Genomic DNA, 1,133,728 nt, shown 5'->3' with positions numbered 1-1,133,728 from the left:
GCTGTTCAGGTTCTGTAAGATTTGTAGTTATTAGTAGGATAAACAAATTATTCATCTTTATATCGTGAGAGAGCATTACACAATTTTTATGTATGTACTCAACACTTAACGTTACAGCTTACATTCTTCAGTGGTCCAATTTTCATCTAAAATTATACTTTAGCATTCACTTAAAGCTAAATAATAGTGACCTGTGGTAAAAAAAACAATGAAAGATGTTTGTATTACTGCTCTTAATACTGACGCCACCATTGATGCTACCTACTACCACTATGTTGTCTGCCTCCACCATTATTTCTACCATTTTTATAAATGCTTAACACAAAGCCGCCTCCGTAACTGAGGCACCTCTGTTTTGTATAATGATGGTGGAAAAAAATAGCAACACAGAGGATTGGTGTGACATAAAGAAAAGTTGGTAGACTTGTTCTTACATATGAAAGATGATCTCTCTTCAGATTTTGTTCCAGTCACATAAGAGTGGCGCTAGTAGTGTCACTATCAGAATGCAAATTGTATTTGTTTTAAATACACACTAATGGTTGTGAGCGTCAGTTACCTTTGAGAATGGACATAATGAGTTGTTGTCAGTCAAGAATGCCTTTAAGGCAACAAAGAAGCATTATCAACACTGCTGAGTTTGAATGAGGTTGCATAATAGGGCTACGAGGATCTGTGTTCCTTCTGCGATGCTGCTGAAACACATGGCAGGAATGTAGCCACTGTACATGGTTGCTGGCAGGGATGGTCACAGGAATGTGTGGTCAAATCAAGACTGGGCTACAGATGGCCATGTGGCACTGCCGACAGGGAAGACCACTGTCTTTGGCGTACAGCTCTGGTGCATCATATTGCATCTACAGCAGCAATTTGTGCAGCAGTTGGCGCTATAGTGATACAACACAGTTAAAAATCAGTTACATCCAGAACAGCTCAAAGCCAGATGGCCTTTAGCATGCATTCCACTGACCACAAACAACCACCATTTGAGACTTCAGTGGCGTCAAGTGTGAGCTCATAAAGGGCAGGGTGGAAGTGTGGTGTCTTTTCCGAAGAAATCTTGTTCTGCCTCGGCGTGTTGGTTACAAAGAATCCAATTGAGAGCTTTCAACAAACCTGCCGTGTGCTACACACACTAGGCCAGCACTTGGAGTTGTGGGGTGCAATTTCTGTATGACAGCAGCAGCATCCTTAGGATTATCCCACGCACCCTAGCTGCAAATTTGCACATCAGTCTGGTGATTCGACCTGTTGTGCTGCCATTCACAAACAGCATCCCAGGGGGTATTTTGCGACACGATAATGCTCACACCCCCCCCCCCCCCCAATACCCCTCTTACAACCATATATTCTTTACAATGTGACGACATGTTGCCTTGGCCCACTTCATCAACAGATCTGTCTCCAATCGAGTGTGTATGGGACATCATCCACAAACAGCATTAACCCTGCAGCACGCGCGCTTAATATTGTTGCATCAAGGGGTGCGTGTGGCACTCGGTGCCGCCTACATTTAAATACATAAAAAGCAGGTTTTTAATTTTTTTGGTGGAATTAATTATTTATTGTTTATAACATCATTCTTAACAGCAACTTTTAATATGGTCTGTATACATATATCCAAGGTGCTTAAAAAAATTAAAATTGTTACAGAATATCAGACATATTTTTCCAGGATATTTCCTAAGTGTTACTTTAATAACTAATTCTAAATAAATTGTAACCACAGATATGATTGGATTGTTTACCATTGTTAAAGTGAGTTTTACAAAAATGTGTAATATGTATAAAAACTTTGTAGTAGTAATAAAGAATAAGGCAGTCAGTAAATACATATCAAGAATCGCACACTTTCTTCCTCCGGAGAAGCTCTGCAATCATTACTTGTGACAACATTGTGGCAAGGTTGCTTGCAAACGAATCTTTTGTAGCTATTGGAAGTGACAGTAGTTTTATTTATTTATTTGTTTTTACTACCATAAAGATGGCATCTCATACACCTTCTTACAGCCTCATCATAATTGGTGGGAATTGATTGATTGAGGTGACAGAAATCCTTGAATATCTCATGGTAGAGTAGAGCTGAACCCTTTCTTTCAAATGGCAGTCTTTCAGAGCCAAGGCCAGGTTTGTTAGGTAGGTTCTTCATCTGAATCTTTTCTCTGGATTGTTTGCAAAAAGAAAGACCTGGGAATTTATCCCATCAATATCCATATAATGAAAAAAAACAATGCCAAGGGCCATCTTCTTATGGTCCATGGTGTAGAGTAGGATGTACACATATAATCCACAGTATAGACTCCAACTTTTGTTGCATTGTAGTTCAAATTTACAACAGACTTGCCTGTAGCGGTGTCGATTTCAGCAGTTTCATGCATTGACGACAGGAAAAGCACAGCCTTGTTCCTTTTTGTTTGGCACGAAACAAGACAGAAGTCATCTTGAAATCCAAAAAGACAATTTCTCGCGATCTGTTGGGCAAAAATTCCGGAGGAATTTCCTTCTTGTTCTTTTTCAATGTTCCAATGAATGTTAGCCCATTTTCTAAAAGATGCTGGGCTACAGGGCAACTACTGTAGCAGTTGTCTGTAGTTACATTCCTGTGAGTTCCCTTGATTGGCTCAACCAATCTCTTCACAATATCCAGTGGCTGGTTAGATGCAACATATGGTCCAGGATTCTGTCTGCTGCAGTATACTTCAAAATTAAAAGTATAAAATGTCTTGCTATCGCACAATGCATACAACTTCAATCTATACTTAGCGGGCTTATTAGGCATGTACTGAACAAAACTACAATGTCTGCGAAATGAGACAAGCATTTCGTCTATGGTTGTGAACTCCCCTGGACTGTAGTTATTTCTTCAGTTCAGAAATGCTGAGTGGAGATAGCCGATGGCAGCAAGTTTCAGTTGCTAGTCGTTCTTTTCTTGTAGAAGAATTGTCCAGTTTGAGTGACCGGAGCAAGAACAGAAAGCACTTATAGCTAAATGCTGCCCTTAGACTAATCATTCCTGTTCCATTTGATGCCCAAAGTTCTAATACATTTGTGCGTACTCCTTTTTGTACAGCAATGAGAAACAGTGCTCCTGAAAGAGCCATTATTTCAGAAGCAGAAGTAGTTTTGCAATCTCTAGCCTCTGAGTAATTCACAGATGATCTCTTGTTATATATGTACTTGTTTGTGTTTGCAACGACATAAACAATTATCTCAGGATCAAACAATTTGGGAAAACTTTCAGTTTTAGCTTCTCTACCATTGTGTTTCGGGCCAGGTAGGACTTTGATTATATGCTTACATTTTGGTTTCCCCTTGTAGTGCTAACGGATTATTTATCAACCAAGTTTCTTGGTCCTTACCAATATAAAAATGGCCGTCGTCATGTGGCATTCCTTTCACTTCATTCCCGTCAATGCATCACTGCTCAGATTCGCTGGAATGATCTGCAGTTTTAATTATTTCTGCTTACCCATCGCTGTCAGAGAAATCTGCGTAATCTTCTTTGTCAGATGATTGCAGAAGAAGACACTAAATTTCTTCTGGTGTTAGTCCTTTCCTTTGTGCGGACCTGGGAGACAATAAAATAATTCTAATACCAAAGCAATGTTAATAAAATAATTCTAATACCAAAGCAATGTTAATAACTAAATCATCATTCACCCACAGAGTTGTAAAACAAAGCTTCTAATCATCAAAACATTCGACAGTGGTACGGCTACATGTACTTACATTACCGGGCATTTGCAGTACGCAGTGCCGTCTCGGTGCAGTCATGGCGGGTATAATGATGGCCAGTAATGCAGTTTGGTGAATGACTAAACAATCGAAGCATATCTAGCACCACTGTTGTGTACTCGGCGCGCTGACGTAATTATTGAACGAAAACAAAATTGGCGGCACTGTATGCCACCTTGCGCCCGCCCCAGTGTTAAACATCCTTGTACTGACTAAGTGCAACAAGCATGGAACTCCATCCCACAAACTAATGTTTGTGCACTGTCTTGTACAGGTGTTGGATGATTGGAGGCTTGTATTCAACATTCTGGCATTTACACCAGTTTTTTATGTGCCGAAATTTCTTGTTTTTCAGTGGCTTCCCCCTCACTTACATTAATCTGTGACCTTATGTTAATAGCTTAAATATGTTATCTAGACAAATGTATCCTCAAAATGTCATTACTCTGTTAATTATTCATTTGTAGTAAGATTTTTTCCTATCAGTGTACATGCTGTACTAGTTCAGAGGATACGTGATGGAATCTCTATTTCACTGCAGACTGTGTGCACAACTTTCTCCTGTCCTCCCTGGTCAAAGGGGACAGTGCCATGGTCTTGCAGCACATTTTGGTATCTAGCACAGAATGTAACCACAGGACGACCTTCTACCTTCATCTGACTCCTAGGATTGGCAGGCTAGTACTTCAGCAGCAGGGCGATGGCATTTATTTAAATAAAGTGCCTCCAAAGTCTTCTTGGACACTGCCTCACCAATATTGTTGAACATCACAAACTGACTAGGGGTGCAGAATCTCATCTGGTGTTTTGTGGAAAGTCACCCAGCACTAGCCACATCTGCATGCAGATGGAATTCCCACAGAATGCTTTCCCCACAAGCACATTTGTTTTGTTTTTGTTTCTTCCTAATTCACTGAAAGTATGTGGCATATTGGTGTGGTCCATCAGAAAGTGGATGAATCCCCTTCAGGGGAGTGAGGGATTGTAATTTAGCAATTGAGTATTTGGTAATAGTGTGTAGGTCTATTGTCCTAATTGGGCATCATCCCAGTGTTCCTATCAGAGGATGACCTGGTTGTACTAGTTTTTTGATCTGTGACTGGCACTCCTAGGGAAGCCATTCCCCTTCAACCAATACATAATGGCTTCTTCCTGTATTTGTAGGTCAAGTGGATATTTCTAAAATGTTACATCAATTACAATGCAAAAATGCGCATGACAATGTGAAGAGTAATACTCATCGTACTGTTCATTGCTTGAGCTGTTAGCTGTAGCAGTGTGAGGTCACATAAACATGTAGAGCAGCAGTTAAAATTATACCATGAGACTATAATATTATTCGTAGTTACAGTTTATAACTGCTTCTGGCCAAGCTTTTCCTTTTATTCGCCATTACTTTTATGCCTCTTACCTTCTTTGAAATTGAGTATCTCATTCAGAAAGATGCCAAAATTTCTGGATACAGTTTTCCTTTTTATGGCCAGTATCAAATTACATTAGCATGTCTTTAACAAATGGCCTTCTGAAAAAATGTAGGTAATTTTTTGGGGTGCTACTGATAACTTCTCTGTGCACCTATTGAATTGTTAAAACTTGTTTAAAGTTTTTCTCAAACTATCCTTCACAAAAATCACTTAACATATGCCACCAGATCTAGGCCTAATTTCCATAGAGTTTTCTGAAGCGTGAATTCAGCATAAAGTCCCAGTACACAGGACTGATGGATCCTTGTGGGCAGCCTTTGATTTTGTTGTCTGTGTAGAACTGGAGTTATGAATCTTGGTCCTCTGTCCTGACAAGTCTTAAAAAAGGCAGTAATATAGAGCTGCAGCACAGTTGCACTCCCTCAGGTTGTCAGAGTGCTGGCCAAAAACAGTTGTTAAATGTTGCAGTGATGTATAAGGGCTATTCAGAAAGTAAGTTCCGATTGACTGTGAAATGGAAACTACTGTGAAAATCCAATAAAATTTTGCACAGCTGTGTTGAGTAGTATGTCTAGTATGCCCATAGATTGCAGCATGTCACTCATTTCTGTTCTGAGCATACAGTGAGCATGTAAAGCTGCCTCGAAAGTAGTTTCACCAGCCAAGTATGAGGGCATGATGAGAGGTTTCGCCTGATGCCGTGCAGCCGATACAATGGAACTGCCATGTACTTCATTCTTCTTGACAGTTCTTGGCCACACACTGCAGGGTCAATGCGCTGGATGGGAAGTGTTTCATCACCCACAACACAGCCCGTAATTGGCTCGTCCCAAGTTTCATCCCTGTTCACATGAACTGATGGCTGTGAAGACAATGTGGTGGCGCAAATGAGCTGTAAAATATTCCCCCTTCTGGCTTCACAATGCATTGGCTGTGCTACTTATTCCTCCACCCTTGAGGTAAGTGGCCAAGTTTAATTAGCTAACAGCTGAATTCCCCAATATCAATTAAAATTAAGCACATCTTAAAACGTTATTCTCTCTGTAAGAATTTTTGTTTGTTACTGAACAAAAAACTACACTCTCTAGATGTTCTTAACATTAGTAGAAGTTTTCAAAACCGGCTGTTGGTTGCTAGATGTATATTGTAATAAAATATGGTTGAGGAGCGCAAGCCACATGAATAATTGATTTGGGCCACATGGGGCCCACAGTTCCCTGTAAGCTGCTTTATATACTTTCCTTTACTAAATCCAAATGGATGGCTGATTCTGTATAGCAGTCTGTTGTTGCAGTGTACTAATTAATTTTCCAGCATTTTTTTCTAAAGTCTGTAGCAGACAGATTGGACAGCAGTACTTGTAAACTGGAGAAACTTTGCCCTCGTAAAAAAAATCAATTTACCTTTGGCTATATAGGTCATGTTCTGCCTTGTAGGAAACATGCATGGGTCAGCTGGCTGGAGTGTTGACTGACCAGCAGATAGAGACAGTGGAACCTCTGCAGGAATACCATCTAGACTTGCTCTAACAGTCCATGGGTGTACTGCCAGTCCATAGTGTCCAATGGGCACAATATTTCAGTGATCATACATGTCACCATCATCAGGTGCGGTGACGAAATGAGCTCCTGAGGGCAGGTGGCTGTCTTAAATCACCTCCCTCTGTAAGGTGTTCTCTCTGTGGTCCCCGGCCACGCGTCAGCGGTTGCTGGCGTCGGTGTCTGTGGTGGTCTTGGTGTAATTGCCTCATCTGCCCTGGTCGCCTGTTCGTTTTCTTTGCTGAGTGTCTTTTTAATTAGCCTCAGTGCTGGTTCCCATGCCTTGCTGAGGTTATAGCCGCAATTTTGGTTGATGAGTCCATACCTGGTACGAATTTAGATAGCCTCTCTAACGACGCTGTTCCAGTATTTAGATGTCTGTGCCAAGACCCTGGTATGTTGCTGGTCCATTTCACGATTTTCAGACAAACAGTGCTCCGAGACCACCGACTTGTTTGTTACCTAAGTAGAATGTGCATCTGATGTTCTTGGCAATGACCTTTAATGGTGCGCACTGTCTGTCCAATATAAGTCGTCCCACATTGACACGGAATCTGGTATATGCCAACCTTCCACAAACAGAGCTCATCTTTGGCACTTCCCAATAATGCTCGTGTTTTATTGGGTGGCAAAAGACAGTTCCTACTCGATGTTTCCTCAATATTCATCCTATTTTCCCCAATAGTGCACCAGTATACAGTATATAGGCAGCGGCTATCTCTTCCCCCGTGACTTCTTCCATCTCCACATGCTGTACTGTAGAGGTGGGGTGGAGAGCGCGTCTGATCCACCATTCCAAGTACCCGTTTTTCCCTAATACAGTTTTTAGGTGTTCCAGCTCATGGGACAGACACTCTGCATTAGAGATGGTGCGCGCCCTGTGCACCAGTGGTTTTAGTAACCCATTCCTCTGCGAAGGGTTGTGGCAGCTATCTGCATACAAATACAGGTTGGTGTGCATTTCCTTCCCGTATATCAAGTGGCTCAGGGTGCCATCCACTCTTCTTCTGACCACAATGTCCAGGAATGGTAATATTCCTTCCGCTTCGGTCTCCATAGTGAATTTGATGTTCGGATGTATGGAGTTCAGGTGTGTAAGGAAGTCTAGGAGCTTGTCCCTTCCATGGAGCCAGATCAAGAACATGTCAGCCACATAATGGAGAAAACAAGTAGGTTTCCATTTGGATGATGCCAGAGCTTCCTCCTCGAAGTACTCCATATAGAAATTCATGACCACAGGTGAGAGTAGGCACCCCATTGTGACTGCTTCTGTTTATTCATAGTGTTCTGTATTAAAGAGAAAATACGTGGAGGTCAGAATGTGCCTGAAAAGGTCGTTCGTCTTCTCATCAGATTTCTGTGCAATAAGCTCAACTGACTCTGGAAGAAGCTCCCTGATGAACAATAAAACAATGTTAAAACTCACCAGGATACCTGAGTCTTTCAGCTTGGAGTTGCCAAGAAGTTTTACGAAATCCACAGAATTACGAACATGATGAGGGCATTTACCCATGTAAGGGCTTAGTAATTCTGCCAGGTATTGGGCCAGCAAATATATAGGTGCCCTAATGTTGCTGACTTGCTGACAATTGGGCGTAACAGCACTCCTTCTTTGTGGACTTTTGGGAGTCCATAAAGTCTTGGCGGTACAGGTCTTTGAGGTGTCGATCACACCATCTAGACCTGGTCATTTGTTTTTAGAGTAAATATGTCTTCTTGGACTGCCGCCTCTGCAAAATGACAGTACAACCACTTAGGTATGTTTCCCTACTTTTGGTTCTGAGTTCTATATATTTGTCTGCCCTTCAGTATCATTTACTGTGTCCCAAACAATAGCTGATTGTTGCATGTTTTTCATACTGTTGTTCTCTCCCATTAAAGTTAACCATGTAGTTGTGAATCTTACTCACTTGCAGACGGTTTTGTACGGCATACTCAAAGGATGAAGAGCCGTAAATTGCAAAAAGTAAGAATGGATAGCTGGAAGCAAACTTAATTGGAACTGCTACATTGGGTTACTCTATCATCCCACTCTTTCTTCCTCAGTGCAGCTTTTATCATAAAAGACCTTGCTCTTCTGATATTTGTCCTTAGTCTTTGGAGGTCCACATTACACAACTTGCCTGCTTGATAGAGCATGTCTGACTGCTGGTATAGCTAGCTGTATTGTTGATTCTGTTTTTCAGATTAGCTTTTTGCTTCTGTCTACATTTTCACCAATGTTGGAAGGTTCCAGACAGAAAGGCATTTCTCAAATGGTTCTACTTGGAATTCCTTATCCTGCTGTTTTTCCACTGTTGGTATCCTTCCCTCCCCTGCCCTCCCCAATCATGCCTGTGATAGTTCAGAGTAAAGAGTGCTAAGCTGTGGTCACTGGAAGCTTCTCTATACTGCCAGACTACTGGCTGGATTTCCTCCTTTATTGACAAAATTCATGCTAAGCTCCATTAAGACTTCCTGCAGTAATACCCTCATTAAATCCTGTGATATATTGTCACAGTGAGGAACTTTTCCATGTCTATTGCATAAATTAGTGGTATGTGACCAAATTGACTACCATCTGTAAATTTATGTAAACACTAATCTATGGCGTGGTTAAACTGAAAGTAGATTACTACAGCTATGTGTGTTGTTTAAAAGTTCAACATATGTATTGTGTTTACTACAATATTGTAAAATTTTTACAGTAGAGATATTTATATGGAAGATAAATCATTGGATTATGACCCTTTGTGATAACTGGACCAGTTTGTGTCATTCCAGGCCTCTTCATAGCTTTCATGTAAAACTACTAGACACATCCTCAGCTAGTCAACGGTTTTTAAAACTGAGCATGATACTTTTGCTTGCCATACTACAGATGAGAACTTCTCACTCAAGAGTCTTTAGGAACACAACTAAATGCTTGAGAATCTTGTAAAGCCTCATGAAATGTTTACCAAAGCTTCTTTCTTGACTGACTATGCATTTTAACATACTGTTAGCTGCAGTTCGAATGCTATCAGATTAAGGCATGTATTAAATTGCCATGGCTGTCATTGTCTCAGGCAACTCAGAACCCTGAAATAAAAGCAATACAATGAAGCCACACTCAGAAACATGATGGTAAAGTATTGATGGAACACATCGAAACTTTTAGAATGACGTAATAAATGTTTCCAAAGATGTATCTGGTGGGGCTTCGTATAATAACATATGCTGTATATTATGCAAGTTTTCTCAGTGAGTTTGTAACTGTCACAATTTTAAGTTTTTAACCTCTTCCTTAGCACAATACCGCCACAGTAATTCATGCTTACACAATCTTGAGTCAAGTGACCTGTGTGCCAGAATACTTTTGTTTCCAGATGCATTCAATCTGTGTAGTTCTGGAATTCGATTACAGGGACTACTGAAAGAAAAAAGAAAACCTCCAATGTCTGAATACTTGTTCCATTTCTAAAATGGGTAACTATTGGTAGTTTTTAATTATTTGTATTTCATTTAAATACTAAAAAATTGTTAACACACATTTGCCTCAAAAAAAAGTTGCAAAACCAAAATATGTGGGCGTCTGAATACATTCTACATTCATTAGTGAATTTGATGACTGAGTAGAGGTAGGTTAGGTGAGAAAGCAAGTAATTACCTAAGGTTACTACAACCAAATGCACACCATACTATTAAGGAACAAAATTTAAATATTTCACTCTTTGTGAGCTAGCAAACTAACTGAAGCTATTGTACTCCATTTCATATTACTATATTATCCTACTTAACCACACTTTCTGAAGACAGGACTTGACATTGAGTTAACATTGATATCAGTTTCTTTACTTTAACCAAGATTTTTTTATTATCCATATTCAAAGTGCACAAGTTCACACCATGAATTATTGGCACAAGCTATTAAGGTTCTGAAAAAACTTTCCTCAATATACGACACTGTGCTCAAACAACTCCCTCTATTGTCTTGAACTACAAAAAAACTGTCAACAATAGTTACATCTGAGGGTGTGCAAAAGCAAAAGGCAGTTTTGAAACTTATCAACTGCCAAGATACTTCAAAACACACATGTCCTACACAACCACCACAGGTAAAGATCTGTACTGGGAAAGCCCCATGCAATTTCTCACCTCCTTCCACTTTTACTTTGTACTGTTGCAAATAGGACAGTGTAAAAGTGAGTGCAAAGAAATATGTTTCATAATTATCATAGAACAATACTGGAAAGAAAGTAAAATTGGACATCTGCACAGTAACTATCGCACTAATGGAAAAAAACTTAAATAATATCACAAATCTCTACCAATACTGGACATTTCTCCTTTCTTGTGCTCTATACAATTAATGCACCCAGAAGCACCAAAAACAAATATTACTGCTTTCAGTAAACAATGTTACAATATTAAATTTAACAAGACATGACAAAAATGACTCACAGTTGGTTCTGGCTTTCTCCTCCCTTAATAGGTTGAAATGGTTCATCTGCACACACAAGTTCTGTCGATTTCACCATTCATTAGCATTTTGTTAGATACTTGCTCGCTATTGAGCCCTAGTCTTGTACTTCTTCCAACGCACCAAGAACATGGAATAGAATGGCATTAGCGTTTGATCTGCATATCAGTTTCCTAACACAGAATAATAGGCTCTCTTGCCCAAGCTAGACTTTCCAAATGTATTACTAATATAATGTGCACAATTTCTATTATACACTAAACATTTAACTGGATACCCAGGGCCACATCTACCATACACAAAATTAAGCAAATGAGAGGAAAAATTAAAACAATAAATTAATATCAGAAGCATATGGAACAGTAACGTAATAATTCTTTACTTAGTTTTATGAAAGTAAACACATTACCACTACGTCCATCAAAATTAAAGCAGCTCCTACTGATGAGGAGAGGTACCCAGTGATGATGAATTTTTCTATATCATCTATACAGTGATGTAGGTTAAGGCTCCAAGTTTCACACTCTGCAGCCATTCACCCTGGTAGGCCTTCATTTGTGAGTAACAGATGAAAATCATTTTTTTTTAAGAAGTTATGTAGCGTAACGATTAAGGTACAGGGTTCCCATGCAGTATGTTGTGGGTTCGTATCTTGTCTAGTGTACTGAAATTATTCATTTTTAAATCTTCATTGAAATGACTTTAATCATTATTTTTATTCAATTAATTGGGTTAAATGTATTTTTTATTTCTATACATTTGTCTTATTTTAATCAACGTATTAATTTTTGGAAATTGGTCTAATTTTTTTTTATATCATGCTTTTTCCACTTGGAATCCTGAGTTTATTTTTTTGTGTATTAACTTCAAATTTATTTTTTTTCAATTTTGTCATCCTATACTTTGTCCATGTTATCACATTCATTACTTCAGTTACTGATTTTGCTTGAATTCCATTTTAATTATAAGCCCTTCTTTTGTTGAAATCTTTACCTGCTGTACTTTGTCCATAGTGGAATAATTATTAATGTTTTAAATGTTTGTATGATGTAAACCATCCAAAAAAAGTCCATCTTGTAATGAAAAATACATTTTTGACAAAATTGCACAGTCAGTGTAAATAGATTATTTTGTCTTTTGTTGTTTAACTTATACACTGGCAGTTTCAAATGTTGCAGTTTTATGGCAGGTAAATAAAAATAATCAAATTCACATACACAAAGATCTGAGATGGAAAAAGCATGATAGGAAGAAAAAATGAGAGCAATTTTAAAAAAATATACATTGATTAAAATGGTGTGATGAAGGGGTAGAAATAAAAAATACAATAAGCCCAACTAACCAAATAAAAATAAGCCCATTGATGAATATTTAAAAAATAAAGTTTCAATGCAGCTGTTGCATATTGCACTCTGGTGACAGTAGTAACATACAAAAGGACGTTTTCTGTTTTAAAGTGTAGGGAGACTAGGCTTCGTGCACTGTCAGGACAAGAACTCGTAGAAACATTTGTGATCTCGAACACTGAAACAGATATCATTAATATCATTGATGTTGTTTCATGATAAAATTATAAATGAGTCTGCCACATCATCCAAAAGCTTGATGAAGTTGTTGATTGATTAATCAAAGTTCAATAAAATTCTCCAAGTGCAATAACATTGTGGAAATGAGTTTTGTATATTGTATAATTTAATTATTAAATTACAATTTACATTACGATTTTAATTTAACTATTCCGTGTGTTAAAATAAGAGTATTAGAATATGTAGGAATTCTTTCCTGTGTATTCCCCAAGCCCTAATTGCCTACCTTTTTTTTCAATGAACAATTATAATTTTAAAATGCAAGAAAACTATTGAATGTTTCAAATTGTATGCTTCGTACTTTTTGAGGGCCCCCTCGAATCAACACATCACACAAGCCATTGTATCGAGTGCAACTTTGATCGTTTTCATTAATGTCATTAGCTTCTTACATTACAGATGTAATATAATGTAATATACAAGAAAAGTAATATACAGAATTATTCTATACAATATTAAGAATTATTATTGTCCTGTATATCTTTAGGTAGAAAGCATAAAAAATGGCATACAAGAAAAAAATTCTCAGGTACATCTACATACATACTTTGCAATCCACCATACAGTGTGTGGCAGAGGGTACCTCATACCACAACTAGCATCTTCTCTCCCTGTTCCACTTCCAAACAGAACGAGGGAAAAATGACTGCCTCTATGCCTCTGTACAAGCCCTAACCTCTCTTTTCTTATCTTTGTGGTCTTTCTGCAAAATGTAAGTTGGCGGCAGTAAAATTGTACTGTAGTCAGCCTCAAATGCTGGTTCTCTAAATTTCCTCAATAGCGATTCACGAAAAGAATGCCTCCTTTCCTCTAGAGACTCCCATCCGAGTTCCTGAAACATTTCTGTAACACTTGTGTGATGATCAAACCTACCAGTAACAAATCTAGCAGCCCGCCTCTGAATTGCTTCTATGTCCTCCCTCAATCCGACCTGATAGGGGTCCCAAACACTTGAGCAATACTCAAGAATAGGTCGTATTAGTGTTTTATAAGCAGTCTCCTTTACAGATGAGCCACATCTTCCCAAAATTCTACCAATGAACCGAAGACGACTATCTGCCTTCCCCTCAACTGCCATTACATTCTTGTCCCACTTCATATCGCTCTGCAATGTTACGCCCAAATATTTAATCGACGTGACTGTGTCAAGTGCTGCACTACTAATGGAGTATTCAAGCATTACAGGATTCTTTTTCCTATTCATCTGCATTAATTTACATTTATCTATATTTAGAGTTAGCTGCCATTCTTTACACCAATCACAAATCCTGTCCAAGTCATCTTGTATCCTCCTACAGTCACTGAACGATGACACCTTCCCGTACACCACAGCATCATCAGCAAACAGCCGCACATTGCTATCCACCCTATCCAAAAGATCATTTATGTTGATAGAAAACAACAGCGGACCTACCACACTTTCCTGGGGCTCTCCTGATGATACCCTCACCTCTGATGAACACTCACCATCAAGGACAACGTACTGGGTTCTATTACTTAAGAAGTGTTCGAGCCACTCACATACTTGAGAACCAATCCCATATGCTCATACCATAGTTAGGAGTCTGGAGTGGGGCACCGAGTCAAACGCTTTCCAGAAGTCAAGGAATATGGCATCCATCTGATACCCTTCACCCATGGTTCGCAAGATATCATGTGAAAAAAGGGCGAGTTGCATTTTGCAGGAGCAATGCTTTCTAAAGCCATACTGATGCATGGACAGCAACTTCTCTGTCTCAAGGAAATTCATTATATTCGAACTGAGAATATGTTCGAGAATCCTGCAACAAACTGATGTTAAGGATATTGGTCTGTACTTTTGAGGATCCATCCTTCTACCCTTCTTATATACAGTCGTCACCTGTGCTTTTTTCCAGTCGCTCGGGACTTTACGTTGGGCAAGAGATCCGCGATAAATGCAAGCCAAGTAAGAAGCCAATGCAGTAGAGTACTCTCTGTAAAACCGAATTGGAATCCCATCAGGACCTGGCGATTTATTTATTTTCAACCCATTCAGCTGCTTCACAACCCCAGGGATGTCTATCACTATGTCCTCCATGCGGGAATCTGTACGAGACTCAAACGGCGGTATGTTTGTACGATCCTCCTGCGTGAAAGATTTCTCAAATGCTAAATTTAAAATTTCAGCTTTCGTTTTGCTGCCTTTCGTTGCCAGGCCAGACTGATCAGTGAGTGACTGGATGGAAGCCTTCGACCCGCTTACCAATTTTATGTAAGACCAGAATTTCCTTCGGTTTTCAGCAAGATATTTTGCTAAGGTATGATGGTGGTAGTGGCTGAATGCTTCGCGCATCGCTCTTTTTACAGCAGCATGAAGCTCTACTAGCTTTTGCCTCTCCTCATTCTCCCGGTCTTTCTTGTACCGCGAGTGCAACTGCCTTTGCTTCCTGAGCATTCTCCAAATTGCGTTGTTAAACTACAGTGGGTCTTTTCCGTCCATAACCCACTTTTTCGGCACATACTTGTCCAATGTGTGATTTACAATGTGTTTAAAATTTGCCCATAATTCTTCCACGTCCATCATACCGGAAGTAAATGAAGTCTATTCATTTACTAAGTGGGATGCTGACAACTGCTTATCTGCTCTTTCTAGTAAGAATACTCTTCTAGCCTTCTTGACCAACTTTTTAACTTTTGTAACCATAGTTGTAAAGACAACATCATGATCACTAATCCCTGTCTCAACACTGACACTGTCGATGAGTTCTGGTCTGTTCGTGGCTATCAGATCTGGAATATTTCCATTATGCGTTGGCTGTTAATTTAGCTGCTCAAGACAGTTTTTGAATAATGTGTTCAAAAGTAATTCACCCAATGGCTTGTCTGTACCACCTGTAATGAATCCATAGACATCCCAGTCTATACTAGGTAGGGTGAAGTTGCCTCCGATTAATATAGCATGATGCGGGTACTTCTGCAATACAGAATGTAGACTCCCTTGGAATGATTCTAGAACTGCCATGGTGGAACCTGGTGGCCGTTAATAACACCGCACAATTAACTTTATTTCCCCTAGCACTGTTAGACGTGTCCAGATAACTGCACAGTCACACTCTACTTCGACCTCAGTAGACACAATACTTTTGTCAACTGCAATGAAGACACCACCTCCTATGGTGTCTAATCTGTCTTTCCAATACACGCTCCAACCCTCACTAAATATTTCAGAACTTCCTATTTCAGGGTTCAGCCAGGTCTCAGTCCCGAGAATAATTTGCTCACCACACGCTTCCTGGAGGGCAGTAAATTCAGGAACTTTATTCCGAACACACTGTATATTTACTGCTAATATCTTGATAGCTGAAGTGTCTTTACACTGAGCGCATCCTGATTTCCCTGCCTGCACATCGACTGGTGAGTGTTCATCAGGACACCTCGCACTACTGTCCAGCCTAAAAAAAAAACCATGTGCACGCCACAAGTACTCTGCTACCCGAATAGCCACTTCCTTTGTGTAGTGCACCCCTGACCTATCTAGGGGCGTCCCACAATTCCCCACCCAATAGCGCAGGTCTAGAAATCTGCAGCCAAGACCGTCACAGAGTCGACGAAGCCTCTGGTTGAGACCCTCCACTCGGCACCAAACCAGAGGACCCCTACCCACTCTGGGAACAATGCTGCAAATAGAGAGCTCTGCTTGCACCCCACGTGCAAGGCCAGCGGTCTTCACCAAATCTGCCAGCTGCGTGTACTAACTGAGGATCACCTCAGAATCCAAGCAACAGGCATCATTGGTGCCGACGTGAGCAACTACTTGCAGACGACTGCACCCTGTACGCTTGATAGCCACAGGCAAGGCCGCCTCCACATCTTGGATGAGGCCCCCGGCAGACAAACCGAGTGCACGTTGGATTTCTTTCTAGCCCTCTATGCTATTTCCGTAAGCGTCTCCACCACCCGCCTAACGTTGGAGCTCCCAATATCCAGCAAGCCTTTGCCCCTGTGTGCCTGCTTGGGCCCTGCTGAAGGAGCAACCACCTGCCCATTGACAGGATTAATGGGCAAGACCAGCCGGCCAGCCTCCACATTGGCCCTCCACCTTGAGCGACGCGAACGTGTTGCAGTCCGCCACTCACCCTGAGGTGAGGGCGGCCCCAATGCGTCAGGTACTCTAGAAGGTGCCTCAGTGGCTGAGTCAGCGGACGCAGCAAGCGACACCTGGGGTGTCTCAAGTGACGTGCCAGACCCTTCACCGTCGCTGCACCTCGAGGCAGCAGCCTGAAGGCAGCTCACCGTGGCCAACGGCATGCTCAGCTGCTTGCGAACCACGGCCAGTTCCTCCTGTGCCCGCATGCAGCATGCACACACCCTATCCATCCTACTGCTAATATCTAATGACTCCGCGAATTTATACTCTACGGCTATCAATAAGCAATATTACTCTTCTAAATATGAGAATACACAAGGATTTTGTGTAATTAAATATGCAAGCGCACAAACACTCGGAAAGAAATTAAGAATCAAACTACAAAACAAATATGGAAGCTAAATATGCGACTCGCTACTGCACTGCTGCTGCACTGTTACTTCACCAGCGGCTGCTCAAGGCTCTCTGTATAGAAGGTACTCTGTATAGAAAAAGAAAAGTGCATAGAGAAACAGAACTTTTCAAACTGAAGGGGTCTTCTGAAAACTTTCTGTGTCCTACAGAGAGTTCTGGAACTTCTACAGCATCAACTACAACCTCACAAAAAGATGACATAGGCCTACCAGATACAGACACAGAAGTTAACAGCCAAGAGCAAGAACAACACACGATTTTATTTATTTATTTTTATTTATTTATTTATTTATTCATCCATAAACAAATTTCTTTCTACGGATGTCGTCATTATACATACATATGTACATTATTTTGTCATATAAGGTAATGAAATACAAGCTATATTTAATAAATTCATAACATATATATGTATATTACACACACAATTTATCATTGAATTGCATAATGCAGAAGAACCTGCTTCAATGAAAAGAAATATATCACAACACTCCTCTAATACCTCTATGGGTAAATTACAATCTAGAATGTCACTTCATAATTGATTAACCTGATTATTTATTTATGCCAATTTTATGCTGCATCAATTCTCTAATCAAGTAAAAACTATTTTTTAATAAATATTCTTTAAGGAATGCATCTAATTTACAGAGTTCCTTTATGCTTTTGATTTCTTTTGGCAATTTGTTGTATATCTTGACACCTTGGTAAAACATAGTGATTTGGGTTTTGGTTTTATTCATTCTGTCTAGGTACAAGCAATTACTGTTTCTGGTTTGGTGATCATGTATGCAGCTGTTTGCTAAGTATTGCTCAATATTTTTGTGAATAAAAACTGTAATTTGCAAGATATATTCACTTGGGACTGTCAGAATACCCCACTTTTTAAATAGCTCACTGCAGTGTGCTCTTTTGTGACTCTTGCTCATTATTCTGATAGCTTGTTTTTGCAATCTGAACACACATTTCACATTTTGGGCATTTGCACCCCAGAATGTTATGCCGTAACTTATTATATAATGTATGTGTGCAAAGTATGTCATTCTCTGACATGAACTATTGCATACAGTGACTAATATTCGTAAGGCATGGGATGCTGTGCTAATTTTTTTCCCAAGAATCCTAATATGTTCATCCCATTTTAATTGTTGATCAACATTCATACACAAAAATTTTGTGCTGGCTACATGCTCTACACTTTCATTTTGAACATTAAGTTTTGTCATATTCGGTTTTTTCTCTATATAGAAGTTCATGTTATTAGTCTTCTTCACATTAAGGGTTACTTTGTTGTTATTTGACCAGTTGTGAACTTCCATAAGTGCCTTTTCATCTTTTACATTTAACATTTCTGGTGTCCTGTCTGTAATTATTATATTGCTGTCATCAGCAAACAACACTGTTTCTCCTTGCGTTACCCACTGTGGTAAGTCATTAATATAAATATGAAATAGTATTGGGCATAACACACTTGCTTGTGGTACTCCAATGTTCAAATGTTCTTCATCTGAAAGATGTTTCACTAAATAATTTGAGCTACTTGAAATTTGAGATATATCCACCCTCTGCACTCTGTCTGCAAGGTAAGATCTAAACCATTTATTTACAACCCCCTGATTCCTAGTGCTTCAAGTTTACCTAGAAGTATTTCATGGTCAACTGCATCAAATGCTTTGCTGAGACCTAGGAAAATGTCTGTTACTTGTTCTCCTTTATCTAGGGCTTCTAGAACTACTCTTGTAAATTTTTCTATAGCCGCTTCTGTTCCCTTTCCAGTCCTGAAACCAAACTGATCTTTGCATAGGAGTTGGTATTTATTTAAGTAGTCGATAAGTCTATTTTTGATGATGGTTTCCATTATTTTTGAAAAAGAAGACAGCACTGAAACTGGTCTGTAATTCTCTATATTTTCTGTATCACCTTTTTCGTGTATGGAAAGAATTTCTGCATGCTTTAGATAATTAGAGAAGCAACCTGATGAGAACGACTCATTTATAATGTCTGCTAATGCAGTCTTTAATATACACATTGGAACTTCATCTAAACCTGTGGATGATTTACTCTTGAATTTATGTACAATGCTACTGATTTCATCTCCATTAGTGGGCAGTAGTAGCATTGTGTGAGATACATAGTTCTTTGCCATTGTGTGTTGTGTTTTAGGAAGCTTTTCTTGCAGTTTTATTGCTATATTACTAAAGTAGTTATTTATAAAGTTTGCCAGGCCCTTAGGATTATCTATTAAACTATCTTTATTTTTAATTTTATGTCCATCTGCTTTGATTTTGAGTTACCAGTTTCTTGTTTTACTATATTCCAAATGGCTCTGCTTTTATTGTTTGAGTTCTGTATGGTCTTTTCATTTTGGATTCTCTTTGCTTCCTGCAACAGTTTTCTGTATGTCCTCTTGTACCCGAGAAAAAACTGTAAGAAGGCTGGGTCACTCTTATCATTTTTGATAGATCTCAGATATTTGAGTGTTTCAGAGGATTTTCTGATACCTTTTGTTACCCAAGTCTTCTTGCTAGACCCCCCCAACAGAAAGTACTACTTTAGGAAATGTTTCCTCAAATTTTAACTTGAATATATTGATGAATTTGTTGAATTTTTCATTTACATGTGTTCCTGAATGTACTTCTGACCATATCTGGCCAGTCATCTGTGTTGCAAATTCACACTTTTTTGATTTAGAAAAAACCCTTCTGTAACTAAGCACTTTTGCTTGTAACTTTGTAGATATTTTAAGTTTTGCACTTTGACCAAAGTAGTCTGATATCCCAAGGTTTTTAACAGTTACTTCACAGCATTTATGGTTAATATCTGTTAGAATATGGTCAATTATTGAAGATGAGTGTTTGGTTACTCTTGTGGCACTTGTTACGCATTGTGAGATACCATAACTGTACAAGATATTCAAGAACCTGGTGCTGACTTCACCCATTTTCAGCATATTGATATTTAAATCTCCACAAATAATAACATGTACTTTAGGATTACATATTTTGTTCATCACTTGTATTAATTTAGTGAAAAAGGTTTCGACATCACCATTAGGAGACCTATATAAACACAGTATATAAAATTTTTAAGGGTATTTTGTTCTTTTAACTCTACTACTGAACGTTCAAAATGTTTTTCTTCACTCAAAGAAATCATATCACTCCTAACTATGAACTGTAGTCCTTTTTTCACATAAATACATGAGCCCCCACCCCTATTTAATGTTCTGCTATAATAACATGTTAATTCATAAGAAGGTAAAACTATGTATTCAATTTCAGATCCTTTGCACCAGTGTTCAGCAATGCAGACTATCAAGCTATCTATGGCTTCTAGTTCAATTTCTAACTGTTGCACTTTGTTCCTTATTGACTGAACATTCTGGTGAAATATTGTTAAGTAATTATATTTACTTATCTTGGGCGCATCTTCTTCCTTCCTTCCATTAAAAAATCCTTTAGATGGGAAGGAGGCACAGATCTTCTTTTGTTCACACTGCTACATGATAGATCTTCTACTGTTGCCACTGCTGTAGCTGTTGCTTCCTGACCTGTTTGTGGTAATGACACTGCTCCCATCACCACTGTTGTTCTTATGTTCACTTCACTGCATCCTGGATCTTCTGTTACTACTGGTTTTGCATTCCTTGTTGCTGCTGTTGTAGAAGCTTTTGATGCTGACACTGATTCCCCTTCTGGCATCATTATCAAAGCTGCTCCATTTGCAACTGTTTCTTCTGTGGCCTCTAAATCCTCAATATCTTCAATGGCCAGTTGCTGTCAGAATGTTTGAGTGGAATGTCTTCTGTATGGATGTTCTGCTGCCTCCAGTGAAATTGGATAATGTATTTCACTGTTTATGGAAATAGTTTTCATTAACTCCCCAAGCTTTTCACATAAATAGGACTTGCCTTTCTTGTTTAAGTACATTCCATGTTTTGTGATACTGTACATGATGTGTAGACAGTGATCAAAGTAAATGCCTGAAAATAACTGAAGAAAGCTTCAAAATAGATTATTCAGATCCTGCTTCCTGGGAAGACTTACCAATGAGTGGAGAAAAGTTAAGAACTCTTTTGGCTGAAAATGGGCCAAAACAAGGGAACAAAACATTTCCTTTAGGTGAGGAAAAATGTAAGTTTTCAGCTGTAAATTATAAAAGAAAGCTGCCAAATTGAGAAGTAGTTTCTGGTTTATACCTCCAATATTTTGTGCCAAACAATTAAGTTTTTTGTTTTTGTTGTAAGGTGTTTGGCATAAATTTGAGTTCAAGTACAAGTCTCACTCAGAATGGATGCAACAAATGACATAACATATCAGCGATTCTGTCTTCACATGAAAAGAGTGTTGAGCATATTATCAACTTCCATAATTGGAAGGGCCCATATAAAATCTAAAACAAGACATAAGTATAGATAGTGGTGGATTTTTTTTTAATTAAAAAAGAAAAAGAAAAAAAAAGGAGGCTTGAAGAAGAAGAAAAGTGCTGCCATCAGATGTTGCAGCATGTAATACCTGTTGTAAGAGTTTAATGTGCACGAAATATGGAGAAACTTCTTGTCTTGTTTGAACCTGTTAACAACGAACATCTCAGGAGGGTATAAAATAAGGATAGAAGACATGCTCACAGTTTAGGCAACATTATTCAAAATTAACTGACCCAAGTGCTATCAAACAATGTTGAAGACAAAATAAATTCATTTGTAAGAAATACAAAGTATTTCTCAATCATTCTTGACTGCACCACAGATATCAGCCACAGAGAACAAATGACTATGATCATAATATTTGTGGATATTGTGCAGTCTCCAAGAACAGTCATTTCAGTCTCGTGGTGAAGGACAGCTGGAAATCAGCCTCGAGCAAATAAAGGAACTCTTCTTGGGATTTGTACCACTAACCCAAATCACTGATAAATTGATGAGCCATGTTCTGATCAATCAGCTCCATATCACATGGTATCAGGTCAGCATTCTCCAAGAAAAGGAAACATAAAAATGTTGGACATTCATGTGATGAACCACTGATTGTATTCCTTCCTTTCTGTGGTGCTACATCCAGCAAAATAGGCAGATTCCTGGGAAGACGAGATATCAGATCTGTTTTCCATCCTTCTAAGAAGATAAAGCAGATACTACAACCTGTTAAGGACAGTCTCAGTCTCAGGATTCATGGGATTTACAACATCCCAAGTGAATATGGAAGCAATTACATAGGTCAGACCATCAACATCATTTCTGACCACCATGCAGAATGTCAACAGTATATTAAAAATCAAGAACTGAAGAAATCTGCAGTTTCTGAGCACAGCCTTACAAACAAACATAAAATACTGTTTGACAAAAAAAAGTTTGGTCCCAGTCTCCCAGTACTGTGACTCTAGAATAAAAGAGGCTGTAGAAATAAGAATGTGCAAGAAAACCTTCAACCACAATGGCAGATATATTCTTAGTGGTACATGGAAGTGAGCTCTTGATGCAGAGAAGAGCCAGAGGTATTCATCACAATGTTTAAGCTATGGCAGGAGTGGTGGCACCACCAGTGCAGATGTTGACACCATCGGCAACAGCATCACGTAACTCCTGACCAATCAGAAGATGTCTTTAGTCTGTATAAGGTCATCAGGGCAGCAATTTTCACAGTATCTTACTCCTTACAAAGATGATGATGGAAATCATTGAAAGCTCAAGGTTTTACCATGAATTGATGGGGCAAGAAGTCTGAGAATGTTTTGTACAACAGTACCATCATGAAAGACTTCATTCTCAATCAGCTCCAAATCTTGTCATTGTCAATTGAAGATCTACAAAGTCAGGGCTATGATAATGGGAGTGATGTGAAGGGCAAGGAAATTGGTCTGCAGGAGAAAATTCTGGATAGTGATCCATGTGTCTTGTATGTCCCTTGCAGCTCCAGCCTGAAACTCATGGTCAATTATGCTGCTTCATGTTGTAGAGAAGCAACAGGCTTTTTTGATGTCATGCAATGACTGTATGTATGCTTTGCTGCATTGCCATGTTGATGGGATGTTCTGCAACATTGCATTCCGTCATTGACTCTAAAACCTCTGAGTGATACTCGATGGCCAAGCATGACTGATGCCTTAACACCCATCAGTTATCGGTTACCACAAGTGTATGATGCATTATTTGACATTTCTGAAGATTTAACTCTCAAAGGCTCTTCTGGTACCATAACTGATGTAGAAGCTGAAGGTCTTCTAAACAGCATATCTGCATTTAAGTTTGTTATGGCTGTTGTAACATGGTACAGTATAGGCTTTCAATTCAGTTTGCTCAGTAAACTGCTCCAAAAGAAGCACTTTACTCTTGAGAAAATAGTAAACGAGCTTAAAATACAGAGAAGTACTTAAAAAAACATGATGAGTGACATGGAATTTGAGAGCTCGGGAGTTAAGTGAAGAAATTAATATTCAGCTAATTTTTCAGCCAGAAATAAAGAGGAGGAAAGGAAAACTGTTTGCTTGCAAATCAGAAGATGAACCCATTACTGACACCAAAGAACTTCAGAGTAAATTACCATTTTGTAGTATTGGACATGACAGTTAGTTCTGTAAAAGAATGTTTCACATAGTTGAGTGAAATTGCAAGATTATTCTGTTTTCTGTTCAATATAAGTGACCTCAATGTGAAAACATTCAAAGAATTCGTGGATTTTTGCATACAATTTGAAACAGCTCTAACCTGGTGTAGCCCTGGAGAAGCCCCAGCTTTCTTAAAGGGCTCTGACACAGCAGCTCTTTGCTCTGAAGTTTGAGAAATAAGTCATCAAATACAAAAAAAATGTGAAACCTGAATGTGTGTTGAACTATCTGTACCAGATCAGATCAAAAATGGGTTTCGTAATTTTGTTTTACCTCTTTGTATGCTTTTGACTTTAACAATATCAGTGGCAAGTTCAAGAGGAATGTCTCAAAACTCAAATTAATAATCTGCACGTCTATGAGCAAAGAGAGATTTGTGGGAATAGCCAGAATTTCAATCAAAAAAGACATGGCTTATCAGACTGACATTAGAGACATTCCAGAATGAAATTTTCACTCTGCAGTGGAGTGTGTGCTGATATGAAACTTCCTGGCAGATTAAAACTGTGTGCCGGGCCGAGACTCGAACTCAAGGACCTTTGCCTTTCGCGGGCAAGTGCTCTACCAGCTGAGCTACCCAAGCATGACTCACGCCCCGTCCTCACAGCTGTACTTCTGCCAGTACCTCGTCTCCTACCTTCCAAACTTTACAGAAGCTCTCCTGCGAACCTTGCAGAAGTAACACTCCTGAAAGAAACTTTGCCAAAATGAAGGCAAGGAAGTTACCATTGGATTAGGAGGAAGAACACAAAACACCATTGAACTCAGAGGAAAGAAGTTTAAAAAAATGACATAAAATGTCATGAATACAACTTATTTAGTTATTTAATGTTTTAGGTGCTCTCTAGATTCGAAAAAAAGTTTCTTCATATTTAATGCATTTAACTTTTGTAGCATCAGAGTGGATGATATACGAGGGTAACCCCAAAAGTAAGGTCTCCTATTTTTCTTATAAGTACAGAACTCTGTTTGTGTGGCAGTTGGTCACACTGTTATGAAGGGTGCTTCACATGCTTTGTGTCAACATGCGCATGCCGAGCTGAGGTGCTCAGTCTTGGCTTGGCAGCCATTGAGAACGGAGCTCCCATTGGATGTTACTGCCAAGTGCGAACTGCGCACAGTTATTCGGTTTTTGAACGCAAAGGGTACTGCACGAATAGAAATCCATTGCCAATTGATGGAAGTGTATGGTGAGTCATGCATGGATGTCAAAAATGTTTGTAAGTGGTGTAGAGAGTTTGCAGCTGGTCGGACCGAATTTCATGACGAACAAAGGAGTGGGAGACCGTCAATTTCTGTGGAGACAGTGTTGAAGGTTGAGCAAAACCACTTTATGCCCACTGGGACCACAATTAACACTGACAGGTACTGTGAGACTCTGAAAAAACTCAAATGGGCAATTCAGAACTGGAGAAGAGGAATGTTGAGCAATGGCGTACACATTCTCCATGACAACGCTCACCCACACATCGCTCGGCAAACCGTTGCACTCCTACAACAGTTTCAGTGGAACATAATCACTCACCCACCCTATAGTCCTGACTTGGCGCCCAGTGACTATCACATGTTCCCTAGGTTAAAAGAACATTTGGCCGGAAAGTGATTCAGCTCCGACAACAAGGTGAAAGAGGAGGCTCATAGCTTTCTGAACAGCATGGTGGTGAGCTGGTATGACATGAGCATACAGAAACTGCCACAGCGTCTACAAAAATGCATCTACAGAGATGGTGATTATGTCAAAAAATAGCTAAATGTTCAAGCTGGAAACTGATGTAAACCATTGTAGAAATAAACAGATCTATGTACTTATAAAAAAATAGGAGACCTTACTTTTGGGATTATGCTTGCAATTTATTTTGAAATATTACTTCTCTAATGCCTCATATTTCAAAAATATTAAATATTGAAACTAAACCATTATACCATGTAGCAATTATACTATTCCCAGTGCCATAATGTCAAAATGTTACTAATGTAGATATTAAAAATATAAATATAATTTATGAGGGTAAGGTATGGTGACTATATTTTTGAGTGCCAAATTGAACCCAAAATGACATTTGTCCTCAATTTTAATGCAAAACTGAGTACAATTAAGTTTCAAAATGAGGACATGGTTGAAGATATTTGGTGCATAATGGCAAAGCCAAAGATTAGCAAAGAATTTATGAAGTGTATCATTATTGTTGAGCTAACATACAACAAATCTGAGTGATACTTTTCACATGAAATAACTATAAAATAAGAATAAAGTACTGTCATTCAGAGTATTACTAAATTTTAAGTGTTTTTCATAGGGGACAGCACATAAAAATAAAGGTTCATTTTGGTTTTGTACTGAAATTTCATTATGATTCTGTACAAGAAAAATTCTTAAGCCAAAATCAAATTTCTTAGACTACTGCACCACTGGGACAGCTAATAAAATAATAGGATATGCAAACAAGGCATTATTTAAAACTTCCTGGCAGATTAAAACTGAGTGATACTTTTCACATGAAATAACTATAAAATAAGAATAAAGTACTGTCATTCAGAGTATTACTAAATTTTAAGTGTTTCTCATAGGGGACAGCACATACTCGAACTCAGGACCTTTGCCTTTCGTGGGCAAGTGCTCTACCATCTGAGCTACTGAAGCACGACTCACGCCCGGTCCTCACAGCTTTACTTCTGCCAGTATCTCATCTCCTACCTTCCAAACATTACAGAAGCTCTCCTGTTTTGTGTTCTTCCTCCTAATCCAATGGTAACTTCCTTGCCTTCATTTTGGCAAAGTTTCTTTCAGGAGTGCTAGTTCTGCAGGTTCACGGGAGAGCTTCTGTAAAGTTTGAAAGGTAGGAGATGAGATACTGGCAGAAGTAAAGCTGTGAGGACCGGGCGTGAGTCGTGCTTCGGTAGCTTAGATGGTAGAGCACCTGCCCGCAAAAGGCAAAGGTCCCGAGTTCGAGTCTCGGTCGGGCACACAGTTTTAATCTGCCAGGAAGTTTCATATCAGTGCACACTCCACTGCAGAGTGATAATCTCATTCTGGAAGGCATTATTTATTTATTTAATCACAAGAAAGTGGATGCTGAAAACGATTAGCTTTATTCCACATTCTAAAAGTATTACAATTAAAACAGAAAGGAAATAATACCATAGTTACCCAGACGACCTAGTTTGATGATTCAGCATGTTTCCCATCTGTATAGCATAACTTCTAAAGTCAAGGAAAAATTCATTCACACCAGAACATAGTACCTCATCTTTATTAGTCCATTCTCTTGCAGTTAAATAAAATAAGTAATTGATACCAAATTTGGTCGCGCTGGTATATACAGTTGAGTTGTAGATTAAAATGTTCACTGCATTATTCCTATTACATTTATTTAGGGAAGTTTCAAAAATTGAGGACAAAAAATAAGAAATTGATGACATATGTTATCCTCACTTGGTTGTAGAGGAACTGAGGACAAAGCATGAAAACTGAGGACTGTCCCCAGAAAATGAGGACATCTTTTCACCTTGGTTTAATGATTAAAAGTATAATATGAGATTTTCATTGTTGTGCCTCTGGATGTTGATGGTTGGTGGAGGGGGCTGGGGTGAGGATATCGGGGAGCCCAAGGGGGCATCATTTCTCAGTTCTCAGCTAAGGCAGAAAAACACATAGCAGTGGCCTGAACCTCAAAGAGTGTACATCCATCATGGTGAAACAGAAACCAAATGGAAATCTGGGACACATTGTGTACAGAAAGCCTATGCTACTGATATGTACACACAGGCTCAAGCAGTCATCACAACTCCTGCCATGAAGGCATTCTGCACACACATGTTCACAGGGCATGATACATCTGTGACCAAGACAGCCTTCCAGCTGAGCTGAAGCACTTGGAGACAACATTCTGAATTCTGAAGGACTGGGTACAGCAACAAACAGATAAGGAGTGTGTTTAGTCAGGTTGTACCTAGACAACAGCAGAAGAAAGAGGAGCACATATCACTGGTATGCATTCCATTTGTTAGCAATACCTCCAGAAAAGTCAGTAGCATCTTGGAGCAATACAACGTCAAATGTGTATTTCAACCACCCCCTGAGACCTTGACACCATTAGATTCAGTAAAAGGTTATCTAGACCTTTGCGAACCAGCAGTCTACTAAATCCCCTGCTATTGTGACAGGGCATACATTGGGAAAACTGTGTCTGGTAGAAGAGAGGAGCCACAAACATAGATAACACACTGAATTATGCTAGATCACCAAGTCAGCCATGGGTGGCCATAGTTTAGAACTAGTCATATTACACCCTATCAGTCAATGTTTCAAGACTGGATTATTAAAAAATAGAGGAACTGTAAGATGGTGTTCTAATGCTTCAGGTTCTCTACATAGTCTCCCCACATTTGAGTATAATAAATAGAACATCATACATCCACGTGAACTTGTCAGAAAAGTCCTTCTTTGGGATGTTGTTCAACTAGTATGTCACATTGGCCTGAATGTCAGTTACATCATCAAAGCATTCACCCTTCGTGTAACTTTCTGCCCTATTTTTATTTTGTGATATGTTTGTCGTAATAACCTCAAGACCTCGAGTCTCATCACCCATGACAGTTTTTTGCGGGAAAGATTGTTCATATATTGCATTTCAGTTAAGTCACACAATGCATTGTTTTTGTTTTGGAGTCAATATGTGTGGGAAAAACTTTGCACACGTCTTCAAAGCATTTTGGAGATTTCTTGAACATTTGATTTGGAGATGTTGCTCTGTAGCGATTTGTGACACCACTGCACTGACACACTATGGCTGCAGGTCCACTACTTAAAATGCTGCCTGCTCACAACTGACAGGTTGAATACATGTCTGATGTTTACAGTTGTCAGTTCAAGCTGCCACCATAGTTATTGTGCTGTGAAATTGCTTGTACATCCAGAATAAAATATCTCAGAACTTTTCGGACAGATGGTGTAGATTACAACAAAATCAAGATACGTAAGCAATCTTTCTCCTCCCATGATTAAAGAAGCCACTGAAATTAGGATCCAAGGTGGTGTAAATAAGACAGCTGGCAGCCATACTTAGTTGAATTTGGGGCCACGTAATGAGCTGAGAAAAAGCAAGGGATTCCAAAACAGTGAGTTACACCCTGATGGCAAAAATGCAGATACTGGGGACCACAGTTCACAACCAGATGTCACCACCACCACCACAGTGGCTGCACAGACAATAACATGACCAGAGTAATGGAAGTGGGTAACAGCCAACATATATAGCATGCCAGCCCAAGCAGAACTGCAGTCATCAGGAACCACTTGAAGGTGGATTCAGGCCCATCTGATATCAAGGAGAATATATGACTTGACTCAGGCAGACACCCTTGAATTCTACACATCATCTTCAGATTACTTTCATAAAACTTCTAGCCCATCTATCCATCTTACCATGATTTCAACTCCAATCCTTCATCCTCAGAGAAATTATCCCTCCTTTTGGAAGTGACTACACATTTATTTACATGGTTACTCCTGTTTCCTAATGACCCAGAATTCTTTTCCCCTTCTGCAACTAAAATAACTCTCCATTTTGTATCTACTCCATTTTTAATCTATATCCTAACTCTAGCCCCCAACCCCCTGCCTTATGGTCCTCCCAATACCTATTATCTACTCCCCAACCTGAACCTGTTCTCTGAAGATGAGGTTGTCCTCACTTTTGTCTGGGTGCCCAACATTCCCATTTATACTTTGTGTCCACACTATCAAGATTGTTACCTCGCCTGTTTTGCATCCTGTGCCTATCTTTTCTATGATTCACTCCCAATGGTTTATTCCTTATTGCCCCTTATCATCTAGTCTATTAAATCTACCATAGTTCCATCACTCTGCACCAGTGTAAACACTATTAATTCTTTCCAGGAAATTAATGAATGATTCAGTATTGTCTCTAGGTGCTGCAACTGCTGTTTGCTTTATCTAGATGGATAATTTATTCTCAGGACCCAGCAAAATTTTTTCAGCATTCAGTTTGTTGTCAAGGTACATAATCTTATTAACCCACTGTTGGCAAAAGGCTTTTAAGATACTCCCCTGAGTGTTGTATCTCCCCCAGAAGCCCCTCAATATGGATTAATGTTTATCCCTAAACCAAAATTCAGTCAGGAACTTGGATTCATATTCTGATATTGGCTCACAAAACTCCACCACTCTGGTTGCCCACTTGCATGCTCACCATCCAAATAGCCTTTTAAAAATTACATTTTTTCCCTACATGAAAAATACAGCCACAACACACAAAAATCTTTCAAAAGCACTACAGGGTGATTATTTTTCAAAGGATCAAATCTACAAGATTTTTTACAACTCACAAGCAACCTTTCAAAATTATGCACATTCATACAACAGCTGCTGCTTCTGCTGCTGCTGCTGCTGCTGCTACTACTACTTCTACTTCCCTAACTACATAGTTCTTTAACCCATTTTTTGATGCTCATGCATTCCTTCTACACCTCCTGGGGCCATTTGCTTACTTCTACCTTAACCAGGGCCAGTTTAAGGGCCATGTGATACAAGCCATCACTTGGGGTGCAAAGTTAAAAGTGGCTACAAAGGTCTCATGACTGGATGATTTCCATGCAGGACAATTTGCAATTAGTAACGGCTGCTTGTGACATCTAGCTGAGAGTGCCATAAGGGGTGTATAAATTCATGACTTATATAGAGTGCTTATTACTACACAGGTTATTTTAACAAAATTAAGAAACAAGAAATCAAATGACTGACTTTGCAGATCAAACAGAGCATTCACACACAGTAATGAAATGTAATCCAAAGGCATTGAGCTGAGCTCCAAATCACACAAACTAAATTAAATTCCTAAAATTCAGTGGTTCACTCAGTACTTTATATAATAACAAATTCACTATCAGAAATGTCACTGATAGCTATACTACCATTCAGAGTTCAAAAAATTTGTAAGGCCCGAATAGGTGTACAATGAACAACACTTAAGACCATGCACCTCATCAGCTGCGCAAATCTTACCAAATACCCTTACCGAACAATACATGAACATCAAAAGACCATGAACTCTGTTCTGCCCACCTGTTTAAAAACTGATCACGTGAGCCACTACTACAGTCAATGGGGCAACTTATATCTAGACCACCATTCTCAAAATTGTAAATATTAGAACTTTTACATATTTCAGGCATAAATTGCACATACTATTAATTAATTTACAGTCGGACAGTACACTATTAAATGTTAAAAATCTCTGAATAATCAACATTTATTTAAACTTCATACACCATAAATGGGATGGTGAAAAACTAGTCAAGTTCATAACTTTATTCAGCTTGCTACTCCAGTATTACATTGTTTATGTGGTCATCTTACAAACATTAACCTACTAAATTCTCAGTAAATAAACATAAACAAATTGGAATAATGTGATGAATCACTCATGCTGACACCAGTCTCCGGTGCACATGTGGGTAAATCTTGCCCCTGGAACTATTTCAGGAATTAATCAGTAAAATATTTAAAGTATTTACAACAATTTGTGTATTTGCTCAACAATAATAAAATCATGATCATTCTTTGTCTAACATCACTCGCTATCCAACTGCATGTCATAAGCATAGGTCATGTGTCTATACCATCGGTTATTAATTTTATAAACTATTTTCAGTATAAATGTTAATAACTTTGTTAATAACTACTTTATGAATGTGGGCATAATTTTAGTAGGGTTGACTCTCTAATTCGATTTCAACACTGTCTATAAATTTTCTGTAGCATGTGTGGATGTGGTTTTTGTGTGTCTAGTGAATATTCAAAGCTTTCTCCTCATGAACTATAAACCTTGCCGTTGATGGGGTGGCTAGCATGTTTCAGCGATACAGATAGCCATGCCATAGCTGAAACCACAATGGAGGGTTATCTGCTAAGAGGCCAGACAAACATGTGGTTCCTGAAGAGGGACAGCAGCCTTATCAGTAGTTGCAGTGGCAACAGTCTAGGTGATTAACTGATCTGGTCTTGTAACATCAGCCAAAATGTCCTTGCTGTGCTGGTTCTGCAAACAGCTGAAAACAAGAGGAAACTACAGCTATAATTTTTCCCAAGGGCATGCAGCTCTACTGTATGGTTAAATGATCATTGTGTCCTCTTGGGTAAAATATTCCGGAGGTAAAACAATCCCCCATTTGTATCTCTTAGGGGGATGTTGTCATCAGGAGAAACTAAACTGCCATTCTATAGATTGGAACATGGAATGTTAGACCTCTTAAACATAGATTAGAAAATTTAAAAAGGGTAATGAGTAGGTTGAAGTTATATATAATGAAGTTAAGTGAAAATCTCTGGTAGGAGGAGGAGGACATCTTACCAGCTGCATACAAAGTCAAATAGGGGTAATGCAACAATGGGTTTAATAATGAATAAGAAAATAGGTATGTGGGTAAGCTACTGTAAACAGCACTGTGAACACATTATCATAGCCAAGATAGACATGAAGTCCAAACTTACCACAGTAGTACAAATTTAAAAGTGAACTAGCTCTGTAGATGATGAAGATATTGAATAAATGTATAATGCAACAAAAGAATTATTCAGATGGTTAACAGAGATGAAAATTTAATTGTGATGGAGGACTGGGATAGGAGCATATGGACAGGGGTGTGGGGGGGGTGGGGGAGGAATGAAAGAGGGAGCCACCTGGTAGAATTTTGCACAGAGCATAGTTTAATCATCACTAACAGTTTGTTTAGCAATCATCAAAGATGGCTGTATACATGGAAGAGAGCTGGAGACACTGGACGTTTTCAGATTTATTATGTAATGATAAGTCAGAGATTTCAGAACCAGATTTTAAATTGTAAGACATTTCCAGGGACAGATGTGGACTCTGACCACAATGTAGTGTGTATGAACTGTAAATTAAAGTGGAATAAGTTACAAAAAGGTTGGAAATTAAAGAGATGGGATCTGGGAGATTTGAAAGGACAAGAGATTGATGACAGTTTTGGAGGGAGCATTAGGCAATGGTTGACTAGAACAAGAGAAAGGGCTACATCAGATGATGAATGTGTAGCTTTGAGAGTTGAAATAGTGAAGACAGCAGAGTATCAAATAGGTAAAAAAAATGAAAATAGACTAATAGAAATCCTTGGCTAATAAAGATATTGGAGAGATATTGGAGATATTAAATTTAATTAATGAAATGGCAAAATATAAAAATTCAACAAATGAAGCAGGCAAAAGGAAATACAAATATCTAAAAAATGAGACTGACAGAAAGTGCAAAATAGCTAAGCAGGAATGGATAGAGGACAAATGTAAGGAAAGATAGATACTGCCCACAGGAGAATTGAAGAGGTGTTTGGAGGAAAGAGAAGCAGCTGTATGAATATCAAGTGCTCAAATGGAAAACCAGATGTAAGCAAAGAAGGGAAAGCTGAAAAGTGGATGGAGTATAAGGAGGGTCTGTACAAGATAGATACAGTTGAAGGCTATAGAAATGGGAAAGGAAGTAGTTGAAGATAAGATGTTAGATATGATAGTACATGAAGGATTTAACAGAACACTGAAAGACCTATGTTGAAAAACAGCCCCAGGAGTATACGACATTCCATCAGAACTACTGATAGCCTTGGGAGAACCGGTCATGACAAAACTCTTCCATTCAGGACGTAAGATGTCTGAGACACATGAAACACCTTCAAACTTCAAGAAGAATCTAATAATTCAAATTCTAAAGAAAGCAGTGCCTGAAAGGTGTGAAAGTTCCCAAATTATCAGTTTACAAGTCATGATTGCAAAATACAAACACAAATTCTTTACAGAAGAATGAAAAAACTGGTAGAAGCCAACCTTGGGGGAGATCAGTTTGGATTCCAGACAAATGTAGGAATCTGTGAGACAATACTGACCCTACAATTTATCTTAGAAGATAGGCTGAGGAAAGTCAGTGAAAGGCTATTTAGATCTTGTACAAAAACCAGACGGCCATTATAAGGGTCAAGGGGCATGAAAGGCAAGCAGTGGTTGAGAAGGGAGTCTATCTCATACCATTTAACTGTGTTATTTTTATGTTCCCTCTGTCCACCAATGGATATAGCAGTAAGGACACAGTTGCTGATAATCAGCTATCTGACTATGTGTTGTAACAAATAGAATGTAACAGTGTGCTAAAATACATAAATATTCTAAGCAGAATACTTTCCAGGAGCTCTGTATCGGTCAAATTTTTTGTCACTAACTTAAAACTATTGAAAGCATCTGGTACAAGAGAAAGTTATATAAATTGTTCTTTAGGATGTTTATTTTGTGTTATAAGTCTGGGTTTTATTACTAGTTTACAGTGCTTTTTCCAATCTGGTGAGATTAATTACATACCATATTCATACTATGCAGATTTTCTGGGGATCTATGACTTGGCCTCTGTTTTACCATCTGAGAGTGTTTGCGTATAATTTAAATATGTTCTGTTTGGTTTCTGGTTCACCTGTACTGTGAACTCTTCATACTCTGATGCCTTCTTGCCCATGTTCTTCTGAATTCTTTGCATGCCATGAAATCAGTTTTTCTGGGATATGCAGTCTCTTTAATAAAAGTACTTGACCAGTCTTTCCCCACCTCATTATACAACTATCATTGCTAGACTACACTGATGTAGTATCAAGTTCCCTACTGTTGTGCTTGATATGATATTTTCTTGATTCTTGAAATCTTTATTTTTTACCTGTGATTGTGTTATCTGTGAGAAGTATAGTGTTATTCAAGTTTTGGTATTATGTTTGAAGTCCTAATCCTTTCCTGTCTTGACTGATCAGGATTGTTGTGTTAGAATGGAAGTGTGTCAAGGATAACTACTATTTTTAATTTTCTGCTAAAACTCACGTGCTCTCTCCAACAAGATATACAGCTTTTCTCATCAAACTGTGATGCCATAATGGTCAAAGGCTGCTTCTCTTAACCAGCAAAAATGATGATAAGCAAAATCTTGGTTTGTGGAGAGGCGTTTAATGTAAATAATCTTCAGCAAGGCAGCCTGTGACAGCTGGAAGACAGAGCTACATGTACTCCAGAAAAATCACAAAGACAATTCATCTGCTTTGTTAAATAAAATAAATTGACCTGTTGGCGGTAGAGTCAATTGAAATACACAGAAGAAAATTCAGTGAAAGGTTCTGGCTAGTTACTTCTACATTAAATTAACCCTCACCTTCATGATGGTCATAATTGTTTTTTCCATTCCATTCTGTTCCTTAATAGATTTTCTTCCCTGCCTCTCCTAGTAATTCCAAACATGAATATTTCCATTGCTTGTTGGCCATCACAACATAGATGCAGTGTTAAGGTTGTTCACTGCATCGCTGGCGGAATCCATAATATCATGGATCCTGTGACTGCTGCGGAAAATCGGCTTGAAACCTTGTCAGTGGAGGATATTTCCTAGCCATTTACTGATATCCTTCACATATGATAAGTGCACTAGCGGAAGCCTCTCTTCCTTGCATACTTCATTTGTTTTATTCTGGTTGGCCCTGGTCACCTTTCTTATGATGTTATTATCATAACTGTTGGTGCAAAACATGTGGTGTAGCACCTTCAGTACTTCTTTGCTGGTGTTAGTGTCACTAATCACCACCACCTAATGAGCAGGCCACAGTGTGCTTGGGTGACATCACACAGACTGAGCCATGGATTGTGAAGTACTGTACTGACAGAATCAAGGTGCACACGCTGAGATCATTCTCAACTGATTTTAAAGGATTTATTCAGCAAGAAAAATTATTTCTACATTACTTGTAGCTTTATCTGTCAGCCTAGCGGTGAAGTACACATTTATTTATTTATTTATTTGTTGTCCTCTGAATCAATACTGTACATGACATGCACATGGTGATGCCCATACATTTGATGTTGGACATTGTGATAATTTGCTGGCATGAAGTAATATGCCAAAAGTTTACACAAACATGAGCTTACATACATATTTTCTGAGAAGTTATGGACACACAAATTTATGGACACACAAATTACATACTCAGTTACACATTTGTATTTTAGTGCTATATTCCTCTAACACACATACACAACAGTACCTGGTTGGATATTCTTTCTGCACTTAATTTGCTTAGTAGCAGATGATACAGATGCAAGATTTTTGCACATACTTGCATTAATGTTTTACTCTTTACAAAATTCTTTGCTGCAATTTGTTTCCTGTTTCTTTCCACCCATGTGGAGCAGAAATTCACTTGTACTGTAGAAACAATGATCAAGTAGGAATGATTTTAATTTTTTATTAAATACAGTCAGAGACTTACTGTTTTTTATTTCTGATGGCAGGCTATTGTATATTTTAATGCCTTTGTTGAAGGGAGACTTTTTAAAGGCAGAGGTGCACATTTCTTTAACATAGAGTTCCATTTTCTGTCTACTACCATAGTCATGGACATTTACATTTTTATTAAATTTTGTAATGTTACTTTTTACAAATTTGCATAGTTCTAGTATATACAGGCTGCCAAGGGGTAGGATGAGCAGCTTTTGGAAGAGAGATCTGCAGCTATCAGTCAGCTTTGCCTTGTTCGTTATTCTTATAGCTCTCTTGTGGGTGAGGAGGATGTTTGGGCTGTGTGTAGACCCTCCCCAGAATATAATAGCGTACTGCGTTACACTGTGGAATTGCGCATAGTAGGCTGTGTGAACAGTTTCCGGGCTTGTGCACTATGCAAGGATTCGTAGGTTATAGCATACTTGGTTTAGCTTACTATTAGTTTTATTAATGTGTGTTTGCCATTTTAGATTATCCTGAATCCATAGGCCTAGAAATCTTGTTTCTGTATTTGGGGATATTTGGGAACCGTGTAATTTCATATCAGGCATAATTTTATTTGATCTTAGGTGGAAGTTTAGGTAAGTGGTTTTCTTTGTGTTAACTATGAGCTTGTTTTTCTCAAACCAATCACCGAGTTTGTCTGTATTTCCATATATGGCCTCTTGAACTTCATGTTCATTTTTGCTTGTTATGAGAATACTGGTATCATCTGCGAAGAGTGTACTGGTGCTGGCATTGATGTTTGACGGTAGGTCATTTGTGAACACAAGGAAGAGCACTGGTCCAAGTATTGAGCCTTGGGGCACACCTTGTGTAATATTGCAATAGTCAAGAGTAGTATGTTTCAATATGTCCTTGGTTGCTATGTTTTATTGACACTTTTTGTTTCCTATTTGTCAGGTATGAGCTGAACCAGTTTAGTGGGGTGCCTCTGATGCCATATGACTCCAGTTTGTTGAGAAGAATCTTGTGGTCTATGATATCAAATGCATTGGACAGATCTAGGAAGAGCCCAACAGCTTTTTGTTTTTTGTATAGAGCATCTAGGGTGCAGTGTAAATACTCATATATGGCAGTTGTCGTGGATTTGTTTTTTCTGAAACTGTGCTGGGCATCAGATAGTATTTAGTTCTTATCAAGAAAATTTATTAGTCTTTGGTGAACTAGTCTCTCCAAAAGTTTACTAAACACAGGTGTTGAGTTTTTCGCCTTTCTTAAAGACTGGGATGACTTTAGCCACTTTCATGCATTTTGGAAATGTACCTGCCCTGTACATCCCCCCCCCCCCACCATCCCCCACCCCATGAACCATGGACCTTGCCATTGGTGGGGAGGCTTGCGTGCCTCAGCGACACAGATGGCCGTACCATAGGTGAAACCACAACGGAGGGGTATCTGTTGAGAGGACAGACAAATGTGTGGTTCCTGAAAGGGGGCAGCAGCCTTTTCAGTAGTTGCAGGGGCAACAGTCTGGATGATTGACTGATCTGGCCTTGTAACACTAACCAAAATGGCCTTGCTGTGCTGGTACTGCGAATGGCTGAAAGCAAGGGGAAATTACAGCCGTAATCTTTCCCGAGGGCATGCAGCTTTACTGTATGGTTAAATGATGATGGCGTCCTCTTGGGTAAAATATTCCAGAGGTAAAATAGTCCCCCATTTGGATCTCCAGGCGGGGACTACTCAGGAGGATGTCATTATCAGGAGAAAGAAAACTGGCGTTCTACGGATAGGAGTTTGGAATGTCAGATCCCTTAATCGGGCAGCTAGGTTAGAAAATTTAAAAAGGGAAATGGATAGGTAAAAGTTATATATATTGGGAATTGGTGAAGTTCGGTGGCAGGTGGAACAAGACTTTTGGTCAGGTCAATACAGGGTTATAAATACAAAATAGGAGTGCGGGTTAGCTACTACAAACAACATAGTGAACGCATTATTGTGGCCAAGATAGACACGAAGCCCATGCCTACTGACCACAATCTATTGGTTATGAACTGTAGATTAAAACTGAAGAAACTGCAAAAAGGTGGGAATTTAAGGAGATGGGACCTTGATAAACTGACAAAACCAGAGGTTGTAGAGAGTTCCAGGGAGAGCATAAGGGAACAATTGACAGGAATGGGGGAAAGAAATACAGTAGAAGAAGAATGGGTAGCTCTGAGGGATGAAGTAGTGAAGGAAGCAGACGATCAAGTAGGTAAAAAGACGAGGGCTGGTAGAAATCCTTGGGTAACAGAAGAAATATTGAATTTAATTGATGAAAGGAGAAAATATAAAAATGCAGTAAATGAAGCAGGCAAAAAGGAATACAAACGTCTCAAAAACTAGATCGACAGGAAGTGCAAAACTGCTAAGCAGGGATGGCTAGAGGACAAATGTAAGGATGTAGAGGCTTGTCTCACTAGGGGTAAGATAGATACTGCCTACAGGAAAATTAAAGAGACCTTTAGAGAAAAGAGAACCACTTGTATGAATATCAAGAGCTCAGATGGAAACCCATTTCTAAGCAAAGAAGGGAAAGCAGAAAGGTGGAAGAAGTATATAGAGGGTCTGTACAAGGGCAGTGTACTTAAGTACAATATTATGGAAATGGAAGAGGATGTAGATGAAGATCAAATGGGAGATGCGATACTGCGTGAAGAGTTTGACAGAGCACTGAAAGACCTGAGTTGAAACAAGGCCCCGGGAGTAGACAACATTCCATTAGAACTACTGACGGCCTTGGGAGAGCCAGTCCTGACAAAACTCTACCATCTGCTGAGCAAGATGTATAAGCAGGTGAACTACCCTCATACTTCAAGAAGAACATAATAATTCCAATCCCAAAGAAAGCAGGTGTTGACAGATGTGAAAATTACCGAACTATCAGTTTAATAAGTCACAGCTGCAAAATACTAACGTGAATTCTTTACAGACGAATGGAGAAACTGGTAGAAGTCGACCTCAGGGAAGATCAGTTTGGATTCCATAGAAATGTTGGAACACATGAGGCAATACTGACCTTACACCTTATCTTAGAAGAAAGATTAAGGAAAGGCAAACCTACATTTCTAGCATTTGTAGACTTAGAGAAAGCTTTTGACAATGTTGACTGGAATACTCTCTTTCAAATTCTGAAGGTGGCAGGGGTAAAATACAGGGAGCGAAAGGCTATTTACAATTTGTACAGAAACCAGATGGCAGTTATAAAAGTCGAGGGGCACAAAAGGGAAGCAGTGGTTGGGAAGGAAGTGAGGCAGGGATGTAGCCTCTCCCCGATGTTATTCAATCTACATATTGAGCAAGCAGTAAAGGAAACAAAAGAAAAGCTCGGAGTAGGTATTAAAATCCATGGAGAAGAAATAAAAACTTTGAGGTTCACCAGTGACATTGTAATTCTGTCAGAGACAGCAAAGGACTTGGAAGAGCAGTTGAACGGAATGGACTGTGTCTTGAAAGGAGGATATAAGATGAACATCAACAAAAGCAAAACGAGGATCATGGAATGTAGTCGTATTAAGTCGGGTGATGCTGAGGGAATTAGATTAGGAAATGAAACACTGAAAGTAGTAAATGAGTTTTGCTATATGGGGAGCAAAATAACTGATAATGGTTGAAGTAGAGAGGATATAAAATGTAGACTGGCAATGGCAAGGAAAGCATTTCTGAAGAAGAGGAATTTGTTAACATCGAGTACAGATTTAAGTGTCAGGAAGTCGTTTCTGAAAGTATTTGTATGGAGTGTAGCCATGTATGGAAGTGAAACATGGACGATAAATAGTTTGGACAAGAAGAGAATAGAAGCTTTCAAAATGTGGTGCTACAGAAGAATGCTGAACATAAGATGGGTAGATCACGTAATTAATGAGGAGGTATTGAATAGAATAGGGGAGAAGAGGAGTTTGTGGCCCAACTTGACAAGAAGAAGGGACTGGTTGGTAGGACATGTTCTGAGGCATCAAGGGATCACAAATTTAGCATTGGAGGGCAGCGTGGAGGGTAAAAATTGTAGAGGGAGGCCAAAAGATGAATACACTAAGCAGATTCAGAAGGATGTTGGTTGCAGTAAATACTGGGAGATGAAGAAATTTGCACAGGATAGAGTAGCATGGAGAGCTGCATCAAACCAGTCTCAGGACTGAAGACCACAACAACAACAACAACAACAACAACAACAACAACAACAATCCGCCATCAACGATGAGTTGTACACATTTGAGAGTGGGAGAGCTACTTTGTTTATGCAGTTTTTGATGATAAAATCTGGGATGTCATCGATTCCAGATGAGAATTTATTCTTGAGGTACTTTGCGCTTAGTACAATTTCTTCAGGAGTAGTTTCCCAGAAGAATATAGAAACTACAGGAGTTGTTATTTTGTTTTGACTGTTGGGTGTGGGTTTGTTGAAGCATTAATGTCATAGTTAGTGTGGTATTTCGCATTTAAGCACAAAATTCATACATGTTGTGAAGAAAAATAGGGGTCCCTATGAATTTGCATTTGGTGCATATTAGACCATATATTGTTGTGTATGAAATGTAGCTAACATTTTGAATTTTTCTGAGGGAATCAAGATCTACCTCCAGTTTCAAGGAAATGGATTTTATGTAGCATGTTCACATTTAATTGCATGCACATTAGAACGTAATATTCATACCATCCCTCGTATCCTGTAAACTATTTCAGATATCGAAATGAGACTTTGGCGAATGATAGGACACAGAGAGGAGAGTATTGTGCCATAAGGTTAACATACAGAACATCCTTATCTACAGTGATGTGGCAGAAGCTATAGTTTTTAGTTTATTTCTTTCAAACCAGTACTGTAATTCTGTAAGAGTCATCAACAGCTGGTGAAAAGAGAATATGAAAAAAAACATGAAATTTCTTCTCTTACTTTACTGTAAACCAACACAATGAAACATAAAAAGTATTTTCTCTTTACATGTCAGTTACCCTTGACATATGAAAAAAATTACAGCAAATAGCACACAGTACAGTCTTTCCCTTCCTATTCCTGTACAGAGTGAAGGAGTGTTTATAAGTGGTTTTTAAGATTACAAAAACACAATATTCATTATTACATAAAGAACATGAGACTACTCAATAAGGTTAAAATAGATTATAAATATATATTCCCTATCTTTAACACACAAAAAAAATAATGAAGGTGACAATGTTCACCACTTCACATTTAATGTAGATAGGAACATAAAGATTGTAAACTATTTGCAGCAAATCATTTGCATATGTCTCACACAAAGAACAGAAACAAATTCCTTGGTAAGTTTCAGTCCCAGCGGTTCACTATTGAAACTATGATGAGTTATGAAGATTCCTCCAAAAGTGCAACAGAATTGTAGATTTATTTTTGGCTGAAATGTTAAGCTTTTCTCATTTGGAGGAGCATCATCAGTTATGAGTAATGACACATTTCTCTTATTGATAGGTTTAATTTTGCTTCTTTTCCAAAGTACAGTATAAGCTGCACATCTTTGCAGTAACTATTGCAAACTGATCCTGAAATGGAATGTCTTACTAAACAAGCAATTGGGGATCAGAGAGGTCAATACCTCTACTGAAAACCTCACTGTGTTGGTTTACAGTAACATAAGAGTAGAAATTTTATGTTTTACATACTAGAAAATTCATTTTTCATTAGCTGTCAATGACTGTTAAAAAGTTACAGTATTAGTTTGAAAAAAAAAAAAAAAAAAACTACAAACTATAGATTCTTCTATATCACTGTACTTAACAAAGTTCCATATATTAACCATGTGTAAAAATACTCTTCTTGTTGCATGCTACCATTTGCTAAAATCTCGTTTCAATATCTCAAACAATTTACAAGGTTTAAAGGATGTTTTGAATATTTGCACTACATAAAATCCATTTTCTCAAGACTGGGGCAGATATTGATTCCCTCCCAACTTTAAAGAAAACTTCTAAATGTTAGCTACATTTTATACTCAGCAATATGTGGTCCAATGTGAACCAAATGACAATTCAGAGTGACCCCAATTTTTCATTGCAACATTTATGAATTTCATGCTTAAATGTGAAATATCACAATAACTTTGACCATTAACCAAATGATGTGCACTTTACCATGAAGCTGACATATAAAACTACAAGTAAAAGATAGATATCAAATTTTTTACTGAATGGATTCTGTAAAATCATTTGAGAAAGACTGCAGAGTGTGTGCTTTGATTGTGTTAGCACAGCGGCTCACCACCCCTGGCCCACTGATGTCACACAGGCATTCTACGGCCTTCTCTTTACGTTGTGGTGCACTTGTCTACTAGGCATGGGCAGTCAGCATATGCAGAACAGAACACTTCTGAGGTGGGTGATGGTGGCTCTACATACATAAACTTCCAGCTTACTTGCTGCCGGCTGTCCCAGTCCAATGGGCCACTGGTGATCATGGGGTTGAAGCCTCACCGGGCACGGGTGCAACAGACTAAACAAACTGTGATAGAGGAACTGTAAGTTCATTTCTATTCACACCAACTACTAATAAAGTTCAATTTAAGAGGAACCAAAAGGATTTATTGGTGGTCAACTCCTCCAACATCACTGATGAATTTCTTAATAGAACTGTATGATGTGCATATATTATTAAAAATATGAAATAATCCGATTATTACATAAAATTTGACTTCTCCATATCTACAGTGCAGTAATATGATCAAAGTATACAGGAATTGTAAATTGATTTTCTATTTGATGATGCATGGCTACAGTAGCCTGACATTTGCGACATGCACCTCAGAGTATTGTACATTTACATCTTTTGTTAAAAGTTTTTTTATCATTTCTTAAATGAAAACATTTTCGAGATTTTCATGCTCATAAGGAGCATTTTACATAGGATCTGTGGAAGGGACATTAGTATATCTATTTTTGGTGTGTAAATATGTATTATTTGCCAATGGCCTAGCCGCAGTGGTAACACCAGTCCCCATTGAATCACCAAAGTTAAGCGCTGTTGGGCTGGGCTAGCAGTTGGATGGGTGACCATCCGATCTGCTGAGCATTGTTGGCAAGTGGGGTTCATTCAGCCCTTGTGAGGCAAACTGAGGAGCTACTTGACTGAGAAGTAGCGGCTCTGGTCTCATAAACTGACATACGGCTGGGAGAGCAGTGTTTTGATCACATGCTCCTCCATATCTGCATTCAGTGATGCCTGTGATCTGAGGATGACACGGTGGCCGGTTGGTGCCATTGGACCTTCATAGCCTATTCGGGTGGAGTTTAGTTTAGTTTAGTTTAGTTTTAAATATGTATTAGTTATTCTTGTTTTTATGACACATTATACATCCTTCAGGATTTCTCACTTGGATACATGGTACAAGAAGAGCATATAATCTAATTTTTGTTCTACAATGTGCTGTAAAACATGAACAGAGAAATAGAGAGAAGGATGAAAAGACAGACCAGGAGGCTGTAACTGACTGATCACTTACAAAATTGTTAAATGAACAACCACCCTGCCGAAACATTAATAATTACCAATTTAGGAAACAGATTAGAGAGTTCACCAAAGCTCGAGGCTTGCCATAAATGTTCAGTTCAGTTCAATGTATTATCATCCAATTTATCACATACATGACATAGGAATTGTGAAATACAAAGGAGAGAAAGAGCAATTTATATTTCTAACAGCTAAAGGAAAGAAAACATTGTTTTTTAAATTACACTGTACACATTTGCACAAATTTATTGTCTTCCTTATACATACAGGTTAAACAACAGTAGTTCATGGGAATAAATCAAATGATAAGACCTATCTGTTTTGATGACAAAAAAATTCATCAATACTATTGTAGCATTTACTTAACAATAGCTTCTTTAATTCTTTTTAAATTTATGAAAGTTTTGTAGTTTTTTGATTTCCTTAGGCAAGGCACTGAACATTGTTTTTGGAGGATACATCACACTATTTTGTTACAGGGCTTTCAAATGAATGTCTCTGTGAAAATCAAGCCTGTTTCTGGTTTCATAGGTATGTACTTCATTGTTTACAGTAGAGAATTCTCGATGTGACATAAGAAAACATATAGATTCATAAATGAATAATCCAGGGAGGGTCAAAATTTTTAATTCCTTAAGTAATTCTCTATATGGCTCACTGTGGGCAACAGCCTTGAGAATTCAAATGGCTCTCTTTTGGAGCTTAAAACAGTTTTTTTTTGTATTCCATATTCCCCCAGAATAAATAGCATACCTTATAAGGCTATATTAGTAGGCACATAATTCATTTCAAAATAGCAGTATTCTTTAAGTTTTAATATATATGTAACAGCATTTACAAAGTTTTTTATTCAATCATTCAAGATGTTTTTCCCATCTTAAATTGTTGTCCAACCATACACTGAAAAATTTTGTGAAAGATGTGTGTTCTTTTATACGGTTCCCTATCTCTACTCATATGTTATTTTTGACTTTGTTCCTTATGTGCCTAAAATTCATCCATGTATTTTTTTGTCATCTATAAGTAAACAGTTGTCCTTGAACCATTTGGCTGTCTCATTTGTTGTTGCAGTTATTTTTTCTTGTATGTCAGTTACACTCTGTTCTTTGATAAAGAGATTTGTATTGTGTGCAAAGAGTACTGATTCAGCTCTTGTTAGATGGTTTGGAAAGTAATTAATGAAAAACAAGAAGAGAAGGGGGCCTCAAACAGAACTTTGGGGTACACCACAGTTAGTGTTCTTCTATGTTGCTAATATTTTAACCATGATGAGTTACTTCAACACTTTTATACCTGCCACACAGGAATTATTTAAACCAATTGTATGCCTTTCCATGGGCTCTACAGCAGTATAGCTTTTGTAGCAATATGTCATGGTTAATGAGGTCAAATGCCTTGGATAGATCTTAAAATATTCCACAGGTTAATTTATTACACTGGGCAACAACCAAAAAAACGTCATGGGTTTCTCAGCTGATTTAGACTAATTTTGGTGTTCTGAGTCCGAATATCACATTGATTTTGCTCTATCAGGTCAACTTTTTGAGATACAGCCATAGGCCTACATGACCATTTTTCCCTGAAATGTAAGCCTTTTTATAGGCTTCAATATGCTAATATTAGGGGTTTTAAGGGGATTATTCAGGACATATGAAAACAAAAGAAGCCTTTAAGATTGCAACAGTTAATCATTCCAATAGATGCCTTTTTTTCTTACTATAGTATAAAATTTATTCTAATTTTTATTGTCTGACAGTCAACTGCATCTTTCTATTACTATTTCAGATTGATATGGCTTCTGCGCGACGTTCATGCATGAATAATCTAGACGTTTTCTGCTACATCTGCGGAGAATACATGCTTTCAGTGGACAGGAAGAACATCACGGGATTTTTGAAGAACGCCTACCAGGCTTACTTTCATGTCAAGCTGGGTGACCAAGATAAGCCCTGGGCACAGCACACGGTCTGCAAGAAGTGCGTGGAATACCTCCGGCGGTGGACGAAGGGCACGAAAACTTCACTGAAGTTTGGGATTCCGATGGTTTGAAGGGAGCCCTTTGACCATGCATCGGATTGTTACTTCTGCGCCATCAATACTACTGGCATCAACCGGAAGAATCGGCACAGCCTCCAGTACCCCGACCTTCCATCTGCCCGCCGTCCAGTTGCTCACTGCGAAGAAATTCCTGTACCAGCGTTCACAGAGCTTCCTAACATCGACGACGAGGCCACCACTGCAGACGAGGGAGGATATATAGCAGACGAGGAGTATGAAGCACAAGATGGTTGGCAGCTCTTTTCACAATGTGAGCTTAATGATCTTGTTCGGGATCTCAGCTTGTCTAAGACTTCATCCGAGCTGTTGGCCTCCAGACTCAAAGAGAAAAATCTACTTGGCAAGGACGCGTGTATCACTTTCTTTCGTAGAAGGCATGAGGACTACATGGCCTACTTCTGCCAGGAGGAAGTCCTACATACGATCCGAGAGATTGGCGACTCTTTATTGACAGCTGCAAGTGCTCTTTGAAGTGTGTGCTCCTCCACAACGGGAACGAGTTCGCCTCAATCCCTCTTGCTCACTCCACAACTCTCGTAGAGAAATATGAAGCAGTGAAGTACGTGGTCGACAAAATCCAATATGAGCAGCACCAATGGATCATCTGCATCGACTTCAAGATGGTGAACTTTCTACTTGGTCAGCAGTCCGGGTTCACGAAATACCCATGCTTTATATGTATGTGGGACAGTCAAGACAGAGCCCAGCACCATGTAAAGAAAGTGTGGCCGCCACGAGAGCAGTTAGTACCTGGTGCGAGAAACATCATAAACGAACCTCTTGTTGACCGGGAGAAGATATTGATCTCACCGCTACACATGAAGCTTGGGTTAATGAAACAGTTCACGCGTGCTCTGGACGAGGATGGGAGGTGCTTCCACTACCTGTGCCAAGCCTTTCCGCGACTGACCATTGAGAAGCTGAAGGCCGGCATTTTCGATGGGCCACAGATACGGCAGTTCATAAAGGACACAGAGTTCGAAAACTCCATGAACACGTTAGAGTGCGCCACGTGGAAATCGTTTGTGCAGGTGGTGAACAACTTCCTGGGGAACACGAAGGCAGCAAACCACGCCAGACTCATCAGCAGCATGATAGAGGCCTTTCAAAAGCTCGGGTGTTTGATGAGTATAAAGATGCACTTCCTGTACTCACACATGGAGATTCCTGAAAACCTTGGGGCGATGAGCGACGAGCAGGGAGAAAGGTTCCATCAGGACATGCGCCAAATGGAGGATAGGTACCAGGGGAGGTGGGACGCAGTCATGATGGCGGACTACTGCTGGATGCTGAAGAGAGACAACCCAGCAGCTGCTCACAAACGGGAATCGAAGAAACGCCGATTCATGCCGTGAACTCTGAACTTTTGTGTCACGTAACGCTCATTGTTATACTAATATTATGATAAATATGCTTATTTAATTTGATGGAGTAAATAAAAACTTAATGAATTTGCATACGTTGACTTTTATTTCTTGAGGAAAACGGAAAAAATCTTCCGGGGTTTCTCAGCAGATGATACAAAGAAATTTGTTTTTTTTACGAAAAATCGATTTTTAAAAATTTCTGTAGCAAAAAATCCTGACCTGATAGAACAAAACCAAGGTCATTTTCGGACTCAGGGCATCAAAATTAGTCTAATTCAGCGGGAAAACCCTAGACTTTAAAAAAAATTTTTTTTTTTTGTTGCCCAGTGTTATTATTTACTGCAATTAAAACCTGTTCTAGGAAAAGGTACACAGCTGTATCAGTAGACATGTTTTTCCTGAAACAACTCTGAGCATGAGTAAGAATTTTACATTTGTTCAGGAAACTCAACAGTGTCTTTTTTATTATTGCCCCAATAACGGAAACTCAACAGTGTCTCTTACATTATCCCACCAATAACTTTAGCAAAATGTGGTAGCTTGACAATGATCTGTAATTTTGTATGTTATATGTACAGTCTTTTTTATAAAGTGACTTTATTATTGATTTTTTAAGTGCAGATGGGAATTCACCAGTTTTAGGGATATATTAATATCAGTCAGTTCAGTTATTATTTTGTCTGAACTATGTTTTATGACCCTATTGAGAATACTATCACATCCACAAGACATTTTATTTTTCAGCTTATTAACTGCTTCATTGCGTGTTAAAATAAAGGGGCAGATTGTGCAGAGAAAAAGTCTCCGCTTTCCTCTCTGAATATAAGTTAATAAAGGCACATTTACATAAGCACTGCACACTGGAGTGAGAAGCCATGCATCACTGAACAGTGTCTTGCACACAGAGTGCTCAGGAGAAAGTAAAACAGAGCTGACTACTGATCTTTATAGCCGATCTTCCTACTGAGAAATGGCTAAGTGGCTTAACTGCTAAGTGATAGTGTGCAGGAAGGATAGCACAAAGAGTCACTGGATTTTCACTTGTTGCTGCATTCAGTATCACAGCTGCTAATACATTTCTGTTAATTCTTCTGTGCCTAGGTGCCATCAGAAGAACATTTCATTCCCTAAGCTTTTTAAGTTTAACTATATTTTCAGGGAACAAGCACTGCAGAGAGAGAAGGGCACTCAAAGACCGCTCCAGTGTCCTCTAGTTTATGTGTAACTAGGCATCAAACACAAAAAATTATTTTGAAAAAACAAACTGAACCTTCAGTATATTATCAGAAAACGACAGAGCAGTGAACAGAATCAGTCTCCATAAATACATCAATGAATATTGCAGTTACTTGTGGTGCTTATTAAAAATTTCATAAAATATTGAAATACAACCATATCCAGATGGAAAGTCTCCCCTCTACAATTTTTGTGGGCCTTTTCTGCAACAGAAATGACAGTCTCTACCAACACTGGATCAGTGTAATTTACCCAACACCAGGTGCCACTAAGTTATGCTTTACCTTATCCCAGATGATCTCATTGCTCATGAGAAATTTGTGAAAATTATTTTCACAGGAGTAGGTTTGGTATGACACTGATTGTGGAACAAAGAAAGACTTATACTACTGTTGTGGCATCAGGAGCTGCCACAGAATGGCAAATAGCAGCTTCAGCTTTGCAACCTTAATGCAGATGTCATGTATGAGATTGATATTACAACTTCCCATGGCCAGCCTAACCCCCTCATTAGTCCAGTCAATGAAGGAAAAGTAGGGAAAACCATTTATGTAGAATTTTTGTACTGTGGTGGGGGGGGAGTGCAATGAATAACATACTAAAAATCCTTTCCAGTGGAGTGCGAGCATGGGGATGGGTAGGTGGGTGATTTAAAGGCACTTGTGCATTTTTTCTTGACTATCTCAAAAACTGTCATTTCTAGCAAAAATGTTTCCCAATAAAAAATTGAATTACATTGAATTTCCCACAAAAAAGTCCTATTTATTTTTCTCTAAGACTAATAGTTTCAGCATTACAGTGGATGGAAAAACAGAATATTATTAAAAATTATGTTTTAATGCTACAAAATTAATGTATATTGTCAATTAAAATGTGTTCAGACCAAATATAGAATGTTTGTGCCACATATAAGTGAAATATAATGGTATTAAGGAATAAATTGTGTTTCAGAAGGGTGAGGGGGGGGTGTTGTAAAAGGATGGAAAATAAGGTGTGGAGATTGGAAGCATGGAAGATGGTAGGTCACCGGATTGTATTCATGCCAGATAGCATTGAGGGAACTGAATCTTGAGGAGCACACCCACCATCTCATGCACTGTCCTTGTTTACTCACCAACCTTGTTTCTTAGTGTGCTTAGTTAACATAGCAAACAATTATTGGACTGGTCTTTGCTCAGAACGAAGTTTCCAAAGAGCTTCAAACATTACTACTTCTTCATCACTCAGAAAAATCTATTTTATTCACATTTCAAAATTTCACTATGATTTCATGAATATACCATACTACATTTCAGGACAGCAGAGCCCTCACGATATCTTCATTCTCCTACTTCTCAATATTATATTCATGATTAGTATCATCACCATCATCATCATCATCATCATCATCATCATCATCACCCCCCTTATTCACAAATAACCCTAACACACCCTCATTGTCACTTCATTTCAGACAATTCTTCATTGTATCCCAATAATTCACTGTACCTCATCACAATTATTTATCACTTAATTGCTGTAGCATGAAAGCAGTATAAATGCCCATTGCATCATGACTTCACAAAAGATATCACAATTTCTTATTTTACCATCAATTTGACTAACCAAGTTTTATAGCTTAGCATTATATGTTCTTACTTTATGCAAAGCTTATTTAGTTACTTCATACACATTAATCCCTTCAGAGTAAAAGTGGAATAAGATGTAGGAGATGCTTCCAATTAAAACTGATGAAATTCTACTTTACCATATGTACAACTAATGCACTGATTTCACAGTTTAATAACTGATAGCAGAAACATTTTCCATTATCTTTGAGGCTCTGTTAATCATGTCAAATTAAATCTTTAGAGAATCACAACACAAAGCTATATTTATTATGGTTACCACTCATAAAATTTCCTTGTTAGACTGATAATGTTATAATCTAGTAAATGTAGGTATGTGCAACTATTTACAGAAACATATGGATACTTGGAATATTCACTATCTATTTGTATTTCAAGGCTTTTCTTAAACTTACTTTTACTAATTGTGAAGTCCTTTACAACAAATTAACCTAAACAACATTGTAGTGCATTGTATTTGGTGAGAACACAGTACAGCATATCACATAGTCACACTGTAAGAAAATAAAGTAATTATATAAATAGTATAAACCTTTACTAGCTTTTGGCTGATAACTCTGCAGACAACTATAATGCTCCTCATACAGTCATATTCATGTTAATAATTTATAATTGATGTAACATTTGCAACTTACTTCTTTATAAACTTTTCTTAGTTTCATATTGATGACAGATTGTGAAATAAAGAATATTATCAAAGAACTACAGTGCCCATCCATTTGGTTTGGTTATTAAAATTCACTCTCTCACATTCGTCACATGTTGCTAATTTATTTCTATCTTGGTAATGTTATACAAGGTTATGTATTCCTGAATTTTTAAATGCATTTTTGGACCTCACAATGGATGAATCTACATGCACGTATTTTATTAATGTTGCAATTAACTTCTCTGGCCAAAATATTTCTCAGTTGTCATTTTCAGCACTTTTTCTTCCCTTTTATTGCCCAGACAAGTCTTTGCTAGCCTCCAGTTTTTGTCATTGTAATTGTTTGTTGTTGTCATGATTTTGGTTTCTCCTTATCTCATAGAAAATGTTCATTATCTCCTTCTTCTCCTCCTTGATAACCATTTTAAATACATTATCATTCTTTCTTTTTCCATTCCCCACTGCTATCTTCAAATTCACTCTCTATTGGTAGTCTTGACAGAGCATTGGCAATTAAGTTTTCCTTCCCTTTGTGTATTTACTGGTACACTCAAATTGCTGAAGAAATAATGCCCATGTTGTTATTCTGCTGTGATACAGTTTACACTATTGTAAATGACTTAGAACTTTGTGATCAGAAGACACTACAATTCTGTGAATCAATAGTAATTCTTAAACTTATTGAGTTCTCAATGGATAGCTAGCAGTTCCTTTTCTGTAACTATATAAATTTTCTCATGGATTTGTCAAGTTCTCCTGACAAAAGCTATGACTTGTGCTCTATTTTTATGTCCACAATCTTTTCCTGGAATAGACACCCCCACCACTTCTATGTAACAGCTGTCTGTCACAAACCAAAACTAGTCAGTTGTATGTAAAACTTCACTTTCACAAATTTGCTTCTTCATCTCATCAATAGCCTCTTTGGAACTATCATCCCAATTCCATATGGTGTTTTTCTGTAAAAGGTTGTTCAGACAAAGTGCATTTAATGCTTGTGTCCCAACAAATGTCCAGTAAAAACAACATAGCCCAAACAATGATTTTTGCTGTTTCCTTACCTTTGAAATAGGAAATTTTGTGATGGCCTTGATTTTATCATTGTTAGACAAAATTCCACGCTCTGAATGCTGTTTACCAAAAATTTAAGTTGTCTCACAGCAAAATTTATGTACATTTTTTCCAGATTTTGCAAAGACATAGCCTCTCCCTTAAATTTTTCACATACTTTCCTAAATAATTCCAAATTTTCTTTCCAATTTCTCCCAGTAATGAAAATATTATCATCAATACAAATGGTGAATGTAGCAAGTAATTATTTTTCCAAAACAAAATCCAAAACACATGTAAGTTCATCAACCAAAACACTAAGTCCAAAAGGTGCAACAGAGTACTGAAAACATCTGCCCCCATAGAGGAAAGCAATTTCTTTTCTAGTTTTCAACTAAAGAGGAATTTGATGGCCTCCATGCTGGTCATGAATTTATTGGGTTCAAATGCATACAGTAAATTATCAATATTTTCAGGGTTATTGGTTCCCCTTTCCAAAAATTTGTTTAAAGTTTAGAATCAAGAATTAGTCCCATCCCCCACTTTTTCTTCAAAACAACTATAGGAGGGCTGTTGTATTCATTGCAACCCCTCTCAGTTGTACCAACTAATCATTTTCTGTAACTTGTTTTCTGCAGCCTCTCTTTTTGAAAACAATACACCATATGGTTTAATGAAAAATAGTTTGTGTGATTTAACAGCAATTTGTTCTCATACTTTTTGACTTTCAATGTTTTTTCATTGGAAATGTCATAATACTGCCCCAACAGTTCTCTTAATTTTTCTTTTTGTTCAGCATTTAAGTTTTCTGCCTTCTCCAATTCTGCATCTACCATACTGTGGTTCTGCTCATCAGTCAAATCCACTTCATTGTACTTGTGGCCATCCTCAAAACATCCTCTTTCATTTGCAAAAGTTACAGTGTAACCAATTTTGACTTTCATGAAATATTGCTTTGGGGGTCAGTAAATAGCAGTTATTTATTGGACCACTCAAACTTCACTCTCACATTCACAATCCAGTCCATATGTAGAATATTTTCCCTTAATTTCTGTATTAGAAGATATCCTTGTGTAAATTCTGTGTTCCCAACTTTGAATGACAGTAGCACCTGTTCCCTCACAACTTCATTGTGTCTCCCCATAACTCACCTTATTTTAATTTCCACTACAGGCATCTCAATGAAATCTGAACTATATTCCATTTTGTGTCTTAATTTATCAGAAATTCCAGACATGGGACTGCCAGTATCTATCAAGGAGCTATGCTTCCAGTTGTCAGTTGTAATGTAAATGTAAGGACTTCCATGCATCTCTCATTCATTTTTGTTATCCTTTTCATATAATAGATCATCTTCAGTTTCACTGGAACGTATTGTTTCTACTCAAACTTTTCCCATCAGTGCTTTGCTCTCTGTGTGTAATGCACTCATAGGCATAACAAATCCCACTTTGCTGTCGCTGCTCTTACTGACAGGGTAAATGATGATTACAGATTCCCCACCATTATCCATTATCCAAACTATTATTAATTTCTTCCCATCTTCTTGATGCATCTTTTCACAAACTTCTTTTAAATTAGCTCTCAATTCATTGTTTCTGTTATTGTCATTGCCAATATTTCAAGCTACCCTCAGAATTTCATGCAATATATTCTTCTTATACTCTTCCTTATCTTCACTCATGATCAATCTCTTATTAATATTGACTGGTAAAATCTGGTTATCATGAACCTTCCTATCAGTAACCTGACTTCCCCAACTATTTTCATCATCACTATTTTCTACCCATTCTTCTTTGACTTTAACATTCCTCCATCATCATCATGTCTTCATTAACAACTGCAGCATTACTCCCATGATAATTCAATGATATAATTTCTTCACTCTTCTTTGATCTTTTTCACATGTCTTTTTAGTTCAGTTAAAAGAAATTATTTAACATGCCAGGTCCAACAGTTACTGCACAAAATTACAATTAAATAATAACACAGCACTTATCATTTGTACCACTCATTAAAGTTTCTTTGGAGCTCTGTAATTATATTTTTGTTTTCAGGCAGCACATAGTCAGGTGCACTGAAGTATAAATATCCATTTCAGGGTTTGTTGCTTTGATTTCCATAAAAGGATTAATTTACAAAAATGTTGTTGGTATACCCATCAGCTGAAACAAACAATTTTCAATATCAATCTCACACTTTATTACCACAGCTCTTCCTCCATATTGTAACATTACTATTCACTATTTACTGTTCTGATTCATCGTTGCTCTTCTTTTGTGTAGCTATTTATGAATCCTTTAACACTATTTAAATTTAATGTAGTAGCAGTAAGTGAACAATATTAAATTATAGTACTTAATTTTCATCTTCTCCAGACATCAACAATGGAGTTGTATAACTCTTCAGTTGTAAAATAACATGTTCTTTGATTTTTGTATGTGGGATGTGTTTTGTGGCAGAGCAATGAAATGATAATATTTTAATTCTCACTTCCACCTTTAATGAAAACTGAGAGATTTCAATATTGCTAACTCTGACTCCGACATACAAATAGTGACTGATTTTGGCACAGGCACCCTATTTATAACATAATGACAACTGAAACTACTATATACATTGTCAAAATAACAATCATAACAATTTTACAATTATGAACATTCATTTTATTTGAATTTAAATGTTATGTGGCATACATAATGAAATAGGAATACAGATGTATTGCACAAAATAATAAAATATTTGAAGATTATACCTAAAATTTGTAAAATAGACAGTCATACCAATCTGTGGCCATAAAGTTTTAATCAATAAAAGTTAAGAAACAAATTTGCATTGCTGTCAGATGTATGTGACACATGAAAATTTGAGCCTGACTGGGTCTTAAAACAGGATTTCCCACTTATCATGTGTAGTTGCCTTAACAACTTTGGCTATCTCAGCATGCCTCCAGGGCCGATCCAAACTTCCACATGTCATGTAGTCCCAACCCTTATACTTGCATAAATCATGATTCCCACACAAGGAGACAAACATTATATCATCATTTTAGCCTGTTGAGGCATGGATACATCATTGATACATGCATATCTGAAAGATATTGTTTTGTCAAGATACAGACACTGACTGTACAGACACATACATTGTAACCATCAGTGATTAATTAATAAAGTAATTATGTTATGTTCAGATTTACTAACATTATCAGAGTGTGTCAACATTATGTAATTTCCAGTGCTGTATATGGCTTCATCACAAATAACATGTGAGCAGAGAAACTGGTAGTGTTTACATGACTAATAACTTAAACTCTTACACATTTTATGAATCAGTTATTCATACTGCAGACATTTGTAGTAAAATTACAAGTAAATTACATAAATAAATAAGGAAATACATGAATTTGAATATTTGCTTAGTAAGACAAAATGTGGATCATATTATTTAGTAGATGTGGTGTCAGTCACTCTTGGTCAGACACATTATAGTTGACATGCTCAATTGAATCAATGAGAAGAATTAACTGAATTTGCTGCCAACAGTGGCAGGTTCATGGTCTATCGAGACAGTGGTTTATCGTTCCATGTTATTGATGATCACATTGTTCGGAATCTGAAATTCATGCAAATATGGAATTGATGGGTTCAGGAGGGCCATCATCAATGCCATGCAGGATCTCAATGGTACCATACCACCAGTGCTTAAGAGGAAAGACATACTGTTCACTATGTGGGATTCATTGAATTAAGAAATGGGCTTGTTTCCAGCAACACAAGTATACACAGGGAAGGTGTGACAATGTCTGGAAACCCATGGACTGTCAACATGGGCACCATTGTGTGAGCTTTCTTCCCTTGATGTGGTGGCAGAGAGGGATGTGTCAGTAGTGGCAGACCCAATGACAATACTGTACACATGAGCGAAACCTCATCACAATGTCTGGAAACCCACAGACTGTCAGCATGAGCGCCCTTGTACGAGCTTCCTTCCCTTGATGTGGTGACAGAGAGGGATGTGCCAATAGTGGCAGATGCAATGACAATACTGTACACACAAGTGAAACCTCATTACTTTTCGGACAAGTTTCAGTTCTTCCAGGAGAACAAACATTACCAGGTTGCATTCGTCATCATCGTATGGGCACAGCACCCGACATGATGGTATAGGGTGCCATCAGTACACAACATTGTTTCCTATGGACCACAGAGATGTTAATTTGGCCAGTAACCATTGCATTTCTGTCATGTTAAGGCTGGAGAAGTACCCAATATTTGAGATCTCTATGATGTTATATTGTACATGAACATTAAGCACAATTTTGCTATTTGCCATCCTTCCTGCAATTTTAATGGTCAGCAGTGTATTTTTAGATGAATACTTAATCTTTTACATAAATATTTACTTAATAATATATCTGGCCATGGCGCATAACTAGATGTACTAAATAACTTTCATCATTGCAATGAATTGTTATCATCAAAACCAAGTAATTAATGAACAGACAGCATAAAGTGTCAAGGCATTATTGCATCAAACTGACTAGAGGGATGTGTATAATATGACAGGTGTAAGTTCCTAATTTAATTTATGTGATAACCACAGTGAGAAATAGCATGAATCAATTGCTCCAAGTACTTTTGAAATGAGGCTGGGACACTAGCAACACCAAACAGTTACACTGGTACAAGCTGTCCATGACACAGTGTTAGCACACAAGACATGAATGATAATGGTTCACATCTACATGCAACCATCTTGATTTATGTTTTCTGTGGTTTCCCTAAATTTCTCCATGGAAATTCCAGGACAGTTACTTTCAAAGAGCCCTGCCAGCTTCTGTCACTCTTCTTGAAAAAATCTGAGCTTCTGCTCTGTTGCTAATAACCTCATTGTCAATGGGATGTTAAACCCTAATCTTCCTTCCTCCTTTTTAGGTACAAACTGAATGGCATTTTAAAGACTAGAAATTGTTTTGATTCTTTATCTAATAGAAGTTGTAGATAAACATACTTTATATCAGTTTTAGAATAATTTTGGCCCTTGGTTAGTATTCTTAACAAATCCTCTGGACAAGACATAGGATAGAGATCGATGTTTGACCGGGCATTAGTAGTTGCTATAAAATTACCAAAAATGTTTAAAGACCCCTAAAGTTTAATGACAAACAATGGTGTCACTCATTGACTGGTTCAGACGGCTGAAATGGCACCTAGTTCCTGAATCCATATGAGCTTGACGTGAATGGAATCCTTAAGAGTAAATGATATTGAGCAAGTTTTACAAAATTTTGGTGCCACTGATGGTTTCATAGAGATATGAGCAATAAAATTATTTCTACAAGCTAGTGATGATTCAGACACCTCTCTGTATGTACTGCAAAGAGGATCTATATCATAAAATAACACTGTTTTGGACATATAACATACATGGTCCAATAATTTGAAACCAAAGGCTATAATGGCATCCAAGCCAAAAATGTGAACAGTGTTACACAACTTCACTACTGAGATTATTGGTATGCATTTCACACATTTTTATGTAGCTATAACTGACACACAAAGGATGGAGATGTCAAACATTTTAAGTGCCAAATCTCACATTTGTCAGCAGAATAAAAAAAAGTATTTCTTCTTGAACATAACTTAGTTGTATCCAAAACAACTGAGAAGATAATCTGACACTACAGAATCATGCTGCTCACCTCATCACTGCAAAAAGAGAGATATTAAGAAACAAAAAACATAATAAGAATGTTTAATTGAGATAACAGGGAACTGACTGGTTCTAAGTGCAAATAAGAAAGTTTAAGAAGAAAAGACTTTTGAGCCATCAGCTGTATGTACAGCTCGTGGCCTAAAATACTTTTCTTCAAATACATGACAGATATAAGTAGTTTGCTACAAAAAGCTTTAAAAAGAAAGTTTTACTTATATTTGCCATAAATACTGAGGCACAATATTTTATTTGTCATAACACTAGTACAGAAATGTAGCAGTAATGTTTTAAATAGTACAACTTTAGTCAACAATGGTCATTCCTCATATCTTTTAATTGTTTTGCAGCAGAAAATCAAAATTAAAGTCAAGAAAAATCTCTAAATAATGAATTCTGATTCTTTTACAACACTTTTTGGTACCTGATGCTGTAAAGCTTACTGTAGAACTCCCTGAGCTGTTGAGGACAAACTGACATCAACAGATCTTTCTGTTTTGCAACCAATAAAGAGGGCTTGGCTTTCAGATGGAGTATTGCATGACATACATCTTTACTCTTGTGTAAATTGACTTTTTTCCATTCTTAATTTTCAGAGTATGGATTTTTAATACACACTTTTATCACACCAGTAGTGCATTTGGAGTCCTTACACACCTTTGTTAACAACTCTGTCCCAGCAGAACCTTTAAAACAAAAAGAAGTCCTTTTTAGGCACTGGAATTATATGGAATATTCACAGCTTATAGCTTACTCAACAATGTTGTTTAAATCATGTGAAACAAAAACTATTCTTAGCTTTCTTGTTTTCTCTAGAATTGTAGTATCTCTGTTGCAACTCAAAAATCTGCAGCTACTCACCAAAAAACCCATTTCTTTTCACTATTTTAAAACCTAAATATCTCCTCCCACCACAAAGATGTTTCATTCATGCACACGAAAGTTTATATGCACTCTGAGTACCACACAAACTGTGCAGCAATACATGGAGTAAACCTTGACTCATGGCACTCAAGAGGGAAGCTATACATGGCACAAGGACCATGCACCATCTAGTATTAGATGTTTGAAACATTTTCTCCATGATTTGGCACTTGATACAAATCTAGGGACATGCATCAGAGTACCAAGAATGCAGAAGCACTGAAAACATATTTTGTGAAAAAATGATGCTTAGAACATTTGAACTTTCCACTCTTCAGTTCTCCTAAGGGGGTCTTTCGGCCATAAGACATGACCTGTCTCAGAGCCATTTGCGGAAGAGGTGAGTTGAGCCACTGATAGGTGTCTTCACTCATTAATGATACAGCTATCTGGTGTGGAATTGAAAATTTCTTTTGTTCCTATGAAGAATTGATACTTAACTTGTAATTTCTTGACATCTGAAAACTGGGGTGTGCATGTGAAAGAAAGTCTTAGGCTGCCCATAATGTCAGCACTGGCATGTCACATTAATATAATCTACTAAATTATATGGCCAGAACAAAAAGGTACTTAATAATTTGTTTATTTGCACCACAAAGATGACATAACATTGATATGAGACAATACTAGCCATTCCGGGTTTGCTGCCACTAGTCCTTATATACTTCACAATAATTGAAATATTAAGACATTCATTGTTTAAAACAGTAAATTTGAAGACTGAAATTAAAAGCTGAATGATTTTCCAAAAGAAGTTACAGAATTTGGGCATATAGTTTGTTATTATCTTTTCAGAATAATAAACAAGCCAAAATACATGAAATAGCTTTCCACAATAATGTTGCAAATCGGAACAACATTTAATCGCAATTTTACTGTATATCACTACCATTTAGATCCAGATAACTAAATTTCATTAATTAATTCAACTAGTATTGTAACATTGGACGAAGGTATAGATTACTACAATATGAAACTTCCTGACATATTAAATTCACATCAGCACACACTCTGCTGCAGACTGAAAGTTTCAATTACTACAATATGGACTGTATCACAGTCTTCATTATTTGTCATCCAATTCTGTTACCTTACATACTCCACTGACTGGTCTTAAACAGTAAGGGACAATGCCAGCTTCTGCAGTGCTGATGGAACTGCCTGGTCAGCTGCTGTGACTGAGTGGAATGATGTACTGTCACCAAGTTGTGTGGTTACGGGAGGCCGGTGAACAGCTTGTTGACATACAGCCACTATGCACCCGAGTTTGCCACATGCCAAACACTGTATGGCATGGTGGAGGCAACAACTTCTTGAATGACATCTGCCACAGTCAGAGCTCAACTGGAGTTTCATTGGCTTTCATGGTAAATGCTTCAGCATCAAGAGGGAAGGCATTTCTCAACTGCCCATTTAGTATTAAAGGGTTTACTTGAAGCTGAGGAGGGACCATTGAGATCAGTAGCGGGCAATGGCTGGTTTCAGAACAAAGACTCCCATTGCTTTCCTTAATTAACCTACCAGGCAGTTGGACTAGCCCATGTTTTGTTTATTCATGATGTAATTAACGGACATTTACTGTCATGATAATGGCATTTAATGCTCAATAACTGTCAAGATAATTACCGTAGCTTATGAGAAGGATGGGGCTGAGTGGGGGCTTTGGTTCATGTTTACCCTGGTGTCTGTATGCTCAAAGTGATAACTGTCATTTTAATTATGGTAATTTATGACCCAAAAAATGGCATCTCGCCCACTGTGGTTCTATTGACCTCCCATCCACCACCACCCCCATTGTGCTCCTGCAGGTTCTTCCCCCACAACTGCCCCCACTGTTCCTTAGCATCTTCTCAGGATCCTGAGACTCACATTCCTTATCTGTACCTCATTTGAGCAGCACCAGTACCACGAAATGTCAGGGATCATCCCCAACCTCTGAAGAGAATAAAAAGAAGATTCAGTTTCACTTGAATTTAAGTATTACTTCCTCCCCCTCTTCCTCATTACTACTACTACTACTAATACTACTACTACTACTACTACTACTATTATTATTATTATTATTATTATTATTATTATTATTATTATTATTATTATTATTATTATTATTATTCCAGTGGACTGGATAACACAACAAATAAAGAAAGAGCAAAAAAGTTACAATTTGCATATAAATTAACACAAAACTACTACGATAAGAAATCAATATCCATACAAGCGAAGATGAAACATTATAATTCAGTTATTAGGACACAAGCAACGTATGGATCAGAGTGCCTAACATTGAATAAGAAAGGTGAATTAAGAGAACTAGAAAAAAGAGAGCGAAAAATACTTAGAAAAATTCTAGGTCCTGACAAGGGAACCTCCCCATCGCACCCCCTCAGATTTAGTTATAAGTTGGCACAGTGGATAGGCCTTGAAAAACTGAACACAGATCTATCGAGAAAACAGGAAGAAGTTGTGTGGAACTATGAAATAAATAAGCAAATTATACAAACTGAGTAGTCCATGTGCAAGATAGGCAACATCAAGGAAAATATGATTTGAGGAATGCCGTGGTCCCGTGGTTAGCGTGAGCAGCTGTGGAACGAGAGGTCCTGGGTTCTAGTCTTCCCTTGAGTGAAGAGTTTAATTTTTTATTTTCAGACAATTATTATCTGTCACCAGTGTCTTATAAAATATATCTGACGTGTTTTCCTGTGAAGGAATCGGTTGACCTACGACTTTGTGATCAAATGTTTTCCGTTCCCATTGGAGAGGCACGTCCTTTCATCTACTAATCACACCGTTTTGTGATGCGGTCGCAAAACACAGACACTAAACTTACTACAGTGAACAGAGACGTCAATGAACGAACGGACAGATCATGTTGTTGTTGTTGTTGTTGTTGTTGTTGTGGTCTTCAGTCCTGAGACTGGTTTGATGCAGCTCTCCATGCTACTCTATCCTGTGCAAGCTCCTTCATCTCCCAGTACCTACTGCAACCTACATCCTTCTGAATCTGCTTAGTGTATTGATCTCTTGGTCTCCCTCTACGATTTTTACCCTCCACGCTGCCCTCCAATGCTAAATTTGTGATCCCTTGATGCCTCAAAACATGTCCTACCAACCGGTCCCTTCTTCTAGTCAAGTTGTGCCACAAACTTCTCTTCTCCCCAATCCTATTCAATACCTCCTCATTAGTTACGTGATCTACACACCTTATCTTCAGCATTCTTCTGTAGCACCACATTTTGAAAGCTTCTATTCTCTTCTTGTCCAAACTATTTATCGTCCATGTTTCACTTCCATACATGGCTACACTCCATACAAATACTTTCAGAAACGACTTCCTGACACTTAAATCTATACTCGATGTTAACAAATTTCTCTTCTTCAGAAACGATTTCCTTGCCATTGCCAGTCTACATTTAATATCGTCTCTACTTCGACCATCAGCAGTTATTTTGCTCCCCAAATAGCAAAACTCCTTTACTACTTTAAGTGTCTCATTTCCTAATCTAATTCCCTCAGCATCACCTGACTTAATTCGACTACATTCCATTATCCTCGTTTTGATTTTGTTGATGTTCATCTTATATCCTCCTTTCAAGACACTGTCCATTCCGTTCAACTGCTCTTCCAAGTCCTTTGCTGTCTCTGACAGAATTACAATGTCATCGGCGAACCTCAAAGTTTTTACTTCTTCTCCATGAATTTTAATACCTACTCCGAATTTTTCTTTTGTTTCCTTTACTGCTTGCTCAATATACAGATTGAATAACATCGGGGAGAGGCTACAACCCTGTCTCACTCCTTTCCAAACCACTGCTTCCCTTTCATGCCCCTCGACTCTTATAACTGCCATCTGGTTTCTGTACAAATTGTAAATAGCCTTTCGCTCCTTGTATTTTACCCCTGCCACCTTCAGAATTTGAAAGAGAGTATTCCAGTTAACGTTTTCAAAAGCTTTCTCTAAGTCTACAAATGCTAGAAACGTAGGTTTGCCTTTACTTAATCTTTCTTCTAAGATAAGTCGTAAGGTTAGTATTGCCTCACGTGTTCCAACATTTCTACGGAATCCAAACTGATCTTCCCCGAGGTCCGCTTCTTCCAGTTTTTCCATTCGTCTGTAAAGAATTCGCGTTAGTATTTTGCAGCTGTGACTTATTAAACTGATAGTTCGGTAATTTTCACATCTGTCAACACCTGCTTTCATTGGGATTGGAATTATTATATTCTTCTTGAAGTCTGTGGGTATTTCGCCTGTCTCATACATCTTGCTCAGCAGATGGTAGAGTTTTGTCATGACTGGCTCTCCCAAGGCCATCAGTAGTTCTAATGGAATGTTGTCTACTCCTGGGGCCTTGTTTCAACTCAGGTCTTTCAGTGCTCTGTCAAACTCTTCATGCAGTATCTTATCTCCCATTTCATCTTCATCTACATCCTCTTCCATTTCCATAATATTGTCCTCAAGTACATCGCCCTTGTATAAACCCTCTATATACTCCTTCCACCTTTCTGCCTTCCCTTCTTTGCTTAGAACTGGGTTGCCACCTGAGCTCTTGATATTCATACAAGTGGTTCTCTTTTCTCCAAAGGTCTCTTTAATTTTCCTGTAGGCAGTATGTATCTTACCCCTAGTGAGACAAGCCTCTACATCCTTACATTTGTCCTCTAGCCATCCCTGCTTAGCCATTTTGCACTTCCTGTCGATCTCATTTTTGAGACGTTTGTATACCTTTTTGCCTGCTTCATTTACTGCATTTTTATATTTTCTCCTTTCATCAATTAAATTCAATATTTCTTCTGTTACCCAAGGATTTCTATTAGCCCTCATCTTTTTACGTACTTGATCCTCTGCTGCCTTCACTACTTCATCCCTCAGAGCTACCCATTCTTCTTCTACTGTATTTCTTTCCCCCATTCCTGTCAATTGTTCCCTTATGCTTTCCCTGAAACTCTCTACAACCTCTGGTTCTTTCAGTTTATCCAGGTCCCATCTCCTTAAATTCCCACCTTTTTGAAGTTTCTTCAGTTTCAATCTGCAGTTCATAACCAATAGATTGTGGTCAGAATCCACATCTGCCCCTGGAAATGTCTTACACTTTAAAACCTGGTTCCTAAATCTCTGTCTTACCATTATATAATCTATCTGATACCTTTTAGTATCTCCAGGGTTCTTCCATGTATACAACCTTCTTTCATGATTCTTGAACCAAGTGTTAGCTATGATTAAGTTATGCTCTGTGCAAAATTCTACAAGGCGGCTTCCTCTTTCATTTCTTCCCCCCAATCCATATTCACCTACTATGTTTCCTTCTCTCCCTTTTCCTACTGACGAATTCCAGTCACCCATGACTATTAAATTTTCGTCTCCCTTCACTACCTGAATAATTTCTTTTATCTCGTCATACATTTCATCAATTTCTTCATCATCTGCAGAGCTAGTTGGCATATAAACTTGTACTACTGTAGTAGGCATGGGCTTTGTGTCTATCTTGGCCACAATAATGCGTTCACTATGCTGTTTGTAGTAGCTAACCCGCACTCCTATTTCTTTATTCATTATTAAACCTACTCCTGCATTACCCCTATTTGATTTTGTATTTATAACCCTGTAATCACCTGACCAAAAGTCTTGTTCCTCCTGCCACCAAACTTCACTAATTCCCACTATATCTAACTTTAACCTATCCATTTCCCTTTTTAAACTTTCTAACCTACCTGCCCGATTAAGGGATCTGACATTCCACGCTCCGATCCGTAGAATGCCAGTTTTCTTTCTCCTGATAACGACGTCCTCTTGAGTAGTCCCCGCCCGGAGATCCGAATGGGGGACTATTTTACCTCCGGAATATTTTACCCAAGACGACGCCATCATCATTTAATCATACAGTAAAGCTGCATGTCCTCGGGAAAAATTACGACTGTAGTTTCCCCTTGCTTTCAGCCGTTCGCAGTACCAGCACAGCAAGGCCGTTTTGGTTAATGTTACAAGGCCAGATCAGTCAATCATCCAGACTGTTGCCCCTGCAACTACTGAAAAGGCTGCTGCCTCTCTTCAGGAACCACATGTTTGTCTGGCCTCTCAACAGATACCCCTCCATTGTGGTTGCATCTACGGTACGGCCATCTGTATCGCTGAGGCACGCAAGCCTCCCCACCAACGGCAAGGTCCATGGTTCATGGGGGAAGGACAGATCATAACTGTGCGAAAATAAAGAAATTAAAATTTTCACTCGAGGGAAGATTTGAACCAAAGACTTCTCATTCCGCAGTTGCTCACGCTGACCACGGGACCATGGAGCTCCTAGTCTTACACTGTCCTTGATGTTGCCTATCTTGCACATGGATACTCAGTTTGTATATTTTGCTTATTTTTTTCGTAGTTCCATACAACTTCTTCCTGTTTTCTCGATGGATCTGTGTTCAGTTTTTCAAGGCCTATCCACTGTGCCAACTTATAACTAAATCTGAGGGGGGTGCGATGGGGAGGTTCCCTTGTGAGAAAATAAGTGGAGTAAAAGGAGAAATGAAGACATACAAAAATACAGAAAAGATCACAGATACAATGAGGAAGAGACGGCTAAAATTTTATGGACATTTAAAAAGAATGGAAGAAACACGGATTACAAAAAAAAAAATTTTAATTACGTTAGTAAGCTGAAAAAAACTGTAGGATGGATAGAAGCAGTAAAGAAAGACGCCAACAATATAGGTGTTACAGAAGGAATAATACGTGACAGGAATCACTTTAGGCTACTTATAGAAATCACAAACTATGAAGAAGATGAGCCAAAACCTCAACCCAAGAGAGTGTGGACAGATGAGCAGAGATGAGCAGTTGGCGAGAAAATGAAGAAGTACTGGGAAGAACGGAAGAAAAAGAAACACCATAAGTCTTAAGTTTTATGCGGTCCATAGCTAGCCAAATTCATAAATAAAAAGAAAATTATTATTATTATTATTATTATCTGTCATTCAGTAATTTTCTTTCTCTTACAGTGCAGCAGGTTCCTGATGATAATGCAGTTGGTCAGCCTGATTTATGGGAGCCATTGCATTTTCCACTGCACTTACCTGATTTTATGGAATTCTGGTTCCCACTGCCTGTTTTGTCCAACTTTGGGCCTCCAGCCTAGCAGTGACAGCAGCAGCAGCAGCAGCAGCAGTTGCAGCAGCAGCAGTTGCAGCTCACAGGTGACATTTTCCTGGACAATATAAAAGAACTGTTCTTTTATAATGATGAGTTATCACAATCACCTATGCCTGCACCCCCATCCATGCAGTTACAGTGGTATTACACATTCATTAAATGTTTCTAGTCAACAGTCATGTACAGTCTAAATGTAAGTGGTAGCAATCATATAGTTGTGTGCATGTCCCCTGCTCATAACTTCAGTCCTTAAGCAGTGTTTGAATACCCTCAGTTTAATGGGAAGAGTGTTATGCTTTCATCATATATGTGGTGGCAGGTACATGAGAATTTCTTCAAGGTGGTTTCTCTATTCAAAAATCAAACTGCACCCCTTTTGTTAGTTGTCACTCATTGTGTGTCAGTGACTATCTGAAATCTATTAAAATAACCAATGATGAGGACAGGTTAGAGTACATCCATTTGCAGGAATTTACATTCTAAACTTGGTGTGCACCAGTTCAGAAATTCAGTGGGCAGTCAGTGAATGTGTTTGTTGGTGGAATTACGTTTATGGATTTTTTGGCAATGTTTTGTATGCCCTTTCAAAGCTGACTAATGAGAGCATTTCAGAAGATATATTTACAAAAAGCCTTTGACATCAATTGTGAAGTTATGCAGAGCATGTATGGTGAGTCACTACTACCTGATGTAGGCAAAGAAATATGTGCATTCTTACATATGTCTATGTGTCCCACAATGCTATCCCAAACTAAAAAGAAAAATAAATGACATGTAAAAAAATTTCTTTGTAGTTTATTTCAAGTAAAGATACAAAGCCATCGTAGCTCAGTCAGTAGTGTGTATTTGCACTAAGAGAGGAAAAATGACTGCCTCCATTGCTAGCTGATTCTGAGCTATAAAATGGCTATGCATTTTTATATGTAGTGGTGCTACACAAAAAATAAGTGATAGATGTTTTTGTAAATTAAATGATGGCTATGAACAATGTCTCCCATGGCAATCATACATTTTTGGTACAATAGTAGATATAGTGAACAGCATGACTATGGGAGACTCTTGATGTAGTTGGTAACTTTCTCCTCCACATCACCATCTTCTTTGTGACAAACGTTAGTTCACAGCGTAGTACAGCGCTGCACTTATTATCAGAATAGCGCTGATCTCATAAGATTTTGGGAGCTCTCTTCCCTGTAGATGCCCCACATCTGAGTAGTCCATCCATGAGGGCCTGGGCTTAGTGACTGCAGCTACAAAGACCCCACATATGGTGGTGGTGGTGGTGGTGGTGCTGGTGGTGGCGCTGGGCACATTGACAATGGGTTAGGAAGCACTGTTGTTGTTAACTGAAGGCCACCTCCATTTTGTATGTGTAACAATTTCAGGAACAAAAACATCATGACAAAGAATTTGTGGTACTTACCCACACATTTATCTCTGTCATATATAGCCCCTATATTATTTTCTTTGGTTTGTGGGCCACCTCTTATCATACTAACCAGATCGTCCTCATCATCATCATCATCATCATCATCTAACATGCCTAGAAACAACTAAATATGACCCATTGTGCCCCCATGGCTTCATTGTTGTCGATAACACCTAGAAACAAAAAGAAGAACATTCCATAATCAATTTATACTATTGTGAATAATTGTAGAATTAGAATGAATTATGACTATAAATTTGAATTTGTTCATTGATTATTGCTGTCAGTCCCTAAAAGGCAAGGGATGAAAATGATGTCATGGCCTGGGATGGATTTTCATTCTGAGTATTGATAGCATCTAGAAAGGACAACTCATAAGCAATGCATGCTGATACAGTAGCAGCAGCAATGATAATTGCAGAAGAAGAATAATGTGTCACTACATACTTATTCATTCATTCACAAGCTGGGTGAATCCTTGGGAATAGGGTCACATACAGTTTTAGCCAGATTAATATTGAATTTTTCCATTTTATTCCAGTCATGGTGCAGGCCTTTAACTGTACACCAAATGTTCCTATTTTGACAACGAGGCAATATGACTTATATTTTTTAATCTTGCCGTATCAAATTTTATGATGCAGACTAAGTATTTCACACTAGGGCACGCATGTGATGGCAGCTGAGACAGAGAGTGAAATGGATGTGATGTCAGAAGCAGAACTGTGTTGTGTGCAGTCTATTAACAAAGAGATAAATGAGGCCTATGTAGTTCTGGCTTGAGAGAAGTCAGTCAACTTTGGCCTGCTCATGTTTTGTGTTGGTTGCTGTCAACCTCAACAATCCAACACAGAGCCTTGTGTTGTATCAATTGCAAAGTGATTGTTGTGGTGTGTTCTTTTGTATTACCAAGTATTACCAAAATTAAAGTTGTATTACAGGCTCTTTTCAGTTCTGAATTGTCATTGATACAGAATTAGGGCCAAAAAAGCATCATTATTCAATATGAAAGTATCAGTTCCGACTGGAGATTTGCTTGGGTATAAAGTGACATCGGTATGTAGGTGTGAGCATAGTGCTAGAACTGTGTGATGGAAGTGCAGCTTGTTCTCCCAACACTGCACCCCCTCAGAATATTTCCTCTTTTTGTGGACAAGCTGTACTACCACTCCAAGCAACAAGGCACATTATTTCATTCATTTCGGGAGTAGGGTCACACTTTATTGCGAGCCATCATGTATTTTACATTTTAGAGCTTATTTCTTTGTGGAAATAGTGTGTTCAAAATGGATGGGACTGTAACATATCCCAAGAAAAGAAAATTAAATATTGAAACCAGCATAAATTGGAATAGAAGAGTGCAATCGTTCAGTTTGGGAGAAAGAAATTGCAGAATTGCAGCCTGTTCCAGGAAATGTATATAAAGCAAGGTGTACCTTATGTTTTGGAAAAGCTGGAGAGGAATTTTTGATTTCACATGCCAATGTAACCAATGTTAACCATCATTTTAACAGTGTCAACCGCAAATGCAGACACTTAATAGCGGTATGAATGACACTAATGAAAAGTCTCTACAAGGTGGACTCTGTTGAAACAGGCAAGGTATATAGTAGGTGCAGGCCAATTTCAATATTTCCAATTTTCAAGGTAATAATACATCTATTAAGGGAATTATAAAAAGATGCTAATAATAAATATGGTATGAATCCTATGTCAATAGGTATTGAAATGTTAGTAATTAAAACTTTCAACTATTCCTTAAAATTCAGCTAAAAGAGTACATCAGTTGAAATATTTCTTTCAATTTGTTGATATAGAATACAATGCTTTCTTGAGACATATACCTACATGGTGGTTAAGCCTAAAGCCTGCCCTAGAAAGATTGTTGAAAAATCTTCCTGCAATTATCTCATACTTTTCTAGTATAGGCGATTGCCACAGCTTCATTAAAAACAATTTGATAGGTGTGTGTGGTTCAGGAAAACATCTTTTTTCAGTGGAATTACATCTAGAATTTTCCTTGCACTTGACTGATGTTTTCTGGAAGGGTGTACTCAACTAAGAAAAAAATGAACTGACAATTTGTGAATTATATCATGTGATGGAGAAAGTAAAAATAAAGTTAAAACTTAGGATAAATGGTCTGGTTTTTGTTTTTTTATAAGGTGCAACAGCAGCTAGATAAATTGGAGGATCTGTTGAAAACACATGAAAAACAAACAACTGGAAGAATGCAGACATATGTATGAAGTTTGTCTGAAATATTTAAATAAATGGTTTGATTACGATGAGAGTAACATTTTGTCCTTAATGGATTGCATATCACTAGAAAAATAAACTGAGTTTCAAAATATTTTGAAATTAGCCAAATCATTTTGTATTGTTGATTTCCTTAGTGTAGATAATATGTATTCAGAGGTCGCTATGGTTTCTGATTTGTTTTTGGGGGAAGGGAATGAGCATTTGAAAACAATGTTAGCTACTATAACACTACCACAGAGATGGGTCTACATTATAGTAGTGACTGGTGCATCACAATTGTGCAGTGTTTAGTTTTAGTTACATTTGTTTTGAGTATATTTCCTTCATATGCATTCACAGAGAGAGTTTTCTCCATTATGAACATTAAATGGAGGGATGAGTGAAATAGGTGTTCAGCTGATCTAATAAAAATTAATTGTATGCTTATTTCAATAATGATGAAAGTTGCAGTAATTTTTATAAAACAATGTTGTCTAATGAAAAAATGTTGAGAATTGCATGCTCAACTGAAAAGTGGTCCTCTTCATTGTGTTGAGTATATTATGAAGAAAATGTGCATTAATATAGCTATTTTAAAATCTATTTGTATCTATAAATGTGTTCCTATTTTCCCTCACTGAAATCTGGCAACCCTATTTGAGAACGTAGAGCCAAAAATAGTGTGATGGACACCACAACATAATGTACATCAGGTATTTCTACACAAAAAAAAGCGTATCTTATAAGTACTATGTGTAAGATAGAAAACTCAAATGCTCAGAAGCAAGATCATGTTAACACTCCAACACTCCCCATGTTGTGGAACCGCATCACTGACTACACCTCATACTTCAGCTTGTGGGTGATCAGGGAGGACGAGTGGGCTCAATCTGGGCCGCATTTGCCTCTCTCCCCCCCCCCCCCTCCCCCTTCATCACTGAAAAGATCTTCAGAGAAGAAGTACAAACACATTAGATAATCATAGTAGTATTCACACACAAAGATGTGCACTCAGTAAAAAATAGATGGTATTATATAAGTACCATGCATAAGAAAAAAATGCTCTGAGGAAAGCTTGCATTAGCATCACCATGTTGTTGTTTGACCAGCAGACTGCCTACACATGAAGTGTCACTTTGCGGGTTGAATATGCCCTAGAGGCACATAGTCTCAAAGACGTGAACTCACCTTCAAAAAAAATCTCCAGTTAATATTTCTGAAGCCACAGGTCTTAACAATCCCACTGCCCCCATATGACAATCAGTGTGCAAGAGGTCAAGCATGTCACTTCCCTTTAATGTTAACAGTACACTACTGTTGTCATCTGGAACAACAGAAAATCACACACACACAAAGTTAATGATGCATACCACCATGAATGTGAGCGGGCTTCACTGTCTCTCCATCAGAGGAGCACGAACACATTGACTGCTGTCGCTTCATCACTGCAAGTGGTTCTGGCAGCTTTCTGATTATGACTGCCATGCTGTCCTGCAGCATGGCCTATTGATAGTATGCTGGTGGAGGGGGATGGGGGGCAAAAATTGCCAGATCAGACCAATAGAGGCAATTGGTGTAACCTCAGTGTAGTTCTGGATGACGTAATGAATCTGTGTATCAGACAAATGTTGTCTGGAAGAGCTGATTCAACTGGCTATGCTTTAGTGAGCAGACACTGCTCCACAGTAAGGCTTTGTGCACTATATAATGAATTTTTATATCAGCTGGTACAGTAGAGTTCTATGTGATACATGATAAATGTTAATATCTGCCAAAGCGGACATTGATGAATGTAATAAACATCCACAGATGCAGAGTACTATAATAAATTTCTGTACCTTTGCTGAAGTGGACACTTTTGTAGTGTCAGCAGAGTAGACAATACACTGCAGTTCTACCTAGCAGACAGCATCAGTATTAAAGCAGACTGAGAAGGGTTCTTCAAGAAAAAGTACTCAGTGCATGGACCTGCTACACATTTATGCAAGTACGTATCTTCACAATAAGGTAAGTCCTTCACTGTTTATGTGATCTTAACCAATGCACTCAGTCTACTCACCTCTGCCTGTAGGCAAACAATGCCATAATACAGATACATTGTGTGAAACAGAGAGTTGTGGCCAGCGTATCACAAACACCCCTGCAGTCTGCATGCCTCCTGTAAGCACCTGGCCATCCTAAGAACACACGTTGGGCATAAACAGGCAGGGGACTACGATATGCGGACTGAGTACTGTAAACATACAGTTTGGTTGGCACATGGGACAGCTACAGTGGATGAGGAGAATACGAAGTGTGTTTACTTAGATGAATGTCATAATGCACTGTTTGACCTTATGCATACAAGGTGGCTCATGTAGGTGAGTGGGAGACGAAAGCAGACCAATAGCAAATTCAAAAATGTATTTGGGAATTGTCTATAATTCTGTCTCCAATTCGAGAACACAAACACAGGGAATTTATATGGCAGATTTTGCATACTCACCATTGGTAAGAGGAATAAGTCAAATGAATAATTTAGTTTTAAAAATTCATTTACTGATCACCTAACTTTAAAATAATTTCACATTATCTGAAGTAGTAATAAAAGCTTTGTTCATTCCCTCTTCATGATCTTCACCATACATTTTCTTGAGTTGATGGATAGCTGGACAATCGTATGATTCAAGATCATAAACTGAAGTGTTCTTGAATATTTTCATCATCAAGTGTGCTTTGTCACTGCCTTTGATGTAAACTATACTGTGGATGTGGTCAAAATCCCAAAAAAATCATCAGCACATGTTCCAGGGACAAGCCAGGTTCGTCCCAGCCTTTTGAAAGGCGATTTTGTGTCAGCCATAATATTCCCCTCCGAGTTTTCACACATTTAGCACTCCTGAGAGGTTTGGGAGACTGAACACTCATAGAGAATCTTGCTACCAGAAGCCCAGAGTTTGTAGACGGTAGAAATAACATATCTTCATACACAAACCGTTTGAGTTCAACAATAAACCCTTGAGTATTGCCAATAATACTCACACTCTGAGACTACATCGTGGAATGGTGAGGATGAGACGTACCGTTAATTAATATAAACCACTTGTTGCGGTATTCCTGTCAGCAGACAATAATTTACCATCCTATCAAGTATGCCAAAGAAGTTGTTCCCCTTCTAGCAGACATTTATCATAAATCGCCTGAGCAGTGAAGGGTACCTAGCAACTGGAAGAAAGTGCAGGTCGTTACCATTTTTAAGAAAAGCCATAGGATAGATGCACACAATTATATACCTATATTGTTGATGTCAGTATGTTGTAGAATTATAGAACATGTTTTATACTCAAGAATTATGACCTTCTTGGAGAAGGAAAGTCACCTCTATAAACATCAATATGCATTCCACAAACAGAGATCCTGCAAAACTCAGCTCACTCCGGATCCACAGTGTCATACACAGTGATGCTCAGGTTGATGCCATAATCCTTGACTTCAGGAACGCATTTGACACCATGTCCCACTGCCATTTAGTGAAAAAAGAAAAAAAAAAAAAAAAAAATCAAGGTTATCGAGTACTGGAGCAGATTTGCGACTTGATTCAGCACTTCCTTGCAGACAGAACTCAACACATCGTTCTTAAAGGAACAAAATTGACTACCCAAGACTGACATCCAGTGGTTGGAAGAGCTGGATATTCATACAGTTCCCATGAATGGAAAGATAATGGCAACACAGCAAAGGAATTCAGTACCTCTTCATCCGATACTGTAATGTGTTACATTTTCCAGGTTGTCTTCTCCAATACTATTTTATTTTCTTCAGGATTAGGCTCTCCCTGAACATAACATTGCTACTTGTCACACTTCTTACTAAAATTAGCTCTTGTTTCAAATGCATAATGACCCGTCTCACATCTTCAAATGATCCCATTAACATCTTGTGTGGTAAACATCCACTAAAAGCTGTCATATTCACATATCAATCCATCTATGAATCATCCTGCATTCTGCAGAGAATTCACATGTGATGTGAAAATATATGTCTTAAGGGTTGATGTGATACCCATGTTGTGAGGTCAGTCAATTTCAATTCCATTCAGTTCGTATATTATTCTTTTAAACAGAAAGGTGAATGCATTACACTGAGTCATGAAGTTGATGTAGCCTCTCTATCCTTCTTTAAAAACCGCCCTCCTAGGTAAAGGAAACTGTTGCTCAGAAGTGTCAACAGATGCTGATGTTGAATCAAAATTCGTATTTCACTTTTACTATTAAACATCACTGAAGCAAACGGTTTATGGGATATATATTCCTGATGGATGATTCATTCAACATATTGAAGTGGAGCTGTTATAACAAGTGATGTCATTGAGTGGTTTAAAACTTTTTTCTTCGGAAAACTTTACATTCTCCGATGTTATCGCACTGTTTCCTTGTGAAGTGTTGTACCTGTGACTGTGAGAGACAGATTTATACCTGATACTCACACTGCTTTAAGTTGATACATAATTATCTCCTCACAATGAAAGTTGACTAAATTTCCTTCATGATCTAGAATTTTAATCTTGAGATGGTCTAATGTCTGGACAGTCACTGGAAGATATATCGAGTTGTGTGGAACCTGTACAATCTTGCATCCTGGCACTATTGTAGGGTAGAACCAGTGGATACTACGTATTAGCCAGTCATTCAAGAATGAATTCATCACAATAATACACTCAACATGGACTGTGCTTACCGGTAATATATTCACAAGTTCTCTCGACTTGTAAAATTTGTCGGATTTCTTCTGTAAAACTTGGCCTCGTGAGAAATCAAGCAGTGGTCCTACTGAATGTTTCTGGGTGAAGAGTATTGTCTGCTCTGACATTTTTATCTCAGCTTTAAACGTGAAAACATTTGGACACAACTTGAACCCTTTTACAAATCATTTTATATACACATTGAGATAATCAGTATCATATGGGATGGGGTATTTCCAAAATTTTGACACTTCCTAGAACAAATTTGTTATTCACCTTGGCGATGTTCAGAATGCTATTGTATGATTCAAGAGTTTGAAGACCAATCAATGCAATACTCTTTTCTACTCTGCTTAGGTCAATTAGTGGAAAGCAATTTGCTTATAATACCAAGGATTGTTGTTTCAGAGTGAAGGTGTATAACATGACATCTGGATATCAACTAATGCACTGACATATATCCAGTTTGCTTTTATACATTCCTCAAGAGAAACATGAGACAGAAATTTCCACAGAGACATGTATCAAAATCGTATTAATTCCAGAAATTGTAGAACACATAGTTGTTGTCAGGAAAGCGATTCTTATGGCATACACAAATCACTGTATGAGTCAAAATATTACACACTATTACTGCTCTTTTTAACATATGTGACCCAGCAAGCCCCAGATCTTCGTGCAACATGTAGATTCACAATGCCACATTCTCCACATCATCTTCAGGAGAGCACCCGTCAAACACTCTACAGAATAAATGTATGTGGGGTTTTTGACAAGTTTAAGCAAATCAGTATTTGTAAGTGGTCTGATGGGTTGCACAATTATGAGGTTACTTTTTCCTTTCCTGATAGCAAAGTATTCCATAAACTTGTTATGTCTTTGTGACTCAAGAAGTTGCTCTTCCACATTCTGTGCATTCTTCACTGTCGTCACTATGATGGTAGCACCCCCCCAGCGAAACAGCTGATGGCTGATAAACTGACAAAGCCTGGAATTAAAAATGGAATAATTTCACCCAATGCTGTAGGTAGTGGTAGAATCCATGACGTCTGAATCCATCCTCTTCTTACTCCTTTTTGCTTCAGAACACTTATCTGCCAAAAGCAATGACTGAATGCAGGTTTTTAAACATCCCACAGGTTTCTTCATGTTCTTAAGCAGCCAACAAGCTGCTTTCATAACCTGTTTGAAATTTATTGCAAGAACCAAATTTAAGTTTGGCACACATTGATTAATCAACTGTAAATTCCGCAATGTGTTGACTTATGCCTATATCCTTTCTTCCACGTATTTGTTCAGATTTACTGGCTCACATTCAATGTGCAACATGATTTTCTGCTAAACCTTAATTTGCAGAGTAGGCTAAATCATGTTCCTTAGACACTTCATGAAGTAGATTAATCTACGTATCACTGTGTGCCAGACGCCTGCAATTTTGTTCCAGATCCACAGTACTTGTACCCTTAAGACCAGTATATGTAATTCAATTTGCAGACTATCAAGAATACTACCTTTACCATGAATGATGCACATTGTAAAACATGCATCATGATGCTGTACGCTTGGTAGGTTGGTGCGCATTATTATATACATCATCTTCAGCATCCACCCAGCTGTTGTACTTTGAAAGCATGCCAAGCCATTTTACGAATGCCTCGCTCCCTTGATGTTTTATAAACGTGTTGCATTTAGAGCTTCTCTGTAATTCCTCTATGTAGAAACTACCAGCTGTTTCTTCACCTTCACTGTCATTTAAGATGTAAGTCCTTGGGTTTGCACACCACAATTTGTGAGCTATAAATATCTCTGTTGACCAGTTTAGTAGCTATGATTTCTTAAATGCTGTCTCATTTTGAAATATACACCAAATTGCCTACATTAAATTTTAGCCTGCATGGCTCCAGCATTTTAATATGACTGTATACTATATTTAAACAGTGGAAAATCCAGGATGGAATGTAACAATATTACAAGAATGAAAATTGAAACTTCCTGGCAGATTAAAACTGTGTGCCGGACCAAGACTCAAACTCGGGACCTTTGCCTTTCGCGGGCAAGTGCTCTACCAACTGAGCTACCCAAGAATGACTCACGCCCCGTCCTCACAGTTGGTATAGCACTTGCCCATGAAAGGCAAAGGTCCCTAGTTTGAGTCTCGGTCCGGTACACAGTTTTAATTTGCCAGGAAGTTTCATATCAGGGCACACTCTGCTGTAGAGTAAAAATCTCATTCTAGAATGAAAATTGCTACTCACCATATAGCAGAGATGCTGAGTCACAGATAGGCACAACAAAAAGACTCTCACAATTAAAGCATTTGGCTATTAAGGTCTTCATCAACAACACACACACACACACACACACACACACACACACACACACACACACACACACAATGCAACTTATACACATGAGTGCAGTCTCAGGCAACTGAAACCACATTGTATGGTTTCAGTTGCCTGACATTGTCATCATGTATGTGAGGGGTGTGTGTGTGTGTGTGTGTGTGTGTGTGTGTGTGTGTGTGTGTGTGTGTGTGTGTGTGTGTGTGGGGGGGGGGGGGGGGGGGTGTAGTGTTGATGGAGGCCTTAATGGCTGAAAGTTTTAATTATGAGAGTCTTTTTGTTGTGCATATCTGCGATTCAGCATCTCCATTATATGGTGAGTAGCAACTTTCCTTCTCATAATATCGTACACTGTATTTAGAAGCTCAGTATCATGGACATGTAGGTTGGATTTTAATGGTAGTGTGGCAAGCGCAGTTATACTGTGCGATTATACGTGGGAAAGTATTGACCCATTGATATGATCATTGAAGATTAAACTGAACATACATACTGTTTTTTATTGTCCTGTTCAGATACTCCACAATACTCACTTTCATGTGAGTAAATGTTAAGTGGTGATGTATTCTGTACTGATCCATTACTACCCTGAAATAGCAGTTGTAGAATTCACCTCTTTGATCAATGTGAAGATTGTCAGAGCAGTGGTTCATCCCCGTCCACAGCAGTCACTCAAAGTTGTCTCCTACTTCCATATCAATCTTCACCTTCACTGGTAGAGCCCATGCAGATTTCTAATATGTTATCTACAACCATTCAAATATATTTGTAACCTGCATTTGAGTATTTATATTGACTAACTTCTATGAAGTCTGCTTGCCATATATTATCCAAACCATATATAACAACACATCTACATGCAAATATCTTTCGTGCTGGTTTCTGAAACTCTTGGACGACCATCTCCATAGTTATTTGATAATGAGTCTTTCTTGAAGCTCGGAAATTACTGGTGTAATTTCAATTGTGTGCGCTGTTGGGGGCAATGTTGAGAGCTGCCGTAACTGTTCTATGATTTTGTTACAGTTGCATAGCATATGTACTCCACAGGTCAATTGTTTGTTCTTTTATGCTGGATACTGATGCCTTTACTCACACCATGTACATCTTCTAATGCAAGTCTAATAACATTCATGCATTTCATGTTGTTGTTGTTTTTTTTTTTTTTTTATTCGCCCATCTGGCATTATGTTTAGCCTATGTGTGTTTGTCATACTTAATATTATAGTGAACTATCCTATCTTTTTGGTGAGATATGTGCTAGGATTCGAAGTTTTTAAGAATATCAGGTCCACTAAGTAGGTGTTCATTCAAACTCCTTCTGTCCAATATGTATTAAACACACTATGTGATCAAAAGTATCCGACACCCGGTTGAAAATGACTTACAAGTCCATGGCACTCTCCATCGGTAATGCTGGAACTCTGTATCAAGTTGGCCCATCCTTACCCTTGATGACAGCTTCCACTCTTGCTGTTCAGTCAGGTGCTGGAAGCTTTCTTGGGGAATGGTAGCCCATTCTTCACGGAGTGCTGCACTGAGGAGAGGTATCGATGTCGGTCAGTGAGATCTGGCACAAAGTTGGCATTCGAAAACATCCCAAAGGTGATCTATAGGATTCAGGTCAGTACTCTGTGCAGAATACTCCATTACGGGGATGTTATTGTTGTGTAACCACTCCACCACAAACCGTGCATTATGAACAGGTGCTTGATCACGTTGAAAGATGCAATTGCCATCCACGAACTGCTCTTCAACAGTGGAAAGCAAGAAGGTGCTTAACTACTTACAGTGGCTCCTGATGCAGTTTGGAATTCCTGTGTGATGGTCTAGATAGATATCTGCCTATTACACATTACAACCCTCTTCAACTGTTGGCGGTCTCTATCAGTCAACAGACAAGGTTGGCCTATACACTTTGGTGCTGTATGTGTCCCTACATGTTTCCACTTCACTATCACATGGGAAACAGCAGACCTAGGGATGTTTAGGAGTGTGGAAACATCACGTACAGATGTATGACACAAGTGACACCCAATCACCTGACCACATTTGAAGTTCATGAGTTCCGCAGAGCACCCCATTCTGCTCTCTCATGATGTCTAATGACTACTGAGGTCGCTGATATGAAGTACCTGGCAGTAGGCGGCAGCACAATGCACCTAATATGAAAAACGTACATTTTTGGTGGTGTCCGGATACTTTTGATCACACAGTGTACCTGATCAAGCATATAGGATGCTTTCCCAACATATACTGTTTATCCCTTATGACTCTGTATGTTGTATTTATTTTGATAGCACTGTGATGGTTGATATAATTGGTAATAGTATATCCTTTTTCTTTCTCCTCCCTGGCCTCCTCCTTCTGTCTCCAGTTCTTCATGTGTGAGACCCTTTTAAGACTTTTGGTTACTGGCCTAAACAATTCTGAAAGAATATTATCTCGCTACAAGTGCCCTAAGTTTACACAGTTATTCTGTCTGAGCAGGCCTTGGAAGGCCCAACAGTGCTGACCAAGTGCTGTGTGATCATCAGAAGATAGGCATCATTGCATGTGGATATGGAGGGGCATGTGGTACACACAACACTTTCCTGACTGTTGTCAGGTTTCATTACTGGAGCTGCTACTTCTCAGTCAAGTAGATCCTCAGTTGTTCTCGACAAGGGCTTAAAGCACCCCACTAGCCAACAGTGCTTGGAAGAGCAGTAGTACACAACTTAAACATCCATTAATTATTATGGGGTTCACCCTTTGTATGTATAACACTCATTCAGTCTCATCAGCCTTTGCATTTGCTGTACTGATTAACTGCAGAATAGTTCTAATGTTTTCCTCCTGTGCATTTTTCTCCTCAATATTTACAGGAGGAGTTTTTTTTTTTTTCGTTCTTCAGTTTCATGGGCCTTTACAGTTACCATTTTGAGGGTATCCTGCTACACATGTGTTTCAGTGATATTGTCAATAGAGCTATTGAGACATTAAATTTTGGTGGCAACATATAGATGGATGTTCAGTCTGTGCATACACCCTTGGACTGAGTGAATGACATCCTTGAGAATCTGTCCATAGCAAGCAACATACTGACACAGGTTCATATTGTTACATTAGCTCCTAAGCAGAACCTCCTGGAAATTTCATGTGTCTGATCCATAATTCAGTTTCCAAGTTTTATCAATAACCAGAAAACCATAATATCAATCATTCCAGCAATCACCTCATCTGATGATGAATTCATTGAATGAAATGCGGATCATGAGCTTGGTAAATATGCATTAAATCCAGATTGTCCTCTTTGAAAGCAATAATATGGTTCACATTATCCTGAATCATCTACTATGTGATCCTTGAATATGTCTGGTTCAAATAAAACACATTAACTTTCGTATGGTGACCAAAGTTGAAATGTTTTCAGATCTCATCCTGGTTCTTCATTGTAACGCTGTCAGATATGATTATGGAGTTTGGTTTTAATTTTTCAGGTGGGGGAACGTCACTGCTTTCACTGGATATCTGGTACATTACTACCATACTTCAATGTGATGCAGAATCTCCTGCAATAGCTGATACTTGTGATGAAATAATGATTTTGAAAATATATATACATGCTCAAAGCCCTCTCCCTTACAATAGGTTAGCAGTGATACAAAAAAATTAATCTCTCCACATTCTGATGAACCAACGATTAAAGCACATACGAATTTTAGGAAGGAGTGACTTTTCTTCTTGGCATCAGTATTGTTGCTGAACGAGTTAATTATGTACAGTCCTCGTTGTGAGTATGTTTCGTTCACTCAATCACGGTTATGACTACAGGTTTACATTAGCAAGCTGGCGATTTTATAGAGAGGAAAGACACTTTTATTCATGTTCTTCATGTTCATATTCTTACAATTGAAAGGGTAAATACACATTCTTAAATACCGGTATGCTTGTAGTTTGGTGCCCACATCAGGCATGGTTGATTCATACGTATTCCGAAATATCGATGCACAGAATGCATCACACAGTTGGGCAATGATTTCTTCTGATGGTTTGTGAGTCTGGCACGTCAACTACACCAAAAATTTGTCCACTTTTTCTCATAGAATCTGCATGCAATGAAAGCCAACACTGTGCAAAACTCATGATCTGATATCATTCTCACACTAACACATTTTCTGTTACTAATGTTCAGACTGTAGTTGACAGTATATAGCATAATTCTAAGATTCAATGGTTTCGCCTCAGCTGCAGGAAGATGAAGACATCTGTTATATACATATATCTATGGTCTCACACTTTTCTACCAGTTCCACCACGAGTAATATTTATTTGTCACTGCACGAAGGAGGTGAGCTACAATAAGCTTCCTTCAAGAGTTCTTACTCGATGTCATGATACTAGACACTAAATACTATAAGAATAGAGTAAGTTTATTACTCGCTAATTTAGAGCAGGAGACGGGCGTATGCAGCAAGTTCTCAACAACGAAGCATCTTTCAACACACTGTAGTCAACTATTTAGACGCTGTCAGTGGAGAATGACGACTGGAGAACATAATTGTTTTCAGGGAATCTGATAAGACTGGTCATTCTAAATGAGGGGTTGGGGCCTAAAACAAGGTTACTGACATTTTGGCCAAAAATGACTTACGCCACTTATACGATGTAGTATCACAGTCTAATATACACAGTCGCGACACTCACTGCTGTGAAAGTTGTTACCATTTGACAGTTCAAGTGACACTAGCGCCCCTAGCGGCCAGAAAGCTCGCCTTCCCCTGATGGTAGATGCGACGTAAAAATAATGTTTGTTTTTAATTTCTTTGGTATGTAATTTAAAAAATAGTTAGTGTATTTTTGCGTCAAAAGTGTTAGGAGAACAGCGAGAGACATAAATGATCGTGAAATATAAGTAAACAGAGCACGAACTATTGAATGAAGTGACATAAGCTGCAACATATTCTTGAAGAAATAATTAAGAAGTAGCATACAATCGCACTTATTCCACTGGAAGTAAGAGAATACACACTGTATATCCCATATATGAAGTATATAGATGCTCTTCCTTGTGTAAAAATGAAGTGACACATCACTTTTCATTACGTTCTGCTTTGCAGGAAGCCTGTTTCCAAAAATACAGTTTCCATCTTATTCTTTGTGGTATCAGGTTATCTCTATAAAAAGCATGACTGTCTTAAAACTTTATTATATCCCATTGATGCATTTAACGAAAATAAAATTAAATGAATGAGTCAGTCCTAACACTTTAGCAACCCAAATGAGCCAGCTTCATCACTTTTTTATTTCTTCTCTTGCTCCTACAGACTAAGTCTTGATTCCTGAATTTAATAATGTAAAAGAGCCTGACTTTCACAAACAGTCTCAATAACAGCAGTTTGGTTTCAGCACAGCACCCAGGTGGAAAATTGGGGATGCCCATCAACATGTTCACAAAGAAAGCACCACAATTACTTATGTGAGCATATTCATCAAAATTAGAAATCATCTTAGTCTCACAATGACTTAAAATTTTTTTGACATCTTCTGTACAAATAAATAGGCTTCCAAAGTTGCCTTCATAACTTTTAAAACGACAATAAACTTTGTCATTTGCATGTAAGTCTTGGCTGCCATATACAAGTACTGTCCTACATTTATAACAGTCATGAATTGTAAGCAGTTTCTTTAATAAATAACCAAACACGTATCTCATGCTGTTTGCCTCTCTGAGGTCTGTTTGGACTTCCACATTTGGTAGTCTGATCACTGAACTAGTGTCACTGATGTCCAACATTGGTGAAACAAGTAATTTGGGCGCTGCTTTCATATCCACTATTGTCTGACCCCAGTTGATCCCCTCACAATTGGAGGTAGCTACACTGTGTGTGTTCACTAATTTGTTTAAAGCACAATTATTGAATGCGGCACAAAACTGTGTTGGCGATGGGTTGCTACAAAAACCACCTTTATGCCTTATCACTGAGAAAACGTTTTCCAATGGATGTTGATTAATTTTGCATGTTAATAAATATAACTTGGTTCCATCCAAAACATCATCAACAAACTTGTTCAAAGCACATATGTTACCCAGAAGTCCTTTAACACACTTAATCCTAGACGAAAAATTTTTCCCATCAACATCTACTAACTTCCATGACTTTATCCATGGCCTCAGTGTCTTCAATACTTCCAAATATCGTGATGCACTTGTAATGCAGTTCCTTAAGGATACAGGCCCTTTAACACTATATGCATTAAATATGTCAAAAATATCGTTTACTTTTTTGCAAAAATCTGCAGTAGCAGTTGCAGATGATGATATGGTGCCAGAAGTAACAAGTGTCTCAATGCCTGCTGCTACTGTATGACTCAACACACGAACTGCAGTGCTTACCTTCATTTTTGAAAATGCTGGCAGTTAGACACCTCTTTTATTGAGCTTGGGGGCCAACTTGTACTTACTTTCACAATCACTTGAGTACAACTGACAAATGTCCTTCCATAAAGCAGTGCCAATCCATCTTTCATCTGTTGTGTGGACAATGTTATACCTGAATAAATTATTATGTATGCTTTTGATCAAGTGTGGGGTGTCATAAAAAAGTAGATCTTCGTGTACTAAGCATGGGTGATGGTGTGATACCCAGTCTGTGCCTCCACTCCACAAAATTCGAGCCTTGGTCAGTCACACATGTTTTCACAACCAAACTAATCTCTGTGACTTTTTTGACAAGTTCAAAAAATATGCGCATCAGATGGGTGGCTCCTACTGGTCCTTTGGAGAAATAATATACTAATGGCTGTTTAAAATTTGAGAAGATGCCGTTAATCATTATAACTAATGCAGTATTGGCAACCACAGATGTACGTATGAAACCCATGTCTTCAAATCCAATAACACAATCCTTAGAGCTGTCACATATCAAATTAGTGACATCAGATTCATAGACAAATTAACAGTTATATCAGTTTGTGGTAACTGCTGCACTTTCTGCTTTAAAAGATGAAATATGTTATTATTTATCCCACAATTTAATTGTATATCTTCCACATACCTTTGTAAGGTATGTACTGATGGAAGGCTAAAACAGTGTGATAAAAAACTGTATGCCTGAGTACTATAATGCAACAAATTAAGTCCAAATAATTTAGTTTCATCTTTCCATCTCGCACCACGTTTTCCATTCAATGGTATACTGATTTGGCTTATCAATAAATCGAGAGCATCTTTTTTCAAGTACTTGGAACCAATACTTTTTAAAATGAGCTTGTTCTTTTATATGTGTGTCCTGTGATGTCGTGGTTGCAGTTTATTTTTACGATGGGCACTTTCCTTGTCACGTAGTTCAAATGGCTCTGAGCGCTATGGGAGTGTGTCACATAGTAATTTTGTACGAAGTCTAATGATTTGCACGTTTTTACATTTCACATGATTTTCCAACACGCGAATAATTTCACGTAATCCAAGCATTTCATCTTCAAAAGATGTCTGTGTTGCAGATTCCGTTGTTAGTGATTATATATACAGGGTGTTTCAAAAATGACCGGTATATTTGAAACGGCAATAAAAACTAAACGAGCAGCGATAGAAATACACCGTTTGTTGCAATATGCTTGGAACAACAGTACATTTTCAGGCGGACAAACTTTCGAAATTACAGTAGTTACAATTTTCAACAACAGATGGCGCTGCAAGTGATGTGAAAGATATAGAAGACAACGCAGTCTGTGGGTGCGCCATTCTGTACGTCGTCTTTCTGCTGTAAGCGTGTGCTGTTCACAACGTGCAAGTGTGCTGTAGACAACATGGTTTATTCCTTAGAACAGAGGATTTTTCTGGTGTTGGAATTCCACCGTCTAGAACACAGTGTTGTTGCAACAAGACGAAGTTTTCAACGGAGGTTTAATGTAACCAAAGGACCGAAAAGCGATACAATAAAGGATCTGTTTGAAAAATTTCAACGGACTGGGAACGTGACGGATGAATGTGCTGGAAAGGTAGGGCGACCGCGTACGGCAACCACAGAGGGCAACGCGCAGCTAGTGCAGCAGGTGATCCAACAGCGGCCTCGGGTTTCCGTTCGCCGCGTTGCAGCTGCGGTCCAAATGACGCCAACGTCCACGTATCGTCTCATGTGCCAGAGTTTACACGTCTATCCATACAAAATTCAAGTGCGGCAACCCCTCAGCGCCGCTACCATTGCTGCACGAGAGACATTCGCTAACGATATAGTGCACAGGATTGATGACGGCGATATGCATGTGGGCAGCATTTGGTTTACTGACGAAGCTTATTTTTACCTGGACGGCTTCGTCAATAAACAGAACTGGCGCATATGGGGAACCGAAAAGCCCCATGTTGCAGTCCCATCGTCCCTGCATCCTCAAAAAGTACTGGTCTGGGCCGCCATTTCTTCCAAAGGAATCATTGGCCCATTTTTCAGATCCGAAACGATTACTGCATCACGCTATCTGGACATTCTTCGTGAATTTGTGGCGGTAAAAACTGCCTTAGACGACACTGCGAACACCTCGTGGTTTATGCAAGATGGTGCCCGGCCACATCGCATGGCCGACGTCTTTAATTTCCTGAATGAATATTTCGATGATCGTGTGATTGCTTTGGGCTATCCGAAACATACAGGAGGCGGCGTGGATTGGCCTCCCTATTCGCCAGACATGAACCCCTGTGACTTCTTTCTGTGGGGACACTTGAAAGACCAGGTGTACCGCCAGAATCCAGAAACAATTGAACAGCTGAAGCAGTACATCTCATCTGCATGTGAAGCCATTCCGCCAGACACGTTGTCAAAGGTTTCGGGTAATTTCATTCGGAGACTACGCCATATTATTGCTACGCATGGTGGATATGTGGAAAATATCGTACTATAGAGTTTCCCAGAATGCAGCGCCATCTGTTGTTGAAAATTGTAACTACTGTAATTTCGAAAGTTTGTCTGCCTGAAAATGTACTGTTGTCCCAAGCATATTGCAACAAACGGTGTATTTCTATCGCTGCTCGTTTAGTTTTTATTGCCGTTTCAAATATACTGGTCATTTTTGAAACACCCTATATGTACCTCGAGTAGGAATACTTGTGGTAACTGTTTCTTCTGTGTCAGGAGACAGTTTTATTGTTTTTGCAGTAAAACGTTCACTTTTGTATCGCAATTTTCTCATTATTGTCACTAGTTGTGGCTTATTCGGCACGTCAAATAACGTAGGAACTGCATTCCATACGAATGTCTTCTTTTCCGCGCTCATGAACTGGTTTGACTCGAAATGTAGGCCTAACGCACAAAACTTCACGTTATTGTGCAAATAAAGGACATCTTTTTGCAGCAGGCCCTGTCTTCTACTAGACTCCTGGAAATGGAAAAAAGAACACATTGACACCGGTGTGTCACACCCACTATACTTGCTCCGGACACTGCGAGAGGGCTGTACAAGCAATGATCACACGCACGGCACAGCGGACACACCAGGAACCGCGGTGTTGGCCGTCGAATGGCGCTAGCTGCGCAGCATTTGTGCACCGCTGCCGTCAGTGTCAGCCAGTTTGCCGTGGCATACGGAGCTCCATCGCAGTCTTTAACACTGGTAGCATGCCGCGACAGCGTGGACGTGAACCGTATGTGCAGTTGACGGACTTTGAGCGAGGGCGTATAGTGGGCATGCGGGAGGCAGGGTGGACGTACCGCCGAATTGCTCAACACGTGGGGCGTGAGGTCTCCACAGTACATCGATGTTGTCGCCAGTGGTCGGCGGAAGGTGCACGTGCCCGTCGACCTGGGACCGGACCGCAGCGACGCACGGATGCACGCCAAGACCGTAGGATCCTACGCAGTGCCGTAGGGGACCGCACCGCCACTTCCCAGCAAATTAGGGACACTGTTGCTCCTGGGGTATCGGCGAGGACCATTCGCAACCGTTTCCATGAAGCTGGGCTACGGTCCCGCACACCGTTAGGCCGTCTTCCGCTCACGCCCCAACATCGTGCAGCCCGCCTCCAGTGGTGTCGCGACAGGCGTGAATGGAGGGACGAATGGAGACGTGTCGTCTTCAGCGATGAGAGTCGCTTCTGCCTTGGTGCCAATGATGGTCGTATGCGTGTTTGGCGCCATGCAGGTGAGCGCCACAATCAGGACTGCATACAACCGAGGCACACAGGGCCAACACCCGGCATCATGGTGTGGGGAGCGATCTCCTACACTGGCCGTACACCACTGGTGATCGTCGAGGGGACACTGAATAGTGCACGGTACATCCAAACCGTCATCGAACCCATCGTTCTACCATTCCTAAACCGGCAAGGGAACTTGCTGTTCCAACAGGACAATGCACGTCCGCATGTATCCCGTGCCACCCAACGTGCTCTAGAAGGTGTAAGTCAACTACCCTGACCAGCAAGATCTCCGGATCTGTCCCCCATTGAGCATGTTTGGGACTGGATGAGGCGTCGTCTCATGCGGTCTGCACGTCCAGCACGAACGCTGTTCCAACTGAGGCGCCAGGTGGAAATGGCATGGCAAGCCGTTCCACAGGACTACATCCAGCATCTCTAAGATCGTCTCCATGGGAGAATAGCAGCCTGCATTGCTGCGAAAGGTGGATATACACTGTACTAGTGCCGACATTGTGCATGCTCTGTTGCCTGTGTCTATGTGCATGTGGTTCTGTCAGTGTGATCATGTGATGTATCTGACCCCAGGAATGTGTCAATAAAGTTTCCCCTTCCTGGGACAATGAATTCACGGTGTTCTTATTTCAATTTCCAGGAGTGTATTTATTAACCGTGTCTTGCTCCTAAAAAAGAAAAACAAATTCGCTAATCAATAAAGTTTAGAAAAAAATCGTAAATAAAGAGCTTTCTAATGTGATGTTTCATACCTCTCAGGGTCCTTAGGAAACCTGAAGAATGGCAGATGTGGTGTCTTCTTCCTACTATTACTGCAATTGATTTCGCTACATACACTGCCTTTCGTAAAAACCATGTTAAATATGAACATAAACGATACTGATTATATTTTCTGAATAACGTATTCAGCAGTGTAGCTTCTCCGCCGCTTGGGGCGCTGTTGTCACGGTGTGTAACATAAATTACCGAAGGTGTCGCGACTGTAGATATTAGACTGTGGTAGCATCTTGCATGCTGAGATAAATACATGAGTTTGTTCTCAAATATCTCCGCAGATGGCACCAGTATACACCTTTTTTTCCTGGTAAGTAATGACATCTGCATGTATAACACGTTACCTGCGATAAAATGGCTACCATGAGGAAGTTGGAGTTTCGAGGCACGATAAATCTGGACGATTTTGCAATGTTAGAAGTGTTATTAAACAATGATTTTGAATGTGATGACAGTGACAAAGATCTAGATTAACACGAGACAGACTACAATAGTAGTGTCAGCAGTAATAATGAAGAAAATAAGGTAAGTAGAGTCACTAACCTTATATTTGCCTTTCCATGTAAACAATGTTATCTGCTGTAGTTAACATGTTATACATGCTACAGAGAAATGCAGATGCTATTTGCTGTAGTTGCCATGTTATACATGCTATGGATTAATACAGAGAACTACAAATGATGGTTACTGTAACATTCTCCTGTGCAAAAGTTTGTGTGCATATTATGTTTTAAAGCATGTAGCTTGCTTGGTTTAGTAATGTAACGTATCTAAAAATTAATTTTCAATTTATTTTTGATTAAGGCTTGTTAATGAGAACTGCAGCAGAATTAAAACTGTAAACGAATTTTAGTGTGTATTTTTATAAGCAAATCTTTTCGTATTTAAATTTCATTACGCCAACTGATTTCTTTCTTTTTTGTTGTAGAATAATGCAGATCCTAAGAAAGGCGAACAGAGCCGGGGCAGAAAAAGGAAGAGGTGTATGAACCATCAACAGAAATGCGAAGAAGCTCGCAGTAGAGGTTTAGCTTCTATTTAGAAACGAAGGAAAGGGAATGAGAGTCACAGCCACGAACCTGGTCCTAATTGTAACTGGAGAAAGAGGTGTTTTCAATTATTCAGTGAGGGAGAGAGAGAGTGGGTACCTTTCAGAAGTTTTGGAGTTTGGGAAATTATGACTTGCAGTATGCCTACATTCATGGTTGCATAGAAGCAACCGAAATAAAGAGAAAAACAAAGAAAACTGACAGTCCCTCAAGACGAGGTACAACTATAAGGTATTCTGTGATCTCATCTAGTAGAAAGTGCACTGAAGTTTGTAAGACTGCTCTCTTGAATATTCATTCACTGCAAAGAAGCAGGGCTCGTTTAGAATACTTAACATCCAAAATAAAGGAAGGTTGTAAAATCCCCTCTGGAGAAGGAAGGGGGAAACACCAGCACCATCCTAAAATGTATCTGAGTGCGGTTATTGAATTTGTTAATAATTTCATAAATAGACTGCCAACTTATACCACTCATTACAAAAGATTTGATAGACCAAATAGGAAATTCATGAGCAAGGTGTACACAACAGAAAGCTGTTATGACTAATACAAAGAAGAATGTGAACAACTAGAAAAATTTCCTGTATCCAGTGGAGTTTTGTAGGACAAAACAACAAATCCTTTACAAACCCTAAATCAGACACTTGCTGCACATGTGATTGCCTACATATTAAAACAAAAAATGTAAAATAGGAGAAAGACCAAAATGTATGAAAATCTTTATCTGCTGAATTAGACTCACATCAGCGCAAAGCGAAAGCAAGACAGGATGTTATTATGTTAGCTCCAAAAGCGTCAGAGAAAGATTAAAAGTATTTATGTCATTAGGTCTGATTTGCAACCGGCCCTATCAACTCCCAAACTTTCAACAGGTCCTGCTTTCTACGAAAAGGAATTCTTCTGTAACAGTCTCTGTGTCCATTCTTGTTCAGAGAAATAAGAATATTTCTATGTGTGGAATGAAGGAACTGCTGGCATACGAGTAGATGAGATTGGCAGTAGTTTACTGAAGAAATTTGAGGGACATGACATTTGGGGAGAGAAGTTGACAGCCATATCTGACAACTGTGGAGGCCAAAACAAAAACTGGACTGTTGTTGCAATATGGTTGAAACTTATAGCAGAGGGTAGATTTCAAACTGTTCCATACACATTTCCACAAGTAGGGCATACAATGTTGCCTTCTGATCGTGATTTTGGCGTTGTTGAGATATACATATAGAATCATTGTTAGTATGTATTCTCGCCTAAGGAGTCGATAGAGATCTTGAAGAAGTGTCAGAAGAAGAAATCTATTATTGTGTACTGTATGACCACAGGTGATTTTGTAAAGATTTGAAACTTGCATGGCAACTTGAATCAGGCTTGTAAAACAGGTTCTGGCGAAAAGTTTGGAATTAGAAATGTTGTCAAGATGGAGTTGTCAAGGCAGGAACCCGAAAAAATGAGAGTATGTAATCTGTACCACGGTGAAATGGATAATGTATCACTAAGGCAAAGAGGTCGCTCAGTGCAGTTCCTCAAAGGCTTCAAATATCCTCTACCAATCCTGCACAGAGGTCCAATACCCATAGACGCAACCAAATTGAATGATATTCTATGTTGCTTACCATAGATACCAGAAGTACATCATGCTTATTACAAGACATTAAAAACAGCAAAGTGACCCAAGGCAAACGATGAGAGCAGTGACAGTGAAATTTGAATACCACTATTAGTGTTTTCAGTTATTAAACCTGTTAAATGTAATTACATTATATTGCATCATTAATATGTTGGCTTAAATTATTATCAACTAACTTCATGATGTAAAATTTTCCTGTGGCAAACGAACATTTTAAATGCAACGAATAACGTGATATCTACATTTTACGTTCACGAATTTACAATGTATCTACCATATAATTTGTGTCAATGTGTTATGTATTGTTTCTCTTTTCTAATAAAAAAATTTATTTCCATTTTGTAACCTTACCAATGCATTCCTTAACGTTCAAATAAATAGTCAAAACTTGAAGAAAAAGTATAACATAGTAAAATGTGTTGTTATATTTTTATGAACCTTCATATTGTAATATCTCCAAACCACTAAAATGTCGGTTACCGCGTTTTGCACCCAAGCCTCTCAAATAATATGGAACAAATCAGACCAGAATATATGACGACAGAGCAGCTAGAGGACTACGAATTCGAAAAGATGGAGAGTACTTACACATATTATATATTCAGATGGCTTAAATCTAAAAATGTATATAAGGTGATACTTGAAGTTTATAACTAACTTATGGAGAAGTGCTATAATTTGAATGCTGTAGATTACTAACTGTTTCCTAAAGGACTGATGCCTGCTTTGTGTAATATCACACGCAAATTCAACAATCTACTGTCATTGTTTCAGAGTGATGAGTTTATTTTCAAGTATGACTACTGTGCATGGAGATTGTGAGGCTGATGGTTCACCTCCTATTAAATTGTGATGTGAAAGTTGTAAAAGTGCGATTGAATAAAAAATAATTGGTTTTTTAAGTATATCTTCTTATTATTTTAATATGAAATGTATGACTAATTTAGTACAAACAGTTGGTAATGATGGGGGCTACTTCCTTTTCTCTATTTGCTAGTACCTTACCATAGTGCTAAACCAGTTACAGATCTGCACGCTCCTTAAATAAGGTGTAGATCCTACAGCGAGGGCTGAGTGTGTACACTATTGCCCAGTGTAGAAGATAAGGAGGAGGAGGAGGGAGAGGTAAGAGGTGACAACCAGCACTCTGCTCCCACCTGTGCAGCTGCTTTGTCCCCCAGAATGCCCCTGCCCGCTACTGTCTGTCACATGTGCTCACATGCACCAGCAGCTGCAGCTGCAGCTCACTCCTGGAGATGCCTGTGCACTGCAGCTGTCATCAACCTGCGTGCCACTAGTCGAGCACTGTCAGGGTTGTTGAAAAGAGTGAATGAAGTGCATAGCTAACCGATCCCAGTGTTACTGTACTATTAGAGCAGTAAGATGTTTTTTTGTGTAGCGTGACATTATACTTGGACGTTTTTAATGTGTGATTGCTGGTTATAGTTTGTGATGTTAGTTGCAGGAATCTTATATGAAAACAGCAAGAGCATATTTTTTAGTGCACAGTGTGTTGAGTTCCATACTTTGTACTGTATTTTTTTCAAAAACGAAAACTGGTAAATAGCACTGGGATGCATTATCATGCTGGAAATTGAAGACGCTTCATGGAGGTGGAGATGTTGCTCGAGCGACATACAGATAAAGAATGCCAGTCTTGGGACGCTGAGGTGACGCTAAGGAGTGATGTTGGTGATGGGAACTACCAATAGCTGTAAAGTGGAGGTAGTGATGGGGGAAGGACCCATATGACTACAGTGGGGGAGACGCCATTTTTTGGGTCATAAACTGCTATAATTAAAATGACAGTTATCAATTTAAGCTAAACACGTCCGGACACCTGGGTAAACAAATGGTTCAAATGGCTCTGAGCACTATGGGACTTAACTTCTGAGGTCATCAGTCCCCTAGAACTTAGAACTACTTAAACCTAACCAACCTAAGGACATCACACACATCCACGCCCAAGGCAGGATTCGAACCTGCAGCCGTAGCGGTCGCGTGGTTCCAGACTGTAGCGCCTAGAACCGCTCGGCCACATCGGCCGGCGGGTAAAGATAAACCCAAGTCCCCCACTCAGACACCATATTGTCTACAGATTACAGTAACTATCTTGACAGTTATTGACCATCCATTGTCATTATCTTGAGCGTAATTTACGATTAATTACATCATAAATAACAATATATGGGCTGGTTTATTTATTTAAGAAAAACAATGTGGTCTTTTTCTGAAACCAGCCCGCACCCTCTACTGAGATCAACATACTTAACACTCTTATGAGATGCTGACGATCCAGATGATTGTGAATTTGGGTGACACTTATGGGTGTAAAAAGAATATGCTGAATCAGAATCAATAGTTGGCTGCTGCTTGTAAAGGCGACTAACTACTTTCGATACTTGAAATTTGTTAATGAAATTATGTTGTGCATCAGAAGAAACCTCAAAAGATTTAGCTATCTTGAGAGCTTCATTAGAATTGGTGACAGCTATTGCTTTAATCTATCTCCCATTGGGGGCTAGGCACAGAGCTGTGCCACAGATCAATGATTCCGCATAGGAAACTGTAAGTATGACAAGTGAAACTGTACTGTCATGCAAGACCCAGCACGTCAGCAGCCATATTGTTTATGACACTGATTAAATTGTAGCCTAGCTGCGACAACGTCTGTCTGGTGACCATAGTATTCAGTAAACAGAGAACATACACCATTGAAAGATATCACTAAGGTTCAGGAGTGGTTGCAATTTTTGCACCTTTTTGTACAAACGACTGCCAGAAGACAAGAGTAAAGCACTTTGTTGCTTATTGGAAATTCTGTGCTGCAGTCGAAATCAGAAACGGAGTGGGTATGAGTCTAATGATTTTCACAAACCAAGGTGCTGCTGTTATATAAGTAATAACGGGCTTCTTTCGTTCTCGCTGTAGTTCTGCCACTAAGATGAGCCAGAGAGCTTTGGCACTGCGGTCACCTCATACTCGTCGACTTGTTCTTTCTTACTGGAGCATGCAGAAGTGTAACTTTGCATCGTAATCAGAATAACACAGGCGCTGCAATATCGTACTTATCTGCCGATACCGGGCAAGCGCCTTCGAAGTACAACGTCTGACCTGCACAGGAATATACACAATGAATTTACGAGTACAGGTCGTAGACGCATCGTTGACGACATATGGAGGTTTGGTTCTGGCCATGAGTCGTGCATAGATAGCCAAATGATAAGGCGACCACTCGCGATAAGTGGAAAATCTGGATTCGAGTCCTGGAATGGCACAAATTGTCGTTGTCGTCATTCCATTCTACACCTGATGGTAGTCCTTACTCGCAATTTCGAATTCGTTTGATGGAAATGGTTATGTTCGGCTACTTAGAGACTATTTGCAGCAATTCATGGACTTTTTGTTGCCAAATAACGATGGAATTTTTATGGACGACAATGTGCCATGTCACCAGTCCATAACCGTTTGCGTTTGGTTTGAATAACATTCTGTATAATTCGAGCGAATGATTTGGCCACTCAGGTCGCTCGACATGAATCCCATGGTACAGAATCGAGAGGTCAGTTCGTGCGCAAAACCCTGCACTGGCAACACTTCCGCAGTTAAGGACAGCTATATAGACAGCATTTCTGCAGGGGACTTCTAACGACTTCTTGCGTCAATGGCGGAAATTTATTTCAAAACGGTTGCATAATTAGTGGGAATGCCACGAGCCCCCAGTTATATTTATGAATTCGTGTCTTTGCTCTCCTTTCTGAATGAGTTGAGTCCAATTGTACTCGATAACAGACTCAAGTGGTGAATGGGCTATGGTGGAGGTAAGGTAGACAATGCAGGCATATCTCCCAGCGTTCTGAATCCTCGCCAAAGCAGGTAAATGATGGTGGGAGTGTAGATGTGACCACCAACTGATTATGATGCTGCTGAGACAAGAACTGTAAGATAGAAGCATGCTGTTCTTGCTGTTTTAGTTGCTCCTGGTATTGTTGCTGCAGTGACAGCTGCAGTTGCGAAAAGTTCAAGAAACTAGATCCGTAGTACCGGTGCTGGGTGTGAATGTGTCAGGCATTGCATCATAGGGTCTTTCTGTCCACTGCCGAGATGAAAGCGGAAACTGTAAATAGAACAAGAATCTGAAAGTTGGCTGTTAAATTGCAGCTTTCCGTATATAATTTTGCTGTTTTACAGTTCATCATTTCTTTTCACTAGTTACTGCAGTGTTACTGCAGAGATGCTAGTTTGTACTTAGTATTCACTACAAAGAACTGCATTATGTTTAGGGTTGGTCCGTGAAGCACTTGGAATTCTTTTGCGTTCAGTACCTGCTCACTGAGAATTGTGGGGCATGGGTTTGGATAGCTACTCTTGTGTTCTGTTGTGTGGATAAAAGACTTGCACTGTGTCGAATGCTGCGGGTTGCTGTTTTGCTGTACAGTGACATGGTAACATGTAATTTGGTTGCATGCAGGAAATGGACACGTTTAATATGATTTCGTTAATCGTCCAAGGCGTAAGAGTGTTTTGAAATCAAGCGATTCTACGATTTTGTCCCATTTATCTCGCCAAGCATCGTCTAAGCTGTGCAGCATGTCGTCTGAAATCTCAGAGTCTCCACTCTCAAGGAATCTTTGACTCTGGCTTTCAAACTTTTTGTCCCAGCCCGGTACATACTGTTTGTGGCACACCCTTGTGGCAGCGGGTTTTGCTGAACTTTTAACGGTACATATGAATGTGTCATTATCCGCATAGATATTCCACTTTGCTTTTCTGAAATTCTACCTTGGGCGTTGTATGGTTATTAGTGGTATATTAGTTCCAGTTTCGATCAAGACTGGACGGTATTGGCTGTGATGAAATCTTAATACACGTCTTGTAGAATTTAGTGGTGTTTGTTTTTCTCCAGTCACAAAGCAGAGGTGTGGCTTGTATTCTTTTTCCAAGCTCCTGACCTATATGTTCCTCGCTACTTTGGGTAGAAAACTAAGAACAGGTTGTTATTGTCTGCCCAGTCAATAAGAGCCTCGCTATTTCCATCAGCTGTTCTGTATTCCTACAGGGATAGTGGCTATTAAAATCCCCCACATGTACGACTGGAAGTGGTAGGTAGGGCAGGACGTCTTCAGGCCAGGTAGTGCTTGGTGGTTTGTATACATTACCCACTGACAGTTCTCCTATCTTGACCAGAACTTCATGTATTTCGTCGTGCACTGTTGAGGGGCACAGGTGGGCATCTCCAATCGCAGAATGAACGTACGTTGCCACGCCATAGGCACGATAATACGTTGCACCATCTAGTTTGTAAGCTGGGATCTTGCCTCTCCATTTAAGTCTTCAGCGTGAGTTTCCTGAACTGAAACCAGATCGAAGTTGTCATCATAAAAAATCTTACCTAATAATTGGCATTTAGCCCAACTTGTTCCTTCTATGTCAATCTGGCAAATCTTGATAGGTCCAAGGGGTCTCGTCCGCAAGCTCTGAGAAATGCCTGTTCTATCGACAGGCACGTTATGCCTCATATCAGTGACGGTCGATGTGTAACTAGCCAAGAGATCAACGATCACGATCGAGGATTGTTTAGCTGCCTCAATACCACCCAGGAGACACGTGTAGCTTAGGTATGCTACGGGCGCGAACAGTCGTTCATCCCCACGCATTATCAAGCCAGCAACACACAAAAAACGATGAGAAAGGTCTCTTGAAATCAGAACACATTAAACTACAAACTGTAGTTGTTATACCTTAAGTCCATAGGAAACGTCCCTATGGTATCTGAAATTCGTTTACAGTACGTTATCATTCACACGATTTTACAACTTCAGTCGAGTTAGTCATTGCTTTTTTCAGTCTGGTCGCGCTAAAATATTATGTATTGCCCCATTTTATAAAAAAAACTAACTTGAATCAACAATTATTAATGTTCCTGCCTACCACACGTGTGATGTTGTACTCCGCAGTCACGTGCGACTCACTCTGCAATCAATCTCAAGCCAGTTTTACATGAGTGACTTTCTGAAGAAATCGACTACTTGACGTGCATCTGCCTGTCGTGCCTGCGTATAAATCAGCAGCCAACTACGTCGCGAGTGTGTCTGTGACGTCAGTGACATGTAGATTGTACCAAGTTTGGAGCTCTAAATTTCCGAGGCTGCTGCAGATCTCAGATTATCAAATAATAAATGCAAGGCGTTAATTTCGATATGGAAACAGAACGACGATAGCGCTTCTAGTGGCTTGGAAGTGAACTCCTAACGTGGAAAAATGTAACACAAAAATCGGTATTCTTGCTTTGGGTACCAGTATTAGATAAAATTTTTCGTTTATACTTTATGGATGGGCCTCGTAGTGTGGTGGTAAAGCGTGTATTTGGAAACGTTTTTGTGAACTTACAGAGTAATATATTTGAGAAATCTCGATCAAAACCTAAGATTAACTTCTCGTAGTTCAGTCATGAATAATTTTGTAAGTGACATCGTGGTCACATCTGGCTGTATAATTATTTGTAAAACCCAACATCGTCATTTCGACTGTGTGGCAATTATCAAGCAAAAATAATTGCGCTTTAGCACTAGACAAAACCTAAAACTCATGTGACTGAAGCTTTTAGACAAAACGTAGAAATCACGTGGCAGAAGCTTATTTCATCGCATTCTGTGACTGATTACAACCTTCTTGTGTGTTGCACCATTTACATTGTATTGTAAATATGTTAATTTTTGCTCAGATGCGAAATGCAATATTAGGAGAGGTAAATGATTCCACATTAGTTTTTGTTTCATATAAAAGAAGCGCAGGTTTCGTTGCATCTTTGGACTCAAATCTATTTGTTACTGCTTATAAATCTCTGTGTGAACTGCTCAACTTAAATGCATTGTAAGTACGTGGGGTCTTTAGTAAGTAATGCAACACATTTTTTTTCTGAAAGCAGGTTGGTTCTATTCAGGATTCCAGAGCACCATACTATTCCCCGTTCTTGGCTACAAAACCCTATTTTCGGAGCCAATGCCTTGCTGTATCAGTAATATCTCCTTCATCCATCATGATCATTGATCACCTCAAATGAGCGTGTCCACAGTGACAGCTGTGTGAGCCTGGACAGCATACGGGAGACGGAACAAGTTTACGCGACCTTGGTGCGGTGGTGACAGTCGCCTCGCACAACCATTCACCGTGCTTTTGTTCACTGCCAGGTCTCCGTAGACATTCTGCAAACGCTTATGAATATCTGGGATGCTATGGTTTGCCATCAAAGGAAACTCAATGACAGGCCTATGCTTGGCACACACCTCTGTTACGGAGGCCATATAGCACCACCACATATAGGAGCTTCATGAAATATAAGGGCTGAAACGGGAATATTCAACAATTTCCTATAACAGATTCCGTACTTTTTCAACCGAAATTGGCCGAGAAAATAAGTCTGTTGTATTACGTACTGAAAACGCGTCTCGCATATTGCTTGTATTCTACAGTTTCTTTTTTCTTTTTTTGCACCTAATGAAGGCCTCCGAAATTTTAATGGAATCAGAGGATGATTATAGTACATTGATTTCTGCTATCATGCAATGTTTATGGTTCGTGTTAATAATGTGTGCACGCATTCGTATAACTACTGTTACATTTTTAGCATTTAGAAGGAAGTATGTGCTAGTCACTAAGACTAGAAAGTGCACCGATACTTACATAGATCTACAACCATAATCAGCAAATCACTGTGAAAACAAGGCACTCAGTAACAAGAACCAACATCATCCAAAGCAGAGTTACATACTCACTTCGTGACAAGTTGTAGTAAAGTTGAACACCAATTCTGTCAAAAACTGCCGACATGGAGATTTCCATTAAATGCGAGAAAGTACAGAAAACAGATGCAAACAAAATCGAAGTAGCATACAAGTATTAAACTTACACTACATTTAAATCGAGCAGTTCACACACGGATTCGGAAGCAGTAATAAATGCACTACACGCGCAAACCGGTGGCTGATGGGAGCGACTGTAAAGGCTCCCATCAGCCACCGCGCTGTCAACTTTGTTCGCGCGAATATCACAGAATACCACGTGACAAAACCAGCTTCTGTTTCATATGAAACAAAAACAAATATGGGATCGTTTACTCTGCCCAGGTGTGAGCAGAAACCAAGCAGAATACGAGCAAACATATTTACAATGAAATTCGAAGAGTGCAAAACACACAGGAATCCGTGATCAGAAAAACAATGCGATGAAGAAAATGAGATGATCAGGAATTGATAAATTTGCAGCTCTACAAGTGGCCTGGCACCAAACAAAGGCTGTGTTGCCAGAAATCTCAATCGCCACGTTCACACTGGGCTTCCAAACTAGATTTCATAAGTCGATTTGCCAATACCGCTTTTGGCTGGTCACGTAAACACTTCAAAATCGATTCTGGAAATCCGCTTGTGGTTGCCGGTTTTCAAATTTCGCAATAGATTTTCGCTGCCTTGTAAACGCAGTCGGTTTTGAAACGTGCTTGAGTTGTCAGGTTTGATACTACTTTTAAAAATTTTCGGCTAATATGGACGAAGTGGCTTTTCATACAGTGAAGGATAAGTAGAAATATTAGACTGAAGCTGTCTACATCTCGTCTAACTGTAGAGAAATAGCGATTGTGCTCACTAAATCATAAACTGTAACAGCTGTTTTCCGGGCGCCGTATTTAACTGGGCCAGTAAATCCAATTCAGACCTTAACATATAAACACGACAGCGAAAACCGGTTTCTGAAATGCGGTTTTTGCCTTTCGGAAGATGTGATCGCATGTAACCGTAGTGTGTATGAGTTCAACCCTCGTGCCGCACTCTGCACATGCACAGAAACAGAAGACTGAGCCAGAGGCTGCTAACACCGGAAATTAACCTATTCTGTTCATGCTTGCTTCTATTATGGAAATGGATTTTGTGCTTTCGTGTCTTCTAAATATTGTTTGTGTTGTTTTATTTGTGTTTGTAATACACTGAATAGGTTGCCCGAGTCCTGGTATTTTTCCTGCAAGAGAGGCCAAATATCTGAAAAAAAAGGTATTTTCGTTTTGTAGAAAAAACACAATGTTATGCATAAATAAAGAACGTAAATAGGTAAACGTGGTATTATGAAAATTATTTGAACACTGAAAAATTCTGAGTTATTTCATGAGGAAAATAAGTAGCGATGTTATTTGGCACGTAGTAAAAATCTAAGATACATAGGATGAAGTAAAGCAGCCTTATTTACTGCGCTCTAGATATTGTTTGATGTGTTTGCAAGTATAGGCCTATATCTTCTCGAGCATATACACTTATACGTTCTCAATAGTTTGGCCGATCTATTCTTTCACTTTCCAGGAGTGTGGAGAATTTATTAAACGACCTTTGGCAAGAACGTCCACTATGAACTTGACCCTGGTCATTAATAAATTATTATCATTGCTTGTTCGTGTATTTTGTTACTGTATTTTGATTTTTTCGTAAAAAACATAGTCTCTCAACCTCACTTTCACCCTGCAGGTACCAAGTTGCGCAGCAGACAGCCTTCAAAACAAATGCAATTTTGCCACTGATGTGTTAAAGGAGATGACCACTTGAGACAGAGGGGACTCAGTACAGCAATAGAACGCCCGGGTCGCCGTAGTAGACTCACTTATCTCGAGAGACAATTGAGACAATGAAGTCAATCGTATAAATGGGCTTAAGGGCAAGTTTCGATACGTAGGAACTTTATCGATATCTGGTCTCTTACAGCCCATAAGCTTCTATGTGGTGCGGAAAGCAAGAAAGTCAGTGGAGAAGTCTCTGCTCATAGCATATTTGCTCATGGTACCTACTGTTTATTCTAGTAACCATAGTTGTACCAGTCGCAGCCATGCAACACGACTTAAGAAAAATGATGGTAAAAAGATCCTAGCCAGCAGGGAATGGAGGCAGGTGCCATGTCATGTCGATAACAATCCATTTCAAACCTGACTGGAATTGCTGCTGCGGCCGGTGTGGCCGTGCGGCTCTAGGCGCTTCAGTCTGGAACCGCATGACCGCTACGGTCGCAGGTTCGAATCCTGCCTCGGGCATGGATGTGTGTGATGTCCTTAGGTTAGTTAGGGGTTTAAGTAGTTCTAAGTTCTAGGGGACTGATGGCCACAGATGTTAAGTTCCATACTGCTCAGAGCCATTTGAACCGTTTTTTTTTTCTGTTAGTGGAAGTTGGTCTATCTCAACCAGTTTCTGAGTGAACGTTGTGAGGGGTACTGTATGCCGTGAAACTTGACAAATGACCATTCCTCATAGCAGCATATGATATATCTCGCCCCCAATGCGCAAAACAGCACAGAAAATGGACAGTAGCTGAGGCACGTAGCATGGATCGAGAAGTGATCATTTTGCTTCTTTTCGAATGATGCAAAGCATCAAGTACACTGATGGCCCGCCGCGCGGGATTAGCCGTGCGGTCTGGGGCGCTGCAGTCATAGACTGTGCGGTTGGTCCTGACGGAGGTTCGAGTCCTCCCTCGGGCATGGGTGTGTGTGTTTGTCCTTAGGATAATTTAGGTTAAGTAGTGTATAAGCTTAGGGACTGATGACCTTAGCAGTTAAGTCCGAAATTATCACCGAACCCCCGCCATGGCTCACGGCTGGGACGTAAACTTGGCCAGAAGTTGGGTACTGTGTGAAACGAGACTAATCCGACCAAATGACTTTCTTCCATTGATTCGTAGTCCAGGTTTTATGGCTTTTATCCCGTTATTTTTCATCACAGTCCTCTTCATTGTCCGTCTGTCGTGATCACTCACCACACAATTTTGCCGACATTGTCACTTAGCATATAAGTTTGCCGCTCTCCCTATAAATCTTCGATACCGTGCCTTTTGAAACACCAAACACTTTGGCTCTCTCTGTTATGAAAGCTCTCATATTACGAACACCAACAATTTCCCTACGTTCGAATTCACTTCGCTACGACATAATGCATTCACAACTACACAGAACACTGTTCTGACCAACACTGACACTTGCAACGTGACGAGGACATTGCAGAGATTCCGCTCGTCATCGAAGCAGCGCAACCTACAGGCTTCGCTACCATCTGCATGTATGTTCAAGCATGCGTTTTTCGCAGCGGCTGAACGTCGTTTTTCATCACGAGCATTTCTGTTACAGTTGGGCTATCCGACCAGTTACGTTCCTAGTAACCCGTCTCTGAATTCATTCCATGTCTATTCTTCAAACGCTAGAAGTATACCCTAAGAGTTACGTTGGTATCTAAAAGAATAGAGTGGGAAAAGTCTGCGCGACTGTTAAAGTAGAATAAAACAGAATATTTATTCACCTTTTTGAACATGGTTGCATGCAATTGGTGTCGTCATATAAAGTTTGCGGTGTACGACACGTTTCCATGGTGTTAGGAAATTCCAGTTACAAACATGTAGGACTTGTAGAGGCGAGTGAGTACATAATATTTTGACTAGGAACCCATGTCTGGAAACGTACCGTTTCCATTCCACGACGGTTTCAATTTAGATGTGTAACGCGTCCGCGTCTGCTGAAGGAAAGAGAAAAGTCTCAGAATTGCTTGTCCTGGTATGCAGTAGGATAGACAGGATGACATATTGGACCCGTTCTTGGAAGCTGTGCCATTGAAGGTCCGGTATGGTTTCAGCATAATGGCGTACAATCTCATTTCTCATGTGCGGTTCAGAGACACCTCACCAGACGATATGGTGAAAGATGGATAGGTCGACGTGGCCCATCCGCATGGCCGCTGCGGTCGCCGGATTTAACTTTTATAGACTACTTCTTGTGTGGTCGTATGCAAATTTTAATTTACGAGCCTTCTGTAGAGACAGAGGAAGATCTGCTGGAACGAGTTCTGGCCGCTGCATTGGAAACTGAAGACACACCTGGTGAGATGGAGAGCGTGTACTGGCACATGCTTCGTAGGTATAATGTCTGTAAAAACGTTGGTGGTCGCCACGCCGATCCCTTGGTTTAATGCCTCAGTACTGTTCTGTACGTAAAGTATGCTGGTTTCTTTTTTCTTTTGGAATAATGTAAACACACAATGTTTAAGGATTAATACAAACAAATGAGCTTAAGTGATAAATGGATGTTTCGTTATGTTGCTTTTCGAACCGTTGCCTCATAATTGTACTGCGTCACGCCTCATTCAGTTCCTCAAGCGGAAGTGGATGTGTCAAATATCTGAACTGAAACCGTCGTAGAACGGAAACGGTACGCTTCCAGACATGGTTTCCTGTTGAAAATATTATGTACTTATATCCCTCCACAAGTCTTAGAAGTTTGTAACAGGAATTTCTGAACACCCTGTATAGTTACATCATTACAGTATTCTTACACGAATCCTTGTCAAATCAAGTTATAATTATGTTACAAGTAGGCATTTGGTTTATTATTAAGTTAATAATGCACATTATTGTAGAAGCTGGCCTTCGTTTGTAATTCTCATGCTGAATGCCACAATGAGCATGTCACATAAAATACTACAATTTACACTCCTGGAAATTGAAATAAGAACACCGTGAATTCATTGTCCCAGGAAGGGGAAACTTTATTGACACATTCCTGGGGTCAGATACATCACATGATCACACTGACAGAACCACAGGCACATAGACACAGGCAACAGAGCATGCACAATGTCGGCACTAGTACAGTGTATATCCACCTTTCGCAGCAATGCAGGCTGCTATTCTCCCATGGTGACGATCGTAGAGATGCTGGATGTAGTCCTGTGGAACGGCTTGCCATGCCATTTCCACCTGGCGCCTCAGTTGGACCAGCGTTCGTGCTGGACGTGCAGACCGCGTGAGACGACGCCTCATCCAGTCCCAAACATGCTCAATGGGGGACAGATCCGGAGATCTTGCTGGCCAGGGTAGTTGACTTACACCTTCTAGAGCACGTTGGGTGGCACGGGATACATGCGGACGTGCATTGTCCTGTTGGAACAGCAAGTTCCCTTGCCGGTCTAGGAATGATAGAACGATGGGTTCGATGACGGTTTGGATGTACCGTGCACTATTCAGTGTCCCCTCGACGATCACCAGTGGTGTACAGCCAGTGTAGGAGATCGCTTCCCACACCATGATGCCGGGTGTTGGCCCTGTGTGCCTCGGTCGTATGCAGTCCTGATTGTGGCGCTCACCTGCACGGCGCCAAACACGCATACGACCATCATTGGCACCAAGGCAGAAGCGACTCTCATCGCTGAAGACGACACGTCTCCATTCGTCCCTCCATTCACGCCTGTCGCGACACCACTGGAGTCGGGCTGCACGATGTTGGGGCGTGAGCGGAAGACGGCCTAACGGTGTGCGGGACCGTAGCCCAGCTTCATGGAGACGGTTGCGAATGGTCCTCGCCGATACCCCAGGAGCAACAGTGTCCCTAATTTGCTGGGAAGTGGCGGTGCGGTCACCTACGGCACTGCGTAGGATCCTACGGTCTTGGCGTGCATCCGTGCGTCGCTGCGGTCCGGTCCCAGGTCGACGGGCACGTGCACCTTCCGCCGACCACTGGCGACAACATCGATGTACTGTGGAGACCTCACGCCCCACGTGTTGAGCAATTCGGCGGTACGTCCACCTGGCCTCCCGCATGCCCACTATACGCCCTCGCTCAAAGTCCGTCAACTGCACATACGGTTCACGTCCACGCTGTCGCGGCATGCTACCAGTGTTAAAGACTGCGATGGAGCTCCGTATGCCATGGCAAACTGGCTGACACTGACGGCGGCGGTGCACAAATGCTGCGCAGCTAGCGCTATTCGACGGCCAACACCGCGGTTCCTGGTGTGTCCGCTGTGCCGTGCGTGTGATCATTGCTTGTACAGCCCTCTCGCAGTGTCCGGAGCAAGTATGGTGGGTCTGACACACCGGTGTCAATGTGTTCTTTTTTCCATTTCCAGGAGTGTATAATTTGACATAGGTACTTAAGAATCAAAATTTAAAGTCACGTGTTAGAGATTCTTCAAAGTCCTCAATGTGTAAAACGCTTTACCTAAACCTATTTTATTATCATGTTTTTGAATTTATTCAAAAGCAATGAGAGGGCAATTTTAGGTACTTTAGAATTGTGTAGTGCCAATATTTCAGTTTAAATAACCCAGCATTTGGCCGTTCTGCTGGATACGAAACAGCTTCTGTGGCTGACCCTTCGTTGTTGTTGTTTGGTTGTGGTCCTGGCGCTAACTGTTGCGTAATGCGAAAAACATTACGTTATTTTCGTATGGAATTTTTTGTTGCGGAAATAAGATGTAGCTCCGCCAATAACGAGCTTTCGAAGTTCGCTTTATACCATCATTTACTACGATGATATACTGGGTGATTAAAATCGTTCAAATGGCTCTGAGTACTATGGGACTTAACTTCTAAGGTCATCAGTCCCCCAGAACTTAGAACTACTTAAATCTAACTAACCTAAGGACATCACACACATCCATGCCCGAGGCAGGATTCGAACCTGCGGCCGTAGCGGTCGCGCGGTTCCAGGCTGTAGCGCCTCTAATCGCTCGGGCACCCCGGCCGGCTACTGGGTGGTTATAATTAAAGTGCACTACTCACAGAGGTCCAGCGTGGGCTGCAACTATCGTATGGCAGTGGAACTTAATAAATATGCTAATGCGTTAATGCGGAACAGATTTATGCTGAAAAAATATTAGTTCCAGTTTTGCCACCAGGGCAAATCAGCGCTGTACAGCAGCTCGTCGTCATCTCTGGTGCTCGTATTGAACAAATTGTGTAAGTGGCGGTTAATAATATAATCAGTATTATGTCCTTCCCACTTGTTTGACCATCTCTGCCCACATCCAGTCCTAATCCATCACATATGGAAACATTTCTGTATGTCTTTCTTGCATTCACAGTGTCGGATTTGCACATTGTGGCCAAAACTGAAACTAAGTCTTTTCCAGTGTAAATCGGTTTCACATTAACGCGTTAGAACATCTACTACGTTTCGCCGCCATAAGACACTTACATCCCAGATTAGACCTCTGTGCCGGCCGCGGTGGTCTAGCGGTTCTAGGCGCTCAGTCCGGAACCGCGCGACTGCTACGGTCGCAGGTTCGAATCCTGCCTCGGGCATGAATGTGTGTAATGTCCTTAGGTTAGTTAGGTTTAAGTAGTTCTAAGTTCTAAATTCTATGGGACTGATGACCACAGATGTTAAGTCCCATAGTGCTCAGAGCCATTTGAACCAATTTTTTTAGACCTCTGTGAGTAGCTGCACTTTAAATATAACTACCTGGTATTGTCATTCTTGTGCTACACATACACTAATACATCGACAGCATTTCCATATGTCGAGAGAATTTGTAGTCGTTTACTGCGGGGAAGTATAGGCATTGCGAGAGAGATGAAACTGCGTAGACTGTTATCCACAGTTGAAGCTGAATCTCTCTCAGGGATGCACAGATGCGGTCCGCCATTGATCTAATGGCTGTCCCCGCCTTTTTTTGTTTTGTTTTTTCACTCATCTTTCATTCTATCCCGAAATGGAGAGAGTGGGCCGTTGTAGAACGTAGTCTTTTGAGACCAGTCTAGTGGAATTATGGCAGAGGGATCGCAGTTCGGAATAATAATTTGTCTCACAGCATGATATTTTGGAATTTGAGGCCCTTACACATTCACAGCAAGGAGTTTGGCGGCCTGCGGTACTAGCAAGTCCGTACAACCCTGCGGTACTAGCAAGTCTGTAAGCCCCTGCTTCTGAGGCAAAGTCCTCATGCGTCTACGAATGGACCACAATTAGGAACAAGTACTCTCGTTTCCCCCCAAAAATAATGGCTTTTCTGAGAAGAAAACATCGCCAAAACCTATAAAAGATAGGATAGAAGTCAGAAACAGTATCTGGAAATCTTTTCAACAAGTAACTCGACCAGCAATTAAGAGTGCAAGTAAACAGAAACTGAAGAGGGAACTATATGAGACTGATCAAACAAACAAAAGCAAAGTGACTATACAAATATTCCCTGACCATCTTTAATAAAAAATACAATAATCCACTAAGAGAAGACTGGATTTAATGTCTAAGGTCTGAGGAGTGGTAGCATGAGGCCTGCACTTGTCATTTAGATTCTTAACACTACATCTCTAATCTATGTTAAATAGCATTTCCATTAATTGGAATATTTTCGCAACATTTTGCATTTTTTACTCTTTCTTGTTCACAGGCATCAAAATTGTCCTTTACATAATATTCATTGTTAATAGTACGAATTACCTGCTGGGAAACAAGTTGCATTATACAATTTTAACTCAAAATTAAACAAAAAACGAGAAATGAATGGCATGCATGCGGTTATGATTTTAATGATAATGCACTAGTTTATCCTATTACACTCCTGGAAATTGAAAGAAGAACACCGTGAATTCATTGTCCCAGGAAGGGGAAACTTTATTGACACATTCCTGGGGTCAGATACATCACATGATCACACTGACAGAACCACAGGCACATAGACACAGGCAACAGAGCATGCACAATGTCGGCACTAGTACAGTATATATCCACCTTTCGCAGCAATACAGGCTGCTATTCTCCCATGGAGACGATCGTAGAGATGCTGGATGTAGTCCTGTGGAACGGCTTGCCATGCCATTTCCACCTGGCGCCTCAGTTGGACCAGCGTTCGTGCTGGACGTGCAGACCGCGTGAGACGACGCCTCATCCAGTCCCAAACATGCTCAATGGGGGACAGATCCGGAGATCTTGCTGGCCAGGGTAGTTGACTTACACCTTCTAGAGCACGTTGGGTGGCACGGGATACATGCGGACGTGCATTGTCCTGTTGGAACAGCAAGTTCCCTTGCCGGTTTAGGAATGGTAGAACGATGGGTTCGATGACGGTTTGGATGTACCGTGCACTATTCAGTGTCCCCTCGACGATCACCAGTGGTGTACAGCCAGTGTAGGAGATCGCTCCCCACACCATGATGCCGGGTGTTGGCCCTGTGTGCCTCAGTCGTATGCAGTCCTGATTGTGGCGCTCACCTGCACGGCGCCAAACACGCATACGACCATCATTGGCACCAAGGCAGAAGCGACTCTCATTGCTGAAGACGACACGTCTCCATTCGTCCCTCCATTCACGCCTGTCGCGACACCACTGGAGGCGGGCTGCACGATGTTGGGGCGTGAGCGGAAGACGGCCTAACGGTGTGCGGGACCATAGCTCAGCTTCATGGAGACGGTTGCGAATGGTCCTCGCCGATACCCCAGGAGCAACAGTGTCCCTAATTTGCTGGGAAGTGGCGGTGCGGTCCCCTACGGCACTGCGTAGGATCCTACGGTCTTGGCGTGCATCCGTGCGTCGCTGCGGTCCGGTCCCAGGTCGACGGGCACGTGCACCTTCCGCCGACCACTGGCGACAACATCGATGTACTGTGGAGACCTCACGCCCCACGTGTTGAGCAATTCGGCGGTACGTCCACCTGGCCTCCCGCATGCCCACTATACGCCCTCGCTCAAAGTCCGTCAACTGCACATACGGTTCACGTCCACGCTGTCGCGGCATGCTACCAGTGTTAAAGACTGCGATGGAGCTCCGTATGCCACGGCAAACTGGCTGACACTGACGGCGGCGGTGCACAAATGCTGCGCAGCTAGCGCCATTCGACGGCCAACACCGCGGTTCCTGGTGTGTCCGCTGTGCCGTGCGTGTGATCATTGCTTGTACAGCCCTCTCGCAGTGTCCGGAGCAAGTATGGTGGGTCTGACACACCGGTGTCAATGTGTTCTTTTTTCCATTTCCAGGAGTGTAGAAAGACCGTCTTACTCAACAACCGGGTAATTCACATTTGCATTTTTTTTACAAAGTGCACATTACAATTTAATTTTACATATAATAATCTGACAGAGTAGCGTGAAGAGCTGCACCAAACCAATCTTTGGACTGAAGACCACAACAACAATAACAACAACAATATAATTACCAAAGGTCAGACGAAATGCCAGTTAAAATATTACTATAATTCGTCAAGTTTCCTTTAATATATCACTAGTTAACCATTAAGTGAAGTCTTCACCTCTTTACTCTATGCGATTTCCTTGACATATGTATTCCACTTTTGTAGAGCCCTTCGAACAAATCTAGGTCTTCCATTTTCCGTCCCTAATACTGATTTTACACACTCATTCGACTCGGGGCTGGATTGACCATGTCGGGGCCCCTAGGCAGTGCACGTCTCGGACCCCCTTTACCTTTTTCTAACTTAGGCTTTTCACACTTCCTAAAATTCATTTTGTCTATCACAACGCAATTTCATTCATAGCTACGCAACCGAGCGAGGTGGCGCAGTGGTTAGCACACTGGACTCGCATTCGGGAGGACGACGGTTCAATCCCGTCTCCGGCCATCCTGATTTAGGTTTTCCGTGATTTCCCTAAATCGCTTCAGGCAAATGCCGGGATGGTTCCTTTGAAAGGGCACGGCCGATTTCCTTCCCCATCCTTCCCTCACCCCGAGCTTGCGCTCCGTCTCTAATGACCTCGTTGTCGACGGGACGTTAAACAGTAATCTCCTCCTCCTCCTCATAGCTACGCTTCTTCGTAGTACAGGTATGCCATCATTCAATAAAAAACAAACAAATGGAAGGAAAACATGAGTATTTTTTATTGAATTGTTTTGTAAAATACAACTCTTCTAAGTTTTTTTAGATACAAAATGGTTTAAAACATCTTGAAAGTTAACCTTCTCTAATAAATCATTTTCAGTCACTATTATCGCCAATGAATGTAAATGGTTCCGAGACATTGATGAACGGAGACCGTTTCTGATTAGTTTTAATCTCGAATAGTTACCTTCACCCGTAGCGTTTGTAATCAGACTTATATATCTGACATGCCGTCATTACATCAGGGAAAGTTGATTGTGATATATTACCAAAAATCTGTATACGATTCCTCGGCAGGTACAGTTTTATTTTTTCCGGCATCCTCTAACTGTAAGATGAAGTACTTGAAAATATGGCTCTGAGCACTATGGGACTTAACTGCTAACGCCATTACTCCCCTAGAACATAGAACTACTTAAACCTAAGCAACCTAAGGACATCACACACATCCATGCCCGAGGCAGGATACGAACCTGCGACCGTAGCGGTCGCGCGGTGCCAGACTGTAGCGCCTAGAACGGCTCGGTCACCCCGGCCGGCTGAAGTACTTGAACTGCATCACCTGATATATAAACTCAGGCTCAATGTCCTTGGAATAATGTTCCCTAAACTTTGTACAAACATCTCCTAGTCGCCAGGACAAATCTGTGTGGTGTCACCGCCAGACACCACACTTGCTAGGTGGTAGTCTTTAAATCGGCCGCGGTCCGCTAGTATACGTCGGACCCGCGTGTCGCCACTATCAGTGATTGCAGACCGAGCGCCGCCACACGGCAGGTCTAGAGAGACGTCCTAGCACTCGCCCCAGTTGTAAAGCCGACTTTGCTAGCAATGGTTCACTGACAAATTACGCTCTCATTTGCCGAGACGATAGTTAACATATAGCCTTCAGCTACGTCATTTGCTACGACCTAGCAAGGCGCCATTATCAATTGCTATTTATCTTGTGATGCATGTACCGTCAGACCGATGTTCACCAATTATGGATTAAAGTTAAGTATTCCAACAGATACGTACTATTTTTGCTAGTCTCATATCCCTGACCTGTTCCAGACCTCACGCCATCCTGCGTGAGCTTAAACGCGTGCCTTTCGGCTACCCGTCATTGTGGATTGGCTGTCTTGCCAGTCCACAACAATCTGTAAGCAGCATGTCTTCTACAGGCATATAAATTTCAATTTTTAACTTCTCTTTTCCTTTGTGCACAACATCTTCTGCAGATACATCATCGTGATGTCTTTTCCTTCTTCGCACACGCTTATTTCCTTCACTGTATTGGGTATAAGTTTTCTCATTTGCCCCCGTCTCGTAATCGTCAAATAATTCTCGCTGTGAAAGCAAAAAAATTAAAAGGGGTTTTAAAAGATGGATTACCGTTCGAAGTTCAATAATTGTATTTTTGGAGAGAGATACTGACACCACTGATTCGATCTAGTATGACAGCCCAGAATACTGCCATTACAGCATTTTCTCTTTTTCCCCCCCAAGTCTTTTAATAGACTTCTGACCTCGGGGTTCACTTATTACGTCTGAGTCTCATCGTCAGCCTTCTGGAAACTGTCGTAACCTTTCGACAATGCCTTAATCGCATCTCCCCTTGTACACCACCTTGTGTCGGATACTCTTCTCAGAACTGTTGACTGGTATTGCTTACGTTCATTACCTTTTGCAAGATGTCTGAGCGCAACTGCCCAGAGAAAAGTTGACATCAGAAAAAAAGGCACTAATATTTTCATTAATGGTTTGTTACATACAAGTCTTCAAATTTAATTTTCACTGTAAGAAACATTTCAATTTTTTTTCCGTGGTGCAGGACCTGTAGCTGGCGTGCGACCTCTAGTCGACGTGGGGCCCCTAGCCAGTTGCCTACCCTGCCTAATGGAAAATCCGGCCCTCATCCCATTTCATATTGCTTTTTAGTATTAGTCTTAAATATTTACATGATATGATGTGATCAAGATGTTCACTACTCACCCTGTAATGGCATACCATTGAGTTCTTTCTGTTTGTTATAGGTGCAGTGCTACATTTGTACACATCTAAAGAGAGCTGCCATCATTATAACAAATGGAAATTCTGTTCAGTCTTTCTGGATTTCGATCTGATTGAGCAGCGCCAACATTTTTCCCAGGCGCGTGCATCGTGTTCTGCCAGCTGGGCTTGCCCGTACAGCGTGTGAAGGATCAGTGCCGCCCGTTCCCATTCTACCCGATGTGGCCCCGTGCCGAGCTCCAAGTGGCTCATGTAAGCAGGAGCTCATAGTATCGCTGACTTGGACAAAACGAAGAAGAAATGCAAGTTACTGGTCATCGAAAATCAAGTGTCTACTTTCGTTTTCTTATAACAAACTTATCACTCACTTTTTCGCAGTTCCTTACGAGAAAGAAGTTGTGTTGATGCTACAAGTACTTAATTTTATTTGTCGTCTCTAAGTGAAGAATTTTGCACTTAGCACAAGGTAAGTGTCTGGTAAACATAGTTGTTAAGGATATCCAAATGAATGCTTCGAAAAATATGCTAACAATTGTCATAAATATGCAAATAATTGTCATAAGTATATTTTGTATAGTGTAAGAGACAGCACGATTCTAAGCGGCAGAAACAGCACGGAGAACGTGTCGGACCTGTGAGGTGGAACAGCTGCATTGCTGTGGTGGATATTGGGTCTAAATTCTGGTGAGGCCAGGAAACATATTGGAAAATCCCCTTTCTCCCCCTTTTAATGTGTGCAGTCCAAAAGCATCAACTGCACACCGTCCAGCGCAGCGCTGCGAAACGGCATCAAGAAGGCACTTACCGGCGCTCCAATGGAAAGACTGGGCAGCGCCACACCTCCAGGAAGACAAGAGTTCAGCGCCCCCTGTAAACGGCTGATTTAACCAGCCGCCCATCGCTGGTCACCCCAGTTTGGTCGCAGACTTCGAGGTAATCAATCCTGAGTAACAAAAAGATGTTACTTAGCCTGCATTCTGCGAGTACTAATAGAGTGTCAATGTAATTGCTTGTAGGAGGCACAGGAATCAAGTTATGGTTTTCTTCTTTGTAGAAATAAAGTGTTATATTAATCAGCATGTGATATGTACAGATCATTTTGGATTCCTGCTACCGGCCATCGCAATTTCTCTCCTTCCTTGTTTGTGTCGGTACTGACTCCCACAGTAGCTGACACACATAATACACACATCAAAAAAAGTTTTGCATCACTTCGGTTCCGAGAGCTCCGAAACCTGTAGAGAAAATTGGAATAGAGATCAACATAAACATCATTTCCGCCCATTTTATTGCTCATTGCATGTTGTACCACCATACAGCGAGACCTTCAGAGGTGGCGGGCCAGATTGCTGCACACACCGGTACCTCTAATACCCAGTAGCACGTCCTCTCGCGTTAATGCATTCCTGTATTCGTCGTAGCACACTATCTATAAGTTCATCAAGGCACTGTTGGTCCAGATTGTCCCACTCCTCAACGGCGATTCGGCGTGGATCCCTCAGAGTGGTTGGTGGGTCACGTCGTCCATAAACAGCCCTTTCCAATCTATCCCAGGCACGTTCGATAGAGTTCATGGCTGGAGAACATGTTGGCCATTCTAGTCGAGTGATGTCGTTATCCTGAAGGAAGTAATTCACAAGATGTGCACGATGGGGACGCGAATTGCTGTCCATGAAGACGAATGCCTCGCCAATATGCAGCCGATATGGTTACACTAGCGGTCGGAGGATGGCATTCATGTATCGTACAGCCGTTATGGCGCCTTCCATGACCACCAGCGGCGTACATCGGCCCCACATAATGCCACCCCAAAACAGCAGACAACCTCCACCTTGCTGCACTCGCTGGACAGTGTGTCTAAGGCGTTCAGCCTGAACCGGTTTCCTCCAAACACGTCTCCGACGATTGTCTGGTAGAAGGCATATGCGACATTCATCGGTGAAGAGACCGTGATGCCAATCCTGAGCAGCCCATTTGGCATGTTGTTGGGTCCATCTGTACCGCTTTGCATGGTGTCGCGGTTACAAAGATGGACCTCACCATGGGCGTCGGGAATGAAGTTGCACATCATGCTGCCTGTTGCGCACAGTTTGAGTCATAACACGACGTCCTGTGGCTGCAGGAAAAGTATTATTCAACACGGTGGCGTTGCTGTCAGCGTTTCTCCGAGCCATAATCCGTAGGTAACGGTCATCCATTGCAGTAGTAGCCCTTGGGCGGCCTGAGCGAGGTATGTCATCGACAGTTCCTGTCTCCCTGTATCTCCTCCACGTCCGAACAACATCGCTTTGGTTCACTCCGAGACACTTGGACTCTTCTCCTGGTGAGAGCCCTTCCTGGCACAAAGTAACAATGCGGACGCGATCGAACAGCAGTATTGACCGTCAAGGTATGGTTGAACTACAGACGACACGAGACGTGTACCTCCTTCCTGCTGAAATGACTAGAACTGATCGGCTGTCGGTCTCCCTCCTTCTAATAGGAGCTGCTCATGCATGGTTGTTTACATCCTTGGGCGGGTTTAGTGACATCTCTGAACAGTCAAAGGAACTGTGTTTGTGATACGATATCCACAGTCAACGTCTTTCTTCAGAAGTTCTGGGAACCGTGGTGATGCAAAACTTGTTTTGATGTGTGTATATGCATAGCTAGCGTTCCATCACTATTACTACTACTTCTATTAGTAATAACTACACTCACTTTTATTTACAAACGAACTGGTAGAGTGTGCGTTAGACGGTTTTAAAACAAATTAACTCGACGATCCTTCTTCTTCCCGAATTATTTACCCTACGAAACATGGCCGACGCAGTGACCGAGCGGTTCTAGGCGCTACAGTCTGGAACCTCGAATCCTGCCTCGGGAATGGATGTGTGTGATGTCCTTAGGTTAGTTAGGTTTAAGTAGTTCTACGTTCTAGGGGACTGATGACCTCAGAAGTTAAGTCCCATAGTACTCAGAGCCATTTGAACCTACGAAACAAAATGACATCGTTATACCATGCGTTTTGGTTTTGCTATACTGTTCCTGAAATACGTTTTGGACAAGAAAAACTCCCTACAACTGAAGCATTTGTTGCAGGAATGGCAGCAATTAGAAAAAATAATTTGAAACTTCTGGAACAATTTAGTACGTTTCATTCTCAATCATTCTTTTAATAATATCTCCCAAGCTGACAGAGTGAAATGTTTTTTTTATACTGGAAAGAAAATAATACACTTTACAGTTCTACACGCAACTGCGAGCGACTGAAGGACGCACTATACGTTTGTAATAAGAAATCAACACCGTCTACGAGTAAATGTTGACCCTGACTAGCGAACTGAGTAGTATCGCCTAATTTAAGGAAGAGCAGTTCATCACAATGTCAAAATCTCGTTTCCAGTTGTGTTACAATATTATACCATACCTCGAAATACACCTGTTTGTATTCTGACATCAATAGATCCGTCGTTTCAGCTGTATTCGGGGAAGTTTCAGCTTGCGATTTAATCCAGCGTCTGTGTTCGACGGAATGCTTTACCAACAATACTGTCGAGAATAGCTGTGCGTCTGGAAGACCGGTGAAAGGAAGCAGGAATACCCTGAACCATGGAGAAAAAAATCCTTACTTGTTTTACACAAGAAGAGCTCTGCTGCAAAAATAAATCCAAACGATAAGCAAAACAGTGATAAAACGACCTTCGGGGCAATTTCATTGACCTTAGCTTGCAGGCCATTTAATTGTCCTGTTAAAACCAGTTTGTTCTTCATGTTATAATTCCGAAACACGCAACTCAGCCCAGTGAATAAAGGTGCAGCCATAACAGTTTCGCTAACACCATGAAAACCATCAACATGTTCTCGAAGGTCGCTGTTTGAGTCCACTAATCTCACAACAATAGTGCATTGTGACTTGTCTGAAATGTCTGTTGCTTCGTCCACAATGCAAGCACAGAATTAGGTTTTATCCAACCTTTAATGTATACATTCACAAATCTCCTGGTTTATACACTGAATCAGTTCATTCAGTGTAGTTTTTGAAAATTCTAAGAAGTAGCCAATTTTCTTCCCGTGGGGTTTCGAATCTTGGATTCTGTTTAAGCACAAGTTTAAAAATGGTACTGAAATTTCTGAGTTCAGGGAATCTTCTGACTCATCGTGACCACTGAAGGCTAGGTCATGCTTACATAAGACTTGTGACTTCAATTAGAACCTTTATGATTTCTCTGTAAGCTTTCAATTCTTTGCCGTGCTTATTTTCATACGAAATAAAACTGTTAGATGATCTTTAGAAGATGTGCTAAATCTCCAGACAGATTCTTCAGATCGTCAAAACCCTCAGCAGACCATACAGTTTTTCTTGTGCTTAAAAGCGACATGGTCGGCAGACTATTGTTCTTTTTGTAGGGCTAGCACACAGCTACTTGTACAGCTGATAACATGAACTTGGGAATTCACGTGTTCTGAACATTTTTTACTAGAAGGTGTAGCCCTGGTACTGGACGTCCTTTTTTCAAATTTTCGGGTCATTCAGTTTCACACCTCGTTGAAAACGACAGCTCCTGCAAGGAAGTAATGATGTCCTCACTCTAAAGTGTTACATCACCATTTGTAGAAGGATGGGCTTTATCCGTACTCACTGCGTGTGGGACAATTACTGCACATGAGACATAATGTAAGAGAAACCTAGAGAGGCAGCACCACAGCTACTGGCTTCCCATACCGCGGAAGTGTATGGCAACACAGCAACGACAGCCTGTTCCCCCTCTTCTGTTACTAGTAGTGACGTCATGGCTACCATGACAACCGAACGTTTACAGGCGGCCTGCACACCATATGCTTTGCGCTTGCGTCTGCCTTGGGTTATGGTTAAGTATTCGTATTTTGACTTGCTCTTTAATGCTTGCGGTTTAGAAGAAACTGTACAAGCTAACATCTTTCGAGCTCACTGACAGATGTACATAAAAGCTTATTGTAATATTAATTATTGATACTACTACTATCAGTTCTACCATAGAAAATTGAGGAGGCCCGGCCTCCCTTGCCTCCTCAAATCAGCTGCCACTGTTACTTGGTCCAGTATAGTAGTAGAATCCTCCAATTATCAGCCACGAAAGTTGGTGAAAATGGCGTGCTCTGAACTACAGAGAAACAGCATGTCCAGAGAGTTCTTATACACATCAGATGAGTAATGTAGTCGATAAACAAAAGGACAACTACTATTACAGTTGAACTATTTCCGAGAAGACGTATCATTAAACAGAGTTAGAGGCCACATACAGTGGGTTTGATAAGAGGGGACAGACTGCAGAAAACGGTCTGTAAGAGGATGAGCGACAAAATTGGTCATCTGGACATATGGCCAGAAAAGCGTTCCAAGGGAGGTACACCCACTGGAAGGTGGAGATAAAAGATACTTGGCAGTGCAAATTTCAATGATTGTAAGCATACATGAGAACACACCATGCAAGTGGGAACATGCACAGGCATCTCGATAACATCTCTCATATCCAATGGAACAGGAAAGGTGTTACAGCTGCATGGCCCACCTTTTTGCCGCACATCAGTGGTTTAGATTATGAACTGCCGAGACACCTGAGAGAAACCGTGTGCACAGCTAGTCCCGCCCATGCAGAAATTGGAACAACGCACTCATGCTGCCTGTGAGACCATTCGGTTGTGGGATGGCAGCACAAAATGGTTCAAATGGCTCTAAGCACTATGGAACTTAACATCTGAGGCCATCAGTCCCCTAGACTTGGAACTACTTAAACCTAACTAACCTAAGGACATCACACACATCCATACCCGAGGCAGGGTTCGAACCTGCGACCGTAACAGCAGCGCAGTTCCGGACTGAAGCGTCTAGAACCGCTCGGCCACAGAGTTCGACTGGGATGGCACATTTGAACATGTACGTCAGTCGCTGCTGCTTCATGTTTGCACATACTAAGAGGCTAGTGTGGGGCATTTTGAACACCTTTTCTAAAGGTGGTCTCGCACATCATGTCATGCACTGCATTGTACTATACAGGCATGATGTATTAATAAATACCCTGTAGTGCAGACATCACGCGTTTCCTGTCGTATGTCCATCTGACCTTTTTTGCTCCTTATACTCCTAGAGATAGTTTCCTTCAGTTTGTCTTCGAAAGCAAAATTGCCCTGTTGTCAGGCATAAAACATGGATCGACTCGGTATGATTTCCCACAACGAACTACAAGTGTTCAGAAAAACAGACGTCAGTCCCCATCTGGATTTAAATACAAATTCCTCTGTTTCTTGGTAGAACGTATCTTACCTATTACTGTGCCTGTACAATTAATCTGCCTGCCAACTGCTGTAGGGGGACCAGTATAAGAAGAGTCCATTCCGTGAAGACGCGGAAGCATTGTGCTTGATCCCCCTTACAGGCACGGAACATGCAGTGAATTGTCATTTTTAAAATCAAGTTTTGAGGGAACTGTATGGATATGTTAAATTTCCATTATCTGGGTGGCTCTAACGACCAACTACCTCCCAGCAGATGTATCCTTGCACTAATTGCGTCCTCTTTCATACGAAGGAAACTGCCTAGTGATCATCGCCCCCTTGAATAAAAAATTATAAACTTAGAAAAGTTGTATTAAAATTAATATCATACAAAAATACTTCCCCATTACCACCACCCCAAAAAAAAAATCTCTCTTGGAACACAAGAAATCGTCAAGCACATTTTCAATACATTACGTAATAAATTAGATGCTAAAGAAAGTGTCACTCTTGAATATAGTTGCGTGCCCTTGAATTTGAGCCATATAATTATAATGAAATCTCCATCCCTTTGGATGTCAACCTACATTACTTCCCCCTAAGCACGATTAATGAAATTTTGTGGCTAAAGTGGGACAGCCTATATGTTTTATTGATGTAGTATATTTCTGTGGAAAATGGGTCTTCTTCTTTGCAAAGCTGTAATTGCGGCCTTACTTTACTGCAATTACTGATATTACTGCTACAAACTACTGATTTTGTTCCTTAGGAAAAATAATTAATAAAAAAGTAAATAAAATTTGAAGTCTGAAGTCACAGCAGTACTCCACAGTTCTAAATTTGGATAGCGCATCACTATCATTTCTGGACGGTTTTCACTGCGGAAAATTTGTAACTGTATCAAATTTTTTTCTTAACAATTATTCCTCAGCATGCTCTACCTTTTAACACCATTATAAACTTTTCAGACTGTTTCTGACCGCCCTGTATTAGCAATCAGATAATTTAACGTTTCAAGGAAAAATGAATTTCCGATAATGAAATCTGAAATAGTCGGATGGGCAGTACTGTAACAGACTAACTACCTCCTGTCATTTCACAACAGTTATTTGCTTACTGAATACTTTTAATTTAGTGTCTGAGAGCAGAAAGAAGATGACAATTCATGTGATCCCATGAATAGAAAGTTACAGATGTTTCATGATAATCGGTTTTTCCAACACTGCTTAATAGAACAATTTTATATTTATCGATATAAAAAAGGACTGTGGATTTTTTATCTTATAAACTGGTATTTTATAATTCCATAATTTGTGTTTTTTCATCGATATATATATATACTCCTGGAAATGGAAAAAAGAACACATTGACACCGGTGTGTCAGATCCACCATACTTGCTCCGGACACTGCGAGAGGGCTGTACAAGCAATGATCACGCGCACGGCACAGCGGACACACCAGGAACCGCGGTGTTGGCCGTCGAATGGCGCTAGCTGCGCAGCATTTGTGCACCGCCGCCGTCAGTGTCAGCCAGTTTGCCGTGGCATACGGAGCTCCATCGCAGTCTTTAACACTGGTAGCATGCCGCGACAGCGTGGACGTGAACCGTATGTGCAGTTGACGGACTTTGAGCGAGGGCGTATAGTGGGCATGCGGGAGGCCGGGTGGACGTACCGCCGAATTGCTCAACACGTGGGGCGTGAGATCTCCACAGTACATCGATGTTGTCGCCAGTGGTCGGCGGAAGGTGCACGTGCCCGTCGACCTGGGACCGGACCGCAGCGACGCACGGATGCACGCCAAGACCGTAGGATCCTACGCAGTGCCGTAGGGGACCGCACCGCCACTTCCCAGCAAATTAGGGACACTGTTGCTCCTGGGGTATCGGCGAGGACCATTCGCAACCGTCTCCATGAAGCTGGGCTACGGTCCCGCACACCGTTAGGCCGTCTTCCGCTCACGCCCCAACATCGTGCAGCCCGACTCCAGTGGTGTCGCGACAGGCGTGAATGGAGGGACGAATGGAGACGTGTCGTCTTCAGCGATGAGAGTCGCTTCTGCCTTGGTGCCAATGATGGTCGTATGCGTGTTTGGCGCCGTGCAGGTGAGCGCCACAATCAGGACTGCATACGACCGAGGCACACAGGGCCAACACCCGGCATCATGGTGTGGGGAGCGATCTCCTACACTGACCGTACACCACTGGTGATCGTCGAGGGGACACTGAATAGTGCACGGTACATCCAAACCGTCATCGAACCCATCGTTCTATCATTCCTAGATCGGCAAGGGAACTTGCTGTTCCAACAGGACAATGCACGTCCGCATGTATCCCGTGCCACCCAACGTGCTCTAGAAGGTGTAAGTCAACTACCCTGGCCAGCAATTCTCCGGATCTGTCCCCCATTGAGCATGTTTGGGAGTGGATGAAGCGTCGTCTCACGCAGTCTGCACGTCCAGCACGAACGCTGGTCCAACTGAGGCGCCAGGTGGAAATGGCATGGCAAGCCGTTCCACAGGACTACATGCAGCATCTCTACGATCGTCTCCATGGGAGAATAGCAGCCTGCATTGCTGCGAAAGGTGGATATACACTGTACTAGTGCCGACATTGTGCATGCTCTGTTGCCTGTGTCTATGTGCCTGTGGTTCTGTCAGTGTGATCATGTGATGTATCTGACCCCAGGAATGTGCCAATAAAGTTTCCCCTTCCTGGGACAATGAATTCACGGTGTTCTTCTTTCAATTTCCAGGAGTGTATATATATATATATATATATATATATATATATATATATATATATATATATATGTATATATATATATATATAGGTTTCGTTACCATAGAGTACACATTGCACTTAGTCTCACTAATTACAGAAAAAGAAACAAAATGCAGCCAAACACTTATTATATTATGAAGTTTCACTGATTATTGTCCTAAACAGAAATTTAAAAGTACATGGTCCTGCTTATGCTATAGTAAAATAGCTCTTGCAGCCTTAGTTTATATTACACATATTGACCTTCAATATGTAGTCAGCGCCGATCCAGTCATCAGTGTGTGGGCGATGAGTTCGCAGTGGGCTCTGTGGTTTAGGTGCGTCCGTTTCACGAGGGAGCTCCTACCGAGCACTACCTGGCAGCTCACATGTAACGAAGCAAGCTGGGATCCTTTTACTTACTCTCTTGTTTTGCCATCTGCCTCCTTAAATTCATTTCAGTTTCCTTTTTGCCTAATTATCTTTGATATACATGAGTATAATCTGCATTTCCATAAAAGAGAAAGGTTGGTCCTCGGTCCTAAGAAATATAGCACCAGATCTAATTTTGTACGTACTTTTGTGTCTGTAATTAATTTACTAATTTATTTTGACTATTCCTAGGTAATATCTTATCAATATAGAGCGAAATCAGTAATTTTTTCGGACTTAGATTCTATTGTTGACTTATATACAAATACAAATTATGTAATAATTATTAACATTAGGAAGAAGAACTATCAGGTTTCTTAAAGTATTTATTTGGCTACATTCGAAAACATATTAGCAAAGCCAGCCCTTAATTGATTCCAAAATAATTACCAGGTTTGTCAAAAGTATTGTGTGCGCAACTATATCTGTTAATTTCATTATTTAAACAAATAATTTGGCCTAACCTTTGTGGTAGAAGAAACTGTTAAAGGAAAGGAATTTTTCGAGGTATTCAGTTAATTGGATGAGTTATGTTTTCATTGTAATTTCTGTAAATTGAACATCGAACAATGTATAGTATCAGTACCTATTATTGTGAGGATATATAAAGGCCCGATTTTTGGTCCTGAGACAGTCAGTCTATGGCCGATTTTCAGACCAGAAGTCTGTAATCAGTTAGAGTAACAACACTGGATTGAACAGTGGAATTAGTGTAACGCAAATAGGCCATGGGTTAAAACAATGACAGTGCCTGTTCAGTTTATTTGAGAAATAGTGTCACATGTACCTTATTATTCTGCAAGAACTGAGAACTGTGTGGTTAGGTATTTACTGCTCATAGATGTTCAACAGCAAACTATTGTGACAGTACGCTGAAGTTTGCCTGTAACTTATTAATGACGCTTAACACTTACCAATAGTGAACTGTCCATATAACTGTGTAATATTGAGGGGTTGTGAACAGTGAAAGTGAAGAACTGTAAAACGCAACTGTGCAACTGTCGGCTACATCATTTACAGTAGTCACTGTTGAACTTCCACCACCCATTTTTCAGCCAGTATAACAATGCAGTACGTCGACACCGAGGGCTATCAACGAAGAAATAAAGCAGGAAAACGTCACACACACAATGTCAGTACAGGCAGGTTATGGTCCGCCAGCTGCCTGCCGGTGTCTACAAACAGTAGAACGGGTCATAGCTACGGTTGGCAGTCAGACTGTGGATGGACATGGAGCCCAAACCGACTCTACCCTACCCGACCAAACCCAACCCAACTCTAACAGGAGGTGGCCACCGACAGGTGTACTGTCAGTGCTACCGCCGCCTCCTGGCCGGAAGAGACTCCATATTTTTGAGCAAGATCCTATACCACACACATGCACTGTCACTGCTACTGGAGAAGCTTTCAAGGTGAGAGATTTGCATGAAATGACGGCTTTTATATTGTGTGACAAATATTGGTTTATATTTATCGAGGAAAAATGCTTCTGGGTAAACAAATTTAATGAAGACAGAAGTTTTTAAATGAAATCATTCCGATTTAAGCTTTTAAAACATTATTGAGGTTGAAATTACGACAGGTGGACATTTTCGAGGATTCTGAAAGCAGTCAGTCATCAAATGTGATACACATAATTATGAAACTGACAAAGGTTCAAAGTTATCTGCTGTTCCATATGCCATACACATTAAAAAGCTGGTGAAATAATTATGTAAACACTTAAGCTTAAGTCTCGTGTAAATGGGTCACAGAATCGGCAAAGATGTAAAAGTATGAATATATGAGCCAGTGATCTTTATAGTAGTGGATGTCTGATCTCAGAGTACGAAACTTCGGCATGCTTGCAAATTCCTGTGATCTACATAGTCGGCCACGTCGTAGATACGCAAACAAATTTCTACCGGTTTGTAAGTGATAAATAATTCTTTACTTATTTCTGGCTTTGAACTTCATACAAATATGCGATGTAATAGGCTAATGTGGGAGCACAATCGAAAAGGATTTTCATTTTACGTTCTCGTGACATTTCATGGCAGCCATGTTGTAGTTAGGTAAGAACCGAAATGCGAGCCTTTCTGAGCAGCACGTTCAGACAGCTGGAGTTCGGCTTCCACATCTACATATATACTTCGCAAGCCATGGTACGGTGCATGGCAGAGAGTACCCTGTACCACTATTAGTAATTTCCTTTCCGGTTCCACTCGCAAATAGAGGGAGGGAAGAACGACTGTCTATATGCCTCAGTATGAGCCCTAATTTCTCGTATCTTATGTTCGTGGCCCTTACGCGCAGTGTACGTTGGCGGCAGTGGAATCGTTCGGCAATCAGATTCAGATGCCGGTTCTCTAAATTTCCTCAATAGTATTTCTGGAAAAGAACGTCACCATCCCTCCAGGGATCCCCATTTGAGTTCCTGAAGCGTCCCCATAACACTTCCGTGTTGTTCGAACCTACCAGTACAAAATCTAGCAACCCGCCCCTGAATTGCTTAGATGTCTTCCTTCAGTCCGACCTGGTACGGTTCCCAAACGCTTGAGCAGTACTCAAGAATAGGTCGCTCCAGCGTCCTAATATGCGGTCTGTTTTACAAGTGAACAACTCTTTCCTAAAAGTCTCCCAATAAACCGAAGTCGACCATTCGCCTTCCCTACCACAGTTCTCACGTGCTCGTTCCATCTCATATCGCTTTGAAACGTTACGCCCAGATATTTAAACGACTTGACTGTGTCAAGCAGGACGCTAGCAATACTGTATCCGAGCATTACAGGTTTGATCTTCCTACTAATCCGCATTGACTTACATTTTTTCACATTTAAGGCTATCTGTCGTTCATCACACCAACTGGAAATTTTGTCTAAGTCGTCTTCTATCATCCTAAAGTCACTCAACTTCTATACATTACCGTACAAAATGGCATAATCAGCAGACAACCCCAGATTGCTGCCCACCCTGTCCGCCAACTCATTTATGTGTATAGAGAACAACTGCGGTCCTACCACACTTCCCTGAGGCAATCCTGACGATACCCTTGTCTCTGATGAACACTCGCCGTCGATGACAACATACTGGGTTCTATTGTTTAAGAAGTCTTCGAGCCACTCACATATCTGTGAACTTATTCCATATGCTCGTACCTTCGTTAACAGTCTGCAATGGGGCACCGTGTTAAATGCTTTCCGGAAATCTAGAAATATGGAACCTGCCTGTTGCCTTTCATCCATAGTTCGCAGTATATCATGTGAGGAAACGGCAAGCTGAGTTTCGCACGATCGATGCTCTCTAAACCCATGCTGATTCGTGGACATAAGCTTCTCCGAATCCAGAAAATTTATTATACTCGAACTGAGAATATGTTCAAGGATTCTGCAGCAAACAGAAGTTAGGACTATTGGTCTGTAATTTTGCGGATCCGTTCTTTTACCCTTCTTATATACTGGAATCACCGGCGCCGTTTTCCAGTCTCTTGGGATTTTCGACTGGGCCAGAGATTCACGATAAATGCAAGCTAAGTAAGGGACCAATGCCGTCGAGTAGTTTTTGTAAAATCGAGTTGGTATTGCATCCGGACCTGATGCTTTATTTACTTTCAGATCTTTCACTTGTTTCTCTACGCTAGGGATGCTTATTACTGTGTCGTCCATACGGGAGTCTGTCCGATGGTCAAACGACGGTATGTTTGTACGACTCTCCAGTGTGAACGATTTCTTGAACGTGAAATTTAAAACTTCGGCTTTGGGTTTTGCTATCTTCAACTGTCACACCAGACTGGTGAATAAGGAACTGAATGGAAGTCTGTGACATGATTAGTGATTTTACATATGACCAGAATTTCCATAGGTTCTCAGCCAGATCTTTTCCTAAGGTGCGGCGGTGGTAGTTGTGTGCTTCACGCATAGGTCTTTTCACAGACGCAGATGTTCAGATGTGTGTGAATTCCTAAGAGACCAAACTGCTGAGGTCATCGGTCCCTAGACTTAAACACTACTTAAACTAACTTAACCTAACTTATGCTAAGAACAACACACCCATGCCCGAAGGAGGACTCGAACTTCCGGCGGGTGGGGCCGCGCAATCCGTGACATAGCACCTCAAACCACGCGGCTTACAGACGCACGAACCTCTAGTAACCTTCGCTTGTCGTCATTTATGCGTTCCCATTTGAACCGAGAGTGCAAGAGCCTTTGCTGCCTCAGCATCCTCCGAATTTCGTTATTAAACCATGGTGGGTCTTTTCCACCATTTATCCATTTACTAGGCACATAACTCTCCATACCACGACTTATAACCTGCTTAAACTTTGCCCATAATTCTTCTGCACCTATCTTACTGGAACCAAGTGACGCCAGTACACTGTCTAAGTGAGATATTAGTAACTGATTATCTGCTCTGTCTAGCAGAAACACTCTCCTAGCCTTCTTGACTTTTGACTTTCTTAACTTTTGTAAACGTAGTTGCTATAATGACATCATGATGGCTAATCCCCATTTCTATACCGACATTGTCGATAAGGTGTGGCCTATTTGTAGCTACAAGTTCTAAGATATTTCTACTGCATGTGGGCTGCTTAGCTACCTGCTCCACACAGTTTTCAGAAAATGTGTTCGAAAGTATTGCGCATGACTGTGTCTGTACCCCCCACAATGAATCCATAGATATCTCAGTCTATATTCCGTAGGTTGAAGAAGCCTTCAACTAGTATTGCATGATCTAGGTATTTACGTGCAATTGACCCTAGACTTTCTTTGAATGAGTATAAAACTGTCACAGCAGAATCGGATGACTCGTAAAAAGCTTCCAACAATTAATTTGGTTTCACCTACACCTGTTATACGCGACCAGAAAATTTCAATGTCACACTCAACTTCGACGTTACTAGAGGCAATATTTTTGTCAGCTGCAACGAACACTCTCCTTCTATGGTCTCTAATCTATCTTTCCAATAAACGTTCCAAGACTCGCTAAATATTTCAGAGCTTTTCACTTCGGGTTTCAGTCACCTCTCGGTCCCAAGAATAATTTGAACGCGAGAGCTTACCTGGAGGGCAGTAAATTCTGGAACTTTATTACGAATATTTCGACAGTTTACTGATAGTATTATGACAGTATAATTGCCTTTATTCTGAACGTCGTTTGACTTCCCTGGCGAGTCTTCATCAGAGCATCTCAAACTACTGCCTAGCTTAAAAAACCCTCATGAGCACTTCACAAGTACTCTGCTACCCGAGTAGCTGCTTCCTCTGTGTAGTGTACCCCTGACCTATCAAGGGGAATCCTACAAATCCCCACACGATAACGCACTAGAAATCAGCAGCCAAGACCGCCGACGAAGCCTTTGGTTGAGACCCTCCACTCGGCTGCAATCGCCGGCCGGAGTGGCCGAGCGGTTCTAGGGGCTTCAGTCTGGAACCGCGCGACCGCTACGGTCGCAGGTTCGAATCCTGCCTCGGGCATGGATGTGTGTGATGTCCTTAGGTTAGTTAGGTTTAAGTAGTTCTAAGTTCTAGGGGACTGATGACTCAGATGTTAAGTCCCATATTGCTCAGAGCCACTCGAAAAAAAAACAAAAATAACAATTGGCTCCAAACGAAAGAGCGCTGATCAACTCTGGGAACAATGCTGCAAATTGCGAGCTCTACTTGCACCCTTCGCGCGAGGCCAGCAGACTTAACCACCTCCGCTAGCCGCCTGTACGAACTGAGGATCGCCTGAGGACCCATGCGACCGGTGTCGTTGGTGCCGACGTGAGTCACAACTTGCAGACGACTGCATACTGCGAAGTCGATAGCCACAGGCAAGGCCACCTCCTAATCTCGGATGAGGCCCCCCGGCAGACGTACCGAGTGCACATTGGCTTTCTTTCCAGCCATGAATGCTATTTGCCTAATGGGCTCCATTACGCGCCTAACATTCAAGCTTCCAGTAACTAATAAGCCCTTTCCCCCGTGTGCCTGCTCTGACCCTGCTGAAGGAGCGGCCACCTGTCTATTAACAGTGTGAATGGACGAGACCAGGCGGCCAGTCTCCACATTGGCCCTCCGCCTCGAGCGAGGCTAACGCCTTACTACCCACCACTGACCCTGCTGTGAGGGCGGATCCACCGCGTCGGGTGCACTAGGAGGTGCCTCGGAAGCTGAGCCCGTGGGAAAAACAAATGACACCTGAGGTGTCCAATGTGACGCGCCACATTCTCAGCCACCGCGTCACCCCGAGGCAGCAGCCTGAAGGTGACTGACCGTAGCCAAAAGCGCATTCTGCTGTTCGTGAACTGCGGCCAGCTTCTCCTGCATCCGCACACAACATACACACAACTTAGTAGTCATCCTAGCAAGACTAACTGAAGAATATTCAGGCTTAATAAGGTATTTTCAAATACAACTTATTGGATGTATCACAATTACTGCACTAATTGCCTCCTAGTCAGTCTAGCAAGACTAACTGAAGACGTAAACTATAAACTATAGTTAGAGTTGCGCCAATTGACGCTGATGCGTTAATGAGCTATGTTGCTGGAAGTTCAGTAAGCAAATACTGCGCTACAGACTGAATGAATTTATACTTAACAAAAACACGAGTTAAACCTCTTAAGGAGAAGAAACACGCACGAAATGCAGATACAGATAGTACAGAGCTCACTAATGTGAGCTACAGAGAGTAAAGACTCTAATCTATGGAGTCGACATCGTATGCTTTGTTAACCGTGCGTGCAGAATGGAGGAAAGTGACAGAAATATGTGTTAAATAAAAGCAGAATCCACAAATGATACTGAGAATATAGATTAAAAGTATGTAAGGAGATGAAGTGACTATCACGTCACAATAAAACAATATCCACATAATACAAGTAGATTTGTAATGCTATTACTACACCTGCCAGAAAATATTCAAACTTAGTTGTTTAAATCATTTTTTCACCAGATTTCTAACGTGTATGGTATATGGAACATCATATAAATTCACACCACCACATACAATTGCATTTCCATAGCATGCCACAGCTTTATACTATTATATTACAACATCTGAAGTAAGTAGCTTTGAAAATTTCACTTTCAACGTTTGTCAGTATCATAATTACATATATTATATTTGACGACTGACTGCTTTCAGAATGCTTGAAAATGACCATTTGTTGGAATTTCAATCGCAGTAAATAACAGCCTAAAGCGGAATGATTTCATTTAAAAATTTCACGAAGTATGTGAACCCAGTCATAGTCAAACTTCTGAAAACAGAAGCGATGGAGAGTTTTTAAAAACATGACTTATCTGCATTTACAAGCCCTTGGCATAATTTCCACATATTGTATGTGGGGCTGCTAAGTTTTCAGGTCTTGTTTACTTTCCCAAAATTATTAATAACGAGAGAACACGAAATACATTTTTCTGGTAGGTCCTGCTGATATATTTGTGAAACCTTAGAGAACTTGTGAGACCTTAGAGAATTTCCCGTTAAATATTGGGAATAGCAAAGGCTTAAAAGTGAGACATCCGACTACATTTTAGATAAGATAAAGGAATTCAGAGAGTGCATTTCAAAGGAAGAGGAGCTGACTGTGACAATGAGGAAGGGTTATTTCTGTTTACTAAACGAAGAGTATGTATGCTACAATTACGCGTTACATTCTCGGAGTATCTTGCCGTAGTGCCAATGTATCCAGCGAACAATTTAAACATGGTAGGTAAACTTTTTGTTTTCCATTGGTTTCCTGCTACTTTTTCTGACTTATCTGCATTTACAAGCCCTTGGCATAATTTCCACATATTGTATGTGGGGCTGCTAAGTTTTCAGGTCTTGTTTACTTTCCCAAAATTATTAATAACGAGAGAACACGAAATACATATTTCTGGTAGGTCCTGCTGATATATTTGTGAAACCATGCTAGGCTATGCTGTGCCAGCCTCTGCATAACTACTCCAACTTACCTCCATTTCAACCTGATTACTGTAGCCAAACATTGTCCCCCATTTATAATTTTACACTCTATACCCTCCTCAATTATCAAATTAAATATTCGCTCATTTCTCGCGATTTGGCCTACTAACCTATCCCTTCATTTAGTAATGTTATGCCATACATTTCTTCTCTCTCCAATACGATTTAGTAACTCTCAAGTAGTCACTCGATCAAATGATCTAATTACCAGCATTCTTCTGTGGCACCACGTTTCAAAAGCTTCTATTCTCTTCATCTCTGTATCACTTATCGTCCATGTATCACTTCCATATAAGGCTACACTCCACACAATACGTCAGGAAAGACTTCCTAACACTTTAACTGAAAGATTCGCGCACCAAGGGATCCGTACAAAATTATCTGTATAGAGCATTCATCCATCCTGGGAATTGAGAATTTCGAAGATTTTTGTTTTTGCCTGTTATCGATATCGATACTGGCAAGGTATCAAAATATGTGACATAAATGGCCGCATATTTTGACTTCCTTGATGTAGAAGCTTAAATTTTTTACATCGCCAAGGGAACATAGACCTTCGTGCGGGGCAAATTTAAAGGCTGTACGTCTACGCATTCCTGATAAAAAGGCTTTCTAAAAGTGGGACAGAGGTAGATGTGACACATATTTACAGAAAAAAATACATGATTACAATTTCAGAAGAATGATGACAACCACAGGGGTCCTGCTATGAAAAAAAGTGGCACTCTGGAAAATCACTCCTGGTTGTTGGGCCAAATGGCGGGTGTCAGGCAGGTTGGTATCCCACCGCTCTGTGGGGCGTCTCCAGACATATCTTTGCTTGTCATCGGGGCTTTCATCCAAGCGGGACTCATTGCTGAAGATTGGTTCAATTGACTCTAAGCGTAACCAAAAGGTCGTTGTAGCGAGAATGAATACCAAACATCCAAATTCATACAGAGTAGCGCAAAATATATTTATTTAAAAAGCAGATAAAAATTCACTTGATACGTTTCTAAGACGGTCCCCATTCCCTCCACACTAACTATGTGAATATCGACCAACTATAGCTGAAATTGAAAGAAACGGTGTTGACAGCAATCGAGAGCTTTATACCAAACTAACTGATAAAAGACGTAACAGATCTCTCAACTCAGCGTGGACTTCAACGACAAATGCTTTTAATAATTGTAAGTGGTGTATTGTGCAAGAAAACAAACTACTACTATGAGGAATCTGGCAAAACCTCGAACTGTGAACTGTTAAGTTATGCTGTAATTTATTGATATTTAAGCCCCCTTCCGCCCCTAAAAAGATGAAGTGGAAAAGCAGTCTGGCCAAAAATGATAACGAAATACACACACAATTACTTAATGTAAGCGCAATGTAAAAGAATTTCGCATAGCTCACTATTTAAACGTCAACCAATAAGAAATTATTCCTCAAGAACTGGTCCAAAAATTATATAGTGCGTTTGTTTACAGCTTATAGTCAAAAGTAGTGTAAATGACGATCACTGAATTTAGATTTGAAGCAATAATTAAACAAATATTTTCTTGAACCACTAAGATCAGAATATAACATCAAAATAAAATCTGCTGTTACAGCTGAAATTCGAAAGCCCACTTTATCAAATATTCCACAAAATATTTCACTAAAATACCAGATCACTGTGCACTGTATTAAAAAATCAGAAATCGTCTGGGACATCAACAAACGCTCATCCGTTTCCATCTGAAACCTAAGTCCATGCAAGGAACTGAGTATTTATTACTAATGGTTTGCAGTGGTAGAATGCAGCTTAATAATCTGATCATGCCACACCTGAGCATTTGCATAGTAGGACTAGCAGCAACAAGTGTGCACAATATGGCTGCATGACAGCTAAGTTACATAATATAATAAATGAAATGACATGGATAGAACACAATAATTTAAAGAAAACGTTATGAATTTATGCGTATATTGTTCACAAGGTAATACCGATGACTCATAAAGCCCACATAGGTTCTCGAATTGGAAAATACAGTCGCAATGAATAACGAAATTATGTGCTCTCAGTATACGACTTCCAGCAAGATAATAACTCATTTGCAACGCAGGGGAGGATGATAAGTTTAATCCTACAACACGATGGACTGGAAAGAAAGTACTCAGTCATATAACAAGCAACCATTTAATGGAAACTGCGCAGACTACGATCTTTAGTTTCACTATGCTGAAGAATACCATCGCAAGTCTTTACATGGAGTAATCACACTGTACTTGCGTTAATATTTAGAATGCACTACTAAATTAAGCTACACCTTCACCTAATTATCATTGGAAAGATCTCATCCACATTCTTCATCGTTTTAGAAACTCGAAACCAACCAGCATCGAACCTGACAAGAAGCGGGATAGACCAGAAGACTTACGGAACAGAAAGCCAAGAACGTAATGGCAAAAACTCATTCGAACAGTGTTATTTCCTGCTTCCAAAACTGCGAAAGTCTTCCGCAGTCTGATGACCTAAATCAGCCTCCAAAGACACGAAATTCATCGTTGTAGACACAAAGAGATTGTTTAGACTAATCGAAGTTGATTACAATATAAACACGCAAAACATTGCAAAGATAAACTGGTACTTTATGAAAAGCGAAAATATTGTGAGCAAAACATAAAAAGAAAAATAGCAAATGAACAGGTAACTTTCGTTGTTTCCATAATGAAAATCTGTCTCGAAATCCGATAGAAAATCCAGAGACGTTCTAATCGTATGTAAAGAATATCAAGGATGTAACCAGTGTTGCCAATTGGAGAGTAATTACCCCATTTTCGGGTACAGCCTTAGTCCGTGGGTATTTTAGAGGGTAATATGAAATGGCGAGATTTTTCCGGGAAATTTGAAAATTTTCATGCCAAACATTTTCGTTTACGTTCAAATTGTTCTTTAACTTTTTAAAATGTAAGTGCAGACGCTGTATGAGAATATCAGAATCGCGAGATTTGTTATGTTGTACAATGAGCCTGGGAATTCCCAGGTTTCTCTGATCTTGCCTCCTCTGTTTGTCTGAATTGATATGTGTCGTAACTCGTAAGCCTACTAATCAGCTTGTTGTTATTATGGTAACAGTATCTCTAAGTTTTACCGGACTACTAGATTAAATGTTCTGGTACGGGTTATATTTGTCGTCAGTAACGGTACAGTTATAGTGCTTTTATTTCACTAAAATGGATAAGTGGTTGTATAAAGAAAGTGTTGATGCGAAATCTGTAGACAATCTGCATGCTCCTTTCTGTCTCAACTAATTTACTCGGAACTCCTAATTTACAAAATGAACTTACTGAAAAGACCGTAATGCTATCTCTACGTCAGCGTCGTGTTCTTCCAATGGGACGTCAAAGAAATCCAAAATAAATACATTTCTGATTCCTGGTTAAGCTTGCCTGAGTGCACTGGTTGGTTATAGAAGAGCAACAAACAGAGGGACGGACATGATTTGGTGTGCTGCAAGGTATGTGATAGTGTTTTAACAGCAACTAAATATGACATTTTGAGACACACAAAGTCTTCCAAACATATTAATCAAACGAAAACTGCTGCATCTACTTCTGATGTATCTTTAGTGCCAAACAGCAATGCCGACGACGTAAAAAGGGCAGAAATTAAATTAACAGCACTTGTCGCTGCCAAGAACTTACCATTCAGCACTTTGCATACATTGATTCCTCTTTGTAAGACTGTCTTTTCTGATTCAAAAACCGCTTTAAAGCATACTAAATCTTCAACTGTTACTAATAATGTATCAGGGAAGTAATTTTCAGAGTCATTATATGATAAACTGAGACTTCCAGGTTCGTTTTTTTACTGATTATGGATGAAACTACTGATCTCATTCTTACTAAACAATCTGGATTAACACTCATGTATTTTGATAGGGATTCAGGCCAGATTAAAAGTAGTTTCTTTGATATATTTGAAGTTTCATCGGGTACTGCTGATACCTTATACAAGGCAATGATAAATTCTTTAAAATAAAAGAGCATTAATCTTGGTAAGCCCATTGGTTTTAGCTGGTACACAGCAAATGTTACGGTTGGAGAGCATCATTCAGTTTTTTCGAGCTTAGAAATGGACTTCCTAATGCAGTATGTATTAAATTCTCATGTCATATGATTCATCTTTGTGCTTCAAAAGAATGCTTGCAACTTCCAAGAAGCATCGAGGATTTGCTGAGAAACTTAGGTTCTCATTTCAGTACAGGTTCTGGCGGGTGAGAAACATTCAAAGAATTTCAAGTGTTTTTTCGTACTGAAATACAAAATATTGCACATCCTGGAGCAGTTCGGTGGTTGTCTATCATGTGTTGATAGGATACTGGAACAGTATAATGCACTTAATGCCTATCTGAGAAATGTTGCCATGGAAGATCCATCTTCAACTACAGAACACGTGATATTAACTATGGATAACGCATTTACTTTCAGATATCTGGAATTCATGTCATATATTTTAGGTATACATACAGATTTCGATACCTTTTTTCAAAGTGAAGTTCCTCTCCTTCACAAACAGAAGTCAGAAGTGGAAAAATGTTGAAATGTCTGTGTTCTAATTTTATTAATTTTGATGTTATTAAGACACCTCCAATTTTCGTGTTAGATCATTCAATTGCAAGGCACTTCGACGGATTAGATAAGATATACTTGGGTGCCGCTGCACAGGGAACACTTGATGGACTCAAAGCCAACACTGAAGTACAACAACAGCACATAAATTGTTTTTACTAAAGTTCCTTGACTTTCTATGTAGAGCTTGTATCACAGATTAAAAGACGATCTGACTTCTCAGATTCCAGTTTGGAAATAACTGCTGTAGTGCAACCTAACATAACCCAACGATACACTGTTTAATCCTTACTCCCTGTCATAAAAAGGTTTCCTGTTCTTCAAAAATTAATTAACTGTCAGCAGCCGTGCCGGCCGCGGTGGTCTAGCGGTTCTAGGCGCTCAGTCCGGAACCGCGCGACTGCTGCGGTCGCAGGTTCGAATCCTGCCTCGGGCATGGATGTGTGTGATGTCCTTAGGTTAGTTAGGTTTAAGTAGTTCTAAGTTCTAGGAGACTGCTGACCACAGATGTTAAGTCCTATAGTGCTCAGAGCCATTTTGTCAGCAGCCGCATTCTGAGTGGAAAAATCATACTGGGCTGAATTATGAGAAACTTTAATCAGATGTACCTCAACCTACCACTATATATTTCAAGGAAGCTTTTTGTATGAAATCTGCAACCAAAATTTACAAAAAGTAAGATTCGTTCTCTGTCTCCCCATTCCCACTGCCTCAAGGGAACGAGTTTTTAGTACCCTTAAAAACTTGAAAACGGCAGTTAGCATCAGACAGAAAACAAACAATAGGAGCATTGTTGGCTGCAAAAGAGGGCGTAGAAGGCGAAGGATGATGTGTTTCTTTCGACCGACAAGAGAAATGATGAGAAACAGTGTGTGATACCGCTCAGCGCTAGGAAACTTTGATTAGACATGTAAAATGTTTATGTGTTAATTTTTCAGTAGTTTATGGTCATTTTCTTGTATGTAAGCATTTCTGCAACAATTTTTTTAAAATGAGGGTATGGGGTAGCGGGTGGAATAATAACATAAAACTTTGCCGTTTTTACAAGAGCCTGAAAACTACTTTTGCGATCAGCCAGAAAGCGAAGGAGAACATATTGACGATTATTTCCCGTCTGTAAGTCCACATTGTTCTTCTGCTCACTGAAAAAAAAATGTTTCCACCAGCTATTTGCTCAGCGGGATGATCAGGAATTATGATTATAAATAAAACTTTTGATTTCTAACAGATTAATATATCCAGTACAATTTCACACACACAAACGTAATAACATTCCTGAAAATAGTAACAATGTCCCTATCATAAACAGCACTATTGGCAGTTCAGAGGCGACCTCTGCGGTAAGTTCCTATTAAAATGGTCTATTGCCCTGACTTTTAATCATCAAGGTTAACTGCTCGCCACGCGATCTTGTCAACATTACGAGCAGCAGACCAATAGTTACTTCCGTGGAATCTAAGCAATCCAGGACGGTGTACAGTCCTCGTGAGTTCACTTCCTACTTTTCCCAAACACATTCGGCAGGTGCCTAGCTCTGACGTCATCTGAGGCAGCCCATAAGGTGGTGTTTGACTGACTCGGTCAGATTGATAGCTCAGCGTGCAAGTGTCTCTTTTTGTGAAATTTAAACGTTCCAGGACGGTGTACAGTCCTCGCGAGATCACTCCCTACCTATACCGAAAACATGCATTTTGTACGAGGGCTATCCACAAAGTACATTACGGTTTGGAATTAAAAATAAATAAAGTATTGGAAATTTTTTTTATTATATACAGATGAAGGCCACACTTAAATACTACTTTTCTACATAGTTGCCATTTAAATTAAGGCACTTATCGTAGCGATGGACGAGCTTGGAAATTCCTTCGTCGTAAAATTCGGCCACCTGCGCCTTCAACCACGTGGTTAATCAGTAACCCGGTAGAAATACGATTTTTGTGGATTTCCTGTAAAGAGGCACTACAATAAACTCTCAAAGGTATTGCCAAACTCTGCACAACCTCAGAAGAGCAATACAAAACAAGCGCAGGGGAAAGTTGGGCTCAAAGATCTTGCTGATTCACGACAACGCCCGGGCCCACACGGCAAATGCCACTCGTGAAGTTCTCGAATCTTTTAAGTGGGAGTTGTTTCCTCATCCGCCGTACAGTGCCGACCTGGCACCGAGCGACTTCCACTTATTCCCAGCAATGAAGAAGTGGTTGGCTATGCAGCGTTTTGATGACGACGCACAGCTTCAAGAAGAGGTAACCACGTGGTTGAAGGCGCAGGCGGCCGAATTTTACGACGAAGGAATTTCCAAGCTCGTCCATCGCTACGATAAGTGCCTTAATTTAAATGGCAACTATGTAGAGAAGTAGTATTTAATTGTGGCTTTCATCTGTATATAATAAAAAAAATTTCCAATACTTTATTTATTTTTAATTCCAAAACGTAATGTACTTTATGGATAGCCCTCGTAGCTGCCTGGCTGTGACATCATCCAAGGCACAGCGTATGCCGGTGTTGACTGAAGCGGACGGAGTTAATAGTTCGATGCGAAGTGCCTCCTCACTGCCTCTCTGGCTGTATTTATACAGTATATGCGTGCAGCGGACGGCCAAACGGAACCTCTGCTGTCAACCGCTCTAAGCAGAGTCAGCAGCAACTAAATCGCCGCTTTCTTGGAGACGTATTATTGTATAGCTCTGTCGTGAAACAATTTACAATCTTCGTAATTTTTATATAAATGGAGTTAAGTTGACTTTAGTTATTAAAAAAGTTTCAGCTCGACTGTATTTAAACTTTGCCGGCCAAAATTTTTAGAATGGAGCCGACAGTAGAACATGACCTCTGAACTTCTTCTTTAAGAGTCCTTGTATTGCTTGTTATTTACACTAAAGTCTTGAAATTCGGTACAGACATATAATTTATGTATGTAATCAAGTGCTGTAGTTAGAACTTTCTATCATTAAAACAAACGATACCTAATCTATTACGAATAAAGATATATTTGTTCCAAATTTAGATTTCAGTAAATACTTGAAACTATTAGAGGTAACTTAATGGAGTCACAGAGTTGATGTTTTTATATTGAACTGAAGGTTCATACGAAATTTCAACGTTCTGAGTCTAATATTTGGCGCTTTCAATTTTTCGTAAAAACACCGATTTTGAGCAAAATATTGGGTCAATGAAGTTGAGACCTGTAACAGTTGATTGTGGCATACATTTGCATATTCTGAACAATTTTTAGTTTTCTAGCTGTATTATTTATCGCCAGTTATTGTTTTCTTGAAACAATGTATTTAGCGAAACATGTTCATCTGATCTTTCTGCGATTTAAGAGTTTTAACGTTAATATACTGAAGCATATATTGACATAATTTGGAAAAATGATTTAAATTTTTAAATTTCATTCTTAGCTTATGGCGCAATACTTCGTATGCTACGCACAGGCGCGTTATCATGACGTGGCGCTAGTGGCAGTGAACTCGGATAAGTCCTGGCACACTCCGTCGCCTCTGTAGCTCTCAAATGACGCAGCACTTATTTCGCCATAAGGGTATTTTGAGGTAAAATCGGTTAATTTGACGATCCTGGGTGGATAATTTAATTGATAAGCATTGTCAACACTGGATGTAGCTCTGAGCACTATGGGACTTAACTTCTCAGGTCATCAGTCAAATGGCTCTGAGCACTATGGGACTTAACATCTGTGGTCATCAGTCCCATAGAACTTAGAACTACTGCCCGAGGCAGGATTCGAACCTGCGACCGTAGCAGTCGCGCAGTTCCGGACTGAGCGCCTAGAACCGCGAGACCACCGCGGCCGGCGGTCATCAGTCCCTTAGAACTACTTAAACCTAACTAACCTAAGAACGTCACACACATCCATGCCAGAGGCAGGATTCGAACCTGCGACCGTAGCGGTCGCGCGGTTCCGGACTGAGCGCCTAGAACCGCGAGACCACCGCGGCCGGCGGTCATCAGTCCCCTAGAACTACTTAAACCTAACTAACCTAAGAACGTCACACACATCCATGCCAGAGGCAGGATTCGAACCTGCGACCGTAGCGGTCGCGCGGTTCCAGACTGTAGCGCCTAGAACCGCTCGACCACTCCGGCCGGCTGGATGTAGCACAACAGATCTATTCACTGCATGATAACAGTAGTAATCTTACTGAGAACAATGCCACTGTAGAGAAGAAACTGAACACACTTTTCCGAAATTCTTCCACCAAAAAAGATGCAGTTAGTATTGCAGAATTCAAATCAAGAACTTCTGCCAACATGTGTAATTTGGAAGTAGATACGCTCTGTGTAGAGCAGCAACTTACACTACTTAATGCAGAGAAGTCATCCAGATTGTATGCTAATTAGGTTCCTTTCAGAATATGCTGATGAAATAGCTAAAATTTTAGCACTCATATACTACCCGCTTGACGAAAAATCTGTACCTAAAGACTGAAAAGTTACACAGGTCACACTAATACACAAGAAAGGAAATAGAAGTAATCTGTTGAAATGTAGACCCATATCAATCACACAGATTTGCAGTTTATGTAGGAACACATGATGTGTTCGAACATTACACAACTGACATTAATATACAAGAAAGGATGCAGCAGCAATCTGATGAAATATGACCAATATCAGTCACATAGATTTGCAATAGTCTTTAGGAACACATGCTGTGTTCGGACATTATGAAAAACCCAGAAGAAAACCAACTATTGACACATAACCAGCACGGATTCAGAAAATATCTATCTTGCGACACACAACTGGCTCATTCTTCGTAAGAAGTAATGGATGTCATCAATAGGACATCTTTAGTTGATTCCAAAAGGTTTTTGACACGGTTCCTCACCTTCCTATCAAAGTGCATGTCTATCGAGTATCGTCGTAATTGTGCGACTGGGTTCGTGATCTCCTCTCAGAAAGGTTGCAGTGGTGGCAATGGTCGCGAAGCCGTCTAGTGAAACCGAAGCTACAGCTGTGTTTCCCCAAGGATGTACTATAATCCCTCCACTGTTCTCTAATCTATATAAACGATTTAGGTGATAATCTTAACAGCCATCTTAAATGGTTTGCGGGTGAGGCTGTCGTTATCGTCTTGTAACGTCATCATAAGATCAAAACGAATTATAAAATGATTTACACGGGACAATTGCCTAGTGCGAAAAGTTACAGTGGACCTTGAACAATAAAAAGTGTGAGGTTCCTCCCATGGATACCAAAGAATTCTGTTAAATTTCTATTACACGATAAATTGCATAAACTGAAGAGTTGTATCTTTAACGAAAAATTTGTGGGGAGGGCGAACCGAAGACTGCGTTATATTTGCATAGCACTTAGAAGATGCAACAAATCTACTTGGCTGCCTACACTACGCTTGTCCGTCCTTTTCCTTTCTTTTTTAGTATTGCTGTGCTGTGTGGGTTTCTTACCAAATAGTATTGACAGAGGAGATCGGAAATGTTCAAAGAAGGGTAGCTCTTTTGTATTATCACGAAATACGGGAGAGAGTGTCACGGATATGATACGCGAGTCCGGGTGGCAATCACTGAAACAAATGAATTTCTCCTTGCGGCGAAATCTTTTCACGAAGTTACTGTCTCCATGATTGTTAAGGCTTTCGTGGCCACTCGCTACCTGCAAAGGTCGTTCTCTGCAGGACGGAAATCCAGAAGCCGTTTACTTTGGGGCTTTCTTCTCTCATGTCTGAGTATTTCCATGGCTTCCCTGAGCAAACGGGTGTAGCAGCTCTTCTCTACAGCAAGAATTTCCGTGTCGACAAATTTCACTGTCTCAACGGTCTCATACAGCGCATGCTCTGCCACGGCCAATTTCTCTACCTGCCCCAACCTGCAGTGCCACTTACGTTTCGGTGATCCTAGTGTTGACTGATCATCCAGTCATTCCAACATAGACCTTTCCACATTTACGTGGTGTTCTGTGTATTTTCGACATTTCAAGTAGGTTCTTTTTCTCTTTATCTGAGACACTCTTTTGTCTTCTTTGTCGATTTCTAAATAGTCGGATCGAGCGAGCTGGCGCAGTGGTTAGCACACTGGACTCGCATTCGGGGCCGGCCGGTGTGGCCGTGCGGTTAAAGGCGCTTCAGTCTGGAACCGCGAGACCGCTACGGTCGCAGGTTCGAATCCTGCCTCGGGCATGGATGTGTGTGATGTCCTTAGGTTAGTTAGGTTTAAGTAGTTCTAAGTTCTAGGGGACTGATGACCACAGATGTTAAGTCCCATAGTGCTCAGAGCCTCGCATTCGGGAGGACGACGGTTCAATCTCGTCTCCAGCCATCCTGATTTGGGTTTTCCGTGATTTCCCTAAATCGTTTCAGGCAAATGCCGGGATGGTTCCTTTGAAAGGGCACGGCCGATTTCCTTCCTCATCCTTCCCTAACCCGAGCTTGCGCTCCGTCTCTAATGACCTCGTTGTCGACGGGACGTTAAACAATAACTTCCTCCTCCTCCTCTAAATAGTCTTTACGCCATGTTTGCGCAGTGTACGGCCGATTCCGTCCGTCACTCTGGGACTGTATGGCAGAAGCGCCGTACCTGATATTTCTGTTTCCAATGTGTCACTTCGCCGAGTGTCTTATTTTGCAGCAATGGAGGGCGAAGCTTTGACAATGCCAGTCACTCGTGCTGGTAAAACGTCAGAAAATTTGTCAAACAAACGTCTGCTGAAGAACCCGAGACAGAAACCAACAGGCATTTTACTGTCACCAACTTTCTCTTCCAAATGCCAGAACATTTTTTGAAACCCCCGACATAGGGAGAATTGACCATCGTGATAAAATAAGGGACATTAGAGCCCGCACGGATAGATTTAGGTGTTCATTTTGCTCCGATGCTATTCAAGAGTGGGAAGGTACAAAAATAATCCGTAACTGATTCTAAGAGCCCTCTGCCAAACATTTAAGTGTAAATTTCAGAGTAATCATGTAGATTTCTTTCCAATACTGAGGCTGCTAATATCGACATCTATCATTTATGATTCTGCGCAGCGGTCAAACATTATTAGGGCAGTTATCTTCCTGTGATACTTTTTAAATGAGGAATTCGATATTTCTGCTTCTTCTGTACTGTATTCAGTTTCAAAATCAGACGGATCCACAAGAAACTGAATCGAAAGTTTGGAGATTCTTTCGCCAGGATGTTACTGTGAAACTTATTGTAGGTTTCATGCGTGGCTTTCCTTATAGATGCACGAATTATTATTCACTTTTCTCTGTCAAGAGCTCTGTTGCAGCAGGAGTGCAGCAGCCTCTGTTTCCGCAGCATTCGGGGTGTACTTATCTGGACTGCGGTTTATAACGTCTTTCACCTTTAACCATAATTTTTTCGCGTTTGCCAACTCTGAACTAAATGTTCTCAGTTTTTCTTATGAATAAGTTGATAGTGACTGTGTATCAGTTCGAGCAAATTCAAATTTTCTTAGCTTTCTTGACGATATTTTTGCCTTTGATGGTCATTGTTCCTGTAACAGCATCATGATCGCTAATCCCTCTCTCACTGGTGACACCGTCGAAAATATCGGGTCTGTTTGGAAATAGGAGGTCTGGAATACTTCCTTCACTTGTGGGTTGGTTGACTAGTTGTTCGAGGCACTTGTCAGTATATTAATTCTCAAGACACTTCGTACTTACAACTGATGTTGTTTGCACCTTTCTCCATTCATCATTATCTGAAGAGAGCCTTGTATGCGGAGAGAGTGACCAACTGACATGTAGAAACCATATTTTTAGCAGTGTGCGCTCATTATGTGTTATCAGTGTTCCAACGAAATGTAATTATCTACCGATTATATTGAAATATATGTATCATAAGTGACTCTAAAGCATTACTTCTAGGCCATCATTTCATAACGGGCTAAATAAATGACGTTGCTGTATGGCTGTACATTAAATATAGAACCAAATACAGCTTTCTGTCAATAAAGACTACCGGTATGTGTGTTCTAGAAATAACAGGAATAATGAAAGGTTACTCATATACTACGACATTCTAAGCGTTCTGGAAATAACAGTAAACGACTAGAAAAAAAGTTGCACTGTCTTTAGACACTTCTAACGAAAGGCACTGTTGTAGATTTAAAGAAAAGAAGAGAGAAGTATAAGTTAGGGATAGAAACCATAGAACAAGAACAAGTGAGAGCAGTCAGGTATTTGGGCAGTTAGATTGGGGAAGATATGCACTATGAACAGGACATCAAACTCAGTATGGCGCTGGCGTTAGAGGCATTTCGAAAACAGAGAAGACTCTTAGCTACTGGTTTCGCCATAAAATCAAGAAAGTGACAAGGGGAATGCTTGATACGGTGAGTGACCTTATACAGAGCAGGAACATGGACATTGAGATAGCAGGAAGAGAAGAGAATGAAGCTTTTGAAATGTGGATATGGTGCAGAGTGGAGAGGATGAACTGGACTGATAAAGCCAGGAATGAGGAGGTATTCAGAAGAGTTGGAGAAGATCGGAGCTTGTTGCTCACAGTGAAGAACAGGAAGCCAAACCGGGTAGGACATAGTCTGAGACGAGGTTGCCTTCTAGTAGAGGCAACTGAAGGTTTTATTCCGTGGAAGAGGGGGAAGGGCAAAAGAACGTACCACATGTTGGATGACGTCAGTAGACAGCAAGGTGGGTACCAATGTAAGAAGAGGAAAGCAGAGGGTAGAGGAGCATCGAGGGCTGTTAAGTCTAAACACGACGCAAGGCAGATAACTAAATGATGAAGAATAACCGGTTTAATTTTTACTCGCCAGGAAACGTGTCGCTGAAGTTATTAGATACCGGTACTTTGTTTCAAGATAATTTTCCCTTCTCTGTCAAATGTATTTTTGATTAATTATTCGCGATGTAAACAACCTTGCCTTATACTGAGGAAGTCCAGAAAACATTTTCCTGTACTGGCATTTATAACCGCTAACTCATTCAAAATATGAAAACCATTTGCGCATTCGCCGCATTCTGATATGAAAGATATCTATTATTTCAACACCGAAACAGTTGTAGGAATTCAGAACCAGTAAATAACTTCCCAAATTTTACAGACTAGAAGCACCGTTGTCGTATGACTTGCTCTCCATGTCCAATCAAAATTTGTTAACCATGCGAATGTCAGTAAACAGCAATGACATTCACGTGGTGAAAAATTTTGACCGAAACTGGAAACCAATTACTTCGACAACGGTCCTTCTAGTCTGCATAATTTGGACAGTTATTTACCTGTTCTGAATTGGAAAAGGCGTATGGAAATGGTTTAATCATTACTAACGACTGGATTATGTGCATGTTCTACAAGCAACTCATTGTAAATGAAACGCAGCGTTCCTCATAACAAACATGATATAAGTAGACGGTAGTTCCACTACACTTCATTTAACTCCTCCGAAGAGTAATAAACAACTGATGTATCTCTTCTCTGAACAACACTGGTGTCCGTCGAAAGTAGCTTACACTTCACGCACCTACCGGCGCGGTGGCGCGGTTCATCGGAGACTGGAGTAAACTCCGTGTGGCCGAGTGGTTCTAGGCGCTTCAGTCTGAAACCGCGTGACCGCTACCGTCACAGGTTCGAATCCTGCCTCGGGCGTGGATGTGTGTGACGTCCTTAGGTTAGTTAGGTTTATGTAGTTCTAAGTTCTAGGGGACTGATGACCTCAGATGTTAAGTCCCATAGTGCTCAGAGCCATTTGAACCATTTTTTTTAAAATAAACTTACGCGTGGCGGACCAGTCAACGTCCGAAATAACAGCATAAAAATCCCTATATTCAATACAATTTTGTTCCGTGGTTTCTTATTAGATTTACAAAACAATTAAAACATTTACAGCATTGAATGTCTCTCAATGAAATCAGCTATTCCGACGGAGAAAAAAGTCAGAATTCAGTTAAAAAAAAGGAAATATATTATTTAAGTTATTAACGAAGTTGCAAGAAGGAATTACTGTTTGTTTCAAGAGACCGTGGTACTTTTCTGTCTAGATGAAAACAGGGTACAAACTTCTGTAATGGGTCAAAAGTAATTTAAGCAAAAAATGTTAGGCCCATCACCCTGTATGCTAGCTGTCATGTAACACCCTTTTTATTTCGAGGATGATTAAAGATTCCCAAATGAGATTTTCGGCGGATGATCGTACGCAAAGGGAGTACGCAGATTTTTTCTACTCTTAATTCTCCTAACTCTTGATCCGTCGAGATGATAATACAAGTTCACTGCCTGCAGAAAAAGGAAAGCAGCCAGAAGGGAAGGAGGAAATGAAATGAAACGTCACGGTTTGAGAGCGAATGTGCTTTCATTTCAGTGATTACAACATTGAGACAATTTACAAAGACCTTGAAGGTATGAACCCACTTATCAGTACAACGCTGCACCCCTTCTGACCTGGATGCATGCACTGATTTGTTGGGAAAGGTTTCAAAAAGCCGTTGTGTACTCTCCTGGGAAAAGCTTGCGTTGTAATTGGACATTAATATCTTGAATGTTGGCACTGGGATGGAGCTGACACGTGCTTTATTGAGGACAGATCTGGAGATCTCGCTGGTCACAGAAATATTTCAACATCACGCAGACTATTCAGAGATAAACACGCCACGTTTTAACGAGCATTGTCGTGTTGAAAAATAGCACTGCGATACTGCCTCATTATCGATGACACATGAGGATGCAGGATGTCCGTGACGCACCGCTGTGTCGGTAATTGCTACTAGCCGTGACCTGAGCCAATACCCGATGGTTTCCCCACACGATGACGCCAGCAGTAACACCGTGGTGCCTCTCCAAAACATTGGAAGAATAGGGTATTTCACTGTTTCCTGGAAACTGTCTTAATGATTAATTACGTTATTTTATGCTCTTAATATGCTTTTTTTCCTCTTGAATTTTAGCATTCTTTTATAAAAACAGAAATGAAATTCAAATAATTTGAAAGTCAGCTGAAACCTTCCATTCGAGTTATGTGGTGTCTGTGACGTCACTAGCTAGCTCGCTGCTCCTGCTGCCACATCATGATAATTCACAGTGATGTCTTGTTTCGGAAATTACGTTTCGAAAATGTGTTACAAATGCTGTGTAGTACAATACTGTACAACTACATCTATAGATACTCCTTAAAAGTTGTTTTTTAGTGTCCAGAGAATGAAAAGGTGCGTAAAACGTGGTTGCACTGTATCGCCAAATTGCCACCACGTCGACGCACAAGTTCACTATCTTATTACAAATGTGTTGCACTGAGAAGTTAACATAAATTTACCTCTGAGATAAGCTATCGTATTATTACAAGAAAGAAAGCGTCATTCAACGAAATTAAACTCTTAGTGAAAATTGTCGTTTAGCCCAACTTCAGATAAATTACCCGGTAGCTCAGTTGTCAGAGCGGTAAACGATTGAATTGTATAAGATGATGTCTCTAGAACGCTGGTTCGAATCAAACCTAAAATAATATGTTAACTTATTTGTAAAACCACTCGACAGTCCTCTCATATGAAAACCAAATCATACTTACAAAATTTCACAACAACGATCAGAAATATAATATTATTGTGTTTCCCTTACTGTTTACATGCGCTGGCATTTGCAGTCGCTGTTCACACACGGTACGTTCAAAAAGATATTTTCTAGTTAATGTGACCACACACTTATTAGTTGACGTGAAATACTGTTTTTATAATCTTCGTGCTGTCCAGGTAGGATTCATTTTATTTAAATTTCTGAAGTTTCATCTTCTTACATAAAGATGAAGTAAGTCTGCTTCAGACACTGACATTAGCTTACCCTCACAAACATCACAGTCATTACCTTTGTATTACCTGTATGTTGTGCCGGCCGCGGTGGTCTAGTGGTTCTGGGCGCGCAGTTCGGAACCGCGGGGCTGCTACGGTCGCAGGTTCGAATCCTGCCTCGGGCATGGATGTGTGTGATGTCCTTAGGGTAGTTAGGTTTGAGTAGTTCTAAGTTCTAGGGGACTGATGACCACAGAAGTTAATTCCCATAGTGCTCAGAGCCATTTTTGAACCTGTATGTTGTACATACTTTGTATCTCTCCGTATAAAAAACTCGTTGTACTGTGGGCTTATAGTGATGTCTTCACTACTAGGAATGCTTTCCAAAAATGCGATTTGTTTGTTCGTAAATTAAATACGTTTATCCTCTGTTATCAATTTCTCATACTAAGATTAATGTGAAGCATCCCACCATCGAAATCCCACCATCGAAACAACTGCTACAATCAGTTCTTGATAACGCTATTTTCGTATTTCGTTAAAACTTTTAAAAAATTCATGACTCTTCCAGGAATCAAACACGTGACATCTACCCCCACAGACCAAAAACGCTATCCGTTGCGCCACCGGGCGACTGCTGGCACTTATATTTCCACTGAGTGTCTTTGATAGTGGAAATCAACACTAAGATTTGCCAAGAATAATTTTATTGTGCTGTCGATCGTAGCTCATGACTGATAGCTTAAAATCTAGTTATAATATACAGGCCTATTTGCAGAAGGTATGAAATTCCTTAGTTTTGATCGAGTTTAATAATCTTGCGGGAAGCAGGGTCCCTTGTTGCACATATCGCCGCTATAAATGATTGGAGCACAAAAATATCAAGTTTCGAAAGGTTTCCACTCTCAGCGTTCACAAAATTCCTTTCTATTTTTACTTAAAAGTCGGAAGTGTTTTACATCGCTAAATAGCTAAACTGTTTGCAGAAAAAGTACGTAGAACCTTGTAACTTGGGAAAAAACTTTTATAACACACCTGTAGCATTCTCTTATTCCTAATCTGTGACGTCACCAGAGCTTCAGACAGTAAAAGAGCGTTTTAGAACACGTGACCAAATCTTGATATTTAATGAGTTTTATTGCATAATTACATAAAAATAACAGATATTTTGTGAGCATATTGAGCGTAAATGCTGTTTGAGTGTTCTAATCAATCAGAATAACAACAATTCCAACGATATTTTTAACCTAGAAAAATAGCATATTGGACATCTCCCCAGGTAGCCGCCATATTGGCCGACAATCGTCATACGGGCTACTGCAGGACCGTGACTCACCGCTGAACAAAATGCGACGCGATTCATTAGCAGTCCATGCTTCCCGGTCAGGGCACCATTCCAAACGCAGCCGTTTGCGTTGCGTTAACGGCAGCTTATGCACGGAACCGTAATCCCCAAGTCTGGCTGCTGCTAGTCTCCGACCAATGGTGTAGGATAACAGTGTGTTGCAGGGAATCCATTAATTGTTCTCCGATGGCAAGTTCATATATGAAAGGGTTTCGCTGTGCTTTAACACGGCGATCGTTCGTTGTGGTGGTCAGTCGTGGTCGACCAGAACCTTGACGAGGAGTATTCTTACTCTCACGTTCCCATGTTCTTACCCTCACGTTCCCATGTTCTTACCCTCACGTTCCCGTGCAGTCCGACATCAAGCCATTGTCATACCCGAATTCCCCAAAAATCTGGATAACACATGATACGAAAAGCCAGCCAAACACAGACCCACTAAGAAACCTCTTTCAAACGCTTACAATTGCTGATAATACTGTCTCACACGTGTACGCGGCACGTCTGTGTGCTTCACAGTTACCGCTGAACATCTGACGCTATTGACGCTCTTTTTTGCCCTACCAGGATGACGTGTTCGTGTACGACGTTACGTCCTCTTCTCTCGTGCGGTAGCGTCCTCGCTTCCCGCGCCCGGGTTCCCGGGTTCGATTCCCGGCGGGGTCAGGGATTTTCTCTGCCTCGTGATGACTGGGTGTTGTCCTTAGGTTAGTTAGGTTTAAGTAGTTCTAAGTTCTAGGGGACTGATGACCATAGATGTTAAGTCCCATAGTGCTCAGAGCCATTTGAACCATTTTTGAACGTCCTCTTCTGGGAACTTCACTCTTTTTACCATGCAGTGTATATGATGACTTTCAGAGTATCAGAAGGCGCTACCAAAAGAACAATTTCAAATGTGTGCCCGTGTTCATCTTTAACTGAACAGCTTTTGTGAGAACGAGCACATAGTCGAAATGCTTGATACAACGACGGAGCGTGGCATGAGATCCTCACTTGTCGGTATTTACACCGCGACAGTCTAATCCATTGGCCTCGCCTTTCAGTCTTACCTCTTTCCGAGACATTTTTGTGAAAATGTGCAACGCCAGCATTACCAGGCGTTACATAACTGTGCTTGTATCTTCTAGAGCTATCGAATGGCTTTAAAAATATACAGCGCTCCATGAAAAAGAAACAAATTTCTTCAATATTTTTTGTGATACAAGACTTAAAAAGGTTAATCATGGAACAAAACTGCGTGCCCCTCTGAGTACTGTCATCTGCTGGAAACCTCGTTTTGATACCTTGAACCGTTCACGAAATAAAAGGGATGTTACGTATTGTGCGACTCACACAGTATATTGCCACCCACAGACCGTCAGACTCTTTACCTTGTAAACTGCTAAAGTCTTGATTCGAGGTGACAATGTGCTTAAAACGAGAGACAAGTTGGGAGGCTTGATGGCGACGTACCGCGAGTCTGGTTTTGCGTCAGAGCTGGCTCCCGGCGGCGTCTGCCAGAGATACCGTATCGCCGGCGAGGAGGACCTAATGAAGTCAGTCCCTCTATCACAGTTCACACCAAAAGCCACTGTTTTCCAGTCAAGCCCAGTTTAAATTAAACGAAAAACTAACTTTACTAGCTGGGCGTGGACCAGAAAGAGTTAAATGAATAAACTTTTACGCATCTTCTTACAGCATACAAAGATCTGCATCTACATCCATATTACACAAACCACTGAAAGTGCATGGCAAAGGGTGCTTCCCATTGTACCACATATTAGGGTTTCTACCCGTGTCAGCTTCGTATAGAACGCAAGATAGGATGTTTAAATGCCTCTATAGTTAGTGTAATCTTTTCTTCGTGATCCCTACTGGAGGGATACGTACGGGACTGTAGTACATTTCTAGAATCTTCAGTTAATACTGCCTCGTGAAACTATATACAGGGTGACAATTATTGAACTACATAAAAAAAACGTAAATTAGTTACAAACTACGGTGTGCACACACCTTATTCAACGTGTGAACGTCAGTACAGACATTCAGATTTAGATTATGATATATTCAATATGCTTGCCATCATTGTCGATGATGTGGCACAGACGAATAGCGAAATCAGGTTACCTTCCATTACGAAAGTGGGTGTTCTCAGCGACTGTGATATTATTCATAAATTATCGAGCGCAGCAATCAGTCGTCCTTTTTTTTCTTTTAGCAGGTTTTATGGCAAATCCAAATTTCGGCTAGCATCAATGCTAAAAAATACAAGAAGTGTGCATCAGGTGAAACAATAAAAAGTTACAACTCATGGCATTACTTATATGGCTTATACAATATATTACATACTACTATTTTCTAGTGTCGATGCATGTCAATTCCCGGTTGTTCGGGCATCAGTCACAGTTCTTTGAATACTACTGTATATAGATGGTAGGCTGTGTGGAGAACACATCGATTGGTTGTATGGCGCCCTCTATATGAACTACGTAATATATAACATTTAAAGGAAAGTAAAAAAACTTCAAATTGGCAAGGGAATTACATAAAATAAAACATAAGTAAAATTCTTTACATTGCTGTCTGACTTATTTCCACATTTGCCAGTAAACGTAGAAAATATAAGAAAATTTCCAGAGTCACTCCTTCTGAGTCAGTTGTTTTATTCTTTAAACACATATGTAACGTCAGATGGGTAAAACCGTTTTTTAAAATTTATTTACAAGGCACAGAAACCAGGTGGCAGTTATAAGAGTCGAGGGACATGAAAGGGAAGCAGTGGTTGGGAAGGGAGTAAGACAGGGTTGTAGCCTCTCCCCGATGTTATTCAATCTGTATATTGAGCAAGCAGTAAAGGAAACAAAAGAAAAATTCGGAGTAGGTATTAAAATCCATGGAGAAGAAATAAAAACTTTGAGGTTCGCCGATGACATTGTAATTCTGTCAGAGACAGCAAAGGACTTGGAAGAGCAGTTGAACGGAATGGATGGTGTCTTGAAGGGAGGATATAAGATGAACATCAACAAAGGCAAAACGAGGATAATGGAATGTAGTCGAATTAAGTCGGGTGATGTTGAGGGTATTAGATTAGGAAATGAGACACTTAAAGTAGTAAAGGAGTTTTGCTATTTGGGGAGCAAAATAACTGATGATGGTCGAAGTAGAGAGGATGTAAAATGTAGACTGGCAATGGCAAGGAAAGCGTTTCTGAAGAAGAGAAATTTGTTAACTTCGAGTATAGATTTAAGTGTGAGGAAGTCATTTCTGAAAGTATTTGTATGGAGTGTAGCCATGTATGGAAGTGAAACATGGACGGTAAATAGTTTAGACAAGAAGAGAATAGAAGCTTTCGAAATGTGGTGCTACAGAAGAATGCTGAAGATTAGATGGGTAGATCACATAACTAATGAGGAAGTATTGAATAGGATTGGGGAGAAGAGGAGTTTGTGGCACAACTTGACCAGAAGAAGGGATCGGTTGGTAGGACATGTTCTGAGGCATCAAGGGATCACCAATTTAGTATTGGAGGGCAGCGTGGAGGGTAAAAATCGTAGGGGGAGACCAAGAGATGAATACACTAAGCAGATTCAGAAGAATGTAGGTTGCAGTAACTACTGGGAGATGAAGAAGCTTGCACAGGATAGAATAGCATGGAGAGCTGCATCAAACCAGTCTCAGTACTGAAGACCACAACAACAACAAGACACAAGGAGGCACATGCTCTACATAACTATGAGAACTGATCTGATTTTAATGTTTTTATCTTTGTATTACTTTCTCTTCATTTAAAAAATAACACAAAGATAAAAACGGAATTGACACACATTTGAAAATTTTGAAATTTTTCTTATTTTGCGTATACAATGTAGTAAGAAGAATACGTGGTGCAATATCTGTGTGATTTGAGCGCGTACAGAGTGCGAAATACAAAGTGAATCAGCTGCTCCTACCGATGGGTTTCATGCAGACAGAAATGCCTTCAAAAACTGTGCGCTACATTTTTACATTCTCTCGCTTGCTACGTGCAAACTGTTAGCTCTACAGAAAAATGAACACGTCCTTTTTTGTAGGAAATTTAATGTAGTTAAAATTTTTACTAGGATATCTTTTTCTCTAGGAGGCATAGTTTTCGAATTATTGAAGAGAAACGTACGAAAATGACCTTCAGATGAGTTTTTCTTGAATAACTCGAAAACGTAGCCTCTAGCGGAAACATATCATCTAACTACATTAAATTTCCTACAACAGGTCCTGTTCATTTTTTCTGTAGGACTAATAGTTTGCGCGTAGAATGTGGAAATCTTGCACGTGGTAGTTGAAGATGTTGCGGATTGCATAAAGCCCATCGGCAAAGCATACAGAGCTGTCACTTCTAGCAGCAACAGTAGTTCTAGCCGGCGGACGTGGAGTCGAACCTAACTTGGCTGACAGATACGGGTATGTCATTCTATGCTGCTTCAACTCCACGACAGAGGCTTCATCAGTCGTATCAGCTGGCGAGTGGTGGTGTGCCCGTCTGTCTGCAACGAACGACGAGATGTTTTCGATGGCTGAGAGATCTGGATACTGTGTCGGCCAGTGCAACAGTAGAAAACCCTCTGTAGGTCGGTGTAGTACAGGCAACATACAGTCTTCTGTTCTCTTGTTCCAACTTAATGCCACGGAGACCTCAAACGTAGGGCACAGCCACTAGCCTTAATATGTCTGCAAAGTGAAATCTGCTACCCACGTTACCTGGGCAGGAGATGCTACTTTGCCCGCATCATGACGCTAGATGCTCGGTCCGTATTATGATAATGAACGCAGTCTGATCACATTCGTTGTCCTCGATACCTCCTCGCACGGATACGTCCGTCGTGATGTACTCAGAACCGGGACTCGTCTGGAAAAGTGATTTGGTTCCATTCTCTTGTCTAGTGTTGTCATTGGGCACAGGAGTGTTGACGCGGTTCACAAGGGAAGCCGCTACAATGGTCTGCATGTTGTCACTCAATGGTACTCCAGATATCGTCGCACTGCCCGCGCGGATACTTGTCCACCTGCGAACATGCCCATTTACTGACTCGCAAGTAAACATCACCAATTTGACCTAAGACTTTAAGGAGAGAGAACACACATATGGGATATCAGCGCCAGCAGTCGGTCCATCGCGAAAATTTGGGCTGTCATTCTGATAGTATGCAGTTATGACCTTCTGAAAGTACAGCTTTTAGCTTTCGCGCAGACTTCTTGTTTGTCACTCGCTCTACAATACTGCGGCCGCGTAATGTCCGAGCGCGAAGTATTGCACGTTGGAGTGACAAATAGAGCACGCGTGATGTTGAACGCTATGGAAGAGGAGGGGGATGGTGGACACACCTGCCCGACGTGTTTTAAAATATTGTTCTAGAACACATGTTATTTAATGCGAACAAACCTAAGTAATAAAAGAATTGTTATGAAATGAAGTTAAGGATTTCCGATTTATAATTTAATCATGTCAATCACGTTGAAGAATAGCGCATCTCCTGCAAATGTACATCTCTTTTCACTTTAACAGTGCTAGCTTTAAAATCCAAAGAATACCTACAACAGCGATGTTAATGATTAAATAGCGCTATGCTACTTATCTAATGACACACTCATTTGTGCATTCATTTACACTGCTTTGTGAATTACAGCATAAAAACTTTCTAAGAAAAGAAATCTATGGCACTAGCTACAGGTCAGAAGCCGCGCACTATGCCACAATCAACAAAATATGTTACCAATACTAAAGTCCCCCCATGAACCATGGACCTTGCCGTTGGTGGGGAGGCTTGCGTGCCTCAGCGATACAGATAGCCGTACCGTAGGTGCAACCACAACGGAGGGGTATCTGTTGAGAGGCCAGACAAACGTGTGGTTCCTGAAGAGGGGCAGCAGCCTTTTCAGTAGTTGCAAGGGCAACAGTCTGGATGATTGACTGATCTGGCCTTGTAACAATAACCGAAACGGCCTTGCCGTGCCGGTACTGCGAACGGCTGAAAGCAAGGGGAAACTACAGCCGTAATTTTTCCCGAGGGCATGCAGCTTTACTGTATGATTACATGATGATGGCGTCCTCTTGGGTAAAATATTCCGGAGGTAAAATAGTCCCCCATTCGGATCTCCGGGCGGGGACTACTCAAGAGGATGTCGTTATCAGGAGAAAGAAAACTGGCGTTCTACGGATCGGAGCGTGGAATGTCAGATCCCTTAATCGGGCAGGTAGGTTAGAAAATTTAAAAAGGGAAATGGATAGGTTGAAGTTAGATATTGTGGGAATTAGTGAAGTTCGGTGGCAGGAGGAACAAGACTTCTGGTCAGGTGACTACAGGGTTATAAACACAAAATCAAATAGGGGTAATGCAGGAGTAGGTTTAATAATGAATAGGAAAATAGGAATGCGGGTAAGCTACTACAAACAGCATAGTGAACGCATTATTGTGGCCAAGATAGATACGAAGCCCACACCTACTACAGTAGTACAAGTTTATATGCCAACTAGCTCTGCAGATGACGAAGACATTGAAGAAATGTATGATGAAATAAAAGAAATTATTCAGATTGTGAAGGGAGACGAAAATTTAATAGTCATGGGTGACTGGAATTCGAGTGTAGGAAAAGGGAGAGAAGGAAACATAGTAGGTGAATATGGATAGGGGGACAGAAATGAAAGAGGAAGCCGCCTGGTAGAATTTTGCACAGAGCACAACATAATCATAACTAACACTTGGTTTAAGAATCATGAAAGAAGGTTGTATACATGGAAGAACCCTGGAGATACTAAAAGGTATCAGATAGATTATATAATGGTAAGACAGAGATTTAGGAACCAGGTTTTAAATTGTAAGACATTTCCAGGGGCAGATGTGGACTCTGACCACAATCTATTGGTTATGACCTGTAGATTAAAACTGAAGAAACTGCAAAAAGGTGGGAATTTAAGGAGATGGGACCTGGATAAACTGAAAGAACCAGAGGTGGTACAGAGATTCAGGGAGAGCATAAGGGAGCAATTGACAGGAATGGGGGAAAGAAATGCAGTAGAAGAAGAATGGGTAGCTTTGAGGGATGAAGTAGTGAAGGCAGCAGAGGATCAAGTAGGTAAAAAGACGAGGGCTAGTAGAAATCCTTGGGTAACAGAAGAAATATTGAATTTAATTGATGAAAGGAGAAAATATAAAAATGCAGTAAGTGAAACAGGCAAAAAGGAATACAAACGTCTCAAAAATGAGATCGACAGGAAGTGCAAAATGGCTAAGCAGGGATGGCTAGAGGACAAATGTAAGGATGTAGAGGCCTATCTAACTAGGGGTAATATAGATACCGCCTACAGGAAAATTAAAGAGACCTTTGGAGATAAGAGAACGACTTGTATGAATATCAAGAGCTCAGATGGAAACCCAGTTCTAAGCAAAGAAGGGAAAGCAGAAAGGTGGAAGGAGTATATAGAGGGTCTATACAAGGGCGATGTACTTGAGGACAATATTATGGAAATGGAAGAGGATGTAGATGAAGATGAAATGGGAGATATGATACTGCGTGAAGAGTTTGACAGAGCACTGAAAGACCTGAGTCGAAACAAAGCCCCCGGAGTAGACAATATTCCATTGGAACTATTGACGGCCGTGGGAGAGCCAGTCCTGACAAAACTCTACCATCTGGTGAGGAAGATGTATGAGACAGGCGAAATACCCTCAGACTTCAAGAAGAATATAATAATTCCAATCCCAAAGAAAGCAGGTGTTGACAGATGTGAAAATTACCGAACTATCAGCTTAATAAGTCACAGCTGCAAAATACTAACACGAATTCTTTACAGACGAATGGAAAAACTAGTAGAAGCCAACCTCGGGGAAGATCAGTTTGGATTCCGTAGAAACACTGGAACACGTGAGGCAATACTGACCTTACGACTTATCTTAGAAGAAAGATTAAGGAAAGGCAAACCTACGTTTCTAGCATTTGTAGACTTAGAGAAAGCTTTTGACAATGTTGACTGGAATACTCTCTTTCAAATTCTAAAGGTGGCAGGGGTAAAATACAGGGAGCGAAAGGCTATTTACAATTTGTACAGAAACCAGATGGCAGTTATAAGAGTCGAGGGACATGAAAGGGAAGCAGTGGTTGGGAAGGGAGTAAGACAGGGTTGTAGCCTCTCCCCGATGTTGTTCAATCTGTATATTGAGCAAGCAGTAAAGGAAACAAAAGAAAAATTCGGAGTAGGTATTAAAATTCATGGAGAAGAAATAAAAACTTTGAGGTTCGCCGATGACATTGTAATTCTGTCCGAGACAGCAAAGGACTTGGAAGAGCAGTTGAATGGAATGGACAGTGTCTTGAAAGGAGGGTATAAGATGAACATCAACAAAAGCAAAACAAGGATAATGGAATGTAGCCTAATTAAGTCGGGTGATGCTGAGGGAATTAGATTAGGAAATGAGGCACTTAAAGTAGTAAAGGAGTTTTGCTATTTGGGGAGCAAAATAACTGATAATGGTCGAAGTAGAGAGGATATAAAATGTAGACTGGCAATGGCAAGGAAAGCGTTTCTGAAGAAGAGAAATTTGTTAACATCCAGTATTGATTTAAGTGTCAGGAAGTCATTTCTGAAAGTATTCGTATGGAGTGTAGCCATGTATGGAAGTGAAACATGGACGATAAATAGTTTGGACAAGAAGAGAATAGAAGCTTTCGAAATGTGGTGCTACAGAAGAATGCTGAAGATTAGATGGGTAGATCACATAACTAATGAGGAAGTATTGAATAGGATTGGGGAGAAGAGAAGTTTGTGGCACAACTTGACCAGAAGAAGGGATCGGTTGGTAGGACATGTTCTGAGGCATCAAGGGATCACCAATTTAGTATTGGAGGGCAGCGTGGAGGGTAAAAATCGTAGAGGGAGACCAAGAGATGAATACACTAAGCAGATTCAGAAGGATGTAGGTTGCAGTAGGTACTGGGAGATGAAAAAGCTTGCACAGGATAGAGTAGAATGGAGAGCTGCATCAAACCAGTCTCAGGACTGAAGACCACAACAACAACAATACTAAAGTAATGTTTCACAAAGCTCTTACACTCTCTACTGTTCAGCCCTTTGTGCTAGATCATTAAGCGGCTGCAGTAGGAAGAAGCAAGTGACAAACAAACGGTCTGCGCGAAGTTCAAAAGCTGTACTTTCAGAAGATCCATAACTGCAACCTGTCAGGACTGTGGCACAAATGTTCACGTGGGATCGATTGGTGGGGCTTATACCTTGCTACTGTGCTTTTTTCTCCTTAAAAAAAGAGGTCAAGTTGTCGATATTTCCTTGTCAGTGCAAGGGACGTGCCTGTATGATCGTTTGTGGCCGAACGAACAACGCGTGTTTTCTCCCAGGCGCTAGCGCATAGGGCCGTTGAGATCTTGCCTGGCGTTGAGTATCACCCTCTTGAACCTACCGATTCCATATTCATACAGCATTCATGGAATTCCGATCAACGAGAGCGTTAACATCGTGATATGTATTAAGTACTCTTCTTTGAAACTCGTAGCACAATTACTGACTGAATGGATGCTACACGTTTGGAGAGACTGTAAAAAATCAGCAGGCACGTCTGCGCCAAGCATGTTACAAGGAGCTCATAAATACCTTACCACCCCACCTCACCCACATCGAACACCTCCATGTCTCCTATACTGGCCGCAATCATTTCGTTTCCTCCTCCCCTTCTGGTTCAAAATGGCTCTGAGCACTATGGGACTTAACATCTGAGGTCATCAGTCCCCTAGAACTTAGAACTACTTAAACCTAACTAATCTAAGGACATCACACACATCTATGCCCGAGGCAGGATTCGAACCTACGACCGTAGCGGGCGCGCGGTTCCAAACTGAAGCGCCTAGAACCGCTCGGCCATCCCCTTCTTGGTCCTTCACTTTTCTGTCAGGTGGTATATGCTAATGTGTTAGTATATTATAACTAAGTTAAAATTACAATGTAAGCTAAATCAGCATTAATATTATAAATAGACTATGTTCTGGTATATATGTTTATGACATTGTAATACATCTTGTAACGCCTTACATACTATTATTACACGAAAATACTACACTGAGGTGTCTAAAGTCATGCGATTCCTCCTCATATCGTGTCGGTCCTCCTTTTGCCTGGTACAGTGCAGCAGCTCGACGTGGTGTGGACTCAACAAGCAGTTGAAAGTTCCCTACAGAGGTACTGAGCCGTGCTGCCCCTATACCCGCCCATAATTGCGAAAGAAATAGGGACTCATCTTACCAGGCCACGGTTGTCCACTTGCCTATGGTCCAACCCATTATGATCAGGAGCCCAGGAGAGGCGCTGCAGGCGACATCGTGCTGTTAGCAGTCGCGTCAGTTCTCTGCTGTCATAGCCCATTAACGTCAAACTTTGCCGTACTGTCCTAACTTATACGTTCGTCGTTCGTCCCACATTGATTTATGAGATCATTTCATACATGACGCCGTGGATCTCGTAATACTGAAGTCCCTAACGATTTGTGAAATGGAATGTCCCATGTGTCTAGCTCCAAGTACCACCCCACGTTCAAAGTCTATTAATTCTCGTTGTGCGTTCATAATCATTTCGGGAACCTCTTCACATGAGTCACTTGAGTACAAAGACAGCTCAGACAATACACTAATACACTGGTCTATTATACTTTATGTTCACGATACTAACGCCATCTGTATATATGCATATCACTATGCCATGACGTTTTCCACCTCTTTGTACATTTATACGAGCATATCTCCAGCAGGCGAGTGGTGTGATAATGTATGCAGATGTTACTGCATCTGTCACTCAGTTTCACCCCTCCCACAGCTGACACGCACTCAGTATCGAATCTTTGGAGCCACTGTTAGTTGTTGTACTGCTGCCTTTAAATATGATGGGGTCAGAAGATGAATCACAGCCAGAAATCTCTGTCCACGCCTCTCCTCACAGCGCTCGGCTGCATTGCCAGTTCGCCCCGAGGTACTTCCCTGTGTGGTCATGATCGTCGTCTCCCTCTCCATGGCCTACGCGAACATTAACTCCAGAATTATTCTTAGGCAGTCCTCCGCGGGGACAGACTGTTCAGAAAGAGCACATTTCGCTTCCGGTCTTATGTATCTATTTAAGGCGACGGCAGAAATGCGAAATTCAGCGATCACCGAGCGAGTGCCGGCCGAATTCCACATAAGCGAGATGCTCGCCATGGCATGGAGGAGTACTCACCAGATGGCGAGTGCCTTGAACCAGATATGCATTCACTGCAGTCCTTTGAATCATATTTTTAAGCAACGAATATTTGTCGTTCAGTAGCTATTCGAATCTCCTATTTACTGCAGCTGCAATTGTAACACTGTCGTGTGGCAGTATAGTAAGAAAAATGAAGCAACCGAGAGGAAAAGTGAGGACGTTTTCACAGCAGAAAAGCATGTGTGTCAATCACTTAACAGAAAATTACTGTTCATAGCCTACTTTTTACACTTACCTTTACTGGTTCATTTGCGTTTTGTGTGTATTTGAGAATATTGTTTAAATTATTTGTTGTTGCTGTTGTTATATGGATAGTGGCACAAGATAATTGACAGAACTATATGGAAAATTCGAAATTTTTTGCATATTGTGTAGTGGATATTTCAACTGCGTTAATAATGACTAAAAAGACAGGGATTGTGGAAGTACTATCTTTTTTACTTCACACCAATAGCTTAGCCAGAATAATTCTTGTTTAACTCATTAGGAAGTTGTTTAGATTAAGTAATCGCACGAAGGGATGTCGACAGCCCTTTTTCCTCGATCCTTTTCTGAGTGGAATGGAAGACGGGCACTCTCCGCCACACACCGTACATTGGATTGCGCAGTATAATTATGTTCATTTGGAAACATAAGCGATGAAAATGAATAATTCAGATGAGAAACTGGTGAATGATAACTTCAAATGGTTCAAATGGCTCTAAGCACTACGGGACTTGACGTCTGAGGTCATAAGCCCCCTAGAACTTAGAACTACGTAAACCTAACTAACCTAAGGACTTCACACACATCCATGTCCGAGGCAGGATTCGAACCTGCGACCGTATCGGTCGCGCGGTTACAGACTGAAGCGCCTAGAACCGCTCGGTCACACCGGCCGGCAAATTGGTATGTCATCCAAGCACAGTTCGACTCGATGACAAGCCTATTTACAGCCGTTGTTGCTGCCAGAGTTGGCAACTCTGGGTAGTAAATGTCACACCTTGTATACTGATAAATTACATAACAGTTTAACAATGTACTCTTCCTACTAGACTAAATTCTCAGAAGTAAAATTTTCTTACATACTTTCTTTCCTGGCAATTATAATGGCCAGAATTTTGAGTTTACGCAGTAACTAGTCCAGGCAAATCGTAGCGTGTGGACCGGCTTTGATTGACGTCATTGGTGACATGAGCCTTAGCCAATCAGCAGTGCAAAGCCTGTCTCTAGGAAGCCGAGCGAAGGCTAGCCCGGCTGCGGGGCGGGGACCCGCACCACAACGAATTCTAAATAAACTGGGAAAAAGTCCCAGCACTCAACCTTTGATTGAGACAGATAATAATGATTAAGAAGATCAACTAGGAAATTAAATGTGTCAGCTGAAGGCTTTTTACGCTGAGTCTGAAAAATGTAATGAGAATGTTATTAGCCAGGAGTGGTTGATGGTTAGAGTATACGTAAAAAAGTCAAAGATTGTTTTCATTATCTAGGTCCCTCTGAGAATGTATGTCACTTACCATTACAAACAGCAATGGAGAAAGGTGGCTTTCAAAACTGAAGTTGATCAAAAACAGTCTTTGAACTACTATGTTAGAAAACAAGACCAAAGTTTTGTCTTTGCTCAGTACTGAAAGTGATATTTTAAGGCAACTGAGACATGAAGGCATTATAAGTACCCTCATTAAAGTGAAATTTTGGCACAAACCAATTAACCAGTAAGAGTAAGTGAAACATTCGTTTGCTTGCTGATCGTTGGGAAGAGTACGGTATTTGAATTAAATAAACGTGAAATTTATTTGGGTGATACGTTTCTTTTACTATCTTCCATTTGACTAACAAATATGTTTACTTTAAGATACAATATGTTGTTTTATAAACTGAAATATTTGTATTCGCATGGACACGAATCTCAACATTTTTATCTTTTCTTTTTAAAAAATATAATTGTTCATAGCGATGTTAATAGATTGTCTTCAATACGTCAATGATTTCAATTCCTTTCACCTCATCAGTTTATAAAATGATAAATTGTATACTAAACTGCTATACGATTAAATAGCAAACCTTAAAACGGGGCTTCACAGCAAACGTGCTCAGTGAGCAGACGCTGGGCGCTGGTCTGCGAGCAGCAAGTACTGTACCCCTCCATAGTCACAGGGAACGGGTGTGGAGACATGTGTAAACGAGGAACTCGATCCTGAGGGAAATGCCTGAATAAATCTAGACTGTTTTTATATTTTCTGTCACACTGCAGATCAGTTACTTCAAGCTTTAGGTCGGCACGAATTGTGTACGGGAAGCTTTTTCATTTTCCCATTCAGTTGCGCTACGACTCCTGATTTGTTTCCGAAGATGACGTGCGCTCCATTTGTACACACATAAACTTATAAATTTAATGAAAAACCTACACTTTCTTCAAAGCTGCTAAGAATTTCACATCCCTGATACCTACTCTTTCATAAAGCACCAAGGAATATGCTGGGTCTGAACATCGTCTCCCATAACGCGTGTGGAACGCATGATTGTCCTGGTTGTAACGCCACCACGCGAAACTGTCCTATCCTGAAGCGGACAAAAATGCTCAGCAGCAACTACCACTTATTCTTTTATTAAATCAAAAAAATGGTTCCAATGGCTCTGAGCACTATGGAACTTAACTTCTGAGGTCGTCAGTCCCCTAGAACTTAGAACTATTTAAACCTAACTAACCTAAGGACATCACACACATCCATGCCCGAGGCAGGATTCGAACCTGCGACCGTAGCGGTCGCTCGGTTCCAGACTGAAGCGCCTAGAACTGCTCGGCCACCCCGGCCGGCTATTAAATCACCATCCGTGAAAGAACGCAGGATCTTTGCTAAAAGTAGTGCTATTCTGTAACTCATCCGAACGACACACTCACTTGAATTTTCTTCCTCTTAAGAAGAGAGCCTCTGCTGTTATTAGATGGCACCGCCGTCAAAACTGACTCTCCCGTATTTCATAGCTGGCACTTCCCCCGTGTTGTGGCGACCACATGAGGCGCGCGCATTTCTCTTTACTCTCTACTATGCCGCAGTTGGTCTGCTCGTGAGCAAGAGCGTGAGCAGCCCGAGCGCCCACGCTCAAAATCAGCGAGTTGTTAAGCCCTGCCTTAAATTCTGCGTTACAGGCTTTCAGTTAAAAAACAGCTGTAAAATGCTGTTTTTGCCGCTTACAAGAGGACGGCTCCTACATGTCACCGATTTCGTCCAAATTGATGGTATATGCAGAGCCTGGCCAGAAATGGAAGTGATTGAAGTGAAGCTCCACATGATGAAGCATTAAAAAAATTGCATTTTCGGAGTGGGTTGGGCGAGTCATCGGCCATTTATCTTAGTATAGTTTCCAGACAGACAGAGGCGCAGCAGAAAGAGGGTCCTGGGATCGAGTATGTGGAAACTTCTTTTTTATTTTAAATTTTCACATTACTTACTCTGCAAATAAACCGAAATAATGCTCAGTTTATGTATGTATTAATATGTTCATAAAAGATGTGAAAATGAGGGACAAGTGAAAAATAAGATTGCAATTAAAAATTCGAAGAAAGAATTGTACCTACAGCATCCACGCGGACTTTCCAAGAAGGGGCTATAATTAATGCGTACAGGACTTCATATTCCGTCAGTTTCACCTTGACTTCGGGCAGTCTCCGAGGGCTGAAGGCGACAATAGGTTCCCAGTGCAGGTATTAGCCCATCGGCCATTGGGGACGACGCTAGCTGCGGCTGCGGAGCTCATTAACTTGCAAACTCTCGACCGAGTAACGCGAATTTTTCTGGAATATTGTGAGAACAAAGTGATAATATTGCATTTTAATAGAAACAAAACAACAACATAATTGTAGAAAATGTTGCGTTTATAACGTGTGCAAGATGCCGAGACGATTGCCGTTTCCCCTAATAAAATATTCTCGGGTTTCAAGCCGCGTCAAGTGGTTTACTGCCCACGAGCTTTCGGCTGAGATCTCCTTTGCCTTTGTCAAGTGGATGACTGTCATGTGGTTGTCATTGCCGCGCTTGTATAGCTGCGCCACCGCTCGTGACGTCGTTCGTGACGTCACTGGTGCTCGGTCCCGCACCATATATGGTAATGTTTTGGCCGCACGACTGCCGGGCCCGCTTCAACTCCCTCAACACCGGATGCCACGGTGTACTCAGCTGCAATCCACCGTCTCTATTGAAGGTGTTGTCAGAAATTCTAATCTCTATGGCCTCGTTTATTACGCTATCCCAGAAGCCATTAGTCCGCGTAATAATAGAAGTCTCATCGAATGCAATTCGGTGTCCATTTTCCAGAGCATGTTCTGCTACAGCCGACTTTTCGGGATAGCGCAGACGGTAACAACTTTCGTGTTCTATGCGGCGCTGTTCAATAGTGCGAGCAGTCTGGCCGACATAAAACTGCCCACATCCACATGGTATCTTGTAAATTCCTGGCGTTCTGAGGCCTACACCGTCTTTCACAGATTTCATTAGTTGTTAGTTGGCGGATCTTCGCCGGAGGCCTGAAGATTGTGTCTATTTTATGCCTCTTCAGGAGCCGACTAATCTTCCCTGTTGTCGAACCACAAAACGGTAAGAACGCAACCTGCTTGGTGTCTTTTTCAGAGATCTTCTTCCTTTGAGGCTTGGATGACACTGCTTGTGAGATCTGTTAGTTGTTGTACCCGTTTTCCTTAAAAATGCCATTTCCCCTGTTTTTACCACGAATATCACACCAGGACCTGTAAATCATAAACTGTAAAATAACAAACGTATCTAATTTTATTCGCGTAGGTCTCCTGTACGCTTTACAATACCTTTCTGGAAATTTATTTACAACCCCAATTTATCCTTTGCCTTTCCTTTTCATTCCTTCTACGAACATATTAATAAATACAATTTGTTGAGCATTATGTCGGTTTATTTGCAGTTAAATGACCTAAACTCGGAAATATAAAAAGTTTCCACCTAGAGATTCGACACCACGACACTCAGACTGGTAGTAGTCTGTCCTCTTTCCGCTGTGACATCCGCCTTGAAACGAGTGTAACATTTTAAATGGCTCACACCTCGCCCGACCCGCGCTTAAAATGCTATATTTGTGATTCGGTATCTCAGTCGGTAAAAACTGAACCCATATAGGATCACTTTGTTATCCGTCTGTCTTTCCGTCCGTCTATTAAGACCTCTGTTGCTCAGGAACGGGTAGGCATATCAAGCTGAAATTTATGTCCCATACTAAGGCCTATGGCCCATCGCTGGTGTAACAAAGTTAAGCTTTTAAGACAATGCAATCTTAGATATGACTGTTGATGTCACATTTTTTAAGACTCGCAAATTCACCCATAAAAAACTGTGGGGTACTTCCGATTCACCGAGAATCATGAAAATTTGCAAGAAGTAAGGTTCCACAGTAAAAGTAGAGGAAAATCCGAGACAGTTAATTCGTAATTATATCACACAAAAATACTTCTTTTGTTGTTTGTTATTCGACTTCAAACTTATAATTAAAACGTTCTCGAAAGTCTTGGACTTCCCGGGATCGATATCTTGCCACTATCCATGTCGACAACAGGCAAACATCGTCGAGATCGATGAACTGTCTATATACATAATTAAGTTTGTGCGGAACCCTCAAGTGTGTACCGAATTTATCTTTCTAGACGTTCTGCCATCTAGAACTCCCGCTGCTGTCACATTCATTTCAGGCCATGTCCGGCTTAGACCATAAACCTTAACGAAATCAGCGATGACGAGTAGGCGCGGTCCCCTTGTTAGTTATGTCTAGAGATCCTAAAGAAGACCCTGCGTGCTGATACTGGCGGGCTCTTTGATGAGGAAAAACGGCTGCCACGTGCTTCTTGCGAAGCTGTATTGCCTCCAAGGCCGTCAGAGCAGGAATCTAGTGAGCACCAAAGGCTAAATATTTGCTGCTTCGAGGCAAAAAAGTTATCGTTACGCTGCAGCTCTTGATTGTTTTATCAAGTTCGTCCCGGGTTGTCTGCTCTCGTTGGTGGATGGCTTCCACAGAGGACGCCAAACATTTCAAAAGTGTTTGCTTATTTGCCTACGACTAAAAATGCGAAAAAATCATACCCTTCACTTGTCTGACGTAAATAAACGTAATCTATGACAAGGCGGCTTTTGCCTCTAATAATGTTAGTGCAACGATTCACTCCTTGGCATGTGGACGGAAAGTACAGAAATATAATAAAACTCGCATCGCCAATGTCGTCAACTGCAATCGGTTGCTTGGTTCAATGCTCGTCTCTTTGTAATCCTTTATCCCTAAAGCACTTGCTCGTAAAGGGCAAAGGTCGCAGGGCTGGCCTAAATTTGGATATGAGCTGCTGGTACGAGGATGAATCCGAATTGCCTATTTAAATTAATTAGATATATTTATTGATATTTTCCCTGCTTTGCATCAATAGTTTGAATTTTTTTCTTTTCTTTTCTCCGCAGACTCTCTGATTTGGGGCCGAACTGCACAATGACCCTGAAAGAGTGATTCGGTGTGGGGCGGCGGAGGGGTGAAGACGACTGCGATAGTCATCGTGGGGTTGTGGACCACTGCGGCTGCGGCGGGGACGGAGCCTCTCTGTCGTTTCTAGGCCTCCAGTTAACGTACGATACAATATCATGAATCGCACAGTAGTGCCCGGGTTCCCAAATTTTGGTTCACCCTCCATATTGCCGTCTCCCCGAGTTTTAGCGTGCCACAGATTTCTAGGACATTAATAATAATAATAATAATAATAATAACAAACCACAGAAAATGTCTTAGTATTAGAACAGTTTGTTTGTATCATTGCCGTAGAACACCACTCTAGCACAACTTCCACGAATCTGCACTACAGAGAAAAACTTTATTTGTAAATATACTGGCCGTGCGGTTGTAAGCGCTACAGTCTGGAACCGAGCGACCGCTACAGTCGCAGGTTCGAATCCTGCCTCGGGCATGGATCTGTGTGATGTCCTTAGGTTAGTTAGGTTTAATTAGTTCTAAGTTCTAGGCGACTGATGACCTCAGAAGTTAAGTCGCATAGGCTCAGAGCCATTTGAACCATTTTGTAAATATACGTGGTGTCTGTTCTCTCGGAGATGTCCAAAATAACAGACACAATTTGATCCCGCAGCCATTACGAATCAAGATGCAAAGGAATTAGTGACATTAGCTGCTAGTGGATACTGATTTAAATCACGAGGGATAGTTGAAAATTTGTGCTGGACCTGGATTCGAACCTGGTTCCCCTGCTTACGAGGCAGATGCGCTGATCACTGTTCGGCAACTGCACAAACTACCCTAGCACGCCTCTGGTCAGGCGTAAATTGTCAGATTATCAACACCCCACTAACGCAGTGTCTGGTCCGACACAAATTTTCAACTTTCCCCATAGATTTAAATCAATGACCAATAGCGGCTAAGGTCTTTAATTCCTTCGTGACCTTGATTCATAATGGCTGCAGGATCAAAATGCGTCTGTTGTTTCATGCAGATGCACATCACGCTCGAACACTTACGGATCGATGACCTCGCTGTTTGGCCCCCTCCCTCAAATCAACCAACCAACCAAAACTTACGGGAATCGGCGAAATGCCGCGAGTAATGAGGAAAATGGGCAAGGGGCATTACATCAGTAATGTGTGGATAAGTTGAGAAGTTGGATCTGACGGGAGGCGTGCTATTATAGTCCGTGCAGTTGTGATGGCCCCTGTGTCTGAACGGTGCAGTGGTCAGGTCGTCTGACTAGTAACCAGGAGGCCTGCGTTCGAATCCCGGTCCAGCACAAATTTTCAGCTTTCCCCATTGATTTGAAACAATGACCACTAGCAGCTAATCTCATTAATTCCTTTGAAAAGCATTTGTCCAAAACTTTGAGAAGTTTTACGCAACTGATTTAAGATTCAAATGGTTCAAATGGCACTATGGGACTTAACATCTATGGTCATCAGTCCCCTAGAACTTAGAACTACTTAAACCTAACTAACCTAAGGACATCACACAACACCCAGTCATCACGAGGCAGAGAAAGTCCCTGACCCCGCCGGGAATCGAACCTGATTTAAGAGCTAAAAAAGCAAAACACTCGAAAAATTTCGGCAACGTCGTAATTTTCACGATATAAATATGGAGTGCGCACTACACATTGTCAGTATTTCACTTAGGACTATGACTGATCACAGATCTGCAGACTGTGGATGTAAGCTCCGTCCACGGATCCTGTCTGGCCCATCGGTACCGACCGACCGACCGACAGACCTCTGCCAAATAGAGTTTATGCATGCGATATGTAGGGGCGTAATGTCAGCACACCGCTCCCCCGGACGTTGTCGGTTTTCGTAACCTGGACCCGCCACTACTCGCCAAATAGCTCATTAACTGCTATCACGAGGCTGAATGCAGTTCCAGTCCTGCCACCAAGGAAAAATCCCGGGCAGTCGCGGGAATAGAAACCAAATCCTTGGTATGGAAGTCAGAAACGCTGAACACTCGGCTACGGAAGCGGGCAGACTATATGGTTGTGGGAGCGTGTATACTGTTTCTTCCAGTTGTTTTCGCGCCTTGTAGTGTGCCGAACTGTTCGGCGCACTGCATCCTTGGAGAGCTGAGTGACGTTAGCCGAGTCTGTGTTATTTTTAAGTAATGCCAATTATGCATTATGGTCAAACTGATAAATTAAGTTACATAATTGTGTTTGTTTTGTCTGTTGCATGTCACCGAGTGAGAGCAGAGATGACTAGTATTGTACAGTTCCTTTGTGAAGGCTCTTTTCGCGTCAGTTGCCGAAAACCTACAAACCAACGGCCAGTCCGCAGAAGAAGATGTCGCTGGACTGTTCTACGTCGCTGATAATTAATTATTGTACAGTGTTACGGAAAAAAATTAATCTGTCATATTAGATGGATTACGTTTTTTTCCGATATTGTAGATCAATTAGTCTGTGTTCATATATGGGACTGTAAATTCTGTCTTTATCTGTCGATCTATTAACCGCATTGAAATTATGCATTTTATTGTGGGAGAAAGTGCGACGTCGCAAAAGGCCAATAATGTTTATAGCATTCGACGCACCACATATTGCCTATCGTGCAATCACAAAATTGGCTGCTAATGGCAATAGGGAGCGGGGCTGGTGGTATCCAATGGTGAGCATAGCATGAGGCCACAGAAAGTAGCTGAAATGCTTAGCTGACGAGTAACTCACAAGCGTGATACAGTACAGTGGTACTGATACAAAGCAGAACAATGGCAACGATAAACAAAACAAACATTGCATTATATCTACAACAACAGTTTCGTCAGAATGGAACCCAAGGAATTTCGCAGAGTGAGAAAGAAATGGCAAATGAAATGTAAGCGTTTCTGCAAGGTGAGTCAGTGAAATGCGTGGTGTCGTATACGCTCAACTGTGCGGCCGATGTACATGAGGAGTAAAATTATGACGATGCGTGCGTAACGAGTGAAAATGATACTGAAAAATGTGTCGAGCCTTGAAGTTCATCATCCTTGTCGAACAGGTAGCCACAAGATCCGTCTCCAACGAAACGTAGTAAAGGACAATCGTTGTCCAAGGAGCGGGTACTAAACATAATTATGTACATGTAAGATCATCCGCATCATAGTAAAAAAAAAAGTCCGCAGCAACATGATAGTGTAGTGCATAAGAAAAAGTACGAATATTCGAAGGAGGACAAGGTACACTTGTCACAAAAACTTATGTTTGGACATTTCAAGAATGCTCGATACAATTTGCAGGATGTGCGTGATAGTGACCTACTACGTTACGCACATCGAACTGCGGCGACATACTGTAACCAGCCAGAACATTATGACCATCGACCTACTATCGGTATGAACCCGTCCCCTGGCGAGGTATGACTGCTAGTCAAACACACGCACTGTGAATGTAGTATCAGTGAGCGTGCTGTCAGTGTGCAGAATGGGGAAGGCCCGCGATCTATCCGAATCTGAACGGGGGCAGATTGTGATGGCCCGGAGGGTCGACTCGAGCATTTCGGAAACTGCACAACTTATCGGGTGTGCGAAGAGTGCTGTGGTGAGTGTCTTAAACACGTGGTGAAACCAAGGTAAAACCACGTTTAGACGTCGCGGCCACCCCTCATTACAGATGTCGGACGCCGTAGGCTGGGCAGACTGGTAAAACAGGACATGCGGAAAACTCTTGCGGAACTAATATCAGACTTTAATGCTGGGCAGAGTACAAGAGTGTCTTAACACCCAGTGCACTGAACTATGCTAACGATGGGCCTCCGCAGCCGACGACCCATGCGCGTGCCAATGTAACACCACAACATTGGTAACTGGGACTGAAATGTGTACATGCCCATCAGCACTGGACATTGGCGCAATGGGAGAGCGTTGCATGGTTTGATGAATCCTGTACCTTCTTCATCATGCCGGTGGCAGGGCGCGAATCCGTCGTCTACCAGGGGAAGAGCTCGTTGTCACCTTGTAATGCGGGAGGGGGACAAGCTGGCGGCGGCTCCATTCTGCTCTGGGGAACATTCACACGGGCATCCATGGGTCCACTGGAGCTCGTGCAAGGCACCATGACGGTCAAGGAGTATCGTATACTGATTGCAGACAACGTACACCCGTTCATGACAATCATGTTTCCCGTCGGCAGTGGCATTTTTCAATAAGATAATGTGCCATGTACAAGGCCAGGAGTGTGATGGAGTGGTTCGAGGAACACAGTGGCCATTTCCAATTGATGTGCCGGCTCCCCAGCTCGCCAGGTCTGAACCCTATCGAACACATCTGGGATGTGACTGAACGTGCCCTCAGAGCTCATCGCCCCCCCCCCCCCCCCCTTTTCCCGAAATTTACGGGAATTAGGTGACGTGTGTGCAGATGTGGTGCCAGCTCCCTCCAGCAGCGACCTACCAAGACCTCATTGCTTCCATGCCACGATGTGTCGCCGCTATTAAAATGGTTCAAATGGCTCTGAGCACTGTGGGACTTAACAGCTGAGGCCATCAGTCCCCTAGACTTAGAACTACTTAAACCAAACTGACCTAAGGACATCACACACATCCATGCCCGAAGCAGGATTCGAACCTGCGACCGCAGCAGCAGTGCGGTTCCGGACTGAAGCTCCTAGAACCGCTCGGCCACAACGGCCGGCTTGTCACCGCTGTTATCAATCCCAAAATGGACATACCGGCTATAAGGTAGGGGGTCATAATGTTCTGGCTGATCATTATATGTTACAGTGATTTCAAGAGAAGGAGTGGATGGTTGCCTAGCTTCAAACAGTGTTACAGAATTGGAAGATGTAAGTCAAAGAAATTTCAAACAAAGTGTCAACTTGACGATGCACAGCAAACAGAGGAATCGGCTCGGAATTTGTAGATAAAATAACAAACTCAGCCCAGCGTTCTGCAAGGAATTTGTTTTCAACTCTGACCAGACAGGAAAGAACCCTGGAAATTAGAGGTACCAAGACAGTTGTAACGAGATCAACAAACATCAATACTTTAACGCATTCGTACACAATTACGCCGACTGTTAATTGGCTGGAAAGTTATTTATTGTGCTGCAAGAAGTCGGAGATGCTCTGCCCACTACGCTTCTCTCTCATGTGTGTGATCCTGCAAGGGCAGTAGGGAATATTTACGTCAAGGCAAGCAAGTTCCACGATAAGCTCCGCGACAGACTGTTTCGCCTTCGGTTGCATGCCGTCACATTCCATCATTCAAATCGTACCGTTACACCAATATGATTCTACATGCATTCTTTAAGTGCGGATACCTGAGTGTCCTGTACGGTTTGTAACTCCCAAGGAGTTCCCCTTCGAATTTGATGGTGTGAACCTTCGTAATCAGTGTGGCACGCCACTTTTCATTCTGTGTTCGTGGGACAAGTCAACGGTTTATTTTGAACATTTTTTGAATGACGACGATGTCCATTTTGTTTAGTGTTATACATCCATCCCGTAGAAGGTTGATCTCTGCACTTCCCGGAGCTTACTTTCTGTCGCCTTCCTGATGCATATGGTGAATTATTAGCAGCTAATATTTTTTCCTGCCATAATTGCCAACACAACAGTTTCAAATGAGTCTTACTACAGACTGAACTTGAGACCTCGCACTCAAGGGGTTCCTTGTAAGAACTTGTTTTCTGACTTGCAATGTGGCACATCGTGCTGCTGTCTACGAAACGTGTTTCTGGGAATTACTTTTAATATCTGTTGGAATGTTGTAAAAGATCTCAAAGTTATTGGACAAGAATCTTTGATCAAAATCCTTTGTTCAAATCTTCGACAGTGAAGTAGGCAGGCCTTTTTAAAGATGTCTTTCATCAAAGATCTTTGATAAAAATTAGGACGTGGGCCATGCATACACTAGGTCTAGCTATGACAGAAGTTCATCAAATCGCATACTTATTCGACTCGCCACGCTTGCTTCTAAACTGTAAAATGTCAAAGTTTACTTCGTATGTGGCTACCACCATAATGATTATTGCTAAGTATGAAAAATACGAAATTCTTCTTAACTCCAAACACATTGATCATAAAAATTGCAACCAGCGGTTACGGTGAAAGTTTGGAATAGGGCCTCTGGTGTACTTACGTGTTTCGTGCAGAAATGTTGTCAACACATGCCGTGATGTATGACGGGAACAAAAGGTGTGTCAGGTGTTTGTGTTACACAGCCAATGAGAGCAGCAGGCAGATGACGTGTTTAGAAGTAATACATTCGGAAGAAATAGTGAAACATTGCTGTAAACGAAGATTATACAATTAATTACTCCTTGTTTGAGTCGCAGCTATTTAAATTGTGCAAGTATCTGCAAATCAAGGACAGCGTCGCTACCCATGATATATTAGAAACTACAATGAAATATTTCTCAGCTATGTGTTGCTACGCAATCGATCTGCGATGACATACTAAGCGGATCATTGTTTTTCAGTTAAATCATGGGGGACGGTAGGTGTAATCAGGAGATCCCAGGTTCGAGTCCCGGTCGGGGCACACATTTTCAACTGTTCTCTTCTATATTTATCAACGCCTGTAAGCAGCTAAAGGTCAAAATTTCATTATTCAGTATTGCCAGAGGAAGGTATGCTGAAGCTGAACGAATTCTTATGTGATAGCATATTTCTTCGTTTTTCTTATAGACGGGAACAAAGCCGCAACACTGGACTTGTTTCCGCAAACATTGATTAAAATAATTCCAATCCATAATCTGTTTCTGGAAACAATATCTGATCTACTGACACCGGTCATCCTATGGAACATAGGGAGATTCTGGCATACACTTCTTTTTTCTTTTCACTATCGATAACTTCTGACATCGGTCACCTTGTGTGTGTGTGTTTTCTGGAGTTGTTCTGCAAACCGAGGTTTTAAATTCCCTTACACAGCACTTACTTTCTGCAGTTTTGCATCGAAAATGACAGTGTGTGCACCTGTCGAAATATCGGCGGTTGTCAACGTTACCCAGCTGCACCCCCATAAACTATCTGAACACTGTATACGCTGGAAGAAACTCTGGTCTCACAATATTTCAACTGATTGTACGATAACAGTTTCGAAGTCCATCAAGATAGACGCAGGGTTCCATCGAGATTCGTCGGTCTTAACAGATTTAAAAAACGATCTTTTGTCTCGCTTATTGTTGGGTACCAACGCATAGAGAGCTGGAATAGAGTTTATTTTCTCTCAAGACAATTTCATAAACTGCTTGTTCGTAGCGGTCTTCCCCAGTAGTACATCACAGGTAGCAGCGGATAGGCCGATGTATGCTACTTTCGAAACAGCCTGATCAGAGGTCCACTACCTGAAGTGTCTTGAGCCTCACAGAAATGTCAATCCATTCCACCTCCACACACCTGTCACTCCGCACAATTGCGACAAACTCCCAGCGTAGCGAACACGAGGATAAGGCACAAATAGATTAACTGATTAAAAGTGTCAGGACACCTATTAGCGGACATAGCCATTATGGTGGGTTGAATTCTGCTGGGGACACATTCAATAAGGTGTCTGAATGTCTGTGGAACAAAGGCAGCCCGTTCTTTCTCAAGAGAGAAACCAGCGAAGGTAGTGAAGTTGGACAGTGGGCTGTGGAGCGAATTCGACTTTCTAACTTGTCCCAATGGTGTTCCATTGGGTTCAGGGCGGGACAATGGGCAGGCCAGTCCATTTCAGGAATGTTGTTGTGCTGGAACTATTGCCTCACAGATGTTGCTTTATGACAGGGTGAACTGTCATGCTGATAGTCACATCAATCGTCTCCGAACTGTTCCCCGACAAAGACACCCATCGTCTCCGAACTGTTCCCCTACTGTACATTGTACTGAATTATGTGAAATATATCAATAGTTTTCCATACACAGCGTTTTCTTAAGGGGAGTTGGAACGCCCTATCCCGACAATGTTAAGTTTAGTGACTTGGCTTCGCTGTATTTCATGAACCACTGTAGCCATTGACATGAAACTTTTATAGGACATTAGGACTGTAGGTTCTGAGTCTGCTGAACTACAATACTTGCATTTCAGCCACTGCTTTCGGAAATACAGTTTTTTAATTACATGGTTAAATTTTTGTGTACTTTTTTTGTACGTTATTCTAAATAATTTTAATTATACATAACATAAAGTCGTTCCTTTAGTTCAATAGACTCAGGATATGTATGTTATTACTCCCTGAAATTTTGAACACTCTACTCGAAGCGGTTTCTGAGATTTAGGGAAAAAGGCAACAGAAAATGTAAATTTTCAGGAACGGTTTCTAAAGTTTCAAAAGACTGCAATTCACTTAATATATGCTTGTTTTTTTTTATTTTTAGTCACTCAGAAGCACCCTGCACCATACTGTATATCATCCTCTTGATCTTTTTCCAAGTTTTTTCTTCTTTTCTTCTTTCTGGACTCCTTAGTGGCCAACTGTTCTGCATACTCTGCTTTATCAATGCGAACCTTGTCCATCCGTTCAAGTTTTCTGATGCAGTTTGCTCCAGGATTAATTCCCATATGCTGTAGCACTTTCCCGCTACCAATGTTGCCATCATTAAAAACCATAACATTTTTTGGTAAGCGAGTCCATATAAGATTGTTGAACGACTCATTGGGATTTTGAGTCTGACCATGCAGACTCTTCTCCAGTAATTCAGGATTTGCCAGGTCTCTGTAAACAGGTTTTATGTTATCCATGACTGCTGCTGGAATGAAATGTTTATGATTGTATGAGCTGTTTGAGTCTGGGCATTACGGTAATTGTACCATGAATCAAGTCCAGGAGGGCAAAGGTAGTGTACTGGTTTTTCATCAATTAACAGTCTGTGGAAGACGGTATCCCATACTGCCTGCTTCATTTTCAACAAATCCTCAGTGTTATTTCCAATGGCCATCCCATAATACTGCTGTAGTTCATCACTCATTTTGTCTGTAAGCCTGCCTTTCATGGTTTTACCATAAGAAAATTTCTTGTCTCTCAAACTTCGCTTCAACTTCCTCAACCTGGTACCCACTCTCTTCTGGAATGGTTTTTTATAGCACAGCAATCCACAGCCTTCTATATAGAAAATTACCGATTTTATTAGATATTGGAATAATGCACGTAAAAATTTTAACATTTTCAACCAGTGTACATTATATTAAAAAAAAAATTCTTCCCACGTGCGTTTATAAGTGATATATATGTTACCGGCTAAAACCGATTTTAGGATGAACTAGTCTCGCCTAGGTCAAACTCGTTCATCATATTACCGATAGGATAAAACATTTGAGCCTAGTTCGAATCGGTTTATCCTAGTTACAATTTACATGCTTTAGGATAAACTAGTACGTCCTAGTCTGAACTACACTTCTGGCCAATAAAATTGTTACACCAAGAAAAAATGCAGATGATAAACGGGTATTCATTGGACAAATATGTTACACTAGAACTGACATGTGATTACATTTTCACGCAATTTGGGTGCATAGATCCTGAGAAATCAGTAACCAGAACAACCACCTCTGGCCGATATAACGGCCTTGATACGCCTGGGCATTGAGTCAAACAGGGCTTGGATGGCGTGTACAGGTACTGCTGCCCATGCAGCTTCAACACGATACCACAGTTCATCAACAGTAGTGACTGGCATATTGTGACGAGCCAGTTGCTCGGCCACCATTGCACCATTGACCAGACGTTTTCAATTGGTGAGAGATCTGAAGAATGTGCTGGGCAGGGCAGCAGTCGAACATTTTCTGTATCCAGAAAGGCCCGTACAGGAACTGCAACATGCGGTCGTGCATTATCATGCTGAAATGTAGGGTTTCGCAGGGATCGAATGATGGATATAGCCGCCGGTCGTAACACATCTGATATATAACGTCCACTGTTCAAAGTTCCGTCAATGAACAAGAGGTGTAACCAATGGCACCCCATACCGTCATGCCGGGTGATACGCCAGTATGGCGATGTCGAATACACGGTTCTAATGTGCGTTCACCACGGTGTCGCCTAACACGGATGCGACCATCATGATGCTGTAAACAGATCCTGGATTCTTCCGAAGAAATTACGTTTTGCCATTCGTGAACCCAGGTTCGTCGTTGAGTACACCATCGCAGGCGCTCCTGTCTGTGCTGCAGCCTCAAGGGTAACCGCAGCCATGGTCTCCGAGCTGATAGTCCATGCTGCCGCAAACGTCGTCGAACTGTTCGTGCAGATGGTTGTTGTCTTGCAAACGTCCCCATCTGTTGAATCAGGGATCGAGACGTTGCTGCACGATCCGTTACAGCCATGTGGATAAGATGCCTGTCATCTCGACTGCTAGTGATAACAGGCCGTTGGGATCCAGCACGGCGTTCCGTATTGCCCGCCTGAACCCACCGATTCCATATTCTGCTAAAAGTCATTGGATCTCGAGCAACGCGAGCAGCAATGTCACGATACGATAAACCGCAATCGCGATAGGCTACAATCCGACCTTTATCAAAGTCGGAAACGTGATGGTACGCATTTCTTCTCCTTACACGAGGCATCACACCAACGTTTCACCAGGCAACGCCGGTCAGCTGCTGTTTGTGTATGAGAAATCGGTTGGAAATTTTCCTCATGTCAACAGGCTGTAGGTGTCGGCAACGGCGCCAACCTTGTGGGAATGCTCTGAAAAGTTAATCATTTGCATATCACAGCATCTTCTTCCTGTCGGTTAATTTTCGTGTCTGTAGCACGTCATCTTCTTGGTGTAGTAATTTTAATGGCCAGTAGTGTAATTTTGCCTAGTCGAAACGCATGTCGCTGTCTGTACGAACCGGGAGTCCCCGAATCATCTCTGGCTCGCCCCTCGCGCTTCTCACCCGCTTATCGTTCGCACTGGTCTTTGTTTTGAACGGTATTTTGCATCGAAGAGTGCGCGTGTTAAGTTGCTGGTTGCATTTAAAAGATTTTGTTATAATTATAATATAATTATTGTGAGGAGTTTCATCATGGATGAGCCTTTGTGTAGTAGACAAGCGAATCAAAAGCTGTGGACAGAAAAGTTTCTGGAGTAAATTTTGCAGACTGAAAACAAAAAGTCTTCTCATTATAATGTGTTATCAGTAGACGAATATGCGGATTTGGTTAAACAAGTAGAAGACGCAGAAAAGGTGAAAAAAAGAACATCATTACAAAAAAGATGATTGAAACGATGTGCTGTTTTGAAAACTGGTGATGCGAAAACTCATTGCACTGTGTAAAGGGAATATAAAACGCTTTGTTCCAGTTGATGAACTTTATGTTGTCATTGACGCAGCTCATGTAGCTGTGGGTCATGGTGGCCGCGCTAGGATGTTAACCGAGACATAAAAAAAAAAAAAAAAACAAATGCCAATATTACAAAGGAAATGATATGCCTCTGTTTATCAGTATGTGATGTTTGTCAATAAAAGAAGACAAAGGAAAAAGAAAACAGGGCTACTTGCAAAGCCAATTCTCCATTCGGAAATGAGTAGCAGATGCCAAGTGGATTTGATTGATTTCGAAACACCACCAGGCGGGAATTTAAAATTCATTCTAGTTTACCAAGATCATCTCACAAAATTTGTTCTCCTTCGTGCGTTAACATCAAAGAGGGATGAAGAAGTGGCTTATCATTTGAATGACATATTCATAACTGTAGGGGTGGCATGCATTCTTCAATCTGATAATGGCAGAGAATTTGTCAATAAAGTTAGAAACGAACTCGCAAAGCTCTGGTCAGTACTGAAAATTGTGCATGGTAAACCAAGGCACAGCCAAAGTCAGGGTTCTGTTGAACGTGCCAACCAAGACATTGAAAATGATAAGTTCTTGCTTAAAGGACAATAATTCGACGAAGTGGTCGGAAAGATTAAGGTATGTCCAATTCATGAAAAATCGAGCTTACCAAAAAATGGTTCAAATGGCCCTAAGCACTGTGGGACTTAACATCTGAGGTCATCAGTCCCTGGACTTAGAACTACTTAAACCTAACGACATCACACACATCCATGCCCGACTCAGGATTCGAACCTGCGACCGTAGCAGCAGCGCGGTTCCGGACTGAAACGCCTAGAACAGCTCTGTAACAGCAACCGGCCGAGCTTACCACTCTGGCATAAAACAATCATCTTACGAAGCATTATTCGGAATCGAACATAGAGTAGGACTTTCCACTTCCTCGTTGCCTCAAGAAATCATAAATTGTTCAGGATGAACATGACCTAAAGAAGACAATCGAAGATGACAGCAGTACTGAACAGTACTGAACTGATGAGGGCCTCTGCAAAGTTCGCAACAAACATGGCGTACTTCAAAAACATTATTGCAGGTATAATTTTATTACAATTTTCCATAATTTTTTGCAATAAAATATCAGCAAATGTTTGTTTTAACTTGTTTTTTATTGTTTTAGAAATGATTTCGACGTCTACATTCAGAAGTTTTTAGATGTGGGAGATATTAACCAGGATATTGAAATATCTTTAAGGACTGCAGCCACAAAAAATTCTGTTGGATGTGGACAAGACTTCGTGAAATGCAGTTGCATGAAAAACTATTCAACAAACAAATGCAATTGGAAGAAAAAGTACTCTGCATTTCTAAGTGCCACCAGAGTAAACCTTGCAAAAATAAGTAAATAAGTAAATGGCAGATAAGGTGATTTCAGTGGATTGATATATGTAAGTTGATCTAGTAATAGATGTGAAATTACTGATTAGTTAATAAATAACTTTAATGAATTCATAGTGACTATTTTATTTCTATTCTTTGTTAAGTTCACTTTGAAAAGCTTATACAGGGTGTTACAAAAAGGTACGGACAAACTTTCAGGAAACATTCCTCACACACAAAGAAAGAAAATATGTTATGTGGACATGTGTCCGGAAACGCTTACTTTCCATGTTAGAGCTCATTTTATTACTTCTCTTCAAATCACATTAATCATGGAATGGAAACACACAGCAACAGAACGTACCAGAGTGACTTCAAACACTTTGTTACAGGAAATGTTCAAAATGTCCTCCGTTAGCGAGGATACATGCATCCACCCTCCGCCGCATGGAATCCCTGATGCGCTGATGCAGCCCTGGAGAATGGCGTATTGTATCACAGCCGTCCACAATACGAGCACGAAGAGTCTCTACATTTGGTACCGGGGTTGCGTAGACAAGAGCTCTCAAATGCCCCCATAAATGAAAGTCAAGAGGGTTGAGGTCAGGAGAGCGTGGAGGCCGTGGAATTGGTCTGCCTCTACCAATCCATCGGTCACCGAATCTGTTGTTGAGACGCGTACGAACACTTCGACTGAAATGTGCAGGAGCTCCATCGTGTATGAACCACATGTTGTGTCGTACTTGTAAAGGCACATGTTCTAGCAGCAGAGGTAGAGTATCCCGTATGATATCATGATAACGTGCTCCATTGAGCGTAGGTGGAAGAACATACTGGCGAAACTAAAATGAGCTCTAACATGGAAATTAAGCGTTTCCGGACACATGTCCACATATCTTTTCTTTATTTGTGTGTGAGGAATGTTTCCTGAAAGTTTGGCCGTACCTTTTTGTAACACCCTGTAGAAGAGACAAACTTGGTGAAAGTAGTTCAGACTAGAATGTACTAGTTTATCCTAAAGCACGTAAATTCTAACTGTGATAAATCGATTCGACCTAGGCTAAACTGTTTTATCCTATCGGTAACAGGATGAACGAGTTTGACCTAGGCGAAACTAGTTCATCCTAAAACCGGGTTTGGCCTGTAACATATATATCATTTTATCCCGAAAATTCCATCTTTTATAATGAGATAAAGATCCGAAATGTGAAAAAAACTTTTTTCCGTTCTAACTCTCCTTAAGCGCAATAATAGTACCGCACAATAACATGAAAAACACCCCTATACAATAACACTACCTTCTCCGTACTTCACTCTCGGTACTACACTTGACGACAAGTAACTTATAATTGCGTTCTAAAATTAATAATAATAAATAATAATAAATTCACAAACAATTAATTATAAATTAAGACTAGAAATATGGAGTACACTCTGTATAATTACGGAAAAAATTGTACAGAGTCGGAAAGGAGAGACTCTTCCGAATATTTAAAAAATATAAATGCCAGTATGGAAATATTCCGATATCAAAAACATGAACATATACATACTCGCATATACACATATACATACTAACATTGTGCAAAAAATGAAAATTCTTTTATTTCTTTTTCGTCCGAATTCTTCTACTTTCATACTTGTTGTACTATTTACATAAAAACGAAAGTAATATTGTAGCTACTGGAAGCTAATTAATGAATATGTTAACTAACCATCCAGAGTAATAAGCAGTTCTATATAGTGTATCTCAATGGACTATTTTGCGTAAAAATGTTTCATATTCCGAAACAGAACGAAACTAGACTTTTTCTTGACACTACAGATAATTCTATTGCTTCAAAGTTACGGAAAAGTACCAAATGTGAAAACGGAAATTCTGCATTAGAAAAACTATAATAAAATAAATAACGAATAAAACCTGGACTTACTCTGTTAATCCTATTACGTGCTGATTAGCTCTGAAACTGCAGATTTGACGATGATAGATAAATAAAAATTAACGAAAGCCACAGAGAACGAAACGTGTTGTATTCGCAAAACAAGTTGTTGCTTTGCTGCAATTACATACAATAATTATTAGACATAACAAAATGACGCAGACCAGGTGGAGAGCCGTGTGGTAATAAGTTTTCTGCATTTGAAGGGCAACAACGTTGTAACAATCTATGCTGCGTTGATGTAAGTTTCTGGCAGCAGTGTATCGTCACACAGAGAAGTAGTTAAGCGACCCAGACGCTTGCAGTATGATGAGACAAGTCTGATTGACGTGGAACGATGTGGCAGGCCACCTCTCTGTGAAAAACCGGCAATCTCATGAGAAGTGGAGGTCAACGTGCTTATGACAATCGAGGTGAAACTGAAAAAAAAAGGCAATCAGTCATGGATCAGTTTCCAAAATGTAGCACGTCAGATTGAACGTGACAAAAATTGCCGCCTGCTGGATTTCGCGACTGCTCACAGCCATTCAAAAATCCCACTGTACCGAGACAATGGTGGAAATGTTGCAGCTCGTCAGGCCTATGCAGGTGACTGTTTTAGTCGCCTAATCACGAGGAACGAGTTCTGTAAGTGTCACTATGACCAAAGGAGCAAATCAAGTGATAGAAACCTGCATCGAAAATGGCGAGGACACTATAATCATTAAAAAAGGTGATGCTGACTGTTTTTTGGGACTGTCACTGTGAGGTGGTAACAGATTACGGCCATAAAGGCCAAACCGTCGCAGAAATATACTACGGTAATCTCCTGATAACGTTATGGGAAGCTGTCAAGACGAAGCGTCTCGGGAAATTGTCGAATGGGGTGTTATTGCTCTACGATGACGCGCCAGCACATTCTACAAAGTCCACAGCCACACATGGTGCTTCTTTGGGCTATGAAATTTTGCGTCACCCCTCGTTCCCTCACCCCTCCTCTCTCGCCCCCTATTATCCTGACCTGACACCCAGTTACTTCTTCCTCTTTTCTCAGCTGAAGAAAGCATTGCACAGTAGGCATTTCCAGGATAAAGACTAGGCGACGTTTGAGGTGGAACGTTTACCAGATAGCCTAAATGCACACTTCTCCAACCGAGGTCACCGCCAATTCATCCAATGTTTAGCCAAATGTCACACGGAAGGGGGAATATGTAGAGAATGTCCAACACCATCACTAACTTTCACAGTAACAGCTTCATGTTTTAAGGGCATAACCGGAATTTTACGACTACCCCTGATATCCATACGTACACTACTGGCCATTAAAATTGCTACACCAAGAAGAAATGCAGATGATAAACGTGTATTCATTGGACTAATATATTATACTAGAATTGATATGTGATTACATTTTCACGCAGTTTGGGTGCATAGATCCTGAGAAATCAGTGTCCGGAACAATCACCTCTTGCAGAAATAACGGCCTTCATACGCCTGGGCATTGAGTCAAACAGGGCTTGGATGGCGTGTACAGGTACAGCTGCCCATGCAGCTTCAACACGATACCACAGTTCCTCAAGAGTAGTGACTGGCGAATTGTGACGAGCCAGTTGCTCGGCCACCATTGACCTGACGTTTTCAATTCGTGAGAGATCTGGAGAATGTACTGACCAGGGCAGCAGTCGAACATTTTCTGTATCCAGAAAGGCCCATACAGGACCTGCAACATGCGGTCGTGCATTATCATGCTGAAATGTAGGGTTTCGCAGAGATCGAAAGAAGGATAGAGCCACGGATCGTAACACATCTGAAATGTAACCGACAGGAAGAAGATGTTGTGATATGCAAATGATTAGCTTTTCAGAGCATTCACACAAGGTTGGCGCCGGTGGCGACACCTACAACGTGCTGACACGAGGAAAGTTTCCAAACGATTTCTCATACACAAACAGCAGTTGACCGGTGTTGCCTGGTGAAGCGTTGTTGTGATGCCATGTGTAAGGAGGAGAAATGCGTACCATCACGTTTCCGACTTTGATAAATGTCGGATTGTAGCCTATCGCGATTGCGGTTTATCCTATCGTGACATTGCTGTTCGCGTTGGTCGAGATCCAATGACTGTTAGCAAAATATGGAATCGGTGGGTTCAGGCGGGTAATACGGAACGCCGTGCTGGATCTCAACGGCCTCGTATCACTAGCAGTCGAGATGACAGGCATCTTATCCGCATGGCTGTAACGGATCGTGCAGCCACGTCTCGATCCCTGAGTCAACAGATGGGGACGTTTGCAAGACAACAACCATCTGCACGAACAGTTCGACGACGTTTGCAGCAGCATGGACTATCAGTTCGGAGACCATGGCTGCGGTTACCCTTGAGGCTGCATCACAGACAGGAGCGCCTGTGATGGTATACTCATCGACGAACCTGGGTGCACGAATGGCAAAACGTAATTTCTTCGGAAGAATCCAGGTTCTGTTTACAGCATCAAGATGGTCGCATCCGTGTTTGTCGACATCACGGTGAACGCACATTGGAACCGCCATAATGGCATATTACCCGGCGTGATGGTATGGGGTGCCACTGGTTACACGTCTCGGTCACCTCTTGTTCGCATTGACGGCACGTTGAGCAGTGGACGTTACATTTCAGATGTGTTACTATCCGTGGCTCTATCCTTCATTCGATCCCTGCGAAACCCTACATTTCAGCAGGATAACGCACGACCGCATGTTGCAGGTCCTGTATGGGCCTTTCTGGATACAGAAAATGTTCGACTGCTGCCCTGACCAGCACATTCTCCAGATCTCTCACCAGTTGAAAACGTCAGGTCAATGGTGGCCGAGCAACTGGCTCGTCACAATACACCAGTCACTACTCTTGAACTGTTGTATCGTGTTGAAGCTGCATGGGCAGCTGTACGTGTACACGCCATCCAAGCCCTGTTTGACTCAATGCCCAGGCCGTTATTACGGTCAGAGGTGGTTGTTCTGGGTACTGATTTCTCAGGATCTATGCACCCAAATTCCTTGAAAATGTAATCATATGTCAGTTCTAGTATAATATATATGTACAATGAATACCCGTTTATCATCTGCATTTCTTCTTGGTGTAGCAATTTCAATGATCAGTAGTGTAATACGTTTACTGTGTTGTTTATAGAAGTTCCTCCATATTCCTATCTAGTCGTTCATTATTAGATTTACTCCTGTATTAACCGTACCTGATTTTGTGTTGATAACCCTTTATTCGTCTGAGAGAAATCTTGTTCTTCCAGCCACTGCTCTCCACTAACTTCCACTGTGTCTAAATTCAACCTATCAGCTTCTCTTTTCAAGTTCTCCAACGTAATGACTCGATTAAGAGTTCTATCATTCCATACATCGACCCGTAGAACGACAGATATTGGTTTCCTTTTGCTGTCATCCTCGTCTGTTGTCCATGCCCAAAGACCCGAATAGGAGCTTAATTTACTTCAATAATACACTCCTGGAAATGGAAAAAAGAACACATTGACACCGGTGTGTCAGACCCACTGCGAGAGGGCTGTACAAGCAATGATCACACGCACGGCACAGCGGACACACCAGGAACCGCGGTATTGGCCGTCGAATGGCGCTAGCTGCGCAGCATTTGTGCACCGCCGCCGTCAGTGGCAGCCAGTTTGCCGTGGCATACGGAGCTCCATCGCAGTCTTTAACACTGGTAGCATGCCGCGACAGCGTGGACGTGAACCGTATGTGCAGTTGACGGACTTTGAGCGAGGGCGTATAGTGGGCATGCGGGAGGCCGGGTGGACGTACCGCCGAATTGCTCAACACGTGGGGCGTGAGGTCTCCACAGTACATCGATGTTGTCGCCAGTGGTCGGCGGAAGGTGCACGTGCCCGTCGACCTGGGACCGGACCGCAGCGACGCACGGATGCACGCCAAGACGGTAGGATCCTACGCAGTGCCGTAGGGGACCGCACCGCCACTTCCCAGCAAATTAGGGACACTGTTGCTCCTGGGGTATCGGCGAGGACCATTCGCAACCGTCTCCATGAAGCTGGGCTACGGTCCCGCACACCGTTAGGCCGTCTTCCGCTCACGCCCCAACATCGTGCAGCCCGCCTCCAGTGGTGTCGCGACAGGCGTGAATGGAGGGACGAATGGAGACGTGTCGTCTTCAGCGATGAGAGTCGCTTCTGCCTTGGTGCCAATGATGGTCGTATGCGTGTTTGGCGCCGTGCAGGTGAGCGCCACAATCAGGACTGCATACGACCGAGGCACACAGGGCCAACACCCGGCATCATGGTGTGGGGAGCGATCTCCTACACTGGCCGTACACCACTGGTGATCGTCGAGGGGACACTGAATAGTGCACGGTACATCCAAACCGTCATCGAACCCATCGTTCTACCATTCCTAGACCGGCAAGGGAACTTGCTGTTCCAACAGGACAGTGCACGTCCGCATGTATCCCGTGCCACCCAACGTGCTCTAGAAGGTGTAAGTCAACTACCCTGGCCAGCAAGATCTCCGGATCTGTCCCCCATTGAGCATGTTTGGGAGTGGATGAAGCGTCGTCTCACGCGGTCTGCACGCCCAGCACGAACGCTGGTCCAACTGAGGCGCCAGGTGGAAATGGCATGGCAAGCCGTTCCACAGGACTACATCCAGCATCTCTACGATCGTCTCCATGGGAGAATAGCAGCCTGCATTGCTGCGAAAGGTGGATATACACTGTACTATTGCCGACATTGTGCATGCTCTGTTGCCTGTGTCTATGTGCCTGTGGTTCTGTCAGTGTGATCATGTGATGTATCTGACCCCAGGAAGGTGTCAATAAAGTTTCCCCTTCCTTGGACAATGAATTCACGGTGTTCTTATTTCAATTTCCAGGAGTGTATTTTACCCAGGAAATCTACATCATCGTTAAACTGTGCAGTGAAGCTTCATGTTCTCGGGGCATATAATGACTGCAGATTTTCCTTGCTTCAGTCGTGCCATAGTACCAACGTAGTAATATCAAAATGGCACTAGCTGCATGGCCATATCAGTCAATCGTAGACACTATTGCTCTTGCAACTACTGAAAAGATTGGTGCCCCTCCGACAAGGCTGCACCTACAGCTTGACTATTTATACCTTGAAGCACACAAGCCACTCCACCACATCTCAATTCGTGGTTCGTGGAGGAGGGGGACGACATACCAACGCTAAAAACTAACTATTCTTACAATGGCAAATTCAGCGTGTAAACCATAAATGCACTACGCAGCTGATTCTGTGTATTAAATCACTCAAGAGCAGCCGTAGCACATGTCCAGAGAATTCGAGGTATTTCCGTCCGACCAATAATGCCGCACCGGTCTTCACAGGGAATTATTCATCAGGATAGCCTTGGGAAATGCAAAGGTGTGAATGACGATATGCCCTTGATCAGGTTGACGTGCTTAAGTTATTACAATAATACACCAGTCTCCATCGTCCTGCTGTTCATATTACTAGTACTTACGACACCTCCATAACGTAACACCACCTTCTTCGTACTTCACTGTTGGCCCTGCACATCATGGCAGGCAACGTTCTCAAGGCATTCGCCAACCGCGACCCCTTCCATTGGACTGTGACAGGGTATAGCGTAGTTCGTGACTCCACATCGTTCGTTTCCAGTTATACAACGTCCAGTGTCGTCGCTCTTTACCCCGCCTCAAGCGTTGCTTAGAATTGAGTACAGAAACGTGTGGCTTATGAGGAGCTGCACGATCATTGTACCCCATTCTTTTTAACTCCCGATGCAACTTTAGAAGGATCAAATGGTTCAAATGGCTCTGAGCACTGTGGGACTTAACATCTGAGGTCATCAGTCTCCTAGAACTTAGAATTACTTAAACCTAACTGACCTAAGGACATCACACACATCCATGCCCGAGGCAGGATTTGAACCTGCGACCATAGCGGTCGCGCGGTTCCAGACTGAAGCGCCTAGAACCGTTCGGCCACACCGGCCGGCCAACTTTAGAAGGGTTGAAATGTCATTGATGGATTTGTTACTCAGTGACATCCACTGATTAGTCCACGCTCGAAGTCACTGAGCTCTTCTGATTGACCCGTTCTGCTGTTACAGCTTTTCTACTGACAATCACATTGTTTTATGCTGGCGCGTCTGCCTCTCGTGACATCTAATGGTCAAATCCGTATTACGCAGGGGTGTCCGGATAGTTGGATTAGATAGTGTATAATGTATACGCACAACAAATAAAATTTCGTTACTTGCTGTACTTCGTGATTTAATTGTAATGGCAAGTAGTATACAGCCTTAATTACAATCGCAATAACTATCAATTTTCACACACATTCACCTAGACAATCAAAGTCTACCACACAGCATAAATTTGTCAACACTGTCAGAGTTAAAAGGAACTGTTAATATCCTAACTGAACTATAGAATAATAAATAAAATCATAGCTCAGCAAGGTGTGGCTGGGTGATTACGAAAACAAAAAGTCTTACTACATTCGTTTCACTGCCTACTAAGAAATGAGTCAGATTAGCTTGGAACTAGCTTTTTCTGCATCTACATCCACATACATATTCATAAGCTGCAAATCACAGTGAAGTGCATGGAAGAGGGTACTTCCCACTGTAATAATTAGAAGGGCTTCTTCCCATTCAGTTCACATATGAAGCATGGGAAGCATGATCGTTTATAAGCCTTTCTGAGCACTGTAATTAATCTAATCTGGTCCTCGGTATCGTTATGGGACTGATATGTAGGAAGTTGTAGTACATCCCTAGATTCCTTACTTCATGCTGGTTCGTGGTAGGTTTTATCGGGATAGCCATTCACTCCTCTACAGGTTGCGGCATATGTGTCTGTAGGCATATAGTCCGCATGTGTGGTGCAACTGTCATATGAGCTCTCAAGTAATTATACATCTTCCTCTATAAATAAAACGTTACTGACAAAGCCATAATTCACTGCAAATATTTCTTAACCAAACAATTTTTTCAGTTTATTTCAGTCCCTTCATTCTTTATCTTATTGTGATGGGGTTTGGGATTCAAGAAGTGGTTTATTTTCTTTGTGAATAAGAACAAGAATACAGAATAATTAAATTATATTGCTTATTCATTTAATAACAGATGCTATCAGTGCATATCATGCACTGCGCTAGCCTGCAAGCCAGGAGGTGTGCCAGACCTGGATCGATTCTTTGCAACAGATAAACATAGTGGCTGGTGCACCAGCCAGCCAGAGTGTGGTTGTTAGGCGGCTTCCCCACTTACCAGCTCAGAAAATACGATGCGCAGCTATTAAAATACGATCACACGGGGAACAACGTTTACAGAATTCATAGACAGGTAACTGAGGACTGCGGTATAAAGGCCATCTAGCTGCAAAGTTAAATAAAATATTTTGCCGAAACTTGAGTACAATGGAGCCCATTATTAGACGACGTACACGTTTATGAAGAGCAGAAGAAGAATAAGGGGATTCAATAAAAGGTACTAAACTAGCTTTATGCACAATCTGTATTACACTGTTCGGTCACAGTAATGTCACCACCTGTCAGAAGCCTGAGTAACCACCCTTTGCAGTGCAGACCGATGCGGAAACGTACAGGAAAAGGGTGAACTGTGGCCAGCTGTGTTAGGTTTCTCGGCCCGATTTAGGTAGTCCCACAGATTCTCGATTAGGCTTAAATACGGGGAGTTTGGTGCCCTGTGGAGTATAGTGAACTCACCCTCGTGTTCACTGAACCATGCACGTACACTGCGAGCTGTGTGACTATTTGCATTGTCCTGATGGTAGATGCCACTGTGACGAAGGGAAACAAACTGCGTGCAAGGGTGGACATGGTCCTCAAGGATAGACGTATACTCGTGTTGATCCATTGTACCTTCCAGAATGACGAGATCACCCAGGGAATGCCACGAAAACATTCCCCAGCCTCCCTCCTCTGCCTGGACCTTTCCGACGATTGTTGCAGGGTATTTGCTTTCAGACGTTTCACGCCGTTCATCTGAAAAGGCCACCTATCGAAACTCAGTGGACGACCAGTTGCGGTACTGGCGTGCGAATTCCAGCATTCATAGCCGATGAACAGCAGTCAGCATGGGTGCATGAACCAGGTGCCTGCTGTAGAGGCCCATATGCAGCAAAGTCCATGGAGTGATCATTGAGCTGATACTGTTGGTGACCCCTTGGTTCACTCGGGCTGTCAGTTGGTCAACATTTGCACATCTATTCGCCACTACACATCTGCACTGCCGTTATTCACTCCTGTCACTTACGGCCCGTGATGCACCACAGTCGCTTCAGTGCCGGTTTTGGGTAGTGCTATTTTGCCATGCACATTATTAGAGCAGTCTGGTTCCAAACTCCTACAGTCGTCAGGAGAGAGCAGGGCAGGATGTGGTGGTGAGACTCTAGTTATGCTCGAGAGTGACAAGAAAATATCATTGACAATAACACATTTTTAGGCAGTAATACAGGACTGTCTTAAAAAGTGCCACGACACAGCTGGGCCGGCGAAGGAGCGCCTTGTCAGTGTGTGTCTGTGTTGGGGGGGGGGGGGGGAAGCTGGCATGCGCTCGTCTTGCAGTACAGCCAGGCCAGCGAAGTGTCGGGTGGTGGGTGTTACATAATCGGGCAGCTGTAGACCCGTGGACTCCAGTGCCCTCCCACTATACATATCGATCTCCAAAGTGCACTCGCTGACGTGGAAGATTTGCTCTCAGGAGTCTGACCTTAACCTAGGGAAACTGTACAAGGACGTATGTTTCCGATTTTAAAGAAACCACAATGAAGTGTTTTTCCTTCACTAGATACCCCTCCTGAAAGGTAGGCTCTTAGATGAAACAAAAGCAGACATGGCCCGCGTTCAGGGTCCCTTTCTGAGATGTGGAAAGCTTCCAGGGCTCCCTTTACATTACATCAAAATACCAGCATCACCAAATGCAAGAGCTGCAATAATAGTAGTTAATAAGAACCTCATAGTAACACAGATCACCCAGTTTTGCGCTGAACACGTCACCACAGCAGAAATAACAGATGGACAGGATGTATGGCTCATGTCATCTATAAAAGCTCAATACTCGTATGATATAGAACCTTTCTTAGACAAAATAAAAGACATCGCACGACACTCAGAAAGAGAAAGACTGCTCATTGTAACCAATGTCAACGAAAAATCCCTCTTGGAATCTCAGATAGAACTCACTACTTGAAGTAGTAAATGAATGCAACCTCTTCCTACTGAATAGGGAGGGACAGCCACCTACCTACCGCGGAGACGCCGGTGGATAACATAGATCTAGAGAACGCAAAATTTCTTCCACTAGTCAACACATGGAGGGCATTAGATAGAGCCACATACAGCAACCACAAAGCAGTCATCATAACCAGGGACAAATATGTCAATACACATAACATGGACCATGAACAGCAGCACCTACTCATAGGAAGGGCCAACTGACAGAAAGTTCGAGACATTGTAGAGGCGTCGTCACTACACACTGTTCAAGGCACTATAGATTACAAAACATGTGTTCCGACAGAGCTCCTACAAAGAGCAAAGGAAGCAGCCATACCACGGGCAAAAACTGGGTGGGGCAGAAACAACCGTGGTCGACAGAACTGACAAGATTAAGGAAGGATTCACGCTACAAAACAAAGTGGTCCCAACAACCAAAGATAGGTCTTGAAAAACAGATAAGACTCGACCTGTATTGTGACGTTAAACAGAAATACCAAAAACAACTAAAGACAACAATACAAGACTACTGGACCAATTTCGCCAAAACCTAAATACAAAGCCGGCCGCGGTGGGCTAGCGGTTCTAGGCGCTCAGTCCGGAACCGCGCGACTGTTACGGTCGCAGGTTCGAATCCTGCCTCGGGCATGGATGTGTGTGATGTCCTTAGGTTAGTTAGGTTTAAGTAGTTCTAAGTTCTAGGGGACTGATGACCACAGGTGTTAAGTCCCATAGTGCTCAGAGCCATTTGAACCTAAATACAAAACGACATCTGGGGCCAACCATTCAAGATAGAAACAGAGCGAGTTAAGACACCGATAGTTCTGTCAACACTAAAACAAGCTGACGGCACAATGACCAAAGGATGGAGAAGCACAGCAAAATATCTCCTGAACAGGCTCCTCCCAGACAACTATCCCTAAACGAACAGTAACACAAATCACACCCTTGCTTACGAACATGCTTAACGAGGCACTACTAATAGGCAGAATTTCAAACCTCTGGAAAACTGCTTATGTGGTAATAATCAGGAAATCAAAAGACAACGATCCAATAGACCCCAAAACGTACCGACCGATCGGCCTCTTAATCACTCTCGCCTAGGTGAGAAAGAAAGAGGTGAGCCAGAAAGGCTCCTGTGGGGCCACCTACAATCGCACAAACGTGCGGCCTCAGGGAAGGTAGACTAATAGAAGACTCCGTCATCCAAGTACTGACAGTAACAAAAAGCATGAGCCACAAATACTTGACCGCCATACTAATCGACATAGCCGGGGCTTTTGACGACCTGTGCTGGCCGTCCCTCTTCGCCAGGTTAAGGGAAATGCGGCTATCAGCTTCCCTCTACAATAGCCTCCTCGACTACTGCACAGGCAAAGTGGCGGAGAGAAGGGTTGGTACACGCAAGGTTGTCAAGAGAATAACAAAGGGATGTCCACAGGTAAAGACCTGCTGACCAATATTTTGAGATATCGCGATCTAGCTCTTGCTGAACACCCTGGACGCTGACGACGAGGTAAGAGGTGTGGTGATGTACGCAGATGACCTGCTCGTAGTGGTGTCAGCCAACTCGAGAGCAGCACCAGAGACAAAAGGCACGCAACAGCTTCAGAAAATGAAAAAAATAGCACCCATCAAAACTGTATATTTACTACTCAGAGGGCCACTACAGAGGAACCCACTTCTAAAATTAGACAATACAGGGGAAGAGGCCGCACGCTATCTAGGACTGCATCTTGACGAAAAATAGGCTTTCAGTGAACATATCGAACTGACAATTGACAAAGCCTCCAAAGTAATGCACAAACTAACAAGACTCAACACAATGCAGTACAAATTACCTATTAAGACGGTAAGGACCTACCACATTGTGATATTTGAATCCATCGCACGCTTCGCCGCAAGTTCTAGGGCTCACGGACTGAACATACACACAAACAAGACAATTGCAAGACAAGGTCAACGTAATGTACTCCTGAGAATGAGCGGAGCTTTCAACACCATGTCACTAGAGGCACTTCGCGTTGTGATGTGGACTCGCCACAAAAACAAAACAATACTTGGCTTGTTTTGAAAATCAGCCTTATGGAAAGACAATTAATTTATTTTTCGTTTTCATATTTACCCAGACATGTTTCGACACCTACGTGTCATCTTCTGTGGGTCAAATTTTTATTTCTGTAATGTACAATATAAAATTTATAATAATTTATCTATTGTAGGCCTAAAAATTACACTATGTGCATTTGGTTTGTTTTGTTTACACACTCACCTTTAAATTACATCGCTAAATGAACTGCATTATTATACATCGGTTTTTGTGCCATTTTTCGTCGTTTTTTTGACAGTATGTCATCTGCAAACAAGCCATGAAGAAAATTATTGCGTATTTGTGAAGAAATGTAGAGGTTATGTGTGTTTCTGCATTTACTTTTTTGCTGTGTTTATAATCTTCAATAAGGTATTTTTAAGACTGAAGGGCCATACAAAATCACTTGGGCACCTACTCCATTCTTCGTACTAATAGCAATATTACCAATAGCTTTATATACTGTAAGGCGCGAACGCCTTCTCCTTCTATAATAACGGCGCATCACTAGTCTGTGTCAATGCTGCTGCAAGTGCGAAAAGCATTAAAAATAACTTTATTGAAAGTTATACACACAGCAAAAAAGGAAACGCACATAACCTCTACTCACGAAACAGTTTTTTACAAATACACAATAATTTTCTTCATGGCCAGTATGCAGATGACATGCTGTCAAAAAAAAAAAAAAAAAAAAAAAAAAAAACGAAAAAGGGCGCATTTTATCACGCGTTTCAGTGTTTATGAAGTAATATTTCTTGGATTGTGGGTAGTAAAGTGATATATTTGTATAGGAACAGTCAGCGTTATATGTGGATACTGTCTGCGAAATTTGTTGCGAATAGAAGTAGTAGCACAGAAGTAATACACTTAAAGTTCATACACGACGCGGCAGTTTCTCACCTGTGTCATTGTTTATGACGATATATCTGCTAAGTTGCAATAGGTAGGTGGGCATTACCCCCCTCCCCTCCCCCCCCCTCCCCCCCCCCAGGGATTGTTGCCTGACAGTAAAGGATGTGTGTACCAAATTTGGCTGACATCGGTTCAGTGGTTTAGGAGGAGGTATAGAGAAAACACACACACGCATTCACATACATATTTTTATAATATGTATGGATTCCTCCTGAAATACCTTGTAATACGATTCTCATTTAATATTTCATAAAAAAATACAATTAGAAACAATTTTAGGAATGCCGTTGCTCCTGTACCTCACTAAATCTAAAACTACTCTTGTCTCACTTCAGTAGCCAAAGACGGCCGTTGTGGCCGAGCGGTTCTGGGCGCTTCAGTCTGGAACCGCGCTGCTGCTACGGTCGCAGGTTCGAATCCTGCCCCGAGCATGGATGTATGTGATGTCCTTAGGTTAGTTAGGTTTAAGTAGTTTTAGTCTAGAGGACTGATGACTTCAGATGTTAAGTCCCATAGTGCTCAGAGCCATTTGAACCAGTAGCCAAGGTTTCATTCGGTCCAACTCTGGATTTGGTTTGATGGTACTCGGATTATAAAGCCTCCCGACGTAGTGCTTACTGTTTTGATTGCCCTCAAGATGTAAGAGTTGATATCGCACGCTATATGCACTTTTTTCCCTCGCTCTTTCTATCTGCTGGTTTCACCGTTTTTCTTCAGCAGTTCTGTGCGGATGTCACATGGTCTCTCTCAAACTCTATCGATAAAGGCTTGACTCAGTTCTTTTTTTTTTATTACAAGGAGTGGCCAGTCCGCTGACGGAAGACGCTGAACTACCGTACCAGCCGCTTGTACCCCAAACAAACACTTGCCGTTGTCTTCTGCACCGTTCTAAACTGTGCGTTGCTAGAATGCGGTCATCATGGTAGCGGATAACACGCATGTGTCTATCAATGCAGAATGTATTAAAACGGTCTCAGTAAATCATTTGCTTTGCAGTTCACTCCATGTTTCTTTTTGTTGCTTGAGGTTCATGTTGATGGTTTTCGCAACGTGTTAGTTATATTGTTGTTGATGTTGTTGTCGTTATCTTCTTCTGTCCGAAGTCTCGTTTAATGACATGCTATTCTATCCTTTGCAAGCCTCACCATCTCCGAATAACTACTGCAACCAACATCCTTTTGAAGCAGGTTACTGTATTCTTCGCTTGATCTCCCTCCACAGTTTTTATCCCCCACACTTCCCACCAGCCGGCCGGGGTGGCCGAGCGGTTCTAGGCGCTACAGTCTGGAACGGCGCGACCGCTACGGTCGCAGGTTCGAATCCTGCCTCGGGCATGGATGTGTGTGATGTCCTTAGGGTAGTTAGGTTGAAGTAGTTCTAAGTTCTAGGGGACTGATGACCGCAGAAGTTAAGTCCCATAGTGCTCAGAGCCATTTGAACCATTTGAACTTCCCACCAATACTAAATTAGTGCAGTTCAGCGGCAGTCAAAATTGCCAAATAGCGTAAAGTTTTGAGGAAGTCTTTTTTAGAAGCTTTCTAAATGTTTTCGAGGATGCTGAAGCCGTATTTTCGAAGTTATACCAATATTTAGGCCCGGAAATGGGTCAAAAATGGAAAAGACCAAAATTTTGGTGGAATTTCAAAAATTTTGATTCAACGTCCTCGAAACCATATAGAAAGCTTGTCAAAACAAAACTTCTACAAAACGTCCCACTAAAAACAACATTTGACTGGACTAAACTGGTGATTTCTTGATGTCTCAGAATGTGTCCTATCAAGCGACCTCTTCTTTTAGTAAAGTTCTGCCACAAATTTCTTTTCTCTCCGATTCTATTCAGTACCCCTCATGGGTTACATTATCTATCCATCTAATCATCAGCATTCTTGCGTAGTACCAAAATTCAAAACATCTATGCTCTTTCTTTCTGAACTGTTTATTACCCACATCTCACTTCTATACAAGGCTACTCTTCAGACAAATACCTTAGAAAAGACTTCCTGACAATTAAATCTATATTTGGTGTTCACAAATTGCTCTTCTTCACAAACGTTTTTCTTGCCATTGCCAGTCTATATTTTATATCTTCTCTGCTTCGGCCACCAGTTATTTTACTGCCCAAATAACAAAACTCATCTAAAACTCTCAGACTTTCGTATCCTAATATATTTCCGCCGGCAGTACCTGATTTAATTCGGCTACATCCCATTATCCTTGTTTTGCTTATGTTGATGTCCATTTTACATTCTCCTTTGAAGACACTGTCCTTTCCATTCAATTGTTCTTGCAAGTCTTTGCTGTCTCTGACAGAATTACAATCTCATCAGCAAATCTCAAAGTTTTTATTTCTTCTCCCTGAACTTCAATTGCTTCAAATAACTTTTTTTTGGTTTCGTTTAGTGTTTGCTGAATGTACAGATTGAATAACGTCGGGGGTAGACTACAACCCTGTCTCACTCACTTCTCAACGACTACTTTCCTTTCATGCCCCATGACCATTATAACTGCAGTCTGGTTTCTGTACATGCTCTAAGTAACCTTTTGCTCCCTGTATTTTACCCCTACTACCTTCGGAATTTCAAAGAATGCATTCCAGTTGACACAGTCAAAAGCTTTCCTCAAATCTACAAAAGCTATATACGCCAGTTTTCCTTTCCTTAACTTATCTTCTAAGATACGTCGTAGGGCTATTATTGCTTCGCACGGCCCTACTTTTCTCCGGAATTCGAATTGATCTTTCCTTTGTTTTACGTTTGCAGAAAACACTGCCAAAAAAACGTATTTTGGGAGTTACCCGAATGGGACGAAAAATTCAGCAGGGCTCTGTGGTACTGGAGAATACGTCAACAGATTCGCAGCCTCCTGCGGTACACGAATCATAGTCCGCGTCTATGCATTGCTGTATCGCGACCTCGCCCGACTGAATGAAGCCTTTCACATTTTGAGCCAGCAGCGCCGGCGTCAGCTGATTGTGGCTTCTTGCGAGCGTCGCGAGGGAATGCGAGCTGGGTGCCGGCAACATGAATGACATCTGCCGACCTCGGGCCGAGGCGTCAACAAGCCGGGCAACTTGACACCGGGGCCAACTGCCGCTCTGCGTCGTAAGCCGGCAAAGCATTCCAGTATCCCGACTGCCGAGGCGTTCGTAACAGGGAAACGTACACGGCCACAGATCTGCGTTAACTGAGTGGAAAACTAAATACACGATATCTCTAATGCCATCATATTCTGGGGTAGATTGCATTGCAAATAAAAGTATTTGTAAAGATACAAACTATAAAACGTGATTTTTATAATATTGTACATAAACATACGTATGCAGTATCATAAGACTTACTCTCAGAAACACGAGCGCGCAACATAGATAAGAAGTCTTTTCGGAGGGGACGAGGCTGGAGGTCACCCTTCCGAAGCCCCTCTCCCGCTTATGGCCGGGAAAATGGAGGAAGTAATTTTAGTAACAAATAGTACTGTTAAATCCCATACACAAACCTCGTAGAGTAAATCTCACGACATACATACATACAGTAGTAACCAAAGTGAAACAGAATATGCTGATTCTGGTGAGACAGGCCCGAAATGTTTACCGAAGCCCTCTCTCACTTCAAATAGCCAGGTAAAGGGACCTCTGTTATTATCTGAATCTTTCATTTTTCCTATTATTTCTTCTTAAGAAGTCCGCCTGCTTAGTTGGGTGGTAATGTGCTCGCCTCCCATGCAAGCGGGTCCGAGTTCGATTCCCGGCCGGGATTGGAGATTTTCTTCGCTCGAGGACGAGGTGTTGTGTTGTTGTCATCATCATTTCATCCTCATCACCGGCGAGCAAGTCACCCAAGGTGGTGTCGAATGAAATGGGACTTACACTTAGCGGCCGAACTTCCCCGAATAGGGACCTCTCGGCCAACAATGCCATTTCCATTTTTTGCTTCTCAAGAATATAGTAAATGTTTTTCATTTCTCAAAATGTACTTTATGTACCACATGTTTTTAATTCACAATGTAGTTACGTAAAAGACAAGAAAAATAACAGCACTGAGCGAAGCCGTAGAAAAGACGACGAGTCTCTCTTCAGGTACTAATTTTTAGTAGTAAACGACCCACCACAGTTACCAAGGCAGAGGATAACTCTGTAATGTTAATAAAAAGAATAAAAGTATTTGTAACACAGAAGCGCGTAATAAGGTTGATATATGGTGTTCTCTCTAGAACTTCTAGCAGACATTTATATAAACATTTGGACACACTAGCAACAGCTTCACGGTTCGTTTAATGATGTTCACTATTTAAAATTCTGAAGGCAGCAGGGAAAACAAACACAGGGGATATCTACAATGTGTACAGATTCCAGACTGCAGTTTTAAGAGTCGAAGGAGATGAAAGAGAGACAGTTGTCGAGAAAAGAGCGAGGCAGGGTTTTGGCCAATTCCTGATGTTAATCAGTCTGCACACTAAGCAAGCGGTTAAGGATACCAAGTAGAAATTTCGAAAACTGAAGTTAAGGAGAAGAAACTAAATCTTCGCGGTTTGCCGATTATTTTACACAGGGTGTACATAAAGTACATGAACACCTTCAATTATTTATTGCACAAGAACTAAACATTGTAAAGATGTCATACATATTGCATTTTGAAGAGAAACTCCGAAAGTTTTTTTACAAACATTCGATATGCGAACCATGAGTGACCCGGCTGACGTCAATACGGTAATCAAATTCTTGCCATACCCGTCCCAGCATGGCATCGTCGACTGTGGCAGTCGCTTCCCGTATTCTCTCCCGGAGCTCTGCTACATCACGTGGTACAGGCGGTACATACACCAAGTATTTAATGTGTCCCCACAGAAAAAAGTCACATGGAGTGAGATCTGGCGATCGGGGAAACAGCTGTCCCCTTCTGTAGCACGCCGATCCATCGATGCGGCAGGTACGTTCCAGGCACCCATGAACTTTACAATGAAAATGGGGCGGAGCGCCATCCTGCTGAAAGATGGAAAGATGAACGGAGAGTCCGATTGCATTTGAGGCATCAACCATTGCTGCAACATGTCCAAGTAGGAATATACAGAGACGGTGTTCTCGGCGACAAGGCATAAAAAACATGTACCTGTTGGGAATCACGCTCAAATTCAAAGCATTTGTGTGGATGCTTTGTATCCGAGATTCGAAAATTATGCATTTTAACTTTCCCATTAGTATGAAAAGTGGCTTCGTCGCAAAAAATTAATCGATCAACAATGCTATCCCCATCCTCATTCAAGTGTTGCAACTGCGAACAAAACTAAAAACGCTTGTCTTTGTTGTCTTCATTGGGCTTCTACACTAGCTCCAATTCGAATGGTTTCATAGACAGTTTCTGTCGCAGGACTTTCCACACTGTCATTGGAGCCATTTCGAGTTCACGGGATGCACGACGCACCGATTTCTTTGGACTCCTTATGAATGTTTCTCGTACGCGCTCCACATTCACTTCACTCACACTGGGACGTCCACTTCCCTTTGCCGGGCACAAGCAACCCGTCGTAACGAAATTGTTGTGTCGGTGGTAAATGGCCTTCCTTGTTGGTGGCTTCTTATCGTAATTGGTTCTAAACATCCGTTGAACAGCTGTAGCACACTTGTTTTTGTCGAACTCCAACACACAGAAAGCTCGCTCCGCACCTGGACTCGAGATGTTTGTGACTGGCGCTGACTACAGGGAAATTACCAAACTATGCTGTGGCGGTATACATGAAAAGAAAACTTTCAGGATTTCTCTTCAAAATGACATATTTATGATATCTGTACGCTGTTTGGCAATTAATAATTGAAAGTGTTCACGGACTTTATGTACACCCTGTACACATTGAGTGTCAGCTGGACCGTCCGTGACAGAGCACCTCGTGTTCCTGCTGCTATGAAGGCCAGTACGCCGTTCGTCTGTTGTACATTTTTACTAGCTTCCAGCAGGAGCGAGTTATTTATTTACAGATACCTGTGTAGTTACTAGATTATTTTTGTAATTTCTTGCGTATTCGAGTGTCTACTAGGCACAAGCTTTTAATAATAGTGTAGCGTACTGTACCGCCGCTGCTATCGACCCTTATATCGACCCTAGGATCGTACAGGCTTTTTTTGGTTTTGGTTAGTATAGCTCAGTGTCAGATAGTCTATCAGTGACAGAGCACCTCACGTTCCTGCTGCTAAGAAGGCGAGTATACCGTTCGTTTGTTGTATATTTATATGAGCTTCAAACAGGAGCGACTGCAGTAATGGATCGGAACTGTGATTGGTGTGTACAGATGCGAGCTGAGTTGGCGACCCTTCACTCACAGCTCCAGGCTGCATTGGCTTCCATCACACAACTTGAGGCTGCTGCCAAGAGGCATCACTGTGGGAGGTTGGACACGGATATGCAAAAGACGTCGAGCACGTCCCACGTGTCCCCCGTTCGGTCCACTGCTGTGGCTGCCCCGGGTACTGCCTGCACTGAAGTTGTCTCCTCACCTGTGGTCGAGTGGGAGATCATTCCAAAGTCTGGCAGACAGCAAAAAACTTTCCGAGGGGCCAACTGTAGGCCTCCCCGGTTCGTTTGACCAACAGGTTTCGGGCGTTATCTGTGGCTGACGATGTCTCTGAGCTGGATGCAATCATCCACCCTGTTCCAGAGGAAGCTTCTCGGCCCGCTAGGTCTGGGCGTTCACAGAGAGTGGGTTTGCTGGTAGTTGGGAGCTCCAACGTTAGGCGCGTATTGGGGATTAGGAACATGGCTGCCAAGGAGGGGAAGGAAGCCAGTGTGCACTCTGTGTTCATACCGAGGGGAGTCACTCTGGATGTGGAAGGCTGCTTCCGGATGCCATGAAGAGTACAGGGTGCAGCCAACTGCAGGTGGTGGCTCATGTCGGTACCAATGACGTGTGTCGCTTTGGATCGGAGGAGATTCTCTCTGGTTTTGGGCGGCTAGCGGAAATGGTAAAGACTGCCAGTCTTGCTTTCGATATTAAGTGGAGCTTACTGTCTGCAGCATCGTCGATAGAACTGACTGTGGTCCTTTGGTGCAGAGCCGAGTGGAGGGTCTGAATCAGCGGCTGAGGCGGTCCTATCACCGTGTAGGCTGCAGATTCCTTGACTTCCCCCATCTGGTAGTGGGCTTTCGTGTTATGCTTAATAGGTCAGGGGTCCACTACACACCGGATGCGGTTACACGGGTAGTGGGTGTGTGTGGAAAGGACTGCGCGTTGTTTTAGGTTAGAAGGCCTCAGGGAACCACAGAAAGGGTGTCCGTCTCAAAGGGGGCAGGTAAAACACAGTAAGTTAGTTGTAGAAATTATCGGTATTGTAGTTGTAAACTTTCGTAGCTATGGTGGGAAAGAACCAGAGCTCCAAGCCGTAATAGAAAGCACAGAAGCTCAAATAGTTATAGGTACAGAAAGCTGGCTAAAGCCGGAAATAAGCTCAGCAGAAATTTTTTCTAACGATCTAACAGTGTTCAGAAAGGATAGATTAAATACAATTGGTGGTGGAGTATTTATTGTTGTCAGAAGCAGTTTGCCTTTTAGTGAAATTGAAGTAGATAATTCCTGCGAAATAGTATTGGTAGAGCCTATACTTGACAATCGGACTGAACTATTAATTGGGTCGTTTTACCGACCCCCCGACTCAGAAAATATACTTGCTGAACAGTTCAAAGAAAACTTGAGTCTAATTTCAAATAGGTACCCCACTCATACAATTATAGTCGGTGGTAACTTTAATGTGCCCTCGATATACTGGAAAAATTATACGTTTAAAGCCAGCGGTAGGCATAAAACGTCATACGAAATTGTACAGAATGCTTTCTCAGATAATTATTTTGAACAATTAGTTCATGAGCCCACTCGAAGCGTAAATGGTTGCGAAAGCATACTTGGCCTCTTAGCAACAAATAATCTTCGACAAATAGTGAGTATCGTGACGAATACGGGGATAAGCGACCACAAGGCGGTAGCTGCTAGGCTGAAAACTGTAACTCCTACAACCATCAAAAAGAAACGCAAAGTATATCTATTTAAAAAAGCTGATAAAAATGCGTTTAACGCCTCTTTAAGAGACAGTCTTCACTCCTTCCGATCTGATCATGGAAGCGTAGAAAAGTTGTGGAATGATTTCAAAGAGATAGTATCGACAGCAATTGAAAGATATATACCGCATAAATTAATACGTGATGGTGCTGAACCCCCATGGTACACAAAACGGGTCAGATCGCTGTTGCAGAAGCAGCGAAAAAAGCATGCCAAATTTAAAAGAACGCAAAACCCACAAGACTGGCAAAGTTTTGCATTAGTTCGAAATATAGTGGGTACTTCAATGCGAGATGCTTTCAATAATTTACTCAACGAAACACTGTCTCGAAATCTGGAAGAAAAGTCTAAGAGATTCTGGTTATACATAGAGCACACCAGTGGCAAGACGCAATCAATACCTTCACTGCGCGATAACAACGGTGAAATCACTGATGACAGTGCCACTAAAGCAGAGTTATTAAACACGGTTTTCCGAAACTTCTTCGCCCAAGACATAGTAAATATTTGTGAATTCCAATCAAGAACAACTGCCAAGATGAGAAAGAATAGAAATCGATATCCTCGGTGTCGCAAAGCAGCTTAAATCACTTAATAAAAGCAAGGCTTCCGGCCCAGACTGTATACCAGTCAGGTTCCTCTCAGAGTATGCTGACACAATAGCTTCATATTTAGCAGTTACATACAACCACTCGCTCACAGAAAGATCCGTACCTAAACACTGGAAAATTGCTCAAGTCACACCAATACCCAAAAAGGGAAGTAGGAGTAATCCGTTGGATTACAGGCCCATGTCACTAACGTCGATTTGCAGTAGGGTTTTGGAACATATATTGTATTCGAACATTATAAAGTACCTTGAAGAAAACGATTTTTGACATGCAGTCAGCACGGATTCAGAAAATATCGTTCTTGCGAAACACAACTAGCTCTTTGTACTCGTGACAGGGGATGTCAAATTGATTCCATATTTTTAGATTTTCAGAAGGATTTCGACACCGTTCCTCACAAGTGTCTTCTAACCAAACTGAGTGCCTATGGAATATCGCCTCAGTCGTGCGACTGAATTCGTGATTTCCTATCAGAAAGGTCGCAGTTCGTAGTAATAGACGGAAAGTCAACGAGTAAACCAGAAGTAATATCCGGCGTTCCCAAAGGAAGTGTTATAGGCCCTCTATAGTTACTGATCTATATTAACGACTTAGGAGACAATCTCAGTAGCCACCTTAGATTGTTTGCAGATGATGCTAACATTTACCATCGTGCAATGTCATCAGATGACCAAAACGAATTGCAAAATTATTTAGATAAGATATCAGTGTGGTGCGATAGGTAGCAATTGACCCTGAATAAAGAAGAGTGTGAAGTTATTCACATGAGTACTAAAAGAAATCAGCTAAATTTCGATTACACGACAAATCACACAAATCTGAAGGCTGTACATTCAAATAAATACTTAGGGATTACAATTTTTAAAAAAATGCGGTGCAGGATTAGCCGCGCGGTCTAAGGCGCTGCAGTCATGGACTGTGCGGCTGGTCCCGACGGAGGTTCGAGTCCTCCCTCGGGCATGGGTGTGTGTGTTTGTCCTTAGGATAATTTAAGCTAAGTAGTGTGTAAGCTTAGGGACTGATGACCTTAGCAGTTGAGTCCCATAGGATTTCACACACATTTGAACATTTGAACAACTAAAAATACCCTAAATTGGAACGATCACATAGATAATGTTGTGGGTGTTGCCAACCAAAGACTGCGATTCATTGGCAGATCAATTAGAAGGTGCAACAGGTCTACTAAAGAGACTGCTTACACCACGCTTGTCCGCCCGATTCTGGAGTATTGCTGTGTGGTGTGGGATCCGCATCAGGTGGGACTGACGGATGACATCGAAAAAGTATAAAGAAGGGCAGTTCATTTTGTATTATCGTGTAGTAGGGGAGATTGTGCCACAGACATGATACGTGAATTGGAGTGGCAATCATTAAAACAAATGCTTTTTCGTTGCGACGGGATCTTCTCATGAAATTTCAATCACCAGTTTTCTCCTCCGATTGCGAAAACATTCTGTTGGCACTCACCTACATAGGGAGAAATGATCATCACGATAACATAAGAGAAATCAGGGTTCGCACAGAAAAATTTAAGTGCTCGTTTTTCCCGTGCGCCGTTCGAGAGTGGAACGGTAGAGAGACAGCTTGAAGGTGGTACATTGAACCCTCTGCCACGCACTTTATTGTGAATAGCAGGGTAATCACGTAGATGTAGACGTAGCTGTAGATGTAGAACCCTGCCAGACGGAAAGGATTTACAATGGCAGTTGAACGGAATGGATGGTGTCTTAAAAATAGGTTGTGTGATGAGCATCTACTATAGTAAAAAGTTAACAGAGAGAAGGCTGAAATATTCAATTTGATCTTCCGAAATTGTTTCACCTCGGAAGATCGTAACAGGGTTCCTCTTCTTAATCATAGTACGAAAGTTGAAATGGCAGATACTGAGATAATCGATTGCGGAATAGAAAGTGAACTACAATCGCTTAGTAGTGGAAAGACATCAGGACGAGATGAGATACCTATAGGAATCTACAAAGATTATGCGAAAGAACTCGCTCCTCTTCGAGCAGCAGTTTATCCTAGATCACTAGAGCAACAAAGATTACGAAGGTACTGGAAAAATAACGCAGGTAATTCGCGTTTCAAGAACTTCTAGCAGACATCTAGGCCTACATCTTTGACGTCAATCTGTTGTAGAATTATGGAATATGTTAACTATGACTTTCTTGGAGAACGTAAACCTCCTCTGGAAAAATCAACATAGATTCCGTAAGCAGAGATCTTGCGAAAATGGGCTTCGTCTGTTTCTCAATGACGTCTATAGCACTGTAGACAACGGCGCTGAGGTAGATGCCGTGTTGCTTGACTTCAGGAAGGCATTTGACACCGTCCCACACCGACGTTTAGTGAAAAAAATTTGTGCTTACCAAGTATTGGACCATATTTACGACTGGGTTCAAGACTATCTTGCAGACAGAACACAATACGTCGCTCTTAACGCAACGAAATCGACAGATGTAAAGGTATTTTCCGCAGTACCCCAGGTAAGTGTGATGCGACCGTCACTCATTACAGGGTACATAAATGATCTAGGTGAAAGCGTCTAAAGTTATTTAAGAGCATTCGCAGATTGTGCGGTAGTCAATATTAAAGTAGCAACGCCAGAAGACAGTATCGATTTGCAGAATGACCTGCAGAGGACTAATTAGTGGTGCACGTTCTGGCAGTTGACCCTGAACGTAAATAAATGTAACATATTACGCATACGTAGGAAAAGAAATGCACTACAGTACTTCTACACCACTGATGGCTAGCAGTCGGAAACACTATATACTGTAAACTATCTAGGAGTAACTATCCAGAGCGACCTTAAGTGGAATAACCACCTAGAACAAATAATACGAAAAACAGGCGCCGGACTGAGATTCATAGGAAGAAATCTTAACTAAATGTAACTCATCGACGAAGGAAATGGCTTACAAGGCGCTTGTTCGACCGATTCTTGACTGGGACCCTTACCGGACAGGACAGATAGAACACAGAGAGAGAGAAAGAGAGAGAGAGAGAGAGAGAGAGAGAGAGAGAGAGGGAGGGAGAGAGAGAGAGAGAGAGAGAGAGAGAGAGAAGATCCAACGAAGAGCGACACATTTCTTGACGGGTTTATTTAGTCGGCGTGACAGCATTGCAGAGATGCACAACAAACTCCAATGGCACATGTTAAAAGAGAGACATTGTACATTGCGGAGAAGCTTACTATTGAAATTTCGAGAGAGCACTTTCCCGGAAGAGTAGGAAAACATATTATTTCTTCCCATATATATCTCAGAAAATTCGAGAAATTACTGCTAATACAGAGGCTTACCGACAATCAGTTTCCACGCGCCATACGCGAGTGGAACAGGGTGATGGGGAGGGGAGGGGGGGGGGGGGAGGGAGGAATCAATTTGTGGTACCGGACTACCTCCGCCACACACCGTTAGGTAGCTGCGGAGTATGATGTAGCTGAATAAATCAAGTGACGCTGAAGGATTACATCTACCAACACACGAATTCACTGCAATTCACATTTAAGTGAAAACCACTCCCAGTCTATTTCTTGTTTGTTCCAATCTCGAATGGCACGTGGGAAAAATAAACATTTCCGCATTCAGACGAAAAGGTTAATGACTGAAATTTCGTGAAAATATCTCTTCGCAACTAAAAACGCCTTGATTTTGATTATTGCCGCCGCAACTCGTGTATTATATCTGTGACGCTCTCTCCTCTTCTTCGCGATAATACACGAGTTGCTCTTCTTTGAACTTTTTCAGCGTTTTCCGTCAATCCTATCTGGTAAGGATTCCTTATCATGTAGCAGTACACCAGAAGAGGATGGACAAGAGTAGCGAAAGCAGTATCTTTAGAGGATTTGTTGCATCTTCTATGTCTTCGGCCAATAAAATGTTATCTTTGGTTCACCTTACCCATTACATTTCAAATGCATTCATCCAATTTAAACTGTTCATAATTAGATTCTCGAGGTATTTGTTTAATTGAATCGACATCATGTAGAAGTCTTACCTAAATCATTTTACAATTCTTTTCTAACTACTGCTGAACTTATTAGACGGTCAACAACAGCATCATCTGCAAACAATCTAAGCGAGCTACTCAGAATGTCACCTAAATAGTTTACGTAGATAAGGAACAGCAAAAGGGTTATAACACTTCATTGGGGAACCCCAGATACCACTTCTGTTGTACTCAATGGCTTCCCATCAATTACTACGGACTGTGACCATTCTGACAGGAAAATACGAACCAGTGTTGCAACACAGACAATATTCCATAGGTACACAATTTGATTAGAAACCACTTGTGAGAATGGTGTCAAAAACCTTCTGGATATCTTGTAATCGAATGCTGCAGAAATGTAGACACAGAGATATGCAGACAGCAAGGTTTGTCAGAGATTTGTAGGCACCACCTTTGCCAGATAATTTTGGTAACGATCCCTCTGGACTATGGTAGACCTTTCTCCACTTTCAAGCTGTTGTGTTTACATCTTTCCCGACGACTCCAATATTCAAGGGCTATTCGGAAAATAAGGTCCGATCTGTCGTAAAATCGAAATCACAGCGAAAATCAAAACTTTTATTTGCAACAATTTGCTACACCTTCCAGCAGTAGTGGTTCAAATGGTTCAAATGGCTCTGAGCACTATGGGACTTAACTACTGAGGTCATCAGTCCCCTAGAACTTATAACTACTTAAACCTAACTAACCTAATGACATCACACACATCCATGCCCGAGGCAGGATTCGAACCTGCGACCGTAGCGGTCACGCGGTTCCAAACTGATGCGCTTAGAACCGCACGGCCACACCGGCCGGCAGCAGTAGTGGGACAAAGAGAGAGCGAGCACATTTTGTTAGTGTGGGTTACCTATATCAGGGACAGGTATGCACTCAGGCACAAACCTATTGTTCTCCTTGGATTGATAGGTCGTTAACCTGTTGTTCTCCTTTGATTGACAGGTCCTTAACCTATTGTTCTGTTAAAAGGATCTTTCCTTTTGATTGACAAGTACTTAACTTATTGTTCTGCTAAAAGGATCCTTCCTTTTGATTGACAGTTACTTAACCTATTGTTCCCACACCGCCCTCCCCCCAACCCTCAGGAAACCTCAAACTCACCTCCTCCCCCTCGCTGCTACAGGTACACTGTCAGGTTTGAGTTATTCGAATAGCCCCCTCTCACTCTTATCAATTTGACTGATTACTTAATTAAATTGATCAATTAATTAACCCCCTTCCTCTAGTAACTCCATCCCCCCCCATCACCTGCCCCATTCCCTCTCCCCCTCCCCTCCTCTACCTGGAAATTGGCGGCTCTGCAGTGGAGAGGAAGGTTCTCACTAAGGGAACTTTAAGGGTATGTTGTTAATTTATAAAAAATTCAGTTTGTAGGGGTTGGATTTCTCTTGCTCATCATTCTATGCTGTTTGGGAAGATGCACGTATTGTAAAAAGTATTTAAAGCGATCGCCCCTTTTTTTTTTTAATTCGATTCTGCAAGGAATAGCGTCATGAAACACACATCACACGTAATTACACAGTTAAAAATCTTTTGATCGTGAAGCACCTAACGCCCACCACTCCCATGTCCACTGGACAGCACAGAATGCCACCTCACATGCCTCCAGGAGTGGGGTGCATCGGCAGCCCCCATGAAGTGACGACACGGCCATAAGCTGCTGAGCGATGCACAGGTATCTGTTTGGGTCCTGCAAGCATGAGGCGGCAGCATCCCTTTCATACTTGACACTTGATAAGTTCATCTCGAAATATATGTTCACCTAGGCACAATTGCTGGCATGATGCATAGCAGAGAGAGATGTTTGCATAGTGGATCACCCTCAGCGAGATGTTTCCATAGCGGCTCACCCTGGCAGGCATGGCGAAAAGGTTGTCAGTGTTACACTGATGTCACATGTCTATGTAAATAAGAGCCAAGTCTCCCTGGCTCACCCTGGCAGGCATGGCTAAAAGGTTGTTAGTGTTATACTGATGTCACATGTGTATGTAAATAAGAGCTGAGTCTTCCTCTCAGAAATCTTAAAGTGTGGCAGAAACAGTTATTGGTCGTTTTATAGGAGCTTTCATGATGTCTCACCTTGTCTTCATAGAAATTCTGGTCCTAACAGAGCTTGTCCTTGAAAATAGCCCAGAATAGCACTGACTGCATTCTTCATCATGATCCTAATGGGACAGCCCATCCATTACTTATAAGTCCCTTTTCGGAATTGATCCCACATACTCACCATGCTGCTGTACAGCGCCGACGGAGGAAACTTCCACTGTAAACGCGGCCCTTGACTGCAGCTGCGGAAGCGCATGTCAGCCAGAGAGAAGCCAACTGGCTGTGGACGACCCCCACACCCCACGAGGACTTCAGTGGTAGTAGTTCGACCACTATCAATACACCGGCCCCTGCTGCAGTCTGACACCGAGCAATGTACTTGATATGTCTTCTCTTTACGGCTGTGGTTCTGGAACCAATCTCAGTATCTATAGCGCACATAATTTTCCACACCAAAAAAATCTTTCATTCTCCTTATGACTATCGATGTGTTGAATCTATACCTCCATCACGATAGGACACGCAGCAGCGACCACAAGACACACACATATACTGCAAAGACTGTTGCACAAAGGCTGGGTCGGTTCCCCTTGGCACAAAGGTGTCACTGTTTCTGGCCCCGAACTATTTGTTTGCTTGCTTTCTTTCTACACCCATCTCCAGACTCTGGGATTACAAAAACACATGTATATTCACATGGTTTGCCACAATATCTCAATATTAAACACACAGCAATATCGCTTGCATAGCAGTAGTATCTCTCATGCAACATAATTCTTAAGATATATACTATAAATTATTTCTCTAGAAACCCGAAACTTTAGCAAGGTGGAGTATGCTGTAAACCATTGAGTAACTAGAAAATTATCCCGTCTGTGAAAACCTTTATGTGAAAACTCGAAAAAATATTTCCACTCGCAAATACAGATGTCGCTGATGTAACAGATTCCAAATCATTCCTATAATTTACAAGGTCAACTAAGGTGTTTCTCATGTCTAGAGAACCTGTAATTGTGTCTTTCGCCTGTCTTTCATTTGCTAGATCCATACACCACAATCAATGTTCTCTCAAATAAATAAAGGCGCAAAATGTGTAGTAGCAGTCAACCGGATAATTCACATGGGAAGGAATAATGGTCCAGCGCAAACACACGTCCGTATTGAATCTTCTCAAATTTCCGTGCGATCACAAAACCTATCCAACACATACTAAGTGCTAATTGGCTATTCGGCCGTCTAGAGGACGACACGGTTAAGTCATCTACATCCCTGCATCCCAGCAGACCTCTCCATTTGGGCAGCTCCTACCATTAGCCAGAAAAGTGAATAATTCCCGCCACAGGCCACCGGCGCAGACAGAATCAACATAGGAAACTTGCCACATAAATGTTTTATCACTGTACTTACAATTAAATATTGCGATCGCAGTCTCAATTGGACGACATTCGACAATGAACAAAGTATCGGAAATAGTCCTGGCTGATGGCTGTGGCCCTGGAAATAGAAATATCTGTACCATTCTTATGACTTGACGTATTTTCCCATTTGCTATCAAAGTATTCCACGTCAGATCCATATCTTCCTTATGACTGGACATAGTCATTCCCTTTGCCTATGTTGGAACACACACACACACACACACACACACACACACACACTTTATAAGCCTGATGCTCAAGGCAATCATATCGCGCATCCCTTAATTCTAAGTATAATACTCTGCCAATAATTGACTGCTGGTGATACGAAACAATACTGACCGAAAATCAGCTATGGGTGGACATGCCTCATAAGCTTTTCTTGCGAGTGGTATCACTGTGTCTTAGAAAGAGAAACGTAATCATCTTACAAACCCCCAGATGTTAAAAAACACGACCATATTCCTATCACAAGCGGTCTTGGTTCTATAGATGCACACAAGTATCCATGTTAAAAGCTATACCGGCTTTATAAATCGAGATATGGCATTACCTCCGAATAAAGTGTTTTTTCCAGACAAATACTGCGACAATGAATACAGACGGTGATCGTCGGAGTGTATGTTATCAGACCAACAGTGCAGTTACAGGTCGCCGACGGTGCAACCTCGTGATAAAATTACAGATTTTAGAAAGTTATTCGGCTGAGGAACGTGGTATGAAACCGATATTTGCAAATCCCTAATGCCGCCGCTAGATATTTCTCCAGTATTTGTAATGCATTCTGTCTCAGTGCCACGTGAGAAGTTCAGTGATATATCGACTGGGTTATAAGTGATGGTTGATTGAGAAGGATCACAAACAATATACTGTGTGCTGATTGAGGTCGTTAGAAATGTACACTAGCTTTTCAGATCTCTAGTGTTATGATTTCGGTAGAAATGATTTCTATGATTTGGAATCAAGTCTTTCCATTCAACCACATACCTGGATTGTATCTGATGGAGAAGACCTATAAAGATTACAACCACTAGTGAATCACATTTCTGGCACACTCATACCTTGAAATGAGTCAAATTTTTCGAACCTATCTGCTACAGTAAAATTTCAGATAGTCCCTGGCCTCTTGCAACAGCTGCCATTTCTGCAGATTCGCACATGTAATCGTTCCAATTTATGTTGGAACTGGGCAGAAGTCTGAGAGAGCTGTATCGACCACCTTCTGCAACCTATGTAGAAACAGAGTGACCTGAGTTAGTGCGACAGGACAGTGTTTTGACCATTTGGTGGAAATGGGAATAGTTGTTGTAGCTCCACCAACACTGTACGATGTGTAAGGTCAGCGCCGAAAGATATAAATCTCTGAAAGCTGTATTGTGCATGTATCACACAGTTCCAGTGTTTAAAGGAAGTAATTTTTTGTTTTACAGTTTGTTACCCTAGCTTATCGTTGAGAAACCTGCAAGAAGGATGTATGTATGTGCTGGAAATATATTTCTTGCATAGAATATTGACAGCGCTGCATTCCACACGACTGATAGCTTGGAAGCTCAAGCAATCTAACATTATTGCCTGTGCAGAACCATGTGGCCTTAGGAGCGCATGTGCTTATGTTCTCTCTTACCAATACTCTCCTGGTACTGATCCCAGACAATAGAACAACACTTTAAAATTGATAGCGTAGTTGATTTACTCCATGCATCTGGAACTCCATCATGCATAAAAATTACCAATTCTTTGTTCTTCTTAAGCGTCTGCTATTACATAACAACACTTTCAGATCTGTTACTATACATCGATAAGGACTGCTAACCTCCTCGACATGGAGAAATCTTGTGCACTTGGATGGGCGAGGATTCAGCAAGCTACATTCATTCACGAGACACGAAATGTAGTGATCTACCTCTGGTCGGTTGCAGATTAAATCGCTAACAGTGCTTCGGGATGGGTTGGTCAAAGACAGACACAATCAGATCTTTTAGTGGTGAGAACATTTACCATTTCTGAGACGTATGTTCAAAGCAGGACATCATGGTTTCCACTAGGGGAACACATGATTTCTCGTTAGAACCATCAGGAATAATGCATTCGGTGTTATCCTGGGCTATTTTCGTAAACAGGTCCTGTTAGGGCAAGAATTTCCATGCAGACAAGCTGAGACATAACGAAAGCTCCTACAACAGCGAGGGTTAACTATTTCTATGACACTTCACCAATTCTGAAAAGGGCCTTGTAAGTAATAGACGGGCTGTCCCATTAGGATCATGAGGAAGAATGCAGTCAGTGCTATTCTGGGCTATTTTCATGGACAAGTCCTGGTGGGACCAGAATTTCCATGCAGACAAGGTGAGACATCATGAAAGTTCCTATAAAAGCGACCATTAACTATTTCTGCCACACATTAAGATTTCTGAGAGGAAGATTTGGGTCTTATTTACATAGACATGTGACATCAGTATAACACTGACAACCTTTCAGCCGTGACTGCCAGGGCGAGCTGCTATGCAAACATCTCGCTGTAGTGAGCCACTATGCAAACATCTCTCTCAACTATGCGTCATCACGCCAACAATGGTGCCTAGGTGAACACGTATTTCGAAAGGAATTTGTCAAGTGTCAAGCATGAAAGGGATGCTGTCACCACTATTATGTGAGTGTAGCCGTGCTTGGCAGTCCCATGGCGTCCGTGATAGCGTCGCCAGAGGCACTCGTGATCTTAGTACTGCTGCAAGCACCAAGCAGGTGCACCACGTGCCATGATTTCTTCCCTGTATGATGTTCGGTCGGTCAACGCTGCTCGCATAGTGCGTCGATCTTTATGTGCTTCTGTACTATGGGGACGCCTAGAACCAGATATAAGGGCGCGGGAATGTCCTACAGACTATACTGCTGAAGGCAGCGACACACCACAACTTCATTGTACCCAACATGTGAAGCAATCAGTCGATACATCCACCCAGTTTCCCACAGGCGCGCAATGCGACCCAGTTCAAATGGCTGAAATTGTTCAACAGGATTACTTACTCGTAGGTGGGGCATGGTTGTACCCTTGAATGAATGTAACAACACTGTCCGCCCCTGAACTCAGCGCAATTATTGCCTGCAGAATCAAAAACGAGGGGCCCAAAGACAGACCACATGAGCGCCATCTGATCGCCGGTGACTGTGACGATTGACCCATTAACACTACAGCCTCTCAGTACGCACATACAGGGATTGGACGAAAACATGGAGACACGACGAGAAATGCATGCTTGGGCATAAATGCAGATGCTAGCCAAGTCTGTTGTTCTTGCATTTGTTCTCTTGCATTTGAGCACGTACAGCATCTGTGCAATGCCCTCACAATGTTGCAAGTGTCATTCGTGATCAGAACAGTGCACTGTGTACTAGTGAATGCATTATGTCGGAGCTAGGTCAGTGTAGACGTGGGCAAGTTGTTGAAACCGGCATGATTGGTGCTTCCATAACCAAGGTAACCAAACCATTACGTGTTTCAAGAGGCAACGTATCAAAAGAGTTATGCAGCATACAGGGGAACCGAATAAGCATCACCCGCTACTAGTGTTACTCAAACATCGATAAACTATCGATTAATCGATAGTATTTGCACTATCGGCAGTCTGGTTTAGATATCGATAGTCCTATCGTTTATAATGTAATTCTTTTTGAATTGGCGCCTGAAAAATTGTCGGTTCCTTTACCACCATGGCGTTTGGAGTGCGCAGGGAAATAAGATTGTGTGGAGGTATTTAATCAATGACAAATATGGTCGTGCCTTAGACAGTCTAAGTTTTCTATAAAATATGTTAATATAATGGTGGCTGTGGGGGAGAGGTCGTGGAAGAGGGAATTTTCTTGTTTTTCTTCGAGTGATGACAACTCACTGTCGTGAGCATCTCGTGCCGATCAGATGCTTATGGTAAGAACTACACACGTAAATAACATGGATTCGTGAGTGTGCGTTATACTAGTTTTCACTTTCAAATGTGTGAGCTTGCTTACTTGTAGCAAGGAATACAAATGTAAATAAGGCTGTTGTAATACAACACAGTTAGTAGAGGGAAAAAATGATATTTTAAAGAATTAGTAAGTGTTTCTGTTACAGCTGTATAATGGATTTTAAAATAAATACAATTATTGTCGTTATTAATTAAACACACCTGCAATTGTCCTCTTCTGTTTCTGAGTCCTTGTTGTACTTACAAAAACACTTCTGCTTTTGCAGAAGCACAAATATCATTCATATGTTGGCTGCCCATGTTGTTGTTGTTGTTGTGGTCTTCAGTCCTGAGACTGGTTTGATGCAGCTCTCCATGCTACTCTATCCTGTGCAAGCTTCTTCATCTCCCAGTACCTACTGCAACCTACATCCTTCTGAATCTGCTTAGTGTATTCATCTCTTGGTCTCCCTCTACGATTTTTACCCACCACGCTGCCCTCCAATACTAAATTGGTGATCCCTTGATGCCTCAGAACATGTCCTACCAACTGATCCCTTCTTCTGGTCAAGTTGTGCCACAAACTTCTCTTCTCCCCAATCCTATTCAATACTTCCTCATTAACTATGTGATCTACCCATCTAATCTTCAGCATTCTTCTGTAGCACCACATTTCGAAAGCTTCTATTCTCTTCTTGTCCAAACTATTTATCGTCCATGTTTCACTTCCATACATGGCTACACTCCATACAAATACTTTCAGAAATGACTTCCTGACACTTAAATCTATACTCGATGTTAACAAATTTCTCTTCTTCAGAAACGCTTTCCTTGCCATTGCCAGTCTACATTTTATATCCTCTCTACTTCGACCATCATCAGTTATTTTGCTCCCCAAATAGCAAAACTCCTTTACAGTTGTGGTCGATTAGCGGAGCTTGTTTCTTCAAGGACACACCAGCTCCGGCAGAACTGAATATACTAAAAGCTCAAACCGTCGAGCGTCAAGTTTTTCTATTTGTGTGGTGGCTGGACATAATCATTAAAATATACAACTGTGTTTACATGCTCTCTGCTTTCACAGTATTGCAGTGCATATTTATAAGTAATTCAGGCGAAATGTGAATGTTTCAGTAGATGTGAGACCAAACTAATGTCTTCTTGCCAAGAGTTGACTATGAATGTCCAGGAATGTTTTTGCAAAACTTCAAATCCTGTAGCTATTTCTTAAGCTCTTGCCCGTTACTGCTGAAACCCCATCTTTGAAACTTGTGCAGCGGATTAATAAACTCATGATTTTTTTTTTTTCATTTCCTCTAAAGCTTCTAGCTCTACGGGGTATCGTAAGAGGTCATTTCAATGTGCCAACAATGGCTCCTTTGTCACTCATTTCGATTTTTAAACGCCACACAGCAACAGGATTATTATTCATCACGCAACTATAGTGCAACAATTGCTGAACGGTAGTGAGACAAAGAGCGCAGTAGCGAAGAAGTGTTCCGAATGGTGCCGACATGAAACGATCAGTGCTTTTCGCACGCCACCTATAATCTCTGTGACTGGGGAAATTCCGCACTTCTAATATTATTTTGTTTACGTAAGAGGTGCGTAAATATTTTTTTTAATTGTGTTGAAAATGAAACATAAAAATCAATCATCTGTGTGGATTTTTTTTTCAAGGAAGTTGAGGATAATATTTTGTAAAGTGTATCATCTGCGTTAAAGATTATAAACATGAGCAGGGAATAAGACTACTTTAAGAGACCACTAAAAATAAAGCATGGTCAAAAACTAGGGACCACGAATTAGTAATAGAACTGAAATGTGAGGGATCAACTTGTGAGCTAGGTCAAGTGCGAGAGGTGCTACCAAAAGAATGGAGACGCTCTATAAAAAATTATTTTAACGGAAGTCAGTTCTACGATGCCAGTTCAAAAGCAAACAAAGAACTTGATTCCCTTTCTGCAGAAACGATTGCTATCGATATGCTGCCGTACGGAACTTCCGACCATCAAGATTTGAAAAAAATTGTTTATGCCTTAGACAGCAGATATGAGTAGCCACATAAAACAACACTTAAATGTTTACTGATCTCAAAACTATAGAAAGAGATAGAAAATAAATTAGAGGAAGCCCTTGCAAAAAGTTATTTTTTTAGTGTTACAACGAACATGTGGAAAAGCAACGCGGATTGCTTTGCAACTTTATTACGGACGAAAAATTAGTTTCACCCATATTAAAAGTGACAAAAACTGCAGGTCATCACAACGCAGAATATATGCACATATATCTAACATTGTTCATAATTTTTATTTCTTTAGCTCGTCAGTGCCATGCTGAGTTTCCTTTCATTCTTGTGATCGGTACATGTCGGTGTAAGTCAAGTCGGCGTAACTACTTCTTGGCAGTTCCACCCCTCCCCTCCCCGACCCCACTCCTCCTCACCACTCTTTTCGATTGAAATTTGAAGGCGTCGTGTCATTTGTGTTCTGTTTACGGACACTACCTACCGTAACAAACCTCTGAATAACTGCGTTAGAACAAACTTAATATATTTTCTTATTCATTACTACAGATAAGCAACATATTTGAACATAGATGTCTCTATAATGCACTTTCTCAAAACATAGCTACTTCCGCGTCAAAAGTTTTTGCTTGAGAGTTTGTGCGACAGCAGACCAACAAGTGACAAACGAACGCGAACCCCAATACCGTCTGAACCAAAATTAATACAGCATAGCAAAAATCAGCTGCCAGTGCCATTGCAATTATTGCGTTCCTGTTTTCCGATTGGTGTGCGATTTATGCGGAAGTGCTTCCACTGTGTTAGCTAATCGGAACAGAATTAAAATTTTCGGTGCTTATAAAACAACGTCAATATTAATGCATATATTTACCAAAAAAGACTAATCATAGCAAGTTGTAAATATAGGCCTTACTAACCGAATCGGAACTTTCCAGTGGTAATGGAAAACTCTCAGCTATTGTGTAATGGAAGCTGTTGTGTCGCCACTACAGTGAAGCCGATGAAACGCAATCTATCAAAGTACAAACTTTGAGCGGCGCGGGTATATTATAGCAATACGTCGGTATGATGGGTGTAGGTGCGAGCACTGCTGTCTCTCGCCGCACCTTTCCTTGTCCTTCATTAATACCCTATTGTGCTCTTTATACCGCTCCGCGTGCTTCCCCCGACGGACCCAAGAGAACTTCTACAAGCTACGCGCTTAATGTCGACTGCCGACCTCAGCGATGTAGCAGCTGTAGCACTGCAGTAGAGTGATGGCCCTTTTGTTTTGTTTTGTAATGAGTGTCAACTCAACTGAGAAAAAACATAATGAGTGAAGAAGCCACCCTTGATCTCTTCAACGCAGTTTCAATCTTGTTATTCGCATGTGCAGTTTACACCGTATCCAGTGCAGTTCATCAGCAAGCATGCACACCTAAGGTAGCAGCATTGCGTGGCAGGCCAGTAAACGCTTCCCCTCCCGCATCCCTATTCATTATGGTGCCCGTCCTCTTCTTCTCTTTCTTCTTCTTCTTCTTCTTCTTCCTCTACCTACTTTTCCTGTCCTTGTAAGACGCTGAAGCTCAACTTAACTTCGACAAATAATATATTGGCCCGATTTTATGGAAATTATTTTTTTTATATATATGAAAGTAACTTTTCAGATAACAAGATGTTGAAAAAAAGAATTTTTTGACAATATTATGCAAAATTTGAGACATACTGTCATGTTACTTAAACATTACATTTTTTCAGGTCATCAGTCAAATCTTGTATTGTATTGTATTGTATCGTATGTTAACCGGGGACCTAGAAATGACGAAGAGGCTCCGTCCCCGCCGCAGCCGCAGCGGTTCACAACCCCATGACGACTGCCGCAGTCCACTTCACCCCTCCGCCGCCCCACACCGAACCCAGGGTTATTGTGCGGTTCCGCTCCCGGTGGACCCCCCCAGGGAAAGTCTCACAACAGACGAGTGTAACACTTATGTTTGCGAAGTACAGTAATAGTGGTGTACTCGTACGTGGAGAACTTGTTTGCGCAGCAATCGCCGACATAGTGTAACTGAGGCGGAATAAGGGGAACCAACCGGCATTCGCCGAGGCAGATGGAAAACCGCCTAAAAACCATCCACAGACTGGCCGGTTCACCGGACCTCGACACAAATCCGCCGGGCGTATTCGTGCCGGGGACCAGGTGGAAAGCCGTGCGTGAGACCGCACGGCCAACCGGGCGGGCAATCAAATCTTAATAGAATACAGTATCCGTGATAAGACCGTAGTAGTGGCTACAGACAACGCCGCAATTACGGAGATGCTGTCTGAATCCTAAGGATTCGACATTCACCCTGTTTTGCCCGCTGCATCAACAGTACAATACTGTTTCAAAGCAAAAACATTTTCCAAAATTTTATTGAAAACAAAGGCTATTGTGACTTTCTACCATAAGTCTACGCCAGCGAGATGGAACAGCCCATGCCACACGCTCAAAAGAATTTTGGAAGTACTAAGTGAGCTTGAGAATGCGATCAATGACAGTTCAAAAGCACTGCGTACCCTCTCAGCAGAAAATTGCTTGGCTATACAAGAGACAATAGATCATCTTGAACCTTTTGAAGCAGCAACAACAACGATCTCAAGGGAGTCGTACATCGCTGCTTCCTTAATTATACTTCTTATACGAGGTATTGCTGCAAAGTTTCCAGAATTGTAAAGCATCTTAACAACTAATGAAGGAAGAGGTGTTCTGGATTCCTTGATTAAATCAGTCAATAAACACATTGACTGTTAATACGCTTGTGACATTATTAGATCCTAGATTTAAAAAACTTCTTTCAGGACATTTCAAGAGGCAGAGAACGCTACACAAGTACTTCAGAAAGAGTATGCTGCTATCATAGTGTCAACTTCAAGAATAATACCTTAAACAGGAGCATCCATGAGCAGTGCTAATACGTCTACTGATACATCTAACAGTTTGAAATCGGATAATCGACTTTTTTGCCCAATTAGCAAGAGCGTAACGTCGATGTCGTTACACCTGTCAGTGATTTCATAATTGACCTATGTCAATATTTTGAAAAACCTTTAATACACAACTATGCTTGTGTGTTAGAATATTGTGCAGAATCTAATAGTTTGTTGCGTGTAATTGAAATTAAATTTTTGTGGTGTCCAGCGACTTCAGTTCCTGCAGAGAGGATTTTCTCCAAGGCAGGATAAATAATTACTTAAAAGTGCAACAGACTAAAGCAGAATAACTTAAACACATTACATGTATCTCTTCATGTTGTATTTCAAACAACATACTAAAGGACAAGAATTTGAATACTTTACATTTTATAAACGAAATTTGCATATCTTGTATTTTAAGCAATAAAAATTCTTAGAAATCTATTATTCATTTGAAATATCTGCTGGTACGAATTTAAGAACCTTCAACATCGCAGCGCGTCAGCAATCGTTGGTTAATATATTAAAAAACTAGAAACCCGCCTCGATTGCGAAAAAAGCACCTAGTGTTAACCTAGGTTTCGGCGTAGATAACTACACCTTCTTCAGAACAATAAAACCCAGAAGTGCCTAAGAAGACCTATGTCAATGATTAAAAGAACATCATAGCTATACATTTATACATTTATAGTCAACAGGTACATCGATAGTTTTCAAAAATACTATCGATAATATCGGATACGTCAACTATCGAAGCGGACGAAAGTGTGTTTTGAGTGCTCGTGACAGAGGGTCATTAAGGATGATTGTGACGATAAATAAGTAGACGGCAGCTAAAAAAGTCACTGCAGTACTGAAAGTCGTACTCGCGAACCCTGTCAGTACAAAAACAACACGAAAGGAACGCAGGGAATTGCAGGGCGAGCTAGAATTCGGAAACCACCTATCGATGATACAAATACCCGTAACAACCAAACTTGGTGCCGAAGCCTTAAAATCTAGGCTATGGAGCAATAGAAAAATGTCATTTAGTAGGATGAATCTTTTTTCACAGTTTTCAACTTCTAGCCGACTTTCGCCTCAAGAATGAAACATAACAGTGGTACGGTGGTGATTTGGGCAGCCATGTCGTGGTATTCCATAGACCTCTTGGTTGCTCTTGCACGATTGGATTACTGCCAAGGATTATGTGACCACTTTAGCTGGTCAGGTATTTCCCGTTGTACAATGTTTGTTCCCCAATGGTGATACTGTTTTCTAAGACGTAAGAGCCCCTATTCACGTAACTCGAATCGTTCAGGCCTAGTTTTGTGAGCTCAAGGATGAATTTTCGCCTCTACCTTGGCCACGAAAGTCACCAGACTTTAAGATTATCGAGTCGTTTGTGGTACATTTTGGAAGGTGTTTGATCACTATCCACCTCCATCATCGTTACCTGACCTTGCTACTGTTTTGCAGGAATTATGATATAATATTCCCTTTAAATCCATACATGACCTGTATTTATCCATTCCGAGAAAATTGAAAGCTGTTTTGAGCGCCAACGGGTTCCCTACACCGCATTAGGCATCGTAATGTTTTATGTTTTTGATGTTTCCCTATCTTGGTCCACCCCTCTGTATTATACTCTCGTGCTATGGAACACAGTCTTGAGGGCGTTGCATCTTTTTTCAACAGTGTAGATGTAGCTTGTGGTTAGAAGATAGATATTTCTTAGTCGATTTCTCAACAGTGGGAGAAAGAAAAAGGCTCATGATATGTACGAGGATTCGTGCGTCAGCACTGAAGACTTTTCTTTGCGAGCGAACAGGGACTGCCCTTGTGGAAACATGGCCGTAATCTGATACGCAAGCACAGCTGTCAGTAGCTGCTAATTCATTTGCCTAGTACAGAGCACTCACTAATAAGCCGACTGTGCAGATGTTTCCTGAAATGACGCTGCGACCTCGGCGCAATATCCATCAGACTGACAGTTATTATGAAAAACCGAGAATTTGTGAAATGAAGTTTAAGAATACGTTTTTAATGTTAGATGTTGCAGCATATAGTATTATTTTCAGAATATGACAGTGGTGACTAATACCCCACGGGGTGACTCACGCATTAACACGATAGGGTCGTGTTGGACACGTGTGGGTTTCAAAACCCCACTGAGCCATTTTCACCTAGATTTTCTATGAAGTTTCTCACATGCGAATGTCAAAATCGGTCCTCGAACGATGTCACAGATGATTTCCTACCCCATCCGAGCTACTGTTCCGTCGCTAATTACTCTGGTATTGACTAACTATAAACTCCTTCTTCCTTTTGAGAAATGATCTAGCTCTGTATCACTAAGTTACTTCGTTTTGTTTATACGTTATCGTATCTCTCTAACGAGGTAGACTGGGGCAATATGAACAACACTTTTCGTATGTGAAACCAGATCTGACAAGCAACATTTGCTATCGAAACACAGCCTTACGTAACACTATTCACACTTTTTTTTCCCAACCACACACGGTTCACCACATTATGTGGTAACAACAACGCGTCGTCAATTCTGGATTATTCCTGGAATTGTCAAAGGACAATACGTAGTTTCAGACTTTTCTATGGGATTAATATCGTGTGATTTACACTGAGGTGGCAGAAGTCATGGGATACCTCCTAATATCGTGTCGGACCTCCTTTTGCCCGGCGTAGTGCAACAACCCCACGTGGCATGTTCTCAACAAGTCGTTGTAAGTTCCCTGCAGAAATATTGAGCCATGCTGCCTCTATAGCCGTTCATAATTCTGAAAGTGTTGCCGGTGCAGGAGTTTGTGCACGAACTGACCTCTAGAATATGTGCCATAAAGTTTCTATGGGATTCATGTCGGGTGACATGGGCGACCAAAACATTCGCTTGAATTGTCCAAAATGTTCGTCAAACCAGTCGCGAACAATTGTGGCCCATTGACATGTTTGGGAACATGAAGCCGATGAGTGGCTGCAAATGGTCTCCAGGTAGCCTATCATAACCATTTCCAGTCAATGGTGGGTTCATTTTTACCAGAGGACCCACTCCATTCCATGTAAACACAGGCTTCACTGTAATGGAGTCACCAGCAGCTTGCACAGTGCCTTTTGACAACCTGGGTCTATGGTTTCGTGGACTCTGGGCAGCACCCGTCTACTATCATCAACTCTTACCAACAGAAATCGGGATTCATTTGACCAGGTCACGGTTTTTCAATCGTCTAGGGTCCAACCGATGCTGTACGAGCCCAGCAGAGGCGCTGCAGGCGATGTCGTGCTGTTAACAAAGGTACGAGTGTCGGTCGTCTGGTGCCATAGCCCATTATCGCCAAATTTCGCCGCCCTGTCCTAACGGATACGTTCGTCGTACGTCCCACTTTAATTCCTGAGATTATTTCAAGCATTGTTGCTTGTCTGTTAGCACTAACAAAACTACGCAAACTCTCCTGCTCTCGGTCGTTAAGTGAAGGCCGTCGGCGACAAAGTTGTCCGTGGTGAGAGGTAATGCCTGAAATTTTATATTCCCAGCACACTTTTGACGCTATGGATCTTTTCCGAAACGGAATATATCATATATCTAGCTCCAACTACCATTCCGCATTCAAACTCTGTTAATTTCCATCGAGTGGCTATAATCACGTCGAACACCTTTTCACATGAATCGCCTGAGTACAAATGACAGCTCTGCCAATGCACTGCTCTTTTATACTTTGTGTACGCGATACTACCGCCATCTACACGTGCATATAGCTATCCCATGTCTTTGGTCACCTGAGTGTAGAGGACCAGACGAGGAGCGATAGGGTGACTGTCAAGCCAATAACGTATGTGTGCAACCCTATAAACACGGCTGTTGTCTGCTTAGGGGACGCAGTGTCCATAACATAATCATTACAAAGCTACAGAAGAAAGTGCAACACTACGTCAGCGAGAATGTTGACAGAAACACCCTGTTTCATGTTGCATGTAAACTGAGTGACTAAGTCCAAGTGTGGAACGAGAAACATCTGCTGACAACACAGAACCTCTTCCGGCATGAAGTACACTCTCCACACACTGCGAATTAAACGCCTTATTGCGACGTTGATAAAATCTTGAATCTTCGGACCACACTACACCCCTCCTGTCAGCTACTGTCCAGTTTCCATGGAAGAAGTGTACATTTAAGTGCCGCAGTGGACTTTTGCGAGGCACAAGATTCCAAATGTCCACTGCATACAGTTCCCTTCGCAACATTCACTCTGAAACAGTTTGAGACGGACCTGCATTCACTGACAGTAGCAATTCCTGTAGGTTATGAAACGATTCTCACTGCCTAGACGTGGTTTTTGTCTCTGTCGGTTAGGATTTTTTTCCGACCACTGTTCTTACGCTGTGGTACACCATTTCATTTCTTGTGGACAAGCTGGACAGTCCACATTGATATACAAACAAAACGGTCAACTTTACTCACTGTGTATTCACGGACACGTCGAAACACGATAGTTCCTTTCTGTCACGTCTACGTGTCGACCCATCTTACTGCGTTAATTCTACACAACCAACCTGCACCACCAAACCACTTCACTGTTCACATCAGAAGTGGAGGGTCATATGTCAGCCTGGTTCCAGTCTTACACCACCTACAGCGCAGCAATGTCACCAGTGGGGCTAGTAGTATAAGGGGCGACAAAAAAGTTTCCGTTCGAAGGCCGTACGGCAGAGAGTCGATATGCCAATCAGGCAAAATTGCCTTGAACACTGACGCAATCATGCCAACGACGCACCAGGTTGAAGATACCCGTTTGGTAAAATACCGAGTCCTGTTGCGTGAAAAAGTCCAAAACTCCCTGTTGCATATCCTCGTCAACAGGGATCGTTGACCTTTCACGCCCTTTTTTGAGAGACAGAAGGCGTGATAACTGCATGGGGAGAGATCAGGACAGGCGGGTGGTGGAATGTCTCTCAACTGAGTTGGCGCAACTTCTGTTTTACGACATGTGCGTTATAGTCTCGTAGGGTTAAACCTAAAAATTAGACAAATCGGAAATAATTGCTATAAAAGATTTTATAGTTTTAATGGCTTCATTTGTGGCCCAATATGACTATCCTAGGTTTTCCCCCTCGGCAGTGTTGTGGAACAGTGGTGGGGGGCAAAATGTTTTCGGTTTTGTGATTATATCTCGTAAATAACTCACAATATCGAAAATATAGTAGAATTAAAAATTGTAGGGCATGAAATTCTGCATTGAATGAGACCATCTGCATGTTTTTTGGACCACCCGTTCCCATACTAGTAATCTTGAAAATTGGGCCAATTTTACATGTTCACAAAAAAATTTCGTTTTAACCTCTGTTTTTTGGTAATATCGTTGAAAGTAACCCATTTATCAATAAAGTGGTTCATACAAACGATATAGAGGAATAAATTCTGCATTTGATGAGACCAAAAGTAAAATGGACCACTTTCGTTGCTATGCATGTAAGGTACTTCACATTTACAAATGTAGGTCTCTAGATCAGTTTTATGCAGCGAACTCAAAAATAACATTATCATGAGTAAAGATTGAAAAAAATTAAAAAACTGTTCAAAGTCAGTAAATTCCCTGACAAGAAATTTAAGGTCAACTTTGGCAATCCCTTATTAAACGGCAAAGCCTTTTTGGACCTTGCTATTCTGCCTTTGTGTATATGTTCTGCATGGCAAGCCAGTGTAATAATGACAAAAGTGTATCATTTGTAATTCCTAAGGTAATCGTCCAGAAAGTTACCTTCAAAAATTCAGAACCCTACATTTGAACAAATTTGGAGGAAAATGTATTTATATAGGTCGGCTCTGATTTTAATTTAAAATGCACCATTTGGAAGAGCAGCTTTTGCTTTACTAGAATATTGTGCATAATGTGAGTGTGCAGTTTCCAGGCGGCAGCACCCTGCGTCTGCCCACTAGGCGACATAGTTTATTGCTCTCTAGTGGCGTCTGGCGCCACCCGCGGACAAAAGGACAGGTGCGGCCCAGGTAAAAGCTTTTTCTGGCGGGGTCTCGCCAGTTCCGACCTTTCTTTCGGGGTGGACGCACGCCAAACGACGCAGTTAAGTTATTTACCCATAGAGAACGACACGCCACGCGGCGATAAGTGCCGGTGTTTCGCGCGACCGCGACGTGCGACGTGCAGCGTGCCGCGACGCCAACGTGCCCCCGCGCCGCGACGCGTTTACGCATCACGCATCCCCTCGCCGCCCTTGTGCCATCGTCACTGCTACCGTAAGTGAGAGCACCATGTTTTTGCCTATCAATACATACATACATACAGTACCGGACGGCTCAGTCACGGTCGCGGCATTTCAGACATTACTCTGAGTATATGGATTCTGACAATGCCAACTGTTACTAAAGTGACCAAGCAGGTTAAAGAGTTTTATGGGGTATCACTCACTACCTCAGAGCAACATGTTGATGCGAAGGCTGCTAGAGTTCAGCGTGACAGTGCAGACCTTCAGAAACTTATTGAGTGGTTTCAATCCCATGATCCTTTTCCTGTTACTAAATTTGTTATATCCATCAGCACAGGAATCGTCAGAGATGACTCAATCAACTGTCACAGAGCCTTTGAAATGGGCAAATCCTCAATGCTCGCCCTAGTTGGTCAAACCTTTGACAACATTAAGTCTGTCCGAAACAAAACAGTGTTGAGTATACAGGGATTTAAATCTAAGGTGACCGTTCATGGGGCGGATGTACTAGTGAACCCTGAAACCATATTTCACCAGATATCACTTCTCAAGAAACCTGACGAACAGCTTAAATGCCGGACGCGGTGGTCTCGCGGTTCTAGGCACTCAGTCCGGAACCGTGCGACTGCTACGGTCGCAGGTTCGAATCCTGCCTCGGGCATGGATGTGTGTGATGTCTTTAGGTTCGTTAGGTTTAAGTAGTTCTAAGTTCTAGGGGACTGATGACCTAAGATGTTAAGTCCCATAGTGCTCAGAACCATTTGAACCATTTGAACAGCTTAAATAATTCTTCTGATATGAGCTGGCACCCTATCCTCTCTCTTTGTTCGATGCATCTGGAATGAGGAAGACTCCCAAGTCAGTGTTATATGATTTGTTCACACCTCTGAATGACGTAAACCTGGAAGAAGCAGCATTTTTCATTGATGGTGGATTTCTTCTTTACCGGGTTGTATGGAAGAATGGTGAAATATTCCAGTTAATGCTAACCAAATACGTTGAATATTTAAAAAGAAAACACTACAGCGGCAGTCCGACAAGTGTGGTGTTCGATGGATACCCAGAAGTCCTGCCCACCAAGAGCATCAAATATGCTGAGTGCCTCCGCCGAAGCAAATGGCACACTACTCCTGAGGTCACCTTTACCGAGTTAATGATGGTCACTATGACTCAGGAGCAATTCCTTTCCAATGACAGAAATAAAGCACGTCTCATTAGCTTGCTTATTTCGAGGCTTGAAGATGAAGGCTTCTCAGTAAAGCAAGCTGATGAAGACGCAGACCACCTAATTGTTGCGACAGCGCTTGAGGTATCACAGGAACATGAGAAAGCTGTGGTTGTTGGTGAGGATATGGACATTCTCATCATGCTCAATGCCCTAGCCACACCACCAGCAAATATATATTTCTTGAAACCTGGAAGAGGAAAGATCTCATCAAAAGTGTTTGGTTCCAGCAGTTTCAAACTGGCAAACAACATACGAAGGCCACTCATATTTCTCCACGCCATAAATGATGTGACACAACTTCATCACTCTTCGGTCAGGGCAAGAAGAAGGTGGTCAATCTACTGGTCAAAAATAAATGTCTTCTGGAAGATATCAAACCTTTCTTAGAGCATGACACTCAAGCTGAAGCTTTGTCGAAGCTGGCCTCCGATTTTTAACAACCCTCTATGGAGCTACGGTAGGAGACACTTTAGACAAATTGCGATTCGACCTGTTTTCTAAGGCGATTGTGAAATCCAGATTCACCCTAGCATCCCTACCACCCACTTTGGAAGCAGCTCGCCAGCACTGCTTGAGGACCTACTTACAAGTACAAATGTGGATAGGACACCAGATATGGATCCGCTCCTCTGGAGATGGCAGGCTTCAGAGTTTGGTCTTGGCCCATTCCTACCTCAAAAGAACCAGCTCCTCAGTCTCTTCTCTCAACAATTTCCTGCAAATGCAACAAGGGCTGTACAGGTAGTTGTGGGTATCAGAAGGCTGGTATTAAGTGCTCATTAATTTGTGTCAACTGCAAGGGGAACTCATGCACTAACTCAACCAGATGAAACTGACGAACCCGATGTTGACGAAGACCTGGACTGTATATTTGAGGTGACGAAAATTACTGACTTTTGAGGAGCCGAGTGATGGGGCGTCGGACTCGGAAATTACAGGCTTGACTGTCAACCGTCGACGTATGTGAAATTTGTGTACATACCTACTTTTACCCTTTTCGTCTCATATAGTTTTCTAAAATTTTGTAATTACTACTTAATTTCAAGGAGTGTCTCTCTTTTCCTGCCTCCTTCATATCAGTTGAATGGGTATCACTATGTTATATCGAGGGTGAAGAACGGAGACCACGTATCTGACAAAAGACAAATTTTACAGGGGAGCTAAAAATATAACTTTTTAATAAAAAATTTAATTGCTTTGATTGTTGTATTTAGAGCATAATCATTTATTACTCTCAAGTTGTACATTGTGTTTTTTGCATCATTTTGTTATAATATATGTTTTTCATTTACAAGTTTTTTTGAGCCAGGACTTTTTCTGACATCTGTCAGATACGAGGTCTCAGTTCTTAACCCTCAATATTAAAAAGTTTTTTATATATCATTTTTCAAACTGTACAAAATTTTAATATTTTATTCTATTACTATATTAAATAAGTACAAGACAATGGATGCTATAGTTGTGTATTTAAAAGAGTGTACATTAGAATTACTGAAGAACTACATTTGAAATTGTCTTCATTGATAATGAGAAAATGTCCAACTTTAATGAGGAACTGTACACAAATGAGTGGTCCAATAAATTCACTTTTGGTTTCATCGAATGCAGAATTTATCTCTCCATATCTTTTTTATGAACGACATTATTGATAGGTGGCTTAGTTTCAACGATATTACCAAAAAACAAGTTAAAACGAAAATTTTTCATGAGCACGACATTATTGATAGGTGGCTTAGTTTCAACGATATTACCAAAAAACAAGTTAAAACGAAAATTTTTCATGAGCATGTAAAATTGGCCCAATTTTGAAGAGCACTAGTATGGAAAGGGGTGGTCCAAAAAATATGCGGATGGTCTCATTCAATGCAGAATTTCACGCCCTACAATTTTTAATTGTGCTATGTTTTCGATATTGTGAGTCATTTACGAGATATAATCACAAAACCGAAAAAATACCCTTTTTCGAACATTTTTGCCCCCCACCACTTTTCCACAACTCCGCCGAGGGGGAAACCTGGGAACGTGGGTTATCGTGAAGCAGTTGTACCCGTTTCTGTGACCAGCACGGAACTTGGTTCACCATTCTACAATGATGGTTTTCTACACACACGCTCCCTATGCACATTCTTCGTTTTCCGATGCATGTCTACCGATGTTTGTCCTTCGGCAGCCAAGAAAAGACTAAGAACACGTTCGTCCTTTCTGGGCGCATTTGGTAATAACGTCGCCGTATTTCACGTTTACGCATTTACCGCACACATTTCGGAAAGACGCGAATGTCACACTAATCTCTAGTCAACACCTCGGTGCTTATGTACCCGCATAGGCGTCGCGCTACGTTGCATATACGCTATAACAACGCCCTGTAACGGGAACTTTTTAATCGCCCCATATATTTTGACGACGAGATTATTTGAGCGTGTGAATAAAGTTGTGACAAACTTGAGATGCTAAAATGCATAAGTTAACTGTCGTCTTTTGCAGCAGTTAACCTATACAACTTGTATATGTGCAGCTGCGGAAAAAAGAGACCGAAAAACAAAGAATACAACATGTACTGGGGCGCTATGTTTCGAAGTATTAAACGTTCGTTTCTAAGTCTCTCATGCAAATTAAGCGTAGGAGACTAGTTTTTAAACTTAATGGATTAGGTTATTATGTGTACCTCGGCCCGCTATTGAATAACAGAGGCGTATAAAATTAGGATGGAGGTTATCTGGAAGAATGTCTATGGATACTGATACGGTCAAAGTGTGGCAAAGACTGTCAGCTTGCTTAAAATGTCCAAAAATGTAAAACAGTCAACTTCGCAAAACGCAAGGAAGTAGTATCCTACGACTAAAAGATGACTGAGTCACAAATGGTATCATACTCAAATCATACAAATACCTGGGTGTAACAACTTGGGCCGATATGAAATATTATGATAACAGATGCTTAGTCGCAGGTAAAGCAGCAGGCAGATATCGGATCATGGCTGGATAGCAGAAAAATGCTTTCGGTCTACAAAGGAGACAGCTTGTGTGTCATATCTTAGAATACTACTCAAGTATGTGGACCCAAGCCAAACAGGATTAGCAGTAAAGTGTCACCGAAATGCTCCAACATATGACTTGGCTGACGTTTCAAAACAGACACTAACTATCCCGCAAAATCGCACTTATGAAGTTTCAGGAACCAGCATTAACTGAGGAATCTACCAATATACTTCAGCCACCTATGTATCTCACCCGTAAGGACCACAGCTACAATTATAGACTAATTATATTGCACAGAGAAGCCTTTAAGCAGTGTTTCTCTCCGCTCTAAATCTGCGATTGGAACGGAAAGAAATCCTGTCATGTACTTCAAAATGGTTCAAATGGCTCTGAGCACTATGGGACTTAACTCCTGAGATCATCAGTCCCCTAGAACTTAGAACTACCTAAACCTAACTAACCTAAGGACATCACACACATCCGTGCCCGAGGCAGGATTCGAACCTGCGACCGTAGCGGTCGCGCGGTTCCAGACTGAAGCGCCTAGAAGCGCTCGGCCACTCCGGCCGGCTGTCATGTACTCTTCAGCGCTTTGCAAACTATGTATTTACACTGGTGTGCAAAACTTAAGGACGAGGGTAACCTGCGCGTGATCTGTCACTGCCAATAAACGTATATCGATGAAACTTGGACCATACATAGAAAGAACTGCTACGGTATAGTACAGAGGAAACTGAAATAAGTACGCTATGAGACGAACAGAAATGACACTCTTATTCAAAGACAATAATTACATTGAAGGCACGGTGATTTATAATCGTCTCCTGGACAGTACAAAAGATTGGGCACGGTCCTTAATAGTATGCGTGATCACCATGGATGGCAATGTATGCTCTACGAAGTTCTCGCATTCTAGCCACGAGGTTGGTAAGGAGTTCCTGTGCCACGGCGTTCCATTCCTCCGCCGGCACGGTTGGCAACACCTGGATGGTCGTTTGCGTATGTGGACGTGCTCTATTACATCTCCCCAAAGCATTCCACACGTGCTAGATGCGATGTAAGTCGTGGACTGGACAGGCCAGTCAGTTCTCCCAATATCCTCTCGTTCCAAGGGTTCCTCACCTGCGGTGTTCGATGCGCTCGCGCATTGTCATCCATAAAAACGAAGACAGGGCCGAATGTTCCCCTGGAAAAACATACACTGGGGAGGAGTACAGTGCCACAACATAGTTGACTAGCGAGTTTACCGTGTTCAGAGATCTGAAAGCATGTACGCGCATGTAATATTGTGCCTCCCACACCATAACACCTGGATCGCCAAAACGACCATGTTCCACAATGAAGTTCCTGGCAGATTAAAACTGTGTGTCGGACCGAAACTCGAACTCGGGACCTTTGCCTTTCGCGGGCAAGTGCTCTACCAACTGAGCTACCCAAGCACGACTCACGACCCGTCCTCACAGCTTTCATTCTGCCAGTCTCTCGTCTCCTACCTTCCAAACTTCACGGAAGCTCTTCTGCATACCTTCCAGAACTAGCACTCCTGGAAGTAAGGATATTGTGGAGACATGGCTTAGCCACATCCTGGGGATGTTTCCAGAATGAACTGCACACTCCGCTGCAGAGTGAATATTTCATTCATGTTCCACAATGTTCCAGCGTGCATTACGTGTTCCCACTTATCACAATCAGACGGTATGTCGAGAATCAGAACCCACGCTGAATCCGCTCTCATGCCAGAAGAGCACACTATTCCACTCCCCGTTGGTCCAGCCCCTATGCTCGAGGCACCATCGCAGACGGTGCCGCCGATGTGTGAGTGTCAGCGGGATACAACGCTTTGTTCGTCAGGCAAAGAGACCACCCCTATGCAGTCACTGTGCCACTTTGAAGCGTGAGATTGTGTGCCTTGCAGTCTTGATAAATGTAGTTACAATTGCACCGGCTGTTTAACGCAGATTACTTGTTGCCTGCTGCACAATGTAGCGGCCATCGGCTGCTGTAGTCGACCGTGTCGACCACCTCCTCTCCTTGGGACAGCAGTGCCTGAAGTTCAGAAAGCTGCACATGCACAAGCATCATTGCTGTTAGCAATATCAAACTCCTGGTCTGTACTCGTCACACTTCGTCCTTCTTCCAGTTTCCCGATGATTCTTCTGCAAATGTTGCCTCCGAGCCATGTTATAATGAAGAACACAACCACAATGCTCCATAACTACTTGCTGGTGACACGCACTGTATTTCCTCGTTCCTTCAACTGCAATGTGTTGCTGGTCCAGCCTCATTGGGAGCTACAGTCACACTGATCTGACGTCCAGCTTTCTGAGCCCTACTGGAGACCTGTGACAACATGCTCCCGCACTTTCGTTCATTTCTACCGAGTTGTGTTGTTATGTTATGTTACTTTATGTAGCTCGTTCTTGAGTTCCGCAGAGCAGTGCATCTGTAGATGTAGACTGGAAAGATGTTTTTAACTCTTTTCCATTACTCGCAGAGTTTTGCTCATTTGTGCTTGGAAAAACTGGTAGAAACGGATCTCGAGGAAGATCAGTTTGGGTTCCTATGATATGTAGTTACAAGCGAGGCAAAACTGACACTACGAGAGATTGAAGAAAGGCTAAACCTACATTTACAGGGTTTGTAAATTTAGAGAAAACTTTACAATGTTGACTGGAATACTCTGAAATTGCTAAGGTAGCATGGGTAAAATACAGGAAGCGAAAGGTCATCTCCAACTCCTACAGAAACCAGACAGCAGTGATCGGAATTATACGAAAGGGGCACATCAGTTAAGATGGGAGAGAGGCAGGGTTATAGCTTATCCCCCATTGATTTTGTTGCTGGGCTATCCTTTGTAAGCATCTTCATCTCTACGTAACAACTCCAACCCACTTCAATTTAAACCTGATTTCCCTAGTCAGGTTTAGGTTTCGCTCTACAACTTTTACGTTATACACTTCCCTCCATTACCAAACTGACGACTCTTCGATGTCTCAGGATGTGTCCTATAAATCAGCCCCCAATCAAGCAGTGCTAAGAATTTCTGTTCTCTCCATCTCTATTCAGAACCTCTTCATTTGGTACTCGATCTACCCATCCAATCTTCAACATTCTTCTTTAGCGTCACATTTCAAAAGCTTCTATTCTCTTCTTATCTGAAGAGCGTGTTGTATGCCGTTTGACTTCGTACAAAGCAGTACTCCAACAAATACCTTCGGATAAGTTGAGAGGAAGGAAAATTTTGTGGGAATTTGTTCACTTCCCAGAGCAGGCATTGGTCGGCGCTGGGAAGCAACACATAATTAACGCGACTTGCGCTGCAATTGGCGTAAGTGATTTTTCTGGAGGGGAAACCGAGGCGAAGAGCGGAATGGAACGATTGAGCTTGGAGATAGGAAGTTTAGGTTCAGCTATGTACTGAGCAAGAGAGCTAGGAGTGAATAGACGAGCGCAGCCTTGCAGCACCACGAGGTCGGCCGACGTCCACACAACGACGCCGCTCCGCCACGCTGTATTCGGTGATATTGCGCCCGCTCCGGCCACTGATTAATTTGTTGGCTTGGTTCAAATGGCTCTGAGCACTATGCGGCTTAACTTCTGAGGTCATCAGTCGCATAGAACTTAGAACTAATTAAACCTAACTAACCTAAGGACATCACACACATCCATACCCGAGGCAGGATTCGAACCTGCGACCGTAACGGTCCCTCGGTTCCAGACTGGAGCGCCTAGAACCGCACGGCCACTCCGACCGGCTTAATTTGTAGGATCAAGTCGGCAAAGTTTCCACAAGGGTTTCATGGGCCGTGTATTGTAGAATTCTTCTCGCACTTTGCATTACGCCTGGGTCAGTCGATAGGAATTACTTTTGAGTCATCGCGCTTTACTCCACGCAAACGCAATTTATTACCACTTCCTGATAGGAGAGTCTTGTAATGTGATGATTGAAGGTCGGGAGTTAAAATAAATTTGTGCTAATCGACTGCATCTGTTTTCAGTCAAGTAGTTGAAATCCCAAGTCACTTTCTTAATTAATTTTATGTTCAACATTTGCATCTGGTGTTCAATAGCTGAATATCACATCAATGTGCACCCCTTTTTAATTAAAAGTGATCAATTCTGAATCAATTAATGTCAACACTGCCACCGCAGTTCAATCAGGAGTCACAGGGCCTTATTACTTTTTTTTGCGTTATCCGATATTGCGGCAGTTTTGCACACTCTGTTGATCTGTTAGTCAATTAGCTGGGGCGAACACACGCCAACACCAGGTAAGTGACGGGTGGGGTGTTACAGACTTTCCAACATTTAGATTTATATTCAGTATTTACAGATTTCATATGGACTCTACGTCTGTCATCGTCACTTATTTTGCTGCCCAAATAGGGAAACTCATTCACTGCATTTAGTGTTTCATTTTATAATCTAATTCCTTGGTCATCGAATGATCTAATTCGATTATGTTCCATTACCCTTGCTTCATTTTTGTCGGTATCCATCTTATTATCTCTTTTCAAGACACTAGCCATTTCGTTCCGCTGATTTCTTGTGCATTTGCCGACTCTGATAGAATTACAAGGTCTTGGGCAAACCTCAAAGTTTTTAATTTCTTCTCCCTCAGCACTTCGAATATGGTCTGGTGTCTACAGCATGCGATCAACTCGCAGCTAACTGCTATAGGGGGCAGTCAAATGAAAACTAGACACCCGCCACAACAGGACCATGGAATGGTTCCATTCAAAATTAATCACCGCAAGCTTCAAGACGTGTATCTCACTGGGAGACGAGACGATCAATTTCTGTTTCCTAGAACGCAGTCGGCAGCTGACGGATCCACAACTGTACCCACTCTTGCACTTCCTCGTCCGACTGAAACCGAGGTCGATGCATATCTTTCTTCAGGTTTCTAAAGTTGTGAAAATTACAATGTGACAAATCCTGTTTGGACCGAGGATGTTGCAGTTTCTCAACCAAATCGCTGTCCGACGGAATCATCCTGTTGTACGAGAACACCCACCCTCACACTGCCAACCGGACGAAGGCTACGCTCCAGCGACTACTGCTCTACGAGGTAGCTAAGAGAACCCTTAACCACGGAGTACAAATTTACAAGGATGGCTGCTACGAAAATATGATGATATCTGCACTCAACATTCGAAGAAATCCCGAAATTACTGATAGTGACAGGATAGTATTAAAGGTAATGAACCTTTAATAGCAAAAGCTCTGTCATGAAAGTAGATGCTGGACTTAATAGTTATGTAGAGATCATTGCGTCAAAGAAAATAAATTTCTCTAAAAGAATTAGCCAAGATTCTGTAAAAATCATTCATGTGAAAACTGTTCACTTTTACTTCATACGCGATATCTTGCTAACAGTAGATGTAGGTGAAGAGGTAGATTCTATCTTCAGAGATTTCAGAAAGTCGTTAGACCGTATGATATGTTGTCAGCTGCCACAAGATACAATTATAAGCACTATCTTCATTAATATGTGATGAGCTAAATGAAATTTTATCACGTAAAACCCAGTAGCTATAGTTGATGGCGAATGTTCGACAGAAAAAAAATAAACACAAAAATGTGATCTAAGAAATCATAGTAGGATCACTAATATTTTCAATATGTGCATGTAAACGGTTCGTCAGATAATGTCGCCAGAACCCTCTTCTGGGAAGTAAAATAGCAGTATGACCGTAAGGATATGACTTACACGAAGGATACTAATGAAGTTTTAATTTCACCTCGAAAGGCCGGCCTGAGTGGCCGAGCGGTTCTCGGCGCTACAGTCTGGAACCACGCGACCGCTACCCGTCGCAGGTTCGAATCCTACCTCGAGCATGGATGTGTGGGATGTCCTTAGGTTAGTTAGGTTTAAGTAGGTCTAAGTTCTAGGGGACTGATGACCTCAGAAGTTAAGTCCCATAGTGCTCAGAGCCATTCACCTCGAAAAAAGATGGCGTAATTATTTTGTTTGTTTGTGGGAGGTACATGTCTGCAATTATGATACACACTGAAATCATCACACTACAGAACCGCAGCGCGCCGCTACACGAGACAAAACAAAATTGTGCAGCCTGCTTACAACGTGGTGTCTCGTGCGATAGTTCATTTTTACATTTCAAGGGCGACAACGCTATAAAAAATCTATGCTGAATTGGTGGAAGTGTATAGCAACAACGTTAAATCATACAATGAGGTGACAAAATTCGTGGCATACATCCTAATATGGTATCGGACCTCATTTTGTCGGCGTAGTGCAGCAACTCTACATGGTATGGAACAGCAAGTCGTTGGAAGTCGTCTGCAGAAATGCTGAGCCATGCTGCCTGTCTAGCCGTCCATAACTGCGAAAGTGTTGCCGGTGCACGATTTGTGCACGAACTGTCCTCTAGATTATGTCCCATGAATGTTCGGTGAAATTCATTTCGAGCTATCGGCCAAATCATTCGCTCGAATTGTCCAGAATGTTCGTCAAATGAATGGCGAACAAATGAGGCCCAGTGACTTGTTTGGGAACATGGAAGTCCGTGAATGGCTGCAGCCACGCGGAGTGGCCGCGCGGTTTAAGGCGTCACGTCACGGACTGCTCGGCCCCTCCCGCCAGAGGTTCGAGACCTCCCTCGGGCATGGGTGTGGGTGTTGTTCTTAGCATAAGTTAGTTTATGTAGTGTGTTAGTCTAGGGACCGATGACCTCAGCAGTTTGGTCCCTTAGGAATTCACACCCATTCGAACATTTGAATGGCTGCAAATTGTCTCCGTAGCAGAGCATAGCCATTTCCAGTCAGTAATCGGTTCAGTTTGACCAGGGGATCCAGTCCAATCCTTGTAAACACAGCCCACACCACTATGAAGCCACTACCAGCTTGCACAGTGTTTTGTTGACAACTAGGGTCCATGGCTTCATGGGGTCAGCACCACACTCGAACCCTATCATCAGCTCTTACCATTGAAATTGGGACTCACCTGACCAGGCCATGGTTTTCCTGTAATCTGAAGCCCAATCGACATGGTCACGAGCCCAGGAGAGGCGCTGCAGGCGATGTCGTGCTGTTAGCAAACGCTCTCGCGCCGGTCGTCTCCTGCCATACCCCATTCACGCCAAATTTTGCCGCACTGTGCGAATGGATACGTTCGTCGTACATCCCAAACTGATTTCTGCGGTCATTTTACGCAGCCTGTTTGTCTGTTCCACTGACAGCTCTACGCAAACGCCGCTTTAGTGAAGGCCGTCGGCCACTGCGCTGTCCGTGATGAGAAGTAATGCTTGAAACTTTGTATTCTCGGCATACTCTTGACACTGTGCATCTCGGAGTACTGAATTTCCTAACGATTTCCGAAATGGAATGTCCCATCCGTCTAACTTATGCAAAGTCTGTTAACTCCCGTCGTGCGGCCACGATCATGTTCGTAAACTTTTCACATGAATCACCTGAGTACTACTGACAGCTCCGACAATGCACTGCCCTTTCATACCTTGTGTACGCAATACTACCGCCATCTGTATATGTGCATACCGCTATCCCATGACTTTCGTCACCTCAGTGTAAATGACGAAGAACGAAGTGGCAGACCACCTCTTTGTGAAGAACAGGGACTCTCAAAAGAAGTGGAGGTCACGATATTCGAAGACCGGCGCATCAAAATCTAGAAGGTACCGGTAAATGTGAAAATCAGTCACGGATTGGTTTTCAGCATCTTACAAGACATTTTGATCATATCAAATGTCACCGTCCGCTGGATTCAGCGACTGCTCATATTCATTCAAAAAACCCACCGAACCGAGACAACAGCGAAAATGTGCAACTGCGTCAAGACAATCTAGATGGCTTCATTCGCGGCCTAATCATCACGGACGTGTGACAAGTGTATTAGTATGACTAAGAAATAAAGGAGTAAAGCAAACAGTGGAAACATGTGGATTCATCGCCTAAATGAGGGAAGACCTAACTACTATTTGCTAAGTTGATGCTGAGTTGTTTCTGAGACTCCCACGGTGTGAACCTAACAGATTATGTTCGTTAGTGGCAACCCGTCACAGCAGCATACTGCCGAAATGTCTTGCCGATGTCTCGAGAGGCTGTCGAGAAGAAGCGTCGCGGGAAGCTGTCCAAGGGAGTGTTTTTGCTCCATGACGACGCCTCAGCTCATCCTGCACAAGACAGTTCCACATGCTGCTTCTTTGGGCTATCAAATTTTTTTCACCCTCCGTATTTCGCTGACATGGCACCCAGAGACTTCTTCCATTTTCCTGAATGACGAAGAAGTGATTTTCGAGGTGGAACGTTTCCTAAACAGACAAAATACAGACTTATACAATCAAGGTCCCCGTCAAGTTATCTTTTGTTGGGAAAATTGTGTCTCATTGAAGGGTGGATATGTAGGAAGAAGTAACACCGTCATAAAGTTTCCTGATCGCAGCTTGAATTTCTTGAGGTGATATTATAAGAATGCTGAATAGAAGGCTATATGGCAAGTTGGATAGATGGTTTGGGGAGGAACATTTCGGATTTAGAAGAGGAAAATGAACGAGAGATTCTATTGGCCTCTTAAGAATCATAGGGGAAAGATATAACGAAAAAGTACAGACATTTGTGCTGTATTCATTGATTTGGAAAAAAGCTTTCTACATAGTACCATGGGACAAGCTGATGGATATTTTGAAGACGAAATAAGTAGGTTGGAAGGAGAGACGATTGGTACAGTATCTGTGTTTACAATAGAATGTAAGACTATGGACTGGAAGTGAAACGTCTGAAGGAACTTACACCTGGAAGAGATTATTGCAGAAGGCTTAGATGGAAAAAGAGGAGTGTGTATTGGTGGAAAGCGAATAGAATGTATATGATTTGTTGATGACATGGTATTAGTGGCCGGAAGTGAACGAATTGTAAACCAACTACTAAAATATCTGCATGATGCTTGTGTGGAATATGGGATGAGAATCGATACATCAAAACAGTATGGTGGCGGGCAAAGGAAGGAAACTGGCACATATTAGAATAGGACAAGTTGTTATTAGCCAAGTAAGAGCATTTAAATATCTTGGAAGTACGATTACTGAAAACTTGGGAGATGCCATCGGGAGGTGAAAAATCGCGTTGCTATAGCAAAGGAGGTATTCTACAGAAATAGGAGATTATTGTGGCAAACTAGGTAACAGTCTAAGGAAAAGACATGGCGAGTGTTTTGTCTGGAGTGTGGCAGTCTATGGGGCATAAACACGGACACTAAGACGAGAGGGCAAGGAAAGGCTGGAGGCATTTGAGATGTGGATGTGGAGGAGAACGGAGAATAAGCTGGATGAAAAGGGCAAGTAACGAAAGAGTGTTGGACAGTGTTGGTGAGAGGAGAAGACTGCTGCAGGTTATAAGAGAAAGGAAGAACCGGATGACACACTCGATGAGACGGGAGTGCCTGCTAACAGAGCTTTTGAAGGTCTGGTCCGTGAGAGAAGATTGAGGGGAAGGAGGAGATACAATAGGATAGTCGACATAAAGGGAAGATTGCAGAGTATCTGAGTAAGCAGCAACAAATATTCAGTGCTGAGGACAATGATGTGGAGCACAAGTGAAAAAAATTCAAAAGCATCTTTCAGTACGCTCTGAACAAGTGCGTTCCGAGCAAGGTAATATTAGTGATTCTGCAAAATGAGTCAGTGGAATGTGTGGTGTCTTATACGCTCGGTTGTGCGGACAATGTACATACTTCTTTAGAGCAAACTATTGTAAGTAGGCTGTTTATGTTTTCTTATTGGCAACGTTACGTAGCGCTCTGTATGAAAATCACTGGCTGTGCTGTGTGCAGTCTGTGGCTAGTTTGCATTGTTGTCTGCCATTGTAGTGTTGGGCAAATGGTTCAAATGGCTCTGAGCACTATGGGACTCAACTGCTGTGGTCATCAGTCCCCTAGAACTTAGAACTACTTAAACCTAACTAAGGACATCACACACATCCATGCCCGAGGCAGGATTCGAACCTGCGACCGTAGCGGTCGTGCGGTTCCAGACTGTAGCGCCTTTAACCGCTCGGTCACTTCGGCCGGCAGTGTTGGGCAGCTGGATGTGAACAGCGCGTAGCGTTGCGCAGTTGGAGGTGAGCCGCCAGCAGTGGTGGGTCTGGGGAGAGAAATGGCGGAGTTTTGAAATTTGTAAGACTGGATGTCATGAACTGCTATGTATATTATGATTTTTCAACACTATTAAGGTAAATACATTGTATGTTCTCTATTAAAATCTTTCATTTGCTAACTATGCCTATCAGTAGTTAGTGCCTTCCGTAGTTTGAATCTTTTATTTAGCTGGCAGTAGTGGCGCTCGCTGTATTGCAGTAGTTCGAGTAACGAAGATTTTTGTGAGATAAGTGATTTGTGAAAGATATGGGTTAATGTTAGTCAGGGTCATTATTTTGTAGGGATTATTGAAAGTCAGATTGTGTTGCGCTAAAAATATTGTGTGTCAGTTTAAGGACAGTCATGTATAATTGTTCAAAGGGGACGTTTCATATGTCGACCCTTAGCCTAGGATACCTCACTGGAATCTTCTGATTTTTTTCTTGTAGTTTGTGCAGTAAGTGCAGCCTTTGTTTATTGCTAGCGCGTAATTGTAGAGAGAATTTCCTTTGTAGTTGTAGTTTTTCATTCTTGTACAGTAAAACAGTTGTGGCATGCATGTAGATTTGCACCAAGTATTTCGCAGCTGCGCTTGCAATTAACGAGATATTATTTTCAATGCTATGTTAATGTGTTTTCTTATTTTGCTCTTCAAATTGTGCTTTTCTGTGTTGTCATGGGAAATATTGTGACAATAATGGCGTGTGAAAAACGTAACACTAGGCTCCAAAGTAAACTGAGAAATAATAGTGACGACGAGCGTAGCTTACCAACACCACTGTGTAATGAATTAACAGACATTCTAAGTAGTAATTTGGTAACTGTGCATAGGGAACTGGAGCGGGCGTCAAATAGTGGTGTAGACAGTGAAACAGGTAGTGAACAGGGAAGCATTATCGATCGATCGGTCGGCAACAGCTCGCCTCAGGAATCGGGAATGACAGAACACAATATTGCAAATACTGTAGACTCAGGTTTTGGGTTCTCACCGATTTCTCAAATGAGTCAAGACACATTTTCCGCTTGTCCAAATGTGAATGTTGCCGGTGCAAATTCACTGCCGAAAAGCACTCAGGAACATGTTTCAGACACCAGTGCATTGTTATTACAATTAATGCAACAAATGGGACAAAAGCTTCAAAAGTTAGACACAATGCAACAAAATCTTCGGAAGTTAGACACCACGCTTGAACAAACACGTGAAGATTTAACTACTGAGTTACATAACATTGAATCGAAATGTCAAAAAGTCTGTAATGACGTAAAAACACTAATTTGTGAGCATTTCCAACCTATTTTTTCGCGGCATGAAAATGCATTACAGAATCACGAAGCAGCCATAAAAGAACTGCAAACTATTGTTCATGAAAATCATGAGACCTTGCAAGCTAAACTTGACTCAGTTGCATCTACCGATTCGGTTACGCAACTTGCAAAAACTCAGGAAAACTTAAAGGACACAGTAGATACTCTGAAAATAGGTTCAGAAAGACACATGGAGGAAATTAGTTCATTATCAGAGAAAGTAGTCGAACTTTCGGATCAGCTAAATAATTTATCTACAAAGGTAGATGATGAGCTGAATGACACAAGACCTGTAGCCTTCACTGACACTGAAGAGTATGAACAAATTAGAAAATTCAAACAAAATCAAAATCAAATCAATACACAGTACAAAAGAGAAATCCGGGAAGTACAAGATCAGTTAGCACAAGTAACACAAGAATTACATATTTCAGAGGACACTCGCGCTCCAACACGGGAAGAGGAACTTAGAAATACGGAACAGCCACAAAATAATAACACAGCACATTTCGGAAATTATGAAAGAAATTGGCAAGGTGCACCGAATTTTGAAATGGAACCGCCGAAACGACGTAACAATGACCGATATGCGACTCGCCGACATGATGATTTTGACTATAAGCTTTTCATTACTACACATAAATTTAAAACATGTAAGAATTCTGGCAACGACATTCATCCACAAGCGTGGCTCCATCAATTCTCTCATTGTTTTCCTCCCAACTGGTCATTAGAGCACAGATTAGAATTTATGTGTGGCTATTTAGAGAATGAACCAGCTGTAAGAATGAGATCGGTCATTCACGATTGTCACAGTGAAGGAGAATTTTACCATGCTTCCTCTCAGCATATTGGTCTCAAGCTACATAAGACCGAGTAAAACGTAGCATCATGATGATGAAACACTTTGAACAATCTGAATTTCCCAGTCTTGTCAAATATTTTGAAGACATGTTGCATAAGAATCAATATCTTTCAAACCCATACAGCCCTTCAGAACTCATCCGCATTTGCTTAATGAAATTGCCTGAACATTTAAGAAATATTATTTTGGCAGGGCGTTGCAAAGACGACATTGAAGCCTTTCAGGGACTCCTACAAGAATTAGAAATTGACACAGACAGTCGCGGGATGCGAAAACAGGAAAACAATCACTACAGGTCACATTCGTCACAACTCCGTGACGACAGAAACAATAACTGGACACGACAAGTCTATTCTTACAACGTAAATCGTGACCAAAACAGACACCACACGAATAACAACCACTGGCAGAGTAATAGTTACAGAGAAAGATCGCATTTCCGTAGTAATGAATATAACAGAGACAATCATAGAAACAGACAATATGGAAACCAGAACTATTATTATCACGGGAGACAGAATAACTCCAGACGCAACGGTCCACCGTGCAGTGACAATTCAGGGAGAAATTCTCCACCACTTAACCGACAAGAAAGAAACTACAGGAACTACTGACATGACGACAGACGATATAATCGTAACGACAGACTTGAATTGCGTCAGAACTGGCGAGATTCAAACAGAGCATGGCACTTTCGTCAAGGTGAATTTGTAGAAGTTAGATCTCCTAATCCCAATAACGACGCGCGCCAACAAGGAGACAGACAATGACTCGCACCGCAGGCGGCCACTTGCGCCGGCTGGCTCAGAGAAAAATTACATAGACGCTAACCTTGAGAAAAATTTTAGCATTCCTTACCGACGTATACAACATGATAATTGCTTTGAAGTTGAAACTCTGCGTACTAGGAAGAGTAAAGGTTTACACCACATTTCACATGTAAAACCGTTTATTGAAAGATAATCTGCTTTTTAACTTTGTCTTTGCCATAAAACTTTTCACTTCACATTTCTAGTATGCATTGTCAGACTTAGAAACTGTTACCATGCAACAATGTTTGAAGTTAAATGTCTAATCAAGAACCAAGAGAACTTACTTAAACAGAAATCTACGAGTGCATTGTTATAGTGAACAGACGACACAGTGTTATTGTGTGTGTAAATTGCTTGTTAGTTGCACGATTACGTAACGACTATAAGGCTGACATACTTAGAACATATACTGGTACTGCTAATGAGATTTTAATGCAACATTTTGGTTTACTTGAAAATACATTCTGGATTTAAAGTACTTTCAGTGAGATACCAGATGACACAGTGGTTAGTTTATGTGACAGCTACACGATTTTATCACGACGCTACTAATGAGTGACAATATACAATGTTGCTTTTGCAGTCTTTCTGTTTTATATCTGCAGTTTTTCTGTATTATTCTGGAAAGTAAAACATGTTTTAGTAGTAACTTTTGTGGTATAGCTACAAGGAGACAGCCTTTTCTGTAGCACAATACGTTACAGCACAGTACTTTCTTCATCACGGCAATAAGCGTACTGACTAAGATATCTATAAGCAAAGCATTTCACTTTTGTTTATGATGAGGTAAGTACATTGGCTTCTGCAGAACTTAGCTTTCGGAGGACGATAACTACGACACTTCCACAGAGATTATCTTACAACAAGACGCACAGTTTAGTGCTACAGTACACGTATTTGAGTGATTAATTTTGTACTTAAATCATTTATTTTTAAAGATATTTGAAGTACAACGATACAAAGGTTTTCCGTGATATATTTCATTCCATTGCTGTAACCTGTAACACCTGAGGGTATAATTACATTAATCCTCAGGGGGGTACACGCTTACTTTGTGTACCATGTGTTTGGCAAGCACAAGGAGCCCTAGCTAATATGGTATTTGCTTATACAGCTTTACACATCGGTACCATATTTCTCTAACACACAAATTACACAGCTATCTGATCATTTAACTGAGAGATAAACATTTTTTTACTACGTCAGTGACACATGTTTACGCAATTACAGAGTTGGATTACTTCACACTTACGAAATTGTATTTTGTCTGTACTTTGTGAACTGTTCATATTTTTTCGGAACCATTGTGATACTATGAGAGCGTTGAATGATGTATTTGGTAAGGGAGCATGATTTTAAAGTACGTTTGAGGTGGATGACACTATTGAAATGAGCAGAGAATTCATTTTAGGTTTTGACATTATTGCAGAAAGCTACAACGTTTTTGAGATTTGACTGAGGTGTTATGATGTTATTTTTATGACGACGATGTGTATTATGCTGTTAGGGTATGTTTATGATCAATAAGCTGATGTTATATGAGGAATCTGATTATGCTATGTGGTTATTATGATAAAATATTGAAGATGTGTTGATGAATATGTACATGTGTAATAAGGTAAGGATTATGGAGTAGTGGTTAGGGACTCTGATTTATGAAAAGGATGTTGGAAACCAAGAATCGTACTTTAAGAGTTATGAAATGTGTGTATATGCGTGAATGTATCACAATGCAGGCGAAAATTTTTTGGACACTGTTATATTCATAAGATTTTGTTTCTACACATTTGCAACGCAAATTCTCGACCTGTGAAATTTTTTATATGAGACTGTCACTGTAATACAAACTGGTGTCGTAAATATTTCAATAAGAAAGTTAAGTGACCACCTTCACGTAATGAGTCGTGGGCACCCAGCTGCGTGACAGTCGCCTGGAAAAAAGCCATTAGTGTGTGCCTTTCACAGGCACAGGTGGAGAAAAAAAAAGAGGCCATTATCCTCACTATTGACATTCCTTTGTAGAAAGCATCGCAAATACGACACGCTCAAACTTGAAAACATATGATTATACTGTGGAGCTCTTAATTTATGATATTTACTGAAATACCTCATGAAACGATGAGAAACATTTCACAGCAATTGTCTTGCTAGTTGAGAGAAATGCCATATGGCTTGCTTTATGTATTTATTTACTCATTTTGTTTAATATCTACTTTCTAACTGCACTGCAGCATTGGTTAAAATAAAATTTAATAGATGTACTAATATAGTTATTTTATGCCTACACATCCAGTCAATTATAAATTTATGACCTACTTCCAAGAAAACGAGGGCACATAAATAGACATTTCCCTTCACAGAAATTGCATAAATAATTTTTTTACGATTTGGTAACTTATCTGCTAGCGTAAGTTCTCGTGATGCATCACCCTAGTTTTAAGATGTGACATAGGTATTAAACATGGCCATTTTTACTGTAATATTTTTTCTGCTTGAGCTATGTCATGTTTAGATATAAGTTATTGCATTTGCTGCTGCTGTTTGCCAGGCATAGTGCTACTGAATTTATCTTTGTATTACTCTGTTAAGCCAGTTTTACCACTGATTTATTTTTCTTGTTTGCTGTTCATTGCCTTATATTAGTTGTAATATTGCTGCTTGCTTTGCCAATTAGAATTTTTTTGTCATTGCTGTTTGTGTTAATTTGTTATGTGCTGCTGCATTGCCTCATCACTTGGTATATATATCTGAGCTCAGTAGATTTAAGTTAGCTTAAGAGGGGGTAGACTATATAAGAAACTAACTATGATGAATTGGAAGAAATGCATTGAGAAGCTATAAGAAAATGGTTTGGCCAAAAAAAGAATTTTGAAAGAGGATATGAACCAAAAAAGTAGGGTTTAGGGACAACAGGTTTTGGTAGGATTTTCTCAGAAATAAATGATGAGGTAAGATAATGGAAAATAAATAATGAGGTAAGAAATGTGTGAACATATAAATACAGAAAGCATGCTTGGATAGAATTTTTTTGGTGGAAACAAATGTTGAAATAAGAGGAAAGATATATGGAATGAAGTTTTGGGGTGGACTGCAGTACCAAATGTCACACCGAAAACAAACCCTGTCCTGTGTTTTTGTGTTATCACACTATGTGAATTTGTGTTTTTCCTGTCTTAATGTGTGTAGCTAGTAAGAGTTATGTTGTAGAATTTTTCTGATAATATGTTATTTTCTTTGTAAAGATGTTTAGACATTATTTATTCTGTTTTGTTTTAATGCTCATGTGTGAAGTTGATGTTTCAAAAGTTATTCTGATCTTTTATGTATGTACTCATGTCATAATTCCTGTAACACTGATGTATATGTTATTTCGATTCTTTTGTAAAGCTTGTACTACAAATGTTATCTGTATTGTTATGTTCTTTAATGATGTATTTTGTACATTTGTAATTGTATTCTTATGTTATAAAATTGTAATTGACACCAGTTCATCATATTATTAACTTGTAAGTTCCATTTCACTGCACACGTTTCTGTTAGTCGTAGTATATGGACACTATGTGAGAAGTAGGGACTGTTAGCGTTTGCACGTGTGTTAATAATGCAGCAAGGGGCTGGATAACAGCATTGCTGGTTCTAAGGACAATTCCAAAAACTTTGTGAGTGCACAAATGGTGGTTATGGACTTGCTATATTATCCGCAAGACTCTTCAGTGGTGATTGTGCACCTGCACAGTCACAACTATGGCTGCTGGCCATCTCTACAAGGACTACAGTGGGTCTGCGTCTTTGAGGACCCACCAATACCATTATTTCTACAAGAACTACAGTGGGTCTACACCTTTGCTGACTCACCAGTACCATTATTTCTACAAGGACTGCAGTGGGTCTGCACCTCTGGTGGCCCACCAATACCACAATCTCTACCAGGACTTCAGTGGGTCTGCAACTCTGGTGGTCCACCAATACCATACTCTCTACCAAGACTCTAGTGGGTCTTCTCTGTGATGACCTACCTACCAATATTCTTCAAAACGTCGAATGACTCTGCTGTGGGTTTCCTCTGTTGTGACCCATTACCTGTCTGCATGTCGAGAGTCAGCACTGTCTTTCTATTGGAAGGACAAGACTATGTCTTCAAGACTGCATTGAATCCACTACTTCCATGTGCATTTTTACTGCTCAGACTTTGAGAAAAACACTGCAATTTTACTGTGATGAACGATCAGGACTGTCTTTATGGACTGTGAGAAAATTTTAGCTTTTGACCAACATTGTATCAATAAGTGTGTACATTTGATATCTTTGTTATTGTAATTATGAAAAATTTTATCAAATCATTATTGGCCACTGCCCAAAACAATTTGTAAATTTTTTTACGGGGAGCATGGGGGCTATGTAAGTAGGCTGTTTATGTTTTCTTATTGGCAACAGTACATAGCGCTCTGTATGAGAATCACTGGCTGTGCTGTGTGCAGTCTGTGGCTAGTTTGCATAGTTGTCTGCCATTGTAGTGTTGGGCAGCTGGATGTGAACAGCGCGTAGCGTTGCGCAGTTGGAGGTGAGCCGCCAGCAGTGGTGGGTCTGGGGAGAGAAATGGCGGAGTTTTGAAATTTGTAAGACTGGATGTCATGAACTGCTATGTATATTATGATTTTTCAACACTATTAAGGTAAATACATTGTTTGTTCTCTATTAAAATCTTTCATTTGCTAACTATGCCTATCAGTAGTTAGTGGCTTCCGTAGTTTGAATCTTTTATTTAGCTGGCAGTAGTGGTGCTCGCTGTATTGCAGTAGTTCGAGTAACGAAGATTTTTGTGAGGTATGGCTGTGAGCACTATGCGACTTAACTTCTGAGGTCATCAGTCGCCTAGAACTTAGAACTAATTAAACCTAACTAACCCAAGGACATCACGCACACCCATGCCCCAGGCAGGATTCGAAGCTGCGACCGTAGCGATCCCTCGGCTCCAGACTGTAGCGCCCAGAACCGCACGGCCACTCCGGCCGGCTTTGTGAGGTAAGTGATTTGTGAAAGGGATTATTGATAGATTGCGTTGCGCTAAAAATGTTGTGTGTCAGTTTAAGGACAGTCACGTATAATTGTTCAAAGGGGACGTTTCACGATCACTCCTGAAAAGTATGTGGCATTGCAGCTCATACCACCTGGAATCTCTGGACAAATTCCGCTTCTGGATGTTTCCTTTTTTCCCGTGCCTATAAAACATATTATCGCGCTATCTGTAGCTACGCCTTGAAGGATAGGCAGTTTCACGATATGCTTCACGACAGACTGTTTCGCATTCGATAGCATGCCATTACATTCCATCAGTTCAAATTTTCACGTTCCACCAATATGATTCTGCATGCATTCTTTAAGAGTGGACACCTAACTGAACGTCCTGTACGGTTTGTAGCTCCCGAAGAGTTCGCCTTCGAACTAAATGTTGCCAACTTTTGTGATCACTGTGGTGCGCCATTTTTTCATTCGGTGTTCATGGTTCAAGATAATGGTTTCTTTTCAACATTTCTTGATCGCCTGCTTTTTTGTGAAATGTAACACATAGATTCCATAGAAGGTTGATCTATGCACCTCCCAGTCACTTAATTTCTGTCGACCTCACACGGTGAGTCATTAGCAGCTAATATATTCCGTGCTGTAACTGTTAATACAACACTTTCAAATGACCCTTACTAAAGACTGATCATGCGATCTCGCACTCAAGGATTTCCTTGAAAGAGGTTTTGGTCTTACGTAAATTCAGTAAATGGTTCGAAATCCTCTTCATCCACCCAGTGACCATATTGGCACCAAAACGGAAGATAGCAGAAAGAAGGCCGAATTATTCAATTCGGTCTTCCGAAATTGTTTCACCTTGGAGGATCATAATATGGTCCCTCATTTTAATTGCCGGCCGCAGTGGCCGAGCGGTTCTAGGCCCTACAGGCTGGAACCGCGTGACTGCTACGGTCGCAGGTTCGAATCCTGCCTCGGGCATGGATGTGTGTGATCTCCTTAGGTTAGTTAGGATTAAGTAATTCTAAGTTCTAGGGGACTGATGACCTTAGAAGTTAAGTCCCATAGTGCTCAGAGCCATTTGAACCATTTTGACCACATAAAACAAATAGTAGGAAAAGTAGATGGCAGACTGAGCTTCATAAGAAGAATCTTGATTACATGTAACCCATCGACGAAAGAAGAGGCTTACAAGGCGTTTGTTCGACTGATTCTTGAGTATTGTTTATCAATCTGGAACCCTAACCAGGCAAGATTCATGCAAGAGATTGAGAAGATACGTTTAGTCACAGATTCATTCAGTCGGCACGAGGGCGTTACCAAAATGTTCAACAAACTACAGTGGCAGACCTTACAAGGGAGGACTGTGCATCACGGAGAGGTGTACTACTGAAATTTCGAGAGAGCGTCTTACGGGCAGAGTCGGACAACATGTTACTTCCTCCCACATACAGGGCTATTACAAATGATTGAAGCGATTTCATAAATTCACTGTAGCCCCATTCATTGACATATGGTCACGACACACTACAGATACGTAGAAAAACTCATAAAGTTTTGTTCGGCTGAAGCCGCACTTCAGGTTTCTGCCGCCAGAGCGCTCGAGAGCGCAGTGAGACAAAATGGCGACAGGAGCCGAGAAAGCGTATGTCGTGCTTGAAATGCACTCACATCAGTCAGTCATAACAGTGCAACGACACTTCAGGACGAAGTTCAACAAAGATCCACCAACTGCTAACTCCATTCGGCGATGGTATGCACAGTTTAAAGCTTCTGGATGCCTCTGTAAGGGGAAATCAACGGGTCGGCCTACAGTGAGCGAAGAAACGGTTGAACGCGTGTGGGCAAGTTTCACGCTTAGCCCGCCGAAGTCGACGAATAAAGCAAGCCGGGAGCTAAACGTACCACAGCCGACGGTTTGGAAAATCTTACGGAAAAAGCTAAAGCAGAAGCCTTACTGTTTACAATTGCTACAAGCCCTGACACCCGATGACAAAGTCAAACGCTTTGAATTTTCGGTGCGGTTGCAACAGCTCATGGAAGAGGATGCGTTCAGTGCGAAACTTGTTTTCAGTGATGAAGCAACATTTTTTCTTAATGGTGAACAGACACAATGTGCGAATCTGGGCGGTAGAGAATCCTCACGCATTCGTGCAGAAAATTCGCAATTCACCAAAAGTTAACGTGTTTTGTGCAATCTCACGGTTTAAAGTTTACGGCCCCTTTTTCTTCTGCGAAAAAAACGTTACAGGACACGTGTATCTGGACATGCTGGAAAATTGGCTCATGCCACAACTGGAGACCGACAGCGCCGACTTCATCTTTCAACAGGATGGTGCTCCACCGCATTTCCATCATGATGTTCGGCATTCCTTAAACAGGAGATTGGAAAACCGATGGATCGGTCATGGTGGAGATCATGATCAGCAATTCATGTCATGGCCACCACGCTCTCCCGACTCAACCCCATGCGATTTCTTTCTGTGGGGTTATGTGAAAGATTCAGTGTTTAAACCTCCTCTACCAAGAAACGTGCCAGAACTGCGAGCTCGCATCAACGATGCTTTCGAACTCATTGATGGGGACATGCTGCGCCGAGTGTGGGAGGAACTTGATTATCGGCTTGATGTCTGCCAAATCACTAAAGGGGCACATATCGAACATTTGTGAATGCCTAAAAAAACTTTTTGAGTTTTTGTATGTGTGTGGAAAGCATTGTGAAAATATCTCAAATAATAAAGTTATTGTAGAGCTGTGAAATCGCTTCAATCATTTGTAATAACCCTGTACATCTCACCAAATGGCAACGACGAGAAAATTCGAGAAATTAGAGCTGATACAAAGGCTTACCGACAATCATTGTTCTCAAGCGCCATTCGGGAGTGGAGCAGGGTAGGGGTGGGGAGTGGGGAGGGGGGAGGGGGGAGGGAGGGAGGGGCAAGGGGGCAGTTACCTGTACCCTCTTCTGCAGACCGTTAGTTAGCTTGTGGGGTACGATGTAGATGTAGATAAACAAAACTTTATAACCACTCCTCGTAAAGTACTTCCACTTCGTTTGCTGAATTACAGCTCTCTCTAAATATGAATAAATGCAATATAATGCCCAGAAAAATGAGCAATAACCCGTTATCATCCGATTATAAGTTCAGTTGTGTTGCAAACTGGCTCTTTCCTCCCCCAACATCTCTTACTAAAACTGACTAATCACCATGAAGGATTTATGTGCTTGGATCTTCAGAAGGATCCACTCTGTTTTGGAATTCTGTCCCATATGAGACAGGTGGGTGTTCACACTTATCCGTCCATCCGCTTTATAGATCATTTATAGTAAACATCGACCTATGTCTCACTTTTCATCTTCGGATGAGATATCTATATAGCCTGGCGTGGAATCTAGTGACGGCTACGTTTTCCTAAGCAACGAAACATCTGGATTCCACAGATATGAAGCACACATGTTTATCTCAACTTTCTTGAACAACAAATGTCACTCGCTAATGATTAATCTGCGAAATTAGAAAAATTTTGGTTATACTGAAGTGAGAGATATGGAGAGACTATTTGATTGCCGGGAAAGAACAAAGCTTTTGCTTTCTATGTGTGCGAATGCAAGGAAATTCGTAATTTCTTTGTGGTCAATTCTCGGCATTTCAGCCTTTAAGCACAAGGATACAAGGACGAAGGTCAAAGATAGTCGCATTTTTACCGAGTTTTATGCAAACAATGTGACCTTCAGAGCCCGCAAAACAGCAGAGCAAGGACAAGTTACAGTAGCTCTGCTTTACTGCCTTGCGAAACATGTAACGCCACATTAATAACATCTTTTTTCGGTCGCTGAAACTTGGATACATCGTCACATCTGCTGTAAACATCAAGTACAGTATGCACTGAAGGCCTTAGGATGCGCCTCTTGTCTTACCATTTGCCGAAGAGCAGTAGATATTATGAAAGTTACAGCGCCACTACTCTCGCTTGTGCAAATCTGTGCAGATAACACGACTTTGTTGTACTATTTTCGGTTTTTTCCCTGGTTCGCTGGAATGACCAGCTGATTTAGTCAGAAACTGTCAACAAACCAGTAGGCAACTAAAAGCATAAAAATATGTCAGGAATTCATATCGTCTTTATCAACAACTTTGCAATTACTGTACAGAGCACTTAGGTGTGACATCTGTTTAACTTCCATGAATAAGAATGGTGTGGTTCTTATCTGACATAGACGTTTTGTGTCATAAAAATCGTGTGTCATCCCATACATCAATACAACCTTACACCTGTGTGTAAAAAATATGGAAACACCAAGAGAAATGCATGCTTGAAGATACATGCAGATGATAGCCAAGGGTGCAGGTTGGGCTGTTGTATTAGTGTCAGTTACGATCAGAGCAGTGTTCCGCGCAGTTGTAAGTGCATTATGTGGCAGCTAAGTGAACTGGAACGTGAGAAAATTGTTGGCGCTCGGATGGTGGGTGATTGAATAACCAAGGTAGCCGAAGTGTTGTATGTTTCAAGAGGCACCGTATCGAAGGGAAAGCGGAAAAAAATCATTGGCTAAGTCACAACGTGGACAAAAGTGTCTGTTAAGTGATCGCGACAGACGGTCAATGAAGAGGACTGTAACGTAAAGTAAGTGGACGACAGCTGCAAAGGTCACGGCAGAACTAAATGCCGCTCTCACGAGCCGTGTCAACGAGAAACTGGCACCAAGGGAGCTTCATAAGCAGGGAACTGCATGACGAGTTGGAATTCAAAGCAAAAAGTGGTGACGAAGCCGTAAAACCTGGACTATGAAGCAATGGAAGAAAGTCATTTTGTCGGATGAGTTTTGTGTCACGCAGTTTCCAATTTCTAACATGGTTTACGTCCTAAATGTGAAACATTGCGGGGGTTCGGTGGTTGCTTGGGCAGCCATAGCTACCGTGGTATTCCATGGAGCCCACGGTTACTCTGCAAGGTCGCATTACCGCCAAGGATTATGTGATCATTTTGGCCGCTCAGATCTGTCTCGTGCTACAATGTTCGTTCCCCAATGATGATGCTGTGTTAAAAGTCAACAAGGTTCCTGTTCGCACATCTCGAATCACCCGGGACTGGTTTTGTAAGCACGAGGGTGAATTGTCGCAGCCCTCCTGGCCTCCAAAGTCACCTCTATGTTATTGAGCCTTTGTGGGCTGATTTTGAGAGAATAGTGCGTGACCGCTGTCCGCATCTATCATCGTTATATGAAGTTGCCACTATTTTGCAGTAAGAATGGGAGAAGATTTCCTTGAAAACCATACAGGGCCCTATTTATCCATTCTGTGACGATTGGAAGCTGTTTTTAAAGGCAACGGTTTCCCTGTACCGCATTAAGGTATAGCATTGTTTTATATTTTTGACATTTCCATATTTTTGTCCTCTCCAGTATATGAGATACGCCTAATCAGAAGCATGGAAAGACGATTAAGTTCTACTGACCCGTCGCTGAAGCTCGAATAGGGGAAGTAGGGATTGGACGCTTCCTTTTCAAAGAAGCAATCCAAGCGAAACCGCCGAAAACCGGTCTGGCGACTGGACGAAGATTCGGATTACTGTCCTCCTGCAAGCGATCCCAATGTCGTCAGATTGCGCCACCTCGATCAGATAGTTGCAAGAATGAAATGGGGGAAAAAAAAGAGGAGAAAAAAAGGAGCACCCAGATAAAACGATCTAGGACGTTGGGTAACGATGTTGACATCCCAACTTGTGGCGTATATGTGCATAGTGTGAATTTAAGGAGAGCTGCGTTATTTCAAGAAGTAGGCCAATAGGTAATAAGGAAATATGGTTCTGCTTTGAGTAAACATAATTTTTTTTGTTTTAATACCAAAACATATCTCAGAGAAGTTTCTCCATCTGGAAGGGGTTCACTTAGTTTGAAGAGCCAAAGCAATTGGTACACCTGCCTAGTATCATGTAGGGCAGGCAGAAGTGCCGCAACACGACGTGGCATGGACTTTAATGTCTGAAGTAGTGCTTGAGGGAATCGACACCATCAATCCTGCAGGTCTGTCCATTAATCCGCAAGAGTACGAGAGGGTGAAAATCTCTTCTGAACAGCACGCTGCAAGGCGTCCCAGATACGCTCAATAATGTTCATATCTGGAGAGTTTGGTAGCCAGTGGGAGTGTTTAAACTCAGAAGAGTGATCCTGGAGCAACTCTGTAGCCATTCTGGACGTGTGGGGTGTCGCATTGTACTGCTGGAATTTTCCAAGTCCGTCGGAATGCACAATGGACATGATGGATGCAGGTGATCATACAGGATGCTTACGTACGTGTCACCTGTCAGAGTCGCGTCTAGACGTATCAGGGGTCTCATATCACTCCAACTACACATGTCCCATACCATTACAGAGCCTCGACCAGCTTGAACAGTCCCCTGTTGACATGAAGGGTCCATGGAGTCTTGAGGATGCCTCCAAACCAGTACACGTCCATCCGTTCGGTACAGTTTGAAATGAGGCTCGTCCGACCAGACAACATGTTTCCAGTCATCAAGAGTCCAATGTCGGTGCTGACGGGCGCAGGCGAGGCGCAAAGCTTTGCTTCGTGCAGTCATCAAGGGTATACAAGTGGGCCTTCGGCTCGTAAAGCCTATATCGATGATGTTTCGTTGAATGGTTCGCATGCTGACACTTGTTGATGGCCCAGCATTGAAATCTGCAGCAGTTTGCGGAAGGGTTGCACTTCTGTCACGTTGAACGATTCTCGTCAGCCATCGGTGGTCCCGTTCTTGCAGGACCTTTTTCCGGCCGAAGAATGTCGGATATTTGATGTTTTACCAGATTCCTGATATTCACGGAACACTCTTGAAATTCGTACGGTAAAATCCCCACTTCATCCCTAACTAGGAAATGTTGTGTCCCATCGCTCATGCCGACTATAATACCACGTACAAACTCACTTAAATCTTGATAACCTGCCAATGTAGCAGCAGTAACCGATCTAACAACTGCGCCAGACATTTGTTGTCTTAGATATATTCGTTGCCGACCGCAGATCCGTATTCTATCTGTTTACATATCTGTGTATTTGAATACGGATGCCTATACCAGTTTCTTTGGCGCTTCAGTGTATTTTAAATGGGTTCATTTATTACGTATGGGTTCATTTATTTTAAATACTATATAAAGAATTTATGCATTATAATAATTTTGAGATTATAGTATTTACACCAATAAAAATAATGACATAAATATTAACAGGAAAAATAAATTTATACCTTAGTATTACAGATTAGCGTTCACATTGCTGTCTGGCATTTGCAGCACAGCTATAATTATTGTTCTCCAGTATGTCATCTGCAATTAATAAACATTAATCAATGTTCTGTTACGTAATTTGCCTAATTTTAGGCCTAATATAAAATTATCGAATTTTTCCTAATTTTCTTTTTTTTCCTTTTTACAGCACTACTGCCTTTATATTGTGTCGTATTCTAAACAAAGATTCCCTAATTTACACCTTGACTAGCGTTTTTTACTTTCCAGTATTGTTTTACGAAAAAAGCTATTTATGTGAATGTGAGTACTTACGTTTTGTCGATGTCACGTTTTCATGCTTCTTCAAGGAGGTTGAGTGGAGCTTCCTAACAAACACTGTTTCACTGTTTGTGTGATGTTCACTTGTTCCGCCATCTTGTTCTGTATGTCCTGGGCGTGAGGTTTACATTAACACTGGGCATTGTGTGTGTGTGAGTGTGTGTGCGTGTGTGTCTTGATCTTCTGATAGTTGTTTTAAAGCTGACGGTAGGGTACCATTGCATAGTGCTTTGTATTGGTTCATCACTTTTTTCCTTCACTATTACTCTTTGTATGTGGTGTATTACATGTTTCTGTGAAGGGCTATTGCTGCATTCAGGAATTTTTATATCCGTGTTTCACACACACACACACACACACACACACACAAGGCCCAGTGTTAATGAAAAGCTCCCGCCCAGAACAAGCTGGAGGAACAAGTGAACATTCAGAAGCATGAAAAGGCGTCATCTGTCAAAACTAAGTATTAAACGCACAAACAAAGTTGACAGTCGGCCCGCTGGCTGATGGCAACGGCTGTAAATGGGAAATGCCTTTGCAGTCTCTCCCATCAGGCACCAGGCAGCGCGTTGGATGTTAACTTTGTTTGCGCGTACAATACGCACTCACCATTCACGAAGCCTATTCACAGTCAGCACATACTTCAATACATTTTTCGAAATCTACTACTGTAACCTAAAAAACCCTAGTCAAAGAGCGTATTAGAGAATCTTTGTTTACAATACAACATAATATAAACGCAGAAGTGCTGTGAAAAGGGAAAAAACATTCGGAAAAAATCGATAATGTCGTATTAGGAGTAAAATTTGTCAAATTACCTAATAAAACTTGATAAATACTAAGTAATTGCAGATGACATTCTGGAAGGCAATAACTATAGCTGTGCTGCAAATATCAGACAGCCACGTGAAGAAGAAAACGCGGACAAGAAAAGACCTTCACCCTCAAAATGATTAGGAAGCCAATAGTCTAGTTTTTAAACTGGGGAACAGTGTAATTCCTGCGATGGAGTTTATTCCACAGTCGAGTATTTGCAACGCAGAGGGATTTCACGCCGACACCTGTGACACAAAAAGGGACTGGAAGTCTTTTAGAATGGCAGTATTGAGTGTCTCTTGAGTGTACGCGAGGACTGTGGTTATTGAGGAGTCGATAAACCAATGTATGAGCCTTTGGATTTTACACAACCAGAACGCTACTCATCTGGGGTGAATTATCTGATGTGTCTCATACAGGAATTCAATAAGCCGGCCGTTGCCGTTTTCATTGTGGAAACATACACTGCTGAACCAAAAATTTATTATGAATTCCCGCCAAAGAATCACATACAGGACGGTCAGAAACATTCTGAAAAGCTTGTAAGACCGTTGCAGGGTAGGTTTTGCTGAGATATAATTGCCGAGAAAAAAAAATCGGTACGTTGCGCTGTTTCTCAAATAACTGATATTGAAGGTAACCAATCAGACTGTTGAGCGCACATATTCAAGCGGCTCATCAGATACAATCAGTGTCAGTTGTTCTCAAAGCGTAGATCAGGAGTAGGCAACCAACCAAAAAGCCTTCATGATCTACTACTCCATACCAACATATCAAAGTGATTTAAAATAAAAGTTTTAAATCTTCACTATTTATTCGAAACATAATAATTTTATTTCATAATATTCTCAAGTATATTCTTACATTAATAACACAAGAATTATTTTACTTTTAATGTAAAATCTGAGTAGCTCTTTTGTCGACAATGTACTTGATATTTGGTGTATAACTTGTTACACTTGGTCGAATACACGAGTCCAGATGTTCATCAGTCAACCTTGTTCTGAGTTTATTTTTAATAAAGTTCATATTTGAAAACAGTGATTCACACAGGTAGGTAGAACGAAACAAGGCCTTTATTCTAAGAGCAGCGTTAACTAAGATAGGGTATTTCTCCTGAGGAATTAGAGGCTAACAGGTTTTGGGCTCTGCAACCCTTTTGAGAAACAAATCATTTTTAATGATATTATTTCAAGTTCAAGAGCTGCCCTATGTATGTCAAAAACTTTTACAATGGAAGAAGATATATTCAGTAGTTCAATGTTTGCCCATGGGAAAGATACAAACTGGGTTACCACTGAAATCTTTTTGAAGTCTAAAAACCGATCACTGAAATCATTCCTCAAATTGGAGATCATTATTGCATGACATTCGCTATTGTAAGGTGTCTCACTTTCTTCTATTTGTGTCTTCAGAGTTGGAAAATGTCTTAATTCACCCCTCTTAAGGCAGCACTTCCACAAAAACTATTTTTCAGTAAAAGAATTTACTTCAGATATCATATCAGCAATATCTTTGCCATTGAAATTTCAAATTCATCTCCTTAAGCTTTTCTGTTAGGTCAATTAAAAAAGCAAAATTCATAAGCCAGAGAGGATCTTCAATACAAGCTGACAGACTATTCTCATCTTGTTCTTACAAAATCAGTTTGATAGCCAGTAAAAGCTTGTGGAAACGTTGCAGCACTTTTCCCTTGCTGAGCGAACGCATTTCACTGTGGAGCAGTTCTAGTTCATTTGCCAAATCTTTGAAAAGCCTTTTTTGAAGAGAGTGAGACCTAATTTTGTTGACTATCTTTACAACAGTATTCATAGTTTCATTCAAATTTAAAAATTTTCCACACAGAGACTGCTGGTGTAAAATACAGTGATAAGTTAAAAACGGTGGCAAACTTTCATCTCTTTGGCACAGAGCAATAAAACCACTTTTAGAACCTCTCAAGGCTGGGGCTCCATCTGTGGTAATGCTTACAAGCTTGTGGATAGGTATTTTCTCCTATAGAATGAGTTGCTTCAGGGTAAAAAATATATCTTCGCCTCTTGTATGGTCTTTCAAAGAAATTACTTTCAAAAGTTCTTCCTTGACGATAATGTTATTAAAAACCATCCTTACAAAAACTGGCAACTGAGCAGTACCTGTTGCATCAATGGACTCATCTAATTGCATTGAAAAATAATTGTATTAATCCAAATCTGTTTTCAGTTGAGGGAAAACATCATTAGATATATTTTCAACTTTCCTTGTGACTGTTCTTGATAAAAATTGAAGGGATTCGATGGCAGCAACTATTTCATACTTGTTCTTGAAATTATGAAACAACTCGTCAGCAGCTTCTCGAAATGCTTCTTTTACGAATTCACCATCTTCGAAGGGTTTCTTCCTTTTCGCCAATACATTCGAAACATGAAAGAAGTAAGAGTGGAAGCAACACTTTTGTTTCGTGAATATGAAATGATGAACACTTAATTGATTTTTGAGTTTCTTGATTTTCTCTTTTCTCATTCGGAGTTTACAGGAAACTCGGTGTTAACATGTGGGTGCACAGTTTTGAAATGTCTCTCGACGTTTGTCTTTTTCACAAATGCAATCTTAGCGTCACACAATAATCAAATGCATGTGCCATTTTTTTCTGTTACGAAAAATTCGTGCTCCCATTCGGAATGAAAATTATAAGTTTTACGTTTTTTTGATACACAACTCATTATGCGTGAAGTCACTGCACTACTCGTACGTTCTCGAAAAGTGTCAACAAGGTATGCAACTACGCATGCTCAGTGCTGAGTACTGAGGCACAAAAAAGTTCTACCCATGTCCTTTCCACACTCTATTACATCGCAGATGTTGGTAGTACACGTCACGAAACTCACCGCCTTCTCCTGACGCGTATCGAACACATTTCACGAAGACGGGTGAAATAGTGCAGCAACGAATGGCGCGCAGGTGGCAGCTGATTTAATTAACGTGGCAAAAAAATTTAAAGGTTCAAGGTAGATGTTGGTACCAATTCTACGCTGCTATCAACAAACAAACACGCATTTTTACCGCTACGGAAAACAATTGACGATTTTATTCAACAATTTTTCTTTTGCACTCTCAGTACTCACACGATCTACCAAATAAACACTTGTGATCTACCAGTAGATCTCAATCGACGTGTTGCCGACCATTGGCGTAGATGATAGCACACGAGACTGCTCAGCCTTCGGCTTGGGTTCAATCCTAAGTACCGTGTTCTGTTCAATTTTTGTATCGCTTTCTTGTTCGGTTTTAGTAGACCACACGAAGGACACGTTGGGTGACACTCTCTGGAGGGCCGCTTGAAATTGCGCGCGCAACGGCCGAATCGGCTATCTTCAATGCTAATTAATTCTGAAACTGCGCAACGTATCGAACCTTTTCTAACAATTATTTCTCAACACAACCTATCCTGCAACACCCTTGCAAGCTTTTCAGACTCTGACCAGCAGAGGCGAATGGAGAATCATTCTAACGATGATACGGGCCGCAAATGAGGGAACCCACAGACATGAGGGACTCTGATAAAAGGGCAGATTCTTTTGGCCCGCCGCCTGGAAACGACCACCTCGGAAACCGCGAGGCTGGTCGACTGTACACGTGCTACTGTCATGAGCATCTATGGAAAATAGGTGAGGGATAGTGAAACCAGGAGTAGGAGATAAGGTGAGGAACGTCCACGCCTCGTCACAGAACGTGGAGGTCAGAGGCCTGCCCAGTCTGTAAAGCAAGGAAGGCGACGGTCTGTGGAAGATCTGACGCTACAGCAGAATGCTACTGCAGGCACAAATATTTCGGAGCACGTCATTATGCTCACATTGCTGAACACAGTGCTCCGTAGCAGACGAACAGTACGTGTTCACATGTTGACCAAGTACCATTATTAATTACGATTACAGTGGCCATAGGATCATCAAGAGTGGAGCGTGGATCAATGGAAAACTGTCAGCTGTTCGGATGAATCACGTTTCTTGCTGCACCAGATCGATAGTCGTGTCCGGATATGTCATCATCCGGGCGAACAGCAGCTTGAAACGTGGAGCGCGACACGGATGCAGGCCGGTGAATGGTATTATACTATGGGGAACATTCACCTGGGCTTGCATGGGACCCATCGTAATCGAAGGCACTGTGACACTCGTGGATTACGCGAACATTATTAGCATTATTGCGGACCACTTCCATCCGTAATTGTTTGATGTCTTTCCCGACAGTGATGATATCCTTCAGCAGGATCAGTGTCCGTGCCACAAGGCCAGAATCGTGCTACGGTGGTTTGAGGAGCATGACAGTGAGCTCAAGCTAATGTTTTGGTCACCAAATTTGCCTGATCTGAACCCGATTGGACACATCTTGGACGCTATTGGCCCCTAGCTACGCGCCCACAAATCAATGACCTGTAATTTACGCGAGTATCGTGACCTAAGAGTTAACATCTGGCCTCATATACTTCTGTAAACCGAACAAGGACTTCTAAAATCCACGTCACGAAGAATCTTGCTGTACTCAGGTTGTTGTTGCATGTTGTTGTATGTTAACCAGGGACCTAGAAACGACGGAGAGGCTGCGTCCCCGCCGCAGCCGCAGTGGTCCACAACCCCACGACGACTACTGCAGTCCACTTCACCCCTTCGCGGCCCCACACCGAACCCAGGGTTATTGTGCGGTTCGGTCCCCGGTGGACCCCCCCCCCCTCCCCCCAGGGAACGTCTCACACCAGACGAGTGTAACCCCTATTTTTGCGTGGTAGATTAATGGTGGTGTACGCGTACGTGGAGAACTTGTTTGCGCAGCAATCGCCGACGTAGTGTAGCTGAGGTGGAATTAGGGGAACCAGCCCGCATTCGCTGAGGCAGATGGAAAACCGCCTAAAAACCATCCACAGACTGGCCGTCTCACCGGACCTCGACACAAGTCCGCCGGGCGGATTCGTGCCGGGGACCAGGCGCTCCTTCCCGCTCCGGAAAGCCGTGCGTTAGACCGCTCGGCTAACTGGGTGGGCGCCCTGAGGTTGAAAGGTGGACCAACATGCCATTAAGAAGGTGGTCATTATGTTTCGACTCATCAATGTGTACTGGCCTTTACGAATCTCTGGCTGAAGGCGTGAAGTACCAGCAACACAGATTTACAGTGAAGTTGTGAGTGCCCATAGACAGCGACTGGAAACTAGGCCTGTATGTGCTTCCTGTCGGCTTTACTGCCCCATGTGCGCGGTGTTTCTGATAACAGTACTCCCCTCGTTATTGGAAGGTATTCCAACTTCGTCTTCAAGCACATACTTCGTTCCAACACTTAAGCTGAGTGTCTTACCACCGTACTTTCTTCCTCTGTCAGACACACGCACACACACACACACACACACACACACACACACACACACACATTTTCACAAATACACAACCTCACGCACATTAACAGACGCAAAATTGTACACTTGCCAAAATTAGACAGTACGAGGTGTACGCTTATTTTCATCTATCGTTCGATTTTTTATAATCCCGAAGTTACCGGTTTCGGGAAGTGCCGCCCATTTTGAGTTTCGCACTTCGACTTTTGTCCACTTTATACATGCGTAATACCGTGTTTATGCATTTTCTCGCTGCTGAGTGCAGCGCCCTCTAAAATATCTCACTAAGGTGTCCACACAACTCTTAGGGTTTCAGTCTTTCACTCATCCGTTCTGCAGCTGTGTCAAACCGTCTCATTGGGGTAATGTTTTTGGAAATCCCAGAGGCATATTACAATAGTGCTGAAGTTAATAAATGAAAATTATGTACCTACTTTTTTCCACATATTATCCTCCTCCACTCGGAGCCTGTGTCAACACTATACCACTCGCATTCATCAACCCATTTATCACATGGTTCCCGCGACGCGTTATCCTAGTAGCCTATGACACCGTATTATTACGTCGTGAAACAAGCATACATATTCGGAAAGAACAGCTTAACATGAACTGCTTACAGAAAGAAATCCGTGACAAAATAACTAAAATCGCATTTATGGTTATAATTTGCGGAGAACTATCGCTTAAACCGTAAATTTCACCTGTCATCCCTGAGAGACCAGTCTAGCGTATCGTGTGCTTCATGAGCTCTGCCATACTGCTGACATATTTATTTATCTACCCCCAGCCGCTCCATCAGTTACAGCTTATGTCCCTTAATTCAACTCTATAATATGGAGCGATCATACTTGTAATTAAACTTTCGTTAATTGATGGGGCCACCACGAAAAACGAGTGATCGTAGAACAATTAAGCTTTGTGGAAACATTTATTAAGACATTAGGAAGAGAAGCAACGAATAAACCACTGAAAGAAACACATTTTAATTTCCACATGAGATGGTAACATTTGTTAACTGCCTAACAAATTTACGTTCGAGGCTACAAATGTTGCTTAGTGTGACGACCCTCTGTATCCACGACAGCGTGAAACTGCACTGGAGATGTTATTTCACAACTGGTCGTTGCATTTTTCGAACGGTGGTCCATCGAATGTTCAGCTATCGTGACGCAGCTCGTGCACTGCTTGAAGATCGCACATTGCGTCCAGCAATCTCGGCCATGGAAACAGTAACGTCTTCAACAATTTGTGGCGCAATTGGCTCTCTGCCTCTCCCAAGAGCAATTCCAAAATCACTAGTTAATTCGAACTTCCGAGTCATGATCTTGAACCACAGTGCAGAAAAACGACCTCTCCGCATTCCTTTAACGCGTCGACACTCACGAAGAACCGCAACACTGTTGCTGTTGTTCCGATAAAATAGCTTCACGAGTAAAGCCCTGCTTACCTTGTCCAGACCTATCTTTTCTGTCTGCAACTGTAATGCACAGTGGTGCCTGTGCTTCAACCGTATGTCTGGCACCCACACGGTAAACAGTTTTCCGTCTGCACTAGCCCAAGTAGAGAAAGTTTAAGTATAGCCACCATGACTTCCTAATACCGTCTCTTCGCGATATTTCCTTAACACCCAAAATGTTTTCCTATTGTGCCTTACGGTGGTTCTACCAGTTATCTTAGACAGATTCTGTCTCTAACATATGGAGCAGGGTAGCGCAGTGGTTAGCACACTGGACTCACATTCGGGAGGACGACGTTTCAAACCCACGTCCGGCCATCCTGGTCCAGCTTTTCCTTGATTACCATAAATAGCTTAAGACAAATGCCTGTATGGTTCCTTTGAAAGGGCACCGCCGCTTTTCTTCACCATCCTTCCCTAATCCAACCTTGTGCTCCGTCACCAATGACCTCGTTGTCGACGGGACGTTAAACACTAATCTCCTCCTCCCTCCCTCCTCCTCTGTCTATCATGCTGACTCAACTACCAGCGACAAGAAGCATTATAACGATGACGTCACGACCAATGGGCTATCTCGCACCTTTGTATTTCAGCGCCTTGTTACGCTGTTTAAGTTAATGTCGCATGATGAAAAGACAGAAATCCCAATTCATAAGATAATCTTTACGACATTGATCTACGTTTTACTTCGTCAGCGCTGTAACACGATTTACAATAACTTCGCCTCTGAATAGAATCAACAGAAGGAGTGCAGGACAGAAACAGAAAGGAAGAGAAAAGCTGTGCACACTACTCTGGCACTCTGTGGAGGCCAAACCACATTTCTACTACCGAAGATCCCTGGAGGACTCCTAAATTCATAAGTGACATAACAACATTATTGACAAGCAAATATGCCTTCAGTCACCCACTATCTATTTTCGTCTAACCTTCCCTTATGTCCATACCTTCCATAACTCAACTAATCATTTATCCTTCACTGCCTGACGTAACGTCCTCTTTGCCATCATACCCAACATACCACATCATGTGATTAAGTGCATGGAGCAACATGACCTGGTAGGTTGCAGTGCGTACATGCAACCGGTTTCATTGGCTCAATCCTTAGGCCATTCTCAGGTACCACAACTGAATCTATATCTGGTAGAATGTAATAGAACAGTGGGGAGAAAACAAACGCAGGAACAAGAGATAGAAGGTCCCCGTGAGCGGTTACAGAATTCACATGCTGCTACTTCCTTGTAGTGCCGACGACTGTAATACTTCTGTCAATTCAGCTTCTGACACCAGCTGTAATGGTGAGCAGTACGCCAGTTTTATTATGAGGGATGTGTTCTGGTGAAGAATGTTAGTTCAGGATGAGTCAGAAGCCCTTTGAAAGTAGTATAATTCTTTTAAGAAAAGCTCAAGCCCACATCTGGCGGCGCTGGAGGGTGGGTTTCTACCCACGGAACAAGCATCAAACTGTTGTAGAAGCTCTCCCGACAGCTGCTACACTCAGCGCGACCCAGGCATGGCGCGACTTTGCGTAGTCAGAATGGCTGGCAGCCAGGTACGTCATGGCTGACGCAGCGTGTGACGCTTCCTACCGAGTAATGCATGAGATGTCTAGTTGGCAGCGACCTGTGCTGGAAGGCACGTCAATGGCTAGGTGATCCTCAGTCCGACTCTCGGCACAACACTGAATGGCTGGACCCACTGGGAGGTGGTCCTGTAAAGACGACGGGGAAACAGAGTGGCCTGACACCGGAAGCCAACACTAACGGACACCATCTCGATGACTCGCCAATTCCGTGAGCTGCCTCGCCGGATGGCCAGTTTTTATAGGTGATAAAGCATGTTTGTTGTAATTTGCTGCTGAAAATCTCACGAAAGTCGCATGCCCAAGTGTCCCTGTTTTCGGTAACTACCCAGGCACTGACCAACATGCAAGCAGCAGTACCTATGGATGCTCTGGTGCAATGTTGTGATTTACAGTGTTGAGCCCCTTTGCCTAGGCCAATACTGTTACAAATGAAAGATCATCAACATACAACATGACTGCCACACTGCTGGCAATACCAAGGATAGTAAGTACTGAAAAAACACCTACTGTACGTATACAGTTTAGCAGGAAGAATTCATAATTAAATTTGTAGGTCATTTGAGAGTACAAAGGATTTGAATTTAGTACGCACAGAGCTAACACCTCTGGCAGCAACAATGGCTATAGCATGGCCGGACATTGAGTTGACCTGAGTTTCGAAGACTGATGTGGGTGCCTCATACTGTCCTGCTTGAGCTACAAGCAAGAGTTCATCAATCATAGTGGCTGGCAAACAGTGATGTGCCGTTCTCTTGACAACCAATCACCAGTCTTAACACAGCAGGAATGTAGCTCCTTCCGTCCAGTTATTGACTATACGAACAAATGGCAAGATGGCTGCCGGATCGGTTGTATCTTGCGTCGGCTCTGTGGTTAAAAGGTATTTTCGTGTGGGAAGTGCCGCTTTTGGTAAGTTGTTTCTGTACTCACAAGTAGTGGAAGTGTCAGTTATTCATGTGCGCATTTTCTCGAAGAGACATTAAGTGTAAACAGGGCAGGGGGAGTGACTTAAAGTTGTAAGTGGGAAGGATCTTCGCTCACCGTTAGTGCAGAGTGCGCGACGGATGAGGAAAGGCAGGCGGACCACAGCACTGCGACAGGCGCCCGCTGCCGCTGCCAGCTGCTCTGCAGTCCCGACCAGCCGCGATCGTTGCGAGGTGAGCCGCACCCGACACCCAGACCCCGCAGCACGACGCTGCGTCTGCCGACTCAGCGGAAAGCGACGCAGCGTAACATAGAGAGACCGTGCGCGGCCTCGTGTTGGATATCAAATGGGCAAACAAATGTAGTCAGGATGGCTACCTGGAAAGGAACGGCGGCGACTGACACAGCTAATTTAAATGATAATGCCGAAGGGAAAACGGCAACAATTACTGAAGCAGTGAATATACAACAGCGGTATGAAGACTTGATGACATTCATTGAAAATTAATTGTCTGCACAAAAGATGACACAAACAGGAGCAATCGAATTAAAGTGGCGTTACAGGAGAAAATACCGCAATGAGCGATAGAGCATACAAAAAGAAAAATAAAGAGAAAATTCACAATAACTAGCGAAAACATATGCGATGCTGACGACGTCACCTAGTAGAGATGTAACCGAAACAGCTGCTGCAGCAAAAATCGCGGCAGCGCAAACAGTGCAATAAAATACTTTGTACATAAACTGAAGAGGTAAAGGTAGTGCAACAAAAACACGATCTTAACACCAAAAGTACCACGTGGGTCTTTTTTACCCACGAGTGTTTTCCCAGGGCCCTACGTCCCTCCATGATCATCGCAGGACCAAACGTTCCCGTGACCGTGATTTTTCATCATTTATGGAGCTGTACAACTCAGCAAAATTTAATCCCCCTAGGCCACGTAGAAGTATGAAAAATTTACCTATTTACCTGTTATCCCAGATTATAGGTCATTTTTGACCAATACGCATTTTAACGCAATTTGATATCAGTAACGCCCGTTTTCAAATACTAAATACACTCCTGGAAATTGAAATAAGAACACCGTGAATTCATTGTCCCAGGAAGGGGAAACTTTATTGACACATTCCTGGGGTCAGATACATCACATGATCACACTGACAGAACCACAGGCACATAGACACAGGCAACAGAGCATGCACAATGTCGGCACTAGTACAGTGTATATCCACCTTTCGCAGCAATGCAGGCTGCTATTCTCCCATGGAGACGATCGTAGAGATGCTGGGTGTAGTCCTGTGGAACGGCTTGCCATGCCATTTCCACATGGCGCCTCAGTTGGACCAGCGTTCGTGCTGGACGTGCAGACCGCGTGAGACGACGCTTCATCCAGTCCCAAACATGCTCAATGGGGGACAGATCCGGAGATCTTGCTGGCCAGGGTAGTTGACTTACACCTTCTAGAGCACGTTGGGTGGCACGGGATACATGCGGACGTGCATTGTCCTGTTGGAACAGCAAGTTCCCTTGCCGGTCTAGGAATGGTAGAATGATGGGTTCGATGACGGTTTGGATGTACCGTGCACTATTCAGTGTCCCCTCGACGATCACCAGTGGTGTACGGCCAGTGTAGGAGATCGCTCCCCACACCATGATGCCGGGTGTTGGCCCTGTGTGCCTCGGTCGTATGCAGTCCTGATTGTGGCGCTCACCTGCACGGCGCCAAACACGCATACGACCATCATTGGCACCAAGGCAGAAGCGACTCTCATCGCTGAAGACGACACGTCTCCATTCGTCCCTCCATTCACGCCTGTCGCGACACCACTGGAGGCGGGCTGCACGATGTTGGGGCGTGAGCGGAAGACGGCCTAACGGTGTGCGGGACCGTAGCCCAGCTTCATGGAGACGGTTGCGAATGGTCCTCGCCGATACCCCAGGAGCAACAGTGTCCGTAATTTGCTGGGAAGTGGCGGTGCGGTCCCCTACGGCACTGCGTAGGATCCTACGGTCTTGGCGTGCATCCGTGCGTCGCTGCGGTCCGGTCCCAGGTCGACGGGCACGTGCACCTTCCGCCGACCACTGGCGACAACATCGATGTACTGTGGAGACCTCACGCCCCACGTGTTGAGCAATTCGGCGGTACGTCCACCCGGCCTCCCGCATGCCCACTATACGCCCTCGCTCAAAGTCCGTCAACTGCACATACGGTTCACGTCCACGCTGTCGCGGCATGCTACCAGTGTTAAAGACTGCGATGGAGCTCCGTATGCCACGGCAAACTGGCTGACACTAACGGCGGCGGTGCACAAATGCTGCGCAGCTAGCGCCATTCGACGGCCAACACCGCGGTTCCTGGTGTGTCCGCTGTGCCGTGCGTGTGATCATTGCTTGTACAGCCCTCTCGCAGTGTCCGGAGCAAGTATGGTGGGTCTGACACACCGGTGTCAATGTGTTCTTTTTTCCATTTCCAGGAGTGTAGTTTCTGGGCGTGCCCCGACGTTATTCACGAGATGTTGGAGTATATGACGGTACTTTGGCCAAAAAGAACGTAAAATACAAAGAATTCGGAAGTCGGGCAATACTTTATATCAGCGCGGCTTTCCGTTTTCTAGGAACTGGCGGCTTGCAGACCTACGGAGTGACACTGGGAAGCCACAGAGTAACATATCAAACAGTGGGGCGGCCCTCCTCCCCTCTTGTACCGTTTCCTGGGGCTTGCTAATATTTCTCTTACACTACAGCAGATGTCAGGCTCGTCGCCCTTATGGAAGTTTCCTGTCTGTGTACCTTTGTCCATAGTCGAGCCGAGTGGCCTGAGGCAATCCCTACACCAGCGATGTGAGCTTGCAGTTTATTTTCGAGAGTTCGCATCATTGAAGCTACTATGGCAAGAGGACGTGGCCTTAAAGAGGCCGAGATTCTCTATCTGGAGAACGTTCCACGGACGCAGTCGAGTGATGAATCCGGTTGTGACACAAATGTGGAGGAAGACGATGATTTTGTTCCAGTGGAAACTACTGACTCAAGGGATTCAGACGCATCAAATGAACAGCAAGCAGTATCTGACCCACCTGACGATGACGTACCTCTTACACATCGTAATCATGAACCATTCTACCTAAATTTTTGAGCCAATGAGCACGCAGTCCACTAAATGGCTTTCTCTCTTCTGTCCTTTAAATGTCGGATTTGTGGATTCTACCTGGGGGCGTGGACGTACCTCCCAACGACGAGTCAAAAGTGTGTGCAATGCAGGACAGGGCCTTCAACAAGGACGAGGCCAGCGGAGCAGAGAAGTTATCGGTAAGCTACCCGATGGAGTCAGTAAGTCACTGATAAATAAATTTTTTGAAAGCATTTAGTTCTTCCAGGTTTAGAGGCCACTCAGTATTACCAACTGTGCTGTGAGCCTTTTTTTCAGTGTACTTTTTTATCAGTTTCAGGATCGGGTTGCTGACATATAGCCGCAACTCAGAGAGTGACGAAACGCCTACAAAATGTCATTTGGCGTGTCCGTCAGCCCGGGTATCTCCAACAACACATTCTGGACGCTGCACCTATCTGCTGTGTCGCCTGGCTCAATCCGTATCCACTTGGTGCCATTTGAAATCTCCACTTTCTCGCCAGGGAATGGATGGCACAGTTCGCTTCCTCTTCCTCGTCCACGATGAGCTGCTGCATCACGAGTAGCAGCACCCCATGTACCGAGACCATGTCCACCTCTCGCTGCTCCGTCAACTACACCGACCGCCCTGCCGTCACCGTCTCGTGACTCGTCCAAAACACCTGGATCATCGCCATTGTCAGAAGCAAATTGCATCGTATGTCAAAACCCTTTGTCTATGGTGAGAATTAGGGAAAGACGGCAAAAGACCGACCATGATGCAGTTCGACTTGTGCTTTTACATTAGATGATAAGTGATATTGCTTTCGAGTTTGGATTACTCTGCGCTTGTGGACCGTATGGCGCTTAAGGTATTTCATACAAAGAATTATGAAGCAAGAAGTGGGGACCTCCTTTCTTTCAAAGCACAATGTCGAGGAACAGATTTGCAGAAATATGCAGTCATCTTAGGTTTGAATTTATGTCATCAAGAAGACAACGTAAGCAAACTAATAAATTTTGCCCGCCTTCAGAAATTTAAAATCTATTTATTGACAACTGCATGGCTAGTACAAGCCAGACGAGAACATGACTGACGACAAGTAACTGTATCTTTGCAAGTGCAGGTGCCCATTCATGCAGTATATGCCGACTAAACCTGATAAGTATGGGATAAAATACTGACTTCTGCGTGATGCTGACAATCGCTACATTCTCAATGGATTTCCTTACCATAGCAAACATGAAACTTGTGATCCAAGAAATGTCCTTGGTCACTATGTCGTTATGGAGCTGGAACAGCCATTTAGCTGCGCTCATAACATCACAACTGACAGCTTCACCTCCGTGAAACTGGCGGATGAGCTGAAACAAAAAGGAACATGTTCAGTTGGCGCTCTTCGGAGATTATTCCAAGGGTCCCTCCTGCGGTGCGAAGTTGAGACGACGCATTATATGCAACACACTAGTATAAGTCAGGCAACAATCCTCTCACAGTATACCAAGAGAAAAATAAAAAAAAAATGTCCTTACTCCGAGTAACATACACGCTGGATGTCAGGTGAATGAGAATTCTGAGAAGAAACTTCCAGAAACTGTGAAGTTTTATAATGAAACTAAGGGTGAAGTCGATATAGTTTACCAAATGGCTTAACACTACAGTGTCCGAACTGGCACCAAACGATGACCTGTACATGATTTTTACAGTATTCTTCAGCTTACCATAATCAATGCTCAAACAATTTTTAAGTTACTTACCTCTAAGAAGATTTCAGGCTGAGACTTTATGTTCAGAGTAGCAGATGAGCTTGCTGCTCCCTACAAACGGCAAGGAGGAACCAATTTCCCTTGCAGGCACCCGATACCGGCGCTGGCCAGTATGGAAATAGAAGGCGTTGTCAAATTCAGGTTTCCTGCAAACAACAGTAGGGGAATAAAACATCAAACATATGCGTCAAGTGCAAGTATGTGTGCATAAGCTGCCAACAAAAACTCTAGTCGAATGTCGGAACTGTAAGCTCATCCCAGCTTCGAAAATTCTGTGAACACTTTGTTCCTAAATATTTCCAAATATTTGTAATTATAGACTCAAGCTGTTTGTTTTTGTGTTTTAGTTCCTTGATTGCAATATGCAAAAAGACACGCAGAGCATTTTAGTCACCGTCTCTGTTTTAGAATCTTTCACAAATACTTGGTACTTAGGTTATTGGTCTGTAAGAGTAAACACACTATTATTACGCACGTAAACAGTATGCTTTGACTCTGTTTCAATCTTTTAATAAAGCAAAGCGTTGTACTATTGTTTTACTTACTTGTTTTAACCATGATTGATGAGACACTGTGGAATTTCTTCTGTAAAATTTAAAATACAAAAAGAAAAGTTTATTTCTTAAAATTTATTTTTGACAGAGTACTATTCATTTTAGAGACCAAATTGTCCTGTTATCCTTTGGCTACACTTTAGAATCTGCCTGAACGTATTGTCAACATGGTGACACTCAAAACAGCTCCCAAATAAACGGTGGTTTCCTAGTGTAGGTCAAAAATGACCCACTTGGTAGTACTAGGGGTACGCCAAAGCCCGGTACTTCTAGTCTTAATAAACCTCACCAAAGACAAAATTTGTATAAGGAAGATCAAGCAAACCAATAATGTAGTCGTCGTGGAAACTGCTGCACAAAGTGACAAGGAAAAGATAATGAACAACAAAAAGGTGCAAGAGGCACTGATTTGTGAACAGCCTAAGAAAAATAGACCTTTAATGGTACTGTATGACATTTAAGAGGACACTGATGCGAAGACACAATATAAATGTAAAACGTTGAACGTGAACTGACTAAGGAAAGCTTCGAAATGGGTTTTACAATGCGATTCAGGATAACACCAAGGGGAAGAAAAGTGGTCCATCAAGCTATTGAAGTGTTCCCTGAGGTTAGAACAGCTCTAATGATACGACAAAAATTATTTCTTGGTTTTCGTTCGGTTTCAGTTAAAGACTGTCTAGTAGTGAGGCAGTGCGTTCAATGCCAAGACTTTGGTCATTTGGGATAACATTGTGATGTTGTTGTGGTCTTCAGCCCAGAGACTGGTTTGATGCAGCTCTCCATGCTACTCTATCCTGTGCAAGCTTCTTCATTTTCAAGTAACTACTGCACCCTGCATTCTTCTGAATCTGCTTAGTGTATTCATCTCTTGATTTCCCTCTACGACTTTCACCCTCCATGCTGCCCTCCAGTACTAAATTGGTGTTTCCTTGATGCATCAGAACATGTCCTACCAACCGATTCCTTCTTCTAGATAAATTGTGCCACAAATTCCTCTTCTCCCGAATTCTGTTCAGAACCTCCTCATTAGTTATATTATCTACCCATCTAATCTTCAACATTCTTCTGTAGGACCACATTTCGAAAGCTTCTATTCTCTTTTTGTCTAAACTATTTATCGTCCATGTTTCACTTCCACACATGGCTACCTTCTATACAAATACTTTGAGAAAAGACTTCCTGACACTTAAGTTTATACTATACGCTTTTCTTGGCATTGCCAGTCTACATTTTATATACTCCCTACTTCGACCATCATCAGTTATTTAGCTCCCCAAATAGGAAAACTCATATACTTCTTTAAGTGTCTCATTTCCTAATCTAATTCCCTTAGCATCACTTGGTTTAGTTAGACTACATTCCATTATCCTTGTTTTGCTTTTGTTGATGTTCATCTTATAGACTCCTTTCAAGGTACTGTCCATTCCATTCAACTGCTCTTCCAGGTCCTCTGCTATCTCTGACAGAATGACAATAACATCGGTAAACCTCAAAGTGTTTATTTCTTCTCCATGGATTTTAATTCCTACTCCAAATTTTTCTTTTGTTTCCTTTACTTCTTACTTAATGTATATGTCACAGTCATAACCCGTTTTTAGTTAGAACGCGTTCTTACTAGTTAAAACTGGTTTATACTGGGCCATTTCGTCAAAACGCGTTTTGCCTAGTTAAAACTAGTTTTAACTGACTTTCGCTTTTGACCAGCAGTAAATTCTAGTTGTAACTAAGGCTATCAGTATTATAGTTTTCACTAAATTTATTTAGGGGCAAATATTAAAATTAAGAACAACTACATGTTGATTGAAATAAAAAGCAGCATTATTGTACTGTGCAATGCAATATTTATTGAGAATGTTGATCATACATCTATGCCATTAATATTAATTGCAGCATTACAAAAATAACCATACACTGAAGAAACATTTTAAGGAACATTACGGAGCCATATTAACAGTATTAGCTACGAAACTGGACACAAAATAATCATACAGTAAAAGTATATTAACTAATCTTACATTTGACAAAAGTTGATTCAGTCTTAATAAAAAAGAAACGTACCAAAAAATTTAACAATTAAATTTTGATTATTTGTTATTGCAAGGCAAACTGTCGTGATATTTTGAGTTACAAAGGTTTCCTTATTTTCCTACAGAAGCTCCTTTTTGAAATACAAGCCTTCTTACACACACAGCGAACAAATCCTTGTCCTGGTCCTAAGGCTGCCATCTTGGCAGCAGTTCTTAATGATACCTTTGTCTCTGGCACGTCTTCCAGCAACAATAATTCCTCTTTGGACACGTCGAATTCGCATCTGGAAGAGAACTTTTAATTAGCTTGTTTGAAAAGCGATTAGGTACTTAATACATAATATAAAATATATTACTATGTAGGTATTAAAACTTAAAATATTAATTAATTACTTGAATAGTTAACAACATTTTCAGAGCATTAAATCAATGAAGTAATGAATATGTCTGACATTTGTCATTAATTATTGAAATCAATTCAAAAATACATACCTGCAATACAATTTGTCGAGTATCCCATATTTCGTTCCTATCTTGTGCAACCCCTGTTCATCTTTCTGAAGAAAAACCCCAATAATATTGGGGAGATCCGCTTTTGCTCTGTCGATAGCAGGAATTGGTATAATCATATTGTCACTGTTTTCTACTGTGGCGTGTATTGAATCTGAAGCCATCTTCATTCTTTTGACCTGTTTCGTCAGGTTTTCATGAGCGTTTTCTCTAGCTGTTCGTATTTGAGATTGTCGTTTCATAATAGCTTCAGCTTCTGGATCTTCTTGACAAGCTGGAGTTATTTGAGGCTCTGCACTCGTACTAGCTACAGGTTCTGGATCCTCTTGATTGGCTGCTGCTGTTGTTGGAGACTGTATACTTGTACTGGGCAAAGCTTCTGCATCTTCTTGTCTGGCTGCGGCTGTAATCTGTCCATTGCTACTAGCCATAATCTCTGTCTCCTCTGAGTCGTGTGATAGTTCCAGTCCATCAGGTGTCTCATTTACTGCGTCTACCACATTAATTTTATTTAAAGCCTCTTTAAGATCATCTTCATCTTGTATCTCCTTAATAACATCTAGAGACAAAGTCGAAGTCATAAGCCCTACTTGTGGTTCTGTGCCAAACATAGCTTTGTAATTGGCTTGATTCCAGAATGATATGCCCGATTTTTCATAAACTGTACAAAGCGAAGACCGTTTGACCAGTTGGTGGTAATGTCTTGCATCCATGAAGCCAATATTTTTTCGATGTCTTGGTTGGCGCGTTCAGCAGAACCTTGGCTTTGGCTGTGCCTCGGTTTTCCGTGAACCAGTGTACATTCAGGCCAAAATACAACCACCTCGTTTATGACAGAATTAACAAATTCTCTGCCATTGTCAGAGTGTAAAATACAGGGAGCACCAAATGTCAAAAATATATCTGCTAAATGATGTGCCACTTCCTCTGCCCTCTTGCTTTGCAGTGCACGTAACAAAACAAATTTTGTCAAGTGGTCCTGATACACCACTATATACTTACATCCACGACCTTCTTGAGTTTCCATGTCGATCAGATCAACTTGGCAACGACTGTTCATTTCTGAATGAAGTAAAGGTTTCGAAACATGCCCCCTTTTCTTAATGCTCCTTTTGCGCTGACAAGTTTCACACACAGACAGATAAATGTTTCTCATCTCCACTGTTATGTTTGCATATTTTCTTGAAGTTTCAACCTTTAATCTGTCTCGACACCCGTAACCAACGGCCTCATGAGCTGCTACAATAATGCCCAAAATTTCTTCGACACATAACTAGTACTTCACAGGCTCTTTTCTTGTCACTAACTTCCTGGTGCCACAAATATTAATAACCTTGAATCGATTTAATCTTCTGTACTCGTTCTGTGTCTTTTTCTCACATGATTGTGCTTCTTCAATTTCGTCCACTAATTTATCGTAATATTCTTTTGTCATAACATTGTAGTGGTTTTCTCTTATGTCGTGTTCTTCAATCTGTAACATTCTTCTCACAAATTCTTCTTTCCATCGCTTTCTTGATTTAGATCTGCCATGATAAATACGTACAAGCTGATCTGCACGTGCTTAACCCCTCGACCGTTGTAACATCCACGAGATAAATTTTTGGCTACAGTGCGACGAGAGGAAATTGTGCCTCTAACAGCTATAAACATTATCTATTCGATGTATGGAAAAACAGTGAAAACGATCATAAATATTAATTATTTATATAATATTCTATGATGCAATTGGACATATCGATGTGTATCATACAAAGACAATGATAATTGTAAATTCCTTTTATGATCTGCGTTTGTCTTCTTTTGTTTTTACCTTTTGTTGGTTGGCTTTTGTAGGTTTCGGACTCATATCAAACTGAGGTTTGTTAAGAAATTGTAATTATTTGTTAATTATTACTTGAGAATAGAGTTCATTATTATTATAAATATGAGTGAATAATTATTTGTAACTTTAATTCCTCTTTTATTTCTTTCCGCTGTAAGGAGCGCAGCCATTGATTATAACGATTTGTATCGCGTTTTTGTCTGTGTTTTCCTTAGAAACAAATCAAATGTTTGCTTGATGAAGTCTAAATAGTGCACAATACGGAAGTAGAGTTTATAGAGTTTAATAAGCATTTCAAATATTTACTTATTTGCTCTGACAATAGAAAGTCTCTATCAATTGTCTGCCGCAATCTTAACAATTATCTCAGCGGCAAATTCAAATTACGCAATTCTGCAGACATAAATGCCGAACGTAATACAAATGTGTAAAAATAAATGTGCACCGGTGGTCCCGAACTCATTTTAATGAAAATAATTCGAATCAGATTGGTTCTTTAAAAACAGTGCTCACAGCACGATCGTTATAACAAACTTTTCTAGCTGATGTATGGAGCCGAAATTAATTACGCGCGAGTTGCGAAGAATATTGTTTCAAGTAGCATACGTCAGTGTTGTGCGCGGCTGATATTCGGTGGTTTTAATGATCATTTTGCTGAAGATAACTGTTTCCATCATAATCCATAGTTGTATAGAATTTGTTGTATGAACTGTGATTTAGTGACACTTACACAACTTACAGACAACACTTTATCACGACGTTAAGTTGGAGTTCTTTAGCAACTTGACCAATTCTTTAGCCGGGAGAAAAATTATTTAGAAATTACTCAATGTAATAAAATAAGATTAACATTTTCATTTACAAATTAGTTAAATACCAAACCACTGAATAACACAGCGAACGCCACACCCTGCGCCCAACGTGGGGCAACCAATGCACATATATTCATTTTAATAATTGAAATTGTGATCTATTACAGGTACGGGGTACCAAAATAAACTATTAATCATTGTTTATTTACTTGTGTCATGAGCATTGACATCTTCCTACCGAACGGCTGTACGAATCTGTATCTGCGCCGGTACGACAGCAACTTCATATAAGCAGTGTAGTCCACCACTCTCAATCAATACAGGTAGGAACAGATGTTCATGTTCAGAAATTATATAGCAGCACACAAACAACATTCGCTGCGTGTGTAATTTTAAATTAAAATCAGTACCTCCAGCCATAAGTAGTAATAATTGAATATTCAGGCTGCGAGAATAATATGTTTAAGTGTTATTTGTGTATATGTGTTAGTTATAAGATTATTTTGTGTCAGTTGGTGCTTGTCAGTGATTTATATATTTGTTGTGCTATATTGTGATAGAATGGTTAAACAAAAAAAAACCGCCCAAATGAGCAAACTGATGCAGAGATAACATCAGAGTCTCAGGTAGAACAATCTACCCATATTTCTGTCGAATTGTTAGAAAATCTAATTATGAATGGTAATTTAGTAACTGATGTCCCGAGTGATAGTAAAACTGAGGAGCTGCCAAAACAAACTGATACTCCTGCATTCAACCAGTTAGGAATTAATGACAATATTTGTTCTGGGCAAGGGGCAGAAGTTAGCAATGCTCAAGCTATGTCAATACAGGATATGCTAACAGCATTTTTTGAAAAGTTTACTATTAAAGAGCAGGAGCGTGAAAGACGTCAGCAGGAAAAGGAAAAACGAAGACAGGAAAAGCTTATAGAAAAACAGCAACAGGAGCTCAGGGGCCAAGAAAAGGAAAAGAAATTTATGGAAAATATAAACAATATTTTTCTGGAAAGAGATAAAGAAATTGTCCGTAGGATAAATCAAGTGTTGGTCGATCGTGATAATGCTATTACTACCCATTTTAAGCAGGAGATCGATGCAGTAAAAACCACTATTGAACCGTTAACAAACATTCCAGTTCAGGTCAATAGTCTTCAAACTGAAGTAGATAGACTAGAGAACCAATTCAAAGCCTTGGCTACCGCTGTGGAAACAATGCAGGAGGACATCCCTCGGAAATCCGAAAGCAAGTCCGAACAGAAGTAGCCAGCGTGCTGAGCTCTGAAAATCAAAACTTTGAAAATCTGACAGTATGCAGTAATGACAACACTGGTACTGACAGGCAAAAGATCCCAGATAATCTAACGGCGAATTTTAATGCACCACAAGGAAGACCAAATTTTGGTAATCAACCTATATTACCAGAGAAATATGTGACACCAAGGAACAATAATATTGGAATAGACTGTACTTGTACTAAAGTAACCACACCACCTGCGAATGACAGCAATTCCATGCACTTAACTACTTTGATGCATGAAGAAAGCCTGATTAAGGGTAGATAGCTTCAAATATTTAACGGAGAAAGCAAGAAAAACATACATCCAGTAGTTTTCATTCGAAACTTCAAAAGTGTTCTTCCAAAATCATGGTCGGAAGAACAGAAAATACAGTTTGTGGTTTCACATATTTCTGGTGATGCGTCGCTCTGGGCATTAAATGCAGCAGAAACTTCCAAGACTTTCCACGACTTTGAGAAGGCGTTCCTTGATCAATTCTGGTCAGCGTCTACTCAAGAGCGACTCCGCAAAATTGTTTACAATGTAGAAATGTACAATCCGGAGTCAGGTTCCTTAAGAAAGTACTTTGAGAAATATATTAACATGACCCGGTACTGGGATGAGTCAGTAACCACCAGAGACTTATTGCGAGTGTTAAAAGCTAGATTACCCATACATATTAGAGAAAAATTATTTAATGTTACAGACACCGATCTGAAAGAATTTCTGTCTGTAATTGATTCTCTGGATCTAGTGCAAGAAGACGCCAAAAAAAAAATTCTGACGTGATCAGCAATAATAATAGTCCTAATAGAAAAAATTCATGGAATTGAAATAATGGAAATAGGGGCGAAGGTAGTCCAAAGAAAAAGAAAAATAAAGCTTATAGTAACGGAAAATACAATAATAATAATAGTAGTAGGAATCCATACAACCAATATTTTGGTTATCCTAATAATAATAATAACAGTAATTATCAAAAGGCCGAAGAACACCAACAACCAAATGGTAATCAGAGGCAGTACCACAATGAAAACCCAAACAATAACAATAGCACCCGAAAGAGACGAAATGACAACAAGTCAGACAGTCCATATAATGACAAGCCTAAAAATATGCGGGGTGACAGTGAATATTGGCGGCAACCAGGGCCAAGTCATTGGCAGCCGCAGCAAAATTCTATCAATTCAGGTCAGCCAATAAATTATGTAGAGGCTATACCTATACCAAGCAATCAATATCCACCGTGATGCGATCCAAGCAGACCTCCTCCGACTGAAAACTCACAAAATGTTAGAATAGTGGAGGTACCTTCGGAAGCAAAATAAAACACTCAGAAGCCAACAAACTAATTTCGGTCCCTGTAGGCCTTCGCAAGGTGACCGAGGCCAGCAATGAAGGCAATAGGTCGACGGAACAAAAAATACACATGGTACGGTATCAGGATGGCAACAGGATCGGAAATGAGCTATATCAGGAACCTGCTGTCTCTGATAAGCCACAAAGGGAAAATATCCAAGCAAGTATAACCGGGGCTGTAAATGGTGTAACAACTACTATTCTGCTTGACAATGTATCAGTTATGAACACGCAGTGTTTCAAGAAGGTATCGGAGATAATGAGACTGCCGATTTTGCCGGTTGCAAATTGTAAGGTTATAGGGGCATTGGGGAAAAATGCACAGAGTATAAAATACCAGATACAGGTGGAAGTTTTCTTGGGAAATGATCGCTTATTATGCACGTTCCTACTAATGGATAACTTGTCAGTACCGGTGCTACTGGGTCTTGAGTTCCTTCGGGTAAAGGAAGCTGTAATTGATCTCGCCCGTGGGACATGTGCACTTAAGTACCAACAGCGACCCATAACATTAATGCTGAATCGGGAGTTCGGTGCGAACCTCCCGCTGATGAGAAAAATGGATCTTTCTGTCAGCAAACAGAAGTTGTTAGTGTTGCATCATAAGCACCCGCAGGTGTGTCACAAAAAGCGAAATAATGATGCACACAGCAACATGAGTGACATCGTCACAACAATAGAAGAGAAAGTACAGGAGGCAACTTGCATTAATGCTTCAGAGGCTAGACAATTAACAGAATTATTATCCGGATACCTCGAAGTATTCAATGAACGCCCTGGAATAATAAAAGATTACCAGTATAATATGAAAGCAAATCCGCACAAGACCTATTGCAGAGCATCTTACTCGGTCCCCAAGACGAAGAAAAACGAAGTGAATATAAAATGGACCAATCAGAAGTGCAAGTGGACTACCCCATAACTGTAAATATAATGTTTATGGTAAACTAATTAGCAATAATAATGTGATAATATTACGTATGTATTAGTTTATAAGCTTTTGTGTCAAGTATTACACTGTAATGTTCTTGAATTATTTGAACAATGAGTAGAGAACCTCCATAAGAAATGTATTTTTACTCTATAAGGGATCAATAACTTGATAAAAGTCCACTTGAGTGTTGTTGCATTAAATGTGAGGAATTTTACCTTTCTATATGTAGGATAGAAATGATTAAATAATATAGCTGTTCGTGTGTAAGAATGGATATAACAAAAATATTTTCATAAGATTGAGTCCTGTAGTCCCACACACGTAGCGAGTGTTGGTGGTGTGTGAGGTGTGTGACTGAGAAAAAAAAAATAAACAAAAAATAAAATAAACTGCTTTCACCACTAGTGAAGCGAAATCTGAATGTGTACTGATTTACGTACACGGTTTCATTACGAAGTCATTTAAAATGCTCTTATGAGCAACATTCCGGTTAGATAAACCGAACATGGACATCTGTCCCAAAAACATGGTAAATGACAATCCGAATAAAAAAAATAAAAAATATAAATGTATAAATATATGTATCTGTAATAAAAATGGAAATGTATTGTTATCTGGACAGTTCAGTAATGATCTCATGGTCAAGATTATGTAGCAGATTCTGAAAGTTTTATATTGTCTCATGTTTATGTGACAGTGTAAAATTTTAAATTTTGTTATTCAGTCATGGTAATATGAACTTATGTGCAAGTGTACCAGACCTCATTACTTGAAAAGTGTCATTTGCATATAGATTGTCTGTTAACCCTTTGTTGCCTGACGGTACTTAAAAGTACCAGTAAGTTTTGACTCTCATTATTTTCTCGTGGTGCAGTTTCGTGATCTGAGAGCCTGTCGGTACGTAACAGTAACTCTGCTCTACTGTTTCATAGATGTTATTGTGCAATACATAGTCCTTTTGGGCGGTCAGAGCTTGAAATTGTTTTTCGCGCGCCGCTGTGAAAACAGAAGATTGTATGTGCTTGTTTTCATGGTGTTGCCTGAATTTGTGAGCAATTTATTGAAACTTCCGTTGAGTTTTCCATTGTACGTACTTACCTTCTTTGTTTTTTTTATAACAGTTTGAAGCATTACGTTACAAATGAATGAGATAAAGTGGAAAATATAAGGCGAACTTTTTAGTACCGTCAGGTTGTGCGAACACTTTATTGTAGCAGCAACGCGTTACCTCTCACTAGTTGTTCTGTCCACTTTTTCTCACACAGAAATCCGTAAATACATTTGCCTGTGGAACAATTAGAACAAACAGGACAGGTTTGCCAGGGAATTTACCTAAAGAAAAATGTCTAAACCGTGGGGAATCAAATCACAGAGAGTCATCTTTAGACCTAACAGTATTTCAAAGGAGGGAAAATAAAGTAGTGTATTTTGCGTCAAACTTCCATGGCACTGAACAGAGCGTAGTGACAAGAAAACAGAAAGATGGAACTAGTATGGCTATACCATGACCAGTTATTGCATGTGATTACAATAAAAACATGGGTGGTGTGGATCATGCAGACAGATTACGTTCAACTTATGGTCTTGACAAGTGATCAAAGAAATGGTGGCACCGTCTCTTCTGGGGAGCAATAGAAATTGCTTTTGTCAATGCTTACGTCATTTTCAGTGATCTACATGGGGCACTGCCACTGCTGGAATTCAGGCGTGCTGTGGCATTAGGGCTAATGAATGAACAGCAAGTGCCAAATCTCAAAAAGAGAAACTCTGGTAAAGATGAAATAACTCTCCCAAAGAGAAGGAAGCATAACTTTTCTGTTCTGAAGAATGTACGTCTTGGCAACCGAGGAAACCATTTTGTAGTGTTCAGTTGTAAAAGAGGACGATGCGAAATGTGTGCAAAAAATAAAATTCAGTCGAGACCACATTCACAATGTAGTACATGTAAAGTGTATTTGTGCTGCAATGAGAAAAAGAACTGTTTCCTACAATTTCATGAGGTATCACTAAATATGTGATATGTATATACTGTCAAAAATGTATAGCCAAGTTACTATGTATTGTGAAGTTGCTCTAGAATAAATTTATGCGAAATTTAAAAAAAAAATTCAGGAATATCATATTTCTGTTAATTTTCTAATGTAAAAATATTTAATATTTATGTGGAATAAAGTACAAGTTATAAAAATTGGAGCATTTTTCTGCGCATGTTGTGATTCTCTCCATGGAGTCTGACGGTACTTCTGAGTACCAGGAGAGAAAAAAGTTGCAAAAAATAAAATAAAATTTTACAAAAAATCCTACCGTCATTTGAGGCCACAATAGCATAAATTCTGCAAAGAAAATGTTAAAAAGTAAAAATTTTCTTATGTCAGGAAACAAAGGGTTAAGTACTGTGTAAAACTACTGACAGCAATCAGAACAGTGAAATGTGTTTCGCAGGAACTAGTGGACGCGTGAAGAACTGTGATTTATATTGTGAATAATGATGAACAGTGATAAAAACTGTGATCACGTAACCTTATGAACGCTCTTGAAGTGTCAAAGTTAGCAGCAACGCTATGAACGTTGAGTACTGTTGACTGTATTAACAATTAACTTGAACTGATGACCTTTAGTAGTTTGATACGAAGCGTCTTCGCGTGCCAAATTTAATGTGACAGACTGTACAGCCAGCCGCGCGGCAAAACAATAATGCAACATTGGCTACGCAGCGCGTCGCGAAAATATTTACATTCCGCTTAAGTAAACGAAGCACACTACGGACACTTGTATGATTAACGGTGCAGTGTTCAAAATGTGCATATTGTGATAAACTTACATGTGAATCACTACATTGTGTTGAACAGTGTCAAAATACAGAACATACTCCAAAAACAGTCTAATTCCATCCGTGTGAATGCGAGTGAAATGGACACTAATAAACATTTCAACAGGATGAGAATAGTAATTATCTTGTCACTGATGCTTATATTTTGACATTTCATGTACCAATCTTAAACTGAGGGACGTGGGAAAGGAGAATCAAGACCTGCTCCAGCGCGACTAGTAGCCAGCAGCAGATCCAAACCACGATGCAGCCGACGCCCCACCGATTCGGCCGGGGGCGGTCCAGCAGCAGCCACTACCTGTCTGCGTTCCAACGGCTCGACACGGGGGCGGTCTTACGACGTCAGCGGCGAATTCTTATGACATTCGATAAATGAGTCACTTTGGAAAGTGTTATGATATACCACCATGAAGAAACATTCATTATCTCAGATGCTTACAACGAAGTCATAAATTTGCATTTTACAGCATATTTTATTACATTCATGTCAAGCCAGATTGTTAAAAGTAGGTGTCTGTATTTTCTTGAAGCCCCTTGGACGGTTTTATTCCCGGTTTTCCGAGTCCAGTGAACCCAAATGGGGGTGGGATAAGTTAATCCGGGAAGTATCCGCAGCAATCTCCGAGATAATACAGTCACTGAAGTCATTTAAAGTACTCGATTCTACTATAATTTTATCAAGTCTAAAACAACATTGAAACTAAACATTTGCATCTTGAGAGTAGCAAATCTACGTGTATTACGTGGACTGATAAAAAAATGTACAATAGATAAACTAATTTTTTTTCTCAGCCCAAGGGGCATTGTAACATCCACGAGATAAATTTTTGGCTACAGTGCGACGAGAGGAAATTGTGCCTCTAACAGTTATAAACATTATCTCTTCGACGTATGGAAAAACAGTGAAAACGATCATAAATATTAATTATTTATATAATATTCTATGATGCAATTGGACATATCGATGTGTATCATACAAAGACAATGATAATTGTAAATTCCTTTTATGATCTGCGTTTGTCTTCTTTTGTTTTTACCTTTTGTTGGTTGGCTTTTGTAGGTTTCGGACTCATATCAAACTGAGGTTTGTTAAGAAATTGTAATTATTTGTTAATTATTACTTGAGAATAGCGTTCATTATTATTATAAATATGAGTGAATAATTATTTGTAACTTTAATTCCTCTTTTATTTCTTTCCGCTGTAAGGAGCGCAGCCATTGATTATAACGATTTGTATCGCGTTTTTGTCTGTGTTTTCCTTAGAAACAAATCAAATGTTTGCTTGATGAAGTCTAAATAGTGCACAAAGCGAAAGTAGAGTTTATAGAGTTTAATAAGCATTTCAAATATTTACTTATTTGCTCTAACAATAGAAAGTCTCTATCAATTGTCTGCCGCAATCTTAACAATTATCTCAGCGGCAAATTCAAATTACGCAATTCTGCAGACATAAATGCCGAACGTAATACAAATGTGTAAAAATAAATGTGCACCGGTGGTCCCGAACTCATTTTAATGAAAATAATTCGAATCAGATTGGTTCTTTAAAAACAGTGCTCACAGGACGATCGTTATAACAAACTTTTCTAGCTGATGTATGGAGCCGAAATTAATTACGCACGAGTTGCGAAGAATATTGTTTCAGGTAACATACGTCAGTGTTGTGCGCGGCTGATATTCGGTGGTTTTAATGATCATTTTGCTGAAGATAACTGTTTCCATCATAATCCATACTTGTGTAGAATGTGTTGTATGAACTGTGATTTAGCGACACTTACACAACTTACAGACAACACTTTAACACGACGTTAACTTGGAGTTCTTTAGCAACTTGACCAAATCTTTAGCCGGGAGAAAAATTATTTAGTAATTACTCAATGTAATAAAATAAGATTATCATTTTAATTTACAAATTAGTTAAATACCAAACCACTGAATAACACAGCGAACGCCACACCGTGTTGTTTGTTGTGGCGAAAAGCGCCCAGTAGCGGGCTATTGTCGGCCGCTGCAGCGCTGCTAAGGCGGGGGGAGTTTTGGCGCCTAGAACTGCTCCCGCGAGTGTAATTCTTTCCGCACCTCTTATTGTAGCGGCGCATATTTGACACTCTTATGTGCAATCGTTGTGGGGGAAGTGATTATCTAATAACTGAAGACCTAACAATTCGAAGGTTTTCACAGTAGTAAAGCCGTTGCACAATTAAAAATTGTTTATTATTAATTTTTATATAATGAGGAAGGGTTTTAGTGGTAGATCTAAAGGAAAACAGTTTCTTGAAGAATATTTATTAGAAATGTCCCGTTGTCACCTAGTTTGCAGCAACACTCGCCATTTTCGTGTCGGCGCCTTCTTGTTTTCACTATCTGGAATGTGTTTGGATGTATGATCAATATTCCAATAAATATTGCGTTCAACAATACAAAAATGCTGTTTTTTATTTCAATCAACTCGTAGTTGCTCTTAATTTTAATATTTGCCCCTCAATAAATTTAGTGAAAACTAGTTCTGTCTAGTTTATTTAGAACGCGTTCTTACTAGTTGAAACTAGTTGATACTGATAGCCTTAGTTACAAGTAGAATTTACTGCTGGTCAAAAGCGAAAGTCAGTTAAAACTGGTTTTAACTAGGCAAAACGCGTTTTGACGAAGTGGCTCAGTAAAAACTAGTTTCAACTAGTAAGAACGCGTTCTAACTGAAAACGTGTTTTGACTGGAGCATATAGATTCTATAACATCAGGGATAGGCTACAACCCTGTCTCACTCCCTTCCCAACCACTGCTCCCCTTTCATGCCCCTCGACTCTTGTAACTGCCATCTGATATCTGTACAAATTGTAAAGAGATTTCGCTCCCTGTATTTGACCTCTACCACCTTCAGAATTTGGAAGTGAGTATTCCAGTCAACAATGTCAAAAGCTTTTTCTAAGTCTACCAATGTTAGAAACGTAGGTTTGCCTTTCCTTAATCTATTTTCTAAGATAAGTCGTAGGGTCAGTATTGCCTCACGTGTTCCAACATTTCTATGGAATCCAAACTGATCTTACTCTAGGTCGGCTTCTACCAGTTCTTCTATTCGTCTGTAAGGCATCCGTGACAGTATTTTGCAGCCGTGACTTTTTAAACTGATAGGTAATATTCACACCTGTCAACACCTGCTTTCTATGAGATTCTTCTTCAAGTGTGAGGTTATTTCGCCTGTCTCATACATCTTGCTCACCAGACGGTAGAGCTTTGTCAGGTCTGGCTCTCCCAAGGCTATCAGTAGTTATAATGGAATGTTGTCCACTCCCTGGGCCTTGTTTCGACTTAGATCTTTCAGTGCTCTGTCAAATTCTTCACGCAGTATCATATTTCCCATTTCATCTTGACATACGTCCTCTTCCATTTCCATAATATTGCCCTCAAGTACATCGCCCATGTATAGACTCTCTATATACTCCTTTCACCTTTCTGGGTTGGGTTGGGTTGTTTGGGGGAGGAGACCAGACAGCGAGGTCATCGGTCTCATCAGAGTATGGAAGGACGGGGAAGGAAGTCGGCCATGCCCGTTCAAAGGAACCATCCCGGCATTTGCCTGGAGCGATTTAGGGAAATCACGGAAAACCTAAATCAGGAAGGCCGGACGCGCGATCCACCTTTCTGCTTTCCCTTCTTTGCTTAGAACTGGTTTTCCATCTGAGCTCTTGATATTCATACAAGTGGTTCTTTTTTTTTCATGGTCTCTTTAATTTTCCAGTAGGCAGTATCTATCTTACCCCTAGTGATATATGCCTCTACATCCTTGCATTTGTCTTCTAGCCATCCCTGCTTAGCCTTTTTTTCCTGTAGATCTCATTTTTGAGACGTTTGTATTCTTTTTTGCCTGCTTCATATTCAGCATTTTTACATTTTCTCCTTTCATCAATTAAATGCAATTTCTGTTCGGCTGCACAAAGATTTCTACTAGTCCTCGTCTTTTTACCTACTTGATCCTCCGCTGCCTTCACTACTTCATCCCTCAAATCTACCCATTCTTCTCTTACTGTATTTCTTTCCCCTGTTCTTGTCAGTCGTTCTCTAATGCTCTCTCTGAAACTCTCTACAACCTCTGGTTCTTTCAGTTTATCCAGGTCCCACCTCCTTAAATTCTCACCTTTCTGCAATTTCTTCAATTTTAATCTACAGTTCATAGCCAATAGACTGTGGTCAGAATCCACATCTGCCCCTGGATATGTTTTACAATTTAAAACATGGTTCCTAAATCTCCGTCTTACCATTATATAATATATCTGAAACCTTCCAGTGTCTCCAGGCCTCTTCCACATATGCAACCTTCTTTCATGATTCTTAAACCAAGTGTTAGCTATGATTAAGTTATGCTCTGTGCAAAATTCTACCACGCGGTTTCCTCTGTCATTCCTTAACCCCATTCCATATTTACCTACTACTTTTCCTTCTCTTCCTTTTCTTACAATCGAATTCCAGCCCCCATAACTATTAAATTTTCGTGTCCCTTCACTATCTGAATAATTTCTTTTATCTCATCACACATTTCTTCCATCTCTTTGCCGGCCGCGGTGGTCTCGCGGTTCTTGGCGCTCAGTCCGGAACCGCGCGACTGCTACGGTCGCAGGTTCGAATCCTGCCTCGGGCATGGATGTGTGTGATGTCCTTAGGTTAGTTAGGTTTAAGTAGTTCTACGTTCTAGGGGACTGATGACCACAGATGTTAAGTCCCATAGTGCTCAGAGCCATTTGAACCATTTTTTCCATCTCATCGTCGTCTGCGGAGCTAGTTGGCATATAAACTTGAACTACTGTGGTAGGCGTGGGCTTCGTGTCTATCTTTGCTAGAATAATGCGCTCCCTATGCTGTTCATAGTAGCTTACCCGTGCTCCTATTTTTTTATTCATTATTAAACCTACTCCTGCATTACCCATACGTGATTTTATATTTATAACCCTGTATTGACCTGACCAGAAGTCTTGTTCCTCCTGCCACCGAACTTCACTAATTCCCACTATACCTAACTTTAACCTTTCCATTTCCCTTTTTAAATTTTTTAACCTACCTACCCGATTAAGGGAGTTGACATCCCATGCTCCGATCCGTAGAACGCCAGTTTTGTTTCTCCTGATAACGACGTCCTCCTGAGTAGTCCCCGCACGGAGATCCGAATGGGGGACTATTTTACCTCCGGAATATTTTACCCAAGAGGACGCCATCATCATTTAACCATACAGTAAAGCTGCATGCCCTCGGGAAAAATTACGGCTGTAGTTTCTCCTTGCTTTCAGCCGTTCGCAGTACCAGCACAGCAAGGCCGTTTTGGTTAATGTTACAAGGCCAGATCAGTCAATCATCCAGACTGTTGCCCCTGCAATTACTGAAAAGGCTGCTGCCCCTCTTCAGGAACCACACGTTTGCCATTGTGGTAAATAAGTTGTAATCTGTGGACATGTGGCGAAGAAGGCCATATCAAGAAAGTTTGCAATAAAATCAAACAAGCGGCAATGTGTATGCCATGTAGGGGTAAAAAATGCTCAGGGAACAGAGATGAATGTTACATGTATCAAACCTTCCTTCTAAGAAGGCTCATTTTAGGAACGGGTTATGGGTAAGCGTCTCATAACACTAGAAAGCAATGAGGACCCTAATGACATCATCAAGTGCAGTCTTTGTAAGAACATAAATCACCATCGAGGAGAATGATAAGAACGTAAATCACCATCGAGGAGGATGAGGAGGAATGCCGAAAGAGCGAGGAATTTCTGGCAGAAAGTAAGCAGTAAGTACCAAAGAAAAGAGGGTGCGCCGCAGACCGAAGTAGAGATTCAAAAATGTTCAAATGTGTGTGAAATCTTATGGGACTTAACTGCTAAGGTCATCAGTCCCTAAGCTTACACACTACTTAACCTAAATTATCCTAAGGACAAACAAACACACCGATGCCTGAGGGAGGACTCGAACCGGCGCCGGGACCAGCCACACAGTCCATGACGGTAGCGCCTAAGACCGCTCGGCTAATCCCGCGCGGCCCGAATTAGAGCGTCATGCACCTATGAAAAAGCAGGAAAGAAGTTTTTGGCGAAAATTCAGAACTATGTGGTATAACAGAGAAGCAAGATGAGTGTAGGAGTGACGTATTATATAGACGATAAGAATTTAGTGACACAAACTGGGTAGTTGCACTTAGAGTGCTGCAGCACACATCCTGAGGAGTACATTTATTATTAAACCTACTCCTGCATTACCCCTACGTGATTTTGTATTTATAACCCTGTACTGACCTGCCTACAGAAGTAAAAGGATATTCGCCAATGCAGGTCGTAAATCTGCAACAAAAATAGTACGAGACTCAGAGTCAGTTCGTACAGGAAACAAACAGCTACTACAAAGAAGTAAACAATAAACCACAGACCAGCACAGATCGGCAACAGATTTATGAAAGCATAACAGAAAGTTACGCAACTCACTACACTGGAAGATCCGATGACCCTTACTACAGCGTTAAGACATCTAGCAAGGTACAAGCAACCAGAAGGGGAGTATATTACTTTTCCTGTACCTGATTTCGTAGATAGAATCCATCTCAGAATGAACACTCTGCCAACACGAGTGGAAAAGCTGGAGAAGTTACTGAAGCAGCCTTCTGCCAGAAGAAATGAATCATTCTCCGTAGACACTTTGTACAAGCACTTTGTGATGACGCATGGTCATATAGCAAGGGATTACAGGCGAACAGGGCAAGGCTGTCGAATATATACCCATTATCGCTAATGGAGGTAAAGTTAGGACAGCTTAATCCCCCCCTACGTGGTACTGGTCCCACACACTTTGCGAAACCCCGCTTGTGTGAGTTGGTATGGTTAATTGAATCGGACTAGGTCCTAATCAGTTGTTAACTAGTTGGGTTTTTACCGCAAAAAAACTTGTAGGATATTGACCAATCACAAAATACGTAACTTTAAAAAATGTTACTTTACAATACTGCACACAAAGTTTCTTCAGAAGCTAAAGTATGGAAAAGTTACAAGAGAAAGATTGATCTAACACAATAACGAGTGGTTGTGTACCCTGTTACTTGCTTACAATGTCTGATCGTCTGTTACATGAAGTTATAAAAGGTAGCCATGGATCTGGCGGTCTGCTGATGGAGTGCAAATACATTTTCTAGCCACTGATAAGATTCTAATATCCGAACTTCCCTAAAACACCGATACTGCGTTCCTGCTCACTATAATATTTGTCGCCATGTGAAATGTCTAGGTGACAGGATGTGCACCAGTACAGTACTAACGATGATCTGGTACTCAGATATGCCGGTGGAGTTGACCCAGTGCTTCACAGAACGAACTCATGTACGATCTGTTTTGTTGTACTCCTCGTGAAGATCTTCCCTCTCTGGTGCCCCAGCATCTTATGTTCTTTCTCCCTTAGACTAAAACTGCCTTTCCGTTACTTTCTCTCCAAGATTTACGCGTTGTGTGCCCCCAGTAGACAAGCTATACTAAGGGCGCGATAAGTTGACCTGACATCAAAGTACAGATTGTTATTGTCGGTATCATTCGAAACACTTCGTGTTGACTGTTCTCTGTTTCAGATTGCTGCGACAATCAGCGACTCCAAAGTTGTGACACTGTAATTGCCTGATGAAACGTTGTGTTGTCTGTGTGAGCGGATGCTTAATTGATTAATAGTTGTAATTGTACTTATATTTAAATGCATGATGCAGTATGAGACACGACCATAAATGTTCACTAAGTGTTTTGAATGTCATTTTTCCTCTACTCATTGTGTTGTACGTATTACAATAGCCTTAATTTAATTTCATATTCCTTGCTTCAGATATCACTGCGTTTCAAGATGACCGTCTCTGTAATGCGCATCCACGAATCCATGTTACTTCCAGTTGATATGTATACCATAGCAATTGATCGGTACGACGCACTCAGGTCCATGACTTGGCAGCAATGGAAGACAAACAAGAAAGCATCCCTTCTATCACGTTCGCTCCCTCTACAACGACATATCGCCCAGCTTCGCCTTGACGTGACCGCTCAACGTTTCGCGTGCTTACTATAATCCCTCCACTATATATTTAATTCGACGAAGGAGTCAGGTACAGCCAACTGCTGGTTATAAATCATTACTGGTTATAAATTATGCTTTTTCACGAGCTATTAAACATTAGCACCTGTTAGACATTGAAATGTATATTCAATATCGGTAAACAACAATTACTTACCATTCGCAAGTGTTGGCCTTACTTGATTCCTTCGTCGAATAAGATTAGCGTGTAGTTGGTGACAGTGGTCAGCCATGTTTATCATGTTATCATCGACCAACGTATAGAGTAAGATTTTTAAATTACTGAGTGCCAGTTTGACAACTACTCGATTTCGAGGGATGTAGTCACAGGAGTCGAGTGTTGACGGGCGCCTTTTTGACAACTAGATTTTTAGTCGTGTGTAGATTCTAAACTCTTTTCCGAAGTAAATGTGAAAATAATATTACTATCCCTCTAGCTATTTTTCTTTATTACTGAGCAGGAAAAGTACATTCGTAAGAAGCTCTTAACGTTATTTGACGTATTTGGATTTGGCTGTTAGTTTCAAGATTTATATTACGAATAAATATGTCTGAGAACAGAGGGCCGCAAGAATACTTAATTCGAGCGTCATGCGTCTCGCGAACCGCAGATTGACGACCACTGCTCTAGGGGGACGCTTCCACCAAGCTGCCCTGACCAGTACCCTTAGCCGTCACCAGCGCCCATAATTCAGAAGTTACCAACACGAAGTAATTTGGAGTGTTAATTAGAAAATGAAAATCTGTTTGATCAACGACTGTAATGCAACTAAGTCTTTCTAATAGTTAATCTCATAACCGTACATATTTAATCTACTACTTTCTAATCTCATTAGGCAAATGAATAATTTTAAAAGGTCAAGAATTATGAAAATAGACAGACCAAATGGCTTACCACCTTTTCAACTTCAGCAAATTTCTACGACAGGTCTCATGAGTGATGTGAAAGCAGTCTCCTTTGTAGACTGATCACATTTTCCCAGTATTCCACCAATAAACCGAAGCCTACCACCTGCTCTATCCACGCCTTACAAGGGAGTGGTACAATTCGACATGTTGAAGGCTACCCTGAAAACTGAAATAAATATACTGTCAAAATTTTAGCTGCTAAGGCGCACCGCAAGTATTTTTAAATCTGCTGAAGTTACTCATTTTTGCCGCACAAAGAACCGCTTGTAACAGCAGTTTGTACAGCCCTTCCTGCCCAGCGCGCCAACCGGCGAATAAGCAGTAGCAGCCGTGACAAGAGGACGTAGCTCTACCTTCTATTGGCGAATACAAACTTGTAAGCAAGCACTATGCTTCGCCTATACCGAGCAATGGTGCTCCCGGAATACTCTACGGGTGCTCAACGTGGGGTCAACCAGTATCTCAAATCTCAAGCCCATTCAAACGCTACAAAACCGCTGCTTCCACCTAATCCTAGGGGCACCTAGATGGGCGATGGTTCGCTACCTGCACGACGAACTAAACCAACTAATCCCGGACTCCATCGCTCGCTCCACGCAGAGATTTATCAATAAAACGAGGCCTTACGTCTCGTACCTCGTCGTTTGGTATACACACACTCTGTCCACACCGAACACTGGCACCGGCTTCGGTTCCTCGTGCTATCATAGAGGTTCCGCAATGATATAAGGCCTATAGAAGAACCAACATAAAATAAGCGCTCAAGGACAAACAGCTCACAGTTCGTATTATGAGTAAATATACGATACTACCCATCTACCTCACACACAGAAGTCCAGCCACAAAGTCGGTAGCAAGTCCAAAGTGCACACACTATAATGCTAAGCACTTAAACCACACCAAAAGTCTATAACCATTAATTTTTTGAATAACTTGCCGTTCATATCTATAGCTAAACTGTTGCAGAGACATAATTGTTACACAAGTGACTAACAGGAGAAAGCAAATCAATGCAGCGTATGATGTTCCATTACAGACAACTTCCATCAGTCGGGACTTTAATTTGTTCACGTTGCAAATTTTATAAAAATTCCTGTAGCACTGTTCTTATGAAAATTTTTGAATAGTGTATATTTTGCTAACAATGTAACAGTTCCTTGTTTCTTCTCTGCAGTTGTCACAAAAAAGATTCGAAGTGTCTATTGTATGAAGAAAACAAACATTTCCCTTACACCAGTCACACCTGACAAAAGAAAAATTAATGCATTCAGGCACGTCACAGTAATTACTGGTTTCATTTAACCAGAACTGGAATGGAGTAAGACATGATCGTGGCAGTTTATCTGCATATTGTGCTGCGTACCCGGCATACTTGACCAAATTCGTAGTATATGCAGATGCGGACTGACAATGCAGAAATGACTGAAGTTTAACAATACTGTTCTGCAGATGAACCTGAAAAGACAAAGACCAGACTATTGAATTTTTTTTTGTAGAGAGGCCGAATCACACTATTAGTCTGGGATGGGATCTGAATTATACACTCCTGGAAATTGAAATAAGAACACCGTGAATTCATTGTCCCAGGAAGGGGAAACTTTATTGACACATTCCTGGGGTCAGATACATCACATGATCACACTGACAGAACCACAGGCACATAGACACAGGCAACAGAGCATGCACAATGTCGGCAGTAGTACAGTGTATATCCACCTTTCACAGCAATGTAGGCTGCTATTCTCCCATGGAGACGATCGTAGAGATGCTGGATGTAGTCCTGTGGAACGGCTTGCCATGCCATTTCCACCTGGCGCCTCAGTTGGACCAGCGTTCGTGCTGGACGTGCAGACCGCGTGAGACGACGCTTCATCCAGTCCCAAACATGCTCAATGGGGGACAGATCCGGAGATCTTGCTGGCCAGGGTAGTTGACTTACACCTTCTAGAGCACGTTGGGTGGCACGGGATACATGCGGACGTGCATTGTCCTGTTGGAACAGCAAGTTCCCTTGCCGGTCTAGGATTGGTAGAACGATGGGTTCAATGACGGTTTGGATGTACCGTGCACTATTCAGTGTCCCCTCGACGATCACCAGTGGTGTACGGCCAGTGTAGGAGATCGCTCCCCCCACCACGATGCCGGGTGTTGGCCCTGCGTGCCTCGGTCGTATGCAGTCTTGATTGTGGCGCTCACCTGCACGGCGCCAAACACGCATACGAACATCATTGGCACCAAGGCAGAAGCGACTCTCATCGCTGAAGACGACACGTCTCCATTCGTCCCTCCATTCACGCCTGTCGCGACACCACTGGAGGCGGGCTGCACGATGTTGGGGCGTGAGCGGAAGACGGCCTAACGGTGTGCGGGACCGTAGCCCAGCTTCATGGAGACGGTTGCGAATGGTCCTCGCCGATACCCCAGGAGCAACAGTGTCCCTAATTTGCTGGGAAGTGGCGGTGCGGTCCCCTACGGCACTGCGTAGGATCCTACGGTCTTGGCGTGCATCCGTGCGTCACTGCGGTCCGGTCCCAGGTCGACGGGCACGTGCACCTTCCGCCGACCACTGGCGACAACATCGATGTACTGTGGAGACCTCACGCCCCACGTGTTGAGCAATTCGGCGGTACGTCCACCTGGCCTCCCGCATGCCCACTATACGCCCTCGCTCAAAGTCCGTCAACTGCACATACGGTTCACGTCCACGCTGTCGCGGCATGCTACCAGTGTTAAAGACTGCGATGGAGCTCCGTATGCCACGGCAAACTGGCTGACACTGACGGCGGCGGTGCACAAATGCTGCGCAGCTAGCGCCATTCGACGGCCAACACCGCGGTTCCTGGTGTGTCCGCTGTGCCGTGCGTGTGATCATTGCTTGTACAGCCCTCTCGCAGTGTCCGGAGCAAGTATGGTGGGTCTGACACACCGGTGTCAATGTGTTCTTTTTTCCATTTCCAGGAGTGTATATACTTCGTTGTCCTCTTAGTGACATGGATGTCGTTATGTCCAGGCCAAGAGTCAAACGAAAGCAATGCATTATTTTCTGCAGATGGTAAGAAGCCGTTTCCGATGTAACATTGAAAATTACTCTCTCCCATTTTTCTATATTTTGCTACTTTGATTACAAGACTTTTGCAGTCTTTTTTTATAATTGTAGGTCCTAATTTGCCTTGTTGTTCCTGAAGACAGAGATAAAGCTATGGAAACAGTCTACTGGCATTGTTGAATAAGAATGTGTCATAGCATTCGACTGCACAAGCGACTCTGTCTTTTTTTTTAACAACACTTTAAAAGACAAGACGCTTCGTTTTACGCCAGCTACGAATATTAATGACGTCTCCTTTACATGTTTACTTGAGATAAACTTCGTAACTGTGCGACTTGCTTTTCTGCACAATTTCCTGAATCTGTTTATCGAGGACGAAGAAGCCTGGCAAACATTAATGTTCATCTCACTTGCAATTCTGAGAGCCCAACGTCGTAGACCTCGGTAACGGTGCATTTACTCTCACGAGCAGTTCTAAATCTTTCGAGTAGCTCTTCTTTCACACCTTTTCGAGTTACATTTCGTTGCATATTTCGTACTTCATGTAAATCTTTCTTCCATATATACAACTCATGTTCAGATATTACGAAACAAAACCGGCTTTGCACACTGCTTGAGTTAAAGAGTTTTCTCGCTCCTTCGTTGGACCAAAAAACTCACAGCCTTTCCTTTCTCACAGAAAGCTACTACTGCACATGTTCTCTTTGGGCTTAGAAGGTAGTCTGTTTTTGTTCTGGACTTTAATTAGCACAACAGTAATCGTTCGAACAACAATTCACGAATTCGTCTCAGTTATTTCCTGTTTCTATAATGTTTTCACAATTTCTAACCAAATGTGGACATCATTCGAATAAACGTCCAAGAAATTAACTGATAAATAACACAATGTAGGTCTTCGGAAGACGTAGGTGATTTCGATTTAATAGCACGTTCTTCATATTTCATCTCTGCAAAGTTGAAAACATTAATCGAGTCCACATTACCGTGAAACTCTGGAAACTGTACAATGGCAAATGCTATTAGCACCATATGACAAGAAATCACAAAGAAAATTAATTCAGTTTTATCACCATTGTTGACACTAGCGATACCGCAAAGGCAACTGCTAATTATTACGAAAATTAAATCAGATGGAAATTCGAATGAATAGTATCTGTACAGTTGTGTCAGTGAAAGTGTCAACGGAAACTTAACTTCGCTTTACAAATTACGGTCGCGCTATGCCGTATTATCTGTTTACCAATGTGCCGTCGATCAAGTATATGTGCCAGCAGTGTTGCACTTACACGTCTGCTTCAGCTACGGCAGCGGTATATGTTTTCCCAGCCGGCTGGTAGTCTACGAAATTGGCAAATTTCAACATTTTTTAAAAATACTCGCAGCTAAAATTCTGATATTCTGTTTGTTTCGGTGCTTTCTTCCTGTAAAAGATTTCATGAAAGATTTCGACGTGTCAGACTGGAGTTCCCTGGTGAGTCTATGTGAACATTCCATTTCATATCCCTACACATTGTCACATCCAGATAATTATATGAGTTGAATGAGTTGACTGCTTCTAACTGAGACTCACTGATACTATAGTCAGTATCTCGTTATAGATAACTGCATCATTTGCAAAAAGTCTGAGACTACTATGAATATTGACCGCAAGGTCATTAATATACAACATGAACAGCAAGGATCCCAACACAGTTCCCTCGTTCTTGCTCAAAGTTACATCTACATCTGTCTACGACTCTCCAGCCAAGGCAAGTTTCTGAATTCCACCTACTAAAAAAAAATCCTCAATCCAGTTACTAATTTTGCTTGATACCCAATATGATCGTACTTTTGGTAATAAGCGTAAATGTGGTACTGAGTCAAACGATCTTCTGAAATCAAGAAATACTGCATCTACCTGCCTTGATCCATAGCTTCCAGGAAGTCATGTGACAAAAGTGCAGGTGGAGTTTCATAAGATCGATGTTCTCGGAATCCCTGCTGGGTGGAATGGTGGAGGTCATTATGTTCTAGACATCTTATTATGTTTGAGCTCAGAATATGTTCTGAGATTCTACAACAATTAGATGTTAAGGATATTGGATGGTATGGTAGTTTTGTGGATCACTTCTGCTACTCTTCTTGTAGACAAGTGTAACCTGTGCTTTCTTCCTCCCACTAGGCATGTTCTTTGTTCGAAGGATCAGCATTTCTGATTTTGCTTTGTTATTCACGATTTCAGTTCCTGTGTCATTCATGAGTGACAAGACACTACGTTTGGTGCCACTAACACTAACTAAAGAAGAAGAACAAGAAGAAACCATAGAAAACACGTAACACATACAAAAACACAAGTAGCGAAACACACGAAAACAAATGTAGGAATAGTATAGAATAGAGGCAAATTAACCCTTTCAGACCTGAATTTTTTCTGGAAGAAAGAAATTTTTATTTCTATAGTAATGCTCTTAGGTGATCTTTCACGATTTTAGATACAAGATTTATACAAAAATATGCACCCGTTTTCAAAACATACTTTGTCCATTTGGCTTCATTTTACGAACTAAAGTAAATAATACGAAATATTCTCCATTGTAATAAATAGTAAAATGATCATTCAATAATTATCATGCAAAATAACAATAACAATATTCAATTATACAGTCGAATAAAATGAACCAACCACATTTGTGTATGCTGGTGGTCATGAGGTGCTGCACATTGCTACATTGACTTACTGATATTTTCATAGTGATGCCCAGCATCTGGCACAACTTGCGCATGATGAAAATGTTGAACATTCACAAATATGTATCTCAGTTTTCCATTGCGAAAAAGTACTTCTGTTGCAGCTAAGACACATTAAAGCTAATGTACACAATTGTAGGCAGAGGGTCTGAAAGGGTTTAGTTCAAAATGTTCAAATGTGTGTGAAATCTTATGGGACTTAACTGCGAAGGTCATCAGTCCCTAAGCTTACACACTACTTAACCTAAATTATCCTAAGGACAAACAGACACACCCATGCCCGAGGGAGCACTCGAACATCCGCCGGGACCAGCCGCAAAAGGGTTTACTAGTGATGAGTTGTACCACAGCCAGAAACATGTAAAACTCGCACATGGTTAAGATATAATAAATTGTGATGAAATGTATCCTGAGATTGCCACATGAAACATGTAAAATAATATTAAACGACATATATATCACGATAACACAGGATAATAAAAGAATGTGTAGCCCAAAACAACTGGAGATGCACTCTACCTGTTAACAACATTAATTTAAATTAAGCACGGTTGCTAGTCATGGATGCTAGGCTCCAAGTCCTACCAAAGTTTCCATACCTGGCCAGGATAGGTGCAGAGACCTTTAATTGCTCTCACTACCTTCTTTCCCATCATCTTCTAGTTTCCTCTTGAAGAAAAAATTTTAACTATAGAGTACATACAAAATAACTTGGACTGTATCTATGCAGATAGCATGGCATGGCATGGGAGGGGATGACGATAGTGGTGGGCACTCCGCTGTGAACGGCCACCGCGTGGTAGGGGAGGTGCAGTTTAAAAGCTGAAGCCATGCACAAATGTGTATCATGCATAACTTGTATGCTGGAGCTAGTGAGTCTGAAAACGATCATATTAACAGAATATGTCAGCACGACTAATAATGCGACAAATTTAGATGTCCAAAGATGATAGTGTCTCACTAGAGTACCGAAAAAGAAACGAAGGATCAACCAAAGAAAAACAAGTCAGACTAAGTGCTACCAGGACGAAATCTCACAAAACAAAAAAATTGTTAAAATGCAGCAAAGAGAACAGTTATTTAATTAGTTAGTTACATCTTACACAGATCATTTGAACGATTATTTTATGGAAATCATGTGGAACAAGTCACTTTGCAGGATACATATACACAACTGCACTTAAAATTAATGAACTATTTTTTGTAGTCCTAGTCATGCACCTCACCTTAAAAACTATTTTTTAACGGGCTATCAGGTTTTAAATCAAAATTCGTCCATGAAATAGGAAGAGTTGTCCAGGAGAAATGATTTTAGGTTATATTTAAAACATACTGTGCTACCTATCAGAAATGTTATGTTATTGGGCAAATGATCAAAAACTTTTGTTGTTGCATATTGAATTCCTTTCTAAGCTACAGAAATTATCAATTACTATAAAACTGACAACGTAAAATAAAGATATGTGTAATGTAGAAGATCTGTGTCATTCCCTGACCACCTGTTCATCAGTATTACTTGAACACAAAACTGTCTTCTCCTTCTCCTGCGTCTTTCCTGAAGTTATAAAGCCTTGTGAAGTACTTGTAGCTATGGTACTCCCGTCCTTCTTCAATGTCTTTACTGCGTGATTAAAATAGCTATTGGTTCCTCCAAATAGCTCTGTAACCCGACTCAATGAGCTTCTGTTTCCTTGTTCATCTCTTCTGACATAAATTTCATAAATTTAATGCCATCGCATACATCGCCCATGCAAAACGATCCGAGTCTGATTTTATATCTGGAGTATACCCGACGTCAGGGCAGTAACTACGGTGGCAGCTTGAACTAACCACCGATAGATGTGCATTCCAGCATTCAGTTCCGAGCCCGCAGTGTTAACTAGTGTACATGTGGCTATAGTGTGTCGACGTTGTTGTGCCTTAAATCACAACGGAACAACATCTCTAAATCAGCGTTCAATACATTCGCCAGAATGTTTTGAAGAAGAGAGAATTGAAGAGAGAATTGGTTGTTCCACCACACCCTGAGCTCCGAACAAGAACAACGAAGCACAGACACCTGCTGTGACTTGAGTGAAGACGCCTGCTGTCACTTGAGCAAAATGAAAAATGTGGATAGTTCTTTCTTGGAAAAAAAACCAATCACGATTGACAGGACATCGTGTAATCAATATAAACCTGCCACAAAACGACAAAGTACGTACGGGATGTTTCCCCAAGATCCAAGAAGGTGCGAATATAATGCACGAGTTGAAAAACTTCCCAAAGAAGGACTTTTCTGACAGATCCACATGGTTATATGAACGTACTGTGTATTTTACTCAACTGAGGGAAGACTGCGTACAACACCTGAAGCCTTAAAAGCGCCATTTTAACTTTTCTATATTTTTTATGAATCTAATCACCAAAGTTTCTGGACTGATGGAGTACAATCACAGGGGTCTGATTACGGAGAACCTACCCTGCGCTTACGCTGTTAGAAGACTGCAGTGCCGTGCTGTGTAGGAAAGAGCAACAAATGCTCGAAGCGCGCACTCGGCAAGGCGATGGTCAGTTGAGGCGGCTGCCTTTTCTGAACAATGTGATGGCAGCCCCCAGCGCTCAGGACGAGAATACGTTTCTGTGACACGGCCAAGTTATTTTGATCAACCTCTACTTCTCTTCTTTCACTTGTATTTTGTTTATTTAATACGTTTTCTGTAATGTTCCAGTTTATTTCATGTGTGTCAGTACGTACAAAATATCAAACTGATGTTAATAAATTCTGATATACAGCCTGTTAAAAAACTGAGACAACAGGTTCTAAGCAGCATGAAAACAAATAAATAAAGTCAATAAATGTAAAGTTGGAACAATATTAGGAGAGCAACACTGGAACCATCAGTTGGTGCACTGACAATCTGACCTCCTAGCTGCTGACTAACATAAGCGGAAATGCTGAACTTCCAGGTGTGGAGGGAGGTTCAAGCTCGTCTCGCTACTTTTCCAGTCGTAACTAGGACTGTGAAACATTATTCATAACAGTTGTGGTACGAATTAATTGTAAGTCGTTGGTGTTGTCATTTGTGCCGCGGAGGTAGATTAGTAACGCTCTACGTGCGCAGCACGTTGGGCTGTTCCGCTGTCTCATTCGGGTGGACCTTGGGGTGCAGTGCATTAAATTTTCATTGCTGCTGTTGACAGGTTTTTCGTAGAACTGTCGCCCTGAGTTCTTGAAGCCCTCGTGGAGGAGCTGCATCTTAGCCATTTCTTGAATCGTTTCAGTGGGATATCAAGAAGATGCAGGGTGACCCAAAAGTTCGTTAACATTTGAAAATGCGCTAATTCACGGATTAATGTATGTAGAAAAGTAAAAATTGACGCACATACCTGAAGTGCAAAAACTAGCCAACAGATGCCGCTAGACAGCAACACAACGACGTCACCGCATGAGAATCGTACATAAAATTGGGGTACCGAAAATTCTACAGCTATCGTGGTAACCCCATTGTATGACGAGAAAGTCAATGTGTGGTGTGGATTTACGCATGTCAGTCGAGATCCGACCCTTTTTCTTCGAGGAAATGCGGGATTCTCCTTTTCAAACTCTCAGCGGGACGAGTGTGAGGTACGCCGGTATGTCAGAGAATCGTATCATCCTTAGCCTGGCTGATAAACTCCTGCTGGGAGGTACGACGTTTATGCAGTATGGCGCTGCACTTCATATTGCTACACCTGTGAAAGATCTCTCGCACTCATCGTATGGTGAGAATCGTGTGCTGAGCCGCCACGTCCGTCATGCTTGGCTCCCACATCCCCAGACCTGTCTGTATGATTAAAGTCGCGAGTCTACAGCAGTTGTTCGACCGCATGAAGGATGCTAAAAGACAGCATTCGACGGAAATTTCTCACCATACCTGCTGATATTCTGGACAGTCCTGTTCACAGCATTGTCCCATGACTACAGGTATTGTTGATGAATGAAGGCCGACATGTTGAGCATTTGTTACAAAGAACATCGTCTTAGCTAAAAATCAATTGCTACGCTAATTATTGATTTTACATCATATGAAGCGCCATCTGTTGGTCATTTTGTGCATTTTTTGTTTCAGTAAAACCCCATGTCATTTCAATCATGTGTGTCAATTTTTACATCCTTACCTGCATTATTCCATGAAGTATTGAATTTTCAAATGTTAACGGACTTTTGGCTGACCCTGTACTTTCAGTGCGTGACTTTATACCGTCTGCAACATCCGTAGGATCCATTCTGCTGTGTTGCCCCATCAACAGCAGCATATCCCAGTAATAGAAACACTGTAATTTTATATAGGGTGAACCCGAGATAACAAGGAGGAGAAGACATGGGGTTTAATAGGGCGTGAAATTCCCTCAGTCTTCCGAAAACTTGTTCTCACCTGGAGACATTATGCCACCAAGACAGTTTCCTGTCACACGTGACGCCGCTATACTTTGCCGTAGGGGACCATTTGATGGCTTCGCCACACACCATTACTTTTTGTACTCTGACTTTGGAAATGTCATGGTATAGGCACCTAATATCGCGTAGGGCCTTCTCAGGACCTGCGGATTGCAGTTGGACGCCGTGGAAGTGAGTCTACAGGTCCCCAGTACTCCTCTGGAAGCAGCTGACACATAAACGTTTGCAGAGCAACAGCCAATTCTCGTCATGGGTGCCAGATGCACAGAGGGTGCATTCCATGAAATACCAGATATGCTCGATGGGGCTCAAATCTGAGCTCCAGGGTGGCCATGTCAGTCATTGGACCTCTCCTGCATGTTCCTGGAACCATTCCTGGGCGACATTGGAGCGATGTGGCGGCGCGTTATCATTTTGAAACACCGTAGAACCGTCAGGATTTTGGAAGAACAAAAATGGGTGAAGATGGTCCCCAAGCAGCTCAACATACCGCGGACCATTCAAAGTCCTTTCCAGAACAACTAGGGGGCCCACTCAAGACCAGAAAAATGCACTCAAGACCATAACAGAGAAACCATCGCCTTGAACTGCACCTTCTTGGCAAGCGGGATCGATCGATTCATGTGGTCTTCGCCATACACGATGCCTCCCCTTGGCATGGTGCGTTTGAAATTACGTTTCGTTCGACCATATCACGTTACGCCATTTTTCTGGTGTCCATCCCTGGTGATTGGCGACGAAAGCAAGTCTTTGAGTCTGATGACACTGGGTAAACAGTGGTTCCTGTGTGCGGCACCGGCTCCTAACCCCATGGAACCCCTGTCCCTACGGATTGTCCGCTGGGAGATGTGACTATCACATGCTGTGTTGAATTGAGCCGTGATTTTTTGCACTGTTGCCCTTCTGACACTATTGACGGTCCGTCTCAATGTCGCCTGTCACAGTCATTGAGGGTGGCTGGATGGCTGGTAGTTCCTCTGTTGTGGACTGTGACACCCTCATTCAACGATTCACAATACACCTTGGACAGAGTTGAACGTGTAAAGCCGAATTTCTGCTCCACTGAAGAAATTGGAATTCTCATCTGTCGTGCACCGACCACCATACCCCGTTCGAACGGGTCAGCTCACGATGACGTTGCGTATACACTAATCACTTGTACACCCACTTCTCAGAACGTTCCCTATACAACTGCAGCTGGCACAGGGGGCCTGTGGTGCGCACACAAGGCACCTGTGCCATCCGTGCCCCATTATCCCATGACACTTGCTAAATCAATGTAAGAACCCGGACACTACCCTCTGGGAAGTTACGATACTCTGGGTTTTCGAGGCGTTGTCGGAGAGTTGCTATTTCCTTGTCCACAGGGAGAGGTTGTCGGTTGCTTCCTGCAGACGTCAGAGCATCATGTCGCCGTCCATTCTGCGTGTGGTCACAGAGGCAGAGGTGTATAAGCATGTAAGGCCTGTTTTACCAGCTCGGTCTGAAGCAGGTCTGCCGTGTAGAGTGTGTACATCATCGTGCCGAGTTCAGACCTCTGAGGAACACGTGGGCGGGTAAGACGACGAGTACAGACGTTGTCGTGGGTTCTTACATCGAATCTCCTTCCTTGGAGGTAGCTCTGTAGCAGCTTCACATGTCATGTAAGGTATCGGCGACATAGCTCTTGGTGCTCCACCCTCCTCTGCAGTCATCTTAGTTTGTTTCCTGAGTACTTCATGCTTCTCTTTAATGGTAATGAGGTCCGGTTCCCAGATCTTGTTTAGAATGTAGCCGCAGTCAGGGATTTTCAGTTGGTCGTCGGTTCGTAGTAAACATAATACGAGCCTACTGTGTGTCGCGCCAGCTTTTGTAAAATGATTTAGACAAGATATCTGTTCGGTGGGAAGAGTGGCAATAGACCCTAAATAATGAAAAGTGTGATGTTATCCACGCGCCGGCCGCGGTGGCCGTGCTGTTCTGACGCTGCAGTCCGGAACCGCGGGACTGCTACGGTCGCAGGTTCGAAACCTGCCTCGGGCATGGTATGTGATGTTCAAATGGCTCTGAGCACTATGGGACTCAACTGCTGAGGTCATTAGTCCCCTAGAACTTAGAACTAGTTAAACCTAACTAACCTAAGGACATCACAATCATCCATGCCCGAGGCAGGATGCGAACCTGCGACCGTAGCGGTCTTGCGGTTCCAGACTGCAGCGCCTTTAACCGCACGGCCACTTCGGCCGGCTGTATGTGATGTCTTTAGGGTAGTTAGGGTTAAGTAGTTCTAAGTTCTAGGGGACTTATGACCTAAGATGTTGAGTCCCATAGTGCTCAGAGCCATTTGAACCATTTTTGTTATCCACGCGAGTTCAAATGGTTCAAATGGCTCTGAGCACTATGCGACTTAACTTCTGAGGTCTAATTAAACCTAACTAACCTAAGGACATCACACACATCCATGCCCGAGGCAGGATTCGAACCTGCGACCGTAGCGGTCACGCGGTTCCAGACTGAAGCGCCTTTAACCGCACGGCCACACCGGCCGGCCTATCCACGCGAGTACTGAAAGGAATCCGTTAAATTTCGGTTACACGATAAATCGCTCAAAACAACACCTACGGATTGTCCTTAAAACAAAAAATATGGTATGTACACATAGACAATGTTGTAGGAATGCAAACCAACAACTGCGTTTTATTAGCAGAATACTTAGAAGATGCAACAAATCCATTACAGAGACTTACTACATTACGCTTTTCAGCCCTCGGCTAGAGTATTTCTGTGCGGTATGGGATCCTTGTTGACGGAGAACATTGTAAAGGTTCAAAGAGGGCAGCTCGTTTTATACTATCCCCAAATATGAAAGTGTCTCGGATATGATACGCGACTTGGGGCGGCAATCATTCGTTGCGGCGAGCCCTGTTCACGAAATTTCAGTCACCAAATTTCTCTTCCGAATACGAAAACATTTTGTTGACTCAACATACGGAAAAATGATCAACGTAATAAAATACGATAAATATGAGCTTCTGTACGCTGCTCGTGAACGGGACTGTAGAGAAATAGTGTAAAAGTGGCTCGATGAAGTCTCTGTCAGTCACTAAAGTGTGAACTGCAGAGTGGTCATGGAGCTGCAGTTGTCATTTTGCGACTGGATTCAGGACTTCCTTGCAGATAAAACTCAACACGTTGCTCTTAAGAGAGCAAAGGTGACAAATGTTACAGTAATTTCAGGAGTACCCCACAAAGTGTGGTCAGACCTATAGTAGAATGAAATCCTACCTACCTACCTACCTACCCCCTTACTAGCCGTGAGTCGCACTTGGATACCTCAGTGATAGAACACTAGCTCGTGATTGGTGAAGGTCCCCTGGTTCGAGTCCCCACCTGACACACAGTTGTAATCTCCCAGGAAGTTTCAAATCAGCGCACATTCCGTTGCAGAATGAGAATTCATTCTGTTAAATAATCCCCTAGGCTATGGTTAAGCCATGTCTCTTCGGTATCCATAATTCGGGAAGTGCTCTGATGTTTGTTACAGTATATGTAAATGATCTAGTGGATAATTTCGAAAGCTCCATTAGGTTGTTCGCAGATGGAGTGGTTGTTTACATGAAATTATCAACGCCATCAGACGGCAGTGAATTGCAGGAAGGCTTGCAGTTATTGGTGCAGTGACTGGCAGCTGGTCTTTGCTGTAAATAAATGACGTACCGCAAATAAACAGGCAGAAATCCACTGCTGTACGATTACAGCATTGGTGACAAATCACTAGAAACAGGAACTACAGTCTAAATACCTAGAAATAATCATGCGGAGCGACCTACAGTGAAATGAGCACATATAGCAAATTGCAAGATAAGCAGACGCCAGACTCAGAATCGCAGGAAGAATCTTTACGGAAAGTAATTCATCCACGAAAGAAGTGGCGTACAAAAACTTGTTCGGCCGGTTCTTCAATATTGCTCATCAGTCTGGGATCTTTACCAGACTGAATTACTAGAACAGATAGGGAAGATACAACTAATAGCGACACGCTTCGCCAAGGGATCATTTTGTCGGCGCAAGAGCGTTAAAGAGATGCACAGCAAACCCCAGCGGCAGGTGTTACAAGAAAGGCGTTGAGCATCACGGAGAAATTTACTATTGATATCCCGAGAGAGTACGTCCCGGAAAGTGTCGATCAACGCATTACTTCCTCCCACACTTCTCGGCAAAATACTACAATGAGAAGATCCGAGAAATTGTTGCTAATGCGAGGTCATTCTTCCCATGCACCAATCGGGAATGAGATGGGGAAGGGGCAAAAGATAAAGGTACGTGTAGTAACCTGGACCACACACCCCCTAAGGTGGCTTGCGGAGTATAGATGGAGATGTTGGTATAAGTGTATTTGGATAGCTTCCTCTATGACACAGTCACAATGTTTGGATGTTTGTGCCAAAGTCATGGTGTTATCGAATTCCAAAGCGTGTAGTTCAAACAGAGCTCTGCAACTGCCAACTTGTTTGGTTTTAGTAACCAGGTGTGCTTGTGCCAAAGTTACCTAACGAACTGAGACGAAAACTGATAACGGTTTCACGACCAGATAGAGATGCAATCCCCGTGACGTTAGGCCAGTTTGACTCATTAAACTTCATGAATCGTTGTAATAGAGAATCACATTCGGAGTTCAGGAACGCTTAGGGGGAAAACAGCAAAACTGGAAGGACGGAAATCAAAAATTAAATACCGTTTGATATTGTTAGTTGGATTCGTCCAAACACCACATACAGTAACTGTACAGTCAATACGCATGTTATCTTACAAGAGTGTAGTTAGATTATATAGGCTACTTGGAGTTACACAGATGGACATGCGGTCAAATTCATATAGCGGTTATTGTTCTTAGATACATTGTGAGGTGAACTTGAACTTACATAGTCAGGCAGCGTTACCTTTTCTTGTTTGACAAATAGACCCCGGCTTCCAGAACTCCTGAAGATAAACATTGACTGTGAATATTCTGTCACAGACACAGTCCCTTTGACTGTTCAGAGACGTCACTAAACCCGCCCAAAGATGTAAACAACCATACATAGCAGCATCTATTAGACGGAGGGGGTCCGACAGCTGATCAGTTCGAGTTATTCCACCGGGAAGGAGGTACACAGTTCGTGTTGTCTGTAGTTCAACCATGCCTAGACAGTTAATACCATGGTTCGATCATGTCCGCATTGTTACTTTGTGCCAAGAAGGACTCTCAACAAGGGAAGTGTCCAGGTATCTCGGAGTGAACCAAAGCGATGTTGTTCAGACATGGAGGAGACACAGAGAGACAGGAACTGTAGATGACATGCCTCGCTCAGGCCGCCCAAGGGCTCCTACTGCAGTGGATGACCGCTAAATTATTTCACGTTTATTTCTAACTTTTGTTGTAGCATTTGTTGGTGTGTTTAATTATTCATGCTAAGTTCGTCCTGTTGGTGCAAATGAGGATAGTTTTCATTGAATAAACAGACATATATTTACAACCCTCACTATCAGTTTTTCTTTGAGTATGAGAAGATAGTTTTTCTTCTTTTCTTTGTGGTCACTAGTATTTTAACAGTGAACAGAAACTGCGAAGGGTTTTGGAATTTTTTGTGATATTCCCTTATGAGTTAACAAGTTCACCCCGGCTCCCCCCTCCCCTCTTCACCATATGATAAAGTGAGTCAATATGAGTCACTAAGAGTTGAATCTTGTCTGAAGTGTCTTTCTGATCTTTCATGTGTTAGTGATGTAAGTTTTTGAAGCATATGATTGCTTTGCAACAGAAAGGGTAAGGTTCTTTGTTTAGAGATGCTACTAAAGGTTTTCTAGAAGGCGGATTTTATTCGTTTTCGGAGATTAACATGTTTTCATCAGTGTATTTCTAATGATATTGTATAGTGCGTTTCGGTGTGTATACTTTATTGTCTTTGTAATTTGGTGTGGAACTTTGAATTTTGATTATCAACCGCTGACTCGTCCCCCCTCCCCCACTCTCTTCACTCATGTATGATTGTATGGTGCAGTGAAGTGAAGTGAATATTCTCTTTCGTATCAAATGTATTTGGTAAATATTTTGCGATTGATGGAATATAATGATTCTGAGCTATTTAGTGCATATTTTTGCAAATTTGTGGATTTTGAGTAAGTTGGAGACTGACGCTATAGGTGACACGTTTTGTCCTGAGAGGTGATGAGAAGGGGTTGCTTCCTGTTGCTACAGTGCAACACGCTCTATTCATGGTACTGTTGAGAAGAATGGGATATTTGTTTTGGTCTCTGAGTCGGACTCGTAAAATGATTCCAGTGATTTAGATTTTTTAGAGTTTGTTTTGTGGATAGTGAGAGTGCCCTATTCTGTTGTAGCTCAAGCTTCATGACTACACATGCTTCCTCTGTACATACTTATTTTTTTCTCTTTGAAATCAATATGCTGAGATCATAGTTGATGTTTATATTATTGTTAGAATTTAAGTGGCACATGAGCTCAAGCGCATAGATAACCACAAAGACCATACCTGAATTACGTGTTTGCTTACATTTGCTATAATAGGGCAGAACCCCTTCTCCTGACGGCGTGAGAGCGGTTTGTGGCACTATTATCTTGATACTATTTGATCAGTTTCAAATGGCTATGGGACTCAACTGCTGAGGTCATTAGTCCCCTAGAACTTAGAAGTAGTTAAACCTAACTAACCTAAGGACATCACAAACATTCATGCCCGAGGCAGGATTCGAACCTGCGACCGTAGCGGTCTTGCGGTTCCAGACTGTAGCGCCTTTAACCGCACGGCCACTTCGGCCGGCTATTTGATCAGGTCCCATACGTTTTATGTCGTTGAAGTTCTCTTACAAGCTTGTTTCAAATGCCACAGGACATAGCGTACACTTAATTTCGTTCATCATATTGGATGTTTCAGTTCCATTAGAAAAAAACAAAGTCGGTGTTGTTATTCGGTGTGTGTAAACTATAAAAATTACCTGCATACATCAGGAAATTCGCCATACTGTCCTCCAAAACTTGGCGAAAACCGCACCTCGATATATTTATTCATTCTGCATATACACTGAAGATCCAAAGAAACTAGTACACCTTTCTAATATCGTATAGGGCCGCCGCGAGCAGGCAGAAGTGCCGCAACACGACGTGGCATGGACAAGACTAATGTCTGAAGCAGTGCTGGAGGGAACTGACACCATGAATCCTGCAGGGTTGTCCATAAATCCGTAAGAGTACGGTGGTGTGGAGATCTCTTCTGTATAGGACGTTGCAAGGCATCCTAGTTATGCTCAATAATGTTCATATCTGAGGAGTTTGGTGACCAACGGAAGTGTTTCAGCTCAAAAGAGTGTCCCTCGAGCCACACTGTGGCAATTCTGGAGGTGTAGGCTGTCGCATTTGTCCTGCTGGAATTGCCGAAGTCTGTCGGAATGCACAATGGACATGAATGGATGCAGGTGATCAGACAGGATGCTCACGTACGTGTCACCTGTCGGAGTCGTATCTAGACGTATCAGGGGTCCCATATCACTCCAACTGCACACTTCCCACAGCATTACAGAACCTCCACCAGCTTGAACAGTCCCCTGTTGACATGCGGGGTCCATGGATTCATGAGTTTGTCTCCGTACCCGTACACGTCCATCTGCTAGATACAATTTGAAACGAAACTCGTCCGACCAGACAACATGTTTCCAGTCATCAACAGTCCAATGTCGGTGTTGATGGGCCCAGGCGAGGCGTAAAGCTTTGTGTCGTGCAGTCATCAACGGTACACGACTGGGCCTTCGGTTCCGAAAACCCATATCGATGATGTTTCGTTGAATGGTTCTCACGCTGACACCTGCTGATGGCCCAGCATTGAAATCTGTAGCAATTTGCGGAAGGGTTGCATTTCTGTCACGCTGGACGATTCTCTTTTGTCGTCGTCGGTCTCACTCTCACTGGGTCTTTTTCTGGCCTTAGCGATGTCGTAGATTTGATGTTTTACTGGATTCCTGATATTCACTGTACACTCGTGACATGGTCGTACTGGAAAATCCCCACTTCATTGCTACCTCGGAGATGCTGCGTCCCATCGCTCGTGCGCCGACTATAACACCACGTTCAAACTCACTTAAATCTTGATAACGTAATAGCAGCAGTAACCAACCCAACAACTGCGCCAGATACTTGTCGTCTTATATAGGCGTTGCCGACCGCAGCGCCATATTCTGCTTGTTCACCTTTGTTTCTGCGCGTATGCCTTCACGAAAGAGAAAAATCCTGTAATAGGCAATCATTCTAACACAGAAGGATCCGACTTCTCGTAGACGCTTATGTACAGAAGCAAAAATACTGTCGCTGCGAGAACAGCTCAGCTTGGCGTCGCTGTACAATTCTTCCCCCGCATTTAGTGAACCTGTACATGAGGGTCATATCGGCTACCTCTTTGACACTGAACTTACCCATGTAAGCTTGAGGGGTAAGTACAAAGTGGGCATCGGTGTTGTCAACAGCATGAACCGGTAGTGAATGGAACAAGCTTGTTTCCAAACTAGGCATTCTGAGCATACCGTCGACATGGGAACACAGATAAATGAGGAAAGAAATCAGATAAAATGCAAGTATTGGTTAACGAGCTGCTGGAAATGAAGGGTCACTTATACCAAAATACTCATAAAATAAGCCTGAACAGCTTCCGAAATTGTGTCGGTGGATTTCGGGTTCACTCTGTACATAATACTGTATGCTCGTAAAATTTGTGAGTGTTATGTTTGTATGACATATCATGGACCTATCCACTATAGTTCAAGTACTTCATGACAAACTCGTTACGCAGGCTAATGAATGAAATTATGTATGTGACGTGAATATATGATACAATGATTGTGTAAGTAAATAAAAGTGTCATACGTCGTCGTTGAAGATATAATACATCGTAAACGAATTTTCCAATATTCCCGTTTTCGTTCAGTTGGCATAATTGGCTCAGCGCACTTGCTGATATCGTGGTAATCACAAATTTTCAATTATTTACCATGAAAATGAAGTTGAAAGAATACCACATAATTCTAGGCTTGCACAGGATAGAGTAGTGTGGAGAGCCGCACCAAACCATCAGACCAAAACAACAGCAACAAGTGTAGTAACAAAGACCAACGCGAGATTATATTTGGAGCTCATTTTCTATGTAGTGGGCCGGCCGATGTGGCCTAGCGGTTCTAGGCGTTTCAGTCTGGAACCGCGCGACCGCTACAGTCGCAGGTTCGAATCCTCCATCGGGCATAGATGTGTGTGATGTCCTTAGGTTAGTTAGGTTTAAGTAGTTTAAGTCTAGGGGACTGATGACCTCAGATGTTAAGTCCCATAGTGCTCAGAGCCATTTGAACCATTTTTTTTCTACGTAGTGATGCCGGACTGCAGTATTTGTAGCAGGCCTGTTTTACCAGCTCGATCTGAGGCAGGTCTGCCGTGTAGAGTGTGTGATGTTCCCGTTTCTTCTCCTCCCTCGTTCTAACAAGGTGTGTATTCCACATAACAAGAAAATAACGAAATCCCTCGTATCTGGAGCGTCGGAAATCTTTGAGGCTGTTGCTCTCGGACGATGTTTTTGTCTGTAGGAAAGTTGCAACGCCAGACGACTGTCACAAAGTGCAAGAAACCTGCAGAGTACCGACGATTGGTGCAATGGATGGCAGCTGTCAATCACTCTCCAAAACAAACCTTCAAAGGCGTTTTTCATGAGTAACTTGGAAACCGTGGCCTCCAACGAAAATGTAGCCTCTACCAAACTTAAATAGATTGAATTTCCTACAGAAACGTCCTGTTCATTTTTTCTATAGGACTAATAGTTTGTGCGTAGCGAGTGAGAGAATATGACAGCTACGGATCTACGATGTTTCCGAACCGGGCAAAAACATGATATTAAACATATGTTCATTTTTTTGGGCGCATCTATCTGAAGAGTTTGATATATAAAACACACGTTCTAGGAAATGTAAGACATGGTATTTGGTCTTAAGTATGCCAAAGGGCATGTGTATTTCCCTCTGTGGAATTCAAATGCGTATATTTTGTAATGGAAGCCATCAAACCTACATTCAGGACAGTGGACAGTAAAATGACCTGTGGTGCCTCTTTTACTCCCAGTCGGCCGGTTTAACATCCTACCCCCTTTAGAAAAAAAAAGCAGTTAATACTTTGGGGGGGGGAGGGGATTATTTGTGACTGGGAGAAAGGGAACTCTTCAGAAAACTTGCACTCTTTGTTACCTATTAGCTGAGAACTTCCTCTTTTGTGCGACATAAAATTAAATATAAGAAACATAAAACCAGTGAAGACAAGAGACAAGCAAGACAGTACGGTATACATTTCTTCAGTCCTCAGATCCCAGCATTTTTTCCTCCCTAATCTTGCTACAGCCTTACATGACGTGCTTTCCTTTCTGCGAAAGAACCTATCACCCTTCAAAGTTCGTCAAACGTTTTGCTACATGAAAAATAAAAATGTCGCTGTCTAATACTGAAAAAGCTGTTAATGCGCATAGTACCAAAGACTGGTGTGGCTTCTGGATTTGATTACATCTATTTTGTCACTGTCTGCTAGATAAAACGAGATAGGCCTTTCTAATATTGCAGCAATTGTAACGCGCACCAAAGAGACTTTTGGCACAAACTGTCGTTTTTATGTACGTCATTCACATAAATAACACGAAAAAATATACTCTGTAAGTACCAGTATAAAAATTCCTATTAGACCTACTACAGTCAAAAAGCTCTTTGTTCGGAAATAATTTCACATTTCATTCATATGCTCCAGTTTCTCAAGCATGAGATCGAAAAGTAGTAGTACGAAATTTGTATATTAATTTGTAATCGTCATATTCTTCCATATAATTTGTGTGATGTCCTCGTTTCTTCTCCTTCCTCGTTCTAATAAACAATCTTGTAATCACTAATTCTATAATTATTCCTGCCATAGTCAAAGCTTATTCTCCGGCTAACTTCACTAACCCTACCAGAATCATCGGTTTAGTTATCCCGTGTTTAGTCTCCGATTAGATGTTCCGCGCTATTCCGAGAACAGAACTTAAACGGCTGCTAACGGCTGTACAACTAGCACTCAATAGTGTAGCGATCTGCCAAAAATTTTGTCAAAATTTCATTTTCTTGGATACACCGAGACGATAATATGTATTCTTGTCTGTTATTCCTGTTAGTAGTTTATTTACACTCTGGTGGCCTGGATCCATGGATTTCGCTAATAATTATAACAACGCTAATCATTCACCCACCTAATCAACCACATAAACAAACAGCGATTTGCGTTCACCCGTTCGTATTTATTCGGCTCGGCTCGTGTAGCCCTATGCGGTTTTGTCTGCGGGAAATTTATTTTTTAGTTTTTTATCTCTGGATGCAACAGGGATTCCCCTAGCAGAGACATCACGTACGCTACGCACGCATTCAAAAATCAACTTATGATTCGTTCAGAAATCAACTTATAATGTGTTCAAAAATGTTCAAAAACCAACAGGGATGCGTTTCAAAATCATATGAATAATCGATACACCAACGTGCGCTGGATGCTAGGTGCTTTGTCAAACAAGGATTTTTCTTCAAGAATATGAATTTGACGCCCCCCTGGAACTGCCACCCGGGGCAGATTCCCTGATTTGCCCCTCTCCCCCCCCACCCCCCCCCCCCCCCTTAGTTCGGGTCTGGAATATGAAAATCTGAAAATCCCACGCATGGTTTTTGAAGGCGTTGCGGGTTGCTTAAAAACCCATAGGTAGGGACAGCTGAATCACCCTGTATGGTTCTAAAGATGGACCAACACGGTATTAATCAGGCCTGTCTGTATCAATGTCTATGGAAGACCACTTCTATCTTCCCTGTCCTGATTTTCTGAGCCTCCCCGCCACGGGCGTTAGACATATTCAAATTTATTGACCGTACATTTTTTGTTGGTACTTGGAAAAGGGCCGTGGGAAAATTGGCTAGGCGCGCTGTGCCGCTTTGTTGTGCTTGGCGCGTTTTGCAGTGCACGGCGCGACGTTTTTTTACGGCGCCGTGGTGACCCCGTGGTGGGGGCAATGCTGCCGGCGCGCCTGCTTTCGCGGCTGGAGCCCGTCAGTGCACGCAGACATGTCGCCGCGGGCGCTACTGCTGCTGCCGCTGCTGTGCCTCGCGTTGGGGCTCGCGCAAGAGCCGCAACCGCCCGAAGAGGGCTTCCTACCCGCCACAGAGCCGCCCGGCTGCGACGCCAGCGTAGGCTGCCTCGGCACCGATGACGAACAGGGCTACACGACGGAGACCGACCAGGAAGCTGCCACAACCGTTGTGGAACACCCACACAACGACTCGTCACTGCCAGGGTGGACCGACACAGCCGCTCCACAGATCGACAGCGGGGACCACGACTGCTCCGAAAACCCAAATGGCACCGAATCGTCCCACTGTGGCCCTCTGGTACCACAACAGCTTCAGCTGACGGAAACAACAGGCCAGACACTTGAGCCCACAGTTACCGCCTCTGTACTAGAAACTACTACTCAGCACACAGTCAGCTCTCGCGGAAATGAATCCACCGAGCGAAACGCTAGCACAGAGGAAATCTATAGCGAAACCACGACGACCGAACTAAACGTTGCTGCCGTAATTCCTGAGGAAGGGCCGTGGGAGTTGGGAGATGGTGTGGACGGTGGCACCCAAGTGATGAGCGACGACGCCAACTACGGGAAAGAAGGCTTGCCCCTGCCACCCTACTTCGCTGGGGGTGATGCCGCGTCTGGAGACCACGACCGAGATCCTACCAGGTAATCTCCTCGTTCAACTAATGGCTCTGACATGGCCTGCTTCGTAGCTTTAGTTCCGCTTTGGGTATGGGTGTTATGTTTCCAGTATACCATTACTGAGAGCCAGTGTGTACCAATACAGACACATTCACTGAAAAAGGAGACCAAAATATTTGCTCGTGTTATAACAGTTTCCTGTTAAATGGTACACGCGAAAACAGCTTTTTTTATCTCGAAGAATTACGTTGTAGTAATTCCATTTCCTCCTAAAATTTACTATCCGTACCAGTAGGTACACCTCTCACTTAAGTTCTTCCATTTTTTTCATGACCAGTTTCATCACAAATACTGCATCAACTGTCGATCTTCCTCAACGGAAACCCATTTGTTCTTCACTTACTTAATAAAATCTAGTATATTACTTTTAGGATCCTGAAATGCGGATTGAAAATAATAACAGTGTGTTTATTAAGTAAAGAACAAATGGGTGAAAATTTCTTCTAAACAAAATAGTCTGAGACTACAATATGGACTACATCTACAAAGGAAACTAAAATATCGGCTTTTGTAGTAAGGAACCACGTAAGGACGAAAACAGTTGTGGACAGTACAGTTGTAGAACAGGTCACTCATTTCAGTTATCTGGGATGTGGAACCAAAAGATATGTGGAACAAGAAACGGGTTAAACAAGACACAAAAAATAACGCGAATAAAGTTTTATAAGTAATCGACGTTCTCACACTGTTCTAACCAAGTAAGTCGTCGGTTACTCACAAGTGACGAGAAAGTAACAACCAGGCAACTGAAATGCGACTTCTTAGGGCTGTGAAGGCCAGTACCAGAGTAGACAGATTAAGAAACGTATTTAACGTAAGAAACAAAGTACAAGACAAGAGAAGAAATTGGAGAAAACATCTCGACAGGCAGAATACTTTACCCCATAAGAAATTACTATCTGGTAGGCCAAAGAAAATTTCGAAGGTCAAAGAAGTCTAGAAAGGCTAAGGAAGCAATGGACACTGTAAAAGACAAAGACGTGCAGAAAAAGAAGACGCAGTACATACTGTACATTAAAAGTTTATATACAGTAAATTAATGTTTCTTCGTGGAGAAAATCTAATACTAATTTTTTTAATATCTTTTTCAGCATCAAATATTTGACAAATGTTTTTCTTGTAGCCCATTGGTTTTCCATTTAGTCATTCGAATCACTATCTAAATACGTATCTGCGCATACCTATCACGACGTTCCCAATTTCTGATGTTGTGGTTACAGGACCTGTAATGTTGATTTTACTGACAATTTCGTCGTCATCATCTACATCGCTGCGATGTTTTGATCTCTGAACGATCGCCAAAATGTCTCCGATTATCATAATTGGAGCTATATACAGATCTTCATCTACTGCAACAAATTCATCTGGAGATACTACAGGACAGTAAAATACTGTGGAGTCTTCCATGACTTTGATACAAAATTTTCTGGTTTCAGTAAACCTATCACTGAATCCGAAAAATGATGGCAGTGCTCTGACAATGGCAGCACACAAAGAAAAGTAGCAATCATTGTCTTTCTTCGTTCAACAAAAAATATAAATCAATAAATTTGGGTTACGTTGCAAATGCAGAAAGAACGTATGTATGATCGTCCGAGACCTATGCGTCTTAAACTATTTTTATTTCTTGTTACAGAACAAAAATGTATGATATCGCATAGCGTTTCGTTAGGAACGCAGAATTATTTCGTGTTAGCCGATTTTTCGTTTTGAGCGTTTTCATGTTACACGTGCTTCACTGTAACTAGAAATAACAGAAAAAAGTATATATGCAGGGTGTTTCTGGAGGACTCGTAAATATTTTTGTAGGTGATACGTGGTGGTAGAGACTAATTCGAATAAAACATTTCATATAAAACAAGTGTCCAGTTTTTATTGGTTATAGAGATACGGTTATTAGGATGTAATCCAAACAAATACTCTCAGAAGGTGCTAAGCAAAAGCAGATGATTAAGTTCAGAGTTGATTTTCATAAACTCCAACTCATACTTTCATGTACTTTCGGAGTTTCTTGACGACACCGAGTGTAGCTTTTAAGAGTTCATCTTTGTGTCCTTTTATTTGGGCAGCATTATTCAAGATCCGAACGCTCAGTTCATCTTTTGTGTTTAACTTTTAATATTTTTCATATTGCAACTCAACAATGTTTTACAGAATAATTTTCTGGGATAACTCATCACTTAGAAAGAATGTATTGATTGAACAAAAGCGAGCAGTTCACAAATGGATGTCATGTAGGTAGCTTTTCAAGGAGCTGGGGATTTTAACAGCACTATCAAATACATACATTTGCTAATGAAATTCGTGATAAATAATCGTTCCCAATATGAGAAGAACAGTGATACTCATACCTACAACCCTAGAGGGAAAGATGACCTTTACTACCCATTGCTAAACCTGTCAGGGACTCAGAAAGAAGTGTAATATTCAGCAGCAAAAATGTTGCTCATTTGCCCAAAAACATCAAATGTCTGACAGGCAATTAAGCAAAATTGTCCTGGGCGATTCCTGCTATTCCATGCACGAATTTCTATTGAAAAACTGGTGCCCTGTAAACAAAACTATTTCTTAGATGTTGTTGCGTGAGTAGGACTAAAAACAATGTGTTCATTAACACTAAATTTGTATACATATCCTGTAAATTGACTCTATCCATATCATTTCGATAAACGAATTTATCAGATGATCTAGGGAACATGTACTTAATTAACTGCCATGGTTCTATTAGACATAGTACGCATTTGTCTTCTTCCAACCATTAAAGGAAAATTATGGTACACGGTCAAGATTCCGCAACATGCTACAGATTGGCATTTCTCACATAAACAAATTATTGCCAGAGGAGAAATGACAGAATAGTGGCGGATAAAATCCTTGGTCCGACTGAGAACTGAATTTAAGACGTTAGATATTGTTGTTCGTAATTTACCCTTATATCCACTGGCGGGGAAAACTTAAGGACGAAAGTAATATTCGCATGATATTTCACTGCCAAGTAACATAGCTCGATGAAACTTGAACCATACATAGAAATAACTGTTACAGCGTAATAGAAAATGTAACTGAAGGAAATACGCAATGAGACAAAGAGAAGTGTCACTTTTATTCGAAGACAGGAATTACACTGAAGTCACCGCGATTTCTCATGCTACCCTGGAATCACAAAAGATGGGACATAGTTTTAATAGGGTGTGTATCACCACGGACAGCAGTGCATGCTCTGTAACGTGCTCCCATACTGGTCAGAAGGTTGGTGATAAGTTCTTGTGCTAGGAGTTTCCATTCCTCCACCAACGCGGTTGACAACATCTGGATGGGGCGTGTGCACGTGCTGTAATACGCCCCCACAAAGCGTCCCATGCGTGCTCGGTAGCATTTGAGTCGAGGGAATGGGCAGGCCAGTCCATCCACCGATTATCCTCTCGTTCAAAGAGCTACTCCACCCGTGCAGTTCGATGCGGTCGTGCACTGCCATCCACAAAAATAAATTCAGGGCCGAATGCAAACCCGTAAAGTTGCTGGGCGCTTTACATAGCCCCATATGGCGAGGGGTGTGTACACGTAATGCACGAAGGATCATTATGGAGCGTGATCGTTTTGGTGGTCCCGGTATTATGATGTGGCTAGCCATAATGTCGCATGAACATAATGGCCTCCAAATCTTTGAACACGGTATAATCACCGATCAACGTTATTGTGACACTGTACTTCTTCCCCATGAGAGTCTTTTCAGGGTTGCATTCGACCTCGACTTCATTTTTATCGATGACAATGCGCGACCGCTTTGAACTATGCGGGTGTAGGACCTCTTGGAACAAGGGGATATTCGGCTAATATACTTGCAGACCCGTTCCCCCGATTTAAATCTCATCAGGCACTTGTGGAATGCTTGAACAGACTTACTATAGTACGTCCACACACTCACCGACCATCCTGCAGTTGTCAGTCGCTCTAGTGGAGGAATCAGGGCCTTATTTTATAACTTTCGGTACTCACATAATCCTTCAAAATTTTCCACACAGTTTCGAAGGGATGTTGCTCCGCAGTGTTTTACGACGGGAGGTTTCCTCTGCTGATCCCTGCCGATTGTCAGCCAAGTTATCACATATGACAGTGGGTCGAATTCCGAAAAAGGAGGTCCAGGCAATTAATGAACATTATATCAGACACATGATCCACCAAATAAGGCATTTCTTAAAGGTGTTACAATCTGATTCATGGAGCTAAATGAGCGGTTACACTCAGCTGTTGATATAACAATGATGTGTGAAGCAGAAAGCAATGGTAGTAGATCACGAGGCTTCCTTCCAATATTTCTATATTTTTTGTACTCCTTGAAAGCGTTTGAAGTTTTCCTGTTATCTGAGATTCTAAATTGTTTTTCCATGCATTGTCTCTACCTTCTCGGGCCATTCAGGTGGATTTAATACTGTTAGATAACAGAGAAGATCATTATAGCTACTACTACAGAATGTTTCAAGATGAATACAAAGGTTTTAAAGATTTGTAGAATTTATTACATTCAGCTTATAGTTATAAACAGCACATCAAATGAAAGAGCTGTTCAGACCTGTGGGCAAAGGGAAGAGTATGGAACACCCAAGAGTGAATGAAGAACGTGATCACACGTAGTCCCAAGAAATCATTTCGGAAGGCTAGCCATGAAATAGCAAATCCAATGTCGTCTGTGTGGAGACTTTTAAAGACGCGCTTACAACTTTGTCCTTATAGTTTGCAGTTGTTAAAACTCTAAAGCCTTCAGATTACGGTTTATGCACCGACTGCCGCAAACGAAATGACGGTGAACATTTGCTGGATCGCGTCGCCTTCAATGATGACTCGACATTTCACCTACGTGGAAATGTGAACACACATAATGTGCACATCTGGTGGTCAGCAAATCCCCACGAGATAGTGCAACTGCGACGAGACTCCCCTAAACTGATTTTTTTGAGCCGTATCCCGGAGGAAAGTTTATGAGCCTTTCTTTTTCGGGGAAGCAACTGTAATCGGTGCTTCTTTTCATGATGCGTTATAACTATGGTTCTTTCCTCAGTTGGAAGGAGCTGAACCACAGAACTTCTGGCAGTAAGATGGGCGCCGCCTCACTGGCATAACTCAGTACGCAAGTAGTTAAACGATGTGCCCAGTCGCTGGATTGGCTGCAAGGCGGCGGATGACATTGCTTGTTTTGTATGGCCTCCACGTTTACACCCAACTTGATGCCATACGATTTTTACGTTTGGGGTTTCATAAAGCATCATGTCTATGAGTCTCTGCAACCAGCTGATTTATACCCGACTTATGAACAGGATTTTTGCAACAATAACACCAGACACTCAAATCAAGGTTTGGGGAGAACTCCCCTATCGACTCGATATGTGGCGAATGGTGCTCACATTGAACACTTGTAAGAAATACTGTTTGAGTTGCTCTTTCATTTGATGTTTTATTTGTAATTTCAGGTTGACTGTAATAAATGCTACAAAGCCTGAAAATCAGTATACTGAATTTGAAACACCCTGTATTATACAAATTTTGGAATCATTCCAATGTAAGAAAACTAAGTAATTAACAATCTTCATTCTAAATTGGCAACAGGACTTCCGTAAAACTGTCCTACATGAATCATTCTTATTTTATTGGATCCTGACAGAGACACGGATTTGAATTTACTTAATTTAGTCATACCGTTAGCTACTTTGTCATAATGGCCAGGTTTTGCAGCAATGGCTGTAATACTCTAGCAGTTCTTTTTATCAGTTTATGTGCTGCTGGCAGCGTCATTTTCTTCTTTTGAAGAGCACAAAGCACATCCTAAATATTTCCGTAAGCTAGAATATCTGATTTATCTCTTCTAGCATCTTTCTCAGCCATGCCCAAATGGGAATATAAATTCTCAAAGTTTTCTCGTATAACTTGCAGAGTTCTTTTAATCGATGAAACCCACCGAACTGTGAAAGCGTTACCAATATAGAACATTCGTTTCCCCAAAGCTTTGGCACAGGTTTTTGAGTCTCTTGGTTCTTGGGAGACTGATTGTATAGACCATACAGTTTTTCTACAAATGTCTGAGAGTAATTTAATCCACGGATTTCTATGATGGAATCGTTAACAGCTAACTCTAGTCTATGGTTGCTGCAGTGTCAGATTATGATAGAGGGCAATAAATTTTTAGGTTGTGCCCCTATACCACTATTTCTGCCTATCACTGTTGAGGCATCTTAACATGAAAAACATACAAGTTTTTTTCAGAAGAACAACAGTAATACTACAAGCTAGTTCAGTCACATCTAAAAACATAGTTTGCTAACTGTCAGTGTCCTCCATAGGAAATTTAAAACACACAACTTGTATCTGCTTTTTGCTTAGTGTGATAGATTCATCTATAAATATACCCATTATCTGTTTGTTTTCTACAGTATATTTCACGAGCCTTTCACGGATACTTTTATGGATATGAGATGTGATCACTGAAACAGAAATTCTCGTCAAGGATTCTTCCCACTGTTAGGAGCTTGGAGATGTATATCAACTGGCGTATAAGTATATAAGGTCTCTGGTATTTTGAAATTTTGCAAGCTGTTCTAAAAATACGAGCAGGCATTTCAACTTCTTTTTATTGCACTGTTATAAATCCTTGTCCTAAGTATTGCTTTTCACCTAATTCCACTTCTTCTGACCCAGATATGTTTGATTTACTTAATTTATGTTCATGAATTTTTTCCCTCCAACTCTGTTTTGAGCTCTTTTATCACTCCCATAGAAATTTATTTTTCCATGCACCCATTCCTCTGAAATGTGAAGTCCCTGGGGCTTTTTAGGAATAAAACTTGCTTGTGAACATATCTTAAATCCTAAGTTAACTTTATTAATAATTATCGATGCATTCTCATCTCTAAAATAATTCCACTGAGCTGAGGTCCAGCAGCAAGGCAGAAGAGTGGTATCATTGACTGAATCCGTTACACAGTGTATTGTAGAGCCTTCTCTACTGCGACGGGTCTGTCCACTTGCACTTTCGGCACTATCACTAACTTCACTCGAAATTTTTGCAATATTACTTTCACCTTCACCGGTTTCGCCACAATTATTTTGTCATTACCGCATTAGTAAACTCATTTTGCATAATGATCAGATACATAACATCTGATTCCCAACAAGTCACAGTACCTACTGCTACTGCAATCGAGATCGTGCTCCAAATGCAATCAAACTCTAGATGCAACGAGTCTTGTTAACATAAAATACAGTATAACGTCAGACAAACTAACTCATTGCTGAAGGACGTTTTTCTTTGTAATCCTTCGTATCGTGCAGCAATATTATCATCTCACCCATTATTAGGTATATCGTATGAGATTATTTTCTATTGCCTGACCAATTCAATAAATTTATAGAATTTATAAACAACTACAGGATTGGTATTTTACGAGCCGGTCAACACCGCTATAAATCTGCCGGTTTTAGGACTTCCGGTACTCCATTCGGGCAATTCTGTAACTATCGGTACTGAATGATGGTGACTATCCAACTAAAGCCCTGGGAGGAATAGTACGCCCTACCATGAGAACAACTTACCAACCTTGTAGCGACCATGGGAACACCTTGCATAGCATGCATTCCCGTCTGTGGTGATCTCTCTTCCTATAAAGGGTCATGTCCTGCTTTTTCTAATATGCGGGGGACCATCATAAATGGCGGTGACTTCAGTGTAATTATCGTCTCTTTGTGTATTTCTTTTAGTTATTTCCTGTACTGTACTGTAGCAGTTCTTTCTATGTATTGTCCAAGTTTCAGTGAGTTACGTTATTTGGCAGTGACACATCATGTGAAAGTTACTTTCGTCCTTAAGTATTGCACACTTATATATAGTGTTCAAAACCGCTATGTAATTTGGAACTGGCCACTAAATGTCACGAGAGGCGGACCAACCATCAAAAAAGGAGGCGAGGAGTATTGTATAATCATAGAGAAGAGGTAACTGCAGAATGGGTCGGACAGGAGAGCTCAGAGTCTCCGAACGTGGAATAGTCATTGGATGTCACGTGAGTAACAGATCTGTCGGGGACATTTCAGTCCATCTAAAGCTACCCAAGTCGACAGATTGTGAAGTGAGAGTGACAAGAATAGTGTGCAATGATCGAGCACCTACTTTGAGGAACTCTTGAATTGTGAACCCATCCTTGAAAAGTTTGAATCCATCCCACAAAACCGTGACAATCCGGATTCAGAACCACCAACGACGGAAGAACTACAGAAGGTCATTTCAGAGCTTAAAAACAACAAAGCGCCCGGAGAAAACCAAACAGTGGCCGAACTATGGAAAAAAGCTGACAAAAATGCAATTACATCTCTTCATTGTATTTTCGATAAAATCTGGAAAGAAGAAGAGATCCCCACAGCATGGAGAACAGCTCTCATCCACCCTATCCACAAGAAAGGTTTGAAGACAGACCCCTACAATTACAGAGGAATATTACTGCTGAGTATAACATACAAGATTCTTTCTAAAGTCCTTTTGAACAGGGCAGAGCCGCAATTGGGCCCGCAGACTGGGGAATACCAGGCAGGTTTTAGAAAGGGTATATCATGTTCGGAACAAATACTAAACCTCAGAAACATTATGGCATACCAAGAATCAAGGGCAATGGCATACGTAATCTCCTTCATTGATTTCAAAAAAGCATACCATACGATTGGTAGAGAGTCTCTGTTATCAGTCCTGATAGAAATAGGTTTGGATAAGAAAACAACTAATATTATAAAAGCGACCCTTACAAATACATTTTCGAAAGTTAAATTTATGGGCGAATTATCGGAACCCTTTGAAATAAAAACGGGAGTGCGACAGGGGGATGGGCTGTCACTTTTGCTGTTCAATTGCGCGGCTGAGAAAGTAGTCAGAGTGGTATAAGACTGGTTTGCAAAAAGAAGAACCTTAAAGTAAATTTCACTGCTTTTGCAGATGTTATGGCCCTGTTTGCTGAAACAATGGAAGAAGAACGGGAGCAAATCCTTGAACTAAAAAACAACCAGCTAAAATAGGTCTTCACATCTCCTTTGAAAAACTAAGATATTGACAAACATCGAGCACTCATGGAAATACCTCAAAGTTCAAGAACAAAAGATTGAAATAGTAAAAGAATTCAAATATCTCGGAGAATGGATTAGGTGGAATGCTGGGGAAAACAAAGCAATGGAATCCATAAAAAATAAACTTGAATTGGCCTTCCAACTAACAAAAAATAGATACAACAAAAAATCCCTTTCACAGGGGTCCAAAATCACACATTACAAGAAATTGATTAAGCCAGAAGCACTGTATGCAGCAGAAACACTAAATATGAATTTCAAAGGCCAAATGGAGAAACTTGAGCTAAAGGAAAGAGAAATTTTAAGAAAAATCATAGGACCAAAATTTCAAGACTGTAAGACTATATAAAAAATGAAACTCTCTATAAGAAAACTGAAAAACTTTCAGATACTCTGCGAAAAAGGAGAATAAATTTTTATGGTCATCTTCTCAGAATGAATTCCAAGAGATTAACCAAAGAAATCTTTGACTTTTTCCGTAACGCAAAATGAAACCCAACTGGTTTAACGAAACTGAGAAAGACCTAGTAGAATTAAAGATTTCAGAAAATTCACTTATCGATCGAGCAGCTAAATTAATCACTAAAGATGAAAGCATAAGGTTCCAAGACAAATCTACACGAAAGTTCAAACCCTTCATCTCGGAAGAAGAGAGGAAAAGAGGATCAGAAAGAATGAAGAAATGCTGGGACTTAAGAAAAGAACAACGCACAAAGAAATGATTGATCCAGCGTACCCCAAAGAGAATGAAACGAAAGAAGAAGAAGATCGAGCACCTTCTCATAAGTCAGGCATTTCTGTAGACTATGCCAAGTGATGCTTGAAGTGGTGTAAAGAACGACACCACTGGACTATAGGTGACTGGAAACGAATGATTTTGAGTGAAGAAGCACACTCTATCATGTAGCACTCGGATGGACAGGTTTCAGTTTTGGGGATGCCTTGAGAACCTTACTCGCCATCACATGTGGTGGCAACAGTGAAGTCAATTCAGAATGATGATTCTATCGGCATCACAATGCACCCTGTCATAATGCAGCATCTGTGACATAATGGTTTGTGGACAATCACATTCCTGAAATGGACTGGCGTGCTCGGAATACCGACCTGAACTCAATGGAACAGCTTTGAGATGAGTTAAAACGTCGATTTGGCTCCAGACTTCAGCGCCCATCACCATCTTCTCTGTTTCGGCTCTTGAGGAAGAATGGACGGACATTCGCACATCTCATTGGAAGTGTCCGCAGAAGAGTTCAAGCTGCCATAAAGGCTAAGGGTGGACAAACCCTATATTTATGTCCACTAATATGTGTTCGGATACTTTTTATCAGGTAGTGTTCGTAGGGTGAGCAAAATTTAACTGGCCTGGAAAATACTTACAATAACACTGACGTGGGAGTGACCCTTGTTATCAAACATAACCGTTCTTATTCGTCAAACAGCCCCTTTTGCGACAATTTGCCACTGAGATTTGCTCTGCAGACTTTACTGGATGTTTCGTTAGGACACTCCAAGTCTTAAACTCTTGCACAAACAGTCCGCACGCGTTTTCCACGAATCGTGCTTCACTTGACACTCGACAATGAACACGCCCTGGTTTTTCGTGAGCACTATTTTGTGTTGAATTTAACTGGTTACGCAACATGTTTGCTCTTTTCACTCACTCAGACGTAATGAAACAGCAAAATACTCAGGACAGAGCATGCGGAAGATGAGCATGTACAGAAATGTGACAGCAGCCAACTGATACATCGAAATCACAGTTTCCAGAGTTTTCTGTGATGGACCGTTCTCCTGTTCGTTGACAAAAGTCAGTTCGCGTCAGTCATATACAGAGTGTTTCACAATTCGTGTTGCACAGTTCTAGAGATTGAGGAGGGGACTTAGTAGGTCAAGTTTTCACGGAGCGTCAAAGTTGTAGACGCTGGCGCCTGTAGATGTATGTATATACAGCAGGATTCCATGATGATGTTTGCAACTGTCAAGGATGATGAGGCTAAATGTATCCACCTGAGGTAAGGGTCCCTGTACCACAAGTGAACGAATCGAAAGTTATAAGCGAAAGCCATTCTGATACCTCTGACACTGATGGTGATGTTTGGTTTGTGGGGCGCTCAACTGCGCGGTCATTAGCGCCCGTACAAAGTCCCAATTTTTACACAGTCCAATTTTTTACACAGCCCAGTCTAGCCACTGTCACGAATGACGATGATGATGACGATGAAATGATGAGGACAACACAAACACCCTGTCCCCGGCCAGAAAAACATCCCCAACCCGGTTGGGAATCGAACCCTGGACCCCGTGACCCAGAGACCTCTGACAGTGGAATATATGTACTGGTACTGTTGTTGCTAATGTTGCAGGGTAGGCAACTTCCAAAGGTGGTAATGTAGATCAAAACAAGAAGAAATGTCTAGTAAACATCGGCTGTAAGAACAGCTATGAGCACTTATTCGATAGAGGAGATGTGTTTCGCACTAGCGAAGATGAAGAAGTGCTCATAGCTCCTCAGATATGCATTTTAGAACCCATGTTTACTGGACGGTTTTTCCTTTTTTTTGGTTCATACTAACACCTCTTAAAGTTGCCTACCCTACAATCTCAGCAATAACAGTACCAGTAGATGTATTCCACCGACAGAGGTATCAGAACGGTTTCCACTTATAACTTCGGACTCTCTCTTTTCCGTTACAGGGATCGTCACCTCAAATTGATACCTTTATCCTTCTCCAACATCTTAGAAAGTTTGTTACAGAATCAAGGAATACATACTTTTTAGAGGCTCCTGTGCCTTAACTTTGAAGCTCTGTAGCGTCGTTGTATGATGTCTCCGAACAAGGTTTCCTATGTAAAACTTGATCTACTAACTCCGCTCTACAATCTCTAGAAGGGTGTAATATGAATTGTGAAACACCCTGCATAAAAGAAACACGGCTGTTGTGGAATATCGGGAACGCGTGCTTTCCGACATGCTACGACCATAATTTATGACTCAAAACAAGCAATTTTGAAATCACGTTCGTTTATTGTAGCGAAAACTAACATTTATATGCTAAATAAAGTTGCTGGAGAGCAAAAAATGTGAAATACGACAAAACTGGATAAAAAGTTCGTGCAATGTAATTTGTGGCCGAGCGGTTGTAGGCATTTCAGTCCGGAACCGCGCTGCTGCTACGGTCGCAGGTTCGAATCCTGCCTCGGGCACGGATGCGTGTGACATTCTAAGGTTAGTTAGGTTTAAGTAGTTCTAAGTCTAGGGGACTTATGATCTCAGATGTTAAGTCCCATAGTACTTAGAGCCATTTGAACCATTTTGCAATGTGATTTGGTTGCTTTAGCTCCAAAATAAGGTTTGTCAGGTCCTTCCGTGTTGTCGAATTTTTTATATCTAATCATAATAGCTTCAACACTGAAGAAAAAAGGGAAAGGAGAAAAGCTTAAAAGAAGTGCCAGAAAAAGAAGAAAAAATTAATTTAGAGGATCATGACGAGAAGAAGAGCAACGTAAATGGTATCAACGGCAGATCCAAAGGAGAGGGACTGGTGAGGGAAGGATGCCATACATACTCGTATTTGCAAGTGTTACCACCCTCAATCACAACGTCTGGAATCAAAAGACAATGACTTGTAACGGGCAGTGCATATTTTATTTGTTATTCTTCTATTGGTTACAAAGTGTTTTATTCAACGATAATCCTATAGGTATTGAGGGAATTGTTGGGCAATCATATGCTGATAATTATCTTTATTTCTTTATTATCGAGTTTTTCGCTTGTGTAGGGGCTTTCAAGCTGACGTAGGTACATTTCAAGTGTAGTGTAGGCGTATGATAGACATAGAGTTGCCACCACTGCCAGTAGAAATCTTTGCTGTATTGAAAGAAGCAATCAAGATGACCGTCTCCAAGCTTCCTTTGTCGTGGACAGTTTCCAGTAAGACACTAGATGTTATGAATTATTTGTATTTCCTACCTATTGCCATGCTTCTTCATTTATGCAAATCTTTTACTGTCCTGTTTAATTCTTCCTTATGGAACCATATTGAAATTTACGATTTTGCCGCCCCCAAAATCCTACCGTGCTGGGCTGTCGCACGGTTCGCACCGGCTCGCCCCCGTGCCCCCTTCTACCATCTGCCCTAGAACCGGCGCTATGCAGACGATGGATAATGACACTAGATGTCGTCAAAATGTTTATGTGTTTTATATTTACAGAGACAGGGAAATGAGGAGTCAAGATGCACGATTTATAGCCTTCTGAGTTTAAAACAGAGTGGATGATAACTTTCATACATGGCAAGCTGTCACAGGCAACTGCAATCAGAGGCTCGTCACACGCACCTGCGTTCCAACGTTTAAATTTCTCCCGTAGCCTTTCGCTTTTACTTCTTCTTTAATGTGGAAATCTGTATTTACTTCCGTGTTTTCTGGTTTATCCTTCTCTGAGTGCGGCAGTTGTAGCACTGTCGCTATTTCTAGTAGTGGAAGTATCACACTCTGGCGTGGGTAAAGAGATAGATTCACATTCAGGTGGAGTAGGGGTCGCCTTTCCGCACAGCCACCCAGATTTCGGATTTCCGTGGGTTCTGAAAACGCTCGGAGTGAATCCTCTGAGAAGGGTATGCTCGATTTCCTGCCGAACCTGAGCTCGTACTTCATCTCTAATGACCTCGCTAGTTATGGGAGACTGGACCCTAAGACTCCTTTTGTTTCCTTTCAAACTGTAAAGACCTCCAAGTTCACAGTTATGCATTCGTTCCCTGGTTGTATCTTCCGCAACTGAGAATTCCTCAATGGTCAGTGGTACTGACCACCTGAAAATGTTGCCTTACTAGAAGACTTCACTGTTGAACTTGCTGTGTCATGTTTCGTTATTCGCCGCTTATACCCTCAGTTTTTATGTTATAAGCGCGTTATGTTTTCCAGTTATTTATACTTGGGTTGTTTTGCTGTTATATTTTATTGTTTTTAATTAGCAAAGAACTTTCGCTAATTAAGGAGGTAGTGAATCAGTAGTCGCCGAGATTATTTCTTCCGTCTCTGCATTGTCTTCAGATCACAAGAATGGACTGACGAGTCATTGACGATACGGAAATACGAACGAACATCAGCAAACAGATAGTAAAATGCAACAATTCACGGTGTTTTATCTGGATAATACGAAGCGCTTATCATGTCGAATAAACACATTTCAATAGCTGCATACTCAGTGCCATTATTAATGGGAACCGCAACGGCAGTAAGGTGGGTCATCGCGTTGGAGAATGTGGCCATGGGTCAGCCAAGTGTGGCCAATGCGTAGCCGACGAAGTATAACCAGAGAAAGAAAGAATTTTATTGACATAATTCCAGTGGGATCAATACAATGAAAAGGTGCGTCGTTTCAATATACCTGCATAGCCAGAGTTTAATCGAGTCAGTCAAAATGTCGGCGTAATTGCTTTCATACAAATGATTGTAGAAAGACACGTACCATTTTGCTATAGAATATGTCAAACGGAACATCCGATTCGCTACCGCATTTCTGTCACACGCATCCTCTCAGCAGCGGACTATAGGTTCGGCACTCACGTTGGGGATCACACATACATGCACACACGACCGTATACGAGTGTAGCCATTTAGTTTTAATTACCAATTCAAAACGATCAAGCTGTGACCATGAATCATTGTGATGCTGTTAGTCCCAGTCTACATATTTACCCTCCAATGCGACACATGCTTCCCAACGATGGATAGCTTGATGGAGACCTTAAATGTAGAAGTTTCTATTTTGGCTATTCAGGGAATGTTCCAGCTCCGAAATCGCCTCGTCGATATTCACGAAATGCGTACCATACGATGGTTTCTTCATCCGTGGAATGTGTAATAAATCTCTGGAGGCCATATCGGGAGAACACGCAGGATGAGGTAAAATATGATGGCCCATTGTAGCACCGTGTCTGACTGTGTCCCGAGCAGAATGAGATGGGGCGTTATCGTAGAGCAAAAACAGCCCCTTGGACAGCTTCCTGCAACGCATCGCCTTGACAGCCTGAACAATCCTTTTCGGGAGATTTCGTTTGTCCCTTACGAGGATAAACTGTTAACAGTACACCGTAGTAGTGCCTAAAATCACTCATTATCGCACTGTCCGATGAAAACTGGGATCTCGCCTTTTTCGCCGTTGGTGAATCTACGTTTCCACTGTTTGCTTTACTCATTTGTCTCGAGGTTATAATACGACGTGCAGCACTCGACCACAGTGGTTAGGCCGCTAAAGTACTCATCTGGAATGGCCTGACACAGATGCAACATTTCCGCCGTAGCTCCAGTTCGGTGGGCTTTTTGAATGGCAGTGATCAATCGCTGAATCTAGCAGCCGAAGATCTTCGTTATGTTCAAAATGTCGTGCAAAATGTTGAAAACTAATCCATGACAGACTTTCACTTATTCCATTTGAGAGGTGTTTCCTTCCTTATTGCGGTGAAAAGATATAGTTACTCGTTTGCAATTATTGGTTTTATATACGTGAATGGTCAGTTCACTTGTATCATTTCGTACCGGAGCATATGGTCTCCCACTAGATAGGAGATATGGACAGTGAATGCTATTTAGGTCCGCTCAGTGATGCTCTCCCATCTAAATGCTGACTTTTATGCGGAAAAACACTGACCCTATCTGATTACACAATCCCACTTGCTTATGGTGAGCATTAATTTAGCTGTGCAATGGATATCGCTAAAAAGGAAAATAAATGAAGCAACGATGGTAACGGACAGTGAGCCACTCAATAAATATGACCTACGCGTCGTCCACATCCTACTTAAGTATTCAAAAATCTTACGTACTGCCAGCTGAATTATGGTACTGTGAGCAATGTCGGAATGGCGAGACAAAATGGCGGGAAAGATTCTATTTTGACCTTCGGACGGACTATATGGACGCCATTCTCATTTTTGTTCTGAACAACTTGACGATCTATTCAGCTTGAAAACTTCCTACATTTTGCATGAAAAGAATGTGTCAGAGTAATAATCTAACTCACATGGAGAGGTCCTTACTGGTGGGATCGGATTTCTGAAACCATCTATACGGTGATGTAGGTTAAGGTCCTAGATACTAGATCTGGCAGCCATTCACCTTGTGGACTCTCGTTTAAGACTAATCGACGAAAAAAAATCGTATTTTCGCCCAGTGTTTTAGTGGCTGATTGTGTAGCGTAATGGTTAAAGTACAGTCCTCACATGCACTAGGTTCTGTGTTACAATCTCGTCTGGTGCTGTAACATTTTTATTTTTAAGTCTTTATCGAAATCACTTTGATCATCATTTTTATTCAATTAATTGGTATAAATGTAGTGGTTTTATTTATGTTCCTTTGTCACATTTTAATAATCATATTAACTTTACCATATGCTCTCATCGTTCTTCCTGTAATTATTTCTCTACCTGGAATCTTCGTCCATGTAATTTTCATTATTTTCGTCCATCTTATAGCATTCATTATTTGTATTCGTCATTTTGCTTCAATTTAGTTTTACTTACTATCCCTTCCTTCGTTTAAATCTTCCTCTGCGTTATTTTGTCCATAGTACAATAAGAATCTATGTTTTAAATGCTTTTATGAGGATAAATGTCTGTATGACTATTACCATCCAAAAAAGTACATCTTCTAACGAAAAATTTTTGAGACCATTGCACAGCCAACATCAATAGATTATTTCGTCTTTTATTTTCTAACGCATAGACTGGCATTTTGAAATGCTTAAACATTATGACGGATACATAAAAATAATTAAATGCACATGCACTAAAATTCCAAGTGTAAAAAAAATGGAAAGAAAAAGTGAGAGCAAGTGAAGAAGTTAATACAGTGATTAAAATGATGTGAGGAAACAATAGAAATAAAAATTATTTATTAAACCAATTACCTGAACAAAAATAATGATTAAAGCAATTTCGATCAAGATTAAAAAACACAAAAATTTTAAGCACCCGACAACATTCGAACACAACATTTTGGTTGTGAGCACTGTATCTCAACCATTACGGTACGCAGTCAATGTAATATTGTTTTTTGAAGCTAAAGAGTAGCACGCAAAAATCCCAAATTTTTTCATCGATTATTCGCAAACGAGGACGCCCAGAGTGAATGACTGCAGGATGTGACACCTCGGACCTTAGCTTACATCACCATACGTGTGATTTCAAAATATCGATCCGGCCGCTAGGGACCTCTCCTTGTCAGTACGATCTGATGCCGAGCCCGATTGGAGCTGCTGTTGGTGCCAGGGGAGACAGCTCTGTGAACTAAATTTCGCATCTTCTGTACCCCCAAATCACCTACAGATTTAATCGTGCACTCTTCCCATTGTATACGCACATAGGTAAAATTTTTGTTATTTGCTATCCTTCCTGACGTTGGAATTTTAACACGCCATAGAGTAGTATAGAGCTTGTGAGGGGTTTGACATCATTCAGTTTTCGAGTATAGGATCATCAGATGGAGAAGACTTAGTGGCAGACGTAATGTATTAGGTCAATTTATTGGCTTACGCTCTGAATCAGTTCGATGTCTACTGCCTTGCCTACCTGATAAGATCTAGGAACGTTGCAACAGCAGTCTACAATTGGTGGCATTAACGTATTATTTGCGCTATCATTAAACGATTTATGTAAATTCTATATAAACACTGTATTTTTCTAGCCTCTTTAAAAAAATCTAACTCTTCCATTCGACTTCTCTAATACCGATATTACGTGTTCGTCCGATTTCATATCACTTCTTATCACCACTAATAACTCATAGAATGCGAAGTGCCCCAGGTGTCAAAGACTAATATTGTCATGAGATATTATCGAGTTCTACCTGTCGTTTGTGTGGGTCGGTGCCTCAGTGCGTAATGGCCACATTAGAAATCCAGATGACCAGGGTTCGATCTATATTCGGTCAAGAAATTTATCTGCAACTTATCGCATCACCTCCGGCATATTTTTTTCAACGTTGAAAATGCTAAGTTACACGTCCACGTTAAACTGTAGTTCTCCTTGTAACTGGCCTAGTAGACCAGTTCAAAGGTCGGAGTAGGGCAAGGGCATACCATCTAATGTAGGACCATGTCCAGCAAATCACCGTGGTATTCAAACCAACTGCTTTATTTTTCCCTGTGTTATGTGCATTGTCTTGCATTCACCCACACATACAGAGTGTTTCTCAATTCATGTTACACACTTCTAAATGTTGTAGAGGGGACTTAGTAGATCAAGTTTTACATAGGAACCCATGTACAGATACGCCGTCCAACGGCGCGACAGAGAGTCAAAGCTATTGGCGCCGGCGCCTGTAAATGTATGTTTATAAACGCTGATTCCGTGATGATGTTACAAACTTTCAAGGATGATGGAGACGAATAATTGTATAAATTTGAGGTAAGGATCCCTTTTTCTGAAACGAACGAGTCGAATGTTACAAGCGAAAATCATTCTGATACCTCTGACAATGGAATACATGTCCCAGTACTGTTGTTAAGAAAGTACGGTATGCAACTTTCAGAGGTGCATTCCTGAAGGCCAGGGCATAGTCAGCGAACAAAGGGATAGTACTGCTGACCATATCTGACAAATCGTTTGTGTATACTGAGGACGTTAAGGGGCCTATTATGCTTCCCCTTAGCACACTCAATGTCACTTTCGTTTCTGTTGAATAACCGCCGGCCAGTATAACTTACTGCATTTCTGTAAAAACACTTCGTACGATCATATCTTCGTCATTAGTCGACTATATGGTCCATTGTCAGAAGCCTCGCAGAAATCTGGATATCAGACCCCCACCTGTTCAGCTGCATGTATGATTAACAGGAATACGTGTAATGGCTTATAGTGGGCCCCTCCATACTGTTCTCCGGCTCGTCGAAGCAACCGGCAGTCTCAGTGGAAGGCTGGCGGCGCGATAACCTCTCAACCCCCGGCGCGTTCTTGAACTTTGACATACAGCGCCAGACAGCCGTATCTCTAAGTGAAACATGCTCTCGGATTCTTTTTGTTACGCAGACTTGAGGTGACGTAGCGTATCGTCTGTATTATGCAGGATATAAGAATAAGCCAAATTATATACAGGAGTTACTAAGCATCGAGTGGAGATGACCAAATGTGGCGACATAAAGAGACCTCCAGTTCATGAGGCATGAAACGTTTCTGTAACTTTTGCAATCTTTGCAACGCCGCTATAGTGCCGACCTCTATGCTCTCCGGTTAGCGTCGAGGAACATGCTTGTGGATTAGTGATTTGCTGTTTCTATATCTGTTCCCTAACCGCGTCACAATGTAATCCATAGAACAAGGTGGACTCTGCCTCTAAATATACTGGAATGTAATTAGCAGAATAAAGTGGATTCTAAGTCTGGTTCTTGAGGGATATCTGAGTGAACAACCTTTTTAGGCAAAAAACTCTAGTAGCTGTTGCGTACTCTCCTCATTATACTACTTCGGTTCCATGTATACACAGCAATTCAAAACGCCGAAAGTAAGTTGTGTCTGACATTTACTTTATCTATTTATTTGTTAAAGAGTTAGAATGTGAAACGCAAAAGGGTCATTCCAAGACAGTCTTGTTGTAAACCAAGTAATTAGTTTCATTGTGCATGTGTATATACGTACTAAAAGCGTCCGTTTATTACTGTGTAATGTGGCAGTAGGCATTACTACATTCTTGATACTTCTAAACCATGATGTTACGTAAGTGAAACAGGTAGGCGGCTGAGCAGAGAGCGTCGTACCAGTCTCGTGGGTGACATCTTTCCTGTGACTTTTTCACGATTCATTACACTAAAATAAACCCTGAGACTAAAAAATGAGTCTTGAAAAGCTACATTTGAATCGTAACTCTGTATGCATGAGAAACGTAGAAATTAGGGAAGACGAAAACGGAACGATCGAAAGCCTTTGAAATGTAGTGTTACTGGGTTTTGGGGTTTGTTGATGATCAAATGGATCGACGGAGTCAAACAGCAAAATGCTTAATACAGAATATAGTGAAACGTCGAGGAAGATTGGTTGGACATCTTTTACGACATGAGACGATCCACATATACATCTACACCTACACTCCGCAAGCCAGCTTATGCTGTGTGACGCAGGGAACTTTGTGTAGCATTGTCACTTCTCCCCTTTCTTGTTCCAGTCGCGAAGTGTAAGCGCGATACGCGCTTATTACACTACTGGCCATTAAAATTGCTACACCACGAAGATGACGTGCTACAGAGGCGAAATTTAACCGACAGGGAGAAGATGCCGTAATATGCAAATGATTAGCTTTTCAGAGCATTCACACAAGGTTGGCGCCGGTGGCGACACCTACAACGTGCTGACATGAGGAAAGTTTCCAACCGATTTCTCATACACAAACAGCAGTTGACCGGCGTTGCCTGGTGAAACGTTGTTGTGATGCCTCGTGTAAGGAGGAGAAATGCGTACCATCACGTTTCCGACTTTGATAGAGGTCGGATTGTAACCTATCGCGATTGCGGTTTATCGTATCGCGACATTGCTGCTCGTGTTGGTCGAGATCCAATGACTGTTAGCAGAATATGGAATCGCTGGGTTCAGGAGGGTAATACGGAAAGCCGTGCTGGATCTCAACGGCCTCGTATCACTAGCAGTCGAGATGACAGGCATCTTATCCTCATGGATGTAATGGATCGTGCAGCCACGTCTCTATCCCTGAGTCAACAGATGGGGACGTTTGCAAGACAACAACCATCTGCACGAACAGTTCGACGACGTTTGCAGCAGCAGGGCCTATCAGCTCGAAGACCATGGCTGCGGTTACCCTTGACGCTGCATCACAGACAGGAGCTCCTGCGATGGTGTACTCTACGACGAACCTGGGTGCACGAATGGCAAAACGTCATTTTTTTCGGATGAATCCAGGTTCTGTTTACAGCATCATGATGGTCGCATCCGTGTTTGGCGATATCGCGGTGAACGCACATTGGAAGCGTGTTTTCGTCATTGCCATACTGGCGTATCAGCCGACGTGATGGTATGGGGTGCCATTGGTTACACGTCTCGGTCATCTCTTGTTCGCACTGACGGTACTTTGAACAGTGGACGTTACATTTCATATGTGTTACGTCCTGTGGCTCTGCCCTTCATTAGATCCCTGCGAAACCCTACATTTCAGCAGGATAATGCACGACCGCATGTTACAGGTCCTGTACGGGCCTTTCTGGATACAGACAATGTTCGACTGCTGACCTGGCCAGCACATTCTCCAGATCTCTCACCAATTGAAAACGTCTGGTCAATGGTGGCCGAGCAACTGGCTCGCCCCAATACGCCAGTCACTACTCTTGATGAACTGTGGTATCGTGCTGAAGCTGCATAGGCAGCTGTACCTGTACACGCCATCCAAGCTCTGTTTGACTCAGTGCACAGGCGTATCAAGGCCGTTATTACGGCCAGAGGTGGTTGTTCTGGGTACTGATTTCTCAGGGTCTATGCACCCAAATTGCGCGAAAATGTAATCAGCGACCTCGAGTCTTTCTAGAATAAGCTTCGCGAGACTGCGAAGGGGGAAGCAATGTTTCGGTTGACTCTTGTAAGAACGTACGCTCACGGAATTTTAACAGTAAGCTATACCGTGATGTACGACGCCCGTCTTGTAGTGTCTTGCACAGGAACCTGTGAGACGCTTTCGCGGTTGCTAAACGAACCTGTGACGCAAAGTGCTGGCCTTCCTTGGAGCTTCTCTATTGACTCTATCAATCGTACCTGGTAAGGGCCCCAGATTGACGAGCAATCAGGTAACGATTGAAAGAAGATTCAATTAGATACACCAGTAATAGGTGTCTGCCTCGGTAACTGAGTGGTCGCCGGCCCATAGTGCTCAGAGCCATTTGAACCATTTGAACTGAGTGGTCAGCGCAGCCCTTCACCATGCAGGGGACGCTGGTTAGATTCCCAGTACTGCCAAGGATTTTTCCTTCGTGGGAGTACTGAAACCTGGTCCACTAAGTCTCGCGGTGCCGATCGAGGAGCTGCATGAAGTAGCGGCGCCAAGTCCGCTAACCCGACAATGACCGGTAGAGTGGTGGGTTGAGACCACGGTCCTCCATACCGCATCCAATGACGCCATTGGCTTGGAATGGCACAGCGATCGGTCGGGCTCAACTGGCTCGTCTCTGGAAAGAAGGGCGGTGTTTTATACTTTTCGGTAGTGGGTGCACTACACTTCATGAGGGTTCTTCTAATTAATCTAGAGGCAAGTGCACAATTAGTTATACGTAGTCGTTTCATTTTGAATCTTTCTGTGCGTATATTATCCGATATTTAATGGATGTGATTGTGCAGATATAGTGTAATCATACAGTAACGGATCTTTCCGTTTATTTACGCAATACGTTACATTTGTTTACATTGAGGGTCAGCTACCAATCTATGCACCATTCGTCGATCCTCTGCAGGTATTCCTGCGTTTCGACATAATTTTCTAAGGTTACCACTTTTCTATATACAGCATCATCAGCCACGAACAGACCCATAGAGCTTCCAGGGTTACCCGCTAGGTTGGTCGTTTCTGAAAATTGCACTTAAAGGGATAGCCGAAGGCATATTCAAACATCAGTCTTACAAATGAGTATGCCTACATAAGGCAGTTAGTCGGTAATTGGGAAGCAGCTGCTATGTTAAAATGAATAGATCATCCCAAACAACAGAAATGGAGAACCGTTTCTAACCTAGCCTGTGGCTGACGTAACAGAAGTTAGTTGATGAACTGTCTGCACTGACGAGACAAAACATGATGACCGATGCCCACTGCGAGACTGATGCCGCCTGGTGGCATTGCGAGCATTTGGCGTGTTAAGAACGGTGCACTGCTGTGCAAAACTTAACAACCAAAGTAACTTTCGCATGATGTGTCACTGCCAAGTAACATAGCCCAATGAAACTTGGAACAAACGTAGAAAAAATGCTGTAATATACCACAGAAGGTAACTGGAAGAAATACACAACGAGGCCAACAGAAGTGTCACCTTTATTCGAAGACGATAATTGTACTCAAGTGACCGCAGTTTATGATGGTCCACTGGACAGTAAAAAAGGCGGTATATGGTTCTTAACAGGGTCTGTGATCACCGCGAAACGAACTGCGTGCTCTGCAACGCTCTTCCATGGTGGCCATAAGGTTGGTTAGAAGTTTTTGTGGAGGGGCGTGCCATTCGTCCACCATCAGGGCTGACAATTGCTGAATGGTCGTTACTGCATGTGTACGTGCTATAATACGTCACTCCACGCATTCCACAGGTGCTCGATGAGATTCAAGTCGGGGGGACCCCATTCGCCGAATATCCTCTCGTTCCAAAGGCCCCTCCACGTGCGCCGTTCGATACGGTCGCGCACTGTCATCCATAAAGATGAAGGGAGGGCCGAGTGTACTTCTCAAAAAACGCAAATGGGGAAGGAGGGCAGGGTCACAATAGCATTGACCAGTGAATGAACCGTGTTCAAAGATTTGGATGTCAATACGCCCATGCGATGTTACGCCTTCATACTCCGTAACACCTAGACCACCAAAACGATCGTGTTCTACAATTTTCCTGCATACATTACGTGTTTGCACCTTTTGCCACATGGAAGTGTGTCCAAAATAACTACGCAGAATGAATCTGCTCTTCTCCGAGAAAAGCAAGCGACTGTGTGTCACTGTCGTGAGCATCTATGGAGTGTGGTTGAAGGTCGGTGAAACCACGAGTAAGCGAGAGAGTGTAGGTTGTTCTCGCCTCATAACAGAACATGGAGGTATGAGGCTTGCCGCTTCTGTAAAGCAGGATAGGCGGCGATTTGTGGCACATCTGACAACAAAGTACAATGCTGGAGCAGGCACATATATTGAGGAGAACATAGTTCAGTGCATATTGTTGAGCATGGGGCTCTACAGCACACGGCCCGTTCTTGTTGTCAAGTTAATCCAATTACTATTAAGGTTGTATGGGATCATTGAGATAGGATGGTCGATCAATTGAAACATGTCGCCTGGTGTGACGAATCAGGTTCTGAGAGAAGTGTGAAAGGCAAGAGAGCACATCGCTGTGTTTCTTGGTGAGTTGGGAGGAAGCATGCTACGAAGTTTACTATGACCGTGTGATGTCTCTCGACGAGATCAGTCAAAAGCCTGTTTCAAAAGTAATATAACTGATCACGCTCGACTTCTGAAATCGAAGGTTCTGCGTGGTGATATTAAGCTCACCGAACAAAATGTCAGTCACTCCTTTAAAAGAGCACACTGGTCGCTTTGGAGCACTGTAGATGGTGTAGAGCTGTTATCATGGGTCATATAACCATCCACCACTGATGTCAGTAATGGCAGTGAAGTGGTGTATGTGTGCCAGTCTGTTGTATGGAATCAGTGCCGCAAGATTGGTCGACGTCGAGACATGACACGTTTAGATGTACCCATGACGACATCGTGAATGAAGTTGCCCAATTTGTTAGTGTATCAACAGGAATTGTCCAACATGTCTGCAAGGAATGGTGTACTACTCACAGCCATGTAACATGGCATAAAAACATTGGTCAAAAGGAGATACTTACTGACAGGAATAGGAGACTCGCGGTACACCTTATCAATGACACTTGGTTTCAAACCTGACATGAACCGCTACTTTCAGTAAATGCAGGTAAATATCAAGCAAGCATTGTCAAGGAAACTGCATGCAATGGGCATTTGAAATCTTGTGTCTCGCAAAAGGATAATGCTCACTGCTACATTTAAAGCTGTACGTTTTCAATGGTCGAAACAACATAGAAACTGGACAGCAGTTGGCTGGAGTCGTTTAGTGTGGTCCGACATATAAAAATGTTGCCTATTTTCAAGCGATGCAAGAACGGCCAAGTGCAAATGCCGGGGTGGTTCCTTTGAAAGGGCACGGCCAACTTCCTTCCCCACCCTTCCCTAATCCGATGGGACCGATGACCTCGCTGTTTGTCCTTTCCCCCAGATCAACCAACCAACCAACCGTTCTATCTCAAGTTTAAAACACTAAATCTCAAATCTACTTCTAAATACCTATCTCCACATTATCAGATATGAACAAAATTACAGGTTGAACGTTTCGATGGATGTCACTTTACAGCTTAATTTGAACAGCGAACACTTACTCAGCTCTATTATCGTCAAATTCCACGAACTATCAGACAGCAAGATTTACATGCTACCAGTGTCATTTGGAATGTCTTATGTTAAAATCTAAGTATCACTGTCGCTGTGCTCACAATTATATGTCTTCACATCTACTAAGCCGATATGAATCAACAGAGTTAATGTAGAACATGTAATGGTAAGCACTGTAGCACTGATAGACACCCAAGGTGGCGTCAAGCTCATTGCGCGTAACATTGCCTCCAAACTTGTTTCCGAGTGAGGTGGCACACTGGTTAGCAGATTGGACTCTCATTCGGGAGAATGGCAGTTCAGTTCTGCGTATGGCAATAGAGTTTTGAGTTTTCCGTAATTTCCCGAAATCTTTCCAGAGCAAATGCCGGTATTGTTCATTTGAAAGGGCACAGCCGATTTCCTTCCCCATCCTTGAAAATTTACGAACGTGTGCTCCGTCTCTAATAACCTTGATGTCGACAGAATATGAAATCATGACCTTCCTTGCTTCCTCCCTCCCTCCCTCCCTTCCTTCCTTCCTTCTAACCTCGATTATTCCCTCGTTTCGGAAAGGACAGTTTCTTCACGTACTTCATATCCAGCAGAACCCAATCAGTGACGATGAGATTCCGTAGAGCAACCAAATTTCGGGGATGATGATTACTATGTTTCATTCATATTCCAAATAACACCAGACGTTATCTACGGGATTAAGAATGGCTTATTTAATGGATCAGACGAGATGCGACAGGGTGCCTTAGAAAGGAAGGAAAGAAAAATTCAGTTTAACGTCCCGTCGGCCTTAGCGTTCGTCAGAGAAGGAATGTACAGGGGGTTGGGGATATAGGTACAGATATTGTGATCACTGGTACTCTAATATGTACCCACTTCAGTGTGTTCGTTTGCTTTTCTCTGTGTGTAACAGTCTACCCGCAAAGAAATAACGTTATTTACTAGCTGATGTTTACTGCACGGTCGTAACTGCGCTCGAAGTGGACTTTACTTGTCAGTATAGACTATCAGTTTTGCATGCATGTGCCCATACTCAGTACCTGTCGTGCGGTGTAGCCGCGCAGTCTATGGCGCCTTGCCACAGTTTGCGCGGCTCCCCCCATTAGAGGTTCGAGTCCCCCCTGGGGCATTGGTGTGTTTGTGTTGTCCTTAGCGTAATTTAGTTTAAGTTAGATTAAGTAGTGTGTAAGCCTACGGACCGATGGCCTCAGCAGTTTGGTCCCATAGGAACTTAACACCACCACTTCAGTACCTTACCGGCTCCCCAGAGGAAAACAAACATTAATGGCTTAGTTGTACCATGCGCACTTGGAAGTACTAATCGTCCCAAAAACATACTACTCGTAATAGCTATAATTATTAGTCCGCAAATGAAGTAAATACTGGTGAAATGGTGTTCAGTACATTGAACTCAATGATCAATAGAAACATCTACACTTATACCCCTAACAAGCTGTATGTGTGCAGCAGTGTGATCGCGGTTGATCGCATCTTGGCGGAATGTCCGCAGCATACTCATCATGAAGACGTAAAGAAAACCTGGTCATCGAAAATGTTGAAACAAATACCCTGATTTAACCAGAATGAGATTTTCACTCTGCAGCGGAGTGTGCGCTGAAATGAAACTTCCTGGCAGATTAAAACTGTGTGCCGGTCAGGCACACAGTTTTAATCTGCCAGGAAGTTTCATACCCTGATTTAAGTACATGGTAACGTGAATCAGTGGGCTCAAGTTATGTTACGATGAACACCATCAAAAACACAAAACAACCTCCAACTGGAACCACATCCTCCACACATTGTGGGTTATACACCTCACTGGGCCGTCGGTGCACTCGACGCCTTTCGTCATTTGAAAAGAGTTACATTAGCTACTCTTCAGTTTCTGTGTTGTTTTTGCCCAATGAGGACGTGTAGCTTTATATGACCCTGTGAACATAGGCCTTCTGCGAGATGCCCATTGCTTGCAGTCCCTTCGCAATCTTCGCTCGGAAACTGTTGGTATTTAGCACTTACTAACAACTGCAAATTCTGTCTGATTTGAAACTGATTGTGTTGAAAAGGCATGACTCTTGTCTCAGGTTCCAGTCGGTTAGTATCTACTTTCAAAAAGTGTTCCTACGCCATGTTACATGGCCGCGAGTGGTACATTGTTCGTGGTAGGCGTTTTGGACTGTCCAAGCTGATACATCAATCAACTGGTGTGACGTGCAAACACGATAACTTCTTCCTGGCATACTATCAAGTCTCCATGTCGCTTCGCTGACTCCATACAACCGACTAGAACATACGCACCACTTCCCTGCCACGACTTACGTCATCAGAGGGTCTCTGATGCCAGGGCTACATTATATACAACCTTCCACTGCGTGCAGTGTGTCCTTTTAAGAAGGTGACTTGTAAACCATCTGATCAGAAGCAACCAGACACCGCTATGTAATGAGTAATTGACTCTGGATCACTATATCACGAGAAACGGACCCGCTAGTACAAAAGGAGGCAGAGGGTATTGTATTGTCAGTAGAGAATCAGTAACAGCAGAATGAATCGGTTAGAAGATCTCAGTGACTTCGAACGTGGGCTACTCATTTGATATCACCTAGATAACAAATATATGAGGGACATTTCAATCCTCCTAAAGTTGCCCTAGTCGACAGTTGGTCATACGACTGTGGAGTGGAAAGGCGAAGAAACAACCACAGCTAAACCGGTACCAGGCACACCTCATGTACTGACGGACAGGGATCGTCGAGTATTGCGTAGGGTGACCGTAAAAAAATCGCATGTGCTACGTACAGATAACTAACCATTCGGAGTCGATGATTGTATCAGCATGACAGAGCATCCTGTCATAAGGCAGCATCTGTGAGGCAAAGGTTTGTCGACAGTAACATTCCTGGAATGGGGCTGCCAGAGTTCCGACCTGAGTCCACTGCAGTATCTTTGGAATCATTTAGATCGTCGATTTCGCCCCAGACCCCCACGTCCAACTTCACTATCTTATCTCGTTTCGGCAGTTCAGGAAGAATCGGCTGTTTTCAAAAATGGTCAAATGTGTATGAAATCTTATGGGACTTAACTGCTAAGGTCATCAGTCCCTAAGCTTACACACTACTTAACCTCAATTATCCTAAGGACAAACACACACATCCATGCCCGAGGGAGGACTCGAACCTCCGCCGGGACCGGCCGGGCTGTTTTCCTCCACAGACATTCAGACGCCTCATTGAAAGTGTCCCCAGCAGAGTTCAAGCGGACATAACGGCAAAGGGTGCACACATCGCATATTGATGTCCACTAACAAGTGTCCAACGAGCTTATTAACAATGGCGTTAGATTTGCTCGAATTTCTTACACATGCACAGATCATCCGTGACCACTATGTTGAGACAAAGAGGTCTGAGGGAGAGAGAGGGGGCACCACGCTCTGCTGAACACCAGAAATCTATTGGCCGCCGTGGGAGCTGACCTGTGCCTGGACCTAGCGTTGTCATCCGTCCGGATTGAGCCGGACAGGGCTGGCATTTTAACGTATCTGTTTACGTCCTCAGTATCATTGCAGTCAGAGGAAAACAAAGGAGAGTTCCTGGGAGAATGTCAGCGGCTTTCAAGAATCAAGAAGACATTGGCCATAACAGGAAGGAATATACAGCAGAAAAGCCAACTGAGAAGATTGCGAGTGGATACGTAACAGAGGGAATGGGACAACAGCGATAAGTTGCCTGTGTATACTGAGTCTTCCCCGACTTCAGAGAGCGGCTGTAGATGGGACACGCGGACTCCAGCAGTGGAATCGTTTCTTATCCTATTCTTTTAATGCTTAAATCTCAGCAAAAGGCAAGAATGCACTTGAGGGGGAGAAGATTCCCTGAGCACACAGTACTATACTGCAGACTACTTCTATCCATGAGACATCGTGGAAAAAAGCAAGAGAATTTACGTTAAGTAGAGTGGGATTAGTTAAATAATCTAACACCATTTCTAACGAGTATAGCAGAGTTCGTCCCCACAGACAACGAAACATAATGGTGCGAACGAATCATGCAGACGCTAAAACTTGTGTTATCACGGACACTGACACGGATGCGGACGATACTGGCAATATAAACCTCGTATAAACAGACTAGATCGTCACCAGCATTTAGTCAACGTTAGTCACGAAAAACCTGTAATCAGAATAAAAACTGATGTGCAACTGATCATAAATTTTTAGATTATTGCATTAGATTGTTAGTAACAGACAGATAATATCAGGTTATGAACATTAGACATACACGTGTACAAGAAAAACAGCAGGAGTGGAGCGCTTGAAGGTTTTCGAAGGCCTTCTCCCTCATAGACTTTGGTGGCAGCCACTTATTATCTATTATCTCTTCTACCGTCGTTATTTTTATACTTAAAGAATCTATGTTCTTTGTTTTTATTTTTAACAAATTACTTAAGATAACGTAGATTAAGGTTAACTACAATGTGTTAAATAATGTCAATGGTGCAAAGCATAAAAACTACAATTTTCACATGATTCACTGATGCAGTTGGTGAATTACTTACATTGTATTATCCACTACTAATGTTCAGTTGCAAGTAAAGACAAATTCGACCTGTTTTTTTCCCCTAAAGGGTCATATCTAAATATTAATGAATAAATAAATAAATTATAATAACGGAATTTAAGCCCTGTTCACGTGCTTGCAGAATTGTAACATTCGTAATCGTCAAAAGAGGTACGGTACTCACCATCTTTCTCGCCTGTGGTTATATTCTGGGCAGAAAATTCACTACAGACGTAGCCTTAACATCTCTGTGTTGCATATGATATGCTGCATTAATATAGATCCGTGGCAGACTACCTTTCGTTACATTTTGTGTGCCCTGTGGCTACCAAATGGAAAGTCCAGCTGAAATGTAATCTAAACAACACATGAAACTCTGATGTCGACAGGTCCACATTCCTAATACACATAAAAATTTTGTATGTATATCTTTCAGAAACAATAACAGCAAAACCTATGGAAGAGGCCTTAGCTATGGTGAAACATGTTTGGAAATAAAACAAAGTATTATTCTTACAAGAAGGTAGACCCTTTCAATTCATTAAAATTATAAATTATTTACACGCAGCCGGTCATGTGCTTTTTTGAAGAAATATCCGGTATTTCCTCACTGTCATTATTTCGAAAGCCACTTGCAAAAATGCTGCTTCGAAAAATGCGATTCGATATCAAAACCTCCAAGGTTAAATGACGAAGCAATACTTACGCAGTGATAATAAATATAATTTTAATGTTTTCCAGAACGGTAGTCCTGTATAGATAAATGACGATTGTCAGAGCTGAAGAACATCCTACGTGACGTAAACTATGATCAACATTCTTTCAAAGCTGCAACAACATTGACACTTATTCTGTACTGCTTGGGTTTTGCCAATTTTTCCGTCACTCCTAGACACAAATTCAACCACTGAAAGAACGTATTTTGTCATTGACAAATGCTCAGCGCAATTAAGAAAGTTATTTGCTGTCTACGAAATCAGTTTAAAAATGACATGCGATGAATTACATAAATACGTGGGCAAAGATGACTGCCCACTGCTTCTTTCAGTGATTGTTTCCAATGCGAAATAAAAGAACTGTGTAATGCTGTTAAGTAACTGGGTAAGTATACCTTTTAGTAACTATCACTTATGATTTGAATTAAAATGACCTGAATTTTGAGACTATTGTTATTTCAAATTGTATTTCGTTTGGGCAGATTTATTTTAATTAATTTGGGACCATGGTTTTCGCGAATTAATAAAATGTCAGGCGCTGTCCTCTAAAACCAGACAATCTTTAAAAGGATTTTCGTGCATTATGACACTGCAAGGTGGCACCCCTACCTGTGTGCACTGTGATCGTTACAACAATGGTTACATTTCGTACCTCACAACTGAATAGGCTTACGTATTGGGAAGGGTATGTGCTGTAATTTCAGTGCAGTAATCCGTGTATAAGCTTTCCCTTAAATCGCTCCAAGTGATGATTTGTTACACGCGACTAAGGCTCGTTCACCGCTCCTCCTTCCAAATATAAATCTGTCTGTATTTTACCATTTTACCGCTGAGCCACTCTTTCTTTTTTCTTGTATTTCACAAAAAATCAATTGTTATAATACGCTGCATGAAATGCTCAGTAGTAAGATTTTACACCAAGAACTCTGCATATTAGAAGCGAGATGTAGGTTATCAACGGAAGAACGAAGTTTCAAGAAGCACTTCTTTGCTTCGCAATCCTTGTTGTTTCAGTATCAATCGCCCAGCAATAAATACACAATCAGAGTGAGCCACAGTATCTGATGTTTGTAAAAAGTTTGATTCCATGCCTAGGTTTAACAACGATGACTTTTGAGATGAGATAAATTTAATATGGCCTTATCTTAGAGTGTCGACTGAACTTGTCGCCTTTTTGAACGTGTGAAACCAGGATACGCGAAGATGATTTGGGCCTGGTTCACCGAATGTTTATGACTGCACAATCAGTAGTTATTCTGCTTCCAATTAAACATACACGAATTGATTCATCCATAGTGATATTGCATTAGAGTCGTTGAAACTGTCGGCTCACGATATATGGACGTATTACTGGACGAGCTTAAAATATTAGGCGGTAATTAGTTTAGAAACCAATAGTGTGCGTTCCCCGTCAGACTCATCGGTCTACAATTTGTACAAATGTAGCTGTAGTTAGTTGTAACTAAAATGCTTTTCAAGAAGGGAAGATGGGCTGGGACAATTTTTTAGTTGCGTGCTACGGTACTCTGAGGCGGGGATCCCAATATACACTAGAACTGCAGACATGTAACTGCAAGCAAACGAAAAATTAATGGCGAACTTTTTCCGAGCTATAATAATAACATTATAGCTGTCCCTTGAAATTGCAGAGGGGTTTGCAGTTATCTCCACAAATTCATCCTTTTTTACTCTGGAAAGTGGTAGCACACTTGATGCTTGGCTTCGAGAGCTGGATGACAGCTAACATGCACAAAAGCTTCTGCAATACGTGGAAAGACTTCCATAGAGGGAGCACATTTATTACAGAAAATAAATACTGTATAGTTCGTCTCTATTAGTCGCAATTATGTTGCTAGAAAGAGAATTACCTGCCACCTTGGATTGAAAATAGGGACTGGCTGTTGTTATTTTGACGATATAAACGAGTACTGTACTCTTCCCTCCCTGCCCTCCCCCCCCCCCCCCGCCATATTCACCCCCCCATTGCTCAGTGTTGACACCTCACCCCTTATACGAACGAATAACTTTAAATTGTGATAAGACGAAACTGTAATAAAAAATTAAAAAATTGGTTTAGCAGTGAAATTTGTTTATATGAGAGTAACAGAACAACAATAGCAAATTAACAAAATGTTAGTGTTGTGAGAAGTCAAGAAACAGTAATAATAGTGCTAACTGTCCCTCGACGACTGCATGAAAATACAGTACTCGATTACCGACTGTCTTCAGTTTTGCGTCTACGCACTTACACCAATTTGGAAGCGAAATTCGAGGACTGATTTTCGCTGGAAATTCACTACAGATAGCCTCAGTATCCATTCGAGGACTAACTTTCGCCGGGACTACACTACAGGTAGTCTAAGTATCACTTTGTGGTTGTATGCTTATTCTACGTGGTGTGTGCTGGAATCTGAGTTTTTTATTACCACATTTTACACTGTTATCTATAATCTGAAACAGCCTGTATTCATCCTAATTTAGTTTCTACCTACATATACATCTACAATCAACAGTTAATATTATTTTCCTACCTATGTCCGAAAAAGAAAACACCTCATTTGTGTTTGAACTCGAGAAAATGTGTTCGAAGGCTGATGGGTAATCGAAGCCAGCATAAAAAATTGTGATTATAGTGTTGAACGCAAATTAATCATTTTAAGATGATAAACATAAAAAGTACTGTTGATTTGTATACAATACTTTCAACACACGCAAGGTTTTTAACATCTATTGGAAACAGTCTTCTACACGGCTAGGAACGCTGATAATAAAATCAAATGCGCTTTTCTTCTTATCAATCAAAGCCTCTGTTTCCCAACTTAATTCGAACAAAGCCTATAGTAATATCTTTGGCATGTAGATATAATCTATACTATGTCAATCTGAACTGAAACTGCTAAAAATTCAACCAATTTCAGAGCTAATGCTCAATGAATTTTACTTTGGAAAAGATATCCTTTGCACTTTCAGCTGTTACAGATACTGTTTAGATAATGAACAGAATGTAATACACTTGGAAAGTGTATTTTTTGTTCAAACGTACAATTTTTTAAATGGAACAATTCCTATTGACATAAAACTAAAAGAAGGGAAAATTAGAATTTCAGTGGTGTTTGTTGCAGGGTTCTAATGCGATTCATTTACGACACATCGTATTTTGAAACGTTTCCACACCGACAATTGTTTGTGCCAGTCGACCTGCGTGGCTGATAGGTACGACGTTGTTACGTTTGTTTACAGAGCACTTGTGTGTTCCTTGAGTGCACTGCGATTTGTGAGTCAGTTAGTATGTGACAGTCCAAGCGGTAGGTCGTCAGTGGACGATGGGATTTACCAATGCAGAAAAAGCAGACATGCTCATGTTGTATGGAGAGTGTAGGAAGAATGCAGTTCTTTCTTGTAAGTTGTACGCTGCAGGATATGCCAATAGACGTCAGCCATCTCGGCAGTTATTTATTAACGTTTGCAGCCAATTACGTGAAAGTGATAGCGCATTCTCCATCGACATAGGTTCAATCCCCATCACATCTCTCTCCATCAAGAGATAAATGGAAACTATTATAAGAATCGCGTTAACTTCTGTACGTAGGCGTTACTACTGGATACTTCAGATGTATTCATGTATCTTGTGTAGTCATCAAGCGACATTTACCAGTCATGGCCAGGTAAACCGGCGAAACATGCACTATTGGTCTGTTGACAACCGCCGTTGACTTCATCAGATGGAAAGGCAGCGTCCATGGAGTGTAAACGTGTGTGTGGGATAGTGAAGCATCAGCTTATAGGCCCGTTCCTCATACGCGAAACACTGAACGCGCCTCCTAACAGACCATCTTCCACGGATGCTAGAAGATGTTCCTCTGCCGACTGGGTAGAACCTGTGGTACCAACATGATAGCTGTCCAGTACATAGCGCATGACTGTGATGGTGTTATCCTAACACATTATGTTCCTCCACGGCAGACCATCAATGCACGGTATTATTGTTCATTTTTGGAGCATCACTTGCGACCAGCTTTGCGAAAGCAGCAGCAACACTTTCTGCACGACAATGCGCGGGCCCATACAGCGCAAGCTGTCACTGCTCTGTTTGGTCAATGGGACTGGGAAGTACTGTACCATCCATCATACTCCCCAGATTTAAGTCCGTGTGACTTTGATTTATTTCTGAAGATAAAGGAACCACTTTGTGGCATTCGCTTCAGAACTGTTCCAGAGATTCGATAGGCAGTAGACCACTCTATTCGCACCTTCAAGAGAATAGGCTCTGCTAATGGTGTACTACGCCTTCCACATCACTGGCAATGGGTTCTGCACAACGCTGGTGACTGCTTTGAAGGGCAGTGACAGATGCAAACATGTAAGTCTTTTGTATCGGTTGTGAATAAATAGTCGCCACTATTTAAGTTCCAACCCTCGTAAGTATCCTTAAATACTATTGTCAGTCGCGTTTATTTCATATAGTTCGACTGTCTTGTAAAATGGGTGTTTGAGTAACCAATCATAAATCTCAATTTTGAAAATACTATAGGGTATTGCCCAAGTAGGTATTGGAAGTTTATTAAAAAAGTTTTAAGTGTGTTATTTTGTGTGAGTTTGCAGTCTTTGTGACTCTGGTCTCAGTATATCGAGGTCCATGTTGCCTCTGTTAGTGGGAAGGTGTATAGTCTCTCTCATTTAACTTGCTTTTGACATAAAGCAATGCTGTGTAGATATATAGATTAACATCAGTTAATAACTGGAGCTTGATAAAGAGGGGACAGCAGGGTTCCCTGCTCTTAATTTTTATATACTTTTCACTGACGTGACAAGTGTGTTGCAAGTGTGTTCCCAAAGCAGTATACTGTAGGAAAAGTGTGATTGAAATAGGCCAAAATAGGCCACATTCAGATACTTTTCAGTGACCGCATCTGTCACTTTCCACATGAGACAGCATACTCTCGCTTTTCTCTTGCAGATGTGGCTAATATGTTCCTCACAGTTTAATTTGGAATCTATGTAAAAGCCTAACAATTTTATTGATTTGCTTTCCGCGGTTGTACCTAAACCCAGAATTAGTTGCTGTAAGATTACATAGAAGCCCAATGAAAGAAAACCAATTCATTGTTAGTTCTAATGTTTCCTGTGCTGCCTGATACAGGTTTATCATGCCATGGTGCATACTGAGCAGTGTTATGTCATGTGCATAAGAAACTATTGAATCTGCTCCTACAACGTAAGTCAGATAGTTAATGGCAAAGATGAATGGAAAGGGGCCTAGGGCCAAGCCCTGTGGCACTCCACACCAGACTTCATTCTATGAGGAGCGTCTATTTTTAACTGATACAAACTGCCTCTTGTTGCTTAGGTATAATTTGATTTTTGCTAAAGACGGGCTGTTTATGCCATTATATGCCAGTTTTGCAAGTAGGACATTAAATAGTATACAGTTGAAAGCTTTGCTGAGTTCACACAACACAGCTGATACTAGTTCCTTACTTTTAAGTGCAGTTAACATCTGGTTAACAACTTCAGTGACAGCAGTAGCGGTGTTTTTGCCTTGTTGGAATCCATACTGTCTGTTGGGGAGAAGTTCATGCTTTCCGAAATCATCAAGTTGTTCACGTGATATTGATTGGACTGTTGCCTGTAAACACATGGCCAGCCACTGTGGCCGAGCGGTTCTAGGCGCTTCTGTCCGGAACCACACTGCTGCTATGGTCGCAGGTTCCAATCCTGCCTCGGGCATGGATGTGTGTGATGTACTTAGGTTAGTTAGGTTTAAGTAGTTCTAAGTCTAGGGGACTGATGACCTAAGATGTTAAGTCCTGTAGTGCTTAGAGCCATTTGAATCATTTGTAAACACATGACACATCAGTGCCCTTGGAAGAGAGCTGTGGCTGTGATGTGGCTCTGTTGTTGTTCCTGCACAGTGATTTGCAAAGATGGAAAAAATTGAGATTCAAGCAGTGATTAAGTACTTCATAAAGAGATATGTGAAATCAAAGGACATTCATGCCAACTTCCAGAATACACTGGAGGACTCTGCTTCTTCATATTCAACTGTTGCCAAGTGGACAAATGAATTTAAATTTGGTCGGGAGAGCTTAGATGATGATCCGCACAGTGGTCAGCCAATAAGTGTCACTACTCCAGAAATCATTGCAAAAGTGCACAAAATGGTCATGGAGGATCACTAATTCAAAGTGCGTGAAATTGCTCATGCTTGCCAGATGTTATCTGAAAGGGTATATCACATTTAAACTAAAGAATTAAAAATTAAAAAATTATCTACAAGATGGGTGCCGCGACTCTTGACGCTGGATCAAAAACGCATGAGAATGGACATATCGCAGCAATGTTTGGCTGGTTTTAGGAGGAACGAACAAGATTTTTTGCACCGATTTGTGACCACAGATGAAACTTGGGTTCACTACTATACCCTAGACACAAAACAGTCAAAGCAGTGGAAATATGCTGATTCTCCACCACCAAAGAAAGCAAAGACAGTTTCTTCAGTGGGATGGGTCATGGCATCAGTGTTCTGGGATTTGAAGGGGCATCTTATTTGTAAATTATCTCTCCACTGGGCAAACAATTACTGGAGAATACTATGCATGTCTTCACGAATTGTTTCGCAGAGGACCTGTGGTTTGGCCGGCCAGTTCTCAGGATTTGATGGCTGCAGAATTTTTTTCTGTGGGTAAAGCTGAAAGACGCTGTCTACAAGGACATACTAACTACGCCCAATGATATCCAACGGCATATTATTGCAGCCTGCTCGGGCATCTCCGCTGGAATGCTAGCACGTGTGCAGCAGTCGTTCCATACCAGACTGGAAGCGTGTATTGCCGCTACTGCTGGTCATTTTGAACCTGTAATCATCAACTGTCTCGTCACTGCTCAAAATACACATAACTAGTATATGCACTTGTGTAGTTCTTCAGTATGTGCTACCACAGGTATTGTACAAGTGTTGGTGTGGGAACTTTTCAAAATGCGGTACTCGCACTAGGGTCCTGCAGCAAACACCACTGACATTCTAATTGACCCTAATTTTAGTTTCTTAATATCAATAGACATTGTTCCATTTAAAAAGGAGTATACTTGAACAAAAGATACACTTTCTAAGTGTTATTACAATCTTTTGATTGGCGAACAATACGAGTCCCTGAGTACCAATCCATTCTGAGAAAACTGCACATCAATAGCACTTTCCATTTCCGCAATATTTGCGTTGCAAGTTTCAGATAATTCACCCTGTATGAAGACGGCAGAAACAATCATGTGACAAATAGCACTTGACAATGGCTGAGGAGAACTCGGCAGAAACCTCGTGTGTTTTTAACCACCGAACCATAGCTGGTAGCTCGAGAAATTTTTATCAGTAGCCTATGTCCTGTGAGTCCAAAACGTGAATTAATAAAAAAGGGAGAAAAGTGAATAAGTTTGTTTTAATGCCTCAGATGCCCCAATTGAGTACAATGGACAAAGTTCATACAACCATGTGAAATTGACAGAAAACTCTTTCTTGGGATGCTGTTCAACTCGTGCGTCACAATGGCTCGAATGTCGAATATGTCGTGAAGCGTTAACGCTTCATGTGAATTTCTGCCCTTTGTCGTTTTATGTAGGTTAGCACTGATCACACAAAGTCTCGTCAAAAAGGAATTTCCCGCGTTTTGCATTTCAGTCAAGTCGCAGCAGGCATCGAAGCGTCGTTTATGTTCGGGAGTTAAGGTATGCGGGACAAAGTTTATACAAACTTTCCTCTTCCTCGAAATATACTGGAGAATGTCTTGAACACTTGATTCAGAGGTGTTGCACCATTGCGACCTGTGACACAACAACTTTGGCACACTATGGCCGCACGTCCACTACTTAACACTACCTGCTCACAACTGATTTGTCTAATGCGCATCTGCTGTTTACAATTGTTAGTTCAAGTTACCACCATAGTTATTGCAATGACGTCGATTATACACCAGGAATACAATCAGTCTCGGAATTATATGTACGGACACCATATATCGCAGCGAAACCATGCATTCGGACAAAAACTGTGAAGTTTTCACGGAGTTGGCATGCATTATTATTGTTTATAAAATCATAATTATTGTTGCTTAGTAACACATTTATGCATGTGACATATACATTGTGAGCACTTTGCTTCCTTTTCTTTGAAGCAGGTACTTGTCCACGTCCCTCCTGCCGTTATTTGTACACCATCGACTTACTCATCTTTAAAATTTTGCTTCCACATTTCGTCACCTTTTCCGTCAAAAATGGTTCAAATGGCTCTGAGCACTATGGGACTTAACTTCGGAGGTCATCAGTCCCCCAAAACTTAGAACTAATTAAACCTAACTAACCTAAGGACATCACACACATCCATGACCGAGGCAGGATTCGATCCTGCGACCGTAGCGGTCTGCGGTTCCAGACTGTAGCGCCTAGAACCGCTCGGCCACCCCGGCCGGCTTTTCCATCAACACTATAAGTACAATCTCTTACTTTTCTTCAATTAAGACAATCATGTTAGTAGCAAATCGTGATGCCTGCCCTCGAAGATATTTTCCGCGATCGCTTTTCATACGCGATGGCAAGCATACTACCTTGAAATGAAAGGTGATCAAGTTAATTTTCGCTATGGTCGGGTCTAAGGTTCACTTTGTAATCAAATATACCTAACGTATTTGGCGTAAATAGGTGAAGAAAAGAATTCTTGTTCGATTACGCTATTGTTGCGAAACAGTAACAACAGCTAAATATATAGGAGTATCCGTCCGGAGCGACCAGAAGTGGAATGACAGCTTAAAAGATATCATAGAGAAAGAAGATTCCAGGCTGAGATTCAGTGGACGAAACTTGAGGCCGGCCGCGGTGGCCAAGCGGTTCTAGGCGTTTCAGTCCGGAACCGCGCGACTGCTACGGTCGCAGGTTCGAATCCTGCCTCGGGCATGGATGTGTGTGATGTCCTTAGGTTAGTTAGGTTTAAGTAGTTCTAAGTTCTGGGGGACTGATGACCTCAGATGCTAAGTCCCATAGTGCTCAGAGCCATTTGAAGCATTTTTGAAACTTGAGGAAATGTAATTCATCCGTTATAGAGGTGGCTTAAAAAACACCTGTTAGAAAGATTCTGAAATATTTTTGGCTACAACCCTTTCCAAGAAGGATTAACAGAAGAAATAGTGAAGGTAGAATGTCATGCATTGATGCTTTATTGTGTTATACATTGTTAAGTATGAGGCTGTTGGAAGCCAGCGAAGGCATTCAAAGACAGAAAACCAGAGGCAAAATGCAGAAGGCAGGCACAAGTGGTAGCGTTTATGTCACATGAGGTAAACAGTAATGGAGGGCACACGCCAACTGCAGACCCTTCAGGCAGCTGTCCCAGTGTTGAAGTTTCAATTCAGAGAATTACCTGGAAATTCCATACACCGTCTAGACGCTGTTACAAGGTGTCACTGTCGATGGTGGTCGGAAACAGACACGTCCTACCATATACAGCAAGCTTGGTACTTACTCCTGGGAGGCTGGCCGGTGTGGCCGAGCGGTTCTAGGCGCGTCAGTCTGGAACCGCGAGACCGCTACGGTCGCAGGTTCGAATCCTGCCTCGGGCATGGATGTGTGTGATGTCCTAAGGTTAGTTAGGGGACTGATGACCTCAGATGTTAAGTCCCATAGTGCTCAGAGCCATTTGAACCATTACTCCTGGGAAAAGCAACGTCAGTGGATTCATACAGGTTGAAGTGAGATGGGAAATGAGACCAACTACTGGAACAGCGGCCTTCACTCCCGAAAGAGAAGTCTCCACCTTTAGGGAGGAGCAAACTGACGTAAAAAACTGTTGCTAGCCATACCAGGAAGGGAACTGATGTTTAGCTTTCACCTGAACACTGTTCCTACCAAACATGGTGTTTGTTGGTGTCAAAGCCAGGAACATTCCCAAGTACAGAGTAGCAGAGGAGAAATGACCTAAATGTGGTTACAAGCTCCAGATCTGTCAGATAATGCCGGCGTCCCCTGGAAACGTTGCAATAAAAGACAACGGCCAATCCTTCCAACACCGGAAAAAAATCTCCGGACACGAAAAAGTAAAGTAAGTGTGGTTGGCAAGAGGCACCAGGATTGTGCAGAGCCGCACGTCAGATTGGCCAATGCCTGTAACGTGCCGGTGCAATAGTGGGCCGACTATAGATAGCAGAAATCATGCGCCACCACAACCCTTTAAAAACCCAAGAGTTTCGTGTTCAGAAGAGTTCTCAGTCGAGTGCTGCTCAAGCATTTTTATTTTCGATGCTGCTAGTGATTGCTGCTTCTGTTAGCTCTCGCCTCCTAATGCTTAGAAACAGCCTTCAGTGTGGTAGTTAGCCTCACTGCAGTGAACAAGAGCCTTGAGTTCCCTCCTATTATCCTTATTGAATCCCAAAATCCGCACTTATCTTAGGTTCCCTGTGACAGTGTTGGGCACTGATCCAAGTAAGCACCTGCCGTCACCGTAGGGCTGTTTTTCTACATCTGTTCGTTATCGCTCAGAAATTGCAGACTGACCTGGACCACAATTTAAGGTCTACCACGATTCCTTTTCCTTGTACCAGGAGCGGCACGTTTCGTCAGGTGTTTAATGTGGATTCCGAGTCATGGTGCAATCTGACGTTCTTGACTTGGCTTACCAGAGGTGAAGGAGGTCTGTTTGCATGTTTGAAAAATTGATACTTGAATTTGGGCTCTGCTCCTTACCTGGCGCATACCAAACTACGCCGTGCAATACAGTTAAAGGGTCACTGCTTATTTTCTCCTCTTCACATATCCCACTCCATTTCCTCCCTAAATTTATAACATCATATATGCCACATAAAATAACTATCAAATTATAGATACTAGAGGAAAAATACTAAGAGCTACTTACTCGCTATGCACTCAAGAAATACACTACGCAACAAAATTAAAGTATCACTTTTTTGAAACGCTCTAAATGTCTCCTACTGTGACACAGAAGTTTGAAATATGGCTCAAAGGTGTTTAAAACCTTCCTCTGTAATGGTGAAAAAGCGCTGCGCCCTGCGACGTAGCCCTCGCACTCGGCAACGCTTCAAACAGCAAGGTGTTGACGCATGCGAACAAATGCCAGAGCTCTGCAGTTCATGTGAGGTGTAAGATTGGTTAATCATGTCACATTGGCATCAAATTCCACCACAATTCTGCCCAACGCCACTGTGGACGTGTCACACGATAGTAAGATCTAAGATCATTACTGCTGACACCACCCCTGCCGGCCGGAGTGGCCGTGTGGTACTAGGCGCTGCAGTCGCAGGTTCGAATCCTGCCTTGCGCATGGATGTGTGTGATGTCCTTAGGTTAGTTAGGTTTAAGTAGTTCTAAGTTCTAGGGACTGATGACCACAGATGTTGAGTCCCATAGTGCTCAGAGCCATTTGAACCATTTTTTTTGACACCCCCACCCCCCCTCCTACAGACGATTCAGCCCTTCTCACTGTGGGGCTGCAACACCCTACGAACGTAACCTGACACATATGGAGTGTAGTGTGACCGAAAGTTTTGCTCTGTTATAGAGGTTGGAACCATTAGGGACCATTTAAAACCATTCGAAGAAATTTTAATGTGATATGAAGCTGTATCATTCCTCCTGTTTCTCACCCTGCTGTGACGTGATCACAGAGAGGTGCAAAATCGACACATACGTTAATAAAACGGCAAATGGTCGCTCTAAGTCCCCGCCTCGTTCGGCAACACACTTAGTGCCACCTGATCACCTTTGTTGAGCACTTTAAAAATGTACCTATACAGGTACTTTGAGACCCATTCATATGAGTGGCGGTCCACTGCTGCTCAAGCGCCTGAGGGCAGGCAACCCTTGAAGATCCGTTAGATTGTGAATGCTCGCAAGCAAGTGCTAGAACAGCGCAGAGCACCACTCAGCTGAACGGGTGTCGGAGTCCCTGTACAGGTACATTTTTCAAGTGCTCAACAAAGGTGCATGGATGGCACATGCTATCATGAGTACGTTCAAATTACTGGTAATGTGCTGCTGATGTTGAGGTTTCCATAGAACACTAATCACTGTTTAATTCATTATGCAATTTATGCAGAAACACTAGCCACACTAATGTTGGTCAATAGGTGGTTGGAGAACCGTTTAAAGAGTAAAAGTACTTTGAATTGTGATAAAACTTTCGGACTTCAGATATTCTTTCAAAATATTTATTCATAAAAATATTTAGTTTTTACTAAGAGTTACTGAATGATTTATGTGGTCTCAGATACTAATAAGTGTAGTAATATTTTTCAAATGTCACTCATCGTAATAAAGTTGAATTTACAAGTTTTAAGGTCTACCTCGTCTCTAACAACGTATTTCCTAATACTTGCAGTATCGAGGTAGTGATTTATATGTCGATCGATTCCCATAAAGATCGGTGTTCACTATTGGTGTCTTTTGGTGACCGTTTTGTATAGTCAAAGGATTGTACCACAAAGAAATTAGAGGACTTACAAGACAGCTACGTTATTCGGGCTACGTGCAAGTCAGGTGGAACGCAGTTCATGTCGTTCGGATACTTCTGAACATGATAGTACATACAGGGTACAACGGATATAATTACAGATATTTCTATTGGTGACTGAGGATGGTGTATTGAACAACATTGCATCAGTATTTTCGTCTTGTTGTATTTCTCTCAGACAAGTATAGAGGAAAAATGCCTTTCCATGCGATTATGCAATCTAAACAAATTCCTGAAAAAGGTGAAAAAGAAACTGTTCTGACCAAAGTATTTATCGGATGTAAAAAAGAACTGCATTTCCATGACTCTTGTACTGTCAGATATTACACAGTCGAGTCACATTAATATGCGCACCCCCTACGTTTGACGTCAGCGTGCAATGAGCACTCACAGACGACAGGTGGCAGCACTAGCAGTGAAGGGTATATAAATCAAGTCGGTGGGACGCGGAAATCAGTGCAGTCGTTGTAATGCTGAAATGGATCGATTTATATGACTTCCAAACGGGCATGATCATTGGCTTTCGAGCAATGATGGACGTATATCAGAAACGGCTAAGTTTATAAACTATACTCATGCCGCCATGTTTAAAGAATACCGTGCATTGCAAAATGGCCGTACCCAAAACCGACGCCGAGGAAACTGTGGTGCACCACAGGTCATAGATGACAGGGGTGAACGACGGCTGCGGCGATGTGTACCGACGAATAGATGTGCAACTGTTGACCAGCCGAGCGCCGAGATGAACCACGGAGCTACCAACAGTGTCTCTTCAATGATTGTTCAACGAAAGTTGCTGTGTTTGGACCTCTGCAGCAGAAGCGTAGTTCATGCACCCACACTGATTGCTGTTTATAGGCGACGAAGGCTTAAATCTGTATGCCAGTACCGCAACTGGACGTCCACTGAGTGGCGACATATTTCCTCTTCGGCTGAATTACGTTTCATGTTCTATCGGAGAGATGGGTGTTAGCGTGCACCGCATAAAACGTCGGGAAGCAAACAACGACGGCGCTGTGGAATGTTTTCGTGGTGCTTCTGGGTGATCTTGTCATTCTGGAAGGCACAAAGAACCAACGCAAATATCCCTATATCCTTGGGGACCATTCCCACTGCTATATGCAATACGTTTTTCCTCATCACGATAGCATCTATCAGTGGGAGAATGTAACGTGTCACGCAGCTCGCAGTGACCGTGCGTTTTTCGAAGAGCACCAGGATGAGTTTATCGTACTTCTCTGGCCACGAAAGTCCCTAGACTTAAAACCAATCGATAATCTGTGGGACCACGTCGATCGGGCTTTTCACGCCATGTATCCTCATCCGAGAAACCTAACGCAGCTGGCCAATGCACTGGAGTTCGCATGGCTCCGCACGTCCCTGTTAGTACGAGGGTGAGTCAAATGGAAACCTTAAATATTTTTTAAAAATATTATTTATTGTGCAGAAGTGGTACAAAGCTGTATCACTTTCCAACATAATCACCCCCACGCTCAATGCAAGTCCTCCAGCGCTTACAAAGTGTTAGAAAAAATTTCTTTTGGTAGTCCGCGCAACCACTCATGCACCGCGTGGCGTACCTCTTCATTAGAACGAAACTTCTTTCCTCCCATTACGTCTTTGAGTAGTCCAGACATATGGAAATCACTTGGGGCAAGGTCTGGTGAGCATGGTGGATGAGGAAGACACTCAAAATACAGGTCTGTGAATGTTGCAACTGTTGTACGGGCAGTGTAGGGCCTTGCATTGTCATGTTGCAAAAGGACACCTGCCGACAGCAATCCACGTAGCTTTGATCTGATTGCAGGCCGCAGATGATTTTTTAGGAGATCTGTGTATGATGCATTGGTGACAGTGGTCCCTCTAGGCATGTAATGCTCCAAAATGACGCCTTTTTCCTCCCAGAAGAGAGTTAGCATAACCTTCTCTGCCGATGGTTCTGTTCGAAATTTCTTTGGTTTTGGTGATGAGGAATGGCGCTATTCCTTGCTCGCTCTCTTCGTTTCCGGTTGGTGGAAGTGAATCCAGGTTTCGTCCCTAGAAACGATTCCTGCAAGGAAGCCATCACCTTCTCGCTCAAAGCGCTGAAGAAGTTCTTCACAACCATCAACACGTCGTTCTCTCATTTCAGAGGTCAGCTGCCGTGGCATCCATCTTGCAGACACTTTGTGAAACTGGAGCACATCATGCACAATGTGGTGTGCTGACCCATGACTAATCTGTAAAGATGCTGAAATGTCATTCAGTGTCAATCGGCGGTTTTCCTTCCCTATGGTTTCAACTGCTGCAATGTTCTGTAGAGTCACAACTCGTTGTGCCTGACCTGGACGAGGAGCATCTTCCAATGAAGTCACACCATTTGCGAACTTCCTACCCCATTCGTAGACTTGCTGCTGTAACAAACATGCATCATCGTACTGAACCTTCATTCGTCGATGTATTTCAATAGGCTTCACACCTCCACTACGCAAAAACCGAATAACAGAACGCTGGTGCAAGTCGCAAGTGGGGCAGCCATCTTTATACTGATACTGCGACGGTATGTGTGCATCTGCACTATGCTGTCACCTACAGGCCATTCTGCACGCTGTTTGTAGCACGCTTACCAACTTACAGTATAACGGCGCGAAATTTCGATTTGTTATTACAAATTTAAGGTTTTCATTTGACTCACCCTCGTATCTTCCAAAACCCCATTGACTCTCTTCCCGCACGTCTCGCAGCGGTTCTGCAAAAGGTGGTTTTTCAGGCTATTGACAGGTGGTTACATTAATGTGATTAGACAGTGTATTCACATATTTAAAATCTACATTAGGCATTCTGCAGGAATTTTCTAATTTTCCAATGGTTCTGTCATCAAGTCTGCCATTAAGTTTGTGCCGCTATACCTACAACAAAAACAACAAATTTCAACAGAATTTTCAAATAAATATAAAAAGCAAATGAAACGATAATGTTAAGTTTAAGACAAGGATTATGAAGAGAAACTTACTTTCAACTGATTAATACATGTATTTCTTTTCTTGACATTTTACCAAGCGACAGCACTACAAAAGTAGGTGCACTAATCAGGAGATCCGAATCGCTTTCCATACCGTAGAGCTACGAATATTCGTAGACGTAACTCAATGCACGACAGAGCCCACATATCTGGTTCAAGGTGCTCACCAAGTGGCAAGTACTTTTCGACACTTCATCGAGCATTCGCTCGGTGCACGCCGAATGCCGCGTGCTTGGCGTCGCCAAAGAAAGCCATTCGCATTACCGGGGCACTGGTCACACAACGATTCGTGTGGCTTAGTGTGTAGGAGACTGTCAGCCCGATAACTGTTTCTCGCAACGTCCACCACTGTCTGACAGCGACGGACCAAGTACCGAGGTGGCCGCAAGTATCAGTAACGCAAAATCAGACGGCGGAGAGTGGAACCTACACTTCCACCCATGTTCAACCGGGTGAAACAGGTGACAGGTCACTAACGTCACCGGTGGGAGGCAGAGGTATTCTGTACCGTGGCACACAGGCACAGGTCCAAGAGGAAGGTTATGGAGTTCATGACCAACCCCTCCCCGCCAAGAATAATTTAATGTATCCATTTACACTGATTTCATTCATACCTGTTATTTTCTCAGCAACTGTAGTATGGTATATATTTCAGAATAAAATTCGGTCTTCAGTTGCTCAGATATTTTTATTTTGCTCCACCGGTTTCGACAGATTAACCTGTCGTCTTCTGAAGCTTAATATTGATCTAGCAGATGTCAGTATCTTCTTCACAGAAGCATAATGCCATGACATGTTCCTTCCTGCTACCACAACAGCTACGTGGATTGCTGTCGGCAGGTGTCCTTTTGCAACATGACAATGCAAGGCCCTACACTGCCCGTACAACAGTTGCAACATTCACAGACCTGTATTTTGAGTGTCTTCCTCATCCACCATGCTCACCAGACCTTGCCCCAAGTGAGCGAAGAGTATATTGACAGCTGATAAGTCAATATTACACTTGGGAAGCTGATAGTTTAACCTGTCAAAACCGGTAATGCACAATAATAATAACTATGCAATTGTCGACTGAATTTTATTCTGAAATATATACCATTTATACTACCTGACAAGAAAATGAAGCATCCAGAAGACACGATCGGATGTCAACGCAACTTCCTCCACGTACACAAAGTCGGTTGTTATGTAAATGATTAGAGTTGCATTTCGCTGTGACAAGTAGAACAGCCACTGGAGTCCATCAGTTCTGTTCGTATTTAGTGTTGTTACCAGACCTTGTAGGGTGTATAAGGGACGAGAACAGCGTCAGATGTTGAGTGATCACTGTGAAGGACACGGAGATGCTGCATACTCGTATGAGACAGCCTTATCAGCACCTGGCAGTCTTTGAAAGGGGCTGCATTGTACGTTTGGCTTGTCGAGTATTGCAGTATCCAGATTAACAGGGCATCCAAATGCGACACTGGCCCCATGTTGGACTGCATGGGAACGTTAGGGCAGGCATATTCATCTTCAAGGTTCTGGTCGACCCCATCTGACCACTACAAGGAAGGATCACCGAATTGTGCAACAGGTAAATCGTAACCGCTACACATCCGTGACGGGCACCCGAGAACGAGTTATGGGTCCCCTTGCAATATTCTGTCATTCCGCACCATTGGTCGGAGACTAACAGCAGCCGGACCAGAGAATTAATATTGTTTTATACACTTTATATATTGTTATTATTATTTTCAAAATCCTAGGCGTTTGTGGCACGTGTAAACTGGCAGTTTTAGGTTTTAGGGGGAGGGGTGAGAAAGACAGTATCATCCCTCGCTTCTCACAACAAAGCTGCCAAATATAAAAGATATTTTGACAATCATCCTAAATCACAAACTAAATCCTGCATCCTTGCCTGAAGACATGGCTGTACGGCATTTATATCATAAGAGCGGCGCTGTATCAGGTAGTATCTGATAGGAAGGCCGGCCGCGGTGGTCTCGCGGTTCTAGGCGCGCAGTCCGGAACCGCGCGACTGCTACGGTCGCAGGTTAGAATCCTGCCTCGGGCATGGATGTTTGTGATGTCCTTAGGTTAGTTAGGTTTAAGTAGTTCTAAGTTCTAGGGGACTGATGACCACAGCAGTTAAGTCCCATAGTGCTCAGAGCCATTTGAACCATTTTTGATAGGAAGGGTTGAGCGCCTTCTCCGTTCGTTCTCATGTGACCCGTGCTGGTCAGGGTGCTATTTCAGTAGGGTCTCTTTCCTGAACATATTTTTCCCTTCTACGTTCTGAGGAACAGTCAGCATAGCTGTATTGACATTGATGTAACAGCTGAAGCTGCAAGAGTTGTACTCGTTGTCTTATGGAGATAATTCTTAAATGAATTTCCATGCCACTGCTTCACGTAGCCACTATAGACAGACACGTTAGTTCTGCCCGAATCGTTCACAGACTGCATGCAGGAAAAGAAAACATGGTGAGTCGTATAAATGTATTCGGTACTCCGTGTCAGTAACAACTTTCCCCACCGAGAATAAGAAATAGGGGACGTACGAAAAGTACTTGCTGGGTCGAGTTACATACGAACTACGTGTGAGGAACGAAACATACGAGTAACGAGACACTGCAGGCAAGTAGTCGGAAATTCGTGGAATATTCGTTACCCAACTACTAACACCACTGCAGAGTTCATGTACACTGAGGTGACAAAATCGTGGGACAGCCATACGCACATATACACACGGTGGTAGTATCGCTTACACGAGATATAAAAGGGCATTGCATTGGTGGAACTGTCATTTGTACTCAGGTGACTCATGTGGAAAGATTTCCGACGTGATTATGGCCGCACGAAAGGAATTAACAGGCTTTGACCGCGAAATGGAAGTTGGAGGTAGACGTATGGGACATTCCATTTCGGAAATCGTTAGCCAATTCAATATCCCGAGATCTACAGTGCCAAGATTGTGCCGAGAAAACCATATTTCAGGCATTACCGCTTACCACGGACAACGCAGTGCCCGAGAGCCTTCACTTAATGACAGAGAGCAGCGGAGTTTGCGTAGAATTATCAGTACTGATAGGCAAGCAACATTGTGTGAAATAACAGCAGAAATCAATGTGCGACGTACGAAGAACGTATCCGTTTGGGCCATACGGCGAATTTGGCGTTAATGGGCTACGGCAGTAGACCATCGATGCGAGTGCCTTTGCTAGCAGCACGACATCGCCAGCAGCGCATTTCCTGGGCTCTTGACCATATCGGTTAGACCTTGGACAACTGGAAAACAGTGGTCTGGCCAGATGAGCCCCGATTTCAGTTGGTAAGACTCGATGGTAGGGTTCGAGTGTGGCGCAGACCCCACGAAACCATGAACCCAAGTTGTCAACAAGGCACTCTGCAAGATGGTGGTGGCTCTATAATGGTACGGGCTGTGTTTACATGGAATGGACTGGGTCCTCTGGTGGAAATGGTTATGTTCGCCTACTTGGAGATCATTTGCAGCCATCCAAGGACTTTATGTTCGCAAACCACGATGGAACCTTTATGGATGACTATGCGCCATGTCACTGGGCCACAATTGTCCGCGATTGGTTTGAAGAACCTTCTGGACAGTTCGAGCGAATCATCTGGCCACCAAGATCGTCCGACATGAATCCTATCGAACATTTATGGGACATAATCGAGAGGTCAGTTGGTGCAAAACATCCGGCATCGGCAACGCTTTCGCTATTATGGACGGCTATAGTGGCAGCATAGGTCAGCATTTGTGCAGGGGCTTCCAACGACTTGCTGAGTCCATGCTACGTCGAGTTACTGCACTACACCTGATAAAAGGTGGTCCTACACGATATTAGGAGGTATCCCATGACTTTTGTCACCTCAGTACAAGGTGAGGGTTTGTGGTTCGCGGGTGAATTCTATATCCGTTCTGCCATGCCTACCTCTCCAATACCGGAATTCGGAAAGAACCCCCGGAAGAAATGCGACAGTGGGCACACGCGCCTCGTTTGTTTTCACAGACGTGGTCGTGATTAAACTATCTCCTTGCACAAGACCCGTTACATAAGACCTCGGAGCCCCCTTATCGAGGCTCCAGGACGCTGACCCTCCCGATAAAAGGGGAAAACAGTCGTACCCATCGAGCGGTGCAAACCAACATACCTCTAGGCGCCACTTGTGCGAGATAAGCGGTAAATTCTTCTATGAATGTTTAGTCCTCTGGGCTACTTCCTCAGACGTTCTCGTTGTTCCAGTTCTAGTGGCTTTCTTTCTCCGTTGTCGTATCTGGTGCCCATCTGAAACGCACGGAGAAAGTTACGTTACCACACTACCTGATCAAAAGTATCTGGACACCTATTAATGGATATGAATATGAGGTGTGTCCACGCTTCGCCTTTATGACGACTTGAACTCTGCTGGGGAAACTTTCAGTGAGGTCTATGAATGTCTCTGGAGGAATGGCAGCCCATTCTTCCCCGAGAGCCAGAACCAAAGAAGGTAGTGATGTTGGACGCTGGGATCTGGAGCGAAGTTCTAACTCATACCAAAGATATTCCATTACGTTCAGGTGGGGAATCTGGGCACGCCACTCCATTTCAGGGAGTTCTTAAGAAAATCCCATTGTCTCATAGAAGCTGCTTTATGATAGGGTATATTGTCATGCTGATACAATCACCGTCTCCGAACTGCTCCTCTACTGTACACCATGACTGCTATACTCCTCGATACTCAATACTTCGCTGCTGAAACTACACATGATAACCGGTAACGTTCTCCAGGCATTCGCCAAACAGAAACCCTCCATCGGACTGGCACAGAGTATAGCGTGATTCATCACTTCAGATCACTCGTTTCCAGTTCTTCACTGTCGTGTGGCGTCGCTCTTAACTCCAACTCAAGTGTAGCTTAGCACCGACTACAAAATTTTTTGCCTTAAGATGAGTTTCTCGACCATAGGATCCCATTATTTTTAACTTCTTGCGCACAATAATTGAGCTAACTGGACTACTGGTTGCACTTTGGTACTCACGATGAATTCTTTACGCTAGTTTCATACGATAAGCATCCTTCACAATGTTCGATAGTCCCTGTCCTTCAGTTCATGAGATCTGCCTGGTCTTGGTTTGTTGTGTCGGTAGTTGAGATGGCGAATAAATACAATCGGACGTCTACAACACATTAATAAGTTTATTTACACTACCCACTCGTAACAACTGAGTCATACATAACTATGAATGCTTTACGCTCTTCTGTTGTGCTGATGGCCGAGCGGTTCTAGGCGTTTCAGTCTGGAACCGCGCGACTGCTGCGGTGGCAGGTTCGAATCCCGCCTCGGACATGGATGTGTATGATGTCCTTAGGTTAGTTAGGTTTAAGTAGTTCTAAGTTCTAGGGCGACTGATGACCTCAGATGTTAAGTCCCATAGTGCTCAGAGCCATTTGAACCATTTTTGTGATGCTGAGATGTATGCAAAGAGAGTAAAGTTCTTGATTGTAACAAATAATCTTGAAAGATACTTACATAAGTCACCGAATAATTGTAATGTTTATTAGCGTCGAGGTACGTTCGTGAACTGTACTCATTGCAATCTTCTATGCTAAAATTGGTAAGACTATCGATGCACTGAATCTTGGGACGAAGCTCTGAGTGCGGCTGCTTAAAAAGATACGCCGGCCAATCAGAGTCGCATGCAGTGAGGTCGCCACAGTCCCGCGTCCTCTGGTAGCGTGTCTACGTGACGCCATATCTCCATCTACGTCTACGCCTACATCTACACGATTACTCTGCAATTCACAATTAAGTGCCCAGCCGAGGGGTTTTCGAACCACCTTCAAGCTATTTCTTTACCGTTTCACTCTCGGACAGCGCGCTGCGAAAACGAACATTTAAATCTTACCGTTATTTTATTGAGATTATCATTTCTCCCTATGTCGGTGGCCGCCAACAAAATATTTTCACACGTTGAGGAGAAATTAGGTGATTGAAATTTCATGAGTAGATCCTGGCACAACGGGAAACGCCTGTGTTTCAATGATCGTCACCTCAATACTCGTATCATATCCGTGGCACTCTCTCACCTATTTCGAGATAATACAGAAAAAGCTGCTGTTCTTTGAACTTTATTGATGTCCTCCGTCAGTCCTATCTGATGAGATCCCAAACCGCACAGAAATACTCCAGAAGAGGATGGATAAGCGTAGTGTAAGGAGTCTCTTTAGTAGACATGTTGTATTTTCTAAGTGTTGTGCTAATAAACCGCAGTCTTTGGATTGCTTTTTCCACTACATTATCTATGTGTTCATTCAAATTTTAAGTTATTTGCAATAGGTAATCCGTAAGTGTTTAGTTGAATTTACAGCCTTTAGATTTGTGTGATTTATCGTGTATCCGAAATTTTGTGGATTCCTTTTAGTACTCACGTGTCTGTCTTCACATTTTTCATTATTTAGAGTTAGTTGCCACTTTTCGCACGATACAGATGTCTTGCCTAAATCATTTTTCAATTGGTTTTGATCGTCTGTTGACTTCACAAGACGGTGTCCTCTACAAAGAATCTAAAAGGGCTGCTCCGATTGTCACATAAATCGTTTATGTAGATCAGGAACAGCTGAGGGCCTATAACACTTTCTTGGAGAACACCAGATATTATTTGCTGCAGGACTTTCCGTCAGTTACTACGAACTGTGGCCTTTCTGACAGGAAATCACGAATCCAGTCACACAACTGACACGATACTCTATAGGCACGCAGTTTGATTAGAAGTCGCTTGTGAGAAACGGTGTCAAAAGTCTGGAAATGTGAAAATATAGAATCAGTTTGACATCCACCATTGATAGCACTCAGTACTTCGTGTGAATAAAGAGCTGGTTGTGTTTCAAAAGAACGATATTTTCTGATTGCGTGTAGGCTATTTGTTAATAACTCGTTTTCTTCGAGGTAATTCATAATGTTCGAACACAGTATATGTTCCAAAATTCTAATGCAAATCGACATTAGCGATATGGGATCACGTCTGTTTCCTTTCTTGGGTACTGTTGTCTTGTGTTACTTTCCGGTCTTTAGGTACGGATCTGTCGACGAGTAGTATGGAGTTATTGTATCAGCATGCTGTGGAAGGAATTGAATTGGTATATAATCCGGGCCGGAAGCCTTGCCTTCATTAAGTAATTCAAACTGATTCACTACACTAGGGATATCTGCTTCGGAGACCGGAGAGCGGCGCGCTGGCGGGAGATTTAAAAAGTAACGTATCTCGCGTGGCTGTGGCTTGTCGGGGCGATCCACGAAGTTGCCGTGGATGCTGCAGACATAGCTGTAGTTGTTCCTTCGCGATTCCACTTCACAACCACTTCTCCGTGTTGATCGTTTTAAGTAATCGCGGAGAGAGCGCTGAAAAACTTGTTTTCATCTATTTTATTTGCTTACCAGCACGCATTCGAAGGGAGATGACACGATTTTAGTGCGATTCTGGCTCGCATTCGAAAAGAAATGGAATAATTTTAGTGCGATCTTTACAGTGTGCTGTAGCATATTAGCACATGATAACCAGTCGCCACTGCTGTAAAGACACTATAATCACCAGTTTCTTCTGCTGTTGTGAACAGCGAGGCATTCCCTGATCAATAAGGAACTTTTATTTCTTCTAAGTACCATGTGGTGCTGTCACATACATCTTTCAGCCCACTCTCTAATCTTTTGTCATTTATTTTCTTCAGTTCTCTGCAGAAATTCTTTCGTGGCAAATTGAATTTCTCCCGGTTTCGGCGGGAACTGACGTTTATAGAGCAATACCATCCTTACACGGTACAATACAATGAACGAGTGTCGATATTTTTAAAACTCTGTTGTCTTCTTCAGTGTATTGCGCAAACCATCAATAGCAACCTTGGTCGATTAGTTTTATTGCGCAACATTACTGTGCAATAAATATGAGCATGTGAGGGTCCCTTAGGCCGGTATTACACTATCAGATTTCTTTGACGTGACACAGAAGGGGTATGAGACTGTCATCAAATACTTCGTCATACTTCCAACAGTAACATGTAGTAACAGAGGGATCGCACGATATCAACTGGGAAACTGCTATTTTTAATGCTGGTAGTTGCATAATCGTACTGTGTCTATCCTCAGTTCCGTAATACAACGACAAAAAGTTAAGTCTCATAGCGGCTTTTCACAGCCCAGCTCTTCTTCCAGCACAATCTTAGAAGTGTCTAGAATCACTCCACTGATCTCTTCACCCGAAAAGTCCCAGTCCCCAATTGACTCCCATAGTATTCAGCTAGTGTCTGCTTGACAATTGCCTAAAGGCCGTCCCAACCAAAAATACAACGTTCTCAAGTTCTACAGACATGATCTGACTCAACATGACCACTTCCTGGACTAACCTAGTACATTACAACAATATTTAAGTAAAGAGATGCTATAAAATTTTGTCACACTCAAAATATTCACAATAATTGTAAATAAAGGTTTGTCTATAAACAAATAAGCCAGTATCCTTTTGAAAGTGCCCTCACGTTAAGTGACAATGACGCGTCTTTTGGTTCTCTTTTCAGTTGTGGTGTCCGTCTGACCACTTTTAAAAAAAACAGTTTGTTTAATAGCACTTGCAATCAAAATTTAAATAAAGCCACTGGCAAAATAGTTAACTGTTCATTAAATACATGTATGACAATATGTGAGGTGTTCATGCTGTGTTTATTTGCTCGCTAAATGTGGGTAATACGACGTTCTGACAAATATCTGCTTAATAAAAAAGATGTAAAAGACGTAATAAATCAAGAAATAAAATAGATAGAGACGTAGCTTTCAGAGATGATAGCTATAATGCAATGCTGTCATCTGAGATATCGTATGCTGGAACTGCATGAAGCGTTTATAAGTAAATTCAGAGGTTCGTTGTGAAATTGATTATTCGCTGTGAAATATTAACTTCTGTAGTTTTAAAAATATTGTAACATTGTTGCGCCATTGGATGTGCGTATTTTTCTGAGATCGCAAATGTATTCAGATTTGCTTTAATACTTGACTGGATTATTATAGAGTCAAAAAGCTGTAACTTAGCCGTCTTGGAGATTCTCTGACACTCGCCATTTTTAGAGCATCTCCTGAACGAAGGCCATGTGTGCAACAGCCATCCAAATTCCCAGCTTTGGGATTTACCCATTTCCGGCGACGCTGCTTGTCTTTAGCCTGGAGCGACCGCGTGACAACCTCGTCACGGTGACTCGCACCCGGCCAAGCAATCAAACTCAGCTGTCCCCAGTGGCAGCCGAATAACTCGCCCACATATTCGTAACGTTACAGCACGACATATGAATCGTGATCTAGCTTAAGTTCAGAACAGACTGAATATGAATGTATCCGCGTGCTTGACAAGTACTTTTTGATGCTTTACGCCGATTGTAATTCGCTTTGCGAATTCCTTTACCGATTTCAAACTCATTTTAATACGTTCAAAACTAGGCATGATCTTTACATTCTTGGTCATTAAAAAAAAAAAAAAACCTCCGTCTACAGGTTACAAGTGGCCCATCGAGACCATCCGACCGCCGCGTCATCCGCTGTGGAGTACCCGGATAGGAGGGGCGTGGGGTCAGCACACCTCACTCCCGCCCGTTATGATGGTATTCTTGACCGGAGCCGCTACTATTCGGTCGAGTAGCTCCTCAGTTGGCATCTTTAGGCCGAGTGCACCCCGAAAAATGGCAACAGCACACAGCGGCCTGGATGGTGACCCATCCAAGTGGGCCGTGCGGTTAAAGGCGCTGCAGTCTGGAACCGCAGGACCGCTACGGTCGCAGGTTCGAATCCTGCCTCGGGCATGGATGTTTGTGATGTCCTTAGGTTAGTTAGGTTTAACTAGTTCTAAGTTCTAGGGGACTAATGACCTCAGCAGTTGAGTCCCATAGTGCTCAGAGCCATTTGAACCATTTTGAACCATCCAAGTGGCGGCCACGCCCGATAGCGCTTAACTGCGGTGTTCTCACGGGAACCGGTGTATCCACTGCGGCAAGACCTTTGCCATTCATGACCACTAGCTGCTGTTTATTCTTGTGAAAGCCATTTTGGCCTTGTCCTTGCTTCTACGCCTTGCGTGTACGTATCAAGTTTCTCTTACCCGACTGCAGTATTTACTCCTCCTCTAGCATGTCTGCATATGACACTTTCTTCTTTGCGTGCACATCTTAACCTAGAGCTTGCAAATGTTCCACTACATTTAGTACAAAACTCAATTCCTATTCGCTTTCAGCTACCACTGCTGCATCATTAATGAAACGTACGTGCTTATCTTCTCTCCTTGACAAACAACAACAGTTCTTTAATCCCTTTTCAATGAAAATGAACATCAGTGATGACAATAAACTTGCATTACATCTTTCCTGGATACGACGTTTTACACAAATACGTCAGGGCGAACTATTTCCATTCGTTTTGAAGAAAGAGTGGGTTTCCATCTCCCTGCCTAAAAAAAAAAAAATATTTTATTTCAGCGCAGATTATAAAACGCCTTCCCATATTTACAGCACAACGATAAGCTCTGAAATACCATACCAGTTGCATTTTAAACGAACTTCTCCACTACATATACACAACACACGATCGTTTCGCAGTGGGTTTGTACATGCGAGCCGCTTACACTAAACAGAAGACGATCGCTTTCTTCCATCATATCTATGGCGAGGCGCTAGATTTGATAAAAAAAAAGAAAAACTGACTAAAGGCAGCACTTGACAAAAGTTCCCTATTACAGTGCGACAAATATGTTTGTCAAACTAACTTCATAAAAGAAATTTGAAAGTGTAATACCGGCCTTACACTTGTCCAGAGCCGCAGACAATACCGAATCACTACTCTCACCTGACTGGTCAGGGTGATCCCCACCCTGTCCCAAGCATATTGCTAAGCTCCGCCTCAGACTTCAACAGATAACGAAGCTGTGGCGACTAGTGACCGCGATGTAGTGGAACTAGCAACAGTATTGCGGTAATTTATCGGCAACACAGAGAAAGATTACCTGCGGAGGATTAACAGTGTGCAACTTGCCTTCGACCCAACCGAATATTAATACGTTGTTGTTGTGATCTCCAGTCCAGAGACGGGTTTGATGCAGCTCTCCATGCTACTCTATACTGTGCAACCTTCTTCATCTCCCAGTACCTACTGCAACCTACATCCTTCTGAATCTGCCTAGTGTATTCATCTCTTGGTCTCCCTCTACGATTTTTATCCTCCACGCTGCCCTCCAATACTAAATTGGTGATCCCTTGATGCCTCAGAACATGTACTACCAAACGAACCCTTCTTCTAGTCAAGTTGTGCCACAAATTTCTCTTCTACGCAGTTCTATTCAATACCTCCTCATTAGTTATGTGATCTACCCATCTAATCTTCATCATTGTTCTGTAGCACCACATTTCGAAAGCTTCTATTCTCTTCTTCTCTAAACTATTTATCGTCCACGTTTCTCTTCCATAAATGGCTACGCTCCATACAAATACGTTCAGAAACAACTTCCTGACTCTTAAATCTATACTCGATGTTAACAAATTTCTCTTCTTCAGAAACGATTTCCTTGCCATTGCCAGTCTACATTTTATATCGTCTCTACTTCGATCATCATCAGTTATTTTGCTACCCAAATAGCAAAACTCATTTACTACTTTAAGTGTCTAATTTCCTAGTCTAATTCCCTCAGAATTACCCGATTTAATTCGACTGCATTCCATTATCCTCGTTTTGCTTTTATTGATGGTCATCTTGTAACCTCCTTTCAAGACACTTTCCATTCCGTTCAACTGCTCTGCCAGGTACTTTGCTGTCTCTGACAGAATTATAATGTTATCGGCAAACCCAAACTTTTTCTTTCTTCTCCATGGATTTTAATACCTACTCCGAATTTTTCTTTTGTTTCCTTTACTGCTTACTCAGTATACAGATTGAATAACATCGGGCATAGGCTCCAACCGTCTCACTCCCTTCCCAACCACTGCTTCCCTTCTATGCCCCTTGACTCTTATAACTGCCGTCTGGTTTCTGTACAAATTGTAAATAGCCTTTCGCTCCCTGTATGTTACCCCTACCACCTTCAGAATTTGAAAGAGGGTATTCCAGTCAACAATGTCAAAAGCTTTCTCTAAGTCTACAAATGCGAGAAACATAGGTTTGCCTTTCCTAAATCTATCTTCTAAGGTAAGTCGTAGGGTCAGTATTGCCTCACGTGTTCCAACATTTCTACGGAATCCAAACTGATCTTCCCCGAGGTCAGCATCTGCCAGTTTTTCCATTCGGGTGTAAAGAAAACATGTTAGTATTTTGCAGCCGTGACTTATTAAACTGATAGTTCGGTAATTTTCACATCTGTCAACACCTGCTTTCTTTGGGATTGGAATAATTATATTCTTCTTGAAGTTGAGGGTATTTCGCCTGTCTCACACATCTTGCTCACCAGATGGTAGAGTTTTGTCAGGGCTGGCTCTCCCAAAGCTATCAGTAGTTCTAATGGAATATTGTCAACTCCCGTGGCCTTGCTTCGACTTAGGTCTTTCAGTGCTCTGTCAAACTCTTCACGCAGTATCATGTCTCCCATTTCATCTTTATCTACAACCTCTTTGATTTCCATAATATTCTCCTCAAGTACATCGCCCTATAGACCCTCTATATACTCCTTTCACCTTTCTGCTATCCCTTCTTTGCTTAAATCTGGGTTTCCATCTGAGCTCTTGATATTCATACAAGTGGTTCTCTTTTCTCCAAAGGTCTCTTTAATTTTCCTGTAGCCAGTATCTATCTTACCCCTAGTGGGATAAGCCTCTACAACCTTACATTTGTCCTCTAGTCATCTCTGCTTAGCCAAGCCATTTTGCACTTCCTATCGATCCATTTTTTGAGACGTTTGTATTCATTTTAGCGTCTTTCATAAAGTGCATTTCTGTATTTTCTCCTCTCATCGATTAAATTCAATATATCTTCTGTTACCCAAGGATTTCTACTAGCCTTCGTGTTTTTACCAACTTGATCCTCTGCTGCCTGCAGTATTTCATCTCTCAAAGCTACCCATTCTTCCTCTACTGTATTTCTTTCCCCCCATTCTTGTCAATCGTTCCCTAATGCTCTCCCTGAAGCTCTCTACAACCTCTGGTTCTTTCAATTTATCTAGGTCCCATCTCCTCAAATTTCCACCTTTTTGCAGTTTCTTCACTTTTAATCTACATTTCATAACCAATAGATTGTGGTCAGAGTCCACATCTGCCCCTGGAAATGTCATACAGTTTAAAACCTGGTTCCTAAATCTCTGTCTTACCATTATATAATATATCTGAAACCTTCCAGTATCTCCAGGCCTCTTGCACGTATACAACCTTCTTTCGTGATTCTTGAGCCAAGTGTTAGCTATGATTAAGTTGTGCTCTGTGCAAAATTCTACCAGGCGGCTTCTTCTTTCATCCCTTACCCCCATTCCATATTCACCTAATACTTTTCCTTCTCTTCCTTTTCACACTGTCAAATTCCAGTCGCCGGCTGGAGTGGCCGAGCGGTTCAGGGCGCTACAATCTGGAGCTGCGCGACCGCTACAGTCGCAGGTTCGAATCCTGCTTCGGGCATGGATGTGTGTGATGTCCTTAGGTTAGTTAGGTTTAAGTAGTTCTAAGTTCTAGCGGACTGATGACCTCAGATGTTAAGTCCCATAGTGCTCAGAGCCATTTGAATTGCAGTCCACCATGACTACTAAATTTTCGTCCCCCCTTCACTATCTGAATAATTTCTTTTATCTCATCATACATTTCTTCAATCTCTTCGTCGTCTGCAGAGCTCGTTGGCATATAAACTTGAACTAATGTGGTAGGTGTGGGCTTCTTATCTATCTTGGCCACAAAAATACGTTCACTATGCTGTTTGTAGTAACTTACCCGCATTCATATTTTTTATTGATTATTAAACCTAGCCCTGCATTACCCTTATTTGATTTTGTATTTATAACCCTGTATTCACCTGACCAGAAGTGTTGTTCCTCCTGCCACCGAACTTCACTAATTCCCACTATATCTAACTTTAACCTGTCCATTTCCCTTTTTAAATTTTCTAACCTACCTGGCCGATTAAGGGATCTGACATTCCACGCTCCGATCCGTAGAACGCCAGTTTTGTTTCTCCTGATAACGAAGTCCTCCTTAGTGGTCCCCGTCCGGAGATCCAAACGAGGGACTATTTCACGTCCGGAATATTTTACTCAAGAGGACGCCATCATCATTTAACCATACACTAAAGTTGCATGCCCTCGGCAAACATTACGGCTGTAGTTTCCCCTTTCTTTCAGCCGTTCGGAGTACCAGCACAGCAAAGCCGTTTTGGTTAGTGCTACAAGGCCAGATGAGTCAATCATCCAGACTGTTGCCCCTGCAACTACTGAAAAGGCTACTGCCCCTCGTCAGGAACCACACGTTTGTCTGGCCTCTCAACAGATATCCCTCCGTTGTGGTTGCACCTACGGTACGGCTATCTGTATCGCTTAGGCACGCAAGCCTCCCGACCAACGGCAAGGTCCACGGTTCATGGGGGAGGAACATTAATATAGAACATTAATATAGGAAGATTAATATATAGGAACATTAATAAAGACCATTAATATAGAGGTGCGTTTGCCGAGGTGCAGCTTCGACTGGAGCTACCTCGCTGCTGACAGGAGGGACCGCTGTATATCGTATTGTACGTTACTGAGCAACGAGTATTCCACGAGACTCCAAGTATCGTTTCATTAGTGTCTGAAACGTTCCGTTACTCACATGTTTTTTTTTCCCCGCAGACATTTCGTGTCCGAATTGGACCAACTCGGTAGTTGCGGTATTCCTACAATTCGTAACTTTTACCGGGCTCAAAAGTAACCCAAACGTTTCGTTATTCGCCTGTCTTCTTCTGTGCACGTTCCTGTCGACTCGTTAGTTTCCTTATTCCTCAAATTTATGATCCTGAGAGGAAAAAGTCATAAATGACACGCAGTACCGAATATATTTTGTCACTCGCCACGTTTTCTTTCCTGCATACAATTCGTGTCCGACTGCGGCGGAGGCGACAGTATTCTTAATCCTCAACTTCGATCTTTTAACACTCTACTGTTTCCGCCGTGCAGCCCGCAGTGTTAAGCTTTTTTTCTTCACACTACACAGCAAGTGCCAGCAACACGATTACTGCCGTCCGACGACTGTGCTGCCCTGTCTCTTCTGCAGAGGCCATCCGTCGTATTGCAGAACTTGCGTGTATACGTGTAGTCTTTTTCATATAATGAGCTCAACTCTTGCAGCTTCAGCTGTTACCATAAATGCCAGTATAGCCATACTGACTGATCATCAGTATAAGAAGAGATAAATCTTTTCAGAAAAGATGTCCCACTCAAATAACGCATTCATAAGCACGGTTTCCCCCACAACTTGTTAGGTCAGTAGAAAAGTACGTCATCATAATAGGGTTTCAATAACGGAGGTATTAGGTAACACGTACTTCGTACCGGGTACATGTCTTGCAATACCAAATATGTACACTATACAATTTAGTCGTTACTTCTGTTACTCTCACAAGGGAACCTCCCCATCGCACCCCCCTCAGATTTAGTTATAAGTTGGCACAGTGGATAGGCCTTGGAACACTGAACACAGATCAGTCGAGAAAACAGGAAGAAGTTGTATGGAACTATGAAAAAAATAAGCAAAATATACAAACTGACAATTCCATCCGCATGATAAGCAATATCAAGAGTAGTGTGACCTCAGGATCGCCGTGGTCCCGTGGTTAGCGTGCGCAGCTGCGGAACAAAAGGTCCTTGGTTCAAGTCTTCCCCCGAGTGAAAATCTTACTTTCTTTATTTTCGCAAAGTTATGATCTGTCCGTTCGTTCATTGACGTCTCTGTTCACTATGATAAGTTTAGTGTCTGTGTTTTGCGACCGCACCGCAAAACCGTGCGATTAGTAGACGAAAGGATGTGCCTCTCCAATGGGAACCAAAAACATTTGATCGCAAGGCCATAGGTCAACCGATTCCTCCACAGGGAAACACGTCTGATATATTCTATAGGACACTGGTGACGGCATGTGCGTCACATGACAGGAATATGTTGTCGACCCACCTAACTTGTACACTTGGCGAATGGGTAAAAAGATTCTTCTACCTTGCCCTATTTAGGTTTTTTTATGGATGTGATAATCACTCCCAAAAAAGTGATGAAAACATAAGAGTTTGTCACATAAACTGCAACAAATGAATGCAACAGTTTCACAGTCGCTCAGTTTTTCCTGTGCTCTGTCAAAACATATGTTTTTAATGTTTTCAAATTTTTCCGTGTGTAGACCGTCAAATCCTGCATATGTCCAAGCAAATCTGAACATGTCCTGGAATTTTGGAGAGCGAAGTTGATTTTGTGTGAGTGCCTGAACTTTGATAATTGTCTGAAAATAAAAAGTTAAAATTTTTACTCGAGGGAAGACTTCAAACCAAGGACCTTTCGTTCCGCAGGTGCTCACGCTAGCCACAGGACCACGGCGCTCCTGAGCTCACTCTAACCTTGATGTTGCCTATTTTGCACATGGACTACTCAGTTTGTATATTATGCTTATTTTTTTCATAGTTCCACACAACTTCTTCCTGTTTTCTCGATTGATCTGTGTTCAGTTTTTCAAGGCCTATCCACTGTGCCAACTTAAAACTAAATCTGAGGGGGGTGCGATGGGGAGGTTCCCTTGTCAGAAGTTCTGTGACGCGAGCCCCACTCGACGGCGGCCGGCGGTGTTCCCTAGTCACAGCGGTTGGCGGTAGACACGCTCACTATATAGGGGTCGGCTAAACCGTGACTTTCAGATATCAGTGATTTCAGTGAATACTACTTTTCGGTAACTGGTATTTTTAGTTGCAATTTGTCACAATCGAAAATCACATTTCACGACTTCACAACTTACATACCTCTGCACTTCACCAACGTCAAAAATGTTCTTCTGTTTATTTATCACAGTAGCTGTTACACTTTGATTATTCACAAGCAACAACTGAGACGCACTGGCAAGTGTATCTGCTAAATGATGTATCCGGTCAGGTGAACTGTGACAGTGCTACGAAAGTGATGTATTCTCACCTGTAAAGTGTGCAAACTGAGTATTCCAACAGTGTATCATTAAAGTCATTATGCAATTTGAAAAGAATGATAACTAAATATGATAAACACCGTGACTAATGAAAATTCCGTTCTCACGTTGTTAAAGCCCTCCCATACCCCAAAATTTTCTTTTGTGTAGTTACTGATAAAGACTATGTCTTGGTGCTGTGTTTTAAGATTGACGAGACGCAGCTAAAACCTGACATCGAAAATATTATCAGTGCAGTACTGCAGATACACACAAAAATTTTAGATGTGTTCTGTAGTGTTGAAGAAACGCCCGTCTTGTCAATAGACCACTATTAAATATTTGCTTAAGGTCACGTAGCGGACTCCCCAACATCTTTCGTAGTTTATGTACGACATATGTGCATAATGCCCACCTCCGTAGTTGTGTGGTGAGCGTGGCTGACTACCATGCGCAGGATCTGGGTTCGATTCTTGAAACTGCCAGGGATTTTTCCTTGATGGGAGGATTGGAACGGATGCCTCCTAAGGCTACTTGGTTGAGAAGCAGGGGTTTCCAAGTCACGGAAAGTGACAACGCCCTGTAGAGCCCCTTCATACTGCACGACGCTATTAGCAGAGGACGACATAGTAGTCCGTCAGTCCCAATGAGCCCGGCAGGGCGTGCGGACGGAGTTTGCGTAGGCTATTTGTGTACAGTGCGCATCAAAATACTCGTCGGAACCTTCTCCATAATCTAATGCATGTCATATGAATTTACGTTCCAATTTCAGTTTTCTTCATGAAAAGTGCGTGAAGTGTGTTTAAATATGGTGCGAAGGAAAACGATCACAACCTTTATTTGGCGTTCACATTCGTTGACTTCCCCAACTCACAATCACATCTCGCCTTTCAACGTGAACTATACTTCAGGCTACGCTACAGATCAGTCAGTCACCACAACCAATATTTCAGGGCGGAGGGGGTCAATGATGTGGCAAGCATGGTGTATGACATCAAGTCACGGCTGGTATGATTGAAATAAATCTGATAGCGTAATGGTACGTCACGGACATCCTGCGTCCTCATGTGTTACCTCTCATGCTCGTCCACGCATTACACGCGTGTCTATGTGCTCTCTGTATGATGCAGTAGTACTCCCGTGGCGAGCAGATCCACAGATCTTGGCTCTGAGCACTATGCGACTTAACTTCTGAGGTCATCAGTCGCCTAGAACTTAGAACTAATTAAACCTAACTAACCTAAGGACATCACACACATCCATGCCCGAGGCAGGATTCGAACCTGCGACCGTAGCGGTCACGCGGTTCCAGACTGAAACGCCTTTAACCGCACGGCCACACCGGCCGGCCTCCACAGATCTTGTGTGCGACTATCTCGGACGTCAACTCCATCCCCGTAGCAGTATCGAAGATATGAAGGACCATTTACAACAGATGTGAGCCAACTTACGTCAGGAGAGGATACAATACTTTCATGGCACGCTTCCCAACCGAGTCAAGGCATGCATTCAGGCGAGAGAGGATGCTGCGTCCTACTGAGGAGTGAGTTCCTACCACCAAGTTCTTTGTAAATTTTTTGACTCGATTTTGTAATCGCTGCTATAGTATTACATACCCTCACAACTCGTCAAATTTCATTTCGTTTCCTCCTACCTCTCTTTTTTTTTTTTTTTTTTTTTTTTTTTTTTAGTGGGGGAGTGCCGTGGGAGAGCCAGCCTGACAAAACTCTACCATCTGGTGAGCAAGATATATGAGACAGGCGAAATACCCTCAGACTTCAAGAAGAATATAATAATTCCAATCCCAAAGAAAGCAGGTGTTGACAGATGTGAAAATTACCGAACTATCAGTTTAATAAGTCACGGCTGCAAAATACTAACGTGAATTCTTTACAGACGAATGGTAAAACTAGTAGAAGCCGACCTCGGGGAAGATCAGTTTGGATTCCGTAGAAATATTGGAACACATGAGGCAATACTGACCCTACGACTTATCTTAGAAGATAGATTAAGGAAAGGCAAACCTACGTTTCTAGCATTTGTAGACTTAGAGAAAGCTTTTGACAATGTTGACTGGAATACTCTCTTTCAAATTCTGAAGGTGGCAGAGAAAAATACAGGGAGCGAATGGCCATTTACAATTTGTACAAAAACCAGATGGCAGTTATAAGAGTCGAGGGACACGAAAGGGAAGCAGTGGTTGGGAAGGGAGTGAGACAGGGTTGTAGCCTCTCCCCGATGTTATTCAATCTGTATATTGAGCAAGCAGTGAAGGAAACAAAAGAAAAATTCGGAGTAGGAACTAAAATCCATGGAGAAGAAATAAAAACTTTGAGGTTTGCCGATGACTTGTAATTCTGTCAGAGACTGCAAAGGACTTGGAAGAGCAGTTGAACGGAATGGATAGTGTCTTGAAAGGAGGATATAAGATGAACATCAACAAAATCAAAACGAGGATAATGGAATGTAGTCGAATTAAGTCAGGTGATGCTGAGGGAATTAGATTAGGAAATGAGACACTTAAAGTAGTAAAGGAGTTTTGCTATTTGGGGAGCAAAATAACTGCTGATGGTCAAAGTAGAGACGATATTAAATGTAGACTGGCAATGGCAAGGAAATCGTTTCTGAAGAAGAGAAATTTGTTAACATCGAGTATAGATTTAAGTGTCAGGAAGTCGTTTCTGAAAGTATTTGTATGGAGTGTAGCCATGTATGGAAGTGAAACATGGACGATAAATAGTTTGGACAAGAAGAGAATAGAAGCTTTCGAAATGTGGTGCTACAGAAGAATGCTGAAGATTAGATGGGTAGATCACATAACTAATGAGGAGGTACTGAATAGAACTGCGGAGAAGAGAAATTTGTGGCACAACTTAACTAGAAGAAGGGATCGGTTGGTCGGACATGTTCTGAGGCATCAAGGGATCACCAATTTAGTTGGTTGGTTGGTTGGTTTGGGGAAGGAGACCAGACAGCGTGGTCATCGGTCTCATCGGAATAGGGAAGGATGGGGAAGGAAGTCGGCCGTGCCCTTTCAGAGGAACCATCCCGGCATTTGCCTGGAGTGATTTAGGGAAATCACGGAAAACCTAAATCAGGATGGCCGGACGCGGGATTGAACCGTCGTCCTTCCGAATGCGAGTCCAGTGTCTAACCACTGCGCCACCTCGCTCGGTACCAATTTAGTATTGGAGGGCAGCGTGGAGGGTAAAAATCGTAGAGGGAGACCAAGAGATGAATACACTAAGCAGATTCAGAAGGATGTAGGTTGCAGTAGTTACTGGGAGATGAAGAAGCTTGCACAGGATAGAGTAGCATGGAGAGCTGCATCAAACCAGTCTCAGGACTGAAGACCATAACAACAACAACAACAATAGTGGGGTTGGGGGGGGGGGGGGGGTCGGGTTGATCCTGGTGCTCGGTTCTTATTTGAGCCAGGAACATCGGAGAAAAAGTTTATGGTTTGGCTCGGACCAGTGGCCATTTGTATAGCCATTCGAGCGTCGGTCTTCCTGTAGCACTGTTATAGTATATTCATCATCATCATCAGTGTTCTGTCCTAGGGCTGGTCTTCACATGTAGCTCTCCATGCAATCCTGTCATTTGCTACCCTCTTCGTTTCCTCATAATTATTTCCTCTCCTTATACTATCTTCTGCGTATTCCTCCTCCTCCTCCTCTTCTTCTTTTTCTTCTTTTTCTTCCATTCGCTGTTCCTTCCATAGCATTCATCAGCAAACAATCTCTTCTCATCCAGATCCAAGCGAATTGTATTTCTTCTTCCTGATTACCTTTCAAATCTCTCTCTCTTCGCCCACTCTTCTCAACACCTCCTCATTTATCACTTTGTCTACCCATCCTCCTCCAAATCCGTATCTCAAATGCTTCTATTCTTCTTTCTTCCTCTTTCCTCAATGTCCATGTCTCAGCTCTGTATAATTCCAGGCTCCTTATGAAGCACCTCGCCAGGCTCTTCCTCAGGTCCCTGTCCATGTTCCCACATAGATGCCTCCTCATCTTATTAAATACCTCCTGGGCAATTGCTATACGTGTTTTCATCTCCTTATTGCATCTCATGTCGTCAGTAATAATGCTTCCCAGATATTTCAAAGCACTAACTTGTTCTATATCTTCCTGTCCCAGCTTTATAGTTCTTCTTACTTTTCTACATCTACATCTACATCCATACTCCGCAAGCCACCTGACGGTGTGTGGCGGAGGGTACCTTGAGTACCTCTATCGGTTCTCCCTTCTATTCCAGTCTCGTATTGTTCGCGGAAAGGAGGATTGTCGGTATGCTTCTGTGTGGGCTCTAATCTCTCTGATTTTATCCTCATGGTCTCTTCGCGAGATATACGTAGGAGGGAGCAATATACTGCTTGACTCTTCGGTGAAGGTATGTTCTCGAAACTTTAACAAAAGCCCGTACCGAGCTACTAAGCGTCTCTCCTGCAGAGTCTTCCACTGGAGTTTATCTGTCATCTCCGTAACGCTTTCGCGATTACTAAATGATCCTGTAACGAAGCGCGCTGCTCTCCGTTGGATCTTCTCTATCTCTTCTATCAACCCTATCTGGTACGGATCCCACACTGCTGAGCAGTATTCAAGCAGCGGGCGAACAAGCGTACTGTAACCTACTTCCTTTGTTTTCGGATTGCATTTCCTTAGGATTCTTCCAATGAATCTCAGTCTGGCATCTGCTTTACCGACGATCAACTTTATATGATCATTCCATTTTAAATCACTCCTAATGCGTACTCGCAGATAATTTATGGAATTAACTGCTTCCAGTTGCTGACCTACTATTTTGTAGCTAAATGATAAGGGATCTATTTTTCTATGTATTCGCAGCACATTACACTTGTCGACATTGAGATTGAATTGCCATTTCCTTCACCATGCGTCAATTCGCTGCAGATCCTCCTGCATTTCAGTACAATTTTCCATTGTTACAACCTCTCGATACACCACAGCATCATCTGCAAAAAGCCTCAGTGAACTTCCGATGTCATCCACAAGGTCATTTATGTATACTGTGAATAGCAACGGTCCTATGACACTCCCCTGCGGCACACCTGAAATCACTCTTACTTCGGAAGACTTCTCTCCATTGAGAATGACATGCTGCGTTCTGTTATCTAGGAACTCTTCAATCCAATCACAGAATTGGTCTGATAGTCCATATGCTCTTACTTTGTTTATTAAACGACTGTGGGGAACTGTATCGAACGCCTTGCGGAAGTCAAGAAACACGGCATCTACCTGTGAACCCGTTTCTATGGCCCTCTGAGTCTCGTGGACGAATAGCGCCAGCTGGGTTTCACACGACCGTCTTTTTCGAAACCCATGCTGATTCCTACAGAGTAGATTTCTAGTCTCCAGAAAAGCCATTATACTCGAACATAATTCGTCTTCCAAAATTCTACAACTGATCGACGTTAGAGATATAGGTCTATAGTTCTGCACATCTGTTCGGCGTCCCTTCTTGAAAACGGGGATGACCTGTGCCCTTTTCCAATCCTTTGGAACGCTACGCTCTTCTAGAGACCTACGGTACACCGCTTCAAGAAGGGGGGCAAGTTTCTTCGCGTACTCTGTGTAAAATCGAACTGGTATCCCATCAGATCTAGCGGCCTTTCCTCTTTCGAGGGATTTTAATTGTTTCTCTATCCCTCTGTCGTATATTCCGATATCTACCATTTTGTCATCTGTGCGACAATCTAGAGAAGGAACAAAAGGCAGTCTTCCTCTGTGAAACAGCTTTGGAAAAAGACATTTAGTATTTCGGCCTTTAGTCTGTCATCCTCTGTTTCAGTACCATTTTGGTCACAGAGTGTCTGGACATTTCGTTTTGATCCACCTATCGCTTTGACATAAGACCAAAATTTCGTAGGATTTTCTGCCAAGTCAGTACATAGAACTTTACTTTCGAATTCATTGAACGCCTCTCGCATAGCCCTCCTCACACTACATTTCGCTTCGCGTAATTTTTGTTTGTCTGCAAGGCTTTGGCTATGTCTATGTTTTTGCTGTGAAGTTCCCTTTGCCTCCGCAGCAGTTTTCTAACTCGGTTGTTGTACCACGGTGGCTCTTTTCAAACTCTTACGATCTTGCTTGGCACATACTCATCTAACGCATCTTGTACGATGGTTTTGAACTTTGTCCACTGATCCTCAACACTATCTGTACTTGAGACAAAACTTTTGTGCGGAGCCGTCAAGTACTCTGAAATCTGCTTTTTGTCACTTTTGCTGAACAGAGAAATCTTCCTATCTTTATTAATATTTCTATTTACGGCTGAAATCATCGATGCAGTAACCGCTTTATGATCGCTGATTCCCTGTTCTGCGTTAACTGTTTCAAATAGTTCGGGTCTGTTTGACACCAGAAGGTCTAATATGTTATCGCCACGAGTCGGTTCTCTGTTTAACTGCTCACGGTAGTTTTCAGATAAAGCACTTAAAAAAATTTCACTGGATTCTTTGTCCCTGCCACCCGTTATGAACGTTTGAGTCTCCCAGTCTATATGCGGCAAATTAAAATCTCCACCCATAACTATAACATGGTGGGGAAATCTACTCGAAATATTTTCCAAATTATCCTTCAGGTGCTCAGCCACAACAGCTGCTGAGCCAGGGGGCCTATAGAGACATCTAATTACCATGTCTGAGCCTGCTTTAACCGTGACCTTCACCCAAATTATTTCACATTTCGAATCTCCGTCAATTTCCGTCGATACTATTGCACTTCTTATCGCTATAAACACGCCTCCCCCTTCACTGTCTAGCCTGTCTCTGTGGTATACATTCCAATCTGAGTTTAGGATTTCGTTGCTGTTTACGTCTGGTTTCAGCCAACTTTCTGTCCCTAGTACTATGTGGGCCCTGTGACCGTTTCTTAATGAGAGCAGTTCTGGGACCTTTCTATAGACGCTCCTGCAGTTTACTATTAGCTCATTAATATTGTTATTCCCTGTTGGATTTTGCCTACTCTTACCTTGCCGCCTCTCAGGAGGCGTCTTGTCGGGCCTAGGGAGGGAATTCTCTAACCTAAAAAACCCACATGTGCACTCCACATGTACTCCGCTACCCTTGTAGCCGCTTCCGGCGTGCAGTGCACGCCTGACCTATTCAGGGGGACCCTACATGTCTCCACCCGATAGCGGAGGTCGAGAAATTTGCACCCCAGGTCTCCGCAGAATCGTCTGAGCCTCTGGTTTAAGCCTTCTACTCGGCTCCAAACCAGAGGACCGCGATCGGTTCTGGGAACGATACTACAAATAGTTAGCTCAGATTCCACCCCGCGAGCGAGGCTTTCCGCCTTCACCAATTCCGCCAACCGCCTGTACGAACTGAGGATGACCTCTGAACCCAGATGGCAGGAGTCATTGGTACCGACATGAGCAACAATTTGCAGTCGGGTGCACCCAGTGCTCTCTATCGCCGCCGGCAGGGCCTCCTCCACATCTCAGATGAGACCCCCCGGCAAGCAGACAGAGTGAACACTGGCCTTATTCTTCGATCTTACCGCTATTTCCCTAAGGGGCTCCACCACCAGCCTAACGATGGAGCTCCCAATAACTAATAAACCCCTCCCCTCGTGTGCCTGCTCGGACCTTGCTGAAGGAGTGGCCACATGTCCACTCACAGGCAGAGCGGGCGATGCCATACGGCCAGCCTCCACATAGACCCTCCGCCTCGTGCGCCGCGAACGCAGCTGAACCCGCCACTCCCCTTGGGGAAAGGGTGGCCCAACCGCGCCCGGTACCCGCGAAGATGTCTCGACAGCAGGGGCAGTGGGTGAAGCATGTAACACCTGGGGTGTACCATGCGACGCACCAGACTCCCCACTGCCGCTACACTCCGAGGCAGCAGCCTGAAGACGGCTGACCGCGGCCATCAACACGTTCAGCTGTTCGCGAACAGTGACCAGCTCCTCCTGCGTCCGTACACAGCAATCATACATCCTATCCATCCTAAGAAATCAATTTACTGTAGAGAGTTAATCCACTTTTAACTAGACTGATAATTCACTAAAGGCGGCTGATTGTTTTCAATACAGTCCAGAGACAGGTAGTGCTATTTTCATTGTTTTCTGCAAGAGGTGTCTAGCAACCACAGTTTAGTCAACAAACACTAGCACTACTGGCACTATGGCTGACTAAAGGGACTCTCTCTGACTGTATTCAAAACATACACGAAATCTATGGAACACTATTACTAGCACTCGACAATTAAAGCTTCCTAAAAACAAAAACACACGGAAGAAGAAGTGACAAGTAATAAAAATTCAGTTAATACTTAAATTAACGTAGCTCGCTGCACAGCAGACGTGAAGCAGACGGTAGTTATACGACACTTACACTTATCACCATACATTTTGTCTTTTTCTTATTACACCTCATTCCGAATTCCTCACAGGTCTTATTTAAACGTTCCAGTCATAGTTCTTTCGCTCTCTGCCAATAACACCATATCATCCACAAATCGAATACATTCTATCCTCCTACCAGCAACCCACACTCCTCTACTGTGTTTTAAACATTTCTGAATGATATGCTCCAAATACATGTTAAACAGTGTGGAGGAGAGACAACAGGCTTGCCTCACCCCCCTCCCCCCTTCCAATTTTACTTTCCCCTGTCATCTCATTCCCAATCTGTATGCGTATTTTCTACTGTAGGTAAAGGTTTTCTTATCAGCCTTCCATACCCCCAGTCAACACCATTCCATTCCATGTCCATTAATTTATTCCACTGTACTCTATATCAAAGGTTTTCTCCATGTCAATGAAAACAGTATAAAATTTTCTCCATCTTTCAGCGTATCTCTCACCTACAATTCCCAGCAGTCCGACTGCATCTCTTGTATATTTCCTCTTCTGAATCCTTTCTGTTACTCTGCAATACTTTTTTACAGTCTTCCGTGAAGTCTCCTGTTTATCACTGTTAATAAAACTTTTGGTGCATGAGAAATTATTTTATTTCTAAAATCCTCACATTTTTTGGCGTTATTTTTCTTCTCAGTCGGTATTACTACTGCCGCAAGAAAGTCATCTGGCCATTCACCTTTTTCGTATGTCTTATTCCACAGCTATATTAACTCTTTCACACCACTACTTCCAAGGCTCTTAAACAACTCTCCTGACAATCAATCAGTTCCATTTGCTTCATGATTCTTCATCTCTCTTAAAGACCTTCCTCCTTCTCCTTCCAAGATGCAGCATCCTTTGTCCTCTTCTGTAACTCTCGTCTCCTGTTCAGATTCAATAACTTTTCGTTTTTGATTAGCCTCATATAGGCACTCTTCATATCTTTCCACCTTCCCAACACTTCATTCGGTTTATGAACCATACTGCCATCAATTCTTCCTATTCCCATACTTGTTCTGCTTTTCTTTGCTTCAAAGACTAGATCAACAGCTAATCTATACATCATTTCTTATTTTCCTTCCTTCTCTAGTTTCTTTATTTCTTTAATCTCTCTTTCATCCATGTCTTCCTTACCTTTTCTGTTGCTCTCCTTAATTCATTATTCAGCTTTCTGTACATTCTTCTGCCTTCCTTTCTTTCTACTATCTTCAGTTTACTTTTTTCTTCCATCTTACCCAGCATTGTTTTTGCTACCGATTCTTTTCTTATTCTCTTGAACTTTCTCACCCCTACAACTTCTTCTGCGGGGTCCTTAAGGCTTTGTCTCAAACTCTTGCTTTTATCGTTTCCCACTCTTCATTGGGCACTCTATCTCATTTTACATAAACGTGATTTTCAAGTCACCATCGTTACCTTTTTCCTTTAGTCTCTCTAGGTTAAATTTCTCTCTGCCTTTTCCTCCTCTCACTCTTCAACCTTATTTGCAAGTCTGCCAACACCAAGTTGTGGTCCACATCTATGTCTGCTGCAGGGTATGCTCTGACATTCTTTAGGCAGTTTTTGTACCTATTCCGAATTATGATATAATCAGTTTGATATCTGTCATCATTCAAGTTGGATATCCATGTAAATCTTCTTCTTCTGTAGTGTTCAAACAATATGTTTCCAGTCAAAAGAGAATTTTCTCTGCAAAAATTAAGCAGTCTTTCACCCCTTTCGTTCCTATTTCCCAGTCCAAATCTTACGAACACTACGTCTTCTTTTTCCCTCTGTTACCACTGCATTCAAATCCCCCATTACGATGATGCAGGCCTCTCTTTTCCTTTATCCATAATTACTTCCATCTTCTCATAATATTCCTCTACTTCCTCATCAGTATGTTGATTTGTTTGCATATATGTTTGTGTTGAAACTACATCCTTCTTCTCACCTCTTAATATCCTCATCATCAGTCTTTCAAGTATGTACTCCACTTTTAATATGTTTTTCATCAGCTGCTTTTCTGTCACAATTGCCACATCATAGCTGCCGCTTTTCTCCCTGCCTGAGTGAAACAATTTGTGCTCTCTACTATCGAACTCTCCCTTACTCCCCCATCTCAGTCCACACATACCTAATACATCCAGTCTGTTCTTCATCATTTCCTGTTTAGCTTTTTCCAGCTAGCCAACCTGCAATAGTGAGAACTCATTCCATGTTGTAATCCTTAATTTCCCTTCTCTCTTCCTACACTGTTTCCTCTTTCCTTCCTCATCCTCCTCCAGCGCTTCTGTATTTTATTTTGATGTAATACACTTCCGGAGATACGACTGAGGGGAAGTTTTGCTTCCGGATTCTTTTACAAAGAGAGCCATACTATGTGTTTCCTGCGGAAAAAATAATGTGGTTGTGTTCCGTTCCTTTCCACATAGTCAGATTGTTGCCCAGCCGAATTCAGGTGTTCAATATGAGTCAGACGTTGTTTGTAGCCTCTCTCCCAGAACAGATGCTACAGTTTCCCTCTTCCGTCATCGACGCCGTAATAAAATCCATCTTCTCCGCCGCCCCCAATGTTAGAGACAGAAATGGAAAATTAAAGACACACTGAGGCCTTGAAACCTAATACCTTTGGGGTCGAAGAAACAAGAGTTGTGAAACGCCAGCTAAACCCGCTGTTCAGAACAGGTAATAGGATTGTGGAAAGGGCCAAAGGTTGAGGTCAATTTCTCCTTCTAATTGTCATTTATTGTAACTTAATAACCTTTACAACCAAAGCGGCGCATAGCCGGACCTTTACCGAATGCAACCCTTTCACGGCTGAAGCCCTCCAAACAAGAAATCTTAACAAATCAACAAGATAAAAATCCAATTAAGATAGCAACAAAAAATTTAAAAAACAGCAAACATATGCAAAGTGCAATACAAATGGCTGAGGGCCACAATTAAATTTCAAAATTTTAGAATATATTACCATAGACTTTTAAAGGCAGAAGGCCAGAATGTTTAACAACAAGAAATCTTAAAAATCAAGAAGATTAAAATTCAATTAAAGGGGCAAGTCAAATAAATTTAAAAAAACGTATCACGGCTACGTGGAAAGCCCTAAGGCTAAGCAGATAGAACATACAAATGCAAGGTGCAATACCAATGGCTGAAGGCCAAAATTATGTTTCAAAATTTTAAAATGTATTACCATAATCTTTTAAAGGCAGTAGGCCGCAATGTTTAAGCTTGAAAGATAAATTTAAAAATTAATTTTAAAATTTTTAAGAAAATAAAAAAATAACCATAAGCCTAAATTTAAAGTAGCTGACAACAGATAATTAAACACCGGACTATACCGCGTGGAGATAACTTCCCTCCTCCGCAACAGCCGACCGACCCACTGCAGAATGCCGACAACATCAAAAATCGTCGTCAGTGGAAACAACGGCAACTACACACACAACCTGACAAACACCTGCAGGAGGACCTGAACGATGCCCAACAGTAACTGAGCACACACGAAGACAATCGGGAGTCGATGCACACACACAGCTGACTCATGAACGATCGGCGATCCAAAACGCGTCGTTCGGTAGGACGACCGACGATGATACACGAAGGCCTTGGCCCGGCTCAAGCGATGCGTGGCGGCAATGGTCGTGCGAGCCATGTCGGCGCAGGCCTGACAGTTCCAACGCGACTGCACTACTGCCGCATGCAACTCCCTGACAGGCAGGTCCAGACAGCGCTCCAGACACGTTCCAACTGTCTGGCAGACCACATATTCGCAACCCGAACTCCCGACGCGAACTGCCTCACGACAGACAAGACCAGGAAGTAATAGCAGTCGAGCAAAGATACTACGAGGGGGATGTATCGATACGCGCTGCTGACGCCGCTCACGGTCAGGCAAAGCAGCAACTCAGTGACAGTAGTAATTTAAATTAACGTAGTGAGGTGGAAGTACGTTAAAAGCAGGGTGTAAAATAGATGATGGCGGAAACACGAGCCACGCACGGCTCAAGCTGGTCAATGAATGCCTATACAAAAGAAAATTTAAGGAGCGTAACACAAGTAAGTGGAAGTAATGTTAGGCTTAGCTAAGGACCCATCTGGTTGTCACTCACATGTTCCCAAGAAGGGTGCCTGCAAGGGGGACCACTGTTTGTCCAGGCTCTCACCTACTGAGCAGTCTGGCATCGGGTGACCATACCGGGAGCATAGCTTCCGCCAGCGGAGCTCGGTGGATCGTTGAGGCACACAAACCTAAGGCTGTACTCCATGCAGAAGACAATATCTGCAAGGTTTAAAAGACGAACCGGAGCTCGCGCCCAGACAGATTGTGCGAATCGATTAATTACTTTTGCAGGAGACTTTAACGGAGGTGAAATTAATACTCGGCTAATATATTTGCACCGTTCGGATTTTACATGCAAAAACAGTAAGCCTTAAGTAATTCCGGACTCGAGTGAGACTGATGGTTCATATTTGGTCCGTCGGCGTATCGGTCCTCGGTCTAAGATAACTTTCAACTGTTTCAAAAAATGTTGCTTCGTTTGGATTTTACATGCAAAAACATGTTTTTCTGGAAGGTTTTGAAGCGCAGCACTTCTGTCCTTTGAACTTGTACGAATAGGTTCAAATTTTGCACGAAGGTAGATAAATGGTTTAAGTCAAAAGGAATTTTTTATCTAATAATCTTTATCCGTTGTCGAGATAGGGTGGTTTCAAGTGGAACTAAATGTAACGCGTAAAATTCGTTCTTACGTGAATTGAATGCGCGGAAACGGTTTAAAGTGAATCACGTTAATAAAAATTGCATTTTTACGATAAAATTGAAAACTCGCATTCAAAAATCTAGCTTCATTCAGATTTTACTTGCAAAAACCGCTTTCCGTGAGTTTTTTTACGTGCGCTACTTCTATATTTCAAACTTGTGTGAATCGGTTCAGATTTTGTAAGCAGGTTGACAGATATATGTTATTAATGGCCATCCTGTTGTTTTATGAAAGCTTTATCCGTTGCCACGATATAGCGGTGTAAAGTTGGCCATAAAAGGCACGTAAAATCCTGTTTTATGCGAATCGCACGTGCCGAGATGGTTTAAAGTGACACAGATGAGCCGGCCGTTGTGGCCGAGCGGTTCTAGGCGCTTCAGTCTGGAACCGCGCGACCGCTACGGTCGCAGGTTCGAATTCTGCGTCAGGCATGGATGTGTGTGATGTCCTTAGGTTAGTTAGGTTTAAGTAGTTCTAAGTTCTAGGGGACTGATGACCTCAGTAGTTAAGTCCCATAGTGCTCAGAGTAATTTGAACCATTTTTTACACAGATGACAACAACAGCAAAAATATTCTTACGGTAATTATCAGAAGCGTTTGCAAAAATCTTTCATCGTTCAGGTTTTACGTGCGACAAATCACTCGTTTGCACAAGAAACTGTGTTTCGCAGAAATTCGTTGCATTTTAAGTGCTGTATTTTAATCTAATTAAAAACTGATTATTACAGTTGTTTATCGTTTTGTTGTTTATACGTAATAAATTTTATTCACCATTAGCTTAAAATCATCGAAAAAATTTTTGACGTGCAAAGCAGACAAGAATTATGTCCAACCCTGTACAAAATGATACACCGTTTGATTGAACATTTAAAGATTTATCGATGACCACGAAGAAAATTAAAGTAACCAAAAACTGCTATAAAAATGATTGTCAGAAAAACGGTCACCTTACTTCTAAACAATAGAAATTTTTTTCTGCGTTTTCTTCAAAAACTATTGTGCTAGCTTGTAGAAAATTTATTGTCGGACAAAACAAGCTTTACTTCGTCAATTTTCGTACAAGACTGAAAAGTTGACAGTATTTTGTCGTGCACACATAGTTTCGCAGTTGTTCTGCTTATTTCATCTAATCATACACATACTTAATTGAGATTGGTTGTTGCAACATTTCGCGCCAAAATTATTCACGTGTGTTTTCTTTACGGCGGTTTCTTAATTTTCAGTTTTCATTATTGTGTACTTTAAGTAAACAGTACAATAGTTTTAAGATAAGAGATAACAACAAAATGGATGCTTTTCGCTAGTTTATTATATGTTAAGCGAATCGTTGAGCTTGCGCTATAGTAAACTCTTAAGAAAGTTGAACTATGTAATATGATCGTATCTTAAATCTATCTATGTATTATAAACTATTTACATACATTATTATCATAAAATTCGCACAGTATTTAATACACTTCGACATAGTATTAATGTTTGCTGCTATTATGTGCAATATATTAAGTGTTTACAGTTAAATCTCATATGTCTGCTTATACAGTCTCAAGCGTATATGAGTACAATGTGTGTAACTGTGAAACCAAAAATTAAAAAAGAACAGAAATTTAAACAAAATTAAAAATATAAAATATGAAATAAAACAAAAAAAACCTCCCGTCGGCATGTGACCTTGACGTGATGATGAGGCTTGCGTGCTCTGAGCACACAGTAGGCTATACTGGTGAGGTTCAACTACACCGAGCAGGTAACCGCAGAGGGGCCCAACTCAAACAACATGGTTCGAAAGACAATAAGAAAAACATTAACCGTATCAGTCATCGCCAGAGTCAACAAAAATCTACATCGGTTGCCAAGCTATGGTGGTATAACGACAAAATTATGGTAGAGTAAATGTTGGGACCCAGAATGAAAGATGCTCCTATCATAGCACAAAAAATAGCGAATATGTCCTGGACAGAGTTAGGGATGTAAAAGAAGGCAACTAGCTTTTCGACTTATCTGGCAGGTTCAAAGACATTTAAATCAAAACGTCTTGACATATTCGCCCTTTTTTAAGAGCTAAATTCTGCTTCCAGCGCAGTGAGCTCTCTCAACTATAAGGCGTTTTTGGCACATCTGCATCTTACAATTTATAAACTAAAGTCCCTTATCCTGCGCCCAAAATTCAGAAGTTCGCCAGCCATAGCAAACAATATACAGGTTGAATCACCTAAAAGCTGCACCGCGTATGTTGCGGAAATGGAAAGTGCTATTGATGTGTGGTCTTCACAGAATGGATTAGCAGTTAGGGGCTCGAATTGTTAGGCAAGCAACAGATTGTAATAATACTTATTAGGTGTTTTTTGTGCATACACTTTTTAAATGGAACAATATCTATCGTCTTTAACAAACTAAAAGTAGCGTAAATTAAGATGTCAGTGGTCTTTGTTGTAGGAGTCTAGTGGAGTCGTTTACGAGATATCGTATTGTGCAAAGTTACCACACCGACACTTGTTTGTGCCATTCAACCTGCGTAGTTACTAGGCACGATGTTTTTATGTTTGCTTACAATATGCTTGTGTGTACCTTGAGTGTACTGAGACTGGCTAATCAGTTAGTATGTTACAATCCAAGCAGTAGGTTGTGGATGGACGATGGGTTTTTGCCAATGCAGAAAAAGCCGACAGGTTTATGGAGTATGGAGAGTGTAGGAAGAACGTAGTTCGTCCTTCTACAGTGTATGCGGCAAGATATGAACCATTTCGGGAATTATTTACCAACATCTTCAACTAGTTACGTGAAAGTTGTAGACAACGCAATAGGAGCAAACAGGTGACGACAGAAGAGGGCGAAATTAACGTTCTTGCTGCTGTTGCAGTTGATCCGCACGTCAGCTACCGTGCAATCGCACGAGGAAGTGGCACGAGTCAGGCAAGTGTTCTACGCATTCTCCGTCGAGATAGGTTCCATCCCTATTACATCTCTCTCCATCAAGACGTGCATGAAAACGATTATGAGAATTGTCATAACTTTTATACATGGACATTAAGACAGGATACTACGGATGTATTATATAGCTTGTGTTGTCATGCAGCCACATTAACCAATAATGGCCAGATAAACTGCCGAAACATGCACAATTAATTTGTTGACAATCCCCGTTGGCTTCATCAGGTGAAACCTCAGCGTCCATGAGTGTAAGCGTGTAGTATGGGGATAGTGAACCATCAGCTCATAAGTCCGTTTTTCACAGACACAACACTGAACGTGCACAAATATCGCAGACTCGTAACAGTCCATTTACCACTGATGCTAGGAAGGACACACCAACTACACGCGATATGTAGCGACGTATTACAGCAGCATGCTCAGGCATCTCCGCTGAAATGCTAGCGCGTGTGCAGCAGTCGTGCCTTACCAGACTGGAAGCGTGTATTGCCGCTGCCGGCGTTCATTTTGAACAAAACCTCTGATGGTCAATTGTCTCGTTACTGTGTTGTATCCACACAACTAGTGTACGCTCTTGTGTTGTTCTTTAGTGTGTGTTACCACAGGTGTAGGAACTTTTCAAAATACGATATCTCATAAACGACTCGCACTAGGATCCTACAACAATCACCGATGACATTCTAAATTATGCTGCTTTTTGTTTGTTAATGTCAATAGGCATTGTTTCATTTAAAAAGTGTGTGTATGCACAAAACATACACATTCTAAGTGAAACATCCCCTTTGAAAAATTAATGAATTACTGTGCTGATAAGCCTCTACGTTATTTGATTTTCAAACAGCTGAGCAAAACTGAACGTACTCTGACATTACTCTCCTTACTTATTCTGGTCATCAATAAACTGACACAATATTTTTAGAACAACACAATCTGACTTTCAATAATCCCTACAAAAGAATGGCCCTGACTAACAATAACCTTACCTCACAAAAATCTTCGTTACGCGAACTACTGCAACACAGCGAGCGCCACTACTGCCAGCTAAACAAAAGATGCTAACTACGGAAGGCACTAACTATTGATAGGCATAGTCATCAAATGAAAGATTTTGATAGATAACAAACAATATATTTACCTTAATAATGTTCAAAGTCATTATATATATATGAGTTCATGATATCCAGTATTACAAATTTACTCTTTCTGGCGGACACACGTCCAGATCGTCCGCTCTTAAAATTCTGCCATCTCTCTCCCCACATCAACCACTGCTGGCGGCTCACCTCCAACTGCGCAACGCTACGCGCTGTTCACATCCAACTGCCCAACACTACAATAGCAAATATGTCAGCAATGCAAACCAGCCACAGAGTGCACACAGCACAGTCAGTGTTTTTCATATAGAGCGCTCCGTGGCGTTACCAGCATAAAAACCCAAACACACTACTTACATAAGTAATATTACGATTTGTTGATTGGCTAAAAATACGAGCCTGGGACTACCAATCCATTCTGTGAAAACCGCACATCAATAGCAGTTAACATTTCCGCAATATTTGCGGTCCACGTTTTAGGTGATTCACCCCGTTTAATATCATACGGCTGGAAAGCAGACATGTAATAGCTAAAAATGTTCTTCTTGGGTGAAAACATTTTTGGGAGTGAATGTGTTCCTGAGGCTACGCTAAAACAATTGTTTTATTTCTTGGTGGGGGGCTTAATACGTAGACACAAATTTATGAGCTTCTGGAGAGTGGGATGCATCTACAATAGGAATAATCCCGAGGGTGGAGGTGCAACTGTAATAGAAAGAATCCGAGAGTGGGCATACATGCGTCCCAAACTTTAATGACGTGTCATATTGCACGACTTGACAAATGCCATGTTGGATGACATGACGGTATGCGTCCTCTTATACGACGTGACATAATGTATTATGGTATTTTACTTGATACGATGCAGTATATTACATGACATGGCTATTAATACTAAGTAAAAAAAGGTCGAATATGTCAAGATGTTTTGATTCAAATGTCTTTGAAGATGCCAGATAAGTCGAGAAGCTAGTTCCTTTCTTTTACATCCCTAAGTGTTCCCAGTACATATTCGTCTTTTTTGTGCTGTGATAGGAGGATTTTTTATTATACTATATGTATAGCTAGGTTCACGTACGCCGCAAGCGTAGTGACCGACGTTGCGCGGGAAGCGGTACTGGAGACGCAAGCTCCAATCGCAGCACACACAGCGGCCCGTTCTGTAGACTGTGGCATCTGACTACTGGCAGCATCTATTTGCAGACGACTTTTGGAATACTGTCCAATTTACTTTTATCTTAATCATAGTATTTTTAATGCAGGTTTCTTTATTACAGTAATGAAGTGCAGCGTTTCATTGCAACGAAAGATATGTTACAGTAAGAAATATTTCGTTCCACAGATAAAGTTGTTTTAAAAAAATACAAAAAATTTCGGACATAGTTTTAGAGGGTAAGTCAGTGAATTTTACAGCTTGTAGCTATTGTAGCCAACCATATGCAAATAATCTATCTCAGGGTGTTTATCTATGTCAAAATGTTATGACCTGAATGATAAGGATTGTTATATGTCTGTCTCGTAAAAATACACTACTGGCCATTAAAATTGCTACACCACGAAGATGACATGCTACAGATGCGAAATTTATCCGACAGGAAGACGATGCTGTGATATGAAAATGATTAGCTTTTCAGAGCATTCACACAAGTTTGGCGCCGGTGGCGACACCTACAACGTGCTGACATGAGGAAAGTTTCCAACCGATTTCTCATACATAAACAGCAGTTGACAGGCGTTGCCTGGTCAAACGTTGTTGTTATGCCTCGTGTAAGGAGGAGAAATGCGTACCATCACGTTTCCGACTTTGATAAAAGTCTGATTGTAGCCTACCACGATTGCGGTTTATCGTATCGCGACATTGCTGCTCGCGTTGGTCGAGATCCAATGACTGTTAGCAGAATATGGAATCGGTGGGTTCAGGAGGGTAATTACGGAACGCCGTGCTGGATCCCAACGGCCTCGTATCACTAGCAGTCGAGATGACAGGCATCTTATCCGCATGGCTGTAACGGATCGTGCAGCCACGTCTCGATCCCTGAGTCAACAAATGGGGACGTTCGCAAGACAACAACCATCTGCACGAACAGTTCGGCGACGTTTGCAACAGCATGGACTATCGACCCGGAGGCCGTGGCTGCGGTTACATTTGACGGTGCATTACGAACAGGAACGCCTGCGATGGTGTACTCAACGACGAACATGGGTGTACGAATGGCAAAACGTCATTTTTTCGGATGAATCCAGGTTCTGTTTTCAGCATCATGATAGTCGCATCCGTATTTGGCGACATCGCGGTGAACGCACATTGGAAACGTGTATTCGTCATGACCATACTGGCGTATCACCCGGCGTGATGGTTTGCGGTGCCATTGGTTACACTTCTCGGTCACCTCCTGTTCGCATTGACGGCACTTTGAACAGTGGACGTTACATTTCAGATGTGTTACGACCCGTGGCTCTACCCTTCATTGGATCCCTGCGAAACCCTACATTTCAGCAGGTTAATGCACGACCGCTGTTGCAAGTCCTGTACGGGCCTTTCAGGATACGGAAAACTTTCAACAGCTTCCCTGGCCAGCACATTCTCCAGATCTCTCATGAACTGAAAACGTCTGGTCAATGGTGGCCGAGCAACTGGCTCGTCACAATACGCCAGTCACTACTCTTGATGAACTGTGGTATCGTGTTGAAGCTGCATGGGCAGCATCCAAGCTCTGTTTGACTTAATGCCCAGGCGTATCAAGGCCGTTATTACGTCCAGAGGTGATTGTTCTGGATACTGATTTCTCAGGATCTGTGCACCCAAGTTGCGTGAAAATGTAATCACACGTCAGTTCTAGTATAATATATTTGTGCAATGAATACCCGTTTATCATCTGCATTTCTTCTTGGTGTAGCAATTTTAATGGCCAGTAGTGTATAAGGGGCGCTCAAAAAGTTTCGATTCGAAGGCCGTACGGTCCGTAATTTGTATGCCAATTAGGCACAATCGCAGTGAGCATTGAGGCAGTCATCTCCCGGACGCACCAGGTTGAAGATACCCGTTTGGTAAAACATCGTGTCCTGTTGCTTGAAGAATTCTGTAACTGCGTGCTGCGCACCCTCGTTGGACAGGAATCGTTTACCCCTCAAGAGCTTTCTTAAGGGACCGAAGACGTGATGATCGAACTATCAGGACTATATGGTGCGTGCTCGGGTGTCTCCAACTTGAGTTGGCGTAACTTCTGCATTACGACATTTGCGATATGGGGACGTGCGTTATCATGAAGCAGCAGCGCCGGCCGCTGTGGCCGAGCGGTTCTAGGCCCTTCAGTCTGGAACCGCGCGACCGCTACGGTCGCACGTTCGAATCCTGCCTCGGGCATGAGTGTGTGTGTTGTCCTTAGGTTGGTTAGGTTTAAGTAGTTCTAAGTTCTAGGGGACTGATGACCTCAGATGTTAAGTCCCAGTTGAAGCAGCAGCACCCCTTGGTGCACTATTCCGCAACGGTGATTTTCGACAGATGTGCTGCGCCATACACATACTTCATGAGAGTGGATGTCTACCGGTGTTTTTCCTTCGAAGTTCAAGAAAAGAATAACAGCACGCACATTGGCACATCTGACAAACGTGTATGACTCAAAGTATCTCATCTTGAAAGGGAAAATCGTTCTGTCGTGAAGTGCGACATTTACTCAATGTGCAGTGAGTTTGTTAGACAGTTTTGCATCCACTCTTTTTATTTAGGCTGTGACGACAAACGAAAGTGCTCCGCCGTTGCCGGCCGCTGTGATCGAGCGGTTCTAGGCGCTACAGTCTGGAACCGTGCGACCGCTACGGTCACAGGTTCGAATCCTGCCTCCGGCATGGATGTGTGTGATGTCCTTAGGTTAGTTAGGTTTAAGTAGTTCAAGTTCTAGGGGACTGATGACCTCACAAGTTAAGTCCCATAGTGCTCAGAGCCATTTGAACCATTTGCTCCGCCGTTAAGAATTGTATAAAATCTAGCAAAGAAACATCTGCTTTTGATATCATGTAATAAACATACTGTCTCAGCAGGCAAGTCATGCTGTTAGTTTTTGCATTAGGATATCAGCACCAGTCAGTCAGGCCACCTGCGATTCGGCGGTTCTGGTGATAGCTGCCTGCCACTTTCTTCCGTATCCATTTCCAGACTTATTTCTGATCTCTACACACAAACCTATGTGGGAGGGAGTCAACGATTTAGCAATGTGGACGTATCGGACTTTGGGTGAGGTTGATTTTATGCAGTTTTTCCCTTGTGAGAATTGTGTTGTTAACAACAGCATACCACGTGGCCTTGATTTAGGACTGCAGGATAGGATTGTTGATATTCTTCCATATCAAATGGTTCAAATGGCTCTGAGCACTATGGGACTTAACAGCTGAGGTCATCAGTCCCCTAGAACGTAGAACTACTTAAACCTAAGGACATCACACACATCCATACCCGAAGCAGGATTCGAACCTGCTACCGTAGCGGTTGCGCCGTTCCAGACTGAAGCGCCTAGAACTGCTCGGCCACTCCGGCCGGCTCTCCTCCATATCTTCTGGCAATTTGCAGTAGGGTGTTTTTGTTTTATCTGATTCAGTTCAAAGAGTTTCGTTAATTTAACACACACGAATTTCGTGGTGGGTCAGAGTGATACGTCTTGCAAATAACTAAGTTCCAAGAAATATCGCAGTACATCATCTAGTTACGGATTATTGGACCTACTTTGATTGAGGATACCCTGGTCGCTGGGTCTAGTTGCGTAGATAAGCATTATGTTATTGCATTCTAGTTGTTATGAAGGATTTTACGGATTCCCTTAATAAAACGAGCTCTAGTTTGTGCTACAACGTTCTTGATCCTTAAGCCTCCGTCTGTCCGACTTAAGGTGGCCGTATTAAAGGAAGTTTTAAAAATGTTGCCTCGCCAGACGTACCAACACGACAGATTGTGGATTCTTTGAGCAGTTGCCGTCGGTATGGGTAAGACAGCTGCTAGGTAATGTATTTTTCTGCACACATAGATGCTAACAAAACCGCCCTTTGTTATTTGTCTGACGTTCTTGTTTTATATTCCTTAATTGTAGCTCGAAGCACATTAAGCTAATGCGCTTAGTTATCGGTGCTATTGTCCTTGGGTTCGGCTGATATTTTCAGTCCCAGTTGAATTCTGTTTTCTATTGTAGCCAACTAGTTTTGGGCAAATGTGTTAGTTCCTTGACCTAGTTCCAGTAGTTGCGATTTCTGAAAATTAACCTTTGCTCCTGCCACGTTACAATAGTACTCGAGAATGCATTTGAATGTCTGTTTTTGCTTATTACCGTTCATTATGAAGCTAATGTCGTCCGCATACGCTAGACAGACTGTCTTGGTGTTAAAAAATTGGAGTAATTTTAATGTAAGGTGTAACGTTCTGAGTAGCGGTTCATCACACAACGCGTATAAGGTTGTTGACAGAGGGCAGCCTTGGCAGATTGAACTTTCAATGGGAATTTGTCCTATAAGCTGTCCGTTGATTTTAATTCTTGAAAAGGATTTCGTTGAAATTTTTTGAATAATTTTCGTAAAATTATCACTAAAGCCCATCTTCTTCAAACTAATTAGTTAAAAGGTGTGGTTTATCGTGCCAAAAGCTTTGTCAAAATTAAGAAATACGATGGCTCATTTCGTCTGGCATATTGACGTGAGGTGTACTCTGTTTCTATATTTCGACAGTATATTTTACATAGAGCGACAAGTTGGAACGCTGGCTTGATATGGACACAAAAGTTTGGTAAGTGCCGGTTTCAATCTGTCGCTTAAAAGACGCATAATAATTTTAAAATCGGCGTTTAATAAAGTTGTCTGTTTGTAATAATTTACTTTTTAGCATCTCACACCTTGGATACCAGGACCATCAGTCTTGCAGTGAACTTGTCAGGAAAGCAAACATCCGTAAGTATCTTATTGAACATTTCTCTAATTTCATCGCTGATAACATCCCCCATCAGAGCATAAAATTCTAGAGGAAACCCATCAATTCCAGGGGCCTTGTTTTTAAGTGCTGTGCTGATTGTTAAAAGAATTTCTCGCGAGGTAAAACGTTGTAATACGCCCTCATTGTCGGCTGCGGTTACCTCTCTGTGCACTGAAGTTAAATGTTGTTCTTCTGATTAGAACATGTTATCGGTGCCACATAAAGCTTAGTAAAATGATCTGCTACATGCTGCCTGATTGTCGTTTGAGTATCGTAAAGTACACCTTGTGCATCAGTTAGACGGTTAATTAATTTCTGCTTCTCTCGTTTTTCTTCTAATATTACACGGAAAATAGAGGTGCGTTTCTTGTGAACATCGTAATCTTTTCAGGCACGGATGAGTGTTATGATATTGCTGGCTGTGGCCGCCAGTATTTCATTTTGCTAAAAGCTCGCATTGATGCAGCTTGATACACGTGAAGTAGCATATGGTACAGAAGTGGGGTGAGGTACAAGCGACAGATGGTACAGTATGTACCATTCCCGTGGGAGAGTCCGCCAATTGTACTGAACTTGCTTCTGATTCGTCGGCACATTCGGGTGCTAGCGCCAAAACACCTAATTTGTGTTATTAATTATTTATATACTCATCATTGTATTTAACCCAGTTTTCAGTATGACAATCTCTCATGCTTACCCTACGAGTCTACCGGTTTTGTTTACTAAATTTCACTAATTTTGTGAAACATAAGAGTAACGATATTGCAACAGAAGGGCTTCGGACACCTTCGGGTCGCTTTCGCGCGCCTTGGAGACGAAGTACTTCGGCTGCACTAGTGTGACTGTTTCGGGCGTTCTGAAGGTCCGGTCACGCAACTCCGTTTCAGTCGTTCCGCAGGGCCGGACGCGTTCTTCAGAGCCGGACATGTATTTCTGTTTCGGGGCGGAGATGACGTACTCTGTATAGGAAGTTGTCAGAAAAGCTACGAGTGTTGTAAAAGACAGTGCAAAAAGAGTGATCATATAAAATATAACAAAACTGGATGCAGTAATGAGAAGTATCGCATATCGTCATTGTCAGTACTACAGATCGTGCTCTCTGTAGATACGGAGACTAACCGGGGCAAGTGGCATCCCATAAAAAAAGCACAATCACAGGTTCCAGATGACGTCATAGCAGCCTCCGCCGAAAAAGATCCCATGACCGACGAGCTGTCTTCTGCGCTGGGGACACAACTTTAGAAGACGACAGGTTGGTGGGAAGAACGTTTAGGGACTCTTATTCAATCTCTCCAGCTTCCAGATTTAACTTCCAATGGACGCCCATAATTTATAGTGTGCCATGCAAGGACTGTCGAGTTAAGTACAGGATTTTCGCTTTTGTCCGCTTAATTTTAACACAATTTCGTTGCAATGCGCTGTATTGCGCATATAAATCACAAAGACGCATAAAGTAATATTCTGTACTTGATTTAGTCAATTTTGCTTTTACCTTTGTGTACTGCATAATTAGTATGCTATATATGGGTTTTGACATATCCCATCCAGCAATATGCACTGTTCCTTTAACGTATTTGCCTGGGGAAACATTGATTCCAAAGTTCTAAAATAGCCTGTTCCAGCGCTGGCTCATACAAATGCGAGATGTTCAAGTCCCAGTTTCCACGACCTCAAAAGATTGTTTTTCGAGAAAATTTGACCCAAATATGGTAGGCACATCTCCGTACCGGTGACACTGGGACATAAGAAGTCTGATACATATATTCTGTCTAATCTACTCGCACTGTTGTTCGCTGCGAAAGTCTAGGTTTGACTCGCACTGTTGTTCGCTGCGAAAGTCTAGGTTTGACGTTTGGCCGAAATGTCCTCCAAGTGTCTACCAACTCCAATCCACTTGTTAAAGTTTTGCAGTTCTTCACAGTAATCAAGTTTGGAACTTGGTCCTACTGTCGTAATGCACAGCTGAACCACCTACCAAGTAGCACTGTGCAGTACGAGCCTGCTAAAAGTGTTACCATGTCTTCGGTAAAAAAAAGAAATTGGATTTTGCGCGCCCTGTTATTTGTTCCCGATGGCGCGTAAACATTGACGATTAACATATCCTACAGCTGGACAACTACGCCCCTTCCATTGTCCAAGACCGCCTTTTTCGTACACTGAATATCTTCCTTCAATGAAATTGAATTGCCACAGGAGCCGTTACGTATTTGATTTTTTTTACAGTTATGATGTCTGTAGCAAAAATATAATGTTCCAAAGCCTGAAAAGTGTGGCTCGACTGGATGCTATCTGTATTGAGAGTGCCAACTTTATATTCTTGCATGGATTGTGGTTTGGTAGGAGGCTAACAAATCTCGCAAAGAACTTAATGCATCTAAGTACAAAATTTTATTATGGTTAAAGTTACAATGTTGTAGGATGGCAAAGTCGTCCTAGTCAATAATACGGAGTCATCTTCGATGGACGATAACTCAGAGGCATGAGAGAAAAGAAGTCTAGTTAAATGAATGTCAGATGTCTCTATATCCAGTGATGCGTTTCCCATTACTGATGATGCACATTAAATTAACCGGTGTATGTAGTGATTGTAACATGGATTGTCCCCACATGAGAACGCGCCAGCTGTTTATGGGGCCTGAGATACCGAACGTTCGGCCGTCAATCATCTGCTGGGGTTACATTTTCGCGCCCTTCAGCTGACCAATCTTGCCATCAAGGTGGATTCATTTGGGTTTCGGGGGAAACCGAGTTAGTTTCCAGATGGTCATCATTGGGATCGAACACTGGCGGCTGCACGTCATCTGCCCCCTCCTTAAGTTTCTTTTCCACTCTTCTACTTTGGATTTCAGTTTATGAGATGAATCGGCTGCTCTGGGATGTGCGGTACGCTATTTTTTATTTTCAGTTGACAGTGGCCCCATATCGATACTCCATTTGTCATTTGTGGTTGTTTTTGACGTGCTCGGAGTTTTACGTGTGAATCCCTCTGATTCAGTTTCAGTGGAAGGACGTTGAGTTGTAATGTCCCTTTCTGTACAAGTTTCATCCGACATATTTTTTTAAATTCTCTGCTCATAATGAGGGATGTCGCTGTAACAGGACATATACCTCTTGAGCAGAATGTATGCTATTACCACCTTAGGTGGTTAAAGTAGTCTTATATCCATCCGTTACGACAGACACCGGTTCTATTGATGACTCAGTAGCGGTAACATTAAAGATAACGGGTTTTTAGCCACAGCTGTACTGCTTGCCACATGAGCATAGGATAGTGGAAGCGATAGTAATGTGCCTGGAGCCGGCTGCTGTGGCTGAGCGGTTCTAGGCGCTTCAGTCCGGAACCGCGAAGCTGCTACGGTCGCAGGTTCGAATCCTGCCTCGGGCATGGATATGTGTGATGTCCTTAGGTTAGTTAGGTTTAAGTAGTTCTAAGTCTAGGGGACTGATGACCTCAGATGTTACGTCCCATAGTGCTCACAAGGGAACCTCTCCATCGCACCCCCCTCAGATTTAGTTACAAGTTGGCACAGTGGATAGGCCTTGAAAAACTGAACACAGATCAATCGAGAAAACAGGAAGAAGTTGTGTGGAACCATGAAAAAAATAAGCAAAATATACAAACTGAGTAGTCCATGCGCAAGATAGGCAACATCAAGGAGAATGTGAGCTCAGGAGCGCCTTGGTTAGTGTGAGCAGCCGCGGAACGAGAGGTCCTCGGTTAAAAAGTCTTCCCTCGAGTGAAAAGTTTACTTTCTTTATTTTCGCCAAGTTATGATCTGTCTGTTCGTTCATTGACGTCTCTGTTCAATGTAATAAGTTTAGTGTCTGTGTTTTGCGACCGCACCGCAAAACCGTGCGATTAGTAGACGAAAGGACGTGCGTCTCCAATGGGAACCGAAAACATTTGATCGCAAGGTCATAGGTCAACCGATTCCTCCACAGGAAAACACGTCCGATATATTCTATTCGACCTTGCCCGATTTAGGTTTTCTTGTGGATGTGATAATCACTCCCAAAAAAGTGATGAAAACATAAGAGTTTGTCACATAAACTGCAACAAATGAATGCAACAGTTTCACAGTCGCACAGTTTCCCCTGTGCTGTTGGTTAGACACTGGACTCGCATTCGGAAGGACGACGGTTCAATCCCGCGTCCGGCCATCCTGATTTAGGTTTTCCGTGATTTCCCTAAATCACTCCAGGCAAATGCCGGGATGGTTCCTCTGAAAGGGCACGGCCGACTTCCTTCCCCATCCTTCCCTAATCCGATGAGACCGATGACCACGCTGCCTGGTCTTCCCCAAAACCAACCAACCCCTGTGCTGTGTCAAAACATATGTTTTTAACGTTTTCAAATTTTTCCGTGTGTAGACCGTCAAATCCTGTATATGTCCAAGCAAATCTGAACATGTCCTGGAATTCTGGAGAGCGAAGTTGATTATGTGTGAGTGCCTGAACTTTGATAATTGTCTGAAAATAAAAAAAAAAATTTTTCACACGAGGGGATACTCGAACCAAGGACCTTTCATTCCGCAGCTGTTCACGCTAACCACGGGACCACGGCGGTCGTAAGCTCCATTTTCCATGATGTTACATATCTTACACATGGACTAATCAGTTTGTATATTTTGCATATTTTTTTCATAGTTCGACACAACTTCTTCCTGTTTTCTCGATTGATCTGCGTTCAGTTTTTCAAGGCCTATCCAATGTGCCAATTTATAAGTAAATCTGAGGGGGATGCGACTGGGAGGTTCCCTTGTCAGAGCCATTTGAACCATTTGAATGCGCCTGGCGTGTCAACAACACAAGAGGGGAGTTGTACCGGCCGCCTGCATCTACAATATATCTGACGTAATAAGGGGAATTACAAACTGATCACATTCTGGGTTGTCCTTTGTACACTAGAGAGCTTTAAAACCCCTGACAGTAATAAATACGGGGATATGAGATCTCAGGTCAATTCGGGAGACGTGAACACCAATTTCCACTTTATAATCCGTATTTCCTGGTCAGAGTTCTGAGGTAATTGGAGAGTACATGCGTAATACTATTGTAACTGATCTCAAAAGGGAGGTTGAAACATTTTACGGAGCGAATTCTTAAACGAGCGTATGTAACTGTGACGTTACGCACCTCACCAGAATTGTGGTGATATTCTTGTGAGTGTCATATCCTGTTGCAGGCTTCAACCTTCAGTAGCTTGACATGAAAAGTGTTGCTAATCAAGTCGTACTGCAGGCCAAGGACGTCATTTACTGGTACCGTAAACTTTCCGAAAAATCTCATGTCGAATTCCAGGATCTGAGGACGGCTGACACCAAAGGTGAAACTGAACTTCATCTGCTCGCTACGGCCGCAAAGCAAATGCTATACCGAGCGAGGTGGCGCAGTGGTTAGCACACTGGACTCGCATTCGGGAGGACGACGGTTCAATCCCGTCTCTGGCCATCCTGATTTAGGTTTTCCGTGATTTCCCTAAATCCTTTCAGGCAAATGCCGGCATGGTTCCTTTGAAAGGGCACGGCCGATTTCCTTCCCCGTCCTTCCCTCACCCGAGCTTGCGCTCCGTCTCTAATGACCTCGTTGTCGACGGGACGTTAAACAATAATCTCCTCCTCCTCCAAATGCTATATGAGGAACAGAATTCGAAAGCTCAAGCAAAACATTGATCAATAAAGGTGTCGAGCACTTTATTCACTAATACAATGATCTTCGACATTACAAGCTGCAGGATATTTCTCATACAGACATAGAAAACATGAATTAAAACAGCATCTACTACATCGAATGAATGCACTTTCCCCGCATGCACAAAGGATTTTCAGAGTTTTTGAGGAAAAACAAAACTCGTTGACTTTTGAAAAATTTGTCGTTCTTCCAATAATTCGGATGCATACCATGTAGAAACCAACAGTTTAGTAAATATCGGTGCCGAAATTTGCCAGTGTATGATTTAATGTATTTTAATAGCACCAACACTAGAAGCAACTTCTCCTTCGTTGACAGTCAAATATGAAGAAGTCTGAAGTCACTTGACAAAGCTTTTAACTTGCCTACAGAAATAAAATCGCATAAGATTTCTTGTAGTAATAAAAAATTGTAAAGAGCCAAATAACATTGTAAATTCAAGAAAAATTAATGTAAATACACGTATCTTTTCATCATACTATCTTTCAAATGTAATACGTGTGAAATGATACGACTAGTGCTGAAAAAATATAACTAAAAAAAAGGAATGAGCAGGACTCGATCCAGAGATCACGGAGCATAAACGCTAATTGTTTGATTGCCGCCATCTCGTACTCAGGGGTGCAACACGTCGGTACCTCGTTTGCACGTAAAACTTTCTTGCAGTTTTCTCGAAATCGCCTGACGAGGAGAACAAAAACCAGCATCATAACCTAATTTCCCAGGAACTTCGCTCAGTTGAAGAGGAGTCATAATAACCGAACACTAGTCTCGACTTATCCGTAGATATTCGGCCGTTTCTGAGAAAATACGTTCAAAGTTTTCAAGCTACTTAATATGCCTTTTAGCATATAAAGTTTTCAGGCGAAGTGGTGGCGCAGTGGCTTCATACTTTTCGCCCCGTGTTCGAAACTCAATTATTACTTTTGTTTTTCACTTGTCTACCCATGTCCATAGAAGAATAGTACACGAATGTTTTTCAGTGAATGTTGAAATAACGTTGTCCTTCTTCGTCTACTAATTGTATGTCTGCGGAATGAAGTTTTTTAAGCAAAACCATAAGTGAATGAAAAAACCATTTGAAGCTGTTTTCGGTGAAATTGTTGTAGTATATCTTGATTTATAATCAACTGAAACTGCCACTTTTCGGTAAAGTGATCCCTTATGTGTGATTTGCCGCGAAATTATTGGCAACGCGTGAAATCTTCAACAATTTTAACGACGTTTATTTCTCGAGTGAGAGACTTTCGAAGAAATGTAACTGTGGCATACGTGCCATTGCCCGATGGTTGTGGCGTTCGGGATTTCCATGTTTCGAGTGTTTCTACGATTGGTATCATCGAAGAGAATGCATCAAATATTCCTGAAGAATAAACATACGAATAAAATATAAGAATTAATATAAGAATTGATATAATAATGAAATATAAGAGTATGAGAATTTAAAAAGATTGTAACACCTGAAAATACCACACATACGTATATTTATAGTAACGGCATGACACTCATTGTCAAACCTAGTTCTAATTTTACAATTAATTTAACGTCCTTGTAGCCCTTAATTTGATAAGAAACAATTTTAGTAACCTTTTACGGACATGGGTACGTAAATGGAAACAAAATAAAAGATAATAAAAAAATCGGGTTTCGAACATGGGGTACAAAAGCGAGACGGCAGGACGCTAGCCACTATGCCCCTAGTTCGGTTTAAATTAGCGCGTCCTAAAACACACCCAAAATACATCGCAAACTTTGATCTTCGTTTTCTCAGAAACGGGCGAGTATCTATGGATAAAACGAGACACGTGTGCGCTTATTTTGACCCCACTTCCACTGAGCGAAGTCCGTGGAAATCGGGGTATGCCACTTGCCGTGTCCTCCTTGTAAGTAGTGCACCTTATCACTTGCACAATACGTTGTCCTATGGGACTACTAAAAGTGTACAAGGTCTGAAGCAAATCCGTCATACGAACGTCAGGGCCTCCCCTTGTAAGTACAGCTGATACCAACTATTCAGAACATTCTTGAAGAAAAAATTTCTTTACATTTGGGAATAGGTAGGCTGATAATGACGGATGTCCCACCAATTAGTGTTTTAAATCCCCCTAGTTTCCCATCTTTCTGGAGAAGTGGACTATTCTCAATACTTTTTTTTTTCTTTTATAGTTCCGACATGTACTCACGGTCTTATTGTGGCGGTCGACTCACGGTAGCGAGTTTGAATCCTGAATGAAATTTCCACTCTGCAGTGGAGTGTGCATTGATATGAGACTTTGGCAGATTAACAGTGTGTGCTGGACTGAGACCCGAACTCAGGACTCTTGCCTTTCGCAGCAAGTACTCTATCGAATTTTTTTTTTTTCTTTGGCATCCTGTTGCCATGTAATGTTTTGTATGTTTTTCATGAGACGGCGTATTTTCTATTGTTCTTATTGTAGCCCTCAAATCAGGATGTTAAAAACGAGTGTAAGAGACACATACATGGTAACTGGAAACTATACACATAATACAAATAAATGTCCTCCACTTGACTGAAAAATTTGTGAGAATGAAGTGCGTATTGTTCAATCCTGGCTAGTTGTCGAATATGGAGTGTCTAGGAAGCCTGCTATCTCAGATCACTGGACAACAATTCAAATCGTATTAATGAGTTTTATTACGAAAAGTACATGACAATACTTAACTTTGAGAAATACATAGATGTGTCACAAGCAAAGGGCGACAGACAATTAAGAAGTCTCTTCAGTAAAACAATTCCAAATTCGAGCTACATAGAATGTACGAGCAAAGCAATCAGCTTTGACGCTTCTATTCAGGTCGCTGGTCTTTAAGCTTTTGTAGAACTGGCCGTGGCCAGACGGGCGCGGTGCTTATGTTCTCTTCGCATAGAGGCCGCTGCCGTCGCATTGTCGTCCTGGAGAGGGGTCGGTCAGTGTGCGATTGACTGAGATCTTGTCACAGCCCTCTCCGCTAAATCGTTCCCGACTGGCGTGCCAGTGCCTGACTCAACGCCACAACACATGTTATAAATGTATTAGGACTGCATTTTCTTCCCTTATGCTGTCTACATTTTTTGTATGATGTAATACCAAACTCTATTACTCCATTGGATTATTATTAACTTCTCTATGTTGTTTCTGAACATTATAATGATCCAAATTAAGGAGGAAAAATAAATAATAAATAAACGAAAAACATACTGTTCCTTAATGCAACGCAAATGCTGATTCAACCTTACACAACTGTATATTTCCAAAAAATTGCGTAAGCTTCCTTCAATTTTTTTTCCACAGAAATTTTTTTGATGCTGTGTGGTAGGACATAGCCCAAAGTCTTCCTTGAAATCGTTTGCCAGATGTCTTGTACTTCTGTACACACTAATATGTACTCCTCAGTATCCATAAAGCTACAAGGAGCACACAGAGGGGACTCTGTTAGGTGGATGACGTCAAGTTTGGAGCTGATGGGTATTTTTCTGTACACGCTTTGTACCACGTCGCTGTCACATCCGAAGGCAAGTTCCGGTGGCTGATGTTTCTCCAAATCTCCTTCTGTTCGTAATATGGGTATTTCCGTTCTACCATACTTCTATTATAATCTTCTCTCAATTTCTGATATATATCTTTCACTTTTTCCATACTTTTAGCGGCGAGTTTCATTTGGATGTAGCTAAATTCTATTAAAAATTGCTTAAAATGATAAAATTCGTATGGAATGTGCTGCACATTACGTCAAGTGAATGCGAGAAAGAGAAATGGCGAGGGAGATTTACGTTTGTATGATAAAACCCTTCCCTCGAAAATTTCCTCCTTTGTACTTCCTCTGGGTCACCAAAGACGACGTGTCACTGACCTCATTTGTAGTAAGACTGCAGTACACTGGAGGTGCCTAGCAGCTTCCACCACCCAGAGTGGGATGCGCCAAGTTCTGGGTAATGTTCACCAAACGTCTTCTATAGTAGTTGTCCCCTGCGCAAAAAATAGAACATAAGTCGTGAGTCCGTTATCTTGAAGCTATAATAAAGTCTTCGCTAGGAACTAGTATTGTATAAACAATTCACTTTTGAATTGATTTGTTTAAACGGCATACCTCTAGCTTTTTATTAGCAGAATACAAGAAACTGCCCAATTATAGTCCATTTTGCGAATCGCAAATAATTTCCATTCTTCACACTTTCACAGAGAATAAACAAAATACTGAACTTCGTGTTTGTGTAATTACTGTCAGACTAGTCCCAAATTACACGGACAAAAAAAAAGTGGAGACCGCTAATTATGTTCTTAAAGACGATACCGACCGTGGTAGACAACATGTCTGTTTGCCGAGACTGCCGAACCACATCGCCCGCCACCCAAGTAAGGCGCGATCCGAAGATCTCCTAAGTGCTTCGTCTACCTTTTCGTTTAGCTGTTGTTTGTTATTCTGCTGGTAATTAACACTTTTCAAATAATGTAATGACAGTCTACTCTTGAGAGATGCTTTTATACGCAAGGCAAGTAAAATCACTGTTTAGTTTTCGTAACGTTAATAACAGAAGTTTATCATTACATTAATAACAGAAGTTTATAATTTTGGCGCGCTACTTCGGAACACAGCAGCAAGTCGCCGAGGGCTACAATTTAGGCGGTCTTTCTCACGATACCTGTACCGAATAGACCATCTGTCACCGGTACCTCGCACCAAACAACTTCTTCCCACCGCTGCCTTCTCAAGTGCTCTAAGAAGAGCTTCTTTTAGCTGAATACGACGGCTGTCAAGCCAGAAATGTTACATCGTCTATGGGCGAGTTCACATTATCAGAGTAGTGTCATTCAGTTAATGTGCACTTTAACTATTGGTCGACTTTGCCCACAGTTTGAAGGTGTTACGTACATAGAAATCTTGCGATTTAAAACTGACATCAGTGAGATTTATTCCTCCATTTTCTGCCGAAATAGAGAGACTGTCAATTTCACTTTGCAGATATTGCCGCGGCCATCTACTGTCCTAATGCCGACGCTATTCTCGTGGCTACGTTCTTAGATGGTGGCAACATGTGGGCCACATTGTTCGGTTTGGATATTATGTGTGTATTTGCAAGTGCTACTCTAGGGAAGAAGTTCAGTTTCCTCATGCTGTGCTTTGACTACAGCACGTATGCTCGGTAAGATTTTTCTTGTAGCTGGCAGCGATGGTGTGCTTCATCCAACGTTCATTATATTTGATTTTGCCTTGTTCAGTTTTACACTTGACGCCAGTTCGTATCTGCGTATAATTTGTAATGCCACATGTATGTCATCTTCGTTTGCTACCACAAGACCTAAATCGTCGGCGTATGCCTTGCAATGTTTTGGCCACGTATGGATAATCCGCGAAGTCTTTTCTGCAGAGTGACGAGCAGAAGTTCAATAACAATAGAAAACAAGGCCATCGACATTGGGCAGCCGTGCCTCACTGAACTACTGAAATCAAAACTCATCTATAACTGTCCATAGATCATAATTCTCGATGACTCGTTCTTTAGCATTCTGTCTATCATGTTGAGAAACAGAAGTGGAAAGCCCATTGTGCTCATTGTCTATAGAAACTGCTGATGGTTGACCATATCAAAAGCCTTTTCATCATTCATTTTAACTTCTGTAAAAACTTACTCTTGCCCTCTCTTCTATTCACGTTCAACATGAAAAACTGATGTTTCTTCGAGGAAAACGGTGTCGTGCACTCTCGGGCGAACTTTCTGTCCTGATTGTTTGCACTTCAGAACCAAAATTTTTGATTTTACTTTATTGATCTGGACATGGTTCCCAATTACTGATGTATCTAGTTTATGGAGATTCCTCATCACTGGTAATAAAATTCGACTGTTTTCTTATACCAAAAATTTTTTCGCACAAATAATCCATTAACACTTTTCGTAGCTTCAGTTTGGCATATTGAAGCCACCATATCAGAGCAGAATTATAAGAAGTAAACTTCCTCTCACATTCCTCCCATATGCTACTCAAACGCTCGAGACATGCGGCATCTTGCAGACGCGCGACATTTAATTTCCAATATCTGCCGTCTTGGTGGGTTTCCTGTCGTTCCATAGTCAATGTGGTTAGGTAAGCAGCGTGGTCGGAAAACTTTGTAGGCCACACTTCGGTCTGTACTCTGTCGTTCAAATTGCTATTGACGTAGATTCCATCAAACAGTTTGTTAAAGTGTTCGTAGTAAAGCCAAGCGCATCGCCGTTTTTAAGCTCTCACGTGCCAGATAATCTAAACTCTTTCACTATGCATGCTAACTCTATGGACTTGTTAAAATTGGGGATTTGATCTTTGAGACTTAAAACAGAGTTACAGTTTCTCGCAATTATGATGTCATGGTGCGCACCGAATAGGGAATAAATTTCGTGTTTGAAAAAACTGCTCTATTGCGTCGACTGCTACTTCCACACGCTGCGTATGTATTGATGATCCTCGTGTTATAGAATGTGCAAGCAACGCTTCTGCCATTAGGAAGAGTTCCAGCGGCGTTAATGACGATTTCTTCTTTTCGTTAGCATTACTGTCCCTAATCCACTTCCATGTCCAGAGTTAAAAATAGAATTATACCCACTTATGTCTTTTATTCAGTGTCTTTTACTTCTTGAAGTAAAACAAGGTCGTTATCGGTGGCACGTAACAAACCTTTCAGGATATTCAACTTCAGTGAACTTCGAATACTGTTTATAGTCAAGGTTGCAATTAATTCAGTATACTTGAAGGAGGTCACAATTTTGTGAACATTATTCATTTAAGAGCTCTCTTCACTGCCAGCCATGCTTTGGTGGTTTTAATGTGTATCTCACTCATAGCCGCAGCCCACTGTCTGATTCGTTAGAGTTACACTTTCACTGCGTAATAGATACTTCGTAGAGTTAGTCTTTGCCTCATCAGTAGGTGCCAGTATTTCATTCATTTCTGCATCCTCGATTGGTTCGTCTGCCCAGTTCTCTTGCGTAGAAGGATTATTTGCATTTTGTCCAAAGTTGCGAGGGATTTGTTCTGTGACGTGGTTATTGGTTGCACCTGCAATGTGGCTCAGTTTAGCAGGAGTGGAGGCACTTCTAAAGGATGGTAATGGTAGGTTTTTGACAGAGGTTCGCACACATCCTTCATTGATGTTATTAGCTACTTCTTTAGCCTTTGCACACACTAGCGGAACAACTTGCTCGGCCTCTTTACGCGCAAGCCTTCGATTTTTGTGTTTTCTAGGGGAACGGCTTTTTGGTGGAATCCCTGGTTCTGGTCAGAAATAATATCGCAGCAGGTGCTACTTCAGAAACTTTCGAGTTATTTGGGATCTTGGTGATGGGGCTTTCGTCAAAGGTTCAGTCAGTTGTCGTTTGGTCAAGGATTCCCCCGCAGTTTCGGTGGTCGCCATTGAAATATCACGTGCACCAACATTGTCATTCGCGAGTGTTGCCGAAATCCGCGTGGGTGGTTCCTGTCCAGTGACAGCCGCTACCTTAGTGTTTTCCGGGACGTTAGCGATTGGAGCATTCGTCACAGTTTGAGTCAGTTGCGGTGTGGTGAGAGACACCTTCGCAGTATCTGTCGTCTCCAGCGGAAAGACTTTCGCTAACACTGTCATTCGGGATCGATTTCTGTTCAGTAGCAGCCACCGCTTAAGATAGCGGTATAGTGGTCGTAGCCGCGGGTCCTACTGCTTTACCGGCTGGCAGCTGGGCCATACGCCGTTGTGTATACACAGGGAGCGGACAGGACCGTTCCACCGCATCCAGCTCAAGTTGGGTTGCCCATCATGGATAACTATAGCTCTATATCCGCACACATCAATGTAGGACGGAATATGTCGTTGCAGATCAGCTTTTAGTTGTCTCACGCCGTTCAATACAGGGAACCTATGGGCATTGGAATATTTCTCATAGCTTGACACTACTGCATTAATATGTTCAGCAGGCACTTAAAACGGCAACTCAAGAATTCTGACGGCTCTGATGCCGAATCCGACATTTGAAACACTAACAGCACGAATATTGCTATAACAATGATTAAATTTTAAATTACCTCCACACGATTCTACTGCTTTGTCACAAACTTCTGTGTTGTTCAGACTGACAATAGACATATAGATTCGAAAAACTTCGTCGAAACTTAAAGGAAGTCGATCTAATATAATTTTCATCGAAAGTGAACTTCAGAGCGTCTTTCCTACGTGGCTGAGACATCACGGCGTTTTCTGCTATTCAAAGGGTTTCTAACACTGACATCTGTTAAGCCGCAAAGCGCACAAAATCAAGAAGCCGTGAGCGAGGTCGCCCGCAGCACACCACAGACAATCACGCACCATCGCTGCCGTTGGCGAACTGACTGAGTTACCCAAGCAGGACTCACAACTGTTCCTCACAGCTATAGTTCCGCCAGTACACCATCTCCTACCTTTCAAACTTCACAGAAGTTCTTCTGCGAAACATTATCCCCCACGCTGCGACTAAGCTACGTCTCCGCAATCTCCTTTCTTATGTTTGGAAGGTAGGAGCTGAGGAACTGGAGGATGTAAAGCTGTGAGGAGGCGTCGTGAGTCCTGGTGGGTAGCTCAGTCGGTAGAGTACATGTCCGTAAAAGGCAAAGATCCCAAGTTCGAGTCCCGGTTGTTGTAATTGTTTAATAACTGATGCCACATTAAAAATTTATGTTTAATAACTTTTTTTACGTTTATTGAAGCTCTGTCTCTATCTTCCAGCTGGTTTTCACCCATCACCGATACTTCTATTTCGGTAAATATTGAAATGACGTGAGCAGAAAGCACATAAGATACATTTTTTTAAATTTTTTGGTGACTTAACCATCCTTGGCATGCTGGAAAGTAGTACCTTCGAATTTTTTCATGTGAAAACTCTTGCAGCTCTTTAAACAAAACAAATTTTATTAAGAATTTGTACCCTCATTCTTCATGTCTGCATATCTACAGTCCTCTCACGCTAGAGGATTCATATTGTAGCGTGTAACATGACTGTGTGTAACGTATGTATGTTGTTACATGACAGACAGAGTGCTGTAATCGAGTTTTGAATTCACACAAGGAGCAGCCTCTCCTTCAGCATGACAATGCCAGACCACACACACACAAGAGATTTGCGACATCTGCAACAATCCGGCACCTTGAGCTCACTGACGTCGATCATCCTCCATACAATTCCGACTTGGCCCCAACCTATTTTCATCTGTTTACAAAACTTAAAGAACACCTTCGAGGACTTCATTTTGATAGTGATGAAGCGGTGCAAGCAGAAGCGAGGTTGTTGCACCGTCAACAAAGTCAAATGTTTTACAGTGACGGTATCAACAAACTGGTCTCTCGTTGTGAGAGACGTGTTCGTCGCCAGCTCGATTACGTTGACAAATAAATATGTAGATATGAATAATAAAGATGCAGAATTTAATAACGTTTGTTTTACTTAAAAAGCTGTAAGAATCTTCACATAAAAAATTCGTAGACATTACTTTTAAGCCTATCCTCGTACGTATTGCATTACATTTATCTTGAGGATCACTTTTATGTAAAGTTGTATGATTTCTTCCATTCCCATGCCACTAAGCGTTTCGGCACTCTGATCCAGACACGAAGTTCACTGCCATATTACCAAAACACCTGTTGATGAATATGGACGAAAAACTGGCATTCAATAAAAAGAAAATATCGGCATGGCAGTAACAGTGACGACAGTGTTGTCAGAAGTAATGATTTAATAATGGCAAAACGAATTTACCCTCAGAACTGAATGCACAGGATTGCGTCGACTGTTTTCATTCGGTTGCTCCAACAAATTGATTACACTCGAAAGAAATCAATGAATAATACACGGTCCAGTCACATCAATGTGACCACCGCCTGTGATCAACGCCAACGTGCAATAACTACTCACATACAGCAGGTGACGGTAGTAACAGTGGAGGGATGTAAAGCGTATCAGGGGACGTGGATAACAGTGCAGCCGTTGTCGTAATGTGGAAACGGAGCGATTTATCTGACGTCCAGTGAATGGCGATAGGTGGCATTTTCAATTGAATCACGTTTTATGCTCCACCGGACAGTTGGCACGTACGGCCCTGCAACAATCGTCGGAAGGAAGAGGGAGCGTTATGGTCTGGGAATGGTTTTGCGGTTCTCGCTGGATGATTTCGCCATTCTGGAAGGCACAATGGATCAACAGAAGTATGTATCCATCCTTGAGAACCATGTCCACCCCCTACAAGCAACTTGTTGTTCCTCAGCACGATGGCACCTAACAGCAGGACAATGCAACTTGCGACACAGCTCGCACTGTACGGGCGTGTTTCGAAGAGCACCAGGATGAGTTACCCTACTCCCCTGGACACCAAACTCCCCGGATTTAAACCCAATCGAGAATCTGTGGGACCACTGCAATCGGGATGTTCGCGCCCTGCGTCCTCAACTGAGAAACCTAGCGCAGCTAGTCCACAGCACTGGAGTCACCATGGCTCCACATCCCTGCTGGTACTTTCCAGAACCTCATTGACTCTCTTCTTACACGTCTTGCTGAGGTCAGTGCTGCAAAAGGTGGTTATTCAGGCATTTGACAGGTGGTCAGATTAATGTGTCTGGACTGTGTATCTTGGTAATTCAGGGATGTCCCAGGATTTCCTGCTCTCTACAATTTACAACTTCGAATCACAAAATTATTGTTAATATTAGAAAACAGCGAAAGCTACTTATTGCTGGTTTCACAATGGTCTGCCACGTAATTCGCTCTTGGAATATAAGTTCCCAGCACGTCACACATTGGATATTCATTTCTTCTTTGTAACAAGGCTGGAAAGCGAAGATGATGTAGCTTATCCTTATTTGACTGCGGAAGCAACAAACAACATATTTAGCAGACTGTTTTGTATCTTGATTTTCAATCTAGAGTTTTCGATGGACATTTTTAAACACACAATGAATATTTTTGGGATTCTAAATTCTTTTATTGTCACCCATTGATAATTTCTGTTAATACTAACGAATTCTTTCCTAACGTCTATAAAAAGACGTGCACATACTGAGTATATTACTCTCCTGGCCATTAAAATTGCTACACCAAGAAGAAATGCAGATCATAAACGGGTATTCATTGGACAAATATATTATACTAGAACTGATATGTGATTACATTTTCACGCAATTTGGGTGCATAGATCCTGAGAAATCAGCACCCAGAACAACCACCTGGCCGTAATAACGGCCTTGATACGCCTGGGCATTGAATCAAACAGAGCTTGGATGGCGTGTGTAGGTACAGCTGCCCATGCAGATTCAACACGATACCACAATTCATCAAGAGTAGTGACTGGCGTATTGTGACGAGCCAGTTGCTCGGCCACCATTGACCAGATGTTTTCAATTGGTGAGAGAGCTGGAGAATGTGCTGGCCAGGGCAGCAGTCGAACATTTTCTGTATACAGAAAGGCCCGTACAGGACCTGCAACATGCGGTCGTGCATTATCCAGCTGAAATGTAGGGTTTCGCAGGGATCGAATGAAGGGTAGAGCCACGGGTCGTAACACATCTGAAATGTAACGTCCACTGTTCAAAGTGCCGTCAGTGCGAACAACAAGTGACCGAGGCGCGTAACCAATGGCACCGCATACCATCACGCAGGGTGATACGCCAGTATGGCCATGACGAATACACGCTTCCAATGTGTGTTCACCGCGATGTCGCCATACACGGATGCGACCATGATGGTGCTGTAAACAGAACCTGGATTCATCAGAAAAAATGACGTTTTGCCATTCGTGCACCCAGGTTCGTCGTTGAGTACACCATCGCCGGCGCTCCTGTCTGTGATGCAGCGTCAAGGGTAACCGCAGTCATGGTCTCCGAGCTGATAGTCCATGCTGCTGTAAACGTCGTCGAACTGTTCGTGCAGATGGTTGTTGTCTTGCAAACGTCCCCATCTGTTGACTCAGGGATAGAGACGTGGCTGCACGATCCGCTACAGCCATGCTGATGGGCCTGTCATCTCGACTGCTAGTGATACGAAGTCGTTGGGATCCAGCACGGCGTTCTGTTTTACCCTCCTGAACCCACCGATTTCATATTCTGCTAACTGTCATTGGATCTCGACCAACTCGAGCAGCACTGTCGCGATACGATAAACCGCAATCGCTATCGGCTACAATCCGACGTTTATCAAAGTCGGAATCGTGATGGTACGCATTTCTCCTCCTTACACGAGGCATAACAACAACGTTTGACCAGACAACGCCGGTCAACTGCTGTTTGTGTATGAGAAATCGGTTGGTAACTTTCCTCATGTCAGCACGTTGTAGGTGTCGCCACCGGCTCCAATCTTGTGAGAATGCTCTGAAAAGCTAATAATTTGCATATCACAGCATCTTCTTCCTGTCGCTTAAATTTCGCGTCTGTAGCACGTCATCTTCGTGGTGTAGCAATTTTAATGGCCAGTAGTGTAATTTTTTTTCAAGTAAGATATTTAAAGTGCAAATCTTACCTACCGTGGGTCTGTTTCCTCTAAAACCATCTTGTGCATCATAGAAGAGAATGGTCTCACTTATTTGTACTAGTTCTTCCTTGGATCTACATGTCTCCAACTTGAAGTCCACAAAGGTTCTTGTAGAACATTTCTTTAATTATTTTTTCTTGTTCAAGGATGAACATTGCTGATGATAAAGTGTCTCTTAGTCTCACTCATATAATTGTAACACTCTATTATTTTGTTTCTGATTTTCACTTTTTTCCTTGCGTATAACATAGGGATAAGAGGCAGGCTAAAGTATCAATGATCCACATCAGATATCAAACTTTGTGGACATACATTTTACAAATATTTCAGAGAAATTACAACAAATATTCCCCAAAACAGATGTAACACCTGTAAATAAAAATTCACTAAGTAGTTGCAGAGCACAAAATCATTTAAATGTACAAATATAAAAAAAATGAACAGTCAACAGGCCTGGAGGAAGTATCATCATGTGCGCTGAAATAATTCATGGAAGACATGCAAGTTCACATAACAAACATAATTAATCGGTAATTTACATCAACTTTCTAGAGTACTGAAAACAGGCGGCAGCTGCGCTTTTGCCAAGGAAATGTAATGCAGATGACAGAAAATTACAGGCCCGTTATCCTTATGTCATCATTCTAGAAAATTATGGAATCAGTTTTGAAAGACAGAGCAATGAATTAGCTTTCTAAGTGCATCATAGTTTGCATTCCAAAGTGGTTTACATTCCAAATGTGCTATATGGTGCTCTTGACAAGAATGATGGTGTCACAAGCATATTCTTAGATCTGCCCCAGGCTTTTGCTAATGCTGGCGATAACTTTCTACAATAAGTTGGAATTATTGGGAATATGAGTTGTAGTTAATGACTAATTTTAGTTATATCTAGCAGCTAGGGTACAAAACGTTGAGATAATACAAAACTTCCTGCGAAACTTTTATCAGAATCAAAATACATTATTGTAGGGTAGGATACTGGGCCGATACCGTTTCTGATACACATCAATGACTCTCCAGATAACCACAGCACGAAAACCTGGTATGAAATGATGTCATCCGGATTCTTCCCACTAACACCAGCCAGCTTTACTGAACTGCGCAAGTGACGGTTCTCCCTGTAACATATACTTCGTTCCCAACGCCCCCCTCCACCCCCACCGCCCCGGGCTCCACCTTCGCTACTCCCTCCTCCCACCCACTTCGACCTCACACACATCTTCCGTCTAGGAAAGGGAAAAACGGACCAGTTAGAACCGATACCGGTATTTTCGTTCTGAATAACGGTTATTTTTCGGTATTTGTTTGGTCACAGTTATAATAGGTGTTTTTCTAAATTTTCTGCCAGTGACGGGCTAAAAAGCCGAAAAATCGATTATCCATAACAACAGTGCAAAATTTTTTGATTTTTAAATAAGCCGTTTTTGAAAAACGACTGATTTTTATTCGTAAAAATTTCATTGCTTTGAAGTATTGCGTTATTCTAGAAAATGGAAAACGCGATCAGTGCTGTTTCAATAATAATGGCGACAGAAACGAACAACAAACACATGGCATAAGAATTGCTACAGCATTGCTGAGACAGTAACGTACCTGTTACAATCCGGCGTGGCTTATTGGGTGATACGCGAGTACATGCAGTGTGCCAGACTACCTCCATCTGGTGTATACGGTAGTTTCACGCTGTCGTCGTCGGACATTAGTCGTACCGTATGGCACCATACCTCATCTGCAAGTCTTTTACGAAGCGCGGTACCAATGAAGTAGGCCTACAGTGCTCCATTTCCTTTAATAGATTAAGAGCGGGAGGAGCCACAGCAAACTTGCGATATTATATGAGGAGACAACTTATAACTTAACAATTCATTCATAGTTTACAATGAAAACTGAAAGTAGCTGATCCGTTACCTCTAACCACGTAATATGCCTCAGTCTGCTTGTATCCTTTGAAAACGGTCAGATTAACCTTTCACCCCTTTCACTCTTTAGCACTGACTATTCGTAACACACAAATGCTGGTGTGAGCCTCGATTACAACATGATTTTTGAGCAGAATTTCAAAAAATTAAACTCAATAGGAAAATACTAGTGATTCGAGAAAAGCAGCGAACGGACTACGTTTTCTTTTATTTGCCTATTTAATTTAGTACCGTGTTATGATTCTATGTATCTTGAAACTGAGAGAGTCAAAATTTTTCAACCATTTTTCGAGTTCTACGTTTATTACAGGAAATAGTAGGGATAAAAAAGTGAAAATCGGTTATTTCAGAAACCGATCATTTTGACGTAGGCTAACAGAGAGTGCTCTACGACACTGGCCCCTCACTTAGCTTGAATTTACAGCGAATCTCTCGCTTAGCGTGAAGTTGCAACAGACAAGAAAAAAACGTAGGTAGCTCCCATACATTTAGAAGAATGGACCCGCATAATTAGACCAATATTCTTAACAACGGTTTGCTGCTGAATTCTTAAACATATTCTGAGTTTCAGTATAACAGATTTCCTTCAGACAGAAAAGTGTCTGTCCATAAGATTAAGAAATCATCGCTCCTGCGAAACTGAACTTGCACTTTTCTCATATGATATTCTGCAGGCCATGCATGGAGGGCACCAAGTAGATCCGATATTCCTAGATTTCCGGAAAGCGTTTGACACTTTGCTCAACTCCCGAATGTCACGAAGATCCAAGCACAGGTATAAGGTTCCCAGAGTAGCTCGAAGACTTATTAAGTAATACAACCCAGTATGTTGCCCTCGACGGAGAGTGTTCATCAGAACCAAGGGTATGGTCAGAAGTGCCGAGGAGAAGTTTGGTAGGGCCGCCCTAATACTTTATACACATAAATGATCTGATGGACAGGGTGAGCACTAATTTGTGACTGTTTGCTGATGACGCTGTGGTCTACGGGAGGGTGTCGTGGTTAGGTGACTGTAGGAGGATGTAAGATGGCTTGCACAGAATTCTAGATGATGTGACGAATGGCAGCTTGCTCTAAACATAGAAAAGCTTAAGTTAAAATCAAATCAGTAGGAAAAACAATCCTGTAACATTCAACTACAGCCGGCAGTTGTGGCCGTGCGGTTAAAGGCGCTTCAGTCTGGAACCGCGTGACCGCTACGGTCGCAGGTTCGAATCCTGCCTCGGGCATGGATGTGTGTGATGTCCTTAGGTTAGTTAGGTTTAAGTAGTTCTAAGTTCTAGGGGACTGATGACCACAGATGTTAAGTCCCATAGTGCTCAGAGCCATTTGAACCATTCAACTACAGATTTAGTAGTTTGCGCCTTGACACAGTCACGCCGATTACATATCTAGACTCAAAGTTGCCATACGATAAGAAATGGAACGAGCACGTAAGGTCGGTAGTAGGGAACGCGAGTAGTCGACTTCGATTTATTGGGAGAATTTTAGGAAAGCGTAGCTCATCTATAAAGGGAAGCCCATAAAGAAGAGCGCGATCCATTCTTGAGTACCACTCGAGTGTGTGGCATCCTCATCAGGTCGGATTAAAGGAAGACATCAAAGCAATTCAGAGGCCTGCTTCTAGGTATGTTACTGGTAGGTTTGATAGCTACGTGGTTACTGAAATAGATTCACAAAAATTGCTGCTTATAATAACTAATCTTTATTCACGACAGACTGTTTCGGCATTTGTCGCTACTGTCAAGTTCGTCTAGACTGACGTGACGTCTATATTACGTCGTTAGTGGACTGTCTTATAACTTTCACTCTTTTAATGAGATGGTAAAGGGCGAAAATATATTCAAAATAAATGTTATTACGGTGTGACTGTAAACACCATTTACCGTCATATTAAAACAGTGACAGTTCCAGGACAGTCCACTAACGATGTAATATGGATGTCACATTAGTCTAAACATACTTAGCATTGGCGATAAATGCCGAAACAGTCTGTCGTGCATAAATATTAGTTATTATAAGCAGCTATTTTGGTTCATATATTCTAATAATCATGTCTTTGTCAGATATATATTATGCTGCTGGCCCTAAAGAGGAAAAAACGATAGGTTTGATCAGCACGCAATTATACCACGAAGGTGTTGTGCGACATAGACGAAGGTTGGTAGGCGTTTTTCTGCATCTGGAAGACGAAAAAACGATAGTTTTGATCAGCACGTAATTATACCAAGAAGGAGTTGTGCGACATAGACGAAGGTTGGTAGGCGTTTTTCTACATCTGGAAGACGATGTCTATTCGAATTTCAGACCAGTCGCGTTAGAGTGGCGCTAGTAGCGTGTCTGCCGGCCGCGGTGGTCTCGCGGTTCTAGGCGCGCAGTCCGGAACCGTGCGACTGCTACGGTCGCAGCTTCGAATCCTGCCTCGGGCATGGATGTGTGTGATGTCCTTAGGTTAGTTAGGTTTAAGTAGTTCTAAGTTCTAGGGGACTAATGACCACAACAGTTGAGTCCCATAGTGCTCCGAGCCATTTGAACCATTTTTTAGTAGCGTGTCTATGAAGATGCATATCAGTTTTGCTTTAAATACACGCTGTGACCGTTATGGGTGTTAGTTATTTTTGAGGTTGTACGTGGTGAGTTGATGTTAGGCAAGAATGCATTAAATATGACAAAAGACGCTGTTACCAACACTTGATTAAGTTTGAACGAGGTTGTGTAGTAGGGCTACGTGAAGCTGGATGTTCCTTCTGCGATGTTTCAGAAAGACTTGGCAGGAATGTAGACACTGTACATGACTGCTGGCGGTCACGAGATTGTACAGTTGCAAGAAGACCGGACTACGGACGGTCACTCGGCACTAACGAGAGGGAAGACCGTCGTGTTCGGAGTATGGCTCTGGCGCACCGTACTGTGTATGGAGCAGCAATTTGAACAGTAGTTGGCACCATAGTGACACACGAACTGTAACAAACAGTTTACTTCAAGAACAGCTCCGAGCCAGACGCCCTGTAGCGTGCGTTCGACCGATCCCAAACCACCGCCATTTGCGACTTCAGTAGTGTCAAGCGAAAGCTCATTGGAAGGAAGGATGGAGATCTGTGTTTTTTTCTGATGAAAGGTGGTTCTCCGTTAGTGCCAGTAATCGCCGTGTGTTGGTTAGAAACAGGCTAGTTGAGGACCTGCAACAAACCTGTCTGCGTGCTAGACACATTGGACCTACACTTGGAGTTATGGTCTGGGGTGCGAGTTCTTATGACAGCAGGAGCAGGTCGTGGTTATCCCACGCAACCTGACTGCAAAATTGTACGTCAGTCTGGCGATTCGATCTGTCGTGCTGCCATTCATGAAGGGCATTCCAAGGGGTATTATCCAACGTAATAACGCTCGCTCATTTGCCGCTGTTGTAACACAACATGCTGTAGGGTCGAGAGAGAATAGTCATGTTGCCTCGGCCTGTACAATCACCAGACCTGTCTCTAATTGAGCACATACGGGACATCATCGGACGAGAACCCCAGCGTCATGCACAAACAGCAGAAATGTGCAGAAATTGAAACCTAAGAACCAACAACCTAGTCGGCTGTGTAGACTGGTTGAAACTGATTCTGCGAAAGTGATTTGTTTAGGTTAAATTTCCGTAATTCAAAAGGTATCTATTAATTGAGATAACGATTTCAAGACCCATTTTTATACCTTATAATATTTCTATAATATTTAAGAATTGTGTTATGGCAAAGCCGGCCGGAGTGGCCGTGCGGTTATAGGCGCTACAGTCTGGAACCGCGTGACCGCTACGGTCGCAGGTTCGAATCCTGCCTCGGGCATGGATGTGTGTGATGTCCTTAGGTTAGTTAGGTTTAAAGTAGTTCTAAGTTCTAGGGGACTGATGACCACAGCAGTTTAGTCCCATAGTGCTCAGAGCCATTTGAACCATTTTTTTGTTATGGCAATATTGAAGCCTGAAATTTTAAGAACTCGGTGACGTCCCTAGATTTCCCACACTTTGATTTTTAAAGGACATGTTCAAAGTTTAAAATTTTGCTAAATAAATTATAAATGGCGGTTGTCTTAGAAACCGGAGAAGCTCTGATGAACATGAAGTTATTACTATATCCAAAAGTAGTGCCTTGTGTTTCTCTAAAACACAAGAATACAAATCATTTGGTACAAGAAGTAAATGGTCCTAAAAATCGAGGCGGGTTACTTTCATAATTTGTCTCTTCTGTATGATTGCTTAATGCAGAATTCTCTTCTAATTGATTAGAAATCATGAAGTTCTGCATTGTCGCTGAAGGCTGAGACTGTAAATAGCCGGACATGAACCGGAAACAGGGTGCAGGACTGTGGTCTCACGAGAGCGGGGACTATGTTAACAGTAATGGTGAACGCCTGTGCGAACGTTGTAAAGCGTGCTGCGCAGGGATACTATCAAAATTGTTGATAACTTTGTTTATGTAATGACAATGGCGACCGAGCAGTTTTAAGTACTGACCCTTCAAATGTGCGCTCGAATTCAACCGAACAGTGTACAGTTGTTATGGTGTACGTATTTTGAGACTGTATAAGTGATTCTGTCATCATCGAGATTATATACACTATGTGATGAAAAGCATCTGGACACCCCCAAAAGCCGGCCGCGGTGGTGTAGCGGTTCAGGCGCTCGGTCCGGAACCGCGCGACTCCTACGGTCGCAGGTTCGAGTCCTGCCTCGGGCATGGATGTGTGTGATGTCCTCAGGTTAGTTAGGTTTAAGTAGTTCTAAGTTCTAGGGGACTGATGACCACAGATGTTAAGTCCCATAGTGCTCAGAGCCACACCCCCAAAAACATACGTTTTTTATATTAGATGCATTCTGCTGCCACCTACTGCCAGGTACTCCATATCAGCGACCTCAGGAGTCATTACACATCGTGAGAGAGCAGAATGGGGCGCTCCGCGGAACTCACGGACTTCGAACATGGTCAGGTGATTGGGTGTCACTTGGGTCATACAGCTGTACGCGAGATTTCCAGACTCCTAAAGATCCCTAGGTCTACTGTTCCCGATGTGATAGTGAAGTAGAAACGTGAAGGGACACGTACAGCACAAAAGCGTACAGGCCGATCTCGTCTATTGACTGACAGAGACCGCCGACAGTTGAAGAGGGTCGTAATGTGTAATAGACAGACATCTATCCAGACCATCACACAGGAATTCCAAACTGCATCAAGATTCACTGCAAGTACTATGACAGCTAGGCGGAACGCGAGAAAACTTTGATTTCATGGTCCAGCGGCTGCTCATAAGCCACACATCACGGCGGTAAATGCCAAACGACGCCTCGTTTCGTGTAAGGAGCGTAAACATTGGACGATTGATCAGTGGAAAAACGTTGTGTGGATTGACGAATCACGGTACACAATGTGGCGACCTGGTGGCAGGGTGCGGGTATGGCGAATGCCTGCTGAACATCATCTGCCAGCGTGTGTAGTGCCAACAGTAAAATTCAGAGGCGGTGGTGTTATGGTGTCGTGTTTTTCATGGACGGGGCTTGCACCCTTTGCTGTTTTGCGTGGCACTATCACAGCACAGGCCTACATTAATGTTTTAAGCACATTCTTGGTTCCCATTGTTGAAGACCAATTCGGTGTTGTCGATTGAGTCTTTCAACACGATCGAACACCTATTCATAATGCACGCCCTGTGGCGGCGTTATTGTCATGTAACAACATCCCTGTAATGGACTGTCCTGCACAGAGTCCTGATCCTATAGTTCACCTGTGGGATGTTTTGGAACGCCGACTCCGTGATAGGCTTCACTGACCGTAATCGATACTTCTCCTCAGTGCAGCATTCCGTGAATAATGGGTTCCCATTCCCCAAGAAACCTTCCAGCACCTGATTGAACGTATGGGTGCGAGAGTCGAAGCTGTAATCAAGGCTAAGGGTGGGCCAACGCCATATTGAATTCCAGCATTACCAATGGAGGGCGCCACTATCTTGTAAGTCATTTTCAGCCAGGTGTCCGGATACTTTTGATCACATAGTTTATGTTGTGGGAATAAACTGCCCATAAAATCCAGTATCGTGCGTTCGTGTCTTTTTAATTAATTAATATATCTACAACTTGAAATTCCTGTGCATTTCCCCTGTTAAGACACTAGATGCGCATTTTGCTGTGACAGATAGAAGTCTGAAGCGGTAAGGAATACACAATGAAAACTCTTGACACTCATACAAACACTTGAGTGAATCCCTCTGTAGTGGTATCCAATGGAATAATCACATAGGCTCAGACATAGGTAAAGCAGCTGGCATTGTTTATTTATTTTGCTTCATTTACACCTCAAGTTCCGTAGGACCAAATTGCGGAGCAAATCTCCAAGGTCATGGAACGTGTCAATACATGAAATTACAACATAAAAGTAGTAACAGATAAAAATTAAATGTTTATGAACCCGAAAAAGGTAAAGCCATAAGTTTAAGTAAGCGGAATCACCAATGCAACAAGAATCAGCTTAATTTTTCAAGGAACTCCTCGACAGAATAGGAGGAGTGACCCATGAGGAAACTCTTCAGTTTCGATTTGAAAGTGCGTGGATTACTGCTAAGATTTTTGAATTCTAGTGGTAGATTACTGAAAATGGATGCAGCAGTATACTGCACACCTTTCTGCATAAGAGTTAAGGAAGCCCGATCCAAATGCAGGTTTGATTTCTGCTGAGTATTAACTGAGTGAAAGCTGCTTATTCTTGGGAATAAGCTGACACTGTTAACAAGAAATGACAGTAAGGAATATATATATATTGAGATGCCAGTGTCAAAATACCCAGACTCGTGAACAGTGGTCGACAAGAGGTTCGTGAAATTACACCACTTATTCCCCAAATCGGCCGTTTCTGAGCCAAAAATATATTTTTACGACGTGCATTCAAGTTCTAAGGCCTCCGATTTCTTTTCTAATTAACTACTCACCCGAAATCGATGAAACTGGCGTTACTTCTCGACGTAATCGCCCTGCAGACGTACACATTTTTCACAACGCTGACGCCATGATTCCATGGCAGCGGCGAAGGCTTCTTTAGGAGTCTGTTTTGACCACTGGAAAATCGCTGAGGCAATAGCAGCACGGCTGGTGAATGTGCGGCCACGGAGAGTGCCTTTCATTGTTGGAAAAAGCCAAAAGTCACTAGGAGCCAGGTCAGGTGAGTAGGGAGCATGAGGAATCACTTCAAAGTTGTTATCACAAAGAAACTGTTGCGTAACGTTAGCTCGATGTGCGGGTGCGTTGCCTTGGTGAAACAGCACACGCGCAGCCCTTCCCGGACGTTTTTGTTGCAGTCCAGGAAGGAATTTGTTCTTCAAAACATTTTCGTAGGATGCACCTGTTACTGTAGTGTCCTTTGGAACGCAATAGGTAAGGATTACGCCCTCGCTGTCCCAGAACATGGACACCATCATTTTTTCAGCACTGGCGGTTACCCGAATTTTTTTTGGTGGCGGTGAATCTGTGTGCTTCCATTGAGCTGACTGGCGCTTTGTTTCTGGATTGAAAAATGGCATCCACGTCTCATCCATTGTCACAACCGACGAAAAGAAAGTCCCATTCATGCTGTTGTTGCGCGTCAACATTGCTTGCCAACATGCCACACGGGCAGCCATGTGGTCATCCATCAGCATTCGTGGCACCCACCTGGATGACACTGTTCGCATTTTCAGGTCGTCATGCAGGATTGTGTGCACAGAACCCACAGAAATGACAACTCTGGAGGCGATCTGTTCAACAGTCATTCGGCGATTCCCCAAAACAATTCTCTCAACTTTCTCGATCATGTCGTCAGACCGGCTTGTGTGACCCCGAGGTTGTTTCGGTTTGTTGTCACACGATGTTCTGCCTTCATTAAACTGTTGCACCCATGAATGCACTTTCGACACATCCATAACTCCATCACCACATGTCTCCTTCAACTGTCGATAAATTTCGATTGGTTTCACACCACTCAAATTCAGAAAACGAATGATTGCACGCTGTTCAAGTAAGGAAAACGTCGCCATTTTAAGTATTTAAAACAGTTCTCATTATCGCCGCTGGCGGTAAAATTCCATCTGCCGTACAGTGCTGCCATCTCTGGGACATATTGACAATGAACGCGGCCTCATTCTAAAACAATGCACATGTTTCTATCTCTTTCCGGTCCGGAGAAAAAAAAATCAGAGGCCTTAGAACTTGATTGCACCTCGTAGAATGGGAAGAGTTACCCCAAAATACAATACTATACTACATAGACGAATGAAAATAAGCAAAGTAGACTAATTTTCGTCTCGAACAATCACTCACTTCGTATACTGTTCGAATTGTAGTCTTTGAACAAGATTGTGAACGTGGGCTTTCCGCGACAGTTTACTATCTGAATACCTAGAAATTTGGACTGTTCAGTTTCATTAATCATATTTCCATTCTGTGAAATTAAAACGTCAGGTTTTGTTGAATTGTGTGTTAGAAACTGTAAAAACTGATCGTACTGTGATTTAGCGTTAGTTTATTATATACAAGCCATGAACTTAAGTAATGAACTGCTCTGTTTGAAACCGAGCCAATGTTGCACACAACATCCTTTACTATCAAGCTAGTGTCATCAGCAAACAGAAATATTTTATAGTTACCTGTAATACTAGAGGGCATATCATTTATATAAATAGGGAACAGGAGTGGCCCCAACACTGATCCGTGGGGCACCCCCCAGTTCAGTTGACTGTATGGGGACTCAGAACCCACATCTCAGCCATTCTCAACATTCTGAATAAAGACCTTTCACTGTCTGTTGCTAAAGTAAGAGGTGAACCAATTGTGAGCTACTCCACATATTCCGTAACGGTCCTGCTTCTGGAGCAATATTTTGTGATCAACGCAATCAAACATCTTAGTTAAATAAGAAATATGCCTAGCCTTCGAAACCTTTTGTTTAATCCATCCAGTACCTCACAGAGAAAAGAGAATATAGCATTTTCAGTTGTTAAACGACTTCTAAAGCCGAACTGTACATTTGATATCAAATTGTGTGCCATAAAATGATCAATTATCCTTATTTACATAGCCTTTTCAATAACTTCAGTAAACACTGATGGCATAGAAATAGGTCTAAAATTATCTACATTATCCCTTTCTCCCTTTTTATAAAGCAGCTCTACTACTGACTACTTTAATCGTTCAGGAAACTGACCATTCCTAAAGGAAAAATTACAAATAAGGCTATATACAGGGCTAACATGTACAACACAGTACTTTATTATTCTGCTAGGCTCTCCATCATATCCATGAGAGTCCTTAGTCTTCAGTGATTTAATTATTGACTCAATCTCCCTCTTGTCTGTATCATAGAGGAGTATTTCTGACATCAGTCTCGGAAAGGCATTTGCCAAGAGAGTTATATGATTCCGAAATGATTTTTAAATACTGTACATATATCTGATTTATAAGTAACTGAAACATTTTTACTACGAACTGACTTTACATCGTCGACCTTGTGCTGCTCACTAGACACTTCCTTTACAACTGACCAAATGATTTTAATTTTATCCTGTGCATTAGCTATTGTATTTGCATACAACATACTCTTTTCCTTCCTAATAACATTTTAAGCACCTTACAGTACTGTTTGTAATGGGCTACTGTAGCCTGATTGTGACTACTTGCAACATTTTAATATAATTCCCGCTTTGTTCTGCATGATATGCTTATCCCACTAGTCAGTCACCCAGGCTGCCTTTTACTGCTAATACCACGTTAAGAACGTTCTAATGGAAAGAAACTCTCAAAGAGCATGAGAAATGTGTTAAGGAAAGCATTATATTTGTCATCAATGTTATCGCCACTATAAACGTCTTGCCACTCTTGTTCTTTGACGAGGTTTAAAAAACTCTCTGTTGCTGTTGAATTAACTTTCCTACATAGTTTGTAGTTATATGTGACATTTGTTTGTGTACAAAAGCCGTTTAATGTTAAAATTTGGTCATCATGGACTGAAAGGCCATTCACACTTTTACTAACAGAATGCCCATCTAGTAATGAGGAATGAATAAAAATATTGTCTATGACAGTGCTACTGTTCCCCTGCAAACTAGTTGGAGAAAACAGTCTTCATCAGATCATATGAATTTAGGAGATCTCCCAACATCCTTTTTCTTGCACCATCATATACAAAATTTATATTGAAGCCACCACACGTAACTAATTTCCTGTACTTCTTATAAAGTGAATCAAGAAACCTCTCTAGCTTGAGCATAAATGCTCTGAAGTCAGAATTAGGGGACCTATAATCAACAACAATTAGAAGTTTCGTTTCACTAAATTCAACTGCCCCTGCACAACATTCAAATATCTGTTGAGTGCAGTGCCGTGATATTTCTATGGACTCAAATTGAATAGTTTTTTACGTACGTGGCCACTCTCCCACCCCGCAAGGAACTCCTTGAAAAACAACCAGCTAATCTGTATACTGGTAAAGGAAGCCTCTGAATTGTAAAATTATTTAAGTGGTGCTCCGATATACCAATAATTTCAGAGTCAACATTTATAAGCAGTTCACTAACTTTATCCGTAATACCTCGTATATTTCGATGAAATATGCTAATTCCTTCTCTACATGGAAACATGACGTCCTCTGAAGGTGAGCCCTTAGAGGGACTTCCTTTAAGCAGATATGCCTATCAGCTGACTTCAATCCCAAAAAGGTGCAGGTCTAACACCATCTACTACAGGAATTTTTCCATGAGTGATCCCACCACCACCCACTATACTGTCACGATAAGCTTTGCCAGCCTCCCCTTCCTGTACCTATCGTTGTTAGTGAGTTTGACAGAGAAAGGTTGTTCCGTTACTTTTAATGAAAACTATTTCGATTTTCATGTGTCTAATGTAAGATACATCACTTATATTATTCTTCTCGTCTCACTCATACGTTGATCAATACTTTTTACAGTACAAATATTTAAAAAACATTTTTAGGCTTAGAGATGTGTTCTTTGTTATTTCTTTCGGTTTAATAATTACTTGCCGGCCTCTGTGGCCGAGCGGTTCTAGGCGCTTCAGTCTGGAACCGCGCGACCGCTACGGTCGCAAGTTCGAATCCTGCCTCGGGCATGGATGTGTGTGATGTCATTAGGTTGGTTAGGTTTAAGTAGTTCTAAGTTCTAGGGGACTGATGACATCAGAAGTTAAGTCCCATAGTGCTCAGAGCCATTTGAACCATTTTTTGAATAATTAATTCCGTGGACCACTAATGGCGTCCGACCGGTGGTCATAATAGTCGTTGGGAAAAGTGGTCAACGTGTTTACCCCAATAAGAGTTACTTCTGCATATCACTCATAATGCTACACGTCATACTGGCTTCTAAACCTTACTATATATAGCTGTGTTCCGTCATTCTACCCCTTTGTAACGATTTTGAGCTAATTAATTTATACTATTTTTAACCGTCTTCGTTCTGTTACATTTGGCCAGATATAAAAATCCGATTGAAAACGATCTGGTGCGACCTTTTAGGAAATACATCCGGCAGTCAGGAAAACAGACATGGGACGCTGCTGCGATGACTGTGACCACATTGTCTCTTTAGGTACCGTAGGGAAAAGTGGTCGCTGTGTAAGCCTGCAGGAAAGTGCATATAGTTCCTATATATTATTTTCATTTTCACTTAAAACTACTTGGTGTATGTACCCGGACAGCCGTGCATGTCAAAGCGCCGCTTTTGGGACGGCAAGGTTCACCAGCCCCAGATTTTTTTAAAAATCTCATTTTGTTCGTCTTCGTTCGTTTCATCTGCTCGGTGCGGACGTCGCAAGACACCCGTTTCGGTTCGTCGTTGATCCATTAACTCAGTTTTTTTTTATTACAGAGGGCAGCTAACCTTCTGACCGAACACGCTGAGTTACCGCGACGGCGTGGATCGAATCCACCCGGCAGATTAGCGACGAGGGTCAGTGTGCTGGCCAGCCTGGTTGTGGTTTCTAGGCGGTTATGCACATCCTAATAGGTGAATACCGCCTTATTATATCCCGGGGTGGCGACAGCAATATCTCCACCATGCCTCAAATTAATCGTGGCAAATGTGTTAATAACCGTGCCATCACTGTGCTGATCCGGTACGAAGTAACAAGGAAGGAAGGAGAAGACTTTAAAATATTTGGTGTAAGTCGCAAGCTACTATTAATAACTACGGTTTGGAGAAAATTCAGTTTCCCTTAAAGTGGCCACTCTACCCGATAGAGTTGCGCCGGCTGGCCGAAAAAGCCACACTGTGATACCAAATGAAATGTCGCACTGTATCAGGTACTTGCTCTAACGAGCAAATCCAAGACAGGCCGAGATTTGGCCGACACATGTTCCACACATCTGGCTCGAGTGCAGTTTGGCACGCTGTGGCCTGTCATACGTTGTAGGATTACTTTGTTGTCCGTTTGTTAAGACCCTTTTTTCTTAGGAACAGGTGGAGGAATCAAGTTGAATTTTATGTCAAGTCAACGCAATCGAGAGATACGGCCATTTATGTCATATATTTTGATACTCGCAAAATCACTCATCTATATTTACGGATAAACTGTTTTTGTTTACGAGCTCCTCGTTCAGGCCGTGAAGGCCCACGGCCTCCGTGTCATCTTCTGTCTTGCGGCGTCACACGGGTACGGTATGGAGGGGCATGCGGTCGGCGCACCACTCTCCCGGCTGCACTGCAGACTTTCCAGACCATGGAGCTGCTACTATTCGCTCAAGTAGCTCCTTAATCGGCAATAGATGAGCTATCTATATACACAATTAAGTTTGTACAGGACCGTCAGAGTGTGAGTTTTTTAAAATAAGTACTACTTAGACAGTCTTCTAAAATAGAAAATTTTCAGCCTATTTTTTAGTTTAATAATGGAGCTTTTTAACTGCATAATTTACACATTATTTCATGTCCATGGGGAAAAGTGGGAGAGAAATACAAAAAATATCACATAATTTTACATCGATATGTTAAAATAAGACACTGTTTAACTGGGTAAGTTGTACTTTATATGTGAAGAAAACTTCCAAGTATACAGTGAAAGTATAGAAAATTTCCAGAATGAGATTTTCACTCTGCAGCGGAGTGTGCGCTGATATGAAACTTCCTGGCAGATTAAAACTTTGTGCCCGACCGAGACTCGAACTCGGGACCTTTGCCTTTCGCGGGCAAGTGCTCTGCCTTTTTTTTTGTCCGTTACTGTTCGTGGCGGACGTCCCCTGACGCCCATTGAAGTTCGTTATTGATCCATTCACTCAGTTTTTTATTACAGAGGGGGGCTAACCCTCTGACTGAACACGCTGAACTACCGTGCCGGCTGACATCTGAGCTACCGAAGCACGACTCACGCCCGGTACTCACAGCTTTACTTCTGCCAGTTTTATAGAAAATTTGCCACGAAAATAGTTGAAAAATGCTAAACATGGTCAAAATATTTATGTATGCCTCTGATACGAAAAACACAAATTTTAGTGTGATACGAAAGAGAAATAGTCTAGTAAATAGGCCATCTGACGACGACCACATGGAACACAAACTGTAACATGTAATGTGCTGAAGTAGTGTAGTATTTCTTGTTAATGTAGACTTTCTGAGCCAAGTCAGAAGGGGACTTAATCTAAAAGTTACGATTCAAACACATTTAACACTGAAGAGCCAAAGAAACTGGTATACCTGCCTAATATCGTGTAGGGCCCCTGCGAGCAAGCCGCAGTGCCGCAACACGACGTGGCATGGACTTGACTAATGTCTGAAGTTCTGCTGGAGGGAAGTGACGCCATGAAATCCTGCAGGGCTGTCCATAAATCCGTAAGAGTACGAGAGGGAGGAGATCTTTTCTGAACAGCACGTTGCAAGGCATCTCAGATATGCTCAATAATGTTCATGTCTGGAGAGTTTGGTGGCCAACGGAAGTGTTTAAACTCAGAAGAGTATTCCTGGAGCCACTCTGTAAAATTCTGGACGTGCGGGGTGTCGCAGTGTCCTGCTGGAATTCCCCAAGTCCGTCGGAATGCACAGTGGACATGAATGAATGCAGGGGATCAGACAGGATGCTTACATACGTGTCACCTGTCAAGAATCGTATCTAGACATATCAGGGGTCCTATATCACTCCAACTGCACACTCCCCACACCATTACAGAGCCTCCACCAGCTTGGACAATCCACTTCTGAAATACAGGGTCCATGGATTCATGAAGTTGTCTCCATACCAGTACACGTCCATCCGCTCGATACAACTTACCTCGTCCGACCAGGCAACATGTTTCTAGTCATCAACAGTCCAATGTCGGTGTAGACGGGCCCAGGCAAGGCGTAAAGCTTTGTGTCGTGCAGTCATCAAGGGTACATGAATGGACCTTCGGCTCCGAAAGCCCATATCGATGATGTTTCATTGAGTGGTTCGCACGCTGACACTTGTTGATGGCCCAGCATTGAATTCTGCAGCAATTTCCGGAAGGGTTGCACTTCTGTCACGTTGAACGATTCTCTTCAGTCGTCGTTGGTCCCGTTCTTGCCGCATATTTTTCCGGCCGCAGCGAACATGGAGATCTGATGTTTTACCTGATATTCACGGTACACTCGTGAAATGGTCGTACGAGAAAATCTCCTCTTTATCGCTACCTCGGAGATGCTGTGTCCCATCGCTTGTGCACCAGCTATAACACCACGTTCAAACTCAGGTGAATCTTAATAACCTGCCATTGTAGCAGCAGTAATCGATGTAGCAACTGCGCGAACCTCTTGTTGTGTTACATAGGCGTTGCCGACCGCAGCGTCGTCTTCTGCCTGTTTACATATCTCTCTATTTGAATACGCATGCCTATACCAGTTTCTTTGGCGCTTCAATGTAATAACTCGGACAGTATCGATTGTGGTGCGTCGTAACCACACATTTGCAATTATCTCACAAACAGATGGTTTGCAGATTCATGTTTATTGAAATTTTTTGGCTTCTGTTATCGTATACTTTCACCCATGTTAGCTTCCGCTACTAATTGTGACATGCCCTGCACCTGTCTCTGGCACCCCTCTCAACTTTGTAGCCCAAAAGGCCGCTTGTACCGTTTGGGTCTGAAAACGGTCTTGTCTGTAGGTCTTGCCGCATACAACAGTGTCATCCTCGAAAAGCTGCGTGAAACGTCCGACGTTACGCAACAGGTTACTTATATATAATGAGAAAAATAACAGTCCTGTAACACTTACTTGGGGTACCCTCAAAGTTACTATTACGTCTGAAGATTTCTTTCTGTTATGTATGACAGACTGTGTACTGTTTGCTAGAAACTTTTCACTCCAGTCACACAGCTGGTCTAATGTTGCGTACGCTCGTATTTTGTTTATTAGGCAGCAATGCGAAACTGCATCGAATGCCTTAAAGAAAACAGAGTGAGCTGGGTTTCACGCAATCGTTGTTTTCAGAACACGTATTGGTTCCTGCAGAGGGGATTTTCGGTCTCCAGAAATGTCATAATACGCGAGCGTAAAACACGTTACAAAATTCTACAACAGACTCAGAAATGTGGTTTCGTGCATCAGTTTCTTACCGAGCGTGGTGGCGCAGTGGTTAGCACACTGGACTCGCATTCGGGAGGACGACGGTTCAATCCCGTCTCCGGCCGTCCTGATTTAGGTTTTCCGTGATTTCCCTAAATCGCTTCAGGCAAATGCCGGGATGGTTCCTTTGAAAGGGCACGGCCGATTTCCTTCCCCATCCTTCCCTCACCCGAGCTTGCGCTCCGTCTCTAATGACCTCGTTGTCGACGGGACGTTAAACACTAAGCTCCTCCTCCTCCACAACCTTTCTTGCAAATGGAAAGGACCTGCGCCTTTTTCCAATCGCTATAAACGTTCGCAGCAACCTACGGTAGACTGCTTCTAATAGAGGCGATAGTAGTTCCACATACTTAACATATTGGTAACCCGTCAGGTCCAGTGGCCTTTCCTGAAATGAGCGATTTGAACCGCTTTTCCATCCCGTGGCCACTTATACTAATTTTGACGTTCGTACGATAATTTCAAGGAGAAACCACAGTACCATCTTCTTCAGCGAAACAATTTTGGAAGAAAAAACGGGTTAGTGCGAGTAGAACTCCCACTCTGTGGGTTCCGTATAAACTTAATTATGTATATAGATAATTCATATATAGGTTTTAATGAGTGAGTTTGCGAGTATCAAAATATGTGACATAAATGGCCGCATCGTGCATTGAGTTAGAAGCTTACATTTTGTACACCGCTAATGATTCGTAGATCTTAGTATTTGACATAAATTTCAGCATGGTACCTCAATAATTCCTGATGATAAGAGGTCTTAACGGACGAGCGGATAGGAAGACAGACAACAAATGGCAAAAAAATTATGTGATATAAATGCAAATTAACAGTTTCCGGATTTTTTTCCTTTACTTGTACTGTGGGATCTTGCTTCTTGCCAAATTACATTAGTCTAGGTCAACGGTAAGTGCTCTGTAGGTTTTGATGAGTCAGTTTGCAAGTATTAAAATATATGACCATAAATGGCCATCTTTTTATCGCATTGACTCAAAAGCTTACTTTGCTTTTTTACATCACCAAGGGACTATAGACCTTAGAATTTGACCGAGCGAGGTGGCGCAGTGGTTAGCACACTGGACTCGCATTCGGGAGGACGACGGTTCAACCCCGCCTCCGGCCGTCCTGATTTAGGTTTTCCGTGATTTCCCTAAATCGCTTCAGGCAAATGCCGGGATGGTTCCTTTGAAAGGGCACGGCCGATTTCCTTCCCCATCCTTCCCTCACCCGAGCTTGCGCTCCGTCTAATGACCTCGTTGTCGACGGGACGTTAAACACTAATCTCCTCCTCCTTAGAATTTGACAAATTCCCACTTGATACCTATACTTGTTTCTGAGACAAGGGAATCTTAACAGACGGACAACGAAGTGGTCCTATAAAGCTTCTGTTTTCACCAGTTGAGATAAGGAACCCTAAAAATACGTTTAGTACTTCGATCCTCTTTCTGTCATCCTCCCTTTCGATGTCACTATGGTCACGGAGTGTTTGGACATGTGAGTTAGATTCCTTTAGTGATTTAACACAAGACCAAAACTTTGTAGGATTTTCTACCAAGTCAGTAAGTAGAATTTTAATTTTCAGTTCGTTGAACGATTCATGCATGGCTCTTTTTATGCTAATTTTGATTTCATTCAGTTCTTATTTGCCAGTTGAATACGTTTAAATTTGGAGTGAACCTCTCTTTGCTTACGTAACATCTTTCTAACATGGCTATCGAACCACAGCTGGTTTTTCCCATCTGTTACAACTCTACTCGGCACATACCTGTCAAAGAGACGTTATAAACTAATATGATAAAAGCATTGGGATAGCGATATGCCCATATACAGATGGCGGTAGTATCGCGTACACAAGGTATAAAACGGTGGAGGTGCCATTTGTACTCAGGTTATCCACACTAAAATGTTTCAGACGTGATTATGGCCGCACGACAGGAATTAAAAGACTTTGAACGTGGAATAGTAGTTGGAGCTAGACGCGTGGGAAATTACATTTCGGAAATGGATAGGAAATTCAATATCCCGAGATCTTCAGTGTGAAGAGAGTGCCGAGAATACCAAATTTCAGGTATTACCTGTCCACGGACAACAGCATCACTTAACGACCGAGAGCAGTGACAATTGCGTAGAGTTGTCACTGCTAAAAGATAAGCAACACTGCGTGAAACAAGCGTAGAAATCAATGTGGGACGTACGACGAACGTATTCATTTGGACAATGCGGCGAAATTTGACGTTAATGGGCCATGCCAGCAGACGAACGGCACTAGTACCTCGGCTAACAGCACGACATCGCCAGCAGCGCCTCTTATGGGCTCGTGGCCATGTCGGTTGTACCCTAGACGGCTGGAAGACCGTGGTCTGGTCATATAAGTCCCGATTTCAGCGGGTAAGAGCTGGGTTCGAGTGTGGCGCAAAACCCACGAAGCCATGGACCCAAGCTGTCAACAAGGCGCTGTGCAAGCTGGTGGTGGCTCCACAGTGCTTTGGGCTATGTTTAAATGGAATGGACTGGGTCCTCTGGTCCACCGAATGTTCAGCTATTTGGAGACCATTTGCAGCCATTCGTGTACTTTGTATTTCCAAACAACAATGGCATTTTTATCGATGAAAATGCGCCATGTCACCGGACCAAAACTGTTCGCGACTGATTTGAAGAACTTTCTGCACAATGCGAGTGAATTATATGGCCACTCATATAGCACGACGTGAATCCCATCGAATCCGACAAGATATTATGAGGTATCCCATGCCTTTTGTCACCTCAGTGTTCAATACTTTGTCTATTGATGCTCAACATTTTTGGTCCTACAGATGAATTTTTCATGTTCATCACTCAAATAACCTCTAGTCTTTTTTAGGGTTCCGTACCCCAATTGATGAAAACGGGACTCTTATAACATCACTTTGCAGTCCGTCTGCCTATCTGTCTGTCTGTCCAATTATTAAGAACCCTTTTTCACAGGAACGCGTAGACGTATCAAGTTGAAATTTATGTCACCTATTAAGGTCTGTGGTCCCATGGCCGTGTGAAACATTTAAGCTTCTACGTCAATGCATTCAAAAGATACTGCCATTTATGTCGCATATTTTAGTATCTTGCCAGTGTCGATATCTATAACAGGCAAAAATCGTCGAAATGCGGAACGATCGGCATGCATTATTAAGTTTTTACTGAACCCCCTGTGAGCGATTCCTACTCGCACTTATCCAGACTATTTTTTCCTCTTTTTCCCCTCTTCCTAAATAGAAATATCTTTCTGCCCTTCTTTACATTCCTTTTTGCAACCATATTCAGTGATGCTGTAATGGTCTTATGTTAACAGATTCCCTGTTGTAGGGTGACTCGAATAGTTCAGGTCTGCTTGTGACCATATTTTATACTCTGCACACGAGGCTATCTGTCTTCACCAAAGCACCATTCTGAACGCAGGCTTCACCCATACCATCATGAGCCTCAATTTGTAGCCAGTAGAGCGTCCTCTACATCTGGGACGTGACCCCCCACAAGCAGAGGGCACACTGGAGTCACTTCACAACCTGCCCAATATTTCCTACAGGCAGGCTGTTTCACTTCACATGACAGTCTGGGGGCAGCCAGGTGTGAACAGGCACAGGGGGGCAGCGGTGGACAAATGGCTGACTTGCGGGTAATCTTATAGTCGTGTTGCAGCATACGCAATCATATGCCACTGGCCAAGCGCACGCTGACTGTAGTGCCATGGGGTGTGTAGCCTAATCTACGTACACCTATCAGCGAGCATGCTGATGGTCGGACAAGGCACTATTGCACCATATGGCAATGCTGGAACAACCTACCATAAGAGGCTCCGTCATCTGCCTGCCATTGAATAACTTCCATTTACATTCCCACCCTGCACAGTTGTCTGGACCTTTGAGGAAGATGGACCCCAGTCACAACAGACAAGGTATCCTGTTCTGCCTCAGATCTCAGCATACCTGTTTTTAGAGTGCAGGGGGACAGATATGCAACCAGGTCCCACTTATGCCTTCCATCAAGAGATTTGCAACTATGCTACTCTTTGCCATTCACCATCAGGCAAATGTTGAGTGGTCAGGATGAGTGAATCAGAAGGTGCTGCATCAGTGGGGATCCCAGGTACCACTATGGGCACCAGAGTTCCTATGCCACAGCAGCCACTGGTGTAGAAAGGGGGGAGGGCAAGGGGGTCATTATGCCCTGGGCACCACTTGCAGGGGGGTGCCAAATGGTCTCCAAGACAAACAAATTTTTTATTTTGGAAAATATGTTATTATTGGAGTGAAGTCTATATATTACTACAGGTATTCCTGGAGGTGGCGGGGGCCACCAATAAAGTGTAGTGTCATACCCCAAGGACCGAGGAGGGAGAGGGGGGTGCCAGTAAAGTGTTGTGCCCCAGTTACTAGTTATGTTCGCTACCCCACTGACTGAAACTCAGGGCAGAGCCCGTTAATCGTAGCCAAGACAGCTTCCAGCTGTTTCCAGACAGTGGCCAATTCCCTCACCATCTGTACACAACAGGTTCAATCCCTATCTATCTTTAATCAGTGTTCATCTATACCACAAGGAATATAACACCAACCCAACAAGTCGCTGGACGCAATCTAAGGACTGCTGCTAAGATACTTCTGATTTTTATTACACTCCAAATTCAGCTCCCTCAATGCAAATAAAATATTTAGGCAAATGCTTAGAAAAAGTTAGTATACACCAGTCAACACTGTAAAATACACAAATACAATTCAATTCTTCCCAGAAGCACCTGAGAACAAAAATTAAACTAAATCCTGTGTATATGTAGGAACTGCTGCTGCCTCTGTCGCATGTGTTCAGCTCTGCTGCAGCAGTGAAAGTTCTTACAGTCTATTTACCCAGTGGCATGCGTTCAGGGGAAGCAACTGCAACACTAATTTGATCACAGTAATGGTAGCAATACATTATGGAATCATTTTAATTGAATCAATTGTGGGTTTTTGGTGAAACTTTGCAAATTAACTAAACAAACACTATTTTGCCATGCTCCACAAATTTTGTTATGGTTACTGCATTATCTAGGTTTCGGGTTATGAGCCCATTTTCAAGTACATTACTGATTCTCAAAGATGATAAAGCAAAGAAAAACATGATGATAAGGCAAAGATAAACATCTCAACTCTTAATTTATCAATCCTTGGCATAATGTAAAATTACTTCAATGACAAGTCTTTTGACGAATTGCATATGAAATTACACAATTCAGCAATTACACTAACATGACTAAACATACCTAGGAATAAAGCTATGGCTCAGCCTAGAACTTTTTATCTAATCAAGAAATGAGGTCCAAATTTTTACTTCTATTTAGGAGTTGTGAGAACACCTGAAAGAGGTAAATAATTGAACTGATTTTGCTCATTTAATAATAGTGTGGGGATATAAATATCTATTTTTTTCCATTTTTGGAATTTCTAACTGCCTGAGTTTTGCCCCCTTTTCCTCTATGTGTAAGACTTCTACATCTATTATGTGTTTGTGATTTTTGTCGTAACAATGTTCCGCCAAGGCTGAATCAGGCTTCTTCAGTCTCTAGCTTCTATATGTTCGTTAAGCCTGGTGCAGATTGATCTATCATTCTGTCCAGTGTAGCAAGATAGACACTGGCATGTGATCTTATAAAAACCCACTTTTTGTGATGGCTAGTTGTTTGCCTTTTGCATTGAACAACTGATTACCAATTGCTGTGGGACATAGAAAAGCACAGAGAAATGCTCTGCCTTCAAAATGTTACTTATCCTGTTCAATGATTTCCCTATAAAAGGTAATCTGCACCATTTCTTTTCCAGTTTGTCTGTGTTGTTCATTGTGGACAGTAGGCACCTGACTTGCTTCTTTATCTTTTTACTTAGAATTTTGTCAATGATGTGGGGCAAATTCATTATTTGTAGTTTTTATTGTATCAAGTTCTTCATCAAAGTCTTCATGGGATATTGGGACAGAAAAGATAGGTGAATCATTTGGTGAACTCCTGCATATTTGTAGGTTATAGGATGTTAGGAGGAAGCCAGGATGAATGTGTCAGTGAAGGAGTCTTTTCGATAAATTTAAATTTGTGGTTGCTGCCTTCTATCTTTAATCCAGAAGAACAGCTGAGTGTTGTTAGTACAGTGGAATGTTGTTTAAATCAAAATAATTTCTGTTTTTGAGGGAGCTATTATAAGCAAGCAGATGGTCTGGCAATGGGCTAATCTTTACCAACCTTAATAGCAAAAATGTTCATGGCCAAGTGGGAGACTGATTTTCTTAAGAGGGAACCATTAGCAAAACATGTTGTGTATTGGTACAGATATGTTGATGACATTCTATGTATGTGGAAAAGTTTCAATACACAATTCCAAAAATTTGTGGAAAATATGAACCAGTGGCACACCAATATAAAGGTCAGCATGGAGTTAGAGGGCCCAGCATAAATTTCTTGGACACTAACTTAGATGCAGAACACAGAAACCATAGATTTAAAAGTCATTTGAAAGACTTCTTCCCTGACACACTCATTCTGCCTTCCTCCCAACATCCAACAGCCCATAAATGTGCAGCATTCCACCACATGATCCACCATCTCCCTTCTATCTCCATGTCCCAAGAAGACTTTGACCAGGACCTTGATACAATAAAAACAAAAAATAATGAATTTTACCCCAACATCATTGATGAAACTCTAAGTAAAAAGATAAAGAAGCAAGTCAAGTGCCTACTGTCTGCAATGAAGAACACAGACAAACTGGAAAAGAAATGCTGCGGATTACTGTTTATAGGGGAAACGTTAAACAGGTTAAGTAACATTTTGAATGCAGTACATTTCTCTGCACTTATCTATGTCCCTCAGCAATTGGTAAATAGTTGTTAAATGCAAAAGACAAACAACCAGCCATCACAAAAAGTGGGGTTTATAAGATCACATGCCAGTGTCTGTCTTGCTACACTGGACAGACTGGGAGGTCAATCTGCACCAGGCTTTAAGAACATATAGAAGCTGGAGACAGAAGAAGCTTGATTCAGGCTTTGTGGAACATTACCTTGACAAAAACCACAAATAGATATTAAATGTAGAAATCTTACACATAGAGGAAAAGGGACAAAACTGAGGCAGTTAGAAATTCTACAAATTAAAAAAAAAAAAACATGTTTATATCCCCACACCTGTTTTTAAATGAGGGAACCCACTTCAATTATTCACCTCTTTTTAGCTGTTCTAACAACACCTAGATAGAAGTAAAATTTGGGCCTCAGACCATGAGTAGATAAAAAGTTCTAGGTTGATCCATAGCTTTATTCCTAGGTATGTTTAGTCATATTAGTGTAATTGCTGAACTGTGTTATTCCATATGTAAAATTGTCAAAAAATCATGATTGAAGTAATTTTGCATTATGCTAGTGATCGATACATTAAGGTGTTGAGATGTTTATCTTTGCTTTATCATCATGATTAGATTTGCTTTATCATCTTTGAGACTCAGTAATGTATTTTAAAATAGGCTCATAACCCAAAACTTACTTTGTGCAGTAACCCATAATAAAATCTATGAACAAAAAGAACAGTGTTTAGTTAATATTATGAAATTATAATCAGACTGTTATTAAGCTACATCTAAATATCTAGATGAAACCTTTACATTTTTTCAAGAACTACATAGAACTAATATATTCATTATGTTGCGATATTAGTATGGCATTGTTGATCCGAGCTGAAGCAATGTCCGTGTAACTTAGTTGAGCAGCGGTAGACCTGCACACATCTCTGTTGGTCACGGGCCCTGTGTATGATTTTCTGCTATAAGCTATGCTGCCTTCAGACAGGCATTTACTACAGACACTATTTTTCTACGGACCTTTCAGAGACAGTGTAACAGACTGTAGCAATGTTAGTATGGTATTGGTTTGCTCAGTTTACAGGTTTGCTGAATGTGTTTGAAAGTGTGTGAATGTGCCAGGTAGTATCTAATAATATAACATAATTTTGTGTATATGTATTATAAAGAAGCTTTTGTCCAAGCTGTTTTCTGCACATACTTTCCCAGAAAGAAAGAGGTAATTAAAAATGAATGACCAACAGAAGAATTACCAAACTTGGTTCAAAAGACCAGTGAATTCACTATACATTTTCAGTGTAATATCTAATGTATACCAAATAAGACCAATTAGCTGGTAGTGGTGACCTAAATGCAGTGTTTTGCTGGTATTGTATGTTGTTTGGAAGGGCTAGAAACATAGCTGGACCAAAACTGGGTACACGCTTTTAAGAAATTTAATGGAGTTGATAACTGAGCACGGACTGTCTGTTAACCGTCAACAATTGTTTGTAGCTATAGCTGCTTTCCGGGAAAATAGAATAGAATGTGCGCTTGATGACCAGCTTAAAAATGAAATATATCTAACGATCTTAAGGTAAGGCTGAACAGGGACATCCTTCAAAGGCTTACTAATGCAATGTCTTTTCTTGGGAAATAACAGTTGGTCTTTCAGGGACACGATGAAGCAGTAAATTCTATTAATAATAGAAACTGTGTGGAACTGTTGAAGTACTGTAGGGGAGAGTGTTGTACCTTGGGCCATGTCCACTTCGGTTGATTCTGAGTAGTTCTGCCATCTGGTGTGAAGTAAATCAACTACTGCCATGGAGTTAACTATTATGTATACCCTTTGCTCAGCAGTTCATTTGTAATCTTTGAAAAACAAACTACACATGTTTATCTCGATTGTAATCTTTTGTGGTGCGAAAGTATTTTTCTGCTTTGTCATATTTAGTGTACTGAGGGAACTGAGAAAGACCTTTTGAGAAGATTATTATCAAGGTAAATAGTGAATATTATCATATTTACATTGAACTGTGCGACATTCCTGTAAGCTATAACCTCAAAGTATGGGCTGTTGTATATTGATGCACTGCTGGTTGTTGTATCTTGGGCCACACCACCTGTTGTACCTTGGTCCATGGCCCAAGTTACATGATGTTTTAAATATTTTTGTTTCAATCTGTTGGTTTACTTTATTTGTAAGAAAATGCCATGAAGTAAAACTGGAAAAACCAGGGGAAAGGTGGACAGTGATGCACTCTCTGAAGGTTTAAAGTAGGTTTTATCCTATAAAACTAAGGTTGGATCTGCAGCAAAGAAGTATGGACTTCCAAGAACTACCTTGACAAGACATTTATTAACTATGCAGGGTAATGAAGAAGACAAATTTGTATATGTATCCATGAACGATGTAAAAAGAGTGTTTTCAGAACAACAAGAAATGGAGCTAGTGGAATATTTCAAGCAAGCAGCAAGACTGAATTAAAGACTGACAAAATGGAAAGCATTGGAACTTGCTTATGAATATGCTGTAGCCAATGATGCAAGAATTCCAGATGCACGGGATAAAAATAAATCAGCAGGTTTAATGTGGTTTAGAGGTTTGCAAAAGCACTTTCCTTCCCTATTGTTAAGAAAACCAGAAGCAACAAGCTTGTGTCAAGCTATGGCCTTCAATTTTGCAAATGTTTCTGAATTTTATAAGAATTTGAAAACTGTTATGTCCAGGACTCATTTTCCACCAGGCAAAATTTATAATCTTGATGAAACTGGAAATTCAACTGTCAATATTCCACCAAAAGTTATTTGTGAGAAAGGCACCATGCAGATTGGTAGCATGACTTGTAGAGAGAGGGGAGTAAATATTACAATAATAGTTGCTGCCAATTCCATAGGAAATCATGTTCCACTGATGCTAATACTCCCGCGCATGCGCTTTAAAGACCACATGTTATTCAGAGCCCTGGCTGGAATGAGAAAATCCATCACAGTGGTCAAATGAAGAACCCTTTCTAGATTTTTTAAACCATTTTATATCATGTAAGAAGCCAACTGTCATAGAACCAATTTTACTGGTCCTGGACAACCACGAGTCTCACACTTCTTTGTAGGCTATTGATCTATGCAGGGCTGGTGGTGTAGTTTTATTAACTTTGCCTCCACATACGTCACACAAACTGCAACCACTTGACCACACAGTGTTTGGACCATATAAAGCTTTCTATAACACTGCCATGAATGAGTGGATGTTGACTAATCCTGGGAAACCAGCATCAATTTATGATATCTCAAGCACTGTAGGTAAGGCATTTAGAAAAGCATTCACCAAGGAAAATATTGGAAAGGGCTTTAAGGTTACTGGAATTTATCCAGTCGATGAGAATATTTTTGGTGACTTTTAATTCCTGCCTGCAAATGTTACCGATAGACCGTATGAGTCTGATGAACCTAAGGAAATCGAAGAATTTGTCCACACTGCTGTCTCTCAACAGGGATCACAGTTGACAGAAGATAATCATATATCACCAGAAATGTTGCGTCCATATCCCAAAGCAGGACCATGGAAGATAACTTGTGGACGAAGAGGTGGGAAGACTAGAATCCTAACGGATACACCAGAAAGAAATGAAATTGAAAACAAGAAAAAAGACAAGAAGAAGAATAAATTCCCAGTTACATGTCACCTGGAATTTCCAGACCCTTCCTCAGAAGACAAAAATTGTGAAATAAATTTGAACAATACAAGTGATGATGATCTGGAAATCTTAAGATCATTTGGCCTGAGGTACAACACATTCTGCAGAGTATGATCCTCTTTTAGCGAAACACATAGAAACCTCTGTTGTGTTTGAATGAATTTCTAATAGAATTCAAAATTATGTAATATAAGTTGTGGGCTCAACTGTTTCATCAGCTATAAAATGGGAAATTGTGGAAGTTCCTTTTGTAGCTATCATGCTTGATGAATCTTCAGATGTGTTGAATAAAGTACAGTTTTCTGTATTCCTGACTTGTGTTTGTGAAGGAAAGATTCTTGGAATTCAGTGATATAAGTGGTGACACACATGTCTATGCTACTGTAGATCTCATCCAGCACATCTTATCAGAACTGGGATGTAATGAAAAATTGATTGCATAAACGTTTGATGGTGTGACGATTATGGCAGGAAATCTGAATAGGGTTCAGTGATTAACCAAAGTCACACATCGTAAAGCCATATTTTTTCACTTTTGTGTTCATGTATTTAACATGGTTTTGTCTCAGTGCACCAACCAAATACTGAAGTGTAAAATAATTTTAGTTTGCATAATGACTTTCTGCTTTTTTTTTTTTTCAAAATCTCCTCAACATGTTAAATTTTTGGATAAATTTTTGCCACATTGTCTTCTACACATCTGTCCAGCACAATGGAATTACTCATCAAGACATAATCACTGGGTGCAGAGGTAAGCTTTGTGATGTGTTTAGTTCTATGCTACAACATCCTCAATAAATTGACTCAGATATTTTAGCACAAATTACCGGCTTTCACACACTTTAAGGACATTTCAAGTTTGTTTTTCTCTTGAACCATTCGACAAAATATATACCTTCACAGATGTGCACAACAGCCTTCAGAGCCAAGGAAGTGATATTTTCTACTGTGAACAGAAAATGCAAGATACTAGCCACTCCATAGCCCCACAGGTGAACCTTCGAAGAGGAAAAATATCAACTATAGACGTATCTATTGCAAAGTGTTTGATAACAGTGATAGCCACTTGAATTAAAGATTTCTAGATTATTCTAAACATTTGTTTTTAAATTTTCTTTCACATGAAAACTATGCATAATATTCTAACCATTTCCTCAAAAGCAGCTTCTAAGTTTTCTTAGATGCATATTGAAAGTTCTTTGATGCTATTTGATGAAAAAGAGCTGAATATAGTGTACAGTACTGAAGAGTTCAGAAATAAAACTATGAGTGAACTTCCAAAACTACTGAGCAATTATTCCATGCTAAACAAAAGTTTTCAGCGTTTTCATATGTTAGTGTCATCACTGTATGCAAAGCTCAATGTACAGGGTGGTTATAATTAAACTTTTGTGAGTTTAGAGGACCCCCCCCCCCCCCCTCCCCAGGAACAAGTGGTTATAGGACAATTGGAAACATTTGTAAGAACATGTGGAAGAGAAAGAACAAATAAATCAATGAAAGAAACACATTTTTCACATGAGAGGGTAGCATTTATTAATATATACCATGTTTATGTTTCAGATTACAAACAATGCTCAATTTGATAACTGTCTGCAACCATGACAGCACAGTACCACACTTGAGATTGCTCTACTGTTGTCTGAAACAGCTGTCATGATGCAGGTCATGCTTGAAGATTGCACAGTCTTGTCCATGACATCAGTAACTTCTTCAACAGTTTGTAATGGAATTGGCCATCTGCCTCTCCCAGGATCAGTTCCCAAATCACCAGTTAATTCAAACTTCTGAATCATGTTCTTCATCCCTGGTGCAGAAAGAGGACCTCTCCATATCCCATTAATGCATTGATACTCACAAAGAGCAGCAGGTCTATTGCTGTTGTTTTGATAAAATAGCTTTATGAGCAAAGCCTTGCTCACCTTGTCCAGTCCCATGTTGACTGACTGCAACTGTAATGCACACTGCTTGTGTTTCAACCCTATGTGGCCATACCGGTACTGGCTCCTAACAGCAAGTCATGACACTATCACTACTAACAGTGGCAATCCAGCAGTGCTAAAGTTGGGTACCCATATGGTGAATAGTCTTCCATCTACACTGGCTCAGGTAGTGAAAATTTAATTATAACCATGCTAAGTGTTCAGTACACTTGATGGTTGTAGAAGTTTTGAGACTCATTCTTGTTTATTGTTTAGCTGTGGTTGACTGGGGTGTCAGTTCAATGAGCTCTGTGATGTGTCTCTCATTCTGTACATACGATTTTACTCATGCATAGAATACACCCGTGATGTCTGTACTTTCCTGTTTGATAACTATAATGTTGTTGTTAATTACATCGGATGGCATCAAGAGGTCTAAAAGTGTTGCTTAAATGTGATCTTGGTTATCTGTTGTGCTTCAAGCTCTGTATTTTCATGCACTTGGCAGTTTCCTGTAACTGGCCTTCCACAGAAATTGGTAATAATTTTTCACTAATTTTTGTATGGTTTTCTATAGAGAAATGACTTCAAAATCTCATTTTTCTTTTTCACAGTGAATATGATCATGGCAATACTGAAGATGGTACACTGCTTTTCCGCATGCCTCCTACGTCATTGGCCTTTGTGTTTGATACCACAGGCTCCATGCACGATGACCTGGCACAAGCACGTCGGGGCACAGATGGCATTATGGAAATACTTAAACGACATCAGGATGTGGTTGACAACTATATCTTGGTACCCTTCAATGATCCTGGTAAGATGATCTGGTCAAGGCAAACAATAATTAAAACTTCTATGAAATAATGAAATGAAGACTAATTGTAATTATTTTTTCATTAAAGTATCATAATTAAACTCTAAAATAGAAAATAGTTATTTTTGTACTGTGAAAATCCATTTTTTAAAATACCCAGCTACTTGTGATCTTTAAATGCTACACTGTATTAGATGGAAATTCTGGGATGAGCAGTAAATACCTCTTGAAGATAGATCACTGTACATTGAATAGAAAATGTACTTGGAAACAGCCACACACATAGAATGGGATGATTATGAGCTTTTGGACAGTCATTCGTGCAGCTCCCATAATCTCTCTCTCTCTCTCTCTCTCTCTCTCTCTCTCTCTCTCTCTCTCTCTCTCTCTCTCTCAATCTGTCAGTTGGTCTCTCACTCTCTCTCTCTCTCGAATACAGAAACTGATGTGTTGGAGAGAGAGTACTCTCACTGCCGTGAAAAATATAACAGTTTAGTATGTCACAAGTCCGGGATGTCAGCACTCATAAGCCTGGTTCTACATGTGAGAGCCAGATGCAGGATGGGCAAGATGTGATATCAGCACATTTGATCATGTGTACCTAGAATATGTAACACACTGTCTCTTAAGTTGTGCAGCCACTGGGCTTTTCTTCTTTCTGGGATGTACTGTTAGTACCTTGATTTAGGGAAATGTGCACTGTGAGTCAGCTCATGTGGGAAACTGCATATGGGTGATAGGGATTGACATAGACTGCTGTGGTTTGCAACAGCAGATAGATGTGCAACAGTACAGCAGATGACTCTGAAATTTTGTAATGGACAATGACAACCATGGAGAAGCCATATCCTCCACAAGTTCTTCCTCGCCCTGAGGAATGGAAGAAAATGTTCCCTACAGCTTCACTTACTGCTTATCATAAGGCACAGAGTTAGCATGGTCACAGGAGTATTAAAAGCACACTATGTCAAAGTACAAGTACAGCAGATATCACATGAGACTTTGTTGCCTATAATGTACCATTCAGGCAAGTGAGGTAGATGTTCTCATGTGGGGTTGTGAAAATTCACAGAAAATGGACCCTATTGTGTCCACCATGTGCTGACTGGTGAAGGATAGAGGAAGATAAAAAAAAAAACCACTGTCGGATCACTTTCATATGTTTTTTCACCAGTTTTAGCTGAAAATCAACCTGTACCCTCAGGAAGATCATTTCTCAGTTGTGTTAAAATAGCCATTCAAATGTTATTGTTGTAAATTATACGTAGACATATGTACCCTTCTAAGCTGGTCATTTTGAGGCCTCCACTGATCATTGTACATCTATTACTCCTCATTAAAACAATAAAAAACAGGTTACAAAAATATGTGCAGAATGTCTAAGACAATAAAAATGAGTTTCGATTGTACTACCTACAAACGTGGCATACGCATTTAATAGAGTTTTTTATACTCTACATGGTGGTACTCTCAGAACCCAATAGCTTGTACCACTTTTGAATGCCATAAGTCTTTATTTACTTTGGTTTTGTAAAAGTGTATATATTATGTTTTATATCTGAATTTTCATTAAGTAGGGTAATAAAGATCGTGTGCACTGGTTTAAATTGCATATTATGCACTATTAATTGTCAACATCACAGCCAAACTACTTCTTTGATCACCATAAGAAATCTATATGACATAGTGTGTAAGATTATCTCTCCTTTGGCACCTTACATGATATCTTAGTACATGCATTTGTGTGTTTGAATGAATTAATGTGCTTTTTTTCAAAATTACGCGTTATTAAAACATTATTTGCGATATATGTCATTTTTATCATAACATCTTTGTGAGAAGTTCATGCTTTTCATGTCACAATACACTTACTTTGGTGTATGTAGATTTTATATAGCTCTTATAGAACATGCTTTATATTTTTTCCAATTAAAAAAAGTTTATGCTTTTCCATTGTGTTGGTGGAAAGAACCATTTCCCATTGGATTGTAGCATCACCTAGGGAAACCAGCTCTCATATGTAACTCTCATCATCTCCCTAGCAATGCTCATTCTAACTCATTTACTGCTTGAGTGTAGACTATAAAATGTGAAATTATCAATTTCTTGAAGTCTACATAGTATCCTCAAAATAGCTTTATGGAGTTACATCTTCTATGGATGACGGTAGTATCTGTTCCCGAAAGAACAGTTACCGTTGGCGACCATGCAGCTTTGCTAGAATGAAATGATAATTAAATGGACACCCTAGCTGCAAAGAGGCGTTGATGTACTTCATTGGGGACATGTTGAAAATGTGTGCCCCGACCGGGACTCGAACCCGGGATCTCCCGCTTACATGGCAGACGCTCTATCCATCTGAGCCACCGAGAGCACAGAGGACAGTGCCCTGCAGGGACTTATCCCTTGCACGCTCCCCGTGAGGCCCACATTCCCAACATGTCCACACCACTACGTTCGTAGTGAGCCTAATAGATGTTTGCCCATCATACTCATTACTCGTGGCAGATTAATCTACCAAATCCCGTACGAGTTCAGGCATAGCGTGTGCTTTCGCACAAGAAGGCCAGTGGCCGGGAAACCATATTTTAACTATATATTATGGTAGTATCTCTTCTTGAAAGAACAGTTACCGTTGGTGTCCTCTGCGCTCTCGGTGGCTCAGATGGATAGAGCGTCTGCCATGTAAGCAGGAGATCCCGGGTTCGAGCCCCGCTCGGGGCACACATTTTCAACATGTCCCCAATGAAGTATATCAACGCCCCTTTGCAGCTAGGGTGTCCATTTAATTATCATTTAGCTACATCTTCTTTTAAAATGATGAACTCATGTGTTTTATCGAAATGTTGTAGCACATGAGAACTGTGAAAAATGTTGTCTGAAGTGGACAGGCAATAGGAATAAAAAGCTCTACAGCACTGTAATCCCACTTTGTGAACATCTACATCATTGTTTGCTGCCATGGCGGGCACCACATATAATAAAAAAAATGGGGATTTTTATTCTCTGTGGTACATGTAACATAATAAACATGAGGCAGTGTTGTGCATAATTTGTACTATATCATCAATTACAAACTAAATTTGGTATTCCTAGAAATTTTTGGCAATGGAATCCTCATTCAAAAAGAATCATTATGGAATTTTGTTGTGTATTTACATGATAAAAGGTATAATTTTGTGAATTTTCAGGTGCTTATGAATATTATGCATAATGTAGTTCATAGTAAATTATGGACCACAGCTATGTATTCTGTAAACTTTGCCAGAAATATCTTTCCAGAAAATCATTTTCCTTTAATTGCAGTGTAACTAGTACTATATTTTCACGTTTTTCTGTTCTATGGCATGTTTCTTCTAAGTTAGTGTTTGAAATGCTATGATTGTGATGTAAACTAATTCCTTACAAATTCAACTTCAGTGCTTTAATATTGTGACTTGCACATATAAAGGAGTCATATTGTAGTAGTTTAGTTTATTGCTTCACCAGTAGTGTACCAGGTGTCCCACCTAAGAGTCATCAGGCACACTTTCTCTTGTGTTTCAGCAGATATTTGCAGTTATGTTTTTGCAATGTATAGCTGGAGTCATCCCAGACAAATACTACTCATCATTTCTTTCATGCCCAGTGTTGACAGAAAGATTTGGAGTGTTTCCTGTTACAAACAAAATTATTTTAAAGCAGAATTTTATGTGCCCATTTGATAGAGCAATCTCAGATTGATCTAGTGCATTGTTTTTTTACTGATATGTATTAACAGGGACAGTAAAACATGAAGAATAACCAGTACTGCATTAGGAACTGAGCAGCACTGCCATATGGCAGTAGCAGGAAGAATAGAACCTATCACCACTGTCCACTTGACTCTGAGTGGCTTGTCAGTGTTAGGTCTAATGATCCTGCACAATGGAGGCAGGAATGGTGGAGAACTCAGGGTATTACATACGTACCCCAAACAAAATTTGAAGTGCTGTCATCTATGGAAACTGACCATGTTATAGACACTTCACCAGCTGCAAAGTGAGCTGTGACCAGTGTCAAGTGAAAGCAAAGACAGGAGGATAGCAGTCTGTTAACTGACTGCAGTTCAACATACAGTGAATCATGATACCCTAAAAAGCTGTTAGCTAGGTGGCAACTTCCTGGACATGTGCCGAAAGGTTAAGAATTGTAAGGTACCCCTATGTAGATTATAGATGCACTACAGAGCAGAGACTGTGTGTGGGGTGCTCACAATTTTTTTTAGCTTTGTCAACTCTCTATCCAGTCAAAGTAATGATAGCTCTAGGAGACCCCAAACTATTACTGTAAGAACCAAAAAAATGTCCCTGTACCCTATCAGTCCAAAAAGTTTCAAGACTGCATTAAAAAAAATAGAGGAAAGTTAAGATGGTGGTTTCAGTGCTTCAGGTGTTCCAGAAAGTAAACCTCCACTTTAGTACAATCCATGGAACATACATACAGCCATGTGAAACTCTCAGAAAAGTCCTTCTTTGGGATGGGGTTCAACTCGTGCAGCACATTTGGTTGACTGTTGGTTATGTCATCAAAGCAGTGAAGCCTTAAAGTAAATTTCTGCACTTTTGCCATTTTGTGGTAGTTTCATGCTGATAACACAAAGTCCTGCCGCCCATTTTGATTTTTTTTTTGAAAAAGAATTGTCCATGTTTTTCATTTCAGTCAAGTCATGACAGGTGTCCACATGTCGTTTTAGTTCAGGAGTCAAGGCATGCAGGCTAAACTTTACACACACTTCCTCTTCTTCATAACATTCTGGGGGATGTCTTGAACATTTTATTTAGAGATGTTGCTTCATTGTGATTTGTGACACAACATCATTCACACATTATGGCCACACATCTACTACTTAACACTGTCAGCTCATGGGTGACTGGTTGAATGCACATCTGTTGTTCACAGTTGTTAGTTCAATCTGCCATCTTAGTTACTGTGATTATGTCACTTATATGCCAGGAATAAAATCAGTCTTGGAACGTTTTGGAGATGTGGTGTAGATGAGACTATTAAAATCTTAGTGATCAGCTTCATAAGTATTCACAGAAAGTTCCAATGTTTCAAGTGCTCTTGAAAAGCAGCACAGCTAACATAATACTAGGTTCAGGCTTGACGTAAATCTAAGTGTTTGTCCAAAGGATAGGCTAATGGAAAATGTAGGAAGGTATTTGTCACAGCAGACAAGACGTTCTAATCCAAAAAGACAAAAATTGACTCGACATACGAGATTGTTTGGGCAAGACACTATCAAGTGTTGGCATAACTTTTAATTGAATTTTCCTGTTGAGGACCAGACTCAACCCCAGATTAAACAAAAAACTTTAGAGAAAACCTCAGTTTGCTGGTACACATGTTTCTCAGTCATACTGTCATCATTTGAGAAGTCTTTAATGTTCCAGCAACCTGTTGAGAAACTTACAGTTTTGTAGGTAGTGGGCATGATAAGACATTCTGTAAAACATCACTAAATGCCACGTCTGAAAGTTACCTAGAACAGATAGTGCAGAAGCCCACTCATGATGGAAATATATTAGACCTAATGGCCTCAAATAGACCTGACCCTCATAACATATCCATATTGAAACTGGTACCAGTGACCATGAGGTAGTTGTAGCAACTATGATTACTAGAGTAAAAGGGGAGCTAAAACAATTAGGAAGATTTACATATTCAATAAGCTAGATTGAGAGGCAACCATGCCATATCTCAGAGGTGAACTTAAAACATTTATCTTTGAGCAGGAGTAGAAGACATGTGGCGCAAGTTTCAAAAATAGTTACCTGTCCATTGGTTAGGTAAATATCTTGTAGAACAGTTCATGATGGAAGGGGCATCCATGGTATACAGTCACTGTAAACAAACATCTAAAGGAACAGTGATTACAGCTTAATAAGTATAAAACAAAGAATAGGACTGTAGAAAGAAAAATGGTGACAAACATATTTTGGTTATCAAGAGGACAAAGCATGAAGTCTTCAGTTTCTACCATAGCAGAATATGATTAAAAGATATTCTGCAAAAGCCAAAGAAATTCTGGTCATACATAAAGGTTATCAGTGGCACCAAAATTAGTGTCCTGGCATACGGGGATGACTGAAAATGAAACTGGGGTAGTAAAGCATAAGCATAAACTATGAATTCCGTGTTCTGATTTTCCTTTACTAAGGAAAATACAGAAGTACTGTCCCAGTTTACTTCTCTCAGTATTTCAAAGATAAGCGTGCAGGTATTAGTGAGAGCAGCATTGCGAAATTACTGAAATTTCCAAAATTAAACAAGTCTTCAGGGTCCAATGGGATTTGTGGCATATTGTATACAGTAATGCTTTTCCAACTCTGCCCCATGTGGCATGAGCATTGAGGAGCATCTGTTAGATTGCTTGTGGGCAAGCACAGCTAGTGTAGGCTACTTGTGAGGTAAATTGCACACGTTCTCCACATGCTCGAACTTCTTGGTCACTCCTGCCTACAGGCACAGGGCCATTGCAGTACAGTTGCATATGCAACAGCTCAGCTACCTGATTGTCCTGTTTGCTTGTCCTCTCCCCCCCCCCCCCCCCCCCCCCCCCACATCTCCCTGTCACCCAACTACCTGAAGGAGCCTAGCTGCCCATGGGTGGACAATAAAGATGGATGAACCTACTTTACAGAATTTGCAGCTGAGTTACCTACCACTTAATAGTGATCACCCGCAGATACCATCAACAAAAAACTATGGCCAGTGGCTGGAAGAAAGCACAGGTCACACCCATCCACAAAAAGGGCAGCAGAAATGATCCACAAAAGTACTGTCTATTCTCATTGACATCCATCTGAAAATCCTAAAAATCTTCTGAGTTCAGAATGTAATGAGGTACCTCGAACAAAGTGACCTCCCCTGTGCAAACCAGCATGGGCTCCATAAACATCATATGCAAAACCCCACTTTCACTGTTCTCACATGTCGTCGTGAAAGTCGTGGATCTAGGTAATTGGGATTATGCAGTATTTCTTTACTTCTGAAAAGCATTTGACTCAATACCATACTTACAGTTATGAACAAAAGTATGATTATATGGGGCATCAAACAAAATTTGTGACTGGGTTGAGGATTTCTTGGTAGGGAGGATGCAGCATGTTATCTTGGATGGAGAATCATCAACAGAAACAGAAGTAATTCCAAGGATCCTTGTTGTTTTCTTGGATGGAGAATCATCAACAGAAACAGAAGTAATTCCAAGGACCTTGTTGTTCATATTTTGTGATCTGGCTCACAATATTAATCATAAGCTTAAACCTTTTTGCAGATGTTACTATTATTTACAACAAAGTACTGTCTGAAAAAGCTGCAAAAATATTCAGTCAGATATTGGTAATATTTTATTGTGGTAGAAAGATTGGTGCATAAAAGTAGTATACTATGGCGACAACATCAGTGGATCAAAGTGAGAATCAACTGACATGAACAAATACCTGAATGTAACAATCTGCAGGCATATGAAATGCAATGATCACATAGTCTCTTTTGATGAGGTTGGTGGCAGACTTTGGTTAATTGGCAAGATACTGGGAAAATGCAGTTATCCTACAAAGGAGACTGCTTACGAATTACTTGTGCCTTCCACCTAAGTGTATTGCTTGCATATGTGGGACCTGTACCAGACATGAATAACAGTGGACATTTAATGTACACAAAGAAGGGCAGCACAAATGGTCTCAGGCTGCATTGTGGAAACACTGCAAAACCTGAATTGGCAGATGCTTTTAGACAGATACCAACTACCCCAAGAAACTGTACTTACAAAGTTTCAAGAATCAATAATAAGTGAAGAATCTGGAGATGTTCTTCATCCCATATGTATCCCTTCCATATAAACTGTGAAGACAAGATTTGACTAGTTATGGCATGCACAGAGGCATTTAAGTGGCAGGAGCTCTATATTGGCAGGGTCTGTGGTTAATGATATGACATGCGGTCACCTGGAGCACCTGACAGATTGCAGAAGAAACTCGCCTAACTGTGTCAACTGTATTTGGCAGACAGGAGACTTCTTTGAGTCTTGGAGGAATGCAATCCTAATGTGCTTCCAGAAACCAGGGAAGCATCATACTTGGCTGGCTGGTTATCACAGTGTTGCCCTCACAAGCAATGAGGAAACGCCTTGGAGGCTTTGGTGAACAGTTGCACTATCAAGGTTACCGACTCCGGTCTGTTTCTGAATCACATCAAGTGCATATTCAGATGATATCTTTCTAGTATTGACAACTTGACTCTACCAGAGGAAGCTGTACAGCAGACTTTACTGCATAACTAGTTTTTTTTTTAACTTGAGAAGGCATGCGAAACACATACAGGCATAAAATAATCAGACAGCTCCATCAATGGGGCTTCTGGGGATGACTAGCCATCTTTGTATGGCCCTTCTCATCTATGTGCTATTTCAGATACTGAGTCAGAGAAACCCAATAGCAGTTTGAGCAGGAGAACTGTGTCCCATTGGACATCATATTGAACATCACCCTTTTTTTACGACAAGCTCTTTCGATTGCCACTGCTGTGGGATCTCAAAGTTCAGTTGCTCAAACCATGTGATATTTTAAAGTGTGTCAGCCACATGTGTTGAGGAGCCAATGATGTGTTCCTACTCCAATTATAGAAGGTTCTCATGTGATCCAGGTTGTATTATAGGTGCTAGTTGTGTGGATCAGATATATGTACAAGTCTAAAGATGTTAGATCCCATCCACCACGAAGGAATAAGTCTGACCACAGGGCCATGTAGTACCAACTCTATCTGCAGCCTTTGTGCTGAGTCTGATGATCTACCCATTAACCATCTAATGACAGCTTTTCACTATGTCTTAGGTGTATAAGTTCTTGGTTGATCTGCAGTGAGTGATCAGTATTCAAACTTGTTGAGAAACTACCATGGAAATTACATTTGTGAATTACACCAAACTAAAAAGCTATTTTGAATCCATATCAAAACATAACTAGTGGTTATTCATATAATACAAATATCAGTTCACTGAAAAGGTCCAAAACTGTGTCAAACTGTTCAGGGTGCAAGAGAAACTTTCCTTGTATGTGGTATAAATCTCCGATACAGTGCCTCTTGAAATACGCAACACTTCAGCTATCTTGGTTATGGAAGCACCCAGCATGCAAGCACCAACAATTTATCCATGTTTGAATTCACTTATCTCCAACATAATGCACTCACAACTACACAGAACACTTGCAACATACTGAAGACATTGCACAGGTGCCATTCATGGTCAAATACAACAGCGCAACCTGCAGGATGGTTAGCATCTGCATTTCTGTTCAAGTGTGCATCTCTCATGGCATTTCCATAATTTTGTCCATCCCCCATACTTGTGCTGTATGGTAGTTCAAATACTTTCATCTCTTCCATTTCCCTCCAGATTTTGTGTGCCTGTGCATCTGATATGGAGAACTCATTTGCTAAGCATACCTTGAGAATGCTGATGGCAAAAACGATAGAAGCAGTTAACATTGCCCACTGCTTAGACCGATAAGTGCAGACAGGCACAGATCTCATGGACACATGCATTCTGGCATGAGCTGCCGGAGCTGGCAGTCATGTGTGCATGAAGTGTGCTTGCTTGTGTGAATAAATGGTGTGCTTCTCTTTTCCTATAAAGGCTGTGGCTGAAAGCTAATGTGTAAGTAGTAGTGCCTTTCTGTAACTTAGCATGTCATCTTTACAGTAAGCAGCAGTCTATCTTTTCCTACTTTCTCTTATTGATTCATAGGGTGGGGAAAGTTGACTCAGCACTTAAGTTTCAGCATTTGCTTTAAAAAACCCTTTCAATTAATTTTTTGTTTTTGACTTATAAAAAGTATAAATGGTATTTGTGCTGTGTCATGCTAATTTTAGCACACAGAAAGACAAAGAGTTTTTGGCAAATGTTCATCCAGATAAAACAAACTGAAATCACTTTTTTTGTTAAACAGATGTAGGACCTGTAACCGTGACATCAGATGCTGAAGAATTCAAACATGCTCTTCGGATGCTTCAAATAACTTCAGGTGGTGACTGCCCAGAAATGAGTTTGAAGGCAATTCAATTGGCAATCTCACATGCAAAACTAGGAGCACATATATATGTCTTCACCGATGCCAGTTCAAAGGACTACTACCTGTCGCCTCAAGTACTGGCACTCATCCAGCGTAAACAGAGCAAGGTTGGTCATTTGGTCATTATTGCCAGTGTATCTCACCTTCTACATGTTCTTTCTCCCTTTGGATTATATCTGCTTTGGGCAAAGCACAAAACAGAATTACTTTGTATTGTTGCTGAAACAACAGTCAGAATTATTTTAATAATATGTGGCAAAACCTGACTTACTCAACAATCACTGAAGGGATGAAAACTCGAATCTTGCTTTTTCCTTCAACAATCACTGTTCAAGCAAGAGATTCATTGGCTATTTGCAGCATGTCATCAAACTTCAAAGTACCGGTTTGTTTGTCTGATATTCACTGTCGAGTGTTTTAAAAATCAGTGACAGCATGTAATTACTTTTATTGTATCAATTCTACTACTGCCCCCCACCCCCGCATGAACCACGGACCTTGCCATTGGTGGGGAGGCTTGCGTGCCTCAGCGATACAGATAGCCGTACCATACGTGCAACCACAACGGAGGGGTATCTGTTGAGAGGCCAGACAGACGTGTGGTTCCTGAAGAGGGGCAGCAGCCTTTTCAGTAGTTGCAGGGGCAACAGTCTGGATGATTGACTGATCTGGCCTTGTAACACTAACCAAAACGGCCTTGCTATGCTGGTACTGCAAACAGCTGAAAGCAAGGTGAAACTACAGCCGTAATTTTTCCCGAGGGCATGCAGCTTTACTGTATGGTTAAATGATGATGGCATCCTCTTGGGTAAACTATTCCGGAGGTAAAATAGTCCCCCATTCATATCTCTGGGAGGCTGGTCAGATGAATACAGGGTTATAAATACAAAATCAAATAGGGGTAATGCAGGAGTAGGTTTAATAATGGATAGGAAAATAGGAATGTGGGTAAGCTATTACAAACAGCATAGTGAGCGCATTATTGTGGCCAAGATAGATACGAAGCCCATGCCTACCCCAGTAATACAAGTTTATATGCCAACTTGTTCTGCAGATGATGAAGAGATTGATGAAATGTATGATGAGATAAAAGAAATTATTCAGATAGTGAAGGGAGAGAAAAATTTAATAGTCATGGGTGACTGGAACTCGATAATAGGGAAAGGAAGAGCAGGAAACGTAGTAGGTGAATATGGATTCGGGGGAAGAAATGAAAGAGGAAGCCGCCTGGTATAATTTTGTACAGAGCATAACTTAATCATAGCTAACACTTGGTTCAAGAATCATAAAAGAAGGTTGTATACATGTAAGAAGCCTGGAGATACTTCAGATAGATTATATAATGGTAAGACAGAGATTCAGGAACCAGGTTTTAAATTGTAAGACATTTCCAGGGGCAGATGTGGACTCTGACCGCAATCTATTGGTTATGAACTGTAGATTAAAACTGAAGAAACTGCAAAAAGGTGGGAATTTGAGGAGATGGGCCCTAGATAAACTGAAAGAACCAGAGGTTGCAGAGAGCTTCAGGGAGAGCATTAGGGAATGATTGACAAGGATGGGGGAAAAAAATACAGTAGAAGAAGAATGGGTAGCTTTGAGAGATGAAATGGTGAAGGTAGCAGATGATCAAGTAGGTAAAAAGATGAGGCCTAATAGAAATCCTTGAGTAACAGAAGAGATATTGAATTTAATTGATGAAAGGAGAAAATACAAAAATGCCGCAAATGAATCAGGCAAAATGGAATACAAAAATGCAGCAAATGAAGCAGGCAAAATGGAATACAAACGTCTCAAAAATGAGATCGACAGAAAGTGCAAAATGGCTAAGCAGGGATGGCTAGAGGACAATTGTAAGGATGTAGAGGTGCATATCACTAGGGGTAAGATAGATACTGCCTACAGGAAAATTAAAGAGACCTTTGGAGAAAAGAGGACCACTTGTATGAATATCAAGAGCTCTGATGGAAACCCAGTTCTAAGCAAAGAACGGAAAGTAGAAAGGTGGAAGGAGTATACAGAGTGTCTGAACAAGGGCGATGTTCTTGAGGACAATATTATAGAAATGGAAGAAAATGTAGATGAAGATGAAATAGGAGATATGACATTGCATGAAGAGTTTCACAGAACACTGAAAGACCTAAGTCGAAACAAGGCCCCAGGAGTAGACAACATTCCATTAGAACTACTGACAGCCTTGGGAGAGCCAGGCGTAACAAAACTCTACCATCTAGTGAGCAAGATGTATGAGACAGGCAAAATACCCTCATACCCTTAGACTTCAAGAAGAATATAATTATTCCAATCCCAAAGAAAGCAGGTATTGACAGATGTGAAAATTACCGAACTATCAGTTTATTAAGCCACGGCTGCAAAATACTAACACGAATTCTTAACAGATGAATGAAAAAACTGGTAGAAGCTGAGCTCGGGGAAGATCAGTTTGGATTCCGCAGAAATGTTGGAACATGTGAGGTATACTGACCCTACGACTTATCTTAGAACATTAATTAAGAAAAGGTAAACCTACATGTCTAGCATTTGTAGACTTAGAGAAAGCTTTTGACAATGTTGACTGGAATACTCTCTTTCAAATTCTTAAGGTGACAGGGGTAAAATACAGGGAGCTAAAGGCAATTTACAATTTGTACAGAAACCAAATGGCAGTTATAAGAGTCGAGGGGCATGAAAGGGAAGCAGTGGTTGGGAAGGGAGTGAGACAGGTTTGTAGCCTATCCCCGTTGTTATTCAATCTGTATATTGCAGCTTGGAATCGAGTGCAAAGTAAGCAGAAGTTCTGAAAAAATGTTGATAGGTGCCTCCACAACTAACTTCTGCGCCAGTAGCGCGCACAAAAGCAAGCCATACCGCGATCGGTGACAGGCCGTAAACACTGATTATCAGAATGCGACAAACAATGCTTGACACAGTACAGTACTGCATTTTCAGCTTAGAGTGACATAAACACCTATAACACAGAGAATGGCTCTTAATCAGATTAAAGAAAAATAAGCAATAAATTCAAACCAGATGAAGCACATGAAAAAGGAAGGGTACCCGTATAAATACGGACGGAGCGCCTGACGCATAGCAATGGCTACCTGGTAAAGCTTAACTGCTAAGCTTACGACTCGAACCAAACTACTGTAGCTGTATCGTCATTCATTTGACCTAAATTGTGTCTCATGTTACAATGGACATCTTTTTTTCGATTTGGAGGTGCGGCCTAAAACTTTTCTCTCCATTTGAATTTCGAGTCGCATATTTCAGGTGTGGCTTAGATTTGGGAATTTTTTTTTTCCTTGATTTCGAGTCTCATTTTTCAGGTGTGGCTTAGATTCGAGTACGGCATAGATTCGAGTAAATACGATAGATTTAAATGTCAGGAAGTTGTTTCTGAAAGTATTTGTATGGAGTGTAGCCATGTATGGAAGTGAAATGTGGACGATAGTTTAGATAAGAAGAGAATAGAAGCTTTCGAAATGTGTGCTACAGAAGAATGTTGAAGATTAGGTGGGTGGATCACATAACTAATGAAGAGGTATTGAATAGAATTGGAGAGGAGAGAAATTTATGGCACAACTTGACTAGAAGAAGGGATCGGTTGGTAGGGCATATTCTGAGGCATCAAGGGATCACCAATTTAGTATTGGAGGGCAATGTGGAGGGTAAAAATCATAGAGGGAGACCAAGAGATGAATACACTAAACAGATTCAGAAGGATGGAGGTTGCAGTAGGTACTGGGAGATGAAGAAGCTTGCACAGGACAGAGTAGCACGGAGAGCTGCATTAAACACAACAACAACTACTACTACTGCTACTACTACTACTGCTGCTACTACTACTACTACTACTACTACTACTGCTGCTACTACTACTACTACTACTACTACTACTACTACTTACTCTTATTATTATTATTATTATTATTATATAGGGTATCTTTCTGATTACACAATTGACTGTTTAAAAAAGTGTGTTTCAGTACAATGGGTGAATTGAATGCTCCCACAGCAGGAAATTGTTCCAATAACACTGTGGCAAGGCTGCAACCTGTTGTGGCTCATGTGTCATAGAACTTACTAATCTCTCCAGTTTCCAATGTCTTTAATGGAAAATCACAAAATGACTCTATAGTCATGTGTAGGTTGATGGCAGAACATGACTTAACAGAAAGCGTTTCTGTAAAGAACTTTGGTCACACCTAACAGGTTTTCACACTCCACTGACAGTGAAACTGGGCCATTGGGATTTGCCTCTTGTAGTAGAGGGCAGTTTTTTCTGTAAAGAGTGAGTTAAACATTCCATTGATGACAGTACCATTAGACACAAAGCAAAAGCTCAAATTGGACAAGGATGTGGAAGGTAATAGGCTGTGTCCTTTTCAAAGGGACCAGTGCAGTATTTACAGAAAATCCAGACCTGAACAGCCAGATGAGGATTTCTACCCTGCATTTCCTAAATGTAAGCCCAGAAACTTAATGCTTGTACTGATTCATTTGTTCTCTCCTTTTTCAAACTATGGGTAGTCACAGAGGGAAAGAAAGGTCTCTGCTGGAAGACATTACCAAAGTAAGACATGGCTCCTTCCAAGGAATATATGTCAAAGGAGGGAAATGAATCCAGTGTGCATTTAGTGTGTATCTAAGGAGGCAGTGTCCACCAGGTAGAAATGGCCATCCCAGAAGCAAGAAGAACATGGACTGCAGTCAGCTTCTGGTTATGTCCCATATTGGTATGTGTGGTGTCTGATTGAGAGCTTAATGTTTGGAATCAAACAGAAGCACTAAACAAGAGACTTCTTCAGAGTTGTGATGAGCTTCATTGATGGCTTTCCAACCTGCACTGTATAATAGAGGGCAGTAATGTTGCCCTGGACAGATCAGGAGTGCACTGGAGATACGGGAAGTAGAGTATGTATTGAGTGTTCTTTTTTAGGCTAGGTGAAGCTCTGAGATTGAATTCTCTCATGACAAAATTTTTGTGTAAAACAGTCCCATTTTGTCATGTCAGATCTGGGTAAAATCTTGAGCTATTGACAAAATCCTCCACTGTCCTTGTCAGGAACTACTGACTATCGTGGTTTCTATTGTGATGACCATTTATAGCCCATAGATGGCTCTTGATTGGTCAACATACATCATCGTTACATCATGCAGAACATCTGGTTCACAATCAAGACAAAGAGAGAAGGCAAATGCCATTTTAGATGTTTTTATTGAACAGAAATCAGATGTAAACAAAAACCAATGGGCAGCCTCACCAATCTGGATGCTGCAAGCAGACACACACTGATTTATATGTGGTATACACAGTTTTCACAACCTTGTGCTGAAGAAAGCTGTTTTAAATACATTAATATGTAGAACTACTTCTGTTTGTGTTAAGGATCACCAGGAGTCTGAGGTTAATCATCTGAATTAAGTGTTCCAAAAGAATGGCTGTGGGGTTTGAGGTATAAAGTAATCACTATCCAAGAAATGAGAATCCAAAACTGTTTAAAAATCAAGTGATGATCTACCTGCTGTACTTCTACCTTTTTGCAGTGCTACATGTGCATCTACTTGGCTACTCTGCAGTGGCTGGCAGAGGGTTCATAGAAACTCTTTCAGACTACTTCTTGACCATTAAACTCTCAATTAACACATGGGAAGAATGAACATCTGAATCTTTTCATGCAAACTCTGATTTATGTTACTTTATTATGATGGTGGTTTCTCTCTATGTAGGTGGGAATCAACAAAATTTTTTCGCATTCAGAGGAGACAACTGTTGATAGAAATTTCATTAAAAGCTTCTACTGCAACAACAACCAACTTTGTTTTAATGATTGCTGCCCTAACTCAGAAAAATGAAGTAAGATTATAGTTTAACATCCTATTGAATTTTAGGTCATTAGAGATAGAGTACAATCTTTCAATGATTCAAGGAGGGGAAAGAAACTGGCTGAGCCCTTTAAAGGAACTATCCCAGAATTCACATAGAGAAATTTAGGGAAATAATGGATAACCTAAATCCGAATGGCTGGATGTGGATTTAAACTGTATTCCTCTCAAATGCAAGTCCTATGTGCTAACCACTGAACCATGTTGCTTGGTACCCCACTCTCTCCTTATTCTGCAATATTATAAAACAAGCTGCCCTTCCCTGAAGCTTTTTGATGTCCTCTGTCATGACTATCTGCCAAGGATCCCATATCACACAGCACTACTCCAGAAGAGGATTGACAAGTGTAGTGTAGCTGGTCTCTTTAGTAGATTTACTGCAATTCCTAAGCATTGTGTCAATAAAACACAGTCGGTGGTTCACCTTCCGTGCAACATTTTCTTTGACATTGTTCCAATTTAAGTAGTTTGTAATTGTAATCCCCAGGTATTTAGCTGAATTGACAGTGTTCAAATTTGTGTGATTTACCATGGAATCAACAGTGAACACGTTTTATTCAGTACTATTTATGTCAGTCCTAAAACGTCTAAGCAAAAATACAAGTTAACTGGAGAAATTCATTTTACACTATTTACAATGTAATTAAGAAATGTATGTGTTCACTTGGTTAGTGTTAATTCAATACCAACAGTTTTATTCTGTAACCTTCATTGTGTATACAGTCCAAAAAACCAATGACTCTGATAAATGTAAATGGCACCTAAAATAAATTTTAAAGTAAAAATATAAATGAGCACTAAATTTCCCTCATAGTTTTACATTTATATATCTATGATTATGAATGTTAAATCATTATTGTTACAACTGTTGGGCCTTCATAATAATTGTAATGGGAATATGAATTCCATCACAAACAAATAATGTTTTCAGTAAAAGGTTCTCATTGAAACAGTAAAAAAAAGTCTTAGTTGGAACACAAATTCCTGTGAAAAAGTATTCATCACAGAACATCTACAAAACAACTACAGTACAGTAATAATGTACTGTAGTCTGTTGTCTTTGTTAGACAGCACCAGAACTGAACCTCTTCTATGACCTCCAGTACTCTGGCTCGGGACAGCTTCAATCTTCTGGCCATACATATGAGCTCAAATTAGCATCCAGTCTACTGCTCACTCATCACATTCACTCTAACATTAAACTAAAAACAAGTTACCAATTTCAAATGAACTATTGTAAAAATAAATAAATAAATAAATACATTGATAACTACATCTAGATCTACATATATACTCTGCAAACCACTGTATGGTGCATGGTACCCTGTACCACAACTAGTTATTTCCTTTCCTGTTCCACTTACAAATAGAGCAAGAGAAAAATGACTGTCTGTATGCCTTTGTATAAGCCTGGATTTCTTTTTTCTTGTCTTTGTGGTCTTTACAAGTGATGTACTTTAGTGGCTGTAGAATAGTTCTGCAGTCAGCTTCAAATTTTCTCAATAGTGTTCCTCAAAAAGAACACCACCTTCCCTCGAGGGATTCCCATTTGTTTTCTCAAAGCATGTCCATGATACTTACATGCTGTTCAATCTTAATGGTAACATCTGTACCAGCCTGCCTCAAATCTGCTTCAATGTCTTCCTTTAATCTGTCCGGGGAGGATCCCAAACACTCGAGCAGTACTCAAAAACAGGTTGCACTAGTGTACTTCTTGTGGTCTCCATTACAAATGAACCACACTTTCCTAAAATTCTCCCAATAAACCAAAGTCGACCATTCGGCTACCCTGCTACACTGCTGACATGGTTATTTCATTTCATATCACTTTTCAGTTTTACCCCTAGCTGTTTAATAGATGTGACTGTGTCAAGCAACACACTACTAATGCTGTATTCAAACATGGGTTTCTTTTTCCTAATCATCTGCATTAACTTAAACTTTCAATGTTTAGAGGTAGCTGCCATTCATCACACCAACAATAAATTTTGTCTAAGTCGTCTTGTATCCTGTTACAGTTACTTAATGTCAGCACCTTCCGATACACCATAGCATCATCAACAAAAAGCTACAGATTGCTGCACATTTGGTCCACAAGGTTATTTATGTATATAGAAAATGACAGTGATTTCAATACACTTCTCTGGGTCATTTTTGAAAATACCTTTGTCTCTGGCAAACATTTGCCATTGAGTGCAATGTAATGGTTTCTGTTAGTTAAGAAGTATTCAATAGAGATATTACAAAAGAAACTAAATTCATAAAGCTGTACACTGAGTTCAGTGCCTTAGATCAGAGTTTGATCTCCATAATGATGCAAGTGGTGATATATATATATATATATATATATATATATATATATATATATATATATATATATATATATATATATATATATATATATCCTGACCAATATAAATGAATATATTGTAATACAAAAAAACACTCCCAAATAAATGCACTGTAGCCATTAATGTAGCCAGAACTATTCGGGTGATAAAATGCTACCACTGTATTACTGTTAACATTACCCATTCTACATGGCAGCCAACAAATTTTACATCCATGAATAGTAATCCTGCTCCCTATATCTCATGAGTAAAAAATGTCAATGTTGTATGCCATTGTTGGCTGGGATATCCCATGGGATGGGTTCAGCTGCCTGTAAGAGGTGTTCTTTCTCCACACGCATTGGCCCCTATCATTATGTGGCCCCTATCATTATGAATATATATTGTGTCATATGTGTATTTGTAGATTGCAGGTGAGTGTATATAGTGTAGTGCTATTTTTCTGTTGGATGATGACAAAAAGAGGAGGGAGAGTGATAAACCTGGTGCCAGTACATATCCTACTCCTCTTGAATAGTATCAAGAAGGCCACCAGGCTTAATGTCCCCTTCCAATGCATGGATCACCAACAGTGTCACATGCTGTCACTTCATGAGACACTGTAGAGAAGTTTGCCATGAGACACTGTAGAGAAATTTGGAACTGAACCCAACATACTCGTGAAAGACAGGTGATAAGGAACTTTCAGCCACCACCTCTTCTCCCCTTGCTGGCCAAATACTGGTAGTGAGAATTTTAACCATTGTCAGGATTCAAACCATCTTGCCTCCATGTCAAGTGCCACCACACTGACATTCGTTAGCAACCTTGGGTATGGAGGTGAGTATCTCATCAGTCATCACGTAGGAACCTTATATTTTACTCTCCCTTCCCATTAATCAGCACATCTTTAATATTACTACTAAATAAACAAATAATTGCCATCTTTAAAATTAAGAAAACAGTAAATACTTCCCCCCATAATTCTTCAGTGAACATTCACAAATGCAGCAAAACAATATCAATTAATACAAATAAATATTATACAAACAGCATAAACAGTAAAACATTGTTAATCATAATTAATTCTTACACCATCAACACTCAGTCACTGAATCACACGCTCAGCACATTGTGCAGGCTTCTTAAACTTTAAGATACACATGAGTTTCTTTAATTTTAGCTAAAACTCGGTCTCACTGTCAAATATGGACTATTTTACACTCTTATAATGCTTTCTGTTCCTTTTTACAGCCCCTTTCTTTCCTTTAATAATTCATAGTGAATTTCCTAAAATATATACACTGATGGGAAAAAAAGACAACACCAGAAAATACTTAATGTAGAGTAATGAAACTTCAGAAATACATTTTTGTAGGTAACACATTGAAGTGATTAACTTTGCAAGATCACAGGTTAATTTTAGGGCGAGATAAGCCATTGCAAATGTGAAATGGTGGTACATTAATAACCAGTGTAGCCACCAAAATGCAAAATGCAGGTATGTAGACGTGCATGCATTTTGTTATACAGATGCCAGATGTCAGTTTGTGGGGTGAAATTCCATGCCTGTTGCACTTGGTCTGTCAATACAGGGACTGATAATACTATTTGTGGATGACACTGTAGTTTTCATCCAATGGTGGGCCATATGCGCTCAATTGGAGTCAGATCTGGTGAGCGAGCAGGCCAAGGCAGCATGTCGACACCCTGTACAGCGTGTTTGGTTACAACAGTGGTGTGTGGGTGAGCTTTATGTATTGGAAATACTCCCTGGAATGCTGTTCATGAATGGTAGGACAACAGACCAAATCCCCAGAATGATATACAGATCTGCAGTCAGGGTGCATGGGATAACCATGAGAGTGCTCCTGCTGTCATACAAAATTGCATCCTAGACCATAACTACAGGTGTAGGTCCATTGTGTCTAGCATGCAGACTGGTTGATTGCAGACTCTCAGCTGATCTTCTAAGTAACACATAGCCATCACTAGCACCACAGACCTCCACCCTTCCCTCTAATGAGCTCTTGTTTGACACCACTGAAGTCACTAATGGTGGTAGTTTGGTGTCAGTGAAATGCATGCTACCGGGTATCTGGCTTGGATGCAGTTCCACAAAACTGGAGCACTGTTGTAATTGGAGTATTTTGCAAAAAAAAAAAGGGTCACAGGCAAGACATAAAAATACTTGTTTTGTAAATATAACCGCCTTTTCCTGCTGCCACTTAATTTATTTTTCCCTGACGTGTTTCACCTTTTTCTTGCTCTAAGGCATCATAGGTGGGATCTATAATGATACAGTTTTGCTATTTTTAGATTATCAAACAGCTCACGTCTCAATTTTTATGTTCAAAAGCGACTTTTCTTTTGTGTGTGTGTGTGTGTGTGTGTGTGTGTGTGCGTGTGTGTGTGTGTGTGTGTGTGTGTGTGTGTGTGTGTGTGTGTGTGTTGGGGGGTGGGGGGTTGAGCTATAGGGTGTTGAATATGAATGTACTAGCTGTTAGCTAGTGGTTGAAAGCTTTGCTGACAGCTGATCTGACTTTTTGTTTCAAATTTCTGAGGAGGGGTTCATGGATAAGTGAGTGTAAGGATGTTGAGTGGTGTTATTATTATATTGGATGGTATTATTATGTTAAACCTCTTTGGGAACATTATTCTGTTATTTTATCTATTATCGTAAACAATGTGTACTTGATAGTTCAACAGGGTTTTCCTTTCAGCTTTGGTTTTCTGTATGTGGTAATTTTCTTGCAGGGTTAGGAGGTGTTTTTTGTTGTTGATTCTAGTTATTTTCATGTCTTTTCTCTAGTGGTTGGTCTGTGGTCATGTTCTCTTACGTGTTCTGCAAATGTTTCCTGGCTCTCATGTGTTCTTTCTATCTGACATAAAATGTTGTACCTTTTTTTTGTATGTATCTGCCTTCGCAAGTGTTACACTGTAGTTGATACCAGCTTTCTGATATAGGTCTCTGTGTTTTGCCCATTGTAACCTTTATTTTGTGCTATCTGTATTATTATGTCCAGTTCCTTTTGGTAGTTTTCTTTGGCGAGAGGCACTGTGTTGAGCCTATGGAGCATGTGTTGAATTGCTGGTTGCTTTTGTGAGTGTGGGTGGTTTGAGGATTGGGGAATGGTAATGTCCATTGCTGTGGGTTTATGGTAAATTTCAAACATATGCTTATTGTTTTGTTTTTTGATTGTTACAGCCAGAAAGTTAATTTGGTTGTTCTGTTCTCTTTCAATTGTGTATTTTATATTTTACGTATCTTGTTGATGTCAGTATGTAGTTTTTCAATTTTTGTTTGTGGTTCATGTATTAAGCAGAGGATGTCAACCATACACCTGAACCAATATAATATGTTATATTCTTTTGCTACTATTTTTGTGAAAATGATCAGTTCAATATGGTTTACAAAAATATTTGCTAAGGCTCCTGAAACTGGGGACACCATTGGTAATCCATCTTCTTGTAATTACTTCCAGTTCAATAATGAATTGTATTTACAAACAGATGAACCACAAACAAAAATTGAAAAACTATGTACGGACATAAATAAGATACATGACACTATAAAATTCACTTGACTTGGCTAATAAAGTGCTAGTGCAACCTCCAGATCAGATGAGAGGAAATGCAGATCACAGCTAATCCTAAGTAATTAATTTTTTTCATAAAAAATAGTGACATGAACTGTTTGGTAATATAAAAAACAGAACTGCATTGCTGTAGATCCCACTGATGATGCCTTAAAGCAAGAAAAAGGTGAAACACGTCTGGGAAAAATAAATTAAGTGGCAGCTGGAAAAGGCAGCTTCCTTTACAAAACAAGTATTTTTGTGCTTGCTGCGGAGGATGGCCACACAAACAAACTTGTTAAGACATAAAAAAACTGTACCTCTATCAGTTTGATCTCTGTAATGTACAAAATGTTCACTAAAGTTATCAGCAACCTTGTAGGGAAAGACAATGAATTTTAATATGACAAAGGAACCAACATGCTTTAAAAGTGAATACAGCACAACTGACCTTTTGAAAGTTGTGAACAAAATTATAAAACAAAGCAGTGAGTATTACATACCAGCTTGCTTCAGTTCGTAGGGTTTGAGAAAATTTTTGTCACTGTATTAACAGCCCTTCGAAACCAAGGCACTGATACAACCTAGGTTAATATAGTGAAGAATAGGCATGCTAATGCTACAGCTTCCATTAGACTTCATCAGGATAGTGGATTTTTTTAGGAAATTCGAGAAATTGGGCAGAAAGATTCCATGTCAACAAAATAATTCATAGAAGCCCAAAGGAAGTTTTTCTATGTCCATGTCTACATCTACATCTACATGATTGCTCTGCTGTACACATTTAATTGTTTGGCAGTGGGTGCACAGAACCACTTTAAGAATATTTCTCTGCTGTTCCACTCTTAAATAGTTCCACTCTTAAATAGTACTTGGGGGAGCTCTGATTTCTATTATTTTATTGTAATAGTAATTTCTCTTTATGTAAGTGGGAGTGAACAAAATATATTAGCATTCAGAGGAGAAAGTTCGTGATCTAAAATTTTTCAAAAGATAAAGGCACAACAAAAGACACCTTGACTGCCACGCCAACTCGCTTTGCATGTCTGTGACACTCTGTCCCCTTAATTCACAATAATACAAAATGAGCTGCCCTCCTTTGATATTTTTCAAAATCCTCCATAAATCCTATCTGGTAATGTTCCCATACCATGAAGCAGTACCCCAGAGGAGGATGGACAAGTGTGGTGCAGGCTGTCTATATATTTAATTTTTGCACCTTTTAAACATTTTCTATGTTATGATTCTAATTGAAGTTGATCCTTTAAATTTTGGTACACAACTGCAGCAACAATGCTTAGAGTTACTGGAAGGGACAGGAAAACGAACAGATGGACCACAGAACAGAATGGACTGGACGTTGGAGCTATGACTGTTATCAGAATGAAATGGAGGTTGGTGGGACACATAACCAGGCAAATGAACAGTATTAGCACCAAGCAAGTTATCTGCTGAATTTCAAGATGTAAGAAGAGACTGAGATAGAAACCTGACATATGATGGGTTAATGACGAAAAATATTCAAGAGCAACATGAATTTATATAGGTGAAGTCCATATTACATTAAAAAGTCTAAAGATGATTGTTATCCATTGGTAAACATTGAGTGGTTCATAATGAGAGTGATGATGTTGGTGACCAGGCCATGTGTTTGACTGTGGCATTTTCTTGTTGTTTGTACTCATTATGTTGAACTCATTCCATATTCCAAAGTTCCCCCTCCAATTTGCTTCCATTGTGTTGTGGTTTGTGTGTGTGTGTGTGTGTGTGTGTGTGTGTGTGCGTGTGTGTGTGTGTGTGTGTGTGTGTGTGTGTGTGTGGGAGCGCGCGCGCGCGCGGAGGGGGAGGGGGGTCATGTTAAAGGTATAGGTATGCCTGTGTATGTGTGAGAGAGAGAGCTAGTAGACAAGTTGATGGAATTGTAGCCAAACACTTTAGCATAAACTTCTTCAACTTCTGTACTTTTCTTGCCAACTGTGCATTTTTTATTGTGCAATGTGCAAATTTAAGCTGAAATATATCATTCCTTAAATATTTCAGGTTGTGTTTATATTAACTGGTGACTGTAATGATGCAGATAAACTCAATTACCAGGTTTATGAAGATATTGCAGCCACAAGCTTAGGACAAGTTTTCCATCTCAATAAAACTGATGTGAAAGAGGTTTGTAAATTTTTTTTCATATAATGTAATTATGTTTTGCTTTGGTTGTATGTTACTGCAGACATAATAAATAATTTCAGCAGAATTTTTGCAAATTATCTAACAGTTTTAATGTAGTGATTCTTGAGTTTCTCCCGGCATATTTGATAATCAAAATATCCACGGGTGTACTGCCGGTCAAGAGAATCTACCCCAGGAATTGGAACATCTGAGAACTGTATTTCGAAAAAATGAGTACTCAGAGTGGCAGATTCAACATGCTCTCCGCCCAACCACTACAGCACAACCTGTGGAGATGGATGAAATCACGAGGGAGGAGATAGGCACTGCGTTTATTCCATATACAGGCGCACTCTTGGGGAAAATCACCCGCATTTTGAATAAACACTGGGTCGGAACTGTGTTTTGTCCTCCGAATAAAACTCATGCACTGGTGGGGAGCACTGAAGATGACCTCGGTTTGAGGAAGGCCGGCGTGTACCAGATTCCGTGTCAATGTGGCAATTCGTATATTGGTCAGACGATGCGTACCGTCAAGGATCGATGCTGTGAACACCAGAGGCACTCTCGACTAATGTATCTGAGCAAGTCGGCGGTCACTGAACATTGTTTGTCAGAAAATCATGCTATGAAGTATGAACGCACAAGGATTCTGGTACAGGCGTCGAGATATTGGGACAGCGTTGTTAGAGAGGCCATCAAAATTTGCACCAATGACGACCTCATAAACCATGACTGTGGCTATAATCTTAGCAAGGCTTGGGAGCCAGCGATTGGGTTAATCAAGAGTAAATCGAGCAAACGTATAGTTGTGATGACCACGGCGGACAGAGCCATCACACCAACATCATCTCAGACACCGTCCCAATCTGTTCCACCTCGCGACCGTGGCACGGGGCGCGGACAGCGGAGGGAGCATGCCACGGGCGGAGGGTATTTAAATCAGCCGCCACTGCGACCGAAACCAGTTCCCTCTGAGCAGCCATAGCGTATGGATCTCCGTGCCGGTACATTCACAGGAGCTCAGTCCGTCAGTTCACCTGATGATGGCGACATGTATGATCGCCTAAATATTGTTCCTGTTTGACACTGTAGACCGGCAGTACACCCGTGGATATTTTGATTAGTTTTAATGTATCCTTTCACTAGAACAGTTTTTTTGTTACAAGAGATTTAACTTACACCCAATGCCAGGTGGAGTTATATAATATACATATTTACTGTTCATTTATGCTATAAACAGTTTGTAATGAACAAAACTGATAAGTTGGAAAATAGTTTGTAGACTTAAGTAGTACCTAGCTACACGAGTGAGATAATGTGTCCCATGCTGGTGGATGATGAACAGTTCAAGGACTGCTCCATAGTGTCTCATGAGTTTAATCATTGAGTTCATATTACTGTAATAAGAGGTCAGAGAGTTTCAACAGTTGGGAAAACTACTTGAGCTGAGAGAGGCATGCTTTTGCACCTACTTGGGGACAATTACGGGAGATGAATTCAGAACTTTAGATGGAAGTAATGTACAAGGATACGTGGCCAGAGTGAATGTTAGTGTGAAAGATTGAATTAACTTCCATAAAATTTTGGGATTGCTGAAGAACGACTTGAAAAGAGCAGGTGATTTGGTAAAGAGAAGATAAAGTGGCCCAGCAAAGATGGAGGACTACCAGAACAGAGAGAGATCAGTCTTGAAGGATACCCGTCAGTACCTGGACATTTATAAGCTGATCATGAGGCTACTCATATTTATGGGGTTGGCTATGTGAAGGTAGCTAAACAGTGCATTCTGCAAGAACTGGCAATTGCATTGGAAGAAAATGAGGGAGCCCGACAGAGATGGGGGACATTGAGGACACAAAGAGAGCTGTCTTGTGGGATGCCCATCAGTACCTCGGCTGATCATGAGGCTACCCATAACTATGGCATCTGCTAGGTGGAGGCAGCTAGATAATGTATTTTGCAATGTAGGAGGTGATGCATGAGCCTATAGCGTCCATATGCAGAATCTGCTTTCTACAGCTCTTCCATAGCTGTGACAGAGTGAAATATATTGCAATATTTCAGTATGAAATCAATGTCAACTAAATCCATTTTAGATACAAGACTTGAAACAGAATGTTAATTAAGGATAGTATAAGTGACTTAAATAACATTTCAATAATCTTCTGAACTGTGTGACTAACTCTTACGAGTCCAAGGCAAAGGTTTCAGACACTAAAAAAATGGTATTGATATCAAAGAACTTAACGCTATTTTGTCGAAAGTCGACATGTTGAGAAACGTGGCTGTTGTACTTAAGGTTTATAATTTATATAAATCAAAGAACTTTATTTTTCCTGTATTAATTTAGTTTGTGCAGTCATGTGTCTGACTCAAATGTATAAACAACAATATGGTGCTGTCATAAAACTATTTGCTTTAGACAGTTCATTGATAATGAAAATAGATCATGAAGTTGGTATGGACTTATAAGGAGGCTGCTGCTTTATATCAGATTATCAAGAAATGGGATGTTGATCTCAAATGTGGCTGTGCATCTCACAAAGGTGATTCACATGAAGGATGTCATAAAACTGTAATAATAGGCAACAACATCAAGAAAGAATGTGTCTCACTATTCCATGATCGATGATTAAAAATAGCTGGTGCCATAGGCATATCAAAGAAAGGAATGTGGCACATTTTACACCGAATAATTGATGAGCTTGCTTTGTGAAAGATAAGTGCTGCATTTGTTGAACACTGAGCAAAATAAAGGATAGATTGAAAACATAAACAGTGTCTGAACTGTTATAAAAAGTAGACGTCTTATTTTGTATCAGATTTGTTACTTTGGATGAGACATAGGTCCACCATGACTAATGTTCTCTGGGGTGTTAGAGGGATCCTTCTTATTGATTACCTCACAAGGTACAAAACAATGACTGATGAATGCTACACAAGTCTTCTGAATGAGTTGAATGAAGTAACACATGAGGATACACCTTGATTAGAAAAGAAAAAAAAATCATTTTACACGAAGAAAATGCACTTGCCTATTAATGAGCATTGGCAATGGATAGCTGGGAGAGTTGAAGTATGAACTATTGTCCCACCACTGTTTACCAGATATGGCACCTTTTGATTTCTGCCAGTTGACACATTTTAAGTAATTTGTGGTTGGAAAGCATTTTGATGCCAATGAGAAAGTTATTGCAGCTATAGATTGTTATTATTTTGCAGATGTTAAAAATCACAAGGGATGGAAACTACTCACTAGAAAAATATTTGGGAAATTGCTTCAATCTAAAAGGGTACTACATCAATAAGTAAGTGCATTTTTTTTATAGAAAAACACAGTTACTCATCTCTGGGTTGACAACTTTTCATCTTACTCTCATGAGACAATCATGTACAAGAACTCACAAATTAAGTGTTTGTTCAATTCATGGCCATAACTACACTTTAATATTATCACAGAATGACCAGAATTTTGATAGCATGCTTACAAATTAAATGGACCCTTTAAACTTGTGTATTCCATGCATGCAACACGAAGCACAAGTGGAGCTTGACAGCCTCTGGAATGGAGAATAGTGGTCTTGATACATTACACAGAATTTTATATAATGAAACAAATATTATGTCAAAAAGAATATCCCAAACCTCTGTAACATTAATTCACAATAACTGGCAAGAAACAAACAATGTGATTTAGAGACCACACAACAATACAATCGTTTCATTATGCTGCATGATACCTGTAGCAATGTGATAGCAAAATTTTGATCAGAAAATGTGACAAAAAAAGTGTACAGCAGAAATTTTTATGGGAATTACAAGATCTGAGAAATGATTCAACATTTAGATTACCATAGTCAATGAAATTGAATACAGCAACTGTGTGCATCAACATGTTTCATATTTGTGAAATGAATGACAACCAGATCTACATCTGCAGATATAACTCTCAAGTTACCAGCAAAGTGAAAAAATAAAGGTACAAAGCAAACACATTTGAAAAATATGAAGAAGTTTATTATAACAGGTAAAACTTCCAAATCTGTGATATTTATAGTGGTAGTGGCAGTCAAAATGAGGATACAGCGTAAGTTATGTGGCACACAATTAAGTTCTTTGCAAGAACTAGAGAAAGCTTTTGACTGGGTCCTGGATTCTTATAGAATCACTGAATTGTACATAATGCATTTCATAATACTTAATGATAGTTATATGATACTGTATGTTACCAGTGAAGAAGTAGAGTGCTGAATTATTCTACGAAATCTGCTATGAACTGTGTTATACTCCTAATGATCATGAAGGCAGTGCACTGAGAGAGGCTTAACCATAGGTCTCTTCCAGTTATTAACCTGTTTCACATTTATGAGATAATTGGTGATAAGATGTAGCTGTCAGTTTGCTAAGAGGAAAATAATAATGTGAGGCATACATTAAAAAAAAAAAAATGAAATAATTAAATTCCCATCCCAAACATGCACCACTAACTTGTCCTCCATTCAGCAGTGGCAAGTAAAGAAGTTTCTTTTGGCAGCCAAAATGTGGGGATCATAGCAACATGCTGACTGTTCAGTGCATAACAGCTCTTTTAAGAAACATACTATGCTAAACTGTTCTGTCTTTCTGCTCTCTGACACTTTATTTTTAAGGTGGACTGATTTGCTAACAGCAGAAATTCATCAGGGAGATCAATAAGCCAGAGCTGGTGCACTTCTTCTGATAATCGGAGATAGGACCATACGTGCTACTGCTCTATTTCTGTGGTCATGGAATGTTTTATATAGAGAAATTATCCAATGTTAGAAACACACACGTAAACAAAGAAGGTTTGCACATTAAACTTTCACTAGATCTTTCTGCCATGTGAGCTTTGGCTTAATTTACCCATACATAACTCGGAATATATGCATATGACTCTACTTACTGTATGTAATATGTTACAGAATGCTGGATAGTTGGAAGAACATAGAGTAAGTTCTGTAATGCCAATTACTTTGGCTGCCAAGAAAGTAGAGAACCTGGCAAAATGCTGGCTGTCCAGTGCTTCACAAATATTTAAGGGGACCTTCCTTATTCAAGGAGTATATAACTTTATATACAAAGAGAATAGTTTTACTCATGAAGCTGTAAACAGACAGTCAGTCAACTGTTCCACTTTTATAGTGTGTCATGTGAATTATTATGCATTGCTTCTATTTTCTGTTGCTTTATTTTTGACAGAGTTACTTATTCTGTGTAACATTGTTTCAGGTTTTAAATTATGTGAGGGAATCTTTTGGACTGGACAATTATGATGACAATGAACAGAAGGTTGATCTGTTGTCAGTTAACAAACCCAATGCAACAAAGGATGAGCAACACAATCTTTATATAGATGAATCAGTAAAAGAGTTTACAGTTTCTGTGTCAGGCAAGAACTCAGAACTTGCACTTGTGAATCCTGATGGTGAAGATATCAAGGGTCCACCGAAAGCAAATCCATTGCTTAATTTAAAAAATGTTAAAGTAATTAATGTCGAGCAACCCGAACCAGGAGAATGGAAAGTCAAAGTCAGTAGTGAATCAGGACATACTGTCCGTTCTAAAGGTGTTAGTGATATAAACTTTGCACATGGGTTCTCAAGGGTAGCAACAGATAAGTTCAAGGAAACCTCTCACAGGCCACTCAAAGGTATGATTGTTTCTGTAATTATGGAGAGCATGTTGTTTGTGTATTACGAGGATTGAGAGAGAGAATGAAATACTCTTTCCTTCACTTCACTTCTCATGTACTTGAATATGGTGCTAACTTTTTGTTCTTGGTTTTCTCTGTGGTATGGAATTACCAACTGACAACCTCTGTATATGTAATACTACTAAGCACTGATAGTGCTGAACTACTTCACAAGTGCATTAAAAAATTAACCCTTTTGCAAATCAGATGATTCATCTTATCTGTGGTTCATATACATCTATATACAGGGTGTACCACTCAAACCTCCCTGGTTTCAAGGACCCAGTAGATACGACAATGAAAAATGCACCACATTGTAGAGCATCTCAAAGAATTTATATTCTCATGTCAGAAGTGCCAAGTATTGTCACCAGAGTGCAGTATGGTTACATGAAGTGAAAATGGCAACACTACAGTAGTTTCTTCATGTGGGGATTCATGAAGGACCACATGTATGCAACCAAAGCGGACGATATTCCTACGTTGTGACATCATATCACTAGTGCGATTTCAACAATAACAGAGAAAATGTTACAAACTACTTGGCAAGAAATTGAATACAGACTTGATATTCTTTGTGCTACAAATGGTTCACATGTAGAGGCATATAGGTGATAAATAAATAAATTCCTTGAGATGCTCTACAATGTGGTGGATTTTTCACTGTCATATCTACTGTGGTTTTTTCCTCTTGGTCTTTGAAATCAGGGAGGTTTGAGTGGGACACACTGTATTGTGCAACATTTTTGAAGGACATTTTGCAGGTGATAAGGGACCTTAAATGATTATCTACTCGTATCTTATGATAAGACCATTACTCTTGAAGATTTTACTGTTAATAAGAGCCAATTCATGTCACTTGCTGTTAGAAAGTTTGGAAGCTTGTATTAAGCATGAGTATTAATGCACATACTTTGGAATCTTGCTTGTATTTTATGCTGGCAGTAACTACTACTTATGTTGTTTAATGATGGACTCAGCTTCATTTCTATGATACACTTGCACAACATATAAAGAAACATAGTTAAGTTATACATACACAGTGAGTATATTGTGAAATATTTTTACTAACAAAAGTTTCATCCAAAATTACCCTATCCAAGTCCATGACAGGCTTAAATACACCAACCACAATATTATAGTAAGATTTTTATCAGCTACACTCAGTGCACAAAAACCCATAACTATAATTCAAATTAAATAATCTGATAGTTGACTAGTTAACTGTGAAGCATTTTTAACAATTTACTAATGATATATAAACCATGAATAATTTTTTTTTTGTGGCCAGATGTGCTGTGCTTTCTCCATTAAATATTTTCATCCAAGCATACTCTCAGAAATTTACAGTTATCATCATCTACTGCTAAAATTGTACACACATCAAAAAAAGTTTTGCATCAACCCAGTTCCCAGAATTGCTGAAGATAAACGTTGACTGTGGATATTGTATCACAGACACAGTCCCTTTGACTGTTCAGAGATGTCACTAAACCCGCCCAAAGATGTAAACAACCATGCATGAGCAGTGCCTATTAGACAGAGGGAGTCTGACGGCCAAACATTTCCAATCATTGCACCAGGAAGGAGGTACACGGCTTGTGTTGCCTGTAGTTCAACCATGCCTAGATGGTCAAAATCATGATTCTATTGCATCCACATTATTACTTTATGGCAGGAAGGGCTGTCAACAAGGGAAGTGTCCAGGCGTTTCGGAGTGAACTAAAGCAATGTTGTTCAGATATGGGGGAGACACAGAGAAACTGGAAGTGTCAATGACATGCCTCACTCAGGCCACCCAAGGGCTACTACTGCAGTAGATGACTGCTACCTACAGATTAAGTCTCGGAGGAATCCTGATGGCAACACCACCATGTTGAATAATGTTTTTCGTGCAGCCGCAGGACATCGTGTTATGACTCAATCTGTGCGCAATAGACAGCATGGTGCGCAGCTTCACTCCCGACGTCCATCGCAAGGTCAATCTCTGTAACCACTACATCATGCAGCATGGTACAGATGGGCCCAACAACATGCCAAATGGACTGCTCAGGATTGGCATCACATTCTCTTCACCAATGAGTGTCGCAAATGCCTTTAACCAGACAGTTGTTGGAGACATGTTTGGAGGCAAGCCGGTCAGGCTGAACACCTTAGACACACTGACCAGCGAGAGCAGCAATGTGGAGGTTTCCTGTTGTTTTGGGGTGGCATTATGTGGGGCTGATGTACACCACTGGTGGTCATGGAAGGTGCCATAATGGCTGTATGATGCGTGAATGCCATCCTCCGACCCACAGTGCAACCATATTGGCAGCTCACTGGTGAGGCTTTCGTTTTCATGGATGACAATTCATGCCTCCATTGTTCACATCTTGTGAATGACTTCCTTCAGGATAATGACATCGCTTGACTAGAGTGCCCAGCATGTTCTCCAGACATGAACTGTATCGAACATATCTGGGATAGATTGAAAAGGGCTGTTTATGGGCGATGTGACCCACCAACGACTCCAAGGGATATACGCCAAATCACCACTGAGGAGTGGGACGATCTGGACCAACAGTGCCTTATGAACTTGTGGATAGTATGCGATGACAAATACAGGCATGCATCAATGCAAGAGAACATGCTACTGGGTATCAGAGGTACCGGTGTGTACAGCAATCTGGAACACCACCTTTGAAGGTCTTGCTGTATGGTGGTTTAACATGCAATGTGTGGTTTTCATGAGCAATAAGAAGAGCGAAAATGATGTTTATGTTGATCTCTATTCCAATTTTTTGTACAGTTACCTGAACTCACGGAACCAAGGTTATACAAAACCTTTTTTTTTTATGTGTGTACATTTATAATTTACACGCAGTTTAAAACTGGGACACACTTCAGTTATATTGAGTGTGAAGAAGTCAACATTTTCTTACTGTCTTTGCCAAGAATAAGAGTGAGGTGTTATCTGCAAACATACAGTGCAGTGAGAGTTTTGTGCTTCATCATTAATATAAATGAGAAGCAGTACAGAACTATAAGTTTGAGTTGTGGGGAATGACCTGCTGTGTTTTTTTCTGGTTTCAAAATTAATAATTTTATCATAAATGTTAAGCCATCTGCAGGAATCTTCCCCAGTCACCCGATATTGTAAGCCACGTATATGTTGCAGGTTCATTGATGATATCTTCATGCTCTGAATCCAGGGTGTAGACACCATACTGTCATCCCTGTTCGATCTTAACACATTTCCCCCAGTCTGTTTCAACTGGTGGCCTTTGTCTCAGGGTATACCATCTACCTGGACATTTAGCTCCAACTCTCAAATGACAACATTTAACCCTCTGTTCATATAAAAGCTACCAACTAACAACAGTGCCTTCACTTTGATAGCTGCCATTCATTCCTAAACAAAACTTTCTCTCATACAAACTATCTACTTGCAGATAGTGCATCTGCAGTGACAATCAATCCATTGCTCTGTATTCAAAATGTCTTACTAAGGCTGCATAGATGGGTGCTATCTTCTGTAACATTTCTACTAACATTTCTTGTATACATTAAACTATTAGGTCACACATTGCATTGCACTCTAAATATTAAAGCATTATCTGTAAGCGAAAGGAAAATAGTTTTTTGAGAATGAAATAATACCCTATTTTTTAAATACTTATCTTGATGTCTTGAGGGTGTCTGTGATTGTTGCTCAAGGTATTTTATCATTATCATTCACTGGAGAAGTCTAAGGGTCATATCTTTTTGAATTTCACTGGATTATAAAGCAAATCATGTGTCTTTGTTCTTTGAAATCTGATCTGGTGGTGATTGTCCCAAATACTCGAGCAGTACTCAATAAATCGTTGCACGAGTGTTCTGCATGCCATCTCCTTAATAGATGAGCCTCACTTTACTAGAATTCCAATAAACCAAAGTCTATCATTTAGCCTCTACCCCCCCCCCCCCCCCCCCCACCCTTCCACTGACCTGACATGCTCATTCCATTTCATATTGCTTTGCAATGACACCTAAAAACTTAATCAACAATGCTGTGTCAAACAACACACCACTAATACTGGAAAAAAATTACAGGATGGTTTTTCCTACTCCTCCACATTAACTTATATTTAGAGCAAGCTGCCATTTGTCACACCAAAGAGAAATTCTGTGTAAATCATCTGGTATCCTTCTATAGTCACTCAATGGCAACACTTTCCTGTACACTACAGCATCATCAGCAAGCAGTCGCAGATTCCTTCTTACAAACAGTAGTCACCTCAACTTTTTTCCAGTCACTTGAGGCTTTGCACTGGTGCAAGATTCATGATAAATATGATATAGGTAAGGGGCAATTGCTGAAGAGTAATGTCTGGAAAACCAAACTAAGGTTCCATCCAGACCTGGCAACTTATTTATTTTCAACTTTCTCAGTTGCTTGTCAATGCCATGGATGCCTAATTCTATTGCCTCCACATGGGAGTCTGTGTGATGGTCAAATGATGGTATGTTTGTATGATCCTCCTGTATGAGTGACTTTTTAAATGCAAAATTTAAAACTTAAGGGCTCCTTTCACTGTCTTCTATTGCCACACCAGATTGCTCAAATTGCTCAATGAGTGACTGAATAGAAACCTTCAACCAACTTAGTGATTTTACATAGGACCAGGACTTTCTCAGGTTCTCAGCAGGGCATTTTGCTAAGATTTGACACTAGATGTTGTATGCTTTGTGCAACGATCTTTTTTGTAGATGCATGAATTTCTAATAACTTTTGCCTTTCAGCATTTCCACATTCTTTTTTAACTGAGAGTGCAACAATATCTGCTTCTGCAACATTTTCTTAATTTTGTTGTTAAACCAATGTGATTTTTTACCACCCAAAATCCACTTATTCTACACATACTTCTGCAGAGTGTGATTTACAATCAGTTTAAACTTTTCCCATAATTCCCCTACGTTCATCATATAAGAACTAGATAGTCTCCATTCATTTCTTTAAGTAGGAGGCTGCTTATTTGCTCTTTCTGGGTACATAAATGTTTACATGATGAATTATTATACATCGTGATCTATTTTTTTTTTCTGTGTATCACATTGTCCAATAGTCGAATCTTGGTCTGCTAAATTGCACCCCTCAATTTAGCACACAGTCAGATCTACCATGCCATATTCACACTTAATCCCAGTTTCCAACCTTGCCCACTATCCAGGTGGAGGGAACACCCCCCCCCCCCCCCCCCTCCCTTACATATGAAATACCACCCGACCTGGAACAGCTTAACAGCTTAACCACATCCTCAACCAGGACTACTTTTCATCATGTCCCAATGTGAGGCACTTCCTTCCCAAAATCCTTTCACCACCCACACAATCTACTAAATAAGTATCCTGGTACATTATAATGCCACACCTGCCTTGGACCCTTCTCACATGGATTATATTCTTATGAGAGGCACTTGTATGACCTGTAGTGTTTAGAAAAACATCCTCAACTTCAATAGCTGCTTCACAATCTGTGTAATTTGAATTCTATTTCCAGTTGTATCTTCTGTAAATGGCACTGATGAAAGTAATCCTTATAATACATCCTTGAATCCTGCAATCCACCTGACCTCAATTTCAGCTAGAAACCTCTCCCTCTCCCCCCCCCCCCCCCCCCCCACACACACTTACACCCCACCTCCCATTTCACTTCCTACTCCATTCCTCCCCCCTACCACCCCTTCCTCCTTCTCTCTAGTTCAGTATACTCTCTGTAGTCTCTCCTTCATTCTGTGTTCCATCCCACTCCCCCCTTACCTCTCCATCCTCAACCCATACCTCTTATTTCATCATGTACCACATATTTAATTTATTCCTGATTTTCATAGCCATGTTATAGAGTCTAGGCATAGAGCTGCATGTGTTAACAGGAAACATGAAATTTGGTTTTTTTCTGCTCTTACAAGCATTTTAGACATGGTTTTGTGTAAATAATTTGAGGTTTCCAGAAACATACAGAGTGAGGTGGCACTACAGGTGAAACACAATGGACTTAGGATCAGGAAAACTGTAATTCAAATACCTATCTCATCATTGTGCTATAAGTTTTCTCTGGTTTCCCTGAATCATTTAAGGTGCATGCTAAAATTGTTCCTTCAGCATGATAAAGATCAATTCTCTCCCTTTTATTGTCCTGCTAAGTAGTCCTCAGGGATGGTAAAATCTACCCTTCACTTCCTGCTCTCTATATACAGGACAAAATGAGTCACTTGATTTTGAATTACACATGCAGTATATTTCAGACATAAATTAGTAGATCACTACATACAGGGTTATTACAAATGATTGAAGCGATTTCACAGCTCTATAGTAACTTTATTATTTGAGATATTTTCACAATGCTTTGCACACACATACAAAAACTCAAAAAGTTTTTTTAGGCATTCACAAATGTTCGATATGTGCCCCTTTAGTGATTCGGCAGACATCAAGCCGATACTCAAGTTCCTCCCACACTCGGCGCAGCATGTCCCCATCAATGAGTTCGAAAGCATCGTTGATGCGAGCTCGCAGTTCTGGCACGTTTCTTGGTAGAGGAGGTTTAAACACTGAATCTTTCACATAACCCCACAGAAAGAAATTGCATGGGGTTAAGTCGGGAGAGCGTGGAGGCCATGACATGAATTGCTGATCATGATCTCCACCATGACCGATCCATCGGTTTTCCAATCTCCTGTTTGAGAAATGCCGAACATCATGATGGAAGTGCGGTGGAGCACCATCCTGTTGAAAGATGAAGTCGTCGCTGTCGGTCTCCAGTTGTGGCATGAGCCAATTTTCCAGCATGTTCAGATACACGTGTCCTGTAACGTTTTTTTCGCAGAAGAAAAAGGGGCCGTAAACTTTAAACCGTGAGATTGCACAAAACACGTTAACTTTTGGTGAATTGCGAATTTGCTGCACGAATGCGTGAGGATTCTCTACCGCCCAGATTCGCACATTGTGTCTGTTCACGTCACCATTAAGAAAAAATGTTGCTTCATCACTGAAAACAAGTTTCGCACTGAATGCATCCTCTTCCATGAGCTGTTGCAACCGCAACGAAAATTCAAAGCATTTGACTTTGTCATCGGGTGTCAGGGCTTGTAGCAATTGTAAACGGTAAGGCTTCTGCTTTAGCCTTTTCCGTAAGATTTTCCAAACCGTCGGCTGTGGTACGTTTAGCTCCCTGCTTGCTTTATTCGTCGACTTCCGCGGGCTACGTGTGAAACTTGCCGCACGCGTTCAACCGTTTCTTCCCTCACTGCAGGCTGACCCGTTGATTTCCCCTTACAGAGGCACCCAGAAGCTTTAAACTGCGCATACCATCGCCGAATGGAGTTAGCAGTTGGTGGATCTTTGTTGCACTTCATCCTGAAGTGTCGTTGCACTGTTATGACTGCCTGATGTGAGAGCATTTCAAGCATGACGTACGCTTTCTCAGCTCCTGCCGCCATTTTGTCTCACTGCACTCTCGAGCGCTCTGGCGGCAGAAACCTGAAGTGTGGCTTCAGCCGAACAAAACTTTATGAGTTTTTCTACGTATCTGTAGTGTGTCGTGACCATATGTCAATGAATGGAGCTACAGTGAATTTATGAAATCGCTTCAATCATTTGTAATAGCCCTGTATGTATACTGAAGCATTGAATTTAATTGGTGGTAGAGGAAATCATTAAAATGCATCAAATGAAGCAGGCAAAAGGGAATAACAGACATCTAAAACATGAGATTGAGAGAGAGTATAAAATGGCTAAGCAGTAATAGCTAGAAATGAAAGGCTTTAGAAGCATGCATGACTAGGGGATGGATGGAATATGGCTATATGAAAATTAAAGGGGCTCTTGGTGAAATGAGAAGCAGCTTTATTAATATCAAGAGCGCATATAGCAAGCCAGTACTAAGCAAAGAAGAGAAATCTGGAAGGTGGAAGGAATGTATAGAAGGATCATATATGGGAAATTAATTTTAAGACAATATTGTAGAAAATGAAGAGAAAGTACATGAAAATTAAATGGGGGATGTGATACTGTGAGAGGTATTCACCAGAGCACTAACAGATATAAATCAAAACTAGTCCCCTAGAGTAGATGACATTCCCTCAGAATTATAGACACCTGTGGGAGAGCTAGCCAAGACAAAACTATTCCATCTGGCTTGCAAAATACAGAGTGTATCAAAAAGAATCATCTGATTTGGCACAACTATTTTTTTTTTTTCCGTAGTTGTTCAATATGCCCCCCTTGAGATGCATGGCATATGTCAATGCAGTATTCGAATTGAAGTGTGTCTTTTATAAACCCCCACAAGAAATAATCACATACAATCAGGTCCAGTGATCTTGGAGGCCAGTATGTAAAGCTGAATCATTTGGTCCAGTATGACTAATCCATCGTTCAGTAATCTTTTGATTTAAAAATTCCTCCACTTCAGATGCCAGTGTGGTGGTGCCCCATCCTGTCGATCAATGAAGTTATTTGAATCAATTTCCAACTGTGGGAAAAGAAAGTTCTCAAGCATTTCCAGATAGGTGCTTACTGTAACATTGTTCTCGGCAAACAAAGTTGGACCATACACATTTTCCCATGTAACTGCACAAAACACATTTAATTTTGGGAGTCCCTCTCACATTGTACAACTTCATGTGGTTGTTCCATACCCCATATTCTCACATTATGATGGTTCACCTTCCCATTTAAATCGAATGTTACCTCATCACTAAATACTAAACTTGGAAGAAAACTGTCATCCTCCATCTTGCCAAGAACAAAATTACAGAAGTCCACATGTTCTTGTTTGTCACTTTCAAGAAGAGCTTGCAGTAGCTGAATTTTGTGTGGTTTCATGTGTAAATGTCAATGCAACACACGCCAGATGCTCATCGGGAGCATGTTGAGCTGTCGAGCTGCATGGCGAATAGATTTCTGTGGATTCCTTGTTAAACTTCGGTGGATGCATTTGATGTCTGTGTCAGACACTCAGGGGAAAGCCTGGCAATTTGCCTCTACACAAACAACCTGTTCCTTGGAATTGTTCATGCCATTGTCTAATGCTCTGTGCTGTAGGAGCTAATATGATAGTCATGCTGAGCAGTTCTTACAGACCATCACAGCACAAAACATAGAACACAACACGCTTTCTGTCATCCTGACACCATTTTTACTAGAATTGAAGTGGGCACACACTGCCGCTACCTAGTGGGAGCTATGTAAAACTTGAGAGTTTGCTCTTTCCAACAGTGCATTGTTCACTCACAGATCTCAAATAACATAATAGTTACGATTTTTTTTCAAATCAGAGGATTCTTTTTGATACACCCTATATATGAGGCAGATGAAATGTCCTCAGATATTTTGCAAAATGTAATAACTCAAATTCCAAAGAAGGCAGGTGCTGAGAGGTGTGACTATTACAGAACTATCAGTCATGGTTGCAAAATAATGACCCAAATTATTTACAGAAGAATGAAAATCTGGTGTTAGCTGACCTAGGGCAAGGTAAGTTTGGACTCAAGGGAATTGTATGTGCACATGACACTACAGACCCTTTGATTTATCTTCAAATGTACACTGAAAAAAGGCAAGCCTACATGTATAGCATTTCTTAATTTGAAGAAAGATTTTGACAATGTTCTCTGGAATAAACTCTTTGACATTCTGAAGGTGACAAGGATAAAGTACAGGGAGTGGGAGATTATCTAAAACTTGTACAGAAAAGAGACTGCAGTTCTAAGATTTGAAGGACTTGAAACAGAAGCTGTAATTGAGAAGGGAATGAGACAGGGTTGAAGCCTCTCCCTGATGTTATTCAATCTGTATGTTAAGCAAGGAGTAAGTAAAGCAAAGGAGAAATTTGGAAAGGGAATTAAAGTTCAGGAAGATGAAATAAAAAGTTTTAGTTTGCCAATGACACTGTCATTCTCTGAGAGTGTGAGAACACAAATGAAGCTGGTCGTCTGCACGCAGACTTCATTTTTAGCCTGACACAATTATATGTGCCTAATGGTGCACACAGAGGATGCTGTTTAACTTTTAAGTTGCTGCATTAGTACCTGCATGAGTAAACTGTCTCATACCTGCTGGCTACTCTGCAATCTTTCTCCGACCATTTTATAGAAACCATTCAGTAAAAAAATTTGATGCTTCCACATCCTATAGTCTCAGTTGTCAGCTTAATGGTAAACTCCCTGTATCTTTGTTAACAGTCATAGTTATTGTAATATGTCAAAAATAAGTAACTCACTACATGAAATTTCAATAGTTTACTAAGAAAATATTACTTTCATCAGTTTATGTTTAGTTCATGTTGGGTCTTATTTTGCTGTATATGATATTTATGTAACACACTCAATTTTTCTTTAAACTTAGGGAAGATCTATATCTGTCTCCAATCTTGAGAAATTAGTTTGTGTGTAGTACTCTTAGTTCTGTGTGTGTGCACAAGCAATTCAGTGAGAGTAACTATTCATAAGATCCAACATATTTTCTGTCAAATGAGATAGGTTTTTTTTTTTTTTAGCACTGAATATGTTTTTTCTCTTCATCTTTCATCTCTTCATCTTTCATATCTGTGATCACTTATGTTTTGAAAGTGCTCAGGACAGACACAAACTGTGCAACAATTTCCTCCAGAGATGCATAGATATTCCTTAATGGTGACTAATTCTGAACAAGTCCGTCAATTTTCAAACAACTGCCTATGCCAAAAAGTACATCATTAGTGAAAATGTTAAAATATGTTAAAATATATAAAAATTCTCAATCATCCTGTAGGTACAGCTCACAATCATTATAATAACTGTGTCATACCTGCATATTTATAAAGACATTAGAAAATAATTGCAATAAAATATAAAAGACTTTGTCCTGTTCTTGTAGTATACATTTGAACTGTCTGCCCATGACTGAATTTACTTCCATCACTAGTCAACTTAGCAAATGTAGTTGAGTGGTTGTGACAGACACCATCAGTGTTCAATATGTGTTCAAGTGTGCTGATCGTGCCACAGCTCTGGAGCATCTCCACTTATTTCAAATAGTACCTTCAGTGTGTGCCTCTCAGTTTCACATATACACTCACATGCAAATATTACAAATTTTCCTTTTTTAAAAACTTGTGAAATTCTTCCAATGTTTATAAAAAGTAGTTGTAACATTACACCACCATGCGATGACTCCAAGTGCATGAGTGTATTTGACCCCATTTATTGGACCCATCGGTACTCCTTGTCTCGATGAGATAAATGTTGAGCTCTGTCTTTCTGTTGATGTTTAACTTTGTAGTTCCTGTTCTACTTTTTGCGTTAAAGTTGCCTCATAATTTGCAGCTTTTGTTAATCTACTTTCTTTGAGTTCTGTGTAAATCACTTCACCATTTTTCTTGTGCAGTATTTTGTATTTTTTACTTTAGCTTAATGGTGGCCTGTCATTTTTAATCCAATAATTTGTAACATCATTTTAATATAAAAATCCCAAATTTTACAGGTGCTTATAATTCAGTACTGATTAAACCCACACATCAGAAGAAAATATCAAAATTAACACAACTGAAGTTAATTGATATGAAAGGAAATGTGATACAGGAGATCAATCTTGAGCCTGTATCTAAAAAGAAACATCTGTACCGTGGGTTTTTCATGCCACCGAATGAATTATTTTATCTTGAGGTAAATTCTGATGTGTGTGTGTGTGTGTGTGTGTGTGTGTGTGTGTGTGTGTGTGTGTGTGTGTGTGTGTGTGTGTGTGTGTTTGTTTGCTTTAAAATGTCTACATTTGTCTGTGTGAATTGCCTTATAATATATACAATCATGAGTAATTGGATTTGAAGGAACTGCTCCGTCTTGAGAGTGTGTCATGTCACCTTGATGAATGGAGCAGTTCAACACAGCATATGACTGAGATGTAATCACCCATTTCAATGGCAGTATGGATACAATGCACAATATCTGCCTATTTGATTGTCCACTGAACATGGATGCATGATACATGGGACACCATCTTCCAACCTGTACCACTATCATACACAAAACTAGTTCAAAACACACACGATCTAAAACTGTCACCTTAAAGTATTCACATTATACCAGCTTTTGTTCTTTAGCTAGCAGGCAAATAAATGTTTCTTTGTTGTAAGATACTAGGTTCCACTGCCTGGTCCTATGTTGCTAAATGCAGCACGTATCTTATGGAGACCATTTAATTGCTCACTGTTTATATTGCACCAGAGCATAACTTATGAGTGCAATAATACTGATAAATTGTTGCTTTAATGCCCAGGCGAGGTTTTCCTTTCGCAAATGAATTCTTACATACATTTTCTTTTCAAACTGATCTTCACCAGATATTTTGAAATACCAGTAACTGAAAACTCATTACATTTTCATTATTTATTTGCAGAAAAAAGCTTTTTCAAACTGTCTCTGATAAAATACTTCATCTGGATACAAATAACATCTGTTAGGTAATTCTGAGTTTTCACACATTGAGGCAGAGTTCACACCTGTATTCACATTTATTACAAATATGAATTTCTCATGTATCTCCATCTAAGTGCACTGTCTGATCAAAAAAGTGAAACACAACGAAGATGTTGTTGGATGTCAATATAACTTCGTACACATACACTGTTGGTGAGTATGTAAATGATTAATGTTGCAGTGCTCTGTGTCAGACAGAATGCCAACCAGATTGTATTAGTTTAGTGTCGTAACCAAGGCCTTGTAAGGTTAATGAGAGGGTACCCCCACCCCCACCCCGCCCCCCAGTCTGGGGGCGGGGGGAATATCATATATATTAAAAGCTATATATTTTCAAATTGTTTACAAAACAACCATATCCCCTTCAAAATACTCTCCATTAGAGCTAATACAATTGTACTCCAGTGAGACAGTGTTAGCAGCACCACTGGTTGAAGACTAGCAGTATCCGGGCCACAGAATTACCACCCCAGTGTAGGTTTCCATTAACAACACAATACAAATGGCTGTGTTTTGAGTGATGCTGTGACTAGAAAGCACGGACTGCTGATGAATGTCATCACATTGTATTCAATGATGAATCATGGTCCTTAACCAGCCTAGATGACCATTATTGGCTGGTATGGCAGCAGTGATGTTATTCCTAGTGTCGTGGTGTAAGGATCATTGGATGCGAGTTCAGTTCGTGGCTGATAGTGATTGAGGGAACTTTGACAGCACAACTTCACATACAACATTATTGTGGTGCCATTTTTCAAGAGGATAATGCTTGTCCATACATATGACATGTGTCTATGAACTATGTGAAATTGAGGTACTCCCATGGCCAGCAAGATTGCCAGACCCATCCCTCATAGAACGTGTTGAGACCAGCTCAGACATCTACTCCACCCCGGGTACAGTACTGAATATATCAAGGATCTGTTTGGTGCCACAATGGGTTTATGAAAACCTACTCAAATGAATCACTGGGTGCATCCAGGACAGAGGGGTGCAACATCATGCTGATAAGTGAGCTTATTCTGCCAAATTCTTTGTAAATTTGACTTGATTGTGTAATCACTGAAATAACTTCACATACTCCACCTTTCTGGGAGCTTCACATTTTTAGCCAGTCATAATAGTTTGAATTGGGAAAACTGCTGCCGCTTTAGGCACTGGCATGGCCAGCAATGCATGGGCGATGATAATTGTGGATTGTAACAGTGGGTAAAGGGAGCATGGTGCAACAAATCCCTTGCCATTTCAATACTGGGCCACAAAAAGTGATGAGCAGTCATTTCATCTAGCACCATTTGTTTCATACTGGGTACAGAAGCCACTACATATGCCTCTGCTCATGATGTATCACAGGGCACAGAGATAAGCAAAACACCACCGTTGGATTCTTAAATTGTGATGGAAGATCACTGGGCTGATTCTTAATCATACATAATGGTACACATTAATATCAGATGTACCTAACACCACATGATGTGCTACTTTCTGCATGCCAATAAGGCCTTTTTCAGGCAAGTGCTGAAGGTATTTTGGTGTCAGAGGTGTTTACAAAGGATATGTCTGCACTATCGTCTCTTACCAATGCAACAATCTGCTGTCTGATTCTGTTCATCTGTTAGCCAACAGAACCCTGCAGAAAACCTATACCTTCATCAATTTCATGGGTATGAGAGTACTTGTATGACCTGGTTACCTGGTCCCAGTGCTATGCAGCACAATATGTACACAAAACCTGCCAACCTCAATCAATTATAAGTGATAGTTGAGCAGGATTTTAGTGTCTTGAGGAGCCCATCCCATGAAGTGTTGCCACCATCTTCAGTGGTAAAGAGGGTGCCTCATACTACTAGGGTGGTGCATGTGATTCAGTTGTTCATGATTGGTTGTAATGTGTGGAGTGAATTAAAGAATAAAATTTTACAAAACAATTTTATTATTGATATAGGAATCTTGATCTCTACATAAATCATTTATGTTGTAAGTGTATTTTATTTTCAGATAAATGGTATCGATAAAGATGGATTCCCCATAAAGCGAATAACACCAACAGCAATAGAGGGGCAAGAGCCAGGTATGCAGCTCATAAGTGTCATAAACTCTCTTAATATTATTTCTTCCCTTATAACAACAGACACCATTTTTACTGTTGTAATTCAACTACAGATTTCCAATATTAGTCTGCTCTGGCAGTTGGTTTCATTTTCCAATTGATTACCTGTTTTCTTGCCATTGATTGGACTTTTTTCATGAGGTACAGTTCCACAGGTTTCATGATAAATTATCCAGTTGGCTAAAATGGTTGTGAAGAACAAAATAATTGTAATTTGTTTGTTTAAACATGCGTGTTTAGTTTCAATCTACAGTAAGGCCATTTTCAAGATGTAACATTACCTGAAAAATGAGTGGATATCGGCATTGTGAAATCAATGATCAACATACTGAAAATTTTTTCAATGATTTTATACTTTTGGTTTATGCATGTTATTAATATTCTACTGATTGTTATTTTAAATAGCATATTTGAAGGGCGCAGACAGTGAAATAAGGTAAAACAGACCATTTAGAACGAGAGCAGTTTTGTTCACCATTTTTATCCTGTAGTTACGGAGTAACTCACTTTCTAATTATGGATAAACTGATACATAGTAGCATATCTTGTGTGTGTGTGTGTGTGTGTGTGTGTGTGTGTGTGTGTGTGTGTGTGTGTGTGTGTGTGTTTGGGAAGCACTCCTCCTTATATATTACCTGACTAAAAAATAATGAACAAAGTACAAGATTCTTAAGATTATGAAGAATGAATATTGGATGAACATTGAAGTCATTTCAGTTAAGCAAACATTGACCACAAGAGTTTTAACTTTTTTCTTCTGCATCGTTTGATTATGTACATGACACTACTTCGTGGCACATTATATATGTATGTGAAATCACCATGAGAGTATGCACATTCAATTCAAAGATATTCTATGTAACTCTTTGACAGCTGCTGATATTGTAGGTTACGCTTTTTATGTACACTGTGAATAGCAACAGGCCATTCACCCTTCTAGATGTCTCATACTCAAATACTTTATCTATAAAATATCAACAGATATTAGTGCCTAACGTTCCTTGGAGGCAACAAATTCATCATCTAACTTTCAATACGCTGTTTACATTTTCCTGCATACTTTAGTTGGAGAGAACAAAAAATATTTCACCTGATTATATATGTGTTTATTTTTACAATAAGATGGTGAGAATTGGAAAAAAAACATTATAGGCAGAAGGTTAGGTCACAAAAGAAACACTAAGTGTATGGCAGTAGCTTGAAGTAGTAAAGGTAAATCAATATTGCAGTTCTAATTCCAGGTATTGAACTGAAGGCAGTTGGCTCTTGAAAGAAAAATCACAAGAACCAGGACAGTGACAAAACAGTGAAGTCTCATTAGTGGTTAGAGTTGGTGGTGAAATTAATACTTGTCCAAGGCCTTTAATTGTGTATGTCAAGACACTCTTTCAGAAAAGCTTAAGTTGTATATAGAATATGGAATAAAACACCAGTTTTAAGAACAGGATCTTCAACAAGAGCCAATTCTCCCTGGAAGCACATATGTTGAGCACACACAAATGTAGACATTGAGTTGAATGACCTGTCTCAGATGAGACTGCTTCTGTTTGTGCATACATAGCATGTTTTACCAAGTTCAAATATTTCATAAATAAATGAGTTACAGGACCTTCCAAAAATTACAAATATTAAATGATGAGTAATTATAGGAGACAGGTATCAAACCAGAGACACACACCTCATCAGACACTGACAACTTCCCATACACAATGATGGATGATACACAACATACAACATTGCACTCCATCCATGAAAACAGTTGCCCACTGTTTCAGAGTTTACTATAACTTCTTGAATCCAGATCTAGTCAGTGGTCCTTCATGTGGTGGTGCTGTTACATCCTAGTGTTCTTCATGTTTTCATGCCCGTATGATCCCAGCAACATTCAGATGAAGTTACTTCCATCAATTGCAATCATTGGGTAGGTCTTGGTATACCTTGTACCATTGTGCCAGTGCGCTTTTATTTAACCTTCAATTAGCCTCATTAATAGTTTGCAGGCAAAACTCTATGTACTGCTGTAATAGTTTGCTGTTGAACATCTACGAGCAGTAAAAACATAACCACAAAGTTCACAGTTCTTGAAGAATAATCACGTACATATGGAGCAGATACTGTCATCATTTTCACACACGCCCTAATTGTTTGACAGTTATTCCACAGTTAATTTCAAGCATTTTTGTTGTTATAACCAGTACAGGTTACTCGTCAGAAACTCATGGGCTGACTGTTTTGTGACCAAAAATCTAACCCTTATCTATATCATCACTGAAACTACACACTGTTCGAAGTTAAATTTACAGAAATTACATTTAGGACTTAACTCATTAAATTAACTGAATAAATCGAAAAATTGGTTCTTTTTAGCAGTTTCTTCTACTATGAGATTTAGGCCAAATTATTTGTTTAAATCGTGAAATTAACAAATATAGTTATGCAAACAATACTTTTGACAAAATTGTTAACTGCTTTGGAATCAATAAACGGCTGGTTTTGCCAACATGTTTTTGAATAGAGCCAATAGATCCTTTAAAATTACTATTAGTTGTTCCTCCAAATGTTTATACTTAGTGCAGAATTTACATTTGTTTTTATGTCAACAATAGAATTTAAGTTATGAAACAATTACTGATTTTGCCCTATAATGAAAGATATTAACTAGTAATAGACAAAATAAATTAGAAAACCAATTACATACATAAAACTAAGCACAAAATTAGATCTGGTGTTATATTCTTTAAATCTGAGGGCCAACCTTTCTCTTTTATGAAAATACAGTTTATATTCATTTATGTCAATGGTAAATTGTAAAAAGTGAAAAAAACGAATTTAAGGAGGCAGGTGGCAAAACAAGAAGGGAATTAAAATTATCCCAGCTTGCTTCGTCACAAGGTCACCTCAGTTGTTTTTTGACATCCCTTTTAGTAGCAGCTTCTCAGCTGTGGATGAGGGAAATATCAAGCAACTTACAGTGTCTTTTCTTCTGTGTTGCATGTGAATTTCATGATAGGCAGTATCGTGTCCTGGTGTGTCTGTTCATCACTATGCATCAAAAATATATTTGCCAATATGTTATTAAAATGTTGCATGAGGCCACTCGTGTGTGGGTGGTAGGCAATTGTAGGGTGTATACACTCTGGGACAATCAGGAAAAACCTGGGTATTTTCTAACCTTTGAGAAAACTGGGAAAACATGGGAATTTTTTTAGAATTCCAGGAATTTTTCATCATTTTAGTTTTCAGTTTATTTTTTGTAATTTTGAGTGGTAAGAACTGATGATCTAACAATGAATTTTAATTTAGCTCACTACTGCAGAATAATATTCAACAATAAAACATAAATGAGAGAAAAATGCCAAAATAAAACTTAAGTTGCAAAGAAAATGCTCCATTTACAACAATAAAACACAATGCATACACAAACGTCTACTGACAGCAACATGTGTCAAATGGTTTAAGACAAAGACTATGCAATACTTCATAAAAGCAAACTGCTTTCGATAAGTGTGGCTTCACAACTGTTTACATTTCTAACAGGTTGCAGGGAAATATTGCGAATGGAGGTATGAGGAGCATTACTTTCAAAATAAATTTCCTTTTACACTAGGTTGAATTATGTTAGATGTTAGAATGTGTGATGTATTTCTTAAATCGTGGAGTGTTCTACTCTCATTCAAAGATTAATGGTTTGAGGAGCATTCACTTAGAAAAATTTTGGACCAAAAAGACCTGACATTTATGTCCTTATTTAAAATTTTACTGCCCATTTGTGTTTTATATATCTTAAATGATAACACATGCATAAAGAGATCTCTGCTATATTTGAAGCTTAGCTTTTCTTGCAGCTAGACTCTATGTATATTAATTTAAACCATTACCTTTTCCTATTTTTGCATTTGCACAGCTTAACAGTGATGTTGCTGTGGGCTGACTACATCATATGTCCTATCCTCCAAATATCAGCTGTCATTGGCTGGTGAGATCATGTGATGTGAGCTGTCATTGGCTGAAAGAACACATTGCTATCTCAATTTCAGTGCTTCAGAAGCTAAGGTGCTGTTATTTTTGTATTTATACTTTTTTAATATGAAAATGCAATGTACATGTTACAGCACATCAAAGGTCTTTTTTCTAAGGTGCCTGGATGTTCTGCACTAGTCTATAAAACAATTACCATTCAAAGGACTGAGAAGTATCCCAGTTCTGAGGGAAAGTATACTGTCACTTGACACAAAAAAAGTATATTTTCACCTTGTAAAAAGTGTCCTATTAACTGGGATATCAGGAAAAAAATCTGGGAATTTTTTTTCCTTGTCCATGTGTACACCCTGAAATGTCATCCTCCCATTTTTATGATCTACAGTTGATAGGCTACAGCTATTTAGTTTGTTCAATATTGATTGACCTTCTCAGGGGACACCACCTTATCGAAGGCACTTTCAGTGCCAGATGGAAAGGTTCACGTGCCCTGACAAAGTCAAGGACTGTGCTGATGGTTGCATAGCTGCTGGTAGGGTCACCTAAGCTGGAATTATCTTGACATAGGAACCAAAAAATGTGTGTCCCATAATGTAGTGCAGGCAGTGCTCTAGATGCGTGATGAAGCCAGGTTCCCTAAAGGAGTGAACCTGATACAAGTCCTGTCCTCCAGGCTGGGTTTGGGCTTGGGGCTGATAACCCCATACTAACTAAATTCAGTAAAAGAAAGGGTATTTTTAAAACTAAACAGAAGCCTCAAATACTGGATGGGAAATACATATCATGATCCTGGCAAAGGAAATGGAGGAAGGATTTGACAGTAGTAATATGGAATGTGAGAATGGTGCTTCAGCCTGGAAAAATTAAAGACATAGCCAATGAAATCTTAATATTTCAGCATGATGTTGTAGGATTACAGGAAACTGGCCAATTTGAAACATGGCTTATAATAACCAGGAAAGCTAGAGAAAGCTTATTAGAATTTGAAACCACTCATGAAAGAATGTGCAGATTTAGAATAGAAGGAAAATTTAGGAACGTACCAGTTGTAAGTGCACATGTGCCAACAGAGGAAAAGGCAAATATAATAAAAGAACAGCTCTATGAAGATCTGGGAAAAGTATGTTTTGCAGTATGTAGGTATGACTGGATGTTATTTATGAGATTTGAATGCAAAAATTCAGAGGAGTGAGCATCAACACCAAGTCTCTGGACAACAGTGCATGAAGAAAACAATGAGGATGGAGATCTTGCTGTGACAGTTCGCAGTGAGGAATAATATGATAATTTAGAGCAACTGCTTCCCACACAGAAGGATTCACTGAGTGCATGGCAGTTGGCAGTCAACGGAATAGTCAACCAGATTGACTATATTTTAATGAATGCCCACCAATCCAGCTCAGTTGTAGACCTACAAAGCTGTAGAGGACCAAATTGTGACTCAGATCACTATGTGGTAAAATGAACATTGAGAGAGAAACTGTTGTTAGGGAATTGCAATAGAACTTAAAAGAGGATGAATTGGAATTTAGAAAAACCTAAAATTTTTGATGGAATACTTATGCCATTAAATTTGTATATATTGTTACTCATTATCAGTGATGTAAAAATGTAAGCTAAAGGTGTAGAAAAATAATTGATAAAGAATTTTAATACTTTGACATGTCCTATATTACGTGTACATTTACTGTACACGATGTAATCTTACAGGATCAAATAAAATTCAATTCAATTCAATTCAATTCAACCAACTAATGCCAAGTGGGAAATTGAGTACTGAAGAGCCATGGGCAGGAGTAGGCAAAAGATGGAGGAGTATTGAATAAGCCATTATGCTGCAAAAGAAATAGCAGGCATGAGAAGAAACAGAAGAACCCTGGAATGGTTTCATGAAGAATTCAGGTTAGCAATAGAGGAAAAGAATAGGGCAAGAATGAGATTGCTATAAAGAGAAACCAGAAGTAATGTGGCATAATATAGAGACTTAAGGAGAAGAGCTAACAGATTGTGCAAGAGAAAGAAAAGAGAGTGGACTAAGAAGAAATTTGAAGAACTAAAGAAATTCAAAGAACTAATGGAGCTGAGGAAATAGAGTGAAATAAGGAAGTTCTATCATGCTATAGGCAAAATAAAGAGTAGTAAAGCTAAAAATAAAGCCATGGTCAAGTAAAGATGGGAAAATAATAAGGGAGGAAGAACAGATAGTGGGCAGATGGGCAGAATACTTCAAAGACACAGTAAATAAAAGCATAGAAAAGGAACAGACAGTGCCATAGAAAGAAATAGGGGAACTAAAGGCAGGCAATGATATGAAACAGCCAGTGCTGCAACATGTTCTTGTGGTTGCCCACAAGATGAAAAACAATTGCGCTCCCGTTGAAGATGGTATAATCTCTGCATAAATAATAATTGGTGGAGGTGCTGTAATAAAGGACACTATAGTGTCAGACATATGGGAAATTGAAACTATGCCAGATAACTGGAAAACTGGAGTAATTATCCCCATTTATAAGAAAGAAGATAGAACAGCATATGAAAAGTACAGACATATAACATTACTAAGCTGACCTATAAGATCTTCACAAGTATACTAAACAAAAACAAAAGTTTGCAGAAGGCATACTTGGGGAATATCAGTGTGGCTTTTGATCAGATGAACTGCAGCTGATAAAATACTTGTGATCAGACACACAGGACAAAATTCTGTGAACATGATATATATCTGCACTTCCTATTCATTGATTTCAAACAAGTCTTTGGCAGCATAAATGGGCAAGAACTCTGAAATTGGTATATGTGTTAAACTAATGAATCTTATCAAATGATAATGATAAAGACAAGAGCTAAAGTAAAAATATTTACCAAATTATGTGAAAGGAGTGAAGCAATGTGACAGTCTCTCCACTGCCTTATTCAATGCAGCCCTGCACAGCATAATAAATAAGGTCGATAAAACATGGACTATTTTTATGAAGATAGATATGTGCATATGCTGATGACTTCACAATAGCTGGAAGAAATATCAACACAATTAAAGGAACATACCTGGCAATAGGAATAGAAGTATTAGAAATCAGCATAATAGTAAATGAAAATAAAATATATATTAATGCCACACTCTGAGGCCAGAAGAACACCTAAAGATCTAAATAAAAATGGGAAGCATTTCAAAGGAGTGTCCTCCTGAACAGAGCTTATTTTACGAATTTACAAATCTTCAAAAAACCTTGTTACAAGGACAAAAGAACTCCTATTACATAACTCCCTAGTTCTCCCAGTTGTCATATATGGGTTAGAGATACAGACGCTGACAGATGATGATGAAAATGCCTTAATCACCTTTGAGTGAAAAGTGCCATGTAAAATTTATGGCCAAATAAGGGAAGAAGAAAGCTGGAGGATATGCAATAACAACAAGATACAGGCATTAACACAAGGAAGAGATATAGAATGTTGAAAGAACAGATAAATTGCAGAGCAGGAGGCAAAAATTTGTGCCCTTAGGGCTGAATTAGAAAACACGAACTTGGAATTACGTAGGTTAAGGGAGGGAAAAGAGACTGGTAACTGGGAAAAGGTAGCAAGCAATGGCCAAAAAAGGGAAACAGTTGAAAAATCCCCAGAAATTCAATTAGTATATAAGTTTGGCTTGCTATCTGAAGTGAAGGAAGGGTCTCATCCAGATGTAGCTGAAAGTAGGTTGAAGCAGAATGTTAGCTTAAAGAAAAAAAGACAGGTCGGGATCAAACCAGAATAGGAAAAGAAGAATTCTGCTTATAGGCAGCAGTCATGGGAGGGGTGTGGGCCAGCAGCTTCAGGAGAAATTAGGTGCAGGGTAACAGGTCACAAGTTTTGTGAAACCAAGTGCTAGCCCTAGCCAGGTGACAGAAAACTTAGGTCAGCTATGCAGTGACTTTGAGAAGGAAGATCAGGCAATTATAGTTGGGCGAGCAAGAAACAGCCTGGCTATGAATCCAAGATACAGTATTATGAGTGACCTGGATAAAATAGGAGCAGAAACTGAGAACACAAATGTGGGGTTTGTGGAGGTCTTTCAGCACCATGATCAGCCCTTGGTAAACACTGCTGTAAGGCATGTTAACACTGAGCTGAACAGGATGCTCCAGACAGCAGCAAAATCTCACATAAGTGTTGTTCCAGTAAATGCTATTGGTAGGTGGGGATTCACTACACATGACCTGCACCTAAATAGGATGGGGAAAAGTAAGTTAGCTTCTCTATTAGCAGAAATTGTAACGGGGCCCACAGTCACAGAAGGGGTGATCCCTGTGGTTAATGGGTCCAGGCAGACAGGTTTTTTAGGTTAAATCCAAAGTCCAGACAGATGACAATCATGATAAATAGAATAAAAGAAACTTCACGTACAGTTGATAGGGGTAAAGCTAAGGGCAATATCAACATACTTCATCAAAATATCAGGGGAATAAAAAATTAAGTAGATGAGCTATTAGTGTGTTTAGATGATCTCAAAAATAAGAATGAGATTGATATACTCTGTCTGTCTTAACACCATGTAACTGTGGGCATGGATAGTGTTAGTATAAGTGGGTATAATTTAGCATCTTAGACTTGTAGATCTAGGATGGATAAAGGAGGAGTTGCCATTTTCATAAAACAAGGGTATAAATGCAAAACTGTAGAAGTAAGCAAATTTTATGTTGATCAGCACTTTGAGGTTTGTGCATGTGAACTTCAGCTAGATAATGTAGTACTGATATTAGCAACAGTGTACAGGTCCCCCATTAGGAGACTGGGAGCTGTTCATAAAAAAGTTTGACTCCCTATTATGCTATCTGTCAGACAAAAAGAAGAAGTTATTAATCTGTGGTGATTTCAATGTAAACTTTCTAAGTAATTCTGATAGGAAAAGTGAGCTAGAAGTGTTATTAACAACATATAACTTAGAATCAGTGATCAATTTCCCTATATGTATAGCTCAGGACAGTAGCACACTAATAGATAATGTATTTGTACAGAAAGAGGATGTAATACAAACATGTGCTTTCCCTGTGGTAAATGGATTGTCAAACCATGATGCACAACTGATCAACTTACAATACCTAACATGGTGTACAGTTCAGAAACCATTAAGTAAAAGTGTGAGGTCGCTCAACCCGGTATCTAAAAAGCTCTTCAGAGAAAGCTTAAGAAATGTTAATTGGGGAGATGTATATAATGAGCCAAATGCTAATGATAATTGCAGCATATTTCTTGATAAATTTATATCCCTCTTTCAACATTGTTTACCAAAGAAAATTATGAAGTGTAATATCACAGACTTTTCAAAGAAACCTTGGATTACTACAGGTATTAAAGTGTCTTCAGAAAGAAAAAGAAAACTGTATGAGACAGCAAGAACTAGTAAAGATCCAGAAGTAGTTTTACCCTATAAAAATTATTGTAACATACTGAGAAAAGTTGTAAGAAAATCAAGAAACATGTATGTTAGAGAAGAAATTAACAACTCTGGCAATAAAATCAAATCAATATGGAATGTTGTTAGAAGGGAGACTGGAAAAATAACCACTGGGGTAGGTTGTATTACTGTTAAAGAGAACGAGACATTAAACAGAAAGTCCCTATCCTCAGAAGGGTTGCTTGGGTATGTTAGGGACACACAAGCTACTGAACTGGCATTGAATTGAAAGACTTCCACCAGGCGATTGAGGCCCATGGAATTGGATCATTCTTAGTGAAATAGTAATTCTTCTCAAACTTGAAGAGTACTCTGGAAGCATGAGCAATGACATGCCTTCTTGGATTTGCACTAGAACTGCACCTATCCTTTAAAACCTAGCATCATTTCAGTATTCACATCAGAAAGTGCTTGGACTGGTGAAGATATCAGCACATTCGTAAGAACACAGAAAGAGTTTTCTTGCTCCTGGCTTCAAAAAAGTTTGGTGTCTCTCTACAGCAGTTCTTGTTGTGACTGAGCCTTGCAATTGAAATCCTTTATAAAGCATCTGTTGTAGGATCACATTCTGAGGATGAGTCTCATACCACAAATGTGTCAAAGATTAATACTTCCACAATAGCTCTAATTTTTCTGTATTGGCTTGGACTCAGTTTCTGTTTACTAGGTGACCCAATATTTTTATTTTTTTGGTTGGGAAAGACACTTCTTTTCAGATTCAGGCAGAGGCCTTTGTAATGGACACATTACAGCAGAGTTTTCATTTTGTTTAGATGTATTCTAAATGTTCTTGAGAAAACAACAATGCCATTCTAGTAGCAAAAAGATGTCATCCATTTGAGATGTCAAAGCAGTTTGTCCATCATGCTTTAAAAGCCAGCTGCAGCATTGCAGAGCCGAAACAACATAACTTTGAGCTCATAGAGGCAAACAGCTGTTACAAAAGCAGTCCACTCCCAGTAGGTAGTCTGCATATCCGTAGAGGAAAAATACTTCACTCCTCTCAGACAGCCTAAGGTCTCATCGGTTTCTGGCACTCGGTATAGAACCTTTTTGGTGTTTTGGCAGACACTTATTGATGACATTTAGGCTGGTAATAAAAGTTGTTTGCACACAAACTGAGCTATACTTAACTGACAGCATGTTCTTCAAATGATTCCTGATGTTGTGGTATGAGTAACAAACAATGAGTTGTCTAGCCAGGTTCCTGACTACTTTCTAAACACAACATTTTGATGTCTGTAAGTAGTTTTCTTCCATTTTGTCAATATAGATTCTGCATAAAATATTCTTCACACACATCTTTCATATTTTACTGATACTAATAGTTAATTATCACCACAGCTGGTAAGGTGTTACACTACTATTGATAAAGTATAATCAGTGCCTGTCCTTGTTTATGAGCAGTGTTATATCCCAATGTACAAAATTATATTCTATTCTGGATGTCACATTGTTTATCAGTACACTTCTGTACCTGTTATGTATGATTGATAGATACTGAAAAATATTAGAGATAAAATTTGCTACTCTTTGGCAAAATATTCATTGTGTTGTATGTTTATGCCAAACAGAATCTTTGAGCCAGAGTATTTGTGAGTATTTGATCTCAGCCACCTACTCTTCCACTTGAACATATCTGACAGACAGACTCTAATCTTCTGTTTTTCCAGCTTCTTTCCATTTAACCATACCCAAAAAGCAGATTTTTTTTTCGAAATAGTGGCTTTTCTGCTAATTATGATGAGCCTTTATAAGTACACTGCCTGACAAAAAACAGTGATTCACCCAGAATGCATGGTCAGATGTCACTGTTACTTCGTACACATACTCATCGGCGGTGGGTATCTAAATGATTACAACTGCAATTCTCTGTGAAAGATAGAATGGCCACTAAAGCACATTAATATTGCCTGTGTTCAGTGTTGTTAACAGGCCTGATAGAGTATATAAAAAGTATGAACAATGTTAGATGTTGAGTGATAACTGTGAAGGCCACAGAAATGCCACATCCTTGTGTGAGGCAGTACCTCACAGAGTTTGAAGGGCCTCATTGTGGATCTTCATTCAGCTGGCTAGTTGAATCATACAATATCGAGATTTGTGGGGCATTCTGATATTAAGGTGGCCCAATGACGGACTGCATGGGAACATGAGGTCAGGCATACTCATTGTCAAGGTTCGGTTGACCAAGTCTAACCACTACAAGGGAGAATTGCCATATTGTACACCAAGCACATCATAACCACTTCATGTCTGTGCCTGCCAGCTCTGGACATGTAATGGGCTCTCTACAACATTCTATGTCATACCAAACCATTTCTTTATGAGTATCAGCAGCTTTACTGGAGAATTACCATCCCATGCATAACCTGCTGTTAACACAATAACACAAGTGGCTGTGTTTGGAGTGGTCCTGTGACTGAAAAGCACAGTTCTGCGCTAACCTTGATAACAAATGTCGGCGAGTATGGTGGCGACCTTAGGAGAGGTCCCATACTTCCAGTGTTTTGGAGAGGCACAGCAGTGTTGCTCCTGGTATCATGGTGTGGGGAGCCATTGGACATGACTTCAGATTTTGGCTGGTAGTAAATGAAAGAAATTTGTTGGCACAGTGTTATATCATGGATATCCTATGACCTCATGTGTTATCTGTCATGTGGTAGTATCATGGTGCCATTTCTCAACTCATAATTCTCATCTATAAGTGGCACTTGCCTCTATGAAGTGCCCACAAGATGCTTAGGTATTCCGGTGGCCATCAAGATCCCCAAATTTGTCTGTGTTAGAACAAGTGTGGCAACAGTTCCGACATCAACTTGTGGTATCAAGGATCAGTTGCAACAGTTGTGGACCAATTTGCTACAGGAGAGGGTACAACAGCTTTATGACACCCTTCCCAACTGTATCAGTACATACATCTAGGTCAGAGAGAGTGAAGTGTGGTACTGATAAGTGGGTCCATACTCCCAAGGTCTTTTAATTGGTGAAATAACATCATATATCATCTCAACCTGTGAAGTTTCAATTTTTTTCCTCTTCCCCATGTGGGCGCTTAACATTTTTTGGCAGGCAATGTATTTAAGCAGCATTACATTACAGTTAATGAATCTTGTTAATACCATAAGTAGGCTAAGTGTTTTAATAACAAGCTGTAACTAGCTCTAGGATCAGTTTAAAATACTGTCCTCTCTACTACTGTACTCATTAACTTGTTCATAACCCCTTAAGTTTGTCCTTCATCATGGTATCAATGGAACATGAGTTAGTAATACACTAAAGAAACATCTCTGACAGTGTTTAGTGTATATCGTTATTGGACATTAATCTGGGCTGCCAGTGCAAGCACTTTTTTCAACTTTTTCTCTACCTGAAGCTTGAAAGGCTCTAAACATTCATCGGAATGACGTAGGGTCACTTCAGTTACAAACATTATATGCCCAATGTCACTGTGAGAGCATAATTAAAAAGAGAATATACTTAATTCTGTTGATAAATTGGAGTATGGTAACTACTGCCTTACATGTGATGATGATTTAGAACTGTAGAAAAATAAAGGAAAATGACATTTCTTCCTAGTTGTGTGTACCTTAGCAGAAGTGCTAACAAATGACTGTTTTAGAGATGATGGTGTATTACAAGTATTTTGAAGAGGTTCAAAACAGTGTTATATTGTTGTTCTTTGGGCATACATGTGAGAAATTTTGCAATTCTCACATTTACCACTTCTAGGAAAGCAAGTCAACATATTGAATTGCAATTTTGTTTGAACATTTTCCACAATAAGTATAAAGTATTCATTTTATAACATCAAAACTACTTTTACTTGCTGCATAATAATACTTATTTATGTTCCAGATGCATTTCACATTTTATTTTCAAGGCATCTTCAGTTAATTTATTATTTCTTCATCTGTCTTACAGAATGTGATGGGAGGAAATGCAGATTTTTGAAAGAGAGATGAATAACTAATAAATCCACTGAAGAAGCCTTTAAAATTAAAGAAGGAGCATGCCCGGAATGTAAATAAACATTATATTGCAGCAATAAAAAGGCATTTTGAACTTATAAAAGTATGTTGAATTATATCTCAGTAATATCTTGTAGCACTATACTCTGGTATAACGTCCCACAGAGAGAGAAAAAATCCTGTTCAGAAAATAGTTATTTAAATAATTATTTGCATTCTCTGTACATCATCTCTCATTGTGAGGTGGATTGAGTCAGTTTCTGTAATACACTTTTTCAATGAAAAATGTGACAACTTCCATGATGACAACTTATATGATTTCCTAGGTTACTGTTTTTTCTTATATTCATGTGCATACATCAATTTGTAATTAACTATGTTCAATGTCTCTTACCCTCTTTTAAAGAAACACACGCACTTTACTACTACACATTGACAAATTCTTCTACAGTGTAGAAGAATTTCTCCAGCTGATGTGATTTCAGTATGTGGTTAGAATTTATTATATTACTATGGTTAGAGTTTTATACCTGAACACTGCACTGATTTCTGTGGCACAGTTAGGTTGAATGACAGTGTAAATAATTTTTCCCTCTATTATTATATTTATGAATGTTACCGTAGTTTTCAAGCTGTGATTAAGCCATCAACTGTACACTGTCTGATGGAGAAAATAAATGAGGGTTACGAAATGGCAGGAGTGTTTTTAGATCTTTCCAAAGCGTTTGACAGAGTCCATCATGGCGCTCTTTTAAGTAAACTTGCTTATTATGGTGTCAGTGGGAAACTGTTGCTTTTAATAGAATCTTACCAATAAAGATAGACAACAATGCACAGAAGTTGTGTATGATAATGGAGAGGTAATTGAAAAAAGAAGATCAAAGATAAGGAATATAAATTTTGGTGTGCCGCAAGGCTCTATCTTGGGCCCCTTCTTGTTTATTTGCTACGTGAATGATTTCCCAAAAGTATTAGACACCAGTCATTATATTACTATGTATGCTGATGACACCTCTGGGGTTTGCTGGGCACGTAGTAATGATGACCTAAATTCAGTGGTACAGAATTTTGTTGAAAAAGCCCAAACACATTTTGAAAAAGAAAACCTGAGGGTCAATATTGACAAAACTAATTTAATTTATTTTAAGACAAGAAGTTCAAATAAAAATACTGTTGTAAATGAGGACATTCAGGAAAATACCTGTTCAGAATGTAAATTTCTGGGGATATATATAGATGACAGACTTTCGTGGAATCAGCAAATAGATCATGTCTGTGGTAAAATAACATCTAGTCTGTATTTACTAAGGAGATTAGTTCAATATTTAGATATTGAAGCAATAAAAATAGCGTATTTTGGGTTGGTGTATCCCCATCTATCTTATGGAATTGTATTGTGGGGTGGGTGTAGCCAATACAATATAAAAAGGGTATTTGTATTGCAGAAAAGAGTAATAAGAACTATGGCAAAAGTAAGACCCAGAACTTCATGTAAAAACCTGTTTATTAAGTTTAATATTATGACTATCTATGCAGTATATATGTTTCAATCAATATTATTAGTGAAAAAAGACAAAAAAGTGACTAACAGGAATATGGAAATCCATGATTACAATACAAGACAAAAATCAGACTTTCATATGGTGAGCAGACGATTGAATCTAACAACAAATACCCCATTCATTAAGGGAGCAATATTTTATAATTCTCTGGCAAACAACCTGAAACAGCTTTCTGGTAGAATTTTTAAAAATGAGTTAAAAAAATGGCTTATATTGAAGTGCCCATACAGTATGGTGGTGACATGATTTGACCTCAGGAATGCTATGTTAAATATACTTAAATGATATTTTACTTAGTAGCATTTAATCTATTTATATTGTGTATCAATAATCTAAATGTAATTATTATAACATTGCCCATGCATGTTAAATACATGTTTCGAGCTGTAAGATAAATAAACTTTGGCTACATACCATTCTTGTTGACCATTCAGATTTCTTTGCAGAATTCTTCTCCATGTAGTTCCTCTGAAATCATTACCTATAAATTAATGCATAATAATACACTAAAGAATTAAAGTAAAAATCAAGATTAATTTCTACATCTACATCTACATTTACATGATTACTCTGCAATTCACATTTAAGTGCTTGGCAGAGGGTTCATCGAACCACAATCATACTATCTCCCTACCATTCCACTCCTGAACAGCGCGTGGGAAAAACGGACACCTAAACCTTTCTGTTCAAGCTCTGATTTCTCTTATTTTATTTTGATGATCATTCCTACCTATGTAGGTTGGGCTCAACAAAATGTTTTTGCATTAGGGAGAGAAAGTTGGTGACTGAAATTTCGTAAATAGATCTCGCCGCGACGAAAAATGTCTTTGCTTTAATGACTTCCATCCAAACACGCGTATCATATCTACCACACTCTCTCCCCTGTTACGTGATAATACAAAACGAGCTGCCCTTTATTGCACCCTTTCGATGTCCTCGGTCAATCCCACCTGGTAAGGATCCCACACCGCGCAGCAATATTCTAACAGAGGACGAATGAGTGTAGTGTAAGCTGTCTCTTTAGTGGACTTGTTGCATCTTCTAAGTGTCCTGCCAATGAAACGCAACCTTTGGCTCGCCTTCCCCACAATATTATCTATGTGGTCTTTCCAACTGAAGTTGTTTGTAATTTCTACACCCAGGTACTTAGTTGAGTTGACAGCCTTGAGAATTGTACTATTTATCGAGTAATCGAATTCCAACGGATTTCTTTTGGAACTCATGTGGATAACCTCACACTTATCGTTATTTAGCGTCAACTGCCACCTGCCACACCATGCAGCAATCTTTTCTAAATCGCTTTGCAACTGATACTGGTCTTCGGATGACCTTACTAGATGGTAAATTACAGCATCATCTGCGAACAACCTAAGAGAACTGCTCAGATTGTCACCCAGGTCATTTATATAGATCAGGTACAGCAGAGGTCCCAGGATGATTCCCTGGGGAACACCTGATATCACTTCAGTTTTATTTGATGATTTACCGTCTATTACTATGAACAGCGACCTTCCTGACAGGAAATCACAAATCCAGTCGCACAACTGAGACGATACCCCATAGGCCCGCAGCTTGATTAGAAGTCGCTTGTGAGGAACGGTGTCAAAAGCTTTACTCTACATCATATCACAGCGAAGACACAGTCAGTGGAAAAGTGTTCAACAAATACATTTTAAGTGTGCAGAAATTGATCTCCAAGGTCTTCAGTACAGATTTTCACAGAGTCAATCCATCACAAATTCACAGATAATACTTGGAAAAATTAAAGTTTATGTCAGTAGAGTACTTTACTCAAAGTGAAAACTTTAATGAAAATTATTCATCAAATATTGACTAATTCACTAAGAAAAATAGTTCAGTTGTGGCAAGTAATCTTACATATAGTGTACAATAACAGCAAACATGTTTTTAAAATAAAACAATTCACTTGTGAAACTTGAAAGACATTTCTGTTGTATGGCTCTATACAAATTCATCCAAAGAAGAGGAAGAAATTTTTTCAGTGTGACTGCATTATGATGTACTTGCTGACCTAGCACTTCTTTGTCAGTTTTTACTGCAGATTGTGACATGTGTTATATAGATCACATACACATTTGTGTTCTGCAGGAATTGCTAATCTTGGCATCCATTTTGGAGTCTGCTCTGGAATTTCTGTTTCTAATTGTGGTCAGTTCACCATAGCACACAGGATAAATCTTTCATCTCCATAGGCATTTCTGTTGAATGGCTATATACCCATTGATCAAAGGCCAGCAAGGAGGTTTTTTGGCATGGGTGCATTATACTGCACATGCTGGTTGAATGTTGGGGTATTGTTTATGACCAGAATTATTTTTCATCCAAGAATCAGTCACTGAACTGTAGAATTTTTGTGAAAGGGCTATCCAGTAGTTGAAGAATATGGTGTCAGATGGGAAGGATATTAGCACTATATGATCGTCATGCCATTAGTTTATCCCTTAATTTTGTATATGGGAAGCATGATTCTTGAGGACAATTAGTACTGGATAATCCTGTTAACTCGCTACATGGCTTATAAAGTATGTCTAGAACATTAGAAACTCAGTGACCCATCCAATTGGTTAGCACTGGTATTCCACACAGAGGGAGAGGGGATTGTTAAAATGCTGCTTAAAATATTTATTTGGAGATAGCAGCAAAGATGGGAAACTAATTACACTAGCATTAACACTGAAAACAGCTGTTACTAAGATTCCTCACTTAGTCTCTCTGCCGAAGTGGCATATCCCACTTACCTGATGTCCTTCATGGTTTTACTGGGTTGCTCTACAATTGTGATGATGTTCTTTCTGTGATGTCATCTGAAGATATACTTTTGTGAGATAAGACGAGTTAGTGAAACATGCACCAATATCTTACCTATTAAAGCTTGTCATACTTATCAAGTTGGATGGATCTAGGATCCATATGGATATGAAAGATTGTTTTTTATAATATGTTTCAACCATTTCTTTGAATCTTTCTGATCTCATGCCATTTTGTGGCATAATAATATTTAAATTTATAGGCAAGAGATTTTGATTTTATTGTTCTAAGACTGAAAAGTATTCCTAAAAACTGTTTTAAATAATTTGTGAATTGCTTGTTTTGCTCATCATGCAGCAGTTAGATGTATCGTATTCACTGTGTAATTTAGTGACAACTGCCACTTTTATTCTTAGCAGTTTTTAAATTTCTTAATTTCCCAATGCAGTCTCATGAAATTTCCATTCAATGTGTCTGCTGCTTTGCTCAGTGACAGTGCTCAAAGCATTACACTTCCTGTGGCTGTATCTAGGTCACTTTTTGTTGCATTGCCTTAGACAATATGCACCTGTATGTTTGCATGTCTCCTAAACAAGTAAATTATTTATTTGCTACTGCACCATGCAGAAGTGAACTGTGGGGAGAATTGTTATAGTGTTACAGTGTGTTCCCACACTCATATAACAACAAGCTGCAGTGCACATCATGATAACAAAGAGTCTACAGAAATATTTAGGGACTTCAGAAAGTAAGTTACACATGGTACCATATGCTAAGACAATTCCACAACAATAGTGGCACATTGGCAGAAGAGTACATATTCCTGGTTTCCTGGAGACACAATTCTGCTGCGGTATGGATAACATGTCCATCACAATATGTGATAGAAATGATGTGGCAACTGGAAATGTGCTCCAAAGTTTATGAACACAAGACAGTATGATTTGTCTGTGCAAAATGTCTAAATTACAGACAGATTCACCATAAAGTTCTAATAATGTCTAGATCAAATGCAATCTCATGTCCAGCTGTAGTGAAATTCAACTAACAAATTGATGAAGGATGTGCATATGTGGGTGATGCTGATCAGGTAGTCCTGATCTTGCACCACGTGATTTCCATCTTTTCGGCAAGCAGAAACAGCATCTGAGGGAGGAGATTTTCCAACAATGGTGACATTTATATAGCTGTTCTTGAATAACTCTGTCATTAAGGAGCAGATTTCCGTCATTGAAGAAACGAATAATTGGCTGAACATTGTGACTGTTGTTAGAGAGACTCAATTGCTGTGTTGAAACACAGCGTCATGTGTCTGTGTTACTTTGAGGTCTGGTGCAACATCCAATAAAAGTTACTTGACATACCATAATAATGTGTGACTTATTTTCTGACATCTCCTCAATAATACATCACATTGTAGCATTTTTATTATTACAAAAACACTCCCAGCACACAATTTCACTCTACACTGCTCACCTGTAACAGTTGTGGTGCTACAGGATTCTCTGCAAAATAAAATATCTAACTCCAATATCACAATTTGTAACATTGCTGTATAGGAATTGGACACACAGTCATAGCAGAGTGGGAACTGGGGAGGTTGGTGACAATGACAATCACATGAGTCTATCTTGTTGCAAAAGTGCTACTCTCAGCAGCCTTTATTTGGAGCAGTGTCTCTAAGGTAAGGAGCAGACATATTCAATGGAAATTTCTTGAGGCTGTATTGAGGGTTTAACAAATTAAAAGTGCTTGAAAAGGAACTGAAATATATCACTAAATTTTCATATAAAAGTATTGTCTTGAATTAACAGCTATCTGCAAAATTTCACATCCCTAACAATGAAACTGAGTATGTGGAAAGATTGCAAAACTGTTTATTTTGATCAACTGCTTGTCCTTCTGTACTTTACTATTGAATGTTTTAAGCAACGTAATGTAGTCTGTATCTTAATTATAGTGTGGGTTGCTGCACAAATTTTTAACAGACCATGTACAAGTGACACACATGCACTCTCTATGGAGATTGTGGGGAACCCACACTTGCAATGCCTCACCATGTTTCAACAGAATTAGAGGGTTTATGACACTATGGATGTAAAAAAATGTAAATGGAAGGAGCATAGTTATATTATGTAGATTTCAGTAATGTATACATTATGTTGTATTATGGGAACAATGTTTACACATAATTTTTGGAACAAAGAAAAAACAATGCACTCAAACAGCCATATTCCAAGTGAAGATAGTGAAAAGAACTTTCTTTTTGCTGCTGTAAATTGTGTTAAAATTTGCAATTCTTTTCTTGTTTTACATTTACATACGTCACAAAACATGAAATACAATAACTGTGATATAATGAGTACATGGGAAGAAATAATTTTAAGTTATTGAATTCAATCATTAAATCAAAGGATAGTAAAATAAAAACTAGTATGAAAGTATAAAAGTAGTTCTCATTAATATTGTTGATTGGATACAGTTATTCTTTATTCAAGCAATGGTGTAAAATCATACTACATGAGACTATCAATATTTGCATGCCATAACATCAGCATGAGAAAAAAAAAAGTAGAAATAAAGAACAAAAGAAATATAAGAGTATCTGCATTAAATATGCTCTGTATTTCAGATGGACCCGTTGTTACTGCTGAAAAGGAGATAACAGCTGTTATTAACAAGCCTATCACTTTGCGATGCCAAGTTGAATCCCTTGTACCATTTAGCATCAAATGGATCAAGGATGGACAGCTAATCAAAAAGACGGAGAAATATGAGTATGTGTCAATGTTCAAGCCAATTAACTGTCTGAAAGGTATTTTAGAATGACTATAACAATTTGTTGACATGTTTTTTATTGTTTTTATTATTGCTGGGCGTTATAATTTGCACAATCAATGCAGAAGATAGGAATCAGTTTGCTTTAGAACTATTTCAATTTTTTAAGAACTGTAATATGACTTGTGTAAATTATTATGGTTGTGCTGCAGGTGTTATGCTTCACAATTCACAAATTAAACAGTATTAAACATCAGTCACACTTTTGTTAGAAGTAGTATGTGTTTAAGTGGTCAGACCATCATCATCATCGTCATCATCATCAAGTTTATTTTCTTGCTTTTTATAACTCACAAATATGTAGCCAGTGATATGTCAAAGGTATAAGATGGAAAAATCCTGTGTGCGGTTGAATTTGAACTCCACTGACAAAATTTTGGTGACCGTTCTGGTGTATTGTCAGAGTATTTTTGGTATAAGTGTCCTGTGTTCTCCAGTGGCTCATTACAGAGTTATTGTTCTTCGTTTGATTTCTTTCTCCCATTTATATTTGTGTTGGTAATGAAGGGAAAATATCTGTGCAACAGAGTGTGTGTTAGTGCTTGAAGTTGAAAACCTACTTAAACCCCTTCCCTCTCCCAAACTTTCATTCTGTTTACTGATGAAAAGTTGGCCAATATACATCTCAGATATGCATTCACTGAAAGCAATGCAAGCACAGCACAATGGCACAATGCTGAGTTGTTGTTGCAGTGATGGCAATCACATCATTTTTACATACATACACATCCTTCAATGTTATAATAGAAGATACTGGACATGTGAGGTATGCCAGAACAGCTGATCTGGAAGAGAATGTGTTACACTCAATTTGTGACAATTTTGCCACCAGAAGTGAGAACATCGCATGAGCTCTAGACTCAAGTCAAACAACTGGTTTGCGAATTCTTCAACAATAGCACTTGTAAGATCCACAGAAGGTACAGTTGTTACAACCTGCTGAATGGAGTTTGAAAAGCGATTGCTAAAGTAATGTGCTGAAAACTACAACTTTCCTGCTTTCAAATTGTTTGCAGATGAGGCCATATGGCTTGGAGCACCATGTTCAACAGTATACTTAGCTATACATGGGGTGACAAAAATCCACACATATGCGGTTGTCAGTCCTATTGACACAAGTTCAATGTGAATGTATGGGTGGTATTGTTGATTATTTGGTGACTGTACTTTATGTACTTCATAATAGTCTGCCACCAGTAGATGAGTGATCAGCGCAACAGAATGTCAGTCCTAAGGGCCTGGGTTCGATTCCCAGCTGGATCGGAGATTTTCTCCGATCAGGGTCTGGGTGTTGTGTTGTCCTATTCATCATCATTTCATCCCCATGGATGCGCAAGTTGCCGAAGTGGCGTCAAATTGAAAGACTTGCACCCGGCGAACAGTCTACCTGATGGGAGGCCCTAGTCACATGACTTCCTGACAAACTGATTGGAGTCACATACAAGATATTCTTTCAGCCTGTCATCCCACAGTTGCTAGAAGATGTGCTGCAAATAGTTTGTCAGATTGTGCAGTTTCAGTATGACTGGACAACAGTACATTCTGCACTTGATATTAGGAACCACCCTGACATGCAGTTTGTACAACAGTAGACTAGTTGAGGTGGCCCTGTTCCCTGTCAGCTTTCTCACCACACAGAGCACAATGGATTTCTTCTTCTGGGAGTATGTGACGAACCCAGTTTATGCAACTTCTGGTGATACTCAAGAAGCCATAGATTTTAGGACTGTTGCAGTTGTGGATATAGTATGACAAACTCTTTGGATTCTTAAACATGTTAGACAGTTGATGGTGCATCATTGTTCAAACTACCATGATCATGCTGGTTGCTATTTAGAACAATATCTGTAAGGAAACAGTTCTGCATTTGTTACATATGTACTGTATACTGACAGAACAGATTACACATACTGAGAAAAAATTTGTGTGTGTCGTGTAAGGGTTTTTGTGTTACTCTTTGTTTTTTTATGTACAGCTTGGTGATTGTAAATTTCAAGTCACTACATATTTTCGTAGATCAAAGATAATTATGGTAGCAAATCAAATAAATCGTATGTACTTTGTTAGTCTGTAAGGAGCTACTGCAGAACATGAGTTCCTTATACCAAAACTCTCTGAAAATATTCCTGAACAACATTTGAAACTTTGGTGGTGGAGTTAGGATTCACCCTGTACACAAGGACTGACATTTCTGGAGAGTAACACCTCATTAGCAGCACAGTGCTTTAAATTTCAGAAAAATAAATAAATGTAGCTTTCTTTTCATTTACAAATCGGTTACTGTATGGATTCAATGAAGATACAGTGTTTACTGGCTTTTTAGAGACTTCATAAGGGCTTTCAATCTTTTAATTCATTCTGTGCTATACTATGTGATCAAAAGTATCTGGATACCCCCCAAAAACATATGTTTCCCATATTAACTGCATTGTCCTGCCATCTGCTGCCAGGTACTACATATCAGTGACCTCAGTATTCATTAGACATCACAGAATGGTGTGCTGCAGAGCTCACGGACTTTGAACATAGTCAGATGATTGGGTGTCACTTGTGTCATACATCTGTATGTGAGATTTACACACTCTTAAACATCCCTAGGTCCAGTGTTTCCATTGCGATAGTGAAGTGGGTACATGAAGGGACACGTACAGCACAAAAGCATACAGGCCGACCTCGTCTGTTGACTGACAGAAACTGCTGACAGTTGAAGAGGGTTGTAATGTATAATAGGCAGATATCTATCCAGACCATCACACAGGAATTCCAAACTGCATCAGGATTCACTATAAGTACTATGGCAGGTAGGCAGGAGGTGAGAAAACTTTGATTTCATGGTCGAGCAGCTGCTCATAAATCACGCATCATGCCAGTAAATGCCAAACGCCTCCTTGCTTGGCGTAAGAAGTGTAAACATTGGATGACTGAACAGTGGAAAAATGTTGCGTGGAGTGACAAATCATGGTACACAATGTGGTGATCCAATGGCAGGGTGTGGGTATGGCAAATGCCCGGTGAACGTCATCTGCCAACAGTACAATCATATAGAACACATTTGGGATGTTTTGGAATGCCGACTTCATGCCAGGCTTCACCGACCAACATCGATACCTCTCCTCAGTGCAGCACTCCTTGAAGAATGGGCTGCCATTCCCCAAAAAACCTTCTAGCATGACTGAATGTATGCTTGTGAGAGCGGAAGCTGTTATCAAGGATAAAGGGGGGCCAACACCATACTGAATTCCAGCATTACCGATGGAGGGCACCACAAACTTATAAGTAATTTTCAGGCAGGTATCGGGATACTTTTGATCGCATAGTGTAGTACACAAATTTGATACTTATGACAGAAGAGTTAACTGGAAGGAGTGGTTACATTCCTATCCCGGGCCAGTATGAGAACATTTTTTCCACAAGCAACTTATCATTTGGTGTGCACCCCTCCACTTTTTCCTCATACACTTTCACCCGTGTGATTTTTCACTGCTAACTGGGATACACTCTGTATGCAAGCCTTGCGTTTGGGTTGCCCCTTGCACTGCTACTAATTTCAATACACCCTGCATAGAAATCTTACAGATGTGGCACATTTGGCTCCCCTCTCAGCTTGATGACCCAAGTGGCAGCTTGTGTTGCTTGTGCCTTAAACCAGCCCTGGTCCTATCTACCAAACAAAAACAGCTCATAGACATAGCATGAGAAAACAGCTCATTTGGATAAGATATCATATATACACTTCTTTTAATTCTGTTTGTTAAGGATCTTCCTAAGAACCTGTCATCATCTGTAATTATGATATTAACTGATAATGGAAACCTAGTTAACTTCTCCTAACATTTCTCTGCACGACATGAGTGTTGACCTAGCCAACAACAGTAAAGGGCAATGAGCCTGACCCTTGTGTGACAGGAATAAAACAGCTCATATGAGCATCATACCATCAAAGAACCATTCAACATATCTAGAATCAAGAGTTATTGAAAATAAAGCTATTTAATGTGTCAGTGAAATAAATTCCTTGGCCGCTCTGTAACTAATGCTCTACAGTGGAATACACACAGCAATATAAAGCTGAGCAGTTTGAGTAGCCCTTGATATGCATTTGATGACTCAGGCAGACATGTGATCTGATTACCATTAAAACAGTCTACCTTGTTCTTGTCAACTCAGTAACTTCACATAGCCTTCATTTTTAGGCCTCAGAATGTAGGCGACTATTGGTATAAAAAATATGTATCCAATGACTGTGATGTGATTATGATGTGATTAACACTGCATACAGTTACAAAGCCAATTCATTAAAGAAAATCCTCTCTTATGCATTCATGTTTCTGAGATAGTTTCATTTGTAAGTAAGAATATACAGTGGCTTGAACAATATAATAATGTGCATGCTCACCGTAGTCTTAATAGTGGTATGTTCATCTCACAACTCAGTAAATGCCATAACAGTGTGAGAAATGTATGCAGCATGTAATAATAGCCATATCTGGTAAAAGCAAAATAAGAACTCATTTAGCTGAGTTCACAGTATCCTGGTTGAGCATTTTTCCATCCAGTTGATGAATTTTTTCAGACAAAATTATTCTCAATATCTCTTTAACACAGAGTACTGCACTGCCATTTTTTGTCATATGGAACTTAGGTATGACTCTCAATTTTAAATTCTCAATAACATTCTGCTGCATTCTGGATTCACATATTACATAAAAAAATTGATAAGTGGAGTGGAAAAACATAAATTTTGTCATAATTTTTTGTCTCTATTGTTATGGTCAGTTAAGAAAAATTAAGAAAAAGTTACAAGAAGCCATGATTTTATAATTATAAAAAGACAGCTCTTTGGTAAGTGGATGAAAATGTGATCAACACAAGCATAGTGGTGTGAAAGTTCCAAAAATCAGTGGCCTCATGAAGTCAATCCACATAAAAAACAATAGATAATTGGTTGCAGGAACACACATTCACTCTCATTGCTGCTTTTGCTTCTCACATTTATCCCACCACCTTTGTTCATCGACATATTTTCCATACAATCTCAAGTGGCAGAATTACAAAGGAGTACATCATTAATTACATATACTGTAATGGGCTGCAATGAATCTTTGAACATATCTATGAGGATTAGGAGTTTCTAAATTTGTGTGCTGGGTAAATCTCAACAAAATCAGTACACTCTTGTACAATCCAGGGTAGCTTTCCATTACTTATTTTTATTAATTTCCATGTCATTTTGGTTATAGTCTGTTGGACTTACTCAGTATCTACTACACCCACACAAGTTGTTTTGTGATCTCCAGGTTTGTATATGAACTTATTGGCCTCACAGCACTTCATTGTACACTATTGGCCATTAAAATTGCTACACCACAAAGATGACGTGCTACAGATGCGAAAGTTAACCAACAGGAAGGAGATGCTGTGATATGCAAATGATTAGCTTTTTCAGAGAATTCACACAAGGTTGGCGACACCTACAATGTGCTGACATGAGGAAAGTTTCCAACCAATTTCTCATACACATACAGTATTTGACCGGTGTTGCCTGGTGAAACCTAGTTGTGATGCCTCGTGTAAGGAGAAATGCATACCATCACATTTCCGACTTTGATAAAGGTCGGATTGTAGCCTATCGCAATTGCGGTTTATCGTACCACGACACTGCTGCTCATGTTGGTCAAGATCCAATGACTGTTAGCAGAATATGGAATCGGTGGGTTCAGGAGGGTAATACGGATTGCCGTGCTGGATTCCAATGGCCTTGTATCACTAGCAGTCGAGATGACAGGCATCTTATCTGCATGGCTGTAACAGATCGTGCAGCCACGTCTTGATCCCTGAGTCAACAGATGGGGCCATTTGCAGGACAACAAACATCTGCATGAACAGTTCGGAGACGTTTGCAGCAGCATGGACTATCAGCTCGGAGACCATGGCTGCGGTTACCCTTGATGCAGACAGGAGCACCTGCAATGATGTACTCAACGACAAACCTGGGTGCATGAATGGCAAAACGTCATTTTTTTGGATGAATCCAGGCTCTGTTTACAGCATCATGATGGTCGCATCCGTGTTTGGCAACATCGCGGTGAACGCACATTGGAAGCATGTATTCGTCATTGCCATACTGGCGCATCACCCAGTATAATGGTATGGGGTGCCATTGATTACACGTCTCAGTCACCTCTTGTTTGCACTGACAGCACTTTAAACAGTGAATGTTACATTTCAGATGTGTTACAACGCGTGGCTCTACCCTTCATTCAATCCCTGCGAAACCCTACATTTCAGCAGGATAATGCACGACTGCATGTTGCAGGTCCTGTACAGGCCTTTCTGGGTACAGAAAATGTTTGACTGCTGCCCTAGCCAGCACATTCTCCAGATCTCTCACCAATTGAAAACGTCTGGTTGATGGTGGCTCATAACAATACGCCAGTCACTACTCTTGATGAACTGTGGTATCGTGTTGAAGCTGCATGGGCAGCTGTAACTGTACACGCCATCCAAGCTCTGTTTGACTCAGTGCCCAGGCGTATCGAGGCCGTTATTATGGCCAGAGGTGGTTGTTCTGGGTATTGATTTCTCAGGATCTATGCACCCAAACTGAGTGAAAATGTAATCACATGTCAGTTCTAGTATAATATATTTGTCCAATGAATACCCGCTTATGACCTGCATTTCTTCTTGGCGTAGCAATTTTAATGGCCAGTAGTGTATATAATGTGAGATAGTATTCAGTTCACTCACATTAGTCAGCTACTTTCTCGATTAAAACTTTTTGAGTTGCAAATGAGAATACATTTATGTACAATACATTCACATATGTTATACTATGCCAAAATTTTCATCCATATGTTATAATGGGACAAAAACATGTGCAACTGATGTTATTGATTTAATGTAATCTGGTGGTACTATGAGGTACTGTCTATTGCATCCTTTGTATACACTGTTGTCCATGAGTATTTATGTGATAGTTTTCTTTCAGAAGTGATGTATGTCTCTCTCCACCTGAAGCAATGGTGACAACAAGACATATACCTATTTTAGTGGCCAGCATGTGCAGTGCACTACTATAAGTAATCTTGCAGCATGCAAAGTTTTTGTTTTTGAATCAACAGCTTCTGTATCAATTTCTTTGCTTCAGGCACAAACCAAAATAAAAATTCTGATTTACTGTACAGTAATTTTATTGCACAGAATTACTAGTACTCTTTACAAATGAAGAACACAGTTTAAATATGTTTTTAAATTTATCAAAAATTTATAAGTATTACCTAATAATTGAGGGACTGAGAAAAGTGGTTCAGTTGTTAAGGTACTATAAGGTTCAAATATGCATCCTGCAGTCCAGATCTAGGTTTCTCATGGGTCCCATAAATCATTTTAGACAAATCCTATGATAGTTGTGTGAAAAATGCCTTGAATGTTTTTCTACACATACCTAGTCCAGGCAGAGTTGAACTCCATCTGTAATGGTCTCATAACCAGTGGACTATGTAACTTTAACCTCACACCCCATATATCATGGGATATTTAATGAACTGTTAAATGTGTAGTAAATGTTTAGATGCTGATGCCCCCTCTACTCATTCTCAGCCTTATTAACAACCATCCTTTCAGTGAGGTGAGACAGAGCCCTTCTTCAGCATTTCTATTTTTGTACAGCACAGTCTGCCACTCTCTACTTGTAATATGAAAATTAAAAAAATAGCATCACTCTTCCTCTAAAAGTTGTTATCTTTTGAATACACTTCTTTTTTATGTAATACATTACTTACATCTTGTTGTGTACGTTTTACTCACATGGTATTCTACATGTCCTTGAACACAGAGAGTTTTTTCTCGCTAGAGAAGATAACATCCAGCTGAACTTTTATATGCAGCAATTTACAAATCCAACAGATGGGAAGCAAACATTAAATTTCAGTGTGCATTGGAAATAATGAAACTGCTATACTTGCTAGAGTGACATGTGAAAATATGACAAGCAGCAAAGGCTCATGAATGGAATCTTCCAGTTTCTTTGTCAACTAAGAAAAACTGCATAGTAAGGGAAAATCAGAAATGTAACAAAATGAAACAGAAGTCACTTAAGGCCTGATATTGTAGATTTTTCAACCCATATCTTCTGCATAATCCTCAATGTTTTTGAAAATTCCAGTTTCTGTTCTTTTCTGTAATTTTTTTCAAATTTAATGAAAGATGCAGGTAGTTGCAGAAGCTTGAGATTGTGTACTTCTTTTTGTGATGTTGCCTTCTCCAATGAGCATCTGCTACCTGTAATCCAGCTTGTACAAAATGGAAGGTACATAATTCTTATGTAATCAATATTGTCTGTTGTGGAGGCAGTGGTCTGCAGAGAAATATGAAATATTCTGTGTCCTTTTTTAATGGAAAGTCTTTGGTATACTTATGCACTGTCACTTAGTAAGAAAAACACTTGGTTATGGAATATCAGGCCAGGTATGTGGCTGGATTGACAGTAATCACTGAAAGAGCCAAAAGTGTCATTGGGCATACTGCAAGAAAATGTTAGAGGACAATTACTATTCACTGTACATACAAACTGTGTGATAAATGACAACAGTAGATATCTAATAAGTGATGCAGTTGTGTACATGGATGTCACATTGTAGCAAAACTGCTTTATAAATAGTTCCTAGTGTAAGAACTTGAAGCTGATTCTAAACATAAGAAAGTGTGCATGTAAATAGGTGAAAGTATCCAATATGTGCATGTAAATAGGTGAAAGTATCCAATATGCCTTAATTGCTCCAACCTGAGGAGTCAGAACAGCCATTAAATATCTATGCGGAGGTACCAGGAGTGATTTAAGGTGGAATAGACATCAAAATTCACTTGGGGGAGGAGGGACTAAAACCACGTTGAGAGTATTAAATAAGACTAACTGATACAAAAAGTGGTATCCTACAAAAAGATTCATTTGACCTGTTATAGGGTACTGTTTATCAATATGGCACATTAAGTTCAGGCAGTGGAACAGTTAAAATGTAGCAAAAATATGATGCAGTTTGTCATCAGTTTGTTTAGTCAGTACAAAAATATATTACAGGAAAATCTTGTATCACATAAAATTTATTTCTTAAATTCTGAGAGCATAATTTCCAAGTTGACTGGAGAAATATATTATTACTTCTTCCTTCTCTCTCTCTCTCTCTCTCTCTCTCTCTCTCTCTCTCTCTCTATATATATATATATATATATATATATATATATATATATATATATATAATTGGATGTGGATATGGAGGGGCATGTGGTCAGCACATCATTCTCCCATCCTTTGCCAGATTTTGGGGCTGGAACTTTCTCCCACTTTGTGCTTACATTGATCTGTTTGTGTACCTTCTGCAAATGAAATAGGAAGGAGTCAAAAGATAATCATACACTTCATAGTGTCCTCCATACACTGTTGTGGCTTTCAGAGAACTGAAGTAGCTGTGGAACATAATTTTTAAGGCTGCTGTAAAATAATAATGTATATTAATGTTTTATTGGAATTGGACATTATTTATAAAAAATATTATAATTTTTTATGTTCTAGATCCATAATAACAATAATTCTTAATGTCATTTTGCATATATCTTTGTATATATGGTATTGCACTTGCATAAAATATGGAAATTTTCAAAACCATTTAACAGATAAAGAACCTTGCTAGATTCTAGAGAATATTTTTGGGCATTGCATTCTTCCAATTTATATTTTTACAGGCAAAGTGGGGTATCAGTTCTGCATATTGATAGTGTTACCATCCAGTCACAAGGAGATTACAAATGCTTTGCAATTAATACTGCTGGACGAGCCTCACAAATTACAACTCTGAAAGTAACTGGTAAGTTTGTATTAATAATGCATGCATTATCATGTAACTTGTTTTCTGTATCGCAGGCTGATGTCCTTGATCTAATTATTTTGCACTAGGACCTCCACCACAGGTGACAACTCTGGATTCAGTTATCTCTCCACTACACACAGACACTATACTAAATTGTGTGATTCAGAGTGAGCTACCTTATAACTGGAGCTGGGTGCGTGGAGATGAAGGTACTGATAATTTTTTAGAAGGTAAGATTATTTACTTATAAGCATGCATTGCTTTTGCTGTTTGTTTTATAAAATGGGTTGTGTGCAATAATAAGTAAAAATAATTCGTGCCACAGTATCAGTTGTAAACTGTACTTTCAACAAATTTTGGCAATAGTGTTCCCATTCAGACAATCATTTCTCCTAACTTTATTCCATATCTGATTTATAAATTGTATGTCTTTTAAGTAATGGAAACTCAAGGCTACAATATCAGAATTTTAAGGAAAAGATAGATTAATACTTACCTTAAAGACTGCATGTTAATTTGCAGACAGGGACAGTTAAAAGACACTTACACATTAGCTTTTGGCCAGTCTTCATCAGAAAAAGAAAGAAACACACACACATTAATTCACACAAGCAAGCACACCTCACTCACATCACCATTTCTGGCAGCTCGGATAAGAATGCAGCTGTCATGTGGAAGGGAATCAGCAATCTGAAGGGGGCAGGGAAGGGGAAGGATAGCAGTGTACAGATGGGGGGACAGAGGAACACTGTTTAGCATAGTGCACAGGACTGGACTGTCAACAGACACAGCATCAGGAGGCTGTGGGGCAGGGAGAGGGGGAGGGGGAATGATAAAGGAGAGGTGAGGGGAAAGATGGGCAGGTGAGTTGGCACACAGAGAGGATTGGAGGTGAGAATAGGGAGGAGGTGATAGGACAGAGGGGGTAGAAATGATGGGTGGAGGGTATGGGGACAGTATGTTATCGTAGGTTTGGGCCAGGATAATTTTGGGAGCAGAGAATGTGTTGTAAGGATAACTCCCATCTGCACAGCTCAGAAAAGCTGGTAGTGGAGGGGAGAATCCTGCTTCACTACCCAAGCCATCTGGATGCCCCCCTTCACCCTCTTTTGCTTACATTGATGTGTATCTTTTAAGAATTTTCTAAAGCTGATCAGTCTAGTGCATAATATATTTTGTAGTAAATTGATAGTTCTTACCTATAGTTGCTATTTACAGAATTTTTGGAGCATTATTTGGTTGTGAAAATTGTTTTCCCTTAATAGAAGTGTAGGTTGTTACTAACAAAGTATTAAAAAATTAACAGTAATAATGTAAATATAGCTCTTATAAAGTAGTATGATGTGGCATAATATTTTGTTCCATACATATTATAACTGTATAACAGTAATGAAAATTCCTGGATGCAGATAATGTAAAATAAGGGAAAGACAACCACTCACCTATACCAGACTGATGCATAGAGCTCAAAATACACTTGAGAAAACAGCATTCACTCTATCTTTCAAGAACTAGCTCTTTTTTTATAGCAAAAGTACACTAATTCATGCACACACACAAACACACACACACACACACACACACACACACACACACACACACACACACACGTGTGTATGTGTGGAACACAGGTAACTGCTTTCGAGTATCAGCAGTGACCATGGGAGTGTGCATTTGGGTGTCTGGTTTTGTGTGTTACTGTGTTTTCTTCTGCTATAAAACGAGCTAGTGCTCATATTATAACTGTGATATATTGTCAGCATTTATTGTACATCTTCACAATTTTTTTAAAGTTTGTTATTGAGTATAACCTCAACAAAACAAAAGTTGAGACACAAAGTTTCAAGCAGTTCCAGGGAAGCAGTTAATTTTATTCCACATTATTCTTTTCTTGTAATGTAAAATCACTTTCTGTCTAATAGGTTACTGCTTATTCTATGTTGGAACATTTACTGTTGTGCTATAGAAGCTCCATTATGGCGAGTTTATAGTTAACATGTGGTTTCCCATGTCAGTATTTGTAATGACATGAGAGTAATATTAAACTTCCCTCATATTGCAAGCATGGTATTTTTCTAAAACCTGTAGTAACAGTACACATTAATACAGCTTTGTGTCATGAATCTTCTCAAGCATAAACTTATAACTGATTTCTTTAGTCAAGCACCAGACCTGCCTGCATATGTGATCAAAAACTTAAGGGAATCCTTCACCTTCATAGTACATATGTTCTTCAGTCATATTTTCAGTAATGTAGGAGATTTCAATCATTCAACAATTAGTTGGGGTAGTTAAGCAAGTGGTGGGTGTAACAAGACATCCTGAAAAACAGTACTAAATGCCTTCTCTGAAAACTGCTTAGAATGGTGAGTCAGGAGCCCAGTCTTGGTGGACAGCAACATGAGGTGGTTTACCAACAATGACAATGAGAAAATAAAACAAAAAGAATGATTCTCATGTTAAGTGCATTAAGTAAATTCAACAGTAGTGTCATATATCAAAGAGGGACTTGAATTATTTATATCCAAGCATGAATTTATAAAAGAAATGTTGCTCAAGTTTAGAAGAATAGTTGACCAAGTACTGGGTAGATATGTACCAACTAAAACAGTTGATTGGAGGAACTTTATTTGGTATCCAGTGTCTTTAAAGAAACTTCTAAGGAAACAAAAGCAACTGCACGATAAGTTTGAAATGAAGCTTACAGCCAAAGATCAACATTTGCTAAATTAAACATATTTGGTTTATGAAGCACAATATGTGAAGACTTTAACAAATGGCAGAATTTTATCAAAAGCGCTTTCACAAAACCCCCATCAATTTTGATCATGTGTAATGATACCAAAATTAGTGCCCATGCACTTATGGGTGCCACAGAAAAAAAAATTGATGGTGGCAAAGTAAAAACAGAAATGCTGATCCCTGCTTTCAGAAGTGCCTTTACAAAGAAAAATCCAGGAGAACTTCCCCAGTTTAAACCTCACACCACTCTCTAGACGAGTGATAGTGTTAACAGATTTGAGAAACAGTAGAAATTATTAAAATTGATTAAAGTTCCCATGCCCAATGGAATCTGTATCAAATTCCATACAGAATTTGTGGCTGACATAACCCTTTTTATAACTACAATATGCTTTAGGTCTCTCAAACAAAGAAATGTGTCCTGTAGTTGAAAGAAAGCTCATCACACATGTCTACAGGAAGAGGAGCAGATGTGATCCACAAAATTAATGTCCAATATCATTGATATCAGTTGTAGGATCTTAGAAATGCTGTATCCTTCTACTTGTACGTGTGAGCATGAGTGTGCCTAGTGTAGTGCTGTCATGAGTGTACTAAAACCAGCCACCAAATGTATGAGCACACAGGCCAGCCACTAGAGGCTGTGTGCACTCCGTGTGCATACCGGGTGGAGTCATTCCAGTTGTCTAAAGGGTCCTCCCGGATGCCATGAAGTGCACAGGGTGCAGCCAACTGCAGGTGGTTGCTCATGTTGCTACCAAAGATGTGTGTGTCACTTACGATCAGAAGAGATTCTCTCTGGTTTCGAGCGGCTAACAGAAGTGGTAAATGCTGTCAGTCTTGCTGACCATTTGCAGCATAGTCGACAGGACCAACTGCAGACCTCTGGTACAGAGCCAAGTGGAGGGTCTGAATCAGAGGCTCAGATGGTTCTGTGATCGTGTAGGCTGCAGATTCCTCGACTTCCGCCAAAGGGTGGTTGGATTTCGGGTTCCGCTGAATTGGTCAGGTGTCCACTATACGCTGGAGGTGGCTACATGAGTAGCAGGGGCTGTGTGGCGTGGACTGGGCGGTTTTATAGGTTAGAGGGTCTCGGGAAAACACAAGATGGGCTTCAGTCACAAAGGGTGCGGGCTGAACACAGGAAGAACATAGATATAGGAACCATTGGTATAGCAGTTGTAAATTGTCACAGCTGTGTTGGGAAAGTACCAGAGCTCCAAACGCTAATAGAAAGCAGTGATGCTCAAATCATTATAGGCACAGAAAGCTTGCCATGAAATTGAAGTAGATACTTCCTGTGAGTTAGTATGGGCAGAGGTCATTGTTGGCAACCCCAATAAAATAGTAATTTGATCCTTTTACCGACCTCCCAGTTCAAATGATACAGTTGCTGAAAGGTTCAAAGAAAACTTGAGTTTGATTTCAAACACGTACCAGACTCATACAATAATAGTTGGTGGTGACTGTAATTTACCCTTGATATGTTGGCGAAAATACACGTTTAATTCCAGAGGTATGCATAAAATATCATCCGAAATTATGCTAAATGCATTCTCTGAAAATTATTTTGAGCAGTTAGTTCATGAGCCCACACGAATAGTAAACGGTTGTGAAAACACACTTGACCCCTTAGCAACAAATAATCCTCAATTAATAACTAGCATCAAAACCGATATAGGGATTAGTGAACACAGGGTTGTTGTAGCGAGATTGAATATTGTAATCCCCAAATCCTTGAAAAATAAGGAAAAAGTATACTTATTCAAAAAAGCAGATAAAAAATCACTTGGCGCCTTCCTGAGAGACAATCTCCACTCATTCCAAATTAATAATATAAGTGTAGACCAGATGTGGCTTCAATTCAAAGAAATAGTAATGGCAGCAATTGAGAAGTTTATACCAAATAAACTAACAAACGATGGAGCTGATCCTCCTTGTTACTCAAAATGAATTAGAACGCTGTTGCAGAAACAATGAAACAAACATGCCAAATTTAAACAGATGCAAAATCCCCAAGATTGGTGATCCTTTACAGAAGCTCAAAACTTAGCGTGGACTTCAATGCGAGATGCCGATAACAGTTTCCACAATGAAACTTTGTCTCGAAACCTGGTAGAAAATCCAGAGAGATTCTGGTCATATGTAAAGTATGTTAGCGGCAAGAAACAATCAATGCCTTCTGTGCATGATAACAATGGAGATACTATCAAAGACAGTGCTGCCAAAAACAGATTTACTAAACACAGGATTCTGAAATGCCTTCACAAAAGAAGACGAAGTAAATATTCCAGAATTCAAATCGAGAACAGCTGCCAACATGAGTAACGTAGAAGTAAATATCCTTGGAGTAGTGAAGCAACTTAATCACTTAATAAAAGCAAGTCTTCTGGTCCAGACTGTATACCAATTAGGTTCCTTTCAGAGTATGCTGATGCATTAGCTCCATACTTAACAATCATATACAACCGTTCGCTCGACAAAAGATCCGTACCCAAAGACTGGAAAGTTGCACAGGTCACACCAATATTCAAGAAAGGTAGTAGGACCGAGTGGGGTGGCGCAGTGGTTAGACACTGGACTCGCATTCGGGAGGACGACAGTTCAATCCCGCGTCCGGCCATCCTGATTTCCCTAAATCACTCCAGGCAAATGCCGGGATGGTTCCTCTGAAAGGGCACGGCCGACTTCCTTCCCAATCCTTCCCTAATCCGATGAGACTGATGACCACGCTGTCTGGTCTCCTTCCCCAAACCAACCAACCAAAGGTAGTAGGAGTAATCCACTAAATTACAGGCCCATATCATTAACGTTGATATGCAGCAGGATTTTAGAGTATATACTGTGTTTGAACATTATGAATTACCTTGAACGAAATGGTCTATTGACACACAGTCGCCATTGGTTTAGAAAACATCATTCCAGCGAAACACAACTAGCTCTTTATTCACATGAAGTGCTGAGTGCTATTGACAAGGGATTTCAGATCAATTCCGTATTCCTGGATTTCCGGAACGCTTTTGACACTGTACCACACAAGTGGCTCATAGTAAAATTGCGTGCTTATGGAATATCATCTCAGTTATGTGACTGGATCTGTGATTTCCTGTCAGAGAGGTCACAGTTCGTAGTAATTGATGGAAAGTCATCGAGTAAAACAGAAGTGATTTCACGCGTTCCCCACGGTAGTGTTATAGGCCCTTTGCTGTTCCTTATCTATATAAACGATTCGGCAGACAATCTGAGCAGCCGTCTTTGGATGTTTTCAGATGATGCTGTCATTTATCGACTAATAGAGTCATCATAAGGTCAAAACAAACTGCGAAACGATTTATAAAAAATATCTGAATGGTGCGAAAAGTGGCAGTTGACCCTAAATAACGAAAAGTGTGAGGTCATTCACATGAGTGCTAAAAGGAACTCATTAAACTTCGGCTACACGATAAATCAGTGTAATCTAAAAGCCGAAAATCAACTAAATACCTAGGTATTACAATTGTGATTTTTTTGCTTTTCGAAATTTTGGTTAAAATGGACGAAATGATTTTACGTGCAGTGTAGGAAGGAAATAGGATTTAACTGACCACGAAGTTATTTCTTTTATTTAATTGTTGAGAAGCATACTTATCTTTACTAGATGGAATTAGTTACATAAATATTGATATATTTGCTGAATTAGAAAAAAAAGACGACTTATTGGCCACAACCGAATCTTCTGCATTCTACTCGTAAACTGCATTTTTTAGTGACAAAAGCTCTCGCATACAAAACATTCACTAATTATGTGCACAGTATCTTTACTTATTTGGAAGTTGTATAGCCATTCCAAACCTCCAAGATGTTGTAGTACAACAACATCCTAACTGTGGTCATCTCGCACTGTGTTCTATAACCACCTGTGGTTTAGGTGGATTCATTGCAGGTGGTACAGACAGACAGTCTTGCGACGAAGTTTTGGACGCTTTCTCCATAAGCTGTTCTGAGCAACTGGCGTGACAACCCACAAGCAATGGAAGTATCTTAGACCTCGTAGCTACAAACTGGCCTGTCCTTCTTGACAGTGTTAGTATAGAGACATGGATTAGCAATCATGTTGTCATCACAGCCACGATGGGTAACAAATCTTAATAAATCCATCAAGCTTGCTTGGAGAGTAGATAAACAGTTGCTAGCATCCTGCTTGGACAATGGATGGACATCATTTAGTTAGAATATGGTGGATGTTGAGGAATTAGGGCAGAAGTCTAAACTGATTGTAAATCATGATCTGGAGAAGTATGTGCCAATTAAGCTGATTAAGGATGGAAAAGACCCACCATGGTTTAATAGCGAATTTGGAAAAATGCTGAGAAATCAAAGACTTTTGTTGTACTCTCAATTCAAAAAAGAGTGCAGAAACGTCAAGGGGCAAAAGTTAGTAGAGATTTGCACGTCCATAAAAAGGTCGATACATGAAGCGTACAACTTTCGCAGTTGTATGTGATCTTGCTGAGAATTCCAAGAAAATTCTTGTCCTATGTAAAATCGCTAAGTGATCTGAAGGCTTCTATTTAGTCACTCATAGACCAACCTGGTATGACAATAGAAGGCAGCACTAGGAATGCTAAAATTTTGATTTTGCGTTTAAAAAATGATTCATGTTGGAGGATCATACACACATACCATCGTTGGGCCTCTACACAAATGTCCGTATGCACGGTATAGATATACTCATCCCTGGAGCTGAATAGCAGCTGAAAAAGTTGAAAACAAATAAGTCACCTGGTCTAGATGTAATCCCAAATGGTTCAAATGGCTCTGAGCACTATGGGACTTAACTTCTGAGGTCATCAGTCCCCTAGAACTCAGAACTACTTAAACCTAACCAACCTAAGGACATCACAAACATCCATGCCCGAGGCAGGATTCAAACCTGTGACCGTGATGTAATCCCAATTCAGTTTTACAGAGAGTACTCTTCAGCTTTGGTCCCATGATCAGCCTGCATTTGTCACGAATCTTTCACCCAGCAGGAAGTTCCATGTGTAACGTTACGAGTTTGTGAGCAAGTTATTTGTCCACCTAGGCCTGATTTGAGGGGAGATTAATTTGTTGCACAGGTGAACGCTAGCAGGCCCAGGGCACAGGGCATGCTGTGGCCAACCTGGTTAGTTGTCCGTTCCTGCCCAGGCAAGCTCAGGTGCAGAGACAATGAGCACGCCACCGGAAATGGATAAACAGCAGAGCTGGGAATTTGGATGGCTAATGCTCGCATTGCCTTTGTGCAGAATATGCTCCAGGGAATTGTGGAGTGTCAGACACTCTTAAAGCTGACCAAGATACAGCTCTTTGGGATTCGATAATAGCTCACATCAAATATTAATGCAAATCTGAATACATCTGCAATCTCTGAAAAATGAGGCACATCCAGTGACGCAGTAATATCTCAGCATCTTTAAAACTACATAAGTTAACATCTCACAGCGAATAAACATTTTCACAATGGCCCTCTGAATTAACAACTTTTAGTCTCTTCATGCGATTTCAACAAACGTTATCTCAGATGACAGCATTTCAGTATAACTGTCATCCCAGTATCTATTTTATTTATGTATACGACGTCTTATACATCTTTTTCATTATGTGATCACAGCTAGAGGTTATTTATTTGCAGTGAATTAGCTGCGGGGCATGAAAACAGACGTGTTTGACTCGACCCTATGACAGCGTTGAGCTATTCTTTTTTAAAAGAGCCGTGCATAGCTGCAGTACCTAAAGTTCGAGCAGTATCAGGCAAATTCACCAGTAGTTTGCTCGTATGGACTGCTGTTTAGAAGAGCAACTACTCAACAGCAGTAAGTGTTAGGTACTGTCACACAGGAGAATGGAAAAATAAGAAGGTGACTCCTGTATATAAGAATGTGAGAGAATTGATCCGCAAAGTTAGTCTTACAACTTTAATGTCACTTTGGAGCAGAAACCTCGATCATGGTCTCAGTTCGAATATAACACATTTCCTTAAACCAAGAAACATATCCTAGCTGGCCATGGCACTGGAGTTGGCATGGCTTCACATCTCTGTTGGTACCTTCCAGAACCTCATTGACTCTCGTAGTGCACCTGTTGCAGTAGTCCACACTACAAAGTGTGGTTATTCAGCCTTTTGACATATGGTCACATTAGTGTGACTGGACAGTGTAATAAGAGACTGTGATCTGATAAATTATTTCTCTAGATCAAAACATAAAGTTGGAGTGTTGCTATATACAAGGAGGAAATGGGTAGTCTACAAGATACTGAATACTCTAAATGTATAAATCTTCCATCATACATTGAAAAAATTTAAAAATTTCTGGCATAGTGACTGAAGACGTAAGAATTTATTTGTGTATATAGGTCCCTAAGCAGTAATATTTCAACATTTATGAAATAACTAGAGAAATTATTACTGAAGTTTAAAATGAAGGCTGTTGTAATATTTGAAGACTACAGTATAATCATGGGTAAAGAATCAAATCCAAAATAAGAATTAAAAGAAATATTATTATGGTGTAATATGAAAATAATAATAAACATACATATGAGAAAGATTCATCAAAGCCAGACCATCATTTAAGACAATATCCCTAATATTGAAAATAGTGAATGTAAAGCAAACTTTTTGCAACCAACAACCTCTGATCATCATGGGCTAATGTTTTGAATTACAAAACTTGGGAGTTCAAAAACAGAAGTAAAGCAAGACAAGAGAGAAGTCAGGATTATCAATCTACAAAAAATGGACAGTTATCAAATAACACTGAGGAAAATAAGATTGGACTGAAACAATGCAGGCAAAAAACACAAATGAGGAGTATGATCCATTTCTTAACACATGCGTCAACGCATTGTCAATGCATGTGCGAAAGACGAACTACTCACTGTTGAGAGGACTGTCGTTACACGTATTGCCCAATGAATTGAGGTGGTATTTACAGGTAATCACACTGTAACAGCATGTGTTCTCAGAAATGATAAGTTCACAGAGGTACATGTATCACATTGGAACAACCGAAATAAAATGTTCAAATGAACCTAAGTTCTGTATTTTAATTTAAAAAACCTACCTGTTACCAACTGTTCATCTAAAATTGTGAGCCATATGTTTGTGAGTATTACAGCACCATCTATCACAAAGCGAAAAAAAAACGCAGTTGATATCTGTTTGACCTACGGCAGCGCCATCTAGCGGGCCAACCATAGCGCCATCTGGTTTCCCCCTTCAAGCTAGATGAGTTTCTTTCTTTATAGTTTTTTCATTTGATGCTTATTTCATGAGATATTTGGCCCGGTCACTATCAATGGACCACCCTGTATAATCAATACCCAAAAATGTAGACAAAGATGTGTAGATAACATAACTTTTACTAAGTAAATGAGAACTGAGAACACTGTAATTACAGATGAAACAAAAATTGGAAATATACCCAACAACAATTTTATAGTTGTTGTATAAAATTTGTAAGGGAAATGAACCATCAGGGTCGAAGCATCCTAGAACACTGAGACAACCATGTCATTCAATGTTCCCTGGATCAGTGGCAAAAACAGATCTCACTTGCCCGCGAAAGGCAAAGGTCCCGAGTTCGAGTCTCGGTTGGGCACACAGTTTTAATCTGCCAGGAAGTTTCATATCAGCGTACACTCCGCTGAAGAGTGATAATCTCATTCTGGAAACATCCCCCAGGCTGTGGCTAAGCCATGTCTCTGCAATATCCTTTCTTTCAGGAGTGCTAGTTCTGCAAGGTTCGCAGGAGAGATTCTGTAAAGTTTGGAAGGTAGGAGACGAGGTACTGGCAGAAGTAAAGCTGTGAGTACCGGGCGTGAGTCGTGCTTTGGTAGCTCAGTTGGTAGAGCACTTGCTCACGAAAGGCAAAGGTCCCAAGTTCGAGTCTCGGTTGGGCACACAGTTTTAATCTGCCAGGAAGTTTCATATCAGCGCACACTCCGCTGCAGAGTGAAAATCTGATTCTGGAAACATTCCCCAGGCTGTGGCTAAGCCATGTCTCCGCAATATCCTTTCTTTCAGGAGTGCTAGTTCTGCAAGGTTCGCAGGAGAGATTCTGTAAAGTTTGGAAGGTAGGAGACGAGGTACTGGCAGAAGTAAAGCTGTGAGTACCGGGCGTGAGTCGTGCTTCGGTAGCTCAGTTGGTAGAGCACTTGCCCGCGAAAGGCAAAGGTCTCGAGTTCGAGTCTCGGTCGGGCACACAGTTTTAATCTGCCAGGAAGTTTCAGATCTCATAAAAATAATTTACAAATTAAAATCCAAGGAGTCTGCAGAAATGATGAAATATCATATTATCTAATAAAGTATGTGAATGGAGACACAACTGAATCTTTTTTGGATATAGCAGATTGCTCATTCAGAGAAGTAATATGTCCATAAAAATTGAAAATAAGCAAAGTAGCTGTAATATATAAGAAAAGTGACAAATATGAGCCAAATAACTAAAGGAACAGTATGTTTACTCTCTGATTTCTCAAAAATACTAGAGATGCTCCTGCATAGTAGGATGACAACATTCCTAATGAAACATAGCATTCTGATTTTGGCACAACCTGGTTTCCAAAAAGGGAAATCTACAGAGATTGCCATCTGGAGCCTGACAAAATATGTTATAGATGTAGCAGACAAAAGAAACTCTGTATCTGCTATGTATCTGGAAGAGAGAGAAAGATGTACACTGTGTTTGAATAGAGAAGTGGAGGGTCAAGTAGATATAATCATAAATGAAACTAGACTGGAGGATGTTACCTCTACAAAATTTTTGCTAATTGCAGTTGACAATAAGCTCCAATGAAGACAGCAAAAGACAAGTGTGCTGTAAATTAAGCACCACACTATCTGTTGTGAAACAGCTTGCACAGTATGCTAACAGCCAACTTCTATGTACAATGTACCATGCTTTATTTGAACCATGCTTACAATATGGAATTACTGTTTAAGGAAACTCCAGTAGTAATATTACAAAAACAATATTTGTAGTGCAAAAAAAAAAAAAAAAAAAAAAAAAAAAGCCATTAGAACTATCTTGAGTCAAAAACAAACGGTCTCATGCAGAACAGGCTTCCATAATATAAAAATCTTGACATTTTCATCCATGTATGTATATACAAATATAATTTCATTAATCAAAAGCAATTAATTACTAGAAAAATTCAATTGTTCACTCATATGACCCAAGAAATCAAAGGTCAGCTGAAATGGATACCACACAGACTGAAAGCTGCTTAAAAAAGGTCCTTACTACTCAGACGTACAACCGGTAAAGCATCTTCCTAAGAGTTTACACGACAGTTGAGTGAAAAGATCACTCCACATGGTTATAGTTAAATATGGAATTAAACATTGTTAGATTGAGCTGAACATTATTTAGTTACTTGCATATACAAATTCATATATATATAAGACATGAAAAAGATTTCTCCACTTGATAGATAATTAAATATGTGACTAGACATTGTTAAGTTACTAAATTTCACACAATAAAAGAATAGAGAGCTTACACAGAAACAGCATTTTCAACAGTTTTAACTGTTCATAACTTAGATCTGAAACCATGCTAAGGCTTAATCAGTATTTTGTTTGTGAGAAATGAATCCAAATTTGCTTTTATATATAATATTCAATTATTTTTTAGAAATTAGGTACCAGAAAAGCTGGACAATAATTGTGTGCGATTTATCACTGTTCTGTGTAATTGAAAGACTACAGTCTGTTTTTTTAGACATTCTGGAAAAATACCACTAACAAACATCCAGTTTATAAGTGTACAGAGAGGAACTGATATTAAGTCCATTATTTTTTTAATCATTGCATCTGAATTATGGTATCAGTCAGTGTTCCTCAGGAATAGGTTAATGAAAATGAAAGAAAGCTAATTTGAAGTAACTTTCTTTTAGGTAAAATTCATCAAATTGAAGAAAATGAAAGAGTTCACACACTGTCCAATGGGAGTCTTCTTATAAAACAAGTAAAGGAAGGTGACAGAGGCTCATATTTTTGTGTTGCAGAAAACAAAGGTATGATGTTTATATTTTATTCAAAGGTACTGTTTGTAATAGTTTCTTTATATACGAATATGATGTTAATTTAGCAGTGGCTAATTTGGTACCTAAATACATGTCTTAATTCAAAAGTGCAGGCTTAATGCATTACATGTAGTCTCACATTAGTATAATCTTTTACATACTGTGTCAGAGTTTATTGTAATTTTGTATCCAGTATTTTTCTCTAAGTCGGTATAAATTATTGGAAAATTGAGGATGAAATATTGTTATTTGTATTAGGAGCTGTAGAAGTGCTGAGCCAAAGAACTGCTTGTAATTAATACATCTTACCTGCCAATATCAATCGATAAAGAGAAAAAAATCATAAGTGATAAATTCTGTATACATGCCATCTTCTTAATGTAGGAACAGTGACTGATGAACTGCATAACATACATTGAGATAAGATGGTTATTTGCCTTGGAATGAGAGAGTGGGATGACTGTATTCCCATAATTTGCTTGTGCAATTTTTTATCTTCCTTATGATTTCATTTGAGTGTAAGATTGTAAATTATTTTCATCGTATCAGTACAGTACAGTTCAAACACACACACACACACACACACACACACACACACACACACACACACACAACACACACACACACACACACACACACACACACACATGTGCGCAAAACTCTATTTGTACGCACTTCCTAAGATAATATCTGAGAAACTTTGAAAGGAAAATAAGTAACTTTGTGTAATTAGGTAGAATTCCAGCAAGCACTAAGGTGTAATTTGTTTTGCAGCTGCCATCATATGTATCTGTGCATGCACTAACAAATTTTTGAGAAATTTTAACTCTTTATTCAACACAGTTGTGTGTATGTAACTAACAAAAAATAAACCATTGTAGCTAATCAACATGTACAATAGGAGGAAAGCAGTGTCAGTCATAGATTTTTAATGTGTTTACTGAAGACTGATTTCAGCTACTGAGTAGCTATCTTCAGTGCATTATGTCGAAGTCATAATAACTTATGAAAAATATAATATCACATGGTACCACTTAACATTATGTTACCAGTTAAACATCAGTTGAGCTGATATTCATTATCTGTTATGTCAAGTGGTACCGTGTGTTATTATATTTACAATAAGTCATCCTGACATGGATATAATCTGCTGAAGATAGCTGCTCTGTAGTTGAATCGATCGGCAGTAAACAGATTAAAAATTTATGATCGATGATGCCAAACCTTCTGGATCAGATTAATATAACTGTGGAACATACTGTTCCTGATGTAAAAACACTTGAAGAATTTAACTAACATCTGCTACAAGAGGCTTATGTTCAGCAACATTTTCTTTGAGCAAGAAGTACTCCTCACAATTTGTAATTCATTAGTCTGCAGAGAGACATCACGATCTTACATACCTGTGTTACGCATATACCTCTTCTGACTTGCAGACAGTATAGATGATAGTGGCTTGAGTGACTGTAGAACTGGTCCAAGAAATTGCAGAAGATCATGTGAAAGCTGGAGAGAACATAAAAATTCATGGATTTGCTTTAAGTGCAGTATAATGCTATTCATAATGTTATTACCCATGTAGTCTTTAATCTAGAATGTGCCGGTATGTGATAGTGAATGATTTCAATATGAAACAAATTGAGATAAATAATTTCCTGTGGCTCTTTAATGATTAAAGGTCATTGATTTTATTCTTTATTAAGTATGTTGTTGCATTCATTATTTACAATAATAACCAAATTCATTTTTATTCTGAACATCTTTAGATCTGTTAAAACAAATAAATACATGATAAACCTGATGTTATATAGGTAGTGTGAAAGACTCATATGATAAATATGTGCAGCAGAGCTGATTGCATGATGTATCTGTGCTTAATCCACAAGAAATGATGACCTGTGTTGGAATACTCACAGAAAGAAGTACAAGAAAGTTGCAACACTGAAGAAAATGTGTTCAGAATGTGAACTGCGGGATTCTGTTGTATTCTACTCTGAAGCACCAAAGAAACTGGTCTAGGCATGGGTATTCAAATACAGAGATATATAAACAGGCAGAATACGGCACTGCTGTTAGCAATGCCTACATAAGACAGCAAGTGTCTGGCACAGTTTCTAGTTCGGTTACTGCTACTACAATGGCAGGTTATCAAGATATAAGTGAGTTTGAATGTGACGTTATAGTCAGTGCATGAGCGATGGGACAGAGCATCTCTGAGTTAGCAATGAAATGGGGATTTTCCCATATGACCATTTCAGGAGTGTACTGTAACTATCAGAAATACAGTATAACATCAGATCTCCGACATCACTGCAGACAGAAAAAGATCCTGCAAGAACGGGAGCAACAACAATTGAAGAAAATCATTCTACATGACAGAAGTACAACCCTTCTGCAAATTGTTGCAGATTTCAATGCTGGGGCACCAAAAGTGTCACCATTCAATGAAACATCATTGATATGGGCTTTCAGAGCCGAAGGCCCACTGTGTACCCTTAATGACTACACAACACAAAGCTTTACACATTGCCTGGGCCTGTTAACACTGACATTGGACTGCTGATGACTGGAAACATGTTGCCTGGTCAGATGAGTCTCATTTCAAATTGTATTGAGCAGATGGACATACACAGTTATGGAGACAAGCTCATGAATCCAGCACCCTGCATGTCTGCTGGGGACTGATCAAGCTGGTGGAGGCACTGTAATGGTGTGGGGCAAGTGCCATGGGACTGATATGTGACTGCTGATATATCTAGATATGACTCTGACAGGTGACACGTACGTAAGCATTCTGTCTGATCACCTGCATCCATTCATGTCCATTGTGCATTCTGACAGACTTGGGCAATTCCCACAGGACAATGTGAGAACCCACACATCCAGAATTGCTACAGAGTGGCTCCAGGAACACTCTTCTGAGTTTAAACACTTCTGCTGACCACCAGACTCCCCAGACATGAACAATATTGAGCATATCTGGGATGCCTTACAACGTGCTGTTCAGAAGAGATCTTCACCCCCTCTCACTCTTATGGATTTATGGACTGCCCTGCAGGATTCATGGTGTCAGTTCCCTCTAGCACTACTTCAGACATTAGTCGAGTCCATGCCACATCATGTTGCAGCACGTCTTTGTGCTTTAGAGTGTCCTACACAATATTAGGCGGGGGGTACCAGTTTCTTCGGCTCTTCAATGTAGTTTGAACTTTGTATACTGGTTTGTTTTAACACAAATACTTTATAGAGAATGGCACCTTCCAATTTATGTGTGTTGTTGGCTTATGGAGCCTGTGCACTGCATGTAAAAGTGATGGGTGTGTCTGCAACTATGATAGGTATTGTATACACTGTAATATATGTCATATGTATGTTTCAAACTACTTGTGTAAGATCCAACTTAGCATGTCTTATTTGTTTTAACAGATCAGAAAATATTATTGTAATGATAAATATGACCACAAGTATGGATATAGATAAAAAAATTTTGACTTATACTTGAACTCTCACAGATTTATTTCCAGTCGATGTTACATCGAGCTTTCATACAGGGTGTTACAAAAAGGTACGGCCAAACTTTCAGGAAACATTCCTCTCACACAAATAAAGAAAAGGTGTTATGTGGACATGTGTCCGGAAACACTTAATTTCCATGTTAGAGCTCATTTTAGTTTCGTCAGTATGTACTGTGCTTCCTCGATTCACCGCCAGTTGGCCCAATTGAAGGAAGGTAATGTTGACTTCGGTGCTTGTGTTGACATGTGACTCATTGCTCTACAGTACTAGCATCAAGCACATCAGTACGTAGCATCAACATGTTAGTGTTCATCACGAACGTGGTTTTGCAGTCAGTGCAATGTTTACAAATGCGGAGTTGGCAAATGCCCGTTTGAGGTATGGATTAGCACGGGGCAATAGCCGTGGCGCGGGACGATTGTATCGAGACAGATTTCCAGAACGAAGGTGTCCCAACAGGAAGACGTTCGAAGCAATTGATCGGTGTCTTAGGGAGCACGGAACATTCCAGCCTATGACTCTCGACTGGGGAACGCTTAGAACGATGAGGACACCTGCAATAGCTGAGGCAATTCTTTGTGCAGTTGACGATAACCCTGATGTCAGCGTCAGAGAAGTTGCTGCTGTACAAGGTAACGTTGACCACGTCACTGTATGGAGATTGCTACGGGAGAACCAGTTGTTTCTGTACCATGTACAGCATGTGCAGGCACTATCAGCAGCTGATTGGCCTCCACGGGTACACTTCTGCAAATGGTTCATCCAACAATGTGTCAATCCTCATTTCAGTGCAAATGTTCTCTTTACGGATGAGGCTTCATTCCAATGTGATCAAATTGTAAATTTTCACAATCAACATGTGTGGGCTGATGAGAATCTGCACGCAATTGTGCAATCACGTCATCAACACAGATTTTCTGTGAACGTTTGGGCAGGCATTGTCGGTGATGTCTTGATTGGGCCCCATGTTCTTCCACCTACACTCAATGGAGCACGTTATCATGATTTCATACGGGATACTCTACCTGTGCTGCTAGCACATGTGCCTTTACAAGTACGACACAACATGTGGTTCATGCACGATGGAGCTCCTGCACATTTCAGTCGAAGTGTTTGTACGCTTCTCAACAACAGATTTGGTGACCGATGGATTGGTAGAGGCAGACCAATTCCATGGCCTCCACGCTCTCCTGACCTCAACCCTCTTGACTTTCATTTATGGGGGCATTTGAAAGCTCTTGTCTACACAACCCTGGTACTCTTCGTGCTCGTATTGTAGACGGCTGTGATACAATACACCATTCTCCAGGGCTGCATCAGCGCATCAGAGATTCCATGCAATGGAGGGTGGATGCATGTATCCTCACTAACAGAGGACATTTTGAACATTTCCTGTAACAAAGTGTTTGAAGTCACGCTGGTACGTTCTGTTGCTGTGTGTTTCCATTCCATGATTAATGTGATTTGAAGCAAAGTAATAAAATGAGCTCTAACATGGAAAGTAAGTGTTTCCGGACACATGTCCACATAACATATTTTCCTGCTTTGTGTGTGAGGAATGTTTCCTGAAAGTTTGGGCATACCTTTTTGTAACAAAGATGATGTGACTTACCAAAAGAAAGCGCTGGCAGGTCGATAGACACACAAACAAACACAAACATACCCACAAAATTCAAGCTTTCGCAACCAACAGTTGCTTCATCAGGAAAGAGAGAAGGAGAGGGAAAGACAAAAGGATGTGGGTTTTAAGGGAGAGGGTAACGAGTCATTCCAATCCCGGGAGCAGAAAGACTCACCTTAGGGGGAAAAAAAGGATGGGTATACACTCGCACACACACACATATCCATCCACACATATACAGACACAAGCAGACATATTCAAAGGCCTTTGTCGGTTGACTGTCAACATAAACAGATGTAACATATTGTATATAAATGGTCCAAAAGACCCATTATTGTTTGGTTACTTTTGAGTTGTTGCTGAAGTATACATCTCTTATGATTGTTGTAACACTGTCAACATCTTGTGTTAGAAGGTTTCTGCCAATTATAAGAAACCTGAATCTGCCTTTAAGCTATTATTCATCTGACAAGTAGAAAAAGTTAATGGTTTATTGAAATTCCAGTGTAACTTTCTTAAAAGATTCTAGCAGAGAAATTAGCTGGAAATGGAACTTTAATTTGCAAAAATAATAAGAAATGTCTACATGAAACTTCCCAGCAGATTAAAACTGTGTTCAAGACAGGGAGTCATCGAACCAGTCCAGAGCACAGTTTTAATTTGCCAAGAAGTTATATATAAGTGCACACTCCACTGCAGTGTGAAAAGTTAGTTCTGGAAATGTCTGTATGTTCTGTAAGACCCACCACATGTTTTAGTAAATCACTTCTGGTATTTTGGAGAGGTGCACTGGCTCTGGATTGAATACACCTGGTGGATTAATGATGAGGGCCAGTATGCCAGCCAGCTTGGATATGCTTTTCAGGCTGTTTCCCATATCCAACTAGATGAATACTGGGCTGATACATCCTACCTTAATTACACAACTCAAACATCTAGAAAATATTCCCACACCTTTACCTGGGATAACACTAGATGTAGACACATGGGGTACACAGACTTCATCGGGGTAGGGGTGGAGGGGTGGGGGGGGGGGGGGGGGGGGAGGTGGGAAGGGGACCGGGTTTATGGTGACAGGAAGGGTATCTGGCCACCCTGTACGAATCCAATAAGTACCTTGCTGATCCCATGAAGATATGGGATATAAAGGCCATGAGAAGGTAGAAGGTCTACATGTTCTGTAAAACTGATGAGTAGGTGATCTCTTTTCTGAGACAGTGGCTGGACACATATTGCCAGGACAGACACTGGAATTGATAATACCAAAACAGAGAAACCAAATTTTGAGATCTCTTTCTTCAAATTGTACTCCACAAAATAAAACTATTGGTGAAGCTTGCTGAAAGCTAATGCCTTCAGTTTTTTATGTGAAAGCTCTTAAACCATTTTAAATAAAACAAACCTTATTAACATTCTACACCTTTATCCTTCATGTATATACATTTGCAGTTCTCTGCCACTAGAGGGCTCCAAATTGTAGCATGTGTCATGCTGGTGTATAACATAAATATGTCAGAGCATGAGAAACAGAGTACTGTAATTGAGTTATGAATCCAAAGAGTTCATCAACACATGGAGCACCCTCTCCTTCAGCATGACAGTGCTAGACGTCATATGAGTGATGTGAGATCTGCAACAATCTGTCGCCTTGAGTTCACTGCCATTGATCATCCTCCACACACATGGGTGATGTGACATCTGCAACAATCTGTCACCTTGAGTTCACTGTCATTGATCATCCTCCATACACTCCTGATTTTGCCCCATCCATTTTTCATTTGTTTCCAATACGTAAAGAGTGCCTTCGAAAACTTCTCTTTGATATTGATGAAGTGGTGCAAGCAGAGGTGAGGTTGTGTCTCTCTCAACAAAGTGACAGTATCAATGAATTGGTATCTCATTGTGAGAAATATGTTAGTTGCCAGGGTGACTATATTGCGAAATCAATAAAGAATAGTATTTGTTTTATTGCCTCTACATTCTCGAGACTCCAATGTTTTTCAGAAACCACATAGTGCCAACTGACCCCAGAGTCATAAAAAATAATGAAATACATGAACACAACACCAGGAAAAACGCAAATCTGCATGTTATATGTACAAACACTCAACTGTGTAAAAAGGGAGCTTTCCACTTGGGCCTCCAACTGTTCAACAATCCTCCCACTAGTATTAAGTCCATCGAAGACAACATAAAATTTAGCAAAGCCGTGAAGTCATATTTGTTATGTCACTGTTTTTACTCTCTAAATGAATACTTCGAACAGTAATCTTGTTATTTGTGTTAAATTGAAAACATTGAGCAATATAATACATTAGGATACTATAGGCCTATGTTAATATATGTTAACAATGTTAACTGATATTTTCCGACGTCTGCAACACACTGTGTACCATCAGATCACATGGAATAAATAAATAAATAAATAAATAAAAATCATTAAGAGTTTTCACATCAAAAATCCTGAGGCATTACGTTCCAGCACACCCAAAGAATTTTCCCGTGCTACAAAGATGTGTGACAAAATGAGTAGTTCTTCTAGTGCTGAAAGAGATTTGCAATCACTAGAACTCAGCAAATATCCTAGGCTCGATGAAATCCTTGGCAGATTCTATGCAGTATTTGCAACTGAATTAGTGCCGCTCTCATTTATAATTTACTAAAGTTCCCTCAAACAAGGAACATTTCCTTGTGATTTGTAATGAAATCAATAAATTGAAAATGGCACATGTCATACCCATGTACAAAAAGCCAGCATAGCTAATCCAAAAAACTGCCATCAGTATCAGTCATTGCATTTGCAAAAAAATTGTATAACATATTATGAACTCAAACCAAATAGCAACCAACAACAAGGAGAGATGGTCTGGGGTGCCATTTCATTTTACAGCAGAACCCATTTGGTTGTCATCCGTGGTACTCTCACAGAACAGTAGTACTCCAACAGTATTCTACAGCCCATTTTGTTGCTCTTCATGGCAAACCATCCTAGGCTTATATTTCAGCAAGATAATACCTGCCTAAACATGGCAGGAGTTTCTAATACTTGTTTTTGTGCTTGTCAAACCCTACCTTGCCCAGCAAGGTCACCAAATCCCTCCTCAATTGAGAACATTATGTGCAGAGCCCTCCAACCAGCTTAGGACCTTGATGATATAACATGCCAATTGGATAGAATTTTGCATGATATCCATCATGACGACATCTACAACTCTACCAATCATTGCCAAGCCAAATAACTGTTTGCATAATGGCCAGAGGTCAACCAGCACATTATCGATTTGCTCAATTTGTGAAGCTATTTCTCTTGAATAAATCATCCAATTTTTTTGAGATTGTAATCATTTGTTTGTTTGTACATATACATCATATCTACAAATTTCTGTCCCATTCGGATAACTCCTTTGTTGTGCAACATTTTTTTATCTTAACGTGTAAATTTCCAACTACGTAAAATTATATAAATTTAGGAAAAACATGTGTTAACCAAAGCAATTATACTAACTAATAAAATAAAAGCAAACAATAGCAAGTAATCAAACTGCAGCTTGTGATGATGCAGGCAGCAAAATTTACATCACTAAAATTATGATAGAGACAAAATGTAGTCAAGAGAAATAAAAAAAATAGCCCTGGAGTCTCTCAGATAGTGCTGAAGTTGGTACTATTAAAAAAAAGTCACAGAAATTGAAATTACAAAGTGATCAAAAGCACTAATCACTGCAAACAACCACAGAGCATTTAGGAAGACCGAAATAAATTCACTGACTGTGAATAACTTGGCATCATCTGTATTAACTTCAGATGTTCTGCCTGTGGGTGATATGTGAAAATTTGTGCCAGACTGGCACTCAGACCCAGATTTCTCACTTATCGTGAGCAATCACCTTACCATTAGCCTATCTGTGCATGCCTCTCAGACCATCCATGGGTCTGGCAAAAATTTTCATACGTCACCAACAGTTAGAACATCTGCACCTACCTATAATACAGCTGACACCAATTACTAATATTCAGTAAGTTTATTTGGATATAATTTTGAATGGCTCTCAATAATCATCAGTGAAATTATTCCATGTAGAGGCTGGCACTAGGTGATAATTCCCATATGTCTCAATTCCTCGCCTTAGTCTCACTGATGTGGGAATACAGGATTAAGCTGCAAACATTCAGTGATGAATGTAGGAGATTGTGGTACATGGATGTAGACAGTGTGACAAACAGAAGTTTGGATCAGTTCGGGAGGCATGCGTAGATAGCTTCATGATAGTGCAACCTCATGATGAACAGAAACAGGTAGAACATCTACAGCTAATATAGCTCACACCAAGTTTTTCGCATTCAGCAAGTTTATTTCAATCTGCACACATCAATAAAAGTTTTGCATCACCCCAGTTCCCAGAACTCCTGAAGATAGACGTTTACTGTGGATGTTGTATCACAGGCAAAGTCCCTTTGACAGTTCAGAGACGTCACTAAACCCACCCAAAGATGTAAAGAACCATGCATGAGCAGCACCTATTAAATGGAGGGGATGCGACAGCCAATCAGTTCCAGTCTTCCACCAACATGCTTCTTGGTATTAGAGGTACCGGTGTGTACAGCAATCCGGACCACCACCCCTGAAGGTCTAGCTGTAGGTGGTACAACATGCAGTGTGTGATTTTCATGAGCAATGAACAGGGCAGAAATGATGTTTATGTTGATCTCTACTCCTATTTTCTGTACAGGTTCCGGAACTCTCCAAACCAAGGTGATGCAAAACTTTTTTTGACGTGTGTAGTTTCAAACAGCGGTCAATCATCATCAATGCTAAATGGTTTTGATCGCGTTGAGTCATAGTTGTGCAATACTTTCTAAATGACACATAACTTAAAAAGGGTCTAACAAGTTTTAGTGTTGTATTTGACAATGGCTTAAAAGCCAAAATTTGGATGATACAAAAGGTTAAATATAATAATAAACAGTCAAAACATCAGTGTAAAATTTAGGAAGACAATGAAATGTAAATACTGACTGGCTGTTTTGCAGTATTCAGATTACCTGATTGCATTGATGCAGAAAGTTTATATCAACATTTGCGTTAAGAACTCTACTGGAAAATTTTTAAGTTTTTCTTAGCCAACCACATTTGCCCATGCATTTTAGTAATGGTGCTAAATATGCCTGTGTCAAGCACACTAGAGCCTATCATCATCATTATTTTTTTCTCTTCTTCTTCTTCTTCTTTTTCTTCTATTCTGCATTAATTTGCAGCACAAATTTCTTCAGTCAGTTGGTGATAAATCTCAACAAAGTTCTCATTAGTGTATGGAGTAGCTGCTTGCATGTGATGTGTAAGTCCTTTCCTCCATGTCATGTAACCATCCAAGGTCTAACAAGCATTTATACCATTGGAACCCTTTGTATTACATTTTTTTAAGTTTCTGCACACTCTAATGCAAATTTTGGGAACACTGAAAAAATTGTTTTCCGGTAATGAAAGAGAGCAGTAAAAGTGTTTTGTAGGCAAAGAAGAATAAATATGCCTGAAAATGTACAACATTGGAATGTTTAATAATACAATTTGTCTTTTTTTTTCCAAGTGCATATAGTTAGTTACGTCAGTGTATATATGAATTCTTGCCACCCCCTTTAATAGTTTTACAGGAATTGGAGATTTGTATAGGTCTGTTTTGGCAGGATGTTAGGCACTGTAAAAGTCTTTCGCTGTGCTCATTCTTGTTCTATTGCATGGTCACTCATTTGATGCATTTATAAGACATACCTGTGCTATTTAGTTTACTTTGAATTACATTAACTGCTTTCTCTTTGATGCTTACATATACATGTATATTTCAATTTTTTTCTAGGTGGCATGGGCTATGGAAAAACACACCTTGGTATAGTAAATCCTATCAAAGTTTACATTAGTCCAAGTTTATTTGAGTTCACCAGATCACAAACAGTTAGACTTCTCTGCAATACAGATGACAATTCCACAGCAGAGTTCCTTTGGATGAAAGATGGAGATGTTTTAACTGTAAGTGTTCCTGTTGTTTTAGATTAAGAAGATACCTTTTAAAGCATAATTCAAGTAACTATGACTATTGTTTAGTTCCTTATTCCTCAGTTGCTTTAAGCTAGAAAGTTTTCTCATCAGGCAGCAAACAGCCCTCTGTCCGAGTTTGGTCTTTATCAGCTTAGGAGCATTCTGTATCAGCACAGCAGTGTGCTAAGTGTTGAGGGTATATCTTTTCATTATCAGGCAAGGTAGCACAGCAATTAAGGTGCTGGACTCACATTTGAGAAGACAGTTGTTCTAAATCCTGCCTGGCCATCCACATTTACACTTTTTGTGATTTCCCTAAATCACTTAAGGCAAAATCTGGAATGGTTCCTTAGAAAAGGAAGAGGCCAGTTTCTTTCCCACTTTGTCCCAAATCCTCAGCCTGACGTTTTATGTACCCTCTCTCGCATGACTGCATTGCTGATGGGATGTTAAACTCTAGGGCCTAATTGTTCTTACTTTTCTTGTTCTACAAACATTGGAAGGAGAAAATATAGCCATGCACTGTATAGTTGAGAAATTGGTTGGTAGATGGGCATATAAATAATTCTGAACTACAGCTATTTCTTGGGTTAACAAAAACACACACAGCACATCACTGCATTGTGTAAGTACTGCAGCCTGACTCTTCACTTTGTACAGTTCTCCAGGTCTGAGTCAACATTATGGACGAAACTATCCTGTCTTTCCTGTTATGTATCTGTTGGTTCCATTACAAACTTATTTTCTGGAAACCTGTCACCATGCCCCATTAAAACTCATTCATGTGATAGCATTATGCCCCTTGAATTGATGATGTTCTTCCAATTACATTTGTGTTTCCAATTTCATTGACAAGAGGGGGGGGGGGGGGGGGGGTAATCCTCACTGCACTCATAGCATCTGGCATTTGATAAGCTACACGTGTATCCTGGGTTGTGATAAAAGGTGAGTGCATCATGGTAATCAGTCAAATCAGTCAATCTTGGCTGGGTATGGTTTTTGTAAACCACGAAATCCTGAGTTTCTGGCTAGCAAGTGCTGTCAATCCTCTATAACTGTAAGCTCTGGCCATCCTTTGCTGACCACTGTGTGAGACAACAGTGGAACATTATGTCTTGAATGTCATGGATTTTGACTAAACAGTTTGCATACTGAGTATGGTTCAAACTGTATATATGACAAACTTCAACCTAAAGGTAAGCTGTATACAAATAAGATTGAGGACTGTTGTGGTAAACAGTTATTAGTGTGCAACATGTAGGGTACCTGTTATTTACCAGTGGTATTAAGCTCACTTAGGTATGCTCGGCTCTGCCTGAATAACTTTCAATTAGACAGCAGTTCTTGAAAATTGTATGGACTCTACATTTTCTAACACATTCATCCTCCAGTACTCAATCTCGCAATTCAGAAGTTGATTAAAATGATATGTTATAATAAAATTTTGGATGAACTGTTCAGTTGCAGTATTAATTAAAATGTAAGCAATTTTCACATAATGACAATGCATTCATTGTTAACTAAGACTAGCAAAACTGTGAAAAAATCTAATCAGTTAAACAAAACTAGCAATTAAGCACTGAAAACTTACAGTCTGTGGTGTACATGATGTGTGATTATATTTTTCAACACATACTGCAATGCTGCTTGTGTACATCACACTTGAATGCTGGTGAAACAGCCAGGAGCACCTGGGCCACCTTCGATGTCTTTCCAGTCTGTCATGTCACAATATGCCACACTGAAATGCTATGCTTGCTTTGAACTGGTATATTTATAGGCAATTATACACTAGTGGATGTGCCTATGTCACACGGTACGTGTGCTCCCTGGAGTGCTGTTGGACAACGGTATTAGTATAGCTCTTGAGTGTGTCCATTACTGGATCTGTATTGATAATCAAGCCATCTGGAGATGTGGACATGTGTACAAAACAACTCGTCCCTTTAATAAGAACATAGGGCTGAAAATGGCCATGTCTGTGGCTGGCTTGATGAAGTAGTGGAGAGAGTGGTATTGGGATCTCCATCAATGGGTCCAGTGGCAAATCTTAATCAGAGCTGGACAGTCCAGTGCTACCAGTGCAGTTGGTATCAACTGTTGCTCCAGCAGCTGAAATGTACAGCTCAAGCATACCTGTGGGAGAGTTGGTTTTATAAGCAGCTGGAAATTGGGGAGGGTTTCTGCCTCCACAGGATCCTCACTCTGTTGCCTTGTGACCTATAGCACAGCGTCTGGAAGAGGAAGTGTAGGCACTCGTCAAGTTTCTGCAAGCCTTCACTTAGCACTGGCGAAGAACGTTGCAATATATGTGCTAGTCATTTCTCACACAATTTTAAAACACTGTATTTTATAAAATTAAAACAACATAAGTGGACTGTGCCATCTGCACTGAAAATGTAAGATGCTGACGTCCTTTAAGGCAATAATGAAGCACTGGGTCACAAGCAAATAAAATATACTGACGAGGATCAAAATACAGCTTAAAATGAAAAAAAAAAAAAAAATCTATAGGGGCTCATACCAATCAGTAATACAGACTAAAACATAGGAGATAAAAGATAATATAAACTCTTCAATGTAATTTATAGCTGTTAGATGTCGGTAATTTTGGGAAGCTTGTGTGATGACTTTGCTGATTTCTTTCATTTGAAATAAAAAACAGCACTTCATGAAATGGAAAACTAATTTACTGGCAAGGTCAAAATTACACTCAACACAACATCCTAAATCACCTATTCCTAAAACAATTTTGTCAGTGGTGTCTAAACACTCATAAAATATATCAGACCATAGATTTGAGATGAAAGACAGTTTCTTGTCAAGAACTACTTCAACCTGTAAACAAAGGTTTAAAATGCTTTCAGATGGGTAAGTCTAATAAGAAAGACCTTTATTGAGCTGAAGTCTTTTATGGCGGTGACGGTTGCAGCTGTTGTGTCAGATGGCATTTCACTCACAAGGGCTGGAGCCCACGTCACACAGCTTTTCTGTTTATTAAGCTTTTGGATGATGCAACCTGCTGTGTGATGAACTAAACATTGTTTTGGAATGTAATCTATGTACGGAATATGAAGACCTTTTTCCCTATCTGCTTTCACCATTTTGTCCTTAATTTTGTCCTCAGCATATAAGTTAATGCATTTGTTTCATACATCAATTTCTTTATCACATAAAGACATCTGATTAACAAATGATGTAAGAGATGTTTCTGAATTTGATTCACAGTTCCCAGATGCACTTATAGCCATCTTAATGGGGGCATACACACACTGTAATATATGTAATAGCAAAAAATCTACAGTTGATGGATCGTCGTCTCAACTTATAGACCTCAAAATTCCAAAATGATATTCCAGAGGATCTTGGTTGAATTTTCCTGTCATTATGTACTTAAAACCTTTGGATCGTAAATACTGATAAACTTCCAATGTACTCTTTAACATGACTATGTCTGAGGAAAATGTGTTGTTTTCTCAGAAAATGTTTTCATAAAAGTCAGTTAATATTTTGTGTAAAGGGGAACCTTTGTAGAGTGAATTATTTGGCATTGTAGAGTTCTGTGCATCTGATACATTATTCCTATCCCTCGTGAATAGTTCCATGTTTTCACTGCCACTAAAATTAATTTGATTAGTTTTGCGGAAAATTTTAATTGCATTTGCTACTGAATTGCTGAATAATTAAAAAACCAGCTTCAGATTCATTCTTTGGAAAGACTTAGGGTCCATATGGGAAGACGTCAATTTTGGACAAGCTCTGAGGTCTGAAAATTCATGGGAGTTGAGACCATACACCTGTCTATAGAAATTAAAATCTGTTTCTTGGTTTTTGTACAGCAACCTACCTTTGTCATGAAAATAGTTCCTTATACAGTTTAATATGTGTACATACTCTGAAATGGCCTTACATTTTCTGTCCTGGTTAACTGGATTTTGGATATGACATTTAACATTTCCTGGTTTGCAGGTAGTTCTTAGATTGATGGAAGTCTTTTTATGTTTGACTTCCATCACTTGTGAAATCTATCACTCTTGCTCCAGCTTGTTCGAACTGTATGATTATTTGTATCAATGTTTTAGTGAGGATTTACCAAAAATGGCATTTTTGCTCACAGAAATGGCAACCAGTTAGATCCAGCTATAAAGGAGAAGATTAAACATGAATACCAAAGTATGGTTCTCCAAAGTATTCTTTTTTTCTCTGGAGTCAAATCACCAAGTCTACAAAACCATTCATTTTGGGTGAGGAGGAATTAAACCAAATGTCTTCCCTTAATTTAACTTCATTGAAAATTACAATGCCTAAATGTTTATTTTTGGCCTGTTAGTTTTTAAATACTTCTCTGGTAGCATTTGTGGCATGCATGTTGACACCATATGAGCATTTAAATCCCTTGCAGAGCTTTCTCAAATGATCTTCAAAAGGAATAGGAAGTAAGTCGTGCTTTCAACAGTGCCTATAGGCTTTAGTTGATTTAATTTTGAGAAACAAGCTTTTCAGAATAAACTCATCACTATATCGAATACCATTTGGGATTGTTTTTCCTTTCTTAAGCATATTGTATGTGAATAACTTCTGTATTTTTACTCAGGAAATTCAACATACTACATACACAGGACATGGATTGTATAATATTAGACACTGTCTTTTCTAACAAAAGTGCTCTCTCCCTCTCTTTCAATAGCTGATTCTGTATTCTCACTAGCATTCTTTTAAGATTTTTGACTTTCCATTTCAGACAGTTGGTAATATTTCTGGCATCATCTTCATTATCTGCTACATTGGAAGCACTAGGTACTGCAAAAAATTGTTGAAGTTATTGGTGCATAATCGGACTGCTTTTTCTACTATTCTCTGTGGAGGAGATAAGCCTACTTTCAAGTGAGTTGATAAATAGCTTGGCAAGTTTGTAAAAATATGAGGCACTGACCATGGCTTTAAATTCATCTTGTTCTCAGTACTTCAGTCCTTTTTCCTTCTGTAAGAAATGAGTCCATTTTAACAATCAAATCATCAGTGAAATGTTTGTCATATATGTATGATTTACTTGTTAATTGAATATCCTTCCTCAGAATAGTTTTAGCCCATTTAGCAAAATCACTAGTGGTCTTTGGGGGTCTAAAAATGTGCCTACCTGTTGCAGTTGACTTGTATCTTGATTGGCACCCAGGAACAGAACAACATGGCGTATTCACTAATTCAGTTTGCTGTGTTGGATAGCAATAATTCAATATGCCACACAAATTATCAGTAAATGCATGAAAAAAATCTACAAACGCACACATAAATATTAATCCATTGTTACCTTTTGATTAAAAAAATTCTTTGATATCACGAAACACAAGTGAACACAACAACAATTCTACATGTATCTTATGAGCCGCACTGTTAGAAATCTACTTCAGACAATTACAAGTAACTGCTGTTGGAGAGTGCAGCAACTACTGTTGTAAAAGATGTGACGAAAACAGAAATAACAAATCTTCTCCTTCCAAACACTATGCCTGTAGTGTGGTCAGAGGATTCGTGAGAGGCCAGGCTGTAAGTGATGCAGAAGGATACAAAGACTCCACCTCCATAGGCTTCCATTTCTGTTTATCAACAACCTTCCCCACTGGGAATGAATCTTTGTGGCAGCAGTGATCATGGTGGTAATGCTGTGGAGGGCAGGGTGGCCTATGGTGCAGAAATCCTAAGCTGGCAGGCAGTCTGAAAGAGGAGTTCATTTTCCTCATGGCTTGTGCAAATTTGCACAACCTTCAAAGTATTTCTTTCTTTCTGCAATGCTGTATCATCAGCAAACAGTCTTAAGTTTTAAACAGTCTTATGTTTTTACTTCATTCTCAGTATCATTGAAATAAATCAGGAATAACAATGTCTTTAATTTATTGTCATGTGAATAAACCTCTCTCTTATCATCACTACCTTTGATGTGGACTCTTCAACCCTTGATGTGGAGTCTCCATCACTTTCTGTGGTCTACATACACTAACAGCCATCTCACTACCCTTCTACAGCCTGATTAGTTTTGTTAGAAGTACCATGTGATCTAACCTATCAAAAGCTTTGTACACATCAGTAACACTATTGTCAAGTTACCCTCTCATGTCAATTACTTCTTGTCTCCATAATGAAACTTTTGCTTTGCAGTGGGCTGTGTGCTGTTTTGAAACTTCCAAGCAGGTTAAAACTGTGGCAGACTGAGAGTCAAACCCAAAGTTTTGCCTTTTGTTGGTAATGCTCTTACCAACTCCAGCATGACTCACAACCTACTCTCAAACTTCTGCCAGTACCACAATCCTACTTTTCTACCCTGCTTTGAATCCATTCAGGCACCTATACCACCACCCATTTTCTGCAAACATATTTTTGTATATCTCCCAATGAGCTCTTCATATAGCATATCTAAAATAAAAGTAGGACTACAGTCTGTCAGTAAACTGAAGAGCAAGCAGTGCTTGTGGAGGATGAAATGGCCAGAAGAATGTTACAACTGCTGTACAGGAAACCTAAGAATCAGTTTTCTGTCCGGTAGGACACTGTAGTGTGTATTGATATGTGTAGATTCTGTTGAAGTGCATTTCATGTATTGGTTATGCTAGTTACTACTGTCTGTGTTCTGTATCTTGTTAACACATTCAGTGGAAAATACACACTCCCAGACCTGTCTGAGTACCATGTGGCCACGCTTTTGACAGGCACTTTGTGAAAGTGCCAATGTAAAATTGGAAAACAGCCTGTAGGTGCTGCCACTTGCTCACTCTTCAGTTTACAGAGTATAATTGGTCCGACAACAACATTTTGACGAGTTTTGATGTAATTTCATTGTTCACTCAAGTTCCTACCCAAGAAAGTCTGACGTTTTGAAACAATTCGTTGTTGAACTTCAGCATACATTCATCTTGATAATTATGGCTCTGGGGATGTAAATAGAGATCTAATAGATCCTTTACTACTAGCTGTAGTTATGAACTTCTACATGTAGGATACTGAAGGTATCACACTAAGGATTGCACCACATCCACAGAAACATGTTTAGAGAAATTTTTGTTATGTAATAATATGGTAGGACTTTCAAGATGAATGATTCAACTATCAAAACAAGATGTCTTAAAGTATCAAATTTATTACAGAATTTGAACTGAACATCTACCTTCTGTTTCTCTTTTTCAAAGTGGAGAGGACCTGATAATATTCTGAGACATGAACCAGAAAGAAAACCTACTCACACAGACATGTATCTTCCACAAAATAATTGTCATCATGTGAGACAGTAATATTCTGTTTTGACAGCACTTGTACACAGAGTAAAAACTACCTCTCACAATCACAAATTGCCAATTAAGCGGTTTTATCCAAAGGATGCTATAGCCTCCAATGAGTACACAGAAGACCATACCCAGATGTACAAAGATTCCTGTCACAAAAGTGTAGAAGACTGTTTTTTCTATTTTATTCTGATCTGACATTGAGAAGGATCAGCTGCCCTTAGGATACTAAGTCCATCTTCCAATCAGGCTGCAAAAAGTAAACAGCTTCTCTGTGGTGCGAAAGAAAACTATTATTGAATTTCTTGCAGATGTGCCAGATCTTACATTGACCAGCCACTGTGTTCCCTTATGTTGCATAGAACATGTAAGCAGCATCAGACATGGCAGAAAGAAAAATATGTTCCTGCAAAGTATAGCTTAACAAAGAACTGCATTTGCCATTAAAGATGTTTAAAGTGTTGGTTATCCATTTAGCTGTGGGTTTTGGGATTACTAAACCAAGGAGGCAATAGAAATGTGGGAGCAGTCAAACTTCATTCATATGGATGAAGTGCCGTGCAGACTGGCAGCCTGCTTTGCAGATTACAGTTTGGGTAGAAATTTACACTGCACCTGAAGCAGCAGCAGCAGCAGACAAATGCATAAATGGGGTTGAACTGCCAGCTGAACTGTTTCTGGGTGGCAGCTACCAGCCACCCCACCACTAACTCCTGTAAAAGGCTTTTTGGAAAATTGCTCTATAGAGAAATAAATTTTTGTTAGGAGAGGCATTGACCATTAAAGAATAAATGAGTTAAAAAATAACATTAATTTTGTTCAAAGATTCATAGAATCTTTTGTAACAATCAGAAGTACAAAGAAAGTCTAGGTGACTCTTCTCCATACCAAAATACTGCCACCACCAACCATCATGTAGAATTTCTTTATTAACCTGTTCAAAAGATTTTAACAAGTCAAAAATAGTCTCAGTCTTTGTTTAAACTGATTTTATCTCACTTAACGTATGATAGTTTGTGATGATTTCATACTTCTAAACAACCCAATATGTGGGTTTGCTAGCATGAAACATTTAAAGTTCCTACTAAAATAAATGAACAGATTTTCTTAAAATTTGTGATTCTCCCCTGCCCCCTTTCCTTCTCTCTCTCTCTCTCTCTCTCTCTCTCTCTCACACACACACACACACACACACACACACACACACACACACACACACGGACTATGATAGACAGTTGTGGATAATTCACAATATTTCAAAATTCGTACAACTCTCATCCCACCATCAACCTGAACAGACGTTAGTTCTCCCTTAAATCTTGTGCTACTCTCTTGTAACTACATAAAACACTCACTATTCAAATATAGTATGCAGAAAAGTGTATGCCACATGCACCACAAACATTTCTCACTGGACTAGAAAGTCACACATCAGAAGGTCAGTAGATAATGCCCTGCATGAAAATGGTCAGTACAACTTTGCCCTGTGCCTTTTACCACACAGAAGAATATTTGTGGCTTCACAGCAAGATTTCCCTGATCACAGATTACTGTCTGTTACAATTGACCAGTCTTCCCCCAAATCCTTCCTAACCTTCTGACTCAACAGTGTCATAGTATTTTGCAGGGAGCAGCACATTGCAATGTAGTGCATCCCAGACAAAGTTCCTTGATAACATTGTCTAACTGCTCATCTTCCGGGATCTCACCATACCTTAGTATCCAGCAAACTGCTACAACCTTTACACTACTGAGAAAATTTAGAGAACCAGCATTTGAACCTGAGTTCTGTAACAATTCTACTGCTGCCAAATACATTGTGCATAAGGATCACAATGATAAGAGACAAGAAATTAGGCCTCATACAAAGGGATATAGGCAGTCATTTTTCCCTCACTCTATTTGTGAGTGGAATAGGAAAGGAAACGACTAGTAGTGGTCCACGGTACCCTTCATCATCCAACGTACAATGGCTTGCAGGGTATTGATGTAGAAGTAGAACCTTCCACCATGTCTGTATCAAGAGAATGAGGTCTTCTATCCTCTAAATCGGTAGTTCCCAAACTTATTTGTAACGTGGCCCACTATTTTTCTGGAAACATTTTTGCGACCCCATATATGTATCCTCTACTAGTAAAGTCACTACACAGTAGTTAATGGTATTATAAAAATTGTGTCTAATATGAAACTGAACTCAGTATTGTATGAAAATATGCTTTTCTGAGTAATAATTTTGAGAATGGTGAAGGGCCCATAATTCAAAAAAAGGAACAATATTTTGGTCTTTAAGAATTTTATTTCATGCAGATTAAATGGTGAACTTAATAAGATTTGCAGGATTGAAGCTTGTTAGTTTTAGTCATAAACCATTTTCCGAGCAAAGTTATATATATATATATATATATTTTTTTTTTTTTTTTTTTTTTTTTTTTAAGGGAGAGGGTAAGGAGTCATTCCAATCCCGGGAGCGGAAAGACTTACCTTAGGGAGAAAAATGGACAGGTATACACTCGCACACACACACATATCCATCCGTACATACACAGACACATGTCTACTTGGTGCACGAGCAATGGGACATAGCATCTCCAAGGTACAGGTGGAGTTGGGATTTTCCATTACAACCATTTCATGAGCCTACCCTGAATATCAGGAATCTGGTAAAACATCAAATCTCTGACATTGCTGTAGTCAGAAAAAGATTCTGCAAGAACAGTACCAATGACAACTGAAGAGAATCGGTCAACGTGACAGAAGGCAACATTTCCGCAAATTGCTGCAGATTTCAATGCTGGGCCATCAACAAGTGTCAGCGTGTGAACCGTTCAATGAAACATCTTCAAAATGGGCTTTCGGAGCTGATGACAGTACGGCACAAAGCTTTACACCTCACCTGGGCCTGTCAACACCAACACTGAAATGTTGATGACTGGAAACATGTTGCCTGGTCAGATGAGTCTTGTTTCAAATTGTATCAAGTGGACAGATGTGTATGGGTATGGAGACAACCTCATGGATCCATGGACACATCATGTCAGCAGGGGACTGTTCAAGCTGATGGAGGCTCTGTAATAGTGTAGGGCATGTGCATTTAGAGTGATATGGGATGCCTGATACTTCTAGATATGACTCTGTCAGGTGACACATATGTAAGCATGCTGTCTGATCACCTGCATCCATTCACATCCATTGTGCATTCTGACAGACTTGGGCAATTTCAGCAGGACAATGCAACACCCCACACATCCAGAATTGCTACAGAGTAGCTTGAGGAACACTGTTCTGAGTTTAAACTCTTGCGCTGGTTGCCAAACTCCCCAGACATGAACATTATTGAGCATATCTGGGATGCCTTGCAATGTGCTGTAAAGAAGAGATCTCCACCCCATCATACTGTTAGGGATTTATGGACAGTCCTGCAGGATTCATGGCATCAGTTCCCTCCAGCACTACTTCAGGCATTAGTTGAGTCCATGCCACGTCGTGTTGCTGCACTTCTGCATGCTTGCAAGGGTCCTAAGTGATTTTTAGGCAGGTGTACCAGTTTCTTTGGCTTTTCAGTGTATTATGCAGCTGATTTCTGAAGAATAATTTATCTGTGTAAATAAAGAGTAAGCCTGCATTCGCTTATCTATAAACCTGATCAGATTAGTTGGGCCTGTAGCCTGTGTCCTGTAACTGAGGTGCTTGAAAATGTCAAGTATCTCATTAAAGGGATTGACCAAAAGATAGCAAAGTTTTCATTCTTTTATGTGTGCCTGTCAACAACCCAATGCTTCTTCTATTTGGTGAGTGGTCTCCTTTACTCTTAAATTATTTACATTCTGTTGGATAGTTATTGAAAATATGTATGTATACTAATACTAGAGATGTGATGCAAGAATGTCGTATTTACCACCAACCATACTTATGAATGAAAAAATTACCTTTATTTTCACACTGCTGTGTGGTTCTTATGATGTCTGCAAAATGTGTTAATTTTCAAACATGACAGTTACAGTGATCTACAAAGACATCTAACAAATAGATGAGATATTTAGTGAACACTTACAAATGTGAGCCTGGCATGTCTTCATCATGTGTATACCTTTCGGGAAACTGTGTATTTAGATGAAATGGTGCCAGAGATCATAATTTAAACCAATTTTTGAGGTCTTGTGGTATCACAGAGGAACTTAGAAGTTTAGTCACCTCCTTTAAATTGTATGTTTTATCCCTGTCATTTAACTTGTAAACTGAAGACAGCAGACACTTTCTACATGCATTCAGTTTTGTGAAGTAGCATCCCCTTCTCGGGAAAGAGAATGATCTATTCTTGTTCTGTTACAAATATTCTTTGGCCTGCCCTCTCAGATATGAAGATGATAGGCTTTGGGTGGATCTGAACTGGTGCACCAGTTGGAAACTCTCTGGTTGCTGAGGACTTCAGTCTGAAGCCGCCAAGGAAACCCATGGAATGGTGGATAGTGATGTTCAGTTTTAATAAAATTGTCCACATACGCATATTGAGAACTGAGTGATGGTAGAAATCTACTGGTAGTACTCAATTATCCAAAGAACACTCTCACTTCCAACAGTTATAGAATAGATCATATTAAGAAGGTACTGAAAGCTTCCAAATGCAGTGAGAAGACCAAAGCAAGAAAACAGAAGAATGTTATTCTACTTTATGCTGCCACAAGAAGTGACTGAGCTTCATTTAAGCAAGCAAATCTTCCAACCACTTGCAAAACTGTAATATCTTCTGGGATTGTTGCCAAAATTTTCCCAGGCAGCATCAATGTAGAACTGTTGTGACTCGCCGATCTTTCAAAGTGCTGCCGCACAGTTACACGCGTCCTCTACATGCGACGCTGTCTGCCAGCCATGCAGCAGCAGCGCCACCTAAGCAGCCAGCCAGCCAGCGGCCGATAGACTTGGACTCAGTTATGATTTGACTGTTAAAGTGTACACACGTCTTACTCTGTTTACTTGATCTGTGACTTTCATGTATTGCGTCTTCCTTGAAATATATTTGTTCAACTTGAAGTTATTACAATTGGCGACGAGGATGGGATTTTTCTTTTCCATCATTGACCCACATGTTTCCATGGCAACTATTGCAACATCTCATAGAACAGCAAACGCTTCTCACAAATACGATTCGTGATTTCATTGCGGCATCAAATGTGGGGTGTCTCTCGTCGTTGTCTGTACCTACTTTTCCTCCTTATGACGAGACGGTGGAAGACTGGCCTGATTACGAAAAATGTCTTCGACAGCACTTCTTGGCATTTCATGTCACGGACAAACAAACATGTAAGTCTCTGTTCCTTTCATGGATTTCACCTCAAATGTATTGGTTGTTGTCGCAATTGGCTCCTTTGCAGATCCTGCAACTTTGTCCTTTGCTGAAATGTGCTCACTTCTGTCCATCTATTTTCAAAAGCAAACGCATGTGGTAGCCTCTCTTTTTGCCTTTTATCATTGTCAAAAACAACCGAATCAAACCTATCATGCTTGGGCTGCTGAACTTCACGGCCTCAGTAGAAAGTGTCAATTTGTTACTGAAGTTCACAAAGAATCCTATGCCGATTCCATGGTACGGGATGCTATTATCCGATCAGCACCCGACAAAGAAGTTAGGCAATGTGTCCTTCAGTTGGCAAATCTGACTCTAGATGAAGTCCTATCCATCGCTCAGTCTTTTGAAATTTCTTGCACCGCTGGAGTGGAAATAGAGGCATGGGGCGACATCGGGGAAATACAACTTCTGTGCGATGTTAACGAAGCGTGTGGCATGTCCCCGCCGGCCGACGTGGCCACAGTATGCTCCCAAGTGCAGCCTCGGCCTAACCGTAAACAAACCTCTAAGAAACTGCAGCAAAACCCATGGCAACTTCCTTCATGTCCATGGTGTTTTATGAAACATTCACAAGAAGATTGTTGACAACATTGGGCCATGTATCACAAATGCAAAAAAAAGGGGTCATGTGTCATCCATTTGCAAATCCGACCGCATACATGATGTTTGTGAACATGACGCTGATTCTGATTCTGTGTTGTCTGTCAATTGTACTTCTTCCCTTTCAGGGAAGTTATTCCTCACTGTCCCAATACTTGGTCGAGATGTTCCCATGCAGGTGGATACTGGTTCTGCTGCCACTATCATCAGTTCTCAGACGTATCTTCAGTTGGGTTCTCCAATCCTGTCACCTGTCACTAGGCAATTATGGACTTATAATAAACAGAAGATTTCTCTCTTGGGACAATTTGATGCTGAGGTATCTTACAAATCTGTCATTCGCACTGTTCCCATATTTGTGGTCAACCATAGTAACGCGGCGAATCCTTTTGGTTTCAATGCCTTTCACGTTTTTGGGTTCTCCATAGATGACACTGTCGATTGGATTCCTTGTCGACAACAATATCGTCCCCCTTTTCCTCCTGGGTTAGGCCGTGCAAACGACTTTGAAGCTCATATCATGCTCAAACCCACTGCTCGGCCTAAGATTTTTGGGCTCGGCCCGTTCCTGTGGCACTTCATGATCAGGTCAAACAGGAGCTGGATAGTCCCATTGCTTCAGGGGTCTTGCTGCATGTCACTTCCAATGAGTGGTCCTCTCCTGTTGTCATTGCTAAGCCAAATGGTGATATTCATCTCTGTGGCAATTTCAAAACCACTGTAAATGCTCAATGCCTTATCGACACTTACCCTATGCCTCGACCTGAAGAATTATTCTCTGAACTTGCTGGAGGCCAGTATTTTTCTAAACTTGACCTGTCAGAAGCTTATCATCAACGTCCTCACTACACTGCTTCCCGGCAGTTTCTGGCCCTTAACATGCCTTTCGGTCTCTATCAATACCAACGATCGCCATTCAGGGTTGCCAGCGCCCCTGCTCTCTTTCAGCGATTCCTAGAAAAATTATTGCTCACTGTCCCTGGGTGTATAAATTACCAGGATGACATTGTTGTCACTGGCTCCACCACTGACAAACATCTTCAAAATCTCCGCACACTTTTTCATGTCTTACAGACTGCCGGTGATAAGTGTAAACTTCAGAAATCAAAATTTTTTCAGGCACCTATCACGTACTTGGGGTTTCAACTCTCTCGGGATGGTATTCGTCCACTTCAGCAAACTGTCGCTGCAATTGGTGCTCTTCCTCGCCCTACATCTGTTAAGGAACTGCAGGCCTTCTTGGGGAAAATAGCATACTGTCACATGTTTTTTCCATCTGCTGCTTCGGTAGCTCAGCCATTGCATTGCCTGTTGCATAAAAACGTGCCTTTTCACTGGTCCGCGTCATGCAATGCGGCTTTCCAGAAATTGAAGACTATGCTGAAACAGGCCCCATGCCTGGCTACTTACCAACCAACGCCTTGTTCTTGTCACAGACACTTCTCAATATGGGGTAGGTGCAGTCCTTGAGCACCGTTTTTCTGACAGTTCTGAACAACCCATTGCTTATGCCTCCAAAATGCTCACGGATGCCCAACAAAGGTATTCTCAAATTGAAAAAGAAGCTTTGGCCATTATTTATGCTCTTCATAAGTTTTGTGTTTTTCTCTATGGATCCAAATTTCATCTTGTTACGGATCACAAATCACTTGTTTCCTTGTTTCATCCATCAACGTCACTTCCTGACAAGGCTGCACACCGTCTCCAGCGTTGGGCTCTTTACTTGTCTCATATCGATTATGAGATTCATTTCCGGCTGACGGTTCAACATGCAAATGCTGATGCACTGTCTCGCCTTCCCATGGGTCCTGATCTGGCATTCGATAGGGACGAACTTTTGTGTTTCCACCTGGATAGTGCCAAGCAGCAGGTTGTGGAGGGGTTCCCCATCACCGGGGACCGGCTGGCGGCTGCTACGGGTTCTGCCCCTATGCTCTCCCGGGTTTTACACTGTATTCAGAAGGGCTGGCCAGATCGTCCGTCTGCTAAGACTTCTGATCCATTGCGGAACTACTACGCTTTGCATTACCGCCTCACAGCTAGGGATGGTGTTGTCCTCCTTTCCACCGAAAACGCTTCGCCACGTGTTGTGGTACCTGTGTCTTTGCGTGCTTCGGTCTTGTGCCTCCTTCACCAAGGGCACTGGGGTGTCTCTCGCACAAAATCTCTGGTGCACTGTCATGTGTACTGGCCTGGTACCAACTCTGAAATCGCACACATGTTCCCTGCCTGCGGCTCTTGTGCGTCACAGGCCGCCGCCCTGTAGTCATCTTTGTCACCGTGGCATTCGCCTGAGAAGCCCTGGGAGCGTATTCATGCTGACCTCATGGGACCTTTTTTAGGTACTTATTGGCTTCTTGTGATTGACGCCTACTCCTAACTTTCCTTTCATTGTCCGTTGCACGTCGCCTCCTACCGCAGCAACCACCAATGCTCTAGCTCACATTTTCTCTTTGGAAGGCCTTCCCTCTACTCTTGTTGCTGATAATGGTCCGCAATTTGCCTCTTCCGATTTTGCAGATTTTTGTGCCCGTCATGGTGTCATGCATATCACAGCTCCTCCGTTCCATCCACAGTCAAACGGTGAGGCTGAACGACTGGTCCACACATTTAAGGCTCAGATGAGGAAACTCTTGACTTCTTCTGCTGCTCATGATGTGCTTCTCCAATTTCTGGCTTCTTACCATTTCACCCCCATGGACTTCCACAGCCCGGCTGAGCTCTTACATGACCAACAGCCCCGCACACTACTTCATCTTCTGCGGCCTTCCACCACATGGCCGCGGGTGCCTTCGCTTGGCGGGTTCATCGACGACGACCTTGTATGGGTACGAGGATATGGCAGGTGGCCAAAATGGAGTCCTGGCCGCATCTTATGACACCGTGGCCGACGCCTGTATGAAATCCAGATGGACACGGGTGTTGCAGTGCATCATTTGGACCAGCTTCAGCCTCGTGTGCCGGCAACGCCTGTTCCAGATGCCACTACACCACCTTTGGCTCTACCAGGCTCTCAGGATACTGGAATCTCTTATTACTCACAATGCAGTCCTCTCACCATCATATCGGTGCCAGCACAAGAACTGATGCCACCAGGAGATGTGTCCATGCAGGAACCAGATGATCATCATCTGTCGGAGCAACTCTACTCGCCTCCTTCTCCTACGGATGCGGACACATCGCCCATGTCTCCTGTTATAACAACCAGACTTGCCACAATGGGCAGATTGGTGCATTGGGCCCCAGCAGATTCGACCCCCATGTCTGCTGTCATCTTGACCCATTATCATCATGGACATTCCGTCCATACGGGAAGCCACCTCCTCGAGACTTTACGGCCCATCAAACAACACCTATGGATGTTAGCAATCTACAGGCCACCTCCATCAAGGCCTGTGCAAAAAATTCAAAGGGGGGAAAAGTGTTGTGACTCGTCAATCTTTCAAAGTGCTTCCACGCAGTTACACGCGTCCTCTACATGTAGCGCTGTCTGCCAGCCATGCATCAGCAGCGCCACTTAAGTGGCCAGCCAGCCAGCGGCCACTAGACTTGGACTCAGTTATGATTTAACTGTTAAAGTGTACACACGTCTTACTCTGTTTACATGATCTGTGACTTTCATGTATTGCGTCTTCCTTGAAATATGTTTGTTCAACTTGAAGTTATTACAAGAACATTCATTGTTTAAGCCACATTACACCTGAGGAAAACTTCAGCTTCTACAGGTCACCAGCAGATGGCTAACTGCCTGTGATATAGTGATGGTATGACTTATTACAGATGGACTGACATCTACTGGATGGGGGATTTAAAAAAAAAAAAAAAAAAAAAAACCATACCATTCCCTGTCTGGGCCAAAATTAGGGAGCAGAAGGTGAATGCAGGACAGCCCTTTAAATACATCTCCCATCTGACATTAAGTATTTTAATTTTTGCTGTTTGTGAATGTTCCATCTCTAGTATCTATCCCCAGGATCTATTTACATTACACTAACTGTCTCTATTAAATTATGGTTGCTGTATATATTAAATATATTTGTTGACATGCCAATTTCTGCTGCTTATTTCACCTTAGGACCCCAATAAGGTGATGTATGAAATATTTATAAAGTATCTTCAAAGCCAATTATGTGCCTTTTCATGAAGCTATATGCTGGTATTGCTGACTTTTCAGTTTTTGAACTTAATGTGCTATTTATATAAGGTGTGGTGCCCAGAATCCATGCAGGTTGTCTGCCATGTGCATAGCATACATTTGGTACTCTCAAACCATGGCTGTCATTCATTTAGTGCTGGTTTATAATTTCTCAGAGAGATTGGAACATTTGTCCAATGCTATATTTACTGAGAAAATGTCCAGTTTTGCTTGATGTGGCACCTCATTAATTCTGTGAGACCAGATCAAAATTGAGAACCCCACACATTGATAAAACAATTTGGATGGAGGGCATTCAACATATTCCATGAAGGAGCTACCAATGGCTTGTTAGAATGTCTGTGACTCTGTTGGCTTTTTCAGCTCAGCTTCACTGGGACTGGGTAAATATGACAAACATCGCCCAAATGTACACCAGTCTAATCAAAATAATGACAAGTACACAAGTTTGAATTACTCACTCAAAGACACGGAATTGCTACAAAAACAGATTCTGAGTGTCAGTAATCAATCTTTCTGACCAACTTTAACATGACAGTGCCATTTTGTCTCTGAATAAAAGTGGGAACATCACTTTGAGTCCACAACAGCTACCAGTCATGAAAATTACCAGTGGAACAAGATGTTAAATAATTGAATGGTTGTGGGCATTGCATCGGATGATGTTATGTAAACCTTCACAATGTCCATGAGATATCTGCTAAGCATCTATCGGTATTACTGATACATTGCCAATGTGGCTCACCAATTTATGCACTTTTCTAGCAAGCAAGTGCATAAATTACCAAGTAACAACAGCAGTGCATCAGTAGCATCTCAGCTGACAAGCAACAAACTCATGGAAGTATTGTGCAGTTTGAACACCACCATTGAATGCAACCCTTGTGAAGAGATCAAGCCTTTATTACACTGAGGAAGCCTCAAACAGCACCATATGTCAGATACCTCCAGCAAGACACTGCAGGTGAGACAATGCAAGCAAAGAACTTTATTTTCAGAATGTTTTCAATACCGAAGTCCATTATTAGACTAGCCAAGATGCAAAGGATCCAATTTTTCCACAATAATGACAGACTAGTTATTTTACTGACCTTACGACTTATCTTAGAAGAAAGATTAAGGAAAGGCAAACCTACGTTTCTAGCATTTGTAGACTTAGAGAAAGCTTTTGACAATGTTGACTGGAATACTCTCTTTCAAATTCTAAAGGTGGCAGGGGTAAAATAGAGGGAGCGAAAGGCTATTTACAATTTGTACAGAAACCAGATAGCAGTTATAAGAGTCGAGGGACATGAAAGGGAAACAGTGGTTGGGAAGGGAGTAAGACAGGGTTGTAGCCTCTCCCCGATGTTGTTCAATCTGTGTATTGAGCAAGCAGTAAAGGAAACAAAAGAAAAATTCGGAGTAGGTATTAAAATTCATGGAGAAGAAATAAAAACTTTGAGGTTCACCGATGACATTGTAATTCTGTCAGAGACAGCAAAGGACTTGGAAGAGCAGTTGAATGGAATGGACAGTGTCTTGAAAGGAGGATATAAGATGAACATCAACAAAAGCAAAACAAGGATAATGGAATGTAGTCGAATTAAATCGGGTGATGTTGAGGGTATTAGATTAGGAAATGAGACACTTAAAGTAGTAAAGGAGTTTTGCTATTTGGGGAGCAAAATAACTGATGATGGTCGAAGTAGAGAGGATATAAAATGTAGGCTGGCAATGGCAAGGAAAGCGTTTCTGAAGAAGAGGAATTTGTTAACATCCAGTATTGATTTAAGTGTCAGGAAGTCATTTCTGAAAGTATTTGTAAGGAGTGTAGCCATATATGGAAGTGAAACATGGACGATAAATAGTTTGGACAAGAAGAGAATAGAAGCTTTCAAAATGTGGTGCTACAGAAGAATGCTGAAGATTAGATGGGTAGATCACATAACTAATGAGGAAGTATTGAATAGGATTGGGGAGAAGAGAAGTTTGTGGCACAACTTGACCAGAAGAAGGGATCGGTTGGTAGGACATGTTCTGAGGCATCAAGGGGTCACCAATTTAGTATTGGAGGGCAGCGTGGAGGGTAAAAATCGTAGAGGGAGACCAAGAGATGAATACACTAAGCAGATTCAGAAGGATGTAGGTTGCAGTAGGTACTGGGAGATGAAAAAGCTTGCACAGGATAGAGTAGCATGGAGAGCTGCATCAAACCAGTCTCAGGACTGAAGACCACAACAACAATAACAAACAGTTATTTTTATCAGCAGATAAAGATAATGTCACTATTTTCCTTGACTCTGCAGATGAACATTGATAAGCATCCATTTCATTGTCATTCTTTACACAGTAATTACACAAGAGGGACCTGATGTGGGCATTACTAAGCTATTGTTGCCTAAGCTTGGTCTCTATAGAGTATTTAAAAATTTCCACCACAAGCTTCTAGAGACTGTAGAAGGGACAAAGTAGATGAAGTTTTGATGAGGAACCCAAGTCTGGACATGTACTGTTTGGGTGCCAAGTTTGAATATTGTATCACTTTCAAATCTTCCACTTCACGGTATGCATACAGCAGAAGCAATGAACTCTGAACTGTGTGGTCTACAGCAGCCCATGGGATGGGCTATGGTTTGAGTACTCATGATTGGGTTCTTTTCTAAATGACAAAGATGAGAATGCAACCCATCCATGGAGCATCACAGTCAACCCTCCTACCTTTGAAGGTACCAGTCTTTCACAGTTGTTGTAATCAGAGAAAAATGGTCTGTAATATCATAATTACAACAGGGACTGATAACAGTGCCCTCTGCTCAATTTGTGTACATCAGCACCTACATCTATATACATACTCCACAAGCCACCATACGGTATGCGGTGGAGGGTACCCTGTACCACCACTAGTCATTTCCTTTGTTGTTCCACTCACAGATAGAGCACAGGAAAAATGGCTGTCTGTAAGTCACCTTATGAGCCCTAATTTCTTGTATCTTACCTTCATGGCCCTTACATGAAATGAGTGTTGGCAGCAGTAGACTTTTTCTGCTGTCAGTTTCAAATGCCAGTTTTCTGAATTTTCTCAATAGTATGCCTCAAAATCGATGCTACCTTCCTTCCAGGGATTCTCATTTGAAATCCCAAAGCATCTCCATAACACTTGCATATTTCTTGAACATAATGGTAGCAAATCTAGTAGCCTGCCCCACAGTTGCTTTGATATCTTCCCATAAACAGCAACATTGGTGGCAAACAACTATGGATTACTGCCTGCCATGTCTGCCAGATGATGTGTGTATACAGAGCAAGAAATTTGAAACAGAGCTGATCTTCAAACTTATTTTGTATGCAAACAGTACAGTTCTGGATGTGTGTTTCTTTTCAAAACTTTACTGACTAAGTCCGCTCTACTACCCCAACACCTCTGTAATATGAATTGTGTAACCATCGTAGCTGAAACTCTAAGGTACTCCCTAGTAAAATCAAAGGAATGCAGTTAGCTGTAAATTACATTTTGGATTATCTAGATACATTATTTTTATTTACAAAGATGTTGACAGCAAATGCAGTGGTTTTTTTAGTTGACCACTTTACACATAGCACCGAGTGAGGTGACACATTGGTTAACACTGGACTCGCATTCAGGAGCATGATGGTTCAAACGCACATCTGGCCATCCTGATTTAGGTTTTCTGTGATTTCCCTGAATTGCTTCAGGCAAACTCCAGGACAGTTCCCTTGAAAGGTCATGGCCAGTTTCCTTCCCCATCCTTTCCTAATCCAAGCTTGTGTTCTGTCTCTAATGACCTTGTCGATGTGATGTTGAACACTAACCTAATCTCCTCTTTAGATGTGGCATTACCAAACTTTTCCCACATGTTTGAATGTCCACTTACTTTCTGTAAAGTGGACACAAAAAGACCAATGTCACAGACATGGGCTCTCCATTTTCACCAAGTATTTCTAAGTTCTTATTGAAATTGTTGAAGAACAAGTTTTAAACTCTACTCCTCTCATCCACTCTTTTGCTGCCTGTATGGGGATAACGTATATATTTTTTAAATTTTGGCTCAATGACTGGATGAATTGTATCAGTTCTTCCTCCACATGATTCCAGACAAGCAAACTTCATGTGTACAAAGGAAGTAGCATGGGAAAGCAAATTACCATTTATCAACATGTTGGTTCAACTGAAATTGAGTGGTCAGCTGCGGTGTTCTGTGGATAAACAGGTATCACATACAGATCTTCATCTAAATGAATATGTTGGTGAGTCCATGGTGTTCATGGAGAAGAGTGCTGCACTGAGAAATCGCTCAAACTATCAGTGTCACATGTGTCATAAAACTTTTATCCTCATCAGCAATTTTATGTCTGTGAGCACAAGGGGAGAGCACATAATTGATGTGCCACCAATAATTATTAAGACAGTAATAAAGAACATGAGTTTTAGGAAAAAAAGATTTGCTGCATGATGACAAGAATGTAATTAAGAGTCACTTCTAAACAGCAAGAAATAAGATCACCCTGTGTAACAAGGTTCAGTCAGAGTCTAGGTTTGGTCACTGAAGTAGGATTGTCACACAGCATTCACAACTGTTGATCTGATGAGGCAGGGGCCTGTAGTGAGCAATGGCAGCATGTGGTGACAGCTGAGCAGATCAAGGACACAAGGCAGGTGGTGTCCAGCAAGCACTGGACTCACGAGGCAGTGGTCAATGACAGCTCATGGTGAGAGTGAGATGACTCGGGAGTGTGCTGCAGCCAATGTCCTTCTGGTTGCAAATGGCTGTGCTGCTGGTTTGGCTACTTGCAGAGACAGCCAGTGCTGGAACTTGCAGAAAAACTCTTGTTGGAACTCGCATAACTGCTGGCTGTGGCCCCCGCATGGCTGCTTAAGTACACACCTAGCAGAAGCATACTTGAGCTGTCTCCAGTGTAGGAAATAAGTTTGTAATTGTGGCACTGCCTGGAGTGATACTGACACTGTGGTGTTGTGCCGTACTTTTTGTAAGTCTGCCAGTAAATACCCTTATATTTACTGGCTACAGATGTGAAATCTTGTGTTTATTTTCCAGCAGCCGAGTTGTGACAAGGCAGCCGCCAGAAGGCTGAATGAGATGCAGTAGAGCTGAATTGTGGTGGGGTACCACACCAGGATACTGTAGGAACCATAACCTATATGTCTCAGAATAATTAAAATAACCCAGGAAATATTACAGAAATAAACATTTAATTACAAGAAAAGAGCAAAAATGAAAGGAAGGAAGTGATGCCCCATGACACAGAGACCACTACAGAAAGAAATAGTAAAAGCAAATGATGCAAGACCAGAATAGTTACAGTCAAAAAGTAAATGGCAGTGTTCCTGGCCATTAAAAATAAAATCTAATATCTTTGATAGAAAAGAAAGCATACAGATAGATAGATTACTTAGAGCTGATGTAGATAAATTATGGTGGAAGAGTATAGGTTGGAGGCTGGGAGAGATGGGTTCACAAGAAACAGCAAACATTAATCCCAGCAGACTTAAACACAAACCAGATGTTATCTTTAAAAATACCAGTTTATATATGACATATATGAAAATGGGATAAGCAGGAGTATTTAGGGATTAAGTGGGTAAATTATTCAGGACCATACTTCAAGGGAAGCACAACAGGACATGATGGAAAGTAAGTCATCAGTGAAATGCTAAGAATAGGCAACATCAGCTTTATATTTGATTTTAGTTTTGTTCTGTGATTTTTTTCTTAATAAAGACACCCCTATGTGTGAATAAATGTTTTAGATGTGAAAACAAAGTATCACCCACAAAGTACAGAAAAAATATTGTTTGAAGCAAAATTAAGACAGCATATTAACATGTAACATATGATGAAATCTTGAACGTTCTAACATGTGACATACTCAGCTAGCAGAATGGCTTTAATCAATGAAGAGTGTGTTCGTACAGAATTTAAAATGTTTTACTTTTCCATTGGCCATTCTGATTTAGCTTTACTGTAGTTTCCCTAAGTCACTTATGATTTATGGGGGGATGGTTTCTTCTGGTATGCCATGGCCAATTTTTCATGCGTTATCATTGTCCACCTGAGTTACCCAATAGTGTTGTATCTCTAATGATTATAATGCCATCAATACATTAAAATCTTACCTTCCTTATTTCATTTTTTGCCCTCTTTCACTCCTTCCAGTCCCAAGTCCTGGATGCTTTGTCCTATCTTCTGTTTAGGTTTTTCTGTTGATTTCTTTACTCACCTCTATTTAAATTTTAATGTAGTTCAAAATGCTTCCAAATTTTTCCTCTTTCTTTTTTACTTAGTTCACATCTCACATCCATACAAGTATCCAATATACACATAGAGTCTTCTGTAGTCCTATTATGATGTCTGACATACTATATACGTTTTGCTGATGGAAGATTTCTTTGTTTGCGCCAGTATGTTTCTGATGCATTCCTGTATATCATGACAAAAATAGAGTAAGTGACTGTTCTAATATCATAATGCTTAATATGCATGGTAACATAATAACAAAAAACTGAGCAGTTTCTTCAGACACTTCTGAAATTTTGGTGCTGAGAGTGGTACCAAATTTTGTTGCTGACTGTGGTAACTACATTTCCACATATTTGGCTGTTGGTTTCCACTTACTATCAACATACATTTATCTTTCCAGACTGTGTTCTTAAAGTGAAGGTTGTTTCTTCCTTGCTAACTGTAAGAGCTTAAGATATTTTTTGTACACAACATTGCTCTTTTGTTAACCAGATAAATACACTCCTGGAAATTGAAATGAGAACACCGTGAATTCATTGTCCCAGGAAGGGGAAACTTTATTGACACATTCCTGGGGTCAGATACATCACATGATCACACTGACAGAACCACAGACACATAGACACAGGCAACAGAGCATGCACAATGTCGGCACTAGTACAGTGTATATCCACCTTTCGCAGCAATGCAGGCTGCTATTCTCCCATGGAGACGATCGTAGAGATACTGGATGTAGTCCTGTGGAACGGCTTGCCATGCCATTTCCACCTGGCGCCTCAGTTGGACCAGCGTTCGTGCTGGACGTGCAGACCGCGTGAGACGACGCTTCATCCAGTCCCAAGCATGCTCAATGGGGGACAGATCCGGAGATCTTGCTGGCCAGGGTAGTTGACTTACACCTTCTAGAGCACGTTGGGTGGCACGGGATACATGCGGACGTGCATTGTCCTGTTGGAACAGCAAGTTCCCTTGCCGGTCTAGGAATGGTAGAATGATGGGTTCGATGACGGTTTGGATGTACCGTGCACTATTCAGTGTCCCCTCGACGATCACCAGTGGTGTACGGCCAGTGTAGGAGATCGCTCCCCACACCATGATGCCGGGTGTTGGCCCTGTGTGCCTCGGTCGTATGCAGTCCTGATTGTGGCGCTCACCTGCACGGCGCCAAACACGCATACGACCATCATTGGCACCAAGGCAGAAGCGACTCTCATCGCTGAAGACGACACGTCTCCATTCGTCCCTCCATTCACGCCTGTCGCGACACCACTGGAGGCGGGCTGCACGATGTTGGGGCGTGAGCGGAAGACGGCCTAACGGTGTGCGGGACCGTAGCCCAGCTTCATGGAGACGGTTGCGAATGGTCCTCGCCGATACCCCAGGAGCAACAGTGTCCCTAATTTGCTGGGAAGTGGCGGTGTGGTCCCCTACGGCACTGCGTAGGATCCTACGGTCTTGGCGTGCATCCGTGCGTCGCTGCGGTCCGGTCCCAGGTCGACGGGCACGTGCACCTTCCGCCAACCACTGGCGACAACATCGATGTACTGTGGAGACCTCACGCCCCACGTGTTGAGCAATTCGGCGGTACGTCCACCCGGCCTCCTGCATGCCCACTATACGCCTCGCTCAAAGTCCGTCAACTGCACATACGGTTCACGTCCACGCTGTCGCGGCATGCTACCAGTGTTAAAGACTGCGATGGAGCTCCGTATGCCACGGCAAACTGGCTGACACTGACGGCGGCGGTGCACAAATGCTGCGCAGCTAGCGCCATTCGACGGCCAACACCGCGGTTCCTGGTGTGTCCGCTGTGCCGTGCGTGTGATCATTGCTTGTACAGCCCTCTCGCAGTGTCCGGAGCAAGTATGATGGGTCTGACACACCGGTGTCAATGTGTTCTTTTTTCCATTTCCAGGAGTGTATGTGCCCCTGTATGACTTCTAGATTTAATTTTGGGATCATGATACACAAAAGTTATTTTTAAATATTTCATGAGTTTTCTCTGAAATGTTTCATTGCTGAGTGATTACTTTAGCAGTACAGTCATTGTATTGTGCAAACCATGTGGGGGATATAACAGAAGGCAATTGACATTTTAATCTCAGAAATGTAATGCATTGGGAAAATATTAAGTAGAAAGTCATGAGTTTGTGTGAGAACTAACAATAACTGAAAACTTTAAATGTTCCTCTGAAAAATCATAAAACAACACACACACAAATGCCATACTAACAAATGTAAATATACCTGATGATGAAGGTTTAAACCTTTGAAATCATGGAGATATATAAACAGTGACTGGTAACAGTAAACTTGTTGTTTCATTTAATAACTGAAAAGCAAAACAAAAACAAACCAAATTCTCTTTATCTCTTTTCAATTACTGTTCTACATTTCTAAGGATGGTGTTGTGGTTTTCTTTTCTTTTCTTTTCTTTTTTTACTTTCAGTGAATGACCTGTTATTAGCTATATCACCTCAATTTTGTTTGTAGTTGTGCTGTTGTCATTGTGTTCTCTACTGGTGGTGCTATCTGCCAACTAAATTTTTAAATATTACTGTCTATGAAATTATCCTAAGAATATTTGGAATCACAGTGATGACTACCCTCTGAATAATTGTCTTAAAGTATGCCTTCTTGGTTACCTTAACTTTGTAAATTTTACACACCATATGATCCATGTAATAGACATAACTTTCAAAAAATTTTGACAGTGGAACTTGCCATTCTAAGATAATCCTTAGGAACTATTGATAGTCCTGAGAATAAGTAAGAGTGTTATATCATTAGAAATGTTTATAGAGAGATTGGAAGAGTCAGACTGGACAATTTAGAGGCATTAAATCTCAGTTCCTACAGTCAGTGCTGAACTTATGTTGAACATTTCCGTAACCATGTTTGAACAAAACTGTGATTATATTTAATTCATCCACAGCTGTTTTGATCCTACTTCATTTTTACAATAACATGGTGCTTAAAGACATATGGTCAATAAAAATTTTTAATAAGACAAATCTAACAAGTAACTGTATTTCCAGAATTTCACTGCAATAAGCAGAAAACCAGTAACTATTCATAAGGACATGGATGTATAAATGAATGTATTTCTTTTCATTATTACATTTAGAACCACAGTAATAGATCATATGGTATAAGATGTAAGTTGTAGCAGTGTGAATGTTGTCCCAGTATTTTTTTTTTTTTTTCTGGGAGTATTTCATGCATGTAAACGTTATATAAAGAATGTGTACTGTAATATTCTAGGAAGGTGAGTTAAACTGTATTAGACCTCAAAACAGTGTAACTTAAACCTTATGACAATGGACATTGATAAATAACTAATTTTGGATTTATATTTTAGGGTCACAACACAAAAACAAATATGACAAATCATTACAGTCACTCAGTCTTGCATATTGACAATACAACACATTCTGATGAAGGCATCTACAAGTGTGAAGGCACAAGAGGAGAACAGAAAGGTAGTATTTTCATCACGACACTTGTTTCATGGCAATTAAAAGAGAATACTATTTCATTTAAGGGATGTATTTGACCAAACCATCCACTTCCAGTTCATAAATTCCCTTTATTTTTACAGATGTAGCTCAATCTGTTGTAAAATATGTTGAAGCTCCCACTGTAACACCACTTGAAAGAGAACTGTTCATAGAAAAAGGTAATGCAGTCACACTGAAGTGCTTAATTACAGGAATTCCTACTCCAACAGTACATTGGTACCACAATGGAAAAGAATTGATTTATTCTGAATCTGAGGTAAGTCTGTAATGTGTAGTTTTGTCATCTGTGATTGGCTTAACAAAAGAAATACTACTGAAGTTCATTAGTTTAATCACTGTAGACTTCCATTAGTTTGGCATCCAACAGTCTGGAATGCCTGATGGTCTGTCACCATCCCAGGTTTGGAACCACTTAGAAGTGTGCACTATGCCTCTGCTACTGTTCTAGCCTGCATCACATAGGAAGGTGCTTCCACACATAGAGATGGAGTGATAGGGTAGTGTACATTGTATGAGTTCTGCACATGTATAGTGTCAGAGGAAGGGCAAACAAAGTCCCCATTGCCAAATTGTGTTCCTGCAGACAACAATCGGGTTCATTTGCCTATGGTGCAACATATTATACTGTCAAATCTATGAGGGGAAAAATAAATTTTAAAACTGATTTTGAGCAACTGTCTACATGAGAGAAATTTTACTTCATACTTTGTCATTGCATCCAGTGCTCCATAGCAATAGTCCACATGATGTCAAGAAGCTTGAACAGCTGACACAGCTTTATGAAGATATTAGATACATTTTCCTCAAAATAGCTATTGTCTAATGACTGGTTGAAATAATTGTCATTTACTGTGATTTGGACTGTATTATAAGTAAGTAACTAATGCACACCAACATTAAATTCAAACTGACAACTGCTTCTGCTCCATATAATTTTTTAAAAATGTGTATGATGCATGTATGTAGTTGTGTTTGACTATAGTTAAATGTAAATCACTGTGCGTAAAAATGAATTACTGGTAGCAAAGACTAGTGCAAAAGGCTATTGTAAAAATTATCAGTATGTATCATATTTTTCACTGTCAATGAGCATTATGAGTGCAAACTAACTTGGTCAACGTTACAATGAGGGACAGCATTTGTGATGCATTGAACAAGGAAACAATTAACTGTTTTCTGTGAATAACTAGAGGTAACGCTGACTGATAAAGTAAAAAATCAGTGATATCTTGACAGTTAACCCTCTCTGTCATTTTAAGGCATTTTCCAATTTGTGGCTTGAAAATGACAGGGAAAAAATTGTCAAAATATTGGAGTTTTTGACTATTTTATCCAGCTGCATTCTCATAAGTAATTAGAGCATCCAACATGCAAGGAAAAGCTTAATTTCTTCTTGGGCAACATGTAGAATCCTAAGTCTGCAAAAGTCATAGGATACAGATTCATAACCAATGAAGGCAATTTATGTGTTGACAAACACATTTCTTAAATCATGAGTCTTTAAAACCAAGAAGTATTATTACTATACTTTTTTCCAAAGTCTACGTCACTGCTATCTGGGTCGATGTTCAAACCATCTGCTAGTAAATTTAGGATGAGAGGTTCAAGCTTATATTCATCTTCATCTCCCTATCAAAGTCTTGTTTCTGAAGATTTTCAGTGTGCTGCACAGTGTGCCCATGCTGAAAGAAGATGTTATCTATTGCTTCATGAACTAGCCTTTCAGTGTTATGAGGAGTGATTTTGTTTTTCACCTACATAGCCTTTAACTTGTGCCCAATTTAATTGTGTCAGAGTATACTGACAGTGGTACATGGGTAAACACAAAACTGTGTAACCATATTCACATGCAAGAAAGTCAGATTTGTGTGTTCTTTTGTGTGACTTGTGTAAATTAACGAACTGCAGGAGTTTAACATGAGGCCGACATTTACAGTGCTGACTGTTTTTAATTTTGAACCAGAGCACAATATCTGTGTTCCTGGTGTTTTATTTTCTCTGTAACAGCTGAATGATAACTGGCATGGTATATAAAATGACTGACTTCGAAGCAAGATATGGCAAGAACTGTTCAGTGAACCACTTCTTGAAACTGACAATGTTCATTCTGAATGGTAGTCACTGCTGCTTTTCTCACACCTAAATACAAGTTTACTTTCAGTAACAAAACCAGAATAAGAGCCAGCATGTAGAATAATTTTCCCAGAATCTTTTCCTAAGACAAACATTAAAAAACCAATATTGCAACAATTAGATAGCGTATTGTAAAAATGTTTAGTGGAGCATGCTCAAAAGGAAAGCTCCTAATGTGGCCAGTGATTAATTAAAAGGGAAAGAAATTTAGACAAGATTCAACTGTTGCAGAAAGTGATGCAATTCTTGTGATGGTTTGTTCAGAAACTTTTAAGTTTTGGCATAGAGTTAAAATACTGGTGTAACTAGAGAAACACTTTCAGCAAACCAAGACTCCGCAGAAAAATACAAATACAAATTTGAAGAAATAATCACAGATAATAACCTAGCAACTGATCAGCTTAATAATGCTGATGAAACAGGACCACTATGGCAGTGTGATTACCAACATCTACTCTAACTGGTGGAGGTGAAAAGATGGCTAAAGGGTTTAAAAAGAAAACGAAAGACCGAGTGACAGTTTTGCTATGTACTAGTGCACCTGGAAGTGACTGAATGATTCCTTTTGTAATTGGTAAATCTGAAAAACGTGTCAGACATTTAAGAATGTTACAAACTTGCCTGTTCATTATGATGCTCAGTCAAATGTGTGGATGGCTACCATCCTTTTCAAAAACTGGTTTTTTATTATTTTGTGCCATGGCGCAAGAAAGCTTCAAAATAGTTTACCAGTAGACAGCAAAGCCAACCTTCTTTTGGACAATTGTAAAGCACATCTGCCAGTAGCTGAGTTAGTTTCTGGAAACTTATTTGCTATACTTCTCCCACATAATGTTACAGTACTGATTCAACCAATGGATCAATGGGTAATCCAGAACTTTTAACATTTTCATAGAACCTCTTTCATTCATGGCCTGTTAAATACTGAATGTGATGTAACTGAGTTTCAAAAAATGTTTAGTGTACAAGATGCCATCTATGCTGTTGCACTGTCCTGGCCTCAAGTACAAAAAGTTACTTTACAATCAGTGATTGTATAGATACCAGCATTTTGGAATATTCAACATTTGTATAAAAAGCTGCACTCTCTATCCAAGAGGTCATTTCTGTTGTGCCTCTGTGTTGGTGTCAGCAATAAATGTGCTTTCAGTTCTAACAATAGGATCATCAGAGCTTCTAATCATGGATTTTGATGACACTTAAATATGTTGTAGAGGGACCTGTCCTGAGTACCTGGTTAGGAGTAGATTGTCAGATGGTCCCTAGCTCCCAAGAGAATTGATGTTGAAGTTTTATGTGTATCTCACATGGGTCGACCAACCAAGTATAGACAGTGCCTAAAATAGTCATTTTTGCCATTGACTTTTTACTAATAAATCAAGCATACAGCAAACTTCCTTCAAATGTCTTCCATTTGTTACACAATAGATTACAAAATCATCTTACCTGCTATCACTTTCTGTGTTAGAACAGAATTTCAGGTCATAGTTATTGTAGAAGCAACCGAAATACAAATTTTATAACACCATGCACATTTACAAAAGCTACTCCCTTGCAGGCAGCTGGATGTTTCAGAAGAGGTACCGGAAAAAACACAGTTCATTTGAAATGAAAAAGATTTTCTTTCTTTGATCAACTTCAGTGCAAACCATGCATATTTGATCATCCCTGTGAAAGCATATGCACTAAATTGATGCAAAATATTGCCTCAAAGTGATTTCTCTGTTAGTCTAGCAAGTTGGAAAAATTTTGAACTTTTCCATGAAAATTTTAACCTGAGTGTAAAAGTAAATATCAGAGGGTGGGATAATTGGCACTGATGTGAGTCCATACTGCAAGCTTTTTAGCCATGAACCTTAGCCACTACACTGGCTTTGCCAGAATGCAACTAAAATTACAGGCATGAGAGGTGTGCAAAAAACTTCATCATCAATTTTTTTTAGAAAGTATTGGCTGTTGTGTGAAAAACTGCTGGCCAGGAACGCATAACATGTCCTTCTACACCATACCTTAAACTCATCAAAATCCGTGATTAACAAGTCAAATGGTCCCCTTGTAAGTATTGTACTTCATTGACAAAACTGTGTATGGATTTGGACATGATTGTAATTTTGACATGATATTGTTTGGTGTAGATGCCAAGTACTTCAAAACATCATAATGGCTCCAATCAGGCAATATAAAAGCTGTTGGCTACATGGACATAAACTGGAATACAAGCAGCACATAATTCGTAAGATTCCTTTATTCAGGAGACAGATAGATTCCAAAACAGCAATAAGTCAGCTGCACATCAGGCACTCATCAGTGTTTCCCAGATACTCCAGTCAGGAGCTGACAAAATGCCTGATTGACTGAGTGATTGAGTGACCAAATACAACAGTTGGGATGACATGATGTGTGTGGCAAATGTGTACTTTTACTTGGATGGCACAGCCGAGCAATGGTTTGATAACAATAAACAGAACCTCAATAACTAGGAAAAATCCAGACTGAACTGCAGGAAATATTCAATGACAATAAGTAACAAGTCCACTTAGTGGAAAAACAATTGAAGGACAGAGCATAATGTTGGAGGGAATGACACAGTCGTACATAATGTTTTGGCTTTACGGTAGGCAACATCATAATTCTGGATGTGACAGAAGCCAACAAAATCTCACAATTGATGTTGCAGAAGACATGTACCAAGCAATTTTGGTAAAGCCTGTCACAATAATGGAGGAATTCATCAAAGGATGCAACTGAATGAAGGAAATGCAACAGAAAGTAGTATAACAGAAAGATGAAAGAGATATAACCAAATGTGGTCCCTATGGCAACTATGGAAGACCAACATAAGCTCACCTCTCCCATATTCTGGATAATAATGGAAGAGATACAGCTGTATATGGCAGCCAGAAATGTCATGGGTACACAAAAAACAGCGGTCATGAATGTTGAACCATATTTTTGGAGATAACTTTGAATTTTTAAGAAGAGGTGTTTCAATATTGGGGACCAAGTCCACCACCAATTGGACAAACCATGAAGAACAGGCTTGGCCAACTCACATTTATGCCATAACTATCAGATGACAACCCAGCCTCTGACCAGTGCTGGTAAAACCAACTCCTCCACCAACTTCAGCATACCGTAGAAAAATGGACATTTGGGGGTTGGAGAACAACATGCTGGGATGTTTCCACTGTGGGAACCTTGGACACATATACTACTGTGGAGATAGAGAAGACAAGTGTTTGACACCAATTACATCAAAAGGTGTCAACCATTACAACAGTCTTATTCATGCCGGTTGACAGCAGACAATTATAGCTGACCTGTGGGATGAAGTCCATTGATGTACTATGGATGTGATAACTCCTCAACATGCTGTAGCTGTTCCTTGACATCACACAGAGATACCAGCCACTCAGCCAGTCTTGGCATTCAGGAAAATTAGGTGAGGCAACCATCTATGGAGGTGAGGCTGTGATGGATGAAAATTCTCCATGGATGACTGACACCAGAATTTCAGGAAAGCTCATTGGGACATCATTGACGGCCATCCTGTCTGAGCACTAGTCAATTCATGGGCTTCTTTTTCTGTATTATCAGAAGCTTATCATCAGCATCTATGGAAGACAGATGTTTCACCACACATAAAAAATTGTGCTGAAGGTTGCAAAAGGTAAATATGTCCAGCCAACAGGAACATATATTGCAAGAATAACTATCAACGTCAGAACACTGCCTTTCAAATTTGTCGTTTCAGCAGGAATGTAGTCATGATGTTATTCTAGTATGCAACTTCCTACAGTTATTAGTAACACAAATTACAGTCATCAGTAGAGTCTCAGTTAAACTATGACGCTTTTGTTGATTGCAGAAAAACTGTTCAGGCTCACAAAAAATGTACATTCCAGCAATGACTGTAAGAATTGTAGGTGGTCAAGGAGAACTTCGGATCACTAATTTTCTCAGGAAGCCACAACTCATTCCTAAATGTCTTTGCATCAGGACAGCTTACCCAGTGTAGGAAAGGACAGTGCCATACACAAAGGATTGTGCTCCATTACCACAACAAACAAAGCAGGGGAGGAAGTTACTGTCAAACTGTCAATAAGATCTGGCCTGACTGAGTAACAACATCGGTGAATGATAGCCATTCTATGTGAATTTTTGGAAGCTTTTTTTAAGGCAGGGGTGGAGAAAAGACAGACCAAGCACTCCATAGTAGAACACAGTATCAACACTAGCGATCATTCAACAATTAGCCAGCACTTGTATAGGTTGTCACCAGCTGAATAATGGATAATCCAGAAGAAAGTGGAGAAGATACTGCAAGAAGACATCACTGAACCTTCAGAGAATTCTTGGTCCTCTCCTGTGGTCCTTGTGAAGAAGAATGATGACACTGACTACCAATGACTGAATAAAATCATGAAGAAAGGTGTCTATCCACTGTTGCATATTGACGACACCCAAGACTGCTTGAAAGGAGGAAAGGATTTCTCAACTATGGACATGCAGACAGGGCACTGGCATGTCAAGGTTGATGAAGCTGACCAAGAAAAGACAGCCTTCGTAACTCCTAATGACCTCTATGAGTTTACAGTTATGCTATTTGGACTGTGCAATGGTCCAGCTGGCTTTGAACACATGATGGACAGCCTTAATTACTGCAGGAAGACGGCAAATTTTTCTGGAACAAGATGCAAGGAAGATCTTTGCTTGTCCTTAAGGAGGCACTGATACTTTCTCTATTTCTAGCACTGTATGATGAAAATGCTGAGATGGAAGAAATGCTTTGGATTTTGAGCAAGAGCAGTTCTGCTCAAACAGTCCAAGGGTATACTGCCAGTTCATTGTGTCCAACGGGCACAATATTTCAGCAATCAGACATGTCGCCATCATCAGGTGCACTGATGAACTGTTTGAGCAACAAATACGCCAGGAGAAACTGAAGAATCACAAGAGCAGTTCTAATACAAACTCAGGAAGGTGCTGAAATGCTGATGGCTTATGGTTCCATAATACTCTCCACGTCTGAGAGAAACCACCCTACAACCAAGAAAAAATCCCTTCTTTGGGCCATCAACAAGTTCCAGGCATATTTATGTAGCAAACCATTCACTATTGTGACAGATAATCATTCTCTCTCCTGGCTGAGTAACCCAATGCATCCATGAAGTCAACTGGCACAATGGTTACTGAGGGATCGGGAGTGTGACATCACAGTGGTATACAAAAGCGGATGAAAACACAAACACCAAATTTCAAGGAATCATTTGACACAATACAGCAATGTGCATGAAATCTCAATCATCACTGCATTAAATGACATTGCTACTGTTCAGAGGGAAGATCCAGCACTTTTGAAAACTTTGCCCTCCACCACACACCGTTGGGTGGCTTGCGGAGTATAAATGTAGATGTAGAAGCTATGAAGAAGGAGGAACTGACCAAAGGAGAATTCTGATTATTTAACAAAACAGTTTACAAGAGGAACTATGATCCAGTGGGCAGAAATGGTTCCTTATCATCCTAGCAAACTTATGCTGAGCCTCCCTGAAGTTTTTCTATGGCACTCCAACACCTACTCACCTGGGATTTGTGAAGCACATACCCCAATTACCTTCAGGGCATGTACTGTCAATCCTGCCTGCATTAGCACTGTTCCATCAAATTGAAGTTGGCCTCGTCTGGAGTTTCTCAAAACCAACAAATGGGAATTAATCTATACTAGTCTGCACTGCATACTTTATCTGCTACACTCTGACTAAAGTTGTGCTGAGTGCTGAAGATCAGTATTAGAGGTAGTTTCATGTTGCGACATCCACCACAGAATGACAACTACCCACCATCCACACACAAATGGCCTAACAGAATGTTTTAATATGAGGGCATGTTGAATAATAATGCCTCCAAATTTTTTATCTGATAACTCATAAAGCTTTTTTAAATGAAAGAAAATTTATAAATATCCTACATCATTATTCTCTGTGTCTACATATTTATTTCTCAACATAGTAACCTGATGATTTAACACATTTCTCCCATGGAGAGAGGCCAGTTTGTTGATACTACCACTGTAGAATGTTTGACTTTTTTGATCACAGTCTCACCTCTGCTTCTACTGCTTCATCAATACCAAAGTGAAATCCTCAAAGCCATTCTTTGAGTTTTCAAATTGACTGGGGCCAAGTGGGGACTGTATGGAGGCTGATTGATAACAGTGAACCTGAAGTGTCAAAATGTTGCTGATGTCATAACACTCATGAGTGATCTAGCATTGTCATGCTGAAGCAGAGAGTGTTCCATGTGTGGACAAAATTTGTGAGTTCATAACTCTATTATAGCAAGCTGTTTCTCACACATTAACATCAATACATTACACACTGCCATGTTACACACTATAGTTCGGACCTCTGTAGTGGCAGAGGGTTGCAATTTGTGTCAGCAGAGCAAGAAAGTAAGCTGAGTAATATGTATAACATGTAATACCTCTACTGATTTTGATAACAGAATGAAAAATTTGGAGACATTACTTTCAGCACACCCTTTTAAGACACTGGCAGATATACTCTTGATGTATGTTGATGTTGGAACAGAGAGAATGGGATACAATACTGCCCATCATGATTTTCACATACAAAACAGTGAAGCAATGCACTACAGGCTTCACACCAATCTTGCTGCTTCATCATTTCTTTTGAACTGGATGATACTCACAACAACTATGTGAAACACCTAATCACCAGGATCAAAGAAGCAAGACAGCTGGCTCACATACGAACTGTGGATGCCCAGGAGAATTAATGAAAGTGCTACAATGCTAAGCACCAATCAGTGATATATAGCTTGGGAGACATGGTTTGAATTTGTACTCCTGTGTGGAAACTAGAACTATTAGAAATGTTACTCAAGTGCTACTTTGGTTCTTACCTTCTTTGTTGCTTGTTGGACATCATATATAAAATTGAGGATTATGACCCTTCATGAAGGAGACAAGAGCACAGAGACGTTGTGCGTGTCTTTTGTATGAAGCTCCACTCCAGTCCAGAGGCACAGGATGATAATGGGGGTTTCAAGGAAACTAAAAACCACTTGGCTGTCATGAAGCATTGAGAGTAGGGGCTGTCTTCAATTCTCATCATGCTGAAGAGGATTTAACAACATAACCAGAACATGAAGATCTGACAGCTCCACCATACAGAAGGCCATTGACAAGAACTAGATGCTGAGTGCTATAGCTGGGGCTCCAATGAGAATTTTTGAAACAATGGGACACTGTTGCTCCAGGAGAGGGACCAGTGCCCCAAGATATGGTCTATGCAGTGTGGTGTTGTGGTTAGACTTACTAGTCAGTATGCTTTGGGTTGGCAGTTCTTACCTGAGCATCAACAACTTTTTGTTATTCAGTATTTATCATATTTGGAACATTTTTTTACTGTCTTGTGTTTGTAATTTTAGTTAATTTGGAATACTCAATGTTTGTGTAAATACCAGCATTCTGGATTATTTGATGTTTGTATGAATAGCTGAACTCCCCATCCAGGAAGTTAGTTCTATTATGTCTGTTCATTGGTGTCAGTAATAAATGTGCTTTCAGTTCTGAGTTTTGTAGTTCATTGATGATCCTGCCTTCAGATTTGGTCTTGACTATGGTTTTGACATGACAATATCTACCCGGTGTTCATATTTATGGCATGTGACAAAATACATTTTGCAAATGCTATGCTATTTCATTTATTTGCTAATCAGCTGATGTGCACCTTCAAATTTAATTTTTTTTCAAGATTTGGGTCTAAACATTGTTTGCCTCTGTGATCTATTCATTGCAAGTTGTTTTCTATTTCCCCATTTTGATAATTGTCCAGATTGCATCACCTGGGTTTTAGAGACATTAAGTTTTAGTTGATTTTGATGGAGCCAACATTCAGGTTCTTCTAAATTATTTCTGACATTTTCTGTAATTTTTGGGGATTTCATTTTCATTTGCAAATAAGACTTAATTAACATTAATAGTTACATATAACAGGGACAATGTTGAACCATGTACAACTCCTTATGAATTTTTTTCTGATAGACTAATAATTTGCATAAGGTGTCTTCACAACAAGCTTCTTGTAAGATCTCTGATTTCTCTTGTGAAACGTTATCAGAGTACATGATTCCTTTACGCACAGCATTGGACACTAAAAGTGTGAGAGAATTCCTCTTCAAAACACTACCCACCACTCCAGTGGGGAAGATTTTCTCTTCCCCTCCCCCCCTCCCCCCCCTCCCCCCCTCCCCCCATTTTTCCATTTCATCCTGTATGGTACATGTGTGTTGACTAAGAGATATGACTGCATAATTATAAACTCCATGTTCTACCAAAGTCATCATCAGCTCTCCAAGCTGTTGTCAGCTTTTGAGATCTTTGAGCTGATACTTCTAATTCAGCAACTTCACAGTGATCTGGAAACAGTATGCACCCGGTTCCAGTCCTCACTCCAAAGGAAAATCTCTGGTGATTTGAGAAACTGGTACCAGGCTCTGCACATGGCAGTCAGACCATCTGACTTCTCAATTGCAAAGGCACACAAGAAACAATACAGCTGTTTTTATACTTTAAAAAAAATGCTGCTTCAACTACTTTGTATTTCATGACAAAGAAGCAGTTTGTGATTTGTCCAAGGCATTTGATTTTGTGGAGCATGATATTCTCTTAGAAAACATTAAATTTTATGAAACTGATAGTTTTACATAGATTTGAGTTATGTTTAACAAAAATAATCCAATTTGTGCTTAATAATTTCGTTAATGCTGTAATTTTAGTTACTCAGAGGAAATCATGAACCATCAAACAAAACTAATTTCAAATCCAGTTCTGACCTGGTGCAGCTAGTTTCCTTGCTCACTTGCAAGCTCATTATTTACCCATTTTGTGTCAAGTGGAGATGGAATTAGCACAGCAGCAAAAGGCATTCTGTGTTCTACATTTCATGTTTTGCAGCAACATTTGTTTTTCAAACCATGCAAGATTCCATTGGTACAAGCCCTTCATGCATCTATGCAGTACTCTGTGCTACGCCTACCTCCACCCGTGCCCTAGAATTTTAATTTCCCTCATCCTGCACCTACACCCTCTTCTCTGCAGTCTCCCCTACCTCTGCTGTACAAATTTGTGGTGAAGCAAATAAAGTTGATGAAGAAAGTATGAACAGCTGGTTGTATGAATTCAACCGAGTGAGGGAAAAGTATGCCTCATGTGATGTGTTTAACATGGATGAAACTGGATTTTTCTACAATCATTTTCCAAATCACACCCTGGGGATCAAAGGTGATAAGTGTCACGTGTGACTGTTGCACTGTGCTGTAATGCTGATGGCAGTGAGAAGTTTCACCCCTGGGTTATTGGTAAATCCGAGAAACCACATTATTTTAAAAACATAAATATGGACACTTTACCTTGCATCTACTCTCACCACAAGAAAGCTTGGATCGATGGCACATCATTTCGCATGTGACTTCTTCGTTTCAACATCGAATGGTTGCTCAAAATAGACACGCTCTTCTTACATTGGACAGATGTACTGCCCATAACATTCATGATATGAACCTATCCAACATAAAGGTTCAGTTTTTTCCACCCAACACCACAAGCCGCTTTCAGCCTTTGGACCAAGGCATAATCTCTTTCATAAAGAGAGCTTATCATAAGTGACTTGTAAGAGCTGCAATTTGTGCTGCTGAAAACAATAGTACAACCCCAAATTGGAATCTGCTTGACGCAATAAAAAACATCGCAGCAGCCTGGAACTCAGTATCGTCACATCATATAGGGAAGTGCTTTAACAGAGCTTGGAGACATAGCAACACTGAAGATGTCCATGAGTTAGAAGATGCCACTTCACCTGATGAATGGACAGTTCTGCAGGATGTTGCGAACCCTAGGATTAGTTTTGAAGAATTCATTAGTGTAGACGATGATGTTGCCATATGTGCTTCTGTGGAATCGGGTGTGCCAAGAGCTGTGAACGAGGTGCAAGAAGGGTCATTAGAAGAAAGTGAAGAGGAAGAGAATACAGATACCATTCCACTTACCCATCAGGAGATGTTTATAGCCCTGGACTGTTTAGAACAGTTTGCTTCAACATCTGAAGTCACTGCTGGGTGTAGGGATGCTATCATTACAAATGGTCGTGAAATTACAAAATATTATCGTTCCCATGAACGTCAGTGAACCATGACCAAATTTTTTCCAAAAAAGTAACGTACATAATTTGTGAGTACTTGTAATTTTACAATCACTTTATAGTGTTATAAGTCTACAATAACGAGATTGACAGCGTAGTGTATTACACATTAGTGTACTGCTGTACATGTATACTTATTAAAATCTGTGTTTTTCACTTAACATGCATTTTTTTAACATGAACTCCTGATTTTTCGTGTTAATGAGGTTTTACTGTGTATGATGTGATCAGTTCATGCTGCAATCAGTTATGACACCCAAGAACTTTTTCTATTGCCTGCGTTTCACATTGAATGGTTAGTGCTCATCTACACTAATACATCTCACTAAATCCATGAGAAATTTGTTAATTAATCCTTGAAGATTTTTCCTGGGTATGACCATCAATCAGAATGTTGGCATCATTTGCAGAAATGGTAAAATTTCAGTGTATGTTTCTGCATTGTGGTATGTCATTTATAAATATCAGGAACAGTAAAGGACCAGGAACTAATCCTCAAAGCACTGCACAGTTGATGATTTTCAACTCTGATGAAGTGAAGCTACTACAAAAATTGTCTACACTATCTAATAACACTTTCTGCTTCCTATTTTTGAAGTGTGGCTGAAGCTATCTGTTTGATGTATCACTTATTTCTAAAAGGTTAGTTTTCTGTGATAGTATTTGATGATCTACAGTGTCAAAGGCTTTTGACAAGACACAAATCAATTCTGTTGTCACCATTTTGCCATTTGGGGATACCAAGACTTTATTTATAAAAGCATAGAGTGATTGTTCAGTTGACAGGCCTTTTCTGAAATGAAATTGGCATTTCCTGAGAATATTAAATCTCTCTAGATGTTACAAAATCACTTCTCACATCAGCTTTGTCCAATATATTTGAAAAATCTGTCAGAGGGGATTTTGGTTGTTAATTTGAAACATCAATTTTGGTCACATTTCTTCGTGAAGGGTTTCACAAGAGTAATTTAAGTCTGTCAGGGATAGTTCCTTGTTGTAAGGATGCACTGAAAGTATGATTCAACACATCAGCTATAGAATTAATTTCAAGAGATTGTTAGAAATGTAATCTACTTCAGTGGAATTTTTATTTTTCAGAGAAATGATTGTTCTTTCAATTTAAAATATTGTGACAGTGCTAATATGCATTTCACAGATATTTACTGATTTATTTATTTATTATCTGCTCATAACAAGTAATTTTACATGTATGTCATAATTAACTATGTATAATTTTTTATAGTTACAAATGACAAATATTTTACAATATACTACAATTACTATACTCGTTTCTAGCACAGGACTGTCTCCTACATTATTATTCATGTTAGATCTAAGTTATAGGGACATTTTTTTGACAAGCCAACAAATTATTAAAAACAGCTCCTTTGACAGAGGGACTTTTTGTTGTTAAAGTTAATCTTCCATTAAACAGGTAAAAGGTTTTTTTGTACCTTGTATCTTGGTTGTGAATTCCCATGCTTGTGTTTATGAACTTAGTAGCTTCTTTCACTAGGATAATGTTTTCCAGTGTAAGACTCAAATTTTCATTAACAGAGCGCTATTGGTTCTGACACTGACGAAAAGTGTTTGCTGAAAAATGAATGTATCATTCTTCCACTTAAGCTGTTATTTACTTAATTTCTTTTAGGTTAGGTTAGGTTAGTTTTTTTCATTTCACAAATAGTTTTGGCATTATAAGCCATTATCCAGAGTTTGAGTCAGAAAAAGATACCTTATGTATGGCAGTGTATTTACCTGTAAACTACTTGTGAGACGAAGGAAAAATTAAAATAAATAACAGCTCAAGTGGAAAAATGATGCATTCATCTAATAATTGAAGAAGATGGTTGTTAAAATATTGGCTTTTTTTCATGCCTGCATACAAGATTACCTTCATGTTTGCTTTTGAAGTCTTCTGAAGTTCTTTTATTCTTGCTTGTCTTCCTTCTAACTACATGCTAAATTTAATGATTAAGAAAAACCATCACAGGTGTTTTGTTTCTAAAAATTTTTATAGAAAAACTTCTTCAAAGAGGGAAGAGAATTCATTTACAAATGTATTACATTCACCATGTAGACCAGCTCCAATCCATTTACAACAGTTTATGTGTAAGGATTTCCAGTGAGTCTCCATTCATTAGATACATACTGTCACGCAGGGTGAGGAGTTACTCATCATGATCAGATAGCTCACTGAAAACTGAGGTGACACTAAAGCTATGGCACATACTTACACTTCTAAACATGCTGTCTGTCAATGTCTGACTCTCAGAATTGATACCAGTGGCAAGTCAACTACTGATATAAGATTATACCAATTCGTTGTATATTGAAACTCTACTTTGTTGTCACTCAAAAAGATTACATTAAAATCCCTATGGAAATAAAGCAAATAATAGTAATTCTATTTGAGTCAGAAAGACTCTTAAAGTTAGCCCCAGATTCCCTGTAAATTGTCACCACTATTACTGTGGCAGTCCATGTTGTCTCTACTGCACAAAATTAAAACTGTTGCTCTAAACAGTTATTCTTCACATTTATATATCTAAATATTACATTGTTTTTAAGAAATATAATTACATTGCCTCTTTCCTTGCTGTCCTGAAAGTAATGGCTAGGAATGTTATAATTCTCTAAATGGAACAATTCATTTCCATGTGTAATATCGTGTTTTGAAAAGCCTTATATGTAAGCATTACTTATACAGGTTTTTTTTCATTTAAGTAACTCCTAACCAATCCACATTAATCCTAAGTCTCCTTATATCCTAATGAAAGGTAGGCATGTTGTGCTGGCTGATTATCATGTTACTCATCTTGTGGGCTTTTACTTCTTCCTGCCAGTGATTAAAAAATTCTTAAGATCAAACTTTCCATGTTACTGCCATTCCATGTGCTTTCTATATGATTGCTGCATTTTCTTCTGCTTTTGCTTCTTCTGTTAGAGATGATGTAGTTATTGAGCTTCCAGTAGTTGGTGGACAAACTGGCTACTGTGGGTTCAGCTGATGACACAGTAGCTTTTTCTGTTGTTGCTGCTACTGTCACTTTCACCATTGCAGAGGTAGCTATTACACTCTGATTGTTTGATGTAGTTGTTGAGTTCTGTATCGCAGCTTGAAAAACTTGATTCTAATGTGAGATCAGAAGATAATGCTCTTACCCTTTCTGCTGTTGCTGTAACTGTCACTTCCACTTGTCCAGATATAGCTATTATGTCCTCATTATTCGATGGTACAAGTGATTTTTCTGTGCACCCAGTAGATGACATTTGGAAATGCTCAGGTTTCTTTCTATTCTGTTTCTAGCTTTGCTGACAGTGGAACTGTTGCACGGTCCTCCACTGAGATAAGGTTCATAGAATCTAATACTAATTTGCACATAGCTGCATTTCCTTGGGTATTCCCATGTTTTCCATGCCTTGTAAAATATACTCTGAGTGTGCTGTTTGTCTCAATGAATGTAGCCTATGGAAAGTTTCAACAGATTTTTCTTAATTTCCTGTTCATTGGATTTATTTATAACTTAACACGTGAGTGTTTCTAAGATAATCCCTACAAGGAATACTCAGGACATTTACTGTGTTGAATTCGCCTTTTATAGCATTAAATTGATTAGTACATAGATGTGCTGAAAAGTAATGCCCCAAATTTTTTATATTAAAATTCTTAAATGTTTTTAAATAAAACAAATGTCATTAACATTATACATCTTTATTCTTCATGCTTACATATTTATTTTGCAACATAGTCACCCTGGTGATGAATACATTTCTCCCAACATGAGACCAGTTTTTTGATGTCGTCACTGTAGAATGTTTGACTTCGTTGATGGAGATACAACCTCCCCTCAGCGTTTACTGCTTCATTACTATCAAAGTGAACTCCTTAAAAGCAGCAATCTGAGTTGTCTCTTTCATATTACTTCTAAGCTGAAGTCCTTGATTCATGTCCAATTTCATATCCCATTTATGTGATGTCACATTTCCTTTTTCTAGTGTTGTTGACATATTATAGCATGACATACACAATTTGCTGCAATAAACACGCAAAAATACTCCATTTTTACACTTTGCCTTGATTGTAAGTCTTTTTGGGGAACTATCTTACTTATAATCTTCACTTCGCATTATCTTAAATACCATTCTACTCTCTCGTCTGAAAATATTGTACTATTTCAAACAAAATGTGTATAATATTTTAATTAACTAATAATCCAATAAATGAAACAATTTATAAAAAAATATTGATGTCCAAGAATTAAAAAAACAGTAATGGAATGCATATATTAGTAGGCTAATCTGTAACTTTAATTTGGTATTACAAATATTTAGATGTTCTTGTGTTATCCTGCAGACAAATGTACTAGTGCACATTGTGTGATTCACTTCTTGTTGCCTTGTAAATATCTTTCGTGTTAATACAGCAGTGACCAGTGAACTATTTTTTCAGAAACACAAATACTAAGACTGTTGTGTAAAGTGAGTAACTGACCATCATAGAGAGATGTAGTCCAGTATCTTAGAGTTTTGTACTCAGATGATAGTCTAGATTCAGTATGGAGTTCTGTATTTAGAGTAAAAAATGTTGACAGTTTTCTTACAGAACTTCAAGAATCAAATAACAGCAGTATAAATTATCTCTATAACAGGATCACAAATCCCTATTAGTACTGAAAATAATAAAATAGTGTTATATTTCTGGAGTGCCTATGTAGCTGCCTTTCTCAGTGATTATCAGTGTACTTGCATAAAAGAAGTGGAAAACTGTTGATGAGTACTGAACAGTAATTTCCTTCAAAGTAGCAGTTTCTCCACAAATTAGGATTCTCTATCTATTTTTACAACTATGTAGGCATCACAGAGTAAAAGTAATTCCCTCTTTTGAACAACACAGGCATCACTGCAAGTGTTTAGTTGTCTTTGTGGCATATATAGACAGTGAATAGCTATATCTGTTTGCTAATGTAGTTCTTGACTTGATATACATCATTGAAACTTCCCCTTTCTGTTAGAATTTTTCAAATTTCTAAGTGTGAGTTGGAAATGTGATGGTCAGATTAATAAACTGTACATATCATTTTTGTTTGCTGTAGATAGTTATGCTAAGTGTACACTTTTCCAATAAATTATTTATTAAGTGAGCTTGGTGTGTGTTGGTTAGTTGACTGTTTAGTAATGAATACATTAGTGATTTAATTTATAATTGGAGGTTATACCTGTCAGTTTGACTCCAGTTATTATTTTGTATGTGTAAAATTTCCAAGCATACATTACTTTTGTTTCAATGATAAATTATAACTGATGGAGCTAACTAATTCCCTGGTCAGATGATAACTGAGAAATACTGCATCCTATGGTGCCATGCCAAGTAGCATTACATAATGGCAGTTTTGTTTAAATGAAAAGTTTCATGACAATTTCAGCAATTCTGTGGTGTTATTAATATGAATAAGATGTATTTCTGTATCACTCAGAAAATTTTGAAACAGAAAGTTAGAGATAAATGTGGGTGCATTTTTTATTTGTGTAGAATGTTGAGTCTTATTGTTAATGACAAGCATGCAGAGATTATCTGATTAAACAGCTTTGCACAAAATGCATGAAAAAAGACTTGTTTATTTACTTATTTATGTTTAATATAGTGATAATCAATTCTATAACTGAGTCATAAGGATCATAAAATGCTTTTCAAAAACCTGTTACAATTCATAGCTGAGGTGGCCCAAAATTTATTTCTCTTTTTTAGATTTATGAATTTTTTTACTACTCATGGGTTGAATAGTTTATGATAAAGTAATTTTGATGTTACAGGAGAAAAATTTTGGAATGTTAAAAATTTTGAGTGTTGACATTGCTGATTCTGGGAAGTACATTTGCAGTGCTGAGAATCATTTGGCGTCAGCTGAAGGATCTCTATGGCTGAATGTTGGAGTTCCACCACAAGTATTACAGCCATCGGAAGGTAATCTTAGAGCAATTCTCTGTCCAGATAGTGTTTAATGCTGATTGTAATTTCATGATTATTTTGTAAATATGCTTTACAACCATTTATTTAGTTTTATAAAAATTCTGAGTTTATGTTATGAGATAGAAACATCTTACTAACAAACAAAGAACCAATTGTTTCAAATGACTGAGATGATAATAAGTAGAAAGGGGAAGAAAATAACATTCTCCCCTTCATTCTGAAATATCAGTTTGTTTGGAGAGACACTGTATGAGCACTGGTTGTTGGGGAATGAACCCCCACAGTTGATATATGCTTCATATTAGGTTGTATCATCTGCATAATCTCCTCTGGATTTGAATACTCTTGAAAATTGGAACAGTATGGTCAACACTCACTGAAGTTGATTGTTTGTCAAAAAGAGATGGGTTGACTGGTAGACAGAAGATTCATCCATTGGTTAGTAATGGTTGGGTAACTTGATTCATTATTGATTTTACAGAGGTGAAAACCAAAATGAAGATTCTAAAAAAGAGAATGTTAAATTAATGCAAATAAAACAGTCCTGTGTGTGTGAACACCAGAAAAGAATTCCATAGCTAAGAATTCAGTATATCAATAGTGTGTAACTAAAAGAACTAGATGTTACACACTGAAGGGAGGACTCAAAGGGCATAACAAACTGATGACACTCTGTTTGCAAGTATCTGTGTGTTCACACCAGTTTAGCTGAGAATCAGCATTCATTCCTACAAATTTCATGTCTATTATGGAGTCACACAGTGTCACCTCAAAAAAGCTCTCCAACCTGTTCACTTCCTACTCCCATGTTGGACTACCACTGTCCACCACCTCTCCGACAACCTCCAAACATCCCCCACATCCCCTCATAGCTGACTAACCCTACTGTATTTACTCCACCCTCAAAACTCCCTCCCACCAGCATAGAGAATACAGAACCTAAACAGACTCAAAACACAGCCATGAACCTTTCCCCCAAAAGCCTTAGCCCCACAGAAATATCAGTCCTTTCCAAAGGCCTGACATTTTGCCCCACTTCCAAATTAAATCACGCAGGACTTATTAAAGGCTGTCTCTCTCCTTCTTCCAGTCCCTACAGTGGAAACACTTTCTTTCCACTAACCCTACCAACCGGACTCAACAAAAGACCAATGTTGAACCCAGCCTGACTCTGTTCACTCCTCCATCCAACTGTGATCCACCCCCACTGCCCCTAGTCACTCCCTGTTAACTCTCCAGAGTTTCTTAACCTCGAACCTGATCTCACCATTCCCAAAATCCCTCAACATGCAAGCTAACCTTACAACCGCAGAAAGAACCACAATCATCTAGAGGAATCCTTCCTAACCATCCAGAATACCAAACCCCTCACCTGGTTCAGATTCATTGATGACATCTTCGTGATCTGGATCCACATTCATCCAGAACCTCAACACCTTCTTCCCATCTGCTTCACCAGGTCCTCCTCAAACCAATAAGCCACCTTCCTCAATGTTAACCTCCACTTCAAAGATGACTGCATCAGTACCTCTCTCTATATCAAACCTACCGACCACCAGCAATACCTCAACATTGACAACTACCACCCATTCACCCATTCCATTCCAAGAATTCCTAGCCTAGCCACCCATGCCTGTCACATCAGTAGTTGTGAGCAGTCCCTCTCAAAATAAACCAAGGGTCTCAATGAGGCCTTCACAGGTTGTAATTACCCTCCCAACCTAGTATAGAAACATAACTCCTATGCCTTACCTCTATAGTCACCCCCATCTCTCAAAGTTCCACCATCTGGCCACAGAGGAGCACTAGCAACTGAATAACATTCTCTGCCAGGTTTTTGACTACCTCACATCATGCCCTCAAACAAGGAATGTCATACCCACTGTCCTTCCCACCCCTCCCACTTAATCTACACAATATCCTTGTCCATCCCTACACAACCCCCACTTCCAACCCCTTGCCTTGTGGATCATATCCCTGTAATAGACCTAGATGCAAGAGCTGTCCCATACATCTTTCCGGGACCACCCAGTTGCTGAGCACACTGTCCAACACATTCTTCTTCATTTTAATAGCTGCTTTACAGCCAGCGCCATCTACATCCTTCCTACCAACACCAGCTTTTCTGGATTACGCAGGTGGGAACTCTCCCCACAGTATATTCTATGTTCCCGTAACCTTCCTGGTGTCAAACTTTGTCAGTCATTGTCCTATATCCACCTATGCCCTTTCCTGTTCCAACTCCAGCATTACACAACCCTCTGTTCCATCTCCTCCCCTTTGCTCTCCGTCTAACCTCCTGACTGCACCTAGGTGCCCTACCCTCTCTCCACCTTGTGCTGTATATGCCCACAAGCAGCACTTTATCATCTCCCACCCCTACCCCACTATCCCTCCCCATCCCTGCTCCAGTCTCCTCCTTACCCCCACCACCCAGATTGCTTCTCCCATCATGCACTGCTGCTCGCAGTCTGACTTTGGCAACAAGAGACTTGGTCATGTGTATGTGAGTTGTGTTTGCATAAGTGAGTTAGTGTATGTTGTCTAATTCTGATTAAAGTCCTTTCGGCAGAAAGATCACTTGTTTGACAGTCTTTTCATTGGGCTTGTCTGCGACTCAGCATCTCCACAATATAGTGAGTAGCAATCTACCCATTTCATAATATTGTATTCAATTTAAGTGTTATTTTATCTCTTCATGTGGAAATTTAAGGCATTTTTTTGCTTTATGTTCATTGTCACTTTATTGCACATTGACTGATTTTTAACTTCCTTGAGCATTTCATTTTCTTTCTTTGCAAGGAGCTCTATCGTATTTTTGACGCTATAATATTGTTGTCACCAGCAAACAGAATTTAGTCCCTAAGACTAAAGCTATCATGAAAGTGGTTGGTGTATATTAGGAATAGTATTGACATTAACATACTACCTGTCAGCACATCTCAACAAAGTGTACATTGGTGCCACGAGTCAGGGAAGCTTATCATGTCCAGGGCATCTCCTATCTCATACACCCAATTCCTATCCAAACTATTTCTGGCCCCACCCACTGTCTCTACGTGGTTGTCATTTGAAAAATCCTTACAAAATTATCCTATCTCTTCACTTACTCTTGCATTTGGTTTGAAAAAGCTGGTGAACTGGTACCTCGCCCCAAAGTTTTCCTGCAATTGAGGGCCTACACCTCATCCATGTCTGCTAGCTAGCAGCCACACTTCCTTCTTCCTAACAGTTAGCACATTCTTAGGCTTCTTTATTTTGGTAGAAGTGTGCTGCATATCCTGCTCTGAATGCTGTTTCAGATTGTGTATGGCTGTCATTCCTTCTGCCAAAAGGTTAATGCTCTGAGGATGGGACTTGGGGAAGGATAGTAGGTCCAAGTTTGAGGTAAGGAATTCCTGGAATCTGACTGGAGGTTGGGCAGGAGGTAGGGGGGTGGAGGATCATGGCTGTATGGTGGTATGAACTGGGAGAGCCAAGGTTCAATGTTGGGATGAGGATGGCTTTGGTTGGAAGGATTGGTGACAAAGAAGTGTTTCCAGTGTAGGCATTGGGAGAAAGAGAGTACATCTTTGACAAGTCCAACATAGTTAAATTTGGAGTAGGTCGGAAGGATGGACCTTTGAATAGGACTGAAAATTCTATAGGACTGAGGTTTTCAGTAGGGATGTTAATAACAGTCTTTTGGGTTTGCTTGGTTTTTGGGTTTTGTGGAGTGTTGGAAGGGAGCTTTTGAGGACTTGGTAATTTGAACGGGTCAGCTTGGCTGGGCTGGAATGCTTGTCCAGGTGTTGGAGTGCAAGGGTTTCTTTTTCAGAGATGTTTGGCATTTAGTGAGGATTGCACAGTAACAGTATGTTCCAGAGGGAATACAGGTGGTTCTGGGACATCTGTCCTATGGAGATGAGTTCTTTCAGTAATTGGTTTGTGCAGTCCTTTCCATGTTACAGACATCTCCGATTACCTGTATTCCTTTTGCAACATACTGCTACTGTGCATTCCTCACTACATACACAACATCTCTAAAACAGAAACACTTGCACTCCAATACCTAAAGGGGCATTCCAGACACCACCTACATAAATTGTCCAACCTGTCAACATCCTAGTTCCGCCTTGGGGCACCACCAATCCCTCCAACAAAAGTCTACTTAATCCCAAAATTGAATCTTGTCTCTCTCAGTTCATACCTCCATCCAACAATTAGCCACCCCCCCCCCCACCCCCCCCCCCCGCCCTCCTCCCAGCTAACTACTCAATAGTCAGCTTTCAGGAATTCCTTACTTCCAACTTGGCCCCTGTATTCTTCCTCAAGTCCCTTCCTCAGAGCACTAACCTTTTGACAGAAGGAAAGACAACCATACACAGTCTGAAAACAGATCCAGACCTAATCATTCTCCCTGCAGACAAAGACTCCACCACTGTTGTGATGAGTAGCAATGAATACCTGATGGAAGGCCTCCACGAGCTGGCTGACTCCTTCACCTACAAGCTCTGCCAGAGGGATCCCATCCCAGAAGTCCCACATAACCTCCAATCCTTACTGAAATCCATAAGCTGTACCCAGACCCTCTCACCTGAGGCCATCTCCCACCTCACGCTAACAACACCCCATGCACCCACTTTCTACATGCTCCCCAAAATCCACAAGCCTAAAAATCCTGGATGCCCCATTGTAGCTGGCTATTATGCTCCCACTGAAAGAATTTCTTTTCTTGCTGAACAAAACCTCCATCAAATTGCCTGAAACCTAGCCTCCCACACTGAAGATACTAACCATGTCCTTCACCGACTTTCTACCATTCCCATCTGTTTACCTCCTGAGTCCCTACACAACACTGTGGACAGCATCTCCCTGTAAACCAGCATCCCTCATGCCCATGGCCTTGCTGTTATCAAATAGTACCTCTCCCAATGTCCTTCAAACTCCAAACCCACCACCTAATTGCTTATACACCTTACCAACTATATCCTGACCCACAACTACTTTTTCTTTGTGAAGGGAAGGTTTACAAACAAATTTGCAGCATAACCATGGGCACCCACATGCAAGCGCATCCATACCCGGGGGCAATGGGGTGGCATTCTTTAGCTCTCAGGGAATCGAAAAAGATATAGTATAGTCAGGTGTTTCTCTTCTGAGAAAATGATTGAAAAGTAGCTATTATACAGATTTTTAACAGTGCTGGAAATGGAAATTTTTTATGACTACTTACAAGTCACCATTTCTCTTCAAAAATATTAAGAATACTCCACACCCCCAGGTCTAGCCCCCACTGCTGCCCTCCCCCCCACCCCCTCCCTGTCAAACTATCATATGGGTGCCCTTGCTTGAGTTCTAGGTTGAGTTGGAAGGTGATATTTTGGTTGTGAGTTACTGAAGACAAGAATGTGAATGCTACATAAAGATTCTGGTAATTGACTGACCTGTGTAGCATAACCTAGTGTTTATGTTTGAGCTATATTCTACACATTTTATTATATTTGAGGAACGTTTCATTATTAAAACTAAAACTACAAACGAAATTCAGGGAACCTACATTAGGTGATGGACAAGTCTATGGCGAGTGTTTTGATGCATATTACATACAAATACACACTTGAAAATCACAACATACTCAGAAATAAACAGCCACTATTTGTCACAAGGAAGACTATAAATTATCACTGCTGTTTGTCACTTGTAACAATGTAATCTTTTGTTTTTTTTTTAAATTGGGATGATGTCACAAAGTCCAACACAGTTACTCCTGAGAGAGAGCTATCTTATATGGAAACAACATCTAATATTGCAGAACTTACTTTTATCAAATCAATATAAAGGTCCAAGAATCTTTTACAACTGGAAAAAAAAAATTAGCACATAGATTAGACACTACATCCTTCTGCTTCTGAACTGCATCACTCATAGGATTATGTTATGCTGTAGTTTAACCAAATTAGTCATTAACATTCATTCATCTTACTATGAGGTGACAGAAGTCATGGATACCCCCTAATATTGTGTCGGACCTTTTCTTGCCCTGCATAGTACAGTAACTTGACATGGAATGGACTCAAAAAGTCATTGGAAGTCTCTTGCCGAAATACTGAGCCTTGCTGCCTCTCTAGCCAACCATGATTACTAAAGTGTTGCTGATGCAGGATGTTGTGCATGAACTGACCTCTCAATTATGCCCCATAAATGTTCAATGGGATTCATGTCAGGTGATCCGCATGGCCAAATCATTTGCTTGAACTGTCCAGAATGTTCTTCAAATTCGTCACGAATGATCATGGCCTGGTGACATGACATTGTTGTTTGGGAGCATGAAGTTCATGAATGGCTGCAAATGTTCTTCAGTAGCCAAACATAACCAATTGCAGCCAATTATTGGTTTAGTTAGACCAGAGGGCACAATCCATTCCATGAAAGCACAGCCCACACTATTATGTAGCCACCACCACCTTCCACAATGCCTTGTTGACAACTTGGGTCCATGGCTTGGTGAGGTCTGCGGCACACTCAAATCTTACCTTCACTTGCTTTCAACTGAAATTGGGACTCAGCCAATCAGGCCACAGTCCTCCATTTACCTTGGGTCGAACCAAAATGGTCACAAGCTCAGGAGAGGTGCTGTGGGTGATGACCTGCTGGTAGCAAAGCCATTTGCATTGGTTGCCTGCTGCCACAGCCCATTAATGCCAAAATTTGATGCACTGGCCTAGCAGGTACATTGATTTCTGTGGTTATTTTGCACAGTGTTGCTTGTCTGTTAGCATTGACAACTCTACAAATGCCGCTGCTCTTGATAGTTGAGTGAAGGCTTTGGCCACTTCGTTCTTTGTTATGAAATTTAATGCCAGACATATGGTATTCTCAGCTCAATCTTGACACTGTGTATCTCAGAAAACTGAATTCTCTAAAGATTTCTGAAATGAAATGTCCCCTGCATCTATCCCCAACCTCCATTCCACGATCAAAGCCTGTTGTTTCCCATTGTGCAGCCATAACCATGTCGGAAACCTATTCGCATGAATCACCTGAATACAAATGACAGCTCCAACAATGCACTGTCAATCTGGATATTGTGTATGCAATATGACCTGTTGTGTCTGGCTTCTTGGACGCTGTTGTGGCTAGTGGTAACACAGTTAATTAGAAGACATTGAATAAATAATACTTTTGTGGCGCCAATGAGGTTGATACCAATATCGATCTGAGTATCGTCTTTGAACTAAGCTAAACATTATCTTTGTGCAGTTCCACCGTCCAGTTCTTTGTAAGCCTTGCTTGTGTAAAGAGGTGAATAAATGAACTACTGCAAAATGGGAGTATTGTTTGGTGTAACCGACCCGAACTTCCCCCTCACTTTATTAACTACAGCAAAACTTATCTTTGTTTACCAGGCACAGTAGTGGCTATGAAACTGCACACATGAACTTGCAGTTCAGAACACACTTTCAGAACACACTAAATGAGCCATGACTACTGAGTGGCTAATTGATATAAGTTCAGAAAGGCTGTACTGTGGTTTCACTACAGTCACTAGAAAACACAAGTTTGTAGACATTTGTTGATACAATTCTGATAGCATTGGCATGTAGGCGCAGTACACAGAGCACGGAAGTCTTCACTCCTATGTGGTTGACACTGGCTGTGTCACAGTGAATAGAGAGCACAAGGATGTTACTCTGAAAGGAACTTCCTGGCAGTGGGCGGGATCCGACCTCAAACAGAACTTCCCTCCTGGCATCTGGCAATGCTATTTAAGGATAGAGGCGCAGCGGTGTGCCTCAGGACTATGGGAGGCATGGCTTCTTCCTAGTATCTCACTGGCACCTCATGATATTGCTTTGCTATGCAGTATCTTTGCAGTAGTGGATACTTCTTGTACCGAACTTGATACTCAACAACACTACACTACGACCATATTTATATGTGCATATCACTATCCCATACCTTCTGTCACCTCACTGTAAAATTAATGTGAAAGCATTTAATGCTGCTATGACATTTAATTTTAACAAACTGTAAAAAAGAGTGAAATGTTTGTGAGTCATCAATGTGCCATTGTCTTGAATTGGCTTCTCCTGAGCTAAACAGCAGAATTGGGCTCCACAGAAGAGCAAACATTAAATCCTGTGTGGCTCTCTTCACTAATCACCTGCTAGTATTCTCCAAGCCTAGTACTGCAAGCATGCAGTGGTCTACCCAGGTGGCACTGCACACACTTAATCACATCTGCTCCAACTGGATTACTTTTCTGTTGATCAGCTTGTTATTTAAATATTTCACCCTTTCAAAATTTTCAGTCATTTTGTCTCCAATTCTTTTTTACATGACTCATATAACAGTTTTTCAGATCACTTGGCCTAATTTCTCAGCATGATCTGAAATCTCACTTCATTTGCATTGTAAAACCTTTGAAGTGCACAAAATATTGATAACTGACTTGGCTAAAATTGTGCAAACTTGGGTACTGACAAATTTGGCACTTCACTCATGAAATCATATACAGTGTTTATTAGCCACACCAGTAATTCTAAAGGGTAAAAGAAAGCATTACACTGATCTTATTTAAAAATAATGTCCATTGAGGAATAACCACATTTTTCATTTTGAATTAGACTATGACATGATTTGCAAGTAACGTCTTTTGTAATTTCCTTCACAGTCAAACCAGAGAGGAAAGCAACCAATTGTAATTTAATTCATACCCTATCTCCAGGTCTGTAACAATATAAAGACATTAGATTTACTTTTTAATGAAAATATCATTATTATTTATAACACTATCATCAAACAACTATCAATAAAGAAATTTTTGAGGAGACTATACACACCTTGGGACCCATTAAGTTTCTGCAGGGCTTTAGTCACTGTTTCTGAGATGTTACATATCTCTTACAATGAAACTGGCTCAGGTGACTTGTCACAGACAATAACATTCATGTTGTGAGCATTAAGATTTTGTTGTTGCTAAGAAATACCTGTTTTTGATATTCTGTTAAGGGCAAGTACTACAGCTCTTGAATCCAGCATGTCAGCACTGCCTTTATCTAAACAGCTGTATTGCATCCATCTGCCCAATATTGCTGAAATTCAGATTCAGATTCTTTATTGGCCATTGAACACATGTAGTGGAATGGGATTTATATTAATATACAATAGCAATCACTATATTAATTGCTGTTCACATTGAATGTACAAATATTGAGTTAACGCAGAACAGTGAATCAGCGATCATAAAGCGGTTACTGCATCGATGATTTCAGCCATAAATAGAAATATTAAAAAAGGTAGGAAGATTTTTCTGTTTAGCAAAAGTGAAAAAAAGCAGATTTCAGAGTACCTGACAGCTCAACACAAAAGTTTTATTTTAAGTACAGATAGTGTTGAGGATCAGTGGACAGAGTTCAAAACCATCGTACAATATGCGTTACATGAATATGTGCCAAGCAAGATCATAAGAGAGGGGAAAGAGCCACTTTGGTACAACAGCTGAGTTAGAAAACTTCTGCGGAAGCAAAGGCAACTTCACAGCAAACATAAACATAGCCAACGCCTTGCAGACAAACAAAAATTACGTGAAGCGAAATGTAATGTGAGGAGGGCCATGCGAGAGGCATTCAATGAATTCGAAAGTAAAGTTCTATGTAATGACTTGGCAGAAAATCCTAAGAAATTTTGGTCTTATGTCAGAGGATGACAGACTAAAGGCTGAAATACTAAATGTCTTTTTCCAAAGCTGTTTCACAGAGGAAGACTGCACTGTAGTTCCTTCTCTAGATTGTCACACAGATGACGAAATGGTACATATTGAAATAGACGACAGATGGATAGAGAAACAATTAAAATCACTCAAAAGAGGAAAGGCCGCTGGACCTGATGGTATACCAGTTCGATTTTACACAGAGTACGCGAAGGAACTTGCCCCCCTTCTTGCAGCAGTGTACCGTAGGTCTCTAGAAGAGCGTAGCATTCCAAAGGATTGGAAAAGGGCACAGGTCATCCCCGTTTTCAAGAAGGGATGTCGAACAGATGTGCAGAGCTATAGACATATATCTCTAACGTCGATCAGTTGTAGAATTTTGGAACACATATTATGTTCGAGTATAATGACTTTTCTCGAAACTAGAAATCTTCTCTGTAGGAATCAGCATGGGTTTCGAAAAAGACGATCGTGTGAAACCCAGCTCGCGCTATTCGTCCACGAGACTCAGAGGGCCATGGACACGGGTTCCCAGGTAGATGCCATGTTTTTTGACTTCCGCAAGGCGTTCGATACAGTTCCCCACAGTCGTTTAATGAACAAAGTAAGAGCATATGGACTATCAGACCAATTGTGTGATTGGATTGAAGAGTTCCTAGATAACAGAATGCAGCATGTCATTCTCAATGGAGAGAAGCCTTCCGAAGTAAGAGTGAATTCAGGTGTGCCGCAGGGGAGTGTCGTAGGACCGTTACTATTCACAATATACATAAATGACCTTGTGGATGACTTGGGAAGTTCACTGAGGCTTTTTTTGGATGATGCTGTGGTATATCAAGAGGTTGTAACAATGGAAAATTGTACTGAAATGCAGGAGGATCTGCAGTGAATTGATGCATGGTGCAGGGAATGTAATTGAATCTCAATGTAGACAAGTGGAATGTGCTGCAAATACATAAAAAGATAGATCCCATATCATTAAGCTACAAAATAGCAGGTCAGCAACTGGAAGCAGTCAATTCCATAAATTATCTGGGAGTAGGCATTAGGAGTGATTTAAAATGGAATGATCATATAAAGTTGATCGTCGGTAAAGCAGATGCCTGACTGAGATTCATTGGAAGAATCCTAAGGAAATGCAATCCGAAAACAAAGAAAGTAGGTTACAGTACGCTTGTTCTCCCACCGCTTGAATACTGCTCAGCAGTGTGGGATCCGTACCAGAAAGGGTTGATAGAAGAGATAGAGAAGATCCAACGGAGAGCAGCGCGCTTTGTTACAGGATCATTTAGTAATCGTGAAAGCATTACGGAGATGAGTCCAGTGGAAGACTCTACAGGAGAGACGCTCAGTAGCTCGGTACGGGCTTTTGTTGAAGTTTCGAGAACATACCTTCACCGAGGAGTCAAGCAGTATATTGCTCCCTCCTAGTTATATCTCGCGAAGAGACTATGAGGATAAAATCAGAGAGATTAGAGCCCACACAGAGGCATACTGACAATCCTTCTTTCCATGAACAATACGAGACTGGAATAGAAGGGAGAACCGATAGAGGTACTCAAGGTACCCTCTGCCACACCCCGTCAGGGGGCTTGTGGAGTATGGATGTAAATGTAGATGCAGATCCATATATGACTAAATAGGATAAGCCTGTGAGAGGACTGGAGTAGGATGTGCTCACTGGGTGAAATGGGCAGGTCTTGTAGTTGGTTTCCACAGGGGGTTTGGAGTGGGAGTGGCATAGAGATGGGCTAGGATGTTGTGTAGGTTGGGTGAGTGACACAACACCACTTTAGGAGTGATGGAAACAATCGGGGTAGGATGTCCCTCATTTCAGTGCAGGATGAGGGATAATCAATGCCCTGGTGAAGATATGGTTCAGTTACAGTCCAGGGTGATATTATGGGACGAGGTGGACATTCCTTTGTAGCTGAGTCTTGAGGGTGGTGGGAGGGTGGGGGATGTGTGAGGATATGGCATGGGAAATCCATTTTTGGTCTAGATTGAGAGGTATTGCCTGTCTGCGAAGGCTTTTGTGAGGGTCTTGGCATACTAGGCAAGGGAGTTCTCATCACTGCAGATACATCAACCACAGGTGGCCAGCCTGTACGATACGGATTTTTTGGTGCGGAAGGGGCAGCAGATGTCAAAATGCAGGTGCTGTTGGTGGTTAGTGGGTTTAATGTGGGCAGAGGTGTGGATGTAGCCATCAGAGGGGTGTTGGTCAGTGTCCAAAAAGGGGCACGTTGGGTACAGGAGGACCAGGTAAAGCAGATGGGACAAAATGTGTTGATGTTGTGAAGGCATGTCAGTAGGGTGTCTTGGCCCGAGTGCAGATCATGGTGATATCATCTGTGAACCTGAACCATGCTAGGTTTTGGGAGCTTTGGAAGGCTAGGAAGGTTTCTTCTAGATAGCCCATAAACAGGTGAGCATACAAGGGTGTCATGTGGACAAGCGCACCCATACCATATTTTGTGGGAGGGGGGCGTGGCAGGGAGGGGGGGGGGGGGGCAAACCTGAGCATATGAAGTATTTTTAATATTCTGGAAGACAAATGGAGACTTATAAGTAGCGATAAAAAATTCTACTTCTACCCTCATAAAAACCAATGTAATACCAACTTTTTCTTGGATTACACTATATTTTTTCCTTTCACCAAGAGCTGGATGAGGGAATGGGGGGGGGGGGGGGGAGGGGGGCTTCTGCGGCCCCCTCTTGCCCTGGCATATGGGAATCCTTGGCAGAAAATAAAATTCATTGGTTGAAAAATAAAAGGCTGGTTTGTTGCTTGTTTAACATATCTATGCAAAGAGAAATGAAGGGATGAGTTTATGTAGACGGACAGGTTTTTGGGTGATGTGTAGTATGGGTGTTATGAGGGTGGATATTTGCTTTCACTGTGATAAGTTGCAATTATATGCAATTAAAAAAAAAATTCTTCCTTCCACACCCTGTATGGGTGTAGTATTGGGGGTGGGGAGGGGGGGAGTGGAGGGGCTGCCAGTAGTACTGTCAACGTGCACTTTAGCCAAATGACAACAAAAATTAACAGTGAAGAGAAACAAGAAACAGAAAGGTGAGATATTTACAGTGAATTTAAATTTCTTATAGGTGAAAATAAAACAGACGTTTTTATCTATACAAAAGATTTGACTTCTTGCACTTGTAAGTTAAAAATGGTAATAATAAAAGGTAAAATGAAACACAATTAGTGGACATTTAAAAGATGATCCCATAACACTGATGTTGAAAAGAAGCACTTTCCTGGCACTAAGACTGGAAGGACCTGCCCTGAGATCGAGTCTGGTGTTGAAGGGGAGCCGGCCGGTGTGGCCGTGCGGTTCTAGGCACTTCAGTCTGGAACCGTGTGACCGCTGCAGTCGCAGGTTCAAATCCTGCCTCGGGCATGGCTGTGTGTGACGTCCTTAGGTTGGTTAGGTTCAAGTAGTTCTGAGTTCTAGGGGACTGATGACCACAGATGTTAAGTCCCATAGTGCTCAGAGCCATTTGAACCTTATTTTTGTTGATGGGGAAAACATTGGACAGTGAGGAAGGTAGGAATGTGTAATATAAGGATGGAGGACTAGTGCATAGAAGTGATGGGGTAGGAGTGTTGTTATGTTGGTAAAATGGCTCCTTATTTCTTCTTTGTCCTTGATGTCTATGAGGTATGGATTATCTTTGAGAATTAGTTTCTGTTTCTGTGTATACCATGTAATATGTTCTCTGTGAATACAAGTATTATCAAAAGAGTAATTATTTATCTTTGTCACCACAAACCTCACTGTGCTAACCAGTTCTGGGATCAGAATGGTAAATCTGTGCATTGAACTACGTATGTTGTGCGGGTAGGAAGATTAATAACTGAACAAGCATTTTGGCTTATGTGACGACTTTGTCAGTGATACTTGTTTTGATTTGTGTTTTGTCAAAGTCTTTGTTGTCTGAACCGTAGGTGGTTCTAAAAAAAAAAATCAGTTACGTGATTTAGTGCCAGCGAATTTGGGTTTCCAGAAATGTCTTCAAATGAAAGTTTGACCAAAACCACTACTCCAGTGACAGAAAAACTTAGAAACAAGGATGATTACAACACAGGAAGATTGGAATGAAACTCATTCTAATGCCTGAAAAATTGTGGGATTATGCAAAAGGTGCAAGTACTGCTGGGAATGCAGAGAAGGACAGGTATGTTTTGTATGTAGATAAATCTCTGTATGCACATGTGGAAAATACAACAAAGGCAAAGGAAGCTTGAGGTAACCTGGAAAACCAGCTTGCCGGTAAGAATAAAACTAGATGGATGGATCTCTGGGGTGCTCTGTTCAATACTGCATTACCCAAATTTGAAGGAAATATTTAGAGTTATGTCACTCATGTACTGGATGTAGCCAAGAGACTTCAGAGCATGGAGAACTTAGGTGATGATAGACTAATAGCACTCATTACACTTAGATGTCTACAAAAAGCTTATCAGCCTTACTACTTGGGTATAGAGTCCAGCACAATGATGAAAATTTCACATCATAAAATATCAAAGCAAAGTTGCTAATTGGAAGTATGGAAAAATACCTCAAGTTGTACAAAGATAGAGGTGGTAGTGCCTTATTTACAAAGCACTGTAAGAAATCACAGCAGGGTTTCTCCAAAGACAAGTGAGAAAAGAAGAAAATAAAATGTTTCAATTGTTGGAAGTATGGTCAATTCAAGTCTGACTATCCTTAGAAGCAAGAATCATCAAAGGAGGGTTCCAAGGGAGCAGACAAGACATTGCTTTGTTTACTTGGTATGTCAGATTTCAACCAGAATGAGTGGATCATTGATTCTGGAGCATCATCACATACGACTTCAAGAACGAAATGGCTTCAGGATTATGCACCAGGAAACGGCAAACAAAAAATTGTGAAACATGCAGATAATGTTCAATGTTGATAGTAGAGTGTATATAAGCAATGTAAACAGTCCCTCATGTTTCATTGTAAAAGACCGTGGAGATCAGTCATGTAGTGAAGATAGCAGCATTCAGTTCCTGCATAAAGATCTTGCACATGATACTTCTACATAAGCATTCCAACTACCCTCAGTTCTAAGGATTTAAATTGGTTAGCATCAAAGACTGTTTGACAGACTTAGGACAGTGAGATTGTGCTTCACAAGAGTTTCATGCCAGAAAGAGTATATATTTCATTTTGTTGCTGTTAAATGTTGATCCATTCTCTGAAAGCCACAAACTGATGTTAATGACCACCCCGCTAATCACATCACACAAATTACATTCCACCTCTTTCACAATAGCACTTGTCTCAACTGCAAAGAAAAATTTTTCTAGTGCTCTTTCATGATTAGTGGAAGTATAAATTCCATGTTCAGTGGATACTGGGAACTGAAATGTGCCACATTGCTTTCTCAAAAACATTTGAAAACATTGTCAAGTAATCTATACAATTTCTTTCACACTTTTTATAAAGAAAGCTTCCTTATCATCACAGATTAAAGCTAAATTTGACCTCTTTCTTTTAATAATTACACTGAAACTATTGTCTCATACTTTCAGATGTCGAAGTGGGGTTTGGAAGTGATGCAACTATTCCCTGTGTGACTGCCGGAATACCACATCCAAAAGTCATATGGCAGAGAAAGGATGGAAAACAACTAGATTCCAAAAGATTCATCCAAACAGAGACTGGATTACTAAAAATAATGAGTATGTATAACATGGTATGACACTTTCCTGTTGCATTTGAACCATCTCAGCTTTTAAATATCTATGCATTGCTTTCCAGATTCTACTTTGGATGATGAAGCTGTTTATATATGCACAGCTGAAAATCGATATGGATCAGTAAAGAAAGATTTTCCCATAAAAATAACTGGAATTGGTAAGTATTTCTAGTGCTACTGTATTATCAGATTAATAGTAGCACAATAATGGAAAATTCTGGCTGGAACACACAGGATAGTATGAGGAAAGATGGCCATTCACAGAACAGTATGTATGTTGATCCACAGATGGCCAGATAAACAAACTAATGATGGCTACCTGACAGCTGAGCTGCAGTCTAAAAAGTGACAGTCTGTTCCCCAACACTGCTTCTGATCAATGATTGTCATCTATCATACCATTTTGTAAAGTAACATTTCATTTGGTGTTCTGCTATCAGAATGATGTTTCATATTTTCAGTCATTCCGTTTTCGGAATGAATGAGACATTGCCGTGATAACAACATTTTCACTTTTTGCAATTGCTGTTAACAGTTAAAGTAGAGTAATGAGCAATGTTAACTCTCATTGACATGAATACTTAATGTGCCATGTTTAGGTTATGGAATTGCATTTTGCTATTACAAGTTTTTTGAACAGTCATCAAGTGTTGGATGTACGAATTTCTTTTAATTGATGATAAATAGATCACATTTGCTGGACACTGTTTCAGGTGTGGTGCACATTTTACAGCATACAGGTTGTAGACTAGTATAAGATTGCTATGCAGATCACAAATATCACAATAAATTGAAGAGAAACAAACTTATAACTAATGCAGTTAGTGTATGTTGCAGACTGTGTGTGTTTTGAAATGGTGCACGGGTCTCTGCCAAGACTCAGTTGTTTGATACAGTGTGAAATAATCATTTTAGTTCAGCACCAGTGCTCAGATCTGTCATTCATGATGGTGAAGTTAAATAATAAATGGGGAAGAATGCAACAAATTTGCATACCTGCCCACACAATGCCTGACCTTCAGTGCTAAAAATCCCAAATAAGCTACAACTGTGCAAATTATTCTGGGCTTTTGCAGCTCAACTTAGTGTTTCTTATGAGGAAATCTGCATACAACAGTGCATTTCACAACTGCAGTGAGTTACATTGATTGTTACATCTGTGAACCTTGCATGTGAACTTGTGTAAATGTGGATGTACTAAAGCTGTGCTTGCCAACTAACCATGGCCATGAAAATATGACTATTTTTAACTTGTGCAGCTTGAAAATTGTACTTATTGCCTTGGATCTTGGAACTGTATTCAGTGGCTGCTGAAGGAACCTAGTGTATCCTACAGGAGAGCCTTCTCAAAGGGATTTCTTTCCCTTGATTATAAAATACACGATAATGATTATGCCATCTCTGGTGAAGACCAGACTAGAGACATGCAATCTTCAGTGACAACTAGACATTTTACATGCTGAGAGCTAAATTAGTATGTCAGTATAGATGTCAAGGAGCAAAATTCTACCCATGTTGCATTGCCACCTGAACATTAAGCAATTGTATTGCTCTGTTACACTGCAGATGGTTAATGATGCTGATGTGCATCATTGTTTTTCTGACCAAAGAACACTGTAATTTCTTGCTTGAGAAGTACACACACATGGAAGAGAATGTACAACACAATTAGCAATACAGAAGTGGTTGGCAGAGTCTAGTGCTCTGGCCTATATAGACATTATATCCAACAGGGGCACAGCCAGCGGGCTGCACATGCAACTGCTGTTGTACTAGCAGGCTGTTGGCCTCTACTGGCTGAATCAAGCACAAACTTCATGCATGTAGTGTGAAGCAGCACACACATAAAATTGCAAGTTACAGCACTCCTCTTCCTTTACGAAGAAGTGAGCACTGTGCACACATCCATTTCCTCTGTGGTCAATGTAGCTTGTTGAGTCATGTGACATGCTGCCACCACAGCGAAGCATCAGAAGTGGCACCAGCATGGACGTGTGCATCACCTGCTCCCCCTGTGAGAGGCCATATGGTAAGAGAGGCAATGCTGTCACAGTTTTCATTTCCATGTCTGGATCCAACCCTGGAGAAGGAGGTGAAGGCGGTGGAATAGGCGACACTGGCTGTCATAGCGGCAGCAGTGGTGGCAGAGAAGATGAGTGCACCAGCCACGGTTTAGGTGATGGCTGGGCAGATGGAGGACGTGAGGGCAGTAGAGATGCACTGGTGCACAACTGCCCACGTAAGATCATAGCTGGTCGAAGTGTCATGATGCCCTCCCCTCAGTCATGTGGACAATGCAGAGACTGTGCATGGGTTCTTTCTATAACCGCCAGGACCCCTTTTGGCCTGGGGCTTAACTCATGATCCCTAACAGCTGTGCCAGGCTGGAAGTGTTGCAGCACTGGTGCCGTCAGAAGGTGTGGCATCAACCAAAGCAGATGGAGCAGAGTCTGGGGCTGATGACCCTGCAACAATTCCATCAACCTCCTATCACCAACGGTGGTGAACCTATAAGAAATGTGGAACTGCTGAAGAGTGGTTGTGCCACAATAGCAACATCCAGTATGAATTTGTGGTAGTATGCAATGTTGCCTAAAAATGACTGTAATTTTTTGATGGACATGGGGTGTGGCAATGTGGCAATAGCATCAATATGCTGGCACAATGGGTTAATGCTAGCAAATGACATTTCAAAACCCAAATAAATAATGGGTGGTTGAAAAAACTGTATCTTGACCAAATTGCAGATTAACCCTGCAGACTGTAAAACAGAAAACAGAGGACAAAGATTGAGCAAATGTTTCTCTGCAGAGGCACCAGATACTACTATGTCATCCAAATAGTTGATGCACCCTGTAATTGATGCAGTAAGTTGTTCTAAGAAGCATTGAAAAATAGCTGCTACACTTGCCACACCAAAAGGCAAAGCTGGTACTGATAAAGCCCAAATGGGGTATTCACAAGTAGAAGGCATTTAGATTCCTTGTCAAGCAACAGCTGTAACTATGCCTCTGCAAATTCAGTCTTTGTAAAATAATGCCCCCCCCCACTAATTTTGCTAACAACTTGTCAGGATATGGCAAAGGGTAGGTATTAATGATTGACAGTGCATTAATCTATTATTTAAAATCACCACAGAGTCATAACTTACTGGTAGGTTTTTGAAAATCATGTTGCTGACCACTTACTGGTAGAAAGAGGTTGAATAATGCCAAGGGATTAAAGACGATCTGATTCTGCTTCTACTTGATCCTGTAAGGTTACCTGTGCCACGTGGACCTGGAAAAAATGGGGGTAGCAAGACTGTTTCATCATAATATGAGCCTCAAATTCAGTTGCACAACCCAGTCCTAGAAAAATTGAAAGGTAAATCTGGCACAGAGAGCATCTAACTGTTGCTATGGAACTTGATCAGAAACGAAAAGCACTTCATCATCGATGGAGAATACAAACAGTTTAAAAGCATCCAAACCAAACAGATTTTCAGCATAAACATTGTCCACAACTATGAATGTCAATGAATGAACCACAGCCTTGTAAGTCAAAGGTGCAGAAAACTGTCCAAGAATGGGAATCCATTGTTTGTTATCACTCGTCAGCCTCTGTCACACTTAAGTCAGCATGGAAGAAACCAATTCCACATAAGTCTGAGCATTCACCAATGTTGCTGCTTTATCTGTGTCCACCTGTATTCTCAATAGTTTGTTAAACACACACTCTTCACTGTATAACTTGCATTGAGACACTGTCATTGCTGACACACTGTTCACACCCATGTTCATTTCATCCTCACTCAGGTTTGGAAAGGAGTTACAAACAGAAGCAATGTGTCCCAATGTTTGGGACATGCAGTCTGTTCATGATGAATGAAACAGTATGGGCATGAAGGCAGCAGAGCATGAGGCTGTCACTGTTGTGGTACAGACTGTTATTGTCACGAATGACAATTACCTGTATGCTTACAATCTGACTGAAAGCTGGGAGCAGTGAGAGAAACTGATTTCTGAAACTTTGGATCAGGCTTCTGTCTGACTACCTGTAGCCTGTAGAACTTTAAAATGACTGAGCTACATTCAATACTTCTAAGCATAGGATTTTCACACTGCAGAGCTCACTCTTGAACTTTCCTATCAGGAGCAAAACATATCATTTCATCACAAACCATTTGATCTGCATAGGATTCCTTATGAACATTTGTCACAGAAATACAAATATAGCTGAGTCCATGTAGTTCTGCTTTCCATGCCCTGTATCACTGTTTTGGCTGCTTTTAGCAGTGGTAAAACTCCACACAAGCAGCAATAATGGAGTATGTTTATATTGAAAGGTAGAAAATAACTCACACTTCTGACTGAAAGATAGACTTGAGGGTTTTTTTAGGGGGCAAGTTGACACAGCGACTGATGCACACAAGGTGAAACCAAAGAAAAGAACAGAGCCGTGCACAAGTTTACGTCTTTTACTCCAAATGCTTGGAAATGTTGCCACAGGCACTTTCTTTAAGTGTCCCAGTCTTCTGCAGCATCGCCGTACGCAAGGAACAGCAACAGATACATTGTTGGTGGGGCCACAGGTTGTTCCAGTGTAGTCGTTAAACTGGAAATAACAACTGTCAGCATCTGCTGTTGCTCGAGAAGAGATTTAAACACTACCTCCATGGAAATTAAACTCAAAAGACTAATGACAGAAGTTTAACACATGGAGTCAAATACCGTAGTCATCAGCAAAAAGTGTTCTTACCCAAGGACACTGTAATTTATCGCTTGAACAGTACACACACATGCAAGACAAGAGCAATACACAAGCAGCTGGTGGAGCCTAGCACTCTGGCGTGTAGAGACACTAGTTCCATCAGGGGGATCAACCAGCAGGCTGTCCATGCAACTGCTGCCATATTAGCAGGCCGGGTGGCCTCTAGTGGCTGAATCAAGCACAAACTTCATGTGTGAACTATGAAGTGATGCACACACAAAATTACTAGTTACAGCAATTGCATGAATGGAACTCTTAAGTACTGATTAGTGCTTTTATATGTATTATGTAGCATGGATCCAAAGGGGATTACTGCAATGTCCACTAATGTGTAACATAATTTTTTCTGTTTCACCAGCCCATCTATATCAGTATGTGAATTATGACTTGGTTTTCTAAACAATCCAAAATTGAGGCACTCAAGTGGCCCACAAATACATCAGACTTAAACTCTGTTGGTGACTTGTGACATACAGTTGGCCATTAGATTTCTAAAGGAGAGAAGATGCATTCCAGAAATGTGTCTGCTATGCTTGTGCAACTTAGCATTGAATATTATCTACAATGTATCCATAATTAAAGTTCCAATTTTAAAACACTGTAGAAATAGAACCACTGTCCAGAATTATGTCAAATTTTAACAGTATATTATTGACACAGGGGGAAATGTCATGGGGAAAAATTAATGGAAATTTTGCCAATAGATGATGCTGTAAGTGTCTTAACATAAATGGGGTCATCTACAAATGACAGATGAATTGTAATTTGATGGCTATTATTTGAGTTGCACATTAAAGCATCCATACTGTTCAATGGGCATGACTTCACAACTTCAGCAGTCAACAGTTGTGGCACTGTTGGTTAGGTAAGCCCTTCCAACATGGCAAGGCCATACCAGCCTGGATGAGAAAAATTGGTTTTTAATTGTCCTGGGGTCAAAAACTGCATAAAATTAACAATGATGCTTGTTTTTAATTTTCCTTGGATCAGAAACCACATAAAGATCAAAATGACAACAGTCTCTACTTCTCGTGAGACTTGCACAAGACATGTTCAATATGCTGTCCACTGCTTTCTGCCACAAGTTGAAATCAAGAAACAGCATGTTCCACAGCAGAGTAGAATGTCTCTGATCACATCTTTCCATTAACCTCACAGCTGGTAGTCACGTGGATTAAGATCAGGTGATCTGGACAGCTGAGTTGTAAGAAAATGATGCCTGATAGTTCTAGCATTTCTGAAATGGCTCTGCAGTTGCTGCTTCACTGGCTGTGAAATGTGCGGAGGAGCCCCATCTTGCATAACAATGATCTTACAAACACACTTACTGTTGAAACGTTGGAATGATCTTGGTGTTCATAAGACTCTCATGGTGTTTACCAATGATGTAGATAAGGGGATGTGCAATACTCATCTCTTTGAAAAGATACTGGCCTATGATAAACAATGCTATCATTCTGCACCACACAGTCACCTTTGCAAAATGAAGTGGTGGTACTGATTGATGTGCATGTGAATTTTCCCTTGTCCATATTCAGCAGTTCTGCCTGTTGATGTCATTGCAGATGAAAATGCTCCTCATCTGCCCACAGAATCTTCCACGGCCATTAACTGACCACTTCCATGTGAGCAAGAAATTCCAGAGGAAATGCCTGTTTTGCTAGCAGTCAGGAGGAAGCAACTCCAGAACATGGATGATTTTGTATGGATAGCAATGTAGGATGCAGAATGTTTCATAGGATTTTATCTACTGTGCTTGCTGGCATATCCAGTGTTCAGGCAATTCACTGTCACTGCACGTTTGCACAGTACCACTCGACCCCTCCTGCAATGCTTTGCCCACATCTTTGACAGGCGTCAGTCAACTGCCTTCCTCCCTCTGCCACACTGCATTTCAAAGGAATGCTTATGTTTTTGAATTTTGTAATCATGTTCTCCAGATTCTTGGCAGACATCAGACCAATGCCTTTTTTTTCATATCCTTAAGTGTCCAGAACTTCTGCAGGGGTACTGGTGCCCAGTCACCTTTCTTGTAAAAGAGCTTTACCAGCAGCGCATGAGCCTTCTTGGTGACAGTCATGTTAGGTGTCTCATATGTAAACAGAGCAATGACTGCGTGCTGCATTTCTGTTGACTTGCATATTCTGACACTTACAGTGCCATCTATTGTTCAAATTTTCATTTTTTTTCTCTTTTTTCATTTATTTATTTTATCCCCATGATGTTTCCCCCTGCATCAAAAATACAGGGTGATTCAAAAAGAATACCACAACTTTAAAAATGTGTATTTAATGAAAGAAACATAATATAACCTTCTGTTATACATCATTACAAAGAGTATTTAAAAAAGTTTTTTTTCACTCAAAAGCAAGTTCAGAGATGTTCAATATGGCCCCCTCCAGACACTCGAGCAATATCAACTCGATACTCCGACTCGTTCCACACTCTCTGTAGCATATCAGGCGTAACAGTTTGGATAGCTGCTGTTATTTCTCGTTTCAAATCATCAATGGTGGCTGGGAGAGGTGGCCGAAACACCATATCCTTAACATACCCCCATAAGAAAAAATCGCAGGGGGTAAGATCAGGGCTTCTTGGAGGCCAGTGATGAAGTGCTCTGTCACGGGCTGCCTGGCGGCCGATCCATCGCCTCGGGTAGTTGACGTTCAGGTAGTTACGGACAGATAAGTGCCAATGTGGACACTCCATTGTGGAATTTGCAGCTCTCGTCTAGCTCTGTGAGTCGATTTTCTTGGGCTGCAAACAAATGCTTGCTGGATGCGTGCTACATTTTCATCACTCGTTCTCAGCCGTCCAGAACTTTTCCCTTTGCACAAACACCCATTATCTGTAAACTGTTTATACCAATGTTTAATACACCACCTATCAGGAGGTTTAACACCATACTTTGTTCGAAATGCATGCTGAACAACTGTCGTCGATTCACTTCTGCCGTACTCAATAACACAAAAAGCTTTCTGTTGAGTGGTCGCCATCTTAGCATCAACTGACGCTGACGCCTAGTCAACAGCGCCTCAAGCGAACAAATGTACAACTAAATGAAACTTTATAGCTCCCTTAATTCGCCGACAGATAGTGCATAGCTCTGCCTTTTGTCGTTGCAGAGTTTTAAATTCCTAAAGTTGTGGTATTCTTTTTGAATCACCCTGTATACTGTTCAGATTTGATATTCTGAGCAATGGTTCTCTTTCTATACCATTTTGAAACTGGAACTTTAACTATGGACACTCTGTAATTTGTTAGACTACATTCGAATCTACATACATACTCCTCGAGCCACTGTGCAGTGCATGGCAGATGGCACTTCATATCAGTATTACTTATTTTCTGTTCAGTTCCATTCTACTCTAACTCTATATGTTACCCTTCAATACATGCCATAGCGTCAGGCCACCAGTGTGCTACACTTCAAATATTCCTCCGACAGCATTTGTATGGGCCAGCCCACAGAGGCAGCCTGCAGTGAGCCACATGATTTGTGCATGTGGTACAGCAGCTAATGCACCATATGCCAGAGCCTTCCTGTTCATAAGCCCAATGCAGCTGGCCGTGCTCTCATATTGTGTTGATACTTACTATCAGCAGCTGCTTGTATCAGCACCTGGATTGTTTCTATGTTGTCAACTGTTGTTTACTTGTGTGTGGAAGAAGATTAAACTTTGGTTCATTGTGGTCATACTGTTGTTTGGGTCTTACAGTACAATACAATTGGCGATGAGTGTAGTGTTCGCTTCCATGTGCTCAGTTTATTTGGTTGTTCCTTCAGTTCTTCTGTCCTTGGAGGCAGCACTCCAATCTCTCTGTGAGCAGCAGCAGGCTCTTATGGTTGCTATCATGAACTTGTCACCCACATTGGCTGTGCAGGTTTCCACATGATCAGTATACCTGCCATCCTTTCCCCCTTACAATGATGTGACCAAAGACTGGAAGACTTCTGAGGAATGTCTTGCAAAACTTCTTGCTTTTGGTGTCACTGATACAAACATGTGTAAGGCTTTGTTCTTTTCATGGATTTCTCCTTAGATCTACCAGCTGTGCCAGTTAGCCCCACTCCAGGGACCTGCATCCCTTTCATTCAACATAATGAGTAAGTTGTTGCCAAGTTATCACTGTAAATGCTTGCATGTCATTGCAGTGTGTATAGAGTTCTATTGTTCTCATTAACAGCTCCACAGGTCCTGTGGGCCTTGGGCAGCCAGACCCCATAGCCTCAGTCATAAATGTCCATTTGTTACTAATATTTGTGATGATTCATAGACTGTCTGTGGTGTCATCGTTCAGCTGAATCCTGAGAGGGAGGCATGACAACATGCACTACAGCATGAGGATCCAACATTGGCTGAAGTGTTAAATATTGCTCAATCTCACAAGGTTATGTGTGCTACTGGTGATCACATTAAGGCTTTATGTGACATCACTGGGGTGACTCCTGTTCCTGGTCACTGGGCATCAGTCAGTTCTCTGGGGAGGACAACATGGCAGCTGTACAAATGTGGTCCCTACACCACACTGTACCGTGACATGCCAAACAACAACAACCACCACAGCAACGGCAGTCACACTCCCCTCTTGCCCATACTGTTTTGTGCAACATAACAGGGCCAAATGCCCTGAGTGCTGGGGGACTTGCAACAACTGTAGGATAAAAGGATGTATATTGTCTGTGTGTTGTTCCAGCTCCCTCCTACGGACATGGATGTGGATGTTAATTGTGTGTCTCTAGTGCTTAAGAATCATAACAAGCTATTTATTGAAGTGTGGCTGATGGACAAAGTGCTTAAACTACAAGTGGATATAGGTGCAGTCATAAAATTACTGAACTCATAAACTTAAGTGGATTTGGGAACTCTGGCATTATCTCTTTTACAGCTCCTGCTATACATAAATCTGTGGCTTGTTCCTTGAATTTTCTGGTAGTAGATGATGTGGGCACCAGAAATCTGTTCTGTCTGGATACTTTCAATGCTTTTGGTTTTTACATTTTGGATATGGTGCACCTAGTTCCCAACCAGGTCCCTTACCAGCAGTGAGATTCTCTGTGGTCTGAGTTCTTCTCTCTTTTCTTGGGTGAATTAGGTTGTGCCTCTAATTTTGTGGCCCACATTACCCCAAAACCTATGACAAAGCTGCACTTTTTCCATGCACACCCTATCCAGTAGCTTTGCACGATAAAATGAAACCAGAATTGGTCATTGCATGTCATACAACCTATTATATTGAGTGGTGTATGTCCATTGTGAATGTTAGAAAACTGTCTGGTCAGCTTCACCTCAATGGCAACTGAAAGTTTCAGTTAACACTCAATCTATCACTGACACCTACACTATATGGATGGGTTATTGGCTAAACTCACTGGGGGCCAGTTTTTCCCCAAAACTGATTTATCTGAAGCCTATTTACAAGATCCATTGGATGAGGATTCTAAACAGTTCCACATGATTAACATGCTTTTTGGATTATACTAATATCAACACTCCTGTTCTGCTGTTTTGTGTGGCTAGCACCCAGGCATTTTTCAGCATTGATTGGAACAACTGGGTGCATCCACAGAAGAGCATTTATGTAACTTATGCACCTTGTACACAGTCTTACATACTGCAGGATTGAAATTCAACTTGCCAAGTCACACTTTTTTCAGTCATCCAATGTGTATTTGGATTCAAGGTTTCTTGGGATGGTGTTAAGCCTTTACATCATCATATTGCTGCAATCACAGCTCTACCTCTCCTTAAAATGTTAAAGAACTCCAAGCATTTTTAGGTAAAATTGCTTACTATCACGAATTTATTCCAGGTGCAGCTGTATTGGCCTATCCTCTCTATGCGTTGCTCCACGAGAACATTCCTTTTCAGTAGATGCTGGCCTGTGAGTGTTCATTCACAGTTTTGAAATGTAAATTGCATTATGCTCCTTGTTTGGCTACTTTTCATCCTGGCCACCACCTGGTTTTGGCTACAGACACCTCTCATTATGGACTAGAGGCTATTCTCGCACATCGATGTGAGAATGGTTCTGAGTGTCCACCAGCTGACATGTCAAAATGCTCACCTCTAGTTAGCAGTGGTAGTCTTAAGTTGAAAAGGAAGTGCTTGCTATTGTCTTCACCATCAAAAAGTTTCATGTGTTCTTTTATGAGTCTAAGTTTCATGTCATTACTGACCATAAGCCCTTGGTTTTGTCATTGAATTATTCTGCTTCACTACCAGACACAGCAGCACATTGTCTCCTGCACTCAGCCTTGTTTCTGCCTCACTACAACTATGAAATACATTTTAAGCCCACCGCACAGCATGCCAACACCAATGCAGTGTCCCAGCTTCTAATGGGGCTGGATCCTACTTTAGATCAGGATGAACTCCACTGTTTTCACTTAGATGTTGAGGAGCAATGCACAGTGGACGGGTTCCCTATTATGGACTCCCAGATTGCAGTGGTTGTCACTACCAATCTGGTTTAGCGTCAAGTTGTTCACCTCGTTCAGCCTGGCTGGCCAGACTGCCCTCTGGGTAGGGCTTCTGATCCTTTGCATAACTGTTTTGCCCTCTCTGACCACCTTTTGGTATTTGATGATGTTGTTATTTTAGCTACAGGCACATTGTCATCTAGGGTTGTGATTTTGACTGCCCAGTGGTGTGACGTGCTTCAGATCCTACATCAACAATGACATTGTACATCTTGTTGTGGCCTGCTCTCAGTGTGCTACCCAACAGGTGCCACAGTCAGCACTCTCTGTGGCCACTGCAGAGCATCTATGGGTCTATGGGCACATGTCCATGTTTATTTTGTGGAACCCTTCCTGAATTAATAATGGTTGTTGGTTGATTATTCTTTCTCTTAGTTTCTGTATGTTATCTGCTGTCATTTGACATAAGCTGCAGCTATGATTTTTTTTCTATTGAGGGATTGCCTTTGATGTACTGGGTGACACAGAAAAACAGGAACATTTCCACAATAGAGTGAATAGAAGCAAACAAAACTGAATCCACAATACTAGAACAAACATCAACCATGATTGCGTTATTGGTTTTAAGCACCAGGATTTTGGTTAGAGCCAGGATACAAAGATCATGATTTTCAGAAATAATTATTTTGTGGGGTGAGTGCACAGTTTTCAATGAAGTAAGCAAAATGACAAAGGAAAGAAAGAATTTAGATTTCTCACATTCTACATAAATGTGTAATGTGTAGAGGTAGTGCACTTAACCATCAGTTGCATACCCTGCTTTCCTTAGGGTTAGTTAAAAACTATGCACATATATTTGTTGACACTTTTTGCTGGCTACTCACTAGACTTGAAGAAATTTAAAAGCAGAACGCTTTTACTGACATTGTGCATATAACCAAATAAGAAAGGATAACACATACACTCTGCTTTTTAGTAGCCAGAGAAATGCACTAGTTTTGGTTCTCTATGCTGCTATATATTTGATAACTTGCCTGCTGTGAAATACAAAGCATTCAGAGGATTTTATTAATCTATGTATAGGGAAGATGTCAAAATACAGTTACTGAAATGTGAAATACAGGGTGTTACAAAAAGGTACGGCCAAACTTTCAGGAAACATTACTCACACACAAATAAAGAAAAGATTTTATGTGGACATGTGTCCGGAAATGCTTAATTTCCATGTTAGAACTCATTTTAGTTTTGTCAGTATGTACTGTACTTCCTCAATTCACCGCCAGTTGGCACAATTGAAGGAAGGTAATGTTGACTTCGGTGCTTGTGTTGACATGCGACTCATTGCTCTACAGTACTAGCATCAAGCACATCAGTACGTAGCATCAACAGGTTAGTGTTCATCACGAACGTGGTTTTGCAGTCCGTGCAATGTTTACAAATGCGGAGTTGGCAGATGCCCATTTGATGTATGGATTAGCATGGGGCAATAGCCGTGGTGCGGTATGTTTGTATCGAGACATATTTCCAGAACGAAGTTGTCCCAACAGGAAGACGTTCGAAGCAATTGATCGGCATCTTAGGGAGCACAGAACATTCTAGCCTATGACTCGCGACTGGGGAAGACCTAGAACGACGAGGACACCTGCAATGGATGAAGCAATTCTTCGTGCAGTTGACGATAACCCTGATGTCAGCGTCAGAGAAGTTGCTGCTGTACAAGGTAATGTTGACCACGTCACTGTATGGAGAGTGCTACGGGAGAAACAGTTGTTTCCGTACCATGTACAGCGTGTGCAGGCACTATCAACAGCTGATTGGCCTCCACGGGTACACTTCTGCGAATGGTTCATCCAACAGTGTGTCAATCCTCATTTCAGTGCAAATGTTCTCTTTACGGATGAGGCTTCATTTCAACGTGATCAAATTGTAAATTTTCACAATCAACATGTGTGGGCTGACGAGAATCCGCACGCAATTGTGCAATCACATCATCAACACAGATTTTCTGTGAATGTTTGGGCAGGCATTGTTGGTGATGTCTTGATTGGGCCCCATGTTCTTCCACCTACGCTCAATGGAGCACGTTATCATGATTTCATACGGGACATTCTACCTGTGCTGCTAGAACATGCGCGTTTACTAGTACGACACAACATGTGGTTCATGCACGATGGAGCTCCTGCACATTTCAGTCGAAGTGTTTGTACGCTTCTCAACAACAGATTTGGTGACTGATGGATTGGTAGAGGTGGACCAATTCCATGGCCTCCACGCTCTCCTTACCTCAACCCTCTTGACTTTCATTTATGGGGACATTTGAAAGCTCTTGTCTACACAACCCCGGTACCAAATGTAGAGACCCTTCGTGCTCATATTGTGGATGGCTGTGATACAATACGCCGTTCTCCAGGGCTGCATCAGCGCATCAGGGATTCCATGTGATGGAGGGTGGATGCATGTATCCTCGCTAACGGAGGACATTTTGAACTTTTCCTGTAACAAAGTGTTTGAAGCCACGCTGGTACGTTCTGTTGCTGTGTCTTTCCATTCCATGATTAATGTGATTTGAATAGAAGTAGTAAAATGAGCTCTAACATGGAAAGTAAGCGTTTCCAGACACATGTCCTTATAACATATTTTCTTTCTTTGTGTGTGAGGAATGTTTCCTGAAAGTTTGGCCGTACCTTTTTGTAACACCCTGTAGATGTATGTCACACAATCTGTTTGACAAAATCTGGTATAGTATATAGAAAACAGCATTATTGCAGTTAAACCATTCTTATCAAAAAATGCTACAGAAAAGTGTTACATCAACCATCTATGTAAGCCAAGAGAATGAGGCCTTGTATATTTAATTTTAAAAAGCATAAGAAATTTGTACATATTCCCACTTGTTACTTTTAAGCAAATTGTATGCTTATTCATTCTGTTCATCTGATGGAAACATCTGATGAATTTTTCTCGTGTACACAGTAGGGCCTTTTTGAGTGTTTCTACAGTTTTCTATCAATCATATTTTGTTTTCATGAGAATTTTTGCTGTGGATATGTGTTCTGAGAAGCAGTTATATGTATTATGATGAACTCTTCTTGGATGATCAGCAGAGTGCTGGTGCCTTGTCATAGTTACTGAAACCTTATGACTTTGCCATTTATGAAATATTGATGGCATTTATCATTTTTTTAAAAATTATGTCGTTAGATGGCATCCTCCACAAACGGAAAAATCTGGTGATCTAGGGAGCCAGGGAATGTTGCCGAATCATGAGATCACATGGTTGCCAAACAATTCTCACACATATGCCATTGATTGCCATGTAGTGCATGATGCTCTGTTCTGTTGAAACCAGGCTTTTTGAACGTTTGGAAAGTTGTTCAATACAGGTGTAACAAAAGTTTGTATCATCTCCACATAACAATCAGCATTGACATTTACTGTATTTCCCTGTTCATTTGCGAAAAAAATATGGTCTCATAATTCCATGTGATGAAACATCACACCATACTGTCACTTTAGCAGAGTGTAAAGGGTGCTCATGAACGTCATTGAAGATTTGTGTTTGCCCAGTAACGGTAGTTCTGTTTATTCACATAACCTGTGAGATCAAGATGTGCCTCATCTGACATCCACAACTTGTTTAGATATTCATCGTCATTATTTTTGTTATCATTTGTTGACAGAATCCTAATCGTAATCAGTAATTGTCCTTAAATTGTTGCCCCATCTGTAGTTTGTACGGATGAAATTTTAAATCAAGATGAAGAATTCTGCAAACACTCTCCCGGGACATTCCAATCACTGCTGCTTGCTTAAATTGAATGCTGCGAGCTGCATAAGATGAACTTGCTTACAATGTCAATGTTTGCCGGAGAATGCACACTTCTTGGTCATCCTGTTGGTTTCTCCTTGAGGGTAGATCCAGTCTCTTCAAAGTTATTAATCCAATATTTTGTTGCGTGTATCGATGGAATGGCATCATGACGTCCTAAATTACAAAAATGTCGAAACTCCCTCTGTGCCACTACCAAACTATCATTGTTTTTATAAAACATTTTTAAGGCTGACATATGCTGTTGTCTATTACACTGATCCATGATAACTGAAATGGCGGACTATTTACTTGCTGTCACGGACCTGCAGTGCTGCCACCTGCCCATGGCTACCACTACTCATTTCAAACACTCCCGTTATTCTGTTTCACCCTGTTTAACAGTCCACAGTTTATGTCTCAGGCCTTCCACAATTTCTGTGCCCATCAAGGCATTGACCGTGTGACTGCTTCTCTTTTCACTCCGAATGTAATGGTGAGGCGGAATGCCTCGTCTGCACATCCAAGGTTCAAATGAAGAAGTACAACATGGACTCCTCCACGGACGTCACATTGACATGTTTCTGGAGTTCCCAAAGGTTTACACTGCTGGGGCTCAGAGTCTGGCTGAAATGCTCCATGGTCACCACCCATGCACCCTCCCGCATCAGCTCATGTTGCCCCACTACTGCCCGTCAGTGTGACTCTTGTCATGGTTTCATGGTATGGGCTCAGGGGATTGGCTGCTGCCTAAAGTACCTTCCAGGCACAATCCACAGCTGCCAAGGCCAACACCTCTGTACAGTGCACACCAGTGAATTCCTGGTGGCACGCCAACATGACCAGCTGCATCCTCGTGCCATGACAAGGGCCACGGGTCTGCTGTTGCCATCTCTGCCTCCCATGTCAGTACCTGTCCTGGCCTCAAGGGGCATTCCTGCTGCAGGGGCAGACTCACATACCTTGGGAATGTTGTTTCAACTGCCTCTCCACTTGGGTTTGACCTCCAGCACCTACTACTGGACCTTCCATCATGCTTCGTTGCCACCAACAGTTCTGCCATCAGCACTTTCAGATCCTTCAATACTGACACACCCAACCAAGCGATCAGTGCCCTCACTGCCAGCACAGTTCCACATCATGGAACTGAATGCTGAGATGCAACCACTGCCCTTATCACCTGTCTTCTCTTCTGATCCTGCGTGGGGGAGCAGACGTCACGCATGTGAATGTCCATGCCACTTCCACCCAAATTCACTGGTTCCAGGCTGGAATATTCTTCTGTCACCACTGCCACCTTTTGTTGGATCTGCTGCTGAAGCCATGGATGTTTCAACTATCATCTGACACCTGCATTGGTGGCGCACCCTTTCCCCAAGAAGGGAGGCATGCTATAACCCTGTATGTAATACTTGTTAATGCACTGTGGCCCATGCCACTGGCATGCTACACTTTGAATATTCTGCCACTGGCATCTGTGTGAGCCGGCCACCAGAGGCCACCTTTGTTAGGCCACATGACTTGTGCACATGGCACAGCACCTGCCACACTGTCTACCAGAAGCCTCCTCTTCACAAATGCAGTACAGGTGGCACTCATTTTCATATTGTGTTCCTAGTCATTGTCAGCAGCTGCTTGTATCAGTAACTGGATTGTTTCTATGTTTGTGTCTATGTCCTTAACTGTTGTTAGATTGAATGTGGAAGAAGGGTAAACTTTTGTTAACTGTGGCCATGCTGTTGTTTGTGTCTTACTGTACGATACACATTCACATATGGAACAAGGGACAAATTAGTCTACATATGTTTCAAAATACACCTTAACCTCTCTTAACTTATTCTCATGATCATCCAGGGTTACTGTGTCAACACTGATGCCACATTGGATGCTGGACACAGCTTGCACTGGTAGCACCAACCAGTAACCCATACCGAAATACAGTATTAGGACTAACTACTAACCTATAGAAAAATCCAGTTCTGTTTTGGACTAATAGCACTAACTAAATCAGTAGGAGTAAATTTAGAACCGTTGTAGTACCTAGTGTTATTGAAATGTATGAGGATGCTGTAATGAATTAAAGTTCTGTCCTCCAGACAACTGGAAGAAGGCATAAGCCTCCTCTCTTCTGAAGGCATCACTTCTGGCCCTGTCTTTGGAACTGGAGTAGTGTCCTATGTCTGTTTGGGCCATCTTAAGATGCATTTTTTCCATTCATAAGCCAGATCCCTCATGTGGGTTAGACTAGTTAAAGATAATTTTTTCATGATGTGAGCCCATGATGAGGACACCCTAGAACATCAAGAAATAAGTTAATCACACTTTGGGTTGATAACCTCCTTCTCACTTACAGCTTCTTACCACTAATCACAATCAATACCTTCACCTTGACAGCTGTTACCCATTTGATGCCAATAAATGACTACCCAAAAATGCATCATTTGCAGTGAGAACTAGTCCCCCTCACAGTATGCTGATGGTTTTTTGGGGCATTCTGAGACTGTAACTTTCCTCCTAATAGGGCATTTGTTTATTTATGTATAAGTAGTATAGTACTAATTAGTATTCAATAATATGCTATAAATATTATAGTATGGTATTTATTTAGGTAGAAATGAATAAATAAATAAAACAAATAAATAAATACTTTCATAGTCATTTGAAAAAATGAATGTACCATGCAATATCTCCAGCCAAATTGTATATTCATTTCAAACATGTTATCCTATCACTTATTACCATCCAGAGCTGGAACAATCAAATCACATTTACTGTCAGGACTTTCACTACCTCTCATCTTGTTTTGAAATGACAAATATCCTCCCAAAAATCCTTCACAACACTCCCAAATTGGTATTCTATCTCCCATTCAACTGTGACAGTATCCCTGTCGGTCCTTAAATGCCTTCTTGTACCCAGCCCCTGTCTGCTTTGTCAGATTCCTGTGTATGACACACTTGAAAGACCTGTACAATACATCCACCCACTGCCACCTGTACCATCCGTCCCATGTTATTTATTATCACGCCAAAGGCAGAGCCACATGTGAAACCAGTCACATAATATATCAGTTTTACTGCAACCACTGCAAACACCTTGTTAGGTTGGTGCATAAGTTTATAATATTTTTGTTTTGTTTGTCAGTATTCCAGTTGCTATGGGTTTATTTATTGATTCTCAATTTTTTATTTGTAGCTCACTTTTGCTCTCTGGTTTATATAATATCATTTTGTCATTTGGAGATAGTGAGTGGAACTGTGGATGCTAGAAAATCGAGTGATATTTAGAGAAATCAGAACATTTCCAACATATTCTTCTGTATAAGTTCAGTGTAAGGGTGATAGCAGAGGAGGCAACCAGAAACATTTGCGTCATGTATGGGGATAATGTCAATGAACTCAGAATGGCAAGAAAATGCTCATTTTAAGGAGGATTGTTTTCACATTAGTGATTTTCCACATTCAGGAAGACCTACGGAGTTTGATGAAGATCATTTAAACACATTAATCCACAATTATCCTCATCAGTGTATTTTAGATCTGGTAAATGTGATGAACTGTGATCATTTCACCATCATGTGGCATTTTCATGCAATGAGGTAGTTTCAAATTTGGGTGTATGGATACTGTGTGCCCATACAAAGACCTGTGTGCATTCAGAAAAGATAATGTTATGCACCTGGAGGAACAGCGACACTGTGGGGTACTACAAATTGCTTTCCCAAGTTGTAACTGTCACTGCTGTTCTTTATTGTCAACAACTGAGACATCTTGCAGATGCAATCCAAGAACAATGATGAGAAAGACTGTGTAAAGTTATGCTGCTCCATGATAATGCCCTCCCTCATTCTACTAGACTGACAAAAATACTACACAGGAATTGGATTTGGAAGTCATCCCACACAAACCTTATTCACTTGATCTTGCACTCTCAGATTTTCACCTTTTACACTCTCTATCAAACAGCCTTCGAGGAACTTCCTTTTCAGATAAAAATGCACTCTGAATATGGCTTGACAAGTTCTTCGCCTCAAACCATGTGATTTCTACAGTCACAGAGTCAAAAACTTAGCATTGGCAGACTGTTGTAAACAGTGAAGGAGAATATATTATTAACAACTAAAGTCTCTGTTATGTGTATCTGTTGTGTTTGTTAAACTTATGGAAAAATGCTATGAATTTATGCACGAACCCAATACATGGGTGATACCACTAAGACATTTTAATCCACATGAATGCTTACCACAAAACAGAGAGCAAAGGCCAATGACATTGTCCTGTTTTGCAAACCCAAACCATTTGATCCCAACTTTCCTAAATTGTACAGGTAGGAGTCTTACCTGCAAAGTATCCTTTGTTTCCATAAACCTGTGTTCAATATCCTTTAGGCACTCTCCTCTTCTCACACATTCCCACTTTACCTGCTCCTCTATTCATATGGGATTTCACCCTGTTGTCCCCACCTCAGTCTTGACTCTTCCTCTTCCTGTTCCTTATACCTTTTACTCCATTCCAGCTCCCACCATGAAACCTTTCCTATCTCTTTCTCCTACTCTGTTTTTTCTCCTATCCTTTGCCCTCATTTTTTCATGCTATATATCTTCCAGCACATTTGTCCTCTAACTTGCTGCTGCATGCAGTTATACATTCCACCCCAGTGTGACTCTTCCTAACACCAAGGTAGTTGTCCCATTTGTCCCACTTCCAAATCCATGCTGTCCTTCCATTTCCTCACCTGCAATACCTTTATAGATACGGACTTTTCCCAGTCAGGACCATTTAGAAGTAACAGTGTGTGTGTGTGTGTGTGTGTGTGTGTGTGTGTGTTTGTGTGTGTGTGTGTGTGTGTGTGTGTGTGTGTGTGTGTGTGTGTGTGTGTATGAGCCATGAATAAGGATGGTATCTAAAACCTAAGCGTTTTCTGCCTCTTTTTTTATCTGCCTATGTACTTTTTAGTGCCTCCTATAATAAGTAACAATTTATCCTCTATCCATGCGGTCTTCACCCAGGAATTTATAATTTTAAAATTATACAGCTGTAAAATAAACCTTGCAAATAATACTGGTTTATTTCTTAAGAAAAATTCAGTTTGTGAGATACAGACACAGAATAATCTTTTCTGTCAGTAGAGTGGTTAAATGTTTGTGATGAAGCTACATTTGGCAAAAAATAAACATTGTCATCTGTCTTTAGTTAAAACCTCTGAGTTAGAGGCAGTGTTCAATGCATGAACTGTTCCCTGATTTTTGTCTCTGACTGCAGGAGACATCTTTGAAGATAAAATGGCAACTCAAAGGCTCTACAGACCCCCAAATTTATAAAGCTCCATAGAGGACATCTCAGTTTGTCACATGATACTGAATATTTGATTATCTCTGGTGGGCAATATTATTATTGCTTAAAAGCAATTGATTATCACACACACTTGTGTAGAGATGTCATAGAGATTTATGAACACCATGACAATTTTAACAGAAAAGAAGGGAAAGTTATGTTCGATAAACTATGGATGCTGATTTTAAGCCATCAGAATGATGATCAATTGCTTTTAATTGAGAATGATGAAGCCAGCCAGAGATAATCACACATTCAGGATTATGTAAGAATTGTAGTGCTGTCTATACAGCTCTATAAATTTTGGGGACCCCTCATGTCTTTGGTGCAGTTGCCATTTTATTTCCAAAAAGTCTTCTGCAGTTGAAGAAGAAACATCAAGGGATAGTTTTATGTATTGACCATCATCTCTCAGCCCAGAAATTTTAACTGAAGTAAACACTGGCATGAAATCCTGTATTGTATGATTCCCAACTGATTTTTCATTAGTTATTATGAAGCAGACTCTAACACCACTATAGCACAGGATTTACCTTGTAAGAAATTTTACATTTTACCAACTTCAGTCATAGTCCATTATACACCATGAACACATGAGAATACTCAAAATAGCTACATTGTTAAGTTAAAACCATGCATATGTTTTAGTGGAGCCTACCATAGAAGATGCTGGTGAGCATCCAATTGTAATTACATTTGGACAACCTATTGAATTTAAATGTGAAGCACATAGAGGAATACCTGCACCAACTATTAAATGGTACAAGGATGGTAAAATTTTGGATGATAAACAGGCACATCGGGAAAATGTGTCATTACATTCAAATGGCTCTCTGATAATACCAAATGTCAGCCATGAACATGAGGGAACCTATGAATGCAAAGCACAAAATGCTGTAGGAACTGCAGCTAAAAGTTTTCTAGTCACAGTGAATGGTAAGACAATATAAGGCTCTTCTGTCTTTATATTTGTATAGATTAAGCAGTAGAATTCATGTAAAACTGAGAAACAAAAAGAAATTTTTATAGCTGAAGATGTTTAATTATAATTTCATTGTTTTGAAATACACTGAAAATACTGTAATGCAGCCCTGGCTGGAATAGTTCAAAATATATTTTCTGGTGATTTTCAGAACCACCCAGTTTCAAATCAGGTGATCATCTAGAACAAAATGTTAATTTGGGTGAAGAGCTTATTCTCCATTGTGAACCTGAAGGTGATCCAAAGCCTGTGATATCATGGAAGAAAGAAAGAATGCCTCTACAAGAAAGTAAAGACGTGTAAGTTTGAGAATGGAAAGTTCTTGGTGGAATGTAAATAATGGAAGCAATAAAGTTAACTTTTTACTTTGCAGTTGACATGTTGGGAGGATGGTAGGCACGTAACCCAAGCTATACACTCAAGCTATGGCTTCAGATGATACCTTTCTTCAGACTAGTACAGAATACACCCATAAACACACACACACACGCAGACTTGCATGGCTACATTGTCCCAGCTGACTACATTACACTGGAAGTGCAGCTCGGTCAAATTGTTACCTTATGTCCTTTCCTTACAAATGTGTAACTTTGATTTATGTGGCAAGTGACAATGATGACCAAAGGCAAATATTTATGCCATATTTACCTGAATGTAAGATACCCTGAACATAAGATGACCCCCCATTTTTAAAAGGCTCCTTCAGAAAAATATATTTTTAACATATTGTGACTAATCAAAAATACAAACTGTTTTTTTGACAAAGTATCTACTAAAAAGTTTACATTGTATAGATTCTAAATTTATGGTATTTATTGATTTTGAACATTTTGCTAATAGTAGGAGAAACAACATAAACACAAAGAAATGGTTTATATTAATTTTCCGACCAGTTTCTTTTCTACCTCCTTTGCTTACTAGCCCTCTACTCTGCAGGATCACTATTTTTAATCATAATCATCATCATCATCATAATAGCACAGCTATGAAATATGTATCTTGGTTGTCACAAATATTTATATTTACATTGAATTTAGAACTTTTTTAAAGGTGAAAAATAGAACGGAAGTTTTTGATATACAGCAGATATAACCTCTTGCACTGGTAGTTAAAACCAGTAATAACAAAAGGTAAAACATGTTGCAATAAATAAACATTTGAAACTTGATGCTGAAATGCTGATATTTGAAAGAAGCATTCTCCTGTCACTAAGAACTGGAAGGACTTACAATGTGATAGAGAGTCTCTTGTTGAATGTAAAAGGATGGCTGGTGAGGAAGATAGGAATGTGGTGGTATAAAGATAGAGGACTGTTGCATAACAGTGGTGGGGTAGGAGTGGCTGTTGGGACAGAAGAAGAGGTGAAGTAGAGGGGGAAATTGTTGACACTATTAGTTTTTGACAAAAGGGGGATGAGGAAAGAAAGGCTGATGGCGAAAAAAGGGAGGGGAAAGAAATGTGGGGAGGGGAAAGAGAGGAAGCCCTGATGAGATGGAATGAGTGGGGTAGACTTATAGCTGGCCAGATGGGTAAATGTCAGGGCAGAGTTCACAACATGAGAGGGTAAGATGATTGAAGTTTATTTGGGAGAGTATGTGGAGGATGTGTAGGTGTAGAGTTGGTGGAATGTGTTGGTAAAGGTGGGGCAGCATGTGAGGATTGGACAGTAGAGGGGAAACAATGGTGCTATTGGAGTTGAGTTTGCAAATGGTGTAAATTCTACATCTACATTTACATAGATGTACTACTACTAATCATTTCCTTTCCTGTTCCACACACAAATAGAGCAAGGGAAAAATAGCTGTCTATATGTCTCTGTATATGCCCTAATTTCTTGTATCTTATCTTCATGGTCCTTACGCATAATGTATGTTGGCTACAGTAGAATCATTCAGCAGTCAGCTTCAAATGCCAGTCCTCTACATTTTCTCAATAGTGTTCTCAAAAAAAAAAAAAAAAAAAAAAAAAAAAAAAAAAAAAAAAAAAAAAAAAAAAAAAAAAAAAAAAATTGCCTTCCCTCCAGGATTTCCATTTGAGTTCCCAAAGCATTTTCATAACACTTACACATTGTTCGAACCTACCGGTAACAAATCTAGCAACCTGCCTCTGACTTGCTTCAATGTCTTCCTTTAGTGTGACCTGGTATGGATCCTAAACATTGAAGCAGTACTCAAGAATAGGTCACACCAGCAGGTGAACCATTCTTTCCTAAAATTCTCCCATTAAAGCAGTCAACAATTTGTCTTCCCTGCCATAGTTCTCACATGCTGGTTCCATCTCATATTGCTTTGCAACCTTACACCCAGATATTTAAACTACTTGACAGAGTCAAGCAGGACACTAGCAATACTGTATCTGAACATTACAGGTTTGATCTTCCTACTCATCCACATTAACTTACATTTTTCCACATTTAAGGCTAGCTGCCATTCATCACCCCAACTGGAAATTTGGTCTAAGTCCCCTTGTATCTTCCTACAAGCACTCAGTTTCAACACATTACCATACAGTATATATAGAAAACAACAGCAGTTCTGTCACACTTCCCTAGGGCACTTCTGCTGATAGCTTTGTCTCTGGTGAACACTTGCTGGCAAGGACAACATACTGGGTTCTATTATTTAAGAAGTCTTTGAGCCACTTGCATGTCTGTGAACTTATTCCATATGCACGTATTTTTGTTAACAGCCTGCAATGGGGCACTGTGTAAAATGCTTTCCGGAAATCTAGAAATATACAACCTGCCTGTTGCCCTTCATATGGTTCCCAGTATGTCATGTTGTCATGTCCTGACACAGGTTAGAGGAAAGACAGGGGGTTTAAGGTCTGTCTGCAATTCCCAAGCAGTAAGGAGCAAATGCAGAAAGACAAATTCCCGGTGAAGGAAGGATGATGACTTGGATCAGTGCCAAACACTGTCACAGGACACCTACAAGAGATGCAGATTCTGGGACTCAATGGGATGCTTGTAGCAGGAGACTCATGGACTTCAGGGGTCTGGTTAGCACTATTTATTTGTGACCAGACTAACTACTACACTGAAGGCTAATTTTAAACATTAGAAAAAGCAAAAAACACAACTGCTTGCACAACAGAAGTCAGTGTCTGAAGCCACGGGGGAGGTGCTAACAGAAGTAGCAAACTCTAGCAGCATGATAAGTACAAACTTGGGAGTAGCACTCCAAGTGAGGAAAACAGACATGTCGGATCTTACCAAGGCTGGCAATGAGTGGCATGGAGTCAGCGCCCTAGGGAACTGACTGAGAATCCCTTCTGAATACAAAACCACAGTTCTTTGAAGAATTGTGGAGGCACACCATTTTTCCCTTCCTATAGTTGACCCACCAATCCACTGACACTTAACAAGCTCTGGCCTATCTGGTGAGTTGTTCTGCACCTCCAGGGTGCCTCTGGCCTACCACATTTAGATTCCTCCCCTACTCCTACTTGGTAGGTAGGAATGCTTCTGGATTCTACATTAACAAACTCCAAGTTTGGTATCAACAGCATTCAGCTGAAAGCTAAACGTCACTGTCACTCCTATCACGACCAGCAAAAACAGTGTTTTACATCACTTGGCTCCACCCTCCACCCTTGTGTGGGTGGGGGTCTGCTGTAAAAGCACTCTAACCTGTGTAAACCCACAGTTCTTAGGAGCAGGTATCAAGCTTGCTGCCTTTTCTAAGACATGTCTTTTTGTGGCCACCTTCTACAGTGACACCTTATGACAGTGTCTAGATGGTGGATAGAGTTAACAGTTAATTCTCTGAAGTGAAACTTCTCCCCTGGGACAGCTGAACAGAGCTTATGCAATTTACCCAGCTCTAGTGTTACTATTTATCTCCGGTAACCTAAATGCTACCACTTTTGGCTGCTCTCTGCATTGTGTCTCTGATTTCCTAGCTTGGAGTGTCCTTAATGGCTCCAAATAGCCTAACATGTAACAACATACAAGTCATTATGTCATCAATATATGGAAATCTGAGAAAAGGGAAAGCTGAGTTTTGCACAAATGATGCTTTCTAGAACCATACTGGTTCATCCACATAAGCTTCTCAGTCTCAACAAAGTTTGTTATATTAGAACTGAGAATATGTTCAAGGATTCTGCAGCAAACCAGAGTTCGGAAGATTGCTCTGTACTTTTGCGGATCTGTTCTTTTGCCCTTCTTATATACTGGGGTCATCTGTGCCTTTTTCCAATTGCTTGGTACTTTGTGCTGTGCGAGATATTCACAATAAGTGCAAGCTAGCTAAGGAGCCAGCGCCTTAAAGTATTCTTTGTAAAATCAAACTGGAATTCCATCTGGATCTGGTGATTTATTTATTTTCAAATATTTCAGTTGTTTCTCTATGCTAGGGATGCTTATTACTATGTCATCCATGCAGGAGTCTGTACGAAGGCCAAATGACAGTATGTTTGTAAGATTCTCTTGTGCGAACAATTTCTTGAATAAGAAATTTTAAACTTCAGCTTTCATTTTGCTATCTTCAACTGCTACACCATACTGTTCTGGTGACTGAATGGAAGTCTGAGACCTGCTTAGTGATTTTACATAAGACCAGAATTTCCTTAGGTTCTCAGCCAGATCTTTTGCTAAGGTGAGACGGTGATAGTTTTTGTATGCTTCACACTTAGATCTTTTTTCAGATGCCCAAATCTCTACTAATCTTTGTTTGTCACTATTTGTGAATTCCCTTTGAAAGCGAGAGTGCAACAGCCTCTGCTTCATCAGTATCCCCTGAATTTAATTATTAAACTGCGGTGGATCTCTTCCATCCTTTATCCACTTACTAGGCACATAACAACACAGACCTCAATTTACAATCTGTTTGTACTTTGCCCATAATTCCTCTAAATACATCTTAATGGAACTAAGTGATGCCAGTTCACTGTATAAGTGAGATGCTAATAACTGGTCATCTGCTCTATCTATCAGAAACAGTCTCCTAACCTTCTTGACTGATTTATTAACTTTTGTAATCATCGTTTCTATAATGACATCATGATCACTTATCTCATTTTGTATACTGACGTTGTTGATAAGGTCCAGTCTATTTATAGCTACAAGCTCTAAGATATTTCCATTGAGTGTGGGCTGCCAAGCTAGCTTCGAAAGACAGTTTTCAGAAAACATGTTAAAAACTATTTCACATGACTGTCTGTCTGTATCCCCTGCAATGAACCATAGAAATCCCAGTCTATACTTGGTAGGTAAAAGTCGCCTCCAACTAGTATTACATGATATGGGTATTTATGCTCTGTTGACTCTAGGCTTTCTTTGAATGACACTGAAACTGTCATAGCAGAATTGGGTGGCTGGTAAAAACACCCAACAATTAACTCGGTTTCACCTACACTTGTTATGTGCAACCAGATAACTTCGCTGTCAACCCAACTTCGATCTCACTAGAGACAATATTTCTGTCAACTGCAGTGAAAATTCCCTCTCCTATGGCATGTAAGCTCTGTTTCCGATAAACTTTCCAAGACTCAGATCTTTCCACTTTGGGTTTCAGCCAGCTCTTAGTCCCAAGAATAATTTGACCATGGAACTTTCCTGGAGGGCAGTAAATTAAGAAACTTTATTACAAATATTTCGACAGTTAACTGATTAAATTATTACAGTCAAAGGGTCTTCATTCTGAACGCCATTTTACTTGCCTTGCTGTCTACGGACTGGCAAGCGTTCATCAGAGCACCTTAAACTACTGCCTAGCTTAAAAAACCCTCATGCCCACTCCACAAGTACTATGCTACCTGAGTAGCCACTTCCTTTGTGTGGTGCACCCTGACCTACCAAGGGGAATCCTACAAATCCCCACACAATAACACAAGCCTAGAAATCTGCAGCCAAGACCATCACAGATTTGATGAAGCCTTTGGTTGAGACCCTCCACTCGGCTCCAATCCAAATGATCCTGATCAAGTCTGGGAACAGTGCTGAACATTGTGAGCTCTGCTTGCACCCCACACACAAGGTCAGCGCTTTTCACTACCTCCACCAGCTGCCTGTATGAACTGAGGATCGCCTCAGAACCCAAGCGACAGGTGTCATTGTTGCCGTCATGACCCACAACATGCAGACGACTCCACCCTGCAAGCTAAATAGCCACAGGCAAGGACCCCTTCACATTTCAGATGATTCCCTCTGGCAGACATACCAAGTGCACATTGGCTTTCTTTCTGGCCCTGAATGCTATTTGCAATAAACACCTGCCCCCTTGCTCCTGTTCGGACACTCCTGAAGGAGCAGTCACCCATCCACTCAAAGCGTGAATGGGCAAGGCCAGGTGTCCAAATGAGCAACTACTGAACTACTGACTGATGAATTTACAATTACAAAAATGTGAGATTATACCTCTTAAACAGAAAACCATACATGAAATTTAATAAACATACTATGACAAAAATCACAAAAAAATGTAAATGTCATGTGACTAGGGCCTCCTGTCGGGTAGACCATTCACCGGGTGCAAGTCTTTCAATTTGACACCAATTCAGAGACTTGTGCTTTGATGGGGTTGAAATGATAATGATTAGGACAACACAACACCCAGTCCCTGAGCGGAGAAAATCTCTGGCCCAGCCGGGAATTGAACGTGGGCCCTTAGGACTGACATTCTGTCGCGCTGACCACTCAGCTACTGAGGGCGGACACAAAAAACACAGAAAAGGATGAACACTTACATTGCCTCCCTGTAGTTGTGCATCAGCTGAGAGCTGGAGGTGTTAAATGTGAGTGAGGAGAGGTGGTAATTTTATGAGTTGGTAAAGGATCTTTGTGGGAGAAGTGGAGTGCTTGGTGTTCCAGGATCTGTTGGGACTGATAGAACCTGTGAGGGGCAGAGATCCATGCAACATTCACATAGCAAAGAACTGGTCTGATCAATGTTTTGTAGGTGTGGAGGACTATGAAGGGGTGCAATCCTCAAGTCCAGCCAGTTTGTAGTTTTATTTTATTGTGTGCTTCCCGTTGGATGGGTTAGTAGGTGAGATTTCCACATTAGTTGCCTGTTGAAGGTTAGTCCAAGGTATTTTAGGGCATTAGCTGGATAGGACAGTCATAAATGGTGAGGTTGAAGTCATGGAGATGGAGGGTGTGGGTGATGCTTCCTATAATTATTGCCTCGGAAGGGTTAATTTTAAGAAGCCATGGGTTACACCAGGAAGTAAACTGATTGAGGTGGATTGGGAGGGATCATTGGGATTTCTGGAGCATACATAGAGGGCAAGGAAAGTGGTGTCATCAGCGTATTGAAGGAGGTGGGCTGGAGGAGGTGGTTTGGAAATACTGGTGGGTAAAGAGATAAAGGAGAGGGAAAGAACAGAACCTTGGGGCACTTCTGCAGTGGGGTGGAAGGTACAGTTACTGATGTTGTTAATGACATATGATGTCTGAGTAGAGAGAAAGGATGAAATAAGGCACACATACTTGATTGGAAGTGCATAATTCTGAAGTTTAAAAAGAATACCGGAATGCCGTATGCAGTTGTATGCTTTCTCTAGGTCAAGGGAGACAAAATTGGCAGATTTATGAATGTTGAGCTGTTGGGATAGGAGATGGGTGAGGTTCAGGAGTTGATCATCAGCAGATACGGAGGGATGGAAGCCACACTGGGTAATAGGAACCAGATGTTGTTGGTGCAGATGTTGGTGGATGCATTAGGAGTAGATGGGTGCAAAAACCTTGCTAAACACAGAGAAGGGGTGGCACAAGGAAGTGTCAGTGGGGGGTTTGTTCAGTTTGAGGAAAATTAAGATTTTGGAGGTTTTCCACAGGTTGGGATAGCAGCCTGTGGGGATGATAGTGGTATACAGTGTTGCAAGAATGATGAGAAAGGAGAGAGAGCATTGTTTGAAGTGTCAATATGTAATACAGTCATGACCAGGGGATTTGTTGTTTCCTGTGAAGTATTTGTTTTATGTCCTGTGCTGTGACAGGGGTGCTTCATTCTGTTTCTGGTATGTTGTTCTAGTACCAGAATTGGGAGCCAGTGGTGGGACTGAGTAGTCTGTGCATTCGTTGACAATAGGGAATTGGGAATAGTCAATGTGGGGATCATCACGGATGGAGACAATGTTCTACATCTACATCTACATCTACATCCATACTCCGCAAGCCACCTGACGGTGTGTGGCGGAGGGTACCTTGAGTACCTCTATCGGTTCTCCCTTCTATTCTAGTCTCATATTGTTCGTGGAAAGAAGGATTGTCGGTATGCCTCTGTGTGGGCTCTAATCTCTCTGATTTTATCCTCATGGTGTCTTCGCGAGATATACGTAGGAGGGAGCAATATACTGCTTGACTCTTCGGTGAAGGTATGTTCTTGAAACTTTAACAAAAGCCCGTACCGAGCTACTGAGCATCTCTCCTGCAGAGTCTTCCACTCGAGTTTATCTATCATCTCCGTAATGCTTTCGTGGTTACTAAATGATCCTGTAACAAAGCGCGCTGCTGTCCGTTGGATCTTCCCTATCTCTTCTATCAACCCTATCTGGTACGGATCCCACACTGCTGAGCAGTATTCAAGCAGTGGGCGAACAAGCGTACTGTAACCTACTTCCTTTGTTTTCAGATTGCATTTCCTTAGGATTCTTCCAATGAATCTCAGTCTGGCATCTGCTTTACCGACGATCAACTTTATATGATCATTCCATTTTAAATCACTCCTAATGCGTACTCCCAGATAATTTATGGAATTAACTGCTTCCAGTTGCTGACCTGCTATTTTGTAGCTAAATGATAAGGGATCTATCTTTCTATGTATTTGCAGCACATTACACTTGTTGACATTGAGATTCAATTGCCATTCCCTGCACCATGCATCAATTCACTGCAGATCCTCCTACATTTCAGTACAATTTTCCATTGTTACAACCTCACGATACACCACAACATCATCTGCAAAAAGCCTCAGTGAACTTCCGATGTCATCCACAAGGTCATTTATGTATATTGTGAATAGCAACGGTCCTATGACACTCCCCTGCGGCACACCTGAAATCACTCCTACTTCGGAAAACTTCTCTCCATTGAGAATGACGTGCTGCGTCCTGTTATCTAGGAACTCCTCAATCCAATCACACAATTGGTCTGATAGTCCATATGCTCTTACTTTGTTCATTAAACGACTGTGGGGAACTGTGTCGAACACCTTGCGGAAGTAAAAAAACACGGCATCTACCTGTGAACCCGTGTCTATGGCCCTCTGAGTCTCGTGGACGAATAGCGTGAGCTGGGTTTCACATGACCGTCTTTTTCGAAACCCATGCTGATTCCTACAGAGTAGATTTCTAGTCTCCAGAAAAGACATTACACTCGAACATAATATGTGTTCCAAAATTCTACAACTGATCGATGTTAGAGATATAGGTCTATAGTTCTGCACATCTGTTCGACGTCCCTTCTTGAAAACGGGGATGACCTGTGCCCTTTTCCAATCCTTTGGAACGCTACGCTCTTCTAGAGACCTACGGTAGACTGCTGCAAGAAGGGGGGCAAGTTCCTTTGCGTACTCTGTGTAAAATCGAACTGGTATCCCATCAGGTCTAGAGGCCTTTCCTCTTTTGAGCGATTTTAATTGTTTCTCTATCCCTCTGTCGTCTATTTCGATATCTACCATTTTGTCATCTGTGCGACACTCTAGAGAAGGAACTACAGTGCAGTCTTCCCCTGTGAAACAACTTTGGAAAAAGACATTTAGTATTTTGGCCTTTGGTCTGTCATCCTCTGTTTCAGTACCATTTTGGTCACCGAGTGTCTGGACATTTTGTTTTGATCCACCTACCACTTTGACATAAGACCAAAATTTCTTAGGATTTTCTGCCAAGTCAGTACATAGAACTTTACTTTCAAAATCATTGAACGCCTCTTGCATAGCCCTCTTCACACTACATTTCGCTTCCTGTAATTTTTGTTTGTCTGCAAGGCTTTGGCTATGTTTATGTTTGTTGTGAAGTTCCCTTTGTTTCTGCAGCAGTTTTCTAACTCGGTTGTTGTACCACAGTGGCTCTTTTCCATCTCTTACGATCTTGCTTGGCACATACTCATCTAACGCATAATGTACGATGGTTTTGAACTTTGTCCACTGATCCTCAACACTATCTGTACTTGACACAAAACTTTTGTGTTGAGCCATCAGGTACTCTGAAATCTGCATTTTGTCACTTTTGCTAAACAGAAAACTCTTCCTACCATTTTTAATATTTCTATTTACAGCTTAAATCATCGATGCCGTAACCGCTTTATGATTACTGATTCCCTGTTCTGCGTTAACTGTTTCAAATAGTTTGGGTCTGTTTGTCACCAGAAGATCTAATATGTTATCGCCACGAGTCGGTTCTCTGTTTAACTGCTCAAGGTAGTTTTCAGATAAAGCACTTAAAAAAATTTCACTGGATTCTTTGTCCCTGCCACCCGTTATGAACGTTTGAGTCTCCCAGTCTATATCCGGCAAATTAAAATCTCCACCCAGAACTATAACATGGTGGGGAAATCTACTCTAAATATTTTCCAAATTATCCTTCAGGTGCTCAACCACAACAGCTCCTGAGCCAGGGGGCCTATAGAGACATCCAGTTACCATGTCTGAGCCTGCTTTAACCGTGACCTTCACCCAAATCATTTCACATTTCGGATCTCCATCAATTTCCTTCGATACTATTGCACTTCTTATCGCTATAAACACGCCTCCCCCTTCACTGTCCAGCCTGTCTCTGTGGTATACATTCCAATCTGAGTTTATTATTTCATTACTGTTTACGTCTGGTTTCGGCCAACTTTCTGTCCCTATTACTACATGGGCGTTGTGACCATTTATTAATGAGAGCAGTTCTGGGACCTTTCTATAGATGCTCCTGCAGTTTACTATTAGCACATTAATATTGTTATTCCCTGTTGCATTTTGCCTACTCCTACCTTGCCGCGTCTCATGAGGCGTCTTATCGGGCCTAGGGAGGGAATTCTCTAACCTAAAAAACCCCCATGTGCACTCCACACATACTCCGCTACCCTTGTAGCCGCTTCCGGTGTGTAGTGCACGCCTGACCTATTCAGGGGGACCCTACATTTCTCCACCCGATAGTGGAGGTCGAGAAATTTGCACTGTATATCTCCGCAGAATCGTCTCAGCCTCTAGTTGAAGCCTTCCACTTGGCTCCAAACCAGAGGACCGCGATCGGTTCTGGGAACGATACTACAAATAGTTAGCTCTGATTCCACCCCGTGAGCGAGGCTTTCCGCCTTCACCAATTCCGCCAACTGCCTGTATGAACTGAGGATGACCTTTGAACCCAGACGGCAGGAGTCATTGGTGCCGGCAACAATTTGCAGTCGGGTGCACCCAGTGCTCTTTATCGCTGCCGGTAGGGCCTCCTCCACATCTCGGATGAGACCCCCCGGCAAGCAGACAGAGTGAACACTGGCCTTCTTCCCCGACCTTTCCGCTATTTCCCTAAGGGGCTCCATCACCCGCCTAACGTTGGAGCTCCCAATAATTAATAAACCCCTCCTCCCGTGTGTCTGCTCGGACCTTGCTGAAAGAGCAGCCACATGTCCACTCTCAGGCAGAGTGGGCGATGCCACACGCCAGCCTCCACATTTACCCTCCACCTTGTGCGCCACGAACGCCGCTGAACCCGCCACTCCCCTTGGGGAGAAGGTGGCCCAACCGTGCCCGGTACCCGCGAAGATGTCTCGACAGCAGGGACAGTGGGTGAAGCATGTAACACCTGGGGTGTACCTTGCGATGCACCAGACTCCCCACTGCCGCTACACTCTGAGGCAGCAGCCTGAAGACGGCTGCCCGCGGCCATCAACAAGCTCAGCTGTACGCGAACAGTGGCCAGCTCCTCCTGCATCCATACACAGCAGTCACACATCATATCCATCCTAAGGAATCAATTTACTGAAGAGAGTTAATCAACTTTTAACTAGACTGCTAATTCACTAAAGGCGGCTGTTTATTGACTAAACTGTGGTTGCTAGCCACTTCTTGTAGAAAACAATGAAAATAGCACTACCTGTCTCTGGACTGTATTGAAAACAAACACTAGCACTACTGGCACTATGGTTGACTAAAGGGACTCTCTCTGACTGTATTCAAAACGAACACGAAATCTATGGAACACTATTAATAGCACTCGACAATTAAAGCTTCCTAAAAGCAAAAACACACGGAAGAAGAGGTGACAAGTAAGAAGAATACAGTTAATACTTAAATTAAGGTAGCTTGCTGCACAGCAGACGTGCAGCAGACGGCGGTTAGGATGACACTGACACTACTGGCACTATGGCTGACTAAAGGGACTCTCTCTGATTGTATTCAAAACAAACACGAAAACTATGGAACACTAGTAATAGCACTCGACAATTAAAGCTTCCTAAAAGCAAAAACACACGGAAGAAGAAGTGACAAGTAAGAAAAATACAGTTAATACTTAAATTAAGGTAGCTCGCTGCACAGCAGACGTGAAGCGGACGGAGGCTAGGAGATAGAATGCGAAGTGGTTGGTTTTGTGCAGGTCATCAGAAAAGGGAAAGTTGTTGGGAAGAATCTGGTAGTGTGGGATGGGGTGGGTGCCACTAAGTAAGTGGAATACTTTCCAGTACTTGGAGGAGTTAACTGGAACTGTAGCTTTGAGTCTGGTGCATGTCTGATGCCAGTCCTGGCATTTTTTGCATAGAGTAAATTTCTAACATGTCACTGTATTTGCGGCTGGCTTGTGAATGTATCCTGGTCATGAGTCCATAGGAAACAGCAATATAGACTACAGGATTCATGGAGAAGGAGTATGGCTTGTGGTGGAAGAGTGGGGCAGTGAGGATATATGGCTTTAGTAAAGGTGTGGGCAGAGATAGCATTTGACAAAGTCTGCTGCAGGAAGATTGTGGCATAGGGGATATCTTCTGGTGGTGGAAGGTTTGGGGTGTGGCTCTCTATATGGACATCTATGGATTCCTGGTAGGCATTCCAGTTGACACGAGAGTAATCGTGGTCAACTTTTGGATGGAGATTGAGATGGGGTGTGTGGGATCTGGTGAGGAGGACAGGTAGGTGCTCACTTTCCACTGGGTTGAGCATTTCTACACTGAGGTGGCAAAGGGTGTTGGAAGATTCTAGGATGACATCTGAAGTGGTGTTCCTTTCAGGACAGGCATGCTGTGGGATGGGATCAGTGTCAGCTTGGAGGGAGTCTGTAAATTGACTCCACTGCTGAAGTTCTGCAGCGGATCTACTGTGGGTGCTGAGGTCAGTGGCAATAATATAGGTGGAAAAGTATGGTCGATGTGGGTGAGGAAATTGTATGAGATCAAATTATTAGGTTGGATGTAGATAGTAGCACAGGTAACAGTTAGGGTTTTGAAGAAGAGGCTAAGGATAAGGTGTTTGGTGGGATTATTGAGTAAGGATTGAGATTGAGTAGGGACATTTTTGTGATAGCAGATTGCAACTCCACTTCTGGCCAGTGGAAGGGTTTATCTGTATGGTGGAAGATATACAGATAAATTCAGATGGTATGATATGATTGGAGGTATGTTTCATTAAGGATGAAGGTATCGCCATTGTGCTGGGGCTTAGTATGAATGAAAAGGGGCTTGTTCATGAGTAGGGAGCGGATTTTGTGGAATAGGATGCTGTATTGCTGTTGCACCATTATGGGGGCCTAGGGAGTGGATTTTGAGCATGAGTGGTCAAGAAGTTTAAACGGGGGAGCTGCTACAGATGAAAGTGAAGTGGACTTGGTTTTTGGAGTAGACAGCCTGGGTATTGAGGTAGAAAACAGAGCAGGCAGTAAGAGAAATTTTTTATAGGGTATGAGGCCATTGGAAGGGGTGAATATTTTGGAGGACAATGGTGAGGACTCTGATGATGTCTTTAGTAGTCTGAGTTTAGCTTAGTGAGTTATTGGGATGGATCGGATGATCAATACGGTGGATGGCTACTGTTAATTCTGGTCTTACTAGTGAGGGTTTAGTCTTGCACTTGGAAGAATAGGTAGGGTGGTCATCATTGTAGATGGGAGGGGAGATGAGATTGGGACATCATTTGAGGAAGTGGAAGTCTTTATAGTGAGGACAGGTGGGGGAATTTTTACAAATAGGAGTGAGGGGGTCATTATAAACAAGGCATTTTTGGCAACATTAGGATTGGGGGGGGGGGGGGGTGATTTGGAGCATTTGCCTGTATAACAGCAGTTGCAAATTAGGGCTCCCTGTCTGAGCCGGTGATCAATGGAGGGACAGACTCTGGGAAGACTCACATGAGGTAGGCAGAACCTGAATCATTGTAGATACAGCAAGCTGTACGGATTTCTGAAGCAGGATTGGAATTCAGTTCAGAAGCCACTTCCTCTGCCATGATCTCTTGGTCAGTCTTCATTATCTCAACAGTGAAGGTGGGGGATGGTGAGGAAGCTGGAGCTGTTTGGCTGTGGGAGTGGTGCTGAAGGAAATGAGGGAGGCATGAGGCCCAAAGGTAACTTATGGGATTTTGAGGAGGAAATTGGAGTGGAAGTTTGGATTCATGGATTTGATGAAGACAGAATCTTTGCAGTGATGATTTGAGTGATGAGAATGTGAGGAATGCATTTTATTATTTCTAGAGTGAGGGTTTTGCCATTTAGGAATTCTGGGTCAGGATTGGAGAGAAGGAAAGTGGAAACAGCCGAGTGAAAAGGTGCATGAGGAGGGAGTGGCACCTATGTGTTCAGTAGGATTGGGTATTGCTTGTGATTCTTTGGCTTGGTCCTAGGTGTGGGTTCGTATGTGGCTTTTTGGTAATGTTGAGAAGGGGGGGGGGGGGGGGGAATTGTAGGAGGTGGGATGTGGTGTGTTGCAAGTCATTTCAAAAGGCAGGAATTTGTTCAATCACATGTTGATTGTAGTTTGGCTTCAGGCATTGTGATGATAGCTCGAGAAGCTGTTATTTTGGCTGGAGTTGGAGACAAAGTGGTTGGTGAAGGAAAAGTTGGAAGTGGCTTATAGAAAGACTGTTTGAAGGGGAGCGTGGATGTATTGTGGTGGGCCAGAGGAATCTCTCCACATAGTGATAATTGGTGTAGAGAAGGGTGTGGTGTAAATGGGGGAGGTGACTGGAGTGTCCATTGTGAGTCAAAGGAAAACAGTAGGACAGAAGGTTGATGATAATTACCAGCAACAGAGCACCACCAAGGTTACTGCTGCTGCGGTAGCAGCTGATACGTTGGGAAGGTGGCTGAAAACGATGGTGATGGCTACAATAAAACAATGACACACAAGCAGATGATGATGAACACACACAGATGAAAGTACCAACAACACAAACAAACTATGTAGATGAACAAATAAAGATGCAAAACATTAAGGATTGGCCCTACTAGTATATGCACAACAGTAGTAGCAACAAACCAAACTAGAGTCAGAGACTTATAGTCAGTTGGTGTTGATGCTGTTTCTTTTGATTATGTTGCTGTTTATGACGTGGTCATTATGGTGGGACCTGAGAACACAGCTGTTTTTTTTTTGTATACATACCGCATGTCACTTCTGTACTGATGTTAGAATAGTACAGTCTCCCTTGCTTCGGAATTCTAACTCTGAGCCAAGCTGGTATCACTATATGCAATATCTTCTAGTGTGCAGGTAGTGTGCAAAAACTCCAAGTAATACATAAATATGAGATCACAATTATGATTCAATCACATTTTAGAACTTCTGCTCAATCTGCGATCGAGTGATGTCTGTTGGTACTATCTCCACGGCAGGTCTTGCTGCTGTAATTTATTCTTGCAATAACAATTACAATCAGTTAAATATGATTTATTTTTTCCTTTGGTAGACACTTCATTTTGGATTAATTTTCATTCATGTTTCAACTGAATGTCACCATTATGTTCTAAAGCTGATTTAGAGCTGGTAACATTTTCATCCATTATACTAATTCATGAACAGCAACCAAATTTCTCATTTGCAATCCACTTAGTAAATCATTTCAGTCCCTCATAACCAAATAAAATATTAGTCTGGGTTCTAAATCATATAATGGTTTTTTTGGAGGACAACATTTCCTGTTGTTAATTACCTATACTTTTAGAAAAGGCATTATGGTATCTGTACATGAATGAGAAAGTTTATTGCAAACTTGTTCAAATAAAACAAAAGTTTGTAAGATTTTAAAATTTGACCATATTTCCTGTGATGTTTCACAAAATTGTCAAATTTTAATCAGACCAACAGACCGTTACAGTGGCTAATTCATTGTTTCTTATGTATCTTATGCATTAGTGCCATGTAAGTCAGTGTAACATGATCATTTGAGCAATGTCAATACTGTATGAATCGCTTCAATGTATCAGAAAATCTTGAGCCTATTGGAATGCAAGTATCATTTGCCATGCCCTGCCCTTTGGAATTCTTCAAAATAAATCTGCATGTGACATGAACGGTAAAAGATTCATCTCTGAATGTAAGACAACCCCTATAAATGTAAGATGACCCCTACATACTGCACTAAACAATGTAAAAATGTTGATCTCAGCAGCAATAGTTTCATCTGTGAATATAAGATGACCCCATATTTTTCAAATGACTCTCCACCAACTTTTCTCTCTCTAAATCATGGCACAATAGCAGTATAATGAATGAAACCTTTCTCCAACCTCATAATACTATTTCCATTTTGCCATACATCCCTCACTGAACAGATAACATGCTCCCCTTTGCGGAGTTGCTATTAGCCACCACAAGAAACTCCCTGTCTGGCCACAACTCTTCTACAACAGTCCTAATGAACAATTTATTCTCATTCTCTTCCTCAAAACCCTAACTGTTATCTGTGCCGCTATCTGTAGCCAACCACATCATCCCATTCCATACAACTTCCTCACCCACATAGACCATACCTTTTCAACCTATATTATTGCCACTGACAGTAACATCCATATCCTGTCATGTGCTGGACTCCAGTGATGGCATTGGTTTACTGACTCCCTCCATAGTGATACAGTCCCTTTCCTACTGCAAACTCACCTTGAAAGTAATTCCACTCCTGATGTTATCTTTACCTCTCCTAATCTACTCGGGCGCATTACTGCAACAGTACTTGACCCCATCAGAAGCTACCATCTCCCTGTCCTACACACTGTCCTCTACATTTCAAACATTGCCTGTGCACCCACTCCTCCTGCATCTCCCAAACACATCTGGGACTAGTCCTGTACCACCTAAACACAACCTTCTGAAATTCCTTCACCGAAGAAGATGAAGTAAATATTCCAGAATTCAAATCAAGAACAGCTGCCAGCATGAGTAATGTAGAAGTAGATATCCTCAGAGTAGTGAAATAACTTAAATCACTCAATAAAAGCGAGTCTTCTGGTCCAGACTATATACTAGTTAGGTTCCTATCAGAATATGCTGATGCAATAGCTCCAAACTTAACAATCATATTCATATACAACCATTTGCTCAACAAAAGATCCTCACCCAAAGACTGGAAAGTTGCACAGGTCACACCAATATTTCAGAAAGGTAATAGGAGCAATCCATTAAATTACAGGCCCATATCATTAATGTTGATATGCAGCAGGATTTTGGAACATATATTGTGTTCAAAAATATGAATTACCTCAAAGAAAATGGTCTATTGACACACAGTCAACATGGATTTTGAAAATATCGTTCTCGTTCAACACAGTATGCTGATGACTGTGCCTTCCTCACCCTCTACCCTACCCTCCAAAAATCTCGTAGATCCCTCTTGCCCATCTCATTCAGTTCATCTCCTGGTGCAACCAATGGCTCTTCAAAATCAAACCTACCAAAACCCAGGCAATAATTACACAGGCAAATGGACAAAATTTTTTTGAAAAACTTTATTTACTTTGATAGCTGATCTTTATGGATTTTTATGAGTTGAATCCAAATCTAGCCTTAGTTTTTTTTTGTATCATCCATAGTTTTCGAGCAGTATGCTTTTTATTATATGGTATAAAAATCCTATGCTACACGGTAAACGGGGAAATTAATGAAATGATTTGTTACAACATAGGCATGGTTTGTATTTACAGTAAGCTACTTAAAACAATGATATGTGTTAATAGAGGTTTCACTTGTCAGCTGGAATTGGTTTGTATTTTCTTTCTATTTTTTCTTTGAAGCTTCTTGTGTAGCTTTTTATACGATGAGTTGCTTGCTGAACTTCTCGTTGAAGTGACCAACAGTAGTCCCCCATCATGTTGGTGTTCCAGTGGCCTTGGTAGCATTTTTCCATCACTAGTTTTGGATGAATTCCCCATTGACACGCAAGTTGCCAAAGTGGCATCAAATCGAAAGACTTGCATCAGGCAAACGGTCTGCCTGATGGGAGGCCCTAGTCGCACAACATATTTTTTTTATATATTTTTTATTTATTTATTTATTTTTTTGGATGAATCAATAAACAGCCTCCACATACTTTTTGTATTCAATACCAAACTCATTCATCAGACTGGGAACGTCTGAGCAGTACACTAAATCACCTTCTTGTTGGAAAAACTTGGAAAATTGCTTCTCTCACTTTCTATTCATGTATATGCTGTTTCCAACTGCCAATAAGTTCCTTACTCTTAATCAAGAGCCAAGCAATTCAGCTTTTTCTTTCGTTAAGCCCAGATCCCTAACCAAATTGTTAAGCTCGATCTGAGTGAACAGTTTAGGCTCTAGACTTTCTGTATTACAATGAAATTCATCATCATCTGGTTCATCTAAATCACATTGTACATCAGAAAATACTTATGTTGGAATAGAATTTAAATTATCTGGTGGTTCAGGAACCGGCAAATCTACACCATGCCCTACTTGTTAGATGGCGGACAGAAGGTTAGGGTAGCTTATTATCTTCTTGTTTTTCGAAGTATGACTGCAAAAGTAGCAGCCATTGGAATGATTTCTTGGCTCCCTCCATATCATAGGAACAGCAAACCTAAAGGCTTTTTTTCTCCTTTTTGGACAATTTTCTCATTCAACATGCACATAATGTGGCATCCAAGATTTATCTTGATCACCAAGTTTAGATCCAAAGTATGATAGATAAACCTTTTTCACAAAGTCTGTAATGTTTCTTTGGTGTTTTTTAATCACAACTTCACTACAAATATAAAAAAACTGTCATCAGAGTTTTTACAACCACAGTTAGACATTGTACTGAGCACATGTACAGGAAATGGTAAAGTGTGGTCAGGTTGACAGTAAACAAAACACCATCTGTTAACACAAATTATAGAATTGACCTTTTTTGCCAGCAAATGTTTTTCAGCAGTGCTACCAATGTCATCTACATTCATTACACCTCCTTTTTAAATTATTTTAGCTATATAAAAGCTGTTAAATTCTTTAAAAAATCACTTAATTTAATAAATTTAACTGTAAAATGTGAAGAAATGGTGGGTGATACAGTTTTTTAAGTATCATATTTGGATTTTCCACCCTAAAAATCTTAAAAATAAGGTATTTTCAGAAAAATGTTTTTTCCATCATTGGCCTGTGTTACAGGCTGAACTACCCACAGCTTCTCCACTCATGACTTTCACTTTATCAGTCATGACCACCCTATCCAAACACTGAAATACTTTGGATTAACACTTGATCACCAATTAACATGGAAGCCTCATCTACTAACCATTCAACAGAAAGTCCTCTATAGACTAAAACATACAAAAAATTACTAACCGGCCGAACATGGGGATTGCACCCTTCCACAATCCTCCACACCTTTAAAGCTCTAATCTGACCTATTCTCTGCTATGCCCATGTGGCATGGATTTCCACTCCTCCCTCCTTTTATCATGCCAAAGAGATCCTCGAATGCCACATATTCTGCATAGTCTTTCGGATCCTTACCTTCCCCCACCTACATCCTCTAACAACGTACAAAATTCCCCACCCTACTCTTCCATCTTGAACACCTGTGAATATCCTACTTTACCCATAAACTCAGCACTACCCACCCTCTAGTTTCCCCCAGAGCTGCTCACTGATTCTTGTACTCTGCTCTGCCTCTACCACAACATTCCACCAATACTACACCTCCACACCCTCTACATCCCCTTCCACTGAAATTTTAATCACCTTCTCCTACACAACCATGAAGTACACCTTGGTATATACCCATCCTACCAGGTCTGGGACCCTACCACCTTCCCCTTGTCAGGACACCCTTCCCCTCCAGCCTTCTGTCTGTTTTTATGTATTCATGTATGACACTCATTTTCTGTTGATCCGTGTTTATATTTTAATTACTTACCAAATTATCCATTTGTATCTTAACTTATGCAGTCGACACTCTGCTCTTTTACTGTACTAAATGCTTATTTTTGTCCACCATGATGTCCAGCTTTTATATTATGTTTTTAAAATTTTACTTTCATGTGGCTGAAGAACAGCAAATTGTATTTGCTGATAGCCCACCCACTGCCCATATGGGGTGGGGGTGGAGGGTGGTGGGCATGATATAACAATAAAGAAAAAAAATTCAAGTGACCTAACATGGAAACCTCACCTACTAACCATCCAACATAAAGCCCACCACAGACTAGAACTACTGACTGGCCAGACTTGGGGATTGCACCCCTCCACTGTCTTTCATATGTATAAAACCTTGATCAGACCCATCCTTTGCAATGTGAATTTTGTGTGGATCTATACCCCCCACACAAGTTCTTTAAGTCCTGTCAGATCCTCGAACGCCATGCACTCTGCCTCACTTTCAACATCTTTTTCCTTTCCTCACAAGGATCCTTTACCAACTCATCAAATTGCCACCTCTCCTTACTCACATTGAACACCTCTGAACACTCTACAGCATCCGCAAACTCAACTCCAATAATCCTGTTGTTTCCACCCTACTGTCCAATCCCCGTATGCTGTCATGCCTTTACCAACACATTTCATGAACCCTACACCTACACACCCTCCACATACTCTTCCAAAGAAACTTCAATGATCTTCCCCTTCCAGGTCATGAACCCTGCCTTACATTTATCCATCTTGCCAACTGAAAGTCCTCTCCACCCATTGCACCTCATCAGGGCTTCCCACTCCACACATTTTCCTCCCCCCCTTTTCCCCATCTGTCCTTCTTCTGAGACCCCTTTTCCCAAAAACTATTAGTGTCACCTATTGCCCCTTCTACTGCAACCTCTCTTCTGTCTCAACTGCCACTCCTGCCCCATCACTGCTATACATCAATTGTCCATCCTTATACCACCACATTCCTTCCTTCCTCACCAGCCAACCTTCCCCCTTCAACAACAGACTCCTATCCCAGGACTGGTCCTTCTAGTTCTTAGTGACAGGAAGGTGGTTCTTTTAAATATCAATGTTTCGGCATCAAGTTTTAAATGTGCACTTCTTGTGTTTTGTTTTATCATTTATTATTTCTGTTTTTATGTACCAGTCCCAGAGGTCATATCCCTCATATACAAACATAGACAGACGTTGACTGTGGATATTGTATCACTGACACAGTCCCTTTGACTGTTCAAAGATGTCACTAAACCCACCCAATCATGCATGAGCAGCACCTATTAGATGGAGGGGGTACGACAGCCGATCAGTTCCTGTCATTCCACCAGAAAGGAGGTACACAGCTTGTGTTGTTTGTTGTTCAACCACGGCTAGATGGTCAATACTGCGGTGGATCGCATCCACATTATTACTTTGTGCCAGCAAACGCTCTCAACAAGGGAAGTGTCCAGGCATCTCAGAGTGAACCAAAACAATGTTGTTCGGATATGGAGGAGATACAGAGAGACGAGAACTGTCGATGATATGCCTCGCTCAGGATGCCCAAGGGCTACTACTGCAGTGGATGACCGCTAGCTATGGATTATGGCTTGGAGGAAGCCTGACAGCAACGCCACCTTGTTGAATAATGCTTTTCGTGCAGCCACAGGACATCATGTTACAACTCAAACTGAATGCAATAGGCTGCATGATGCACAACTTTACTCCTGACGTCAATGGTGAGGTCCATCTTTGCAACCACAAAACCATGCATTGCAGCCAGCCGCGGTGGCCATGCAGTTCTAGGCGCTTCAGTCTGGAACCACGTGTTTACTATGGTCGCAGGTTCAAATCCTGCCTCGGGCATGGATGTGTGTGATGTCCTTAGGTTAGTTACGTTTAAGTAGTTCTAAGGTTAGGGGACTGATGACCTCAGGTGTTAAGTCCCATAGTGCTTAGAGCCATCTGAACCATGCAGCACAGTACAGATGGGCCCAACAACATGCCAAATGGACCGCTCAGGATTGGCATCACATTCTCTTCACTGATGAGTGTTGCACATGCCTTCAATCAGACAATCATCGGAGATGTGTTTGGAGGCAATCTGGTCAGGCTGAATGCCTTCAACACACTGTCCAGCGAGTGCAGTAAGGTGGAGGTTTCCTGCTGTTTTGGGGTGGCATTATATGGGGCCGACGTATGCCACTGGCGGTCATGGAAGGCACCGTAATGGCTGTACGACATGTACATGCCATCGTCCGACTATAGGGCAACCATATCAGCAGCATATTGGCAAGGGATTCGTGTTCATGGATGACAATTCGCACCCCAATCTTGCACATCTTGTGAATGACTTCCTTCAGGACAACATCACTCGAGTAGAGTGGCCAACATGTTCTCCTGACAAGAACCCTATCAAACATGCCTGGGATAGATTGAAAAGGGCTATTTATGGACATGTTCCACGAACCACTCTGAGGGATGTATGCCAAATCGCCATTGAGGAGAGGAACAATCTGGGCCAACAGTGCCCTGATGAACTTGTGGATAGTATGCCATGATGAATACAGCCTTGCAGCAATGTAAGAGGACGTGCTACAGGGTATTAGAGGTGCCGGTGTGTACAGCAGTCTGGACCACCACCTCTGAAGGTCTCGATGTATGGTGGCACAACATGGGAATGTGTGGTTTTCATGAGCAATAAAAAGGGCAGAAATGATGTTTATGTTGATCTCTATTCCAGTTTTCTATATAGCTTCCAGAACTCTTGGAAACGAGATGATGCAAAACTTTTTTATGATGTGTGTATTTAAAAATCTCCATTCAGCTCTAAAAAGTTTTAAATTCATTCTAAATATCTCCCCTATTTGTTTCTTGTTTCTTTTAAATCTCTTTAATTTTTATTGCTAATCTGCTGAAGAGTGGTTTGCCTGTACTGCTGATGGCTTCCCCTCTCCCCCTCCAACGAACCCTTCACCCAAATGAGGTGCAGTGGGGTGAAATAACAATAAAGAAAAAAAGAAGGGAAAAAAGAACTGAATGACAAATTTGGGAAAAAATGTCATCTTATAACTGGGTAAATATTCCCAGAATGAGATTTTCACTCTGCAGCGGAGTGTGTGCTGATATGAAACTTTCTGGCAGACTGAGACCGTGTGTGCCAGACTGAAACTTGAAATCGGGACCTTTGCCTTTCACGGACAAGTGCTGTACCAAAGGTCCCAACTTCAAGTCTCAGTCTGGCACACAGTTTTAATCTGCCAGAAAGTTTCATGATAAATATTAAAGAAGAATTTGTTGTGTTGTGGTCTTCTCTGCAGACTGGCTTTACATGGGTCTCCTCATTATCTTTTGCTGTGCAAGCCTCACCATATCCACCTAAGAACTGCAATTTACATCCATTTGAACCTGGTCTCTCTCTACAATTTTTAACCCTCCGTCCCTCCCCCAACCTTTCCCCATTCTTCTCTCCATTACCTAATTGACTATTCCTTGAGTCCTTGATACCTCATGCTGTGTTCTATTGACCAACCCCTTCATTCTGTCAAATTGTGCCATAAATTTAGTTCCTCTCCAATTCAGATCAGTACCTTTTCAATAGTTATGACATCTACCCATCTAATCTTCAGATGAAGTTTTTGGCCTTAGTTTACTAAGTGAAGGACATGGGACTTTGGCTGGTAGCTGTGGCCCTTGTTCAGTACATACTCATCACATGTGGAGTCAGAAATCTGCAACATCAAGTTGCTATCATGTTGCAGAATTCTGAAACCACATTTGCTGTGCATGTACCGAGTGGGGGCCACAACTGCCATCCAGAGTCCCATGTCCACTTAGCATACAAAGGCCAAAAACTTCATTACTTCTCACACTGTCTGTTCCTTCATATTCCTACATTTCCCTTCTTCATTGAGTTCTTTTATTTTGTTGCAACTTGCTGTGTAATCAATATAGTCTGTAGCTACAGTTGTTAAGCCTTTCTTTTAACTGGTGCATTTTATTATTTTCCATGTTTAATACCTTTTGAAGTTGTCTCATCAAGTATGCTTTTTATTTTACTTGATTCATTTATTTAACGCAAGCTGTTACATAGGCACAGTTTAGAGTATAGTGTTCATGTTTTCCCTGTTTGCCCCTTTTATGTTTGTATACTGTTCAATTTTCTACTTTTTAAAATGCAGTACTACCACACGCTCAAAGACAGCATTTACTGTATGTTCCCTCACTCCCCAGTTTTCCTGAATTAATTCATTTCTGCTTATCTTATTGATACTGCTTAAGTTCTTCACATATTCTGTGGTTACATTGATAATTCCTTGTTTTAATTTGTTTGTGTATCACTCTCCATGTTCTCTACCTCCTGAAGTAGTCTTGTCTAGTACTAATTTTATTGGTTTTGTTTATTAACATAAACTATTGTAGGTTTGCTGTTTCAGTTTTCTGTTAAAGCTTTTTCCTGTTTACTCCCTTTATATTTAGTTACTGTTCAAGTTTTCACTTTTTACTTTGCATTCCTACCACACTGTCAAGGATGTTATTTATTGTACATTTCTGCTTCAGTCTAGATGTGTAACTTCTTTTTGCAGTGTCGTTTACAAATATTGTAATTACTTTGGCAAAAATAGTCAGTAAATGTCTCAAGATGGCCGTGTAAGGCAAAAACCAGTTAATACAACAAAGTAATACTATAGAACAAAAGTAAAATAATGCCTTTCATTTATTATAATGTTGTTTTACTGACAAAAGATTCAGTTTGGATGATAAATATATTCTATTCACATTCACAAATTTTCTGTTGTGTATTCCTCACATAAAAGCCTCAGAATCTGGTAGGCTATAGTGTAGTACTTTGATGTATATGTAGTTAATTGCCATCAGCTATCTACTCTTGTTCAAAGATTTTTACATGCTCACTTGATTAAACTGCTGACAAAGAAATTTTGCTGTTTGTATTACATTATCTCAATTTTTGTGGTACTGTTGTATCTTGAGAAGATTATATTATTTTTACAGGTTTATTAGAGCAGATGATAATGCACTTATTATTAGACAAGCGAACCTTGATGATTCTGGAACATATACCTGCACAGCCATCAATTCTGTAGGTTCAGCTGATAGACATATGGTAGTGAATGTGCAAGGTATGTTCTCAGCATGATATAGTACCCAGACAGAACATTTCCATGAGTTGTATATTCATATGTGTATTAGTGTTGGTTTAGCTAGGAATGTCAAAGAAAAGTATTTATGTAATTGCATTGTGAAGATGAAGCACCCACATTTATTTAGACATTAATGTCTTTTTGTGATTCATTTTTTTTAAGTTATTGTAAATAGTGTATATAGTGTGCTTTGTTTAGACATGATCAGTCTGTTCACATTCTAGATACCCCTAAACTTTTTCATTATAGCTAATTGCATTCTATTTACTTATGAGTAGTTAGAAACATTGATTTAGCTCCTTCTTTCAGTTCTCCACAACTCCTTAACTAACCAACTGCTGGGAATTGCTTATTGATTTTCTCAACTGTTTTGGTTTGCTGTAGAAACTATTTAGACCACTCATGTTCTTTGTTTGTATTCCAGTTTTATTAGAGGGTATTATTGTGTTTGACTATGTGATATGCAGCAGCAGTCAATACATTGGAGTTGTGTATATTAGGAAAAGATTTTAAATCAATAATTTTTACAAGGTTTTGACTTTTTGCATATAACCCTCTTCCTCATTCACTCTTGCATCTTTCCAGAATATCTTCTCATTTTCTATTGTACTCCATTCACCTGTTTTTGCCAGTCATTGCCTAATGCTCCCTCCAAAACTCTCTCTACAAACACTGGTTCTTACATGTGTGCTACCAATCAAAGTGTTAGTTAGTTTAATTTCCATGGCTCATTTTGCACTATGAATCATAATGATGTGGATGGAAATATTTTACACTCAAACACAAATTAATTTGTAGATATGGGTACATACTGAACATTTATAACTTGATTTAAAATTTGTTATGTATTTCTTTAAACATACAGATGTGAGTTAGTAATTACTACCCATCACCCTTTATAATAATAGACACTCTTCTATGGAATAGAAGAGCTGTCGGTGTGAAACTTTGTTGTCTGTCAGACATTTTACGTTGGTGGGTAAGTGATCAAAAATTTTAGTTGCACCATTTTTGTGCTAAAGAGACCTTCTGGTATTGTAGTTATGTTCATCATTGTTTCTTTGGAAGTACAGTGGATTATTTACAACAAACTTAATGGGGAAATAAATATAGTTTAAAGCAGTGGTCAGAATGTACAACTCCTTAAATAGATGTCTGCAAATTGATCATGGGTGAGCACAACATATTATTCTTGCAGCTTGTTTTTGATCTATGAAGACTTTCTATGACATTATTAAATGAAAATGTGCAGACTATGCCATCTTACATGTTTGTCTCTCCCCAAGATTTGTGATAATTGTAAGTGCATATGTAACCAAGCTAAGTTGTTAAGCTCCCACCTTATTTGTTATTTCCTTATTTCCTCACCATGTGTTACACATATCATTGATGATATGTATAAAAAAACTGATAGTGAGACCATTCACAGAAAACTAGTCAGTCATACTTTTAAGCACATCGTTTCCCATTCCTTCTGCATCTGTACATGTGCTTGGATTGATTGCAATCTACATCTACATCTACAGCCATACTCCGCAAGCCACCTGACGGTGTGTGGCGGAGGGTACCTTGAGTACCTCTATCGGTTCTCCCTTCTGTTCCAGTCTCGTATTGTTCGTGGAAAGAAGGATTGTCGGTATGCCTCTGTGTGGGCTCTAATCTCTCTGATTTTATCCTCATGGTCTCTTCGCGAGATATACATTGGAGGGAGCAATATACTGCTTGACTCCTCGGTGAAGGTAATTCTCGAAACTTCAACAAAAGCCCGTACCGAGCTACTGAGCATCTCTCCTGCAGAGTCTTCCACTCGAGTTTATCTATCATCTCTGTAACGCTTTTGCGATTACTAAATGATCCTGTAATGAAGCGCGCTGCTCTCCGTTGGATCTTCTCTATCTCTTCCATCAGCCCTATTTGGTATGGATCCCACACTGCTGAGCAGTATTCAAGCAGTGGGCGAACAAGCGTACTGTAACCTACTTCCTTTGTTTTCGGATTGCATTTCCTTAGGATTCTTCCAATGAATCTCAGTCTGGCATCTGCTTTACCAACGATCAACTTTATATGATCATTCCATTTTAAATCACTCCTAATCCGTACTCCCAGATAATTTATGGAATTAACTGCTTCCAGTTGCTGACCTGATATATTGTAGCTAAATGATAAAGGATCTTTCTTTCTATGTATTTGCAGCACATTCCACTTGTCTACATTGAGATTCAATTGCCATTCCCTGCACCATGCATCAATTCACTGCAGATCCTCCTGCATTTCAGTACAATTTTCCATCATTACAACCGCTTGATATACCACAGCATCATCTGCAAAAAGCCTCAGTGAACTTCCGATGCCATCCACAAGGTCATTTATGTATATATGTCATCTGCAAAAAGAAGCAGATCTACTTGCTGTATATTAGACAGAATACCATTTAAATATACACTGATCTGCCAGGACAGTATGTCCACCAACCTACTATTGATGTAAACCTGTCCAGGTGACAGCAGCATTTTAGTTTGATTTTCTTTGATCATTATATAGCAGTGATCTACACAAGTACTCAGTATGTGTGTTTTGTATGTGTTTCAGAGTCAATTATTTTTACAAAATTTCACAGTCTGTAGGAGTGAGATGTCACTAATACAATTGTATATTTTCAGGAGAAATCCCTGTCTTCAAATATCATGACTAAATGCAAACTTTTTTCAGTGAAGCCTGTTATAGATGATGCAGGAGAACATCAAGCAGTTGTTTCACTTGGACAAGTCACAGAGTTGCCTTGTAAAATAAGAATGGGGATACCATCACCAAACATGACTTGGTATAAAGATGGTGAAATACTGGATGAGGAACAGATGTTACAGGAAGGTATCACACTGCATTCAAATGGTTCTCTTATAATACCATATGTCAGCCATGAACATGAAGGAGCATATGAATGCGAAGCACAAAATCCAGCAGGATTTTCAACAAAAAGCATTTTGGTTACAATTATCGGTGAGTATATATTTCACATCTCCATATTAAATTTAACTTGCATCGTCAACATAAATTTATGTGGTGAAAAGTGAGAACCCTTAGTAGTATAGGCATATTAATAAAGGTAACTGATTTTTTTCTTTATATTTTCAATAAAATTATTGTCAGCTTGTTCAAGTGAAATATGTATCAATTTTTTTTGTTGGTTTATAGAACCTCCCAGATTCAAGTCTGTTGCTCCAGTAGAACTAAAGGTGGCCTTGGGAGAAGAGGTTGCTATTCCATGTGAACCTACAGGTGATCCAAAACCATTGATATCATGGAAGAAAGACCGAATGCCTTTGCAGCAGAGTGAAGATGTGTGAGTGTGCTTTATATGATAATTGAGAATGAGCTCATCCATCACTAAGATTAGTACATCTTCAAATGGAAATGATATATTTATATGCCAGGCTGAATAAGTGCAATTACACAAGCACTCTCCCATCTAAAAATTACAGATATTTTCTTTGCAAAGTTTATGAAGACTCATGAGTTTCATGCTTGAATTTAATAATTTTGACAACAGAACTTGATTTGAATGGTGTATAGTGAATAAAGAGATGGAACAGCCATTCACACTTAGCATCTTTAAAAGATTGCTAATTATTATTTATAGGCTGTTAAAATTTTTAATAGCCAGTTCATAATTACAAACTAAACCATGCATATTGAAAGACCAAACAAAGCCCTGCTGAGTACCGATACCAAAGATGTACTACACAGATTTCAACTTTCTCCTCTCAAATTATCAAACTAAAGAGTCTCCTAAATGAAGTAATATGTTAATATATAGAATAGACCAATTGAAATTTATTCCTGCTTGAAGAATAATATCAATCCTAACATGTGTATTGTATTGTTAATTCATAAATTTTGAGCTACTGTTTAAATATGTTCATATTAAGCCACTTTATTGAGAAAATAACATGTCTGGTGTGAGTAATTACTGTCAAGTTTTGTGATTAATATTGTTTCTCAAAATATTTGGAGAAGAAAACAGCTCAGATAATTATACAACTTATTCTTTATTTTCTAATACCAACAAAACCACTGTATGCACAGTGAAGATATCTGGCTACCTATGTCGCAAACAAATGGCCAGAAAACAGATTTCTCTTCATGTCAGTGACAAGAGAAAATCAGTATAGTGTGAATGATGCAATATTGTTTCTGAAAATAACAGTAATAAGGAATATTATCTCCCGATTATTATACATTTCATATCAAAGATTTTTTAATGAGAAAAAATGGCAACCATAGTGTCAAGAAACTTTGATTGTTCAAAGTATCAGCCACTCTTTCCAGAGATTGTACTTACATCACTTTATTTGATAGGTACTTCCCATAAAAATATTGTAAGCAGAAAGACAGTATTAATAAGCCTTCTGGATAACTCATGACATGAGAATATAATGTAGGAGGAAAATGCAGCTTTATCATAACATGAAACACAGTCATAACTCAGTTGGAACTTTAGCTACAGACAGTATGGCAAAGTTTTGAACACTGCCAACATATGGGCTAAAAATATTTATTGCATGAACAGAGTGAGGATGTCTCAGAACAAAATTGGAACGATATATCGTGTTTTGGAAGAAACATCAAGGCATAAAGACAGCACTCAAGATACTGCATGTCTGTAGTGAGAAAATGAAAGTGTTAGTGGTGACCAGCAATATACCAAATATTCAATAACAATTTTCGTTCAGTAGATAGCAGTCTGTATGAAAAACACCATCATCATCAGTAACATCAGTGAATTCATTTGGTGATGTGACCTCTTTAAGTTCCTGTGCCTATCTTGAGCTTCCAGTTGCCAATTCAATCCAGCTGTCATTCCCAAGTCTCTGTCCCATATGTCTAGTGATCTTCTCCTTGATCTTTTTTGGTAAATTGGTTTTCAATCTAGTACTTTTTATCACTACCTGTCATTTTTTCTTTGAGTGACATGGTTAGCCCACTGCCATTTCAAGGAATATTGGAACTGATATATTTATAGAACTTTCACCATTTGTCATGCAGTATCAGTTACTGAGTAAAAGTACAGAGGGCAATAAGCCACTGAGTTCTTCACAAATTTTAAGTGGAACATGTTGAGTTCAGTTAGTCTGCAAACTAAATCAAATCCAGTTTTTTTATGGATTGTCATGAACAAGTGAAATAACAGGACACTTTGCATACTAATTTCCAAAAAAAAAAAAAAAAAAAAAAAAAAAAAAAAAAGAAAAAAAAAGAGTCAGAGAAAAGTCATTATCATTAGTGTTAACAGTGAATTACTAGAGATATCATGAAAAACAGGCTGTAGCTTGCTATGTGAAGTGGTCCTCAAGGATGTAGAATATATCACAAAAATCAAAACACATTATGTTTATTTATAAAAGAAGAGCTATGCTAATAATCCTTCCACTAATCCTAAAAATATGGTTCTAAAGAATGTGGATCATTTGGATCATATTTCCACTGTCTTTTGTCACTTTTTTTTTTTTTAATGAGAATCCAACAGTACTGCCCAGTATTGTTCTGGCACCAAGATGAATAACATAGAAAAATAGATATTAGAGTCGGTGACATGGGAAATAACTGAAATCACTAAAATTGCACAAGGCCCTAGGGACTGATGGAATCCCTACCAGACTCTATACAGAATCTACATCTGAGCTATCCCCTCCTTTGATAATAATATACCATAGAACACTCAAAGTAACAAGGAACTCTGCCCGGTTGTTGGAAAAAAGTAGAAAGGTAACAGAAATGATCCACAAAACTATCATCCAGTATTGTTGACATACAACTGTTGTAGAATCTTAGATTATATTCTGATGTAAAACATAAAGAGTTGTTGAAATCAAACAATGGAGAACTCATCTCCTCCACTAATCCTAAAAATATGGTTCTAAAGAATGTGGATCATTTGGATCATATTCCCACTGTCTTTTGTCACTTTTTTTTTTTTTATGAGAATCCAACAGTACTGCCCCAATATTGTTCTGGCACCAAGATGAATAACATAGAAAAATAGATATTAGAGTCGGTGACATGGGAAATAACTGAAATCACTAAAATGGATTCCAAAAACAGTGATCATGTGAAACCCAGATCTCACTTTTCTCACATGACATCCTGAAGGCCGTGAATCAGGACAGTTAAGTGGATGCAGTATTGCTTGACTTCCAAAATGCATTTGAATAAGTTCCATGTGAAATTTGTGATTACATTTTGGATTTTTTTCATGTGGAGAATGCATGTTGTTATCTTGGATAGAGAGTCATTGGTAGATGTAGAAGTTACTTCAGATGCATCTCATGGAAATTTGTCGGATCCTCACTGTTCATGTTGCATACTAGTTATCTCAGATTTTTTTTTTGCACTTGATGCAGTTCTCTATAGTGAAGTTCTGTCTGAAAAAATCTGTGCAAACATTCTGTCAGATCTTGATAAGATTTCAAAGTGGTGCAAGGATTGGCAGCTTGATTTATGTGTTCAGAAATGTAAAACTTTGTTTAGACAAACTGAGAAACAATGCATGCAATGACAACAGTTCCCATGTGGCACAATTGGAATCAGTCAACTACTGCGTATAACAATCTTTTTAGTGAAAAAGTCATTGATAGACCCAGTCATAGATAAAGCAGATGGCAGACTTGATTCTGGAAAAATACAATCAATCTATAAAGGAAACTGCTTAGAAGAATAAAGCTGACCCATCCTCACTCAGTTTCTAGATCGTTCACTGCTTCCAGTTCGAATGAGAATCTAGTAAGACACTGATCATATACAAAAACAAAGTGATTGAAATGAGGTAACACCCAATAGGAATGTAACACACTTAAAGTACAGGTGATGCAGTTATGATCTTAACTGACCAATGCTACTAGGAAATCTACCACAGTCCATGCTCACTTGCAGTAGTCTATAGTAGCCTACAGTAGTTTTAAACTCTGGCTTTGCTTCATTAATCTAATTTCCTGTATCTACCACTAACAACATTTACCTATAACAGGATTTCTTTGGGTTTGAGAGAGGTATTTAATAACATTCTGCTGCAGTTGTCATTAAAAGCTACTTGCACTGCTCTCTTGATAGCTAAAGATGATTCATTAAGCATCTCTCTCTCTCAAACACACACACGCACACACACACACACACACACACACACACACACACACACACACACACACACACACACATGGAGAAAGGAGTTTCAAGCAGATATGATTTCACTTTTTGTTTGGAGGTTAATTTCATAGTCCATTAGATTCTTTACAGTACTGAGTAAATACTCAAAGATCTTTTGGCTGAGTATCTTTCCTTTCAGTCCCACACTAAGTGCAAGGAAGTGTAAATCACTTCTTCTTTTAGTGTTATATTCATGATTATTACTGAGAGGTTTTTTAAGATTTGTAAGATGTGGGATCCACTTCATGTTATTCATTTTGTTATGTCTGTGTTAGAATTTACACTTATTTATGGAGTTCAAACCACTTTGAAAAGTAAAGTTGAAGCTGTAGTTGCCACTTATGTCAAGAATGAATGTAAATATAAAAACATTTAAACACTCTCAGATTTTACATTTTTAAGTGTGTGCTGTAAGTACATGGAACTAGAAATTCATGGAAGTTCCTAGTTGTAATCACAATATAGGCCTCTATCTGGTGATTTTATTTAATTTATGAAACAACTAGACACATTATTAAAGTTTTAAATTTATGAATAGAAAGAGGTAATATGAAGTGGACATTTCAATTTAAATGCTCAGGCATTCATATGCTACAACTATGTTTAAGTCTCTTGTTATTTCATATAATCTAACCCTCCCTAATGTAAGTAACAATAAGAGCTATGTAAACCAGCAATTCTGTATTTTATAACAGTTCTGTACACACATCAAACTTGCAGTTAAACCAAGAAATTAATAAATGAAAAAGAAACTGCTGACTTCATAAAGCATTTGCAAAATACGGGCAGGACAGATGTACATATCGCACTAGGTCTCAACAAAAAATGTATGTATTGTGTATCATGGCCTACAGCCCCCAATAAAAGCATTTCAAAATGAGTTTAATGAGTTACAAGTTAATTAATGTGTTGGCTAGTGTTAGTGGACAAATGGAGATCAACTGCCACTGCTGCTGAACATAGCAGTTCATTTTTCACAGCAGACATTCACAAGAGTGGCATTTGAAATACTGGATGAAATTGCTTGGTAAATTGCTCATGTGTGGCAGGCATGGAACAAGTGACCAATTAAAAATGATATCCCTAGCAATCCATTACTCATTTGTGGCACTCTAAACTCCTTGTTTGTTTACACACTTGACTGACAGGCACGTTATAGTGTCTGTACTCTAGAGACGATAAAACAGAACTGCTCAACATATTCTGATCATTCTGAAACTCCTACTCTGTTGTCTGAATAGAGTTTTTTTTAGTTCTACTTCTAGTCTAAATACCTTGTTCATTCTATCTGCAGCATTGTCAAGTATAGGTCACATGGCTATGAATGCTGATGAAAGGGCTCTGAAATATACTAAGCAGGGCCTGTATCCTACATGTTAAAAATCAAATTCCTACAGCTACTGTAATTATCAAACTGGGTGTGAAAACAAAAACAATGTCAGGCGATACCTTAAATCAGAGAAGCTCTATGTTCACCAGCAGAAAAGTGCTGTTGTTTTTCAATAGAAACAGTCATTTGCTGAAAGCTTAAATAGAGCAAAAAGAGAATAATGAGCAGATACCATTTCAGAAAAAAACTGTTATAGTTTTTGGAAAAGCAAACATTCCAGCCAAAAAGCTCTTATTATGAACAATAAAAGCTATTTGTTCCCTTTTATTATTTTTATCTCCAATCACCATTTTTTTTTTTTACAATTATTTTCAAAGTGCTAAAACTTTGTCTTCAGATGTTTAGTGTGGCAACCTTTTAAATCTGTATGCCTAATAATTAACCAATGTAGATGCTAATTTGGCCAAAAATATATGTTACATTTTTAGGTCCTGAATTACACTATGTGATCAAAGGTATCCGGACACCTGGCTGAAAATGACTTAAAAGTTCATGGTGCCGTCCATCGGTAATGCTGGAATTCAATATGGTGTTGGCCCACCCTTACCCTTGATGGTAGCTTCCGCCCTCAGAGGCATTCATTTAATCAGGAGCTGGAAGGTTTCTTGGGGAATTGCAGCCCATTCTTCATGAAGTGCTGCACTGAGGAGAGATATTGATGTCCGTCAGTGTGGCCTGGCGTGAAGCTGGTGTTCCAAGACTTCCCAAAGGTGTTTTGTAGGATTCAGGTCAGAATTCTATGCAGGCCAGTCTATTACAGGGATGTTATTTTTTGTGTAACCTTTCCGTTACAGACTGTGCATAATGAACAGGTGCTTGATCACGTTGAAAGATGCAATCACCATCCCCGAATTGCTCTTCAACAGGGAGAAGCAAGAAGGTGCTTAAAACATCAATGTAGGCCTGTGCTGTTATAGTACCATGCAAAACAACGAGGGGTGCAAGCCCCCTACATGAAAAACACGAGCACACCATAACACCACCGACTCCGAATTTTACTGTTGGCACTACACATGCTGGCAGATGATGTTAACTGGGCATTTGTCATGTCCACACCCTACCATCGGATCGCCACATTGTTTACTGTGATTCATCACTCCACACAACTTTTTTCCACTGTTCAATTGTTCAATGTTTATGCTCCTCAAACCAAGCGAGGCATCGTTTGACATTTACCGGGATGATGTGTGGCTTATGAGCAGCTGTTTGATCATGTAGTACAAGTTTTCTCACCACCCGCCTAACTGTCATAGGACTTGCAGTAGATCCCGATGCAGTTTAGAATTCCTGTGCGATGGTGTGGAGAGATGTCTGTCTATTACACATTATGACCCTCTTCAACTGTCGGCGCTCTCTGTCATTCAACAGACAAGGTCACCTGTATGCTTTTGTGCTGTATGTGTCCCTTTATGTTTCCACTATACTATCACATTGGACACAGTGGACATAGGAATGTTTAGGAGTGTGGAAATCTCACGTAAAGACGTATGACACAAGTGACACCCAATCACCTGACCAAGTTCAAAGTCTGTGAGTTCCACGGAGTGCCCCATTCTGCTCTCTCACAATGTCTAATGACTACTGAGGTCACTGATATTGAGTGCCTGGCAGCAAGTGGCAGCACGATGCACCTAATATGAAAAACATACGTTTTTGGGGGTGTCCAGATACTTTTGATCACATAGTGTATTTTTAATGACATGGTCAAACCCTTTGCCGTACTGAATGCATGCATTTTGTTTTATCTAAGTTTACTGGTAGTACATTTGTAGAGAACCAGTCTTTAATGTTCAAGAAAATAGTAATTACATTTCCAGGCGTTGAAGTTTCTCTCTTGGAGTTGATTATAACACTTGCACTGTCTGTAAAGAGGCCTGATTGTGCTTCTTGGATATATGATCACATGATGTTGATCTTTGTGGTACATCTCTAATGATTATTTTCCCACCTGTAATTGTCATTTCATTATGTAAACTCACGGAGTTTCTTCATGTGACACTGCATCCTTAGACATGATGAAAACCAATTGTCAGCAAGATATGTAATACTATAATGTCTGAGCCTATCTATGGGAATAACCATGAACTGCAGACTGAGATGCATTTTGTGAGTGAGAAATATTAACAGTTGGTAATATTTTATCATTTAAAAATTGTATTTCTGTTTAGAAATAATTTTGAAATCTGTATTGGGATTGACCAAGAATTTTATTTTGTGATGGATGTGTCACTGGTTTTGTGTATACAATGTTTCCCAGTACCTTTGAGAAGGGTATAAGCAATAAGACTGGGCAGTAATTATTAATATTTTTTACTGCTTTTCTTGTAAAGGGTATGAGAATAGCATAAACTCTTTTGTTAGTTGACAGTTCAGATCAAATGCCATATCAATGTTATGTTAAAAACTTTGAAATGCTGTAGTTTGGCATTTGGGATACACTCTCTTTTCCATTACTGTCCACAGTAAAAACCTTTTGAAAGTCTGCAGTGCATATTCATGTTAAACACTCTGTTTTTCTATTTTCCTGTTCCAAAATGAGTACTTGATCTTTATTACCGATACTCAATCAACCCATTTCTTTTTCCATGGGAAGCTCTCTGTTATAGTTTTGAGTCTGTTGTTCGAAACTGTAACAGTGTTTAATCATGGATCACAACTAATTATCTACCATTTTATTTCGGTCATGATGCAAGAGTATTTTTACAAATATTACTACTATTGTTGACAACCATAGCAAAAAAAATTAGCAAATAAAGCAGAAAATGATGTTTCTGTGAAAGTTATGTGATGGTTTTACACAATTGAGTTAAAAAATCACAGTAAATCTATTTTTGTACTGTTAAAAATCACTTTACCTCCAGTAGATGTACTGTATCAACAGTAAAAAAGTTGATAATTTAAATGCCTGGATGTATTTCTAAATGAAACTTGAACTGGAGGAAAATGTGTAGTAGACCTGCTAAAATACTGAGGCTCAGCTAACATTTGCCCAATTAATAATTTGCCAATTTTTGTTAATTACTTTAAAGTAATGCAGATATTCACATACACAATAGTAAACACTGTGACAATCTAGCCAAAAAATAAAATGGCTGACAGAAATTAATTGTGCTCTCAAATGCAAATTTGCAAATCTTTCTATTCTTTAGAGCAATTGCAAAGTTGAAATAAGTATCCAGTTATAAAACTGACTATTTTTTTCTATAAAATGCTTTGTTGGTTCAAAGCCCATTATGTGGCAATCTTTTTGTTGTGTCTATGTGTGACTCAGCATTTAAAAATACAATGAGTGCATCAGCAGATTTGCTTATATCAGTATTACCAATCATTTATGCAACAGTTGTTACCTGAAACCATGTTGAACATAAACTTTCATTAATAATACTAAAATAAAAAAATGGATGTGTACTTATATGCACTTTTGTTTCTTTATCTGATTTGAAGAATCTGCCCAAAAGTTTTGTGAAAGTATTTCTTATACCCCTTCATATTACTAGAACCTTGTCTCCTAACTTAAGTTCTTGGAAAACTGATATGAGCAATAATGGTCATTCACGCATACACCATTATGTAATGAATATGCAGAGACAATTGAAAATCTGCCAGACTGTACTCAAACACAGATATGATGTTTATCATAAGTAGTTAGCTTAACCATTAGGCAATTGAGCACACCTGAATGCCTGACTCAAACTTTCATCACTGATGTTTCCACATATTATTTCTGAACACAACTACTGCAGATTCTACCAAATACTCCATGAGTACTGTTGCAAACTATGTGCTGGGAACTAGAGTGGGTGAAGGTGAGAAGTAATGCCACATAATTTATCAAATGTTTGATAACATTTTAAAGTAATTTTCAAGTTGTTAGCACTCAACCATACAGTTGAACACAAAGTGCAGTTTTATAATTTAATTTAATGGAATTATTATTTATTTATTTAGATCCCATAGATCTAATACAGTGAGACATTCATATGGATACAGGACGTATCAGATTATTACAAATTATACAAAAGGAACACATAAAAAACCCTCTTGCAAGAGGAGATACAAGATGCGACAATAAAGTAATGAGACTGATGTGTGGGGAGGGGGGGGGGGGGGGGGAAGGTTGCCTACCGTTTCAGTCAAGTTTAGTGTTGTCTCGTTAACATCTTCTGTAATACTGTAATATCCTCCAAGACCCTCATCACAGACTTTCTGTCATCTTGTGTTGTATGAAAATGGTGCCCTTTGACCGCCATTTTGACTCCTGTAGATGGAAAAAATTCGCATGGAGTGATATCTGGTGAATAAGGTGGCTGTGGTAGTACTGAAATTTGTTTTGAGGTTAAAAATTGCTCTACTGACAGAGCAGTATTGAAAGGCACATTATCATGATGCAGAATCCAATTATCAGCATTGTTGACACAGACACGAAGGACTCTTCTACGAAGTCTTTCTAAAATTTCTTTGTAGTATTATTGATTAACTGTTTGTCCAGGAGGCACCCACTCATTATGAACAATTCCTTGCGAACTTTGGTGTTTTGTCTCTTGATCGTACTGAAAAAACCAACTTCCATCACCAGTGATAACATGCCTCAACAATTCTGGATTGATTTCCATTTGCTCTAACAGGTTGGCTGCCACATTTATCCATGTTTCCCGCTGTTGTGGTGTGAGATTTTGTGGGACCATTTTTGCACAAATCATCCTCATACCATGATCTTCAGTTATTATTAGACAAACCATTTTTAAATTGATGTTCAGTTCTTCTGCAATCATTTTCATGGACAATCTTCGATCAGATCGTACGAGTTCATGCAGCCTGGCCAAGTCGACATCCGTCTGTGAGATTGATGGTCATCCACTGCGGTCTTCATCTTCAACATTCTTCTGCCTTCACTAAACATTTTATGACAACGAAAAACTTGAGCTCTTGACATAACCTCTGCTCCAAAAGCCTTCTGAAGTTGTCCTGTTTTCACCCAATTTGAAGCAAAAAGAAATGGCACACTGTTGCGCAATATTATGCAGTTCAATTTCCACGATGAGACACACAAACACGTGTTAACTTATTACAGCACAACTCATGACTGAGCAGTTGCATCAATGTGCTGTTTGGACTAGAAGCAGCTTATAGACCAAGATCAAAGACATTGTTCCTACGCAAGCCTGCAGGATTGCCGCATCTTGCAAAGAAAATCAGTCTCATTACTTTATTGTCGCGCCTCGTATAAGACAAAATACACATTAATGGGTATAGACAAAATTACACTTAAAAAAGTTAAAATAAAGGTATATCTTAATAGCTACATAAAAGACATATTAATGTTAACAATGATTCCAACTACTGTAGTGCATAAGAGTACATTGTATTTAATTAAAAGAAAAATCAATTAGGGTTAACACAATTGAAGTAGTCTTCTACTGGTTGAAAGGAATTATCTGTTATGAGGGTTGTTTCAAAAATAAGGTTCCCACATTTTTTTTAGACACAAGGAATATTTTATTTGAATAAAACAATTACACCATTGGAAACGTTGATCCTTAAGCTATTTTTCCACATAGTCCCCATTTTTTCTATGCATTTTTTTCTGTCGAGTAATCCACTTTTGCATTCCCACCTCAAAGAAGTCTGCCACCAACCCGTTGAGAAACTTGGAAACTTTTTCTTGCAACTCCTCATCCGTCTGGAATCATAGATCGCCTAGGTGCTCCTTCAATTTCAAAAACAGATGGAAATCGCTGGATGCCAAGTCGGGGCTGTAAGGGGGGTGGTCAATGACATCCCAGCCAAATTTGTCAATTAACTCCTTCATTTGTTGTGACACATGTGGACGGGCATTCTCGTGGTGCAGCCTTACGCCTTTGCTGAGTTTTCCCCTACGACGATTTTGGATTGCCTGTCCAAGCTTCTTCATGGTCTCGCAATAATCACCTGCCAAGTTTATGGTGGTCCCTCTAGGCATAAAATCAATGAGCAGTACACCACTCTGGTCCCAAAACACCAATGCCATGATTTTTCCTGCTGACAGCTGCTGCTTAAACTTCTTTGGTGGTGGTGATCCGGCATGGTTCCATTGGCGCGATTGTTGTTTTGTTTCTGGAGTAACATAATGCACCATGATTCATCCCCCATAACAATGGAATCAAGGAAGTTTTCCTTATTCTCATTGCATTCACTCCAGAACTTGTAGGCACAGTCGATGCGCTGCTCTTTGTAGACTTGTGAAAGTATGTGCGGCACCGAGCCCACGCACACCTTGTAGGAACCTAGCTTTTCATTCAATACCCTGTCAATTGAAGCTTCAGAAGCCTCAGGAATTTGAGCAGCCAGTGGCCAGATAGTGATTCGCCAATCTTAGAGCAGAATGTACTCAACTTTCACCACAACTTCGTCAGAGATTGACGGCCTCCCACTTCGTTGTTCATTATAGACGTCTGTACGGCTGTTGGCAAAATGTATTTCTACAGGTGGTAACTTTCTTGCATGCAAAAATCGAATGACCACACATATTTAACACCTGGCGGTGATGGCGATAATGGGCTCAATCTATTATGGTTGTCAGGCCGGTACTGAGTGTTGCAGAGCCATGGTGGTTGTTGGAATTGGTGGTGGGGAATCTGGCGAACACAGTGGTGTTGCCAGATTTTGCATTGCGCCATGCACGATGAGGGTACAGAGTTGGGAACCTTACTTTTGAAACAACCCTCGTAGATAGTGTTGAGCTGTTGTTTAAATTTGAGGAGCTCATGGACAAGTGATTTTGGTGATGGTGGGAGAGCATTGAACACCTTGCAGCTCATATAATGGCCTCGTTTTTGTGCAGTACTAAGTTTTTTTAATTCATAATAGATGTCCATCATCCTCCTGTTATTATGGGTATGTTATTAATCATTGGTTTTGTGTAGTTTGACATTTTTACCAATGAAACGTAAGAGGGGGTAGATGTATTGACATGCAGTTGTAAGTATCCCCAATTTTCTAAAAAGGTTTCTACAAGGATGTCTAGGCTGGACTCTGCTCATTATCCTAATAACCCTCTTTCGGGCAATGAACATTTTTTGGAAAGTGGCTGATTACCCAGGAAACTATGTTCACGGAAGTAAGTAAAATAAGCAGTTTTTGTGGTGTCTCATTCAGAGACAGCGGAAATAATATGAATAGCAAATGATGCTCAGCTGAGTTTTTTGAGAAGTTGTAAAATAGGTTCAGACCACTTTAGATTGCTGTCAGTGTGTATGCCCAGGAACTTGGATGACACAAATTGTAGTAACTCATTACCATTACATTTAATACTTAATTGATCCTCCACTTTTTTACTTACTTGGAAATGAACAAACTGGGTCTTGTTAACATTTAGTGATTATTTTCAAACCAATTGAGTACTTCATTAAAGACTATATTGGCCAATTCCTCGAGATTGTGGTTGGTAGTTTTGTTGATGAGGCTGGAGGTGTCATCTGCAAAAAGAGTAAAATGAGTTTTAAAGCCAGTACACAAGGTCATTGATGATGATGTGGAAGAGCAGGTGGCCAAATACAGAGCCCTTAGGAACACCACAGCCAATAGAGTCCCAGCTAGATAATGCAGAGTGCCCCTCAGAGTTGTTCAAGATGACCTTCCACTTTCTTCCAGGTAGGTAGGATTTAATCCATGACCCAGCTGATCCACTTATACCATAACATACAGCCTTTGCTGAGAGTATTTCATGGTTAACACTATCAAAGGCCTTAGAAATGCCACAGAAGATACTAACAGGAGATAATTTATTATTAAAAGACTCTAAGATTTGATGGGTGTAGGAGAAAATAGCTTTTTCTGTTGATACACTATCTTGAAATCCAGACTGGCTACTCTTTAATACCCTATAATGAATGAGGTGGTCAATAAGTCTTCTGTGAACCAATTTCTCAAGAATTTTAGATAATTTTGTTAAAAGGGAGATAAGCCAATAGTTGGTAATGTCTGTTTTATCACCTTTTTCAAAGAGGGCTGTGACAATAACATACATTAGTCTCTCAGGAATGATCCCACGCTGGGTGGATTCATTGGATATATGGCACAGTACTTTGCTTATTGGCTTATAGTATTTTTCCAGTAATCTTGAAGAGATACCATCAATTCCAGCAGAATTCTTGCTATTCATCTCTCAAATTATATTCTCAATTTCATGTACTTTGACAGGAGACATTTTAATCTGCTTGGTTTTTTTATTAATAGCTTTTTGAAGGGACAGCATGGCTTCATTAACAGAACATGTTTCTTTTTCCAGTTTGGGCCACTGATGACCAAAGAGGCCAGTAATTATTTCAGCCTTTTCGTGAATGGTATCATTTGTTTTAATTTCTATGGTGTTTTCTGCAGCAGGGATTTTATCTGTTTCCCTTTTTATTGTGTCCCAATGGTTTTAATTTTATTATTAGAGACATCAATTTCTGATTTTATAGGAATACTCTTTGCCCTTCTTAGAACCTGTTTTGAGGATAGAGCAGTACACATTTGTAATGTTTTTCCTTTTCTAGACTATAACTGGATTTGAGTAAGGCATACAGATTCCTTTTCCTCCTGCAGGAAGTTTTAATGCCTAAGGTTAACTAGTTTTTATTAGAATAGGTTTCACATTTGGATTTGGCAGTCCTTTTAGGAAAGGCCACTTTGAATAGGCAGATAAATTCATTTAGAAAAGCATTATACTTGTCATTAACATTGTCAAAGAGCTCAGACAGGTGCCAATCAAAGGGAATTACAGAAGGTATTGATAAATGCATGTTAAATACTCTGAAAGTTTTACTGCAGGAATAGTTCTTATTAAGAGCGCTAATACCTTCAAGTAAGTAACCAACCATCAAGGTCTTAGAGCCCATTTAATATATGTTGTACAGTTGTGTTTATATTTCTGCTTCTGTCTAATAAGGTGTTATCAATTTGACTCACATGACTCCAGTGGGAAATTCCACAGTGCTGTTAAATTGAAAGAGTTCATTAAATGTGATCCCCTGATCTTTTTCTGAAGTTGTTTGTAGATCTATTCTGGATACTGAAGTAATTTCTTGAATGACCATTGCAGCAGCATCAGTTGTTGATGCTTGTACTACTGTTGCAGCTGGTTCTGAGGAGAGTGATTTTCCTTCAGTTGATTCAGGTTTTGCTACCCTTGGTGAAGGCTCTGTTGTATTAGCAATTAATTGCTACATTGCTGCCACAGGTGTTGGCTCTGTTGGATCCCATGATAGTGGTGAATTTACTAATACTAGTAATATTGGGTCCACTGTTGGGCGTTGAGTTGTAGTAATTTTGGAAAGTTGAGCTGCTGCATATGGTGGTGGTTGCTGAGGTACTGAAGGTTGGAATGGTCTTGGTGATTTACTTCTGTTTTTGGTAATTACAGAAAGAATTTGCACAATTTTGCTGCAGAGAAGTTACTGTGTAGGTCTTTAGCGGAATTATGTGAGGACAAGATATTGTTATACTTGGAACTGCAGAAATGGCAATACACTGCAAGGTAGTTTTTAATGTGTGAGCAAACCTTGGAAGGGGTAAGATGATCTTTTGATAAGAATGTTGTAAGTTGAGTTCTGGAAGGAAGAGGTGAATCTAATAACACTTTATTACTTAGTTCCTAATAAATATTTAAATGATGAAAAAATTCATGAAGAGCATGCTATATGGCAGTTTGCAAAAACAGATGAGGAGATAACATAACATAAAAAAATATCGCTTGTGGGAGAGAAAACCAATGAAAAGCATACATGTTATGGCAAGGCATACCAAAAATGTAAAGGTAACTGCAATATTTGAACAAGGGGTATCTGAAACGGCAGGCAATGAAAGTTCTACATTGAAACTTTGTTTTTCATTAATGAAAATATAAAACTCATAAAGGTAACAAAAAAAAAAAAAAAAAAAAAAAAGTTTCTACAGACTTCATCCATTTCATTGCCATTTAAGACTGTAGTTTAGATAAACCTAAACAACTCATGTATTACACATAAATAAATGATATTAATAGTCTTGAAATAGAAAATAACAAATTTTGTAATAGCAAATATGGGAATTAAGTGACAGTTTGACAAAAAATGAAATATTCTGTATATTTTACCTGCAGAAATAGAAATTAACTTACACATCATTTTTATGAAATTCTTTTAGTTTTGGGTGTCTATTTACTGTATAATGTAACCTATATTGGAGATAAATGACAGACACTTATTTTTAAAAGTGTGTCATCTCAAATAACTTCTGTGTTACCATTCTCATATTGACTGAAACATATCTGGTGTCTGCCCCTTAATCATATACACAGGCAAGTTTGTACTTATGTCATTCAGTTTCATATCTTTTGTTTGAAACCACAGTTAAATGTACACTGCCCGATAAAAGAAAGTAAAACACCCAGAAGACGGGCAGATGTCAATGTAACTTTGTACTCATACACACCATCAACACGTGTGTAAACAATTGGAGTTGTCATTCCCTCTGACATATAGAATGGCCGTCATACTGTGTTAATGTTATTTGTGTTAAGTGTTGCTTCCAGCTTCAGTATGGTATATAAGGGGTGTGAACAGTGTCAGATATTGAGTGAACACTGTGAAGGGCATGGACGTGGTCCAACTACTCATGTCAGACAGCATTACCAACTTGTGACAAGAGTTTGAAAGGGTACCCATTGCAGGTCTCCATTTGACCAGCTGGTCGAATTGTGCAATATCCAGATTTTTGGGGCATTCTTATGCAAGAGTGACACAATATTGGACTACATGGAGATGTAGAATGGGACATATTCATTATTAAGGTTCCAGCCAGAAGGGGCTACCACCGTATTGTGCACCAAGCACATTGTAACCTCTTCACATCTATGTGTGCCATCTGAGATTAAGTAAAGGACTGTTATTACATTCTGTGTCGTCCCGCACCATTTGTCGAAGACTAGCAGCAACTGAATTAGGGGATTACTGCCCCATGCGTAGGCTACTGTTCACATCACTACACCAACCACTGTGTCTGAAATGGGCTGTTACTGGGAAGCCAGGATTACAGAGGAAAAAAGTCACATTGTGTTGAGTGGTGATCAGGGTTATGCACTACCCCATATGATCCAAGTTAGCAACTGTGGCAGCAGCCTCAGGAGAGGTCCCATTCTTCCTGTTTTGAAGAGGCAGACCAGTGTTACTCATGGCATCATGGCGTGGATAGCCCCTCAATGTGACTTCAGGTCATGACCAGTAGCTACAGAGGGATCTCTGAAGACACATAAGTATCTCATGGACATACTGCATTCTCATGTGTTGCTTCTCATGTGACATTATATGGTCCCATTTTTCAACAGGACAGTGCTCATCCACACATGCTGAATGTCTCTGTGCACTGTCTGTGCAATGTTGAGGTACTCCCATGGTCATCAAGATACTCAGATCTGTCCCAAATATAACATATCTGGAACTATGTCAGACGCCTACTCTGTCACAGTGCCAATATCCAAGATATCAAGGAAAAGTCACAAAATTTGTGGGACAGCTTGCCTTAAGGTTGGGTACAATGGCTTTATGTCACCCTCACTAACTGTATCAGTGCATGCACATAGGCCAAAGTGGAAGTTGGTTCATACTGCGAAGTTCTTTGTAAATTTGACTAGATTTTCTAATAACTGAATTGACGTCGCATACCTTTTCAACCCATGAAGCTTCATTTTGTTTCCATCTCTCCTTCTCAGCACTTCACTTTTATGTTGGGCAGTATGTATTCTTTCTTGTTGAACAGATTGACAGATTGAACTATGTCAGATGACAACTCTGTCCCAGTGCCAATATCCAAGATATCAAGGAAAAGTTGCAAAATTTGTGGGACAGCTTGCCCTAAGATTGGGTACAATGGCTATGACACACTCCCTAACTGAATCAGTGCATGCACATAGGCCAAAGTGGAAGTCGGTTCATACTTCCAAGTTCTTTGTAAATTTGACTAGATTTTCTAATAACTGAATTGACGTCGCATACCTTCTCAACCCATGAAGCTTCATTTCGTTTCTATCTCTCCTCCTCAGCACTTCGCTTTTTTGTTGGGCAGTATGTATTCTTTCTTTTTTAACAGATTGACACATTTGCTAATGATGATCAGCTATTTACTATATGTGTGATATTCTAAAAATCAGTTGAATATGTCAAGTATGTATAATAAACAACTAAGTAAATTAAAGAGGAAACAGTACTGTGGATGATGATTAGATATCATAACTGGAGTGAATAGCTATTGTGTCTATCAGGAATGTCAGTTGTTAATTAAAATTAATCTGCACAAGTCTGCAGACTACTGTCAGTAATACTCTTGATATAGAATACTTTTTTCCTCTTATTTTTGTAATGAAAGTTAGTGTTGTGAAGAAACTTTTTTTTCCTTTCTTTCAGATTTATTAGATCAGAAGATAATGCCATCATTATTAAAAAAGCCACTCCTGAGAGTTCTGGAACATATGTCTGCACAGCTGTCAATTCTGCAGGCTCAGCAGAAAAACAGATGGATGTATTTGTACAAGGTAGGTTCTTGATGTTATATATGTAATTTTGGTGATTTATTTGTTAATGTGAATTTCATAAATCTGAAACAGACTAGGACTCAGACCAATATCATTTAAAGCCCACTGTTTTCTCATGCAGTTCTTTATAAATAATTGTTATTGGTAAATAGATAATGTATCTTTCTAGATCTTTTAACAGTGTTTAACATGGTCATTAATCAGCCGCATGGTATCATGACACAATCAGAGTATCTTCTTAAATAAGTCATTGGCTCAAAGAATTTTTGGCTAATAGAAGATTGTACATTATGGAAGAGAGAAAATACTGAATAGAAATGGAAGTCTTGTTGGATGTGCACAAAGGAAGCATAACAGGACTGAAATAGTTTCTCAGTACACATATGGGTTAATCGTATAATGCTTTTAATCTTAGATTAGTGCAGAAAATCATCTTGGATCAAGATGAAACTGAATGCATTGACTACACACCAGACTCAGAGTATAGCACTATTCACTAGGGCCATCCTTGAGTAGCCAAATTTTGCAGATCAATTCAAGATCAAATGCAAATGTCAGTTCACAAACTAGTGACATTAGAAAAAAAAAAAAAAAAAAAAAACACACAAGTTGAAAAGGAGCTTATAATAATGGAGTTGCTATCAACACTAAAATGGCAAGTAAATATTTGTATATGCTGCTCCTACACAACTCACACTCAAAATATTTTTGTTGACCTGTAAGGTTAGGTTAAGGAGATTATCAAGTTTGTAAGTAATGAGTGCAGATAATAATTGATCTCAAAATAATTCTTGAAGTAGACTCACAATTAGTATGATAAGTTTGAAGGCAGTTTATGGACTATTAGTGGCAGATTAATAAAGGGAAATTCAAAATATTTTCAGTGAACTGTTAAGTACATAGAGCTCAAAAGCAGCCAGTAATAACTGGACAGCTCTTACATAAATGCTGTGTACTCTTGAGTAGCAATATCTAAATAATTTGTATTGAATTTTTTACTACCACTACTGAACATGTGCTTAAGCTGCTATCACCGCTGCACACACATTGATGAACAGAGTTATTAGAGAGAATATGTAGGCCTCGGTCAATTAGGTAACTGATATATATCAGCCAGTGAACAATGGAAAATCGTTTCATTGGCTGTATCCATGAGTACAGTCATGTTTGATCACTTGTCAGCTCTCGGGATTTTTTTCTGCTTGCCACTTCTTTCTCCTTTGGTATTCTATGTTATTGTTCAAAATGCCAATTGCTTAATTTAGGATTCAGAATAAAACTAAATCCCACAGTTACAGTTGCAGCATGTTTCCTCCACAATAAACAGTTAGTGCAGCAGATGAGGAGCCTGAAACTGATGACACTGTATTTATTTGGAATGTAGAATTAATTTTATTTGTCTCATAACATACAGTAACAAATCAAAGATTTTCGTACTGGAGACACATCAAATTATTTTAAAAAAAGTAAGGTTATAATAATTAACATATTTAAGCAGGCATTTCTGAATTTTTAGACATGAATAATTTAACAAGAACATATATAACACTTATGGTCATTTTGCAGCTTGCAATACAATTTATACAATATATTAACAATTTATTAAACAATACACAATCTTTATTGTTTCTTTTATTTTCAAATTGCCAAACTGTGCTGCACGAATTCTTCACTTGAATAAAAACATTTTTCCAGTAGTGTATGAAATAAAAATCTTTTTAATGGGTCAGACTCCACATTTAACAGATCTGTGTTATTTAATTTACTGTAAATTTTTAATCCTGTATACAATGGTGTCTGAGTGTAAAGTTTTAAATTATGAGAGGGAAGTTTGAAACTGTGTTTGTGATGAGTACTGTAATTGTGGTTGAAATGAAAATTGTCAAGTGAGTTTTGATTTTTGTATATGAAAAGAAAAATTTCGTAGATGTTCAGAGAGGGAATGGTTAGTATTTTTAATTTTTTAAATAATGAGCGACATGATGTTCTTTTTTGGACTAAACACATGTTTCTTATGATTCTCTTTTGAAGTGTAAGTAGTCTCGGGCTGTCTGTGAAGCTATGGTCTGTGAAGCAGTTCCAGTACCTACAGAAAATGAAGTGATCAGTAATCAAAGTACAAAAAGTGTGGTATATATTAACAATGTATTGACATAAAAAACAGTTAAAATTGGAGTAATCTTATGAAATGTCAATTACCAAACTTGATTTTCTTCAGACATTGCAAGCAATTTCATCTGTAAGCAATAAATGGCAAACAGAGTAGTATATATGAATATTTTCTTGTTTTTGACACTGCCACAATGTGCAGAACATAACCTTGGAAGAAGTTTAATATCAATAATGTCTTTTAGTCATCGATAACATCTATAACTTGATGTGACCTATGAAAGATAATCAGATCTGTGCATGCTTTCTGTCTTCAAAATTTATTACAAAAGCATAAAGAGCTGTAACAGATAAACGACTGGATTGGAGTGTTTTTCTTTTGGGCCAATGCTTGTCTTTGGCTTGGCTGTCCCACTCACCAATAAAATACAACGTTTTTGTGTAGCCAGATTTTTAGCCAAGTAACATGGCAGCTACTTTCAAATCTCCACATGTTGTCCAAGAATGCTTTTCATAGTTCATGTATTTCAACATAGCTTTGAGATTTTCATGCATCTCTTTATGGTGTACTGAATTGACAGAACAAATTTCCATTATGTAAAAGTACACCTTTTAGACTATGTTTTGGTGAATCAATAAACAACCAACACTGGCTTGGATCATAAGTAATGTTAAGACAAATCAATAAACCCTTGATATCACAACAAAAAATTATATGACCTTCTTCTTTAAAGAATTGTGCTAATTCATTTTCTCTCTTTCTGTACCAAGAGAATGACACTTCAAGTAGGAGAAGACTTTTTGCTTTCAGTTGTGACCCAAGCTGTTTGGCGGCATCTTTTGTCAGATTGAATTTATGAGTTAAATCATTTAGTCCATTTTGTCTAAATAGTTCTGGTGCAGAACCTTCTTCTGGCTTGTTAACGTCATCATTGTTGCATTCATTTTCTGAGCTGCTCTCCTGTAGCAAATCATCAAGAATGGTAGGCAGAATTGGAATATGGAGTGATTCATCATAATTAATGTTAAGACATTTTATATCCTTCTTACTTCTTGTGTTATGACTTTCATAAATAACAATCATATTCATGATTTTGCGACTCCCTCCAAACCGTGGGAGCTGCAGAGGTCATTGATTTTCTCTTCCCATTTTTCCGTAGTCTCAGTGCCTCAATACATGTGCACCAAAGTATGCATAGCAGACATTTTACACAAAACTATTAATGTCCTTAGAAATTATGTAGCTTCCACAAATGTAACACAATATGTTTTGGTTATTCAAACAATTGTGGGAGCTCATTTCTAAGAAACTGCAAAACTACATTTAACAGTGCAAATATAACCTCAGGACACTATAGCATGTCAACAATGAACTAGTTTCCCACCTAACAGTGAGTACAGCCAACTACTCCATCTTACTAAAATAAAATTTTCTTTACTTGTAATAAAATTTCTCAGTTTGGAACTTAGGTTTAAATGAAAAATGAGTTTATTTGATTTGTGAAAAACTGTACATGATAGGAAAAAAACTAGTAACAGATCTGAAATAAGTAAAAAACAAAAAAAAGTACTTCCAGAATGGTGAAATTTGTGTAAACATCAAAAATTATGTTGCGTAGCTGTAATATATCTCTTTTTAAAGTCAGTGTCTCAGTTCCTGGAATCAATACAACAAATAAGAACAGTCCTCACAAAGATTTAAAGAGACTATTTGGTCCAGAAGGTTTCTATTATTCAGGAACATATGTTTTCAATAAGTTGCAGCCATAAAAAGTTTAACTATGTATAAAGACCAGTGCAAGATGTGCTTAAAGGATTAATTGGTAGCCATCTCCTTCTGTTTCACTGATGAATTTCTAAGTAAAACTGGCTGATGTGTATATATTATTTATAATGCCAAGTAATGTACTACTGTCCATCTTAAGTGCAGTAATTTGATCAAGCTAAATAAGTTTTGCAGCTGGTTTTCCCTTTGATGATTCATGTCTACAATAGCCTACAATTATCATACACACCTCAGTGGATAGTAAATATAAATGTTTTGCAGCCAATTTCCTATTTACATTTTAAATGGAAAATGTGCTTAAGATTTTTTACTTATTCCACATCCATGAGGACCATTTCATTAGCAATCTGGGGAAGATACAGCAGCAAAGACTTTTTTCTTTGTAAATATATTTTATGTATCCTTTCTTCTATGACATGTTCTACAACCTTGAGGACCTCCTCACTCTGGATCTTTGGAACAAAAAGTACATCTAATCTAATCTTGCCCTTGTAAATACTGTGATTTTTACACTTCCGTAATTTAATGAAATTGACTCTGATTGACTGTATGAAGTAATTTCTATAATCTACCAGGGGTGTGGTATGACACTACTGCTCTCGTCAAGATTTCTTCTTCTTCTGTTATTTGATACTGCTGATTATGTACATTACTCATCTCTGAATGTGTTCACCTATTTTTGCCATGCTATTTCATTTCATGCATAATCTTTTCAGCATCTGTCTTGGTACACTTAAACAATGCTGCAGTTATTGTCAATCTGTGTTATTTTGGATTTTACCTTTTTTCTGGTCAGTAGGCCCAAAATATAAACATTGGAAGCAATTACATCACATTTTAATAATTTATCTCCATCCACTTTCCTCCTAAAAAATAGAGGACATTCTATGAGGGAACTAAAGGCTAAGTGAGACAGTCGTACAGTACCATATTTGTGAGTATGAACAGCAGAACAGGAGTCGCCTATAGGAAAATCAGCACTGAGACTGTAGCAAAAGTTCAGATGTCAGTTTTCAAACTTTCTAAGTGTTTGAGGCCTTCCTGCTTAGCCCTTGACTGATCTACTTTCCATAAGTTCATTCCTCTACATGCCAGAAAAATGCAATTCTGTTCATAAAAGGTACCATATATCTGGCACCACATAAGTTTTTCTTATTTGCTTGTAATTCTTTCTGGGATCATTTTCTCCTCAAAACATGATATGTGTTGTCTTATATAAGATTTTGTGTGTGATCTCAAGCTGACATTTCATTTTAGGGTGAAAATGAAATGAATGACAAGATAAGTAGCCAAAGCACACCTGCTCTTACATAGTGGTTTTGCATAGTCAAATTTTTACATGAATATGTGTCATTATAGCAGTTTCCTCAGATCTGAGAAGTTCTATATACTGATCAACTCATAAACCTGCAGCTTACTGATTTCATATATCCACTGGTCAAAGTGCTTTTTGATTTAATGTTTAGTTAATCCCAGAATTAATTCCAAAACAGTTTTACTCAATTTAATTTACAGTTGCACCTGTGATCAGCAATACGCCAACAAAAATTAGTGCAGTTGATGGCCAAATAGTAACATTAAATTGCAAGGCAGAGGGTATACCAAGCCCAGTAATTACATGGCTTAAGAATGAACAACCTATTACCCTCTACAAGAAAGATATAATTTTCCTTGATAATAACTCAACAGTGAGGTAAGCTTTCAGGTAAACAAATATATGTGTGGACTTCCATTTCTTTGTTAACGCATTACAGCCCTCTTGATGCCAAATCGAGTATTTTAGTAGTAGTAGTAGTAGTAGTAGGAGTAGGAGTAGCTTTATTCACCTGTAGATCTCTTTTTACAAGTATACAATACTTTTTTTACAAATAACTTACTAAATAATGTAATGCCACACTGTTCACTCATATCTCACTGTCAGTCACTGCACACACTATACACACATTGTTTCATAACTCTTCACACACACACACACACACACACACACACACACACACTGGTGATCTCTGGGCCATTTTCTGTACCACGACTTCCCATTTGCTATCCTGAAAAACTGAGTCAGCATCCATCATCCATCCATAATGAGTGAGATGTTGAGCTCAGAAAGAGGAAAAGGTGTTAGTATTGTGCTATGCATAGCTTGAGGGGAAGTATTTCTTGAAAGGAAAAAATGGAAGAAAAACATAAAGTGAAGGTGTTACGTGGAATTTTTTATGTTTTATAATCATCATTATTACTATTATTTATTTGTATAACATTTTTTATCAAACCTCTACTCTTTTTTATCTAAGTAATCCTTCAATTTATGAAATGTATTGCATAACAGGTACTTCTTAGCTGCCTTTTTAAATAAGTGTATTTTTGTAATTTTAACAATACACCACTCTTTATGATGTCTTTGTAGGTGAAGAAACCTTGGGTTTTCAAAGTTGGTGTCTTTGCCAAGTTCATAACTTTATCTGCAGCTGTCTGGTGCTAAAAAATTGGAAACTTGAGGCAAGAATGAGGTCATTTAGACTACAGAACAAGATTATTAGACTAATGGAGTGGGTGAACCAATGATCATCATGCAGGCAGCTATTTAGGGCAAATAAAATACTACCTCTTCCATGTTTTTATTTATTATAAAATACAATTATTTTGAAAGAAAAATTAAACAGTAACAAACCATTCATCACCTATAATGAATCTGTACACAGTTACCACACAAGACAAATAAATGCCGTACATCTACAACAAAGAAATACAGCATTATTACAGAAAGGAAAACTCCATCCTAGCTTCAAACTTTATAATGCATCGCCCAAATCCACAAAAATAATAATGGATGGAAATAATTACAAATCAGCATTTAAGGGTTATTGGGTCAAGAGTAACAGTGCACTAAGAGTATTTATAAGAACAAAACTGTAGCATCAATTAAGATTGTGTTTGTAAAGTGTATAGTTAATAACTAATCATATAGTCTGTGATATTACTTGTGCATGCTAAAAAAAAGTTTCAAGAAACATGTGTAGTAATTAAGGAACAATTCAATTTCTTTTGTACACTGTGCATTCCTAGGTTCAAAGGGCCAATAAGTAAAGCAAGTTTTATCGATATTTATTTGATTGTAATTTCATTTAGAGACCATCAGCTACTCAGAAATTTCCGAAAGCTTCCTTTGGTGACTACTCTATGTTCTTTATCTTTTCCAGGTTCCTTGCTAACAATTTTGATTCTGGTTCATACAAATGTGTCGCTAGAAATATAGCTGGCCTGAGTTCTAAAGAAATTAAGCTATCAGTATTTGGTAAGTTACATATTTCATTTTACAATATGCTGAGAGACTTTGTAATGAAGTCAGTAAATGGTAGAAAGCATAGTTACTCTTACCTGATAGCATAGAAATCTTACTCAGGTGTATTAACAGAGGCCTTCTCTAGTGATAGGAAAAGGTGCCTACACACAGAATGTAAGTAAATTAGATATATTACTTTTATTGAATGTGTAGGGCATTATAAAATCATGTTTAATAATGTTATAAATGTATCAAAAGAAATGTCAAATAGTGACTCAGCATAAAAATAAATCTAAGGTAGTACGCAGCAGGGTTAAATCTGAATTGGATGTTTCTGTCTGTAACCATAACATTTCTAATATTAAGCCTGAAAGTAACAACACCAGATCCAGCAAAAATATTTCAGTGCTTCAATTACTTTTTTATAAATGTTGTGAAATCTGATTTCAGTGTAGCAGATTACCAGAAGAAAAAGAAATCTGTGTTGGTTTGGTACAAATTTCAGTTGCCTTCAAAAGTTTAGAAATGTTTTTCAGTGGCATAGAAAATATTATATTATATATACCAAGAAAGGTAATTAAATCTGTGCATAAAAGAATAGATCATCCACTGGCTGCATCATTTCCGCAATATACACCTTTTAGGCACATTAGAGTGAGAACCTGTCGAAAGTCTCAATAATCATCTTTTGGAGCATGGACCACTGTGAGAATTGCAAGAAGAGAGCCAATGAGACTCTGGCAGGTACCAAAGGGAATGTGAAGCAATGCTGACTTCAGTGCCATGGCTGGCTGTGCTAGGTATCTCAGTTGAGGATCTTTGGCACGAACATACCAATCTAGGTGGTCCCATAGATTCTTAATTGGGTTTAAATGTGGGAAGGTTGGTGGCCTGTGGCATACAGTAAACTAATGCTGGTTCTCTTTGAACCATGCACTTACTCTGTGAGCTGTGTGTTATGTTGTATTGTCCTGCTGGTAGATGTCATTGTGCCAAGGAAAAACATGTAGTGATGGACAAGGTCTCCAAAGATAGATGCATACTTCTATTGATCCACTGTGCCTTCCAGAATGATGAGATCACCCAGGGAAGCCACAAAAAAATTTCCCATACCATAACGCTCTGTCCTCCAGTCTGGAACCTTCCGACGATTGTTGCAGGATGATTGGTTTCTGACATTTCACACTGTACACTCCAAAAGTCATCATTCATGTGAAAAGGCCACCTGTTGCCACTCAGTTGATGACCAGTTGTAGTATTGGTCTGAAAATCCCAGTCTTTATCACCAGTGAACAGCAGTCAGCATGCGTGCATGAAGCAGGTGCCTGCTGTGGAGGTGCATATGTTCTCTGAATGGTTATTGAGGAGATGCTGTAGTTAGCCCCTTGGTTTATCTGGTTGGCCAGTTGCTCAACAGTTGCACATTTATTCAACTATACACATCTCCACAGCCATTGCAAAGTATGAGGTTATTTTGCACAACCAGTTTGGCTTCTTCCAAGAAAAATTCACTATAGGGACTGTAAGTGACATTGTTAACATGATATATGCTTCTCAAGACAAAAATATTAAAGTGAGGGGTCATATGATCTCACCAAGACATTCAGCTCAGTAAACAACTTGTTACCAATCCATGAAATAAAATAAACAATAAGGACATTGCTCTGCAGCATATTGCTTCATATCTATCTCACAGAAGACAGAGTGTAATTATCTCCTCATAGGCAGCAAATTATTCTTCAGAACAGAAAACAGCAACACAGAATGTCTGTCATGTCTCTGTATTCAGTCCTATTTTCTTTTGTTCTCTGTTAATGACTTTTTCATTGGTGTTTATGTGCCTTCAGTTCTTATCCCTGATGATACATCTGTTTTAATTGAGAACAGACTGACTCTGAACATCTCAAAAATCCTTGTGGTACAATGTACCTTTAAACTCCAGAAGATAACTGTAAACATTAAAAATGGGATTGGTCAAAAAGGGACCATGTAGGGAAATTTTTGAAGAGTTGAAAATTGTTAGCTTTTGCAGCCATTTAGATTTTTGAGTGCATATGCTACTTGAAGTCTCAGCATTATTAAACAAAGTCTTCATAAGTATGAAACAAGAAACAAAGATAGAAAGTTTACTATATGAACATTAACTTTTATCCAAAGCTTTGCCTCAAAAGCGCAAGAGGATTTCACAACTATGTTGGTAAAAAAAAGATCTTACAATCAACAGTATCTGTAGCATTGATGAATTTTATGAAATGTTAGCCTTAATTAAATATAAGCCTAGAAATTGTTTGCAGTTATTTCCCAGTGATAGATGATATAATGGTATTAGTGATAGTGCAGTGTCATGACTGAGAGTGACACACATTTATTTTCCGAATGCTCTGTATAGAGATGGTAAATAAACACAATGCAGTAAGAACAAGAGACAGTTTACAACATTTGCAATGGCATAAATATATATACTGTGCAAACATTTAATAAAGAAAATAATGAAAACTGCCTGTAGATATTTGTGTTTAGCTAGACTATGTGTATGGTTCTTATGTGTATTTAAACTTTATGCATTTGTGTATATTTAATTAGTGAACACAGTCAAATGACATCCATTCATTTCATATTGTGTACAAGTGGAGAAATAAATAAATAAATCAGTATCTCCTTGATATATAGGTCAGGCAATTCTTGAACTCTAATACATACCAGTGATTTAGAACATCCTACTTTATGATATGATTGATTACTTGCAGCACAGAGTCGAATGAAATTGCAATGTTGACTAATGCCTTGGAACTCAGTAGCACATTATAAATAGCAATGCATACGATTAGTTTGATTGAAGAGCTGAAACCAGTGAGAAACATCTTGCACCTGACATTTGTAATAGTGGACCAGCAGGTCTGCCAGTTTGTCAGTACTGGGTAAAGAGGGATCATGCTGCACAGAAAGATTTTACAATAGTCAAGAACTTTGCAGCCACACAATGCAAAAATGTGATTACAGCATTTATTGACACTCCAGGTTTGAACTGTCACAAAACAATGTTTCAAATGTGGGATAAAATACAGAATGAATCATGCACTCTGCAGAGGAGTGTGAACTTTCTTCCAGGTCTGCTAGTGCCAAAAGTTATGCACATCTTCCAGAAGTTTGGAAGGTAGGAGAGAGGTACTGACAGAAATAAACTGTGAGGGTTGATCATGAGTCATGGCTGAATAGCTCACACGGCAAGAGCATTGCCCATGGAAAGCAAAGTTTCAAGTTTGAGTCATGGACTGCTTATAACTTTAATCTACCAGGAAGTTACATAGACTGTAGTTTTCCTATATTCACAGATGCTGTTGAATTGTGGTGATAGGAAAGACTCAATCAGACATAAGTATGAGGACAACAGTGAGAGGTGCTGTGTTATTCTATGAGTTATTGGTGTTATTGTTGTTGTTGTTGTTGTTGGTGGTGGTGGTGGTGTTAATGTTGGTGGTTGGTTTGGTGGTGGTGGTGGCAGTGGCGGTGGCGTTGAAAGAATTGTTGTGAAGCTTTCAAGAGTTCTATTTACAATCAAGTTCATAGTTTGAAAAAGAATCTGCAGTCTTCACATTACTGGATTCTAAATAATACAACTAATTAATGAAAGAAGAAAATATCTGAACCCCACTGCCTAAGAACAACCTCAGTACTTCAACTTCAACAAATTAAGAAGTCTGATCATGCAGAACACAATTTATAACAATGACCACAATAAACACATATGGAGACACTGTGTGTGTGAGAAAGAGAGAGAGAGAGAGAGAGAGAGAGAGAGAGAGAGAGAGAGATACGGTTAAAGAGGCTGATCATGCAGAACACAATTTATAACAATAAACACATATGGAGACTCTGTGTGTGTGAGAGTGTGAGAAAAAGAGAGAGAGAGACAGACAGACAGACAGACAGACAGTAGGCACATAGCAGCTTTGACATGGGCTGAATAATGAATTAGTGTAACACATGTTGTTGTGGCTGACAACATGACATCATCTTGCAGACTGTGAGGAAACTCACTGATTGCCAAAAGTGATAATCCTATGCATTGTTCTTTTGGCTGCAAAGGAGCTATTGTAGATGTTAAGCAAACTAATTATTACTAATTTCTACTGTTACGAACTGCTGGAGTTTTATTTTAACGGATAGTGAACATAACTGTTTTTATACAACTGTCTAGAGCACTCATTTAATTGCAGGGAGCCAGCGGTGTGTGATGATTTGATACTTCTGGGGATGAAAACAGTCTGTCAGACTGGGATTCAGATTTGGAAACTTTTCCCTTTTGTAGGCAAATGGTCTGCCCACTGAGCTACCCAAGCACATCTCAAAACTGGTTCCCACAGCTTCACTTCTAGCATAATCTCTCTGCAGTTGCAAGGTATGCTGGTGCACTTCACTTACGTTTTGAAGGTAGGAGAGAGATACTAGTGGGTATGAAGCTGTGAGGGAGGCTCATGAGTCATGCCTAGATAGCTCCGTCACCAGAAGATTTTCCCATGAGTCCTGATCCAGCACTTATAATCTGCCAAGAAGATTCAAACCTGGTTTTGCTTAGTTTTTTCTATATCATGTGCACTGGTAACTTGAAAGATTTAGATTACAGTAAAGTTTATATCTTTTGCAAAATAAGTAAGGTAAATTGTGCATTGCAGTTATTTGTGTCACTATGTCTAAGATTAACATTCCATTAGTATATGCTTGTTTTGTGGAAATAATCTTGAAACTGTGTTTTATATTTGCAGTTTTAAAATTGAAGCAGGAAATTAGAAGAGTTAACAAGACACTAGCTGAGAATATTTTTCATTCATTGTGTCTCTATATCATTTTACTTATCTCAGTGCTTATTTGATTTCAGTGCCTCCAAAGATCCATCCACCTTCTGAAGAACTCATTCATTCATCCCTGGGCCAAGTAATAATTCTAAACTGCCATGTAACAGGATCACCAGAGCCAACCGTTATTTGGAGAAAAAATGAGGATCTCATTTACAACACCACAAATCTAAGGTAATACTCTCCAGTCATTTCTCCATTTTTGAAACTCTTTCAGTTAAATATGTTATTCAGTATAGCATCATACTTGCAGACTGATATTTTATTATGCTTCTCATTTATTACTATGAATTAAAGTTGAATGCAGGGCAATGTTTTCTTCTGAGCACAATATGTGACATTTATCTTGATGCATTTCCAATAGTAGTTGCTTGGATTGATTCCGCAACTATATAAGCCACTTTTTAGGGGAAGAAGATTGACTGAACAGCTATAGTATTCCCTTGAGCTTTATTCACTTACCAGTTTTGGAAACTTGTTTCTGTGTCAGTACTGTATGATATGCCCCATTGACTTAATATGATCTATATAAGAACAACCACTGTGAACTTCATGGGGGGAGGGGAGCAACAAATGCAGAGACAGAGAGAGAGAAAGAGGTACTTAGCTATGATGTGACTGTAACTACATCATGGTTGAGCACTGACCACAGCATGGAGTGTTTCTTTCTTTTCTTCTTCGTCCTTTTTTTCCCAGAAATTTATACCAGTGGTCTTGTGATACAAAATTAATCTGATATGCAGCACTGAGAATGGAGATATGGAGATATAAGTGCCCAAAACCAGTCAACAATTGAAATTTGAAGAAAAATTGTAGTAGTCTTTCATTCATACCATGAAAAATTAAAATAAACTCATGAGCAATTGAATGAGAAACAAGGGTTGTGTTACTACAAAGGATGAAATAATTTAGTGTGTAATGTTCATTCCTACTTTCACACTTGTGAGATACTCATACCATCAGAATTTCCACTAGCTGTCAGCAGCCACAATCTATTTCAGAATGGTAAAATGTGCCGTGCCACTGCATTTGATTGCAGCCACATCATAAGTGACTGGCCTTCGGAAATCAATTTCCAAGGTCATGCTTGCACTGGTCATTTCTCATGCTATCATGTCAAAAGTGTGCTGTGAACACTTGATTTGAGGATAACTGCCATATCCAGAACTTCCATGGACAATCACATCTAGACAATATAAATACTATGAGGGCCAAAATTTATGGTGAACAAAATAAAGTTACATATAACAAATGGAGCAGTTTTTCATTAATTAATCTAGATGAATGGTGTTGTTAGTCTGTCACAGATTTTTACAATTGAAAGATGGACCACAGTGCAATAAGCCTCTTGTCTATTACATATTAGAATACAATAACTGGTTGGCAGCCATAGCATCCAGTATTATCTCTTTGCTATGGGGCATAAAAACTACAGCCCACTCTTGTACCTATACTCACCAGTCTTCTCATGACAAACAGATTAGCATAGGGACCAGGAAGCTGTCTCTGGACAGTCAAAGTGTGGGAAAAGGATGCCTTGATATATGTTGGTACAAGCAAGTGACTGGGTATGAGGGTATTGAAAACCACTTGAGGTGTTGTACCCCATTTACCATCAGAGCACTATTAATGGTGCGCTCTTGTGTGGAATGTTTACATAGGGTGAAAGGGGTCCCTGGTATTGCTGTAATTGTGTCGCTATGGCAAATGGTACAGGAACGTACTGTCTGATCATATGCCTCTGTTTATCTGTCTGCAGCTCTCACTACCCCATTACTTTTGAATAGTGTCATATTGGTAAAGGAACATTCCTTTAACATACAGTCATTCCACAGTAACCTTAAACTCAATTATAATTAGCACATCTGCAGATCACAATCAGGAGGTATGTATATGGCTTGAATCCAGCTGCAAGTTTTGTCTACAACTTCTGTGTGGCAGTTGTATAGTCAGGGATCTACATCTACACTCCACAAACCACCATAGGGTATGCAGTAGAGGGTACTTCTTGTGCCACTACCTTTTCCTCCCTTTCTGTTCCACATACAAATGGTGTGTGGGAAGAGTGATTGTCAGTGAACCTCTGTATTAGCTCTATTTTTTCCATTGTGGGCATTTTCAAAGAACTATATGGGAGGAAGTAATATGTTGCCTGTATCGTCTTGGGATGTACTCTCATAACACTCTTGTACTGACTAAATGATCCTGTGGCAAAATTTGTCAGTCTTCATTGGATCTTTTCTGTCTCTTGTTTAATCCAACTGGGTATGGGTCCCATTATTTGTAAGCCACTTCTTTCATGGATGAATTACAATTATTTATTCTTTGGACTACCACTAGGATGAGTAACCATACAGTCTGCTGAACACTGTTGGCAAGCAGGTTGTACTCAGCCATTGTGGAGCGAACTAAGGAGCTACTCAATTGAGAAGTAGTGGTTCCAGTCTCGTAAACTGACATATGGCCAGGAGAGCAGTGTGCTGACCACATGCCCCTCCATATTCAAATACAGTGATGCCTTGGGCTAAGGATGACATGGTGGCTGATCAGTTCCAGTGGGCCTTCATGATCTGTTCAGGCAGAGTTACGGTCTCTTTTTTTTTTTTTTTTTTTTTTTTTTTTTTTTTTTTTTTTTTTTTTTTTTTAGACATATGCAACATTCCTTTTGAATTGATGACATATTTTAAACTTCCTGTCATAACTTTCTGACAACAATTAAAAACAATAAAAATCCACTCTCTTTATTACTGGTACTTATAAATGATAGAATAATATTGGTACAAATGAAAGTATTCTACTCCTGTGAAAGTATTTATTAATACTATAAAGGCATTTATTGGTAAGAAACTCCTTCAAGGCTGTTTCAAAGTAGCTTCCACTTTAATTCATTTTTAAGTGTTATAAAATCTGACCCCCTTGTAATAGAGGCTGTTGTCTGCAGTCTTTGTTCTATGACTTTCTAGTTGATAATCACAGTTACCCTAGTGTTATGAATGTGAATCTTGATTTAGACTAATGTACTGCTTGTATATTAAAATTAATTGAACATATTTATAAAAGCATATTAATAGCAGTGTTAGTTATTTTTGAGCATATCTTTGCAAGACTTATTGTAACTAAGCTTGCGCAGAATCTTTTACTGCCATTTTTTTTTTTTAAAAAAAAAAGGATGAATGCCATAATTATATGCATATTACATGCTCATACTTCGATTCCATATGTGAGCTGAGGATACACTAAAGCATAGTAGAGCATAGTTATTTCCTCGTAATTCAGAATTTGTGACATTGTCTTCATTGTGTAAATTGATTTCCATAATTTTTTGGCATAAAGATCAATGTGATATTCACAGGAGAGTTGTCTGTCTAACATTATGTCAAAAAAGGCAGTTGTATCATCCAGTTTTATTTCTATGCCATCATCAGACACTATGTTCCACTGGACTGCATCAAGTCCGTAATGTGTATGAAAGTCAATTGGAATTGTTTCACTAAGGTTTAACCTTAAACAATAATCATGGAAGTAGTTCTCCAGCCAAATAAGACACCAGAACAATTCAGGGCCAGATCATTCTCACTGAGTCTCTAGTTAATAACTGTCATGTCATCTGCTTAATTAAATATCTTGATATTATGCACTGTGTGTAGACAGTTAATATATAATATGAGCAATAAAGGCCCCAAAACTGACCCTTGCAGCACAATACATGTTGCTATAACTGGACTTGAGCTTCTTAATAATATTATCCACTTTGTGTGTGACTTGTTTAACCTAATGTCTGTCTTGTAGACATGATTGTAAGAGACTTTTAGCTATTCCTCTGATACCATAAGTGTCCAGTTCATCAAGTAGCAGCCCACAAGATACTGTGCCAGATGGTTGTGACAGATCTAGGAATAAAATAGGTAACCTTTCTTTCTCATCTAATTTCATTAATATTGTATACACTAGATTTCATATGGCAGTTGATGTTGTTTAGCCCTTTGTAAAACCATGTTGGGTTGCTTGTAGCACTTTTCCCATGTCAGGAAATAGACCATCATCCATATGAGAATTGATAACAGTTGATAAAGGTGATGCAATTTTATGTATGCATTTCTTAAGAGTGTCCAGACTAAGACCATCATATCCTGCTGCATGGGAATTCTTTAAGCTACTCACAATTTTAATTATTTCTTCTTTACTTGTTGGCCTCAAAAATATACTTCCTGACACTGGTGTTCCTCTGAATTTGTATTTATGATTTTTAAGCTGATTGTTGATGCTGGAGCCAACAGAAGCAAAGTAATTGTTAAATAGAGCTGCTATCTTATTCTGATCAGTTTCTATTGTGCCATTTATCAGCAAGTGATTTTCAGTTGTATGGTTCCCAGATTTACCTATTTCTCTATTTACTATTGACCATGATGTTTTGGAGATATTATTTGAGTTCTGAATGACACTTTCAAAATGTTTCTCTTTTTCTGAATATTGATAAATTTTGTGAGTGACTTGTATGCACCTTTGAAGTTTGTGGTGTCTTGATGACTATCAACATTATTTCATGACAGTTAATATTAGGTATGTCTTCAGATTTTTGCGTATGTGTAGTTAAAAGTAGTTGTTCTGCTGGATAGCCATATCTGTAATGTTGCTACATCCTCACCCCAGAGTATATCATTGCCACACCACTGAATTACACACAGTCTAGCTTTTGTACCGAGTTAATGTTGATGAAGAGTAGCAGCTGGTACAGCCAAAACTCTCATGAGCCAGCAATAATCTTTCTATTGCTAAATTATCAGCAGTGATGAATGCTTCATGTGCAATCAGGATTGAGTATTGCCTTAAATTTGTGAGACTGACTCTGGAAACAACCATATGCATTACAGTATGTTGTAAGAGCTACAGTACAAACAGGAAGAATGCCTCCTGCCTTGTTTGAATAAAATCTGTCTTACTGGAGACTTTCCCAACTCAGGAAGGGAAATAATCTTGGCTAGCCTTTACAACACAGAAAATGTCCATAAATTTATGAGTAGTTGTTATACTGGTTGTCTTACAAGCTTGTAAGGAAGACCCTAAAGTACATGATCATCAAACAGCACCTGACCACTGTCTTCAAATTCAGAAAGTTCTCAGTCACTTCCAGTGTCAGTTTTGTGTGGTATCCCTGTAAGCAGCAATACCAGAGAATGTCTCACACAGGCATCTTATGGGTATTCCATTCAGTTGTGAGCAGGCATTTGGATACTGATGGAGTCTACACTCTAAAAACTGAGCTTGCAGTGGAATCTTCCTACATTCATATTGTACTTCTTTTCTAGAACTTTTTCAAATCATGCCCATTGTCCATCCAGTATAATACCCAGACATGACGCTAAACTGTAATTCTTCAAGTTCAGGAGTACAGCAACAGCTAACATTTTTTATTAGACTTCTCATGGTTTTTGTTACAACAGTGACTACAAGCCCAACGGTTGACTGCTGTCTTTGTGCATGTGTTTTGGTATGTCATGTTAGATCAAAGGCAGATGTTATGCTGTGCCTTAAGTATCATTAGTATTAGTGTCAAATCCTACACAGCACAGCAGATAATGTTTATATTTTGACTTGCCAGTTGGACTAGAACATTACCAACTCAAAACATGGTGACAACGTATTGTTGTCTTTATTGAGTAGTGATTCTTTGAATAGCCATTTGTCATTTAGAAAACTAGTCAGTGTTCACAGACAAGAAGGGGAATATGGCATGGAACACATGATGTAGTTTAGTGGTAGGAACCATAAAATTCACAATAGCAACGTAATCACAATGATTTCTGTTGTGGACCTTATTCATACTGGGACTATTTTAACTTCAAAAGATTGGGTCACTTTCCTAATTTTGGTAAAACTTATGGTGTTATTTTCATTTATTATGTGATATGTGATTTATTCATCTCATTACGTACAATTTTCAAATCATTCGATTTGATGTACTGGAGACATGTCAAGGTTTACAAAAAGAAACTTTTTTTCTCTTTTTTAAGAGAAGTACAAAAGTTTACATTATATTTTACATTTCTGAGTTACAGCTACACAAGTACATACAACAATACATGTAATAAAATCCCTGTGTTCAGTCTGTGAAGCTGTCCTCAATGAATTCTTCGACAGAATAATAACACTTTTCCACCAGAAGAGTAAAGAGCAATATTTTCAGTGAACCAAGCTCCATCCCAAATATATTACTGCCTTTTATTTTATTGAAAATTTTAACCCCATATACTCTGGCAATTGGGCATAAAGTTGAAAACAATCTGTTGGAAGTTTGAAATTATCTCTGTGGTGGGTGCTGTAATTGTTGTCAAAATGGAAAGTGTCCAGTGTATGTTGATTTTTATATAAGAACACCACCACCTCATATATGTAAAATGAGGGGGTAGACAGTATTTTTAAATTTTTTAACAGTGGTCAACAGGATTCCTATTTTTTTTGCAACACACATGTTTCTAATTACTTTCTTTTGTAATACTAGGAGCCTAGTGACATTTGTTGAATTTCCTTATAAGATTATGCCATAACAAATAACTGACTCAAAGTAGCAGTGATAAACTATCTTTCTGGTATCCATGTTTGTGGCACCTGACAAAATGCACATTGCAAATGCCAAGCTGTTCAGTTTATTTGATAAGTAGTCTTTGTGTACCTTCCAATTTAAATTTTTATGATTTAGGCCTAAAAACTTCACATGATTTGCTTCTGTGATATCCCTATCATTGCAAGTTATCTTTATTTCAGACCTTTCTACTGATTTAGTTTCTAATTGCATCATTTTGGTTTTAGTTACTTTTAGTTTTAGTCCATTTTGACGGAATGAAGATTCAAATTTTTCTAAAGTATTTTTAGCTTTTTCTGGAATACTTTCATATACCTCATTTTCAATTAGGACTGATGTATCATCAGCAAATAAGACTGAATGAACATCAATAGCAAGTGATAGGTCATTTACATGAAAAAGAAACAGATAGGAGCCCAATATCGAACCTTGAGGGACTCCTTGGTGAACTGCTTTCCATTCTGAGGAATAATTGGTTCCATTTCAAGTTAAAATTTCTCTTTGTTTCCTTTCTGACAGGTAAGAGCTAAACCATTTTAAAGCAGTGTCCCCGATTCCATACATCTGTTATTTGTGGAGTAGTAATGCATGGTCCACTGAATGGAAAGCTTTAGTTAGATCACAGAATATTCCTGTGACCTCTCTACGATTATCTAAGGTGGAGCAAAAAATTATTATTATTATTATTATTTTTTTTTTAACTCATTTATAGCATTCACAGTACTTTTACCCTGTTGGAGTCCAAAATGGTTTTTAAAAATTATATCATTTACTGTAAGAAATTTACTAATTTGTTTTGCTGCAATCTTTTCAAACACTTGTTGAGAAGACCAGCAAAAGAGAGATATGGTGGATATTCCCCATATCTTCTGTCAATCCTTTTTTGAATAGAGGTTTGATCTCAGCATATTTCAATAAATTTTGGAAGCATCCCTGTTCAAAAGATTGATTTATAATAATTGACAGTGGTTGAGAAATAATATCGCACACACACTTGATTACAGATGTGGTTATTTCATCCTACCCATGTGAGGTTTTGTTTTTTAGAGACAATATTTCCTTTTCCACATCCCTTTGGGTGATTTTTCCAAATTGTTTAAAAGATGGGTTCTGGCTGTTTTCCAAATTTGTGATGCCTTGATAGAATGTCATATCCACATCTGATCTTACTACATTTAAGAAGAATTCATTGAAACAACTTGACATCTGAACAAGGTTTACTGTAATTTCATTTTCACGTTTAATTTTCAAAATTACATGAATCTTATCTTTGGCTCCTAATTCAGACTGAACAACTGACCAAACTGTTTTTGTCTTATTTCTGTGTTCTCGTATGAATTTATTATTTGCCATTTTTTTACCTGCCACTACAACTTTCCTAAATACAGCTTTATACTGTTTAACATAAGTAAGAAAATACAGATTTCTGTTTGATTTTAACTCATTGTGGAGCTCTATCTTCCTGGCACTAGAAATTTTTATTCCTGTTGTAATCTATTTGAGTTTACCATTTACTTTCTTTTGCTTAGAGTTGCAAGGAAATGCTTCATTAAATGCCTCTAAGAAACGATTTAAGAATTTGTCATAGTTTATTGAACTTGAACTATTGTGGTCTACAGGCCAGCTCATTATACTTAGTTTACTGCAGAATAAATACATTTTACTTTTACTGTGATCCCTTTTTATATACACTTCTTGGGGCTTTAGGCTATTTGCTTTTGGGAGCTCAATAAACAGAGCTGAGTGATCTGAAATACCCAAGTCTAAGCAGTATTTGTGCTTATTTCCATTGTCAAATTTGTCGTTGGTAATAATATTATCAATGCAGGTCACTGATCTGCTGTTTTCCTTAGAGCCTTCAGAAAAGTTTAGCTCGAAACTAGATTTCTGAATTAAGTCATGAAATTTTGCGGAATCATTGCTTGCAATTAAGACAGTTAAGTTGATGTATGCTGCTATAACAACTTTTTTCTTACTTTCTTTCTGGAGATTTTCTAGGAGGCATTGGAATTTGGCTAAGAACACTTTTGTTACCACACATCCAGGAATTCTGTAGATTGCTATAACCAGTGTGTTCAGATCACTTAGTTCTACAGAGCAACTTTCCAACATGCTCTCTTCATTTAAATAATTAAAACTGTCTCTTATTTTATAACTTACAGAAGAATTGACAAGAATGAAGGAGCCTCCATGAGATTTGCTTATTCTACAAAAGCTAGAAGCTACCTTAAAAATAATAATGTTTAATACTTTTATACAGTCTTCTGTTAACCAGTGTTCATTTAGGCAGGTTATTTTAATATATACAGATTCTGAAAGCAGAATTTTTAGTTCATTGATTTTTGAGCATTTACAATTTGGTAATTCTGCCCCTAAGCCATTTATATTCCAGTGCATCAATAGATCACTTTTGTTTTTGGTTATTTCACGTGCATCCTTTGTTGGGTATGTAAACTCTTTATTTTCAGTTTGAGTCTTTTCTTTTATCACCCCTTTCAGAATGAATTAGTTTCCCTTGCTCATTGGGATTTTACACACATCTATGAATATTTTACTAAGGTTCACAGAGCCTAATCTATTCAAGTGCAGGCCATCTTTTCCCAGACACTTAACATTTAAGAACTTGTTTGGGTCAATGAATACTGCACCAAGTCTGTTGCACTGTTCCATAATGCCGGTATTTATCCTGTTGATGTCAGGATCACTTACCGATCTTCAGTGAATAATTTCACTAATTACCAGCCTGGATGTTGGGTATACAGTTTTTGCTGATCTAATCAGATTTCGTGTTTCATTCATGATTTCTTCCTTACTGTTACTGCAGATGGAGTTTGTTCCAACATGGATTAAGACACCTCTGTAGTCGTCACTACTTAAAGTAGTGTTACCAGTTTCGCTGTGTTTGTTTTCATGCACAATACATTCTTAAAATGTTTGTTGAGTTGATGCGATCGAATTCCAGGTTGAACATCAATCTTACAGACCGGGACAATAACATTTTAATATAGCATCACCTATAAACAGAAAATCATTTTTGTCATCTTCTTTGTTCATTGCACTTTTACATTTGTCCTTCTTATTATAGTAAACCGTTTTCCATTTATACTTATCACTTGTTTCTCTGACGGAGTTCTCTGTGGTATTATGCACCATATTACACGTAACGGATTTTTGCCACATTGTTCAGTAATGGGTTGGCTTCTACACACACAGGATTTTCTTTCAGTAACTAGTCCAGAATTTTCTTGTTTAAGTGCTAAAATTTCTGCCTTCCGCACTTCAATGTCACTTTGGAGCAGTTTAATAATTTCTTCTTTTAAGTTCACAGTACTTAGATGTTCAGCCATCTCAGTTCATAAACAATGTGGACATGACCATGGAAAATAGTCTTTTATGAGTTTTAAATTCACTTTCGCACATTTTTCGTGAAGCCATTAGTTACATTTCACACAAAAGATGCCTTTGATGATGTGTTTCGAACATTCGTTACACGATGAACTATTTTATTTAACCTTTTTTGGGGACTGAGATGTGTCACAGCACTTCAGATAAGCTGATAAGATTATTTTGACATTATTTTTTCCTTTTCAAGGTACAAATAGAAATGTGCATCTTAGTGACACTGTGACGGACTTGCAACCACATTTTTTGGACACCAGGTGTCTATTTATTTTATTTATTTATTTATTGTTCCATGGGACCAAATTAAGAAGAAGTCTCCATGGTCATGGAACGAGTCAATACATGAAATTATAACACAACAGTAGAAACAGATAAAATGAAATACAAGAAACATATTCAGGCGACAATTTGTAAGTTTAAATAAAGAAAATCAACAATGTAACACTGGAATTTGCTTAATTTTTCAGCTCTTCCAGGAGCTCCTCAACAGAATAGAAGGAGTGAGCCAAGAGGAAACTCTTCAGTTTAGACTTAAAAGCATTGGGCTACTGCCAAGATTTCTTCTTCTTATGGTAGCTTATTGAAAATGGATGCAGCAGAATAGTGCACTCCTTTCTGCACAAGAGTCAAGGAAGTGCATTCCACATGCAGATTTGCTTTCTGCTAGTATTAACTGAGTGAAAGCTGCTAACTCTTGGGAATAAGCTAATATTGCTAACAACAAATGGCATTAAAGAAAACATATACTGTGAGGGCAATGTCAAAATTCCCAGACTATTGAATAGGGGCCGACAAGAGGTTCTCGAACTTACACCACATATAGCTCGAACAGCCCGTTTTTGAGCCAAAAATACCCTTTTTTAATCAGAAGAATTACCCCAGAAAATTATACCATATGACATAAGCGTATGAAAATATGCAAAGTAGACTACTTTTTGTGTTGAACTGTTACTTATTTCAGATACTGTTCTAATGGTAAATAAATCAACATTTAGTTTCTGAACAAGATCCTGAACATCGGCTTTCCACAACAGCTTACTATCTATCCAAACGCCTAGGAACTTGAACTGTTCCGTCTCACTTATAATATGCCCATTCTGTCTGATCAAAATATCAGTTCTTGTTGAATTGTGAGTCAGAAACTGTAAAAACTGAGTCTTACTGTGATTTAGCATCAAATTATTTTCCACAAGCCACGAACTAATTTAATGAACTACATTATTGTATAATGTTTCAGTATAACACACAAGATCCTTCACTACCAAGCTGGTGTCATCAGCAAACAGAAATATTTTTGAATCACCTGTAATACTAGAAGGCATATCATTTATATAAATAAGAAACAGCAGTGGCTCCAGCACAGACCCTTGGGGAACGCCCCACTTAACAGTGCCCCATTGGGACTGATCATGACTACCACTCTCAATATTGCAGAGAATGACCTTCTGCTTTCTGTTCTTAAAGTAAGAGCCGAACCAATTTTAAGCTACTCCCCTTGCTCCATAATGGTCCAACTTCTGCAGTAATATTTTGTGGTCAACACAGTCAAAAGCCTTCGTTAAATCAAAGAAAACACCTAGCATTCACAACCTTTTATTTAATCTGTCCAAAACCTCACAGAGGAAAGAGAATATAGCATTTTCAGTTGTTAAACCACTTCTAAAACCAAACTGTACATTTGACAGCAAATTATGTGAATTTAAATGCTCCAGTAACCTTGTATATACAAACTTCTCGATAGCTTTAACAAACACCGATGGCATAGAAATAGGTCTATAATTGTCAACATTATCCCTGTCTCCCTTTTCATGAAGTGGCTTCACTACTGAGTACTTTAATTGGTCAGGAAACCGACCACTCCTAAAGGAAAAGTTACAGATATGGCTAAGTACTGGGCTAACGTACATAGAACAATACTTCAGTATTTTGCTAGAATCTCCGTCATATCCATGAGAGTTCTTGGGCTTTAGTGATTTAATTATTAACTCAATCTCCCTCTTGTCAGTATCATGGAGGAGCATTTCAGGTCACAGTCTCAGAACACTTTTTTCTACGAGCGCTATATGATTCCCTGTTGGGACTAGGTTTCTGCTTAGTTCCCCTGTTATATTCAGAAAGTGATTATTAAATACTGTACATATATGTAACTTATCAGTAACACGGACATTACCACTATGCACTGATTCTATATCCTCGACCTGTCTTTGCGGACCAGTAACAGATTAATAGATGGCAGCTGCGACTTTTAAAAATCCCATTGAAGCAAAACAAGGTTATGAGTCTTTGGACAGCGGTATCTTAATGATCACAAAGGCCTTCATGAGTGATATGAAATAATGATCAAGACATTTAAGACATGTTTTCAGAGATGTGTGTTTCAAACTGCCATTAAGCAATCATGATTAGCGTTTGTCATAGCTTACACAAACTACTGCATATACTAAGATGGTTCCTACAGCAGTAAGGCCATGGCTGAATTAATTGTCCAACTTAGCTAGTCCTCCTTTTCTAATTACAAGAATATCAACAGAATTTTAAAGTCCAATGTTTCTCATGAACAAAAAAAATGGCTCTAAGCACTATGGGACTTAACAGATGAGGTCATCAGTCCCCTAGACTTAGAACAATTTAAACCTAACTAATGTAAGTAAATCACACACTGCCCGATGCAGGGTTCGAACCTGTGACCATAGAAGCAGCATGGTTCTGGACTGAAGTGCCTAGAACCGCTGGGCCATAGTGGCTGGCTTCTCATGAATAACCTTCAAGTTGACACATAGTTAATACAGTACTCTTCCATACAACTTCCACTTATTGTGAGTCATTCTATATTGTGTAGGCCTTTTTCTTATGAGACCTTGGACACTAATATATTCATTTATGTGTATGACATAATGTTTCTAGAAAAGTAATTAACTTTTTTTCTTATTCACTACAGTATATCTCGTGATGGTAACTTGCACATACATCAAGCTGATTTAGACTCTGCTGGAATTTATGCATGTGATGCAGAGAATGATGCTGGTATTACAGAAAAACTCTTTTATGTTATAGTGCATGGTAAGTCAAATCAAATCAAATCAAATTTTTATCACATAGCATGCCTCATACAATCAAAGATTGTGACATAGGTCACTTGGCAATTTTGAGACTAACATACAGACTAATAAACTAATCTAAGGTGACAATGCATATCTACTACTTTACATAGTAATCATTTTTTTTAAATCTATGGTTATAATCTATATGGTGTTACATTTTAGAGAGATACTATATTACATGATTATCATTCAAGAAATCTTCCACACAATAGTAGCATTTCCTTTTAAATATTTTCCCATGTCTCCTTCAGATCTGGGTCACTTTTCCCCTTATGGATTTTATTTACAAGTTTCATGCCCATTTAGTGTGGAGGTTTTTCATATAATTTGAGTCTGTGGCTAGGTAGTGCATAACTTGCACTATGTGTAGTGTCATACTGATGCAGGAAGCAATTGTCCTCAAAAAGTTGTGGGTTTCTCTTTGTGAAAATGAGAATCTCATGTACATACCAGCTCGGAATGGACATTAGATCTAGTTTTTCAAATAAAAGTTTGCAGTCTTCATTCTTTGTAACTCCCACCATTGCTCAGATGATCTTTTTTTGTAGTCTAAAGGTTTTGAACACATGAGTTTTCTCAGACCCCCAAAAAATGACACCACACTTAACTATTGAAACAAAATATGCATAATATACATTTTTTTTAACTGCCATATCAGTAATTCTATGTTAGACATTCACAAAATACACAAGATTCAGTTGGCTAAGGATGCTGTATACATGACTGCTCCACAACATATTTTTATTTATTAATACACCAAGGAATTTGACGTAGTGTGCAGTGTCCAATTTTTTTTGTCAATATAGCTAATTTCATATATACGTCTTGTTGACTGTTTCATGGTGAAATGAACAGTTTCTGTTTTAGCAACATTTAATTTCAAATTATTGTATTTTACCCTTGCCTCAACTTCCCCAAGTGTCAGCTCAGTATGATTGCTGTTGAATCAACTGCAGAAGAATGGTATTTGACTCAGCCTGGCATGGCATATCATTGATGTAATACAAAAATAGTAGTGGCCCTGATACTGAGCCTTAGGTGACACATAATTGTATGTGTTTACTGTCAGAAAGGTATTTCTTGTCACTGTTGTTAACAGGTATTCTCTGTTTTCTGTTTGCCAAGTATGATGACATCCAGCTAAGAGATGTTCTTTGAAAACCATAGCTAGTCACTTTTTGAAGAAGCCCTCATGGTTTGCAGTGTTGAAGGGTTTGGTAAGGTTGCAAAAGATGCCAGATACACACATTCTACACACATCAAAAAACGTTTTGCATCACCTCACTTCCGAGAGTTCTGGAACCTGTACAGAAAATTGGAATAGAGATCAATGTAAATATCATTTCTGCCCTTTTTATTGCTCATGAAAATCACACATTGCATGTTGTACCATCATACAGTGAGATCTTCAGAGGTGTTGGTCCAGATTGCTGTACACACTGGTACCTCTAATAGCCAGTAGCATGTCATATTGAATTAGTGCATGCCTGTATTCATTGTGGCATACTATCCACAAGTTCATCATGGCACTGTCCCAATCCTCAATGGCGATTCAGTGTAGATCCCTCAGAGTGGCTGGTGGGTCATGTCCTCCATAAACAGCCTTTTTCAATCTATCTCAGGCATGTCGATAGGGTTCATGTCTGGAGAACATGCTGGCCACTCTAGGCTAGCGACGTCGTTATCCTGAAGGAAGTCATTCACAAGATGTGCGTGATGGGGGCATCAATTGTCATCCATGAAGTTGAATGCCTTGCCAATATGGTTGCACTATCAGTCAAACGATGGCATTTACGTATCGTACGGTCGATACATCTACATCTACATCTACATCTATATCCATACTCCGCAAGCCACCTGACAGTGTGTGGCGGAGGGTACCCTGAGTACCTCTATCGGTTCTCCCTTCTATTCCAGTCTCATATTGTTCATGGAAAGAAGGATTGTCGGTATGCTTCTGTGTGGGCTCTAATCTCTCTGATTTTATCCTCATGGTCTCTTTGCGAGATATACGTAGGAGGGAGCAATATACTGCTTGACTCTTCGGTGAAGGTATGTTCTCGAAACTTTAACAAAAGCCCATACCGAGCTACTGAGCGTCTCTCCTGCACAGTCTTCCACTGGAGTTTATCTATCATCTCCGTAACGCTTTTGCGATTACTAAATGATCCTGTAACGAAGCGCGCTGCTCTCCGTTGGATCTTCTCTATCTCTTCTATCAACCCTATCTGGTACGGATCCCACACTGCTGAGCAGTATTCAAGCAGTGGGCAAACAAGCATACTGGAACCTACTTCCTTTGTTTTCGGATTGCATTTCCTTAGGATTCTTCCAATGAATCTCAGTCTGGCATCTGCTTTACCGATGATCAACTTTATATGATCATTCCATTTAAATCACTCCTAATGCATACTCCCAGATAATTTATGGAATTAACTGCTTCCAGTTACTGACCTGCTATTTTGTAGCTAAATGATAAGGGATCTATCTTTCTATGTATTTGCAGCACATTACACTTCTCTACATTAAGAATCAATTGCCATTCCCTGCACCATGCGTCAATTCGCTGCAGATCCTCCTGCATTTCAGTACAATTTTCCATTGTTACAACCTCTCAATACACCACAGCATCATCTGCAAAAAGCCTCAGTGAACTTCCGATGTCATCCACAAGGTCATTTATGTATATTGTGAATAGCAATGGTCCTATGACACTCCCCTGTGGCACACCTGAAATCACTCTTACTTCGGAAGACTTCTCTCAATTGAGAATGACATGCTGCGTTCTGTTATCTAGGAACTCCTCAATCCAATCACACAATTGGTGTGATAATCCATGTGCTCTTACTTTGTTCATTAAACGACTGTGGGGAACTGTATCGAATGCCTTGCGGAAGTCAAGAAACACGGCATCTACCTGTGAACCCGTGTCTATGGCCCTCTGAGTCTTGTGGATGAATAGCGCGAGCTGGGCTTCACATGACCGTCTTTTTCGAAACCCATGCTGATTCCTACAGAGTAGATTTCTAGTCTCCAGAAAAGTCATTATACTCTAACATAATACGTGTTCCAAAATTCTACAACTGATCGATGTTAGAGATATAGGTCTATAGTTCTGCACATCTGTTCGACGTCCCTTCTTGAAAATGGGGATCAACTGTGCCCTTTTCCAATCCTTTGGAATGCTACGCACTTCTAGAGACCTACGGTACACCGCTGCAACAAGGGGGGCAAGTTCCTTCGTGTACTCTGTGTAAAATCGAACTGGTATCCCATTAGGTCCAGCGGCCTTTTCCCTTTTGAGCGATTTTAATTGTTTCTGTGTCATCTACACTCCTGGAAATGGAAAAAAGAACACATTGACACCGGTGTGTCAGACCCACCATACTTGCTCCGGACACTGCGAGAGGGCTGTACAAGCAATGATCACACGCACGGCACAGTGGACACACCAGGAACCGCGGTGTTGGCCGTCGAATGGCGCTAGCTGCGCAGAATTTGTGCACCGCCGCCGTCAGTGTCAGCCAGTTTGCCGTGGCATACGGAGCTCCATCCCAGTCTTTAACACTGGTAGCATGCCGCGACAGCGTGGACGTGAACCGTATGTGCAGTTGACGGACTTTGAGCGAGGGCGTATAGTGGGCATGCGGGAGGCCGGGTGGACGTACCGCCGAATTGCTCAACACGTGGGGTGTGAGGTCTCCACAGTACATCGATGTTGTCGCCAGTGGTGGGTGGAAGGTGCACGTGCCCGTCGACCTGGGACCGGACCGCAGCGACGCACGGATGCACGCCAAGACCGTAGGATCCTACGCAGTGCCGTAGGGGACTGCACCGCCACTTCCCAGCAAATTAGGGACACTGTTGCTCCTGGGGTATCGGCGAGGACCATTCGCAACCATCTCCATGAAGCTGGGCTACGGTCCCGCACACCGTTAGGCCGTCTTCCGCTCACGCCCCAACATCGTGCAGCCCGCCTCCAGTGGTGTCGCGACAGGCGTGAATGGAGGGACGAATGGAGACGTGTCGTCTTCAGTGATGAGAGTCGCTTCTGCCTTGGTGCCAATGATGGTCGTATGCGTGTTTGGCGCCGTGCAGGTGAGCGCCACAATCAGGACTGCATACGACCGAGGCACACAGGGCCAACACCCGGCATCATGGTGTGGGGAGCGATCTCCTACACTGGCCGTACACCACTGGTGATCGTCGAGGGGACACTGAATAGTGCACGGTACATCCAAACCGTCATCGAACCCATCGTTCTACCATTCCTAGACGGGCAAGGGAACTTGCTGTTCCAACAGGACAATGCACGTCCGCATGTATCCCGTGCCACCCAACGTGCTCTAGAAGGTGTAAGTCAACTACCCTGGCCAGCAAGATCTCCGGATCTGTCCCCCATTGAGCATGTTTGGGACTGGATGAAGCGTCGTCTCACGCGGTCTGCACGTCCAGCACGAACGCTGGTCCAACTGAGGCGCCAGGTGGAAATGGCATGGCAAGCCGTTCCACAGGACTACATCCAGCATCTCTACGATCGTCTCCATGAGAGAATAGCAGCCTGCATTGCTGCGAAAGGTCGATATACACTGTACTAGTGCCGACATTGTGCATGCTCTGTTGCCTGTGTCTATGTGCCTGTGGTTCTGTCGGTGTGATCATGTGATGTATCTGACCCCAGGAATGTGTCAATAAAGTTTCCCCTTCCTGGGACAATGAATTCACGGTGTTCTTATTTCAATTTCCAGGAGTGTATTTCGATATCTACCATTTTGTCATCTGTGCGACAATCTAAAGAAGGAACTACAGTGCAGTCTTCCTCTGTGAAACAGCTTTGGAGAAAGACATTTAGTATTTCGGCCTTTAGTCTGTCATCCTCTGTTTCAGTACCATTTTGGTCACAGAGTGTCTGGACATTTTGTTTTGATACACCTACCACTTTGACATAAGACCAAAATTTCTTAGATTTTCTGCCAAGTCAGTACATAGAACTTTACTTTCGAATTCATTGAACGCCTCTCGCATAGCCCTCCTCACACGACATTTCGCTTCGCGTAATTTTTATTTGTCTGCAAGGCTTTGGCTATGTTTATGTTTGCTGTGAAGTTCCCTTTGCTTCCACAGCAGTTTTCTAACTCGGTTGTTGTACCACAGTGGCTCTTTTCCATCTCTTACGATCTTGCTTGGCACATACTCATGTAACTCATATTGTACGATGGTTTTGAAGTTTGTCCACTGATCCTCAACACCATCTGCACTTGAGAAAAACTTTTGTGTTGAGCCGTCAGGTACTCTGTAATCTGCTTTTTCTCACTTTTGCTAAACAGAAAAATCTTCCTACCTTTTTCAATATTTCTATTTACGGCTGAAATCATCGATGCCGTAACCGCTTTATGATCGCTGATTCCCTGTTCTGCGTTAACTGTTTCAAATAGTTCGGGTCTGTTTGTCACCAGAAGGTCTAATATGTTATCGCCACGAGTCGGTTCTCTGTTTAACTGCTCAAGGTAGTTTTCAGATAAAGCACTTTAAAAAAATTTCACTGGATTCTTTGTCCTTGCCACCCGTTATGAACGTTTGAGTCTCCCAGTCTATATCTGGCAAATTAAAATCTCCACCCAGAACTATAACATGGTGGGGAAATCTACTCTAAATATTTTCCAAATTATCCTTCAGGTGCTCAGCCACAACAGCTGCTGAGCCCGCGGGCCTATAGAGACATCCAATTACCATGTCTGATACTGCTTTAACTGTGACCTTCACCCAAATCATTTCACATTTCGGAACTCCATCAATTTCCTTCGATACTATTGCACTTCTTATCGCTATAAACACGCCTCCCCATTCACTGTCCAGCCTGTCTCTGTGGTATACATTCCAATCTGAATTTAGGATTTCATTACTGTTTGCGTCTGGTTTCAGCCAACTTTCTGTCCCTAGTACTATATGGGCATTGTGACCATTTATTAATGAGAGCAGTTCTGGGACCTTGCTATAGACGCTCCTGCAATTTACTATTAGCACATTAATACTGTTATTCCCGTTGCATTTTGCCTACTCCTACCTTGCCGCGTCTCAGGAGATGTCTTGTCGGGCCTAGGGAGGGAATTCTCTAACCTAGAAAACCCCCATGTGCACTCCACACATACTCCACTACCCTTTTAGCCACTTCTGGTGTGTAGTGCACGCTTGACCTATTCAGGGGACCCTACATTTCTCCACCCGATAGCGGAGGTCGAGAAATTTGCACCCCATATCTTCGCAGAATCGTCTGAGCCTCTGGTTTAAGCCTTCCACTCGGCTCCAAACCAGAGGACCGCGATCGGTTCTGGGAACGATACTACAAATTGTTAGCTCTGATTCCACCCCGCGAGCAAGGCTTTCCACCTTCACCAATTCCGCCAACCACCTGTACGAACTGAGGATGACCTCTGAACCCAGACGGCAGGAGTCATTGGTGCCGACATGAGCAACAATTTGCAGTCAGGTGCACCCAGTGCTCTCTATCGCCGCCGGTAGGGCCTTCTCCACATTTCGAATGAGACCCCCCAGCTAGCAGACAGAGTGAACGCTGGCCTTCTTCCCCGACCTTTCCGCTATTTCCCTAAGGGGCTCCATCACCTGCCTAATGTTGGAGCTCCCAATAACTAATAAAGCCCTCCCCCCCATGTGCCTGCTCGGGCCTTGCTGAAGGAGCAGCCACATGTCCACTCACAGACAGAGCAGGCGATGCCACACGGCCAGCCTCCACATTTACCCTCCGCCTCGTTCGCCGTGAACGCCGCTAAACCCGCCACTCCCCTTGGGGAGAGGATGGCCCAGCCGCGCCCGGTACCTGCGAAGATGTCTCGACAGCAGGGACAGTGGGTGAAGCATGTAACACTTGGGGTGTACCTTGCGACACACCAGACTCCCCACTGCCGCTACACTCCGAGGCAGCAGTCTGAAGACGGCTGACCGCGGCCATCAACACGTTCAGTTGTTCGCGAACACACTGCATCCGTACACAGCAGTCACACATCCTATCCATCCTAAGGATTCAGTTTACTGAAGAGAGTTAATCAACTTTTAACTAGACTGCTAATTCACTAAGGCGGCTGATTATTGACTAAACTGTGATTGCTAGCCACTTCTTGTAGAAAACAATGAAAATAACACTACCCGTCTTTGGACTGAATTGAAAACAAACACTAGCACTACTGGCACTATGGTTGACTAAAGGGACTCTCTCTGACTGTATTCAAAACGAACACGAAATCTATGGAACACTATTAATAGCACTCGACAATTAAAGCTTCCTAGAACAAAAACACACGGAAGAAGTAGCCTTCCATGACCACCAGCTGCATACGTTGGCCCCACATAAGGCCACCCACAACTTTAGGGAACCTCCACCTTGCTGCACTCACTGGACAGTGTGTCTAAGGCGTTTAAAGTGACTGGGCTGCCTCCAATCACATCTCCAATGATTGTCTGGTTGAAGGCATATGCGACACTCGTGTGAAGAGAATGTGATGGCAATTCTGAGCATTTCATTCAGCATGTTGTTGGGCCCATCTGTACCACACTGCATGGTGTCATGGTTGCATAGATGGACCTTGGCATAGAAGTTTGGAGTGAAGGTGCGTGTCATGCAGCCTGTTGCACACAATTTCAGTCGTAACATGACATCGTGTGGCTGCACGAAAAGCATTATTCAACATGGTGGTGCTGCTGGCAGGGTTCCTCCAAGCCATAACCCATAGATAGCAGTCATCCACTGCAGTAGTATCCCCTGGGCAACCTGAGCGAGGCATGTCATTAGCAGTTCCTGTCTCTCTGTATCTCCTCCATGTCCAAAGAACATTGCTTTTTGTTCACTCTGAGATGCCTGGACACTTCCCTTGTTGAGAGCCCTTCCTGGCACAAAGTAACAATAGGGATGTGATCTGACTTTGGTATTGAATGTCTAGGCATGGTTGAACTACAGACAACATGAGCCATGTACCTCCTTCCTGGTGGAATGACTGGAACTGACTGGCTGTCAGACCCCTTCGTCTAATAGGCACTGCTCGTGCATGGTTATTTACACCTTTGGGTGGGTTTAGTGACATCTCTGAACAGTCAGCGGGACTGTGTCTGTGATACAATATCCGCAGTCAATGCCTGTCTTCAGGAGTTCTGGGAACCGGGGTGTTGCAAAACTTTTTTGGATGTGTGTATTATCAAGATAATTGGTAACTTTTGTGACCAGTTGATTTATTGCATTGGTCGTGCTGTGGCCTTTCCTGAAACCATGCTGATTGTATAAAATAATATTCAGGGATGAGTTATAATTTTCTGTTTGGTCACATGCAGCTCTTTCAAATAACATTGAGATAGCACTATAGTTTCCCATTACATCTTGTTTGCTCTTTTTATGAATTGGCAGAACTTCAGCATATTTTAACTGATCTGGAAAACACCTCTCTTTGAAAGACTGGTTGATTAGGAGAGAGAGTGGATGTGCAATGCTGTACATACTGATTTTATTATTCTAGTGGGAACCTCATCCCAACCCACTGAGTTTAAATTTTTTATGGACATTATAATTTTAATCACACCAGAGATTCAAACAAATGAAAATTTAAATCCCGTGCAATTTCTCTCTACCATACTGGGAATTATTACAATTAATGCAGAAATTATTGGAGGATTCACATATGGCACTGGGATCTGTAAGTGTCCTACCATTAATCATTAGTTTAGAGGGACACTTTCTCTCCATTTAACTGCCGAATTCACTTCTTATAACAGACCAAAGACCTTTTTTTTTTTTTTAAATGAATGTATTGTTTGCAGTACACTTTGCTAGTTTAACTACTTTGTCAAATGTTTTCTTGAATGTGCTTACATATTTAAAAAATATGCACTGATAGTGCAACCATATCAGCAGCATATTGGCAAGGCATTCATCTTCATGGACAACAATTCATGCCCCCATCATGTACATCTTGTGAATGACTTCCTTCAGGATAATGACATCGCTAGCCTAGAGTGGCCAGCATGTTCTTAATGCTAGTCACTCTATTTCCTTTTGTTACCCATGACCTACTTTTGTGAGACTCAATCCATACTCTAGGAGAAGGAAAGCATTCATTGAATATGCTCACGAATTTGGTTGAAAAGTTATTGTAGTTGTCACTTGTTGGAGTGTCTTTGCTGATTGACCAAATGGTGAGGCTCAGATTTTTAATAAATACTTCCACATTTTCTTGGCTGAATTTCTTACATCTGTTTGTTGTGCAACCTAAATTTAATTGTGGTAATGATGCAAATAGTGCTGCATGGTTTGATATTCTTAGATCAAAACTGCATTTTTCTTTGACACAGTAATTGTAACTATGTAAAATATTATGAATACATATGAAGTAGGTGCTGTAGCTCTTGTGCATTGATCAAAATTTAGATTTAGTTCATTCGTGACTATCAGATTCTTTAAATGTGAAACAAATTTGTCATCAATTCTTACATATATGTTGATGTCAGCACATATAACTAGCTTGTTATGCAGTTTTTCAGTTTTTAATTTGTGTAACAGAGTTTCAAATTTATATAAGAACACAGAGTTTGTATGGTACCCAGGGATGTGTTATAAACTGATGATTAATATGATAATAATTATTGTAGATAATTAATAAAAAGAGACTTAAATGTTTCAGGGAAACAATTAAGTATAAGATGATGATTAATATGTTTCACTCTTTATGTTCTATACAACAACTTTCAAAAATATGCTCTTCATTTAAATGACTAAAATTCTGTCTGATTTCATAGATTACTAAGGAATAAACTGCTATGCAAGAGCCTCCATGCCCATCAATTCTACAAAAACCTGGTGGGCATTTGTAGCCTGGAAGTTTATTGAGAAGACTGATATTTTCAGTCTTATTTATTGATATATTTAATTTATACAGATATAGAACAAGTCAATGTTTATTTGGACATATTACCTTTACTGATTGTTTCATACTTTCTAACAGAACTTGCACTTCATTATGCTCGCTGATTATTCCTTCAGACAAACCTCCAATGTTCTGATGCATAATGAAATTACTACTGCATACTGGTACATTATCAGGTAAAGCATCTTTTAAAAACTAGTTTGTTTACAAGGTAAAGGAATTTCCTCTGTGTATTGACTATTTCTTCTGCCTTGTCAGAGTTGGGCCAGATCCGATTGGAATTAGCCCCTTTCACTAGTTTCCATGCTTGTAGGTACTTTAGGTGTGGCTTGTTCACTTTTGCAGCTGTTTTTGTGCATTATTTTGTCATTGCAGGAAACACCATTTGATCCTGCTGTCAGAACAACACAATCACTTTTAGTAGAAATGGCATTTTCTTGTTCTACACAGCTAATCACATTTTCAAACTTAACTCCAGGCTTTACAAAAGCTGAGGCACTCATATTTTCTTTGGCAGCATCTGATACAAAGTTGGAAACATTGCATTCATAGCTATCTTCATATATTTTGACTATCATTCCATGATGCATTTCTTTTTGTGTTGCTGCAGAACTGTCCTCCACTTTTGCATGTGATTTTAAGCACATCAGTGGTATCTTCTACATTTTCAGATGCAAGCTTCTTATTGGTTGCATATTGAGTATGTGTAGAACTTTGTTCCTCATCTACTTTTGTTACACAGTATTTTTCTGAGTTTTCCTTTCTTATCATTTTAGACATAGCACGTGTCTTGGTTAGAATGGAGCTAAATGTTTCGAAACACTAATTTTCGTCCACTTTTAAACTATTGCTCTTCCCCAGATTTTTGCATCTGTGCTCTAAACCAGCACATTTCATCTGTAATGCCTCAATATCACTTTGCAGAACTTGAATTATTGAATCCTTGTCTCTGATAATGTTATATGCTCCTTCCACATGTTTCCGTTACACAGACATCACATGACCATAAGTAGTCCACAGTCACCAATTTTATGTTTATTTTGCAACAGTTTTTGTGAAAACATCATTTACAACATTTGCACTGAATACCTTTCCTGACTTTCCCATCACACAGATTACAAATACTACCACTTTTTAATTCAGTTTTATCAGAGCAATTTGCACCTACTAGTCCGATTGGTTCCATCTTTGTTTTTTCATGTTTCATTAATTTGCCTAGCAAGTAAGCAATGGTAAATTAATTTTAAAGATTTTTTAAAAAATATTTCCTCTTTCTGATGATATACTCATAAAAATTTACTTAAGCAAACAGTTCCTTTAAATTAATCTTCAAAAGTAAACTGAAATTAGAAAATGTCATAGTGCTACTTGTTACAGCAGAAATGTCTGTTCACTCTCCCCCTTCCCATACTATTCTTCACCAATAGCTCATCATGGAATAATCTCATGTTGGTATGTTAGATGTGTGTCTGATAAAGTTATGGAGTGATTTAATTATGCATGGAAACACATAAGAATAACCTGTGAATCAAAAAGCATGCATAATACAAAAATCCTCAGCAAAATATGTCCACTTTTTCTATAGTACTGTACGGCATCTTTTCTGTTATGTTGGTGACTGCTCCCTTAGAAGTGTGGTTGCTAAACCATTCAACATTATGACAGACAGGTGGCAGTGGATCATGGACTGATACATGTGATGAAGCATTGCAGTGGAGTACCATAAAACTTCAGTGGTTGTAACAGTTGTTGCAACCACATCCCTATAAGTTTAGAGTGAAGTTTGATAAACTTTGTTGTTCACATGGGTTTATAAGAAATCTGTTAGTGTCATGTTTAGTCAGTGCCCAAGACTGTGCATTGAAGTAGTCCTTAGAAATGCATGGAAAAGGTATTGGTGTCTTATTATATTGAATCAAGCTTGCTAATTATCAGCAGCACATCTTACAGATAGGGGGAGAAAATGTTAAAGGAAAGTTTTGTAGAAATCTTCATTCAAACTTCAAAGAAAATGAAAGGAAGAATGGACACTGAACTTTGATACACTTTTTTCAAAGATAAAACACATTCTGGATTAACAACACAAGCATAAAGCATATAGTTAAAAGTAAGCACTAGTATACATGGGCCCCACATCAACTCACTCACCAGATAGAAGTAATAGTGGGGAAACTTTTGGCTTACATAACCATCACCATTATCATTATCATCATCATCATCCATCATCATCATCATCATCATCATCAGCTTTATGCATCCAAGTATGTCCTGTCACTTTCCTTGTGTGCATGTATTTTCCATTATGTTCTTTTATCATAAAGTATCAAGCAACAAATTTCATTTGCTCAAAAACTAAAACCAAATTAGGTTGCTCTTAGCCCTCCACGTGGAAAGTTTAGTAGTTCAGAAATGTACAGAATGGCACACTTTGACTTAATCAACTACTTAGACCTTTTGTATACATAGTTACAATGATTTATTTATTTAGCATATAGTAATAAAAAGAAGTGAAATATATGTAAATTACATAATTTACAAACTAAATATAACTAAAACACTAAATCTACAAATTATATCTAAAGTTTTACAATTGGTGCATCTGTAACTGGAAAGTCATGTATCATGCTCTAGTGTCATAGAGACAATGGCAAGAGGAGCAGTGGGAGAATGTTTTTGATGTAATTGCCATGAAAAACAATTCTGATTATTATAGTCTCTGCAAAAGTGCTTAAGACAAATGACAGTGAACTGAAATGAAAAGAAAACAAAAACTGTGTAATGTAACTGATATGATCATTGCTTGCTAAGAAGTCAGTGTGATGTATACAAACAAGAAATAAAATAACATTCCTGAAATATTAAAAATCTTAACCTGTGTTACCAAAAAACTAGTCAAGAACAAAGTAGATACATTTGCTCTCGTAACACATAATGAGTAATTCAGAATATTATTGAATGCAAGAAATATAAGAGTATAGTTGTAGTTTAAAAAGACATTTCACTCAAGATTACTGCAGTTACGATTTAAATGTAGCATTTCGTATCTGTGAAGCCTTTTGAATTTCAAACCAAAATTATTTGTCCGTACCATAAAATAAGAAGATAAATTAAATTTGTTACACATTTCATATTTTATCCTGCAAGTTATGGCTTTGATTTATTCCTTGTCAGTCTTTATTTTTTAATATACCTTGAATGGTGATAACTGCATAATAAAAGATATCTTAAAGTATTTCCTATAACAGTCGCATACCTGTGCGCCACATAAGAGGAAAACATTTAATCTGTTTATTGGTCCTAATGTGATTATATGTTTTCTTTTTATTTTAATAGCACCTCCTCAAATTGTTGATGCCATACCATCGAAGATTGAACTAATGGCTGGTGAAAGCCTTTCTGTGGCATGTAGTGCTTATGGAAGTCCAATGCCACACTTAAGTTGGAGGAGGAATGGCTATACAATCCTAAGAGGGGAAGGTATGTTGTTCTGTAAACCACCCTGTGTGTCTAACTTTGCTGCAATATGGTCAGTTCTGTTGTATAAATTACATTCGTTGTACTAGAGTAAGTGTACATATTTGTTATTAGTATACTATGACACCTCATTGTGCCTCATATGGTGTTTGTATCATCTTCTGCTCATGGTGAGGGGGGGGGGGGGGGGGGCATAGCACACACATGATCACTCAATTTACTGCTTCCTACCACATAAACAATAGGGAAACATTTCTGGATAAACTTAGAGCATATTGAATTTAAATTTTCTGGTAATGTTATAGTATTAGTCAGAGATTACAAATATAGACTGAGAGACTCGTGGTTAAGGGTAGATAACAGGAACAGTGAAATTGTTCCAAATATCTTATCTGAAAATTAAGCTGAGCAATTGATCAGAGAGTGGACTCATGAGTGTAACACTGTAGTTCTCCTGGATACAAATGACTCCTGACTTTCCTACTCAGTTAATTTAGAGCACCTGAATCTGCAATCATAATGCTGTAATAGCATTGTTGACTACATTTGTAAGTAAGAATACAAAGAACGATAGAAAGATATGGTAGAACAGTCCACAGGTGCACTGCCAGGTCATAGCATCCGGTGGGACACTATGAACCAGCAGTACACCTGTGGACTATTCTCTCAGCTAATACACTGGAAGAAACTGAAGAATCACAAGGTAGGAAGATTCTTTCTTTGTTAATATTCTGTAGGGAGTACCCTATGTATTGTTACATGTTGACTTTGAACACATTGCTTCCAATGCCTTTTCTTGGTGGTATGTATGAGAGCTTTGTATTCAGTTTTCAGTGTTCTATACAACAGTAGCCTAGCCTGATCCTAAAGCTCTTTGATAAAATGTGTGCTTCTGTAGTAAACATGTTTTCAAATTAGTAAGCTCTGCACACCAAGGTGTATTGAAATGTCTGGCAATTTTCTGTGTTGGAATGGCCACACTTTGAGTGTCTTGTAAGACAGTTGCTGGTGTCTGTGCCATGTAGTCTATGCTGTGGTTAGCATCTCCTCATATTTAAAGTGCAATTTCTGCACTTAACTTCTCCCCTTTAGCCTTTCTGAAATGAATGTCAAATAAAAACATCTTTCAGCTGACTAACTTTCCAATTGTTATTTTATTGAATAACTAGTTTTGGTAATATATTACGCCATCTTCTGGCTCTCTGACCCCTGACTGAAGTGTAGCAAGATTCCTGCCTCTGGTCCAGTCAAAGTAGGAGCCACCATTGAATGACTGCCATCCATAGATTATTGACAAAGTGATCCTTTTGATCATCACTTGCCAACTCCTTTGATCATCACTTGCTGATTTGACAGTCTTTACCGAATGGCTGGAGTCCCACAACCATCTGTATACAAATGGACGTACAGAGACTTGATTTGATGTACCTGATAATGGGACATTGCTAATGAAATCAACTTAAGGAAGGTAACAGTAGTGATTGATTTCAATAGGTGTTTTGATTCAACGTTCTGTACTGAACAGCCAAGGCCTCATAACCATCTGTATAGAGATGGACATACAGAGAGTTTTTGAAATAGTATCAAAGATGATTGCGTTCCCATTCCATATTCCTTCATTGTAAACTAGGATCCAACAAATCTATCATAACCACTTTGTGGTCACCTCCAGTATTGTGCTGAAAGACTCTCAAGAGTTCATTTTGCTGCAGCACCAGCATAGTTTTCATATGTGGCTGGCTGTGTGGCACTTGGAAGTTTAATTAATTAATTACTTCCCGCATTTGTATTTGAGGATTTTGTGTCAGTGTCCGTTACTATTATATGTGCTGAACCCTGAGCATAATGAACTGCATCTCTCAGCCCATCGATGCACAATTCACTGTAGTGTGAATATTGTATCTAAATCCTCATTAGTGTTAGTTTACCAAGTGAGGACTTGAAAGTTACTATTGCAGTGTGTGTGTCACAAAGTTGGGGTATTTTTGGTACTTGAACTAATTTTTGGAAAAGTGCTATTGTAGCTCTCCCATTTGGATAACCTACAATTTTCATTATGTTAACTGCAAACTGAAGAATCTTATTGTGTTTTATGTATGGCTCTTGAATATATACATCATAGATGTCACCATCTTCAACTAATTTATGTAGTTCAGTTATTACTATCACACAGGACATCACATTTGTTTGTAACATGTGCATTGTCAAGGATGTTTAGTAAACCATAATGTTTCAGGAAACATTAGAAGAAATCAAACTAGATCCATCCATACATTTTGGCAAAGTCTTTGCAAGTTTGTACCAGGTCAGGAAGCTCTTGCATCATTTTGAACACTTGCCTCGGGAGGTTGCAGAGCTGTACATATGTTGGTAGGTTGTTCACTTTGAACTGAATTTGGTCAGTTGCTTCAGCAGTCAGAAAGACCACTGAGCCACCTCTTGTATATGCCATGTTTGTAATGTGGCACAAGGATATTTGAAATGTGTTGATGTCCTCCAGTCTATTTACCCATAAATTGTGTTAGAGATTTTTATGCATGTCTTTCAGTTTTTGTTGCATGCCTGCAGCTGATGTAATGCCCATTGAGGGCAGTTTCATATTCTGGACAGATTGTGGCTTATCAGGTGTAACAGCTTCTGCTGATTCTGCAGAATCACTGTCAGTCCCACTAGATGAGACTCAAGGGAATGTTAAGAGTCTCCAAAAGGGTAGCACTATCCGTACGACCACATCTAGTATCAAACTATATGGTTAAAACCGTCCTTCTAGTTGATGTCCTGTTACTTATGTAATGAGTCTCTTATCCAGACAGACATAGTCAGATGTAAATTGTCTGTTGTAAAGTCACTTCATAAAAGGAGATAAAATTTCTCTACCACAAGGACAACAACTAACAAGATGTCTGCCCTTGTATGTCTATACTCTGCAAGTGGAGGGCACTTTTGGTATGACTAGCATTTCCCTCTTCCGTGTTCTGTTTGCAATTGACGCAAGAGAAGAATGACTTTGTATGAACCTCCATATGAGGTCTAATTTCTGCGAGCTTCTCATTGTTGTTATATCATAAGACAAATGAGGGAGGAAGTAATACATTTCCCAACTCTTCTTCAAATGTATGCTGTCAGAATTTCAATGGTAAACAACTCTGAGATACACAATGCCTCTCTTGAAATTTCGGCCAGTGGAGATTGTTTAGCATCTTCATAATGCTCTTGCACTTCCTAAATGATCCCATGACAGAACGGTCTCTTTCTCATTGTATATTCTTTATGTTTTTTATTAATTTGAACTCTTAAGTTTCCAAAATTTTTGTGTAATGCTGAAGAATGGTTGTACATGTGTTTGTAAGTCACTTCTTTGATGTGTGAAATACATTACATTAAGATGATGAATCTTAGCCTGACATTTGCTTCTCCTGCAAGTAATGTTATGTCATTATTCCACTTTAGGTCACTCTGGAGCATTAATCCTAGGTATTTGATGATTTTTGCTACTTGCGACTTATTGTCAACAGTAATATTGAACAGTTATAGATCTCTTCATCTATTTATGCACAATATGTTACATTTATTTACATTAAATTTCTGATGTCAGTTAGTTTTTTAGATTTTCATATCCAAAATTGTAATAATGTTTGAGCATAAAACATATTCCAGTATTTTATAACAGTCCAACATCAGCAATATAGGCCTACAATTTTAATACATTTAGCAGCTGTGAGTAAAAATATGATACACTACTGGCCATTAAAATTGCTACACCAAGAAGAAATGCAGATGATAAATGGGTATTCAGTGGACAAATATATTATACTAGAACTGACATGGGATTACATTATCACACAATTGGGGTGCATAGCTCCTGAGAAATCAGTACCCAGAACAACCACCTCTGGCCGTAATAATGGCCTTTATATGCCTGGGCATTGAATCAGACAGAGCTTGGATGGCGTGTACAGGTACAGCTGCTCATGAAGCTTCAACACGGTACCACAGTTCATCAAGACTGGCGTATTCTGACGATCCAGTTGCTCGGCCACCATTGACCAGATGTTTTCAATTGGCGAGAGATCTGGAGAATGTGCTGGCCAGGGCAGCAGTTGAATATTTTCTGTATCCAGAAAGGCCCATACAGGACTTGCAATATGTGGCCATGCATTATCCTGCTGAAATGTAGGGTTTTGCAGGGATCGGATGAAGGGTGGAGCCACAGGTCATAACACATCTGAAATGTAACATACACTGTTCAAAGTGCCGTCAATTCGAACAAGAGGTGACTGAGACGTGTAACCAATGGTACCCCATACCATCACGCCGGGTGATATGCCAGTATGGCGATGACGAATACACGCTTTCAATGTGACCATCATGATGCTGTAAACAGAACCTGAATTCATCAAAAAAAAAAAATGATGTTTTGCAATTTGTGCACCCAGGTTCATCACTGAGTACATCATCGCAGGTGCTCCTTTCTGTGCTGCAGCGTCAAGGGTAACCACAGCCATGGTCTCTGAGCTGATAGTCCATGCTGCTGCAAATGTCATCGAACTGTTCATGCAGATGGTTGTTGTCCTGCAAACGTTCCCATCTGTTGACTCAGGGATCGAGACATGGCTGCAAGATGTGTTACAGCCATGTGGATAAGATGCCTGTCATCTCAACTGCTAGTGATACGAGGCTGTTGGGATCCAGCACAGCATTCTGTATTACCCTCCTGAACCCACTGATTACATATTCTGCTAACAGTCATTGGATCTCGACCAACGCGAGCAGCAATGTCGCGATACGATAAACCGCAATCACCTTTATCAAAGTCAGAAACGTGATGGTATGCATTTCTCCACCTTACATGAGGCATCACAACAACTTTTCACCAGGCAATGCCGGTCAACTTTTAACACTTCTACTTAATTATTATCTACCCGTCAGTAAGGAAATCCTCAAAACTTCGAAGACAGATGAACTGACTTATCAAAAGTGCATGTCATCTGATGTTATCTAGAATCATAAGTAGAAGATTAAAACGAAATTTTTCTCAACATAACTGAAATATTCATAGATTGCCTGGATCTTCATGAAGTGTGTGATTTACAGTGAAAGTGATCAGTTCCAGTTTTAAAACATTTATTCTTCCATTCGTAACAGCTGATCAAATTCATCATGACTCATTGCAAAGAGGCCAAGTTGTACAGTATGTCTTCGTAAAACAACTGACTGGTTCACAAGTCAATAAAAATACTTTTTCACATTTTAAAATCTTAGTGAAATAATACTCAAGTAACTAACACAGGTTACACTTCGAGATATCAGGTCAAAACTGCCCGTCCCAGCAGCCTCGCTGCTTCCCTATTTATATATTCTAAATAATGGATGGTCACTTGGACCATTATTACTTAATAATGACAACATATTTTTAATTATATTTACAATTGAAAGTTCCAAAGCTAAGATGTTCTGATTACACAGAATAATACGTCTAAAATTACAGAATTGAATAATATGTGAGATTTATAATGTCAAAATGTTTTTAAATGTGAAAATTCCATCTAAATATGAGTACAATAATGAACTTCACAAAATTAATTAATACATGCTAATTACACAACGACTCACATTCCTGACAATAATTGAAGCTAAGAGGGTAAAACGAAACAGGTTTTGATTGACAGAATTTGTAACAGATGTCTAGAATTTTATAACTAGGCATATATCTGGTTACAACAAAACGAGTTTAATTAATAAAGTCATTAAGATGGAATGTTCTTTACAGCTTTCATCCTAAATTTACATTTTACAATATGTGCCTTCATTTGCAAGCAATAGAATAACTTCTTGAATGAGTAAACTACATTCGTAAAAGTCCAATTATTTGAATAATTCAGTTTGTGATTAATACCATAGATTTTATTCCTACCATTTTCACTAATTCATGTCTTTCCCATTACTACAATGAATGCCACAGTTTGTTAAAATACATTGTTGTTTGTTTTATTTTGTAATAGTGTCTGCTAATTAGTCTCCAATTTAGTGTCATTTTTATGAAATACACGAATCACCACAATACCAATCATTTTAAAGTGAGGTATTGTACTACATGATGTCAGGGAATTCAAGTTTTCATTAAGTCTTTGTGTATTAGGTATATTACAAACTGCTGTTTGTGTATGAAAAATCAGTTGGAAACTTTCCTCATATCAGCACATTGTAGATGTTGCCAGCAGTGCCAACCTTGTGTGAATGCTCTGAAAAGCTAATCATTTGCATATCACAGCATCTTCTTCCTGTCGATTAAATTTTGCGTCGCACGTCATCTTCGTGGTGTAGCAATTTTAATTGCCAGTAGTTTGCTTTTACATAATTATCAAGGTTGTGACTCCAAAATATAAGAAGAACTATATAACTCTGTTGAGAAATTTTAGCTGTTTTTTAAAATCCATAGTCATGTATCTCAAATCTGCCATTTCAGCGTCCATACAATGATTGAAAGTAGGAACCATATTACAGTCTTCCCCAGGCAACTTTTACTTTTGAGTTGTTTGCCTGTATACAAGGATCCTTGAGTGGAAGACACTGAACTATTAGATTTTTGAAACTTTATTATAACAACTAAAAAAAAGACATCACAGGTATATTGTATCCTGATTAATTCATAATAAACTTGTTTTTACCAAAAAAAGAAAATTCTTGTAACACATACAGGGTTGTACACATGAACAGTTTGTGTCTATATAACAACCATTTTAAATAACAATAATAGTTTCAGGAACAGAAACTACTATACTTCTTAGATCGGCGAACTTTAAATAACCCGTAGGATAGCCATTAACACTGCAGTGGTATACTGCATTCAGTAACTTAAATTTGACTGCAGAAAGTTTTACACTTATACATAACATTGAATGCTACCTCAAACTGGCAAGCTGGAGGTACCAACACACATAATTTAGCAACCAATAGAAGTTTTTAAACATTAACCATTAGTCAATGAAATGGAGAACATGGTTCACAGCAATTAATCAGACTGACTAGTCAGTTAACTTTTCGGTATGTTGTGCTAGGAAGATACAAATGGGTTCTTGAGCTAAGAAGACTAGCCCATTAAAGTTAGCAATTGAAAGTCAGTTAAGAGTGCTTAATCACATGAATTAACAAATATAAAAAGCAATTTATAAAGCAGTAAATTTTCATCAATAAAATCACAGATCTAGTCTTCCACAAGTAATTAGGGTGGTTTAATAAGAAACAGCAACCATATTTAGTGCTACTAAAAGAAAGTATTAAGTATTCAAGGTAAGGGCCCTAGCCTACTAAAATTGGCAAATGGAAAAATGACCATTAGAAGCACAGTAAGCTCAGTTCTATGGAATAGTGTATGAAGTCCTTAGCAACTAATTGGGGCACTCTGGTGGATAACAGTAGCCCAATTTAGTGGTAGGAAAATGTTGAAAAAGCTACTCAAGCTAAGAGCGATGGCTTACCTACATTAACACATGAAAATAACTCCTTTTTAAAAGAAACAGTAACCTTAAATCCATAGTAGGAACAACTTAACCAATTCAGAAGTCAATTTTTAGAAAGTAAAATCTAACCCAAATAATAGTGGATGTTGCCCTTAACAATTAGTTAGGGCAATCTGACAGGTAACTCTAGCCTATTTTATTGTAGCAAGATTTTTAAACAGTTGCCCAGATCAAGAATGCAATCCCACTAAAATTAACTGATTGAAATAACAATTTTTTCTGTTTAAACAGTTATAATAAATTAGTTAGTGATGGACTTTGTACTGAACAACTAGTTAGACAATCTTGGCAACAAATACCTTAACCAGAAAAAATATGACAAAATCTCTCTGGCTGAACCAATAGTTTCCAGCAAACAAACATTTCAATAAACATATTCTTCATGTGCCAAGGATTCTTAGACAAGATGCATCATCTTATTACAACAAGTACACACAACCTACAGTTTACTGCACCATCAGCCGTGACAAGCATTGACAATAATGAACAGTCGTTAGATAAAGATTCTACCATCAGCAGAGTAATGAGCGGCATGAGTGTGAGTTCAAATCAAATGGCTCTGAGCGCTATGGGACTTAACATCTGAGGTCCTCAGTCCCGTAGAACTTATAACTACTTAAGCCTAACTAACCTAAGGACATCACACACATCCAGGCACCAAACATTCATGATTTCAGCACTGCCTTTTCCTATAACTCAGCTTCAGTTGGTTAAGACGGTCACAGATCCTATGGTGGGTCTGAAGGTCCTGAACTAGGAAATTGACCAGAGATAGGACTTGCATGACAGTAAAAGGTCCATCACACTGCAGTAGCAGTTCTTGGTCACTCCCTGCACTGTCTTACCTGCAGCCACTGATACCACATGCCTGCCCCAGTTGTAAAGACAAGCTTCCCTCTGGTTGTTGAGAATGAAATTATTTCTTGCAGCCTTCAATTTGGACTTTAGGTCATCTGTGTCTACACACTCTGACAAAAGGTCATTGAGGGACTGAAAATTGTTCAGCAGGTGTATTGAATTGATAGGAAAACAAAGCTTGGCAGACATCATTTTATGGGTCTCATGGCAAACGGTATTGAATGCCAAGGACAACCAATAAAGCAAGTGATACCATCTCCTGTGAGCCCCCATATGATATATAATGAGAGCAGACATGCTTTATCCCATGGCTAAAGAGAAACCCATGAAACTGACATGATGGGAAGACTGGAGTGTTGTCACTGACTATTGTCCGAGGTGGACCAAAACTCGTGAACTTGGTAGACTGAAGCCTAATACTTGTTTCTGAAGTAGTTTGCTTACTTGGGCTCAGTTGAATGAAATGCATAAAGATGTCTGTGATCACCAGGACAAAGCCTACAGCAGCGGGCCAAGGAATTTGATGAAAAGCTTATACAGATGCTGGTGGTCTGTAAAAAGCCCTTTACCCTGCTTGTACTGGGTTTGCCCCACATGCACTCTTGACAGTTACTGGGTCCTTAATTTCAGTGACTATCACCTTCCATGTGATGTGTTTGCCAATTTTCATATGTGCCTTGTGCACACCCAGATGGCCTCCACATAGTAACTGATGAAAATAGTGAAAGCTTAAACAATAAGTATCTGAGCTGGACAGTACGAAGATAAAACAACGTTGTTTTTCATAAAGTAAAAAGTGTGTGGTCACATTGACTAGAAAATATCTTTTTGGATGTGATATGTTTGAACAGCTATTGCAAATGTAAGTGCATGTAAATGCCAAGGAAAACAACAACAATACACTGTTTCTAATCGGTGTGGTAAAGTTTTGTAGTTGTGATTTGGTTTTCAAATGGACGGACTGTCGATTTGTTTTACATATTAGTTGAAATATTGTTGCAGGCTAGATTCAAAGCAGAAACCTGTGGATACCATCTTATAATGATACCATCTTATGATATTAAACATTCCACCTCTCTACCAACCAAGCTACCGAATGCTGTGTAAGGAAGTGGGTATAACGATAATTTTTACTAAGAGTTTAATTTCATTGACTGACACTATCCTCACTACAACAGTGGAAAAGCATATCTAGGAGGTAAATTAATGTTAACTCCAGAGTGCAAGACATTTTTAATTAAGTAAGTTAACTTGGGCATCAACCAGGTGGCATTTTGCCAATGTAACTACTTTTTACAAACCTTCTCATTCTTTGAATCATTCAAAGAATTGGATTGATATTACAAGAAATACCCAGCTGTGTTAATGAAAGAAAATTAAAAGTAATCAGAATATTTCTATATAATATTTGATTTTTAATTTTTCAGATTATAAAATTAAATCTGTATAGGTAAAGGTGGAACTATTAGACTAGAGAAGAAATCCAAAGCTGTAGACCCCCGAATGACTTCAGCAAACTGTTATGAAAACTAAAGAAACATCTGAATAGAAGGAAAACAGCTCTATGAACATTAAGAGCTCAGAGGGCAAAGAAGAGATGGCTTAAACATGGAAGGAATATGTAAAAGAGCTATTTCAAGAAAAAAAACTTGAAGCCATAATTATGGGAAGGGATGAGGAAATGTGTGAAGGTAATATGAGTGAAGCATTTGACAGACCACTGAAGAGAAAAGTGTGAAAATGTAAAACTATCAACAAAGAGGGTCGTTTGATCATCACAGTGCTTCACCTGGCATGTTCTTCTGGGAGGTGGTTTACCAGCCCCTTCCACTGTCTTTTTAAGTAACTTATACCAGCAGCTATAGGGGGACCTACAGTTTAACATTGACTCGGAACCAAGGTGCAACTCAGCATTTTTAATTTTAGTAAACATTATCAGACGCAAAAAAATGATTCAAATGGCTCTGAGCATTATAGGACTTAACATCTGAGGTCATCAGTCCCATAGAACTTAGAACTACTTAACTAACTTAAGGACATCACACACATCCATGCCCGAGGCAGGATTCAAACCTGTGACCGTAGTGGTCGCACAGTTCCAGACTGAAGTGCCTAGAACCGCTCGGCCACACCCGCCAGCAATCAGACGCAAAATAAGTGATAAGTGACATATAAAAATCATAGGACAAGATGAAAATCAAACCTGAGAGTTTGTATTTATAGTCTGATAGTTGGTCACTGAGTTTTCAACCTACAATAAAGAAAAATGTGATAGTCTCAATACCAAGAAAGTTAGGTATTGACATATGTGATTAGTACCAAACCATCTTTTCAATAAGTAATGGTTGTAAAGTATGTAAATAATCTACAGAAATATGGAACGACTGGTAGAAACAGATCTGGGAGAGGACAGTTTGGTTTCAGGAGAAATTTAAGAACCTTTGAGGCAATATTGACCCAGAAAGTAGTTTGAAGAAAGATAAACCAACATGAATAGAATTTGTAGCTTTAGAAAATGCTTCTAAAATAGTAGGAATGAAGAGTTATCCACACCTTGTATAGAAGCCAGACTGCAACTACACTAAAAAGTAGTATACACTTACTTGTATAGAAGCCAGACTGCAACTACACTAAAAAGTAGTATACACTTTCAGAAGTTTCCAATTCATTCTAGATTTATTTTTGCGAAAGTGAACATGGAGTACATGAAGTGATTACATTTACAGGTTAGTAGCGTAAGCCGTTCTGTGGTAGCAGGTATTGACCCATGCTGAAACACCCATATTAGTACATGGTGTGGCATGCATGGACAGCACTGCAGACACTGACTCTGGCATCCAGTCAATCATACATTTGGTGAAACTGTCCTAGGATACATTATTCCATGCCTACTCAACCTGTTCATGTAATTCTGCAAGAGTTGTTACTTGAAAAGTCACATGAGTCACTTCTCTTCCCATCATATCCCATATGTGCTCAACTGGAGCCAAGTCCAGAGATTGTTATGGCCATGGAAATTGCTGCACATCTTGCAGGGCACATCATGTTTCACGGTCAGTGTAAGGAAGAGCATTATCCTCTTTGAACAACACATAACCTTCCCCTTGCAAGAATGGCAAAAGAACGTCTCTAACAACATTCTGTATGCACTGGATACCATTCCCTCCAGAAACACCAAAGTTGAATGAGAGTTGTAGCTTATCACATCCCAGACCATAAGGCCTGCAGAGGGGCCAATGCAATTTGGGCTAATGCACTCTATGAGGGAGCACTCACTGGGTCTACATTGTACATGCAAATGACCATCACTTGCATGCAAGCAGATTCTGCTTTCATCACTGAAGACCACACAGCATGCCACTCCACCTTCCAAGTGACCCTCTGATGGCACCAGTCGAGCTGTGCACATCAATGCTATAGCATGAGCGGAAGACAAGCTAGAGATGTGCGGGCAGTAATTCCACTTCTAATAACTGGTTTGCAATAGTTTGTATTGACACATCTGGGCTCACAAGCCCTCTTATCTGTGCTGTGGTTGCTATATGATCTGCCACTGCTGTCCTTACAATATGAAAGTCCTGGTGGGCATCTGTTAGGCTTGGATGTTCAGAACCTCATCTGTGGGTGTGACAATGTTCACACAACCATTGATAGGACCATCATTACACAATTTACACAGTGTACTGAATTTGTATGGTAATTTTTCAAAAAGGATCATCCCACCACTCAGAAAGCGACAATTTGACACCTTTCAAGCTCACTGAGTTGGCTAAAGGAAGCACAAGTGTACCTATGTGGCACTGTTGCCTGCTTGATTCACACATTTACACCACACTGAGCCTTCTGGCTGTGACCATTCCCTATTAAAGGGTAGACTTAAGTGGCTGTCTGGTAACTATGCCACTACTCTATCTGTTTGCAGACAACATTGAAACCATCTCAGTGCATCTACTGTCCCTCAGGTGATATATGCCATCACTGGATCAAAATTGGTGTCATCTTTCCAGGTATACTATTTTTTTATGGTAGTGTATAAAAACTGAAGGACATGAAAGGGAAGCACTAATGGAGAAGGGAGTGGGAGCTGCGGCCTATGCCCTATATTGGGAATCTGTATGGAGAGCAGTCAGTAAAGTGAAGTCAGGAGAAATTTGGTAATGGAATTCCAGATCTGGGAGAAGAAATAGAACTTTAAGTTTTGCTGATGACATTGTAATTCTGTGAGAGATGGCAAAGGATGTCGAAGACTGTACTGGCTATTGTACATGTGAAACTTTAAAAAAATGATAATTCATTCTGACCACACTTCAAGATGACATTGATTTAAAGCCAAACATTGCAAAACACGGTAAAAAGATGTGTGTATTTTGAATTGCTAATCACAAATCTTTCACAATATTGCATGATCTTTTAAAAAATAAATAATTATTTTTTTCTTTAAATGTTTATATACTTATTGTATGGTGTTAATAAAGAGAATTCTGTGGAGTTGTGGGAGTGTCAGTTGAAGACAACATAAAGTAATATGTTTATATCATACATTTCCTGTTTCAGATGATGTTACAGTATCTGATGATAACAGTTTGACAATAATTGCTGCCTCACATCAGAATTCTGGTCTTTACTCATGTGTTGCAGAAAATTCAGAAGGATCTGATCAGAAAAATGTGGTAATTGATGTTCTGGGTAAGTGAATGTATAATTTATTTCCATAGCAGTTCATACATTGAGTATTAGTAAGGTTGCCACGTGAAACATGAACATTTGGGCATAATGATATCATGTATATTAGCAAGCTGATGTGTCATAATGCAGAAGCAAAATGTGAGTACCTTACTCACGTACCTGAAGGCAGACAAGGACCTGTAAACAGCCATGGAAAAACTAATATTACAAACTTTATAAAGTTTCTTTCTTGAGAGTAGGGTAAGTTTTAGTATTACTGAAGTGAATGAATTAACAAAACAACTGTGAAAAATAGCATTTCAAATATTATGTAGAAGAGTGGTGATATGAGAACAGAGTTACAGTGGACATTTGAACTGATACAATATTCAAGGCGCTTTCATGTTAGCCATTATTCTCAGTCCAGTAGACTCAACTGAATTTATAAATCCTGTTAATCCACTGAGCAGTAAGTATTAAGGTGGTATTAATGAAATTCTGTATTATGTTTGTAGTTCCACTGTTTGGATTTGGTAAATGGAACATAAATTACACTGGGTGCTAAGTGTACATGATAGTTTATTGCTCATTAATGCACATGGTACAAAGAAAATCTGACATGTTGACAAGCTAGAAGCCAACTGCCACAACCAAAGAGTTCAACTCACTGCTTGCTGCCTCCAGGTGTTATTAAAATATCAGCAAGGCATGTACTTCCTCCTTTGTTAGATATTTGTAATTCTTCATTATCAGGTTGTATCTTCCCACAGCAGATATAAGCAATGGAAGTATTACCTCTATATAAAAAGATGATCAACAATGTCTGAGGAACTATAGGCTTGTGTCACTGGTATCTGGTTTTTCAAAAATTATTGAAAAGTATTCACACAATAGCTGACTACATTATTCAATAAAAATAATATTGTTCCTGGATATTAACATGGTTGAGGCTAAAGCGCTTTATCATAACAGCTACTTTCACCTTGATAAACTATATCGTGAAAGCAGTTGACAACCACACAGAAATATCTGGGTTACTCTTAGATGTAACGAAACATTTGATGTAGTTGATCATTCTCCTGAGTAAGCTTGGACAATATGATTTAAGAGGCATGCTGAATGGTTGGATGAAATTATATTTGGATTATCATTCTCAGGTGTTTGGTGGTAGGAAAAAAACTCCAAGTTCACCTTTCAGCACCATGTGTATAAATAAAGTCATGGTATTGTGTAGGGAACAATTTTAGACTGATTTCTTTTTTTGTTATACAGAAATGATTCGCCATAGCATGTGAAGGATTCAGAGCCAGTGCTATAAGTGGAAAACATCATTCTATTGATCTAAGGGAACAACAAATAGGAATGGAAAAGTTACGGCCAAGGATATTATGTAGGTTGGGTGGGCAGTGGAATCCTACTGCCATGGGCAAGGGGGGGGGGGGGAGGAGGAGGGAGGGGGGTGAAGAGGATAGTAGGGACCCTGTTTTTCATTTCATCAGCGCAAAAGAGGGAGCCAAAACTGTGGCATAGAATGTGAATCAGTTGCTACAGTTCTGGGTGGTACTGAATCAAAAGAGGGGTTCCACTTTGTGGCTGGAAAGGTGTGTGTGTGTGTGTGTGTGTGTGTGTGTGTGTGTGTGTGTGTGTGTGTGATGGAAGGTGACTGGGGAGACAAGGCACATGGTATCTGTTTCTGGACAAGGTGGAGAGGGTAATTTCAGTCTGTGAGAACCTTATTATATTTGGAGTGGGAATCAGAATCAGAATTTTACTGTCTCATGACATAGATGTTAAATCATTGCACTGGATAAGGTTTGAAAACCTGAGAGCTAAAAGATGGGAGACAGGGTAATATGCAAGACTGAGGTTACTGCTAAAACATCATGCATGAGTTAATAAGGGCAAAAAGCTAAGTGCATTGTGTGTAACAGAGGTGGGAGGAGGAAGGCAAAAAATAGACAATTCAGAAAATGAAAGATGTAGGAAACTAAAATGGGTGAAGAAATGGTGACACAGAAGAAAGTAATGGAAATTAAGGCCAGGTGGGTGGTGAGAACCAAGGACATCTTGTAGCGCTAGTTCTCACCTGCAGAGTTCTGAGAAACTGGTTCTGCTGGAAGAATCCAGATGGCACATGTGGTGAAACTGGCACTGAGGTCATGTCTACCACATTGTAGAGCATGCTCTGCAAAAGGATATTTTGTGTTGCCAGTATACACCTTCTGCCTATGTCCGTTCATCCTAAATTATAATTTGGTGGTAGTGTTGCCAATGTAAAAGGCTGAACAGTGTTTACAGGACAGCTGGTAAACAACATGTATCATTTAACATATAATTGTATGTGTTTTTCCAGTTACAGGGCTGGTAAAGATGGTGGTAGGAGAGTGCATAGGGCAAGTCTTGCAGTGTGGTTGATCACAGGGGTAGGGGAGCCATAGGATATGGAGATGGGTGCAGAAAGAGCATAGGACTAAGAGGCATATTATGGAGATTGGGAGGGGAACAAAAAGCTGTTCTTGGTTGTTATACAGGTGCGCACACACACACACACACACACACACACACACACACACACACACACACTTTGGGTGTCCATAATTAAAGTTCAAGTTTGAAAATGCTGTAGAAGCAGAACCACTGCTCAAAATGATGTTATATTTGAACATCATATTATTAATGCAGGGGGAAATGCCATGGAACAAAAAAAAAGTTAATGAAAATTTGACCAATAGATGACGTTTACAGCATAAGCATCAGAATATACAAAGCAACAGATGCATGGCCCATGGCATGGCAATTCAAGATGCCCAACATGACTGTCCCTTGAAATGTAGTGTACTGCTGCTAAAGCTCTCTAACAAGAACAGTGACTGTGTGCCAGTAGCCCTGCAGAAGTCCTACTCAAGGGTATGAAACAAGGTGTTGGTCTCCTGTCTGCTAATGGTCTGGAGAAAATGATTCAAAATTGGAAAAGCCAGTTTCCTGTGAAGTGCAATGTGCCAGAAAGACAAACATTCACTCTGGAATTTCTTGCTCACATGGAAGAGAACAATGAATGGCCACAGAACGTTCTGTGGACGTATGAAGCCCATTAACATCTTCAAGAACATGTCAGTATGCACAACTGCAGAATATGTGCAACAGAAAATCTACCCACACATCAACCAGTGCTACTTCATTCAGCAAATGAGATTGTATGGTGCTGCGTGTTGACAGCAGGGCTGTATTTTGAGGTTAGTCCTGTGGGTCCTGTTACCCATACCATTTCTGGTAAATGCTCTGAGAGTCTTTTTCATATCAATGCCATTCCAATCCTTCAGCAGCATGGTTGTGTGGGTAGGTTTTATGCAAGATGGCACTCCTCTACACATTGTATAGCCAGTGATATGGCTGCTTCAGAGGCATTTCAGAAATGTTAAAATTATCAGCAATCATTTCCCTATAGCCTCGCTATCCAAATCACATGATCATAATCTGTGTTAAATTCTGGCTATGGGGTTACCTGAAAGATGTTGTGATCAGTGCTCCAATTAAAAATGTAGCTGAACTGATGGCATGCATTGTGCAATGTGTTCTGAACACAACCCATGAGACACTCCAATCTGTCATGGAACATTCTGTTTCTTGATTTCAGCTTTCAGCACAAAACTATGGACAGCATATTGAACATGTCTTGCACCAGTCTCATGACAACTACAAACTGATGTCATTTTGCATTTCATACATCTTTTGGCTTCATGAAAATTAAAAACATATTGTTCCCATCTGATGTTGTACAACCTAACCTTGGCTGATGGGCTTAGCTAACTAACACTCCCAAAACTATTGAAAGGGAAACTCGTGCAGTCATGCACATTGAACAGTATGAATGGTGTAATATGCAACTCAAACCATAGGAACCGAATTGTGGTTCATCTGTGATTTGTAGATGACCTCATTTACATTAAGATGCTTACGGTGCCATCCATTTGTAATATTTCTTTTTCCATGACATTCCCCCTGCATCAATAATATGCTGTTCAAATTTGACATTCTGAGTAGTGCTTCTCTTTCTACAGTGTTTTAAAACTAGGACACATTTTCTGTAGTGTTTTGGTAGATATTTACAGTTTCTTTTTTGCAACATGTAGCTGGAGTCAGCCCAAAGAAATCCAGCTCATTGTGTCTTTTGTATGTCACCCATCATCACTAGAAAGAATTGGTTTGTGTCCGATTACAAACTAACTTATTTTTAAAGTGGAATTTTACATGCCTATTCGGTAGTGTGTATTATTTGTTTTATCAGTATGTATTAACAGGAACAGTAAAACTTGAGGAATAATCTGTACTCCAGCAGTGACTGAACAGCACTTGTGCATGTTGGTAGTAGTCAGCACGGGAAAGAGTGGTGCATTCACTGCTGGAGTAGTGATTATTCTTCACGTTTTACTGTCCTACTTTAAAAATCTTTTTGGTTTACCTGGAAACAAACCAACATTTTCTGTTGCCGCTGGGAATCATATGAAAGATGTGATGAGCAGGATTTCTTTGGGCTGACTTCAGGTACATATTGCAAAAAAAAAAAACAAATAAATTGCAAACGTCTGCTAAAACAGGAGAGAAAATGTGACTGATGACTGTTAGGAGAGACACTCATATTATCCTGCTCAAATGGTAAGATTGTGATTAAAATATTCATCAGCAAAGTAATAGCATTTATGTACCAGAGTGCTTTATCATTTCCTTTTTATTGACTCTGTTTCAATCTTACAAAAATATGTCTTTTTTAGCTTATTGCATATTTTTGTTCATATATATTGTGGGGTCCATGCAGAAAGACTGAGTCTGTATGTAGGAAGCATGAAAATTTCTTTGTTTCTATTTTCACGCCTGTGATGAAAGTTACACTCCTGGAAATGGAAAAAAGAACACATTGACACCGGTGTGTCAGACCCACCATACTTGCTCCGGACACTGCGAGAGGGCTGTACAAGCAATGATCACACGCACGGCACAGCGGACACACCAGGAACCGCGGTGTTGGCCGTCGAATGGCGCTAGCTGCGCAGCATTTGTGCACCACCGCCGTCAGTGTCAGCCAGTTTGCCGTGGCATACGGAGCTCCATCGCAGTCTTTAACACTGGTAGCATGCCGCGACAGCGTGGACGTGAACCGTATGTGCAGATGACGGACTTTGAGCGAGGGCGTATAGTGGGCATGCGGGAGGCCAGGTGGACGTACCGCCGAATTGCTCAACACGTGGGGCGTGAGGTCTCCACAGTACATCGATGTTGTCGCCAGTGGTTGGCGGAAGGTGCACGTGCCTGTCGACCTGGGACCGGACCGCAGCGACGCACGGATGCACGCCAAGACCGTAGGATCCTATGCAGTGCCGTAGGGGACCGCACCGCCACTTCCCAGCAAATTAGGGACACTGTTGCTCCTGGGGTATCGGCGAGGACCATTCGCAACCATCTCCATGAAGCTGGGCTACGGTCCCGCACACCGTTAGGCCGTCTTCCGCTCACGCCCCAACATCGTGCAGCCCGCCTCCAGTGGTGTCGCGACAGGCGTGAATGGAGGGACGAATGGAGACGTGTCATCTTCAGCGATGAGAGTCGCTTCTGCCTTGGTGCCAATGATGGTCGTATGCGTGTTTGGCGCCGTGCAGGTGAGCGCCACAATCAGGACTGCATACGACCGAGGCACACAGGGCCAACACTCGGCATCATGGTGTGGGGAGCGATGTCCTACACTGGCCGTACACCACTGGTGATCGTCGAGGGGACACTGAATAGTGCACGGTACATCCAAACCGCCATCGAACCCATCGTTCTACCATTCCTAGACCGGCAAGGGAACTTGCTGTTCCAACAGGACAATGCACGTCCGCATGTATCCCGTGCCACCCAACGTGCTCTAGAAGGTGTAAGTCAACTACCCTGGCCAGCAAGATCTCCGGATCTGTCCCCCATTGAGCATGTTTGGGACTGGATGAAGCGTCGTCTCACGCGGTCTGCACGTCCAGCACGAACGCTGGTCCAACTGAGGCGCCAGGTGGAAATGGCATGGCAAGTCGTTCCACAGGACTACATCCAGCATCTCTACGATCGTCTCCATGGGAGAATAGCAGCCTGCATTGCTGCGAAAGGTGGATATACACTGTACTAGTGCCGACATTGTGCATGCTCTGTTGCCTGTGTCTATGTGCCTGTGGTTCTGTCAGTGTGATCATGTGATGTATCTGACCCCAGGAATGTGTCAATAAAGTTTCCCCTTCCTGGGACAATGAATTCACGGTGTTCTTATTTCAATTTCCAGGAGTGTATTTGATCATCACTACAGATCTGATGACCATGAGTGGCTAGACTTTATGGGAGGGACATCTTGGTGTGGAATGGGTGACAGCTGTTGAAGTGGAGGTACTGTTGGTGGTTGGTAGGTTTGATGTGGATGGCTATGTCAGTACCTTGGAACACATAAGACCTACCAGCCACCCAACAGTACCTACACTTTGACAGCTGCCACCCATTCCACACCAAGAATTATCTTCCACACTAGCCAACCATGGTCATTTTATCTGTAGTAATGAGGTGTCACTCTCCAAATATGTGAAGAGTGTTACTGAAGCCTTCACAGATTTCATAGACTTGAATTCAATGACTGTTTCACAGCCTGTATCATGTGGATTTTTCCCACAGACACCAGCTTTTCTGAATTGTGTAAGTGAGAGCTTTCCCTGTTCCTTCCTTTTGGTCCTGCATCCCCCTTTACTGTTCCCCATCCTTTTCTGCCTATCCCCTTCTATGCTCACACTCCAGCCTTACACATGCCATCACAGCAGTGCAACTGCTTAGTTCTTTCCCCTTCTCTGCTTCTCCCCCCCCCCCCCCAAAAAAAAATCCCTATCTCCCTCCTCATTTGTACCTCACTACCCACCCCAGTAAAGATCACTGTTTACCTCAGATGCAGTCACTGTTGGGCTATTTCATTGCTCCTATCTGTCAACCAACACCTCCTGTTTATGGTTGGTAGTAATCTATCCTTTTCATATTGTTGTTATTCCATTCCAGATTTTCTGTTGTTTGATTTTGTCAAAAAATAGATTCATATGAAATTAAAAAAAATACATATCGTGCTTGTGCAGAATTAATGGATGATCAAACTTTAACCATCACTATTAAATTAAAAGAGAACTTTAAACAAATTTTGACTCAAAATATATTTTACTAAGTGCTGTCATGTAAAAACCAGTCTACTAGTACTCCTTATTCTTCAAATAATTCATGTCCATCTTATTAATCTGCAGCAAATTTAAGATGATTTGAAAAAATTGTAATCTGTGCCATTAACCTATTGACACCACAAATGCAAAATTTAGTGGAACCTCAAAACTGTGTTATATTATGTATGCACTTATGTTAACTTTATTTACAATATTAAAAAGGAAAACACTTACAAGCTTCTGCAATATTATATTTATTTGGTCACAGATCAACTTTTGGCTCCTTAGGCCATCTTCAGGCAACAACTGAATGTTATAAACACAGATGAACGTGATTTGTGATTTACACAGATATTGTTTGTACGAAAGATACAAATATAACATATTGTTCACATAGGAAAACATTACATTTTTGTCTCATAGAAATAATTACATTAACTAAAAAGTGGAGAGGTAAACAAAGTTTTTATATGGAGAAACATTTAACAAGTGATGAATAATAAGATGAATTTATAGTCTAAATCTAGCATTTGTAACAAAAACTTAATTTAACTTAGGGGAGGAAAAGACATCGAGTCTGATCATTTAATACTAAGCTGGCATTCTGTTTCATGTGTTTGTTGGTTTCCAGTATGATGGTTTCCAGTATTTCCAGCAAGGCCATCTTTCTGATTTTCTTAACAGACTGTAAAACTTCACATTTTACATCATATGAATGGTTTCCGGTTAAAAGGTGATCTGCAAAAGTTGAATCTTTCTTCTTTAATCTCCAGCTTCTCTCATGCTCAGATAACCTTATTGGCACAACTCTGCCTGATAGATGTTTTGAAACTGATTGCAAATGATTTTATGCACACCATTCTGTGCCAAGTATTCCACTTTGCTTTTATTATTGAATAATTTTTTACGCTTCTTCGTATTATAAAAACCAGGTCCGTATTTGTGAGACTAACTTTTTTGCAAGATTACCTGTAATGTTGCCAATATATGGGCTTTTGCACAAGGTTTAGTAACTACTGACTGACTGCTGTTGGCCCATGAACAGAAGTGATGTAATTTTACAGATATTCTTTTTTTGTAGAACAATATCAGTCATGGTAAAACTATAACCATTGCTGGAAGTGATATGTTTGATGGTCTGTGGTTCTGTTTGGAAGGCTGATTCAGGTAATGGTACATATGTGAGGTGATGTACCATTGAATGGAAAGCTGCATGTTTCTTGCTGTGTGGATACTGGGAGCTTACAGGGCTTACCATACCTGTAGTTGCATTGTTTCTGTAAATGCTGAGTAAGTACCTTCTTGTAATAATATCCAGATTAAGGTTGAAGAAATTTATAGAAGAGCCTCACAGCTTCATTGTAAAGAGAAATTTTGTATGTTGCCAGCTTAAATGTTGTAGTAAAGTATCTAATTCGCTTGTGGTACTGGTCCACAAATACAACATGTCATCCACATATCTGAATAGGTGCTTGATTTTGAAATTCAGTGTCTCTTTCTGTAAGAAAATTTGTTGAAGATTGTCCATGAAAATTTCAGATAATATAGGATTAAGTGGTGAACACACAGCTAGGCCATTAGACAGACTTAATACTTGTTCTCGAACTGGATGTAATGGTGCTTTACACACATTTGAGTAGCATTGATCACGTCATGTAATTCTGCATGATTCACTTTGGATTTGCACTAAAGATCTGTTAATATGTTTATACATTCATCAGTAAGAACTTTTCTAAACATGCAAGTGAAACTGAATGGTATTAGTTTAGAGCTGGATGGGATTTGTATGTATTTAATTTTATCAACAATAGAAGTAGAACTTTTGATACAAAACTTGGGTTTCAATTGGGTTCTCTTTAATGATACAATCTAGCTTTTTCACTAGTAGATAACAAGGAGCAGAAAAAGATGATGCTACTGGGAGTATTGGAAGATCATCTTTCTGTGATTTAGGTAAGCCATATAATCTAGGAGCCGTAGGATTTCATATTAACTACCATATGGCTGTTGATTTCATATATAATTTTTTCACATGATTTGGTCATGGTTTTTATTTGTACGTTGATATCTGCAGTTAAATCTTTTTGTAGATGTTAACCTGACAAGGAATTGGTTTGATAATGTAATCACCTTTGTTCAGAAGAACTAAACTGTTTGATTTATTAACTTTGGTAGCAATGATATTGTTGTAGACTATTTTCTACTTAAACTTGCTTAACATGTTAATTTCATTGTGTGAGAGTTTACTAACAGCAGCATCACCTAATATCTTTTCCATTATCTGAATCAGCCTTCCAGCCATAACTACAGACCATCAAACATTGCTTCCTGTAATGGCCATAGCTCTACTCTGATTGATAATATACTATGAAAAAAGGAAATGCCTAAAATTACACCACTTCTGTATGCTGGTCAACAAGAATCAGTCAGTAGCTAGAAAGTGTGATACAAAATCCCATATACTGGTAACAATTCAGATAACCTTGCAAAAAAGTTAAAAAAGTTAAAAAAATTTATTCAATAGTACAGACTATTTGCAATCCTTGTCACAGGGTGGTGTGTATAAAATCACATGCAAGCACTATGAAAAAGTATGTGTTGGTCACTCAGGCAGAGCTGTGGCAATTCGCCTATCTGAACATGAGAGTGTAGTAATGCTTACAAGTAAGTGTGCCAATAATTACACAGTCACTTTAATACTGGTACCATGAACACATTCAATACATCATCCTTTATACAGCTGAGTTGGTACAAATAAGACATACAGTGTTCCATGAGCAGAGTGAAGTTAACAAGAGCATAAACCATTCCAAAATGAGAGAGAAGCCACTCTGCTGTTGGATTACATAGATTGACATGTGACACATTTCTAAATGGTGGTGTTGGGTGGCAGCTGTGTGCACCATTCTTGCAGTACTGTCTGAATATGCCTTCTTCTAGCAGTGGAGCTTAGCCACAATGTGCCAACATGAGCTAGTTGAATTAATGTGTGACAGGCTGGCACCTAGCTTCTTGCTGACCTAAGGGATGGCAAGTTGCTAGAGCGATCGAGGCGGTAATCTCAGATTACCAAAGTCCTCTCCCTTCGTCAGGGTGACTGTGAGGTGGTACCAACCCTCCCCTGTAGCCTGGGAAATTGCTTGGCACTCAGGGAGGCAACATATGTGTCCTCTGATGTGTTGCTAGTTGTCATTCCCCGTGGAGCACAAATCTATCAGCTGGCACTGAAAAGTAGAGCCAGAAGTGACCCAGGTATTGATGGCATCATCACAGCCGGACATCCAGGGATGTAATCCTGGGTGCTGAGGATGCCAATGCTGGAACTGGATCCATGGGGGCATCCTGGGGTTTGAGAGTGGGAGACAGATGTGATGGATGTGGCACTTGCTGTGCATGCAGTGCCTCCAGCTGCTGAGTGTGATTGTCCACGCGTGGACCCTGATGTACTTGCAGAGGGCTGGAAACAAGAATGGAGGAAGGTAAGAAAGACAGAATATCATCCTGAGGTGAAGGTGGAGACAGAATCAGTGGAGGGGACTCCAAGGTCAGAGTTGAAGGAGGAGGACCAGATGCATGAAGAGAGGGAAGCAGTGTAGGTGTGCATAGAAGCTGCGAACGCTGGTCCGCCCTTCAGTGGAAGAGTTAATTTCAGTGGAGGGTCACCATCCTGTTCTCCATCTGCAGTGTAAAGACCTTCCACCTGCACTGGTCACAGATTCTTGCCAGAATTCAGAGCTGAAAATGACCTAGTGCATGCGCCCAGGCTGGCATCCCAGTTGCATAGCAACACCCTGGGAAGGTGAAGGTTGAGTATCAGTAAATTCAGCACCATGTACAGCTGTCACCTATGCAGCAGTTCTGCCAGACCCTTCTCACCAATGGACATGGACCTGTACTGAACTGAGAAAATGTGTAAGTGTCTCTTTCACCAACTCGTTGCCACTGTGATTTTTCATTTGAGTCTTGAAATTGCATATGAGGTGATCTGCCTGCCCATTTGACTGAGGGTGGAAGAGGGGTGTATGGACATGGTGGATACCATGTTGTGCACAAAAATCTTGAGAAGACTGAAAATTGAATTGTGGGCCATTGTCAGTTACCAGGCTGTGGGGCATGCCTTTGATGCAAAAAATGTGAGTGGGAGCCCCCACCATGCATCCACTGTGGTGGAGCGGCAGTTGAAAAAGTACAGATATGGGAAGTGAGCACCAATGACCTCTAGACAATAAGCATCAAAGAAGGTCCCCACAAAGTTGATGTGAATGTGTTCTCAAAGTGATGAAGGCTCAGGCGGCAGTGAATAACATTGCTGGGGAGTGGCCTGATGACCTGCACACTTAGGGCAAGCAGTGATTAAATGGTCAGTCTTATGATCGATCCCAGGCCAGCTGATATGTCGGTGAGCCAGCATCTTCATCCACAAGATGCCCCAGTGACTACAGTGCAGGAAGTGAAGAATGTCTCCAGAGAGATGCCAGAATGACCACCTGTTGCACAACATTTTCTGTAGACAACAAATAACACTATTGAACAAGTGTGAGTCTATGCCATACGACAAAAGAGTTGCATTGGAAAGTTGAGCCGTGGTGCAGAAATGAATTTGATATTTATACCTACTAAGGAACATAGCCCACTGTTGAAGTCTAATGGCTTTCTTATCCAGAAAGTTTGCTACTGGACTAAAGAGAGGATCTAATGGCTTGTGATCAATCACCAAGTGAAATTTAACCGATATAGATACACATGAAACTTCTTGACAGCATAAATAATTGTGAGGAGATCTTTTTCTACTTGCAAGTAATTTTTTTGTGGGCCATTAAGCATCTTCAATGCAAAAGCAATAGATTTTTGTGAACCATCAGCATATCAACATTATGTTGAGCCAACATGACCCCCATGTCATACTGTGATGCTTCTGTAGCAACCATAAGCTGACACCACAGCTGATGTGTGGCTAGACATATGGCAGAATAAAACCATCTTTCAGTTTCCAAAATGCATGGTTGCAGGCAGGAATCCAATCAAGTGATGCACCCTTCTTAAGTAGTTGATTTATGGGACGTGGAACTATAGCCACCTGAAGAAAGGACTTGTGGTAATATGCATCTTTGGCGAAAAATGCTTGGAGCTCCTTCACATTTGTTGGGTGTGGAAGGGCATCAATAGCTGCAATGTGACTACTGGTGGGCTGAATCCCTTGGTGAGAAATGGAAGTTGGAAAAAACATAACCTATCTAAATTATATTTAAGACTTGTGTTACATAATATCTGAAACTCTGAAACAAAAGACAGAGGTTACAAAGATGGTTCTCAGTGGTGGGAATGGTGATAACAGTGTCATTAAGATAATACGTACATCAAGAAATCTTGTGTGTAGGTTGCTCTAAATAACATTGAAAAATGGCTGGAGCTCTACCAACTCCAAAATCCAACCAGTTTTATATGTAGAAGCCATATGGTGTATTGATGCCAAGAAGCTGACATGATTCTTCTTCAAGCAAAAATCCAACCAGTTTTATATGGAGAACCCATGTGGTGTATTGATGACAAGAAGCTGACATGATTCTTCATCAAGCAACAACTGTAAATATGCTTCTGACAAGTCCAGTTTAGAAAAATACTGTCCACTCACCAATTTCACCTCACGTTTGTCCAGCTGAGAAATAGGGTATGCACTGACTGCTGATTTGGAATCAGCTGTCACCTGTCACCTTAAATGTATCATAGAGACAGAGCTTGCCTACTTGTTTCTTGATAACAGCTAGCAGCGTAGCCCATTGGTTGGAGGAGATATGTTCCATGACACCTGAGGCTATCAGCTGATCGAGTTCTTCCATCACTTGAGCATAAAGTGAGAGCAGCATTGCACTGTGTCCCACATCTCATCTATAGTTGTAGATTAGTACTTCCTGTATATTATTTGTTCATTGTTGGTCTTGTTTTCTTCCATGGAGTTGGTTGCTGGACCCATGTCACTGTCCTTGTATCAAGAAATACTGAATGGTCAAAGGGTTGTTATTCAGGTAACTTTCAATACATATTCCAAGAAATGCAGTTACTAGTCCTTAAAATAGATACATTCATCAGTATTTCCACACTCAGCACTAATAACATATAATATTTCTGCCTTTGTCAATACTATGAAACAGTGTCACATCCCTTTGCAACAACTATTCTGCTAAGAGCATCAATTCCACCACACATTCCCATCAAGTTTTGGTATCTCCCTTTCAGTAAACAAGAAAAGCGATCTCGTGTAGATGTGTGAGTATTGATAATAGTTGATGGTACAACTTTGAAACAATTAATAAAATGTAGTTACATGAATTCTAATGAAATGCTTCAACAACAATTTAAATGTGCAGTCTATGTGGAATAATCATTTCTAAGAATGTGTATATATGAAGATTATTTTTATCAAACTGAAAAGATCGATACTCACTGGTATCACATGTTTCTTATTATATTATTAGCTTGATTGCATTATGTAGGGCAACAGATCAAACACTAAATGCACTGAGTCAGTGATTATAAACCCAAATGTCATAAAAGCATCCAAGCCAAACAAATTTTCTATAAATGCACTGGCCACTACAAGACATTTCACTGGCCAGACCCGGGGTTGCTTCCTGTATGATAAAATGGCTCTCTCCCAGAAATCACATGGTTATGTGTGAGATAATTTGAGGTCAGTAAGTAACACATGTCATCAAATGACAGAGACACCTGATTCTGAATGGGGGCTAAATTCTCTAAGAAGAGGTAAATTTGGGGAGAGGTCCATGACAGGAAGAATGCTTTAATGGGGTTGGTATCTGTTACCTTGATGGCTGTGAAGTGTTGCTGTAGATGTTTCTCATAAAATTCCCAGTCCTTGGCTGCTTTGTTGTAGGCCTGTGAATTTTTAAGCAATGCTACCAGGTCCATTAACACTCTCTCCAACAGGGCCATGTGTTCCTGCAGCTGTCACAGGAAACTCTGAAGGACAGCCTCCAAGGCTGCCTCTGTAAACATTGTTACTTCAGTGACAACACATGTGAATAACGAACCTTATGAGCTGCCACTTGTCTTGTAACACATACGACTATGCATACCAATATGTATACCACTATGAACACATTCAATACACTGTCCTTTACATAGCCAGCGTAGAATCAATAAGACATACAGTCATTTCATAAACAGAGTGAAGTTAACATGAGCATTAACCATTATAGAATGAAAGAGAAGCTCCCACTCCAGGATTATACAGATTGACATGGGACACATTTCCTAGTAGTGGTGCTGGGTGGCGGCTGTGCGAGTTGCTCTTGATGAATGGCAGTCAGTGCTGTCTGAATGTGCCACTTCCTGGTGGTTGAGCTTAGGCACCATGTGCCAGCATGTGCTAGTTGAATTAAAACATGATGGGCTGGTGCCTCGCAACGGTGCCCATAGGATAGCTGGAAGACAAATGGTGACTTGTAAGTAGCCATAAAAACTTTTCAGCTCTGACCATGTTAAAAACCTGCATAATACTGACTCTTAAATCATTTTCTTGAAAGAAAAACACGTGAATGCACTTTATTTTTTCCATTTCCAGAGAGCTAGGGGCTGGGTGGAATATTAAATGTTCACACTGAATCTCCTTTTTCCCACTATCTTAAATTAAGTTTTTGTTACAAATACTAGATGCAAACTGTAAATTCATCTTATTTTTCATCAGTGTTAAATATATCTTCATATAAAAACTTTGTTTCCCTCCTCATTTTTAGTTACTGTAATTATTTCTATGTAACAAAAAATGTAATGTTTCCCTACCTAAACAATGTATGTTATTTTTGAATTTTCTGTTTAAATAATACCTGTGTAAGTCACTCATAATGTTTATCTGTATTTGTGACATTCGGTTGTCACCTGAAGATGGCCTAAAATGCCAAAAGCTAGTTCATGAATAAATAAGCATAATTTTACAGAACATTATGAAGTAATCCCTTTTTAATATTATTATCAAGACATGTTGAGCCAATTGTACCACCTTATATCATTCATTAGGATTATCAGTATGAAACTTAGCATTTATCATAGTGAAGGTAGAATTTATTGTGTCAATCTGTCCATTTTCTCTAGGGAGTACACATGTTATTAAAATGTGTTCAATTCCTTTTGTAATACATTACTCCTTGAAAGCTTCTGAAGTATAGCTAGTCCATCTATTGGCAATTATTTCTACTGGATTCTCAAAATTAGTTTTTGTGTAATTCTGTCTTACTAATTGCTTCCACTGATTTTGTAGTCTTTGCAGGATATATCCAGATAAACTTGGTAAATGCATTGATAATATGTAGAATATAGTTTTATACTTTGTGAGTTGGTGGAAGTGGTCCAATATGATCCATGTGATAAGCACATAATGGCTCATTTTCATTGAATAAGAGATGAAGGAAACCTTCCTTCTTTCCTGATTTTTTATTCACAATTAAATATTTTACACAAATGGAGATAACTCTTTTCACCTTCTCAGTCAAATCTAGTATATAATAATCTTGTTTTACTTCCTATCCAGTTCAATTAAGCACATAATATAATTTCTCATGCACAAGCTTGATGATTTCATGTTGCATAATGTGTGGAACCACGAAATTCTCTCTCTTAACTTAGAATTTGAAAAGAATTTCAACACTTATTAAAAAGTCTTCCTAAAGCCATTCTTTGAGAATGCTTTTGATCACTGCCAAACCATCATCCTCCTCTTCAGCTTTGCTGATTCTAGCTGTTAAACCATCTGCAAATTCATGCAGTATATTTACATCATGACTTAAGGCATCTGAATATTTCACCCTAGATCAGTTTTTGACAGTGTAGGAATGTTCTTCCAAGACTATTTTGCTATACTTGTTGAGAAGTATTTCTAATACTTAGCTTTTTGGAATGCTACACAGTCTATTACAATTTTAAAACATATTCCTAATAAATACAATTGGAGTTCCTTTAAGGCATTAACATCAGCTAAAACTTCAAACTCATTACTATTGTATTTTTTCTCTTAAGGTGTTGTCTTTTCACTCATATATGAGACTGGATGCAACTTGTCATCATCTAGAGATTTCTGTAATAACATGGTCCCAAAATATTGTTTGCTTGAGTCTGAGTGTAATTCAGTTTTGCATTTTAGGCTGTAGAGCTGTAAAATTGGATATGGTGAAAGGATATTTTTCAGCATCTTGCTCTGCTCTACTCTTCTTCAGACCTATATTCTTGATGATTCCTCAGTGTATCACTCAGAGGTTTGGCAGCTGTAGAGTAATTTTAGATATACTTCCTGACCTAGGAAACTTTGTATTGCTATAACATATTTTGGTTCTGGAAAGTTTTTAACAGATGTCATATTCTCAGAAGTATGTCAGAGTTGTCCAGACTGTATAACATAGCCAAGAAAGTCAATAGTTTTCTTCAAGAAATGACTTGCAAAATTAATTTCCAAAACTTATTCTGCTGCAGTTTTTAATATAAGCCAAGTCATTGTAGTGTCTAATCATCACTCTTTGTTGGTATTATAATATTGTCCATGTAAATAAATACATGTCCCAAAAACAGAGGTTATAATGTACTGGATCACTGCAGGTGACTTTGATAATCCAAATGCAACTTTACTGAACTGGAGCTGCTATGAGAGTGTCTCAAATCAGGTATATTTTTGGCTTTCCTCTTCAACATCAATATTATTCAGATATAGTGTGCAAAACACCCAGGCATTTTGTGGTTTATCTAAAAGATCTTCCATGAAAAACAATGGGTAACAATCTTTCACAATGATTTTGGATGATCTTCCGTAGTCTTTGAGGATGCAGTACTCTCCATTTCTCTTTGCTACAACTACAGCCTAACTAGCATATGCAGATGAAATTGGTTCCATTATTCCTTGATCAAGCCACATCTGAACTTGGTTTTTCAACAATCTCATTCCCTTCTAGTGACAATATTGTGTGTATATTACATGTTGACTTGTATTTAGCCACTAAATCTTCAGTATATTCCTTTGTTTCATCACTAATAGAGCTTTCAATACCTACTTCTGCTTTTTCTGCTATATGGATACACATAAGACGAGCTTCTCATTCTGGCTTCCGAATCGTAACTCTGCCCTTGTTTGTTAAAACTACACTTCGGTCTAGAAGACAATTCTTAGCTGCCATTTCTAAGTTCATAGTGTCTGTAGAAACCACAAAAATGTCTATTTCAGTTTTCATGTCATCAATCACAACAATGCCTGTAAAATACCCTTGTGGAGAGACAAAGTTTTTCGCAAATCCTATCAGACTTCATCTGTACCTTGCAAACTTGGAGAATTAATAATCTAATTAACATTTAGTCATAATAAATTAAGTTGACTGCCACAGTCAGTTAGTTACTTCACCTCTTGGTTAGTCATTTGTACATTTTTAAATTTAAAGTTCTTAACACTCATCTTAACTGTGTTTGCATTCATTGTCACCTTTTGACTACTATTCTGCTTTGTACATTTGGATGAGACATGGTCAGACTTACTGCAACTGAAATGTCTCTTTCTCTTGAATAAAAACTTCTCCAGTGTCCAGCCACATCAAGCAGTTAAAACTAAACAAATTGTTGACCAAGCACTCTTTGGCCATTCTCAAGTAACATGACTTCCAGTGGGCTGCTGGTACGCCCTTGTATACACCAGCTGCTGGCTGTAATGTCAGTGGCACTCATGACATTGCCGTATATAGTGTACATCCACAATGACATAGACACTCTGAAAATCACACTTCAGTGCCTGGCAGAGGGTTCATCAAACCACCTTCACAATAATTCTCCATCATTCCAGGCTCAAACAGTGCTTGGAAAAACAAACACCTATACCTTTCCGTGTGAGCTCTCAATTACCTTATTTTATTATGATGATCATTTTTTCCTATGTAATTCAGCGTCAACAAAATATTTTCACATTCAGTGGAGAAAGTTGGTGATTGAAATTTTGTGAGAAGATTCTGCTGCCTTTGTTTTAATGATGTCCATCCTAAATCGTGTATCATGTCAGTGATAGTCTCTCCCATATTTCTCGATAATACAAAATGTGCTGTTCTTTCATGTACTTTCTTGATATATTCCATTAATCCTGTCTGGTAAGGATCCTGCACTATGCAGCAGTACTCCAAAAGAGGATGGACAGGTATAGTGTAGGCAGTCTCTTTAGAAACATCTGTTGATTCTTCTAAGTGTTCTGCCAATAAAACACAGTCTTCAGTTCACCTTACCCACAACATTTTTTGTGTGTTCTTTCCTGTTTAAGTTGCTTGTAATTGTAACTCCTAGGCATTTAGTTGAATTTACAGCCTTTAGATTTGACTGATTTATAGTGTAACTGAAGTTTAACAGATTCCTTTTAGTACTAATGTGGATGACACTTTTCATTATTTAGGGCCAATTGCCAGTTTTCACACTATACAGATATATTTTCTAAATTATTTTGCAACTTGTTTTGATCTTCTGATGACTTTACTAGATGATGAATGACAGCATCATCTGCAATCAACCTAAAATTACTTCTCAGATTCACTCCTAAATCATTTATCTAGATAAGGAACAGCAAAGGGATGAGAACACTACCTTGGGGAATGGCAGAAATCACTGTTGTTTTGCTCAATGACTTTCCGTCATTGACTTGACTTTCAATATGCTCACTCCAACCTTGTGATCACTGGATCCCATGCTGTGCTGAGCTGCAGACCACCATCTCTATTAAGGGTGTTATTACTAATTTTTGTTTCAAGGGCTTCTTTAATTGCAGAGTCCCAGAAGCCGTTAGTGCAAACCACAACAGAGTATTCATCTGATATGATCAGATATGACCCCAAATGTTCTTAGACATACTACATCTTTAACTGGTCTCAGAAATTGCCAGATTTTTGTCAGAGGCCTGAGTATCAATTTGATCTTGTGCCTTTTCAGCAGGCATCTTATTTTGCTCAACACAGAGTCACATAATGGCAAGAAAACAAGTTTCTCTTCCTGCCCCTTGTCAGTGGTCTTATTGTGATTCTTGGGTTTGATCACTTCATTTATTTGCTGAAGATTGTAGTCATTGTTGCTGAAAACCCTGCATAGGTGGCACAGCTAACGGGGCAGGTTATCCGCCCCTGATATCATTCTTGCATGATGCACCAATGTTTGTAACACGGTGCGGTTTTGTGCTGGAGAGCTTCTGTGAAGTTTGGAAGGTAGGAGACAAGGTACTGGTGGAATTTAATCTGTGAGGATGGGGCATGAGTCGTACTTGGGTAGCTCAGTTGGTAGAGCACTTGCCCATGAAAGGCAAAGGTCTCGAGTTCAAGTCTCGGTCCAGCACACAGTTTTAATCTGCCAGGAAGTTTCAAAAAGAAATATCACTGATGTAGTAGACTGGTGTCTGAGAAACATAGTGGGGTTGTGTTCACTCGAAACTTGCAGGGAAAAACTCTGCTGACAGCTTATATATCAGCAGTCTTAACCAGTATGAAGCACAAAATCTTCTTTGAATATTAACCAGTAATGTTAACTGCATGTGTACCATCATGAGTAAATAACAGCTATTCATATGAACCGTTCATAATTTCTCACTAGTAGGAAGCCATGCTACAAGCTGTTGGAAAATATTTATTTAAAACCTTAGGAGGAGGTGGGATAAAGTGAACAACTCATTTACCTGCATGAAGAGGGTTATTGGCATCTACTAAACATCAAAAATCAAACAGTGGAAACTCCAGATTGGAATACCAACAATATAAGGAAATGGACAGACATTTACCTGCATGAAGAGGGTTATTGGCATCTACTAAACATCAAAAATCAAACAGTGGAAACCCAAGATTGGAATACCAACAATATAAGGAAATGGACAGACTGATACTCACCCTGAAGATGACTCATTGGGTTGTGGACAGGCACAAACAAAAGATTGTTACACGTTATAGCTTTGGGCTAAAGCCTTCTTCAGCAAAGAAAACACACATACTTCATACATTCATGTCATGAAAAAAAAAAAACACACACACACACACACACACACACACACACACACACATATGCTCACAAGCAATCACCCTTCATGCACACGTTGTGTGTGTGTGTGTGTGTGTGTGTGTGTGTGTGTGTGTGTGTGTGTGTGTGTGTGTGCGTGTGTGTGTATTATTGCGAAATATGGGAGAAAGTGGCACTGAAATGATACAGGATTTGGGCTGGACATTCAAGAACTGGTCAAACAAGGGTTTTGTAAGCATATTAACATGAATGAATTTCTATTAATTTTCCAACTGAGCTACACTATTTATTTACTAACACAGTGTAGTAATCCAGCATGTGATCACTTGCCCAATCTGTACAGTGCCTGTCATGAAAATCATATTAAGAGACCATATCAAGCGCCCTGTACTATTTCACACACATTTAATCAATATTTATTTCATTTATTCATTTCATGTTCTGGTGACTCATTTTGTAAATACATCACAGGATATGGAACATTCCAGTTTTACAAACTTGTTGTGGTTACATTCTATGGTAATATGTTTCATATAAAGTATCTACAACTTAGGTACTACTGCAGAAAAATAATTTTTTTAAATTTTGCGGATAAATAAATATTACAGGAAAAGTAAAAATTATAGAAAAATAATAGTCATCTAATTGGAGAATTTGCTCTTGTCTGTAGTAAACTATTCAAAACATAGAACATGATGACACAGTATTCCAGATTATCCAAATGAATAAAAACTGTGCAAGAAAGCCCTGTGTACTTAGCCCAAGTAGAGAGATATTGAGAATAATTTTCATGTGTTCATTCAGTCTACTGAGCATCAGCCTGCCACCTCTTGGTATTTTGCCCCATGACCAGTAAATCTCACCCATAGGACAGAGTCCATGTGGTTGACATTGGTGAAGACTTTAGACTAAGTATGCAGTCCACCAGTGCAAAAGCCACATTAGGAGTCTCAACAGAAATTGTGGCAACCAACAGCCGTCGAACCAGCATCATTCTTCCATTAATCTACAGCCAAGCAGAAAAGTTGTGTACATCTTCATATAAAAGATTACAAAGACCACGAGAAGAATTTCAACTGACCTTGAGTTTTGTCAAGTTGACATTTAATTTACATTATTGTCTAAGATGTATCAACATAACCGAAATAAGATCTTACTGATATTGATGTTATCTCTTTACTAGGCTGATGAATGCTTTCTTGACTCTTTTATCACTTTTTGGAAATTGTATTTTTTATAATATAGCACACCCTTGACAAATATTATCCTTTTGTGTAATTTATTCCTTATAAATTGACATTGTTTGTATATTTGATCGATAATTTTTCATTTCAGTACCACCTTCCATGATAGAGCCAGAAGGTGGAGTACTTGAAGTCAACGAAGGTGATTCCTTGGTAATTACATGCCCAGCTATTGATGCAAGTCCTCCGCCAAAGATTCAGTGGTTGAAAGTGAGTTTTGTGTATTAATTTTTGTATTCATAGAAATTCCTAACCTCCCCACTAGTAGTTGTCTACAGTAAAGCAACCATATTTTTTTCTGTATGTGTAAAGCCAAACAACTTCTATTGTAAAGAAGAAAAAAATAGTTTTGAACAGTTCCAATATTTGTGAATTAGATTTACAACAACTAGATTCTGCATTTGAATTACTAGTCACTGTAAGAAATAAGTAGCTGTCTGTGTACTCTGAGGTGGAATGCAAGTATGTAAGCTAAGCTAAATTGCTCTGGCAGGAAGGTTCATTTCCTCACACAGTTTACTTCACAGTGACAGATTCAGTGTAGGCTATATTGACTGTTAGCCTGTACTTAAAAGTACAATAACAAATACTTCATTTTCTGTTACCTAAGTACTTTTCTGTGATGCAGTCTAGTTAGTGTTCTTAAGAATTCTCACAGTTTGTATTTATTGCAGACATTGTAATTTTTGTTCTGTTGCTTGAGGTCTATGTGTATTGTTTCTCATCTAATGTAATTAATATTTCCTTATGTTACCTGTCAGATAAACTAACATTTTAATTTACCTTAATTGCAATGCTGCTTTCAAAATGTCTAAGCATTACTATCTATATTTTACAAATTATTAGCCTGTTTTGAGCAAATAATTTGTCAGGGTTTTATGCATTATCATTGGTATGTCTACAATTACATCTACGTACATACATGCCACTGTAATGCACCATATGGTGCTTGGTAGAGGGTACCTTGTACCATAATAATTTTTCCCTTTCCTGTTCTGCTCACAAGTGGAACAATGGGAAAATTACTGCCTCCATACAATCCCTAATTTCTCTTACCTTGTCTTCATTGTTGTTAAGCAAAATGTACATTGACAGCAGCAGAACCATTTTGCAGTCAGCCTGAAGTGCTGCTTCTCTAAATTTTCTGAATAGTCTTTCATGAAAAGAGTGTTGACTTCCCTACTGGTCCTCTCATTTAATTTCATAGAGAAATTCTGTAATCCTTGCATACTGACCGAATTACTGGTAACAAACTGAACAGCCTGACTCTAAATTTCTTTGATGTCTTCCTTTAACCTTAACTGGTGGGCATTACAAACACTCAAACAGTACTCATGAAAAAGTCACACTAGTATGATAGAATGATATTTTCACTCTGCAGCGGAGTGTGTGCTGATATGAAACTTCCTGGCAGATTAAAACTGTGTGCTGCACTGAGACTCGAACTCGGGACCTTTGCCTTTTGCGGGCAAGTGCTCTACCATCTGAGCTACACAAGCACGACTCACACTCCATCCTCACAGCTTTACTTGTGCCAGTACCTCGTCTCCTATAGATAAACTAAACTTTCCTAGAATTCTCACAATAAACCAAAGTTGATCATTTGCCTTCCCTACAAACTATCTTACATGCTCATTCCTTTTCATATCACTTCACAGCGTCACACCTAGAGACTGTAATCATCATGACTGTGTCAAGAATCACACCACTAATACTGTAGTCAAACATTTGAGAATTTTTTTTCTGACTCATCTGAATTCAGTTACATATTTCTACATTTAGAGCAAGTTACCATTCATCACACCAAATTGAATTTCTGTCTAAATCATCTTGTATCCTTCTGCAGTTACTCAGTGATGACATTTTCCCATATACTACAGCATCATTAGCAAACAGTCACAGATTTCTGCTCACACTTATCCATCAGACCATTTATGTATGTGGAGAACAAGAGCAGTCCTATCATAAGACCCTGGGGCCCTCCTGACAATACTCTTGTCTCTGATGAACTCTGGCCATCCACAACAACATACTGAGAAGTCTTCAAGCTACTCACATATCTGATAACCTATTCTTGTTTTGTACATTCATTAACAGTCTGCAGCAAAGCACTATATCAGATGCTTTCCAGAAATGTAAAGCTGTACCTTCTAATTCCACAGATAATACTTTCCAGGATGATAGCTTCATTTTTTGATTATAAGGTTGTATTTGACAAAGACCTCCCAATATTTACCCCATTGTCTTTTCTTTCTTGCAAGGTAGATCAGTCTTCTTACGTACTTCCTCTGCATTTCTAGATTGTTGTTGCACAAAGGTAGAATCTGTATGTGCACTTCTTTGTGACTGGTTAGTTTCTAAATTTGAAGTCATAAAGGCAGATGTTACTGCATCTACTATTTTCTCAAAATCTACTGGGTTCCTTATTGAAGTTCTGACTTCTAATAAGTCCAATATCAGTCCCAGTCTGTTTTCCTAGGATTCCTATATGCCATGGGATGTTTAACACCCACTTCAACCTCAAACTTAATATACACGTGGTCAGATAAGGATGGCTACAGCACCATGCCCTATTGTGTGACATAACTAACCATAGAGTGGACCCAAAAGTTATGTCAGTAACTTCTTCTCCTCTTCTGAATGTAGGTTCCCTAGCCCTCTTTAATATTTCCAAATTACTCTCCAATAGATTTTCAAGTAGGTACTCATTTCTGCTGTTCATCTTACTGCTTCCTCGCACAAGGTTGTGGCACTGACATCACAACCAACCAACAGTTATTCATTCTGCAGTGAGCAGCTATCAGTCTCCTCACTTCCTGGGAAGTAGGAGTACTGTCTTCATAAGAAAGGGAAGCTAAGACCAATACAATTTTCCTCGCACTTCCTTCCTCACGTTGTTTCATCTTGACGGGTGCTCAGTCTCTGGAATGGAAGTCCACCATAGGCGTGAATGAAATTCCATTCTTAACAGAAATGCATGTTCAGTGTTCTTTAGATTTCTAGCATAAATTAACTTACCTCCATTTCCTCCAAGGCCTGACCTGAAATGCACCCTTTGTGTTGACAGGGTTTCTGGATCAGGGCGACATCCATCTCCTGCCCTCCCAGATAATGACTCAGTGTGGCTGTTACCCCTTTATTTTGTTGCAGGTTTACCTGCAACATTTGCAGCCTCCATCTTGTCACCACTGTTGCTTTTGATGTTTCTGAATATTCTACAAGATCCTTAAGTGCAATTTTAGGTCCTGTTCTCAGCATTGCTGTCAGGGTTGTTTTGCTGACTTCCAACACAAATTTGTGTCTAAATATATAATGAAGTGTAATAAAGATGGACAGTTGTTAATAAACTATAAAATATGATCACTGTCTCAAATAGGCTTTATGACTTAGTTTGATAAAGCATAGAGGGTTATGATAAAACTTGCAACATAAGAAGTAATGATGGTAATAATTTATTAATAATGAGTTTTGTCTTGATCTAACAGGAGGTTGATAAATATTAAAAACTCATTATTCAGACTAAACTAGAGTAATAATATGATTGCATGGGTTTTCTAATGGCTTTGTTGTTGTGTGTCATCACAGCTCTTGCAACTGACTTAAAAAGTATTAATTTGTCAGTGAGATTTAAACAAAAGTAGTCTTCGCCAAAGGAGACAAGTACTGTACTACAAAGCTAATCAGATGCTACTGATCTAAACACTTTTATCACACCCCTTGACTAACACAGAAAACTCATGTCATGAAAGGTAACAGGCATTGTAGAAGATGCTTTGGAAAACCACGAGTCGAAAAACTAAATTTTGTAAGTCACTGACACTTTTTATGTGAGAATTATTTAGAATATTGCATTAAGGTGACAAATTAATATCAAATCAAGTTAGCTGGATGATTCATTGCCACATTTCGAAATCAGTAGATAAGACACAACATTCAAACATTTACCACAGTGTTGGGAAGTCCCAACTACACTACCAGCAGGAATAACACAATTCTATATCCGATCTCTTTTTCTAGCATATTTGAATATATCCCACCTCTAAGTACAGCCTGCTGTATCCAGTCTACAGAGGTGATTTATGATTGGAGCCTAAGTCAAATAGCACGAAAATAACAAAAAGTTACTGTATGACATACTATTTCCATTTTTATAAGCAAAGTAAGTGACTAAAGCAAATGTAGGAATAATATTTTAGAAATTATACCTTTCAGGTTGTCAAGACATGTATAAGAAAATTAGTAAGATGTAATTGTTATCACAAACTCTTACATGAAGTAGTGCCTGGTGTGAGACTGAATATGACTTAGTACACAAAACTAATTTCATTTTCAGTCCATTCATGGATAACAAATTCCAAATTACTCTGAGTGTTGCTTGTATCAAGAATTTTATTAGTTGTTATGTTGGATAACTGTTGGAGGTGAATGAGGGAAAAAATATAAAGATATTCAGTATTGTAGGTGTGGGAATCATATCTTAGCTTTGTGTTACTCAGTACAGTAATTAATAAAATAAGCAAGTGTTACCACACACAGAGAAATTTCCTTTTCTGAAATACAATTTTTAGTAGGCTTCAGAAGTCTACTAACAACTGTGATTGAGTACAATGCAGTGGTATTAACAGGTATATGGTTCCAGAATGCCTAGCCACTTCCATCAGCCAATATAACTTTGATTGTGTGTTTCAGTCTGGCTCCAGCCACTAGTGAATGTGGTCATGTATGTGTGAATTGTGTTTGCATGAGTGTGCATGTGTATGTTTGTTGTCTTCTTTTGGACAAAAGCTTTGATGGCCAAAAGCTAACTTTCTAGCAATCTTTTTGTTGTGCCTTTCTGCGACTCAGTATCTCTGTTATATGGTGAGTAGCAGCTATCCCTTTCATTACATTGTTAAATCCCATGCTGGATTTTCCATTGTTTGATTGCTTGTTTCTATGATTACACAGTTTGATTGACTATTGAGCAATATCGGATAATTTGTTAAATACAGTTTGTCAAATTTTTACAACTACCTCCTCCACCGTATTTCCAGTTTTGTGGAGGTCCTAATAACTACTCACACAGACTGCACATAAACACCATTGTTTTGAGGTCAATAGTGCCGTTTCCATATGATTGCATGATGTTTCATGTAAGTTTATTTTATAGTTACTTTTTATTTTGTTAAAATATGAATTTTCATAAGCCAATAATGGAGTGTGTGTAATTAATTTCAAATCAAGTTAAAATTTAAATGTGATGGCAAAGTGCATACTGATTATATGATGCTCACTTTCACAGCCAGTATTTATATCCTTGATGACATTAATTTTATGGACACTAGGCTGTGGTCTAAGCCAAGTTGCCATACTTAACTTACAGGCTTGGTAGAAGTCATCAGAGTTAGATATGTGATAACTTGTCCCACTGCGAGACCTGGGAGCAATTCCTGCTGTGTCAGCAGTGCTCAGTTGTATCTTCTTGCAGAAGTATACCTTGTCTGCTTCCATCTACTCCACCTCTCTAGAGCTTCTTGCTTCCACTTTTGGTGACATTTCTGTTAACCTGGCTACTGGTTTTCAACTGCCAAAAAAAGAATCCATTGTGCAGCAGATGAGTGAGCTTGCAATTTGTTAATTAATGTCTGTCAGAGTAGATCTGAACACAGCAACAGAATGTCGAAAATGTTGCTGAATCTCTGTGAAGTAATATGATTCCCTTAAAACAGATGAGAGCACCATCACATATCGTGAGGGTCTCTCACTGGGAAAACATATTTCCCTTAATCCCTTGAATCTGGTCTAGCCCCAATACAACCTCCATCTTGCATTCATGTCTATTTGTCTGTCTTTGCAGAGGTTTAGCATTTCAGTTAACCATGATCATTTTAGTGTGGCTTAATAGCAGGATGGCATAGAGAAGTAGATGAGGAAAATAAAAAAGTCCAGGGTGCCCCTTTTGCAATTATTAGGGCATTTAGGACTACCTCAAAACACACAGTATAACTTTACTATCCAAACAAGACACTTACAAGATGTTTCCATGCAAATTAGTTGTGAACTATTCATAGTGATAATGTGTGTGTGACTCCATGAGTTCCAAGGTCTAGTTACATTTTAGTGTGCACTTTTACATTCATAGCCCTCTTGTGTGACATAAACCATCTCAGCTGCATCTCTCTTGATCATTGCTGCGCTTGTTGTTACTGAGGGTGGATCCCTCTCATCTTGGGGTTTAAGTGACCTCTTCTTAATTTTTAATCTTCCCAAACCAATCCCTCTCTCTTCCCAGAGGAAAGAACTAATAGTTCAGAAAGCTAGGATTGTGTCATCACTTTTATTTTTGTATGTCTCCGGTGACAGTACTAAACACTTCACCACCTGAAAGTAAGTACTGGCAATTAGCTCTGTCTTGAAATATAATAGGCTACTGTTTTTGATGCTACTAACAAAAAATTCAAAATAATATAAGAAATAAAAATTAATGTATTAAGTAGCATTCCCATGCATCCACATAGAGGCTGCTTCCGTTTATCACAGAAATTTTTCTTTATAACAGCATGAGTTTGGGACATAATCTTTCATACTTTAGGTTCTTGAGCAGTAGGAGTGAGGATGGGGGAAAGCATTCTCACAAAACAAACTGGTCCCATCCAGCTTCAGCATGTTGGGGCTGTGGCAGGTTCTCAAATGTAGTCACCAAGTCCTGAGAGCAGATGCCTTTCAGTACTTAACCTCTGATGAAATACTGAATAACTTTTTTCACTGTATAAGCTCAAATAATAATAATAATAATAATTAAAAAAATAAAAAAATTGATTTTTCCATCTGAGGTAAGCTATTGTCACAAACCAGTGTTAGATTCTTGGTTCATCCTGTGAATCTAATCCTGTAACATGCATCATTTTCACTAACATCAACAAACAATTTTGAGTGGTTTTTCTCGTACACGATTAGCATACACAAATAAAATCTTGGTCATTGTGACTTTTGTAACTTTAATAAGTTTTTATTTTAGAAAATTTGTCACTTTATTTGAAATCGTCATCAGTGATCTTTGTAACAAGTATGATTTCACTTATAATTTGGTTACAAGAGAGTAAAAAGTGTTATTATTCATAACTGAGATGATATTCATAAAACTGTGACTGCCATTGTAAGATCATAAATCTCAACATGAGTTATTACATATTTTGAAGACAGTGTCATTCATTCATGAAGAGATTGTTCTATGGTCCACAAATACAATGAAAAAGTAGTATCTGAATTCTATCTCATAGCTATTGTGTGCTCTTGAACATGATTCATCTTAGACTTTGTAAATACTGTATTGAGGACATGACCTGATCTTGATGACTGTAATCTTAATGTCTATGTCAATCACTGTCTGTTTGCTGGGGTTGCTGGTAACCCATATAAAATATTTCATAGTGATATCAGTGTAGTATTTTTATGATGTGTGTTGCAATCATTGGACTTTTGTGTAATTTTAATTGTGTGTGTGTGTGTGTGTGTGTGTGTGTGTGTGTGTGTGTGTGTGTGTGTGTGTGGAACAGCATTGTAAAATGGATCATCACACTAGACTAATTTGGGACTGCTTTATGTAATGATTATTTAAAACTCAGGTTTAAACAACAATTTATGTACAACAAGAAACAAACTAACATTTTCCACTGACTCTGCCCATAACATGAAACATGATGAGGGTATTTGTTTAGTCTCATTCCATTTGCTTATTCACAAAAACAAAATTGCAAATATCTAACAAAACACCAGAAAAAAATCTGCCCGATGACACTTAGAAGAGACACCAAGTATGTAAGGCATTGGCAACAACATGTGACATTACAAATCCACTTGTAATAAGGAGTAGAGAAAGAGAGAGAGAGAGAGAGAGAGAGAGAGAGAGAGAGAGAGAGAGAGCTGTTTCACTTATTCTTTGGATTATTTTTGCAGGATGGCCACATAATTGACTTCTCAGATGAAGATCACTACTCACTGCGTGATTTAGGACGATCCTTGGAACTTCAAGAGGTAGCTCTGTCAGACAGAGGCACTTACTCTTGTTTAGCATATAATATTGTCGGCCGCACAACAGCGACATTCACTGTAGACATACTGAGGAAACCACAGTTCCCAGCTTCAGAAAACCAAGTGCAACAGATGCAATACACTGTTGTTGCTTCCTCAGACATCAAACTCGAGTGCCCCGTAACAGGTCATCCGAGGCCACAGGTATGTAATACTCTCTTAAAACTGAAAATATTTGTTTTTCTGTCTTCAGATTGGTCTATATCAGAAGTACATATGGAAATTTGTCTGGTGTTACACAGAATGACATCATCTCCAGAATGGATATGGAGCCAATTAGGAAATTTGTTAATTGATTTCAACAGCTTTCCTAATCACACTTCAACATTATAATGTAGTTTACAGCTCATTGACAAATTTTACTTTGGGTTACACTCTATAGGGAGGATACTTGCACCTCCCTATCAAAGTCTGTCCCTATTTGAGGTTTCCATTATTCATATGTACTAGAGGATGAAGGATATCACACTAGAAACATCACAATTAATTATCTCTGATTTCATCCTTTGTGAATTCTGAACCAAATAACCATTTCAGTCTTTCAGTGGTGATTAAAGCAATTTATTTTATTGGCTGTGAATCAGACATCTGCTGTTGTACCTAAATTTATCTTAAGAAAGGAAGATTAGGGTTTAAAATCACATCAACTGTGAGGTCATTAAAGACAGAACACATGCTTAGGTTGGTTAAGAATGGGGAAGGGAATCAGTCATGCCCTGTCAGAGGAACCTTTCTGGAATTTGCCTTAAATTATGTAGGAAACTCATGGAAAGCCTCAATCTGGATTGTCAGCTGCAGATTTGAGTTGTTGGCCTCACAAGTGGATAAATGTGTACTGTATAGAAATGAAACATTAATTGAGTGTACACCCTAAAATGTCATTTAAAGATGAATATTTTATTTTTCATATTGCAGTTATTTAATAGAATGCCATATTTTTTTATTTTTTGTCTTACTTACTGAGTCTTTAGGTGCACCAGGCCACACAACAGCATATTTTACTAGTACTGGAGTGAACCAATGACTTTAAATATGTTTGAGAGATTGTGCAGCTGAAAACTATTGAACAATAGTGCAATTGTAACAGGATAGACAGAATCATTGCTTCTTTTCATCAATATACAGTTTTTTTACACATAAGAGTCTATATCCAGATGTGATAAACATAGACATTACAGTTATTAAAACAAACTCCAAGCCTCCCTCATAAAGGAAAATGCAGTGGTGGCTGTTGTGTATGAGCGCAAGAGCATGTGAACACCCTAACTTTTGACAACTTGTGGATTTGTTAATTATTTTTCTTTGAACACTGTAAAACTTAATATAGATGTAGTAATCTGAAATACATACCATTAAATCTACTGCACTATGCTACATTGCTACTCCTCTAGACTTCATGAAACCTGGTATCAGGGTCAAAAGCACACCTTCAGTTGTGCACGTTTTAAGGAGCTTTTGCACATGTGCAACTGGTGTGATGTAATTGCCTTATGCATAAAATCCGTAGGGATTTGACAAAAATGTGCACTGTTCATGGTATGCACAGCTAGTATTTGCCAGTAAACTGCAAGTTTACATCAATGCCACTAGGTGGTAGCACAGTGTTGCACTGTTCATGGTATGCACAGCTAGTATTTGCCAGTAAACTGCAAGTTTACATCAATGCCACTAGGTGGTAGCACAGTGTTGCACTGTTCATGCTATGCACAGCTAGTATTTGCCAGTAAATTGCACACATCAAAAAAAGTTTTACATCACCTCGGTTCTGAGAGTTCTGGAAGCTTTACCGAAAACTGGAATAGCGATCAACATAAACACCATTTTCGCCCTTTTATTGCTCATGAATACCGCACATTGCACGTTGTACTACCATACATTGAGACCTTCAGAGGTGGTGGTCCTGATTGCTGTACACACTGGTACCTCTAATACCTAGTAGCATGTCCTTGTGCATTGATGCATGCCTGTACTCATCATGGCATACTATCCACAATTTCATCAAGGCACTGTTGGTCCAGATTGTTCCACACCTGAACAGCGATTTGGCATAGATCACTCAGAGTGGTTGATGGGCCGCATCATCCATAAACTGCCCTTTTCAATCTATCACAGGCGTGTTCAATAGGGTTCATGTCAGGAGAACATGCTGGCCACTCTAGTCAAGTGATGTCATTATCCTGAAGGAAGTCATCCACAAGATGTGCATGATGGGGGTTCGAATTGTTGTCCATGAAGACGAATGCCTCACCAATATGCTGCCGATAGGTTGCACTATCGGTCAGAAGATGGCATTCACATATCGTACAGCCGTTACGGCGTCTTCCGTGACCACCAATGGCATACATCGGCCCAACATAATGCTGCCCCAAAACATCAGTGAATCTCCACCTTGCTGCACTCGCTGGACAGTGTGTCTAAGGCATGAAACCCGACTGGGTTGCCTCCAAACTCATCATCCACCGAGCGAGGTGGCACAGAGGTTAGCACACTGGACTCGCATTCAGGAGGACTGCGGTTCAATCCCGCGTCCGGCCATCCTGATTCAGGTTTTCCGTGATTTCCCTAAATCGCTTCAGGCAAATACCGGGATGGTTCCTTAGAAAGAGCACGGCCAATTTCCTTCCCCATCCTTCCCTAATCCGAGCTTGCGCTCCATCTCTAATGACCTCGTTGTCGACAGGACGTTAAACAGTAATCTCCTCCTCCTCCTCCTCCTCCTCCTCCTCCTCCAAACTCATCTCCGATAATTGTCTGGTTGAAGAGAACATGATGCCAATCCTGAGCGGTCCATTTGGCATGTGGTTGGGCCCATCTGCACCACACTGCATGGTGTTGTTGCAAAGACGGACCTCACCATGGACTTTGTGAGTGAAGTCGCGCATCAAGCAGCCTATTGTGCACGGTTTGAGTTGTAACATGATGCCCTGTGACTGCACAAAAGCATTATTCAACATGGTGGCATTGCTGTCAGGATTCCTCCGAGCCATAATCCATAGGTAGTGGTCATCCACTGCAGTAGTAGCCCTTGAGTGGCCTGAGTGATACATGTCATCGACAGTTCCTGTCTCTTTGTATCTCCTCCATGTCCAAACAACATTGCTTTGGTTCACTCTGAGACACCTGGATACGTCCCTTGTTGAGAGCCCTTCCTGGCACAGAGTAACAATATGGACATGATCAAATGCCGGTATTGACCGTCTAGGCATGGTTGAACTACAGACGACATGAGTCGCGTACCTCTTTCCTGGTGGAATGGCGGGAACTGATCGGTTGTCAGACCTCTACTGTCTAATAGTCACTGCTCATGCATGGTTGTTTACATCTTTGGGTGGGTTTAGTGACATCTCTGAACAGTCAATAGTTTCTGTGATACAATATCCACAGTCAACGTCTATCTTCAGGAGTTCTGGTAACCGGGGTGATGCAAAACTTTTTTTGATGTGTGTATTATCCCTGTTTGTTTGGCATAAATCTCACTTGGCAGTAGCACACTCCTTCGACATGCCAATTCACTCACTATATAGTAATAGTAGACTGTACTTCAGCACATGTTATAGTTATACTGACAGAGAAACCTATTTTGTGGGATTGTGAATGAGATGCCATATATTTAAGTTTATCATGCATTAATCTATTTGAGGCACTGAGAACAATAAAACACATCCTCATCAATTGTGAAACTGTGCCATTTATTCACGCTTCTGACATATGTCGATCTTATGATGGGTCAGGTTTATTCACACTGTATATATGAACATTTATGAAAATCTGTCTGACTCGTTTCTCTGGTATTCATTTAAATATGGACTTGAAGGCAGTTTGATTTTGGTCCTCATGGTTCTCAGTGCCTCATTTGTATTCTAGTCAAGTGACCGTGTTAGTAGACAGTACTACTTGAATTTAATCAATTCCACAAATGGCAGTTTGTGATTGGAATTGCTTGTTTCCTATGCAAGAATCAACTTTCGTGTGCAGTGTCAATATGAACTCTGTTGAATCTGTTTTAAGTGCTAACAGAAAAGAAAATTACTAGGAAAAGTTAGCTGCAAGGGAACTAGGGCCTCCCAGACCAGACCTGTTGACTGTTAACATGATGAAACCAAATAAGTATGACTAAAAGCAAAAACTTAATAAAGAAGTGTATAATAAGCATAAGTTGTTGTGTGGGTGCAACATAAGAATGTCTGATTCTCAGCACAGAAGTTAACTAATTAACTAATACATGTGATAGAGATCTTGTGCCTTTGTCCAAAAAATATATATAAATGCATGTAAACTCCCACTTACACTAAATGTGAAATGGAGAGTAACAAAAGCTTAAACATTATTTTGTTCTCTCCTTAAACTGTACTTAATTATGTACAACACAACAAAATTCCACAAAAACAATTTTCCTTTTCTTAGAAAAGTTATGCATATTATTATTATTATTATTACTGGCAGTCACTGCAGTTGTATAAATATATTGATAAGCATAACTGTCATACAGCAGATGCTCTTAATTTCTTACTCTCATATTTATCTGAATCTAAAAATTTGTGAACAACCAGAATGTATACCCACTAGCCGCTTCTGGGAAAAGGCAAGCCTAAGATAAGTAAGTTTCACAAAGTAATGGATCCAAAGATTAAACATGGCTAGCACAGACTAAGAGAAATAGAAGAATTCTACCATAACTATGAATAATTACTCAAATTAATGTGATAATGGAAGCTTAAATTCCATGGATATCTTTGTAAAAATTTTGAGTGTGTTTTTGTGCTCTGGTGGAGGATGGTGGGTTAGGGTCACTCAGAAGCTTTTCAAGGGCAGTACAATCCCCATATTATCCAATACTTCATATGATAAGCTGAAGCCCACATCTGGTGGCTCTAGATGATGGGCCATGACACACAGACCTAGTGGCGAAGGGTTGTACTAGGTCACCAGCAGCTGCTATTCTCAACGCAATCCAGGTGTTACGTGACCTTGGGTAGTTAACATCCCCAGCTGGCAGTTGAATGAAGTTGGGCTCATGTGGCAGACGACACAGGCTGCCACGTATGAGGTGTCTTACTGGGAATCACTGATGCTGGCAGTGCACTCTAGTAGCTCGGTGACTGGGAAGGCCTCAGTTTGATCCTCAGCCCATCAAGCGGCAGACGGAACTCCTGGAAGATGGTCCTATCAAGATGACAGGGGCAGAGCTACTTCACTGTGGAAACTGACACTATGGCAGGCACCAAATCAGTGACTCACAATTCAGTGACCTGACTGGATGGATGGCCAATGTTTATACACACAAAATGAGTCTGTTGTGGTGTTGCTGCTGCAAGTGTCACATATTCTATGTGCTGAAGTGTCCCTGGTTTTGGTAAGTAGCCAGGCACTGGCTGAGAGGTATGTGGTGGTAAACAGCAGGTGCTATGGTGCAATGTTGTGCCAGAATATTGCTGTAAGTTGGCCTCTATTCAATTCTGAACCCTCTTGCATATGCCTGTGCCATTAAGAACATATGAGAAGTGTAACAAAAGTTGTTTTTCAAATATAGAATATCAGACCATATATTTTTGACAAAGTGATTATGAGAAATTGGAAAATACTCTAACAAGGCTAAATTAAAACAATATGACATTTTAAGCTGAATGGAGTACATATGCCTTGTTCACACTTTCAATGGTTTCTGTGAAAAAAGTCAGTGATAACATTATCTGATTCAATGCCCATGAACCATTGAAGTAGTTATTATGCATGAAAAGTCACAAACAGCACATCTGCATTATCTGATGTGACACCCATGACCTACTCGAACAATTTATAAGTGCTTCTTAATCAGCTTCTTAAGTGATTTTATATAGGGGAAAATCTTTTAATCATTCAAGTAAATTTTTCTAGGGCCATTAGCATTACTGTGTGTTCAGATATACTAAACATATTGTGACTATTTTGGAGCCCAAAAATTTCTTCTGTAGCTATCAAATGAATCCTACAACCAGCAATTGTGTGAAAATGGAGTAATAGTGGCACTAATGTGACAGATAGTGACACTAATGTGATAGTGGCACTAACGCAGTAACAGTGGTGCTGAATTCGATACCATGTAGTTTGAATTCAAGAAGGCACCCATTACAATTCTTTACTGATACCTATTGAATGTAATATAAAAATATTGGCTTATTTTTGTCATAGGACTGAAGAAGTCCCAATAAAATGAAATCAAGTACATCATTCTCAGTGAGGAGAAATCATAAAATGTGAATATAGCTTCAGATCTACATCTACATCGATACTCTGCCTGGCAGAGGATTCATCAAACCACCTTCACAATTTTCTATTATTCCAATCTTGTATAGCACGCAGAAAGAACGAACACCTATATCTTTCCATATGAGCTCTTATTTCCCTAATTTTATCGTGGTGATCATTCCTCCCTATGTAGGTCAGTGTCAACAAAATATTTTCACATTTGAAGAAGAAAGTTGGTGATTCGAATTTTGTGAGAAGATTCCGTTGCAATGAAAACGCCTTTCTTTTAATGATGTCCAGCCCAAATCCTGTATCATTTCAGTGCCACTTTCTCCCATATTTCGCAATAATACAAAATGTGCTGCCCTTCTTTGTACTCTTTCAATGTACTCTGTCAGTCCTATCTGCTAAGGATCCCACACCATGCAGCAGTATTCTAAAATAGAATGGACAAGCATAGTGTTGGCAGTCTTCTTAGTAGATCTGTTGCATCTACTACGTGTTCTGCCAGAAAAGGGCAGTTTTTGGTTATCCTTCCCCACAACATTTTCTACGTGTTCCTTCCAATTGAAGTTGTTTGTAATTGTAATTCCTAGGTATTTATTTGAATTTACAGCCTTTAGATTTGACTGATTTATCGTGTAACTGAAGTGTAATGAATTCCTCAGCACTCATGTGGATGACCTCACACTTTTCATTATTTAGGATCAACTGCTAATTTTCGTGCTATTCAGATATATTTTCTAAATCTTTTTTTCAATTAGATTTGCTCTTCTGATTACTTTATTAGTTGATAAATTACAGAATCATCTGCAAACAACCTAAGACAGCTGCTCAGATTGTCTCCCAGTTCATTTACATAGATGAGGAACAGCAAAAGGCCTATAACACTATCTTGGTGAACACCAAAAATCACTTCTGTTTTAATCCATGACTTTCCATCAATTACTACAAAATGTGACCTCTCTGATAGGAAGTCACAAATCCAGACACATAACTGAGATGATATTCCATAACCATGCAATTTCACGAAAAGCTGCTTCTGTGGTACAGTGTCAAAAGCCTTCCAGAAATCCAGAAGTATGGAAACGATCTGAAATCACTTGTCAATAGCACTCAACACTTCATGTGAATAAAGGGCTAGTTGTGTTTCACAAGAATGATGTTTTCCAAATCCATGTTGACTGAGTGTCAATAGACTGTTTTCTTCAATGTAATTCATAATGTTTGAACACGATATATGTTCCAGAATCCTGCTGCATATTGACATTAATGACATGGGCCTGCAATTAAGTGGACTACTCTTACTACCTTCCTTAAATATTGGTGTGGCCTGTGTAACTTTCCAGTCTTTGACACAGATCTTTCCTCGACTGAATGATTGTATATGATTGTTCAATATGGAGCTAATGCATCAGTGTACATCGAAAGGAACCTACTTCGTATGCAGTCTGGACCAGAAGACTTGCATTTATTAATTGATTTAAGTTGCTACACTACTCTTTACTTCAACATTACACATGTTGGCAGCTGTTCTTCATTCGAATTCCGGAACATTTACTTCATCTTCTTTTTTGAAGGCATTTCAGAATGCTGTGTTTCATAACTCTGCTTTGGCAGCACTGTCTTTGATAGTATCTCCATTGCTATCATGCAGAGAAGGCATTGATTGTTTCTTGCCACTAACATACCTCATATACCACCAGAATCTCTTTGGATTATCTGCTGGGTTTCGAGACAAAGTTTTGTTTTGGAAACTGTTATAAGCATCTCGCATTGAAGTCTGCGCTAAATTTCGAGCTTTTGTAAAAATCACCAATCTTGGGGATTTTGCATCTGTTTGATTTTTTTTTTCTTTGTTTCTGCAACAGTGTTCTGACCCATTTTGTGTACCAGGGAGGATCAGCTCCATCATTTGTTAATTTATTTGGTATAAATCTCTCAACTGCTGCCAGTACTGTTTCTCTGAATTCAAGCCACATCTGATCTGCACTTATATTATTAATTTGGAAGGAGTGATGATTGTCTCTCAGGAAGGCATCAAATAAATTTTTATCATCTTTTTTGAATAGGTATATATTTTGTTTAGTTTTGGAGGATTTGGGGGTTACAATATTCAGTCTCGCTGTGACAACCCTGTGTTCACTAATCCTTGTTATCCATTTTGATGCTCACTATTAACTCAGGATTATTTGTTGCTAAGAGGTCAAGTGGGTTTTCACAACCATTTTCTATTTGCATGGGCTCATGAACTAACTGCTGGAAATAATTTTCAGAGAATGCATATAGCAAAATTTTGGATGATGTTTTATGCATACCTCTGGAATTAAACATGTATTTCTGCTAACATATCGAGGGTAAATTAAAGTCACCACCAACTATAATTGTATGAGTCGGCTACATGTTTGAAAACAAACTCAAGTTTACTTTGAACCTTTCAGCAACTTTATCGTCTGAATTGGGAGGTCGGTAAAAGGATCCAATTATTATTTTATTCCGGTTGCCAACAATGACTTCTGCCCATACTAACTCAAAGGAACTATCTACTTCAATTTCGCAACAAGGTAAACTACTTCTAACAGCAACATACGTGCCACTGCCTACATCTACATCTACATCTACATTTATACCGCTCAAGCCACCCAATGGTGTGTGGTGGAGGGCACTTTATGTGCCACTGCATTACCTCCCTTTCCTGTTCCAGTCGCATATGGTTCACGGGAAGAACAACTGCCGGAAAGCCTCCATATGTGCTCAAATCTCTCTAATTTTACATTCATTATCTCCTTGAGAGGTATAAGTAGGGGGAAGCAATATATTCAATACCTCATCCAGAAGTGCACCTTCTTGAAACCTGGACAGCAAGCTACACCATGATGCAGAGTGCCTCTCTTGCAGAGTCTGCCACTTGGGTTTGCTAAACATCTCCGTAATGCTATCACACTTACCAAATAACCCTGTGACGAAATGCACCACTCTTCTTTGGATCTTCTCTATCTCTTCTGTCAACCCAACCTGGTACGGATCCCACACTGATTAGCAATACTCAAGTATAAATCAGACGAGTGTTTTGTAAGCCACCTCCTTTGTTGATGGACTACACTTTCTAAGGACTCTCCGAATGAATCTCAACCTGGCACCCGCCTTACCAACAATTAATTTTATATGATCATTCCACTTCAAATCGTTCCTTACGCGTACTGCCAGATATTTTACAGAAGTAACTGCTCTACCAGTGTTCTGCTATCAAATAATCATACAATAAAGGATCCTTCTTTCTATGTATTCGCAATACATTACATTTGTCTATGTTAAGGGTCAGTTGCCACTCCCTGCACCAAGTGCCTATCCGCTGCAGATCTTCCTGCATTTTGCTGCAATTTTCTAATGCTGCAACTTCTTTGTATACTTCAGCATCATCCACAAAAAGCCACATGGAACTTACAACACTATCTACTAGGTCATTTATATATATTGTGAAAAGCAATGGTCCTACAACTCTCCCCTGTGGCATGCCAGAGGTCACTTTAACATCTGTAGACGTCTCTCCATTGAGAACAACATGCTGTGTTCTGTTTGCTGAAAACTCTACAATCCAGCCACACAGCTGGTCTGATATTCTGTAGGCTCTTACTTTGCTTATCAGGCGACAGTGCAGAACTGTATCGAACGCCCTCTGGAAGTCAAGCCTACTGTCTTTAGCCTATCCTTTCGGAACACCATTAGGTTCTTCACAAAAATTCCAGCTGAGCTTATCTCTGTCTTTAGCCAGCTTTCAGTGCATGGTTGCAGAACTGTCTGAGCCTCTGATTCAGACCCTCCACTCGGCTTTGTACCAGAGGTCCGCAGACAGTCCTGTCGACTATGCTGCAAATGGTCATCTCTGCTTTCATCTTGCAAGCAAGACTGGCAGCCTTTACCACTTCTGTTAGCTGCTCGAAACCAGAGAGAATCTCTTCTGATCCAAAGTGACACACATCATTGGTGCCAACATGAGTAACCACCTGCAGTTGGCATCTGAGAGGAACTGTTCCACATTTGGAATAACTTCACCCGGTATGCACATGGAGTGCACATTGGTTTTCTTTCCCTTCTTGGCAGCCATGTCCCTAAGGGGCCCCATAATGTACATAACATTGAAGCTCACAACTATCAATAATCCCACCCTCTGTGATTGTCCAGATTTTGCAGGCTGAGAGGTTTCCTCTGAAATAGGACGGGCAACAGCATCTGGCTCAGTGACAGTGTCAGCCACAGGCACAAGAAAGAATATTATACTTTTTTTGCTAGTAGACCAAGGCAAAGATCTTGATTTTATATTATTCAGTCTTGACATATTTGCAACAGTCTTCTTCAACCTGCAGTCTTGCTGAATATTCGACCATCTTGCCTCCACACATTCTGAAGGTCAAAATTGGGTATGACATTCTTGCATTTGTGTGTCAAATCTCTGCCTTTGCAATTTTTTTCCTCTGGCTGTATATCTCAACCTTCTTTTAATATCAGATTAATTTTACAGTTATTACCCAAGGCTTTGTATTGCTGATACTCATTGTCCAACCCACTTGATCCTGAAACTATCCACTGCACCTGCATTAGCAGGTTTCTGTGTCTTCCATTTCATTTGCTGCTACACCAAATATACACAAGTTATTTTGCCTTGATACTTTTCTAGTTTGTCAGTCACAACAGACAGATTTTTTCCAAATTGAGCTTAATTTTTTCCATACCTATACGCAGACCTTTTTAGAGTACTAAATTCTTCAGTAGGGCTTGTTATAGATTAACAAATTCTGTATCAGACTTCTGCCATTACTGTGACTATTGTAGTGCACACAATCAGGTTGATGGTGTGTTTCTTGTGGAGCATGGCCCTTATTTTAGAACAGATAAGTTCTGGTATACGTGGAACTGAGACCTAAGCTTCTACCACCGGCCAGTCTGTCCCATGGTTCATCACTTTTTGCAGTGAAGTATTTGTAGCTCCCAGGGAGTATAGAGTTATTACAAAGAACACAATTGTTGACACAAGCTCCACTTGTACTAAACAACAACAGTCATGGGAACACCTTTAATTTTGACAAAAATTTGAGATTTTCAGATCCATTGTCAGACTATGTCCAACATTACAATTTTCTGCTATGGCTCTTAGGTTGGACAATGTCTGACACATTTCCATTATTTTGCTTACCATCTGTCCCATAGTTGGAATTCGCTAGGCACATAAAAGCATTTAGTACAAAGGTGTGGCAACTCAAAGCATGTTGTATTCACTTGCTTCTAGCAGGGCAATGGCCAGTAGAAAATGTGTAAGTGATTATATTGCCAGGTGGCTCCTCGAAGACATTGAGGATGAAGGAGAATTTACTGTTGAAACTGATCAGGAACAAACTTCCACCATGTGCAATGGTATATGTTCTAGTGAATTAGAATCTGTTTATGGAATTGAAAGTGATGAAGAGATACAACCTGTAGCAAATAGCTGGAAGGTTCATCATGATGGTGATGATGATCTCATGAAGTTTTCTTTTTCTGTCACACCCAAGGTCTCACCATTTCTCATGGCATTCAATCAAAACCTGAAATTGAATATTCAATCTGATTAGTGAAATTGTGAATGCTACAAAAAGATACAGAAAGTCACTCCACTTACAAAAACTCAATATGGCACTCTTGGAGGGATGTGTCATCAAAGGATGTGAAAGCTTTTCTTGGTGTAGTATTACACATGGTCTTAAATTTGAAGGCGGAAACATTAGTGAGGACATTAACAGTAAATGCAAAGAACTTTATGTACCAAAAAGAAATTTGGCTGTTGATGAGGGCAGATTAGGATTCAAAGGAATAGTTCAATACATGTGCTACAATCCAAAGATGCCTACAAAGTGGGGTTTGTGAATTTTCTGTCTGTTTGATTCTGGAAATGGTTATGTTTTTTTTCACATTCCATATTTTGGAAAGAAAACTACAGAAAGTGTAATTGATTCTGATTTACCTTTTGCAAGCTGAATAGTGGTTCATTTGGCACAGGGATTGCTAACTTGAGCAAGTGGTTCAGGCTATCACAACTTTACTGATATGTTCTACACAAATCCTCAACTTGATCAGGAATTGCACAAAATGAAATTTGATCTAACATCTACAGTTATGGATTCTAGGAAGAACTTTCCATGCAATTTGAATCATCTATTTTTGTTTCCCTGACAAGAGGTTAGTGACAATTTTGAGTGCATTCTTTGGTCCTCAAACCCAGTTGATCACATGTTACAGACAAAAAGAGCCTGTGCAGTTCCTGAATGTCACCATTATTTTTGAATACATGAAGTTTATGGGAGGAGTGGATAGGGCTGATTTGTGTGGTTGGTATGGTTTTACAAAATGATCAAACAAGTGGTAGAGAAAATACTTCTAGCTGGTTGAAGTTGCTGTAGTGAAGAATTATATTCCTTACTCAATAGACAAGCATGAGTGTGGAGAACAGCAGCAGACCAATCTTCCCTACCAAAGAACTCTAATCAGACAGCTAGTCAACAAAGTGAGAAATACAGATTCAAAGAAGAGACAAAAACCATCACTGTCTGACATGGAGAGACTAAATGGGGAGATGCATTTCATAATGCATAATGAGACAATTAAACAAGGATTGCATGATTTGCAGCCAGCACAAGAAGAAAAAAGAGAACCAATTTTCTTCTGTGAAACATGCAAGAGGAATGTGGGTTTCTCCTGGGAGAATATTTTAAGAAGTTCCATACAGAAAAACTTATAAACAGCCATAAACAAAAACACCATATTTAGTTTCAGAAACTAGTATAAAAGAAAATAAAGTTGTCAGTTGGCATCATATTGCATTTTATTTTCTTAAAATAGTAGCATAATGACCTGTAATCATGTAGGTCCTTGTCTTCATAAAAATTGGGGAGTATGCAGTGAGTAGGAAAATTGGATTGGAAAGGGTTAACACACATTACACATGTTGTATTAGGTCTTATCTCAGTCTTTCTCCATTGCTTGGAAAGTAACAAAGAAATTTCTTTGTCCATCTTTCATCTTTTTGTATGAGGACAGGTTCTGCTCACCCCAATTTAATTTTCAGGTATAATTATGTCTTTGTCTCCAGTCTGCTCTCTGATCTAGACTGAGGTGACAAAAGTCATGAGATAGTTATATGCTCATACACAGATGGCGATTGTATCATGTACAGAAGGTATAAAAGGGCAGAGTACTGGTGGAGCTGTGAGTTGTACTCAGGTAATTCATATGAAAACGTTCTCGATGTGATTATGGCAGCACAGCAGAAATTAACAGACTTTGAACATGGAATGGTAGTTGGAGCTGTGTTTACATGAAACAGATTTGGTCCTCTGGTGCAACTGAACCAGCTGAGACCATTTTCATTTACAATGAATGTATCCATTTGGACAGTGTGGTGACATTTGACATTAATGGGCTATGGCAGCAGACAATCAATGTGGGTGCCTTTGCTAACAGCACAGCATTGCCTGTTTATGAATGACATTGTGCCGGGCCACAATGGTTCACAATTGGTTTGAAGAACATAGTGGACAGTTTGAATGAATGATCAACCATCATGAATCCCATCAAACATTTATAAGGACATAAATGAGAGGTCAGTTCATGCACAAAACCCTTCACCAGCAACACTTTTGGAGGGGACTTCCAACAACTTGTTGAGTCCATGCCGTGCTGAGTTTCTGCACTATGCCATGCAAAAAGAGGTCTGACACGATATTAGGAGGTATCCTATGTCACCTCAGTTTAGTAATTTGTTTTGCTGTCCCTCCAAAATGGATCTCTCTGCTGATCATTTATGTACTACCAAGTTTTGAATGAGTTTTACATAAAAAAATCCATGTCTCAATGTTGTAATTTAAAATTTGTAGCTTAGTTTATAAAACTGTATTTAGTTTATCGTAAGAACTCCAGGCTTCTCGTATGTTTACATATTTTCCTAATCACCCAGTTGTTGCCATCAGCTGCCATGAATATCAAAACTTGTCAACTGGCTCCATGGCTTTATTGTTAATTTGCACAAATTGTCATAAATAAAAATTGATAACTACATCAAAAGCTTAATTTTGAAAACTCTTTTTAGTTTACCAAAATCACTACTGACAATTTTTACTCTTTTCTTCATTTCTTTTGCAATCCAACCAGTCATTATCTTCAACTTACCTAAATACAAAAATGTGCCAACTGATTCTGTGATAAAATTGTTAATTTATACAATTTTCTTTTCAATGTATTGATGGTACTTTACCTTAGTGTTATTATCATGCTTACTTTCACCCCTTCTCTGTTAATACATGCTGTTTTGTACATAGGGCAGCAATAGCAAAAAAAAGTACATTGTTAATATCTGAGAACCTTCAATCCATTTTTACTAACAAAAGTTGTTATGGATTGATGGTATTCAGAGTAAAAGAGGTCTCTTCAAGTCTCTTTAGTTGTTATGTAGTCTTTTATTAGGAACACAAGTGGTTTCACATCATTACAGGTGCATACTTAGGTGATGCAGTGATTAGCCCTCACACAATTGGGAAGCTGTGATGCCCCTTAGTTCAGTTGTAAATAAAAAATGTTGAGCCTTTGTAAGCTGTTGTCAATAGTAAAACTTTCATTAAACATCAGTAGGTAAATGTCAAACTGAACACTTGGGTGATAAGTCCATAAGTAAATGTGAAAAAGGCGACTGTTTATTATGCCATTGCTATGGACTGGTAATTTATTTATTTTTTATTTATTTATTGAGTCCTTTGATCATATGTAGTACAGTGTACATGATGATATTGGACTAATTACTAAGTTCAAAATGATACATATTTAAATAATCATTTTTCGACATGCTACCAATTTCAATAGTTGTAGTTCTTACAATGATACAATGTTACAAATTACAGTAGCTTTAGTTCTTAACAGTTATTCTGGTCCAAGTATTCCTTTACTGAGTAGAAACAGTGGTACTGTAGATATTCTCTGACAGATCTTTCAAAAGCACTAATATTTTGTAAGCATTTTATACTATTTGATAGCCTATTATAGAGTTTAATACCCAGATAGCTTGTACCTTTCTGATACAAACTGGTACTGGCTGAGGGTACATGCAAGTTATATTTCATTCGAGTATTATAATCATGTATATCTTTGTTTTTTAAAGTATGATCATCATTTCCAATCATATACTTTTTTATGTACATTAGTGTGTCAACAATAAACATAGACGGTAGAGGTAGTATATTCAGTGCTTTAAATATTGGTTTGCAGGACTGTCGAGCACCTTGGTGGTGTTGTACTTGAAGCTCATATTAGCAAACATCCTGAATCACTTGATTCATGGTATCAAACTCAGGATGCATGTTTGCCAATATGAGCTTCTAGAAAGACACCACCAATTACCAGTGCATAGCATTGGCATAACAATCGGTCACTATTTTCACATTTTCTTATGGTCTTATGACTCCATGGGTTAAGTCTGACATTCACCTACTGGTGCTCAGTGCAAATTTTACAGTTGACAACAACCCATAATGTATCAACATTTTCAATTTGCAACTGATTTATGGAACATAGCTTCCCAATTCTTTGAGGGCTGATCATTGTATCACCTGAAGATGCCCCAGTAATGGTGTGAAACCAGCAGTTTTCCCAATAAAAGACTACATAACAGCTAAAGTGGCTTGAAGAGTTTTCATCCACTGTGAATTCCATCAATTCATAAGAACATTTTTAGTAAAAAATGGTTTGAAGATGCTTAAATATTAACGATGGACTTCACTGTTAAATTCTTCAGTCTATGCTTGAGGTTTGTCTGCACTATGTACAAACAGCAAACATAAGCAAAATGAAAGTGCTTCAGACATGTTTTATTAGTGATACACCTGTTTCATTTTCATAATTAAAGAATCTGAAAACTTTGTGGGCTACCAAGAACTGTTTTAGTTACATGAAGTTTCATTGTCTAACTCCTCTTCAAATTTTAAATTTCCTACCTTGCATATGAAGTCATAACAGTTATAACATGTATAAATGTACTCTCATCCATTTATTCCTTTGTTAACACATTATCTCATGAATGTTTAAGCAGTCCATGTTTCATTCTGTTGCAGATTTCATGGCAAAAGAATGGGCATCCAATTACACCAAGCACAGTACCAAGTGCAGTGCTTTCTAAGAACAAGCAGTTTCTGCTGATTAATAATGCTAAACCTCATGATGGAGGAACATATACATGCATTGCAACTAACAAAGTTGGTCGAAATGAGAGAAGTTTTGAGGTGACTGTTATGGGTAAGCATTTAATAACTTAAATCTGTCATGAGATTTCTGGACAGTTGACAAGGCTGTAATTAAGTATTCCAGAGTATAAAGCAAAATATGTAAATTATATGTGGAATATATTTTCTTTTAAAAATATATTAAAGAGATAATGTTGTTTATTTCATATTGTGCATGTTCAGAACTTCACTAAAAGTGAAGTGGAAATTATAAATAGAACTCTAAAAACCTCAAAAAAACTGAATGAAAAGAATCCTTATAGAAATCCTCATTAAACTGATAGAATCCTCTCAGGATTCTAGCTTCATTTCATGGTTTTATATCCAGAAGCTTGCAGCTGAGTACTCCTCAGCCTTTTTGAAGTGGCGACCGGTTTCTGGATGTTGCTTCCATCCTTATATAACACTGCTACCTGTAACATCACTGGTACCCAATTCAATACAATATAAGGTAATGTTTTCATCACAAGACCAACATCCCCACTCCAGCTTTGCGATGGCTGGATCTCAAGCCATGCTTAACTGCAGACAGCCATGTTTAACAAGTCCATTGTCAGAAATTTTTGTGTTGATCGCTTCTTTTATGATGCTGTCCTAGCAACTATTTGTCCATTTAATAATATATGTTTTACCAAATGCAATTTGGTGTCTGTTTTTAAGAGCATATTCAGGTACTGCTGATTTCTCTGCATACAATAGGCAGAAACATGTATTATGTTCCACATGACACTTTTCATTCTGAGGGCTACATCATCTTTGATGGGCCACACAAGTAGTCCGATTTTTCCTGGAAACATGTAGACTGAATCTAGATTATGCCTATTTAGTAGCTGGGAAATCTTTCCTGCTGCTGAGCTATGGAATGGTAAAAATGTAAGCTTCTTTTTGTCCACATCTCAGGGACGTGATCTTTGGTGAAATAGCTGGTGAAATCTGTTTATTGTTGTAGCCATTTCCTTAACTTCTGTAAGTTACTGAGTTTTTTTTGGCCAGTTTCCAACATCTGAAACAGCTTCCGTTCAATGTAGTAAGGTCCTCAGAACAGAAAGTTTCTGTGCTGCATGGTGGTAGCTGGTAGTGTGCAGATATCAGTCCGTATGGGTGGGTCTTTTGTTGAACTGTGGTTGAGACACTGATCTGCTTTCCAGCAGATAATGATGTCAAGGAACAGCAAGACACTGTCTGTCTCTTCCTCCATTACAAACTTAATGTGGTCATGGATATTGTTGACATGGTCCAAGAACTCTTTGAGCTCTGCATGTCCATCAGGCCAGACAAAAAATGTCATCAACATAACAATAAAATAAATTAGTCTTTGAAGGAGCCTTGTCCAGGTCAGTGTCCTCAAAGTATTCCATAAACGGGTTGACTATAACTCAGGCTGATGGACTTCCAATTGAGATACTGTCTGTATGGTTAAAATATTCTGAAACATAAAAAAAACTATGAAGACAACAGAATGTTCTTAAATAAATCCACAAGTTTAGTCAAACAACTGGGAGAGCAGATCCATATAGTCTTTGATGGGAGCATGCATGAATAATGAGATTACTGGAGTGCTACTTATGTCAGACACAGTCGCAGTCCAGCCTTAACACCCAGAGACAGTGGTCATGTGTGTGATTTGTGCTTGTGTGAATGTGTCTAAGTTTTCTGCTTCTGAAGAAGGACTTTGTCCAACAGGTAAAATATTTCTAGCAATCTTTTTCATTGAACCTGTCTGTGACTCAATGCCTCCTCTGTGTGGTGAGTAGCCATCTATTATTTCCATATTGTTATTATTGCATCCTGGACTTTCCATTATTTCATGATAGATATGTTACATAAGATGTCAATGAACTTGCCACATTAAATCTGTTTAGAATTCTAAGGTTTTGACAGTACCTGTCACTGTCTTTATCAGGAAAGAAACTAATTAATTTGAAATAGAACTGCTTGGGAGTACTTAACTTCAAGAGGCAAAAGATATAGAACTGCAGATAGACACATGTAAAGGTGATGCAGTACTTAGCTTTTCGAACTAATAGACCCTTCCTTGGGGAATAGAGAGGGAGAGATTTGGGAAGGTTAAAAAGCAAGAGGAGGTCACTCAGACCCCAGAATCAGAGGGATCCAACTGTCATGACAATAATTGTAGTTTAGAACTCATAAGTCATCTGCTCAGTAGTGTAAAAATTTTGAGAGATAGCACAGATAATGTCCACATAAAATAATTCTTTTTATCTTTTGTAAGACAGTCTGTTCCTCTAGTTGCCTCACCCATTGTGCTGATCTGCTTATTGGTGGGCTCCTTATTTGTTACAACACTCATAATTGAAAGCATGTGATGATGAATTTTTCCTTTGATCTATTAATTGTGTGAACTGTAATTTTTTCAACCTCCTACAGTGACCCAGTACTTAGTAATTCCTATTTGAAGCAATTTAACTATTATGTTGGTCAGTATTCTGTTACTTCCCTGCAATTGTATTTTAATTTCAACAGAGGGTATTCTGCCCATATGTTTATTAGTTCTAACATGAGAGCGTGACTATTTTATAGTATTTTTTACATTGCAGTGAAAGAAGCTTTTCAACTAATTCAAAATGTGATGGAATACAAGTCTCATTGATAGTGCTATATATTGTACAAAAAAGTAACTTAGATAAGGCTGAGAAAAAATTTTTGCTTTCATAATCATCATTAATTCCTTTGCAGTTCCACCTACTATAGATGGCCCTTCTGAAGAAGATCTGGGACCCGTAAAAGGAGATATTGTGCTACTGCAGTGTCCAGCATCAGGAGATCCTGAACCAGATATTCGTTGGTCAAAAGATGGTGACAGAACTCTCTTCATGTAAGTAACATGTGCACACTGGTTTAAAACTTGTAATATCAACTTAAAAACAATTTGCTACCTGTCAAGAAAACCTTATGAATACCTGTAAATTGGCACTGCCTAAATGTGTGTAGTTGTTACATCTGTGTTGTCTCAGTTGCTGAAGATTTTAAATGAGCATTCAAAATGTATTTTCATAAATGGTGTAATGTAATTCATATTTATTCATTAGTTCTGCAACTACCTAAATGTACATTACCTCATAGATGCATTTGCCTGTGTATGTTACATGCGTTTCTTAGACTAAATGCTGTTGTTAATGATAGGTGGTTTCTACTATATATTAGGCATGCTAGCTGGAAATTACTGATACTTTCATGAACTAGAAGTTAGCATCTTCCACACTTGGTAGAAATTTTTAACCCTGAAGAAGTATGCTTCTTTTCAGTTATCCTCTTAAGCTGTTCTTCATATCTTGATGTAAAGATGAACAGCAGCTAGTATGGGCCACTTAACCCAAAACTGGATGAAATTTTTGCTGTTGTTTTGTAATAAGATGCAACTACATAAAACATTACTTGAACATTTGCTCTGATGTAAATGATGAAAAAAAAAATTCTAACCGAATTGACACACAATAAGAGAAGATTTTCTTAGACTTTCAATTTGGAAGGATAAGAAAAGATACATTACATCTATTCACAGTTGCCAAGACGAATAACCATCAGCTGTAGAATGGAATGACAACAATGAAAATTTGTGCCAGACTGAGACTTGAACCTGGATTTCCTGCTTGTTGTCAAGCACCTGGCTTGTTGTTTGGCTATACATGCACATCTCTCAGTCTGACCCAAAGTTCCATATTGTGTCAACCATGCATGGATATCCAAAGAAACTTTACATCGTAATTCAGAATAACACAGGCACTGCAACATTGTACTTAAGGAAAGAGTCATATAGTATGGGCCATGCAACAAAATATAGGTTTGTGAATGAAAAAGCTGTGTTTGTGGTTCACAAATAAATCAATCTGTTTGTATATCAAAAGTACAAGAAAAGAAGAAAACAGCTGGTTAAAAAGCCTTTCAACTTGTAGTAGACTGAAACTGACACAACACAGTCCATTTGTTGACTGAGTTTCTCTAGAACACAGTTCTGGGTGCTTCGTCATAAGGTTTTGCTCAAAATCTCTACCTGCCAGTTTCTTATATCTGTTAAATCTGTGAGGCAGTTTTAAATTTTTTCCCAAAGTGTAAAACCGCTTTTGAAAACAAATGTTAACTAGCAACAACCTGGAACCTAAATCTCACACTTCTTAATAATTTTCTTCAAATGTTCATTTGAAAAATCTCTTCTCAGAGGCCATAGATGTGTACTGATTCACTACAATAATTTTAATCTCCTTGCATTATAATTCTAGAAATATGGAAACAACCAGCAGCAGCTCTTACAGTCATTTCACTTTCCAAAACACTTGAAACCATTTGCTTCATTTTAGTCATGGTCCACTCTGTTTGATCACCACAGACAGTCTCCTTCTTCAACCATGGTATCATCCCCTTTAAAAAACCAGTAACTGGCTTTAGTGAGTGGAATTTCATTCATATAGACTACTTGAATTCTAATACTAATGTGATAGTATTACTTGTTACCTTTAACATCAGAAACCAATGCAGAAAATTACAACATTCACCAACTTTGACGCATAAAAACAAATCAAATTTAGTTGTGACACAAATTTGAGATCTAAATCAACTAAGCTCTAGAAATTGGTGATCTGATGCCTTTACCTTATTCTGAGCACTATATGTGACTGCTGTTTCATGGCAAACTCAAGAAACACCAGGTGGCCCATTCTACCTGCCAGTTGATACAAACCAACATTCCCTGCCTTAACAGATATAAAAATGATTGATTGCTGTTGAATTTGAGAGAAATCATATAATGTGAATTGTAACAGACAAGGAAACTTCTTTCCAAATGTGCTAATGGGGATTTGCTGAAAATGTCCAGGTGGTAACCATAACACAAAGTGAGATTTCTGTGGTTACTGGAGTAAGAGGGGGATTTTTTAGATTAGAATTAAGATTCAAGCAACCTGTTATGAATAACAGAAGAAATTTTCCAAACAGATAGGAAACTCTTTAATGTCCTCCTGATCCTCTAATATTCTAATGAAAGAGGCTAACCTTACTTTTGTCTGCCTTCTTAAACATTTTGTGCAGTTCTTCTGTTATTCATAACACAATTCATACTATATGAAAACTCACAAATTCACCAGCAATCACTCATTTATATATCTTTTAAGGTAGGGAATGTTGGTTAGTATCAGCTGGCCAGCAGCATGGGCCACATGGTGTTTCTTGGGTTGGCCATAAAATAGCATATGCATACAGTGCTCAGTGCAAGGGACTAGTGAGTTAAGTCATCAATCATCATCAGAATGGGAAGAAATTACATGTGGTGTCCCACAAGGATCCATCTTAGAGCCATTGCTTTTTATTGTGTATATTAATGATCTCTCATCAGTTACACTGCCAGAAGCAGAGTTCGTTTTGTTTGCAGATGGCACAAGTATTACAATAAATAGTGTGTCGAGTGTAGTTCTGGAAAGATCTGCTAGTGATATTTTCATGGATATTAATAAGTGGTTTAAAGCCAACTCACCGACATTAAACTTCAAAAAGACTAACTATATACAATTCAGAACCTGTTAGAGGTTTCCACCCAGCATATGCATAGAGTATAAAGAAGAGCAGATAGAAGAGGTTGACAATCTTAAATTCCTGTGATTACAACTTGATAATAAATATAGGCGACATAAGAATGAAAAAGCTTGCATACTTCACCTACTTTCATTCCATAATGTCATATGGTATAATATTTTGGGATAACTCTTGAAGTCATACAAAAGTTTTCAGAGTCCAAAAGTATGTAATACATGTTATTTGTGGAGTGAATTCACGGATGTCCTGTAGAAGCCTCTTCAAAGAACTGGGTATATTAACTACTGCCTCTCAGTATATTTACTCCTTAATGAAATTTGTCCTAAATAATATATCTCTTTTTCTAACAAACAGCTTAGTTCACACATACAATACCAGGAACAAAAATGATCTGCACAAGGACTTAAAAGCACTTACTTTGGTTCAAAAAAGGGTCCACTACTCAGGAACACTCATCTTCAATAATTTGCCAGCAAACATAAAAAATTTAGTTTCAAATAAAGATCAGTTTAAAAGGAGCCTGAAAGACTTTACTAGTGGCCAACTCCTTCTACTCTATTGACGAATTTTTTAATAGAAACAAGTTATGTATTGTTTACATTCATAATATTAGTATTGTTATTTCAGCTTAAAAAAATAAATAATAAAAAATGACATATTCCACATCCACGAGGATCTCTTCAACACGGATCTATGGAATGAAAAACTAATCTATTCTAATTATTTTGTGTCACAACTAAATTTGATTTGTTTTTATGTGTCAAAGTTGGTGAATGGTGTAATTTTTAGCATTGGTTTCTAATGTTAAAGGTAACAATATTATCACACTAGAATTAATATAAAAATAGTCTAATATACATTTCATCATATGAATGAAATTCCACTCACTAAAACCAATTTCTGCATTTTTTTAAGGCGATGATACCATGGTTGAAGAAGGAGACTGTCTGTGGTGATCAAACTGAGCAGTCCAAATGGCTCTGAGCACTATGGGACTTAAGATCTGCAGTCATCAGTCCCCTAGAACTCAGAACTACTTAAACCTAACTAACCTAAGGACATCACACACATCCATGCCCGAGGCAGGATTCGCACCTGTGACCGTAGTGGTGGTCTGAAGTGTTTTGGATAGTGAAATGACCAAAAGGGCTGCTGCTGATTGTTTCTGCATTTCTAGAACTATACTGGTGGAAATGGGGCTGTGAGCATGTCATGAGTCATGCTTGGGTAGCTCAGTTGGTAGAGCACTCGCCCATGAAAAGCAAAGGTCCCGACTTCAAGTCTCAGTCTCGCTCCCAGTTCCAAACTGACAGAAAGTTTCATCCTTTGCCTGTCTGAACACCACATAAATGTAGGGTGAGAGAAGTTGAATATGAAATATTACACTTTAGTATCTTACCAATGTAGGAATAATAAGGTAAAAGGAAGAGTTGTTGCATATATTAAGACAGGGCTCTGGTTCAAAAACACTGAAACAAGTAAATGTTGAAAAGATCTGCACACAAAAGTATGTAGTTACGGATTACTACTGAAAAATAATTTTCCTTTAATTCACTAAGGAATTCTGAACTGTTTATAAGTTATATGGATTTCTTGCTAAGCTATCTCTCAACAATAAGCAATTAATAGTCTGTGGTGATTTCAAAGCAGATTTTTTCTAAGGATTCTGATAGGAAAAATCGTCTGAAATCCTCGCTTGGATCCTAAAGACCGATCTTAGTAATTAACTTTGAAACATAGGTGGGTGAAAACAGTAGAAGTCTCATTGACAATGTTTTCTTTGATGAAGCCGAAAGCAACAATATAACTGTGTATCCAGTATAAAGCGCTGTCTGATGATGATGTTCAGTTAGTTTGATAAATAAGGTAAGGCCTTACAGTATAGACTCCCTCCAGTGGAAATCAGTTAAAATAATTATTGACTCCAGGACAGATGTTTTAAAAAAGAGTTTACAAAAGATAACTCCTGCTGTAATTTATGTTAAACTTAGTCTGACATAAAATATTCCTGATAAATTCATGTCATTATTTGAAAATATTCTTCCTCATAAACTAATCGTAAGAGGTCTTAAACAGCCATGTAAAGAAACCATGGATCACTAAAGGTATTTAACTATCTTGTGAAAGGAAAACAGTATGTATCTGTTGGCAAGAATAATCAAAGATGCTGCAGTAGCTGCACACTCCGAAAACTGCTCAAAATTAATAAAACAGATTCATAAGAATCAAAGAACCTGCACTTTATGTCAAAGATCAGTGCTTCTGACAACAGACTTAAATCTATATGAAACATAGTGAAACAAAAGACAGGACAAAAGGTCACTGAATAGCATAACATCACTATTGGTTTAAATGGAAGGCTATATGTTAAAAGTAGCAGGTATATTTAAGAAGCATTTCTTAATTGTAATAGGAATGCAGGGACAAGCATTTCAAGAGAAAAATCAGAGCTATATGTCGAAATAGCAACTCACATAAAAGTCAGTCTTCTGAATGTCTCACCCACTACCCCTTCTGAGATCAAGAAAATTATATGTACTCTAAGAACACAAGCTCCCATCTTTTCTGAAATTTATAATGCATCACTATCTTTTGGCATTTTTCCAAAGATATTGTAATATAAAATTGTTAAACCCCACTATAAGGGAAGTGGTAGGAGATGCCAATACCACAAACCTGTTTCACTACTGACATAATTTTACAAAATTCTTGAGAGGGTTATTTATTTATTTTATTATCCATCTTTAGGCATTAAAAATGCAATTGATGTCATCATTTGTGTACATATACAGTTTACATAACTAACAGAAATGGTGTAATATATTGTAGATCATTATTGTCTAATAAGATACAAAAGTTTGTCCTTGATGCTGCACAAGGTATTTGCATTATATTTACATGTATAAGTTTAATCTAAGTGAAACTATATTAGTACTGGTACTTAAGATCATCTTTAGTTCACATTATAAACTCTTCTATTGTATAAAAAGCTTTTTCTCTAAGCCATTTCTTTGTGACACTTTTAAACCCATTCAGTGACACATTATGTGCCTCTATTGGCAACATGTTAAATAGTTTTACTCCCATGTACCTGTAACTATCTTGAGTTTTCTTTAGTCTAGCAACTGGGATGTCAATTTGCTGTTTTATACGTGTATCATGGTGATGGATAAATTCTTGTAGTTTGTGACTGTGTTGGTTTTCTTTTGTGTGTATCAAACAACTTAGTATAAAGAGGGCTGCAACTGTTAGTATTTTTAGATTTTTGAAATATGGTCTACAAGACTCATACTGGCAGAAGTAAAGCTGTGAGTACCAGGTGTCAGTCGTGCTTCGGTAGCTCAGATGGTAGAGCACTTGCCAGCGAAAGGCAAAGGTCCCGAGTTCGAGTCTCGGTCAGGCACACAGTTTTAATCTGCCAGGAAGTTTCAAGACTCATTATTTCTGACTCCATGGATGCATCTGACTGCCTTCTTTTGCCAAATGAAAACTTGTTTTGCTCCAGGTGAGTTTCCCCACAACAAAGTGGCATATGTTAAATGGGTGTGGAAAAAGGCATAGTATGCATTGAGTAATAACTTACCACTAACACATGACCTTAGTTTACCTAACAAATATGTCGCACGGGCTAACTTAGTACAAATATAATTGGTATGACTCTTCCACGTTAATTTTGAGTCGAGATGGATCCCAAGTAGTTTAGCTGAGACACAATCAATCTTATCACTCTTAACACACAAGCTAAAGAGAATATTTACAGTTTTATCATGATTTATATGCAAGTCATTGAGTTGGAACCACTTGATGGCTGCTCTGAGATGAGCCTCACTTTCCTCGTTTAATTTTCCTAAATCTTTCCCTGCTGTAACAAAAGTTGTATCAGCTGCATAGAGTGTGGATTTACATAACATGGTGCTGAGCAAGTCATTGACATATATTATAAAAAGTAAAGGTCGAAATACAGGGCCTTGTGGTACACCCTGCATGATATCCAAGACATTTGACCTCATATTGTTAAAATGCGCAATTTGTTTTCTGTCCCTCAGATAGGATCTGATCGCAGATAGTTCTGAGCCTCTAATACCATAGCCGTGCAGTTGTTCTAGTAGTATCCTGTGACTGACAGAGTCAAATGCCTTGCTGAGGTCCACAAGAGTGGCATTAAGTGACAATCCTGATTCGAATGATGCACTCCCAAATGGAGGGTATATTTGTTGTGTCGATGCAACTACAAAATGCATAATTTTCCTTTTTTTCGTTCTCTTTCTCCCCCCCCCCCCCCCCGTTTTTCCCAGCCTCCCACCACCAGATACATTTCGCTTTGTTGAGGTAAAGCTTCATCAGTGGTTTGTAATTAAGTTATTTACATTTTTATTTGCTTTTAGATTGAAAAACAGTTCGATAAGAATAAGTTGATTCCCACTTACGGTGATTTTCAGTTGATTTCTTGCTTACATCAGGAAATGCTGCCTGCTAGCACATCATTGTGTTTCTGCATTAGACACTGATAATTTTGGTCTTGTTTTTAGTTTTTCTGCAGCACTATGCAGTAATTAAAAACACAGCAACACAAAGAAATGCATAGTGCTGCAGAAAAACTGACCTAACTCTTCCCTCATTCTGCTCCCGCGTTGGGCTCATTCCTCATATTATGTTTAATACTGGTGTTTTCAAATCTATTTGTGACTGTTCCACTTAAATGCATTATCATTATTACTGTTACAGTTCTTCTTGTTGTACTTCTTACTTACTGAATTATTTACTTACACTGCACATACTGTTGTTTTAAGCGTAACTGAGTCTGTATAGTTTTGTCAACAAGTTATTGCATATATGCTCATATACAGTTTTCTTGCCAAAGAATCTCCCTGTATATCCAACTTCATGTAACCAGTCAGTTTCCATTTTCACTTCTGTTAAGTGAGCACTAATATTCAGCAGTGATTAAAAGATAACAACTTATTGTTTAAATACTTCTCCATTTTTTGTTATGGGATGCTTTTAAATAACAATTTATCAGCTGTCATTTTCCTGTTACAGTCAAAAAGACAATGTAATTTTGTCACCTGACTTTAAGATTCTGGAAATCTCAAATGTACAGTCAGAGGATGGAGGACATTATATTTGTGAAGTCATTAATGATGCCGGTTCCACAAAAAAAGATTTCAATGTGACAATTATAGGTAAGATAATGTTCATACTGCTTTTGATATAAATTTTTGTAACAAAACTAAAATGAAAGCACCAATACAAAAATGAACTTCAACATGCATTAGGATCTTTAAGCAACAGGTGAATTGTTGCCCATGAAACCAGATTCAATTTAAGAAAATAATTTGAGAAATGACATTGCACCCACATCCTGGTGGAAACAATGACATTATTCAAATTTACTGAGGCTGTGATGCCTACCCAAAAGCACTTAAGAGAACATTATTGTTAAGTGGCTCACAGATGTGCTCCTGATAATGTCTCCTATTGCTAGTGGGATACCTTGATTAACAAATGAGAATTCAAATGAATATAGTTTTCTGTTTCTGAATTTTGAATATTGCCATATTTTTGCAAAATAGAGAAGAAGAAAGGAGAAGATGAAGATTTAATGTCCTGTTAGTGATGAGCTAGTTAGAGATGGGCCACAAGCTCATTTATTTAGTAAAAATCTGGACTGGTTCCGTATCTTTAGTTAAAAACACCAAATCAAATTATTTAAATACTTTCATGTATGGCAAAATGTTATATAATTCATGATTAGATGGCTTATACAACATTATTTCACTCAACTGAGGGCAACACTGTGATGTCAGGAAGGGCATCTGGCTTTGTAAAGTACATGCCAGAGCCATAAGTACTGTAATAGCATTTTACATATACCATATATTGAAAGTGGGATACACCTAGAAGACGAAATAAATGTGTCAGAGATTTTACTTTACCCCTTTAGTGCCTCCTTAGAGTTGAGGGACACTAAAAAGGAAGACTCAGTCATAGCTCCAATACTGTCACTGTACCTGATCATGGTGTAAATCAAAATTCATCAAGAGTCAATAAAAATTGTAATATCAACTGTTTAATATTATCAGCTGGTGCTGTTCACTTGGACACCAAGCCACTCTACACAATTCGTGAATATTTCAACAGTCATTCAGCATATCCACTCATTGTACGATATCAGTTGTGTAAAACTGGATGTTTCATTTAAAATCGCACAGTCAACCTTTCAATTGTATTTTATAAGAAAGAGAAAAACAACAGTAATCATACAAAACACATTTTTATGTTGCGTAACATTTTGGATCAAAAATTTTACCTATATGTGTGCTACGTTTAGGTGTTAATAATTTTATCGGTGTTAGTGTATCATTAACTCTCTCTGATAATTTGGAACGCATGCCTACACATAGCAAATACCTATTTAAGAACCATATTAACAGAATTCTGTGTGATAAGTTGTTTTAATATTTTGCATTTCCTTAAACATTTGAGTACAAGTTGAATTATCATTTAATTTATTGTATTTAGTACATACATGTTGTTTATCTTTGTTTTTGCTGTACTCAATGAAACTAGAAAAGCTGTCTGGATAAATATTATGCACTGTTAGTGACATTATCCAACTGTAAACCTAAGAAGAAAATGAAAATATCTGAAGAGAACTTATCTAACATTTGCTTTAAAGTGAACATAAACAGATATACATTTTGGAGTAATATGTTTTGGGCTTTTCAAAGATTCCAGTCTGTAAGAAGCTATAATCCAACAATAATGTGCATAATCTCATTTTTATAATACAGACAATTGATATTTGTAGCCAATATAACATTTGTTTCCCACCAAATAAATATAATGTTTTGGGTAAGACTGGTACACTGCATATAATAACATACATGGCCTCTAAGTGCACGGAAATATATATATACTACATGCAACACAAAATAAATGTGGTTACATAAGAGCACTAGACACACAGAGGGAATTCAAAGATGAAAGTTTGTACCAAATGCAACATATACATGGGTTGGAACTTTAATAGTGGCAACTATTTATTTACAGCTCGTAAAAAATAGATATGTGTTTCAAAGTTTTACTGACCTTCAAAGTAGTGACCAGCATTGTGTATAACCCATTGCCAGTGATGTGGAAGTCGTAGGTTAGCCTTAGCAGTGCCAGTTGTGTTTAAAGTTTGAGCGGTGCAATCTATTGCCTGATGAATTTGTAGCAGTTCTGAAGCAAATGCCGTGAAGTGTTTCCTTCAGTTTAGAAATCGCGTTGAACTTATGAGGGCTTAAGTAAGGGTAATGCAGTAGGTGGTATAGCAGTTAGCAGTCCCATCAGTCAAACAAATCAGTAAGAGCTTGCATTGTACGTGCTTGAGCATTGTCCTGCAAAATGATGGTCAGGTCCTGCAGAAAGTGTCATCACTTCTGTCTCTATGCTGTTCATTTTTGGAACACAACCTGTGACCAGCTTAGAGACAGGAGTGATGACACTCACTGTAGGACCATCATTTTGCAGGACAATGCTCAAGCACGTACAGTGCAAGCTCTTACTGATTTGTTTGACTGATGGGACTGCTAAGTGCTATACCACCTACTGCATTACCCTGACTTAAGCCCTCATGAGTTCAACTCGATTTCTAAACTGAAGGAAACACTTCACGGCATTCACTTCAGAACTGCTACAAATTCATAGGGCAATAGACCGCACCGCTCAAACTGTCAGCACAACTGCCACTGCTAAGAATATTCTACGACTTCCACATTGCTGGCAACAGGTTATACCCAATGCTGGTCACTACTTTGAAGGTCAGTAAAACTTTAAAACACGTATCTACTTTGTACGAGCTGTAAATAAATAGCTGCCATTATTAAAGTCCCAGCTCTCATACCTAAGTCAATTGCTAGATTGACTGTTAACACACTGTGATATCTGAAGTTTGCTCTTTATTTCCATTGTTATTTAAAAGTGCATTTGTGTCCATGTAATTTTTCACAAACATTGGAAACAAATTTTTTAATTTTTTCAATATTCGTTTGCGATTTGTTTTGGCTGATTATAGTTCAAATTTGATAGACCAGAGAAAATATTTCTGGTGCCCATTCTTTATATGTGTATAAACTTTGCATTTAATCTAATAATTTGTTCAGTAATCTTGTCTGAATTCCATGCATCTGCTACTCTGGCTAATTTTTATTTTTAAAGCTATTTTATTTGGTAATTAGTTTCGATTCATGGAGCTTATTCATTATAAATTCTCAAACCAATAATTTGAATCACAGTTATCTGACCAATATCAAATTGACTCGGTCAAGGAGTCTTGAGTGTAATTTGGACTCATTTACTTCTCAAGGCACCAGTCCACATACTGCAAAGCTAACACAAAATAGCTGCACAGGTGTGTGTGTGTGTGTGTGTGTGTGTGTGTGTGTGTGTGTGTGTGTGTGTGTGTGTGTGGTTTTGTTGATGTTGTAACTCAATAAAGGAATTTTATGAAAGCTGGTAGGTTTTCATTCTTTTCTGTGTGCCTGTCCACCACTCAATGATGCTACTATTCAGTGAGCAGTAATGCTGCTACTATTTGCTGAGCTGTCTCCTTTACTCCTAAATTATAAAGTTGAAACTGTGCTATTTTTAGGTCTGTTTACTACATCTTTGTACAACTGGCACAAGAATTAATGATAATCCAACTTTATGTCTGAAACCAAGTAAAATGTTCAGTCAGCCATGTTAATTTCTAGAACTATATTATCATTTAACTGAAAGTGCAGCTCTACTCTATAATTACTAGCAAATTGGTGAAATGAAAAAATAACTTTAAGTTGTCACATACTTATGAGCTCACAGGCAATCTTTTTTTCAATTAGATCCTATTGTACATCACTGTTAAAAAATTAATAAATAAATAAAAAACTGCACAAAATTAAGAAAATTTTCCAAATGATGCTAAACTGAAATGATAGCATATGATGAGTAATTAATATGAATCACAGAGTAATGACATGTGCTTCACTGCATTGTGAAATCAATGTCCTAACATAGTACAGTTCTGTGTGATTGATGCCTGTGTGTATGACGAGGCCTGAGGAGGAGAAACCAACTAGTAGGCTTTGATATGTGAATTCATCACCCCACTGCACCAGTTCTGGTAGCACAGAGCATATCCTCATATGTCAGCAATGCTTTCAGATACTGTTCAGATGTTTTATTATGTGTTCCTCTGCTTCTACACTTTTTTTGTCATTTTCCACCTTGTCAGTTGTCAAAGTTATACATGAAAGTGTCAAAGTTATAAACAACAAACTTCTGCGGGTAATGCTGGAACAAGAAAATTATGAAAAGAATTGGTTTTTAAATCTTGAGAATGGTACTTTCTAGAAAAGTTACACAATACATTATTACCTCTCATATACATTTCACATTATGAGCACAGTGTGCAGCCTTATCCTTCAGTAATAATAATGATAATGATGTAGCTGCTGTAGCTGGAATGTTTTATGTTCCCTGTATCCATATGAAAATGACAAATATTGAAAATTGTGGGGGCAGCCATCAGTAGCAAGCACCAAATACTTAATAGCACTCAGTTATGTAAAAGTGAATAACAAGAATTTCTGAATTACCAGAATTTGAATTACTTTGCCCAATTTAGTACACCTTCAAGTTATTTCCTATACACCTAGGTAGCTAGTTTCCCTGACAGTATTTACTATCAGCATGTGAATGGATTTTATACCAGACTACAGATCTCAATACAAAATTTGAAGAGATGTGTGAATATTGTGTTAGTGACTTGGATTTTAGTAGTTTAACCCAGCTGTCCACAATTAATTATTTGTTTTGCACTAGTAGCTGTGATGAACAAATGTAAGTGAAACATGGAGTTCGCTGATTGTGCAGTTAGGCATGTAAGCTGTGAGCTCATAGTTATGAAGTTGTAGGAAACATGAATTTAGTCCATTTGGTACACTGCTATGGACAAAAGTAATTTGTATGTCCTACACTGATTTTTTACATTAATATATTTATCTTTCAAAATAACATTTCTTGCTTATGACTTTCATGGATAGGGCGATGCTAGATATGTGAGACACACACATCAAAATGAAGTAAATTCTTCTAAATAAAACAGAGAAATATCAATGAACATGGCTGCATTTTGCTCCATTGATAAGCTTTTTCTAGTATAGATGATAAAGATCTTTAAAAGGCCACCTGCATCTTGTATGGATGCTTGCAGTCATTTCCTTGTAGATTCTCTCATACTTTTTAAACATATCTTATTCCTAACAGATGGATAGGTCACACATCATCTTCTGGAAGACCTGCACAGCTACAAAAAGTAGCCATCAAACACAGCAAAAATCCATAATGATCCAGGAAGGTATTCCAATTGCAGATCAATTATTTTGAACTTAATGACCTTGTACAAAATTTTTGTGATTCATAACTTTAGTAAAGAAATTACCTGACAAAAAAAAAAAAACTGTAGCATCCAGAAGACACGGTCAGATGTCAATGTAACTTAATACAAGTGTACATCATTGACGGTGTGTAAATGATTACAGTTGAAATTCTCTGTGACAGGTAGAACAGCCACCAGAGTGCATTAGTGTTGTTCAAGTTTAGTATTATTATCACGCCTGGTAGCATATATAAGGGACATGAACAGTGTCAGACACTGAATGGTCACTCTGAAGAACACAAGAGATGCTGCATACTAATGTGAAACAATGTTATCAGCACCAGACAGACTTTGAAAGGTGCCTCATTGTGATTCTCCATTTGGCCAGCTGGTTGAATTGTACAGTATACAGATTTGTGCATTTGGATGTGATAGTAGCCAAGTGTTGGACTGTGTGGGAATGTGAGGGCAGGCATACTAGTCAGTAAGGTTCCAGTTGACCATATCTTATCATTACAAGGGGAGATCACCATACTGTCTATAAAGCACATTGTATCTCCTTATGTCTGTGCCTAACACCTGGGAAGAAGTAACGGACTCACTGCAACATTCTGTGTCAACCCTCACCACTGGTAGGAGACCAGCAACAGATGGACTGTGGAATTACGGTCTCACGTATATGCAGTTGTTCACACAACATAAATGGTTGCATTTGTGGAGGTGCCATGACCAGGATGCAAGGACTACTGATGAATGGCATTGTACTGTATTCAGTAATGAATCACAGTTCTGCACTGCCCCGGATGACCAATGTCAGCAGTTATGGTGGCAACCTGGGGAGAAGACCATCTCTTCCAGTATTTTAGAGAGCTGCAGCTGTGTTAATCATGGTGTCATAGTATGAGGGCCATAGAGTATGACCTCGTGTCACAGCTAGTAATGACTCACTGAACTCTGATGGCACAACGGTATGTCACAGACATCCTGCATCCTCTTGTGTTATTTCTGATGTGACAGTATAGTGGTGCCATTTTTAACAGGCCATTGGTCATCCTCAGATGCCACATGTCTCTATGAACTTATGTGCAATGCTGAGGCACTCCCATGGCCACCAAGATCCCCAAGGTCCTCAATAGAACATGTGTGCAACCAGCACAGATGCCAACTGTGTACTAGTGCCAGTAACAAGGAGATAAACTAACATTTACAACAGTTTTGAGGTAGCTTGTGTCAGGAGAGGATACAAAGGCTTTATAGGACACTTCCCAACTGAACCAATGCATACAGCAAGGCCAGAGGGGATGTGAAGTCATACCGATAAGTGAGCTTATACTGCCAACTTCTTTGTAAATTTGACTCGATTTTGCAGTCACTTCAATAACATGAAACCATGAAGTTTCATTCCATTTCCCCCTCCCTTCCTAGGTACTTCACTTTCTTTGCTAGGCAGTGTATATAGATACTGAATGTATAGAGGTCGTACTTTTAAAACTCTTGTTGTCTCCATAACTAAGATGCATAAAATGCAAACAGTAACTCAGCAACCAAGCAAACTGTGACTCTTCTTTATTGTTTGCTTTGTGTTTACAATCTGCTGACAAAGTGTGATCCACATATTAAAAATTGAGACCATACTTAGTACACACAATTTGATACATATTACTTGTGTGTGTGTGTGTGTGTGTGTGTGTGTGTGTGTGTAAGACAATCTCAGCAATGTGGGACGAGCCAGTTTCTTTATGTGAGGTGGTTATCCTGTTGTTACTGCTTTTTGTCCTTCATCTTAGTTTCTGTCTTGTAAACTTCTTAACAAAAATCCATCTCCATTAGTTTTACCTACAGTTTGATCAGTTGACTAAAGGTTGGAAACTGATATTCAAGTGTGAATGACAGAGCTCCACAATTTCTGATATTAGATAGCAATTTTTTTCATGTTATACCAAGGAACTGAGTAAGCTGACATTTGCCAACACCTATACAGCTCTTCAGCACCCCTTACGACTTATTCAGTATTCAGTGTTCAGTTTAATCACCATTGACCACTTGCAGCAGAATAGGTCTGAACATTAAATATACAATAATTTTACAGTAAAGTTTTTACAATTTAATTCCACTTCTTTAACGAATATTCTTATATACTAATGTCAATGATTATTTCAAAATATTCTTTTAACTTATAAAATGGGTGTTTGAGTAACCTGTCATAAATCTTACATTTGAAAATATTACTGGTCAGTGATCAAGCAGATGCTGGAAGTTTATTGAAGAGTTTTAAACTCATTATTTTGTGTGATTTTGCAGTCTTTGTGAGTCTGTGTCTTGGTATGTTGAAGTCCAGTTTGCCTCTGGTGTTGTGGGGATGTATGTTCTCTCTGGTCTTTAACTCATTTAAGTTGCTTTTGACATAAAGCAGTGCTGTGTAGATGTATAGATTCAGTGTTCCTTGGGTTTAACTTTGCCCATTATTCTGATTACTTTTTTTTTAATTTTCAGAATTTCACTGACAAAGCAAGAATGTCCCCATAACAATATGCCGTAGGAAATGTGTGATTGAAACAGGCCAAAATATACCACCTTTAGATACTCATCAGTGACTATATCTGTCAGTCTCCAGATGAGATAACACACTCTTGCTATTCTCTTGCAGATATGACTAATATGTTCCTCCTAGTTTAATTTTGAATCAATGTGAAATCCTAAAAAATTTACTGATTTGCTTTCAACAGCTTTAGTTAAACCCAGAATTAGTTCTTGTGTTTTATCAGGATTACATAGGAGTTCATTAGAAGAAAACCAATTCATTATTAGTTCTAGTTTTTCCTGTGTTGCCTGATGCAGTTCTGTTGTGTCATGGTGTGTATTGAGCAGTGTTGTGTCATCTGGATATCACACAGTTGAATTTGCTCCTACATGGTAAGGTAAGTCATTAATTGCAATGATGAACAGAAAAGGACCTAGGACTGAGCCCTGAGGCACTCCAGTCCAAACAGCCTTCAGCGAGGAGCATCTATTTTTAATTGATACAAACTGTCTCCTGTTGCTTAAGTATGATTCAATTACATCTAAAGATGGCATGTGTACGCCATAAAATTCCAGTTTTGCAAGTAGGGTGTTAAATGGTACACAGTCAAAGGCTTTGCTAAGATCACAAAGCACAACTGATACTAGATCCTTATTTTCAAGTGCAATTAACACCTGGTTAACAATTTCAGTAACAGCAGTAGTGGTATTTTTACCATGTTGATATGCAAACTGTCAATTGGAGAGGAGCTCATACTTTTCAAAATAGTTATTTAGTTGACTGTACATTAGATATTCAAAAACTTTAGAGAAAATTGGGACAATAGAAACTGGTTGATAGATTTGAGGTAGATGCTTATCTCCCTTTTTAAAGACTCGTATCACTTTAGCAGTTTTGAGTGCATCTGGGAAAACTCCAGATTCTAAACATATATTAAAAATGAAAGAAAGAGGTTGACAGATAAAGTGTATTATTTTTTTCATTACATAGTTAGAGAACCAATAACAGTCCATACTTTTGGAATTGGTGAACCTTGCCACAGCTTTTACAATATCCTCTGGGGTGACAACATTCCAGTGGAAAGTATACCTCCTGTGGGGCACAGCACCAAGATGATCTAGTGCACAAGTGCCATTTTGCTTGATTTTGTTTTTCAGCTCACTCACTGAGGTTAGGAAGTAATTATTTACTTCTTCTGGGACCAGCATTGCATCTGGTGTGTGGGCTTGTGAATTATATTGGTTGATGATGTCCCATGCTGCTTTACATTTGTTGGGAGCACTTTCAATGTAATGTTCACATGCCTGTTTCTTGGCCAAGGACAGTTTGTCTTTGTTAATTTTTTACATTTTATGTAAGCTCTATATGAAGTATGATCTAGCTCAGGTCTTTGTTTACAAGAATTTTTATATATTCTGTACAGTCTGAGCATCTCCTCCCTAGTGAGAGCTAGCTCATCTGTATACCATTTTAGTTGTTTGTTTTTCTGTTTATGCTTAGGGCTACTTTTGATTAATGGTGAGCAGGAGTACCATAACTCTGTGAGTATTTTCAGGAAGTTGTTAAACACCATTTCACCAGCTCCCTTCTCAGGTTGTGTGTTGTATACAAAGTCCCAATTAACATCAGATAATCTGTCAATAAATAAATTAATATATTCATCTTTCTGCCCTCTTATCCATGTGGCATTAGACTTGATTCTGACTGATTTGTCTGATTTAGGCAACTGATCACAGCAGAATGTTCAAATCAATGGTTCTTGATCAGCTAGGGCTCCACTGGCAAGTCTGACATCATACATATCTCTAGAAAAATTTACTATAATATTGTCTAAGCACGCACTATTCCATGTTGGTGTGTAATTTTTACATTGTAAATTTAGTGATCTTAAGATATTAAAAAATGTTCTAGTAACATGTTCATCACTGTTGGCCATTTCAATGTTGAAATCGCCACAGATAATTAGTTTTATTTTAGATTCTAGTATTTTCCTCACAAGCAGCTCAAATCTTTCGAAAAATGTATTTACATCTCCACCTGGTGATCTATATAAGCTAACTATTATAGTATTCTCTGTGTTTAGTCTTATACAGCTAAATTCTCCATCTAGTTCTGCATAGTAAGAGCTAACATCTATTTTAGTAAACATTATAGTATCTTTAACAAATATTAGAACACCTCCATTCTTTCTTTCACTTCTACACATAATGTCTCCAACAGCATACACTTGAGGAACAAAATATTGTACTTGATCTTCTGTTAGCCAATGTTCTGAGATACAAACAACATCAACGTTTTCAATACTGCAAAGATGTTATAATTGTAATACATTACTCCTAATGCAGTGAATGTTGGTTTGCATCGCAATAAAAGATTTATGTTTATTGTTTATTGTCTGTGAACACTCTCTCATTTTAATGTTGCTTTTAGCACCTAGTTCAAGTACAGGAGGTTTATTACCTACCAATTCACTGAATTTTGTACTAAAACATGATGTACATTCCAGGTATTACTCAAGCCTCTACTTTCATAGATTGTTTTATTCCATGTGAGTCTTTCTTTAATTATTTTGTTGACACGTTCACACACAAACTTTTTCCCTTCATAGTTTAGGTGGTGCCCATGTCTGGTGTGAGGGTTACATTGCAGTTTACTTATATCGACTACAGCACAATTTGCGTATTCAGAGCACAGTTTCTTTATTTGAATATTTGTTCTTCGAATTTCTTTATTAACGCACAAACTATAGATAAGATCATGCCTATGAGGCATTGTAGCAACAACTGTATTCTTTGATTTATTTTTTTCTAGAAAGTTCTGAAGCACTTTTACGCAAACATCTGCTTCAGTTTTCGCAACATCATTTGATCCTGTTATGCATACGACAAAGTCATTTTCTTGTGTGGATTTTTTTTCAATCCAAGTGTCTAAAACGTGTTTAGTTCCCACTCCAGGTTTGACAACACTGGTTACTGTTATGTCTTGATTTATTCCTCGAAACATACCGGATATATTCCTGCCATGGCTGTCTGTCAGAAAAAGCACACTGTTCTTTTTACCAGATGTTCCCCGTTTATCATCATTTTTCTCAGAGTGATTCTTCGTTTTAAGCGCATTGCCTTTTGAAATGTCTGGATCATTTACACTGTCTTTAACACCATGACTGGACTGCAGAATGCCATATTTGTTTTTATCTGTAAATGTAACTGCTGTTGCAAGTTTTGTTGTTATTTTTCCAGCTAAAGTCCTACCTTTGTGTCTCACTTCTTTCCACTCGGATGATTTGTACCTGTTGTCAGGTGCCACTTCACTTGATTTGTTCTTCGACCGTAGCTCCCAATTTTCATTCTTGAGTATGATGATTTCGCTTCTTAAAGTGTTGACTAAGAATTGTAGACCTGAAACTCGTTCTCTTAAATTTGTTATTTCAATGTTACAATTCTCGCAAACTCCCTTTTTTAGCACATAACTGCAACTTTTTCTCATATTAGAGTTACACACTTCTACACTCACGGCCATCTTGAAATACACTTAGGTCTTCAGTTAAAGATATCACATGGCTGTGTCACTTTACGTATTTAACAGCTGTTGACCTTAATACATTATTGACTATTGTCTGTCTGTGTATACACACTCGTAACTGCTATATTTTAATCATACACTTAAGTGGCCTATATGATTGTACTCATCTCTCAGAGGTGGGTTTTATGAGCTATGTTGAAGTTAATTGCATTTTATTTGATCCTATAGGATTACATGGTGAATAGTGAATGTACATGTAATATAGAAAATGTCAAAAATAGTAAACATTCATTATCACATATTTCCTAACCATTTTTCTCACATTCTAGCATCACTTATAATTTATATATGTATAAATTTAATGTAATAAATATTCTTCAACACTGTCAGATTCATTTTCCACCAGATAATCTTTGAGATTCGTTGAAAACTTAGTCTCAAGTGCATTGTCACACAGTTTTATAGGCAGACTTCTTAGTAATTTGATACCTGAGTACTGGGGTCCTTTCCAAAGCATTGACAGTTGGTAGGGTATGCTTCGTATGCCATTTTTCCTGTAGATGTTGTGGGTGTGTACAGTATTTGTTGTCCACTGTGCACTATCTTTTGTGATATATATTATAGTTTCATAGATGTAAAAGCATGTAAAAGTTAAGATGCCTGGTTTTTTGAAGTAGTTTCTGCATGTTTCAGAAATCTTTCTTCTTAACATGATCCTGATTGCTTTTTTTTTTTTTTTTATTTGAACACCCTTTTTATTTCTTGACTGTTTTAGTTTCCCCACACTATCACTTGATATTGCAGGTATGGTTCAAATAGTCAATGGTGTACTGTGCACAGAAGTTGTTTGTCTGCATACTATGACAGCTGTCTCATTATGAATATGATGAAGCTTAGTTTCTTACAGACAGAGTTAATATATTGCTTCCATTCCAACTCGTTATCAACTGTAATATCTAAGAATCTACTTGATTCTGATTCTTCCAGTCTCATTTCGTCCACCTCTAAATCCATGTGCTTAGTCTTCTTTTTATTTATGAACACTGTATACATAGTCTTTTTTAAGTTTATAACAAGTCCATTTTCCAGGAGCCACTGAGTTGTGGTGTTTGCAGATATGTATGCCCTTCTATCAAGCTGTACCACATTCTGGTCATTATTCAATTCTGACATGTCATCTGCATACAGTATTTTCTTCTCCTTCTCTTCAACACCTATGTCATTAACAAACAGGTTAAACAGCAATGGCCCCAATACAGATCTCTGCAGCACCTCATATTTGATGACTTCAGTTTCTGACCTATGCATTCCCTTTTGATTCATATTGTTTCCTGTTGCATAAGAATGCAGATAGTATGCAGCATAAATGATTGCTGAGATTGTGTTAATTGCATACAACCACTGAATACGTGTTGTGCCATCATGCGGCAGCTGGAAACTGTTGCTAACTGTTCCCTCACTGTAACTATGGGGAAAACATAGCAGTACCGTAATTCATATCCTAGCCATCTCTTGATTTATTATAACTGCCTGCTTTGTCAGCTAGCTGTAGCATAGCGCACTGATGTCACTGATTTGCCCACATAAATGCGGCCTTTTAAATGTTGCCATATAAGCCTCACATCTTTCACCAAAAGTTCTGAGTACAGCACTCATGCTCACTTCCATAACACATCTGTAACATTACAAACTTCACATCAATCTTCCTTCTAGATTAACAGTAATGCTTCACCTGAACATTTTCAACAACCTTGCAGTGATGTCATAAAATGTCAATATATCACCAATTTTCATCACAAATACTGATTCCAAAAATCTGATGGAAAACATTTCATCAAAAGCTCTGCTTGGCAACTTTCTTGAACTTTTTGAATATTGAGCTTATTGACTGTATTTCTTTCAGATCCTCCTGAAATTGAAGATGATGTTGTTGAGCATAAAACTGTGAGGTTGGGTGATAATTTGTCACTAGTGTGCAAGGCCCATGGTTATCCTTCACCAGCAATTACATGGCTGCATAATGGAAGAATTATAAATGAACTGAATAGCACTGACCGATTCAGTGCAGGGATAGTGTCTGGTGCGTATGTTTTGCAAATCAATGGGATACAAGTCTCAGACAAAGGCAAATATAGCTGCCTAGCATCAAACATAGCTGGTGTCAGTGAAAAGGATTACCATGTAGCAGTTAATGGTATGAAAAAAAACTTAACTTTATCTTTCATGGTTAGACATCATTACCATAATCATATTTTAATTTATTAATACAATTTTCTCATTTTTAGTTCCACCAAAACTCGCTCAAGCCTTGATTGATGATACTATCAACTCAATTATTGGTTCTCCTGTAATAATAAAATGCCCTGCTGATGGAAACCCCAAGCCAGATATTTATTGGTTTAAAGATGGCACACCTGTAAGAAATGACAAAATAAGAGCTTCTGATACATTATATATCAGCAAAAGTACAGTAGAAGATTCTGGAAACTATACATGTGTGGCCACAAACAATGTTGGCAATACGTCCAGAAGTTTTCAGGTAGACGTCTATGGTATGTACTGGGATTGTATAATTCTTTCAAAACCTATTTGTATAAAAAACAAGAACTGAAACAGTAAAAATATACTCAGACTAAGTAATAAACTTCCAGCCCAAACCATGTTTCATCACTGTCATATTTGCTTAATTCATGACAAGTGAAAGGATGGGGCATTATTTGAATTTAAAGCAACTAGTTGTGAAACATAGCAGTACATCAGAAAATGATGCCTATATGGGCTGTGGCTGCTCAAAGCTACTAACTAATTTAGCATGTATCAAAACTTTTGGTTATTAGATATCTTCACATACCAACTTTCAATTTCTAGTTCCACCAGTTGCACTTGAGAATGAGGAGGAAACCGAGTACAAAGTTAAAGCAAACAATGATTTGATCCTGAACTGCAGTGTGTCAGGATATCCACATCCAGACATTTTGTGGTTCAAAGGATCCACCCCAGTCACACCATCAAATTGGCCTCAAATGCAGCTAAGAGAGATGAATACAATTTTGGTATGTACAGTATCTTCCACCTTAATAGACGACATTCTGCTTGGTATTGCATTAACCAAACAGCTGTAACAGTTCAATTCACCCATTGTATAGTAATAATTATTGACAGTATAAAAATATTTCTCACATTTTTAATTTTTTTAAATTACATTGTGGTATCAATTTCTTGTGATATTTTTTAAGTGAAAGAAATCTCCAGAGTATATTTCATGGACACTTAACGTTTACTGCAACAAGAATCTGCATACTGTGGGAAGGTAAATAAACCTCCTTGTTGACCAGAAAAAGAAAATTTAAACTTAATATTAGTTAAACAATCATTGATTTCTGGTGTCAAGCAAAATTTTAAGAAAGTAGAAACATATATCTGCTTAAATTCAATAGATAAGGGATTGAAAACTACCTGAGCAATCAGTAGAAACATTTAGTTCTGGGCAAGAGAATGCGGAGAATCTCTGGCAGTAACTTAGACATAGTGTAATTCATGTAAGATATTGAGAAACTGGAAGGACCTGTCATGGTTCAGTAACAATATTAAGAATGAACTATGAGTGCTGAGAGAGCTGTATAAGAGATTCAAATGAAGCTGAACCCTCACTGAAATATAAACACTCAATCAAGTTGAAACATCCATAAGGATAGCTATGTGAGATGTATTCAGTGAATTCAAAAACCTTAAAAAGTTTTACTACTATATGCAGTCAGTCAAGAGAACAAAGTTATCTGTTGCCCATGGTGGTGTGGTTTGCTCAAATAATTCTCACTAACTTGAGAGAGAAATAAGAGAAATGACTATAAATTTCTTGAGGGGAAAAAAAGAGTCAAAGTTTACAATTTTTCTTTTTCACTTATGTTATTCTCTTGTCATTGAGGTTTATTTCCTGCTTTTACAAGAAAAATCTAGGGTTTTAATTGTTGGTATGTGGTAATATTATGAAAGAATTATTGCAAGCCTTTTTCTGATGAGATTCTCCATTTTTAATAACTTCCTTTGAAGAATAGTTCACAATGTACATAAACTTGAAATAACCTAAATCTTTCTGAGAAACATGTCCACCTTAAAACCACAGCAGCTGACTACATACTTGAATCACAACTACAGAATCCCACCAAAAGTAAAACGAACAGAGATACAGCAAGATATTGGTTGATAATGAGACTGATAGATGTAGAAAACATTATCTTTGGTTATTTACTATTAGTATTTTCATTGTTTTACATTCAAAATTGCTAGCATAAGATATTCTGAAAATAATAATAATAATTATTATTATTATAATTACTGATTTTTCAAGATCATAAAATTAGGTCAACAAATTTTTAGTATTACGATTCTTCATCCAACATAACTCTTCTACACATATATTTACATTCATATGTATAAAAATTTCTCCTTAATGCCTGTCATGATGTAAATGAAAGCAAAAAATTAAATCTGTGTGAATTGTATGAAAAATGTTAGTGAAACTTCCTGGCAGATTAAAACTGTGTGCCCGACCGAGACTCGAACTCGGGACCTTTGCCTTTCGCGGGCAAGTGCTCTACCATCTGATGGTAGAGCACTTGCCCGAGAAAGGCAAAGGTCCCGAGTTCGAGTCTCGGTCGGGCAAACAGTTTTAATCTGCCAGGAAGTTTCATATCAGCGCACACTCCACTGCAGAGTGAAAATCTCATTCTGGAAAATGTTAGTGGATTGAATGGTTAATTTGTTGTATGTATCGTGTTGTATACTAGAATAAATCTCATTCTGGAAAATGTTAGTGGATTGAATGGTTAATTTGTTGTATGTATCGTGTTGTATACTAGAATATAAGAGAGTGCCACTGACATTTTCCATTATAACTTCAAGAAAATCTTAAATACAGTTTCATACTGCCATTTAGTAAACAAAATACGTCCATATGGAATATTCAAACACATACCGGTCTTCAATTGGCTAGGAGATATCCTATCAAACAGAGCATAGTACCATATATCATTCTTAATAGGCAGATACAAAGTGCCAGGCGTGCTTAAAATGAACAGAGATTGTGCATTGTTATTCACAAAATATGTAAATGACATGAGATGTAAAGTGTTTCTCTATATGTGCTGCAAAGTACTCATCTACAGCCACAATGACTTCTAGACTGGATGAAAAGCACTGGCCAGTGAGGAACTTCTTCAGTTTTGAGAGTAGATTAGATGGAAGTCCAAGGGGAATAGGTGAATGTTACAGTGCTTCATAATGCAAATCCCTCAATCTCCCCATTGCAAAGATCCTTTTTTGGGCAGGTGTATTTTCCTGCTGGAAATGGATTTTTTTCTTCTTTAAGCTGGGTGTGTTGTCACAAATGCTTATTTCCAGTTTCATTACAAGTTGAAAGTAATATTTTCCACTTATGGTTTTGCCTTCTTCAAGAAAGTCAGTTATCAAAATTTCTTCCACTTCTCAAAACACCGACACCATGTTCTTTTCCATCAATGGCACCATCCTTGCCTGTTTTTGAGCTGAAGAACCAGTTTCTATCCACTGCATAGACTGCTGTTCGGTTTCAGATGAGTAATGATGATTCCATGTTTCATCCACTGTCATGTATTGACACAAAAAGTCACTTCTGTTTTTCTTGAAATGCATGAAGCACTTTCCAGAAATTGTTTGTGATCCACAGTGAACACACGTTGCACCCATCTTGCACAAAGCTTTTTTGTGTTCAATTCCTGGTGCAAGATGTGACAAACACATTTTTCTGATATGCCTAACACATTAGCAGTTTCACTCACCTTTATATGCTGTCTTCCAAAATCATGTTATACACTTTGTTGATTACTGTTGTGCTTGCACTTTTTGATGTCCCTCACACAGATCATCTTGGGTGCTTTATGGCCATGTTTAAATTTGGTCATCCATTTCTTCATGGTGGAAATTGAAGATGATGAGCCATCATGAGCATTTGCATGCCGGTCTGTGTTAAACCTTCTTATATGAAGAATTTAATCGTTGTACAAAACTCAGTTTTCTCAATTTTCAATACCACATGCACCAAAACTGCATCAGACAACTGCTTACAATCAACTGCTGTCTGGAATAACTTGCAATTTTATGTGGCATCTACTAATACATGTACCAAAGTAAAGAGAAAAAATCACACGAGTAGTGCTAAGTGAAATAAATGCAAATCAAAACGGACACAAACAAGATGTATAGTATTATAGGGCAGATTAGAAAAATGTCAGTTAACCATAGATTTCAAAGAATTTTTGTCACTTGGCTTGTGGCAGAAAATCTGGCGGTCACATGAGTACTGGCCAATGCAGTAGATATTAATCACTTAGGTCCAACTGTAGTTATAAATGTTCTCCAGACCTTAAATCATAACACTTATTCATTGTTTGATCACTGATCATGAAAGATATTAAAATTGTGTTTGGATTTCATCAGTCCTGTATTGCATTATATTTGTAATTGATGAATAAAAACTAATGTTTTCCCAGCAGTCTAAAACATATTGACAGCAGTTAGAAAAAGTGGTCTCAAAAATGTAGGGAGCAACTGTTTGCCTGCTTTTCCTCTCCCAGTTTTCACAAAAGAATCTGAGAAAATTACTTATTCTGGAATTTCTTTTCACACTATATATAGTGTTTCTCTCAAAGTCCCCATTGTTTGATTTTCAAATGCTTAATGTGAACTGTGATTTATTCTTCTCAGGACATACATTTTATGCAGTAGAGATAGTGAAAAAAGGATAGTGGAACAGGAGGTGGAAATTGCAGCCATTCAGGCTGAATAAGATAATGTTACGAAAGATCCATATCTTTCTCAGAGTCTCCTCCAGCCATCATCAAGCCAGGACAAGACAAAAAAAAAAAAAATGGTTCAAATGGTTCTGAGCACTATGGGACTTAACATCTTAGGTCATCAGTCCCCTAGAACTTAGAACTACTTAAACCTAACTAACCTAAGGACATCACACACATCCATGCCCGAGGCAGGATTCGAACCTGCGACCGTAGCAGTCGCATGGTTCTGGACTGAGCGCCTAGAACCGCGAGACCACCGCGGCCGGCTACGACAAGACAGGCCAGTGCCTGTGTTGCAATCAAAATGATGAGTGGGTGGAAAGCTGACATTTTCAAAAGCAGAATGAACCCAGAAGAAATTGCCTCACCTTACATGATGAGCAAGGAGCTTGAATTGTAAACTCAGCAACATGATATCAGTGAGCAGAGGACATCACAGTTTGCTGAGACAGCATTAGCAAGTTCCAAGACCGTGTGCTGCACCATCGCCAGACTGGGCACCAACACACAAGAGAATACTTCTCAACTTCAAAGAATAAATTCTTTTTCCTCTAATGTTGTATCAGTAGTGCCCAGTGCACTGATTGTCCTACTCCACCACACTCCATGCTCTGTCATCCTGACTACAGTAGAAATCTCGACCCAGGCCCTTGGAGAAGGAACAGGCTTAGAACTTCATCTGACAGCTTTGTGATGAACATCAAAAGTAAGCTTGACCTGTTGCTCCAGTTTGAAACTGATGAGCCTCAGGAAGATGCAGGTTTAAACAGGGTACAACAGACTTTCACCTATAAGTTCAAAAGTAACAATGTACGGAAGTCTGAAAGAGAAAGAAAGTTTTGTTATTGCGTACTTCTCATGACAGAGGTGTAGGCCAACTTTTACAGGATGAACTAGGGTCAGAATACCAGGTCACCAATTCTTTTAAACCTAGTGCTGGTCTGGGTCAGGTAATAGAGGATTTAAGATTACTTGGTAAAGGCTTTACCAAAGAAGACACTGATTATAGTGGGTGGTCTGGAAAGTAGTGTTGACAGAGACCCTCATTACAATATATAGTGTGACCTGGTAAAGATAGCTTCAGCATAGAGACAGACCAGTGTTGAGTTTATATCTGTTCTGAGATACCATGACTGCCCTCATTTCAACTCTTCTGTCAAAAGAGTTAATTTAGATTTTGAATGGCTGGTTATGTTGGGTACAGGGTCACATATAATTATGGTTCCTGTCATTCTCTCCTTAAATGGGATTATACTAGACATGGCTCTCATGTCAGTAGGATAGTGTAGTGTAAACTGGCTGGTCCAATTTTATAAGGCGTGTTCAAAAATAAATGAGCCAGAGGTATATTTACAAAAACCAGTACCTGTATGTTAGAAGTATTGACCCAGGCTGTTGAAACACTTGTCCAATTGTGACACAAGGCAGTGAATGGCTGTCTCATGTTAACCTGTTCCACACATACAGCTGGATGTCATCGTCTGACGTGAATCGTTTGCCCCTCAGAGCCTTTTTAAGGGGGACTCTTCTGATTCACTTCCTGCAGCATGGGACAACTGTGAATGCCCAGTGTTACTCGCAAACCTTGACCACCCTTCACCAAGCAGTCAAATCAAAACAACCAGGCTATCTCACCCATGGAGTCATTCTGGTCCACGACAATGCAAAGCCTCATATGACCAACACAGTCGTGGCACTCCTGCAGAAATTCAAATTTGAGGTTTTCAGCCACACTCCATACAGTCCAGACCTCTCTCCCTGTAATTACGCCATTGGAAAAAGGAGGAGTTGCCACAGTCATAATGAACTGTCATGAATTTAATAACACAGACATTCATAAATTTCATCTAGAGCAGGATGTGGAAGCATGTGCAACAGAAGTAGAATTTCATAATAAATCCTTCATTATAGTAAGCGTACACCAAACACCTACAGGTAATTTTAATGTATTAACATATCATCTTGAAGCTCTTTTGGCCTATGTGACATCATAAAATGAAAAAAAAAATACTGGTTGCTGGTGTCTTTACTGTAAATTTTCCATAAACTCTTCTAGTAAGAATTTATTTCAGTCAGTAACAGTATCATTCATCTTAAGTCCTTCTGTAAACTTCCCAACTAAGATAGCTAATTGCTCAAAAATCAACTTTTATAATATCTTTATAGGGAGGTATAATGAAAACATTTATACTTACAAAACCAATAGTCAATGGCCTCTCAGACCAGAACATGCAGTTTATTTTATTAAATGCTAATGTTGATCAGGAGATAAATTCCACTAAATTTGAGTTCAAGGGGATAGTCAGTAAGTCAAAAATTGATTATTGTAGGGGAATCCTCAAAGACATGAACTGGAGTGATGTCTAGAGTGCTCACGACATCAGTAAAAATACAATGTTTTTATTAATAAACCCCTCCTACATTATTTAAAAACTGTTTTCTGCAAAGCTAACACAGATCATACCAAAGTCAACAAAAAAACCATGGATTACTTACAAATAAAGGAATCTTCTGAAATGAAAGAAAACTGTATATGTCAATCAAAAACAGATCTGATGTTGATACTGTAACTCATTATAAGACACTGCAAAATATTAAAGATAATAAAATGGACATCAAAGCAACTGCATTACAAGTAAAAGGCAATCATGTCAGACAAAAAAATAAAGAGAGTATTGGATATATCAAAAGGGGAGACTGTTAGAACCAGACATGAAAAAAGCAGATACCATTAAGAGTAAATAGTACATTGGTAACAGATGTGTGCAGTGTGGCAAAACTATTTAAAAAGCATTTCATAACTGTTACTGAAAAGATAGAGTTGTTAGGTTCAGTAAGTTGCCATGAAATATCTCAGACCAACCATTACAAAGAACTTCAGTAATATGAATATCACCCTCACTACATCAATAGAAGTAATCTAAACCATAATATCTGAAAAATCAATAAATTCTAGCAGTTATGATGAATATCAACATAGTTAATTTGAGAATGTGCTTCTGAATTTAGTAACATAATAAGTCATCCATCAGTGGAACATTTTCTGAAAAGCTGAAACATGCTGGAAAGGAAGAAAGATTAGTGTTTAATGTCTTGTTGACAGTGAGTTTATTAGTGTCGGAGCACAAGCTCGGATTTTCGAAGGAACCATACCAACATTTGCCCTAAGTGACTTAAGGAAATTATGGAAAATCTAGATCAGGATGGCTGAACATGAATTTGAATCATTGTCCACCTGAATGCGAGTCTGGTGTGCTAACCTCTGGGCTACCTCATTTTGCTTAACCACCTGACTACAAGCAATGTATTTTCAAAGTTGGGATTCCTGAAAGGTTCCAATATTGAGAAGACTGTCTACACATACAGTGAGAATGTACTTAATTCATCAGACAGTAAGTTACAGGCTAATGGCATATTTTGTGGTCTGTCAAAGGAATTTGATTGTGTAACTCACAATATTCTTTTAAGTAAATTACAATGTTACGGTATAACAGGAAATGCTGCAGAATGGTTCAAAATGCATATCTTTGACAGGAAACAAAGGTTGTCAGTAGTAAAGCTAACTGTATTGAGTTATCAGGTATCATCAAACTGCGAGCTAATTACATGCGATTCCACACAAGGTTCCATCTTAAGGCTCTTACTTTTTCTTATGTGTGTCAGTGACTTTTCATCAGTAACATTACAAGGTGCAATTTTTTTTCTGTTTGTAGGTGTTACAAATATTGCAATAAATAGCAAATCAAGTATTGTCTAAGAAATATCAGTTAATGAAATTCTCATGGACATTAATAAAATTTTACTTCTCAATTCTTTGTTAATAAACTTAAAACACACACACACACACACACACACACAGACACCCACTATATGCAGTTTAGAACTTGTAAGAGGATTCTCCCCAGTATATACCTAAAATATGACCAACCAGATGGAAGAAGTTGACAATGTTAAATCATGACAGGGATATAACACAATGAAGATAGCTACACAGTAGCTGAAATCGATCTGCAATAAGCAGATTAAAAATTCTCAACTGATGCTGCCCTTCCTCTTACTGTCAATCTCATTAATATGGTTGAGGAGCATGCTCTTACTGGTGGAAACAAACCTAAAGAAATTCTTCAGATTGCAGTTTGATGATTAATTCACCTGGAAGGTGGGTGCCAGAGAACTACTGAAGCACCTAAACAGATCTCCATTTACAATGTGTATGTCGTCAGATGTACACGATATAAAAATAAAAAAGCTAGCATATCTTGTTTACTTTCATTCTATAATGTCATTTGGGATCACTTTTTAAGGTAACTCCTCAAGCTAAGCTTAAGTTTTTCAAGTCCAAAAACATTTAATATAAATTATTTATGGTTTGAATTCAAGAGTGTCCTCCAAAGCCCTTTGAAAGGAACTGTGCATACTAACTACCGCTTCCCAATATATTTATTTCTTAATGAAATGTATGATTAAAAATATATCTCTTCTTCAGTCCAACAGTGCAGTTCATGGAATCAATACTAGAAGTTAGAATATCTTCACTAGGATTTAAAGACACTTATTTTGGTGCAATAGGTGTCCATTATTCAGGAACACACATTTTCAATAACTTTACAGTAGCCATAAAAAGTGTAACTACTAATGAAGATCAGTTTAAGAGGAGCCTAAAGGATTTATTAGTAGCCAACTCCTGCTAATCCACAGACATACTTCTTAGCAGATTTGAGTGATGTGTGTATATTATTAATAGTATCAAATACTTCTAGTATTACATACAATTTTACATCTGTACAACTTCAGTGCCATAATATGTTCAGTGCACATAGCCACTGTAAAATGACTTCGATAATGGGTGGCTGCGTAGCCTATGAATTGTTACATTCACCTCAGTGTGTTGTACATTTACATGTTTTGTGAGAAGTTTATTGTTACCTTTTAAATTAACAATATGTTTAAGATTCTTTTGACTTTAATGATATTTTCACTCTGCAGCGGAGTGTGCACTGATATGAAACTTCCTGGCAGATTAAAACTGTGTGCCGAACCGAGACTCGAACTCGGGACCTTTGCCTTTCGCGGGCAAGAGCTCTACCAACTGAGCTACCCGAGCAGGACTCACGTCCCATCCTCACAGCTTCACTTCTGCCAGTACCTTGTCTCCCACCTTCCAAACTTTGCAGAAGCTCTCCTGCGAACCTTGCAGAACTAGCACTCCTGAAAGAAAGGATATTGTGGAGACATGGCTTAGCCACAGCTTGGGGGATGTTTCCAGAATGAGATTTTCACTCTGCAGCGGAGTGTGCACTGATATGAAACTTCCTGGCAGATTAAAACTGTGTGCCAGACCGAGACTCGAACTGGGGACCTTTGCCTTTCGTGGGCAAGTTAGAGCACTTGCCCGCGAAAGGCATAGGTCCCAAGTTCGAGTCTTGGTCCGGCACACAGTTTTAATCTGCCAGGAAGTTTCATATCAGTGCACACTCCGCTGCAGAGTGAAAATCTCATTCTGGAAACATCCCCCAGGCTGTGGCTAAGCCATGTCTCCACAATATCCTTTCTTTCAGGAGTGCTAGTTCTGCAAGGTTTGCAGGAGAGCTTCTGCAAAGTTTGGAAGGTGGGAGACGAGGTATTGGCAGAAGTGAAGCTGTGAGGACAGGGCGTGAATCATGCTCGGGTAGCTCAGTTGGTAGAGCACTTGCCTGCGAAAGGCAAAGGTCCCGAGTTCAAGTCTTGGTCCGGCACACAGTTTTAATCTGCCAGGAAGTTTCTTTTGACTTACTCCTCATACATGAGAACAATGTCACTTGGGATTTGTCAAAAGTATGTTAGGATACCTTTTTATTTTCCTTGTGTATTCTTGTTGTCTGACATGATCTACAAGGATCTATAAGGAGGATCTCCTCATTATGGATCTACTGGAACAAAAAGTACATCTAATCTAATCATTTTTAATCCATTCATTTTGGATCCAGGAGACATGCCAGAAATTTACATTGTAGTGACAGTAACTTCTCATATACTGCCAGAAAAATAATTCAACACTCCAAGGACAATGCCATTTTATTGACAAGTGATGTGGCAGGTAGTTTATCTTTTTTAGCAAATTCAAACCATAGGAAACACACGTGTCACAGTAAAGGGTGCCAAACAGTCACATCAATACATATTAAGCCCCCACCGACCCACTTTCTGGAAGCAATGCAGGCAAGTATTCTTGCATGAAAATGATTGTAAAGGTGCCCAGTGGCATTCTGTGACAGATTGTCCCAAGCACCATGCACCTTTTGGTGCAATTTGACAGTTTTCATGCAGGCTCTGGAGAATGAGCAAGTACCCACCTCACCATGTCCCATATGTGTTCAGCTGGTGAGAGATCTGGTGATCTTGCTGGCCACAGCAGTTGTTGTACACCGTGATGAGCACATTGAGTTGCAGCAGCCATATTTGGATGTGCATTGTCCTGCTGAAAAAGTGCATCACCTTCCTGTCAAATAAATGGTAGTAGAATGGGGATAACAACCTGTGCAATGTATCAGGCACCAGTAACTTTACCCTGGAGAAATACCAAATATGACTGTGAGTTGTAACTGGTGGCCTCCCACACCATGATGGGACTTGTGTGTTGTGGATGAATACATTCGGGAATAGGCTGCTCACCAGTTCAATGCTGTACATATGTAAACCCATCACTCACATATAGACAGAACCTATTCTCATCACTGTAGACAACAGAGGGTCATTTCACTCTCCTTTTGACTCTTTCACAACACCAGAATAGCTGTGCTTGGTGATGTGGTGGTGTCAATGGTAGCCTGCCTAGACCACACATAATCTTAGTCCTGCTGATAGCAGACAGTTTCCAATGGTCCTTCGTGACACATCAGGTGCAACATATGCTCAAGTTTCTTCCATGGATGATGTTCGATTACCTTCTGCTGCTCTCACACTCTGTCAATCTGAATGTGTGTATGTACTATTTCAATCTCGAGAACCTGGTCTATGGGCATGGATATGCTCTACAGACCTCTACTGCTCCACAGAACACTGCTGAAAGCAGTGACACACCAGTGATACATTGTGCCCAACGTGCAGCAACCCATCATGCTTCTGTCCAGCTTCTCTCAGGCCCATAATGCGACCCTGTTCAAATTACTGATGTTGTTCCACAGGAGCACATACTCTTCAGCGGGGCATGGTTGTACCCTAAACTGAAAGTTCACACACTGTTCACCTCTGCACTCAGCACAGTTACTATATGAGGGCACACAGACTGGCCTTCAGCACTATCTGATCACCAATGACCATGACAAACGAATCACTAACACCACAATTTTTCATTGTGCACATATTATACACTGGTGCCACTGAGTACAGTCCTTGAGGGTGTTGCATTTTTCCTGGCAATTTATAATTGAGTGTGGAATACAAATGCCAATGGAATGAATTGCATGTGTAACTGATACATATTGTCAGTCTTCACTAGATGACATTTTTTACTTATTTGGTTTACTCTGAATGAATTGTTGGATAAGATCATGATATCTCAGATTTGATGGATTTTCCATATTTATTCCCAAAGTGTGAAAGGGGTTTACCCAGTGTAGATCCTCAGAGAGGTCTGTCTGACCACATGACAATTATGTGTGAAAAATAAGTGTAACTGCAATCTGAGTCACTCTTCATGGACTATGGACTCACAACAACATAAGATTGTTCTATCAATATCATGTATGTTACTTCATTACTTTAAAGTTATCATTTTAAGGGGTGGATCAAAATTAGTAAAAATCTACATTGTTTGTATTCATTCAAAGTTTGATTGAATGAGACAGTGATGTGTTATTCAAAGTACTGGTTCTATAATTTGCTGTCTCACACTGGGCTTATACAGAGATGGTAGTTTTGATTATGTCATAGCTAATTTTCTCCTAAAAGAGTTGCCAACTGAGTAAGTTCTCCATATTTAATGATCACAATGCCTTAGTGGCATTATATTCTAAGTATTCATCCTTTTCACCAGTCTTTGGCAGAAGTTTGCATGTATGGTAACAGTAAGTTGTAACCTATTTCTTGGGAATGGGCGACTGGAAATTCAAGAAATTTTTAAGGCTGCACTTGATGCCAGGTGATTTGAGATGGAAATGGAAATGCCGTGTGGTTAGGGCCTCCCGTCGGGTAGACCGTTCACCTGGTGCAAGTCTTTCGAGTTGATACAACTTCGGCAACTTGCATGTTGATATGGATAAAATGATGATGATAAGGACAACACAACACCCAGTCCCTGAATGGAGAAAATTTCCAACCCAACCGGAAATCGAACCCGGGTTGTAAGGTATGATATTCTGTCGCGCTGACCACTCAGCTACCAGGGGTGGACGACTGGAGATGACAACATTGAAATGTGAGATACTTGGTCAATAAAGGGTGTTTACTGCATGTCACAAAGAGGGCTGTCAAATGCAACAATACATTCAGAATTAAAAAAAAGCCAACAAAATAAGCTGTAACCATAAATCCAGTTTTTGAACTTGCCTACATTTTCAGGCTATTCAAAATAAATCAGTGTGCACTGCTCCAAATATCATATTCAGTTCTTTGTAACTATCACCATATTATTTATTGTTTAAATATATGAATATTGTATTTGTTCTTTTGGACATGTCTGAAAGAACAGATACCATCAGTGATCATGCAGCTCGTTGGAAAGAAATTACAATAAAATGAATACCCCTATCCGCATACAGGCATTGATATAAGTCAACAGGGACAGTTGAAAATGTGTGCCCTGTCCGGGTCTCGAACCTAGGATCCCCTACTTACATGGCAGATGCTCTATCCATCTGAGCCACTGAAGACACAGAGGATAGTGTAACTGCAGGGTCTTATCTACGTCACACCTCCTGTGAGATCCACATTCCCAACTTATTGTCCTGCATTATATTCTTAGTGCCCCTGCCCATTATACTCATTACACACGGCTTTTTGCCAATTCCCGTAAGAGTTTGGGCACTTTTTGTGCATCTGCACAGAAGAAAATGGTCAAATGGCCAGTGAGCCTTATGTTGGGAATGTGAGTCTCATGGGAGGCGTACCAGAGATAAGTCCCTGCAGTTTTACTATCGTCTGTGTCCTTGGTGGCTCAGATGGATAGAGCATCTGCCATGTAAGCAGGAGATCCTGGGTGTGAGTCCCAGTCGGGCATACATTTTCAACTGTCCCCGTTGACTTATATCAATGCCTGTAGGCAGCTAGGGATATTCATTTCATTGTAATTTCATTCTAACGAGCTGCACGGTCACCGATAGTATCTGTTCTTTCAGATATGTCCGAAAGAACAGATACCATATAGTTAAGGATCTGCGGCCATTTGACCATCTTCTTCTGTGCGGATGCACGAACAGTGCCCAAAGTCTTACGGAAATCGGCAAAAAGCCGCGAGTAATGAGTATAATGGGCAAGGGCACTAAGAATATAGTGTTGGATATTAAGTTCGGAATGTGCCTCTCACAGCAGGTGTGCCAGAGATAAGTCCCTGCAGTTGCACTATCCTCTGTATCCTTGGTGGCTCAGATGGATAGAGCATCTGCCATGTAAGCAGGAGATCCCGGCTTCGAGTCCCGGTCGGCGCACACATTTTCAACTGTCCCCGTTGACTTATATCAACACCTGTATGCAACTAGGGGTATTCATTTCACTGTAATTTTATTTATTGTTTGTTGTTAATAGAACACCTCCCTCTCTGGTCCTAATTTGCTTTAAGTTCAGACTGTTTCTCTGACAATTACTTAATTTTATCTGGACTTGAGGCTCAGCATTTGACCTATAACAGTTATAATTTCAATTTGCTTGCCCAGTCATTGCTACATTTTCAAGAAGAGTATTATTTCATACTATACATCACCATCTTTAAATGCTAGATCAAATTTTTCTCATGTGACACAAAATGATTTGCCATTATTTAGCCATGCGGAGTGGTTGCTTGGTTTGTGGCGCCACATCACGGATTGCATGGCCCCTCCCGCCAGAGGTTCGAGTCCTGCCTCGGGCATGGGTGTCTGTGTTGTTCTTAGCATAAGTTAGTTTAAGTTGTGTGTATGTCTAGTGACCAATGACCTCAGCAGTTTGGTCCCTTAGGAAGTAACACACATTTGAACATTTTTGCCATTATCTAAACAAAATTAAATGTAGTAACAAAAATTTTTGTTTTTAATATTTCAGGTTATTCCTAATGTCACTAGAGCTCATGGTGGAAAGTATTCTTGTTTAGCAATCAATAAGGCAGGTACAACAGAGCAGAAATTTAATGTGGAAATTCAAGGTGAGTTTCTGTAATTCTATGAATAGTTCTTTCCCTTTTTTACAAATATCTGTAAATATTTGTCAAGGGCTATTCAGTTAATTTAAAAATACAACTGCCTGACAGATAAAAAATTTTCTGACAGACTGAGAGTCATAGCTTTTGTGTGCAAGTACTCTACCAACTGAGCTATCAAAGCACAACTCACAATCTGCTCTCACAACTGTACTTCCACCTCACATCCTACCTTCCAAACTTAATAGGAGTTCTCTTGCATTCCTTGCAGGACTAGCACTCCTGAAAGAAATGATACTGCAGAGACACTGGTTAGCCAAAGCTGGAGGACTTTTTCCAGAATGAATTTTCACTCTGCAGCAGTGTATGGTCAGATTTGAATCTTCTTGGCAGATTAAAACTAAGTGTTGGACTGACACTCAAACCTGGGACCTATTCCTTTTGTGGGCAAGTGCTGTACTGACTGAGCTATCCAAGCACATCTCACAGCCCAGCCTCACAGCTTTACTTGCAACTGTACTTCATCTTCTACCTTCCAAATTTTACAGATGTTTTCCTGGATACCTTGCAGGACTAGTATCCTTGGAAGAAAGGACACTGTGGAGACATGACTTGGCCACAGCCTGGGGGACTGTTTCCAGAATGAATTTTTACTCTCAGCAGAGTGTTTGCAGATTTGAAAGTCTCTGGCAAATTAAAAATGAGTGCTGTTCCAGGCCTCAAACCTAAGACCTTTGCCTTTCATTAGCAAGTGCTACTTCCACCAGCACCTCATCTCCTACCTTCTCTCTGCTACAGAGTGAAAATTCATTCAGGAAACAACCTCCTGGATGTGACTAAACTACATCTTCCCATTATCTTTTCTTCCAGGATGCTAGTCTCACGTGTTTGGAAGGCAAGAAGGTAGGAATTGCGGGACTGGTGGAAGTAAAGTTGTGAGGGTGGGTTGTGTGTCATACTTCGATAGCTCAGTCAGTAGTCAAAGTAACCACATAGAAGTCCTGCTCCAGCACATAGTTTCATTCTGCCAGGAAGTTTCAAATCAGCTTACACTCCACTGCATAATGAAAATTTTTCTGTATCTTCAAAATAGATTTTAAATATGAGATAGTGACTTATGTGATTTGATAAGAAGTGACATGAAAACTAATGTCTGCAAAAAATATCTCTTTTAAATTTAGCAGATTATTTTTTATGTGAACCATGTCAGAGATGACAAAATACAATGGGACTTCCAGATTGTCAAACATGTCAGGGATACCAAAATACAAAGTGACTTTAAGACTGTACTGTGAGAACTGTTCTTAGTCGTAGTGATAAGAGTTGATATAAGAGTTAATTTTTGTAGCTGCAGGGCACTGAGACCTTAAACAAACCTCTGTTCACATTTCCTTATATTCTGGAATTAATAGTCTCCACAACCATCACAAACAGGTGTTTCAAATATGTAAGCAATTGTACAAAGTGGTGAGTCCTCTAATGCTTAAATTTTTAAGAACTATCCCACACTTTCAACTTTGTTAGAGGTAATCTGCCATTACTATGACAACAGTTGTTGGAGCATATAGGCACTAGATTAGCAGAGCACAACAGTAGTCATACTGATCAGAATCTTATTCCGTGCAGTAGCTGAGGTACTTGGGCTGCCCTATTGTCAAGTTTACATACAGCATTGAGATGTGATCATGTTTAAAGTAAAATAATGACATAAAGTAGCAAAAAGTTGAGAGCTCTGTGGTAAGACATTAAAATCTCACACAAGCCCTTGGAACATGGAAATCACCCAGGATGCCAGACACTGATCATCAGAACGGACTTCTCACAGAACACTATAGACAGTCCATGATCTCCTGGGAACGGACAGTGTACAGAACACTGACTGAAGCATTGCAGAGAGGCAGGAGGAGATGATAATACAAAAATACAAAGAGCAAGCAGCTTCCCAAGTGATTCCATATGTTAGTGAGTAGCTGATGGTTATGGCAAGTTATTATGTCACACATATTGTGCTGAGAAGACATGGGAAAGCAGAAGCATACTTTAGTTGACATCATAGTCATACCTTTTTCAGTTGAAAATCAATTTGCAAAATAAGTACTAGCAGACGACTTTGTTTTCAATGAGTGCTGTGGCATGGAGATTAAGACACTGGATTTCCATTACTGAGTAGTGTAGTTAAAACCTTCATCTGGCCATCCAGATTTAGATTTCCTGTCATTTCCCTAAAGTGAAAACCATGAAGTTTCCTTTAAAGAGGAAATGACCAATTTCACTCTTTGTGTGTGTGACCTCAATAGCGGGTTGGCCTCCAAGCATAATACCTTCTCTAGTAGCCATCATCAAATGCTGTGCTTATAGTGAGTAGTTAAGCAAGCCCATATCACTATAAAACTTCACATTTTGTGTGATTGCTCTATCATTATAAATAATTTATTATTAGTGATAGCCTTGTATGGTCTACACCATATCCAGTTTGATGACCACCAGATCAAAACTGCTTGTGCTATAAGTTATATGATCCAGCCACAAGTTTCTGATTTTCTGCAGTTGCATGTACAGCTGTGCCAGCTAAGTTAAGAATGGCATCTTATTCTGTGGCATAATCCCAAGTCAGATGATGAATCTCTTGGTCCTAAATTTTATGGAGGCTGCTATGTGACTTATCAGTAGTACCAGAGAAATTTTACTATTCATTAACTATTGTTATCAAATAGAAACCACTGCAGGTGTGCCTCATAGTTAAGGCTATGTGTTGGAGCTGCCCCAAAATGTATTTTAAAATACATATTTCAGTAAAGTATTACAGAATTTCAGTTATCAGGATGCATTTAGAATATTTCCTATGCAAATTTAAATATATACTGCTTTGGACAGTACTCATGTGACCACCTGATTTTCTGCCACAGGCAGAGTGACAAAACTTCTTTGAATTCTATACTAAGTGACATTTTTCTAATCTTTCCAATAACAAGATATATCTTGTTTGTATCCCTATTTGATCTGCATTTCTTTCACACAGCACTACTCATGTGATTTTTTCTCCTCACTTTGTTACACGTGTTTGTAGATGCCACATAAAATTGCAAGTCATTCCAGGCAGCAGTTGACTGTAGGCAGTCATTTGATGTAGTTTTGGTGCACCACCACTTTCAGTCACACCAGGCGAAGATGCAAGACCTGCCCAATCCAACCACCCAGCACCTGCTACTCCAGTCCTGTCAGGCTTATCCTACCTCCTCGGAGGCTGGACCACCTGTGAAAGCAGCCATGTCATAAACTAACTCTACTGCAAATGCTACACAGCTTTTAATGTCTGCATGAGAACCAACCTGCTGTGCACCAGGATGAGTGTCCACCACCAAACTGTTACCAAGAAAAATGTTGACCAACTGGTGGCATAACATGCAGCTAAGCACAACATGCTCAGTTTCCATGGCTGCTTCACAACCTGGACCATGTGGATTCTCTCTTCTACCACCAGCTTCTCCAACCTATGCAGGTTGGAGTTATCCGTAAATCACATCCTCCACTTCCATAATCATCCTGGCCTCGCTCTGAGGTAACCCACTGTCTCGACACCCTCCAGCTGACTGTTCCCCTTCCCTCTGTCCTGTCACACCTTCCCATTTCATGTCCCACTACTGCCTTCAGTATGCACCAGCTCCCACCAACTCTTACAATTGGTCTCCACCAGCCCCTACAATCATGCACTACATGCCCAGCCCATGTACTTGCCACTCCTCTCTGCTGCATTACTAGCTGGCAAACCAGCTGCCTCCCTCTGAGCTGCTAACCACTCACCCCCAATCCTCCTCCCTGCTTCCCACGTCCCTCTCCTTTGACCCACCCCATCTGGCTTCGCCCCTAACATCTGCCAAAACATGTGTGTGTGTAAAAACTCTAGCTCATCAAGGGATAACTCGAAAAGCTAGCAAGTTTCTTTCCTTTGGTGTTGGCTTATATGTTTCAAATGTTGCTTGTGAGGGTCTGTCCTATTTGCTCCATTATTATGTAGTACAGACCAATGTGAAACTACACTCACTATACAAGTTTATGTTTTCTAAATATTCCATTCAATTACCTGGTGGTTCCTTAGTTTTGTGCAGGCTAGGAAAAGAGGATACCATCTCTTTTATTATTCAAGTGGTGTTGACTTTCCAGAATGTTTATGGGGAATCACAGTCTTGAACATGACTGTTAACAGCAACTGTGCATAAACTTCAATTAGTAAAGTAAACAGCCCATCAGTAGCCATTACTGATTGGCTGTTTACTTTACTAATCAAAATTTATGAGTAATAAATTAGATGCATCATCAGACTTCAAAAATGGAGTAATTCTTCGCAAAAGTATTTGGGTCCATACTGTATAAGAAGTTAAAACTGAGTCATCACATAAATAAACTAATCAAGAAGGTTATTTCAGTGTGTTACATCCTTAGAATTGTCTTTATTTGTATCAACTTAAAGTCAAAAGTGTTGCTTATTTTTTGTGTTTTGGGTTCCTGCTGTCTTTTGAAATTGTTTTCTGGGGCAACGCAACTGAAGTAAATAAGGTGTTTGTTCAGTGGAAGGAGGTAGTAAAAATATTGTGTAAAGTAGATAACTATACACTTTACAGAAGCCTCTTTTGGGATCTTGGAATTCTTATACTGACTCCACAGTACATATACTTCTTAAAGGTTTATGTTGCCAATTATAAAAATCAGTTTCAGCTGATCTATGATATACATGATGACAAAAATAATTTTCATATGAACTCTGCCTTCTTCTTTATGGTACAGAATGGAGTCAGTACTCTGGCAGGAAGACATTCAATAAGCCCCTGTCTAACATAAAACAAGAAATGAGGAATCTGTACCAATTCAAATGAAAATTTAAGAAAAATGTCTTATAGCCACTGTTTCCACAAATTATCCAAATATATAGATTCAGGGATTTAAAAGTTCTGTTAGCTACACAACAAGGGTTCATTATAAAGTTGCTACACATACCATTGTAATCAAGCAAATATTAAGTAACTAATAGAAATAAACAACAGCCTTCTAGTGAAACTCAGGAGGTAGCAGTTTTTTTTTTTTTAATTTAATTTAATTTTTTTTTCAAAATGACAGCTTTCTTTCTAATATTCTCAAACAAATTTAGACCACATTAGCATGAAACTAATGACTTGTCGCCTGAATATGTTTCTTATATTTCATTTTATCTGTTTCTACAATTGTGTTATAATTTCATGTATTGACTCGTTCCATGACCATGGAGACTTCTCCTAAATGTGGTCCCACGGAACAATAAATAAATAAATAAATAAAAATAAATAAAATAAAGCAGAATAATGGTAGCCTATTATTAATGCATTATACAGATTACAACTAGAAGAGTTTCTTGTCTTTTGTTAATGTATATTTTGACTTATTACACGTCTCTAAAGATTCTTCTTCTTGATGAAAGCTACAGAACATAGCGAAAGAGTGAATGAATGGATGAAATAATGGAATAGTGAATACAAAAACTCTTAGATTAACAGAAGTATGAATGTTAAGAAGTAAGATACAAAGAGTAAAGTGGTGAGCAGTTGGAAGCTGATTTGGGGGATGGAGGAAAATATGATTCTAGAAATGGATTAGAACATCTTATCAGGCCAGGTGGAGTATGGAACTAAATGATGTGTCAGAGGGGTAGTTCATTATAATTGACAATGTTCTGCTTTGTACTTACCGATGTCTCATCCAGCAGTCACTCCCTCAGGTTGCTGTACAACTTTCCAAAGAAGTCTTCACAGGGCAGCATTTTCCCACTCACACCCACCCCTCCCACTTCCCCACCCACCCCCCTGCCACCCGCCATCTGGAAATAAAAAAAAAACTGGAAGACAAACAGATTTGCCATGCCATATCTCTGCATAATTGTAATTCTCCAACCACACCAACTAATCACCTAATCGTCTGCAAAAGATCACCCTGTTGGTAATGACTACATTAAACAATGGAAAATCCAGGTTGGAATGTAACAGTATTATAAAAAGGATAGTTGTTACTCCCCATATAGTGGAGATGCTGAGTCACAAATAGGCATACCAAAAAGACTGTCAGAAAGTGAGCTTTTGGCCAACAAGTCCTTGGTCAAAAATTGGCAATACACACACACTCACACACACACACACACACACACATCACAGTCTATGGTTGATGAAGCTAGACTGCAAGCAGCACCACTGCTGTTTGCAGTCTACCTTCAGCAGCCAGAGACTGTGGTTATGTGTGTGTGAGTTGTATTTGGATGAGTGTGTGTGGGTATCTTGTCTATTTTCACGAAGGCCTTGTTGGCCAAAAGCTCACTTTCTCACAATCTTTTTGGTGTGCCTGGTGAGTAGCAACTATTATTTTCATAATACTGTTAGTAATGATTGTCACTTTGGACTGCAGTAACTGAATCTTATCCTTTGCCAAAGATCAAAAACCTCTCATTATGCCCTGAACTATGGGTTATCTTCACCAAAATCCTTCCCACATCTCCCAAAATTGTACACCACTGACAATCCAAGCTATGAAATATCCTGGTCTGTCCTTTTGGCAGTCCTTCTTCCAGTGCCTGATCACATGAGTCATGTATATGTGAAAGACCCATATGCCAGACCTGTCTTGTGTACCATCCAGGATAAACTATTTCAATCCTGTAACAGGTATATACTTTCCCATCAGACAGAGGACCACCAATGCTGTTTCAGCTATTGCATAGCTGTTTATATGGGGGTTATTTCCACTAAATTGTGGTCAAAGGCATGACTGACCACCCACGGACCACAAAATGGTTACCATCAACACCCATTCATATGAATTATCATCCCCAAAACAAACTTCTCTGAATTGCATATGTGGAAACTGTCTTGAGAATAAATCTTTCAGTCCAGTAATCCCCTAGCCTCAACTTTTGACTCCATGTTCTATAATAACCTCCTCTCCTGACACCCAACACAACTCCTCAGCTTCTTATGCCTCAGTACTTCTCCTTAATCCCTTGATTTCAGTTCCTTGCACTGTGAGTCTATGAGTCATCACTGACGCTGTTCCTCAGTATGTACCCTCTCCCTTTATACTATTCTTTCAGCCCCCCAAACTTCCCCACCCAAATTCCTCCCTGAAACTCTCATTTATCATTTGCAACACACTGCTGATTCTGTCTACATCTAAATTAGGTTTCCACTTGTGGTATTCATGAATTCAGTCCATCCCACCCACCCCCTCTTAATCCTTCCTCCTCTAGTTCCCTTCCACTTTCATTGTTCTTCACAACCTCTCCACCAAACGCGACCTCTCACCACAGACTACTTGCAGTGTCAGAACAATGTATGTGTTTGTCCATAAGGCCTAAGGAAAAATGTGAATTATTATTTTCCAATCTTCCAATACTAATATTTACATTGTTGTTGTAGTTCAGATCATGTTCTCAACATAATTTTTGAAAGTGTTCCATTTGCGTTTACCTGTGGTAAACAGCATAAAATCACAGATTTAGTTTTATCACACATTTAGTGAAGACAATTACTAGAACAAAAAATAATTTTAATTTGTAACAAGGACATTCTCCATCTATTGAAAGAGATAATATAGCTGGAGGAAATAAAACCATATATGATTCAAGGAGGAAGGTCACATATGCAAGACAAGAAGACTGGCTCTGCATTTTTCTCCCATCAGGTATTGTGTGACTTTCCTACGTAAACCATGACTAATCTTGTTTCCTCCAGGTATATCTTGTTCAAAAAGCTATGGTATTTATTAAGTTTTCTTTGTGCATATGTCTGGTCTTCCAATCTTTACTGGGTTGACTTTTAATTTTTATGTATTTATAAAAACAAATTTTGTATTTCATTATTTGGATAGGGTATTTGAAGTAGATGATTTTTCACTAAATGAAAATTTCGTCCATAGTGGCATAGTGAGTCAAGGGGTGTATTTTTTAAATATATTAAATAGCATTCAATAGCAAATTTTTATAACAGTTTTTAATTTAAAAATATCTTTGGAACAGTATTTTGCTTCAAAATATATTTAGAAACTCTATTTTTGCTTCTCTTTCATAAAGTTTATAATAGTTACCTAGTAGTCACTTACCACTATGTATTTGACAAATCTTGCCAGAGCCACCGTCAGTTGTTCCTGGAATACCAACTGTCCAGAACCACCCAGTGAAACTTCATCAGAGAACAGTTCTGAAGTGTGCATTAGATGGTTCTCCTGCACCAACTTATACATGGTATAAAGTAAGCATAAAATAAAACATGAGTTCATATTAAATGTAATACATTGCTGTTTTTATCTTGCGATACAAGGTTTGCAGTGTATTTTTGAATATTAACAAAACAAAAGTCTTGATCAGAAGACAGTGCCTAATATTTTTATTTACTTCTCACTGCAATTTGTATCCTACTACTTATCTTCTGGTCATAACTGCAAAAGAAACTTTGTTGACAGTTTTTGCTTTCAAAGTTGTTTGTATTCATATATATTACCCCATGAAAGAGAATTTTGGTATAGTCATCTGTCCTTGATGAAACACTATGTTGTAGACATTACTGTCTCTCAATCAGTATTATAACTACATGTGCAGCTAGTTTATTAACATCTTTTGAAGCATCTTCATGATGGATTGTGTATATAAAATGTTGCTGATTCTTAACTATACTAAATGTAATTTACAAACAGCATAATTCATGAATTCTTTCATCTCTCTTTAATGCTGCTGTGCACAGAATGGGATACCACTTGTTGCGGGGACATCAGAAAATATTTACATATCATCAGATGGCAAGCAACTGCATTTGATGTATGCATTAGAAGATGATGTCGGCCTGTATTCTTGTATTGCTGAAAATCCAGCTGGCTATGAGCAGATGGCTTTCCAACTAAAGGTTGAAGGTAAGTTGTAGAAAAATAATACTAGTGTGTAATGAACGCAGGAAGAGGGTAGACATAGAAAGAATCAGTATTTAGTTGTAAACAGTTCTAGCTGTGTTAGAAAAGAGTCAGAGGTCCAAACACTAATAGAAAACACTGAATCAAATCATAATAGGTATGGAAAGAAGGCTAATGCCAGAAATACGTTGAGCCAAAATTTTTACAAAGGACCTAACCACGTTCAGAAAGGATAAATTAAATACACTTGGTTATGGAGTGTTTATTATGGTCAGAAGTAGTTTACTTTGTAGTGAAACTGTAGTGGATACTTCCTGTAAGTTAGTGTGTGTGGAAGCTATACTTGACAACCAGAAAAAAATTAATAATTGGTTCTTTTTACTGAGCCCCAACTCAGATGATACATTTGCTGGACAGTTCAAAGAAACCTTGAGTGTCAATTAAAATAGGTACCCCACTTGTACAGTTATAGTGGTTTGTGACTTCAATCTGTGTAGGCAAAAATACATGTTTAAAATTATTTTGGACAACTATTTCAGGAATCTACTCAAAGTGTAGACGGTGGATACAGAGGTCAGTGATCACAAGGTTTTGGTAGCTAGAGACCTTGCTAAGAGACAGTCTCCACTTCTTCCAATGTGACTGTGCAAGCATAGACCAGACATGATTTAAATTCAGAGAACTGGTATCTATGGCAACTGAGAGATATATACCAAATAAATTAATAAGACATGATACTGATCCCCCATGATATACAAAATAGGTCAGAACACTGTTGCAGAAGCAACAAATAAGGCATGCCACATTTAAAAGACTGTAAAATATCCAAGATTGGTAAAGTTTTACAGAATCTCAAAATTTAGTGTGAACTTCAAAGTGAGATGCTTTTAATAGTTTCCACAACAAAGCTGTCTCAAAATCTGGTAGAAAACCCAAAGAGATCATAGTCATATGTAAAGTACACCAATGGCAAGACACAATCAACACCTTCACTGCATGATGACAATGGTGATGTTATTGATGGCAGCACAACTGAAGCAGAGTTACAAAACATGGTTTTCCAAAATTCCTTTACGAAAGAAGGCAGAGTAAATACTCCAGAATTTGAATCAACAACAACTGTCAACATGAGTAACTTAGCAGCAGATATCCTCAGTCTAGTGAAGCAGCTTAAAACACTTAAGAAAGGCAAGGCTTCCAGTCCACATTGTATACCAGTCAGGTTCCTTTCAGAGTATGCAGAAACAATAGCCCCATACTTAGCAATCATAGGCAACTACTCGCTTGTAGAAAGATCCATACCCAAAGACTGGAAAGTTGTGTAAGTCATACCAATACCTAGGAAAGAAAATAGGAATAATCCACTGAATTACAGACCATATCACTGACATTAATTTGCAGTAGGATTTTTGAACATATACTGTGCTCCAAAAATTATAAATCACCTTGAATAAAATGATTTATTGACAAATAGCCAACACGGATTCAGAAAATATCATTGCGATACACATGTAGCTCTTTATTCTCACAAAGTAATGAGTACCATTCCTCACAAATGACTTCTAATTAAATAGTGTGACTATGGAGCATTGTATCATTTGTATGAATGGATTTGCGATTTCCTGTCAGAAAGGTCGCAGATAGTAATAATTGATGGGAAGTCATCGAGGAAAACACAAGCAACATCTGGCGTTCCCTTAGGGAGTGTTATAAGCCCTCTGTTGTTCCTGATCTTTATAAATGATTTAGGAGGCAATCTGAGCAGTCCTCTTAGATTGTTTGCAGATGTTGCTGTCATTTGCCGTCATGTAAAGTCATCAGATGATCAAAAAAATTTGAAAAATTATTTAGATAAGACATCTATATGGTGGAAAAGAATTATGAAAAGTGTGAAGTCATCCAAGCGAGCACTAAAAATAATCCCCTAAATTTCATTTAGGGGAAGGTGGGGTAACGTGGCCACTCTAAGTGAAACTGAATTTTCATGAAACCATGGCTATTAACAGAAGTTTCTTGGATATACATCTCGAATCTACATACTGTAAAGCATCACACCAAATATTTATAACTAAGGTAAAAGTTTATTTTATAGGATATATAAAAGTTTTTCTGAAAGCTTACATAGTGGCCACTTTTCCCTACCTAATGAAATAAAGTGACCTGCCTTTTGCCACCATTCACAAATAGACTGTTTAAAACGTGGGTAGGCTTATATTATTTATTTCACAATTGATTATAATTAGGAGAACAATAATACAAATGAGAAAGAAACAGGTTGCAGTACACTGTTGGCACAAAAAAGGTCCACAAATAAGAAACATTAATTATTTCTAATGATGTAAATAGAGAAATCAGTGACACAGTGGACTGCTATTTCAGTCTGATTCATTCACAGTTTATCCATTCAGAAACAATATTAAGTCATGTACAAAATTCCCATTTGAGGTTGTTGCCATTCATATGACATCCAGCGCACACTTTGTGGGCCCAGCGTTTATGTCTCCAACATCTAATCCATCCTTCATTTTCTTTAGATCTAGAAAACACTTCCTTGCAGTAAAAGCAGTCTGTGCCACAGTCCTCATGAGTGGAATTTTCTTCTTCCATTTCTTCTTGAAAAAGTTTCTTTTTAGCAGAAACTCTAATTAGAGTATGGTCCCACCTTTAGCTTCTTACCTTTGTTTTGTGTTGCCTTACATTGTAGAATATTGGCCTTCCCTGTTTGTTTTCCTTCAAACGTCCTTTTTTTCATTAAAAGCTACAACTCTTTCTTTCTTTTAGCTTCAGGCAACACATTTTTATAAGTGCTTGAAGTGATTATGACAGACTTTTACTTTTCACTCTTAGTTCGTCTTTGATCCACACTCTGTTTCTTAGGGAAAGCTTTTGCGTCCTTTGGGCTTATGTGGAACCCACCTGTTGGATACTCAGAGGGAAGTTATTAATGGTCAAACACTGAGGGGAACCTTCTCTTGGACAAGGCTTACCACCAATAATCTGAAGGAAGCCTGCACTTGAAAGGCAGCTCATAATTTGGTTCTAGAAATGAACCAGGAGGTGTATTTGAAAAAGATACAGCAGTTTGGCATCCAGAGGGACCATCGCTTGCAGAAGACTCAGCTGTTTCAAATGAGAAGAATCAATTTTTTAAAAAGGCACAATATTGGTGTCCCTATCCAAAGGAATATCAGTACCTCAGCTGCAGTATAATCTTCATCGGTAAACACTTTAGGGTCTAGAGGAAAAATTCACACTGTCTGGTGCTATCGACTGCTGTGTTAGAATAGCTGCAATAAGAAGTACTTCACCCAAGAGTGCAGTTATTGGAAACTATGTAACAGTTCTTCCTGGATTAATGCAAATAAATTTTTCACAAGCTTTGGTGTAGAAGGTTTTAAAAGGAGACATGAATGCTTCATCTAAAAGTTGGAGCTTGTGGCTACAGTGTGGGTGCAAGCACACAACAGTTGTATGATATTCTCTGGCCTTGTCAATGAAATCTTAGCTTTTAGTATGGGTGGAATGGCCATCTAAGATTAGTACAACTGAATCTTGAGCAGTCGATTTTGCATGTTTTAAAAAATGTGGCATGTTGTTGTTGTTGTTGTTGTGGTCTTCAGTCCTGAGACTGGTTTGATGCAGCTCTCCTTGCTACTCTATCCTGTGCGAGCTTCTTCATCTCCCAGTACCTACTGCAGCCTACCTCCTTCTGAATCTGCTTAGTGTATTCATCTCTTGGTCTCCCTCTATGATTTTTACCATACACGCTGCCCTCCAGTACTAAATTGGTGATCCCTTGATGCCTCAGAACATGTCCTACCAACCGATCCCTTCTTCTAGTCAAGTTGTGCCACAAACTTCTCTTCTCTCCAATTCTGTTCAATACCTCCTCATTAGTGATGTGATCTACCCATTTAATCTTCAGCATTCTTCTGTAGCAACACATTTCGAAAGCTTCTATTCTCATCTTGTCTAAACTATTTATTGTCCATGTTTCACTTCCATACATGGCTACACTCCATACCAATACTTTCAGAAACGACTTCCTGACACTTAAATCTATACTCGATGTTAACAAATTTCTCTTCTTCAGAAACGCTTTCCTTGCCATTGCCAGTCTACATTTTATATTCTCTCTACTTTGACCATCATCAGTTATTTTGCTCCCCAAATAGCAAAACTCCTTTACTACTTTAAGTGTCTCATTTGCTAATCTAATTCCCTCAGCGTCAGCCGACTTAATTCAACTACATTCCATTATCCTCATTTTGCTTCTGTTGATGTTCATTTATACCCTCCTTTCAAGACACTATCCATTCCGTTCAACTGCTCTTCCAAGACCTTTGCAGTCTCTGACAGAATTACAATGTCATTGGCGAACCTCAAAGTTTTTATTCCTTCTTCCTGGATTTTAATAACTACTCCGAACTTTTCTTTTGTTTCCTTCTCTGCTTGCTCAATATACAGATTGAACAGCATCAGGGAGAGGCTACAAACCTGTCTCACTCCCTTCCCAACCACGGCTTCCCTTTCATGTCCCTCGACTCTTATAAATTTTACCCCTGCCACTTTCAGAATTTGAAAGAGAGTATTCCAGTCAACATTGTCAAAAGCTTTCTCTAAGTCTACAAATGCTAGAAACGTAGGTTTGCCTTTCCTTAATCTTTCTTCTAAGATAAGTCGTAGGGTCAGTATTGCCCCACGTGTTCCAACATTTCTATGGAATCCAAACTGATCTTTGCCGAGGTCAGCTTCTACCAGTTTTTCCATTCGTCTGTAAAGAATTCGAGTTAGTATTTTGCAGCTGTGACTTATTAAACTGATAGTTTGGTAATTTTCACATCTATCAACACCTGCTTTCCTTGGGATTGGAATTATTATATTTTTCTTGAACTCTGAGCGAATTTCGCCTGTCTCATACATCTTGCTCACCAGATGGTAGATTTTTGTTAGGACTGGCTCTCCCAAGGCTTTCAGTAGTTCTAATGGAATGTTGTCTACTCCCGGAGCCTTGTTTCGACTTAGGTCTTTCCGCGCTCTGTCAAACTCTTCATGCAGTATCATATATCCCATTTCATCTTCATCTACATCCTCTTCCATTTCCATAATATTGTCCTCAAGAACATCGCCCCTGTATAGACCCTCTATATGCTCTTTCCACCTTTCTGCTTTCCCTTCTTTGCTTAGAACTGGGTTTTCATCTGAGCTCTTGAGATTCATGCAAGTGGTTCTCTTTTCTCCAAAGGTCTCTTTAATTTTCCTGTAGGCAGTATCTATCGTACCCCTCATGAGATAAGCCTCTACGTCCTTATATTTGTCCTCTAGCCATACCTGCTTCGCCATTTTGCGCTTCCTGTTGATCTCATTTTTGAGACGTTCGTATTCCTTTTTGTCTGCTTCACTTACACCATTTTTATATTTTCTCCTTTCATCAATTAAATTCTGTATCTCTGATTTCTAGTAGCCCTCATCTTTTTACCTACTTGATCCTCTGCTGCCTTCACTATTTCATTCTTCAAAAGCCTCCCATTCTTCTTCTACTGTATTTCTTTCCCCGATTCCTGTCAATTGTTCCCTTATGCTCTCCCTGAAACTCTGTACAACCTCTGGTTTAGTCAGTTTATCCAGGTCCCATCTCCTCAAATTCCCACCTTTTTTGCAGTTTCTTCAGTTTTAATCTACAGTTCATAACCGATAGATTGTGGTCAGAGTCCACATCTGCCCCTGGAAATGTCTTACAATTTTTATTTTTTTATTTTACTTACATGTCAAGTTCCGTAGGACCAAATTGAGGAGCAAATCTCCAAGGTCATGGAACATGTCAGTACATGATCTTACAACATGAAAGTAATAACAGATAAAAATAAATGTTCATGAACCTGAAAGAAAATCAGACCATAAGTTTAAGCAAATGCTATCATCAATACAATGAGAATCATCTTGATTTTTCAAGGAACTTCTCAACAGAATAGAAGGAGTGACCCATGAGGAAACTCTTCAGTTTCGATTTGAAAGTGCGTGGAGTACTGCTAAGATTTTTGGATTCGAGTGGCAGCTTATTGAAAATGGATGCAGCAGTATACTGCACTTTTTTTTGCACAAGAGTTAATTAAGTCCGATCCTAATGGAGGTTTGATTTCTGCCGAGTATTAACCGAGTGAAAACTGCTTATTGTTGGAAATAAACTAATATTGGTAACAAGAAATGACAATAAGGAATATACATATTGAGAGGCCAATGTCAAAATACCCAGACTCGTGAACAGAGGTCGACAAGAGGTTCATGAACTCACACCACTTATTGCCCGAACCGCCCATTTCTGAGCCAAAAATATCCTTCTAGAATGGAAATAGTTACCCCAAAACATAATACCATACGACATAAGTGAATGAAAATAAGTAAAGTAGACTAATTTACGTGTCGAAGTATCACTCACTTTCGATACCGTTCGAATAGTGAAAATGACAGTATTAAGTCTTTGAACAAGATCCTGAACGTGGGCTTTCCACGACAGCTTACTATCTATCTGAACACCTAGGAATTTGAACTGTTCAGTTTCACTAATCATATGCCCGTTCTGTAAGATTAAAACGTCAGGTTTTGTTGAATTGTGTCTTAGAAACTGTAAAAACTGAGTCTTACTGTGATTTAACGTTAGTTTATTTTCTACAAGCCATGAACTGAGGTCATGTACTGCACTACTTGAAACCGAGTCAATGTTGCACACAACATCCTTCACTACCAAGCTAGTGTCATCAGCAAACATAAATATTTTAGAGTTACCCATAATACTAGAGGGCATATCATTTAAATAAGTAAGGAAAAGGAGTGGCCCCAACACTGATCCCTGGGGCACCCCCCACTTGACAGTACCCCACTCAGATCCCACATCACAGCTATTATCAACATTGTGAATAATGACCTTTTGCTGCCTGTTGCTAAAGTAAGAGGTGAACCAATTGTGATCTACTCCCCTTATTCCATAATGGTCCAACTTCTAGAGCAATATTGTGAGATCAACACAGTCAAATGCCTTTGTTAAATCAAAAAATTCGCCAAGCGTTTGAAACTTTTTGTTTAGCCCATCCAGTACCTCACAGAGAAAAGAGAATATAGCATTTTCAGTTGTCAAACGACTTCTAAAGCTGAACTGTACATTTGATAGCAAATCGTGTGATATAAAATGATCAATTAACCTTACATACACAGCCTTTTTGATAACTTTTGCAAACACTGATGACATAGAAATAGGTCTAAAATTATCTTCATTATCCCTTTCTCCCTTTTTATAAAGCGGCTTTACTAATGAGTACTTTAATCGCTCAGGAAACTGACCATTCCTAAAGGAAAAATTACAAATATGGCTAAATACGGGGCTAACATGTGCAGCACAGTACTTTAATATTCTACTAGACACTCCATCATAACCATGAGAGTCCTTAGTCTTCAGTGATTTAATTATTGACTCAATCTCCCTCTTGTCTGTATCACAGAGGAGTATTTCAGACGTCAATCTCGGAAAGGCATTTGCTAAGAAATTTATATGATTTCCTGTAGAAACTAAATATTTATTTAATTCACCAGCAATGCTCAGAAAATGGTTGTTAGATACTGTACATATATCTGATTTATCAGTAACAGAAATATTATTACTGCGGACTGACTTTATATCATGAACCTTGTGCTGCTGACCAGACACTTCCTTCATAACTGACCATATGGTTTTAATTTTATCCTGTGAATTAGATATTCTATTTGCATACCACATACTTTTTGCCTTGCTAATAACATTTTAAGCACCTTACAATACTGCTTGTAATGGGCTACTGTAGCTTGATTGTGACTACTTCTAACATTTTGATATAATTCCCGCTTTGTTCTACATGATATCCTTATCCCACTAATCAGCCAACCGGGCTGTCCATTACTGCTAGTACCCCATTTAGAATGTTCTAATGGAAAGCAACTCTCAAAGAGCATGAGAAATGTGTTATGGAAAGCATTGTATTTATCATCTATATTATTGGCACTATAAACATCTTGCCACTCTTGTTCCGTGACAAGTTTTGAAAAACTCTCTATTGCTGTTGGATTAACTTTCCTGCATAGTTTGTAATTAAATCCGACATTGGTTTGAGTACAAAAACCTTTTAGTGTTAAAATTTGTGCATCATGGTCTGAAAGGCCATTCACCGTTTTACTAACAGAATGCCCATCTACTAATGAAGAATGAATAAAATTATTGTCTATGACTGTGCTACTGTTCCCCTGCACCCTAGTTGGAAAAAACACAGTTTGCATCAGATCATATGAATTTAGGAGATCTATCAACATCCTTTTTCTTGCACAATCATGTACAAAATTAATATTGAAGTCACCACATATAACTACTTTCTGGTACTTCCTACAAAGTGAGTCAAGAACCCTCTCTAGCTTAAGCAAAAATGCTCTGAAGTCGGAGTTAAGGGACCTATAAACAACAGCAATTAGAAGTTTAGTTTCACTAAATTCAACTAATGCTGCACAACTTTCAAATATCTGTCCAGTGCAGTGTCGTGATACGTCTATGGACTCAAATGAAATACTGTTTTTTACGTACAGAGCCACTCCCCCACCTCACAAGGAACTCCTTGAGAAACAGCCAGCTAATCTGTAGCCTGGTAAAGGAAGCCTCTGAATTATCAAATTATTTAAGTGGTGCTCTGATATACCAATAATTTCAGAGTTAACATCTATTAGCAGTTCACTAACTTTATCTCTAATACTCTTATATTTTGATGAAATATGCTAATTCCTTCTCTACTTGGAAACATTACATCCTCTGGAGGTGAGCCCTTAGTTAGAGGCACTTCCTTTATGCAGGTATACCTATCAGCTGACTTCAGTCTAAAAAAGGTGTAGCTCTAACACCAACTACTACAGAAATTTTTCCATGAGTGATACCACTACCACCACCACCACCACCACCACCACCACCACCCACTACACTGTCACCTATAAGCTTAGCCAGCCTCCCCTTCCCATACCTATTGAGGTGCAGGCCATGCCTAGTTAAACCCCATCTACTGATACACCCAACTGGCACCTCTGAGATATGATCCATGCCCTCCACCATCAGTGCCCTCCCCAGCCCCACATTAACACACCTAACAGCCGCATTAAGGTGAGGCCGATCATGATGCTGAAACAGTTGCACGAAGTGCACATTAGTGCCACCAGTTTGAGTAGCTATCTTAACCGAGTCACCACTGACATCATATTCCCCATCCTTATCGAGACTGTTCCCTGCTCCACCCACTATCACTACCTGATCCTCTTTCATAAAATTCTTACATAACTTCCCTATGCTTTCAGTCACCTGAGCCAACCCTGCACTAGGCTTCACAATGCTGGTGACCTGGTACTCACTCCCCAACACTTCCTGCAACTGCTGGCCCACACCTCTACCGTGGGAACTACCTAGCAGAAGAACCTTCATTCTGCTAGACTTTGCAACTAACCTAGGCTTCCTAATTGCTGAGGACTGCTGCAAGTTACCTACATCTACGGCTACATGAGGCTTCTCTCCACTCAACTCTGACAGTTGGTTGTATCTATTGCATGTATGCAAAGTAAAACTGTCTGAATACCTCCTCTTCCTAGCTACCTTTTTGCCAACTGCCAGTTCCCATTCCCCACCACCCTTCACCCTCCTCAACCTATCTAGTTCCTCCTTTGCACATTGTAACTGCACCTGAAGGGCACAGATCTTATGCTCCTGCTCCTCTATTAACTTGTTTCTACTACAGATTCTACATTCCCAGGAGAGGATCTCCCTAAAATGACCACTGGCTTCCCCACTGCATTCCCCGCAGTGAAAATACTTTGAACAAATCCCACACCGTAATCCACTACTCACAAACCTACAACAGAGCCCACACTTTTCACTCTTGGTAAAATTTTACAGTTACTGAAAAAATTATATGTCTATATTACCAAAGTTCAGTTGCAACAGTAGAACTATTTAAGAACTAACAATAAGGGTCTCGAAATTTTCTGCCTACTAAGAAAGCAGCTACTTGTATTAATACTACTACAACACAGCCAATACCAATTCCAGCAAAACTTCACAAAATTATTAGCTAAAACCAAAAAATTAAAACAACCACTGCAACACTAAGCAAAGTTAAAACACTAAATGAAAATTTTACTGAAATATTTCACTAGAAAGAATAATAAACGTCAGTTGAAAACTAAAGCACGAAATTTACTAAACGACTTCAACACACTGAAAACTCTATAAAACACAGCGAGCGAACGATTACAAAAGTTTATTAAGTCGTTATTTCGCCACAAACGGCACGCAACACCACTGAAATCTATTAAATTTAATAACTGTATTTAAAATCTGGTTCCTAAATCTCTGTCTTACCATTATATAATCTATCTGAAACCTTCTAGTATCCAAAAAGTATTCCAAAAAGCTTTCACTCAGATTCCACTCACTAGGGTGGCATGCATATTACGTTCCTGATGGAGCACTGTTTTTATGTTCATCCTTCATTCTTCGCCTAGGGAAGATTACAAATGGGGTAGAAATTTCCTCTTGCAGACAAAGACACTAAAAAGATTCCACAGCAAACCTCTATCAGGTGAAGTAGTGGCTCTGACTTGTCATCCTCCTTTGAGTGCAAACACTTTGCTGTTCTTGGAAACTGTCAGAAGACCGGTTTCATCTACATTATAAGTATGATGAGCAGGTTGAAACTGTTTATCTTGCACTATCTTAAGGAAATCAAAAACCTTGCCTACATTCACATTGTTAAACACTTGTGCTCTAGCCACAGAAGTAGATTCTGGCTTCCTAAGATTAATATTAGGATGCTGTTCTCTAAAGCACACCACCCAGTCTTTCCTTGCCATTTCAGACTCTGTTGAAACGGTGGGGTATTTTGTTATGCGTTACCAATTTGACTACTAATTGCCGCATGTCATTCACTGTAATTCCATAAAATCACTTGTTGTTGTCTTCAGTCCTGAGACTGGTTTGATGCAGCTCTCCATGCTACTCTATCCTGTGCAAGCTTCTTCATCTCCCAGTACTCACTGCAACCTACATCCATCTGAATCTGCTTAGTGTATTCATCTCTTGGTCTCCCTCTACAATTTTTACCCTCCACGCTGCCCTCCAATGCTAAATTTGTGATCCCTTGATGCCTCAGAACATGTTCTACCAACCGGTCCCTTCTTCTTGTCAAGTTGTGCCACAAACTCCTCTTCTCCCCAATTCTATTCACTACCTCCTCATTAGTTATGTGATCTACCCATCTAATCTTCAGCATTCTTCTGTAGCACCACATTTCGAAAGCTTCTATTCTCTTCTTGTCCAAACTATTTATCGTCCATGTTTCACTTCCATACATGGCTACACTCCATACCAATACTTTCAGAAACGACTTCCTGACACTTAAATCTATACTCGATGTTAACAAATTTCTCTTCTTTAGAAACGCTTTCCTTGCCATTGCCAGTCTACATTTTATATCCTCTCTACTTCGACCATCATCAGTTATTTTGCTCCCCAAATAGCAAAACTCCTTTACTACTTTAAGTGTCTCATTTCCTAATCTAATTCCCTCAGCATCACCCGACTTAATTCAACTACATTCCATTATCCTAGTTTTGCTTTTGTTGATGTTCATCTTATATCCTCCTTTCAAGACATTGTCCATTCTGTTCAACTGCTCTTCCAAGTTCTTTGTTGTCTCTGATAGGATTACAATGTCATCGGCGAACCTCAACGTTTTTATTTCTTCTCCATGGACTTTAATACCTACTCTGAATTTTTCTTTTGTTTCCTTTACTGCTTGCTCAATATACAGATTGAATAACATCGGGAGAGGCTACAACCCTGTCTCACTCCCTTCCCAACTGCTGCTTCCCTTTCATGTCCCTCGACTCTTATAACTGCCATCTGGTTTCTGTACAAATTGTAAATAGCCTTTCGCTCCCTGTATTTTACCCCTGCCACCTTTAGAATTTGAAAGAGAGTATTCCAATCAACATTGTCAAAAGCTTTCTCCAAGTCAACAAATGCTAGAAATGTAGGTTTGCCTTTCCTTAATCTATTTTCTAAGTTAAATCATAGGGTCAGTGTTGCCTCACGTGTTCCAACATTTCTGCAGAATCCAAACTGATCTTCGCCAAGGTCGGCTGCTACCAGTTTTTCCATTCGTCTGTAAAGAATTCGAGTTAGTATTTTGCAGCTGTGACTTATTAAACTGATAGTTCGGTAATTTTCACATCTGTCAACACCTGCTTTCTTTGGGATTGGAATAATTATATTCTTCTTGAAGTCTGAGGGTATTTCGCCTGTCTCATACATCTTGCTCACCAGATGGTAGAGTTTTGTCAGGACTGGGTCTCCCAAGGCTGTCAGTAGTTCCAATGGAATGTTGTCTACTCCCGGCGCCTTGTTTCGACTCAGGTCTTTCAGTGCTCTGTCAAACTCTTCACGCAGTATCGTATCTCCCATTTCATCTTCATCTACATCCTCTTCCATTTCCATAATATTGTCCTCAAGTACATCACCATTGTATAGACCCTCTATATACTCCTTCCACCTTTCTGCTTTCCCTTCTTTGCTTAGAACTGGGTTTTCATCTGAGCTCTTGAGATTCATGCAAGTGGTTCTCTTTTCTCCAAAGGTCTCTTTAATTTTCCTGTAGGCAGTATCTATCGTACCCCTCATGAGATAAGCCTCTACATCCTTATATTTGTCCTCTAGCCATACCTGCTTCGCCATTTTGCACTTCCTGTTGATCTCATTTTTGCGACGTTCGTATTCCTTTTTGTCTGCTTCACTTACACCATTTTTATATTTTCTCCTTTCATCAATTAAATTCTGTATCTCTGATTTCTAGTAGCCCTCATCTTTTTACCTACTTGATCCTCTGCTGCCTTCACTATTTCATTCCTCAAAAGCTACCCATTCTTCTTCTACTGTATTTCTTTCCCCCATTCCTGTCAATTGTTCCCTTATGCTCTCCCTGAAACTCTGTACAACCTCTGGTTTAGTCAGTTTATCCAGGTCCCATCTCCTCAAATTCCCACCGTTTTGCAGTTTCTTCAGTTTTAATCTACAGTTCATAACCAATAGATTGTGGTCAGAGTCTACATCTGCCCCTGGAAATGTCTTACAATTTAAAACCTGGTCCCTAAATCTCTGTCTTACCATTATATAATCTATCTGATACCTTCTAGTATCTCCAGGATTCTTCCATGTATACAACCTTCTTTTATGAATCTTGAACCAAGTGTTAGCTATGATTAAGTTATGCTCTGTGCAAAATTCTACCAGACGACTTCCTCTTTCATTTCTCTCCCCCAATCCATATTCACCCACTATGTTTCCTTCTCTCCCTTTTCCTACTCTCGAATTCCAGTCACCCATGACTATTAAATTTTCATCTCCCTTCACTACCTGAATAATTTCTTTTATCTCATCATACATTTCATCAATTTCTTCATCATCTGCAGAACTAGTTGGCATATAAACTTGTACTACCGTAGTAGGCATGGGCTACGTGTCTATCTTGGCCACAATAATGCATTCACTATGCTGTTGGTAGTAGCTTACCCACACTCCTATTTTTTTTATTCATTATTAAACCTACTCCTGCATTACCCCTATTTGATTTTGTATTTATAGCCCTGTATTCACCTGACCAAAAGTCTTGTTCCTCCTGCCACCGAACTTCACTAATTCCCACTATATCTAACTTCAACCTATCCATTTCCCTTTTTAAATTTTCTAACCTACCTGCCCGATTAAGGGATCTGACATTCCACACTCTGATCCGTAGAATGCCAGTTTTCTTTCTCCTGATAATGATGTCCTCCTGAGTAGGCTGTAGTTTCCCCTTGCTTTCACCTGTTCGCAGTGCCAGCACAGCAAGGCCATTTTGGTTAGTGTTGCAAGGCCAGATCAGTCAATCATCCAGACTGTTGCCCCTGCAACTACTGAAAAGGCTGCTGCCCCTCTTCAGGAACCACACGTTTGTCTGGCCTCTCAACAGAAACCCCTCCATTGTGGTTGCACCTACGGTACAACCATCTGTATCGCTGAGGCACGCAAGCCTCCCCACCAACAGCAAGGTCCATGGTTCATAGGGGTAGGAAAATCATTTATCCATTTCAAAAATGTAATTAAGGAGTTCTTGCTCTTGTTCTTCTCTGAACACTGCCCTTAAGCTGCCCATAACCTTTTTACTGCCAACTGATGTCTTTTTTTTTTGTCTAGAATTCTTCATTTTAGCATATTATGTGAAATGTTGAATTGTATTGCTGCTGTTGAAAAAGGCATGTTATCATTCTTTACTGCTTCAGTTGCCTTTTGCATTGCAACAGTGTCCCATGTTTGTTGTTCTCTTTTACATATGTATTTTCTTGGCACCTTGAAGCACTTGGAAACCCTTGCAGGAGAGCGGAATAATGGATATTGTGCATAACACAATTTGTAATGTTTTAATTTCAGTTTTTATACTATGCATAAAATATGGAATTAGTTAATTCTCATTCAGATAAACAGATTGACAATGAACTATCAGGAATAGTGGCCAGTTTTCCCAATCGGATGCCATGTCTGTATCAGTGGATCACTCGCGAAACAATACAACCGAAGGAAATGATATTGACTTGTATCTGTAAAGAAAAATGCATTGCATGAACTGTGATATTGCAAAAATCTATTGCTCTGCATGAAAGTGAAACAACTAAAGTAATAGGGTGACTAACCTTACATCAAATGACAAAAAAAACCTAAACATTTTCACAGAAAGATAATGGAGCTACCTTCCTTTATCAAAGTCACTAACAACACTAACGGTGCTGATTACATCTATTTTGGCCACTTCTTGGTAGGGAGCAGCACTGTGGAAGACATCAGGTAAGCAGTGGCAACTTTTCCCAATCTGGCCACTTTACCCTTCTTTCCCATACACGATAATAAATCACACAAATCTAAAGGCTGTAACCTCAACTAAATACCTATGGATTACTGTTATGACTGACTTAAAGTGGAATGGTCAGATTGATAATGTTGTTGGGAAAATGAACCAAAGGAGGTGATTTATTGGCAGAACGAAAAATGTAGCAAGTCTATTAAGGAGACTGCTTACACTAAGCTTGTCTGCCTTCTTTTTTTCTGGAGTAGTGCTGTGTGGTGTGGAACCCACATCAGATAGGATTGATGGAGGACATAGATAACGTTCAGGGAAGGCCAACTCATTTTGTATTGACATGAACTAGAGGAGAAAGTGCCACAGATATGATACACGGATTGGGGTGGCAGTCATTAAAACAAAGGCACTTTTCACTATAGCTGAACCTTTTCATGAAGTTTCAATCACCAGCTTCCACCTCAGTGTGTGAAAATATTTTGTTGGCACCCACTTACTTAGGGAGGAATGATAATCATAATAAAACAAAAGAAGTTGTAGCTCACACAGAAATATTTAAATATTTGTTTTTCCCATGCGCTGTTGGAGAGTGGAATGATAGAGAAGTAGCTTAAAGGTGGCTCAATGAACTCTCTACCAGGCACTTAATTGTGAACTGCAGAGTAATCATGTGGATGTAGATGTAGCTGTCTCCTATATTCCTCCCCCTTGATGGCAGGAAGAAAACTGGGTCAAGTAAAATTTCTATTTGGTTTGTCGACACTGAGACTGCCACTGTGCTACTGTATACCTTCTTGACTTTAATATGTGACATATCTATTGTTTTCCAGTTGTGCATTGGATTTTGTAAATTATAGAATAGCATTTGTAGCTACACTATATAAAAGTTAATAATTTCACTGTATAGTATACAATGTACTAGTTCTTCATCTTCATTCCTTACAACATCATTGTTTTCATTTTCATTTTGATGTCATGGCTACACACGTCTCCCATGTTCATCATTTTCAGAAAGAAGGGATTTTCCAATGTAACAGTCAATCAGAATATGTATGTATTACAAGTTCAATGTTTCACAAGAAAATCAAATTCAAGACCCATGCCTAACAGAACATAATTATGATTGTTGCTCAAGACCTGTGTTCTTTTTTTTCACTTATAATCATCTGCTTACAATATTGTATTTTATTAGTTTATGAAATAGATGGCATCATGTCTCTAAGAGATGAATGATCATTAATTACTTTAAAAAGGGAAAAAAACAATAACTGTAAAAGTCTGGCAACTTCTTTAATTTTGGTTGAATGTACCAAAATAGATAAATGAACTCCAATAAATAAGAGATTTGTGTCATCAGTATGTAGTAAAGCAGAAGCACACAGCTAATTTTGAGCTTTCTTCATAGAAACACCGTTTTTAGGAATTAATGAGAAAGAGTGAAAATGGAAGGAAGAAGGCCAAGGATGAATAGGAAGTTAAAGAAAATGTTAGCTAGAAGCTGTGGGGACCATATTGATGTGAAGAGAGTTATGATGTGAGGCCAATTAATGTATGATGAGATCAAACATATCACATACCTCAGCAGCATATCAGAGAAACTGTGATAGGATAATTACAATAAAGACGATGTATGAGTAAAATAATATTATTAGAGCTTCAGGATATGGAAAAGGCAGAAACATTTCAGGCAGAGGCGGGGAGTATGAGCTAACTGATAATATTGAGCAAGGACACAATCATTACGAGCAACTCTGAGAACCAAGTAAGTGAAAGATTATGTCTACATGAGAAAATTAGCAACAGAGAAGAAATTCAGGCTGTAAGAAACAGAATTCTTTAGGGGCAATAATGTGTAATGAGCCGTGAGGAAGATGGAAGTAAATTTTTTTTTATTTATGTATTCTTTATCCATAGCACCTCTCCGATAATTTGCAAAGAAAATACTGCACGCATCACATGGTTTTAGACGAGGAAAATTTATTCATTAGAATGTTGATGCCCACAAATCATTTCTTGAATTATATTACTGTAAATGGATATACAGTCAGTTTCTCATTTCATATTGTACAGATACATTTTCACTGAATAAAAAATACAATTACAGTAGTGATAAAATCTCACACTTAAAAATATCTGTATTGGTGGTTTTTAAATTAAAGTTTGTACTGTTGCCTTAGGTTTACTCTTGGTACTACACAGCAGAGCTAAGGAAACCGGTACACCTGCCTAATGTCGTGTAGGACCCCTGCGAGCACGCAGAAGTGCCCCAACATGATGTGGCATGGACATGACTAATGTCTCAAGTAGTGCTGGAGGGAATTGACACCATGAAACCTGCAGGGCTGACCATAAATCTGTAAGAGTATGAGGGGTGGAGATCTCATGTGAACAGCTTATTGCAAGACATCCCAGATATGCTCAATAATGTTCATGTTTGGGGAGTTTGGCTGCTGGCGGAAACCTTAGAAGAGTGTCTCTGGAGCCACTCTGTAGCAAATTCTGGACATGTGCGGTGTCACAGCATCCTGCTGGAATTGCCCAAGTCTGTCGGAATGCACAATGGACATGAATGGATGCAGGTGATAAGACAGGATGCTTACATACGTGTCACCTGTCAGAGTTGTATCTAAACATATCAGGGGTCCCATATCACTCCATCTGCACATGTCCCACACCATTACAGAGCCTCCACCAGCTTGAACTGTCCCCTGCTGAAATGCAGGGTCCATGGAGTCATGAGGTTGTCTCCATACCCATACATGATCATCCATTCAATACAATTTGAAACAAGACTTGTCCGACCAGGCAACATGTTTCCAGTCATCAACAGTCCAATGTTGGTGTTAATGGACCCAGGCGAGGCCTAAAGCCCTGTGTCATGCAGTCATCAAGGGAACATGAGTGGGACTTTGGCTCTGAATGCCTACATCAATGATGTTTCATTGAATGATTTGCACACTGACACTTGTTGATAGTCCAACATTGAAATCTGCAGCAATTTGCAGAAGGGTTGCACTTCTGTCACATTGAATGATTCCCTTCAGTCATTATTGGTCCCATTCTTTGAAGATCTGTTTCTGGCCACAGAAATGTCAGAGATTTGATGTTTTACCAGATTCCTGATATTCATGGTACACTCGTGAAATGGTTGTATGGAAAAATCTCCACTTCACTTATACATCAGAGATGCAATGTCCCATCATTCATGTGCTGACTATAACATGATTTTCAAACTAATTTAAATCTTGATAACCTGCCCTTGTAGCAGCAGTAGCCGATCAGACAACTATGTCAGACACTTGTATTATATAGACACTGCCAACCGCAGTGCTGTATTATGCCTGTTTATGCATCTCTGTATTTGAATATGCATGCCTGTACCAGTTTCTTTGGCACACCAGTGTAGTACTCACATATATTTATACAATTTTCCAATTAAAGTGCCTTCCAAATTCAGCAAAACCATTCAACATAGCTTGGTAATTTTTGTACCCACAAGTGTGTGCTTTTCATTTGATAAACAGTGAAGCTAGTCACATATTAAAGGTAGTGTAGTCAGGTGTCAAACAGGAGCACTGTGAGACCCCAAAATATCTAGTGACACTTGAGAGATCTCTTACTTTCAGAAAGTGCTGCGTGAACTGCAAGTCAAAAGTATCCACCAGGTAAAATCTTCTACAGAAACTGACTGGATCATAATGGGGGTAGTCAACCTGAAACTCCACATACCTCTGCAATGGGAGTACGCTGTTCTGCAGCAGATTATGCATGTCCGGTTTGGTATAATTCGACACATGCCAAACAGGTGGACATAACTCTCAATGACACTGCAGAATCATAATAGGTTCCTTGAAATCCACTCTAGTTGAATGGCTTTACCACCTCACAGGAATAGTGACACCTTCTGTTCGATGAGAAGTAGCTACAAATGAGGAAAAAAAGGAAGTGGAGCAGGAGAGAATGTATCCTCTGTATGGGCACAAACTGCACACACAATGACTGAAGTCAAGGAAGAATTTCCATAGAACATTGACAGTATTTAGAACCACTGTTGAAAAAGCTAGGTCGCAACTGTCTCCTTGCTATGATGAGAAATGGATGTCTTGGAAGTCCTTGAATAGGCTGAGGTATGGAGTTGACAGATCAAGGGTTAATTTGGTAAGATCAAGATGATATTCAGTGCATCTGTGGAGATGCGTAGACTGTTCATCATAATTATGCTTCAGTGCCAACTGTGTCCAATCTCCTGCACAGTAGATAAACTTCTTTAAGGCGCATTGGAAATGACCAAGTTTTGGGTCAAAATAATATAGTCATAACTGTGTATAACATGTATGTTTCTGCTATGAGAATAAATAAATCCTTAAGTTAATTAATGGCCTTATTGAGTACTGAGCAGGTTAGTCTTATTATCTCTCTTCCAAATAATAGCATGGCACTCTATATATATGGATAGTAGACAATGAGGATCTTAATTTTTGGAAAAAAGTGTAACCAATTTTGTGTTGATTATGTCTGAACAGTACTCACTATTCTTCAAAGTGGCAGTATCAGTTTCAGATAAATAACTTCTACACATACAGACAGAATAGCATACATGTGGGATTGTTATTCCCTAGCACATTGTCAACTATTCTCATCTAACAAACTTTGATGTGCTGTCCATCAGGAACAATTGTGTGCTTATTTTACCACATAGCAGAGACACTGAGTCATAACCAGACAGCAGCCAAACTTTGCCCAAGAGCAGAGTTGCCTACCAGGGGGGTGGAACATGCTACTAAGCATGACATGCTTCATTTCAATCGCTGCTTCAAAATCCATGCTATCTGGACCCTCCCCCACAGGACCAGTTTTTTTGAGCTACTTAGATGAGAGTTACCCTTGAAACACAACCTTCATTCCAATACCCCTACTTGCCTCAATCTCCACTTACCCCTGTTCCCAAAACACCTTCTCTATATTCTCCTCCTCCTCTTTTCTGCTATCCCCTCCAATCTGAGTTCCCTACATCACATCAACTTGGGCTGCACAAACACACTGGTTTCCATGCCCATGTGTCACCTTCTATCTTGTGCACCTAGTGTCTCTTGCTCCTGCATTCCTATCTTGTAGACATGCTGCCTCACTGTGATCCATTCGCCAAACACTGTCACCCACTGCTCACCTCTTTTCTCCCCTTGTCCAATCTAACCAGAACAACCCCTCACCCAAGTCTACCTGCCAGCATTGTGTGTTCTGGTGGCACAGTGTAGTTGTACCTGTGTGTGTGTGTGTGTGTGTGTGTGTGTGTGTGTTTGTGTGTGTGTGTGTGTGTGTGTGTGTGTGTGTGTGTGGGTGGGTGGGTGGTTGGGAGGGTGGGTGGGTGTGCTTGTGTGCATGTGTGCATGAGTGGACGTGTGTGTGTGTGTGTGTGTGTGTGTGTGTGTGTGTGTGTGCGTGTGTGCGTGTGCGTGCGTGCGTGAGTGTGTGTGCGCATGCACATGTGCCTGTGTATGCATGTGTGTGTGTGTGGGGGGGGGGGGATGTGCCCTTTTGCATTTGCCTTTATATGCATACTCTGACTTCAAAAAGGGTATGTTCAGAACCTAGTGAAGTACTTGGTCTTGAGTGTCTGTCGATGGTACGACACCACTACTACAGGGTGGAGCAGAGGAAATGCATGTTTTTCACTGTTGAATGACTGGGACACGGTTTGATAAAAATAATAAAAACAAGCATTAAGTGATAGATTTTTAATGCAGTTTTGAAATATACATACTTTAATTAGGTTTGAAAAATAATGTCTTGGAGATGATGTCCGTACTGGATACAATTTGGATCCTCTCCCAAAAGTTACACATGGGTCTCTCCAACATTTCATTTGGCAGCACGGCGTCAATTTCCTGATGAATGGAATTCTTCTGGTCATTGATTGTATGAGGCTTGTTCATGTAGACTTTTGATTTTAAATATCCCCACAAAAAGAAGTCTCATATCGACAAATCGGGTGAACGAGGGGGCCAGTAAACATCACCATTTCTCGAAATAACATGTCCTGGAAACATTTGTCGAACCACTTCCATGGATGCTCTCACTGTGTGAGCTGTGGCACTGTCCTGCTGAAACCATATTTCTCTCATGTTCACTTGATGTCTTTCAAGTTCTGGATGAAGAATGTTGTTCAACATTTTAATGTATCACGCTGATGTCACAGTAACTGCAGTTCCTTCCTCTTCAAAAAATTAGGGTCCAACAGTCACCATCTTTGAAATGCAGCACCACACTGTTAGTTTTAAACTGTGGCGAGGTCTTTGGTATAATTCATGTTGGTTCTCTGGCACCCAATACCGACAATTTTGAACATTGACATAACTGTCTACATGAAAATGTGCTTCATTTCTCATGAAGACTGTAGGATCTGCATCTTCCATAAAAATTTCCTCCATTATGCTACAAAACTCTCTGCACTGCACAAAATACCCTTCACTAAGTTGCTGGATGATGATTATCTTGTACGGGTGAAACTTAAGGTCATAATGTAAGATGCGATGAAGCGAACTACGTGACATACCCAGCACTATAGCCTGTCATCTAGCCGATCTTTTCAGACTAGCAAGAACTGCCATTCTCACTCGGTCTACATTTTCCAGAGTATGAACAGAACAGGGAAGACCAGGTGGTTTCTTTTCCATCACAGATCTAGTACTTCTAAATGCTGTAACCAATCGCAGTACAGAATTTCGTTCAGGCACTGCACCTCGACGTCCAACTCTAAAATTTTGACAGAAAAGACGTTGCACTATGACTACGGAATCATTGTTTCTAAAGTACTGCTCGACAAAGAACACACAATGCTCTATGCTTCAATGCTCCATAATGGCTGAAATGGCATTGTATGGGCAGTCTGCCAACATTCATTCAAGGTCAATACCCCCTCTCATCGCCGCATACTAGTGGTTCAAATAACACGCATTTCCTCTGCTCCACCCCATATTAGGTGAGTTGTTACCATTGTTCCTAAATTATTTACATTGTGCTAGAACTCTCCATGCTATATTTGTGTGCTTATTTTCTAATATGTGGTATCTGTGTGAGTCTCTTCCCCTTTCCACACTCTATTTTGCTTATTTCTAAAAAGACAGAACTTTTATTTCTTTCACACATTCTTTATTTAATGATATATTTATATTATACATTTCACAATGCCTCATTTAAAAATATTGTCATGTCATAACCACACTCAGATGCAAATTGAAAAGCATGTTTATCAGTGAAGTACGACACCTAGCACTGGAAGTATATTTATTACCAACACCAACATACAGGCATAACAGGACTGAATTGAACACCTGGGTGGTTAGTCCTGCTGTTTTTATACCATTCCGACCTCTTATTTGTGAACCATCCTTTGGGACAATCAAGTGGCATACGGTATGGTGATCTGTTAGAATGGTGAATATTTTCCCAAATACGAGGTGCATTCAAGTTCTAAGGCCTCCGAATTTTTTTCTCTGGACTGGAAAGAGATAGAAACATGCGCATTCATTGTCAATACGTCCCAGAGATGGCAGCACCATACGGCAGATGGAATTTTACCACCAGCGGCGAAAATGAGAACTGTTTTAAATACTTAAAATGGCGATGTTTTCCTTACTTGAACAGCATGCAATCATTTGTTTTCTGAATTTGCGTGGTGTGAAACCAATTGAAATTCATCAACAGTTGAAGGAAACATGTGGTGATGGAGTTACGGATGTGTCAAAAGTGTGTTCATGGGTGCGACAGTTTAATGAAGGCAGAACATCGTGTGACAACAAACCGAAACAACCTCAAGCTCGCACAAGCCGGTCTGACGACATGATCGAGAAAGTGGAGAGAATTGTTTTGGGGGATCACCAAATGACTGTTGAACAGATCGCCTCCAGAGTTGGCATTTCTGTGGGTTCTGTGCACACAATCCTGCATGACGACCTGAAAATGCGAAAAGTGTCATCCAGGTGGGTGCCACGAATGCTGACGGACGACCACATGGCTGCCCGTGTGGCATGTTGGCAAGCAATGTTGACGCGCAACGACAGCATGAATGGGACTTTCTTTTCGTCGGTTGTGACAATGGATGAGACGTGGATGCCACTTTTCAATCCAGAAACAAAGTGCCAGTCAGCTCAATGGAAGCACACAATTCACTGCCACCAAAAAAATTTCGAGTAACCGCCAGTGCTGAAAAAATGATGGTGTCCATGTTCTGGGACAGCGAGGGTGTAATCCTTACCCATTGCATTCCAAAGGGCACTACGGTAACAGGTGCATCCTACGAAAATGTTTTGAAGAACAAATTCTTTCCTGCACTGCAAGAAAAACGTCTGGGAAGGGCGTTGTGAAAAATGTGTACGTCTGCAGGGCGATTACGTCGAGAAGTAATGCCAGTTTCATTGATTTCGGGTGAGTAGTTAATTAGAAAAAAATCGGAGAACTTAGAACTTGAATGCACCTCGTAAAGGTGGCCAGAACATATTGATGACCCAAACAACTGTAAGGCTCTCTTTCCAATTTGTAGAGTAGTTCCTCTTGGACTAGGAGAGGTCTCTGGAAGCATAAGCTATCACCTTTTTGGCACCTTCTTGAATTTGTACTACACTGAAGCACCAAAGACACTGGTACAGGCATGCATATTCAAATACAGAGATTTGTAAACAGGCAGAATACAGCGCTGCAGTCAACAATGCCTATATAAGGCAACAAATGCCTGGTGCAGTTGTTTGATTGGTTACTGCTGCTACAATGGCAGGTTATCAAGATTTAAGTGAGTTTCAATGTTGTGTTATAGTCAGCAATGGGACACATCATCTCTGAGGTAGTGATGAAGTGGTGATTTTCCTGTACGATCATTTTATGAATGTACCATGAATATTAGAAATCTGATAAAACATTAAATCTCTGACATTGCTGTATGTGAAAAAAGATCCTGCACGAACGGGACCATTGACAACTGAAGAGAATTGTTCAAAATGGCAGAAATGCAACACTTCTGCAAATTGCTGCAGATTTCAATGTTTCAATGCTGGGCAATCAACATGTGCTAGGGTGTGAACCAGTCAATGAAACGTTACTGATATAAACCTTAAGCTTTACACCTCGCCAGATCCCATCAGCACCGACATTGGACTGTTGCTGACTGGAAACATGTTACTGGTCAGATGACTCTCATTTCAAATTGTATCAATTGGATGGATGTGTATGGGTATGGAGACAACCTCATACATCCATGGACCCCAGGGGCACCGACTTATAAAAAATATTGGGGGGCCCCATACCGGGTGTTTTGCCCCGGGAAATTTTCTAAATTTTAGATGAAAAAGAGTGACTTTCAAAGTTTTTTTAAGCATTTTAGAGTCATGTGATCAACATTAGAACCCCAAAAACTGGGCTCTCAATAACTCGACACCTGGGAACTCGACAAGCCTGACACATTTTTTGGCTTTGAAAAAAGAAACAAAACATAAATACTCATGGTATTTTCATAAAAAGCTAACTTAATTTACAGTAATAATCATGCTTATAGACTATTACAGAGCAGTGAATATATAGCTCTGAAAAGACAGTAATTATATTTAAATAAATCCTAAACTATCATTAAAAGAATAAAACATAAAATATTGCTGTCGCGCTGTAATAACACTTTGATTAATAAGTAAAATAGCTAATTTAAGCTTACTTTGAATCAGGCTCAGGGTTTATTAAATAAAAATAATATCTCAAAGTTAATGCTTTAATACAGTTAATAAAGTTAATACAGTATGCCCAATACTTTCAGTAAAATGTATGTAAATAGCGGGTTTTAATAGGGTCTTACACCCTAAAAATATTTAAGTATTTGAAAATAACTAATAAAGTACTATAGTAATATAGTAATACAGTACTAAACAAGTACTAATATTCCAAAACTGAAAATTTAATATTATATATGTATTTAATTCTCTGTTTATAAAGATTTTTAATATTGCTCTAAATGTCATTATTAGAGCTAGAGTGTCTTAAGAAAGCTGCAAATGTTGATTGTCTGACTGGATTACTGAATATGAAGTCATTGATGACTGGCCAGATATCCAATTCATCCAGAAAATCTCGGTGGGCATGAAGAACAGCCAAGTTGTTCAATCACTTCTGTCCCATTGTTGATCGGAGATATGACTTCAGATGTATAAGGGCATTAAATGACCATTCTTCTGTTGCTGTCATGATTGGAAGTACTTGGAGAAGCTTAATGCACTTCACTACTTCACCTAACACTTCTCCCACTGCAGGCTCTTGTCTAATGTACTTTCTTACATCACTCCTGTTTTTTTAAGACCAGTTGTTTTTTATTAGCTATATATTCAAGCGCAAGTGCAGTCTCTCAATGTCTAGGTCATATTTGAAAAACTCAGTTGATTTTTCCAAATTTGTTTCACTTCTGTTTACTAAAAGCAAGCACTCTTGTTTAACTGCAATGACCTGTGTGAGTCCAGTTGAAGCAAACTGCTCAGTAATGCAAGATTGAACCACTTCACAAACTTCAATGTAAATAGCTTTGTAGTATTCATTTGGGGTTTTGAAAGTGTGTGGTGAGCTGGCTTTGTTGTTTTCATACTTCTTTGGTATACTTTAATTCCGAGGAAGCGAAGGATCATCAACTTGTGAAGGTTTTTCTTTTTAACATAATTCCCAAAAATGTTCAAAATTATCACACCTTCCATTCAATACACAAATCAAGCCCTCATATATTTTTTCCAGATCAGCAACTCTTAGATGAGGGCATTGAATTTTTTCATTGACATCCTTTACTGGGTTCATTGTATGGCATTAAAGACGTAAAAAGAAATAAGTACTGAACTGTAACTGACTCAAGGTAGCCTGCACATTTGTAACCTGCCATTGTTTTGTCCTCTGCAGAAAATGTTTCAAAAAACTCTAGAAGTTCTTCAAAGTTTTCCAATATTCTCAAGATGCTATAAGCTCACATAGCATCAAGTCGGGCAAAGGGGTGCTCTCACAGCATATGCTTCTGAAAAGTCCCATCCTTCTGTTTTACAGTGTTTAATAAGTCCTTGGCTAAAGCCATAATATCCCTCACAGATGTAAGATGACAGAGACTGTCTACAGCTTCCACATTTAAACTGTGAGCAATGCACATAACATGCGTTTGGTTGTATACTCAAAACTAACTTTTTTAGTCCTTTGAACTTACCTCTCATTTTTGAGGCACCATCATAGCACTGTCCTCTTTAAGTTATCCATTTACAAATCAGACAAGCAAAAACATCTTTTAAAATACTAAACAGAGTTTGTGATTCAGTGTTGGGGGTCTTGTATAAGCCAATAAAGTCTTCATTGATGATTAAGGAATCATCGACAGTACGAATACAAAATGACACTTGTTTGTAAATCGAAGAATCACTTGTTTTGTCAACCAATATAGAAAAATGTTCAGTCTTCTTGATTGAAGCCAATACCTTCCTCAACACAGACTTTCCTAGTAGATCAGTGACCTCATTTTGAATATTGTGGGACGTCCACTTGTACCCCAAACCAATCTTTAAACTGAGGTATGTCATTCTTTCAAAGCTCCAACAAATGAAAAAAAATTTGAGTTTACATCTTCATACCATCTAACTGCTAGTCCTTGTTGGCATAGAAATTGAATGGTAGTAAAAATTGTCTCAAGAGTTAAATGACCTTTCTTCATATCACTATCTAACTGTTCATTCAATAGGGTGGCCACACTTTGGTTAGTGATAGAATTTAGTTTCATAACGTCTTCTTTATGTGTAAACATATTTTCATGAAGACAGAATTTTTCCAAAGCCTTTTTCCAGTTTTCATGAAGACAGAATTTTTCCAAAGCCTTTTTCCAGTTAGAAAAGCCTATGGAAGTAAATGCATGTACTTGTTTTGAAGAAAATTGTAATATATTTTTAGCATCTCCCTCTTTGCAGGTTTTGCAAAAAAGATTTTCGGTAGATGCTTCATATTCTGGCCATGTATATTTGATCAACTGAAACTTCTGAAATGATCTTCCCTTACTGGATTGTCCAGGTTTCATCTGTGAAAGGTTCTTGCCTGAAGATGACGAAGCAATTGATGACACAATAATTGTTGGAGGTTGACTTGCAGTATCATCAACTTCCAAGCATACCTTTTTGGTAACAAATTTATCCATTGCAAACGTAATTCACAATACACTAAGAGACTACAGTATGCGAATAAAATATAGTCATATAAAATAGTCCACTGGACACTAAAGTGTCAAGGTGATGTGAGGCGGAGGGTTCTAGCCACTTCTGCTCCAGTCTTTTTGATGTTGCTGGCACCAGACTTTACCCAAAGATTCGCACACCGGGACAAATTGTAAGTGTGCCCACAGCACCGTAACACTATCATGATTTGCACCACTCATTTTCAGTTAACCTACTTACTACCATAATAATTATTTGTTTTAACTCATTACTGAATATATTTTAAAAGGCAACTATCATCAAACAAGGAAAATAGGCCCCTCAGGCTCCATGGAGTTGGCGCCTGTGATGGACCCTGCATGTCAGCAAGGGACTTTTCAAGTACGTGGAGGATCTGCCTTTCAATGTGCTGTTCAGAAGAGATCATCACCTCCCCTCCCTCCCTCCCCCTCCCTCCCCCCTTCCCCCACCATTCTCTTTCAGATTTATGGACAGCCCTGCTGGATTCATGCTGTCATTTCCCTCCAGCACTACTTCAGACATTAGTCGAGTCCATACCATGTGGTGTTGTGGCACTTATGTGTGCTCGCAGGAGCCCTACATGCTATTAGGCAGGTGCACTGGTTCTTTGGCTCTTCAGTGTAGAACAACACCTATCCCATAACTGCTAGCGAAGGTGTAATGTTCTGTCTGGGCATTCTCAATGTGCAGTGCGAAGAAAGACCTTACTTGTACCTAGTTCCAAGGAAATTTGACATCTCCCTGTAGTAGTTCTTTGAAGGGACATGCTCTGACCTGAAGTGCTTCATGACGCACCAGCAGTGTGATCACATTCAAAGGATACTTGTCTCATAATGAATGTGCCAAGGAGTCAGAAAATCTGTGATTGCTCTTAATTTCTCTGGGCCAGTATGGACTCCATCACCATTAAACTAGCTGTCTGAAGATTTTTGTTTCTTTGGAAACAAAGAGACACTTTTTAGGATTCAGTAGGAGGCCTACAGTCTGAACACACTTCAGGTCACTGTTGTCAGGTAATTTAGATGTTCTTCAGATGTCTTCAAAAAATGATAATGTCATCCAGATAGCAAAGATATGTTACCCATTTAAGATGATGAAGCAGGTTGTGCTTCATATGCTCAAAGGTGGCTGGAGCATTACATATTCTATTAATTTTGAGCTCATAGAGGTCATCAGGAGCTATGAAGGCACTCGTTTCACAGGAAGCCTCATCAACCTCTATTTGCCAGTAACCCATCAGTCTGTAAATAACTGAGAAATACAGGGTGGTTGTAATGAAACTTTTGCTACTTTAGCCACTGTAGATGGAAAACTATTTACTGTTTTGGTACCCAACTGTATAGGAATGATGTTCAGATTGTATGCTGCAAGATTTGCATTGTTAGTAGTGTTAGGGTTATGATTTGCCAGTAGGCACTGATACTGGTATGGCGACATAAGGTTGAAACACATGCTTCAGTATGCATTACAATTGCAGAAAGTCAATATGGGTCTGGACAAGATGAGCAGGGTCTTACTCATATACGTGTTTTATCAAAATGACAATAATAGAGCTGCTGCTCCTCATGGGTATCAATGCATTAAAGGAATATGGAGAGGTGCTCTTTCAGCACTGGTGTTAAATAACATAATTTTGAAGTTCAAACTAGCTGGAGATTTGGGAACTGCTCCTGGGAGGGGCCAACAGCCAGTTGTGCCACAAATTGTTGAAGAAGCTATTGTTGCAATGGCGGAGAATGCTGAATGCAGTGTGCGATCTTCAAGCAGTTCCCGAGCTGTGTCATGACAGCTGAATATTACATGGTTCACCATTCAAAAAGTGCTGCACGTTATTTCTGGTGTGTTTTCAGGATGTCATGGATGCAGATGGTTGTCACCATCAGCAACCTTTGTAACCTGGAATGGAAACATGGTATGCAATTAACAAATGTTATCCTTTCATGTGGAAATTAAAATGTGTTTCTTTCAATGGTTTATTTCTCTTCTGTATGCCCTTACAAATGTTTCCAAGAAGTTTCATCGTCCTACAGACACTCATTTTTCATGGGGCCCAATCCAGTAGCAAAAGTTTAATTATAGTGACCCTGTACTTTGCTCCTCTCAAGCAGTCTAAACTGCCATCAATGCACAGCATTGAGCTGACTTTTTTTTTTTCAGAGTTTAATTGTGTGATTTGTAATCAAACCATAAATATCATTTACTTTCCTTATTCTTCATAAGAACTACAAAAGAGGAACAAAGACTTGCTGAAGGTTCAATGATGTCATCTTGCAGCATCTTCTCCACTGTCTCCTGGATTATCTATCATTCAACCAGCAATCGCCTATACAAGTGCTGGATAATTGGTGGGTGATCCCCTGCACTGATATGGTGTTGTGCCATGGATCACTTGGTCTGTGTTTCTATCCACCCCAGAATATAAAGCATTAAAAAATTGGTGTAAATTGGTCTAAACTTGCCGATGTTGATCGTTGATCAGGCCAGGTACTATTGTCAGTTCGATAGTAGCCTCCTCCCTTGCATTATCTGTAAAAGCACAAGAACACAGTTCTTCGTCAATGAACTTACTCTGGCAGTCCTGGAGTGGTTCAGGTGTCCCTAGGCACATACAAGGTGACAATTATTAAACTATATGAAATAAAATCATCATAACTTCTGAATGGTTTGCATTAGGATATTCAAACTCCAGTGTTGGCCGCATGTCATGATGGGAATTAGTATGCACTGTACGGTTTGGTTTAGTGATGCAGCCCCCTTTCATTTGGATGGGTTCATCAGTAAGTAAAATTGGGGCATTATGGTACTGAGAATCCGAATTTCATCATCGAGAAGTCTCTTCACCCTCAACAGGTGACTGTGTGGTGTGCAATGTCCAGTCACAAAATAATCGGTGTGATATACCTTGACGGCACTGTGACTACTGAATTGTATGTGAAGGTCTTATAAGATTATTTCATCCCCATTATCCAAACTAACCCTGATTTCAACAAGATGTGGTTCATGCATGATGGAGCTCGACCCCAACGAAGCAGGAGAGTGTTTGATGTCCTGGAGGAGCATTTTGGGGACTGCATTCAGGCTCTGGGGTACCCAGAGGCCTCCGACACGAGCCTCGATTGGCCACCATATTCTCCGGATCTGAACACATGCAAGTCCTTTATGTGGGACAGTATTGAACACAAGGTGTACAGTAACAACCCCAAAACCATTTCTGAGCTGAAAACAGCCATTCAGGAGGTCATCAACAGCATCGGCATTCCGACACTTCAGCAGGTCATGCAGAATTTCATTATTCATCTGCGCCACATCATCGTCAATGATCGCAGGCATATTGAACATGAATCTATAGTGATGTTGAATAAAATGTGTGCACACCATAGTTTGTAACTAATTTATGTTTTTTTCATATAGTTCAATAATTGTCGCCCTGTACCTGTAAGGATGAGTTGTGGCTGTTAGAGACAGCTACTGATCCAAAATTCTCCTTGACCATCTACAATGCTTGTGATTGTCACTGGCATGTAATTCCTTTTGTGAGCCTGTGCAGCTTTTTTCTAAATTGACGAAAGCTTTACAGTTCAACTGAGTATCTCAGTTGATGACTGGAACTTGCCTTGTTGATAACAGTGGAATAACAATGTCTTCAACAGCAAACAACTGCCTAGAGAAATCTTCGTTATTTGTGGTGCTTGAAATACCTTCATCAGGCAAGAGCTCTGATCTTCCACAAATCATGACAGTTAGTGATGCCTGCAAGAAATCACATGTGATAATAACATTATAAATACTTCCTGATAAAAATGACAAATTTTAAGAGCTTTGTTCCACCACTGATGGTTATTCTTTCAGTACATATTCTTGTTGGCTGAACATATCTCCCAATTGTGACTTTTGACACAATCACTTTCATATCACGGAACAGAGTCTTCTTTAGCTAGCAATGATAAGCATTTGTCATTACAGGAAAAGAAGCCCTTGGGCCATCTGCTGCCTAGACAGATTGATCACATCAGTAATGATTTCAGTGATTCATTTGGTGGCTAGATGAGTGACAGTGAATGACTATGGAGTGTTGCATAGTAACCATGCCCAAGCCTTCTCGGCAGTAGTGTACTATGAGTCCAAGACAACCACAGTGGAAACATAATGGCATGTTTGCAGAATGAGATTTTCACTCTGCAGCGGAGTGTGCGCTGATATGAAACTTCCTGGCAGATTAAAACTGTGTGCCCGACCGAGACTCGAACTCGGGACCTTTGCCTTTCGTGGGCAAGTGCTCTACCAACTGAGCTACCGAAGCACGACTCACACCTGGTACTCACAGCTTTACTTCTGCCAGTACCTCGTCTCCTACCTTCCAAACTTTACAGAAGCTCTCCTGCGAACCTTGCAGAACTAGCACTCCTGAAAGAAAGGATATTGCTGAGACATGGCTTAGCCACAGTCTGGGGGATGTTTCCAGAATGAGATTTTCACTCTGCAGCAGAGTGTGCGCTGATATGAAACTTCCTGGCAGATTAAAACTGTGTGCCCGGCCGAGACTCAAACTCGGAACCTTTGCCTTTCACGGGCAAGTGCTCTACCACCGAGCTACCGAATCACGACTCATGCCCGGTACTCACAGCTTTACTTCTGCCAGTACCTTGTCTCCTACCTTCCAAACTTTACAGAAGCTCTCCTGCGAACCTTGCAGAACTAGCACTCCTGAAAGAAAGGATATTGTGGAGACATGGCTTAACCACAGCCTGGGGGATGTTTCCAGAATGAGATTTTCACTCTGCCCGCGAAAGGCAAAGGTCCCAAGTTCGAGTCTCGGTCGGGCACACAGTTTTAATCTGCAAGGAAGTTTCATATCAGTGCACACTCTGCTCCAGAGTGAAAATCTCATTCTGGAAACATCCCCCAGGCTGTGGCTAAGCCATGTCTCCGTAATGTCTTCTGTAAAGTTTGGAAGGTAGGAGACGAGGTACTGGCAGAAGTAAAGCTGTGAGTACTGGACGTGAGTCGTGCTTCGGTAGCTCAGTTGGTAGAGCACTTGCCCGCGAAAGGCAAAGGTCCCAAGTTCGAGTCTCGGTCGGGCACACAGTTTTAATCCGCCAGGAAGTTTCATAATGGCATGTTGTCCTCTATCCTCTAAATGTCAGTTCTTCTGTTGGTTCATTATACTTGGTAGAGGAGTTGGTTGTACTTGCATTGGTCAGGTGGTGGGCTATCATTTTATAGTTGTGGCGTAAGTCCATGTTGGCCAAGTCCATCCTTCCTGGAACATTTGACTGGTGACAGTTGTTGGTGCTAAAAATCATTACACCTCTCTGCAACATTCTCTACTACATCATGATGTATGGAGTTGACATTCATGCTTCTATCTCTTGATCCTGCGTGCCATAAAATGCTGTATCTCTTCTCATACAGCTGGCATATTATAGGGACAAACTCATGGTGAGCTTCCACAACTTCTTCATCTTTTCATGCTTGGATTCACAGTGTGACATAGGGCCAATACATTCTGTATGTAAGGCTGTTTCATTTCTCTTGTTCTTCAAGTGTGTTTCTACTAAGTGGTAATGGTGCTGATTGTCACCAAATATCTTCTTCAGTTTGACCTGGAATTTATTAAAGTTACTGAGCTTCTCTTTATTCTTTTCAAACCGCTGCTAGGATGTGCCACCCAAGTAAAAGTGCATATTTGAGAAACACATCATATCATCCCACCTGTTGTATTTGGTGACTTGGTTGAATCCTTTCAGCCATTTTGAAGGTAATGACCGGTGCCTTTAGAAAACCCTGAAGAATGCCCGATGTGGAGCTGATTTACTGCTGTTTTGGTATCTATTGTTCTCCTCAATATATAGACCATGGACATGATGTAGTACTTGTATTCCAGTTCCTTTCCATGCAGACAATGGCTTTTACATTGACTAACTTGAGCCATGGTGATGAAGGTGTATCGAAGTACCCAGTATCTTCACCAAACAGTATCATATCATAACAACACTCAAGTCCAAATCCACAGTAAGACCATCAATGAAGTACAAAACGTAACATTGAATGCATATTTATTACAAAAACAAACATACAGCCAGAGCAGAACTTAATTAAACACCTGGATGGAGAGTGCTGCTATTTATACAAACACAGAATATTCCAGAACATACAAATATTACCAACTTAAGAAATTTCAAGTACCTTCCAGAAATGATAAATGCTAAATAACGAGTAATTGCTGGTGGTTGAATTTGAATTGTTAACCCACAATGTGCCAGCTAGAGACACTACCTACTACACCAAACTGCATGCCGCACGACACACAATACACTGATCAACTAGAACTTTATGACCATCTACCTAATAGCCAGCGTGTTCACTTTTGGCATCTATAACAGCAGGGACATGTCATAACATGGATGCAATGAGGCACTGGTAGGTCACTGGAGGGAGTTGGTACCACATCTGCACACATAAGTTACCTAATATCCATAATTTATTGGGAGAGAGGGCAGTGAGCTCTGACGCCACATTCAGTCACATCCCAGACATGTTCATTTGCGTTCACATCTGGTGAGTTGGGGGGCCAGCACATCAGTTGGAACTCGCCACAGTGTTCCTCAAACCACTCCATTGCACTCCTGGCCTTGTGACATTGTGCATTATCTTGTTGAAAAATGCCCCTGCCATCGTGAAACAAGATTGCCATGAATGGCGGTACATGGTCTGCAACCAGTATATGATACTTCTTGGCTATCATGGTGCCTTGCATGAGCTCCACTGGACCCATGGTTGCCCACATGAATGTTGAATGTTCCCCAAAGCATGGTGGAGCTCCCACCAGCTTGTCTCCATTCCACAGTACAGGTGTCAAGGAGCTGTTTCCCTGAAAGATGATGGATTCACGCCCTCCCATCAACAAGATGAAGAAGGTATTGGGAGTTAGCAGATCATGCAATGCTTTGCCACTGCATGAATGTTCAGTGCCAATGGTCACATGCCCATTTCAGTCATAGTTACCATTGTCAAGGTGTTAACGTTAGCACATGCATTGGTCATTGGCTGTGGAAGCCCATAATTAGGAGTGTTCGGTGCACTGTGTTCAGAGACACTTTTACTCTGCCCAGCATTAAAGTCTGATGTTAGTTCCACCACAGTTCACCGCCTGTTGTGTTTTACTAGTCTGCCCAGCCTATGACATCCAACATCTGTAATGAGAGGTGGTTGCCCAACCCCCCGATGTCTGGACGTGGTTTAACATCTGTTTCACTACATGTTGAAGACACTCACCACAGCAGTCTCTGAATACTTGACAATTCGTGCAGGTTCAGAAATGCTCACGTTGAGCTTCTGGACTATCACAATCTGCCCTTGGTCAAACTCAGATAGATCAAGCACCTTCCCCATTCTACACACGGACAGCATGCACGCTGATACTACATAAACCTTGCTAGTTTCTGACTAGCAGTCATTCCTCGCTGGCTGATATTGCCTGAATGGGTTTGTATTGATAGTAGGTTGGTAGTCATAATGTTATGGCAGGTTAGTGTATATACTCTGTTTTAAACTAATTTGACTATTTTCCAAACACCACATTTGAGTGATCTGTACAGGTAACTGACATGTCATTGCCATACATGGTAACTTTCTGAGCTATGTTTTGTCGAAAGTGAGTTACATATTTTTGATTCGGATCTTCAGTTTGAAGACTGTTTCATTGCATCTCTCCATGCTGGTTTATACAGTGTAAGTCTCCTTATCTCTGCATAGGTACTGACACCTACATTTGCTTGTATGTGTTTCCTATAATCAAGCCTTGGTCCTCACTGTTGTTTTTAACCCCCCACCGACCCACACCAATAACATCCCTCCTTTATCAAATTGACTGTTCTTTGATGCATCAAAAATCTTATCAATCAGTCCTTGTTTTGTGCCAAAGGTTTCTGCAGTAGCCACCAGAAAGACTGCGGGAGGCGCACATCGGCACGGCGCATCACGGACAGTAGTTGCCGCAAGTAAAGTCCCGTCCACCAGAAGGCACGCGAGAATTCAGCCGCGACTTCTGCCGGGGGAACAACAACAACCCAGGCAGCATGGGCCATGCCCAGTCAGTTCACATCGGGCATGCCTATCAAACGGTTCCTGGTCTACACTATGTGAAGTGTGGTGGAAACATGAATCGTGTTACTACACAATTGGCGACGAGTAGGGTCGTTCTTCCTCGTGTTGCGTCATTGTTCCAGTTTCGCAGATTATCCACGGCATGGGAGATTTAGTGTGGGTTTTGGTTGAGCAGCAGACGGAGCTCATGGCCACCATGAAACAAGTGCTTCCGGCGTTCCTCTCCCACAGTCTGCTCCAGCGCCGTTCCCTCCTCCCTTTCCCCCATATGACGAGACGGTGGACGATTGGGACGCATATGAACATCGCCCTCGGCAGCATTTCCAGGCATTTCATGTTGCCAATGTGGAGGCATGTCGTGCTCTCTTCTTGTCTTTGATATCTCCCTCACTGTATCAAGTTTTGCGTCAGCTGGCGCTGTTGCAGGAACCCTCGTCCTTGTCTTTTGACACATTGTGTTCATTGCTGTCTTCATATTATCGCCGCCGCACGTATGTTGTGGCGGCTAGGGTCAAGTTCTACCAATGCAAGAAACAGCCCCATCAGTCTTACCGGGTGTGGGCTGCTACCCTGCACAGTCTCAGTCGCAAGTGTCATTTTGTCATGGAGCAATCGCGAGAGTCAGATGCCCACATTATGGTGCGCAACGTCATTGTTCGTTCGGCCCCGGATAGGGAGGTCCGGCAACGGGCCCTGCAGTTGGAAGACCCTTCCCTTGAGGAAGTCCTGTCCATTGCTCAATCGTATGAAGTGTCTCACACCACAGGTCAACAGTTGGAAGCATGGTGCGATGTCACGGCGGTTCAGGGCAGAGTGGCCACATCCACTGCGTCAGGGTGGACAATGTGTGAGCAGTACAATCCGGCTGTTATGGCCATTCCTGCACGGCGCATAAACAGAGTTCTGGCTGCTGGCCCCCGTTACCATCCTGTGCATCGTGCTATATACATCATGATCGGTCAGAGTGCCCCCAGTGTTGGACCGTTTGTCGCAAATGTAATAAAAAGGGACACATTGCTAAAGTTTGCCTCTCAGCCTCAAAAGAATCGAAGGAAGCAGGTACAGAGGACATGGATGTTGACATTCAAGAAGTTTCATTGGGCCAGGTTCCCATGCATCGGCACACAAACTCTTTATCGAGGTGTTGGTTCGGTTGCTACAACTGCAAGTAGATACTTGTTGAATGCACAAACTTACTCCAACCTTGGGTCGCCCCCATTGGCGCCAGTTTACCGGCGTCTACACAGTTATGGTAAACAATTCATTCCCCTACTGGGTCAATTCATTACCAACGTTACTTACAAATCAGTCACTCGGACTCTGACTTTTATTGTTGCCAGTGATGCGAGCTCCGCTAACGTTTTGGATTGGATGCCTTTCAAGCTTTCGGTTTTTCTATCACAGACACCATACAGTTGGTCTCTAAAGATGTTCCTTATCAATCATTGGAATCTTTGATCTCTGCCTTTAAGGATATCTTTGAGGAGGGCCTGGGTCGTGTTTCAGACTTTGAGGCTTACTTAACACTGAAGGCATCGGCTTGCCCGCGTTTTCTACAAGCGAGGCAGATCCCCTTGGCTCTCCGCCCTCAGGTAAAAGCAGAGGTAGAATGGCTAACAGCCCTCGCCATCATTCTTCCCATTTCTTCTAGTGAGTGGGCTTCACCCCTCATTATCGTCAGGAAACCCTCGGGAAAATTACGTCTTTGTGGCGATTTCAAGGCCACCATTAATTCCCAATTGGTGGTGGACACCTATCCCTTGCCTCGTTCTGATGAATTGCTCTCCGTCGTGGCGGGAGGCCAGTATTTTTCTAAAATCGATCTTTTGGAGGCTTATCATCAGATACCACTTGATGAGGACTCCAAATGACTGGTGGTCATCAACACCCCGTTTGGCCTTTACCAATACCAGCGGTTGGCCTTCGGAATATCCAGTGCCCCGGCGATATTTCAGCTTTATCTTGAGCATGTCACATCGACAATCCCTCATTGTATTAATAACCTGGACGACATAATTGTCACGGGCCACAGCACGAAGGAACACTTGCACAACCTTCGAACCCTCTTTCTCAAATTCAGGTCTGTGGGCTTGCGTTGCAACCTGCGTAAGTCGAACTTCTTACAACTGTCCATTGAGTATGTGGGCTACACCACCTCTCGGCACGGCATCCAGCTGCTAGAAAGTTTGGTTCAAGGTGACATCGACATTCCACGGCCTGCTTCGCTGAAGGAGTTACAAGCATGTTTAGGCAAGATTGCCTATTACCACCGGTTCATTCCCAGGGCTTCCACCATAGCCCGCCCCCTGTACTGCCTTCTGCGCAAGGGTGTTCCTCTTGATTAGTTGCCTGTATGCGAGCGAGCATGCACCTCATTGAAGGGCCCCCTCACGTCAGCACCTTGTATGGCTACTTTTGACCCCAATAAGCCATTGGTCCTGGCTACAGATGCTTCGCAGTATGGGGTGGGGGCGGTCCTCGCCCATCGCAACGCAGATGACTCCGAGCAGCCACTGGCATTTGCATCTAAAACTCTTAGTCCTGCACAGGCCCATTACTACCAGGTGGAAAAAGAGGCTTTGGTCATTGTCTACGCTGTTACCAAGTTTCACCCTTTCTTGTATGGCATGAAGTTTCAGTTAATCACTGACCATAAGCCATTAATATCGTTATTTGGCCTCACCTCTCAGATTCCAGATAGGGTGGCCCACAGACTGCAGCGCTGGGCATTGTTCCTCTCTAAGTACCATTATGACATTCATTTTCGTCCTACCGGACAGCATGCCAACGCCGACGCTCTTTTCCGTCTTCTGGTGGGCCCGGATCCTAAGTACGATCGGGAGGAGATTATGTGTTTCCATTTGGATGTGGCGTCCCGCCAAGCGGTTGATGGCTTCCCAATCACTAGTCCTAGAGTCGCTAGGGAAACGGCAGCTGAACCAGTTCTCAGGCAAGTAGTTCACCTCGTTCAGCAGGGGTGGTCGTCCCAACCTCCAGGCCGGGCCTTGGACCCTCTTCATAATTATTTTGTTCTACAAGACTGCCTCTCAGTCTTGGAAGGAGTTCTCCTTCTGGCTACAGATGATGCAGCTCCTCACTTGGTTGTTCCTGAAAGTTTACGAAGGGAGGTCCTCACGTTATTACATGAGGCGCACTGGGGTGTTTCCCATACTAAAACCTTGGCTCGCATACATGTGTACTGGCCCGGTATTGACAGAGAAATAGAGCACTGTTCCCAGTGTGCGAGCCAACAGGTCAGCGTTCTCTTCAGGGCCGCCTACAACCAAGGCATGGGAACGTGTTCACATAGATTTTGTGGGCCCCTTTCTCAATGGCTTTTGGCTCATTATCATTGATGCTTATTCCAGATTCCCATATGTGTTTCGCTGCTCCTAAACCACTTCAGAAGTTGCAATCCAGGAACTAGCAAAAATCTTTCCTGTGAAAGGTCTGCCAGTCACCCTGGTATCGGCCAATGGACCTCAGTTTATTTCGCAGACCTTCTAGGATTTTTGTAGGCGCTTTGGTATTCGGCACATTTGCCCTCCCCCCTTTCATCCACAATCGAATGGGGAAGCCGAGTGCATGGTGCGCACATTTAAGATGCAGATGAAAAAGTATGTGCACGAATTTCCTGCGGAGGAGGCATTGACATTTTTCCTTACGGCATACCGGACCACACCGATGGGAGACCGCAGCCCCACAGAGCTTCTCCATGGGCGCCAACCTAGGACTCTGCTGCACCTCCTCAGGCCCAATCCTCTCCAGTCTTCGCAAAACGGGGTACCCGACTTTCCACTGGGTATGTCGGACTGGGCATGTGGGTTTGGTCGCAATCCACGTTGGATACCGGCAGTGGTCCTGTGCCGCAATGGCTGCCGGCTCTATACCTTGCAAGTGAGGACCAGGAGGTACGTCGTCACCAAAATCAGCTACGTCCACGTTTGGACACCCACCCTCCGGCCCCTCGGGTGCCGGCTTCCCCATTGCCAGCATCCGTGTTGTTTTCTCAGGGGACGCTAGCGCCCCTCCCACCTGCGACTCCGCCATCCTGCGATGGTTCTCATCCTTGGCGGCCTCCAGTAGCTCCAGCACTGCCATCGCCATCGTTAGAGATGCCCTGGCGAGAGCCGGCCCCCCTCACAGTCCCAGTTTCTCAGGAGGCTGGTTCACCTGTGGTCATCCCTTCCTCATCGTCCCCGCCACTGGGTCTTGCCCCTCCCGAGGTGGACCAGGATCTGGAGTTCGACGGCTTGTCACCTGTTCTGTCCCGGGCTCCAGTGGTGGGATGACGGGGGCCTCTTCGTGTGGGTCACTTCCAGCCGTATTCGAAAGTTCCGGCTCGAGGGTTGGCAGATCCCCTCGACTCCAGCCTTCCAATGGACGTGGAGGTCATCGCTACTGCATGACGCTCGATCTTCTGACGCAGTGGATCACAGTGGCTTCACCCCACCCCCCCCCCCCCCCCCCCCAAGGGAGGAGGAGTGCAGTAGCCACCAGAAAGATAGCGGGAGGCGCACATCGGCACGGCACGTCATGTACAGTAGTTGCCGCAAGTAAAGTCCCGTCCACCAGAGGGCACGCAAGAATTCAGCCCTGACCTCTGCCGGCGGAACAACAACAACCCAGGCAGCACGGGCCGTGCCCAGTTAGTTCACATTGGGCATGCCTATCAGACGGTTCCCGGTCTACACTATGTGAAGTGCGACAGAAACGTGAATCATGTTACTACAGTTTCTTTTCTTCCTGATATAATTCAGTACCTCATCATTAGTTATCCAATCTATACACCTAATCATCAGATTTGTAATGTAGCACCACATTTCAAATCTTCTGTTTGTACAGTTTACAGTCTGCATTTCACTATCATATATGCCTACATGCAAGAAAAATACTTTCAGAAAACACTTTCTAACACTTAAATTTATACGTATCAGTTTTCTCTTTTTTTCATAAAAATTTCTTGTATTGCAAGTCTGCAGAGATAATTTACATAATGTATAAATGAATGGCAAATCTTTTATTACACCATTCTTTACTGTTAATAAATCTAAACTGTTAGTAATTAAATGTTCACCTTCTATATGTTTGACTTTTCCATGCATTTTTTCCTGTTCATTGTATACACAACATAAAAATAGCATAATTCATTTATTACATATTGATACAACTTCTGTATCAACAAGGCATAGTTCATACAATGCCATAAAGACATCCATAAAGTTGCCACATACTTTCTGAATTATGTAGGAACTCATAACATCAGCAACAAAATTGGTTACTGCCACTTTGTGGTTGATTGTCATTCCATATATCAGTATTGTGATTGGTTTAGTTTTTAAATATTTTTACATAATTTACAATTCAGTTTTTAAAATGATTCCAGATATTTTAGTTGGTGTGGAAATCAGTGATATGATTCTGCAATTCTCTGTCGCAAAACTTTGATACTATTTTCCTTTATTTTATTTAACTCTGTCTTCTGTTAAAATATTTAGGATGTTAAGTAGTTTGTTTGAATATTTTTGCAGTGCTTCATAACACAATATTACACCAGCTAGTCGAGACAAATCTTTGACATCCAGCTGTTGTAGAATGTTTGACTCTGTTCCAATAAATGCAATAGTTTGCTTTATACATGGAGGTTTAGAAATTACATTTACTTTCTCCATTTTTTTATGCAATTAAATTATCTTATATAGTTACAGTGTGTGTGTTGAACAAATTGGTTATGTCATGACTGCCTCCATAAAATTATTCAACTCTCAAGAGGCAGATGCCCTCTGTGTGTTTTTACATTGTCTTCTTCTTTGTTCTATGAGAACTATAAATCTTACGCACACATAAAAAAAAGGTTTGCATCACCCCAGTTCCCAGAACACCTGAAGATAGACATTGACTATGGATATTGTATCACATACACAGTCCCTTTGACTGTTCAGAGATGTCACTAAACCCACCCAAAGACGTAAACAACCATGCATGAGCAGTGCCTATTACATGGAGAAGGTCCGACAGTCAATCAGATCCAGTGATTCCACCAGGAAGGAGGTACATGCCTCTTGTTGTCTGTAGGTCAACCATGCCTAGACAGCCACTACTGTGGTTCAATTACTATCACATTATTACTTTGTGCCAGGAAGGGCTCTCAACAAGGGAAGTGTCCAGGCGTCTTGGAGTGAACCAAAGTGATGTTGTTCGGATATGGATTAGCTACAGAGAGACAGGAACCCTCAATGACATGCCTTGCTCAGGCCACCCAAGGGCTACTACTGCAGTGGATGACTGTTACCTATGGATTATGGCTCAAAGGAACCCTGACAGCAATGCCACCATGTTGAATAATGCTTCTCATGCAGCCACAGGACATCATGTTACTAGTCAAACTGTGTGCAATAGGCTGCATGATGTGCAAATTCACTCCCAACATCCATGGCGGGGTTCATCTTCTCTCCTCCAATGAGGGTTGCATATGCCTTCAACCAGACAATCGTCAGAGATGTGTTTGGAGGCAATACAGTCAGGCTGAACGCCTTAGACACGCTGTCAAGTGAGTGCAGCAAGGTGGAGGTTCCCTGTTGTTTTGGGGTGGCATTATATGGAGCCACCATAAACTGCTGGTGGTCATGGAAGGCACCGTAATGGCTGTATGATACATGAATGCCTTCCTCCAACCAATAGTGCAACCATATCTGCAGCATATTGGTGAGGCAATCGTCTTCATGGATGACATTTTGCAGCCCCCGTCATGCACATCTTGTGAATGACTTCCTTCAGGTTAATGACATTGCTCAACTAGAGTGACCATCATGTTCTCCAGACATGAATACTATCAAACATGCTTGGGATTGATTGAAAAGGGCTGTTTATGGATGATGTGACCCACCAACCTGTCTGAGGGATCTACATTGAGTCGCCATTGAGGAGTGGGACAATCTGGACCAACAGTGCCTTGATGAACTTGTGGATAGTATGCCATGATAAATACAGCCATGCATCAATGCAGGAGGACATGCTACTGGCTATTAGAAGTTCCAGTGTGTAAAGCAATCTGGACCACCACCTCTGAAGGTCTCACTGTATGGTGGTACAACTTGCAATGTGTGGCTTTCATGAGCAATAAAAAGGGCAGAAATGATGTTTATGTTGATTTCTATTCCAATTTTCTTCACAGGTTTCAGAACTCTCAGAACCAAGGTGATGCAAAACTTTATTTGTTGTGTCTATTTCATTTTATGTCCTAATATGCTGAGACTTTTTTTATGATGAGCTGAAATTATTTTTTTTTCCTTTTTATTTTGTGCAGAATTGCATACCTATCCTTTTTCCTCCTAATCTGAAAGTCATAATTCAGTTTAATTTATTTCTTGCCTGGGTTACATCATTCGTGACTTGACTTTTACATTTTTTTGTGTATCAGACAGTAACTGCTATAGTAACAATAATGAAATGCTTTACAGAACTGGCCCCATTTGTCATCTGCCTCACAGTTTACATATACTAGTTCCCAGTTTTCAGACTCCAACACCTTGTTTAATAATTTTATGGTTTACAAACTGACTTGTCTTTTCTTCTTGCATACATTCTGTTCCTGTGCATGACTATTCATGTTATTGTCAGTAATTATATGTGGTAATGATTTGACATGTAATCACTTGTTTAGACCTTGTCATTCTAATAGATTTATTTACTTTTAATTCTGTTGTATTCTTAATGCTTGTGTCCACAGCCATCAGACACTGATTAAAAGATATCGTGGTTCCACTGAGGCTGCCTGTTGTTTGAATAAAATATTTTATTCATCACTATTAGTTTCCTCTCATACAAAAGACAACCTAATACCATACCGTATAGGCCTACACAGGTACAAAACAATTTATTTGTGTTGTAAATCCTATTTGAAAATACGTATAAACAGAGTAATCTGCTATTATAATTCCCAAAGCAGTCTTAGTCAAGTTAATTGATAATGTGTTTGAATGTGCATTGACATTTTCATTCTTATTTAGAACTACATGTATGCTATTAGTATAAGTCATATGTGCATGACACTTGATAATGACCATGAGGTTAGCACTGGGCAACAGCAACAAATAAAACCTTTATTCAAATCCAGTGTTGTTTCTTTCTTTCCTTGTGTCTATATTTAACTTAACAGTAACTTTTAAATAAGTATATTTGTTTGTAAGTTGAAACACTAGACGATCAAGCTGCTGAAAGATGCATTATTACTTCCAATGTCAAAACTTCAAAACCCAATTCCACAGCATATTTTATAACATATGAGGGAGCCCAAGTTGACCCATAACCATAAAAGATTCCAACAACACCTCCCTGATGCAATGCTCAACAGTAGCTATTTACTGTGTCATAATTTCTTTGGTGTCAATCTTCATGTAATTTGCTTCAAACCATTTTCTGCAAATATTGGTATGTTTAATATGTACTAATACTGAAAGCAACAACAAGGAACTGCCTGTTTAATTTTCGAAGGAAAAAGATAAATTCACAGTACATGTGTTTAAAAATTATGATAATATGTAAACTAATTATTCTTTTTTTTTCTTGAAACAATTCACATAATTTTATTAATTTTGTTGTAGCACCTGCAGAATGGGGAGCTTGGTCAGGGTGGTCAGAATGCAGTACAACCTGTGGACCTGGACAACAAGTTCGCAAGAGAGAGTGTGTTGCACCACATATCGGTTGCCAAGGGGATAATGAAGAATGGCGCAACTGCTACATGGCAGAATGTCAAGTAAGCTTAAGCATTCTTTCTCAGAGACTGAAACATAGTGTACTTATGTCTTCATCTGTAGGAACACTGCAGTGTTTGGAGGCACATGGAAAGACTGGATGTTTTTATCGACAGAGATAAAATATTATGATCAACCCCTAGAAATTAAGTTTTTGAATCTACATTTGTGTTTGTAACAGGCAACTTGGTTTGCTCAGCTTAAATTACTCTTGTAATTGTACTCAAAAGTATTAAAGAATTAGTAAACTATTGGATCCTGACACACTTCTGAAAGTGAAAAGAGTGCAACTATTGACCATATGCAGTTCATGAATAAAAGCTGCACAGAGCTCTTGCCACAACAGATCTGTCAATCTCAAGCTTTTGACAACTTTCTCCATCATCATCATCATCAGGTAATTAGATTTCAATAGGTTGTTAGTTACTTTAGTTGGCCTAATTATTTAATGAAGACACTATGAAGTCACAGACCTTCCATTTTCTATCAGTGATTATGTCACTGTATATGATTAGAGAACATTGGTAGTGATGTGGATTTCATTAGTGATGGAAGACTGAATTGACTTCTCTGTTGACTTTCAGTTTCATGTACCCATTTCCAGCCACCACTAAGGGTGGTGCCACTGTCTTGGTTAAAGCTGTGGGTACACATTCTGACCTCAGTGGCTTCTTTGATGACAGAATCCCAGTAATTAGATGCATTGGAATGATACCCTGAGATGACAAAAGTCACGGGACAGTGATCTGCACATATACAGATGGCAGTAGTACCACATACGAAAGGTATAAAAGGGAGTCCATTGGTAGAGCTGTCATTTTTACTCAGGTGATTCATGTGAGAAGATGTCCAATATGATAATGGCCACACAATGAGAATTAACAGGCTTTGAATCTGGAATGGCAGTTGGAGCTAGATGCATGGGACTTCCATTTCAAAAATCATGAGATAATTTGCTATTCTGAGATCCACAGTGTCGAAAGTGTGGCAATAATACCAAATTTCAGGCATTACCTCTCACCACACACAATGCAATAAGGGACAGCTTTCACTTAATGACCAAGAGCAGTGGCATTTGTGGAGAGTTCAGTGCTAACAAACAAGCAGTACTGCATGAAATAACTGCAGAAATCAATGTGGAATGTATAACAAATGTATCCATCAGGAAAGTGCAGCTAAATATGTTGTTAATAGGTAATGTCAGCAGACAACCAATGTGAGTGCCTTTGCTACCCACACAACACTGCCTGCAGCCTCTGTCCTGGGCTTGTGGCCATATCAGTTGCACCCTAGATGACTGGAAAACCAGGTCAGATGCATCCTGATTTCAGTTGGTAAGAGCTGATGGTAGTGTTCTAGTGTTGCGCAGACCTTGTAAAACCATGGACCCAAGTTGTCCACGAGGCACTGTGCAAGTGGTGATGGCTCCGTAATGATGTGGACTGTGTTTACATCGAATTGACTGTGTCCTCTGGTCCAACTGACTGGAAATGGTTATGTTTTGCTACTTGAAGACCATTTTCAGCCATTCATGAACTTCATTTTCCCAAACAATAATGGAATTTTTGTGGATAACAATGCCGCATGTGATATTAGGAAGTATCCAATGAATTTTATCACCTCAATGCCTTTCTGTTTTATCAAACATTATCAAATGTTTGTTCATGAGGCCTACTGAGATGTAATCTACTGGTGATGATGGTGATTCAAATGGTTCAAATGGCTCTGAGCACTATGGGACTTAACTTCTGAGGTCATCAGTCCCCTAGAACTTAGAACTACTTAAACCTAACTAACCTAAGGACAACACACACATCCATGCCCGAGGCAGGATTCGAACCTGCGACCGTAGCCGTCGCGCGGTTCCAGACTGTAGTGCCTAGAACTGCTCGGCCACTCCAGCCGGCGATGATGGTGATGGTGTTGGTGGAGGAAGTTATTGAAAGCTTGAGACTGACAAATCTTACATGGCAAGAACTCTGTGAAGCAATTATTTAAGAATGTTACTGCGAAAAACTACATTCTCATATGCAGATCTTTCTAATTAGACTTTAATTCTTCAGTAACAGAGTGGATACAGCCACAGCTATCCATAAAACATATGTGATAGTAGACACAACGATGGAACACACAACATATCTGAGCTTCACTTGCCACCTGTGTGGTGCTATATAAATATAATTTTATGTGTTGCAGAGACTGAGGGGATGCATGGCTCTTGTGTGTTTGACACTGTGTAGAACTGACTGTGTTGTGTCATAGCTGTTTGTGGGAATGAAATGCTTCTACACAGCTGAAATAGACACTCAGCAATTTGAATCAGTTGTTGCATTGTTCCAGCATGCAACTGAAAAGAGGGTACATGAAAGTGGCCATCAAGATCACACATGTACAGATGTAACAGCAACCACTTTTAATTTTTTATGTGTTCCATGGATCATAATCATTACCTCTAGCCATGATGTCCCACATGCATGCATGCATGCATGCGCACACACAAACACACACACACACACACACACACACACACACACACACACACACACACACACACACACACACACGCCATACTATACATATTCATAAATTACTATATGGAATTGTGTTTGAAGTTAATTAAATTATCTGTTAAATTCTTTAGCTCACAAGGTAGGGGTGGAAGATTTTTGTGATTGTGTGCCTCATTTCTTTCTGTGTCACACCAAGGCTGAGTGATGGAAAACGTAAGTTATTTCGCATTCTAGTGTTATATTTGTGAATGTTGCTGCTTTTTTCGGACTGTGATTGATTGTTGACAAAAAGACTCTGTAAGTAAGTAAATGTAGCATGAGACTGTTGTCGTATGCCCACTTTATTAAAGAGCTGTCTACAAGAGGTTCTAGAATGGACACCACATATTATCCTTATTACATGGTACTGTGCATCACTTTCTTCCTCAATAACAGGGTACCCCAGTATATGATGCCATATGACACTAATGAACGAAAATAGAAAAATTAAGTAGAAGTTTTGATGTTTAAATTTCCCAAATCTGACATTATTCTTCATGCAAGATCTGGAGACCATAGACATTAAAAGAGATCTTAACATGTGAATTCCACTTCAAGTTCTTATCAGTATAAACAACTAAGTCTTTAGAATACAATTTCATTTACTAATTTACCCTCTTACATTATTACTTGTGGTTTGATCATGTCTTGTACAATACAGAATTGTTTGTGTTGTGTTTCATCTAAGTTCAGTGGTAGTCCATTTTTAAAGAACCACTCATAGTTGTCAATCAATATTATTTATATTTTCAAGTGTTGAAGTTACTCTGTTAGACTTGATTATAATCCTTATATCATCAGTAATGGGAACTCTTTACCTGTTTTTCTGGATAGATGTTGGCAGATAAGTTGTATAAAGCAAAACCAAGAGTGGACCCAGTGCTGACTGTTTATATGTGAGATCTGTGTTTGGTAATTATTCCTTATTCTAAATATACTGTTTCATAGTTTACACTCCCTGTGTTTCATAACGTGACACACTGAATTCATTTAGTCAGGTAAAATGAAAATCAATTACCAGCAACTTCTCTGATAACATAATATTGTCATGTTGAAATCAAAAACAAGTCCAAATACAAAGGCAGAGTCATCAGTGAAGTACAACGCTAAAAGCATGTTTATTACTGACTCCAACATACAGCCAGAACCAAACTGACTTCTGGGATGGAGGGTACAGCTAATTATACAAACATTGAATAATACAGAATGCTAGCATTCATACAAGCATTGAATATTCCATAACATACAAACAGTTCAAACATGAAATATTTCAAGAAACTTCCAGAAATGGTTAATGCTAAAGCTGGCATGTGGGTTTGAACTGTTGAGTTGTGGTCATGTTGTGATATCCTCTTCAGTGTAATGAACATTGTAGGTAGCCCCTCCCATTGAAGCTTTGCAATCACTGAGTAGTTATTCAATTTCCTTGAGCCACCCATCATCAATCTGCACGTCTAGTCTGTAGTAGGGCTTTGTACAGCTGACATGTGTATTTGTACTCTTGATAAAGTTACGAACTAACAGTGTGATCTAAATATAAAATGTTATTGGTAGTAGTTTACTGCTTTCCATCACCTTAGTTAGAAACTCTATTAAGAAAATTAGATTACAACAAAGGAAAGGCTGCTGTAGTACAGTTGGGTTAAGATCATCCCAGACAATTGGGAACACTGTTGCCAGCTTTCAACTGCTAAGTGCAAACAGCTGCAAGCATAAACAATATCCATCTACAGAGCTGCACCCAGCTCACTGCAACTGTTAGGGAACTTCTTACACCAACTTGACATTAGCATGGCTCTAGAAACGTAAGTCAAAATCTCTACTTAGAAATGGTATATTATTAAGATTAATCAGTCATCAAAGTGATTCATGAATAGGTCAAAATTACGAGCTGCAGCCTAGAGTACTGTGACTAGTGCTATTAATGTTCATGAATTTCTACTGGTGTAACAAAAGGTGCAAAATGCCATATAGCAAAACACAAGAATATAATTTTTTTGTATTTGTACCCCTTCACAAGGAAAGCTGCAACTCATTCTTTTTCTTTATTTAATGTACAATAATTTGGTGCTATGTTCAGCATTCCTATTTAGTGATCATATTAAGTTCAGAAATACAAATGATAAATTAATACATGATTTAACTTTACAAGTTTCAGGCTCAAAATTTTCAGTTTTATTAATTTATATTAGTACTACAGTATTTTAGTGCCGTCTTACCCATAAAATGGTTCACTGAGCAGAAGCCAGGTGTCATCAGATCCATCTTTCAGGGGAGGTAGCTGGTCAGTGCTAAGAAGGCACTATAGACCACTTGCTGTTCACTCAACTGTAATATCATGGCAATGATACAGTGTGAACAATGACTTGCACTCAGACTAATGATAGGCTGATAATCTTTCCTTCCTAATGTACTCACAGACATGAAACAGCAGTTAAGACACTACCACTGTGTTTTAAATCCCCATTCAGATATTAAATTTTCTGGAAGATCTCTGATCACTTAAGGCTAGTGACTAGATAGTTTCTTCATAAAAGGTATTTTTGATTTCCTTTCCTGTTCTTGTCCATTCCATATTTGAGCTCAGGCTCTTATACCCCATTGTTAACACATCATTAAACCCTAATCTTATTTCTTATCTTCTCCATATAACTAGTGACTGATCACACTTAAGACATTTGTTATTTACTCTGCCATGTTTTTACATGTAATACTAGATTTTTGAAACAGATGCAGATTGGGTTAAGTGACAATCACAACACAAATAAGTACAAAAACTGAATATTGAAAGTTAGACATATTGCTTTCTTATTTGTTTTCTCCCATCTTAGTTCAGATCTTTGATGTGTTACCAGCTATGGTCATTTTTAGTAGCTCTCTAGAATTTGATTATTGGCTGTTTGGTCATTCCTCATCATTATACGTCCATCATTTCTCTACTGATAGAGAATTTGGATTAATTTTTGTCTCTTTGTGAGCTATTTTCTTTGTCATTGTTTTGATGAATGAACAATATCAAATTTTGTTGTCAATGTTGGTGCTGGTCCTGTTATTTATGTTTCAATGCTGAGGTGGTAGATGCTCTTATCTTCTTCTACATACTGATATTACATGTCTGTACACGTCAGCCACCATCACATCTGCATGTCAGCCATCAGCATTTAGCTCCGTAATGTAATTTACTTTTGGGTTTCTGAGAGCATATCAAGTGCTATTAAAAATTTGGGTATAGTGCTGTATCTTCTTGTAGTTGTATTTGTTCCATCTGTTGTCCCTTACATGTGATATTACCTTTAATACCCAATTGTTGTTCTACTTTCCCCTTACAATAACTGCATAGGAATGAGTGATCTTCGTGCAAAAATGTTGCTTGAACACCAATTGGTTGGCAAACAAGAAAATGTTCAGTAAACACTTCAAGCATTTTGCATCCCCGCATAAATTGCTAGACTTAATTTATTAATTTTCAGTCATTACAAAATTTCTATATTCTTTTAATTTACATATGATATTCATTTGAGTTTTTCTTTGTTCTTTAAGGTACATGGTGGTTGGAGTGGGTGGTCTGAATGGAGTGAGTGTTCTGCATCATGTGGCTTAGCAAATCGTAAGCGCTACCGCAGGTGTGACAGCCCTACTCCTGCTTATGGAGGCAACCAGTGCCAAGGAGCAGATACTCAAGAAGAATACTGCCACCAGCCACCTTGCCCTATCCATGGAGGCTGGTTCGTTTTGTTTCTCACAAGTTTTCATTTTCTTTTTTCCATTACGTACCCAAGATGAAGGTATTGTGTGCATCTGTTTTTATAGTAAATAAAAGAGACTGAATCTTCTGCCCCACAAGCCTGTTCTGGTTGACCTTTATTGTGAGATATGAGAACCTTCTGAAAAAAATAATTCTGGATTCAGTGCAGCTTCATACTGTGAAATAAATGAAATTGTGTTAAAAGTGCAATCATTTTGCAGGGGCTTGTTTTGAAAATTCAGAAGACTGGGGGGAAACAATCAAAACATGAGCACATTATTCATTTCACAGCGAATAGTAATACTCAACCAGTAGTTATTTGGTTCATATTGGCACAATCTTTGCCCAAACTAAACCACATATTTCTACAGTATGCTCAAAAGTTTAAATTAAGCATCAAATAACATATGAAAAGAATGGATGAGTAAATAATGTGTTAGTTTTCTTGCTATTTGAATTTGAACACATATTGCCCATAAAGAGAATACATCAGATATGCTGTATGAGACATTTATTATGCAATTTGTCAATGGAATACTGTATAAAGAAATGTTTCATTTATATACAATGATAAGCCAAGACAATATGACCACTGCCCACCACAAAACTGAATGCTGTCTGGGGGTGTTACATGACACAATGTGTTAAAGAAAGTATATAAGTAGAGCAGAGATAAATGAGGAATCATTCTAGTGACAATGCGGGCTGCATATGGGAAAGACCAAAGACATAAACAATTTTGACAGAAAGCAGATTGTTATGGCCTGGCAGTGAGGAACAAACATCTGGAAATGGCAAAGCTGGTCAGATGGAATATAACTGAAGGATGGAGAAACCCTGAGTATATGATAAAATGCTGCATGTCCATGTCTCATCACAGAATGTGGGGTTTGGAAGCTTGCCCACTCTGTAAAGCAACATAGGTGGTAATAAAGCGACATAGATGGTGATCTGTGGCAGATACAATGACAGAGTACAGTGCTGGTGCAGGCACAAATGCTTTGGAGCACTCAACTCAACGCACATTTTTAACAGGGGGTTCCACATCAGATGACCCATAAGTGTTCCCATATTGACCCAGTGACATCATCACTTACTGTTGCAGTGGGCATGGGAACTTCAAGAATGTTGTAAAGAAACTGATCTGATCCTCATAGTCACTTCTTGGTAGCACCAATCTCAATCACTGCAAAGTTGAAAGTCTAAATGAGTGTGGGATGGTTGTTGTTCAAATATGTACACGACACCATGATTTAGACTGCATTAACACATTTGTTCTTCACCAACTTTGATTATTAAGAACAGTGACAAGTTTGTCAACAAAAACAAATTTTAGCATATTCAACCAGATCAGCACTACAGTAACAGTGGTAAAGTTAATTATTGTTTAGTGGAGCAAAAACAAATTTCACATTTACACAAAAAAGTCACAGTTTGCATTTAGCACTGTCTTTTAATAATTTATTGCAAAGGATTACACACTGATACTTCATTTAATCCAGTCCACAGTAAAAATCTCCATGTCCAACAATCACTAGTTCCAATGACAATAACATTCCTGACTCTTCTTAATCACAACACAGTTCAATTAAAATATTCCTTCACTTGAGTTACAGAAATCATTCAGAAATATTTACATATTAATTTCTTGAGTTTTGTTGGTGTTGGTGTGCATATTTTCTTTTATTGAACATACATGACTGTCTCGTTAGTCAGCACCAAGATTGCACCTGACATAGGTCTTACTCATTGGCATTCTAACAACAAACAGCCAATTTTGAGTGATGTCCAAATACTTATAGAGAGGTGTAAGAACAAATTTTTGTTTCATAACTTACATTATGCTTTGAAAACCAGCTGTGTGGGGATTTCACTGTTTTTGGTGAACTATAAGGGACATTCAAATGAAACCCACTCACTAGCATAAAGTGATGGTAACAATTTTATTAACTCAAAAATGTAGTTATACACAGTACATATACTCAAAAATAGTCGCCAAAACCATTGACTCATTGATCCCATTGCAACACTAGCTGGTCGATTCCATACTTGAGGAAGCTAGTAGGCAGCTGTTGGATCCAGGCCTGGACCCAGTCACACATTTCATCGTCTGCTGCGAATCAATGTCAGTGAATAGCTTGTTTTAGAGGTCCAAACACCTGAAAGTCACATGGTGAAAGATCGTGACTGTACAGTGGAAGTTCCAGTGTTTCCCACTGAAAGCACTGCAATGTCATCTTCACTGCATTTGCCATGTGTGGGTGGGCATTATCATGCAGGAGGATAACGCTATTGGACAACATGCCTCGGCATTTTGACTTGATGGCTCATCTTAAGTTCTGTAGGCTTGATAACGGTGGCCATTGATGGTGCTTCTCCATTTCAGGAACTCGACAAGCAGTGGGATTTTGTGGTCAAAAAGAAGGATATCATGACCTTACCAGAACTGCTGGACACGGCCTTTGATTTCTTTGGAGATGGTGAAATCCTATGTTTCCACTGCTTGCTCTGATGCTTGCTTTCCAGTTCAAATTGGTGACACCGTGTTTCGTCACCTGTGACAATATGTGACAGAAAGCCTTATTCCTCCTCATGCTAATGTGGCAAATGTCTCAAAGACAGTGCGATTTGAGTATTGCACTGTTCAGTGGTCAGTTGGTGGGGAACCCAGTGTGCACAGATTTTTCGAAATTTCAAGGTTGATGCATTATGATGTGAGCGGTGCCCACACTAATACTCAGAAACTGATAGATCTCATCCACGGTGATTCTGCAGTTGTCCAAGACTAGAGCATTCACTTCTGCAAAAATTTCCAGTGTGATGACACAATGAGCCTGTCCAGGACGAGCATCATCTTCCAGTGATTCGTTACCCTTCAAGGAATCATTTACGCCATTCCACAACACTTGAATGATCCAGATTGCATTTGCCATACACAGCCTTCATCCGTCAGTACATTTCATGACCACCACCTTCCTCCGCCGCTAAAACTTGAATCACTTCTCATTTTTTCTGCTTACTTGCCTGCATGTTCAGTAGTTGACGATAACTTGTGTGACCACCTTCTCTTTGGCATGAAACCACAGTGGCACTATGCAACATTAAATGGTGCGCACAAATCAGTCCCTCTATCATATCTGCAGTTACGTGGTGCCACCATTCATGTAAGGCAAAGGTAGACGCACTCACCAGGTTTCATTTTAATGAACCTCATACAACAACTAATGTGATTTTGACTTATTAAAAATGTCACTGCCCAGAAATTTAGAAAAACGCATGGTCACTATTATTCTTACACATTGTGAATCCCTTTGAATACATGTAGAAGCACCATATTGCAAATTATAGTAAATTACATGAAATAATTAAATAGTGACTTCATTAATCAATGCTTTATTTGTTATATTGTACAGAAAAATTATGGTAAAAATATTAGATGGTCAAAAGTCAGAATTTGACAGTAGTTATGGCAAAATTGTATCATGGAAAACATTGTACCTTGGATACGAAACACAACCAAGAATGCTGGTACAACTTCATTAGACTGTGGCATGTACACCAACCACCATAACATACTCTGAACACAATAAGTTAAGGCAAATGTATCCAAGCAGTAGTAACATGATAACAGAGCATGAGCACAGCACAGCAAGAGTTAAATAGGTATTACCTGTGGTGGGCTGTGTCAAAAGTTCACAGTATTGCTCTTTCACAGCGCTTTCTTGCGGATGACAACACACTGCTAATGTGCACAGCTTTCAAGTGTGCATGAATTGCTTAATTCCTCTTCCCATGGGAAATAGCTTGGATTCACAAGATCTCCATGCCATCTTCCTCTGCAAGGTTCTGGCTGAGATGAGTCACTGATACTGGGGCATACAGTCTGAAGTACTTGGGGTATGCGCAATGTTGCAGACCACTTTCTCATATCAAGCCATATGGTAGGATGGCTAATGTTGATATGAGCTCCATATCCACATCAGGTCCAGGGGCTGGTGGTGGTGGGCCCCAGCATTTGTTGCCTGTGATGGGGAGATGGCTCTGGTGTGGATGGCGCCTGCATTGGTACTGGTAGGGGTAATGGAGAAACTGCACCAGGTTCATCCACTCATATGCCATGGCAGGGATCCAGCCACATCAGGTGATCCATTGAGTGATGCAGACTGGTGTGGCAACATTGGAGTCCTGCCCAGGGTCATCCGGTCATCCAGACGCATGGGCAACTGATCGTAACAATGTGCACAGAGGTCCTCCTCGTTACGGACATCGCAGAGATAGCAACCACAGCATCGGGAGATGATGGCGGGAGTCCACTTTGTTTGATGACCAAACCAAGTGGCCAAACAGCCACCCCAGGCTAGAAACTGGATAATGGCTCTACGAGTTGGCATCCCTGGCTGAGCCGGAGGTGATGCAGGAACGTCTGTGGTTGACACCCATGGAGCAGTTCAGCAGGGCTGTTGTTGCTGAATGGCATGCACAGATAGGAAGACAGAAACTGATACAAGGCAACGATGGACAGAGACCAAGTCAAAAATTTTTCATTTGCAGTTTGAATGTTCTAACTAATCTTTCAGCCGGACCGTTGGACTGCAGGTGGAAGGTTTAACAGACCTCTTCCTAAGATTTCCACGGTGTATAAGTTGTCCTACTCCTTTGTCCACATGGTGACTTCAGGCACTACAGGAGATTCAGATTTATAGTCCAAGGTTGTTAACAAGTACGAACAGTTTGGTACTTAACTTATATCGATGGCTGTGTTGTTGTCTTTGTGAAGTCTAGAGGTGATTCCACTGCGAAGTTCCCACAGTTTTCTTTGTGTTTGGATGAGACTAACTGGTCTGTAGCGTGACATGGCATTTTGATTTTTAGAGAGCAAACGTTACATTAGTTTTGCACATCACTATTTAATTCATTTATTCACATTTACCACTTCTACAATAATATGAAATAAGACATTGTTTTACACCACATCTGTATCACCACCTCCTCCGACCTACGCTCCCGATCCAAAGACCGCCAACCACCTCTTCCAAAGATCCACCTCCTTCCCGCATGACCAAAGATAACCATCTCTTAGTTACTAAACTCGCAGTCAAAGGCTAGATTTACATAAAACATTACACGTAAAGAAATTACTGACATACATGATTTTACGTTCTCTTACAATACCCCCCCCCCCCCCCCCCACACACACACACACACACACACACACACACACAAGTCCATGCATGGGATTGTGTGTCACTATGGAATAAAATATATCTAATACACACATCATAATAAAATTTTCAGTTCCGAAAGTTAGTAATAAAGTTGGTTTCCCAAGTGATCTTAGTTATATATATACTTTCCATGATATACAATTTGAAGGTTACATTGGCTGTATTGAGTAATAAGTGTAATGAACTTATAGCTAACAATAAAATATGGCAACTTATATTTAATTGATCATGGTAGCTGCAGAGCCATGTTAAGATGGGTACATAATTATATAGTATAAGTATAAACTCAAGTTTACTTCAATACTGACTTAATGCATCTTAGTTAAACTCAGTCTTCTGATAGCAGGAAACATTGTCAGTGGTTTCTTTAGAATATATTAAGTGAACTGTGAAATGAAGGCATCTCTCACAATCCTTTAATATAAGCGTTTCAATAAAATACCTTATGGCATGGCTTGTGCCCAAAACAACCATCAAATCTAAAGAAATCATTATTCTAAAATAAACAGGTTCTTTTAAGCACATACATAAAATGGATATAGTTCAAAATATTGTAGTACTTATACACAGTGTTAAATGGTTGTCTCTTAGGGAAAATTCATGTATACGTGATGCATGTAATCACATGGTGAATCCAGTGCAAATTCAGTTACGTGTGATCAGCACTGTATTTTCAGAGTCAGATTGGTTTACCTATTTATGATTTAATGTTTCCTTTATAATAAGGTAGCTGAGACGTTCCTTATATGATTGTGTCTTTATCATTGCAGTATCCTCACATTGTACATCTATGTCAGCTTTATAGGTCAAATTATGACAAACTCTACACTTACATTGTGTAAGATTGTTAGTATTTATACCTTAACTTTACATCATTATTAAACAGTGTTTCATTTTGATTTACACTCCTGTGCTCAAATAGCATACTGCCATGAATAGAAATTATTTCAAATTGTGTAACAGAGCATGGGATAAATTTCTAACAGCTCTTCATTCACTTTAACATTAAGTTATCTAAACTATTACAAAATATTCTCCCACAATATAAACCTCAAAATTAGGGGTCGAATCTGCTGGGGCCCCATGCACCAATCTGCCCATTGCAGCAAGTCCAGTTGATATAACAGGAGACATGGGCGATGTGTCGGCGTCCATTGGAGGAGGAGGCGAATAGATTGGCTCTGACAGAGGATGGTCATCCGGGTCCTGTATGGGCACGTCTCCTGGTGGCGTCTGTTCCTGTGCTGGCATCGCGATGACGGTGAGAGGGCTGCGTTGTGAGTATTGAGAGATGCCAAGATCCCGAGTGTCAGGTAGAGCCGAAGGTGGTGTAGTGGCAGTCGGAACAGGTGTTGTCGGCACACGAGGCAGAAGCTGGTCCGAATGACGCACTGCAACACCCGTGTCCATCTGGATTTCATACAGGCGTCGGCCACGGTGTCGTAAGATGCAGCCCGGGCTCCATTTTGGCCGCCTGCCATATCCCCGTACCCAGACAAGGCCATCAGTGGTGAACCGGACAAGTGAAGGCACCCGCGGCCGTGAGGTGGAAGGCCGCAGAAGATGAAGTAGCGTGCGGGGCTGTTGGCCATGTAAGAGCTCAGCCAGGCTGTGGTCGCCCATGGGGGTGAAACGGTAAGACACCAGAAACTGGAGAAGTGCATCATCAGCAGCAGAAGAAGTCAGAAGTTTCCACATCTGAGCCTTAAATGTGCGGACCAGTCGTTCAGCCTCACCGTTTGATTGTGGATGGAACGGTGGGGCCGTGACATGCATAACGCCGTGACGAGCACAAAAATCCGCAAATTCGGAAGAGGCAAATTGTGGACCATTATCAGTAACAAGAGTAGAGGGGAGGCCTTCCAAAGAAAAAATGCGGGCGAGAGCACTGGTGGTTCCCGCGGTGGTAGGTGACGCGCAACGGACAATGAAAGGAAAGTTAGAGTAGGCGTCAATTACAAGAAGCCAATAAGTACCTAAAAACGGTCCCACAAAGTCAGCATGAATGCACTCCCAGGGCTTCTCAGGCGAAGGCCACGGTGACAAAGATGACTTCGGGGCAGCGGCCTGTGATGCACAAGGGCTGCAGGCAGCGACCATGTGTGCTATTTCAGAGTCGATGCCAGGCCAGTACACATGACGGCGCGCCAGTGATTTTGTGCAAGACACACCCCAGTGCCCTTGGTGAAGGAGGCGCAAGACCGAAGCACGCAAAGATGCAGGTACCACAACACACGGTGAAGCATTGTCAGTGGAAAGGAGGATAACACCGTCCCTAGCCCTGAGGCGGTAGCGCAAAGCGTAGTAGTTCCGCAATGGATCAGAAGTCTTAGCAGACGGGCAATCTGGCCAACCCTTCTGAATACAGCGTAAAACCCAGGAGAGGGCAGGGTCAGAACCTGTAGCAGCCGCCAGCCTGTCCCCGGTAATGGGGAACCTGTCCACAACCCGCTGCTCGGTAACATCCAGGTGGAAACAGAAAAGTTCGTCCCTATTGAATGCCAGATCAGGACCCATGGGAAGGCGAGACAGAGCATCAGCATTTGCATGTTGAGCCGTTGGCCAGAAATGAATCTCATAATTGAAATGAGACAAGTAAAGAGCCCAACGCTGGAGGCGGTGTGCAGCCTTGTCGGGAAGTGACGCTGATGGATGAAACAAGGAAACACGTGGTTTATGATCTGTAACAAGATGAAATTTTGAGCCATAGAGAAAAACACCAAACTTATGAAGAGCATAAATAATGGCCAAAGCTTCTTTTTCAATTTGTGAATACTTTTGATGGGCACCCGTGAGCGTTTTGGAGGCATAAGCAATGGGTTGTTCAGAATCGTCAGAAAAACAGTGCGCAAGGACTGCACTGACCCCGTATTGAGAGGCGTCTGTGGCAAGAACAAGATGTTGGCCAGGTCGATAAGTAGCCAGGCACGGGGCCTGTTTCAGCATTGTCTTCAATTTCTGGAAAGCCGCATTGCTGACGCGGACCAGTGAAAGGGCACGTTTTTATGCAACAGGCAATGCAACGGCTGAGCCACCGAAGCCGCAGACGGTAAAAACTTGTGATAGTATGCTACTTTCCCCAAGAAGGCCTGCAGTTCCTTAATAGATGTAGGGCGAGGAAGGGCATCAATCGCAGCGACAGTTTGCTGAAGCGGACGAATGCCATCCCGAGGCAGTTGAAACCCCAAGTACGTGATAGATGCCTGAAAAAATTTTGATTTCTGAAGATTACACTTAAGACTGGCAGTCTGTAAGACATGAAAAAGTGTGCAGAGATTTTGAAGATGTTCTTCAGTGGTGGAGCCAGTGAAAACAATGTTGTCCATATAATTGATACACCCAGGGACAGGGAGCAATAATTGTTCCAAGAATCGCTGAAAGAGAGCAGGGGCGCTAGCAACTCCGAAAGGCAAGCGTTGGTATTGATAGAGGCCGAAAGGCGTGTTAAGGACCAGAAACTGCTGGGAAGCAGCGTCGAGAGGAAGTTGATGATAAGCTTCCGACAGGTCAATTTTAGAAAAATACTGGCCTCCAGCAAGTTTAGTGAACAGTTCTTCAGGTCGGGGCATAGGGTAAGTATCGATGAGACATTGAGCATTTACAGTGGCTTTGAAATCGCCACAGAGACGAATATCACCATTTGGCTTAGCAATGACAACAACAGGAGAGGACCACTCACTGGAAGTGACAGGAAGCAAGACCCCTGAAGTAGTGAGACGATCCTGCTCCCGTTTTACCTGATCACGAAGGGCCACAGGAATGGGCCGAGCCCGAAAAAACTTAGGCCGAGCAGTGGGTTTGAGTGTGATATGAGCTTCAAAGTTGTTTGCATGGCCTAACCCAGGAGAAAACAGGGACAAAAATGTCGTCGACAAGGAATCCAGTTGAGCAAAAGGAATAGCATCAGAGACAATATTGACAGAGTCATCTATGGAGAACCCAAAAACATGAAAGGCATCGAAACCAAAAAGATTCTCTGCGGTACTCTGCTCGACCACAAATATGGGAACAGTGCAAACGATGGATTTGTAAGACACCTCAGCATTAAATTGTCCAAAGAGAAAAATCTTCTGTTTATTGTACGTCCGTAATTGCCGAGTGACAGGTGACAGGAGTGGAGAACCCAACTGAAGATACGTCTGAGAATTAATTATAGTGGCAGCAGAACCGGTATCCACCTGCATGCGAACATTTCAACCAAGGATTTGGACAGTTAGGAATAACTTCCCTCAAAGGGAAGAAGTGCAATTGACAGACAACACAGAATCAGAATCAGTGTCATGTTCATGAACATCATGTATGTGGTCGGATTTGCAAACGAAGACACATGACCTTTCTTTTTGCAATTGTGACACACAGCCCAATGTTGGGGACAATCCTCACGTGAATCTTTCGTAAAACACCGCGGACATGAAAGAAGTTGCCGGGGGTTTTGCTGCAGTTTCTTAGTGGGTTGTTTACGGTTAGGCTGAGGCTGCGCGTGGGGGCGCACTGCGGCAACATCGGCTGGCGGGGACACACCGCACGCATCGTCAACAGCGCACAGAAGTAGTATTTCCCTGACATCACCCCACGCCTCGATTTGCGCCCCAGCTGCGTGAGAAATTTCAAAAGACTGCGCAATGTAGAGAACTTCATTGAGAGTCAGATTTGCCAACTGAAGGGCACGTTGCCGAACTTCTTTGTCGGGCGCCAACCAGATAATAGCATCCCGTACCATGGAATCGGCATAGGATTCTTTGTGAACGTCAGTAACAAATTGACACTTTTGACTGAGGCCATGAAGTTCAGCAGCCCAAGCGCGATAGGATTGATGCGGCTGTTTTTTACAACGATAAAAGGCAACATGAGAGGCTACCACAAGCGTTTGCATTTGAAAATAGACAGACAGAAGTGAGCACATTTCAGCAAAGGAAAAAGACACAGGATCCTTCAAAGGAGCCAATTGTGACAACAACCGATACATTTGAGGTGAAATCCAGGAAAGGAACAGAGACTTACATGGTTGTTTCGTCCGTGACATGAAATGCTAAGAAGTGCTGTCAAAGACGTTTTCATAATCAGACCAGTCTTCCGCCGTTTCGTTGTAAAGAGGAAAAGGAGGTATAGCCAACGACGAGAAATGCCCCGCATTTGAAGCCGCGATGAAATCGTGAATCATCGCCATTAGAAGCATTTGCTGTTCAAGGAGACTTTGCAATAGTTGCTCGACAGTAGCCATGGAAACCTGTGGGTCAACGGTGAAAAGGAAAAAATCCACTACCTCGTTGCCAATTGTTATAACGTCAAGTTGAACACATATATTTCAGGACGACACAACACATATAAATCACAGAGTAAGTTGACAAGCAAGACATGTGCATGCATTAACATTCGAATGAGCACTGAGTCCCAGTCTAGCAGCCGCTGCTCGGCTGGCCGCTTGGGTGGCACAGCTGCTGCATGGCTGGCAGAAAGCGCCACACGTAGAGGATGCACGTAATTGCGCGGTGGTGCTTTGAATGATCGGCGAGTCACAACACAATCAATCACAAGAGTTTCAAATGTAACACATCAACAATTGTCTCCATAATAATAAATTCTTAATTTGCATAATTAAATTTCATGACTACCCACTATATTTTTTAACACACTACAACATACCTGGTCTGTCAAAGCACACTCTCATAATCTGACAAGTATCTCCAGTTTGCTTTATCCATTAAATAATGTTCCATCTGACATAGCTTACAAATGACAAGGTTTTGTCTTCTTACACACAATCATTATTCATATCCTATTACTTTAAAAGTGTGCACATCATTATCTTTGGTTTCTCTTAAAAGAGACATTACTATGAAACTGTAGAATGGTTCATAGTCTGACACACTACTCTCATATCAGATTTAATGAATGGGTATGTTAGAGAATAAAGAGAAATTAGTACAAACATAATTGACATTAACACAAAATCTACTTCATACTTTGAGCTGACATAGTACCACACTTTGACAGGAAGTTTTCCTTGAATGATAAAACAATAAAGTGATATAGTTGGGCCAGTCAACTAATTCTTTACAAGCAGCATTTTGCTTGTTAATGAATATTTTATGGGTCATGTTTGTAACATTGCGCAGTCCAAATAACTTCTTGGATTTTGGGTAGATTAGCCTATAGGCTCCTTTACTTCTTGCATCATGTCTCCGTTTTTTTACCTCTCCTTGTCCTTTCATAGTGATCCTAACAGCTGTCTCTCTTTCCTGGGGTGTCATAAGGTGGGAAATCAACATTCTCAGAAATCAAATTTGCAGGTCGTCTATTAAACATTACTTCATAAGGTGAAAAACTAGTGGATGAATGTTGTAGGCTGTTCATTATATCCTTGAAGTCAGTAACATTTTCAATCCAATTAACATGATTTTTACTACAATATGTTCTGCAGAGCCTTCCAGTTTCCCTTATGTACCTTTCTACTGGGTTACTTGACGGGTGACAAACCGAAATCAAAATATGTTTTATTCCTGTATCTTCAATAAATTTTTTCCGTAATTTAGATGTAAACTGTGACCCATTATCAGACATGATGGCCTGGGGTATACTAACATTTGTGAAATATTGATTCGTCAGCTTGATGATAATTTGTTTACTGGTTGCTCTCTTTAATGGACACAATTTTATAAATGTAGAGAGAACATCCACTATAACAAAGATGTAACTGTACCCTCGTCTTGATTTTGGTAGTGGTCCATATAAATCGATAGCTGTCAATTCAAGGTTTTTATTTGGTAAAATGTTTTGCATCAATCCTTTAGAAGTTTGGTTACTCACTTTTACCCTCTGACAACAATCACAGGTTTCAAGTTTTTTCTTCACTCTTCTACTGATATTATAGAAGTATACATTTTCCTGTATCTTCTGTATACATTTTGTTGCTTCACAGTGTCCGAAGCTTTCATGTATGTAACAGATTAACGTGTCAATACATTGCTCAGGCCAGCATCGTTTCCAATTGTCTAAGTCTGGTCTAGGTCTCCTAAACAAAATCCCTTTTTGTACTTTATAATACTGATCTACATTTTCTCCTCCCTTTTTCCCTATATAACTTTTAACCAACTTCCAATTTTCATCGTGGTTTTGGTTTCTACGAATATCATTACAGATTTTTAGTATTTCAGCTTCATCTTTTACACCCTTTAAGTACATAAGTTTGAACTCTTTCTCCTCTTTTCCATAAGTATTTTCAACATCTGCACCTACTGGTAGTCTGGAAAGGGCATCTGCAATGACATTATGTTTACCCTGAATAAATTTGATCTCATAGTCGAACTGTTGAAGGAATAAAACCCACCTTGTTATACGGTCATGATAGAGTCTGCACTCCTGAATGTAAGATAGAGCTTTATGGTCAGAGAAGACAATTACCTTGTGCCCTAACAGATAACTTTTAAACTTATTGAATGCCCAGTGGATGGCAAATAGTTCCTTCTCTGTGACTGTATATGATTTTTCATACTTTTGTAAGACACGGCTAGCAAAAGCAATAGAATGGTGTTCTAATTTTCCTTCTACTTCTATGTTTTGAAACAAGTGTGCCCCTAAACCTGTCTCACTACTATCTGTCATTATACAGAATGGTAACGAGATAACAGGTCTATACAACATCTGACTTTGGGACAGTTGTTGTTTTATTTTCACGAATGCATCCTGACGTTCTTGTGTCCAATCCCAAACAGTATTCTTTTTTAGTAAGTTACATAAGCAGTTTGCATTTAGAGCTTGGGTACTAAGAAATTTTCTATAGAATCCAGTGAGACCAAAAAAGGACTTGAGTTGTTTTTTGTTCTTGGGAGTAGGGAAGTTTACAATGGTCTCAAGTTTATCCTTATCAGGTAAGATTCCCTTTTCTGAAACGTTATGCCCAAAAAATTTCAGTTCATTAACTCCAAAACAACATTTTTCCAATTTTACAGTCATTCCCCCTTCCCTCAATTTTGAACAGACTTGTCTCAGAAGGTTTAGATGATCTTCTCAGGTTTTTCCAGTTACAAGAATGTCATCAACATATACTATTAATTTTGAAGACAATTCATCACCTAATACAAAATCCAATGCTCTGATAAATTCAGCCACAGATACATTCAATCCAAGAGGGACAACACAATATTGGTAACTTTTGCCACCATACAAAAAGGCAGTATACTTCCTAGAATCAAGTTCAAGTGGTATTTGGTGAAAACCAGATGTCAAGTCTAGGCTACTCATAAATTTTACATTATCAAATTTGTGCAGAAGTTCATTCATATTGTCGGGATGGCCATTTTCTCTAATTAAAAACTTATTAAGGTGCCTAGAATCAAGTACAAGTCTAACCCCACCATTTCTCTTAGGCACAACTACTAATGGGTTGTTGTAAGCACTTCTACTTCTTTCTATAATCCCCCAAGTTTCCATTTTTTGGATTTCCCTTTCCACATCTTTTTTCCTGGAGAATGGAATGCCATATGGTTTTAGGAAGAAAGGATGATGATCTCTGAGTTGAAGTCTGCACTGATAGTCTTTCACCTTCCCTGGTCTCTCACTAAATGTATCCTGAAATTCTCATAACACTTCTCTTAACTGATTTTTCTGACTTTCGCTTAGATTTACAGCTTCCTTCAATTTGACTTCGACTAATTCTTCAAAATTTTGTTCATTTATAAGGTCAAAGGATGTGTTATCACTTATGGCTTGATTATCTACCTCACTTACAACAGCTTTGATATGGTTGCAAGAATTACTACAGTTAAGGATGAACATTTCTGTTTTCAGAATACTATTTTTCTCAGGTTCAGTAATTATAACACTCTTATCTTCCCAAGAGAAGCTTACACCCACTTTTAAGACCCAATCCATGCCAAAAATGACATTTTCTTCTAACCTTGGGACCACAAGGCAACCCTGCTCAAATTCCACATTTTCAATTTCAAACGTTAACAATACTTGACTCTTAACTACCTTACTTTGCCTACCAGTGGCACCTCTGATTTTTACCCTTACAACCGGCATTTCTACAAAGTTCTTACCATCCCTAATTTTATCTCTAAATTTTTCTGACATTGCACATATGGGGCTTCCTGTATCAATAAGACAGTGTCCTTCCCACTGATTTACTCTTATTTTATTGTATGGACAGCCTAATTCCTTTTCATCTGCCTTCCCCTCGGGGACTTCATATAATAAGTCTTTTTCAATTTCTTTATAATTTCCATCTACTTCCTCCCTTTCAGTCTTCATCAGGTTTACCTGAGTTTCAGATTCTAAGTTACTAATATCAAGTTTACACTTTGGCTGCACACAAAATATCTCCCTACTGTTTATGTACCTTTCACTCAGACTCTTTCTTTTACTCTCCCAGCAGCGTGGGCATAAAACTCTACTAATTATACTTAGATGATACCAAACCACTTTGCTACTACAACTCTCATTATACTGGTTCCACAGGATTTCTAAAATTGGCTTCCTTTATTTTCAATAATATCACACAAATCTAATTCTTTCACAATATTTTCACTTTTGTTATCACCACTTTGATTAACCATGAAATGATCAGGACAGACATATAGCAATTGATTTTCAGCTGTCACTTCACTATTCTTATCATATTCCTTTGCTTCGTCACCACAACTATCATCAAGTTTCAACACTTCATTATTTATTTCAATAAAAACGTTGTACTCACCTTCTGGTTTGCTTACCATACTTTTCACATCAATAATACTAACATCATCACTACTATGGTATACTTTACTGCCAGTTTCATCTATGTCTCTCTGTTTCTCACTTTCTATGGTTGATTCTTTTTCCTGTTGCTTAGGTTTATCATAAGCTGACTCACTACTACCTTCTTGTGGGAACAACCCCCCCCCCCCCCCCCCCAATCTCTGAACTAAAACATTTATTACTCTCTTCATTATTAGCTTGCTCTCCCCTTTTTGCCCAGCTGTAAAAATCACTTAACATCTCCTCATCCAGAATTGAATCAGAACTTTCACCTCTCCTATGGCATCCCAAAATTTTTTATCAAAATTTATATAATTCACTTGGTATTCCTGGTTTTTAACCTGTTTGTTAATGGTACAGTTATTTACACTATTTGGTTTTGTGTGAAAGTTAGTGGTCCTATTATGTTTAAATCTGTTCGCCCCAAAGCTGTGGACCCTCATTGAGGCGGTCCGGAGTTTTCCGGATGGCTACCTCTATTGTCACTCCTCCAATTTGTATTCATTCTGTTGTTACCTTCCCATCTGTTGCTCCTAGTTACACCATTGTTTTCCTAGTTTCTCCCTCTCCCATTAGCATTGTACTCTCTTGTTCTATCATATTGGTGTTCATTCCAAAAATCTCTATCATCCCTTCTAGGATTCTCCCCACAGTAATCAGAATTCCACCTCCCACTGTAATGGTTTCCATTACTAAACTGTGGCACATTTCTCTCCATTGCCCTGTCTAATTTGTCTATATATTTTAGAAACTGATCTAAACAGTCGTCAGGTCCATGCACCCTGTAGACTTTTTACAACACTGCTCTGACAACCTTGTTCCTGGTATGTCTGATAATCTAAAGATTAAATTTGTCAAAAAATTTCTTGAGGGAGAAGCTTTGTCTTGGGCAAACTGTATTCTTTCAGGTAACCTTCTTTTAAGGGCATCAATTTGCATCATTTCGTCGAAGGGTTTATCTAGATGCACCAATTTCCTAAGTTGTTCCCTGCAAAAGTCTTTCATTGAGTGGTTTCTGCCCCTGAAACTAGGCCCATTTAAAAATTCATTTTTTATTCTACCCTGTCCAGTCTCAGACCAAAACTTATTTAAGAAACTCTTCTTAAAATCATCAAACGTTTTCCACTCATCAAAATGTTGATTTGCCCAAGACAAAGCTTCTCCCTCAAGAAATTTTTTGACAAATTTAATCTTTAGATTATCAGACATACCAGGAACAAGGTTGTCAGAGCAGTGTAGTAAAAAGTCTACAGGGTGTAAATTATCACAAGGGAAACTTTTTACAGGTGAATTACTCCATACACTTCCACCATTCATACATAAATTTCTAGAAACAAAATTATCTTGCATTTCAGTGAATCTCTTGTCTATTACACCTAAATTACATGTTACAGACTCTTGTATCTTATTTAATTCAGCCTCTAAGGAATTAACTTTTGATTCTGTATCTAGACTTAATTTGTCTACCCTCTCCTCCACAGTTCTTTGAGCTGCGGTTAACCTTTCAAAATCTTTCCCTTGACTTGAGCCAACTGTGGCCAATTTATTTTCCAAGGTCACAAACTAATTTTGTAAGCTTCAATTTTGGAGTTCACGCCCTTCAAACATTCTCCTAATTGAAGTTTTAAATTCAAGATCTCTTCTTTCAGTACATCACCGTTGCTTTTCATTTTTGCTTCCAGCGATTCACTAGTTAAGTTTAATTTTGCTTCAAGCGATTCACTGGATGCATTTATTTTCGATTCTAGGAATTCACTATTTGAATTCATTGCCATTGTTAATTTGGATTGCATTTGTCCCATTCTGGCAAAGAGTAACCTTACCCAGTCCTGTTGATCCAGTTTTCTTTCAGTTTGTGAGTCATCTGGATCATCACTTACACCACACATGTTCGAGTCTAACATTTCTCCCACTTCCTTTTTAATTTCTTCTGATAGCATCATTATGACACCATGTGTTTGGACATAGTTTTGGCGAAAAGTTTAAAACAAAGAAGAATTGTACTTATCTTTTCACACCACGACATCAATCACAGGTCCACCTCTCCGATAAGCCAGCACTTTGTCGGTTCTCACACTACTTTTTCTGGTCCAGGAAACGTGTACAATGTTATTCATGTTTTACAAATTATAAAGTTTATACTGTTCTTCAAACAAAGCACAAATAGTCTCATTGCATTTAACTGTAATATCCCGGATGAGCCCCCAAGTTTAACAGACCTCTTCCTAAGATTTCCACAGTGTATAAGTTGTCCTACTCCTTTGTCCACATGGTGACTTCAGGCACTACAGGAGATTCAGATTTATAGTCCGAGGTTGCTAACAAGTACGAACAGTTTGGTACTTAACTTATATTGATGGCTGCGTTGTTGCCTTCGTGAAGTCTAGAGGTGATTCCACTGCGAAGTTCCCACAGTTTTCTTTGTGTCTGGATGAGACTAACTGGTCTGTAGGGCGACGTGGTATTTTGATTTTTAGAGAGCAAATGTTACATTAGATTTGCACATCACTATTTAATTCATTTATTCACATTTACCACTTTTACAATAATATGAAATAAGACATTGTTTTACACCACATCTGTATCACCACCTCCTCCAACCCACGCTCCCAATCCAAAGACCGCCAACCACCTCTTCTAAAGATCCACCTCCTTCCGCATGACCAAAGATAACCGTCTCTTAGTTGTTAAACTCACAGTCAAAGGCTATATTTACATAAAACACTACACGTAAAGAAATTACTGACATACATGATTTTACGTTCTGTTATAAAGGGCAGGGCGAAAATGTGGTGAATCCCACTGGCAATGCATAAGGAGACAAACTCCTGCAACACAAACTAAGGGCTGTTTTCAGAGACCAATGTTGCTGTAAGTCCTTCAATGAAAAAATTTTTGACAGGGCTGCCACAGAGGCAAAGGCTGAAGTTGATGGGCAGTGAACAACACACGGGTACTGAGAGAATGCGACTAATGCCTTGATGCGTTATGTCTCCCATTGATCAGCATGCAGCAATTGCAGGATCTCTGAACAGAGGAGTTGAATAGTCCGTATCAAGGAGCAGAACACCATCAATGACAGAGATACAATGCCGGAACACATACTTGTTATGGAGAGGGTCAGATGCCTGCGATGGAGGTGCCTCAGGCCAGTCATGTTGCGTGCAATGTATTGCTTTCCATAAAATTGGATTGGTAGCACTAGCCTGTGCAACCGAAGTGCTAATGATTGTAAAACTATTGACAGTTTGTTGAGCACCTACATCAACATAGAAACAGAGTAACTCCTCCCAATTAAAACTGGGTTCAGACTGACCAGAACACGGAAGAGCGTGTAAGCATTCGTGTGTTTAGCCATGGGGCAGAAATGCATCCCATAGCTGTGCTGAGAGAGGAACAGCACCCTACTTTGAAGGCAATGTTCTGCTTTATTTGGCAATGATGCTGAGGGGTTTTGATCCATGATCAGATGGAATTTTACACCATACAGGGAAACATGTAACTTATTTAATGAATAAACAATGGCAATGGCTTCTTTCTTTATTTGTGAATATCTAATCTCAGGTGAATTAAGCGTCTTTGACACGTATGCAGTAGGCCACTTGGAGCCATCAGAATATTTATGAGCTAATACCACCCCCAGCCCATGCAGGGGAAAGACATCCCCCTATGCAGCAAGGTATGTAACGGTTGTGCAACTGATGCCTCCCCTGGGAAAAACTGATTGTGATAAGCAATCTTACCTAAGAAAACCTGGAGTTCCATGACCAACGTGGGACATGGAAAGACCAAAATGGCAGAGACATTCTGACAAGGGGTTTCATGCCAGCACTAGAGACCCTGAACCCAAGATAACAAGAGAAGGCTGAAAGAAGTGGCTCTTTCCCAAACTGCATTTTGATGCGGAGTCCTGTAACACCAAAAAGAGCATACATAAGTGGTTGAGATGTTCAGCAGTGGAGGAGTCAGAGACCACAATATCATCAAGATAATTGGCACAGGCAGGCACAGACCTCATGAGCTGTTCAAGAACCCACTGAAAAATTGATAGGGTACTGGCCACAACAAATGGTAACTGTAAGTGCTGATACAAACCAAAAGGTGTGTTAACGACCAAGTGCCTTTGAGAGTCGGTACCAATGGGAAGCTGCAAATATGCATTGGAGAGGTTTATTTTGGAAAAACACTGACCACCAAAGAGCTTAGCTCATGAGCTCATGAGAGTGCGGCAAGTTATATGTCTAAGTGATAGACTGAACATTAACAGAAACATTGAAATCACTGCAAAGGTGTAACCATCCTGACGGCTTCTTGAGAATGACTAAGGGGAGCCTATTAGCTGGATGCCATCAGTTGGATGACCCCACAGGCCATGAGGCAGTCATGCCCTGTGTTGACTTGGTCACTGAGTGCCATTGGCACTGGATGAGCCCGAAAGAAACAGGGTGTGGCTGAAGGTTTCCTGGTGATGTTGGCTTTGAAATTATTGGCACAACCCAAACCTGCAGGAAACATGGCAGAAAATTCAGAACATAAGGAATCAAGCTATGTGTGACACTTGATTAGAGATGAGATTGACTTCATCAAAAATAGTAACCCCAAAAAGGTTAAACATGTCCATACCAAACAAATTGTCAGTGCATTTATTGTTCACCACCAGAAAAGTCAAAGGATGAACCACAGATTTATATGTGACTGGGGCCAAGAAACTACCTAATATTGGAATGCTTTGATAATTGTAGGTGACTAACGTGTGTGACACTGGCACTAATGGAGGAGAACTCCATGTACATTTTCTAGTTGAATAATGACACAGCAGTACTAGTGTTGACTTGCATGTGCAAAACATTGAGATAAACCTTGATATCAATAAAAAGCTTACTGTTGGCAACAGAGATTGCCAATAAACATTTGACTTTCATGCCGGCATCTGCAAAAGGCTGTTGGAATTTTTTGTTACAAGCAGGAGCAATGTGGCCTGTTTTGTTGCACTGGCAGCAAACGATCCACCGTTTAGGACAATCTGGCCTATCATGAGTGACAAAACATGACAGACAAGAGGGAAGCATAGAGCACTTATGTTGTTGTTTATTACCAGGCTTGCTGTGCTGTTGTTGCAGCAATGGTTGCCGCAGTGAGGTTGACCAGCTGCCATGATGTTTTGCTTGCCTGCAGACTGGTGCCACCATATTGTCCCCCTTTGAACCATCTGACGAACAGGTTGAACTTCTGCAAACTCACACAGTGATTCAGTTTGAGTACTAGCAACCTTCAAACCTTAACAATTGTGCAATAGTCAGAACATAGGAGAGGGAGGGTTTTTCACATTGAAAGGCCAACTCACGAACCTCACAAATGGCAGCCAACTGGACAATTGCATCACAAAGTATTTGGTTGACATATGACTCCTTATGTACATCAGTGACAAGTGACAATGATGGCTTAAACCAAGAAGCTCAGCTGCTCAAGTCGTAGGAATGTTCCATTTTCTTTTGACACCAATAGAACTCAGCTTGGGTGGCATTAACTTGAGTCTGTTTACAGTAGTATTTGAAAAAAAGGTCACACATATTATGAAGAGAGAGTGAAGACAAATCATGTAGGGGGGGACAGTTGGCAAAGAAGTTCATACATACAAGGTGATAACCAATACAAAAGAAAGCATGGCCTAGGGATATATCAGTTAATCCAAATGTATGAAAATGCTGCCACAACCATTTTTTGTAGGCTTCCCATTCTTCAAAAGACTCACTGTAAGCCAGAAACAGTGGGGTATAAATGGCCCAGATACCAACAGGCAAAACAGGAGATGCAAGGTATGATGCAGCAGGCAACACAGATTGAGACGGACCTGAACTGGCCAAACCAGAGAGAAGCATTATTTGCAATACCTGGGTTTGAGTGTGTTGTACTGTGGAGAATGCCTCCTCCTGATGACCAAGATGCAGTGCCACAATAAGAACCCATTGCTGATCAACCAGCTGGCATAAAAACTCATCAGTAGCACTGTCAGATATCGTACACACAACAGAGAACCAACCAAAGACTGAAATTCATGCAGAGAACAATCCCACACTCCTCGTCACTTGCATTGTGACACAACCAAGAATGTCAGCACACCAATCACCATAACATACACTGAGCACAATAAGATAAGGCAAATGTATGCAAACAGTAATAGTATGGTAACTGAGCATAAGCTGCCATGGCAGGGTTTAAATAGGCACTCACCCATGGAGGGCTCTATCGGAAGTTCAGAGTAGTGCTCTTTTGCGCTGCACTCTCGTAGATGACAACACACTGCCAATATGCATGGCTTTCAAGTGTGTGCCCATTAATTTAGAAAATTTGGCTGCTTATGAATTTGAATGCTAATTATCTCTTCAGTTATTAGTTCCTGATAATTTAAAGTACTTTTCAAGAAATTTAGAATGCACAGATTTCTGTTGGTGTGGGTCATTATATGGAATTATGCTGATTGGCTCACAAAGTTTTACATCCATCAAACTATAGCACTAACTTTAATTAACTGTAAATTTTAATTAACATGTTGTATTGCCAAATTAATGGTATCAATTAAATCAGTACAGTGAGAAGAATAAACTGAACAATGAATCTAAATGGGGGGAAGCCTAATCACACTTCTGGAATATCAGTACATATGCCACATGTTACTTGTATAACAATATTGAGTTAGAGAAAAAAATATGTATTAGCAGAAACTGAAAATTTAGCAGTTGGGGTAAATCAGACGAGTTACGTTTCTTATTACACCAGATCAGTGGTCATGCCCAGATATGCAGGCATCCAGAGGAACAGCTGCTAGAAACATGCACCACACCATGGATGCAGGCTGGTGGGACAGTATTATGCTATTTGGTACATGTGGTAGTAATTGGAGGCACAATGACAGCTGTGGGCTACACAGATATTATTTCAAACTACAGACATCCCTTCATGCATCATGTCTTCCAAAACAGTGATGTCATCTTCCAGTTGGATAAGTGTCTACTCCACAAGGGAATCATGTTACAGTAGCTGGAGGAGCATGATTAGTTAACTCACATTGATGTGTTGTCCCGAAAATAGCCTAATCTGAACTCAATGGAACACATCTTGGATGGCATTACGGATCATCTCAATGTTCACAATGCATTGGCCCATAATTTATAAGAATTATGTGACCTGTTCATAGACATCTGGTGCCACATACCTCTAGAAACCTACCAAGGATGTATCAGATCCCTGTCATAGAGAACTGAATATATATGTTGCTTTCCAAAGGTGGACCAACATACTATTAAGCAGGCAGTAATAAGGGTTAAGCTGAACATTTATATGAGCAGAATAATACATAAAGTTCGTAAAGGACATAATAACCAGAAAAACAAAAACAGACTTGTTTATCAACTTTCATTATGCATAGGATTGTGTAGTCCATACTCATTTACATCCAGATTTGTTGCAATATGTTTTGAAGATAATGATTCCAAAAGAATCAACAACCTGTTCCAAAAATCAAAGCACCATTAATTGCATCCATAATGTTGACTCATAAATCAAAGTTTGGTGATGTTATATGAAGGGAATATGGTGGCCAGTCTATCATGTCATGTCCTGCCATCCAATGGTAGATCCTGTAAGAGAACAATGTTTGGCTGGAGGTGTTCCACACTAAAGAAGAGGGTAGCCTTTTTTACACAAAATGGGCTAGATGATGATGTGGCATATAAAGACTTTATGAACAATTAGTTTTGGATCATAATGTATCAGTTCCTGCAAGAACAGACATTAGTTAATCTCTCCAGATCTGGAAAATTTTCCAGTGTGTGTACAATATATGTTTGGGCACTGCTTTAAACAAATTTATTGAGCCACACACAAATACAGAGAGTTTCTCCTGTTGCTGGAGACTTGGTCATGTGACACATTATTGTTGAAACTCCGTTGCAAGCAAACAAGCATCTTGTCAGGAGGTTTGGTCACTGTGTCATCTTCTCAGTCTGAACAGTAACTGAGAAGGTACACTATATAAGCCATGTAGAAATCCATGATAGGGCTGCATTGAACAGTTATTTGTCACCTGATTTCCTGCTCCATTCACTTGCAGATCTAGAGCAGTATGGCTTGTTATGCACAGTGGTCTCTTTTTATCTTATCCACAAAGCTCTTAACATAAAATACATGAGTGAAATTTTGACTCTTTCCACATCCCAGAGACTCCTCTCCAAGGGATCCATGGAAAATGATAAATGTAATGTAATAGCATATATGAAACTCTAGTCCTTTAAATTAGTGCTACAGCAGTTTGTAATGAGAGTGTCATTATTTTCTAATGATTTCTGTTTAAATTCCCTAAGCATATCAAACACATTTTGACAGAGGCTACATCAGCTGATTAGATTCTTGTATCTACATCTACATTTATACTTTGCAAGCCTTTGCATAGTGTGCAGTAAAGCACATATATTCTGCCATAGTCATTTGCTACCTTCAGTTTCTATTCCCAGGTGCCACGCAGAAATTAAGATCATTTGCTCCCATCTGTGTAAGTCCAAGGTTTTATAACCTTACAACCATGGTCATTTCATGAGATGCACATTTGACTAAGTTGTATGTTTCTTGACTTGCATGGGAATAAAAGTTCTCAGGAGTTTTGAAAATAAAGCTCACTGTAACACAAGAACTTGTAATGTCTCCCTCCGAACTTTTTTGAGAATGTCTGTGATGTTCTCATGGGGTCTAAATAATCTCATGACATTTTACAAAGTTCCTCTCTGAGCCTTTTTGTGGGGGATAGTGTCTGCTGAATTCATTATAGTCAATGAACCATGTAAGATCAAGTTGTTCCAGCATTGCCCTATGAAACAGAGGCATCCACAAGCAGATAAATAGTATAGGCCATCACACAGGTCATATTACACCAGGTTGATCCTTTTTTCTGTGCATGCACAAGCCATCTGCCCATGTGTGCATGCTGTCTCTTTGCTGAGATCTCGTAGGCTATGGCCCAGTTCCCTGACTGCTTGTGTGTTAACTCATTGCCTGCATACAGGCACTAAATTTGGAACCACCTGTCTTAGATTGTAGAAAATGGTGAACACCTCAGGCTGTAGCTATACTGGGTACAGAATCAGCCAACTTGTAATACTGAAGTGCAATGCTGCTGGCCAGTGGCAGCCCTCTGTAACTGTTAAGTGCTGAGCATGTGTCACTGAGCACCGCGCAGCATGATGGCAGAACCTTATGAGTCACAGGGCAGTGGTATCTTGTTCAGGATAACTTAGGTGGTAAAACCCTTTTAAAAAATTCAAAGTGAATTGCATATTGATAGGGTGGCTGGCTGTTGAGACAAAATAGTTTTTAAATGGTAACCTCTGGAGAACCTGTCACACCTTAGTTATTTTAGGCTTGCTAAAGTAAATGGGTTCTACTAGCATTAATTTTTAACTCCTTGCCTACTTGTAGGTACAGAATGGTGACCAGTTCTTCATCACAACAAACTCACAGTGGAATAGGTGTAATGTTGGGAGCAATAACACACACACATTCCACAGAGAGCTTCAGACAGCCTACAAAAGGTATCAGCCCAGAATAGGATTCCACTTTGCCACCACAGCTTACAGGCTGTCTCTCACTGCATGATTCCCTTTTAATAATAAGAGATAAGTGTCCAAAATATTGAGCAGTTTTACATTCAAAAATGTTTGTAATGCATTGCAAGTGTGCTAAACGTCATCAGGTGCCTGAGGAATCCCACCATGGCAGACCAAACAAATCTGAAATATTAATATCCAGTCATGGTGGAATTGTACAATACACTCACATCTAGCAAGGGTGCTGTCTCACGTAGAGACTTGTTGTGTATTGAGGTAGAGGAAATAAAGAAAGAGTTGGAAGAGGAAAGCATGATGGGCATAAAAACATATATAGAAAGTAGATGTAGAACTATAGAAGGACATTGTGTTTGTACCAACCTTCACCTTTTCAAAATTCCTTAATCATTTTCAGACTGATTCTCTAAGTCCTAAATCCAATGTATTGTTTTATGTTTCAATACTATGGACAAATCAACATGGCACACAAGCTGTCTCCAAAGATGCAGAAAGCATCTACAGCTCATGCATAAATATGGTTCCTCTTGACCATTTCAAATATTTTATAAGGGACAGTCAAATAAAAATGAGACACATGGAAAAAAGTAAGTAATCTGTTTATTATTTAAAAAGTGTCAATGTTTTCAAGGAAAAATGTTTGCAGTTGCCTACATAACCTTGATGTGCCTCGGCTTACACATTTTCATCCAAATTAAAACAATGGCCACAGATATCTTTCTTCAGTGCTCCAAAAATATGGAATTCACACGGGAAGAGTTCATGACTGAATATAGGATGTGTAAGAGGTTCCCAGCCTGTTCAGGTATTGCCAAGCATGTTTTGAGTATGCCGCTGAAGGTTCATACAGTCACAATCTCCCCCATGTGAATTGTATTATTGCAGCCCTGAAGAAAAACGTTCATTGATGTTGATTTGCTTCAGATGATGAAGTACACACCTGGGTATTATTTTGGTTCTGTAGGCAACTGCAAACATTTTTCCATGAGGGCATTGACCATCTTGCCTCACAGCGGGATAAATGTATTAACAGGTATGGTGATTACTTTAAACATAATAAGCAGTTTACATACTTTTCTTCCATCTGTGTTGTTTACATTTGTCTCCCCTTTATATATTAACTTAGCAGACAACAGTGTTGTTTTGAATTGCAATTGTCAGGCATTCATCAGCAAAAATGAAAAGTGGTACAAATAATGAAGACCGCAAGGGAAATACATCAGCACTGAGACAGAAAAGCCTGGTAATTGAGACTAGAGACTTGAAAAACAGACAAGACTGTGCACACACATTATGTTTGTGATGAGAGTAAGGCACGGCCGAGCTGAATGTTTTGGCAGCTGAGGAGGTGTGGGAATAGCCATGCAGATCTCAGTGGCTGAATAGGTCTCACGGTGTCATCAGTAGATGGTAGCACCCTTTCTACCTCAGTGACTGGTGGCCACACTGAGTATGAGAATTACAAAGACCTTAGGTCAGGTAACCTCAAACTCTGGCTGCAGGACCGGGAAAACCCACGTCTGACTCTTGGCATGAAACATGGAGATGTAACTACCAGGGCTGAACTGAGTGTCCAGAACAAATATCAAGTAAGACTAAATCCAATAAAACCTCAACCCAACTAGTTACAGAGAAGCTATTAACATAGTTACAAAGACAAAATTAAGGTGAGTGTGTGGGTGAAAACATACTATTGATATGAAGTGTAGTTTTTTTAAGTTATTTCATGTTAAATGTTTTATGTATAAAGTGAATTTTACAAATAAATCTCTTCACAACACTTGGAAGTGATTTTTGCAAAAAAAAAAAAAAAAAAAAAAACTGTCCATGGACAGGTCTCACTGAGCACAATCGGTTTATCAAAGTATATTCTTTTTATAATCATTTGCTATTTTGAATTACTGGCCAGAATGTACTTTCCATGTGTAAAAAAATGGATTTCTATATGAATACTGAATGAAAAATTAAAAAGTAGGAGCAGCATTACCAAGTAACATAGATAGGGAAGTATGAATGTTAAGTGTTTATACTTATTAGTATCAGAGCAATGTAAAGTTACAGAAAAACTAAGAACAGCACTAGTAAGCTGAGGGAATTGACATGTAAACTGATGTATAATATTTTTATATAGCATTAAATTTATAGTTTTAATGTTGCAGAAGTTGGAAGTGTGTGCGCTTGACTCCCATCATGGTGCAGGCTTAAATATCTGCAGCCATCTTGCCGTGGGGCACTTGAAATTCATTTGGCAGTCAGGTTTGAGATCTAGAACAGGGAGTGTGCATGAGCAACAGTAGACTACCCCTCAAGTGTGTTGAAATTATTCTAAGTGTTGAGTCATTGATTTATGATATTTTCGTGTGGCATCAGTGAAAACTCTGTAATATCTCCAGTTCCAAGATTCAGAATATTTCATGTCAGGCAAACTGGTTGAGCCATGGACTTGTAATATTCATGTGTGTCACTAGTGAATATACTGAAACATTTTCAAGTTGGGGACTTTGAATACTTCACATTAGGTGAAGTAGTCTCAACTCTAAAACTGTACTGAGATTATTTCTTGTGAGTGATATACACTCAGCATTTAGTGAACAAGTGTTGAAGTTTAACTTTAACCTTGCAATAAAGGAACTGTGATTATTTTCTAGAAGTTTAAGTGAACATGTGATACTGTTTCATTCCATTTAAACCCTCACTGAGATATTAATTAATTCAATTAAAGCATTAGTAACTTGTGGTAAATGTGAAAGTTAGCAAATAAACTTAGTTTTGTTAAAATACTGAGTGCAGTGAATGTTATTTTGCACTGAAAATTCCTGTCTTCATTTATATTAACTTTGTGACTGGATTTTTTATGGTTAATACAAGACATAGGTTGGGTCGTCCCTAGACTGCAGCTATCCCACACTTAAAAATCTGACAGCAAATTCAGACACCTTATAAACAGTGACTTTATAATTTATAATTAAATTATTTGTGCAGAAGCATGTGGCAACTCAGGAGCTAGAAGTTTATTGAACAGTATTTTGTAGAATCAACAAGGAAGCCACAGCTTTAGTCTCACACATTTATTATCCATTATGTCAAAGCATCTATATGTGTGTCTACAATCTCAGGACAAATTATGTTCTGTGGCAGAAGACATTTAGTGTACTACTATCATTTCCCCAATTTCCTATTCCATTCACAAATGGTGCTCAAAAAGAACAGCTCTTGGTATGCCTCTATATGTGTCCAAATTTCTCTTGAAAATACTGTCGTGGTCATTTTGTGACAAGTATGTGTGGGGAAGTATTATTTTACTTGGCTATTCTTAGAAAAATAGTTATCAAAATTTTAATAGTTAACTTCTAAAAACACACACTGGCCTTCTTTCTGCATCTGCTTGGATGTTGACAAAATAAATAGTGTCAAGACACATATCATTTTTCTTTTTTCTTCTGTAATATTATTTCCTGATAAGGATCTAATGAGCAGTGCTCAAGGACAGACCTAACTGGATAACTATGTTTTTGTGAAATTCTTCCAATTATTATCCCTCTGGTACGTTCCTGTAAGTAGTTTTATCTCCACATTTCACTTTAAATTACTCAAGACGCACTTCTAGATGTTTAACAGTTGTGATTGTTACCAGAGATTTATATCTACATCTACATATACTCTGCGAACCACTGTGAGGTGCATAGCAGAGGATACATCCCATTGTACCAGTTATTAGGGTTTCTTTCTGTTCCATTGATGTATGGAGGATGCGAAGAATGACTGCCTGAGTGCCTCTGTGTGTGCAGTAAGTATTCTAATCTTATCCTCACAATCCCTCTGTGAGTGATATATAGGGGACTGTAGTACATTCCTAGAGTCGTCATTCAAAGACGGTTCTTCAAATTTTGTTAATAGACTTTCTCAAGATAGTTTAGTTCTATCTTGAGAAGTCTTCCTGTTCAGTTCCTTCAGTATCTCAGTGACACTCTCCCTTGGATCAAACAGACCTGTGACCATTCATGCTGCCCTTCTCTGTATACGTTTGATATCCCCTGTTAGTTCTATTTGGTATGAGTCCCAAACAATTGAGTAATTTTCTAGAACTGGTCCTACAAATGGTTTGTGAGTGATCTCCTTTGTAGACTGATTGCACTTCCCCAGTAATCTATCAATAAACTGAAGTCTACCTCCCGCTTTACCAATGACTGGTTGTTCCATTTCATATCCCTACAAAGTATTGCACCCAGGTATTTGTATGGGCAGGCAGATGCCAACAGTGACTCATTGACCTAATAGTCATAGGCTACTATGTTTTTTTCATTTTGTAAAGTGCACAATTTTACATTTCTGAACATTTAAAGCATGTTGTCAGTCTTTGCACCACTCTGATATCTTGTCGAGATCTGACTGAATATTTATGCAGCTTCTGAGGTTACTATTGATATTGTCTGCAAGGTCATGAACAGCAAGGGCCCCAACACACTTCCCTGGTGCACACCTGAAGTTGGTTCTACATCTGACGACAACTCTCCCCCCAAGATAACATACTGCGTCCTCCGTATCACAAAATCCTCAATCCAGTCACAAATTTCACATGATACCCCATATGACCTTACTTTTGACAATAAATGTAGAATGGTACTGAGTCAAATGCTTTTTGGAAATCAAGAAACGCTGCATCTACCTGACTGCCTTGATCCAAAGCTTTCAGTATGTCATGAGAAAAGTGCAAGTTGGATTTCACATGGTCAGTGTTTTCAGAATCCATCTTGGTTGGCACTGAGGAGGTAATTCTCTTCATTATATCTCATTATGCTTGAGCTCAGGATATTTTCTAACATTCTACAACAAATCAATGTCAAGGATATTGGACAGTAGCTTTGCGGATCACTTCTACTACCCTTCTTGTAGACATAGATGACCTGTGCTTTTTTGTAAGAACTGGAAATGGTTTTTTTGTTTGAGGGATCTGTGCTAGATTATAGTTAGAAGAGGGGCTAACTCAGCTACAAATTCAGTATAGAATCTGACAGGGATTCCATTGGGTCCTGGAGGTTTGTTCAGTTTTAATGATTTCAGCTGTTTCTCAACACCATTGACACTAATACTCATTTCATTTATCTTTTCATGATCAGTTGTATGACAAAACTATAGTTGGTCTTTCCAACAATTTATGTGCAACATGTTAAATTTATGTTTGCTAAGGATCAACTGCCAGCCATTGCATCAAACACGAATCCTCAGAAATTCTCCTGCATTTTGTTACAATTTTCTATGAACCAGGATTATGATTTTACTGTCCTATTATCTGCAAATTTAAATAATTGATTTTTATGTTTATGAGACTCATGAAGTACAAACTGTAAATTATGTAATGTGGTAATTTACAAAACTTTAAAAGCAATTAATAGAGGCACATTATCAGCAACCTCAGACACCTGCATTCATCTTAAATCTGCTGTCATAAGCTTTTCACATGATTCTCCAATGATTGTGTTTTCATCACTTAACCCTTATGCGGTCGCATGGATTTTTGTAACATTAATAGCCGCCCAGGGTGTTGCCAACACCCCAAATAAAAGTGGCTTTAATGACATTTTTGTGCAGTATATCACTGATATGAATATATTTACTTCACAAATGGCTGTTTAGAATGTTATCTCCTGGTACATTATCATTTTATTTAATATTACTTTAGTATTAAATTGGGTTGTTTGAAACATATGCAATAATTCCCCTTTTCTTACAATACTTTGTTTAATTAGTTATTTCTGTTATTCTTCATACTGTATTACAGGTATAAGACATCATACATATAATTAAACATTTGTTCAGTCCACTCATACAAACATTTTATGAATCAGTCACTATCACTGGCTGCTAGGGGTGCATTATTGTAACACTTTTCACACACATTTCTCATGTGCTTTACACACATAACTTTCAAACATTGAACACAGTGTGATTTAACTTTCATAGCTTTACTGTGAGGACAAACTGTGCAGGATCTGTGCATAAGTATTCTTTTTTCAGAAGGTGGTGCATTGTTGCCGTTTTCAATTCTGCCATTTTAGTGGCTTTCTGTCTAACTTGCTTAGGCAGGGATGAGTGGCTGCTCTCTTGCACACTATGGGATTTACTAATGACCTTCCGACATCACATAAAAACATTCTTTGGGAAATCCTCTCGTTGTTATTATTTGTGTATATGATGAAGGCAACCAATGTCAGTCATTCGGAAAAACAGGGCAAGTGGCCAGTATCTAGTTTTTCTTGAGGTTGAATAGGTAGCGCACATTTCATCTATTGTGTCCACACCTGTTTTGGTCTTATTGTCCATTGTTATAATTTCTGGTTTCTTTTCCTTCACAGTATTAATGTCAATGGCACTGTCATGATGCAAAGATGAAAGGAGAATAACGTTTTTGCCCTTCTTTGGCACATATGAGACTATGGTGATATCCTTTCTGAATCCAAAAAGCTGCTTCTAAGTTCACAACCTCTCGTGCAAACAAAGTCTGGAAGGAGCTGTCTTAGAGCTTCTTCTACTGTAACTTTGTTTTTCAAGGGCTCTTCAGCCAGTGGTATGGAACAAACCCAGTTGTCTAGTGTCACATTGCGTCCTGTACCTTCGATCCTTTGATAAGCCACACAAGTCTATTTACTATCTCCTTAGGTTAGTTTGGCAGTGCAAAGGGACCATATGGCTGTTTCCCAACAAAGATTTCCATCCCCAAAGTATACCATGTTCTTGCATCACATAAGGTGAACATTTTCAAACCATATTTCGCAGGCTTGCTTGGTGTATACTGTCGGAAACTGTGTTTGCCTCTAAATGCAACCAGTTGTTCATTCACTGTCATATATTCAGACGCAGTATAACTACTGACACAGTTTGACATGAATAATTCAATGCAGCTAGGTGATCAAGTTCTCTACATTGTGGTCTGTCTCTAATATCATCAAATCTCAAACGACGCAACAAGAAATGAAAGCACCGTAAACACATTGTTGCATTAAATATTGCAATTCCAAAACCATTTGTGTCCCATAACTCTTCCAGATTTTGGTGTCCTGCCCTGTAATGCCCATCCAGTATCAACAGACCCAGAAGAGATTTGATTTCTTCCTCATTTGTTGGTTTGGCATCACGGTCTCTTGTGAAATTTGATGCAATGTGTTAAATGTAAATATTTGTGCTTCATGTAATCGTTCTAATTATAACGTCATTTATAAATATCTAAAAACAGTCCACAGCAGTTTTCACAGATTTTTTGATAGCTTTCACACCTATGTCTACACTTCTAGTTCTTCCGTTATGACTAGGACAACTTTTCATCCATTCTGTAACCTTATCCTTTTTTTTTAAAAAAAAAAAAAAATGCTTGTTTTCATTATGCACTGCACTTACTTGTGGTTCCAGTTCCAGGTTGTCTTCATCCTACATTTCCATGTCACTCTGGAGAGAGTTAACTTCACAACTGTCTGTTTCCTCCTCTTCCTCTTCTCCTCCTTCAAAAGTTTCTTCTAAGACCTCTTCCAGAAACTACTGCACTCTTTCTTGTTCTATTTTGTAATGATCCATAGGTGTTTTAAGTGCACAGAGTGACAAAATACAAGCAGCTGCTATGGAACACAACTGTGCGCTTTCTCACAGCACTGTAACATAGAGAGTCGCGCGGGGTGCCGACAACACCCCAAGACATATTGTTGCATGTTTTCTTGGAACTTGTGCTTCCATTGTAGATCCTATTGTTACTCAAAGCTTTGATACTACATCCTAGAAAGATACCAAAGAACATGTCATTATACTCCTATCCTTTATGTAATAATCCATCGATAAGGATGACTGGGGTGTTCTGAACACCCTGTGCGGCCACTTCAGGGCATAAATAATATGCCATTGAAAAAAGAATTTGTGTGCAAGGATGGATTGCAATTTTTTTCACTAGTAAATCCATGCTGTGGAAGTTCCCCTTTTAATTTGTTAAGGATTTTTATGGGCATATACTCTGTATTTTTGGAATAATACTTTAACCTCTGTGGAGGAATCATGTAAGTCTCTTTATTACATTTATTGCACATACACTGAAAATGGTTTGCCACAAATAATTATGAATTATTATACATATAAAGAGTTAGCTCCTAAGACACAATATTTGGTTATTACTGTTGGCAGAAAAAGTGCAAAGTGTAACCACATTTCAAAAAAGCAACCTGTGACCACTAAAAATTGGTGTCACATATTTCCCCAAAACAACTATTTATGCCTTGTTGATTTAAATAAAGATGTATTGTTTGAAGGTAAATAAAAGTGATTGGTAACAGTTATTTAAAATGCAGAACTGAGATTTAATGCTGGAAAAAGATGTATTGTTTGAAGGTCAATAAAAGTGATTGGTAACAGTTATTTAAAATGCAGAACTGTACCAGAAGCCTATATGAAGTCAAGGAGTATGCTATTTATCTGGTCATGCTGTATACAGGATGGTCTATTGATCATGACTGGGCCAAATATCTCACAAAATAAATGTCAAATGAAGAAACTACAAAGAACAAAACTTGTCTAGCTTAAAGGGGGAAACCAGATGACGCTATGGTTGGCCCCGCTAGATGGCGCTGCCATAGGTCAAACAGATATCAACTGCATTTTTTAAAAATAGGAACCCCCCATTTTTTATTACATATTCGTGTAGTACATAAAGAAATATGAATGTTTTAGTTGGACCACTTTTTTTCATTTTGTGATAGATGGTGCTGTAATAGTCACAAACATATGGCTCACAATTTTAGATGGACAGGTGGTAACAGGTAGGTTTTTTAAATTAAAATACAGAACGTAGGTACATTTGAACATTTCATTTCAGTTGTTCCAATGTGATACATGTACCTTTGTGAACTTATCATTTCTGAGAACTCATGCTGTTACAGTGTGATTACCTGTAAGTACCACATTAATGCAATAAATGCTCAAAATGATGTTGGACAATCTCAATGCATTTGGCAATACATGTAATGACATTTCTCTCAACAGCAAGTAGTTTACCTTCCGTAATGTTCACACATGCATTGACAATGCGCTGACGCATGTTGTCAGGCATTGTTGGTGGATCATGATAGCAAATATCTTTCAATTTTCCCGACAGAAAGAAATCTGGGGACGTCAGATCCAATGAATGTGTGGGCCGTGGTATGGTGCTTCAATGACCACTCCACCTGTCATGAAATATGATATTCAATACCACTTCAACCACACGTGAGCTATGTGCCAGACATCCATCATATTGGAAGTACATCACCATTCTGCCATGCAGTGAAACATCTTGTAGTATCATTGGTAGAAAATTACGTAGCAAATCAGCATACATCGCACAATTTAGATTGCCATTGATAAAATGGGTGCCAATTATCCTTCCTCCCATAATGCCGCACCATACATTAACCCGCCAAGCCACGACAGCAGCTAAAACACCTACTTGTGCATCATCATTTTTTGCAGGCCATGGTTGACGTTTCACTTGTGGCTGAACACTTCCTGTTTCCTTAAATAACCTAACTATCTGGACACTTGGATGATGTTGTCCAGGATACCGAGCAGCATACATAGCACATGCCCGTTGGGCATTTTGATCACAATAGCCATACATCAACACGATATCGACCCTTTCTGCAATTGGTAAATGGTCCATTTTAACATGGGTAATGTATCACGAAGCAAATAGCATCTGCACTGGCGGAATGTTACGCAATACCACGTACTTATACGTTTGTGACTATTACAGCGCCATATATCACAAAGCGAAAAAAGTGGTCCAACTAAAACATTCATATTTCTTTACATACTACACGAATTTGTAACAAAAAATGGGGATCCTATTTACAAAAACGCAGTTGATATCCGTTTGACCTGTGGCAGCACCACCTAGCATGCCAACCATAGCGCCATCTGCTTTCCCCTTTCAAGGTAGAGAACTTTCGTTCTTTGTAGTTTTTTCGTTTGATGCTTATTTCATGAGATATTTGGCCCGGTCACTATCAATGGACCACCCTGTATACTGTCTTCTGAACAGAGCAATTTAAAATGAAGATCTCTATCAGAAGCCTATATGAAATCAAGCAATGCTATTGATCTGGTTATAGCTGTATACTCTGACATCTGAACAGGGCAACCCCTGCCATTTTCAGTATCCATGTTTATTCTTATATAGTTCATTTTCAGTCTCCAAAATGTCACAATATATGAGCATAAATTGTGTTCCACAGTTTTACTATAGATTGGCATCAGAAATTATGTTTACAGTTATATGCAACTGCCCCAAGATCCTTCTTGAAACCAGGAAGCCAGTGATGTAACCCATCAGTCTAAAAAGTTTTGAGACTGAATTAATAGAAATAGAGAAAAGCTAAGATGGTGGTTTTAATGCCTCAGGTTTATTACATAGTCTCCCCTCAATCAAGTACAATGCACAGGACATTCATACATGTTAAACTGTCAGAAAAGTCCTTCTTTGGGAGGCTGTTCAACTCTCGTTGGCTTGATTGTCAGTTATGTCATCAAAGCATCAACTCTTCATGTGAAATTCTGCACTTTGTCATTTTATGGTACGTTCATATAGATATTATGAAGTCTCATCACCCATGATGAGTTTTTTGAGAAGATTTCCCACATTTTGCTTTTCAGTCAAGTCACAGCAGATGTCTACTGTGGTCTTCACAAAGAAATTCTGATCTTCAGGTCTGTCAGATAAGGCTCTTGATTCATGTGTGTATGTTAACTGGATGGCGTAGTGTCATCACATTGCAAAACCACATGCCTTAGATTTTTCTTAGCTTCATATATCTCTTGTTATTTATCAGTATTCAGTTACTGTTTTTACAATAAGTTGTAGCTTAGTATGAGATTGAAGAGACCAGAAGAAAATTTCATTTTTTTAAACTGTTTAGGCAGATTTTAGGAGAATTGTAAAACAATCACCTATCTGCTCAAAGACTATCCTTTTCACTAATGTCTGAAGTTATTTCTTCATTAGCTATTAACACAATAAGTAGATGGTACATAGTTGTAGCAGTCAGAATAGAGTAGTCTGCCTCACTGTTTATTATATTTCATTTAAAAAAATGATTGATTGAGTGAACAAGCACAAAAATTCCTAATATTTCATGAATTACTTTTAATATTCAGTACAGTCGTTACTTGAATGTGTAAATGACACAACAAGAAAAAATGTTCTTGAGAACGTATAAGCTCGATACATGTTTAATGTTCACTCTTCGATATCAGATATAGGGGTATTAAAATTTCAATAAGTATTCATTTTGTTTTTACTCAGTAGTATTTTAGAGAATTCATGTCAGTGTCTTCCCGTATGCCTTTCGGGCATTGACCATCAGGGCCTTGTATAGAGACCTGCTCTGCCTCTCATCACATTGGGAGATCATCACTGCACCACCTTGTCAGTAACTCATGTGTTGTACATGTAACAGATAGAAAGAGACACAGTGCTTCAGTACAGCATTCACAATACACATATTACTTACAAATAAATAATTCAGCATAATTGATGTTGTTCAGGTGGTAATGGCTGACAGTGTTTCAATTATAAAATCTGAAATACTACACAACATGTTGTTGTTTTTGTTTAGAAGTCAGGGTTTGTGGACCAGTCTTTACCTGCACTTTTCACTTCTTCAAAACATTCTGGGTAATGTCTTGAACATTTGAATTAGAGATGTTGCTCCATTATGATCAGTAACACAATAACACTGATACACCACGGCTGCATGTCCATTATTTAACACTGCCTACCCACAACTGACTGGTCAAATGCATATTTATTGTTTACAGTTGTTAGTTCAAGCTGCCAATGTAGTTACTGCACTGGCATTGCTTATAAGTCATGAAGAAAATCAGTCCAGGATCTTTTTTGGTGGACAGTGAATGCCTGTAGTTATATTTGTCTCTCCCAAAATCTTCCTTGATAAATTATCCCATTTTTTAATTACTTGGAAGCTACAGAAGCCAAAAATAGGCAGATGACTTGAAAATCACAAACCTTTATAGCATCATTACTTCAGTTGCCAAAATATCATTTGAGATAAAATTTGTGCAATACAGACTGTAGCAGCTTTAGACTGCACTTAGTAGTGGCCCTCATGCCACCATGAATTTCCTTTGAACGAGAACATCATAGGCCCCATCTTTATGTCTACAGACAGAGAGCGATAAGGAATGTGCCACACATCATCAAGAGCCCATAATCTTCTCATGAGGAAAGACCGAAACACCAAAACAAACAAGGCAAAGCCCATGATGACACATCCCAGGTCTATTATACTGATGATGTGGACATTGATGTGTTTGTGAAAGGAACTAACAATCCCTTGGAACAACCTCACTTCCATCAGAATGTTCCAGTCTTGACAAACAGTTTCCACTTCGCAATGGCAACAAACAGATTCCAAGCGCATATGAAGGGATTCAGACTTCTGTCATGTGGTATTCTTTTTTCCTTTGTTTACAAGAAATACATTACAATACCATAGAGGGGTGCCAGCCATTATTGTACAATACGCATATGTCACTATCTCCACCCACCCCATGCAACACCAAGTGATTTACATGTTCTTCCACATTGGCAGTCTAAAATTAATGGGACAAAACTCATTTATTAATCAAAGTTAATGCATATGAAGAACACACAGAAACTGTATGTATGAAATTTTTTGGGCTCAGATTTACTTTTTCTGTACATTGCGCTTCTGTGCAGCAATGAGTTGCTTTTTTGCTGTGCTATCCAACTAATGGTACAGTACCTCATGAAGAGAAACATAGGGCCACCACATATTTTACCTCTTCTATGTACTGAGTATCTTATGACACACAAGACACTGAGGCAGTCCATCTTTCTCAATAAACAAGAAATGTTTTGTCTTAGCAAAGTGAAACTGGCAGTGGATTACATCTGGAAGTCATAATTACTGTGAACTTCACTACAAACTGTATTCCATTTATAACACAAATGCTTCTGAGCATCAGATGTGCAATATTGCTGACCCTTAGTTGTGCTAAATGACATTGCACAAGCAACAGAAAGACACTGATCAGCCAGAACATTATGACCACTGACCTACTATTAACATAAACCCATCCAGGTGATAGCATTATCACCTGGCAAGGAATGACTGCCAGTCAGGCACATGCTCAAAGCATGTAGTATCAGTGACTGTTCTGACCATGTGTAGAATGGGGAAGGCTCACGATCTATCTGAGTCTGACCGAGGGCAGATTGTGATGGCCTGGAGCTCAGCACAAGCATCTTGGAAACTGCACAATGTGTGGGGTGTTTGAAGAGTACTGTGGTGAGTGCCCTCAGCATGTGGTGAAACCACATCCAGATGTTATGGAGTTGAGCAGCCCCCCTCATTACAGATATCTGACATCATAGGCTGGGCAGACTGGTAAAACAGGACAGGTACTGAACTATGGCAGAACTAACATCAGACTTTAATGCTGGCTAGAGTAAAAGTGTGTATGAACATACAGTGCACCGAACACTCCTAATGTGGGCCTCCACAGTCGATGGCCCATTCATGTGCCAATGTTAACACCATGATATCAGCAGCTACAGCTTAATTGGGCACATAATCATTGGCACTGGATGTTGGTGCAGTAGCAGAGTGTTGCACAGTCTGATTAATCCCAATACCTTCTTCATCATGCCAATGGAAGGGAGCAAATCTGTCATCTTCCAGGGGAATAGCCCCTTGATACCTGTACTGTGGAATGAAAAAAAGATGGTGGTGGGTCCATTATGCTCTGAGGAACATTCATGTGAGCATCTATGGGCCCAGTAGAGCTTGTGCAAGAATTCATGATGGCCAAGGAGTATCATACACTGGTTGCAGACCATGTACCCCCATTCACAACAATCATAATTTCCTGACTGCAGTAGCATGTTTCTGCTAGATAATGTGACGTGTCACAAGGCCAGGAGTGTGATAGAGTGGTTCAAGAAACACAGTGTTGAGTTCCAGTTGATGTGCTGGCTCCCCAACTCACCAAATATGAACACGATCGAACACATCTGGGGTGTGACTGAATGTGGCATCTGAGATCATCGCCTTTCCCTGGAATTTACGGGAATTAGGCTACTTGTGTGTGCAGACGTGGTGCCAATTCCCTCCAGCAACCTACCAAGGCCTCACTGCTTCCATGCCATGGCATATCACCACTGTTATCCATGCCCAAGGTGGAAATACTGGCTATTATGTAGGTGGTCATAACGTTCTGGCTGATAAGTGTAAGGCCACTTTGCTGGCAGCCAACTGCTTACACATGTCGTGTGAGAAGCTGCAACCACTTGCAGATCCCTTGTGGGATGGAGGAGGAACAGACTAATCTTGAGTATTGTCTGTACTCTGACCATAACTTATGATTTACAGTTCATGCTATTGGTGATCAATTTTTCTCAGAACACAATTTTTCTATTTTAATTTTATCTGCAGAACTTCCTTAATTTTTAATACAACAGAGTCAAATGTTTTTATTTTGCAGGTCAGAGTGGTCTGATTGGGGTTCATGCAGTGTTTCATGTGGCTATGGAGTAAAGTATAGAGGGAGACATTGTGCAAATCCACGTCCAGATTATGGTGGAAAGCCTTGTATTGGTTCAACATCTGAAATGTCAACTTGTAACATGCAGAAATGTCCAGGTATTTTCAAATTAAGTATGAATCTGTACACAAAATTGCACAAATATATTACCAAATTATGGTTGCAGTCTCTTATTATCATTGTATAAAGATGGGTATCACTCAAAAAAGTGCTAAAAAATTGAACTGGTATCAGCAAAGGTGCTAGGTTCATGTCTGAGTCCTTCTCTATTTCTTGTATTTTGAATCACTGAATTGAAGAGTGTTTGTATGATGTTGCATAAGCTAAAATGTCAACAAATCTACTTTACTGATGAATTTCACTATTGGCTGTATGTTAAGTCTTGGGGCAAAAGTTAACTCTCAGTTGAACAAATAATACGTTTAGTTTCCATATTGTATCTATGCCTGCATGAGCAGCTGCTCTGACCTTGCTCTCTCGCATGCTAGAGCTTTTGATCATGTGTGTGCTACTGAAAAAATGTAAAACAGTCCACAACTAAAACATTCTTTGAGAACCACCTTACTTTACTACACGCAGTCCTATTATAGGTGATACGCCTTTGCCTTCACCTGAGTCCAATCTGTCTTTCCCAGCCAGCTATAGTGGGACCTACAGTTCAACATAGACTGAATTATGGTGCACCTTCACTTTCTGCACATTAACAGTCATTTTCAGAGGTAAAAGAGTCGATAAGTCTCAGGAAAATTCTTTTGACATACTGGGGATTGAATCCCAGACCTTCAGATTTGTGGACTGGCACCTACACACGTAGCTAAAAAGCAACATTTAAAAACGTGCTACACACTGTAAACAAATTTGTTGCCATCTTCATACAGGCTATCAAGAAAATACAAATTCAGCAACAGTAACTTCAGAAACTGACATACAGATGTTCATAATCTTTTCCCAGGTTGCCTAGCAATAGCTGTGCTGTACGAGTTTTTTACCAGATGTTAAGCATTTATAATTTTTACTTGTTTAGCTAAACCTGAGAAGTGGTATCAGTGTGCATAATTTGTGAACACCGCCCACTGAGTAATTCCGGTTCAGTTATGAGAGTGTGTGGACACACTTCAGGTAAACAAGCTAGGGAAAGAAGTGGTGGCCAGCTTGGTTTAGAATTTCAAGTGTGGTGGGATGCATGTGGTTTAGGGCTGGCATTTCAGCCCTCTGCAAACTGCTTGTACCACTTGAGTGGCATTGACAATCTTTGAAAATCACTACAAGAAGTCTTAGGTGAAACTACGAATAAAAGGCAGTCAAATAAAAAGAAGACAGACAGAAAAAGTAAATAAACTGTTTATTATTTCAGAAGTAATTGTCATAACTATTAATACGTTATCCCATTGCGAGACAAGATGGTCAGTGCCTTCATGATAAAATGTTAACAATTGCCTGTGGACCTCTGATTGTACCCACTTTTACAGCTTTAAGTGTCTCATTTCCTAATCTAGTACCCTCAGCATCACCTGATTTAATTCGACTACTTTACATTATCCTCGTTTTGCTTTTGTTGTTCTTTCAAGACACTGTCCATTCCGTTCAACTGCTCTTCCAGGTCCTTTGCTGTCTCTGACAGAATTACAATGCCATCGGTGAACCTCCAAGTTTTAATTCCTTCTCCATGGATTTTAATTCCTACTCCAATTTTTCATTTGTTTCCTTTACTGCTTGCTCAATATAAAGATTGAATAACATTGGGGATAGGCTACAAACCTGTCTCACTCCCTTCCCAACCACTGCTTCCCTTTCATGCCCTTCAACTCTAATAACTGCCATCTGGTTTCTGTACAAATTGTAAATAGCCTTTTGGTCCCTGTATTTTATCCCTGCCACCTTCAGAATTTGAAAGAGAGTATTCCAATCAACATTGTCAAAGGCTTTCTCTAAGTCTACAAATGCTAGAAATGAAGGTTTGCCTTTTCTTAATCTATTTTCTAAGATAAGTCATAGGGTCAGTATTGCTTCACATGTTCCAACATTTCTACGGAATCCAAACTAATCTTCCCCGAGGTCATCTTCTAACAGTTTTTCCATTCATCTGTAAAGAATTCATGTTAGTATTTTGTAGCCATGGCTTATTAAACTAATAGTTCAGTAATTTTCACATCTGTCAACCCCTGATTTCTTTGGGATTGGAATTATTATTTCTTCTTGAAGTCTGAGGGTATTTCGCCTGTCTCATACATCTTGGTCGCCAGATGGTAGAGTTTTGTCAGGGCTGGCTCTCCCAAGGCTATCAGTAGTTCCAATGGAATGTTGTCTACTCCCGGGGCCTTGTTTTGACTTAGGTCTTTAAGTGCTCTGTCAAACTCTTCATGCAGTATCATATCTCACATTTCATCTCCATCTACATCCTCTTCCATTTCTATAATATTGTCCTCAAGAATATCACCCTTGTATAGACCCTCAATATACTCCTTCCACCTTTCTGCTTTCCCTCCTTTGCTTAGAACTGGTTTTCCATCTGAGCTCTTGACATTCATTCAAGTGGTTTTCTTTTCTCCAAAGGTCTCTTTAATTTTCCTGTAGGCAGTATCTATCTTAACCCTAGTGATATATGCCTCTACATCCTTACATTTGTCCTCTAGCCATCCCTGCTCAGCCATTTTGCACTTCCTGTTGATCTAATTTTTGAGACTTTTGTATTCCTTTTTGCCTGCTTCATTTACTTTGTTTTTATATTTTCTCCTTTCATCAATTAAATTCAGTACCTCTTCTGTTACCCAAGGATGTCTGTTAGCCCTCATCTTTTTACCTATTTGATCCTCTGCTGCCTTCACTATTTCATCTCTCAAAGCTACCCATTCTTCTTCTACTGTATTTCTTTCCCCCATTCCTGTCAATTGTTCCCTAATGCTCTCCCTGAAACTCTCTACAACTTCTGGTTCTGTCATTTTATCCAGGTTCCATCTCCTTAAATTCCCACCTTTTTTGCAGTTTCTTCAGTTTTAATCTACAGTTCAAAACCAATAAATTGTGGTGAGAGTCCACATCTGCCCCTGGAAATGTCTTACAATTTAAAACATGGTTCCAAAATCTCTGTCTTACCATTATATAATCTATCTGAATCGCCAGGCTCCTTCCATGTATACAACCTTCTTTCATGATTCTTGAACCAAGTGTTAGCTATGATTAAGTTATGCTCTGCGCAAAATTCTACCAGGCGGTTTCCTCTTTCATTCCTTACCCCCATTCCATATTCACCTATTACATTTCCTTCTCTTCCTTTTCCTACTATCAAATTCCAGTCACCCATGACTAATAAATTTTCGTCTCCCTTTACTATCTGAATAATTTCTTTTATCTCATCATACATTTCATCAATCTCTTCATCATTTGCGGAGCTAGTTGGCATATAAACTTGTACTACTGTGGTAGGTGTGGGCTTCATATCTATCTTGGCCACAATAATGCACTCACTATGCTGTTTGTAGTAGCTTACCCACATTTCTATTTTTTATCCATTATTAAACCTACTCCTGCATTACCCGTATTTGATTTTGTATTTATAACCCTGTATTCACCTGACCAGAAGTCTTGTTCCTCCTGCCACCGAACTTCACTAATTCCCACTATATCTAACTTTAACCTATCCATTTCACTTTTTATATTTTTTAACCTACCTGCCATATTAAGGGATCTGACATTCCACACTCTGACCTGTAGAACACCAGTTTTCTTTCTCCTGATAACAACGTCCTCCTGAGTAGTCCCTGCCCTGAGATCTGAATGGGGGACTATTTTACCTCAGGAATATTTTACCCAAGAGGATGCCATAATCATTTAACCATATTGTAAAGCTGCATGCCCTCGGGAAAAATTATGGCTGTAGTTTCCACTTGCTTTCAGCCGTTCGCAGTACCAGCACAGCAAGGCTGTTTTGGTTAGTGTTACAAGGCCAGATCAGTCAATCGTCCAGACTGTTGCTCCTGCAGCTACTGAAAAGGCTGCTGCCCCTCTTCGGGAATCACATGTTTGTCTGGTCTCTCAACAGATACCCCTCCGTTTTGGTTGCACCTGCGGTACAGCTATCTGTATCGTTGAGGCACGCAAGCCTCCCCACCAACAGCAAGATCCATGGTTGATGGGGGGGCTGGCAAAATTAGAAGGAAGAAAGAGAAGAGCAAATGGCTTCAGAACAGGATGGTCCACAGTGGATCTAATTTTTACTTTAAGACAACTGCAGGAACAGCACAATGAATATGGAATAGATCTACTAATGGCCTTCCTGGACATTGAAAAAGCATATGGTAGTGTATGTAGAAGCAAAGTGTGGAAAGCCCTGGAGAACAGAGGAGAAGTAAATTATTTGGAGGATAAGGGAAATGTACCATGGAAGTGTGAGTTGTGTGAAAGTGGGAGGAGAGAGATCAGCCTGGATTGAACAGAAGTCTGGCTTGAGGCAGGGAAGTGCAGTTTCACCATTACTCTTCATTGTAGTGATGGATGATATAATGAGTACAGTAGCACAAGTAATTGGTGAAAGGAAGATGAAAGCTATGGTGTTTGCAGATGATCTGATGATTTGGGGGAGTAAGGAGGAGGAAGTACAAGAGCAGTTGGACATATGGGAATGAACAGTACAAAAATATGGGATGAAATATAGTATAAGTAAGAGTGAGATGATTATCACAACAAGAAAGAAGGAGAGAGGAACAACTGGAACAACAATTGGCGAGGAACAATTGAGGAGAGTGGAGAGTTTGAAGTACCTAGGAAGCCTGATACAAGAAGATGGAAAAAATGACAGAGAAATAAACGAGCAGGGGAGGAAAGCAGAAGCATTTCGGAAGAGTGTCAGAAGCTTAATATGGAGCAAGGATGTACCCCAAATCAGTAAAAATGTTATATACCATTCATACTATGTCCCAATCCTGACACACGCATCAGAAACCTGAGTTATGAAAGGAACAGAGAAAAGCAGAGTACAAGCTAATGAGATGAAATTCTTGAAAAACAGTATTGGAGTCTCAAAGATAGACAGGTTAGGAAATTAGCAGATCAGAGAGTTAATGAAGGTGGAGCCATTACAGGAGGAGATAGAGAAATCAAGGCTGAAATGGTACGGACATGTTAAGAGAATGAAGGAGAAGAGGATAACCAGGAGGATACATGAGATGGTCTGGAAGGAAAGAGACCAAGAGGAAGACCGAGAGACAGATGGCTGAAAGTAGAGAAATGTGTCCAGAAGAAAGGAGAAGACAAGACCAAGATGAAGATGGAGAGACGGTGGCAAGACAGGAGATTTTGGAGAGGCCTGTCTTCCATACAGATCCGGCCAGAGGCTGGAAGCTGTTCAAGATGTTGATGCTGATGATAATTTTATATCTTAGTAGGTGAATTTGTGAAAATATTAGCACATTTCTGATGACATCATACTTGTTTCCCTGCATTGTCACTTTCTAAGGGTTATAACATTGTACACTGCCTGACAAAAAAGTGAAGCACCAGGAAGACTTGGTCAGATGTCAATATAACTCACATGTTTACACATCACCGATGAATGTGTGAATCATTAGAGTTGCAATTTTCTGTGGCAGATAGAACATTCACCACAGAGCATTAGTGTTGTTTGTGTTCAATGTTATTATGAGGTCTGGTAGGATATATCAAGGGTGTGAAGAGTGTCGAATGTTGAGTGATAGCTGTGAAGGACACAGACATGCTGTGTATGCATCTTAGAGAGCATTATCAGCACCTGACAGTTTGAAAATAGCCTTATTGTCGGTCCCCATTTGTCTGGCTAGTCAAACCATGCAATATCGAAATTTATGGGCATTCTAATGTGCCAGTAGCCCTATGTTGCATTGTATGGGAACATGAGGGCAGTCATACTCGTCATCAAGCTTCTGGTAGACTATATATGATTACCACAATGGAGGAGCACTGTATTGTGCACCAAGCATACTATAACCTCTTCACATCTGTGCCTGCTATCTGGGAATGGGTAATGGACTCCCTGCACCATTAACATTACAAAACAAACAGCTGCATTTGGAGTGGTGCCATGTTTGGAAAACATGGACTGCTGATGAGTGGTATTGCACTGTGTTCAGTGATGAATCATAGTTCTTCACTACTCCAAATGACCATGGTTGGTGATTATGATGGTAACATGGGGGGAAGTCCCTTTCTTCCATTGTTTTGGGAAGGCACAGTGGTGTTAATCCTGGCATCATAGTGTGGGTATCATATTATGGATATGACTTTAGGCCAGAGCTTGTAGTCACTGAGGAAACTTTGACAGTATAACGGTACATCACAGTCATCCTATGTCTGAATGTGACAGTGTTGTGGCACCATTTTTCAACAAAACAATGCTCTTCCACACATGGCATGTGTCTCTGAACTGTGTGCATGATGTTCAGGTACTACCATGGCTAGCAAGATTCCCAGATATTTCCCCAGTAGAAAACATATGGGACCAGCTCAGATATCAACTCCATCCCAGTGCCATTACCCAGCATATCAAGGACCAGTATAATAGTTTTGGGCCAGTTTGCCAATGAAGAGAACACAACAGCTTTATAACATCCTAAATCAGTGCATGCATCCAGGCCAGAGGGGGTGCAATGCTAGACTGGCAAGTGGGCTCATACTGTCAAGTTCTTTATAAATTTTACTCAATAACATCACATAACCTCTCAACACATGAATTTTCATTTTGTTTCCTCCTACCCTTCTGGGTGCTTCTCTTTGTGTATCAGTCAGTATAAATACTTCTGAAGATGATCTCACTTACAGGAGCCTAAGAGAAGTGAGAGACTCATTGATTGGTGTACATATCCTCCATATAACAAGGTCTCTGAGTGTGAAAAATGTGGATTTCAAGCACAAGCACCTATTATTAGGATCAGAAAATCCATTGCAATTGGTATGATGAAGGGCAGAGTAATTTAAAAGACTGATTTACCAAAATATTAGAGCCATCTCTGAACTTATGGAGGAAACAGAGATGTATAAATGGATATACTGCAAGTAGGAAGTAAGAAACGCATAGAACAGAAACATCTGATGCATCCAGATAGAGAGAAATTCTTGTAGAACATTTGTTTGCAAGCAGTGAATGAAGTAAACCATGATTGGACTACCAACAATAGCACTGAAGAAACAAAAAGAAAATGGAACTTGTTTTGAAACTGGAACATCTCACTTCACAGATCCTGAGAGGTGAATAGTGTATGTAATTTCATCTCAGGAACAAATTATGACAAGCCTTAAAATGGAGTGCCTTCTACACCAGGGTAAGATCATGTACACATACACAAAAACCATATCCAGGCTCCTGGTGCCACCATGAATAGCACAGCATGTACAGAATGTCTGTTATATTTTATACGTGACTGATATTTTGTAAATATTAGTCAGGGTGCTAGTGTGACAAAGGGAAAGAGTGATAATTAGTATTGACCTTATGAATTGCATGCTTAACTCCTTGTTACTGCTGGAGCACACCATCATCACAATGAGTCAATAAATCAAAATCCATAGACAGCTAGACCCTTCAACTTTTCAGTATTCTTAATTTAAAATTTATCAAGCTGCAGCTCAAGGAAATGTTAAGAGCTGTGTCATTTGACTAATAAAATTCACAGTGTGAATGAAAAAACCATAGCAACATGAAACTATGCATTGTTCCAAATTTGCTGGAGCTTTAATCCTAACTTCCTGAATACCACACTAGAAAATCTGTCATTTGTGATCTTCTCACAATTTCCAACTCTAGACTAATGCATCTAAGGCTTATCCAAGTGGTCCATTTTCTTCGCAGTCACTAACAGCTCTATTATGTGCCTGAATACATAGAAAAAGCTTTTTGCATAACACACAGTTTTACTATTAGACCAATTTTTTTCAGTATACAAATGAGTCAGGCTCTCATGGCATATTAATACACTCTACAGTGTAATGAGTTGCATATATGTATCATGATGTTATACACTGTACACTTTTACATGTTATCTGGATACAAAAGAAATGAGATTACTCACATTATGAGGGGAAGGTCAGTTGTAGGGAAGGCAAATGGCTGACGGAAGTTTATTGCAAGAACTGCAGGAAAGTATACCCCTCCTATATAGAAGACTACCTAAAGAACACTTGTATGACCAGTTCTTGAGTACTGCTTGAGTGTTTGGGATCCCCACCAAGTTAGATTAAAAGAAGACATTGAATCAATTCAGGGGTGAGCTGATAGGTTTGTTACCAGTAGGTTCAGTCAAAACACAAGTGTTAGGGGAATTCTCCTGGAACAAACTGGAATTCCAGCAGCGAATAAGAAGTTCTTCCTCTGAAATACTATTGAGAAAGTTTAGAGAGTCAACAGCAGCAACAGACTAGAGAATGATCCTACTGCCACCAACATACACATCACCTAGGGGCCACAAAGACAATATAAGATCAGGGTTTGTGTGGAAGCATGTAGACTTATAGACACTTGTATTTCCCTCACCCCATTTGTGAGTATAAGAGGAAATGGAATGACTTGCAGTGCCACAAGGTACTTTCCATCACGCAGCATATGATGGCTTGCAGGACAGCCGGAATGGCCGAGCAGTCCTAGGTGCTACAGTCTGAAACCGTGTGACTGCTACGAATCTTGCCTTGGGCATGGATGTGTGTGATGTCCTTAAGTTAGTTAAGATTAAGTAGTTCTAAGTTCTAGGGGACTGATGACCTAATGAAGTTTCTAACTTGGATGCCTAAAGGGGGGGGGGGGGGGGGTTCGGCAATCCCACAGGTATTAAATAAGTTTACTGATGAAAAATTACAACTTTCAAAATGGTTTATGTATTTTAACTAAATCATCAGTTTATAAATGTTGTTAATTGTTATAAATATTGGATTGCGTGAATAATAAACTGACATATTACAATACAAAATACAGATGTGTTCATATACAATAGACTACTCTGAGTCCTCATCTTCAAGGCAACAGACACACTTCACAATTTTTTCTGAATGTGTGTTACACACATGTTTGACACTGTCCACGATACTGTTCTGGATTACTTAGATTGTTGTACTTCTGCTTCTTTGTTTTAGCTTCTCTTATACAAATATGGCACCGACCTTTCCCTGCAGGAGGCTGACGTGCTTCTGGTGTCACTTCTTTGATTTTCTTTTGTAGAATAGTCTCCATTGATTGAACAATTTGGTTAGATAACCCTCTTGCATTGGCACTTCTTTCTTCTACCTGCAATTTCACTAGTTCCATCCCAGCTTGCAGAAGATAAAGTTTCCATTAGTTGTGTTTCGTTTCATTCCATCTTGGATGTTGCTGGATGAATATGGTGATTGCATTGATAGCACAAATGTTGATGAGAGAGTAAAATACAGATAGGGGCCACCTCTTTGTTCCCCTCTTGCAGGTGTACATACATGCCATTTGATCAATGGTATCAATTCCACCTTTAGTGGAATTGTAATATGCATTTATCTCAGTTTTATTCTTCTCTCCTCCAACAGTGCCTTTTTCTTGGTGCATTGTTGACAACATCATTAAGTTTTTACTTGGTTTCGTTTTTGCTATGTAGGACACCAAAGTTACTGGAGGCCTACCTGTTGATGGGTCTGTGAACAAGAACATTGATGAATATAGCGCTTGATGACATGTTCTTCATTATGTCTGGAATATATTTCCTGTTTGACTGGAGAGTTCCTACTGTAGTAACTTTGTAGTCTTGGTATAACTCTTCCGCCAAATCCACTGATGTATTGTATCGGTTTGTAGTTATATTTTGACCAGTATTTTTCACAGGTGCTACCAGATGTTTAACGACATCTGCTGAACCCCATTCTTCTTTCGACAAATTCTGAACATTACCTGGATAGGGTTCCATATTCAAGATGTATCTGTCAACTGCATCGGACATCATGTGTATAAGGATGCCATACTTGCCCAGTTTATCCTTCATAAATACTTTGAAGGGGCAGTGCCCTCTGAACAAGCTGAGCATCTCATCAATGGTGAGGTGGACCCCTGGTTTATACAGTAGTGGAAACCTGTCATTCACTTTGTTGAAAACATCACGGATTCCTGCGAACTTGTCTGCTTCCCTTCTTAGCTGGCGAGTGCTTTTGTCATCAAACCTTATGATTGCTATAAGTTCCTTGAAATGTCCTCTTGCCATAATACCCTTGTAAACTGGCTGATCCATTAGGTCTGACAGAAGACTGTGCACACTGACAGAATTGTCCTTATTTGCCCCCATAAGTATTAGGATTCCTATAAAGGCATACAATTCTTTCTCATTAGTCAAAGTAACATTTCGCCTAAATGCCTCTTCATTTGAATGTTTTACTACAATATCCATGATATCAAGCATAAGAAGTAACTTCAAGGCTTCTCCAGGTGAATGGCAAACACCAGCTGGAGTTACTCCTGCCTGCCCTCTTACTATATTAGCAACAGACCTCTGAGGAATTCCAGGTTGTGTGGTTACGTACCTTCTTCCAGACTTGGCCACAATAACATCCTGATGGTCACTGCCTGACGCTGCACTATCTTCATCTTCTCTAACATCCACATCACTTTTCTGATCTGAATCATACTCCATAACACCATCCTCATATTCACTTTCACTCCCCGAGTCAGAATCTTCATCTAAAATTTCATTCAGAACTCTTTCTAAAGACAAGTCACGTATTTTTTTAGTCATTTCTATACTCCTGGAAATTGAAATAAGAACACCGTGAATTCATTGTCCCAGGAAGGGGAAACTTTATTGACACATTCCTGGGGTCAGATACATCACATGATCACACTGACAGAACCACAGGCACATAGACACAGGCAACAGAGCATGCACAATGTCGGCACTAGTACAGTGTATATCCACCTTTCGCAGCAATGCAGGCTGCTATTCTCCCATGGAGACGATCGTAGAGATGCTGGATGTAGTCCTGTGGAACGGCTTGCCATGCCATTTCCACCTGGCGCCTCAGTTGGACCAGCGTTCGTGCTGGACGTGCAGACCGCGTGAGACGACGCTTCATCCAGTCCCAAACATGCTCAATGGGGGACAGATCCGGAGATCTTGCTGGCCAGGGTAGTTGACTTACACCTTCTAGAGCACGTTGGGTGGCACCGGATCCATGCGGACGTGCATTGTCCTGTTGGAACAGCAAGTTCCCTTGCCGGTCTAGGAATGGTAGAACGATGGGTTCGATGACGGTTTGGATGTACCGTGCACTATTCAGTGTCCCCTCGATGATCACCAGTGGTGTACGGCCAGTGTAGGAGATCGCTCCCCACACCATGATGCCGGGTGTTGGCCCTGTGTGCCTCGGTCGTATGCAGTCCTGATTGTGACGCTCACCTGCACGGCGCCAAACACGCATACGACCATCATTGGCACCAAGGCAGAAGCGACTCTCATCGCTGAAGACGACACGTCTCCATTCATCCCTCCATTCACGCCTGTCGCGACACCACTGGAGGCGGGCTGCACGATGTTGGGGCGTGAGCGGAAGACGGCCTAACGGTGTGCGGGACCGTAGCCCAGCTTCATGGAGACGGTTGCGAATGGTCCTCGCCGATACCCCAGGAGCAACAGTGTCCCTAATTTGCTGGGAAGTGGCGGTGCGGTCCCCTACGGCACTGCGTAGGATCCTACGGTCTTGGCGTGCATCCGTGCGTCGCTGCGGTCCGGTCCCAGGTCGACAGGCACGTGCACCTTCCGCCGACCACTGGCGACAACATCGATGTACTGTGGAGACCTCACGCCCCACGTGTTGAGCAATTCGGCGGTACGTGCACCCGGCCTCCCGCATGCCCACTATACGCCCTCGCTCAAAGTCCGTCAACTGCACATACGGTTCACGTCCACGCTGTCGCGGCATGCTACCAGTGTTAAAGACTGCGATGGAGCTCCGTATGCCACGGCAAACTGGCTGACACTGACGGCGGCGGTGCACAAATGCTGCGCAGCTAGCGCCATTCGACAGCCAACACCGCGGTTCCTGGTGTGTCCGCTGTGCCGTGCGTGTGATCATTGCTTGTACAGCCCTCTCGCAGTGTCTGGAGCAAGTATGGTGGGTCTGACACACCGGTGTCAATGTGTTCTTTTTTCCATTTCCAGGAGTGTATGTCTGGGTGTGAACAATAGGGAACTGCACTAACTCACTGCAAGTTTACAAGATAAATAACAGCTGACAGACATCAACAATCACTTCCTCTGAAAGTAAACCAATTGTTGTGAATATCAAGAACACCAACCAACAAGAAACTAACTTGCATTGTTGTAGAGATGAGAAATACGAAATCCTACTAAGGGAAATTTTCTATAACATAGAAGCCTAAGGTGGTGTTGGTGGTGGGGGGGGGGGGGGGGGTTGTTGGACCCATAATAAGTTTATGTATTTTTTCTTCCAAAGCAGGAATTTTCTATAAAATAAATTGACACTAATGTTTCATAAAATAGCCAACAAACAATACCTCAAAGGGAATATGTAGTATGAAAGTTACTTGGGCAAAAGTAGGGGGACAAAAAAATTGTGAGTTCAACGAACCACCCACCCCCCCCTCCCTTCGGTGTCCTAGGGCTAAGTGCCTTTCAAACTATCTGGCACAGCATGAAAAAGTGCCTACATCTGAACCCAAACTTTTTCCAAGTAAAGTCTTCTTATCACATTTATTAGTCTATTAGGCAGTGCTGTTTTCATCAGTCTATTTTGTGACAAAGTAGCTCTCAAATGAAAACTAGGTCATGTTTTATTGTATTTGTTGCCTCAATGAGCTGCACAACTGATACAACTGGTGAATGATTGATGATCTGATGTTGAAGTCCTGGTGGGAATCTGTATGTTTGCCATCATGCAGTGTGCTGGGGTCAACCATTTACACCTTTCTTGGCCCACTGACAACACTACATAACAATATATTGGACTACTTCTTGGATGGTCCATGCAAGTGACTGCAGATCCATAATATTACTTAGATGAAATAAAGTTAATTGCACAAATTGTCCACATAGTCATCTTCATGGCACATTTATGATGCTTAATCATCCAGTATGGTGCCAAAAACTATAGACCACTCTTCCACTAAATCAGATACTGTTGCTACTTGCTCAGTGTTGTTACACTCAGTACACAGTTCCTTCCCAGCTCACAGCATGGTGCTTAAAATCTTTATCTTTTCTCTCTCAGTCAGTCTCCCATGCAAATGTAGTGTTTCTGCGGCACACATTTAGAACTATCCATTTTCAACTATCATAAATGAAATAAGAAAATTACAACACTTTGTTCCCAGTTTATGTTTAGCATCTATTGTATACCAGCACTAAACTGCTGGATGCAGGCTGACAATAGACTGTGTGACAGATTGTAATAAAATTATGAATTATATACTGAGTATCTGCAGAATTTCAATCTTTGTTTATTTGTAGGATTCCTCTTTTTTATCTTTTATGATTATAAATTCCACACTCTCATTTCACTGTGCTATCACTGTACGAGTTACACATTATGATTAGTACTTCATTTTAAAAATCTAAGTTGGTTCCACACACAGTGAGTGATCATTGGAGACAGTGTGGAAATTCCACATTCTTGTTCTGATCAAAATCTTAGGGAATGTTGTTTTCCTATTGCCTTCCTACAGCCTGATATGAAACACCAAACAAGTATTTGTGTCATGTGGGTGGCTACCATGAAAGCATGTGCAGGGCAGTATTCTGTTTATCCTGTCACAGATGTGTGTAAAAGGAATGGAAGATAGAAGTGAAAGCTAGTGCCAGTGGTAAAGAAACCATCAAGCTAAAGATTCCCATTCAATTGGCAGATCACCATCATTCATGACAGCAGCTGTCATGTTAGCTAATGTTCGTTTCAAAATAATTCTAGAAATTCACAACAGAAGGCAGTACCTGTTAAGGGATAGGTGGCGATACATCCGTACATTCTTCTCACATGAAATGAGTTCTGTTTCTGACCAATAGGTGTCTTGTGCATCAAGAAAATAGTGGCCTAAGCTATACTTGGTCGCCGTCTTTTGAAGACAGCAATGTCGCTTGAGCTATGTTCAGGCTTGGTGTATAAAATATTAAAAACAAATGATTCAACCTATGTTGCTGCCTATGATCAAGGGATGTATACAACAAATTTTAACCATATAATAAGCAAAGAAATACCATTGAAACATGGTGGCAAGTCTGAAAATGAAGTTGTGGTGATAAAGAATATTAATTTTTCAATTTTGAACCAGATTCAGGATGCACAACTTAAATGGATCCATAATACAGTTATCTGTCAGAAGCTAGACTAGTATCAAGGATCTCTTAAGTTTTCTCTGGAGATGGAAAAGCACATCTTTTTTTAAAAATTAATGACTAAATATTGGAACAGTTGATGTTTTTAGATTTGAAATTTATCTTTTATTCATATATGCTTCTATTCACAAATGTTTTTATTCATGTAAATGAATAATGGTTCAAATAAATTTTCTTATTTGCCATTCATGAATAATGAATAATAATATTTATCTGTATTTATTATTAATCGTTTAAATAAATTTTACTCACCTCTGTTTAGGAAATGTGTCTTGGATACTTAACCACATATATGCTTGTTGTGCCAAAGACATATCTACATCTACATCTACATTTATACTCCACAAGCCACCCAACGGTGTGTGGCAGATTATATGTACTTGTCATGTCATATACAGCTAACCTTAGTAATATTATAATATTTATTTCAAAATCTTCTTGTTTTATTAATGTCTAAGTATGAGTTATCCTGCTTGGGATGCACTGGAGCCATTCACAAAATTCAAAAATTAGGTTTTAACATCATTGACAATGGGGTCGTTAGGGATGGAGCACAAACTTTAATTGAGGAACGAAATGAAATGTGTCCTTCCTGTAGGGATTATCCAGCATTTGCCTTAATCAGTTTCTTGAAACCACAGCAAATCTAATTAGGATGGTCATATGTGAACCAGTGAAGGACCACCTTGCTTAGTCTTAAAATTCCCAGATGTCATACTTCTGTGGTGTTATGTGTCTAGCAAAATGAATTGAACATGATGTTCCACTTTGCTTAGTCCAAGATATCACACTAGTATGATGTGTTTCTAATAACATGGATTTAATTTGATGTGTATTGCTCAAATAAATATGGCCTGATAACTTACAGTACCTTTGTTGCTAATCTTAGAAAATTTTATTGCTACACTGTTCTGACATTTGTTTAAATTTCCTGTGCAGTACTCTCTATTTCATTCAAATCGTTTCTAGCGACTCACCTCTTTTTCAGTGACTGTTTGTTATTTGTTTTAACAGATGTTGGTATACAAGATTCTTTCAAATCATGTTGCTCCATAGAGATACAGACAGGGTTCTTGAGACAGCAGGATGTATTAAATTTGGTCAAGCCATTCCATTGCTTTTCTGTAGAAGTAGTGATACCTCATTGGTAACCACTGACCTCAATAAATAACAAATCATCATCTCAGACTGAAAACAGGACTAATAGTCCAGTCTACCAGTGGACTGCTCATTTGAAAAGACATATTTTCTGTGTTATGCATTTTATAATTAGGTTGAGACAGTCCAAGATGAGAAAACCACAAGCAACATTTCACCCCCATTTGCTATTCATTTCTTCATTTGTGGACATCCTCAACTTTCATGTAGGCAGCTGTTAAAAATATAGCTTACGAACAACAGCCTCACAATACATTTACTCTTCTTTGAATTTTTTCATGAAGAATCAGGTACAATTTGAAAATAATAGTAGTGTTTGTATATATAACACTAGGAAAAAGTGGTCTCCATTGTCCACAACTTACACTGATTCCTCCACAGAAAGGAGCAAATTATTCAATCATAAAAATATTCACCATCTCCCTTGTGAACTAATGGAGCTGGCACACAAAGAAAGTTTTAAAAGCAAAATATAAGTCTGTCTACCCCACAGAAGAATTTCTGAATAGACAGTAGTTTGGTGAAATTTGTCAAATTTTGTTGTTGATTGAAATTACAGCAAAAATCCAGTTATGTAAATGGTCAATATGTAGCCATGTTTTCAAAGAGAAATGTGTCTCATTTGTAAATCCAATGACACATTCCACATCACTACAAGTTGTCACAAAATACACAAATACAAATACAAATACAAATAATCTGTGGAACACACAAGAAAGTAAGCTGAACTAGGGAGGGAGGGAGAGTGAGAGACAGAGCTGGCTGCGTCAATAAATGTAAGAGTGTTGTGAATGGAAATGAAATTAATTTGAGATAATTGCAGTGCTCCATTTATTTTCAGTCGATGGTGGCTGGTCTGAATGGGGTCCTTGGAGTCAGTGCTCTGCTACATGTGGCCTTGGAAATAAGCAGCGATTCAGAACATGTACAAGTCCTATGCCAGCAAATGGAGGAGCTTTCTGCAGTGGTGAGAATTTACAGGTGTGCAATAGTTTTCATCATGAGTATAGAATATAACATGAATTTACAATGTAACAAAATGTAACAGGATCAGTAAGTTTTACATTGTCCGTAACATTCATGTGACCACCACCTATGTTCAACATCAACTTTCAGTAACCAGTCACAGGCTAATGGCAACACTACCAGTGGAGAATACATAAAGCATGAAGGGTAGGGTGAGGGGAGGGGGGGAGGGGGGACCCAGAAACCAATGCAGTCATTGTCGTAATGTAGAAACAGGGTGATTTATGTGCATCTACAGTTAAGTTTGTAAACAGTTTGCATGCAACTATGATTAAAATATACTATGCATGGCAAAATGGGGCTATCCAAAACCAGCGCTAAAGCAACTGTGGTGCACCACAGGCCATAGATTACATGGCGGAACAAGGGTTGTGAAGATGTATGTGGGTGAGCAGATGTGCAACCATTGAACAACTGACCACCTAGATAAATGTAGGAACTACCAATAGAGTCTCCTCCACGGCCATTCAGCAAATGTTGCTGGGAATGAGCCTCTGCAGCAGGCACCCGGTTCATGCACCCCTGCTTACTGATATTCATCAGCAATGAAGGCTGGAATTTGCATTCCATTACCACAACTGGATGTCTACTGAGTGATGGCACATGGCCTTTACAGACATATCAGATTTTATGCTTAATTGGACAGAAAACAGGCATCTTGCAACAATAATCAGAAGGATCCAGTCCAAGGGAACGAGCATTATGGTGTGGCAAGTGTTTTTGTGACATTCCCTGGGTGATCTTATCATTCTGGAAGGCACAATGGCTTAACACAAGTATCTAATCTTGGTTAATAGCGTCTACATGTAGGATAATGCAACATTTCACACAACTTACAGTGTATGCGTGTGGCTGGAAGAGCACTAGGATGAGTTTACTGTACTCTCCTGGCCACCAAACTCCCCAAATTTATACTGAATTCAGAATCTGTGGGACCACCTTGATCAGGCTGTTTGTGCCATGGATCCTCAATTGAGAAACCTAGTGCAGCCATTCATACCACTGAAATCAGCATGGCTCCACATCCCTGTCAGTACCTTCCAGAACCTCACTGACTCTTTTTTTCTTTTTTTTCATGTCTTGCAGCAGTCCTTGCTACAAAAGGTGGTTTTTCAGGCTTTTGACCTGTTATCACTTAAAATGTGACTGGATAGTGTACAAAATGTTCATGCTGGTTCTTTGGGTATTGGTATCAGATCAATTTCATCTTTGAACTGAAAGCAGTTGTCCTTCAAAAGCAGTTATGTAACAGTAAAAACATGCAAGTATGTGTTTTATATAGAACTATGTCAAAAAATATTAACTAAAGTGCGGACGTCATCTTCCAGATTATAACACAAGCATATTGTCGAATGACTACATACGAGTATTACACATGTAAATGAGCAGAAACAGAATAGGCCATTAGCATGTCATAGCAATTTAGGCAGATTGCTTATCATTGCAGAAAAACAGGAGCAAAGTGTGCTTGTGAATAATGAAATATTTTGTGCAGTACTTGATGAGAAGGTAGATTAGTAAAATATTTCTAAGTAATGAAATCATTTTATACACAATATTATAATCATACTGGACTGTTTTATTTAAAAACCTTGTTAATAAGAATCCTGATTACTTACAACAGTGTGAATAAACCCTTGCAAATCAAATTATTTGAAACATAATTGATCATACTAAAAAATAAAAACTATTACTTTTGAGATGAGCAAAACAGACTCATAGGAAGCCATTCATATGCGGGTAAGACACCAGAGAAAACAAATTATGCTTGTAATTGGTGTATGAGATCTGAATTTTGTGCTCATTGACAAAAAGTGATGTCACTGGGAAGAGATGGTTGTACTTTTGAAGTTAAGATACTCAACATGTGGAGTTGCTTCAGGAGTCTGTGATTGTGTATGGTATGTGTGTGATGTGAATTAGTGAGACCAAAGGAATCTTCTTGGACTCCCTATCCATGCAGTATCAATCTTATTGTGACACTGCTTTCTGCATTATTTGAAGTATGGAGTAGGTAAAATGGTAAAGCTTTAACAAATTTCAGCAAATCGTCCCAACAAAATGTAACAATTTTTGTCGTAAATTACTTACTGTCTGATTAAACTGTACTTTACAGTAATAGTACCATATATAGTCATAACCTCACATTTTTCCATATTTGTGAATTTAATTTGGTTTGTTGAAAAACTCTATCTCCTGCAAAATATAGTTTTTATTTCTCATATATTTAACCCACAAATGTTTTGGCACCTATATGTAAGCTTCTGTGAGTCTGGTTTTCATTACTGTAAAACATTTAGTTCATTTTCTGTTTTAGTCCTAATAGTTTTTTTTCACTCATTGCTGAATGCCCATAAGTACCACAGTCAACATTCCACAGTCCACATTGAGTTTCAGCCAAATTGTGTCCTCTTGCTTTGATATATTGAAAACCTGCATATATATCAGGAGAGTGGAATTTATTTCTCCAACCGTGTAACTAGCTTTTACACAAAGGCAAAGTACAAAGGATGGTCATAAACTTTTAACTCTCACTTTAAAAAAATCAAGTTATTCAATTCATTTTGTGTACAAATTGAGATCTCTGTGCCACATTGCCATAGTGTGTGACAAGAGGAGCATCATTGATGAAGTGGAGACAGGCTACACCTCTTTGTTGTGGCTGTTCTAACTGTGTGCTGCGGTGCTGCCGCATGGGGATTTAGGCTGCACCTCTTTGTTTTAACTGTTCTAGCTGTGTCATGCAGCGCTGTTGTGTGGGGATTTCAATGTATACCAGGACTGCAAACATATTCATAGGAACCAAAAAACTTATTCATGTAATTTTATTTTTTTGAGGTGATAATTAAAACTTTATCACTGCCCCTTGTACTTACTTTGCTTTGTCTATGGGCTATGCTATTTTGTTTTGGCTCATATGGTGACACATTATTGTACTTTGTAAAGGTGCTTTCAATGTGTTTCAGGACTGCAGACATGTACCTATAAACAAATTACTTGCATAATCTTACTTTTTTGAGACGACAATTAAATCTTTATGACTACCTATCATAACAACCTTACAAAGTGATTAGATTATCCATATACAAATGATATGAGGATGTTACTGTGCATGTGTAAGCTGTATTCAGTCATATTTTATCAATGATCTGCACTTACTTTTGACCTCATGACTTGTAAACACTTTTGTACATGCTTCAGTAGGTATAAGTATTTGCTCTGTTGTCAACCTCTTAATGGTCTGGGCATTTAAAATCATTTGTTTGTTTGTTTAATGGACCATTGGCAAAGAATTTTAACAAATGTACCATAAAAAGAACATAAAAAAGTACACAGTGGAAAGTTCTTGGACATACTCATTCATCAAAAAGCAATGCTGAGATACAATAGTCATTGCTAATGTATTTAATCCTAATGTGGTGTGTACAGAACATCTACCAGCTTACTGTCAGGCCATTTCTTAACACTGGAAGTGATTTCCTGTTCAGCACTGCACTCACACAACAAGTCCTTGTCTGTGTCGCACCAATGTGGCGGCATTTTTGCATACCTAAAATCTATTTGCAAATGATTGAGTTGGTTTCACAATGTTCCTGGTAAAAATTCAACCCAATCCCAATAACCTTATAGCTACAGCAGGCCATTCACAAGCACCTTTAAACAAAATGGTTGAAATATAGATTCTTTTAATATTTGAGTGAGTCAAATGAAAAAATTAAACGTATTTTTGCATGTGATTTACTGAACAAAAGTGGAACAAAAACAAATCACCTTTTGAAATAGTCTCCCTGACATTCAATGCACTTCCTCCAGTGCACAAGAAGTGCACAAATTTCACTACAAAAAAATTATTGTGGTAGTGTGTGCAGCTACTCATGCACCATTTGCTACACCGCGCGGGATTAGCCGAGCGGTCTAAGACACTGCAGTCATGGACTGTGTGGCTAGTTCCGGCGGAGGTTTGAGTCCTCCCTCAGGCATGGGTGTGTGTGTTTGTCCTTAGGATAATTTAGGTTAAATAGTGTGTAAGCTTAGGGACTGATGACCTTAGCAGTTAAGTCCCATAAGATTTCACACACATTTCAACATTTGAACCATCTGCTACATTTCTTCAGTGGAATGAGATTTCTTTCCTGTTTGAGTTGTCCAAACATGTGCTTATCACTTCAGACAAGGGTTGGAGAGTATTGCAGATGTGTAAGAGTATGAAAGTGAAGGTAATAGTAATTGCAAGTGTTTAACAGGCACTACGAGGTTAAGAGTTGCCGTTTTGCAAAATGACACTGGCATTCAAAATTTCCATGGCAGTTTCATTTGATTGCAGATTGAGCATGAGTTTTCAACAACTCAGAATATGATGTACTGATCATGGTGTTTCCTCTAGCCATATAGTGTTGCAAGATGACTCACTGCTCATCCCAAAAGAGAGTCAGCAAAACATTCTATGCAGATGCCTGCACATGGATCTTCATGGACTTTGGTGCTGACTCATTTTGTTTTGGGTTGGTAGGAGACCCAGGTTTCAACTCTTGTAACAATTCTTAGAAAGGAAGCCGTCACCTTCTGCTTCAAAGCCCTGCAAAACTTCACAGATGTCAATATGTTACTGTTTTAGTTCTGGAGTGAGATGCTGTGGCACTCACCTTGCAGACTCTTTGTAGAACCTAAGCACTCTTAACTTCCTACTCCATTCATACACTTGCTACAGTGACAAACATGCCACACTGTACTGGATTGCTGTTCTTCATTGGTGCATGTCGCAAGTGGGGCAGCCATTGTAAACTGGTACTGTGGCAGTGTTTCGCTTGTCTGTAGTATGCTCCCACTTGCTCACCAGTCTTTGAAGCCCTTGCAACTGTATTCCCAACTGACAGAACAATAGTGTGGGAAATTTAATGTTTATTAGGTTTATGAGGTTTTCATTTGACTCTCCCCAGTAATATAGGAGTGAAGCTGGTGGAAACTAGCTGGGGCACCAATTAGTCAATGTTCTGGTATGTGATTCAGGACCTCAGGTTCTCAGCTACAAGGTACCATGTGCCTTTTGATAAAGTAGCATCCATTCAAATGAAATCACTGTGCAGTTATTCACTGTTGCCAGAAATATTGCAGTTGGTTTGCCTCAGCAAGAAATATGTCTATTTTTTTTTAATCACTTTCGGTGTGAATATACTCAAAAGCTACAAATGGTAGAGTACATTCTCAGCGTTCTGTTTAAAATTAGAGCTTGCAATAAAATGTATAATGTAATTGCCAATAGCGGTATTACACTTTTTCCCAGATAATCTGATGGACATTGACTGTCTTCACCATCAGCAATATTTAATTTGTAGTTAATTAAAGCTTAGCACAGTTGCTGCTGAGTAGTGTTATTTGGTACTCAGCTCAGTTAGATTAGTGTGGAAGACTCTGAATTGGTGCATAAAGTTCATTTTCCACATGCTGGATCTGTAAATTTTAATTTCTCGTACTCTCAACAGGTTGAAATGTCAATAGCAGAATTTCATCTGTCTTTGACAAGAGAATTTGTAGACTTATATGCAGGAGAAAAGTTAAAAATAAAAATAACAAAAGTGCCAATACATGGCTGTACAGTTCACTAAAAACTGAAGGTGCACCATGAAACCAGATACATATATTGAAACATGGAAAAATCCATTACATGCTGTAGACAGGTTTTGAAACTGTCATTGATTGTTAGATCAAAAGTGCTGACAATTGTGTGTATCAGAGGAACATTCAACTGAGCAAACTAATAAGTTATGAGACCGAATTGACAGCAATTGCTTACCTGCAGGAGGAAAAATGTGTAGTATTGGTAACAGACACACATAAAAGAAAACATGATACAGTACCTAGCCTTTGAAACTGATGGTTCCTCCATCGTGGAGTAGAGTTGGTGAGGTTGGAGAAGATTAAAAAGGAAGAGCAAGTGACTCAGACTGAGGATGATGAAGCCCCTTTAATGAGGAGAATCATCACCCTTATTACAGGTGTTTCCCTCTCATCCTGGCATCTGAATGATAGAGATTGGCTTCCTTTTTTCTGCTGTAGTTCCACGAGTGTGATGAGTCTGAGAATGGTGGCACAACTCATTGACTTGTTTTCTCTTACAGAAGTGTGGAGCAGTGGAAGGCTAGTCAAGATTTAACATGATCAGTTGTCAGGATCAGATGGTCTATAATGAATCTGTCTGTTATGAGACTGTGTAAGATGAATGGTAAGTGGTGCAGGTAATACAAATGCAAATGTGCTCCAATAGAGGACAAGTGGTCTTGAAAAAGTTCAGTGCTATAGCCCATACTTCAGACAAAACCATACAAAGTTCTTCCTCTGCTGACAAAATGGTTGTATTCTTGCTTATTCCACCTCCACCATGACAAAACATATGTGCTTAGTCAAACAAAAACTGGGCGCAGGGCAATGTCAGTGTCATTTTCCTGCAAACAAGAAGTGCACTATTAGTATATTCTTTTGTTCATAGTAACTTGTGTTTATGAGCTAATAGTGAATTGTGTAGCTGATAATTCATTTTGGCAACTTTTTTTGAGGACTGTTATAAATTTATTTTAATAATTAATAACCATTTAGAGAATACACTTTGTCCTTATGACCTGTTTCCTTATTCTCTCATCATAGGCTAAGTGAGGTGTGTGTGTGTGTGTGTGTGTGTGTGTGTGTGTGTGTGTGTGTGTGTGTGTGTGTGTGCATGCATGTTTGTAGAACAATATTCAGTGCTGACTGATCAGTCATTGTATTGACAAACAATAACTGTCATGCCAAACGGTTGCACATGTAGTGACTGTACCCGACAATAGATTCAAGTGATGAGCTTTCAGTTATGGTGGAGACTTGCGACCTGCAAGCTCATAGATGACATCACAGGACTTGTTCACAAATTTAATGCAAGTACACCAAGCTCATTTCTGATCTCTGCTGAGTGACCTGTCTTTCCTTTTTAATCTTCTCCAACCTCTCTCCCTCTCTACTCTCCAGTGAAGGAACTATTAGTTCCAAAGCCTAGCTAGCTTGTCACTTTCACTTTTCTATGTATTTATTAGGGATGCTACATATCCCTCCTCCTAAAGATAAGTAGTGACAAAGGTTGGAGTGTGTGGTTTCATCAGATTTATGCACTTTGTATTAACATAAACATAGCAGCATTTAAGATCTCTCTGTTTCATGTTTTACAGGTTGAAAAATGCATATTAAGAAGCTGTGATAATGTACCAATGTATGCTGCTCTTCGTATAAGAGGACATTTGAATGGAGAAAATCTAACAGATTATATGATCTCTGCTAATATTTCGGATTTTGGTTTGAAGAGAACAATTGAAGCATCTGTCAGTGATGTTTTAAAACAACAGGTAAATATTGGACATTAAACATATGATATTTTCTGCTTGCAGTGGTACTATTTAGAATTTATCCATTCTTAAATTACATTTGTTTATTCAGCAGTGAGTGCTACAACCGCATTATATTTTCAGATTTCCTATTGCTTCCTTAGTCAGTTTTCTGTCATAGATGGCTCTCTTCACTTTTGTAAACAATGCTATTGAAGACAGTTAAACACAGTCTCAGGATTTGTAGTTAAAGAAATACATTTAATAATGATCAGACACTGCTGATAAACTTGTAAGACAGTTATGAATATATTCATAAATGCTATTAGTCACTTGTTCTCTTCAAAAATTACAGACTTACTTACTTATACTGGCCACATAAACCACAGCTAGTCCATGGCCTTATTCATTCCAGCCTTCCACACCTTCCTGTCAGCTGCTCCTTCATCCCCCAGATCAAGTATCTGCATGGCTGCCATCCTTCCATCTCTTTTTTCCCTTTGTCTCGTTCCCTCAGCTTCTCCATCCATCACTGCCTTTATTACTGTGTTCTCACCTCTCCTCCTCACATGTCTGTCTTTTAGTTTCCACACTTACTTCTATGTCAAGTAGTGTGTATAATTGTCTGAGCTCTCTGTTTTTGCTTATTCTCCATTGTTCATTTTCTTTCAGTGATCCATATATTTTTCTCAGTACCTTATTTTCAAAAGTGATGAGTCCCTTTTTTTGTCAGGGTCCATGTCTCATATTCTTACTTTTGCCTGCCTGGATAGTAACTTAGATCTTATAATGTTATGTATAGCTCCTAGCTCCTAGACATCTTTGCACCCCCCCCCCTCCCCCCCCCGCCCCCCTGGCTTGAATTCTCATTACAATCACTTGTTCAATAAGGTTTTGTTGGTTGATTTTGACACCAAGGTATATCAATGTGTGTGTCTTCTGTATTGTTAGATTCCTGATTGTTAGATGATTTGGTCCTAACTGAGCTCTTCTTCCTATTACCATGAAGTTTGTTTTGTTTTTGTTTATGCTTCAACCTACTTTATTAGTTTTTTCCATCAGTACAGCTTCCATTTTCTCCAAGTCTTCCATGCTCTTTTGTATCACCACAGTATCATCCACAAAAGCCAGAACATTTATCTTTTTCCCTATGGAGACTTCTACACAGTCTTGTGTTACTATCCTTAGGGTGTTGTTGAGTGGCAAAAAGAACAGGGTTGGTGATATAATATCTCCCTGTCTCACTCCTGTTTTTACCAAAATGTTTCTGAGAATTCCCTGCTGTACTTTCACACTACACTTTGATTCCATCACACAGCTCTGTCAGCTTGTCTGGTATCCCACACTCTGGCATTAGCCTCCACATTCCCTCTCTAACAGTGCTGCAATATGCTTTATTGAAGTCTATAAACATACAGGAGGTATCTTGAGTGTGCTCCCAGTTCTTATCTAATATTTGCCTCAGTGTGAATATTTGGTTGGTTGTTGAATTACCCTTTCTGAACCCTGCTTGTCCTGTGTCTAATATTTCTTCAGTGTATGGGCTGAGCCTGTTCAGTATAATTCTTGATGTTATTTTATAGCACATACATAGCAGAGACATCCCTCTATAGTTTGTGTCAACATTTTGTATCCGTTCTTATATGTGGGACATACAGCAACAGTTTTCTATTCCTCTGCCATTACTTCTTTCCTCCACACCTCTTTCATCAATTTGGCTTGCCATTCATATGTTTTGTCTCCCCTTTCTTTGATGAGCTCTGCTGATATCATGTCTATGCCTGGGGCCTTGCCATTTTTCAGTCTTTTTATTGCCTCCTTCACCTTTCTCAGAGTTAGTCCTTCAACTAATGGTTGTACATTCTGGTTGTTTTCTGCTCTGTTTTCTTTGTCATAGGTGTCTGCTGAATTGTTCAGCAGTTCTTTTGAGTAACTCCTCCAGTTCTGTAGATCTGCTTCATTTGTAGTGACCAGTTTGAAAATTATAAACAAAAAATTAATGTTTATTTCTCTACCTCATGTATTTTACTTCTTTTGGTTTTTTGGGAATTGTTACACTTTAATGTCAAGGATGGGATCAGTAATGTTACTTCACTTCCCATTTTTCTCATTGAGATTGTTAATTACTTTAACTTCATATTTGTTTGTGCTTCAATAGTTGCAGCAGATTTAAAGTCACTGTAATAAACCCATTGTTTCTGGAAGCTGTGTAAATGCAGGCCTCTGATGTACACTCAAATTTTTGATAAAAATTGTGTAGGGGGTCAATGTAAAAGAGACTGTATAAGCTCTAAACTATTCCAATATGAAGTCCATCTCTCCTGTATACAAAGGCAACAGCGAAGCAATGAGGTATAACAGCTTCTACTTAAAAAATTTTAAGATTTTCAGTTGCGCCTGTAATACAATTTATTACAGCATCACATGGAGTGCAATGTGTAACATCAACATCTGCTTCTTTAGGTACAAACCTCAGTATCATCAGAAAGTGATGTAAGTTCCTGCAGTTATACAGAGCCTTTGCCCTCAGTTTTTATTATTATTATTATTATTATCAGTATCAGGGGGTGAGAAAGAACAGACTAGAACACATATGTGGAAGTAGGATACTGAGGTGTACTAGAACCTCTACCAAAAGATGTGTGACATGATTGTACATTATTTGTTTTATTGCATAGAGTGAGAACACCAAGAGCAGACTGCTAGTCCTCACTTTCTCTCCCTCAGATATCTTTTCTGTGGGATGTCAGAGGTTTTGACCTCTTGAAGCTCCAACACATACAACATATATGGTGATGTTCAGTTAGTACAGCTGTAGGAGAAACATTTGCCACCAAATAAACACTGTCTTTATTGCTTCCAAAATCTTTCAGTTCTTAATCAAGACACCAGGAACCTCATACACTGATTCTATCTCAAGGATCACTAACATATAAAATTCTAGTACTTCAACTGAACTGATCTTTTACAGTCATCTCCACCTACAACACCTAAGCTCTGTTAGCAGACCTACTAATCAGTTCTGAATGTGCTACAGTGTTCATGATTTCATAATTTCTCGATGAATTGTTGTTCATCATAAGTGATTCAGTATGTACATAATGAATAAGGTTTTGATTTCACAACCTTAGTCATCTTGTCTTGACAGCTTACTGTTGCTTGTGACAATTTTCTGCCGTGTTTATGAAAATCGCACTCATATTTCCAAATGATCATTCACGAGAAGAGGTTAGTCTATTTTAAATCAAGTACTTTTTGCATTTCCTTGCATGCTACAATGTTCTCTTTTTAGAGCAGGTATCATTTTAGTCCAATTTCATCATATTACTTATTGTCTTAATTACCAATTCTATGTGATTTACCAGCCATGGCAGGACAGACAGCATCAATTTGACGGTAATATTACTACAATAAAATGAATACAGTATTGCAATTTAAACTATGATACTAAAATGCATACTATGAAACATAAAACTAAGAGCTAGCATACAATATACTTAACAATAAGATAATCTATATCAGAACACAGTAAAATAGCAGAATTCCTGCTGTTTTCAATGGTACTTAGTTGCAGCTGAAGTAGACACTGTTCTATCACCACAGAAGTATTCTTCAGTACCATACAAAGGTTGCTCTTTTAATATACTCAAAATTTTAGTTCTAAATTGTTCAATTAGTGATGACTAAATTCCATAGGTAGAGTATTCAATAATTTTAGGGCCATGACTGGGAAGCTGTTCTGTGTCTTAGATAATCCACATCTTGGCTTGTCTCTACTGCTTTTATACCAAGTCCTATATTGATGAACTTCAATTCTCTTTCCATAAATCTCATGATTTATCGTTGTGTGAGCTAGGCAATTGAAAAAATACAAACAATCCTGTTGGAAGAACATCCGCAACTAAGCATTATACCAGAGGTTGAAAATATAACTTCAGTTGTAAATTTCTTTTATTATCACAACCAGTTTTGGGCTCTCATAAGCCCATCCTCAGGTATCGCAACTGTGCAGTGGACCCCGAGTGCTGCAGTGACGTGTACTAGGCACGGTGTGCTACCTATGAGCACAGAACAGTCCTGTATAGAGGCCCTTTTACAGATCCCTGTGGCACATTGTGTTTTAACTTCATTTCACCTGAGTCTGATCATTGCACTGATACAATCTATTGTCTGTTATTTAGGTAGGATTTGAGAGTTTGTAGAACAGTTCCCCCAATAGCATATGATTTTTGCTTGCTGAGCAGGACCTTATGTGGAATATAATCGATTGCCTTACTAATGCCACAGAGTACCAGTGCTATAGACTCCTTGTCTTCAGAACTGTGACTTATGTCTGTAACTAATTCATGTACTGCTGTTGTAGTTGACTTGCCCTTCTGGAAGCAGTTCAACGTTTCATAAGAGAGGCTACTTCCATCAAAATAATTTATAAGCTGATCTTTCATTATGGACTCAATCACCTTAGGTAGCACTGGTGTTCTAGATATAAACTTGTAGCTTGACACTTCATGTGGATTACCTTTCTTTAATCTGGTACTGTGCATGCTTCATTCATGAAGTCTGGAAATTTCCTTACATGGAGGCATTTATTTATTACTAGTGTCAGTTGTTGAACAATTTCATAGACTATAATTTTTAAATATGGTACCAATATCATAGACTATATTTTTCAAATATAGTGCAAGATATGTGATAAATATCAGGGCTCCGTCTGTGTTTGTAAGTTTTTTCTATTTTTATTGTGTCTTTTGGATACACTTTTTTCCACATTGCTATCCTCCATTTATTTCCAAATTTCACAGCAACTGCAGGACCTATTCCAAAGTCAGGAATTTCACCTACTGTGTTTTTCACTAGGTGTATAAAATACTCATTAAATTCACCTGGACTGCAGGAATTAGAGCAAGAGGTGGGCTTTCACCTATGTTCATCATCCAAATCACACACTGCCTTGCAAGGATTGTCAAGTTTTTCAATAAATCTGGCATTTGTTTTCCTTCCTTGATTTCTCTTCTTCTTTTCTGTGCATCTTGTAAATAATTGCAGTATAGTCTATGTGTAATGCCAATGTCTTTAGTGGCTTTGAGTTTGTTATTTCGTAGTTTTACAATGCATTTTATATTAGCTAATTTAATGGTATACCAGCTCTTTAGTTTGACAGTTTTCTGTGTGTATTTTGCTTTGGCATTGGATTTCTCTAGGGTTTTAGTTCAAAATTTTCATCAACTTTGGCTTTAAAGGCCAGGAGCAAGGAACTGGATCTATCATTTGGTGCCAATTCTTCAGACAATTGAAGACAATCTGTAGAAGACTCTGCAGTTTTTAAATCATCCAAACTTTTCTGTATAATATCACTACTTCTGAACACATAATTAGAATACCATCTGGGAATTTGTTGGGTAATTTTTCAGTTTGTCTGTTACTGCAATGTGATCTGCAAGCATAGAGTCAGCCACACTTACTTTGTAGTCCAAAATATTTAGGTATGTGACAATTGTATCGAGACAGACATCTCCTCTTATTGGCAGATAACCTGACACAAATAGTCCATAGCTGCTTAAGTTCATAAAAGGTCTCTAAGGCAATTTTTGCTCCTAGGCACTCTAGATGACTGCTTTCGACATTACTGATAAAGTTTTCAAATCAGCTTTGTGGTGAATTTTAAGTTATTTATGTCAGTTTTCTTGACACTTATCTTACTATTTCCACACACAGACACACCGCCATGGATAGAAGTTTCTCTATACCACACATTCAATACATCCAGGTATTCAATATCCCAGTATTGCCACAAGGACCTGAAGGTATCTTACTTATGGTACTATCTATGAAATTCACTCAAAATTAGTATTCTTAATTTGGTATCTGACTGTGATTTGGGTTCCCTATACAGCCTGAGTATCAATGTGGAAGAAAGGTCAAGGGTGTTCAGGTTTCATACCACAGCTTTTGTTACATGCTACTCAGGTAGGGGAGGGCCACTAGGCAGTTTCAGGTAAAATACGAGGGCTGTCCACAAAGTACATTACGTTTTGGAATTAAAAATATATAAAGTATTGGAAATTTTTTTTATTATATACAGATGAAAGCCACACTTAAATACTACTTTTCTACATAGTTTCCATTTAAATTAAGGCACCTATCGTAGTGATGGACGAGCTTGGAAATTCCTTCGTTGTAAAATTCGGCTGCCTGCGCCTTCAACCACGTGGTTACCTCTTCTTTTGGGACAGAAAAGGTGTGATTTTTTGTGGATTTCCTGGAAAGAGGCACTACAATAAACTCTCAAAGGTATTGCCAAACTCTGCACAACCTCAGAAGAGCAATACAAAACAAGCGCAGGGGAAAGTTGGGCTCAAAGATCTTGCTGATTCATGACAACGCCCGGGCCCACACGGCAAATGCCACTCGTGAAGTTCTTGAATCTTTTAAGTGGGAGTTGTTTCCTCATTCGCCGTACAGTCCCAACCTGGCACCGAGAGACTTCCACTTATTCCCAGCAATGAAGAAGTGGTTGGCTATGCATCGTTTTAATGACGATGCACAGCTTCAAGAAGAGCTAACCACGTGGTTGAAGGCGCAGGTGGCCGAATTTTACGACGAAGGAATTTCAAAGCTCGTCCATCACTATGATAAGTGCCTTAATTTAAATGGCAACTATGTAGAAAAGTAGTATTTAAGTGTGGCTTTCATCTGTATATAATAAAAAAAAATTCCAAAACTTTTTTTATTTTCAATTCCAAAACGTAATGTACTTTGTGGATAGCCCTCGTAGTAAGCAGCTGAAAAGAACCAAATGGGTGATGACAAACTGAACACAAATCCATAAATACAAAACTGAGAGGAATGTAAAGTCAAGAATCATCAACAACACACAATCAAAACCTGAATAGCACACTGAAAGAAATGTCCAAGCACAAGCATGTCACTGTGTATCAATAGTAACATTAGCAACCATAAAACTTTTGCTGCATCAACACAACTGTGTGAGAAATGCACCAGGGTGTGTAGCCAACTAATGTGGATTCCACGCTGCTCTTGGTGCATCTGTAAAACCATAAAGTCAGGATAGACATTGCTAGTCTGTTCATCTTGGTATTAAGGTCTGAATCCAGTAAAAATACTTCATCCTTCTCCTCTTTAACAGCAGCATAGTGTCAAAAAGGACTAGACCTGAGTTTCACCCACTGTGGCAATGGAAGCCTTGTGTGGCTAGCCCTTCCAGTAGCTCCAATGGCATCTAAATTTTCAGAGTTTCTATCCCCACAGCAGCTTGTGCATTCATTGTCTCATTCACTGGAGGCTGTGGGTGCTGCTGGGGCATTCAGACTGTCAGCACTAGCTTTGTTGGAGGAAGTGACTAAGTCTCCAAGGGTTACCAGTGTTGTGCTGGTTCAGTTGATGGCTACAGCCACTGCTGGAAATGCTGGTGTGGGTGCAGGTTGTAGTGGCTCTTTGGCCATGTCCAGTGTGTGAACTTAGGAGTGCCAGCTGCTTGTGTGGCAGGCCTGAAACTGTGGTCAACAAGGCTGGTGGGGCTGCAGTTCCTTGCACTGGCTCGTGGGGTGGCTCCTGCTATGTCACAAAAACAACTGGTTTTGATGATGGATCAGATGCTCCTGCCCACACAGAACAGGGATCATTTGGCACCTCTTATGGCCGAGAATGATGCCTGGCATCCAACCTGGCTTCTGGCTGAATATGAAAGGCCACTCAGCAGCATTCTACTATCAGCGAGATGTGTAACTAGGGCTAGGGGTCTGCAGGGCAGGATGCAGCAGATTCAGGAGTGTGCATGACCTACATCCATGCAGTACCTCAGCTAGGCCTTTGTACATGAACTGGGGTGGACTGAGAATTGTGAGAGATTCTGTTAATGTCTCATTAGTGGTCATCAACCTTGGTGTCTTCCTCATTTGTACCTTGACAGTTCTGACCATCTGCTACACTTCTGAGTTTAATATTGGGTCAAAATGGGTGGTCATCAGGTGCTGTATTCCATTGCATTGGCAGAGTGCCTCAAGTTCTGCTAAAACAAAATGATGTCAACTGTCAAGTACTAAGGTGTGGGGGGTGGGGGCTCTGTTTATGACGAAAATGGCAGCGAGTGCTCTGATCATACCATGTGCTGCCATAGAAGTGACTTGCACCACTTACGATAAATTAGAGAGAGCATCCACCACCATCAACCATATGAAACCCTGAAAAGGACTGGAAATGTCTATGAGTACCCTCTCCCAAGGGTGCTCAGGCTGGGGTCATGGGGAAACTCCCCCCACCCCCCCACCCCCCACCCCACTCCCATGGGATGCATGCAGCAACTGAAGGATGTGGCCACAGAGTCTAAGTGGAATGATGTGAGATTGAGCATCTTCTGCAGATAGTGTCCCATCTTTCTGAACAATAGTCAGCCTATGTTTCATAGCAAAATAATTTTACAGTACTGGGCCAGCAAAATAATTTTGCAGTGCTGGGCATGATGCTTTTGAGAGACACTCTGGCCAAACACTTTGCACCACTGACCTGACTCTATGCAGGAGGGGATTCTGGCTAGTAGCCAGTGCTATTTTGCAATCAGTGATTCAGAAATCTTGAAAGGTCTGATGTACAGTCTCATGTAGGGCAAAACACGCTGCTTCCAGATGGTCAAATTCAATGCCAGGGCCAATGAGAATGTGAGAAAATGCATTGCCATTTATATGCCAAAAATGAGGATCAGAATGGTAATAATTCAAGTGTAGAGCCCATATTGTAAACTCTGTGCCATTTTGTCTGGAATGTGGGAACCTTGACTAAAAAAAAGAATGTGAGGTTAGTGGTCTGTAATCAAATGTAAATTATTCCTGTATAGGAAAACAAAGACTTTTTAACACTATACAAAATGGCCAATGCCTCTTCTCAATTTGTGAATAGTTTTTCTGCACCCATGAGAGAGTTTTAGACACAAAAGCTATTGGTAGCTCTGTAACATCATAATTCTTGTGCAAAATAATGGTCCTAAACCTGTATTGTGATGCATCAGTTGCAAGGGTCATGGGATCGTCTGGTGTGAATGTAGCTAAGCGTTGGAGCAATGTCAGGTGTTTTCAACTGCAAGAATACTTTGTGAACTTTGGTAGACCAAATGCACGTAATGCCCTTCTTGTTCAAATGGTTCAATGGATCTGTGAAGTGAGCTACATGGGGAATGAACTTTGCATAGTAGTTCACCATCCCAAAAAACATTGCAATTTCTGTAAGTTTGTTGGGGCTGGAAATGACTCAATTGCATCAACATGCTCAGCTGTCAGCATGATCCCTTTGTTGCTTGACATATGCCCCAAGTACTATACAGATGGTGCAAAGAACATGCATTTGTCTAGGTTACACTGGATCTCGTTCACCAAGAACCACTGAAATAGTTTTTGTAAATTTTACAAGTGTTCGTTCTAAGTAACACCCATCACCCAGATGTCATCAAAATAGTTTATGCACTTCAGAATACTGCAAGTTAGTTGCTCTGTGTATCTTTGAAAAATTCCTGATGCTGAAGTGACCCCAAAAGGCAATCTCTTGCATTGATACATTCTTCTAGAGGTAATTACAAGTTTGCATCCATCAAATTAGTCTTTGAAAAATACTGCACCCTGCTAACTTCGCTAAAAGTTCCTCTGGCGAAGGGATTGGGTAAATGTTGATCTCACTTTATGCATTAATTGTGGTCTCGAAATCACCCCAAAATCTGATGGGCCCATTTTCTTTCCTTATGACAGCCATGGGAGTGAACCACTGACTTCCTGAGATTGGCACAATGGCCCCAAGTTCAGTAACTAGTCTAACTCAGCTTTTATTGTGTCACACATTGACCATACACAACAAAATTTAGGCACAGTGGATTGTTTGAATGAAATATGCACTTCAGACTCTCTGGCCTGACCAAACATTAGTTGGAATAACTCCCTGCAGTTCAATAGTAATGATTCTAAATCCTGGAATTGTACTGAGCTGGACACCAGGTTAACCTCATCCAGTACTTGCAAACAAAATGCAGCGAATGCATCTAAACCCAAAATTTTACAGCAAAAAGTGAACTTATGACCAACAGAGTGATTCAGCACTTGACATACTTGTATTTTGCCCATAGAGTAATTCCCCCTCACAAAGGGATCTGTTGCTGGCTGTATTATATAATCTGCCACTGCAATGGGTGCAAACAGGAAGGATCCAACACTGGCAGGATTCCTGATTAATCAGGGAAACTAAAGTCTCTATATCCACCTGGAATTAGGTCATAATGTCAATTATATCCAACTCAATTAGAAGTTTATTAGGTACTTGGCCAGGTTCTGCTGAGACTGGAGCAAGTAAACATCAGTGCTTGGTCAGGTTCTACTGCCCACAGTCTATTGGCTAATACCAGTGCATCAGCCCATAGTACTGTTTTCCTTCTGTGACACAGTGCTGCTAAGTGCCCTTACTTGCAACAGGCACAGCATATGTCAAAAAAATGCCAACACTGGCAACAAGCATTGCTTGTCCAACAGTCTGGACAGGACTTATGTGTCAGTGGGGGTGAATCTGATGCTAGGGGAATCTTTTCTTATTATCTAAGAAACATGCTCTATGTTGAGACACTAAGCTAGATTGTGTCTGCTTATTAAGTCAGTTGAAATCTACTTGCAAACAAGAAACATTTGCCTGTGCGAAACTCACACTCTGAGTTCATCAAGGCAATTAAGTTATTGGCACCTGGCAATGCTGAGCTATTTGCCAACTATCTAAAAACCAACATTTAGAAATATGATTTCATAGCTAGAGTGTGGACCTCCCTGTTTGGTGTTAATCTAACAACTATGTATCTGATTACAGAATCAGCATATGAGACACTGTAATTCATATATTCAGACTTGCGTTTATGGGTGACACCTTGCAAATCCACTATCCAGGATGCATAAGTCTCATCACTACACTTTCTGTGTTGATTAAACTGCAGTCATACCATCCCAATATGAGTTTGATGGCAGGAATGCTCACTCAGCAAATTGCATTGTTCAGTAAATTCTCATGCCTGAGGGTCCATGTATGCACACAGCTTTTGAATAGTTTCTTAAAGACTACTACTACTGCTGCTATGCAACAGAGCTCTCTGGACTATGGGATCTGATACTGATAACGGGAAAACTTTTGATACATCAACACAAGTGACGGGGATTCTGGCACCTCTTGCTACCTTTCCTCAACGAAGTCAGCACAGGTTGAGCCATTTCCAGCACTAAATGATGATTAAAGTGAGAGGGTTTTAATATTAGTCAGTGATTTGGATTTCCCACTGTGTCGGAGTATCAGTTTCGAGAAAAGGCCAGAAATACTTGAGTTTCATACCATGGCTGCAGCTCACTCTCCTGGAGACCACCACTGCAGCCACAGATATATCACATAGGCCCATTGACTGAGTGAGAGTGCTAGTGAATATCATGGCCCCGCACTTGTCCCTCAGTCTCGGTATCTAATTGAAACATTTGATACATACCATTGATCAGTAGAGTGACTGACCATGCCCCTGTTTAAGTTTTCAATTCAGACTGCTTCCTGGACCATCTGTGTATACTTACGGTGACTTTTTCTGTGCTCTGGACTTTGCTTGTGGCTAGCTGTACATCTTCATCAATCACAAGAACCTCCTCTTTGTTCCATCAGTCACAGCATTCTCAACTGTGCAAGTGATCATAAACTGTGTTATACCTGTGAATAGAATAGAAAACTCAAGCATCATAGGTGTTAGATGTTGATGTGGTTCACACCCATACCATTGTGTAGTCCAAAATCATGAGACTAAACTTTATTCCCTCTAATGAATTAATTCTCTTTCTATTCCTGATGTAAATCTGCCACTCTGTGGGACGTCTTTAATGTTTCCATTTACATTCAACCTACAAACTTACAGCAGTACATTTTATTACGATATATATCTTGCCTTATATGTTAAATTTAGCCACTTCTGCTATCTTAGACTTCAATATATTCTATCTCAGTAACCATGCCATCTGTGTAATTAATGCTTTCACATTTCATGGTATCTGCATCTATCTTGTGCATCAACGAGCCTCACATACCGTATCCCGTAACTCAATAAGAAGATCCCTTTTCATATGTGGTATGACCACGGATGAAAGTGTCATCAACTCACGTACCACATTTTTGTAAGACTTATTTTAAATTAAAGTTGAGTTCATTTCTAACTACCACTCAGGTTTTGCACCATAAAATATACTTATGTTAATAGAACACTTTGTTCAGTTAGAATTAATATGTTTACAGTGTAGTAGGCTATAATGTGGTGATTGAATCCTTAGAACAGAATTGGTCTGACTTTGATCTTTATCAATATCTGCTAACACACCACTACTATCATTTTTGATACTTTATCTTAATTTTTTTAATCATAAATCCACTCTTGAGCACAGATGTCTATCAGTCCCATTTCTGATTTTTTTAAATAATGTAATGAGTTATGATATACAAATTCACAATATTTCTCTGTTGTCTTTAATGCTTGCATTACCAGAATAAAATGGAACAATAAGTTATTTTTTAGAATGAGATTTTCACTCTGCAGCGGAGTGTGCGCTGATATGAAACTTCCTGGCAGATTAAAACTGTGTGCCCGACCGAGACTCGAACTCGGGACCTTTGCCTTTCGCGGGCAAGTGCTCTACCAACTGAGCTACCGAAGCACGACTCACGCCCGGTACTCACAGCTTTACTTCTGCCAGTACCTCGTCTCCTACCTTCCAAACTTTACAGAAGCTCTCCTGCGAACCTTGCAGAACTAGCACTCCTGAAAGAAAGGATATTGCGGAGACATGGCTCAGCCACAGCCTGGGGGATGTTTCCAGAATGAGATTTTCACTCTGCAGCGGAGTGTGCGCTGATATGAAACTTCCTGGCAGATTAAAACTGTGTGCCCGACCGAGACTCGAACTCGGGACCTTTGCCTTTCGCGGGCAAGTGCTCTACCAACTGAGCTACCGAAGCACGACTCACACCTGGTACTCACAGCTTTACTTCTGCCAGTACCTCGTCTCCTACCTTCCAAACTTTACAGAAGCTCTCCTGCGAATCTGCCAGGAAGTTTCATATCAGCGCACACTCCGCTGCAGAGTGAAAATCTCATTCTGGAAACATCCCCCAGGCTGTGGCTGAGCCATGTCTCCGCAATATCCTTTCTTTCAGGAGTGCTAGTTCTGCAAGGTTCGCAGGAGAGCTTCTGTAAAGTTTGGAAGGTAGGAGACGAGGTACTGGCAGAAGTAAAGCTGTGAGTACCGGGCGTGAGTCGTGCTTCGGTAGCTCAGTTGGTAGAGCACTTGCCCGCGAAAGGCAAAGGTCCCGAGTTCGAGTCTCGGTCGGGCACACAGTTTTAATCTGCCAGGAAGTTTCATATCAGCGCACACTCCGCTGCAGAGTGAAAATCTCATTCTGGAAACATCCCCCAGGCTGTGGCTGAGCCATGTCTCCGCAATATCCTTTCTTTCAGGAGTGCTAGTTCTGCAAGGTTCGCAGGAGAGCTTCTGTAAAGTTTGGAAGGTAGGAGACGAGGTACTGGCAGAAGTAAAGCTGTGAGTACCGGGCGTGAGTCGTGCTTCGGTAGCTCAGTTGGTAGAGCACTTGCCCGCGAAAGGCAAAGGTCCCGAGTTCGAGTCTCGGTCGGGCACACAGTTTTAATCTGCCAGGAAGTTTCAAGTTATTTTTTATTTCTAGCACGGTAATCAGTCTTTGTTCTTTGGCTAGCAGGAGAAACAGTTCCAAGACATAAAATGATATGGGAATATTTATCATATCAAATTTTCAGAAATTTGAAGTGTTCAAGTCATCTGTAAAAGTCTTATCTTGAACTTTTGTCATTGTATTGAACTTTTCTTATGATTTAAAACAGACTAAATATAAAGAATGTTGTGAACTCTCTGTAAGAAAGGAAGGTATTCTCCCTATACCGGTTGTGTGTCACTTAACCACCTTTCTGAACATAAAAGATACAAACCTCCGAAGTAACTCAACAAAAACCATCAAAGAAACAATGGAAGGTTGGTTATGATACAGTTTATGAGGCTTGCTAGGACACCTCAGTTGGTAAAGCATTGTCTGAGAAGTGCAGACATCTGAGTGTGATTCTCATTTGCTCCATTGTTTTAATCAGCCAGATACATTCACAAACCAATGTATCTTAATACTGGATTGAGGAATTGTGGTATCATAAGAAAAAATGCTCCAGTTTTTTTAGAAAACGGTTTTATTTTCTTGTCCAAGGAAATATAACTTTATTAAACTGCTTTAATATTTTCTTCTTTTTTTAATCATAAAGTTTCATAATGAACTTTATTATTGCAAATATTTATCATTTAGTCCTTTGAAATGTTGATGACATTTTCCTCTAGTATTTAACTTTATTTAGTTAATTTTCAGTGTAAATATTGTGTAAACTTTTTTTTATTTTTAGGGTGGCTGGTTTCCATATTTAACATTTATGCTGTCTCCTATTTCTTGGAATGCAGCATATGAAGAGGACCAAGCAGACAATGGCTACTCACTCACACACGGAAAATTTAGACAACAGTCTCAAGTTGAATTTTCTTCTGGTAAGCAGTTAAGATAAGAAGTGTATTTGATCAGGTATTTGCTCATATGTTTGTACCAAATGATAGTCTTGCATAATAGGGATACAGGTGCACGCAGTTAACATATGTGTAAGTAGTATTATATGAGAGGCAGACAAATGAAAACCCAACACTTACCACAACAGGACCATGGAATGGTTCCATTCAAAAGCAATCACCAGATGTGTTAAGACATTGATCCAAGTGGGAGATGAAATTGGATGATCATTTCCTGTATTAAAGAACACAGTCAGCCACTGACTGATCTACAGTCACACCTCCTATTGAACATCCTTGTCTGGCTGAAACCAATGTCCATACATGTCTTTCTTGAAGTGACCAAATATGTGAAAATCACACTGTGAAAGATCCATATGGTACAGGGGATGTTGCAGTGTTTCCTGATCAAATTGCTGGAGCACAGCCTTTGTCTGATTGGCAGTGTGGGATTGGGCATTATTGTGCAACAGGATGGTTCCACCTGACAGCATTCAGACAGCCTGAGGGCAATGGTTGCTCCCACCTCTCCCTCACCAAAGAAATCCAAAGCTGTTCACACAGGTTTTCTGGTAAGGTCATGATGACCTTCTTTGATTGCAGGGGCCCTCTGCTCATCAAGTTCCTCGAGCATGAAATCGCAATCAGTGTGCAGTACTACAAAGACACTTTGCAGAAACTGTGACATGCCATAAAGTTAAAACATCCAGCATACCATTCTTCTCTTATGCCATATCCTTCAGTCAGATTACTCATCTAACTCCACATGCAGTTCATGATATTGTTTCATTTCTCTTGCATTATTTGTGTGACAGTGTGGTTCATCAGTCACTCTGTGTCTCAAAATGTAAACTTTTCATTTTGCTCTGTAGAATCTGCTTCAGTTTGTGTCCAGGACAATGGTGTGTTGGCAGTAAGGTGGAAAAGGTAATCTTTATTTATTTGCCATTGATCATTTTTCATGAAATAGGCTTCATAATATATAGATAACAGTAGTGTAGTGAAATCAAAGGGTACAACTACTATCTTAAGTACTAAAATCAACATTTTTCATTTGAAATGAAGTAGTACAACCATGTTAGATGTCCTTCTCTGTAGCTGAGTGGTCAGTGTGGCTGATTGCCATGTGGAGGTTCTGAGTTCAGTTGCCAGTACTGCCAACAGTTCTGCCTCAGTGGGAGAATGATCTTACTTAATAACCTCCCAAGTTCCCCTGCCCTTATCTGGAGCTCCTTTTATGTACTTCACACATGCTGCACTATTGGTTTGTAAGATCTTAGCTTTGTAATACTTTTTACTTCTAAGGTAAGCATTGTAAATCATATCCTTCTGCTCAGTCCTCCAATTACCACCACTTTAATAAATTCAATTTAATATGAGTGTTCTCTATAATTTCTTTCATTACTTTTATATACTAGTCAATCACATATATTTTTTTAAAGTTATCAAAATTATATTCGACTCCACCTCTTCATGTTTGACACTCATGTAAAATGTCCCAGTTTGTCTTCTTTACCTTGCCAAAAAAACCATGATGTGTTCCTCTCTCTGATCTCTTACACATGCCATATTAGACTCACTGGAATAAGCTTGTTGCCTATGATAGTTTTAAAGTAAACGTTTCAGGGTCTGTGAAATCTCCACCTGCTGGACAAGCCACATCTTCATCTCTATCTACTAACAATAATATTATCTATACAAGCATCATTATGTGTAGATCACTTCTTTGTGGAGTGCAAGTTTAAGGATCTTAAAACATTAAAAAATATTCTGGAATCTTGTTACTTTGAATTTGACATTTCAGTGTTAAAATCCCCACAGATAGCAACACTTGTTTTGAACACTGAGGCTGTGGTTTGGTGTTACTGATTGAGTTATGTATAGTGTGTTCTGGTATTTGTTACATTTCATTAATTATAAAACCTTGCATTTCACATGTTTTCTTACAAACGTTCAAAAATTTCATCTTTCCTTGTAGAAGCAGTTAGTGCCTTATGTAACTATAATATTAGCATTATAGTAATATTTGATTGTTAACATTGGTATCAGCTGGAGACAAAACCCAAGCAATTCTTCTGGCTTCAGAACTAGAGAGCTGAGGTACCAAGAAAGTGTATGGGTAAAGATAACCACAAATCTTGCCAAGACATCTTTAAATGACTAAGAATACATTAGATGTATTTCTTAATAGTGTTTGTAGATAGAAGTGAAAAACCAGTTCCAGATGAGGTGTTGTCTCCATATGACAATACAATTAAAAAAATTAATTCCATCTAAATGTTTTCTTTTTGACTAAGGTTCAGAATGCAGTACTACATTCTGACCTATAACAAGCTGTTGGTCTATGTAAAGAAATAAATGTGCAATCTCAGTAGATTCAACAGATAAAAGATATTAAATTGTCAACCAGTAAGACCATAATGTTACAGTCACTGTTCAGTGAGTAAATTATTTGAAACTTCAAATAAAAATAGAAAAATACATTACTTTGAGTGACAATTAACCAGGAACACATGTCCCTTTGTATAAGAATAGCTTTTTTAAGTTGTTTTTGCACATTTTTCACCAGTGATACCTTAACACATTGTTGCCAATTATTGTTTAGGTGAAGAACTAAAGCTGCGACACATAGGTCATGGCATAAGTGATGATGGGATATTACAAGTTGATATAGACATCGAGGGAGAAGTTCCAGTTGTTCAACCAGAAGCTGCTATACAGATCCAGCCATATGAAGGTAATCATGTAGTTGAACATATATTTATTACTGTAAAAAAGTAAGCCAAATTAACATTTGCAACAATTCTCCCGTTGTTATTACACAGAAATAATTTTTGTGCTCATTTTGTAGCTTTAAAAGAGGCCACAGTGCAGAGAACAATGATAGTTACTTTTGCCATATGAAAATTTGTTGGGGCCAGTTTGGCATAGCAAACTGTTACACACATTTACGTGACAGACAGTACTTGTTTACTCTGAGGATAAAACAGTGAGCTAATGTGCATCAAAAAAGGTGATTGTAAGTCAGCTTTATTTAGAAATCTTTGCCAGAACAGTTGGGAGGATTAAAATAACGGTTATCCTAAAGGCATTCAATCTATTTAAAACAACAATTCAGCTCAACACCATTTATAATGTTAATCATGCTACATCTTATCCCATTAAAACAGATGCGTAGTGGAAAAACAAACTTCCATCTTCACCAAACACCATCATGAGAATCAGAATATCTCAATGAATAAAATAACAAATTTGTTCATGAAACATATTAAAATGTTTAGACTAATTTTTTTTATTTACTTCCCTCGGTAGTCTTCTTGTCAACCACCATATCCATTGTGATCATGCAGTTCGTTGAACTGTGCGTTACTCTAGGTCAGCAATACTAGAGAAAGATTAGGCAAGATAGATCTGTCTGCGGTGACTAGGCTGTATGGAATAGTTTTATGTTATGGGATGAGTAGCAGCTGTGAGAGAGAATGCTAAGCTTAATGCAAACAGCTTTCCTTATGGAAGGTCATAACCACATGGAGGAGGAGTCCCAGGAAGGTGGATGACTGAAATGAGTCAGGCTAGCTATAACAAATAGGAGAGGAATTGTTGATATTCTGAAGGGATGATTGTAAGGCATACTTGCTCTGCACCCACATGATCAATCTTTTTGAAAAAATTAATAGTTTAAGATTTTATGTCATTGAAAATAATTAGTTTCACTGGTCAGGTTGGTATAAGCTAACATTATTTCAGTGCTAATAGATTTACCCACAGTTGTGTTTGTATGTGATTCTTTCAAAGATGGAATAACTATTAGTTGTAGTTAGTCAAAATTACCAGAAATAAAGTGATTTACTTGGAATCATCCAGGCACTGCAGGAGGAAGTTCTTGGTGGGGGCATGGGATTTGGGGATACAATTACATATTGGAGGTCGCATCAACTGTTATAAGCCGAGTAATATGCAGTAAAGAGACAGGAACTATGGAGAGCCCATGGTGGAAGTGATTGATGTCATTGGTATAGAAAGATACTCTGTGGAATGAATTGAAGGTGTAGGATGTGATTGTCCAGGGATTGGCAGGAGTAAGACGGATGTTTCAGGAAGTGCCTAAGGATTTGAAAAAAGGGATTGAAGAGGTCATACTGGACTTGTTTGTGGATGTTGTTGACAGAGGGCAGAACTAATCTATTAATGTGTATATGTGTGTGTGTGTGTGTGTGTGTGTGTGTGTGTGTGTGTGTGTGTGTGTGTGTGTTGTAAACTGCTATATCAGTAAATGTACTCATTAAAATAACTAGCAGGGTCTCCCAAATTCATACCAGGCTAGATCAGATTTACACATCATGACAATAAGATTGGCACTGATAATTGATCCTTATGTCAGAGAGGCAAAGCTTCTTAATTTAGCACCAAATGAATTGAAAATGCTGACTGAAGAAACTTTTAAAAAATAGTTTAAGCATTGGCTTATCCTGCTATGCTCTGATACCATGGAAGTGGCATGACAAGAAATTCAAACAATAACATTGTCTAAACCACAAGTGTAATGATAAATAGAACAGAACAGACAGACTACCATTTGTATTGTGGTAAGTTATTTTGTAACTATAGAGCAAAATATTTCGCAACAGTGCATAAATCTTTATGTGTAATTTCTCTATTGGTATTTGGTGAGACACTATTATATAAAAAACTGTCATATTTGCTACTTATTTCACTAATTATTTATTTTTGTGTTTTTTCAATCTTTAGGAGTGCAAAGACTGTTATGTTTGTAAACATGTTTGGACAATGTCCATTCATGTAAAATTATATGTTACAACCACAAACAAATAAATAAAATGTATGTGGGCCACTAAAAACAATTAACTTCACTATCTGAAGATGACAAGTAGATATGTAGTCAAAGCACTGGAGATTTTTATGAACATCATCAGATGCAATACCTGGAAGAACTCCAATAACTTTTACAACCTATTTTAATTTTTTAATTTTTTTATGTAAATGCCATGTTAAAACTAATATGTGAATCTCATAATTCCAGAGGATTACGTCCAAACTGGTCCTGATACACTGTATGCTGCGTCTTCAAATGTGCTTAAAATCAACGGACTGAAATTGCCTTATTCTTGGAACAACACAGTGCAATATGATAAATACAAAGGAAGAATGCCGTAAGTATCACAGTGACCAAAACACATTACATATTTAATTTCAACTGTGAATGAATGGCTACTTTGCTATTCCTCTACTGATTACACTATTTTCCCTCCTTTTCTACTACCTCCCCAACCCTTCTCTCTCTCTCTCTCTCTCTCTCTCTCTCTCTCTCTCTCTCTCTCTCTCTCATAAACACACACACACACACACACACACATTTGAAACTAAAATGTTTAGGAAAGGAACTGTTGCAATGATGAAGACTGTAGCAGTATAGCAACCATGAGTTTTATAAGTGCTTATCAATGGTCTCGTCCAGTCTAGATAAGAATTTTGACTGAGGTAAATGTATTGGAGATTTTTCTTGTAAATTGAGTAGTATTGTCTTTCCAGCACAATATTAGTCATTGCTACTGACATGTACTTAGTGAAAATAGTGTGTTTCTTTTTACGTTTGGAACGTTAAGAAGATTTGTGTTGACCCTTCCAGGGAATCTTGTCACCCACTATACAGTGTGTCTCAAAAGAAAGTTTGAATTTAGTGGATCAAAATTAAATAGAGGTTGAAGTCTATGGAAGATTTTATGAACTTGCAGTAAAGTTGCATTGGAATTGTGCTGTGGCTCCGTCTTGCTGAAACTATGTTCTTTGGTTATAATCAGGAAAGTTCTGCAGTTCAGGCACCAAAAAGTCATTTTACATTTTCACGTAATGTTCTGAATTCACTGTAACTGCACGGCTGCTCTCATCCTCAAAAAAGTGCTGGCCAATTATTCCTTGAGAACACATTGCAGCCCATTTAGTAACTTTTGTGAATGAAGAGGTTTTTCATGCATCTGTTTAGGATTCGTTCCACTCTTGTAGTAGCAATTTTCCTTACAGGTGTGACTGTTCAGGTGAAAATGAGCCTCATCAGAAAACAAGATGTTGTTAAATGAAGGGCACTTTGTCACATTATTAATGAATTGCGCCATCAGTTTAACATCTTTTTGCAGAATTTGGTGCAGTGATGATCTATGAACATTTAAAGAACTTGCATGCTTATGAATGGGTAGATTAGGATTGTCATGAACAGACATATTTACACTGTCCATGGATTCGCCCATTTCTCCTCACATATTTTTATCCATTTCTGGGTAAGGGGAACACTTCGGGCATTGTTTACATTATGCTGTACATGATCACTGCAAAATGTCCTCTGTACTACAGTTGCAGAATCACTGTTTTTATAAAATTCTCACACATGAAATGCGCAAGATACAAGCAATGAATGTATGTCCCCACTCTCCTCTGAGTTTTTGCAAATCTGCAGACAGCTCTTCAAATATAAACTTTCTTTTGAGACATCCTGTATAAAAATTTTGACTGTTGCCTATAATCTCCCTGTACATACATGGAATTAGCATTCCCATACACAAAAAATTTTAATTATTTAAGAATAAGCATTTTAAACATTCACAGTTTGTTTGTAATTCCTTTAGTCAGAAAAATGGTTGTATGCAGCTCTCCACTCTAGTCTATTTTGTGCAAGTCTCTTCATCTGTCTATAAATACTGCAATCTACATCCACTATAGTGAAGCCTTTGTCTCTACCTGCAGTTTTTACACACCAAACTTTCCCCATTGCCAAACTGAGCAGTCTTTGATGTCTCAGGATGTGTCCTAGAAATCAGTTTCTTCTTTAGCCAAATCAAACCATAAATTTATATTCTCCCCCATTCACTTCAGTACCCCTTTATTAGTTATCTGATGAACCCATCTAATTTCAAAAACTTCTATCATCTTCTTTTCTGTTCTATTTATTATCCATGTTTCACTTCCATACTAAACTACACTCTGGCAAATAGTTTTAGGAAAGATTCCTGTACACATACACCTATCTTGGATGTTAAAATATTTCTGTTTTTCAAATATGCTCTTCCTGCTATTGCCAGTCTGCATTGTATATCCTCTCTACTAGGAACACCATCAATTATTTTGCTGCCCAAATAGCAAAACTCATCTAGTGCATTCAGTGTCTCATTTCCTAATCTACTTCCCTCAGAATTGTCTGATTTAATTTATCATTCCATTACTCTTGCTTTACTTTTGTTGGTGTTCATTTTATAACCTTTTTTCAATACACTTTCCATCTCAGAAAGAAATAATTAACTTCTACACATGAAACCTAACTACCTCATCACTTTTAAAAATTAAGCTGTAAGAATTAGAGTATGGTTAAGCCAGTGGGTAGTCCCAATTCATTAATTTTTCTGTAGACTCAGCTTCAGTCCTGAGAAAAATAAGTGTAATCCTGTACAATCTGCACTTCCCATGGTCTCTCATAAATATCCTGTCTTCATCTGAAATAACTTTAGCAGAATTTATACTTACAGCACATTGAATGAGACTGATACCGCTGCAGAATGTTACGTGTCAGTTACTACTTTCATTCACCCTAAATCTCTCCACACCATTCTTATGTTGTGGCCAATCATCACGCTGAATATTTTTGGTGAGTGACCTGACTAAGAACACATATTTCGCTCAAGCGTCCAATGTAAAACTGTTGTATCAAGAAACACCAGGAAACACACAACAATAAAACAGATACAGTTTATCTGGTCACAGATTGACATAAGAAAGAATACAATGATAGTAGTTTATACAGTGTGAACCCATTTAACAACTGAGGGCCCAGAGGCATGTGCATTCTCTCTTAATGATGCTATCCCTGTTGTGAATACATTTAACAACTGAGGGCCCAGAGGCCCTTGCATGCCCTCATAAAGATGCTATCCATGTCATGAACATATTTAATAACTGAGGGCCTGGAGGCCTGTGCATACCCTCACCTACATCTACATCTACATCCGTACTCCGCAAGCCACCTGACAGTGTGTGGCGGAGGGTACTTTGAGTACCTCTATTGATTCTCCCTTCTATTCCAGTCTCGTATTGTTTGTGGAAAGAAAGATTGTCTGTATGCCTCTGTGTAGGCTCTAATCTCTCTGATTTTATCCTCATGGTCTCTTCGCGAGATATATATAGGAGGGAGAAATATACTGCTTGACTCCTTGGTGAAGGTATGTTCTCGAAACTTCAACAAAAACCCATACCGAGCTATTGAGCATCTCTCCTGCAGAGTCTTCCACTGTAGTTTATCTATCATCTCCATAATGCTTTTGCAATTACTAAATGATCCTGTAATGAAGTGTGCTGCTCTCCATTGGATCTTCTCTATCTCCTCCACCAATCCTATCTGGCACGGATCCCACACTGGTGAGCAATACTCAAGCAGTGGGCGAACAAGTGTACTGTATCCTACTTCCTTTGTTTTTGGATTGCATTTCCTTAGGATTCTTCCAATGAATCTCAGTCTGGCATCTGCTTTACCGATGATCAACTTTATATGATCATTCCATTTTAAATCACTCCTAATGCCTACTCCCAGATAATTTATGGAATTAACTACTTCCAGTTGCTGACCTGCTATATTGTAGCTAAATGATAAAGGATCTTTCTTTCTATGTATTCGCAGCACATTACACTTGTCCTCATTGAGATTCAATTGCCATTCCCTGCGCCATGCGTCAATGCACTGCAGATCCTCCTGCATTTCAGTACAATTTTCCATTGTTACAGCCTCTCGATATACCACAGCATCATCCGTAAAAAGCCTCAATGAACTTCTGATGTTATCCACAAGGTTGTTTATGTATACTGTGAATAGCAATGGTCCTACGACACTCCCCTGTGGCACACCTGATATCCCTCTTTCTTCAGAAGACTTCTGTCCGTTGAGAATGACATGCTTCTTACTTTGTTCATTAAATGACTGTGGGAAACTGTATCAAACACCTTGCGGAAGTCAAGAAACGCAGCATCTACCTGGGAACCAGTGTCTATGGCCCTCTGAGTCTCATAAAGGTGCTATAGACATCAGTGTCGCAGATATATCATGACAGACCTGGTGATGCCATTTGGTGTCATGGCTGCCCCTGGCAGCTGCCTCATGTAGTTGTAGGCATACTGTTATGTCAGCAAGTGTATGATTGCTGTAAAGCCCCAACTAATATCAGGGCTGTGGGTATATTAACTGGTGGGGTACTACACTCCTTCATCTTCATGGGGGAAAAGACCAGGCATCGCTGTCCATGATGCTGTGATGGAAGAGATGTCTGTGGTATCCATAGTGGTGCCAGATGTGGCAGCCAAAGGTACAAGACTTTCCCGATTCACCCAGACCAATACGTACACATGAAAGTGAGTGGGACAAGGACACCCCTGCCAAATGTGGACCCCAGGGTGACAGGTGGACAGTATTGGCAAGAGGGGTGGAGGAGCCATCTGGACATAAGAGACCATGATGAGGGGTGCCATCACAGGCAATGATGTTGGAGGACTGGACTTTTGTCGCCACTGATGACAGCACCTGCTCACCATTGCTGGAGGCACCAGCACTGGTTGCAGGATGCAATCCCACTGTTATTACTGACAAATCCCCAATAACTGGGGTAGGTGGACATGACCAGGCCTGCACAACCCCCAGAACAGCTAGGACTGACAAAGAATGAGGCATCAGGCCCATGGTCCCAGCAGGGACCCCTGCAGACTCCTGAGACACAACTGGTTCTGGTGTCACACTACAAGCCGATCGTCAGTGTGAACCATGAAAATGTGGGAACCTCACCAGCTGTGGATGACAGTCAGAATCCAGTGAGGGTTCCATCCAAACACCCTGGCTCAGACTGGTGTGCTGGACACAAATGTTGATGACAAAATCAGCGCCACTGGGGAACACTTGCCCGACAGTAACTGGTTGAGCAGTTTCCATGGCTGAAATCCGTGCAGGAGCTCAGTGAGATTTTTGGCCCCAATTAGCATTGTTCTATAAAAGCTTAAAAAATATGAGAGCCTTCTTGGTCAGGATCTTTTCTACATACTTATGCATCTGCATCTTAAATGTTTGGACAAGGCAGTCTGCCTTAGTGTTCGCCTGGGGAAAGAACGGAGGTACCATGACATGGCTAATGACATTGTGTGTGATAAAGTCCTTGAAACACTGTGCTATGAACTCAGGACCATTGCATGAAACCAGGGTGTAAGGCAAGCCTCGTATAGATAATATCTTTGACAAGGCCTTGACAGTCACATCTGCTGTCACAGGTGGACAATGAGTGACATAAGGAAAATGAGAAAAAGCATTAATTGCCAATAATCATAAACTGACTAAAAAGCACCAGAGAAATCAATGTAGACTCTTTCCCAAATCTGTGTAAGGGCCAACCAAGGCAAAAAATGGTGCACAGTACCACCTGATGACCCGAACACTTGTGGCTGGCCACTACAAAATGTTCCACCTCCCAATTGATGCCCAGCCAAAACACATGGCTGTGTGCCTACAGAGTTAAGCATGAGAGATCCCCCAGTTAGCCTGATGTGACAAGTAGAGGCCCTCCTGCTGCAGAGCTACTGGAACTAACACACAGGGAGTAAAGACTTCTGTTGACTTAGAATAATGGCATCCTAAAGGGAGAGAGGATGGCGCAAAGGATAAAAGTTCTGAAGTGGGTCTGTAGCCTGGTCCAGTAGGTGGTTGGCCCACCCCATAGGACCCTGCTGAAGTGCCAGACTCACACTTGCAGCAGAGGGAGTACAGGAGCTAGTGATGGGAAAGGCATCCACTGTGTGCCTCTCCTCCGTATCCAGTTGAAAACAAAGTAGTTCCTCCTGTCCAAATGAGGGTTCATGGGCCTTGGGGAGCCAGGACAAGACGGAGCATCCATGTTTGCATGTTGCAACATGGGATGAAAATTGACCTCATAATTATACTGGAACAAAACCAGAGCCCAACACTGAAGACGATGAGTGGCTTTGTCTGGTAAGGACACTGACAGGTTAACAAGGAAACAAAGGATTTATAGTCAGTAACTGAATGACATTTTGCACCATAAAAGAACACATGAAATTTTTTAAGGTATAGAAAATAGTACCACCTCCATAGCTGTGGGCTCTGCGTAGATTGCTGTCATGTGGAGGACCCGGGTTCCATTCTCAATACTGCCAAGGATTTTACCTTCATGGCAGGTTTGGTCTGGAGTGCACTCAGCCTCGTGATGCCAATCGAGGAGGTATTTGACCAAGTAGTAGTGACTCCACTGTCTGGAAATTCTGAAAAATGGCAGGGAGAATGGTGTGCTGACCACACACCCCTCCTACTGCATTCACACGATGTCACCATACAAAGGATTACACAGCAGACAGTAGAATCCCATGGGCCTTGACAGCCTGGTGAGAAGTTCATTTTATATACAATAGCAAGAGTTTCTTTTTACAGCTAAGTTAATGTTGCTGAGCTGAGTTGAGTGTTTTTAGTGCAAAGGCAATAGGCTGTTTGTACCCATCTGAATGGCAATGGGTTAGGACAGCCGCACCCTATACTGCGATGTGTCACTGGCCAAGACCAGATGCTTGCCAGTTTGAAATGTTTCAAGACAAGGCATAGAATGAAGATTATACTCAAGCTACACAAAAACATGGTCACAGGCATCACACCAAACAAAAAGAGTGCCTTCCTGAAGCAACACATGCAAGGAGTTGGCGATAGTAGCTGCTCTGTGAATAAACTTGTGATAGTATGCCACTGTCAAGGAATGCCTGAAGTTCTTATAGATTAGATGGATGGGGCAAAGCCATAACAGCAGCAACAGGTTGTTCCATGGGGCACACATCCTGGCAGGAAATTTCATGACTCAAATAAACAATGGAGGGTTGTAAAAAGCAAGACTTTTGGTTACATAAGTGATCTTCCATGGTAGCACCTGTCATGACCATATCATCAAAATAGTTGATGATCCAGTGAGGGACAACCATCATAACCTGTTCTAAAAAACATTGAAAGATGGCAGGCACACTGGGGACCTCAAAAATTTGCCACTGATACTGATACAGACCAAAGGCATATTAACCAAAGCAACTGTTAAGATGACTTGTCCAACAGAATCTGAAGATAGGCTTTGGCCAATTCAGTTTTCAAAAAGAATTAGCCCCCAACCAACTTTGTGAGCAGCTTCTCTGCACAAGGCGGGGGGTAAGTGTCTATGACTGACTGTGTATTACCAGTGACCTGGAAGTCACGACACAGTTGAATCTGACAGTTGCTTTAAGATCACTAGGGCCATAGCCCATTCACTTTAGAAAATCAGTCTAATCACTCCCAAAGATGTTAGTCAATCCATCTCTGTTTTAACCCAGGCATGTGAAGCTACTGGCAGTGCTCATGTCCAAAAAAAGCAAGGGTGGGTGGAAAGCTTGAGCATGATGTGTGCTGTGAAACTGCGTACACAGCTTAACCCCAGGGTAAACTGATCCAAAAACTCAGAACATAAGGAATCCAATTCATGATTGGTCTGACACCAGATACACCACATCCACAATAAAGAAACCAAAAGTAGCAAAGGCATCTAACCCAAACAAATTTTCAGTGTTTGCATTGTTAACCACTGAGTATGTAACAGAATGGACAACTGATTTGTAAACTGTGTTGGCTGTGAATTGGTTGTGAATAGGAATCTGGTGTTTTTATGGCTTTCCAAACAACTCTCAATACATGCCAACAGTTGGGACCCTAGGCTGCCATACGACTTTGAATTTTGCAGGGACATGGCAGCCCCCATGTCAATTTGTAACATGACTGGCTTATCCATTACCCACACTTCAATGAAAAGTTTGTTCTGGCCTGCAGACAGTGGCGAACAATCATAAAATAGTATGAATGTTGGTGTCCATCAGTTCCTGCAATGATTCCTCGGGAGTGGCAGGTATTGACATACCACTGCTATGTAACCTTTTTCTTTACATTTGTGGAAAGAGGTCTATGGCTTATAGCAGACTGCCCACTCATGCTGTACAAAACAAGAAGGGCCTGAAGGAAGTAGTGTTCCAAGCTTCAAATTGGTGGTCCACAATGTGGGAGACCTTCAATGAATAGGCAGTATTTAAAATCTCTCCTAACATAGGGTCCTCAAACTGAAGGGCATGTTGACACACCTCCCTATTTGGGACTGAACAACTGATTGCACCTCTGACCAAAATGTCTGAACAGTACTCCTGAGACTTAGCCATGACGAACCGGCAGCTGAGGTTGTGAAGCTCAGTTGTCAAAGTTTGGTACAATTGCTGCAGCTGTTTGTGATGTTGGTAGAATCCAACACCCACAGTGACTGCATGCATGCACTTCTGCTGATAGGAGGACAGCAAATTACACATATTGTCAAAAGAAAGCAATGCTGCTTCTTGCACAGGAGCTAACTGGCCCAGTAAGTGATGCATACAAGGGGGTACCCACAGTAAGAAAGAGCCTTACAGACCTCCATCTCGACCATCTGGAATGCCGTGAAATGTTGCCAAAGCTGCTTCTCAAAAGTATCTCAGTCTTCAATGGATTCATCGGAATGCCATGAAATGTTGACAAAGCTGCTTCTCAAAAGTATCTCAGTCTTCAATGGATTCATCAATTGGGGTGGAGGTGTGGGGGAGACACAGCAGGGTGTGAACAACTGACAGCTGAGTCCAGGTCAATTTAGCCAACATCCAACACAGCCATATGCCCCTGTTATTGTTGTAGAAGTGATCTGAACAAAGCCTCCATAGAACAGCTGAATGGTAGGGAGAAACTGCAGAATCTGAAACAAGTGAAAATTTGACACTCATTGTAGCTACTTGTGTTCTAACATGGAACACAAGGAAACATATGGCCATAAAAGAGATATAAGCTATTGGGTCATGGAGTGACATTGAAAAGAATACAATGAAAGTAGTTTATATGTCACAAACACATTTAAAAACTGAGGGCCCGGAGGCCCCTGCATGCCCTTATAAAGACACTATCCACGTCAAGTGACAATGGAGTACTGCTGCACACACACAGCTGATGGTGGCCAGTGACCAAGCTGCCTCTGACGGCTGCCCACTGTAGTTACAGGCATGCTGTTTGAATATCGACACATGCTACACTTGCCATAGTGGCCTGACTTGCAACAGCTGTGGGCAGTAGGTGTAGTAAGCAGTGTTTTACGATGAAAACTGTACCTCCTCTTTCATCTACCCTTTTCCATAAAAGGTAAATTACTTCTCAGACACTATCACCTTTACCTCCTCTGTAGAACATATTATCATAACGGTCTGATGTCTTTTAGCATCTGGTTCAATTCTGAACAGTCTTTGAGGTACAGTAGCTCACTAATTTTTATAAAAAAAAGTGCAGTCATATGGGATAGCATCCAAAATTTCCAACAGGCCAAGAATATCTTGGTAGAGAGAATGCAGCACATTATATTGGATAGAGACATGTTGGAAATAGTAGTAATAGAGAAGTCTAAGAAACTGACAGATATAGTGCCCAAAAGGGACTCCATTCTGGATTTGAAATGGGAAGAGGGCAACGTTTTGTTAGAAGAATTCAACAAAGCAGCCATCTCAGTCTACACTTAAGAGAATTGCCATTGAGGAAACTGTAAGTGCTGTTGAAGCATCCTTGTTTTCTCTTCCAAAGGTGCAGGCCAAAGAAGTAACACAGGATGTGTCGAGAATTCTATGGCAATCAAAACCACCCAAAAGAAACATATCAACACAGGAAAGGAAACTTTGTAATGACCCCAAGAGAAATGGTTCAAATGGCTCTGAGCACTATGGGACTCAACTTCTGAGGTCATTAGTCCCCTAGAACTTAGAACTAGTTAAAACTAACTAACCTAAGGACATCCATCACACACATCCATGCCCGAGGCAGGATTCGAACCTGCGACCGGAGCGGTCTCGCGGTTCCAGACTGCAGCGCCTAGAACCGCACGGCCACTTTGGCCGGCCCCAAGAGAAATGAAAGCATTATGGTGACGAAAGCAGTAAGAGGAATACCACAGTTGTTATGGATGCTGAGGATTAGCACAAGAAGATAGAACAATTATTAGCTGATCCTGTGTACTGCAAGTTAAAAAGCACTCTGAAGAACAGAATCATTTTTAAAGTGAAAAATCTGTTATCAAACTCCAGAATGGATAACTCTATTACTAAGAATCTAATGCTCTGAATACCAGTCTCACCTGGAATGTGGACCACCCAAGAAGGACAAAGAATCATGTCCTTTGAGACCAGTGTGAATGAGGTTAGTTTATCTGGAAAACTGAGACATCTATTTCGAAAAACAAATAGTTTTGTCAGCAAAGACTCACAACATTGTTTTAGAAATGACACATGCAGTAAGCTATTCACAAGTGATATTCTTGTAAGCTTCGGTGTGGCATTTTTATTCGCTAATGCCTGATTACTGGGTACAATGTAGAATATAAGGTAAAAAGTTGCTCCATACGTTTGTGACTTGATTGAATTATGTCTTTGATTGAGTTATTTTAAATATAGAGGTGAATTTTATGAACAGTCTGACAGTGTTGCTACGGGCACACCCTTGTCGCCATTAAGAGCTGCATTTTTTATGAACATTTTGAGCAACAGGCATTAAGTAATGCTCCTTTAAAGCCTTCCTGTTGCGTCTGCTATATGGATGACACACTTTTTATGTGGTCACACAGTGAAGAAGAGTTTCATGAGTTCCATATTTTCTTAAATAGGATTAACTTCAAAAGTCTCTGACTGCTAGATGTGTAGGAACATAGAAGATCTGACAACAATCCAGGACACAAAGTGTATAGAAATCCTGTTAACACAAATAGGTATTTAGATGCCATGTCACAATGCTAGGTATTTAGGTGCCATGGCGCATCAACACCCAGCCCAGAATCAAGCAGTGCTCGACACAATGTCTTCACTTGCCTTTTGTAGCAGTGATGACAACGGCTTGGTGTCAGAGTTGGATTTCTTAAAGAAGACAATGTTTGTGATAGTTAGTCCATAGACAGGGCTTTTAAGAGAAATATTAATTATGCTAATGGGAATAGTGAGGAACTGCCTAGTCACTCTGTTTAGCTACCTATTTTGGGGGATCACTGGCTGCATAAGTGGAATTCTACAGAAAAATCATATTCAGGCCACTTTCTTCAGTTAAAATAAAATAAAACACTTTTTCTGATGCAGAATGGATGCAACTATTTCTGATGCAGAATGGATGCACCTGATTACATTCACATCGTGAGCATCAATGAAATCACGTGTAGCTGTGGAAAAGTGTATAGAGGTGAAATATGAAGGACTGTTAAAGAATTTTTAAGGAACACAAATGCCACATGCAGCTAAAACAAAGTGTGAAATCTGCAGCAATGAAACATCACAAAAACTGTGGCCTTGACATTGATTTCCGCAGTGTACATGTGCTGGCTAAGGATACCAATGCTTATAGAATAAAAGTTTGAGAAGCATGTTACTTCAATAGAGAGAATGGTTATAGGTTTCTGGCATCGTGGCTCCCCACTGTCATGGAGTGAATACACAGCCATGGTTTGTGGGCAATACAAACAAGAAAAACCCTTTCTATCCAAAGACCGCCAAGGGCAGACACAGGAATTTTACCAAATAAAGCCTCTTCTCCAGCATAAGAGCAGAAAACTCCCCTTCTATGAAAGCACACGACCCTGGCCTCTGACAGTGTTCAGTCAGCTCAGTACATTACAAGATCCAGAAGAAAATCCCAGCAGAAGGATTGAAATGTCAGTCATATAGAAGAAAAATGACATGGTCTAACAACCCAGAAGATTTTAACTCAAGATACATTTTAATCCAGCCTGCAAAATGACAGAAAATACTTCCTGGAGGTTCAACATATGCTCCTCCTGAGTTTGTCCTCTGACCACTACAACACTCACATAATTAATGCATTGTGGGATATTGGCAACAATTTGTTCTAAAAGTTTCTGAAATATTGTTGATGCACTAGCAATGCTGAAAGGTAATCTGACCTGTTATATCAATAGAGATCATAAGGACTGTTGACTGCCAGAATGGTTTTTGAAACCTTGTCCAGAGAATGTTGAAAACAAGACTCCAAAATATAAATCTTAGAGAAATACTGACTCCCTGTCAATTTTTAAAATAATTCATCAGAGAGCAGGAGTAGTTAGGAGTCTACAATTGTCTGAGGATTTACAACATAGAAGTCCCCAAAAAGGTATGACACGCTGTTTGGTTTGCAGGAAATAACTGTAGGTGATATCAATTTACTGAAAGGAATCAGGGCAGCATTTTCAACATTTCTAAGTGAACCAAATCTACTTTAATCTTGTACCACTAGGCTAAAGGTATCAGGTGGGCTTTGAAAAATTTTTGTGCTGCTGGTGCTTTTAATCTAATGTGGGCAAAAAAATTTGAAGCCGTTCCTAGGCCTGGAGAAAACAAGGGAGCATATTGGAGACACGAAGAATCCATGCCTGCGCATGAAACAATACTGTAGGTGCTTGGACCATGTATTGGACAGAAAACACAAATCCAGGTCAAAAATATTTTTTACTTATGGCTGTGCTACTACAAAGAAAGGAATGTTTCTGTTTACTTGCTTGTATTTTAATTCCAAAACTACCTGGCTTAGTATCAGAATTTCATGATGAGCATAAGTCGACAGCTTCATTGCTATTGATTTTAATTTCAAAGCCTCCAGTCAGAGATATTTTTGCTGATTAATTGAGACTGAAGTCTCTATACAAAAATGAACAAAATGGAATACTGCAAACAATTGCTGCCAGTGTAAGATGTCATGATGCCATCCTTGATTCTGTGATGTCACTTATTTTTATCAGTGCACTCAACTGCTGATGGCATAGCTGGATCTGACAATCAGTTGCTATAAACACAGATGGCTGACAGCATCATAACGTGGGCTACTACATTAAGCATGTATAGAAAAATGATAAAGACAACTGGCACAGCCTGCAAAAATTTCACTGAGGCTGGGTGGAAAAACTGTCAAGGCACTGGGTTTGATTCCTACCTAGCAGAGAATGAGCCACTCCACTGCTGTTTGGACTGCATGAAATTTTTTGCAGTTTCATCCCCAGATGGACTAGGTCAGCCAGTATTTGCCAGCTTAGGTGACAGTTCTGACATCTCACAGTCTGTAGAAATGGAAGCCTGAGCTGCATGGGAAATTTCAAAGAGCCTAGCTATATGCAAAACTTCAGAGAAACAACATTTCTCAAATATGCTTAACTAGATACATGCAGTCTGTCTGGCCTCATAATGTTTTTTATCACATAGCTCCTCATTATTTCACAAAAATTAAGTAAATTGTCAGCTGAATTATACTATAAGTAAATTTAGTACTATTCACCATGTATGAAGGCCTTGTTGCTTAGATTACCTAAAATAAACATGAAATACAATGAGTATGTCATGAGTCTTAAAATGATTATTAATACTGTTACACCAGTACAGTTTTCATGAAGGTAAATGAAAGATTGCAGGAAATGTAACTGAAGGTAATCATCAAATAAAATGAAAATATTAAATCCCAGCACTTTTGCACAGTCAAAGCATATCTTTCTACTGCATTCCACGTAAATTGGTCGACCACATTCAGTGTATTTGCACACTGTTTACCTTTTCATGAACCCAGGACACTCCATATATGTCTTCCGCTTTTCCATTCTGTCACTTGGTATGCCTGTAACATGTCATCATAAAAAAATCTCCAATAATTGAGATTTAATAGGCCTTTGCACCAAAATTTGATTTTTGGCTGTTAGTTCAGACACTCATTCTTCAAAATGTTAAACGAACATGTTTTTCTTGCTCCTCCAGCCTCACATTGTACCCATTTGAAATTATTTTTGCCACAAAGTTACTGTGTTTGCTGTGAGGAATTATTTTAAGTACAGATCACTCCAGGCCAGTCTACCAATAAAGTACTTCCTTCACTTGTATCTCTCTCTGTTTCATAGTGACCATCAGCTACCACAGACTCAGGATCAGCATTAACATCATCAAAAATGTCATAGTTGTTCCCATTTTCCTCTCACCTATATCATATGACTCTCTTCATAAATAGCTGAAAAATAACCTAAATTCGCGCATGTAATAAATGGTTACAAAATAACAAAATATGAAAAATAAGTTGAAAGCAAAAGCTGTAGTAATTAGAAACATGTGGTCTATTGGACTTATGTAATTAAATTGCATAATGTGAAACATATGGTATTCTAGGCATCCAGTTTCACACTCAGCTCTAAATAAGATAGTTGTATCCTTGTGACTCAAAAACTTAATCTATGCCACAATAAATAAATATGATAGTCCACAAGAACATGTAAACTTGCATTCTCTATTAACACCTTGTAAATAAGTGATCCATCATGCCTAACTCTATGATATTGCTTTACAATGTTGAAGAAACTTTAACTGAGCAGCCATCACATGATTTTTTTGTAGCAAAATGTTGACTTAAAAGTGAGTGAATGGTGGTAAGCGACAAAACTGATGGACCATATAAAGGCCCAAGTTTTGCACAAAAAATAAAGCTTTAGGTTAATAGATAATAGAAAGAGTTGCTATTCCTCTGGATACTTAATGTCACTTGCCTGGAAATGAACAAACTCTGCCTCTTTTATTGTACCTCAAACTCTGCCTCTATTTATTGTATCTCAAACTCAGTGCCACGCACATGCGTTTAAGTAATTCATGACTGTTGAAAAGCGAAAGCGTGTTAAGACTGCTGATGAGAGGGCATGGAATGTTGAAACTGAAGAGCTCTTTGCTCCTGACAAGTCAACAGTGGTTTTTTTTAAAAAAAATACTACAATAGCAGAATTTCATGGGAGCATAAAGACACTATTTTGAAAAATGTGCAGAGTTAAAAGCATAAGGGCAACATAATAAAGCTGTGCAGTTTTCTAATCAAGTTGACAGCCTTCAACTAGCAGAAACCTTGAAGATGCCAAAAAGAAAAGTGACGGTGGATATCTGGCCCAAAGGACTGTGGAAACATTTCTGAAGGCCAACATCTAATTCCATAAACTGGAAAATGAAGATTTTCGGCAGTAGATGAACAATTTCCATGAAGGTGAGTAGTGTTTTGTTAACAGTAAAAATATAGTTTGATCTTCATTCTATGAGAAGATGGAACTTAATATTTAATAAAGTAATATATTTTGCCCTACTATAGTATCAATTTATATTTTTTAAAATCAGGTTACTAATAGCATAATTATTCTTTCTAGGTGCTGGCTGAGCCCCATGTGTAAAAACAAGGAGTGAGACTGTTGAGCCTTCAAATGGCTCTGAGCACTATGGGACTTAACATCCACAGTCATCAATCTGTTGAGCCTTCAGAATGACAAAAAAATGTTGTAATGGAGCAGCTAACAAGAAAAGATATTGTTATATTATCTGACAAGACAACTGAGAGAAGAAGCCATTGTATTTTTGCTGTGTTGTTGAGAAATATGGAAGTGTGGAATGAACAGAAACTTCTAGTTGTAATCATATAAGTTCTCAGGACAGCAACATCAATGCAATGTGTTCATGCAATTTTGGAGCCTCTTCAAAATATAATATACAGTATGATAATGTGAAAGCAGTTGTGATTGACAGTACAAGATTTGTGGAGAAATGTATTGACTCTTTGAAAGCAATCATAGGTTATCATTTAAACCATGTTTAGTGCAGAGCACATAAACTGAATCTGATTGTGAACATTTCTTGAAGGAACATAGTAAGTTAAACACTATGAGATGCAATTTGAAGGCTGAATACTTGATTACCGTGAAGAACAAACATTTGTATTTGCAGTTTATGAACGAAAAGGATAGAGATGCTAAGGTTTTGCTCTTCCAGTTTTAACACACTGGAACTCATTTCTGTCCACTGCCAATAATGTGACTGAATATTTTGTAGAAACTATTGAATTCTTCTGTTGTGATAACATGGAGGAGCTGTCTAATGCAGGCACTGTGTATATCAATTCTCTGTTTGATGACAGAGTGAACTGGATTCTTGTGGAGGCCACATTTATTGAAGAACATGCCAGTAACTTAATTAATATGATTGTCTTCTTAGAGACTTAGACAGTTTCCTAACTATGGAGAAGTGTTGACAGATTTATGGCACAGTCTCTTGGAAGATAACCTAGAAATCATGATAATGCAATTATTTGATAAACTGTCAGCAGTGTTTGGCTGAAAACCCACTTGCCTTAAAGTGTTATTTTTTTTAAATTATCAAGTATAACATAAATATTTTCACTTTTTTCTTCTCAAGTCAATGTAACGTGAATGTGTGTAATGTGTTTGTTTTAATAAATACACTCCTGGAAATGGAAAAAAGAACACATTGACACCGGTGTGTCAGACCCACCATACTTGCTCCGGACACTGCGAGAGGGCTGTACAAGCAATGATCACACGCACGGCACAGCGGACACACCAGGAACCGCGGTGTTGGCCGTCGAATGGCGCTAGCTGCGCAGCATTTGTGCACCGCCGCCGTCAGTGTCAGCCAGTTTGCCGTGGCATACGGAGCTCCATCGCAGTCCTTAACACTGGTAGCATGCCGCGACAGCGTGGACGTGAACCGTATGTGCAGTTGACGGACTTTGAGCGAGGGCGTATAGTGGGCATGCGGGAGGCCGGGTGGACGTACCGCCGAATTGCTCAACACGTGGGGCGTGAGGTCTCCACAGTACATCGATGTTGTCGCCAGTGGTCGGCGGAAGGTGCACGTGCCCGTCGACCTGGGACCGGACCGCAGCGACGCACGGATGCACGCCAAGACCGTAGGATCCTACGCAGTGCCGTAGGGGACCGCACCGCCACTTCCCAGCAAATTAGGGACACTGTTGCTCCTGGGGTATCGGCGAGGACCATTCGCAACCGTCTCCATGAAGCTGGGCTACGGTCCCGCACACCGTTAGGCCAACTTCCGCTCACGCCCCAACATCGTGCAGCCCGCCTCCAGTGGTGTCGCGACAGGCGTGAATGGAGGGACGAATGGAGACGTGTCGTCTTCAGCGATGTGAGTCGCTTCTGCCTTGGTGCCAATGATGGTCGTATGCGTGTTTGGCGCCGTGCAGGTGAGCGCCACAATCAGGACTGCATACGACCGAGGCACACAGGGCCAACACCCGGCATCATGGTGTGGGGAGCGATCTCCTACACTGGCTGTACACCACTGGTGATCGTCGAGGGGACACTGAATAGTGCACGGTACATCCAAACCGTCATCGAACCCATCGTTCTACCATTCCTAGACCGGCAAGGGAACTTGCTGTTCCAACAGGACAATGCACGTCCGCATGTATCCCGTGCCACCCAACGTGCTCTAGAAAGTGTAAGTCAACTACCCTAGCCAGCAAGATCTCCGGATCTGTCCCCCATTGAGCATGTTTGGGACTGGATGAAGCGTCGTCTCACGCGGTCTGCACGTCCGGCACGAACGCTGGTCCAACTGAGGCGTCAGGTGGAAATGGCATGGCAAGCCGTTCCACAGGACTACATCCAGCATCTCTACGATCGTCTCCATGGGAGAATAGCAGCCTGCATTGCTGCGAAAGGTGGATATACACTGTACTAGTGCCGACATTGTGCATGCTCTGTTGCCTGTGTCTATGTGCCTGTGGTTCTGTCAGTGTGATCATGTGATGTATCTGACCCCAGGAATGTGTCAATAAAGTTTCCCCTTCCTGGGACAATGAATTCACGGTGTTCTTATTTCAATTTCCAGGAGTGTATAATGTAAATGCTACATATAATTTCATTTTCAACATAATGGATGGAAATAAATGACTAGAAAGAGGAAAAGCTGGCAATAAATGACACCAAAAAATAACACTTAAATCTGCAACAAATAATGCAAAAACTAGCCATAAAATAGAACATTTTTTCCTGTTCCTAACTGTTGACTATTATTGCTGGATCATAAGATGACCTGGATACAACACTCATTAATTCATTAGTAAATTTCATTCTTTTTGTGCACCTGTTGTATGTTACTGTTCTGATAATAAAATATATAATGATGATAATGTGTAACTTGATTGGTCATATCTTTAACAAGAAAGAAATTGCAACTAAATTACGGAAAACTGTTATGATTTCAATGTTTAGCAGTTTTTAGATGAAGAAAATCCATGAAATAAAGGCAGGGTATTGCCCATTTATTTACAGAAAGTGCTCTTTTCAACTCATTTTCAGATATTTGGTTGAAAAACTATCAACTGATGACATTGGTATCCAGTATGATGCAAAGTCTCGTGAAATAAAGTATAGAATGTCCACTGCTATTCGGAAAAAATACAATAACAATATGTGCCCAGAGGGATTTGTTCATGATGATAAGCATTCACACTGCAGAGGTACTGTATTATTTTCAAACTTAAGAAGTAGGCCTACATTTTAACAAGTGCATTTTACATATTTTTTCTAAACAAAACACTTCATTTATCCTATAAATATCAACATTAATAAATCTAAGCCCTCAGCAGAACCATATTTTTATTTTCTAATTAATCATGATCCAGTAAATATTTGCTTTTTATACAATGGGAATTCTACATATTTTTATCTTTTAACATAGTGCATTCTCACAGCTATTTCGACACAAACATTTTATGTTGTTAAAAAGTGGCTGTTCTTCATTATAATTTACCTACTCTACAATTTTTTTAATCTTATGTTCAGAGAAATTCAAATGCCTCAATGTGTGACCTCTGAAAAATAACATAAATTCAAACACTAAGTTATAATGTTCAACATCTTGCTTGTTTGTCTATGTGCTGGCTTGTTTGTCCTATGCATGCTGAATAGTTGTCTTTATCACACTGCTCTCAATATGATTATTTTATAGAAATCATCATCAATGAAAATGCTTTCCCTTTATTTTCAAATGCCTGTAAGTTATTAATATCCCAACCTGTATTGGAGGATAATATATTTTGAAGCTTCTGTTGCAGTGTGCATGATTCCCTTCCCATTTCTGTATAAAACAGAGGTTTTATAGCAACTGCATTTATGTATTGCAACATGGTTGTAGAATTTAATCTATCTTTATGGTTTTTCCAAACACCTCTCATCAATGCCAAAGTAGTTTATTTACTAATGCCATTTATAATGTAATTTGCACTCCTATCTGCCTAAAGTAGAACTGTGACTGTGAAGATCTTTGTATCAATGAGACGTTAAACTGAATAAATCAAAAATGTTAATTAACCATTTAATAATCCAGTGTGCTTGACAGCAGTTCTGTGTGTTTATAATTTTTGATTTTGGCTCCATTGTTGAGATAGACATTTATATACATATTATTTGTGTTATTGTATATTAGTATATTCTCAGAAATTATCTATCTCTTTTATCACAGATATTGATGAGTGCTCAGAAAGGCAGTTAAATCGCTGTCACCTTACACAGATATGTGAGAATCTATTTGGGACATATCGCTGTTATTGTAGAGCTGGATATAAGTCTAATGGTATTGGGAAGCGCTGTGTGGGTAATTATTATTATTTCATCAGTTTTCTTAATTAATTGACTGATTTTAAAACCAGAATCAAATAAAACTATCATTATATCAAGCTTGATGTTTTTGGAAACATGAAAGTGTTTGTAGACTGTTTAGTTTCATGATGATACTTTTATTGATTAATTCCTTGTAGTTTATAAACAGTTTATAAGTAACATAGTACTATAAATTTTGCAACAACAATAAAATATATTTTGATGTCTTGCATAACTGATCCAAGAAATTGTGCATATAGTACTAAAGGTTATCAATTAGACGTAATTTCATTTTACTCTTCAGTCTTCAGTAACAAGATAGAAACATTTAAATGCAATATACAAGGGGCATTCAATAAGTAATGCAACGCATCATTTTTTCCTTGGCCAGTTCCAATTGAAAAAATACAGAATTTATTGTGGGACATTGTGGAATATTCCCATTTCAGCCCCTGTAGTTTCATGAAGTACTGATAGGTGATGGCACTATACATGGTCTTCAAAATGGCATCTGTGACAGGTGCATTGCAAGCCAAGAGCTATGACTGAGTTTCTTTTGGCAGAAAGCCAGAGCATCACAGATATCCATAGGCACTTGCAGAAAGCATGGTGAGGCAATGTGCGAGGTGTGTGTCATCAACACAACAAGGTTGCACAAACCTGTCTCATCTCCTGTCTGATCTCAGCTGCACACAGCTGCAACTCCTGCAGTGTTGGAACATGTGGACACTCTCATTTGAGGTGACTGATGTATCACAATCAAACACTTAGCTGCTCCACTGAACATCCCTGTTGGTAGTGGTAACACACTAGTCCACCAGTAGGGGTGCTCAAACGTATGTACCTGACGGGTTCATCACCACCCAATAGAAGATCTAAAAGAGCAACCAAGGACAATCTGTGCAGAATTTCTTGTGCATTAGGGGATTAACATGGTCATTTTTTGTCAAACATCATCACAGGCTATGAAACTTAGGTTCATCACTTTGAACTAGAAAAAAAAAAATCCACAGAGTGCCACAACACCACCTCTCCTCTGAAGAAAAAGCTCAAAGCCACACCCTCAGTCAGTAAAGTTATGGTGATGGTCTTTGTGGACTCTGGAGAGGCTATTCTGTTCAATGTTCTCCCTTGTCCAGGCATCGCACTGTGGAAAAATCCCTGGCCATAGTAGGGATTTTCTTTATTTGCTTAATTGTGTGAGACTGGAACCATAAATTTTATCATTTGTACTAACCATTAATGGTACCACTTAATTATATCAAACACAAATATGTATTAAATATGGTGTCAACAGTATGCAGCTAATTCACATGTTTCTTTGGTGGCATCAGTTGCCACATCCTGTGGAGAACATGTAATTGAACACAATTTACAGAAAAGACCCAGATGTTTCACATGTTAGTCTTCATCACTGACAGCTCAGCTATGGAAGCAGACCCTGGAAGCATAATAGGACCACTGATGTTGCTAGTAAGCCAACGGCCTTGCCGCAGTGGTAGCACTGGTTTCTGTCAGTTCACCAAAGTTAAGCACTGTTGAGATGGGCTAGCACTTGGAAGGATGACCACCCGAGCTAATGAGCACTGTTGGCAAGTGAGGTGCACCCAGCCCTAGTGAGGCAAACTGTGGAGCTACTTGGTGGAGAATTCGCAGCTCCGGTCTCGTAAACTGACAAACAACCGGGAGAGTGGTGTGCTGACCACATGCCACTCGATATCCACATCCAGTGACACCTGTGGGCTCAGGATGACACGACGGCCAGTCGGTACCATTGAGCCTTTGTGGCCTGTTCGGGCAGAGTTTAGTTAGTTTTTGTAGATATTGTTAAGGTGCATAAATCTTTTATGAGATAAGGTCAACTGTATCGACTGTATCAGTTTGTTCACTGATGATGCAACTGGAAAATATTGTAATCAGACAATCGTAAGGAAATGAAAGAAAAATTTGGAAAAAATTTTTGTGAGGCATAATGAATGGCAGTCCTCTTTAAATGACAATAAATGGATGTAATGCTCCTAACAAAGGGAGGGACCTGATAGTATCCAGTTACAAGATTAGTGGTGAACATCTTGAGCCTGTCACATCAGTTAAGTGTAATAATTAAATATAATAGTAAGAAGTGGTATGAAATGGAACAAACACATGCCAGCTGTATAGAAGGCAAATTGAAGACATAGATTTGTTGAAAGGATGCTGGGAAATTAAGGACACTTGTAAAGGAAGTAATATACATCACAGTAGTGTTCACAATTCTGGAGTATTGCTCCAGTGTTTGCAGTTCTTATCACATATACACTCCTGGAAATGGAAAAAAGAACACATTGACACACCCACCATACTTGATCCGGACACTGCGAGAGGGCTGTACAAGCAATGATCACACGCACGGCACAGCGGACACACCAGGAACCGCGGTGTTGGCCGTCGAATGGCGCTAGCTGCGCAGCATTTGTGCACCGCCGCCGTCAGTGTCAGCCAGTTTGCCGTGGCATACGGAGCTCCATCGCAGTCTTTAACACTGGTAGCATGCCGCGACAGCATGGACGTGAACCGTATGTGCAGTTGACGGACTTTGAGCGAGGGCGTATAGTGGGCATGCGGGAGGCCGGGTGGACGTACCGCCGAATTGCTCAACACGTGGGGCGTGAGGTCTTCACAGTACATCGATGTTGTCGCCGGTGGTCGGCGGAAGGTGCACGTGCCCGTCGACCTGGGACCGGACCGCAGCGACGCACGGATGCATGCCAAGACCGTAGGATCCTACGCAGTGCCGTAGGGGACCGCACCGCCACTTCCCAGCAAATTAGGGACACTGTTGCTCCTGGTGTATCGGCGAGGACCATTCGCAACCGTCTCCATGAAGCTGGGCTACGGTCCCGCACACCGTTAGGCCGTCTTCCGCTCACGCCCCAACATCGTGCAGCCCGCCTCCAGTGGTGTCGCGACAGGCATGAATGGAGGGACGAATGGAGACGTGTCGTCTTCAGCGATGAGAGTCGCTTCTGCCTTGGTGCCAATGATGGTCGTATGCGTGTTTGGCGCCGTGCAGGTGAGTGCCACAATCAGGACTGCATACGACCGAGGCACACAGGGCCAACACCCGGCATCATGGTGTGGGGAGCGATCTCCTACACTGGCCGTACACCACTGGTGATCATCGAGGGGACACTGAATAGTGCACGGTACATCCAAACCGTCATCGAACCCATCGTTCTACCATTCCTAGACCGGCAAGGGAACTTGCTGTTCCAACAGGACAATGCACGTCCGCATGGATCCGGTGCCACCCAACGTGCTCTAGAAGGTGTAAGTCAACTACCCTGGCCAGCAAGATCTCCGGATCTGTCCCCCATTGAGCATGTTTGGGACTGGATGAAGCGTCGTCTCACGTGGTCTGCACGTCCAGCACGAACGCTGGTCCAACTGAGGCGCCAGGTGGAAATGGCATGGCAAGCCGTTCCACAGGACTACATCCAGCATCTCTACGATCGTCTCCATGGGAGAATAGCAGCCTGCATTGCTGCGAAAGGTGGATATACACTGTACTAGTGCCGACATTGTGCATGCTCTGTTGCCTGTGTCTATGTGCCTGTGGTTCTGTCAGTGTGATCATGTGATGTATCTGACCCCAGAAATGTGTCAATAAAGTTTCCCCTTCCTGGGACAATGAATTCACGGTGTTCTTATTTCAATTTCCAGGAGTGTACTTTGCAGCACATATCAAACAAACTCAGAGATAATCTGCTAGGATCCTGTTGGTGTAACCTATCTGAAAGTCTAAAATAGATGTTTATTGAATGCAAATAGGAATATTTGGAAGAAAGGCTAAATTTTTCTCGTGAAATATTGGTGGGTAAATTTTGAGATCCAGTATCTTGGCAGAGAGTGTGACAGTTCTGTTGTTATTTAGCAGATGCTGTTGCAAGGCTAGGTGCATTAGAGGGTACGATGTGGAGTGTTGGAAGAATGTTTGTGGACTAGGTTTGGAGGGAGGTGCCTTTACTTAATGTGTTTAGCAAAATTACGGATGATATTTTATGTGTACCTCCAGAATTAAACATGTATTTTCGCCAACATATTGAGGGTAAATTAAAGTCACCACCAACTATTATCGTATGAGTCGGGTACATGTTTGAAATCAAACTCAAGTTGTCTTTGAACCTTTCAGCTACTGTATAATCTGAATTGTAGGTCAGTAAAATGATCCTGTTATAATTTTATTCTGGTTTCAAACAATGACCTCTGCCCACACTAACTCACAGGAAGTATCTACTTCAATTTCTCGACAAGTTAAACCACTTCTAACAGCAACAAACATGCCACCACCAACCGTGTTTAGCGTATCCTTTCGGAACACTGTTAGGTTCTTCGCAAAGATTTCAGCTGAGCTTATATCTGGCTTTAGCCAGCTTTCAGTGCCTATGACGAATTGAGCATCAGTGCTTTCTATTAGCTCTTGAAGCTATGGTACTTTCCCAACCCAGCTATGACAATTTAAAAGTGTTATACCAATGGTTCCTACATTCTTCCTGTGTTCAGCCTGCACTCTTTGTGACTGAAGCCCTTCTTGTGTTTTCCCGAGACCCTCCAACATAAAAAAACTGCCCAGTCCACGCCACCCAGCTGCTGCTACCCATGTGGCCGCCTCCTACATAGAGTGGACACCTGACCTATTCAGCAGAACCCGAAACCCAACCACCCTTTGGCATAAGTCAGGGAATCTGCAGTCTACTCAGCCGCTGACCATCTGAGCCTCTGACTCAGACCCTCCACTCAGCTTTGTACCAGAAGTCCGCAATCGGTCCTGTCGACTATGCTGCAAATGGCCAGCTCTGCTTTCATCTTGCAAGCAAGATTGGTAGCCTTTACCACTTCTGTTAGCTGCTAGATACCAGAGAGAATATCTTCTGATCCAAAGTGACACACATCATTCGTACCTACGTACCTGCTGTTGGCTGCACCCTGTGCTCTTCATGGGATACGGGAGGACCCTTTCCAAATCTGGAATGACTCCACCCGGTATGGAGTGCATGTTGGTTTTCTTTCCCTTCTTGTCAGCCAAGTCCATAAGGGTCCACTTAACATGCCTAAGGTTGGAGCTCCAAACTACCAATAACCACACCCTCTGTGATTGCCTGGACCTTACAGGCTGAGTGGTTTCCTCTGAAACAGGACAGGCGACAGCATCTGGCTCAGCGACAGTGTCAGCCATAGACAGCACCTGAAACCTGTTTGTCAAACTGGGGAGGCCTTATGTGCGGCCACCTGGGAAGTCTTTCGCTGCCTGCTTTGCCCAAAGGTGACCTCCCAGTCGACCACAGGTGAGGGGTCAACCTCAGTGCCAGTAGTAACTGGGTTGGCCACCAGTGAGGACTGATTGGAGGACTTGGACATGCTGGACATCTGTTGGATCCCCACGGCTGGCCCACAACAGTGATGCCCATCCATTGCAGCCTCAAGCTGTGTAACCAAAGCCATCACAGCCTGAAGCTGAGGGCGAAGTGTCACCAACTTGGTTCACATTCGCACACAACAATCGCAGTCTCCATCCATACTAAAGACCATGGAAAACTAAACTATGCAGATAAACAGACTATTGGCGCATGCTGTACAACTCTACTGTACACCCTGACGAAAACGCAGGAACAGTGTCTAATAATACGCAGATATTGAAAAACCTAACTACCGAAACATTCAACTCAGATGAAACTAAATAATTCAACCCTGACTATGTCACAAAATCAGTTTACTTCCCAACACAAATGAAAATGTGAGAACTGTGGCTATTAGATATTAATTTTACACGCAGAAACTAAACCATTAAAGCACACAGATGATATAATAAAATTCGCTCGTGGAACTCCTAATGCCAGGAATTTTTTGCTGACTTCTACTGCAAGGATTTGACCATCCGGTATAACCTTTCGGTTGATTACCCTCAAATACTCTGTCAAGACCCTTTTGTTCTGCATCATTATTTTCTTGAACAGTCTTTGGAGCAGTATGCTTAAAAAGTTTTGGTGCCCAAATTGATACCTTTGCACTCTTAAAGAGCCCAGCCAGTGTCTTGACCAGCAGCTTGTCCTCTTCCCATGAAAAGATCGTAGGCACCATCTGCTTAAACCACTACACTGTTCCCACCCTTCCACACACAAACATAAGAGCACCTTTGTCCAGATAGACCGTCCTGAAACTGGATCCTGGACTTGTGTCAGCCCCAGTCTTCTAAAAGAGAGCCATGTGAATAAGTTATATCTGCTGCAAGTCATGTTGGCCAGTGGATGTCCATGTTGGATAACTGCCATCCTGAAAACTGATGCTGTAGTACTTTATCTTGAGAAGTGGGAGTATAAGACTCCTCCCTTGTTCCCTGTTTTAGAGGTAGAGGGAGTCTGATTACCCTCGTCACCATGAGACAGTCTTTTTCTGAAGATCTTAGGTTCAAGACCTTTTTGTTCAAATTTGCATCATATAACAGTGCCAGTAAAGATGCCCATATAAAGTTATTACACAATTTCCACCATTCTTCAGAATTTCCCACAAATGTATGTCAATTGATTTAAGTCCCTTTAAAAATATATGATTCATATGTTTGTGATATGTGAATCTTTTGAATCTAACTTGTGGATATCTAGCATAAAAAAGTGTGAGGAAAGGTAAGTTATACATGTCTCACAATAGATTATGTTGGTAATAAATATAATGGAATATGTAGCAGTGTTGTCCAATCACCCACAAGTAGTACAAATGCTAAATTTAATTCAGGAGGAAGAATCATAAATTTATATAGTCATCAGCACAACTTTGAGAATCATACTGATACTATTACAGAGTATTTGCAGTCTTTTATATTTCAGTGCTCAATTTATGAAGTATGGCAGTTTTACAGAATTGATGTTTACCTATACCCATTCTGATGTTTTCAGTTATTGCTACATACAGCCATTGTTATGATATATCATAGTTCTACAGAACTGTTTTTACCCCTATCCATTCCCATGTTTTAAACCCTACTGCATACAGTAGCTGAATTGGATATATGGTACGAAATGCTATTGAAGGTGGTACATTATCAACTCCCCTTGAGCCTTTGGGAAACTTTCGAATAATGTGCCAATTGATTGGGACTACCAGGGATCAATGAAACCTCAACCTTGACCAGAGAGAAACAGAACAGGCAGGGTCTACAATATGGTGAAAAATCAAGCCAACAAGCTTCACTAGAAAATAGTGAACTACCCTATAAAAATACCTATAAATTTTTGCTTTCTAATAAAAATGTTATCAGTTTACTCTCATATATAATTTGTGATTTTAAAAACTGTATTTGACTGAGAGTAGATTTTATTGAAATGTGTAGAGAACTGTATACACTTATTCTGTAATGTAATTAATTTATTGAAATTTTATAACATACTGTTCATTAGTTGCAAGCAACAGTAGCAATTAATGAGTCACTCATGCTCCAGTTTTTATGTGTTATGCTATGTGACAATACAAATTTTATTCTATTGTATGTTTTCAGACATTAATGAATGCCTTGTTGATCCATCTGTATGTTCTCACCACTGCCAAAATGTGAAAGGGAGCTTCAGGTGTCTTTGCCCACCAGGATATAATCTCATGGAAGACCGAAGAACTTGCACAGGTATAATTCTATTATTTTTGGATGTATCTTTGAGTAATGTATGATTTATGCATTAACACCTATCATTTATTTCTTTTCTTGAACATGATTTATGAGCTTATTTGTCAAGCATTATCTGAAAATGCTTGTTGCAAAATGAAACATATTTTGTGTCAACCATGGGCAAAGTCAGTTTCAAACTTAAATAACATGCAACAGAGAATTATGTATGACAAAATTTCAAATGAGGCTCAGTTAAAAGAAGATACAATAATTCAACAAACCACAAGTTCATGACAAACAGTCTCCATTCATATACATGGTGAACCATAACAAAAATGTAATGTCAGATACAGAAAAGTAAAACTAATCTTTTCCATGGAACCTGGAAGAAGAAAGTGGTATTTTTTGTGTGACAACGATGTTTGAGATATCATTCAAGAAACAAAATGCATCAAAAGTTAAATGGCCATTTTAAGTTATTTAAAACCAGGAGATTGCAGAAATACAAGTTCTTCTTGAAATAATTGTCACTTCTAATAAACTAACAAATAAAACCTTCCTTGTGATCTATGGTGGCTCCAATGATGTTGCATACAACAAAGGTTTGAATGCTGTTAATACCCTGACTGCAACTATAAAACACTTAAAGCTTACAGTATGACAAACCTCTGCCATCATGTGTGAATGGTGCATTAAGTGCTGAAACATGCAGAAGTTTTCATCGGCTTTGCAAATGAGCACATGATTGAAGAAAATATTTAATAGATAACATTATGAAAGCCATGGAATGCATCTTAGCTATATTAATTTGTAGTATTATTAAATGTGTGAGAAACCTTATCCAGTTCAAACAAATGTTTTTGCACAGATAGCTCACTATAAATACTTCAACCTTTAGTAACTGCACTCATGTACAGGAGTAGGACAAAAATATGGGAACACCACAAGAACTGCATGCACAGACACAAATGCAGTGCTAGCCATGCCTGTTGGTTATACTGTTGTGTTTGACCATGAACACCACCTGTGAAATGTCCTCAATAAGTCGCAAGTCTCAGTCAAGGTTAGAACAGTGTTCTATGTAGTTTTGAGTACATTATGTCAAAGCTAAGTGAATTCAAACATGGATAAATTGTTGGTACTCATATGATGGATGCTTCCACAACCAAGGTAGCCAAAGTCTTTGGTGTTTCAAGAAGCACTGTATCTAAGATTTATTCCCACATACTGGAAAGTGGGAAAACATCATCCTTGAAGTCACAACAAAGATGGAAGAGTGTGTTGGGCGATCATGACAGACACTCATTGAAGAGGATCATGATGAAAAATAAGAGACGACAGCTGCAAAAGTCACTACAGAACTGAATGTCACATTCACGAAACCTGTCAGCAGGAAAACGACATGAAGGGAGCTCTAGAACTGAGAATTGCAGGGCCAGCTGGAATATGAATACCACACATCAGTGATGCAAATGCTTGTAACAGGAAAACATGGAGCTAAAGCCATAAAACCTGGGCTATGGAACAGTAGAAGAAACTGGTTCAGTCAGGTGAGTCTTGTTCCACACTGTTTCCAGCTTCTACTGAGTTTGTGTCTCAAGAAACATGGTGGGAGTTCAATGATGATTTGGGCAACCATATTGTGGTGTTCCATGGGCCCCATGCTCACTCTGCAAATTCACATTACAACCAAGGATTATGTGACCATTTTGGCTCACCAGGTCTATCCCATGCTACAATGTTTCATCCCACTATGGTGATGCTGTGTTCTGAGAAGACGAGGCCCCTGCTCACACAGCTCGCATTGTCCAGGAGTGATTTTGTGTGTATGAGGATAAATTGTCACTCCTCCCCTGGTCACAACAGTCACCAGATCTTAGTACTATTGAGCCTTTGTAGTCTACTTTGTAGACAAGGGCTCATGATCGATATCCAGCTCCATTGTCATTCCAATCACTCGCCACTATTTTTCAGGAAGAATTCTATATGAATCCCTTGAAAACAATACAGGACATGTATTTATGAGACAAATGGAATGTGTTGTGAATACCAACAGGTGTCCTACACCATAATAGGTGTGGTGATGTGTTGTTTTTGTCGTACGTCCGTATTATTGTCCACCTGTTGTATAAAGACCCATGGAAAAACTCATTAGTCAAATAACAGAATAAAGTCTCAGATCATTGAGTAGTTATTATTTTTGGACAAAATGATATCAATTATTCTGAAAAGCAGAAACTGACAAATTTTCCGTCATAATATTAGAGACTTGAGCAGTAAGCTAAATGACAGTACAGTTGATGTTACGGTGGTAATTGGTTTCCTGACTGGAATTAGTACCTGATTCCATGCTAGATATGCATTCAGTTATGCTCATTCTGACTTCATTCAAGAAAAACGAGTAGTCATATACTTACCTTTATTCTAGAATATCTTAAAAATGTTAAAACTGCATAGTTGTCACTTGGAAGTTCACAATCTACAAGGTACACTTCCTATAATAGTAGAGTTGGTTGCCAGAAATAAAAAGGGTGGAGATCAGTTTAAGTGATTTTCATGATTTATTCAAGCATTGGATTCCACATGTAACTCAGTGTGATAAACATTTTATCGTGAGCATCAATACTGTGCAACACTGTGACATTAAGTGAACTTTTAAAAAATGTATCTGCTTTCTATAAGGGATGATCAAAAAGTTCTCATTTCAGGGCACTGGTGCAGCATATATGCAATGTGGCTTGACTCTGATGCAGGTATATAAGTACCAACATGTAGGCAAAGGATTAGGGTGGCATTCATGACTTTTCGATGTGCATGCGATAAATGCAGAAACATGAACTTTGGCGATGTTATTAGCAAATGTGTCCAAACAAGACCAACATGGTGCTATTCTTTTCTTGGTTGATGAAGGACAAACACTGGTGGACATCCACTGGAGAATGAAGAATGTATATAGGTCAGCATGTCTGTCAAAACCACCATTATGGAATGGTATTCCAAGGGGTGCTGCTGCTTCAGGATAACACGTGTTCCCCATATCGCAAATGTCGTAACACAGAAGTTACACCAAATCAAGTGGGAGACACTTAAGCACACACCCTATAGTCCTGATCTCTCGCCAAGTGATTATCAAGTCTTCAGTCCCTTAAAAAAGACCTTGATAGGTTGATAATTCCTGTCAGACATGGACATGCCATGTTTTACCAAATGGGTTTTGTCAACCTGGTGTGTCAGTCAGACGATTGCCTCAAATGGTTCTAAGCACTATGGGACTTAACATCTGAGGTCATCAGTCCCCTAGACTTAGAACTACTTAAACCTAACTAACCTAAGGACATCACACACATCCAAGCCTGAGGCAGGATTCGAACCTGCGACCATAGCAGCCACACAGTTCCGGACTGAAGCGCTTAGAACCGCTAGGCCACAGTGGCCAGTGATGATTGCCTCAGTGCTCATAGCAATTTTGTCTGACTGGTATACTGATTCTAGACTGTACTGCCTTTGAAAAGAAACTTTTTGATTGACCCTTTTAATACATCCAAACAGTATCTTTCCCTCTCACTTTTTCATGCCAAATCTGCAATTAGTCCAGAGTCAGTAAAATGTTTACATTTTAACTTCCTTAGGTCACTAATGAATGACCTGATTCATGTCAAATACAAAACTGATGTTTACAATTTTCACATAATAATTCTACTTCTGATAATGACCAATAGCTATGGGAATATTATCTATTGTTCCTGTTTTTCAGTAGTACAAAGGATGTGAGCTCAGCATTTGTTTCAGAACTACAAGATCATTTTTTAATGTTTACTTTTCTCTGAAAGTGATGTTACAGTGTTATAAAAATCAAAATAGGATCCTAGAATAAACATTTGTCAAAAACAAGTTTGTTTACAAATTTTTATTTAACACACAATTTAAATACATTATGCTTGGATTATAACCCAACATGACACGTTTGACAAAATTCAAAATGCCTTGTGAATATGCAGATTTTGATGTTAGTGGTTCATTAGATTGTGTACCAATTTTTATATCATAATAGTTTTGATTTCATTTTCTTATGGAAGTTATAAAAGGAAATTCAGTGTTATCTATATTTCAATTGTTTCTTTTCAATATATTAGATTTAGATATTTGTGTGTCACAAACATAGTTGAAATTATAGCTCATTAAAAAAAACTAACTTTTATTAATTACACAGAAGGGTTGCACTTCTGTCACATCAAATGATTCTCTTCAGTCGTCATTGGTCCCATTTGTGCAGGATCATTTTCCAGCCACAGCAATATTGAAGATTTGATGTTTTACCAGACTCCTGATAATCACGGTACACTTGTGAAATGGTCGTACAGGAAAATCCCCACTTCATTGCTATCTTGGAGATGCTGTGTCCCATCGCTTATGCGCTGACTGTAATACCACATTCAAACTCATTTAAATCTCGATAACCTACCATCACAGCAGCAGTAACTGATCCAACAACTGTGAGAGACACTTCTTGTCCTATATAGGTGTTGCTGACCACAGCACCATATTCTGTCTGTTTACATATCTCTGTATTTGAATATGCATGCTGATACCAGTTTATTTGGTGCTTCAGTGTACATTGCCTTACCAAAAAGTCAAGCACATGGGAAACATGGTCTGAGGTCAATGTAACTTTGTACAAAATTACACACTCGGTAGGTATGCCAATGATTAGAGCTGCAATTCTCTGTGACTGGTAGAATGGTCCCCAGACTTCATTAGTGTTGTTTTTGTTTAGTGTTATTACCAGGCCTGATAAGGTATATAAAGAGCATGAACAGCATCAGATGTTTAGTGATCACTGTAAAGTACCAGGAGATGCTGCATATTCATGTGAGACACCATTATCTGCACCTGACAGAGTTCGAAAAGTGGCTCATTGTGAGTCTCCGTTTGGCTGGCTGTTTGAATCATGCAGTATCCAAAGTTTTGGTGCATTTGGATGTGGCAGTGGACCCATGTTTGACTGAATAGGAACATGAGAGCAGGTACGCTAGTTTTCAAGGCTCTGGTTGACCATGTCTGACCACAACAAGGTGGAATCACTGTATTGTACTGTGCAACCCCTTCACATATGTGCCTCCAATCCAAGAACAAGTAATGGACTGTCTACAACATTCTGTGTCATCTCATACCATTAGTCAGAGATTAGTAGCAGCTGGACTAGGGAATTACTGTCCCATTTTAAATGTTGTTGAAAGACATATAGGCAATCACAAAAGACCAATTTTTAAGTGTTCTTAAATAAATGGGCTGCAGTGGCTTCATAGCAAAAGCTACAGGAATACTGAAACATCCTTATTCTAATATTTTTAACGAAACAAGTACATGTTCTACAGCCATCAAAGAAGTAAGGAAAACCATATCTGTTTTATGATCAAAGTTTCAACAAGTGTAGATAATATTTCCAGAAAATTGCTAAATGCCTCCTGCTCAGAGGATGTAAAGGCAGTTGTTTTCCACAAATGTAATGCATCACTCAGTCAGGATTCTTCCCTGGAAGATTTATTGATTTGATTTTTAAAGCCCGGAAATTTTACATTGTGTTTCCATAAAAACATGAGGCTTATGACAAAACGTTAAATATACAGTAAGTATTTTTTTCATAACATAGGGCACATGCAACAAGAAAAGATGTATATACTCACAACAGTAAGTTCCACTTACTTTCACTTGCTTTTAATAGTTAACAAATAAAATTATACATCAAAATACTGGACACGTATAGTGCCAAAAATGACTATGTCTATGAGATATAGAAATATTAAATGCTCACAGCAGCTACGCAAATATTATAAACCATAAACAGTGTGTGTGTGTGTGTGTGTGTGTGTGTGTGTGTGTGTGTGTGCAACTTATACTGAAACAGCTATGCAAGTTATACAACAAATAGAATATTATGCTTACAACAAGATTAAAAAATCTTTTCGTAAGATTTAAACTGTGTGGTAGAAAGGATGAGTGCAAGTTTACCTACAGTTACTTGTCAACAGAATAAAAAGTATGCTACATTAGCATTTCATTTCCTTCCTACCTAAAGGTATTGCTTTTCCTCGTAATCAACAGGGGTATTTTGTTGATGCCTATGCTGTCCAAATTTCTCAGTCCATCTTGACTTCTGCTCAATCTTTTGATCACCAGTTGAATGTTTGCTTTGATTCTTGTGTCATGGTTGTGGCTCTCTACATATATTGGAAACAAACGAAACTTGCTGGAATGCAAATACACTCCTGGAAATGGAAAAAAGAACACATTGACACCGGTGTGTCAGACCCACCATACTTGCTCCGGACACTGCGAGAGGGCTGTACAAGCAATGATCACACGCACGGCACAGCGGACACACCAGGAACCGCGGTGTTGGCCGTCGAATGGCGCTAGCTGCGCAGCATTTGTGCACCGCCGCCGTCAGTGTCAGCCAGTTTGCCGTGGCATACGGAGCTCCATCGCAGTCTTTAACACTGGTAGCATGCCGCGACAGCGTGGACGTGAACCGTATGTGCAGTTGACGGACTTTGAGCGAGGGCGTATAGTGGGCATGCGGGAGGCCGGGTGGACGTACCGCCGAATTGCTCAACACGTGGGGCGTGAGGTCTCGACAGTACATCGATGTTGTCGCCAGTGGTCGGCGGAAGGTGCACGTGCCCGTCGACCTGGGACCGGACCGCAGCGACGCACGGGTGCATGCCAAGACCGTAGGATCCTACGCAGTGCCGTAGGGGACCGCACCGCCACTTCCCAGCAAATTAGGGACACTGTTGCTCCTGGTGTATCGGCGAGGACCATTCGCAACCGTCTGCATGAAGCTGGGCTACGGTCCCGCACACCGTTAGGCCGTCTTCCGCTCACGCCCCAACATCGTGCAGCCCGCCTCCAGTGGTGTCGCGACAGGCGTGAATGGAGGGACGAATGGAGACGTGTCGTCTTCAGCGATGAGAGTCGCTTCTGCCTTGGTGCCAATGATGGCCGTATGCGTGTTTGGCGCCGTGCAGGTGAGCGCCACAATCAGGACTGCATACGACCGAGGCACACAGGGCCAACACCCGGCATCATGGTGTGGGGAGCGATCTCCTACACTGGCCGTACACCACTGGTGATCGTCGAGGGGACACTGAATAGTGCACGGTACATCCAAACCGTCATCAAACCCATCGTTCTACCATTCCTAGACCGGCAAGGGAACTTGCTGTTCCAACAGGACAATGCACGTCCGCATGTGTCCCGTGCCACCCAACGTGCTCTAGAAGGTGTAAGTCAACTACCCTGGCCAGCAAGATCTCCGGATCTGTCCCCCATTGAGCATGTTTGGGACTGGATGAAGCGTCGTCTCACGCGGTCTGCACGTCCAGCACGAACGCTGGTCCAACTGAGGTGCCAGGTGGAAATGGCATGGCAAGCCGTTCCACAGGACTACATCCAGCATCTCTACGATCGTCTCCATGGGAGAATAGCAGCCTGCATTGCTGCGAAAGGTGGATACACACTGTACTAGTGCCGACATTGTGCATGCTCTGTTGCCTGTGTCTATGTGCCTGTGGTTCTGTCAGTGTGATCATGTGATGTATCTGACCCCAGGAATGTGTCAATAAAGTTTCCCCTTCCTGGGACAATGAATTCACGGTGTTCTTATTTCAATTTCCAGGAGTGTACTTGCAACTTACAATACATAAAGGTTTTTGAAAATGGTTTTAATGGTCTATCCCACTGACACTCTGTTCATTATTTTCATTATTCTTTATTGAGTAAGGAATTTTTTTCTGTAAAAAGCCCCCCCCCCCCCCTTAAGGGATGCCGTATACTATTGTTGAGTGTGCAAGCCCATGATTCACTGTTTTTAGAGCTTTAATATCACATTCCTTTCCAAGGATTCTGGATGCATAACAGAGACTTTTCAAGTTTTCTCTGTGGTGGTCCCACAAGAGTAAACTGGCCATCTACATTCCTAGAAATTTCTCTGCATCTTGTTCAACTTCTTTGCCTTCAATATGTATGGGTTTCATATACACATTATGGTTTCAGTATGGTTTAGAGAGCATATAAATTACCTTGTTTGGATTTAGCAATAGTTTATTGTTGTGAAGCAAAGATAAACGTGTTTCAGTTGTGCCATTAACCTTGCATTTCAGTTGCAAAGCTGAAGTGGACTGGAAGGGAAAATTTGTGTCACGTGCAAACAATACAGAAATATTTGGTAGATTTAATGGAAGGTGATTAGATGTTCTGACAAATATTGAGCTGTTTATGACATTACATACAGATGTGACAGTTTCCACAGAAATATTCTGTAGCAACTAATCTTAGATACTATCAGCACCACATGCAGATGGTGATTGTGGCTCATGATTTTTCAATTACTGGGATCAGAAAAATGGTCACATCTGATGTTGGGAATAAAGTTTTTGTGATTCAGCTTGTATGGTGATTCCTTCACCAGCGAAGTGAATTCAGTTTTTTATTATATATTTGTAAATGTTAATAGGTTCACCAAATAGCAGAAGCATTGAGTTTTCAACAGGCATGCACACAAGAAAAAGAAAGCTTTGTTAGATTTTAGAAAAAAATCGTGTGAAAAACTAGAGCACACACACACACACACACACACACACACACACACACACACACACACACACACACTCCTTTGTGCATCTACATTGTGCTGGCTGAACACAAAATGCTGGGATTTACATTCTGCCACAACTTTCCTTGTGATGATTGCTGATAATATTTATTTCAAACGTTTCTATTATCCTGTAGAATGCCTGTTCCAGTAACCAGTCATAGATTCTAAGTAAAGCGGTCATCATGGCTTTACTAGCCATGGTGCTGCTGTAGGTGATATGCTGTTACCTTCTTCCAAACTCTGAAATGACTTACCATCCAGTTATAGGTGGACATACAGTTTTACATGGGTTCCAAACCACAGTGCAGTTTTTTCACATCAACAAATATCACCAGAGGTGAAAGAAGTGATATTTGATAGACAAAAATCCTAAAACTGACTGGGGATCAAATGCAAAACCTTTGGATTTCTAGTCTGGCATTTTACAGCCGAGCCACTGAACTACACTAATACATCCTTGGTTCAGTAATATTTTAGAGAAATTTATTTATTTGTTTGTCCATATAAATCTCTTTTTCAGTACATATATCATACACAAGATAGCGGACAGGAAACCTTTTTAGCTATTGGTTTTACAAGCATCAAACATACGTCATTTAAATTTTTATGACAAATTGGATCTATACAGTTAATAATTACATATTTTATTAAGCACTGTACATTTTCAACTTATTTACCGTTCAAGATACAAATTATATTTTTTCTTGTATAAGATACTGTGAGATTGAATAGTAGCAATTTTGTAGAAGATAGGCTGTCACAGACTTTTTGAAGTTCTGTAGTTCAGAAAGAGATTTTATATGTCATGATAATCTGTTGTATAATTGTATAGTTTCTGCATGATATACACCTTTTTGGCATAAAATGGTGTTACAACAACTAACATGTAATGTCACTCTCTGACCTGGTACTGTAATCATGGACACTTGTTTTGATAAGGAAGGTCTTCTTTTCTCAGTATTTTTATTTTATTTATTTATTTATTTATTTATTTTTTTTTTTTTTTTTTTTTTTTTTTTTTTTTTTTTTTTTTTTTTTTTTTTTTTTTTTTTTTACAGCTACTTCCAATGTATAAATGCAGGGAAGGGGTAAGATATTTAGATCTTTAAAGAAAGGTTTACATGGTTTTCTGCTGCTCACTTGTTACATTATTCTTATAATTTGCTTTTTGTTTCCTGAAATCTGTTATAGTCTGGTGTACATTTCTGCAGCAAATGATACCACACTTCAGTATTGAAAGTACATGAGCAAAGTTTACAGCCCTAAATGTTTCTGCATTAATATTGTTGCAAAGAATGGTAGTACATAGCTAGTCTTCCTAGTTTTGAATTTAGGTATGTGATATGAGAGATTACCATTTAAGATTTCGTGATATGAATCCCAAGATATTTAGTTTCAGTGAGCTCTAATGTTTTGGTCATCTATACATGTTACTGGTTTTGCTACATTTTTGTTTTGATCTGTGTGGAAATTCATGAGTACTGTGTTTTGGGGGATCAACTATTAGCCTCTTTCTGATAAACCATTAAAACACTTCTTTCGTAATATCTTTTGCAGATACAGTAAGATTTTCTTCTTTATTTCCTTCAATCAATAGACTGGTGTCATCTGCAAACAGTGCTGGTTCAGAATCCCTAATGTGCAACAGAAAATCATTAATGTATACCCAAAAAATAAAGGGACCTAAAGTAGAGCCCTGTGGAACACCATACCTTATTCCACATGGTTCTGAAAGGTGTACCTGATGTTCATTTCCTTCCATGCACTTAATTTCAGTTACCTGAGAGTGATTTAATCCACTGATTTGGCACACCTCTCCCACCATACCATTCAAGCTTTCTCAGGAGCACAGAATGATCAGTCACATCAAAAGCTTTTGTTCGGGCGAAGAATAAACTTGAGATTTTCCTGTGGTTGTCCATTGCATTTAAGACATAGTTTATCAGATTGAAAGTGGCTGTTTCAGTTGACCACTGTGGCCTGAAGCCATGTTGATATTCAGAAATAATATTGTTCTTGTTGAAGTATGTTGTTAGTTGCGAAAGGAACACTTTTTCAATAATTTTCGAAAACTCTGACAGTAGTGACCCTGGCCTATAGTTCCCCATACACTGCGGATCATCTTTTTTATATAGGGGTATTAATTTTGCAATTTTCAGTTGCTGTGGGAAGACACCACGTGGTAGGAATGAAATGGATATGTCTAGTAAAGGAGAGAGTATGTGTCTTGCTGTTATTTTAATAATATAATGTGGAATATCATCAATACCAGTTGAGTAACTACTCTTCAGTAAATTAATGGTGTTTAGGAGTTCTGTTGGGCCTATTGGACTGAGGAACATGGATATATTATTTACTTCAATTGCTGAAAGATCATTCAGTATTGTATTATGTGAGTTACTAAATTTTTCCTTCATTAATTATCCAGAAACAGTTCCATAATAAGAGTTTAACTTGCTTTCAACTACCCTAGCATCAGTGACATTCCTGCAATCATGTGATATCACAATATTTTTGTGAGTTGTCTTCTTTCCTGTAAGAACTAAGTGCATTTTCGAAGCTTACAAAAATATGTTGAGTATGTAATTTTGTGTGATTTTCCAGCCTATAGAAATATGTGTCTCAGTATGTTGAAGGCTTGAGCCACATTTATTACTGTTAACTGGCTAATATTCTAGACAGTATATTTTTGAGTTTCCAGTCTCTGTCTGGTGCCACAAACACTGTCTTTGCATCACCCAGGCTATTACATCTTTTGAAATTATTGCTCATTTACAAGTATGGCCAGTGAAGCCATTGACTGTTATGCATAAATAGTGATAATGGAACTGGGAACACAAAAATATACCATCAGTCAATCACCATGAGAAATCTACATAAATTATAAGAAATGTTCTGTGTACTCCCATTCTTATATAATTAACAACAGCATGCACAAATAACTTTTAACAGCATCAACAAAGAATATAAGTGTATTTTCTTTCAGTTTCAGGTAATGAGAACTGGGATTATGATGAGTTTGCAGAGTGGACAGACAGTTTTGAAGACAGGAACAAATACATGCCACATAATTTAAATGTTAATAGGCCAGTCAGACGACCTAAAAAACCTAGAACTCATCTACCAAAACAGCTCTTCAGAAGTCTCACTAGCCACAATGATGACTGTGAGCTAGGCTTTGCAGTTAAGAATGGCATTTGTGAAGGTATTGTTATAATTTTTTCTGCAAGTATGTGCCATATACAATCATCTAACAAAACTATACCTTCAGATGAATGTTGTTCCCTCTTCTTGTTTTTGTAATATATGATTTATGGATCAAATTTTATTTTGTGGTATATGTATGTCTAATGTGTTCAAAATATGAATTAAAATATCAATTTCAGTAATGACATGGTAATAGTTCATGAAAGTACAAAATCAACAGGTAAGCTGTGTTATAAGTAGCACTTATACATGTAATATTTGTTACTCTGTGACTATGATGTACTGCCAAAACTGTCAAAGTTTTTTTTTCTTTTTTAATGTCAGTGCAGTACTTTTTATTCTTTTTTGTCTATGGCACTGCTCCTACAGGTATTCAGCACACTATATGATTTGCTTAAAATCAACACATATCATCTTACAATATACAAAATGATTGTCAGTATAATGTCAGCACTGTCAGCAGTAGATTGATACACTTCACAGTTTCGTGGACAGAATTTTGGCCAGTGTTTACTTTCAGGATGTGAAATGGGTAGTACTGCCGATAGGCAAATATGAAAGTAAAAGTGATACACTTCCTAATTCTAGAATATGCCTTCCTTGGGGAGTAGGAGAGCTTGATTTGAGTACATTTAAAGGAAGGTGGGATACATAGACACCAGGATGAGAGGGAGCCACCTATATATAATAAGGACAAATGGGGACAATGATGAAGGGGGTGTTGTCAGAGGTGGTACATTGTTAAACACTTTGCCAACTACAGTACAGAGATGTTAAGGACAGAGAGAGAAATAGTGTTTCTGACCAGAGCATACTTCACCAAGTCCTGTGGCTGTTCAGATTATGTTGTTGGTTCATTCCTGTTACAATAACATTACTGAGATAATTTGTTCACCACAATAAATGTTGTTAGAGAATGTTACAGAGAGAGACAAGAAGAAATGTGGAGATTTTGACAGTGAAAACATGCATGTGTAGGCTATAATCTGTTTACTGGCCACAGAATTGACCAATTTCAACTGTGGGTCATTTTAAAGCACATATTTTAAGCTTCATATGTCATTTCACATTCTTGAAGATTAAATATGTGCTTGAAAATGACCCACAGTTTAAATTGGCCAATTTCATGGATAATTAACAGATTACAGCCTACTTTGGCCATATTTTCATTCTCAAAACACATTGAGGCTGTGGACCCCTAGAAAAATAAAATTTTAAAATGTGGAAATATATAAAGAATATTAAGATCTAATGCTCATAGAATATGTAAGAAAAAGAAAACAGAATGTCTGGAACCAAACTTTCAAGAGATAGAAGTACTATAGGAACAGAACAAAACAAGAAAATTCTGCCACACAGGAGTAACGACGAGGAAAAATTTTTAACCCACACAAAATCCATGTAAAACTAAATGTGGTAAGATAAGTAGACTAACAAAAAATATTGAAGGGATGGGTAGAATATTTTGAACATGTGCCCAATACCAACTCAGACCAGGTATCAAGAGATCCACAAGAAGTGGAAGAGAATGTAAAGGAAAGAGAAGAGGGAAGGGAAGAACCAAAATGACCAACAATGCAACAGGTGGAGTCAGTGATATATAAATCAAAAAATATCTATGCACCTGGTGGAGATGGCATAGTGTTAGAACACATAAAATTTGGTGGACAATCTTGAACACATGAAATACATGCACTAATTAATAACATAAAGATTTTAGCACGTGAAAATTAGAGGCATAACTTTATTGAATACAGCATACAAGATATTTTCTGGAATGCTGAATGGAAGGATAAAAAATTTTGCTTAACATATCCTTTGAGAATACCCATGTAGCTTCTGACCAAAGAAAGGCACCCCTGAGCAGTTGTTTTTCACTGGAAAAAATAATGGAGAAATTTCATGAATATGGCATAGATCTCTACTTCCTGTTTGCTCATTTTAAGCACGCTTTTGATAGCATTAATAGACCAGCATTGTACAAAGCACTAAAGGAATTTGGAATCTGTGACAAGTTTAGAATGTCATTTGAGTTAACAATGAAGGGCACAAAGGCAAAAATAAGGGTGAACAACAAAATGACGAGGATGAAGTGAAACATGGTGATGGTCTCTCTGCAGTCCTGCTTAACTTAGCGCAGCACAATGTGATACAAAACAGACAAGAGAAGAACAATAATTACAAAATACAGTCAGATATGTGCATATGCAGATAATATTGCAATTGTGGCAAGAGATGTAAAACCTCCTGAAGAAATACATGAAATAATGGAAACAGAAGGAGCAAAAAGTGGCTTTACTTTAAATGAAAATAACACAAAATACATGGTAATGTCCAATTGTAAGGCCAGAAGAACATCACATGACCTGAAGGCCTCTAATAAATGTGCTAAACTGCTTCCATTACCAAGATGTCCTTTTAATCAGTAATAATAATATGAGACAATGTATTAGAGACAGGATACGAGCAGGAAACAGAGTCTATTATGCAAACTTATATGTATTTAAGAATTCTCTTATTACAAGAACAATCAAGTTAAGAGTGTACTATTCCCTTGTATGACCAGTTGTCACACTTGGGTCAGAAATCTGAATGATGAGAGAAGTAGATATTAATAAACTAAGGGCATTTTAAAGAAAAGTCCTGCAAAAAGTTTATGGGTCTGTGGGAGAGGCAAATGTTTGGAGAATAAGGTAAATACACAAGGCATACACAAGGAAAATGTGTAACAAAATTTATTAAATCTCAAAGAATATGCTGATTAGGACATATGAAAAGGATGACAGAAGACAGGATGTCTTTCCACCAGAAGGGAGGGCCAACCAAGAGCCAGATGGCTGGACAGAGCGTTGGCTGACCTTAAAAGAGATGGAGATCTAAGGATGGAAGAGAAAAGCAGAGAACAGCTGTATGGAGAAAGACTGTTGGGAAAACCAAGGCCCATCGAGGGCTGTAGTGCCAAAGAAGTCAAAGAAGAAGAAGTATATGTTGTTAGTCTGTTTCATAAATTTTTGGAATTTGCTGAAACACATGAGAATCCACAGGGTAACCTGTTATATCAATAGAGCCCAAAAACTATTTCAGCAAGTCTCTACAATGCCTCATCTGCAGAAAATTGTGAGCAGATTTTTGTGAAATAGATTTTAGAAAAAATGTTTTCTTAAGAATCCATTTGGTTTCTTTGCATCTACCACGAGTGAGGCCCAGTCAGTAGCAGAAATGGATCTGATAATTTTTGTTTCTTGTGATTTTCCACTTCTTGTTTTGGTGTTTCTTTGAAAGTAAATGGAACTAATTGAGCCCTACAAAATTTTGGAGTAGCTGTTGGTGTAATTGTAATTTATGTTTGGAATTGAGTTGTGGACTGCAGCCAGTGGGGAAGAGTAATGCAATCACTATGCAAAGATCATCTATTTCAGTGAAAGGAATGGAAGCAGAGATTAGAATTATTTAATTGTGTACTGAGGAACCAAACATGGTGAGAGTAACTAAGTTCAAATACATTTACCACATCTGGTAAATTGGCTACTATAATTTCTACTGTTTATCCTACTTTTTGTATCAAACTTGACTGAAAATTTCCTGTTTATTCAAAAACATGAACTATTTGCAACATTTTCCCTAAGGACAAATTGACTAATTTCAATCCTTCCTGTCAAATTTCCCTATTGGCATGTAGTGTAAGAGAACAGATGTTTTTATTGCCATTTTACACAAGAGATGATCATTGAATTGTAATTGTTGACACAACTACCTATAATTTTATTGCCTTCCAAAGTTTTTGTGCTTATATACTTACAAAAGCACACTCTTCTTATTTTGAGTGTATTTGTGTGTCTGTAATTTCCAAATCTAGTTAATAAAATATAGACTCATGAGAGAACACCACTCAGTAGATACAGCAAGTAAAGTCAAAATTTGATAGCTGGCTTTTTTTTTATATGCCTGTCCATTGCACAGCATCCTGATATGATGAGTGGTGGTCTGCCTTAATCTCACTTTTTACATTCCATTCAGTATATGCAATTATATTCAGATTTAGCTTAGTACATATTTTGGTATTATGTTTATTTACAGATATTAATGAATGCAATTCTGTACCAAAAGTTTGCACAAATGAACAGACATGTCTGAACAAGAAAGGCTCATATCTCTGTTTGGATACACCATGCCCTGAGGGATATGAGAGAGATCCACATACAAAGTAAGAGAATTGATATTAGTTTTCATTGCTCACTTACGTGCTATAAGACAGGCATTCAACTTATATAAAACTTTGTTGAATTTTTCTATTAGAAACTGCTCATCTTGATAAAAAAGATAAATTCATGACAAGCTGATTGGTGATTTAAAACTTTGTCTGCTATAGATATGCTTTCTGCACACCATGATGAGTACTGATTTATGTAATATGTTGAAATGAGCTGTATATTTACTAGCTATTTCCTGTCAGTAGTGGGCAAATCAAATCAGAATTTTATTGATACAATCAGGAATGACGAATTTTTATAAGCAAGTGTTCCAAAATATATGACACACGCAGGTACAAAAAACAAGCAAGGAGGAAACAAAATCACTTACTGAATCACTAAAGACTGAAGACTCACATTAGTATGATAAAGTATGAAGTAGACTTATGAAGATCTGTCCTCCATACACTAGTATTGTGCTTGGTCACCTGTCCAATATGTATTTCAAGTGTGATCAGTTTCCAGACATATAATAAAGCTCTTAAATAAAATGATTTTACAAAAAGAAAGAAAGATATAATGCAAAAATTATACTCTAATAGTCTTGCTAGCTGTGTTCATGAACGTTTTAGAGAATGTATTGAAACTCATTTTCATATTTCTTTGTGAAGCAGTTGCAGGACAAAGTTGAAGTGTGTCCTTTGCTTCAACAAAAACATCTGACTGTCAGGAATGATGTAATTTTCTGTAACCGAGACAACACAGCATTAGAGGAAAAGCTGAAAAATGATTCATTTCTTATCTAAACTATAGGACACAGCAGGTTGTCCTCCAGTGTCAACGAACAAATTTGAATCTCACTTGGATTCTGATTTGTATAGCAAATTTCAGCAGCAGACTTTTACCAGTTCTGAGACTTTTTGGAAGGCCTGGAGATAAGTTATGGTTATCTGTCATATTACTGTGGGATACCCTATATTAGTTGAGGTATGGCTCTAGACAGACTTTTTGAGCTTCAGAGTAACTTGCAAATGTTGATTTACTACAAACGCTTTATGAACGGCATTCTTAAACTTCGGAAAATCCTCAAAGATATGCATTTATTCATGTAAATATACGCTGAAATAAGAAATGGGTGAAACGTAGCCAAAAACAGTATCAAGAAGGAACTGTCCAACCTAGAGAGATGACAGAATGTGAAGACTGTGCAGTCATCAGAGAGGCATTCAGAGCCCCAGATTCATCATTGTCTATTCAATGACCACAAGGACCATTAACGGGTAGGTCACAAAAAGGAGGATGAGCTCACGATGCCCATTGCACTAACTACCATTGGCCTCTGCTCACCAACAAGCTCATTTGCAGTGGTGTCAGGCACATTTGGCCTGGAATCTCATTGACTGGAGTGGAATTGCCTTCAGTGATGAGTCCCTCTTCGAACTGAGCCCCAATGATGAGCAAATAGATGTCTGGAGATGCTCCAGAAGGTGTTGGGCCAACATGACTGTCGCCCACCATACAGCTCGATAACCAGGAGTGTTGGTCTGGGATGCTATTTCATTTCATATCAGGACCCTTTTGGTTGTCACCTTCAGCTCTCTTACAGCACAGCAGCATGTCAATACTATTTTGTGCCATGTTTTGTTATCCTTTCTGGCAAGCCATCCTGGGCTTATATTTCAGCAAGTAATGCACCTCCACATATGGTGAGAGTTTCTACTTTTCATCTTCATGCTTGCCAAACCCTACCTCGGCCAGCAAGGTTACCAGATCTCTCCCCAACTGAGAATGTTTGAATCATTATGGGCAGGGCCCTCCAAGCAGCTCAGAATTTTGATTATATATCATCCCAGATGGACAGAATTTGGCATGATATCCCTCAGTAGAACATCAAAAAATTCTGATCAGTCAATGCCAAGCCAAATAACTGCTTATATAAGGGGCAGAGGTGGACCTATGTGTTATTGACTTGCTTGATTTATGAAGCTCTTTCTCTTGAGTAAATCATCCACTTTTTTATTGTAATCATTTGTTTGTTTTGTATCTTCTGTGCTAGATTAGATGTCCATTTCATTTCAATAGATTCATAGTGATGAGATCCTCCAGGAGGTAGAACATGTACACTAGCAAGCCAAAGGTGAACATTGTAATGTTAGTTTATCCCATTACAAATATGGTAGCAAACATTTTTGAGAACAAAAAGCCATGTTTTCTACAAGAAGTGACTAACAATGCAATCAAAGTAGGACACAACACATGCCAGCTGTCTCTAATGAGGAATAACTAAAGTAGATCATCAAGATGCAAATTCTGATTACCATTTCAGGAGTCTGTAATGATATGAAACATTTCAGTCACACAACAAAATCAGGAAACCTGATTGCACAGGAATGTACACTGCTTGGATACCAAGGGTCTTGCCCAGATAGATGCATGGTAATAATACCAATAATAGGCTTGTTTTTGGCAAGACAGTTTAGCACTTACCGAGGAATAAGTTCAAACAGTGAAACAATATAGCTGATTGTAACTTCACAACAGTTTTATCAGGACTGCAGTGCTGCTATGTAATTCTCCTTAAAATTTTAATATATCAGTTAACTTGTTCCTTGATATGATTTGGCACTGCACTTTCATATTAACTGGTTAACTTGAAAAATAATTGTGACATCTTGATACTGAAAATCAATCAATGTTTTTTTTTAGCTGAATAAACTATATAGTTGCTTATTCATTGATTTGTGCTATTCGTATGCATATTCCTGCTGTTAGGATGTAAGTGATGATACATATTTTCAAAAACAATATTGATTTTAGCTACTGCCTGATCTATTGTGACGAACGGCACACATGTAATGAGGGAGCTAAGTTAACACAGACCGTTAGCTTCATGGTTCTGACACCAGAGACATCTTCCATACAACCATATCAAGACTTGATGCAGTTTTCTGTTCAAGGTGATAATGGCAAGCAGTTACCTCGTACGAGGTACCGAATTGTTGAAAATGAATTAGGTAAGCAAATTTTAATTTAAGATTACAGTAACAAAAGATCCAAATATGTTATAGGTATAATAGCATAAAATTTCAAATTGCAGCAGCAAAGCAAAAGAAACTCTGAGAGAAATTTCAGATAAGTTTGAGTTCTCATCGTAGCATACTACCTAAATAATTTCTCGTAATAAAATTAACTTCCTTGAGACAATCTACTTGGAGTCTACTAGAGTAAAGTCCATAAAATCTGTATAATTTGCAAATGAATTTGACACCCTCAAAAGAGGTGAAAATACAGGTAACATTTTTCACTTACATCTTTATTATGTTCTTTTTTTAAAAAGAATATTGTCCTATTTTTTTTGTTTTTCATTTTCTTGACAACATTTTGTGAATTACGTAGTGACCAGTTGCATGACCAACTAGCTTTTGTTCATATGGTCTCATGGAACCTAACGAACTAATTAAATAAAAATTAAATTGATTTATATCTGTAAAGTTCTCCTCAGTTATGTTGAGCACAAAAAGTTACATGTGATATAAAAAACAATTCAGAATAATGCTGGCACAGTATGCATAAAATACCTAACAATTATCACTACTGAATGAGTTTACAAATGCTAATTGGTGCAACATAATGGAACAACATTACTTAGTAATATAGAGTGACTTTTTTCATGCATCATTATCTCCACCACCACTACATTTCTCATAATGCATCCACCACCTTGAAAGAGTAAAATAAAGTCTATTCTCGGAATTAGTACTCTTTAATTTTCTTTTGTCTAAAATTTCTACAATTAATTGGTTCTACTCTTCTGTAGTGATCCAAAATAGCATCTCAGATTAAAGAGTAAAAGATTTATCAATAGTGAAATCACAATTATATATCTTGAATGATACGACCAATTAAATCATGATTCTCATCCTCAAGATAACCTGTTATTAACTATCACATTGAGACTTCATAAATAATTAAGCCTTCAGTATAACTGAGATAAATGTCATTACAAACTGTGCTATTTGCATGATCTTTCTCTTACATGTGGTTGCTATTTCTTGTGTTTCAAATTGATTTGCCATTGATTCACCCTCTGGAATATACTTGTTCCACTGTGTGATATGTGTAATCATGTCACCTTACTCCACAGAAGTTATATTAAAATTACAGGTTTTCACATTTCCGTTAACAGTACAGAAAGCATATTATTACTCAGAGTAATCCAATAGACATACAGCACATAATTACTATTGCCATTCAGTAGTTTAATTACACTCACACAATCTTTTAGTACCTGCTGATAAACTTATATTCAAAAGTAAGCATATTCAGAAAGTGGAGCATACATCTCAATCACGATGCTGAAATATTTATGGGGCAATATGGAGCTGAATCACAATACAATTTGCATACAAAAGTGTCCAAAATATGGAATTAGAAGAGTTCTTAAATGGAGGATACATATTTAGAAATGAAACAAAATTGGGAAACCTCTTACATGAAGGAAAACACAGTTAACAGGAGAAATGGTTAACCCTAGCACCAAAAATTCTTGTCAGCATCATGGCATACTTTCTATGATGTGGCTGAAGTTCTCCATTGGTTGCTGATTTATTCCCTTGAAAGGGCTCTATTGTGATGTGGATTAATCATCGGTGGATATTGATGTGATGCAGTTTACCTGCTCAATGCATTTCTCAAATATTCCATATGTTCTACATCTGGATTCCTCATTGGGCACCCCATGCAGTGGATATCTTCACCTCCATACAGTTTATCCAAAAGAGGTTTATGAGACAGGTGTATTTCATTTTCTAAGAAGTAGTTTGGACAAACTACACATCTAAAAGGCAAATTTGTGGCCATAGTACCTTTGGGAATTAACAATGTTCCTTCAACCTGCAATAATGATCCAGCTAGCCTCCGGACTTGTATCTGTGTAGAAGCAAAGTGCTAATAAATCTGTATCTGAGAGAATTCTAGTTGTTTACCTACAATCATATCCTATTCCCTCACTGGTGACGCCGTTTTTGTGTAATACGTGTCCGAGTTGCCGCCCGAAGGTTATTTATGTGCCTACCATGTTGGGTTTCTTCGCGATCGCGAGGGCTGTTGTTCAGCTTCAGACAACTGCTTTTCAGCACTCACCGCCACCCAGATTTCAGCAACATCTTTCCAGCACTCCTGCCGTCATAGTGGACATGCCACAAGACTCTTCGGAATTTCTTCAGCCAGAACATGCAGTGGAATTCATCGAGTGCTGCCAGTTTCTTCCAACCGCCAATGGTCGTGGACTCTGGCTTTGTTAGACTAGACCTTTCCGCATGTTCTCCACAGAGTGTTGTCCAGAACATTCCTACTCCTGTGTCGAATGCACAATTCAATACAGTTCATGGTGTCGAGCGAAGTTTTGCTACTTTGGAAAATCCAGTAGTAAATTCAAACTTGAATCAGTTCTCGCCTCGTGTGTATCCTTCCACGCCGGCTAGTCAACAGGTGGTCAATGCTAACCAAACAGCAAATATCACACCGAGTGTGCATCCTAGTGGACATGTGTGGGATCCTTGTGTTGCTTCTAATCAAGTCAACAATTCTGTGCTGGACAGTAATTACCCAGACATCTACAACCAGCCCCACCACTCACGGTCGAGTGAATACAGTGTGCATAACGGACATTACCGGCGTACTTAAGTACTTGTGGCTTCTCTCTGAGCTACCACATCAATGAGAATGCACATTTTGACTATGATCCTCACACTGTTCAAGCGTCTGTCACTTCTCAGCACCCCCCCCCCCCCCCCCCGGCGTCAAGTGAATTTCATGATACCCTCATTACGGGACGCCAATAATTTGGACTCGCTATCTTCTGCATGCTCTACTTCCATCTGAAGAAATAGGCACACCTCCACAGTGACTGCAGTGCCGAATCTGCTGAAATGACCAGACTTCAAACCTGCTCACCCGGAGTTCTGGTTTAACCTGGTTGACCAAACATTCAATGTCTGTGCTTTGGACAATGACACACGCTTCACTTGCCTCATGAACCATCTTCACAACCACGTCAATTTAATTTACGAACTGGTCAAAGCACCCACCCTAGCAGGGAATTATCATGTGGTGAAACAGATGATACTGGAGAGCGTCTCGCAAACCAGGAGAGAAAATGTGTGACAGCTCATCTACGAAGAGTGTCTCGGCGACAGGTCTCCATACCAGCTGTGGTGGTGCATCCATCTTCTCGTGGATGAGCAAGTTATGCCTGATGACACGCTCGCAGAAATCTGGACAGAAAAGCTGCCTTTGCCTGTCCAGACCACAATCTCTGCATATGAAGATAGGCCAGTAAATGAATGTTTACACGCCGCCAACAGAGCATACTCCGCCAGGCAACGTGAGCACCGTGCACTGCATTCTGGACGTGACCGCACTAAGAAGCTTTCTGACACTACGCCCTTGTCTGGTGCTGCTAATAACAAGTTTGTTAAACTAGCTGCCCTGCCTGCACCTTCAACTCCCTGCAATGACAGTGCACCGGCCTCTGTGGAAGACTCTGGGTCACATACTCCGTCACCTAGCAATGACCCACAGGAGCACAGGCCCGCCCAACCTTACTGTTTCTTCCACGCAAGATTCAGGGAGCAAGCTCACAAATGCCAGTCACCGTGTTCTTACCCAAACTCCAACTGCAGGTAGGCTGCGGTGCCACCTCCTGCGATGTAAACAATGGGCACCATCCAACGTTGCATTCCGTTTCGGACAACAACAGTAAGTGTGGTCAAGTCTATGTTCGCGATTTACAATCAGGTGTATGTTTTCTGGTTGACACTGGCACAGATGTCTCTTTGCTGCCAGTTCACCTAGCAACCAATAAAGTGCAACCACACAAAACAGTACTTCGTGCAGTGAACTTGCCTACCCTACACTGTTCGGGTTCTACTCTGTATACAGTGAAACTTTTGCCCGAGTGCAAGCTGGAGTGGACGTTTTTAGTGTCAACAATTGAAGAACCTATTCTCGGAATTGATTTCCTCAAGCACTATCAGTTGTCACTAGATTTTGTGCAAAATACTGTGTTTTACCCCCCACTAAACAAACATATTCCTTTCACTCCGCCAAGTGACAGCTCGGCTAACACCAAACATGTGTGCTGTGCTAAGAAGTGCTTAAACCTATCCTTGGAGCTGCAATATTGGACAAACAAGTGGCTGGTCGAGTGCGCCAAGTCTTCGAAGTTGCAGATGGAACATATGGAAATGCTGCTGCATCTCCACAACATACACCACGAGTTGGCCACCACACAACAACGCCTCGCAACACTACAAGCAGACAACTCGTCGGCTACAGACAAGGTCAGTCTGTGCCAATCTGGTGTTCCCGTGCCCGCGCACATTAACAACAATGTTGTGAACTCTGTAAACTGTGTCAGCACCCCCTCTTGTAATGACGGTGTATGCCCGAGTGCTCATGTTCCTTGCGTTCCAAATGGACAATTAACTTCCCAAGCTCGTGGCAATGAACTACGGCCATCTGCTGTTTGGCCACGCCAACCCATGCCTACAGCACTTCTAGCGGCATGGCCTGCTACCAAGAATCAGTGTACCAATCTCGCCCATGTTAACACACGTGCGGCCTTTATGCAGCCTACAAGCGGTTGGCACACCTGTACTTCCGTGCCCTCAGCGCCACAGCTTTGCCCATCCGCCACCACCTGCTCTGCTTCACGGACATCTGACTGTTGTGCCGCGTCATGTATTGCAGTAGTCACTAATGGCACAGTTCATCAGCTACGTCTAACTGATGGGCCACCCATATAGCAATGCCCACGCCGCCTCAAGCCAGAATTTATGAAAATTGCAAAAGAACAATTAGATGATCTATTACAAAAGCGAATAATTGAACCTTCTTCCGGTTGCTGGGCTATTCCTATCCTGTTTGACCAAAAGAAAGATGGTACTTGGCGTATGGTCAGAGACTATAGGCATTTAAATGCCCCCACCATCATTGATAAATATCCGGTCCCACACATTGCAGACTTCAGTCATGCGCTCGCAGGTGCAAAGTACTTCTCTGTTTTGGACTGTAAGCACACATTTCATCAGATTGCTATGGCTCTGGAGGATATTGAAAAGACTGCCATAACCACTCCCTTCGGGCTGTTTCAATACAAATTTATGCCGTTTGGGTTGAAAAACGCCCCCCAAACGTGGGAACGTTTCATCAATCAAACTTTATCCCATCTAGACTTTTGTTTCATATACATGGACGACATACGGATTTTTGCTTCTACTTTGGAACAGAGTAAGGAGCGTGTTCAAGGCGTGACAGATATTTTAGCAGCCGCTGGTATTGAACTGAACAATAAAAAGACTCAATTGCACCAGTCATCCGTCACATTTCTAAGTTATGTTGTATCGTCGGATGGTCTGACACCACCGCACCACAGGACAAGATCCAGCCTGTTCTCGAGATGCCACGCCCCCAGACCTATTAGGAATTACACAGGTTCATCGGAACAGTTAATTATTACCGTAAACATTTGCCAGCCACTTCTGCAGTGCAGGCTCCTCTCACATATGCTCTCGCTGGCCCACAAATTTCTGGCACCCACCAGGTCCCATGGACACCAGACATGGACAAGGCATTTAACGAATTCAAACAGCTGTTGGCCTCCATTGCCACTATTGCTCACCCACCTGTAGACGCCACAATGTTTATCACTACTGACACTAGTGACAATGCTGTCGGCGCAGTACTGAGTCAGACATACAATGATGTTATGACCCCCCCCTGCAGTTTTTCTCAAAAAAGCTAAACAACGCGCAGAGAATTACTTGCAGTTTATGAGGCCATAAGACACTTCAGAACTGATGTTGAGGGACGAGATTTCTATGTGCTCAATGATCACCATTGGTTCCTGCCATAAAAAATCCTGTGGCCCCCACAACGCTTTCATGTCATCGATTAGATCTTGCAATTTACAAATGACATTCGCTACATCTGATGAGTGGATAATGTGGTTGCTGATTTTCTCTTGCGCGTTGGTGCTGTCACATCCTTAATTGACTTAACGGACCTACCTCGGTTGCAATCGGCAGACCCCAATACCTTGCAGTTAATTTCGGACCACAGCTCCTTTCTCCAACCGGTATGCTCTACTTTACCTGGCATATCTGACTTAGTGTGGTGTGATAATTGACTGGTATGTTGCGGCCATTCATTCCTAAGCCCATTCAACGCCAGGTCTTTGACGAATTACACACATTAGCACACCCCGGTGTCAAAGCTTCCACCCGTCTGGTATCTGAATGGTTTGTCTGGAGAGACATGCGCCGCGACTGTCAGTCTTAGGCCAGGGCATGCGTGTTGTGTCAACAGAACAAAGTTTCCAGGCACATTTCCCCATCCCTTGGTTGTTTTGCCCAACCACCAGGCTGGTTTCACTATGTTCATGTGGACCTCGTAGGCCCTTTGCCCCCCTCCGAGGGTTTCCGTTACTTGTTTAGAGCTATTGACAGGATGACTCGGTGGGCTGAGGCTGTGCCTATTCCGAACATTACCTCTGAGACAGTAAGTCGAGCATTCTTAGATTCATGGATCTCTAGATTTGGCTCACCTGTTTACCTCACCACTGACCAGGGACAACAATTCGATTCTTCAGTTTTCTCCGACTTATTTAAAATGTGTGGTATTGTCAAAATTCATACTTCCGCATACCACCCCCAAAGCAATGAGCTTGTCGAGTGATGGCATTGCACCTTAAAGTCTGCCTTGTGTTGCCATGAATCACTATGGACAGAAGCACTGCCCTTCGTGCTTCTTGGCCTTTGTGCGACTTTCAAGGAAGACCTCAAGGGTTCTGTAGCCAAGTTTGTGTATGGCCAACCTCTGGTTTTGCCTGGAGAATTAGTCACTCCCACCCCACTTCCATGGTCCTCTGAACTCCCTTCACTTCTCGAGCGAGTGCACTTGCATTGCAGCAAAATTCAGCTGCCACCTCCGGCTACTCATACACCTCCGCACGTGTACGTACTGCGCATGCTAGACTCTTGTGAGTACATGTTTCTCAGAGACGACTCAATCAAAGCCCCGCTTCAGTCACCCTACACAGGTCCTTACAAGGTCATCAAATGCTCTGAGAATAACATGGATCTCCTCATAAAAGACTCTGTAATGACGGTCTCACTCAACCGAGTGAAACCAAATTCATTGAGCCTCAGGTGAACCTCCCTGATTCTGCCCCTATTTCTCCCACTCCTCCTTTGAGCGGCCATCCATCTCCTCATACCGTACATTCAGGTATTGATTCTCCACAGCATGCTTCTCTGCCAAGCACTGCTTCTTCTCCACATTCATCTAATTCGAGTGGCCAATCTTTTTGAGGTTTCTCTCCTCACAGCCCTCGCAGTCGAACTACCAACCACTCGGATTCTACCATTGTGTTACCATCTTCGTGTGACAGCTCTTTGTCATGCCATTCAATCCACACTGGCTTCTCGTTGCCTTCGGTCACGCTCTCTCGTCCGTCAGCAGATCGCCCGAGGCTGTCGCCTGCGCAGTCCAGTGCACCTGCCACCCCCCTCTTCGCAGATGCTTCCCCCTGCCACGGCTTTCCCACACCTCCCTGCCTCCCTACCATTGCTCGTATAGGTGCCACCCAAGAATTCACAACACATGTACACCCTGATGACATACATAAATTACCTGTTGTCGTAGATGGCGATATGGTGTATGTGTGGTACTCACGTACGACGATGTTGAGGGAGGAAGTGCAGAAACTCGTGTGGTGCACCACTTTAAATTGAGCACAAGTGCTGTGTGTGGCAATTTACGTGCCTTTATTAGGCCTTCTGGCAAGGTGATTCTCCACCTGCCTGCTGACGAAATGCTACACCTCCACTCCAGGATGGGACGTCATCTTCAGCCGCCGGCATCGCTTGCTGACTTCGCTGTCGACGACGTACTAGGTTTCACCCACCGGTCTCCTACCAGATGACCGCTTCCACCTGACGTGGAAGAACTGTACGTTACCTTCCTAACTTCTCAACCCCCCCCTCCCCCATTCACAGGGACGTACTCGATACTACGCAGGAGGGGGAGGGGGGGGGGCTATGTGGCATAGAGCGCCATAAATATCGATATTTGTTCAGTGTATAAGTGTGCTATCTTTGAGGAGTGGGCTTTGGGAGGAAGTTGGCCACTAACGGTAGTTAGCCTCCAGACTTCTATCTGTGTAGAAGAAGTGCTAATAAATCTGTATCTGAGAGAGTTCTAGTTGTTTACCTACAACTATATCCTATTCCCTCAAGCATGTTTGTGGTCCTGGCTCATTTGCTGAATGCAAAATAAGTGGACCTGTTACTGCACTGTCATGAGTGAGGTTCACAGTTTGTCAGAAAACTGCAGTTCTGAGACAGCTTTGAGCACTACAGAATATTTTTTTTGAAAACGTCACTGCTTTTTGTAATGGAGTGAAGGTCACACATTGCTCTTACACTGATCTGTTGTGATTATTTACTGTGTTTAAGAGTTATTACCAAAGTGCTGAAATAAAACTTTATTCCATATTTAATAATTGCTTTGACAGTGGTCAATGTCTGATGATAAAAGCATCTGAGAACTTTACTGTGCAGAAGACAGGGTGCAACAGCATCTTCGTGACAGTTTATAGTAAACTTCTCTGTGAGATTACATTCTACTCACAACAAAATTGCAAACTTCACTGAGATATTATGAGTCTAATGAACTGTTCTTTGTCATCTATGAATCACAGACATATTGAGAGCTGGAAGTAGTCCTTCTCTATACAATAGCAGAATTCAGATGTGTGGGGGGAACATTTCTTATTATCATGATGATTTTCACCTTCTCCTTCTTTCATTTCCTCTTTTTCTCATTATGATTAGATTTTGGATACTGGTTCAGAGATGAACAATAACAAAATAGTACACTGTAAATGTGGAGCAGCAGCAGCCTTCAAAGTAATGGCTTTTCTAGTAATCATGTACAGTACTAATTTCCAGCCATTTAAGTGTAAACGGACCATGGAAGGTACCTTTAATGCATAATAGGAATACTAATAATTAATGATAGATGTTAATTTAGTCTGTAGGTTCATTTTGTTTGTGTGGTGTACTGTGACTCACTCTTCACACCTGAAGTTCTTTGCTCATTATGTATAATGAATGAATGCAGAAATGCCATTCTCTGCTAACATATGAATTATTTTGTATTTTGATTTGATTTGATTTATTATTGGTCCTGTAGATCATACAATTTGTACAGCAAAGCACATCATGATATAGGAGAAGTCAATTTGAAAAATTATGTTAAGATGGTATATGATGAGAGATGACAGTAGTGGCACATAACTGACATAGCAGAATACATATAGGATATATAGACAAAATATAAAAAAGGTGGTGTGTGATGAGAGATGACGGTGGTGCATACTGCACATAGCAGAATACATATAAGAGATACAGACAGAATATATATAAGATACAATAATTAAATTATCTTACTAAGTAGAAACATCTACAACTGAATTAACAGCTTATTGCCAGTAATTAAAATTTTGTTTCAAGAAATTCATGTACGGAATAGAAACAGTGATTTAGTAGCAATTCCTTTAATTTAATTCTCATTATTTTTGGGTTTTTGCTTGTTTTTATGTCTGTTGGGAGGTGGTTGTATATTTTAATGCCCATACATTTAACCCCATCTGCATATAATTTTGTGTTGTGGGCTATAATTTGTAACTGTGTTCTGTTTCTGGTGTCATGTGTGTGGCAGTCTGCATTTCTGTCAAGGGCGTCCAAGTGTTGTACTGTAAAACAAGCTAGTTCCAATATATAGAGGCATGGCAGTGGCAGGATTTTTAGCTGTTGATATAGTGGTTTGCAGTGTTCAGTTCTTTTTTTACATTTCGTTATTCTTTCTACTTATTTTTATAACTTGAAAATTGTGAGAGAATCAGAGCTCTTTCCCCAGAAGATTAGGCCATAGCTCAAGACAGACTCAAACAGGGCATGGTACACCAGCTTCAAGGTATCTACACTGGCTGTGTCTTTTAATGATCATAATAGATAGCAGGTTTTATTAAGCTTTTGTGACAATGTCTCAATATGTGGTTTCCAATTTAGTGTGTTACTGATGGTAAGTCCAAGAAATTTGATGTCCTGCCTGTTCGTAATGTCATCTTTGCTGATAACTATAACTGCACTGAAGGGGGTTAGATTTTGTCTAGTATGGAAGTTCATACTTACAGTTTTTTGAGTATTTATGAGTAGTCTATTTGCTTCAAACCACGATTGTAAATGACAAGTACTTTCATTAACTGCATCTTGCAATGTGTCACCTCTACTAGTTATCAGGATATTTGTGTAGTCTGCATACAGAAAGGAGCTGGCATTTGGTATGTGTTCTGGGAGATCATTTATGAACAATATGAAAAGAACAGGGCCAAGGACAGATCCCTGAGGGACGCCATTTGTTGTATGTAGTATATCTGACCTGCAGTGCCTGAATGTCTCTGATTTTCTTATTTCTACATATTGCTTTCTGTGACTGAGGTAGCTATGGAACCAATTGTGGGCTACACCTCTAATCCCATACTTATGGAGTTTCATAAGCACCAGCTTGTAGTCAACCATGTCAAAGGCCTTGGACTGATCAAGAAATATATGAACAGCAGTTTGTTTATGGTCAACGAAACTTGAGCACTTTTCTAGAAATGCATACAGAGCATGTGTGGTGGACCTATTTTTCCAAAATCCTTATTGGGAAGATGTGATTATGTTGTTAGAATCTAAACATATTTCTAACCTAGTTAACACACATTATTCAAATATTTTTGAGAAGGCAGATAGTACAGCAATTGGCCTATAGTTTGTCATGTCCGTTTTCTCTTTCTTCTTGTAGAGAGGTATAATTTTAGCAAGTTTTAGCTGGTTTGGAAATTTTACCTCTAGAAATGAGGTACTTATGGTATTTGACAGGGGTCCACTGGTGTAATTTGAACACTTATGAAGTAAGAAGCAGAGTATCAGATCATGCCCTGCAAATAAATCTTTTTGACTGTTTTTTAATAATATCTTCAGTTTCATATGGTGTTATAGGAGACAGGAAAAAGAAGTTCAGAGGAGTATTATTTTTGAGACAAGAGTGTGCAGTGTTTGGAGAGTTAGTCAGGAGATTTGTGGGAGGAGAGTGAACAGTATTTGAAGAGTTGGTTAGGAGATTTGTGGAAATTTCTGAAAAATAGCTGTTGAACTTATTGGCAATTTTATGTGCATTTCCAGTCTTTTGTCCTTCCATATTTAGTGTGATTTTATCCTCTATCCTTAACTTTCTACCAGTCCGTTCATTTACTATACCCCAGATGGTCTTACATTTGTTGGAAGAGCACCTAATTATTGTATCATTATGGGCTTTTTTAGCCCATTTGATAACTCTCCTGTACGTGTTTTTGCAATTTTTATAATATACCTTGAACTCTTTGGATTTACCACTGTCCAGTTTGCTAAGTCTGTGCAGCAGCATCATCTTTTCTGATGAAGTTTTAATACCTTTTGTGACCCAATCATTCTGTTTTTTGTTAGTGATAGTCTTTGTTTTCTCTGGGAAATGGCAATTAAAGTAATTTGTGACATCTAGCTTGAGCTAGTTGACTACTATCAAATCTTCCAATTACTGTCTTGTTTAAACTTTTAATAGTGAAGATCAGTTCTGTGCATTTTCCTTTTATTGATTTACTCTGTGTGTAGTTCTGTATCCAGATCCAGTTCAGTTATATTTCGCGGCTTTGCCTTACTTTCTGAGTGTGCATACTTAGCGTTATACCACAATCTTAAGTGCATTTGGTATAGATTAACTAATTAAATACATTTATTAGTGTGCTCTTCAAGCTTGCCATTAAAGGTTTTTCTTTTATTTACGTATTCTTCCACTTATCGCAAAAAGTTGGTTTTGGTTACATTCGGCTGTTTAGGCCTAATTTTTGATCGTGCATATTTAGCGTTATAACACAAATTTAAGTGCATTTGGTAATAGTTTACTTACATATTAGTTTCCAAAACATATTTAGTATCCTTTTGCATTTGTATTTAATATATTATCGTTATCACTTAGTAAATCTCTTAACTAAGTTCCAAACTAACATGGATACTAAGTATGTGAGCTGCAGTAGGAAAGTTAGATCAGGGGTTTTGTGCAGCTGTTGTGACAGGTGGTTTCATTGGGGAAATTGTAACGGCATGGGAATTGGGGAAGCAAATGAGACTCTTCCATTCTTTTGCAGGGTTTGCTCATGAGATAGGATTATAGCTAAACAGGAAGAGAAAATTAGAGCCCTTCAGGCTGATTTGGACAGAGTGATGGAGGAACTGAAGAGGTTAAGGGGGGAGAAGGGCAAACAGCGGTGGGAAGTGGTAGCTGGGAACAGGGGCCACAGAAAGAGGACAGTGTCTGACAGTTTCCCAATTGGCACAACCAATAGATTTGCCTTGCTACCACAGTTAAGTAAGGAAGAGGCTCCAGTAGAAGTAGATGTAGTCAAGATGCAACAGACTCTCACTAGGAAACCAACTGTTTCAAAAAAAGTAGAAAGTAAGAGGAAAGTTCTGTTGCTAGGTAGCAGCCATGGAAGAGGTGTGAGCCAGATTTTGCAGGAAAAATTAGGTGACAGGTACCAGGTCACAAACTTTTTCAAGCCAAGTGCAAGTCTTACCTAGGTGGTAGAGGATATAGGTTCCTTGTGCAAGGGATTCACAAAGCAGGATCATGTGATGATAGTGGATGGAGTGGGAAACAGTATTGCCAGGGATCAGGGCTACAGTATTGAGTGTGACCAGGTGAAAATAGCCTCGGCAACAACCCATACCAATAATGTTGGGCTTGTGCCTGCTTTCGTGCGGCATGATCAGCCCCAGTTGAACCACTCTGTCAGGAGAGTAAATATGGAGTTGGATCAGTTGCATAGGGCGGCCACTCTGTCAGACGTTGGATTGGTTCCTGTCGAGGCTATTGATAGGGGGGATTTCACAAGACATGGTCTACATCTCAATAGGAAAGGGGAGGATAAACTGGCAGGGTTGTTAGTGAAATCCGTAAGGGGGGGGGACACTAGTACTCATGGATGTACCTCTTTTTTAGACTAATATCAGTGCCCAATGAGAAGTTAAGGCAGGCAGGTGCTAAAGAGGTCCTAAACTCACAAAAATCTCACAACAGGAAAGTAAATAATAATGTTACCATATTTAACCAAAATATTGGTGGATTAAAGAAAAAAGTAGATTCTCACAAAAGTAAATAAAAAATAATGTTATCATTTTTCACCAAAATATTCCGGGATTGAAGAATAAAGTAGATGAGCTCCTGGTTTGTTTAGATGACATTGAATCTGATAATGTAATAGATACACTATGCCTGTATGAGCATCACATTGTGTCTGATATGGAAAAGGTAAATATCAGTGGTTATAAACTAGCTGTACATATGAGTAGAGAGAATAAGGCGGGAGGATGAGTTGCCATATATGTCAAATGTTATCATTGTGTAGAAAGCTTAGATACAAAAAAGTTTTGTCTACAGCAGGGCTTCCCAACCTTTTCAGCTGGCGGACCCCTTCTTCAGTCGAAAATCCATGGCGGATCCCTAGTCAGTGAAGAGCACATCCAGACACTTACTAGTGGATTTACTCCCTTTGTTCAACACACTATAGCCTGATTAAAATTACTTGGTAACTGAAATTTCACACGATGGAGCTGTCTTCCTCCAAGAGCAATCAATGTCACGTCCAAACTGTTCGCTGTTGACAAGCTGCCGCTTATGGTCTGTTCACTTCCACTCGTATTGTTGCGAAACAGTCCATCAGAGAAGCCGCATTCTCCGGCACTAAACTGTGTATGCGTTCTCCCTTAGGAACCGCAAAGGCTGCTTGGGGATACAACCTGAAGTAAAAGTACACATGTTTTTCACACAAAAAAAAAAAAAAGTGATGAATTTGATTTTCACATTTTTATTCAATAATTTTACTCATTATTTTACACGATTTGGTGAAAGGTGGCCGCGGACCCCCTAGAAAGACCCAGCGGACCCCTAAGGGGTCTGCAGACCACACGTTGGGAAGCCCTGGTCTAGAGCAACATATAGAAACATGTGCCCGTCAACTTAAACTGAAGGAGGGCTCTTTTATAATTGTAAAAGTATATAGGTCCCCTTCAGGAAACTTTCATTTATTCCTGGAAAACTTGGATGCCTTGTTGTGCTATCTGTCAGTTAGGGGAAAGCAAATTATTATTTGTGGGGACTTCAGTGTTGATTCACTGAAAGAGTGTAATAGGAAGAATGACCTGGAAGTCTTGCTCAGTTCTTTCAATTTGTCATCTGTCATTAATTTTCCTACTCGGGTAGTAAAGGACAGCAGCACATTGATAGATAACACGTTTATAGACCAAGATAGGTTTAAAAACATAAATTCTTGTCCTGTTGAGAATGGGCTTTCTGATCATGATGCTCAGCTAGTTACAGTATATGACATAGCTCCATTCAGTAATTCAAAACTACCCTCAAAGTTGTGCATTCAATTAATGTCTCAACAATTCGAAATTACAGAGAAAATCTTCAGCAGTTAGACTGGGATGAGGTGTACAAGTAACCTGATGCTAATTTAAAATATAAATTATTTCCTGATACACTTGTAAGAGAATTTGAAAACTGTTTCTCCAAGAAAGTAGTTAAATCTAATTATAAGAAACCATGCAAAAAACCTTGGCTTACTTAAGGAATAAAAATATCTTGTAACCACAAAAGGGAACTGTATCTAACTACAAAAAAGGGTAATGAACCAGAAACAGCCAAATATTATAAAAACTACTGTGCTACATTAAGAAAGGTCATCAAAAAATTCCGGAAGCATGTGCATCATGTCTGAGATTAATACCTCTGATAACAAATCAAAACAATTTGGAATATTATTACAAGGGAGACAGGGCAAACAAGAGTACAGGATGCTGGCATTACCATCAAAGCGGTTGGAAACTTCATAAACAACAAGCCGGAAGTCGAAAACATTTTGAATAATAATTTTTTAAATGTTGTAGAGAAAATAGGATCTAAATGTTCATTAGAAGAAGCAAGGCAGTTAATGGAACAGGCCTTACCCACACCATTTGATACAATTGAAATTCCACCCACCTCTCCTTCTGAAATTAGGAAGATAATAAACTCTCTCAAGAATAAAAGCTCACATGGAATTGACAGCATATCCAGCAGGATAATAAAAGCTTGTTCCCAAGAAATAAGTGGGACTCTTAGCCACATATGTAATAGCTCTCTGAAGCAGGGTATTTTTCTATATAGACTGAACTCTGCCATTGTTAAACCACTGCATAAAAAAGGGGATACATCTGATGTCAACAACTACCGCCCAATCTTTTTTCTGACTAACTTATCCAAAATTCTTAAAAAAGTAATGTGTTGTAGAATAGCTTCACACCTTTGTAAAAATAAAATTTCAACAAAATGTCAGTTTGGTTTCCAGAAAGGTTTTTCAACGGAAAATGCTGTATATACTTTCACTAATGAAATATTAAATGCTCTGAGTAACCGGAAGTCACCCGTTGGGATTTTCTGTGATCTCTCAAAGGCTTTTGATTGTGTAAATCATGGAATACTTCTAGAAAAGCTCAAGTACTGTGGTATGAACGGGACAGTGCTCAAATGGTTTAAATCATACCTAACTGGAAGAGTGCAGAAAGTTGAAATAAACAGTTCACATAATACGCAAAAAACTGGTGATTTCTCAAACTGGGGAACAATCAAGAATGGGGTGCCACAAGGTTCGGTCTTGGGTCCTCTGGTGTTCTTAATATATATTAATGACTTGCCATTCTATATTCACGAAGATGCAAAGCTGGTACTTTTTGCTGATTGTACAAGTATAGCTATCACACCCAACAGACAAGAATTAACTGGTGAAATTGTAAATGATGTTTTTCAGAAAATCATTAAGTGGTTCTGTGCAAATCGACTCTCATTAAACTTTGACAAAACACAGTATATAAAGTTCCACACAGTAAATGGAATGACACCATTAATAAATATAGACTTCGATCAAAAATCGGTAGCTAGGGTAGAATATTCAAAATTTCTAGGTGTATGCATTGATGAGGGGTTAAACTGGAAAAAACACACTGAGGATCTGCTGAAACATTTGAGTTCAGCTACTTATGCTATTAGGGGCATTGCAAATTTTGGCAATATACATCTGAGTAAATTACCTTACCACACCTATTTTCTTTATCTGCTTTTGTATGGCATCATATTCTGGGGTAACTCACCATTGAGTAAAAGAGTATTCATTGCACAAAAGCGTGTAATCAGATTAATTGCTGGAGCTCATCCAAGATCATCCTGCAGACACTTATTTAAAGAGCTTGAGATCTTCACTGTAGCCTCACAATATATATTCACTTATGAAATTTGTTATTAACAATCCAAACGAATTCAGAAGTAATAGCAGTGTACATGGCTACAACACTAGGAGAAAAGATGATCTTCACTGTTGTTGTTGTCGTCTTCAGTCCTGGGACTGGTTTGATGCAGCTCTCCATGCTACTCTATCCTGTGCAAGCTTCTTCATCTCCCAGTACCTACTGCAGCCTACATCCTTCTGAATCTGCTTAGTTTACTCATCTCTTGGTCTCCCTCTACGATTTTTACCCTCCACGCTGCCCTCCAGTACTAAATTGGTGATCCCTTGACGATGATCTTCACTACTCAAGGTTAAATCTAACTTTGGCTCAGAAAGGGGTAATTATGCTGTCACAAAAGTCTTTGGTCACTTACCTAATAGCATCAAAAATCTGACAGATAGCCATATAGCATTTAAAAGGAAATTAAAAGAATTTCTTAATGGCAACTCCTTCTACTCATTAGACGAATTTTTGGATATAGTAAGTGGGTAATTTCCCCAACGACAAAAAAAAAAAAAATAAATAAATAAATAAAATAAAATTAAATAAATAAATAAAATGAGTGTCATGTAATATTTTGTGTAATGTAATATCTTGTATAGACACCTTTTATTAACCTGACACATTCCACATCATTACGAAGTGTCCTATTCATGATCTATGGAACAAGTACTAATCTAATCTAATCTACTATTTTCGGTCAGGAATACCTTAAAAATGTGAAATAAGCAAATTGCACCATTTTTCTGTTGCTTTACACATTCAAAAATTCTTCTTACAAGTAAAAGATTCTTCTAATGCAGAAAGCTACTCCAGTGACAGACAGGACTCTCATCTGCAAAAATAGGCTTCATAACATAAATGTGAAGTTGTCATTGGGAATGTTCATTTATGGTACACCCAGTCCTTGCGATCCTACAACAAACATAGTACACTGAGAACTGTGTAGCTTGAAACAAAAATTATTGAACAATTACACTTACTTAGGGTTTATTTATGTGAAATGTGATATTCAGTTCTTTTATTAAAAGCAACAAACAATATGTTGTTATTGCACAAAGGAAATGTGCCCATGGATGCAAGGGAAGCATCATTTTTTTTCATATTTCTACATCTACATAAATACTCCACAAGCCACTTTATAGTGCATGGCAGAGGGTACATAATTCCATTATTACCAATTTTTCTTTTCTGCTGCATCTGTTTTGTGAGCAAGTGAAAAAGTGTGTGTAAATGCTTCTGTAAGCTCCATAATCGCTCTTATTTTTTCTCATGGTTCTTGCATGATGCTGGTGGCAGCATAATGGTCACACAGTAACCTTTGAGTAGAGGAGAAGATGCCATACTTTTTGCTTCTACATGAAATTATGACGGGAAATTTTGAGATTTTCAAAAGTTGAGATTTAATCACACGTCTGGCAAGGTTCCTTCAAACTGAAAACTGATGATGTACATGATAAAATTATAGCTTTTGCGTCCTGTAGTAATTTTTTTAAACATGTTGGATTACTAGGCATCTCACCCCAAAGATCACAGTAAGACGGCAAAATAAATTTGATACTATCACCAATTTACTACATATTTTACTGTCAAGTGATACAAAACAAAAGTTTCTATTGAAATTACTGACTCTTCTACAGTTGATATTTCCTGTTTTACAGCACAGTCATTACCCATATCTGCTTCATCTAAGCATGTTTTACGAAGCCACTTCTTACAATGAATGCACTGAATCCACTCCACTTACAGTCCTTTTTTTTTTTAATAATAGTGTGTTACACACAACACACTCACTGTCTTCAGCTGTTGATTTTACTTTCCTCCCTCATTTGGTGTTTGGATCACTTTATTTGGTGTCAGTCCTTTTCTGTTGTGCTGCTTTCTAATGTTGTATGATTTCATGGTCTGTCAACAAAAATGGTTCAAATGGCTCTGAGCACTATGGGACTTAACTGCAGTGGTCATCAGTCCCCTAGAACTTTGAACTACTTAAACCTAACTAACCTAAGGACATCACACACATCCATGCCCGAGACAGGATTCGAACCTGCAACCGTAGCGGTCGCGCGGTTCCTGACTGTAGCACCTAGAACCCCTTGGCCACTATGGCCGGCTGGTCTGTCAAAACCAATGCAGTTTGCATCATCATTTTTCTATTATTTCCAAAACTGGTATTGGTCCAATCTTTTCAAATTAGGTATGATCCCTTCATTAGTTGCAACACTTTCATTAAATGCAGTTCCTGCACTTACAGATTCATTAGAAATCTAGGATTCTGCACTGCCATACCCACCAAGAATGTGGTATGCTTTCATTAGGATACTTCTCCATAATCTCTAGGCAGTGTCTGCAAATAAATAAGTGTACAAAAAGTATTGTGAATGTCTATTTTACCCCAAAGAAAATATGGAGCACTCTCTTGCCACAGTGAAGTAACAGGAGTTAATAGGCACTGTACCTCCAAGTACCATCTTCTCCCAATGCATTCCACATGTTCTCTAAATTTTCCCAGAGGTGTTTTGCAAGAGTTATATCATCTTTCTCCCAAAAATTACTGTTTAAGTTCCCTAAGTCTTTCTGATACCCTTTTGTTTGGGATATACTGACCTTTTACAGTCCTTACAAAGACTCTCTGAATTCATTTGATTTCTATTGTCATGCCTATTTGATAAGAACTACAAATTTGGGTAATAATTTGAGCTAGCAGGCACATGTTAAGGACTTAGCTAACAAACTGAGTAGATTTGTATTTTCAGTGAAAATATTATCAACTGCAATTGATGTGGACACAAAAAGTAACATATATAAGTTACTTTGAATCTATTATTATTTAAGGTGTTGCTTTTTGGAGAAATTCTGCTAACACTGTGTGGATACAAAGAATATAGAAAAAATCATACAGAATATGTGCACTGTACATGAGAAAAAACATATTTGAGGGAAATCATTTTGTTCACACATGACACAATAAACAAAGAAATTTTCATGCTTCTCACCTAATGCATCAATTTGTGCGATCAGGCTCCTGAATACATGGAAATGAAAGTTTATAATAAATTAGAAGGGAACAATTTAAAACAGATAGAGTTAGGTCCAGTGAAAATAAACAAAGAAAGAAAGCTATAAAAGGTGCTGATACTGAAATGCTGTTACTCAGTGGGAATTCCTGCAGGATAAACTGCTAATTTGAACTCATTACAACCTGTTTATATCCCACTAAATGTATATAACTGCATATAATGAAATGCTGCTACCCAGTAGGAATTCCTGCAGGATAAACATACAACCTGTTACATATCCCACTAAATGAATATAACAGCTCACAGAAATATCATTCTAATGTTATTTTATTATTTGTTAGTGTAAAAGCTATTGTAATTGCAGTGTAAAATTCAGACCTGTCTCTTATACACAAACCAAATGAATTACAAATATATGTCATGAGATGAATAAATTACAATTCTACAAAACTGGAAAATATTCTAGTGATCGTTGTACTAGAATCTTGTGTACATTCTCCTTCATAGATGCACTGTACATTCCCAGAACTCTTCCAACAAATCTAATTCTTCCATTTGCCTTTCCTAATACTGACTTAACATGATTGTTTCATTTCATGTCAATTCATAGTAGTACTCCCAAATACTAAAATGAAGTGACAAGCTCAATATATCACCACTGATCTTGGAATCAGATACTGCACCTTTCTTTCTATTTGTTATGGGTATTATCTGACCTTGAGCCACATTTCCAGTAAGCTGCCATTCATTGCATCAAGTGGAGAAGTTGTCCAAGTCTTTCTGCAATTCCTTATAATCATCCAAAAATGGTACTGTCCTGTGTGCAACTGCATCATCAGTGAGCAGTCTAATAGTGCTGCTAATTCTGTCTGATAAATCATTTAAACAATGGAAAGAACAGGCAGTTACATCAACAATATTATGAAAAGGATAGATTGCTACTCACCATAAAGATGACACATTGAGTTATGTACAGGCATTATGAAATGTCTGTTACACATTTAGCTTTCAGACAGAGCATTCCTCAGAAAAGAAAACACACACACATTCACATAAGTAAGAACACCTTATGCACTCATAACTGCTATCTCTGGCCACTCTGGCCAGAGCAGCCAGAGATAGCAGTCATGTGAGTGTGAGGTGAGGTGTGATTTCTTTTGTGTGTGTGTGTGTGTGTGTGTGTGTGTGTGTGTGTGTGTGTGTGTGTGTGTATGTGTGTGTGTGTTTTCTTTTCTGAAGAAGGCTCTGTCTGAAAGCTAAATGAGGAACAGTCTTTTCATTGTGCCTATCTGCAACTCAACGTGTCATCTTTATGCTGATAAATCATTTATATAAACATTATAGGTCCTGTTCAGATAGTTAAAGGAGATGAAAATTTAATAGGCATTGGGGACTGTAATTTGATAGTAGGAAAAGAAAAAGAAGGAAAAGTAGTAGGTGAATATGGACTGGGGGTAAGGAATAAAAGAGGAAGGTGCCTTGTAGAATTTTGCACAGAGTGTAACTTAATCATAGCTAAAACTTGGTTTAAGAATCATGAAAGAAGGTTTTATATGTTGAAGAAGTCTGGAGACATGGGAAGGTTTCAGGTAGATCATATAATGATAAGACAGAGATTTAGGAATCAGGTTTTAAATTATAAGACATTCCCAGGGTCAGATGTGGGCTCTGACCACAATTTATTGGTTATGAACTGTAGATTGAGGGACCAATGACCGTAGCAGTCTGGTCCCTTCAAACCCACAAACCAACCAATCAACTGTAGCTTGAAACTGAAGAAGCTGCGAAAAGGAATGAATTTAAGGAGATGGGACTTGGATAAACTGAAAGAAATAGAGTTTGTAGAGAGTTTCAGAGAGAGCATTAGGGAACGACTGACAAGAACAGGGGAAAGGAATACAGTAGAAGAAGAATAGGTAGTCTTGAGAGATGAAATAGTGAAGGCAGCAGAGGAACAAGTAGGTAAAAAAATGAGGGCTAGTAGATATCCTTGGGTAACAGAAGAGATATTGAATCTAACTGATGAAAGGAGAAAATATAAAAACGCAGTAAATGAAGCAGGCGAAAAGGAAAGCAAACGTCTCAAAAATGATATCAACTGGAAATGCAAAATGACTAAGTAGGGGTGGCTAGAGGAGAAATCTAAGGATGTAGAAGCATATATCACTAGGGGTAAGATAGATACTGCCTACAGGAAAATTAACAAGACCTTTGGAGGAAAGAGAACCACCCGTATGAATATCAAGACCTCAGATGGAAAACCAGTCCTAAACAAAGAAGGGAAAGCAGAAAGGTGGAAGGAGTATATTGAGGGTCTATACAAGGGCGATGTTCTTGAAGACAATATTATAGGAATGGAAGAGGATGTAGATGGAGATGAAATGTGAGATATGATACTGCATGAAGAGTTTGACAGAGCACTTAAAGACCTAAGTCAAAACAAGGTCTTGGGAGTAGACAACATTCCATTAGAACTACTGATAGCCTTGGGAGAGCCAGCCCTGACAAAACTCTACCATCTGGTGACCAAGATGTATGAGACAGGTGGAATACCCTCAGACTTCAAGAAGAATATAATAATTCCAATCCCAAAGAAATCAGGGGTTGACAGATGTAAAAATTACCGAACTATCAGTATAATAAGCCATGGCTGCAAAATACTAACACGAATTCTTTACAGATGAATGGAAAAACTGTTAGGAGCTGACCTCGGGGAAGATCAGTTTGGATTCCGTAGAAATGTTGGAACACGTGGGGCAATACTGACCCTATGACTTATCTTAGAAAATAGATTAAGGAAAGGCAAACCTTCATTTCTAGCATTTGTAGACTTAGAGAAAGCTTTTGACAGTGTTGACTGTAATACTATCTTTCAGATTCTAAAGATGGCAGGAGTAAAATGTTGGCAGTGAAAGACTATTTACCAGATGGCAGTTATAATAGTTGAAGGGCACAAAAGTAAATCAGTGGTTGAGAAGAAAATGAGACAGAGTTGTAGCCTATCCCCGATGTTATTCAATCTGTATATTGAGCAATCAGTAAAGGAAACAAAAGAAAAATTTGGAGTAGGAATTAAGATCCATGGAGAAGAAATAAAAACTTTTAAGTTTGTCAATGATATTGTAATTCTGTCAGAGACAACAAAGGACCTGGAACAGCAGCTGAATGGAATGGACATCATCTTGAAAGGAGGATATACGACAAACATTAACAAAAGCAAAACGAGGATAATGCAATGTAGTTAAATTAAATCATTTGATGCTGAGGGAATTAGATTAGAAAATGAGACACTTAAAGTAGTAGATGATTTTTGCTATTTGGGGATCAAAATAATTGGTGATGTTCGAAGTAGAGAAGATATAAAATGTAGACTAGCTATGGCAACGAAAGTGTTTCTGAAGAGGAGAAATATGTTAACATCAAGTATAGATTTAAGTGTCAGAAACTCTTTTCTGAAAGTATTTGTATGGAGTGTAGTCATGTATGGAAGTGAAACATGGACAATAAATAGTTTAGACAAGAAGAGAATAGAAGCTTTTGAAATGTGGTGCTACAGAAGAATGTTGAAAATTAAATGGGTAGATCATGTAACTAACGCGGAGGTACTGAACAGAATTGGGGAGAAGTGCAATTTGTGGCACAACTTGATTAGAGGAAGGGATCAGTTGGTAGGAAACATTCTGAGGCATCAAGGGATCACCAGGTTAGTATTGGAGGGAAGTGTGGAGGGTAAAAATAGTAGAGGGAAACCAAAAGATGAATACATAGCGGATTTAGAAGCATGTACATTGCAGTAGTTATTCTGAGGTGAAGAGGCTTGCACAGAATAGAGCAGCAAAGAGAGCTGCATCAAACCAGTCTCTGGACTGAGACCACGACAACAACAACAGTAGGTCCTGTTACACTTCCTTGAGGCACATCAAAGGTTAACATTCACCATGCAGTATAATGTACTGAGTACTATTAGTCAAATATTTCTCCAGCCAATCATATATTGAAAAGATGCTCCATATATATAATATTACTCTATAATACTGTCTATTTGATATATTACATTTTTTTGTAAACAGGATACACCTGTGCTTTTTTCCAGTCATTTGGGACTATTCACTGCACAAGCATTTCTCAGTAAATATGAGCTAAGAAAGGCCTCCATGGTATATTCAATGTAAACTCTAACTGGTATTCCATCAGGACTGTTGCCTAATTCACTTTAAGTAATTTTAATTGCTTTTCAATACTTGGGGTGCTAACATCAATATTACTCATTTTTAAGCCTGTGACCTGATCAAAGATTAGTGCAGTAGTACACTCTCACATGAACACATTTTCAAATGTGAAATTTCAAATTAGATCAGACACATCCACAAGAGAATGAATGGAAGGGTGAGATCCATTCATTGACTGTACATATTACCAGAATTTCCCAGGGTTTCCTGGATGAACTTTCACCGGGATCTGCCCATGAAAATTATTATAGGCTCTTTGTGTGGTCTTTCTTACAGGTGAATTATTTTCCATTAATATTTCTATATCAGAAATTGAGCAATCTCTCTCATACAAAGAGTGCAGTGGTTTGTTTACACAACATTCCACAAATTATACCAATGAACCACTGTGTATTTTTGCCATAGATCAAGAAATCTACAACAGATCTCATCACAGAAGTGGTGAAGGCTCTGGTTTTTACCCTCCATATGGCTCCAGACCAAAGGGTCCCTGATCAGTCCTGAAAACAATGCTGCAAATCAATAGCTGTGCAGAATTTTCACGAGAGATGCTAGCTGCCTTTATCACTTCTGTCTGTCTCTGACAAGAATTCAGAATGGTCTGAGGACCCAGACAACAGATATTATTGGTGTGGCATGACTAATGATGCAGGTACCCTGACCAAAACAGAGGAGAGATCACTGCATGAGGAGGAGAGACAACACCCAGTGACACTTTCTCACTATCAGCAGAAGAGGCATGGGGCTAGCCTGTACGCCATTAACAACATACCATCTTCCTCATAAAGCAGCTCCAAATCTGGATATGTCATACCAGTCACCACCCAGTGATTTCTTACTCCAAAACCAGGGCTCTCAGTGAAAGACAGTGGCAAAAAGACGGGGCCAGCAAGCTTCACAACATATTCACAATGGGAGATGCCACTCCTTTGCAGCAGCTCTATAAAGCTGGTTGCTAGTGGCCTATGCAGCTGCTACCTGTTTGTGAACAGCAGCCAACTCCTTCATCACAACCTCAGCAGCCACAATCTCTAACCATATGTAAATGTGAATGAGTTTCTTTCAAGGACATAAAGAAGTAATCGAATTAAGTGCAGGACAAGGTTATGCCTATGTAAAAAGTAAACCAAGAGCAATGCACAATCTTGAGGTGCTCCTGCTATGAGAGTCACTACATGAGGTGCTGATAGGACCAGATCAAAGGCAGCACAGAAATGTATTTAACAGTCAGTGGTTCGAACTGAATGACAGCGACACTAACAGCAGTATTGAAGCATACTATACATCAAGTACACATGAACCTAGCTTCATTTAGTACAAAACAATTTAGAAATTAAAATGCACTAACAATACACATAAAAACTACATAGTGTTGATCATGTAACAGCAGAGGCACTACTGGAGAGTATTTAATAGTCACTGGTTCAAACTGAACTCCAATCAGGTCTTCTCAGACTCATGCAGAATTTGCACTCCTGGGCAAAATGATACAGTTGAGACAGAAACTTAACTGTAACTTGGAAAGGCAGTTTGGAGTTTGAAAAAAAAGGAGGAGGGGAAGCTGTGGCATATGGAATCCAATTGGATGAAATGCAAATTGTCAGCATTTGAGGCCTAGTTTCAAACCGAGTTTTAATGTTGTAATTATTCAACATTTTGAATATTCCACAAAATAGCAAAACAGAACATTTAAATGCAAGAAAGGCTGTTGATTGTATCAAAAGGAAAATTTACTTCAGAAAACAGTAATATTACTTTAAGACAAAGTAGCTAGCCATGTTGTGAAATTCCAAACACTTCCAATAAAAACATTTAACAGTAAAAGAAAGCTACAATTAGCTAAGACAAATGATATTTCCTGCCTCAGGGAAGAAAGAGGTGTAAGTTAGGGAAGGTCAGAAAAGGATAGATCACTCGGATCCTATGTTGAGAGGAACCCACCTGTTGTGAGGACAACAGTAGACAAAGATGAAGACAGATGTATCAGACAGAGAAGGAGGTTAAAAAGAGTACATTGGTAACCAAAGCTCCAGCATCCATTCAGAGATAATAGAAAGGAAGGTGGATTAAGAGGAAGTGAAATCAGAAGCGGAACAAGTACTGCAGTTAAGCTGTTAACCTAAATTATGCCTTATCATCTAGATAAGAAAAACTTTATTTTTGAAACTGAATGTTTTCTTTGTTTCTACCAAATATCTTTTGCCTATTCATGCTAGGTGTCATCAGTAGTCTATAATGTAAAGAAAATATTTAGTTATATATATCTTGATAGGAGATCTGAAATGATTCTTGGCAGTTCATTTAAATTACTGAACTATTTACAATGACATAGTAGCGCTTTTTTTTTACACTTACATTAACTTTTATATCCTTTTTATGTATTCATGTGTTTTTCTGTAGGTACTAGACGCACATTGTACAAGTTTCCACTTGATATATCACATTTAAATATTTCACTGCACATAACTTATACTGTAGCACACTGGACAGGGTCTTGCTTACATACTGTAGAACTGACTGAGGGAACATGTGAGCTGTATAGAATGAGAGTAGAGTGAGTTTCTGGGGTAGGCATGGATGGAGAGTGGGTGATGGGACACTGTGGGCATGATGTGTGTGTGTGTGTGTGTGTGTGTGTGTGTGTGTGTGTGGGTGTGTGTGGGTGTGTGTGTTGCATCTGTAGATGTAAGTATAAAATTTCATATAGCCTGCTATGTGAGGTAAGTCTTTTTCTTGAAATTTATTAATTCTTCTCAGTTTTCATGATAAATGCCTAAGCTGCAGACACTAATAAAACAACTTTTCTCATTTTAAAAAATGCAAACATTAAGTAAGATGCATAGCTTAACATCTCGGCTTCTGTTTTTATGTTCCAAATAAATATCATCTGGACACCCTTGAAGAGCTTGAAATTTTTACTAAATATCCACAACAGTCAATAAACAAACAAAATTATTTCTGTAATAAACTCTTTTTCTAAGTGCTATCTTCCCTGTTATGATGTGATCTCTCTGTTTCTTGTCTTTTTTCTTTTGTTAGGATCCCTTTTTTGATGACTGATGACTCATTCTTGCATAACAGTAGCTACATTTAACAGTTTTCAGCCTTGTTATTCACACAGCACTCCAAGCTGTATGTCATAGTCAGCAGCAGACTCATTTTAAACATACTCTGTTTGGTTGTCAAACAAACTATCTAATCACACACAAGGTTTCTATTCTTGGTGAAAAAGATTAGATTCCTTTCTTATGCAGTTTTGTACTTCTAGTGTGGCAGTTCCATTCCTTGATATTGTACTTCCTAACTAATTGAAAACCTCCACATGTTCAGTTTCTCTCCACCTAGCACCAGGCTGCCATTGGCGGATGTCCTACTCATAATCACTGCTACAGTTTTGCTCTTGCTTACTGTCAGCTGGCTCTCTTTAAACTTGGAGCTCCATTCATCTAATCTTCCCTGTATTTCTAGTTCTGCTTCTTCCCGAATAGCTACATCATCAGCAAAGACTAAAGCAATGATATCATCATTTCCTATCTCCTTGTCCTCCTTTGCTATCACATCCATAAGTGCAATGAAAAGTAATGGGGAAAATGCACTCCCCTGTTGCACTCCTCTCGCTGTCCTCAACAAATCCGATCTGCCATTACCCAGTTGTTCACAACTCTTGCAGCCTTCAAATACCATTTGTATCTTCCTTATTAGTGAGTTTGGAACTATTCGTTTTTCTTAACACTTCCAGATCTTATACACTGGCACACTGTCATATGCTTTTTCCAAGTCCAGGAATGTGATTATGAGGTCTTTACCCTTTTCAAAATACTTGGTGCAAATATGGGCTCTGTTGTTACTCTGCTGCTTCTAAATCCATGTTGTTCTTCTTTAAACCAGTTTTCTAACAATGATCTGAATCTTTTCTCCACAATATTTTCCAATATCTTAAGACAGTGTGATAATAGGGTGTTTCCTCCAAAATTAGAACACTTTCATACTTCCTTTCTTGAATAGTTGTATTATAATCCCCTTCTTCCAATCATCTGATACTTTTTTTTCCTTCCAAATGACTTCCAGTGTTCAATGTACCCACTGTACTCCTTGGATGCCTGCAGCCTTGGTCATGTCTGCTGTCAATTCATTGGATTGGCTGACTTGCCTCTTATCATCTGCTTTGAGGCATTCTCTGTCTGTGCCCAGGTAACATGCGGCTGTTCCATTTCAGGTTCTGGTAAATCCTTCATTTCCTGTTCCTCCTCTGGTATCTTCTTGCCATTCAATAATGTGCTGAAGTATATTTTCTTCCCATCTCTGATTCCTTCTGCATCCTGGACTAAACTCCCATTTCCTCTTCCTATCAGTGGTATGCCTTCACTATCTGATACTTTGCTTTTTACCAATATGTACAGAATTTTCTTGTTTCAATTGCTCACTTCCTCTAGTCTTCAGGTGAATATTTCCCAACTTGTATGCCTGTTCCAATTTGCATATTTTTAAGCATCTACTGGTTTGATCCCTTGGATTTGTTTTTGTTTCTCCACATCTGTGATTTTCTTTCCTATGATCCATTCTTTAATAGCTTCCTTTATCCTGTCATTTCACCAGTTGGTTTCCTTCTGTTTTACTTTACCACTTGTTTTACCACAGACTTGTAAAGTGCAGTTTACTAACATTGTCTTCGGTGTTACCCAGTCCTCAATGCATCATCTGTTGGTAAATTTGCAGTTATCAGACTTTGATAGATGTTCTTCTCCTGCTTACTTTAGTCTGCATTTTTTGACCTTAGGTATCTTCTTGAACATATTGTGCTTGTCATTTTCTCCTTCATATCAGCTATATGTAGTCTATGGTCACTGTCCAATGATTCTGTTGATATGACTTTTACCCTTCTTACTCTTCCTCCAGTGTGTTTATCACTCATCACATAATCAATAACTAAACTGCTTCTTCCATCCCAGTCATACATGATGATTTTGTGGCTGTGTCTTTTCTTGGAGAATGTGTTCTTTATGGAGAGCTTATTTCTTACAAAAAAGTCTAGTTTCTTCTCAGTATTTCTTCCTCCATACCCAAAAAATCCCATCACTTCTTCATATCAACATCTGTCTACTCCAATTTGGGCATTCAAATTATCTATTACCATGATGTTATTTTCCTTGATGTTATCTTCCAATTTCTGTGGGAAGGGTTCTTCATCTTCATTGCTACATCCTTGTTGGGGGGCATATACACTCCTGGAAATTGAAATAAGAACACCGTGAATTCATTGTCCCAGGAAGGGGAAACTTTATTGACACATTCCTGGGGTCAGATACATCACATGATCACACTGACAGAACCACAGGCACATAGACACAGGCAACAGAGCATGCACATTGTCGGCACTAGTACAGTGTATATCCACCTTTCGCAGCAATGCAGGCTGCTATTCTCCCATGGAGACGATCGTAGAGATGCTGGATGTAGTCCTGTGGAATGGCTTGCCATGCCATTTCCACCTGGCGCCTCAGTTGGACCAGCGTTCGTGCTGAATGTGCAGACCGCGTGAGACGACGCTTCATCCAGTCCCAAACATGCTCAATGGGGGACAGATCCGGAGATCTTGCTGGCCAGTGTAGTTGACTTACACCTTCTAGAGCACGTTGGGTGGCACAGGATACATGCGGATGTGCATTGTCCTGTTGGAACAGCAAGTTCCCTTGCCGGTCTAGGAATGGTAGAACGATGGGTTCGATGACGGTTTGGATGTACCGTGCACTATTCAGTGTCCCCTCGACGATCACCAGTGGTGTACGGCCAGTGTAGGAGATCGCTCCCCACACCATGATGCCGGGTGTTGACCCTGTGTGCCTCGGTCGTATGCAGTCCTGATTGTGGCGCTCACCTGCACGGCGCCAAACACGCATACGACCATCATTGGCACCAAGGCAGAAGCGACTCTCATCGCTGAAGACGACACGTCTCCATTCGTCCCTCCATTCACGCCTGTCGCGACACCACTGGAGGCGGGCTGCTCTCTCAAAATTTTAGTAGTAAACCACCTTGTGATTCACAATGCCACTCATGTAACATATGCTACTGGAGTTTGTTCTGCATTTCTGTACCCTCATGCATGACCTAAACCCTCACGCACCACCTAAATGATTTGTGACAAATCATACCACTCTTTGTTGGATCTTCTCTACCTCCTCTGTCAATCCTACCTGGTAAGGATCCCAGAAAAATGAACTGTATTCAAGAATCAGTCAAACAGGCAGCTTGTAAGCCAATTCCTTCATGGATGAGTTACATTTTCTTAAAATTCTTCTTATGAATCTCAGTCTGGCATCTGTCTTTCCTACTGTTTGCAAAGTGATACCATCTTCTGGTGTTACTACTTTCTTGTGGACAACTGCATCATCTATGAACAATGAAGTGCCAAAGAAACTGGTAAAGGCATGCTTATTCAAATATAGAGATATGTAAATAGGCAGAATATGGCGCTGCAGTCGACAATGCCTATATAAGACAAAAAGTGTCTGGCACAGTTGTTAGATCAGTTACTGCTGGCTACAATTGCAGGTTATCAAGATTTAAGTGAGTTTGAATGTGGTGTTGTAGTCGGCACATGAGTGATGGTACACAGCATCTATGAGGTAGCGAGGAAGTGGGGATTTTCCTGTACAACCATTTCACAAGTGTACCATGAATATCAGGAATCCAGGAAAACATCAAATCTCCGACATCGCTGTGGGCAGGAAAAGATCCTGCAAGAACGGGACCAATGACGGCTGAAGAGAATCATTCAACATGACAGAAGTGCAACCCTTCCACAAACTGGTGCAGATTTCAATGCTATGCCATCAACAATTGTCAGCATGTGAACCATTCAATGAAACATCATCAATATAGGATTTTGGATCCAAAGGCCCTCTTGTGTACCCTTGATGACTGCACCATGACACAAAAAGCTTTACGTGGTGCCTGGGCCTATCAACACCGACATTGGACTGTTGATGACTGGAAACATGTTGTCTGGTTAGATGAGTCTCGTTTCAAATTGTATGGAGTGGATGGACATGTATGGATATGGAGACAACCTCATGAAGTCATGGAACCTGCATGTCAGCAGGGAATTGTTAAAGCTGGTTAATGCTCTGTAATGGTGTGGAGTGTGTGTGGTTGGAGTGATATGGGACCCCTAATATGTCTAGATATGATTCTGATGGGTGACAGGTTCGTAAGCATCTTGTCTGATCATCTGCATCCATTCATGTCCATTGTGCATTCTGACGGACATGGGAAATTCCATCAGGACAATGCGACACTCTGCACGTCCAGAATTGCTACAGAGTGGCTCCAGGAACACTCTTCTGAGTTTAAACACTTCCACTGGCCACCAAACTTCCCAGACATGAACCTTATTGAGCATATCTGGGATGCTTTGCAATGTGCTGTTCGGAAGAGATCTCCACCCTCTCATACTCTTATGGATTTGTGAACAGCCCTGTAGGATTCATGGTGCCAATTCCCTCCAGCACTACGTCAGACATTAATGGAGTCCATACCATGTTGTGTAGCAGCACTTCTGCATGCTCATGGGGTTCCTACATGATATTAGGTAGGTGTACAAGTTTCTTTGGCTCTTCAGTGTATGTTTTAAACAGTAATGGTCCTATCACACTTCCTTGAGGTACTATTGACCCGCGCATTTTTCTGATCACAAGGAAGGCTCCATTGCACCAACAGTCTGGTGTAGATGGCCACTAGAAGAGAAGCAGGTCCTTTGGCATTCTCCATATAGAATCATAGAGCTATTCTTCTTGCAATAGATCATGTTGCTCTATCACATAATAAGGACAGTTTCACTTTACAAGGTTTGGACAAAAATATGAAATACCATGATAAATGCATGCTTGAACATAAATGCAGACACTAGCAAAGCCTTCAGCTTGTGCTGTTGTATTTCACCATGATCAGCACCTGTGCTATATCCTCAATATGTTGCAAAGTGTTAGTCATGCTCAGAAGAGTATTCTTGTAGTTTTGAGTGCATTTAAGTTCAAGCTAAGTAAATTTGGGTGTGGGCAAACTGTTGGTGCTTGTATGGTGAATCTTCCTGTAACTAAGGAAGCTGAACTGTTTAGTATTTCAAGAGTCACTGTATTGAAGATTTATGGCACATACAGGGAAAGTGGAAAAACATCACTCACTAAGTCACAATGAGGATGAAAAGGTGTTTTGAGTGATCATGACTGATGGTCATTGAAGGGGATTGTGACCAAAAATAATTGGGCAACAGCTGCAAAAGTAATTTCAGAACTGAATATCACACTTACGAATCCTTTCAGCACTGAACCAGTACAAAGGTTGTTCCAGAAGCAGGGAATTGCAGGGCAAGCTGGAATTTCTGAATTACTCACCAGTGATACACATCCACATAGCAGGAAAACATGGTGCTGAAGCCATAAAACATGGATTGTGAAGCAGTGAAAGTATGTCATTTGCTTGGATGAGTCTTGTTTAACATTTTCCAACTTCTGACTGTTTTTACATCCCAAGAGTGAAACATGGTGGGGGTTCAATGAATATTTGGGCAGCCATGCCATGGTGTCTAATGGACTCCATGGATACTTTGCAAGGTTACAGTAATGTCTAGGATTATATGACCATTTTGGATGATCAGGTCCCTCCCATGGCACAATGTTTGTTTCCAAACGGTGATGCAGTGTTCCAGGGAGATACAGCCCCTGTTCGCACAGCTTGCATCATCCAGGACTGCTTTTGTAAGCACAAGAGTGAATATTTGCATCTTCCCTAGCCACCACATTCACCAGATCTTAATATTATTAAGCCTTTGTAGTCCACATTGGAGAGAAGGGTAAATGTACACTACCCACCTCCATCATCATTACCTGAAATTGTCACTATTTTGCAGTAAGAACTGTATAAGGTTCCCTTGAAAACCATACAGGACCTGTATTTATCCATTCTGAGATGAATGAAGGTATTTTGTATGCCATTGGCTTTCCTACACTGTATTAGGTACTGTAATGTGTTGTGTTTGTGGTGTTTCCATATTTTTGTCCTCCCCTTGTAGTTATTTGATGAGCTCTGTCTCTGCCCTACAAAGCTATCTTAGTCTTCCTGTTCTGCTGCTGTGCTGTGTATTTTCTCATTCTTGCAATAGTTTGCTGTTAGTGGACTACATGTATTTAAAAGAGATTTACAATTTGTTAAAGTGTTAGTTGCATTTCATTTTAGCTCACTATTTATTTACATAAAAAGACTTTTCCATACATTTTTATAACTGTTTGTGCATGAGATCCAAGTGATACCACCTTCTTTCAAACTCATTGTTGATATATGTAAACATCAGTATCTGAACAAGCCCCACAGGGAAATCTGAAGTTTTTTTCAAATCAGGAAGTGTGTTATTGATTTAAAAATTGTCTAAAACCTATCTTCTACCCAATGTAAAAATCATACTGTTTATTTTCAATCATCTTTATGTGGCAAATGACCTGATCATGTGCATCTCTGTTTCAGGAAAACCATTTCGGGTGAGATTTGAAAATGGTCAAGGAATTTTGTATTCCCTAAAGAATCTAGGACCTGGAAGAATATATAGGCAAGTGAAAATACATTTTTCTTGATTTGATTGCATATTTAATATTATTTTTATGAAATTCAAATGAAGCTGTTTAAAAGAAAATAATTATCATGTTCTTGTAAAAATAAAGAAAAAGCAGCCTCATTAAGTATTAGATTGTACTCCCAAAAGAAAAATTTTACAGTATTAAGACTGGTTGTAAATTATAAGTAAGCAATTGTGGTCTTGTTTTTCTTGAAAGTCATCCATCAGATCAAATATTCCATCATTTTACAGATATGCATCCAGGATACTAATTCTGGTCCTGATATTTCAGCTGACAACCTTTGAGCTACCCTCAAGTTAAGTTGCTTGCATAATTTTTAATCATTTTACACAATATTGTGGAGTAAATGCACACACATCAGAGATAACACTGTTGGTAAAAAGAGTGTCAATCATAGATAAAACTTTGTTCTTCTACAAGTAAAACAAAGGAAGTGCAGAGTCAGTAAATCCATAGTGCTTACAAAGTATGCAGCTGATTATTATGGATGACATATGCTGAAATCCCAGGCAGTGAAGACTTAGAACAATATTTCCTTTAAATTAGAATAGAATAGAAACTTTATTGTCACATAACATGTCTTATACCATCAGGTGATTGGGACATAGGTGTCTCATCAGTTTAAAGCTACTTCTGATTGTAAGTATACAGAATAATTACAGGTATTTTACAATTTTAACTACCACAAAATTATTTAAAATAATCATGTTGAAAATAAAGTAAACTTAATAATAAATATTTACTTAAAGTACCTTTTTAGAATGATGGAATAAAATGTAACATCAGGCACAATTATTTGTGACAATCAGTCATAAATTTTTCTGCACTGTAATAACATTTGCTTGCTACATATTTTTTAAATGATGTCCAAATTCTTATGGTTCATAATTTTTAAATTTCTCACAGACTTTATTTCCCAGCCTCATACCCATATAGTAAGGTGTCTTCTCCAGTAGTTTTAGCCTATGAGTTGGTACCTTATACTGATATTTGTTTCTTGTTCCATAATCATGCTTAAACAAGTTATCCTCAAAAAGTTGTGGGTTTTGTTTATAAAACTTAATTGGCTCATTGGTATAGAAGCCAGGAACAGTCATAAGATCAAGGGCCTTGAGCAGAGGTCTGCATGATTGTCATTTTTCTGCACCTGCCATTGCTCTAACTATTTTTTTCTGTAGCCTAAAGACTCTCTGTAAGTTTTTTTCTCTGATCCCCAAAAAGTTCTAGCATATCTAATCACAGATACAAAATATGCATGATATACAATTTTTTTGACCGATGTTTCTGTTATACTGCTTATAACATTCATTGCAAATATTAGACTATTTAGACAGTGACACATGGCATCTATCTACATGTTCTGTCCATGATAAATTCTTGTTCAGCATTACAACTAGAACTTTGGTACAGTTTGTGGTGACAAGGTGATTGTCCTCATATGGTATTTCCAGTATATCCTGTAAAGTGAATGATTTGTGTGTTTGGTAGATTTAATTTCAGACCATTATTTCTCACCCAGGCCTCAATTTCAGCCAGAGACTGCTGAAGATGACTAATTAAATTTTCACTTTTCTTGCAACAGACTATTGCTGCAGAGTCATCTGCATAAAGAATAGTGTCTGAATTTCTGTTTGTCGGCAGGTCATTTATATAATACAAGAACAATATTGGCCCAAGTACAGATCCTTTTTCTGTCTTTTTCCAACTTGAAAAGAATCTCTTACTAGTTTCTTCTGTTACTATTCTTGATTTCCTGTTCAATAGGTAAGATGACATCCATCTCAGTGGATTTTCACTAAAACCACATGCTTGCAGCTTGCGAAGTAGTAGTTTGTGATATACTGTATCACAGGCTTTACTTAGGTCACAAAAGATGCCCAATACATTAATATTTTTATTTAGACTACTACTATTTTTTGTAATAAGTTCGTCAATGACTTGCACAGTGCAATGTCCTCTTTAGAAACCATGTTGATTGTTCTGGATAATATTGTGCAGATTATTATAGTTAACTATCTGGTTACATGCAGCTCTTTCAAATATTGATAACAATGAGACTGGTCAATAATTACTCATTTCATCGAGTCTGCCTTTTTTTTTTTTTTTTTTGTAAATGGGCCATATTTCAGCATACTTCAATATACCAGGAAAACATGCTTCCTCAAAAGATTGATTCATTATAAGGGACAGAGGATGTGCAGTACTATGGGTGACCACCTTTATTATTTTGTAGGAATTTCATCCCAACCCACCTGAACAGTCTCACTTTCAACCACCAGTTCATGTTTCCATTGTCTGCCTTTCTTGATACCTATTTTATTCTTTACAATGGCCCGTATTGCTTTAGGCTTATTTTTAGCATTTGAAATTAATTATTATTCACCAATTTTTTGGGTTGTCTGACAACTGTATCAAAGATTTTCATATATTGCCTTACATAATTTCAGAATTCTGGGTCTCATTTGACTTTCGCCTCATGCTTGAAATCTGAATACCCCTTGTTATCCATGAACCCTTCTTAAGTGTGTCAATTTCTATGTTTATAAAAGGTAAGCATTCATTGAACGCCATCAAGAGGGCCTCCAGAAAGTTATTGAAATTTTCATTTACTGAGGACTTAGCAGTAAATGTCCATGAGATGAGGCTGATTTTATTGATGAACATTTCTATATTTTCTTGTCTAAAATTTATGATTTTCTTATTTGTGTGCTTTGGGCTAACACAGGGTAGTGGCATTAATAGAGGCCTGTGGTCTGAGATCCCTAAGCTTACTACACATTTTTCTGTTGCTCTGTAGTTTAAGCTACTAGCAATGTTATCTATGCAGGATGGCAACGAAGCAGTTACCCTAGTTATTTCTATAAAATTTAGAATACAACCATGTGTGGACATCAGCTTCTTCATCTTAAAGGCAAATTTGTCATTTTCTCTCACAGCTATGTTAAAATCATCAGAAACAACGATTTTTTACATAACTTTTCAGTTTTGAGTTGGTGGAGTAAATTTTCAAGTTTGACTGGAAAACTGCAAGAGATTGAGTAACCAGGAATATGATATATGCTGAATATCAGCATGTTATAGTCTGTAAGTTCTATGCAGCAACTCTCAAATGTGTGTTTTTCATTTAAATTATTGAAATTTTGCTTAATTTGGTATTTTAGTGATAAATGAATCAGAATACATGAACCACTATACCCATTGTCTCTACAGAAGCTAGCTGCTACTGTAAGTTTGTTCAATAAATTTATATTTTCACTCTAAGCCAATGTTCACTTATGCAAATAACCTTTACAGACCATTTTGTTCTCTCTAGAAATATTTCTAACTCATGAAGCTTACTGACCATATTACTTGATAAACCTCAAATATTGAAATACATAATAAGATTATTATTTGCTATTCTAGATGTGATGTCATCAAAATTATCTACTCTAAACTGGCCAGACACAACTTTTTTTAGATTACTTATTTTAATGTTTTTTCCTCCCAGTTTCTACTAAAAAGTCCTTAAGGTGGCATGGTGGTGAAGTTTTTCTCTTGTTATGAGTGGCTGTTATTGAGTCTTCTGCTGTTGTTTCTTGTGTTGTTGTTTGAGAGCAGTGATGTGAAATGTGGGGTTTCCATGATTTGCCGAGCTGGAAGACTTCATCTTGGTTGAGCAGGTTGTCTGCTAATAGTATTTCAACAGCTTTCTTGAGCACAGAATCCCAGTAGGATGAGGCTGTGGCCAGTATCTTAACTTTCCTCTTATGCACAGAATGGCCAGTGGAAGTACAGTGTTGAGACATTGCAGACTTATTGGTCTGTAAAAGGCAAATGTATCACCACCATTCAATGCAAAGTTCTTGTACAGTACATACTGTTTGATCTATGTACTTTTTTCCACATTCACAAGTAATATCTCTTCAAAAATGCAAGAATAATGAAGAAGCATGAAGTGAGTGTGATCTTCCTTCCACAGTGCAAGATGGCAGTTCTTGTGGGATCTGGAAAGGATGATCTGTGTTACAAAAGGTGGGTATAAATGAACTTCCTTGTGAGTGTTGCAAAGGTACTTAGAACAAACAATATGCAAGGCTCTAAAAGCTGCATTGAACAGCAGGGCCATACCAACCTTCTACAGTCCAATAAATCTGTAGTAGCTGAACAATGTATTTCCACTGTCCATTCCATGGATTATGGGAAAGTTAAGATCCTGGCAGTAGCCTCATCCTACTGGGATAGCTTGAAAAATCACGGACACCCCTCAATTCAAGTCTTCACTCTCAAAGGAAATATTGTTCTAAGTATTCACTGCCTGGCAATCCAAAATATGCTATCCATAATAATGAACCACATACTCCTACGTCTACATCTACACAGATACTCCACAACCCACTATATGGTGCATGGCGGATGGCAGCCTGTACCATTAGATGTTATTTCCTTTCTTATTCTACTCTCAAACATAATGAGGGAAAAATGACTGTGTGTATGCCTCCATATGAGCCCTAATTTTGCATATCTTATCTTCAAGGTTCTTACACACAACGTATGTTGGCGGCAGTAGAATAGTTCGGCAGTCAGCTTCGAATGTTGATTCTCTAAATTTTCTCCATAGTGTTTATCAAAAATAACATCACCTTCCCTCCAGGAATTCCATTTGAATTCCCAAAGCATCTCCATAACTCTTATATTTTGTTTGAACCTACTGGTAACAAATCTAACAGCACACCTCTGAATTGCTATGATGTCCTCCTTCAATCCGACTTGGTACAGATTCCAAACACTTGAGCAGTACTCAAGAATAGGTTGCACTAGCACCCTATATGTGGTCTCCTTTACAGGTGAACCACTTCCTAAAATTCTCCCAATAAACTAAAGTCAACCAATTGCCTTATCTACCACAACTCTCACATGCTTGTTGCATCTCATATCGCTTTGCAACATTATTCCCAGGTATTTTAATGGCCTGACTGTGTCAAACAGGACATTAGTAATACTATATCTGAACATTAAAAGTTTGATCTTCCTACTCATTTGCATTAACTTACATTTTTCCACTTTCATGGCTAGCTGCCATTTATCACACCAACTGGAAATTTTGTCTAAGTTGTCTTGTATCTTTCTACAGACACTCAACTTCAACACCTCACTGTACACCATGGCATCATCAGCAAACAACCACAGGTTACTGTCCACCTGTCAGAGAAATCATTTATGTATATAGAGATCAACAGCAGTCCTATCACACTTCCCTGGGGCACTCCTGACGATACCCTTGTCTCTGATGAACACTCACCTTCGAGGACAACATACTGGGTTCTATTATTTAAGAAGTCTTCAAGTCACTCACAGATCTATGAACTTATTCCATATGCTTGTACCTTCATTAACAACTGACAATGGGGCACCATGTCAAATGCTTTCCAGAAATCTAGAAATATGGAATCTGCATGTTGCCCTTCATCCATAGCTCTCAGTATATCATGTGAGGAAAAGGCAAGCTGAGTTTCACAAGAGTGATGCTTTCTAAAACCATCTGATTCATTCACATAATCTTCTCAGTCTCAAGAAAGTTTATTATGTTTGAAATGAGAATATGTTCAAGCACTTCATAAGCATTGTGAATTTTCTGACTCTGCACTTGCTTTGTTTTACTCTTAAAAGCATGAAGTTTTACCTATAATTGATGCTCTTGTTTAACAGTGCATCTCTGATATGTGCACATTTAGTCCACAGCATTGTGTAAAGTGATTAAGAATCTTGCAAGCAAGTCATCTTGAGAATGGCTCAAAGGACGCCAGCTGAAATATTTGATCAAGAATTAATAATATCCTAGATGTACGTCCAAAAAAATGTTGCAATAGATGAGGCTGTAATTCTTACACTAGAACAGTTCCTTAAAGTCAAGGACTGATGTATCATAGAACATTATAGAGTCACAACGGGAAATGTGTGTTAAAACAAGTACAAGCAATGGAGTGAGGAAAGATAGCAAATCACAGTATGGATGAAGTATTGAGCATAAGTTAAGTACAGTAACATCTGTGTTGAGTTGATTGTGGGGAATAGTTGTTTTGAAATGGAAGGGGTGAACATGAAAGAGGGGAATGGAAGATACAGCAGGGAAGTGGTATAAAAATGAGTGTGGAGAAACAGCTCCCTATACAGAAGGCAGAGGTCGTTGCACAGAAATGCAGGTGGATTGGTGGGCAAGCACAGAATAATAAAGAGGCCAGATTACCTTTCACTCTATTGCTAATTTCTCTTTCCAATACTATTCCTACTCCTCCTATATTGCTGATAAATATGAATAATCCTATTATCTCGACTCCAGTACTCTCTCAAATTGACATCACACCTTACTCATACTTAAAATATTTTTTTCTATATCTTTCCTGTTTCTGCCATTAGATTTTCTACATTCCAACACTGCCTTAGCATTCTAACATTCACTCCATCCAACTTAATTAGTTCCCTCTTTCCACCTGGTAATCCTCCCAAGAAATGCCCACTCGGGGATCTGAAGGGGGGACTAATATGCCTCCAGTATATTTTACTCATGAGAAGGCAACCAGAGAACTGTATATATTGCAGAAATGTAGTATCGTGTTTTCCATTGCCTTTGACAAAGGCATCCAGCCACCACTTAAATCAACCATGCCAAATCAGTAAAGGTATGCTGGCCCTGCACAGTTGTGGGAAAATGCACAAGAAAAAGAAGACATATCAAGAAACTCATTTAACGAGTAAAAACAGTGTTCTACCTAGTAGGCCTTTACCTGTAATTCAAACTTTTTAGTGTCTTTTAACGATTTTATGCAACTAGGTAATACAGTGTATAATTTGATGGGTGCAGGGTACCTGTAATAGTTTGCTCCAGTTTTATACGTATCTATGTCATCCTTTTGTCTTGTGTTGAAATTATGTACAGTGTTATTCTTGTAGATTTGTGAAATTTGCACATACATGTTTCTTTTCACATGAATCACATTTTCCAAAATGTATGTACAAGGAAGAAGAAAAACACTTTTTTTGGCAATAACCTGCATCATTTTCTTTGGTCTACATCTTACATTACTCTTATTATTTTCTTTTGTAACCTGACACCACAATTACCCCAAAACAATACACAGTATCTAAGTACGAAGTGGACATATGCTAAATGTGTGTGTCAGTTCTTGTGCAGTTCTTTCTTTCTTCTCTCTCTCTCTCTTTCATTTTTAATCCTCTTCTTCATCTGTCTCTCTTCTTTCTATCTTTCTTTCTTTTTTTACGTATATATAATCTTGTCACACAACAGGCTGTATGGGTATTTAATTGTTAGTGTATTTCTTCTACATCTGTGTTCCACTGAATATCCTGCCATATCCAAAGCCCCAAAATTTCACACAGTCTGTCTTTATGGTTGTTTAACCAAACAGTTCAATGTGAGAAGACAAAGGATCTCTGTTCAAGGCTGTGTGTATTTGCATAGAAACAGTGGCAATAAAAATTATCTGTGATGTTATGTGAGACTTCTTGGATGTGTTTCATGGGTGTTACCTCAGTGCTGCTTTCATCCAACATAGTAGCATCATCTGCAAACTGAAATATCTTTTGTGTATTATCTATTAACACTAAGTTATTTGCATAGACCAGAAACAGAATAGGATCTAGAACAGTTCCTGTGGAACACAATTTTTCACCCCCGTTAAATATGACTTATATTTAACAATTCAGACATTTCTCACCTGCTCTGTTTCCACAAACTGTTTCCTTTCTGCAAGCTGTGAAATCAACCCAGTTACTTGCTGTTCTCCTGATAGATATTTTTTCTAATTTAAAAACCAGCATTTATGACTGATTGTATCAAACTCTTTTGAAAAAACTATAAATAATGCTGTAATATTTACCTTTGTTATCCATTGTTTGATGTGCATCATGTATAAATGAGAAGACTGCTGCTCATGTTGAGCAAGCTGTTCGAAAACCCTATTGGGACTCTGACAGTATGTTACTGTGATCTAAGATGCTTTTACCTTTTATGGAAAAATTTTTCTGTTACCTCTGCTAATGCTGAAGATAATGCTATAGGCCTATAATTTGACATGTAATGCTTATTCCCTTTTTTATGCAATAGCTTAACTTTGCTTCTTTTGAGACTTGGGAAAGTTTATGAAGAAAAAGACAAATTGATCAGATAACACAGAGCTTCAGAAATCAGCCCTCCACATTTTTTATAATGAAGTCTGATATGTTATCTGTTCTTTACAAGTGCTTGGTTTTTAAGTTTTCAATGCCTTGCTGTAAATGTTTCTCATTTGTTGGGTATAAAGATACATGATGATTTTATGTTTTGTTCAGTGTACATTAGATGCTTGTGAAATATACTTTGCTGTACAGAGTCTTCTGCTATATTTGTGATGTACTGATCAAAAGCATCAGCTATTTCCTCAGGATTGTTAGTAACTCCAAATTCATTTTTGTAATGTCATGTTATTTAGGTCGTCTTTCTTGTCTATTTCTCATTTTACCACTTCACATATTGTTTTTGCCCTGTTAGAAGCAGATCTTATGCACATATCAGTCTCTAGTCTCTCATCTTCTTTCATTACTTTCCTCAGGATCCATTTGTAAGCTTTACAATATCTGTTAAAGTCAGCTGCAGTCCTCCTTTTCTTTGCTGCATTGCATGGGTGTCATTTCCTGGTACAAGATTTTAATATACCAGTAGTGATCTGCCAGTTATGAATGCTTGAACTTTTTTTTAATTTTTTAGGGGGAAACAAGATTAAAGTAGTTCTTCACTATATCTATGAAAAGGTGAAATTTGTCTTATACACAACCCACCCAACTTATTGACTCCCAAGGTTCTTCCTGTAAGTAGCTTCTCAACAACTGTATTCTGTGGTTGCTTAAGGTCCTACCTTCAAGTTGCTGTGTCCCATTTGGCACATAGGCATTGGAAATAATGACAAATATTTATCCTGAAATCATAAAGAATGTTGTTATATTCAAAGTTGCACTAATAAAATTTGGTGTGATGTTTGTTTGTTTGTTTGTTTGTTTATTGAGCACCCGTTTTATCATGTACAATGATATGGGATTTGTCATATGTTACATACAGAAAAAATATGAATAACAACATATTATGTAAAAACTATTAGTGAACAATCTGAATTAAATATATGGGCAAAACAATTATAGCTTACATGATATAAATTTGTAACAATATAGGACACAAATAAGTTACATATATTCTGTGTATAATGGACAGCAACAAGAAACAATGATTATAACACTCTATATTGACAGATTAATTAATTTTTGTGTGTACATAAAAGAGTCTACCCCACGACACAAGTTTGTATATGAGTAACTTATAAGATAGGTGAAGGCACGCTATCTTTCTGAAGAATTCATATATTCACTAACGTGAGGAGAAAATTTCATTGAACTGTACTATACAAGCGATTGTCGAAATTGTAGTAAGACATTATTTACATTTTAGTCCAGTGTAAATAAGGTTTTCAAAGACCAACCAGAGAAGAAAACTTGCTTGTAAATATTCCATTAAAGCTTGTGTTAAAAAGTTAACTGTGTCAATAGAAACTTGTTTGTAAAACATGCAAAATAAGTTGTTGTCAATACAGAAAACAGATTAACAAAGGTGTATTCATGTACCTACTCAAGACTTTCCTTTGGTAACGACTCAACTATCTGAACAAGGTAACTGAAAGTCATTGCCTGATTCTTATTTGGTGCCATTTGATTACATTATGTACAGTGTGTGTACTGTAATTTAGGACAAGTAAACTTTACCTAATATCTTGAAATATTTAGCCTATATATTCTTACAATATCAGAAATTAGACTGGCAGTAATGATAGTGATGTTGTGTACATATTTCTCTTGATTAATATTTAGGGGCTAAAGTTATTTACATACTACATGCTACAACATATTCGCGTGATTACAGTACATACATATAAGTAATAACAGCATTCCTCATTCTTTACACATGTACTCCTCTACACTATAAAATTCTTTTTCCATTAAATAATCCTTTGGAGGCTTGTTGTGCTATCTGTCAGTTAGGGGAAAGCAAATTATTATTTGTGGGGACTTCAATGTTGATTCACTGAAAGAGTGTAATAGGAAGAATGACCTGGAAGTCTTGCTTGGTTCTTTCAATTTGACATCTGTCATTGATTTTCCTACTCGGGTAATAAAGGACAGCAGCACATTGATAAATAACACTTTTATAGACCAAGATAAGTTTAAAAACATAAATTCTTGTCCTGTTGAGAATGGCCTCTCTGATCATGCTACTCAGCTAGTTACAGTATAGGACATAGCTCCATTCAGTAATTCAAAACTACCCATCAAAGTTGTGCATTCAATTAATGACTCAAAAATTAGAAATTTCAGAGAAAATCTTCACCAGTTAGACTGGGATGAGGTGTACAAGGAACCTGATGCTAATTTAAAATATAACTTAGTTCCTGATACACTTGTAAGAGAATTTGAAAACTGTTTCCCCAAGAAAGTAGTTGAATCTAATTATAAAAAACCATGCAAAAAATCTTGGCTTACTAAAGGAATAAAAAAATCTTGTAACCACAAAAGGGAACTGTATCTAACAACAAGAAGGGGTAATGACCCAAAAACAGCCAAATATTATAAAAACTACTGTGCTACATTAAGAAAGGTTATTAAAAAGTCCAGAAGCATGTGCATCATGTCTGAGATTAATACTTCTGATAACAAAATCAAAACAATTTGGAATATTATTACAAGGGAGACAGGGCAACCAAGAGTACAGGATGATGGCATTACCATCAAAGTGAATGGAAACTTGACAAACAACAAGCTGGAAGTCGAAAACATTTTGAATAATAATTTTTTAAATGTTGTAGAGAAAATAGGATATAAAAGTTTATTAGAAGAAGCAAGGCAGTTAATGGAACAGGCCTTACCCACACAATCTGATACAATTGAAATTCCACCCACCTCTCCTTCTCAGATTAGGAAGATAATAAAGTCTCTCAAGAATAAAAGTTCACATGGAATTGATGGCATATCCAGCAGGATAATAAAAGCTTGTTCCCAAGAGATAAATGGGATTCTTAGCCACATATGTAATAGCTCTCTGAAGCAGGGTATTTTCCCAGATAGACTGAAGTATGCCATTGGTAAACCACTGCATAAAAAAGAGGATACGTCCGATGTCAACAACTACAGCCCAATCTCTCTTCTGACTGCTTTATCCAAAATTTTTAAAAAAGTAATGTATTGTAGAGTGGCTTCACACCTTTGTAAAAATAAACTTTTAACAAAATGTCAGTTTGGTTTCCAGAAGGGTTTTTCAACGGAAAATGGTATATATACTTTCACTAATGAAATATTATATGCTCTGAGTAACCATAAGTCACCTGTTGGGATTTTTTGTGATCGCTCAAAGGCTTTTGATTGTGTAAATCATGGAATATGTCTAGATAAGCTCAAGTACTGTGGTATGAATGGGACAATGCTCAAATGGTTTAAATCATACCTAACTGGATGAGTGCAGAAAGTTGAAATAAACAGTTCACACAATATTGGAAAAAAAAAGAAAAAAAAACCTGGTGATTTCTCAAATTGGGGAACAATCGAGAATGGGGTGCCACAAGGTTCGATGTAGTGTCCTCTATTGTTCTTAATATATATTAATGACTTGCCATTCTATTCACAGAGATGCAAAGATGGTACTTTTTGCAAATGATAAAGTATAGCTATCACACCCAACAGACAAGAATTAACTGATGAAATTGTAAACAATGTTTTTCAGAAAATCATTAAGTGGTTCTCTGCTAATGAGCTCTCATTAAACTTTGACAAAACACAGTATATACAGTTCCACATAGTAAATGGAATGACACCATTAATAAATAGACTTTGATCAGAAATTGGTAGCTAAGGTAGACTATTCAAAAGTTCAAGGTGTATGCATTGATGAGGGGTTGAACTGGAAAAAACGCACTGAAGATCTGCTGAAACATTTGAGTTCAGCTACTTATGCTATTGCAAATTTTGGTGATATACGTCTCAGTAAATTAGTTTACCATGCCTATTTTCATTCTTCGTATGGCATCATATTCTGGGGTAACTCATCATTGAGTAAAAGAGTGTTCATTGCACAAAAGCGTGTAATCAGAATAATTGCTGGAGCTCATCCAAGATCATCCTGCAGACACTTATTTAAAGAGCTAGGGATCTTCGCTGTAGCGTCACAATATATATATATATTCACTTGTGAAATTTGTTACTAACAATCTGAACGAATTCAAAAGTAGTAGCAGTGTTATGGGTACAACACTAGGAGAAAGGATGATCTTCACTACTCAAGGTTAAACCTAACTTTGGCTCAGAAGGGGGTAAATTATGCTGCCACAAAAGTCTTTGGTTACTTACCTAATAGCATCAAAAGTCTGACAGATAGCCATATAGCATTTAAAAGGAAATTAAAAGAATTTCTGAATGAGAACTCCTTCTACTCATTAGATGAATTTTTGGATATAGTAAGTGGGGTAATTGCCCCCCCCCCCCTCCAAAAAAGTGTCATTTAATATTTTGTGTAATGTAATATCTTGTGTAGACACCTTTTATTAACCTGACATGTTTCACGTCATTACAAAGTGTCGTATATATGATCTATGGAACAAGCACTAATCTAATCTTTGGAATGTCTTTTGACTCGTACTGTCCTGGAGACTCTTAGGAAAACGGTTTACCAGTTGTACACCTGACTATTGAGGATTTTTTTCAGCAGCTCACAGTGTGTGTGCTATAATTCTCAGCTGGCCTCTATTTCTTATGTCATATGAGTGAATAACTGCATTTTTTCTAGTAATGATTAATGAAACTATTGTTCTGTATATGTACATGAACAGAAATCTCAATATCTTTAAATTATGGAACGCAGATCTGCATGAGCCTGTTATTTCCTGCCCCCCCCTCTTTTTTTTTCCTCTCCAAGGATCCTAATGATCTTTTTTGCGATACAAAATTTCTTTTTTTCTTATCGCTGCTGAATATTCCCAAATTGTAATTATGGTTCAAATATTGTCTAGTACACTGTACATAAAACTTGTTTGTTAGCATCATGTGCACGCTGTTTCATAATAAACATTACAGAGCTTAATTTGCAGCAGACATTGTCTATATGTTGTCTCCATTGGACACTGTTGTCAACTGTAATTCCCAAAAATTTTATAGAAGTAACTTCTTCCAGTCTTGTTTCATCTATGAATATATCTATGTGATCTTCCTGTTTTCTATTTGTGAACATACATACAAGTAATAGTAGCCCTCCTCATGATTTTTTTTAGATCTGTTATTAAGGAATATATATAATAAAAGAATACAGTAGAAGACCAATGGGTAGCTTTAATAAATGAAATAATGAATGCAACAGGGAATCAAATAGGTAAAAAGACAAGCCTAGTAGAAATTCTTGGATAACATTGGAGGTATCAAATTTAATTGATGAAAGGATAAAATATAAAAATTCAGCAGGTGAAGCAGTTGAAAGGGAACACACACATCCAAAAAAATTTCTAAACAGGAATTGTTAAAGGACAAATATAAGGATGTTCACAATGAGGGGGGGGGGGGGGGGGGAGGGATGGACAATGAAGCAAGCTCTGCCCATCAAATCTCAGTACATTGGCTGCCAATGGGCAAATGACATGTGGAGAGAACAAGCTAAGACTAACACAGTGCTAGCAACATACTTGCCATCACATATAACTTAGTGTTCCAAGAGTGACAGTGCCATCTGTTGGCTACCATAACAAACTGCTACATACTGCCATGGCTGTAGCATCCAGGAAAGTAAACGCAGAGGAAGAGACAGAGATGTAACAAATGCTTACAAGATTCATAATATCATAACTGATAGTATGATGTGACATAGATGTGCTTGCTGGTATTAATTCCATACCAGTTCTCATAGACAATTCGAAATTAAAAGAGCTAGAAATATAAGTTACATGGAAGCAATAAGAAAGAGTGATAAAAATTCCAATCATTTATTAACATATGGAACACATAATTATAAAATATAAATTATTATAAAACACATAATAATTATAAAAAACACATGAATCACTCTGAATATATCTTATTGCATTCCTCATCTGTGCATGGCTTGGTGTTATCGTCACTACTGCCCAGTTCAGCAGGATCATTAATGAATTGGTCTATCGCAAGTTCCACAACACTTTCATGCCTCCAATAATCTTGTTCCAGTTGCTGAACTCCTGCAGTATCCTTGCCAGTCTTCAGTAGTTGCCAGAAGGGATTCACTGGCAATCTTAAACAAATTTTCATATAACATAATATAAGAAGTACTCATATTTCGCTCCCTAAACAGCTCTTAACTTTTGCCCATGCTAGTTCCACCACATTTATGTCGCAGTTATATGGAGGGAAGCAGGCAACCATGTGGCCATTTCATTGACCACATATGACTTCATTACAGCTTGGCTGTTTCCTTGAATTAAAGAGAAAAGGATGTGCTTTCTCATACTATCATTACACTCAACATTTCTCTTCTGCAGCAATTCCAACATCGTTGCTTTTATGTCATACAGCATGGGTAGTTTGTCCACATGTTTGTTGTGGTATGGAGTATTGTCTGTTACAATTACTTAGTTCGGGGGAAGATGTGGGAGAACCATGTTCATGGACCATTTCTCAAAGTTTTGTTAGTTCATCTGACCATGGTAGTCAGCTGTGGATGACTTTGCTCAGAACTTAAATTTAGCTTCCCTGACCAACCCCTGTTTAGAACCAACACTTACACCTTTAGAGGAGGTTCCCCATGCCGTAGCACTGGCAACATCAAGCTTTTGCCAAGATTTCCAACTATCATATTGCTGTCAATACATGTTTCATCCAGATAAACTATTTCATTCTCTGCTTCCCTAATATATTTCATTTCTACAATGAAATGTGACTGTCAATCTCTTGCTCATAAATTAAGGATAATGCTGATACATGGTGAAACAATGCTCTGGTGGGCAGTTTGCAGGTTTAAATCACCTTGGGGTATGACCATGCGGTGTATTTGACCTGTGGTCATTACATGGTGGCACTGGCATCAGTCCACGTACACAGAGGTGTGTTGGTGCATGTCAGAGTACGGTGCAGCGAGTAAGTGTGCAGACGTTTTCAGACGTGCTAATGGTCACTGTGTGTTGAAAATGGCTCAAAGAACACATATTGATGACGTTATGAGGGGTAGAATACTAGGCTGACTGGAGGCTGGTCAAACACAGTAGGTCGTAGCATGGGCCCTCCGTGTGCCACAAAGTGTGATCTCATGATTATGGAAATGATTCCAACAGACAGGAAACGTGTCCAGGCACTGCAGCATGGGATGTCCACAGTGTACAACACCACAAGAAGACTGATATATCACCATCAGTGCCCACAGACGGCCACAGAGTACTGCAGGTAGCCTTGTTCGGGACCTTACTGTAGCCACTGGAACAGTTTTCTCCAGACACACAGTCTACAGGCGACTGAACAGACATGGTTTATTCGCCCAGAGACCTGCAAGATGGATTCCACTGACCTCTGGTCACAGGAGAGCCTGTAAAGCCTGGTGTCAAGAACACAGTACATGGTCATTGGAACAGTGATCCCAGGTTATGTTCAGGATGAGTCCAGGTATAGTCTGAACAGTGATTCTCGCCGGGTTTTCATCTGGTGTGAACCAGGAACCAGATACCAACTCCTTAATGTCCTTGAAAGGGATCTGTATGGAGGTCGTGGTTTGGTGGTGTGGGTTGGGATTAAGATTGGTGCACATACACCCCTGCATGTCTTTGACAGAGGAACTGTAACAGGTCAGGTGTATTGGGACATCATTTTGCACCAGTATGTCTGTCTTTTCAGGGGTGTAGTGGGTCCCACCTTCCTCTTGATGGATGATAATGCACGGCCCTACAAAGCTGTGATCATGGAGGAGTACCTTGAAACAGAATATATCAGGCAAAAGGAGTGGCCTGTCTGCTCTGCAGACTTAAACCCCATCGAGCACATCTGGGATGCTCTTGGTAGATGTATCACTGCGTGTCTTCAAACCCCTACGACACTTCAGGAGCCCTGACAGGCACTGGTGCAAGAATGGGAGGCTACACCTGTGCAGCTGCTCGACCACCTGATCCAGAGTATTCCAACCCGTTGTGTTGCCTGTGTACGTGTGCATGGTGATCATATCCCATATTGATGTTGGGGTACATGCACAGGAAACAGTGGCGTTTTGTAGTACATATGTTTTGGAACGGTTTTCTCAACTTATCACCAATACCGTTGACTTACAGATCTGTGTCTTGTGTGTTCCCTATGTGCCTATGCTATTAGAACCAATTTCGTGTAGTGCCACATTGTGTGGCACCACATTCTGCAATTATCCTTAATTTATGAGCACGAGTGTATAATGCCTTCACGCAGTAACAATAAAGTCCTTTTATTTTCCACCTTGTTTCCAAATAAATCCTATTGACAAGGAAGTGTTCCTTAGATTGTGTAATGTCCTAAGTCCAGCTGATTTTTTCCTTGACTACTGGCCAAAGGCTCTGCAGACTGGGAACAACTTTTTGCATTAAGAAAGTCTTCTGTTGTTTTTTTCATGAAACCGTTGTCGATATCATGCAACTGGATTTTCCCAGTCGATTTTGGCCTAAATGACAAAGAAATGAGAAAATCTATACTAGAAATTGCTTGTTGCAGGATTCATACCCACCAGCCTTAGAATACTAGTGCATTAACTTCATCACTACACTACAGTGAGGTCTTCAAAGTTACACTTGTTATTGCAGCTATAGTCTGCCGGTGAATTACAGACCTTTGTTTGTCATTCAAAAATGAGGGTCATTGATATATTGATTGTAAGGTGTGATACAATACCTGGGGACATAACCTGCACAACTGAGTATATTCAGAAGTTCGAAAAAGTCGATCCCTTCCCTGGACACCTGTATTTGTTATGGAAACCGTACCAGTACCAGTATTCCCTCAGGCTTTAGACACACAAACTTGGTTAATATTTTCAACTAATTCAGAGAAAGTTGAAGGCAGTTACAGAGCACTGTTGAACTGCAATTTGAACTGAATTGATATTTACCTCTTTTTTTCTGGGAATTCCTTGAGATTTCACAGGATTATCTGTGCAAAATTTTTGAATTCTACAAGCAGTTCTATAGCTTACTCCTGCATATGCCACAGCTTGTTTCATTGGCTGTAAGATGGGGTGGAGCAAATCCTTATTTTTCTTCTCCTGCTCGTATCATTCAGTGACATTTTAATAATTTTTCTGACCCCACTCCGTAATGTACTATCACTTGCCCTCTGAGGAGTGGGTGGGTCTGAAGGCACTTCATCACTCATCACCAATGGTATTTCTTTGTTATGCCAACACCGCATGGGCAACAACCACTGTTCAATGCCTACATATTGTATGCAGCCTTCTGTATTGGATCACTGAGGGTGGCAGTGACTTGAAACAAAAACAATGTCAAACAACTTCTATCGACTTCTGCTGGTCCAGAACTAGAGAACTCACATTCTTCTTGTTGCACACAAGTAATAGAAGCATGTTTAACTAGGGGAAAGATAGATACCACTTACAGGAAAATTAAAGGAGCTATTGGAGAAAAGAGAAGTAGCTGCATGAATATCAAGAGTTCAGATCGAAAACCAGTACTAATCAAAGAAGGGAAAGCTGAAGGTCCGTACAAGGGAGATGAACTTGAAGGCAGTACTATAGAAAGGAAAGAGTATGTAGATGAAGATGAGATGGAAGATACGATACTGCAGGAATAATTTGACAGAGGACTGGAAGACGTATGTTGAAAGAAACAAGGCTCATGGAGTAGACAAAATTCTGTCAGAGCTACTGACAGCCTTGGGAGAGCCAGCCACGACAAAACTCTTCCTTCTGGTGTGCAGGATGTATGAGACAGGTGAAATACTCTCAGACTTCAAGAAGAATGTAATAATTCCAATTCCAAAGAAAGCAGTTGCTGACAGGTGTGAAAATTACTAACCAGTCAGCTTAATAAATTGTGAGTGCAAAATACAAGGTGTACAACTTTGCTTCCGCCATTTGCCAATAGGTGGCGACAATGGTAAGTAGCTGTCAAAAGCAGTTCACAGATGTCAGGCAGTTAGCTTGGACCTTATTCAACATAACCTCATTCAAACATTGGTTGGTTTGTGCCTGCATCATAAAGTTGTTCTTGATTGAAAATGTCAGTTTACAAGCCTAATTCTCATCATTTGTAGGAGGTGTTACTGTTTTGTTTCAATATGAAGAGAACAGCGGTTGAGTCTTATCGAATGCTCTCAAGTACGTATGTTACATACGCTCTTAGTGAAAGAACATGTCATGAGTGGTTTCAATGCTTCAAGAATGGTGATTTTAACGTCATAGATTGGCATAGTGGTGGAAGAGAGAACGTTTCCGAAGACACAGAATTGGAGACATTGCTGAGTGAAGACTCACGTCAAACTCAAGAAGAATAGGCATCATTAGTGGGACTGACACAGCAAGCCATTTCAAAAAACTCAAGGCTATGGGCATGATTCAGAAAGAAGGAACTTTGGTCCTGTGTGAGCTGAAACCAAGAGATGCTCAACAGCGTTTGTGTGTTTGTGAACAGTTGCTTCAGAGGCAAAAACGGAAGGGATTTCTGCATTGCATTTTACTGGGGATGAAAAATGGGTACATTACAATAATTCTAAATGCAAAACAATCATGGGGATATCCCGGCTATGCTTCCACATTGACGGCCAAACCGAACAGTCACAGCTCCAAGATCACGCTCCGTATTTGGTGGGACCAGCTGTGTGTTGTGTACTATGAGGTGTTAAAACCAAGTGAAACAATCACAGGTGCTCATTACTGAATGTGTTTGAGCAGAGCATTAAAAGACAAATGGCCGCAACACAGCAAGAGGCACGATAAAGTGATTTTGCAGCACGACACCTCTCAACCCCACATTGCAAAAGAGGTCTAAACATACTTGGAAACGTTAAAATGAGAAGTCTTACCCCACCTGCCATATTCTCCAGATATTGCTCCCTCTGACTATCACCTGTTTAGATCAATGGCACATGGCCTGGCTGACCAACACTTCCGATCTCATGAAGAAGTCACAAATTGGATCAATTTGTGGATCACTTCAAAAGATGAAAAATTTTTTCAATGTGGGAGTCGTACACTGCCTGAAAGATGGGAGAAAGTAGTGCCTAGCAGGGGAAAATACTTTGAATGATACATGTGTAACCAAGTTGTTTCATTAAAGCCTCAAATTTTGGGAAAAAAAGGTAGAAGCAAAATTGTTCACCTTGTACTAACACAAATTCTGTACAGAAAAATGGAAATACTGGTAGAAGCAGACCTCAGGGAAGATCAGTTTGGATTCTGTAGAAATGTAGGAACATGCAAGGCAATATTAACACTATGACTTGTCTTAGAAGATAGGGTAAAGACAGGTAAACTTGTAGACGTAGAGATAAGCTTTTGACAATGTTGACTGGAACACTATCTTTGAAATTCCGAAGGTAGCAGGAGTAAAATGCAGGGAGCAAAAGGCTATTTACAACTTGTACAGAAACCAGACAACAGTTACCGGAGTCAAAGGGTATGGAAGGGAAGCAGTAGTTTAGAAGGGAGTGAGACAGGATTGTAGCCTATCCCTGATGTTATTCAGTCTGTACATTGAGTAAGCATTAAAAGAAACCAAAGAAAATTTGGAGTAGGAATTAAAGTTCATGGAGAAAAAATAAAGAAATTGCATTGTAATTCTGTCAGACACACCAAAGGAATTGGAAGAATGTTGAATGGAATGGACAGCATCTTGAAAGGAGGATATAAGATTAACATTAAGAAAAATAAAATAGTGGTAGTGGAATGTAGTCTGATTATATCAGGTGATGCTGAAGAATTATATTAGGAAATGAGACACTAAATGTAGTAGATAAGTTTTGCTGTTTGGTCAGCAAAATAACTGATGATGGCCAAAGTTGAGAGGATATAAAATGTAGACTGGCAATGGCAAGAAAAGTATTTCTGAAAAAGATAAATTTATTAACACCAGATATAGACTTAAGTGTTAGGAAATCTTTTCTGAAAGTATTTGTCTAGAGTATAGCCATGTATGGAAGTGAAACATGAACAATAAACAGTTTAGACAAGAAGAAAATGAAGCTTCTGAAATGTGGTGCTACAGAAGAATGCTGAAGATTAGCTGGATAGATCACATAACTAATGATGAGGTACTGAATAAAATTGGAGAGACAAGATATTTGTGGCGCAACTTGACTAAGAGAAGGGATCTATTGACAGGGCACATTCTTAGACATTAAGGGGTCACCAGTTTAGTATTGGAGAGAAGTGTGGGGGATAAAAATCATAGAGGGAGATCAAGAGACAAATACAGTTAGCAGATTCAGAAGGATGTAGGTTTCAGTAGTTATGCAGAGATGAAGATCCTTGCATAGGATAGAGTAAGATGGAGAGCTACATCAAACCAGTTTTTGGGCTGAAGATCACAACAATAACAATAATTAAGTCATTTTCTATGAGCCATTATACTGTGTTATTTATTGATGTAAAGATCCTTTTTTCAGTGTTTCCAGATTGTCTTCTACATTCACTAATGTTATGTCATTAACATTCAGTATTTTTTTGATCTTTCTCATTGACTTCTGTATTGTTTATAAACCAGATGAACAGAAGTGGGCCAAGTACAGACACACCATACTAAATATCTCTGAGTTGAGATCTTCATCCAGATTCACCTGTCACATACTGCTTTCTGTTACTGATACATGATTTTATCCATTCCACTGCACATCCATGTGTGCCATAGCTTTCAAGCTCTTCAGTTATTTTTATATGGATGACTGTGTCAAAAGTTTTAGACAAATTCAGAAAAATAGTGGATATAGATTTTCTTTTGTCTTATGCAGCTATAACAGATTCTTTTAGACTTGAGATAATGGTTTCTGCAGCTTTCCCTTTTTTGGAAACCATGTTGTACCAGAATCAGAATACTGTGTTTCTCTAGGAGTGTGGTCATCCTACTATACATGAGCACTCTACTACTTTTGAGAAGCCAGAGTGTAAAGATACTGATCTCTAGTTATTCGGGTCATGTTTGTGACCTTTCTTACATAGTGCCATGACTTTGCTTATTTTTAATTTTTCTGGAAATACTGTTTCTCTGAATGAGCAGTTTGCTACATCCAGAAGAGGTTCAATTAATTATTGATTTACATTTTTATAATATAATTTGATATTTCATCATCTCCTGTGAACTTCTTGCATTTTAATTAAAAAATTATTTTTATGAATTCAGTTTTTGTCACTGGTTCCAGGAACACTGAGTGTGATAGTTGCCCAAGATTTCTAGACTGCATTGATCGATTTCTTTCCCCCTTTAAATTTTGTACATCTATAAAATTGTTGTTGATTATATTAGCAGTTTTTATTCCATCTGTAATTATGTTGTTCTTAATCCTTTTTGACTTAATAAAATTTCTGTTATTTACACTCTTTTTGACTACATCTTTTGGTGTTAATTATATCCCTTGTTGTTTTATGTTCATGATTTGAATTTTCTATGGTTCTGTTTATTTAACTAGCTTTTGCTTCTCTTATTAATTGCCTTTACTTCTTCTGATACTGTTTATACAAATGTCTCCATGTTCTCTGTTTGTCTGAGTTACTTCACTCTAGTCCAGAGTTCAATTATTTCTTTGGTAATCCATTGCCTACTATGATTTTGCTTTTCCTGAGAGGTCATTTTGGGGAACACTCCATGAAAATGATGCATTCGCGTGTTAATAAATGTATCATACATGTCACTTGTACCTTGTGCTTGCATTGGTTCATCCCAGTCTTCTTTCCTCAGTTTTTTGCATCACTCCTTTATTTTGCAATTCACCGCAGAGAAAACAAAAATTAGCTCTGTGGCACGTGTGTGTATTAATTTGCAATGTGTCCAGAACACCAAATGAAAAAACAAAAATTTGGGTAATGACAAAATTGTGTGTTTCCCATTTGCAGCAGGGGAGGTTTTGCAACTCTCCTGAGCACTGCTGCTATGTGGTGAAACATCCCCTTTCTTGGATGCAGGCTTGAATCCATAATGGCATATTGTCAATGAGATCATGAAGCCTCAGTCCAAACTGTCCCACTCTTCAATGGTGCTTCTGCATTAGCAGTGCAGAGTTTGTGGTCATTCTCGTTGTCCAGAACTAGCTTATTTCAATTGATCCCACGCATGTTCAGTTGTGTTTGTAGCCAGGGAACAGCTAGGCCATATCATGTTGCTGATCCTAGCATCCAAATATTCCCACTCTTCAATGGTGAGTCTGTGTATGTAGTGCAGAGTTTGTGGTCATTCTTGACCTCCCAAAAATTAGCTTCTTGCAACTGGTGCCACACATGCTTGATTGTATTCATGGCCATAGAACAGGCAAATCACATCATTTTGGAGATCCTAGCATGCTGAAGAAAAATGATCATGAGAACCTCATGAAGACAACACAATGTATCATCCTTTGAGAGGAACTTGTTACCAAAATGTTGGTGATACAGTCTCACTATGTATTGCAGAATCTCATCCCTGTATTGCAAAGCAATGAAATTGTCCTCAACAATCACAAGACGTGTACAGTAGCCCCATGCAATGCCACCACTGGACATCACCGCACCACTGCCTTGTTGCACAAGTGGCATACAGTGTCAGGGGTGTTCAATTTTACTGGGTTGTCTTTAAACTTGTCTGTGATTTTCAGGGTACAAACAGATCTCAGTTTCTTCCATAAACAACACCTGATGTCAATCCTGGTGCATCCATCCTGCACAGTTTCTTGTCCATCTGTAAAAGAGTTCACGACATTGTGGCCTGCAATGTAGTGCTCACAACAGTCATCAGAAATGGAGGTTCTCATCGTGCAATCATCTCCAAACAGTTTGATATGAAACACAACACCAAATTCAGATCTACAGTACTCAGTCCACAGTGATTTGACTCAAAAGTCACAGTTATCAATCATCAGATGCACCTGTTAATTGTGTACGGCCTGTGTGGTGTAAGTCCTCAACAGTAGCTGTTAATTGGAACTGATTCCGTGACCACACCAAGCAACTTTGACTTCAATGCACATATTGAGTAACCTGATTATGCAGACCTGAAAACTGGTTGTGATTGCCCTTCACGACATAATGGACGTTCACTGTACTGTTGCACAGACATCTCTAATGCATCCCTGCTGGTGCTTTACTTTCAACTGAAATGTTGCAATTCATTGAAGCATGGCATTCTGCCTAAGGTAGCATTCTTGGCGACTGGATGTTTGTTTCCAAACAATGTTGGGGGTGACCTTCTCATTGGTATAGGAACAGTCACAACAGCAGTACATTTGCACAATGTCTCAGGCCAGTGTAAAACTTTCGTTGCTGTGTGTATTTCACAAATGTTCATGTTTTGTAGAGTGACTTCTCCCACTCTGCTTTGCTTCTGTTTTTGAGCTTCTATTTTTCTAGATGCAAAACATTAACCATGATGATCAGATGATCAGAGATTACTGTTTGCAACAGTTGACTTTGATCAATCACTCTCATAGATAACTGTATTATTATTTTCATATTACACTGATTGATATATATATATATATATATATCAATATAATAGAAGGAAACATTCCACGTGGGAAAAATTATATATAAAAACAGAGATGAGGTGACTTACCGAACGAAAGCGCTGGCAGGTCGATAGACACACAAACAAACACAAACATACACACAAAATTCAAGCTTTCGCAACAAACTGTTGCCTCATCAGGAAAGAGGGAAGGAGAGGGGAAGACGAAAGGAAGTGGGTTTTAAGGGAGAGGGTAAGGAGTCATTCCAATCCCGGGAGCGGAAAGACTTACCTTAGGGGGAAAAAAGGACAGGTATACACTCGCACACACGCACATATCCATCCACACATACAGACACAAGCAGACATATTTAAAGACTTAAATATGTCTGCTTGTGTCTGTATGTGTGGATGGATATGTGTGTGTGTGCGAGTGTATACCTGTCCTTTTTTCCCCCTAAGGTAAGTCTTTCCGCTCCCGGGATTGGAATGACTCCTTACCCTCTCCCCTAAAACCCACTTCCTTTCGTCTTCCCCTCTCCTTCCCTCTTTCCTGATGAGGCAACAGTTTGTTGCGAAAGCTTGAATTTTGTGTGTATGTGGGTTTTAAGGGAGATGGTAAGGAGTCATTCCAATCCCGGGAGCGGAAAGACTTACCTTAGGGGGAAAAAAGGACGGGTATACACTCGCACACACACACACATATCCATCCACACATATACAGACACAAGCAGACATATATTCTATTTCACATCTCAAATGTTCTCAAATCAGGAGCTCTTGACATTTCTACCCCCCACACCAAGAGAATTTATTCCCAGATGCAGGTTCTTATATTTTTAAGCGCCCATACAGCTATATCACTGTACATAAATAAACTACAAATATTTTCCATGAATTCCTTTATCACTTTTTCACATAATATTTGGCAATATCTTGAAACACATTCTTTTCTGCTATTTCCATGGCTAACTAGACTCAATCATAAATGGCAAATAAACTAACTAAGGTCATAAAACTTTTACTTGCATCCACTTAGCTATTAGTGTTCTTTCCCTTACTTCCCTCGTTAACATCTTATAATAAGCAAGTTAATTATTTCCCATATGCCTCTACAATTTGCATATTTAGTAAGTGCCCTACATGACTATCCCAGCAACAATCCTACCCCCATGCACCAGTATCAACTCTAGGTGCCACAAATACATTAGAAATTTTAATAAAATCTCAACTATTTTTAAACAAACTATTTGCAGATTTCCTCCCTGCTTCTATATTCTCCACACTTATTTATACAGAAATAGAGACTGTATATACAGTAGATTTCAGTTCCCATATGACTTTTTCAACAAGGCTTCTATCACATCGACACCAGTTGTGCAAAGTCATTGGACAACAGATTCACTTAATGCAAATACATACAGTATAATGAAGTTCGTTGACCACCAAACAATTGCATTGCAACATATGCAGTAACACAAATAATCCTCCAATTATAAATACACATACACATAGCCCCCAATAAATTTTTATAGCTGCGTATACTAGTCACATCACACACCCTAATTTCTTTTTTTAACTAGACACAGTTGTGTACATGGTAATCTCACTTCCTTACCCTTTATTCTTTCACCACACATTTTTTCAACTCTGTTACATTTCTCAGTCCAAATAGCTTTCTAGATATACCATCCTATACGCATCAGGGTGTGGACAACCAGTTATCTCGAAGGGTCCATGGTATAATTCAAATAACTTTTTGATTTTGCCATAATGTCACTGGATTTTTTCTTGTTCCTCACCAGCAACTTATCTCCCTCCTTGAGCTTGGTTGTCTTATACTTTTCTCCATGCCTCCTCTGTCTTATTTATTTATTTATTTATTTTTTATTCTTTCACCACACATTTTTTCAACTCTGTTACATTTCTCAGTCCAAATGGCTTTCTAGATATACCATCCTATACGCATCAGGGTGTGGATAACCAGTTATCTCGAAGGGTCCATTGTATAATTCAAATAACTTTTTGATTTTGCCATCAATGTCACTGGATTTTTTCTTGTTCCTCACCAGCAACTTATCTCCCTCCTTGAACTTGGTTGTCTTATACCTTTCTCCATGCCACCTCTGTCTTATTTATTATACCTTTCTCCATGCCTCCTCTGTCTCTCATGTCCTTTCTTTAACATTTGCTGCCTGGTCATCTACATCTTCTCTTGACTTGTCAAGCCTTGAGAGGGAGGAAGATCTATGTGTTATGCTATTAGATTGTCTGGCTTGATATCTTTCATGAGCTCATAGGGTGAGAATCCTGTCACACAACTCTTCACTGTGTTCATAAGATCCTCAAACACAGTTATATATTCTGCTCAAGTGCTATGCTTTTTACTGCAATATGTCCTACATAGCCTACTCAGCTCCCTCATATACCTCTCAGCCGGGTTTCCCACAGGGTGATACACTGAAATCCTTAGATGCTTTATCCCAGATCTTTGCATAAACTTCCCCTGCACACTAGATAATTGTGCTCCATTATCAGACAGAACATTCTCTGGTTTTATAACATTCAAAAAGTAATCATTCTCTAACTTGTTAATTATTTTCTGGCTAGTGGCCTTTTTCAGTGGATACAGCTTTACAAACTTGGAAAATACATCAACAGCTAAAAGAACATACTTCACACCCTGTCGACCTGTTGGCAGCCACCCAAACAAATCAATAGCCAGCAGTTTACCATTTCTTTTAGGAACAATATTCTGCATCTCTCCTTATACTGCAATTGTATTATACTTCACTTTTTGACATTTGTCACAAGAAGCCAACTGTCTCTTTACTCTCCTGGCCATGTTGTTAAAACTAACATTGTCCTGCAGTATTTCCAAACATTTCTGAACCCCATAATGCCCATAGCTAAGGTGGATGTAATTGATTAATTTTTCCACATGCTCATCTGGAAAACTTACCTTCCACTCTTCTTTATCCATACTTCTTTGCCTAAATAAAATCCCCTTATAGATTCTATAATATTTAGCAATTTTTTCATGTTCTCTACTTCTAAAGTTTGTTTTAATAAAAATTTTGCTATTTTTAAAGCTATTCTTTATGGCTTTAAATTCCCTGTCACACTCAGATGTCCAGCACCAGGTTACACTTTTCTTCAATAGTCTACATAAGTTAGGTGAACTCAGGCTATAATCACTTATATACTTCCTATAGAATGAACATAGTCCTATAAATGATTTCAATTGTTTCCTGTTTGTTGGCACCTTGCAGTCAACAATAGCCTTGATTTTCTCTATGCCATCAGGAGTTAGCTGATGACCGAGAAATAGTAATGTTGCTTGAAAAAATTCACACTTACTTAACTTAAGGGTCATTCCCCCTTTAGATATAACCTTGAATACATCCTCCAACAGCTGACAGTGCTCTTACCAATTGCTATTCATGATCAAAATGTCATCTACATACATTGTCAATTTTCTCATTAGTTCATCACCCAACACATGACTTAAATCTCTTACAAAAACTGCTACAGATATTGATAAACCAAATAGCACAACTGTAAACATATAAGTCCTACCCTCAAATAAGAAAGCAGTGTACTTTCTGCTCTCTTCAGCCAATTGCATCTGCCAAAACCCTGAAGTCAAATCCACTCTGGACAGAATTTAAGCATTATAAAATTTTTGCAACAGCTCATTCATGTTCTCAGGCTGATCATTTTCCTTGACTATTATTTTATTTAGCTTTCTTGCATCCAATACTATTCTTATAGAACTATCCCTCTTTTTCACCACTACTATTTGATTATAATACTCACTCCTCCCCATTTCCAGGATTCCCCACTTCAACATATTCTGTATCCTGTCCTTTACAGCATCTTTATGAGCTATTGCTGTAGGATAAGGTTTGGCCCTTATTACTTCAAGTGGCAATATCCTCAAAACATAATTGAAATCTACAACTTTTACAGGTGTGTCAGAGAACACATGCTTATGTTTACACAATAAATCTGTAAGCTGCACCTTTTGTTCCTCATTTAAATGTCCCTTTTCATTTACTTTGTCATATATCTGCTGTTCAGTGAACATTTCATCACCTACCTCATCTATCCTTTGTAAATGAGTCATTGTCTCACCCCATTTTAATTCCCCTTTAAATTTTATTCTTCATCTGTTTCCACCAGCATCAAATTCTGCCACTTTGACCTTTACAAAAATGCTATAGTCATAGTTATACAAGAAGTCCATACCCAAAATTACATTCAATGCCAAACCCTTCACCACAAAGCAACTAATATCAAAACAAAAATCACTACTATTAAATTCCAGTAACACTTCTCTGCTGCTGGGCTTACTACATGTCCCAGTTGCTGTCTTAATTTTGACTCCTGTAACTGGCAGTTCTATTAAACCTAAACATTTAATTTTCTGCCAGAAAGATTCAGAAATTACAGATAAACTTGAGCCATAGTCTAATAATACTATATCTGCAATTCCTCCCACATTTATATCAATTATTGGCTGTATCACCACTATTTTTACTCTGTTCAACCCTGATTCCTGTAATAAATCACTTTCTATTTCACTCCTGCTTTCCTCTTGCATAATGCAAATATCTTTATCTCTTTGTCCAAAACATACATCAGTATCCCCTTCAAACAGATCCTTTATGGCAGACTCAATGTTCTCTTCTTCACTTAATTCTTCCAATTTTCTGGCAATTTTAAATTTTATTTTACCCCATTCTTCAGGCAACAAAGCTTTATGTAATTTTGCATAGTACACCCAATCACTCAAATCATAATCAACCTCCTCCTTTCCTAACCATCTACAATTAACATATTTCAGGCTTGCATCCTCATCAGTTAAGAAAACATAGGTTTCAATTTTATCTTCTTGGCAACCTACAGCAACATTCTCCATATCATTACACATTTCCATATCCACACTGAACTCATTATCACTACCACAGTTACACCTGCACCCACAAGCACAGTAACATTATCAGTAGGTAATTTACCAGCATTTTCCACATTGTCAAATACACCACTCATATTAACCTTTACATTGCACTGAATAATCCTCTCCTCGCCTTTTCCACAATTCTCCATACTATTTCCAATAGACATCTCTACCCGTTCATCACATCCATTATTACTGTGAACATTGTCCCTTAGTTCCATATCCACTTTTGTTTCCCCTTTTGATGAAACTGTCTCTGTCTCTGATCTTTCAATGAATTTTGCTGCACACAAACCAATATTGTCCTCCTCTGCTTGTAATTTCTCTACCCTCCTAAACATGTCATCAATGTTAAACTCACACTGTTCATTGCTGATATTAGCCTTTTTTCCATTTTTTCCTGTTGTACCTTTTATCTCTATTTCTGTAATTGTTAAAACTTCCCCACAGATTTTCATTTCCCAAGACAGCATCCATATGACGCATTCCAATTTCCCTATTTTCCTTGCTGACTTTATTACTCATCCCATCATGTCCTTGTCTGGCCCTGTTCACAAAATTACCCCCCCCCCCCCCCCCTGCTGAACTTAAGTGAGCCATCAATTAGTTTTTTGACTGCCTACCGTGTCCATTTGTATCTGGAATTCCCTCTATTCTCACACCTTCTCTATCACTCCACATCTGATCAAAACTGTCTCTTCTCCCCCAAAAATTTCTGTTATACCTTTGTGGCCTGCTTCTCCAATCTATCCTGATTATTCTGATCACTTCTATCTTCTCTCCACCTTTATGATTATTACTGTACTCATAATTAATACTGTTTTCCCTTTCATGATACTTTCCACTCTCCCTCTGTTCCATGTATTTAGGTCTGTAACATAATGCCCTGTCCATACTATCCACAAAATTAAGAAATCCTTCCACTGAATCTGTTGCACTGTGAATCAAATCCCATTGCAGATGCTCGGGTAGTCTTCTCTTTAGTGTTGGTATTTCTGTTAATACACCCAGTGGCCTATCCAGATGATTTAATTTATTCAGTTCTCTAACACAGAATTCTCTCATACTTTTGTTTTCACTCTTGCAAGTGGGTCCATTCACAAAATCATTTTGCAATCTTAATTGTTTTTCCTGGCCCCAGAATTTGTTCAAGAACAGGTTTCAAAAGGTTTTAAAATCACAAAATTTATCATCATTTTGGTTCGCCCATGTTCGAGCTCCCCCTTCCAACTACCTCTTAACATACTTAATTTTTGCCTGCTCACTCATCCCTGTCACAAAGTTATCCTTACATGCAGTTAAAAAGTCAACTGCATGGTGTTTAGTCTCCCCACTAAAATGTTTTGACTGAATCCAGGCCTCATAGGATATCCCAACAGCAAATTTCCATTCCCTGGTGCTACAGTATTAACTGTTTCCCTCAAGACATTTATTTCCCCTTCTAATTCCTTCATACTATCAGTAATCCCCTTATGGCAATCCAGCACTCCTATCTTAATGGATTCAATATCTGCCTCTGTTTGTTTCTGAAATAATGTGCATTTCTGTTCCTGTGCCTGAATCTGCCACACAAGATTGCTTTGCACAGTGTGCACCGTGGCTACTAGTCCTTTTTCAACCTCATCAACTCTCTCAATAATTCCCTCAACAATTTTAACTGTGCTTTGACTTTATCTGTAATTTGAGTGAATTTGAGATCTAGCTGATTAAATTTTTCACTCACTGTTTTTATTTTATCGCTAAGCCTCAATTCCATACCCCCTATATTTGAATCCATTTCTCCAGCTATTTCAGTTTTTATATTCCCTATTTTTGAATCTATTTCTCCTAATTTACTAGTAAGTTTTGTAAAAAATGCACTCAGGTCACTTCCTGGTGTCCAGCCTATTTCTTTTGGCATGTTAGGGCTACTACAGTTACTTCTAACATCCACTGATTCGCCTTCACTTTGAGATTCACACATCTAATCAGCCATGGCTAATGAAAGGGCACAATTTTGCAATGTAGCTGCTGGCTGTACTTATCTTATATATCCTCGTGTGACACAATGTCTGTAGTCAGCGGCGGCAGCACAGCTATGCAATGAATCTTAGTCGGTAGAGTGGACACGCAGCAAACTCGATCAGGAGCAAGAAAATGCTGCGTGGGCCCCTGGCAGCGTGTAGACATGTTGGTCGGTGGCATGGATGATGGGGTTGATCGTGGGCAGCACGTGGATACAGCTTCGACTGCTTTACCCGCAGCAACACATGGACACGGCACGGATGACAGTTTTACCTGTGGCAACACATGGACACGTATGGATGATGGTTTTAGCCATGGCAACATGTGGTCGACTCACCAGGCTGTGTAAATGACTGCCTCACAATTGTGGTGGCCTTATAGTGGCATAATCAAGGGGCAACGTGTATTTTGTCCAGCACAAACACACTGCTACTGCTAATGCACCAATTTAGCTCAGAGCCCCCACATTGACTGTTCAAAAGCCTAAACATCTGGCGAAGACACCCGATCCCGAAATACGATGGAATAGAGAAGAAAGTCCTATCATATATATATATAAGAACACTTCTAACTTTGTGGCCATGCACATTAAAGTTCACAAATCCAATCTGGATAAATAATAATTGGTGCAATTCATAGACATGGTTTATTGTCTCACACCTACACAATTTCATGTTGTTCCTTCACAGTTTATTCACAGACACTGGCACCCATGCTTACGCTTGCGGCAGCACTTTGCCGCTCCACACTTACCACCATAATGGACAATGGACAAAGACCTCCTTTTCCCGCTCATATCCCCAGTCCTGAGTTGGGTCAGATGACACTACATTAATCAAAATAATTCTTAAACATGGCCACAATTCGTGTACAATTTTTATAGGATTTAAATACTTAAACCTAAATACATCATATAATTTTACTCACATTTATCACCACATCCTTTTATAATTAACTGCAATTTAAAAAAAAGAAAAAAACACTATGCAACGGAACTACGGTGCTCATCAAAACACAAAACAAGTATTTTCATGTCCATTTTGCATTACACTATTTTCACTCTTCATTTAATACATAATTTTTTTCTTAAGTACAGAACTAATTTATGATATGCTATCAAATTTACATAATTAGAAATAACTTCATGTTTTGGCACAGTTCCACCCTGTCCCTACATTTAATGACGTCTTTGCACAAAATATGAGACATACAAATACTTGTCTGGCACTACATAGATCGAAACTGAATGGTGTCTTCATAATAAAATATTGACTTACTTTGCAGTTGTTCTAAACATCTTTATAACTTAATTCTGCTATGAAACATTTTGATTGAAGTACACCAGCCCAACATATTATTTCTGCTGCTGTAATTCTAATTTAAATTATGAACTATTTGGAAGAGCTCCATATTATCCCCCATCACGTTACAGTTTTACCATTCAGATGAAGAAACTCACTATTTTTATGAACTTCTCTAGTTTTTGTTATTGGTGGGAAAAAGTGCAAGCATTTACTTTAGTTGCATTTCTGCAATGTTTCTTTGTTGTTATAGATGTTCAAAATAAGTTTATTTTTCTTATGTCAGAACTAACATTATATTTTCAAGATGTTTAACTAGTTATCAGAGGTAAAGGCAGTCTTGTATTTGTCTAATTACTGAAGGTTTTTTTAAATATATGTGAAACTAGTGATTACTGAAAATAGTAGCATAATTAGCAACTTAAACTGCAATACTGGTATAGTTAATATCAGTAAATAAACTCGTCTGTAGCTAAGAATGAACATTATGTTTCTCATTTTTTTCCAGGACCTCAGTGCTTGCTCTTTCTTATGACACTGATGAAAAAACTATACTGCATACAACAAAATTTATTGTATTTATTGATCTACCAAGTGACTAGGAGACTGTGAGATAGTAGTGTCTTACAGATGTGTGATGAGACTGGAGCTGTTGTACAGACAACCATTGTTACCAGCAGTGTCAACCAGGAGCACCAGAGTATGAATAAGTAAAAATGATATGAAATTCCATATACATTGTGACTGGAAGCATCAGATAGACCAGAAATATTATGCAGAAGTTGAATCTGCACATTACACTTTCCAGTCCCAAAGTCTTCATGAATTAATACAAAAAGAGACTACAAGTGAAAATGCATTGGAAAGTGTGAAGTGGAATGAAACAATGTGAATAAAATATGGACTAGGCAATAAACATGAATACAATCATATCTTTGTCATTGGCTGGAAAGAATCCTCTGACATAGCTTATGATAGATTACTGTGTTCTGGTTCCCTACACCACCTCAACATTGATGTTAAAAATATAGACTGTAAGTCATAAGTAAGTTGATTTTGTGTTATAGTTTTTGAGTACTGCTGGACATATTTCGCAAATGGATGAACATTGAGGAAGATGAGTTAATTCATGAGACTCAGTGTCTATTTGCAAATGGGCTCAGCATTGCCTTAGTGATTTGCACTATTATTTTGTGCATCCTGGTGCATATAGGTCATTGTTCATATTTAATTAAGTATGTAATTTCAGTTTCATTGTATATTTTAATGTGCACAATTCATTTGCTGTATAAATGTTTTTAAAGTAATGTATTGTTCCCAAGACTTGTGATATTTATTGTATTAAGTGTAACAAAGTGTACAAATAGAGTGAGGCTTTTCGTAGTTAGGCAGAATGCAGTTTTACTTGTGGTTTTTTAAGCTGCAGAAATAAAGAGACAACAGATGCAATCTTTCTCTCTGAGACCCTATCATTATGCTTTTTACTATCTTAAATCTAAATTTACAATAAAAATTGTTTATAGTTAACCATAATGCTTCTATACTTTTCATTATGTGATATTCATGTACAGGCTGACAGGCAGTATATTTTAGATAATGGTATTCAGGTAAATCTTCTTTTTTCCTTTAGAAACTTTAGATTGTCTTCAGCAGAGACAGTGTTCACACTTCTTTAATTGTTTCATGAAGAATAAAGAAACTACACTGTTCACTGTGTACAAATACAGTGAGGCTTTTTCATAGTTATGCAGAATACTACTTTACTTGCTGATTTTTTTAAGCTACAGAAATAAACAGACCACAGCTGCAGTCTTCTTCTCCGAGGTAGTATCATTATGTTTTTAAGTATCATAAATCATTAAATTTCCAATAAAAATATTTTGTGGTTAACCATAATACTACTGTAGTTTTTCACTGTGTGAGAGTGAGTTCCACACTGAAATTCATCTCTACATAATTTTTTTCATTCCTAAAAGAAAATTCAGATGCTCAACAATAGTATTAAGCATCATACTTCTAGATTTGATGTACTCAACAAGGGTATTCAGGAGTTAAATACTTAGGCCTATAATGTAACCACTCTGAGGTTAACCAACAAATTAAGTAGTAGTAGTAGTAGTAGTAGCTTTATTCATCTGTAGATCTCTTTTTACAAGGATATAGCACATGTCAAAGTATTTACAAGTTTAGATCAATTTAAAATAAGCTAATTTGTATACACATATATTTACAGACCTCTAGTTAGAAGTAATCATTAGATTTACTCCTGGTATACAATACCTTTTTTACAAATAACTTATTAAAATAATGTAATGCCACATCATTCACTCATATCTTACCATCAGTCACTGCACACACTACACACAATTGTTTCATAACACTTCACTCACACGCACGCACGCACGCACACACACACACACACACACACACACACACACACAAATTGGTGATCTCTGGGCCATTTTCTGTACCGCAACTTCCCATGTGCTATCCTGAAAAACTGAGTCTGCATCCCTCCATAATGAGTGAGATGTTGTGCACAGAAAGAGGAAGAGGTGTTATTATTGTGATATGCATAGCTTGGGGGTAAGTATGAAAGAGAAAAAAAAGAAGGAAAAGGTGTTATGTGGAATGTTGGATATTTTATAATCATTTTTATTATTATTTCTCTTTCCTGTCTCAGATGTTATGTCTGGTTAAAAATGGAAAGTGACGCGGACCTTGATCAAGCGTGACTTCCTTTTAACTGTACGGTATATGTTACATTGCATTTAGGAACTTTTGGGTAATTGAACATGTATCAATAATTACAGATTTCTGTAGTTGTACATATAAGTTTTGGTGTAGCTGTATTGCGTTGATTTACTGGTGGATATTGTGTGGTATGACTCCTGTAGTTGATAGTATAATTGGTATAATGTCAACTTTATCCTGATACCACATGTCCTTGACTTCCTCTCCCAGTTGAATGTATTTATCAATTTTTTCTCCTGTTTTCTTCTGTATATTTGTTGTATTGGGTATGGATATTTCGATTAGTTGTGTTAATTTCTTCTTTTTATTGGTGAGTATGATGTCAGATTTGTTATGTGGTGTTGTTTTATCTGTTATAATGGTTCTGTTCCAGTATAATTTGTATTCATCATTCTCCAGTACATTTTGTGGTGCATACTTGTATGTGGGAACGTGTTGTTTTATTAGTTTATGTTGTATGGCAAGTTGTTGATGTATTATTTTTGATACATTGTCATATCTTCTGGGGTATTCTGTAATTGCTAGTATTGTACATCTGCTTGTGATGTGATCTACTGTTTCTATTTGTTGTTTGCAAAGTCTGCACTTACCTGTTGTGGTATTGGGATCGTTACTAATCTGCTTGCTGTAATATCTGGTGTTTATTGTTTGATCCTGTACTGCAATCATGAATACTTCTGTCTCACTGTATATATTGCCTTTTCTTAGCCATGTGTTGGATGCGTCTTGATCGATGTGTGGCTGTGTTAGATGATACGGGTGCTTGCCATGTAGTGTTTTCTTTTTCCAATTTACTTTCTTTGTATCTGTTGATGTTATGTGATCTAAAGGGTTGTAGAAATGGTTATGAAATTGCAATGGTGTAGCTGATGTATTTATATGAGTGATTGCTTTGTGTATTTTGCTAGTTTCTGCTCATTCTATAAAGAATTTTCTTAAATTGTGTACCTGTCCATAATGTAGGTTTTTTATGTCGATAAATCTCCTTCCTCCTTCCTTTCTGCTTAATGTGAATCTTTCTGTTGCTGAATGTATGTGATGTATTCTATATTTGTGGCATTGTGATTGTGTAAGTGTATTGAGTGCTTCTAGGTCTGTGTTACTCCATTTCACTACTCCAAATGAGTAGGTCAATATTGGTATAGCATAAGTATTTATAGCTTTTGTCTTGTTTCTTGCTGTCAATTCTGTTTTCAGTATTTTTGTTAGTCTTTGTCTATATTTTTCTTTTAGTTCTTGTTTAATAATTCTATTATCTATTCCTATTTTTTGTCTGTATCCTAGATATTTATAGGCATCTGTTTTTTCCATCGCTTCTATGCAGTCGCTATGGTTATCCAATATGTAATCTTCTTGTTTAGTGTGTTTTCCCTTGACTAAGCTATTTTTCTTACATTTGTCTGTTCCAAAAGCCATATTTATATCATTGCTGAATACTTCTGTTATCTTTAGTAATTGTTTGAGTTGTTGATTTGTTGCTGCCAGTAGTTTAGATCATCCATGTATAGCAAATGTGTGATTTTTTGTTGGTATGTTCCAGTAATATTGTATCCATAATTTGTATTATTTAGCATGTTGGATAGTGGGTTCAGAGCAAGGCAGAACCAGAAAGGACTTAATGAGTCTCCTTGGTATATTCTACACTTAATCTGTATTGGCTGTGACGTGATATTATTTGAATTTGTTTGGATATTAAGTGTGGTTTTCCAGTTTTTCATTACTATGTTTAGGAACTGTATCAATTTAGGATCTACTTTGTATATTTCCAATATTTGTAGTAACCATGAGTGGGGTACACTATCAAAAGCTTTTTGGTAATCAATGTATGTGTAGTGTAGTGACCTTTGGTTAGTTTTAGCTTGATATGGCACCTCTGCATCTATTATCAGTTGCTCTTTACATCCTCGTGCTCCTTTGCAACAGCCTTTTTGTTCTTCATTTATAATTTTGTTCTGTGTTGTATGTGTCATTAATTTTTGTGTAATGACTGAAGTTAATATTTTGTATATTGTTGGTAGGCATGTTATGGGGCATATTTAGTTGGGTTTGCTGTGTCTGCTTGATCTTTAGGTTTCAGATAAGTTATTCCATGTGTAAGTGTATAAGGGAATGTGTATGGGTCTGCAATGTAACTGTTAAATAATTTAGTTAAATGTGAATGTGTTGAGGTGAACTTCTTTAGACAGAAATTTGCTATTTTATCTTTTCCAGGGACTTTCCAATTGTGAGTAGAATTAATTGCTTGGGTGACTTCATGTTGCAAAATTATCACTTCAGGCATTTGTGGTATCATCTTGTATGCATCTGTTTCTGCTTGTATCCACCGTACATGCCTGTTATGCTGTACCAGGTTTGACCATATGTTGCTCCAGAAGTGTTCCATGTCTGTTATGCTTGGTGGATTGTCTATTTTAATGTGCATGTTATCTATTGTCTGGTAAAATTTCTTTTGGTTTGTGTTGAATGTTTGGTTTTGTTTCCTTCTATTTTCACTTTTTTTGTATCTTCTAAGTCGTTTGGCCAATGCTTGTCATTTCTGCTGCTTTTCATCTAATTGCTCTATTGCTTCTTGTTGTGAGATTTTACCTAACCTTTTTCGTTTTTTGTCTGACATTTCATTTCTTATAAATTGTGTTAGCTGTCCGATGTCTTTTCTCAGTTTTTCTATTCTGGTCTGTAGACTGTGTTGCCATGCTGGTTTTGTGGGTTTCTTCTGTGTGTTGGTTGGTTCTGATCTCTGCCTAGTGTGTATATTTAGTGTAGTGAGTGCTCCTATATAAACCAGTAGTTGTAACTTTTCCATAGTTGTATTTTCATTTATTTTGTTGTGTATGATTGTGTTGATATTTGTTATTGTTGTTTTGACTTGTGGGTTATTTGGTGGTCTATGTAAGAATGGTCTAATGTCTGTATTTGTGTCTTTTTATTCTATATATGTCAGCTGAAATTTTTCTTCTATATCTAACATGTGTGTAACTTCATGTTCTATTTTTGCTTGTTCTGGTGGCTGTCTTAAGATTTCGTTTTCCTCTGATTGTTTAAGTGATGTGTGTTGCTCTTTGTTTGTTTGCTCTGGGATGTTTCAGTTAATTACTGTATTTTCTTCTTCTTCTGATTGCACATTATTTTGTTCCAGTATTTGTTGTACTTGTTGTTTGATGTTTTCTAATTCTGACTGGGGTATCCTGTTATTTTTGATTATTGCACTGATCTGATCAGCTAGTCATTGTTCTGTTAAAAATTTTAATTCTGAGTATCTGGTAATAAATGTTGTGCATACTTGTGATCTGTATCCAGTTGTGTTGGTTCCTAAGTTTGTTGCTTGGTAATAACAGAACATGAGGTGTTGGTTAACTTCATCTGACCATCTCATCCCCTGTCTTTTCTTTCCTTCTAGGGTGGTTGCAGGAAGCATATGCTGCAAAACACCTCTATTTGGATTTAAATCATTTTCCGTGTGGCTAGCAGTGTCATTACCATTGTGGACGGGCATAGGGTTCAAGCGTCGTCTCCGCCCATGACAGCGCTTGTCTGATGCTTCATTAGTTCTGTTCTGAACAAACTAATCACACTAAAAGGGGGGTTAGCCTTATTAGTGGTTTGTTCTTTTCGTCGCCTTTTACGACTGGCAGAACGTACAGGAGGCCTATTCTTTTCCCGGGCCTCCACGGGTATTATTATTATTATTATTATTATTATTATTATTATTTATTTGCACAACATTTTTTATCAAACCCCTACTCTGTTTTATCTAAGTAATCCTTCAATGTATAAAATGTATTCCATAACAGGTACTTTTTAGCTGCCTTTTTAAATCAGTGTATTTTTGCAATTTCTTTAATCTCTTTTGGTAATTTATTGTAGAGTTTTATTCCTTGGTAGAAAATGCTGGTTTGAGTTTTATGTTTATTTTTTCTTGGTAAATGTAAGTTGAGTCTATCTCTTGTTGCATGGTCATGGACAGAGTTGTTTGTGCAGTAATTATCAATGTTATTTTTGATGGGTACAGCTGATCGGTAAATGTATTCACATGGAGCAGTTAAAATCCTCAGTGTTTTGAACAGATCTTTACAATGAGCTCGACTAGTATTTTTGGTTATTACTCTTATGGCGTCTTTTCTGGAGTTTGAAAATTGTGTTCATATTTTGTGCATTTGTTCCCCAAAAAAGAATGCCATAGCTAAGAACTGAGTGTACATATGAATAATATGTAACTAAAAGACACTGCATGTTACACATTGATGATAGGTTTCTAAGGGCATAACATGCTGATGACATTCTGTTTGCAAGTACCTTTGTGTGTTCACACCACTTCAACTGAGAATCAATATTCATTCCTAGAAATCATGCATTTGTTACTCAGTCTATAGAGGCTCCATCTACATTTAATTTAATATTGTCATTTTTTCTCTTAAAACTGAAATTAATGGCATTAATTTTCTTTATGTTCAATGTCACTTTATTGCTTATTGACCAATCATAAACTTCCTTGAGAGTTTCATTTGCTTCTTGGCAAGGAGTCCTCGTTTTCTCAGTGACTATAATATTGCTGTCATCAGCGAAGAGAATTTTTTCACCACGAGTAACACTACTGGGAAAGTTCAAAATGGCTCTGAACACTATGCGACTTAACTTCTGAGGTCATCAGTTGCCTAGAACTTAGAACTAATTAAACCTAACTAACCTAAGGACATCACACACATCAATGCCCGAGGCAGGATTCGAACCTGCGACCGTAACGGTCGCTCGGCTACAGACTGTAGCGCCTAGAACTGCACGGCCACTCCGGCCGGCTACTGGGAAAGTCATTGTGTATATCAGTAACAGTATTGGTCCTAATATGCTACCTTGCGGAACCCCTATATTAATGCATTTTGATTCTGATAAGTGTTTTACTAAATGTTTAGATCTATTCGAAGTACGTGTTATCTCTTCTCTTTGTACCCTATCTGCTAGGTATGATCGAAACCAGTCATTAGCTACCCCTCTTATTCCTAATGCTTCTAATTTATTTAATAGAATCTTGTGGTTGGCTGTATCAAATGCCTTAGAAAGATCCAAAAATTTGCCTCTGACACTCTCATCTTTATCAAAAGCCTCAAGTACAACCTTTATGAGTTCTACTATGGCTGACTCCGTATTTTTGCCACTTTAGAAACCAAACTCTGATTTGCTTAAAGTATTTATTCAGGTGCAGTAATTCATTAACCTGTCTTTCATAATTGCTTCTATTATTTTTGAGAATGCTGACAGCAGGGAAATGGGCTGGTAATTTTCTATGTCTTCTGCATTACCTTTCTTAAACAAAGTGTGGGGCGGCGGGTGGAAATAATAGAATAAATGTTTTGTATTTATGCTGTTGTTTGCCATTCTCAACACTGGCTCTCTAACTACAATATTGGCAACCAGAAAGTGATTATCAAAACTTGAAGACTGTAATTAGAATTCCTAGTGCCCACTTCATCTGAGAGATACATTTATAGCTACAGCTTATAGCTCTGAGGAATTAGGAGATTGTCTGGGATTCATAATCAAAAACAACCATTCTCTCTAAAATGTTCACTATATTCTGAAAGTCACAGACCAAAAAGAATCCACACAATCCAACTACCAGAGCAGTTCAGAGTCTAATGTGCTGATGCAACTATAACTGTTCAAATTAAATGTTTAAGTGAATGCTCGCCATAATTTGATGATAATGTTCATCAAACGCCACGCTAAATAATGGTAGAATGTCTATCCCACGGCGGCACGTGAAAATGCGACATACGCACACTGAAGATAGATCATTAAAGTCATCCCAGAATTAACACTTTACTCGAAACAATTTCATGGTTACGCGTATCCCGAGTAACTTATTACAGCATCCGAGGCTGTTTATAGCAATGATACCAATGCGACGCGACTCCCGGCGCAGGTGGTGCGCTAATCAGTGTCTGGAGAGAACTGGGGCCTTACCCTCTCGCGCAGCATTCTTATATATAAAGCCGCGGTGCGGACGGCTAAGGGAACGCCTGATCAAATCCGCTCTCCCGACTAGCCGCTGGGCTAGTAATGCACCACAATCGAATAAATCATTGCTTCCTTTGCTGATGGCCGATGAAGCTCTCAATTTAAATGTGCAATCAGCACACAGGAAAGTAATCATAATAAAAGTCTGACGTGGCTAAGTCAAATATTTTGGGCGAGCGAATTAATTTAATTACACTACACGCAGTAGACGAGCTCTGAACTTGCTCTTTGGAGATATGCTATCACTATAGTTTTATAGTTATTCAGTTGAAACTTTTCAAATCTTTATGATTATAGCGGATCTCCCTTCTACTTAAATTTAAACATCCTAGCTTTATTTATTTGCCTACTTAATCTATCTTGCTTCCTCAATTTTTAAGACAACTAAAATTTTAATGTGTGAGATCCAGAATACTGTTTCTACTAAATTATTATGAAAAAGGAATCTAAATATAAATTTTTAAGTTTCTAGCTCTTTTCTGTTGCGCCAATGATTTTTACAGAAAAACATCCAAATTTCGAAAATGGTTAAAGTTATTGAACTGATATTCAACACATATTGATTTAGTATTACTCCTGACATGCTAGAAACGTTTCAGGTTATTTACTTGATTTTTAAAAGTATTGCGCAACATTTATGACGTCAGAGCTAGTTACAGTGGACTGGCTGGCACACAATGGAAAGACTGATGTGAATTTTATAAGGCGTGAGTAGGCTGCTTCCCCACAAGAGGTACAACTCTTGCCTATTTTAACTGCTCTGGAAATGTCCCTGATGTGATGGATTCATTTACTATATTTGTTAAGGAGCCTTGTATAATCCATATGCATTGTTTCAGTACACACCTTGGTACTTCATCTAAGCCTACTAACTTTTGATTTTTTAGTTTTTGAACAGTTTTATTGACTTCATTCTCTTTGGTTTGAAGAAACATCATTGTATTTAGTGCAACATTATTTACAAGTGTTATATTTGTTTTGGAGAATTTTTGCTGTACCTTCTCTGCAATACTTGAAAAATGCTCGTTTACATCGTTTGCTAAGTGTTGTGGATCATTTATTACCTTATCCCCCTCCCTTATCAGTATTTTATGGTGCAACAGTTATTGTAACTGAAAGGAAGACCAACAAGTTAACAACTCAACAATCTGATACCATTGAAAAGAAGGCAAACAGGAGTGTATTTATGTAAGTTAAATACCATTCCAAAGTCTGCTTAATGTATAACAACATGTCAATGAAACATAAAGTCACTGAATCATGTATGGATATCTGAGAGAAATTGTAATTGCTGAAGTCAGGGCATTTGGAAAGAGACCAATCACTCAGAGACACATTTAGACCTGTCACAGAATCTCTCAAATGACTCAAAGGCTAAAGAAGAAGATGCTATTGGTGATTTCATTAAACATTACAGTGATGGTCAGACAGACAGAACTTATGAAGTAAGCTACGAAAAATTATATATGTTGGGTACTTATCCCATATGTTTAATTAAGAATGCACTCTAGACTAGAGACAATGAATTTGAAAAAACATCCAGTTTAGTGACTCTAATATTCTATAAAACTGGAAAGCTATTCACTGGAAGATGTTGACAATTATGGTCAGGTGTTACATGTGACAGAGGTATATAAGAAAGTCAGTGGAGTAGAGGTAAAATGTACCTACAGCTCGAAATACTAAAATGTCATTATATATGCATTAGCAGACGTACCTGGCAATGGCATTATTGACATTCAGAATGAGAAAATTAACAACAGATCACTCCAGTGCATCTATTACGGCAACTCCAATGAAATAGTTGAATGATTATGCCTGCTCTACATTTTAATTGTCACTGATATGTACATAAAACTTTCTTGGGCTCTACCTGTTTCACAGGTGTCTGAAAAATTGCAGCAGCAACAGACAGCAACCAACCGCAGTCCACATAGTATATGAACAGATCACAATGGTGAGTTCTGTAACATATATTTCACACCACTAATGAAATGTTATGTAATACTCCCATACTTGACGTTCTCTTAGATGAAAGCACCTATTGTGAAGCATTCAAAAACATCTATAAAAGGGCAAATGTGGATGCATTTTAAACTTCTTAATTCTTTTAAATGGACTGCTATCCTCCCACAAATCATCAACACATGCAACTGCTCTGTTCACAGGACAATAAAGATCGATCGGGTCAATTAATGTACATGACAATAAGCTTCTAAATATAGTTTACAGTCATAGTAAAATGGTAGATCCACAAAAATAGAAGTTAATGTAGGTGATTTTGTACATATTTCAATTGCAAGCACTTGAGAAGTCATATCTCCGAAACTGGTCAAGAGAGATATTTACAGTTTCCAAGGTGCAATGAACAACCCCCTAGAACTTTCATCTTAAAGGATACCAGTGGTAGTGAAACTGTCATTAGTTTTTACAAAGAACAGTTACAGAGGAGAAGTGAGACAGTCATCTTGCTGGTAGAAAGTGTCATAGGCAATGAGGGAAAGGCTCTCGTTAAATGGTTAGGATTCCCTTCATCGCATAATACTTGGGTTGATGACATTGATTTGCTATATGACAAGACCCTCAAATAGCACAGTAGCATAAAATGCATGATAGGAAGCACATCAGAAGAGGTTGTGGTATTTTCATTAATTTGCCAACAGAACTTCATGTCACTACATATAACTTCTGTGGATCTGGGACTAAGCTTGAGAAACAACTTGCACAAGGGGATCAATCTTTTAAGCAAAACTTGCAGATGCCATGTGGTAAATAAGGATCTCGCAGGATATCACCCTGTAGATTGATTATTAACCAACCGAGCCAAGGAAGTATGCTCAAAAACAGATATCAGTATTGGTCACTGTAAAGCTGTGCTGTTAGTAAATAAAGCAACATGCGTAATACTTAACTTGGGTATAGGTTAAGTTTCAGTTCAGTTCTGAACGCTGCTTGTCACACACTGAAGAATAAGAAGATGAAGAAGGTGAAGGGCAAGTCAGGATTCTTAAAAAAAATGTATTCAGTTATCGCTGGCAGTTAAAAGTGTCTCAAAAGGAAAACTGATTAAAATGCCTAAGAGTCCTACCACTGCTAAGTACATCAGATGGACTCCTTCAGTTCATAATTCCAACCTTGGCAGGACTTTCAGCGACTGGTTCCTTGGCCAGAGATGCAGCACCTATTGCCAGAACAGTGAAAAATGCAGAAAACATACAGCAGCATCTTGAGGAGGCCAACAGATACAGTAGGTTAATAGAATCTGTGGCTACTGGGAAAGGGCTATATTAAAACCTCACAGGAAATGGCTTTGATCATTTATTTTAAACACTGTTAGCTACACTGCGCAACAGATCACTTACAAATATCTATGTGCTCATGTTGTTTAAAAGGTCTCTATCCCAAGGTTTTTTGGTGTGTTGATGCAGAATACACTTCCCAAGAATATGTGGAAATCTAATGAATTGGAATTCTAAATTTAGACACAGCAAGAGGACCTGGAACTCACTGGGTGGTTTACGTTAGAAGAGGAACAGGTAATAGTGTTTATTACTTTGAGGTATTTGGACATTTGCAGCCTGCAGAAAAATTATGCCATTACTTTGGCAGTAACCATGGGTCTTACAATTTTCAATGCTACCAAAAAGTTCAATATACACCTATGTGCACACCTGGATCTCATGTTCATCCTGACAGCTACAAGTAAGATGTAAGAACTGTAATCATGCACAGCAGTGCAGCTGGGCTTGAAGAGTGATTCATTCACTTTGACTTTAGATGGTCGGTCATTGGTACTAAGTGCTTATTCCATCCCATCAACTGAACTAGGCAAAGGGGGTTGGACTGTTGCCCTGATAGGCTAAGAAATGTAAAACAAAATTCCAAATGTCACTGCATCAAACTGCTATCTACATCTAGGAAGTGGTGAAGTTGTGCTAGAACCTCTCAGCACATATGACAGTGATGATTCAAATGGGGTGACTTGAGACACCAGGAAGACTTGAGATAAAATGACATACATTTATAGTTCTGCATTTTACCAGTTTTTAGTTTACATAACTAAAATTTTTATCCTTTGTTTGGTTTGCATATAACATCAGTTTTCTGACTGAGGTAAATTTATTATCAAAATAATAATGATGGCAGCCATGTAATGATTTGTAAACAGGGAGTAAAATATTATCTTTGACAATTGTTCTGGAACTTTCTTTGTTTTACTACATGAAAAGTAATTTTCAAGGAGTGAAACTTTCCGGTGAGTATCTTCAAGGCTTTGACATGAATATAAAAAATAAAAGTCATATTTTTGTTAAAGTGTAAATTATGAGACTTATTTATACTGATTGGGACCTTACCTGGGGTGACATGAGACAGTTGTTGTGCAGACATAACTTCATTCCTACTAAAGATTTTTAATTTTATTCTTGCAGGACATGCCATGTGCTTATGATAAAAGAGCTGGTACATGCAAATATGCAAGTAGCAACTTAGAAAATTTGGCTAAGGCTCTTGAAGATGTAAAAATGTGCCACCTTAGCCTTCATAAAGAAGCTGAAAAATATTCTATAGAAAAGTCCAAGCTTTCTCATGCACTTAATGGAAAACATAGTAGTAAAATTGGTGGACAAACTACCCTGTCTTCAACAGAAGAAGATACTTTAGTGAAAAATATGCTTATAGTAAGCGAATGGGGATTCCCACTTACTGCTTACGACATCTGACTTTTAGTTAAATACTATCTTGACAGACAATGAAAAACCATCCCAAGATTCAGAAACAACATGCCTGGTGATGAATGGATGCGATCATTCCTGAATCGCCATAGTAATGTGAGGTTAGCAGGCAATATAAAGTGTTGTTGAGCACAACAATTTCCAGGAATTGTTAACACTTTTGTATGGCCCCAAGTGGACGATATGAGTTTTTTGTATCCTCATAAAACAAAGGCCTGCCTATTTCCATCTCAACACCTTAGATATGGACTGATGAAATTTTCATCTAATATTATGCTGTAAATTAAATTTTTCATGTTGCAGTGGAAATGAATTATTTTTCTTTTTAATCAACATTATTTTTAAAAAATCTGCGGGTGCCAACAATGCTAACACCAATAAAGACAGAAGTTCAGTTGAACAACTGGAGGGGAGTATGATTGACCTGTTGAAGAGGTTGCACTATGGGGACAAAGAAAATGGTACTGTGCTTAAACAAAAGAAGAGAAGAATAGAATCTGAACGAGACAAGAGTGTGTCAAATATTGAGCCTAATGAAGCACAATTGGATTTGAGTACTGGTGATGGTAGTGCAGAATGTGATGAACCTGAGGATCCATAATGAATGACATTAACGGCAATGGCAGTAACCTTTCATTTCCATAGATTGTTCAACAGGAAGATAATGTTTCCTATGTAAGCATAGCTGAAGGAGATTATCTGCTCACTGAAATGACTATAAAAAGTGCTTCAAAAAGTCCCAAATCACTAAAAACTGTTTTGTGGGAAAAGTGGTCACAATTTCTGAAAATTCTAGAGGTGACTCTAGGAAAGTTGAGGTGAAATTTATGAGACAATATAAAAACAGTTCAGACACTTTTGTATGGCCCCAAGTGGATGATATGAGTTTTGTGTATCCTCATGAAACAAAGGCCTGCCTGTTTCCAACTCAGCAACTTAGATATGAACTGATGAAATTTTCATCTAATATCATACTGTAAATTAAATTGTTCATGTTGCAGTGCAAATGAGTTCTGTTTTTTAAATTAACATTATTTTTAAAAAATCATTTTTACTGATAACTTTAAGATTGCAAGTTTTACGACTAAAAAATATTTTTAAAAAGTTATATACACCCTGATTTTATTAAAATGTGAATGTTAAGATCAGTGAAAGTTGTACTATGTGTCTCATATCACCTCATTAATGTTCTCAAATGATACATACATTAAACTTAAAGGTTGTCTCAAGTCAACCCAGGTGATAAGGCAACATGACAGCTAGTTTTTTTGAGAGTTATCTGATAATGAATTATTTTATTCATAGTTGAACATCAATTGGTAAAGTGAAAGAAGTATCTAAACTTTTAGGGTAAGAAAAAGCATATTTAATTGAAGTTATATATGAATACCACACCACACTGTTTTACCAGGTTTTGAGTTATGTGTGAATGTCAATACACTTAAAATTGAAATAATGACAGAGTGCAAAATAGACTTTACAAAGCAAAATTCAATCACATCATCACTAGGTTTCTCGAAGGATAAAATTCTGCAAAAAAATTGTAAAAATTTTATGGGTCAGCCCATTCAGTGAATGTACCACCAGTTAGCACAATTCGAGGTGACTGCAATATTGTAACTAATTCATTTCTCAACTGATTCACAGCATGTACAAGTTCTCCCCTACAATAGGTCTAGGATATAAAATTGTGGAGACATCCAGTAAAGCAGTTTACCTCTCAGTGACTATTCATACACTAGGCTATCTTGAGTTGAGGACTGTCAACCAGAGTGACCAGCTCGGTGATTTTCAAGGTGAAGAGATCGTGATATGCCTTCATTTGAAGTAGGATGGGCATACGTTATAAAATAAGCATACATAGCCAGCAGCACTTCACTTTACAGCCAAAACGTAATGTGTTAACACCAAAGACTCACAAATTCCTTAAATCGCTAAGCTTGAAACCTCACAAGAACAGTATCATCACACAACATAACCCCTCCAGACAAGTATGATGAATGAATCATTCATTTGAACATGTTTTCCGAAAACTGCCTTGAACAAGTAGTTAGACAATCCACACATGATGGAAATATTTTAGACCTTGTAGCTATGAAGAGGCCTGATGTTATCGACTGTGTCAGTATAGAAACAGGGGTTAGTGATCATGGTATCACCATAGTGACAATAGTTTCTAAATTTAACAAAGCAGAGTGTTTATGTTAGAAAAAGGATAGGCAGTTGTTAGTTCCCAATTATACAATGAATGGACATCATTTAGCTACAGTATGATGGACATGAGGGATTACGGGCAAAGTTTAAAGTTTTTGTAAATTGCGCCCTGGAGTCATATGTTGCAGATACGGTCAATCAGGGAAACTTTTTACCCATCAAGATATCTTTGTACCACTTACTATTTTTGGTTCAAATGGGCCGTGTTGCATCTACTGGAATTACCTTGTTAGAAATGTAACAGTTTTATAACCACTGTTATTCCTAGAATAAAATAATATCAGTACTTGGAATATTAACCATTTGAAACAGTAAGTGGTACAAAGATACCCTGACTGCTAAAACGTTACCCTGATTAATTGTATGTGAATTAAAGACGGAAAGAACCCCCCATAGTTTAATAACCAAATTCAGAAAATGCTGCGGAAACAGAGACTGTTGCACTCTTGGTTCAAAAAAGAGTGTGCAAATCTTGACAGGCAAAAGTTAGCAGAAATTCGGCCATCCCTAACAAGAGCAATGCATGAAGCATACAACTTCCACCATCATACCTAAGTGAAAAGATCTTGCTGAGAACCTGGGAAAAGTCTGATCATCATTAAACAGGTCAAAGGCTTCTATCCAGTGACTCATTGACCATTTCTTGGGTGGCAATGGAAGAAAGCAAAAGGAAAACTGAAGATTTAAATTTTAAGTTTAAGAAATCATTCATGCAAGAACATTGTACAAACATATCATTATTTGACTGTGGCACAGACTCCCACATGGAGGACATAGAAATTGGCATCTGCAGCGTAGACAAACAACTGAAATAGTTGAAAACAAGTAAGTTACCAGGTGCAGATGGAATCCCAGTTTGTTTTTACAGAGAGTACTCTGTGGCATTTGCCACTTACTTACCCTGCATTTATCACAAGTCTCTCACCCAGCAAAAAGGCCCAGGTGAATAGAGTAAAGCACAGGTGAATCTGTATATAAGAAATGTAAAAGAATTAATCTGCATAATTACAACCAATATCCCTAATATCGATTTGCTGCAGAATTCTTGAACACATTCTGAGTTTGAACATAATTAATTTGCTCAGGACTGAAAAGCTTCTGTCCACAAATCAGCACGGATTTATAAAGTATTGCTCATGCAAAACTCAGTTTGCCCATTTCTCACATGATGTCCTACAAACCATGCATGGAAGGCAACAGGCAGATTCCATACTCCTAGGGTATAAAGCAACTATGGCCACACAAATGAAGAATTCCATATTCCTAGATTTCTAGAAAGCATTTGATATGGTTCAGATTGTTGTCAGAAGTCAGAGCATATGATTTAGGTTCCTAGATATGTGAGTGGCTCGAAGACTTTTTTATGTAGTAAAACTCAGTACGTGGTCCTCGATAGTGATTGTTTATCAGAGAAAAGGGTATCATCAGGAATGTCCCACGGGTATGTGATAGGACTGCTTTTATTCTCTTTATACATAAATAATCCGACTGACAAGGTGATCAGCAATTTATGGCTGTTTGCATACGATGTCATGATATATGGGAAAGTGTCATCATCAAGTGATTCTAGGAATATACAGGATCACTAGACCAAAGTTGTAGTTGATGTGACAAATGGCAGCTCGCTCTAAATGTAGAAAAAGCTAAGTTAAGGCTGACGAGCAGCAAAAACTGTCATATAATGTTCGAATACAGCATTAGTAGGGTGAAACTTGAGTCAGTCAAAAATGTGTAATGGAATGAGCACATCAAGTTGGTAGTAGTGAAGGCTTGACTTTGTTTTATTGGAAGAATTTTGGGAAATTGTAGCTCATCCATAAAGGAGAAGGTGTATAGAATGGTAGTGTGACCCATTCTTTAGTACTGTTCAACCGTTTGGGATACCCACCAGTTTGGATTAAAGAAAGATTTTCGAGCAATTCAGAGGTGTGCTGCTAGATTTGTTTTGGGTAGGTTCAATCAGGACACAAGTATTATGTAGTTGCTTCAGGAACTCAAGTGGGAATCCATGAAGGGGAGGCGATACTCTCTCTGTAAGTCATTTTTGCAGAAGTTTAGAGAACGCCACTTAAGAAAACAGCAGAATGATTCTACTGTGACCAATGTACATTTCCTGTAAGAACCATGAAGATAAGGGGCAAGACTTTAGGGCTCTTATGGAAGCTTCTAGAGAGTCATTATTCCCTCACTCTATTTGCGAGTGGAACAGATGACAAAATGACAAATGATGGTATAATGCACAATCTGCCATGCACTGTACGGTTGTTTCTAAAGTATGTATGTATTTAGGTGTAGATGTAGAGGAATACTTCTCACACAAACCTTTTGCATCAGCAACATTCGAGAACAATAATGAGGTCCACATTGTGATCCAACAGTAGGATGCTTTGAAGATTCCAGGCAGGGATTTCATTTACTTGGAAGGTAAACTGATGAAGAAGGATGGGACACCCACAGTAGCATCTCATCTTACTAGTAATGCATTCACATTCCTGTTTCAGGAAATAAGATACTGTATGAGTTGAATAGCGCAGAAATTGACCACAGTCGTAATACAGGTATCACATCAGCCTTAAAAAACATACACTTCAGCTTCAACATTGGACCTGAACTGTTTACAAAATACAGGATGGTTTATGAATAAACCACCATCATCAAACGAGTACAAGGGATTTAGTGCGTACAGACCCCTCAAAATGTTTATGGGATACTTAGGGGATTCGTGGAGGATTCTATTCAGTATGAAGCAGGAACTTACGTTAGTAAGAACTGAGACAGATGGTAATGCATATATCCAAGGTACCTATGCAGAAGACAACAAAACTGTGCCCAAGAAATTAATCAGAAAGGTGCCCCATGTCTCTGTAACTGATGAAGAACGCTTGAAACTTTTAATAATATTTGGATCTATGAATCAAGTGCCTTTAAATTTCAGATCATATGAGCTGTTTGAATATCTTCTACTTATAAGCTCATCCCATCAATTGTAGACCAGTAAGACATTATTGAGATAGAAACACTTTGATTCATCAGCCTTGCATTTCAAACTGATAGGGAAGCGAACCTCAGACATGATTCAAGTGAAGTTGACAATTGTAGTTTAAGAAATGTTCATGTATACTTAAATGTCGAATTCTCTCCATAAGACAACTAACAGCTAGATTGGTCTAATAATGTGTGCAGCCTGCTTTTTCATATCTACGGCAGATTTCGTCCTGGATAAAAAAGAATTAGGGATGCCTGCTCAGTCCAAGGGAGTTTAAGGACTAATTACAGTTGTCATTATAGACTGCTCCAAACAGAATGAATCAGTGAAGTTTGCATTGAATCTGAAGCCTCTAACAACTTCACAGAAAACACAGCAGCATTTGCTTTTATACTGCACAATCAGATCATCAACTACAACTCACTTAGAGGAAATTTGGGGATATTTCTATAAATTAATAGGTGTAGCATAACAGCTAAAGCATTTCATGATGGCACCTCAAACAGATAACATTGTAATCTATGCTTAAGCTTTCTTGACGAACAAGAACATTTTGTGTTTAAATATGTTGCATTTTTCGCCTTTTTGAATGAGGGGCGAGTTACCACAACATTAGCAACAATGATGGGTCCAAGTAAACCTTTCCGAGACATCATCTGCCTCAAAACAAGTAAATGTCTCATTGTTGAGTCAATATTATCATGGCATCAACTGGTAAGACGACGGAATGATTTTTGAAGCTCTAGTGACATTACTTCAAAACTTCGATCACTCAGACGTGAAAGGTAGTGAGAAATCTTTATGGATATGTGGCATTTAGAAGGATGCCTCTGTGAGAGATCTACAAAGATATTGATGTCCGCCACTGCAGTGCCTTAGGCTGAAAAAGAATTGTTATATATGTGCGATGAATAATGTCTAAAATTACTATTTACCTGAATTATAAATACATTATTTTAAAACCTGCTCTTATGACTTCTTGTTTCATAAAGAGCCTTCCCATATGGAAATGTGATGACCTGTGTCCACTACTTGTGACAGCTACAGGCACATGACGTGATTTTACCCCCAATACCTCTCCAACATCCCCCACCATCTCTCCACTGACTGAGCCTATATAAGATGGGTCAGCAGTTGCACTTTCTCCCATTCTGAGCTGGAATGCTGTGCGAGCTGGACCTGCATACTGGAGCTAAGGGTGTGGCGGGTTGCTGTCCGGCAGAGCTTGCTCCGTCGGCGGCCCCATTCGGCCCCCCCACTTACGACGACCCTGCAACCATCCTTGGACACTGATTTGGCAATAAAAAGGACTAAGCATGCCATGACCGGCGATGTACCCTTGCCGCTGGTCTCCACCACCTACACCTCCACCATCACCACCAAAACCATCACAACCGCCACCATCTGCTCCACCATCGCCACTCCCGGTCACAGCTTCATTGATGCAGCCATCAATGAAGCTGCACCTAGGGCTAGGGAATCTGGCACACCAGGGCCCCCTTCACGCGGGACAAGCGTGCGCATGCCGAAGTCTAGGTCACGCTCGCCCCTCCCTGGGTCGCCCTTGACATTCCCAGCATTGAGAACGCTGTGTGTGTCTCAGAATTGTCTCCTGGACCAGGAGACAACCTTGACGCGGTGATGATGACAGAAGCTGACATCCAGGAGGGGCTCGATGAGCATCTCATCGCCCTCTGCGACGTCGCAGAGGAGGGGAGTCCACAGGTCAACAGCGTTCGGCTGCAGGCCGTCCTTTACCCAAACATGGCTGCTGCGGCCTCTGACTTGGAGTCCACCCAGCCTGAAGAAGAACGCGGGTAAAACGAAGAAGAAGAAGGCGGTCGTCGATGCAGAGAGCTTCCAGGCGCTGCGCAAAACGGCACCCTGCCGCCAACTCGCCGCAACTGTTGCGGACGTGCCTGTCCGCAACACGTTTGCGGCCATTGATGGAGCAGCAGACACCCTCCTACCACCTCCCCCTCCCCTCACAGCCTCACCTACCCCCCTGCCCCCCACCCATCATCATCGAGTACAAGGAGCCCTTTAAACGACTCCTTGACATACTCAACTCCATCACCACCTCCCCATATCACATCAAAATAGCAAGCAAAGACCTCTTCTGCCTGCCCGTTCAGTCCCCAGAAGACCTCATAAAAGTCCTCCATACCCTTCCTACCCTCTACCCTCAACACTGGATTCTCAACCCCCCCCCCCCCCCCCCACACACACACACACACATACCAAGTCTCGTCACCTCCGGGTCGTCATTAGGGGACTCCCTATGAAGTATACTGACAACCGCCCTCAACATCACACCCAAAGTCATTTCAAGAATCATCTCCCCCCGTGCCCATTGCTCCACTCCCCCTCTTCTTCGTCTCAGCCCCGGACACGCCGGAGAACCGCCTCCTCCCCACCCTCACCTCCATCGATCGTGTCAGTGTGACAATGGAGTAATCTCACTCCAGGAGGCTGACCCTGGTGTGCTACTATTGTCAGGGCCTGGTGCACTTTGTGGGTGACTGCACACACGAGGTGCACTGTGTGAAGTGCGCTGGGGGTCATGCCTCTTCGGAGTGTTCCAAACCCCGAGGTGCCCCTCCCACTTGCACCCGCTACATGGGCTGCCCCAAGATCAAATCTTTCCACACTAATAAGCATCGATCTTTGGGGCCCTCGGCAACGACCTGTCCAGGTGTCAGTTACTCTGGCGCCCTGTGGGCCCCACCATGGCTCTCGCTCCCATCCCAACCCTCTGGGCTCCTACCCGCCCCCGTCCTCTCCATCCCCATCCCACGCCCCCCCACACACCATTCCCCCTCCTCCCTCCCCAGCAGGCGTCAATCTCTGCTTCCCCTCCTTCACATCAGGCGTCATGCTCCACTGATCCTTCCCCATCTCAGCAGCAGGTGTCAAGCTCTGCTGCCCCCCCTCCCACCCCGGTACAGTCACAGCAGCATCCTCTCCCCACCGCTTCCTCCATTCCTACCCCCTTTGGTGACCTCATCTCAAGTGTTGTCGAGGTTCTGACCTCGGCAATAACCACTGCCTTCAACTGCCTTCTCCAGACCATCCCTCACCAGCTTGCCACCGCCCTGTCCCTATCCATGTCCCCCACCACCGCCACCCTCGCTCCTTCTGCTCATGGCTGTTAGAAACTATTGGTTGACAGTCATGATCTGGAATGCCAATGGTCTCCACAAACAACAGGGCGAATTCTGACAATTCCGCCTTGATGAGGAGGTCGACATTTGCCTTGTTGCTGAGACGCACCTCAAACCTGGTGTTTTTGTCTGTGTAGCGAACTACTACTGCTACAGGACTGACATGCCCACCACCTACGGTAGCATAGCGGTGTGCGTGCGTAATTCCCTCCGCCACTACCCCATCCCCCTCCTCTAACTCAACACTGCGGAAGCCACTGGCATTGTCGTCCACATGGTGAGGGGTCCCATCATGTTCGTGGCTCTTTACAGACCATCACGAGGCCTTCTCCAAACACCAGACTACGAGGCATTGCTGTCGCTCAGCGGCGACTTCAATGCCAAGTATGCTGCCTGGAATAGCAGAGTAATCAACACATCAGGTCGTCGACTCCTCCAGCTTGCTGAGCGGCATCACGCCCGCACCATCAGCCTATATGATCCCACCATATACCCCACTGGAGGACGTCCCCCAGATGTCTTAGACATTGCAGTGGTGAAAGGTCTTCCCCACCACATCACTGCAGCCACCCACATTGCTCTGGCCTCTGATCACTGGCCGGTCATTTACTCCATCGATCTCGTTGGAGTTATGGTCGCGCTGCGTGATGGCCTGAACATCTGCGCTATTGACTGGCAGTCCTACCAGCGACGGGTTGAAGCAGCACTACCCACCATTCCTGCTGCCAATCAAACGGACACAGATAACACCATTACCCACCTCACCAGCATTGCTCTCGATGCTGCAGCTGCAGCGACCCCTCACCGTCCGGAAAAACCCCAAGACCACCTGTGTCCACTCCCTCCTAATATCCGCCTGGTGACGGCACACCTCCCACAACTCCTTGCCATTCATATCACTCCCATCAACGAAGAAGAGGTTGAACTAAAACTGCGGTACCTCAATTCCAAGAAAGCTGAAGGTCCCGACAAGCTGACTAATGCCCTCCTCAAGCAGCTACCCCCAGCTTCTATTCCCATCCTGACGGCCACCTTCAACAACATCCTCACAACCAGGCAATTTCCCACTGCCTGGAAACATGCCGAGATGGTCGCCATCCCCAAGACTGGGAAGGATCTTAGTTCCCCTGCCAGCTACCATCCCATCAGCCTCTTTTCCTCCATCTCCAAGGTGTTCGAGAGGCTGCATCTCTAACGACTGCTCATCCACATTGCCCGAGAATGAGTCCTCGCTGATGAGCAGTTTGGCTTCAGGCAGGGTCAGGCAACCACTCACCAACTCCTGTGCCTTGTAGAAGAGGCACTGGACGCCATAGAACGTAGGGAATACTTCGGGGCCATACTCCTCAACATGTCCAGGGCGTTAGATTTGGCCTGGCGCAAAGGGCTGCTGTACAAGTTACTCTCACTTGGCTATGCAGTGTCTCATGCACGGCTAATAGCCAGATATCTGGGAGGTCGCGCCATCCACGTTACGATCCCTGAGGGGAAATCTACACGATGACATATCAGGGCAGGAGTACCGCAAGGCAGCATACTCGGACCGCTACTCTACTCCCTCTTCACAGCTGACCTGCCCTCCGTGCCGAGGGTGCATTTAGCCCTCTACGCGGATGACGTGGCGCTCTTCTCTCGTTCTTGGAGTGTGGCAGGTCTTCAACAGTGGCTCCAGGGGTCAAAAGATTCCCTCATCGAATGGGCTAGGACCTGGCATCTGGCATTTAATTCCTCCAAAACCAAAGCCCTTATCATCTGCCAGCGCCATATTGCCATTCGGCTCCTGCAGGTGTCCGTCCTTGGTACCCCAGTCCCTTGGACTCACACTGCAAAGTACGTGGGCGTTACCCTGGACCAGTGACTCACCTGGCGCCCTCACACTGACGACGTGCATCGAAATGCAATAGGGCATCTATGCCTGCTCTACCCCCTCATCAATCCCATCTCTTCCCTCCCTACACAACTTGCTGTCAGATTGTACACCACCCTTGTTCGTCCCATCCTTGAATATGCGGCGGTGGTGTGGGGCAATGCTGCCCCCACCCATCTCCGCAGACTCCAAACCGTCCAAAACCGAGCTCTCCGGCGTGCCCTCCATCTCCCTTTCGACTTCTCTACCCAAGAACTCCACATCCTGGTCAAGGTGCCACTCCTTCACTCCCGCATCCTTTCTGCAGCCACTTCCTTCTACCAGCAAACCCGCCACTCTTCCAATCTCCTAATCCTTTCCCTAGGCACCTGTGTCCACCGTCTGGCCACCACCTGCTGACCTACTTTCATGGCACTTCATTTTCTACATATCATTACTTCATCTCATCACCATGTCATGACATCCAACCCCCCTCACCGCCCCTCACGCCACCGCCACCGCCCCTCACGCCGCCTCCCCCCCCCCCCCAATGTTGGCCTAGTCATTACAGGTCCTTCCCTTTTCACTTTTCCATCTGTCACCCTCCAACTTCTTTCTCTTCCTCCCTCCCACCCCCCACTTCACCTGCCCATGACTGTCTGCCACCGCCGTCACCGATGCCGCCATCAAGATGAGGCCAGGACAATGGCCTTTTGTTTTCATTCAACTCTTACTGTCCCTCCTCCTTTCCTTTAACCTGTCATTTACTTGTAAGCTAGCGGATAGCCAATGGGCTGTTCGTTTACCTCACTCTCTTACTGTCCCTTATACTGTCCTTTCATCTGTCATTTTAAATACTATGAAGGCCAGTCAATTGGGCTGTTCGTTTTACTGCTTCGTCTACTATCCCTCTAAATATTCTTTCATCCTTGGAAAAAAAAGCAAGCACAAAGCCAAGTTCCACTTAGCACCACCATGTAATTTCCCCCACACCACATCAAGCCAGAAGGAGAAGCGCCCTAGAGGCACTAGCACTTCACCAACTGCCAAGGTTCAAGCCTCAGTTATGTGTGTCTGCATGCACTTTCTTCTTAGTCTGCTTCTAGCAGCTGTTAGTGTTGTGTGTGCTTCTGTCATAGAAGTGGGCATCATGAAGATATCAGCCACCAACCAAAGGGTTACCACCAGCAGCAGCAAGCATCATCTTCAATAATGATACATTTACCGCTTTAGTGCTGTGTGTTGGAGAAGACGAGTATCTTGAATGTAAGTATCATTTCTGTATCTGTGTTTGTGTGTCTGTCTGTATTTGCCATACTTACAGACTGTTATGTTGTTGTTTTAGGGCTTATGAATGACACAACTTTAAGGGCGATCCCTTTGGGTGCACCATAACAGGATTCTGATGTTGCTGTGCTTGATGGTGGTCTGCCCTTCTCTTTCGTTCTATACATGAGTGAGTGTCTGTATTTTTTCACGCATTTTACTTCACCAGTATTATTCCTGCTGTTGCAAAGTCGCTTAATGTGACAGCTGCTGCCCCATTTTTGCATCACCAGAATTTGAAGGTTAGCACATAAATATTACCCTGTCAGACGGGGTTGACAATGATGTAGTATTTTTCTCTAAGTATCTCTTTTACATGAGTGTGTGTATCTTTGTTAGTGTCTACATATTTTTTACTTAGCTAGTGTCTTTCTTGCTGTTTCAGAATTAGTTAATGTTCCAAGCTATAGCCCATTTTCATCATCACCAGCATCTGAGGATTGGTGACCGAACATTACCCCATATATTCAGATGTAGTCACGTCATCCCAGACATCTAATGAGGTGTTCATAGCTCCCGTTACACTAGTGCCCTTCAGCAGCACTGAAAATGACGGTACCGATTATTCTTGTATTTCTTACGTGTATGTTTGTAAGTAGACAGAAAATGGGGTAACCAGTACACATTTTGTGTATGGCCCCATTTTCTATTAACAATCGACTGAATTCCAAATAAATTTTAAACGCATTATCATTATTTCAACAAAAATAAAGTAAAAAACTAAATTTCATAAACAAAGGTAAATAAAAACTTACAATAAGTATGAATTCCAACCAAATGTAAAAAATAAAGAAAAAATTAGGAACATCATAATTTTACATGAATATACAAATTCCGTATTGTTAATCTTCCGATGTAGTAGCATTTCAATGTACTACAAAAATCCGACTGGAAAGACTGTTTGCGATGTTTGTCAATGTGGCCAACTCTACGTTCTGAATTTTTTCCCACCTATGAGAAGAGATGGTTGCTAATACGAACTTTTATGAATTGTTAATCACATGCGGTATTCTCTTCACTATAAGTATAACATGAATATAAACATTTTGCCATGTATTCTTTCGTGTTTACTGCTATCTCATTTAAATCCTGTCTGCCTAATAAACTACGAAACTAGAGTGAGACGACAGCAAACGCTGAAGAATATACATATCATGTCATGTTTACATTCGTATTATTCTTATGCCTAATACTGATACAGTCAGAAATGAAGCACGGCAATTGACTAGATTTTTAAATCTAGGATGACTCTTATTTCTGTGCAGAATGTAATGTACTAAAGAGGCGTCTGCAAAGGTTTTCAAACGGAGAAAAATTATTGCTAAACTCTCGTTCAGAACATCATCTATCATACGTAGTCTATTACTTGGTTCTTGTTGATCATTATCAAAGAAAGCAGCAGTGTAAGTAACAACAAATAGCAGTCTCTTGCCATTGTTTCGCTAATGAGACGATTCCTCTCTTTTTTTTAATTGTAAGCGGCGGTAGCGTGCACAAAAGCAAGCCATGCCGCGAGCGGCGACAGGCTGTAAACACTCATTATCAGAACGCGACAAACAATGCATGACACAGTACAGTAATGCATTTTCAGCTTAGAGTGACGTAAACACCTATAACAAAGAGAATGACACTTATCAGATCAAAGAAAAATAAGCAATCAATTCAAACGAGACGAAGCACGTGAAAAAGGAAGGGTACCGTATAAATACGGACGGAGCGCCTGACGCATAGCAATGGCTACCTGGTAAAGCTTAACTCCTAAGCTTACGACTCAAACCAAACTACTGTAGCTGTATAGTCACTCATTTGGCCTAAATTGTGTCTCATATTACAATGGACCAACTTTGTTTCGATTTGGAGGTGCGGCCTAAAACTTTTCTCTCCCCTTGAATTTCGAGTCTCAAATTTCAGGTGCGGCTTAGATTTGGGAAAATTTTTTTTCCTTGATTTTGAGTCTCATTTTTCAGGTGCGGCTTGGGTTCGAGTGTGGCTTAGATTCGAGTAAATACGGTAAATTTTCTGACAATATATCTTATAAATATAAATATGTTATTCATTTTAATTTTTTCCAGAAAATTTTCATTACTTTTTATTTTTATCTTTTATGTTATCTAATAAATTTTTATATTTTAAAAATATAAACGCGTTTTTCAATTATTATTTGTTATAATAACTTTTTAAAAATTTTCAATTAACATTCTGTTTTGAATATTATAAGTTAAACTCTTTTTACACAAAAAGTAATACAACCTAAAGTAGCATTACAAACTTTTTTTTAATAAAAGTAGCACATAATTGCAGCAGTTGCTAATTGTTTGGCCACAATATTTTTTTTCTTTGATCCATATTTCTAACATAAATAGGATAATTCGTAATGAAATTATATGGATTTATATCAATATCTCCTTTTAATTGTGTTACTCATTTAAAATCAGGTAATGAATCACAATCTTTTAAAAAATTACGTGATGGATCTAAATCCCACAATCCTTGAGGAAAAATTACATTCCTTCCATTTCTAAATAGGTATTCTGCTGCTTATAATAATCAGAAAATGAATGATCAAATAGTTGATTATGTTTTCTTTTTGTTTGGAAAACAGCAATAACGAAATAAGATATTTCAAATTCTATTTCAAAATTATTTTTATTCTCAATACAAAGATTTCTGGTGTTGTAATTCAAATAAAGATATTAGTATTTTAGAATTTTTTAATCTTTCTTATCCTAATTTAAGTTCATAATCAGGATCACATTTAACAATAGGTTCTCTAATTTCCATTTTTCTACAACAATTTTCCTTCATTTGGTAGTGTATTTCTTGTTCTATCTCAAGCATTATTTTTATTGGACCATCTAAGAACAGCATCATTTGAACTTAAAGTAAAAGTAAAAATAACAATTTTATCTCCAGTCCACATTACTTCTTTATTATCTATTAAAAATTCACCAAATTTTTGTATTGGATAAGTTACTGAACTTTCTTTCCTTTTCATTTTACCATTATTAAGTATTGTCCTTTTATATAAATTTTACCAGAAAAAGATGAGGTTAAATATAATAAAACCAATGAAGAAATAAAAGGATTCTTGATGAAATATAATTTCCCCTTTTTTAGTTACAAAATCAAATAATTTTTCAACATTGTTATCAATAAATTTTTATTAGATTTCTGTCTCATGTAGAGTAATCTGATCTATCAGGATAGCTTTCAGTTTTGTTCATTTATAAAGATTCAAATTTATTAAGAAATTATATTATGAGATTATTTTTAGATACCCAAATATTATGAGAATCATCACAACCAAGCCATTTAACAAAAACTTTATCATCTTTCCTTTTTATAACCTTTTAGACAAGTTATACATCTGGATATTTTGTTTCCTGGTGGTTCTAAAAATTTCCTTTCGCTTCTTCTCATTATAAAGTTTTTAGTATATATCAGATTGGATTAGAATAAATAACACTTTCAGTTTAGAAAAATTTCATTTACCATTTATTTGTTTAGTCCTTTTAAAAAATTCCTTTGAATTTAGTTATTCTTACCCATTCATCTATTTTATGTTTAGGCTTAGTATCTTCAAAATTTGTAGCATTTAAGTTTGCAATGATGTTTCTCCATTTTCTTTCCTTACATCTTTTCGCTTAATTTTTATTGCTGAATGTTTTGCATTGTTAAACTCATTAATCAATTTAGAAACTTAATCAAGGAAGTGATAATTTCCTTGTAAGTTATATTTTTTCTACTTTTCTTTCTTTTATGTGCTATTAAATCTGTCAGCACCAGGTGGTTTTAATTCAGTAAAAGTTGAATGATGATTAATATTATAATTTTTCCATAAGCTGTTGAGACTCTGTATATGAAACTCCTTCCCATTCTCTATTTGTAAATTTCTTGGGGATATTTGCTTCAAAATTTTTTATAAATATTTTAAAATATATTAGTAGTTTTGTCCTTAATTAGAGAAGCCCTAGCAAATTTTAAATAATATCAGTTATAGTTAATAAATATTAATATGCTCCACTAATTTTTGAAATTCCTCTTAATGTACCTGAATTGGCTTCTACTAAATCTGCTTGCCATAAATTATCTCTACCAAGAGAAACAACATTTCTTCTTATAAAATTTTTCCGAGTTTGTTTATGTAATACATTAATTAATTCTCGAATATTATTATGTTGTAAGCCATTATCTGGAAATTATTTTAAGAAATCTGTTTATTTAGTTTTCCATTTTATGTAGTTGTTTTATTTGTATGACAAGTTTCAGTAATTTTTTTTACATTTTAGACACCAAATACGACTGTATGGAAAGTGAGTAAGATTATCCATTAATAAAAGATAAAATTTCACCAAATAAAATTATTTTCACATACACTGTATCTGTTTTAACTTATTTTTAATTTACAGTTACAAAAATTAATTTATGCAATATTTTTATTGGTTGGTCAGTAGTAGTTGTGTGGCAAAGATTATTACACACAGTTAACGAAATATCAAAATCATGAAATGATAAATTCTTCTCTATACTTTAGCAATATCAAAAACCATTTTAAAAAATTAATACTTACTCAAAGTTATGTCTTTTTTGTTCATTTCCAACTATAAATGAAAATTCAATTACTTTCATAGCATAGATCGTATTTTTAATCCATTATATTCATCTAAAGAGTAAATAAGTGTTGAATTGCTGATATTTATACTTTTATGATATTCTTCTATCGTACTATGAGAAATTATATTTCTTCTATTAAACTTTGTAAAATAAATTTTAAAAGCATTTTTTCTAAATATTGTTGGTATCAACATCATAACCACTAATTAGATCACACATTTATACTAATCTTCTATCTCTTAAAGTAATAAGTGCCTTACTAAATTGGAAAGTTTTACTTAATTCATTTTCAAACTGGTTAGTTAAATTTTTAAAATTTAGATTTATTTTATTTTTTATAATGCATGTTTATTGATTTTTGTATTAATTTTTGATTATAAATCTCCTAAATCATGTTTATTATATTTTATATTAATTTTCTATTCTTTTATTTAAATTTTCTATTTTTGTTCCTATTTCATTTTTAATTTTTTCTGATTTATGTTTATTAACTTTGATTAAAATATTTTACTACTTTTTATGTTTATTAATTTTTCTCTTAATTTTTATCCCAAGATTTTTTCTTATTCTGCATGTCATATTTTTAATTCATATCTAAAAATAGTCAGTGTTTTAAATTTAAAGAGTCTTCTAATTTATAATTATATGATAATAGTTTTAATTGAAATAGACATAAATGACCACAAATGAAATCATCAAAATTTTGTATTCTTTCAACAGCATAATATAAATAGTTTTTTTAAATATGTAATTAATTCTTTTGGTATATTTCCACAAGACGAATCAAAATCAGTTTCTTTAACAACTAATCCAGTGAGTACCACCATTATCAGGAATATCTAAATTAACTATTCTGCATTCAATTTTTTTTGAATTGTTATTTAATTCATCAATCATAAATACACCTCTAAAATTCATAAATTTTAATTCTTTACCATGATTTTCCATATTAGAATTTGATGAAAGTGTATTATTTTTACTAATATTTTTAAAATCTAGTTCCTTTCATTTCCATTGCTAATGATGTCTTTTTTGTCCTGGAATTCTTATCTTTTTTATTTATTTTTGTGTTTGCTACTGTATCAGTTACATTACTACTAGGAGTTAAATATGGTTATTGCAGCCAATAATAATAATAAAAATCAACCTTCATCTTTTGTTAATCCAGAACATGTTTTCTCTTTTTGTATAAGATGTCCGATAATATTTCGACAATTAGAATACCTAATATCATAAGTAATTTTCCACAAGGTCTTAACTCTGTTTTTCATTTGTCCATGAGTTAAACAAGAATCAATAATATTTAATTGTTTAGTATTTAGATTAATTTTCATTGCTTTTAGTTTAGTTTTTCCACTTGTCAGTAAAGTATAATAAATTGTAAAATTAATCATTTAAGATAATTTTATTTACTATAATTAAAATTTTTCATTTCTTATTAAAAAGTTATAAAAACATTCCATTGAATGCCGTTAAAATTTTTTAATTAAAAATTTATGCAAAGGTCTTATTGAGTGCAATTCAAAAATTTTTAATCCCCAACCATTATCATTGAGGCCCATTACCTAATATTCGTTTCCTATACATGATTCCTCTAACTGCTATTACTGCTAATTTTTCTCCAAATGATCCGTCCTCAGTACATTCTTTCTGTTGCAGTTAGTTGCATTTAACTGCTTTATGTGACTTTTCTTACTCTTTTTATTGTTATATACAACGCCATATATTTTACATGTTTCATTTAATGCATTTATTCCTTTATCACATTTAGTTAATATTTGTTTCTAATGTGTTCCTGAATGACAATAATTAAACAGTTAGATGCATTTCAAAAGGAAATATATTAATTAAAACAGTAACAATTCTTTATTGTTCAGATTTCCAAAATGTGTGAGACAAATTATTCAACAATGTAGATTTGGTATACTTTTGTATTATTAAATTAAAATCATTACATTCACTTGTTAACATTTTTGCTATTCTATGTCTTTCTGTGAAATAATTTTTAATGCTACTCTATGAATTACTGCTAATCTGTTGATTAAGTGACAGACATTGTTCATCCAAAAATATTCAATTTCTTTCTCTTCAATTTTTTAATAAAGCCTTGACCAACCTTTTTCATATAATCTTGTATCTTATTCTAAATCTACTGGCAATTTTTTGAAAAACAAACATTGACAGTTTCTTTTATAATAGATTTACATTTATTAGCGTACTGGATTTTATTTAATTTGGATTATTATGAAAATAATGAATCTGAATTTTATGATATATACACATAATCTGGAAAATCAACAGCACCAAAATTTCTATTCATTTCATCCATAGCATGCTGTTTGTTTAGTTTAAAGATTCTATATCCACTTACTCATTCACATGTTTATTCACTAACTGCTAATTTATCAGTATCTACCGGTAATTTACCAACATCTTCATTTTTGTTCAATAAATCTATTATTTCTAATTCGCTTAAAGTATAATTTGTATCATATTGTTTGATTGGTGTTATATCATGATATTCTACTAAATAAAGATGTTGTTGATGATAAGAAACAATTAGTTATTCAGCTTCTCTTATTTTCTTCAGTTGCTTTTAATATGTTATCGCTAACTTTTTGAATTACTTCAATAACGCGTCAATCTTCTTTTTTATATTCAGTTATAGGTTATTTTTAAATTCCTCTCTTAATTGTTCTTTCATGTTTCTATTTTGTTTACCTTTTTAACAACCTCTGGCTCATGTTTTTGAATATTTAAGACAATGAAAAACATTAATCATTTATTTGTTACTGTTTTATGTTTAACAAACATGTTGTTTCAAAACCTTTAATTTTTTGCTTTGTTCTGTCGTTAAAGCATTATGTTTAATGACGATAAATGACATTAGTTATATATTTTCATAATGTGTAATGTTTAACAATTGTGTTTTTAAAAATCTTTCATTAACGTTTTTGTTTTTTTATATCGTTAAAAACATCATTTAACATATATGTTGTTAAAAAATCTTTAACAGTTGTTATTTGTTTATGTTTGTAAAAGTCATTATTTTACTTTATGTTCACCTGCACCTTAACTTGTCCCAGGTACAAGTTGAGAATTAGTCTTCAGTCTCTCTAGTTTATTCTCCTTAAGCATGTTCATCAATTTATCCAGTTGATTCTGTCAAAGGCCTTCTGCCACTCTATAAAACAAACAGGAAGACTCATTAGACAAGTGCATTGTCTATCGTTGAGTCTTTACAACCTGTATGGGGAATGGCTGGTGAGAGAAGCTATGAAAGGATGCAGAAACTTCAGGATAGAAGGACACCTTATCAATACCTTCAAGTATGCAGATGATCTGGTAGTGCTTACTAAGAAGCAAAGACAACTGCAACATATGATGAACCAGTTGGTGGAAACTGGAAGGAAATACAGAACTGAAATCAACATTGAAAAATCAAAAGTGATGCAGATATCAAAAAGAGAGAAACCTTTGAGGATAACCATTGATAGTGGAGAACTGTAGGATGTGAAACAGTTCAATTTGGCGACAAAGGATGTCCAATGCACAAATGAAATTGGACCAAGAATCGCTATGGCCAAAACTGCATTCAATAAAAAGAGGAATCCGTTGACCAACACGTTAAAGAAACTAGTGAAGTGGTACATCTGGAGCATCTCACTGTATCGAGTAGAGACATAGACCACGAGAAACAAGAGAAAAAATATCTCGGAAGGTTTCAAATTTTGTGCTGGAGGAGATCAAGTGGACCAATCAGGCGACGAATAACGATATACAGAGAAAAGTAGGAGAGAAGACGGACATTCTGAATACAGTTCTTCAGAGGAAGACCAGCTAGATCAGAACATACTTAGACACGGAGGGCTCATTCATGAAGCAACTGAAGGAAAAATTAAAGGATTGGTAGGATGAAGAAGAAGAAGAATTCAATTTTTTAATGACATGAAAGAAGCTGAAGACAGGGAACATTGACATCAGAAATTCTCGTATTCTGGAGTAGGCTATATTTTAGAGGTAAATTTAATGTACCCTAGTAGGCTGCATAACAGCCACAGCAATTTGCCGCTGAGTGCAGAGCACCGACTTCCAGAAAACATTTTCAACCCCAGGTTGATGACAATATTGGAGGGAAGAGCAATGCATATACTACATTATCGCAATCTCCAGCAACGTTTCAGTTTGGGTTGCAACTGGATAGAGTTATCCGCACTATTCCCTTTGAGCAGGACCCCTGGTAGAAGAAATACATAGATTTAAGCACCGAAAAGAGGGCTCTCGCGACGTGTATATTTGAGAAAGATTTTTACAGTCTTATGAATAATGCAATTTTCGGCAAAACTATGCAAAATGTCAGAGAAATTCGAAAAATTCACTTTGTTACCCGTTGGAAGGGGCTTTATGGAGCAGCAGATTATATCATCAGGCCAAATTTTAAATGGGTTACAGTCTTCAAAATATATTTCATTGCTCTTGAGATACCAAGGAGTTTGGTAGAGTTCACAAAACCTGCTTATGTAGGTGTCTGTATACTGAATCTATCCAAAGTTCACATATACTAGTTCCATTATGAGTTCATGAAAACTCATTTTGAAAAGCCAAAGTTACCATGCAGCATCATCTATTGGATGAAGGGTTGAAATCCAAATGAAGTAATAAGGTGACATCTCGATACGTTCAACACATTTGAGTATGCACTCAATAATCCTTATAGCATAATACCTGCCAACAACAATAAGGTTATCAATTTGATGAAAGACAAGGCGAATGGGTCGCCAATTGTGGAGTTTGCAGGTCTCTGTTCAAGAATGTGTGCATACTGTACAGATACACATGCCACCCTTAGCTGGGTTAAGGGTGTGTGTCATGAGGCATCAATGTCTGTCACAGTTGAAGACTACTTGAAGTGCCTGCATGGTAGTGTTGGCAGTGATATGTCCCCCTCCTTCCCATGGTACAGCAGTAGAGTATTCAGACATGAAGACATGTGTGTGTGTGTGTGTGTGTGTGTGTGTGTGTGTGTGTTCCTGTAAATTGTGAAGTTGGTTTTTATAAGTATGATATCCAATGTTTCACCTTGATTTCATGAGTATCATGTAAAAAATCAAACATCTGAGGCATGTCGTTTACCTGTGCTGAAAATTATGTGAATTAGTTCTATATGTGGGGCATGATATATTCTTTCTAATAAAAAAAGCATTGTCTGGTATCTATTTTAATTAGCAAATAAATTTATTTATTACACTGCCGTCACCCATTTTATATATATATAAGAATTGGAGTCCACACACACACACACACACACACATATATATATATATATATATATATATATATATATATATATATATATATATATATATATGTGTGTGTGTGTGTGTGTGTGTGTGTGTTATATGGTGAATCACCTAAAACCTGCGCTGCAAATATTATAGAAATGGCATCAGCATTCCATGTATAATTCCTATAAGAATGGATGCATTTACGCTTTAATTCTTTTACTCTAGGATGGGTGTTGTGTGATGTCCTTAGGTTAGTTAGGTTTAAGTAGTTCTAAGTTCTAGGGGACTGATGACCATAGATGTTAAGTCCCATAGTGCTCAGAGCCATTTGAACCATTTTTTTTACTCTAGGAGGAAACGACTGCATAAAGTGTTCAAATTTTTTTGCTGTAGACAGCGACATCTGCATTGCACGTGTTCTTTCTATAACGAGGGATGCATTAAAACTGTTGCAATATGAATACCTACACCAGAATATCCAGCAGACAGACAGAGGAGTGAACATAGAGACAGCTCTGTGGAGCAAGTTGTTAGTGAGTTGGTCAGGTTAGGTTCTGCAGTTGCAGCTGTTGGCTGCAGTATCTGCAGCCTGGCAATTGAAACTATGGCCCAGTGTCAGTAAGTTGGCAGGTGTGGCAGTGGTGCCTGTGACAGCAGTGGCAGTGGTGTGGGGGTGGTGGTGTGGGCAGAAGGGAGCGCAGAGGGCACTTTCGCTAACCCCAGTGCATGTTTAAACAAAGCTGCAGTTGTTGCTATTCTATTCCTACTAAGCATGATAGTGACAATCATACAGTTTAATCAAGAACAAGTGGACTTGGAAGAAATGTGGACTGCAATTTCTGAACTGAAATAATACATCCATATATACATTACTCATCTGAATGGTGAAGTCAGACGGGAACTGCTTAGATTAGGACTGACAGTATGGAATTACACACTTCAAATAGCTCTACAGGCAAGTTACTTCCGTTTGTCCTAGCATCTTGCATTCTGACATCATAGAGCCTGTGCTCATGTTCCAGATCAGCTAGCATGACAACTAGGACAACAGTTCTACGTCATAGGAGTGAGGAAAGACACTCTAGCTCAATTGGGCTTTTTTTTTAATTTCCTGCCATTTTATACATAGGACAACTGGCCTTTGGTGGAGGGGGAAGGGGTGGGGAATCCCTATGACTCATCGATGACGTCATAAGTGACACACTTTGTCCCTGAAATGGCCCCTTGTACCTACTAACATAACATCACTAACATAACTAACATAACAGCACTATGTATAAGGCCTACCATAATTTACACTGTCCAATCCTGATGATTGCTCTATCAAAAAATTTCGAATCATGTGCAAAGTCAATGAACAGATCAAAACCTTCCATGCAATCTTTCAAGGGTGAGTCTGGTGTTGAAACTGAAGATGGCAGATGGTAAGTAAGAAAATTAGATCTCACATGTAAAAATGTGAATACTATCAGTTCGATGTTTGAACAATATACACAGTTAGAAGCGAGGTATATTAAGTACCCACACTGCTAAAATCAAAGGGACGTCTGTACAAAATACCAGGACAATAACGCTAACCCATTCCTGTTGCTAGGTTCTGCAGCGTATTCTATGTCCGAACAATATGTCGTTTCTTGACTGAGAGATTTTCTCTAAGCATCAATGCAAGCTCAAGGCGAATCACTTGAGCAACACAGAACTTGCTTTATTCATAAATTATTGATGCTAATGAATATGTAAGTTTTTGTTTTCCTAGATATTCGAGAAATTTTCTACACTATACCACATGTAGGTTGATTTACACGTAACAGATCAGAACGCCACATTACAACAAAAAATTCCACATTTTCAAATGGTGGAATTCACACAAGGTGTCAACAGTGTGGACCGTCATGTCACTGTGAAGGAGTGTTGGGAAGAAAGTTTTGAAATCGACTTTGCTGAAAGAAACTATGTCATCGTCTACTAACACTGGAAGTTAACCTATTTTCTTTGTGCTCATTTATGCCATATTTTAGTGGACTATACATGTAGGTACAATAATCACTTACAACTATTTCAGCTTTGCAGCAAGCTTAAGCATTCTTAATAATGTAACAGCACTTACTCAATTTTTTGTTAAGTGTTTCTACATTTTTCCCATCTGAGATTGTTCATCCACCCATAATACTAAAAATTCTACGTGATTCTTTTGCTGAAGTTGGCTATTCCATAATTTAAACTTTACATTCGTCCTATTTTTGTTACTTATTTGGTTGAAGTTCAACCATACAGTTTTCCTGTCATTCACAGTTACACTGTTACCTTTGAATCATTATTCATAGCAATTTGTCAATATTTTGCTACACCTTATAATCATTCTTTCCTTTTAGAAAGAGACTGGTCTCATCAGCAAATAATACACTATCAGCTATTAAAAATTGTTGTAGTAGGTCATTAACAATAACCAGGAACAACTAGGGGCCCAATACCAAGCCCTGTGGCAACCCATAATTACTATTTTATATTCAGAGTGGTACACATTACCATCCTGAAAAAATTGCAGTCTCTGTTTCCTGTCAGATAAATATGACTTGAACCACTCATAGGAAACACCAAGGACCATATAATTATATAGTTTTAAATATAGTGATTAATAAGGTTATAAGCTTTGGAAAGAACCAAAATCAACCCAAAAATTAGTTCCTTGTTCTCCATGGCTTTGTAAACAAGTTTTAGGAAATTGAAGCTCTACATTGCTTTGCCACATACCATCAAAAAATACCAAACATCAATAGATTTTTAAAAAAAACTAAAAAAATGTACTAACAGACAACAGCTTCTACAGTATTAATGGATATCTGGAATACTGCTCAAATCTGTAGGTTCTGCCTCATAATCTCTCTAAACAAAAATTTAGAGTCATTAAAGTGTTTATAGGTGAGACTAAATTCCTTTCACTAATGTGCTTATGTGTCTAATTATGTACCTAACTTTTGTGCAGTCTGTGTGGATATGAACTTCTAGAATCTATATGTTGTTATGCTAATTTAAGTACAATATTTAATCCTTTAGTAAAATCGAGCAAGATGTTTCACTAACTTTTCAGGTATATGTCTATTTTCTCTATATGTATGCACAAAATGTTATTTTATTATGCCTAAACAAGTAGAAAACTGTTTATGTTACTGCAGTCATGAAGCTGTGTTGATAAGGAAGCATCAAGCCTTGATGTAATAATACCAGTTATATGTGACCTTATTTTGTACATGAATGTAGATGAGTAAAATTTTATATTGTTTTGTGCTTTGACAAGTCCAATATCATGAATGTCATAAAATGGACACTAAGTAAATAAATGGAAATTTTACTTCTGTGTCTTTTCAATTATTATTACTATTTTGCTTTCTTTTTGTGAAAATTGTGGATGTTTCATGACGACTTTGATATATATTTCATTGAGTGTACCTCCATAGGTAAGGTCTACTGTCACAGAGAGAAAAAAGATATAGGTTTGTAATAACAGAACCAAGCTGACACCTACTCTGTGCATAAATAAGGACATACATTTATGAAGCAATTTTTCATTAAATAAACTTTTATAACAATGAAAAAGTGATCGCTATTGGAGAAGAAAAATACAGAAGTTTATGATACACTTTTTGCTGCATAGGAAAAAACATTACGGAAAATTAAGTAATTTCTGTGTATTCCCTTATAAATATTGTTTGACGTGTTTGCGTGTATATACATTTTCGCTAGAAAATAAATGTTGATGTTTTGAAATGTTTCAGTTCTCTACAATTAACCGTACAAATTTGATTACAAATATCTGTTATGTAGTTTGCTTCAACATTAATGAACTTTATTGTTGTTCATTCTTCAATTCAGATACTATAGTCTGACTTCCTGTATCATGGATGGTATCTCATAACCTCAATTTCAGCATTCAGTAGTAGACCAAGCAAATGATATGTCGACGTTCTGTCTAGTGTGAACCCTTCACCGTTTGATGGAGATGTGATGTGACTATCTGTTCCATTGCATTGATGTCTAGTGTGATTCGACCTTAGATGCCGATTATATATATATGAATGAGTGGAGAGAGAAATGTTTGACCAACAGTACGCATACTGAATGATGAACGTTCAACAGAAAGTGATTTGCAGCATACAGTAGTAGATGCAGACGAAATTAATTTCCATTGTGCCCTAAGAAAACGTAAAAGAGGCAGATTATGTTCACAGTGTGTATAAACGATTTATCAACCAGATAGCTTGCTGACAATGTTCTTATCAGTGGGAAACTATTGGCATTGGACGATGATACAGAAATGCAGAAAAAACGTTCGCTTGGTGTAACGAGAGGCAGCTCTTTAAACGTGGACGAATCTAATGCTGCTAACAAAGAGAAAGGATCCCATCAAAGCTGGTACAAGCAGTAGTGTAGATCAGAGACACAACACATTGTTTCATTATTTAGGGATAATGTTACAAGCGCCCGCCTGGTTGGCTGTGCAGTCTAACGCACTGCTTTCTGGGTGGGAAGGAGCGCCGGTCCCCGGCACGAATCTGCCTGGCGGATTTTTGTCGAGGTCTGGTGAACTGGTCAGTCTGTGGATGGTTTTTAGGTGGTTTTTCATCTGCCTAGGCGAATGCTGGCTGGTTCCCCTTATTCCACCTCAGCTACACAATGTCGGCGATTGCTGTGCAAACAAGTTCTCCACATACGCGTACACCACCATTACTCTACCACGCAAACATAGGGGTTACACTCGTCTGGTGTGAGCCATTTCTTGGGGGGGGGGGGGGTCCACCGGGGGCCGAACCACACAATAACCCTGGGTTCGGTGTGGGGCGGTGGAGGGGTGAAGTGGACTGCGATAGTCGTCGTAGGGTTGTGGACCACTGCTGCTGTGGCAGGGATGGAGCCTCTCCGTCGTTCCTAGGTCCCCAGTTAACATAACATGACATGTTACAAGCAATATTAAATAGGACGAAGAGGCAAAATCTGTAATATGCAGGGTGAATGGAAGACCAAGACTTCTTAGAAAAGTTCTCGGGATGTGCCTGTGAATGTATGAAGGTAACCACTGACAAAGCTCTAGAATAACCAACCCTAGAGTACTACTCCAGAGTTTGGAGTCTGTGGCAAGTAGGAATGAAGGCAGATAACGAACGATGCGACAGATGCACTACAAAAATTGCAATGGACTGGTGTAGTTCTTATGAAAACGTAATATAGACGCATGGGGATAGTAAATTTGAATCTCTGGAAGAAAGGCGACTTTGTTCATACCAAATCTGATTGGATAATTTTAAATAATTGCATTTGGGAAAGATTATGCAACAATTCACCTATCATTAATGGCAGCAGGGACAACTAAAATCGAGAAACTAGTGCACATGTAGAGGCATACAGAGCTTTTCCTCTATCAAGATACGAACTGAATGAGACAAAAAAATCAATAACCTTGGTATAATTACCTTCCATCATGTACTCTTCATCCATGGAGTATATATGTACATGTAAATATAAAGCTGTCACTTCTTGTTGTTTTACTTATTGTGGTCTTCACTTTGAGGACTGATTTGATGCAGTTCTACATGCTAGTGCATCCCGTGCAAGTCTGTTCACCTCTGCATAACTATCACAAGCTACATCCACATGAGCAAGATTACTGTGTTCAACACTTGTCGCCCTTTGTAATTTTGACCATGCACGCTGAACTGACAGATCTTTTAAGTTCTTTCTGTACCACCACACTTCCGAAAGCTCCTATTCTCTTCTTGTCTGAGTTGCCCATTGTCCATATTTCACTTCTGTACAGGACTACATTTCAGGTAAATACCTTCAGAAAACACTTCCTAACATTTAAATTGATAAAGATATTAACAAATTCGTCTTTTTCAGAAACGCTTTTCTTGCTATTACCTGCCTATATTTTATATGTTCCCTATTTCAGCTGTAATCAGTTATTTTGCTGCCCAAACAGCAAAACTCGTCTGTGTGATTTTATAGCCTAATTTACTCGCCGAGCGAGGTGGGGCAGTGGTTCGACACTGGACTCGCATTCGGGAGGACAACGGTTCAATCCCGCGTCCGGCTATCCTGATTTAGGTTTTCCGTGATTTCCCTAAATCGCTCCAGGCAAATGCCGGGATGGTTCCTTTCAAAGGGCACGGCTGACTTCCCTAATCCGATGAGACCAATGACCTCGCTGTCTGGTCTCCTTCCCCGAAACAACCAACCAACCATCTAATTTGCTCGGCATTGCCTGATTTAGTTGTACTACATTTTATTACCTTGTTTTATTTTTATTGATGTTCATCTTCTAATATTTTCTCAAGACATTAATGTTACCTTCAACTGTTCATCGAAACCCTTACAATGTCATCAGCAAACGCCAAATTGTTTATTGCTTCTCCCTGAACTTAAATAACCTTTCCAGATTTCTTCATGATTTCCATCACAGCTTGCCCATTGCACAGTTTGAATAACAGGAGGGATAAGCTACAACCCTGTCTCACTCCCTTCCCTATCACTGGTTTCTTTCATGTACTCTGACTCTGATAACTGCAGTCTGGTTCCTGTGCAAGTTCTAAATAATATTTTGTTGCCGGCATTTTATCCCTACTACATTCAAAACTTAAAAGAATGTAATCCAGTAAACCAAAATCTTTTTCTAACTCTACAAATATGATAAATATAGGTTTGGCTTTCTTCATCACACCTTGTAACATATGTTGTTTCTCCAAAACCCAAACTCGTGTTTCCCAAGGTAGGTCTTTGTTATGGTAGTTCAATTTATATAGCAACATGTACACACATCAACAGCACACACTAATCCAAATCATAAACAAAACAAAAAATGCACAACTTTAGAGCAGAGAGGTTACAAGTAACACAAAACTAGGTCCACAGTTGGAGAGAACAGAAAACACAACAGCACTCGACTTATTTATTTCAGTATTTCCCCCTAAATCAAATTGATAATACAAAATATTTTGCAATAGGAAAAGCAGAATAATAAGGGAACATAAAACGTTAGTTAAATAGTTATAAACTAGTACACATTGCTTTAAATCTGAGTTTAAAGACTTTCTCAACACGCCCCAAAGTTTATTTCTGGAACACACATATTCAACATCAATGTCCCTATTTTGACAGAGTTCACAAGCAAAATAATAATAATGTACTTCTATGTGCATAGGACATTTGTGGGACTTTGGCATTTTCACCAGTTTTATGAATAAAACTTGCATGTTCCTTTTTCCACTAATGTTCAACTACAGTCAGTTAAGCCACACCAGTTTCGTGGCACCTTCATTGGCAGCAACTAACTCCACAGCAGTGGTGGATGGTATGACTGATTTCTGGAGATGAGACATCCATGATACATGAGAGTCAACAATCATTAAGATGAAACCATTGGTTAGTCTGCTTGTTCCAATGTTGTCTGCAGAGTCAGCATAAGCAAAGTCTCAAAGTTTACCATCAGATGACGAGTGGAAGATGGTTAAAATGGTTCAAATGGCTCTGAGCACTATGGGACTTAACACCTGAGGTCATCAGTCCCCTAGAACTTAGAACTACTTAAACCTAACTAACCTAAGGACATCAGACACATCCATGCCCGAGGCAGGATTCGAACCTGCGACTGTAGCAGTCGCGCGGTTCCGGACTGCAGCGCCTAGAATCGCGTGGCCACCGACGTCGGACGAGTGGAAGAGACACAAGTCTGAGGTACCATGAGGATATCTGAATCGATCACTCGAGCCATCAATCGAGCAACTTTTGAAACAGCATAATTGAGCTCTGGATTTGTGGGACATATCAGTTACATTCATGATCCTATAACTGAACGATAAGGAATCGTGCTGTCGACAGTGTTGCTACATTCTGAGGTATCGGCCGTTGTCCAGCGGCCACGCTTTAAAATACGCATGTCGACAGTTACGCCACAGCATTTCCTGCAGCCACCACAAAGGCACGAGGGCGCAGCCACGAACGATTAAGCTGCTGCCAATGAGATGCAAGCATCCCCTCTCCTGAGCTCCTGTGGTGGGTGTACTTAAGTTCGAACATTCGTGCACTAGCCCCTTTTTGTGCATTTGACAGTTGAATAACATTTACAGATATCAATAGTGGCCAGGGGTTGTAGCCTTCTGAATAGACATTGTATTGAAGAGTGACGGATTTATAAATCTTTTGTGTTGCTGCTAATGCAGCAACAAAGTCATGTATACTTCTACTATTCGATATTAGACGAAGAATAAATTAATATCTGAATTCTCCGTTTATGAACAGCATCTGTTCCTCTCTCCTGTATCCCCTAAAGAGCCACACAGCGTGCAAAGGAAGACATAACAGACTTATTGTCTAATTGTTCATTATCACATAGATTCTTCCATGGTTTCGAATCAGCCATGGTAAAACCATGTAAAAACATATCTGTGTATACTCACTGTGGAATAAACAAGCGAGACTCTCGTTTTTCTACACTGACGGAGAAAAATCGCAACATCAAAAAATAATTAATGTAGAGTAATGAAATTTCCGGATTACATGTGTCTAGATAATGTATTTAGATGATTAAGATTGGAAGATCATGGGTTAATGTAAGTATGAGACAAGCCATTGCAGTTGTGAAATATTGGAACATTAATAACCTGTGTACATACCAGAATGTTAAACGCAGCCATGCAAATGCCCATGGGTTGTGTTGTACAGGTGGCGGATGTCAGTTTGTGCGATGCAGTTCCATGCCTGTTGCACTTGATCGATCAATGCAGGGACGTTTAATGCTGTTTGTAGAGGAAACTTGAGTTGTTACCCAATGATGTCCCGTATATGCTGGATTGGAGAGTGATCTGGTAATCGAGCAGGCCAAGGCAACATGTCGATACTGTGTAGAGAATGTTGGATTACAGCAGTGGTGTACGAGTGAGCATTATAGTTTTGGAAAACACCCTCCTGGAATGTTGTCCATGAATGGCAGAACAACAGGTCGAATCACCAGCTTGACATACAATTTCGCAATGATGGTACATTGGATAACTACTGGAGTGCTACTGTCGTCATACGAAATCGCGCCCCAGACCATAGCTCCAGGTGTACATTCAGTGTGTCTAACATGCAGACAGGTTGGTTGCAGACCCTCCACTGGCCTCTTTCTAATCAATACATAGCCATCACTGGCACCGAGGCAGAGCCAGATTTTATCAGAAAACACAACATAACTCCACCCTGCGCTACAATGAGCTCTCGCTTGACACCACTGAAGTCACAAACGGCGGTGGTATGGAGTCAGTGGAACGCACACTACAGGGCATCTGTCTCAGAGCTGTCATTGAAGTAACGGATTTGTTAAAAGTTCATTATCTCACTGTGGTGCCAACTGCTGCCCAAATTGCTGCTGCAGATGTAGTACGATGTGCCAGGGCCATAAGCCAAACAACATGGTCTTCCCTCTTGGTAGCGCCATGTGGCCTTCTGGAGTCTAGTCTTCTACCATACATTCTTGTGACCACCACTGCCAGAAATCATGTACAGTGGCTACATTCCTGCCAAGTTTTTCTGCAATGTGGCAGAAGGAACATTCAGGTTCTAGTAGCCGCTTTAAATGACCATCAGAGCCAATGAGATGTTGATAATGGCTCCTTTGTCACCTTGGACTTGGTGAGCTGCTGTTATTCAATAATGCCTTTTTCTTGAATACCAGCAGCTCACCATGTCCAGTCTCAAAGGCAACTAGCACTCATTACCGTTACAGCCAGCATTTAAAGCAGACTCGATTTGCATCCTCATAGTGGCGCTACTACAGCCACTCTTATGCGACTGGCACGAATGGGCATTATTTTACGCATGTAGGAACACGCCTACCAACTTTCGTTTACGTCGCACAAGTCCTTCTTGGAGCTACTATATTTTTTTCCGTGTGTGACCGAATCCCTAGAAATGAATCAAAAGAGTCATCTGTTATTTTAATTCTAACTTTAATAAATCTAAAATCGAATTCACTGAACTTTGAGTTGATCCTGCAATGAGATCACCATTGGTGCAAATACCAATCAGCAGTTTTTCTATTTTGCTCTATCGAATATAAATGCAAGAATCTGTTGTCGAATGAAGGAATCCATTTCTCTTCATAAATAAGCAAAACTTATTACTCCAATAACAAGCTGTTTGCTTAAGTCCATTTGATGATTTCTTAAGAGGACAAACGTGACCTGACTAATCATCGAAACCTTCTCGTTGAGTAATATATATTTCTGCGTCCAAGTCGCCATAGAAAAATCCAGTTCTAATGTTGACTGACCAAACTTAAAGATTTCTTCAGCTGCAATCACTATTAAAGCACAAATAGCACCAAAACGAGCAGCTGAACTAAAAGTTTCTTCAACATCAAGTTCTGTATAATGACACAGCACAAAAAAATCAAGCAAGCATGGCATCTATCACTCGAGCCTACAGGTTTATACACTGATGGCCAAAACATTATTATCACCTGCTTAATAGCTTGTTTGTCCGCTTTGGGAACGAAATACATACACTGCAAATCAGAAATCCGACGGTTTGTTGGTAGTTTTGTGAAGGTATGCAGCATTACATATCTACGCACAGGCCCGTTAGCTACCAAGATGGGTTCCATAGGACTTACATCAGGCGAATTTGGTCGCTGAGACATTCACTATAACGCTCCTCAAACAACTGTAGCATGGCTGTGGCTCCGAGACACGAACAGTTATACTGATGAAAGATGACATCGCCGTTGGGGAAGACATCAAGCATGAAGGGATGTGGGTCGTTCGCAGCTATCAATGTATCTTCGCTTACTCCCACAGGCCCCATGCAAGCGCAAGAGAATGTCTCGGGCAGCATAATACTGCTCCCATCAGCTCCGTCCGTGGTGCGCCGCTGTTCACTTCGATGACAGCGCTTGTGGAGACGAACGTCGACCTACTGTAGCAGCAATGTGATTGACCAGAAGAAAACGAACGAGGTGGTGCAGTTGATAATGGTTCAAATGGCTCTGAGCACTATGGGACTTAGCTTCTGAGGTCATCAGTCCCCTAGAACTTAGAACTACTTAAACCTAACTAACCTAAGGACATCACACACACCCATGCCCGAGGCAGGATTCGAACCTGCGACCGTAGCGGTCTCGCGGTTCCAGACTGTAGCGCCTAGAACCGCTCGGCCACCCCGGCCGGCCGCAGTGGTTAGCACACTGGACTCGCATTCAGGAGGACAGCGGTTCAAAGCCACGACCAGATGCACTGATTTAGGTTTTCCATGATTTCCCTAAATTGCCTCAGGCAAATGCCGGGATGGTTTCTTTGAAAGGGCATGGCCGATTTCCTTCCCAAATCCGATGGGAGCGATGACCCCGTTGTTTGGTCCCTCCACTCAAATCAGCCAGGCAACCAGAAAAACTGGTACGTTTCCATTGATTGACAGTCGAATCTCGATAGTTCCATGTCCACTGCAGTCGTAATTGACGTTGTCGTTGGGCCAACATGTGAACACGTGGGGGTGGTCTGATGCAGAGCTCCATATTCAGCAATGGACGATGAACTGTGTGCTCCAAAACACGTTTACATGGACCAGCACTGTGCTCTTTTGGCAGGGATGCCACAGATGACCATTTATCTTACTTTACAGAGCAAACGTTCTGTGAAGAGTCATGCACGTCCAACCATTTAGCGCCTTGTGTTAGTTCCACTGTGCTTCTACCTCTTTCCATAGATGCTCACGACAGTAGCACGTGAACATTCGACCAGCTTCGCCGTTTTCGAGGTACTTATTCAGCAGGCTGTGCGTAATAATAATCTACCCTTTCGTTAAAGTCATTTATCTCAATGGATTTCTCCGTTTGCTGCCCATATCTGCGCTAGGGTGATCCCCTGTACGTATCTGCTCTGTTTACAAACTTATGTTACTGTGCCATATACCCACAATGTCACCAGGCGGCAACCAACGTCGCAGTACATAGTGGTCATAATGTTTTGGCTGATCAGTGTATTTTACATGAAGCGTGTATCAGTCATTTATAATGTTTACCTTTACGCAATTTTTTCATCCTGAAGGTATCATTTTCTTTAGAGTACTGCCTTTCTTCTTTCACTGAATTAAACAATTTGTTTTAATCACCACTTTCCATAGCATTGATGAAATTTGTTGCTGCAAGCTCTTCACGGATTTATTTTTTATTAGGCAAACTAAAGGATTTGTTTCTTTAGACTGATGAGCCTGGCAACCTATTTCATAGCAACTAAACCTCGCTGCTGGGTGTGTTTTACAAACTGAATGACGATTTAGTAATTCATCCAAAGATTCTTGGTTACTAGTCTCAGTTTGTTCAATAGTAAATTGAACTTTCTCATTTGAAAAGAATTACTATCAAGTCACATTTATCTTCTGTTTATTCAGTTATGGGATGAATTCCAGCTCAGCTGGATTGCCCGTTATACAAAACTTCTCTGGTCAAAAATCTCCATTGTGAGATGTCATTAAGCTGGGTTTCCACAGGCATGAGTTTCTTACATATGCGTCCCCCCCACCACCAGTCACGCAAGTCAACTTACATATGGAAACACCATACTTGCACACTATCATGCCAATTTACACTTAAGTTACGGAAATTGGAAAGCATTGTACATTCTTGCATAACATCGCTTCAGTAACTGCCAATATGTGGGTCTCCTCTCATTCTGCTCTAGTTCGTTTGTTAGCACAGATCTAGAGTCGTTTGCTTACAAATGTGGATGGTTAGTGTCAAGCCAACATAATAGGCTTAGTCTTCAACTAAGTAAATAAATTCTTTCTAAAGTGGGAAATTAGTCTTGAACAGTGTGATATGACCATCGTTCTAGCATTTAGCAACTCTTTATAATCACTTATTTGTAAAGAACTAACACAACATCGTTTGAATTGACGAAATGGATTACAATGTATTGTAACTGAGAGAGTGGCCTTCCTGGGGTTCATATTACTGCAGAACAGTGAGTACTGTGAAGGTTTACTTCATTCATTATAATGACAATTTTTTTCTTTAGTCATTGAGCGTAAATATTACCATGAAATAGAAATTTTAAGTGACTGTTCTGCACAACAGTACAAAGTTTGGTTATGAAATTAAATACCATACCAGTAAAACAAAGGTATATTTACAAAACCTGTGATCTAACAGAAGCTTGACTAACCTGGAAATAAAAACAAAGCTGAAACTGCTGAGATAAAAACCTTACTTTCCGATGCACTCTCAGTGTGTTTCAGATAACTCAAAATTTAGAAATAGTGCTCTTTGGAATGCAATAACTATTGCAGCGACTCCAGTTGCCAGATTTTTTAGCGTTACTTGTAATTTAAAAAAAACTGGCACAGCATCTTGCATACATGTATTAGTCTTTTGTACAGAGCCAGAAATTTGGCTTAAAAATTTCAAAATAGATTTCACTCATTTGAAAATGATTTTCTAATGAAATGTCGTCCTCAGCAGGTAACTCACTTTTTAACATATTACATGTTCTCAAACGATTTCTATGAGATGTCCATTTTCATATCCAACGTCTGTGGATCCGTTTTTCCTTCAATGTCGCTATAAGCTATTTGGCAAAAAGCTGCACAACTGTAGTATGAATAATTTCACTCATTGCTATTTTGGAGGTCATGTGAGAAGCATTTCCAATTCCGGCATATGAGAATACTAATGTGCATGGAAGCTTAGGGGTGGTGGGACACATGTCTAAGAAATTCATACCTGTGGAAATCTGGATTTACACCATGTTTTAATGAGAACCAAATTTTGTAACCATTTTTGTCATTCACATTACCAATAAAATGGTCAGATACAGCTTTGTCATTCAACTTAGAACGAAATTTCTCTGGAAAATAAACATAATATTTAGACCCAAAAATCCGTAAATAGATACTACAGCTGTGAAAGACTTAATCATTCCACAAAGTGAACAGTGGTACGTTAAACACTTGACTTCCCAATACAGTTGAGTAGATTGTTTGGTTGGTTGCTCTTGGGAAAGGGGACCAAACAGCGAGGTAATCGGTTTCATCGAATTAGGGAAGGACGGGGAAGGAAGGAAGACAGCTGTGCCCTTTCGAAGGAACCATCCTGGCACTTTCCTGAAGCAATTTAGAGAAATCACAGAAAACCCAAATCAAGATGGTCGTACACAAGTTTTAGCTGTCGTCCTCCCAAATGCGAGTCCAGTGTGCTAATCACTGTGCAATTGGGTAGAAAAATGCCCTTGTCACGTGCATCAGCCCAAAATTATTGAAGTAACTTGTTAGATGATATCGTGGAGTGAGTAAAAGCTACTACGTGTCGATTTGCTTGCTCAACGAGACCGTTTTGCTCAGGTGTATCTGGATACCCTAAAATGAAACTCAGTACCATGTTAAAATTAAACTCTCGTTCACTGTCAGTCTGAAACACTTTTGCCTTATACCCAGCAGCATCACACTGCTTCAAAAATGTTTTCAAATTGTCAGTAACTTCAGATTTATTTCACATTAAGTATATCTAAGCAAAAGAATACTAATCATCCTTGAAAATTCCGTTGTAACGAAAAACAATTATGGAATCAACAGATGCCCCATTAATCTCTAAACATGATTTTCTTGTAAATTAATTATATGTATTAAAATATGACATAGTATTGCAGCTGTCCCCTCTCATTATTAAGCACTACTCTGAATTCTCTAAGTAATTTTTTTAGAATGTATTACTTATAATGGAACGGTGTTATGATCATTTAATATTAAACAACTACGACCAAGATGTGGATGGAGCCAAGAAATTGACATATCAGACGTGATTTAACACATAAATAATTTACTTGTAACATACAATACATAACACCAACTACGTAAACCCTGCTTCAATGCTTTCCGATTGCCAAAATGGGAGGGCTTTAATTTAAGAAACTAAAACGCCTATTATAATTTTTAAAAATAATAACACAACACGTAAGTAAGTGCTAAGTGAACACACTCTTAAATCTTTAATTAGTAATCACAAAGCGTGGGTTTACCACATTTAAATTCTCATTGCAATATAAAACATAAATACATGAATTCACAACACAGCGTGGCTTCAAAATTTCTACCTGGACAACCTATGGTCCTAAAACTTTCGTATTACATTCCAGCCAATCACATTAATAACTTATACGCACGGTTGGTAAAATACAAACGTTTGCAGTACAATGAATTTTAATAATCCACAATCACTCAAAAAACAAAATCAGAAGTTCGATACGGAGCATGTAAGCCTGTTTATACAATCTTTCGGACCAAAATAGGCACGAGGGCCACCATAACAGAAGTGCGGTAGTTGCTTTTAGGATAGGTGCTCCCATTAGTTTAATCACTGAGCAGATATTTACTTAAGCTACAGGTAAGATACTTAAGGCAAACAGAAGGTATTACTAAAGTTTTTTTTCCTTCCTCCCTTTTGACAAGGGGGTTTTAGTAAGGTGGAAATTACACTCTGAGGAGATGCAATAGCAATCTAGCAGGCACGCCTTCACGAGGACGCCATGCCACTACACACGTACTAAACTAGCCGCGTATCCGCTGTTCAAGCCAAACATTAACAACACAGTTCCATATTCCTGACACCCACCAGTTAGCAACGATGCATGGAGGAATCTGCACTGTCAGAATTGCACCAGTGAACAGAACAGAGGATTGCCACAGCGGTGGCCACAAGGCAGGAAAGACGACTGGATGAACTCAATCTCAAAGGACGATCAACTTGAAACATTCACACTTAACTTCTTTTCTCCTTTCCCTTGGCGCATTTCGTCGTTTGTCTGGGACTGATGTGCACAATTCTGAGCTGTCCCCAGTCGTCCCAGCAGACACCAACCCAGCCGAACCACTCACGGAGCCGAACAGCGGCTCCACTGCCCCATGGCGGTTACTGTTTGTTTGCTTTCGTCGATGCAGGTGATGATTAGACTGCCGTTCGCCTCCTGCGGACAACCAGTGAAGAGGGGCCCAACCAGGCCGGCGTTCCTCCATGGGTAGAAGTGTGGGTTCGATAACAACATCCGTACGCAGAAGGCAGGATGTCGACGTCACCAGAGCAGATACGAAGGCCACTGCACGACAACCACTTCCAGCGTTTTTTTTTTTCTTTATTGTGAGAGCTGTCAGTGGCACAATCCGCTGCTCTTCAGCCGAGTGACATGACAACTTAAAATAAGAATAAAATGTTACATACATAAGGCGATAAATGGGGACTTAAAACCGAATAATGGGAGAAAATGGAGGTAAAAAATACACTAACACGGAGACGTTCATGGAGGACAGTTAAAAAAAAAGTCACCAGAAAGTTAAAAAACACAGTTGGCGATTCTTAAAAACTCAGAGAAGACACTGAATGGACACGTACAGGTTAAAAGTCAGCCACAGTAGTAACAACACTCCGGAACAATACACTTAAAACCCACTTGGAGCACACACGACGAGAATAAAACTGCCAGGCGGGATCTGCCGAGGGAAAGGGCAGAGAGGATGGAAAAGGAGGGGAGAGCAAGGGCCAGCAGGGGAAGCGGCGGGATATAGAGAGGAGGGGCATCAGTGGGTACACAAAGAGGCAGGAGACACGTGGGGTGGGAGGTGAAGAGGGAAGACAGGGCAGGAGGGAGTGCAGAGACACTGAAAGGAGGCACAAGAGATGGAGCGGGAGTAGAAGGGGGAAGCCGCTCAGGAGGAGGTAGGGGGAGGAGAGGGAGCCCAGAAGAGGAGGCAGGAAGATGGGGTTAGAGTTGGTAGGAAGGGTAGATGTCAGGGCGAAGCTCATCATCCGGGAGGGGTAAATGGTGGAAGGTGCCTTGGGAAAGGAGATGGAGGGTGTGGAGATGGAGAGAGGGTGGGACACAACGGTAGAGGTGCGGCAACTGGTTGGATGTGGAGAGGAAGGGAGACACCAGGGGGTGAGAGGGATCAAGGAGGTGGACGATATATAGTGTGCGGATGTGTCCAAGGAAAAGGAGGAGGTGGGGGAAGGGGATGAGGTCATAGAGGATGCACGTGGGGGATGGAAGGTGGATGCAGAAGGAGAGGCGGAGCGCATGGCGTTCGAGGATTTGGAGGGCGTTATAGAACCGGAGAGGGGCGGAAATCCAAGCTACGCTGGCATAACAGAGGATGGGGCAAATCAAGGATTTGTAGGTGTGAAGGATGGTGGAAGGATGCAGACCCCACGTCTGGCCGGACAGGCGTTTCAGGAGGCGGAGGCGGTTGTGAGCTTTGTTTTGGATGGTAAGGAGATGGGAAGTCCAGGTGAGGTGGCGGTCGAGTGTGAGGCCAAGGTATTTGAGGGTAGGAGTGAGGTGGATAAGATGGCCATAAATTGTGAGATAGAAACCATGGGGCGGAAGGAGCGGGTGGTGCGGCCTATGATGATCGCCTGGATCTTGGAGGGATTGATACGGAGGAAACACTGGTTGCACCAAGAGGGGGAATTGGTCAAGATGGGTTTGGAGGGTACGTTGGGACCGTTCCTCCAGCGTGACCGCGCTCGCCTATAAATAGTACAGGCGAAAGAGTCTGCTGCAGTAATCACGTGAGTCGGTCGCGTTACCAACCTACGGTTTCTAAGTACACCAAAGACAGAACTCGAAATCGATAGTGGGTACACTACGGGCGGGAGTTCAAACGAAAGAGCTTCATAAAAGACCAACCCTGAACAACCGCGGAAAAACGAAATAGAAGCGAAGCAATAAAAGACAGCAACGAGGTGCTAGAGCCCGATCGCGCCAAAACACTGTCGATTACCAAACTGATGTATATTAGTAATCCTTTTAATCTCCTTGAGTCATTCGTTGCACAACTGTATTCCCTCATAGAGAATGTTTTGAGTATTTTGTTTTCCTCTGGTGAAGTGAGTCCATACTGGCAAGTAATTCCAGACTACTGAAACAACTTTCTGTGATGAAGTAGCGTATGGTGAGCAGTTCAAATGTATGTTATAAAACTACCAATATCACATAGAAAACACCCAAATAAATCACAATTCTCAAGAATCTATGTGGTAAGCGCTTTCTTTGGTTTGAATTGCTATTTTTAACTGATTCGCTATGCAGTCTTCAAGTATCCTAGCAATGAAATTTCTGGAGACCTGATGAGAAGTTACACAAGCCTTGTCGTTTGTAAACCCCCAAGGAAACCAGGAAGCGAATGAGCACCTTCCGATTCAAAGGCTTTACTGAAGATGAAAACAGGGCTGATAAGTAGATATGTCGAATTTTCACTGATAATTTCGTTAGGGCTAAGGAATAGTGTAGTTCATAGGATTCCTATGGCTCAGGATAGAAATGACTTAGTGTTACACTTAGTGTTAGAGAAATGTGAAATAGGAAATGTGGCCAGAGCTTCTCAGAGGGACAAGGTGTTTTCTCCATGTTAACACTTTTGACAGCATTTGTATTCAACTTTATTACATTTTGTCACTGAATGGGTATGTAGTCTGCTTTAAATGGCATTGCTCCTTCTCACTGCACGTGCTTTTTAGACTTAGTTAGTGGAACATTCTCTTTTGAAAATACTAAAAATGCCACAGTAGTTACCTAAATGTTGAAGTTATTATTAACAAGTACTACAAAGAATAGATTTTAGCAGAAACCAATGTACTGAATTCGTCCTCTCACTAAAATGAAAATTTCGGAGTTCTCTATGAAATTTGTGAAAGTATGGAAAACTGATGTGCACAAAAATAAAGTAGAATACGAGCAATACATACAACACATTTAAATCGAGTAGTTCACAGACAGTTTCATAAGTAATAACATATGTACTTGAGCCTGCAGAACATGCAATGAAGCCAGATTCTGTTTATATGAAACAAAAATAGATATGTAATCATTGATTCCACACAGTATTACAGTTGTGAGAAAACGTCAAGCAGAATATGCTTGCTATACAATTCAAAGAATGCAATACACAGCAGAGATTGTAATCATGAACACAATACAGTGGAAGCAGCTTCTGTGTTACATCATGTCCAACGACTGTTGGGTTTTGATGTGTGCTAAATGCCAGTTCACAATGGCTCTCACATGCCACCTCATGGCACCATCACTTAAGATTCTATTCACACTGCCCATCACAGCACCTCATGCCGGTTCGCTTAGTGCAGTAACGAATGGTGAAATTGAAGTTATGAGGTACCATGCTCAATTCTGTTCAAGTTATTATCATCTGCTTAACATACAGATCATATATGAACTGTCGCATAGAAACAGAGAGAAAGAGAGCAAATTATACTTTTATTTTTTATCAGTTAATGGAAATAGCATTATTTTTACATATATGCACAAATTTGTTGTCTTCTTTATACGTACAGATTAAATAACAATGGTTCATAGAAAAAAATCGAATGATGAGTCCTATCTTGTATGATGACAAAGAAATTCATCAACACTATAGTAACTTTTGCTTTAGAATAGTTTTTGTAAATCTTTTTTAAATTTATGTAAGTTTTGAAGTTTTTTATTTATTTAGAGAAGGCATTGAACATTATTTTTGGAAGATACATCACAGCACTTTGGTACAGGGCTTTCGAATGAATGTCTCTGTGAAAATCTTTCCTGTTTCTGCTATCATAGTTATGTACTTGACTGCTTAGAGTAGATAATTCTTGATGTGGCTTAATAAAAGGTATAGATTCATAAATGAATAAACTTTTTTTTTTTGGTCATCAGTCTACTGACTGGTTTGATGCGGCCTGCCACCAATTCCTTTCCTGTGCTAACCTCTTCATCTCAGAGTAGCACTTGCGACCTACGTCCTCAATTATTTCCTTGACGCATTCCAATCTCTGTCTTCTTCTACAGTTTTTGCCCTCTACAGCTCCCTCTAGTACCATGGAAGTCATTCCCTCATGTCTTAGCAGATGTCCTATCATCCTGTCCCTTCTCCTAATCAGTGTTTTCCACATATTCCTTTCCTCTCCGATTCTGCGTAGAACCTCCTCATTCCTTACCTTATCAGTCCACCTAATTTTCAACATTCGTCTATAGCACCACATCTCAAATGCTTCGATTATCTTCTGTTCCGGTTTCCCCACAGTCCATGTTTCACTACCATACAATGCTGTACTCCAGACGTACATCCTCAGAAATTTCTTCCTCAAATTAAGGCTGGTATTTGATATTAGTAGACTTCTCTTGGCCAGAAATGCCTTTCTTGCCATAGCGAGTCTGCTTTTGATGTCCTCCTTGCTCCGTCTGTCATTGGTTATTATACTGCCTAGGTAGCAGAATTCCTTAACTTCTTTGACTTCGTGACCATCAATCCTGATGTTAAGTCTCTCGCTGTTCTCATTTCTACTACTTCTCATTACCTTCGTCTTTCTCCGATTTACTCTCAAACCATACTGTGTACTCATTAGACTGTTCATTCCGTTCAGCAGATTATTTAATTCTTCTTCACTGTCACTCAGGATAGCAATGTCATCAGCGAATCGTATCACTGATATCCTTTCACCTTGTATTTTAATTCCACTCCTGAACCATTATTTTATTTCCATCATTGCTTCCTCGATGTACAGATTGAAGAGTAGGGGCGAAAGGCTATAGCCTTATCTTACACCCTTCTTAATACGAGCACTTCGTTCTTGATCGTCCACTCTTATTGTTCCCTCTTGGTTGTTGTACATATTGTATATGACCCGTCTCTCCCTATAGCTTACCCCTACTTTTTTCAGAATCTCGAACAGCTTGCACCATTTTATGTTGTCGAACACTTTTTCCAGGTCGACAAATCCTATGAAAGTGTCTTGATTTTTCTTTAGCCTTGCTTCCATTATTAGCCGTAACGTCACAATTGCCTCTCTCGTCCTTTTTCTTTTCCTAAAGCCAAACTGATCGTCACCTAGCACATTCTCAATTTTCTTTTCCATTCTTCTGTATATTATTCTTGTAAGCAGCTTCGATGCATGAGCTGTTACGCTGATTGTGCGATAATTCTCGCACTTGTCAGCTCTTGCCGTCTTCGGAATTGCGTGAATGATGCTTTTCCGAAAGTCAGATGGTATGTCGCCAGACTCATATATTCTACACACCAACGTGAATAGTCGTTTTGTTGCCACTTCCCCCAATGATTTTAGAAATTCTGATGGAATGTTACCTATCCCTTCTGCCTTATTTGACCGTAAGTCCTCCAAAGCTCTTTTAAATTCCGATTCTAATACTGGATCCCCTATCTCTTCTAAATCGACTCCTGTTTCTTCTTCTATCACATCAGACAAATCTTCACCCTCATAGAGGCTTTCAATGTATTCTTTCCACCTATCTGCTCTCTCCACTGCATTTAACAGTGGAATTCCCATTGCACTCTTAATGTTACCACCGTTGCTTTTAATGTCACCAAAGGTTGTTTTGACTTTCCTGTATGCTGAGTCTGTCTTTCAGACAATCATATCTTTTTCGATGTCTTCACATTATTCCTGCAGCCATTTCGTCTTAGCTTCCCTGCACTTCCTATTTATTTCATTCCTCAGCGACTTGTTTTTCTGTATTCCTGATTTTCCCAGAACATGTTTGTACTTCCTCCTTTCATCAATCAACTGAAGTATTTCTTCTATTACCCATGGTTTCTTCGCAGCTACTTTCTTTGTACCTATGTTTTCCTTCCCAACTTCTGTCATGGCCCTTTTTAGAGATGTCCATTCCTCTTCAATTGTACTGCCTATTGCGCTATTCCTTATTGCTGTATCTATAGCGTTAGAGAACTTCAAACGTATCTTGTCATTCCTTAGTACTTCCGTATCCCACTTCTTTGCGTATTGATTCTTCCTGACTAATGTCTTGAACTTCAGCCTACTCTTCATCACTACTATATTGTGATCTGAGTCTATATCTGCTCCTGGGTAATCCTTACAATCCAGTATCTGATTTCGGAATCTCTGTCTGACCATGATGTAATCTAATTGAAATCTTCCCTTATCTCCCGGCCTTTTCCAAGTATACCTCCTCCTCTTGTGATTCTTGAACAGGGTATTCGCTATTACTAGCTGAAACTTGTTACAGAACTCAATTAGTCTTTCTCCTCTTTCATTCCTAGTCCCAAGCCCATATTCTCCTGTAACCTTTCCTTCTACTCCTTCCCCTACAACTGCATTCCAGTTGCCCATGACTATTAGATTTTCGACCCCCTTTACATACTGCATTACCCTTTCAAAATCCTCATACACTTTCTCTATCTGTTCATCTTCAGCTTGCGATGTCGGCATGTATACCCGAACTATCGTTGTCAGTGTTGGTCTGCTGTCGATTCTGATTAGAACAACCCGGTCACTGAACTGTTCAAAGTAACACACCCTCTGCCCTACCTTCCTATTCATAACAAATCCTATACCTGTTATACCATTTTCTGCTGCTGTTGATATTACCCGATACTCATCTGACCAGAAATCCTTGTCTTCCTTCCACTTCACTTCACTGACCCCTACTATATCTAGATTGAGCCTTTGCATTTCCCTTTTCAGATTTTCTAGTTTCCCTACCACGTTCGAGCTTCTGACATTCCACGCCCCGACTCGTAGAACGTTATCCTTTCGTTGATTATTCAATCTTTTTCTCATGGTAACCTCCCCCTTGGCAGTCCCCTCCCGGAGATCTGAATGGGGGACTATTCTGGAATCTTTTGCCAATGGAGAGATCATCATCATACTTCTTCAATTACAGGCCACATGTCCTGTGGATACACGTTACGTGTCTTTAATGCAGTGGTTTCCATTGCCTTCTGCATCCTCATGTCGTTGATCATTGCTGATTCTTCCGCCTTTAGGGGCAATTTCCCACCCCTAGGACAAGAGAGTGCCCTGAACCTCTATCCACTCCTCCGCCCTCTTTGACAAGGCCATAGGCAGAATGAGGCTGACATCTTATGCCGGAAGTCTTCGGCCGCCAATGCTGATTATTTATCAAAATTTAGGCAGTGGCATGAATAAACTGGGGAGAGTCAAAACCTGTAATTCCTTTAAGATTTCTCTACATTGCTCTCTGTGGACGAGAATGGCTCTCTGTTGGAACTTGAAACAATATTTTGAAAATGATGTATTCCTCTAGAATATAATACCATAGCTTATCAGGCTATGTATATAAGAGTACGTTTTCTAAATATATAATGCTATTTACTAAGTTTTTTATTCAATAACCCAACAGTTTTTTCCATCTTAAATTGTCATCCAACCAGACACCTGACACATATTAGTTCTATTATACAGTTCACTATCTCTACTTATATGTTATTTTTTACTTTGTTTCGTATTCATCCATGCGTTTTTTTGTCATTTAAAATTAAATAGTTGTCCCTGAACCATTCCACTGTCCCATTTGTTACTGAAATGATTTTTTCTTGTATGTCACCTTCACTCTGTCCTTTGATAAAGAGAGTTGTATCGTCTGCGAAAGTACTGATTCAGGCCTCGTTAGATGGTTTGGAAAGTCATTAATAAAAACCTAGACGAGCAGGGTGCCTAAAACAAAACCTTGGGTACACTGCCACACAGATATAATTTAAAATAATTCTACACTTTTCCACAGACAGCATGGCAATACAGCTACTCTAGTAATAGGTCATGGTTAATGAGGTGAAATGCTTTGGATAGATCTAAAAATATGTTATCTAAAATGTGCTGTAAAAAGTCAGAATATAGTATCAGAATTGAGGAACTAGCAACGATAATATTTATTATTGGTTAAAACAAACTTCACGGGTATATTTTTGACAGTTTTTTGTGGCAAAGTACCGAGAAGTGAAACACTATTTCAAAACCTTGCCATTTATTTGCAATCGGAAACATACACATAAAAACAAATCAAACAAAATTTATGAGGGAATAAGTAGAGTCTGTCTACCTTATCCAACCATTTTTCTAATGTAACTAATAACTTCATAAAAACAGTATTTTTCTCCTTCATTTGAGACAACTTTTCACTTAAAATATTCTGTTATTGTAAAACCTAAATAATTTCTCACTTTCCGATATGTGACTCCACTTGTGGAAGAATACTCAATGAAACAATTCCCATGCCGACATGAAACCACTGCAATTTGATATGAAACCAGAGCACAATAATAAATAAAAGTTTAGAAGAGACAGAAGTACAAACTCCACTCTTATAGCAAAATAAGCGCAGCGAAACACTCAATCCACTGCTATAAAATTAGTGACTGCGGCGAAAATAGGTTAACTTCCGTCCTAAGCAGACGACAACGTCGTTAAAACTTTCTTCCCAAGAAACCTAGAGGGCTGTGACATGATGGTCTGTGTGAATTGGCCTTAAAACACAATTATTTTAGCTTGATAATGGCTACATGGTTGAAATTGTAATATTTTGTTTCACAACTAATAATTTTACAGTAAAAAAAAGGCCACCATTTCACTGAAATTTTTCATATCTGTAAACCTCATCTACGAGAAGTTAATCTTAGTTTTTCTCTTCATTTACATCTACATCCACACTCCACAAGCCACCTGACGTCGTGTGGCGGAGAATACCTTGAGTGCCTCTATCGGTTCTCCCTTCTATTCCAGTCTCGTATAGTTCGTGACAAGAAAGATTGTCGGTATGCCTCTGTGTGGGTTCTAGTATCTCTGATTTTATCCTCATGCTCTCTTCGTGAGATATACGTAGGAGGGAGCAATATAATGCTTGACACCTCGGTGAAGGTATGTTCTCAAAACTTCAACAAAAGCCCGTACCGAGGTACTGAGCATCTCTCTTGCAGAGTCTTCCACTGGAGTTTATCTATCATCTCTGTAACACTTTCGCGATTACTAAATGGTCCTGTAACAAATCGTGCTGCTCTCCGTTGGATCTTCTCTATCTCTTCTATCAACTCTATCTGTTATCGATCCCACACCAGTGAGCAGTATTCAAGCAGTTGGCGAACAAGTGTACTGTAACCTACTTCCTTTTTTTTGGCCTGCATTTCATTAGGATTCTTCCAATGAATCTCAGTCTGGCATCTGCTTCACCGATGATTGATTTTATATGGTCATTCCATTTTAAATCACTCCTAATGCCTACTCCCATATAATTTATGGAATTAACTGCTTTCAGTTGCTGACCTGCCATATTGTAGCTAAATGATAAAGGATCTTTCTTTCTATGTATTCGCAGCACATTACACTTGTCTACATTGAGATTCAGTTGCCATTCCCTGCACCATGCATCAATTCGTTGCAGACCCTCCTGTATTTCAGTACAATTTTCCATTGTCACAACGTCTTGATATACTACAACATCATCCGTGAAAAGCCTCAGTGAACTTCTGATCTTATCCACAAGGTAACTTCTATATATTGTGAATAGCAACGGTCCTACGACACTCCCTGCGGCACACCTGAAATTACTCTTACTTCGGAATGTCCATTGAGAATGACATGCTGCGTTCTGTTATCTAGGAACTCTTCAGTCCAATCACACAATTGGTCTGATAGCCCATATGCTCTTACTTTGTTCATTAAACGACTGTGGGGAACTGTATCAACCGACCTTGCGGAAGTCAAGAAACACGGCATCTACTTGGGAACCCATGTCTATGGCCCTCTGAGTCTCGTGGACGAATAGCGCGAGCTGGGTTCACACGATCGTCTTTTTCGAAACCCATGCTGATTCCTACAGAGTAGATTTCTAGTCTCCAGAAAAGTCATTCTATTCGAACATAATACGTGTTCCAAAATTCTACAACTGATCTACGTTAAAGATGTAGGTCTATAGTTCTGTACATCTCTTCGACGTCCCTTCTTGAAAACGGGGATGACCTGTGCCCTTTTCCAATCTTTTGGAATGCTACGCTCCTCTACAGATCTACAGTACACCGCTGCAAGAAGGGGGAGGGGGCATTTCCTTCGTGTGCTCTATGTAACATGAACCGGTATCCCATCAGGTCCAGTGGCTTTTCTTCTTTTGAGCGATTTCAATTGTTTTTATATCCCTCTGTCATCTATTTCGATATCTATAATTCTGTCATCTGTGCGACAATCTAGAGAAGGAACTACAGTGCAGTCTTCCTCTGTGAAACAGCTTTGGAAAGTATTTCGACCTTTAGTCTGTCATCCTCTGTCTCAGTACCATTTTGTTTTGATCCACCTACCGCTTTGACATAAGACCAAAATTTCTTAGGATTTTCTGCCAAGTCAGTACATAGAACTTTACTTTCGAATGTGTTGAACGCCTCTCGAATAGCACCCCTCAAACTACATTTCGCATCGTGTAATTTTTGTTTGTCTGCAAGACTTGTTGTTATACCACAGTGGCTCTTTTCCATCTCTTACGATCTTGCTTGGCACATACTCACCTAATGTATATTGTATGATGGTTTTGAACTTTGTCCTCAACACTATCTGTACTTGGGATAAAACTTTTGTGTTGAGCCGTCAAGTAGTCTGAAATCTGCTTTTTGTCACTTTTGCTAGACAGAAAAATCTTCCTAGCTTTTTTAATATTTCTATTTACGGCTGAAATCACTGATGCTGCAGCCGCTTTATGATCGCTGATTCCCTGTTCTGCGTTAACTGTTTCAAATAGTTCGGGTCTGTTTGCCACCAGAAGGTCTAATATGTTATCGGCACGAGTCAGTTCTCTGTTTAACTGCTCAATGTAGTTTTCAGATAATGCACTTAAAAAAATTTCACTGGATTCTTTGCCCCTGCCAACCGTTATAAACGTTTCAGTCTCTCAGTCTATATCTGGTAAATTAAAATCTCCACCCAAAACTATAACATGGCCAGGAAACCTACTGGAAATATTTTCTAAATTTTCCTTCAGGTGTTCTGCCGCAACAGCCTATATACACATCAAATTACCATGTTTGAGCTTGCCTTAACCGTGACCTTCACCCAAATTATTTAACATTTCGTATCTCCGTCAATTTCCTTCGATACTATTGCACTTCTTATCGCTATAAACACGCCTCCCCCTTCACTGTCCAGCCTGTCTCTGCGGTATACATTCCATTCTGAGTTTAGAATTTCATTACTGGTTACATATTGCTCCAGCCAACTTTCCGTCCCAAGTACTATGTGGGCTTTGTGGCCGTTTATTAATTAGAGCAGTTCTGGGACCTTTCTATAGACGTTCCTGCAGTTTACTATTACCACATTAATATTGTCATTCCCTGTTGCGTTTTGCCTACTGCTACCTTGTCGCGTCTCAGGAGGCATCTTGTTGGGCCTAGGGAGGGAATTCTCTAACCTAAAAAACACCACATGTGCACTCCACACATACTCAATTTCCCTTGTAGCCGCTTGCTGCGTGTAGTGCACGCCTGACCTATTCAGGGAGACCCTACATATCTCCACCCAATAGCGGAGGTCGAGAAATTTGCACCCCAGATCTCCGCAGAATCGTCTGAGCCTCTGGTTTAAGCCTTCCACTCGGCTCCAAACCAGAGGACCGCGATCAGTTCTGGGAACGACACTACAAATAGTTATCTAAGATTCCACCCCACGAGCGAGGCTTTCCGCCTTCACCAACTCCGCCAACCGCCTGTATGAACTGAGGATGACCTCTGAACCCAGACGGCAGGAGTCATTGGTGCTGATATGAGCAACAATTTGCAGTTGGGTGCACCCAGAGCTCTCTATCGTCACCAGCATGGCTTCCTCCACATCTCGGATTAGACTGCCTGGCAAGCAGACAGAGTGAACACTGGCCTTCTTCCCCTTTCCCTAAGGGGCTCCATCACATGCCTACCATTGGAGCTCCCAATCACTAATAAACCCCTCCCCCCGTGTGCCTGCTCGGACCTTGCTGAAGGAGCAGCCATAGGTTCACTCACAGGCAGAGCAGGCGACGTCACACGGCCAGCCTCCACATTGACCCTCCGCCTCATGCAACGCGAACGCCGTTGAACCTAGTGGTAGTGGTGGTGGTTAGTGTTTAACGTCCCGTCGACCACGAGGTCATTAGAGATGGAGCGCAAGCTCAGGTTAGGGAAGGATTGGGAAGGAAATCGGCCGTGTCCTTTCAAAGGAACCATCCTGGCATTTGCCTGAAACGATTTAGGGAAATCACGGAAAACTTAAATCAGGATGACTGGAGACGGGATTGAACCGTCGTCCTCCCGAATGTGAGTCCAGTGTGCTAACCACTGCGTCACCTCGGTCAGTGCCATTGAACCTGCCACTCCCCTTGGGGAGAGGGTGAGCCAACCGCGCCCTCTACCTATGAAGATGTCTCGGCAGCAGGGACTGTGGGTGAAGCATATAACACCTGGGCTGTACCATGCTACGCACCAGACTCCCCACTGCCGCTACACTCCGAGGCAGCAGCCTGAAGACGGCTGACCATGGCCATCAGCACGTTCAGCTGTTCGTGAACAGTGGCCAGCTCCTCCTGCGCCCGTACACAGCAGATTCCCCGGACATACTACTTTGCAATAACACAAAATCGTTTCCATTCTTGCGTGTCACTAGGAAACTACGAGGCCTACCCTCTAAGTATAAATAATAAATGTTATTGAGTGAGGCCAGGTTTCCACAGGCATCAATTTCTCATTCGTGAATCACTCCACCATCTCTTGTGTAAGTCCACTTACTTGTGGAAACACCCAACTTCCACACTTTCTAAAGTGGGAAATTATTCTTAAACAGTGTGATATGAACATCTTTCTAGCATTCAGAAACTCTTTATCTTCACTTATTTGTGAAGGAACGACACAACAATGTTTGAAGTGATGAAATGGATTAAAAAGTACTGTAGCTGAGAGTGTGGCCTTGCTGGCGTTCGTATTACTGCAGAAGAGTCAATACTGTGAAAGTATTATTTCGTTTATTATAATGATATTAGTTTTTTTCTTTAGTCATTGAATGTAAATATTACTGTGAAATAGAAATCTATTTATGACTTTAAAACTACTCTTTACAAATATTAAAATCCTACACAAATCTAACAATATTTGTGTTGGAGCTATCACTGAGTGCTGTCTGTTCTGCACAGTACCAAAAAGTTTTGGTTGCAAAATTAAGTACTGTACCAGTAAAACAAACGTATATTCACAGCGTCTGTGATCTATCAAAACCTTGACTAACACTCAAAATAAAAACAAAACTGAACTGTTGAGACAAAAACCTTACTTTCTGATTTACCTTCAATACTCTACAGAACACAATACATATGCTGCAGTGACTCCAGCTGCCATATATTTCAGTGTTACTTGTCACTTAATACAAGCTCGCATGGCATCTTACATATGTGTACTAGACTTATATACAATGCCAGAAATATGGCTTAAAAATTTCAATATAGATTTCACTCATTCGAAAATGATTTTAGAACAAAACGTCCTTGGTAGAGATTTCATTTTCTAGTGTAGTGGATGTTTCCAAACGATTCCTGAGAGATGCCTGTTTCCTTACCCAATATTCGTGTGTTCGATTTTTGTGCATTAATGTCACTATAAGCTCTTTTGTTAAAATCTACTAAATTGCCATACGAATAATTTCGTTTGTTGGCATCTTGAAAGTCGCATAAGTAACATTTCATGATTTGATGTGAGGAACACTAACGTGCACGTAACTGTAATAGTGAGGGGATGATGTGTAAGAAATTCATGCCTGTGGGAATCTGGCTTTATACTTGTCTATCACAAAGTAGGCACACGAACTTTTTGCCATATTTTCCCATATTCAAAGTTATCTGCCAGGCCACTCGGTGCACTACTATTGTTGCTTGCTTTTGTATTGAAACATGAGCACTTCCATTAAGATCAATAGCATTAAGATTACTGGGCAGATATTTTTTCTATAATCTTTCACTGCATTGTTATTTCGTCCCCCTCGCGCCAAATGGTTGGTGGTGGTGGGTTGCTAGCAGCACAATATGCCACTCTTCAGCCTAGAGCACTTTCAAAAAATTAATGAAGAAATGACAAAACATATTTATGAATGCAAATTTTAAAAGAATTTTACAAATACAACGTAGAGATGATTAAAATATACAGAGCAAGTTTCTTCCTTCAGTGTTTAAAAAGGAAAGGAAATGGTTTAACAGGTAGAGATAAGAACATAAGAATGGACGTTTAAAACCTAAAAATGAAAAAAAACGACAACATTAGTTGCAATGAAGCACTGAATTCTCACTAAAGAACTGAAGGACCTGCGGTGAGTGATGAACACATGAGGAGATTAAATGTTTGGATGATGGTGAATATAAATTTATGAACTGTTGATTGGTATCTTAGAAAGATGATAAGCAGCAAGATGAGTATTGGGAAAGATGGGAAGTGAGGGCGATTGTGGAGGTTGGGGGGGGGGGGGGAAGGGCTGTCATATCAGAAAAGGAAGAGAGGGAGTGAAATGGAGAGGTAAGAGAGAGAGGGAGAGCCCTAATGTGGAGTGGAAACAGGTGGGAAAAGCTGTAGAGTGTAGCATAAAGTGAATTTCGTTGTATGGGAGAGGGAATTCGTTGACTTGCGTTGGAATGGGATATGGAGTGTGTATAGGTATAGGAGTGGTGCGATATGTTTGTAAAGGTGCAGCAGCATACCAGGTTGGAGATCAGAGGGGTGACAATGGGGTTATTGCAATCCAGTTTTCAGATAGTATGGAAGGTGCAAGGTGTTTGATGTGTGTGAGGAGGAGTGGGAATCTGATGAGATGGTAGTGGGTCCATGTGAAGGAAAGTAAACGAAAGTGGAAAGCAAGATGTGTATGGCATTCAAGGATTTGGAGGGACGTATAGAATTTTGGTTGGGCAGAGATCCATGCAACATTTGCATAGTGGAGGATGTCAGATCTACTGTGGGCTTTCTGTTGGATGGTTAGTAAGTGAGGGTCCCATGTTAGCAGCTGGTCAAGAGTTAGTCCAAGATATTTTAGTGTGTTAGTTAACTGGAGATGACGGTCATAAATGATAAGGTAGAAGACATGCAGGCAGAAGGTTGGTTGGTTCATCTTATAATCATTGGGCAGTTTTTTTGTGGGTGGGGGTTAATCTTGAGGAGCCACAGGTGACAACAGGAGGTGAACTGACTGAGGTTGACTTGGAGGAATCATTAGGATTCCTTCAGTATGGTGTACCCCAAAGGAAATCAGTGTCATCAGCACACTGAAGGAGGTGGCCTGGTGGGTGTAGTGGGCATATGAGCAGTGTAGAGGAGATAAAGGAGAAGAGAGAGGACTCCTGCAGTGGACTGGAAGGTATGGGAACTGGTATCGTTAATAGTGACAATGGAGGGGCGATTAGTAGGAGAGATGCAATAAGGCAGAGATAGTTAACTGGAAGAGTACAGTTTGAAAAGTAGGCCAGAATGCCATACATGGTCATAGGCCTTTTCTAGGTTGGGGGAGACAAAAATAGCCAATTTATAGGAGTTAAGTTGATGGGATAGGAGATGGGTGATGTGCAGGAGCTGGTCATCAGAGGAAAAATTGGGACAGAAGCCACATTGGTTAACAGGAAGAAGGTAGCGTTGGTTCAAGTGTTGACAGATGCGTCAGGAGAGGATTGATTCGAAGACCTTACTAAACACGGAGGTGAGACATATGGGGCAGCAAGAGGAGGTATGAGTAGGAGTTATGTTGGGTTTGAGAAACAGTAGGATTTCAGAGGTTTTTCTATTGTTGAGGACAGTAATCTGTGGAGAGGATAATGGTGTAAAGTGTTGTAAGGGTGATGAGAAAGGAGAGGGGGCATTCTTTGAGGTGTCGATAAGTAATCCAGTGTCATGTTGTTTGTGGAGTACTTGTTTGATATCTTGTGTTGGCTTTGGTGTATTTAATTCTGTTTGTGGTCTGTTGTCCAAGTACTGGAAGCTGGTAGCCAGGGTGGAACAGCAGTATTTGTACGTTTGTGGATGTAGGGGACAGTGGGTAATCAAAATGAGGGCCACCAGGAGTGGAGAAGACATCGGAGAGATAGGCTGCAAAACGCTCAGTAATGCTCAGGTTGTCAGGAAAGGGATGGCTGTCGTGAAGGAGAAGGTAATGGCATATGGGGTTATTGCCAGTGAGTTGATGTAATGCTTTCCAGTACTTGGAACAGTTAATGGGGAGTGCAGTGTTGAATCTGGTGCCAGTCCTGGCGTTTTTTTTTTTTTTTTTTTTTGGATTTAATAAATTCCTCATGTGTCTCTGTATTTGCCAGTTGCATGTGAGTGTATCCCAGACACAGGTTCTTAAGAAGGATCAGTAAATACAATGGGATTCTTGGAGGCAGATTCGGGCTTGTTGGGGGAGGGTGGGATGGTACAGATATATGGCCTTGGTAGGAATGTGGGTAGATGTTGCATCTGACAAGGTGTGCTGCAGAAAGGATGTGGCCCGAGGGATATCGTCAGGTTGCTGGTAGGACAGGAGGTGACTTCCAGTGTGGTTGTCTATGGATTATTAGCAGAAATTCCAGTTGCCCTGGGAGTAGTTTTGGATGGAAATTGGGTTGGGGTGCATAGGGATGGTACTGGACAGAGGAGATGCTGACGAGTACAGGTAGGTAGTCACTTCCAGGCGGATTGAGGACTGCACCAGTGAGGCGTCCGAGGAGGTTGGGGGACGCTAGGATGACACTGAGGAAGTTGTTGGTCTTAGGACAGGTATGGTGTGGGATGGGAACAATGTACTCTGCAGGGGTTCGATAAACTGATGCCGCCGCTGAAGTTCTGTGGGAGATTCACTATGGACGTTGCACCTCCACCTCTGTAAATGATGGCGTTATTCATTACACAACAGATAAATCGTATAAGTTCTCTATTCTCGGTTATCGTAATATCTCTTGAAGCCATATACAGTGTGTTACAAAAAGGTACTGCCAAACTTTCAGGAAACATTTCTCACACACAAAGAAAGAAAATATGTTATGTGGACATGTGTCCGGAAATGCTTACTTTCCATGTTAGAGCTCATTTTATTACTTCTCTTCAAATCACATTAATCATGGAATGGAAACACACAGCAACTGAACGTACCAGCGTGACTTCAAACACTTTGTTACAGGAAATGTTCAAAATGTCCTCCGTTAGCAAGGATACATGCATCCACCCTCTGTCGCATGGAATCCCTAATGCGCTGATGCAGCCCTGGAGAATGGCGTATTGTATCACAGCCATCCACAACACGAGCACGAAGAGTCTCTACATTTGGTACCGGGGTTGCGTAGACAAGAGCTTTCAAATGCCCCCATAAATGAAAGTCAAGAGGGTTGAGGTCAGGAGAACGTGGAGGCCATGGAATTGGTCCGCCTCTACCAATCAGTCGGTCACCGAATCTGTTGTTGAGAAGCATACGAACACTTCGACTGAAATGTGCAGGAGCTCCATCGTGCATGAACCACATGTTGTGTCGTACTTGTAAAGGCACATGTTCTAGCAGCACAGGTAGAGTATCCCGCATAATATCATGATAACGTGCTCCATTGAGCGTAGGTGGAAGAACATGGGGCCCAATCAAGACATCACCAACAAAGCCTGCCCAAACGTTCACAGAAAATCTGTGTTGATGACGTGATTGCACAATTGCGTGCGGATTCTCGTCAGCCCACACATGTTGATTGTGAAAATTTACAATTTGATCACGTTGGAATGAAGCCTCATCCGTAAAGAGAACGTTTGCACTGAAATGAGGATTGACACATTGTAGGATGAACCATTCGCAGAAGTGTACCCGTGGAGGCCAATCAGCTGCTGATGGTGCCTGCACACGCTGTACATGGTACGGAAACAACTGGTTCTCCCGTAGCGCTCTCCATACAGTGACGTGGTCAACGTTACCTTGTACAGCGGCAACTCGATAGAGCATGCAATATATGTATATATAGGAGCTCTAATGAAGAGCGTGACGTCAAGATAACGTCACTCTTGCACAAATGTGAACTGTAGGATACCCATGGAGGATACCTCCTGTATATCGCAGACATATAGAATATCGACTGCCAATCGTAAAACAGAAGAATAAATATGTGCTTCATGAATGTTAACGTGTTCATCAGTACTTACAAGTCGGTTGGTGATTTCGTCAATAATTCTGACGCTGATCCCTGTATGCTGGCTAAATACGCAATTATGGGTGTCGATAATATTGAGAGTTGTAAGTGTAAGAAGTGTCATTATGGGAGGACAGAAACAGATGGCTTGTTTTTGGCTCGCTTACTGATGATCGTGTGTGTCAGGAGATGAGCTTCCTAAAGGAGAACCAGGTAGGACAGAAATTATTGAGTATTCTGCACTGTAGCGTAAAGGTTCGCGAGGTACATGTTTAGCAGAGACATTCAAGACGCATCGAACAGTTGAAACATACAACAGAAATGTGAACGTTTTGCTTAAGTGTACCAATTACTTTTGACGAGACAGTGTTTCTTGTGTGAATGAATGTCTTTCGTAAGTATGTAGATTAATGTGGTGTATTTTTTCGGAAACTGTCATACATTAACGCTCACATATCCATTGAGATGATCCGTTACGCTAATCAGTGGCATAAAGCATTATAGTAAGATGTCTATATCCTTGGCTGGGTAATGTAATACGTATTGAACTCATCATTTTGTGACTTAGAAATCGAGTTAAAATTGGTGTTCCTGGATTTCCAGTCACTTTTGTTAGATTGCTTGTCCTTTAGAATTTCCATACAACATACTAACATAACAGGTATGACAAGAGATGCTAACCTGAAACATTTCTTTGCACCGGTGGTTTTCTTTCGCATTCTCAACCTCTTTCCATTTCTCAACAGTGTTATTTAATTTAACGTTGCGCCACTTCAAGGATATATCACGTTGTGTGTGAATTGACTTTCCTGTGTTAGGCTGAGTCACATACAATAACGGGAGATGGTGCTAGTTATGCTGTATGTACAAAGTTCCAAGTTATTTAGAACATTTAAAATCTCTCAATGTCCTCTTGGTACACATGAATAATCTCAGTATATGACTCAAATTGTTGCACTGAGATGTGAATGTTACTCTGACAAGTTGTGTGTGAAGGTGTAATGTATTTATTCACCCATAGCACATTCACCTTCAACCACTGTTGAATTTTTAACATGATTGATTTGACTTGGGCATCACTGAAAAGGGTAAGTGACAGAACATTGAATTTGAGAATACTTACGAAACATCAGTGAGAATTGTTACTTTAATTACATGGTTTTTCTTCACACATTGTGTAAGTAATCAAAGGTTGTAGTGCCCCCATGAATGTTATCAAGAGAGATAGAGGCAAATTAGTGGCATTACTGAATGTAGACAATAATTTTATTAATACTCGCACATCTGTGCTTTATTTCAGGCACATTGTTATTACTATCATTGTTAAAATGTTTTTCAAAATTGCTATTATTATTATTTAAATTGTTATTGCTGGTAATTTGTGTTTGACCAACTGTTACATTGTGGCGTAGCAGTGCAGTGGTAATGCTTGCCCATAAGAAACATAAGGCCTAGTTTGATTTAACGGTAAAGATGATGTAAATGGTAATTCTTAAACAGAAATTACTTAGCTGGTGTTAGGTTGTTGTCAGTAAGTTTGTTAGACTAGTTGACTTTCAGGTTAGGTGGATCTTGAAACTAATTCATAGACCAAATTCAAAAATATGAAATCATATCACGTAACATACCATACATTGAGAATTATTTTTGAGCAAAAATATGCAAATACATTGGCATTGAATAAATCTGTCACAATTTAAAATGCAAGATGCAGTGACAGAATTGCATCCCAAATATCATTGGTGGCATTACCTGTATTACGAGACCACCAATGAAGTCTTAATCCCAAAAGTTTGCATGGTATTTACTCCAACAGTAAATATTATTGCACTGCATACACTATTGAACCAGAGCTACAATAATCCAGCAAGGTGGCACTCTGGGTAAAGTTCTGCACTAACATTTGGGAGGACATCACGTTAAATCCCTGCATTGGCATCCAGATCGAGGTTTTCTGTGGTTTCATTAAGTGGCTTAAGGTAAATGTTAGGATCTTGCTTCT

General features: G+C 39.9%; 1 protein-coding gene, 1 long non-coding RNA gene and 2 other non-coding genes across 4 annotated transcripts in view; 3 read left to right on the top strand and 1 right to left on the bottom strand.

Moving 5' to 3' along the window:
• The first annotated feature begins 309,394 nt into the window (after nucleotides 1–309,394).
• LOC124723147 (hemicentin-1-like) lies at nucleotides 309,395–1,064,297 on the top strand. The gene is made up of 56 exons (XM_047248337.1): nucleotides 309,395–310,057; nucleotides 445,043–445,245; nucleotides 455,220–455,449; nucleotides 469,177–469,299; nucleotides 474,553–474,973; nucleotides 486,503–486,684; nucleotides 489,493–489,565; nucleotides 509,954–510,098; nucleotides 519,898–520,019; nucleotides 520,109–520,252; nucleotides 532,686–532,805; nucleotides 543,804–543,973; nucleotides 570,975–571,095; nucleotides 571,215–571,390; nucleotides 589,308–589,458; nucleotides 604,713–604,862; nucleotides 604,942–605,037; nucleotides 625,845–626,132; nucleotides 626,330–626,477; nucleotides 651,437–651,564; nucleotides 654,295–654,582; nucleotides 654,778–654,925; nucleotides 672,571–672,698; nucleotides 678,109–678,286; nucleotides 679,791–679,885; nucleotides 684,750–684,900; nucleotides 697,647–697,768; nucleotides 711,066–711,209; nucleotides 724,139–724,270; nucleotides 745,810–745,928; nucleotides 753,654–753,932; nucleotides 770,141–770,321; nucleotides 773,006–773,144; nucleotides 780,893–781,035; nucleotides 794,201–794,491; nucleotides 794,583–794,849; nucleotides 795,166–795,350; nucleotides 809,343–809,442; nucleotides 817,576–817,697; nucleotides 818,187–818,352; nucleotides 862,216–862,370; nucleotides 868,458–868,642; nucleotides 907,775–907,932; nucleotides 924,152–924,291; nucleotides 931,530–931,703; nucleotides 946,156–946,294; nucleotides 948,915–949,046; nucleotides 951,351–951,480; nucleotides 969,574–969,734; nucleotides 970,739–970,870; nucleotides 978,404–978,526; nucleotides 990,151–990,369; nucleotides 994,449–994,575; nucleotides 997,379–997,575; nucleotides 1,030,799–1,030,880; nucleotides 1,063,357–1,064,297. The coding sequence occupies exons 1-56, from the start codon at nucleotides 309,957–309,959 to the stop codon at nucleotides 1,063,448–1,063,450; spliced, it is 9,018 nt and encodes a 3,005-aa protein (XP_047104293.1). The 5' UTR covers nucleotides 309,395–309,956; the 3' UTR covers nucleotides 1,063,451–1,064,297.
• Trnat-ugu lies at nucleotides 447,545–447,619 on the bottom strand. The gene has a single exon. It is a non-coding gene; the product is annotated as a tRNA-Thr (tRNA).
• Nucleotides 447,895–447,969, top strand: Trnat-ugu. Its single transcript has one exon. It is a non-coding gene; the product is annotated as a tRNA-Thr (tRNA).
• A 67,305-nt stretch (nucleotides 1,064,298–1,131,602) lies between the features above and the next one.
• Nucleotides 1,131,603–1,133,728, top strand: part of LOC124722850 — a 3,705-nt gene continuing 1,579 nt past the window's right edge. The window contains exon 1 of the long non-coding RNA XR_007006453.1: nucleotides 1,131,603–1,131,939. This is a non-coding gene — a long non-coding RNA (uncharacterized LOC124722850). The remainder of the gene's footprint in view (nucleotides 1,131,940–1,133,728) is intronic.

The sequence above is a fragment of the Schistocerca piceifrons genome, chromosome X (assembly GCF_021461385.2).
Source record: "Schistocerca piceifrons isolate TAMUIC-IGC-003096 chromosome X, iqSchPice1.1, whole genome shotgun sequence".
NCBI classification, from domain to species: domain Eukaryota; kingdom Metazoa; phylum Arthropoda; class Insecta; order Orthoptera; family Acrididae; genus Schistocerca; species Schistocerca piceifrons.
This window is presented reverse-complemented; position numbering and strand designations above follow the sequence as displayed.

Excerpts from the sequence above, each read along its gene's own strand:
- LOC124723147 (XM_047248337.1), top strand. The coding sequence starts at position 309,957 with ATGAGCGACGACGCCAACTACGGGAAAGAAGGCTTGCCCCTGCCACCC. Across the intron at positions 678,287-679,790 it reads GATAATAACTCAACAGTGAG|GTTCCTTGCTAACAATTTTG; the intron begins GTAAGCTTTCAG and ends TATCTTTTCCAG. Across the intron at positions 818,353-862,215 it reads TTTCCAACTAAAGGTTGAAG|CACCTGCAGAATGGGGAGCT; the intron begins GTAAGTTGTAGA and ends ATTTTGTTGTAG.